The sequence below is a fragment of the Ursus americanus genome, chromosome 7 (genome assembly GCF_024610735.1).
Source record: "Ursus americanus isolate L20-20 chromosome 7, mUrsAme1.1.p, whole genome shotgun sequence".
NCBI lineage: Eukaryota > Metazoa > Chordata > Mammalia > Carnivora > Ursidae > Ursus > Ursus americanus.
The window spans coordinates 50,963,548-52,116,980 of record NC_142133.1 but is presented as its reverse complement, the minus strand read 5'-3'; the positions used below and the strand labels follow the sequence as shown (position 1 = coordinate 52,116,980).

The 1,153,433-nt window shown below is 45.6% G+C and overlaps 14 protein-coding genes, 1 long non-coding RNA gene, 2 other non-coding genes and 4 pseudogenes across 58 annotated transcripts; 7 read left to right on the top strand and 14 right to left on the bottom strand.

The window, feature by feature from the left end:
* Positions 1-3,885: 3,885 nt before the first annotated feature.
* PROM2 (prominin 2) lies at positions 3,886-15,719 on the bottom strand. Of its 5 annotated transcripts, none has more exons than XM_045808974.2 (24): positions 15,293-15,719; positions 14,646-14,695; positions 14,028-14,230; positions 13,812-13,932; positions 13,484-13,547; positions 13,106-13,195; positions 12,680-12,879; positions 12,358-12,432; positions 11,508-11,571; positions 11,119-11,278; positions 10,681-10,833; positions 9,595-9,718; positions 9,382-9,473; positions 9,183-9,267; positions 8,279-8,425; positions 7,700-7,771; positions 6,802-6,894; positions 6,612-6,665; positions 6,212-6,292; positions 5,920-5,988; positions 5,141-5,230; positions 4,803-4,909; positions 4,379-4,453; positions 3,886-4,186 (listed from the first exon to the last, which is right to left on the bottom strand). In XM_045808974.2, the coding sequence occupies exons 1-23, from the start codon at positions 15,540-15,542 to the stop codon at positions 4,390-4,392; spliced, it is 2,508 nt and encodes an 835-aa protein (XP_045664930.2). In that variant the 5' UTR covers positions 15,543-15,719; the 3' UTR covers positions 3,886-4,186; positions 4,379-4,389. The 5 variants fall into 5 exon arrangements, with proteins under 5 accessions (XP_045664930.2, XP_045664932.2, XP_045664931.2 ...); XM_045808976.2 differs by having other exon boundaries at positions 3,886-4,169; XM_045808975.2 differs by having other exon boundaries at positions 4,383-4,453.
* Positions 15,720-33,731: 18,012 nt separating this feature from the next.
* Positions 33,732-48,633, bottom strand: ZNF892 (zinc finger protein 892). The gene is made up of 4 exons (XM_087863201.1): positions 48,615-48,633; positions 47,707-47,781; positions 43,664-43,744; positions 33,732-41,050 (listed from the first exon to the last, which is right to left on the bottom strand). Exons 1-4 carry the CDS (start codon positions 48,631-48,633, stop codon positions 39,780-39,782), a joined length of 1,446 nt encoding a protein of 481 aa, XP_087719327.1. The 3' UTR covers positions 33,732-39,779.
* A 900-nt stretch (positions 48,634-49,533) lies between these two features.
* On the bottom strand, positions 49,534-62,902 carry LOC123799689 (uncharacterized). Of its 3 annotated transcripts, XR_015725257.1 has the most exons (6): positions 62,863-62,902; positions 61,546-61,630; positions 60,316-60,442; positions 57,781-57,894; positions 54,633-55,887; positions 49,534-49,663 (listed from the first exon to the last, which is right to left on the bottom strand). XR_015725257.1 is itself a non-coding variant. In XM_087863690.1 (5 exons), the coding sequence occupies exons 2-5, from the start codon at positions 61,576-61,578 to the stop codon at positions 54,833-54,835; spliced, it is 1,329 nt and encodes a 442-aa protein (XP_087719816.1). In that variant the 5' UTR covers positions 61,579-61,630; positions 62,863-62,902; the 3' UTR covers positions 52,673-54,832. The 3 variants fall into 3 exon arrangements, 2 of the variants coding, with proteins under 2 accessions (XP_087719816.1, XP_087719817.1); XM_087863690.1 differs by lacking the exon at positions 49,534-49,663 and having other exon boundaries at positions 52,673-55,887; XM_087863691.1 differs by lacking the exons at positions 49,534-49,663; positions 60,316-60,442; positions 62,863-62,902 and adding an exon at positions 61,729-61,820 and having other exon boundaries at positions 52,673-55,887.
* Positions 62,903-66,704: 3,802 nt separating this feature from the next.
* On the bottom strand, positions 66,705-67,168 carry LOC148109693 (large ribosomal subunit protein uL23 pseudogene; annotated as a pseudogene).
* Positions 67,169-70,472: 3,304 nt separating this feature from the next.
* LOC148109692 (uncharacterized) lies at positions 70,473-86,584 on the bottom strand. Of its 2 annotated transcripts, XM_087863692.1 has the most exons (5): positions 85,530-86,582; positions 76,736-76,807; positions 75,201-75,327; positions 73,042-73,155; positions 70,473-72,523 (listed from the first exon to the last, which is right to left on the bottom strand). In XM_087863692.1, the coding sequence occupies exons 2-5, from the start codon at positions 76,766-76,768 to the stop codon at positions 71,523-71,525; spliced, it is 1,275 nt and encodes a 424-aa protein (XP_087719818.1). In that variant the 5' UTR covers positions 76,769-76,807; positions 85,530-86,582; the 3' UTR covers positions 70,473-71,522. The 2 variants fall into 2 exon arrangements, with proteins under 2 accessions (XP_087719818.1, XP_087719819.1); XM_087863693.1 differs by lacking the exon at positions 73,042-73,155 and having other exon boundaries at positions 85,530-86,584.
* Positions 86,585-89,417: 2,833 nt separating this feature from the next.
* ZNF514 (zinc finger protein 514) lies at positions 89,418-100,994 on the top strand. 2 transcript variants are annotated; one of them, XM_087863687.1, is made up of 6 exons: positions 89,418-89,457; positions 89,892-89,984; positions 91,469-91,557; positions 95,925-96,051; positions 96,395-96,478; positions 98,628-100,994. In XM_087863687.1, the coding sequence occupies exons 2-6, from the start codon at positions 89,966-89,968 to the stop codon at positions 99,608-99,610; spliced, it is 1,302 nt and encodes a 433-aa protein (XP_087719813.1). In that variant the 5' UTR covers positions 89,418-89,457; positions 89,892-89,965; the 3' UTR covers positions 99,611-100,994. The 2 variants fall into 2 exon arrangements, with proteins under 2 accessions (XP_087719813.1, XP_045664928.2); XM_045808972.2 differs by lacking the exon at positions 89,418-89,457 and adding an exon at positions 90,136-90,227 and having other exon boundaries at positions 89,848-89,984.
* LOC148109691 (uncharacterized) lies at positions 90,163-108,764 on the bottom strand. Of its 2 annotated transcripts, XR_015725256.1 has the most exons (4): positions 108,574-108,764; positions 93,299-93,390; positions 91,250-91,411; positions 90,163-90,249 (listed from the first exon to the last, which is right to left on the bottom strand). It is a non-coding gene; the product is annotated as an uncharacterized LOC148109691 (long non-coding RNA). The 2 variants fall into 2 exon arrangements; XR_015725255.1 differs by lacking the exon at positions 90,163-90,249 and having other exon boundaries at positions 90,911-91,411.
* Positions 108,765-108,794: 30 nt separating this feature from the next.
* Positions 108,795-151,649, top strand: MRPS5 (mitochondrial ribosomal protein S5). Of its 2 annotated transcripts, none has more exons than XM_087863688.1 (12): positions 108,795-109,025; positions 112,139-112,219; positions 113,971-114,108; positions 115,120-115,245; positions 116,849-117,082; positions 118,821-118,855; positions 120,642-120,732; positions 123,584-123,630; positions 124,325-124,382; positions 124,695-124,757; positions 127,635-127,771; positions 151,430-151,649. In XM_087863688.1, the coding sequence occupies exons 1-12, from the start codon at positions 108,968-108,970 to the stop codon at positions 151,433-151,435; spliced, it is 1,074 nt and encodes a 357-aa protein (XP_087719814.1). In that variant the 5' UTR covers positions 108,795-108,967; the 3' UTR covers positions 151,436-151,649. The 2 variants fall into 2 exon arrangements, with proteins under 2 accessions (XP_087719814.1, XP_045664929.2); XM_045808973.2 differs by lacking the exon at positions 151,430-151,649 and adding an exon at positions 130,498-130,870.
* A 4,036-nt stretch (positions 151,650-155,685) lies between these two features.
* On the bottom strand, positions 155,686-180,266 carry MAL (mal, T cell differentiation protein (MAL blood group)). 2 transcript variants are annotated; one of them, XM_045808970.2, is made up of 4 exons: positions 180,070-180,262; positions 162,344-162,511; positions 160,796-160,921; positions 155,686-156,747 (listed from the first exon to the last, which is right to left on the bottom strand). In XM_045808970.2, exons 1-4 carry the CDS (start codon positions 180,160-180,162, stop codon positions 156,673-156,675), a joined length of 462 nt encoding a protein of 153 aa, XP_045664926.1. In that variant the 5' UTR covers positions 180,163-180,262; the 3' UTR covers positions 155,686-156,672. The 2 variants fall into 2 exon arrangements, with proteins under 2 accessions (XP_045664926.1, XP_045664927.1); XM_045808971.2 differs by lacking the exon at positions 162,344-162,511 and having other exon boundaries at positions 180,070-180,266.
* Positions 180,267-212,647: 32,381 nt separating this feature from the next.
* Positions 212,648-240,031, bottom strand: MALL (mal, T cell differentiation protein like). 4 transcript variants are annotated; one of them, XM_045808966.2, is made up of 5 exons: positions 239,891-240,028; positions 239,094-239,298; positions 218,508-218,675; positions 216,253-216,375; positions 212,648-213,971 (listed from the first exon to the last, which is right to left on the bottom strand). In XM_045808966.2, exons 2-5 carry the CDS (start codon positions 239,199-239,201, stop codon positions 213,909-213,911), a joined length of 462 nt encoding a protein of 153 aa, XP_045664922.1. In that variant the 5' UTR covers positions 239,202-239,298; positions 239,891-240,028; the 3' UTR covers positions 212,648-213,908. The 4 variants fall into 4 exon arrangements, with proteins under 4 accessions (XP_045664922.1, XP_045664924.1, XP_045664923.1 ...); XM_045808968.2 differs by having other exon boundaries at positions 239,961-240,013; XM_045808967.2 differs by lacking the exon at positions 239,891-240,028 and adding an exon at positions 239,625-239,846.
* Positions 240,032-251,256: 11,225 nt separating this feature from the next.
* On the bottom strand, positions 251,257-309,013 carry NPHP1 (nephrocystin 1). Of its 3 annotated transcripts, none has more exons than XM_087863683.1 (20): positions 308,877-309,013; positions 307,627-307,700; positions 303,473-303,533; positions 302,321-302,445; positions 297,683-297,923; positions 297,276-297,377; positions 293,884-293,987; positions 293,395-293,437; positions 292,425-292,512; positions 290,992-291,086; positions 289,337-289,465; positions 276,081-276,155; positions 274,215-274,325; positions 272,884-272,966; positions 270,583-270,659; positions 269,582-269,681; positions 260,330-260,442; positions 256,806-256,879; positions 253,319-253,363; positions 251,257-251,729 (listed from the first exon to the last, which is right to left on the bottom strand). In XM_087863683.1, exons 1-20 carry the CDS (start codon positions 308,943-308,945, stop codon positions 251,457-251,459), a joined length of 2,082 nt encoding a protein of 693 aa, XP_087719809.1. In that variant the 5' UTR covers positions 308,946-309,013; the 3' UTR covers positions 251,257-251,456. The 3 variants fall into 3 exon arrangements, with proteins under 3 accessions (XP_087719809.1, XP_045664918.1, XP_087719811.1); XM_045808962.2 differs by having other exon boundaries at positions 292,425-292,509; XM_087863685.1 differs by lacking the exons at positions 307,627-307,700; positions 308,877-309,013 and adding an exon at positions 303,139-303,197.
* Positions 309,014-310,660: 1,647 nt separating this feature from the next.
* Positions 310,661-310,766, top strand: LOC123799982 (U6 spliceosomal RNA). The gene has a single exon (XR_006781783.1). It is a non-coding gene; the product is annotated as a U6 spliceosomal RNA (small nuclear RNA).
* Positions 310,767-314,003: 3,237 nt separating this feature from the next.
* On the bottom strand, positions 314,004-314,975 carry MTLN (mitoregulin). Its single transcript, XM_045808961.2, has 2 exons — positions 314,669-314,975; positions 314,004-314,103 (listed from the first exon to the last, which is right to left on the bottom strand). The coding sequence occupies exon 1, from the start codon at positions 314,973-314,975 to the stop codon at positions 314,805-314,807; it is 171 nt and encodes a 56-aa protein (XP_045664917.1). The 3' UTR covers positions 314,004-314,103; positions 314,669-314,804.
* Positions 314,976-315,002: 27 nt separating this feature from the next.
* On the top strand, positions 315,003-367,159 carry LOC123799767 (two pore channel protein 2-like). Of its 5 annotated transcripts, none has more exons than XM_045808960.2 (21): positions 315,003-315,141; positions 316,044-316,239; positions 319,189-319,333; positions 342,947-343,038; positions 344,041-344,155; positions 345,661-345,789; positions 347,765-347,881; positions 347,979-348,097; positions 348,302-348,403; positions 349,764-349,890; positions 351,660-351,861; positions 356,715-356,859; positions 358,286-358,471; positions 359,497-359,561; positions 360,342-360,429; positions 360,981-361,050; positions 362,912-363,131; positions 363,278-363,368; positions 365,098-365,211; positions 365,429-365,553; positions 366,327-367,159. In XM_045808960.2, exons 5-21 carry the CDS (start codon positions 344,069-344,071, stop codon positions 366,470-366,472), a joined length of 2,133 nt encoding a protein of 710 aa, XP_045664916.2. In that variant the 5' UTR covers positions 315,003-315,141; positions 316,044-316,239; positions 319,189-319,333; positions 342,947-343,038; positions 344,041-344,068; the 3' UTR covers positions 366,473-367,159. The 5 variants fall into 5 exon arrangements, with proteins under 5 accessions (XP_045664916.2, XP_087719808.1, XP_045664914.2 ...); XM_087863682.1 differs by having other exon boundaries at positions 319,134-319,333; XM_045808957.2 differs by lacking the exons at positions 315,003-315,141; positions 316,044-316,239; positions 319,189-319,333 and adding an exon at positions 334,806-334,976.
* Positions 367,160-372,242: 5,083 nt separating this feature from the next.
* BUB1 (BUB1 mitotic checkpoint serine/threonine kinase) lies at positions 372,243-412,999 on the bottom strand. 2 transcript variants are annotated; one of them, XM_045808956.2, is made up of 25 exons: positions 412,909-412,999; positions 409,558-409,617; positions 409,341-409,479; positions 408,305-408,501; positions 406,206-406,249; positions 405,512-405,612; positions 403,587-403,639; positions 403,309-403,493; positions 401,913-402,064; positions 396,764-397,026; positions 394,948-395,006; positions 393,522-393,650; positions 393,317-393,427; positions 392,464-392,563; positions 391,597-391,678; positions 389,068-389,242; positions 387,261-387,348; positions 383,593-383,831; positions 382,294-382,437; positions 375,805-375,920; positions 375,323-375,484; positions 375,003-375,160; positions 374,735-374,909; positions 374,130-374,236; positions 372,243-372,557 (listed from the first exon to the last, which is right to left on the bottom strand). In XM_045808956.2, exons 1-25 carry the CDS (start codon positions 412,932-412,934, stop codon positions 372,362-372,364), a joined length of 3,261 nt encoding a protein of 1,086 aa, XP_045664912.2. In that variant the 5' UTR covers positions 412,935-412,999; the 3' UTR covers positions 372,243-372,361. The 2 variants fall into 2 exon arrangements, with proteins under 2 accessions (XP_045664912.2, XP_087719807.1); XM_087863681.1 differs by lacking the exon at positions 412,909-412,999 and adding an exon at positions 412,477-412,720.
* Positions 385,632-385,771, bottom strand: LOC123799976 (small nucleolar RNA SNORA29). The gene has a single exon (XR_006781780.1). It is a non-coding gene; the product is annotated as a small nucleolar RNA SNORA29 (small nucleolar RNA).
* A 20,105-nt stretch (positions 413,000-433,104) lies between the features above and the next one.
* Positions 433,105-434,960, bottom strand: LOC148109690 (uncharacterized; annotated as a pseudogene).
* Positions 434,961-450,458: 15,498 nt separating this feature from the next.
* ACOXL (acyl-CoA oxidase like) lies at positions 450,459-757,025 on the top strand. The gene is made up of 18 exons (XM_045808789.2): positions 450,459-450,549; positions 461,261-461,344; positions 471,104-471,190; positions 471,521-471,619; positions 475,327-475,441; positions 476,242-476,328; positions 478,138-478,210; positions 481,784-481,916; positions 522,662-522,696; positions 577,374-577,490; positions 591,369-591,522; positions 614,307-614,396; positions 642,243-642,352; positions 650,850-650,961; positions 682,624-682,711; positions 698,743-698,813; positions 724,188-724,289; positions 755,816-757,025. Exons 1-18 carry the CDS (start codon positions 450,475-450,477, stop codon positions 756,014-756,016), a joined length of 1,833 nt encoding a protein of 610 aa, XP_045664745.2. The 5' UTR covers positions 450,459-450,474; the 3' UTR covers positions 756,017-757,025.
* Positions 757,026-758,553: 1,528 nt separating this feature from the next.
* Positions 758,554-760,079, top strand: LOC148109689 (uncharacterized; annotated as a pseudogene).
* BCL2L11 (BCL2 like 11) lies at positions 759,363-883,380 on the top strand. 12 transcript variants are annotated; one of them, XR_015725243.1, is made up of 5 exons: positions 760,474-761,074; positions 761,978-762,372; positions 788,704-788,813; positions 814,264-814,393; positions 882,728-882,855. XR_015725243.1 is itself a non-coding variant. In XM_087863675.1 (5 exons), exons 1-5 carry the CDS (start codon positions 760,812-760,814, stop codon positions 882,951-882,953), a joined length of 846 nt encoding a protein of 281 aa, XP_087719801.1. In that variant the 5' UTR covers positions 760,474-760,811; the 3' UTR covers positions 882,954-883,086. The 12 variants fall into 12 exon arrangements, 9 of the variants coding, with proteins under 9 accessions (XP_087719805.1, XP_087719801.1, XP_087719799.1 ...); XR_015725245.1 differs by lacking the exon at positions 882,728-882,855 and adding an exon at positions 791,893-792,017 and having other exon boundaries at positions 814,264-814,384; XM_087863675.1 differs by lacking the exon at positions 788,704-788,813 and having other exon boundaries at positions 761,978-762,114; positions 762,283-762,372; positions 882,728-883,086.
* Positions 831,885-1,102,442, bottom strand: LOC123799763 (NADH dehydrogenase [ubiquinone] 1 alpha subcomplex subunit 1 pseudogene; annotated as a pseudogene). Of its 9 annotated transcripts, none has more exons than XR_015725253.1 (6): positions 1,102,189-1,102,442; positions 1,041,221-1,041,342; positions 986,829-986,932; positions 927,163-927,319; positions 864,654-864,738; positions 861,399-863,743 (listed from the first exon to the last, which is right to left on the bottom strand). The product of XR_015725253.1 is annotated as an NADH dehydrogenase [ubiquinone] 1 alpha subcomplex subunit 1 pseudogene, transcript variant X8 (transcript). The 9 variants fall into 9 exon arrangements; XR_015725247.1 differs by lacking the exon at positions 1,102,189-1,102,442 and adding an exon at positions 1,101,919-1,102,182; XR_015725250.1 differs by lacking the exons at positions 861,399-863,743; positions 864,654-864,738; positions 1,102,189-1,102,442 and adding exons at positions 831,885-832,315; positions 1,101,919-1,102,182.
* Positions 1,102,443-1,153,433: the final 50,991 nt, after the last annotated feature.

Here is a 1,153,433-nt window from a genome sequence, read left to right as displayed (position 1 = left end):
AGAGTGCAGGTGGAGGTCAGACATCAGTCCAGCCAATTTCTCAAACTGCAGGGGACACCGTGAACTCTCTCGGAAGCCGACTTCCTTCTGGCTGCAAGGGTGGGCGGCCCAGCCCTCCCCCTGGACTCTGCTCACCTCAAAGTCTCCCTCCTCTAACCTCAACACCTGACTGTTGGGTATCCTCAGTGTGACGAGGGTTCAGGCCACCTCAATTCTGCATCCCTCGTGGGCAGAGGTCGGGGCTGCAGTGGGGTCAGCTCTCAGCACACGCCCCACCTTCCTCCCCCAGGGTGCTGCGGGGTTCGGGCAGCATTTGTAAGATGGGGTAATGCTCACGGCTCCAGGAGTGGCGCCTCCAGGAAGGGCGAGGAGGGATGGGGCGCCATGGGGAAGAGCCTTCAATGAGCAGTACATGGTATGCTGGCCACACCTCCCAGTTCAATCCCTGATGTTTAGGCCTAGGGAGACAGGGCACTAGGAGAGAAAAGTAGAGGTCCTGACTCTAGGAGGGTAGAAAAGCGGGACACTGTCCACGACCCCCCCGAACCGGAACACAGGCTGACCCCAGAGAATTCAGATACCCCTGGAAATGCCACCATTATCGGTTGATGCCTCTGGGTACGTTTCACCCCTTCTACTCAGCTCATATCCAGTCTCTGGGCCTTGGTTTTCTCAACCATGAATAGGTGAACAACAGTGCTTGCATCTGAGCTAATTCACATGAAGTGCTTAGCACACTTCCTGGTTCATTCTCAGAACTCAACATTGACTGTGTTTGACCCCTCAGGGGGCCTCTTCCCACTCGGCCCTTCCTCTGCACACTGGAGCCAGCTGGAACTGCCCTGGCCACCCACCGGGGACCTCAGGCGGCCCAGCCCATGTGGCATTTCCTTGGCAGAATCTGGCACTCATGGCCCACGGGGCCTTTGCTCTGGGATGGCCAGGCTGTAGCATCTGGTGTGTCCCAGGGCCTTCGATCTGTCATCCCTGCTGCCACAGGGACAGCAAGGACACTTGGATCAAATCTCCTCGGAGACAGGGCCTCCCTCCCACACAGCCCTGGGGAATGGGAACTGGCAAGTGTGCCCAGAAGGACACCTCCAGGGCCACCAGGACCGGGGGACCCGAATCCAAAGCCTGGCTGGGCTTCAACTTGTGAGACCTTGAATCTGCCCCGTGGCTTCCCAGGGTTTCGTTTGCTCAACAGTGAAACAAGCATGAAAATCCCCACCACCTTCAGAGGAATGTGGTGAAAACAGATGAGAATGTGACCACAAAGGGGCTTTGTTTCGCACATAAAGTAGGATTCGCATTTTAGGATTCCAGCATTTTAAAACTGGGAAAATGTGTAATATATTTTTCTCTGTGGCTATTTTTGTCTGTCACCTGCTGAGTGCCACCCCCATCCCCAGTTACCAGGGCCTACAGTGATAATCTCCAAACCAAGCTCCTTTGAACAGCCAGTGTTCAATTGGCTGGGTGAAGGTCTCTGGATCCCAGATTCAATGAGTGGCAGCCTTTCCCAAGTCACGGGGCGGGGGCGGGGGGGGGCTGGATCAGTTATTTTTATAGAACTACTACTTCTGATCACGGTAAACTAGGTAATTTGGCCTAAATTCCCAAAGGACAACTTAAAAGCTACTCAAAATATATACTTTTAAGTTTGATTGAAGGTATCAGAGAGTAAACAAGGGAGTAAAGAATCACAGGGCCAAGATCTGGGAAAAGAAGGAAACCCAGAGACATGTGCCTGACGTTTGGGGCTGCTTTCTCCCTGGGAGGTCTGCTGATCCCAGAAGACATCACGAAAGTGCTGAGCAGAGAGCCATTAGAGGGAAAAACAAGGCCCACCAAAAGGAGGGGGTGCCTGGCCAATCTTCCATGCTTTGGGTTGGGACCCCAGAGGGATTCACCCCCAGAATACAAATGAACTGGAAATAGACCAGCACTCCGAGGGACTGCAAATCATCTCAGTCCCGAAACTAGAGTAAAACAATCTTGGTTTGCTGGGTCCCAAGCCGTCCGCCAGATGGAGACATAATCCTCGAGATGGTAGATAACTTCATCCTAGGCCTCAGGTTATTTCTACAGGTTTTCAGATGCAATGGGTGGCATTCAATCAAAAGTCGCCAAGTACTTGAGGAGACGAGGCAAAACCAACAAAAACCAAGATAAACAACAGACACTAGAAATAGACTCAAAGAGGTTCCATATTAGGAAGTTATTAAATTTTAAAATAACCATGTGCAGTGCTCACAGAGAGAAAGAATAAGGTGGAGAACTGGAAATTATTTAACTGTTTTCTCTATTTTTATCCCATCAATTTCATTCTTAACATGCAGGGCGCCACAGTTCCCCTGCATAGGGCAACAGATGAGAAACAAGCCCAGAAAGCTTTGGGAAAAGCCAAAAAAAAAAAAAAAAAAAAAAAAAAGGCAGCTGTGCTACATTCAAGGATGCTGGGTCGGAGTGTGCTCGCAACAGCGACAGCATGTTGTGTGCACACCACCCTAATTTCTAGTAGCAAATCTGTTGCTGGCTTGTAAAATGCAATTCAACATAAACACCCCCTGAAACTCAGCGGACTGTAATCTTAAAGGGCTTTGCACCTTTGAACAGGGACCCGTCTCCCTCCTCCCTTGTACCTGCCAAGACCCAGCCCGGCCCCTGGCCAAGAGCAGTTATGGCAAAAAAAAACCACAAAAAACAAAAAACAAAGCAGCATCTGAGCATTTGTTTTGTGCCAGGCTCTTGCCAAGGGCTTTCCGTGCAATGTCACATTTTTCTAGCCTTAGGAGGTGGTCATGACTATTCTCTCCAATTTAGAAATGGAGACACTGAGGTCTAGGGAACACACGGAACATGTTCGAGGTGTCCTAGCTACCAAGCATTAAAGCCAGGAAGTGCAGCCAGGTCTTCCTGCTCCCACAGTGGGTCCCACTCCCCATCTGCGGATTGCTGGGGTAATCCTGGATGTCTACGCTCAGAGGAAGCCTTGGATTCTCCCCTCCAAAAAACCAACTACCTATAGGGCCCTAGCCTGAGCTGGTGTCAGAGATCCAAGGCCAAGGCTTAGGAAGTGAGAATACTCTGGATCTGAGGTTTTGTCCATCTCTTCTCTTTCCTCCTCCTTTTCCCTGTTTCTGGAACTCAGCATCCACCATGCAGAGGGCACAGGATGGACTAGGCCTCATGCATAGGATAGGTGCAGTAGGGGCCACAGTACAAAATCCAGTTGTGGCCACCAGATCTCTCCTGGGAAAGCTGGGTGGGGGTTGTCAAAGAGGTTACCTTCTGGGGAACCAGGGGTGACACCCCCCCACCCTGGCCCATATCCCATGTCCCATGTCCCTTCCTAGGAGCCAGTGCTCAGAGAGGAGCTGCAGGACAAAGCACTATTTCCAACCCCGAGTGCAGGCAAGGGACTCAGCCCTCAGACAGGCCTCCCTCACTCCACAGGGTGGCCAGAAATCCAGGCCAGAGCCTGTGGAGGTCCAGGTGCCTGGGCAGTGGAGGGCTCGAGGGCCATGAGGCAGAGCCCTAGTGGCCCCTGGCCTGCTTGGTGGCTTTACCTGATTAGCTTAGTTGGGCAGGAGGGGTCCCTGGGTGCCAGCAAGGTAGTGGGTTAAGGTAGAAAGGGGACAAAGCAGGGAAAAGCGTATCCCTAGGGGGAGGACGTAAGGGCTGGGGCAGAGTGAAGCTAGGACAGGTGGGCAGGTCAGATGATGAAAAGGGGCAGGAGCTCGGAGAGGAGTGGGGGGAGGCGTGGGCAAGGGATGGGGCAGATAGTGACAGAATGGGGTTGAGCAGGGCCTCTGTCTCATCCATGGGGCGGAGGAAGGGTTCCAATAGGTGGAGAACAGGCAAGGAGGAGAAGAGACGTTGCAGCAAGGAGGAGAAGAGACCGACACCCGGGAGAACCTATCGGTTCCTGCAGCTCAACAAAAGTTAAATGTGCTTTTGAGAATGATAAAAGGGGTTCATGAGCAGCAAGGGGGTGGGGAAGAAATAGGTAAAATGGGCTCAGGTAACTGGAGCTGAAGGACAATCCAGGCCTGATGACAGTCTGGGCTCTGAGCAAGAGCAACGGAAGTCCTCTGGTCCAGTTCAAGTCCAAGCAGGAGGAGGGCGGGCAGCCCCTGGCATCACCTTGCAGCCAGCAAATACCCCTGTTATGGATCAAGAACTGAACAGGGAAGCGGGAAGGTGGGGAAGGCAGGGCTCAGGCTGGGTGGGCCAGATCCAACACTCAGAACCCACCAAGCCCCAGAACCTTCCTGCCCTCCTGGGCCCTAGAGACTCCAGATCCCAAACCCTTCCTTTCCCTTCCTACTCCCCATTCCCAGCACCAAGGAACCAAGGGGGTGGGGAAACTCACGCACTGGGGTCCTACAGCTTCAGGGAGGTGACCCGGGGGATGTGGAAGAGCTGAGTCTCCTCCGAGCTGGTGGAGCTGTGACGTCAGAAAAAGGAAGTGAGTGAACCCCCAGACAGAGACCCTCAGCCCCAACACAGGGACAAGCCCAGAGCACTGATGTTCTCCTGAGAAGCTCTCCAGGGACAGGAAGAGTTCCCAAAAGCTGCGCATGGGCGGGTGTGTTGCAACAGGAAGGCTGTGGGGCAGACACAGGAAAGAACTTTCTAGCCCCGGAGTGCTCAGAGCATGTGACTCTTCAGAGCTCGGCATGAGCCTTGTCTGCTGGGAAGATCTCAGGAGGGGGTGTGGCAGGGGGTCAGTACCCAGCGACTAGGACTCCTTCCTGGACCCCTGCTGCCCCCCTCAGTCCTGGCAGCCTCCTCACCTGAGGCGTTTCCAAATGGGATGAAAGTATTTGGAGGTCTTGACAGCAAAGATGATGCTGGGGATCAGGAAGAAGGTGCACCATGCCAGGCAGAACCAGAAGGCGTTCTAGAACAGAGGATGTGAGGTCAGCTCGCTGTGGCTAGGCAGCGACTTCGTCCCACCCGCAGGCCTCCCACTGACTCAGTGAGGGGCCTGGGGAGGCATGCTCAGGGCTGAGAGGAAGTTCTGACGGGCAGGCCCGGAGGCAGTGCTCCTGCTTCACCTCAGGCCCCGCTCATGCTGCCCCTTCCTGGGGGCCTCCACGTCCATGAGCCCTGAGGAGCTGGAGGCACTCACCCAGGGGTCGGCCATCATGTCACACAGGACCACACGGCCATTGTCCAGGGCTGCGGAGAGAGGCTGGCAGGTGGCAATGCGCTGAGTCACCTGCGGTGTCAACATGAGGCGGGTGCGTGCAGAGACACTCAGACGCGCGGGTGTAGACCCCATACTCAGAGAAAGAGGGGGTCAGGGACAGAGACCGGTCCAGGGACACCGCTGGGAGCCATGGCACAGTTGCACACAGGCACGTGGATGCAGGAACGTAGCGATGAGGACACACTGACATGGGCTCATTGCTCTGCTCCTGCCTTTTCCATCCTATTCGCCAGCCTGTATTAGGTGCCTACTGTGTGCCCAGGACAGTTCTTTAAGTTCACATTCTCCCTGGAGGGGCCCCACTTGTGCTGTGCACGCACACACACGCACACTCGGGGTTCGGCAAGACTGCACCCGCCCAGTGTGGGTGCCCGACAGCTTGCACAGGCCTGCAGGAGGCGGTGCGCCTGGAGAGCTGGGCAAAGGGTCCGGCATGAGGAAGGGCACGGGGGCAAGGCCCTGGACAGCCACGGCTGGCCCAGCTCACAGGCCTCAGAGACGGGCTGCGGCAGAGGCCAAGTGAGCAGAGCCCCGCCAGGCAGCAGGGGTGCAGATGCCAGGGGCAGAGTTTGGGTTCAATGCTGAAGGCCCAGGGCAGCCCCAGGGGCTCCAGGGGACAGAGGAGGGGTGCAACAGTGTGAAGAGCTGGTACCAGTGGGAGCCTGCCTGGGGCCAGGAGGGCCTGGACCCCCACTCACCTCCTCTCTTACCCAGGCCACATACTGGGAGAAGTAACCCACCTCCCGGGTCAGGAAACACTCACTTTCCTGCAGGAGAGAGAGGAGCCCACGGCTGGTAGATGTCCCAGCCCCCCCTTCCCCCCCCCCCCCATGGCCAGCACCAGCAGGACAGGCTGAGCTGGTTTCCTGGGAGCCACGGTGAGGGGACAGGGAGGAGGAGAAGCCTGGGCAGAAGCTCCATGTGCCTTAGCACCTCAGTCCTTCTCTGACCATGAGGCAGCCCCCCTGCCCCGCTCCATGGCCCACTCACATTCCTCAAGATGCTGGTGGCCCAGGTTGGCAGCTCTCCTTTTAGGTAAGTGACCTTGTCCAAGACACCAGAGGTCTCCACCTGGGCGAAAGGAGAGAGGCTTGATTCAGACCCTTGCTCAGTCAGGGAGCAGCCACGCGTTCACTCACCCATTCATTAATTCAATGTGTCACACACATACTCACCTTGGGTCGGGGGTGTTAGGCCCTAAGACACAGAGGCCAAAGATGGTGGTCTTTAAGGGTCTGCGGATCCACCCCCATTTCTTCCCACCCCCCAGCCTCAACCTCCAGGGGGACTTGGCAGAGTAGATGAGCTCCCAAGCCAGCAGGGCCCTTCCTTCCTTTTCCCCTCTGTTGCCCACCCGCTCCACCCCACCCTCTCCATCCCCAGCAGCCACCTGGAGATTCGGGGCTGAGGATGCCAGGGCCCTGACAGTGAAGTTGAGCTCGGCCTGTGGAGGAGACAGCAAGGCTGGTTAAGGGAAGGGATGCATAGAGAAAGAAGGTTCCCTGCCCCTCCCTCCTCTTTCACCCCTCCCTGCCTCTCCTCTTCCCCAGGTTCCAGGCTTCCTGAGCCTCCAAACTTACCACAAGGCTCTGCTGGGGGAGGACCCTCTCCTGATAGAGGTTTCTGAGCCCTTGGGCCTCCTCCTGCAGCTGCTGCCCCAGCACTGAACTGCCCTGAGGGGAGACAGAGATGAGAATGGCATTCTGCCAGGACAGGCCAGACTTTGCCAACATTTTCTTTACCCAACTGTTCAGTCCGACATACTGAGAAGACGTGGAAAGTGCTGGGCTCAGAGGCAGAAAACCAAGGCCTCCTTAAGCTCCTGGGCCTGATCCAGGTTTGGGGGCACAAAGCCCAAGTTCTAGGTCCACCGCTAGCTTCCTAGGGGCCTCTAAGCCAGCCACACCAAGGTCGTCTGAACTGCAGTGGCCTCTCCTAAGACAGGACGACTCCTCACTCCACCCATCACACGCACTTGGTGTGGAGTCAATGTCTCCAGAAGCACTTTTTAAGCTCTAAATATTTATAAATACAAAATGCTTTTTTTTTTCCAGTAGAGTTTAAGCTTCTCGAGGATAATTACCATGACATGTAATCCACAGCACTGTCCTCACACCTGCCCTGGCCGACCCCACGAGCAGTGTGCACTTAGCAACGCTTGCCCCACTGTGTGACGTCAGACCAGTTACTTCATCTGATCTGAGGAGGAGGATAAGCCACTTTACAGATCAAGAAACCGAGGCCTGAAGATGCTCAATGACCTGCCCATGGCCACACAGCCCACTGCAGGTAGAGCTTGAGTCAGAACTGATATTGCAAAACTCTTAAGCCCACTCAGGGCTCAGTGCTCACTGGTGGGAACCCTGCAATCCCCGGCCTTTGCCTTCGTGCTCCTTCCCAGTCCAAGCACCCCACCCTCTCCCACCTCCCGGGCCTCTGACTCCTGCCTGCCCAGTGGGGTCTCTGGCCCCTTCTCACTTGGGTCCGGGCCAGTTCTTCCAGCTCCTGGGCCAGCTTCTCCATGTTGGTGTTCACCACGGGCTTCTGGATCTGGAGACAGACAGGAAAGGCCGAGAGGGAATGCACTCTGGCTCCCCCAGCCCTCAAATTCCCAGTCTATTCAGAAGTACCCCACACTAGCTAAGTCTATTGTGGCAAATGGGTCACAGTGGGTTTGACCTGAAACTGTGAAATATATCAGGAATTTTCTATTAGGATAGAAAAAACCCCCCAAAAAAACAAAAAACAATGAGGCGCCCTCTGGTGTAACCCAATGAAGAGGCCACCTCCCTCCAGCATTCGCCACAGCAGTGGGTTCAGGACCATGAACAGCGACACGTGCTGTTGAGGGGAGCACGTTCGTTCCTGCCCAGCCCAGACCGGGGCACATGGTGTGTGGACACCCCCAACAGGAAGAGACCCCCCCCCCCCCAGGGACATGTAGAAAAATGGAGGGAAAGTGGAGGGCTGTGATGACACAAAGCACCACCCCTCGGCCCAGCTCCTCTGGAAGCCCCTCTGTCTGCCATGGTCTGGCCTGAGACGTTCCCTGCGGACCTGAACAAGGAAGCTGGAATAGTGGATTTTCTCGATCCCACTGCTCTGCAGGGCTTCCAGGTCCCGGTGGGCGGCTGGGCTCAGCAGGTCCAGATTCTTCATGTCTACTTTGAGGTTCTGCAACTCCTGCTGCAGCTTGGCAGTGTACTGAGGGAGGGCGGGGGACAGGGTGAGGGCATGCCCAGCTGCCGAGCCAGGACCCCAGAGCTGCTATCCTTGGTGAGGAGTCACCAGGCCCTCAGGACCCTCCTTCTGGATATCCAGGGCCCCCACCTTGGATACTTCCAGCCCCAGACAGTTTCCCAGGAGGCCTCTGCTTCTCACCACTCCAAACCACCCCCACCAAGACCTACCTCTCCAACAGTGCTATCTGGCTAGTAGACAGCCACGCAGACCTTCCCTAGCCACCCACTATAAAATAGCTTCCCTGGCCCACCTTTATGCCTATGGGAGCTCAGGGGAGGGCCTCAGGGGAGCCCTCCCCCAGGGACTCCCAATATCATCACCTTCGTTTTCACTGTCACACCCCATCCCCAACCACCCTACTACTGACTACAGCATCCCAACCAATGCCTGACCTCAGGACACGTACACGCTAGCCCTGTCACTCACTGTCCCAGCCCTTCCTGCTACAACTGCAGCTGTGTTCAGTTCTTCCTGGAGCACAGTGCTTGGAGCTGTGCCCCCAGGCACTCACCCATCCTCCCACACACCCTAGAAACCATCCTGGCCTCTTGCCCCAGGCCAGGCCCTGAGCTTGCACCTGGGGCCTCTGCCCCCAAGGTACCTCCATCACTCTTGCAGACTTCTCGGGTTCAATAAGATGGTCCCACCACAGAGGCAAGGCGGGGGGGGGGGGGTTCTGCAGGAGGGATCCCCATAGCCTTCCAGAAGGTTCCCTCACCTGGCTGATATTCAGGTGCTCCTCCAGGTCGTAGGAGTCATTGAGCTGCAGGACACTCCAGAGCGCGGCCCCTTCCCTGCACTGCCTGGGGAGGAAGAATTGACATTGAAGGTGGGAGGAAAGGACAGCAGGTGGGGGCTGACATCCCCTCCCTCAGCTCCTCCCTGCACCCCATCTCCTGCCAAGGCTTCCCACTCACTGATAGGCCAGGAGGATGCTGATGTTCTTCTTCAGGCCAAGAAGCTGAGACAAGTTCATGGACGGGGGCAAGTTCCCTGGGGTGTCTGCAAACTGGAAATGGGGCAAAGGGAAAAGGGCCCTGAGCAGGCTGAGGGCAAGGCCACCCCAGCTCCCCTAGAGCCTGGTGCCCTCCACCTCTCTCTGGGACCCAGAGCAGGGCAGGCAGGATCACCTTGTAGAGCTCCTTGCTCTCCCAGCTCTGGCACACCAGTGTCTGCACGTTGCCGCCCACCAGGAAGGTGGCAAAGACAAGGAGGATGAGGGGCGCAGCGAAGAGGAAGCTGAAGCCCGCACCTCTGGGGAAGGCAGAGGGATGGGGCTGAGGTGGGAGAGAGGAGGCTGGCTCCCTCTGTCCCACCACATGGGGGGCAGCTGGCATGGTCAGCGAGTCAGCCCCAGGGCAGAGCCCTTTGAGGACTCAGCCTCCTAGGGCCAGGAGGGAGAAGTCACAACTACTGGCTGGCCCCCTCCCCAGCCCCCCACTCCCACCTATCACTGATGCCCTGGCTGGCCCTGGCAGCCTAGAGGAGAGAGTAGCTGCTTTGCTCGAAGACACAGGATGGCCCGCCTCTGAGCCTAGGGCTCGTGGAGGAGACCGGCTCCAGAGCTCAGCCCTCAACAGAGGCACTCGGTGCAGTAGGGGCCGAAGCTCAGAGGGGCTGAATGGGACCAGTGCTGCTGACCTGTAGCGCTTCTCTGTGGGATAGGCACAGCCCCATGCCAGGGTTTGAGGCTTGGAGAACAGAACACGGGCTAGATTTCAGCCTCCACTCGCCCCTTTGGTCAGGCACCATGATGCAGTGACCAGACTGCACAACTGAACGTGGCAGCCTTGGAAACCATCTAGTCCAGAGATGGCAAACAGATTCAACCTCTGGGGCTGCCTCCCATTGGGTGCTATCTAAATGCTGGATTAAGAAGGATTCTGAGGCTACGTCTGGCTCAGTGGAAAAGAGTGCCCATCGGTTACTATAATTACCACTGGTATGGAAGGGGGAAGTGCTTCTTATTTGCCAATCCTGCTCTAGTCCAACCCTTTTACACAGATGAGGATGTGGAGGCCCAGATGGGTTAGTAATTGGCCCACAATCACCCAGTGAGTCGGTGCCAGGGCCAGACGTAGAGCTCAGCCTATTTCTGGCTCAGCCTCAGTTCCCAGGACTTGCTCCTGTAGGCACACTAGGAGCTGTCTACGGGCATGAGAGGAATCCAGCCAGCCCGGTGGGAGAGACCCTTCCCCTGCCCCAGCCCATCTTACATCAGGAGGAAGCGGGCTCCAGCCTCGCCCTTGGCTTCCGAGTGGCTGGGGTCCTCCCTGGCAGACAGCCCCCAGATGCCCAGGTTGAGGCCCAACAGGTTACAGACGACCACAAGCAGGACTGCGGAGCACAACACGCAGCCCAAAATCCACCTGCCACAGACAGGGTGCGGTGTCACTGAGAAGGGAGGCACCGGGATGGGCTGGCATAGCACCTAGTGGCTAGGTGGGGGCCCACCTCCTACGGGGTCCCCAGGCTCAGGTCCCAAGGACACATCGCCAAGGCGGAGACAGAGGCCCAAGGCGTAAGGGGTCTTGGCTGAAACGGAGGCAGACGCTCCAGATAGCCGGGGGTTGATGAGGGCTCCAAATTGGGCCCAGCGCGGCTGAGAGGCTGGGCTGCCTATCCCCCCCTCAAGCCCACGGGCTCCGTCGCACCTGTATTTCTCGTATCTCTGCACCTCCTTCAGGTAGGGGCGGCTCCTCTCTTCCACCTCCTCCAGCGCCCGGCTCCAGCGAGAGGCTGCCTCCCAGCCTGGGAACTCTTCGGCCAGTGTTGTCAGCCCTTCAGGCCTCTGGGCCACCACCTTCTTCAGCTCTGCCCCAAAGCAGCAGGGATTTATGGGAGGGGGAAGGCACCCAGGGGCCCAGGGAGGAGATGGATGGGCCGGGAGAACGTCTGGGACCCCCAGAGAGGGCCCACTCTCTGACCAGACCCCGATGGAGGACAGCCTTCACCCTCCACCCCCACCCCCACAGCCCCCTCCCAGAGCCTCTCTGGTGGGAGTGGCATGCTCGGCAGTCAACCCAGCCGGACAGGGCCTCACCTTTGACCACGCTGGCCGTCTGCAAGGCCGCCAGGATCGGGAGGGCATTGAAGGTGCTGTTCTCCTGCCAGAACAAAAGGCAACTATGCCTCCTGCTTTGCATCCACGGTCCCAGCTGGAGGGACTCTGGACAGCAGCAGACCCGGGGGAGGGCATGCCGCTCAGCGCTCCCAGCTCAGGAAATCAGGAAACAAGCCTCTCTTTGTTCTCTTGGTGGATGGCCTCTTCTCTGCTCCCTCAGCCCAGCCTGGCTCAGCTCCCCAAAACACTGCTCCTGGGAGACCCCTCCTTTCTCTCCCCATCCCTCTTGCCGAGACTGTTCTTGCCATGCTCTCCTCTTCCATCCATCCTGTGCGTGATGCCAGCCCTCGTTCCCTGAAGTCCAGCTCCAACCTACTCCTCCAGCCTCAGCTCCCATCGCCTTCCTCCTGGGACCTTCGGCTCCAGCCACCCAGCACAGGTGACTCACCATTTCCCCAACTCTGGCATTTTCCAGGCCCTGGGTCACAGGAGCTGACTCATGCTGCACCCTCCCCCACAGCCCATCTGCACCGAGGACTGTACCTCCAGGGCTTGGCTCGTGTTCTCGCTCCCTGGCCACCCCAGCCCCCACCACCTCGTGGGGCCCAGCTCCTCTTTCTGAGTTCCAGGCCTGCCTCCCCCACCAGACTGCATGCACTCGAGGACCAGCATCATGAGCCTCTAGCCAAGGGAGCCATGTGGTAAGGCCCTGCTTTGATCTGAGTCTTAGGTTCAACTGGGTTCCCACCCCCAAAGGGGGAAAATGAGGCCCCCTCACTGGTAAGCTACCAGGTGGTGGGGAAGTCGCATACACCGGGCAGGCACTCACCTCCTGGACCATGCTGGAGAAGTTGGCCTCTGGGACGCCCCTCAGCCGATGCAGGACATCGTCCACGGGGGATACCTGAAATGGGGGCGGTGGTACCACAAAGTCCATGGAGAGGCCACGGGGGAACCCTGAGGGAGGATGGGAGGAGCCCTCACTGTCCCCACGTGCAGAACACGGACCACCTCCTAGATGGCAAGGAGAACTCAAGGAGCTAAGACACAGGAAGCTCACAGCACAGCATGTGGCCCAGGAAAGCTCTCGCCCGCTGGCAGGCTGTGTGCAGAGGGGAGGAGCTGCCCCCTTCCCTTCAGGAGGCCCTCACCTTCTGGAAGTCAGCTCCCAGCTCCAGGGCACCAGCCCGGCTCTGGGCCTCAGTGCAGCCCTGGCAGCCGGGCTCCTGCAGCAGGGCAAGGAGGCGCTCACGGTGCTCGCGGACGGCCGGCTCCAGGTCCTGCTGTCCCTTCCGTAGCTCCACCAACGTGCTGTTCAGGGCTTGGAGGTGATCCACAGAGACCTGCAGGGCTGAGAGACCCCTTCTGGACCCGGCAACCTCAGAGGCCTTGTGGGAACTAGAACACCCCCCCTCCCCCACCCCAAGGGATGTGAGTTGTTAACCTCTGTAGTCCTAACAGAGATGCCCTAGGGCATGCTAAGCCAGGTTGGGAATCCTAGGATAGAGCCGTGAGGAAGTCACTGGGGGGGGGGGGGGGAGCAAGCGCCGCCCACCCAGGCCGCTGACCCCGCTCACCCTGGCCCAGGCTGCTCACGGAGGCCAGCACCTCGTACACGGTGCTCCTGAGCCGGGTGTGGATGGTGCTCCCAATGCTCATGCCGACACCTGGAGAGCACAAGGCGGTCTGCCGGGCTGGCCCCCAGGAGCCTGGGCACCTTCTTCACCCACCCACGCAGCCTTCCCAGGCCCTGCACTGGGCTCTGCAGGGTAGGTGCTGGCTTCTCGGTCCTGCAGCACAGTGACTACCGTGCTCCCCAGCTGGGCCCCATCCCTGCCTCTTCAAGGGCATGCCCCGGTGGAGCCCAGGATAAGGGGATGAGAGGGTCCCCCAAGGCAGGCCGGACCAGGGGGATCCAGGGGCCCGCCAGTCTGTCAGCCAGCTGTAACCCTCACCGTCCAGGTCCTCCAAGACTCGCTTCTGGGGAAGGGAGAACTGCTGTGCCACGGCCTGCAGCTCCTAGGTGAACACAGGGTCATGAGGCTGCTCTCCCCCTGTCACCTGACAGCCCTTCTCTCGTCCCTTCCCCAGCTCTCTCCCAGGATGCCACACGCAGCTGAGTGGTCATCGGGAAGATGCCCTGGGTGCGTTTATGTATTATAGCAACTCTCCAGCAGGGGGCAGTCAGGTACGCGCTGAAAGGGGGAGGACTTGCGCTATTCTGTCCTGCCTGGGGCTGGTGCTCCCGCAGGGTCCCGGAGCGAGGGGTTACTCGGTACTTACCTGAGGGACATCGGAGACCAGGCCCCGGAGGCTGAGCAGAATCTCAGGCACGGCCTCAACACTGGGGTCCACCTGCTCGTGCATGTGCTGGTTGGTGACAAAGGCACAGACCACACCAGTCCTGCAGGGATGGGGGAGGAGGCAGGGGCTTGCTGGATGCCCATGGGCACCTCGGGCCTCAGCCCACGCCTCCCACCTGGCCTGAGTGCCCCTCACAGTAGCACGAGGGTGGTCAGCAGCAGGAAGGCCATGAGGGTGCCCCGCTCACAGGCCAGGGCCTTGTGCTCCGTCTTCACTCGGCCCCCACAGCGCCGGCGGCAGCGGCAACAACAGAAACACAGCCCGGCGATGGGCACCACCAGCAGGTAGAGGCCGGCGATCACAGCACACACCACGTAGCCCGCCTCGTACCGCACCACCTGGGCAAGGCAGCAGGCATGAGGGGCTGTCCTGACCCTCACACCGCGGCCGCTCCTGCCTGACGCCACAGGGAAACCAGAAGGGGAGGGAAAGCACACACAGCGGGCACTTTGCACACATCTCCTTGAACCCATGCAAGGTGCACGGTGTCCTTGTTATTTACCAGCTTGTAAACAAGGAAACTGGAGTCCATGTTTGCTCCCTGCAAAACCCCAGGGCCAGTTAATGGCAGATTTGTGGTTTGAAATTAGGTCTGCCAAGTGCAGCGCTAATGGAAGGGGGGAAGGGATGCTTGGGACCCCACCCTGGGGACACCCAGCAAAGTAGGCTGAGCTGAGGAGGCTTTCTACTTCTGCCCCTCATTCTCACCCTGGACTCCCTTCCCCCCTCCCCCGCACTGCCCCGAGGGCTCACCTCATCCACCTTCACCGAGGATGGCTCATTCAGCAAGGTCTTTACCAGCTCTGTGGAAAGAGTCAAGCCAGGGGAAGGGGGTATCTCTGGAAGGGCTGCTCCCACCACCATGACACCCTAGAAGAAGCCCTGGGCCATCATCCCCAGGCCTCAGTGCTGCCACAGGAGGAAGTGGCTGAGAGGAGGCCTGGCCGACCCCTCCTCCTGAACCCTACAGCTAGGCCCTGCAGTGGAGAAGCCGCCAGCCTGGTTAAAAGCAGAGAAGGGGCCGGGCCTAGCAGCCCTTTCCCTCAAGAGGCAGGGGACAGGCTGGCAGGGACAGGGCTGTGGCCCCTCCTGGTCCTCCCAACCCCTAGCACGACTGGACCCAAGGAAAATCTCAGCCAGGTCTTTGAGAACTTCTAATGTAAGTTCTTCCACTTGAAGGGATTAAACTGGGGCTCAGAAAGGAAAAAGGGCTTGCCCAAGGTCACGCAGGAAGGTCTCCAGGTTATGCCCCTCGGCCCCGGGGGCTTCTGGGAAGAAAGCCGGGGGTGGGGAAGGCCGGGGTCCCTGCCCTCCGGGTGCCAGCTGACAGGGTAGGGGAGCCCCCCGTGGAGTAGGGACCCACTAGCTCCGAGGCCCACCCGAGGGAGGGGCGCACTCACCGGCGGGGAAGGGGTTGAGCTGCACCACGGAAAGGAAGCGGCGCACGGTGCCGTACAGGGGGTTCAGGGCCCCGGGAGGGCGGACGCGAGGGGCCAGCCAATGGACCCTGGCCGCCGGCGCGAACGCCAGGCGCTCTGCGCGGCCGAGGGACCCGCAGTCCGCGGCCCCCGCCCCCGGCGGGCTCAGGCCCAGCCCCAGCCCAAGCCCCAGCCCCAGCAGGGGCGCCAGGAGGCCGGGCGCGCGCGTCATGGGGTGGGCCGGGGGGCTGCGGGGCAGGCAGGACGGGGCTCAGGCGGCCGGGGGTGCGGACAGAGCGCAGGGCAGGCCGTGCATCCTTCACCAGCCGGCGTCCCCGTGGCTCTCAAAACCGGCCCGACAGGTCTGGGCTCCTGAGCTACCTGTGCGCCCGCCCGCAGCGCTGGAAGGGCAGGGGCGGAGGCCTGGGGTAGAGGGGCAGGGCCTGGCCCGGACCCGCCCTCGGCGGCCTGGGGTGGGAGCCCGGGCCCCTCCCCCCTCCTCAGACCCTCCCGGGAGGGCCGCCTCCGAGCTAGGTAGGGGAGACACCTCGGGAGCTCTGCACCGTTTGGTGGCCCCATTTCAAATACTATATTCCATACCCAGACCCAACAGCCCAGTCTGGGACTGGGAAAACAGCCACCCAGTGAAGGCCTGGCCAAGGGCTGGCAGAAGGCACAAAGCCAGGATCAGGCTCCTCCCCCAGCTTCTTCTGGGCCGGGCTCTGTCCCTTGGGTTATGCCCGCACCTGCCGCGGATCCAATCTGGAGCAGAGAGGCCACCAGGCTTTGCCCAGAGTGTCTCTCAGAGGAGCCACTGGGACAGGCACACTCCTTTGGGAGGGTGAATCCCGGCAAAGGTGTGCCCTTTGGCCCAGCAATGCCCCATCCAGTCATCAGCTGAAGGAACTAATCAAGGATAGGGCCAGAGATGTGCCTACACAGGTCTCTGCTTTGTCAGTGGCTGTCTGCCCAACACCCAGAGGGTGCCTGTAGCTGAGCACAAGGAAATATTGCTAAACGGTTGGGGGATGTTTCTGGCAGCATTATTCGTGATACGGAAACTATCCTCATGGCCACCACCACCGAGGAAATGGTGAAATGAGCATCTCACGGGACACACAGGGCAGTCAGTAAAGAAAATGATGTGGAAATGGCTATTTTGACCTGAAAGATACAATGCTTTAAGAAGTGCAAACAGCTGCTTCCAGCACATGGACTGAAGGAATAAAATACTGACTGTCTCTGGGTAGAATCATGGTCATTTTAAATTATTTTCCTGCTTATCTGTACTTGCTAATTTCTGTGCAATAAACATGTGTTTACAGAAGTAGCAGAAGTTTGTAAGTTTCCATGTTAGCCCCATTCTCCAATGGGAGCCCTGGAGGGAGGCTCTGCCCTGGTTCGCAGGGGTGAGGGAGGGGCACAGGGATTCCGGGCTGCTCGTGGGGGTTGGGGTGAGCCCTAAAGAAGTAACTTAAATTTGAGTCAGGGCTGAGCCTGCAGCAGAATCCCTCCTATGGCTGAACCCACAGTTTCCTCCGAGCCGGGACAAGAGTACTGTCAGAGAAAGAATAGTCCAGTTAATAACGGGGTGCAGACAGGAAACAGAACCTCATCAAAGGGTGACTCAGAGATGAGGATCAGGGCTGCAATGAGGAATGGGCTGGGGGTGCTGGGCCCTCGGGTCCAGGAAGGGTCCAGAACCATCACTGCCCCCTGGAAGCCTAACTCCAGCCCTTGGAGGGGGACTCCTGACCACTCTGCCCTGAGACTATGCAGGACAGCTAGCAGCCTGTGCCCACCCCTCTCCGCATCCCATTCCCCTAAGCCCATCAGGTGCGCCAGGGGCACCAGGAGGAAGGGCTGGTCTCCTCTCTCTGCTCTCTCCCCTCTCTCCTCCAATGGGAGATGTTAGTAAGAACTAGCCCCATCCCCCACCCCCACCGTGAGCACTGCCTAACGTTAGTCCTGCCCCAGAAATAGCCCTTTCCTAGCTTGCTATAACCCACCTGTGGTGCAGTGAAGTCCATTTAGGGTTTTTTGGTATTCCCTGACTCAGAGAGGTGGCAGGGGAGTTTAGGCCCAGGAGGTGGGAAAAGCTTGGGGCTGTGGGAAAGGAGCAGCCCCGCCCCCACCCTGCAGCCTCCCACTCTTTCTCTTCCCAACTATTGTAATTAAGCCCTGAGTTGCTGCTGCTGTCGTTGTCATAAGTGTCTATAATAAAAGCACTGTACTTTGAAGGTAAGATTTCCCCAGAAGAAACAAAACATACCAAGCTCTTCTTTGGCCTAAGGGGCAGGAGGGTTGGTAAAGATACTGAATTTGCCCGTTTGACAGGTGGACAAAGTGAGGCTCCAAAGAAGAGACTTTCCTGAGTCAGTGATGAGGCCAGGAATCTCCTTCCTGAGCAGGATCCTGATGGAACAATCTATCGTCAGCCCAACTGCTCAGCCCCAGACTCATCCCCTCCCCCAGCTTCACCTGGCCACCCCTGGGCTCCAGGCAGGCGCCATGAACCTGCTGTTATCACTGAGTTCCTTGGTGGCAGGGGCAGACCAAGGGTCTGTGTTAGGGCTGGGTGGGCTGGGCCAGTTAGGCAGCAGGGCTGCCCCTGCCTCAGCCTCTGAGGGCATGGGGCTGGTAGGCGGCAGGGCTGCTGGGCTTCTAGAAGGGTGGAAAGGGGTTCAAGGGTGGTCCTGTCCTATCCCTTCCTTTTAGTCACACCTTTCTGGCACACCTGCCTGCCTCCTTCTTCCTGAGACCCACTGGGACCCTCTGCCCACCAGGGAAATTCTTTGGTTGATCTGGGACAAGCTGTCCCTGGTTACCTTGGGCGTACTTCCTGGAGCTGCTTTCCCACCCCCGACTCACCATTCTCAGAAGTTTGGTGGTCCCCAAACCCCGCAGTCCCGAGGCCAGTGTGGGGAGTGTGGAGGGGGAGGCCCGGGCAAGGAGAGGGGCTCTGCCCTTCAGAAAACGGGTCCAGAGGACACCAGGTGTGGCCGGCCAGCCGCCTCAGGCGCCACCTGCTGGAAACAGAGGGGAGGGCATGCCTCACGGTTCTCAAGGAAACAGCAGGCGAGCGGGCTGATTCCCCTTCTTTCTGGACTCAGGTGTTCATGCTGTGTCCGGGAATGGGTTATAAACCAAACCAAGGGGGACAGACAGTCAAGGCTGGAGCACAACATTTTCTTCATCAACATTCTTTTAATGGCAAGAATCAGAGATCCTGTGAGGCTGCTAAAGGATCTGAAAAGTGAGAATTTATTATGAAGAAACGGGGCATTTGAGGAGTCCACCCCTGGGAAGTGGTGCTGGTCCTCAGGAGAGCTCAGAGCCTGGAATTGGAAACCCATCGAGTGCCCACTGCTCCGTCTCAGATGGTCTGTGAGGCTAAGGCCTCTCCCTACCGTGCGTCGGGCAGGACCCTCTGCAGACCAGCTCTCTGCGTTTAACGGGATAGAGAGGGCTGTCCTGCCAATCTGAGTCTACCTGTTCTCCCAGTTCTACTGTCACCAGAGCCCACAGCCCTGCAGGCCACATTCTGAATCCTAGCACAAAGAAACACACGGTGCCAGCGTGGGACAGTACTTCCCAGGCCACCACGGTCCAGCCCACAGTGAGACACTTACGTGGTACGGTGACAGGGTGATGGCTTTGTGAGAACAGTCCTCTGAGCAGGAGGCAACATCCGGAAGATGGTGGCCAGCAGTCATGGGAGCAGAACCCTGTTCCAAGAAGCCACCAACACGTATGCCACTTAATGGGTATCATTCTGAAAAGCTTTTCGGTAAGAATTTCACGAGAATGGAAGAAGGTGCAACTTTGTAGGAATATTTTGGAGAATTTCCACCACCACGTACCCCAAGCCACAAAATCATCCCTGACTCTTCGTCCCTCATTCTTGCATCCAGCCACTCAACTGCATCCTTCCAATGCCACCTCCTGAGCATTTCTCCAGAATGGACCATGGAAAATGCAGATCGGACCATGTGACTCTTTGGCTTCAAACCCTCCAGTGGCTCCTTCTCCAGCTTCAGGATGAAAGTGAATTCCTTAATTTGTCTCCCCAAGTGCCACCAGAGCCCTCAGCCCGCCTGGTGGTTCCCACAGAGCTCTCATCTCATACCCGCTGTGTCCTGTCCCTGCCCACATGGTCCGCTGCTGTATCCCATCCTCTGCTTTCACCCCATTTCTGTTTATCCTTCAAGACTTGGCTCAGTGGTCATCCTCTCTGGGAGGCTCCCAGATCCCTCCCCCAGGCTCAGGTGGGGGTCCCTTCAGGCTGGTCCCTATTTCCTGGTCATGAGTCTGTCCCCCCCAACAGAGAAGTTGTATCTTATTCACCCTCACATCCCCCTGCCCCCAGCCCCAAGCACAGAATCCGACAAAGTATTCTCCATAAATATTTCCCTAGACTAGAAAGCAGATTTCAAAGCATTTAAAGATAAAACATTCTCTCTCAGCCAGAGAGTCAGCAAGTGAATGTGATTCAAGAATAGATGGGAGGTGGGGCACCTGGCTGGCTCAGTTGGTAGAGCGTGTGACTCTTGATCTCAGGGTTGTGAGTTCAAGCCCCATTTTGGGCATGGAGCCTACCCAAAATAAAAATTTTAAAAAAAGAAAGAAAGAAAGATGGGAGAGTCCCCACGCTGAAATTGCAGTGGTGAGTGAAGCAGGCAAGGAAGGGGTGGGGTGGGACGGAAAAGGGAGGAGGCTCTTTGGTGAGTGGCATGTCCCTGGGAACTTCTTCATGAGCCTTGCCAAGCATTAAGGATGGGGCGCTGCCCCGAAGAGAGGCCACAGGAAGCATGTGGGGGCTTCAGCAAAGTGCCCTAGTGTCCCTGTGTAACCACTGCAGGCCAGGTGCCGCTTTCAACATGGCCGCCTGGGCACGGCCCCAGAGGAAGCAGGTGCGTTGGGATAGGCAGTCTTGTCAGAAGTGGTCATAGTCAGGATGGCAGGGGCCCAGGCACATGGAGATGGCTGCACTCTGCTCTGCTAAAGAAAGCAGCCCAGTACTGAATAGATCGTCCAGAAAGACTTACCGTAGGAAGGATGCAGGTCAGCTGACAACTTCAGTGCTTCCAGCCCAGGCCCCCTGGGGAGGCTGTATGCTCTCTGCATGGCAGGTGAGTCCCCTTGAGACCAGAGGGTTGTCCTGTTCTCAAGACTTCCTGGTCTCTGTGTCAATTAGGAGGGCAGCATCTTCTGGTCTGAGCCAGACCTCCTCAAGGCTACCCAGCATCCTCTTCCTCATTACCCACAGCTTCCTGGGGCTACCCCTTCTCTCCAAGGTCAGGGCCTAGGCCACATCTGACATGGGCATCTGTTCCCTCCTCCACCCATGGCACTTAGAAGAGCCATGGCCCTTGGGGAAGGAGACAGAGTCTGGTTTGCAGAACCTTGGGGCAATCTGGGGCCTCATGTGGTCCAGGAGCGTCACTCAGAGGGGCAGGCCATGCCCCCCTAGGGCCTGACTTAGAAAGCAACCAGACACATGCTGGGGATAAGCTGCTGCCATATGTCCATTTCTTCCTCCTGGGTGCTCACGACAGCTCCAGCCGCCAGACTCTCCAGAGCTCTGTCTGACCCTGAGTCTCCTCGTGGGCATGTCCCGCCCAGATTCCCAGGAGCTCCATGGCAAAAGCCAGAAGTCGAGAGAGCTTATATTGCAGCTCGGAAAGAGTGGCTCCACCCTTTGCCCCCTTGAGATAGCTCTGGGAGGACACAGGATGTGTGGCAGCCGAGGCACCTCACAACTGCAGGCCCGGAAGAGGGGAGCTAGGCCGGAAAGACAAGCCCACCCAACCGCAACCAGGAGACCGAAGCGCTCGGTGTCAAGGAGGGTCGATAAACAAAGTCAAGTCCATGGGAGGGTTTCAGGCGGTGTGTTGGCTGCTCTGGGTTGAAACCAGTCCCTCTTGCTCAATGCCCACTGCCTGAAAGGTGGCTGATCCCGATGATGGAATGAGGTTTCGAAAGAATCTTGATCCACTGGAATGGTGGGTTCAAACTTGCAGCATGAAATGGAAGCAGGAGAAATGTTATGGCCAATTCACAAACAGATTCCTAGATTCCTCACTGTTTGTGGAGACAAAAAAGACCATAATGGATCAGCTGACCACAAGTTAGCCAGAGTCAATAACGAGGCCAGATACCTAAGTTGCCTTTGTAATGTTAGACAGCCTGAGAGGTCAAAGGTCTCCCTGCAGAGGCCCAGGGCCGTTGTCCTGTGCTGCTCAGCCCTGCTCTGGGGCGTCAGTGCCCCCCCCCCCCCCAGACGGCCATGACAAGACCAGGCAGGGCCAGAGCACCACGCCATGAGAAGCCACCGGCGTCCAGGACACGGAGCACCCAAGGGTCAAGAGGAGGGACAGAAAGGGCCAGGAAAAGCCCCCCCTTGGCTTCTGGTCTTTCACACTAAAAGCAGTCAAGGGACCTGGGCTGCCTGTCTCCTCCCACCGCTCCTCACCTGCATTCTCTGAACCTCGGCAGACCTGGCCACCGAGACTGGGTCACGGCCACTGAAGGACGAGATGAGCCCAGACCAGCCTTCTCAGGGCTCTGCTCCCAACAGAGGGGCTCTGTTTCCCTTTCTCACATAGCTGGTGCATTCCCCAGAATGAGGAGGGGGCTGAATGTGTCCAGGGTCTCCCTAGGCCATGGGAGACATAGGGACACCTTGACACTCAGGAGGTCACAGGCACTCCTGCACCCCACAACAGACCCCTCAGAAGTACTCCCCACATGGCATTCTCCCAGGAGGCAGGACACTATACACAGGAAAGAGCTGGACAGTGGCTTTTCTAGGTCTCTTTGAAAGGGAGGGTCTCTGCTCTCTGGGTGACCTACAATAAGAAGGCTACCCTTACCCCATGTCATTAGAGAAGCCGAATCTCATGACAAGTGTCATGTACAGCATTTACCCAATGCACAAATGCTGCTATTTGAAACACGGGTATCACAAAACATTAAATGTAGATATACTCCCCTAGGAGGGACTCCCCTAGGGGCGTGAATGACACACCAGTCTCTGTCCTAAGACACGAGGAGGCGTCATAAAACTGTGGGAGGGGCTTCTGAATGACCTACCCTTACCCAAAGAAAAGCCAGCTTTTGAGGAACGGGGACCACGGCAACACTATTCATTCTCACAGGAGACCCTCTCTTCCTGTTAATCCTTCAGTTTGGAGAACAGGTTTTTGAGGGACTGTAAGGGAACTGTCCTTTGAGACAAAATTTGCTGCTCATCCCATAAGAACAACAGGGCAAGGGCAGAGATGAAGGCCTTCCACACCGCTGGCAGCTGGGGGAGTCTTCATTCAGCTGCCCACAAAATCACCTGCAGATGCCCGGGCTGCCCCCCTAAATGGGACTCTCCAGGGGCAGGTTTCTGGTATTGGCGGGTTTTGTGAGCTCCCCACGGTTTCTGATGGGCCAGGTGGACGGAGAGCCACCGTCACGGGCAGACCCAGCTCCCCTCCAGGAAAGCAGCCCTTATCCTGAAGGGCAGGGGCACCCGCACCTCACACACTGCTAAAGTTTCCTGCAGGGGCATGGAGTAGGGTGTCAGGATTCTGTTCCTGCCTGTAGCCATGTCCACCCCCACCTTTCCCACCCACCACAGGCAGGTGCCTCTGTTCCAGGCTTTGGGGCACCAGATCAATACAGATCTGGGGGGGGGGCATGCACGAGAAGGAGGTGTAGGGAGAGAGCTGGGTCCCAGAAAGGCCCCAGAGGCACCTCTTGGGAAGCCTTCAGTTAGTTGTGAGTAGTGGGGATTTGGGGACTCATACTTGTGCCCAGAATGTTTAATGTTGAGAACTCCCTGACAGGGTCTGGACAGCCTCTGGGGTTCCCTGGGTCCCTAAGGAGGCCACCACAGAGCTCTTAGGGATGGGCTAACGAACAGGCAGGAAAACAGACGAGGTCAGCGACCAGAGCAGTGAGGTCTTGCTTCAGCTGGTTCTTCTAAGGTAGAGGACAGTGAGGGAAGGACTTCAAAATCAAGATGACAATGGGGGCAGAGCTGTGCCACTGACATGCAGAGGGAGTTGAGCAGTGCCTCCGAACGGAGAGGACATTGCAGCCGTGCCTTCGAAATGCACTGGCAAGGGGGGGAGGAAATCCCAATGAAGCAATGAGAGAGCCGCAGTGATGTGCAAATCCCTGGGGTAGCGGAGCGCTGCCTCCAGCGGCGTCCCAGTGTGGCTCAGTGCCCTCCACGTGCAGAGGGGACAGGAAGACCGCCTCCGAGCACACAGCACGTCGGAGCAGTGATGTTGAAAACGGCTGACAATGCAACAGAGCCTTCAAAAGCCTGTGAACAGCAGCAGCTGTGCCTTTTCAGTGCAAATGACAGGGGGCACATGGACTCCCATCCTGAGCAGATAGCAGAGCAGTGTCGCAAACAAGGGTCTCTTTTCCTTGCTGGCTGTCAGCTGGGGGCTGCCCTCGGCTCCTAGAAGCTGCTCTTGGCTCCCTGCAGTGGGCGCCTCCACCCTTCAGCCAGCAACCGTGCATCTGGTCCTTCTCACACTTGGAATCCCTCTGCCAACCCCCTGCGTTGCTTTCCTCTGGTTTCTTTCACCTTCTCTCTGCTCTCTGGCTGCCTCTTCGGCTTCCTAATCTTTGATTACCGATTCACCGTGGGCCCACCCAGATGTTCCCAGATCGGCTATCTATCTGAAAGCCAGCTGATGAATGACCTTAATTACACCTGCAAAGTCTCATCACAGCAACTGAACAACCAAGGGACAAGAATCTTCAGGGGACATCTTGGGAATTCTGCCTATGAGAGCTTTCTTCACTGTAGAGCTTCCCACTGTCTTTAATTTGCTAAGTAATTTTTTTCTATGTCAGGTGTATCTGTTAGGATTAGATTCAGTTGAATAGGTCAGAAAATCCACCCTAACAGTGGACATTCTCGCAGGAAATGAAACTGGAGGCCAGTCATTCGGGGCTAAGCTGGCAGTTCCACGAAGCAACAATAACACAGGCTCCTGCTCTGTTTTGTTTACCCCGTTACCCTAAAGCGGTTTCTAATCTTGTGATTGCTTCTCATCTTATGCAGCTGGAGGTCCCGCCATCACGTTCACATTCCAGGCCGGGGGTGGCCAGGAGGGGTTGGTACTCCGGGCTGAGGCACCTTCCTCTAAGCAGCCTTCCCAGAAGTCACTCCCAGACCTTGAAGGTACACTTCATTGGCCAGAACTTGATCATAAGGCCCCACAGAGCTCCAGGGAGGCTGGGAAGCATGGTCTTTGGGCTGGGCGATCTGCTGCCTGGAACGAAGCCAGGGTTCCGTGGCTCAGGGAGAAGGCAAGCGGGACCGTGGGTAGACCCAGCCATCACTGCCACCCTGGCTATCCCAAGCGCATTTGACTACAGATGCCTTTTATCTCAGAGCGCAGTTCAGGAAGGGTGGCTCTTTTCCTTTAACCTCCTGGAGAATGTGTTACATCTAGCTGCCTGATACAAGTATGTGCTACTCTCCCAGCCCCAAGGTAGTGAAAGTATTCTAAGATCAAATTATAGAGGACTGAGGAAAATATAAACAGAGGGTCAGAGGACGAAACCCAAGAGACTGAGAACATCAAGGCTTTGATGGAGGGGCAATGGGGGTGAGTGCCATTGCCCAGTGGGGTGACCCACTGGAGAAATTACCGCCGTCTGAGGAAGCAGACTCCCCTCAATGGTCAGGCCAGGAGTCCACTGGGGCGAAGAAGGCACTGGGCCCAAATGTAGGTTGTTCCCTTCAGAAGTAAGGATTCTGGGTTTCAGCCGGATGGAACCGGGAGGGGGAGCGCTAAGGGAAGAAACTGGGACCAAGGACCTAGACCAAATCAGGGACCAGGCAGGGAGCATGGAGTCCAGGTACAGACTTACTTCAAAGTCAGTGGGAAAGAGGGAGGTGGCAAACCGGCGGGTGCCTGCAGTTTGGCAAGGACGGCGCAGGCTGGGCGCAGCGGGAATTAGAGTCACAGGTGAGATGCAGGTGAGTGCAAACACCAAGGCCCGGGCAGCTGAACGCAAGTCTCAGCAGGCGGCAGGCAGCCAGGGGCAGGAAGGCCTAGCGAGGCAGCGGGAAGGAGGAGGTCTCAGCTCTGTCGCTTGTTGGAGGCCGGAGAAGCTGCAGGATCCGGGCATGCGCGCTGGAGGCGGGCGCCCCAGGCTCCAGGCCTGCACATTTCTCCAAACTGCAGTTCCCACGAGAGGCTCAAGCAGCTCTTCTTGGGTAGACGTCGGGCAGCCCGGAGCGCCCTGGAAACTGGCAGACGGAAGCGGGTTTGGCTTCTGGGCGGGTGGGCACAGCCGGAATCCCCTCTCTGACTCGCTGTGGCAGAAACTCCTCGACGTCCCGCAGCCGCGGCCCGGCTGGGAGCAGCCCCGGCCTCCGCCCGTCCGCCCCGGCCCCGTGCCTGGCCCGAGCAGCAGCGCCGCGCCTCGAACCTGGGCCCCCACCTGAACATAACACGCCCCTACTTAGAGTACCTCGGGGCTCTTCCGGGCCCCTAACGAAGGCCTGGCCCCAGCGTTGGCTGAATGTTCTGGCAAAGGCGGTGTTTCGTGTTCACCCAGCCGGCTTCAGCCTCCTCTGCCCAGGCTGAGGAAGACGGCCTTTGCCAGCCTCCCTGGCAGCTGGGTGGAGGCCATGTGACTAATCCTGGTGAACAGGCTGTAAGCAGAAGGAACGGGAGTTACACCCCCCACCCCCCACTAAAGCACAGCAAAAGCAGGGGTGAGGTCCCAGGCGGTTGCTGAAGCGGCACAGCGGGATGGGATGGCGACCTTCCCGGATGGTGGCGCTCCCTCAGCCTGGACCGCTGGGCGTTGGCAGAGCGACCAAACGCAACACGCCTCCCCTCCCCACCCCCACATCCACACGAACCCCGGCCGGCACCACACACCGACCCCGGGTGAAAAATAACTCCTTGTTGGATCAGGCACGGAGATCTGTAGTTACTCAGTTCCTGAAACATAACCTAGACTATCCTAAGTACAGCCACCACAGGGACCAGGCACTGCCCAGCGTCTTCACGCGCTGGCCAACCATCCCACAACCAACCCTTCTCTCCAGTGACACCTGCCACAGCCCTCTGTCCCCAGACACAGCCACCCTGAAGTCGTCTCTGCCCCAACAGCCCAGTCTGTCATGCTTCCATCTCTTGGCCACTGAATGTGCTGTGTCCAGACCCCAGTGACCTCCTGTGGCTCTCTGTGGGGGAAGATGCCACCTGTGCCCCGCAGTGGGGCCTTCCAGAGAGCCCTCAGCCTGGGCATGGGGGTCGGAGGCTCAAGTACCTGTCTCCACCGCCACACCTCTCCTCTGGTAGAGTAATTATGTTTCTGTGCACTTCTCCACTAGACTTGAGTTTCTGCGAAGTGAGACTACCTCACTGGAAGAGCTCAGGGCAGGCTCAATAGGACACTCCACAGATTTCGTGTGTGAAGGCCTTGCTTGGGACGGAATTGCCCGCAAGGCACATCTCCAGGCAAGGGGTCTCAGGTCTCACCTCCATGTGCAGCCAGAGGGAACCTCAACTCAGAGGCTCTATTTTCGGGGTCCCAAAGACTCCCTCCAACCCTTCCCCAGGGCACCTTCTTCCCATCTGACAAACCAGGGTCAGAACCATCTCCCCACCACAGATCATGATCTGCTCCCCCATCCTGAGGCCTCTGGTCATTTCTGTGGCAACAACTTTCCAGGCCTGTCCCAGGGGGAGGAGACTGGGAGACAAGCCAGTGTGTGGGCTTCCCATCCTCTCCAGGTGTCAGCTAGGGCAGCCTGTCCAGAGCTGAGGAAATGTGTGTGTTGAAAAGGAAAGGAAATATTAAAAATCTGTGTGTGTGTGTGTGTGTGTGTGTAAAGCTGAAACAACGATTTATAATTTGGAGTCCTTATAAGAGACCCTGGACAAAGGAGTACGCCCAGAAACGAAAACCAAAGGCTCTGAATGTGACGTGAAGTTGTCCCTGGGCGAAGTGCATCTTTCCAAAACAATTAGTCCAGGAGAGAACAGGACATCCCACCTAATGAGGCAAACTGAAATTAGAGCTAAAAATAATTTCAGGTGTATTTTGCCAAGAATTCAAAAGACCATTCAATCCACAAACCTTTGCCAAACGCTCATGATATATCTACCACCACGCTGGAACCACGGATGAATGGAGGACTATTTCTCCAACTTTTTGCTGAAGGAAGGAGCGAGCCTAAGTTAGTAGGAGCTACTGGAAGGACCAGGGTACAAAGATGTGCTAAGTGATGATAAGAAAACAGAATCATTTTTCTTGTTGTTTCTCTGTAGACAAGGCTTCTAAAGAGACCAGCCACCTTCTTCTCTTTTGAAGCAGACATGCTGGAAGGTTCTGGATCAAATGTCAGCAAATCCATGGGATGTACAGAGACCCACAAACACCGAACTGGTGAAGTCACTCCGGAGTTTTGAAGAGATGAAAAGCAAAATGCCATCCTGGAAATCTCAGCCAAAACATGTCTCCTATGGTTTTGCTCAGTTGCTAGAGCAGGAGAGTCTGGATCCACTCAGCCTTACCTGTACTCCTGGCGTCCCACCGCCAGGGTCACGCCCAGCACCATTTTCACTAGCACTGGGACATCACAGAACACCTTTTTTATCTGTTTCTTCACTTGAAAATTGGTGTGTTAATAGTCCCTACTTCCCACAGCGGAAATGGTATGATGAACATTCAGCACTTGAAATAGTTCCTGCCATATGGCAAGGGCTCAACAAATGGTAGTAATTATCAGGGGGACCTGGGGCTCATTCATACATTGAGAATCATGGTGGCATGGCCCCGCGAAGGAGGAAGCTTTGGAGGGCAATCATGTCGACTTTCCAGGCTCTTCCAGGGGGACTACGTCACAAGTCAACCAGTCTGGGAGATGACATCTCCGAATTTGGGGAGCTCTTCTTCAGCCCAGCTTTCAACAGGGCCTTAAGGACATTCTCTTGAACACCTGCGGTGGTGGCACCTTTGCGCCCTAGCTACTAATTTTTGGAAAAAGATAAAAGTCGTTTTCAGCTGAGGCTGGCGAATTAAATAGGCAGTCGAGATGAGTAATATCATCTGTTTAAAAGTGGATTATGTTGATGACATAAGAAAAACGGTTCTCTTTAGTGACTCCAGAGAGCAGGGGTATCTCTAGCGATCTGACCCCCTCCCTAGGCACCTGGCGGCTGGTGCAACACTGCCACCTGGTGAAGCCTAAGAGAACTACAGGGCAGTTCTTAAAAGACCAGTAAATCTCTCAATGGACGGCAGCGTTCTGGAGCCCAGCAACTCTGCTGAGATCTCCTGTTTCCCCCTTGCACCGACTGTTCCCCTGAAGTTTAATTAATGCGATCTGCTCAGCTAACTCTAAGTCTTTGCCAGGCAATTAGTATTTCCTTCCGTTCCCTTTTCTTTTGAAACCCAGAGACATGAATCATACACACACACACACACACACACACACACACACACATATATACATACACACACATTTAGTCAATTTTATATGCATTGCACACATACATCTTAACTATACTGTTTTGACAGACAGATACACACTTGTGTAATCCATACCCCAGTTGAGATAAAGAACATTTTCATCACCCTAGAAAATATCCCTGTGCCCCTCCCCAGGCAGTCCTCCTGTAAGAGGCAGTGACTCTTCTAATTTCTGTCACTAGAGATCAGTTTTATCATCTGTACGGTAGTGTTCTGACTTCTTTCGCTCCACATGATGTTTCTGAAATTCATCCATGTATCAGGAGCTCATTCTGTTTATTGTGGAGTGATGGTCCATTGTGTGACTATGCCATAATTTGTCTTTCTATTAAGCTGCTGAGGGACATCTGGGCTGTTTCCAAGAATAGTACTACGTACTAGGAACATTCTGTGTAAGTTTTGTCATGAACAAATATTTTCACATCTTGGGCAAATATTCAGGAGTCAGCTTTCTGGGTCAATGGGTAGGTGTATGTTTATCTTTATAAGAAATTGCCAAATCATTTTCCAACATGGTGGTAGAATTTTTACTTTCCCACCTGCAGTATTCCTTTTATTTCTGAAGTTTGGAGGAGTCCAATTCTCCATGAGCAGCAAAACAAGGGAAAAAAGCCTTCCTATGAACTATTATGTCAGCATAAGGTGAGGCAGACGTTCAATAAAACTCACCACACTTTAGGGGTGCTTGGGTGGCTCAGTCCATTAAACGCCCAACTCTTGATTTCGGCTCATGTCATGGCCTCAGGGTCGTGTGATTGAGCGCCTCGTCTGGCTCAGCACGGAGCCTGCTTAGGATTCTCTCTCTCCCTGTTCCTCTGCCCGCCCCTCCCTCCCTTCACATGTGCACTAGGGCTCTCTCTTTCTCTAAAAAAAAGGGGGAGCATACTCAAAGGAAAGGATAGAGGGGCCAGCATGAAGGGCTCCAACTTTCTCCATCGTCATAACAAAATAATGGGAGAGCAAAATCTCAGTATAGATATCTAACAAAGGACTTGTATCAAGAACATATCAAGGACTCCCACAAATGAATCAAAAAATGCTTTTAAATGGACAAAAGACTTGACTAGTCACTTTTTAAAAAGTAGATATCCAAATGTCCAATTAGCATTTGAAAGAGTGATCAGTATCATTAGTTATCAGAAAAATGAAAATTAAAACCACCACGAGAAATTACTAATTGGGTGGTGAAAATGTAAAAGACTAAAGTTACAAAGCGTTGAAAAACTGGAACTCTCATAGTTTGTTGATAGAAGTGTTGTAAATTGCTAAGTCATTTGGAAACCATTTGACATTATCTTCTAAAGTTAAACATATGCATGTTCCATGACCCAGGAATTCTACTCCTAAATATGTATTTCCAGGAGAAAAACATATGCCTGCCAGGAATGTGCATAACAGTTATACTCATGATAGTCCCAAACTGGAAACAACTCAAATACCAATCAACAGTAGGATAGATAAACACACTGCCACATATTCATACAGTGGAATACCATGCCATCAGTGCAAAAGAACACATTACTGACACATGCAAGATGGTTGAATTACACAAAATGTGGTGTGAGGAAGTCAGATACAAAAAAGTACATACTGTATGATTTTTTAAAAGGATTATTTCAGAGAGAGAGAGCTAGAGCAAGCTCACGCAAAGGGGGGGAGGGGCAGAGGAAGAGGGAGAAAGACACTCAAGCAGACTCCACGCGGAGCAGGAAGCCCAATATGGGGCTTGAGCTCATGACCCTGAGATCAGACCTGAGCCAAAACCAAGAGTCAGACACCTAACCAACTAAACCACCCAGGCAGCCCAAAACTAAATGATTTTTTTAAAGTGATCAAGAATAGGTAAAACTAGTCCAGGATAATAGAAACCAAAATAGTAATTACCTTGGGGGACAGGGAGGTGAGAGGCTGGGAGGATGGGGTGGGGTGGATTGACTAGAAAGAGGCAAGGAGGAGCCTTCGGGAATAATGGAAATGTTCTGTATCCTGACCTAAAATTTTGGTGGTTATGTGGGTCTATCCATATGTCAAAGTTCATCAAGCTGCATACTGAAGATTTATACACGTTAGGAATGTTTAACCTCAATTAATATAAAATTTGAAAAAGAAATCTACGAACCCACAGTGATACCACAAAAACAGGGTGGGAGGTGGTGATGGAGAGCTGTTCTTTTTGTAAGGATGCCAGCTACTTGATGTAGAAGGAATGACAGAATTAGAAAAATACAATTCTGTAAGCACTAATAATTGATTCACGCAGGGATTATCAATGAGTCCAAAAACACTGGGGGAAGGTTGTTTCTGGGAAACAAATAATTCATAGATTACTTATTAAGTCCAAAAGGAGAGGTTATTAATTACAATGAGGGAATTTGGATGCACCACATGTAAACAAGGTAATCAGATATAGCATTAGGAATAACAGGACAAACTGGCATCTCGAGTCTCTTGGTGTGATTTGAGGATTACACAACATCTGTGTAGATTTCCTGCCAAAAATGCTTACTCTGAATCTAATCATGAGAAAGTAATCCAGAAATACGGATTGTGGGACATTTGACAAAACAACTGGCCTGAACTTCCCGAAATGTTAATGACATGAAAGGCTAGAGAGATTGAAAGACCGTTCTAGACTGAAGAAGACTCAAGAGGCAGGACAAACATTGCAACGTGTCATCACTGATTGGAAATTGGGCAGTGGGGCTGTAAATGACATTTTGGGATAAGCGTGGATAAGTTAAAACTGGCTCTGTGTTAGATAACATTATTGAATAAATGTTACATTTCTTGAGTTGAACAATGGCAGTGTGCTTATGGCGGAGAATGTCCTTGCTTATACAAGATGGAGCCAATACATATTCTTACAAAACATATGACATCAGGCTGAAATGCCACGATGTAGGCAACTTAGTTTCCAATAGTTCAGCAAAGGAAAACATATATAGACAAAGCAAAGACAAAAGAAGACAAAAGACAAAAGAAGAAGGAGGAGAAGGAAGGGAGGAAGGGAGGGAAGATCCTCAGCTTCCGTCCTGCTGTATCAGTTATTGTGACAACAATTGTTTCATTGTAAAATTAATTAGGGTAATAAAATACTGCTATTTCTTTTTTTTAAACCTTGTATGTATGTATGTATTTGAGAGAGAGAAGTGCAGAAGGAGAGGGCAAGAATCCTCAAGCAGACTCTGTGCTGAGTGCAGGGCTTGATTTCACCACCACGATCTCAGATCACGAGCTGAGCTAAAACCAAGAGTCAGACGCTTAACTGACTGAGCCACCCAGGTGCCCCTAAAATACTGTCATTTCTAAGGACAAAAGAAACCAGAGATTTCCTGCCTTGCACGCCAATCTTAACCACCTGGAACTTGAGGATTCAAGAGCCTCTGGAGGCCAGGAGACAAGGACTTGGCCCAGAGCAGGGTGGTGAGTTAGATCTAGGAACCTCGTATGAGTGAGACCCTTCGTGAAAAGGAGGCAGAAAATAAATCTAACCACCAGAAAGGGGAGTCCACTGGGACACTTCCCTGAGCACCCCCAAACTTGGTGATGGGAGTTGGGGATGGGATGATTTTCCTCTAGTAAATCATGATCACACACCTATCCCAGGAGGCTTTGGCATTTGAGGTGATATTTCCTGCATCGTCCAGGAAATCTCAGTTGACAAAAGGGGTTCATTCAATTCTTCTCTGGAGAAACACCCCACAACACATTTTTCAGTATTTCCACATAGTAAGGTCAATAAAATTTAAGCTCACAACTCATGATTATAAAACCATGAGATAACCAAGCCAGACTGAAGTAGAAGAGTATCTTTAAAGTTCTAAGAGAAAAATCACCACCAGTCTAGAACTCTTTACCTGGTGAAAATATACATGAAGGACTGGGGCAAAAATAAAAACATCAGCCCACAAAAACTGGCATTTTACCATCAGTAGCTCCTTACCAGAGTAACCTCTGAAAGACGTCATTCAGGAAGAAAGGAAATGCCTCCAGAAGGAAGTTCTCCTGGAATGCAAGAAGGAATAGAGATGAACACGTGGGCGAATCTAACAATGACAATGTTAGCACTTACAATACTTAAGATGGCAGGGGGGCAGGGAGCATGGTACATCGATTGCAAACACTGACCCAGGTCTTCACCCCTCCGTGTGTCCACACCCTCTGTGATGTGATAGCACAGCTCCTTCAATGCAGAGATGGAGTCTCTTTCCTCACCTCTTGAGTCAAGGCTGGCCTTGTGACTTGCTTTGGCCAATGGAATGCGATGAAATTTCGGGTGCGCTAGTTTTGAGCTGAGGCTTCAAATGGCCTTGCATGCTTCCATTCTCTTGGACCTCTGCCACCAGGAGAGCACATCTGAGCTAGCCCACTGGAAAATTAGGGAGGAGAGCAGAGTCATCCCATCCAAAGCCATCCTCTGCCAGCCAACCACAGCCAACCCACCCCCTGGCTATAGACACATGACCGACCCCAGCTGAGATCAGGTCAGCAGCACCATCCAGGTGACCTGCAGATTCGAGAGGAATCGTACACAGCTGTTGTTTTAAACCACTACATTTTAGGGGCGCCTCAGTCGGTTAAGTGTCTGACTTCGGCTCAGGTCATGATCTCAGGGTCCTGAGGTCCTGAGCTCCGCATGGAGCCCTGCGCTCAGGGGGAAGTCTGCTTCTCCCTCTCCCTCTGCCCCTCCCCCCTATGTGTGCTCGCTCTCTCTCTCAAATAAATAAATAAGATCTTTAAAAAAACACTAAATTTTAGACTGGTTTGCTATGCAGCAATAACTAACTGATATGGTAGTGATTAAAGTTAAAACATTCTAAGGTCCTTGATGTCTTTGTAGGAACAATAATGAAATCGATTAATTTCAGAGTTTCAGTTAAACATGCTTTAATAAAATTGAGCTTGTTAAAAATGTTAACAATAGCCATTAAAAAGAACAGAAACAGAGTATATACATTTCAAACCTGTAAAGAAAAAATAAAACTTATTATTCAATCCAAAAGAAAACAAGAAAGGAGAGGGGAAAGACAAATAGAACAACAAGACTAACTGGTAAAAATATATTAGTGTAATGGTTAATTTTATGTATCAGTTTGACAGGGCCAGGGATGCCCAAATATCTGGTTAAACATTTTTTCTGGTTGTGTCTGTGAAGGTGTTCCCAGAAAAGATTAGCATGTGAATTGGGGGACTGAGAAAATCAGAGTGCTTCCCCAGTGTGGGTGGACATCGTCCAATACGTTACGGGCCTAAATAGAACAAAAAGCAGAGGGTTGAATTGGCTCTCCCTGCCTGACTGATGAGCTGAGAGAGACGTTGGTCTTCTGCCCTCGGTGCTCTTGGTTCTCAGGCTTTGGACTTGGGCTGGAATGACACTCCCAGCTTTCCTGGGTCCCCAGCTGGTAGACAACAGGTCATGGCACTCAGTCTCCATAAGTGCATGAGTTAATTCCTTATAATAAATATCACTATTTATCCAATAGAATATATGGATCCTATTGGTTGTGTGTTTCTGGGGAACCCTAACAAACTCTTCCAGAAGTGGGAAAAATCATTAAATCGGATAATCCCAAGAATGCAAGTATTCTTTGACATTAGAAAATCTATCATTAAAAAAAATCTATCACTGTAATTTACCACATTAACAGATTAAGGAAAACCATATGATCATCTCAAAAGATGCACGTTTTACTTCTGTCCAAGAAAACTTATTTTTTAAAAAATATAAAAAGACACATTCCATTATATTCATTTTTATTGGACTACACCATCATAAAGCACATACGATGAACAGGTCATAAATGACTATTATCAACATACCTAATAGTTATATAGCACTTGATAGCTTGCAAATCACTTTGCATCCAGTATCTGTATAATCTAGCCACTCTGAAGGAGGTATTACCTTTTTTAAAAATTTTTTAAAAATGAGGAAACAGTTTTAAAAGGATGAAGTGATTTGTCCCAAATCCCAATTATTTTCTTTGTTGGTTCTCTATGATATCCTGTGTTATATATCAAGTTAAAATGAACAGATATCTACACATAGGTAATACATAATGGGGGAAAAAAAACCCACCAAAATTCTGAATTCAATTCAGTGGTTTTTACATGCTCTTGGAACAATGTATAAATAGAACAAATTAACACTAGTTTATGTTTATATTCTTAATCATTTCTATCTTTCCTTCTGAAATTTGTAATCTATAAGTAAATACTGGCGTTTCCTCAACTTAAACACTACAGTTCCTTGAAAGCTAGATGAAGCTTGCAGCCTGGTAGTTTCTACCTACCAACTTGGCAACTTACATCGGAGGAACAAGTGAGAGCTCCTCTCAGTACTTAATCCTAAGTGGTTGTAAATGACCTACGTATGCCACGGGACTCTGACAACAACTTGACCTATTCTGGTGTCAAATGAAAGGATATCATGGAACTATGTAGTAGTGCTTTTCCCTATTTCTCAAAGTACAGCTAAAAACCACGGACATCTGCATAAAATAACCGAAGATTCTGAAACGTGGAAAGAATACAGACTGGCTGGGGACCTCAGCACGGAGGTCCTTGGGTTTTCCCTTTGCTTCATCTATCCCAGACTGGATTCTGAAGAAGCTGGCAACTGAGAAATGCCAACGGGCACAGACCCCCCCCCCCAAAAAAAAAAACCCCAAAACCCCACAAAAACAACAACAAAACGCAAGAAAAGGCTATTCTTTCTAGACAAAGGATGAGACAAAGAAGTGGTCTAGCAAGACAGAACACTTTTAGACGATATCCAATCCTACTCCAGCCAAAGACCCAAGACCAAGCGGGGGTCATGTCTACCCTCGCCAGTCTGTAACCAGGCTCCTCAATGCTCCACCCCCACACCACAGTGGTATCAGAGAGGGTCAAGTCAGGGACAGAATTTTCCAAACCAATTCTTTCCCCATCTCACCCTGGCAGTGTCATTGGGGACCACGTGGGGCATAGGCTTCCAGTCCTACCCAGAGACAAGACGTCTCTCCCCTTCCTTGCTGGTGTGGTGTCATTAGAGGCCTAGTGGGATGCTGTAACTCCCACCCCTATCCAGCAGTAGTGAGGCCCCCCATTCAGGTGTCAGTAGAGGCCAATGATGAACCTTCACCTACAACACCAACCGAGAGTAATAAGCAGTATCCCCTCAGCCCTTTCTCCAAAGGGTTGGTTTTCCTGCCCAAACAGAAGCTTTAAATAGGACACAGAGTCTCATAACATAATACTCAAAATGCCCAGATTTCAACTGAAAATTGCCAGCACACACAGAAGGAAAATCTCAACTTGAATGAGAGACAACCCACAGATGCCAACACTGAAATGATAAAAGATTTAAAAACAGCCATCATAAAATGCCTCAATGAGCAATAACAAACATGCTGGACACGATTTTAGAAAATAGTTTCGGGAAAGAAATAGAACACAGAGAATCCAATGGAACTGAAAAATATAACTGAAATAAAATCCAATGATGGAATCAACATCAGGTTGGAAGGGGCAGAAGAAAGAATCAGTGAAGTTGAAGATAGAACAATATAAAATACCCAACCTGAACAACAGAAAATTACCATGGATGGAATTGTGTCAACCACCCCCAACCACCAGTTCATGTTGAAGCTCTAACCAATGTGACTGTACTTAGAGATAGAGTTTGTAGAAGGTAATTAAGGTTAAATGAGGTCCGTAAGTATGGGGTCTTAAGTTGATAGGATTGGTAGCCTTGTAAGAAGAGAGAATGCGCTGAGGAAGGACTGTGAGGACACTGCAAGAAGATGGCCATCTACAAGTTAGAAAGAGAACCCTCTTACCAGAACCAAATCAGCAGGCACCTTGATCTTGGCCTTCCCAGCCTCTACAATGGTGAGAAATTAACTTCTGTTAATGTGAACTCCCCGGTATCTTGTTATGGCACCCCCAAGCAGATTAACAGATTTTGGCACCTAGAGGAGGGGTGCTGCTCTAACAAATACCTAAAAATGTGGAAGCACCTTTGGAACTGGGTAATGGGCAGAGGCTGGCAGAGTTTTGAGGTGCACGCTGTAAATATGGATGTCCAAGACCATTCTGATGAAATCTCAGACAGAAATGAGGAACACCCGTTATTGGAAACTGGAAGGAAGGCAATCCTTGTTGTATAGTAAAGAACTTGGCTGACCGGTGTTCCAGTGTTTTGTGGAAGGTAGAACTTGTGAGCAAAGAAACCGTGGACATTCAACACAGATTTCCAAGCAAAGTGTTGAAGGTGCAGCTTGGGCCCTCCTTACTGCTTGTAACAAAATGCGAGAGGTGAGAGATAAACCAAAGAAGGATTTGTTAAACAAAAACAAAAACAAAAAACACAAAAGCCAAACCAAACCAAACCCTAGAACTTGGAGATTTGGAAAATTCTGTACACCCATATTGCAAAATATGAGAAAGTTTGTTCTGCAGAGAAGAACACCAAGGGTGTGGCTGAACCACCATTTGAAAAAGAGATCTTGGGTGTGACTCATGGGTGTGATTAAGTTCAACCATCCCCACAGAAGCCAGGGATTATACCAACAGAAACATGCCAGCTGGGACTCAAGGGACAGAAAACTAGATACATGGAGGAAGACTGTCAGACTTCTTAGATCCTACAGGACTGGACAATAAAGCTACTCAGCCACAAACATGCCCTATGTTTCAAAACAAGAGGGACTCAAGTCAATTTCGGGATCATCGCGCTGCCTCCTGTTTCAAAGGGTGCGGACATTGCCTCAGTTTCAACAGGCCAGTTGACCTCCAACCAAAGTTTTGGAGGCAGGGCTGCCCAGCAGAGCCTTGGTGGTGAGACTGTTGTACCAGTGGGTCCAGAAGGTGGGATCGCTGCCTCAGTAGGTCTTTAAGGCAGGGCATCAAGCCACACGGCATTGTTCTCAAGACTTAAGATTTTATGGAACTTGTCTTGCTGGGTTTTGGACTTGCTGGGGACTTCTCACTCCTTCCTTCTTTCCTATTTTTCCTTTTTGGAAGGAGAGTATCTATCATATGCCTGTCCCAAAATCATATTTTGTAAGCATATAACTTATCTGGTTTCACAGGTTCACAGCTGAACAAGAATTTTGCCTCAGGATAAATTATACCTCAAGCCTTACCCATATCTGATTTATGTGATATTAGGTAAGACTTCAGACTTGATGCTGGAATGAGTTAAGATTTGAGGGGCTATTGGGATGGAGCAAATGTATTTTGCATGAACATGAATTTGGGGGAGCCAGGGAAAGATGCTATGGACTGAATTGTGTGCCCCCCAAATTCATATGTTGAAGTGCTTTCAATGTGATTGTATTTGGACACAGGGCTTCTCAGAGGTAATTAAGGTTAAATGAGGTCATAAGTCTGGGGTCCTAAGCAGATAGGATTGGCACCTTTACAGGAAATAGGAGAGAGCTCTCTTTCCCCATGCAAGCACCAAAAAAAGGCCTCATGAGGACACAGTAAGAAGGATTGCCTCCTGCAATCCAGGAAGAGAGCCTTCACCAGAGGGCAAAGCTGACACCTTGATTTGGACTTCCCAGCCTCCAAAATTGTGAGAAATTCATTTCTGTTGTTTGAGTCCCCCATTCTACATTATTTTGTTACAGTAGCCTGAGCAGATGGAGATAAAAATATACTGGAAAAAACCCAGAAGAACAGAGCCTCAGGAACCCGTGGGACTACAAAGATCTAACATGTGTGTCATCAGGGTCCTGGAAGGAGAGAAGGAGTGAGGGCTGGAAAATGTGTTCAAAGAAATGGTGGCTAAAAATACCCCAAATGTGGTGAAACACGTAAACCTACAGATTGAAGAAGTTCAGAAAACAGGATAAACTCAACTCTACATCAAGATACATCGTCAAACTTGTGAAAACTAAAAACACAATACTCAAAATACGTGCAATAACTTTCAAAGTTGCAATGAAAAAATGTATATACAAGGCTGTCGTGTGCCTCTACTGAAGAACGAAATGGTGAGAGGAAGGATTTCAAAGTCTTTCCGAATCTTTCACAATCTGATATGCAGTGTCAGCTCAGGTCTATAACTTAATTTGACTATGGTATGAATAAATCTAAAGTACAAACTACATACGATTGAGGTAAAATCTTCATAAATAAGCACATTCTCAGGTAACTTAGCTTAAAATAGGTAGCTTAAAATAGACCGAAAACATCAAAGGTCCCTTCTATATGTTCTCTTTCTAGGCTGTCAGTCTTGACCCCTGGAGTTAATATGATTCTTAGCAGGCTGTGAATCAATAAGCAAGGTCTCCAAGACACAAAGAGCAGAAGCAGACAGCCAGGCCAACGTTCCCTGGCTTCAGCATGGAAACTTTGCACCTGGCCAACTAACGAGTCTGACTAGTATTTTCCCTGGTTGGGAGCACTCATTTGAGTAGTTATCTCAATCAACATTTCTTGAGTTCCCTCCCCAGTTCTTTTTCTTGATTCTTCTCATCTATCTCCTAAGTGACCTTGTATTTAACCCTAAGGACAACTTCCCTTCCACCTCCACTCCCAACGCTAAACAAACTCATTGTGAATTATCAATCTCTTATTTCTGCCTCTGCAATTTCCCTAAAGAACCCCTCATCCCTTTATAGCTTCATCTCCTTAGCATTGAGACTATCCAGCGCAGACAAGATGTCTTCTTTCCATCATCGCACACCCTATTTCTCCCACAAGGATTTGGAAGCTTACACACACCTTAAGGTGTTGGAAATAATCTTCCCCTTTCCCCAAAGAAATTCAAAGTCCTCTGCTGCACTGAAAAAGATGTAAAACCCCTCCTTCACATTCTAAGTAAGCTATGTCCCATATCAGCAGACTTCTCAATTAATATCTTTTTTGTAACACGCTCTGCAATTCCTCTGTAGCCCTCACACCACGTTTAGTAATTGTTCAATAAAAATGTTCGGAATGTACCACATTTACATAGTTTTTATGAAGTATGAATTCTCTTTTGCTGGCCAAAGGCTGAATGCTCACTAAAGGCTTTTCCGTATTCTTTGGTTTTCCCTCCAGCATGAGTTTTCTGATGTTGAGAAAGGGATGAACTCTGGCTGAAAGCTTTTCCACATTCCTTACACTTATAGGGCTTTTCTCCAGTGTGAGTTTTCTGATGCTTTGTAAGAGATGAGCTCTGGCTGAAAGCTTTTCCACAGTCCTTACACTTGTAAGGTTTCTCTCCAGTGTGTGTTCTCTGATGACGAATAAGGGCTGAGCGGTCACTGAAGGCTTTGGCACAATCATTGCATTTATAGGGTTTCTCCCCCGTGTGAGTTCTCTGGTGTTGAGTCAGGGCTGAACAGTAGCCAAAGGCTTTCCCACACTCACTACACTCATAAGGCCTCTCCCCAGTATGAGTTCTCTGGTGCTGAATAAGGCCTGATCGATCACTAAAGGCTTTCCCACATTCATTACACTTATAGGGTTTCTCTCCAGTGTGAATGACCTGATGCTGGGTAAGGAATGTGCTTTGGCTAAAGGCCTTCCCACATTCATTACACTCATAAGGTTTCTCTCCAGTATGAATTCGCTGATGTTGAGTGAGGTATGAGCTCTGATTAAAGGCCTTCCCACATTCATTGCATTCATAGGGCTTCTCTCCAGTATGGATTATATGATGCCGAATAAGGGCAGAGCGGTGACTGAAGGCTTTCCCACATTCATGACATTCATAGGGTTTCTCTCCGGTATGAATTCTCTGGTGTAGAGTAAGGTGTATGCTCTGGCTAAAAGCTTTACCACATTCGTTACATTCGTAGGGCTTTTCTCCAGTGTGAATTCTCTGATGCAAGACAAAAGCTGAGTAGTAACTAAAGGCTTTCTCACACTCATTACACTTCCAAGGTTTCTTCTCTGCACAAATTTTCTCGTGCCTCATTAGATCTGAATTTTGTTTTAAGTTCTTTTTAAATGAATCACAGTTATGTATTCTCTCTCCTTGCTGTTGAGTAAGTAATGACCTCTGATGAAAACTTCTCCCAAATTCATCACACTGGTAATTTCTCTCCCCAGAAGATTTCTTCTGAGTGACAACCTCCTGCATTAAATGTTTCTCATGGTTTTCCTGCTGACTCTCTAAAGAATCCTCACATTCACTGGACCTTTCCTTTGGAAATCTTTTTATTAACACGTCAGGGGCTGATTCTTCCTCAGAAATATCCAGTTCTGGAGTAAGCGCCTTGCTTTTTGGTCTTGTCTCCCAGTCTGAAAGAAACAAAAATATGTGTGTATCATTTTTTTTTTTTTTAAAGATTTTATTTATTTATTTGACAGAGATAGAGACAGCCAGCGAGAGAGGGAACACAAGCAGGGGGAGCGGGAGAGGAAGAAGCAGGCTCATAGCTGAAGAGCCTGATGTGGGGCTCGATCCCATAACGCCGGGATCACGCCCTGAGCCGAAGGCAGGCGCTTAACCGCTGTGCCAACCAGGCACCCCTGCGTGTATCATTTCTTACACAGGAAAGAAAAATAACTGCTGTGGTAGGAAAATAATGAAAAACAAACAAATGAAAAACACTTGAAAGCTCTCAAAAATAGCTTTGCAATTTTGAAAGAACTTGAGAAAAGAAAGGTGAGTGGGCAAAGAAGTGCAACTGCACAAAAGGGAAAGAGTGAGCAGGCACTCAATACTCTTCTCTCTAGGAAGGTAGAGGAGATGAGAAAGAATAACAGAGAATAAGACTTGCAGAGGTCATGTGGGGAAATGGCAGATGAGATTTAAAAAAAGGATGTGGCGGAGACAGAGAAAGAAAGTCTTGCAGGGATTGCCCACTCTTACCCCCTCACTGGAGCCTCTGCACCTCATGCCTTGAGAATGACCATCATTGGTTGATCTCCTTGCTACCAATCTTTCCCCGTCCCAGGATTTCCCAATCACTTCAAAACCTTAAAAAAAAAAATTCTCTGTTGGTTCCATTGTCTCAAGATGAGACACTGATTCTCTAAGCTAGCGTTCAAAGTGGTCCAGGTCAGGGCGCCTGGGTGGCTTAGTCTGTTAAGCATCTGCCTTCAGCTCAGGTCATGATCCCAGGGTCCTGGGATCGAGCCCTGCACTGAGCTCCCTGGTTCTCCCTCTCCCTCTGCTCTTCCCCCTGCTCATGAATGCTCTCTCTCTCTCTCTCAAATAAATAAAATCTTAAAAATCAAAAATTAAAAAAAAAACCAAAAAAACAAAGTGGTGCAGATCAGCAAATTCACATCTTCACAAAGCTTAGTGATTAAGAAGCAATGGAACGCCTGGGTGGCTCAGTCAGTTAAGTGTTCTTCTCTTGATTTCAGCTCAGGTCATGGTCTCTGGGTCGTGAGACTGAGCCCTATGTCAGGCTCTGTGCTTAGCATGGATTTTGCTTGGGATTCTCTCCCCCTCTCCCCCTGCCTGTCCCACTCGTGTTCTCTCTTAAGTAAATAAATAAATCTTTAAAAAATAAAATAAAATGATAAATCATTAAAAAAAAGCAGCAACTGATCACCTCTGACTGTCCCACTACCTATCAAACTTGAAAGAATTAAATAGAATGAAGTTTTAAAAAAAAAAAGTGCAGCATGTCAGGAGAAGAAGGTCAAATCCCCATATGCTCAGATTGGTTCCCAACCTGTCAGGATACCTGCCCCAAATCCTGGGTTTCCTAATAAGAGTTTTGAGAGAAAAGCTAAAAATATTTCCAGGCTTAAATGGTATTTAATATCCATTCCAACCATTACTCTACATGAAATAAATCAATACAACACAATGTTCTCAACTATATATCATAATCAGGGAAGTACCTGGGATTTTAAAGGGCAAATGGGTAGAAACAGGTTAAAGGCAAACGGACTTTCAGTTAAGGGGAATGGAGGCATTAAATCCCCAAATATTTGTGGAGAACACACAGTTAATGGAAAAAGGTAAGAGATTGCCTGTCTGGTGTTAAGGGTTCAAGTTGGAGGATAAAGAAGGTGAAATGGTTAGGCAGGTAGTAACAAAAGCCTTGAAAGCAGGTAGAGGAATACAGAACTGGCAGAGTGGGGAATCTAGCAGTGGTATGATGCCTCAGTTAGACAAGGAGAACACTAAGGAAAGTATAAATAGCAGGTAGTCCATTGCAGTATCCCATTTGATAGAAATGATCACGTCAAATTCATGATATCTTTCAAAAAGAGTTACCGGAACTTAATCAATACTTATCACTTGCTTAGCATTTGGCCAGGTACCATTCTAAGCATCTCTCTTGGATTATTTCATTTGATCTTCACAGCAACCCTATGAGGTGAGTGCTATCATTATCCCCATTTTACAGTTGGGGAAATTGAGTCACAGAGAGGATAATTCACTTGTTAAAGGTCACAGAGCTAGTAAGTAATTAAGATTGGCTTTGAACACAGTTAGACTGGTTCCAGAGTCTGCACTCAACCACTATTCTATGCCACCTCTACTTAGATAAAGAGGAAGGCAAGGGGAAACTCAGAGAATGATTTTTAGTCATTGGTCTGAGACAAAAAGTCACACTATCCTGCAGAGATAAAATAACATATATGAGCCTGACACCCAAGCATATTATTAATAAATATTAAAATGTTGACCTCATTTTACCTTATTTGGGAAAAAGATCTGGTTTGAAAGGGCAGAAAGTATTTATTTTCTAAAAAAAAATTTTTTTAAAGTATGCGTTTATAAAAGACAATCACCCACAGAGCTGGAGTGTGGCATGGGAGAAAGGGACGTTACTTCAATTTTTCCATGGGTCTAGTGAAATCTGGAAAGGCTCCTCCACAAGCACTTCAAAGATGCTTTGACCCATTTGATCCCTCTGACCATCTGGGTTTTATGTCATCACTCACCTAATGCTTTTGAGACTTCTCTCTCTAGCTCCTCCCCACACTGCAACTGAGAGATTACACCAGGCTTGGAAATTGGAAGCCCTGTTCACAGGAAAAGAGTTTGGTAAAGAGTTTATTCAGTGTTACTTCCTTGGTCGTTAGGGAAGATAGTGTAAAAGAAAGAAAGAGGGGGGCCTGGGTGGCTCAGTTGGTCAAGTGTCTGCCTTCGGCTTGGGTCATGATCCTGGGGTCCTGGGATCAAGCCCCGCATGGCGCTCCCTGCTCAGTGGGGAGCCTGCTTCTCCCTCTCCCTCTGCCATTCCCCCCGCTTGTGCTCTCTGGCTCTATCTCTCTGTCAAATACATAAAATCTTCAAAAGAAAAAAAAAAAGGGAGAGAAAGAAAGAGGTCAGTTCCACATTTCTCCCTCAATAGTGCTCAGAAGAAGTTAGGAAGATGGATATGGGGTCTATTTGAGCAGAACAACCAAGTCACCTGTTTTTACCTCTCTCTATTAAAACAATAAGCACCCATTTCTTAAGAGGTATCTCCAGTAGAACTTTGTCTCAACATCCTTGGTCAGGGAGTAGAGAAGAAGGATGCTACCACCTAGGAAAATACACTCAAAAAGGGTCCATCGCTAACTCTGGGGGAGTTACACATATATCCAGAAACAGAAGTAGACACTGCCTGTCTCAGAACTTACACAGCAATTAAGAATCTTTGATTCTCAGAGCTCTTAGGAACTGAGAAAGCAAAGGTACCACACTGGGTAAGTTCCAAGTGGGGGAGGAAGCCATCCTTACCCAGCAAGACCAGATTCCTATGCTTCTCAGCACATCTCCCTAAGGAGGGTTCAGCCACCCCCACTGGGTAAGAGCCTCAGCCATATGCCTGATCACCAATGACTCCTGAAAACCCAAACACGCCAGTGCTCACCAAGGGATCTTCCAGAAGCCTCTGAGAACGACTCAAACTGATAGCACAAGAGAAGGAAGACAGGAAGGACAGGAGGGTTAGACAAAATGACCTCTAACATCCCTTCCAACAGTAAGATTCTCTGGCACATCTGTGGCCAGACTCATTCCTTGACTCCATGCTTGAGAACTGCATGTAACCTGCAAGTAGGAAGGAACCTTCACTGTAAAATCTGAAGGGACCAAGCTATTACTTCATATATCGATACATTAAATTACACAACTACAGAAATCCTTACCATTTAGACACGGGGAAGGGACAAAATATAATTATGAGTTAACTCATTTCTCTGTGGTATGGTTTTAAACTACAAGGAGTTCAAGAAATAGGAAATATTTTTCTCTCTAGTTTTCCTTTGAGAATAAAATCTGTCCAATACATATTAAAAGTTAAGATGTTTTCTATACATGTCACACAATGTAGATTTATTTGTAAAACAGTATCTCAAGCCCAAATTACGAAAGTCCCCAAAGTGTTCCTGCCATGTCTCATGATGGCCCTGATCAGTCTGACACGCCCCACCCCCTGCTCCATCTACTCTCTCCCCTATCACACACTACTCCTCCCACATTCCCTGTGCTCCAGCTGGTGGCTGCCTTTCAGCTGCTTGAGATGTGTGCCACGTTCCCTTTTACCCCCTTATATAAGCTGCTTCCTGTTCCTGAATGCTCTCCCCCTGCTATATCCTTTCAGCTATTCTAATCCTGCTCACCCTTCAGATCTCAGCCCAGGTGTTACCTCCTCAGGAGAGGCCTTCCTGGGTCTCTGGGCTGGAGCGCCATGCTCTTCCATTGCTCTTGGGAGATGCACACACTGAGGAGACTTTGTGAGTAAGGTCTGGGTCTCCTATTAGACGGTAAGCTCCACGAGAGCAGAGGCCAGGTCTAATTTTGCTCACTGAAGCAGCCCAGGCTATCTGGCACAGAGCAGGAACACTGTAAGTATTTGTCAAAGGCTGAATGAAGGAACACCTGAAGAAGAATGAGTAGAACCTAGTTTAAACAGGGTGTTCTGTAAAATGTGCGTGGGAACAGAGGTGGTGGTGGGGGCGGCGGGGGAGAGAAGGATATCAGGCTTTGCAGGAGTGGAAGCCTAACCTTGGTCTATGCGACAGTCACAAAGTTCAGATTGTCTCCTAAAATGTAGGGCAAGGGAGCAGAGTGGGTAATGCTCCTCTGAGTCTGTAGCTGAATCTGTTTACTGCTGATAAGACAGATGTCTACTGATTTTTCTAATTCCGTACAAAAAAATTCCTGTACAACTTTAATTTGTGATACATTAAAACAGACCAGTCCCTGGGATGCTAGCAAATGAAACAGTCTTGTCTCTCTTTGAACCACCACTTTTGCCATAGCTCCCTGAACATACATATGAATATACTGGGTCATTCTGTTTGTAGTCAACATTCTAGTGTTTATGACACAGCCCTCCAAAAACAAATGGTAAAACAATTCACATAATAAAGTTAAGAGAACTACCTGCTTGGAAAATCCGCTGCTCAAAATAATTCCATTCTTTATTTTATTTTGTTTTTTTATGTTGACTCTTTTATTTTTTAATTTTTTAAAATTTAAATTCAATTAATTAACATACAGTGTATTATTAGTTTCAGAGGTAGAGGTCAGTGATTCATCAGTCTTATATAATACCCAGTGCTCATTATGTCACGTGCCCTCCTTAATGCCCAGCACCGAATTATCCCATCCCCCCATCCCCCTCCCCTCTAGCAACCTTCAGTTTGTTTCCTGTGATTAAGAGTCTCTTACGGTTTGTCTCCCTCTCTGATTTCATCTTGTTTTATTTTTCCCTCCCTTCTCCTATGCTCCTCTGTTTTGTTCTTTAAATTCCACATATGTTAACTCTTTAATACTTTAAGTATGAAATCACTACCCTTTTTATTGAAGTTCATGGTCCCTTAAGACCATATGCCTCAGGAGTGAGCAACACAGCAATGTAATTTATATGGTCTCCTCTCTTTAAAAACAGTAACAGTAACAGACTAACTAGCAGTTCCTTTCAGACTTTAGTTTCCTGAGACAACCTCAGCAATCGAACTTGTTTAAAGAGCGGCTGCTCAGTGTGCATGTGCTGGGGCTGGAAGACACAGGGAGACCAAACAGAAACTGCCCGGCACTGGCTACTGACTGTGTCTCCCCTCTCCTCTGAAAGAGATCTACAAATTCAGATCAGAACCCCCAAGAGTTTCAGACCTACACATTGTGAGGCAGGTCTGAAGTTGTCATGTAGTCCCACTGCCTTTACCACAGAGTCTGCCATTCTCCCAGGGTCTGAGAGCAGATCCTACAGGAACATCTTGACTAATTTCCCTTCAGTTAGAGAGAGGCATGTTTCATCTTGCTGGGCCTCTACAAACTTTTATGGGGCTTTATTTACCTTTGGAATAAGACCCTGTGTACGTTTTCCTGCAGTCTGGCTACAACGTATCTAAGCTTCCCTTACCACACTCCAGCTCACCCTACAGTGACACACATACCCCTTGAAGACCTCCAACTCACTTACAGACTTTCTGCCAAAGCTGTTTCTCTCTCTTGAAATAATCCTGTCTTCTATTCTCCAACTACCTACTCTCTCTTATTTTCCAAAGTATAGCTTTAATCTCAGTATTTTTTTCCCAAATACTCTAGCAGATAGAAAACCTCTTCCAAGCCTTTTATGACTTGTCTGTACCAGTCATTTCTGTGTGTGTATATATATATATATATATATATATATATATATATATTTCTTGCTGATTAACTATTTTCCTTATCTCTATCTTATTTTCTCAGTAAATTTTGTAAGTTAGGGAAACTGGCTTTTTTTTTTTATTACTTTCCATCTGACCATGAGGCTAATGACAGCACCGAAGAGCTGGTAAGAGCAAACTGAGCACTAAGTGGATTGAGAAGTAATGCTGGAGGGAAAGTTCTGCAGAAGTGAGGAGCATTTACTGTCAGGTTCATCACTCATCATTTTATCAGGATGAACCCAGAGGTCTAGGGATCACGGCTGAGCAACTCCATAACAACGGAGGAAACCGTATTTCTGTTCTGAAAACAAAGAGAAAAAAGAAGAAATTAAACCCACCTGGGATGCAGGGGTCAGCAGCACAGTGGTCACGCCCTTTTCTTTTGGGTCTCCAGCATAGGGAAGGTCTGAGTCCTCAGAAAGTGGCCCTACAAGTGGAGAGAGGAGCCATGATGATTACTCTTGCCTTGCAGTAAACTTGCAGATACTGCTATACACAGCTACTTGTCACCTTAAAAAATTCAACACAGGAAATCAAGGGACAATCCCACAACATCCCTGAATCAACACAAACATGACCACTGTTGCCTCCCACTCCTATCCTCCTCTGCCCTTAAACTCTAAGACTGTCCAGCTGCTATGAAAATCTGAACACATAAATTAAATACATATTTCTTTCTCTCATCTGAGTGAGAGTCAAAGTAATACTCAAAGTCTCTGTGTGTCCATCCGTGCCTCACTTAATGATTCATTCTTGTTCTATTCTAAGCTCACAGGATGAAGGAAGACTAGTTAAATTCTTCTTTAACAGTGGCTTTTCAGATACAATACTGGCATTTTTAGAAAAGCAATGGGTATTATGGGGGGGGGGGGAATCCAGGATTCTAAACAAATCCTGTGATGTCTGGAATCCTCACTTTCCCTATCTGCCAAATGGGTATAACAATCTCCTTCCTACCGCTTTATGGGGTTCCCGTGAGGACAAAACAAAGTCATTATCAAAAGCCACATTGTCGGATCTGGTGATTTTGGGTGCAAAGGAGGCATACATCATCCTAAAGACCAGCAGAGTGGTAAAGTAGCGGGCTCCCCCTCAAAACCCCAACGTGAGACCAACCAGTTGGAAAGGGCTGTCGTCTCACAGAGAAGATGCTTCTCCTTCCAGAGCCTGCCCCAGCCAGAGGGCAGCCTTTCCCCTTTTTTTCTCTCCAGCAGGCTCTGCGGCCGCATCCTTCCGAAATTCTCACCTCTGCCCCCAGGCTCCATGGCGATTCCCTCCCCCGGCCCGCGCAGGTGACGACTGCCCCGGGAGAAGGGAGCAGCGAACGTACGAGGGACCCCGGGAGTCCACCGCTCTGGTGCACTCGGAGGCCCGGGAACGCGCGTGCGACCCTCACAGGGCAGCCGGGGGCCTTCCCGCCGCCCTCCTTCCGGCGACTCAGACTTGGAAGGCCCCGCGCTCAGCCCTCCTCGACAACAAGCTCGACCGACCTCCCGCTCGGCGCAGAGGAAGCCCCGGCCCGGCGACAAAGGTATCTAGGAGTCGGCCGGGCCAAGTTGCGCGGGCCCGAACTAGAGGCTGAACTACAACTCCCAGAATCCTCAGCAGCGCGCGGCTCACGTCACGGAACGCCGCTTCCCAGAGGACTCCGCGGGACGCTGGCCAGGCGCTCTGCCTGCTGACAATCCCGCGATGCCAGCAGTTAGTGCGTCTCCAAGAGCGCCACCAACCCCCTTAGTTAAGCCCCAAACCCTTTGCTGGTTACTCGAAAGGCCGCGCCTCGTCGATGCCGACTCTGGGCCCAGGCCCAAAAGATGTATTCGGCCGCGCTAAACCCCGCCTCGCATGGCACATTTGCTGCCCCGCAACTGTGACCCGCTGAGGGCCTGGCGGCAGCCCCTACCACCCACCCAGGCTTCCCTCATTTCTTGCAGTGTTCTCTCGGAGCGGAGGCGCCCGCATCCCCATGGCTTCCTTTCTGCGCCTCCATGGTATTAGCCCATTGTGACGGGGACAGAGATTATATAAGGTAACCAGGGATGCGTATTCCAGGCAGCATCTCAGAGTAAGGAAACGTGGAATCTCGGTCCTGGAAATCACTTCTACCCAGACACAGTCAGGTCCCCAGTAAGTTATTAGTTAATAATTGGTACCGCTAACCTCAAGGCGACTGGAACATGAAAGTCTCTCAAGGCTCCAGAGAAGTTCGAGGAGCAGTCAGCTGGGATTGGGTGTATCTTCAGGAGGCTGTATGTTCTCACGTATCTTCCCACAATAAAGTAGCCAGTTTTCTCTCTAGTTCGAATTCCCAAGAAAGAAAATCAAATTAGCCTAACTGTCCCTGTTTGGATAGAATCCACAATGTCCATTTGTCCTTTTGCTAACAGCGTTCCCAACTTTTAGGTAGGCCTAAAGCTTCCTATTGTAAAGATTACATTTCTTCTCCTACCTCTTGCCAGGGAAATGAGCGCAAATTCTTAAAGGGAAGAGGAAAGCTCCTCCATACTGGCCGGAACACAAGTCAGCGTGGACCACGTGGACAAGGTTAACACCCGAGGAATGGCAAACCAACACCATAGGAGGAACTGAACCCCTGACAGTTTGGTGGGACAGAGCTTGAGTTTTAATGTGAGAGAGATGTAAACTTCTGTTTTATATAAGCCGCTATTACACTGGGTTTGTTATATAGACAGCTACACTTACCTCCTAACTGGTTTGTAAGGTTGGCTGCTTTTGGTCCAATCAGCTAGGGCTGAGGTGAGAGAGGGCATGTGGTAGAGAACACAGCCCTACCAGCTCAAAGAACGGTGGAAAGGAGCCTCCCCCCATCAAACTCCTCCCCTCCATTAGCAGGAGCTATGGAGTGGACAGTTTATTTGAAAAACTGTTGTACATGAAAGGCACCACTAGTTGACTTGTCTGGAACACCTGGGAATAGCTTCCTTCCTTTTGTTAACCAACCGCGTCACAGAAATCCCCCTTCTTTTGTTGCGAAATCGGTCAGTCTTCCTCTCACTTTATCTATCACCAGCAGTTGATAAAACTGACTACTCCCTCCTCCTGGAAAAACTCTGATTTTCCTCCTTGACTGGTCACTCCTTCTCAGTCTGAGTAGACTCCTCTTCTCCCCAACCAGTGATTCCCAAACCGTACCTTGATCGGAATCACCTGGAAGACTTGTCAAAACACAGTGATGAACTCTATCTACACTTATTCAGGATTCTGGGGTGGGGCAGATTTTGCATTTCTAGTAAGTTCCCAAGGACTGCTAAAGCTGCTCATTTGGGAACCAACTAAATGTTGGAATGTCCCAGGGATCAATCCTTGGGTTGTTCTTCTTTTTCTGTGAACACTTACTTCTTAGTAATCTTGTTCAATCTAGATGTTCTAAATACCATTCAAATGTGATCAATTCCCAGTTTGTATCTCTAACATGGGCTTTTCCTCTGACCTTGAGCTATCTCCTCAATCTCTTTACTTGGATGTTTAATGAATATCTCTAAGATAGAATGTTCAAAACTGAACTTTTGATGCCCTTCCTCCCCCAATGCCATATCTCTTCCTCCTGCAGTTTTCCCTGCTTCAGTAAATGGCAACTCATCCTTCTACTTGCTCAGTTCAAACACCTTGGAGTCATCATTCTTCTCTTTATCTCACAACCCACGTCCAATTCCTCTGCAAATCCTGTTGGCTGTACTTTCAAAATACATGCAGAATCGGACCACGTCTCGCCACCTCCACTGCTGCCACCCTGGTCTAAGCACCTATCATTTGTTGCCTGGATCACTGCAAATGCCTGCTAACTGGCCTCACTCCTACTCTTGCCCTATACATCCTATTCTCAACACAATTGCTCTCCTAACACAGAACAAAGCCAAAGTCCTTACAGTGGCCCACAAAGCCCTGCAAAATCCACACACACTAACTCTTTGCTCTCACCTTCTACCACTTTCCCATCATTTGTTCTGCTGCAGCCACCCTGGCCTGTCATTCTTCAATTGAGTGAGGCATGCTTCCCTATGGAGCTTCTGCACTGTTCCCCTGCCTAGATAGACATCCTGGGTAGATACCCCCCAGGTAAACACATGGCTTGCTCTCTCACCTCCTCCAAGCCTTTGTTTCCCTCCTTTGTGAAGCCTTCACTGACCATTTCTTTATTTTTTTCCATAGCACTTATCTCTTTCTAACATATAATTAATTTTGCTTATTGGGTGTCTCCCAACACACATACACCACAGATTAAGCTCCATGCGAGAAGTATCCCAGAGTATTTACTGCTACTTAGATGATCCGTAACTGAGTATATTCTTCTCTGTGCTTGTACAGAAGGTGTAACTGCCTGAAACTAATATTGTCCTCATTGCTTTTCTTGGCTTTCATTTGTGTGCTTTTGGAAAACTTGGACTTTCTTCGTAACTCTACTTTTATTGACAGAGGCCCTACTTTAGAAATCACGTAGCCCTGGACACTACCAGCTGGCCCAAAAACATATATTGGTGTTCCACAGTAGAGTGGAGTTGGAATACTTTAAGATAAAAATCCATTGGTCCCCAGTGAGTCCCCATATTCTCTTAAGGGTTTTCCTAAAGTTAGTGAGGGCTTCTGTTTCCTTCTAGTCTGTCTTCGTGTTTGCCACAGTATCCCAACAGGAAAGCATCTTCTCATTCCTTAAAAAGCTACAATGCCTTAAAAGGCCATTTACTTTGAGGTGAAAGTTGATACGCAGAGAGATAAACAAGGAATCCTTTCGTCACCATGGAAGAGGGCAAAACTGAAAATGTAAAGGTGGGATTTGGGTGGCAAACAGGTGGGGGTCTCAGAGACATGAGACTCAACAGAAGAGAGAGGTGCTACAAGTCTCAGGGAGAGAAGAAGGCATACTTGAAATAGGCAATCAGTGAAATAAATAGCAAAGGCAATAAATTAGGCATCAGTATGTGCCTAGTCAAGTTACATGTTACTTTTGGGCCTGTGCACATACCCTCAGCGCTTTGCTCCACCTCAGCTGCCTGAGACATTGGATTGCACCAGCTTCAGCTGGACAGTTATCTGTCTGGGAGTGCCAGTCTCTCCCCATTGCTTGCCACAGGCCAAACGACTGCACAGCTCAAGTTTCTGGTTCCTTGCACCACTTCCAGGCTTGCTGAAGTGCCACACACTGGGCTGTGGGATCTGGCCTCCCTAGGGGTGGCTGGATGAAGCAACCTGAAAGTATGAGGGAAACAGGAGGAATCTGATCAGATAAATTCCTTCTGCTTCTCTTTGCCCATCAACTTCAACAGGAATTTCCTTTGGCTGTGAATATAGTAGTTAAACACATAGGGTTTATTCTCTCTCATGCAAGATCAGAAGTAGGCAGTCCAGAGCTGGTATGAAATCTCCTCAGATTATCAAGGAATCAGAGGTCTTCTGTTTTTCTTCTTTCCCATTCTTCAGGCATGGCTTAGATCCTCAAAGTCACAAGATGGCTGCTGGAATTCCAGCCACTAAATCCACATTCCAGGTAGAAAAGAAGGGAAAGGCAAAGGCAAAAGGAGGTTTCTTAGCTGTCCCTCCCTTTTAAGGTGCCTTTCCAGAAGTCCTAGCCAACAAAATCCAATTATATCAATATATCATTTGCCTGGTATTTGATATATTAATATACTATTGTCTTGACATTTGATATATCAATATTTCATTGGCCTGACTGGCCATACCTCACTACAAGAGAGGCTGAGCAATATAGCTGAGCAGTCTATTGCTCAGAAGAGACTTGGATTTCCCATTGTAAAGAAAGAAAAGAAGTATGACTACAAGTTAGGCAACTAACAGCTTCTGCCACTGTAAGCATTAGTCAATGCTTATTATCAATACTTTGGCTTTTGCAAGTTACTTAATAATGAGGTTCTGTAAAATGGCTCAATAAGTTGAACTACTGATCCTGGGATATTTGGTCAATTGCCTCTTCTGCAGACTTTGCACAAGTTTTAGACACACGTGTGATGGCAAGGAATCCACATCTTTACATGATACCTACGGCATGTGCAATAGGTTGGGCATCATACAAGGGGTCAGATCTTTGATCATCATGGGGACTGATTTTTTGTGGCCTCCATCTGTCCTGCCTGAGGTTCCAGATTCCTGTCCATTAACAAGGTGAAAGAAGAGAGTGCCATGCTAATTCTCTATTCTTCATCTATTGTAATACCACTATGGTGCAAGAAATTAAAACTGTGCTTTTAAAAAAAAAACACCAAGATGTGAGGAACCTGTCCTCCTCATCCAGGTGCTCACGTTTTCAGCTGCTCTCTGGAATTATTGCTTTATTACTAAGGAGCAATTCTCAAGATGTAGGTGTGAGGAAGCCAATCTATGTCTCCACTGTGTGGGTGTGGATAGGACAGTCTGCATTTTGGTTTCACAGATACTGATGTTCTGGCAAGAAGGACATCATGTCTAATAGGATGTGGTGGCCTGGCTCTCAGTTACATCCTCACGTCAGCTGCTTTAGTACTGAAGGATGACTACTCATGGATGAGCTATGCCTGGAGTTATAACTTGGCTTTGTGATATTCTTTGAGATTAGACATGGCCCCATCTCCTGGTTCACTGTGGCTGACTTCTTCAGCCTGGAACCCCACCCAGCTGCCATGGCTACAGCTTGATCACAATTGGACTTCGAACCTTTGGTGTGACTATTTTTCCCTTCAGTTATAGGTGAATAAATCATGAGAAAGGGAAGCTGTTGTGTCCAGGGTATGGATGGAATGTCATAGCCAGGCTAAGGAATTTTAGTTATCAATGAGATTAAACAAATATAAAACAAAAACACAACCACTAACCAAGAAACAAGGGTGATAGGTTAGTCTACTAGAGCCTAAAGTTCAGGTTAGAGGGCAGAAGAGACAAAATTCAGGGGAACTAAGGATCCTGAGTGAAGAACAAGGGCATACCCAAACCAGGACTCCAGAAACCTCCAAGAAAAGTGGATTATTTACGGTCCTACATACATATTGGCTTCATGTTAATTTTCTTACTGAAGTTTCTAGTTCTAGAAAGTAGTTCTGACTGGGGACTCAAGTTCTCATGATTAGATAGGTATTCATTCACTGAGAAAATATGGAGTAAGTGGCAGGCACTGCACTGGGGACACAGCAGTGCACAGATAGGAAATAGTTCCCATTCTTACGGAGCAGTCTAGAAATAAAATAACTATAAATAAATAAATTAAATAAGTAAATAAAAACATGTGATGCTTATCTTAGGGTCCCCTTCAAACACTTACAAAACATATTGATCGGAGAGCTTCTGACCAATCTGGGGATCCTCAGAGTATTATACTAAGTATGAGGCATCCCAGGGGAAGTCTATGGCATGGTCCCTTGAGACTATTTATTGAGACTCTAGTACCAAATGGAGGCATGAGAATAAGCAGCAGTCAGAAGGTGCTCAAACACAAATCTTCATTATCTTGAACAAAAGTGTCTAAGTCTCTCTGGGGGTCCCCTGCCGGGCTGAAGCACCTCTGTGATATTCTGAAGCCCGCCTGGCATAACGTCGCTGATGTTGGATGATAGAGGACTTGCAACTGAACACCTTCCCGCACACGCTGCATTCGTAGGGCTTCTCTCCGGTATGCACTCTCTGATGCTGAGTAAGCGGTCTCTTCTGGAGGAAGGCTTTCCCACATTCGGTGCATTTATAGGGCTTGTCTCCACTATGAATTTTCTGATGCTGATTAAGGGATGAGCGGTCAAAGAAAACTTTCCCACACTCGTTACATTCAAAAGGAGTCTCTCCTGTGTGTGCTCTGTGGTGGCGAATGAGGGAGGAGCGGTCAAACAGGGCTTTGCCACACCCCTTACATTCGTAAGGCCGCTCTCCAGTGTGAGTGAGCTTGTGGCGAGCGAGGATGCTTTTCTGGCTAAAGGATTTCCCACATTCTGTACACATGTAAGGATTTTCTCCAGTATGAATTCTCTGATGGCGAGTAAAAGACGAGCGGACAAAGAAAGCCTTGCCGCATTCGTGACATTTAAAGGGCTTCTCTCCGGTATGAGTTCGCTGATGTTCAGTAAGGGTTAATCGGTCATAGAACGTTTTCCCACATTCACTGCATTCAAAGGGGCTCTTCCCAGTGTGAGACATCAGGTGTTTCTTAAGACTACTTCTATAGCTGAAGGCTTTCCCACACTCTTGACAGTTATAGGGCTTCTCTCCGGTGTGAGTCCTTTGATGACGAGTGAGGGATAAGTGGTTATATAAGGTCTTCCCACATATGCCGCATTCAAGGTTTCTCCCCTTATTGTTGGTTTTCTTGGCAGGAGTGGATCTTTGCAAGTCCTCCTTGAGGGAGGATTTCTTCAAAGTCTCCCCTGAAAGATGTTCTTTCTTGGTGCCCTCAAGGTTTTCTGGGCCAAGTACAGGACCCAGAGGACCATATTTTCTGAGTGTTTCCATTAATGTCTTTTGTGACTTTGCTTTTTTAGAAACATCCTGCCTTTGAGTTGAGTCCTGGCTCTCAAGTCTAGCATTTTGGTCTAAAACAAATAGAAATTACAGATATAACTGGGTCTTAATGCTAGTGAAAAAAAGAATATTATCTATGTTAAGAAAAGAATGAATACAAAATACTGCCTGGTTTATTGGTAACTCCTCAAAAGAAAAACATCACAGAGAGGCTGAAAAATGGCAGAGGAGAGGAGAAGAACAGAGAAGAGAAGTAGAAGGTGCACATTTAGCCCACCAAACAAGTTTCCGTTGTTCATTCATTAGATATTTCCTAGGTGCCTATAAAATGCTAGGCACAGAAGTCACTGGGACTCTACTGAACAAGAGAGACATGGTCCCTGCCCTCATGATGCTTATATTCTACATGACAGAAGACAAAGAGTAAACAAATAAAATGTAACAGATATGGTAAGTGCAGTGAAGGAAATAATGAATGGAAGTTGGAGTGGGGTCTTCTTTAGAGGGAAAACTTAATGGTCATCTAGAAGTGACTTTTTTTTTTTAAAGATTTTATTTATTTGACAGAGAGAGAGACAGCCAGCAAGAGAGGGAACACAAGCAGGGGGAGTGGGAGAGGAAGAAGCAAGCTTCCCAGTGGAGCAGGGAGCCTAATGCAGGGCTCGATCCCAGGACCCTGGGATCACACCCTGAGCCAAAGGCAGATGCTTAATGACTGAGCCACCCAGGCGCCCCAAGAAGTGACATTTAAGCTGAGCTCTGGAAGATACATTAACCATGCGAATAACCAAAAGAAGAGCATTTCAGGGAGAGGTACACGCAGAAAAATAGGGGATACACAAAGAAGCATGGAAATGACTGGGCAGTTAATTGCATGTCAGTGAGTTTAATTGTTTTTTTAAGATTTTATTTATTTATTTGATAGAGAACAGAGAGGGAGAGTGAGAGGGAGCAGACCCCCTACTGAGCAGAGAGCCCAATGTGGGCCTCGATCCAAGGACCCTGAGATCATGACCTGCGCTAGAGGCAGACACTTAACTGGCTTAGCCACCCAGGCACCTCACATGTCAACGAGTTTAAACAGCAGAGAATAGGTGGGAAAACTGGCTAGGACCTGAGAAAGTGAACCATCAATGACAATGGCTTTTAAAGGAAGAGGAAAGAGAAACGGTAAAAGTAAGTAGGAAAGATAAAAAAGTGTTACCAGAGTTAAATACAAATAGGTTTCAACCCTCCCTCAGCTCCCTGCCCCAAAACCTCCAACAGGTAAGGACTTTGCTACCTGTTCGTGTATTTGACAAATACCTGAGTGTGTGCTATGTACCGGGTACTGTTCTAAACATTGGGGATCCAGGGGCGCCTGAGTGGCACAGCGGTTAAGCGTCTGCCTTCGGCTCAGGGCGTGATCTCGGCGTTATGGGATCGAGCCCCACATCAGGCTCCTCCGCTAGGAGCCTGCTTCTTCCTCTCCCACTCCCCCTGCTTGTGTTCCCTCTCTCGCTGCCTGTCTCTCTGTCTGTCAAATAAATAAATAAAATCTTTAAAAAAAAAAAAAATAAACATTGGGGATCCAGTAGTGAACAACATAAAACTTCTCATGATTTTACTTTTTCATCAGGGTAGGTATGGACAAACACGAAACAAAATAAAGAAGTAAAAACATAGTATGTTAAGAAGACAGACCTGAGAAGAGAGCTAGGTAGTGCAAAGGGTGGGGAGAAGAAAAGAGACGGAGGGAGTTCAATTACAGATATGGTCATCAGGGCAGGCCTGACTGAGGAGGCAGCGCATCTGAGCAAAAACCTGATAAAGGTGACCAGAAAGCCACGTGGCTATCTGGGCATGAGTTTTCCAGACAAAGGCCCAGTATAACAGTGACCATCTCCACAGGCCTAAGACTATCCCAAGGAGTGGTCTCAAAGTGAACTGTCCAGCAAAATCCCATCCTCCCAGTTCACACATACCTGGAAAAGTGCTTCCTGGGACTTCACTTTTTTCATCTTCCTGAAAATCAAGTTTCCATGGCTCTTCACCTCTCTTCAACTGGAAAATCACATCAGGTTTAGGAACTAGAAGTCCTGCTCACAAAGGATAAAATGAGAAATGGCTGTTTGGGATGGAAATTCACAACCATCCCAGGGTTTAATAAGATCCCCTTACTCTCTAGAGAGGAAAATGGAAGTATCCAAAAAGCATATTCTAATTTCTAAAATAAGCTGCTAATTCTCCTTTTCTGAAGGTGAAATCAGTACTGACTTTTAGAAAATCTGAATCAGATCTATTGAATTAGGTCACCAATTTTTCTCTGATCTAGGAACCTCCCCCAGATGAAACTAATATTCTTGTGAGTTGAGGGAAAATTCTTAGCTTAGAGAAGTGAAATAAGGAGAAGGTTCTGCACCTCAAGCAACTAAGGTGAAGAAGCTACCTGACTTTCTTTTGTAGTTTTTTAAATAATAGATTTGTATCCCTTAATTATACTTCTGTGCAATTATACTGAATTTGATGCAACTACCAATCAAACTGAAACAGTTTAAGAAATATTATTCAACTTATGGGCAGTTAATATTAAACGCTTAAAACAGAAAACATTAATAAACAATTTTTTAGAAATCCTTAAAAAGATAAATGATAATGTCTTTGGCTTTTAATGATTTAAAGTAGTGACATTTATAGGGGTGCCTGGGTGGCACAGCGGTTAAGCATCTGCCTTCGGCTCAGGGCGTGATCCCGGCGTTATGGGATCGAGTCCCACATCAGGCTCTTCCGCTATGAGCCTGCTTCTTCCTCTCCCACTCCCCCTGCTTGTGTTCCCTCTCTCACTGGCTGTCTCTATCTCTGTCGAATAAATAAATAAAATCTTTAAAAAAAAATAAAGTAGTGACATTTATAAATGTCATATATATATACTTTATATAGTGACATACATAAATTTTCTGTATTTAGTTTTTAAATGCTTTATTAAATGTTTAAGACATACAAAAGGCATAAAGACTAAAATGAACACCTATGAACCCACCATCTAACTTAAGAAATAAACATTAACACTAAGATTGAAGCCCCTCCCTCATCTCCTCTCCCTCCCCACCATGAAGCCACTACTATACTAAATTTGGTGTTAATCACCATGCATTTAAAGATGTTTCCCCATCTTCTTCGTAGTTTTAAAAATATTTCATGTTCAGGGCCCTGGGGGGCTCAGTCAGTTGGGTGTCCAACTCTTGATTTCAACTCAGATTGTAATCTCAGGGTCCTAAGATAGAGCCCTGTGTCAGGCTCTGCACTGAGCATGGAGCCTGCTTGGATTCTTTCCCTCTCCCTCTCCCTCTGCACCGCACCCCCCCCCCAGCCCTCCTCACACACGCGCACTCTCTCTCTAAAAAAATTTTTTTTAATTAAAAAAAATATTTCATGTTCATTGTAGACAATAAGAAATATAAAAAAGAGAAAAAGTTACCTGTAAGCCTACTAGTCAAAGATAATTAGGGGTAAAATTTTGGTGTAGATTCTTCCAGACTTTTTCTTTTTTCTTTTTTTTTTTTTTTAAGATTTTATTTACTTTTTAGAGAGGGAGAGAGCACGAGTCAGGGGGAGGAGCAGAGGGAGAGAGATAAACAGACCCTGAGCTGAGCCTGACACGGGGCTCGATCCCACGACCCTGAAATCCTGACCTGAGCCAGCTCAACCTACTGAGCCACCCAGGTGCCCCTTCCAGACTTTTTCTATGCATATAGATATATGTTATAAATGTACTCAGGTTCCAATCATTTCGTATACTGCTTTTATCATCTAACAATATATCATAAATTATTTCTTTTTTTTTTTTTAAGATTTTATTTATTTATTTGACAGAGAGAGAGACAGCCAGTGAGAGAGGGAACACAAGCAGGGGGAGTGGGAGAGGAAGAAGCAGGCTCACAGCGGAGGAGCCCGATGTGGGGCTCAATCCCACGCCGGGATCACGCCCTGAGCCAAAGGCAGACGCTTAACCGCTGTGCCACTCAGGCGCCCCAATTTCTAACTCTATAAATATCATTCATGGTCAAGGCCCATACTATACTGCAGTCCATTATGGACGTACAATGATTCATTTACCCAAATCCCTATTCTCAAGTGCCTGCGTTGTTTCCATTGTTCCACAATTTTAGGCAAAACAGAGATAAACATTTATCTGATGTTCCCCGCTTATGAAAATTCCCAGGAAAGGGGGTACCCATTTTCCATTTTATATAATACAATTTTTTACTTAAAGCTAGGGTCTCAGACCAAACTTCACTTATCCTACAGATTCTACCCAGATCAAAAAGGCCATTTACTGACAGTACTGACAGCCATTAGTTAAACACAAACAACAAAAGGTAAACTCACAATCCATTTACACCCTTGCTGGGGATCTATCCAAAGATGTACAATTCTGCCCCAGTAAGAAAAGAAGGGCCACCTTCTTTACACACACACCCAAAGGCAGATTCTGAGTCACCGAGGAAAGTCATGCTTACCCAAAGAAATAAAACCCTGATAGTTCTCCAGCATCACCTCCCTGTAAAGAGCCCTCTGAGTAGGGACCAGTCGCTTCCATTCATCCTTTGAGAACTTCACAGCCACATCCTTAAACTTGAGTGACTTCTGAAAAGACAAACACGTTCTTACCTATGTGTCTTCTTTTATGTCTCAATGAGGAAGAGAAAAGAATACAGCACCAGAAGACATATGGAATAGAAAAGACATGGTTTTAATGACGTAAGGGCACTGAATATTTGACGTAAGAGGTACAGGTCTGAAGGGCACCTGGGTGGCTCAGTCAGTTAAGTGACTCTTGATCTCACGGTTGTGAGTTCAAGCCCTGCGTTGGGCTCCACACTGGAGACTACTTAGGAAAAAAAAAAAGTAGAAGATGGGGCACCTGGGTGGCTCAGTCAGGTAAGCGTCTGCCTTTTGCTCAGGTCATGATCTCCAGGTCCTAGGATCGAGCCCCACGTTGGGCTCCCTGCTCAGCGGGGAGCCTGCTTCTCCCTCTCCCTCTGCCCTCCCTCCTTCTCATGCTGGATTTCTCTCTCTCAAATATATAAATAAAATCTTAAAAAAAAAAAAAAGAGGTACACGTTGTGACCTGAGGGATGAAACTCTTGGTGATGGCCTCATGTCCTCACATCCATGGCAGAGCCTCCAAACTTCAGGGACACTGTTATTAGCCTCAATTTTTTTAAAGTATAAAAGAATTAGATGAGATGATCTTTAAATTCCCTTTCAGCTCTAACATTCATGGATCCATGAGGTCTCAGCCTGAACAACTGATTCTCAAATCAAGGGAAGATCCGCGATAAGTATACGAGGAACAGAAGATACTTTTTAGAACTAAAACTGGGGAAAAAAAGATAAAAAATACGGTGACCCTCTGAAAGGAATATAACATTCCAGACTAGAAGATTCAGAATTTTTACATTCTCATGAAAGTTCTCTAAGCACTCCCCGAGCTCACTGCTAAGGGCAGAGCTGCCTCAATCCTCTGCCCCCCAACCATTACAAAACACATGATGGGGCCAGTCGCCAAGACATTACGAAGGGCCATTCAGAAGGAAGATCCCTACAGCTGTGTTGTATGGTGAGAAAGAAGAGAATCTGAAGCCAGCAAACGTAATAGTCTTCTCTACAGAGCCCAACTTCTACCATAATGGGATGAATCTCCAAGGCTTGCAAAGAAGCTCCTGACTGAAGAAAGTCCAACTCACCTGCCGTCTGGCTGTTAGAGGCACAGCTGCCATTCTCTCCTCTTCTATGTTCTCTTGGAAAAGGCCCAGGCCAGAGTTGGCAGAGCTAGAGAAGGAAACATGGAAGAGACCAATCCCATTTTGTAGTTCTCTGACCCAGGCTAAAAATCTCTATGTATCAATTAGATATGAAACAGCCCTTACTCTCATACTCTACAAAGAGCAAAGCAAGCCTAGGAGTAAATTCACCCTTTCCCAGGAGATGGAAATTATGGATATTGCCACAATGCTGTTCCTGAGTCAGCAGCTTCCTGGGAACAGAACCCAAATCAGAAAACTATTAAAAAATCAAAAAGTTTACAATGAACTTAATTTTTACCCCATTTTATAAATCTATAATAAGCATTGTAGTCTGTAGTATTTGACATTAATAAGCAATTTAATAATCAATTTGATTTTCAAATTCAAGATGACTAGGAGAAATGTTTATACTAACATTTTTTAAAAAGCAAATGTGAAGCCTATATGATCAAGAATAAAAAAGTAAAAGTGAATTAGTGTATTAGTCAAGTTTTATTTAGTTCTAAAGGACCAGAAATACGTTCAAGCCAGCTCAGGTGTTATTTTTAGGGTACAGTGGGCATTATAAGGATATTGTAATTAAATAGCATCTAGGCCTCATGACATCTGTGGCCCCTACTGGGATCTCAAGAGCACTGGCCTCCTGTCCTAATTCCTTCCTGGTTGCCAAAGGTCCCTAAGTACGGGTTCAAGAAAGTGACTGGGTCTCACCCAACCAAGAAATGGAGTCAGACACCAGATTCTAGAAATTCCAGCCAGTTTCTTTAGGGTCATTTTGTTGTTGTTGTTCGAGTCATTTTTTAAAAGTTTGTTTATTTTTTAGTTTATTATTTCTACACATAACATTGGGCTTGAACTCACAACCCTGAGATGGAGAGTTGCACACTCCTCCAACTGAGCCAGCCAGGCACCTCTGTTAGTCATTTTTAAAGTTTCCACAGAACTAGGAGGCTATATGCAAAATGACACCCAGCTATTCAATGGTGAGTCCAGGACTAAATACAATTGCTTCTCCAGCAGGAGAAGCAGGGCAGTAGGACCAGCCAGGATGGACTGACTGACCACTGCCACTACAGCATTGGCTGGCGTCACAGAAGACCATGGGAAATAAAGGATTAGCGAGAGAGCTAGGGTATCCAGAGTGTAATGGTTACCTGCAGAGGCAGATAGGCCCCACCCAGTTTGGTTCCAATATTGAGAATGATGATACCACACACACAAACACAGACTGAGGGTATGAAAAGGTTTATTACTTACGTAACTGAGGTCTCTGGGAGAGACCAGGGCAGCTCTCTCAAGCAGGTCCAAAATGGCTTGAGAGAGTGAGGGAAGGAGACTGGCCTGGGTTTTTACTGTGGTTAGGGCCAGGGTGAGTGTTCCCACGTGCCCACAGGAAGGGGCTTCTGCGATCTGGATTTCTTGCCAATGCCCAGGGAGAGAGCATTCAGGCGTCCTTATCAGCTTGTCCAGGTGTGGAACACAAGGGGAAGAAAGGGTGAGTCTTAAAAGCTCTCAGCAGTCAAATATCAAAAAGCGAAGGCAGACTACACAGAGTAACTATACATCTGGAACAGGATGAAGAAAATCTGTCTTCTTCTCTCTAATCCTACTCATCTCTGGGCCTGATATGGAGACAACCTGTGACATAACAGTACCTGGAAGACATGAGAGATAATAATATTCTCAAGAGAAAGATTCATTCACCTGACAGAAGTTTTATTCAGGGAATCTGAAAAACCCTTCCAGGAGTGGAGTCAGGAACAATGGTCTCTCCAAGTTGCCCACAGAGAATGCTAGAACAATATTCTGTCAGGGTTTTATTACAAAGGCTGTTGCAAGATGGAGTCAGCACCAGTAGGGAGGACAGAAGAGTAGAAAAAGAAAGAGGGTAAAGAGATCCATTAGTGCTCATCTGAGGCTGATCCTATGTAATACAATCCAGACGATCCAGTGGGATAAATCCTTTTTGGCACCATCTTCTGGATTCCAATTATGGTTGTGAACTACTACCAATCAGATTTTATTTTTTTCATGAACAGACTTGTGTACCCCGCTGGACACTGAAGGATAATGGTGCTGCACATCTTTATCTCTTGCTCTTAAGATCTCTACATAGAGAACCTGGGTATGCCATCTTGGACATTGAGGATGGCCAATAGCAAGATTATATTTATAATTTCTGTGTATGCAGGCCATCTGACATGTGCTTGGAGGTGACAAATGAGAATGGTGCTGAAACAAAGGGTGCAAGCCATCAAGGGCTAAATGGGTCTTGCATCTCTTCAGTCCCCAGGAGAATGTTCTCAGAGTTCTCAGAGGAATGTTCTCAGAAAATTGTCCTCTATACAGATAAGTTTCAATGAGGTCTTTAACTCCCAGCCCTCCTGGGCTTACTGATCTAACACCCACAATTAACTGGCCATGGTCTCTTTGTCTCCTACTTAGAATTTTCAAGGCCCTATTGGTTGTTAGCCATTGAGAGACTACTGACCTTAGATCATGTTTCTACCTCTTGTCCACTCCACCATTCCCAAGGAGCACAAAGAGCAGTTCTCAGAGAAAGGGACTATAGCCAGGACAGGCCTACTACTCTACATAAAGTAATTTTCTTAGTAGTCCTATTTCAAGGTGAGTGACAGGCACCAAGCAGCGGCTATTATTCTGTCTCTTCAGCTCTGCCAACACTTTACGCTTTTCAAGGAAATAGCTTTACCCACATCCATACAATAATAAAAACTGACTCTATTTCCTGGCTAAAGCTGATTGACATCTGATCCAATTAGTCTTTCCCATGGAATTTTGCAAGTGGAACCAAGCAAAAGAGGTCAGTCTCTTCTCATGAGGCTCCACTTGAGAGCATGAAAACTTGGGAGCCCTCGACAGTCACATGTTGTCAAGCCATCTGAGAGCAGAAAAAGCCAGCCAGCAGTGACTGGGAAATATGAAACATAAGTACATACAGAAGCAGAGGCAAGGGGTTAAGACAGAGTCCTGAATTTATTTTGTCCCCAGTTCCAGTTTACACACCTGTAGTCTTTTCTTTGGGGCTCCATGAGCTAACCAAGTATCCTCAAAATGAATCCCCCTCATACTAGTTTGAGCTAGGTTTCTGTAATTTGCTACCTAAGACAGGTAGCAAAGGCAAGCTTCTACCTTCCTCACCTGAGGTTTCATTTTTCATTTTCTGCCACCAGACCTCTCCTCTGAAGAGCTCTTTGGAGTCCTGCAGGCACACAGAGGACACAGCATCCATCGTGCCTCACAGAACCAAAAGGTGGTATTAATCTTAAGATGCCCACCAGTGTCATTAAAATAAGCTATGGGCATTTCCAGTCAAGCCTATAAACTCTTTTCCAATCTACAACCAAATGGATCAACATCACCAAACAAAGAGTCAGGGTCTTTATCTTTGGAACTCTCAGATTTCTGATTCAATCACCCAGTATATACGTATCTTTGTATCTTTATCTTTCCAAGTAGGTGGTAAATCTTGGGAGCCACATCTTGCTTTCCTCCCACTAAGAAAGCTACTTCAACACAGTTAGTACTCAAAAACTATTTGCAGACTAACTGAAATACCAAGTTTTGCACGAAAGTCTGGATGGCGTTGTAAGGCAGCACTCAGAAGAGAGAGCGCCACTGGGCAGCTCCAACAAGCCGGGTGTAAGAGGTTGAAACGCCTGGCCCTGGCCCAGGGAACAGAGAGAAATGAGCAACTGAGGTGCTTTCCGGGAAAGATGGGCCAGCAGGTTTCCGCGGAGTCAGTTCAATCCTGGTGCACTGAACCCTTACCACGGGTAAGCACGGGAAGGACCGCAAGGCGAGCTTCGGAAAGGAAGGCCAGGGGAGGAAATGCGCCATTCAACCCGGGGGATACGCACCGCGGAGCGCAGCCCTGCGCACCCCAGAGTACGTCATCGCACACTCCGGGCCCAGGCTAGCGACATCTCACTTCACCTCAAACACTTCTTCATCCTGAGTTGCGCGGGGCCTGCCCCTGGCGCCTCCTCCCCTGCCCCGCAGCAGGTCCGATCAAGGTCAGCCTGGGGGTAGGGGCCAGGGATAGTTCGAAACACCCCATTTCGGTTCCACGCTCACGTCACCGCGCCTCGCATCCCTCCTTCCTTCCCGGTCCTTCCCTCCCCCGGCCGCCGCTCCCACCACACCCGACCCCTGTTCCTCACCTTGGGTGCCAACCGGCTCGCGGCGGCCCCGCAAGGACCAAGTACCACGGAGCGCCTGCGCACAGTGCCCTCAGAAAACTACGATTCCCAGAAGGCCGCGGGCGTAGCGGAAAACCCGAGGCCCAGCCCGTTTTCGGAGGCCCCGCCCCCTTAGATACCAAAGGGGTACTCGAATGCGTCCTTCAAAAGGTGGGAGGAGACATTTGGAGTAAAAATGAAGGGAGGCCGAGGAATGAAGAACCAAAGCTGTCCCCTGGCCCTGTTCTCCTGCCCCGGGCGAACCCCTACCGCGGATGCCTCTGTTTATAGGCAGCTTTCTATCCAGTTCTCCAGGAGGATATTTGTAACCTCTGAGCTCCTCAGGCACCTGCTACTTCATCTTCTCCCCCACTTTCGGAATGGGGTGGAGTGGAGGAAGCATCAGACAGAATTCCCATATTTGCTGTAATCAGATATGCAAATTTGCCTTGCCTTACGTCCATTCCACTGCCCTCTCCAATTATAAAAATAAACAAGAGCTACACCTGGGCTTTGCAATTAATTATATCAGTTAATAAAGTCCCTTTAGGCTTAAGCAAATTGAAGAAGAATTTTCTGTCCCCTGTACCTGAAGGCATCCTGATACGTGTTCACATCTCTCACATTTTAAAAGAAGTATTCACTTAGTCTTACATCCCCTTCCAACTACCAACCTTGACCTCTCCTTCTCAAAGCCAAACTACTCAGCACTGGGGATATTTGCTATTTTTATCTTCCACTCCCCACTCATTCCTTAACCAAATTCATTCCAATATGGCTTTGGCGCCACCATCCAGGTTACTGACAAACACCGGGGGAGGAAGTGTTAAAGCTTTCTCTCGCCCTCCACCCATGATGAAAAAAATTTGTATTTAGATTTAGCCAGCTAGACTCAGTTTAGAAGGTCCCAATTTTGTTGGCAACATCCAAAGCATCATAGTCAGGAGCCAGTTGAACGTATGCCTTCTTCTCTCCATCAGGCCTGATCAGGGTGTTGACCTTGTCCCCGTCAATGTTACAGAGCTTCTCCCCGGCCTATTTGATCTGGTGCTTGTTGGCCTTGACATCCACAATGAACACAAGTGTGTTGTCTTCTATTTTCATGACTGACTCCATAGTCAGGGGGAACTTGATGATGGCATTGTGGTTAACCTTGTTTCTCCTGGGGGCACTCTTTGGAGGATATTTGGGTTGCCTTCGGAGACACAGTGTCTTGGGCTGTGGGAATGTAGGTGACATGCGGATCTTTTTTCTTTGTGACTGTGGACGCCTATTCAGCACCGCTTTCTTGGCCTTCAAAGCCTTTGCTTTGGCTTCTGCTTTGGGTGGTCAGGGTTTTCCTTCTTTGCCTTTGGTGCCATCTTTGTGAAAAGGCTAACGCTTTGTCTTTCTTGATCACTTGGCAACACTGAATACTTTTTCACGATTCTCTTTCTTGAAACTATTTCCTGTGACCCTGCTCTCACCACTGTTTCTCTTACCTCTCTATTCCCTTCTATTCCCTCTCCTTTTATGGGCTCTTCCTCTCTTCATGCCTGTTAAATCTCAGTGTTCTTCAAGGACCTATCCTAGATCCTAGTCTCTTCCTACAGCACACTTTCATAAGCTATTTCCCACCACTCATATGGTTTCAGATATCCATATATCTGAGATCACTCTTTTCAGCTTCAGTCTTGCCTACAGAACATTCCCACGTATATCTGGATATTTCACGAGCATCTCAAGCTCAGTATATTCAAATGAGCTCACTCTCTACCCTCATTCCAAACCTTGGGTGCACTACCTCATATTCCCTTGGCCCAAATTTTACCCCAACCATGTTGCAGCAATCACTTTTGCACAAACATCATCAGATAAACCTTTGCTTCAGTTGTACCCCACTCTTGTCACTTTCCTCCCTGGAATTAGTCTCCGACTATGCCATGGGGGATGACTACAGAAACCCCGGGTGTTCATGCAGCAACACTTAACCAATGGGGGATGGGAGCCAGTAGATAAATGCTCCCCCCTTCAAGGGCAGACAATTCTGAGGTTCATTCAGCATGACTCCCCAGGTCCCGGTGGGACTGAGCCTCAGTTGCCCATAGCAGTGACCAACTTAATTACAAACTGTTTATTGGCTTTTTGTCCTTCTCTTTTTAACAGATACTGTCATTAGTGTAATTAATAACTTCATTATTTTATTTAAATTTTGCTTTATCAAATTATGGTATGCAAAAAAAATATCTCAGGGGCAGGCCAATAAAAGTAAATTGCTAGCATGGTAGGTGAAGTTAAATTTATACTGCTGTTGGGGGATGGGTATAGAAAAGAATGTGTTAACTAGATCAGTGGCTACATTAACAGTCAAAGGGCAACTTACAGCTACCTTCCAATACAGAAACAAGGTGAAGTATGGAACTAGCTACAGCTGACTCCACTTCATTAGCTTTTTTGTAGTATCAGAGATAGTTAACTTCCAGGATCTAGCTTTTTCACCAGACAAATCAAGGAATCAGAAAGGAAATGGTGGAACAAATCACTTCCACGTCCTCCAACTTCATCATCACGGCTGTAATTTTCCTCACTGTTTTATGTTGACAATTGTGGAGTGGTGGGGGAGCTTTAGTGGCTTCTACTGGGCACATCCATCGCCAGCACCCACTCATGCTTTGCCCATTCTAATAGAATATCCTCCTCCCTCCAGAATCATAATAAATGGATTCTAATATCCTGCTCAGAAAAAGGTGAAATGATCACACAAAGTATCTTTTATCTTTCACTAACTGGCAACCTTAGATACTTCCTCCTCCTATCCTGGTTGGGTTGTTAAAGGTTCATAAATGAAATCTCTTCCCCACCTGAGATAACAAAAGATCCAAAGAGCACAAAGGAGTCAGGCACACAGAGATCAAAGCAGCTGTTTTGAGATCCGTTAAAAATGTGTCTGAGGGATGCTAACAACAGGCTTCCCAGGCTTGGGTCCCACTTGACCTACTGGAAGCAGAAGACTGCCTTCCACAGGTGCAGAGTGCTTGCCACATGGCCAGAAGCAAGCGTCCCTCCAACATCTCCAATGATCGAAATAATCCCTTTATCTCTTCCCTCTGAAAGCTCCTGATGGCTATCCAAAACTGTGCTGTTCAATACCCTAGCTGCTAGCCACAGGTGGCTACTGAGCACTTGAAATGTGGTTAGTTTGAATTTGAAATGTGCCCTAAATACAAAGTAAAGATTTAGTTTTTAAAAAAAGGATGTAGCGTATCTCAATAATTTTTATATTGATCATATGTTGAAATAACCCTGCATGAACATTTTAAATATTTGAATTAAATTCAAATATTGAATGAAATATTAAAATTAATTCCACCAGTTTCATTTTCAATTTAAAAAATATGGCATACTACCAATTTGACCAATTTTTTATTCCAAGATTTGATACTACTAATGATCATTTACTAAGCTAAAACCTCAAAATTTAAGGCCTCCAGTACTGCATGCCCTCTTGGAAGGTATCAGTTAAAAGGGAAAATGAGCCTTCCCTCAGAATTTTTAGTAGGAGGCAGATTAGTACTTCACGTTTCTAAAATTGCTCGCCAAATTTAAAAAGGGAATAAAGGGAAACTATCCAATTTATGTCCCCATTCTGTTTCACTTTCACTTGTCACCGTCCTCAAAACTCCATTAGTATTCTGAAATTGCCGCACTCTCATCTGGCTGGCAATGGCAGAATATCTTGGGGGAGTACTTGATTCTCAATTTACTTTTAACAAGGGAATAAATTAAAGATTCAGAACCCTCAGATACAGTCATCGTTCAAAAGTTTGTCAACAGTCCCTTTTATTTTCTACTTGACATTATTAAATAACACCAGATATTATCCACTCTGATATATCAGATTCTGCACTCTCTGAAGTGTTTTTCAAGTTGCTTCAAGAGTCCACACGTGAAAAGTCTTTCCTGTCACTTATCTGCTTTAAGAAAGGTGGACAAATAGGGTTGTTAGTAGTTTGGGGGGGGGTCTGTTTGGCAATCCATTTTCTTAAATCTGACTTTACCTCTCAGAAGAAATGCATCTTGGTCCGCTGGGATTCACGCAGGTAAGCTAAATTCCAGACAGCCTTTTAGAATCAAGTCGTCTTCCGGGCTTCACCTCAAGCAACTAGGGAGGGAATGCAGATGCCTAGAGTCAAAGCTGCCTCGTGCCTGACCTTTAATAAAATAAAAATATAGGGCTTGGCCCAGGGCATAGAAGAGTTTTAGGAGTCAGAACTTCAAGTTCAGTGTTGTGGAATCACATCAAGGCAGTCCTTAAATATTCAGAGAAGCTTTCATTAAACAGGGAGCTATTTTAGGTCTTGAGTAAGGCAATGATGAGCAGGAAGGGGTCATTTAGAAAGACTGGTCTAAGAGTAATGTGCAAAATGTCAGTAATGTGCAAAATGTAATTTATGACAGAAGATTGTGATGTTACCCAAATATTGAGGTGCTTGTTTACTTTCCTAGCCTCTGGTGCTGGGTTCTGGTTTATGAGATGTGGACACGAGTGATAGCCCTTAAAAATATCCTAAAATACCTATCACTTTCGTGATAACCTTAGAGGTAACATGTTCTAAATGACGAGGATCGAGGAAGACAGACTGCCTCACATCAGATTTTATGTGAGACAGGAATCTTCAGCTGGGGACTTACTTATTATGGCACTTAGCACACCCCAGTTCAACAATGAAGAGGGAAGAATTCAAATTAGGAAATGACTACCACAGTAATGGGAGCCTGAGAGGATAAAGGTGTAGGCTAGACAGAAAATTCAGAGAAAGGATGTACATCCAAGAGGTGTTTTAAATAGAGAGAACTTGGTAAGTAGAGAAGTCATTAATTCAGATAAATATTTATTGAGCACCTATTATGTGCAAGGCACTGTGTGAGATGCAAAGACACATAAGTCATGCCTCCAAGTGCTTACAATCTAGTTGAGGAGATAATAGATGTACAGAAATTATTAAACAAACCATATAGCATAATGCTTAAGAGAAGAGACTTTGAAGGTAGACTTGTACTCAAGGATTAGCTTCACCTTTCACTAGCTGTGTCACTTTGGGCAAATTATTTAAAACCTCTCAACTTTAGCTTTCTCATCTGTAAAATGAAGATAGTAACAGTACCTACTTCTACTTCATAGGGCTGGTGAGAGGACCAATAATCTACTCTTTGTCAAACTCTCCGCTGAGTGCTTACCCCATAATAAGCGCTCAATAAGTGCTAGCTAGTAGTAGTAGTAGTACTCGTAGTAGTAGCAGTAGTAGTAGAAAGGAACCTAAAAGCTGCGACACAAAGAACAAGGTCGGTGCCCAAAATAGCTCCCAGAGAAAGAGACGCAGCTACAGAAAGAACTGTTCAGGAAACAACAGTGCTGCTCCAATTTTGCCTTCCCTCCTGTTCGAGCCTCCAGTTATTAAAGTGCAGTGATACCTGGGGCCTCAGACAAGAAGTGTGTCTGAGGATCACCTCCTAACATTTATCCTGTTGTCTGACAAACTTCCGCACAATGTTGACCCTCTAGAGTCACATCTTAACTTCCGGCATCCCTCATCAGTTCTATGACCCGGTAGGTAGAGAATGTTTATTCTGTAGTAGCCAGAATAGGTAGAATGCTCAAAGAATGGATTTGCTTATGATGGGGAAGACCTGTCTTGAATTTCCGTGGAGGTCCTTTGACTAAAGCTTTTACCCAACTCAGTCTATTCCTTGTTTGGCATAACGCCGTTGATGTTGAATAACGGACGATTTAGAACTGAACACTTTCCCACACACGCTGCATTCAAAGGGTTTCTCTCCGGTATGCACCCTCTGATGTCTGGTAAGCCGGCATCTCTGGCTAAAGGCTTTCCCACATTCGGTGCACTCGTATGGCTTGTCTCCAGTGTGAATCTTCTGATGCTGCGTAAGAGATGAGCGGTCAAAGAAAGCTTTCCCACACTCGCTGCACTGATAGTGAGGCTCTCCAGTGTGAGCCTTCTGATGTCTGTTCAGTGATGAGACACCGTAGAAGGCTTTCCCACACTCATTACATTCATAAGGCTTCCTGCCAGTGTGGATGAGCTGATGTCGAGTAAGAATACTTTTCTGGCTAAAGGCTTTCCCACACTGAGTACATTCATACGGGCTTTCTCCGGTATGGATTCTCTGGTGTCGCGTAAGGGATGAACGGTCAAAGAAGGCTTTTCCACACTCACTGCATTTAAAGGGCTTCTCTCCAGTATGAATTCGCTGATGCACAGTTAGGGACGACCGGTCGAAAAAGGCCTTCCCACACGCGTTGCATTCGTAGGGGCTCTCCCCAGTGTGAGACATCAGGTGTCTACTGAGACTGCTCCTGTGACTGAAGGCCTTCCCACATTCGTGACAGTCATAGGGCTTCTCTCCAGTGTGAGTCCTCTGGTGCCGGATAAGGGATGAGTGGTCAAAAAAGGTCTTCCCACAGTGGCTGCATTCCTGGTCTCTCTCTTTAGTGAGAATTTTCTTGAGAGGAGTAGACCCTTGCTGCAAGCTTTCCTTCTGGCAAAGGGACTTCTTACAGGCCTGGACGGCAGGGCTCTCCTTCCCTGCTTCCGGCTCACCCTCCAGTGCATGGGCTTCAAATTTAGGACACACAGGAACTTCTCCAAGCTTTCCCCTCGCTGTTCCTTCTGATTCTTCTTCTGAAGCACCATGAACCTCAGGCTTAGTCGCCCAGTCTGGAACGGACAGAAAATACAGCTGCAGTTTCTTTCCTGGGCTCGGAAATACTACAGCACAAAGAAGAGATGGTACAGTAAATCTGAACAGTAGTGCACGGTGACCGGCCTGCTGGCTCCCACACACAGTTGTTTGCGCTGGGAAAAGCCTGAGACTTGGAAAGGGAACAGAACTGACAGTGGACAGCTCAGAAGAGAGAAGACTTTCCACTGGGAGTGTGGCCAGGATAATTAGGAGAGTATGTGAAGTGAGAGGTTGGGGGGATGGTGAACAACAGGAATAGCAAAGTGTGAATGGGCAACATGACAGATCTGACAGAATAATAACGTTTGGTGGATAGAGATGAGTAACACTTTCAGGTGTGGAGAAAAAGATGAAAGCTGGTGGGTGACAGAGAATAAACACTAAAGCAGAAGATGTGAATGTGAGAAAAACGTGGTACCCAAGCCTCCTTCCCACACACCCAAATAACAACCACAAAACAGAACTCTGCTCTGCCCTCTTCATACACAGTTACCTAGAGAGACATTCTCTGGACATTCTCTCTCCTCAGATCTGTGAAGATCAACTATCCAAGGCTCATCCCCTCTCTTCAACTGAAAAATGACATCAGGTCGAGGAACTGGAAGTCCTGCTCAGGGAGAAGGAGACAAGCCACGTATGTGATGAAAATACGCAACTATTCCAAAGCTTAAACCCAAACTCTAAGTCTTTCTGAGAGAAAATGGAAAGGCAGAAGGTGCACGCCAGGAAGGCAGAATACAAAGTAAAGCACAAGGATGTGGGAAGCTCAGAATGGAGGTGAAGACTGAGGTTCTAAAAAGGAACAAGTAGCACTTGGTCAAAAAGTTGATCAAATCCATTTGAATTAATGTGTTTATTCTCCCCGCTGAAGTGAATGGGATGTCATAGCTTTAGCACTGGTAGGATGCTGGGAAAGAGTCCCGGGCTCAGGGAAGATAAGAATGAAAACAGATCATCTTGAGTAAAAACGTGTAATTTTGTTTGTTGGTTTACCCTTTAGTGTTAAGCTTTTATTTACACAGTGGGTCATGTTCGTTGTAGGAAAACTAGAGGTAAGGAGAAACAAAAAGAAAAATCACCTTTTGTACTTTGTATTCATTTTTTCCTTCTATTCATTTTGAAACTGAAAGATACCTATACATACATTCTGTTAAAAACTGGGTTATAAAATAATGCTGATTTATACACTTGATTTTTGTCACATAATAAACCTAAAATATCATTTTATTTCAATTAGCACAGATCTACGTCACAACTTTAATGGCTACATGATGTTAATTGTATGGAATAATCTAATTTACTTTATCTCCTGCTGACAGACATTCAGGCTGTTTTTACTGTTTTGCTATTAACAGACAATGATGTGATGAACATTTTTGTGTCCCTGGGGCTGCTGATCCTATTATTTGCTTGGGATGAATTTCCACAAGTCAATCTATCCATTTTTGGTTATTTAAGGAAATAGAATCCATCCTAGAAGTGGTCTTGAAGTCTAAACTTCCCTTGTATGGAGGCCCCCAACTTGGGAAAGAGAAACACTTTCTTATTGGGTCCAAGGATCACCTATGTGGTTGTATGCTGATCATCTGCTGACCCATTGGCCACATCCATTGCCTCCCTGTGGCTTCCTGTTTCTGATCTTAGGAATTTTATTTTCCCCAATATTTCATCCCACCAAAGTCTGTGACAAAGACTCAGCAGTCTCCCTTAGTGCTCCCTGAACATTCTATCCTGTTTTTCCTCTTTGGCCTATTTAAATTCTTGACCTGCCTCATATAAAATCTGCAGTGTGACTCCTTTGACTCCCACCTGCTGCTTGTTTTACACCTGTTTCTGAATCTGCATGCTCTCTCAGTCTCTTATTCTGGAAGCTCCTGAGAGTTTGTCATGACGTAGAGAAGCCCAACCTTTACTTCTCACGAATATCTCACACCAGCATTCTTTTTTTTTTTTTTTTTTTTTTTTTTTTTAAGTAAGCTCTACACCCAATGTGGGGCTTAAACTCACAACCCAGAGACCAAGATCGCACGCTCTACCGACTGAGCCAGCCGGGCGCCTCTATCAGCAGTCATTCTTGATTTTCCCTTTGTCACACAAGTCTCTATAACTGCAAAGTGCCTTCTGTGGGCCTCTCTCTAAGACTGCACTTAAGATAAATATTCAAAATCAAACACCTTTCTAGTGACCTACTCTGAGGCACAGCCTTGTATTTCTACACCCACACTGGAAACACTTCTCTCTCCCCTCCTCTGCTTGTCTGAGGAGAAATTTTCTCTCAACAAGATGGCGCCCTCAGTCCTCTGGATGGAGCTGACTGATGAGCTGGGGGAGGAATTGGACATACGTAACTCAGCTTCGTCTGTTTGCCCTCCCCCCTCTGGAGAGGGGCTCCTCTGTATTGTAGGGACAGGCTGCTGAGCAAGGGAGGCTGGGGCTGTACAACCTGCCAATGGCTCAGAAAGCAATTCTGACCCATGCTGAGGTTCCAGATTAAGAAGCCCACTGTTGCTATACACCTACGCCATACCTTCTACTCCTCTACCTAGTCTCTCAGTGCTTCAGAACTCAGGAGGGAGAAGTATCATTTATTGGCCCCTCAAACCCCCACTAACACAGTACAGAGTCTAACTTCTTATGGGAAGCTCTCCTTACCCAATGAGACAATGATCTTATAGTTTTCCAGCATCACCTCCTTGTAGAGGTCCCTCTGAATAGGGACTAGATGCCTCCACTCTTCATCTGTGAAAATCACGGCCACATCTTCGAATGTTACTGATTCCTGGAAACACAATCACATTGTCCCTTACTCATAACCCTTCTCTTTATATGGACCAGACAAAACAGTTATAAAGATGACAGCCCTGAGGTTGTGGAAGGAGGATAAGTGAAATGGTTCTGAGAAAGTAGGGCTTTGAAGCACTTGGGGGAAATTGGCATAATTCCCTGAGGCATGAAGTTCTTGGTCATACTTCTTATATTCACAGCTAAGCCTGTGAATTTTAGGGGCTCTTTTTTCATACTTACAGATAATTTCCAAGAACAGAACAAAGAATGCCTATGTACCCTTCACCCAGCTTCCCCAAATGTTAACATTTTCCGTATTTGCTTTATCCTTCTGTCTCTCTCAGTATATACACATTCTCCTATCTTTTTCCTGAACTCCTTGAGAGTAACTTACAAACACGATGCCTCTTTACTCATATTTTGTTCATATTTTGTAAAAACAAGGATATTCTCTTATATAATCACAGTATAATTATGAAAGTCAAATAAATATCATTGATATCATACTATAATCTACAACCTTATTCAAATTCCACCAATTACCTGTGTGTGTTTTTATTTAACAAATCATTTAAATGATGGTGTTGATTAGGTTGTCCTTCGGATCCCCTCATTTCATGCTAATGCTCTGTGACTATATAAGACTGCATCTTTTTTTTTTTAAGATTTTTTTTATTCATTTATTTGACAGAGAGACAGCAAGAGAGGGAACACAAGCAGGGGGAGTGGGAGAGGAAGAAGCAGGCTCCCAGAGGAGGAACCTGATGTGGGGCTCGATCCCAGAACGCCGGATCATGCCCTGAGCTGAACGCAGATGCTTAACGACTGAGCCTCCCAGACGCCCCAAGACTGCATCTTTAACCCCAATCCTAAAACCCCAGATGAGTCTCCAGTGTGCCTGCTGTAGCTCTAAGCCAGAGCATAGAATTCAAAACTCTGGGTCCGTGGGCAGATGGGGCAAGCCCCGTATCTCTACCCACTCTCTCTCTTCGGGACTCTTCACCTCACTGAGGGCCTCTTCAGCAAGTGTCATATTCCCCAGCCTAACCCAACACTTCCTGGAATACTTGGGGTCTGCTCTCAGATGGATGAACTGAAGGGAAGTCAGGACTAGAACTGTTCCCCAAACCATCCAAGCCGACATGTACCATCATTTTTTAGGCAAAAGCTCTCAGAGCCAAGGCCATGGTGGCCTTGTGCCTGGTGACAAGCTAATGGGCATATGTTCAAAGCAAGAAAAGGTCACTGAAGGATACCACAAGTCAAATGGGAAAGATGCATTCCCTCCAGAGCCATTCATTCACCTGGCGAGGTTTGACTGATGAAGCTCAGGGACAGAGAGAGAAAAGTGGTTACACTCTGGGGACTCACAGAGTATTTCAGACATACAAAGTCCACCTCACCTGGCATCTGGCAATTGGAGACACAGCAGCCATTCCCTCCTGTGTGCTCTCCTTGTAGAAAAGGGTAGAGTCCTAATAAGGAAGAGGTAGGGGATGAGAAAGACAGTATGAGAAAGACCAGTCTTGGTTTGTAGTTTTCTGACCCATAAAGCAAGAAATCTCCAAACACCAGTGAGTTATATACCCATTCTCTTCCTTAATGCCCTACAAAAAGTGAAGGCAAAACAAAGCAAGGGCAGGAACAACCCCACCCCAACCCAGAATTGGAGTGAAAGGCCACTGATATTGCTATTCAGGACACAAGGGGGTGGTTTGACCGTGATCCCAGAGAAAGAGTTTTGTTCCTGGGAATCAAGAACATATGAAGCTTCTGCTGTATTTATAAGTTCACATTCAATATTGCCCTGATGGTGACCAGATAAAAAGTCTGAGACGTTTTATATATGCTTTAAGGGGAAAATACCCCATTTGCAACCCTGTGCTAAAGGAGCAGCCCTTGGGCAGCCACGTTTTGTTCCACATGACGCTGTGTCTCATTCCTGGAGCCAGGATGACGTAGGCCTCAAGGAGGCAATGCACGGGCTGGCCAGCAGACTGAGATGTGATCAAGCTCGAAAAGGTGAAAGTGAACTAAGAAATGTCAGGACAACAGGTGGGCGATGAGCTAAAAGGCTATCATGAGAGATGGAAGTAGCCACAAGGATCAGGGGAGCCAAAGTTCGCAGGAAGCAGAACTCATGAGTCTGTGGGAGGCGTGACCTGGTAAGACCAGACACGGGCTGGGGGAAGAACAGCCTGGTCGCTTTAGTGGTGAAGCATTGGAGCAAAGACCTAAGAGTTTTTTACTGGCTTTGAAGTCCCTCAATTCATGCAGTACCACCCCTGGGCTCCCATTCGCATTTAGACCAGCCTTATTTATTCTTGGATTGACATAACACTCTAGCCTTCTTAGATTTGGTGTGAATCCTATCACTAAATCCTATCACCCCTTTACTTGAGTTAGCTGATTAGGTCTCAGTTTCCCACAGTCAAGAGTCTAATTAAACACAGTTAAGTCAAGCATTTCCAGGATTCATGAGTGGGATGGGAAGTGTGGTCCTGGGAAAAATGAGGCAAAGAGGTGGCCGATTACTCTCCTGCAGTCAAGAGCGTAAGTGTATTGATCCTTACTATTCACTCATCCATCCATCCCCCCAACATTTATTCAGCACCAACTATTTACACCAAACACAAAAGCTTTAGGACACTGTCCTTGTCCTCCAAAAGCTTATAGCTTAGAACATAGGAAAAACAGAGGCGCCTGGGTGGCTCAGTTGTTAAGCGTCTGCCTTCAGCTCAGGGCGTGATCCCGGAGTTCTGGGATCGAGCCCCACATCAGGCTCCTCCGCTGGGAGCCTGCTTCTTCCTCTCCCACTCCCCCTGCTTGTGTTCCCTCTCTCGCTGGCTGTCTCTCTTTGTCAAATAAATAAATAAAGTCTTAAAAAAAAAAAAAAGAACATAGGAAAAACAAGTAACCCAAATAACATGTCACTACAGGATGGATATGTACCATAAAGAGATACCCACAACAAACTATGAGAGTCCATCAGAGGCTTGCCTCACTCAGGAGGCTGTAGGCTCCTTGGCAGAAACGGGATATAAGGTAAGTTTTGATTTGGGGGAAGTGGAACATTCTAGGCAGGAAAAATACCAAGTTTTTAAAAAACGAGGAGGTGGGTCTTTCATGGAAAAGACTAACAACTGTAACTACTTTAGAATGGCAGAGGTCTAGGCTGTGAGCAGTGCTGTGGGGAAGTAGACAGAGACCAGCTAGATCAAGGACAGCTTTGTATGGTCCCATACATGGAAGAGGGACCACAGGCGTGGAGATCACTGAAGAATTTAAACATGGAAGTGTTATCATCAGATTTGTGTTTTAGAAAGATCACGGCAATCTCTATATAGGGCCTTGGAATATACATACTCTTTGGTTCACCAAATCTCTCCTAGGAGGTTGTCCTAAGTAATAAGTGAGAATATCCTTAGTTATCATTAACACTAAGCTTTATTGAGTGCTACATGGGCTAACTTTTTTTTTTATTAAAGATTTTATTTATTTATTTGGCAGAGAGTGAGACAGCACAAGCAGGCAGAGCAGCAGAAGGAGAGGGAGAAACAGGCTCGGGGCTCGATCCCAGGACTCTGGGATCATGACTTGAGCCGAAGGCAGACACTTAACCATCTGAGCCACTCAGGCGCTACATGGGCTAACTTTATTATAAGCACTTTCCCTGTATTATCTCATTTAATCCTTATAGTACAGGAAAAATTTGAAATACCCTAAGTTTCTAAAACAGGAGATATGATTAAATGATTTGTGATCTAGCCCCTTCATATACCATAATACCATTTAATATCATATTAATAATAACCAGCATTTATTATTTGCTATTTACCAGGCACTGTACTAAGGACTCTTTTTTTATTTTTTTAAGAATTTATTTATTTGAGACAGAGAGCACACAAGCAGGGGGAAGAGCAGAGGGAGAAGGACAAGCAGATTCTCTGCTGAGCAGGGAGCCTAATGTGGGGCTCAATCCCACAACCCTGAGATCATGACCTGAGCTGAAATCAAGAGTCAGACGCTTAACTGACTGAGCCAACTAGGCGCCCCAACTAAGCACTCTTTCTCAGGATAACTTAATTCCATATTCATAAATCAATAAGGTAGGTACAATTTTACGCATTAGGAAAGTTAAGGTTTATAAGAAGCTGAGGTAGAACTTGAACCCAGGTCTGCCAGTTTTAAACCTCTATGCTATAATGTGATTTTTATTTTCATGAAAAAATAGCCACACGGATAACAGACCAATGGACTAGAATAAAAAATCCCCCAACATATCCAAACATGTAGGGAAACTTGATATACAACTGAGCTGGTATTACAAATCACTGAGGAAAAGATCATTAGTGATAAACTGCAAACGGCTTACATGTTCATCAGAAGGATAAATTGTTATTTTATGTGTGTGAACTTACATGTATTGGAATATTACACATTATGATGAATGAAGTAGAGTCTTGTGCTAATAATAAATCACAAAAATATAATTACTGAGCAAAAAATAAGGAAGTTTTAGAATTACTGTGTAATGTCTATATAAAATTTAAAAACAGGTCAGGGCACCTGGATGGCTCAGTCGGGTAAGCCTCCGACTCTTGATTTTGGCTCAGGTCATGATCTTATGGCCATGATCTCAGGGTCATGAGGTTGAGCCCTGTGTCAGGCTCCAAGCTCAGTGGGGAGTCTGCTTGAGATTCTCTCCCTCCCTCTCCCTCTGCTCCTCCCCACCAAGCTCACACTTTCTCTCCCTCAAATAAATTTATCTTAAAAAAAAAACCACTTAAAAACAGGTAAATAAAATCTACAAAAATCTATATGGGACAATAAGTACCAAATCATGAGTTATCTCTGGGAAGGGAGGGATATGGAATTGGGACAGATAATCAGGAGAGTTCAACTTTGTAATGTGTTAAAATTTGTTGTTAAACAAATTCACAAATATTAAGTGAAGAATGCACATTTAAAATTACTTATTTGTGTATGCACATATGTATAGAAAAAAGACTGAGAGAATATATACTAAAATGTAAGTGGAATTTGAGTGGTGGCATTACAAGTGGTTTTATTCTATTTCTAATAATTCTTTATATTCTGATTTTTGCTTTTATGAGTATGTATTTACTTTGGTGCACAAGAAAAATAAGAGGAAAGAATGGGGGTATACAGAAAAGTTACAGCAGACCCGTGAGAGCTATTCTTAGAAAGGTCTACTTGCAAGGTTAGCCCTTGGCTGGGGTCTGGGAACTTCAATTTTGGGAGGGTTCCCTAAGAGAGAAGGGTGGTCCATTAGGCCTAAACTATTTGAGCAAGCATAGTGGTTTATGCTGAACACTTGCTTTCCTGCTAGAGGGTCTGGAATTTTGGTACGTGTTAGGCAGAGGGTGCCTACCTGACTAGGCCTCAATAAAAAAAACTTGGGCTCTGAGTCTCTAACGAGCTTTTGTGAATTGGAACATCACATGCATGTTGTTGCATTTTCATTGCTGGAGAGGATGTGTTTAGTGTGACCCTTCATGGCAGGGAGAGAGCACAAGAAAGCCTGCATATGGATTCCTCCAGACTCTACCTATGTCTTCCCTGTATGACCTAGCTGTACATCCTTGTAAGATCATGGTCATAATCTTAGCCATGAATGCAACTACAGGTTGAGCCCCATGTCCTTCCAGCAAATCCCTGAATGTGGGGTGATCTTGGGGACCTTTGACACAGGTAGCCATGCCATTCTGGGTAGCTAGAGCAGAATGGGACTAGAGAAGAGCAAGAATGGAGGTGAGGAGACCAGTGAAGAATCTCACAATTAAATAAGGAAAAATGATGAAAAAGTGAACAGAAGTAGTGGCAGCAGAAATGGACAGAAGGGGAACTACTGTAAAGAAATGAAGAACAGGGATGCCTGGGTGGCTCAGCGGGTTAAGCATCTGTTTTTGGCTCAGGTCATGACCCGGGGTCCTGGCATCCAGTCCCACATCAGGCTCCTTGCTCCTCAGGGAGCCTTCTTCTTCCTCTGCCTGCAGCTCCCCCTGCTTGTGCTCTTTCTCTGTGGCAAATAAATAAAATCTTAAAAAAAAAAAAAGATATGAAGAACAGACAACAGACTGACTGCAAGTGGAGGCTGAGGGTGATGGAAGAAGCAAGGATGACTTCCAGGTCACTCATCTGAACAATGGTGTGCACAATGGTACCATTCCTGGACATGAGCAACAGAGAAGGAGGTCTGGAGGGAAAGCTAATGAGTACAGTTTGGAATATTTAGAGTTTGAGCTGTTCCCACATCTTTGGATTAGGAAAAATCAGATGATTCTGGCTTCCACTGGCTAAGTTACAAAAATTATTATTGCTAAATGAAATAGTTTGAATTTTGAAAGACCATGAGTTCCATACTCAAAATAGAAAAATTTATATATTTTAAAAATGGTTGTAATACAAAGAGGGAAATGTTTATGCCTTTAGTAATATAAACAAATGCTTTGTTTTTTTCTATTAATTGTATGACGATTCACAAAGTATAGTTGTATCCTTCGGATATATACTTGTGTCCATTCACGTAAGCATGAAAAAAGAAACCTAGAGAATGGGGATAAACCAAGGAATCCCAGAATCAGGAACTACAAACCCCAAACAGACTAATCAGTACTGGGCAGAGGAAGAAAGAGCATGAGCTCCTAATAATTAATCAACTTCGGATTCTTTCTTTTTTCTTTTTAAGATTTTATTTATTTATTTGAGAGAGAGTGCGAGCGAGAGCGCACAAGTAGGGGGAAGAAGGGCAGAGGGACAAGCAGACTCCCTGCTGAATGTGGAGCCCGACATGGGACTGGATCCCAGGACCCCGAGATCATGACCTGAGCTGAAGTCAGATGCTTAACCAACTGAGCCACCCAGGTGCCCCTCAACTTCAGCTTCTAAAGAGGGAAAGTAACCATGCAGACTTAATCCTTCCTCCCTTAGGAGATGAACCAACTATTTTGTCTTATTAATTATGAGATACTAATAAGGTTAAGTTTTCAAAAACACCAAAAGACCAGCTCAATATATATTTAGTAGACAATGGGTTACTGAACACTGGCCAAGCAAAGCTTTAAAAGAATACTACCTTGAGGGTGAACACCAGTTTGCAAAAATGTTTAAAACCTATGCAAAAGGTAAAAACTTAAAAAACAAACTTCCTGGAAAAACATGTTTAGTGGAGAGATTGGGATCTGAATCTTGTTAGAAGGAGGGAGAGTGATATATACACAAATGGAAACAAAAAAGACATCATCAGTAGCCTGCAAGCTGTGTTGTTTAAGACAGTATTCTTTCCCTTGCTTGTCAAGATTCCTCCATTCCCAGGAGGGTCTTCAAACATTACTCTTGGGCCCTAGTAAGTAGTCCAAATTAGTATTTAGAGATACAGGAGAGTATCGTTATTAGACGTACAGACTCTGGCAGACTGCCTGAAATAAAATTCCAGCTCTGCCTCTTACTACCTGTATGATCTCAGGCAAGGTTCTCAACCTCTGTCTCGGTTTACCCATCTGTAAAATTAGAATAACGGAAGCACCTATCTCATAGTTATTGTGATACTTAAGTAGAATACACATAAAGCATACAGAATAACATGCTACATGTTAGCATTAGCTGAAAGTCCTGTTATAATCTTAGGAAAGTAGAAATAATGAAAATATTAATTACAATGAAAATATTAATTACAAAATATTAATTACAATTAACACAATGTGTTGTTGCTGTTTTAGAGTACGTTTGAGTGTTAGTAATAACTTTGGAATCAAAGTATTTGAATATGTTGTCTAAAGCATTTGAGCTTTTCGCACAAATCAGTGGAACTACCTCTAAAATTATAGTTGAAACTGCTCAATGTTTATCCCTAACGACAATTTTCAAAGTTTTGTTTATTGGATTATGACTTCATAAAGTGACCACTGAACACATTACAAATGATGCTGAGCATAAAAGCTCCCCAGCCATTAAGTAACCAGTGCTCAAGGTGCTCATTATCCGTGGGATCCCTGCCAGGCTGACTTCCCTCCCCTGGCAGTGCTTCGGTAGGCTCTGTGATACTCAAGGCTCCCCAGATCCACCAAATCCACATGGAGTCACTTCTGTTTTCTCTTGTCCTATTCCTGATTCTGAGTATTTCTGGAGAAAAAAACCTCTTCAAATTCTTATTCTAGATCTTCAAATGAACCCTTGCTTAGAAACCTTTTACTGTTAACAACCTTGCTCCACAGCTGTTCCAAAACTCCATGGCTACCATTCAATTTCAGAACACACTCACAAGAGTGAGTTCCAAAGGAGACAGTTTGTGTGGTAAAAAGCATTCCACCGGCATTTAATTATTAACTGTGAAGGCTTGGGCAGATTACTTAAGCTAAACGTTGACCTCCAGTTGTTTAATACCTACTTCACAGAGTTATAAATAGTAAATGAACAGTTAATGTAAAGCATTTATCTTACAGTCTGTTCAATAAATGAAAATTGCTTTCCTTTCTACTGCGCAACACCAACCCATTCACCCACTCATTCATCCTGCTATTCAACAAATACGTCCAAGTACCTGCTCTGTGGTTGGTAGCATAGGGTGTGAGGACGTCAAAACAGAAATGTCTCCGTCTTGGGGTCTTTACTTGACCGTCCTCTGTCTGTGTCCTACTTCCTTTTCCACTACTGTTGCCTCTCAGAATCTGCTCTAAGTGACTGCAAATTTTGATTTAGGCATTCTGCCAGCACCTCAAAACATCTTCCTCTATGCAACTCCCCAATTAACCCCTCTCCCTAGCTTGACATTTCTATTATTTTCCCAGATGCCCCCAATTCAAACTTTTACCTTGCTCTCTTTCTCCCCAAATCTAGTTAGCCACCAGGTCCTTCTGACCCTTCTTCTGCACTGTCATTTTTATCCTTTCCCATCACTGACACCGTTAGTTCAGGTCTGTAACAACTTGTATCAGGATTACTATGCATTCTTAACTGGCTCCCTGCCACTAGTCCCTTTCTCTCTCTAGTCCTGCACGTTACCTCTAGAATTACTGTTCCCAAATAGTTTTATTCCCGTCAGTCTTCAGATCAGAACTAAGCAATCCACTCTGCCTCCTGTGTTTTGTTCTGATCCTCTGGGTCCTTATGCCAGCGTACTTTTCTCCACACTTGTCTCCCACTACTCCTTGACAATTCACTCCAGTTAAAATCAGCTCCCTCTCAAATTTGCCTAATGCTTTGCTACCTCCTTCCTGTCTTTTCTTCCACCTCAAATCCTACCTCCTCCATGAAAGGCCCCGCCTCATCAAGGCCCCGCCTCATCAAGGCTCCTAGCAACTAAAGAATGATATTAAAACATTCGTTTTACCATTCATTCCTCTGAACTAAGAAAAGATTGTGCATGACGTTGACAGCTGAAACAGACACATTAGGCATATAGGTAGCTTTAATTACTGGTTTAATGGATAACCATATATGTCAAGCCAAGTGCTTTAAGGACTGCATCTCAGACTCAATTCGCGAATATCCTTTTTAAAAACATAAAATCATAGATATCTTAGAGATGTAGTTACTCTTAGAATTAAACTTGTCAATAAGCTAAATCGTAACCATCGGTTTCAACAATGGATTCCAACCAGCTTAAAAGTTAAACTGCCATGGTTAAAATTTTTAAAAGGTTCAATGATGTAGTCTAAAAAATGATGTATCTATCCTTAAATGAGGGCCTCGTACGGAGGCCCAAGACTGGGAACTAACCGATACAATCTGAGACTTTTTCTGAGAAAGAGGGAGGGGGCGGAGTCTGCGTCCCCACAGATTTAGTGTCAATTCCACCCCTATTTATTAAACACCCATTAGGGGAAGGAGGACGAGAGGAGCGGAGAAAGGTTCCAAACTTCCAACCTGAAAGTTGGGATCTGGTATATAGTGGGTGTATGCTGAAAGATCACTCTTGACAGTGCCCATACTCCACGGAACACACACACACACCGGGGACGAGGAGCAACCTTCCGTCCTCACCTCTCCGAGCTGGGACGTACACACACGTACACACACACTCATACACTCTCTCTGCAGTCTCTCTCTGCAGGCTGGCTCCGCCCGCATCACCCCTTTCGACTCCCACAGCACCTCCCCTAAGTTCTCAGTGTCCCCTTCTCTCGGCCGCTGCGCTCACTCCGCATCTCGAAATCAAACACCCGCAGCCCTCACCTCCCGCACAGAGTGCTCGGGACCCAGGAAGACGGCGCCTCTTCAAGTCGGGAAAGCAATGCGCCTGCGCAAAGGCTCTGACGTCTGCGCTTCCAACGCTCGGGCTTCTCACAGACTCCAACCCCCAGAAGTCTCAGTGGTCGGCGCGCTCCAATATGAAATTCTGCGCAAGCGCATGCTTCTGGGAAAGGGGCTGACGGCTCTAAAGTGAGTCGGTCACAGCGTTCCGGTTGCTGTGGCCTGGTGAGGGAACGTTTGTGGATGTAGGGGAGACTTATAGGAGGGCCCTGGAAGTACTGCCTACGTGTGATGTCGCGTCCCTCCAGTCCTCCGATGGAAGGGCCCTCGGAAGGAAATGTGTCTGATCTTTGGGGCCGGTCCCTACCCTTGGTTTTCACCGCCGGAAGACCGAGAGCGACGAGTCTCCCGGCGCTTGGAAGAGGCTTTTTTCTGCTTCAGCTTGTCCACTTTCAGGGATTTGGTTCCGAAATTTGGGTCGGAGAAACGCAGAATTTTGTTCTAGGACGAGGCTGGGCCTGAGGCAGTGTATGTGCACATTTTGCGCCGGAAGAGGAGAGCCCAGGATACACGTCTGTTTAACTGGGCAGCCGGCAGACTTCGACGGTTTGAGCGCACACCAGCCTGCCTGCCTTGGTACTGCTGGAAGGGCGCTAGTTGGAGACATCGTAGGGATTCGCATCCTTGGCTGCATGTCGGAATCACCTGAAGAGCTTTGGACACATTGATACGTGGGGTCCACTCTGAGGAGAGAGAGTTTACAAAGATCTTCAGGTGATTCTAATGTGCTGCTAAAGCTAAGAACCCCCGAGCTAGAGCTTCAGAGAACGCTGTAGATTACAAGAATATGATAAAATACTACTTCGGGAACAAGTCTACACTTCCACTCAAAAAACCTAGAATGCCTACCATAGGCAAGGCATTGCTACAAATATAAATAAGACACAGTTACTTCCCCAGACGATCTCACGGTCCAAAAGAAAAACCAGAATGTAAAAGCATTACAACACAGTGCAGTATGTTCTATATGTCACATTGGAGACACTGGGGGGGGGGGGCGGTACAACCAGGAAGCAATTAACTATGGCTGAGAAAGTTAGGAAAGGCCTATAAAAGTTACAGTCCTATAACTGGTCCATTTGAAAAAGAATACTTACTTTATTAAGAAGAAAGAAGGGGCGCCTGGGTGGCTCAGTTGGTTAAGCTTTGGACTCTTGATCTGGGCTCAGGTCATGATCTCAGGGTCCTGAGATCAAACCCCAAGTTGGGCTCTGTGATCAGAGAATCTGCTTGGGATTCTCTCCCTCTGCTGCCCCCAAATAAATAAAGAAAATCTTTTCAAAAAGTGCAATCTATGCAGAGTGAATAGCACCTGCAAAGATATAGACTAGGGGGTAAAAGTGCAAAAAATTAGTAGCAAGATGAGTGGCCAGTAGGTATTCAGGGGCTGACAACCATAATGTGGGGCTGGACTGGGGACAGTTTTGTACTGTAGTAATGGTTTGGACCTTCCAGGATTAGGACTTGATTGAAGTCATGATGTATAAGACAAATATTTTCTTGCTGTTCCCTCCTGTGTGATGTTGTTGTTAATTTATTTAGCCTTATACTGAGGGTGGAAACTGCATATGATCAGAAGCTGGTGATGGGGTGGGAGGGAAATTATTCAGGCACAACTTCACACTACCTGAAAAAACTGCTGCTTTTAATACCCAGGTCTGATTCCAGATTAGAATGGCTTTCTACTTCTACATTTTTTTGTAATACCTTCTTTCAAAACGACCACCGTCGGGGCATCTTTAGTCCACCCTCAATGACTGCATATTCCTGAGCCCTAATTGTGAACAGGTTTCCGTTTGTGCTGTACTGTGGGGCTCTCAACCCAGGAAAGTTGGAGGTTGTGTGATGATGGATGCCTGAGCACATAGGGGACCTGTAGAAAAATCTGTGCTTCAGTTCTGCCTTTCAAAAGCACCTTCACATTTTTGTTTTTTATAATTAGCTTAAAATAGGGTAAGCCATCTCCTTCAGGCTAATTTGATTTAAAGATGCTCTTGTTACCTGCTCTTCCTCTGGGTAAACTAAGTTTTTAAATATTGTTCCTAAAATCTGATGTTTCCCGTTTTTTTCTCTCCATCTTCCATGGTAATAGAATTTTAGCTGGGCATATGTTTAAAGAGTACATTTCTCTGCAGCTAGATGTGGTCAAGTGTTCCGGTAAATAGGATGTAAATGGATGTGCTGTATAGCTCCTTAGAACAGCCTTCCTTACAGGGCAGCTGGAGTCAGGAGTACAAAGGAATGAACTATTGATCCCCATGACGACACAGATGAACCTCAAGGGTTTTATGCTGAGTAATAGGAGCCACTCTCAAAAGGCTACATACTATATAATCCTGTTTATATGACATTCTGGAAAAGGCAAAACTATGGGGACAGAACAGTGGCCACACTGGGTTGGAATGGGAGAAATGTTTGACTACAAAGGAGCAGCAAGAGGGAATGTTGGGGGTAATGCACAAACTTATCAGGTTGCTGGGAACCAGAGCTACCCTAACAGTAGTTGACATCAAGTAGCACATGAGAGCACTCTGGAAAAGGGGACATCCATGTTAAGCTATTGATTAACTCTCGTGGGTAACAAATGTGCATTGTGACATGGGCCTCTGGATCACGCTCTGTCCTGAATTTAAGAGGACCGAAATTTCAGACACTGTAGCAGGGCAATGCCAAAAGGCACATCAGGGACAGATGGCGCCCCTCAAGATAATCTGAAGCAGTTCCATTTCTATCTTGTTGTGCCAAGTCACAAATGAGATGACATTTTTTTTTCTCATTTGTCCATCCCTTCACCCTCTTGGTTCCAGAGCACAGAAGAGAACAGAAATTCCTGGGCCAACCACGGTTCCCTGGCAGCACCCCGGACCCCTGCCGGCCCCATCCCCACCCTAGAGGAAGAGGGCTTGCTTGCTGGACACTTGCTGTGCCATCCTGGCCATGTGTGCCACCGTGAGTGCTGGCAAAAAGTGACACAGAGACTGAAAAAGCAAGAGAGGAAAATGGCGGGTTTTTTTGCCCGACTTAATGGGTTGTCCCTGAACCCCTAGATAGGGTCTATACCCCCCTCCCCCAGTCCTCACAAGTCCCCTCTCTGGCTGAGGACTGCTTCCTGAGAGCCATCGTTTTAATATTCAGACCATTTGTATATTTCTTTTAGGTCCTTAATGATATTCGTTTCTGGAGAAGGAATCCATAGTCGTTTCTTCGTTGACCCTTTGCAGAACTCAGAACTTGGAGCAGTGGGAGGAAGGCGGAGAGGCACAGGCACGGGACGGCCTGTAGAATAGCAGTTAGTAGCTAGCAATGAGCCATCTGTATCTCCTGGGCACTCTGTAAGAGATATGCCCAGAGAGTCCCCTGGAAAACCTTATTCAGCAGATTCAGGGTAGGGCCCAGGCTTTTCTTTTTAACAAATTTCCAGTGGCTTCTGGTTGGACATCCCCAAACCGGGCTATCGAGCCTAAGATGGAAGTTGCTCCCAGTTCCCAGACGGTGGTGAGAGCATGGGAAACCCTCAACCCTGGTCAGTGGGGTACAGTGCCATTACCAGGGCACTACCGGCCCGCACGCCCAAGATCGCTCGCTCCAGCCCCCAAGGCGCAGGCGCCACTCGCCCCGCCCCGCGGATCCGCCCCGCCCCGCGGACCCGCCCCGGACGCTCGCTTGTTTGACCCCCGCGCAGCGGCCCGTCTGCGCAGGCTCGGGACGGGTCTTGGCTCAGGGGTTGGGGCAGGGGTGGGCTTTACTCTTTGTGGGTTCGGAGACTTCGGGTGCGCAGGCATTTCCCGGGCATCGCGCCCCAGCCTGTGACAGAATTGGAAGTGTTCCTCTGCCTGCTCGCCTGCGAGGGGTTAGTGGGGTCTGGAGCTAGGGGACAGAGTTGCAGGGCCGGCCCGTGTCCCTGTGAGGCTTTCTCCCGAATCCTTGCTGTCTTAGGGCCGCGGAGGCGCACTGGCCACCGAGGTCGCAGGCGTGGATACGACCGTACCTTCTGGTGGTGTAGTCGTCACTGTGGGTGTGGGTCTGCGTGGGAACTGGGTTCCAGAGCCTGGTCCCGAGAAGGGCGGCGGAGCGGAGCCAGTACGCCCAGGCCGGGCTCGTGTGGGGTCTGAAAGCGCGCCTGAAAGCGGGGGAACCGCCCCGCCCGGGGCGGCAGCGCGGGGCCGGAGGCCGGGAGGCCGGGTTCGATAGCCCTGCTCTGAGCCCTGCGGGTTGGCTGGGCGTCACCGCGAGGAGTGGGATGACCGATGTCACCCAGCTTACTCCCTGCTCCCTGAACCGTAGGGAGGATCGCAGGGCTGCGGCCGCAGGACAGAGATTTGGACCTAGTGAAAGGACGTCGCCCCTTAGTCCCAGCTATGGACTCCACAGCATCAGGTTTGGCTCTCGAGGGTGCAGAGGGCCAGAAGCCCTTCTGGGGAGTTAGTAGTGGGCCGAGGAGGAGGACGACCCTAGGAAGAAGCTGGGGAATCCACTGATGGGGGAGAGCTTACAACCGTCTTCCCTGTGGCATTTCCTAATTTTCCAGGCCCAGGAGCATGAAGTATCAGTGTCCAGACACCGTGGTAGAAGTGGACGGGATGGCCACGGAAGACTTCCCAAAGGCCAGAGGAGAGCGGGGTGGGCCAGAAATGATCTCTTCCTGTGTGGGAGGGAGAGGGTAAACAATAAACAAGTCTGTGGGGGAGTGGCCCCTGGCCAGAGATCAGAGGGCGCCGGGGCCATTTAGAGCCTTGCCACCAATTCTTTTATTGCTTCAGTAACTAATAAAATTTCCTCTAGCTCGTCTAGCTCAACTGGACATGGGGGCATCTCCTGTAGCCACCCTTTCACTAGCGTTTGGAAGGAGGCAATCCAGGTGACCCAGGAGGTTTTAAGCCATTCCTTTGTAAATTTAGAATCTCCTGCCCTTCCCCAGTAGGCATTTTAATTTGACTTTTCACTCTTCAGTACAAATGCTCAAGGTCACAAGACTGGCCAATGGCAGAACTGGGCCAAATCTCTGGGACTACCACCCCCTCTGTATTCCTTTATGCCTTGTGTTCTATAGACCATCGGCACAGGTATCACCTCGAAACTCTTTAGAAATGCAGGCTCTCACGCCCTACCCTACATCCACTGAATCAGAGTCTGTTTAACTAGATCCTCAGGAATCCATACACATATTAAAGTTTGAGAAGTTCTGACATACACTAAACCACGCTGCTTGCCACTTCCATGCTTTTGTTGTTGTTGTTAGCTATAACCACTCCTCTGGTATGGTTAGGGTTAGTTTTTGTTTTTAAAACAAACTTTAAAAACAGTAAGGTACAAAACCCTATCATAGAGGGACTTGCAAAGTATGCTTGCAGAGACCTAACGATGCTTGGGAACTTCTCAGGAAGAACTGACCTTTGATCTGGCTTCCCAAGGATGAGAGGAAAGGTGTGACTTCTTTCCCTTAAAGTCTATATCCCTCTGTGGCCTTGCCCTGGGCTTTGTTTTATATTCTTCACATGTCTTATACTTCAGGCTAGATTTAAAGTTCCTTGAAAGTCTTTTCCATGTTTATATTTTTAAAAGGCCTCGAAAGACCTATATATTGGATGCCCAGTAAATAACTGTTCAGTGGAGTGACCAGGCTATGGTGGTACTTAAGTTACCTGCAAACTGCTGTGGCCTTTGGACAGGAAGGGAGGGGGTTGTGCACTTCTCTCTTCTGTGGGATAGCTAGAGGCTGCCGCTCAGCTCCCTTTGATCCAGCTCTGTCCCCAGAACCATGGAAGTGACACACTGACTCTTCAGGGATCTCCAGCGTGGGGAGTCTGGGAGTGGCAAAGGCATGGGGTTAGCCTTCCTTATGGCTCCTTTTACCTTCCTAGTTCTCCCTTCTCAGGACCCTGCTCTTCCTCCAGAGAGATACCCAGGAGAAAAGGGAACAGCCAGTTTATTCCTGAAAGCCAGGCCCCAGGTGAGTTGAGGTTCTCTTCGTTTTTCCTCAAATGACTGAACTACGGATGTCTTTGCCCCCTCTTCTCTGGAGCCTCTGTTCAACGCCAAAGGGAACTGACCCCAGTTCCTGCTCTGCAGGAGGCTGAGCCCATCAAGTGGATGCTGGCCTCCTTGCCCCTTTCCAGGGCCCTCTCATCTCTGCTCCATATGTACTCACTCAGATCCTCTGGTTTATTTTTGTCATGAGCCCTGCAGTGAGTACCAAGTAATGTGAGAGAGCCCTGGCCTTGAAAGAGTGTCACTACCACAGAAGGGAGAGGATTGTGGTACCCAGGATGCAGCCCAGTCACAGTGAGGATGTGCATAATTTAATGACGATGGGAGTGGCACAGATAGGCCTTTCCTTCAAGGTTTCGTAAAAGGAAAATCAGCCTGTGCTGGAGAGGTTGGGTAAGGCTCATGGAGAAGAGGGGGCAAGGAGGTTCTGAGGGTATGGACAGGTGGGGAGGCCATTTGAGGCTATGTCCCTATTCAAACGTTATCTTCCTGGAGTAGTGAGGAGACAGACTTAACTCATTACTTCCTGGCTGGAAGACTCACCTAACTTCTCTGTGCATTGGTTTTGCCAACTGTAAAATGAAGATGGTAATCATGTTAATGATAATGATGAAAGTAGTAATAGCCATTATGTACTGAGAACCAAATATGTATCAGGAACTATTGTACACCATTTACCTAAACTAACTCTTTCATCTTTCAAACATTCTCATTTTGAAGGATGGCAGCTGAGGCACAGAGAAGCAACTGAGAAAGCCAAGGCACAGAGAGATAAAGTAACTTGTTCATGGTTATCTAGCTCATAAGGAGGGCATCCTAGTTTCAGATCCGGGTTGTCTGGCTCTAAGATCTTAACCACTCAATAATGCAACTACCTCATATCGTTGCTGGAGTCTTCTGGCAAATGGTAACTGCTTAGTCCTTGTCAGCTTCAGTTGTAATGGGGGTAGAGGGGGTAATGGTGACTGACTCCAGAAGTGGATTCAAGTTTGGCTGTAGTAGGCTGGAGAACCAAGTGGAGGGCTGTGGGTGCCAGCCTGCATTGTTTCCTAGCATGGATGCCAAGATGGTAGCATCTTGATACTACCTAGACGATAGTTTCATTTATTCTAGCTTAATGATAGACATTGTGTTTAATTTTCTAGCCACTAAGGAAAACCCCCACCAGTAGGAAAGTCTCACAAATAACTAGTAGAGTAATAAATAGAGTTTAAACCTCTTTGGCCTTTATGTACACATTCAGAGGTGCATCAGAGAGCTTAATGTAGTTATGCTGTGGTAACAATGGCCTGTAGATCTCAGTGGCTCATAGTAACAAAGGTGTATTTCTTCTCTGTTACACAGCAGTGGTGGACTGGCTGTGACTGGTCCACACCCTCTTTGCTCTGGGATTCAGGCTGAAAGATAGTCCTGCTCTGGGATGTGTTATGTGGCAAGGAAAAGTGCAGTGTCAGAACCAGGAGATAGTTATTCTGGCTTCTGCTCAGAAAGGACATGTGTTGCTTCTGCCCACAATCCATTGGCCAAAGGAAGTCATGTGGCCAAGCCTAATGTCAGTGAGGTGGGAAACAGAAGCCTCCCATAGTGAGGGGTGCTAGGGGAGGGGCAGTGAATATTTAAGTCTACCGTTTTCTTAGAAATATTCGCTTCCCTCCCTCCACACAAATTTCCCAAGAGATAAACCAAAAACTCTGTTTAGTTACCTAGTAGGAACAACAAGGTCAAAGTCCTGGATGGGGTGATGACCTCAGCATCAGGTCTGGATGTTTCTCCTCTGGATCTAGAGACCTATGAACTAAAAGGACAAATTGCCTGAATCCATATATCCTATGTACAGTGGAACAGTGGAGACAGGATGACCACAATAAGCACCCCTATTCAGAACAGGGAAGCATGAGAGGAGCCCAGCAGTCTCAGGTCCCTAACAGCTATGAAATTCCACTTGGCAGACTTGGTGAGAACCACTGATTTTGGGACTGGGAAGTCTTTTGGTTATGTCCTGGTTCTGCTCCCTGGGTGGAGCTCTTCAGTCCCTCATTTTCCTTAGCTCTTGGCTCTTCCCCCCAAGTTCCTTTTGCAGTATCCTCCTTGGTCACATAGGAAATGACACTGGAGAATAAACTCACTTGAGGGCTAAGCAGCTTTTTCATCCTGAGTAGGTTGATGGCTCGAGGATTTTTTTCAAGCGTTGGACGTTCAATGTAACTCTCAAAATGTAATGTATTTGTTTTCTGTCACTTCCATGTGTCAACAGTTCTGCCCACAGTTCTCTTTTAAATATGCCCCTCTCTTTAGGCTTAATTGTGGAGCTTTGGGGGTTTTCTCAGGACAGCCATTCTTTTAGTCACTAAGCAATTCAGTTGCCCTGAAAGATTTATGGGGAGCCATCTGAAATTATTCAGAGGTTTAAACAAAAGGTTTGATTATCACACATGATTTGGTCCTTCCCTTAGGTTGAGTTTTAATCATCCTTTATCATGCAGAAGCCTTATCTATATTGTCTTTGACCAACTAGAAACGAGAATTGGTTAAATCACTAACTCAGCAAGTCCTGGAATTTCTGGACACTTTCTTTTGCCTTCCATTTTTATTTTGCAAACTGGTAAACTCTTAGGTTCATTTTTTTTCTTGTAATATGTTGTCAAATTCTGCCAATAACAACCAACTCACACTACTGATGTTCTAGCCTCTTCTCATAACATCACAAGTTCATGCTTACATTGTTCATCTTTCCAGTTATTGCAGACAACAGTTTTAGCACACAGTTCACCACCAAATTATGTGGGTTGCCATCTCACCAGTAAGTTTCTTTACTACCCAGCCCTGAGGCCAAAGTCACATACTTTAGGCTTTTTGTTATGGCAGAACCCTACATTAAGTACCAGTTTTTTAATGAGTTAGTTTAGGCTAGTTATGCTGTAATGACAACAGCAAACCCTCAAAGACTTATATTAACAAAGGTTTACATCTTGCCTGCATTACAGGTTTTACATTCTATTTGCAAAAGCAGATTATTTGACTACACCTGGGTCAGTGGGGCAGGGAACTCAATCCTGTAGGGGGAGCCAGTGAATATTCTGAACAAATAATGTAATCTATTATGAGAGGTTACTATAGTAGTGAGTTTTCCATATTTGATTATTTTGGACTGACGTTCATGTTAGTGTAAAATTTTATTTTGACTTATTTTATGGAATCAGTGCCTAAATGGATTTGATTTCTAAACATATTTTGGGAAAAGTAACAGTTTATACTGTCTTCATTTATCTGCATTTTAGTTCATGGTACGTGGATTATTGTACAGTGTAAGTCAAATGGGTGGTGTTCTAATTGCTGTTATAGAGGATGACAGGATAGTCCTGGCTGGGACCCACAGAATTGTTGTACCTTGTGGGGACCTGGGATTCAGGGTCTCACTGTCAGTTTTGCACATTCGGGAGCTGAGTGAGTAGGAACTGAAAACTGATTAGGGTATGGGGGAGAGGATTCTTGGTAATCAAACTCACAAAAGACTTACTGATTTATTATAAGGCCACTTGATATACTTTCACTGAACTGTGTGGTTGTGGTGATAAATTATTATAAATCCCAAATTATTTGATTTGGACTTAGTTAAAACTTTCTTTAAAATCATAGGCCACAAGTTTCAAAAACAGTTGGAGACTGTTGATACTAGTGAATTTGAGAATGCAAAACAGGGGCCTCTGGGTGGCATAGCTGGTTAAGCGTCTGACTCTTGGTTTGGGCTCAGGTCATGATCTCGGTCTGGGGATTGAGCCCTATGTCAGGCTCCATGCTCAGTGAGGAGTCTGCTGGAGTTTCTGTCTCCCTCCTTGCCCCCCCCCCCCAACTCACTCACACTCCTCGCTCTCTAATAAGTAAATCTTAAAAAAAAAAAAAAGACTGTAAAACATATTAGTCTGTTACTTCTGGTTGATTCTAATTAAATGCAACTAAACTGAGAGTAAAACCTGTTGAAAATGGAGGAAATGGATTGCATTTATCACCCTTACCTAACCAGAATGTCTCTGTCGGCCTGATTCTCTTGAGATCCTTATATTAACAAGCAGTGTGATACTGACAGAAGTGGGCTTTGGGTAGGATACCAAGTAGTAAGGATAATACAATCCCTGGAGCAGCTTAAGATATTTTGGGGATGACACAACCCCAAACTGGGCATTGGGATAGCTAGGAACTCTTGGAATCCCTTCTGTATCCTAAGGTTCTACTAAGAGATCCACCGACTCTTCTCCTCAGGGCTGTTAGTGTGCTCCCTAAGGGTACAAGAGTGTGCTCCCTAACGGTACAAGAGTGTCTTCTGTGTTTCAGGATCTGATGACATTCGAGGATGTAGCTGTGGAACTCACCCAGTGGGAGTGGGGGCAGCTGGACCCTGCTCAGCAGGACCTATACAGGGAAGTGATGCTGGAGAACTTCAAGAACCTGGCCTCTCTGGGTGAGCTCAGCTCCTCCAAATCCCAAAGCCTGCCTGTCAGGCCTGCCATCTTTATTTCATTGGTGTTTAAAAGCTTGGGGTTTCTAGGCCTGTTCACTGAGTTTTGCCCTGGGATTATGGAATCAGACAGTTACATTGTCTTTGAGGTTCTCATTCCTAGGAAAAGTCCTGCTCCATATGAAATTGTAATAAGAAGTTTCATGATTCTGCTTCTGATATTTTACAATGCCTGTTCTTTGGAGACTCTCCACACCTACAGTCTGGTCTCCCCCAGAAAGACCTAGGGCCAAAGCCTTGGCCTCTAACATACACAGACATGATCCTTTTCTTTCTCTGCCATCAGGGCTTCCAGTATCTAAACCATATGTGATCACCCAGCTGGAGGAAGGGAAAGAGCCCTGTGTGTTAGATGGAGAAATCTCAACAGGTGAGTGAGTGAGACCTAAGCAGGATCACATGTAATAAGGACCAGCCATGGGTGAGAAATTGCCCTGAACCCTTGGTCACAGGGCTCTCCTTTGAGAACGTGAGGCCACTTGTCAGGAGTCCTCCACTGCAGTATTTGAATACTTTTAGGCTTTTGTAATTATATCTGGTGTCAGAAGAAGAGATGCTTATTTCTTCTCTAGCATTTATGCTTTCTTTGGTACCCATCTCTGCCCACCCCTTCTGGGTTCTTGGTGCCACTCAGCATCACTAGATGTCATATGGTTAATGTTGGATGGAATCTAAGGATTGACAGTTGTAAATGGCCAGGCTATCCTACATCAGCACCGTTAAGAGAGTTAGTGAGAGATCAAACAGTAGAGTAGCCTCGAAATTAAAGGGTTACAGGCAAGGACAGACAGATGGATGTCAAGAAGGTCAAGGTGAAGACACTTCAAGCTTGATTAAGCTGAGCTTCAGCAGAGGTGGTTCCAGGGACAAAGATTAGTCCTTGCTGTCTGTTGATGTCATCTCTTTGAGATCACGTATTCCTAGGTAACTGGAGAGTACCTAACAGGCCTCAACTCTTGGAGCAGAGTTCTGGACTCAAAGCTCTCCTGCCTACCACGTGTAGCCCAGGCACAGTGGAGGAAGGTGACAGTCTGTGCCAATGTCCATCTCTGAGGAAGAATCATAGCCCTGGGTCATAGGTGAATCTCAGGAAATCAGTGCTCCAATCCTGACAGCACAGGCTGGGCCTCATTAAAGGAGACTAGAATAGAGGACAAAGAGGGAAGTTGCTGATCTCAGCTATATTTTCTTGATCTTTTTCCTTCTAGAATGGAGGAAGGGTGTGACCTCTGGATCTAGTATTAAGATAAATATCTGTCTGTTGACAGTGCTCTACAAACATGGCTGTGTTTCAGGATCTCTCAGGGAGCTTGTTAAACATCCAGATCTCCAGGGGTCACATAAGACCTACTGACTCAGAATCTGGCTTTTGGGAATACTGGCATCACTAATCGTTTACCTCTTCAGAACTGTTATTATTATTGTGTTAGTTATCTATTGTTGCTGAAGCAAACTAATACAAGCTTAATGACTTTATTTTTTTTTTTTTTTAATATTTTATTTATTTATTCGACAGAGATAGAGACAGCCAGCGAGAGAGGGAACACAAGCAGGGGGAGTGGGAGAAGAAGAAGCAGGCTCATAGCGGAGGAGCCCGATATGGGGCTCGATCCCACAACGCCGGGATCACGCCCTGAGCCGAAGGCAGACGCCTAACCGTTGTGCCACCCAGGCGCCCCAAGCTTAATGACTTTAAACAACACAAGTCTATTAATAGTTCATAGGTCAGAAGTCTGGCATGGGTCTCACAAAAGATGTCAGGAGAGGTGTGTTCCTTTCTGGAGTGGCTAGGGGAGAATCTTTGAATTGTTGGCAGAACCAATTCTTGCAGTTGTGAAACCGAGATCCTTGTTTTCTTGCTGGCTATCAACTGAGGAATGTTTCCAGCTTCTAGAGACTGCTACATTCCTTGGCTCATTGTGCCCTTCCTCCACCTTCAGAGCCAGAAATGGTGGGCTGAGTCCTTCTCACACCACATCTCTCTGACCCAGCCAGGAAATGTTCTCTGATTTTAAGGACTTACATGATTAGATTGGGCCCATTTGAATAATCCAAGATAATCTCCCCATCTAAAGGTCTGGGCCCTTAATCATATCCACAAAGTCCCTTTTGCCATATAAGGTAACATATTTACAAGTTCTTGGGATTAGGGCATGGATGTCTTTGGGGGAGAATTATTCTGCCTATCATAATTATATACAGTAATATATTACTGAGGTGCTGAGGGGACTTTGTGGAGGACATCTTCCTACCCTCTTCTCATCTTTGTGATCTTTGGACTCACCTTGTGTACTGGAATCCAAATACTATTTTTTCAGGTTTTCCTAATCTCCATTCACTTGCTTATCACTTCTTGATAACTCCAAAACCTTCTTCGGATATACACTATACTTGAAAGAAACTGTACACATCTCAGATATTATTTTAAAGCTTCATTATCTTACATCCATTATAAGACTTTACTTCTTCTGGGCACATGGAACAGTTAATACTAGAATAACTTTTTTTTTCCCCCTCAGACTGGGAGAAAAGGCCTAAAGCCAAGGAATCAATACTAAATCAGGGAATTTCCAAAGAAGAATTACTCCAGATAGTATCAGTGGAAAAACACATCAGAGATGAACTCTGCTTCTGCAAATTGAAAGCAACCTGTGGTTGTGATGACGAATTAGAGATACATCCAAAAAACCAGGAGAGATACCTGAACGAAATGTCAATCACTCATAAATGCATCACCCTTAAGACAGATCATAAACAGAGTGACTTTGGGAGAAGTTTAGGCTTAACATCAGTCCTTGTTAACCAACACAGTGTTCCTACAGGAGAAGGATCCCATAAATGTGATACAGAATTCAGACAGACTTCAGGGAGAAATAAATCCCAGAGAACCCATCCAGGGAAGAAAACTTGTAAATGTAATGAATGTGGGAAGTCTTTCCATTTCCAGTCAGAACTTAGGCGCCATCAGAGATGTCACACTGGAGAAAAGCCCTATGAATGCACTGAATGTGGAAGAGCCTTTGGTCATATTTCATCCCTTATTAAACATCAGAGAACTCATACTGGAGAAAAGCCCTATGAATGCAGCGAATGTGGGAGAGCCTTCAGCCAGAGTTCATCTCTTGTTTTACATTATAGATTTCATACTGGAGAGAAACCCTACAAATGTAATGAATGTGGAAGAGCCTTTGGTCATACTTCGTCTCTTATTAAACATCAGAGAACTCATACTGGAGAAAAGCCCTATGAATGCAGGGAATGTGGGAGAACCTTCAGCCAGAGTTCGTCTCTCATCGTACATTATAGATTTCATACTGGAGAGAAACCTTACAAATGTAATAAATGTGGGAGAGCCTTCAGCCAGAGTTCATCTCTCACTCAACATTATAGATTTCATACTGGAGAGAAGCCCTACAAGTGTAATGAATGTGGGAGAGCCTTTGCTCATACTGCATCCCTTATTAAACATCAGAAAAGTCATGCTGGGAAGAAAGCTGTATGAATTCAGTGACTGGTGGAAGGCTTTCAGTTGGAGTACACACAGTATTCACATGACACACACTGGAGAGAGATCCTGTGTGTCATGTGTAATGTATGTGGGAAGACTTTTGGTTGGAAGACCTCTATCTTAATCCAACACCAGACAGTACATACTAAAGGGAAGCTCTATCGATGTCAAGAAAGAAGGTAGGCTTTCAGTCACACCTCGCCCCTTATCAAACACCAGAAAATCCATATTAGTGAGAAACCAAGTAAATGTGATTGATTTGGAAAGGCTTTTGTCAGAGGACACACAGTATTCAACATCAGACAGTTCCTACTGGCAAAAAGCCTAATCAATGCAATGAGTATGACACAGCCTTCAGTCACATACTGTTCAGTAAGTAATAAATAATAAATAAATAAATAAATAAATAAATAAGTAAATAGCAGATAACTCAAGTGTGGTAAAAGCCATCTGTAATACTTCTTCCCTTACTAAGCACCAAGAACACATATAAAAGAGAAGCCCTTTGAAAGCAGTAAATGTGGGAAGGCCTTCTATTAGAGCTCATCTCTTAATAAACATCAGAGAATTTATTCTTGAGAAAAACACTATGGAAATAGTGAATGTGGGAGAGCCTTCAGCCAAACCTCTTTCCTTTATAAACATCAGTGAACTCACCCTGCCAGTTAGAAACCCTGGGAATGTAATGCATATGGAAAAGCCTCTGGCCGATGTTCCACCCATTCTGCACATCAGAGAATATGTAGTATAGTGACTTTTTTAATTTGGTGAAACTGGGAAAACCCATAGTATAGTTCAGGCCTCAGCAGACATTAAGGCTTCACTCCAAAGAGAAACCATGGGAACTTAACGAACATGGGGAAAGTTCCTTTCAGATTTGAGATTCATAAAACAAGAGCTGAAAGGAATCTGAGAAATCAACAAGTCTGGTGATTTTCTACCTAGTGGGGGCTCTCTATAACTGCACTGTGCTTTGCCTCCCTCTCCTGTTACTGATGGAAGCAGAAGTGTTACTGCGTGGGTGAAGAGAATGGAAGCTTAGTGAGGTGGAGAGCCACTACTGATTTAGCCGGACCCTACCTTAGGGCTAAGGAAGCTAATCTGAAAATGCCATGCGCTGGGCTGGGCCTCTTTTCCTTCTGGTTCACAGCTGTGGTTTTGAGATTGAGAGACTGAAGGTCTTCCTGTACAAAATCCCCATGCACTGCATGTTCCCTCTCTCTAAGAGGCAATGGAGTGGTATTTTTAAAGTTTGAGCAAAAAGCAAATTTTATTAGATCTTTATGCTACAAGATTTGGGATTTTTGAAATAAAATCTTTTTAAACATTAAAATCATTAAAGTGTGGGTACTGTGTAAAAAAATAAAAACTTCAAAAACATTATTCTAAGTGAAAGCCAGATGTCAGGCACTATTCCATTTATAGGGAATGTCCAGAAATGGCAAATCCTCAGAGGCAAAGTAGTACCAGGAGAGGCAATGGGAGTAAATGCAAATGTTACAAGGAAGCTTATTGGGGTGACATAAATGTCCTAAAACTGGGTTATGGTGATGGTTGAACAATTTGGTAAATTTACTAAAAATTATTGAATTGTGCACACAAAGTGGGTGAAATTTATAGTACATAAATCATACCTCAGTAAAATTGTTTTTAAAAAATATCAAATATACAGATATACCAACTATTGCTAAACTACTCTTCCTATCTTGTCTGTTACTTCAAGCCATCTGTGTGTCTTTATTTTCTGTAATAGTTAACCCTAAGCTTACTGGATCTCAAGTTCATGTCATGATGCATCTGAAATTTACATTTCAAGAAGCCAGGAGTAGGAGATGGCAGAGAGAAGAGTCTTGACTAAAAATATTGTCTTATATTAAAGACAGTCCTTCAAGCATTTTAAGTCCAGATGAGAAGCTGAGCCTAGATTTCAGGGCATTAGTTCAAAGTGGGTCCATGCAGACAGGCAGAATCTAGGGGTCCAACAGATTGGCTAAGGCAGAGGGGTGCAGGCAGACAGGATGAACAGGAGGCATCTGGACAACTGAGATCAGAATGCCAGTTTACAAACCTAGAAATCATGGGAATTTCTTTCCAGAAAGCCAAAGTGCACAGGAGAGAAACAGCAAATTTATTACATTGGTAATAGCTTAGTTTGTTCTGTCTTACCTTTTCTCCCAGTGTCCTTTTCTAACCCCCAGCCTAAGTCACTTTATATACCTGGATACCTGCAACTTTGTAGCTGGTCTTTGCTTAACATCTGTCTCTCTGGTGTATCTTTGCCATGGTAACCATTCTTATCAGTCTGTACCCACTGCCCTGTCTGAAAGCCTTTGTACTGCCTACAAAATAAATCCTCACTCCTCAATTTGGCATTTAATGCCCTCTCCACTCTGCCTTAACCTCCTGCTGCTCCTGACAAGAATTTCTATTATAGACATACTAATTTGCAGACAACCTTCACACTCCCCTGCCTGTTCCACCAGCCTGGAGTGCCCTCTCCACTTCTCTAAAGCCTAATAATTAGAACCCTGTTCAAATACCCCGTCATCAGGGAAGAATTCTCTTGAACACTGATGTGAAGTCATATCTTACTGATTTGCAATTGTAAAAGCATTTGTGTTTGCTTAAGGTTTTTTTTTTAAGATTTTATTTATTTATTTGACACAGACAGAGACAGCCAGCGAGAGAGGGAACACAAGCAGGGTAAGTGGGAGAGGAAGAAGCAGGCTCATAGCGGAGGAGCCTGATGTGGGGCTCGATCCCGTAACACCGGGATCACGCCCTGAGCCGAAGGCAGACGCCCAACTGCTGTGCCACCCAGGCGCCCCTGCTTAAGGTTTTTAATAATGAAAGCTGTCTTGGGATGGTTCTTATTACTGTCTTGATCTCTATAAATCATTTGTTTATCAGCTTGCCACTTTGTTGTCTCCTGAACCAGATTATCAGCTGCTTCAGATAATTTCTCATACTTCCTCTCATAAATGAGCAGACTGTAGGTGCTTACTAACCATGTCTTAATTTGAAAAACTTGTATTGCCCTCGTTTTCTCACTGCTTCTGACTTCACACTTTTTTAAAAAATATTTTACTGTACAGATATACCACATTTTAAAAAAATAATATTTAAGTAATCTCTGTAACCCAGCATGGAGCCTGAACTCACGACCCCAAGACCAAGAGTCGCATGCTCTTTCTTCTGACTGAGCCAGCCAGGCGCCCCCAACTTCACACTTCTGTACTAGATGAAAAACTTTCCTTCTAGAAAACTACCAATTAAATATTTTCTTAGAAAAATACAATGTTGCTTCATGTAATTATTTTTCAAATTCAAATATAGATTGGCACTGTTCCATCTTTTGGGGGTGGGTTGGTATGTGTGTACAGAAAACCTCATTGCTATTTTACTTTGTAGCACTACAATGACTTCTTATATCAACGACCCAGAATTGGGCCAAACTCCACAGGTTAAAGATACAGTACTTTACAAGACTGCTCTCATTTCAGACACCAGCCACAAATTTGGGGGTCCCTAGACTACTCTTCTGACCAGCTGGCTACAAATTTGAGAGTTCCCTCTACTCCTCCAGGTTTGATAATTCTCTAGAGCAAATCTCAGAACTCAGGAAAGGGCTATATTTATTATGATAACTTTATTATAGCAAAAAGATACAAATCAAAATCAGCCTAAGAAGAGGCACATAGGTTGAGGTCCGAGAGCATCTCAAATGTGAGGCTTTCATCTTCCCCAGGAACACATCACCTGCTGGCATATCAATGTGTAACTATGCAGAGTACTGTCAACTAGGGAAGCTCACCTGAGCTTCACAGTCCAAAGTTTTCACTGGGGTCTCATTATGTTGTCATGGTTGGTTGACCACAGAATTGAACTCAAATCTCCAGATGGCTCAAAGTCCCAACCCTCTGATCACAAGATTGGTCTTTCTGACTTGGCCAGCCCCTATCCTGAATCATCTACTTAGCATAAACCAGGGGCAACCAAGAGTCTTCTTCTTTTTTTTTTTTTTTTTTAAGATTTTATTCATTTATTTGTCAGAGAGAGAGCACAGCAAGGGGAGGGGCAGGCAGAGGAGGAGCAGGCTCCCTGCTAAGCAAGGAACCTGATGCGGGACTTGATCCCAGGACCCTGGGATCATGACCTGAGCTGAAGGCAGATGCCTAACTGACTGAGCCACCCAGGTACCCCAAAAGTCATCTCATTAGCATGAACTATCAGGTGTGGTCCCAGAGACCCACTATGTATAACAAAGACACTCCTCACTCAGGAAGTTCCACTGATTTAGGGGTTACCTCTCAGGAATCAAGGACAAAGACCAGCCAAGTTCTTTATGACAGAAGCACACACTCAAGTCAATGTGAAAATGCTTCTTCAATTATTATTTTTTTCATACAAGTATTTGTCAATGGGCGGTAAGTTGTAAGGAGACTGAATTTTATTTACATTCTTTTGCCTTTGTTCTCCACATCAGCTGCACCAGTTTGCATTCCCACCAATAGTATGAGGGTTCCTTTTCCCCACATCCTCAATTCTTCAATTATTATTCAAATAGACAAAGCATAAGCATGAAGACTGTACTTTAGATATTCCTCAACAAATAACTGCTATATACTACTTCTGCTTACAGATCACTGGCAAGAACTTAGACAAAGGACCACAGCTGATAGCAAGGGAAGCCAGAAATTGGTCTTTGTCCTGGGCAGCAAAGAGCCCAGTTAAACTTTGGGGGATTCTGTTATTAAGGACAAAGAGGACGATGGATATTGACAGACGACCAGGAATCTGTTTCTCAAGACCCAATACTGCAAAGCCATTTGGGTGTGAGGTCACATCCATAACTCTCTGGGTCTCAGCCTTCTCTGTAAGATGAAGGGCTCTGTACTTGTGAAAGTAAGTGAAGCCCACTCAAATGAGAACACAAAGGCTATTTATTCAGAGCTTGCTATAGCAAACGATCAGCTACTATGACCTGCATTTGGCAGAGATCCAGAGGCATGCAGAAAGTTAAGAATGCTTTATAATGAGAAGAAAAAGAATGAAGCTTCAGGTATGCCCCGATTGGAGGTTGTTGGCATTGGAAAGCTGGAGATGGGTTAACTAGGGGTAGGACACCTTACATGATTGGTTTGGGGAGCTTATCTGGCTCCCTATGGTTAATCCTAAATTGAAAGTGAGGGCAAACAAAATAGGGGAACTGGCAGTCCTTGACCAAGTTCTGACTGTTCTGAGCTGATTGCTGTAGAGGCTGTGGTTTGGCTTCCAGGCTGGTTGCTGCAGAGGTGTGTGTCAGAGTTCTATTGTCATATATGGTATGTCCATTGTCCATTGGTATATTTAGTTCCTCAGTTCCCCCTCTTTGGTCATTCTCTTGCTTGAGAGAGGTTGGCCAATTCAGACATACTAGACCTCCAGATCTTTACAACTTAGGGACTGTTCAGTTTTCCCCATACAAACTGTATCAGAAGATATTTTTGTTGCTGTATCATCACAGCGATCATCTAGTAAGAGAGCAGTTGTCAGAAGCATTGTGCCAAGTAGTGTTTTCTTTAAGGCAATATATAGCCAGTGCTACCATGTCTGTCTCATGTATCTAAGAACAAGAAATTATAGCCATGGCACAGATACCACCATCGTTCGTCAACTAGACGTTTAGAGTAGTGCAATTGCCCATAACTACTTGTGCCAATGAAATGAGGCAGATTTACAGATCTTCCATGTAGGGAAGAGGTGATACCATTAATAACTTCTGCCAGAGTCAGTGATAGGTCTTTTAAAGTCTTTTTATTTCCCTCCATTGGAAATACTGCTCTGATTGTTCACATAAACAATGAGTTAGCAATTTGCCAGAGTGCCTAAATATCAGGCTCCTCATTTTGGAGCTCCTATCTGTGTTAGAATTTCCAGCATTGGCGACTAACAGGATTTCTGTACAAGGGATTTCTGTACACACTCAGATCTTAGGATACTATTCCCAAACTGCATTAGGTTTTAGTGTGAGAAAAACAAGATCGTTGTCCTAGCTGCAAAGGAAGCAGAATCCAATAGGGGCACATAGAAATCAAGGGGAAAAAAGTTGTTCATGACGAGATTGAGACCAAAGCCTTACATTAGTTTTGTTACCTATTTTGATTCCTATATCTAAGTGATAAGTAACTGACCCATTACACTAGAAAGGTTGTCAAATTCAAATTTACAGTTACCAGTCTGATCATTAGATGGTAATAACTAGCCTTTTATGGGAGACAGGGACACTAGCAGTCACAGGCTGATTTGTTTAATGTCATTGGTCCCTGTAGGTACAAGTGGAAAAACCACTGGCTACAATTCCCTATAGTCTCATTTGATGAGACCAGAATTGTTCATATACATGATATATCATGGTGGTCTGGCAATGGATATCAAATTTAGCAACTGGTAAGACTGAGAGTAGTGCTTACTGTTTGGGGTAATTTAAAAATGGCATTAGAATGAATATGTTCTGACCTAACAATTATATTGAAGAAGAGAGAAAAGAGAAAAAAGGACCATTATGGGTGGAAAACAACCAGGGACCTATAGGAATGAGAACAATAATATAAGCAAGCAGAAGAAAAACAAAACAGGACTTTGACAGAAGTCTTGGTCTGACATCTTGGGCAGAAGCTATTCATTATCTGAGGTCATCTATTTATTCCAGAAGTATTTCATCAGCTATATACTTCTGAAGATCAGCTGCTTCTAGAGTATCTTGGAGAATCCTGTCTGAAGTCCTCTATCGCAGTAGGCTTCTAGTTGTATCGCATCTACTTTCTGAAGAATTTCTTCTTTAGTTGTGAAATATATACTGGAGAATTGACTCTCTGGAGTTTCACTGCTGTATTTTTTGTTAATAGTATCTGATAAAGTCCCATACAATGAGGTTCAAGAGCAGTTTTCCCTGATGTCTCTTCCTATAAATAAAATCTCATGGTTGAAGATCATAAAGAAGCTATTTAGGAAGATGGTGTGGGAAGGTGGCCTTAACCTGTTGATGCTAGGACTGGGTGTATACAAGAATCTCCTGCTCTATTTTGTCATGTCTGCATGCAGCAGGATAGAGTCTAGTATTGAAAGGGAATCTCTAAATAAATGGGCCTACCAGTTATCAGTTTTTAGGGGGATAATTGTTGTATCCCCAAAGGAGTGACCCATATAGCCAAAGGGGCTTCTGGCCATAAGGGCTACCTTTGGCCAGGTTGCTAAAGGGTTTCTAAAAGTTTTACTAATTTTAAGTTAAAGATGCCATTGGTTCTTACAACCTTTCCAGAACATTATGCATGGTAAGGACAACATAGTTTTTGAGTAAGGGGTAATGCCTTATGGAGTTCTTTTATAATAGTTCCTGTAAAGTGTGTGGGTGTCAAGTTGACACGGGATGGACTGTGATGGCTTTAAAATGTCAACTTGGCTAGGCTGAACGACATTTCTTTACATGGTAGCTGGATATGTAGGGGATGAAAGTGGAAACTGCCAGTCCTCTCTGAGCCTTGCTGGAAGTCCCAGACCACTAACTTTCCAATGCAGTCTTCAAATATTTTTCTCCTGCATTCTGAGACTCCCATTACACGTGTACTGGAATATTTATGAAGCTCTGTTACCTTTCCTTCAAATTCTTTTTTCTCTCTGTTCTTTGAACTGTATAATTTTCACTGATCTATGTTCTAGTTCACTGATGCTCTCTTCTGCCTTCTCAAATCTGATGAGGCCTTCCACCACTTTCTGTTGATCAAAGCAAGTGATAAGGCCAGTCCAGATTCAAGGAAGGGGAAACAAACGTCACTTTTCTTTTTTTAAAGATTTATTTACTTATTTTTAAAGGGGGCAAGGGCAGAGGGAGAGAGAGTCTTAAGCAGAGTCCACACTGAGTGTGGAGTAGGACAAGGGACTTGATCTCAAAATCCTGAAATCGTGATCTGAGCCGAAATCAAGAGTCGGATGCTTAACTGACTATGTCACCCAGGAGCCCCATAAACTTCACTTCTTGATGGGAGGAATAATATGTAAGTTAGAGGCAGAGAAGGAATTGTTGGGACCATCTTTGCAGAAATCCTACCATCTATGAATTTTTTAACTGAGTAGTAACTTTCCCTCTTCAATCCACTGTTTGAGTGCCTCTTATCCAAATCCCTGCCAGCGCTAAGTGTGATTAATCTCTTTTAATTTAGCCAAGTTGATATGTTAAAAGTCTACTAAAAATGGGATGTATGGGGGCCCCTGGGTGGCTCAGTCAGTTAAGCCTCTGCCTTCGTCTCATGTCATGATCCCAGGGTCCTGGGATTGAGCCCCAAATGGGGCTCCCTGCTTAGTAGGGGAACCTGTTTATTCTTCTCCCTCTGCCTGCCGCTCCCCTTTGTTGTGCGCTCTAATAAATGAATAAAATCTTAAAAAACCCCAAATAAATAAAAATGGGATGCATCATAAAATAGGGGTGAAATAGGTTGTCTAATTCAGCAAAGAAAAAGGAAAAAGAGTAGATGAAGCGACCGTGTCAATTTTAATTTTTGGAATCTAACCTGTCACTATTTTTGTTTTTCTGTATGTTTGAAAATTTTTAAACTAGATTTGAAAATCGGAGGTTTGGCTGAGCAGGAATACAAGCTTCTGACAAGCCGTCCATACCTTCTGTCCGTCCACATACTTGGGCAATCCGGGCAGGCCCAGATGCTATGAAGCCATGAACGGGGTTGGTGAAAACACCGTAGCGTAGGTGGGATATGAGTGTGTGACCAAACGTTAAACTCAGAAGAATACATAAATGCGTGTCAAATCCAAGGTACCTGACGTGCTTAATGAATCTAAAAACTTCAGAGCTTTATTGGAGTTGGGTATGAACAATTTCATACTCCCTGTCTTACCTATTCTAAACCTCCTCGAGACATCACCCCTTGCACCTTCACTTAGACCCTTTTCGTGCTCGTCTGTACCTCGCACTTCTTGTTGAGAACGATCTGCAGCCCCAGCTCCTGTCAGCCCTAAGAGGTCTTCACGGCACCGAGGCGTCCGCCGCTTTTTCCGTCTGGTCACGGTTGTCTCCTCCCGGGAGAGTACACTAGGAGTCAGCTCCGCCCACACCGGCAGCCAGCCCAAGCCTCGCCCCCGGGTCCTAACGCGAGGACCCCAGAGGGGGCTGTCCGCAGCTGCGCCGGACTCTCTCTAAACTGCTGCCGGTACAGACAATCCCCCACCCCGGTCTGCGCTTCGGCGCGGTCCTCTGGCCTCGGGAATTCAGCCGCAGGCTGTGGCCAGCCTTTCGGGAGTTGCAGTCGCGGCAGGCGGTGGAGAAGGCGGTCCTGACCGAGGCGCTCTCAGGGCTCCACCATGGCGGTGGCGGTGCGCGCCGCGGGCTACCTCCCTGCGCTGTGTGGCGTGCCGGCGGGTGAGAGCCCGGATGCTGGGAGAGGGGCTTTGAGCGGGGACGGGGGCGGGGGCTCGCCCGCGGACTGCAGGTGCACGGGCGGAAAGAGGCGACCCGATGGGCCCATCATGCTCGGCTCCGGTCCCTTCCAGAGCCGCTGTGTGACCTTGAGCGCTTCCGCGCCTTCTCGAATCGCAGGGCTCCTGTCTGTAAAGTGAGGGTGGACTGGACGCTGTCCAAGGCTCCTTCCAGTTCACCAAACTGCTCGTGCGTGCTTGGCTAAGAGGCGCGGGGAACTGGGAGGCAAGCATCGCCTTCCCGGGGGGCGTGATGGTGATTCATTTGGTGATGGGTTCATTTGGAGATGTCGATGTGGGGTTCGAGGCAGGTGGAGGCAGTCCTCCAGCTTGAGTAGGATAAGCTTAGTATCAGTCATTTTAGATTCCGGCTGGATCAGTGTCATTAGTGAAAAGAAGGATGTTTTGAATGTCTGTGGTTTTGCTGTTAAATTGTCCTCTTCCACGTTTGTTGGTTTGCAGCCTGAGGAGAGGCAATCTGCTGTATCCTTTAGCATAAGGTCTGTCTCTGTGATTCATGATCGTCTTGGCCTTTTTTCTTCGTCTGTTTTATTGTAAATCCACAACCCAGCATGATTCCGAAGCCCAAAGACCTCTAAAAACCGAAGATTTTTTTGTAACCCATTTGGGAAACTTAACCTGAAATCATTTGGCAGAAAATCTGTCCATGTCGTGGACATTCTTTACTTCTGTCCATGTTGTGACCACCTCCTCCTTTTTCAAGGCTCCATTCAGATAGCACCTATGGCATTCGTAGCTTTCCTTCATGAGCTCTTACTGTGTTCCAGGGACTGTCTTAAGCTCTTTATGCTCTTCCTCACTTTATCTTCACAGTGTCTTTGTGAGATAGATGCCTTTATTATTCCCATTATACAGATGAGGGAATCAAGACACGGAGGTTGAGAAATTGTTCAAGGTTACATTGGGAGGGGGTCAGGTTTTTGTATCCATACCACTTGGCTCCAGAGCCTGTTTTTGTTTTGTTTTGTTTTGTTTTTTTAATACACCCCGTTTTCTGGTATAAACTTTTCTTTTGGTAGTAGCTTTATTGAGATGTAATTTACACACCATACAATTATCCTCTTAAAGTGTACAATTCAATGGTTTTTAGTATATTCATGAAACTATACAACTATCACCATATAATCAACTTTTAGAACATTTTCATCACCCCAAAAGTATACCCTTTGGCTGTCATCCCCTTAGTTCCTCATTGCCCCCAACTCTGGGCAACCACTTATCTTTCTCTCCATATAGTTTACATGTGCTGGGTATTTCGTATACTTATGTGGTCTTTTGTGATTGGCTTCTTTCACTTAGCGTAAGGTTGTCAAGATTCATTCATGTTGTAGCATGTATCAGTACTGCATTCCTTTTTATGGCTGAATTTCTGTTGCATGTACATACCACATTTTGTGTATCCGTTTATCAGTTGGCAAATATTTGACATGTTTCCACCTTTTGGCCCTTATGTCTGATGTTGCTATAAATATTTGTGTGAAATATTTTAGTTTCTCTTGTATGCAGACCTGGGAGTAGAATTGCTGGATCAAATGGTAATTCCATGTTTAACTTTTTGAGGAATGACTAAACTGTTTTTAACATAGCTGCGCCATTTTACATTCCCACCAGCAGTACACGAGGATTATTTCTCTACATTCTTGTCAACATTTGTTATTATTTTTTTTATTATAGCTGTCCTAGTGGGTATGAAGTGGTATCAGTTTGTGGTTTTGATTTGCATTTCCCTGATGGCTTATGAACATCTTTTTTTGTGTGTTTATTTGGCCATTTATAAATATTCTTTGGAGAAATGTCTATTCAAATCTTTACCCATTTCTACAGTTGTCTTTTTATTAGTGAATTGTTAGAGTTCTTTATATATTCTAGGTACAACTTCTTTGTCAGATATATGATTTGCAAAAATTTCCTCCCAGTCTGTGTGTTGTCTTTTCACTCTCTGAATATAGTGTCTGTTGAATCCCAAAAATTTTGATGAAGTCTGATTTACCTATTTAATTTTGGTTGCTTATGCTTTTAATATATCTGAGAAACCAAAGCCAAATTCAAGGTCTTGATAATTTACCCTTAGGGTTTTTCCTAAGAGTTTTTTAGTTTTTCCTCCTACCTTTGGGTCTTTGATCCATTTTGAGTTGATTTTTATATATGGTATGAAGTAGGGCTCTAACTTCATTCTTTTGCATGTGGATATTCAGTTGTCCCAGTACCATTTCTTGAAAAGACTGTTCTTTCCCCACTGATTTATCTTGGTACCCTTTTCAAAAATTAGGAACCAGTAAGTGCTGTCAGAGCCTGTTTGGAAGCACTGTTCCATGTGAAGTGGCTCCCAATACAGTTACAGCCTGGTGCCACCGGGGCTTCGGAGGAGCGAGGAGAGCAGAGTGCTTGGGGGGCACTGTGGGAATCAGGAGCCTTCACCCAGAGGTGATGTTTAGGAGAACGTGTCAGAGACACAAAGGGATTGAAGAACAGAGTGTGTTCAAGAATGACTACAAGTCTGGTGTAGTCGAAGAGGGTGAAGGGGACAGTGGTGACAGATGAGACCAATGTGGAAGGTTGGGGCCACGTTGCAGTCCTATAGACCATGTTGAGGAGTTTTGACTTTGTTCTGCAGGCAGTAGGGAGCCAAAGAATGATAAATCGGGCCTGGGAAGTGACCAGGCGTGTTATTTTAGAAAGGCCTGACTGACAACAGATGGGGAATTGGAGGGGGAGCAGCAAGACCTGCTAAGGGACTCTTGTTACCTTGTGACTGAGGGATGGTGCCTGAGCAAAGAAGGGGCAGTGAGACTGTAGGAGAAGGTGCAGCTGATAGATTTTTGAGGAGAATTTGTAGGGCTTTGTAACTGGTTAGATGGGAACATGAAGGAGAAGATGTGATGTGATGTTACCTACTTCAAGTGGTCGTGGGACCCGGAAATTACTCATTTGTTTCTCTTGGTTCTTTTATTCTGTAGATAGTAATATTCTTTGGGTGTTAAAAATGTTCCTTTTAATGTAGAAATGTATCTTAAAAGAATTTTTTTAAATTTACAGGCCACATATGGTCCAGACAGCTTTACCGAAACACCTTTCCGACAGCTTCCATTTTGGCATTGAAGACTGTTCGTAGCAACGGTGAGATTCGTTTATCCAGCTGCCTTTTTCACAAGCTCTAATGCCAGAGTACTTTAAGTAGGCGTAAATGTAAATGAACAAAGCACATTCTTTATAATGGAAGTGCATAAGGTCTAGAGTAGTTTTCAAGTTTTTTATGACTACAGTTGTTATAGTTCAAGGCTTTAAAAAATAATAGCTATGATTTTTGGAGTAATTACTGTGTGTCAGGCTTGTAACATGTTATATTGGCTAATTCTCACCGGTTTTTATGAGGGGGTTTCATTTCCATTTGGCGGATGATGGAGTGAGTCTCTGAGAGACGAAGTGACTCGCTCAGGATCGCACAGCCAGTAAATGGCAGGGCTGGGTCCAGAGCTGTCTGGATATTGTGATGCCTCCTAGTAAAGCCGTGTCTTTGCAGAGGCCTTTGCTCCCACACTGACAGAGTGCAGGGCCCTCTCTTCAGTCACTCTCCAGAAAGGAAGGAAGCCAGGCTTTGCTGAGCCCATGTTGTGCTTGTGGTCATTGAAATGCCTTTTCCTATGGTTAGGGCGGAATATGAAATCTCACTGTGTCCTAGACCTTCTGGAACTCTCTGCGCTGAGCTTTACTTTTAGTCTTAACTCCCTTTTATCTTGTTAACCCTGCTTGTTGAGATGCCTTCATGCCTTGCTTGAGGGTCCAGAAGAGTGTGCTTACCTCAGCTCTTCCCTTTATTTGTTCACTTACTAGTTGGGTGACTCATTCATTCATAAACTAACTCTGCCCTCTGCTGTAAGTCAGGTGGTGTCCCCAACCTGAGCTGATGGAGGGCCTGCAGAAGGCTTGTGTGAGGAGGGCCACTGACTGGCCTCACTTCTCAAAGACGTGAAAATAGCTGCTGTCACTCTTTGGCTTTCTGTTCAAGCCCAGTGCCCTTAAATAAACTTTATTCTCTCAAGAGCTGTTTCAATCCCCCTCCTCACTTTTCTCATGGTGACTACGTTCTCCATTAAAATACAGAGCTGGAGTGTGTGTACTGTTTTTGTGATCAATAGTCCCATTTCCTTGAGTCCCTGATTCCTGTCACCCCTGCCTCCCTCACAGGACACTACCATCCATGGGATTGGTTAAACAGCTGCCCCTAAGACACAGCTGTTTGAAAATGTTTTCTTGTGTGACGCATGCATATGGTTTGAAAAATTCCAAAAAACGCAAAAAAGCACAAATCTCTCCTACTAACCACAAACGCACCAGTTTTCTTCCTCAGAGGCAACCGCTGTGACCAGTTTCTTACATATGCTTCTGAAATTAGTCTATAAAGTATATTCATGTCCCCTCCTTGTTTCTTCAACATGGAGGGTAGGGTGCTTTACTGTTCGGCACCTTGCTCTTCTAACCAGGCCATTTACAGGTCTTTCCACACGGGTACATTGCCTGCTGAAGACAGCAGAGGTCACCACGTGCCCAGAGTAGATAATGCTGATCATGGGGTTGTCAGGGCAACATAGCACCATGGGGACCCCAGTAAGGACAGATCCATTTCTTTCTTTAGACAGCTGCGTCCATTGTGTGGATGAACTCTCACTTCTCTAACTAGGATGGGCAGTTAGTTCAGCAGTCTAAGTTTTGATTTATTTTTTAAAGAAAGGCTGTCCTCAAAATATGACTACAAAGTTCAGGATTTTAGTTACTTAATTGCATCAGTAATGATTAATTATTTGGTGCTGGCAGTATTTTTCCACAGACATGGAGCATCTAACTCGGAGTTTTTTTCCATTTACCTACAGGTCCTTCGTCGTCGCTAGGAACCAGAGACAACCATCATTTCACCAGCTTGACCCATGCGCTACAGACACAATGCTGTATTTCGTCTCCCAGTAATTCGATGGGTCAACAGCATAGATCCTATAGTTTCTTCACTAAATGTACGTAGACTGGCCACAAACTTCCCATTTCATGAAACAGGAAAATAAAAGGTGCTTTTGTATCTTAATTTTTCTTGTTTTCCTTAATTTTTCCTGAATTAACACTTTAGAAGTTAGTATATGGTATGCTACTAAAATAAAAATATTCTTTAGTATACCTCCTAGAATTATCTCACATACTACCAACTATTTGTACTGTACTTTGGGGGAGCACTAGTTTACTTTAATCCCCTTGTTTGGGGCACCGGAGACCTACAGAGTATTGAATTGTGGCCCAAATCCCTGCTGATTTAGATTCACAACAAGAATATATTCAAAGGCTGTTTTTAGTTGCATTTTAGTTGAGGAGATAGTAAAATCAGGAAAAGTTAATTTTTTAAAAAAGATTTTATTTATTTATTTGACAGAGAGAGACGGAGAGAGCGCAGGCAGAGGGAGAGGGAGAAGCAGGCTCCCAGCTGAGCAGGGAGCCTGATGCGGGGCTCGATCCCAGGACCACGATCTGAGCCAAAAGCAGATACTTAACTGACTGAGCCACCCAGGTGCCCCAGGAAAAATTGATGTTAAGTAGGCATTGTTTTGCTAACACTACTCCTACTTGCAGTGGTATTTGAAATAGTCCAATCTGAACTGAAATTAGCTTGTAATAAATGGAGACTGATTTCAGAACTCAGCATTAGGCAAATTAAAAGAAATTAGAATTGGGGTATCTGGTTGGCTCATTTGGTGGAGCATGCAAGTCTTGATTTTGGGGTTGTGAGTTTGAGCCCCACATTGGGTATAGAGATTACTTAAAAGAGAATAGAGTTTCTGTTTACAAGAAAATTAGGATTATAAAGCCAGTTCATTTTAGATTATTTGGTAAATACAGAAAATCAAAAAGAAGAAAATCACCTATAATTCTATAGTGATACAAGTGAAGCTGGCCTCTTCTGGCCTTTTTTATTCAATGGGGGACCATAGATCATTGCTTGGTAATTAAAAAAACCAAAAAACCTGTTTTCATTACAGTGACAGCAGATGAGCTTTGGAAAGGTGCTTTAGCAGAGACTGGAGCAGGAGCAAGAAAAGGAAGAGGCAAAAGAACTAAGAAAAAGAGAAAAAAAGATTTGAACAGGGGTCAGATCATTGGTGAAGGTAAGCTTATTTATAAAAAAGCTAATGTGCTTTTAAGGTTTCCCTCCTAGTTTTATAGAGAGTTTTATAGTCTAGAAGCCTCATCTATTTCTCATGAAGGGCATTAGGGTCTGTAGTTTTAGAGTTCACCCAGATGGCTCACTTAATGCCCCATGATTCTGGGGGAAGAAAATCCCATAGAATGCAATTCATTCAGTTTTTCATTCAACAAGCTTTAAGTGCCCTTGTGTTGCATCTTCTGCGATAGTCACTCCCCTCATTGTGCTTACGATTCATTGTGAGAGCTGGCAAACTTGCTCTGTAAAGGGCCAATTAGAAAATTTTTTTTTTTTAAAGATTTTATTTATTTATGTGACAGAGAGACAGCCAGCGAGAGAGGGAACACAGCAGGGGGAGAGGGAGAGGAAGAAGCAGGCTCCCAGTGGAGGAGCCCGATGTGGGACTCGATCCCGGAACGCCGGGATCACGCCCTGAGCCGAAGGCAGACGCCTAACGACTGCGCTACCCAGGCGCCCCCAATTAGAAAATATTTTTAACTTTAGTGAGCCACATGGACGTTGTTCCAACTATTCAGCTCTGCCATGGGAGCGCAAAAAGTCCCAGATAATACATGATCAAACCAGGATAGCTGTGTTCCTGTCAAACTTTACAAAAACAAGTGGTGGGCAGGGTTTGGCCCCTGGGCATTAATTTGCCAACCCCTGAAACACATGATCGTTTTTACTTTGTGTTTTTCGAAGAGTAAAAATAGTACAGTGTACTCGAATCGGCATTTTGTGCTGTGGTGGCTGACAAGTTATCCTTTATTGTGATAGGCTTCCAGGCATAAAAACACTGTTCACTGCACTTGCTTGTCTATTTGAATGTTTTTCTCTAATGACTCACCTTGTATCTTATTTTTTAACGTTTTTAAAAGGTACGACAATCATATTAAGTATACCTTCTCAGTAAAAAATTCAAAGATTACAGAGAAATCTAAATTCCCCTTGATGCCCTTTCTATCTCTTCCAATCCCGGTTGCTGCCCCCAAGCAAGGTATTGATTGCATTTTGATGTTTCCTTCTGGTGTATTTTAATGTTTTCATATACATAAATACCTTAAACATGTTTTCTTAAAAAAATTAAATTATGTCATGGTATGTACTGTCTTATAGTTTACTTTTTTCACTCAATAATAGGTCTTGGAAATTGTTCCATATCAGAATCTGTAGAGCTACCTTATTCTTTCGGTTCAGTGCAGAGTATTTCATGGGTTGAAGTTGCCACAGGTCATTTAATCAGTCCAATATTGCTATACACGTAGATTGTTTCCCCTCTTCGCTTTTACGAATAACACTTCAGTGGACCTCCTTGTCCAAGCACACTTATGCCTCGTACTTGTATGGGAATGTTCTCTAGGTAATGTCATGAAGTGGAATTACTAGTTATGGGGTAGGTACACTTAAAATTTTAATAGACAGTGCCGGGTGGCCTGCCAGGTGATCATTAGTTTAAGCTCCGTCCAGCAGTGTCATGGTCTGTACACCCGTTGCCTGCTGTTTTAACATTGAAGAAATGAATGATTTTTAAAAATTCTTATTAACATACGTTTTTAAACCTTCAGGGCGCCGTGGCTTCCTCTGGCCTGGTCTGAATGTCCCTCTTATGAGAGAGGGAGCTGTGCAGCCCATTGCGCAAAGAAGCAAGGAAGATCAGGAGAAGGTAGAGGCTGATATGGTCCAGCAGAGGGAAGAGTGGGACCGGAAGCGGAAGACGAAGGTTAAACGGGAGCGAGGATGGAGTGGAAACACGTGGGGAGGCGTCAGTCTTGGCCCTCCTGACCCTGGTCCCAGTGGAGGTAGCAGAGTCCCAGTGTTGCTTCCCTTTGTGACAGAGAGAGTACCTGTAGTTCTAGAATTCCTTAATTTTATTTATTGTCTGTTTAGACTGCCTTTTCGAAAAAAGGATTTGAGCATTATTGAGATAACTTCACATTATTATTCAGTTGTATTTTATGGAACATTAGAGGCCCATAACCAAGAAGTATTCCACACACAGGAAGCAAAGTACTGGCTTTTGGCATCCTTACGTGTGGCTTCTCAAAGCCTTGAATGTGGTAGCATGCATTTGGGATCTATACAAGCCCAAGTAGGATGCAGTTCCCCAAACACAATTGCCCATGGGGTACCTGTGGAGCAGCGTGGCTTGGGAGTGCTCTTTTGATAACAGAAGATAAACCAGATAGTTGTCGTTCAACTTTATAAAAGCATACATGAAATAAAAATTGATAATACTTATCAGGCCAAATTAGAAAACAGAGTCCTCCCTCCCCAACCCCATCCCGAATATGTAAAGAAGTAAAAATCACCTGAAAAATTCCCTCTTGTCAATGAGCAGGAGATGAAGAAATAGAAAAGAGTGTGGCTACTTTCTCAAGTTTGGCTTAAAGAGGTGAGGGGAAGTAGAGACGGAGAGATTCAGGTGAATGTGCTTAGAACGGCGGATGGGAGGATGAAGGTATGGGTTGGAGAGAAAAAACCCATAAACTAAATCCCTAATGAGGGCTTAGATCCAGAGTGGATGAGTGGATTAACTTGAGACTGCGGATTCAGGGGAGCCTGTGCTGTTGCTAGTGGGAATGTGTGTGTGCTGGGGGCATGGTGTGTGAGTGCTGTCTGTCTGGTGGCTTCAGTTAGTCGGTGAGGAGGGGGTGGGGTCATCTGCTGAAAGTAGGGTGGGGGCATTGACGAGCATGGCCACCGGAATCTTTTGATGAAGAGGCAGGGTATCGAGGACTGGCTTCAAAATTATCCCGTGGAGTAGGAATTAGAGTTTAGAGGAAAGAAGATGGGCTCTGTTGATAAGTGTTGAAGCTAGCTAATGGGCATGTAAGATTTCATTTTGCTGTTCTCTGTTATTTTCTATATGATTGAAATTTTCTATAGGAAAAAGTAAATAAAAATAAAAGAACACAGAGAGTGTTTGAAATGGCTGCTGTGGTGAGTGGAGAGAGACCTAAACGGACGTAAAAGGCCAACGGGCAGCAGGGAGGACTTGACTGAGTTGGAGACCATGTCTTTAGTGGCCCACATGTGTACTACACTTTGACTTCTCCTTCCGCACCCAGCAGGCCAGGTGTGCCGACAGTTGCATTTTATTCTGGCCTGGATAGTGTGGTGGAGAGAGAAGAGGGTGAGGGAGTTGAGGACATTTGCAAGATCTGGTCGAAGCAGTGGCTTGTGGTGTCTTGGCTGAGTGGCAGAGGCTTAGAGGGGCTTAGAGGAAGGGAAGACAGTGGTCAGGAGCCTGGAGGTGCTAGGGAACTCCAAGAACCATCACCATGGGAGTTGTTGGTGAGAGAGCTGGAGGGGTGGGATGATGCAGTCAGGGAAAGGGCAGCCGAGTTTTATGAATTTAGTGCTGGAGCAGTCTCTGGTGATGATGGAGGATGAGGGTGTGGCCTTGGGAGTGGCACCAAAAGATCTGAGATTCCTTCTCACTTCAAAATCGGCGGTGGTGCCTGTGTTGAAAAACGCTTTCATGCACTAACTGTGTAGACACATTTATCTGTATGCCTGCTTCTTTTCTCTCTACAGAAACATATGATGATTTTGATACCAGGGTACTTGAGGTAGGCATGCTGAATTAAATACTCCGTTGAGCCTTTGGAGAAGTTGGGGTGCGTGGAGTGGGAATAGCACAAGAGGAGCCATGAGGAAAAGGTCGTTTTTTTTTTTTTTTTTTTTTTTTGACAGAGACTGCATGGGGGGAGGGGTCAGGGACGGGGGTGGGCAGAGGGAGAGGTAGAGAGAGAATCTCAAGGAGGCTCCATGCCCAGCATTAGAGCCCAATACAGGGCTTGATCTCACGACCCTGAGATCATGACCTAAGCCAAAATCAGGAGTTGGACATTTAACTGACTGCTCCACCCAGGCACCTTTGAGGAAAAGCCTTTGATGCATGTCTTTTTGGAGACACAGTTGATTTGGATATGGAAATAATGACATTTTAATTTCAGTTACTTGATCCTGGCTCACATGACTGCCGCCCTTTTTGGGGGCTACCAGTTGCAGTCTCATGAGAGGGCAGCCTCAGTGGTATTGTTGAGAACAGAATTTGGAGATTACTATTAAAATCCTCCCTCCTAAAGCTAAAGTAGGTTAGCAATCTGTCCTTGAATTCTAAACAAGCTGTATTGGGCACTCGGTTCAGGGAGCAGAGGGAAGGAACCATGGAGCAGGGGAAGAAAGCTTGGAGTTGCTGTCGGTGCCCAGCTCTTGATGAGGAAATAATCTGCTGGGCTGTTTGTGGGTTCTTGAAACTGAAGCCTGTGTCAGGTAAATTTCAGTCACTTCCAGGGCACTTTCTAAAAGAGTGAGCTTCCCTTTGAGCTAGTACCACATACGTGGTTAGGGTTAAATACCATATGGGAAAATCACTTAACTGATTTTGTGATCAGATATGTATATTCTTTCATCATTATCAGTAATTTAAAATACGTTTACAAGCATTTTATGTCTTTGGGTCCCAGTTTATACCTTTTGGAAGTTAATCCCTTTGAAGAAATCTTGTATATGTGGATGATTTCCTGTAAGATTATCCATGGATGTGGACGGGACCGCCCTTTTCCTTTAAGCTTATTTTATGGGAAAGGACTTGCCATGTAAGCAGTTAAAAGTAACAGTTTCATAATTCCTGGCCTTTTAAATACACCGAAAAAAACAAAATAAGCAAGCTAAATAAAACATAGATTTTCCTGTAGTTCATAATAAGCAGGTATTTCCAAATTTTGTATTATCAGGTAAGCCTCAACCTTAGTATAGAGATCCAGCCCTAGCCTAATTCTGTACTGCATTTTCATTCATTTCTAAGATGCACATTTTTTTATATTCTAACATCCCTGATAATTGGAATATGTTATAATCAGTAATAATCAGTTACAAATTCTTTCAAAGTTTAATCAGCAACTCTCTTCCTTTGTGACGTTCATTAAAATAGTGTGTATTGAGTTGTACAGTTTCGAATCCCTTCAGAAGATCTCAGTCCAACCTTGTAACGACCTTATGAAATAGGAAGGGAAAGTCTTATTTCCATTTTACCACTGAAGAAATAGTGCAGAGAGAGGTTTCCTTTCGAGAAAGTTTGCTATTGGTGCTTATGACTTGGAGGATGATATAGCTACTTACCATGGGGGGGTGTGTGTAAGGCGGTCACTCCAGTTCCTTGAGAATTTTCTTTACCTTTTTAAAAAATTAAATTAAATTGATTTTTATTTTATTTTATTTTAATTTTTAAATTGATGGGGCTTGAACTCAACAACCCCGAGATCAAGAGTTGCATGCTCTACTAACTGAGGCAGCCAGGCTCCCTCAGAATTTTCTAAAGGTGTAATACATATGAAACCTTTTGTCTTTTAGGTAAGAAATGTTTTCAATATGACAGCAAAAGAGGGAAGAAAGAAATCAGTCCGTGTCCTGGTCGTGGTGGGGAACGGCAGAGGAGCTGCAGGTAAATGGGGTGTGATATGCATGGTGCTGATGGTGGAGGCAGAGGACAGGTGTGGCCTGGGCTCCCCTCTGGAGTCTGTGGGTTCTTGCTGCTGCCCAGACTCTTTGTGCAGATTAAACCTTTTAAGTGGTTTGGGTCCACAAACCTTGTGGCAAACCCATAAAATCCCTTAGAGGAAAAAGAAGGAACAGATCTTCCTCTACCTGCCTTTTCCGTGGAGAACAATGGATGTTCGAAAAGGCTTAAGACACTGTTGTATTATGTATAATAGTGAAAAATTAGGGAGGGAAAGCCACTTAATGTCCAACAACAGGGACATAGTTACAAAAAGAATATAGTCACACATTGTGATATTCTGTAGCCATTAAAGAATAATGGAAAATTACTTACAAAATGATGCTAAGTAAAAATAAGCAACCAAAAACACTTCACAGACGACTGCATAATATAATCCCAGTTTTGCTTTTTATATAAGTATGTCTCTATGCAAAGAAAAGACTAGAAGGTTATATGTTGGAAAAGTTAATAATGTTTAATCTATAGGTTTTTGAGTCATTTAAAATTTCTTCTTTATACTTTTCTGTAAAATTTCCCCAGTGAATGTCTGGTTTTGAAGTGTATACATGGATGTATTAGGGAAAGAAAATTGGAAAACTGCCCATCCTGACACTGTCAAAATAAGTTATCTATATGACAGTACGTTGCCAAAAGAAACCTCTCTTAACACTCTTATATCTTTCAGAAATTCTGTATTCATAGATCTCCATTTACCTTTTAAAAAATCTTAACACAGAGGGATCAAGAGTATATCCAGGGGCGCCTGGGTGGCACAGCGGTTAAGCGTCTGCCTTCGGCTCAGGGCGTGATCCCGGCGTTATGGGATCGAGCCCCACATCAGGCTCTTCTGCTATGAGCCTGCTTCTTCCTCTCCCACTTCCCCTGCTTGTGTTCCCTCTCTCGCTGGCTGTCTCTATCTCTGTCAAATAAATAAATAAAATCTTAAAAAAAAAAAAAAAGAGTATATCCATAATTTTGCACCTTGCTTTCCTTTCTTAGTATTAAACCCAGAGATCTCCCTAGAGTAGCACAAACAGATTCCCCCTCCTTCTTTGTACTGACTGCATAGTGTTCCATTGTGTGGAGAAACGTAATTACTGTAACCTTTTCCCTTTTGGTGAATGCTTGTGTTGTTTCCATTTTTTACCACTTATAAAAACCAGCAAGCTTCTTGTGTATGTGATTTGTCATACTTTTCCACGTATATCAATAGGGGAAGCTTCTTGCAGTGAAACTGCTGCCTCAAAGTTATATGCGTTTTAAGTGTTGGTGAGCATTGCCAGATTGCCCTCCCAAAAGGTTGCGTCAGTTTACGTTGTTCTGTACCAACACACCCTGGCCAGCCTGGGTATTATCAGACTTCACTGATTATCTAGCATATCTCTTAGTTTTGATCTGCATTCTTTAATTACGAGAGTTTGGACACCATTTTACATGTTTATTGGCCATTATTTCCTTTTTGAGGTCTGTTAGTTTACATGTTTTACCCATTTCGCTATGGGGTGATGGTTCTTTGCTTTCCTGATTGGTATAAGCTGTTTGTAAGTTAAGGACATTAGCCCTTTGTCTATCATACATTTGACTTAGTTTTTAATTTTTTTCTGCACAAAAGTTTTAAATCCACAGAAGTTTTAAACCTTTCTATAGCAGCTTTTGGGGGGGAGGGTGAGCGGGGGAGGGGCAGAGGGAGATGGGGAGAGAGAATCAGAAGCAGGCTTCATGCCCCTTGTGGAGCCTGATGCAGGGCTGGATCTCACTACCCTGAGATCATGACCTGAGTTAAAATCAAGAGTCGGACGCTTAACCAGCGATGCCCCCAGGTGTCCCTATATAGCAACTTTATCAGTCTTTTATCACTTCTAGTTTTGTGTCGTTTAGAAAGCCTTCAATACAAGTTCACTTGTATTTTCCTCTAAGACTTATATGGCTTCATTTGTTTTGTTTAAACTAGGGATTAAAATCTACGGTCCCTTTTGTCCCAGGTTCTCAGGTGTCTTGCATTTCTATCTCGCGGAGCAGTCTCACTTTATATTACTTTCCTATGTATAATTTAAAAATAAAGTACATTCTTCAAAGTAAATAATGTGATAGCAAATAATGGCAGCATTTCTGTTAAATTGTGATAAATCTCATTTCATAGGGTTAAGCATTCACAAACCTAGAATTGTTGATTGTATTTCCTGGTTAACTGAAATCTGAATTGCATTTGAAAGTTCCAGCGAAGTCGTGGTTTTACTCTATGGCAGTGTTATGTTTTTCCCCAACCTTTCTGGTTATTTTAATCTATTTTTAAAAATGTTCAAAACCATTTATCTTTTTAATTTAGAGCATGGTTAGTTGTTTTTTTTTTAAAGTATATTTAGTTTTATCTAGAGATTTATAAAAGGTAGTGTTATATACCTAACCTTGGATTTCATAGATAATTTCAAATGTAATCTTTCCAAAACACCCCAAAATAGATAAGCGAGTCTCTGTAGCCTCATGTGTCTGTTTTTGTTTTGTTTTAACTTTTGTTTTAACTTTTGTTTATTTAAGCAATCTCTACCACCCAGTGTGGGGCTCGAACTCACAACCCCGAGATCAAGCGTCACATGGTCTTCCAACTGAGCCAGCCAGGCACCCCCTGTAGCCTCATGCTTTATCATTTGTTTTGGATAACAGGTTTTCTGTGGGCAGAAGACGAATAAAATGCTGTGCAGTATTGTAGGAACTGACACTTGAAATGTGGTGAAAGACCTCGTGTGCCAGATTTATGCCCCTTTTTATGGTTTTACTTTTTTTTTTTTTTTTTAAGGTTTTGCCGTTGGGAAAGCCGCTGATCGGATGGATGCTTTCAGGAAAGTACGTACATTTTTCTTTTGTTGAGAGTAAAAGATCAGCGTGCTAGGCACCATTAGAACTACAAAAAAAATAGGGGCGCCTGGGTGGCACAGCGGTTAGGCGTCTGCCTTCGGCTCAGGGCGTGATCCCGGCGTTGTGGGATCGAGCCCCACATCAGGCTCTTCCGCTGTGAGCCTGCTTCTTCCTCCCCCACTCCCCCTGCTTGTGTTCCCTCTCTCGCTGGCTGTCTCTCTCTCTGTCAAATAAATAAATAAAATCTTTAAAAAAAAAAAAAAAAAAAAAAGAACTACAAAAAAATAATAATGGAAATAAGAACTCTCCCCTGAGGCTTCCTGTCAGAAGTTACTTCTCTCTCTAAAAGCAGCCTTAGCGGCACCTGTTTTCTTTTGCATCGGTTTTAGCAGACTTGTGATTGCTTTTACCAAACGTGTGAGACAGCTGCGAAGGTTGGAACTCCGACAGGATGTTCAAAGATACAAGGAATTACTGTTAACATTTCTTATGTGTGATAGTGATACTGTTACAAATTTTTAAAATCAAATCCTCACCTTTTAGGAGTATATAATGAAATTTTTGTGTAAGCGTGAAATTTTCTGTAATTAAATATTTTATGGAAGGTATTTTTTTTAAATCTCCTAGAAAATGTAAATTGCATCAGTAGGTTTAAGAAAACTATTTTCCTTCTTTCTTTCAGGCGAAGAACAGAGCAGCTCACTATTTGTATTATATAGAACGATACGAAGACCATACGAGTGAGTGTGAATCTTCTCTTGTAAAATTTGCAGGATGACTCTTGTTTCATTAAGTGTGGCCGTATGGCTCTATGGCTATCTTTGTGTTTCTCTGCCGGTTATCGTGTTCTGGACCAAATAATTATATAAAATACAGAAAGGGGCGAATTTTCTCCCCTGAGAAGGTTAGTAACGAGTGAAATCAGAGTTTTGTCACTCATCCTTGGCCAGTGCGTGCTGGCTGCTCACTAGCGAGTAGCTGCACTGTGGTATTTGCAAGGGCATTAAAGCTACACACCTAATCCTTCTTATGTTTATGTTTTTACCCTCCAGTATTCCACGATATTTCTTTAAGATTTAAAAAGACGCATATCAGGATGAAGAAACAACCCAGAGGTAACCAAAAATACTCTTATAATTTGTTAAAGATAAAGCAGAGAAATTATCCCAGATCCATCCTGTCCTCTATTTTTGATCACATGTATTGCACTCCCTTTTGAAAACACCAAAAAGGAAAGGCCTACATTAGATTTAAGCAGCCCGAGGCTCTCAGGGAAATAAAAAGTAGTCAACCTGCTCGGCTCCCATGAACACAGGCATGTTCCAGGGGAATTCTAGGTGGGACGAGCACACTGAATGGGAAGGAGTAACTGAGTGAGTCATTGGGTTTGGATGAGTGAGAACATCAGCTCCTCTTCGAGAATTGTTGATGCTATTAGATGGCAGATTCTTACAGCTTCTTCGGGTCCAGTCATTTGCTCACATCGTCAAGTATCAGTTGAACACCGTGAGCTGGGTGCTGTGCTAAGCTCTGGGGATGCTGAGGTGGACCTTCCTGTCCCGTGGAAGAGCAGGCAGGCAGAGTTCAGGGTCACGGAGCTGGGGCGGTCATGCCCAGTGGACTCTGGGTATAGAATTCTTGAGCACTTTGATTTGTGTTTAGCCTGTGGTTCTACAGTAAAAATGATACTCGAGGTATATCTTTAAAAGTTTGGATCAGAAAAAGATAAAACATCTAAATTTTTCATGTCAAAGCTTCTAGTACGTGGAAGTAAATCAGGAAGAAAAATCATCAAATTCAGTACTAATCGGGCACCGAGAGAACTTGCCTTCTGCTTTAAAAGCACAATCATTTATAGGCCTAATAAAAACTTATTTTATTATTAGAAGAAGTATTGAGTCGAGCACTTTGACATCAAGGTTTCGACTTACGCTGTTCCCATGGTGGCTGGGACCCCGAGTGGCTATCGAGCACCTGAAATGTGGCTGCTGAGATCTGCCGAGTGTCGAGCACACACCACATTTCAAAGGCTCAGTATGAAAACAAAGAATTTGAAATATCTCAAAGTTACTGATTACATGTTGAAATGATCGTGTTGTGGGGATGTTAGGTTAATAAAAGATATTACTGAAATTAATTTTACCTCTTTTTTTTAAAATGCATCGAAGAGAAAATTTAAAATTCCATAAATGGCTTGCGTTTATGGCTTCTGTCCTATTGCTGTTGAACAGTGTAGCTCCATTTATATCTGCAGGATTTTTGAAAGACGGCCGAATTAATTGCTGAAGTTGCTTTTTTTATCTTCCCTGTCTCCTGAAGCTGTGTTTTTCAGGTTTCTATATAGTTGAACCCATTCCCTGTGCATTGGGATTAAATATTCTGATCTTGAAGCTAGAACAGTAGGATACGTTATAGACAGCAGTTCCTAAGCTATGTTCCTGTGTATTGCTATGTCTGGGCGGAGATATTAATAGGTGTGAACTCCAGAAAGAGTGCCATGTGGGGAAATGATTATGGAAAGTAAAAAAAGATGCTTGTACATCTTTGGGGTTGTCCCAGTCTTTAATGCACTGCTCTGCGATGTGAATCTCCCAGCCGGGGGTAGAGAAGGCGGGGTTCGCAAACTTACTTGACCAGAGGGCGCTTCTTCCTTGGCTGTGGCACCGTGTTTAATGCCTTACGTGCAGAGCACATCCCCGGTCACACCACACGCACACAGATTTAACTTTCATTAAACAAGGGTTTTGACATCTGCCTGGAAGTGTTCACAGTCAAAGTACATCCAAATAATTACCACAGGACCGTGACCCTATTACACGGAGGTTTGTGTTTGTACAAAACTGGCTACCATTTGGGGAGTGTCGTGTACGGTCCAGGGGCTGTGCGGTATACACGCCTTCCCTCGGGAGCTCAGCGTCAGCTCTGCTAAGTAGGTGTGGAGGAGAAGAGAGTCTCTTGTCTAGGGTCATTCAGTGAGCAGTAGCAGATTAGAGTATGCCTTCCAGACCCTTCCACGATCTGCCTTGCACCGTCTTGCATGGGCACCGGCCTCTAGATGTGTGTGCATTTATACACATTTATACACGTCTGTGCACGCATGCCTTTGTTCACACATGGACACTCGTTCTGCGTATATCACTCCGCGGAGAAGGACAAACCACCCCGTTGTTGCCTGTCCTAGCTACCCTCTGAGGTCCTAGTTTTCACATGATCCGCCATAGCTCTGGGCTGCACATTTAATTGACAAGTGGAAGGGATGATTCTATGTTAGGTGCCTGTATCCAAATAGAGTTTTTATATACATATGTTGAATTACCGTTACAAATTGGAAATCAGAAAGCCAGTAACACAGAGTAGGTCCTCTGCCTTAAAGCAGGGAGATGTGTGCTGAGTTCCATGTCTGGCTAATCAAAATGTTAGAGTCTAAACTTGGGGTGTCTTTCTCTCACTGCTACCTGCATTTGCTGGGTACTGATCTAGGCTCTCGGGATACAGTAGAAATAAATAATATTTTAGCCCTCACAGAGCCCACATTCTACAGAGGGGAAACATCAGATAAGCAACTTCCACCAAGTGCCTGAAAGCAGCAATTAAGATGCTGTGTTTGGAGGGAATGTGGGAGAGGCTGTGTTACCAAAGCCAAGAGAGGAGTTTTTCCAGGAAGAGGAAGTAGGTCTCAGTGCAACTGAGCAATTGAGGAGGGTGAAAACAGGTGTGTCCCTCGAGTCAGCCAGCTCAGGCATGGGGGGGCAAGAACTTTCACCCATTTCTCTTAATCTTTATAACATCCCTGTTTTTTTGCCCAGGTGCTTAAGAAACTTATATATATTATTCTTTAGTCTTTATAACATCTCACTTACATCAGTGTTATTATGGAAGTAAGTTTTCCAGGGAAATGATGAAGCCAGAATGTGAACCAGGGCCTCCCAAACTCAGAGCCCAAAGCTGTGTGAAAGGCGGCAGAGTGACTGATGGCATTTTTCCTTTTCTAGGCTATGGCCTCCGCTGCCACCGGGCCATCATCACCATCTGCCGGCTCATTGGCATCAAAGACATGTATGCCAAGGTCTCTGGGTCCCTCAACATGCTCAACCTCACACGGGGCCTCTTCCATGGGCTCTCCCGCCAGGTAACCCTTCCCTGGGCTCTGAAACAGAACTTACTGTTCATATTTCACTTGTGGGCCTTTTAGACCGTGATGTCCTGGGAGCCTCGTGGAGTTGCTGTCCCGGCGCTGCCTGAGGACTGGGGCTTTCTTTGCTGCCTGTGGCTGCATCAGTTTAGTTAATCCAACTGCAGTTAGTTCGTGAAAATTCCCCTTTGAAGAATACTTCATGGGTGTTTTAAAGTTTTGAAATGAAATATTTATAAAAGCCAGTAATTATAATCTGTTTTATTATGAAAAGAATTTATGCTTGTTCTACAAGTCTAACAGTATAGAAACGTAAAGTAGAAAGAGAAAGGCTGTTTCCTGATTTAGTCCTTTCAGCTGGGACTAGAGTGGAGCCTCTCTGCTCGAGCGCTGTCTTCGGGAGAAGCACAGGCAATTTTCACGTTACCCACATAGGTCATTCAGATGGACGCCTGAGCTTGAAGGAGCTATGAACCTTAATAAGCCAAGTTGTTTCTCAACCTGGGCGAGGTGCGCAGGCGCTCTACTCTACAGCGAAGCCCCTCCCCCTGGGCTGCCCTCTCCCCTGCTCCAGGGGATGGCCTGTCCTTCAAAGAGATGGGTAGACCTTAGCAGCTGGATGAGCAGAAAAGACAGCCAGGTTCAAGAGATTCCACTCTGACAGTCTTCCTGATGCTTAGAAAGTGTGATAGCTGGTTTTGAATCAAGGTCCATCGAATAATTATATATATCTCTGTGTAAAATAGGAAAATTAATTGGAAGAAAAGCTTTGGCTAAAAGATCCTTTTTGAACAGCCGTGTGTGTGTGTGTGTGTGTGTGTGTTGGTACTATATAAAATATGCTTCAAAAGCATTTCTAAATTCAGACTTCTCATGAGAGGTTTGTTTGATGGAGGTATTAGTTTTAGATAGGTTATATTTATGATCAGGTAGACTTGTTCTTTTTTTATGTAATATTTTTTGTTCGCTTTATTTATTTGGGGGGGGAGCATGAGTGGGGGGAGGAGCAGAGACAGAGGGAGAAGAAGGCTCCCTGCTGAGCAGGGAGCCCGGAATGGGGACTTGATCCCAGGACCCTGGGATCACAACCTGAGCCAGAGGCAGCCGCTTAACAAACTGAGCCACCCAGGTGCCCCTGTAATATTTTTGTTTTATGTCAGTACTTGAAATTTTCCGATATCACCATGTATCATCTCTTCTAAAATGCCATCAACTATAAAATGTTGCATTGTTGGGGGCTCCTGGGTGGCTCAGTTAAGCGACTGACTCTTGATTTTGGCTCAGGTCATGATCTCAGGGTCATGAGATGGAGCCCCACGTTGCTCTGCGCTGAGCATGGAGCCTGCTTGGGATCTGCCCCCTTCCTCCCCCCTTCCCTACCCCCTCACACACATGCGTGCTCTCTCAAAAATAATAAAAATAATAAATAAAATGTTGCTTTATTTCATATGCCACTCGAAAAGAAAAAAAAGTCACCAACTTAAGCAACATGCCATTGATTGTAAGACCCACCAGTTTAAATTATTTAATTTTGTTTTTATGAAATAGCTCATTTCTTTCTAATTTCAAGCTTACATAGAATAGTACAAGGTGGCCATAGAGTCTGGAAACATGAGGTTGGACGTATCAGGTATTTTAATCTACTATCAATAAGCCATCTCCTAAGTTTGTTTGCTTTTTTCCAGACTTCTGGGGCTGCTGTCGGTAAGGACTGCCCATGGCCCTCTCACCCAGTGTCAGCAGTTAGCAGCTTGTGGCCGACCTTTGTCTCTCAGTACCTCCTGCATGCAGCCCAGTTGTTTTGAACCAGGTCTCAGACATCACCTTGTAGCATTCATAAATATTTCAGTATCTATTTCTAAAAGATTAGGATTAAAAAATACCCCCCAGTACTGTTATACCTAAAACTTGACAGTACCGCAGTATCATCGGTTACCTACGTAGTGGTCATAGAAAGGTATCCATTCGTTTGAATTTTTAAAAAAGTTTTTTACATAATTCATTTGAGTTTGATTGCAGAAAAGGTCAATACATTATAAGTTCTTGCCATGTCTTCTAGGTCACTTCTAATCTGTAGGTTTCCTTCTTTTTTTTCCCTTGCTTTTTTGTTTTGTTTTGTTTTGACTGAGTTGTTTGTCCTGTAGCTTCCTAGTCTGCTGCTAAACACCCATGGGTTCTTTTTTTTTTTTTTTTAAGATTTTATTTATTTATTTGACAGAGACAGAGACAGCCAGGGAGAGAGGGAACACAAGCAGGGGGGGTGCGAGAGGAAGAAGCAGGCTCTCAGCGGAGGAGCCTGATGTTGGGCTCGATCCCAGAATGCCGGGATCACACCCTGAGCCGAAGACAGACGCTTAACGACTGTGCCACCCAGGCGCCCCACCCATGGGTTCCTAATGTCTTCTCTCCCTGCTTGTCCTGTAAAACAGTAGCTGGAACAGGGGCTTGATGAGATTCAAGTTCAGTTTTGGGCACAGCATGGCACGTAATTGGGGAGGTTTGGGAAGCAAGAGACCAGAGGCCAAGGCCCTTCCTCCATTTCATTGGGGAATGGGGAGATGATGCCGTCCACCCCAGGTCACCATGGTTTAGCTGCAAGATAACATTATCCAGAATCCTCTGAAATGTGAAGTCCCCCAAGCGGTACGTGGACGTTCCTGGTCTTTAAGTTACAGGTGTATCTCATAGACCTAACCTGGCGTTCTCAATTTGGTCTTGCCCAGGAAACCCATCAACAACTGGCTGATAAGAAGGGTCTCCACGTTGTAGAATTCCGGGAGGAATGTGGCCCTCTGCCCATCGTGGTGGCCTCCCCGCAGGGAGTCCTGAGAAAGGATCCTGAGCCAGAAGTTGAAGTTCCAGACATCAAACTGGACTGGGAAGACGTGAGGGCCGCACAGGGAATGAAGCGCTCAGTGTGGTTGAATTTAAAGAGAGCCGCTACCTGAGCTTGGCTCTGGCCTCGCACAGCTGCCGCAGCTGGTCCTGTCCAGCGCCTGGCGGAGGCTCAGCCCCTCACATTTTGGAATGTCACTTTCTTTCTAAAGAACAGGCCAACCTTCTTTACTGACAAATAATAAATAACTATAGCTTTAACTTTCTGAGCATGTGGTCTATACCAGGAATTGTGATAGGAACAGTAAATACATGGTTTCAAGACTACTTTATTGTATTTATTTTTTAAGATTTTATTTATTTATTTGACAGAGAGGGAGAGAGCACAAGCAGGGGGAGTGGCAGGCAGAGGGAGAAGCAGGCTCCCCTCTGAGCAAGGAGCCTGACATGGGACTCAATCCCAGGACCCCGGGATCATGACCTGAGTCAAAGGCAGATGCTTAACTGACTGAGCCACCACCCGGGTGCCCCTTCGAGGCTACTTTAATTTAAACCAGTAAAAGTAAATGAATTAGGAAGACAGGGCTTATAGCCTGACCCAATAAAAAATAATATGCAAAATAATAATTGCTATAATTATAGCTAATACATATTAACTTCGATTTGTCCAAAGTGAATGTTATTAACTTCATTTTACAGAGCAGTTAAGTACTTGACTACAGTCACTCAGCTAGAAAGTAGAGGAAAATGGGCAAACCCTGTTCTTTCGACTCTAGAAATTCTCTTTTGAAACCCCTTTGTATGCTGCTTTCGTGGTTGCTCTAGGTATTACATTATGCATACGTCACTCATCCCCTGCCCACTGGTGTTGGTATTGTACCCGTTTGAAGTGTAGAAACCTTACCTCCCTTTAAATCCCTTACCTTCCCCAGTTTCTATAACTGTTTCAAAATGTGCTCTACCTACAAGTAGAACCATGTTAGATATTATACTTTTTGCTTCAACCATCAAACATAATATGGAAAACTCAAGAAGGAAAAAAAAGTCTATTGTATTTACCCATATTTTTAAATTGTATTTATTTTTTCACTTTCCTTTTCTTTTTTCTAAGTAGTCTCCACACCCAGCATGGAGCCCCACACAGGCCCTGAACTCAAGACCCTGAGATCAAGAGTCAGACTCTTAACTGACAGAGACACCCAGACGCCCCATTTATTTATTTAAGTAAACTCTACCCCCGATGTGGGGCTCAAACTCACGACCCTGAGATCAAGAGTCCCACACTCCACTCACTGAGCCAGTGAGACGTTGCCTACCCATATTTTTATTCTTTCAGTTCTTTCCTGACCTTCCAGGAGTCTTTCTGTTAGCATTCGGAGTAGGGAAACACCCAGTTCTCCAGCATATCCCCTTTATTACCAAACTCACAACACTTCTGACACCAGACTTCTGGGGGTTTTCTTCCCCAGGCAGTTCTCGTGTCTTGCAATTTAACACAGTTCTGACACTGTTTACCCGAAAGTGGGGTCCGATCCCGCCACTTGAGGGCTCAGTCCCACAAGACCGCCCTCACCCTACTTGAGATGCCAATCGCGAGTGGGTTGTCCCCTGCGGTTCTGAGTGATCAGCTGTCAATCAGGGGTTCCCACAGCACCCTCACTGGGTGAATTTGCTAGAACAGCTCACACTTTACTTCCTGTGTACCGGTTTGTCATAAAAGGATATGATAAAAGATCCCGAGGAACATCCAGATGGAGGAGAGGCCTAGGGCAAGGTACGTGGGAAAGGATGTGCCAGTCTCAGCGCCTCCGTGTGCTCACCAACCCAGAAGCTTCCAGAACCCTGTACTATCGGGGGTTTTATGGCGGCTTTACCACATAGGCATGATGGTAAACTCCATTGCCAGCCCCTCTCCCCTCTCTGGAGAATGGGAGGTGGGGCCGAAAATTCCAAGCTTCTAATCTTAGTTTGGTCTTTCTGGTGACCAGACCCCATCCAGGAGCCCACCGAGAGTCACCTCATTAGAACAAAAGACCCTGCCGTCACCTAGGGGATTCTAAGGGATTGAGGAACTGCCAGGAACTGGGGTCAAAGACCAACCATAGCACAAAAGATGCTGCCGGTACTCTTATCACTTCAGAAATGACAGTGGTTTTAGGAGCTCTGTGCCAGGAACTGGGGGCAGAGAGCAATAGGTATTTTATTTCCTATTTTCTACCATATGTATGTTTTCTATAATAAATAAGTAAATAAATAATAATAATCTCACACATTTCCTTCCTGCTTCCAGAACTTCCTTTAGCTAACAAATTCTCTTTGTGTTCCTTCCATGAGAATGTCTTTATTTTTCATTCCTAAAGAATAATTTCGCCAGATAGAGAATTCCAGGTTTGTTACCATACTCAAACTTGTCCGTGTCCCCAGTGCACAGTAAGCCAATGTCTGAGACACTGGTTTTGAAGCAAAGAAAGTTGTATTATCTGAAGGGCAGCCCAATGAAAAGGCAGGGGATCATTCCCGAAGCTGCCTTGCCCTGTTGAGCCTAGGGACAGCTTACATGCGTGAGAGGAGGGTAAACTGTTTCTTGAAACCTTGAGTGGGGGTGTGGGGGCTTGAAATAACCTAGAGGTGAGCATTCTTATGGACAATGAGACACTATTTGGGACCTGGCATGATCAGATATGTCAAGACCAATGTTACCATCCCGTCCTCATCGGTGGGTAAACAGGGAGTAAGGGTGGAAAAGGTAAAGTTAATTAGGGAGCAGAACAGAATGTGGAGCTAAGTTGATAATGCAACTAATAGAACTGTAGTTCTGCTTATGCTTCCAAAGTAGGTCCCGGAGCCAGGTGTCAGGCTTAGGCTGACAGTTACTTTCTCACCACTCGACAAATATGACACTTCTGGCCTCCTTGGTTTTTTTAACAACAACAACAACAACAAAATATATATATATATTTGACAGAAAGCGAGCATACTAGTGGGGGGGGGCAGCAGAGGGAGAGGGAGAAGCAGACTCCCCGCTGAGCAGGGAGCCTGACTCGGAGCTCTATCCCAGGACCCTGGGATCACAACTTGAGCCAAAGGCAGACACTTAACCGACTGAGCCACCCAGGTGCCCCTGGCCTCCTTGGTTTCTGATGAGAATTTGCTTTCCTTTGAATGGTTTCCCCTTAGAAGGTATTGTTTTTCTCTCTCTGCTTTCAAGAACTTTTCTTTGTCTTTAGGTTTCTGAAGTTAGATTATGATATGTCATGGTGTAGATTTCTTTCAGTTTATTTTGGGGGGGTTTGCTCACCTTGAATCTATAGGTTTATCTGTCTTTTGCCAAACTTGGAAAGTTTTCTCCTAAAGTTTCTTCTTTTTAAGTTTTCTCTTCACAGGTTAGTAGTTTTTAGTTTATTCACAGAGCTGTGCAACCATTACCACAATCAATTTAAGAACTTTTTATCGCCCCAGCCAGATACTTTATACCCATTAGCAGTACCTTCCCAGGACCCCCTCTCTCCAGCTCGCGGTAACCACTGAACTACTCTCTATGGATTTGCCTCTCCCGGACATTTCTCATAGGTGCAATCGCACAATCTGTGGTCGTTGGTAACTGGCGTTTTTGAATGAGCGTAATGTTTTCAAGCTTCATTCGTGTACATGCGTCAGTACTTCATTTTGTTTTATTGCCAAAATACTTCATTGTGTAGATATACCACATTGTTATTTATCCATTCATCAGCTGATAGACATCTGAGTTGTTTCTACCTTTTAACTATCATGAGTAATGCTGCTATGAACATTTTCTTTAAGATTTTATTTTTAAGTAATCTCTATACCCAGCATGGGGCTTGAACCTACAACCCCGAGATCAACAGTCACACTTTCTTCTGACTGAGGCCAGCCAGGTGTCCCTGCTATGAACATTTTTGTATAAGTTTTTGTGTAGACCAGTTTTCTCTTCGGGGTATATACCTAGGAGTGGAATTGCTGAGTCATATCCTGACGGCTAAGGATGTTGGGCGTCTTTTCATGGCTTGTTGGCCATTTGTTTATATTCTTTGGACCGATGTCTATTTAGATCCTTTTGCATTTAAAAAATTGGGTTATTTATGTTTTTATTGAGGGGAATAGTTCTAGACTGTCTAGAGTCTAGATACAAGTCCCCTATCAGATATATGACTTGCAAAAGTTTTCTCCCATTCTGTATTACTATTTTCTTACTTCTTTGGCTATTTTTTCAGCTTCACCCACATCCCAGTGGGACGTTGATGACATAAGCGTTAGATCTTTTGTTGTAGTCCCACATGTCTCTGAGGCTCTGTTTATTTTTTTGTAGTCTGCTTACTCTCTGCTGTTCACATTGGGTAATTTCTATTGTTTAAGTGTAAACCAACACTATTAAGAGCGGGTGGGGAGCGGTGGGAGGGAGGGATGACAAAGGGGCATAAGGAAAGTTTTGGGGGTAATAGATATGTTCATTATTTTGGTTGTGGTGAGGATTTCATAGTGGTTTCCAGTGCATATGTCAAAACTTACTAAAGTTTTGGTAAGTTTAAACGTGCAGTTCACGTTATTTAAACCTCACTGAAACTCTTTAGAGTTATGCTTACAACCACCAGGGGGCAGGGAGAGCGTCTCCAAATGGTCCCTGTTCTGTTTATCCAACGAGGCCGTACCTACTAGAATGTAGAAAATTGATGATTCCAGTAGAAACGCATCTCTGCTCTCTCAAAGAAATATTTTGTAGTTAGGAGTGCTTGCTTACTCCCTGATAAATCATTCCAATTTGCAATGCTAGAGGTGGGATCCCTGGGGGAGAGGGACTATAAACCCCTACTAGCAACAAGATTCAGGTTAAGCTTTCAGATTTGTGTTACAAATACTGTCTTGAAAGAATCGCACTTGCTCCTCTTCCTCTCGTGAGGATATTCAAATTTCTTTCAGATGCAGATCCCTGCCTTCAAACTCAGGTTCACAAACCCAAAGCCTAAGTCAGGGTTGGGGGGCAGCTGCAGGAAGCACGTGGGATCTGGGGACCATATCTCAGAGGCTACCAACTTACCGCGTGTCGTGAGTCACGCTGCTTCATCACTTTATGCACCTCCAGCCCCCAGTCTCAGCTTTCTAAAAATGAGGAATGACATGAATCGTGCTTATAAAGTCGACACTGGCTGCCAGTGGTTCAGCCCAGGGTCCGAATCACGGGGGCGGGGAGGGGGGGGAGCAAGTGAGCCAGGTCCATGGAGGAGAGTGGTGGCTGGTGGGCTACAACAGACAAGTGGCGGTCCTGGGAGGGGAGCGCTCTATTTTGGGCCCTCCCGGACCTGGATAAGGTGGGGCCGGCTCCTCTCACAGTTCAGCGCCGCCGCTTCTAAGGGCTCAGCTTTTCAGAAAAAAGCAACGCTTGTTGGCAAATGAGACCCAGACACAAGGCAGAAGGTGCCTCACTAGGGCATACTCGGGAGCAGGGGCTGTCCTTCCGCCGTAACCTTGTCATGTTTCAGGGGCGTGGGGTGGGTCGGCGGCGGGGCCCCGGCTCCCGGCCAGCCTCGCTCTCCCTCCCCCGCGCCCCTCGCCCGACCTGGGCGCAGCCGGGCCGCTGCAGCCCGGGAGCAGCGTGGAGACCCCAGCTCCCAGCCGCGAGGCCGCTGCAGGCGGGCGGCGCCCAGAGGACGTCCGTTCTCGGCTCCCGGGGCCGTGGGAAAACCCGGCCGTCCCCTCGTGGGAGTTGCCGAGGGCGCGGGCGCGCTTGTGTTTGGGTCACCGTTGGCACCGGCTCCGGCCTCGGGAGTGTCCCCGCCCCCTCCCGGGCAGCGGGCCCGCTACTTCCCCTCGGGCTGGGCTCCGGGACGCCACAGAGCGCAGGAAGGAGACTTTGTTCTTTTTCAGCAGGAAGGCCCCTGTCCCGTCCCCCCCGACCCTGCAAGGCTGAGCTGCTGGTGGTTCGGGGAGTGCTCTGTGCGGATCTAGACGCCCCCGCCCGCCGGACACCAGGCTTTCTGAAGGGAGGAGTGTCAGGAAGCGCTGGCGGTTTCCTTTGGGAACACCACCCGCTTTCCTGAACCGGGTTAGATACCAGGATTTCAAGAGAGATTGAAGCGGAGGCACCCACAGGTAGGGGGCACCAATTTCTAATAATAAAAGGACAGCAACCTGGGGCTGCTCTAGCTTCCTCCCGCCTCAGTTTCCACATCTATAAAACAAGGGATGGACCAAGTGATCATTAACTGGGGCTGACACCACGACCTCTCACTGGAGACAGATCTGGATGCTGGGGCACAATGTGAGGTCACAGCCCCCCAGCCCGCACAGGAGATGGACCTATCCATAGGACAGTCATTGGTGGTACGTGCCTGAGCGAATAGCTATAAGCCCTGAGCTTAATTAAGGTTCATGGTTGGCAGTGGTGACTCCTTGGGAAGAGAGCTGCCCCCTGCATCCTGGGTGTCTCTGAGGGCCCACACAGCGCAGCAGGGCTGTGTTATTTTTGTCTCATCATGTCCCTGGAGAACAGCTCAGTTCATGTCTAATAAACATCAACCAGGAGATTCTCTCTTTAAGGACATTGCAGATACAACAAAAATATCAGAGTAAGATTTTCATCTTACAAACGCAGCTGCTGTTGTGGAAGTGTGGACCCGAGTTCCATGGGGATTCAACTCACCAAAACTGATGTTAAACTCTCTTCAAAGTATGTCATTCCTGGGGCCCAGGACAGAGGTCCCGCTTATGTTTTCTCTGCCTCCTGAGGCCAGGCCTGGAAGTCTCTGGGGGCAGATGCCAGGGGATGCATCGAGGGTCGGTGGCATTGCCATCAGCATGGCCAAGGGCATTCTTCCAAGGCAAGCACAAGCCCATGAATCATGGTCTCTGTGGACCTCAGGAAACCTCTTGATGACTCTTTTTTTTTTTTTTTTTGTAAGTAGGCTCCACACCCAGCATGGAGCCCAATGAGGGGGTTGAACTCATGATCCTGAGATCATGACTTGAGTTGAGATCCAGTCCGAAGCTTAACCAACTGAGCCACCCATGCGCCCCACACCTTGATCTTTTAAAAGGAGAGTTTGACCTCTCTCAGTCCCTTTGCTAATGCTGCCATCACAGCTGTCTTCAGAGGAGACCCCACAGTTGTACCCATTAGGGATGTCCCCTTGGTGAGCAGCGATCCTGCCACCTGCAGTCTCTTTCTGTCTGGATGCTGACCTGCCCTTTCTAGAGGCCCCCACAGAGATGGTGGTGGCAATATCCTTTTGGGTTCCAGCCTTCTCCTGGGGAGCAAGTCTTCCCCTCCAACTGCCAGCTGTCCTTACCTGCTGCCTGGGGGACTTTATCCCTGTTTACCCCACGCCTGTAAGCTGTGACCAGGCCTCCAGTAGCCCTTGCCCTCTGCTCCCAGGGTTGGGTAGGACTTCTCTCCTACCCAGAGCCATCCTGGAAGCCCTCAGACTGGCAGCCCCCACCCCATAACCGGTAGCCTTCAACAGCAAGAAACCGCTCCCACCACCAGGCCCATCCGGCCCCTCTTACCCTGTGTTGAAATAAAAACTGGAGGAGTTCCTTGGTTTTTTTTTTTTGTTTGTTTGTTTGTTTTTTTAAGATTTTATTTGTTTATTTGAGAGCATGAGTGCGCACAAGTGGGGGAGGGGCAGAGGGAGAGGGAGAAACAGACTCCCCACTGAGCAGGGAGCCTAACGACGGGCTCCATCCCAGGACCCCCGAGATCATGACCTGAGCCGAAGGCAGATGCCTAACCGACTGAGCCATCCAGGCGCCCCAGGAGTTCCTTATTATGTTGTGCCAGAGGAAGACCACTGCTTCAAAGCGCTAGGGCAGGAAAGGATTTTGCTGGGGTCAGGCAGGGAGTAAAGGCACTGAGAACAAATGGCAACACTTCTAACAGTGGAAACAAGAGCAAAGTTCTAAGCATTCTGTCATGAAAGTTTTAGCAAAATAAGATGACATGTTTCTCCGCGATCAGAAAGTAGAGCATTTCTATGAAACCGTTCGTAAGCCAAAACGGCATAAATTGAAGTGATTACCATTAATTTACACGGGGAAAACTTTGAGCATTCCCAGACCCCAAAAATAACCACTCTTAGGCTTTTCTGCTACCTTAGGACATATCTTGCTAATGTATGCACAAAAGAAATCGAGATACAGTACAGATTCAAAGCTCTGGCGGCTGGAGGCTGAGGCTGAGTGTAGTTCCCGGGGAAGGAGCTGGGTGGCGCCACTCTCGCTCTGGGCACATGCCGCCTCTGTGACAGCTCGCTGAGCAGTAAACGCTGAACGGCTATTTTGGCCTTTTGACTTTTTCCAGAAGAACAAAATCCTCTTTGGATTTCTTACAGTTCGCGAAAATAGGTCCTGAGGTAGGTTTTTCGTAAAAGCGAAGTGGCCTAATGCGAACTTTCAAAAAGAGGGTGTACCTGTCTTGGTTGGCCAGAGTAAGAACAAAAGGACCCCTTAAGTTTCCTTGAGAAGGTAGGAGTACTTATTTCTCAACTCAGGACCAAACAGAATTCCCCAGCTGGGGTAAACCGGGTTTGGGGAAAATTCTGTGAGGACAGGGTTTTCAAGATAGCTCAGGAAAATGAAGTCTTTTATGACACACACACACACACACACACACACACCCCTCAGATGTCCTGTGTGTCCTCAAGATGGTGGCATTGGAAGGGCTTTTGTGTCCTTGAGGTTTGCAGGAACAAAGTCTGATGTCCTCTCAAGTAGGGAGCCATGGGGGAGTTTCAGTGACCATCTGATGTGAGGCTGTGAGTCAGATACTCACCAGGTCACCAGATTTATAGATTTTCACACCCAGGGAGGGGCCATGAGGTTGGTTAGGTAATGAGAGCTTTTACATGGTTTCTTCGTGGCCCTTACAGAAGCTTTTGAGGCCATGAACACATAGACTATTCCACTCAAAGTTGGGAGGACTGAGAAATCCCCTAAGGATCTAGGAGTCAGCCTGAAGTGGGGGAGGGAGAGGGAAGGCATCCATTTGGATGGCAGCCATAGTGCCCTTCCCCTCACCCTCTACTACAGTTCTATAGTCAAATGACCCACTCCAGCCCTGGGTCCTGAGTGTCCTTTCTAACGGAGCCCTCACTGTCATAGACTGGGATGACTCAAGTCCTGGAGAGCACCCGGGCCAGCTGGTCACCCGAGTGGGCGGTGGGGGGCGGGGGGAGTGGTGACTGCCCGCCCAGTGGACAGGGCAGCAGCCTCCCAGCTGCTGTTAACTCAGAGGACACTGCTGGCTCCCAGGGGGCCTCTCCCTAGGACTTCCCAGCCTTTCTATGGATGAAGATCCCTACTTAAAATTTAAAAAGCAAAAAATAAAAATCACAGATTGACTCTCTATCTGAGACACTTATAATAGTAGGTGCACTTCTAGTAACTGTTGATAGAGAAAAATAAAACCTATAAAAGGCTGCTCTGAGTTCAGCAGTGTTTTTAAATGATTGTATTGTAGGTATCACAGACACACCTACACGTATTTGAAAAATAGCACTAAAGAGTATATAGGTGTTTGTACCACAGATGGACACTCAGATACAATCCCCAGGATTTTCAGGGCAGAGACCACAGGTTTATGAAATCAGAGTTCCCCCATTTCCCAGAGAGAGCCGGACCCAGCAGTGTGCACACAGACACACACTCTCCTGCTTCGCTTTGGCTGGATCAGGCTATAATGTCTGAGGTATCCATGTGATCTCTAAGACCCTCCAGGAATCCCTAGATCTCAGTGGTGATAAGGCTGAAGCCAGGACCTTCCAGTATCTTCCTGGTCAGTGGTTCCCAAACCCGGCTTTCCTTAAGAACCCTCTAAACAACTTCTTAAAAATACAGGTTTCTGGGGTGCCTGGGTGGCATAGCCCGTTACCATGTGGCTCTTGGTTTCGGCTGAGGTTGTGATCTTGGGGTTGTGAGATAGAGGCCCACGTCGGCCTCTACGATCAGCATGAGTCTGCTTGGGATTTTCTCTCCCTCTCCCTCTGCCACTTCCCCCTGTTCTCTCTTCCTCTCTCTCAAATAAATAAATAAATCATTAAAAAATACAGATGCCTGTTTCCATCCTCGGGCAACTGGATCACAATCTCCAGGGCTTGGACCCTGTCCTGTATTTTTTTTTAGAGCTCCCCAAGTCCATGCAGTGAATGAAAAGAAAACTCTGTCAATCCCACACATTCATCCTCAAACCAAAATCCCCAATAAATTATGGTGCATATAAAGAACATTACACCATCACTGTGGTGGGCCCTGCTGAAATTGGCAATTAATCCCCCTTCTGCACGAATCTTTACTTTGATTCCTTTGATCTCAGAGAGATGAGCTTTCAAGACACCAAGAGATGGAGACTAGTGAAATTGTTGCTCACCCCCAGCCATCTTTCTATCAAGGGTACAATTTCTCCTGAGCCTAAATGTCCTGGACTCTGGAGCTGGTGGCTCACTTGTCCTACAGGTGGACACAGAAGGGTTTGGCTTCCAACCATAACCAGGCACTGAGGGCATGAGCAGGTGGGTGTGGTGGTGTTCTAATGGTTGCTTATATCCCTTAAAGCAGAAATCACAGGTCTGGATCATAGCCTGGCTTGGCTCCATCCTCCTTCAGGACCCAAAGTATGCAACTCTTCACTAAACAATAAGCAAGCCCAAGCACCAAAGACTGGTCAGACAAGGCAAGTGTGCAGACCTCCACGATGTTGCCACCCGAGGCTATCTTCCAGTAAGGGGACTAACGGATACTGATGAAACTTGCCTGAGCATACGGGCCCTGGTTTATTCTCTCTGTCTACTCCCCTAAGAAAGAGAAATTGTCACACGATGGGGTTAAGGTGTTGAGAAGGCTGCCAGAACAATGGCTCCAGGGTTAATTCAACAATAGTCCACCAGTGTAATTTAGTAGAATAACAGCTTAAAAGGGAAAAGCTTTGTGATGTCTCTAAGAGAGACCAAAGAGAACTGATCAAAGTCATACCCACTCTTGATAAAATCTCTTGGCAAACTGCAAGTACAAGGAAACGCCCTGAATGTGATAAGGGGTCCTAACCAGAGGAAACCTGGAACTTAGTGGTGAAAACTTAGAAACACTCCTTCCATTCAAAGATGGGACAGGATATGCATGCCTACTCCTCTACCATTCGGTTTTGTCCTGGAAGTTTACCCAGCATAGTAAGACAAGAAAAGGGACAAGAAGGAACAAAGCAGTCTTCATTTACAGGGGACATGATTGTCCACCTATATTATCCAAGATGATCAATGGATAGACTCTTAGAGCGAATACAAGTGAGGCCCAAAGTGGCCAGATACAGGTGACCCCACAGGAAATCATCAGGAGGCCAGTGCCCCAGAATGGCCAGTTAGGAAAAGTAACATCAAAGAGGTTCCAGCCATGATAGCAACACAACTACAAAGAACGCAGGAACACAGGTAACAGAAAATATGCAAGATTTTTAAGAAGACAGCACATCTCTACTGAAGGACACAAACATCTTGATCAAATGGAAACATGTGATGTTCATGGATGAGAAGACTTGGTAAGCAGTTGTGTACATGGATCTGGAACTTGGGTGAGAGGCAGGTGATAAATGGACTTGGGAGTCATTGGCATGGATCTGAGTGATTTCTCCAAGGAAGAATATGGACATGGGGGAGCGGGGAAGAGAAGATGACTCCAGTTGGAGTGTTGAAGGTCACCAAGCCAGAGAAATAGGTGGGAGACCAGGACAGTGAGGTCACTGAAGCCTAGGAAGGAAGCAGTGTCAAGCAGGGGGGCCCAGTGATATCAAATGCTGGGGAGAGGTTGGGGAAGATAAGGGTTGATTGGGGCCCATTGTACTTGGTAAGGAGAAGTTAATTAGTAAGCTAGGAAGGAGCAGCTTTCTGTGGAGCAGTGGGAACAGAAGCTGGATTGCAATGGATTGAAAATAAAAATGGGCGCCTGGGTGGCTCAGTTGGTTAAGAACCCGACTCTTGGTTTTGGCTCAGGTGGTGATCTCAGGATTGTGAGACCAAGCCTTGCATGGGGCTTCCCACTCAGGAGGGAGTCTGCTTCCTCTCTCTCTCTCCCTCTGTCTTTCCCCCCTCATGCACTCTCTCTCTCAAATAAATAAATAAATCTTAAAAAAAAAAGGAAATAAGAAGTTCTTTGGGGGGTAAATATGGCAGATGAAACATGCATGTCTACTTTAGTGCCTTCTTGAAACTATACTCAAATGATAGTAAAGGTTGTTTTTGAAAGGCATAAAACTACAAGGACAGGACTAATGGGAGAAAAAAAGTTTAGAAGCTGGAAAACAGATAGACTGTAACTAGCTTTTCAGACTAAAAAACCCCCTGAATCCTGGGGAGGCAGTAGGGAAAGCCTAGAACCAACCCATCTGTAACACGGAATCCTCAAAAGGCTTGGGGACTGTTGATGCCATGGAACTCTAGAGTTGGACTGGAGAAGGAGTCTAAAATAAAAATGTCCCCCCTCTGGCCTCCCACAGGGAAGGCTGCCAGCCTATCCCCTTCAGGCTGCTCTGGGGGGATCCGACCTGGCAAGAGGAAAGACTAACAGCTAGTGGTATTAGAGATTCCTTTACTAAACGGTTCATCCAGATCCCCCTGCAGCGATACTCCAGGAAAGCCCACCCTTGTACTCAGAACTCCAAGCAGCTTTTAGACCCCATTTTTATTTATTTATTTATTTATTTATTTATTTATTTATTTAAATTTTTAGAAAGATTTTATTTATTTATTTGACAGAGAGAGACAGCCAGCGAGAGAGGGAACACAAGCAGGGGGAATGGGAGAGGGAGAAACAGGCTTCTAGCTGAGGAGCCTGATGTGGGGCTCGATCCCACAACGCTGGGATCATGCCCCAAGCCAAAGGCAGACACCCAATGACTGCGTCACCCAGGCGCCCCTAGACCCCATTTTTAATATGAGCTGTCACTCAAAGAAAACTGCAGATTAATTCAATCAAACTATTTAAAGGATAAAACAATGCCAATCCTACACAAACTCAGAAAATGGAAAAGGAGGGACAACTTCCCAACTCATTCTATGGGGCCAGAATTGCCCTAATACGAAAACCAGACAAATACATTACAAAGCAAGAAAACTAAAGACCAGTAGCCCTTATGAATAAAGATATGAAAATGTTTGGTAAAATATTACAAAGTTGAATCCACTAACATGTATTGTTATATAAAAACATTAAAAATACACCATGACCAAGTAGAGTTCATCCTAGGAATGCAAGGTTGGTTTAACATTTGAAAATCAAGTGATATAAACCACCACATTAGCAGAATGAAGAAAATCTATATGATTATCTCAGCAGATACAGAAAAAGCATTTGATGAAATTTGGCAAAATTCAACAACTTTCATGACAAAATCTCTCAGAGAATTAGGAGTAGAAAGAAATGTCTTCAATCTGATAAAGACCATCTGTGAAAAACCTGCCACAAATATCATGTTTAATGGTGAAACACAGAATGTTCTCTCTCTGATTGGAAACAAAACAAAAATGTCCAGTCTTATCACATCTATTCAACATCGTACTAGAGGTCATAGCTAGTATAATAAGATGAGAAAAAGAAATAAAAGACATCCAGATTGAAAAGGAAAAAGTAAAACTGTCTTTATTTGCAGATGATATGATTGTATGGGTATAGAATCCTAAGGAATCTGTGAAAAAGTTCTAGAACTAATAAGTTTTTCTCAGGATCATACAAGATCAATATATAAAAATCAAATGTATTTTTACATATAGCACCAAATATTTTAAAATTAGAACTGCCATTATTTTCAACAGCATTAAAAAGGAAGAAAATGAATAATAGTATGTGCAAGATATGTATCTAGAAAACAAAACATTGCCGAGAGAAATGAAAGAGATTAAATAAATGGAAAGATAGACTGCGTTTAAAGATTAGAAGACTCGACAATGTGAAGGTATCAGTCCTTCCCAAGTGGAGCTGTAGAGTCAATGAAATCCCATCATAGACCCTTCAGGCTTTTTTTGATGAAATTGTCAAAGAATGTGTATGAAAATGTGAAGGATACAGAAGAGTCAAACAATTTTGAAAAAGAAGGAAAAAGGGGGCTTACAAAACCTGATTTTTTTTTTTAAAGATTTTATTTATTTATTCGACAGAGATAGAGACAGCCAGCGAGAGAGGGAACACAAGCAGGGGGAGTGGGAGAGGAAGAAGCAGGCTCATAGCGGAGGAGCCTGATGTGGGGCTCGATCCCATAACGCCGGGATCACGCCCTGAGCCGAAGGCAGATGCTTAACCGCTGTGCCACCCAGGCGCCCCACAAAACCTGATTTCAAGACTTATTACAGAGGTACAAAGACAAAAACTGTGGTATTGGCGAAAGGATAGACACATGGATCAATGGCACACCAAAGAGAATCCAGAAATAGACCTACGTATAGAGGGGCAACTTGACAAAGCCTCCAAGGTAATCCAATGCGGAAGAGGATGGTCTTTTCAACACGCAGTGATGGGCCCCGTGGATATTCATTTGGGAAAAAAATCCATCTTGACCTTACTTTAGGCTAAACACAGACATTAACTCAAAATGGATCATAAACCTAAATATAAAAGTTAGCTCAATGAAATTTCTAGAAGGTAATGTAGGAAAAAATCTTCAAGACCTTGGGTTAGGCAAAGACTGAGGTGTCTGAGAAACACAAAAAGCACAAATCATAAAAAGAAACGTTGAGAAACTAGTCTTCATAAAACTAAAATCTGCTTTTCAAAAGACATGCTATCGGCTGGGAGCAAATACTCACGCTACGTACATCTGACAAAGGTCTTACATCCAACTTGGGTCTTTGTATTCCTCTGAATATTTACGGTTCTGTCTCATTAAGTGTGGATTTATCTACTCGCTAACACTTATTTGTGACCCCAAATTCAATACTTGTGGCACTTCTGCAGTCACTTGTGGCAAAAAAAAAAAAAAAAGTGAGTTTCTGGATGTGCACATTCTGGCTGGGATTGACAGGCTGGCGCTCTGCTTTGGGTTTCAGCCCTCGTGCTGTAACCAAACGTCCTTCTATGGTCTCTGTCATGCCACGTGTCTTGCAGTTTTGTGTGTTTTGTTAGTGATTTTGCTTTTTAAAATGGTGCCTAACAGCAGTGCTGGCTGGTAGAAAAAAGCTGTTATGTGCCTTATGGGGAAAATACATGTGTTAGTTAGCTCTCTGTCTTTCTTTCCTTTTTTTTTTTTTTTAAGATTTTATTTATTTATTTGACAGAGAGAGACAGCGAGAGAGGGAACACAAGTAGGGGGAGTGGGAGAGGGAGGAGCAGGCTTCCCGCTGAGTAGGGAGCCCGATGCGGGGCTCAATCCCAGGGCCCTGGGATCACACCCTGAGCCGAAGGCAGATGCTTAACAACTGAGCCACCCAGGCACCCCTTTCCTTTTTTTTTTTTTTTTTTAAGATCTGTTTATTTATTTTAGAGAGAGAGTGCGCGCGTGTGAGAGAGCGCACGGCGGGGAGGGGGGGTTGGGAGAGACAAGGGGACAGGGTAAGAGAATCTCAAGCAGACTCCACTCGGGGTGCAGCCGGCCTGGAGCTTGATCCCGAGATCACTACCTGAGCCGAAACCAAGAGTCGGATGCTTAACTGACTGTGTCACCCAGGGGCCCCTGTGTTACATAACTTTCAGGAAGAAATTAAAATGCTGTTGGCTATGAGTTCCATGTTAATGAATTGACAAAATAGATAAAAGAAGGTATCTTTAAACAGAAACACACATAAAACAAGTTTCCGTATTTGTCAGATGACGAAAATGTTGTGACCAGAGGCTCATAGATCCTAGTCCTGTATTTACCCTAGGAGCATATTTGCTCAGTGTTTGTGGTGACTTTACAGAACATAACTACGTCAAGTGAAAATCAAATATATGTCTGCCACACACACACACACACAGCCCAATAGAAAATGTGAAAAAGATTTCCACACACACTTCACGAAAGAAGATATACAAATGGCCAGTAAGCACATGAAATGTTGTCTGACATCAGTAGTTATTAGGAAAATGCATATTAGAATCTCACCCACCAGAATGACTAAAATGTAAAAAGACTGATAATATCAAATATTGGTAGGGGGAGGAACTGGGACTCACGCATTTCTGTGGGGTGCAAAGTAGTACAACCATTTTGAAAAGCAAAATCATTTTCCTATAAATCTAAATATTCACTGACCACATGACCCAGCTAGCCAACAACTAGGTTTTTACCAGAATAAAGAAAACGTGTTCCCGCAAAGACAAAGCTTTATTCATAATATCTCAAGCTGCACCAACCCGAATGTCTGTTGACGAATGGATAAACAAATTATGACATATTCATACAATAGAATTCCAGAAGAAACAACCGTAAAAAAGAATGAATTGCTTAAAACTCAATAACATGGATGAATTTCATAGACATCACAATGAGCAAAAGAAGCTAGGTATAAAAGAGTATATTCTGTAAGTTTCTATTTATATGAAACTCTAGAAATAACAAATCCATCCATAAAGACAGAAAGCAGATGAGTGGTTGTCTGGGCCCAAGGGGTGGGAGCTGTAGGGATATTGATTGAAAGGGACAAAAGGGAACTTTTCTATGTGATGAAAATGTTCTATATTTTGATCAAGGTAACTGTTACATGGGCGTGTGTGTTGGTCAAACTTATTAAAATGTATGTGTAAAATGGATACGTTTCATTATATCCAAACTATCCCTCAATAAAGTTGGGGAAATAATTTCGCCTGTCCTCTCTGAAAGCACAAGGGGGCACCTCTTTCACAAGTCTGGCTGCGAAGTGAAGAAAGGGTTGATGGACAGGTTTTATTTGGTTTGGTTTCACTTGGGTTGTTTTTACTTTCTTGTATTTTAGTTTTGCTTGTTTATTGATCTGTTTTTCTTCCTGGTGGTGTTGGCGGTGTCTGGGAAGAGGCAGGTATGTGCGTGTGTGCAGTGTGGACCCCCAGCAGGGAGGCTGAGCGGCCAGTGAAGGTTAGGAGGGGGAGAGCTGGCAGGAGGCGTGGGGTCTGGGAGTGCAGGACAGACTGGCTTTGGGCAGGTGAAGGGGCTGGATGTGGCCGGAAGGATGGGGTTCGGTGTGTAGACAGGGCGGGAAGAAGGAGCTCAGAAAGGACAAGGCACTGGAGAAATTCCTCTGATGGGCTTTTTCTTTTCCCTCCTTTTAAATTTTTGGAAGTAGGAGATGAGGTCTCTTGCGGTGCTGGAAAGGAGTGACCAATCAGGGCTTGAGGACAGATGTGACTTTCACATTGTTTCGGGCTGTGGATGGGCCTCCGTTGCTGGTGGAGGTCCTGCTGAGGCTGGGGGCAGGGAGAGTAGTGGCCAGATGCACTGGCTCTGAGAGCCACAGAGTGTTCTCAGCACCCTGGGAGGAGGGGAGGACAGAAGACACAGAGCCATTTCTCCTTGACCAGGGAGGAGGAAGAGTCCCTGACACCCACCTTCTGGGCAGGTGGCAGGAGAGTGATCTGGCGGGTGGCTTTGGTCTTAGTGCTGAAGCAGAGACCTGGAGGGAATGAAGTCCACGTAGGAATCAACACGCCAAACCCACATCCGCCATGTGGTCACGTCCAAGAAAGAAAGGGGTCCTCTTACCCAGCCTTGTCCCGGGCGCCTCTCCCGGCCACCGGATGGCTCGCCGGCCTTGCCGGCTCCTGCGGCGCCATCTGCTCCTTCTCCGGCTGTCCGGGAGATGGCTTATCTGGGCCTGAAGCCGACGGAGCCTGCTTAGGCAAGCGGGGCCTGCTTACTGCTCCTCGAGGCCGGGGGGCGGGGGTGTCGTCCCACTCCAGCAGGAAGAACATTCTCGTTGTTAGAAAAGGCTCAGGACGTGCAAGAGTGGGATTGTGTGTCTGAAACAACACCAGGAAAGCCTTCCTCTCAGATTTGCAAGGGTCTCTTGCTAAAATGCAAGCAGCTTTGGAAGCAAGAGCCCCTTTGAGCTCCGAAGATGAACAGGGGCAGCCGAGAACCTGTGTCCCGCCAGACCCAGGGGCTGGGGTGCGGGGCAGGGGGTGAGACAAGCACCAGACAGAGGCAGGGCGACGTTGGGGACGCACCAGTCCATGTGACACCCTCTGCAGCGCTGGCTCCGTCTCTGCCCGGGCTCAGCGGTGGGCCCCAGTTCAAGGCTGGGCTCCCCTGGGTGTTACTCAGATGGTCACTATTCAGTGTCAGAAAGCCTGCTTCCTCACCTGCACGGTGGAAATGACCATAGCATCTCCTAGTCGTGAGGGGACCGCAAAGAACTTTGGGGAACTGTTGACTTCAGTCCCACTGAGAATGCCCTCCCACCATTGGGGACCCACATAGGCAGCACAGGAGGGAACAGAGCTGAGCAGGGTGAGGGGCAGGGAGCCCATGGGGACCACATGGCAGCTTTCTCGGTCCCTCCATCACTCCTCTCCCCCCACCGTCCTGCTGAGTGAGGCCAGACACCCCCGCCCCTTCCATTATAGCGGGGGCTGTGCCAGAGCAGGGAGGACAGCCTGTGGAGCCCCTGAGAGGGTCACCATCGCTTGCCTGGTAGCAGCAGGGGCCGGACACTGCCTGCCTCGGGTAAGTGGGGTGGAGGGCAGGGGAGCCCTGTCGGAGCAGCTGGCTGCAGCGGCCTGCTCACTGGGCACGCGGTCTCGGCCCGCCTTCTGGGTATTGTTCAGGCCAAGCAGGGCCCGGGCCAAGGCTGGGGGCCCGAGCCCCGCTTTGAGATGTGAGAGGTCCATGGAAATATGCTGTCTGTCCTCCTGCACGTCCCCTGCCAGCCCTCACTTCCTGGCCTGGATGGGAGGAATGGAGGGGCCCTCGGAGCCAGTTCACTTCCTCTTTCCTCTCCACTTTCCATCCTGGGAGCTGCGTAGAGGCCATCGGTCCCTTTGGCCTCACTCTATCCCTTTGGGGGGTTGGCCACGGGTTTCTGCAGAGAAACCTGCCAGGCCATCCGCTGGGAAGTGGTGGGGAAGTGGGGTGCTTGCAGGCTTAAGGAGCAGAGGCAGGGGTGTGGAGAGCCAAGATACCCAGGAGCAGGAGCCTGCTGGGTATGGGGACAGTGCCCTGGAGGATGTGGCATGCCAGCCAGGCAGGGGTCAGGCTGGAGATGACATGGTTGCCACCATCATCGCCATCATCACCCTCACTGACATGCACGGTACAATGTGCACAGAGCGTGCTGGGTGCTTTGTGGGCCATGTTTGGGGACAGCCACGCCCCTCACTCAAGCCATTGCTGGACGCGTGTCCTGTGGGATGTTCAAGATGGTCATCGGTTCTGACCCCAAAGCTGAAGGCCACAGGGTCTCCCAGTGGACCACCGAGCCTGGGTCTTTATCCCGCTCCCCCGCGCACAGAGATGGCTCTTCTCCCCACGCCCTTTCTGGGTGACCGAGCACAGTTGGCTAATTCGGCTCCGCTCTGTTCACCTCAGGGCACGTGGCAGAAAGCAGTGGGATATCTTAAAAGAGCAGGGCATAATGCCCTCGAGGTCCATCCATGTTGTCACAAATGGTGGGATTTCCTTCTTTTTTTTTTATGGCTGAATAATTTTCCTTTATATATCACATTTTTAACCCATTCGTCTGCAGACGGGCACCTAGGTTGTTTCCATGTCTTGACTGTTGTAAGTAAGGCATGTACCTGTTTGGGATAGTGACTTCCTTTTGCTAAGTGAATAAGTCAGAGAAAGACAAAGACTGTGTGATCACGTATGTGTGGCATCTGAAAAAACCCACAGCAGGTGTATAGAGACAGATGAGATTAGTGGTTGCGAGAGGTGGGGGGTGGGGGCGGGAGAATTGGTTGATGGGGGTCCAAAAACACACGCTTGCAGTTACAGGCTGAGTAGGTTCAGGGATGTGGTGTATAACGGGATGACTACAGCTAACGACACTTCTGTATATTTGAAAGTGGCTTAGAGAGTAAGTCTTAAAAGATCTCAGCACAAGGAAAAAATTTGGTAATGACACGAGATAATGGATATTAATTAAACTCATTGTGGTTAGCATTTCACAATAGACACACATTAAATCATTATGTTGGACACCTGGAACTTGTACAATGTTACATGACAATTACATCTTAATAAAACTGGGGGAAAGAGGAGGGCAGCAGGGGCAGGAAGACGAGGGGGAAGCTGGCAGAGGAGGGCACCCGGGGGCCCGAACGCCAGTTCCAGCGCTACCTTGCTGGGTGCTGGTGGGTCTCTTGGCCTTTTGGGTCTCCTGTTCTTCCTCTGCAACTTCGGTGATCCCTCCCAGCTGTCCCGCCTGTCCCCAGGGGCTGGGGCTTCAGGCTGCTCAGGCCTGGCTATTCATGCCCAGGAAACCGAGAGGAGCCAAGGGTCTGGTTGGATGACCCTGACCCTCTCGGGCCCTCACAGTGCACTTCACGTAGTGGTCAGGAGGGCTCTGGAGGAAGGGGCCTCCTTCCAAGGGACTGAAGTTTGGTTTGCTAAATGAGACTTTTTTTTTTTTTTTTTTTTTTTTTTTTTAGAGAGAGAGATAGAGTGTGCGTGAGCATGGGGGAGGGCAGAGGGGGGGAGAGAGAATCCCAAGCAGGCCCTACCCCCAGTGTGGAGTCTGGTGTGGGGCTTGATCTCACAACCTCGAGATCATGTCCTGAGCAGAAATCCAGATTTGGACGCTTAACCAACTGAGCCACTCAGGCTATTTTAAATGGGGCTATTTTAAACTATGTCATGGCCAATTAAACGTTCAGTTCTGTGGGGAAAAGCAAAATATCCAAGTTTCTTTTTTTTTTTAAAGATTTTATTTATTTATTCGACAGGGATAGAGACAGCCAGCGAGAGAGGGAACACAAGCAGGGGGAGTGGGAGAGGAAGAAGCAGGCTCCCAGTGGAGGAGCCTGATGTGTGGCTCGATCCCACAACGCCGGGATCACGCCCTGAGCCGAAGGCAGACGCTCAACCGCTGTGCCACCCAGGCGCCCCTCTGATGTTAGGAACATGGTTAATGAATAAAGACAAAGCCAGTAACCATCATGTGCCCAGGTGAGAAACTTCAGGATCATTCTAGACCTTTACTTCCATTCCCATAATGGTGACCGCAGCTGGCACTTCCTCAGGCAAGGGAGCTGAGGTTGAGAGAGAGGCCACACACTTGGGCAAGCTCAGGGATCCACGCCCTCGGCCACTCCCTTCTACTGGCTCTCAGTCCACTGCAGTCTGGTCAAGTCTATCCCACCTCCCCAGCCCAGCCTGCCCCCTCCCCCACTGCTGCTGTCTAGACCCACAGCCACCTCTCGCTTGGACAGCTGCCACCGTCCAACAGGTATTCCGCCCCCGGTGCTCCTTGGGTAAAAGCCAGTCTGCAGCCTCACCTTCGGGGGCATCCCAGGCCCCCATAACCTCCTGAGACCTCTCCTTCCCCACCATACCTGGGTTGGATCCCCACCTTGGCTCTGCCCAGGAAAGCCCTCCTTGCCCTCTTTGCTCATCTCAGACACACCTCCCAGGAGGGCCGGGCTTCTGGCTGGGTTTCGCCCACACTACTTGTGTGTAGGTTGGAACCTTCTTATGTTGTCTGTCAGCGTTGTGGGTGTGAAGAACATGCTTGGCGTGTGCGTGCTCCCCGCTCCCAGAGGGACAGAGACCCTGTCATGGTGAGATGTGCTACCTGACAGGTATCTTTGGGGCTTTGAAGCTAGACCCCCTGGAACTGGAATCACATTGACTTGCTGTGTGACCTTGGGTAAGTCACTTCACCTCTCTGTGCCCCAGATTCCTCATCTAAATGGCATCCATCACACAGAGTTGTCATGCGGATTATGTGAAGAAGTCAGCACGTCATGCAGCACTGGGCACATGGTGTCGTTGGCAAGTCTTCTCCCCCTTCGTGTCCCTGGATGTCTGTCCTAGTGAGCTTTCACTGACCGTGCATTGGCCGAGAGAAGCCCTGGGAACTGAACACGCTGTGTGTATCAAATCCCTGAGGCTGGTACAGTGACTGTCCCTGTGGTACCTGAGAGGGAGCCCTGGCATCCGCCTCCAGCACGCACCATGGCTGCCATGGCCACGCCTGACGGAGACAGAACAAAGGCCTTGAATCACGCAAAGAGTGGTCAACATCACTTTAAATCTGTTTTTCCAAATCATGTTATTTTAAATGCCCTGGGCAGATGCCCATGTGTGCAGGGACACTCCGCTGGCCCAGAGGCTCTTTGTCCCTTGAAAGGCCCCATTGTGACCCCCGAACCAGCCCCGAGTGATTCCCGGAACAACAGGCCCTTGTGTGGGCCCCGAAGGCCTGCTCGCTCGCGCCCTGGGCGGGCAGTGCGAGCCCTTTGCTGTGTCTTTCAGGTCAGCATCGGAGGCCTCAAGACCCCGCGTGGGCTGCTGCCAGGGCTCTGATACGCAGCGCTTGCTCGAGTTTGCTTCTAAACGCTGCTGAGGCTCAGCTCCTACCCACTGTCCTCTCTAGGAGAAGGGCAGAGCCAGTGGGGACCACTGGGAGCAGAATGGGGGGGTCAGGGGGTGGTTCACAGAGCAGGACCGTCCGCGGATGAGGCCCCTATCAGGCCACCCTGCCCTGCGCGGGGAAGGCCACCAGGAGAATGCCCCCAGAGCCAAAACAAAGCAAGGGGGGCACGGCCACTGAAGTCACAGGCGAGAGTCTCCACAATGTCCTGGTCGGATTTGCTCCACAGCTGTCTGTCGCCGTTTGCCCTCCCGGGACGCAGGCCCTCACCCCGTATTTGTGGTGACCGTGGTCTGTTCTGCACGCGGCTCTTGGTCACGTCACAGGTATCAGCTTCTTAATCCTCTCTCGGATCCATGGCGGGATTCTGCTCTTTGTTCCGTGATCCTAAAAACATCCAGTTACTTGCCTTCTCAGCAAAGGATCCGCTGGAGTGGGTGGGCCTTCGGCTCCCTGGAGGCTGCAGAGCGGGACTGGGTACCTGCCTGGGCGGGAGCTGTCGTGACTTTGCGGCTCGGCGCCACCAGCCCCTTTCAATACGGCCCCACGTGGCCTCCTGCAGACACTGCGGGCAGTCTGGGCTGTCCCAGCTGCTGGCCTCCCGCTGGGGAGACCCCTGCCCGCTGGCAGCAGGGGTGCTCCAAGGGCTTGTCTCGCTGTCCCTTTCTGAGAGGCGGGGGGGGGGTACAGACTCGCGTGAGGACAGGTGTGGACAGCCTAGGGCAGGAAGCAGGAGGAGCCGGCCAGAAACCCAGCTCCGGTTCTCACCAGCTGAGTGAGCCTGTTCCCTCCTCCCTGAATTGACAGGACAGGATTCGCTCTTTCCTGTGGCCACTTCGGGGAGGACAGGAGGCTCCGTACATACAATGGAAGGTGCTTCCACAGTGCCGGGCCCAAGGCAAGAGCTCCAAAAATGAAAGGCAAATGGCCACACAGGTGCACGTGTGTGTCCTCTGGGAGGTCACGTTTGGAACTTTGGTCCATCAGGGACACCAAGCAGGCAGTATCTAAGGAATGTGGGCTGGAACCAAGATACGCCCCAGAGAAGGACCCCTCCTGTTCAAGACTCAGAGGCAAACAAGTGAGGCATGCCAGCCCCAAGAAGCTTCGGGGGGCAGACAGCATCCCACACCTCAAGGGACCGACGGTCCCAGCAGAGCAGGTGCTCAGTCCATGCCCATTCCGTGGGGTCCGAGGACCATTTGGCTGTTGCCCTGCAGATTTCTTAAATGCCCCCTCCCCAGGCATCTCGGGGTTCCAGAGGGTCAGTGCCTTTAGCAGGAAGTCCTGCCCCACAGTCAGCCCTTGCCCTGCAAACACCTCCTTAACAGTGGGGTGCAGAAGAGCTGAGCGAGGAGATGCCTGAGCAAGGAAATTAGACTCTGTTCAGGGCGGGGGCGGGGAGGACGGTTGGGGGAATGGAAAGAGCAAGACCAGGAGAGGGCATTTTTGGAGGCTGGCCATCCATTAACATCCAATGGGAACAGGATGCAAGTCAAATGCCAGATGAAACTGCAAATTAAATTAAAAAAAAAAAAAAGGACTCCGGGTGGGAAGAATGAGGAAGTCCTGTCAGAGAATCACCTGCAAAGCCTTGGACGAATATGGATTTTACCCATTTTACCATTAGACCAATTTGCAAATGAAAATGAGAAAAGAGAAAGAGCAAATCAAGATTCCTTTAAAGAGAATGATTAAAATTCCCAAACACTGAGGAACCTTCAGGAAATTCAAGCAAGCCTTTGGTTTCTCTTTTTTGATGGGGGCCAAAAATGCTCCTCCGTGGGCATCATGTTTCTGGCTCAGCAGCAAGCAATCAGGCAGTTTTGTTGGGAAAAAAAAAGCCACTTTCCTCAATCAGCACTTGATTGCAGATTTTGTTACATGACAAACTTCCTATCATTTCTTCATGATTTTTAATGTGTACCTTTTCAGGATAAAGCCTCAATCTAAACTTTTGCTCCTAATGGACTATCAAATTTTTACTTAAATTTTCCTTTAAGTGGGTTCACTAAAAGTGGCCTTTTTCCAGTACGATTTCCCTGGGATCACAAAGGATCTCCTGAAAATACCACTGAGACCCCATTTAGTCAAGACATCCCCAAGCTGGAAGGGGAGTAAAATGTCAGCTTGTTAACCCTCTGCCTGAGCCTTGAATCTTCGTTCTACGAGGCCGCTAGCCTCCGCCTGGATATCTCCACAGCTGGGAGGTGACCGGTTTTTGAGGCGTCTATTTGGTGCCCTGCTGTGGGATATCATTAAGTTCTCTGAGCAAAGGGACAAAGCAGGATTTTAACATGGCGACTGGGCTTTCAGGATTGATTCCTAACTGAGCGCCCTCCTTCCTAACTGCCCCCCTCTCCTTTCAATCCAGACAGCCCACACCTAAAACATGGTACTCACCACTTGTCCTCTTACTTCCTTTCCCTCAGTAATCTGGTCCTCTTGCTCTCCTTGGGAGTGGCCCAAGGAAATTCTAAGGAACAGTTTATTACCCACATCCCTAATTGGAACAGAACACAAAGCACACTGCCCAGAGAATTTCTGATCAGCTTCACGGGATGTGAGAAGATACTTTTGCACCTTGCTTTCTTTTGGCTTAAGGACTTGTTCTTTTTTTTTTTTTTTTAAGTAGGTGCCACACCCAGTATGGAGCCCAATGGGGGGCTTGAACTCATGACCCTGAGACCAAGACCTGAGCAGTGATCAAGGGTCGGTTGCTCAACCGACTGAGCCACCCAGGTACCCCCTGGCTTAAGGACTTTCTAATGGAGTACAGGCCCCTTTGTCTTGGGGGGGAGGGTCTATGTTCCATTAGAAAGAAGGGGTCCCCCGGGCGGGTACTTGGTGAGTTTCCAGAGAGGGCGAAGCCATCGGACACGCCTGGTAGCTAGGGAGGGTGGGATACCCAGGGACGGGCTCTCAGGCGGCGCGGTGGCCGAGCACATGCAGCTGTCATCTGAACTGCCATTTGATGCTGCCTCGAGAGGTTCCATCTAAGCCAAAAGATTCCTCAGAAAGAAAGCTGCAATGATGGAGTCCCTGATACCAGGAAATTAAAAACAAAACCCCCCAAACACCCCACAAAAGTACTGAGCATAAAGGCACTTTATAAAGTATTTCAAAGTTTTATCATCTTCCACTGGGACATCTGCAGATACTTGCTGGGTGAGCCTTACTCCCCAGGACAGGTGGACGATCCATGAAGACTGGGAAACGGGCCCCAGGATGGGTACTCAAAAGAGCTTGTGGGAAATTCCAACAGATAGTTCTCAAGATCCGGTCCAGAGGTCAGCAGGGGGTCTTGGTTTCGTGGTCACGGTTTCCATTTCCCACCCCCACAGCCCTCTTTCACAAACAGAAAATGACTCTAGAAAGACAGCTCAGCCGTTGGAGGTTAAAAGCAGCAAGCCCCCAACCCTGACATGAAGGTATAGGGGAGAGTAAACATAACACCCACAAGAAACAGAGCGTTGCTTTTTGTTTGTTTTCTTTTTTCCACCATCGGGAGTATTTTTGCATTCTAAAATGTTATGTTGGAAGGCGGGCTGATCCGTGAACACCGTCTGAGTTTTCAGCAAACGTTCTGCTGCTTTATGCAGACTTCCATCTGATTAAAGAAAACACTGCGTGAACCACGTACAGGAGAGTGGCCACGTATGAAAACACCTGAAACCAAGATAAACAACGATTAATGGGGGTGCGTGGGGGGAGGGCAACGCGTGGGCTGTCCATACTGATCCGGCCACTCACATGGTGCTCGGGGACGATGGCCCCAAAGGGTGTGGGCCACCGCAGATTCCCATCATTCCCGCAGACGTCTTTTCCTGCTGAGCCCAGATGTGGCCCCAGAATGCTCTCAGCACAGAGCTCCAGGTGACCCACCAATCACAGGACTTGGTGTGCAAGGTCAACTATTTGCCATCACACATCACCGTGCTGGTGCGACCCAGCTGGAAATGGAGGCCCTCAGAGACCCCTCCAATGATACTGCTCTCCGTGGAAAACATCCTTCCCCCACACCAGTAAGGCCAGGGTCCACCAGCAGTGATTCCACTGGCCTTGGCTAAGAGCATACGAACACGTAGGTATGCTGGCTCTGGTTAAGGTCTTGATGCTGTCTGGTCATCCTCAGACCCCTACCAGAATTTTATTCTAGGAATCTTAATTTCACAAGCATGGGCAAGGGTGCCAGGGTCATGGGAAGTGAGGGACTGGGACGAGGAGGAGGGATTGGGGCTTTGGCAAAAAGGAGGGGGGCTTACTGAGAAAGCTGTCGGAAAGATCCAGTCAGCGTTTCGATGCTGGGAACAAAGGCCCTGGAAATGCGGCAAATGGTCCCTTTGTCCCTGTCAAGGCCCTGACTTGTGTTCACGCGGGCATCATCTATTCCTGTCACCTGCTCTGCGTGGCTGACCTCTCTGAAGGCTTGCCTGCCCCCAAGTCAAATATCTGCACCTGGATTTGTGACCTTGGGTGTGGGGGTCAAGAGTTTCCAACCCAGGCACGACGTTAGGGCAGCTACGGTTCCATGACTCTTGAAAATGCCCATAAACACCAGCGGTCATCATGCCTGCTCTCTCCCTGCCTCCACACATGGGCGAACCCTTCACCTCATTGGCCAGAGGCGATGAGTAAGCCGAGTTATTTAATAACAAATTTAAGAGAACTCATCCGGGAATACCGTTGAAAAGGAGAAGTTGTACGTGAGTGAGCAGAACCCTCGCCCCCCCAAAAACACCTCTCCCTGTCAGATGGGAGCAGTTTATTGTCTGGGGAATTCCAGACCCAATGAGAACCCTTGGCAGGAGCACCTCCGATGTCCCCAGCAGTAACAGGAAACAGACACTTATTTTCCAAGTGAGGTCAAGCCATGGCACACTGGGGACCCTAGGAGCCAGGGACATGAATGCATATACTTGGGCCTTCAGAAACCCCTCTCCCTAAATGGCTGCTGTTACTGTTATTCCAGATTTCTGCAGCAATTTCCAGCTGCTCTCAGTCTATTCCCACCAATTCCAGGGATCCTTCTGGCACAGACTCTCTGCGGCCAACAAAGGAGAGGGGAGAAAGGGAGAAGCTTAGCTTTTGAGGCCGCTCCAACGAAGCAACACAGAGAGAGGAGAGGCAGGCCAGATGCTTCCAAAGGCCAGGAATGCGTGGGAGAAGGTGTTGACGTGCCTCCCCATTCCCTGGCTGGCTACCCCCAGGACGTGGGAAGGGCACGCTGTGGTTGGGCAGGGGCTCCCCTGCTCACGGATACAGCTGCTATTTTGACTAGAAAAGCGTGACTTTACGTTGAACCATGCTCATGTATCACCGTTAGCCCAGTGCATTGGCCTACTGGCCACATTTTGACTCTGGATTCTGGCGCTCCTGACTTGGCCTGGGCATTAGACCATTAGGTCTAATTCAACTAACAAAAATGGGGGGACACGAGCAATTGGGGAGTGGATAAATAGACGTTGGTGTAGTCATCGGTGGAATGCTAGACAGCAATGAGAATAAACACTACATCCACCCGGAAATGTGGATGAGCCCCAAACCTAAGGTTGAGAGAAAGGAGCCAGACTTAGACGAATGCACACTGCATGACTCCATTTACACAAGCTCAAAAGCAGGCACCGCTGAACTAGGCGGCTAGAAATCAGGAGGCCGGTATCCTTCCTTTGGGTGCACGGTGATAGCGGAAGGACAAAGGTCCCTGGGAGCCATTTCTTTTGTTCTATTTCTCAATCTGGATGCTTCTTACACAGAGGAGTTCACTTCATAGGAATTTGCCCATCTGTACCCTTGCAACCTACTCACTTCTCTGGGTGTATGTTGCATTTTGGTAAGAAGAAAAAGAAGACAGTTGGAACACAGTAGATGACAGTGGTTCTCAACTAGAGATCTGTCCCGTGGGCCGAGGCAGTCATTCACCCTAACGGGCTTGCTCCCCGCTAGCCTCATTCCACGTGCATTTCACGACTGTCATCTGCAATAATTTCATGGAAGCTGTTGTCAAATGCCTTGCTGCTGATGTCTGTTCAGAGAGAAGACTTCTGGGGTTGGGAGAGGGTGAGGTGTGAGGCCCTCAAAGGGAGTCATCTGAAGGGTGACAGACGAGGCGGGTTACCTGGCTCCCAAGGGAAGGAAGAAGAACGAAGGTGCCTCCTGGCTGTGTTCCTATTTAGAAACCAGCCATCTTGGGAGATGAGCCAATACAGGAGACATTCCCACGTTGTGGGACATTTGAGGGGGTGCCAGGGACTAGAAGTGGCCATATTTATGGAACTGGAGAGTAGGCTGGGAACTTAAAGGGCTTCTTTGGGGCAGGGGATGGGCCCATAGGGGCCAGCAGGCAAGGCTTTCAGGAACTTTCCTCCAGACCCTTCTCTCTGGAAGCAGGAAGAACACCCCTGCCAAATCCTTTCCAAGAGCCCAACAGTGCCCCTCCCTGTGGGTTTTCTCTCAGCCTCTGCTCTACTCTTCCCAAAAAGTGGGGACGGCACAGTTTGGGCACCTGGGACGGGGATCTTGTGATCGATCATCCCAGTTGACCTCAGGATTTGTATAATTCACAGGCCGACCTTTAGAATCCTGAGGAGTGCTACTTCCTGAACCTTTTCCATATTTTTACGCCCATGGTTAGAAACACATCTGACATTGCGAGTTTGCCTACGGGCGGGAGCCCACACGTGCAGAGTTCTGGAAAAAGGTTTTATGAGTTAAAACATTCTCCTACTCTCTGTCATTCTGATTCATTCCATTAAAAAGAAAATCCAGTTTATGACCTCAAAGTCCACAACGGGTCTGGCTCACAGTTGGAGAACCCTTCTTGCAGGGTCCAGGGGCCCGCACCCACCAGGCATGCGGGCCACATGCAGTGGGCACCCCCATTTGTTCCGCTGACGGAGTGAATGAGGCTCAAGCCCCTGGGGCCCCCGCATTGCTCACCGTGAGGGCTCGGAGAAAGATATTTAACATCTCTGTAGTTCTGAGGGAGTCGGACGGGAACTATGGGCTCATTTGTGAGCTCTGGCCCCTCCTGCTCCAGCAGGTTCCCAGAACAGCTGAAGACCTAACCGCAGCAGCAAACACCCCCAGCTGAGGGGTCTGGCCACGCTGGGCCCAGAAAAGCTTCTCCACAGCCCCACTCCGCAGCCGGGGCTTGGTGAGACACTGGCCACTCGGTTTTACATCGGCGGCCTCAGTGCTTCCCCGAGCCTGGCTGTGTGCTTGGAGGGGAGGCCACTCCAGGAGAGCCAGGACTCACTCACTGCTCTAAACAGGGGCTGAGAGAGTATGGGTGACAGAGCACCTGCTCTGGACACCAACAACTCCTGGCCCTCTTGGAGCAAGTTACCCAAGTTCTCAGCGTCCTGGTTCTGCATCTGTGAAATGGGTACGATAAGAGCGCCTACATCCTGGTGCTACTGGGAGAGTTAAATAAGATCGTTCGTGGAGAGCTCAGACACTGCCTGACACTCGCGGTCATTTCCCTTTTGCAAAGCCCACCCAGGCGCCGACCCCTGGGCCAGCCCAGGCCTGCGCAGCGCGGCACCGACCAGAGGGCTAAGGGAGGCTGGGGCACATCCGCTCCCTTCTCCAGGCTTTGTTTCTTCAGAAGTCAGTGACGTAAAAAGAGAGGGGAGGCCCAAGCAGCCTTCTGCTGACCCTCCGTCAATCAGGGGCGCGGGGAGCCGGGCCCAGGGGCAAGCGGACGGACACTCACCACGGCAGAGATGTTCTCGTGGTACTGCTTGTAGGTGTAACCCTCCTGCGTCCCGATGGTGGCCAGAGCTTCCAGGACAGAGGCGCTGAGGTAAAACAGGGCAGCGACACAGTGGTAGGCTGCATCCTGCAGGGTCAGAGAGGGCCGTCAGAGAGGTGGGCGGCTGTGGTCTTGGCCTGTCTCCCCCTGGTCCCCTCCTGACAAGGCTCAGGTCCTGCCCTCATCTTCTGCTGCTTCCTTTGGGAAAGAAGGGCCTTCCTGCCCTGACCCCTGCCCTGTCCGCCCAATGTCACCCCCCAGCCCCCTCCTCACAGAAGGTGTGTAACCAGCACTGCCCAGCGGGTTCTGTCTCACTGGTGTGGGGGCCGCAGTCAGGACTTCAGGGAGGAGGCACGCTGCTTTCCCTTGAGGCGGGATCAAGGAAGAGGTGGGGGTCAGGAAGAGCAGCCTGGGATCGAACAGGCGGAGATCAGCTCTGGCCCTGAGAAGCACCCTAGGTGGTCACAGTCCCAGTTCAGATGTGGCCTCAGTGGCCAGTGCAGGGTGAGAAGGCCCAGGCCACTTCCACTGTGGTTTTGTCTTGTTAGTATTAAATTTTTCGTGGGTGGGGGAACTCCAGCTGTGTTTAAAAGCAAAAAGGTCCTAGAATGGGGTTTTAAGTAGCTGCAATTTGGAGGTGATTTTGAAAGTCTAAGTAGGAGGCGCTTGGGTGGCTCAGTCGGTTAAGCGTCTGCCTTTGGCTCAGGTCATGATCCCGGGGTTCCGGGATGGAGCCCCGAGTTGGGCTCCCTGCTCAGTGGGGAGTTTGCTTCTCTCTTCCCCTCTGCTACTTCCTCTGCTGCTCCCCCTGCTTGAGTTCTCTTACTCTCTTTCAAATAAATAAATAAAATCTTAAAAAAAAAAAAAAAAGTCTAAGTAGGAGGCCTTTTGAGAGTAGAGGCCTGGGCAAATGGCCCTGCCCCCTTCCACTGTTGATAAAAGGTAGGTTTCCCATGCGTAAGTTTTACCCCCTCAAGGGCCTCAAGGCAGAACTTATGTAGAATCAAGACCACAGGCCATCTGTCTGCCGCCTCCAAGTCCTTCTCTGGGGACCCTGCTTTAGAAGGCCATCCCTGGGCACTGGCCAGGAAGCCCGGCCTCACACTGGGCAGCCAAGGCAGCCAGGTCCCTGCCCCCTCCTAAGATGGAAACCAGCTCTCCTGGACGTTGGGAGACGCGAGCAGGCACAGGTGCAGGCGGGCTGGGGAGGGGTGGTTGGGCTGCTGGTTATCCATGAAAAAGGCAGTCATGCAGGAGAAAGCAGAGCAGGCCCAATGGGAATCAGGCAGCGACAGTCAACCTCTGCCTTCACCTTCTCCTGACCTCACTGTGGGGAGCCCTGGGCTGCTGTGGGGAGAGCTCAGAGCCCAAGGCCTGGCCCACTCAGCCTGGGAACGGGCCTAGGAGGCAGCGACGGACAGCCTCAGCCAGCACTCAAAAAACCAGCCTGCCAGGGGAGAGGGTCCAATACCCACCTGCCCGCCTCAGACATTCCAGGCTGTGACTCACCAGGGTGACCCAGGAAGTCTCCCCGCCGTGGGCACCAGTTATGTACAGGACAAGCAGAGTTGTGGTGGCCAGGAAGCAGAACACGGACACAAACATCACCCAGCCCTGGATCAGGGGGATGGGCACCAGGGACGAGGCAATCAGGATCCACACCAGGCCCCCGAACACCTGCGGAGGGGGGGGCGGGGTGAGCATCAGAGCAGGAGAGCCCACACCCAGGAAGGGCCAGACCTAGAGTCACGCTGGGGCCTTAGGGGCAGAAAAACAGGAAGGAGGCAGAGAACGGCGGTGGGCATTTTCCTCACCAAAAACGACTCTTTCTGCCCCCTCCAGGCTCTAGCCTGCAGTGCCAGTCTCAGTCCAATCGTGGGCTTGCTTGCCTTTGTTCACGTTTTAAATACAATTTTAATTTTTTATTTAACAAAAACGTTATCACACTTACATGCCAGGCACCGTCCTAAGCACTTTGTAAATATTAACTCAGTTAATTCTCACAACAAATATTAACTCAGTTAATTCTCACAACAACCCCAACAATGGTACCGACCCATTTGTCAGATGGGGAAACTGAGGCACATGGGTGCTAAGTAATTTGTCATCCCAAGAAAGGCCTTATCTCCTCTAGTATTATCATTATTCTGAGGTTTTAGTCTAGATCAAATCCAAATACTTTGACATTAAAATATTTCCTTTTATGAAAGGTTAGTGACTAGCAGTTTCTTTTGTTCTTTACTTGGCAAAATAATTGACCACACTATGTCATAAGCATAATTTTTAAAAACATTTCGCCCCTTAAATCCCCAAGTCCAGGAAGTGCTCTGACTACTGAGGTCCGGGCTGGAGTGGAGAGGTCAGCCCACCTCCTCGGATGGCCTAGGACTGGCATGAGAGCAGCATTTCCCCGTTGTTATCCGGAAGACACCCCTGTTGGTGTCCAAAGTCTCAGGGAGCCCCATGTTTTCAGAGGAGCACAGGACAGCATAGGAGTCATAACAGCGCCCCCCCCCCCCCCCGAGGCCACAGTCCTGGCTCCCCGAGGACGAAGGCACACATGCCGAAGCTGGGATTGTCTTCTCTTCCTCTCTCCCTCTTCAACCCTGGGAAGGCAGCTCAGCCTCCTGCACCGTCCCCCGCCTCGGTAAGGACTGTGGCTTGGAGAGGCTGGGACACAGGTGGAGAGGGCTCTGTGGTCAAAGGTCTCCAAGGTCCTTCGGAGCATCTAGGGGCTGAGGACGGGCTGCCCTCCCAGCCCTACGTCCCCTGTGAGCTCACGCGGTGCCTGGGCTCCATCTCCTGCACCTGCTGGGTAAGAGCCCGCCCTCCTCACAGGTGCTCTCTGAGCTGCTCAGCTGAGAAGCATCAGGATAGAATCCCGTTTGAGTAGAAAAATCAGAGCAATGAAGAAACTGGGGTGATCAAATCCAAGTTGGGCCTAATGTCTCCGATCTGGGCATCTCTGACCAGAACACTTCCTCTACTGTTGACTCTGAGGGCCCGTGAAGGCACTGGCAGAGGTGGGGGACACATTTTACAACTTGCAGTCATTGCAGCAAACAGTTAAATAAAGCAGTTAAAGAAAAATCCTTAGGCCACCGTAGCATAGGATCTGTGTGTGTGCATTTCACCCATAGCTGTCCCTAAGATCACACAGAATATTCGACATTTTCCATAACGGGCCCTGGCAAAGGGACACGAATGTGCCGGCGGCTGAGACCTTGGCCGAGCATGGCCTTGAGAAGCGGGAGAAGCGGGCATGCCTGTCTGGAGGGCAGAGGCAAGGGTCTGGGACGCTCCTCTCCAGAGCGCCGGTACCTGGGCGCCAGGTGACCATGCAAGGAGGACCGATCTCAGGTCCCCTGCTCATATGCTCTCAGGGAGCCCTGCCCTTCCTTCTCCTTGGCAGCACCCAGCACAAAATCAGTGTACTTGGTTGGGTACAAAATGGTACTATCCCTGCCCATGTGAGGGAGGGGGTGAGGTCCTGCTTGCCCACGGCTCACTCCTGGGTGTGGGACAGCTGTCCCAGCTGTGCGCCAGTGTCTGAGTTAACCAGCCTTCAGGGCCTCCTGTCAGGTGGGTATGGGTAAACTGGAACGATTTATGCGTTGTGTGTGGAGGGGAGAGCACTGTGTTAGGGAATCCTGCGAGGGACCCAGGGGGCCGGAGGTACTCGTAGGCGTCCAGTGGACATGGCATTGATGAACACTGAATGCCACACCAGGGAAAACAATTCTCTTTTTTAATTCTTTGGGTTTTCTAAGGCAAGAAGGGCTCAGGGTGGAGCCAGGGGTCTGGAGCTCCCTTAGAGCACGGGCTCCCAGGCCCAACTTGGTTTTGATTTTATTTTTAAGATAGTGATACGGTTATTTTGGGCAAAATTAACTAAAAACCATATGAGGTAAGTTAATGCACAGATGGCACCAGGAAATGGCAAAATCTGAGAGGACGGCTCTCAGGCTGTTCTGTCAGCTAGGTTTCTCGCTGTGTGGCTTGGTCGGGAATCAGAGGCAGGAAAAATAAGGTGAGGTCAGAGTGGAGCCCCCGACCGGAGCGCCTGCCATAGAGTCCGGAGCGTGTGCTAGCTAGATGTGGCCCCGGGTCTGACGCTGAGCTTCTGGCGTCCAGTGCAGAGGGACTCTTGGAGATTCATCCCGACACTTGACCTGCTTCGGGTGTGTGCTTTTACGTCTGATGAAGCTGTGTTCCAGCTCCCTGGAAAATGCATCCTCTCTCTCTCTCTCTCAGATGCCTGGAGCCCGTGGTAAGAATACCTGTCCATAGGAGCAAAGCCCACCCTGGGCTCAATCCAGCCCCCTGCCCCCTGGCAGACCTCAGGACCCTATCCTGCCTTTGGGTATATGACCTTGCAAAGGTCCTTTTAACAGTTGTGCTTTTTATTTCTTTGCACGGTTGGTCTATAGGGGCAAGTTTCATAGTAAGATGGTGGGAAGCAATTCTCTCACACACAGCTTTAATGAGATACAATTCATGTACTAGACAACTCGCCTGTTTAAATTGTAAAATTCAGTGGTTTGAGGATATTTACAGGTATGTGCAATCATCCTCTCCAGACCAACTTTAGGACCTTTTCATCACTCAAAAGAAGCCCCGTACCCTTTAGCTACCGCCCGCTTCCCTCCCTCCCATCCCTAAGTGACCACTAATCAACCTACTTCCTGTCTCTATAGATTTCCCTATTCGGAACTTTCACAGGAGTTGAGTCATATAATAAAAGATGGGCTTTTATGACTGGCTTCTTTCCTTTAGCATAATGTCTTTCAAGGTGAGAAATTCTCTCTCAAGGGGACTTTTACAAAGTATCTCTACCATCCCAGCACACCCCACCGAACCATTCTGACCCCTGTCATTTGGGGGACCCCGAGTGAATGTGTCTCTGGACACATTTCTCCGGAGCCTCCAAGCTGTAAATCGAGGAGGAGCCGCTGGTTCCCAGGAACGTTCCCGAAGGAAGCACACGACCAGCCCAGTCTGTCCCTGGAATGTATTTAAAGTTACACATCGTGCGAAGGTCATGTCCTCAGCACAGATGAACTGATTAAATCCCCGGGGGTTTTGCCCCTGGCAGGGGCCTGTCCTCTAGCCCTCCCAGCCCTGCCCGACAGGTCCTCCGGGGAGCATGGCCTGGGAGGGGTGCTGGGGTGGGGGCGGAGCAACCCTGAGGACAGGAGGGGTGAGTGAAAAAAGCCGGGGCTGACCAGCCGAGTCGATTCCCAGCAGAGGTCTGTGAACCACGCCCCGGAAACAGGCACTGCTGCTGTGCGAAGCCCAGGGCAGATGCGCGTTGTACCAGCTGTGCACGCGGGAAGGCTCCGCTCCTCCAGGCCCGTGCCAGCTCCCCCGCGCCCCACCACGGCTCTGGAGCCCCGCGAAGGGCCCTCCACCCAAGCGGCTGGAGGAGGCTGGAGCGTGGGTCAGGCTCTTGGGCCTCGGCTCCCTGGTCTACCAACGGCAGTGTGCAGCTGTGTCTCCACGTTGCAGGCTGGCGCACGCTGGGTGACACTATGGATGTGAGTGGAGCTGTGCCCAGTGCCACCCCACCGCGGGGGTGAGATGCTGTTCACGCACGAGGCCAACAGCCCTCCGAGACAGAAGCAGTGGCTGCCAGTTTACAAGGCAGGGTGATAAGCCGCCGTGAGTGGGCAAAGCAGCCTGGGCTGGGGCAGCGCCCCGATCAAGACTTGAAGGCAGAGTTGGACTAAGTGGTTTACCGGGCCCAAAGGTCAAGGAGTGCTTTCCAGGGGGAGGAAGGAGTGCATAATATAATAATATAATATCACAGAGTATAGTATAGTCGAGTCCAGAGGATGCAGAAGCAGCAGTGAGGGCTTCAGAAAACCAGGGAGCTGGGCATAAGGTAGGCACTGGGGGGGAGGGGTGGCTGAAGATGGGGCTCAACGGGGCAACACTCGAGACAGAATTGATCTCTGGGCCGGCATGAAGGCCTTTAAGGCCCCGCTGCATGGAAAGCTGGGGTTCAGTGTGAATCATGGGACAAAGCCTGTGCCCGCCCCACTCCACCTACTACGTGTGCAGAGAGCAAACAGAGAGAGCAGCATAGCACCCACACCTGGGGAGATAAGGCATCCCAGGCAGGGAGCAGTCCACCCCATCCTGACCTCAGGACCCCACTGGCCAAATATTTGTCAAGAGAAGGGGGTAGGTGAGGGTTCAAGCATTTCCCTTTGTAAAGAAAACTCCAAGTGGCTCCCAGCTCCCCGGCAGCAAGCGCTCAGAGGCGATCATTTGGAAACATTAGTCACCCAAGTGGAGGCATGCCCCCATTTCTGTTCATCTCTGTCAGCAGGCGGGACTTCCCACCACCCCCTGCCTACACCAGGTCACCGTCCTCCATAACAGAGACACTGTAGCTGGCTAGGGTGATTGCCGAAAACAGTCTCTAAGTCGGGTGGCCTGAGAATCTATCTGCATCGAACTCTCTCGGTGGGGCCCAGAATCCCAAGCTGGAAAATGGTGGTGGGTCTGGACTAACACCATTTGCAGCCCTCATTCTATGCTAGAATTGCCTGGGACACCAACGCCCGGGGTCTGGCTCAAGTGGAGAGAAGTAGAGTTAGAGCTCATGGAACAGACATCCCAGGCTGTTTGCCAAAAGCCTTAGAAGGTGTTTCCATAACACAAGCCCTTGGATTATGTCCTGGTCATTCCTGTCAAATAGAATAAGAAGTGGATCTTGTCTCTGATGCCCCGCTCAGCGGTCCAGCGATGCCAGCTGAGGCAACCTCTCTGGGTCCCGACTGGGCTCTCAGTGCAAAGCTCCTTTCCTCTCCTCTCCTTAAGCTTCAATCCCCGTCTTGCCTTGAATGTGAGGTTAGCTTGTCCTGCAGTGTCCTCCAGATGCAGGGGTGTAGCCTCGGTGTCTGTGAATGGGAATGAGCTGATGATCTGAGGCCCCTATCCCTGGTGTTTCAGGACAGGAAACCAGCCATCTTTAATTCAGGCCAGTTCGGGATGCTGAGCAGAGTTGAGGTTCCCTAAGAACTAGGGGTAATACACAAAACCAGACCAAAAAATTCCAAAGACTTTGAAGAGTTTATATGTGTGCCTGCCCAATCAAATGATTTTTGTAAAAAAATAAAATAAAATAAATAAAATTCCTCAGGGGATAGTCTTTGAGGGAGCTCTTGTGTAAACTTAGAGAAGGTTCCCAATTTTTCTTTCTGAATTAATCCACAGGAGGCAGGCTAGCATGGGGAAGGGTGTAGACTTTGGAGCCTGAGCTCCCAAGTTTCAATCTCAGCTCTGCCACTTACCAGGTGGGTGGCCGGTTAACCTCTCTGTTTCCTATCGGCAAAACAGTGATAACAACAGTGCACACCCCATGGGGTTGGGGTGAAATGCGGTTATGTCTGTGGAGTGCCTGACACGTGGTGAGCGCCAGAGTGCTTGCTGTCTCAACTGCCCTATGATGAGGCAAAGCCTCATCCGTAACCGTGTGAAAATTCCAGCAGGTCTAAGGATCTCCACAGGCACAGTTATCCACTCCAAACCATATTGGGACCTAGAATTTAAAAATAACTTCCAAAACATCAAAAAGGAGAAAAACAGATGATCTCGCAGAAATCAAAAGTGGAGGAAAATGTGGCTACCACTGTGGAAGGAAACACAAAGGACATAAAGGAGCGAGCCTCCCCTTCAAACAATGAGCCTTGGTTACAAAAGGGGGAAAAGGAATCCTCCAGCACATTCTTGAGATTCGTACGGTGGTTCCACTGCTTGTGCTGGACTGAAACAGCTCTACATCCACAATCGCCCAGTGTTTTCCTGCGCGGCTGGGATAACTGAGGTCAATGCAGGAGAATCGCTCGAATTCTCTGCATATTTTTCTGGGGCTCCATTTTACTCTGTCAGGGTCTTCACAAGCAGATATTTTCCCAGTCACAAGTCAAGGTGTGAACTAAAGAGGATTTCCAATGCAGGCCTTTCCACATACACACTCGGTAGTGCGGCGCCTTGGGAGTCCAGCGTCAGAATTCCCAACGGCTCTCGGGCACGGCGTGGGTTTCCTGAGGGCACGTGTGAACAGGAGTCTGCAATCTGAATTCTCGAGAAGCAAAGGAAACTGGTTACAGAACGTAGACAGTGCACCCAACGCTACGCTGTCCTGCCACTTTGGTGACAGGCCGCAGATCATCTCCCTAGGAAGGAAAAGGAAAGATGGCCGCCCCCGATGAGACGGGTCCCAACTGCCGTGAGCTCCGAGCCCTTTGGTGCTCTCTTGAGGCCACCAGGAATGGCAACCTCAATTTGTGTTGAGGGAAATGTCTATACTCGCTGGACTATTTTAGCAGTCAGGGGTTATTGCAATGCCAGAAAGACAAGTTGTGTAGGGATCTGACCAGCATAGTAACTGTGTGCTCTACGAGAAGCTTGACCAGCTCTAGGTGCTGGGTGGCTAAACAGATTCATCATTCTGTGAGTTAGAGAGCGTGTGTGTGTGTGTGTGTGTGTGTGTGTGTGTAGAGGCTGGTTCTGGATGTGCTATTGCAGACGAGGGAAATGCACCAAAGTCAAGTCAAGAGGACATAAGCACCAGGCGGTAGGAGAAGGTGCAGAGGGAGCTCGGAGGGAAAGACCAAGACAAGACCCCCAACGTGGGAGCCTTCTCCAAACATCCCTTGGCTCTTCTCTTCAGGAAACAGGTCTGAGAGGGAGGCTGAGGACTCTTTCTGTTCTGAGGGATGGTGATGTGGGATTTACACCAACGTCTCTGGTTCTTGTGTGAGCCCCACCTCCCTGGCGTGGAGGAGATCAGCCCCCCGTGAGTCAAAGGAGAGGCTTCCTCCACTTGCTCCCTCGCTCACCCCCTCCCTCATTTATTTGGTCATCCGCGCATTTAGCAGACGCTGAGAGAGCTCCTGACCATGGCCGGCACTGAGGCAGGTGCACCCACAGGGGCAGACCTCATCCAAAGACATCCACTAACGTAGGGAGTCCATCTCTCTCTTTCAGGCCTGCTGCCAGGCCCCACTGGAGCAGCATGGCTCCACTAAGGGCAGAACCAGGTCCTGGTAAAAGTGTCGGGACCCCAGTGAGGGTGACCAGCTAAATACCTCTGCCCAGGACAGGGACAGAGCCCAGCACTTTGCACAGACGCCCTAAGGAGGTGTCTGGGGCGGGGAGGGGTCTGAAGATTCTCCGTGTGTGGACCCCCGCCCCCTCTGTTAACTGACAAGGCAGCCGATTGGGAGCCTGACCTCTGAGGTTACTCTTAAGGCAAACACCAGGAGTGGTGTTGAGGTTACCTGACTCAGTTTACCTATGCAAGTTGCTCTGCCTTCCCTGCCCCTTCATCAACAGATTCATCCTTCCAGGGGGACCCATCATGCCATTATCCCTCCCAAAGCAGGCTTAGATAGTGTCCCTTTATCTACTCTGGAGCTAAGGCCAGGACTCGGGGGTCCTTGAGTCTGTTTGTGAAGAGGAGTATAGAGACTTGAGATTCAAAGGGATAGGGGGTGAGTTCAGGTCTGCAGTAGACATTAACAGGGTTGGGGTGGACTGAGAAGAGGTCCCTGTCCAGGCCTGTGGTCCCACTTCCCCCAAGTCCCGGGGAAACCTCTCCCACAGTACGCACTAGACCTTGGCTTTAAGCTCTGGCCACCCATCACTCCCTCCCTGTGCAGAGGACGGTCACCCATCCTGAATGTATGAAGAGTTCTCTCGGGTCCACAGAGCGAGGGGCATTCAGACAAGCGTGTCCTCGTCTGGCTGGAAAAGTTTCCTAACCACGCCTATACCCACGGGCTTTACCCAGCAGGATAAACAAACCGGGAGGCTCCATGAAGAATACCAGTAAGCCACCTGTGAAAGAGGGCAAATCCGGGGAAATGTTAGACCCGATGGGCGTGGCTGCAGTGCCAGAAAAACAAGAGGTACTAACGGGAGTCACCACGATGGTGACAACGCGGTGAGCGAACAGACAAACAGGTGTGTGCCCTCTGCAGTGAGAAGGCCATACAGGTCCGGGGCTTCTTTCCAGGGTCCTAGGGGTTCTTTCTTGGGAGCTGCTGGTGCCTCTCAGCTTCATCCTCCATCTGCCCCTGGAGTCAGGGACTCCTCTTGAGATTCATGTCAGCCAGGTGGGAGGAGAGCAGTTAGCCCCTGTCCCACCGAGGCATGCTAAGAAAATGCTTCAGAGGGCACGGTCTGTGCCAGGAACACAGACAGACTTAGGGTCCAGGCAAGAGGCAAAGCCGAGCAAGGGCCTGCCGTACAGGTGCCAAGTGCCAGGAAAGGGGTGCTCTCAGGGTGGGCTTCCTGGTGGAGGCACTGGGGAAGTCTAGGCCTCAAGGAGAGAGGACTTAGTCCCACCATGCCACCTGCACTGAAGGAACACCTCACATAGAGACCAGCGGAGGACTATGGGCTGGTTCTGGAAAGAGTCCTAAGACACAAAAGCGAGGTGGAACCCTTCCTGTCAGGCCCCTCAATACAGCCCTGTTTGGCTTATCACCGGCCACAGGGCAGGATGGAGGCTGGGAGGGGTGGGGGCACTCTTTTGTGCCAGAGGCCACTCTCTTCCTGAACCAATGCTCTTCCCAGATGGCAATACACTGACACCGAAGACAAACCATTTTTGGAAAGCTTACTCCCAGGTCCACGGGTAACTGGTTCCTTCCCCTTGGGGCAGACACCACCGTTTGCAGGGCACTGAGAATTCACAAAGCTCTCCCCACCCACCCCGGCACCAAGCTGGCGGGGTGGTGCATGAGAGAGGCTGAAGACATCCCCTGCCCCTGGCCAGCAGCTCTGGGGAGGCCCTGCAGACGCTGGTGTCTGTGCCGCACTTGGCAACCTCAGAGACAAGTCAAGGTGCCCTCAATAGCCCCACCCACTCCCAAATCTCCCTCACCCCCTGCCTGAGAAGGGCATCTAAGGCAAAAGGTGGTACGGGAGGGGTCTTACGGCCCCCATCCTGCAGTTGCCCCCTTTCAGCAGGGCTTGGCCGGTTGATCTCAGAGCAGGGGTTTGAGTCATTAGTAAATTAATAACAGTTGTACTTAATAGCTGTGAGCAGTGACTATATGCATCATGTCGTTTGAAGAGCTTTGTGCATACGACACTCACTCATTCACTTCTTCCTCACAGCAATCCTTGAGGTAGGTGCTATTATAGCCCCATTTTACTGATGCAGAAACTGAGGCGCAGTCGCCCGCTCCCATGCCCACAGCCGCTGAGCAGCAGCCCCGTAGGCTGGTTGCGGAGACTCGGCCAGATCCTCGTGCGTCAGGCAGTTACCCGAGGCAACCCCCAAGCAGCTCACCGTGAAATCTGCCCCCTGTCTAGGGTCGCCTTGGAAACGGCCAGGACAACAGCAACGTGGAATGACAGGAGACTAGTCCATTAGCTGCACCCCCCCCCCCCAGCTCCCAGCCGCCCAGGGTCTAAAGAGAACTGCAAGGGAGGTGGCTTCCGGAGCAGGCTTCCCCTCCCCCACTCCTCTGCTTGTTCAATAGGCTCTGTTCTTTCAGAGGAAAAGAATACCAAGGTTTGTGCTTAAGACCAAAAACCAAGCAAAAGATCAGAACACTGAAGGACATCCCTCCCTCTTCTGTAGGCACAGGCCTGCGGTTTTCATCCCTGGGTCCATCAACAGGACATCTGTCATGAGCTGCACCCCACCCCTGACCCCTACTAACAGGTGTGAGGATGCCAGCTTCACTTTCTGTCCTTCCCTGTCTGCTTGGTTTCTGGACTCCCCCACCCCCTTAAAGACTGCACCCTTGGTTTTCTGAGGGCCTTCTTCAAACTTGGATCTAGGAGTTTCGGGGGTACTCCTCCTGCCCTCTCCCCCCTCCTCCTCTTCCTGCCCCCTCCCTCCTAGCCCAACTGGATTCTCACAAGAATCCGGGGCTTTGGTGTGGAATTTCAGGTCAGCTGAGACTGGCTGTGCCTCTTCCCCAGCCCGGGCCCGTGCATATCAATGTGTGATGGCTGGTGACAAGGCTTTTCTTTTAGTGCCTACATATTTTTCTCGAGCCTTAGGGAGTTGTTTTGCCCCAGTGTGGGCAGAACATTAGCTATTAATGAGGTGGGAGTGGTAGAGAGCCTGGAGCTCGGCGTGGCACAAAGTCAGCGCCAGGACATTACCCTGGGAAATAATCATGCTGCTGGTGCCCAGCAGGAGCTAGCCAGGGGCTAGACCTTTCCACTAGGATGTAGAAGGCAGGTGGGGGGGGGGGGAGCGCATGCAGAGAGTACGAGGCACCCACTCTAGGCCCCCAGAAACCGTCTGAAGCCTGTGAGGAGTCAGCCTACACTTGCCCATGGCATTAGTGCTTCTGGAGGAAGGGGTGCCACTCACTCACTGTCCTCGTGTCCATCAGCCCCTGACGAGAACACCTGCTGGAGGATCTTATGTCTGCCCCTGGTGGCCTTTGGTCCAAAACACTACGTCTGTCCGGGGACTGATACTTGAGAGTTCAAAAAGGAAGCTCTCGACAGGCTTGCGTGGGGGGTGGAGGTCAGGGCTTAACCATGAATTCGGCCCCTAGCCCAGTGTGAGCGCTCCCCTCCCCTGTAGCGGCACCAGGGAATCCTCCTCCTGTCTCCCGAAGGCTCAGGCTCAGGCAGAGAGGACGCCTCCTACTGCCCTAGGTATGAGCCGATCTGCATCAAGCCAGGGAGTGACCTATGGGAAGCTTAAAAGCAACCTTTTTCGATGTAGCGTGGTGGTGATGACATACAGGTGACCGGGTGACCGCGTGGGAGTTGAGCCCCATCGTCGCACTCAGCAGTTTCCAGAGAACAGCTCCAAGTCACTGACTCCTGATCAAAGCAGCCCTCTGGTTCTTGAAAAACCGGAAAAGTCATTTCTCAACTCCAAGAACAAACCCCTGAGAGACCTCTCTGTATAATTCTTCCCACCCCCCCCCCCCTTTAGAGAGGAGGAAAGAAGAAAAGCCAGGCAGGGTCTTTACCCCCTTCTAAACAGCTACAGAGGGGGGCCCCCAACACAAGACAAGGACACAGGGCCAGGAGTCAGCGGGCACAGCCGTCAGCGGGCACAGCCAGTGAAGGCCAAGCTCAGCCACCGTCCTGCACTGGCCAGCCAGGCCAGCCCGCACTCCCTGGGGACTACAGAAGAGGTCCCTGACTGGGGCAGCAGGGAAATTTTGTCAGGAGCACAGAGGGTGCCTGCCTTGAACCCAGGAGAACCTTTAGGGCATCTGGCTCTCTCCCCCAGCCTCTCACTGAAAACCATCTCCACTACCCTGTCCCCAGTGGAAACGTCAAGGAGGTGGGCTGGTCTACTGATGGCCACGCCAAACCTTGCTGAATCAATGGCTTAGCAAATGCAGATTCTTGGGCCCAGCCTCAACCTAGGGACTCAGATCCCTCAGGGTGTGTTTTTGACAAGCAGACCCAGGGGCTGGGAGTTCCCCAGTGGCTCTGAGCTGCCCCTTGACTTCCTGGGGGAGAGAAGGGAAGAAGGGAACCAGGCCTTGCCCAGGGCTGCTCAGTGGACAGGGCCGTTCACGATCCTTACTGCTGCGGGCAAAACTTCATCGTGGGTGTTTAGGTAAAGGCAAAAAACCTGGACAGGACTTGCTGTCACTGCAGGAAGTGCCACTCTTCAGACCAAATTATCTGGGCAAGCTGCGCTCCACCTCCCTTCCCTCCCCCTCCCAGTCCCCACCACCTGCCCCCTCCCAGCTCTGAAAAATTACTTTCCTCTGAGTCCTCATGCTGTCTTCTCAGTGTAACCAGAAGGCGGACCACCCACCAGAAAACTGCTGCATCATCCTGCCCCCACCCCACCCTCTCCGCCTGGTGCCGGCTCTGTAGGGCGGCTGTTCCCCAGGCTGGTGAGAATCTAGGGCAGGTCTCAGGACTCGTCTGGTCACTCTCAAATAATAAAAGTCCCCAGTCACTTTGGGTCAGAGAAACAGTCTCATGGGAGTAACTACTGTGTCCAGTTCACTGTGAGAATGCAAACCCACCCAGGTGGCTCCCCCACCCCACTTGCACCCCGAAAAGTGCACCCTAGGAGCCTTGGCTCTCCCTCTCCTTGTCTGCATTCCCCGGGTCTCTCTTCACTCCCAGCCATTCTGTCAGCGGCTTTTCCTCTCTGACAGGCTGGGGAGGAGGGGGCTGAGTTAATGGTTTCATAACGTGTTTTCAGGCATTTCCTTCACAAGTTCTGAAAGTCCTCGGTCATCTCTCACTTTGTGAGAGATGTTTCCTCTGGCCCTGGGCAGAGCTGAGACAAAAAGCATCCTATGTTCACATCTTGTTCTGTGAATGGTGGACCAAGGGTCACAGAGCCCCTGGCTTAGAAGGGAAGAGGAGGAAGAGGAAGCAGAGACTGTGATCCCCAAAGGAGAAGTCCTCCTTGGGTGGGGACAAGGGAACAGGCCAGAAGCAAAGGCCCTGGTGGAGTTGTTGGGAGAGGACATTCCACCGCGAGCCTGCCCACATGGGGTGCCCCTGTGACCGCACTGCCTGCAACAGCTATACGCCTGTGCGGCTCACAGCACCTGGCTGGGCCAGCCTTCCACTTCCTGCCACAGCCCTATAGGTTTCAGAGGTCTGCGATAGGGGTGCTGGGCCAGGGTGAGGTTGCCATACAGCCCCCCCCCCCACCCCTGCCCTGAGCCACCACCCTTCCCTGCCCCTGTGAGCAGTTTCCTTGCCTTGAGAAGGGAGGGGAGCTCCACCCTGTTGGCCTTGGACGCTGGCATCTGTGACTCCCAGGCCATTGGGAGGTCAGGAATGGGAGTATGAATTGTGAGTAATCGACTCAATGGACTACAGATTTAAAACATACCAAGCATTTCACACCCATTGGGTTAGCAGAAAATTGCAAATTCTGATGCCACCCCGTGTGGCAAGGATGAGGAACAATGGGGACTTTCACACCCTGCTAGTGGGAGCTGGCAAGGTCCAGGTTTAGCTTGAAACGTGTGCCATTTGGGGACCTTTTTTATTAAAGAATACAAAGTAAGGCAGGGTCTTGGAAGGGGCCTGAGCTTAAGTATCCTTCATCAGCTTCTGGGTAACTGCTTCCGGAGTACATACACTGGAATCATCCTTTTGCACAGTGATGTGGGATCAGCTGGGAAAAGGAAGATGTGCCTTCCCTATGAACCAGAAGTTTCCCTGTGTGTTCTGGGAAGGACTTCCCCACATCTAACTAACAGGGCACATACAAGAATGTTCTTGGCCATGCTATCCCCACTAGCAGAAAGCAACCACTTGAGAACAACCAAAATGTCCATCCAGAGAAGAACAGAGAAACAGCGTCAACCTGTGGGACGTTAGTATTTTCATAAAGTGAAAACATATAAAACAATGCCACGTACAGCCCACGCGTGGGGAGGTGTGCAGTCTCGGCGTAAACCAGCTCTGCTTGGGAGTAAGGAACACCACGGCCAGCCTAGGGATTGTCTTGGGGACGGGCGGAAGACAAGATCATCGTGGACTGGCCAGAGGGTTTAGAGGCCATCTGAAAAGCTTTATTTCCCAAATGCTAAAAGTAAATCAGGACAAATATTAAGATTTGACAAAGTGAAGTGACAATTATGTGGGTGACGTTTCTGTACTATGAAGTATCTCTTAATTTCTGTTCTTTAAAAACCTTAAGGGAAGTCTACATAAAACGAACCATCCTAAATGGACATTTCAATGGCATCTAACACATTCACGATGTCGTGCACCACCCCCTCTAACTTCAAAACATTTTCACCACCCCAAAAGGAGACCCCGTTCCCACGAAGCACTTGCTCCCCGTTCCCCCTCTCATCTCGGTCCCTGGAAGAGCACCGGGTTGTGTCCTGTCTCTATGGATTTGCCTGTTCTGGGTATTTTACATGAATGGGATCGTACCATACGTGACCTTTGGTGTCTGGCTTCTTTTACTCAGCACCGTGTTTTCAGCGTTTATCAGCTCTGCAGCGCGTACCGGTACTGTATTCCTTTCCGTGGCTGCAGAATATTCCACAGTACGGAGAGATCACGGTCCGTCTGTCCACCCACGGCACTGGGGCTGTTGCACCTGTTATTGTGCACAGCGCCGCTGCAAACATGCACGTGCACGCACCTATTCAGGCCCCTGCTTTTAATTCTCTTGGTTAAAAATCTAGCCAGGCAATTGCTGGGTCGTATGGTAATTCCTTTTTTCAGGGACCATCAAACTGTTTTCCAGAAGCAGAGGAACCGTGTTACGTTTCCACCAGCAGTGTATGAGGCTTCTAATTTCATCCTGGCCAACACTTGCTATTTTCTGTTGTGTTTTTTTTTTTTCAGTAGTAATCACTGTAATTTCACGTGAAATCTTACGTCATTGTGGTTTTTATTCCATTTTCCTAATGACAAGTGTCGCTGGGTCTCTTTCATGGCTTACGGGCCATTTGTACAGCTCCTCTGGAGAAATGTCTACTCAAGTTTGCTGCACATTTTCTAACGGGGTTGCGTCTTTTTGTTGTTGAGTTGTAATAGTGCGTAATTTTAAAAAACCCTCCCAGAGTCCGTTAACTCACTATTCTTTCCACACATCAAGACACATGCCCCTAACTCTCTACAATGTTACAACCCGTGTGGAGTGTCTGCTTTCTTTTCTGCTCTCCCAGGCACCCTGCCGGCGCACCCCTACTCTGGAGAGGAAGAAAGAGATTCAGAGACCTGGGGTCTCTTGGAAAGTTGGGAGGAAGGAAGGGGGGTCGGGGAGTAGGGCCGAGGTTAAGGAGAAAAAAAAACCACTTTTTTTTTTAAAGATTTATTTATTTATTTTTAAGAGAGGGAGCGGAAGTCCGGGCAGAGGCAAAGGGAGAGGGAGAGAGAATCTCCAGCAGACTCCCTGCTGAGCACAGAGCCTGACACGGCCTTGATCTCATGACCCTGAGATCATGACCTGAGCCAAAATCAAGAGTCAGATGCTTAACAGACTGAGTCACCCAGGTGCCCCGCCCTTTTTAAAAAGATTTATTTATTCATCTCGGGGAGAGAGAGAGAGAAAGAGAGAGAGAGAGAGAGAGAGAATGCATATGCAAGGGCATGAGCAGGGGAGCAGTAGAGGGAGAGGGAGAGAAAGAGAGAGAATCTCAAGCAGACTCCCTGCTGAGCTCAGAGCCCAACGCAGGCGGGGCTCGATCCCAGGACACAGAGATCATGACCTAAGCCAAAACCAAGAGTCAGATGCTTAACCAATTGAGCCACCCAGGCGCCATTAAGGAGAAAAAAAATCACTTCTAACACAGCTGAGAAGGTGTTTCAAGCAAGAAAGAATGATTTCTTCTAGAAGCCCCTACCATCTCAGGTCACAAAAGTGCCCCCAGAGGAGTAAATTTCCACTAATCCACGGTTCTGAGATTTCCCACACCCAGCTTTCCACTTTCATTTATCGGGTTTTGGGGGTGGTATCCTATGTATCCTATCGTCTCCACCCAGCAGATGGCCCTGCTTGGTTGGGCTATTCCTACCCCCGGGGCACTCCCCCTAAGCTGTGATACCAGAGGGTGCTAGGAGCTTGTCCCTTCTGTGAAGCCACCCCTCCCCCCACCTCTACCACCTGCCACCACCTGCTGCCACCTGAGCCCATTCTTATCAGAGCAAGAGGAAGATGGTGTGCCAGAATCTTCTGCCTGGAGCTCAAGTAACACACTCTCCTGATTCTTGTTTTAGTGCTCCTCAAACAGCCACAAAGGCAGAGTAAGCCACTCACAAGGGCAATTTAAGAGACACGAGGAAGACCTTTTGTTGCTTAAAAATCTCTCTTGCCCCATCACACCTCACCATCAGCCATCATTTCTTTTGGTTATGAAACTCTGCTTTTGTAAATGCTCCAGCCTCTGGAGGAACCACCCAGTACTCATTCCCAAGTCATAGGGTCTATATGCTCTTTTCAGAAATCCAGCCTTGGGCAAGCACACGGCTAACTGCTGAATGGAACCTCAGATGAGCCATTTGGGAAAAGAACGTTCCAGTGAATGCAAGCCCCTCCCCTCTGTACCTGGGTGTCCCTATCCACAAATGATGGGGCTGGGCTTAGTGGTGTCCAGGGTTTCTTCTAGATGTCACTTCCTTGATTCTGGCTAGCTCCAGGATTTGAAGTCACTCTGGATACATCCAGGTTTGGGCTCAATTCAACTCACACAACTTCAGTGACAGGGTGCCCCCACGCAGCCTCAGCCCTCTTAGCCTTTTCCCCCAAGCCCTCCAGGGAGAACAGAACCTGCTTGCTTTGCGGTTCACACCCTCCTGCCTCCAGTCAGACAATAAGAAGCAGGGTCCCGTTTTTAAACAGTCAGGTTTGGACAGTTTCTTTTCCAACCAACCCTCCAGGCAGCCACTTCTGCAGCGGGGGTGACAGGAAGGAGTCCCTGTGGCCAGCACGCACCACACCCACAGAGTAAATACACCACGCCCTCTCCCACGTAAGGGTCTGTGGCCCCTGCGGAGTTTAGGCTGGGGGCGGTCTGAACCCGTCCCTACACGGTGGTCCCCTTACTAGGAGCCTGGCGTGGGAAGCCCTTTCTGTAGCCACCCGCGGCGGAGACAGCGCGGCTCCAGCTGGAGAAGGGACCAGTGGAGTTCCTGCCGCTCAAGGTCAGCCAGGGCGCAGGACCGCTCAGGCCAGCCCCTCTCCCTTACCCCCACCCGCAGCACAGGGCAAAACGACCGTGGCCAGCAAACGATGGCCTAATTTACTATTTCCAGATCAAAGTTGTGGCAAGTACGTTCACTCGCCAGAAACTTCCAAAGGCCAGAGAGAATAATCCAGATTCAGCTCCTCCTACGACATCAACCCAATCTCCAGACGTCGGTTGGCAATACGTACTCAGGTTTCTTCTGATTTTTTTTTTTTTTAAACGAAATCCTAACCCTGGGAAAAGCTGGCCACTTCTACAAGGACGTCGCTCTCCTGCAAGGGCATACTCTGCGCGGCTCCTGGGAAGCGAGTTGGGAGCGCGGCTTTGAAACCAGCTCACAGCAAGTGGACTCAGGCCTGCTTCCAACGTTTGACCCACGCTGCGAATTTGGTTTTTCCACCTCGGTCCTGGAGACTGTTTACCCCGTTGCCCTTGTCTAAAGCGGGCCAAACGACCGGGGGGTGGGTAGGAGGAGAGAGACTTTCCTCAGTCTGGCCCTGCTACCGCGGTGCTCCGGGGACCTGTGCAGCAGGCGGATCCGGCCGCCACCATCCATCCCGCCCCTTCCCCAGCACCGACGCGCCGGCCACTCACAAACTCGAAGATGAAGAGCAGGTCTGGGAAAGTGGTGAAGACCGCGAAGCCGCTGGGCAGGGTGCTGCCCCCCGACGCCGCTGCGGGGGCCATGCCGGCGTGCAGGCGTCGGCCTCGGGACTGGATGCGCGCGGCTCCGGCTTGGCGCTGACCGCTCGCTTGCTCTGCGGAGCCCAGTGGCCCGGGCGCCCCCGCGCGCGGGTTAAGAGTAGGGGAGCCCCGGGCCGAAGAGGGAGGAGCCGCGGTCACCGCCCGCCCTGTCCCCGCCCAAGTCCAAGAGGCGCGCCACCGGGGATCCGGCCCGAGCGCCGCGGGTGCCGCCCGGACTCACCCGGAGGGCGCGCTGCGGGCTTGGGGCGCTGCGGGCGGGAGATGGGCTCCTGGGTCCCGCCTCCGACGCCACCTCCCACCTGGAACGGCACCAAGCCCCTTCGGCGAGGCGCTTCGCACGCTTTGCACGTGATCACCAACCCTTAAGAATAATCATCAATAACTAGATCCCCCCAAACTACCCACCGTGACACCCCTAGGGTCACCATTGCTTTAACTGTTCTTAAGTTGGTTCTCCTTCATCTTTCCGCTGGGTGCGCTGATACATGCGACCTCCGCGTTCAGGCTGCAGGTGGGACGAGTTCTGCGCTCGGCTGGGCGTCTGTGGGGGCAGCGCTGAGACCAGCTCTGGCCCCCCCACCCCTTCTCCCAGCGCCTTCGGAGCCCAGCGCGTGGTCCACTCCGCTGTGCGTTGGAGCTGCCAATCTGTCTGAGGGTAGAAGCTTGCTCTCAGCCCTGTGACCCCCGGAGGAGAGCTGCTGGTGGCGGTGCTGGGGCAAGTCTGCGTTGAATTCAAGGGTCAGGGAGGGGCACTTTTAGAGCAGAATTATCTCCTCTCAGAGGGGGTACCCTGGGGCCTCCGCAGGTAGGATGACTCCTCCCCATGTGCTCTGACTGCCTGGATCCTGTTTTGGTTTTGTTTGTTTTTTTCTGGACCACGATTTATTTATTCTTTTTTGCCTTTATTTTAAGATAAGTATCAGACTCCAGTAGTTGCCCATTTATTTTTAGATACTATTACAGTACTGAGTTTTCTTCTACAAATCCTAAAGCCTAAAATCTGCTGGCAGTTCAGGACATGCCCCCAACTCAGACTCCCCAGTGCTGCTTTTCTCCCCCCTCCCCAAAGATTTTATTTATTTATTTATTTATTTATTTATTTATTTATTTGACAGAGAGGGAGAGAGCACAAGCAGGGGTAGCAGCAGAGGGAGAGGGAGAAGCAGGCTCCCTGCTGAGCAGGGAGGCCCGATGTGGGATTCCCTCCTAGGACACTGGGATCATGACCTGAGCAGAAGGCAGACGCTTAACCCACTGAATCACCAGGCCCCTCCCCAGTGCTTCTGCTGGCTTCACCCACAGCAAGCAGCAGGACATAGGGTTCCCCTCCCTCCAGTGGGACCTTCAGTCTTTCCCCTCTACACAGCTCTTTTTCTCCTAGTCCCTATGAAGAGAAGTAAATTCCTGGACACATTTCCCAAAGCAAAAATCCATGCCCATTAATGTGGGAAACAAAGGCAAAAGAAAGCTTAAATTTCCTTACTACCTATAACCCCCTGACATGTCCTTGAACCAGGCAGAGTGACCTTCCTCTAAAGAACCCAGCTGCCTCGTTGTTAATGCTTTGCCGGGGGGGGGGCAAAAGGCAATTTTAGCCTGACCCCCCAGATTCCCGTAAGTCTACTTTAACATACAAAAATTGCTTTGGCAACTTCCTTTATCTCTACCCTTCAAGATACATGTTGGCAATCATCCTCCAAGCACATGGCCCACTGACATACATCTGAAGAGCCTCATGACTGAGTTTTTACCAAATGGTAATAAATGACCTTTTCCTAACAACAGCTAGCCCCCATTCAGATCCTGGAACCTCGTTTCCAAAATACCCGGGAAGCTTGTGCTCTCCTTAACCCCCTCCTTGAAACTATGTAAATCAGTTTCAGAAACTTGACACTGTATGATCGGTAGCTCCTCACGACCCCAGTGCAGCTCTTTCTACTCACAGGTCCTGTCCCCGTGCTTTAATAAAACCACTTTTTTGAGCCAAAGATGCCTCAAGAATTCCTTCTTGGCCGTAGAGTTCGAACCGTAACATTTTTCGTACGTCACCCGTTAGCTGTCCGTTCTGACCACTTACGGAGAGGGACCAGGCAACTGAAATGAGAAAATCCCACTATGCCTCTGTGAGCCTTCTTGGCGCTGCTGGCTGTGGTGGCCTGAGACCTAGGGTGCCATTGTGCCGAGGCCTATTGGCCCCTACCAGGTCCCCAGGGCCTGGACCTCTCCTGGCCAAGGTCAAGGGATGGCTTGTCCCTTGCTCTGTGAACACCTGTCTCACCTGCAGGCCTTTGCTTCTTGTTCATTTTCCTCACCATACTCTCCCTCCTGCAAGGGCATCTTCCATGTCCGTCCTCTGTCTGCCTGTCATCGTCTCTGTATATCACGTCTTGGGCGTCTAGCTAAGAACCCAGCTCATGGTAAATGCCCAAAGAATGTGTATCCAATGCCAGGATGGACCCAACCTTGTCTGAGCTGGCTGCCCAAGGAGAAAATTTAATGACTGTGAACGTAAAAAGTATTAGTCAGTAGAGACAGGTCTGTCTTGATTTCACAGCAGAGCTTCTGGAGGGTGCTCTGAGCTACTTGCTGATGATTATTTGGTTCATATTTATAAGAAGCCCAGGACCATACTTTGGTTTCCAGCAGGATATGAAAAAATAACCTTAGCCAATAATCACTCATCACAATGTCCTTGGTCTTCCTAGCACCACAGTGCGTATGAATGTGAGGGTCGGTCTGGGTAGATCTGGGGCTTTTGTCAAAATAATAAAATGGCCTAGGGCAGTTTCTAGAAAGTGGAAAATGACTATTGCTATGCCATCCTGAGGGTACAGGAGGTCACTTCCAGCTTTTACGCTAGGGGAAGGAATCAGGAAGGTGGAGAGGGACGTTTGCAGGGAAGGATTCACAGAACAGGAATGGCCAGTAAATAATGTGATTTGCTTTTGAGGTCTGTAGAATGATTCCCATTTTACTCATGAGGTATGGAGGCTCCGAGAGGTTAAGTAACTTCTCAAGGCCACACAGCTGGTGAGTGGTGGAACTCAGCCTTGAACCTGAATAACGCCGTGTCTCCAAAGCTGCAAGCACTTGGTTGAGACAATGCTGAAGACGGGCAGTTGCCAACCAAACACCATGCTCCATGCAGCCGCCCCGATCCGGTCTTAGCGGTCCTCTTGAACGTGGCGGTGGGCACCCGTCCTCTGAGGGATCTCTGCCTGTCTGATAGGGCTCTGGACTTTTCCTCCCCTGACTGAGTGCACAAGGTTGGAAGTCATCATTCCTGTTTATGGACAGGGAAGCTGGATGGAGGCCCGAGTTCAGAGAGCTACCCTGGGTCAGCACTTATCTCAAGAGATTTTACTTTCATAGTCACCCCACAGCCCCAGATTTTCGTGCATGGCATGAAGCCATGAGGGCACCTGCTGGGTGGATGGATTAATGACAGTCTCAGCTGCCTTGGCCCCAGGACGGCAGAGGGGAGTTAGCATTGCTGATGGCCTACTAAGTGCCCAGCACCACCATAAGCACCTGGCCCACAGGACCTCAGTTGAACCGCACAGAGCCCTTCCTGGAGGTATCACCCTGCTGCACAGGCTCAGAGTGGAGAGGAACTGTGCCCAGACCCCATGAAAGGCAGCTGGGCCTCCTGACTCTAGAAGGCAGACTACCCCCATTGCCTCCATGCCTGCTGCGTCAAATCCACACATTTAGAAACTAGAGGTGGAGACATGGACAGATGGGCACCTGCTCCCTGTTGCCTCCAGTGGCCACAAACCACTGCCTGTGATCTCTTTCCCTTGTTCTCAACTTCTAGATTCATGTTTCCTGGTGCCAGGGAGACATGGCCATCCCCCACTCCCAGACAGAGTCATCGCCAGGTTTTGAGATTCTCGGCACAGAACAGGGGTGTCACGAGCATGGGGACGGAGGGTGGAGGGTCTTTAAAGAGGAAGACAGAGTTCCTGCTCTCTAGGTGAGTTCCATCCAAAAGGGGCTTTGTTCAAAGTCAATAGACACGGGGACCGGGCCTGCCCTGGGCACTTTCCCTGTCTCTGCAGACTGGCCTCGGAGAGATGGTACCTGGCCAGCTGCTCTGCGACTGGGGGGAGGGGGTGGGCACAGTCTCCTATTTCTGAGCGCCTCTTGGGTGCACTGAAGATGTGGCGGTCAAGTGAATAAAGGCCCCTGCCCTCAATCGTCCCATCACTTCAGTAAGCGCTGGGCGACAGGGACAGCCTGGGAGCAGGCCAGCCACGCTCCTGCCTTTTTGAAGCTTATGTGGCCCAGGAGACAGGTCCATCAGACACTGCCTAATAAATGTGTAATGAAGTTTGGTGCTGGAAGGAGAGTGCAGGGAGCCCCAGGAGCAGGTACCAATGCAGCCTGGCATGGCCTAGGGGTCAGGGGAGCTCGTGAAGGAGGCAGTGAGCAGTGGTTTCCCAGGGGGAGGGAAGAGAGCTGCTCTCCAGAGGAAGGGCATGTGCCAGGCCCCTGGCCCTCTCTGGGAGGAGGCAGGCACTGTTCCGCACAAGGAGAGGGCTGCAGGTATAAAGAAGGACATCCACATCACAGGTCCGAGGCACTCAGATAGGGGCAGAAGTTAGAGGGTGAACAGCCATAGGAGTCCAGGAGAGAAGGAAGTCAGCACAGGCAGCAAGTTCTGGAAGAAGAAGGCAGGACTTTTGCGGACAGGGAGTGAGAGGAGGGCCCGTGCAGACAAGAGGGAGAAGGGGAAGCAGGCGAAGGGAACAGCATGGATGAGTCTTGTGAGGCCCGGTGAGTCCTTTGATCTCTGTGGGGGCTCAAAGTGGCTCTTGGGGCCATCTGGAAAGCCAAGGGCAGGCTGGGCTTAGGAGAAAAGAGGCAAAATTCAAAGGCAGAAAGCATACATCAAGCTTAGTCCTTTCCCCCTGTTCAGCCTAGAGAGTCATCGGGCTCATTGTCTCTGCCCCTTAGTGGGGCTGGACTCTGTCCGTCTGCAGAGAGCTCAGCCCCTGACCTGGAGCTGCACCAGGAATTCGGCCCAAGTTGCCTGAAACATCGCAAATGTCAGATGCACAGAGCAGGGCTGGGCCAGTGGCTCCTCGGAATGTAGTCTCAGCAGGTTTGGGGCTGGCCTGCTCCCAGCTTAGCTCTTTCCTTCAAGGTTCCGCTTACAACACCCCTCAGATAGCCTTTGCCACACAACATGTTTCTTAGACTCGGAAGCCGTTGTGGAGTAAATACTGGATTTAGCAGATGCGTCCCAGAGCCACCTTGTTCCTTGGGCCTTTCGCTCTCAAACTCACTGTAACCTGGGGCTTCCTCCACAGGCCTCCCCATGGGAACTGACCCCTCACGGATGACCAGGAGCCCACCTTCTAGAGAAGCCCTTACCCTCCGGCCATTGAGAGAATGAAGGAAACCTTTAAGCTCCCACTGGCCATGTTGGGGTGCCCGGGCTTACTATCTCTCCTCAGGATTTCTGTTTTTTGTCACACACACAAAAAAGCCACTTACCCATAAGGAAACATAGAAAAAGAGCATTGTATGAGTGTCCCTTGATTCTCCCCAATCAAGGCAACTCTTTTCATCTCTGCATATCATCTCTTAGAACTCATGAAGGAGCCGACTTGTTACCTCCTGGAGCTTCTATGTTCATTTAGTCACTTACTCATTCATTCAGCTTTAAATGCACCTTCCTGGTGAAACGTTCTAGAGTCTGGGCGCAGGTAACTAGGCTGGAAAGGGAGGTAGGTGTGGGAGCCTCGGTAGTGGAGGTGAGGCCAGCGTACCTGCAAGCCATCAGGGCCTTTGCCAAGGCCAGTGGGAGTTTACCTCTGGAGGAAGAGAGGGGAATCCAGCAGGTGCCCATGTTTCTTTGGTCTTGGGAATGTTTGGTTAGTACCCACTGCTCAGAACAGAGCCAAAAGAAACGGGTCCAGGGACCAGCCCAGAGATCTCAGAACTGGCCTAGGGACCCTGGAGATCTGGAATAGCATGAGGTCAGAAAACACAATAAAACCATAAAACCTCAACCAAGTAGAATATGAAACTTGGTGCAGAAGAAGAATGGAATATTCTTATGGAGAAGAGTAGGAACTTGCTAATTCATCTCTGGGTACCCAGTGCTTAGCACAGGGCCTGGTGCATAGGAGGGGCAATGAGTGTTTGTTAGACAGGGAGAGGGGTTGGGGGAAGGGGAGAGAAGGAAAGGGAGAGGGAAAATTAAGTATGTAGGAAAGCTTCTGGAAAGCTGATGGACCCTCAGACTCCACTGATCTTTTTTTGTTTGTTCCCAACCTCTTCTAATTTCCTATGTTGTTCCATTGGTTTCCTAAACTTGCCAGCCATGACATAATGTATGTCCTTTGGGTAAACTGATTCCTATCATAACAAACAGACCCGTTTTTCCAGCTCTTAACTGCCTTGGGTATTGGTCTATGACTCAGAGCAGCCAAGACCTTGGAAGAAAGAGTGGGGATCCCCTGCTTCCTCACCTGGATGACAGAGGAGGAGCCTCCAGAAAGGTGCATGACAGAGGTGTGCATGAAAGGGCCTGGCTGGAGAGGTGGACAGCAACCATAGCCTATGGGGAGGAGGGCTGGACTCCTCTCTCACGAACCCGGCTGGTTTGGGGAGCAGTTCTGGCTGTGCAGAGCTGGCCATTGCATCATGGGAGATGGTTCAGACCCCATCACTTCTGCATCAACTCCCTGACTCATCTCCTCACAAACCCATCACCCCTGCAGACCCCACCATTTCCCCAAACCATCACTTCCCAGACCCCATCATCTCTCAGATCCATCATCTCTCCTAAACCCCATAAACATCCAAGAGACCGGGGCACCTGGGTGGCTTGATCAGTCGAGTGGCCAGCTCTTGATTTTGGCTCAGGTCATGGTCTTGGGGTTGTGACACTGAGCCCTGCACGGGGCTCCCTGCTTGGCTCAGTGTCTGCTTGTCCCTCTCTCTCTGTTCCTCGCCCCCTCCACTCTCTCTCTCTCTCTCTCAAATAAATAAATAGATACAAAATCTTAAAAACAAAACAGAAAAAAAACCCCAAACATCAAAGATACCAGGATCCAGGCATTACCAGTTTCTCTGAGACAAGTTTTCTTCTTCACGGCCACCCCCCCGCACCCCCACCCCGGATCAGTTGCTCAGAGCGGGCAACTCTGTGGGAAAGGATGATCCATTCTCCAGGAGGCCTTGTGACCACATCCACTCCGCGTAGGAGAAGTCACCCAGACACACAAGGTCTGTGTTCCTACCGTAGGAGGCCACGCCAGTGCCAGAAAACAGTGGGCATTCGTGTGCTAACTGAGGATGATGGCCAGGTGAGTATTTTTTGGAGGTGAGAAGAGGACACTGTAGAACAATTCATGAAGCATAATTCATGTCTTTTAAGAAAATTTAAGTTTGAAAATGCATAGATAAGTAAGTACCTGGAAGGACAGAAGCCACACTTTTCACAGTGGTACCCTCTGGGGGCCGAATTGGTGGGTAAGGGCGAGGTGGGGCTGAGGGTAGAAAAGAGATGTCACTTTTTTCTTAAGTAGTGGACATAGCAAATGAACTTGTCATTGGAAAGCGCATCCCAGGAAAGCCTATCCGGGCTCCGGCCTGCTGGCCTATGGAGGTCTCTGTTCTGCCGCGTGGGGAACTCCTGTCTGCTACAGAGCCAGCTGGCGGGGGGGGGGGGGGGCAGGATCTCAAAGCTCCCCACTTCTAGAAACTTTATTTTTCTTCTGTTATACCCAAATGGCCCCGACCTCTAACAGGCTAGAGGTGTGGCTGGACAGAGATGGTTGCACATCCGAGGTCAGGGATAGGGCGGCATGCCTCCTGGCCCCTGGAGGCCCCTGGTTGACAAACACCCCATGTTCTTTGCTTGCTTGGGCTGCCTCAAGTCATCCGGTGGTTATAGCCCTCTCACCTTGGGGTTTCCTTCCCACAAGAAGAAACTGAGCGTTCAGCCATCTGACCTTCTGAACTTTGACCTCTGGCTTTCTCTTCTGCATATTGCCTCCCACAAAGATGGCCACAGCCAGGGTCAGGGCTGTGCCCCTAATTTTATCACAAACATCACCCTCCCAATGGTCCCATGTTGAATATACAACATAAAATGAGAGACCTTGGAGCACCCTTCGATCACAGACCGCGAACTCGAGACTTGGGTTAAAACTCTCACTTTTGCTATGGACCCGCTGTACAACGTCAGACAGATTACTTGATTTCTGTACCTGGGTTTCCTTGTCTGTAAAATGGCAATAGCAGCCCCTCTCTCACAGCGCTGTTTGTGGATCACACGAGATAGTGTAGATAAAGTGTGTCGAGGGCCCTTTCGGTGCCTGCCGTGAGGTAAACTTCGAGATGGGAGAGCTGGTATTCAGTGGTGCTCAAAAATCCCGCTGGGATTCATCACCGACATGCATGTGCCTTTCACGTAGCTTCACTATTACACGTTTCTCCCTGACCTAGATGCGGATTCCATTAGAGAACATTCTGGCTCTCGCTCACACACCTGCCTCACTGCCTCATTCGGTAGTCACCGCCAGAGCCTGAGGCTGTTTCTGTTCCGTATTCTTTCAGTAAGTGGAAGTTTCTGTTCTAGTCACTGCAGGGCCACCAGCTGCGAATTCCTGTAACTCAGAACTGAGAGCCAACCCCACCGTCAGCAGGTGAGAACGAAACCAGCGGATGACCCCGTGTGAGTGTCACTGCTGCCCGACTTTGAGCTCTTCAAGGGGTCCTCGTGGCCTCGCAATGCTCAGGAAGGACCACAAATTAGAAAAGGTCCCAGAACTTTCATCAGCAAATGCAATCTCTCAGCCCCGTAGAAACCCAGCCCGTGGTGAATCTGCTTTCTCTGTGGCTCGCCCCCATGGCTCCCACTGCGCCATCACCTGCTGCCGGACCAGATGACACTGGGAGCCAGTGGGACGCATCCTGTCCCGCCTCACCTGGTCTGAGTCACCCAGCTGGTCTGCTCTGGACGGTTCACCCTCTTGGGTCTGTGGGGGTGGTTGGGGTCCTTTCCAGCAGCCCCTCGGGGTCCCGAGCAGCCGCCCAGCCCAGAGGGCTCCATTGTGCTTTCATGAGAAGCTCTCACCTGCCGCTCTAGTACCACCTGCTCAGGGGGCTGGGTCCTCTCACGCCCCCTGCAATTGCACCTGGCTGGCTTCTGAGTCCCGCCCGGGAGGTGGAGGACTAGCGTGATCGCCTTTGCCAGCTCCTGCCCCTGCTCCTCCCCCACCGCTCCCCCATCCTGCTCATAACTTCCCTGCCCTTTGCACTCCTTCCATGACCATCTACGGGGGCCCCTCCCAGCCCCCAGGTGCCTCGACTGCCAGTCTAGGACCCGCTCAGTCAGAAATCCTCTCTCCTTCTCTGGAGATCTCTCTCTTTTCTTGGGGGGGGGCTGCACAAAGGGAGAGGGAGAGAGACTCTTCAGCAGACTCCCCACTGAGCACAGAGCCGATGCAAGGCTCCATCTCACCACCCTGAGATCCTGACCTGAGCGGAAATCAGGAGTCAGTTGCTTAACTGGCTGAGCCACCCAGGCGCCCCTGGAGATCTCTTGTAGTTACAAAATAGGTTTACGTCTTTCTACCGGTGATACAGCGTGGAAGTGTGTGTTGCTACTGCTGTGACCAGTAACGGGCTCCCTTTTGTCAAGTGTTTTCCTGTGCTCACTCTTTTACATATGTTATAATTGCCCAACAATTCTACTTAAAAATTTTTTCAATTGTGGTAAAATATACTTAATATAAAAGTTACCATCTGAACTGTTTTTAAGCATACAGCTCCATGGTAATAAATACAATCACATCACCGTGCAGGTGCCACCATCACCCATCCCCAGAACTCTCATCTTGTGAAACCAAAACTTAATGGGTAATTAAGCACCAACTGTCCGTCCCTCCTTCCCCAGCCCCTGGTGCCTGTCTGTATGCTGACTACTCATATAGTGGAATCATGCGGTATTTGTCTTTTTGTGACCGGCTTATTTCATGGAGCATAATGCCCTTAAGGTCCGCCCGTGTCATCGCATGTGTCAGACTTTCCTTCCCATTTAAGGCTGAATACTATTCCAACGTGTGCATCTACCTTATTTTGTTTCTATATTTGTCCTTTGATGGACCCTTGGGTTGCTTCCACGTTTTAGCTGTTGTGAATGACGCTGCTGTGAACATGGGTGTGCAAATATATTTTTGAGACCCTGCCTCTAATTCCTGCAGGTATACACCCAGAAGTGGAATTGCTGTAGTTTACATTTTAATTTTTTGAGGAACCCACCATACTATTTTCCATAGTGGCTGAACTATTTTGCATTCCCACCTACAGTGTAAGAGGGTGCCAATTTCTCCACATCCTTGCCAACACTTGTTATGTTTTGGTCTTTTTTTATAGTAGTCATCCTGATAGGTGTGAGACGGCATTGTATCTCATGGTGTTTTGATTTGCATTTTCCTACTGATTAGTGATGTCGAGCATCTTTTCATTTGCTTATTGACCATTTGTACGTCTTTGGAGAAACGTCTGTTCAGGTCCTTTGCACATGTTTGAATCGAGTTGTTTGCTGAGTTTGTTGAGCATTGTTGGGGTGTTAGGAATTCTCTATACATTCTGGATGCCAACCCCTTATCAAAAATGTAACGTGCAAAAATTCTGTCTCATTTTGTGGGTTGCCTTTTTACTCTGTGGATAGTGCCTCTCGCACACAATTTTAAAATTTTCATGAAGTTCAACTTCTCAATTTTTTTCTTTTATTGCCTGTGCCTTTAGTGTTCTAGCCAAGAAATCACTGCCAAATCCAAGGTCGTGAAGTTTTGTCCTATGTTTTCTTTCAAGAGTTTCAGGCCTTATGTTTAGACCCTTGATCAATTGTGAGTTAATTTTTATATATGGTATTAGGGAAGCATCCACTTTAATTCTTTTGCATGTGGATATCCAGTTCTCCCAGCACCTTTTATTGAAAAGACTGTCCTTTCCCCATTGAATGGTCTTGGCACCCTTGTCAAAAATCATTGGACCATAAAGCAGGGGTTTAATTCTATTCTTATCCCACTGGTCTATCTGTCTGTATTTTTGCCAATATCACATGACTTTGATTACTGTAGCTTTGTAATAAGGTTTGAAATCAGGGAGTATGAGTCCTCCAGTTTTGTTCTTCTTTCTCAAGAGTGTGTTGGTTATTTCGGGATCCTTGAGATTCTATATGAATTTTAAGATAGGTATTTCTAAATCTGCAAAAAACCTCATTGGGATTTTGATAGGAATTGCATGGAATCCATAGATCACTTTGGGTAGTACTGACATTTTAGCATCAAGTTTTCCAATTTATAAACATAGGATGTGTTTCCATTTATGTATGTCTTCTTTCATTTCTCCCAGCAATGTTTTATAGTTTTCATTGTACAAGTCTTTCACCTCCTTGGTCAAGTTAATTTCTAAATATTTTATTCTTCTTGATGCTATTGTAAACGGAATTATCTTTGTAATTTCCTTTGCAGATTGTTCATTATTTGTGTGTAGAAATGCAACTGATTTTTGTGTGTTGACTTTGTGTTCCTCTGCTTTTCTGAATTCATTTATTAGTTCTAACAGCTTTTTTGGGGGGATCTTCAGGGTTTTCTACATATAAGATCATGTGGTCTACAAACAGAGATAGTTTTACTTCTTTTTTTCCAATTTGAATACCGTGTGAGTGGTTACTATTTTTACAATTTTGGGAAAGGTCACAATGTTGCAAGTATTGTCCTGAGTTTCTCATGCATTTTAACTGCTCTTACATTCATATTAATTGCTATAGCCTTGGAGCAATTTCACTGCTTTCTTTTGTTGATTGCTTTGTTTCTGGGTCAGGGTATATTTCCACTTTGTTATGGTCTTTGTGGTCACCGAGTTCTTCTTGCACTGGAAAGCAGGAACAAACCAGGTGACTGGTCACCAAAAACCTTGCAACCCTTAGCTCAAAAGCCCACAAGTTGGGACCAGAAGGGAAGCTGTATTCTTAGCTCCTGGTCCTGAGTTCTGCCTGCCAGGGCACCTGGTAGAGGAAAAGAATGACTTGGGTTTGTTTTCATCAGCCATGGCCTGATGGACAGAGTTGATAGAGTGGAGAAGACAGTCCAGTTTTCGAATAGCGGGGGTGGAAACTTGTGCTCTGTGCAGGGGTAGGGTGGGTGGGACTGAAAGGAAAAGAATGGTGGGAAAGGAGGGCAGATGGAGTCCTAGGAATCAGAAGCAACAGTGAAGGCTGAGGTCCTCTCCTGCCTGAGCCCCGGGCCCGTAGACACCCAAAGGGCAGCTTGATTTTCCTCTCATCAACCTCACACCGAAGCCCGTGGACTCTCCAGAAGATTTCACCCATCTGCCCATCCTCTCCCCCTCCCCCCACCACCCTGGTCCAAGCGGGAGGCCTCTTTCTCCACGGCCACTCTGTAGCCTCCTTGCTGGTCTGGGGGAACCTCCTCCAGCTATGCTGAGACCACATCCAGCCTGTGCTAACAGCCATCTGATGGCCTCTCCCCCGAAGCACCGCCCGGCTGGCCCTTGCCTACCCCAACCTCATCCACTTGTTTATTCGGGCAGTTTAGGGTCTCACTGCCCCTCCTGTCCACTCCTCAAACAGAGGAAGCACCAATCCCATGTCAGGGCCATCGTACTCTCTCCACCTGGAGGGCTCAGTCACGTGATCTCTTTTTAGCGAGACCTTTCCTGACAGGTTCCCCCCAACCCAGAAGCCTCTTCCTCCCCACATCATTTATTGTATCTCCCCAATCGTTTCTCATGGCACTTTCTTTAATAGAAAATTGTCAAACACGTACTGGTTTAATGAATGCTTGCCCTCTGGAATGCCTGCCTTGTTCTCGGAGCCCGGAATAACGCTGGCACAGAGAAAGTCCTCGAAAATCGTTGTTGAACGAGTGAACGGATCCCATGAGGTAATATAGTGAGATCCTTGGAGAAACAAGAAGCCGGTCTAAGTCATCAAGCATCGCTGGTCCTTGCGGGTTTCCACGGATGAGAGTGAATCTGCAGTCGGCTCCTGACGCTGAGCGGCTGGGCCAGCACTGCGGCTGCGTCCTGGGACGGACACTGGCAGGGCGGTGGGCGGGGTCAGGAAGCACGCCTTTCCGACTGTCCGAGCTCTGGTTGGTGATCTGTGCTGCTTACGTGATGCTGCCCTACTTTCTTCATTCTCCCATCCACACCCTCATTTTCTGTATCGATGCACAATACACAGTTCCTCTCCCTCGAGGACCAGTCAGAATGCCCTCGGTCTGCACCCATTTTGCCCTAGATGTCTAATGTGACATCCATAGGTCCTTTGCACAGTGACCAGCACCTTCCTTGCCCTACTCTGTGTTGGCGCGTTTGCCTTCTGCTCTCACTTCTGCTTAATGCACCTCGATTCCAGGTACACCTGTGTGGCCCCCACCATCTCTCCTTCCTGCACTCCCTGGGGCAGCTCCTTCCCACACCTCTCGTGGCACTTTATTCACCCAGTATCTCTCCTACCATAAGTATTTATTATCCCATGGAAAGGGCGTGGGAACTTTTCAAGGAAAGAACAGTCTTAGTCGTTTTTCTATCCTTAAGGTGTAGAGCATGCATGTTTGATAAACAAGCGAGTGCCTGACTCTGAATGAGTGAGGGACTGATCTGCCCTTAGGTGACTGTCTCAGCAAGTACCCGGTGCTTCTGACACGGGGCTTGCAGGGGATGGATACGGATGGGCAGCTACGTTTGACCTTTGTGGCTGACCTTGGCAGCAGCCTACTCCCACCCGTCCCCACCTTGTCTTCTTCCTTGTTCAAGACACTGAGTTTGGTCGGGTCCTGGGCCCCCATAAGCTCCATGGCACCTTCCCAGGGCCAGTGCTTCCCAACCTTTCCTGAGTCAGAGAGCGTTTGGTATATTGGTCTCTTAAAAAAATTTAAAGATTATTTTGATGGTGAAACAGAACACTCACACTTGGAGAGATGAAAAGTGGAATGTTTTGCTACTTGCACCTCCAACCTGGAGAAGGCCTACTAATAGCAATTAATGGTAGAGAGCATGGAGCTAAGAAGGGCAGGTGTTTTTTGCATCAGAAGCCCATGGACAACTTCTGACAGCATGAGCCGTGCAGAGAGCCCAGGAGACAGATGGGGAGGTTGCTAAACATCTAGAATGAAGGGATTTCTGAGGGCACTAACAGGAGTGCCTGCTGATTTTCAGCTTTTAGAGTCCTTGGTTGGTGAAAGCCCCATTTAAGGGGGGCTGATGTGTAAGTAGCAGCATCAGTGAGATTCAGTACAACTGGTAAATGAGGGATATGTTACCTGCAGACCCAAAAAGGACTAAGCGCCCTTGGACTCATATGTCCTCCAAGAAAACAGAATTCCTTGGAGGAGGATGTTGTCCGCATGATGTCACAGCTGACCAAGGTGGACGCAGTTCAGATCTTGTTTCTGAACCGTGCTCGATGGCAGAGCCGCTGCGGCTCCCCGTGGGCTGTCCAGCAAAGGGGCGCCGTGTCCCTTCGCCGTGTTTTACAGTGTAGATTCTGTTACCATTCAGCTACGGCGAGGCCCACGGGTAGGTTTTCAGACTAGTCATTGAAAAGACAGTTTGGTACTCAGTTCCCAAGAGGAGTTACATAATTTTTAAAGTAAACTTTGGATTTTCAATGGAGTCAGATTATAGATCTTAGTTTCAACTTAATTATACATATGTGTGTATATAAATGTATAATTAAATTATATAAATATTAAAAATTATATATATATATACACCTCCTCTCCCTGGATCCAGGTTTCTTTCTTTCTTTCTTTCTTTCTTTCTTTCTTTCTTTCTTTCTTTCTCTCTCTGTCTGTCTGTCTGTCTGTCTTTTTTTTGGCAGGGGAGTTGGGCGGAGGTTTCTAGCAGCCTAAAGTGGGGTTTTTAGTTTCAGTCCCTGATAACTGCTAGTTAGGACCTTCTAGGAGGTTACAGGAAAAGGAGGGGAGACCAGAGATCAGGGTTTGCACTTCGGAGAGCTGATAGCAGCCTGTCCTGGGGACAACACTGTTAGCCCCCTGTGCGAGGTTCAGTCCCTCTGCATGTTAGTAGGCCGGGGCACTTACTGGGGTTCCAGCACACTGGCCAGTGGTCTTGCATTATTTAAACAATCAGGTAACTTCAGCAGGAGTTGGGGGTTGGGAGAGGGTGTGAGCCACAATGCCCCTGAGGGTCTGGGGGCAGGAAGTGTGCAGGTGACAGCGAGGTGACAGGTAGACTGCACAACCCCCACCCCCACCCCTGAAACACATGGACAGTGAGACCTGGCACCGATTCTCATTTCTCTTTCATTTTGTTGGGTGTCCAACCAACACCTTCTTCCACGAGGGTCCCCGAAACACACAAACCAGGGTTCTATGCTAAATATTAATACAGAAAAATGACACTGAGTAAGTGACGAGCTCCTGGAAGGGGCCTCCACTCCACTCGGGCTTTCTGGAAACACACTGAACACCCAGCCCGGAAGAGCAAGCGTGGCTCAGGTGACCTATTGCCTGATCGGGGAGGCAGGGCCCGTGTCCGGTCGCTCAGTGCCGCTCATTAGCAGCATTCTCATGCTGAGGAAGTCTGGGGAAGGACGGAGGGACAGCCACAGGCAGACGCAGCAGCTCGCAGCCAGGCTCACCCCCGAGCTCGAGTTCCGTCCCAAGCCCCTCCTCTGGCCGTGGTCTGGAACCAAAGAATCCACCGAGAGCAGTGTCCCGACAAAACTCTCCACGGACCAGCCGTCCCGGCCACGCCATCCTGCTCACAGCACCAATTGTTCCCTAAGATGTAAAGGTTCCTTTGATGGTGGACACAGCACAAAGACACTCAGATGAAAGGCGGACTCTGTTACTTACAGCTTCAAACAGGAGCAGGCTGCCGGGCAGGCCCGCACGGGGGCTTGTAGCCGGGGCCAAGGTAACCGGTGGCTGGAGTGGAAGGGGCCGTTGGTGGGTGGCCGGTGGGGTGGGGTAGCTAGCTTTTTCGGGCTCCCATGGACTGGCTAATTTGAATTATCCCTCAGGGATCTGAGAAAGTCAGCCTAAAAGACCACTGAGAGGCTGTGTGCAGTTGTCCAGTATGCGGACCCTGGGTTTGGGGCTGGTACATAGGGTCCGGAGTGGGAAAGCCCCAGAGGGGAAGTGGGGGCAAGGAGGGCAGCTGACCGGCCTCGAGCCAGGGCCTCAAAACTGGCTCCAGACAGCATTAAAAAATAAAAAACCCAAAACACTGTGTTACAACTGGCGCGGGTGGCCCGGGCCTCTTCCAGGGCTAGGGGACGACTGTCTCAGCACCCCTGTGTCTTGCTCACTGAAGCGCACTGGATGGGAAGCTCTGGTCTGGGTCCATCATGGTAAAGCGATTCCCAGTTATTAGTTCAGGCCTGGGCAGGTGCCACAACCCAAGTCAATTATAAAATTCATTTGTTCAGTTCATTCGTGCATTTATGCCACTAACAACTATTGAGCCCCTACTCTTTCCCGGGCCTGATTGTGGGCACTGGGAAGTTTGCACTGGACAGATCAAAGTCCCTTCCTCATGGAGCTCACTCTCTAGTGGGAGAGGTCTCCCGTGGTGGGGGAGAGTGTTTGAGGCCCTCCATTCATTCTGTTGGAACTGACACCCGGTCCCTGGGGGTGAGCAGGAGCTGGGTCTTCCTCGGGAGGGATTTTTGGTTAGCAGGGACCTAGAGGGGGGAGTGAGCAGTTAGGCCATTGACGTTCCTCCCAGTTTTACCAGATGCCGAGGTGGCACATGATATTAGGCCTTAGTTTCAGGCCTTACACCACACGGGATGCTCCTATGGTGTGACTTTTTTATGTCTTCAGACCTTATTATTGAAGATACGATGCTTGGAGCTATGGCAGCCTCCCTGAGATAATAAGGGAAAAACCATGGAAACAACAGCGAGGCTGACCTAGGACCCAGCTGTGGTTGAGCTACAGAATTAATCAACCCTGAGGTGCTCCAGTTTTTTTATTATGTGAGCTATGGCACTAAATTTCTTATAATATAAACCATTTTGGGGTGGGGATTCTATTCCTTGCACTCAGAAGCAGCCTGATTCAGTGTTCATGCTGCTTGATTCTATGCATTTCAGGGGCCCTGACTCTACAACACCAAGGAACTTAGAGCAGTTGTGGGTCGCTCTGTCTCTGTGTATGTCTGTGGTGTCATTTATACAAAAAAAAAAAAAAAAAAAAAAAAAACCAACAAACCCCAATGTCTTACTGGAGGGTACTGGGGGGAAGAAATCCATTGGGGGGCTACCCAGCCCTGGAGAACCCGGGCATGGTCCTCTAGGAAGGATGTCCCCTGTCTGACAGGACTTGGAGGTCAGCAGCACTAAGGTGGGTCACAGGCCATCCTAGCAGTGGGGGAGCTCAGCCTCGGTCCCCACACTTAACCAGACAAGAGGAAACTATAGAAGAGGGGAATGTCCTCTCTGTTGTCAGTAGAGACCTGAAGACCCAAGAAGGTCTAAGCCCTGAGCACCAATGACTTGACCCCTGGGCCACAAGGGGGCACTGCACCCAGGAAGTAGGGGAGTTTTATAAGAGGTGAGGCCCTGGCAACCTCTCCTAGGGCCAGAGAAAACTCACTTGTGTACTGGTTGGTGGTGGGGCACTCCCTCGAGGCCCATGACTTCGAGGCAAGGTTGTTGGTATAAGAAGTTGGTGTCGAGAGCCATCTCCCACCTCCCCTTCTGAGAATTACAAGGTGGAAGTGGATCTTTGTTGAGCACATATTAGGGACACAAGGGCTTTCTACCCATGATCACTGATCTTCACAACCATCCTATAAACAAAGAAAGTGATGTTCAGGGAGGTCAGTGACCCCCTAAGTCCACACACCAGGGAAGTGGTGGAGCCTGGTTGAAGTCTATGTTTGACCGAGAATGCAGAGCCCCTCTCCACCTCCCCTTGCCCCATGGCCACCATCCTGGTGCCCAAAGCCTTGGGCAGTGGTCGCAGTGGCCAGCATGGGACAAGGGCAGGCTGGATCATTACCTGGCTCCTGAGCCTCAGTCTCCCTATCTGTAGAGTGGGGTTGGTGCAGCTCATAGGAATTGAGACGGACGTGTCTGGTGTCTGACACAGGGCAGCCCTTGACCACTGCATGACCTGCCTCCTGGTGGACTGCCTCTTTGAACATTCCATTTATCAGAAGAAGAAGAGGAGGCCGAGCTGGTGATGGCATCATGGAGTCAGGCCCAAGGCCTTCCGGCCAATCACAGATGACTCCAACATCTAGTTTCCCCCACCGCGAGGCCCAAGCAGAAGGCCTCTGGCCTCGCCGCCGCCGATATGCTGACAGCTGGAGCAACTGTGTACACACAGGGGTGGGGCTGCCCACAACCTCCAGCATTTGTAGCCTGGCGACAGACCCTGGAATGTGATCTGGGTTTCCATCACTCCTCAGCTGGAGCAGAACTGGCCATCACCGGTCCATGCCGCGCCAGGCCGCTGGTCACCGGGTGCATTTAATACTCGGTCTGCACCAGACTGGTTGGCCCGGAGCCCAGGGAACCCACGGCAGGACTGACTGACTCAGGGGAGGGCGGGCTCCCCACCCCGGCAACTCCCCAGACTCTAGCAGCACCAGAGGCAGTGCTCATGAGGCCTGATCTAGCTGCCAGCCTCCGGACTGGATAGTGTGTGCGGTGGTTGTGGGGCAGGGACTTGGGGGGCTAAGAATTGGCCCTCAGTGGGCACTGTGAGGTCACATAGCATGAGTTCAAGTCCACGCTGTGGCCTGGAAGCTGTGGCAAGTCATGGCACTCTGCTAAGCCTCAGCCCCCTCACCTGTGAAGTAGGCTCGCAGTACCTCCCCTCGGAGTTGCTGAGGGATTGGACAAGTCTTTCCTGGCTCGTGCCCATCTCAGATGAATGGCTACTAAAGGAGAGCCTCGGGCCCTAGCTATGATCCGGAGAGACTTCCCATCTCCCCCCGCTTTCTATAATCTGCACAGCCTGCCTTCCCCAGGCCCAGGACAGCTTCCTCTCCACTCCCCAAACCCTGCTGCTCCTGCTGGCTCCTGCAAGAAGCTTCTAGCCCGCAGGAGCCACAGGGCACAGCCTGGACACACTTATTTGCGACATTATTTTGCCCACAGTGGGAGCCAAACGCAGCAGGGTGGGGTCACAGAGGACTATTTTCTGATTGAAGGAGGCCTCGTGTGGCGTCTCTCTCATGGCTTGGGTGTCTTCCGGGCTTGCTTCCGCCTTCTCTTCTTCCTGCCTTTGCTCAGCAAAGATCTCGCCCCTTACCACGTCCCCTCACCCCATGCTCACCCTCCAAGAGGCCTTCAGCTGCCGAGGGGCCATTGACGGATTGTGTTTTCCCAAAATTTGTATGTTGAAGACCTAACCCTCACTGCGATGGCATTTGGAGTGGGCGCTTTGGGAGTAACGAGGTTTAGCTGAGGTCATGAGGGCGTGGCCCCAAGATGGGCTTCGTATCCTTAGAAGAAAAGAAGAGAGCCCGGAGCTCCCTCTCTCTCTGCCATGTGGGGACAGAGAAGGCAGCTGTCTACAGCCAGGAAGAGAGCCCTCTCCAAGGACCAAAACTGCCAACACCTTGATCTTAGCCTTCCCAGCCTCCAGAGCTGTGAGACATAAATGCTGGTTACGCCACACTGTCTCTCGTGTTTGGTTAGCGGCCCAAGCTGATTCATAGGCAAGGGCAGGACCTCCACCCTTTAACTTGGCTGTACAACAGCCAGAAGCCCCTGGGTTGAAACTTGTAGGTTAGCCCACAGCGGCGCTGTCACAGAAGAGTTGCTGGAATGCCCACTGTCAGCATTAGAATCAGAGGCACAGGAGATGACATTAAACTCAGAAAGTGGCAGAACTGGGATTTGCACCCGGTTCTTTGGAGCTCCCGGGCCCCTGTCTTAACCACAGAGCTAGATTCTGCCACAAACCGGCAAAGTGATCTCTGAGTCTCAGTAATGCAAATTTAAAATGATTATTTGTACACTCGCAGTTTGCAAAACGTACACAACACATAGCTATGCTTATGGCCAGGGCTCCCTCCCAGGGCCACGGAAGGGCCTGGAAGCTGAGGCCTCGCTGCTTCGTGGCAAATCCTCCCCCACTCTTGCTAGAGGCCTTATCCAACCATACAAATAACCGAAGAGTAGATTTATTAAATAACAAGATCCATGATGGATTTTGAAATGAGAGCTTTCATAATGACAACTGAAGAGCAATAGATAAAAATTGTGACTCTGGGGGAGAAATCAGAGCTTTTCTTGACTAGACTTCCCCTGTTTTAATCATGGCTTTGGGATCACTCTGGCTGCCTCTGGCCAGCCCACTGCAGGAAGCCTCCTCTCTGACATCTTTTACCATCTGTGACGATGGTTTATGGTGCAAGATTACTCTGCTTTACAGGTTTAATATCCAATTTATGACACTCACAAAAACCTAGTTTTTACTTAAGTATTTAATGTTACCCAACAAATTTTTAGATTTTACATATTTCATCTTATATATTTAGCAATCATTCTAAGGGTGCCTTTATTTCTTGATAATTAAATATCCTTAAGCCCTTAAAATGATATCTATAAATAGTTTTGATTTTCCTTTTACATATTTCAATTATTTGATTTATATACAATCTTCCTGAATGTTTAAATAGCTCTCATCAACCTGAAAAATTAAACTTAGAAATACTGTGTGTTTTAAGTTCTCTCAAATATTATTTTTTAAAGATTTTATTTTTAAGTGATCTCTACGCCCAATATGGGCCTCGAATGCACGACCCCAAGACCCAGAGTCGCACGCCCCACCGACTGAGCCAGCCAGGCGCCCCAACTTCTCTCAACTATTTTAACATTGTTGGGAAATTTTGGACGTTTTGACTTAAAATCACAGACCTCAACTGATGACACATTTTAATCTTTACTAGGCCAAATTCTTTCACACTTGACAAGACACCTAGAACATGAGACACATCCACATTTACACGAACAGTTATTACAGGCTTGATTCATTCTCAGTTGTCCTGCACTTCCTTCTAAACCTGTGGTCGCACAGACAGGGAGGAGCCAGGCTGGCGGAGCAGAGCGGGGGCGGGAGTGAGGCGCTGGCGGAGGGGCCCAGCAGGCCTGCGTGGCCGGCAGCCCGTGGTCAGGCCCCGGGGCTTATGTCTGCCTGGGGCGGCTGCTCCCTGCCAAGGTGTCACCGGGACAGAGGGCCTCGAGCCAGGCTGGAGGGGCTTTCGTCACACCTGCCTTGCGGGCATTCTGGGATCTGCCATGTGGGAACGACAGTGTGAACCTACAGTAATGTAGAGAAATTCAAGGCGTGGATACGGTGTGGAGCCTTTGGGCTTCCCATGCATGCGGCCCCTATGAACCTGGAAGTGTCGTTGGAGGCCCCATAGGCAGTAGATGCCGCATTTCACCCGAGGGGCTGGACCCTAGAGCACAGAACGAGGGGCCAAGTGCAGTCTGTTAGAAGTTGAGCAGTCTGGCTCTCCGCTTGACCATCAGAGGATGTGGGGATGGTAGGGCACGGGGTGGGGGGGCAGGGGGAGCTGGTATCAAGTCAAGGGCTTTAAGGAGCCTGTTTGGAGTTTAACCGGTGACCGCGAAGTGTGAGGGACATTCAGACTGGTCTCAGATTCAAGCTTGAAGAATCCAGAGAGTGAGTGACAGGCTGGCAGTCTGCTTTCATGTTGGAACCCAAGTGGGTCATGGCAAAGGATTCCAGTAAAGTTCACCATGCACTGGATGGGGGCTAGGCAGCCAGGGAAGGGGCTGGAGTGGTTTTAGCTCCTGCGGGAAGAGGACCACATGGAGGGGCTGGGGAGGGGTGGGGAAGCTGGCAGCCCAAGTGTCTTCAGAAAGCAGCCCAAGCGGACAGAGCCACATCCTCCTCATTCAGGGTCTGCAAACCAACGGTGCACAGCTGAGCCCCTGAAGGGAGGGGAGCAGGGGTGGGGGATCCCCGTAGAAATCATGAAAACACCTGTCTGAGGAAGCCAGGGCCAGGTCACACCACAGGACCTGTCTCCTGTAGCCCTTCCCACCGCCATTCTGTCCTCTTCCCTGATTCACCGCAGGAGGGTCAGAAACTACTAGCAAGCAGGGGCATGAGGAAGAGGGGAGAAGCCACCATGCCACCCCTCCCGGGCTGCAGCGGGCTGGAGCAGGTGAGGGTGGACATGGGTGGGGTTGGAGCCAGACTTTATCACCTAAGAAATGACCTGACAACCTCCTGGGTTTTCAACCAGGCAAGAACTAGCCCCCAAGAGTGAATTAAAGGGACAGAGGGAAATTAAAATGTGGCTGCTGGTCGATTGCTTTGCTCATCTGTAGGAAGAGCCGGGCATGGTAGGAAAAGCAGAGATGTTCTCTCCTCCTCACTGTATCCTTTCTTCCATCCGAGAGCTGTTCTCCCCACCCCCCCCCCATCCCTACCCCCTTTCCCTCTGCCCAGGACCGGTGTGCAGAGGCACTAGAAGACGGACAGAATCCTAGGCCACCAGAGTCCGGTCAGGGTACTGCCCTGGGCTGCCACTCTCTCACTGCGGGCTTTGTGCTGGGGAACTCCGCCTGTGGCTCCCCAGTGGGCTTTCCTGTGTTGCTGGGCCTTTGTAACTCAGCTCTGGGCTGCCGGCTGTCCCCCTACCCTGAATTCCCCTGGAGTAGGTCTCGGACCTCTCTGGTCCTCCCTGCCCCCTTGGAGATCCCGCTCCGACAGCCGCCCCTGGTGACCCCCGGTGGCCATGGAAGGCTCTGGGCCCTCCATTGCTCTCCCTCCTCCCTCTGCTGGACAGGCAGCTCTGCCACAGCTCTTGGTCTTCGATTTTCCAGGTCCAGACCTGGTGCTGCCCGCCTGGCGCCCACTCCCCGCACTCCAGGGGACCCAGCCGAGCTCTGTGGCAGCTCTCTCGATGCCCCCTTGGTTTGCTTTGAGACCACCTTCCTCCCTTCCCCTCTATCATCAAAGTGGGCAAGGGACGAAGAGTAGCAGCAGAGCGCCCCTTCGATGAGTCCAGCCGGCTGGACTTCCTGTTTTGGGGATTCTTGGCAGCCGCTGCTCTCCATGGACATGCCAAGACCCCATTGTCACCCTGTCACATTTACAAATACAGCCAGGAAGGGCACACCCGCACCAAAATATTAACATTGGCCGCCCCTGGCTAGGAGCATTCCAGGTGATATTTCATTTCACTTTTTGCATCTTGGAATGTTCTGTTTTTTAACAGACTCTTTCTTTTTTTAAGATTTTATTTATTTATTTATTTGTCAGAGAGAGAGCGAGCACAAGTAGGGGGAGTGGCAGGCAGAGGGAGAAGCAGGCTCCCCGCCAAGCAAGGAGCCCCTTGCGGGACTCGATCCCAGGACCCCAGGATCATGACCTGAGCCAAAGGTAGACACTTAACCAACTGAGCCATCCAGACGTCCCTAAAATCTTTTTTAAATGGCTACGATTTATTATTTCTAAACGAGAATTTTTTTTTCTTTGAGGAAAGCAATGACTTCTAGGAGTGGAGTAAGGTAAGAATATGAAGAAGGTAGAGAACATCTTCATCTAGAGTGAAATAAACAGCAGGGTTATATGTGTGTGTGGTGTCTTTGCACACACACAGGTGGAAACAAGACGCTGTGTGTTTGGAGACCACGGGGCCATGGCAGCCTTCTTGCCCATCTCCACTCCGCCGCCGCCGCTGCCCCTGCCACGGCCGGGTTCTCTGCCGCCACGGGGAGCAGCCGAGCCGTCCTAACACGGAACAGCGGGCCCTGGCTAGCTTGGCCCTGGGCCTGCAGCAGCGGTGAGTGACTCCCAGGCCGGAACTCCTCGTCCCCAGCACCTCACATCCTGTGCCTTGCCCGGTTCTGAGACCCCCTCCCCAAGCCCCTGTGGGGACAGGGTATGTTCCCTGGAGGCCTGTCGGTTCTGTGCAGGCTCCCATCTGTGGCCTCAAGCCTCACCAACTCCACAGCTGTGACTCGACTGTCCACGCTGCAGGATGCCCTTGGGACGTAGAAACCTTTACCTTCTGGATAAGGAGACAAAGGGAAATGGAAGTAAAGAGAAGTGTCCCGCCCAGGGTCACCTAGGTGACTCACAGAACAGCCACGACCAGATCCCAGGTCTCCTGCCCCCGATCCAAAACACTTCAAAACAAAAAACTTCTAATTTTAGACCATCGTAGATGCCCATGCAGTTGTAAGAAAACATACAGAGCAATCACGTGTGTCCTTTGTGCAGCTTTCCTTCATAATAACATCTTCCAATGCTGTCGTACAATATGGCGCCCAGGGTGTTCATGTTGGTCCCTTGTACATATTAGTGTGTGTGTGAGTATGAGCGTGTGCCTGTGTATTTCATTCTATACAGTTTTATTACAAGGAGCTCTGTCTATCCATCCCCACATCAAGATACAGGGGGGTCCCCGACGTGTCCTTTTAAAACCAAATCTGCTTCTCTCCTGCCCCACCCCCTCTTTAACCCCCCTCCCCCGAGTCCGCTAATCTGTTCTAATTTTTTCATGTCAACAGTATTATCTCAATGGAATCATACAGTATATAATATTTGGGGATTTTTAAAAATCCAGCATAATTCTCCAGAGACTCTTCCAAAGTTTTGTATCAATAATTCATTCCTTTTAGTTATTGAGTGCTACCCCGTGCGATGGATGTGGGGCAGTTCGTTAACAGTCTTCTGTTGAAGGACATCAGGATTGTTTCCAGTTTGGGGCCGTTACAAATAAAGCTGCGGAGAACATTCGTGTACGTGTAAGCTTTCATTGCTCTGGGATAAGTCCCCGGAGGGCAGTGCCCGGGTCATACAGTAGCTGCGTGTTGAGTTTCACAGAGCGCTGTGCCATCTGACTCACATTGCATCAGGGACGTACAAGTGATTTGGTTTTTTGGTATCGCTGCCAGCTTTGGGTGTTGTCATGATTTTAAAGTTTAGCCATTGTGATAAGCATGTGAGTTTCATTTGCATTTCCTGACTGATGAATAAAGTTAAACCATTTGAAACATGCTTATTGACCACTTGTGTATCTTTTTCATTCAGATCCCTTGTCCCGTTTTTAACGGGAATTTTAAAAATTGTTGAGTTGCAAGAGTTCTTTGTATATTCCAGATACAAGTCCCTTATCAGATATCTGTTTTGGACGTATCCTCTCCCATTCTGTGAGTTGTCATTTTACTCTTCTAGTAGTGTCCTTTGAAGCATAAACTTCAAATTTTTCATCAAATCTAATTTTTTTCTTTTTTTTTGGTTTGTCCTTTTGGTGCCACATTGAAGAAACCATTGCCTAATCCGAGGTCACGATCATTAACTCCTATGTTTTCTCATACGACCTCAGTAGTTTTAGCTCTCATATTTAGGTTTTTGACCCATTTGGAGTTAACTTCTGTATCTGGTATGAAGTAGGGCTCCAACTTCATTCTTTGCTTGTGGATATCTAGTTGTCCCAGCGTCATCTGTCAAAAAGACGATTTCTTCCCATTCAGTCGTCTTGGCACTCTTGTCAAAAATCAATTGACCATAAACATGAGGGTTTAATTCTGCATTTTCAATTCTATTCCTTTCATCTACACGTCTAACCTTTGCCAGTACCCTAGTATATTGATTAGCACAGTTTGTACTAAGTTCTGATACTGGGAAATGTGAGTCCTCCAGCTTTTTCTTTTTCAGAATTGTTTTGTTTATTCTGGGTCCTTTGCATTTCCACGTGAATTTGGGGGTCAGCTTGTCAATTTTTGCAAAATTGCCATTGGTATTTTGATTGGGATTGTGTGGAATTTGTTGGTTAATTGGGGGGGGATATTGTCATCTTAAGAATATTAAATCTTGGGGCACCTGGGGTGGGTTCAGTTGGTTAAGCATCTGCCTTCGGCTCAGGTGATGATCCCAGGGTCCTGGGATCAAGTCCTGCATTGGGCTCCCTGCTCAGGGGGGAGCCTGCTTCTCCCTCTGCCTGTTTCTCTCCCTGCTTGTGCGCGCTCTGTCAAATAAATACATAAAATCTTTTTAAAAAAATAAACCAAAGTGTTTTTAAAAAAGAATATTAAATATTTTGGGGCACCTGGGTGGCTCAGTCAGTTAAGACTCTGCCTTCGGCTGGGATCATGATGCTGGGGTCCTGGGATCGAGCCCCATCAGGCTCCCTGCTCAGTAGAGAGCCTGCTTTTCCCTCTCCCTCTGCCCCACTCCCCTCGTGCTCTCTCTCTCAAGCACCTCTCTCAGTCTCAAGTCAATAAATAAAATCTTAGATAAAAAAGGAATATTAAGTCTTCTGACCCAATAAACATGGTATGTCTTTTATTAGATTTTTAAAATTTTATCTCAAGGATGTTTTGTGGTTTTCAGTGTACAGATCTGGTACTTTCTATATTCCTAAGTATTTTATTCTTTTTGATACTATTGTACATGGAATAGTTTTCTTAATTTTATTTTTGGATTATTTGGTGCTAGTGTACAGCCAGCAATCACTTTTCGTGGGCTTTTTTTTTAAAGACTTTATTTATTTATTTGACAGAGAGAGAGAGACAGCCAGCGAGAGAGGGAACACAAGCAGGGGGAGTGGGAGAGGAAGAAGCAGGCTCCCAGCGGAGGAGCCTGATGTGGGGCTCGATCCCAAAACGCCGGGATCATGCCCTGAGCCGAAGGCAGACGCTTAACGACTGCGCTACCTAGGTGCCCCTTTTCGTGGGCTTTTGATCAACATTCAGCTTCAGTTGAAAACTTAGTTAAGGAAACTTAGTTAATAGCTTCCAGTAATTTAAACTGTCTTGATAAGTTTAGTATACATGTCTTCCTTAAGTACTTCCATGGTCTCATAAAGTCATTTTGAGCCTTTTAATTTCAAGTATTGATTTCGAAATATGATGCATTTTACATTCTCTTAAATGTTCCAACGCTGTTTACAAACTTAGATTTCTACCTAAAGCCACAAGTCTAAAGCAGGCGTGCAGTTACACACAAGCATCTGAGGGTCCCAAATCTCTAATACGTCACTTGCATAAAATTCCAGAGATGAGTGTCCTTCTTGACACCCAGACTGTAATAACTAAATTTTTTTAAAAAGATTTTATTTATTTACTTGACAGAGACAGAGACAGCCAGCGAGAGAGGGAACACAAGCCGGGGGAGTGGGAGAGGAAGAAGCAGGCTCCCAGCAGAAGAGCCTGACGTGGGGCTCGATCCCAGAACGCCGGGATCACGCCTTGAGCCAAAGTCAGACGCTTAACGACTGAGCCACCCAGGTGCCCCTAACTAAATATTTCTGAACTCATGTGCAATACTTCCGAGATGGGCATTTGGGTGCCTGCTGGGAAGGACAGTCACCTGCAGACCTTGGGTACAATTCCATTCACTTCACTGAGGAATCACCTAAACGTCTGGATCAGGAATTGATTATAGCCTGTTCAAGCAAACAAACTTACACCAAGAAGCATGTACCTAAATGCAAGCACGAGTTCTTTTGAAAAGACTCAATTTTGGTGTTTCATACTAATTTCACATTTAATATCTCCCCTAATACTTTTGAATGATTTTTGTTATAATTAAATATATATATATATATATATATATATATATATATATACATACATATATATATATATACCCCCATGTAGTTTTCCCAGTTTGTCCCAATGTGCAATAAATTGAATTATTATTTTCTGTGTGTTCCACGATGGCAAAAGATTGGGAAGTACAATGTAAGGATGGTGTGCTATGTGTCAGGCTGCTGACCCACACCACCTTGCTTCATTCTCACAACAGAGGGGACAGAAGGAGAGTGAACGGCCCAGGTTGAAGCCTGTGACTGCTGGCCGACTGCTTCTCAATTTACATTTGCAAAGGAAGGAAGTAGTAACCATTTACACTTTAGTGTGAATTTATTTCTAGAGCATCATTTCACCTCTACTTGTGAAATAAAAGGCAAATGTTGCATTTAAACTGCACCAGTCAGAGATCCCAGGAGTCTGGCTGGTTTCAGCCACACAAGTGTTTTGACCCGGAGCTGTAGAATACTCTGGTCTGATTCAGCCCTGAGAACACAGGTCTTTTAGGAATCGTGACTGGAAGCCTGAGGGGAGCCAGCTGCTTCCTGGGGGAAGCCTGCTACTTTACAGACAAAGCTGCCCCCAGAGCTGGGGCCCTTCACACTCTGCTTTATCTGTCCCTCTTCTGGAACACATGGGTGGTATGACTAGCCCGTTTCTCACACAAGCCAACCTGGCTGCTGTTGGCTCCTGAAGCAGGGCTGCTCTGAGCTTCGGGACCCTTCCTTACACTGTTCCCTATCCCAATTGCCCTTCCCACCCGGCTGCATCTTATCCTTTCAAATTCCAGCCAGGTGGCTCTAGGTGAGGGAAGGATATGTGGCTGATCACTGATCATTCTGGTAACTTCCTCGAGGTCCCATTTTCTAAGAGACCCCTCATAAATTCCTCCCCTCTACTTCCAGTTGGAGTCACTACCTTGTCACTGTAGGACAGGAGCCCTCGGCCCCTGCCACACCCCACCAAGACTTCTTAAGAGCAGGAGGGCTCAGCCCAGGGCCAGGCATGCAGGAGATGTACAGCAAAAATGCATGCAACAGAACTAAACCTGAATTTTTGCTGAAAGCAGATATCATGGCTGCTCCCAGAAGGCATGTGCCCTGGCAGGGCTCTGCCTTTGCCCAAAGATCGCAGCTGTCCCACTGCTGTGTCTCCTGAATCCATACCAAAGGAGCCTGGCTTGGAGGGACTGCCGGGATTTGACTTGGGCCGCATGGCCTGCCCTCTCACTACATGAAAGTGGCTTGGGGTCTCCCACCTAGATTTCCCCTTCCCCTTCCCTGTTCCTCTGCCTAGGACGAGGTAGTGGCTCCAGAGGGCCTTTGAGGGCATCTTTGCATGCCCCTCCGTACACAGAGGTAGACTGAGGCAGGGAGAAGGCACGTGCCCAAGATCGTGGGTGTTAGTACCCGCGGGGCGGCCCCTCCTTGGATTCAGCTGCAGAATTTCAGCTATGGGTAGGGCCAAATAGCAAGGCCCACCCCTGAAACGCTTCCGCAAGCGTCTGTCCGGGAGCACTGCAGGGGGAGGGAGGCTGGGAAGCTGGGTCAGGCCGGGGGTGCCACTGGCAGCTCTGGAAACCTAGGCATTTACCAGATAGACAGAAGCTAATTAAAGGAACGTGATGGTTTTTAACCATGTGATGACATTGCAATTCTCCTGTAACCCTGTGGCCTGCCATTCCTCCTCCCCTCAGTTCCCCTGGGACCTGCCATGGTAGCTCAGCTCCTGCCCAGCATGTGTCCCTCTCTGGCGCAGGCTCACCACCAAGGGACCCAGGAGGATCTGGGCATTTGGTGAACACAGCAGAGCACAAAGGGGTGGAGGGGGTGCTAATGGCTAGGAAGGGCATCAGACAGAAACCCCTCCTTCCTCCTTCCAGGCAGAGGAGATGTTTTCTCACGGCTTGGGCCCAGCCATCACCCGGCCACAGTGACAGTGAGGGACAGAGGGGGTCTCTGCAATACTCATCCCCTTTCCTTCAGCTCTGATTCAACAAACTACAAAGGCACAGCATATCCCTGGGCCTCAGTTTCCCCATGTGTGAGGCAGTGGGCAGAGCTCTGAAGACAGGAGGCCCCTCTGTGTAACTCCCTGCACAGAAGAAACCTTCCCTGGTGAGATCCCCAGGGATCCCCCCCCCCCCCCGTTGTGCCACCTGCCGCTTCTGACTGACCACCTGCTGCTTCTGACTGACCACCTGCTGCTTCTGACTGACCACCTGCTGCTTCTGACTGACCACCTGCTGTCACGGGGGCCTCTCCTGGTATTCGAGTGGAGCCCACACGCCACCCAGTGGGACATCTGGGTAACTGCATTGAGCTCTTTCAATCTGTTTCCCACCTCCGTCGGGCTCCTGAAAGATAATCCATTAAAGGAGTCTTAACTCTGGAAGGAGAAAGAGTTCCATCATCTTAATGACAGTTTTCTATCATTGCGGAAGGAAGGGACATGACCTCAGGGGTGTCTCATGGGTTCCTGCCAGTTTCGATTAAACAAGTCCGTAATGTTTACGCTTCACGGGCTCCAAACCTACTGCTGACTCCACTTTTCCACGGCCTCACAGCCACACCTTCCCCTACGTGCGCCTTGAGATGACTTGACAGAAACACACCTTGACATTCCTACACCTTGGTATGGTTACACCTCCACCTAGCTGGACCTGGAACTGACTTCCCCTTGGCATGACCTCACGCCGATCTCGCTCCATCTCGATGTACTGCACCTAGATATTATAGTGTGGGGAGACCCACGCATCCCAGCTTATGGAGAGAACGTGCTCGGAAGCAGCGGCATGCCTGAGTTCACAGAGGCAGAAGCAGCGTCCTCTGGCCTCTCCTCCCCCCCCTCCATGACCTCCCAGTTCGGGTCTGGGCCAGGGAGCTTGGTGGAGCTGACCGTGAGAAAACTGTCCGCTGCATTTCCTTCTTCCTAGAGGCAAGAGTGGGCACCCATGTAAGGAAACAAGGGCAAGAGGAAGGAGGCAGCCCACAGAGCTGCTGCCCCCGGCTGCCCGCATTCTCCACACCGAGAATACAGAGGACTCTACCCCGTCACACTCAAGGCCACAGCTGCCCCTCCTGGCCCCCAGTCCTCGTGCCTCCCAAGTTTGGCTCAGACAGTTTTGGAGGCCAGGTTTGAGCAACTGCCTCAGAAAGGCTCCCCGACAGAGGGTCCTTAATACATTTTCATTAGCCCTACTGTGTGCTGGACGCAGAACCCCCAGGGCAGCCAAGCCAGGCATCTCCAGACACGGCGCCGCCTGGCACAGGCCCCCACAGGCTGCCAGAGCTGGCCTGGCCCTGGTGGCGGTGACTGGGCTCTTCCTCACTATGGATGAGGTTCTAGGACAGAAGGAGCTGAACTGCCCCATGGGAGTCGGGAAGTGCAGGACCAACCAGAGAACAGCCTTTCCTGCTCAGGATGTCAGACTGTGGGTTGGAGGTGAAGACGGGGAGGGCTCAGGAGCCAGCTCTGCCTTCAGTCCCTGCAGACTGGCTATGGCCTTGGCAGGTCCTCATCCTGGTCAATCACGGGGGCAGAACTGAGCCTGGTGGGGGCGGGCCAGGGAGGGCAGGGAAGGGCGATGATGGTAAAATATCCAAGTGCCAAACCCCTGCCCTTGAAGATCTCGTCGTCTAGTCAGGGAGACCCCGTAGGCCATGGGGCAACTCGGTGGGACAGCAGCACACATCCCTGGTGCAGAGGCAACCCAAGGAGGCAGTGATTAACCGCAGGGGACAAGAAAGATCTCCTGCGAGATCAACAAGGGTTTTTCATGTAGACAAGAGGGACAGGGCCTTCGTGTTCCCAGGAGGAGGGAACAGAATGTCCAGCACATGCACGGAGGCAACAGCAGGACTGAGTTGGCCACAGCCATTGTCCCGACATGGGGTCACCAGGCGGGGCCAGGGCAGGGGAGCAGCTGGACATGGGGTAAGGGTCACACCTGCATTTAGGGCCTGGGCAGCCACTTCCCAAGGGACTTGGACTTTATTTTGACAACAGTGAAAGATTTGGGGGCAGGGAGGGACAGAATTTGATCCATGGCTGGAGGACTGGCCAAATGTTCCTGAGGACGGTGCCTGGCTCTGGGGACTCAGGTCCTGCAATACCCAGTGATGAGGGACTGCAAGGTCCCTGAGCCTGGGGAGAGCCCTACACAGACAGGAGAGCTGGCCCCCAGGGTTGGAAGGTGCTGGCAGGCTGGGCAGTATGGCCACTGTGGGTGAACTTGGGGGAGTCAGGGCTCAGGGCCTGGTCCACTGTGGGTCATGGCTGGGGCGCCTTGCAGTGCAGCAAGAGAGAAGGACAGCGTTCTGTCAAGAAGAGTGGGAACGGTGCAGAGGGCCGGGCAAGGGGTCCACTGTGTCTATGGGGGCCTCCTCACTTCCCAGGCCCAGCTAGTGCACCCCTAGCTTTGCCTGAGCTGGGAGTTCGTTTCTGGAACTTGTACTCAAACCGTCCTTACTAAAGTGGAAATGACATGAGCCCAAGTCCTGGAGACAAACTCGGCCTCCCTCGAAGCTGCCCCAGGAGCAAGGCTGATGGGCTGGGCCCTCAAACCCTCCCCCAGGTGTTTTTGGTAAAACTGCTCTCAGGATGTGTGGGAAGGTGGCCATTCCAGCTGCTAATGTCACGAAAGTGACCAAGTTAACACTTCTTACTGTACAAACAACTTTTATTTGGATATGGCTACTTGGTAAATATTGAACAGTAATCATCCCAGGCAATAAAATGAGGGATAAATGTTGGCTTTTCAAGGTATCATGGTGATTGGAAAGTGAGTGGTCAACCAGATTTTTCTCTTTGGTGGCTCCCTGTACCCACCCCCTGCCCCCCAGGAGCAGCAAAAAAATAGGTACAAAACTGTAAGCCCTAGAATCGGTTAAGACTAGACCCTTCCATGTAATAATTTATTTCATTTCAAAACCAGAGCAGACAAGTGCAGCTGTGGGGCTGTACCCTACTTGCCTGGGTCAGACGGAAGACGGGGGCTGGAAGCCCTGCACAGATGAAGACAGGCCAGAGAGCTCAGCTTCCTTTGAGAAACATTTACTTTGAAATCAAGCACCTCGATTGTATGTTTCTGTGTGCATAACGCCAGCCTTTCTTTGAGAATGGCCCCAGATCGCGGATGCCTTTGCATGTCAGGGTGTGTGAGCCCTTCCCTGCATGGGGCTCCACCCAGCTGGCACCACGCAGGGGGATGCAGGGGGCGTGGGTGCATGTGGCAGGGTACAGACCTTGGGGCGGGGGGTCCTTCCAGCCCTGCCTGAGATGTCCCACGTGTGGGACAGAAGCCCATGGAAGAATCCTTGCCTGGAATAGCCTGCCTCTTTCCTTGACAGTCTTCTCTGAGGTAAAAGGTGGCTTCAGAGGCCGGTTTCTGACAGGCCTGACTTGTGGAGAAGCAGGCCGCACCTTCCCCCCCACCCCCCACCCCCACCCCCACCCAGGTCTGACTGCATAACAATTTTGTAGAGTCAGTCACTTATTTTCCCCACAAATCTACCCTCAAAGTTGCTTTTATGAAGATTTTCCTTGGATCCTAAAGCTGGGGAGGAAAGGGGTGTGGAGTGGGGGGGGCAGTGTGGCTCGTCCCTGTCAGCTCCCCGGGGGGGGGGGGCAGGGAGAGCAGATTTGGACCACGGCTCCGAAGCAAAGGCAGAACGTGCATCCGGAACAAGGTCTGTGGGTCTTCTTCAGATCTGAAAGCATGGACAGCACCATTTTGATTTTAACAAAACAAGACTGAGTGTTCCCTTAAACCTGCTTAGGAAACCTCACTGCTGAGGCAGAACCCCCCAGACGGGTGTGACAATGGCAGAGCCGGGATTCTCACCGGTGAGGGCTTCAGACGTCAGTTTTCCAAAAGAGTGAGGTTCCCTGTCAGAAGGACAGTTACTTTCCCCGGCAAAAACCAAACCAAACCAACCAACAAGCAAACAATCCCCCCCCCACTTTTTCATATTCGCCATAATGAATTAAAACGTCCAAACAGAGGTGCCAGAAGCAAGTGCTCACTCAGTCTGAGCAGCCGGTCTGTCCAGCCCCTCGGTGTGCCCGCTGATCCTGCGTGTCGTCCACACAGCGAGTGCTGAGAGCCACTTGCGGGAGCCGCCCCCAGCTGCTGCGGGGCGCTGCTCCCCGCCGGCGCCCCTCAGTGGTAGTAGATGCTAAAAGCGTGCAGGATGTAGAGCAGGGCGGTGATGAAGGCAAAGACCTGGAGGGAGACAGGAGGCTCCCGCGTTAGCGGTGGCTGGGCGGTCCCAACCCCGCTCCCCCTGCCTGCCCCCTGCCCTGCAGGCGGCCACCATGGGCCCGCCGCGCCACCTGCCTTGATACTCGCCGTGCAGGCACCCTCCTGGGTCCCCGCTCCGACTCTCCTGGGCACACGCGTCCTCCTGAACCTGGCAGAGAGCAGGCTCGCTCCATCCCTGTCCTGGGTCCTGTCTCCCTTGCTGTCCCCTTGTCCCAGCCAGTCTGGACTCCGACGATGCCCACACGTCCCCCTGGTAGCCCAGGCCTCTGCTCCGAGCGCCTGCTCGTCGGCTCCTCGTGAACGCTCTGGAGGCCCCTCCGCTCTCAGTGGTCCAGACTGGACTACTGAGCTTTCCTCTCTGGCCTCACCAGCTCGGGGGGCTCGGGACCCTCATCTTACCTCGCTGCCCGACAGAAACCAGCCTGACGCCTCCCTTCCCCCACGGCCACGTCCAAAGCCATCCCCAAACTCATCTGCGTGTACTGCTTCATCCTCTCCGTACGCTCACTTCTCCCTGGTCTCGGCCGCCGTCGTCCTTCATCAAGACTTCTCGTGGCCTCGACCTGCCTGCTTAGACTCACTCTCTCCCTCTAATCTGTCCCAAGAGGAAGCTGTGATCGCGCTGCTCCTGTCACGTTTGAAACTGTGTGAGGAGTCTCTGCTCCCCAGGATAGAGGCCACTGCCTTTAACAGGCCTTCAAGGCCTGGATGACGCTTCCAGCCTCACTTTGCCCCACTATCCACCCACACTGTGTTCTCATTCATTCATTCATTCATTCATTCAACAAATATCTTTCAAGCACCTGCTATACTTCAAAAATGACAGTAGCCATAACAGCGAACAGATCATTCAAAAATTCCTATCCTCACGGAGCTTATGTTCAAGCGGCAGAAGCAGAAAGCAAGCAAGATAAACCAGTAGTGTCACTGGTTCAATGGGGAGAAGTGCCCAGGCGAAAATGAGCCAGAGGGAACACAAGGCCTACTGGGAGGGGGCAGGGCAAGGCCTCCCCAGAAGGTGGTCTGTGAGAAGGCAGCAGAAGGCGGCGAGGGGTTTGCCTCCTGGAGCAAGGGGGTCCCCGCCAGGGAGAAGCGGGAGCAGGTGTCGTGTGTGCAGGTGTGGCTGGAGGAGGCCCGTGCGGCTGGAGCCCCTGATCGAGGGTGAGCAGCAGGAGAGAGGCCAGAGGGTGCCGGGCCAGACCATGGAAGGGCGGCATGTGGGTCTTGCTGGAGTCGGGAGTTTAGGGGAGTTAGGATAGTTTGAGGAGGAGGGAAAAGAGGCACACAGGCTGGAAAGGCAGCTGGAATCCCTGTGGCCGCTCTAGTGCCTGCCTGGCACCTCATTCTTACAGGGGAGAACGGCACCCCATGCCGCACTGCTTCCTCCTGCCACCTGATCCTTGCAGGAGCCCCCACTCTGACACAGGCCATGACCTCTCCGGTCCCCACGACTGGTCGCTGTTGGGCTTACACCCAGTGTGTGCATTAGATCCTTTCTGAAAAGTTTTCAAGGGAAGAATGGGAAGGTTAGGCCACTACAGAGAAGGAAGCTGCTGGCTGTGAGCGAGTTGCCACGTGAGGGCGCCATTCCACCATGGGACAAGAGAGGCTGCCGGAGACTAGGAAGTCTCTGGTCCTAGTGGACCTAAGGTCTCCGGGGTCCTGCTCTCCCTATGACTGGCTGGACCATCTGGCTCTGGATTCCAACAGCTAACAGTTAGCCCTGTGCACTTCTGTCACTTAAATGAAAGGACACTGGCACAGTTCGGCCATGCTGAGGAATTTGGGTGGCAGGGTACCAACCTTGGGGTATGGCCCCAAGCAGTGGGGGCCATAGAAGAATTTTCAATAGGAAAGAGAGAGACGCACTCCAATTTGTGTTTTAGAGAAAGAGGTTCTGAGGGCGGTATAGTGGGTGCAAAAGTGAGCAAGGCTGAAGTGGGAAAAGCAGAAAATGAGAGATGACACCTGAACCTGGGCTTGGCACCCTTCGAGCTTGCATACGGATGTTTACACATGCATGTGCGCACCCACAGACACACGTAGACAGACAGACACAGACAGACACGCAGACACACACAGATACACACACAGACACACACATATACACATAGACACACAGACAGACACAGACACATGCACACACAAGGCCCCATCAGCCTGAGGCTCAGGGTCGTCTGTCGGCAGGAGTCCCCGCGAGGCGCCCCCCCCCCCAGCGGCCCCGCGGGCTGCCCAGACTCACCGAGGCGGCGGTGTTGATGAAGTAGTTCTTCAGGTCCTCGGTTTCAGAAACGATGGTGGCGTGAGCCTGCAGGACCGCGGCGCTCATGTACAGGATGCCGGTGGTGCCGTGGTACAGGCTGTCCTGGGAAGGCAGAGGGAGGCCACGGCCGGTGTCACGGGGCACTTAGCAGGTGAGCACCTTCCTCTCGGACTGTACAGCTGGGAGGAGTGGGCCAAAGAGACCGGCCAGCTCCCCCGGCTCCTGCGTTTTTCCTCCACAGTGTTTCTGATGAGCCGTCGATGCCGTGAACACCAGTGGGTTAACATGTGCCAACGGCGATATCGGTACGAGCCAGCATTTGGCCGAGTGCTCGTTCGTGCGAAGCCTTTCCTCATGCACCTCACGGCACTACTTACCATTAGTGCCATTTTGAGGAAGTAGAAGCTCAAGGTTAAGGTCAATGAATCAATAGCCGAGTCAGGATCTGAACCCGAGCCTGTGCTCTTAACCATGAGCGTCATGAAGACCTGCTGTGTGCTGGCCACTGTCCTAACAGTACGTGTATGCTGCCTCATTTCCCTTCCACAGCTAGTGTCATCAGGCTGCCGCCAGAGGCACCCCCGAGGTGCAGGTGATGGGACTGGGGCTGAGCTAACATGGGGCAAGGTTGGCTAATCCTACTCCAGATTCCAATGCTGAGCCTCTGTGCTACACGCTCAGCAGTGTGCTCTCTTCAATTTGAGGATGTCAGGCAGCCTTATCCATTCTGGAAGGAATGTCAGCACAGGCAAACTGGCGCTTTGCAACCCCTAAGGAGATATTCAGTTCAGGGAAAACTCATTAAGAGATGAAAAAAAAGCATTAGGGAAAAAGTTAATGGGCGTAAGCCTGTCACACTGGAAGAGGGGCCACCAGTCACCATGTGTGATGTGACCAGAAACCACTTAATGAAATGTTATTGCCAGAAAGGTCCACCCATCTTCAATTCAGGGACTTGGAGGAGCAAGTCATATCACACTGGGAAGAAACAAACAAACCCAAAACATCAGATGTGCTACGGGAGAGCTGACCCGCCTCCTTCAACCAGTCACTGGCAGGTAGAGCCATTCCAGGTCAAAGGTACCCAAGAACCATAACTACCAAGGGCAACAGAAGGCCCCTGTGAGATCTGATCAAACAGGCCAACAGTAAAAAGACATTTTAGGTGTAACCGGGTAAATGTGAATATGGCCTGGGTCTTAGATGATAACCGTGGAATTATTGTTAATAACTTTATGGAAGCGTGATGATGTAAGCGTGCATATTTTTTTGGCGGCGTACTGAAGATGTAGAATGGAATGACATGATGTTTTGGGTTTGCTTTAAAATTTTTGGGGAAGAAAAGGCTAGGTGCAGCAAGTGTGGTTAATAGTGCAGGAATGGGGGCGCCTGGGTGGCTCAGGGGCGCCTGGGTGGCACAGCGGTTAAGCGTCTGCCTTCGGCTCAGGGCGTGATCCTGGCGTTGTGGGATCGAGCTCCACATCAGGCTCCTCCGCTGGGAGCCTGCTTCTTCCTCTCCCACTCCCCCTGCTTATGTTCCCTCTCTCGCTGGCTGTCTCTATCTCTGTCAAATAAATAAATAAAATCTTAAAAAAAAAATAGTGCAGGAATGTTAATAGTGCAGGAACCCGGTTTGTGGTTACTTGAGGGTCCATAACATGATGTTCCCTACTTTTGTATATGTTCTAAATTGTTCAATACAGAAATATTTAAAGTGGTTATCAAGATGGTGTGACATGAAAACAATTTAATGACATAATGTTAATGAAAGAATTGACATCCAAAATTATTGGTTCAGCATGTTTATATATACACTTTACATAAAAATTTGCAAGGAATAGAGGAATCACCATGGGACTGGGGTGATTTTTCCCCCCTACTATCATGTCCTTCAATGCTACGCCAACGATTTAACCACAAATGAAATTTAAAGGGAAACGAGTCAGAATGTGCTTGATAGAGAATATGTATGTTCCTAACAAGGAAGACAATGGAGGGGAATACGATGAAACATTTACCACGGCAGAGGAGTGCTCTCATTCCGGCTTACTAGTAAACACATTAAGATGAAAAGTCTTGGTTCCATTGTGGCCCAGACCTGACAAGGCCTCTGGTCCCTGGTCTCTGGTCCCCCCGCCCCCACGGCCCCACCCAGAAGGCCCTTTGTCCTCACAATACCCAGGACGGACATCAGGAGGAACCCAAGGGCCTGGGTCACTCCCTCTGGTTCTTACCAGGACTCGCCAGGACTCGTATCTTTTGTAAAATCCAAACAGGTAAGACAACAGGAACATCAGGGAGATGAGAAAGGAGGTGAGGGAGACATACATCACCCATCCTTGCAGCAACGGATTTGCTACCTGGGTGGCAGCGACCAGGATCCAGACCCAGCACCCAAATATCTGTAAGAAGAAACCATAAAAGAAGAGCCTTCATCTGCTCGTGTAGGGCATACTTCCCTTTGCAGGGCATCTCTCTTCTCTTCTGTCTGGTTGAAAGCTCTTGGGGTGAAGTTAGGTGGGAATCAAGAGGGAAATGGGGAAGGAAGGCTGGCCCCGGGGGAAGAGGAGATTTTTTTTTTTTTAGAAAATTCAAGTGGTTAACATAGAGGTCGACAATGGAAGGATTTGGGTAATTTGGCCCGTGGATTGTGTCTTCTTGGCCCAAATGATGTCGGCATAATCAGTTTTTAAAAACATTTCTGAATAAGTTGTCAACATTTAAAACAGGATATTTCACATGAAAAATTCAGATTTCAGACATTTCTTGAGAAATCCATAGTTCTAGCCACAGTGAACACATTCCCAAGCCAGAGTAGGCTGAAATGAGTTGTGACTTTCTTTAAAAAGGACCTGGCGTCCTCAGTGGACCACCTCCCTTATACCCCCAACCCCACGCCATGGTGTGGCATGTTTTCTGTTGCTCACTTTCACTGCAGAATACTATTTCCTTTTCCTGGCTCCCTTTACCTACTCACAGTGCCTGCCTGGCCCTGAGGTCATTTGGTTTGGGCCCCTGGGTTATAGGATCTGACACCCTGTGATCAGATACCGGTTGGGTGATACCATTCCAGTTTAATCACCTCTCAGCACTATCCAGCCTTTTATTATCCCCTTGGTGGAGAAACCAAACCTTCTCCCTGTTCTCTCTGGGCTCTGTGTTTGTTTGCTTTTGTGCTGGGTTTAGACCCATGTTGGTCAGCCAAGGGAAAGAACTAAATGTCCACCAGATAGCATATTCAGTTAGAGGCCTGAGGGAGAGGGTCAACATGAGCACCAAGTGGTTTTGTGTTTGTTGGTTTGTCTCAGACTTTCTAGGCTCCTCTCCTTCCTGGGTTCTCCTTAGGATGTCCTTGTGAGCCTCCTTCGTTCTCCCTCTCCTCACTCCTGTTAAAATCTGTGCTTCTAAGCACCATATAGGCTGGCAATCCTGGGCCTTCAGTCCCACACATCCACTGGCCCACTTGGATGTCTCTATTCAGATGTTCCACTGCAGGGGCCAACCTTGTGCTGGCAGGACCCTGAGAGTGAATGCCTTATTGAATTTTGCACCCTGAGCACCCCACCACAGTCCTGGCTTTGCCCCTCAAATCCAACAGATACAAAATCTGATCTCATTGCCACTCCCCAGTTCCCTCAGAACCTATTCTCCTCAGCACCTTCTCAGAATTCTGAGGGAGAGAGTGATGGGATTGGGAATGGGTGTAGTGAGACCTCCAAAAATAGTGGTAATGTTCTATTTCTTACACTGCATGTGGGTAATTCTTTCTTTTATAAAGCAATAAAATAATTTTGAAAAAAAAATGTGTTGGACTATGAGACCACTGGAGATTTGGAGTGATGGGGACAGGGAGCCATTCTTGGTGTGGAGGAATCACACTACCAGATTTTAAAACTTTCAGTAAAGCTACAGTAATCAAAAGAGTTGTCAGTGCAGGTGGCTCACATTTCTGCCCATCTCAGGAGATGGCTCATCCCCTTCCCTAGTTCTGTTGCTTCCACACAAATTTTAGAAGGAGATTGTCAATACCTGCAGCATCTATCTGTTGGGATTTTGTGTTTAATCTATAGATCAATTTGGGGGAGAATTGACATCTTTACTATGATGAGTTTTCCACTCCATGAACATGGTATGCTTCTCCAATAATTGAGATATTCTTTGACTTCTTTTATCAATATTTTGTTCTTTTTTAGCATACAGATACTATACACACTTCCTATATTTATGCCTAAGTATTTTATTTTGGAGAGCTATTGTAAATAGTATTGTTTGTTTACAAATTTCATTTCCTAATTGTTCAAAACCAGCAGATAGAAACATGATCAATTGTTTTGTGTGTTAACATTGTATCTTGCAACTTGCTAAACTCACATTAGTTTAAGAAGGAGTTTTTTGGTTGTTCTTTGGTGTATTCCTTGGGATTTTCTCTGTATCTCATTAGGTTTTAATTCTGTATGATTACAGATAAGATTGAGTTTACTTTCATGTCTTTCATCTTCTGTAAAATTTTAAATTATTTTTTATTGGTTACAAATTTTTTGTGGGTTTGCCTTTTTCTTATTGATTCAGAGTAATTCTTTCTAATAGTGTGGATCTCATTGACTGTTACAATTATTGCACATATATTCCTCCAGGATGTGCCTCACACATTTTACGATGCCTTTTGATGAAGTGAGTTCTTAATTTTAATGCAATTGAATATGTTCATCTTTTCCTTTACAGACTGTGTTTCTTTGATGGAGTTTAAGCAATCTTTCCCTACCTTGAGTCATGAAGATATGCTTGCATCTCAGATACTCCTTCTGGGATCACTTTCTTTCTTCCTGCAGTACAGTCATCAGTAGTTTCTTTAGCAAAGGTCAGTTGGTAGTATTCAGTTTGTCAGAAAACATTATGCTTCCCCCGACAAATGTTTCCTCTCGGTACTTCTAGGATATTTTCCCACAATGTTCTACAACTTTCTATGTTATTCCATTATATTCCAGCTGCCATTGTTGCTGCTCTTCTGGAGGAATCTGCCTTTGGTATCTGGCTGCTTTGGGAGTCTTCTGTCTTTGGTGTTCTGCAGTTTGTGCAAGTTATACAATGTGTTGAAGTGTGGGTGTCTTTGTATTAATTTTGCTTGGTATTAATTTCATATTCAATATCTGGTTAATTCCATTTTCTCAGTCTTGTTGCTTGCTTCTGCAGTTTTGAGTGACTGTGGAGTAGCTCATTTCTGAATGATGCTATTAGAGAACTTCCAGGCTAAACAAGTCCACGTAACTTCTGTCCTGCTCAGCTGAAAGATATGCAACTTTCAGTTCCGATTTTCATAACATTTCCCTGGCTCTATGGGACTAGCAGTTCTCATCTTACAAATAAACAATATATAGACATCGATATGTCAACCATCCCTTGTGAGACTTCCACTGCTGTTGTTCTGGAGAGGAAAAGCACTTTTGAATTTATAGAGACTTCATAGGCTCTTAAGAAGAGAAAAGGAACAGGAGGTGAGGAGCCAAAGTAGACTAGGAGGGTGACCACAAAGCTCTTGCTGTGCTGGATCCCACCTCTGGAAACTTGGCCTTCACTTAAAGCACCAGCTCTGGGAGCACATTTCCCCAGATCTTATTTATTTTTTTTAGAGAGAAAGAGAGAACACGAGCAGCGGTCAGGGGCAGGGGGAGAGGGAGAGGGAGAGGGAGAGGGAGAGGGAGAGGGAGAGGGAGAGGGAGAGGGAGAGGGAGAATCTTAAGCAGGCTCCACACTGGGTGTGGAGCCTGACCCGGACTCAATCTCATCATGACCCTGAGATCATGAGTTGAGCTGAAATCAAGAGTAGATGCTTAACCACCCAGGCGCCCCCACATTTCCCCAGATCTTAATAAACAGCATCCACATGAATTTCGGAAATCTCAGGTTGGGCCTCGGACTGCCTGTGAAGGGAGTTTGCTAGCTTGTCCTGAAGAGCGGTTGTTGAGGGACAGAAGCCACTATTCCCCCTGACCTGGGCTCTTGAATGTTGATCTCAGTGACAGGGGCTGCTGGTGCTTTGGGGTACCTGCCAAGCATCCTCCCCACCGACGCTTGGGACAGGCATAAAAATGCTGGCACACTGTCAACCCTCAAACAATGTGAGCTGTTTGGTATTTGGGATTTAGTGACTGCACCACAACTTGTAAAATTTTAGACTCACATTAGACCTCCGAGGGCAGAGAATGCTCTGTGCCGTTCACTGCTTTATGCCTGGTGCCTAGCACAGGGCCTAAAACTAAGTGGGTGGGGATGGAGTCAAAGAACATTCTTTAAAATGAATCAGTGATGACACTACCACCACCTCACATTCACCAGGTGCTTTATAGTTTATAAAATGCATTCGCTCAGACGGCCTCATTTAGTCTCTACGGCAATTCTAACTCCCTTGGGCTTTCTGAGAGCAGACAGCTGCCACTTGATTCCTGCTCCTGATTATTGCCAGTTCACCTCTGCTAGACCTGGGGAGTGTGCCAGGGTGCCTCAGGGCCACTGTGCCTGTCAGTGCCTGCAAAGGGGTCCACCCCTGCCCCGCTCCTACCATCAGAGGCTGCCCTGGGCAGACACGGCCTAATGCATACTATTGACATGTCGGCGTTAAATTCTCACCACACTGTGTAGGCGATGCCCTACTGGAGGGTCCTGAGCCTGAGGTCTCGCAGGACGTGGGGTAGGACAGCTCTGGATCTCTTCTCATAACAGAGTTCGCCCCTGAGGGCAGGGGCCTCTGAGCATTTGGGTATCTACTCAAATTGCATGAGAATCTTCCGAAATGGCTTTAGTGTTGCATAATCAACGTGACACAGAGGAATGTTATTTTTTATTTCCACGCCCTCTACCTTCTGGACAGAAGGAGGGACCAGGGCCAAGGACAAACTCCAGGTAAATTTAAACCCAGTATTAGTTATCTCATTTCTGCCCCAAGCAGGCTAGGTTGGATCCTTTATAGATGAGGCAGCTTCAAGTAGTTGTCTTTACTTTTTTTTTTTTTTTTAACTTATATTTAGCTTTCCGAATTCTCTTGGCAGGCTAAACTGCTCTCTTATTTTAATCTTCAGTTTGTATTTCCCAAGAGCAGGAGATATTTTTAGATGTTTGGGGCTGGCCCTCAAACTGGAAGAATATTTGATTATAGTAAGATATTGGGATCGAGCGTATTCCAAGTACAGCTTTGTTCAGAATCCGTCTCTTACGAGCAGAGTAGTCGTCTATACATTCTCCAAAGGCTGCCCTGAAATTTGAAGAGATCTCTTAAGGCAGGATGGAGCTTCACATTAAGTTCTGCTGCTGATTCCTCCCGGAGCACGGGGAATAGCTCCCTCAGGTGTGGGCAGCTGGTTGAAGCACTAGAACACAGGAGCGGAGCAGCTGCCCCCAGCCTGCACTCTGGGAGAAATGCTGATTCCAGGGCTGGGGCAGGGAAGTTGGGCCCGAGCATCTTCGCATGCCAGACAGTGAGAAAACGTTCAAAGACCCCCGGGGTTAGGTCAGGAGGATTCAGGAGGCTCTTGCTGACCAAAGATGGGACAATTTGAGCTTCAAATAAGGGTCATAGCTGTGGATCAAAATATATCAACTAAGTTGAAATCCATCAGTTGAAAATGATACTTTAAGAAAAGCCCTGTTTGGGTCACTTTGGGGGGGGGGAATGCTTATTATTCTGGAAGGCAGCTGTGCTCATCATTACACCACCAAGGCTTATTACTTTGAAAACTGCTTAACAAGGAAAAAAATCAACAAAAAATATGGGGTAAGGGTAAGGAGATTCTAAGATACACGGATACCTGAGGCTTCCGCTCAGAGCTATGCTCGGAGTCCTGTTACTCCTGGGCTCTTGGAGAAACCCCAAGGTCTGGATCCTGCCCCAGAGATTCTGCCTGAGCCGGTGAGAGAGGCTGCGTTGTTAAAAGTTGCCCAAAGGGTGCAGTTTGAGAACCCCTGGAGCCTGTCTCTTTGTTTCCCATCCCTCCCACCCGTTGATGAGGCCCTGGCGTGCAGCACCATTCCTCCCTCCGGGTTCCAACTCCAGCTCTGCCTGCTGGGCAGGTTACCTGACTCATCGGTACCTCCACATTCCTGTCCATCAAACAGAGGTGGGGACTGCCTCTTTCATCTGGTTCTTGTGAGAACTAGCTAAGTCTTCCCGGCACACAGCAGGTCTGCGGTAACCACGGGGGGCCGTGTTAGACACAACCACTGGGCACGTCACAGAAGACGGGAGAGAATGTTCCCCGAGAAAGACCCACTGGAGGGAATGTCCAAGGCCAGTCTTCCTGAGGGAGGTTCACTTCTGGGAGAGCTGGGAGACCAATCAGCTGGGTGAGTGAGAGAACCTTGAGGGGGCACAGATCCTTCGGAGGAGTCGATGAACGTTTTGGTCACGTAGAAAGATGTACATCTGCATCTGTCTACAAATCTGGGGACTCACAGACCCTCGAAGCCCACCTACAGCTCCCAGGTTGAAATCCACCGCCATCTCCAGGTTAAGTAACAGCACCATCAACTGCTGTATTATTTTGACAATATCAGTCCAAACATTAAATACACGTATTGTTTGATCCAATAATTTCACTTTTTGGAATCTGTCCTATAAATAACGCACAGGAACAAAATGATGAATGTACAAGGTTGCTCACTGGCGCCTTGCTGCTTACAGAAAAGATAAGATACATCCTAAATGTTCATCCAGAGAGGACCAAAGAAATTATGTCTGCACAGTGGAACACTCAGCAGCCTTCAAAGAGAATGAACGAAATCTTTGTATACCAACGGAACAAGCTCAAGAACGGTATGAGGCACAGACCAGCGTGCCCGGCGTGCTATGGTTGATGTAGAAAAAGGAGAAAATGATGTGCATGCGTGTGCGTGCATTTGTTCACAGACGCACAGAATATTTCTGGAATGAGACCCAATAAACCAATCATGCCCCAGGCTCCTGGGAGAACGGCTGGACAGGGTTTTGAATGTTTAAACTAATCCGAAAAAACCCAATATTTACATTTACAAAGAAAGAAAGAAGAGGCTGTGCTGGATGATGGAGGCTGGCTTCAAAGGTCAAGACTTTTGAATGGGAGAGACAGGAGAACCACTGGTTATTTTGGGAGGGTGAATCTGTCCACCTGGATAGAGCAGCTGGGAGCTGAGGCCTCAGGTGCACAGGGCAGGGGAACATCATGCCCTGAGAGGTTCTAGAGAAAAGCGCTGCCCTAGGGATGACCCCACGTGAAAGGCGAAGGAGTGTCAAAAGGATGTGCGGTTTCAGATGTGCACAGCCTAGGCTCCCGGCCGAGGCGGGCAGGTGTGGGCTCGGGTGGGGCAGGTCAAGGGCTGGGAGCCAGGGAAGAGCACCACAGCGATAACCCAGTGGCAGGTTTTTCTGCATAGCTGGGCAGTATCTCACCATGGCGGGGCCCCCCACCAGTGCTGCCTTCCTCTTCCTGCCACTTGTCTTCATTTTCAGGAAGTGTTGCCTCCCCTTCCCTTCCCTGGAACTTGGGGGAACGCAGGCTCTACCGCAAAGCCTCAGAAACGTCAAGCTGGGAGAGAAAGGCCCAAATCAAGATGGTGAGGCCCAGGAGGTCAGCAGTGCCAAGCAATGTTCTGGCCTTGCCCGCAGCGGGGACCAGGACTCCCTGAAGACTCCCTTGGGATAAAGTAATCCATCCGGCCTCATATTCAGGAGCCCTTGGCCCAGGAGGTGTAAGTGCAGGGTCTCTTGGCCATTGCATACCCCTCTTTTAGAAAATTGTATAAATTACACAGAACAAAATTTACCTTCTGAGCCATTTTTAAGTGTACAGTTCAATGGCATTAAGTGCATTCACGGTGTTGTGCGGCCGGCACCGCCATTCGTGTCCGGCATGCTTTTCATCTTGCAAACTGAAAACGCTGTGCCCATTGCACACTAACTCGCCATGTCTCCCCTCCCCTCAGTTCCTGTCCTAGTTATTTATTTACTTACTTACTTCTTTACTTATATATTATTATTTAGTTTTTTTTTAAGTAGGCTTCACCGACTGAGCCCCCCAGGTACCCCCTTGTCCCAATCTCTTGTCTCTATGAATTCCATCACTCTAAGTACATCACGTGAGAGGAACTGTATAGGATTTGTCTTTTTTGAGACTGGCTCATTTCATTGAACATAATGTCCTCAAGGTTCATCCATGTTGCGGTCTGGGTCAGACCTTCCTTTCTTTTTGAAGATTGAATAATGTTCTGTTACGTGCATGTGTCACATGTATGTTTTGCTTATCTGTTCATCCACTGACGGACGCTGGGGTTGCTTCCAGTTTTTGGCAATTGTGAATAGTGCTGCTCTGAACATTAAGGTACAGCTCTCTGTTTGATGCACATCCTTTAAAAGGGAAAAATAAGATGAAACCCATCCTGGGACTGTGCTTTGGACCCCATAATTCTGGTGCAAAAGACTCCTTCAAATAGATACACTCCATGTTTGTGCCACTGTGGCTGGAGAGCATGTCCCTTGGGAGTGTGACTTTGTCAACTCAAAATGCCTCAACTCCACAGCAATTTTAATGACTCAAACCAAAACCGCATGGTGGGAGGTAGAGCTGTTGCTATTTTTCAACCCAAAAATTTTGAATTGATTGTAAAAATAATTTTAACAGTAAAGGAATTTTTTGTCATGTCACCTTCCCTCCCAAGCCTAGTGCTTATGCATACATGTTTTCTATAAAGTTATAAATCATTAACATACATTTTGTATTCTACTTTTTGTATTTTGCTACATGGCTTCATAATAAAATTGATTCTTGTTACTCAAGATAGTTCTATAGCTGGCCTGAACACTGAATCCGTGAACACCAAACCATTGCTCCCAGGGTAAACAGGAGTTAGGTTCCTGCAAAACTCTGGCCACAATATTCTCATCAACTGATCAACACATACCTTTATTTTAGGTGCGTTTCTGTTTAAAGACACCTCATGCAATATATACTGTTGATTCACTAACCCTGAACTCTTGGCCCACAGCACCATACACTTATGGAAACTGTGCTGTCTCTAAAAGGCAAATCACAGCCTTCTCGTGCTGAAACACTAGACTGCACTGCAGCACTAACTTAGGGGCTATTTTAAACAGCAAATCACCAACAAAAAGCATAAAAATACGAAAGGCATGGCACCAAACTTTGAAAAGGACTCTTGTTTGCAGTGTGAGAGCTGAATCACCTGTTCAGCCTCGGTGGGAGCTTGCACATCAGATAACCCGAACTGTTTGCTGCTCTGCACGTGAAAGCACTGTGCGTGTTGATTCGCGGGTTGCAAATAAATCTTAGTGAACAGGTAAATTTGCAAAGAGAGAATCGTGAGTAATGAGGATTGACTGTACTTCTTTTTAGAGAGAGCACGAGTGGGGGCGGCGGAGCAGAGGGAGAGAGAATCTCAAGCAGACTCCCCACTGAGCATGGAACCTGACTCAGGGCTTGATCCCAGGACCCCAAGGTCATGACCTGAGCTGAAATCAATAGCCGGACGCTTAACCAACTGAGTCACCCAGGCGCCCCAAGGATTGATTGTACTTTCAAAGCCACAATTACAGTCCATCGAGTCAATAAACATCATTTACCCCATTAGGCCCCTGTGCAAGTACGCTGGCTGCCTCCAGCTTTCCCTGTCATAGATAATGCCCCCATAAATAATGTTGCAGAGATGGTTGTCTCCATTTAAATTGTTTCCTTAAATTCCCCGACTGGGCTTACTGGTAGGCGGTGTGGGCAGGAAGGGGATGTAGCTGGTGACTTTCCGACATTCACTAGGCTCGGTGTATGCCCTGGCTGAGACACTTGTGTGACCGTGTCCAGCCCTTCCAGGGGGAAGCCTTTGGGGGAGCCCTGGGAAGGGGTTCCTTCTGCCTAAGGAGACCCAGATGAGACAGTCCCCGTTCTCGCTCTGGCCATTGCTGTGTCTGGTATGAGGCCTGGAGCTATGAAATGGAAGAGGAGAGAGGCGGAGAGAAAAAGCCTGGGCCCTGGGGACACAGCTATGCTGCGGAAAAATCAATCAGAGGTAGAGCTGGAGGGCTCGACTTCCTAGCACGTGACATCATCCACTTCCCTTCCGTTCAAGCCAGCTGGAGCCCACGACAGCCCTTGTCACAGCACTGCTGAGGACCATCTGGGATACCTGAGACCCGGGACCTCACCCCCTCTGAGAACACCTTGCTGGCTCCTGGTGCCCCTCAGACCAAACTCGGGCCACAGCCCAGCAAGCCCATCCTGCCTTGCCCTCCCTACTCTGGGCCAGTGTACCTGAGCCTCCGTCAGTGCCCCCAGCCCTGGGGCTGCCCAACGTGGGCATTAGATTCGCTCGTGGGTAGTGAATTAGTTCATTACCAACAGCATTAAAAGATTAAATGGACTTGATTAGCAAAGAGGAGTGCATTGCCCATGGGAAAGGGGAACAGTGTTCTGAATCTGTTGTTTTATTACACACACACACACACACACACACACACACACACACACACACACACACACGTGTACTGGGTTACCATGCAAATCTCTCTCTTCTGTGGGCCACAGTCAGTGTGTGGAGACCTCTAGCCAAGGGCTCTGCGTGTGCTGGCGTGCGCCCCCGTCCACGTCCTTTCCTGCACGGCACTGTCCCTGGGGGCAAAGACACTCCCAGCGGGAGCCCACAGCATGGCTGCTGCAGCAGGAGCCCGTCAGGGACCTGGGGGCCACACTGGGGCCTGTGCGGGTAGCGGGAGCCTGGGAGAGGAAGGGAGCAGACACACTGCCTACACGACAGGGGAGAGGTCCTGGAGTGTCCGTTATCAGCAGCGACTGGAACTCAGGGTGGAGGAGCCAGGGCCCTCACAGCTGGGTGGTGCTGGCCTCCTCTAGGGCACCTCGGGGAGCCAGGCACTCCTGGGCACCTCTGTGTGGGCAGCTTTGAGACCCCAGCGCCCATGTGGGTGCTGTCGACAACCCACGAGGCGGCTCCCATGCCTCAGTCTGGGGCCTGACAGTCTGTGAAGCTTCTGGACAAGAATCCTTCCCTCCTTCATACAGGGGAGGAAAGCTGTTCTGAGAGGCCAAGTGAGCTACCCAAAGTTACCCTGGGCGTGTGCCAGGCCTGGACTGGACTCCCGTACCCACACACATCTAGCATTGTATGGGAGCTCAATGCTCCAGAATTTCACCTAGAACACTTCCCAACAGTGACTCACTACATCCTGATTCAGACTGAGAATTTTCTCTGTGGGTTTAAGGTTAGCAGGAAATTGCGGCCCAGGCCCCCTGGCCTCCGGTGAGGGCCCATGTCTTATCCGGTCCACTCCAGGAACAATAGTGCTGGCCAGAGCGCCATCCACCACCACTACTGGCAGAACGAGTCGCATAAGGAGCCCTTGGTGCCCACACGTGCTCTCCGGACGGGGCTGGCCGCAGGCCAGGGAAAGTCTGTGCCTACCTTGGGGTGTGTGCTCGGGAGGGGCAGGATGCCACAGCCCAGGAGGGGCTGGTGAGTCAGCTGGGCCTCCTCTGCCTTCCTCCCCTCCCTCCTGGCTTCCTCCCCCAGGACCGCGCCCACCCATTCAGCCCTCCACACCCCCACTGACCCAGCTTTGTATTGACTGAGCAGCACAGATTTATAGAAAGTACGATAATAAAAACATTCTTATCCGTCCAAAGTCTAAAGAGCTTTTCCTTCTTGTCTCTTAAAACAAAACTAAACTAAAACTTCTAAGGGCAAAAGTTTTTCTACCCTTTTTTTTAACTTGTGCACCTTAGACAAGTCAGAAAGTACAGATAAAAGATGAAAAAGCAGATAAATGCATCCCGCTCTCCAGTGCCACGGTGGCCTGGTGGACAGGCTCCGTCCCAACCTGGTCTCTTTCTCTTTGGCTTCCACTATGGTTATCAATCTCATATCCCTTCGCATGTGTCCCAGAAAGTTGCAAGATGAGACCAGGAGTCGGACTCAGGGAGGTCCCCCACCTCCTCCTTCCCTCAGGAACCAACGGCCATGACCAATGGCCATGATCCTGTTCTTCGTCAGGCGCTGAGGACCCAAGGACATCACCATTCATTCACTCTAGTCCTCGCTGACTCCTGCTCAGCTTCCCCTCCCCCACCTGTCTATGAGCAAACCTTTGAGGGCAGGACCCAGACCAGGATCACCTCCTCCAGGAAGCCATTCTTTTTTTTTTTCTTTTTTTAAAGATTTTATTTATTTATGTGACAGAGAGACAGCCAGCGAGAGAGGGAACACAGCAGGGGAGTGGGAGAGGAAGAAGCAGGCTCCCAGTGGAGGAGCCCGATGTGGGACTCGATCCCGAAACGCCGGGATCACGCCCTGAGCCGAAGGCAGACGCTTAACGACTGCGCTACCCAGGCGCCCCAGGAAGCCATTCTTGACTGCCAAGCCCCCTGTGCACCACTGGGTGACCTCCCTCATGTTGCTGTCTCTCTCCACTGCCTCCTCCCCAGGCCCCAAGCTCCTGGATGGACTCTGCCCCGTGGTTTTTGTGTCCCCAGTGTAGGGCACGGAGCCTGGCACAAAGCAGGGGCTCTGTATATGCTGCTGACTTGAGGAGGAGGCAGGCGGCAGGCTGCTGGACCCTCTACTCCCTAGTCGCTCAGTCTCGTCTGTCTGGGCCTCATTCCCATGCACCCCCTGACACCTTCTGGGCCTGCCACTGTTGGCCAACCACAGACTGGCATTTCTACCAGGAGCCAGGACAGAATGGGGACAAACACCCATTTGTTTCATCCCCACCCATTTCCTGCTCCATTACCTCACAGGCTCTAGAAATTCTCCAGATCGGCAGCATCTTCCCTCAGAGAGTGGAGAGGGTGCCCTGGGAGGTTTTCCTACCCCTCTGCCTTCTCCCCCGGCGCATAGGAAGGACCAGACAAACGTGCTGTTAGAGAGGATGATGTTCACCTAGACACACCACCCCCTCCCACATCCATCCAGCATCCCCTGGGCAGAGAGAGGGTGCAGCTGGGCATGGTGGCAGGGGTGGGCTGTGAGCAGCTTGGAGGCAGAAAAGCAAAGCTCAGAGAATCCCTCCATGGGGAGGAGCTGAGACGGGCTCCCTTGACATAGGTCAGAAGACTCTGGGGTCCCAAACCTATGATATCTGGCCCCACTCTCCGACCCACCTGGGACCTTCTAGGTATAGCTTGAGACAGGCGGGTGGGGACCTGTGCCTCGAGAAGCTGTGGAACCCAGGTATAGGGCCAGGCCCTCTGTGGGCCCTGAGCAGACACCTACTCTGGCTGAGAAGGGGAAGATCTGACCAAATGGTGACATCTAAGGGGCAGGGCTGGCTGGGAGGGACGAGAGGGGTAAAGGCCAGGGAACCTGGGTGGGGCTCCTCCACCCCTCCCTACTCTGGTCTGCTTCCTGCCACTTGCCAATCTGGACAACACTCCAGAAACTTCTCTTGCCTCCCACAGATCTGCCTTGCCCCAGGGGAAAGTTCTCTAGGCAAAAGCTCCTGGAAGGGCGCTGGCAGCAGGCAGGGCACTTACTGGTGAGACTGCTTACCTGGGGCTCCCTGCATTCCAGCAGGTCAGAATATGCCAGGCCCCTCCCTGCTACCCAGGGAGGACCTGGGTTATTTCCTTCGGAGCACCTGTTAGTTAAGTGAAATCCTGGTGGGCCGACTTTCAGCTGGGTGCCTGCCTTCTCGGAACTGAGAGAGGCCACCGGTCCAGAGAAAGCTGCCCGTGGTTTGGCCAGATGGTCAGAAGAAGGAAAGGACCAGAAGTCCAGACTCAGGCAGAGGGGAGTGCGCAGATGGGGACTGTGCCAGCTGGCTCCCAGGGTCTCGCAGCTCCAGCCCACCCTTCTGTGGCCTGCTCTGTGATAGGGGCGGGAACTCTAAGCCACAATGCCCAGCTCCCCTAGAAGCTGGAGTTTTGCTACCATCTGGCAGTGGGGGGCCTGGAATGGGAGGGGAGCGCGGGGCATCCTGTTGGCTAGTCCCGGTCCTGCTGTCACTCCAGCAGCAGCAGCACTTGGCTCCAACCCCAAGGTCCTGTCTCTCTCCTCTGCCGTGCCCACTGCCTCACAGCACCCCCACTCAGAGGCCAGAGAGGCAGCAGGCGGGTCTTCCTCTGGAGGCCCGAGCACCGGCCCCCCTCTCCGGACTCCAGCCACTCTGTGTGCTTATTCTCGGGCTTCAGCATCTCTTTTCTGCTCGTTCGGCTTCTCAACAGCGGCAGAAACAATTCCTTGTATTGAATCCCCTCTGGGCACAGCACCCACTGCGGCTTCTGTTTCCTCCCGCGCCCTGACAGCAGCCTGACAGCACAGCTCCATTCGCTGGTCTCCTGGGCTAGTCTCCCTCTGCCCCAGGAGGCGTCACTCTCCAGAAGCCAGGGGTGGTGTCCACCTTCGTCGTCTTAAATCCCCATGCTGGGCACAGTAGGTGCTCAGTAAGTTCTTGCTGAGGGAATACGTAGGATTAAAGCATGGCCGTCTGATCTTTCCTCACAGCCCGATTTCTTCTGTCATCCTCCTGGTCAGAGGAAGTGCTTGTCTGAACAAGCACGCATCTAATCCCTCAATCCAAACCCTTCCAGAATGCCAAGACCCCGCTTTGAGTCAGCTTATCCTGACAACTCCCAAGCTCTGCAGCCTTCGGCAGTTGGGGCTGTGTGCCCTGGCTTTTCACTCTTTCCTGTCTTGGAGTGTTCTCCACACGTTCACACGCCACTCCTTTAAGACAGGGTTCCTGACTTACCTTATTACCCTTCTGAAGACCTTCTCGCCCTTGTGGCCCCTGAGAGCGGAGCACAGGGGTAGAGCCGTGGCAGCATCTCAGGGGATACCTGTTGGTTCACACTTGGAAGTTGCTCACAGGAGACCCACACTGCCTAATAAGAGGTCCAGACGACCACCACCAACAAAATACACAGGCTCACATTTCTAGAGTGGTTGCGACATGCTGTTGTCTCCTGGGAACGTCCTTATTGAACCCCCAGGGCTGTCCTTATTGAACCCCCAGGGCTACTCTCTCCATTGCTGAGGCTCAGAGTGGTTAAGGAATCTGCCCAAGTTCTCACAGCGACGAAGCCACGCAGCCAGGCTCTTGACGCTGTACCGCCTGATTCTGTTATGGAGCCTGAGCACACTGGGGGCCTTCAGAGCAAGGCTGCGACTGGGTCAGGGAGGCCAAAGTGGGTCCAGGCAACGTGGGCAGGTTGACATGGACTGCTTCTCACATTGCCCCTCCTGTCCTTCCCTCCCAGGGCCTTGCTCCTCCCCGGCCGCATGCTCTGTAATCTTCCTTCTCTTTCCCCTGTTGTCCCTTCCAGGGGGCATCCTGGGGCATGATGGCGGGAATCAGTGGCACCCTGGGCACGGAGCTCGTCAGTTCCCTTGTCCTGCAGGGACAGGGTAGGGGGAAACCACATGGTGGTGAGATGGGGAGTGAAAGGAGGGACAGAAGCAACAAAGATGAAATAAAACGGGGGAACTGGATTTACTTTTGGGTAAATACTCCCCATGGTATGGAGAACTGAATGGAAAGCACAGAAAAACAAAAACTTCACGGGCATGTTATGACAGAGGGGAGGGCACCTGCCCTGAGCAAGGCCTGACATGGGCCCGGACTCCTTGTCTCAGCCTCCACAGGAACTTCAGACTTCAGTCTGCATGAATGACCAGAGACAGCTCTGGGGGGTCCAGAAGTTTTCAGACAGGCTTCTGCCCCCAGCTCCGAGGGGCAGATGGAGAGGAAGAGAAAGAATTCCATGGGGGGTTTGATCCCATGACCCCAAGATCATGACCTGAGCTGAAATCAAGAGTTGGACACTTAACCGACTGAGCCACCCAGGCGCCCCTCAGACAGGCTTTTACATATAAACAGAGTAGAAGAAGCAGGCTGAAAATAAGGTGAAGCTGGGGATTTCAGTAAAATATAAAGGTGAGCTTCCTCAAATGAAAGATTCTGGAATGAGCTTCTAGGGGAATCAGAGTATTTCCCTCTGGCCACCGTGCAAGCAAGTTAAGAAGCTGAGAACATCAAACACCAGAGTGTCTGAATCGTTTCACCTTTTAACTTGCTGACTCTAGAAATCTTCTTAGCTGTTTCTTTTTCATGAAACATCGAATGAATTAAGTTAACTAATGAAGAGAGTAAAGTCAAAAGACGTCTTGGACTCTGTTTCATAGAGCACTCCCCAGGTCACAGTCTCCTGGGTCAGCTCTCGGCATCCCCTTGTCCTCTTGTAAAAAAGTTGATGAGTCAGCTCACACCATACAGGCAATCACCATCCCCTAGCACACACTGTGTGCTCAGAAGAGCTGGGCTGGGGGCGGGGGGCAGGGGGTGTGGTGCCGTGAGTCACCAGTCCCCAGCCCCTCCCTGCACTAGCACCAGCAGGCTCTCGAACTCTTCGAATGAAAGAGAGACGGAAAACAGCATGTCTGTTCTCACCTTAAAATGCACTGTTCCACACCTGGAGATTACATTTTGAAATTAATATCACTTTCAAGGGAGAAATCTGAACTCCAAACTAAACCAAACAAAATATGAATTTTAGTGTTAAAATCTCAGAAACTTTCCTCCATTGCTGGTGGGAATGTAAAATGGTGCAGGCCCTCTGGAAAACAGTTTGTCAGTTTCTTAATAAAATGTGAGCATACACTTATTACACAACGTAACACAACGTAACCATCACCTTCTCCCAGAGCGGTGAAAACAATACCCACACTAAAGCCTGTATGTGAACATTCACTTTATTTAGAAAAGCTAAAATCTGTAAGCAACTACAATGTGTCTCAGAGGGTCAGTGGTGAAACAAACGACCGTATGTCCATGCCACAGAATACTACGCAGCCGTCAAAGGAACTACTGACGTACACACAACTTGGGTGGACCTCAAGGGCGTTATGCTGTGTGCAAGAGGCCAATCTCAAAAGGCCGCATACTCTAGGCGTCCATTTATTTATATTACTTTCTTTTAAAAAGATTTGTTTATTTATTTTAGAGAGAAAGAAAGAGAGCGAGCATGAGCAGAGGGAGGGGCAGAGGGAGAGGGAGAGAGAACCTCAAGGAGACTCTAAATTGAGTGTGGAGCTCAACATGTGCCTCGATCTCACCATCCTGAGATCATGACCTGAGCTGAAACCAAGAGCTGGATGCTTAACTGACTGAGCCACCCAGGTGCCTCTATTTATATCTTTCTTGAAATAACAAAATTGTAGAGATGAAATTAGTGGCTTCCAGGGGTTCTGGAGGGGATGAGGGAAGACTGGGTGGGGGTTGGGTGACTGTAAAAAGCAAGCAGGTGGAAGATCTCTGTGGTGATGGAACAGTTTTCTTGATTGTAGTGGTGAACGAATCTACACGTGTGAGAAGATGGCATAGAAGCGTGGACATCCTTGACCACATGGTTACTCGGTTTTGATGGGACTAGCATTACGAAATCTCTGGGGGGAGGGTGGGGGAAAGCTATGGGAGACCTCTCTGAACTATATTTGCAACTGCCTATGAATCTTTAATTACTGCAAAATCAATGTTTAAACTGTGCATTTTAATGTTAGAGAGTCTAAAATAAAGCAACTTAGGTAAAGATCTGAACAAGCAGATCTGGGGGCAGACTTTGGTAGGGAACATGCAGATCCTCTTGCCACCCTAGCTTGTCACTGTGGTTACTGTAAAAGAGACCGAGACGGCCGCTTGCTGCTCTCCAGACCTCACTGTGGGTGCTCCGTAAACAGTGGCTGGAGGGTGGTGTGTCTGCAGACACCACCAATGTCCACCCTGGACCACCCCCGTCACAGACTACATCTGAATCCAGGTACGATTTCACTTGCTAACTGCCCCCTTTTGCTGGCCTGAGCTCCTGGTTTTAGAATCCACTCTCTGGACTCATGTCCTCAGAAAAGCATATGGCTGTCTATGATGCCTTAGGCCCCCAGACTGAGAATCTGCTGAGACCCCAAGGCCGGGTGCTTGTGGTCAGCCCCAATGTGCGGCAGCAGGCTGCATGCCCAGGTGACTAGGGACAGAGGGGTTTCTGGTAGGCTGATTCTCACCCGCCCCTCCAGCCCAGCATATCTTCTGCTCAATGGGATCAGAATCAACCAACCAACTTGATATTCTTCCTCCTCTCCTGTTTACCTCCCATCCCTGGCCCCAGATATGAGGCAGGCACATTTGATTCTATAGTCTGTGCTAGGAACACTCACTTAAGGAAAAGATACTGCAAAACAGCATGTAAAGGGCGCCTGGGTGGCTCAGTCAGTTACATGTCTGCCTTTGGCTCAGGTCATGATCTCAGGGCCCTGGGATCAAGCCCCACATCAGGCTTCCTCCTTAGCAGGAAGTCTGCTTCTCCCTCTCCCTCTGGCCCTCCCCTTGCTTGTGCTCTCTCGAATAAATAAATAAAATCTTTAAAAAAACAAAACAAAACAGCATGTACAGAATAACCCCATTAAATACATATGTGTGTATATATATGCAGATGAATACGGATTATATTTATTATTATCCATATATATGGATTTTATTTATTTCTATATTTTCTAAGTATTCCACAATGAATAAGAATCACTTGTGAATTAAAACTAAAGTTGTAGGGGCACCTGGGTGGTGCAGTTGGTTAAGTGTCCCACTGTTGATTTTGGCTCAGGTCACGATCTCAGGGTCCTGGGATCGAGCCCCATGTCAGCCTCCCACTCAGTACAAGGTCTGCTTGAGATTCTCTCTCCCTCTCTCTCTGCTCCTCCCACTCATGCTCTCTCTCTCAAATAAAATAAATAAATCTTAAAAAAAAAAACACCTTAAAACTGTAAATAAGGAAACATCAGACAAGGCTGAATGAAAGGAAATTTACAAAATAACCAATTGCTATTCTTCAAAAGTGTGAAGACACAGACTGAAGGAGACAGAGGAGATAAGACACCCAAATGCAATGCCAAATGCCCTGGACTGGAACCTGGACCAGAAAAATGACATGAGTGGGGGAATCAGCACGATTTGAATGAAGTTTATTAGAATAGTTGATCAATGAAAGTATCGTGCTAATTTCCTGATTTTGATAGTTGCATTGTGTAAGATGTGGACTTTAAGGGAAGCCATACGGGAACGCTCTGTCCTATTCACACAGCTTTGCTATAAATCTAAATTACTTCAAAAGAAAATAAATGAGTACAATTGAGCCAATGACAATATCCCACCCCCTAAGATACTTAAAGCTCCAGACTACCCACTGAAGCACACAGGAGCCCAGCCTCGAGGGGCTGGGTGCTGCGATGGCCCCTATCACAAGATCCCCCAAGGTGCTTTCCCGGTTCTGTAAGCCCCTTCCCTCCAGCCTCCTGCCTGCTGGGCTTTCCTGGACTCCAGGCCCTCCCTTTTCTTGGCTTCCAGCTTGGAAATCCAGCCTGTCCTTTGAGGTCCAGCACCCAAATCGGTGCCTCTGATGTAGGACTGGACCCCTGCCTGACTTGACAAGGTCAGACGGTCTCTCCTTGCTGATGGCACAGCCCAGGATGGTCGCTGCCTCAAGCAGAGTCTGACTGTGGAAGAGTGCTCAGGAATCTGTCTCCAGCAGACAGGGAACTGGGGAAGGCAGGGCCCTGTACCAGGGGCTTGTAAGACTGATACAAAGCGTGTGCTCAGTACGAAGTGGTGGCGTGAACCTCAATCCTGGCAATTCATGTGGTTGTTCTGAGGTGAGGGACACACCCGAGGCTGGGCACAGAGAACTTGTAAGAGCACTAAGATGTCATCAGCCTGGCAGGATGCCCATGCATATACCCCCCTGCTGGCCCCGGGGGACGGGCCTGGCAGAAACCTGCCTCTCGGGTGGGGTTTCAGCTGGAGCCGCCCAAATGCTGGGCCCACCCTGCCTGGCTTCCCTTTCTTGGTGCCATCAATGGGTACGCTTTAACCAGTTTGCCACAGGGTCACTCGCTCGGGCCCAGCCTTCAGGCAGATGCAGATGACGAGACAGGGCCAGCGGTCAGGTCTGATTGAAAGCTGGAACCACCCTCCACCTTCCCCTCCCAGGCCCGGGGTCAGCACTGCCAAATTCAGAGCTGGTAAGAAAGTGTCACCCACAAGCTAGGTATTTCAGGATGTGTTCAAAACACAAAATAAACTTCTTTGCCCTGAATGGTTCACCAGACTTCAGTGTCCCTGTGAGTAGAAAGGGGATAATGGCAGCTGGCTCAGAAGAACACTGGCTCTGTAGAGCCCTGCGGACTGCAGTCTGCGAGCCACCCCCAGCCCCTGGCAATCCAGCTGCAGGGCATAGCACAGAATGGAACGCAGGGACGGGTCCCCGTGTGCAACTGGGGCAGCTCACACAAATGTTTTATGGCAGACGTTGTCATAAGCTACCTCTTGCACAGAGTCTACAAATCAAAGTTCAAAGTCAGCTGACAAGACAGTTAATACTGGAAGACCTCCTCTCAGAAGGAAAGACAGAGTCCCCCTCCCCACCACTGTTCTGAACTTAAGAAAAGCAGAAACAAGCAAGTGGTTGTAGAAAAGAAACCATATAAAAGTCCATTTCCAGCATCTTCCTGAGGACCCAGGATGTATTAGCAGCATGCCCCCCCCCACCGCCCCTCCGATCGCTGGGTGGCCTGCCTGTCACCCACGGTGGGTTTGTTTTGGAAGGGGAAAGCCACCCATACTGCAGAAGTTGGGAGGAGCAGCAAAGGGAGGGATTTGGGTCATCCGGGCTGAGTCTGAGTGGTGGGGGACATCGGAGACCGAGGCAGCTCCGGCCCCTGTCCTCCCTCCCCAGGGAGCGCGGGCTTCTCCTGGACCCACCCCTCCTGCAGGTGACCCATGGGGCAGCACTCACCAGCTCGGGCAAGAAGAAGGCGTAGGGGATGGTGAAGAACAGCACGACCCCCAGGGGCACTTCAGGCGGGGCGTAGCTGGTGGGGGGCGGCAGGTCTGGGGAGGCCATCTCTCGCCCACTGCCTGGTGCCCTTGGCTCCGCAGCGGCTCGCCCGCGCCGCCCCGTCAAATATCACCTCCTGCCTGACACACCCATCGGACGTCGCCTGGGAGGAAAAAAAAACGTTCCAGCCGAGCAGGTCCTTCCACTCGCTCCAGCCAAAAGACTCCTCATTGAAATGCGAACGTGGATTTGGATTTGCATCAGATGGGCCTTGGCTCCCTGGGGCAGAGCCGCTGGGCACACGGAGGCAAGGGGGGCATCTCTTCCTACATTTTTCCTCCTCAGGAATTTTGAATCTGGGAGCATATTACTCCAGCAGATGAGAGCTACAGCCACCACCCCTCGACTGTGTGGCCAGAGTCTAAGCAAAGGCCACCTGTCATGACCAGGAGTGTTTACTGAGGACCTACTATGAGCTAAGCAACCTACAGGTAACTCTGTCGCTCCCCACAGCCATGCTCATGGCTCTATCATCTCCTTCCCAAGTGCAGAGACTGGGAATCTGTTAGGTTAAGGTCACAGAGCTGGTCACAAATGATGTTGGGTCTTATATCCGTCTGCCCCTGCTGCCTGGGTCCCTCCTTCTCCACTCTTGGGGGCCACCCTCTGTCTCAGAGAGAGAAGCCCTCCTCACTTCCATCTCCTGTCCCCAGGAAATGGGCATTTCCTTCTCTCCTTGCATCCCCTTCACCAACCTCCTCTCCTCTCTGCTCACACAGCAGATGGAGGAGTTCTCCCTCTCTAGAAGTCCGCCCCAGCAGGCACCTGAGAAGCTCAGTTGGCTGGGTGCTGCCCCAAGTTTGAGCCTTCCTCCTTCCCTGCCACGGCCCCCAGTCAGTGTCGCCAGGAGCTGGGCTTGGGGCCAGGGAGTTCCTTCCTGCCTCCCTCCCACCCGCTGGCCGATCAGGGGGGCTGTGACCCAGTGGCCAAGTAACTCCTCTCACTCTAAAGATAGGTCCTAGAGACTTGAGTCCTTTTCTTCTCTACCTTACAGCTGACCATCTGCAGAAAGGCCTGGAATCCCAGGGTCTGCGTGGGGTGCTTGGGGTTGGGGTCCTTTCTCCCTGCCCTCCATGGTCAACCTCAGCCCTGGGCAGGCCCGTCGGGGAACTGCTCCCTGGTGAGGAGGGGATGTGGGAAGGATAGCCTTGTGTGCTGGGGTAATTAGCATCTTCCACAAGAGGCCAGTATCTGTTCATTAGGAAGAACGGTGCATTCCAGAGCCTGCCCTCCTGGGCACAGGTCAGTGGAACAGCCAGCTGGCTCTTTGCCCAGTCTGGGGATAGCCAGCAGAGAGGGGGGTTTTGGACAAATGAAGCCCAAAACAAAGCATTGCAAGGAGAGGCAAGGAGCACACGGACTAAACCTGAAGCCATCCTGGTCATTCCCTTTCCTCAGGCCCACGGAGACCTAGGGAGAAATCGAGGCCCTCATTCCACCTGCCATCTGGCCCCACCTCGTTTGCAGGATGAACTCAAGCTAAGCAGACATTGCCTCAGGAATCCCACCTCTCCTGCAGGTTGTAAATAAGTCCTGTGAGACTCTTATGGCCTGTTGGCTACTTGGACTTGACCACTGACAACACGGCATCATGGGAGTTTAGGGAAAGCAAGAAGGAAAACATGGTCCTTAGGTCATTTCTCATCTATGAAGCCACAGTAATAATAGAATCTGGAGCCCCTTAGAGGTTGACAGAGCCTGAGCCACCTCTTCCTCCTGAGGCCATTTGTGTGTTAAGAAATGAAGATGGGGTGCCTGTGTGGCCCAGTCGGTTGAGTGATCAACTCTTGATTTTGGCTCAGGTCATGATCTCAGGGTCGTGAGATGGAGCCTCGAATTGGGCTCTGCGCTGTGTGTGGAGCCTGCTTGGGATTCTCTCCCTATCTCTGCCCCTCCACCCCTCTGCTTGCGTGCACTTGTTCTCTCTCGAAAAAGAAAAAAAAAAAAAAGAAATGAAGATGTGACAAACCATGGTTATAAAAACTTTGGCATATTTTAAACATTTTACATTTAACCAAGTGATGTTGGATCATACGTGACAAAGTATAGCACACTCTACTTAGGCAACTGATAAGAAAGCTGCAGGATTCATAACGCACCACAGGGAGTGAGATCCCAGCAGGGACAGAAGTTTAGAGCCGTAAGAGCAGCTTCAATTTGGAAGAAATAGAGAAAAGCTCGCACGTTCCTGAAATGATTCTAACTTTTGCATCGTATTCCTGGAGGAGGTGTCACAAAACACTCCACGACAAAAGCTCTACAGCCCTCCCAACGGCCGTTCTGCTGAAATGTGTTTCAGAAAGAGCCAGCATCCCAGATGCATCAGGTCTGGCTGAATAGCTTAAGGGCGGGGGGGGGGGGGGGCTTCACATAATCAGACCACGTGATCAGCAGGATGCCCCTGGAGCGTCTGCCTTGCCGAGACCAGGAAGCTCTTGGAGATTACTCTTGGGCAGTGTCTTCTTCCCCCTGTTGGTTGGTTGGTTGGTTCGTTGGTTTTTCCTTCTTTCTTTTTGGATCGGTTTTTACTCTTTTACCTTATGTCCCAAGACACTTCTTACTGCTGCTGAGTCCTGTGATCATTGTGTCCACACTCTCCTTGTTTCGTGGGGGCGGGTTAAATGGGATAGTCCCTACTGAATGCATTTAGGACAGTTCAGGCATATGGCAGATGCTTAAGAAGTACTTGCTTGTTTATCTAATTCTAATCCTGAAATCACTTCTCTTCTAGCCTTCTTTCCTTTCCACAACAGAACCTCCCCTGTTCACATCTCCTCTCTGATTTTTAAAAATAGTTTCAAAATTGTTCTTATTGGTGCATAATACACTTACAGAAAAAGTGCACAAAACACGCAGACCATGAAACTGCCATCCAAGCACAGAATGTTACCAGATGCCCAGTCATTCTCCCGCTCTCCTCCCTAATACCTGATCTCATGCCGTCTTAACCCCATAGGCTGGTTTTGCCTGTTTTTGAATGGATTCCTTTGTGTCTGGCTTCTTTCACTCAACATGAGGTCTGTGACACTCATCCATGTCACTCGCTGCTGCGTGTGTTCCACTCTGTGAATGTGCTACACTTCACCAGTCCATTGTTTCTGGACATTTGAGTTCTTTCCATTGGGGTTATATTAAGAACAATACTATGAACATTTTAGAACATGTCTTTTGGGGCATCTATATATACACTTTTTTTTAAAAAAAAGACTTCATTTATTTGAGAGAGAGAAAGAGAGAGAGCACATGGGGCATGGGAGAGCAGAGGGACAAGGAGACTCCCCACTGAGCGTGGAGCCTGATGCGGGGCTCCATCCCAGGACCCTGACATCATGACCTGAGCCAAAGTCAAGATGCTTAACCAGCTGAGCCCCCCAGGTGCCCCCTATATATGCACTTCTATTGGGAATATCGTAGAAGTGTGGGTCATGTGGTCATTTTTGCAGACGATGTCAAGCTAGTTTACAAAGTGGTTTAAGCTATTTATATTCCCACCAACAGTGTAGGCAAGTACTGCTGCTTGTAATTGATGTTTGCATGTATATTATAACACACTTGGTGTTTACATGGTATATATTTTTTCTATCCTTTTATTTTTCTTTCTCACCCTTTTACTTTTACTTACATATTTATATGTCTTTTGCTGTGGTCCTGATGTAGATGGATCGTTTTTTCTTTTAAAATCCATTCTGAGGGGCGCCTAGGTGGCACAGCGGTTAAGCGTCTGCCTTCGGCTCAGGGCGTGATCCCGGCGTTCTGGGATCGAGCCCCACATCAGGCTCTCCGCTGGGAGCCTGCTTCTTCCTCTCCCACTCCCCTTGCTTGTGTTCCCTCTCTCGCTGGCTGTCTCTCTATGTCAAATAAATAAATAAAATCTTAAAAAAAATCCATTCTGAAGTTTGCTGCTTTTTGTGTGTTTAGACTCTTTACATCGAAGGTGATTATTGATATGCTTGGATTTAGGTCTACCAGTTTATTTTTGTTTTTTGTTTGTTTGCCCTGTGTTTCATTTCTTTGCTTCCTTGTTCTTGCATTCCTTTGGATTTGGGGAATATTTTAGTGTTCCACTTTAACTCATCTACGGAGTTTTGACTACGTCTCTTTGCACTGGTTGTTTACAAGTTTGCTCTAGGAGTTACAATATTTGCAGTTAACTTTCCATTCTACTCAGAATTAATATTTTGCAACTTCAAATGGAATGCAGAAACCTTATGACCATGTAGGTCCCTTTACCCTCTTGTTTTCCAATCGCAGTTGTCATATGTATTGTATATGCATACACTCAAACCCCACCAATGTTATGACTTTTGCTTTCAATTATCACACATACTTTAAAGAACTTAAGAGGAAAAAAATTGAGTCCATGTAATGAATGTTTTCTGTTTGGTTATTATATTCTTTATTCCCCAAATTTCATTTCCGTTCTTTTTGTATTGTCTGTTACTCTGATGAGACTATCTTTCTATTCATTTCAAGATTTGCCTCTATTTCTTGGAACATGCTCGTAATAGCTGCTTTAATGTCTCAATTTTAATTCTTGTGTCATGTCAGAATTGTCTCTTGATTGTCCTTTTGCCTTGAGAGATGTGAAGATTTTCCCAGGTCTTCAAATATCATGTAATTTTGGATTGTATCTGGACATGGGGAATACTGTGACGAGATTCTGGGTCTTGTTTAAATCCTACACAAATGTTGATTTTTTGGTTTATCAGGCAAATGCCTGGTTAGGTTCCTGCTGCAAATTGCTCTCTGTCATCTCTGGGATGTAATCACTGACCAGTGTCAGTTCAGTTTTTAAGGTTTTGCAATGCAATTCCAATCTGTTCAGTGTGTGTGTGCTCGTCTGGGACTTGAGACCAGTCTGGGACCCTGGAGCTCAGTTCTAAACCATTTAGTATGCTGTGTAGGGTCAGTTTTGGGGTGAGCTCAGGCATTCATACGTTATTTTAAGGAATCACTTTCTCGAACTCTCTCTTCTCCATGAATTCCCCAGTGCTTTCCAATTCCCAGGAGACCTTGCTCCCTTCCCCTCTCACCTTGGTTTTCTGGCTGAAAAGCCAGGGTTTTAGTTTCCCTGCTCTGCTGTGCCAAAACACACACCCACACCCACACACACGCACCCACATCCTGAGAGACAGAGGGATGGAGACTGAGACAGATAGACAGAGACTGGGGGTGGGGGGGTGGCGGGGAAGCATCAGGGATGTCCCCCCAATGCTCTTAGGACCCCGTTTCTGTGGTGGGAGAGAAGGGCTCCCCTCCCAGAGTCCTCGTCATCTGTCTGCCTGCCACTGCCTTTCACCACTACTGTCACTAGATAGCTGAGGGCTGGGACAGGAAAGAATGGGAAAGACAAATAGAAACAGGGCTTTTCCACTCTCTGACCTGGAGGGGCTCTCTTTCCCATTCCTCAGACCAGAAATTGAGGGCTCCTTTTGCAGGTATGTTTGGTTTGTTTGCTGTGCTCAGTTCTGGCTTCATGGTGTCTCAGAGCCAGGTCTGGAGATAGCAGAGGAAAGAAAATGGATAAGTCACCACTAGTCTCTATTCGCCAGAACCAGAACTACACCATCCTGTTTGGATTCTCTGAACCGCACTTATCCCCACCTAGTATTTTTCTTGTTTATGGATTCATTTGCATGTTGTTTGCCTCCCTGCCCACCCCGCTCCTCCCTACGATGTTGGCTTCAGGACAGTGGTGTTTCGTTCATATTGAATACTGCCCAGAACACAGTCGGTGCTCAATAAATGTTTCGAATGACTGAATCTACACTTTCAGTCATAATGACTTTGGAGACATCGGCTTATCCTTCTGACTCCTCTTCCTCAACCTCTCTGCCCACCAATAAACTGTCTCATACATTTTTCAGAAAAGATTTATTGGTTGCCTGACAGATAAGGTTCAGGCCAGGAGAAAGCCAGAGATGCCTGGGGAAAGGATAGCCACTTGTAGCCACTAGGACTCTTCCCATCGCAAGGATTAGGAGAACCCATTCTAACATGAACAATGGAGGGAATATATTACTTTAGGCAAGTGAGAAGTTCAGAGGGAATGCTGCATTCAGGTGAGGCTGGATCCAGTGACTCAAACAATGTTAATGAGTGTCTAGATCCGTCCTGCCTGTCAGCTCCACCTGTCACCGTCCCTGCAGTTAGCCTCATTCTTAACCTCATTCAGTGCTACCCCCACATACACACAGCTCTAGGCTCTCTCTTCCTGGTGGCAATGTCCCTGCAGCGCACAGTGGCTTCAAGTCTCATGTGTCCCACTATACCAAGCAGGGGATGAAAGTGCTCTGGTGAGTAAATCTCCTGGGATTGATTTGCTCTCTGTTGCTCCATTCCCAGTCCCCTCACTGTGACAGGGGAATGGGACATGCTGATCCACTTGGGCCAATCAGAGCCCACCCCTGGAGCTGGGATAAAAGGGTGTGTGTGCGTGTGTGCGAGTGTGTGCGCACGCGTGTGTGTGTGTGTCTATGTAAAGGGGCCTCCTCTAGGGGAAGAAGAACAAAGCTACCAGGAGAGCTTCTCTCCTGGTATGCTGGGCAGCAGAAGCACCAGCTGGCTACTATAACATCTTTCCATGGCAGAAAAAGGAGCACAGCTCTCCCCATTTATGCTGCAGGGACACACATACCCTGCTAGCTCTAGTCTCTTGATTCAGACTGAGGTGGACTGCAGCTCTACTATTTCTACAAATAGAGGTCGTCTCGACTTTCAAATCAGGGAGACAGAATGTGCACACAGATAGGCCCACACGTGGGAGGAGGCTGTGGTTCATGCTGTCTCTACGGCCATCAGGCAGAACAGAGTCTGGCTCCCAGGATCTGTGGGGTCCGGGCAGGCATGGAACTCGTCAGGGTCAAAGGGTGGCTTCGAGGAAAGAGGAAGGACTCAATGGGATAATGTTTGGGTCATCCAGAGATACCTACCTGGAGGAGAGATCAGAAAGCTTGGAGCCTTTTTCTGCTATCCCCCAAAATGGCCTCTTCGAAAGGACAAAGTTCTGCAAAGTTAATCTCTGCTGGCAAAGTCAGACACAAGTGAGCAGGTTAAGGTCCAGTCTGTCTCCCGAGCATGAGAAACAGACTAAGCAATAGACACACTACCAAAGTCCTGAATTTGAGCTGTATTCCATTTATGATCTTCGCTTTATATTGCTGCCTACAGACCTGTGTGCCTTTATCTGGTGTGTCACTGGGGAGTCATAAAGCCCGAGGTCTCCATTTTCCTAAATAAGACGGCACAGCCCTTCACTTGCCACTCACTTGGGGCTCCACCCACCTTCCCTAGCCAAGTCTATTGGACGACTATGTTCCAGTATCAGGAGTTCAGACAGCGAGTCTGGATGTTGAGAGATACTAGCTTGTCAAAACCCATGTGTTCCCAAGTTTCAGAGTGAACGGTGGGAGTTCAGATAGTAAGGCATACATCCGAACGCTGATCGGAATCTAGTCGGTCCCCAAGAGTCAGATAGCGGAGGTGGGGGAGAAAGGAAGCAGATCAGGAAAAAAGCTACCCTGACTACTTACTTGGGCCTGGTCTAGTGCTATGAACATTCTGGGTCACGGGAGTGCTGGAATGTAGGTGGTACAGCAACAACAAAAAGACACAATGAGAGGGAGGCTCTTCTAAAGGTCTGCACTCTTCCTCTGTGGTTCTTGTGTGTGATTATTGCCTACCTCCTGCATTGTAAGTTAGGACAGGGATCAGGTCAGGGCTGCCCGCCCCCCCCCCCCCACATCCTCAAAGCTGAATGCTGTGCCTGGAGCATAGTAGGTGCTTAGTGAGTACCTGCTGAATGAATAAAGGAACAGACAATATAAACCTCAGAGGCTCAGTGCCTTAAGTAAGTAGGGTGCAGGCTCTGAGTCTCTGCTTTGAGGAAACGGAAGAGAAAGCAGCTAGGTGACAGCTAGCTCTGGTCACCTCCACGCCCCGAGAGCACCTCCCAGCTTGGAATGCTTCGCACAAGAGGAAGAGGGGCCAGCTCACGGCAAAGGATATCCTATCCTGCTGCAAACTAACAAAGCCCTTGGCTGGTAGATGACACTTCCAGTTCCCTCCCTTTACAGATGGGTTTCCCAGATGCTACTGGGTTGGCAAGTTAAACCTGCTCTGTTTGCGTGTGGTATATTTCAAATGGTTCCTCGTGAGTTGTTCGGCCTCATCCCTCACACCATAAAAACCACTCAAGACTGAGATTGTACCCACCCTTTATTCCATGCCCTGTCCCCTCACTATCCAGCCCATGCACGCAGACAAGGGAATCACAACATTTTTCACCTCCAGCAGATCTGATGGATATGACACTCAATCACTCATAAGAGGCTAGGATGTTGGGGGAGAGAGGGCCATGCAGTTTCCAGCGTCAAACCCCTTCCCTGCCCCCCCCCCAATGGTTCTGAGGCGGGGAGTCCCCCTGGCCGCACAGGAAGGCAGCACATATGGGGTCACTCGGCAAAGGCCTGCTGATCCCCCTGTTGCTGCTCCCCCACCAAGGCTCTCACAATTAATTCAGCGTTGCCAAGTCACACTCCTTGAAACAGACCCCAGGACTCATTTCCAGGATGTTTTTGGCTGCCTGACAACCTCTTCCTGTTTTGGAAACTAGAAAGTGACATTTTAAAAGCCAGGGAGGTTTCACTATTTTTTTTAAAAAAAGATTCCATTGACTGAAGAGAGAATGTGGAGTCTCTCAATGGCAGAGACGCGTTCACCCCTGAGGAACGGTTTCCTCCACTTCGACTAACTGCCTTCGTGCCTCACTTTTTGGCCCAACCATTTCTTTTTTTTTTTTTTTTTAAAGATTTTATTTATTTATTTAACACAGATAGAGACAGCCAGCGAGAGAGGGAACACAAGCAGGGGGAGTGGGAGAGGAAGAAGCAGACTCACAGTGGAGAAGCCTGATGTGGGGCTCGATCCCAGAACGCTGAGATCACGCCCTGAGCCGAAGGCAGACGCTTAACCGCTGTGCCACCCAGGCGCCCCTTGGCCCAACCATTTCTGAAACCGTTTTCTCTCATGTTCCTATATTTTCCCCGTGTGTCAGAGACTGAGAAGTTGCTCCTATTTGTTAATCATGACACATTTCAAACGAACACAGAAGACAGTCTGAAAATACATTCTAAAGAAAGCTTGCTCTCTTCACGTGTACGTTTGCTGAAAGGAATTCACCAGCAATATTTTCTTTCATTCAAAACACCCAACCTCTGGTTTAAAACTAAGCTAAGTGATTAAAAAAATAAAAAGGTAGAAAAGGGAATTAAAGATTCTACAAAAGGGGTGCCTCGATGGCCCAGTGGGTTAAGCGTCTGCCTTCGGCTCAGGTCATGATCCCAGGGTCCTGGGATTGAGCCCCACATCAGACTCCCTGCTCAGCGGGGAGTCTGCTCCTCCTTTTCCCTCTGCCCCTCTCCCCAGCTTGTGCACTCTCTCTCTCTCAAATAAACAAATAAAATCCTTGAGAAAATAAAGATTCTACAAAAACATGACCTTCACAATGGTGAGTGACATGGTTTCTTGGTACCTTCAAACAAGACTACAGGGACCTAAGATGAGGCAGCTTCGTGACACGATGCAGAAAACTCCCTGCACTCACTCTCGCCACCTCCATGTGGAAAGGCGGGAACCCCTTTCCCTTCAAGCAGGAGCTGGGGAGGCAGCGCCTGGGAAGGGGATGGGGCAGCTGCATCATGACGGCCATAGGAATGGTGTCTGGATGTCCAGCTGCCCACGTGGCACAGAGGGGAGATGGAGAGATTCTTCAGAAAACCACTCTTGGAGATACAGTGAAATCTCTTTTTCAAGGCCAAGTTCCTTTGTCAGATTTGTGGCTGGGAGCCCTGTCATACCATGTTAATTTCTGAGAGGAAGGCCCAAGTGGAGTTTTGATTAAGGGTGTAGGGCAAGCTAAGATGAAGCTGAGGAGTTTCACGATATGATGGATCTCTAAAAGTAAATGCCTCTTCTAAGGCAGCGTGTGGTCAGAAAAAGTACCTCAATTGGTACTCCGGCTATTTAGGTTAAACTCTAATTGGTCATTTTTTTTTTTTTCAAATGGTCCTCTCGTGTTTTATGTGCACATGCAATTCCTCAACATTTGTCCTGATGAGAGGAGTACCTTAGGCGGCAGCAAATATACATGGTAGCTTTGCTTGGTATATTAGCTGTGCTCCTTACTAGCTCTGACTTTGGACAAAGTGCTTGACCTCCCTGGCCTGTTTCTTCAGCAGTATTATAGGAACAAAACAGTACCTACTTCTGACAGTAGTTGTGGAGATTAACCTAGTTAACTGTGAATATGCACGGTAGGCACTTCAGGAATGCCAGCTGTATTATCACTACTAACAGTGAAGGCTTGGGACGATTCACCAGCAGTCACAAGTTTATCTGAAATGTTGTAACAAAGCTTGGTTTTTTGACATAGGGGTGGGCTAACTCATTCCTCAAAGCCTGAAAGTTTTTTTTTTTTTTTTTGAAGAGCACTTATATGGACTTGAGATTTATTTATTTTATTTGAGAGAGAAAGAGCGCTTGTATGCAAGAGAGAAAGAGAGAGAGAGGGGGGGGGGGACGGAGAGAGGGAGAGAATCTTCAAGCAGACCCCTTGCTAAGCGCAGAGCCTGATGTGGGACTGGATCTCACAACCCATGAGATCAGGACCTGAGCTGAAACCAAGAGTCAGATGCTGAACCAACTGAGCCACCTGGCGCCCCTGAGCACTTATATGAAAAGGCAAAACTAGCTCCTGCTTTTATATCTAATTAGGATAAAGCACATTCAAATACTAGATTGAAACAAGTGATTAACAGCAGAATTTTCTCCACTTCCCCTTCATTTTACAACATAAATTTTATCACCAATAATCCTACATTTATATATGCTAAATACTAGCCTCTTATCAGACATGATTTGCAACTATTTTCTCCCATTCTGTGGACTGTCTTTTCACTTCCTTTTTTTAAATCATTTTATTTTTTTCATCATGGTGAGTGAACTCTTTAATTTCCATCCCGTTTCCCCTATCCCCAATACCTTACTTCTGGTAACCATTACTTTGTTCTCTATAGTTAAGAGTCTGTTTCTTGGTTTGTCTCTCTTTTTCCCTTTGCTCATTTGTTTTCTTAAATTCCACATATGAATGGGATCATACAGTATTTGTCTTTCTCTGACTGACTTATTTCCCTCAGCATTATACTCTCTAGCTCCATCCGTGTTGTTGCAAATGGCAAGATCTCATTCTTTTTTACGGCAGAAAAATATTCCATTGTATATATACCACATCTTCTTTATCCATTCATCTACTGATGGACACTTGGGTTCTTTCCATAGTTTAGCTATTGTGAATAATGTTGCTATAAACATAGAGGTATAAATATCCCTTTGAATTAGTTTTTGTATTTTGGGGGTAAATACTCAGTAGTGCTGGATTGTAGAGTAGCTCTATTTTTAATTTTTTGAGGAACTTCCATACTGTTTTCCATAGTGGCTGCACCAGTTTGCATTCCCACCAACAGTGCACGAGGGTTCCTCTTTCTCCACATCCTCACCAACACTTGTTTCTTGTGTTTTTTGATTTTAGCTATTCTGACAGGTAGGAGGTAATATTTCATTGTATTTTGATTAATGTTTCCCTGATGATCAGTGATGTTAAGCAACTTTTCATGTGTCTGTTGGCCATCTGGATGTCTTCAGAGAAATGTCTGTTCATGCCTTCTGCCCATTTTTGAATTGGATTGTTTTTTGGATATTGAGTTATAAAAATTCTTTATATGTTTTGGATATTAACCCTTTATCGAATAAGTCATTTGCAAATATCTTCTCCCATTCAGTAGGTTCTGTTGTTTCCCTTTTAGTTTTGTTGTTTCCTTCGCTGTGCAGAAGCTTTTTATTTTGATATAGTCCCAATAGATTATTTGTATTTTCACTTTCTTGAATAATCATAAATGCAGCTTTTGAAAAAATCTTGCTCTTACACAAATCTATGGATACACTCAACTTAAATTTAAGTTAGTTGGTTTTGAAAAAAAATTTTCTCTAAATTTCAGTAATACTATTCCTTATAAAATGTATTGTATTGTGTTAACACATATTCAAATTATCAGGTAAGTATTTCTTACAGAATGTGGTCTGTACAAAAAAGAATAAAGCCTAAGTGATAATGTGACAGTTATTTTTGGTTCTGTCATTTTATTCAGGTCATCGAGGAGGGTCCATCAGATTCGGTGGGAAGCTGAGGGTCAAGGGCCACCACTGTCAGGCTGCATTCTTTCTTATTTCACCCAAGAAGTCATAGGTCTGCTCTGAAATGTCGAAAGGTTCATGGACTCCATCTGGCGACAGCAGAGCTTGGAGCGCACCCTCGTTTTCTTGGTTTTGCTTAAGGAAGTCAGCAATAAACTTCCACCGGGCAGCCTCTGTCTCCTCTTCTGCCCACCTGAACGGGGGCAGGAGTGCGGAATGCAGAAGAGGGACCACACAGTCGTGGTAAACCAGGAGAAACATGGCCTTCAGGAACTCTTTGTCTCTCTGGGAAAACACCACCACCACAAATAAATGTGAAATGATCTATGTCATTACCTTTTAAGTGTTAAATACTATGAAGTCTATAAACTAAAATCCGTCTAAGGGCCGGGGTGGAGGGTGCCGTTTGTGTCTGGGAAGTAACTGGCTCTGCACCAGCTACTCAGTCAGGAAACAGCACTCTCTGAAGTGGAAGCAAGCAAGAGTCACTACAGAGCAGAGACAAGCTGCTCTCCCTGAGAGTCTGGGAGAGACTCGAGACCAGCGTGTCTCCTAAGCTCCCCTGAGGGTGTCTCACACATTCCATCGAGGACACTGCGGTGCTGAAATCTAATTCTGGTGACAAAGGTGTGGTTCCAGGTAAACATAAGTACAACACAATGTGAAGTCAGCTGTATCCACTTAATTAATTACAGCATATCAGAGACAATGTCAAGTTGATAGAGGAGAAGGGTGGCATGAAATCCGGAGAAAGGAGAGCCTGGGAATAAGAATGTGCAGATCCTCTCCAGATAGCAAGAGTACCGCAGTAGGGACACAACCAGTCAACCCGTGACACTGACAGGCTGGAGTGGGACTCTCAGGGAGCAGAGCGACACATATCTACACACAGATACTGCCCCTCCAAGCAACCCTGTGTGCGGGCAATTTCAACAGGCCTGAGGCCCAGTACCTTGTCTAATGCTGCCTTAGAAAAGCATTAATCCTGCCAGTTTTAGCAAAAGTCCAGTGTAGATGGTACTGGTCAAATGGAAGCTCCAATAAGGATATAACGCACTCTCACAATATATAGTGTGTATGTCTCTGGGTGGGGATATACACATATCTTAGATATAACACACGGTTCATGTTTCTTAAAAATTTTCGGAGCTTTAGTTTGCTCTCCCATGTTCCTTGTAGATAATTAACACTTTTAGATTTGAAGTCCAAAAACCATGGACCATGAGTCAAATGCAGCCCGCTACCTCTTTTTGTAAATACAGTTTCAGAGAAACACAGCCGTGCTCAGTTTACATGCAGTCTGTAGCTGCCTTGTGCGACCGTGGCAGAGTTGAGTACTGTACCAGAGACCTTACAGCCTGCAAACTCAGAAATATTTACTCTGTGGCTCCTTACAGAAAAACTTTGTGAACCCTGGATCAGAGCAGTGAAGCCATTACTCACTGTTTAATACAAGCTCTGTTTGGTAATCACCAAGCTTCTATGGTAATGTAAGCATGGGCCATACATGTTTTCAATGTATTACACTGGCTAGGCCAATTTTCCTTTTCCTTCTCTTAACATGATACGGACTTTGAGAGCTAGAGGAATTTTTTTAAGTAAGAGAAATATGATAGCCAACTGGACACTTTGTTTAGAAACTTCTCCTCAAATAACACTCAGTGATCTGAAATGATCGTTTTGATCAAGTGTTTCTTTTTACGTTGGGAATCGCTCACTCATACCCTTCTTGGAACATGTCTCTGCAACCATGATGACATAGTTAAGAGGGATTATGACTATGGCTACTTTGGCTAAGACAGAGGCATTATTAGCATGTGTAAGCAAGCAGTGAGCACTGCAAATATTCAGTTCAGCCTGAAAAGTCACATTACCTTCTCTGATCTTTTTAATGTGCTTTCTTTCTCAGCCCATGAACTCTAGAAGACAAACAAGTACGTTATATTAATTCCAGTATTCACAAGCCTTTGTCACACTTCTGCAACTTCACGGTCATTAAACAGAGGGACAGGGTTAAAAACGCTGTATGGACAGCGCGTTTCTCCGCACGCATAAGAAGGGAATCTGTAGGCACCTACTGCTAATGACCCAAAAGCAGACCCACGGGGTGGTGAAAGCTACCTGGGAAGCATCATGATTCTTCTAAGATAAAACTAATTTAAGAACAGAATCAGTGAAACACTAACATATCTACGCAAAACGCAGAAACATAGCACCGAACAGTAATAAATAAAATAAAATACTATTAAGGTTTTAAGGTCAGACGGTAATGAAAATAGAGAACTCTGCCAAATACCATACGTCTCTGCAATTCTGTCTGCCGTGATGAAGACGGGGGTCGGGGGGAGATAAATGATATTTACAGCTTTGCAAGTAAATATCCCAAACTGTCCACAAAGCTTCATACAAGCTTCTTTAAAGAAAAAAAAAAAAAACAGAGTTCAATTAATCCCACAGAAATATGAATTGAAGACTTTCTCAGCACCATTTCTGGGCAAAATGTGAGCAAGGGGGGAATGTGCCCATTATTCCAGGCCTCTGTTTCATGCCTGCCTGCAGGGATACTCCTGTTGGCGCCTGATCTCATGGATTCCATGAAAGCATCAGCCCTCATCTCAGTAGGGAGGCCCTGAGGTGAAGATGACATTATGGCACCAAGAACAAGATTCTCCATGAAATGAAGGAGAAGTTTCCTACCAAGAGATCACAGGCTGTGCCCTAATGAGCCACGTCTTGGGATGGTCCCATTCACCATGCTCTCTTACCATGAATGGTCAGTTATTACCATGAAAGAACCACCTTATGAGACTGTGGTCCACCACCCTATTGACTGCTGCACCTGTGGGTCCTGGAGAGTTTGAAGAGGACCCTTAGAGAGCCAGGATGCTTTACTAAACAGGCCAGGTACTATTATTGTTATTAAAGCACCACCAACAAACTGAACTTAGCTAAGTTGACACCAGGAGGTTCACACACTTCATGATGTAAACTTTAAAAGATATCTGGCTTCACGTGACTATCACTTAGCAACTTTAGACTTAATGTCTGGTGAAATGTGCCTATTGTTTGTTGTGTCAAGGTCTCACTTCATTTTTCACTGAGCTACCAGCAAGCGGTAAGGTGTTTCACTTATAGTAACTCAGGGGCGAACAGCAAACGTGCATGTGTGTGTGTGGCAGGGCAGGGGGGAGAGGGTAGTTATTACTATACACCAAGATCCACTTCTTCCTTCCTTCTGGAGCAAACAGAAGACTCCATATCCCAGCTCTCTTGAAGGTGAGTGGGGCCATGTGACTGGTTCTGGCCAATGAAACGTGAGCAGAAATGGCCTATGCCCCCTCAGGGCAAAGGCAGTGGAAAGTCCAAGGACAATCCTCTATTCTCTTTCCCTGCAGGTGCAACTGGCAACACAGGAAGCCACTTGTTCTAGATGATGCTATAAGACAGTGGAGTCTCCACCAGCCTGCACCCTCAGGTGACCATGGAGCAGGGTCTCCCACTGGTCCATGCTGGAGATGTGCTACGAGCGAGATATCAACCTGCATCAGCTACCACCGCACAGGCCAGCTTATCCTAAGTAACATGGTATGCCATGAAGACAAGGCTCAAGAGTGTAGGAACAGAGCACTCTTCTTTACTTTTGTTATTTATTGTACAAATAATTAACTGTGGAAACGTTGAGAAAATATAGATAACACATGATCCAGAGGTAATCGGTATTACTTTTCTAGAGTATATTCTTCCAGATAGTTTTATAGGCAGATATATGAATGTAAATATATATATTTAAATATACTTGCTACAACTCAAATGGTTTGTGTTTGTTTTTTTTTTTTTCACTTTAATAATGTGTATGAACAACTTTACCTACATGCCTCTTCTTCAGCCTGTGGCGGATCTGGATGCCTCCAGAGCTGACCTGCAGTGCCCTTGTCTGGGCTCTCTGCTCATCAGGAAATGCCGAATTTAGACTAGATTAGTGCTAAAGCTCCAGATTCTATGAGTGTTACACACTTGGAGAAAATGCCAGCACCTACACAGTGCTGTAACCACAATGAGCTCTTGCAAAATACTTGTCGAATGAATCAATGGACCTGTGTTCTGTGTAATGAGTAGATATTATGATACTAATGACTTTACAGGGGAAAAAGAGAAATTCTACGTTATTTAATGCTAGTGCCAAATGAACTTGTCTGAAATTATGGATAGTCATATGCCAGTAAGTCTTTTTGCAGAAAACTTCATTGCTACTGTTGACACGTCAAACCTAGCCAAACCATTACACGAAATCAGCTTCAAAGTCTAGTAAAAATCTTTGTTGGTAATTGCTTCCTCCTTCCATTTCTCTGTCAGGCCCACAGGACCTCTATCCTTATTGACAGGATTCAGCTCCTAGCATAGCTCACCTCCCTCCTGCACGGGTACGTCTCTGCCTGTGTGTCAGAGGCTTTCCGAAAGCAGAACCCTGTACCGATTACCTGCCGCCTACCATACACACTCTTCACTGGCAATGTGAGACTCACATCCACTTCGCCTACCTGCAGACGACATTCTACTTGCCCAGCTGGATTCTTTGCTCTTCTTAAGAGCAAACAGAATACTCTCTATTCCTTCCTGCTTCAAACCATTGGTTCATGCTGATCCTTCTACCTGTCATGTCTTCTCTCTCATCTCAGCATGTCAAAATCCAACTTGGCTCCAGCTTTTTATTAGGTCTGTCTCACTGAGGACCTCTTATGAAATAGGTTCCCGATCCTCATTTGCTGCCCTCTTTAAATCTTCAAGGACCTGGATTATACATCCCCGATGGCACTTATCATGGTATTGGAGTGCTGCCTTACAGGCATAATGGACTCCTAGTATTTGTTGACTCTGATATATTAAGTTAAAAAAATAGCTGAAACTAATGGTTTCATGTGGTTGAAACAAATATCCAGTTGCTATTTCATATAGCAGACAGTATATGTTGAATTACAATAAAAATTAAATGCATACCCTGATTCTCCTCTGAAAGGTCAGTTGATTTATCTAACAAACCACTTTGGATTTTTGCTCTTAGGACACAATCAGTGGCCACCTTAAGTCAAGGACTAAACAATAGGCAAGAGATTGCAATAGTGTGCATAGTGGGTACTCCATCTGCTTCTCGGGGCAGGGAAGGCAGCCCTGGGAAGTAGTATTCATACAAAGGAAGGAATGATGAGACCAAATTAACGAGACAATGGACAGGGGTTGGGAGACACTGTCCAAATAGGGAAAAACCCCAAACAAACCCTAGAGCAGGTGTCAGAATTCACTAACATGGTGTGTTTAACTGCTTTCAGAACCCATCAGGTTTCCATAATGATGTGTGGTACCCACCCTGAGCGCGTCCATCATGTCAGGCTGCTCCAAGAGCTGGGGGAAGGTGGCCAACACTAGGTTACTAACTAAATCTGAAATACAAAAGAACAAAAAGAATTTTAATTAACTTCATCCAATGTATTTGACTGCAACAGACATAAAAACATTCATTCAGATGAAAATTACTGTGCCACATGATTTACTGATAACACATTCTACACACTTTAACCTCTAGGAGGGCTCAAAGCTTTCTGCTCAACCTCCAGCCATCCCTATGTCCATACCCCAGGGAATTCTGAAATGAGTCTTGTACCAAGTAGAGAGAGCTTGTAGGGTGAAAGTAAAGTGGCTCTGAACAGAATAAAACTAGAAAATTTTGTTCTTTCTTTGCTGTTTTCCAACCTTTCTTCCTTATGACATAACAGCAGTATAGTAAAAGGAACTAGTTAGAGAACTTTTACAACTCAACACCAAAAAGCCAAATAATCCAATTAAAAAATGGGCAGAAGACATAAACAGACATTTCTCCAAGGAAGACATACAGATGGCCAACAGACACATGAAAGATGCTCAATATAACTAATCATCAAGGACATGAAAATCAAAACCACAATGTGAGCGGCGCCTGGGTGGCTCAGTCGGTTAAGTGTCCAACTCTTGATTTCAGCTCAGATCATGATCTCAGGCTGTGAGATCAAGCATCGGGCTCCATGCTGGGCATGGAGTCTGCTTAAGAGTCTCTCTCTCCCTTGCCCTTTGCCCCTCCCCCACCCATTCGCCCTCTCTCTCTCTAAAAAATAAAAACCCACAAACCACAACAAGATATCACCTTGCACCTGTCACAATGGCTAAAATAAAAAACACAAGAAACGACAAGTATTGGCAAGGATGTGGAGAAAATGGAACCCCACGCACTACTGGTGGGAATGCAAACTGGGGCAGACACTGTGGGAAACAGTGTGGAAGGTCTTCAAAAAATTAAAAATGGAATTATCATATGATCCAGCAGTTCCACTAGTGGTATTTACCCAAAGAATCTGAAAACACTAATTTGAAAAGATATATGTGCCTCCATGTTTAATGCAGCATTATTCACAATAGCCAAATTATGGAAGCAACCCAGTAGCCACAGACTGATGAATGGGTACAGAAGAGATACACACACAGACTACAGACACACACACACACACACACACACACACACACACACACACAGAGACACTGGAATATTACTTAGCCATAAAAAAGAATGTAATCTCGCCAACTGCAATACCATGGATGGATCTAGAAGGTATAATGCTAAGCAATATAAGTCAGTCAGAGAAAGACAAATCCCATATGATTTCACTCATATATGGAATTTAAGAAACAAAACAAATGAACAAAGAAGAAAAGACAAACTGAGAAACAGACTCTTAATTACAGAAAACAAACTAATGGTTACCAGAGGGGAGATGGATGGGTGATGGGTGAAACAGATGAAGGGGATGAAGAGTACACTTATTGCAATGAGCACTGAGTAATGTATAGAAGCACTGAATCACTATATGGTACACCTGAAACTAATATAACTGCTGTGTATTACCTATACTAGAATTAAAAAAAAAAAGCAACCAGTTAGGAGGCATCCCTGCTCTCAGAAGGTTGAACAGGAACCAATTAGTGCCAGGGGACAGGAGATGTGGGGCAGGCTGCTCAGGCTTGACTCCAGTCCACCAGAGCTCGGGGAAGGACCCCAGAACTGGTATTTGGGGTCAATGGATGGTGGTGGATGAAAATGAAAGGAATCAGGAGTTGAGGATTCTAGCCATAGGCCTAAGTACCGTGTAGGAGAATACTGATATTCCACAATAAATAATGGCACATGAAAGATCTGTGCAAAGAAGCACAGCAGGAAAGACGCCCCTGAAATGGCATGGGCAATATAGTCTACGGCCTTGTGTCCTCAGTAGAGAAAAATGTTTCCTCTAGGTCTTACCAGGTTTATTCTGATGGTCAGATTCAAATGATGACAACGGTTCTGAGTAATCTCCTTACCAACAGAAAAGCTAATAAGCCTTATCCTCTCTAAGAAGACATATCATTCATGAAATTTTTCTAGAGTCATTGAAATAAATTCAAAGGCAAGTGATGATGAAAAAGCTTAAAGTGTCCTTCCCTTGGAGTTATAATTATCCCTCGAGAAATGGTGGTACTTCCCTGACACAGAGTTCCATTTCTATTTCCCTATCTGGTGCTCAGTCCCTGGGAAAGGACTCCTGTCTAACCATGAACTCTACTCATTCATGAGTGCTAAGCCATTGTAGGGCTCTTGGTCTTACTCCAGGCACACTAGACCGCTTTCAGCTGTGATCCCTCCAACATACTTGGGTTGTCTTGCCTTGGGTATTCAGATACACTGGCCCCTCTGCCCAGACATGCTCTTCCCACACACCTCTAACTCCTCTCTCAGGTCTTATCTTAAATATTACTTGCCTAGAGACTTCCCTAAGGTCTTCCTAGTATATGCTCATGTTGGCTTTCTTCCTTTAGAAGACTTATTTTAGAAGGTTTAAAAGGATTACTCATATAATTTTGTGTTTGAAGTCTTGTCACTCCACCAGGGTAGGGATACCCATGCTTGTCTCATCCATCACTGGGCCTAGTACAATGCCTGGCATATAGGAGGCACTCAATACATATCTGCTTACTGATTTACTGAATTTAAAGACTAGTCATTAAAATTAACCTTTTTTTTTTTTAGAGGCAATTCTCTCTCTCTCCCTCTTTTTTTTTTTTTTTTTAAGATTTTAGTTATTTATTCCAGGGAGAGGGGGAGGGACAGAGGGAGAGGGATAAGCAGACTCTGTCCTGAACGTGGAGCCCAACACAGGGCTCAGTCCCAGGACCCTGAGATCATGACCTGAGCCAAAACCAAGAGTTGGATGCTTAATCCACTGAGCCACCCATGCACCCCTAGAGGCAATTCTTATAACACATGTATATATCTGTTTGCAAGTTCAATCATGTGTGACAACTCATTGATTTTTTAAAAAATTAGTTTTTAACAGTTTACTGGGAAAAAGTTTCAAGCTCACAAAGAAGTTACAAGAATAAAAATAGAACACCTGAATACCTCTTACCTATATTCAATTTTTCCTAATCAGTTGATATTAAAACTTCATGCATTAAGAACCAGTTATTTTGGGTGATTTTTGGTCTCTTCCCAAAAAGATGATGTACATGCAAACGTGGTAAAACCAGGCTATTCAAGACATTGAGGGAAAACATCTGAGTTTCAAGATCTCAAATTTCCAGAATTTCTAATGTGAAAATATGCATATTGTAAATAACTGAATACATACTGAGCTTACACAAGGTATACACAGGTGCACAATGGAGTACAATGCTGTGCATCTGAGGTAATCTATTGACATTGATGCCATTCTAAATATTTTACTCCAAATGTCACCTTCAGAAGCAGAAGATAAAGGATGGCGTAGGTTATATGTACTCAAAGCATGATGCATTATTGTACATAAGGAAATTGCAAAGATACTTACCAGTGCTTTGCATGCTCATCCTGTCTTTCAGGAGTACATCTCCAAGAATTTGGCGATAAAATATCAACAAATGAATGGAACACATACTTCCAATTAATGTTTCTGGCAGTAAACTGTTAAAGAAGAAGCACATGTATTCATTAATCAACCCCCTACAATCCAACTTACAGTGTTTTTAAAATATATACTTACTACTTTAATGAACAGTTCCAAATTTTGCTTCATTACTGAAAATTTTTTTAACAATTTTAAAGAAAATTTCCCCTATAAGTTGCCTACAGTAAACTTCAGAAAAACTAACATTTCTTTTTTTTAAACTAATATTTCTATGTGTATACCTTCAAGTCTAAACTGTTTTGCCATTCTTCTGTTTTCATTTTAGCATATACACCCATGTTAAATGTTAAATAAAAAAGAAAAGTCATCAATTAAGTGTTTAGGGAAGAAAGGGACTAGTCAGCTACAAGTTTTGACAAAGCCATGTGGCCACCCCTCCCAATTGGATGAATGAAGAGGAAACAGGAGTTCAGACTATTCATGGTGCCGGGTGGAACTTGGGAGGGTGTGGCAGATCTGGACTGAATTCCTAGCTATTGTGGCTTTGAGTTAATTAATTATTGTCCTTGTGTTTTGGTTTCCTCATTTGTAGAATGCAGATAGTAATACCTCCATTTCAGAGGCTTACTAAAAGGATTAAATTGAGTTAAGTGTGAGGTGCTTAATGTAATGCCTGGTCCATAGTAAGAGCTCAAAAACCAAAGAAATTTTCAATATTGATGGTAAGTTGGTATCTGTTTAAAATAGACTGTTATAACTTAAAGATGTTAATGTAATTCCCCATAATAGCCACAAAGAAAAAAAATCTATCGAATATAGACAAAGAAAATGAAAAAGGAATAAAAATGTGTCACTACAAAAATTAATCAAACACGAAGGAAGGCATTAAGGGAGGAAATGAGGCACAGTGCCCCAGAGGTCCTCCAGAAGATGTACAAAAAACAAATAACAAAATGGCAATACTAAGTTGTTCCCTATCAGTGATTACTTTAAACATAAATGGATTAAACTCCCCAATCAAAAGACACAGATTGGCAGAATGAACAGAAAAACAGGATCTAACTGTATTCTATCTACAAGAAGCTCACTTTAGATCTATGGACACTCATGGGTTGAAAATGAAAGGATAGACAAAGACACTCCATGCAAATAGTAAATAGAAGAGGGCAGGGGTGGCTATAATAATATCAGACAAAATAGACTTTAAGTAAAAAAAAAACTGTTAAAAGAGACAAAGAAGGATATTATATGATGGTAAAAGGGTCAATGCACCAAGAAGATACAAAAATTATAACATATGCAACAAATATTAGAGATCTTAGATATAGGAAGCAGACATCAACAAAACTGAGGAGAGAAATACACAGATCTAAAATCATAGTAAGAGACTCTAATACACCACTTTCAATAAAGAACAACCAGGCAAAAGATCAATAAGGAAATAGAAGACAACACTGTAGGCCAACTGTAACTAAAACATATACAGAACACTTTGCTCAGTAATAGCAGAATACACATTTTTCTCAAGTGTACATGGGACATTCTCCAGGACAGGCTACAACACCAGTCTTAATGTTAGGCTGTTAGGCTACATATGTTAGCCTACAACACCAGTCTTAATAATTTAAAAGATTGAAATCATACAAAGTATCTTTTCTGATCACAATGGAATGGAATTAGAAATCAACAGCAGAAGGAAAACTAGAAAATTCCAAATATGTAGCGATTAAACATCACACTCTTACGTAATCAATAGCTCAAAGAGGAACTCACAAGGAAAACTAGAAAATATCTTGAGACAAATAAAATGAAAGCAAACATAACAAAACTTATGAGATGCAGTGAAAGCAGTGCTAAGAGGGAAAGTTTATAGCTATAAATGCTTACATTAATAAAAAAGAAAGATCTCAAATCAACCCCCTAACTTTAAACCTTAAGGAACTAGGAAAGAAAAAAAAACAAATGAAACCTAAATGTAGCAAAAGGAAAGAAATAATAAAGATTAGAGCAGAGATGAACAAAACAGAATAGAAAACAACAGAGAAAATCAAGGAAAACAAGGATTGTTTCTTTGCAAAGATCAACAAAATCGACACCTTTAGCTAGAGGACTAAGAAAAAAAGAAGATTCAAGTTATAAAATCAGAAATGAAGAGATGTTACTAGTGATTTTACAAAAATAAAAAAGGATTGTAAGGCAGTACTATGAATAATTATATATCCACAAGTTGGATAATCTAGACGAAATGGACAAATTCCTAGAAACACAAAACCTACCAAGGCCGAATCAGGAATAAATAGAAAATCTGAATAGATTTATAACTAGTAAGGAGATTGAATCAGTAATCAAAGACCTCCCAATGAAAAAAACCCCAGGACCAGATGGTTTCACTGGTTTATACACACTATGAACAAGTGGAATCTATTCCTGGAATGCAAGGATGGTTCAACATTAAAAAATCAATCAGTGTGATACACTACATTAACAGAATGAAGGAAAAAACCCACGTGATCTTCTCAACTGATGCTGAAAAAGAATTTGACAAAATTCAATACCTTTTCATAATAAAAGCACTCAACAATCCTAGGAATAGAAGAAAACTACCTCCACATAATGAACGCCATTTGTGAAAATCCCACAGCTAACATCATATTCAATGGTGAAAGACCATAAGATTTTTCCGTTAAGATCAGAAACAACACAAGGATGCCTGTTTTCACCACTTTTATTCAACATAGTAGTAGAGTCCTAGCCAGAGCCCGAGGCAAGAAAGAGGAACAAAAGGCACCCAAATTGGAAAAGAAGAAGTAAAATTATCTCTGTTCACAGACAACATGGTCTTATATGTAGAAAACCCTAAAGATCCCACAAAAAAACTGTTTAAATAAACAAATTCAGCAAAGCTGTAGGATATAAAATCAGCATACAAAACTAGTCATGTTTCCATACACTAATAATAAATAATTTGAAAACAAAATTAAAACCAATTCCATACAAAATAACATCAAAAAGAAGAAAATACTTATAAAAATAGAAACAAAATTTCAATATTATTTCAAAAATAATAACCTGGAAACACGACAAGTGAGTGTTTTAAAATCCTGACACATGACACGTAATAAGTGCCTACTGGGAATATACTGAGCACAAGAGCTAATGTTAGAAGATATTCAAGAAAATGTCTTGAATCATTCTAAATATACATTTTCTAAATACTATTTTTAGAAATACGTGAACTCTGTTATTAAGCATAAAGAATGACCACACAGGAAATCTTGAAAACCTTGCAAACCATGTCCTGTTATTAAGGAGGAAAATACTTTTGGGCTAAGAAAAACCATCAAAAGTTAAAAAAAGAGACCTCAACTTTTGCAAATTAATCCTTTATTTTAATTTCTAGAATAAGTATTTTAGAAGGGAACACTAGTCACAGAGGTAATGTTCAGGCTTCCAGCCTGTTGGAAGAGAACAGAATGAATATGATCCCTATGGCGGTGCAGTGGCAATGGGTTCCCGAGGGGTAGCTTTATGGAATTTAGTAAGTATCCTTGACCACTTCCTAACCCTGGCATTTTTAGAAACATCCAAAAAATGCAAGACAGGTTCTCTGACATGCATACAGGGCATCAGGCACACAAAGTTAGAAATTGTTGTTTTCTACCACTGCTACGATGCTGGTCTTGTGTTCGACCTGGATTTCAAAGACTGGTTGTGGCGGATCAGTTAAGCTGCCTGATGTCACCACATGCCTGCTCAGTGTTGAGCTGATATTCCTAAGGCTTGTTCCACATCCTGTCCTCTGGTCGATGGCCCATTTGGGCAGTGTTTCGGCTGCCTGCCCAAACCATGGCTCATGCTGAAGAACAGCCAGTGACTTTGCTAGAGGAAGGGGTGGAACCTTCCTTCCATTTTTCCCTCTCCTCTCACAGACCCGCCTGCTCTGTCTGGCTGGCCTCGCTGCCAGCCTGTGGTAGAGGCCTTCGTTCCTCCCACAGTGTGGGCACTCCTTTCCTTCTGGCGCTTCCCCACAACATGAGGCAGGCCTGCTGCACTTTATTAGTTTTCTTTAGGGAAATTCTCTGATTTTCCCAAACCCAAGATGACCAGAAAGCTCTGGGCTACAGAGGTTGGCTAAGCTGAAGAAGTAAAACTGTGTTTCTTTCTGATCTCACAGATTCCCCAGCAAACTCTGATGGCGGAAGTGCAATGGATGTAATCATGGGCCCTAGGCTAGTAACACAATTACCTCATTTATTTTTAGAAAAAATACAATGGAAGTGAAAGAGAAAAAAAAGATCAGAGACCTCAAAAAGGCAAAGACAAACAAGTTTATAGCACATTTATACATAAGCACACAGCCTACTTCTGTAGACCAGTATTTCTTGGGCTTCTGAACTCATGCACTGGGAGTCTGGGTCGAAATTCAGAGTTTGCCCTCATCAGAGTTTGCCCTCTCCCTCTCCTGCCTTTGGCCAAATCACATCAGGGTAAAAACCCCATTGGAAAATAACTCCAAAATTAGAATGGCAAGTCTCAGTGAAACTGAAGGATCTCTTTGCTCCCTCTTTCCTCTCACTCTGACAGGGCCACCATGATTACAACTGTCTCCATAAAAGGAGTCCCATGGGCAGGATTCTGGTACTGCTTCTTTGGAAAGGAGACAAATCTTCATTGGTTAATTTGCATTTTTGCGGGTCTCCAGACATCCAAAGGTACGCACACGTAAGATTGCTGGCTGGTGAGAGGGCTGTATGAAGCCAACTAGCAAGGGCACTGGGGAAAAATGGGCGGGAAGGCAAACTCTCACTGGGCTTCCCACCCTTGTGTCTGTGCGCACTGTTGTATCTTGTTTGGCATAATGTTAAAAGCTTCTGTCCTTTCTTCCTTAAGCAGAGGAATCTGGCCAAAAAAAGGTGGAGTTCTTAAGCAAGGGAGGGTGGGGAGAGAGGTGGGATGTACTTTTGAAGGAGAAGAGGAGGGCTGTTGGTATCATTGTTTGCCTTCCTCCCATCCACTTGAAGGTGGCAGTCGGGGCAGAGAGGGGAATGAGATGGATCAGTCCTGCCTCAGTCTCCACCTCCACGGTATGCAGGTGCAGGGCAGAGATGACCAAAAGCACCCATGCTGGTACCTAGCCTCTGCCCCTGGACCTATAGCACAGCCCTCACATCACAGCCCATGGGCTCTGCAGTGAGGCATGGGCCTCTGGATTCTCTGTGCCCATGGCCTGGTCTCTGTGAGAGCCAGCCTGAGCCTAGGCTGTACCAGAGAGTTGCCCCAACCCACACTTGACACTACCAGGCATACACATTTCTGGATCATGCAAAGTAGAGTGGCAATGCTCAGGTGCCCCTCTGGGCTCTAGGAGGAGAGAAGAATACATACCAAGATAAGGTGGGGGGACTTCAGGGACAGCAGGAGGCAGAGTAGAGGTCCTAAGAAGTAGGCTTTTACCTAGCAGGAAGAATTCTACCTTGAAATTATTTAGCAAACATCTTTCAGGTGCCTAGTATGTGCTGTTATCAAACAAGCACTTTAGTTCCTGAGATCTGGAGGGCAAGAACTCAAGACCTTTCTCTGAGAACCAGCATACAGAACACTCACTGCTTTGGAAGCATGGGCCTGCCTACCTGACCTCTGCACTGCCCAGTCAAATCTGATCTCTAGATTGTAAAAAGTATCTTGGAACCAGTATCTGGGGCCAAACCAACACTATTAAGAGCTGTACTTGAACACCTGGGAGTACTTGGGGACTCTTGGAGGCTTACCAATGAGATGAGGAGTGGGAGGCTGAAGAAGCAGGAAGAATGAAGCCAAACAGGATTTTGGCTTTTCTTTTACAAAGACTGCTACTGTCCCTTTTTTCTTTTTTAATCTTGAAAAATAACAATTTTCCAAGGAAAGACTGGCCAAAAAAGGGAATTTACAAGTGCTATAAACACCTGGGGGGGCAGTCAAGAAAATGAAAAATATTCATGAACACATTATTAATGTTATTGAAAGATTTAGTTTTTTTTTTTAAAGATTTTATTTATTTGACAGAGAAAGAGAGAGAGGGAACACAAGCAGGGGGAGTGGGAGAGGGACAAGCAGACTCCCCACCAAGCAGGGAGCCCGACACAGGGCTCGATCCCGGGACTCTGGGATCATGACCTGAGCCAAAGGCAGATGCTTAACTGACTGAGTAGTCATGCTTAACTGACTGAGTCACCCAGGTGCCCTGAAAGATTTAATTGTTAATACTAGAATTATGAAACACATTTCAATATCAGATATAAGAACAAGGAATATTTAAACTAAGGGCATGATCCAGAATGAGAAAAGCAACAATTCAGGGGTGCCTGGGTGGCTCAGTCATTAAGCGTCTGCCTTCGGCTCAGGTCATGATCCCAGGGTCCTGGGATCAAGCCCCACAGCGGGCTCCCTGGTCAGTGGGAAGTCTGCTTCTCCCTCTCCCTCTGCTTATGTTCCCTCTCTCCCTGTGTCTCTCTCTGTCAAATAAATAAAATCTAAAAAAAAAAAAAAAAGAAAGAAAGAAAGTAAAGCAACAATTCAGGAGGCTATGCCAAGTTTTCATCTCTTACTCTGTTTCTTGGTAATCAGCAAGCAAGAAGCAAGTTGTGGTGGGGCAGGTCAACTTCACCAGTTTCTGTTCCCAGGCCTTGCTCTTTCCTTCCACCCCTCTTGTCCACCATATGCCCTCTGTGTTGGGTTCCTTCTCTCCACGACTTCCTATCTTCACATGTGCACATCTCTCCCATCCTTCAAAGCCTGTTTCAAATCTCTCCTCATCTTACCAGCCACACAGCACATCTTCATTTAACCAAATATTATGACATATAGCACCATGGACCTGGAATTATATTTGCATTTATCTATACATATGATATAATAATAATAATAATAATAATGGTAAATATTTATAGCTAACACTTATTGTGTTTTACTCTGTGCCATATACTATAAAAAAACAATCTAGGTGTTTCATACACTTTCTTTTCATTAAACCTCATTATAGCTTCATGGGGTTGATATTATTATGCCCATTTAAAAGATGTAGACATTGGGATCCTGAGAAAGATAGTTAGATGACTTGTCCAAGAGGTTACTGAGTTGGAAGGTGATAGATCTGGGAACCTATTTGTGTAAAAGGTCCTTGAACTAGGTGAAGGGGATTAAGAGTACATTTATTGTGATGTATGGAATGTATGGAATTGTTAAATCACTATATTGTACACCTGAAATGAATAAAACATTATATGTTAATTATACTGGAATAAAAAATCTAAAAAGAGCTCTATAAATCAATAAAAGAAAATTAACTAAAAAGTAAAATAAATTTAAAAAAGCTCCCTGAAGAAAATGCAAAGTAAAACCACCATGAGATACCATTACTCACTTATTAAAATGGCCCAAAAAAAAAAAAAAAAAGATAATACCAAGAATATGACTAATTGGAACTTTCATACAATGCTATAGTCATTTTGGAAAAGAGTTTGGCAGTTTCTTATAAAATTAGAAGGATACCAGATGACCCAGCAATCCCTCTCTGAGGTATTTATACCGCTGAGAAATAAAGTCATATGGCCACACACAAAAAACTTGTATGCAAATATTTAGAGCAGCTTTATTCATAATTGCCCAAACTTAGAAACAACCTAGAGGTCTATCAGTTAGTGAATGGATAAATGCATTATGGTATATCCATCAAATGAAATACTATTTAGTACAAAAAAGAACAACTTCTACTACATGCAATGGCATGGTTGACTCTCAAATGCAGCAGTACATTAGGTGAAGGAAGTCAGACTCATTGGCTACATACTGTGTGACTCCATTGGTAGGACACTGGGGAAAAGGCAAACTGCTGGGAATACAAATGGCCAACAGACACATGAAAAAATTTTCAACATCACTCAGAATCAGAGAAATACAAATCAAAACAACAATGAGATATCACCTCACACGGGTCAGAATGGCTAAAATTAACAAGTCAGGAAATGACAGATGTCGGCGAGGGTGTGGAGAAAGGGGAAACCTTTTGCATTGTTGGTGGGAATGAAAACTGTGTGGCCATTATGGAAAACAGTATGGAGGTTCCTCAAAAGTTAAAAATAGAACTATCCTATGACCCGGCAATTGCACTACTGGGTATTTATCCAAAGGTTAAAAAAATGCTGATTTGAAGGGGCGCCTGCACCCTGATGTTTACAGCAGCAATGTCCACAATAGCCAAACTATGGAGAGAGCCCAGCTGTCCATCAACAGTTGAATGGATAAAGAAGATCTGGTATATACATACAACGGAATATTACTCAGCCATCAAAAAATGAAATCTCACCATTTGCAACAACGTGAATAGAACTAGAGGGTATTATGCGAAGTGAAATCAATCAGAGAAAGACAATTATCATATGATCTCACTCTTTTGTGGAAGTTAGGAAACAAAACAGAGGATCATAGGGGAAGGGAGGGAAAAATAAAATAAGACAAAATCAGAGAAGGAGACAAATCATGAGAGGCTCTTAACTACAGGAAACAAACTGAGGGTTGCTGGAAGGGAGGTCGGTGGGGGGACGTGGTAACTGGGTGATAGACATTAAGGAGGGCAAGTGATGTGATGAGCACTGGGTGTTAAATGCAAGTGATGAATCACTAAACTCTACCTCTGAAACTGAAAAATGAAAAACAAAGAACACAGTGTGGGAAAGAAGACAGATGAGTGGCTTCCTGACCTGAGGCTGGGGAGCTGACCACAAAGGAGACAGCTGTTTAGAGTGATGGGAATGTTCTCCATCTTGGTTGCGGTGGTAGTTACACGACTGTATACACTGGTCAAGACTCAGAGAACTGTAAACCGAGAAAGGGAAGTTTCTTGTATGTAAATTATACCTCAACTAACCTGATAGTAAAAAAAACTTCCTGATGATAGGATCATGGATGGCAAGCCCGATTTAGCCAAGTTTCTCTACTATTTCTGACCAAATGTATCACTCGAGCTAATTAGTAAACAAAAGAGTAGGCTGATTTGTATTTTCCTACCATTCCCTTTCCCTCCTGATCCTTGGCAGACGAATTAATGAGGAAAAAACTAACTGACAAAAGATGATCAAACAGGAGGAGAAGCCAAAAGCAGAGATGCTGTACAAATGCTGAAGGGCCTCAAGTTCACTGGCCAGGTAAGGGGGTACCAACCTCAGCAAGTCTCTTGATCTTCTGTTCAAAGACCTCAGTTTTACTAGGAGTTGAGGCTGCCTTCTCATTGTCATCATCTGATGGAAAACACTCCCATGTGCTTTAAAAAAATTTTTAAAAAAGGTCAAAACTTGAAGTGCTTGAGACATTGAGTTTAATAAAGTACTTTTTGCAACAAAACAAAGATTTGGGGTAAAAATAATACTTGTATGAAAAGCAGGAGTCTCTCACATACGAGCTGATACGGAGGTACAGCACGGCATTTTAAAGCCTACCGGCCTGCCCAAGGGGAACCAACCGACTGTCCCCTGGAGCCGCTACCACATCAGAAGCTTCGACTGCATTGCTGCCAGATTTTATAAAGGGAGAAAGCCAGTCTAAAACATGCCTGACTCCAGGTAGACCCAACTGCTTCCCAGGTCCCAAGCCCTTTCCTGTTCCAAGAAGGCGGGGCTGGCATCGCCAAGGCAGCAGCAACGCTATGTGGACCAAGTCAGGAAACAAGGACAGTTTGAAATCTGTCAGGAGCTGAGCTCTGTGCGGCAAGGATCGTATCTGCCTTACTCTCCATTTCCTCATTATCTAGCACAGCGCCTCATCAATGAATATATTAAAAGCTGCTCAATATTTGTAGAAGGCAACTCGGCGTCTATATCACAATTTGAAATGTCTACGTCCTTTAACCCAGCAACAGGCAACCTGGGAATTAGTTTATTTCATTAATTCTGTGGTGGTCACAAGTATCAGCCTGGTGTTCAAGGAGAAGGCATTAATGAATGGCCCTCATGTTTTCTGATTTCCTACATTAGAGTCTCGTGTGTGCTACCAAGAGAAGAAGCACTTAGCTAAAATGATTAGGAATTTGCTATCAAATGACTTATTTTTAAAAACCTGAATTCAAATGAAGAATGTTATGCTTATTAGAATATAGCTCTCTTTGCTGATGCATATTCTGCGTACTTTTTCAGGAAAGGAGAGAAAGCAATGCCTAAGAGCTGTACCTCTTCTGGATACTGAAGGGTCCACTTCAACACCCTTTTCATAAGGGGTGCCACCATTCAAGAAGAGCTCATATGTTCTACAAAAGAAGAGCAAAAACCCAGGTGTTTCTATTTTGAAACACTGAAATCAGTAGTGAAATATTTTTTAGCACAGATACGCTCCCAGACATTTTATTTGTCTCATTGCTAAGCGAGAATGAAAGTTGTTGATTCCTCTGTGAGGCATTATCTCCGTAAATAAAGTTTCTTTCTTAACTTTGAACTGTAGAAAATACACTTTTCCCCATTAAAATGAGAAAAATTGATGCCCTTAAAGCGTTTTGACTTTAATGACTTAAGTTATGAATGTATTAATGATATATTTTTTAATGTATTTTTCAAATGTTTAAATGGCATAGAAATGGTAAGTAAAAAATAAAACAGGGGCGCCTGGGTGGCTCAGTCAGTTAAGTGTGTGCCTTCGGCTCAGGTCATGATCTCAGGGTCCTGAGATCAGCCTCCTGGAGTTGGGCTCCCCACTCAGTGCGGAGTCTGCTTTTCCCTCTCCCTCTACCCCTCAACAAAATAAAACAACCCTCCTCCCCCCCCAAAAAACGCCATCCCTTCCCATCCCATCCTCTCTAGTCTGGTAAGGCCCTTGCCCCACTTTTTTCATGCAAATGCAAACAAATATATATACACACTGAACCTCAAAGCTGACACATTTTCTTTTAACGTTGCATTACCTAAGTATAGTAAGTAGAAGATAAAAGTCCTTTTTAATCCCACTGCGTTATCTCCCTAGCTCTGCTCCTCAGAGGCAACCTCTGGGAACACTTTACATACGCCTGCCTACATATGCACACGAATAGTTTTTCCTGAACAAAAGGGGAGCCACAGCACACACACCATTCTGCAACTTGCTTTTTCCACATAATAATACACACTGGAAATGTTTATGTATCAATGCATGGGCTTCTACCTCATTTGGAAAAATAGCTGTGACTTCAGTTTTGGAAAGATGGAGTAGACACCCTGTTTCCTCCCACTAGGTACAGCTGAAAACCCTAGACATTCTTAAAAACAAAACAAAACAAATTTAAATCATAAGCAGCTTGGACTTTTACACCCTGGGAGGGTGTGCCAGATGATGTCAGAGCAGGACAAGTGGAGTCCGGACTTTGACCTCTGCCCCGTGGTAAAGAGGCCGTGCCCGTCCTTGGGGTGTAAGCAGAAGTCACAGAAGGCAGGGAGCATTATCTGAATCGATTCTCATAATAACCCTTTGGGGTCGGAGATATTACAGTCTCCCATTTTAAAGATAGGAAATTGGGGCTTGCAGGCAAGGAACCTGGAACTTGGCTTACAGATACGCAGACAGAGCCAGGGCCAGAGCCCTGAATGACCTTAATCGCCATCCTGATGACTGCCCATCGTAGCTCTTCTGTGAATTGTTTGTTTACATCCTAGACTTAGATTTTTTGTGTAAGCCCATTTAAAAACTCAGGTTGTCTTTTTCTTACTTATTTTTGAGAGTCTGTTTTATATTAGGGATAATAATCTGACCATTAAGTATATACTGCAGATATTTGGTACCAGTCTGCCTTCTGGTCTTAGGTTTTAAATTCATTTACAGTGACTGCCACTATGATTTCAGTGTATCACCTATAGGAGAAAGGTACAGTCTCAGAGGACCTGGGGACCCTGGACTTAGCTTTCCCACCCACTCTTTGGAGAGAATCAGGTTCAATTTCAGCACTGTGAAATGTGCTAATACCATAGAAAATTACTGAAAAATATGCTCAGCAGAGAGTAAACAACTTTTATTATTTGTTTGTTTTAGTTATTTATTTTTTTGAGGGAGAAAGACAGAAAGTGAGCGAGCGAGCAGGGGTGGGGGAGGAGCAGAGGGAGAAGGAGAGAGAGAATCCTAAGCAGTCTCCATGCTCAGCGCAAAGCCCGATGCAGGGCTCAATCCCACCAGCCTGAGTTCATGACCTGAGCCAAAACCAAGAGTCGGATGCTCAACCGACTGAGCCACCCAGGCGCCCCTGAGGAAACATCTTTTAAAATACCTGTTCTGTAAGTGGCATTTCTTCCTAAGATGACCCTGTGCATACTGTTTTCCTATACGTTACATTTTCATATACATTATACATTCATATACATTCCTCAAATAATATTAAAATCAACACTAAAAGCCCTCTCCCAAGTTTTTGAAGTGCTAACAGAATATACACTCTGCAAACCTGAGATGTTCAGACTCTAAATAATGAATTTCTACAAAATTTTTCATTTGGAAGGAATATATAGGCAACTTACTTTGCTGGAATAGGAATTCCACTGGCATCGAAAAGTTTAAGAAACACCCAGCCACAACTTAATTCTCCTCTTTCACCGGTTGACTAGGAAATAAACGGACATACAAAACTTAATATCTGAACCAGTCAAATTTAAAAGCACATACCAAGTCCTTTAAAGGGAACAAAATTAGCATTCACTTATAGGACTAAAAAATTCTTCGCAAGAAAATAAAGTGAAACACAGTGGGTCCCATTTTCCTTGCAGGCCAGATGGCAAAGGCAGTATATAAAGTGAAAATCCTGTCCTGTCAAAATACTTTTGAAAATCCCTTAAACCTGATGATGTGGTAACTGTTGCTACTGTTTCTTGAATGATAAAAATAATTTTTGGAATGATCTAAACCACATCAGTACTACACGGGATTACGCAGCTTTGTCTCAATGAGAGATGGAATGCACAATAAATCATTTTTAATTTTTTAATCATCTGTTAGAACTTTACGTCCACTGTCAACTGCTGAGGGCCACTGGGGACTTGCTTGGGGTCCTGCTCCCCATTCCTATCCTACCCACCCATAACACATATGGATACATCTGCCTTAAAGAAATGAAAGGACGCTGTAACACTATTAATATAATAGCAGTTGGTTCTCTGGGTCACCTCGAGGCCAAGTATATATACAACAACTATCAAGGTATTATTAGAATGTGGAGACATTTAAATTACTATCATGACAAACAGGTGAAGATGACTAAGAGCACACTTATCATGAGCACGGAGCAATGTACAGAACTGCTGAATCACTATATTGTATACCTGAAACTAATACAACACTGTTAATTATGTGGAATTGAAATAAAAGACTTAATAAAATAAAAATAAATAACTATCACAGACCTACACCTACTGGTTCAATTGTTCATATGACATGAGTTAATCTAAGTTTGTAGAGCTCCCTTAATAAAAATTACCACTCTGACAGGTCCCTTCATAGAACCATCAGCCACAAGGTTAAGTACACCCCGGCCCTCTAGCACAGAGGTAAAACACCCCTGGAATGCCCCTGAACATCTTTTATCACTTTCTGCAGTCTCATCCTTTTCAAATCTTCATTCTTCAAAAGCACTGGAGTTCACTCAAGCTATAAATATAAACAAATATACTTTTATTATAAATGCTACTGAGAAAGCAGCACTATATATAAATTAGAACCACAATTCCCATTCCTCGAGAGATTAAAATTTTATTACATATAAAAGCCTCAATTATTTTACTTGTAAATACAGACTTTTTTTTTTAAGTTCCCTTTAACTGATACATTAGAAAGGTTTATCTTTCAACTGACATACATTGCGAATATAAGAAATTCCAAGTTCAAATAATAGTCCAAGATCTGGAGAGGAAGAATTGGATCTGATAAAACAGTCACCATCGAGCAAGCAGGGCAAGATGCCAGTAACCTGAAACAATAAAGAAAACTAAGTTACTAATAAAAATTTAAAATGGGAGGGAGGTTTCAGCTCTACTTGCCTGTACGTAGTTTATACCTGTGCATAATAACAGTCTTTTAAAGAAAGCAGATGGATTGGACCAACCTACATCAATAATTTCAAGCTAAAAAATTTAAGTTTTGTGTTGAGGGAAATACCTTTACCTTCACTCACTCTTTGGTTAGAGTAGAGGCTAATGTGAAACAAGTACTGTACCGAGGTCCTCAGAGGTGTTATAAAAATAGTTTGCATATATAATATTTAAATTAACCATTGCTTTTTGTAAACAGAACTAAAACTGAAGACATCACACACACATTTGCTCAACTTTCCTGAGGCGTGTCTTGAAAATTTTCCTTTCCTTTCTCGTTTGCTCATTCCTTTTCCTCTCTCTGGACAACCACACCCCTCTGTCTTGCCTATAAAATCCTCCCCAACCCTCAAAGTCTAGTTTCTCTTCTACGAAACCTTCTCTGAGCCTGAGGGCGGGAATTCATGTCACCCTCCTCTGTGCCTCCACAGCACTGGGAGTCCCGCAACCATGGCATTCTGCCCTTGCGGTGGTTATCAACACACCCCCGCCCCCACAGGGCTACTCTAGGGATTACATGAGATCATGCCCAGGAGGACCTACCACTGTGCCTGGCACATGGACAGAGCTCCATAAACACAGGCTATTGTTATCATACCTGTATATGTTTCTTCTCCACCAACATGGAAGTTTCCACAGTGCCTAGGAAGAATGTCTCGCACCTAACAGATGCTAAATTTCACTCAACAGAGGAACTTTCTTTTTATTTATTTTTCCAAACAGTTCATCTTTATATCCAGAAGAAATTAGGCAATTCGACCCTAAATGCTTCACATACACAGAGATGCAGCATTAGAACTGCGAAGCATTGTGCTGAAGTACAAGCAGTAGGTCCTTAGAAGATCAAACTGGACTTTCAGGAGACGCGCGATAGGCAGGTGTGGGCACTTGCAGCACACAAACCAGGTGGCTGGGCCTCCTCCACGCCCTGTGCCCTCTCCTTGAATCCCTACTGCTTCAAGGTCTTTGGATGCAGTAAGAGAAAGGTTAAAGGAGGATTTTTAGGGCACAGTGCCCCAAGGGAATTAGTTATGGCAAGTAAACACTACAGTAATGAAACTCTAGAGGCAGAAAAAAAGTAAAATAAACTGTAGACAATATTATAACGAGAACATCAAGATATCAAATCTTCATGTTCACTCACATCTATGTCATAGGGACTCCGCGGTTTGAAGCCACCTAACCTCATTCCAGTCTTTTTTTGTTCTAGGCTTGACAGTGCCTGGGTATAATGTACCAGCCCCGGGCGTCACCCTTGATTTTATCTGAAGAAAGCACAGCTCTCATTAGCATGGTTGATTTCATTTGTGAAAAACACTTCCTAAATTTATCTTTTTGTTTTCATTTTCATCAGGGGGCATTTCCTAGAATTGAACCCCGAAATCCACTGAATGAGATGATTCATAGGAATTACAACTCTGATGAGTCAGAAACAAAAATAATTTTTATCAAAGTCTTCAAAGAACATTAAATAATCTCAAGATTCAAATCTGGCCCTATATATTCTATGCTTAACATAAATACGTTATTTCGGAGATACACACGCACAGCTTTGCATACGGAAATTAATTGCCTATCACTTAACAGGTAAAAGAGATTCACATTTCATTCCATTCCCTTAGCAGATTCCTTACCTGGGGAGAAAAGGTCCATGTTTTGGGCTTTTTAGGTTGCCATGTAGCTCTGACTGTATGAATGTTGCTCAGAACCTGAAATGAGATTTTCTTATTTGAGATCATGCTGTAGAGAGCTCTCTAAAACATCCCCACTTCTAGGGGCGCCAGGCTGGCTCAGTCAGTTAAGTGTCTGACTTTTGATTTGGGCTCAGGTTATGATCTCAGGGTCCTGGAATCCAGCCCTGGGCTCCATGCTAGGTGGGGGGGGTTCTGCCTGAGGGTTTTTCTTTGTCTCCCTCTGCCCCTCCCCCTCCTCTCTAAAATAAGTAAAATTTAAAAAATTGAAAAAGAAAACAACCAAACAGGTCACCACTTCTACATCCCAAACAGTTAACAATGAATCAGCTATACTGCGTGGAGCAGAGGGCCTCGAGGGGTTTCTTTCACTTTTCAGTTTGTGCAACTCTGTGATTTGTTTTCTTTTTACATCAAGTACATATAAAACTTTAAAAATGAGTATCAAAAAACTGTTATGGCATTAATTTATACAATAATGAAAGAACTAATAAAATAAACTCAGACTCAGATCTTTGCACTAGTAATAAATTATAGTAAGTAAAATACTATCCGGAACAGGGTTATCAGAAAAGGAAGTGAAATTTCAGGTACAAATGACGTTTTAAGAAATGTGACCCATAGGGGCGCCTGGGTGGCACAGCGGTTAAGCGTCTGCCTTCGGCTCAGGGCGTGATCCTGGCGTTCTGGGATCGAGCCCCACATCAGGCTCCTCCGCTAGGAGCCTGCTTCTTCCTCTCCCACTCCCCCTGCTTGTGTTCCCTCTCTCACTGGCTGTCTCTATCTCTGTCGAATAAATAAAAAAAAATCTTAAAAAAAAAAAATAAATGTGACCCATAAGAGCATTTGATGGCAGCCTATCACCCTGCCACTAAGGACAGACAATGCTGATAATAGCCCAGATATACAGCCTGTTTTCTTCAAGAACTCCAGCCGCATAAGTTATATTCCTCCTGCGACTTAATCTCTTATAAAATGCTACTGCAAGAAGTCAGCCCTACAACGTACATAAAGCAGTGAAATACAAAAGAAGCAAAAACTGTGGAGTTCAAATTCTATAAAGTTATGGCTAAAATTGACATCTTCCAAAGAAATAGAAAACATAAAATTTTTATTTTATTTTTTAAAGTTTATTTATTTATTTTAAGTAATCTTAACACCTAATGAGGCTTGAACTCATGACCCCAAGATCAAGAGTTGCACACTCCTCTGACTAAGACAGCCAGGTGCCCCTGAGTTTTTTATCTTAGATAACAATATTTTAGTACAGCACTTTTAAAACTAAGCCTTAAAAATAATGAGAAACTATCCCAAACAACTCCTATGAGGTCAGATTCAATTCACTGCCATCTGTGTCCCTGTTGGTAGGCAACTAGGATTACCTTTTGGGTAGCTGAGTTGTTTTCCAAAAGAGAAAAGTCCACATTTCTTTCAACAACTAATATATAGGAATTTACTTAAACTCTTCCTAAAATAATATATATTCTCAGCCTGGACTCTTGGAGTACAAACTCGTTTTGATTATTACCTGGTGTTCAACATAAGACTGCATCTTATCTACTCTAAGGTTCCTCTTAGTTTTTCAAGAAATCTTTCTCACTTCTAATAACCAAAAAGTCCTTTGCAATCATTGAAATTGAGATCTCGCACTATCTCTGCTTTTATCTTTCCAACCTGGAGAATCCTGATTTTGATTCAGGAGTAACATCTTCTGCTTGATAATTTTATATCTTTCTTGATTTACGGACTGTGAGAGCTAAAGAGGACTTAGCCCAAATACCTCATCATACATTTGAGAAAACTGCAGCTAGAGAGGGTGAATGACTGGCTCAGAATCTTTCAGTTCTCTGCATAAAACCAGAACACAAAGGATGAGGTAATCAAGGATTCAAAAAGTTTAGAGACTTCCACTTAGTAAACTGCATTAAGAATACATGAGGACTTCCACTCAAGATAGCATGCCGAATTTATGCTTTAACACAGCTGCTCTGCTCCAAACATAAAGGAGTGATCGTTAAAAAGATAGAGTGGGACACAAAAGTAAGATGAATATTTCAATGGACCACACGCAGATAAAAGGGAAAAGCTGTGAAGAGGGTGAGAGTAAAATCGGGGGTCTCCAGGGCTCTGAATCTAGAAGCAGGATGTGATGGCAAGGAGCTGGCTTTGCCTGTTACAGAGGCTAACAGTTCTCAGTACATGACAGACAAGAGACAGCCCTACTGCTTGAAGCCAGTAAGTGAAAAAGAAGTGGTGGCTAACCTTCCCCCTCATAGGAGGTAATGAACCTAAGCAGGTAGGAGAAGAAAGATGAAGGCATGACATCTGGTTCAGAACCAAGGCGATAACTGGGCCTTTAATGAATCTTAGATTAAGAATGCTAAACTCCACTATAAAATCTGGTTATGATTTGGCAATGGTGGTGCTGGTGGTACCAACCACAACACTATTAGGTAGGAGGGAAAAGAGAGTAATATAACTTTCACATAAAATGTGCCTCTAAAGATACATGAAGAGGGGCGCCTGGGTGGCACAGCAGTTAAGCGTCTGCCTTCGGCTCAGGGCGTGATCCCGGCGTTGTGGGATCGAGCCCCACATCAGGCTCCTCTGCTATGAGCCTGCTTCTTCCTCTCCCACTCCTCCTGCTTGTGTTCCCTCTCTCGCTGGCTGTCTCTATCTCTGTCGAATAAATAAGTAAAATTAAAAAAAAAAATAAATAAAGATACATGAAGAAATCAAATACTAACAACACAAGAAACAACCCTTGAGGATTGAAATGAACAAAATATGTTGGTATATGTAATTAAATATTAATTGCTTTAAAAAAAGCCAGATTTACTTCTGGACAACAATAAAAAGATGGGGGCAGGGTATTCAGTAGGTAACTAAAGCATGTTAGTATATTTGATGTAGTAAGGAGGAAGACAGAAACACAGGATAATTTTAGATTAATAAGAATAATTTATAGCTAAGTAGGTATGTTAAAAATTGAAAGGGTAACCACTTAAATAATGTTAATATAATCTATAGATTCTAAATCAAAAGTAGAAAAAAACGGAACACAGACAACAATATTTTAACAGATGACAGAAATGAAAAAAGCAAAGAAAAAAGATGATAAGCAGAAAATAGACCCACACAAGGGAAATAAGTCTAAATATATGGGTACTATAATAAATGAGGCTCGCCTAATATTATTTACTCAATCCAGATATAGACAATACAAAAAAGTTGTAAGCCTATTTTACTTAAGAATAGTAATGCAAAAATCCCAAATAAATACTAGTGAACCTAATTTGGCGATGTTTTCTTTTTAAACAAAATAAAAAGTTTATGATTAAGGAGAGCTTATCCCAGGAATAAAAGGATGTCTCAGTATCAGAAAATCTGTTATTGTGGTACAACACATCAACAAATTAAAGGAAAAAATCAAATGACCATCTCAATAGATGCAGAAAATAATTTGCTAAAATTCAACATTCACTTGTAAATATGAGAACTTGGAGCAAAAGAGAATTAACCTAAGAAAGAGTACCTATCAACAACTTGTAACAAACATTCCATCGGTGAATCTTCAGATGAATTCACATCTATATCAGGAAGAAAACAAGGCAGTCCCTTCTGGTAGTCCCTGGCCAAACAAGTAAGATAGCAAAAGGACATGAGGTATAAAAATGGGAGAGACAAAACTGTCTTTATTTGCAGGTAGTACAAATGTATACACAAAAAATCTGAGACTCACAAAAAGTAAGTAACGTTGTATTTTAAAGGTATTAGAAATAATAATTTCAGTAAATTTTTGGGATACAAGATAAATTTCCAAACGACAATAGCTTTCTCATCAATCATAACCAATTAGAAAACATAAGAGGAAAAAGATTCCAGTTCATTATAGCTACCAAAACTAGCTCATCTTCAGGAAATAAGAAGGCAGGGGGAAGGTAAATAGAGAAACATGTTAATGATAATATAAAGAAGTTAACAGAGAAATCTTCCAGAACTGTACTACCCAATATAGTAGCCACTGGACACATGTAACTATTTAAATTTAACCTTAAATCACTTAAATTAGATTAAAAATTTAGGGGACCCTGGGTGGCTCTGTCAGTTAAGCGTCTGCCTTCAGCTCAGGTCGTGAACCCAGGGTCCTGGGATTGAGCCCCATGTCAAGCCCTATGTCGGGCATTCTGCTCAGTGGGGAGTCTGCTTCTCCCTCTCCTTCTTACCCTCCCCACTGCCCATGCTCTTGATCTCTCTCTCAAATGAATAAATAAAAAAATCTTTAAAAAAAAAGATAAAATTTTTTAAATAACAGGGAAATCTGAAGATGGATTGGGTGTTAGATGGAAACATGGAATGATTCTTGTATTGCAGGGTGTGACAATGGTGGCTATGTAAGAAAATGTTTATATGTTTATACATGCATAAATGTTGATACATATATGCAGGAGTAAAATGAAATGTCAAAAGTTTTCATTACAACATTTTTATTTATTTATTATTATTATTTTATTTTATTTATTAAAAAATGAAGAAAAACATTGGGGATAGATCACCCAGTACAGCAAAATCTTGAGAATTATACTATTCTCCCTACTTCTGTGAATGTTCGAAAAGTTTCATAATAAAAATCAGATTTTTAGGGGCGCCTGGGTGGCGCAGCAGTTAAGCGTCTGCCTTCGGCTCAGGGCGTGATCCCGGCATTATGGGATCGAGCCCCACATCAGGCTCTTCCACTATGAGCCTGCTTCTTCCTCTCCCACTCCCCCTGCTTGTGTTCCCTCTCTCGCTGGCTGTCTCTATCTCTGTCGAATAAATAAATAAAATCTTTAAAAAAAAAATCAGATTTTTAAATGAAAAGGCAAAGGCAGATTGGAAATAACTATGTCAATCAATTACCACTCTGACTTCATGTTTTACCATTTAATTTTAATTTTACTTATCTATCTATCTATCTATTTGGAAGGGAGTGGGGGGAGGAGTGAGAGGGGAAGGGACAGAGAGAATCTTAAGCAGACCCCACACCTAGCACAGAGCCCAACATGGGACTCCATCTCATAACTGTGAGATCATGACCTGAGTTGAAATCAAGAGTAAGACGCTTAACTGACTGAGCCACTCTGGTGTCCCTGTTTTATTACCTTTTAAAGTCATAATTTCAGGGGCGCCTGGGTGGCGCAGTCGTTAAACGTCTGCCTTCAGCTCAGGGCGTGATCCCGGCGTTATGGGATCGAGCCCCACATCAGGCTCCTCTGCTATGAGCCTGCTTCTTCCTCTCCCACTCCCTCTGCTTGTGTTCCCTCTCTCGCTGGCTGTCTCTATCTCTTCAAATAAATAAAAAATAAAATCTTAAAAAAAAAAGAATTACAAATCAATTATATATGTAACATAATATTATGTTATATTAAGTTATACGAAGCTTGAAAATCCGAATGAAAAATTTAAATTTATAAAAATCAAAAAGAAAAATGAGCAAAAGACATGATCCACAATTCAGAATGATGGAAATCTGATTGGCTAATAAACAGACAAAAAGACATTTAAAAACACACTACATATCAGGGCAATGAAAACCAAGACTACGAAAAGATTCTGTTTCATAACCAAAACATCGGTAAGGTAATATCAGTTGTTAGATGTGGAGAAACAGGACTGTCATACAGGGCTAGTGACTGTACTACCTGGAAGAACTTTGGAGAGTAATTTGGTGTTATCTCACATGGCAATCCACCATCCAGCAATCTACTCCCAAGTTCACTTATATATATTCTAGACTTGTCTCACGTGACATAAACATGTATGAGAATGTTCACTGAAAGACTGTAATAGTAAAAATGTTCAAGAGAATAATGGATAAACTGTGGTATATCCATATAATGAAATACTTTTCAATAGTTAAAAAGAATGCCAAGAGCAGAATCCATCAACTTGGATAAATCTCAAAAGCATAATGTTGAGGGGAAAAAAGAAAGTTGCAAGGGTACAAGGATATGATATCATTTTATAAAGCATGGGAATACTAAAAATTAAGCTGTATAAATTAATAAAATAAAATTCAGGATAGGGGTTACCCATATGGAGGTTTGAGGAAAGCAATAGGATGTGGGAGGGGCATACTGGGGGGCTTCAATCATACTTGCAGCATTTATTTTTAAAATAATAGACTATTTTTAAAAAGAAGTCTTAAGCTTACAGAAAAATTGAGCAGAAAGCACTTATTTTTTGCTTTAGAAGTCAGAGTACATATTACAAACTGGGGGCTTCAACAGAACTAGGTAATAAGGCCATGGGTGTTTGTTATGCCATTCTTTGCACACTGCTATATATTTGAAATAGTTCATATTTTAAAAAATACTGCTAATTCCAATAAAAATAAGATGGAGTATAAAATAGAAATAAAAGGAAACAAGTAAACAAATTGGAAAATTATAATGTCCCAAGATAAGAAAGATTCTAAATGTGAGATTTAGGCTTGTGTTCTCATTCTCTTATTATTGGCAAAACAGATGGGTAATTAGTTGATGTATTATTTCTTAGTGAGTATTTAAGGGTTTTCAATTTATTTTTCAAAAGGGTGATTCGGAAATGTGTCAAACATATCAGACAAGTTAAAAGAAACATAGTGAACCCCCATATACTCATCACCTAGAATCTACCATTAACATTTTACTATACTTGTTTTATCACATCTATCATCTATCATCTAGCCATTTATTTATTTATTTATTTATTTATTTATTTATTTATTTAAGGAGGCTGGAGCCCAACATGGGGCCTGAACCCACAACCTCAGGACCTGAGCTGAAATCAAGAGTTGGACATTTAACTAACTGAGCCACCCAGGCTTCCCCATCTCATTTTTTGATGCACTGCAAACCTGCAGACATTAGTAAACTTCTCCCTAAATTAGCATGCATATCATTAACTCGAGTTCACTTTTTTTTTTTTTTTTAAGATTTTATTTATTTACTTGTCAGAGAGAGAGCGAGCACAAGCAGGGGGAACAGCAGGCACAGGGAGAAGGAGGTTCCCCACTGAGCAAGGAGCCCAATGTGGGACTCAATCCCAGGACCCTGGGATCATGACCTGAGCCAAAGGCAGGTGCCCAACCGACTGAGCTACCCAGGTATCCCTCACTTTTTTTTATGTAAAATTTCATATAATGAAACAAGCCTTATTTTTACTTTATATGTAATGCCCAACATGGAAACAGGAAAGTAGACTGGCTAGGGGTCATAGGTCCTGAGGAATGACACAGTGAGTGCTGTCAATGGAGGCCTTGTGAGGAGCCTGAACTTATATTAGGGCCCCCAAGTCAGGAAGCACACTGTCCCCCCAGTAGTAGTAGTGAGGTGGTGCCACCTTCCCTTGACAGCACGGTGTCAGAGGCCTGCTAAAATGGAAGTTAAAATAAGATCCAGAAACTCCTAACACCCAAAATGTCCAAGATACAATAAAAAACCACTCATCATACCACAAATCAGGAAAATCTCAAATTGAATGAGAAAAGACAATCAATAGACACCAACACTAAGATGACACAAATGTTGGAACTATCTGACAAGCATTTTAAAGCAGACGCCAAAAAATACTTCAGTAAGCAACTACCCACGTGTCTGAAACAAATTTAAAATACAGAAAGAAATATAAAGCGTCAAGAAAGAAATAAGGAAGTCTCAACAAAGAAATCGAAGATAAAATGAAGAACCTAGTGGAAATTCTAGAACTGAAAAATATGATAACCACAGTAAAAAACACACATGTGCACAACCGCACACAACTCACTGCACAGACTCAAATGATGAATAAAGAAGAGAGAAAAGAATCGGTGAACTTGAAGATAGGAAAACAGAAATTATGTCTCTGAACTAAGATAAGATCAATGGAAAAAAATAAACGGAGCCTCAGTGGGATTATAACAAAAGATCTCATATTCATGTCATCAGAGTTCTAGAAAAGAGTCTGGAGCTAGAAAAGTATTCAAGAAAACAATGGCTAACATATCCCCAAATTTGGCAAAGGGCACAAACCTAGTTCAAGAAGCTGAGTAAACCTTAAGCAGGATAAATCCAAGAAATCCATGCCCAAGGACAAGTACAAAAAGTAAACACACATCTTGAAAATAGTGAGAAATAACACCAATAAGGGAACACCAATTCTAGCGACAGTGGATTTCCCATCAGAAACCACAGAGGGAGGGGCGCCTGGGTGGCTCAGTCGTTAAGCGTCTGCCTTCGGCTCAGGGTGTGATTCCAGGGTCCTGCGATCGAGCCCCACATCAGGCTCCCTGCTCAGCCGGAAGCCTGCTTCTCCCTCTCCCACTCCCCCTGCTTGTGTTCCCTCTCTCGCTGGCTGGCTGTCTTTCTCTCTGTTAAATAAATAAATAAAATAAAATAAAAAAGAGAAAGAAACCACAGAAGGAAGTGGAATAATTTCTCAAGTGCTTAAAAAAAAAAAAAAAGCCAAACCAGAATTCTGTATCTAGTGAAAATATCCTTCAGGAATGAAGGGGAAACAGACGTTCTTGGATAAAGAAAGATGAAGAGAATTTGTAGCCAACAGAAAGAATGCTTAAAAGGAATTCTCTAAACAGAAAGGATATGATCTTTGAACATCAGGAAGGAAGGAAGAACAATGAAAAGAGTAAAAATAAGGGTAAATACAACAGATTTTCTCTTGAGTTTTCTAAATTATGCTTGATTGCTGAAGTAAATATCATACTGTGTGATATGGTTTTCGGTGTATGTACAGTTTTAATAATAATGCTTTTTATTTGTAATTAGGGAAGCACTCTTAAACAAATAGCAATGAATATTTGTGTAACTATTAAATATCTTCTAAAACTTGTCGGTTGGAAATTGGACATAAATTAGTTACATAAATTCACTTCTTTTGTTTTGAAATGAGTCACTTCTATTATTCTGATGTGTTATTTAAATAAAATTCCGATCTTTAGGATCTCATATATGAGAACAGGGAGAAGTAAAGTGAAGAAGTATTAAACCAGATCTCGGCCAAGAAGGCAATTCATCTTTTCTTGGTCACTGATGACACCTACTGGCTTCTTAGTGGCACTGGCTTTGTACAGGGTGTGTAGAAATGAGGGAGGATCACTACAATGGCACAAGTACAGAAAGAAAGAAAGGCACTGGGAGCTGGAAGTATACTCAGCATGAGCAAAGCTAAACCCACAAACTCTTCCAGGCCAGATCGGCTCTCAATGCTCCCTATTTCACTGAATGTCACCACCATCCACCGAAAATGCGGGTCATGTTTGACACCCCATTCTTCCTCACCCACCATTTCTAAGCCATCACCAAATTGTGGTTTTTATGGTCTACATATCCTTCTGGCCATAGTTCTCATCTCCATCTCCACTTCCCTAGTCTAAGTTGTTAGCCTCACATCTCATCTAGCCACACTTAACATGTTCTATGTATGTTCTAAGTGCTTTACCGGTTACATTAACTTATTTCATCCTCACATGGACCCCAAGAGATGTGTGCTAGATGACAAAGGGGAGAGAGAGCAAGGCCAAGTAATTTGGTCAGTGTCTTACACCGAGCTGGTGGAACCAGGGTTAATCTGGGGCAAATGGCTCCAGATTTTGTTTTTTTTGGAGGCGATGTTGCTGCCTTTTGACCACCACACTGTGCCATAGCCCCTAAATGGTCTACTCATGTCTCTTCTGGCCCCCCTCTAATTCATCTCCAAAGAAGAGCCAGAGATATTCCTAAAGCATAAATCTAAACTATATCACTTCCTCCAAGGACTTTCCCTGTTTTTAAGATAAAGACAAAACTCCCTTACATCATGGCTTACAGTGTCTTACACTGTGTTCCTTCTTGACGGCTCCCATTTCAATCCTATACTTCTTGTTTTCTCCACTTGGCCAACTGGTCTTCCCCAAGTCCTTTCCGACTAAGGCCTTTGCCTGTGTTGCTCCTTTGGCTAGGTTCACACTTCCCTTTTCCCTTCACCCTCTTAAGGCTTATTCATCCCTAGATCTCAACCCAAGCATCGCCTTCTCAGGAGGGAGCTTAGACTATCAATTTGAGACTATCAAATTTTATAAATTTCCCTCTGAGCAATGCTTTATCAACATCCCACAAATTATGTGGCACCTTTTCATTTTTTGTTCAGTTCCAATTATTTTCTAATTTCCCTCGACACTTCCTTTTAATCCATTAATTTCCAATTATTTAAGAATTTTTTTCAGTTATCTTTCTGTGACTGGTTTCGAATTTAATTCCATGTAATCAAAGACCATTCAATGTATGATTTCAATTCTTTTAAATTTATTCAGGGCCATCTCTCTTGGCGAATGTTCCACATGCACTTGAAAGAATGAGTATTTTACTATTTTTGGGCGAACTGTTGTACAAATGTCTATTAGATCCAGTTTGTTGATGGTGTTAATTCAGTTCTTTTATATACTTACTAATTTTGTCTGCTTGTCCCACAGATTACTAAGAGAGAAGTGTTAAAGTTTTCAACTCTAACTGTGGCTTTGCCTGTTTCTCCTCTCAGTTCCATCAAGTTTTACTTCATGTATTTTGAAGCTCCAATATTAGGTATATACATATTTAGGATTATTATGTCCTCTTGGTGAATTGTCTTTTTTAATCATGTAATGTGTCTCTTTATTCCTGGTAATTTCCCTTGTTCTGAATATTACTATCTTTTTGAATGGTCTACCTTTTTCATCCCTCTCCTTTTAATCTGCCTATATTTATTATATTTAAGGTGGGTTTCTTATACATAGCATATAGTTGGATCTCTCTCACTGGGGTTTAACTTGCATTTCCCTGAGGACATTTTTTTTTTTAAAGATTTTTTATTTATTTATTTGACAGAGATAGACAGCCAGCGAGAGAGGGAACACAAGCAGGGGGAGTGAGAGAGGAAGGAGCAGACTCCCAGCAGAGGAGCCTGATGTGGGACTCGATCCCAGAACGCCGAGATCACGCCCTGAGCCGAAGGCAGACGCTTAACGACTGCGCTACCCAGGCGCCCCCTCCCTGAGGACTTCTTATATGTTATATATATCTTTTTATGTCTCTTGGTTTTTTATATATATTTATTTATATATTTATATTTTTTATATTTTTAATATATTTCATATATTTTTAAAATATATTTTTATATATTTGTTTAAGTGTCGTTCAAGTGTTCTGCCAATTATCTTTCTATTTCTTGGACATCCCTGATCTGTTCCTGATCTTAGGGGGAAAGTATTCAAAATTTCACCAGGAAGTATGATGATGTCAGCTTTAGTTTTCTCTTACTGCCCTTTACCAATTTGAAGAATTCCCTTCTGTTCCTAGTTGTTGAGAATTTTTTAAAAATCATGAATGGGTGTTGGAATTTGTCAAGTGTTTTTTTCTATATCTTTTGAGATGATAAAATGACTTTCCTACTTTAGTTCCGTTAACATGGCAAATTACAATGATCTATTTTCAAGTGTTAAATGTTGGTTACAGAGGTGTGTACAATTGAATTCCCGGAATAAACTCCAATTAGTTATGATATATTATCCTTTTTATATACGGCTAGATTCAATTTGCTAATATTTTGTTTAGGATTTTAGTGTCAATATTCATGAGGAATACTGGTCTTGTAATTTCTCTTTCTTGTAATGTCTTGAATTCATATTTTTCCTGGCCTTATAAAATGAGTTGGGAAGCGTTTCCTCTTTATCTGTTCTTTGGAATAGTTTATGTACTATTGCTATTATTTCACCCTTAAATGTTTAGAGAAATTCACCAGTGAAACCATCTAGGCCTAGAGTTTTCTTTGTTGGAAGATTTTTTATTACATTTTCAATTTTTTTTTAACAGAGGTTAAAATTTTTCTATTTCTTCTTATGTCAGTTTTGGTAAATTATGATTTTTAAAGGAATTTATCTATCTACATTGTCAAATTCTTTGGCATAAGGATGTTTCTGATATCCTTTTATCATCCTTTTAAAGTCTGTGGCTCTGTGGTGAGATCTCCAAATTCATGTCAGATACTGATCATTTGTTTTCTTTTTCTCTCTTTTTAAAATTTCTTTATCAGTGTACTAGGCATTTTTCAATTTTACTGATCTTTTCCAAGAGTAAGCTTTTGCCTTTTTTGATTTTCTCTTTTTTTCATCTGTTTTCTTTATTAAATTCTATTATTCTATTATTAAATTCTTCATTAAATTCTACTCTTTTTTGGCATTTTTAATTTAGGTTTGTTTTACTTAAGTTTATTTTTTTTCCCATCAAATTTCACTTTTATCTCTCATATTTCCTCCATTCTACTTCCTTCTGGTTTAACTTGCTTTTCCTTTTCGAGACTCTTGAGTTGGTAATTTAGATCACTGATTTTAAATCTTTCTTTTTGTCTAGTTTATTCAGTTAAAACTACAAATTTCCAGCTAAGCACTGTATTTAAGCTGTGTCTCACAAACAAATTGATTAATTTTTGTTTTTTGTTTTTTAAAGATTTTTTATTTATTCATTTGACAGAGAGAGAGACAGCCAGCGAGAGAGGGAACACAAGCAGGGGAGTGGGAGAAGAAGAAGCAGGCTTCCAGAAGAGGAGCCTGATGTGGGGCTTGATCCCAGAACACAGGGATCACGCCCTGAGCTGAAGGCAGACACCTAATGACTGAGCCACCCAGGCGCCCCTCGATTAATTTTTTAAAAGTCATTTAGATTCTTTGTTTGGTACAAGGTAAAAAAATATTCTCTTAGGAATCAGGGAGGAGTAAAATGGAAAAGGACACACACAAAGAAACTTTTTAAGGTACTGGTAATGCTCCATATCTTGATGTGGGTGTTGGTTATACAGGTATGTACATTTGTCAAAAATGCAATACTCTGTACACTCAAGACTTGAACTATATATAATACTAGAAGATAGGCATCAGTACCTTTTTTGTAAGTGAGAAATCTAACGCTTCAGAGGAGTTAACCTTGATGTATATATAAACATCATGCATTTAGCAATTGAAAGAGCCAGGAATTAATCCTATGTCATCAGAACGCTTATGGTTTGCATTCTACCCCATATTATTTTATATGTATACACACACATACATAGAGAGAGAGAAATTGAGAGAGAGACAAAGATACAGACATACCCCACGCAGTACATGTTTACTATGTGGCTTTAACAAAATATCTTTCCAGACTGATGTGAACTGGTTTACTCTTCAGTAAGCTCACCTTATTACCATCAAATAGACAGAGGCGTACGTGTCTACTGAGAACCTGGATGCTCATTCCTGGAAGAGGAATCATTTTACAGCTCCAGAGGGTCAGAATGAATGAAACACGACTTGGTCTTGACCTAATCTAAGAGGAAAATTAGTTATAAAAAAGGTTTACTTTATAGCTTATAAGACAAATTCATTTTCAAAGCATCTCTTATACTTAAAATGTACATAGAATAAAAAAGGATGAAAGAAAAAAATGTACACATAAATATACAGAAGAAAAATTTCAATAGTCTGCTCAACTTAAAATAAAAACCTTAGGTAAATTTTCCATAAATCTTTATATTTGAAATATTTGCATTTGGGGGGTAAATACATAAAAATCATAATGAAAAAACAGTCAGTACAATTAGGTAAAATGGATGACCTGACTATGGAATTACTGCATTCCTGGTTCATTCTTACAGTCCATTCTTACATAATGTGGGTAAGTGTAGAAGGTCACCAGAGCATAATAACCAATGACACCCAGCATTAATATTATCCAGCTGGCTCCTCCTTGTTTTAATTCCAAGCATTACCTACATTGTTCCTTGGCTTCTTACACAGATGTTTTGATGGAGAGTGCACTGATCACTGGATAGGATTATTCCGTTCTACTTCACAAGTATAGTTCAGAATGTCAATGAATAAATTGGCACTCTGGTTTCCTATTTAAAAACATCTTCAACTCTTAACATTCTGCTTTATGGTCATTGGCCTTTTCATTTAAAGACCCCATATCATTGAAAAAATAAGACAATATCTAACAGCTTGTCAACACTTTCAATTTAAGAAATGAGAACTGAATATTTAGCTCTCTGGGTACAAGTTCATAAAACTGAATGCCATTATTCAAGTACTAGTACACCAAACAGACTAAATACAACATCTTTACTGACTTGCAATAAAAGATACTTCATACTAAGAAGGTCCCAGGCTATGCTCAGGTTCAGAGGGAAAAATTCTATACCACCTCTCCCCACAAAACCTGATCACACTGGGTCCTCTTATTCTTCCCTTGAGGCTCTGAGAGAGGAAGGGAGAAAAGGCAGAAGATAAACAGGAAGGGGAGTGATGTGCTCTAATGTGGTTCAAATCTGCTAAAAAGGAGGAGAGTAGAATTAAATATCAAGAGTTTTTTCTACTTCAAGTACTGAGGATACCAGGAATCTTTTACTCTAAGCTCTCCCCAAAAAAGTATAATCATAAAGGACTTTCAACTTCCTCATTTCCACTTAATTAAAAAAAATGCTACTACTACTACTGATATTGGCTGACATTTATTGAGTTATCATGTGCCAGACATTGTTCTAAGCCCTCCACACTTCTAATGTAATTCTCATAATAACCCTATGTTAAGAAGTATTATTATAATTCCCTTTTTTACAGATGCAAGGAATGAGTAAGAGAGATACTTAGTATTACTTCCTTTGTAACAATGGGAGAAGAGAGCAAGTTTCATTGTCTTAGCAGTGAAAAGATCACTGAGTGTTTAAAAATTAAAATACAGAAACCATTTTTTAATTTTCTAGAATGCATTAATCAATTTACATGCTATTTGTATACTTGCAACCATAACCAAATCCAGAAAGGTATAATTTTGCTGATAGAAACCATACTCACAGTGCCTGTTTTAGCATCCCACAGTAGATCGCTGAAGGCCAGTTGTGAAGGAGTGAGCTTTGGCTGTAAGAAGTAACTTGCTCGAAATTGATTCCCTGAAAAAACAATTTTTCCTTTATTATCTTTCAAGGAAAGGAATGAAATTCAAAGCCAAAAATGTATGATGTTATGCGGCAAATTTAGGAAACAGACATCCAAGATGTCAACCTGCTTACTAGGAACTTGCTTTCTAAGACATATGTATCAATGGAGATTTGTTTACTGGTAAGAACAACAGTAGAAAAAGTAAAGATAGAAGCACATAAGAGCTGATCTTAAAGCAGCTTTAAGAAAGATTTTAAAAACTTCTAGGCCAGTAACGTGCCCTGTGATGAGGACGATCCTTTCAAATATTTTTGTAAAATACAGAAAATGTGTAAACACTCTTTAGGAAAATATATAATTATTAATTTTACTTCTTAACACAAAACCATTATTATACTGTTTTCTCATACTTTAGTTATGAAGAATACTGATTACAAAATCATTTATTCATTTGAGAAATCATTTCCGAGTTTTCACTGTGTGCCAGGCCCTCTGGTAGGACCTGCAAATAATATGTGAATCAGAGAAATGCAGTCCCTGCCCTCATTAGTTTACAGTTGAGTGAGGGAAATAATTAAAAAAAAAAATAAGTAGACGAGAGAATAAAACAATTATAAACTAACTTATATCCATAAAGGGTGCTCAAGTGGAAGGGTGTTACTCAAAGAAGGCATCTCTGGGAAGATGGACTTCCCCTGGGATGCGAAGGATGAGAAGGAGATGGGCGTTCAGGGGGTGCTGAGAAGAGCCTTCTCAGCAGAGGAATCTCAAAGCAGCCCTTCCACAGATAACTCAACAACTCAGGGCATATATATAGGAGATCCTCCCCCAACATTATTTCTCTTTAACGAGCTTATGGACAAATGTTGGTAAGTACAGAGAAATCCAAGAACAAATAAGAAAACAGAAATGCAAATGGATAATAACTCTTCAGAAAAGTCTTCCTGTGAAGAAAAGGAGAGAAAGGGAGGCTTTGGCTAACATGGGATAGGGTGAGAGGAGCTGGGTCTTAAAGGTATCAGGTATGCTGGTATACTGATGAGGGAAGGAGCCAGTGTGGGGAAGGGGGAGCGGGCTGAAGATACACAAAAGGGCTCATGATTAGAAGAGTCATATTTTTGTAACAAAACAAGGGGCTAGAAGCCAGAGCACAGTGAACAGGCCAGCGTCTAACGGGATCAGGGATCCTTCCTTCACTGTCACAGGAAAGATGAAGTAATAGACAAGCACTGAAGAGATGTGATACTCAGCATCTTTTTAAACAACTTGCTCTGGCCAGAGCAATAACATTAGACGTAAAACCTGACTGCTTAACTACAAGCTTGTGGTGGCTCACAGACACCTGTTACCTTCCTCCAGAAGCTGGAAGAGCGTGGAAGGCCTGAACCCTGCAGGAATAGCTCCCATTGTGGTCAACACATCGACGGTGTTGATCTGCTGAAGACAGTAAAGACAAAACTGAGTTGCTTGTTTTCTTTCATGTTTCTTCACCTTCATAATATTTTCTCTTATCACTCTAGCAACTATGATCCAGAAAAGGAAAACATGAACATGCAGACTTTAGTGGACAAATACAGCAATTTAACCCCAAATTCTGGAGGATGCCATCCATCACTGAATCCTAGGCTCTCCCAAGGACCTAAGCCCCCTGCAGTGCCCAGTGGGTAGAGCTCTGTGGTCCAGACCAGGTGCTTCCTCAGCATCTTTCATCAAAATGTCTCTACTCCGGTCCTGCTCTACGATGTACTGCCACGTAACAGATGAGTTAGCGTCAGAAACTGATATGCACTGAAGAATTCATAGCTTTTTTGTATATGTGTGTATACACACACATACACACACGAGCACGTCCATGTAAGCAATAAGTAGGGTAAAAGGTCAGAAAGGATATTGACTAAACTATTAATGGTGATTAGTTATGGGAGGGAAGGAGTGGATTTTCATTTTGTTACATCACTCTTTTAAATGATAGAAATATGGATAATTTCTTACTTTTTTTGAGTTTTTTGGAATTTTTCGTATTAACTGAATTTAACATCAGCCTTTACCCAGATGGTAGACAACTCAGGCAGAATCAATAAGAGAGAGTTGCAAGCCCTCAAATCTACTCTTCTTACAGAAAGGCCTAAGGAGAAATACTACTTGGAGCACAGGCTTATTAAACCAGAATCGTATGTTTTATGCTCTGTACAGTCCATGCCCTGTACCCTGTTTAAGATCCAATGCCATCTTCCAATGTCTCCATCCTGTTTTGAATCCGCACTCTATCAGAACTGTTAGGTAACAAAACATGACATTAACAGAACAGGCGATACGAACCTCTGAGATAGCTTTTCGGACAGCACTCCAGTGAGAATCAGTTCTGGGGGGGGACAAAATAGCAAGGTGAGTGCACAGACAGCTCATGCTTATTGACTCAATTAGGGAGTGTCATCAATCAAAGAACAAAGAATTTAATTGTCAATAAGTTCTAAAAGCTTAAGTCTCTAAATGAAACCGAGAAAGAATAATATCGTGCACTAAAAATAATCACGAAATTAAGGTAGCGATCTTTAAGCAAATAGTAACACGAAAAGCACTGTTCTCAAACTGCAAGTTGTCTCCGTTTAAAAAATTCTTGAATTATTTACAACAGTAAAAACAAACAAAAAGCCTCTTTTCTTTCATTTTTTTTTTTATTATGCCACTGCATAGCACATCATTAGTTTTTGGTGTAGTGTTTAACGATTCATCAGTTACACATAACACCCAGAGCATCACCATAAAAAATTTCTTGAGCTCACTCTGATACCCTCTCACACCTTTTACCTTTGTTTAACTTCTTCCCCTTCTGCTGTTTGGTCCCCCACCTCTACGTCTTCTTCTTCACTGCCTTCTTCACTTGAGTCTTGGCCTTCTTCTTTATTGTAGGCCTGAAAAATTATTGAAATATGAAGTGCTTTTTACCTAATGCAAAAATCAACCAATAAAAATACTTTCAGAAAAGCTCAACTACAGATGGGAATGTACATGATGGGTATATCAAAAATCAGTGGGAAAAAGATTTCAACATATTGTCGATGACTTCACTATTTGAAAAAACTACAAGGATAGAGGTAGAAAGCAAATTTAATCAGAATAAATTTCAGATGGAATTTATTCCAATGAATAAAAAAAGAAGGTAGAAATAAAAGAAGTTAGAAGTGTTAAAGTGTTAAGAAAAGTGTTAGAAGAAAAGTGTTAGAAGTGTTAGAAGTAAATTATGTTGAGATGGGGAAGTCTTTTCCAATTATAATACCAAAACCAAAAATCACAAATGGAAACACTGACAGATTTAGCAACATACAAAAAAACATGGTTCAAAGTCAACAAAGAAAAATATCTGTCACAGATTTCCAAGGGTTAATACTCTTATTGTGAAAATAAAACAATACTCTTATAAATCAATACAATTTAAAAAAATCTCTTACTTAGAAAAACGGTCAAAAGAACTGAAAAGGTAATTTACAAAGAAGATGTAGAAATGGTCATAAAGGGCATGAAATAATGCTCAATCCTATTAGCAGTACAATGAAATAAAAACAATAATGGGCCTCTTTTGCCTACCACACTGGCAAAAGGATGGATGGCAGCCATCCATGGCACATTATAAGGAAAAAGTACTCTCAGATGCTGGGGATGGGGGAAAAGGTGTAAACCTTTTGAACCAGCAATGGGCACCTAGGAATTTATCTGAGGGGAATAAATCGGACAAATCTACAAAGATGTCTGTGCAGACTGACCACAACACAGGTTGCTGGTTTTCTACCACCTAATCTCTACCTCTTTGTTTCTACAGAAGGCCTGATTTTAGCAATGATCCAGCTAAGAGTCTACATTTTCCAAACACTCCTTGCAGCTAGGTGTTAACAAGACTCAATTCTGATCGAGGAGATACCACTGGAAGTTTTTTGTGTAAATTTCAGGAAACCATCTTAAAAAGATAGCAGCTCATGCCTTTTGGCCTCTTATTGCCCTTTCCTCTTTTGCTTCTTGGAATCATTAAAAGATCTAGCAGCCAACTTATCTATCTCTTTAGATAACCCTTGGAAGACCTGCCTCCCACTTAAGTACAAAGTAAAATACCAGATGGGGCCTTCACCATCCTTTCATTGCCTACCTCCACACTTCTTCCATGCATGAGAGAAATACGCTTCTACCTTATTTAAGCCACTATTTGGGGGGACCTTTAGTATCTCATAGTGGAAGCTAACCATAGCTCTGTGCAACATAATTTGTAGTTCTTATAGGCTGGAAACAACATGTCCATCTACATGAAATTGTAATACTGTACTACCATTGAAAAGGATGATTTAAACCTGAACTGTGCAATATGGCAGCCACTTGCCAGGTGTGGCTACTGACACTTGAAGTGTGACTAGTTCAAACTGAGATGTGCTATTTAGGTATATAATACACACTGGATGGGGTGCCTGGGTGGCTTAGTCGTTAAGTGTCTGCCTTCAGCTCAGGTCATGATCCCAGCGTTCTGGGATCGAACCCTGCATCGGGCTCCCTGTTCAGCGGGAAGCCTGCTTCTCTCTTTCTCACTCCCCCTGCTTGTGTTCCCTCTCTCCCTGCCTCTCTCTGTGTCAAATAAATAAATAAAATTAAAAAAAAAATACACACTGGAATTTGAAGACTTGGTGTGAACAAAAAAGAAAATATTTTTTCAATATTGATTATAGGTTGAAATGATATTTTGATATATTAGATAATATAAATACATTATTAAAAATAATGTCACCTGTTTTTTTCCTTTTTTCAAATGCATGCGGTATAATTAAAAAAAATATATATATATATATATAGTCTTTATTCCCAGTTCTTGGCAAGAGTTCCTAGAACTCTTGGAATTTCTTGACTGATAGTAGTGTCTTATGTTATTCATAACAAGCCCCTTTCAACCAGACTTGAGTTTATGCTAATGAGGTGATGGGCTGGGGGTGGGGCACAGGCTGTCAGAGGAACCAACCATGTGATTAGGGGGTTAGAACTTTCAGGGCACCACCACTACCACACTCCTCACCTTCATCGAGGATAAAACAGCAGGAAACTGAATTCAATCGCCAATGGCCAATCACTTAATCAATCATGCCTACATAACAATACCTCCATAAAAACCTCTAAAAGACAGGGTTTCAGGAGCCTTCCAGGTTGGTGACCACTTACAAGTGCTGTGCTGGGTGGGGGGGTGGCCCCAGAGAGGGCATGGAAGATCCCGGTCCCACTCCTTCCATCTCCCAATACCTTGCCCTACCCACCCTTTCATTTGGCGATCCTGAGCTGTAGCCTTTATAACGACCTGGTGAACACAAGTAAGGTGTTTTCCTGAGTTCTGTGAGTCCCTCTAGCAAATTATCAAACCTGAGGAGGCATGTGGGAACTGAATTTATAGCTGGTCACTCAGAAGTACCGGTGGCCCAGGCCTGGGACTTGGGACCGGCATCCGAATTAGGGCAGCTCATGGGGTGAGCCCTTAACTTGACAGGTCTGCGCTAACTCCAGGAATTGGTGTCAGAATTGAACTGCATTGTTGGACATCTGATTGGTTTCAGAGAACTGGTGCGGAAAAACGACACATATTTGGTGTTAGAGAAAAATCACATAATGAAGGGTTAGAAGTGGTGTCAGAAAAGAAGACATCTCAGTGTGGTTATGAGAAAATTTAGAATTACATTTGTAGTTTGCATAATTTTTCTATTGGACAGCACTGATCCAGATAGATATCTATATATATTGGCAAAGAAAATGACCATGCTATATAATGAAATATAAAAAAAAAAGGGCTGCAAACACACATGTACAGTATGTGTACACCCTAGTAAGGGATCATACATTAGTGGAAGTTGACTGTGGTTTCGTTTGACAACAAACAATAAACTCCTATTAATTTTTATGATCAGCATTAATCCACAAAGCACTTTGTGTCATAACATTCTAGGCCTCACCTGCATAACAGCACTTCACAGATCCCCAGAACTGTTAACACACAAGATTTTCCCCATGCCCTGTCCCTCTAAAATTAAATTTTATATCTCAAGTCATTCACTAGTCAATTGATCAAAGAATACAGATTAACATTTTATTAAAAATGAAGACAAGTTTTGAAAAAAATTTTTTTAAATGGAAAAAAGTTTTCAAAGAAAGAAAAAGGGAAAGAATAAGTGGCGAAGACTAACCTCCACGTAGGTTCTGGGAATGAGACCTTTGCTTCCTCTGGCGTTCTTAGCCATCCACCAGCCATCAGGTTTTTTTTCAATTATAAGGAGAATTTCCCCTTTCTTAAATCAAAACAAAGTAAAACATTTTAAATTAAAATTGACCCCTAAATTAGGAATTATCAACACTGAAACTATTTTCAAAAATAGAATACCATTTAATTTCACCATTCTCCTACCAGGTAACATTGATAACGTAATTTCACATGATTACTGCCTATAAATCATAATTTTTACTTATTGTATTAAAACAGGTTGAGTCCTTAAAAACAATACCGGGAAGATGTCATACAGGCATATACGTAGAGTTTTCTTACTCTGCAGGTATGCAAACTTATCCTTACGTTAGATTCTAGTCTTGTTTCTACCTTAAATGTAAGATCCCCAGCTTGCTGAGCAGTAAAATCTCCAACGGCAACGTATTCTTGACTTGTTGCCTGGTGGTGGGATTCATTTTCCTGCTTCTCTTCCTCTTCCTCTTCTGTCTCTTCCTCCTCCCCACCACTTTCTTCACTCTCTTCTTCTTCATCATCATCATCTTCTTCTTCAGCTTCTTCATCTTCATCAGCAGAATCGTCATCTTCCTCTCTTTCAGTAGGTGCCCCGATTCTGGGAAAAATAGTTCAATGATAAGGATCACTTGAAATAACGTGTAAGAACAGATCAAGTATGAGGACAACTTCTACATATAGAAGATCCTGCCCATATTTGGAACTGGGCAAATAAAGGAACTACAGAAAAAGCACAACTCATGGTTTCTACCATCTAGCGAACAATGTGACTTGAGAGACTGAGTGGTGAAGGAGTTACTGTATCTGAGGCAGGTATGGGACATGGCAGAGCGCGCACTGGACTTGAGGCCCCGGGACGTATATTCAAGTCTTGGATTCACCCATTCAGCAAACGCTGCTTGAGCACTGTAACGCAGTGGGTAGAGCATGGACTCTGACTTTACATTCTGGCTCTGTCCTCTCCTCGCTGAGTGACCTTGCATAGGTTTCTTTTAAGCTTTCCATTTTTCACTGGTAAAGTGAAGGTAATAATAGAACCTGCCTCACGGGACTGTCATGAAGATTACATGAGTTACAAATTCACAGAGGGTTTAGAACAGTGCCTGCCCATCGCAAGTTTTTAATAGAATGATGATAATGATGTATGTCAGGTCCATGCAAACATAGTGGATACAAAACCTGGTCAACCAGGTAAACAATTCCCTGTCCTCAAGAAGCTTACAGTGAGACAATCTAGAAAATGAGTAATTACAATATAGTTCAATAGGTACACTGGAGGTATACATAGGGTACTATGGGAAACACAAAGAGGGACACTTAACCTACCCTGCATGGGTAGAGATCTGGAAAGGCTTAGAATTAGGTCTGGAGGGATGACTTGGAATTAATGATTTAAAAAGGAAGTAGAAAGGAGGGGGAGGGGGTGGAGAAAGGAGGCTCAAGTGGAGGGAACCTCAAGTAGCTCATGAATGGTAGGACAAGGCTTGAAGAAATGAGTAAGAAGGAGATGAGGCTGAAAAGAGGTGAACAGAACACAGCCCATGTGAGCTTTCTTTCTAACGCGGTCTCTAAAATGAAGTAAGAGAAGGCCATCTGTACTTTGGAAAGATGACTAGGCTACAATGTGGGGAACAGATTGGAAAAAGGGTTAGAGGCAAACATGGCTGGTAAAAGTGAACCAAGACAACAGTATGAACTAAAAAAAACAAAAAGCAAAAAAACAAAAAAAAAACCCCACAGCATTAGGATGAAGAGAAAGACGTTTGGAAAGATATTAAGGAGGTAAAATGGGAGGTGCCGGAAGAGAGAGGAACTAAAATAATACTAGTTTGGATGAGTCACTAAATCTCTCTGAGCTTTATTTGTTCATTCAACATTCAGCAAAGTCATCAAACGTTTACTGGGCACCTACTACGTGACAGACACTATGTGCTTGGCATACCACAACGAACAAAACAGATCTTTGCTCTCCTAAAGCTTACATTAAAGAAGATTATCTTAAAAATGGGGATAACAACATACTTAGGCTGATGCAAATGAACATTGCTAAATATAAAACCAGCCAATCACAAGAAAGTCTCCGGAATAGAGTACTGGGTTCACTTAGTTTAAAATTGTTGTAGGATACACTCACACCACAGTGACCTAAACATAATCAGTAACTCGACGAAATTTTTACACCATAAAAAAAATCCATAAAATGTGTCATATTGATTTTCAACATGCCCTTTTCCTTTTTTAGGAGATCTTTTGCACATATTTTGAGTCGATTATTCTAAAATGTTGCCAAGGACAATGGGAACTTGATGTGATTATTCATGGTTCTTCTTCCTTGTGTTAAGAGAGTGAATTTCAATTATTGATTTTTGAATGTTAAACTAACCTTGTGTTCTGGAATAAATTCCACTTAGTCATGCTGCATTGCCATTTTGAAATGACACTGGGATCTGTTTGCTAATATTTTATATCGGGTTTGTTCATGTGTTCATGAGGGCCTTGCTATTTTTCTTATAATATTCTTGTCAGGTTTTGATATCTAAAGCTCATAAAATGATTTGGGAAATGTTCTTCTATTCTCTATAAAGATTTTGTAATACTGGTATTATTTCTTTTTTAAATGGTTACAGCAATTCATCAGTGAAGCCACCTGAGAGTTTATTCCGTGGGAAGATTTTTAATCATACATTCAACTTTTTTGGAGATATTTTAGCAGGAGTATTAAGATTTTCTCTTCACCTTCTGTCAAGTATCTTTTATTTTTCAAGGAAATTATTTTATCTAGATTTTCAAATGTATTGGCATAAAGGTGTTCATAATATCTTCACAGCATCCTTTTAATTTCTATAGGATCTGTAGTGATTAGTTTTCCTCCCTGTTTTCTTATTGTTGTTTTCCCTTCTCTTTTTCTTTTCTTGATCAGTCTTGCTAGGAATTTATCCATTTAATTAATTCTTCCAAAGAACCAACTTTTGGCTTTATTGATATTATTTACCATATGTCTTTTTTATTATTTACTGTTTTCTGCTCTTATTTCTATTATTTCCTCCTTTCTACTTACCTCGGGTTTAATATCTTGTTCTTTTTCTGTTTTCTTAAGTTGGAAACTTCAAGAACTGATACTCAACTTTTCTTCTTTTCTAAGGTATGCACTTCAAGCTATAAATTTTGTTAACTGCCATTTCTCTGCTTGATTCCTCCTTATCCACCCAAGCTATCCATCTTTTCCAACAAATTCTTTAACAAATTGAAAACAGTTGTTTTATAGGTCTTGTTTGATAATTTTCACATCTGGGTCATCTGAGCTTCTACTGATTATTTTTTCTCTTTATTACATGACATTTTACACCTCTTTGAATCTAGATATTGAATCAGACTGAGAAGCTTCTCAGTCATTATTTCATCAGATATTTTACAATTGTAGAATGTTCATTTTCTGTATTTGAATGTTCTTAAAATACTCCACTTTTTTCCATTTCATCCATTTTTTTCTTCTTTTAAAGTATTAATCATTATTTAGAAGTCCTTGTCAGCTAATTGTATTATCTAGTTCAGATCTAAGTCTGCTTTTATTGACTGTCTTATTATTTCATTGCTGATTACTTATTTACCCCTGCTCTTTTCCGCTTCCAGTAGTTCTTTTATGAGTGGATATTATGGATGAGACATTTAGAGACTTTGGATTATGTCATTTTCCTTTATAGAGTGCTGAATTTTATTCTGTTACTCAGTTAAAGTATGATGTTCCTGCTAAGGTCTGGTTTTAGGCTTGGACAAGATCTACTTCAGTCTTGTCTTTATTTCAAGATCACAGTTCTTAGTATTAGGGTATTTTCATTACTCTTAATAACAGCAATGGCAATGACAGCATGACAAAGGCCTTCTGTGATCTCCACTAAATGCCTGAAGCATTCACCAAAGTTTCTTTATTCTAGCTGGGTACAAACTCCAATATTTCTCCAGGATTGTTTGACTTCCAGAATCTTTTAAAATCTCAGTCTCCTAGCAGGTACTTTCTGCCAGTGCTTCTGGAATCACGCTCTGTGTAGCCCAGGAGTCTATTCAGATTTCTGTAGTTGTCTCTGGCAACTCCCTTCTCTCTCCCACAAGTTGCAAAGGCCCTGGGAACTCCAAAATTTGATCTCTGCCTCCTGAGCTCTGTGACACAGCTGCTCCCTGTTTACGATCCACCTTCCTGTACCACAGCCCATAAATTTTCCCCAGGGAGAGGATCTGGGTGAATGGAGAACTTAGTTTCTGTGCTTTCCTATATTAAGTACATCAGCCCTGCTTGGCTGACGTTCAATGACTTCGACCAGCTATTTTGTATACTTTGTCCAGATTTTATAGCTGTTTATGGTAGGAAGGTTAAGTCCAAAACCAGCTACATTGTCATTCTCAGTACTGGAAATTAGTGGAAATTCTAGAATCCTTGGATCTACATCCTTTAGCATTTTTCCCAGGATATAGTAAAAGTATGGGAATAGCACTTAAAGAGTCTAGTTAATTTTTTTCCTTTTTGCTTTCCACAAATTGGGTTGTTTATACCCTCAAGTGTTCTTTCCACTTTGCAAAGGCTGTTATTAACATCCACTACAGCAGAAAAACAATGCATACTTCTGCCTCCGATTTTAAAGAAAACTTATGAAAGAAGGAAGCAATAGACAATCCAAATAATTTCTTTTTATGTATCAACACTGACACTAAAGGCATCATCCTTATTTTCTAATACTTGTTTATTCAGCTATTCAGATCGATTTTGGTTTCCCCAACTGGTTTATAAATTACCTAAGGGCACAGATTATGACTTTTACTTCTTTACATCTTTTATAGGATCTAAGACTTTCCACTATACATAATAAATAAATGTCAACTGATTATACTTTTTATCACCATTTGTTTATATCTATACTCTTAATATGTCTTTATTCTGAGTCAAACATTAAAACTGTTGGTGACATAATATCTGAGAGAAAGAAAGGAAGGAAGGACATATACTCAGTTGTATTTTCTCTACTTATGGACACGGCGAGTTCCTGCAGTTGGTGGGTAAGCTTATCCAAAAGCCTGTGCTCCTCCTCTTTTTTCTGATTGTAGTTCCCGACAGGTGCAGGTTCATCAGCCTATGAGAGAATATAAGTTTATTTCACTGAAAAGTTTATTTCAGCTTCCTATTATATTTATTTTAGAAGGAAAAAAAATACTCCAGTAAGTTCTAGAAGACAAAGTGTCAACATGAGACTAGGTCTACCTTAGAGAAATAAGATTAAAAGAAATGTAGATTATTATATTGAAATGTAACCCAAATGAAGAAATAAATAAAATTATATTACTTGTTTTTTTGTTTTATTTTCTTGCTAGCTATTCCACACCCTCTATAGTCAGTAAGAGATAGGTTCCAGACAGAAGATAGGCTTTGGAGTCACAAAGATGAATGCCAATCCCAAGTTCTGCCACTTTTTGGCAGTGAGACATTGAGAAAGCTGTTTCACCTTTGGGAGACTCAGTTTCCTCACCTATGAACAGGATAATTAGATTTCAAGTTTAGGGTCAGCCTGCCTCATAAATTCAAGAGCTTTGTACCACTGAAATTCCAAAGAGACACTCACATGCAGGTAGGGAGATGAATTCTAGATGCCTTCCACTTTAAATGCTCTGTGACTCTCTGGCCCTGGACACTTAGCTGAAGCTCAGGCTTCTACTAAAAGGGAACATCCTGAAGGAACTTCCAAGAGTAAATTCTAGCTCCTCCTACTTCTGCAGAATCACTGATATTAGAGCTGCCATGTGATACAAGAAGCTTCTTTACCACTTACCCTCAGGGCCAGGTTATGTACTCTCCCCATAGGGCAAGGAAAATCAAAACAACTCTAATCTATAAAACATAAAACACACAATGCAAAAATAAAAATAGCTTCTTGGATTTTCTAGGTCCTCAATGCTGAGTAAGTTCACCAAAGCTGAACTTTTCTCAGCATTTAGAGGCCTGCCTTTTCTGCTCCAAAGCACACGCTCAGTAAGCTAGTGGGGCAAGTCTGCACTGACCACAGTTAGACTTCACCATCACTAAAGCAAACCCAGGAACTTACCCACTCTAATGAATTCCCACTTAAGGAAAACATCTGTATAAAAACAGGTTTTAATACTTACTTTGTTTAATTTTTGAAGAGCATTTTTATTTTCATCTATTGCCTGTTTTAACTGGATACATCTAAATTTTCAAAAAGAAAGAAAAAAATATTAAATTTTCTATTGTCAAATTAGAAAGTTGTTTATAAAATCACACAAAAGTCTTTAAGCTGGCAAGGCAATTAGCTATTGTATGAATGATGTTGAAAAGTTCACCTGTAACTGCTTTTCCACCCACCAGCTCGGGTGATCCTTACATGCTCTGAGGTACACAGGTATGACAGCCAAGACTCAGAAAGCTTATGTGACTCTGACTTTCAGTTTCCTATCTCTAAAATAAAGAAAGCACTGGACTTCAAAATGCGTCTCCAGCTCTAAAATTCCATAAACCTAGGACCTAGCCAGGAGACCCCCCTAAGGACGACAATGACGAAGTGTATTGTGCATCACGCAGAATGCTAGGCACTTTGCAAGTGCCACCTCATTTGCACCTCATACCAACTCTCACTCCAGTGGAAGGAAGGTGAGGTTCAAAGGAGGGGCCACAGCTGGTCAATGGTGGAGTAACATGTGAAGACAGAGTTTAGGATTCTATAGCTGGCCTCTTCCCACCGCAGCACATTCCCCTTTTGAGCTTGGCCTAGCTAGATGGGTACAGTGTTTTAATTATTCCATAGACAGCTCATATAATGTAGTATTTATTTATTTATTTATTTATTTATTTATTTATTTATTTGACAGCGAGAGAGGGAACACAAGCAGGGGGAGTGGGAGAGGAAGAAGCAGGCTCCCAGTGGAGGAGCCTGATGTGGGGCTCGATCCCAGAACACTGGGATCACACCCTGAGCCGGAGGCAGATGCTTAACGACTGAGCCACCCAGGCTCCCCTCATATAACGTAGCTTACGTCTTAGACCCAAGTAAGATGTATAAAAATGACTGAAATGGGGCTATATCTAATAATGACAATTATCAAAATTCAAATGCTTTCTCAAAAGATTACTTGTGAGAGTCAGTATTTTTTATGCTGTTTGAGTATTGTTTTTTCTTACAGAACTATTAGTTTCTTACAGAAACTAACGAAATGAAGTAAGTAGCAAAAAAGGGGACAAAAATCCTTTGTGAAAGAGGCAGAAAGGAAGGGAAAATATCAACTGAGGCTGACCCTGCGAGTTACTTATCCGAAAGCCCTTCTGCCACCTGCTTCTATGCTGACAGGGTTGGCCCCCCTCTGACACTGACACTGACAGTGCTCAGAATCCATTGCGGGTAGGGTGGGTGTGTGGCCCCGTGCTGGCCAGCAGAACATGAAAGAAATATGTTGGGCACAGCCTCCCATTTTATCCTCCCTGGTGCAGCACATAAAGAATCCTTCACCCTTTCTGTTTTTAGATACGGATACCTGAGGACTCTGTAAAGGTGAGGGGAGCCATCATGACTAGGCGAGGATGACAGAGCACAGTGATAGCAAGGGCTGGTCTTGAGGACATCACAAGCCACTTATCCACCCTGGAAGAACCTACTTCCAGAGTTTTCGTGGAATGAGACTGACTGTAGAGCCACTAGTTTTAACAGGTGCCCTGTTACTCAGACCAAAAGAATCCTAACTGAAACAGACTCAAAAATTTCACTTCAGAACCAGAGTAGAAAACTATGAAACAAATTATTTATTATAATGATCTCCTTCATATCTATAAAATTATTGAACTCCTCAAACTGTCCAGATATTTTAAGATTTCTGGATCAGGATAAAAACTCAAGTACACATTCATCCTCACCACCTCCTGAAACCCCACAAAAAATGATTAAAACATTTTAAAAGGTAATAAACCCTGAACGTAGGACAATGAAAGAGGGACCACCTGTCAACAAGATATTTCAATAAATTTCTGCTGCATGGAAGAAAGATGGAAGCATTTCTTCTATAAAGAGAGGAAGAAGTCCCTAAGAGGAACAAGATCTGCCAGGCAGAGAACACCACGATTTGGGTCAGCAGATAGGAAGGACTGGGGAGGGAGGGGTAATTAAAGTGTGTTTAAGCAAATATATTATGAAGTTCTACAGATGAAGAAAACCACAATGGCTGGAATTTGCTTTATATATTATGTTATGTTATATTATGTTATATTAATTAAATGATATACATAATATCTAAGCTATAAAGGTTATTAATCTTAACATAATCTATGGGCTTTATATTATTTAGGAAGAGAGTAAAGATAGTAATTAAGTTCAGATTTATTTAAGGCCCTTTGATAAGATGTCTGGCTCTTTAAAAAGTCTGTTCACAGAAAATATGAGCCAGCTAGCTTTCCCTTTCTCTTATCTCACCCCCTTCTGCTCTCCCTCCTTACCAGAGGATTCATCTCTAAAAAATAAAGTTAATAAATGACCTGGGGAGAATTACAGTTGCCAAATAAGTTTTCTATACACCAGGGTTAAAGCCCACCCTATTCTGGCACTGGGCATGCCTCAGCCTAACGACTATTTGCAGCCCCTGAAAATCCCTGCCCACGTACAAAGAACTTCACTCTCATTCAGGGGATAATACTGTAGGAAAGAGACCTATATATACAACAATAGAAGAATCCTGGACTGCTATCTGGAATAATCAAACTACTCCCACATTCTTAAATAAAAATGATAACCCAAGGACCACCAGATATAATAAAGAAAACCGCAACATGGAAGATAAAATTCATGAGTAACCAAAATTAAATAAATAAATAAATAATCAGAGTCCGGAGGAACCAAAAAAAGAGGATCTCCCGGGTGTAAATAAAAAGACAAAGAAACAAAAACTTTTAATGGGGAGTTAAGAGACCAAGAATAGTCCAGGAGGTTCAATACCCGACTCAAAGGTGTTTCAGGAAGAAAGAGACAAACAGAAATGTTAAAAAAAAAATTTTTTAGGAAAAGAAAATCTCCCAGAGCTCATGAGAGACAAGAGTTTTCAATCTGAAAAGACCCATTGAGTTTTTAGCAGATAAAAATGACACCTAAATCATGATGAAATTTCAAAACACCAAGGCTAAAGAGAAAAGCCCCAACAAGTCAATTTTAAGGAACGATCATCAAACTTATTCACTTATCACTGAGTACAAAGAAACCTGACAATATCTTCAAAGGTTTAAGTACAAGCTATTTTTACTGTATAATCAGCCAGTTATTATTCAAATGTATGGGCTGAGAGTTTTCTGACCAGATCCCAGGATCTGAGCTACTACTGTAGGCCAAGATCTACCATAACTCTGCCTCAGCCACTATGTTGACACTGGGCAGTTCTTATAGTTGCTCTCACAACAGCAAGTCCATAACCTTCAGGTTTAGCTTAGTTTTTCCTAGATCCCGGTTATACCATGCTGTAATCCTTCCATTTGATTCCAATGGACCAAGGCCTCTAACTACAATGAGACTGCAGTGAAATTCTCTTTTTTGCTTGACTGAATTCTGCATTTCTCAGCGGTCTTCAAACATTTTTATTGCCTGCCCACTTTAATGTCTTATAGCAAAGTCATGGTAGACATATTAGCAAACCACCGTGGGAACCTTAATTTTCTCAAGTATATTAATAAGTATATTATGGTGTTATTGTGAAAATTAATCAAGAAAGAGGTTTTAGAGTGTGGACCACACTGCTTGGGACATACAGAGTAGCAAAAAAATGTTAGTTGCTGCTTTTTAACATTTGTAATTCTCTATTTAATCTTACCATTTCATCACTATTTAGACCGGGAGATAAAGATAATTGCAAGAAATATTTTTAAATACATTTTGGAATAATCATCCAGTTTCATTCACTGTTACCTCAGTATTATTTCCCATTAATACTTTGCTTTTTTAGTAATTGTACCATAGGGGCGCCTGGGTGGCGCAGTCGTTAAGTGTCTGCCTTTGGCTCAGGGCGTGATCCCAGCGTTTTGGGATCGAGTCCCACATCAGGCTCCTCCGCTAGGAGGCTGCTTCTTCCTCTCCCACTCCCCCTGCTTGTGTTCCCTCTCTCACTGGCTGTCTCTCTCTGTCAAATAAATAAATAAAATCTTAAAAAAAAAAAAAGAAATTGTACCATAAAAAAAAGGAAAGAAATAACCCCTCAAACGATTTCTATGCTATAAATACTGCCCACTGAATTGTAAGTATGGTTTCTGGAAAGTGTATTTAATTAGTAAGTTTTACCTTTGGTAAATATCTCTCCTTTTACTGGCATCTAGAGCTCCTTTCAATCGACTCTCAGAAAGCAAGCTATCAACCTACAATAAATAGAGACTGTTAGAATATATTGTTAAATACCATGTAACCTTAGGAAATAAAAGTTTAATTCCCTTTCCCAATATTTCACAATGAACACTTTTAAACATACAATGAAGCTTAAAGAATGTCACAGTGAACCCCCATATGCCCACTACCTAGATTCTACCATTAATATTTTACTATACCTTTTTGATCTATTCATCAATCCATCTTATTTTTTATGTATTTCAAAGTAAACTGCAATCCTCATAAATAATGCACCATGGGTATTATGTCCCATCATAAGTTATTTATCCACTCCCCTATTATTGATAATTTAAGTGATATCTAGTCTTTTCTAATATAAGTAACACTGTGATGAACACTTTTATACATTAATCTCTGTTCCAATAAATTTTTTATTATTATGTATGGCAAATCCCAGGAAATGTAATTACCCAGGCTAGGAGAGTGAATATTTGCTACATCTTGTGAAACTGCTTTCCAGAAAGGCTGTCCCTTATACTCTGGAGCAGGGTATATAAGTGCGTGTTTCATCACACCCTCCCCAGTACTGACAAAACATTTAAAAATGTTCGTGATATTCTATTTCCTTCTCAGTTACTTGATTATTTTTTAAGTTAACTTTTCTCATGTTTATGAGTTCCTTGCACTTTTTCTTTAGTTCATGTCCTTTGCTAATCTGTCGTATCCTAATATTTTTCTTACGTATTAGGACTATTCTTTGACACCTATTTCGTTTGAATTCATGTGAAGCAAAAGCTGCCTCTAGTGGAAAGCGGCTCAAAAGTAAGGGGGCAATGGAGAGTGGAGGAAAGCGATGGACGCAGAGTTGGTTGGAAAAGGTTACTGTTAAGATTAGATTTGGAGGTGAAGTGGGTTAAGGGAGTTGTCAGGTTGGAGACTGAGACGTTAGGAGGAGGGGGAGGGCGCTTAGTCGATGGGTCACGATTTTCAGGAGGTTCAGCTTCCCGGGGGTTGAGTTTAGAAGCAGGAGGGGTTAGAATCGGGGTTAGTGCCGGATGTTGGAGTGAGGGAGGGAGCGCTATTACTCTGGAGGGTAAGTGGGTTGGGGTAGGTTGCCAGAATTAGGGTGCACCCCAGATTTCGCCCGCCGCCACAGCCCAGGCCACCTCGTGGTGCCCAGGCCCCCCGGCTGGACAGCCAGACGATACCTGTAGCTTCAATTCCTGACTGCGGCGCTGCAGGGCCTGCAGAGGATTGCGCTGCCGCTTAGCCAGCATCTTCCTCCCTTCCGCGCCGAGCGCGCACCGGTCGCCAGGGAAACCACGGCAGCGGCGGGGGAAGGTGACGCAATCACTGCGCGTCCGAAGAAGAACGTGGAGGCAGCGGTCTGTTGTGGTAGCCTCCCGCCACCCTGCAGGTCCTGGGCTCTCAGATTAGGCCCGCTGCCCAGGTAGTCCTCTTTTACTGGCCAGTTCCGCAGGGTTGGCGTGGAGGTGGGAGAGAGTGCCCAAAGGCGTGGGAAACTATATGTCCCACAGTACCTCGGTATTACCACGCCATTACTCTCGGGGTTCTCGGGGTTCTCGGTGTTACGGCATTTGTTTTCTGTTGTCAGTTTTGCTAAACTAATCTTAAGGTACAATTTAAGCATCTTAAACTCTTAAATTAACTGCAAGGATAGCTTTTCTATGTGTATCCTATCATGGGATACATGATTTTGTCGCATATTCTCACTTCAAAGGACAGTTTTTAATTCTTTGCCATTTGGGGTACTGCTGGTTCCATCTCATTTTGGTTTTGTACGTTGCCCATCCTGAGTTCTGTGAGGACGGTGATTTTGTCTGTTCAACAAGTATGTGAGCAAATAATTATGATCTCCATTTTACATATCCTCTCAGGGAGAGTGTAATAACATTTTCCCAGGTGGTACCGAATCCTTTTAAGTCCCAATTCCCAAACTTTGCACTACACCGAATAAGAATAATGATGCTAGAGCTCACTTTTCAAATGATGAACTACACTAAATGAATGCTTTTCAGTACAAGGAGGTTGATTCCACAGGCCCAACTACTATGCTACTTATTTGTGTACTTTTTTCTTCAAATATATATAGAGAAAAGTGACAAGTGTCCACCTCATTGAATTTTCATATTGAGCATACCCTCATGTCACATCACCCAGATTGGGATACAGAATATTACCAGTATCCTAAGTAGTCTTTGCCTCCTAATCCCTACCCACCCTCCTTTGCCAAAAGTAAACACTGTCCTAACTTCTAACAACAAAAAATTGATTGCCTCTTTTAAAACTGTATAACGGAATTATGCAGTGTGTCCTGGCATCTTGTTGGGCTTTTTTCAGTCAATATGTTTGTGAGATGCATCCATATCATCATATGTAGTTGTAATTTGTTCAGTTCTCATTGCTGTCTGGTATTCATGTGTGTGATACACTTACTTATTCCACTGTTGCTGGACATGTGGGTAGTTTGCAGTTTAGGGCTGTTACAAGCAAGCTATTACTTACATATATACATAGTACAAACATATGTACATGATGCTGGGCCACAAGTCATGTTTTATGTTCAGCTTTAGTAGTATTGCCTATTTTCCCAAAGTTGTACCAACTTACTCTATCTATATGGGTTTTTGTTTTTCATATCCTTGACCAACTTGGTATTATCTGCTTTTTTGTAGCTCAGGTCTTTATTTTGAATTAACTTCTCCATTATGACTCATGATACTTTAAAATTCACTTAAATAGCCAGACATAGTATTTTCATTAAAAGTTTTGTAAAAGGGGCCTGGGTGGCCCAATTGGTTAAGCATCTGACTTCAGCTCAGGTCATGATCTCAGGGTCTGGGATATGCCCCATGTTGGGCTCCATGCTTAGCGGGGAATCTGCTTCTCCCTCTCCCTTTGCCCCTCCCCCTGCTCATGTGCATGCACTCTCTCTCTAATAAATAAAATTTTTTAAAAAGGGTTTGTAACAGGGCTCACTTGGGCAGCACATATACTAACATGGACCAATACAGAGAAAATTAGCGTGGCCCCTGCCCAAGGGTGACATGCAAATTTGTGAAGCATTCTATATTTAAAAAAATGTTTGTAACAAATGAGAAAGGATTGCTATAAAATATTTTTAAATGGATTAATAAATCAGTACTTTTAAGTGATATTATAAGAAGCATGCAAAATTCATTTATGAAATCCTTATTTATTTTAAATATGTAAATATGTAAATAAGTAAATTAGAAAAAATATTCTATATCTGATTTATAAGGATTTCCATATTTTAAATGGAAGTTACAGGGTCATGAATATAGTATAATTCTACGTTGGTAAAAATAAGCAAAACCCCTATATGTGTGTGTATATATAAGCAATGGGGAAGGACACAAAAAAGCTTCTTATTGTTGTTCACCTCAAGTGGAAAGATGACTTTAATTTTATACATTTTCTACCATACTCAGGATTATAACCATTTATTCCTTTGAGTCTTGGATCAGCATCATAAACATCACCTAGGAGCTTGTTAGGAATGCATTTTCTCAGGCCCCACCATAGACCTACATCATCAGAACCTATATTTTAATAATACCCCTGTGTTTCATGTGCACTTTTAAGGCTGAAAAATACTATTTAAGTATTCAGTGTGCCATAGGGATGAGATTACTTAGTTGCCTTTTCCATTAATTTATATTTCTTTGGATTTGTAATGCTCAGCATAGTGACCTTAACAGTACTCATTGCTTCTTTCTCGTTATCCCTTGATGCCATGACTAAGTGATGTAGGAAACAAAGGCAAAGAAAAATTAAATTTCCTTACTACGTACAGGCCATTGACAAGTCTTTGAAACAGGCAGCGTGACTCCCTAGGAACTCAGTTTCCTTAATGTTAATAGTTTGCTAAGGGCAAAGGACAATCTTAGCCTGATCCCCAGGATCCTGTGAGTCTACTTTAACATATAAAAATTACTTTGGAAACTTCATCTCTATGACCCACTGATACACATCTGAAGGGTCTCATGATTGAGTTTTTACTAAACAGTAATAAATGACCTTTTCCTAGCAATAGGAAACCTTGTTTCCAAAATTCCTTAGAGACTTACCCTACCCCTAACCCCCTCCCAACTTGAAAGTATATAATTGCCACTCCTCATGACCCCAGTGCAGCTCTTTCTGCCCATGGGTCCTGTCCCCATGCTTTAATAAAAACCACCTTTTTGCACTGAAGACACCCTAAGACTTCTCTTTGCCATCAGCTCCGAACCCTAACGTCTTTCCTACATCAAAAGTAACCTAAAGCAAGAAAGTTTTGCAGTGAGGTAGCTGAAACCAAGCAAAACATGGTGACTTTTTCTCCTGAGAATAAGCTATTTTGTAAAACTCATGATTTTCTTCCATCAGTGTGTTAAAATGAATATCAACTTTGTATTGCTCCCTTACAGGGGACACAAAAAGAATTTAATAGCTTTTGAGAGACTCATTATGTAGAACTAGTGGAACCAAGTAGTTACGAGCCTACTAAAAAGGGATTACAGCAGAGAATAGAGAAAGTTGGCTAGTTCAGGATCTTAAAATAATCCACCTCAAAATATAAGTGTCAAATATATGAGCACCTTGGTGGAAAGCAGTGGTTGGACCTGTGGTACAAAATGTTTAAGGCACTGGCCTCAAAGAGCTTATGAGCTAGGGTGGACTAGAATCATGAAGTTGTACCACCTACACTGTACACATTGCCATTTGAGTTCTTGAGGATTATCCAATGAAAACACCCACTAGGCAGTCTAAGTTTGAAGCTGGAAATAAAAGGATCGGGTGTGACAGAAATGTCTTAGAGGGGCTTCTGCTTGGATAGGATAGTTAAGCCTAGGGGCTGGTTGGGTAATCAAAAGGAAAGGACAGAGCAGAGGACCAAGGATTAAAGTTGAAAGAACTTGGAAAAGGAAGCAGTAGTAAAAGTTTGGAAACTTGGGAAGGTTTTAAATTATTAGGGAAGCCTGGGAAGAATTTTAAAGGAGAAACTGGCATTATCAAATACTCTGGAGGTGAAAATTAAGTATTCAGAAATGGCCATTAGATAACAATAGCTCTAGGGGTGCAGAGGGCAGACTGCAGCAGGTTAATGGGTAAAATATTTAGGAAGAAAGTGATAGTGGACCACTTTTTCTAATTAGCAAATGATGGGGTCAACTAAAGATTTTTTTAAAAAGTCAAGATCTGTGCATGTTTGTAAATAGAGGGAAAGCAGGGAGAGACTGCAGATGCTAGATAGAAATGGTGTAGTAGAGAACAAGGAAGGTCCTTGGGAGGGGGAGGCGAAGGTGGGGGTGAGATGCAGAATTCATCTTCTCTTCTGAGAAAGAAAAGCTAATGAGATAAAGCCTCAAAACCAGTGGTTTTTCAACCTCTGCTGGGCACCACAGTCACCTGCAGAGCTTTAAAAATCCTAATCCCCAGGCACCCTCCTAACTACATGAACCGAAATCTGTGGGGAGTGGCATGCACAGATCAGTATTTTTAAAGCTCTCTTGATGATTATATTGTGCAGCCCTGTTGAAAATCGCTGCCCTCAACAGAGCTATTGAGGAAGAACAATGAGGGAATTCCCACCTAATGGCCTTTATCTTCTCATATGGTTCAGAAGCAAACTGTAGTCCAGATGGGATGAGCTCTAAGAACCAACATTTTAGTCCTTGCATTCACAAAATGAAAACAAGAGTTGGGAGTAATAAAGCATAATGGCCCCAGTAAAATGGAAAATTAAAAGCTTTGTGTGGAAAGAACTTTTCTGAATTTTCTTATGTTAATATGGAGCTGCTATTAAATGTGCTGAGACACAAAATTAATCTTTATAAGAATGAGCAAGGACAGTGTTATAGAAAACACCTCTTGCAAATCAAAAGTAACCAAGGACTTAGTCACTTATTCTTGATTTTTAGATAATAGTTGGAATTTATCACTAAGCTTTAGTCAAGAAGGTTTTTCCTTTAATATATATTCTATAATGACATATAAATGAAATTTTTGCCAGTAATAACTGGAGTATGTTGTCACTCCGTACTTGGGGCATATACGTCACCCTTAACTCAGTTATTTTTACACAGTCCTTGCCTTCCTGAACAGGTCCAACAGTTAACAGCTGGCCAAAAGGATTCATACAGTCACTAGGCCAACTCTGGTTTGCAGTTGTACCAAGGAACTGGCATAGATTAAGAAAGAAGACACCTGCTCAAAAACAATAATAGATCCGTTCTGAGAATCCAGATCTTTTGATGAAGTAAACTGCCTGGCAGGAAAGATACTCCTTTCCTTTTGATAGAAGATTCAAAGATGTTTAAAATTTTTTTTATTTTGAAAATAAAATTGACTCATAAAGTGCAAGGAGAAATTAGATCTGTCCAGTGCTCTATATCCATCGTCGACAAACTGCTGGAAATAGAAAAGAGAAAAACAATCAGAAATATATAAAAGTTAACTTCAAATTATTCTATTGTGGAGTAAACTATGAACTGTAAGATTCAGTATTACAGATAATTAAATTTTCACAGCTCTGATGGTAAAGCTACCACTAGATGGAAGGCTCCTAACTTCCAGGCCACTGGTCTTTCCACTTTACCAGGCTGCCAACAACCAAAGAATTCAGATTGGAGATTACAAAACATGAATGCAAAGATGTACTATGGTCTACCAGGGATATTATCGAAAAGAATGATAAAGGGGTAGGAGGTGGCAGGCCTCCACGGTCCGTTTTCTTTCTTCCTTTCCTTTCCAGTATTTTCCTTTTTGAAGTTTAATGTCAAGGTGCAACAATGTTGCACGTGGTAAGACATTCCCACTAAAGGCACGCAGTGAGCTGAACTAGGACACCACAGTGCAAGTTATTGGGGAAAACAAACCCTCACCTCCTGTGAGGCATCCACAGGCACTCCTACCCCAAGGTATTCGCTCGCTCCCAACGTCTCCCCTTACTCTCCGCCCCCTAAGTACTACTCACCGGCTCTCCAAAAAGAGCAACGCGCACCAGGAGAGTATGAGGCTACAGTGGCTCATGCCGGAGCCCTGCCGGAACCCCCGAGTGGGCGAGGCGAGGTGGGCGCGCGGGGGCCGGCGGGGGCAGACAGCGCGGGGTCTCAGGCCAGGTCCAGCTTCTTCTGAGTCGTCGCCAGCTTGTCCTGCAGCCTCCGCTTCCTCCAGTCCAGGTAGCGCCTCCGTAGCCGGTTCGCCTGCCAGCCCACGAGCACTCCGGACGCGAAGGCCACCAGCACAGACAGCTGCAGCGTCCGCTCGGACACGTCCGCCATGGCAGCCGGCGGCGTGCAGCCCGACCTACGGCACGGCGGCAGGGTCAAATGGCGTCCCACGTTCCCCGGCGGAGCGCGCGGCGGTGCGTGCGCAGCGCGTCCTGCGGCGCGTCCACTCAACGCTCAGCTTCGTCCAGCTCGCTTTTTGCCGAAGTCTGGCTGGCCTGTGAGTGTCCCCGGCTTCCCCTCCTCCGAGCGGCTACAGTGATTATTGTTTATCATTAGACAGCTGTTGTCTTGCCTTATTAGCTAACTTCAGTGGTGTGCCTTTCCAACCTCATTGTCCGCTGAATACCTCTTTGTATTTTCTCTCAGCAGTAGACTGCAAGCCGTATTTGTAAATTGATTTACTGGTAACCCAATAAAAAAAAAAAAAGAAAAAAGAAACAGATGAAAATTATTTTAATAATGTATTTTGTTTAGCCCAATATATATAGAATGTTATCATTTCAACAAGCAATCAATATAAAAATGATTAATGGGATATTTTATTCCCTTTTTTATACTAAATCTTCGAAATCTAGTGATTTTATAATTAACGGCATATCTCAATGGGAACACTAAATTTTCAGTGGAAATACTTGATCAGTAAGTATCAAGGTTTCATAAAAGTTCATTGAGAAGTTAGATTCATATACCCAGATTGTTGCAAAGACACATAAAAATTTTTCCAATAACTGAGTTGAGTATCAGTTTTTAAATTTAATTTAAATTCATTAAAATTTTAGAAGAAGTTCAAAATTCTTTTCTTCCATCACACTGGTCACATTATGGGGCTAGTGGCTACAATAGTGGACAGCGAAGTCTAGAGGGATGTACTGTGCCAGACCTAACACTGGATCAGAATTGTTGGAATGGTAAAAAAATTCTGATGATAAAAGTCATTGTGGTGGACAGACCCTAAGACGGCCCCCGATGATTTCCACTTACCAATGTTCACGCTTTTGTGTAATTTCTTCTTGAGTGTAGGCTTGACCTGTGACTTGCTTCTAACTAATAGAATAAAGCAAAGGTGCCAGGATGTTACTCCTGGGATTTCTTTATGCTGTATAACATTTCTTTTTACAGGCTGATGAGTCTCCTTGTGGGCTTGAAGTGAGTGAACATGTTGAAGAAGAAAGGACTGCAGGTGGCCTCTAGAAGCAGCAAGATGCCTCCAGCCAACAGCAAAAAACTGGAGCCTTCAGTTCTATGGTCCAAGAAAATTAACTGCCCACAACCTGAATAAGCTTGGAAACAGAATCTACCCCAGTTCACCCTCCAAGTAAGAACATACACAGCCTGGCTGATATCTTGATTGTAGCCTTGTGAGAACCTAACAGAAGACCATGTGCGTGGACTCCTAACCATGAGTGGCTGATATTATAAATGTGCATTGCTTTAAGTCACTGTTTGTGGTAATTTGTTACACAGCAGTAGAAAACTAATACAGTCAGGAAAGAGAGACCAGCATAGTAGTCTGAACTCTTAGATTGGGGCCTGACTGACCTCATATTAGCAGATGGATTTTCATACTTGAAGTAGAATGCATCTTGGCAGAGAGATGGTAAAGACGGTATTGGGTCCAATATGAATTCACATCTGCCTTGGTTCATGATCATTTATTTGGCAAATATTTATTGAATGCTGCAGGAGGCATTGGGAATATAGATGTGAATACAGGACATCTGCCCTCAGACAGCTTGGTGCAGAGTGAAAGATGGAAAAATAATTATGACACATTCTGATGAATTGGAATATTTAGTTAAGTATGAAGCTTAGACTTAAGAAGAAGAAAACCCTCAGAAACATTCTCTCCTATAATCCATCTAATCTATCAACCAAATCTGTTGGTTGTATTTTCAAAATATGGCCAGAATTAAACCACTTCTCACTACTCCTCACTTGATGGCTACCACTGGTTCCAAGCTGCCATCATCTCCTACCTAAGTCACTGCAATAGCCCCCTTCAAGTTTCTGTGCTTCTGTGTCTGTCCACCACATTCTGTTTTCCATGCAGCAGCCAGAGTGAACCTTGGAGGTCAGGAGTTGGATCCTCTCACTCTTCTGCTCAAATCAAGGCCCCAGCAGTGGTCCACAGAGCTCTGCATGCTCAGTTTCTCTCTAATCCTTACTTCTCTCACCGATGTGCTCATTGTTTCTTGTGCTCATCAGGCCTGCTGCTACCTTGCATGTGCTGGGGCGCCTGGTGGTGGCTCAGTAGTTTGAGCGTCCGGCTCTTGATTTCAGCTCAGGTCATGTTCTCAGGGTCCTGGGATCGAGCCCTGCATTGGGCTCCCCGCTCAGTGCAGATTCTGCTTGAGGATTCTCTGTCTTTCTCCCTCTGCTCCTCCCCCCAATTACACACACACACACACACACACACACACACACACACACTGTCTCTCTCTTTCAAATAAATAAATAAATATCTTTAAAATAAAAGAGAACATTTGCATGTGCCGTCCCCCTGCCTGGCATACTCTTCTACCAGGTGCCTGTATAACTAACTTCCTCACCCCTTTTAGGTTCTTGTCAACTGCCACCTTCTCAACAAGACCTACATGACTGTTTAAAAATCACAAACGGACCAACCCCCACTCTCTGGCACTCCTGATCTCCTTTTCCCTGCTCTATTCTCCTCCTCCATAGTATTTATAGCCTTCCCCCTACTGTAGGATTTACAGTATTTATTTGTATTTATTACACTTACTGTTTATTGCATGTCCCCTGCTACAATGTAAGCTACTCAAGGGCGGGGATTTTTGTTTCAATTGTATACTGGTGGATCCCAAGTGCCTGCAATAGGGGCTTGTACCTAACACACAGTCAGTAAATATTTGGGGTTGATGACAGCAAGGAGTAGTCAGGGGAGTCTTATATGTGTGTGTCTGAACTGGCTCTTGAAAGGTAAGTAGGATCACCAGAACAAATGAAATTTCCCTGGATCTCAGTTTTTTCATTTGTAAAATGAAGAGTCTGGTATGATTCAGTAGCTCTAAGACATTTTTTATTTTATTTATATTTTTTAAGTAGTCTCCATGCCCAGCACAGAGCCCAATGTGGGGCTCAAACTCGCAACCTCGAGATCAAGGCCTGAACAGAGATCAAGGGTGGGATGCCTGACTGACTCAGCCACCTAGGTGCCCCAAAGACCATTTTTAAATCCAGTGTTGGCAGCTTGAAGTCGTGTGCTTGGGCCACTGGTATTATTGCAAATTTGAAACTCACTTGGAATTCTTACCTCATCCCTAAGTGGCCTTTGGGCTAAAAATAAACCAGATCATGTGCACATGTATACTACATCAAGCCTTGAATATGGGAAAACCTTAGGTGACTAGAGCTGGCAGACACCATAGGAATGCCCTTATTTTAGCAGGAGGAAACCCTGGCCAGTGGGGAGAGCAGAGCTGCTAGGAAGGAGGCAGGGGTGTAAGATTTTAAATCCCTTTTAAAGAGTCAGTGTGTCCCTGCCTTGAGACTGTATTTTTCCCCAGGGTGCATTCTTTCAATGGAACATTTTAGTAGACTTGATAATGGTCAACTAGCTTTGAGGTGATGATTAAATTTGGATTAACAGGCTGAATAGTTAAGTGTAATGAGTTAGTTGATTACATGAGTGTCTTCTGAATGATACATTAACTGCCATTGTTGAGTTTGCTGTTTGAAGTACTTGCCCAGGGAAAAGGTTTGCCATTTATAGTATTAGACCTTTATTGCTTATAAATTCATTTAAAGTGTATAAATGGAATTGATTTCCTCTGCAACTCCAGGACCCTATGCAACAAAGCAGTCATTTTATACCCTAAAGCCTCCAGAAAGGATGAAACTTTGCCATGATTAACATGTTAACATGGATAACATTAACATTCATCCCCTTAGGTCCTTGAGTTCTGGCCCAGAAGAGCTCTGGCTGGGTCTGTTCCCTGGAGCCACAGCACACAGCCCTGTGTCTCAGAAGTTTTAACTGCCAGACCCTTTGTTTCCCATTCTCTTCCCCTGAGTTTTTGGAAGTGGGAAGAAACATTCTTGTGTGAGTGGGTGTCGTGCTGAACTCACTGACCTGCCTCCACCAGTACACACGCCAAGAGGCTGGGACTTAGGCGAGGTGGGCAAGCGAAGTGAATGCGCCTGGTTGTGTGATTTCCAAGTGAGAATCATTTCCTCCCTGGTGCATAGGCAAGAATGAAAGCAATACCCGGGGGAAACGTGAGCCTTGATCCTTCTCTGCCAGGAGCTGTCGTGCATTTCTGCAAGTCGACCTCTCTGGTCTGTAATCCTGGAGACATGCACAGTTGAATGGCCTCCCATGATCCTTTCCGAAAGAAGAGGAAAATCCTTCTGAATAAGACACCAGCCTGTCTCCTCGTAACTCTGAGGTAAGTGGACATCTCTAATTCACTCGTTACTCCGGTAGGTATTTCCTGAGTGCATACCATGTGCCGGATATTTAGTGCTACATATTCCTTGCAGAGCCAGTCTCAAGGATCTCCTGTCTAGGGGAGAGAATGATGACAATCAAATCCTTGCACAAATAAATATAGCATTACAAACACTGATGAGTGCTTAGATGAAAAAGTGCTGTGTACCATGCTGGAGGGAACATAGCAGAGCCTCGCTGTGGTTGGGAGGACGGGAATTGTCAAGAAAGGCCTCCAACAGACTTTGCCGACAGGACCTGACGTGAGACAACACAGAAGCAGGAAAGGGAGGGAGAGGCCTTCTCTTGGCCGAGGGGATGTATCTGTGACTGTTGTGAGGCTTCAAGAAGCTGACTCAGCGAGAACTGGAGTGGCAGGAGTGGAAGAGAGGCAGGAAAAGTCGATAGGCCTTGCAGGCCATGTTAAGGGCTTTGGATTTTATTTGGAATGAAGTAGGTAGCCATTTCTGTGAGCAGGAGACTTGCATGGTTCTCTTAACATATTAATAAAATTAATCTGATTTCTGTGGGAGAATGGATCAGAAGGTGCCATGGATGGAAGTGGGGAAAGTACTGCACTCATTCAGACAAGAGACAGTGGCGGTATAGTCTATGGTAATGGATGTTTGGCAGATTTGAGGTTGACCGTTTTTTCTTGCAGCGATATAAAGGTGTTCCATTATCAGTACTATAATAGCATTTAATGGGGACCACTGGTAGCCACACTTGTGGGGAGCACAGCATAACAAATACAGTAGTGGAATCACTATGTTGTACACCTGAAACTGATGTATCATTGTGTGTCAACTTCAATTTAAAAAAAAAAAGAAGAAAAAAAAGCTGTTCCAGTTGTCTTCTGGCTTAATTTAATTCAATTTTATTTAAAATTTTTAATTTTTTAAATTTAAATTCAATTAATTTACACATAATGTATTATTTCAGAGGTGGAGGTCAGTGATTCATCAGTCTTGTAATACCCAATGCACATTACATCACATGCCCTTAAAGTCCAGCACCCAGTGACCCCATCCCCCCACCCCCTGCCCTCCAGCAACCCTCAATTTGTTTCCTATGATTAAGAGTCTCTCATGGTTTGTCTCCCTCTCTGATTTCGCTTGCTTAATTTTAGAAAAGAAATTTTCATCTGTATGTAAGAAATCTTGTCTTCCTCTGGCTGATTTTAAGACTTTTCTGAGGAGATTTTAACAATTTGGTTATGATATGTTTTGTATAGTTTTTCCAAATTCATTCTGTTTGGAATGTGTCAAGTTTCTTGAATCTGTGGGCTTAATAGTTTTCACCAAATTTAGAAGACTTTTGACTTTTTTCTTCAAATCTTTTTATGCCTCCTTTTTTGGGGGAGGAGTCCAGTTACATGTATATGACAGTTTGATATTATTCCATAGTTCATGGAGGTGTTTTTCCCTCCTTGTGCAGCAACCTCATTTCTGGTACTTTGCCCTTCAAATTCCAGCCACATCTTCTTTCCAGAACTCCAGTCTCCATTGCCTCAACTCAGCAAGACTCTGAGCCAAGCTGTGTTTGGTTTTGCCCTCCCTGCACTATGCCCTTAGAAACCCTCAAAACTCTTTCCAGGAGGTAATAGGGCAAGAATAGGGCTGATCTCATGTGTTTCCTTTCTTTCAGGAGTCTCAGTTCTGTTCTCTCTGTTGTACCCCCTCTGAAATTGATTGATGTCTTTTATCCACTTTTTAATAATTGTTTACAGCGGGAGGGCAGTTCCTATAGCTGTTAATCTTTCATGGGTGGAGTGGATACGCTTATATGTTTCGTGTATTTTGGTATGTTTATTTGGTTAATGTTTGGCTTCTTATAGTGGACTGTTGGTGGGAACCATTTTTATTTCTGTTTATCATTGTTTCTTCATAATATGTGCTCAATCAATACTTGTTGAAAGAAATTATTATTTTTAGATAAAAATTAAACATTTATTTGTAATGAAAAATTGCAAGTCATAACTTTAAGAAATTGACAAATACCATCAACAACACAAAATCCAGGCAAATAATAAAATGTTACTATTGTACTTGAGAAAGAGGGCACTCATTACTATCTAAAACAAAGATATTTTGGATTTATTTCTTTGTAAGCCAGTCAGAACTATACTTGTAAAGCACAGTCTCTATCAGCAGTGCAGAGTGTTGGCCTTATACAGGGTCTTGGGACACACAGAGTTCAGGGAGCGGTGGGTTTTCAAAAGTGGTAATGTTTAGGGATTTTTTAAAAACTTTTAACTGTGAAAGCAAGTGATTCATTGATGACTGGCTCACTTGCAGAAGTTTGCCCATTGAAAGGAAGCTCATGCTGATTGTGTGGTTTTCAGAAGTGTAATTACTGATATGATGTTGTCATGGATCGATCAGGACGCATTTAAAACCGATTATAGTAGTTATTCATTGTTTCGGTCAGATAATAATTTTTTGGAGGAAGATAGAAAAATTTTCCCTCCGTCTTTCTTTTTAATCTTCAATCCATTAGAATTGCAGGAAATACTCTAGGAATTGGGCAGAGTTCTACCACTGTTACTGATCGTTCTTGAAGATGAGGTTTCCTTTCCACAAGTCTTGATTATCAGTTGAGTATCAGTCAACATGTTTTCATCTTGTTTTGTCTTTGATTGATGTGCATTTGTGACTCTGGGCAGCAGACGTTAAAGAGCTTTAGGACAAACACAAATAATTAAGAATATTATAAGTTGGGGCTGGAAGGCACATAGAAATCGTGACCCAGTATTTCCCAGGCTTGAAGACAAATCCCACCAACTTCCTGAGTCTACTCTGAGTAGCCAAGTTTTTCCCTTAAGTTTTCCCTTTTCCCTTAAGTTTGGTTATGGGTTGTTCCATCTCACCTGTGGAACAAAATGTAGGTAAATATGGAGTGTGAGCAATAGTGCAAACTCCAAGGTTATTCTACTCTCCGTAACTACTGATGAGCTCTAAGGGCTGGACTCATTTATTAGGTCAAAGTGAGGTTCCAGTTGTCGAGGATCACCTCAAGTTGGGCAAATTTTATAGGCAGGATCATAATCATCAGGAGGCTATTTACAAAATGTTATTTATGCCTCCAGAAAAAATAATTAATTGCTACTTTCAGAGTGTCACAACAAAGAACAGTATATGAGAAGGCAAAAGGAACAGTATGTCGTAATTAGTTAATTAAATAGCAGAAAAATGCTAGGTGATCTCAGTTAGAAGTAAGCTATTCTGCATGTGCTAACCATCAGATTTAAGAGTTGCAGCACAAGATCTGAAGATGTGTCTACTAGTTTAGGTAAGGCTTCACTTGCTCTAAGACAAATAGGATATGCCTTAACTACTGGAGCGAAAGACGGGTTAATCCTAGGCCATGGATTTTCGATGTGTGCTGTGTGCTAATAGCTTTAGATCGTGATCTAACCTTTCCTTTTGTGTACACACAAAAAGGAAGTTTTATGATAATCTGGGAAATGCAGTTTAGGTAATTGTAGATGGAAGTTGTGAGACCATAGAAAGCCTTTTCCATTGCTGCTTATTCCATTCCATGAAAGAGGTTCTAAAAAGTGTGACTTAGTCAAATGGTATGAAGTTCTTGCTATTTCAGAAAAGTTTGGTACCCACTGTGCATAATACCCAGTTAATCTCGGAAGTCCTTCTGTCTTCTAGTGGTGGGTTTTGGGAAATTTTGGCTCATTTGTAATCTCTCCTTAGATACTGTCTTTCCTTCAGCTGACATGTCTTGGCCAGGTCAGTGAGCAGATACTCATAGCGAGTCTTAGAATCATCCACATCAGGGGAACCTCAGACAAGGTCATTTATATGTAGGATCAGAGTGATCACCTATGGAATAGCAGATCCTTAGGGTCTTGGGTTGTTTGGGTTTTTTTTTTTTTTTAAGATTTTATTTATTTATTTGAGAGGGAGAGCATGAGTGGGGGTGAAGGACAGAGGGAGAGGGAGAAGCAGACTCCCCACCAAGCAGGGAGCCCAATGCGGGACTTGATCCCAGGACCCTGGGATCATGACCTGAGCCAAAGGCATATGCTTAACTGACTGAGCCACCCAGGGCCCCCTTCCTCCCTTAAAGTCTTAGTTTAACTAAGATGAGGCTTCAGTGAATTCCTGGGTCCAAGTGAACTATTACTTTTCCCAAGTGAAAGCAAGTAATGTTGACTATTTTTGTCTACCAGGACACTGAACAAAGACAAGTATAAATCAATTATGGTGAGGAGAGGATGATGTTTCGGTTAGACATTACTAGGAAGTGAAGAATAACTACTTTTCTAATTGCACACAGATTTCAAACAAATCTATTCTCGACCATTTGGTATTTTAACAGTGAAGCAGATGCATTACCTGAACTGGTACAAGGCAGAATGAGTTGGTTACTGTAATGCTCACCAGCGGCTGGTCTTAGGTCTAACTAGGCAATCATCCTCAATGACTGTAATAGTCCACACTTGGCATAGGGCTCACCAAGAAGGATAGAGGTCAGGATACGGTGTTCTGACCTGGCAGTCTGCTGTGTTTCTTCAGCAGTAGTCTCCTAGCTGTGCACAGAGCTGTCCAAGTGGATGCTTAAATGTGAGAGAATGAGATCCTAAAGGTGGGGGTGATAGCCAAGCTCATGTCCCAACTAGGAACCAGTGTCCTGCACGTAGTTCTGCAGGCAGAGCTTCCAGGGCCACAAGTCCCAGTTACAAGTCACCATACCCGGGGAAACCCAGAGGCACGGCTTCCCGCCAGGCATTTACACACCAGTCAGAGGAATTTTACCAGTCAGGGCTCATTTTTACCATAAAGAATGTGGAAGTCCCAGCTCTGTGAGGTGTCTAGGGAAAAGGGGCTAGAAAATTAACTCAAGGTCAATTTTGCCCGTACAGAGGATTTTTGTTAACCTTTGCTTACAGGTACAGTTGGCGTAAGATCTTTCTTTGCTTCAACATTTAGAAGATACTAACATAGAACAGAATAAATTCCAGCCTAAATATGGTGAATTGATTTTTGACGAGGAGGGCAGTTTGGTAGGTGTAGGATGGTCTTCAGTAAATGGTGCTGGATAATTGGACATCCATAAGTAAAATATGAACCTTGAACCTCAACTCATACCGTGTATAAAATTAATTCAAAACATATCATAGGCCTAACTACAAAACATAAAGCTATGGACTTTTAGAAGAAAACATAACAGAGAATCTTCATGAACTTGGGTTAAGCAAAGAATTCTTATTATGATACCAAAAGCACGATCATTAATTGAACTTGATCGAAATTACACAATTTTGCTCTGCCAAAGATACTATTAAGAAAGTAAAAAGACAAGCCAAAGACTGGGGAAAATATTTAAAAATCACACACCCAATAAAACCTGTATGCATAATACACAAGGAGCTCTCAAAACTCAACACTAGAAAACAGCCATATAAAATTGGGAAAGATTTTAACAGGTACTTTACCAGAGAAGATAAACAGAAGATAGGCACCTGAAATAATGTGCAGCGTCCTTAGTCATTAGGGACATGCAAATTAAAACCGTGATGAGATAACACTACACACCTGTTAGAACAGCTAAAACATTTTTCAGATGACAATACCAAGCATGTTGTCTGGGGTTCTGAGAAACTGAAACTCTTATACATTGCCAGTGGGAATGCAAAATGGTATAGTGATTCCGAGAACAGTTTATCAGTCTTCTGTAAAAGTTAAACATGCACTGACCCGTTGACCATCCCCTTCTCAGAAATTTGCCCTAGAGAAATGAAAATTTATCTTTGCCCCAAATCTGTACATTAATGTTTTTAGCACCTTTATTCATAGTAGCCAAAAATTGGAAAGACCCACATGTCCTCTCATAGGTGAATGATGAATAAACTGTGGTACATCCATTGTATGTAACACACCCAGCAGTAAAAGGGAATTACTCTGGATGCACACAGCAACAGGGATGAGTCTCTAAAGCATTTCGCTGTGTGAAAGGAACCAGACTCAAAGCATTAGGATTCTGTGTATATGACACTCTGGAAAAGGCAAAACTATAGATTGGAGAACAGATCAGTGGTTGCTGAGGGTTCGGGAAGGAGAAGGACTTGACCACAAGGGGGTAGCACAAAGGAATTTTTGAGGGTCACGGTTTCTTTATCTGTATCTGTGGTGGTGGTTACTCAAATCTATATGTGTGTTAAAACTTAAAAAATTACCAACTTTTTAAAGTTAATTTTATGTTAACTTTAAAATAAAAAACAAAAGACAAACCCAACTAATTTGAAATCATGTCCACATGAAACCTGCACAGGAGTATTTACAGCAGCTTTATTCATTACTGCCAGAACTTGAAAGCAACCAAGATGTCCTTTAATAAGTGAAAGGAGAAGCAAGCTGTGCTCCATACATACAATGGAATATTATTGAGCAATAAAAAGAAATGAGCTATCAGGCCATGGGAAAACATGGATTAACCTTAAATGCATATTGCTAAGTGCAAGACGCTGGTCTGAAAGGCTGCATACTACATGATTCCGGTTACTTAGCTTCTAGGGAAGGTAAAACTATAGAGACAGTAAGAGATCAGTGGTTACCGTGGGTTTGCGGGGAGGGAGATGTGTTGAGTAGGTAAAGCATAGTGGATTTTTTCGGGTGATAAAATATTACGTATGATACAGTAATGGTTGATACGTGGCATTAGGCATTTGTCAAACCCCATAGAATTTTACAGCATAAAGACTGAATTGTAATGTAAATGCAGTATTTTTGAAATTTTTAATTGTGGTAAGATGTATGTAACATTAAATTTGTCATTTTTACCAGTTTTTTGAAGATGTATTTATTTATTTGAGAGAGACTGTCAGCGGGGGTAGAGGTGGAGGGAGAGGGAGACAAGCAGACTCCCCACTGAGCAGGAAGCCCGATGTGGGGCTCGATTCCAGAACCCTGAGATCATGACCTGAGCTGGAACCAAGAATCGGTTGCTTAATGAACTGAGCCACCGAGGCGCCCCCATTTTTACCATTTTTAAGTGGCATTGAGTACATTCACAATGTTGTGTAGCCATTCCAACTCCATTCCAATATCCATTTCCAGATTTTTTCATCATCCCAAACAGAAACTCTGTCTCCATTAAATAACTCTCCCTTCTCCCTTTTTTCCAGCTCCTAGTAGCCTCTGTTATACTTTCTATCTCTGTGAATTTACCCATTCTAGGTACCTCATATAAATGGAATCATACAGTATTTGTCCTTTTGTGTCTGGCTTATTTCATTTAACATGTTTTTAAGGTTTATCCATATTGTAGCATGTGTCAGAATTTAATTACTTTTTGCAACTAAATAATTTCTACAGATTATGTAAATACCACATATTCTTTGTTCATTCACTGACAGATGGGTTGGGTTGTTTCCATCTTTTGGCTATTATGATACTACCGTTGTGAACATTGGTATCCAAGTATATGTCTGAGTCCTGCTTTCAGATCTTTTGGGCATATATCTAGAAGTGGGATTGCTGGATCATATGGTAATTCTATGTTTAGATTTTTGAGGAAACCCCACTGTGTTTTCCATAGAGGTTGCCCCATTTTACATTCCTCCTAACAATGCACCAAGATTCCAATTTCTTCACTCTTGCCAACACATGTTATTCTCCTTCTTTGTGTGCGTGTGTGTGCGTGTGTGTGTGTGTGTGTGTGTGTGTAATAGCCATCCTAATGGGTGTGAGGTGGTATCTCATTGTGGTTTTAATTTGCATTTCTCTGATTAGTGATGTTGAACATATTTGCATGTGCTTTTTGGCCTTTTGTATATTTTCTTTGGAGAAAAGTCTATTCAAGTTTTTTGCCTATTTTTGTATTGCGTTGTTTGCATTTTCTTTGTTGTTGAATTTAGTAGCTCTTTATATATTTTAGATATTGATCCCTTATCAGATATATACTTTGCAAATATCTTCTCCCATTCTGTGGGTTGTCTTTTTACTATCTTAATAGTATCCTTTGATGCACAAAAGTTTTACATTTTGATCAAGTCCAATTTACCTATTTTTGTTGTTGCCTGTGCTTTGGGTGTCATAGTCAAGAAATCATTGCTAGTCCAATGTCATAAAGGTGCTCCCCTATGTATTTGATCCATTTTGAGTTCATTTTTGTATGTGGTATGAGGTAAGGGTCCATCTTCATTCTTCTGCATGTGGATATCCAGTTGTCCCAGCATCATTTGTGGAAAAGACTGTCCTCTGTCATTGAATGGTCTTGGTTCTTGCTGAAAATCAATTGATTATGTATGTGAGAGTCTATTTGTAGACTTTGTTCAATTCCTTTGATCTGTCTGTTCTTACGCTAGCACTACACTGATCACTCTAGGTTGGTTGTAAGTTTAAAAATCAGGAAATGTGACCACGTTGGGTGTGGAACCTACTTAAAAGAAAATCAGGAAATGTGAGTCCTCCAACTTTGTTCTATTTTTGATTTTGTTATGGATATCCTCCTGAATGCGAAATGGTATATCATTGTGATTTTGATTTGCATTTTCCTAATGATGAATGAGGTTGAATATTTTCGTGTGTTTATCAGCCATTTCTTCTTTGGAGAAATGTCCTTACCCCACTTTAAAAACCTGGGTTCCTGTGTTTTGTTGTTGTTGTTGTTGATGATGATGATGAGTTGTAAGAGTTCTCTGTATTTTGAATACTAGACCCTTATCAGATACAGGCTTTCCCCACTATCCAAAAGCAGAATATTCCTATGAAATCTGAAATGGTGTAAAGTGAAGAAGCAGTTACTATTAATTTACAGTTGACCCTTGAGCAACATGGGGTGAGGGGTGCCAACCCCCCGTGCAGTCAAAAATCCATGTATAACTTTTGACTCCCCAAAAGGTAAGTACTAATAGCCTACTGTTGACTGGAAGCCTTACCAATAATATAAACAGTAAACACGTATTTTGTATGTTATATTATTATATACTGCATTCTTACAATAAAGTGAGCTAGAAAGAAGGAAATATTATTAAGAAAATCATAAGAGAAAATACATTTCCAATACTATACTGTATTTGTCTCAAAAAAATCTGCGTATAGGGACGCCTAGGTGTCGGTTAAGCGTCTGCCTTCGGCTCAGGTCATGATCCCAGGGTCCTGGGGATTGAGTCTCACGTTGGGCTCCTTGCTCAATGGGGAGCCTACTTCTCCCTCTGCCTGCTTCACCCCCTGTTTGTGCTTTCTCTCTCTGACAAATAGATCAATAAAATCTTAAAAAAAATCTGCGTGTAAGTTGGGCCCACACAGTTCAAACCCATGTTGTTCAAGGGTCAACTTATATGGAAACATTTTTGAGTGTTCCTAGACTCCAAAAATAACCTCTTAGTCTTTTCGGATACCTTAGGACACATTTTGCTAATGGATGCACAAAATAAGTTGAGATAAAGCATATATGCTCGAAGACATAGTTCAGAAGTATGGCGGCTGGATGCTGAGATGCTGAGTGTAGTTCCGAGGGAAGGCATCTGGTGGCGCCACTCTTGCTGCTCAGGGTACACGCAGTGTCTACAACAGCTCACGGCAAAACCGATGCTGAATGCTAGTTTTGCTTTTCATCTTTTTTATAAAATTGAAAATCCTCTTGGGATTTCTTGCGGTTAGTAAAAACAGGTACTAATGTAGGTCTTTCAGAAAAGCTAAGTGGCCTGATGAGAACTTTCAAAAAGCAGAGGATACCTGTGTATGATTTCAGATACAGTATTTTCCTCCATTCTGTGGGTTGCCTTTTCACTTACTGAATAATGTTCTTTCAAGCACAAAAGTTTTCAATTTTGGTGAAGTCTAATTTATCTCTTTTTTTATTTATCTCTTTTTTCTTTGGTTGTTTGTGCTTCTGGTGTCATATTGGAGAAGCCATTGCCAAATCCAAGATCATAAAGATTTGCCCCTATGTTTTTCTTCTCAGTGTTTTTATAGTTTTAACTTTTAAATGTAAGTCTTTTATTCATTTTGAGTTAATGTTTGTATATGGAGTGAATTAAGTATCCACTTTCATTCTTTTACATATAGATATTCAGTTGTCCCAGCATTATTTGTTAAAGTGAATTGTCTTTCCCCCACTTAACGGTCTTGATACCCTTATGAAAAATCAATCTTCTTTCATTTTTTTTCAGTAAAGTTTTATTGCTTTCTATGAAGAGGTCTTGCATATATTTTTTAGATGTATTTTATTTTAAAATTTTTAATATGGAAAATTTCAAATATATACAAAAACAGGTGTACTCATCACTCATCCCCACAACTCATGGCCAATCTTATTACATCTTATTCTTACACATTTCCCTACCTCCATATTATTTTTATAAGTCAAGTTTAGTGAAGTGTACTTGACATGCAGTAAAATATACCCTTTTTATAATTCGTTAAGATATGCCCAATGTATACAGTCACATAAGCCAGCATAATCAAGATATAGAATATTTCCAACACCCCAAAAAGTTTATGACCCCTTTACAGCCAAATCCCTTCCTTCCGATCCCAGCTCCTGGAAAACACCAGTTGGATTTCTATCCCTATAGTTTTGTCTTTTCTAGTATTGGGCCTCAATTTTGTTTATAAAATTTCTCAATTTTTAATAGACCGGTGTTTTAGACAGCAGACTTTATTTTTGGACTCTCTCATGGTCCAAAGGATACATAGCTAGGTCAGACTGGAGCTCTGGCAACAGCCTTTCCGCTTGAGGGAGAATAAACAAGTGACCATCTTCCCATCAGGGCACAGGCAAGATGCAAAATGGGGCTCTGGGCCCCCTAAGGGAGGGGAGGAGCCTTGAGAAAATAGTATCCTTTGGGAACAGCCTTCCACATCCTCTTTTCTGTGGTTAATTGCAAGGTATTGATTGAAACCATTTCATACCACTTCTAAAAACTCTCTCTCAACAAATACTTGTTGAAAAGCTTCTATTTTTCAGGCAGTGTTGCAGATGTTTGGGAAATATTTGTGGACAAAATAAAGATTTCCACCCTTATAGACAGTAAATTCTATCAGGCATAAACAGACACTAAACAATAAACCTAAGAGATTAAAAATTATATGGTACAGTAGAGGTGATAAGGGCAAAGCAGGAAAGTAAAAGATCAGAAAAGGAGGGCAGCAGGAGGGCAGGAGTGGATTGGAGAGTTAAGTAAGACAGGGCCTGTCTCCCTAAGAAAGTGGGATCTCAGCAAACACTAGAAGGGATGGGGAGTTGGGCAGCTGGGTGCTGGGGAATGAGTAACCCAGGCTGAGGGAATGGTTGGAGCTAAGGCCCTGCAGAATGTTTGAGAATCAGAAAGGAGGCCAATGAGGCTGGAGCAGAGTGAATAAGAAAAGGAGAAGGAGATGGGGTCAAAGACTGAGCAGGCCTTGCTGGTGTACTGTCTCGTAGATGAGTTGAGAAGATTTGCCCTCTACTGTCAACGATGTTGTCTTTACCCACATGTCCTGATTCCTGCATTGCAGTGTTTACACTGCACCAAATCTCATGCAATTCTAGGAGATAATTGGCAAATAGAATTAGGCAGAATCCTTGGGTTAAATATGGACTGACTTTTTCTCTACTGAAACTACCTAACAGCTACTTCTGTACAGAGCAGAGCGATAATTCCCAGCCTTTGTGCCAGTAGATCTGGGTTTGTGATCTTAGTGCGACTACCTTCAAGCTGTGTGGCCTGGGGCAGGTCGATTCTCCTTTCTGAGCCTGTTTTCTTGGCTCCAAAGTGGGGATATGGTAATTAGTACCTGTCATGGGCTTCACTGTGTCCCCTAACCAAATTCATATGTTGAATTCCTAGCCCCCGGTACCTCAGAATGTGACCCTATTTGGAGTTAGGGTCTTTACAAAGATAACGAAGTTAAAGTGAGGTCATGAGTGTAGGCCCTAATCCAGGACTGCTGACTTTATATGAAGTAGAAATTGGGATGCAGACATGCACAGAGGAAAGACCACGTGGGGACACAGGGAGAAGGTGGCCGTCTGCAAACCAAGGAGAGAGGCCTTAGGTGAAACCAACCCTCCAACACCTTGATCTTGGACTTCTAGCCTCCAGAACTGTGAGAAAGCAAATTTCTATTGTTTAAGCCCCCTGGTCTGTGGTATTTTGTTATGGCGGCCCCAGCAAACTTATACAGTACCCCAAAGTTACTGTTACAGGGTGCACGTTTTGGTAACCGGCGTCTAAAGGCTGTGCTTTCTAAATCTGTTTCATTCTTTCCCTACAGAGGTGCATTCTCCCCACCAGCAGCGATGCTGGCAGGAGTAAACATTCTCAGGCGCTATTACCAGAGTTTTAAATTTTTCCATTACAGAAAATATTTTTTTCATTAAATAGGCAAAATTGTTGATTTTACCATATGCAAACATGTGAAAGTAAAATAGAAATATAGTTAAAAATGAAACCTTGTAGGAAAGTATACAAGGAAAAAGTATCTCTCCCTTTAAGCTTCTACTCCCTGCTGTGTGCTCAAAGGTAGGCACCCATGGCAGTTTACTTACGTATCCTTCGGGGAACATATTTAGGTCATTTATCAGAAAGTATAGGTAAATGCATCCTTTAAAAAATTTCTACAAAAGATACCAACCTCTGTGGAGGGTACTACTCTCCCATTTAATATCTTACAGATTTTTTTCTTACCAGCCATACAGATCAGCTTCATTCTGTCTCCTGGGCTGTATAATACAGCTTACATAATTCTAAGTTCAAAGATCAGATGGTTCTGGGGAGGAAGGTGCCAAAAAGTCTCTCCACGAGGCCATCAGAGACCTGGCTGCGTGCACCTCTCTGCTCTGCCACCTGCAGCATCAGCTTCACCTGAGGCTGGCTGCAGGATGCTCGCCAGTGGCTGTTGGAAATTATGTTTTTTATATTACATTCATAGGACAAGGGCAAGGAAGAGGGAGAAAGAAGCCACTCCTTGTGGACCATAGCTTCTTTTAGGCAGGCTGAGCTACTACTTTTAGGCAGACTGATAACTGTTGCTGGGAAAACACCCTGTAGAGATTTGCTTAAGCCAAGCAGGATCATCCTCTAGTGGGAGATGGGATGGAGGCCTAACCGAGTCTGGGTTCCTGGGTGGGTAGGGTGTGGATAGGAGGGTGGGGGTCAGCAGTGTCTGCAGGGGAGAAATAATCTCATTTGCACAGAGCTGCGTTCAAGCATGTTCATGTGTGTGCAGGTAAAGAAAGATGTAGAGAAGGATGTTCACCCAAACTGGTTAATAGTTGTCGATTAGTTGTTTCAACTCTTTACAATGAATACATTTACATTTTACCAAAAAAAAAAAAAAGCCATTTTAAAAGACCTGCCATTAAACAACCATTCCATAAGTCACCACTTGAGATAGAAATAGAATAATTATCTTTTTTTCAAGGGTGTGCAGAGTTTTATGCTGATCCTCACAATAAACATTTTTTAAAAAGATTTTTATTTATTTGTGTGAGAGAGAGCACAAGCAGGGGGAGTAGCAGGCAGAGAGCTTCTCACAGGCTCCCCACTGAGCAACGAGCCGGATGCAGGACTCGATCCCAAGACCCTGCAAGCCAAAGGCAGATGCTTAACTGACCGAGCCACCCAGGCGTCCCTCACAATAAACATTATAAGAATTATTTCAGACATCCTGTAGACATGGGTCATTGGGTACAAGCTGGTATGAATTCTGCTTTGCCCTTTCACCTGCTTACCATATGCCTGCCTGTTCAGGAAGTGGGGATTCAAAGATGAAAGTTTCCTGCCCTCTCCTCTGCCAGGTGCTTGTCCTAGTGGGGTGGGACAGCATATACAGATAGAAGAACTGAGGCACCATGTGGTCATTTTCATGAAGAGCATGGGACCACAGAGAGGAAGCGATCCGTTGGCTGGGAGAAGTGGAGGAAGGGCTTTCAGGGGATGTGACATTAGAATTGTGTGGGAATAATCAGAGGAGGTGGGCAGTGGCAGACACAGTGCCTGGCATGCCCATGAAGGGACTGGGGCTAGATGGTGCTCTCACAGCAGGCCAACCTCATGGCTAGAACTCAACTCTGGCATTGAAGGGCAGGCTGGTGTCCTGTATTCATTTTCTATTGCTGTGTAACAAATTGCCACAAATTTAGGAGTTTAAAGCAACATCCTTTTATTATCCCATAGTCTTACAGGTCAGAAGTCCAGCAAGGCATGGCTGGACTCCATGTCCTGCGTCTCACGTGGCTGAAGTAAAGGTGTAGGCAGGGCTGTGTTCCTTTCTGGAAGCTGCAGTGGGGGGGGGGGGATTTGCTTCCAGGTTCATTCAGATTGTTGGCCAAATTCAGTTCCTTGCATTTCCCTTCTATCTTCAAGGCAGCAGCATCCTGGCCAGGCACATGGAACCCTTCCTGGGCTTCCAATCTCTCACCTCCCCTTCTGCTTTTCTCTGATGCTGTTAAGGGCTCATGTGATTCCATTTGGGCCAACCAAATTATCCAAGATAATCTCTGTATTTTAAGATCAACTGATGAGTGACCTGAATTACATGTTCAAAATCTCTTTTGAGGAGTAAAGTAACAGATTCATAGTCCCAGGGAGTAGGATGTGCAATCTTTTGGTAGGGGGTTGGGTAGGAGTGGGGCAGGATTCTGCTTGCTATAGTTTCTGAGTTGGACCATGGTAGCCATCAATACCTAGCACAGAGTCCGGATGGACCCCTAAGAGGATACCGTGCTTCCTGCTGGGTGACCAGGGCCAGTCCCAGCCCTGCCAGGCCGCCTCTTTCTCTGGGAAGGGTCAGTGAAGTTGATTGGTACTGGGTCCGGGGCCACGGGCCCTGCTGGCCAAGACTCATCTAAGAATTGGCCTCCAGTATTTTATATGTATTGTTATAATAAATTCATGACCAACATTTTTAAAAAATCAGGAACAGTCTCATGAAAATCTGCATTTTTGCTTTTTCTGGAAAATTCATCAATTCTGGCAACGCTGAGTTCCTGGCCAAGCTGGAACTGGGGGCACCATGGGGGAAGGGAGGAGGGTCTGCGCCCCCTCCCCAAAAGTATCTGCCCTAGGAGGCCCCACTGAGTCCACACCCAGGTTTCCCCGGGGTCTCCACTAGGAGAGGAAGGGAATCAACATTTACTGGGCCCTCGCCAGTGGCAGCCACTGAATATATATATTAACTCATTTAATTCTCAAAACAACTATTTTACTGGTGCTTCCATTGCACACGGTGGGGGCCTTATGCCAGGGGGGCCTCTAACCCACGCCTCCACCAGCCAGAGCTCGTCCCCCGCGGCCCCTCGGCTGCCCGCTCCCGCCCGCTCCGCGTACCCGCCCCTGCCTCCGGAGCGCGGCCGGGAGGCCGGGCGGGGAAGGGGCCAGAGCCTGGAAGACCGCCGCGCCCGCCGCTGGTCCTCCGCCCTCGGGGCGGCCGCGGGCCGTCCCCGCCGTGGGCCGTCCCCGCCGTGGTCACGTGAAGGGCCGAGCGGAGCGCGCCCAGCCCGGGCCTCCCGGGGCCCGAGGACAGAGTCCGCCGCGGCGGCCCCGACGCTCCCGCATCCCGGCCCGCCGCGCCGTCGCCGAGATGCCTGGGGCTGGCCGAGCCGCGGGCGTGCGCCGCTTGCACCCGCAGCCCTCCGAGGAGCCGCCCGCCCAGGAGGTAAGGGGGCGACGGCCACCGCGCTCGCAGGACGCCTCGAGGGCTGGTGGCGCGCGCCGACGGCAGAGTCTCCGGTCCAGAGCTTTCCCTCCCGGCCGAGCGCGACTCCGCGCAAAACCAGCGCCGGCTGCTGAGAATAAGGGCCCCGTGTAGGGAGGCGGGCGAGGAGCTCCTCCGCCGCGGGGCTGACTCCGTCTTCTGGGCCGCAGGAGCCCTGGCACCTGGGCTGCTCCGCTGGGAAGCGCACAGGCGGCTGGAGCTCTCGGGATCCGCGCCCCTGGGCCGCAGCCCTGCACGCTGGAGTGGGGGGCTGTCAAGTCCGCGCCCGCGCCTCCTGAGCCCACCCGGAGCCGCCTCCCCCGGGCGGGGGCAGAGCTGGAACGCGCGCCCGGGCTCCGTGTTGGGGGTCCGGTGCCAAGTTAGCGCGCCCCTGCGCGTCCCGGGGTCTAGGGTGGCCCGTGCTCGCCGCACTGTGCTCCATGGCGGCAGGAAAACATCGGAGGGTCCCCCTGCAGGGAAACGCCCGGAAAGAGGCTGCAGGATGTGGCTCTGGGAGTTGCTGATGCAGCCCCGGCTCTTCTCATCCCCTCGGGACGAAGCAGATGGGCTCAGCTCTGCACGTCTTTGGAAGACGTGGAGCTTCCAAGCAGTCATTCCTGGACTGTTTCCTCTCGCTGGATAAGAGCTCAGAGTGCAGAGGGAAACAGAACTCCAGTCGTTGGAGCCCCTGCTCTGACTCAGAAAATCCTAGCGGTGAATTACAAGATGAGGGGGCCCGTTACCTGGTGGAGCCTCCGGTTTCCCCTCTGTAAGGTGGGGATGATAAGTCATACCCGCCTCGGAGGAGTCTGAAGACCTTGTCAGTGAGGCCCAGGGCACGGTGCTTGGTACACGGTAAAGACAGTCAGGCTTCAGGTGGGAACGTTCTTGTGTGCTGCCTTTCCTTCTGGTCGGGCAAGGGGGTGGGAAGTGAAGGGTGTTTTAGTCCCTCTTCCTCTCCTCCTTGAGCGGGCCACTTCTGCTCTGCACTGTTCTGGTATCGCCCCTGCCTCTTGTCTGTGGGCTCCTGTAGCCTGCTTCAGGGAGTCCACCAGGCAGGCTCGCTTGTGTGGGGTTTAAAAGCCCTGCCTGGTGCATTGGCCTCCCTCTTTGGCCTGCTCGTCTCTCAAAGAGGCCTGGCCACTTCCAACAGGTGAATTCTACCATGTCTCCTTAAAGGTAGAGGAAAGCTGGTCAGAGAAAGAGGAGGGGAAGGATTCTTGGTCCCTAGCTCTGACCCAACCCAGGCAGTGCTCCCCTCATTCTGCACAATGATGAACCTGTGATCACCAGAGTTTTCTGTGGCAAGAGAAACTTGATGTGTACTTAATGTTTCTTTGTCTAAATAGAGAAGAATGTAAAAAACTAATAATCCAAGACCTCAAGAAATGCAAGGAGGGCTGATCCTGGGTGAGGCTTTTGGCTTAATGAGCGCCTGCAGGAATCACATACTTATGCCTCAGTGTCTTTCAAAGACCTCTCCCAGGGGAGCAGGCATAAAAGGCAAGGAGCTTGGTACCAACTGATAATTCTAGCAGAACCTCTCATTTTCTGAGATAACAGTGATGATTGAGTCATTAAGCCAAGCAAGGCTCTGACCTAAGACACTTGGTAGCTATGAAGACGTGGTTAGTTTGGGGTCACTTAATAAAAAACTGCCTAGTCATCGGAAATGCATTTCCACCCTCTCCTTTCAAGTCACTTTTTTAGATCCTTTTTCTGCCTGGTGTGTCTTTTGGCAGATTCTAAGGTGGCAGTCCACTCCTTTGGTACTTTTACTAGCACTTTCAGCTTTGAAATTGAAATAACCCAATGCTAGTGATTCTCAGCCTTTCTGTTGGTTAGAATTACCTGGGGAGTTTTTAGAACTGTATCTGGGCTCAGGCCCTACCACAGAGATTCTGATTTAGTCGGTCTGAGTGAGGCCTGGGTAACAGTAACTTTAAAGTTACCAAGTATTGAAAGTACAGCCAAGGCTGAGAGCGCATGTCCTGTATGCTGTTACTTTATGATCTGCGTGATCACCTCTCATATTTTATGTGCTTCTCTTTGAATGTTCTTATTCTTAAAAGTTTTCATTCAAGTCTTAGAATACCCTGGCTCAGGCTCTCGGTCTCCTGGTGTTCCTTTATAGTGATTTGCGGAGAAGTTTTTTGCAGGAGGAAAATGGGAGTAACCAGGAGGGCCTGGGAGAGGATTAGTTATATCAGGTGGTCACAAGCTGAAGTGCCCACAGGGGCCAGGGAGGAACATTAAGCCAGTGGCCTAGGTGGGAACGACTCAGCCACTCAGGAGAGTGGGGCTTGTGGTGACGTGGAGGGCATGTCTTTTGCCCGAAGAAGACCGTGGTTATCTACTTCCAGTTGGTTGTGGCTACAGGGGTTATCATAGATTGCAAAAATGGCCACAGACTTTTCCCATCCTGGATACAATCCCATTTGCAATGCACCTTTGCAACTCCTTATATCAGGAGATGGAATCAATTTCTCCAGCCCTTGAGACCATTGACCATGAGACTTGCTTTAGCCAATGGGACATTAGCAGATGCAACACAAACAGAGATATGAAAAATACTCGAGCATTGGTGCTTGCTCTCCTGATGCTCCTGGGGACCCTTTGACCACCAGCATGTGGAAGAGCCCTGGCTAGCCTGCTGCATGATCCACATGGCCAAGACACGTGAGTGTGGCTGTCTTAGGCCATCTCCTCCAGACTGACCATACAGATCAGCTAAGTTGGCCTAGACCAGAAGGACTGCCTGGCCGACCCACAGAATTTGAAAAAATAATGAGTGTTTATTCAGGTGACCTGAGTATCAGGGTGGGTAGCAAAAACATATTGAAATAGAGCCCAACGTTGCCAGATGTTATGACCTTTCAAAGAGAAACCAGAAGTTCAAATTTTTGTGTAAGCTCCAGTTTTTAAAAAAATTTGAATTAGTAGCCAGCATCCATAAAGCACTCTCTGGGCCAAACAAAACACATCTTTAGGCTGCCCTTGGCCTGCAGGGTGTTGGTCTTTCTGCACAGAGGGACATGAGGTGTTTATACTAACAGCTAACTGCTACCTCTTCTCTCATGGTCTTGCCATGGCTGCTATTCCCCAGCTTACCCTTAGCAGCTAGCTAACTATCGTGTGAAATGCCCACGATATACTTTATAACTCCAGCTACTCTTGGCAGTCTTTCCGTTTGGGAATGGAAGCTGCTGGTATTGCCAGTCTTCATGCAGGAAGTGAGATTTGAGATGGCCCCCCATGAAGGAAAGTTCTAGAAAGGGTACTCCTGGTTTTAGGTGTGGAAGTGGGGCTGGTGGTGGGACAGTGGGCAATGTACCCTCTAGTTTCAGCCAGAGAAGAAGGCTACTGTAGGGAAATGAGGGAGACCAAGTTGGAGAGAGGGGAGATTGTGGAGCCCCTAAATGCCAAGTTTTACATTTGATCTGCGGGCACTCTAGGCAAAGAGAAGTCACTAGGAGCTTTTGAATGGGGGTTGCATGGGAAAGCAGTGATCACCTCTATTCTGGGCGTCAGTGTGCCCATAACCTATGGGGGCAAAGAAGGGAGGCAGAGAGAGACAGACAGGAAGTATAGTGCTAGTAGTGACAGATGGAAAAACTGAGATGGGAGAGAATTTTCCTTAAAATTCACAGTAACTTCTTTTTACCTTAGGTTGTGGTTAGTTTGGTTAATTTTCTTATATATCTAAATGTGACATATCAGCTTTTTTTTTTTTTTTTGAAGCACTTCTATCAACAACTTTGTCAAGGTTCTTGTCTGACTTAAAGGTATCTGGAACTTCTGGTTGTTTATTCCTACACTGGGGTCTTAGGGAAGGAACTTCCTTGCATTCTCCTAAGAGCTTCTGGAAATGATCATTCCCTAACCCCCTGCACTTTCTCCGCCCTCTCTCCCTAAGCGATTCTAAGTTATCCACCTTTCCGCAGAATGAAGGTTCACAGGGTCAAGAGGGCTGAAGGAGAAAACACAAAAATCTTAAATACATTTTCACATCTTGGGGGGAGGGAAGAAAATGTGACAGCTAGAAGAAGAGGAGAAAGAGAAAATTCAGAGAAGTTAGTTATTGCCCTAGTGCCGTGAGAATACGAAGCATATAAGAAGCAGTAGTAAAATGGCCATATTTAGACCAGTGATTTTCCATCTTGCTTGCATGTTGAAATCCCCTGGGAACTTTACAAATTCGTCCTGGGTCTCACCTCTTTGAGACTCTGATGCACTTGGTCTGGGCAATGGGATCTTTATGAGCAAAGCTCGGAAGGTGGTGGTGGGTGCTGTGGGAGTTCAGAACTGCCGTCCTGGCCGGTGCCGGTGCCTCCCTGAGGCCGGGGCTGCTGCTGTGCGGTGCAAAGCCATCTGTAAGCTGCGTCTGGGGGAACATTGCTATTTGGTCTTTGGTTGTTTTCATGGTGGACACAGGCAGTGGTTTGCATGTAAACTTGAAAGTATGCAGTTTGGAAACAGCATGTCTAACACAAGCCATATTCTTGGGTTGCATGAAAATGATTTGTTTTATGGAAAGATCCAGATGGCCTTAGTACTAGTGAGAATGGTCATTACAGTAAGTTTGCCTACGGAGAGTACTTCTCCGCAAGCAAAGATGGGCAGGAGCCTTAGAAGTTGCACATAAACAGGATGGAGAGAAGGAGGACAAGCAGGAGCAGAAGCCGGAGCAGGTGAGATTTGAAAAAGAGGCAGATGTCAGAAATGGAATAGGTAAGAATGGAGAAGCTTGGAAACAAGATAAAGGTAAATTTGCTGTTGTGAAAGCGTCCGCGTATTTAAACATAACAGGCATGAGTTCAGAGGGCAAGGGAGGTGTTGGAAGAGGTGCCCTGGTGCTTATATCAGTCAGTGTGGGGAGCCTGGGTCGTGTCCGATGGAGGTAACCCCCAGGGCCTGGCTGGCTGAGGAATTGCTGCTGAACAGTTTTTTCTATTCTCTACCTGGAGGGTGTGTGGATGGTACATCTCAAATCTGTGATTGTCAAACTCCTTGTTTGTGGACAAACCATTTCACTGGGACTGGAAGAATGTTAGTAGCATCATCTTTTTAAATTGGGAACCCTAGTGGCTTTAAGAGATTTTTGCCTTAAATATATTTTTAAAGGCCTTCAATATTATAATTCGTTGCTGTTTCAGGACAATCTTTTATGGGGCTTAATGGAACTTTCTTAAGATTAGTATGCATTCACTTAAATGAACTCTTGTTGATGCCAGCCATTTTCTACCTTAAACAGATTTCTAAGCATATCCTGGGGAATTCTAGTGTTCCTCAGTGTTTGAGATGTCCAATGAAAAAATTATTGGTATTAACAGATTGCCTACTAAAATATTTTTTTAAATATGTAAAAGAAAAATGTGTGATAAGTGCTTAACACATTTGTATGGTGCTTCTTAGTTATTAAAGATTTTACTTATTATTTATTTGTTAGTTGTTTAGAGCACAAGCAGGGGGAGGGGCAGAAGGAGAGAGAGAACCTCAAGCAGACTCTGTGCCGTGACCCTGAGATCATGACCTGAGCCAAAATCAAGAGTCGGACGCTGCACCGACTGAGCCACCCCGGCGCTCCTGGTGCTTCTTAGTTTTTAATAACCTGCCTTTAAGAATTGTGCCTGAGAAGGCACATGACTCAAGAGATGATGGGTTATTAGGGCAGTTAAGTCATCTTTGAGATTGTTGTTCCATATCTATTTGTAATCAAAACACGTATCTTTCTTTTTGGGCAATTTGTAACAGCTTTATTGAGCTATAATTGACATAAACTAAACTACGCTTATTTCAAGCGTGCAGTCTGATGAGTCTTGGTATATGAGTACATTTGGGACCTTAATACCACATTCAAGGTAGTGAACATATCTGTCACCCCTACAAGTTTCCTTATGCCCGTTTGCCATCCATCCCTCTCTCCGTCCCCTTCTCCCCGTCCCCAGACAACTGATCTGGTTTCTGCCACTATAGATTGGCTTGCATATTCCAGAGTTTTATGTACTCACGTAGTAGGTACTCTTTTGGGGGGACAGGAGTTAGCTTCTTTCACTCAGCAGAATTATTTTGAGATTCATCCATTTTGTGTTTATCAGTAATTCATTCCTTTGTATGGCTGGGTAGTCTTTGACGGTACAGGTGTATCACATTTTGTTTATCCGTACCTCTGTCTGTGGACATTTTGGTTGTTTCTGATTTTCGACTATTGAGCTGCTATGGATATTTGCATACAAGTACAACCTTGGGATGGTGTTCTAACATAAGGCGTGTTCTTGGGTTGGGTGTAAAGTCTTCGTGTAGACATATGCTTTCTTTCTCTTCGGTAAATACTTGGAATGGAATGGCCGAGAAACTACTGAACTGTTTTCCATTCCTACCAACAGTGTGTGAGAGTTCCAGTTGCTTTACATCCTGGTCATCACATGGCATGGTCAGTCTTTAGTTTCAGACATTATAGTCGATATGGAGTGGTTTCTTACTGTGGGTTAAATATGTATCTCCCTGATGCCTAATGATGTTGAGCGAACTCTTATGTGTGTCTCTGCCAGGCATACATATCTCTTCTTTAGTGACATGTCTGTTAGAAGACTTGTCTTAGTAACTATGTTTGTGTTTTTTAAACGCAATATAACTTATTTTTTTAAAGTATTGCAATATGAAATAAATTGAGGAAATGCAGTTCTGCTGTGTCTCCAGATATATATTTTTGTATATTGGTATAAAGTTTCGAATCTTGACCTCTCTGAATACTAGGTGCATTTGCAAAATTGACTTGCTTGACCAGGGATAGATTTCCATTCCAATTCCAACAGGAAGATGTCCTGTGTTTCGAGGAGGTAACTCTCGTAATTGAATGGATAATTAGGTTGTTTTCCTCGTCAAGTACATAGGAAGGTACTCTAGCTAGTTTGTTTGTATGTGTGCTTTACATCTCATTTATACAGAATCAGACGTGTGAGTCACCACAAACGGGGCTCAACTGTCCTGGTCATGAGGGGATGTAAAGTCAAATCTCAAGATGCCCCTCTGTCCGATTGAGTATTATCAGTCATTTGAAATTACATGAATGTTGGTGAGAAGCAGGAAAACACGAGACTCATGTACTGTTTAGAGGCGTATCAAAGACCTAACTTTGGGGGAAACAATTTGGTAGTATCTATCAAGATAAAAAACAAATACCTTTCATTCACAAGTTCAACTCTATCCTACAAAAACGTTCATATGGCACAGTTATGCATGTGTATCTGTGTGTAATATATATTTTAAAAAATTCAATGTAATTGTGTTTAAAACAAAAATAAAAGGAAGACTCTACCTAAAGGAACAGGCATTTATTAAAAAGAGTGGGGCAGGTGTATATATATTGTCATGAAAAATATATTCTGGACAGAATATATTGAGTGAAGAGAGTAAGCTTTGTATCATACGAATACAATTTTATTGTTTTAAAATTATGTGTATGTATAGAGTGGGGTCATACCTTAAGAAGGAGTTAGCTTCAAAAGTCATCCAGAAAGGCAATAATTTATGTGTCAAAATTACCCTTGAAAAACACTCTAACCACCCATCAAGTACCCTAAATACAATTTTGTGTGTATATATTTGTGTGTATATAGCCCTATATATGTTAGTGTAAATATGCCATTTAAGGACATGCATATTACTATTCAGTGCTTTCTTGTTTTCATTTCTTCCTCTGAGAGCCTGTGTTTGAATTCAAGAAAGTCAAGCATGCCCGTGTCTCAGCCCCACTGCAGGATTCCCGTTACCCAGCAATGTATCTGGAGGTGTATAAACAGTCCTATAATGTGGATAACCTCCGGCGAGAGTGGGATGGGGGGGTGGGTTTCTTTTTGTACTTACGTCTGAAAAAGAGAAGTGTCCTTTCCTATTCTGATTGGTGTTCTCTCTCCGTACTTTCTCCCAAGGAGGACCAGGACCTCCTCCTGGCAGCTGCCTACGTTTCTGATGCCCAGTACAACAGAAATGTTCCCTTTGAAACATCTCCTCGGGCCATCAGGTAATGAAAGTGTTAAACTGTCCCATAGAGCAAACTGTCCTCTAATTCTTAATAGTCTTGAAGTTAAACCCAAGCTGAAGACATTTTCTCCCCAAACATTTTGAGAAGTCTCTAGGGTGTGGCACATAGATTTGGATAAAATCTTAAAATCCAATGCCTTTTTTTTCCTTAAGTTATAAGAACATGGCGCCTCACACATAGGAAAGCATTCAATAAATACTCAAGGACGGGTAATTGAGTAAATGAGAACATCTAGTGCGGCAGAGAGGACGTCCAGAGTAAAACATACATCGTCTTTTCCTCTTAGACATGGCTTGTCCTCTCAGAGCCATCTCAATGAAGAGCCTTGTTCTTTTTCTTTCTGTTGCCTTTTCCATACATTTGTTCTTTTCATAAGAATCGTGCCTTTTCTCTCTCACTCCCTAAATGTTGAACTAAGACCAAGGATTTGGCTCAAAATAAGGGAAAAAACCATGTCTTATCATCAGGGCTCAGTGCCAGTGCCTCCGGAAGCGAAGAATGCCTCGTTCCTGGAAGCTTCAAGCAGGTGGAGGGGACTGTCCCCCTCCCTGAGGAAGAGAAGTGTGCGACTGGGAGAGCTCTCTGAGTCTGTCATGTCGAGATGGGACGATGCACATTTTAAGTTGGTTAGGCGACCATGCCACATAGTAATAGGTCACTTTAACTGAGGATTTCTCTGTACTGGTCCCTGTTCAAAGTCCTCTAAAAGTAGTCTTTTATTATTGTCACAATCACCATGGTGGAGGTATAATCATAGCTGGAGACTGTAAAGAGACTGCTTTGAGATATGGTAATATGTTGATTTTTTTCTGTTAGCGTCTTGTGATGTGTGCTCGATTCAGTACCATCCCTTGAAGGGAAAAGAAATGTGGCCAGAGCCGTACTTTGCATTTTATCCACCATGTCTTCTAGTGGGAAGTTTGAGTGCTGTTTAACTTCTGCTCCTTGTTTTATAAACACCTTTATTCTTTTTGTCTTCAGACTTTACTACTTTTATAACCACTGGACAATGCAAGTAGCCATCTACTTCTTCATTTGTGTAGACCTTTCCCTCGCCCTGTTTGAAGAACCCGCGTTGTTCCCACTGCCTTTCTTGGTAAGGATTAAAAACAAAATGGCTACCCAGACTTTGTCATTGATGAATTGGGCCCCATTCCTCTTCCTTTTTTTCCCCCCCAAATTTTAAGAAATATGAACATGGCTTTATTTTTATTGCTGGGGGCTGGAAGAAGCTGATGCTTCACTCATAGGCATTTTCAGTGGAGTAGAAAGTTTTTGTCTTTTATCCCCGTACACAGGGATAAACTGTATAGACAAATGATATATTCAAAGCATATCTATTAAATGGTAAGTAGACAATGTCATAATATGGTGGAATATGCAAATTGTACTTGTCACGTTTCCAGCTTTTTTTAGTCCTAAGTCACCAGAGTATTTATTGGTGCTTAGTAGCCGATCACATATGATTTTGAGTAATACATCAGATTAACCAGCTATTCCAGATCGGTCTAAGTAATAAATTGATCATCTATTTATGTTAATACCCAACTTGATGCTGCTCCTGCCTCCGAGAGTAGTTGTAACGGAGGCTGGATGACTTGCAAGGCCTAGAGTATGTACTGTCTGCTCCTTTAACTGATAAAGTTCATCGACCCCTGGCTTTAAAGAACAGGCTTTTATTACCTCCCATAATTCTGTGGGTAATGGGGCCCAGCTGGGCAGATTTTCTGTTCCTGTGTCATGAGCTGGGGTAGTAGATATCTGGAAGCTCTGTTGATCTCTGGAGGCTGGCAGGTGCTGCTGGCCATCAGCTGGGAGCTTGCCTGGCTGATTCCTTAGGGAATCCATTCCTCCAGCCCTCACCCCAGATCTTTCTGTCTTCGTAGCCTACGCCAGGTTGCCCTGTCCCCGTCTCTTCCTGCTCTGCCAACCTCCTCTCCCCATGATGGAGACAGGTGCCCTTGTTAGGGAGGACTTACTGCCTCAGGGCAGTCACAGGAAAGCATGGGCTGCGGTCACAGGCTGCCAATCTAGCTGCCTGTAGGGACTTTGGAGCTGGGTCCTGTCCCTTACAGAGGAGATGGTCAGGACGTGGCACTGGGACTCGGTGGCCTCCATTCTTTCCTCTAACCAGCTACACACAGGCAGAGGGCAGCAGTGGCAGAGATGGCTAAGGAATGACCTGCATTCAAAACATATCTTTGGGGAGTTACTCTACTATTAGGGAAACTGAACATCTAGATGCCTTTTCTAAATATGAATGTGAGAACTGGAGAGCCCAGAAGATGCCCGTGTCTGCCATCCCTGACCTCCCCCTTTCTGGGGAAATGCTTTCTGGATTCCCTGCCTGCTGATTCAGCCGCTCCCAGGAAGCCCTGCCTGTTGGGTCATGGGATTCATAGCTCGAAGACAAGTTTCCTTTTAAGAGGAAGAAACCATCCCCACCAGTAAAGAGTTTAGCTGCAACTGGCAGTGAAATTAAGGGACATCGTTGATTCTCAGAGGGTAGCATCAAGGTAGCTTGGGGGATGGGGCGGTTTCAAGAGGGCTGAAGCTGACTCTCTGAATGGCGGGGGTTTAGTCTCTGTTCTTTGCGTGCAGGCTACCTCGATAGCAGAAGTACTCTGTCTGACTGCATTCTTTGGGAGGCTTGTACATTTTGCGAAAGTCACTCCTCAGATGGTTTTCTGGAAGGATACAAAAAACATCTGCATCATGGTAACCATAGTGGTGAGTGTTCATTATAGTGCCCTGAAGAGTCTGTGGTCAAAAGCAGAAACTATGAAGTGAAAAGACGGAATAGATTTGACTTGGTTAAAGCAACAGGGACAGACTTCGGCACAGCAAACACCTCGTTAGCACGAGTGCAATGCGAACCCCGATTGGAGACTAAATAAGGCAAAATATGACAGTGTGAATGCCGTATTTTAACATAGCGAGAGCACTTCCAAATTAAAAGGAAAAAAAAAAAAAACAAGGCAGAAACTCCAATAGTGCTGAAAATAGGTGAAAGCATCTCATAGAAGAAAAAATAAATAATGGTAGATATGGAAAAAAATGTGTAATTTCACTAATTAAAAAATAGATATTAAAACAATAATAAAATACCATGTGTTTGCCTATGAAACAGTGTTAGCAAGATTGAGAGAAAAAAGAACCTCTTGTACCCTACTGAAGGGACGAATAAGCAGTCTTTCCAGAAGGCTGTGTGGCAGTTCCTTTCAAAAGCCTTAAATGTACGTACACTTGCACCCTGGAGTCCCATTCCTGGGAATTTATCTTTAGGGAAGAAGGATGTGTTCGAAGATTTAGCCACAGGATTGATCATTGCTGAGCTGTTCATAATACTGAAAAATTGGAAACAACTCGATTTCCTGACAGCAGATACTATGTTCTATAAAATGTGGCAGATCCACTCAGCCCTTTGAAATAGTGTTAAAGCAGGGATGTGTCTGTTACCAAGGGGAGGTGCTTATCATTCATCGAGTCAAAAGAACAGGTTACAATAGAGCTGGATCTCATCTTTGTTAGAAAGAAAAAGGAAAGACTGTGTATACCACTCACAGAGAAATCTGGGAGGGTATGTGCTAAGCAGTTACGCCCAGAGGGGCAGAGTGTGTCTTCTGAACACGGCTGTAATGCCCAGAGAGGCCCCTTCGGTGATTAGATGAAGGTAATTCATAGATAGCAGGACAGCGCAGCAGCAGGCAGGCCTGAACCATGGTTCTTTCCGATTGACCTGTGGCTCAGTCTGCACACGTCTAAGCCAGAGCGTCCATGAACACTGGTAGGTAGGGGTCCCCATGCTGTAGCGGATACTGGTTTCCCCTCTGAGTTTCTTCTGTCTGTGGCCAACTGCTCGCTAGTAGTTTCTATGTCTGTGTGTTGGTGCAAACACAATGGGACGAAACCCACCCTCTTTGCCCCTCCACTCCCCCAGCTGTTTGTTTGTGGGTGGTGCCTTACGTACCAACACCCAGTTCCTAGTCCTCTTAGTCAAGATTCTCTTTTCTCTTGCATCCGGCCTCCCAGAGCCCCTCAGGTTGCCTCTTGCCCAGTTTCCATTCTCCCCACTTGGACTGTTGCAGTAGTCGCTGATGTGGCCACGCATGTCTCTGTCTCTGTGTTGCATGCCATTCTGTTCCCACAACGTGGCCCAGGGCCTGGTCACCCCTTTTGGGAACTGCCACGGTCACCTCAACCTTAGATCCCCACCCAGTCCGCGTGTTTTAGATGCCGCCGCTGAATTAATTCTCCAGAAGCACATCTCCCATCACTTCCTTCTCTTGGTCAAAATGTCTATGAGCTCCACAGACCTAACCAGTGCCCCCAGCCCTGCAAACATGTTTCACGGGGCCCTCTTCACTCTAGCTGGGCTGAGCTGCCTGCCGCCCCACGCACCTGCCACTCCTCCTCAGCCTGCGGGGCTCTTCTGCCTGGAATGCCCACAGTCTCTTCTCGCCTTGCTCAAAATATTTGTTTTGACTTCCCTTCACCCATCTGCTGAACCCTCAGAATATGGAGACGATCTCTCTGTACTTGTCTTATTTTTAGAAATATTTTAGAAATATTTATTAAAATATTTAAGGCATACTCAATCTGGGAAGTGTCCCTGGGACCCACAGGCTTGGGTTCCACACTGTCACTTCCTGTGTGTGTCCTTTAGCAGCACGACACTGACAGTTTTGTCCCGTGTCTCTCACAGCTGACCTTGTTCGATTTGATTATCTATGGTTCCCTGGAAGCTGTTAATATCCACAGCATTCGATGGTCAAGGGCCTTAAGGCCAGTCTTCCTAATTAACTTCCCTGAAAGTCGTCAGGTAAGGACATACCTTAGGATAACACAAGGGCTTGGTTTTTGTTTTTGCAGAAAGTTAGCCGATTTCTTGTAAATGAAATTAAATTTTGTCTTCACAGATCCGAAGAACTTTCAGAAGCATCCGGAATACTCTGCCTGATATCCTCTACGTCTTCCTCTTGTTCGTGTTCAGTGTGCTGATATTCTCCCTTATGGCCTTGAAGCTTTTTGGGGATAGGTGAGCACACTGGTTTGGAAGTTTCTGCCTGTGACTTCTCCCCTGTTTGGGTTCAGCCCGTTGGCAGCAGAATCTGTCACTGGATGCCATCTTCCTCGTTCAGACACTCCAGGAGTGCTTTTGAAAGTGGAAAAATTGTATCAGAAACCACAGCTTTATTTATGTGTGTGAGTTTCTCACTTTGTGTTTTTGGTTCCTCTTTAGGGGTCTTCAAACAGTGGAAGGCTTGCCCTACTTCACAAATATCCTGGACATAGCGTTTGAACTCTACGTGCTGGTCACTACTGCGAACAGCCCCGATGTCATGTACGTTCATCTCTGCTCACGTTCACGGACACCTGTTATCATGACAGAATTCACTTCGTTAAAGGCTGCTGTCTCGGGACACCAGCAGGACTGAGAGAGGAGAAGTAGTGATTTTCTGTTTATTCATATTCATCGTAAAAATTTTTGAAGAATGTAAAATGTTTACACTAATGATAGCCTACCCTCTCTCTATTTAAAACTAAATTGATTTTTTTTTTAAACTGAAAGCAACAGGAGACATCTCTTGAGATATAACTCTTAAATATTTGAGCCTACTTTTTATTCCAGGATTTTTCTGAGTCTTGAATCTAAACACTAAGCCATCTTTATAAAGGAACCATGGCTCGTTCTCCTAAGCATCGATGTGTTTTTCTGGTTAAATGAAACAGGAAAACAATGTGAAGATTAGTAGCTGTTGCCTTCCCCCCTCAAAATGCCAATTCTCCACAAATGGACTTTACTTAGGAGGAAAACATGATGGTTTGTTTGTTTTTCTCCTAATGTCCTTTGTATTGTGGATTAACCTTGTTTGTGGACATGAGATTATTAAACAGTGCTACACTGAATAGACAGGTCTTGGGGTTCAGGGCCTGGACGGGGCTCTACTTGCAAATGTCCATCCCAGCTCAGGCCATACTGCACGCGGAGGGGGCTCTCTGTCATCTAGCTCTGTGTGTGACCATCACACTGACTTGTTCTGAGTTGTTGCCCACTCTCGGGCCTGGCTTGGGCACAGTGCCGGCGAGGTACAGTTCTGGCCCTCCTCGTGTTCTCTTGGATTTTCTCTCAGACCCTGGGCTGCTGGCCATGCTCCCAAGCCGCCCTCCTGTATGAAATCCAACTTCCATTAAAGGTGGAATGAGCACACCTCTCATCCTGGTGCCACTGTTAACGGTGCCCCTTTCCTTCTCATTGTCCTAGAGTGGCTAGAAAATTACCTGCCCCACCCCCAGCAAGGCAGTCTGTTGTCCCTGAAGGACCTTGAGTATAAGCCCAAGCCACGCTTCGATTCCTTCTGTGGTTCTGGGCAAGTCGGTCTCCTTTTTAGGCTTCTTGATTTTCTCATTGCGAAGGGAGGGAATGGGATTGGGGGATCTCCAAGGTCCTAGTTGCTGCCACTATGAGGCACTATGGAAGTCAGAAGGCAAGTTGGAGTCAGCTGTTTAGCGTTAGGGGTGGTGATGGCTCTGCGGCCCCCTGGCCCGGCACCTCACCGTATGCGGGACGGTTAGAGTGAGAGAAGGTTTAGCTGTGCCTCGTGCACGTGGATTGTTCATGTGGGATGGCACGTGAGGCCAGCCTTTCATGCACTAGGGACCGAGGCTATGAAAACCCGTGCCACATAATTCTTTCCTTGCAGGATGCCTGCCTATAACTTCAATTGGTGGTATTCTCTATACTTCATAACCTACATCATCATCAATACCTACATCTTCATGTCCGTCTTTCTGGCTGTGGTCTACAACAATTACAGGAAACACTTAAAGGTACCGTGCGTGAGCGGAAGGGGGGTGGGGGCAGGGGATGGGCATCTGGGCTGGATCCACTGGCAGAGAGGCTGGCAAATGTAGATGCTCAGTATTTGAAAGTGTCCTTTTTCTTTTCGCTTTGGCCGATCTGAAGACCGCTGTGGCGTCTTGTTCTATTCTGCTAGGGGGGGCGGTTCATTTCCGGTCTTTGGGATGGCTCTAACAGTGTGTCTGGACACTGCGGGCAGCGGCAGGCCCTTGCCTTGCTCCTTGCTCTTAGGGCATGACGTTGTTCATGGCTCCTTGACACGTTTTGTGTGAGAATGGGAGTTGGGGATATTCTCCAAGCTCCCAACTCCTTTTCCCCTCTCTGGCAGAAGCAGAAGCTTCTTAAAGCCAACAGTTTCTGCCCTGGTACCTGCATGTTTGATTTATGTCTGGAGAATTCCTGGAGGTGTTGGCTGGGCAGAGGCTTCTGGGTACTCGGGGTGGAGGATGTTTTATTTCCAGCTCAGAAGCCACTGAGATACCTAGCCACGTCACCTGCCCCCGCCCCCATCTCTGCTTGGTGGTTTTCTCATCTTGTGAAACTAGCTGCGCAGAGAGGCTTTTCATCAAAGAATGATTTTCCTTAAGGGAATACATTGCTTTTTGGTTCTTGATCCTTTTGGTTCTGTTCTGAATTTTTCATTGCATGGGGATGGTGTCACCAGGGAACAAGAAGAAAATCAGGGAGAACTTCAGTGTTTGCAGCTAAGGACAAGCAGGTAGTGGGGCTGAGTCTGAGATTTGGCCCAAATGGCCTTTGAAGGTGTCTGGCCTGTCCTGGTCCTAAGGAGTCTATGTACTGTGGGGATTTGAGCTGCCCCTGCCCCAGGGGCCAGGTCTCCGGAGACCCTCCTACTCCGACTTCCTCCGTCTGGGTGGAAAGAGGCCGTCCCAGAGAGCCTGGTGTGCCTCTCCTCTTTGTCACTGCTGGACAGAACTGTTGCTCTACCTCCCCCAACCCCAAGGAGGTGTTTCTTTGGGTAATCCTCCGCAGCGGGGATCAGTCAGCAAACATCTTAAATGTGCTTTAGGCGCCCAGCACCAGTCCAAGTGCTGAGAAGTCAAAGACGATTAAGACACAGCCCCCTAAAATCTACAGTTTAGCTATATAGTCAATGAAGTGATGATGTTATTGGGTAACAGGCTTACAGGGAGCAGTAGGAGTGGGCAGCAGGTGACCGTAACCCGAGAAGGCCTGTCCAGCCTACTGTCCTCTGGAAGATTCCCTGTGCTCAGTCCAGATGGCAGCTCCAGGCAGGCCCAGCTGTCCTTCCTGCCTTGGACCTCTTCCTTCCGGACCACTTCTAGCCTAGTTTCACTTCCCTGACTTTTTCTCCTCCTCCCCTTCTCTTTCTTGATTAACTTAATGGTAGCTCTATCTTCTCCCTTCCTGGGGTCTCCCTGTGTCTCAGCAGCACACCCGATTTCCTTCCTTTCTGGAATCTCCCTTCCTTCTGGGCAGAGTGGAGTTGGGACCAGTCTGCCTCCTGCTGTTCTGTTTCTCATCACACAGATTATCCTTCACGGGCTTCCTCCTGTAAACTTGGTAAGATGAGTTTTGTTTATGCAGACGGGTTAGCTACATGTGCCTGAGGCCGGGGAGGGATCACATACCTTGCTTAATAGTAGACCCATCAGTGCCTTCTCTTTGGCTCATCAACTACTTTGACACGTTTAGGGGAAAGAAACAAGGCTTTCTTGAATCTTTCTCTTAAAAACCACAATTCTGTTTTTTAAAGAACGAGATTCGCAAACTGGCATACCTGAAACGTCACAAAATGATAGAGGCTTTCAACATTCTGAAAGTCAAGGTGGGCACAGAGTTTGTGGTGACGGAGGCCCGGTGGAAGCAGCTGGCCAGGATCGTGATGCCACACATCAGTGGTCCCCACCTGGAGCTCCTTTTGAGGATCTCCGACGAGGGACAGAAGGGCCATGTGGGTAAGAAGCCTTGGCCTCTGACATTCCTCTTCGCTGTGCGTTCAAAAATGGGTGGCTCCTGAGAGTGATTTGAGAAACAGCAGTACTGTGGTTTTTTATTTTTTAATTTTCTTACATTTGCAAATAAAAATATACGTGGGCACCCCCAGCTGGCAACAATCCAGTGGAATTTGAGTTTTCATGCTGTGTTCTGACAGGGCTGGCCCCGTGCGAATTGTCAACATGTAAGGAGCCATCCAAAAGCCCTTACCTTGTCACGGTCATTCCACCCCTGACGCTGCTTTAGGGACGCCATCTACATCACATTCAGTATTTGAAAGCAACAAGTTGAAAATAACCTAAAATTCAGGTACTGGTGGTCGGTAGCCATTACGAATAGCACTTCGTCTCTCTGGCACGCGTATCAGGCATGAGCCATGGTCACGACTTTTTTCCGCGCATGTTGTGTACGTGATCACTGAGGTGGGGATGTTTGTCATCCTCATTTGTCGATATGGAAACTGAGACTGGAAGAGGTTAAGTAGTTTGCCCACGGCCACGCAGCTGCAAAGTGGTCGAGGCCGTTCCACTCCGAGGCCTGTGCTTTTTCTCATTGTGCTAAACCGCCCCAGATTCTGATAGTCACGTAATGGGAAATTGTGGCGACCTTAAAAAATGACTGTGAAGATGGTGCGTCAATATGGAAAGACGTGAGGTGACTAAAATATATCCCAAACTGTAGAACACCCTCACTTCATCCTTTTCTGGAAGAGTCCAGAAGGGAACATACCAAAAGGGAGGGGTAGCTTTGACCGGATATAAATTTACGTGAGACAAGGACTCTTAGACTAGTCCCGGAGAGCTGTGGGCCTTATGAGGACTCCATGCAGGTGGGAGAAGGAGATGACAGTGAGTCTCTGGAACTTACATGACGAAAGAGAACAAAGGGACATATGCAGTAAGACACTACTCAGTGGGAGGTGCTCACATCTTCCGGTGAGAGTTTGGGACCCAGGATGGAAGAAGGCCTTTCTCCTCTTGAATCAGCAGGATCTGACATGCGCCTTCCGGTGAGCCCCGAGCGTGTCTCCTCAGCCACCCCGCTTGATGTTGTGGCTCCGAGGGTCTGGTCAAGAGCCAGGCTTCTCAGAGCCTGAACGATTGCCTTGGTGCCCCCCGTTAGGGACCGGCAGGGGTTGCCTGTGCCATTCAGCATGTCAGGGTTAGGGTTCTGTGGATGGTGGAGAAGGGCGGCTGGTGCCCTAGGCGACCCGTGAGCACAGTGCTTCCTAGGCTGGGTGTAGTGAAGCTTCTCAGTGTCCGACCTGTCATGGACTGACGCTTTGGTAAAGTACAGCAAAAATCAATGCTCAGAAAAGGAAATGAAAAAGTGTAAAATCCACCCCCATTTTTTCATTACTAGAGTCATTGGACATGATCCTGGCCAATTTTCTACAAGTTTCTGTATTCGGCACTTATCCCATGGAGGGTGGGGAACACAAGAACAGGCCCAGCAGTGGCCCAAGGACCACTGGTTGAGGACCACCTCCCTAGTACTTAGAGGAGAGTGTTGGGACTTGGGTCCCCCTGGATGTCCCACCCCAAGAACTGGGGTGGCGTAGCTGGTCACTCTAGCCCAGGTGCTCCCAGCCTTCAGCCCCTCTGTTTTTGAGAATTCTCCTTTCGTGATTTAGTACCTCTGCTGCTTCTAGATGATTGGGACTCTAAAGATGTTGATGTTGATGAAACTTTAGGGCGTTATGAGCGTTCTTTGCAATTCCTTCCGTAAAGTGAATTCCTGGATTGGTAGTAAAAGGTGAGATGTTCCAAACCTAGGGACGGGGGCTTTTTAAGAATCTTTGTCTTTGTCTGTCAGGCATGGGGAGGCCCATATACTTGGGTATCTCCTGCTCATCCAGGAAAGATACACATGGTCCCCAGGACGTACTCATATGAACGTGTCTTTGTTGATGAGGTCAGTCTAACTATTGATGGTCATTTCCCAAGTGGGAGGAAAATGGCTTTTCTTTGTCTTGTCAGCTTCTTGTATGTTCTGGGCTGTCAATAGGGCAGCTCTTAAATGGTGCTGTGCAGCTGTGCAGAGTAAATATGGAGCATACCAGACACATCCAGGTTCTCCTGGCACCCCTGCTCATTTGGATGTATCACTCCATGAATTACATGAGTAAGAGGAAGGAGGGGTTCTTTGAGGCCACCACACAACTTTCTGGAGAGTGCTGATGAAGATCCGGGTACCAAACACCACCACCACCACCGCCTGCCCATTTGCAGGGGTTCTTCTCTGAATGTAGGCTGTGATCTTGCACAGGGTGAGGTCTGTAAAAGTTGCCCAAGGAGACTGGTCAGTGACAGAAGGGAGCAGAGGAACCTGAGAATGAGGCACAGCCCAAACCCGCTGAGCTATAGAATGTTTTCATGCTGGCCAAGAATAACCATGGTGAGAGGAGCGTGGGGACCAGTTGGCATGATAACTCCTCCAGAAGTGAGAGCCCTCATGTCTTTACAGTGGCCCGCAGTCCTCCAAGAGATCATGAAAGTCAGTGTAAGTGTTGCAGTCTTGTGAGAAATAAGAGAATCTCCTTGGGCAAGGCCTTGCTGCAAATCCAGCTCCCTGGGCTGAAGGCAGAGATGGCAATGACCAACCCTCTGTACCTCATGCAAAGAGCCCGATGGGCCTGTTCTGAATTTCATCTATTAATGTTAATGTGCTTTGTTATAGACATGTACACAAATAGTCATGCCAACGAATATGCTTAAATGCCAGTATGATATAAAGCTTGAAAACTCTAGTTTTTATAGCATGATGTAAGACAATTGTTATATAGTATTTTAATTTGGGTGCCCTGAAGAACAAATCTACTTATACATAGGGACATGACATTTTAATTTCTTTGGGAGTCTTTAGGTAAATCCAGATTGTTGACTATGTATCTCAATATTCTTTAGTCCAGTGCCCCCAACTGAATTAGTAATTTCAAAAGAAAACACGTTTAGAAAACCATAGGTAGCTGATCCATGGCTGACACTAAGGATTCGTCAGAGAAGTAGAAAACCCGGCGTGCGGTGTCCACATAGTTGACGCGGGCCACTCTACAGGGCCTTGTGATTTATAATATTGTGTGAGATTTACACAAGCTGATTGATGAGAACCCAACTTTTTCAATCACCACAGTTTAAATCATGCCACACGGGTCTAGCCGATGTTTAGGTTTATGGATGCCTAAATGTTCGCTGAGATCATGACACCCATTGACTCGTAAGATAAGAACAAGGAGTGTGAGAAGGTCCAGCCACGTTAGCCTCTTTGGAGAAAAGAAATTGTACATGAACTAAATACCGTATTTGCATTTTGTATTAACACTAGATTAAATCAGGAAAGAGACATGAAGCCACATTTTAAACCCTAAATCACAAAACAATTTATTAGTTTTTCTTTATTGGGAGCATTAAATCAATTTGGATTAAAATTTTAAATTATTAATTACATAAATAAAATTACATGACAACGTAATTTTATAACATTTTAATCTTCAGTCAGAAGTCTTTAGATTTAAACTTTTTTTTTTTTTTTTAAAGATTTTATTTATTTATTTGACAGAGATAGAGACAGCCAGCGAGAGAGGGAACACAAGCAGGGGGAGTGGGAGAGGAAGAAGCAGGCTCATAGCGGAGGAGCCTGATGTGGGGCTCGATCCCAGAACACCGGGATCACGCCCTGAGCCGAAGGCAGACGCTTAACTGCTGTGCCACCCAGGCGCCCCTAGATTTAAACTTTTTAACCAGATCTTTAAAATGTATCTTTTTACCAAAAAAATTAATGAACATTATTTTTCTCCCAGTGGCCTTTCTGCAACTACTAATTGTTGGCCTATTATTAATTTGCACATCTTTGTAAAAAATTTTTTTGACTAGGTAGAGATACTAAGAACATTAAATAAAGCTAGAATTTCCTGGTTCCCATCTGATTTTCTTAAGAAATTGTAGGAATACTGTTTAAATTAGTAGATTGTTGTTCTATATAATTTATACTTGTGGGGGGTCAGACTTTAAAAACCAATTTGTTAATTCAGGGTTTTATTTGGAAGGCATGTGCATCAAGAAGAAAATCATTTTGAAAGTGATTTTTAAAAGTATCAGTGAGCTTATGGCTCAATAGACTTCCCAGTATTTTACTTTTTGCCAGATAGCACTGTTGATTTAAATATTGTTACCACGGCAACCACATCTTTATACAGGACAGCCAGTCGGATTTGTCAGCTTTCAGGGGCCATAGGTGATATTTTATGGGTTATAGCAGTAATTTCTAATGTCTGGGTGTCCAAAAGACTCCTTTGTTCAACTAACACTTTCAAAGACAGTTTTAATAACAGAAAGTCAAGCAGGATTATATGCTTCATGGCGGCCTCCACTCTGTACAGGCAGGGATGGCAATACTTCTGTGAATATTCTCGCTTCTCCCTTTGACCAGCAGTTATGAGCATTTGTGGTTTCCAAGGCTAAACACTGGAATTCTGTTAGTACCCAAAGTGTTAAAACTTAATCCAGTGTTAAAATGAGAAACACAAGCTTACCAATATGGGAAGAAAAGGGCTGAATAGAATTATTAACAAAGAATATGGAGCAAGTTATGTATCTACAACAAAGGTTTTCAGATTATGGTCCACAGGCTAAATATGGCCCACCACCTGTTTCTGTAAATGAAGTTTTATCGGAACAGAGCCATGCTCATTCATTTATGTATTATTTGTGACTGTTTTCATGCTATACCGGCAGAACTGAGTAGTTAAAATTGAGATCGTGTGGCCTACAAAGCCTAACATATTTACTGTGGGATCCACTTTTTTCCATTGCAGACAAAATGAACTTTATACGCTTGGCTGACCTCCTCAACATTCAGGTGGTCACCATCAACATCAAGAGACACCCACTGGAAGACTGGATGCCTCGGGTATACCAGTCGTCTGCAAGCCTCTTGGTCCAGAGGATGGTTCGGCACAGGCATGTGAGATGGGGCCGGTTTTTTCTCAAGTTGCTTTAAAAATAGAGGAGTTTGCAAATGCTGTCTGGACTGAATATGTTTCATTATTGAATCTATAAATCAGCCCCTTGCTTGCTGCTTTTGGTTTCTTCGGGAGGCTTGTAAAAGGTTCTGGATGTGCTTTGTGTGACCTTAACCAAAAGGACAGGCTTCTCGATTATGCTTCCTTCTGGCCCTATTTCCTGAGATGCTCAAAGGCCACAGACTGGATGTGATCTCTCAAATCAGAAGGTTCCAGCCCCATCCAAGTCATTAGGAGGTTGATTTCACATATGGCACTCTGACTTTGTAAAGTCTGTGGTTAAAAACTCATGAATTTGAGTTATCAGAATGGTTGTTAAGAAGGCCAGTTAATTCTCTTATTCTCAAGTAAGTGGACTCCAGAAAGAATCATTTGTTCTGGTTGGAGATCTTTGGTTTCGTCTGTGTGGCCTGGAGTGCCCCTAACCTTAATGGCTTATCCTCTTGCTGTCCTTGAATTTAGTGCTTCTTGGAAGAGAATGGTTCAGAAGTCCCAGAAAGTGGCTCAGCCTGTGGTGTGGGCACACCGTATTCGCTGCCCATATTTGATATTTATCAAAGCCCTACATGTAAAGGCTTCTTCCCATTAATCCCAGCCTTGAATCACTGATGTGTTTCATGTGCTGCATGTCTGTATGTCCGCATGTGGCATCCAGGGTCCTAGTCTACAGCCTCCAGGAGAACAGTGAGGTAGGATCCCCTCCTGTCTTCCCGGGGCCATGCCCAGGGTCGGCCCGGGGTTCTCCGAGCACAGGAGACAGGTACCTGAGCAGAGCAGCCTGCTCTGTAATTGCAAAGTTGGGTCAGAGCCCAGCTCTGATACTTTTTCACCCATCCCACCCCAGACTTGGTGAGAAGGATGGACATGTCAGTCCCCTGGATGGCTTGTGTGCATTAGGGGTGCAGAGGTTTTCAGAAGCTTTCTTAGTTAGGATGTTAATTTTCTAGGGACAAGTAGTAGAGGCATCATGATCCCATGCTAAGCCCTAAACCTTCTCATTGCCCCGTTTCTGCCCAAGCTTTCATTGGACCAAGGTCCTGTGCCCCCAGAAGGGGACCTGGGAAAACCACGCCTCTATTCCCCACCCCTGCCCCCTGGTCACCGAGTCTTCATTTTCTCCTAGGCCAGAAGGACTGCACCAGTATTGGGGGGAGGCAGGTGAATTTCAGAACCCTGGCCGTGCTGGAACCTTTACTTCCTTGAGTCTTGAGTGTGCATGTGTGTGCGCGTGTTGGCGGGATGGGGCTTGGGGGTATCTCATAACCATCACATTGTCGGGAACATATAGCCCTATAAGGCTCTGAACTTGCTCCTCTCACTGAAATGTGGGATGACAGGATCTCTTCTTTTTTCCCTCATGGCAGGATTTTTGTCTGGGTTTATGATGTCATCATTCTAATAAATGCCATATTCATCGCTCTGGATGAGAAAAACCCCTTCATCTCCTACGCAGAGTGGCTTTTCCTTTCTCTATATATTATTGAAATTCTCCTGAAACTGTATACATATGAGCCCAGAGCCTATTTTGGCAGGAAACAGTTCTGGAACTGGTGAGCATGTGTGTTCTGGGGAGGGGGAGGGGCAGAGACCACGCGCAAAGAGAGGGGGTTTTCTGTCAGTTTGGGGAGTCTTGTAGTTTTCCCAAGCTCCAGCTGCCTAATTTTGGGGCATCTTATCATGAAATCTTGGGGGTGTGGGAACATCTCGGTCAGATGAAGCTGTTATTTTATGATGTCAGTTTGAACTGACTCTAGATAAAATTAGAATCACAGATCATGGCATCCTGGGTTTGGAAAGGATCTTAGAACATCATACCCGATGAGGCCCTTCCATAGCTCCCTCAGCCCACTCCCTAGTCTTTTTATCAGAGAACTTGGCATGTGTATGCCTGGACAAGGAGATTGTTAAGAAGCTCTTTCCTACACAGATGTGTCACCTGTGGCCTCTTTCTTCTCCAGGCCAGGTACCTCCTGGTCTCGAACCATCACCCCCATGGTGCAGACCATCTCAAATGCCACTGCATGTTAGGAATTGAGGGACATAAAGACACAGGGCACACACACGCCTGTCTTGTGTAATGCGCAGCTTGCCAGGGTTGAATCTCTGTGATCATTGCTCTTGGTGCCAGGAAACTCACTAGGATGCACATGTGGCCAAAGGGGAACTAGCTGGTCTTGTCCATTGCTTTGGCACTGTTGTCAGAAAGAAAAGCAATGCTATGATGGATATCCCCTTTAATTAAAAAGTTACAACGGACTTAGTAAAGTTAATACCAAGACAGATTATACTGTATATGCTGAAAATGTGCCGAAGTATTCTTTCAAGGATATAGTTATTTTGGAAGACAAAGTGATAAGAATTGGCTGATGGCTACACATTCCCTCGGGTGGTTCACTGGTGCGGCCAGTGAATGATCGCTGGATCATTCAACTGCAGTGTTTCTGCTTCGTCTTTGTTGTTCTAGAAGTTAGGGAAATCAGTTTCATGGCTGGTTCATTGCTTTGCGTAAGATACTGGATTCGAAGTCTTCTCGGGTCAGTTGTATCCTTCACCAACTTTGCTTCTGCTCTGTTAGGTTTGATACGCTGATCATCATCGCGGCTCTGGTGGCCACTGTGGCCAACACCACCATTCAGTCAGGTCAGTGCTGGGCTCTGGGCTTCGCCATCTTTGTAGAACTTCCGCTGTGTGCCAGTAAGGTGTTTGGGATGGGGCGGTGGACACACAAGAGAATGAGTAGCAGTATTTCATGCTCCGGAGAGCACTGGTAGCTTTAGCTGTATTTTAGGGATGGCGTTTGTATGCATCCTTCACACCAGATACTGACCTGGTTATCTCCTCTCCAAAACTGACCTCAGTCTCATGGTTTAACCTCCACGCCTTTGACCTCGTGCCCATCTTGCCCACCCCCAGGGCTCTAGCCGCAGCTGGAGCTCTGCCTGGTCCCTGGCCCACTGCCGCCTTGTGTCGGCCTCCCCTGGCTGCACCTGCATCTCCCACCACCACGCGCACTCCCTCCTGCAGACAGCAGAGGGCGGTGTTTAGACATAGTGCCGCTTCTTAACGGGACTCTACGAGAGGAATGTTGGGGAAGGAAGGGCTTGTAGAAATGTGTTCTGTAGAACCGCATCCGCAGTCATTTCTTTAAGACGGCCTGAAGTCTACACCGACTCTCAGGATTCTCTAGCTCTGGGGGTGGCAGAGACGCGTGGGGTGGCTTGGCTTTGCTGGGGGACTGAGGGAGTCGAGGCGGCACTTGCTTCCTCGCTGCTCGGAGCCACTGTCCGGCTTTGGAGGTGAAGCCGCATCTCTCCCCTGAACCCCCAGAGTCTCCGACCTCATTGACTAGGAGGGCCGGGCCAGAGGCACTCACGAAACGGAATGTTAAATGACTGTGCGTTTGTTTTGGTTTTTTTCTAGCAAGGAAATACAACAGTCAGCAGATACTGGATATCGTCTTGATACTGAGGATCCTGCGGCTCTTACGGATCATTGTCAGCATTCAGAGGTAGAGGGAGTGGCGTGCCGTCGGGTGGCTCCCACCCTGGAGCCTGCCGGAAACCGCTCCTGCCCGAGAACGACCAGCACACCCCTCTGGGAGCCCCGAAGTTCCTCGCACGGAGGACCTGGCGCGCTCTCGGGGGTGGGGGGGCAGGGAGGGAAGCCTGCGAGGATGGCGAAGAGCACTCGCATGGCAGCTCCCCGAGGGCAGGGCTTCTGTCCATCTCTGTCGTCCCTGTGACCCCTTCCCTCACCGTGCGTGCTGTGTGTGGCTGCACAGTGGTGGCCGTGGTGGCCGCCAACCGTTGTGAAATTCCTCCCACCATCCTGATATAGGGGCTTTTATTATCCTTTGGTCATCAGTGATGACAGTGAAGCTCAGAGAGGTTGAATGACTCCCCAGTGGTGCACAGCTTAAAAGGCAGATTCCTGACAGTGTGTGAAGAACAGGTCCAGGCCCCGGGGGAGGGGATATTAAACCGCAGCTGCTGGTGTGGGGTCAGTTTATCTCACGGTTTCCCTTCTGCCTTGTGTGCTGGAAACCTTGTCTCATCCTAGATTCCGGCTCATCGTAACCACCTTAATTAACATTGGTCCCGCGATACTGACGTTCGGTGGACTCGTCTTGGTAAGTGGCTTGTTCTCGTGGCTATTTTACGTGAAATAAGTGGTAAGATGTCCATTCTCGGCAACTCTCGATAAGCCTTGTTTGAAGTGAGGAAAAGAAAGGGAGATTAAGTGAGCCTCGCTGGTTTCTTGTCGTCCGTTTTAGAAATACGCAGTGTCTGGAAACCCTGGGCGTGTACCAGTTAAGGTACACTGGCTACTGGGGGAGACACCAGAACTTCAGTGGGTTAACTCAGTCATGGTTTCCTTGTCACCCACGGTCGAGGTGGGGGTGCCTGGCTAGCAGATGCTTCTCGGGGGTGTAGGCTCCTTCTGGCTCATGGCTGTGAGCCTTCAGATCCTTCTTTGTTCTGCTTGTGGCTAAAGCCCACCTGCTCCCCGGACCCCAGTGGTGAGAACACAGCCACCCAGGGCTGCAGGGGGGGTGGCGCCTCCAGACCACCATTATTAAAAGTTTCTTGTTACTCTTCCAAAATATCTCTATGTATACAACAGGTATATCCCAGACATGCCCGTATGTATCTGGTTTATTGTTTAGTCAGATGGAAGAATCCACACAAAATGTTGCAGAACTTTCTTCCACCTGATGTCTTTGTCATATGTCCTGGAGGACACATGCACCGTGTCGGCCCTGCTGTGATTAAAAGTGTCCCACGGGGACACCTGAGTGGCTCAGTTGGTTAAGCGTCTGCCTTCGGCTTGGGTTGTGATCCCAGGCTCCCTGCTTTGGGCTCCTTGCACAGACCACCAGGTGCTCTCATCTTTTTGCCGTCACAAGTGACGTGGGGAGGGCCGGCCTTGTACCTGCATCTTCGTGCTTCCGTTCCCACCGGGTGTATTCCTAGGCTCAGCGCTGCTAGGTCACAGGGGAAATGTGTTCACACCTTGGGTGGAAGGTGGCACGTGGCCTTCCAAATGCACGCTCCCTGCGTATCCCACACGACAGTGTGTCACAGCCAGTCTCTCTGCCCCCTAGCAGCTGAGGTTTATGAACCGTTGCCCTGTCCTCCAGTCTGACAGGGGAGAGAATGGCACTGTGTTGCTCTGACATGTGTTTCTGTCGTGTTTCATGTGGCTAGTGTCTTCTCCATGTTCTTTTGGGCACTTTCCCTTATTTTTCGGTAAACAGAGTGTTCATATCCCTGGTCCATTCTTCTGTTCGTTTTTAAACATGATTTGCAGGAGTGTTTTGCCAGTTAAGAAAATAGGCTGTTAGTAAGTTGTTTACAGTAGAATTGCTTTTCCTTCTGTGTCACTTGTTTTTTGTTTTTTGAGGGTTTTTTTTCCTACCTAAAGGATTTTTGTTGTATATTTTGGGGGCTTTGTAAAAATTTAAATTAATTATATAGTCCTATCTCCTAACCTTTTATTTTATAGATTATTTTATAATCTTTTATAGTCATGCTTAGTGGAGCCTTTTCCTACTCAATTTTTTCCCCCCAATTCCTTCATGGTTTGTTTTTTTTACCTTTGACCCTATGGAATTTATTTTCCTATAAAAAACAGGGTAAAGATACGACTTTATTATTTTCTCCTAGAGGACCAACCGCTGCTTATTGAGTATTTAAGCCACTAACTTGCCTACTTGCCCAGCAGCTCTGTTCTTGACTTTGTAAGCCCACAGGACAGGTTGCAGTGTGGTCCCGCCGGCCGTGTCCTCTGTCCCTCTGCGCCCACCCGCCCCACCCTGACACTGCCTGGGTCTGGGTTGGGGAGGGCAGCCACCCCGGAGTCAGAGTAGCATCCCTTTCTGCCGGGCGACCCATGTCCGCGGTCCTCCGGCCTGGCCTTCCCGCTCCCGGCCCCACGATGTGCTGCTGCAGCCCCGTGCTCCCCCTGCTGACCAGGGCCGCCCATCACAGGTGGTCTACTACGTGTTTGCTATCATCGGGATGGAAGCATTCCACGGCAAAGTCCAGTTCTTCGACCCGAATTTCACCACCCCCAACGCTCTGGTGTGTGGGAACCCAGGCCTGAAAGACTCAGCGTTTGCCCGAGACAGGTACTGCAAGAACAACTTCAACGACCTGGCCTCCTCGTTCATCGTGCTGATGGAGCTCACGGTGGTTAACCAGTGGCACGATATCCTTTCCGAGAAGGCGTCCGACCCCAGGGCTGCCTGCTCCCTGGGGTGGGACGAGGGGGAGGGGCGCGCAGAGGAACTTCCAGGAGCCTCCAGGGCACCTGCCGAGCTCCCCGAAGGTTTGGCTCCTTAGCTGCCTGCTTACTCCTCGCAGGCGGCTTTGCCCTCGTGACTCACCAGGCGGCAAAGCTGTACTTCATCGGCTTCCACGTCGTGGTCGTCATTCTCATCGTGAAGTGAGTTGCCTCCTGCCCCGCTGGCAAGTCCACGTTTCCCTTGTTCCCGCCACCTGGTGTGCACTGCGGGTAGGCACTGCAGGGAGGAGTCTGACCTGTGTTCACACTGGTGGTCATTGCCCGTGCCGTGCGCATCTGTGTTAGAGTACGCGTCTCATAGTCTCGTAAGTTGTTTGGGTCAGAAGGACCGTGGGGTCCCGGCCAGTCTCCTTCCCCTTTCCCACCCAGACCGAATCCCTTGAGAGCATCCCTGGGAATACCATTCACCCTCTGCTTAAATCCAGCCATCTGCTCGCTTCTCAGAGCCTCAGAGTCGGTTCCCTACTTGTCCCACTCCAGTCCTTTCCTGTCCTTGCACAGGTAGGATGGAACTGTGTCCATGGTCTGTCCTGGCGCCTCTTCCAGGAGAGACCTCAGTCACTGAGAGCCGCTGTGACGTCCCACCACCTGAAAGGGCTTCTGTTCCAGCATTAGAGTTTCTGGTTCTTGCTCCTCAGCTCCTCATGGGACTTGAGCCCGAGTCCCCTTGATGGCTGGAATGTTCTTCCCGAGAGGTTTTCTGGTTGTCATACCCTCTCACAGCCTGGGGCCAGCCGTTCTTCGGGTAGCAGCCCAGCACATGTGCCTTCCTTGTCACCCTGGGCCCGCGTTGGCCAGCTGACTTTGGCTCCAGAAGGACTCAAGAATCCTGTCCGAGGGAGGGGAGGGGAAGAGAGCTCACGGGCAGCTCCAATCAGGCCTGCTTGTCCTTACACAGCCTGAATGGAAGACGTAGAGGCAACAAGAGAGAAACGTCACTCTGGGTGGCTCCTACAGAGGTTGCCGGAGTGCTGGGACCAGCAGGGGTGGGGGCATTTCTGCCACTCTCCTTTCAGAAGCAGGCAGGGGTGTGGGATCCCTGGGCTCCATCATCATCGCTGTTACATCAGAAACGGTGAAGGGTCTGAGGTCTTCCGTACTTGCCAGCTAGTGGTTAGTCTGTGTGCATATGCCCCGTTTAGACACCGACAGAAAGCATGGCACCTTGGGTCAGAGACAAAGACAGTTTACTTGTGGTGGAAGCGGCTTCAGAGCAATACTTTGTGTCAGTTCCCCAAACCTTCGAACCTTCGTCCCCACTGAGCAGTGTGGCGAGCACCAGCCGGAGTGGGAGTGCTGGAGGGAACCCACAAGGAGGAAACTGATCTTATAGACGGCTGCTGGGGCCTGTCCGTCCTCCCCTCTGGCGGTGGGGGGACTTTAGTTTCACCTGGAATGTAAGCAGATCTCCAGGGAGGGCAAGGTGAGCTTTTTATCTTTGTCATCCTGGACTGTGTCTGGGGGGAGACATCGCTGAGCTTTACATCTTGGGATGTCTCCAGAGACAAACATCCCTAAGCTGGCCCTCCGTGCCTTTGCTCAGACCGCCCAGGCTCAGCAGAAACTTGAGATATTCACGGAGAACTGTTTACCAACAATTATTTGGCTTAAGCTTCCTCTAGAAAGAAACTATATTTTCTTTTTAATATTTACTGTTTAAATAGGTTGTAAAAGGAGAATGATTTTTCCAAAGGAATGAAAGTTTTGTCCAGTCCTTGAGAGGCGTTGTGTCTGTCATTTCTCCGTTCCCCGTCGTGTTGTCTTTGCCACGATAGGCTGCCTTCTTATTTAGGCTCAGACACTCTTTGGAACCAGGATTTCCTGTCGCCTAGACCACGGCTCACCCCCTCTACCTCTCACTCTTTCTCAGTATTTTCATAGCGTTCATCTTGGAGGCGTTTTTTGTGGCATACTCCCTAGAAAAAAGTGAAGTCGAAACTGCCATCGAGAAGAAGATTCAAGAGCTTGGAGTGGGAATCCAAGAGTGAGTAGTGTGTTCCCCCTGGTGTCGCTCACAGACTTCGGAAGAGGACGTGCCCGTGGCATCCAGCATGGGCCTGTGTGCCAGTTCTCAGGGACCCTCACTGACCAGAGGAGAGCCCTGGATGTGGCTGGACGGTGACACGGGGCCATGGCTGGGAGGACACGTGAGCTACTCAGCTGAGGGACTTGACCCTGTTCATGTCTCTTCTTCCTTGAAGAGAGGAAATGCAGGATGGGAAGCTTGTTGATAACATGGACGCCAAGGATGGTGGCTTTAGTGGAGACGATGGAGACAACAAAAGGAAGGCCTTGAAAGGACTGTACTTCAGAATTGCATCAAAAAGTAAGATTTAACCCAATGCAAAACTTCTTCCAAACCATGCTCCTCACTGCAGCCAGTGAGATGTTTCTAGAATGCAAATCTGACCTTCAGTGGCTTTAGAATAAGGACAGGGGCCTGCCGTGGCCTCTGCAGCCCGTCTGCCTGCTTTCTCTCTTTCTCAAGCTCTCCTCTTTCCCACTGTGACCTGCCATGCCGGCTGCATGCCATTTGTCATTGAGTGACAGTTTGGTCACCATCGATCTTCCTTATAGACTTGAAGCTCCGTGTGTGCTGGGCCCTGTCTTTTTGCCTTCGTGGTATCCCCAGGGCCTCACTCTGTGCCCAGGGCATGGGGGCCTTTCACAACTAGGTCCTTGATTACTTTGTTCTCCATGAATCAGCAGTTGGCTGAGTAACCCAGAGCTACCCGAATGTCACTTTGGGCTTTGGCCGGGGCGCCTGCACTAAACTCAGAATGAGGAGCACAGCATAAATCACAGGAGCCATGGCATGAGCAGGGAAGGGAAGACCTCCTCCATCCTCCAGGGAAGACCTGCTCCTCGGTCTCTAGAGCCCTGCATGGCGGTGGAGCTCCATGGAGGCCGCCCCAGCAGAGACGAGTGATTCTTTTCTGACTTCATCCTTTCTCTCAAAGACTGTCTGGCTAGCCACGCTTGGAGCTCTGTCTTTGACTCAGGGGCCATCTTTCCAGAAAGGCTAGCTCTGCCCGGGCTGGATGCTCCCCTCTGACCGCAACACATGCGAGTTCCGCGTGCCCTTCTCCCTCCTCCTAGAGTACCGGACCGTGGACGCCCTGCTGCAGCAGATGTTCGAGTCCGAAATTGCTCCAGAGGATGAAGGCCCTTCCTTGGACGAGATTCTGAACTTCTCAGCCGGTGACGTATATCCCAAGAATCCCAATTTTGAAAACAGTGCGTGATTCTGGACTGGAAGGGGCACACCTGGAAACCACGCTAAGCTGCCATCGCGTCTTGCGTGTGCTGTCTGGAGGTGGTTTTTCCAGCCCGAGTTGTCTCTGGGCCCTGACCAGCCCGCGCAGCGGCCCTGTGGTCAGCGGAAGGGTGTGGGGAGGCAGCCTCTGTGTGCCCCGCCTGGGGTGCTTCTGGGGTCTGGTCAGAGCAGTGAGGAGGGGAAATCTGTGAGGAGATGACGAGGCGCACTTATCATACCCGTGTACCCATGTGTGTGAAGTCCTTTCAGTGGGGACGTGAAAGCTTCCACTTACTGTCATGTGGTATTTTGCTACTCTGTTAAATCCTGTGCTGCAGTGTTATGTGAATGACTTTTGAATATTTAAATATGGTAAAGGAATATATCTAGTATAGCAGCTCTTCGAGGGGTGTTTCTTCAAAATGAAGGAAAACATGAAGGTGAAAATAAAATTCTGTCACAATTGCTTCTTTTTCTGGGGAAGGCTCTCAAAGCTTCTTTAATTAAATTACAATGATAGCAGGAGTCTGAGTAAGTTGCTCTCCAAGGTCATTTTCCCCAGCTGGAAATCTCCCAATGCAGTGACACGCTCCTTCTGGGAAATTAAAGTTATTTCATAAACAAAATTTTTAATTGTGGAAAATATTCATAACATTAAAGTCACCATCGTAACCAATTCTAAGCGTATAGTTCAGTCATTTTAAGGACATTCGTACTGTGCAACAGAGCTCCAGAACCTTTCATCATCCCAAATGGAACTGTAACCGGTCAACAGTCACTGCCCGTCCCCTCCTCCCCCAGGCCCTGGCAGGCACCGTTCTACCTTCCGTCTCTATGAAGCTGACTGCGGTACCTCGCGATGGCATTTTGAGCAAGTTGTCTGGGTATAACTCCTCGTCGTTCTGTACCTCCTCACGGGCCACGCTGTAAGGCAGGGGTCTGTGACCTGAGGTCTCTGAGTGCGGTGAGGCCCAAGTCACGTGACCTGTCAGGTGACAGTGGAGGCTAGCTTGGGAGGGCTGCCTTTTCTTCGGTTCTGAAGGTGACTTCTGGTGTAGGAGCAAAGCCAAGGTTTCGGCCCGGCTTCTGGGGCCAGATTGTCTGGTATCTTACTCCAGGCTCCCCACTGACCATGCCCCGTAATTTCAGTGTGCTCCCTTGTTCCCCCACAGTTGGGATAGATGGTACCTCCCTCCCAAGACTGCAGGGCTGAAGGAGGAGGAGGACAGGTGGGCGGAATGCAGACCCTGCCCCTTCGGGCTTGCTCTCACAGACTGCTGGCTCCTGGTTCAAAGCCACACCTGGTATCCAGCATTGCTGCTTTAGAATTTTGTTACCATGACAGTCCCTGGGAGGTAGGGCATGCCTGACCCGTCTGATGGGATTTATGAAGTCCTGCCACCCTCCAGACTGCTCTTACTCCTTTGTGTATCTAACATGTATTGTTATACTAAATATACACTCAATGTACCAAGTGGCAACTGAATTTTTTTAACTTGAACATGTGCTGGGCATTTTTAAATGAGAAACTCTGCAGTCGTTGTAAAACAACAACTCAACACAGAAACATAGTAAAAAGTCAGAAGTTGCTCTGTATTCTTCCTTCTCCTGACGCCCACCTCCCCTCCGTTCTTCCACTCACGATCTGAGGCCCCCTTCCCAGTGGTGATGCTGAGTTTGTTGTTTGTCCTTCTGGAAACACACCTACCCATTTACAGTCATGTCTGTCATGCGTATGAATATATGATGTGCAGCAGACCCTTGACCAACACGGGGTTGGGGGAGGTAGGGTCACTGACCCCCGCACAGTCGCAAATCTGCATATCACTGTTGACTCCCCTCCAAACTTTACTAACAGCCTGCTGTTGACCAGAAGAGCCTACCAGTAACAAACAGCTGATTAACACATAATTTACATATAATGTGTATTATATGCTATATTCTTAGGATAATGTAAGCTAGAGAAAACAGTGTTAAGAAAATCATAAGGAAAATACATTTACAGTACTGTATTAAAAAAATCCATATATAAGTAGACCTGCTTATGAGTTCAAACTCATGTTCAAGGGTCAACTGTAATTGCACTTTTTATCCTAGGTGGGATGTCATGACATTTTTATATATAGTTCAAGAACCTTTTTTCACGGAGCAGTAGTTTTCATCTTGATACGTGTTTGTATATACACACACACAAAATGCTGCCAAGTGTTCCATACCATCAGTGTTTCATGATTTATTGAAAACTTGACCTATTCATGGACCACTACGTTATCCCACCTGTTTGACAGTAAACAGTAACAGAGCAAACCTGGTCATGTAATTTTCTTCATGAGTGAGCCCTTTGGTCGGAGAGACTGGAGCGTTACTCCTGACTTGCAGCAGCCCCCTGTGGCCACCAGGGGGCCCCACCGCCCCCTTCACGGGAACAGTCTCCGAGGAAGGGGCACAACAGGAGTTGTGGTGGCGATTGGCTCTTTTGTCCAGGTCTTTCTTCTGCCTTTCAGTGACCTTGTCACCCCCATGTTTTGGCACATGGTCTCCCCGCTGGGCACTTCATTCCTGTCTCCCGGTAGGGGGATGAGGCAACATGATTGTGTCAGCCCCTTGGGCTCTGAGCTCAAACCAGGTCTGCACCTTACAGGTCCTGCCCTTGGGAGCAGTCTGTCCGTCTTCTCCACTTCCTGCCTGAGAATGGGAACAATCGACGTCCTGGAAGCCTTCCGTGGAGGGTGGCAGTCAGTGCCAGCACGGCATCACTCACCCCCAGAGTGTAACAGGAGACTGAAAACCTAGCCAGTCCAGAAATGCGTTTGTCTGAAACATTCCAGAATGGAACTGTTGGACAGATGGATTGACTCCAGGGATGAGGAAAACGGAGGACCAAGAATGAGGACTCCTAGGATCAGTGGCTGAGAAAGGTGCTGGAATGATAATAGCTTGCAGGTGTCCTTAGGGACTGTGCCAAATGCCCAGCTATTTAGGAGCTCTTACTTCTGATAGGCAGGAGTGACACCTGCAGTTCCTTAGTCTTAGGAAAAATAAAGTTTAGAATCATTGCCTTAGACCACAGATACGATCCAGCAGAAAAAGGCACTGAGAGGAGTCTCTGAATCTCCTAAGTGACCAGATAGAAGATTCTTAGCTAGAACTTAGAATGTGGAGTCTGGGGCCAAGAATGAATAGGAAATGCCTTGACCCAAGATAGATATTAAATCCGAACCCACACTGAGTCTAGCCAATGTTGGAGCACTTAGGATGACCCGCACCCTTTCTCAGCTTTGCAGGAGACATGGATGGGTAAGACCCAGCTCTGTCGTCAGGGAAACTTCAGTCTCGTGACTGGAGTGAGCTGCGTTTCCTCCCTCCCAGTGCTGACTTCTCATGCATCCGTTTCCGCTGTCCTTTAGATAGAGCTTTTTTCCTTGTGCAGATAAACATTGTGTGTGCGTGTGCGTGCGTGCAATGCAGACAATTTGTAATTAAATAAAGATGATTGCTATAATTTGTACCAGGTACGGACAAAAAAAAAAAGACTATTTGGCAGAAATGCTTAAAGTAACTTTGTTTAGATGGAGCGTTTCTCCTTGGAGACAAGACTGTTGCTAGGAAATGAGACTGTGAAGTTTAAGTAAAGCCCTTGGCACAGATCAGACACCAGATGGGCACCAGCAGTGCTGGGACGACACCGCGGTCAGGCTGAGATTGTTGGTGGGAATAACACGGAGGTTCTTGGGAGTGTGACAGAAGTTGAAGATCCAGTAATAACGAATGGGCTGGTGGGAACAAAGGACATGGCGACAGGGGCCAGACGCTAAGTGTCCTCCCCGCCCAAGATTGAAGGCACCCACAGCTGCCTTCCACAGAGGGACACACTTCGCTCTTAGTTTAGAAAACAGCACCCTTATCTTCTTTTGTCTTGCTTTCCTCTCAAAACAGTCATTTTCAAAAGGAAAAAAAAAACCTCCACAAACTTGGCTCTATCAGTACTCGGTTATTTTGACACTTTGAGTAAATATGGAAAGGTGGGTAAGAAACCTGGAAAAGTGTCAATAATTCACATTTGTAAGAAGAAATGGGTGGGTACTTCTTCAACATGATAAAACATGTCTCCTTCAGGCCAGGGTCTTGAACTTATTGGATCAACATGGGAGCCGCACTACAGCAGGAAGCGGGGAGGCCCAGTGCCACCACGCTCAGTCCTCTTCTCTTGGTCCTAGGCAACAGCCAGCAAGAGAAAAATCACCACTGAAAAATTGGGAAAGACACACACAGGATTTTCATAGTGAAGACTATTTACTGGGAAACTTCAAAAGAATCGTCTGAAAAGCTTTTTTTTTTTTTTTCCAGAAAACAACAGGCTTTATATATTCAGACTACCAGCTAGGAAAAAATGGAAAAAATTAGTTCTGATTTAAGCAAACAAAAGTTTAGTTCTAAGTATTTAAATTAGTACTAGTATCAAAAAATTAGAGGACCTTTTTTGTTTTTCCTTTTTTTTTAGATTTTATTTATTTGTCAGAGAGAGAGAGAAAAAGAACAAGCAGGGGGAACAGCAGGCAGAGGGAGAAGCAGGCTCCCCGCTGAGCAGGGAGCCCGATGCGGGACTCGATTCCAGGACCCTGGGATCATGACCTGAGCAGAAGGCAGACGCTGACCAACTGAGCCACCCAGGCGCCCACTAACATAAAATTTTAAATGCACTCACCTTTGACCCAGCAATTTGTTTCCAGGATTTTACAGATACATCATATAATGAAATATTACACAGTCATTAACAAAAACTGAGACCATCTTATATGTAAATATAGTCTATACATTAAATTTAAAAAATCATAATTATGCCAGTTGTATGAAAAATATACAGAAATATGCATAGAATCACTTTTGGAAAGATTAAAAAGAGTGAGTCATGCTTGCCTCTGGAATGGGGTACCTGGTGGCTGGGAGTTAAGGGTAGGAGGAGGAAGTTCACTCTGTGCTCTTGAATTGGGTGTCACCTCCGATTTGTTTTCATCATAATGCTAAAGAAAGGAGGGAGGGATAGAGAAACGAAGTTCAGGTTATAGGATCCTTCCAGCTTTAAGAGTCAATAAATGCTAAGTTGGCTGCTATAATTTTAGAGGTAGTTAATGATTTATACAGCTTATAAAACTATTTTCAAGATGGGAGATGTTCCTTTGGTACTTTAAAAAATTAAGAAGCTTAAGATTTATACCTGTCATATTTCCCAGGGACAGCACCGAAGAACGGCACAATAAAGAACAGGCAAATTTTGGGGCACCTGGGTGGTTCACTCAGTTAAGCGTCAGACTCTTGATTTTAGCTCAGGTCATGATCTCAGGGTCTCGGGATCGAGCCCGGCCTGGGGCTCCTCGCTCGGCGGGAAATCTGCTTGAATATTCTCTCTTTCCCTCTGCCCCTCCCCTCATTCTATCTCTCAAATAAATAAATAAATCTTTAAAAACAAAAAGAACAGGAAAATTTTACCCATAAAAACTTGTAAATCCTTTAAATATCTTTGGAGAATTTTTGTTTATTATATACAAATACAAACCCTCAACTTAGAAAAAAGCTGTCTTGCCCCCTTTTTGGCTTAAAGTGAACAGGACAGTGTTAAGTGATTTTAGAGAATGTTCGGATCCAAATTATTCTCACGCAAATGCCTGCATCCCAAGAGGCGCCCCCTCAGCCTGCTCTGCGGGGCAACCTTACCAGGTGTATACTTGCTGAAATATTTGTTAACAATCAAGTCACGTGGGTATATTTTGTGGACTTTATTTTTAAGAAACATTTATATAAACAATAAATGTGGAAAACATCAAGGGTCAAAGTGAGCAGGCCAGCATTTACAAAGTGATTTTTAGGGAACGTCCATATTTTATTTTCGAGAACGCTTATATTCCAAGAGCAGTACAATCAGCCTGTTACGTAGGGTCTTGATCTTGTTTGTATAGTGTTGCTGAAATATTTTATTCAGCTTCTGCCTTAACAAGTCCAAAGATGGAAGATGATGACAGTCTGGAATATTCAACATGATGTGAAAGAATTCACTCCACATATCCAGATGAGGAAGTCTGGAGAGACAACGCATAAGGACAAGATAAAGTGTAGTGTTCAACACGCTGGGCACCCTCGCTCCTGCCTCTGGCTTCCACACGTCGGGAGAGCTGAACAGAACTTCACCTGAACACAACTTAATGCACCAGGAATCGGGATGTTGCATTTCTTGTAAGTAAGAGAAATTAAAGATCCAATGGAATGTCTTATATATACTTCACTCCGAATGAATGACTTAAGTAATCTTAGTGTAGTAATAGGTCTTCAGTAGAAGAACTTTCTCTTTTATTTATTTTTAAGGAAATCAATCTGCTGTTGGCTAGCTTTATGTCCCATACTTCCAGCGTCTGAGAAGCTGGCTGAATGGTTCTGATGAGCCCAACGGCATATGTGCCGGGACCAGGTGGCCAGGCTGGACTACCAGGATGGAGCTCAGAGTCAGAGTTCCACCTCCTGGGTGCATTCAAATTAACTGCAAAACCCCCACAGCGTGAAGATAAGGCCCTGGGGAGAAAGGACACAACTAGATTCAGCCCATTACTGTCAGGCCTGTTGAGGGGTAAGACTTTTCTCCGCACTGGTGGTCAGAGACAGAAGCCTTCTGAGTAACTCTCTGGTCCTTTGAGTATGAGTAAGAGAAGGAATAAAGTATTTGCGAAATTTGATGACTCATTATGCAGAATAAATCGGAGCTGTTCTAAGTTTTCCTTCAGGGCCTGAATCTAATCTTACTTATATACTGACGCTACATTTTGTAAAATTACTGCCAACTGCTTTTCTTTTTTTTTTTTGGTTGGGGTGAGTGGGTGTGTACGTGAGGGGTTGGGGGAGTCCCAGCTTAAATTTCTTCAAGATACAAACATGTAAAACTCCATTAGGCTTTTTGGACACTAAAGGTGAGTGTACTTTTTCTACGTATGTTTTTATACCTCAAAAAAAAGTTAAAAGTGTAAGTGACATAATGAACATGCATGTACCAAATACTCAACCACCACCAGTAGCTTACGCATGTGACATGGTGTTAAGAGAGTCATCTGTGTTGCTGGGAAGAGCTCTAGTCTAGTCGTTAATTTTCACTACCATTTTATAGATGAGAAAACAGTCTTACAAACACTAAAGTCACACAGGGATGGGACTTACAACCCTGCCCTGGGACAGCCAGCCGTCTTGTCACGTTACTTTATAACTGACAAAGCACCTTCACATCCATGATCTCCTTTGCTTCTTAGAAGAAACTTCTTAAAGCATGCTCGGCATTATAAAGGCAAGGAAACAAGTAAAAATCTAACAGTCAGTGACACCAGGTGATTTCTCTGAAGGGTAAAGAGAAACATTTGAGTGTGTACGGGGTGCCCACCACTCCGCCCGCTTCCACCGGGTCTGGGAGGGCATCGGCTGCGCCACGACTCGGAAGCCACAGTTGCCGAGTGTGTAACTCGCTCACTGTGTCCGCGTCCACCACGGGCTGCTTCGCCTCACCGCCCAGGGCGGGTTTTTCCAGGCAGTGATTTAGATCCGTTTTCCACCAGACGGAACCCAACATTCTGCTGTTTCTGCTCTTTCGCTGCAGCACCAACGCAAATACTCACCTCCTAAAAAGACCTTCGGGCTTCCAGACCCCTCCTTCATTTTTCACTTTCATGTAAGTGCCGAAGAGCATGCAGTACACCGTTGCAGCGACTCCGAAGTAATCAATCTGCAAAGGAGATCTAGGTGATTTACACGTGAGGACAGGAAGAGGTCTCTGGAACTTCCGCAGCTAGTTAAATAACCACAGGGTTTTACTTTTAAATAATGTGGGAAGCCATTTGCTCAGCTGATACGCGCTGAATGCCTGTCCGGGCTCTGCTGGAGGCAGCCCCTTGGAAACCTGTCCTTCCCGAGGTACCGTGTCCTCCTCAAGTCCTTCGTTTTGCTCTCTGGGGGCAAACGCGGCACTCCAGCCCCTCTGGCCCACGGTCAGCTTGGAAGTCCTCCCCCCGCCCCGGGGCTCTGGTGGTTGGCCTCCCCTGCCCGCTGAAGCCTCGAGCCGTGGGGTTTGCCCATCACTGAACACAACGCGCGAGCATGGTCTTAAATCCAAGGACAAGATGACGAGACCAGATCAAACAAACGAGATCCCCAAGTTCGTTTTTAAAATACAGCAAGTACCCTAAAGGAGACGACTTTCAAATCTCCCCCTGCGGTTCCGTACCTGGTAGGTCCACGGTTTGTTGCTGAGCATCTCAGTACACTGGAAACCAGATGTCTCACACTTGCCTGTAAATGTAGTTCCCTTTGGGAAAAGTTTCATATCTATGCTCTGACCCAGGTCAATCAGTGCCAGGCCGGCAGATACATCATCATCGTCACCGTCCTGTTCCAAAAATCTGTATTGAACACAAGGGCCAGGCGGCATGAGCACAAGTAATAAAAGGCCGCTGGGGACACAGTAAGAACTGCGTTCAAAGCGCAACACTTGCCTATTTCCAAGGATGAAATTGTCTGGCTTGATGTCGCCATGAATGATCTCACAGTCGTGCACTTGCTCCATCATGAAGAGCATCCTGACCGCGAAGGACAGCACTAGCGCCTGAGGCATCACTTTTTCCGGGGTGTTTTTATACAGGTTAATAGCATTCTAGAAACAACAGAGAGTGGAATCCTGAATTGGTTGCCCAGGATGGATGAGATCTCAAGAGCTTTGCCCCCACCTATCACTCCAACTACAAAAGGTACGTGCCAGGCAGCCCAACAACGGACTTCAGGCTCATGTTCTCACCCTAATAATGAACACACTTACTAGCAGCGTGCCGTAGCTGTAGAGATCTCCTACTAACACACTGCCATTCTGGAAGAAGTGGGCAGAGTAGAATTGGATGAACATGTGTCGCATGCTTGGCTTTAGTCTCTCCATCAGCTGGGTCCCGATGTAGAACTCCCAGGGGTTGCCAGGCTTCTGGACCTGCAAATCAGGTGTGAGACATTCATATCCAGCCTCGCGTTCTGGACGATGAGAGCCAGAGGGTAACTTCCGCCTCAGTAATGATTGTGGGGTAGAAAGTGATGACAAGCTATGGACTGTTGCTGAAGGATGGGACTTGCTGTGCCATCATTTCCATGGCAAGGCCATTCTAAATCCTTGCCACATGGTTTTTGTTTCTTTATTGTGGACAACAGACCTAAATGAAATCACCATTGTCTTGAAAAAGAAAAAAGAGGCTGACAAAATCAAGTTCTAAAATTCATTTCTATACTATACAATGAACTGCTCAGATTATTTACCTTTAAAACAAATTTCTGTTTATTTTTGGTATCATTCACTTCTCCGTGGGTAACTTCATAGACCTGGGCAAAGGCCCCTTCTCCAAGAAGGTGATCGACATAGACCAGCAAGGAACCTTGAAGACAGATGTGTCAAAATGAAAATGATTTTTGGTAAATTTTGTATCTTTAGAATTTTCTTGGTGCTTGATTGCTTTAATAAATACAAATGGATATAGCTCCCTCAGGAAATGTTTTTCCTGTCTTAAACGAGTTAAAACATCTGCCACAAAATAGCTCCCCTTTTTAAATGATGGGGGGGCGGGGAACAGAAGCTGTGCTGCTGGGCGCCAGGCCTGCCACTGAATGGCAGGAACAGGGCACACATCCTCTCTTCACCAATATTCTCACATCAAAGGGGTAATGCCCATGCTGTCTACTTGGCAGGACTGTCGTGATGTTAGAAAGAGCACACAAAGGTCCTCTGTAAAGTGCTGCACGAAGCTGTGCCATACACATGCCTTTGAAAAACGCAAGTGTTTTATACCTCGATATGAAGGGCAAAGTATAATAGTACCAATATTTCTAACAGAATAATTACAATTTTTTTATTGAAGTAAAAATTTTATTTTAGAATAGTTTTCAATTTATAGAAAAGTTGCATAGACAGTAGAGTTTCTGTTTTCTCTGCACCCAGTTTCCCCTACTGTTAGTGTTTAATGACCACAGTACCTTTGTCCCAAAGACAGAACCCACATTGGTAGATTACTAAACCCACTCCTTATTTGGATTTCACTAGTTTTTCCTTAATCCGTCAAGTCTCCTTAGCCTCCTCCACTAGGCTGTAACAGTTTCAAACTTTTTGTTTTAGGTGACCATGACAGTTGCAAGGAATATTAGTCAGATAAATTGTAGAATGTCCCTTAAACTGGATTTGTCTTGCTATTTTTAATAACAGTGGGGTTGTTGGTTTGGGGAGAAAGACAACTGACATAAAATTGTAATAGATTTTAATTGATTTTAAAAAACCCACATGTTCAAAATCAAGTATAAAAAAGTAGACTTCTGGTTTCTGGCATGCTAAGGAGCTTGGAAGTCATCACTCCACCAATAATAATAATTAAAAAAACCAAAATCGACTGATAATCAACTAGTCTTCATAGATCCATTAAAGAACTCAAGTCATAGGGCAAACTGCTGCCCTTGAAACTGGGGAGACAGATCGGTGGATACAGAGAATAAAGTGCCAGAACCAAAGCCACCACTGGAGCCAGTATGAGGGGGATTACAACACAACTAATGCCTCAGATCTTATTTCAGAACAAGTCTCAAGGGAAGCTCGAAGCCAACAGGGGAGGCAGAAATAAGGCACAAACGGAAACTTTAGCCTCTACAATGGCAGCAAACAGTAAACAGCCTAATCTCAAGCCAGATAAATCTTACACTAGAGGCCTATTTTATCTTCGTTCCTTTTACCCAGTAGATCTGGCTTCCAACCAAAATTACAAGGCATACTAAAAGACAAAAAACAGCTTGAAGACACAGAGCAAGTATCAGAGCTAGACACAGATATAGCAAGGATTCTGGAATTACACCACCAGGAATTTTTTTAAAATTATGATTAATACGCTAAGGGCTGTAATGAGAAAAGGATAAAATTCAAGAGCAGATGGGAAATGTAAGCAGACAAATAGAAACTCTGAGAAGGAATCAAAAGGAAGTGCGAGGAAAAAATCCACTGTAACAGAAATGAAGACTGTCTTTGATGGGCTCTTCAAAAGGCTGTAAATGGCTGGGGAAAAAATCGTCAGCTTATAAGAATGCCAATAGAGACTTCCAAAACTAATTTGCAAATAGAAAAAAAAATTTTAAAAGATAGAAAAGAATGTTCAAGAGTTGTGGGACAAGTACAATTGGTGTGACATCTGTGTAATGGCAGTATTAGAAGGCAGAAGAAAATGAGAAAGGAACAGAAAAAATAGAGTAAGAATAGTTATGAAATTTCCAAAATTAATGACAGACACTAAAACAAGGATCTAGGAATTTTAGAGAACACAAAGGCAGGAAAAATAGCCAGAAGTCTACACCCAGGCAAGTTGTATTCAAACTGTAGAAAATCAGAAAAGAAAAAAATATTGTAAGCAGCCAGTGGAATGAAACCACTTTACCTACAGAGAAGCAAGTAGAAGAATTACATTGACTTCTCTGGAAACCACACAAACAAGAAGAAAGTGGAGTAAGTGTTAAAAGGAAAAACCACCAATCAAAAATTCTGTATCCAGTGAAATTATCCTTCAGGAGTGAAGAAATAAAGACTAGCTCACACAAAGATTGAGGGAACCTGTCACCAGTAAGCTTGACTTGCAAGAAATGTTAAAAGAAGTTCTTCAGAGAGAAGGATGAGGAGATAGTCCAGAAACTCAGATCAGAAGAGTGTAGGAAAAAGCAATAAATGAAGATAAAATAAAATCTTTTATTTTTCTTATTCTTAATTGATCTGACATAAGTATTCAAAATAATAATTGCTTCAATGTATTCAGTAAGCACAGCTTAAAAAAAAATGAGTGACAGTACTGTTACACGGGATAGGAGGGAAGAATTGGTAATGCTCTCTTATAAGGTACCTGGCATTACCTGTGCAGTGTTATAGTGTTCTTTAAAGGTGGACTTGGATTAGTTCTAAATGTATACTGCAAACTCTAGGGCAACTACTAAAAACAGAAAAAATGAGGTATAATTGAAATGCTAGTAGAGAAAATGAAATCACAGAAATACCCAATTAACACCAGAGAAGACAGAAAGAGGAGGAGACAATAAAGGAAACAAAGAACAAGGGCAATGAATAGAAAACAGTAAAAAATATAGTAGATATTAATCCAGCTATATCAGTAATTTTTCTAAATACCAGCAGACTAAATATACCAATGAAAACAGAAACTATCACAGTAGATAAAAGACCCAGCTATATGTTGTCTATGAGAAAAACACCTTAAATATAAAGACATACATAGATTAAAAGTGAAGGGGTGGAGAAAGATACACCATGCTAACATTAATAAACAGAAAGCTGGAGTATCTATACTAATTTCAGACAGAGCAGGTGTCAGAGCAAGGAAAATTATCAGGCATAAAACAGGGCAATGGATGATGATAAAGGATCAGTTTTCCAAAAAGACAAAACAATCCTTAATGTGTATGTGCCTAACAACAGAGCATCAAAATAGTGAGGCAAAAATTGATAGAACTGCAAGGAGAACAGATGAATTCACTATCCTAGTTGGAGATTTCTACACCCCTCTATCAGTAACTGACAGGATCAACAGGCAAAAAATCAGTAAGGGCATGACTGACTTGAACAGCAGCACCAATCAACTGGATCTGATTAACATTTGTAGAATACGTCACTTAACAACAGCAGACTGTACGTACTTTCAAGCTCACATGGAACCTTCACCAAGATAGACCATTCTGGGCCATAAAACACACCTTTACCAAATTAAAAAACAACAACAAAAAGAAATCATACAAAGTATGTACTCCAACCACAGTGGAATTAAACTAGTAATCAATAACAAACAGTAAGATAGCTGGAAAGCCCCCAAACACTTGGAGATTAAACAACACGTATTAAATAACACATTAACCAAAGAAGAAATCTTGAGAGATTTAAAAATATCTTGAACTAAAAGAAAATGAAAACACAATTTAAAATTGTGGGGTGCAGCAAAAGCAGTGCTTAGAGGGAAATTTATAGGATTAAATGCATATGCTAGAAAAGAAGAAAGATCTAAAATCAGTAATTTTAGCTTCCACCTTAGAAAACTAGACAAAGAACAAATTAAATCCAAAGTAAGCAGAAGAAAAAATAATCAGAGCAGGCAAAACAAAACAAAACAAAACAAGAAAAAACTGCCTGCCTAATGAAGACAAAAGAAAAAAATTGCCTAACTAAGACAAAAAATATTAGAGCAGACATCAATGAAATTGAAAATACAACATCAACAGAGAATATCAATCAAACAAAAAGCCGATTCTTTGAAAAGATCAATAAAATCCATAAGCCCCTACCAGGCTACCTAAGAAAAAAAGGGAAAGGACATAAAATACTAATACTGGAAACGAAAGAGAGGACATTACTATAGATCCCATGAATTAAAAGGATAATAAGGGAATACTCTGAACAACTCTGTGCCTACAAATTTGATAACCTAGATGAAACGAACCGATTCCTTGAGAGACATACTCTACCAAAACTCACATAGGAGTATGAGATAAGAAATCGAATCATTAGTAACTTTCCTAAACAGAAAGCACCAGGACCTGATGGGTCCTCTGGTGAATTCCACCAAATATTTAAGAAATTGTACCAATTCTCTACAATCTCTTTCAGAGGATAGAAGCAGAATGAATCCTTCCTAACCCCCTCTATGAGGCCAGCATTACCCTAATACCAAAACCAGACAGATACACCACAAGAAAACTACAGAGCAGTATTTCTTATTAACATAGATGTAAAAATCCTCAACAAAATATTAGCAAATCAAATCCAAAACAAGTATAAAAAGAATTATTTACCATGACCAAGTGGGATTTAATCCAGGTATGCAAGGCTGGTACAACATTCAAAAATCAATTAATGAATCTCTATCACCTGAACAGACTAAAAAGAAAAATCACATGATCTTATCATAAAAACAGAAAAAGTGTTTGATAAAATCCAACACCCATTCATGATAACTTTCTGCAAACCAGGAATAGAGGGAAAAGCCTCACCACAAAAGATATATAAATGGCAAACAAAAAATGTACAATATCATATGTAATTAGGAAATTGCAAATGAAAAACAATAATGATAATTACACTTCTATCAGAGCAGTCAAACCCAAACAACTGCCCACACCAAATGATGGCGAGGATATGGAACAACAGAGATCTCGTTCATTGCTGGTGGGATTACAAAATGGTACGAACTCCACTGGAAGGCAGTGTGGCAGTTTCTTACAGAAGTAAACACACGCTCACAACATCACAACTCCTTGGTATTTATCCAAATGAACTGAAAACTTACATCCACACGAAAACTGCATGGGAATTTTATAGCAGCTTTATTCATAATTGCCAGAACTTGGAAGAAACCAAGACGTCCTTCAATAGGTGACTAGATAAGCTGGTACATTGCACAATGGAATATTACTCAGCGATTGTAAAGATAGAGCTTTCAAGTCATGAAAAGACATGGAGGAATCTTAAATGCATATTGTTAAGTGAAAAAAGCCAATCTGAAAAACTTGTATACTGTATGATTACAACTATATGACATTCTGGAAAAGGCAAAACTATGGAGACAATAGTCAAAAGATTAGTGCTTGTCAGGGTTTTAGGTAGAGGGGAGAAATGATGAATAGATGGAGCACAGGGGGTTTTGGGGTCAGTGAAACTATGACACTGTAATGATGGATACTGTCATTATACATTTGTCAAACCCCACAAACCGTACAACACAGAGAATGAACCTGAATGTAAACTGTGGACTTTAGTTAATAAAAATGTATTAATATTGGCTCATCAACTTTAACAAATGTACTGCACTAATGCAAGATGTCAATCGGGGAAGCTCTGTGTGTGTGTGTGTGTGTGTGCGCGTGTGTAAAGTATCTTGCTAGAAGTCTTGCTCCCACTATTATTCATATCCACCCTGTTAACCATTTTCCTTAGTTTTGAGTATACTTCAAGGATTCTCTAGAAATAGCATTGCATATGAATATATGTTATCTTCCCCTTTTTAAGAAATAAAAGGCAGCATATAATAGTAGTCTGCCCTTAACAGCATGTTTTTTTTTTTTTTTTATTAATAATGATTTTTTATTATATTATGTTAGTCACCATACAGTACATCCCCGGTTTCCGATGTAAGGCTCGATGATTCATTAGTTGTGTATAACACCCAGTGCACCATGCAATACGTGCCCTCCTTACTACCCATCACCGGTCTATCCCATTCCCCCACCCCCCTCCCCTCTGTAGCCCTCAGTTTGTTTCTCATAGTCCATAGTCTCTCATGTTTCATTCCCCCTTCTTAACAGCATGTTTTGGACATCAATCCCTAGCAGTACAGAGCAACTATATTTTACTGTAGAGCTGTCCCACAGACACCTATGTTGTTTCCAATCTACTGTTTTTACACGCACAGATGTCATTTTGAATGTATGCAAGCAGATCTACAAGAAATTCTTAAAAGTGGATGTCTAAAAGTATATGCCTTTTTTTACTTTGATAGATACTGCCAAATTGCCATCTATAAGTGATAGTCTCAACAGCAATCAAATTCTAACGGTCATGGTTTAACAAAATGTTCTCAGCTTAGTTCTCTAGATAATCTAGAACTCTTTACTTGAGGGGGGGTGAGGCACAAGGGTGGTACCAGAAGGAGAATCACACACGCATGAGTTACCATCAACTTCCCATATAGAAGCAAGAGTTTAGCGTTTTATTACCCATATAGTCCTTACCCAGTTGGATCTCAGTCTTGGGCTTGATGGCTGGAAGTTTACACTGCCATTCGTAAGTATTTGGATAGGATCTCACTGGTTTAGAAAGCCCAGATAAAAGTTCGAGAATCAATGTATCATCCCATGGATTCTCAACAGTCAAGTCTTAAAAGGAATGGGAACAAAAAAAGAAAATGAATTCGGTACCCAAGGTACCAAGAATTTTCCCAAAGAAGCTACAGATAAAACAAGTACAGACATTCATTAAATACGAGTTCAAAAGCCTTATCTTTAAAAGAGCATGGATTCAAGTAATCACCATTTGCAAAAATCAAAATGGCTAGTTCTATACAGTTGTTATTTGTGATCAAAAAATTTAGATAAGTATTTAATTGTGACAAAGGAAGCGAACACCAAAGGCATCTGTTCCACTTGCCTGGAACTGCTAGATTCTGCCTTTAACAGAATTATGTCTGACTGGATGTCAGTTACTTCTAACATGCTCAGATATATATTTTGTAACTTGCTCTCCCACTCGTATCTACAAAATGCAAAGACTTTCAATACTTATACGATCTATGAGCAATCTGCATGCATGAGATGTACTCTGGGTTCACAAAAAAGAAATCATTTTTAAAGGGAAGAATAAAGCTGCTGTTTAATTTAGCATGCTATAAAAATTTTAGTCATAGTTATCAAAGACTAATCCTGCATGGTTAACATTTACTTAGTGCTAAGCGTACGTAGGACCCTGTTCTGAGTACTTTATGTTTAGTAATTCAGTTGGTCCTCATAAGAAGACTCTGAAGTAGGACCATCACCCCCACTTTATAGAAAAGGAAAGAGAGCCACAGAGAACTGAAGTAATCTTGGCCAAGATCACGTGACTGCCTAAGAGCGGGGAGCCAGGATTAGAACCTAGTCCGTCTTCAGAGTCTGTATTCTTAACCATGATGCGAGAATATCCAAGGCCATTTCTGTGTGACCAGGGGAAAGGAGGTAAGCCCGGAGCCTGTTTCCTCAGCTGTAAAATGGGGATCCCAGTCTTAAATTCAAATCCTGCCATAGTAGGCCCTCCAGTTCTAACTCCCTCCTCCAACAGTAGTAATTTTGACACCCTCTAAAATAAAACGAATTAATTTGCCCTTCAAGTGTGTTACTGTTGTACCGCCCGGTGACCCAGTTTGCAAGTTCTGTCTGAACTTGTGTTCTACTCAGTGACATTCCAGTCCCTGTCTTTGAGCTTCTTTCATGGAACAGCTTTTACCGGGCTATTGTCCTTATTCAGGGACACAATTAAGACTGAACATCTGTTCGTACTTGAAGCATCGACATTCTCAAGTGAACTAGTCTGCATCCGTTCTGCTCGGCGCCCAGCGCTGGCGTCCGGCGGCTCTTCTGCAATGACGAGGTTGGTGTCTGTGAGTTTACAAGCCTCAAGGCTCTGCACTACCTCGCTGGTCAGCACGCCACCTGCGGCAGGCTGGCTCCCACGGAGCAAGGGTGCCGAAGATACGTCTGCAGGGAACGCTGGTTCTAGGCTTTTCTCTTGAATTGGACTGGATGTGTTAAAGGGATAGACAAGACGAAACAAAACACATGATTACAAGTCTATTGGGTTTGATCACAAGAAAGTCCCACAAAACAGTTTCCTTTTCATTCTGTGAATGACACTTCAAAACTGCTTTACAAAGAGTTGATTAAAGCATTTTCTTCAGACAAATATATGCAAATACACAGCCAGTAGAGTATGAGTAGAAATAAAATCAAAGAGATGGAAATATAGTCAATAAATAGGTGAGGGAACACAATGGATATTCTTTAGTGGGAAGCATGAGGGGTGGGCTTATTTCCCCAAGATGTCATCAGCTGGGGATCAAGACTGAATATTGAACTCTATTCCAAAACGGCTCCTTTTACAGCACTGAAACAAACAGAAGATGTCATCACCCAACAACCTAACAAGCTTCTTTCTGTACACACACGTATCGGGTCGATTTGCATCATTCATGGACCCCATATCTGTAAATTCTCCTACATGCTAAAACTCACTCGTAATCCCCGAATCAGTTCTCATGGTGCTTTTGCAGACATGCAGAATGGAGAAAACGTTTAGTCACCCAACATACACGTTCCCAGGGGAAGTGGAATAAGGCAATGAATGCTCTGTGTTCTCGTGTCGGCTCTCACACTGTAAACCAGTGTCCTTTCGCAGTACACTTAGTAACATGTTTTCTGTGTTTTTGTGATTTCGCTGTTTAAAATGTCCCCCCAAGTGCAGTGCTAAAGTGTGGTCTAGTGTTCCTAAGCGCGAGAAGGCCGCCATGTGTCTTACAGGGAAACGTGTTAGATAAGTCGCGTTCAGATAGGAGTTATAATGCTGTTAGCCCTGGGTTCAATGCTAATAAGCCAACCATATTTATTAAATAAGGTGTCTTTAAACAAAATGTTGTGGACAGAGGTTCACAGAAACCTAACTAGGAACTAGGAATGATGGTTCAGTGTTGGGTAATTCAGGGTTTGCAGTGAGTTTATACAAAATAACAAGTGCAAATAGTAAGAGTCGACTGTGGATCTCCGCATGCATAAACTCCGCCTTTACACCCCCACACACACAAACACATGTGTGAGTACGCATCGTTATAAAAATAAATATGTACATGCAACGTCACGTTGCATTCTTACTTCTTGACAGGCATTTTTCCTAGTAGGAATTTTTTTTGAAAAGAAACTAGTTTTGGAATAATTTCAGATTTAAAGAAATGTTGCAAAGATCATAGAAAATTCCCATATACTCCTCACCCAATTTCCTCAAACATTACCATTTCACGTGACAGCAGCTCCTCTGTCAAAGCCACTAAATCCACGTTTTTTATACTACTCTTCACTAACCTCCAAACTTCATTTGGATTTCACCAGTTTTCCCACAGGACCCTTTATTTGCTCCCGGATCTAATCGTGGATACCATGTTGTATTCAATTGTCATGTCTCCTTACTCCCTTCCCATCTGTGACAGATTCTTAGTGTTTCCTACTTTCCAAGACCTTTTCAGTTTTGAGGAGTACTGGGCAGTTGGGTTCCTTTGATGTTTTCCTCATGATTAGACTGTGAGGAATGTTCCAGAGGTCAAATACCCTTCTCAATGCATGACTACCATGAGCTGTCACTTGTGAAATTAACCTTGATCATTTGGTAAAGGTGGTGTCTGCCAGGTTTCTCCATGGTCCTAGTGTGGATTTTAATCACTACCTGCCATTTAATTCAGTAGATGTATGCTGGAATACAACAATTCCCTGGTTTTTAGATATTAAAAGCATTTCCAACATTTTAACTAATTTTTAATTTTAATATTTTAATTAATTTTCTGTTCAGCCATTACATATAGGAGGAGGACACAAATAAATCCTCCCTCTTCAGATCATGGCAATTTTAATCTTTCCCACAAGCATAGCCACTAAGATCTATTATTGGGAGAAAATGTGGTAGTCAAATGGGAGTATTTCCAATATTTGTATTACAACACAACACATATTAGGGGTATCCATGAACACAGAAAAAAAGGCTTTCAAACCTATATAAATTGTTACTAGCTACCCGAGTACCCAAATTACTGTGGGTACATAAATTATTGATAAAACCCTTTTCCCTTCTCCATGAGAATTTGAGTTTTGGTTAACTTTCTAGTTCTTCTCCCTTGAAAACTGGAAAGGCAAGAGTATCACAGTCACCACTGCTTATGGTAAACCATAACCATGACTGGAACTGTATTCTAGTTGGAGAGAATAAGAAATATATGCTGGGAATCCACAGCTTCAGGCCTCCGGTACGAGGACTCTCGTAACGGGCCTATTCCTTGTGGGGACTCTGGCATCTAAATCGATAGTGTTGCAAGAGCCACTGATGCCATGGAAATAAGGCTTCTAAGCTAGGAAACTTCTGTACCTAAGGGTTTCCTTGTAACTTAATTGTCTCATGCAGGTCAAAGATGATAGCGTCTTGGATAGTTATTTCCCTGGCAACTGATTTTTGTCCTATATATTTCTGTATTAATCTTATGCCAAGTGTGGCCTATGGCAGTCTTGTGAGTCAAAAGTTTAGTCACGTGTAGAAGATTCCTGGTGGGCAGTAATAGACTGTGCCTATTGGGCAGAATTTTAAATTAAAAGGCAAGATCTGTTCATCAGCATTGATTTTATTATTAGGGAGTTAAGTATTTTCTACATGTTTATTCATTTTTTTTCTTTTCTAAGTTCTGCTCATGTCTTTCATCCAATTTATTTACTGGGGTCCTAGTTTAAGAAGAGGTTTTTAATAACAAGAGGCAGCACAACATAGTGGTGAGAGCAAGGCTTCTGAAATTAGAGATATGGGTTGAAATTACAGTGCTGCAAATTAGAAGCTGTATGACTTAAGTCATTTCTTTAACTCTCTAAACCTGGTTTCCTCATCTGTAATGATGGAAAAGAGTAGTTCCTACAACTAAATTAACTAAGGATTAATTACAGGATATAGTACATAAGAAGTATCAGCATTACAATGGAATATAGCAAGTACTCAAAAGATGACAGCTACGTTCAGCGTCTGTTACATTAAGCAGACTATTCAAATAGGGTGGAATTTTACCTCTGCAGAACGCTCATGTATGCCACATCTGCATTTTGCACCAATGCCTACGAGGCTCTTGTCCTCCTCTTGAAAGAAAGTTACTGCTTTTCTCAATTAGAATGGGTATAAAAAAACAAACATGTGTTTGCTCAGTTCTGCAATAGTCTTTCCACTAGGTCAAGGTCTTTGGCTGGTAAGAGTAAGGCGGTTCTGCTCTCAAAATGAGCAGAAGTCACTCACAGGAAGTGCTCCCACAGATCTCCGCTACCCCGGCTGCTGCTCACTGCCCTGATGGATCCAGTGTTTAGGTTTATCACCGGATGTGTATCTATAGAGAGTAGCTTCCGGCTTTTACCTGCAAGTCAAAAAAATCTCACAATACCTGAACTTTCTGTCTTTGGAGGGTCCCGCCATGTTTTCTTCACGAGAATCCAGAGTCACATGGGTGCACTCTTTTGTAACCACATTTTCTGAAAAACGTAGACAATTAGAGACAGACACTATGCATACATATGATCTGATATGGTTATAAAGTCCAGAATTCCTTTTTATACTGAATTTTGTTATAATTTCAAAATGGTATTCCATGGTAAAATGTTCCATAACATTTTTAAAATGGGGGAAAAAAATCAGTAAAAATATTATTACTACTAATATTGGTGAGCATTTCAACTTCACACATCCAATCCTTCAAGAGGAAAGGGTCCAAAGGGTGGCAGGCCCGCTGTGGGCAGAGTGAGCAGCCCGAGATGTTACTGGTAGGGGTGGAGGGCACACCGGGCTTTAGGAGAACCCGAGGACAAGGACATGGAGAGTAAAACACCGCAATGCATCTGGGGGGCAGAGATTTGGGCGTCTTTCCGTCTGACTGCTTTATTTAGTCAGTTAGTGTTTAGCTGATTAAACTGATTTATTAGAGTGTTTACATCAGGAAGATACCTGGCAATACTTACCATCACTCCCTTTAACCAAAAACAAATGAATAAATAAAAACTACGGGAAGACAAACCGGATAGGCAGAAATGTGGAGTATGTATACTACATATGTACACACAGCACTATAAATAGCCAAGTATTACACTGGACTAAATGTTATCAGATATCGTGTCACCAGACAGGTGCTAATACTTTTTAGAACTAGAACGTTAGCTTCTATTTATTCAACCGAAGTGCAAATACTCCAAGAATAGCCAATATTGACTCTCTGAAAGACTCAACTGATTAAACTCGTTTTCCCCAAATGGAAAACACTTTAACATTTTTTTGTTCAAGTAGCAAGCTTGTGATGGCACCTGGCAATTGTCCAAATTTCAACTGAACTCTCCCTCAAAATCCAGAAGAGAAAGGTAATATACTGGGTTAGTACTCTAAAAACATTTTTTTTTTACTCTTTAGTTAAAAATTTTTAGGTCTATAGGCTCAGACTTCACATTAAAATGTGCTTCCATGTAGGGGAGGGAAATTCTTTGACAGCTCTTTCATTGTACTGCTTTCGGGAACAATTATTATTTTTAATAAAGGGGTCAGAAGTGATGGAGTTTGGCTAGTAAAAAACTCATAAAAATGGTAAAGTGGTCCTTTACTGTCCTTATATTTTATAGGTTGGTACTTAATAGGGAATAATTAAGTATTTGTGCTCAATGACAATGTCATATATTAAGGTTTAATGCAGATAAAGATCTTTGATATAGGAGTGTTAGGTTTAGGGGAAATAAGAAATATCTGTGCGTTTTATCGTTAGTCTCTTCAAGTCAGTCATTAAATAAAATAAGAAAATATGACTTTCCTGAGTGTGTAGTACTTGGCTACAACTCTAAAGTAATAAAATCTCTATTTTTAGCATTCAAGCAACTTAACCTGTCCGTTGTGGCCATTTTGTTTGTAGTAAACATAACACCAACCTATATCCTGTACAAACGGGTTGGACTTGGCATATCTGCCTTTAAGTGCTTCTGGAGGTTTTTCTCCTAGTCTACCTATCAGCTAAGTTACTAAGTTTCTAAAATGCACAGACTTTCAGAAAACAGTAAGCCAAAAGGAAAAAAATCACACAGGTAATAATACAGTAAATGGATTTTAAGTTTCCTCTGCATGATCTTAAACTTCCGTTTAGAATTTCCAAGAACACTGTAACCCTGAAAGAACTGCAGCTGGCAGAAGACAAGACACTCGAGTGGTGCGACCCACACCTTTATCCTCCAGAGCAGGCCCTGCATCCGCGGGTGGTTTGATGAAAGGCGTGGACGCGAGCTGTGCGGCAGCCGTGAAGTGTCCGGGGCTCTTTGGACTGGGCGCCAGGGTTCTGTCGCAGCGGACACCCCAGACGGTGGAGTCATCCAAAAACTCTCCGGCGTGAGGTACTTCCTGCGACAAAAGCTGAACTGAAAACAACAGCAACAGTCGCCCCGTTTTGTCATTTAACTCATTGATACTGCTTAAGATTCAAAAAAAATAAGGAATTAAAGAAGAAACAGAGGTCACCCCTGGTAACACAAAGTCAAGGACGTTAGGGTTCTGTTCTTGTCCCCGGAAGAGGGACACTTCATCTTTAACGCACCCCAGCACAGTCACACTGTATTCAAGGGTTGCATTTTTTCCAATTTTTACTTTTTTTTTAATTTGAAAAGTCTGGATTTATAGACGAGTTACAAAGATTGTAGAGTTTCCATGTGCACGTCATCGAACTCCCTCTGACGTTAACATCTTACAGAATCCCGGTGCATTTGTAAAAACTAAATAATCCTACTAACTCCAGATGCTATTTGAACTTCATCCTTTCCCCACTCGTGTCCCTTCTCTGTTTCATGCTCCAGGTCAGGATGCCACGTGATTTAGTTGTCACATCTTGTTGGGTCTCCTCTGACCTGTGCCAGTTGATCGGTCTGTCCCAGTCTTTCTCACATGGACAGTTTTGAATACTGGTCAGGAGCTATGTAGAAGGTCTCTCTCATTTAGGTTAAATTTGGCCTTTTCTCATGGTTAGACTGGGGTTACAGGTTTCGGGGAAGAATATCAGGGGTAAAGCACCCTTTCTTATTACATCTCATTAAGGGACACATGATTTCAACACAGCTTATTACTGATGAAGTTAACCAATCACCTGGTGAAGGTGGGGTCTGCCAGGTTTCTCCTCCGTAAGGAACTGTTTTTCCCTTTCCCGACTCTTATTTGTCAGAAGCAGGTGACAGCCTAGCCTACCCTCAAAGGGAGGATCTACCTCCTGAGAGAGGGATATCAAAGAATTTGTGGACAGATGTTAAAATAACCACATAATAATTGGAGTGAGATACTGCAAGGTCATACAAATATCCTGTTTCTTCTTAAAGTTCCACTTGCTAATTTTAGTATTCCCGGCGGAGCTTGCCTAGAACAGTGACCACTGTAGCGTGCCAGTGGCGATTTTCTATTATCACTCATTCCTTCCACATTTCGTACCAGCAATTCTTCTGTAAGGAAGGTTTATTTTGTCCTCCCTCCCATTTGTTTATATTGAAAAGGATATTTATTTTATTTCTTGGGTTATAATCCAATACTACCTTATTCTACTTATTTTATTTGAATTATGCCAGGTTTGGCCACTCAGCCTTGGCTCCTGAGTTCTTTTGTTTTGCTATCTTTTTTTTTTTTTTTGTAAAGCACTTCCTGACTTTCTGGCACCACAAGATGTGCTAGGCTCATCTCGCATTTTCCTTCTTTAGCCCCAGAAATAGCGATTTCTCCAAAAATGCCATGGTCAAGTTTTAGAGTCTGTCCACAAAGACAGAAGCTGCTGAGTCAGAATTATGCTTGGCAAAACCATTCAGTTACCAATAAAATGCCACCCATGGTTTTTATATATAGTGCACAGTTTTTACATAGCCACCATATCTCTTCTAACACTGGAAGAAAAACTGGCTGGTTGTTTCTCTTCAGGTGGATGCAGGATAAAACAATTGGCTTGTACATACGGACAGGATGTAAAAAATTCATCATGGCTTTTTTGGTCAAAACACATCCGGTTGAGTAGTTCAGTGAAATGCATCTATTAATTGATGCACTGTATTTGAAATCCAGTCCATTATTTGGAAATTTTTAAGAAGTTTTAAGAAGGTCAAGAAGTTCATCAGAAGGATTAGTGAGCTGAGTGATAATTTATTTGGAACTAAAGCTCTGAGCCAGGGTTTAGCATAGCTCTTCAGGACTACTCTCTGACCAATCCCAGCCAGAGGGCTGGGCTGGGGCGAGTGGAGAGAAAGCACACCACACGGTAATACTCAGGGCTAGGGGGGAAGCTGCACATGGGCTGAACACAATGGCTGCCATGCCAGAAGAATGCTGTGGGCTGGCCAACTGCTGACACTTGTCTGCTGAGTTCTTCTGACGATGGACCAGTCCAATTTAATACAGACTTGGTGGGTTTTCTAATATTCCACTGTAGGTCTCGCTTCTTGGGTCTAGGAGAATATATCCCCCACTTGTTCTTCCTGCCACAAGGAAAGGCTCTTTGAGGGCCAGGATCCTATCACTGTTCAGTTCCGACATCTACCACAGTGTGTGATACATAATAGATACTTGAATAATTGGAGAATAACGTTCCCCCAAACCCACTCTCCATATAACATTGTATTTTTCATCACAGTTTATTGTATACTATCTCATTTGATTGGCATATCACTTGGCAAAATAAAGAGGAAAGAGTTGTAAGACTCCTTTCATGGTTGAAGCAGTGATTCACTTACATTGGGTTTTGAAGGAAATCTGCTTACAGAGCGTTCTCCAAAGGTCCTGGCTCCTGCAGGTTTATTTTTAGGCTGTGGTAATCTAAGGAAAGATTTGTAAAATTATAAATCGTAAATATGCTAAAGGAAATACTACCATTTAAATGAGACTTTAGGAACATTCTCTACTTATCCTATTTAATTAGTTAATATTTATATGCACATCCTTTACTTTTACAGTAATTGTAGGAAAACAGTGCAAATGGAATTAAATTGACTATGTATATAAAAACAGATTCACAGTAACTTAAGAGAGGGTAGAAAAATATAAAATCTCTACTACACTGAGTTATAAATTTTAGGAATAAAGAAAGAGGTAGGACCATGGCCAATAGAAAATCATGGACGGCATACGCTTCCTTCTCTGTATCAATCCTGCAAATATAAACAGAGCACATACAGATACCTGTACTGGTAAAACTCATTCACACCTGATACAATTTCAGCCCTATGGAATCCCTCAATTCTCTCCTCATTTGTAGCCACACTGTTTTCCTGTCGACACGTGCTTTTGCTACGGGAGGTCTGCTTTCCCGTAACTCGTGTGTGCCAGGGCAGATCTAGAGAAGAACGGCAGCACCTATCTTCCTGTCACGTGGTGAAAACGCTCGCCGCTGGCAGAGCTGGCACTGGGAGCCAGACCATTTGGTCAGGAGGCCGCCTTTTCTCACCACCTTGAGTCCCAGAGGAAGCTCTGCTGCATTTCATGTCACTGTGAGAACAAATATCGCCCCGACCCACCGTATCCCTTCCAACACTGGAGGAAAAACTGGCTGGCTGTTTCTTCAGGTGGACACGGGATAAAGCAGTAACTCAATGTTTCTTTACCCATAATTTTCTTTGTTTCCATCTTCGAACACAGGAAAAGCAGATGACAAAGAAGAGATGATCTTATTGACTCCCCAAGCCCCAGAAGACCTTGCATTTTCTGCATTGGAGTAAAAAGGAGCATTTTATTATTGTATTAGGCAAAAACACTGTACGTGATGCTAAACTTCACCTACAAATAAGAAAGTGGAATGGCAGCTTACAGAAAAAGGCCTGAAACATTCTTCAAATACCAGGTAATGAGATAAGTCACTTTGTAGTGAGACGAAGTGACCTGACCATGGTCGCAGGGTTTAGCACTCAAGCCTCTAGGTCTTGAGTTCTTGTCGCATGCAAAGCGCGGTATTCCTCATTCTCCTAAGACACTGCTCTTGTCACCTGACTCACTGAAAAAAGCTCTCTGTGACCTCGTTTCCCATTTCCTATAAGAAATAATTAACCTGTTAACTTTATATTCCAAGGCCCCCCGAGTCTAACGATCCTATTTATCTTTATCATGATCTCTCCCTGGTGTCCAGCAAGAAACCTGGGACTCCAAACAAATGTGGGCTCCCACATTCCCCCCATGCCATTCCTCTACCGGGCAAAGCTCGAGCCACACCCCAGGGTTCAGGTTTTCCCAGCCATCCCTTCCTCAGCAGGAGTTTGTCCTTCTGTAGCACTTATTTTTAAGAAACAAAACAAATCTATGACATGTACTGAGTACCTTTTCAAACACTGTCATATTTTGTATTTCCCTACCCTTCTGTGACAAGCTAACCAAGGGAAGGGCAACTTCTTGTATAATCCTTGATATTTCCTGTTGCAGCCACCCGCAATGCCTGCACTTAGTAGCGTTTAAATAAATTATTACTTTGAAACTGGGCCTCAAATGCATCTTCATTTTGATCGAGAGATGGCCATTCATCTTTGCCATCAGAAATATCAGGAAGCGTAGGAGCCTGAAACATATTCATGATGAAACCTTAGAAGAATAAAAAGAGTTACTGTAAACATGATTGTGAAAGCACCTTCATTAATTTGTTACGAGATGCTACCATTCAAACCAAAGGCTTTACCTAAAGCTTCCTTTGTGTGCACGGTGGGTGACGGCTGCACCCTGGATGGGGTCGCCTGAACCGTTCCCAGCGATGTGTTTGGAGTTGTGTGAAAAGAACCTGTGTTAACAACCTTATGTGTTTCAGACCCTATAAAAGAAAAGGAGCAAAATGCATTACCAGTAGAGGAATCAGAATAATTTAAAAGGCACACAAATTAAGAAACTTAATTATAATTAAAACATTTTATTATTGCTGATAATTATCACTAAGGACTTCTGTTATTACAGGGCTTGCATCACTTTCAATTTTATTTTTATAATAGTCCCACGAGGTACGTAAGGTAGAATTATCCTCTTACGGAAAAGGAAATCAAAGTTCAAGGACATAAAGTGGCTTGGTCTAAGATCATTATCAAATTAGAGGGTTGTCATAAATAGCACCCTTCACTCCGCTGTATCCCCAGAAATACATGTTAATAGTCACACTGTGAATCTTAAGACTGGCTTTCCATCTTACTCAGCTGGAGTCCAGACAATGGCATCCAAGGCCCCACAAAACCTGGGCCCTGTTCACTCAGACTTCATCTTCTTCCTTCGCCAATTCACTCTAGCCCTTTCGGCTTCTTTGCTGCGCTTAGAAGCCATCAGGGATAGTCCTGCCTCGGGGCTCTGCGCTTGGCTCTTCTCTTTGCTTGAAGCAGGTTGTCCAAGCTAGCTGCACGGGCAGCTCCTGCCTTGGAGACTTTATCCAAAATCCCACTTTCCTTGGGAGCGCCTTTCCTGGTCACCTCTGAAACTTCAATCTGCCCCCCGCCCCCCAAACACTTTCTTTCCCCCTCTGCTCGGGTGCTGGTTTTGTCCTTTCTGTCCATGACTGCATCCCTGACTTCCTAGAATCGTGCCTGCATCTAGCAAGCGCGTGGGAAGTGCTGGTTAAACGCAGGGGTTGCCAGCTGTTCCAGCAGCTCGGCTCCCCAGTAACCGGTCACTGGAGAGGCTGCCAGAGTCACGCGGGGGGAGCGAAGGCACAATCGATGTATCTTATTTTGTTCATAAAACTTGCCTTCAATGCAAATGCCTCTAACAAAGCAGTGCGTAAGAGAAGTATAATACTCCTGATCACACTTTGAGTTGTCTTTCCCACGTCACAATACATTCAAGATGACTCTGTTTTTGATAAAGCTGCTGAGAAATTTAATAAAAAACGTTTCACAAATCAAGTTTCCAAAGGATTCTAATTACTAAGATGTGACTAGGAAGTGGATTTCTACCTTGACTTGAGGTGGTCTGGGGCTTATCTAACCCCTCAATTCTGAGAATAGGGAAGCGAACACCCAGGTTCACCCAAGTCTTCAGGAGCCACAGACACCACCCGGGGTCTCTCGGTGACCGGCAGGCGTCTGGGCAAACAGGTCAGAGACAAATTTATTACAATTAAACATTACCTTCTTTTATCTCGGCTCCACTCTGGGGCTTGAATTCATGAGTGCTTTTAGTCACACACCTGAAAGAGAAATCTCTTGAGACACACTAACTCTCAAAAAGTCAGCAAGTACAAGCCTACTCTTAAAATACAGATGGAAGGGCTTAGGTCTATAGTGTAAGTAAACAAAATGTTTTATTTTTTCTTCCGTTTCCTTTTGAGGGAAAAGCCAGCGACTTCATGCTTGCTTGACGCAGCGGGCCTGTATTTTAACATCACGATGGTCATTCCTATATGCGGTAGGGCAGGATCACGGACTCTAATACAGATGATCGCATTTATTAGGCTCCAGGACTCACACCGGCTGCAGGCCTGGCTGCCCACTGCAGCTAGCCAGTCATGGTATGGGAAGCACTCGTGTGGTTTAGCTGCACGGGCCACCTCTGGTTTGATGAGCCAGGAGCCACAGAGCATGGTTCTTCAGACTTTAAGGGTTATCAAGAAATTTTAAAAATGGCACATTAGACATTTATATTAATTTTTTTTTTAAGTACAGTCATGATAGTGGACCTCATCTGTCGATTTAACAGTAGGGACCACACTAGGATGTAAAGTAAAAAGTACAACACACGTAATTTTACAAGTCCTCACTCAACTGTCTTAAAAACATGAGTTTTTCTTTGAGATTCCAGACAAAGGTACATTTTCTCTGCCCTGGTAAGCTGTCCCAACTGGTGAGAGTACCAAGGGGGTCCATTTGGTCCCTTGCCTGGGCCAGGGTCAGGGTCAATCTGCAGTGTTTTGGACTGAGACCTAAATGTTCCCTGGGTTAAAGAGTTTCACAGTTTTATAGGGACAGCTGTGTCTGGCTCCTTCACCCTCATGACTCTATCTCTGGGGGCAGTGGGACACTCAACACCTCTTTGGGCCTGTCACTGCTCTCCTGTTTTTATCATTTTATAATTGCATTAATAATGAAGAACTATTGAAGTCACAGCCCCCAATGACACAACAGTTCTTTTTTTATATACACACAGGACGACGCGGGACATAGCTCTGAATTATTATCCTAACAGGAGTGTAAAAGCATTTTCCATCTTGTCTCCAGGAGAAATCATTGATAAAAAGTTAATTTTGGACATTGAGAAGAGCCAGCACGTATGAAACATACTCTGTGCTAAGGACTTCAGCCCAAGGGGAGGGTGCAAAGGGCAGAGCTCTCATTTTTTCTAAAGGATTAATAAAATTGTTCTATGTAAAGAGAGCGTGCCAAAGTCACTGAAGATAAACATTTAAACAAAGCAAGTTACTGTGACATTAATTATAATTTCTGAAATCTAGGAAAATCCCTCAGAATTGGGGAAAAAATCTCCACAGCAGGGTACTGATAAGATTTTGGCATACTGTGTAATGGATATTGAATCCCAAATTGCTCCTGGTGAAGACAGAAGGATTATGAGAACACATGTCAAGAAACGGGACGGTAACAATCACTTCATGTATTCAGTCAAAGCCAGCAAGCAAGGCAGTTTCGGTTTAATAGCTGTATACTTTCCAGTCACAAAAAAATGGTTGTGTTTCAGTGTACTGAAAACTTTTAATTCAGGGGAGAAGTATGAAATGAAATAAAACCCCTAAAAGAAAAATAGAGTAGTAAGTCGGAAAGATTTGGGGTTATTTTGGTAACTTGGTCTTTCAACAACATGCCCAACTAAAAATTATTTTAAAAAGAGGAATCATTCATCTTTTACATACTGTTCTTGACACTGCTGAACATGTAAAGAAGCTGACGGAAGCCATTCATGTCACTACTGTCTCTAGGATTCTCTTTGCCTTACCTGTCATCTTTTCTGGCCACTGTAAACATGGAGTCTGTCACTGGCTGGGCTGCCAAAGGAACAGGAGGAGATACACTCTGGCTGATGGCCGGGGACACCAAGGCAGCAGTGACGGCGTTTGCCGTAGGAAGAGGAACAATAGGAGTTGTCTCTCTGGGTTTCTCTCCCATGTTCTTTGAGGTCTGATGATTGATGGCTGGAAGAGACGGAGCTCTCATTTCCTCCTGGGAGCCTACACTTGGCCCCATATATGCTGGATTAACCTTTCATTTTAAGCAAACAAACAAACAAAAAAAAACACCACAGCCCATTAAGTCCAGAATATTACTAATTAGGTACAACAGCTTTTCAAAGAATGGCACCTGTCTTCCTAGCTTCCTTTCCCCTGGAGGCATCCCCATCCCCCTCAGGTATTCTGAAACAAACAGCCAACAACAACAACAAAGACCACTGTACATGATGGATGCTTTATACCTTCTTAACCACAGATGTAACCGGCAGTTCATACTTCTAACCACTGGAAATACCAGCCCCTGCGGTTTTATCAGTATTTAAGAACCATCTTATTTCTCTTAATTTTGACAAAGGACCAACAAATCAATGGCATCAAATGCTCATAATGGTATTCCTTCCATTAAAATACACCTGGTAGCCATTTTCTCTCAAATGAATATGAAATGTGAATAAAAATTACAATAATAGCTGCCAGAAAAGCACGGCTCACAATGGGAAGGTTAACAAGCTCTTAACCTAAAACCTTTGTTTTTCTACTCACATATACTTAGACTGCAACTGTACACTCTAACGTTAAAAAGTTAAAGGACATAAGAGTTAATTCCTCACCATAAAAAAGTATTTTCACAAATTGTTAAGAAAAGCACCAAATACCCAGGGCAAGAATAGTTATTTCACAAACAAATGGACAAAACAGAAAAAGTTCATCTTCAACAAAAAAAGTAATTAGAAATGACCTATACCGTTTTCTCACTACCAAACTAAAAGATTAAAAAGAATCATAATATTCAATTCTGAAGAAATATTTTGAAAAAGAACAATCAGACTTCCTATACCAGATATCAAAACTTACAACAAAGCTATGGTAAATATACAATATGGAATGATCAAGAAGAAACCTATTAACCAAAACAAAGGTACAGACATTTTAGAAACTGATCTTGTATATTAAAAATTAGTACAATAAAGATATTTTTCATCAATGGGGAAAGGTGAGTTGCTCAATAAATGATTTAGGGGCAACTGGCAGTGCATTTGGGAAATACATGGGTTGCTATCACAACCCAAAAGGAAGTCCCATACAGAAAGGCTTTTGGTTCAAGACAGTGGCTTAAACATGAGCTTTATCATCCATTCCCTTCAAAACCTCACCAAAAGGACAGGGAAGAAATTCTGACACCTGAAACAGCAGGTGGAGAAGGCTGATCTGTGGAAAAGTTCAGACATTTAGATAAATCTCAGAATGGAAGTGAAAGTGGAGCCGAAAGGAGGAACACCAAAAAAATTCTGGGGGAACAGGATTTCCCTCTAGAACATTGTGCCCAGCCAAATTATCACCCAAGTGTGAGGGTAGAAGAAAGATGTTTTTAGACGTGCAAGAGATCTCAAAAAATTAATCCCTCATATGTGCTTTAAAAAAAAAAAAAAAAGCTCTTTGGGGGGTGTCTGGGTGGGGTGCCTGGGTGGCTCAGTTGGTGAAGCAACCGCCTTTGGCTCAGGTCATGATCCCGGGGTCCTGGTATTGAGTCTCGCATCGGGCTCCTTGATCAGCAGGGAGCCTGCTTCTCCCTCTGCCCGTTGCTCCCCCCGCTCATGCTCTCTCTCTGTCAAATAAATAAATAAAATCTTTAAAAAAGAAACAAAACTCTTTGAGACTGTGTGTCACCAAAATGGGGATGTTAAAAGGAAAGGATGCCATGGGAACTAGAAAATCAGCAGGGACACACCATTGGAGAGGAGTAAGGGGAGGACAGCTTGCTTGGAGGCCAGCCTGGAGGCAGAAAGGCAGCTCTGGGAGTCATGTGGCCAAGAGAAGTGAAACAAGAGCACATCTGATGCACTTAAACATAATGAAAACATTATTTCTAGATTCTTCTGAGAGTTTAGAGAGAAATAACTGATAAGTAAGTACCACAAAAATATAGCAAAAGAAGATAATGAAACAATTATTTTAACAATTTCTTGGATCTAGGGAAAACATAAATTTTATGAGAAAGGAAATCCAACTAAATAAGAAAAATACTGGGGGCCTCTGGGTGGCTCAGTCGGTTAAGTGTCTGCCTTCAGCTCAGGTCATGATCCCAGGGTCCTGGGATTAAGCCCCTCACTGGACTCCCTGCTCAGCGTGGAGCCTGCTTCTCCCTCTCCTTCTGATCCTCCTCCCTGCTTGTGCTCTCTCTCTCTGTCTCAAATAAATAAAATCTTTAAAAAAAAAAAAAAAGAAAAATATGGGACAATCTAGTAGAAAAATGAACAAAGTCCATCCAAATCAATTAAAAAAAAAAAAGACAAACAGCCACTAAATGTATTGTTAAAAGTCCAAATTCACCTGTGATTAGAAAAACACATCAGATGGTTGAAAATATTTAGGATAGCTAATGTTAACCAAGTGTATACAAGAAACACATACTTTTATTCACTATTATGTGAGTGTAAAATGGTAAATTTTTGGAGGGCAGATGGGCAGTATTTAAATGCACAAACTTCAGCAGCAATTCTACTTTCTTGTATCTTTCCTAGAGAAATAATGTCATATGTACAAGAATGCTCACTGCAGCATGGTTTGTAACAGTTTCCACGTGACACACGCCCTTCCTCATAGGTATGACAGAAGACTACGTTGTTATTAAAATGAGTTAAACCTCTATGTAATAACAAGGAAAGATCTGTAAGATGAGTTAGAGCAGAAAGTAAATCTTGCTAGAGCAGAAAGTAAGTCTTATTTATACAGAAACTTCAGTCGTATACATATTTATATGTTCATGCCCAGTAACATTCTGGAAAAATGCAAACTATAATAGTTAGCAATGAAAGACAGCATTCATTTACATACATATAACTGTAAACACACATGCATACATACAAATATATATACATCTTTCTATTGCTTTTATAAAAGTCATTCATTTTCAAAATATGTAAGAAATTAAGGTGCTACTAGACAGTTACATGTACAAGAATGAAACTGGACCACTTTCCAACACCATACACAAAAATAGACTCAAAATGGATTAAAGACCTAAATGTGAGACCTAAAATCGTAAAAGTCCTAGAATGGAACACAGGCAGGAATTTCTCTGACATTGGTCATAGCAACACTTTTCTACATATGTCTCCTGAGGCAAGGGAAACAAAAGCAAAAGTAAACTGTTGGGACTACGTCATAATACAAAGTTTTACACAGCAAAGGAAACCATAACAAAACAAAAAGGCAACCTACAGGGAGAAATTTGCAAATGATATATCCAATAAGGGATTAATATCCAAAATAAATAAAGAACTTATACAACTCAACATCAGAAAAATCAAACAATTGGATTAAAAAATGAGTAAAAGACCTGAGTGGTCATTTTTCCAAAGAAAACTTACAGATGGCCAACAGACACACGAAAAGATACTCAACATCACTCATCATCAGGGAAATGCAAATCTAAACTATAATGAGATATCACTTCATAACTGTCAGATTGGCTAGTATCAAAAAAAGAGGAAATGGCAAGTGTTGGCGAGGATGTGGAGAAAAGGGAACCCCTGTGCAGTTGGTGGGAATGCAAATCATTGTAGCCACCAGGGAAAACAGTATGGAGGTTCCTCAAAAGATTAAAAATAGAAATACCATATGGCCCAGTAATCCCACTACTGGATATTTATGCAAAGAAAACAAAAACACTAATTTGAGCTGTATATACACACACACACACACAGACACACACAGACTCACACACAGACACACACACACACAGACACACACAGACTCACACACACACACACACACACACAATGGAACATTATGCAGGCATAAAAAAAGGATCAGATCAAGTCATTTGCAACAACATGGATGGACCTAGAGGGTTCTGCACTAAGTGAAATAAATCAGATTGAGAAAGACAAATTTCATAGAATTTCACTCATACATGGAATTTAAAAACCAAAACAAATGAATGAAACAAATAAAAAGCAGAATCAGATCTATAAATACAGAGAACAAACATGGTTGCTACGGTGACAGATGGTAGTTACACTTGTGGGGAACACAGCATAACGTGTAGAGAAATTGAATCACTATGTTGCACACCCGAAACTAATGTAACACTGTGTGTCAACTATACTCAAATTAAAAAAAAAAAAAAAAAGGAAAGAAAAAGAAAAAGAAAGGATGTATGCCTGGAATACATCAGGAAGCAAGACAAATGCAGCATGTTTTTCTAAGAACAAAGCGGCAAGAAAACTTTTGGGGTGATGTATGTGTTCGCCATCTTGATTGTGAAGACAGTTTTATGAGAGTATATGCATGTCAAAACTTAGCAAATTTTATACTTTTGATATGTGTAATTTATTGCATTTCACTTATACTTCTATAAAGCTCTTAAATAAAAAGAAAAAATCTAAAAAAGAAGAAATTAAGGTGTTTATCTTTATTGTATTCTGTATCACAGACAGACATATACTGTGTGAAAGTTTAAGCAACCATTATGTAGCTAAAATTTATTCTCAATCTACCCTATTCATTAATAATTTTAAGAAATACATGAGTCTAACAATTTCATCACCTCTCCCCCTCTTCCAACATGAAACAATGGCAAACAAAATATATCTAGATGATGAATTAATGAAATAATTACTTTAAAATTCTCATTATATATTAATAACTGTGCAAAAAAAATTTCAAAGACCACGTATATGAATACATAAAAATATGTACATATACACACATACAAACATACACAATCTGTAACTGCCTTTTCTCATTTTACATTTTGAGTATCTTTCTGTGTCTCATCGCAAAAATTTGGAATGCTAGTAGCTACATTAGTATCAGAATTAAGTCTAAAGACATGGCCCAGAAAGGAGCAAGTACAAACAGAAATCAGCGTCACTGGGCACGGGAAGCGCTCAGCAAAAAGCACATACGTACCTCAGACCTTTCCTGGAAAACAGGCAAGTTCTCCTGGGACGTCTCCACCACCTGGTGCAACTTCTTATGAAGTTCATCCATTTTCTGTTTTAATAGTTGTTCTTCGAAAGCATTTGCTTCTTTTCTTTTCATATAATGTCTATCTTCATTTACTTTAGGAAAGAGAACAGGGTTTCCAGCATAAATTCAGGTCATCAGAGGAATACACAAGAAAATGAATCAAAGGTTATTTTTAGAATGGCAATTTTTTTACTAGTCTTTTCTAGGTGTTTTAGGTTATTAGAACTGAAAGGTGTATTACCTCTTAATTATAATTTTTACCTGCCTTCAGTCTGATTACTTGTGTGTTCAGGGCATGTAGGTTATAAAAACTTACACAGTGATCGATAAAAATATTTGGTGATAGCACAGTATGATATTAATCACTTCTTCTAAAACAGTTGTGATCCTGCAAATCATTTGAAAATGGAACACTTTTTAAAAGATCTAAATCTCTAGGTGCTTTCTAAGAAGAACTAGGAGTCGAATGCCCTGCAAGGTCAGTGTGTCACGTGCATGGCAGTTAGTCCTACCTTCGGTGACTGCTTAACATGACCACATCACAAGCAAATCAGATCCTCTCCCTAAGACCTTAGGTCACAGTGTGTGAAAGAAAAATGCATCCATGCATGACACAAAGTGGGTCCTCCAGGAGTGTGAATGGCCTATTCTCTCAGTGGTTGAACAAATGAGAAATGATAAACCAAAAAAAAAGGCCAACAGAGCAGCTACCGTCCAAATGGCTTAGATGGTATAAACCCCGCGTGAACGAAGGTTCACTTTCCTCTCTCACGTCCACATTGTTACTGCAGAAACACGTGCAGATGTGGGTGTTAACATTCATGGTTTTCCCATGCGGAACAGAACGCGACCTGCTACGCAGCCATGAAGGACAGGGCACTCTGATCAGAGGACTCCATCTGAATGTCTCCTTTGCCATACTTGCAGACTTCAGAATATCTCTTCTCAACTCCAATTCCTGACTTAACCCTTTCACAGTACAAGTAACTGACCTACCGGCTTAAATCTACTACATACAGAAGTTCAAACCCATACAGGTGCTATTTAAAAGCTTAAAATATCACTAAAAGCGAAGGCAACGTTGGTCTATCTACTTTATCTATGTCAGTATTGTTTCAGCTCTGAGCTTTACTGTCAAGACATCAGTTGAGTCCCTGGACACATGTGGCTGCCACTCTTGTATTTAACAAAGATTTCTAGGCTTTTCATAGATGAGCTAGAGACGTTTTTACAGATTCTTTCAGCCTAGTCAATCACCTGTCTAACAAGGTGGTTTACTCAAAGGTTATTATTTTAAGTGACATCAGAGTATCTCAGATCATAAGAGTACAAGTACCCCACTGTTCATGCTTTCTCCGTTGATTGTATTTCTGGGCTCTCAGCTCTTCAAAGGAAAATTCTGATTCTCCACGAAGAAGCTTCTCCTTGCAATACATAACAACCTGCTGCACGTCAGCTCTGGCTGCTGAAGATGCCCGTGCAGAGTATTCTGATTTAGAAATCATGATCACCCTCTGTTCCCTATAATGGGGAAGAATGTATTATTTACCACAGTGTACTGAAACAGCTCTCGAAGGAAACTAAGTAATAGATTATGGCACAGGTTATACTTGCTTTTTCGACTCTTTATCACAAGCTGAAGATACTACCCCAGAAACTTCTGAACCCTGAAAAGACAGAAAAGGAACATAAGCATTCACTTAACTGAAAAGAAACTGTCCCCCAAATTATTTCACAAAACAATATGAAAGCATTGGAGGGGCTTTTTAATCACCACCTAGATTTATTTATTTTTTATTTTTAAAAGATTTTATTTATCTATTCATTTGAGAGAGAGAAAGAGAGAGCGTGAGTGAGTGAGCGCAAGGAGAGGGGCAAAGGGAGAGGATCCTAAGTTGACTCTGCCCTGAGTCCGGAGCCTGACCTCTCACGACCTGCACTAGAACCAACAGTCGGGCACTCAACCGACTCAGCCACTCAGGAGCCCCGATCATCAACTACATTTATATATGTTCCTTAAAATTATGATTAATTTAGTTGTAATCAATTAATTATATTATTACTTATTGATTATTAAGCTTTTAACTTTTGTAACTAAAGAGTCCAATAAGAAACTGATTTAAGAAAATTTCTACTTGGGGGGTACCCGGGTGGATCAGTTGGTTAAGCATCCGCCTCTTGATTTTGGCTCAGGTCATGATCTTAAGGTTGTGAGATTGACACTGGGGGTGGAGCCTACTTAAGATTCTCTCTCCCTCTCTCTCTGCACCCCCCCCCCCCAAATTTCTACTTGGTAGTAGAGAAGGGCACTTATTACCCTCCAGTTGATAGACTAGGAGCTGGGCCAGAGTGCCTATGTGTTATGGGATTAATATTCTAAAATTCTACATTAATAAGAAAAATCATAAAAATTTCCTGATTGACTAAACAAATATTTATTGAATATCTGATACATGTCATGTCCTGGGCTAAGTCCTGGAAATGTGACCATAAGTAAGACCCATCTCTGCTGTCTAAAAATTTACATAGTTGGGGCAATAGGAAGCAATGAGACTGGCAAACGTGTAGAACGGAAAATGAGATAGTCTGAGTATCTACCAAAGTGAGCAATGCGTATTTCATGTCTAGGAATGTGTGACATCAGTAAAACTTGCACTAAGAACAGAAGCATTTCCACTGGAGATAGCTGAAAGGAGGTCCTTAGCAAACTGAAAGAGCAATTGTACCATGAAGAGGACAGATGCTGGAAAACCAGGCTGAGGGAAGCAAAGACTTGAGCAGAAATCTCAACAGGGCAAAAATCTCAAGGAGGATGAAGGACAAGCACAAGCGGAAGACCACTTTTCCCAACTGTGACAGCAGGGAGGGATGCGGTTCCATTTCCTGGTTAGTGGCGGAAAATCGACAGATATCATCTAATGGCTCTTGTTGTCTCATGAAAATCCTATTTTTGCCAGCTCCTGAAGGAGACATTAAAGACCGCCAGGTCCCAAGCGTGAGGGAAGTGAAGTTTAAAATCACTATTATGTGGCATTAGAGAGCAAAAGGGGACACCTAAGAAATATGTAAAACATAAAGAGTGAACCAGGAAACTGGAAACATGATTTCTGGGGAGGAGGAAAGCCCTAGTTGAGGTGATAGGTACCATCATTCCAAGCTCCTGAGTTTTTAAGCAGGACTCAGAGGCCTCAGGTGGGTATTACCCAGTGTAGGAGGGATTCCTCGGCCTGTGTGAGGGAGGCTGGCGAACAAAGGAGAGAAGCTGCTGGGGAGGAAGTGAAGACAGAAGCTTATGTATTGCGGGGCCCTAAGTAAGATAAACACAGGAAGTGAAGGCCAGACAGTAAGTTATTTAAATTTAATATCTAAGGTGATCAGTGGTAGATGACAACAGGCCACAGGTGCAGCTGGCTGACAGAGAGGTTAGACATAGGGACAAGGTCAAACAAATGAGACGTCGAAGTGGGATGTGAAAGGCAGCTGGATGACCGTTCAAAGCCATTCCCAGTTTCCACATAACCCACAAATATTATTATTACCTGATTCTTAGAAATGCAGGCTGAGTTATTTCCTGGATTTGATTTTGATGTCGTCATTTGGTTTAAAATCTGAGCATCATGGAGAGGTTCTGAGGTTCTAGCTATGTGGGGAAATAAAGGATGAAACAAAGAGAAACAAGAATAAAACCATATTAAATAAAATTATTACAAATACATTCCCCTGGTCTTTCAATAAGTAGCATAAGAAATCAAGTCATTGACCACTGTCTCAAAAATGTAACTGAAACACTTTTTAGGTAAGAAAAATATTATAGAGATAATTTAAACAACAGAGTGGGATAGCTGATGCTTATTGCGGAAATGTAAACTTTATTTCCAAAAAAACAATGACAACAGTTCTTCAAAAGTTGCATTAAACACATTTGATTCAATTCAGGGTAGATGGACTCTAGAGTAAATCTTGTCCTCTATTTTGGGCAATTTTTTTTTGTAAGTCCTAAAAATATAATGAAACCAAGCTTTCTTGTGGGTTTGCTCTTTTAAATTGCTATGACAGAGCTCTGCTCCCCAGGGATTTTTGCTAGGCATTATTACCAGGGTGCCTTCCCCATTACCTAAGACAATACAGTCAATAAATAATGGATGAATTTTTTTTAAAGGGGAAAAAAAAAGGCAGTGCAAATCAGAGACTGAATTATTAACAACATAGGCATTTTAAAAAGCATTATTTTACCTTGAGATGGCAAATGCGTTTCGGTGAGGCGTGCCTGAAATAACCTGAATGACAGGAGTGAAGGTATCAATATAGATGACAAACTTAGTTTAATACATATTTGTATTAAAGCGAAAACTGAATCTATTTAGATTGATCTAAACCTATCAAGAAAGCTTATCATAAGCTAGTGAAGACTGAGATCAAGAGAGAATGTTAAGTTGAATTTTAGAACTGCTTCAAAATTTTAAAAAAAATTCTGAGATTTTCTTCATACCCAATACACTACATTAGAAAAGCTCCCCTTTTTGCCTGGTTTATGTCAGTGTTTCTCAAACTCACATAACAAATATACCCTCTTTCTCTGTGTATCGAGTCTGCAAATGTTACAAGATGGGGTGCTTGAGCTCCCTATCTTAGGCATTCTACACATCTGGAACATAATGAACATAATATTTATAAGAAAGAAGTCCAAAACTTAGACCGTGACTCCAAAAGGCAGATATATTACTGTTCATGCTGTGAGAACTTTTTAAATATGTCATTTCATGGCACCTTTGCATACCAACTCACCTGTCGAGTAATATGCAACTTCCAAACCTGACATTTTTGGGTGATGTGAGCAAGAGTGTAGAGTATAAAGAGACTAAAACATGTACAACCAAACGCCAAATCTTGTGACTCTTAATTCAAACAAACCAACAGTTAAAAAAACCCAACAAAACACAATGCTGTACATAATGAGGAACGACTGAAAATTAAAGGATACTAAGGAATTACAGTTAAAATTTGTTAGGTGTGAAGATGACATAAGGTTCTTTAAAAAATCACTTTTTAAAGATGTTTATGTGTTTGGGGTAAAATATTTTGTTGTCTTGGATTTACCTTAAATTCTTCAGCATAGAAAAAACATGATCAAATGTTAATAATTATTAAAAGTAGGTGATAGGTAAATGGGAGGTTCATTATACTAATTTTTCTTTTTTTAATGTATGTTTGAAAATTCTCATAATAAAGTTTAAAAAAAACATGAGCACTGTAGCAAAGTTGAAAACAATGAGGATATTAAATGATGGCAAGGGGCACAGTGAGAGAAGTTATTTCATATGCTGCTGGAGGGTGGGCGAAAAAAACCTGCTGTAACATTTGAGCGGGTAATGTGGTTATATGTACCACAGAACTTAAAAACTCTTCATACGCCCTTTGACTGGATAGTTTCAATTCTGAGAATCTACAAGAAGGAACGAGATAAAAATAGGAAATATATTGGGAGATAACTCTATGACAAAGGAAAAAGACTGTAACACAAAGCTCTGGTGTATTAAAGCATGCTTGTAAATCCTATAACAAGCAGAGAGAAATATGCCAAAGTGAAATGCCAGGTTTCTTCTGCTTCTTCAGTTTTCTATATTTTCAACATTTCCTAAGTGAGGTATATTTAATCACAGAAAAAAATAAAAGTTGTGAAAAATAGAGTTATTCATGAAGATATTCACTATGTTGTTCTTTATAAAAATCAAAATGTTGAAAACATCTTAGATGTTGATTTAGAGAACAGTTCCATTACGACATAACTCCAGGAAAGATTTCACACCTACTTGATAAGTAGTATAAAAGTTCCTAATTTCTTAAGGGCGGTATAAAGCTCAGTATACCTAACAGACATACAGTATGATTTTCTCTTAAAACACACAAATACAAGGACACACACACAGGCGTAGGAAAAGATACTGGAAGGCAGTGCACCAAAGTGTTGACAGTAATATTACTGGGCAATTTCCTTTTCTTTATACTATTCTGTATTATCCACATTTTCACAATGAGAAGGATTTCCCATACACACAGATTAATAATAAAAAGACTTTTAAGAGCGAACATCACATTTCCAAGTAGGGAATACCATGTAGAGTTTTTTTTTTTGTTGTTGTTTTTTTTTAAGATTTGAGAGAGAGAGAGGGTGAGCACGAGCAGGGAGGTACAGAGGGAGAAGCAGACTCCCCGCTGAGCAGGGAGCCCTATGCAGGGCTTGATCCCAGGACCCCGAGATCAAGACCTGAGGCGAAGGCAGACGCTCAACAGACCGAGCCACCCAGGCGCCCCGAGTTTTATTTTCAGACTACCTGTAGTGTTGTTGCAGCAGCTCTCTTGGTTCGGCCTGGTTTTGAAGTCCCCTCCGAAAAACAGCACTGGCATGCTGCAGCTCTCCCTGGCCTTCCAGATGCCCTGCCCAGGCTACGTACAGAGGAGATGACATGGTCCCGATCCCGTGGTTGTACAGAAACTCAAAGAACTGATGAAGATCACTGTTGTACTGAGCCTACAGAAGCCCAAAGCAGACAGAAGAACAAAGTAACTGTTGGTCTAGGTACGGCCCAGAGCCCAGCCACCTTCACGTTCAGTCCTCACCGGGGCTTAAGGCGATACTGTGTAGGGGAAGGCTCGTGCGGCGCTCTGACAGCAAACATAAACTTAAGCTTATTCCTTTCCTTGACATTCAATGTCTCCAAATTTACCCACACTATTTCCCAGGATAGTGACTTCCATAATGACTCAAGATGTTAAGTATTACAGTTGTCTTAATCTGAGCCTGCTCAAGTGCCGCAGGGTGCCTCAAATCCCAGTGTTCTGTAAGTTAGTGAACAAATCCATCTTAACGCTATCCATTCATGATTACTAGAACTCATGCCCCCAAAGCCTTCATTTCAAGACTGAGGAGACCCAATCTTTTAAAGCCTAACCTGAGACAGCTTTTTCCTTTAAGTATTAAATTTAGTTTCCAAGAGTTAATATTTTCTTAATTATTCACAATGAATTTAATTTACTCCCAGGAACCCTCTGAGAACCCAGCAGTGCCTGCTTATCCTTCCATCCCCACACTCCTCTCATCCAACAAACCTTTCAATTTAATGGTTTCTATCTCATGTGGTAACACTTACAGACTTGATAGAGGAGGAGGGTTTTAAAATTAAATTACTAACTCTGTAATACAGAAGCCAAAAGCTTCCAAAATACACATCTCTGGCCATACAACTTTAAAAAATTTATGACTGGAAACTGAGGAGTTAAAATAAGACAGTCTAAAATGAAATCAGGGGAAACAAGCAAAATCCTATTGTAGGATTACAGATTTGATTATACACCTGAAAGTATACTTACAAATTTTAAACAATAATTGATGAATCTTGGGTCATTGTGGTATTTCTTCTTATCCAAAAATTCCTTCATCAAATGTTCTAATAAAGTTGTCAAGTATTCCTTATTCTCAGGAAAGTTCTCTTCTACCCACTGCATGTAACTAGAAAAATATGGATAATATTAATTTTCAGGGCAGCATATAGTCTGTTTAAAGGAAAAAAATAAACCAAATGCTAACCTTTCCCATTCACCAAGTGGATCATCACCCTTGTAGCTCTGCATATGGGCTTCAAACATTCTAGAACAGAGAAAAATATGCACATGACTTATTAGGGATGATTCCTAAAACCAAAAGATATATTTTATTTTATGTGTCTCATTTACACATTTTAAAATGGAAATCTTAAATACCAGTAAATGGTATATTAAAAATTAAAAGATTATTCTCTTAGAAGTGGTCAGAAAACTCAGACGCAGTTATTTTTCCAAAAGAAAGCAAGACCCAAGGCCCCTGAAGTTAGCCCTTATGAAAGAGGTATCTGAAAGAGGTTTGCAGGCTCTACCCCTAAGAATCTCCTTCTCCTGTCACTGATGCCCAATGTCACTACCATTTTGACGGGCAGTTTCCAGAAGTTGCTATTCCTCAAATGGTGGGACTCCTCCCCTTGCTGCTCAGAAGCTTGGCTGAGAGTGGACTAGGAGACCAGAAGGGGGCTAGTGAATGTGTATGGGAGTGTAGGGTACCACCAGTCAGGTTTCCAGATAGTTCGCTTTCTGGGCCTCAATGCAACACTGCGTCCCTGACAAAGAACACATAACGGCAACGTTCATAAATCAGCCACTATGGCTCCCTCTGCTTGCTGCTACTTCCACATACCCAACCACAGCTAAAAAAAAAAAAAAAAAAAAAAAAAAAAATCAGCCAAGTGAAGAAAAGTTCTCCAAGGGTGCTTAGGTGCCAGGAGGGCAAATGAACAAATACAAATATGTAAAATAAAGTCAGGTGACATTAAGCACTTAGGAAAAACAAAACAAAACAAAATGGGAGATGAGGTAAGAGTGTGACAAAGGTTACAATTTTTAGATAGAGTGGTCAGGGAAGGCCATTCTCTCTGAGGGGCTGACACTTGATCAGTGCCAGAGAGCCATGCAGCTATTCAAGTGTGCTGAGCTAGAAGGGTGGGGTGACAACATGTAATGTGCATTTTAAAACATCCATTCTGCCCCTCCAAGCAAAGGGGATGGGGAATGGGAACAGGAGTGTGAAACCAGCTAGGGAGCTACACAGTTCCGGGGGGGTGCTGAGCTGGACCAGGGTGGGAACAGAGCAAGTATGGAATTTGGGGTGTTTTGGAGAAAGAAACAATGGGTCTTGCCTATGGGATTGCTTACTGTGTATGAGAGTCAAGCTAAGAAAGACTTCAGGTTTTCTATCAGAGAAATCACATGATTTTTTGAAAAAAGGACTTCAAGGCAATACTTCTGGCTATCATATCATTATACCAATGAAATCAATGTTTCCTATGACTCAAAATCTAGAAGCCACAAAAGAAAAACTCATTAAGTAAACTATATATAAATAAAAAGCTTCTACATGTCAAATAAACACAACATGAAACAGTCAAAACAGATATAATAAACTGGTATAAAAAAAGCAGAGCTTTTAGAAATTGGGGGGGGGAAACAATAAAAAAATAAATAAAAGGCATTCCACAGGAAAATACTCAGCCTCTCTCATAAGAGAAATTCACCTCAGTCAGATACAGTTTCTCACTTACCAGATTGGCAAAACTAAAAAAATGTGACAAAAGTATATAGATGAAGCAATGGGAAACAGACACTCTCCCATCTTGCCTGCAGGTAAGAGTGCTCTTGATCCCTGCCAAGAGAACCGGTAATATCTGCCAAAATTACAGATGGATTTACTTTTGATTTAGCAAATCTACTTCTGGGAATCTAGAAAACAGATATGTTTGTGTATGTGCAAACTGCCACATGTACAAGATTTTTCACTGCAGCTCTATTTAGCAAAAAGACTGTCAATAACCCAAAGATCCATCAATGGGGGACTTTTTAGATCAATTATGGTACATGAAATATGCAGTTGTAAAACAGATTGAGAAAGAGTTCTATATACGATAGAGATCTCCAAGGGTACTGTTAAACAAGAAAAGCAGTGTATATATGCTCTGCTACACATCACATGAAATAAAGGACGGGATTGTACACACATATACATACACACCCATCAATATACACACATATATGCATGCACATATAGATATACTAATGTATTATTATAATATAAATATATCTGAAAAAAGAAACATTTGAAAAATAAACTAGAAAAATGGTTACATATCAGGACGTGGGACAGTAGGCAGCCATAATAAATCTCAGTGAATACTTTTCTAAATCTTTTTTAAAAACCAAATAAATGTATTACTTATTTTTAAAAATAAAAAAGTAGTTGCTCCTAAATCTTAATATCCTTCCCATGCCTCATAGGTGAGTGTGCTCTCCCAAAATACGTGTTAATAATAGGCTGCCCCAAATAAACATTTCACACTCCAATTCCAACTACATCTCCCTAGTAAAATGGTCTGAATACACTGTAAATGAATACTAAAAACATCCAGTTCACTAGAGCAAATTCGTCTTTACAAAGTCAAAAATAAGGTTAGAAATACCTGATTTCTCTTTTAAAATGGGGGAAAACAAGCTTTTAGAAGTGAAATAGTTTGCTAGCTAAATTGAAGGCTTGAGAAATCTTAAAGCAAACAGGTTTTTGCTTTGGCTGTACTTAATGATTTCAGTCCTCTGCTCCCCAAGAAAGTAAATTACCCTGGTGCTGATAAAAAAAACTAACCAGTTTTATTTTCTGTCACATATGACTGAACTGTTTTAAAATGCTTTTGAAACAATCTAGATAAATTACCTCAAAGTCATAAAACAAAGGTGTGGGAATGTAAGAAATTGTTAGCAGGTTAACATAAATGACAGTAGCATAGCTTTTTTTAAAGTTCACGTTATTCAAAGACTTCTTTTCAAATTGATTGTGGGATTATGGGTAAGAGCTATTTTAAGTTCTCTCCTTACTGTAATATAATTTTTTTAAAAAAATTAAGTGGCTTTGGAAGTTTCTCATGAAACCTACACGCAAGGCTTACGGGTTTTGTTGGGTTAGACTTTTTTCTCCCACGGCGACGATCTGCGCAGAGCGGGCTCCTTACAGAAGGGAACCGAGAACTCCGAGGGCCTCACGAATTGGCCAAATCCCCCTAAACTGCCACCGTGGTCGCAGCTCGGAGGACGAGGGCCGGGGTCTCAGCGGACAGCGCCAGCTACACGGTCGGGGGTCCTTTCCACGACCCACGAGTGACCCACAGCCTAGTGGGTGGGAGTGAGGGCGGGGAGGAAGCACACCAAAGCCACGGAAAGGGGCAGGAGGGGCAAAAGGAGGCAGGACTGTGGCCGGTCCGGGCGGGGACCTGCAGACCCCGAATCCTAGGTACCCCAGCCCCCTCCTCGGTCCGCAGCCGGAGACTGCGCCCCCTACTCGTCCCCATCCCACCGGACCGACACTTACTGAAAGACATTTTCCGGGTTATCCATGGCTAGAGGACGCGGGCCAGCAACAGCCCACCCGCGCCACCGGCGAGTAGCCGCCGCAGATTTGAATCTCCCGCGCAGCCGCACTCGGCGCAACGAGCCTTCGCAAGGCGCCTGGCATTGGCCTCGGCTGCAGACAGGCTGGCCAATCGCCGGGACGGTTGCCAGGAGACATTTGTCCCGCCTCCCTCCCGCGCACCGCTAGTTCCTCCCACTTACCCCGCTGTGCTCAGTCCAACCGTAAGTTCCCGGCCGGCTAAATGCCGGCTGGGTTTTGAAGTACCGCGCAGAGAGGGAGTCTTAGGATTTTGGTTTAGTGACTGCAATGTGAGGGCGCGTCGGTAGGCACTTCAGGGCTGGTTATGTAGATGATATATGGCGTATGAAGATGATGGGTTAGTACCCTTGCCGACCTCTGGGCTTGATTTAACTCATCTGAAAGGCTGTATGGGTGCCGCAGAGCAGAGGAGGGCTCAAGGTTCTGGGGGCTGTTCCTACATCCAAATGGCAATTAAAATAAGAATGGAAGAGTTTGGATGCATAGACTGTAGAATGCCAACAAGGAAACTTTCAACATCTTCTGTGGAACTAGGAGCTCTGGAAACCCAAGTTCTCAGGAGTTACAAATGAAGAGACCTCTTTGTGAAGGAGTCCAGATGTCTAAGAAGAAATATGTAATATGCTGATGCTTCCCGCCTAAAAGTGAGTTGGAAAAGAATCAGCCTCGTCTTCTCTGCCCCTTGGACTTTAATGACTTCCCATTCTACCTCTCCAGGTTGTTTCAAAAGTCACATAACAATGCAAGTAAAATACCAAGAGTTATTAATGTGATTACCTTCCTTTTGCAGAAGCTGTATGGGTGTTTGCTCTCTTCGGGCCCTTTGCTCCCTCAGGGCTCTTAAGTTAAATACCTTAAAAAAAAAATAGCATCTTTTGGAAATCCTGATGCTCTCACAGTCCAGAATTCCCTCCAGAGTGCTGACCAGTTTGAATCTACACAAGAATCCAATCTGTAGTACTTAGAACAGAGACGGTGCTCATTCTGGGGTCTTCAGACAAATGTTAGGTTCTACTAACCATCACAGGAATTAACAGATTGTTGTACTCTTTGAGGTTTTCCACTTGGGTCTGATAGAGGCTCAGTCATCAATTAGGAAATGTTGATTGAGCATCCACCATATACCAGATGTCACTGGATCTATATCTACAGCCTTATCTAACTCAAACAGATCCTTCCTTAAGAAGCTAGTGGCTTTGTCTGGGAGATGTAGATGCAGTCATAGAAAACTATTGAAAGGTGGTGTACACGTGTATTATGTGCCATGTTAGTGTTCAGATTATCTGTTAGGGGATCCAGACGAGGGAGGGGAAATTGGGCCTGTCTGTCACATAAAACCTAATGAGGAAGGTGGAGCTTGAATTGGGACTTGAAGAGGGGTGGATCTCTCCCTTGCTGTCGTAGCATTTTTTAAATAAGTGGCTTTGAAAGTTTCTCATGACACCTGCACACAAGGTTTAGGTTTTTTGTTGGGTTAGACTTTTTCTTCCATAGTGGTGATCTGCCCAGGGCAGATCCTATTACAAAGAATAAAGAAGAGCTCTGGGGAATTGCCCACATTAGCCATAGCCCAGCAGAAGAGGGCTGGGGTGTCAGCGAAGAGTGCCAGCTACACGGTCTGGGGTCCTTTCCTCGACTCAGGAGTGGCTCACAGCCTAGTTGGGAGTGGGGTGAGGGTGAGGCGGGGACAAACACTAAAGCCAAGGAAAGGAGCAGAAGGGGTCAAAGGAAACAAGACTGGGGGATAGCCTGGAGGAGGTCATTCTTGGTGTAAACAGGGTTACTGAAGGATCACCCTGGAGAACAGTTAATGAGTAGTGGAGATTCTTTTTGAAAGACTGGTTTGATACTTTGATGTCAAATCTTGAATTCTAAATTAAGGAATTTGTACTTGATCATGATAGTAATTGGGCCTTTTGGGAACAGCAGGTCTAGTTATGTGTAAAATACACCTTTCCTTCTTCAGGGGCAGGAATGTGCAGTTACAACTTTCTCTTTCTTTAAAACTTGAATTTATCTGCTAATTTCAATATTATATCACTAACTATGTAAATTGATAGATTCTCTAAATTTTTAGGAAGGCCAATAGATAAAGTATTTTTATTTGGGTTTTCAGTGACTTGTTATTTCAATATCATAATCTCCAAACTTACTGGAGGAGGGACGCCAGGCCACATCAGGGGAGGAGCTCCAACCTCAACTTTCCCAATGAGCAACAAATGGGCAAATGATTCAAACTCTTCTTCTTCTCCTTCTTCTTCTTCTTCTTCTTTTTTTTTTTTTTTTTTAGAGGGGGTGGGGTGAAAGACAGAGGGAGAGGCACAGAGAGAATCTTAAGCAGGCGTAGAGCCCAATGCAGGGCTCTCACAACCCTGAGATCATGATCTGAGCTGAAATCAAGAGTCAGATGCTTAACCAACTGAGCTGCCCAGGTGGCCCATGACTCAAACTCTTAATCTGGCTATCAGTTTCCTGATCTGTAAAATGAAAAAACAAATATGCTTCCTTGTCTTTGTGTTTCTCTGACTTCCACTATCCTATAATGTCATAAAGTTCTCCACTTAATTCCTGAACTCTCTTGGGTTGTTACATAATATCAAAGTTAGTGCTCTGTTTAGAAAAGAAAAATGATTATTTTTCTCTAGGTTCTGCCCATTTGACAAAAATGCAAGTAATCACAGATACACATATATCTTCCTTCCCCTGGGAATTTAGAGCAATTTAGAGTAGCAGTATTAGATGTATTCCTGAAACATCATATAAGATTGCAGATTTATAATTAGAACAGTTACAGAAAGCTGAGTGTTTTAAGGGACCATGGAATATTAAGAATAAAGTTGATATGTAGGAAGGGAGATATAGAACCCTATTTTAGAATATGTTCTTCTTCTGAGAGTGGGTTGTGACTTCAGAAGATGCCTTGATGGTCAAAACCCAGGATCCACTCTCATGGATAAGAACTATATATATATATATTTGATCTTTCGGATGACCAAAGTATATTTCTCATATATATTTGGTCTTCCTCTGCAGATTCTGTCTTACAGTTCACAAAACCTTTGGAATTTCCTTGAGAAAATGAGGAGAATGGTAAAGATATCTTTTATTGTGTTTATGAAGTGACTTTTGGAAAGCACCTAAGGATGGGGCTGGTTTCCAGGAGAACCAACTATGTGATTAGAAGGTTGGAACTTTCAGTCCACCTCCCCCAACCTTCCCCCCCAACCTCAGTCGAGGAGAGGAGCTGAAGGTTGACCGACTAATGGCTAAAGACTTAGTCAATCATGACTATGTAATGAAGCCTCCATATAAACCCAAGAGGGCAGCTTACTGGTCCTTTTCTTTCAAAGAGCTTCTACACTTGGGGAAGAAGAATGCTTCTATGTGTCACCAAACACCACCAAACTCCATGAGGACAGAAGCTCCTTTGTTTGGGCCCTTGCCCTCTGTATCTCTTCATCCGGCTGTTGATTCGTAACCTTTATCATATCCTTTAGTAAACTGGTAAACGTAAATAAGTGTTTCCATGAGTTCTGTGAGTTACTCTAGCAAATTAATCAAACCCAAGGAAGAGGTGGTTGGAACCTCCACTCTGTAGCTGGTTGGTTAGAAGCACAGGTAACAGCCTGGGGCTTGTGACTGGTATCTGAAGTAGGGGTGGGGGAAAGTCTTATAAGACTGAACCTTTAACTTATGGAATCTGATGCCATGTCTGGGTAGACAGTGTCAGAATTAAGTTGAATTTTCAGATGTCCTGCTGGACACCCTGCTGGTGTCAGGAATTGCTTGGTGTTGTGGTGGAAGTAAGGGGGAGTGGTAGTGTCTCCCCTTGCCATGTTGGAATTGGATCCAGAAACCTTAGGAGTCCCCCATAAGACTACCTTTACTTCAGATGCCAGCCACAAGTCCCAAGGGTTCTCAGCCACCCACACTTTTGACCAATTGGCTATGAATTCAGGGGTTCCCACAACCTTCTCCAGGTTTGATAATTTACAAGAATGACTCACAGAACTCAGGAAACTTACGATTACAGTTTTATTATAAAAGATACACACACAGTGAAGTCTGGGAGAGTCCTGGACTTGGCCTTTCCATGCCCTCCCTCTGTGGATTCAATGTACATTATTTTCCTGGCACACAACCAACCAGGAATCTCCACTGAGCTTCAGTGTCCTGAGTTTTTACTAGAGTTTCATTATGTAAGAAAGATTGATTAAATCATTGGCCGGTGTGTGTGTGTGTGTGTGTGTGTGTGTGTGTGTGTGTGTGAACTCAATCTCCAACCCACCCTCCTCTCTCTTGAGGTTGGGAGGACTGGTCCATATCCTGTGACTCCAGGCCCCAAACTTCTATCAGTTTGTTCTTCTTTCTGCTGACCAGCCCCCATCCTGAAGCTCTCTGAAGACCCACCATGAGTCACCTCATTAGCATAACAAAAACTATCACTTAGCCTTCCAAGGGTTTTTGAAGATCTGCCAGGAACCCAGGTCAGAGACCAGACAAATTTTTTATTATACCACGGGGTGATGTGCATCTTTGAGCATCAGCTCAGAATTTCATTAGCATTAATAGCTTCTGTACTTTATAACATCTGTACTTTCAGGACAGCAATTCTGTCCTTTTATGAAATTGGTAACCAGTTGTTATACTTGCTTGGATTGTATTTGCTTCCATTCCTTCAAAGAACTGGGCACTTCCCAAGCTAGAGAAAGAGCAAAATCAAGGCTCAGACTTGGCGACTTAGAAACATCAGTTTCAGAGACAGTCTTGACAGATGTTTACATAGCTGAGCACTGATACAATTCTTGTCTGTGTATCAAAGTCTGGATTAGGTTCTTTAGCTTGTCATTTTGGAAACAAAGAAATGGCACGAGGAAACTGAAGTGACACTGTGAGTTACCGGTAGCCTGGTTTACCAGATGCTTAATTTACACACACATACCCTGTTAAAATGATGAAGACAATTTAGGTGATCCAGACTTTGTTTAACACTTCAGAAAGCAGGTAGTCTCCATTCTCAAGGGTCCAGAGAAGTGCAAGGCATGTGAGGAAGTGGCAAATTTTTATGCAAAATGAACAAGGAAGAGAAAATTTTTTTAAAAGGGACAAGGAAAGCATTGGAATTATTGGTGATCAGGGATAGGTCTCCTGGATGGTGAGCTTCTGGGCAGATGGAATCCTTAAAAGCACATGAAATTTTGAATGTTAGATTTGGATTTGTGGATCTAATCTCCCTGAGTTGACAATGCCTCATCTATGGAGGAAAGTAATGTTATTAGACACACATTAACTTAAAGTGGCTGTTCAGCCTCTGTCAGCATTTACCTAGGTTGTATTTCTAACTTGTAAGGCTCTCTGCCTTGCCTGCTACTGTTGCGGTCCCTGTTCCTATGTCATTCTTATGGTATCATCTTGTATCCTTGTATCTTTGCAGTGTCTGCTTTTGCATACTGATGCGTTGCACTACCCTTTTGACTATGAGACACTTGTTTCGCGTAGTTGATACAACTGATTTGCCTTTCCATCTGTTGCACTTCGCAATTTCTGTACTATTTTAGACTGCCTAGGCCTTTTCCCTGGACTAAACGTTTGAATCACGGGGCAATTCTGCTTTGTTTCTGCTTCCCTCTTGGAGAGAAGTGTCTAACAGGACACTCAGATGATGACCCCACTTTTTTTTTTTTAAATATTTTAAAAATGTATTTGTCAGAGAGAGAGAGAGAGAGAGTACAAACAGGGGGAGCAGCAGGCAGAGGGAGAAGCAGACTCCTTGCTGACTAGGGAGCACGATGCGGAACTTAATCCCGGGACCCTTGGATCATAACCGGAGCTGAAGGCAGATGCTTAACCGACTGAGCCACCCAAGCATCCCTCCTACTGTTTTGTTTTTTTTTTTAACTTATTGCCCATTTTGACTTCCTGACCACCTTGAACCATTAACTTCTCAATCCATTTTCCTAATTATCTCTGACCTTTGGATCTCAGTGTCCTGCTGGGCTTTGCACCAGCATTCTGGGAGTAGTTTTTATTTGGTTCACATACTTAGGTGTTGAAAAAGGAAGATATCTGAAGTAAAATAAACCACAACAGGGAACGATGAACCCTTTTATGATAATTTCCTGTATTCATATTAAGTATTTCTTATAGTAGCTACTTTAAAGTTCCCAGCCAGACTTGCATTCTCATGGTTTCAGCCTTGTCGGTATTTTCTCATTCTTTAGTTGCTTCTCCATCACTGGATGTATGCTATATACGTATCCTGCTTAGACCCAGTTGGCTTGGCAAGGATTTTAATGACATTGAAAATTTGAGATCTATTCAAACCCCACAGAAACCTATTTTTCTTCCCTTATTCCCATTTGATAGCCTCTTTAATTTTTCTGAAAGTGCATCTTCAACAATATCCCTTCTCTTGGACATTAATTAGTTTGTCATGGTATAGGAATGCATGTATACTTGCTAGTGACAAAAATAAACATCAGTGACTTTACAGAGAGGCTTATAAATCTATCCAGATACCTTGAATCACAACTAATAGAAAACACAGGGGCTCCTGGGTGGGTCAATTTGTTAAGTGTCTGACTCTTGGTTTCAGCTCAGGTCATGATCTCAGGGTTGTGGGATCAAGCTCTTCATCAGGCTCCATGCGCAGCGCAGAGTCTGTTTGAGATTTTCTCTCTCTCCCTTTGCCCCTCCCCCTGCTCTCTCTCCCTCAAATAAATAAATAAATAAATAAATAAATAAATAAATAAATAAAATCTCTAAAAAAAACAAACAAACCCAGAAAACCCAAATTAAGCTTGCTTAACAACAGCGAGAATTTATTGGCTCGTGTAAATGAAAAATCCATAGTTACGTGGGTTTCAGGTGCAATTTGATCAGGATTCTTTCCGTTTTCCTCTGCTGTTCTCTCGGCTCTGCCACCTCTTTTTTGGCTTTGCCTCAGTCTTAGTTCCTTCATGGTAGAAAACTATTGCAGCAGTTCCTGGTCTCAGTGTGCTCACTCCATAGTGCCAAATAATCTAGCAAATGTCCCGCATCACTCTGCACTGGTTAGGTCCTGTGCCTTCCCTGAAGCCTCCTCTGAATCACATGGACATATACCCAGAGAAAGTTAGGGGTTGGGAAGTTAACTGGGCAGCATGGCTGGGAACACAATGAACAGAGGTCTGGACAGTCCATTCCTAGCAAGCAGAGCTCTCTGTCACTTTGAAAAGGAAATTGGAAAACCACCGGAAGTGAATGAGGTCACTCGAGCTGCACACTGCAAACTGCTGACCCACAGCTGCAAACCTGTGACCCAATCACGAAGTGGTGATTCTCTGTAGCATCTTCTGAAGATACCTTCCTTGTGACTCATTCTTAGGGTAATGATGACAAGAACAGGTCTGTCCATAAGCCCAACAGAAAAGAGGCTGGAATGGCTATGAGATGTTCCAGGCATGGATACCACCATGCCTCTTGTGTGGTCATTGTGCCTTCACGGCATTTGGAAACTGGACAAAAAAAAAGTTTCAGAAAACATAATGACCTATTCTCTTTGTGTTAGCTTTTCTGGTAGGTTAGCTCCTGTTGAGAGAGGAGGCTCCATCTCTACAGAAGTCAAATAGACTGTTCTGGGCTGAATTGTGCCCTACCTCTTGCCAATTCAGATGTTGAAGTCCTAACCCCAAGCACTTTAGAGTCTGACAGTACTAGAGATAGGGTCTTTAAGGAAGTAGTTGAGTGAAAATGAGGTGATTGGAGTGGGCCCCAGGCCAATACAACTGGTGTCTTTAGAAGAAGAAATTTGGATACAGAAATGTACAGAGGGAAAACAGTGTGAGGAGGCAGCGGGAAGATGGCCATCTATAAGCCAAGGAGAGAGACCTGGGACAGGTCCTTCATGGCTTTCAGGAAGAACCAATCAGATGACACCTCTAGAACTGTGATAAAATAACATTTCTGTTGCTTCTGCCACCCAGGCTGGGATACTTTATTATGTCAGTGCTAGTAAACCTAATACAGACTCCAGAAATCTCCCCAGTTTGGCCACATTTCTCTTACCCCAAATATTAACTTCTAAATGCTCTTTGTTTTCCTGACACCAGTTTCTCAACGTAGGTAAATGAGGGTCTGACAGGTCAGGACACTTGAGGAAAGTTACTCAGCCTTTGGTAGAATGCAGGTCAGCTAGTCACATCATCTTTCCCTTGTGAACTTAGTTTCTTCAACGGGAGAAAGAAAAAAGCAGCTCATGATAGCCAAGAGGTGGCCTGGCACTAATAGCCATGCTGCGCTGTTCTAGAAACAACTTTAGAGAATGTTCATATCAAAGTCACCCATGGAATTACACCTGCTTCCTAACAGCACCCAACGCCTGCTTCCTTGACCCTCCTCCCGATCTAACATAAGCCCAAATCCTGTAATAAGTTCTTTCTAACATTTCTTGAGGAGATGCCTTCCAATTCCCCATAGCGTGCTGTTGCTCTTGCGGCAGTGAGCCAGTAAACCCGAATTTGTTCCTCTTTGTCTTTGACTAGAAGACATTAACAACAATTTCAGATCTTGGATTCCATATATAATGACAATATCGGTATCGGTAAATAATAAATAATAATAATAATATAATTTAATAAGGGTTGATGTCAGACTGTGGGCATTCCCAGCATGTGCCACTGTGGGGAAGGCTGCAGTAAACCCGCTGAGTCTCTTTGCAGACTTCGTCCTGGGGAAAGAGGCAGCAGGTTCATCAGAGGTGACCCTGGAATGAAGCCACAGGTGTTTGGAGGGGAGGGCACTCCTAAGGACAGTGTGGTGGCTGTTTCTAGAATCTGTCCTTTGCCTTCCCCTGGACACATGTCTAGCTCCCAAGGTAAGAGGGGCAGTAAGTACAAGCTGCCAGTTTCCCCATTGCAAGCTATGCCTGAGGGCCCGGTTCACAAAGTAACAACATAAAGGAAAGCTGTATCTCCTGACTCCCTTTTCCACAACCTACCAGCGTCAGACTGTCCAGTGCGGGAGGCAGCAGAGCTGCTCATGAAACCATGGCGGAGACTCCTCAGGGCTCCCAGACACCTTAGCAAGATCGGAAGGAGGGGCTTATCAGGGAGTCAAGGTTCTGCATCAGCAGGTGAAGCGAGGGTCAGGTAAATCTGAGCTAGTACTGTTACTGTGTCTTCTGAAGTACTCAGAGTGGGGAGTACTGGGCAGCATGTGGGACACTATAAATCAGCCTCTCAAACTGCCCCATTGCCCTCCTCCAGCCTTAGCATGGTGGCCAGACTACTCCATTAGAGGGCATGCCCTGCAGTGTCCTCATCTAAAAAGAAAGGACTGTCTGGACCAGCTCCAGGGGGCTGCTGGCACTGACATTTTATGGTTCCACGATTTCTACAAAACAAACTGAAGTCCCCTGAGAACAGTCTGTGCCCCACTCAGAACCCTGAGCCCTGGATTGTAATGTTCTTGCCCCAGGCCTCCATAAAAGAAGCATCCAGAAAGTTCACTGAGGCCCACGAGTCAGTCCTGTTTGGGTACTGGGATGCAGGGTGTGACTTAGAGTCATATGAGCCCTGGGTCCTCTGCCTTGGAGAGCAGTGTGCCCTTGGGCAAGTCAGTTAACACTGCAGTCACTCATCGTTAGAAAGAGCTAAAGGAAATGTAGCTGTGTCAAGATCCAAAGAGCCACCACATGTGGGAATGCTCTTTAAATGTTCTAGCTGAGGGCCCACCTCTCAAAGAAGAGCCAAGGGTCTAGGAGCCAGCAGCAGCCTCCTATATGGAGTGTCGAGGGCTATATAGTAGCCCCTGGGCACAAACCCAGATGCCATCCCCAGTCCACGGTGGATCCATGCTTCTTTCTCAGAAGCCTGTGATCACTGGATTCCTTCATGTCCCTCTGAGGTCCAGCTGTGGGGACCCTGGCTGTTGTCCCAGTCTTTTACTGCCTGACAAAGGACTTGGAGCTGCCTGAGGTGTAGGCTACCAGAGGGGGAATGATCGGGTGGGGGGAGGAGGAGGAGAGAGCTGGTCCCAGTTGTTTCTGACACCAGCCACACTCCTACACTTCCCCGATAGGATGCGCAGGCCTTCCTTGGATTTTGTGAACCAATACATTTCCATTTCGCTGAAGAGAGTTCAAGTTGGTTCTTAGTACTAGTAACAGAAAGTCCTGGCTCACCCAGACAGTCCAGGGGGGCCCCGTTTTTTTTCTCATCATGATGTACTCTTTAATCCCCATCCCCTATTTCCCCCGTCCCCATCCCCCACCTCCTCTCTGGACCATCAGTTTGTTCTCCATAGTTAAGAGTCTGTTTCTTGGTTTGTCTCTCTCTCTCTCTCTCTCTCTCTCTTTTCCTATGTTCCTCTGTTTTGTTTATTAAATTCCACATATGAGTGAAGTCATATGGTATTTGTCTTTCTCTGATTTACTTCCTTTAGCATTATAACCTGGAGAGGCACATTTTATGTCTTCTCCCTCCTTTCTCCCTCTTTTTTTTTTGTGTATGTATATATATGTACATATATATATGTACATGTGTGTACCTATGTGCACATACATGTGTTACCTCCATATACACATATATGTGTTTATATACATATACACACAGTTTTTTTCCTGCCTTATTTGGAGAAGGTTGCCCCATTACCCCTAAGGACTTCAATTTGCATTCTTAAAAACAAGAACATTCACTTATATATCCACAGTATAATTAGCAAAATCAGGAAATTAAGAATGATATGATAATATTATTTAATTCACCCTGTTTAAATTTTCCCAATTGTCCTAAGCATGTAACAGTGTGCTGTGCAGCAAGGCTGTGAACCACCAGTCTAAGCCAATGGCTGCACATTAGAATCACCTTTGGGGCAGGGGTTAAGAAGTACTGATGTCTGGGCTCTATCTCTAGAAATTGGATTTATTTATTTAGTGTGTGTGTCACTACTGAGCATTTTTAAAAAACCCAAGGTCACTGTAAATGTACAGCCAATGTGAAAACCAGTTATTTAAACCAATAGTGGTCATTTTCTTCCATTCTTTTCTCATGTTTTTAGTGATTGGTTTTGGGTGGGTATGCTGGGTTGAATAGTGTTCCTCAAAAGTTCATGTCCACCTGGAACCTCAGAATGTGACCTTATTTGGAAATAGGGTCTTTGCAGATGTAAGCAAGTTAAGATGAGGTCATATTGGATTAGGGTGGGCCCTTACCCCAATAACTGGTGTCTTCTTAAGGAGAGGGAGACTGGAAAACACAGAGATACACAGGGAAGGTCATGTGACTGTGGAGGCAGAAATTGGAACAGCTATAAGTCGAGGCACACCAAGGATTGTCAGAAGCCACCAGAACCTAGCAAAAGGCAAGGAAGAATTCTTTCTCAGAGTCTTTAGAAGGAACAGGGCACATTGCTGACACTTTGCTTTCTGACCGCTTCTGGCTTCCATGACCATGAAAGAATAGATATCTGCTATTTTAAAGCACCCAGTTTGTGGTAATTTGTTAAGGCAACCCTGGAAAACTTAATACAGTGGGCATAGAGCTTAGTTAAGGCCAGGAGATCTCAGGGCAATTCTACCGGGTTATTGATTTGACAGCTTTCCCTGAACAATTCCTTCAAAGATTCACAGGTTCCTTGAAAGATTCCTTAGGGCTGATTGCAAGTACTCTTGATTCTCCCCACTCTGGGCACTTGGGAGGGTTACACTTTTCTGTCCCTTGGAGTAGGTGTGTCATGTGAACAGAGTGGTGCCTGTCACTTCTGGAGTAGCTTTTCAAGCGCATGGGCCATTTGACCCACTCTCGTGCTCTAATGCTGTGCCTGTGAGGTTCCGATGGGGGTTGCTTGGTCTGATAGGCCCCAGAGTGAGAGCTGCCTTGCTAGGAACCCCCAAAATCCATCCAGAGGTCTTAACAGGGGTATAGGTCAAACTCTTGCCATAAGGGGCAAAAAGGTAGAGCCAGAGTTTCCTGCGTTTTAATTGGCCTTTGTTGCTCAAAACACTGCTGTTTTATCTTTTTTGATAGGACTTGGGGAGCAGTTGGTTCTTCTGACTCTGAAAGTCCCTGGATTTGTGGGCTCTCTATTCCTTTTCATCCCTACTCGCAAACTGCTCAGTTCTTTCTAAGTCCATCTCTTTCTTATTATAGTTTGTCAAACACAGCCAATAGCAGCCAGCGGCCAGAACTGACAGTGCTGAGCTTGTCTTGCCAGCATCTTCTCCCAGAGCGAAGAGTTCATTAGCTATGTTGTTTGTTGGGTGCCGTTTTATCAAATGTTTGCCACTTCCTTTTTTTTTTTTTTTTAAGATTTTATTTGAGAGAGTGAGCGAGAGCACATATGAGCGGGGAGAGGGAGAAGCAGACACCCCGCTGAGCAGGGAGCCAGACTTGGGGCTTGATCCCAGGACCCTGAGATCATGACCTGAGTCAAAGGCAGACGCTTAACTGACTGAGCCACCCAGGAGCCCCTGTTTGCCACTTCCTAACATGACCTCCCTTCTTTGGTTAACAGCATCCTCACCGACCCTCCCAATTCCTACGCCAGTGCCTCCCCCCCTTTTTTTTAATTTCAGTAGCGACATTCTTCCAGTAGCTTCTAGGATAGACTAGGTCATAGTTGGGTAACAAACAATGCTTCAGAAAATCTTGGTGGCTTATAACAACAAAGATTGTTTTTTCCTCGCTCAAGCTGCATGCACTTAGTCACATGTTTTTAGCTTAACGGTCTCTGAATCCAGACAAACCACACCCTGACTTGATGGAGAGACCACTGTGCATCTTCCATTGGCCTTGGACTTGGTTTTGTAACAGTATGGGAATTTGGTTGCCTCCTTTGAGGAGTGGAGTGTGTATTTTGCCTGTGGAAGAGAGAGGGGGACAAATATGTGGCTGGATATTGTAGCCACTAGTGGGCAACAAGGGCAGATTTGGTAGTCACTGGTGTTGCTCACAGATTATTTTGGGTGTTGGCTTTCTGGGCATGTCCAGAATGGTACTTTCCTTCTCCCGCAGAGTCAGGAGTGAACTGCATTGGCCAACGGATCGTGAGTGGAAGTTACGTGTGTCCTTTCCAGCTGGCAGCTTTAAGCACCTGTGCAGGCATACAATGGTGGCTGTTCTGTCTGCTGGGATCTGGAGTGAGGAAACATAGAACAGAACCCTCCTGTGGCCTGGGTGAGAAATAAACTCTTATCTTTATAAGGCCTAAGGTTTGGGGGTGGTTTGTGACCACAGCATGCCTGGAAGAGTTTTGGGGTTGTTTCTTACTACTATCCTATCCTGACTGTCCTTCTGCTTGGCACCATGTGTTGCTTAAAGTGCAGTATCCATTATGATTGAGACGAGACAAGTTTTAAAAAACAAAGATAAAGATAACACACTGAGAAAGGATAGAACAGAAGGATGGAAAGAAAACATGGTCTGTGGGTGGAGCTACTAGCCCTCAGCACTCTCCTACCTCCAGGCTTCTTGTTACAGGAGCGAACGCTGCCCCTACTCGTCACAGTTGGTGGGGTTTTGTTACTTGTGGCTGCACAGACGGCATGGTAGACAGACTAAAGACCCGCCAAGATGTTCACGTCCTAATCCCCAGAACCTGTGCACTATCTCACATGGGAAAAGGGATGTCCTGGTGTGAATAAATTACTGGTTTTGAGATAGAGATGATCCTGGATTATCTGGGTGGGCCCAATGTAATCACAAGAGTCCTTATAAGAGGGAGACCAGAAGGTCAAAATCAGAAGAAGGGAATGAGCAATAGAAGCAGAGATTGTCGTGATGCCCTTTGAAGATGGGAGAAGGAAGGGGCCAGGACCCAACAACTGCAGGTAGCTTCTAGAAGCTGGAAAAAATAAGAGTTCTTTTCCCCCCTGGAGCCTCCAGGAGTCCAGCTCTGCTAATACCTTGATTTTAGTCCTGTAAGATCCATGTTTGACTTCTTACCTCCAGAACTGTAAGAGAACACATTTGTGTTGTCTTCAGCCACTCAGTTTGTAGTAATTTGTCACATAGCCACAGGAAATGGATGGATGTGACCTCTACTTACCTAATGACAGCAGACAGAATCAATCCCAAGTGCTTCACCACACCTGCAGCTGTCACCTCCCTGGCAGCGTGGTCTTTGCAAGGGAAGAGCTAACATTTCCTTTGTACTTAAAAGTAGAATCAATAAAATACACGAGAGTTACCCAGAGGAAAGGAATGAACAATCGCCACTTAGGTTGTAACTCGTTTCCTACTGCCCACAACAAAAGGAGGGTCCTGGGAGATGAGTTTAGTGTTCATGTTCATTGCCTTTTTCTGTCTGCATCTCTCAGCTACTCTGCACTGCAGTGGCTGCGGGCCTGGGCCACCCCCAGACTACAGTCATATTAAAGTTCGCTGTAATGCCCCGTTTGGGGGCAGCAGGGATTTGAGCTGAGCTGCAGCTGAGTTGGGGCCAGAGCTGGACCAGAACTTCTTGGATCTGGCGAGCCAGGTTAAGAGGCTGGCATGCAAGATCCGTGGAGTAAAATGTCTCCGCTCTGACTTCCCGTGCCCACAGCCACCTGACCAACTCCCTCTCTACGGCTCTGATACTTGCTTCTTGTGCCCTCACAGACTGCAGGGACAACTGAGTAGAGGGCACGAGTGGTAGAAACTAAGGTCCCAGGGCAAGGCAGTAGACTGAGCATCCTGGGGAGGGCGAGAGGAGACCACCGTAGGAGCCCTGACTTCCTGGACAGCTTGTCCCCTGGGCCCAGGGAGCAGTGTCAGGGGATGGCCGGCTGGGGTGGGTGGGGATGGGGGAGGGGACAAGAAGATGGGGAGGGAGGAGACAGGCCCAGCGCCGGGCAGATAAGAGGGCGTGCGCTCCCGGGCCCCACGTGCGAACAGCTGGGAGGAGGGGCGGAGGGAAGCTGGGAAGCTGCTCCCTGGAGCCCGGTGGCCAAGCCAGAGGCCCTGCAGAGCGATGGAGCTGCCTCCGGCGCCGGGGCTTGGGGACTCGTCCCTGCACCGCTACCTGGACGGCGAGTTCTGGAGCCTTAAGAACGAGCTCTGCTGCCTCCTGGGCGGCTGCCCGCTCTTCCGCCACAGGTATCGTGCAGCCGCCGGCCGCCTGGCCGTGTCCCCTTGGTCACCGCGCGCCCTTGGGGGCACCGCCCGGGGCGCTCCGGGCCAGGGCCAGGCAGATCCCCCTCCCCTGTGCAGATGATGGACGCTCCTCGCCAGAGGTGCGGGCACCGCACGCGGCCGCGGACTTCAGGGACCGGCGGGGAGGGTGGCTTCCGCCTGCACAGCTCCCTCCTACTCGAAGAGTCGGGGTGAAGGGGTGGGCCGGCAGCGGCAGGCTTGGTGCTCCGCTGACACTCTTGGCTGGAAGGTTCGGCTCTGCTTCTAGACCTCAGTTGCTTGAGTGCCCGCCCATCGTGTCCCACCCCAGGTGGTGGGAGAAGGGGCAGAAAAATTGGGATGCGGTGGGCGTGGACGGCGCCCAGGGTCATCGTGCCGCAGTGTCCCGACCAGGTGCGCCTGACGAGGTGCACGGGAACCGGCAGGACAGCGTCGGCCCCGTGGTGCCTGCCTGGAGGAGGGGACATTTTCCTGACACAGGGGTGGACTGGCCCTGCAAAGGGCATATCTGGGCGTCTGGGGTGGGGCAGACTCCCAGGGGCCCCGAAGAGCACAGGTGTGCAGAGTGGGCAGCTGAATGGCAGCTGAGGTACTTTGGTTGTCAGGGGGGCTCAAGTCCACGAGGTCATTTGATGCCATGAGGGCCCTGAGAAGCAAGCAGGAGGGCTGGTGCTTCTCAAGTTTATACATGGAGAGAAGGACTCAGTGATCAGCAGTCAGGACCAGAACTCAGCACGTGTGTCCCACTGTGGGCTCTTTCTCCTGTGCTCTGCTGGGCAGCTGACCCCTTCGCAGGCAGTCTGAAAAGCCCACTCTTAGAACCAGGCTCTGGAGGTTTAGCTTAAGGAAGCCCTTAATATAACACCAGTATGTTCCGAAGGAGGATTAGCTAGTTGGCCGTGCCCTGTCAGCCCACTTTTAGCTTATCCCTTAAGAATGAGCTGTGCTGAGGCGGAAGGAGATGCCTTGGTTTTGTTTTGTTTTTGTTTTTTGCTGTCGTTATTTTTTTATAATAATTTTTTTATTATATTATGTTAGTCACCATACAGTACATCCCTAGTTGTTGATGTAAAGTTCCATGATTCATTACTTGCGTATAACACCCAGTGCACCATGCAATACGTGCCCTCCTTACTACCCATCACCAGCCTTGTTTTTGCAGAAGTCGAGATTTCTGCACTGGAAGGGGGTGGATTTAGGGAAGGTGAAAAATGAGATGTGTAAGTGGGTGCACGTGTCCTGGAGTGTCTTCCCCTCTTCTCTTTCCCTCTCTCTCATACATAGTTCTTTATGTCATGATTCTCAAAATATGGTCCAGGGGTACCCAAGACCGTTTAAGGAGATTCAAAGTTAAAAGCAGTTTTGTAATAATACTGAGATGTTATTGGCTTTTCATTCCCATTTACTCACAAAGTAAAGTGGTTTCCAGACACTACATGAAGTCTAATATCCCAACAAATTAGGTGCAGAAGCAGATATAAGAATCCGGCTATCTTTTTTTTTTTTTTTTTAAGATTTTATTTATTTATTTGACAGAGAGAGCATGCACAAGCATGGGGAGTGGCAGGCAGAGGGAGAGGGAGAAGCAGGTTCTCTGCGGAGCAGGGAGCCAGATGCAGGGCAGGGAGCCAGATGCAGGGCTCGATCCCAGGACCCTGGGATCATGACCTGGACTGAAGGTAGAGGCTTAACCCTCTGAGCCATCCAGGTGCCCCAAGAATCCAGCTATCTTTGATTAATTCCTCCTATTAAAAGGTTTTGTAAAAATGCAGAACAATGCAACTCTTATTACTAAATTTGGAGGAGGGGTTGGAAAATAGTTTTTTTCAGTAAAAACTTAATGAGTTTATTACTTTAAATAATTTAATATATATTCATATATTTTTTCTGTCATGCTTTCCTATATGGTAAATATCAATAATATTTGGGAGCCTCAATAATTTTTTTGAGTTTATTTTTTTTCTAGAGCAGTTTTAGGTTTACAACAAAATTGAAAGAGAGGTACAGAGATTTTCCATATACTGCCTGCCACCACACAGGCATAGTCTCCCCCATTATCAACATCACCTACCAGAATGATACATTTTTTTTTTACCAAGATTGAATATCACGATCACCCCAAGTCCGTAGTTTACTTTAGGGCTCAGTCTTAGCATTGCACATTCTACGGATTTGGACAAATACAAAATGACATGCGTACCTCGTTATGGTGTATTATACAGAACATTTTCACTGCCCTAAAGATCCTCTGTGCTTTGCCTATTCATCTCTCCCACATTCCACCCCTGGCAACCACTGAACTTTTTACTCTGTAGTTTTGCCTTTTCCAGAACGTCATATGGCTGGAGTCATACATTATATAGCCTTTTCGGATTAGCTTCTTTCACTGAGTAACATGCGTTGAAGCTTCCTTCATGCCTTTTCATGGCCTGATAGCTCATTTCTTTTTAGTGCTGAATAACAGTTCATTGTCTGGATGAGCCACAGTTTATTTATACGTTCACCTACTGAAGGGCATCCTGGCTGCTTCCAAGTTTTGGAAGTTATGAATAAAGCTACTAGAAACATCTGTGTGCAGGTTTTTTGTGGAAGCCTTTGCAGTTCCTAAGAGTGCAAAGAGGTCCTTTTAATCAAACTTAGTTCTGCTACAGCCCTGTCTACACATCTTGACACATATCTGTTCCTGTATTCCTTGGTCTTCTCAGTGTAGTTCCTGGGCTGTCATATCTTTGCCTTTAACAATCTAGGGAATTGCAATTTAAAATATGGAACAGAATATTTAAAATACGGGACAGAATTCTAATATTCTAACTGTTGACTTGGGCCAAGTAGAAGGGTCTTCGTTGTGAATTGCACACCTGCTTAGGGCTCGAGGGAAAGGCACACCAGCAGCTTGGAAAGTCAGCAGGGAGCTTATTTGCCTTATGATCATCATCAAGTGATTCTACTTTCCTGAGCTGACACTTGCTCATCCACAGAATGGGGATAATATCTGTGCTGCGAGGTCGCTGTGCTGCTGAGATGAGGAACTGATGAATAGGAGTTCAGTGATGGATGCTGACTGCAGTGTGACACCAACCACCCTCCCCTCCAAAAAAAAAAAAATCACCAATAAATGAAAAGATAAAAATCCCCATTATCTTAACAAACACTTTTCCATTCTTTCCAGTTCCTGTTTATTGACTTCATTATTTCGGAGTTGTAATAAGAGCAGAGACTAAATTTCATATTGTTTTTCCCAAGAGATTCAAGATTCTGATACCTATTTGAAAGGTCACATTGTACTATCAGATTTGATCTTATCATGTGTTAGAAGACAGTGATCCTGATTTCTTGACGTTTTAGCATTCTGCCAGAATAGAACGCTCCATAGGAGACCAGAAATAAACCCTCTCCATTCACTGATTCACTGGGGCAATGTTGTGTCTCCTGTGGCTAGTCCTTCACCCCAGGCCTTTGAAATTAAAGTGGGTGTTGGGGGGGTGAGACCACGAGGTGGGGCGAGTGCTGTGTGTGTACAGTGGGAAGTTTGTACAGGGTCAGGCACTCCCAGGACATAAGAGGCCACAAAACAGTTTTCTTCCAAAAGAACAGAGGTTGTGTAATTTCCTATGCACATACTGACTACCCTCCTCGGCACAGGGGTTCACCATGTATGCTCTGCCCCCCCCCCTCCACATTGTGTGAGCACAGCCCATGTTCCCCTCCTAAGGAATGGCTTGCCCTCTCTCCCAAAGTCTGGCTTGCCAGGCTGACTGCACTGTTCCACTCCGATAGACAGTCCCCCAGGCCCTGGGATTGCCCTGGTTGCTGAGGGCGATGGGACAGCATGCTGTTTGTTGCAACAGCAGGAGATTTTGGGGAGACTCGAGGTTCCTCACTGGGGTTTGCAGGGAATGTTTAAAAGCAACATCTGAAATGAGATAAGCTTTGAAAATGTTTTTGAGTTTGTTTCTTGGCAAACTGGAGCTCCTTCCTGAGGGCCAGGTCATTGAGGGTGTGTGCATATGTGTGGGTAGGGCACGCGTCCTCAGGAAGACAACCTACAAAGCCCCATTAGTCATGGCTGGTCTCCTAAGACCTTCCCCCGCCCTTCTCCAAGGCTCCCCTCCCTGGTCTCTCTGTGCTGGCTCCCCTCACCCCTTCTTTCTCTCTACTCCCTTGGCTTCCCTTCCCTAGAACAATGCACATTTCTCCTCTTAACTATTGACAGTTTTTCCCCTAAGTCTTATTCATGCATGCAAGTATTCATGAAGATGTTCTCATTGTAAGAAACCAAATAATATAGAAAACTTCAAAGTTTCCTAAATCATCCCCTCCCCCAACTACTTTTTTCACTGTGGTAGAATACACATGCAATCACACTTACCACTTTAATAATTATTGAGTGTATAGCTCTGCTGCATTCAGTGCATTCACGTTGCTGTGCAACCACCACCACCATCTCCAGAACTTCTCCCAAATAGAAATTCTGTACCCATTAAACAAGAACACCCCATTCCCCCTCTGTGCCAGCCCACAGCCACCACCGATTCTACTTTCTGTCTCTTGACTGTTCCCGGAAACTCCTCTAAGTGGAATCAGACAATACTTGTCCTTTTGCGTTTGGCCAATTTCACTTAGGGTAATGTTCTCAAGGTTCATCCATATCATAGTACATGTCAGAAGCTCCTCCCTTTTCAAGGCTGAATAATACTCCATTGCTCGGATATACTGCATTTTGTTTTTCCATTTATCCATAGATGGACATGTGATCCCCCAACCACTTTTCATACTTTAGTGTGTTGTAGGGTTTTTTTCCTCTTTCTTTTTCTGTTTTTCTATGAGTTTATGTGGACGTGAACATTGCGTTTTTCTAGAAACAGGATCATGTTATTTGTTTTATTCTACAGCTTGCTCTTTTAAAATATAATTCTTATTTTCATTGGTGTGATGCATGAACATTCTTTTTTTTTTAACTAAAACAGTTGACAATTTTATTTTCACATTTCACAATACAAATGAAAATTGCTTTTTTATTTATTTATTTTTTCCCTCCCACTACTCCCCTGCCAAAATTATTCTCTCTTTGATAGGAAGGGGGAGAAAGTCTTCCTTGTCCTCCTGTTAGAAAACACCCAGTCACAGCACCATGATCTCCTGGAGAAGTAGAACAAGTAATATAAAATGGGTATAAAGAGGTTCCTGTCTCTCCTTATCTGTCTGGTTGAGTCATTCCTGGCCAAGCGGGCACCCTCATGGGGCAGGTGGGAGGTCTCACCACTGGGCACCCAGGCATCATTGGTACGTGGCCTCCCATAGGTGGCATCATTCCAGGAGCAGGTCCCATCACTGGCATCATCCCAGGGGATGATCATCCTTGGCATCATGGCAGGGCCCCCCCCAGGAGGTGCTGGCATCATACAGGTCAAGAAGGACCCAGAGACTGGGGGTGGGGGTGGGGGATCATTGCCTCTGCAGGAGGAGGAGCAGAGAGAGGAGTAGGAGGGGTTGTTCCTTGTCAAAATGCAATGGTTGTTTTGTCGGTCAGGCCCTGAGCCTGCATCCATCCATTTCTGACAGTAGTCTTGCACATTCTTTGTGTTTCCTGCCACTGCAGCGTGTCTTTCTCACAGATGGAGAGCTACACCATCGTGAGCATTCTTGTTTAGAACTGGCGTTACATGACTTGCATCGTGACTTGATGTGGTCTCTTTTTCTTTCCGTGCGTGAGGCAGGTAATGAGCTCTATAATCTGGAAACTCATGTTCTTCCGTTACTTGCACTATTATCTGGAACTCCCTTTGTTCAGAGGTTGGACTTCCTGGTCTTGTCCTCGGATTTTCTTTCCTTTCTTCCATATTTTCCATCTCTATTTTTTTTTTTTTTTTTTGGTTTTGTTTTGTTTTGTTCTACTTCCTGGGCTGTTTTCTTTCCTTTGTCTTCCAACTCTTCCTGAGTTAAAAATAGCTACTGTCGTATTTTTATTTTTAAAAAAGTCCTTTAAGTTCTTTTTTCCTTTTTTTTTTTTTTTTAATAGCACCTGTTGTTTTCGGGTTGCAAAATCTCTTAATTTTTGAGATGTTCCTTTCTGTTCTCTGCTTTGTCTCTGTTTCCTTTGGCTTCCTTTTTTTGATTTGTACTTTTGACCTCTGTCTTTTGTGTTGAAGGCTTTCCTTAAATGTCTAATCCACCTTAGGTATTTGCTTATAATAGGATAGTATAAGTAAAGTATAAGTATAAATAATAGTATAAGTAAATATTATATAGTATAATAAGTAAAATGCTGATTGTAAACAGGCAGGGTTGTTGGCTACAGGCTTTCCTGATCACTTTTGCCTTTTCAGTGGCAGATCAGTATTACTATTTTGTTTTTGGACAGAGTTAATTTCTCCAGAGATGACTCTTAGTTTCCTGAGGAATGGTGGGTGCAGAACGAAGGACAGACAAGTCATAACCCTGGCTGCCCGAAGTGACTTTAGGCTGATTAGAAAACGCTCCTCTCCTAAGACATTTGACTTCCATTAGCTGGAAAATGCTTGTTAACTCAGCTTTTGTTAACGCAAGTCATTTTATGGCCATCTGCTGGGAAGTTGTCAGAGCTCGCCATGACGTACAGGCCATCCCTGATGTTTGGTTATGCCCTGCGTGTTGGTAAGTAGGGCCTATGGCTGGGGTGTCTCCCCATGGTCCCCGTTTCTCAGTGTGGAGCCTGTCAGTTGCCCTTTCACATCCCCTCCTGACAGTGAACCCCCAGGCTTTGATGGGTTTAGGGAGGGGAACGGGAGCTGTTGGAGGTGCCTGGAGCCTCCAGTTCCCAAGCCTTCGTGGAGTTCAGTTGCACCAGCTGGTTGGCTCCTTAGCCCTAGAAACTTACCATTCTCTGTTCTGCCAAGTCATCTACCGATGAACTTGCCTGTTCACTTTCCAGCTGCCAGTGTGTTACTGCTATCCCTTGTCTGCTGTCAGTTTCTCTCCAGGTCTTGATTGGCCCATATGGGTAGTCACTCAGATGAATATGCAGCTCGCACCAGCTTCAGGTATGGACATTGGAATTCAGGCTCCTGGGTGACGCTGTCAGGAATCCCAGGCTCTGCTCTCCTCATGTCCAGACAGACCCCATCCCTCTTGTGGCCTTCAGAGCTTTGGGCTCAGCAGCCAGGCTGGAAGAGAGGGACACTTTTTGGCTTCCAGCCTGGCCCAGGCCACCCTCACTGGCCAGCCAGTTGTTGCCATTGCCCTTCCTTGAAGGGGTCACTTGGGTGGGGTCATCCATGAGACCCACCTGGCTGGGGGAGGGAATGTGAGACTGCTGAAGAAAAGCTAGGGCGAGGGGGCCCAGGAAAGGGGAAATGGATGCCGGACAGATGAAAGTGCTAGGCACCCATAGCTGGCTTTTCCCTTAGTCTCTGGATGGTTGTAGGGAGTGAAGCATGTCATGGAAGAGTCCCTGGGAAGCCATGGGTCTGCCTTCAGTGGGAAGTTGGCTTTCATCTTCTTCGTTGCCATGATTTTGATCTGAAGATGGGCCGTCTCTTGGCTCTTCTGGGTAGGGACTTGCTGACTGATTGCAAAAGCAAATGTTATACACGCATGGGACCAATGTCTGTGTAAAGAGATAAGAGATTGTGGACACTAATTTCTCACTGCTCCAGGAGGTGCTGTGGAAATTTCCCAGGAAGCCTGGGCCCATTTTCTAACTGAAGCTGTTCTTACTGTGTTGTGAGATCTCTGAACTCTGAGCTGCTCTTCAGAGTACCTTCCTGCCGTCGGGGGAGTAGCTCAACCATGGCAATGACCCTGAGACTGAGGGGTTAGCAGACTGTGGCTGCCCAGCACTTTGGTCTGTGCAGCCCCTGCCCCCTTCTCTCTCTGCAGAGCTGTTGAGATTCTCCTGCAGCTTCCTATTAGTGTGTATATATATATTATTATTTTTATTTGCCTTGTGTTGCACTGAGTTTCCATAGTATCTCTGGTCTTTTGATGTTCACCTCTCTCCATCCACTAACTTTACAACGTCAAAGTTGACAACATTTATACTCCATTCTCCCTCCATAAATAAAGCTTGGCCCATGGGTTTATTCCAGGAGCTGAGAATAGGTCTTACATGAATATGACTGTAGATAAGTGATGACATCTGAGCCAAGCAGTGGGCTCTGGTTACCTGTCTTCCTGTTCATTATGATGACTTTATGGACTATGGGCAAACCTCTGTGTTTGTTTTGATACTCCCTGTGGGCTCACTGAGGACTGCAGACTTCCAGGCCCCCTGAGTGCTCTCCCCACCTCCCCCTGGCTGCCCTGGAGAGTATTGACTCAACCACTACTTGACCCTTCAGGAATCTCAAACCTTGATGTCCAGCTTGTAATTAGCCCCTGAGGGAATCTCATGTCCATCTTCCCAGTTCCCATTTACTTGTAAATAGGCAGGTAGATGAACAGGGGGCTTTCAAGGTCCAGCAGGGACCCTGGCTCCTGTGTATGTTGCTTGACCCATTGAGGGTGCTTCCTCCATAGTTGTTGAAAGGGTTGTTGTTGAAGATGAGGGATTTCCACTCTAGATCCCTGTAGAATGTGTGTACTAATGTTCCACCAAAAACATCCTTTGGGTGATCAACAGGAAACACATAAGCCAGACAAGCTAGCAGACTCCACCATTCCACGGGCAGAGCATGGCCTGAGGAGGGAGTCAAGGCATGGTTGTACCTGTAGACCACAGTTCTAGGCTTCACAATACACTTAGTTAAGTTGTACTGACACCCCTTTCTGTTTTCTCAGCTAACCTCTCTTGCGCTACTCCAGCCTCTTGCGCCCTAAAAAATAGCCCTCTTTGAGGTATCAAGTCTCATTGCTAAGCCAGCCGCTGTCCTGGAGCTTATCACCATGGTAGCCTGGACCTATCAGGAGCCGCCCTTTGGGCGGAGCAGAGGCAGCACCGTCAGGATCCTGGTGGGCCAGGAAGAGCCAGCATCAGTGTCTGCCACACATACCTCTACCTAGCGAGGAAGCCTGTCTGAGTTTGTAAAAGTTGGTCTTTTTGTCTTAGGAGATTGTATCTGTTCCTATCCTCTGCTCGTTTGGGCACATTTCTCCCTTTACTTCCTTCCTGCTCCCTTCCACCCTTCCTCCTTACATCCCCTCCCTGCTCCCTCCCTCCTGGGGACTTCCTCTCTCTGCCCACAGACACCCCACTTCTCAGCAGATTGTGCAGAGACACCAGGTTCTTGCCCCTCTGCCTTCTCACGGCCCCTGCAGCTCCTCCCGGACAGAACCAAGTCAAGGTAAATGCTAAACCGAAGGCTTTCCATTCCAGAAAACAACTGTGCCATCCCTTGGGAGGCAACAACAGCTCTGGCCACTGGAGGTCTAAGGATAATGGGTGAAATTTTCTTGTGTCACACTGTTTGGGGACCCTCCTTCTGCCCCTATGTCTTCCAGGCTAGAATCTGAGCTCCTTGAGGGTAGGAACAGGCCTGACTTGTTTTGAATTCCTCGTGTTTAGCCTGGTGCAGGTGCTTAACGAAATCTGGGGAAGGAAGGCAGAAGGGAAGGTTGGAGAGTGAACATTTCTCAGCCCACAGTCACTGCTTGGCAAGCCCAGGACGCAGGGGTGTGGGTTGCAAGTGCCTCCTTTCAGGGATTCCCATCAGGTTTTCATCTCTGGCTGGGAGGATTTTTTCTTCCCCTTCCTTCCTTCCTCTCTATCTTCATGCCTTCCTCAAGCTACTTTCCTAGACTTTGCCAATCAGCAAGTGTACTTCTCTGTGGTTGAGTGAACTTCACAGCTACAATTAAACCGCAGTGCTTAGAAAACCCTCCCTTCGCATTTTCTGTCACCCTTGTTGGTTCAGGGCCTGTAGCCTTTGACAGTTACCACAGGATGATTCAACGGTTTCTGTTTCCACTCAGGGTTGGGTCATTCAGGCTGTGTGGTGGCTCATGGGGGTGGGTGGAGGCTTTCGAGGTGGGAGGTCAGGTTGTGATGTAGCTGTGGTATTTATTAGAAGACTGAGGGTTTCTCTGCTCGCTGCCTCTGGGGACCTGTTCTTTACCACCGCCTTTCACTGGTGTGAATGCTTGGCAGTGGGTTGCACCTCACTTCTTAATGGAGATGGAGCATTTTGACTTTTGCCATTTTCAGCAAGAAGAGATTGATAGGGGGAGTTTATCCTGGGCCGAGAGCTGGAGTTGTCTCCCGAAGCACAATTATAAAAGGACCTGGACAAAGGAGCAGTTTACTGAAGCAGAGCCACGTTGGGAAACCAGAGTTGATTTTCAAGTTCTCGTCAGTCTTCATTCCAGAAACGTGGGTGCTGCCTAGAATCATGTGGTCGTCAGAGGCTGGGCACCAAGGATGTTTCTCGTCATAAGGGCATTCAGATTTGGTGTCTGAGGATGTGCTTTCCATGACACCAAAACTGGTTTTTGAAGTAGATTTTGAAAAAAAAAATACACGCAACCATTTTTTTAAAGTGGTTTTTTATTTGTTGGGTTTTTAAAAGGTTTTCCAAAAAATGCACAAAGATCTATTTTGTTGTTGTTGCTGTTGCCTTCTTTCTTGTCTCTTTTCAAAGTAGACTTTTAATTTTGGAGTAATTTTCAATTTCTAGAAAAATTGTGAAGCTAACACGGAAAGCTCCCATACACCCCTCAGCCAGTTTCCCCCTATTGCTCACAGCTTACATAACCAGAGCGTGTTTGTCAAAACTAGAAAGCAGCATTGGTTCATTGCTATTACCTAAACTCTAGTCTTCATCTGAATTTTCTTACTTTTTCCACCAGTGTCCTGTTTCCATTTTAGGATCCCATCCAAGATGCCACACTGTGTTTTGTTATCATGTTTTTTGTTTTGTTTTGTTTTTAGTGTCCTCCGATTTGTGACCATTCCACAGTCTTGCCATGTTTTTCCTCACCCCGCCACTTTTGAAAAGTATTGGTCATGTATTTTGTTGAATATCCTTCAGTTTGGTTTGTCTGATGTTTTTCTCGTGTCTAGCCCGAGATTATGGGTTTTGGGAAAGACCATGAGGGCAAGTTCGCTTCTTGTCAATCGTAGCAGGGGGTGCAGACAATCAACATGGCTCCTCAGCGGCACTGTTAACCCCGATCACCTGGGCAGGGTAGCGTTGATCGCATTTCTTCCTTGTAAAATCACCTCTTCCCTCTGTAGGCAGGTCCCTAAGTGCAGCCGACACTCGGGATGGTAGTGGTGGTGTGGTAAGTGCCGCCTGCTAGAGGGGAGAGTGGCTACACAAATTATTTATTACAGGCAGTTCGTCTCTTTCCCCTCATGTATTTACTTATTTAAACCATTTATTTGTATCAGTATGCACTCATGTATATTTATTTTACGCTTTGCGTTGTAGCCCAGTTGTCCCTTCTTTATTTCGTTGTTCAGATTGTTCTAGCATTGGCGTTAGGGGGCTCTTACAGTTGGCTCCTGCATCCCTTTGACATGGCCCCACCCTTTTGGGATTTTTTTTTTTTTTTGAAGGGCTTCTTTACTTTCCGATTCCACAAGATGCTCCAGGCTCCTCTTTCTTTTCCCGGCCCTGTCCTAGAATCAGCCATTTCTCCCGCAAGCCCGTGTTCCTTTTATTTGAGATTGGTTTCTAGAAACCAAGATCTGTGCTTCAGGTCTCATTTTTACATAAGGAAATGATGCCCTACCCTAATTCCCCTTCTGGTCATCTACTTTCTTCCAATATTTTAAATTAAAAAATTTTCAACATGCAGTGGAATTGACTTTAACATTGAGTTTCTTATACACACACTTAGATCCTACTATTAATGTGTTACTGTATTTTCTAATATTTTTTTTTTTAAAGATTTTATTTATTTATGTGACAGAGAGACAGCCAGCGAGAGAGGGAACACAGCAGGGGGAGTGGGAGAGGAAGAAGCAGGCTCATAGCGGAGGAGCCTGATGTGGGACTCGATCCCGAAACGCCGGGATCACGCCCTGAGCCGAAGGCAGACGCTTTAACGACTGCGCTACCCAGGCGCCCCTGTATTTTCTATATCACATATGTGCTCACTTATCCATCCCTTTATCTGCCATACTTCATTTTTTGATGCATTTCAAAGTTGCTGAAATAAATAAATAAATAAATAAATAAGTACACTTCCTCCCCCCAAAATAATTCAGTGTGTATATCATTGATAAGACTTCAATATGTGTTCAGACTTCCGGGTTTTTTGTTGTTGTTGTAATACGCAATGCAATGCAAAAATCTTGCATGCACACTCTCAGAGTTTTGACAAATGCAGACACCTGTGTAACTCAAACCCCTATCAAAATATAGGACATTGCCATCACCCCAGAAAAGTTCCCTCATGCCCTTTCCACTCAATCCCTGCTCTTCTTCTCCCAGAAGTAACCACTGTTCTGGGTTTTTTTTCCCTACTATGTTTTAATTTTGTCTGTTTCAGAATTTAATGTAAGTGGAATCATACAATATGTTCACTCAGCATATTTCTGGTGGTATGTTAATTCAATTTCATCCTCTACAGCCGTGAAAATGAATGCTCTCCAGCTACAGTAGCTACCAAAGATGAATCTTACTAGCCGTGTTGAGCAAAAGAAATGAGACACGAAAGAATACATAAGGTCTAATCCCAGTTCTTTAATATTCAAAAGCGGTCAAAAATAATTTATGGAGTTCCGAGTCAGGAGAGCAGCTAGCAGTGGGCAGGAGAGAGGGAGTAATGATGGACAGGGAGACTGAGGGGAGTGTTCTGTGTCCTGGTGACGTAATGTGATTCTCCTGGACTTGAGTGGGGATTGTACAGGTGTGTTTTCTGTGTGAGAATATGTGAAGCTACAATTTTATGACTCATGCCTTGTTCTTGGTGTCTTACATATTATTAAAGTGTTTAAAAATAAGACACTAGTTCATGCCTATCAGTTGTGTGTATGTGTGTCTGACAATACTGTGCGTATTAGTTATCTATTGATATGTAACAAATTACTTGAAAACTTAGCATCATAAACAGTAATGTGTATTATCTCACCCAGTTTGTGTGGGTCAGGAATTTCAGAGCATCTTAGCAGGATGGCTCTGGGTCCGTCATGAGGTTGCAGATAGGATATTGGCCAGGTCCGAAGTCATATAAAGGCTTGACTGGGGCTGGAAAATTCAGTCTCTCAAGATGGTCCACCCACATGGCTGTTGGCAGGAGGCCTCAGTTTCTCCCCGTGTAGACCTCTCTATAAAGCCGCTTGGGTGTCCTCATATCATGGCAGCTGGCTTCCTAGAGAGCAAATGATTCACCCGTACATTCCTTTTTATTGCTAAGCAGTCTTCCATTCTATACTAACACAGTTTATTTCTCTGTTCTCTTTGTGATGGATACTTAGGCCGTTTCTAGTTTGGGAACAAAGTTGATACAAACCTTCTTCTACAAGAATTTTGTGAGTATTTGGTTTCTCTTGGGTGAATATCTAGGAGTATAATTGTGAAGTCAGAGAGTTAGGTATATGTTTAATTTTATGAGAAATTGACTGACAGACCTTTTCCCAAAAATGACTGTATCATTATATGTTTTCACAACAAATATGGGAGTTTCAGTTGTTCCACATCCTTGTTAACATCTTATTTTGCTATTATTATTATTAGGCATTCAGGCGGGTGGATGATGGTATCTCACTATGGTTTTAATTTCCATTTCCATGGTGACCAGTGTCACTGAGCACTATCTTGTGTGCTTATTGGCCATTTGTGTATCTTCTTCGTGAAGTGTCTGTTCACATCTTTTGGAGGGTATAGATATTTGTGTGTATGTGTGTGTGTGTCATTCACACACATTGTTTTGTGTAACCACCAACACAATCAGGACATGAAACCGTTCCATCACCACGGAAACCTCCTGTGTTTCTCTTTAGAATCAGATTCTCCCCATCCCTCTACCTACTGGCGGCCACCGATCTATTCTTCATTGCTATAATTTGTCATTTTGAGAATGTCATGCAATCAGAATCCTATGTGACTTTGTGAGATTCTCTTTTTTCTACTCAACACAAAGTCTTTGAGATCCATTCACGTTGTGGTATGTAGCAGTAATTCCCTCCTTTTTACTGCTCAGTAGCCCATGGTGTGGATTTACCACACTTTTGTCCACAGTCAAGGGACGTCTGGGTTGTTTCTAATTTGTGGCGATTGCAGATAAAGTTGCTACAGACATTCACGTATCAGTGTTTGTGAAAGCAAAGGGTTTCATTTCTCTCAGTAAAATACCTGGGAGTGGGATTGCTGAGTTATATAAGTGTACGTTTAATTTCAAAAGACACTGTCCAGCTCTTCCCTAGTGCTGTTTCATTCTCACCACCAGTGAAGGAGAAATCCAGGAGCTCGGCATCCTCCTAAACACCTGATGTTGTCAGTATTATTTCTTTTAGCCATTCTGATATCTGTTTATGATTAGATTTTTTTTTAAGTTAGTATCTTGTAGTTTGGTCTTAATTCCACATGGGAGGCTTCCCAGACAGGTGTCTTACTTATGCTGGAGGTCTACACCCCACGCTTCTCTCGGGGAAGATGAAATTAGTATCTTTTGTTTCACTTCTTGCTTGTGGCATATCCTAGCTCAGAGATTTGCAAGCTTGTTCTTAGTAATGGCACTGTTTTGTTTTTGTTCTTGTTTTTGTTTTTCCAAGTTAAATCCTATACAGAACACCAAAAGATAAGTCAGATGATGGCAGAGCTGCTAGGGGAAGAGCTGTGCCCTCTTCGTAGCCGCACAGCTGTCCTCAAGGTGTCCCCCTGCTCCTAATCTTGACACTAACACCATCCACCCAGGATCCTGCCAAAGCTCTTAATTCCTTAGGGCCTCTGTCTGCAATCTGAGGCATAGAGAATAATATTTGCCATATCTTCATATCTTATAGCTTCAAGAGGACAGATTATAGATGTGAAAATACCAAAAATCACTATTGCTTATGATTTCTACCCCATTGTTCTACAAACAGCATCTGAGGTGGCCTATTAAAATTGTTAAATGTGGAGGTACATATTTAAAGACAGAAAACACAGATATTTATGTTGTGTAGGGGTTTGGAGAGCTCGGGGTGGGGGGAAGTATCCCTAAAATCCAGATTGTTGTCCATTGCAGAGACTGTTACCTTTTTTACCGAAAAGTGTTAAGAATTTACGCATTCTTTTTTTTAATAATATTTTTTATTATATTATGTTAGTCACCATACAGTACATCCCTAGTTTTTGATGTAAAGTTCCATGATTCATTGCTTGGGTACAACACCCAGTGCACCATGCAATACGTGCCCTCCTCGACACCCATCACCAGCCCATCCCATTCCCCCGTTCTTATTAAGATAATCAGGTGCTCAAGCTTTCAGGCAGTTTCTAAGACTTCATCCAGCTTTAATGTCTTTGTTGTATGAATACTTGCTGGCGGCCGTTCAAATGAAGAACAATCGCCATCTAGTGGTCATTTTAAGTGTGCAATTTAAAATATCTGATATATATATATATTTTATGTCTTTTTTTAAAAAGGTATTTTAATATGATTCAAACGTTGGAACACCTAAAAAGGTAGAGTGCTATTTCCCACTTACCAAATTTCCCCCACTTCCGCCCCACATACACAAAAGATAAACACTGTTAGTAGTTTCTGGTGTGTCCCTTAAGAGAATAAAAAAATAGCAACAACATATAGGCAAGCAAAAATGTAGTATTCTTCCCCGCCCCCCCCGCCCCCCCCGGCTTTTTAACATATAGTACAGCAGTAAAAGTAATATATTTACTTGTTTGCACCTTGCTTTTTTCATTTAAAACATTTCTTGGCAATTTCCTTATATAGGCATATAGACAGATTTTTCCTTTTTATGTAATAATCTCGCTGTTTGGCCAGACCGCACTCACGCCATCACTCATCTTTTAGATGTTTGCGTGTTGTGCTGTGGAATAGCTATTTCTGCCCATGTAACGTTGACCTCACCTCTGGTAGTGCGTTTTGGGAGTGAGGGTGGGCAGGGGAATGGAATAGACCTCTAATTAAAATGTCTTAACTTGTCTCTATTGAGAAATGTTCTTTAATGTCTCTTGATCCACATTTTTCTTTTTGGAATACAAAATTTTCTTAACTTGAGTATTAATAGTTGAGAACTATTTATTAGTAACACAGTTTGCTTGAGTTCTGTTTATGTTACAGTTTTTAATAATTTCTCAGTTCCTTTGGCCATTGTGTGTATTATCTGTGCGTATCCTCACCTGATCTTGAAGTCTGTCTTCTTTTCTCTGCACAGATTAGCATAAAATCATTACTCAAACTTGACTCCTGTGAGGTGCTTGGTAGCAGTATGAGCAGGCAGCTTGATTTAATGTGAGAATAGATGTGAATTAAAATTTTTAAGTAGATGAATCAGAACCATTTTATCAAAAAGTTACTGGAATGGAAATGTGAAGAAAATAGCTAATAACTTATGTTTTAGAGTCTTGTCTGTATAACACACTTCATGGCATTCCCATAGGCTTTACTGTCTGGTCTTTGTAGTGTGAAATGGCTCTTGATCCACATTTTTCTTTTTTGATTGCAGAATTTATAATTAATAAATACTACAGTTTATTTAAAAAGAGGATCTATAGTCTATATTCCTCTACAACTTATATACACTCCTTACATGTGTGAGGATAAGTTTCTAGAAGTGGAATTGCTGAGTCAAAAGGTCAGTTCATTTGTAATTTTGATAGATATTGTCTAATTGCTATATATATAAATTGTACCAATTTACACTCCACCTTCCCTCCTCCCCCAGGCTAGTGCATAAGGGCATCTGCTCTTCATAAATTTGCCAACACGGTGTGTCATCACACCATCTGGATTTGTTCATGTAATAGGTAAAAATTGATATTTCAGTGTACCTTTAATTTGTGCTTCTTTTATTGCATATCACAGCAGAGATTTAAAAATATAGTTGTGAAAAAAATGAAGAAAAATGTATTTGTGATATTTGTATTTCTTATTATGTGGGCCATCTGTTCAAATCATTTGCCTACTTGTTCGTCTGTTTTTAATGAATTATAGGAGCTCTTTAATTAGGGAGATGGGCTTTGCGATGATATCAGTAATAAATAATTTGTTCCATGTCATTTGTCTTTTGGCTATTCTTAGTGTTTTGTCATGAAAAAGTTTTTGTTATTATGTAGTCACATTTATCATGGTTTTCTTCATGGCTTCTAAATATTATACCACATTAGAAAGGGTTTTTTGCATTGTGATTAAAAAGAAGTTCATGCTTTAATACTTTGTGGTTTTGTTTTCCCCCATGCAAATCATTGATCTACTTGGAATTCTTAGTGTTCGGTCATGCAAAAATTTTTGTTATTATGTAGTCACATTTATCATGGTTTTCTTCATGGCTTCTAAATATTATACCACATTAGAAAGGGTTTTGCATTATGATTAAAAAGAAGTTCATGCTTTTCTTTAATACTTTGTGGTTTTGTTTTTCCCCATGCAAATCATTGATCTACTTGGAATTTATTCTAGATGTGGTGTGAGATAGGAACCTATTTTTTTTTCCTGTTGGCTACCCAACTGGAACATCTCAAAGTTTTGTTTTTTCTAATGATTCCATGTCCCAGCTTTGTCTTACATAGTATTAAATTTCCATATGTATTAACTTCTGTTTCTTGACATTCCATTTTATAAAAGGATTTATTTATTTATTTGAGAGAGAGAGAGCAGGGGAAGAGAGAATCCTGAAGCAGACTTCCCACTGAGCATGGAGCCCAATGTGGGGCTTGATCCCAGGACCCTGAGATTATGACCTGAGCCAATTTTGAGAGTCAGCCCCTCAACTGACTGGGCCACCCAGGTGCTCCTCTTGATTTTGTATTTTATTCCATTGGTCTATTTGCTGCTTTTGCATTAGTTTAATTACTGTGGCCTTATTGCACATCTGTTAGAGATCATAGCTCCTCATTTTTAGAGTTTTTCTGGATATTTTTGTTTTATATATACACTTCAAATCCCTTGTTGGCATTTATTAAATTTAGATCATATTGAATGTGTAAATTAACTGAGGAAGAAGTGATTTCTTTATATTGTCTTCCTATTAAAACACATGGTGGGGGGGGGCGGTGCCTGGGAGTCTCAATCGGTTAAGCATCTGACTTCAGCTCAGGTTGTGATCCCCCAGGGTCCTGAGACTGAGCCCTGAGTCGGAGTGGATGGAGCCCCGAGTTGGAGCTGGGCTCTCAGCTGGGAGTTTGCTTCTCCCTCTCCCGCTGCCCCTACCTCAGTCATGCAACCTCTCTCTCTCAAATAAGTAAATAAAATCTTAATTAAAAAAAAAACAACCCACACAGTACATATTTCTGTTTGTTCAAGTCTTTTCTTGTGTTCTTCAGGAGTGTTTTACAGTGTTATTCATATAAGTGTATCTAAAAAGTTTATTCTTAAGTATATTTTTCTTTTGTCTTATAACTTTGGCAAGTGGAATCTTTACTTCCATTTATTTTCAAACCGATTGTTTGTATATCCATATGAAAGCTACTGACTTTCATTGATTGTGTTTCCTGCCAAGCTCTTCTTGTTTGTAGTAATTTTAGTTGGTTGTCTTGAGGGTTCCCGGTATACAGTCATATTATGTCACTTAGCTATGATGCAAAACATAGTGGTTCAAAACAATAAACATTTATTAATGATCATGAGTCTGTGGATGGCTGAGAGGTTCTTCTGCCCTTGGCTGGGCTCATTCATGAAGTCAGCTGTGCGTTGGATAGGCAGCTCTTTTGATCTTGACCAGGCTTTTCCAGTTTGGGCCTTGCCTGAAAGTAGGCTGATCTAGGATGGCCTTGGCTGAGATAATGGGGCTCTCCTCACATGTCTCTTACTTTATACTTTCTGTCCATATGGCAAACTAGCATCGGCATGTTCTTAGATAAGCTCAAGCATATTCCCATGGGATTGCTGAGGAGCGAGAGAGGAAGGGAATTGTACAAGCACTTTTCTAAGCCTTTGCTTTCCTCAAATCTACCAATATCTTAATGATCAAAGCAAATCATGTGGCCAAGCCCAGGTTCAAGGGGTGGGTAAGTATATTCTGCCTCTTTATGAGAACTGCAGCATCAAAGGGCAGGGATCAGGGAGGTCTAGCGTAAGGGGCCATTAATATAATCAATGAAACACATGGATCATCTGTACGTAGTTCTACCTGTTTCTTTCCAATTTCAATTTCCTAATTTCTTTCCCTTGTCAAATTGCATTGGCTAATACCACCAGAGCAATGTTGAACAACCAACTCTTGTGATTTTTTCCAGAACCAGATTTTAGATTTATTACTTATACTTTTTCTGTTTTCTAACTGATTAACTTTCTACTTTTAATAATTTATTTTTTCTCCTTTCTTTTAATTTTTTTCTAACCTCTTTAGTCAGCTGCTTAGCAGTTACTGTTAATACCCTACCCTGATCCCTCTACCAAACCTGTACACTCATCTCCCAGCTGCTGTCAGTATTGACTGGTATCAGCTCACAGCTGAACTTCCTTGGAATTGGCCTTGACGTATGGGAGTTACCTTCCCAGGAAACGGCTGAGGTTATGCTTTCTGCCCATGACTGAAGGACAGGATGGGACCTCTCCGTGGTGCCATTTATACTGCAGAGTGTCCCACTGAATCAGGCTAAGGCTAGACTTCAGCTGAGCCACATTTTGCAAGCTCCCCCGCACCCTGAGTGCTCTGAAGGCCTCCCGTCCTCACTGATGCCCAGAACCCTACCGCACACCCACATTGCCAGTGGCTTGATCTTTTTCTCTGTTTTTCTTACAGGATCATTGTATCAATTCTATGCTAGTGTCTTTTTATTACTTATAATCGGATGATTTGAGTATAATTGAATGATCTCTGGCCTGGCTTTTCTAAGAGGCTTCAGGGTTGGGAAGCAGAAGAAGCTGAGATAGTGGTCCGGGATTAGTCCCTTTTCACAACATAGTCCCTTTCCCCTTCCCTGCTGCCACAGGGATAGACTGCTTCTTTCATGCAGGTTGCCCTGATGCCGAACCTAGCTCGGGGGCCAGCGAGCCTTCTCACCTGCAAGCTCGTTGCCTTTCCTGTCTTGCTGTTCCAGACCAGAGCTACAAGTTTTACCTCTCAATGGGTACAGCTTACATTTAGAAAGTGAATTTTTACCTGCATTTTTTTGAGAGTTGCCACCATTTGGCCCTGGTGCTATGCGAGATCTCTTTCTGTGGTTCTTCTTGCCACGTCCTCCTGCCCAAATCCTGCACCAACTCAGACACGTTTTACTTCTATGTTAGTATCTGGAGAGTTTTCCTGACTCCTAGTTTCACTGACAATGGAATGTTTATGTTCTGTTCTCCTTAGGGAAAATGCTGATTTTATGCAGTAATGCTTATACCGAAATACCCACTCGTTGTGCTGAAATCAGGTCTACTAGGTGACTCAAGAAAGAAAAAAGCAAGATTCTTCTGTTGGGAGTTTCTGTGTCTTTTTTGGGGGGGGTGGATTTTTTTTTTACATTCTAGGATGTAATGGTGGGGTCCCCTTGGATTTTTTGTTACCTGCCAACTGAATGGATGAGAGAAAGCCACGAGGGTTGAATTGGTTCTTGTTTGGTCTGGGGCAATTGGCCAGCGGTTATTTAGGGAAAATGTTTAAATGTGAGACACTGTGCTGGTCCTGAGGGGCTACACCGTTCGAGACTTGGACCCTATATCCATGCACTTTGTATTTCTTGCTGGGAATGAACTTTACATAGGGAGCGCATGTGTGGTTGGCATGCTTTTTGGGACATACCTGAGAACATGGTCTCCAGGATCTAGTCATGAACTATAGGAAACAAATTTAAGTTCAACCATCATTTAATGAGGTGTACTGTGGCCAGGCCTTGGGTTGGTGCTGAGACTGTAAATATGGATCTAACACAGTTCCTGCTGTTGAGGAGGAGGAGGGGGGGGAAGAAGCGTATGAATGGAGGTTAATATTATTGAGCACTTACTATATCTATGCAAGCACTGGGATAAGCATTTGAGGTGACAGTCATCTGAGTTATGTGCAATTATCATTCCCATTTTACAGATGAGAGGACGGAGGTACTGGGAGACCAGGTCACTTGATGTTGGTCACACAGTTAGTGACAGAGCCAGGAATCGAACCTGAGTGAGGTTTCTTCCAGGCTCAGGCTATGCTTTGCATTTAAGATTTTTTTTTTTAATGATTTTTTTATTATATTATGTTAGTCACCATACAGTACATCCCCGGTTTCCGATGTGAGGCTCGATGATTCATTAGTTGTGTATAACACCCAGTGCACCATGCAATACGTGCCCTCCTTACTACCCATCACTGGTCTATCCCATTCCCCCACCCCCCTCCCCTCTGAAGTCTTCAGTTTGTTTCTCATAGTCCATAGTCTCTCATGTTTCATTCCCCCTTCTGATTACCCCCCCTTTCTTTATCCCTTTCTTCCCCTACCGATCATCCTAGTTCTTATGTTCCATAGATGAGAGAAATCATATGATAGTTGTCTTTCTCTGCTTGACTTATTTCACTTAGCATTATCTCCTCCAGTGTTCACTTAGCATTATCTCCTCCAGTGTGCATTTAAGATTTTTAAGTGGCAGAGTGGAACCTCCCCTCCTGTGTCAGTTTAAGTTCATTGAGAAGCAGACACCAAGATGGGACTAGATGAGCAAATGACTTATGGGGTAGGGGGCGGAGCCTGTGAGTCTGTGAAGGATGATGGGAGGGAGCTGGAGGAGCGGGGAGAAGCTTTGGAATGTGTGTAGGGAGCTCTGACTCCATGAAATGAGAGAGCAGAAAGGGCACAGTGGAGTTATAAGAAAGCTTCAGTGGGCCAGTTGGGGGGGAGTGAATCTCCTGGCATAAGTTGCCTACTGGACAGTAATGGCCCTAATCTGGAAGCTTGCCCTACTCAATCACCAGCTGGGAGCAGCCCAAGAGGAAAGTCACAGTTAGTTCCAAGGTATGGTAGCTGGAGTTTGTTGGTGGGTTCTCTTGAAGGAAACTCTAGGCGACACTCCTTGTGGCCACTACAGTCCACCCCTCGTATGACACAGATCACTCCCTTCTCTCTCATTTTCCCAAATGCTGTTCTTGAGTCATCTCAGAAACATAAAAATCTTTTGCCCCTGCCAAGGGGATGTTGGAGTTTTGTTTTAAGGTCACCCTGTCAGGAAATCCTTCCTTCTTTCCTTCCATTTTGGCCCCACTGTATTGAACACAGGGTCTGTGTTTCACACACAGTAGGCCTTCTTTGACACGCTGTATCAAACAAGAGATGTAAGAGACGTAACAAAGCTGTCTGTTCTTTCAGATATCTTGGTCCAAAGGCCCCACTCAGAGTCACCAAATCAATGTCTTAACACCATTGTATCTGTTCTTCACAGGTATGATTTAAGTCTGGATGAAATGAGAGCTTTGACATTTCAGAGAGTGAAGTTTATCATGGGTCTACCTCTGTTAAAACGTGCGATTCAGGAACAGGTAATTTTCATTGTTACTTTGCTGTGATGTGTGTATGAGTGAGAGAGACAGAGAGAGAAAGAAAAAGATTTTATTTTTGTTTTGTTTGCTTTTGTGACTTGTGGCAGCACGTTTGTTTTGTCCCAGGGAGAACTGTCATCAGTATGGGGGAATGCCTTCTTCAGCCCCTTTTTTCTGCTCCATTCCCTGATAACCTCATTGATCTTCTTCCCTTGTGGCCCACACATTCAGATCTCCCAGGATCACAGGCTAGGGGATAGGGGAGTCAGCAGAAGTAATGATATATATGTTCACAAAACAAATATAATTTGGGGAATAAAGTTCAAATATCTGAGAAATGTAATGAACTACTTTTATAGGCTTTTAAAGCATTTAGACATGTCTAAAATGTAGGAGTCTTGTTTGTCTAAACACTGCCATTCTAAACTCAGTTAAATTATTTTAGTCAGTTTAGCCTCATTAAAAAGAAAGAAGGAAAGAATATGTGATTAGAGAACTCCTTTGTGACACGAACATTAAAAGCTATATATTTTAGCCAGGTTTAAATCGATTTCCATTTCATTCAGCTTCACGGCTTCCTTAAACCGAACACTTTACGTTAAACACAGTGGAACAGCACAGAATTCCTGGTGAGACCCTAGGAGGGGGGCTTGAACCGGGGATAAGCTTCAGCTTGTAGTTGGCTGGGGAATGGAGCCCGGCCCTCTTCCTGCCCAGCACAGTCTGTGGAAGGGGAGTCCAAGGACTGAGAAGGTGGGGGTCTTCCCCATTCAGGGGATCACTGATCAGAGCCAGTGGGGGGCCTGAGGTCCATGTTTGAGAATAGATCCCTACCCTGTCACCCCCCTTTGGGTGGCTGTCCCGAGGAGGCAAGGACAGACCTCAGCATCTTCTTGTCAAAAGGCAGAGCTCGGTCCCTCCCGTTGAAGTACTGCGGCCACGTCCAAGGTGGCAAGGACACACTTACATGGAGAGGAAGGAAGTGAAACTCCCACATCGTGTAGGGAAGGGTGCTTGCAAAGCCTGAAGACTCATTTCATACCAAGCAGTTTGGCAAAGTGAATTTCAAGCTAGTGAACTGCCTCTCGATGGAACAAGCGTTTAGAACTGTGAATACAACCAATAAATAAAAAATAAAAAATAAAACCCTCAAAAGACCCCAACATTCTTTGGTTTTAGCCACTTTATGAGAGTCTGGCCTCCAGTACATCTGGCATGAGGCTGATTGGAAGGTGAAATCTTGACATGTGCTCAGTCTCCCGGTCTCTTAATCAGTCCAATATGTCCATGGCTTAACTTAGTGTCAATATTCAAGACCCGGATGAGGGTTGATCCTTTACTGAGGTTTACTAATTGCTGAAGGATTAGCCTGCATAATCTTGCTCCTGATGAAGCTGTGGGTCCCTGGATCCAATTATCTTCCTATTTTTGTGGTTCCCTTTGTGGTCTTAGGCAGCCCGGACGACCCCGTCCTGGATGATTTGATATAGTTCCCGCAGCAGCCACAGGATTGGCCCTAGACAATCCCTCCAGGTCATTTCTGTGAGTTACTTCAGCCTATCTGGCGCTTCTCTCTGTGTGAATTCACAAAAGCCAATGAACCTGAAGGAAATTAGACGAGTCGGTCATCAGCGCGGCAGGCTCATCTCTTCGGGTGGATGTCGTGAAGCTCAGCGGCACATCTGTGTTTGAAGGCTCTCAAATTCCACCCTGTAAACAGCTGGAGGAACTGTCCACATCCAGTAATTCTAGAAGAAGTGTTACATGATTCATTCTGCCTCTCAATAAAAATATTGAGTCATGGCTGTACTGCCTGCTCAGAGAGCGTTCCAGGTCTTTCCATCCTTTCCTGGCCCCCATTTCGCGTTGCTGTTAGCTTTTGTGGCTGATCCGATGAACTCCAAGGCAGAACGCTGTGTGTAACGTGTAATGATGATGTTCTCGAGGACAAATGAGGAGTGAGCCTCATTTGTTCCAGGTCTCTATGGACAGTCCACTGGCCAAGAATAAGCCATTAAAATATTTCCACTCTGCGTTTTCCCCTCTGCCATCTGCAATAGATTTGAGATGTTCTAATAATTTCAAAAGGAGAAAACAATATCTGAGTCTGACTACAGAGTATACAGACATGTGCATGCACGCATACACATAGTGTGAACAACATCATTGCACCTCGTGGACTTTTCCTGCACCTGTTTCCAGTGATATCACATTCGTGCCCTTCAGCCAACTGACCTCTTCTTTCCCTGTGGAAATCCTGGGTGGGGGAAGTCACTGACTCCCTGTATTTTCAGAGATGGGGAGACAGAGGACCCAGGTGGGAGATCTACTCTATGGCAGCGCTGAGACTGGAGCCGACAGAGGCTGACCCCCCTGCACCCAAATCACCATAACCAATAATAACAGCTCATACTTGCCGAGTACATATCTTAATTCCAGTCACAGAGCTAAGAACTTTAAATGAATGATCTCATTTAATATCCACAACATCCAGAATGGTATTCCCATTTTACAGATGAGTAAATTGAAGACCAGTAATTGGCCTGAGGTTATGCAACTAGTAAATTGTATATATAACTAGTGGAATACAGATTTAAACCCAGCTGGTCCTGCTTTCTGAGCCGGCTTCACTCTGGTGGTTCTTGCCCCTGGCTGCACATTAGAATTGCCTGGGGAACTTTCCAAACTCCTGCTGTCTGGGCTTTGACTCAGGCCAATCACATCAGCATTTAAATTTCCCAGGTGATCCAGTGTGCATCCTGGCTTGCGTACTGCTCTCCACTGTCCTTCTTTCCCGGTACTCTGTACTGTTTACCCCGAATTGTTCCCATTCAGCATTTGGTCTCCGGCAATCATGGTTCAGGGCTAACTTATAGGAATAAGTCCTTTCCCCAGGAGGAAGGCAGTTGGGATCAGGCTGTTCCTGGCCAACAGGAGTGAGGAGTAGGGGAAGATAGTTGAATAATGAAGCACCCATTCCATGACTGACCCCCACCCCCCTCCCCATCATCTCTCTCACTCTGAGCTCTGCTTGTCCTCATCCCCATGATCCACAGTGGTGCTAGGCATGGCAGCATCATTATTATCTAAACCAGTGGTTCTCAAAGTATGGTCTGAGGACCCCTGGGGGTACCCAAGACCCATTCAGGTACTACCTGAAAGGTAGGTGTCCAAATACGTGTGCGTGACACCAGATTTTCATCATAAACTTCAACCAGAACAACATATGGCAACAAACACAGTGTGGAAGCAGATGTGAGGGTCTAGATGTCTTTAATTAAGCTAGATGCTACAATAATTTGTAAAAATGTAAAACAATGTCATTCTTCTCACTGATTTTTTGGGGGGCTGGAAATTATGGTTATTTTTCATAAGAATTATGTAATTTACATGTAATGGGTATAATATTGTTATTCTTAACATAAAAATTTTTTAAATTCTCAGTTTTAATTACTAGTGTGCATAAACAAAAGCTCTTTGGAATCTTCGATAATTTTTAAGAATGTAAAGGGGTCCAGAGACCATAATATTTGAGAGCCACTGATCTAAGTCATCCACTGTTCTCTCAGGAAGTCCACTCCCAGAGCAGCTTGAAGGGGAATTGGCAGGAGACTTATATTTATATTTATTATACTATGGCTTTCCATGGCTTTCCATTTCTATTATATTTATTATAGTATAATTATTATTTCAATCAGAATTTTAGTCTCAGTTTGGGATGGTTTTCGTTTTTGTATTTAAAGAAATGCCAGGTGGGTGATGATGTCTAAAATGGAATAAGACTCCGAAGTCAGCTCACTGTAGAAGGCATTTGGGAATGGGAAGAATGGTTGCATTCCTAATTAGCCCCTAAAAAAGGAGCAAACTTTCCCGGGAAGTTACATGGAAGCCACGGGTGGGTTGTGGAGAAGGAGCTCAGTAGAGAATATGCTAAGAAGGCAAGGATGCCTCCTCTGCCACTAGCCTTTTTCACCAGCCCATCCCACCCAGGCCTGCTCCGCTGCCCACACAAACCAGTGCCAGCCCTGATGGGTCCTGCAGACCACGACCAAGTACGCCTCCCCCGCCCCCCTCCCAGTACTGGTTCCTGACCTACTTTGAGCTCTTGGCTCTAACACCCTAGCCTTGGCTCTGCCCCTTGGCCCTCTGGCTTCTGTTTGTACTGGAACCCAGGCTTTTCCTAGTGGGCTGTGACAGGCTGCCCCTGGCTCTCAGTCTTGTGTGCTGCCTTTGGCAGGAGTCCCTGTCCCAGCTCCAGCTCTACAGACTTGGACCCTGGCCACTTGGCCAGCTCTCTGGCCAGGCCAGCCCTGGCCACAAGGGATGCCATGGAGGATTTGAGCAGAGATGACAGGACAGAGTGGCCTGTTTACAGAAGTTCCTCTGTGTAGATTGGCAGCTGAACTGAGTTGTCATCTCTGATGGCCACAGGAATTACTTGAAAGAGCCTGCCAGGGAGTGAGTTGAGATCCACACAGGACAGACCCTAGGGTAGCCGGAATCCTGGTGTTCTTTATTTACTGCACTGTAAACAATTTGGCTTAATGAAAACTTCTTACTTTGGCGCTTAGTTATTATTCTTATGGTGAAATATTAGGTTAAAAATAACAATAATTATTACTTGCTATAATTTGCTAAGTCCCTTCTATGTGCCAGGTGAGGCAATTCATTCATTTTACAACCATTTATTGCACACCTACTATGAGCCAGGCATTGTTCAAGAGGCAGTGAACAAAGCACACAAAACATACCTGTTTTTATGGAGCTTATATATTAGTCTTGGAGAAGGCAGACAGTAAAATAATAAACAAGTAAATTTATGGTACATCAGATGGTTGTCGTTGCTGGTAAAAAATCAAACATGGTGAATTGGAAAATGATTGGAAACAGTTAAAAAAATCAAACATGGTGAATTGGAAAAGAAGTAAAACTGTCTCTCTTTAAAGACATGATATTATATGTAGAAAACCCTTTTACATTAAAATTAATGTAAAATAATGCACTTTCCATTAATTTAAAAGTAAGCTCATGCATTAAGCTGCTTGTCAATATGATACACTCATCATTACATGTTGTCAATATTGGTAAATTTTGTGATTACACTAGTAATCAAAAAAATTTCCAAAGCAGTTAGGAATTTGGTAGGAAGCATGAGCTGCCAAGAGAAGAGGCATTAAATTTAAGGCAAAAATTTGGAAAATCCTAAACTGTCAGAATACTACACTGATGTTGTTGTGAAGAGAGAAAAATATCCCTAGACAGAGCCATGGGAATGTCACCTTTCATTGTTCCTGATATTGGGCTTTCCTGGAATGGCCAAGGCCCCTGGGGAGACCAGAAGTACAGTGGCTACATCTAGCCTTTGTTACAGACTTCTCCCAACACTCTGCTCAGGCACCCTACTATGTGGCCCCAGCGGAGGATCAGCAGAGAATAAGGAACCGGAAGAGAGTAAGAAAAGACATGTGTGGAGGCCATGATTAGAAGTTTGGATTTTCTTGCAAAAGTAACTGGAGTCATTGGAGAGTTTTCACAATGGTGGGGGTGGGGGAGGAGAGGGGGAAGCACAGCATGAAGCTTATTTTTAAAATATAGTGCTTTGATCAAAGTTCACAAGTTGATTCCAAAAAACATACATGGAAATGCAAAAAACCTGGAACTGTTAAAGCAGTTCTGAAAAAGGATGCATTTGGGGAACTTTCACTACTTGATTTCAAGACTTACTATAAAGCTACTCAAGATTATGTGGTATTCACAAAAGGACAGACAATAGATGAATGGAACATTATGGAGAGTCCTGAAATAAACCCATACATGTATGATCAATTGATTTTTTAACAATGTTGCAAGGCAATTCAGTGGGAAAAGAAAAGTATTTTCAATGAATGGTTCTGAAGCAAGTAGATAAATATATAGAAAAAAGTTAACCTTGATCCCTATCTCATACTACACTCAAAAATAATTTGAGATGTATTATGTACCTGAACATAAGATCTAAAATTACAAAGTTTGTAGAGGAGCAAAGGAGAATGTCCTTCTGACTCTAGGATGGGCAGAAGTTTCTTATAGAGGACCCCCCAAAATGCTAAACATGTCAAAGAAAAAACTGATAAATTGGTCTTTATCAAAATCAAAAACTGTTTTTCATCAAAAGACATCATTAAGAGAATAAAAGGGCAATCCACAAACTAGGAAAAAGTATCTGCAGTGCATTTATCTGAAACAAATTGTGTCAAGATATGAAGGATTTGTACCCAGAATATATAAAGAATTCCTAGAGCTCAATGATAAAAGGACAAACGACCCAATATAAAAAGTGGGCAAAGGACCTGAACAGGCACTTCATAGAAGTCTATAAATGGCCAATAAGCATAGACAGATGTGCTCAGGATCTTTAGTCATCTGAGAGATGCATATGTAAACCATAATGTGATGACATTACACTCCCTCCAGAATAGCTAAAAATGGAAAAGATGCACAGGACTGACGAGGATGCAGAGAAACCAGAAGTCTCCTGCATTGTTGATCGCAGTGTAAAATGGTATAGCCATCTAAAAAACTGTTTGGTGGTTTCTTACAATATTAAACACAAACCTACCCTTTAACCCAGCAATTACATCCCTGGGAATTTACAAAAGAGAAATGGGGACATATGTCCACAAAAAACTTTTACATGAATGTATATATCAGCTTTACTCATAATAACCCCAACTGGAAAGAACACAAATGTTCCTCAGTAAGAGTTTGGACAAACTGTGGAATATTCATAGACGGAAAACTACTGAGTCATGAGAAAGAACTACTGACACACAAATCAGCACGGATGCCTTATTTGCATGAAAGAAGGCAGACACAAATAGGTACATTCTGTGTGATTCAATTTATGTAAATTAAAGAATAGGCAAAGTTAATGGATGATGATAATATGAGAACAGTGGTTGCCTGTAGGGGTACAGACTCTGAAAAGGGGTTTGAAGGCACTTTCTGGGAGAGATGGGAACATTCTATAATCTTAATTGGCATGGTGGTTACACAGGGAGATAACTGATCAGAACTCATGTACTTAAGCTCTGTGCATTTCACTATACGTAAGTTTTACCTTAATAATAATAAAAAAGATCATAGTGTCTGATCTTTTGGGCAGAGTAGAAGCAGGGAGGCCAGCTGGGAGGCTGTTACTATAGTCCAGGCACAAGATGGTGGTGGGAGATGTATGAAGTGGCTTGACTTGGGATCTCTTTTCAAGGGAGGATTAAGGACTGGTTAGCCCAGTAGGAAAGAGTCTCATTTAGGCTGGCCCCAGATGATTGGGTCCCTGAAGCCCATTTATTTATTTTATTTATATATTTTACTCGCCCCTTCTCTTTCTAAAACAATTCAAGGTTAATTATAACAAAGGACATGTATTCGATAAGACTGAGAAAACATAACCAAAATAGAAAATTGAAACCAGAAGGTAGAAGAAGCAAATATGCCAGTTGGAAACTGGTCATAGAAAACTAAGATCAGGAAACTCTTTCTGTCCAGTACCCTTGGCTGGGACTGCAGATGGGTTATAAAGAGGGTGGTGAGGGTCTTTTAATATCAGAGAAAAGACGGCTCAAGCGGTGCTGAGTCAAGATGATTTTAGTTGAAGAGGAATATATGACTTGTGGAGACTCTCTGGGCTTATAAAACCAAAACGCATATTTCTGTAGAACTTGATTTATAACAGAATATTGCATCACAAAGGTCTGATACATGCAGTGCTCTTTAAAGAAATGGGGGGGGTATTTTAGGGAAAATACCTTCTTTCTGTTTGAGACAATCTATTATGCAGAAATGTAAATAGCATGGGGTGTAATTTAGGATAAAATATAAGCTTGAGCATATTCTCCATACATTTATGGAGTCATTAACATTTAAAATTAATACAAACTAACATTCTGACATGGGAATTGAGTTTGGTTTGAATATATCAAGTCTAAATGAAGGCAGCTATTGATATGTAGAAATACTGCAAACATGTATGTCAAAAAACACATGTTGATTATTTATTGATCATATCAGTACCGACAATTCATTATGTTGTCAGTTGAATGAGAGGGGAAACTTGTCAATATTAGACATTCTTTAATTAAGAACAATTAATGAATTAGAAATGAAGGAATTGAAGAAAAGAGATAATTTGTATGGAGGAGATATTAAAAATATATGCCAGTAAGGCAGTCAATCAAATTAAGCCTAGTCTTAGTTCTGGAACTTTTGCTTGACTTCTTAAAATAGACCAGTCCAAATGAATGCTTAAATCACCACCAGAGGATCAATGGCAAACTCATACTGGCATTGCCCATCAGATCTAATAGCAAAGATCGCTGACTCGTGCAGAGACTGGGGAAGGAAAATAATCATCATAAATAATTCATAATGCACTAAGATGGCTAAGTTTGGGGTTGATTCTTTAGCAAATGTGATTGAATTTATTTCAAACTGGTGGATAAAAATGACCACAGTTGGACAGTATTAATGACAAAGGCATGCTCTTGCATCAACAATATAAATGGAGGGAATGAAATATGAAGAAAACTTTGATCAGTTGGGGATTCTGAGGGATTTACTTATTCCTGATGGTTTAGGTTTGGCCAAAACAGAGCAGGTGGTTTAAGGTAAGAAAGGATTTGTTGTAATGATGTAGGATGGGGTGACACTCAGGAAGATCACTTGGGCACTGGGATGTGTTGATGTCAGGTGTCTCCTGGGGACAAGGCTGGTGGTACAGAAAAGGGGTGCACTGGCAATAAAGTCTGGGCCACCCAGGGTCCTGAGATTTCTATACGCTTCATAATGAGGGGTGGGGGCAAGATGTCCATATGAGGAATCTGAAGATCTTGTTTCTGGCCTTGCTTTTCCACTTACGAGGTGATTCTGGTTGGACAAGTCTTTTGACCTCCTGAGTCTAGACTGTTCTGTTACATGGGGTCTGTACTTCCTTTCTTGCTTAGCCTCTCGTGGAGGGTTGTGAGGATCCACGGGACAGAGGATACATGGGCCCTCTGAAAAAGTCTGCGAATATCCGCTACAGTTTTGTGGGATTTTTTGTTTTTGTTTTTGTGTTTTTTAATTATTTGCTGGTAACTAACTCTCCAGTGCGAGCTGAAGCTGGAGCCATGCAATGGTTCATGTTCAAGCTGGAGTTATTTTAAGAAATAATCAATACAAGATGCATTGGGTTGGAGCCACCATAAGAGTCATAAATCTTGACAGTCTGCTGTTTGATAAAATTAATAATGCTTGAAAGAAACATTGTAAAAACCTACAGGAGGGGAAAACCTAGTGCGTTTTGGGGAAAGAGCTTAATTGTGGAAACTGAGAGTCACTCTAGGAAGGTTGGTTATCATCCTGGTGCCAGTGGGGCAGTTTTCAGGCACAGGTCCACACAGGCTCATGCACACACACACACACACACACGTGTGCACACACCACACGTGTATACACGCGGTACACAAGGGCAACAAACACCAGCTTTGTTGGCTGGGTCTCAGGAGGGACTGGAGAATAAGGGAGACTAGCATTAATTCCAACAGTGGATGATTACCATCTGGGCACTCAGGGGCCCCCCACCTTCTAAGGAAATGCCGCCTGCCTCTGAATTTTAAAAATAAAATAGCCTCAGGGTTTCTGCCCTGTCTCATTTCTCGCTGGTGAAGAGTATACTCACGTAGCTTTGGGGTTTTGGGCTGTTGTGCACAGCAACAGAGACGACGGCAGTGAAGGAGGACAGGGACCTCATGGTGTTAATACATCCAAGCGCTGAGATGGTCTATGGTTAGAAAGGAAAGTGAAGAATATTGCTTTTCCTGTGTCCACAATGTTCCCAAACCTTCCGGATCTTCTGTCTTCCCAGCAAGGTTGTCGCGGGGACTGGAGCCAGGCGTCCCCTGTTGGGAGAATCGGCCACTCCACGTGGAGAGGCCGCAGGCCGGGTGGGCTAGGCAGAACCGTCGTTGCTAGGCACAACCTGCGTTGCTAGGCAGAAGCGTGGAGGGTGTCAGGCTCCTGGGAGCTGCGAGGGACAAACTTGGTTAAGGAAGCACAAGGCCCTAGGGGAGTCAGAAGCCTGCCCTCCGTGGGGATGCGGTCGGCTCTCCTCGTAGGTGGTCGGAGACCGGAAGGCCACGTTAAAAACCTGGATGAAAACATTTATTTCAGTAGGGTCATGGGAGTATTTATGATGTAAAGATTGCTTTTATTGCGGTGAATTTTTATTATAAAAGTAACATACGTTACCCCCCCTTTCTTTATCCCTTTCTTCCCCTACCAATCTTCCTAGTTCTTATGTTCCATAGATGAGAGAAATCATATGGTAATTGTCTTTCTCTGCTTGACTTATTTCACTTAGCATTCAGAAGGGGGAATGAAGCATGAGAGACTATGGACTCTGAGAAACAAACTGAGGGCTTCAGAGGGGAGAGGGGTGGGGGAATGGGATGGACTCACGGTGATGGGTAGTGAGGAGGGCACGTGTTGCATGGTGCACTGGGTGTTATACACAACTAATGAATCATCGAACTTTACATCGGAAACCGGGGATGTACTGTATGGTGACTAACAATATAATAAAAAAACATTAAAAAAAAAGTAACATATGTTAATTATAAAGATGTTAAGTTAAAATGTTAATTAATTTTAAAACCATAAGGAGACCTTGACATTGGCTCTGTCGTGTTTTCAGGCAGAGAAAACAAAGAATTTTGTCAGTCGGAGCCTGGTCATAGGAGAAGTCCTCTCCATAGCGGACATGGCCACAGCAGTAAAGGTGAGAGGCTCTGGGCGCCCCGCCCTTCATGAGCTGATACTTAGTTTGGAAGGGCAAGGAGCACAGTGGAACCACACAGGTATCAGTCTGTCTATTGGAATAGATGCTTGTAAAATGGCACACCTTACAACCCATCTGCCTGACTTCCTCTTTAACCATTATATTCAACCTCGTGCTTGTTTGTTCTTGGCTTTTCTTTTTGTTGTACTGCACTGTCAAACGATTATTTTCATTTGTTTTAATTTTAGAAAAAGTCTCATAATCATTCATGATTTACTTTCTTCACGTAAATATGATCACTAAGATCAACCTGTATTGTGGCATGCCACTGCCTTCGTATTTGTTTTTTTTAAAGCTTTTTATTTTGAAATAATAATGCTCACAGGAAGTTGCAAGAATAGTACATAGAGTTATATGAACTCTTCACCCAGCTTCCCTCTGTGGTGACATCTTATAGAGCCGTAATGCAGTGTGAAAGCAGGAAATCACCACTGCTACAGTGCTGTACAGTACTAGACTACAGACCTTCAGATTTCACTAGCTTTTACATACACCCCAGGTGTGGGTGTGCAGGGAGGGGTGTGTGTAGTTCTATGCAGTTTGGTCCCGTATATGGATTCACGCGACCACCACCATAATCAAGGTCTAGAACTGTTTCATCACCACAAAGAAACTTACAGTGCTACCCATTTGCAGTTGTACCCAGTCCCCATCCCATTCCTGTTCCTTGGCTACCACTAATCTATTCTCTATCTTTGTAGTTTCACCATTTTGAGAATGATATATGGATGGGAGTTCATTCATTTTTCATATTCCTTTGGTGAATATGTGACAACACTTAGGATTTCTTAGACGTCTCCATTTTTGCTGTTTATTGGGGTATAAAATGGCACTGTACCGTGGGCTTGCTTTGCATGTCCCAGCTCGCCAAGGATGATGAACAGAATAGTCCAGCAGGTGTGATGGCCATGGTTCCTCATGGAACCCTAAGTTCCCAGTGGAGGGCCATTTGTGCAGGCCTGCATATGCTCTCCTTTGTCTCCCTGGACACCACCGTGCCTCAAAATAGGTCCCTGCATCCAAACATTCAGTCCTGATGTCCCCAAAGGGGAGAAATAACTAGAACATGAAGAGAGAATGAACAGACAAGAAAGCCAGGTCAGTCATTTTTAAGTCCAAAATGGCAGTTATTATTATTATTTTTGGCCTTGTAGACATTTAGATATGAGCAGGAATTAAAAACAAAGAAAACTGTGAGTTCACTGGTGGTGAAGGCACCCACCATAGGTCCTTTGGGGGGGAGACTGGGTTCCCTGTGATTTCAGCCAGGCAGGGTCTCTTCCCTCCTAGTTGGGCTGGCTGCGGCTTCCAGGCAGAAGAAATTCAGCTGAGATGCAACAAATAGATTCCCCTCTGAGAAATACTAGAGGTCCGTGGTCTAGACTCACGATCCTCAGTTTGTGTTTTTTTCCCCATATCGCTCTCTACCTCCTTCTTTTCAGCAAGCTTGTGGTGGGGTGTGGTCATGCAGAAGTCCCCATCGGGTGTTCCAGCATTCTAGGTGGGGAGCCCTCTCCTTAGCATCTTTAGGGTCTTGCACTGACCCTAACGCCTAGAGTTGTGCAGGGAATGTTTGAATGAATAAGGGAGGGGAAGCCTGTGGTTTAAAGCAGACTTAAGAAGCATTTGAACCACTTGCAGTGTGTGGACATTATTTAGATTCTGGTTCAAACAAATTGTAAAGAAAAACTATGTGTCAGTGGGAGAAATGTAAATGTTGGATATTTGGTGATATTAAAGAATTATTATTATATTTTTAGGTGGGGGTAATGGTTTTAGGGTTATATTTTTAGAAAGAGTCTTTATCTTTTACAGATGTATAGGACATATATAGGGATGGAATGACAAGATGTCTAGGATAAACTTCCAGATTACCTGGGGTGTAGAATGGGAAAGTGGATTGGGGGGAAAAGCAAAATGGACCATGAGCTGGTCATTGTTGAGTTCATTATACTATTGTATTTTGGCTGAAATATTCCAAAATAAAGAGCTTTTGAAAAAGTTCTGCTCCTGAGTATCCTAGAAGAAAATATGAATAGATTTAAAGAAATAGGTCTTGGGGTGTCTGGCTGGTTCAGTTAAGCATTCTACTCTTGAGTTTGGCTTAGGTTGTGAGCTCAGGGTTGTGGGATCAAGGGTTGTGGGACGTCTGCTAGAGATTCTCTCTGCCTTTCCCTTGTTCTCTACCCCCGTCCCGTGCTCTCTTTCTCTCAAACAAATAAATAAATCTTAAAAAAAAAAAAAAAAGAACTAGGTCTTTAAAAATGCTTCTCTGATCATGTCACTCCTCTGCTTAAAACTTCTTCCCCTTATGCTTTAGATAAGCCCTCCTATTTTTGATATGGCTCACAGATCCTTATGTGGTTTGGCCCTACTCACTTCTCCGGATACCTTCTGTCTTACTTTGTCCTCCTCCCTAGGAGACCTGACGTATTGGCCTCCTTTCATTCCTCTCATCCACCTTTGGCCACCCTTGCCATCACCCTAGAATGGGTTTTTTTTTCCCCTCCTTCACCTGCCTGACGCTTGTTCATTCTTCAAGTCCCAGCCCAATGGTCCTCCCTTCAGGGAAGCCTCTCTCAAGCCTGCAATTTAAATCCCATCTACTTGTCTTCTGTCTTTGTACGTTACAGTTGTCTGCCACAGTATGTGCCTACTTTGATCTTCTGAATTTATTCATGTGTCTAATTGCTGTATATCTCGTAGCACCACTAGAGGGCAAACTTCTTGAAGATGATCATCCCCTACGTTCTTGTTACATAGTATCAATACAGGAGAATTGAATACATAGAATCGAAGCAGACCTTACTAGAAAGGTTAAATGTAAAATCACTGTATGACTCAGGAAATCCATTCCTAGGTATATATCCTAAAGTACTGAAAACAGGGAATCAAACAGATACTTGTGTGCCAATGTTCATTGCAGCATTATTCACAATAGCTGAAGGATGGAAACAAAGCAAGTGTCTGTCAACAGATGACTGGATAAACAAAATGTGGTACATACATATGATGGAATATCATTCGACCATCAAAAGGAATGAAGTTCTGGTACATGTTACAACATGGATGAACTTTGAAAACATGACGCTAAGTGAAATAAGCCAGACACAACAAGACAAATACTGTACGATTCCACTTAACATGAAATTTCTTAAATAGGCAAATTCATAGAGACAGAAAGCAGAGTATGGGTTACAAGAGGCTGGAGGAGCAGGAGAACGGGAAGGGGTGGCACGGCACAGAGTTTCCGTTTGGGTGATGAATAAGTTTTGGAGATAGATAGTGGTGATGGCCGCACAACAGTATGCATCTAATTCATACCGTTGAATTGTATATTTAATAATGGCTAAAACACAAACTTTATGTTAAATGCATTGTGATGCAATAAAAAAAAAACTTTAAAAATTTATCACAAGTTATCATGAACCCTGTTTGCTTTCCCACACATCATCCATTGCAGAGGACTTGTTTTTCTTGTGCTTGGATCTCCCAGACGGTTAGAGGAATGTGTAGATGGTGCCCCGAGTCCAGTCCAGAAGGGCCATGTCTGTCTTTCCAATGGGAGGGAGGGAGGTGTGGAGGGAGATGTGGTGTGCTCAGAAGAGTTCCTATGAGCCCTGGGTTGGTCAGGGCATCCCCAGACCTCGCTGCCAGCCCCCGAGCAGCTGGAAGCCTCTGCCTGCTTTCCTTTTACACCTGCATATGAGCTGGCTGTAAGCCTGATGAGGGAGTGTCCGCAGCAGTTCATGTAAGTCATCTGTGCTCCACAGGCCTGGGACCCTTTTCTCTCTCCCTCCACGTCTGTGTTATCCAAAAGCTCTGGGTGTTCCTGAGCATTTTAGACAAACATAGTTGGACTAACACAGCCAAGTGGTGGCAGGGCCAGGGGCTGCTCTGAGAGTGACTCACAGTGAGGTTGGGGTGGCGTGTGGGGTGGGAAAGTGAGAGGTGCCAAGAAAAGACTTCCTTTGCTGAGGGCTTTGAATCCCTGCTTTAGCTTGGGAATCAGCCCAAGGTCTTCTACCAGACACACTGATGCAGTCTGGAAGGACTCTAGGGCCCAAAGAAATGTGACATGCTTCCTTTTCTTCTTCCCCATGACTGTTCCCCTTTTTCTTTATTTGAACCACCCCTACTATCTATCTTAGTTTGCTTGGGGTGCCATGATAAAATATTATAGTTCACGTGGCTTAAATAACAGAAATCAATTTTCTCACATTTCTGGAGGCTGGCAAGATCAAGGTCCAGCTGATTCAATTCCTGGTGAGGACTCTCTTCCTGTAGATGGCTGCCTTCTCACTGTGTCCTCACATTGGGATTGGGTAGAGAGAGACAGAAAGAGACAGCACTCTCTGGTATCACTTATAATGGCACTAATCCAATGGAGCCCATTGAAGGCTCTATTCATGACCTCATTTAAATTTAATTAGTTCCCAAAGACCCCTATCCTAATACCATCACATTGAGGGTTAAGGCTTCAGCGTATGCATTTTGGGGGGAACCCAATGAAGTCCATAGCACTATCCTTTCTGGGGTCACCACTGTCTCAAAAACCACCTGCAGTGCCTCAGTGTGTTCCATTTGCTCTTGGAATGAAAAGAATCTGAATTCACTCGAAGTGTCTTTAGGGGACCCGCTGTTGGACTATGGTGTAGGAAGGGCCTGAAAGAGCCTGGCCTGTCACAGCCATGGCTGGCAGACTTCCTGGCATGCATGACAGTCCTGCCTGTTCCATCGTGGCAGGGAGATGGTCAGAATGATGTGGGTTTACGTCCTGTCTCTAGGACTTCGTAGTCAGAGTTCACACAAGTTCCTTCTACATCTAAGCTCATGATGGGTGACCTTTGTTTTCTCTTCTGTGAAGATGGTGCTGCTGATGCCCATTCATGGGCTGTGTTCAGATTTATATGATTCCTATGAGGAGCTACATGCCATGGCTGGCATGTAGCAGGACCTTGATAAGTGGACGGGATATACCTCCCAAGATGTGGCCCAGAGCCCTTCCTGGAAGTCTTCTAGGTAGTGACTCAGTCAATGGATTGAGGTGAAAACAACCTGTGTTCCAGCTCCAGCCCACTAGCTCTCCCTGCCATGGTAGGATGTCTTTCTTGCTAGTCATCATTTAAGAGGAAGTTAAGAGGCCCCATCCTTGAACCCCTTCAACCTATCCTGACCACAGTTTCCAGCCCCAGGTAGCTCTGACCGTGGCCTCCAGAAGCTACTGCCAGCTATCATTGGGCATGTTGTGTTCATGACCTCATGTACGTGATGCAGCCGTCCTTCTCCTCCTCCAGACAAGTGAGAAAGGAGAGAGGGAGCTTTCCCAAAAAACAACGCAAGATACGCACAGATTTAGAGATTTTATTAGGTGTCCTCTCCTTTGTCTTAGTTCCTTGCCACTGCTTTCTTTGGTCTTTCTCAGAACAAATAGACTTCTCTGGGTCCTGTCTGCTGAAGTGGGCTGGAGGCCAGGGTGCCCACTGGGCAGTGAAGACAGCAGTGGACACAGTGCTCGCTGAGGAGGACATTTTGCCCTGCTCCCTGGTGATAGATTAGTGCCCTTCATTCAGTTTCTGCATCCCTGTCTTGGTGAATCCATCCCCTCCTTCCTGGCTCCTCCTGCAAGCAACCCCCCCACCCCTGGCCCTCACTAAGCAGTTGATGGGCCATCATCCCTCTGGAGGCTTAGGCCAAAAACTCAGGTGTCACCTAGAGTCCTCTCTTGCCTTCTTCTCCCAAATCCAACCCATCAGCTCTGTCTCCAGAAGCTACCTTGAATGCCCCTGCTTCTCACCACTGTGATCTGACCACTGCTCACTGGTTTTACCTCAGTCATTGCTTGGTGGGCACCTCCTTTCTGCTGGCTGGGCTGGGGTCCATGCTTCTCACAGGAGGCACCTGCTGGAAGCTTGTGTCAGGCCAGAGAGTCATCTGCTTGGAACCCTCAGGTGCTCCCCCTGCATCGCCCCCATTGGGTCAGAGTATCTGCCTTTCAGAGAATGTGGCTTTGGCAAAACACTGACCAGCACTTGGGGGAAAATCCTCACATTTTAAGTGACCATCTGGATTGGGGTCACACGGACGCCACCTCTGTTAACTGCTGCAGTTTCTCCACACCTACAGGTTCCATTCACAAGCCCAGTGCTCCTACTAATGACATTTAATGAATGTGGATAAAATATTCTCCCCGCCCCCTTTCTAAAGAGGAGGAAAGGATTTAAAATCTAGAAGAGGAATATATTTGTAAAGAATACATTAGCCATGAGCTAGAGATAAGATTTAGGGGTGGAAAATTCAACCTGTTTTAGTTTTAGAAAAACGACTTTCTTTGACTTGATTTCCAAGATGATTTACGAGGAAAAATCACTACTTGGATTGACTGCATCTTCCTGGGCGGGAATTAGCAATGTGATTTGCAGTGTCATGATGATTCTGAGGACCCTTTATGATTCTCCAAACGAAAGTACTTCATACGTCAGATGTGATTAATGAAATCCGTCTGTCATGATGTCAGAGCTGTTAAAGTTGGTGAAGTGCCTTTCAGACAGTTAGTGTCAGGCCCATCACACATGTGGAGTGCGGGGACTAGTTCTTGCCAGAGGCTGGTGACAGTTCTCGGGCGGGAGCATCTGAAGATTCCAGGCGGGAGCATCTGAAGAGTCCATTCCTGCTATTTCCCTTCCTGCAAGGTCTTACTTGGGGTTACTGTGTCCACTCAAGTTTGTTCAAATGTAACGACCCCAGGAAAAAAGGGTACCTATTGGCTGTTGTAACTGAAGAGTCCAGAGTGAAGCAGGTATGGCTGTGTGGTACCTGGTCTCTCTCATGTCTCTGATTTGTCTCCTTCTCCCCACCTTGACCTCATGTGTTGGTTTCATACACCAGCTCTCATGATGGCAAGAGCAGCCAGCAGCACTAGGCCTCCATGCTTCCAGATTCCACTGCAGTGGAAAAGAGAGGGCTTCTTTTGCCTCCTGGCTCACCCATGTATCCCAGAGGATGCTATGGTTGGACCCACCCAGACCACGGGTTTATGCTGAAGACATCCCCTACAGCCAGGATATTATAGATATTATGCAGATCAGCCAATCCTGGGCCCAAGCTCACCCTAGAGCTGGGGGTGGAGGTCAACATCAGCCACAAACCGCTTGGACTGACTGTGGGAGAGGAGGACTCCCCAGAGGAAAGCCGGGGCTAGGGGCTGGGGCAGAGGAAGTCATGCTAACCTGAAGACACAGCCAGTGTCTATACACTTGAGCTCCTTTGTCTTTGTCATCAGTCCCCTACTCCCTTCAAATGGCCCCGCTCCAGCTACCCTTCCTTCTCATCTTCCTCCTCATCTTTCTCCTCCTCCACTTCCTCCTTGCCAGCAACACTTTTCCAGGGTTTATAAAAGACGAAAGTACTTGGCAGTTGACCATCACTGAATTCTCGCAATCTTATGAAGTGCTATAAGGCATTAGGCAGCTTGGGTTTGGACCCCAGCCCTGCGCACCATCTCAGGGTGCAGCCTTGGGCAGGTCATTCCTCTCTCTGAACCTCAGTGTCCTTGTCTGTCAAGTGGGGGTGCTGATGTGTTTTTCCCAGGGTGGTTGTGAGAATCAGTGGGTTTGTGTGTATGAAGCTCAATGCTTAGAAGGCTGAGTGCTCAGTAAGTGGGAGCACTCATCACTCACTGCATTTGTCAGATGTGGAAACTGAGGATTGCCATTTGTCTAAGGTCCCACAGCCAGTGGGTAGCTGAGCTGGGCTTTGAGCCCAGGCTGTCTCATCCCAGGCTGAGTGCCTGCCCATTGTGCAGGATTGCATTTTCCATCAGCTTTCCTGTTTGCTGACTGTTTCTCATGGTAGGGCTCACCTCTGCAGACTGGGCCAGTGCCTGGGATCAGTGCACAAATACTTTGTTACACATCTTCTACATGCCAGGCACTAAGCTAACCCCTGAGCAGACAAGGCAGAGGGAACATTCGGAAGTGTCATTTGAAAGAAAAACAAAACTGGAGGTATCACAATTTCAGATTTCAAGTTATATTACAAAGTGGTAGTAATTAAAACTGCATGTATTACTGGCATAAAAACAGAGATATAGATCAATGGACTAGACAGAAAACCCAAAATAAACCCACAAATATACAGTCAATTAATCTTTGACAAAGGAGGAATGAATATACAATGGGAAAAAGACAATCTCTTCAACAACTGGTGTTGGGAAAACTAGACAGCCACATGCAGAAGAATGAAACTGGACCACTTTCTTTCACCATACACAGAAACAAACTCAAAATGGATTAAAGAACATAAATGTGAGGCATGAAACCATAAAAATCCTAGAAGACAGCTCAGGCAATAATCTTTCTGACATTGTCTGTGGCAACATTTTTCTAGATATGTCTCCTGAGGCAAGGCACGTAAAAGCAAAAATAAATTATTGGGACTACATCAAAACAAAATGTTTCCGCACAGTGAAAGAAACTATCAACAAAACTAAAGTCAACCTACTGTATGGGAAATGTATTTGTAACTGACATATTCAATGAAGGATTAATATTCAAAATATATAAAGAACTAATACAACTCAATACCCAAAAAAACAAATAATCCAATTCAAAAATGGGCAGAAGACATGAACAGACATTTCTCCAAAGAAGATATACAGATGGCCAACAGACACATGAAAAGATGCTCAACGTCACTCATCATCAGGGAAATGCAAATCAAAACTACAATGAGATATCGCCTCACACCTGTTAGAATGGTAAAATACAAAACACAAGAAACAGGTGTTGGTGAGGATGTAGAGAAAAAGGAACTTTCTTGCACTGTCAGTGTGAATGCAAATTGGTGCAGCCACTGTGAAAAACGGTATGGAGGTTTCTCAAAAAGTTAAAAATAGAAACTACCCTACAATCCAATAATTGCAATACTAGGTATTTACCCCCAAAATACAAAAAACACTAATTCAAAGGTATACTTACACCTCTATGTTTATAGCGGCATTATCTACAATAGCCAAATTATGGAAGCAGCCCAAAGTGTTCATTGACAGATGAATGGATAAAGAAGATGTGGTATATATATATAATGGAATATTACTCAGCCATAAAAAGAATGAAATCTTGCATTTGCAACAACATAGATGGATCTAGAGAGTACAATGCTAAGTGAAATAAGTCAGACAGAGAAAGACAAATACCATATGATCTCACTCATATGTGGAATTTAAGAAACAAAACAAATGAGCAAAGGAAAAAAAAAAGAGAGAGACAAACCAAGAAACAGACTCTTAACTGTAGAGAACAAACTGATGGGTACCAGAGGAGAGGTGGGTGAGGAGGATAGGGGAAATAGGGGGTTGGGGATTAAGGTGTGCACTTATCATGAAGAAATACAATAAAATGAAAAACAGAAGGGTCATTTGGTGGGCTGAAATGGATAGGCCTGAGGATGGAGGACTGATGCCTTGTGGTGTTGGGGTGGCCTGTCCAAGAGAGACAACCATGAGCTATGCCTGAAGAAAGGAACTGGAGCATTCCAAGCAATGAAGGGGGAAGGGCATGGATGCTTTGCCACTTGTGGGGCTTATGTAAAGCTTGATAAGCTAAACAAATGCTCCTTGAATGGAGTTTGGCCAGGGTTTTAGCTGTCATTAAATTGTTGACTCTCGCTAACGGTGGTCTATGTTGTCCTTGCTTTCAGTGTGGAATAATTTACTGGCTGTTTGGTGGTGCAATCAGGAACCTTGGAAGCCCAGGACATGTAACTAAGTGGCTTCAGCCACTCCAGGTATGGCATGTACCTCAATAGATGTCTTCTTCTATGGAGAGCCTTAAAAATTCATTGTAGCTAGATGTGTGCATGTGTGCATGTTTGCAGAGAAAGAAAATAAACCGGAGAATTATTGTCCGCGAGAATCTTGTTCAGAATGAGAAGTTCAAGACTATTTTTTAAAAGGATTGTCATGTTGTTATCACATTAGCTGTTACCAGGCTGAACTCTTATAATTATCTCCAACTCACCTCTCCCTCTCTCACCCACATCCTTGATGATCAGAGGTCTGCAGTTAGAGCAAGCATCTGACTAGCTAATTCCCTTCTAATGTCTTGTAAACTCCAGGAGCAGAAATACACTGGGATGTTTGCAATGACTGAGAGGGGCCATGGGAGCAACGTGCGAGGGATCCAGACTGAGGCCACCTTTGACCTCTCTGCGCAGGTGAGGATGCTGCCTATTATTCTGCAGTTCAGGGCGGCAGGAAGACCTGTTCAGAACCAGACTGTCCTTCTTCCCGAGGCCAACCTCACGTCCTCTCTGTGTGCTCTCTGGCCTGAAGCGCTCAGATTTAGAACAAATGCCTAAGAGCTTCAGTGGAGGGGGACATATGCTCAGGCTTCATGTGTCTGATATCAGCCAACACTTTGACAGCACCTACCGTGTGCGGGCACTGTTTTACGCACTTTACATGCTCTTGTTAGTTGGATGCCTTGTGACAACTCTGTGAGAACAGTACCAGCACCATTTTGTCATCCTTCCCTACAGCAGTGGGTAAATGACTGGAAGAGATGCTTTTGTTTGCACTCCCCTTTGCACCATGGGGCAGGAGGGCACTGTGTGTGCTGGTGTTTCCTTACCGGAAACCAAGCCTTCATTACCGGCATGAGGCTGTGTTTTTAACTGTGATCTACACAAAAATTCACATGGCGACCCAAACAGAATTTCACAAAACAATCTTGCTTTCACTACCTTTCGTATAAGTGGTCAACTTCATTAGTTTCCCTTCCATTCTCATTAATACAAAAGAGTTCATCAAGACTCTCTAAACTGATCCCTCTCCACGAATGCGTCACACCCTGTAGGGCGAAAACCCTGCTCTAAAATCTAAGGAAGTCCCCATTTCTTTAGCTCCTACTCCCCCTGAATAAAGAAACTACTTACTTATTTCACTCTCCTTCGTAGTTTCTTGTTTGATACTGGGTTTTCCTAAGAAATACAAAGGAATACATAAAGTTTGAAGTTCTTTCTAGACATGAGTTTGGGTAAATACGGGTGTGCAAGCATGGGGCATGAGTGTAGGTGTGGTTACTCAGTCTATTCTCCATTTTTGCTAGATTGTCCTTTAGAATCTGAACTTTTTTTGCAGGTTTTCCCAACCCACAAATGCTAGTTAGAGGTGATCAGGGTTTAGAATGACAGATTCAAACGAGGGTTGTATTGGAGTATGTTCATCCTGTCCTCCTGCCTAGATGCTAGTTCTTTACAATAGTCAGTCATGTCCAAGGTCATAGCAAGAATAAGAGCTGACATGTATTGAATGTTCACTATGTTTCAGGCTCTGTATCAAACACCTTCAGTATACTTTACCATATTCCCTCGCAATAACCATCCCATAACATGATGGTAAGCCACTTCTGATAATTTAGCATGCGTGTGCTAGACTCTACATGTAACATTGTGTTAAATATCCTATAGTTTTCTAGAAAGGTATTATTGTCCCTATTCGATAGGTGGAGAAACTGAGGCTCACAGAGGTTAAGAAACTGACTATCAGTATGTAGTTAATGAGTGAGTCTGCTTCAAGTGGGACTGGCCCTAACAGCTTAGCTTTCCTGCCAGTGGTGGCGTGACAACCAAACATCTTTTGAATTTTTGGCTGGTCCATTTTTTCTTTCCCTAAACCACGGTACTGAGGTCACCTTGCTGTCATTAAAGGGGAAAAAAGAAACCCTACCCAGAATTCTTATTTACTTGTTTCTTCTTACAGTTATTTTTCCCCCACAAAAATCATTTCCCTAGGTGGGTCCCATTTTCCCCAAACAGCATAAATGATTTAGCTACCTGGCATGCTTCGGCAGCTGCCGCCGTCTGCAGGGGAGCCGCAAAGCTGAAATCATAATGCTGAGGACACCCTGGTGAACACTCTGCCTCCGGTGGGAGTGAGAGAGAGAATAAGCCCATCATAAACTCAGGCCGCTGAGAATTGACATAGCAGGGAATGAATTTCTCCTTCATTGCTTTCTGTGTTCCCCCCTTCATTTCCCTTTTAAAATGTGAGAGCATATCCAGTGAGCCCTCTCTCCCTCCAGGACTGTTTCAGTCTCTTATATTTTTTGGTTGTTCATGTCTGTGGGTTGGCTGTTTTATTTTTATTTTTGGACAGTGGCCTGGGTCGTGGTAGGGATAATTAAGAGGTAAGAGAGAATTTCAGGTTTACATTTTATGCTAAGTAGCAAAAATAAATGAGGCTACGAGATCTTTGGCCAGAGCCTTTTTTTTTTTTTTTTTTAAGCGCGTACAGTACTGACCATTTTGTTGGCCTGCAACAACTAATTTTGGTAGGAACCACCACACATGGTGTGCATTATTTAGATCCCGCTTCAGTGCCAGCATTTTGGCTTATGCAGACTTTCCCAAATTGACGTTTTCACCAGAAGTGACAAAGCTCCTTCCCAGAGCGTATCAGATATTTACAGGGATGGATGGCCTCCTGTCTCTTCCCCATCCCACCTGATCTTTGCTGCCAGGTCAGTGTTACTCTGCCACTTCCCTTCCTGGCCTCGAGGGGTAAGCGTCCCTTCCCCACACGGGGTTTTTGGGTGGCATTTTTGTTGTGGTTGTTACTGCACCCTAGTCTCAAATAATTCCTTTCTTCGCGAAATCCTGGCTGGCCTGATAAGACAAGGCCAGTCTCCAGAGACTTCTCTTAAAAAGATTCAGCTTGTCCATTTATGTTTCTGAAAAGCGCTTGCACATGTTAAAAGTTTCCTTGTGCAAACACACGTCAGAGAATGTTTTCTTAGGCTTCAAGAATGTATTTCTTGGCCAGCGGGGAAGTGTAGTCTATATACTTTAAAATCTGAACTCTGAGATAATCTTTACATGATCAATCGCTTGTTGGTTTAGTTCGGCCACCTCTTCGATATTGTCAGCTCCAATTAAACGTGTAGTTCTGCTCTGTAGCCATTTCCCCTGGATTCCCTGACCTGCCCAGGTACCCTATATTCAGAGCTGGCAGTTACTGTCAGTGCCTCCTTGACAAGAGGTTTCAGGGTAACCCGGGTGGGAAGCAGAATTAGAAGTGAAGGGGGGAGCATTTCCATTGTGATTCTGCACTGGCTCCCCGAGAGGAGGAGAAAGATGACCCAGGTTGTGCAGAGCCTGAAAAACCCTCCATCTTCTTCTGGAACAATGTTAATTTCAAACTGTTCAGAGCTGGAATCCTTGGTCATATGCTGGAGACAAACCGGGTGGCGTGTTCAAAGATTCTTTCCTTTATAGGATAGAGAATTATTTACAAATGCTTCAGTTTAAGGGCTTATGCATTGGGGGGGGGGGCTTTTAATTATTATATTCATCAATCAAGAAAACGGAGAAGCAGGATCTGAAACAATCATCCAAAAGCTCAAATGAGGTTTTTTTTTCCCTTTTATAAAAATCAGGATTGTGTGGGGTGAGGTTCTAAGCAATGGTGGGAATAGGTCATGGTTGCCTACTAATCTTGCTTACATTCCAGCATACAGTTTTGTCCTTCAGTTAGTTGCTATTTAAACAACAGAGCCGTATCGATGAGGTCGAGATTTCCAAGGCCTGGGCAAGAGCAGAGGGCACGAGGAACCAAGTGATTTCTCCAGAAGGGGCAATGCCCAGCAGACAAGACAAAACACACAGATGTAGACTCATCCAGCTAGGGCCCCCAGATCATTAGACATGCCATTCTTTCTCGTGAACCTTGCAGATGGGGTGTTTGGGAGAGCTGAGTATATATCACCAGGGCTTTGGGGGTTTTGCCTTCTCTCCTGCCGTGAAATTGCCCGAGTGCGTCCTGCTGGAGGGTGGGGATCTGTTTCACAATAATCATTGCACGGAGTCAAGGAGTTGAGATGAGCCATAGGAAAGGAAAACTCTGTCCCTCTTTCCCTGTGTAGGAGTTTGTGATCGACACGCCATGTGAAAATGCTGAGAAGATGTACATCGGAAATGCGATGTATGGGAATTACGCTGCGGTCTTCGCTCAGCTTATCATAAACGGAAGATCGCAAGGTCTGTGCTGGCACAGAAAGCTAGAGTAATCCTCTTCACTCTTACTAGTTTCCAGCAAGCACTTTACCTGGAAAGTGCACTTCACAGCACTGGTTTCATCTTTTATAAACTCAGGGCCAACTTTATTTCTTAAACACACACGATGACTGAATTTATTATTACATTTTGGCATTACAGTAGTCCTCCCTCCCCATCTTGGGTGCAGTTTTGCTTTCCACGATTTCAGTTACCTGCAGTCAGCTGCAGTCTTGAGGCAGATGACCTTCCTTCTGACGTATGGTCAGAGGGTCGGCAGTAGCGTCACTCTGCCACAGCGCCTACCTACATCCTTCCCGCACTTCGTCTCATCACGGAGGCATTTTATCATCTCACTGCATCACAAGAAGGGTGGGTGCAATGCAGTAAGATATTTTGAGAGAGAGAGAGAGCACAGTCACGTAACTCGTATTATAGTATATTGTTATAATTGTTCTATTTTATTATTAGCTATTGTTGTCAATCTCTTACTGTGCCCCTGATTTATAAACTAAACGTCGTGGTAGGTATGTAGGCATAGGAAAACGCATGGCATATATAGGGTTCGGTACTTTCTATGGTTTCAGGCCTTCACCCGGGTCTTGGAACATATCCCCTGTGGACAAGGGGGGCCTGGTGTATACACTGTTATTATGTGGTGCACACTCCTAGAACTGACTGAATTTCAGGATCAACACAATTGTAGACTGTTCCAGAAAATGAATAAAGCTTTAATGGTAGCTTTAGAAAAGAGAGTTTAGCAAATGTCTCTCTGCCGTCCTCAGGGCCCCACTGTTTCATCGTTCCCATCCGCGATGAAAATGGAAGCTTGTACCCGGGAGTGACAGCTATTGATATGATGTACAAGGAAGGTGAGTCCCCAGGTGACACCTCTTCTACCATCATTAGCACTTCCTGCCCGCTCCCTGCCCCACCCAAGGAGGGTCCACCCTAACTCACCAAAACAGTAAAGGCAGAGCAGACTCTTTGATTTTGAAGCCCGATAGGAGTCTCTGATGTCACAACTGTTGGGGGAATGGTGAAGGTGATCATTTATGAATACGCATCGGCCTCATTTTCTCCCAGCCTCTCGTATTTTCCAGTCACGAGGCAGCTTTGCCCTGAGTAATTTTGCCTCCTCTCCTCTTCTTGGACTCGTGGGCTCTCAGTGGGCAGGTTGAGGCTCTCTCTTTCCTGCCCCTGGGCCACAGCCTGGTGGTGGTGCCTAGCAGGCCCCTGAGGAATCCCGAGGCCTGACTCGGTGGACGAATTTGCTGTTGTACCCCAGGCTGAGCGGCTTAAACAACAGAAATGTATTGGCTCATAGTTCCGGAGGCTACAAGTCCAAGATCAAGGTGCTGGCGGGGTTGGTTCCTTCTGAGGGCTGTGAGGGAGAATCTGTGCCAGGCCTCTCTCCTTGGCTTGTAGATGGTGTCTTCATGCTTGCATGGCATTCTCCCTCCTTGTGTGCCTGTCTGTGTCCAAATTTCCCCTTTTTATAAGGACGCCAGTCCCTTGGATTAGGGCAATCCTAATGACCGCTTTTAACTCGATGATCTCTGTAAAGACCCTGTGCAAATCAGGTCACATTCATAAGTACTGGGGGTTAGAACTCGAACATGTGAATTTTTGGGGGGGAGAGAAGGGGGCGCAATTCAACCTATAACAATTGGTAAGAGCAGGCCATACCTGTGGGTCCCACCGGTTGTCCTCAGCCAAGGCCAAACCAAGCCAAAGAAACAGGTGGGAGGAGAAGGAAAAAAGAATACAAAGAGAAAAGGGGGAAGAAGACAATACTTCTTTGGTAGAGGGGATAGTCTCACCTCGGCCCTCAGTGTTTACTGACCACTGCCATGGCTGTGGGAATGGCCTGCAGGTGGGGTTGTGAGTGCTCTAACTGTAGCTCTCAGGGGTGACTGAGGCCCTTGCTGGTGCTGTCCCTGGAAAGCCCCTCTTGAGTCAAGTGCTGCCGAGAGCAGAGGGCCCAGCTCTTGTGAAGTGGTGCCAGACATTTAACACACTGGCAGAAAGTCTGCTTTGGTTTCCTTGTAAGTTCCTAAATGCAACTGTGTCCTTGTCAAGGGGCGATGTTCTAAATAAAGACGTTTAATACAGATTCTTTCCCCCTCAGATTAAATGTTCCTAAGTGTGATATAAACAAAAAGTAGACCCCAGACTCTGACAGGTATCATTAGGAAACAGGTCCAGTGGCTTTTAAGAGCCTTCCGGGGAGTCGGATCACCCCAACCACCCACGGCTGTCCTTGTGGCCATTTTCTCTTGTCCTTTTAGGCATTTGACTCCACAAACTTACCCCTTGTTCTGGGAAGGAAGCTCTGGGAGGGAGGAAAAATTTGACTTCTGTATTGCTGGGGGAGTAAGTGGCTTTCCTGCCTTCTCTGTGTTTGCCCTGGCATTCCTTCTGCTGCCTAGAGCTCCTCCTTCAAAAAGTCACAGCGTCCACATCCTCCACCTGAGCCCAGGAGCACAGAAGACACAGCTCTTCAAAAAAACAAACAGAGAGCGTCCCCACCCCCACCCCAACTAGAGAAGCATCAGCCACTCTGAGAGTAAAAGAAAGGGTTTGGGATTTTAGTGGAGACAGGCCTGGGAAGGAGCAGGAATAGTAGTTCTGATGCAAGCACGGATTTGCCCCCTACAGCTGTTTTCTGCTCTCTCTAGGTCTGCATGGTGTGGATAATGGGATTTTAATATTTCACAAGGTTCGGATACCAAGGGAGAACCTGCTGGATAAGTGAGTACTTTTCACTTTAACTCAGGTTGGCTGTACATATGATCTCATTGCTCTCTCAAGCTAGGCCTGGCGCCCGGGGCCTTTGCACGCCCAGGCTGTTGCCAGCCACCCCTAAAAGTTTATTGACCATCCTTCGGAAAATGTAGATGAGAAAACAGAAAAAAATTAAAATTATCCAGAATGCTGTTACCCAGACATCATGATTGTTATGCACACTATATAATTCCCTAGACTTTTTTTCCATGCTGGTATATCAACAGAGAGAGGTGTGTTTAATTTTTACCAAATGAGATCCACTTATAAATTCTATTTTTTATAACTTGTCATTTCTGTTTAACGTTATGTCAAATGTTTTTATACAACAGGAAATACATATATTCGTTATCATTTTCAATGTTGCCGTAATAGGCTTTTAAATAAATGATCTATAATTTATGTAATCTATCCTTATTGCTGGGCGATTTAGGTTGTTTCCTTAAGATGTTGTTGTTGTTGTTGCTATTACACACCAGGTAGTGTCATTGCCTTCTCTGCGGGTGGCAGGAGGTAAGGTACCACCTTTCAGCTTAAGAGGCCGTTGTAACCAGTGTTGCTTGGTGGATGGATAATGTCAGAGGTGCTCAGTGTTGGTTCCCAACATGCCACCGACATCAGGGTGGGTTAAACGATGAGGTGAAGCCTGCTTTTTCAGGTGCGTTTTAGCGGTGGAGCTCTAGGGGTTCACATTACACTTTGCAGAGGCCAAGAAACACCAATTACCGTACTTTTCTCAACAGCATTTCATGTGTCCAATAAAAATCCTGACTTAGAGGCATATAGGAATCTGTGAAAAAGCTAGCCATCGAGCTCTGCATAATCGGCTTTACTATAGATTTTCCTTTAACGCTTCACTGTTTTCTTTTTGCCTGCGAACTCTTGACAACAGATAAATGTCATAGATGCCAAAAGTTTAAGAAAAATTTGCGGGAAACAAACTTTAAAAGGACCAACTTCTCTTAACCACGCCCCCGGGAATTGGTAGGAAATAAAATGGAAATGATGAAAGTATCTTTGCAGTTATCCTGGTGTGTGGGGAAGCCCTCACGAGCCGCCAGAGCCCATGGCAGCAGGTCTGAGCACCACCAGCCTCCCCAGAGGTGCCTGCATATTTTCCGGTCAGCAGCAGCACTCGCCTCTGGGAAACGGGGAAGAGGGACGGAAAGCCACAGATGTGGAGCTCCCCATGTGTCCTCCACCCTCATGAGATCTCAGTGGCCTGGCCAGTCTGCCAGAAGCTGGATCTCTTGGCTCAGCATTCATCCAATGCACTAGAGATGCGAAAGTTAGACCCAGCCAGAAAGAAAAGTGATAGTGAGCTACATGGTCTTTAGAAGATATATGAGACCATAGAGATTTTTTTTTTTTTGATAAGCAGGATTTGATTTTAAGCTGTTCTATTCGCATTAAAGCTGCCCCCCATATACCAGACAACAGCAATAGAAACACAGACATTTTGGAAGAGGAGCCCCATCTTGGGGTGTTGATAAAAAATGTATCAGTAAATAGATGTTCAGATTCATTGCGATTCCTGTCAAAATCCCAGTTGCCTTTTTTTTTTGTAGAATTGAGAAACGGATCCTAAAATTTATATGGCAAAACAAGAGCGTCAGAATAGCCAAAATAATCTTGCTAAAGAAGAACAAATTAGGAGACTCACACTTTTGATCTGAAAATTTACTACAAATCGACAGTAATTGGGATGGTGTGGTATTATAGTGGACCCCCTGAAAGCAGGTGGGAAGCAAAAAAGGAGAAAAAAAAGGAAAAAACCCACTGTGGTATTGGCATAAGGATAGGTAGGTGGTGAAATAGAATAGAGAATCTAGAAATAAATTCTTACATTTTTGGAAAATTAATGTTCAACAAGGATAATAAAACAATTCAATGGGGAAAGAATAGTCTTCAGCAAATGGTGCTGGGACAACTGGACATCCACATGCAAAAGCATGAAATTGGACTCTTATCTTATCCCGTATACAAAAATTAACTCAAAATGGATCACAGATAATAGATGTAAGGGCCAAAACTGTAAAGCTATTAGAAGAAAGCATAGGTGTGAATCTTTGTGACCTTGATTTAAGCACCAAAAGCACGAGCAACCAAAGAAAAAAAGAGATAAGTTGGACTTCATCAAAATGAAAAAAACTTTTGCACCTCAGACGGCACTATGAAGGAAGTGAAAAGACAATGCACAGAATGAAAGAAAATATTTGGAAATCATATATATTGTAATATATATGATACATATATATGTCATCTTTACCATTTGCTATATATACATACATACATATATATATATTTTAGTATTCAAAATATAAAAGGAACTATTACAGCTCAACAATTGAAAGACAAATGACTGAGGGCAAAAATCTGAATAGACATTTCTTTGCAGAAGATATTCAAATGGCTAGTGAGCACATGAAAAGATGCTCAACGTCATTGTCATTAGGGAAATGCCAACCAAAACCACAATGAGATACCACTTCTCACCTGCTCAGATGGCTATAATAAAAAAGACAGGCCTTAATAACAGTTGGCAAGGATGTGGAGAAATTGAAACCCTCATACGTTGTTGGTGGGGATGAAAATGGTGTTGCTGATTTGGAAAAGAGTTTGGCACTTCTTCAAAAGTTTAAATTTTTCATATGAGCCAGCAGCAATTCTGCTCCTAGGTATGTGTGAAAACATTGTTCACAAGAGAATTGAAAACACGTCCACACCAAAACGTGTATACAATTGTTTGTAGTGTAATTATTCGTAGTAGCCATAAAAGGAGGAACAAGCTAAGTATCCATCAGCTGATGAAAGGGTAAACAAAAGATGATGTATCAGTGCAGCGGATTATCACTGGGCCATAAAAAGGAACGAAATACTGACACGCGCTACAACATGCATGAACCTTGAGAACAATGAACTGAGTGAAAGAAGGCACACACAAAAGCCACATATTGTCCAATTCCACTGATGGGAAACATCCAGAATAGACAAATCCATAGAGATAGAAAGTAGATTAATGGTTGCCAGGGCCTGGAGTGTGATGAGTATGGGGAGTGACTGCTAATAGTATGAGGTTTCTTCTTGGGGTGATGAAATGTTTTGGAAATGGTCAGTGGTAATGGTTGTACAAGTTTGTGAATGAACTAAAAACCACTGAATTGCATACTTTCAAAGGGGGGGATTTTATGGCGTGTGAATTATACATCAACAGTAACAGAGTGGATTGTTGTGTGGTCTTCACATTCAGGCTCCAATGTTGGTTTAATGATGGTGGTCCTCATACTTCTTTTTGCCAGGGGCCCCTGCCGAGCCACAGGTTGGTGGTGGTACGAAACCTGCTTTTACTTTCCATGAGTCAAGCCTTGGTCAGAATCTCCAGGGGAGACCCTTCCCCCGCCCCCAACTCTGATGTCTCGTGAGGGTAGTTCCTGGATCTAGAAACCCTGTGTATGCTTATGGTATCATTTCTAGTGGTGTCATGTTCTTCTTTTTTGTTAACCCTACCCCTCTTTTCCACTTGCCTCTTCCCTGTCGTAGGTTTGGTTCTGTGGCTCCAGATGGGCAGTACCATTCCCCTATTAAGAACAAGAGTGCAAGATTCAATGCGATGCTGGCAGCGCTGACCCCTTCGAGATTAGCTGTGACTTTCCAAGCTATGGGTGCCATGAAGGTAGTTGACTCTGATTTTAATTTACATCATGGTTTATTCTCTGCATGTTCCGTGGGTGGGTACAATTTCAGGAGCCAAGCTTCCTGAGCTGCAGTTGGTATAATGTGGCTAGGGTTAATGGTTAGATACTAACAAGTGCCAGTTGGCCACACACAGAGAACATTTCTGCACCCTTCTTATCATGGGATCAGCAGATTATGGTGCGTACATAGGCGTTGTGGTAAAAGAGCCACGAAAGATGACCTTGGGGTTATGGGTCATTCAGAACAAATGCATCTGCTGGAAAAGCAGCTAACAGCTGACATGTGAGTGAAGGCCAGCATGTCTCAGCTGAGTTCACTGGGGAGCTGTGATGGTCACGTGGCTGTTTGGAGCGTGGCATTCAGCATCACAAGTTGGAGTCCATGAAGTCAGACCTCCAGAAGGCATCTCTACCTCCCCTTGTCCCACACCTTCCCAAATACCGATTCGTAAAGAGCAGCCAGGAGAGGAAAGTTCCGGAAGGGCCTTCTCTTCCTCCTCTTCCCTCTCTTCCTCCTCCTCCTCAAGGCTCAGCATTGTCTGTTCTCTGGGCTTTTTCCATCTCTTTGCACGAGGGAAAAACCTGCTTTAAGCTCCACTGAGCTTGGTGAAGCTGGAAGAAAAATTAAGAAACCCATGAATATACATTGTGGCTTGAATCCAACTTTTCCATCAAGAAGGAATAAATTTCATTCACCTGACTCCAGGCCTGACATCAGCACACGGTCGTCTGACGAGCAGGAAAATTCTTCTTTACTCTTTTCCACTGGGTTGGTCCTGCTTCCCAGGAAGCCTGCCTGACAGGAGCTGTCCTGTGTTTTGTGTTTCCCGCCAGCTGGTACAATTGTGGTGCTGTAAATACTCACGCTCAGTACTAAGCCAATGACCTCATACCCGTGGGCACTGCTCCCTGCACTTGTGTTCCCGTGGTTCTTAAGGGGTGTTGAGTTCTGAAGTCCCGCATCAGGAGCAGCTCAGCTGGTTGGTCCCCTTAGCTGAATCGTCTGACAAATGAATGAGGCCCCAAGGAAGTCTTGTGATGAAGGCACAGAGGTGAGGCCAAGGCTCTCCCACAGCGTCAGAGTGCTAAGGAAGACTTCTTCTTCAAGTCTGTAATAGAAATCATTTCAGCCATTTCGGGACTCCAGAAAGAGGCAAAAGGGGAGAAGTCAGTGAGCTGAGAATTACATTGTAGAGAAGCTGGGACAAAAATCAGACCCAGGATTATCTGGTACCTCGATGGCAGTCTCTGCACAATAGCCCCTCTGCTGGCAGTGGCCTTGGGGTCCCTCTGGAGAGAGTGCTCTGGGAACACGAAAGCACCTGCTGGCTGCTGGCCTACACAGGCGGTGTAGAAGGCCTGTGCTTTATGTTTCCGAGTGGGTAATGGCGTGTGAAGGACGCCCACGTGGCCAGCAGCCTCATCAGCTCACCCAAGCTAGTGGCAGAATCCTGAGGCTTAGGCACTGGGTAGCAGAGGCAGGGAAGTAGCAGGGCCTTCTGGAAAAGACATGATTTTCAGTATCACCAGATCTGGAGCAGGGAGGGTATGGGAGAGGAGACCGTGGCTGATTTTGAAAAGCTCCTCATTCTCTGTTCTACCAAATATTGGCAACATAGAGGCCTTATCTTGATCATAGAACAGGGAACCAAGGGCTTAAATCTCAGCTGGGACATGACCGACAGTGGGGTCATGGGTGAACCAGGAGGCCTCTTTAAGCCTCGGCTTCTTCACCTGTAAAATGGACCTTGCGATAATGGTGAGGCAGGAGTGAGTGGAGGTGTATGCGGCACTGGCACAGAGCAAATGTCCAGTAGCTCAGAGCTGTTACTGATGGGATGCCTGTTGCCACTGCTGCTGTCACTGGGAAGATAGACGTTAGCTGTAAGTCAGGAATAAATGGGCTTTTATTGAAACACATGCCATCCTGGCCTCCCGGTAACAAGGCAGTCTGAAAGGGTGTGCAGAAGTGTGCAGTTTCCTTTAGATTCCTTTGTATCTGAAGCAAAACAGAGTGGCCATGAGTCAGCACCTACCCTGCCTAGGAGGCAGATTTGCCCGGTGATGGGGAGACCCCCCCCCCGGAGCCTTCGAGCCCCGGGCACTACGTGGTGCGGGCACCGCCGATGTGGTTGGCCCTGATGGACAGCGACCCTGGCCACTGTGATCTCATCGCGAGCGTCTCGGGCGAGGATGATCTCACCAGTCCTCTTGGCAGCTCCTCCTCTCCTATGGCTCAAACACATGACAGATGTTTTCTCGGCTGAAACCTAAGACGGTCCTGCTTATTCTGTTCTCGCTGATGAGTGGAAAAATGGATCCTTTTCTCCTACGTGCATTCCTTATGTATTAGAAAACTGTCACCACGGCTCCCTATGGTGACATTTGCTCAAGGCTGAGCATGCCCGGGCCTTTTAAACTTTGCCCAGATGTCTTATTTTTCATGGTTATCTCTCATTTCCATAGTTTCTCAGTACTTTCAGATTTTCTCTTAAAGGCTTGCCTTAATAGCCTGCCTCCAACTTATGTCCAAAGTGCGGTGCCAGATTAAATGATTAGCGGGAACAAAAGGGAAAGGAAACCAAGACATTTGGCCTGGGTGGGAGGTGGGGGCTTGGGAGAGCTCTGCCGCCAAAGTGGAGAGGCTGGGAAGGCTTTCCAGAAGGAAGAAGGAAGCTGGAGAAAGTCACCATGAGTTTGGGGGCGGAAGTAGAGGGAGTGTGAAATGTGAAGGAGGTCTAGTTCATCGTTTTGGGTTGATTTTGCATGGAAGTAAATATTTCAGCATAAGACAAGCTGGTTCCCCACTCTTAAAAGAGTCTCCCTAGTCTTTTAAAGTAGGTGCTACACAGTGGCGGGGGTCCTCCCCCAGAGTTCTGAGCAATTCCAGGTGGGGCCGGGGCGGTGAGTCTGCATTTCTGGCAAGTTTCCCGGTAATGCTGATGTTACTGGTTGGGCACCACATTTGGAGAACCCCTGTGCAGAGCAGATAGATACAGTCATAGATATCCTGGCCCCACCCCAGCTACCTTTACCCGTCCTGCCCCCCCGCCCCCCCGCCCGCAGTGCTCCAAGATCATGGCCCAAGTTCTCTTCCCCTCTCCAGCACCTTGCATGACCTCTCACCCGGCCTCCTGTTCACATGTGCTGTGCTGCCTAGCGTGCCCACCCCCACTTTTCACATGGTTAGTGTTCACGTACATGTCAGTGCTCAGGCGAGTGTCCCTCCTTCAGAAAGGTCACAGCCTACGTGTGGTCCCTCTGTCATGTTTTCAAGGCCCTGTACTTCCCCTTGCAGCATTTATTATGGTTTTGACCAGCTAATGGTGTGATAGGCCGTTTCTGTGTTCTTGCTAGCCTCAAAGCTCCACTAGCCAGGGCCCTGCTGGCTGCATTCACTGCTAGGCCTTCAGCTTCCCACGTGGCATGGCACGAAGTAGGAGCACAGCAAATAGGAGTTGGCAGAATGAATGAAGAATGAATCCGGGGCGTCTGGGTGGCTCAGTTGATTAAGTGGCTGCCTTTGGCTCAGGTCATGATCTCAGGGTCCTGGGATCGAGCCCCCTGTTGGGCTCCCTGCTCAGCGGGGAGTCTTCGTCTCCCTCTGTCCTTCCCCCTGCTCGTTCTCTCTCTCTCAAATAAATAAATAAAATCATTAAAAAAAAAAGAATGAATCAGAATTTACAAGTTAAACACCTGGCATAGTTCTTAGCAGGACTAAGTGTTCAATACATATTTATCTTGTGTCCCACACCCCAACCCCTCAGCTCATTCCAGGGTGTCAGGAAAGAAGGATGTTGCTAACTCTTCCTTCTGACTCTACACATGATATGTACTTTACAGATATTAACTTATTTCTCCTCATAACAGCTCTGAGGAACTTCCATTGGTATGTGGGGAAACTGAGGCTTGAGGAGGTTAAAGAAATTAGTACAAGGTGGGCACCGAATATGTACAGGTTGACTCTGCTGGTCCTTGTTAAGGGAGATGGCCCCATATTTGGAAGGATGGTCATAGCATGTTGTGTAGGTAAGATTGACATGTAGACATTATTGAAAGATACAGTTGGATTCAGTGGGAACAGGGGCAGGCCAACGCAGAACATGAATACTAAGAAGCTGGAGGTGCTCGGACATGTTCATGAGCTGCTGAATTAGCTGAGTTTCATCTTTGGGTCGTAGAAGATCATGAGCTGGCCTGTGAATTGTTGGGTTAGGAGGACCCTCACCAAGCCCTTAACCAGGACTGCATCTGGTGGGAGCCACGCTCCTTCTCCTCACCTTATCCTAGTGCCACTGCTGAGGCAGGCAAAGGGAAGATGCCCCATGTAAAGTTGTTCGGGTGAGATGTGTGGGACTGACATGCATGGAAACAGCTGGAATGTTGTGCTTACTGTAGACCACAGCAAGGCCATTAACAGCATGAATTCTGGAATCGGCTTCTTGGATTTGCTGCCTTCCTCTATACGACCTCAGCAAGTTACTGAGCCTCTCCACATCTCTAAATATAATGACAGCACTCCCTCGTAGAGATGTTGTAAGGCCTAGGTGGGTCAGTACCTGGAAGAGCTTCTCCAGTGTCTGCATACATGGAGGCTGGTAGTATTATTATAAGGGATGTAGGAGCTTATATAATCAAGTTCAGGACTATCGATCATGAAAATGACATCTGAGGCTGTGAGGATACCAAACTAGGTTGATAACATATGCTCAGCCCTCTGTGGCAGTCGTGCTGGAGCTGACAGCGGGAACTTATGAGGCTGAGCCTGGATGTGGCTGAAAGATGTCTGTGGTCACGGTTGGCTGTGGATATGGGATGAGGAGCAGTGAGGTCTGTGCCATCTGGCTGACTTCCTGGGGTTCAATAAAGGACACATGGTGTTGAGAGAAGAGAGGAGGGAGTGAATGACCATCTTTGAGCCATAAAAGGTTGTGGTATGTATGATGGTGGATAGCTTTTCCCGTTTCCTGGGGCTGAAGGGAGAGCAAAGGGAAGAAATTGGTTTCACATGGGACGCTCGGGACTTGTGATGGGAACATGACCTTTTCTGACAGTCATCCTTGTTGGACATGAAGAAAGGGCCTGAGGAAGGTGGTAGAGTCCACTTTTTCAAGAGTCTCTTTCCCCTATTGATGGGACTTTGGGGATATTGTGGCCTTGAATAACCTTTTCAAGACCTTCTGACTGTACGGTTTCATGGAGAATTAGAACAACAAAGAAGAGGAGGTAAGGGGTATCCGAGTCTTCCAAGTCAAAGATGGCTCTTCAAACCACAGGGGGACGTGATGGTGCAAAGTAACTTGGGCCTCTGCTGTGTTGGGTGAATACAGAGCAGGGCTGGCTGTGTGTTCCTGCTCTCCGGTCTTCCCTGGGGCTTCCCCTTCGCCCAGGCTTTGACATATCTCCAGAGATGTCCCAGACGTGTGTTCTCACTCTGGTGTCTGACTCCTGCATTTGGCCCTGCAATGTCAGGCCCGTGTACTTTATTCACCGGCTGGGACTGGAGCTGGGCAGCTGGTGTCGGAGTGTGACAGTCTGCCTGCCCTGATAACCATGAACCAGTTCCCTTAAATTAATAACCTCAATTCCTGTAGCTACCACTATAAAACTATCAAGGTTTTATCTGTTTAATTCTTACTAGGAGGTCACCTATTTAAGTTTTCTTTTGGAATCATTTTATGTTTATCTCCCTTCTTGTCACTTAGTTTGATCTTGTTTTTATCATTATTAATAGAACATTTAGTGGGCAGAGATCATGCCTTTTTATTTAGTCTCAGTGTAGGGTCTAGTAGAACACTAAATGTGATGAAGTCTTTCTACTCTTCCTTCCCTTCTCTTTCCCTTTCCCTTCCCTCCCCTCCCTTCCTTCCCCTCCCCTCCCTTCCTTCCCCTCCCCTCCCTTCTCCTCTCCTGTCCTCTCCTCTCCTCTCCTCTCCTTTCCTCTCCTTTCCTTTCCCTCCCTTCTCTTCCCTTTCCTTCCTTCCTTCCTTCCTTCCTTCCTTCCTTCCTTCCTTCCTTCCTTCCTTCCTTCCCTCCTGCCAGCCAGCCACCATCTTCCTATCAGTCTACACACTCATATACCCACCTGTCCATTCATCAGTCTATGTATCTACCCATCCCCTTCCTCCCTGTCATCCATCCATTTATCCACCAATCCACTCACCTATCCATTCACCCATCCATTCACCCACCCACCCATCCCACTACAAAGACTCTGAACACAAAGGTGGTCTATTCATGTACAATTTAGTATTCACTGGGGAGCTATGTAATATTCTAAAGAAAAGCAGTCACCTTTCTGATGGACACCATATTTTAGAAAAGCTCCCCAGGCAAGAGTGTATAAGGAGAGGTCAGAGGCATATTCCATCTTCCAGAGCCTGGCCCTCAGCCAGCATTAAGGACTGAATAAGAAGCATCTCTATAGGACCTTGTATGCATGAGGGCTTGGCGTGGGGATTAACTAAATGGTATCAGATAGAAATGGAAGCACTCTGACAATGAGCACAGTGAGACCTCTGCCCTGTCAAATAGTGTGGTGTGATGGAGGGCAGAGCGAGCTAGAATATGGGGTCCCTAGAGCAATGTCTTGAAAATGTATGGTCCACACAAGTGTATGTATCATTGAAATTGATGAGGCAAAGTTGATTGATGTTTATTTTGTTGACACTTTTGTAATGTGGCCAGTCACCCGTTACCACAGGGAGTTGGACAGTTGAAGACAGGCTTGTCCTGTGTCAGTCGTATGCTTGTTTTTTTAGATACGTCGTGCATACTTTGAGGAAGGTTCACGTTGCTCATCTTGTTCTACTCAGGTTCACACTATTCTTACTTTCGCAGCCTCACAAGGCACACACAGTGTAAGGAGCAGAGGGCTTGCTCAGATGCTGGGGCGGTCCCGTGGGATAAAGGGTTTGGTCTGGATGATGCTCAGAGGGGCCCTCTGTGAAGTATGTACTCTCTCGTTTTCTGGTGTAGAAACTTCCCAAGGTTGACCACCAGAGGGTAGCAAATACCAATAATGACTTGCAGATTATTTTTTCCTTTCTATTTATTTGGGGTTGTATGTAAGAAAAGCCTGGAATTTTGTTATTCTCATCAGTTTAGCATCTTGTCAGCTACGAGTGTTGGTTGTTACAAAATGGTCAGTAGAAGGAGAGTGGGGGGAGCATCAGCTGAGTAATTAATTGTCTGGCCCAAGACCAAGACTGTACGTAGGATGCAGTTATGGGGATGACTCTTCAGGATACAATTTGGCTCATAAACGTCTTAAAAAAATAAGTTTGCAGCATTTTGAGTGGGTGTGAAAATAGTTAATTTTTTTTTTTGGTGATGTTTCCATGGCAGTTTACATTTTTAACAACTGAAATTTAAACATTTTTTTTTAAAAGGTACATCTGCTGCCTTTTTCCTCAAAGAGAAAGGGCTAAAGAACCAGTACAACTGTAGATAAGTAGCACACGACATGAACTTTCGAAATGGTTATTTTAGAGAATTGCCATTTTCAATTTACTTCAATTCTGTGAACCCATGTGGAATGAGTCACTGTGGGCAGTGAGCAGAGATAACCTGGAAGAGGTGTGCGCCTTCCAGGAGCTCACGGCGTAGCCAGGTAACTGAGAAACCATAGCGCTGTGAGGGGCTCCACCGTGACGCGGCCTCCGGGGATCACGCTGGCAGGAAGGGGAAGGTGGTGGTGGTGGTATTGAGGATAATGCTTCATAAAGAGAGTCCGGAGAGTTTTGTGGTTGGAAGAGACCTCAGAGATTAGAGTCCAGTACATATGTTTTATGCAGACATTTCTAAACGAGGCTCTGAGTCTCTCAGGCACAAAGACCTAGAAGTTGACCTCCAGCCCTTCCATCCTCAGCAAAGTCTCCAGGTCACATCTGCAGATGGACAAGCCAAGAGCACATGGCGGTGTACAGAGGTTTCTGTGCTGGAGGAGAGGAAAGTCTTGGGCTTCCCTCCCCCTTTGATGTGGCTCAGGAATGTGAGATGTTTGTGACTATGATAACGTTTCAAGGAACAGAGCTCCCTTGAACTAAGTCATCAGAGGCTGAGCAAGCCTTGTAGGAAACCCCAGTCTCCTCAAACCCTGCGGTGTGGCCATGGCAGCCGTGAGAGCGGTGGTGATGCTGTTGCCAGTGTAGACGGCTTCCAAGTTGCTCTGAGCCTGGGTCCTGCTGAGAAGGTGGTCAGCTTCTAGCGGCCTGCTCACCCAGGACGTGGAGAGATGGTGCCCAGGCTGCGCTGTGAGGAGCTTCATCTGCCCTGTTGGCCGCCTCTGGGGAGCACCATTTGCAGCACCCGAAAGGTCAAGTATGGTTGATTAATGGCTGGCTTGCTGTCCTTAGGAGCTTTTCCACCTGAAACGTGATATTCTATGCACAAGTGCTTGTACCGGTCGCTGTACCTTTTCCTCACTCCACATTTCCTGGACTCCATTCTTCTTCCTCTGCCATGCATCCATCTGTTGGTAGTTTCTCAGAGAAAGGTGACAGTAGTTCAGGCCATCACCAAATAATAGCTCCTTGTCCTGGGTGCTTCCCTGAGCATTTTACAGATCATCACTCCTTTAGTCATCGCAGGGACTCAGTGAGATGGGTGCTGTCATGATCCCCATTTTCCAGATGAGAAAACTGAGATAGAGAAAAATGTAAGATTGCCCCGAGGTCCCCAGGCCTCACCATGTGGCGGCCTGGTGCTGGGCTCCTGCCTTACCCACACTGGGATGGCTTTCGTAATCCTCAAGCAAGGAGTTCTGTGAGTCTATCACAGAGCCTGCTCACTGGCATTCCTGGACCACTTTGACACACGGTTGTATTTGCTCTGGTTAACCAAACCAAACCAAAAATTAAAAAGAATTTTTTGTCTACATTTAAAAATGTGGCGATTCCACTCAAACTGGGATTTGGCAGATGCCAATTGGTTAGCGGCTGGGCCAGAATCCCGGCTTCCCTCTCCACTGTAGCCTGGGACCAGATTTGTCTTTTAGCGGCACCACAGACACTGCATGATTGCCGCGTGTCACCGTGGTCCTGAGCATCCATGTGCGGGGAGCCTGAGGGGCCAGGGGGAGACAGGCGGGGCCAGCCTTTACATAGAATGTCCTTTTACGGGAAAAGGTCCGTTTATAATGAACATTTGTTGCGTGCGTACAACTCTGAGCTCAGTCCGATGGGATGATTTTTGAATACTTCTGCTTACTCGCATCAGGTTTGCCGGGGAAGGGTTGTATATTCCCCTGTATGAGACTTCCGGGTTAGCTCTGGAAGCGGTTTGGCTTAGGTATGTGGAAATTTCTCAGTAATGTGTCTAGATCTGGTCTTTAGTTTTACCCTGCATGGCACTTGGTAGGCTTTTTCGATTCAAAACCTCTTTTCTTTCTCCGGAACTTTCTTCTACTAGTTCTCTGGTAATTCTCTCTCCCCCCCCCCCCCATTTTTCTCTGTTTTCTCAGAACTCGAATTGTTTGAAGGTTGGAGTTTTTGTCTTGATTGCCTCTCTCTTACTTTTCCCCTCAGAGTTCTCAATAGGATTTGCTTTATGTTCTGGAATTTTCCTTATTACACATTTTTATTTGTACAGTTACTTTTAATTTTCAAGAGCTCTTTCTCTTACTATTCCTTTTCTATAGGGATATGTTTTTGTGTTTTAGATGCAGTTGCTTCTGTAACCTAGATCAACTGGAGATTTTTTTCAGAGTTCTATTCTCTAGATTATCTTTTTTCCCCCATAGGGTCAGTTGGGGTCAATTAGAGAAAGAGAGGGTTGGGGGACAGAGAGATTGGAAACCATCAATTACAATCAATGTGAGGTTAGTGCTATAATGGACTTATTAGCAGGACCAGGCCAAGGGCCACCAGGATTAGCTTTAGCCATTCAGAGGAGAGTTCCCCCAATGACTTTTCACTGACTTTTGAAGGATAAGTAGAATTTGCTTGGGAAACAAAGAGGGGGAGGAACATCCCAGGCAGAGGGGAGGCCACGCATGAAGACATGGAGGGTGTGTAAATCAATGAAGCCCATGGTGGATGAACAGAAGGCTTACTGTGGCCAGAGCTTCCATGGCCTGCTTGAGAAGTTGTGGCAGTTATCTATCACACTGACCAAGCTGGCAGGTGAGTGCGGGCCATGATGGAAAAGGACTCAGGAGCCACAGAGAACCTGTGAAGGAAGGTTTACAAGCAGGATAAGGACGTGACTGGAATTGTGTTTTAGATAGAGTGTCATGGCAGATGGGTGGAAGATAGAGCGGGTGAAGCGCTGCCAATTGGGACTATGGTAATGGTCCAAGTAAGACATGATGTGTGAAAGGAGTGGGGAAAGAATATGGTGTAAATGCAAGGGACAGAATGGAGAGGATGTTGGGGTTGGTTGGATGTGAGAGACCAAGATGACAGCAGGTCTAGCTTTGGTGACTGTGACCTTGAACTCATTCAGGAAGTTTAGAAAATGTTGCTTCCTATGCTTTCACCAGTACAAATTTTCCTTTAAATATACAACTGGTTTGACTCTACTCCTAACTTACACTACCGCAGGGACTGTGGGGTGACCTCCCTCATGGGAGAGCTGGAGATCAAGACCCTGGGGCTTTTGGAAACCTGCTCTCCCGCTTCCCCCTTCTTCAAGGAGCAGGTGTTGAGGGCTAGCCCCAGGAAAGGCTCCTTCTCATGGAAGGCCTCCCTGTCCAGCACTGCCAGGGCTGCATGGGCGAGTTTGCCGAAGGCTGGACTGTGGTCTTAGCAAGACCTTCCACCACTTCCCTCAGCCACTTCCTCTAGCCTGGCTTGAATCAATAAGAAAGGTGACATTTTGGCCTGTGTCTACTGCTCCTTGGCTTATTTCTCAATTTGTATAAAAGCCAGATGGGGGTGCCTTTTAGACCCCAATGTAGGGACCATAAAAGGAGTGAATGTTCATATTTAAAATGTAAGTGCCTGATGAGAAGCACAGTGCCCTGCTCCCATGAGGGTATGTGGCCTTCACTACATTTATTACACAGTTTATGGGCGGGGAAGGGGGGTCCTGCCTACATTGTAGGGAATCCCCTCTGGATCAGACTTGACCAGAGTTTGGAGAGGTTGTGGCTGGAGCACAAGGAGGTAAACTGAGAGATGGGCCCTCCCTGCCTGCAAGGTTGGCCCTGGGCGGAGTGCCTGAGGGCTTCTGTGGAGTCTGAGTTGGAAGACTCAGAAGCAAGTAGGTCTTGCCTGGGGTGCCTGCCCTGTGAGGCCAGTCATTGGGAATGTTAGCTTCAAGTGAGCAGAATCTGTGTCTTTTTGGTCACTATTGTCCCCTTTGGACTTAGTAAATGAATGGGTAGATGAATAGATGGATGGCTATAGTGGTGAAAGGAAGGCTTCTTTGGTGGAGAATAAGTCAGTCCACATCACAGCTCCGTGGAGATCAGATGTATGTCATTTGGTGGCATTTTAAATGAATTAAGGACAGTGAACCCTGATCTGAATTTTTAAACAATTAAAAGCAAGCGCTCTCCATTTCTGCTGTGTATATCCAGACCTTCATTTTATAACTCTGGAGCTTGCCCCCTTTAGGCTATTTTCAGTCCATGCAGGGGTCTGTACAGGCAGAGACTATTTTGTTTTTTATTTCCTGCAGAGCTCACTTGCTCCCTGGCTCACCCTTGCAGATTGCTCATGGGTGAGCCTCATGGGTCTGACGACATTGTCAGTGTGACTAGAGAGCTATTCTGGGCAGATGACACACAGGTCTGGGGATGGTCTCTCATTCTCTAGAGATGGCCGTGTAACAGGATTAAAGCTTCAGTGAGCAGCGCCGGGCCCAGTCTGTGGAGGCGCTGGGTGAAGGGGGATTCTTTCTGGGCAACAGAAATGATCTCATGCTCAGCAATAGAGATCCGATTGCCGTTCCTCCAACAGGCCACACCTTGTCACTTCTGGGCTCTGCCCATGACCTCTCTCTTTTCTTTCCCATCCACCCGTTCTGTCTGAGGGTAGCTGTTCTTTCCTTAGGAAGCTTCCCCACTCTTGCGGCTGCCCTTCCTGCATGGAGCTCTCATGGCACCCCGCTGGTCCGGCCCTACGTGTTAACTGTTGTCTGCTTCTCGGTCCGACTGTTAGACTGGCAACTAGCAGAGGACAGGGGCGTCACACAGCACAAGGTGCAGAGGACGCCCTCAGTAATATCTGTGAACTCATTCAGCCCCAGGGACTCCCCAGCCCATTACCAGCATTTTTGTTCAAAGGAAGTCCAGGAGAAGGGAAAGGCAGCTGCCATGTGCTGACTGCTCATGGATGGGCCAGACATGCGATGCTCTATGGCATTTGCTCCCCCAGGGCTCACAACAGCTCTACCATGATCCCCATTTTACAGATGAGAAGACAGAGGCTCCGTGAGGTAAGGTAGCCTGGCAAGGGCAAACCGCTCTTGTGGGGACAATGCAGTGTTTTGCCTACCTCGCCCCAGAATGACTTGAGGGTCCCCTCTGAATAACTCTTGTCAAAGACCCCTTTTTCATCTTTTTCTTTTTCACTGAAGCATAGTTGATACACATTGTTATATTAGTTTCAGGTGTACAACAGAGTGGTTTGGTATTTATACACATTACTCAATGCTCATCACGGCAAGTGTGGCTATTATCTGTCACTACACAGTTACTACAGTATCATTGACTATATTCCCTATGCTGTACTTTTCATCCCCGAGACTTATTTATTTTATAACTGGAAGTTTGTACCTCTTAATCCCTTTCACCTATTTCACCCATCCCCCCTGCACTCCTCCCCTCTGGCGACCACCAGTTCATTCTCTGTATTTATGAGTCTTTTTGTTTGTTGTTTGTTCATTTGTTTTGTTTTTTAGATTCCACATGTAAGTGAAATAAAATGGTACTTGTCTTTCTCTGTCTGACTTATTTCACTTAGCCTAATACCATCTAGGTCCACCCACATCATGAATGCAAGATTTCATTCTTTTTAAGGCTGAGTAATAGTTCATTGTGGTAGATATGTATATATACCACATCTCCTTTATCCATTCATCTATCAGTGGACACTTAGGTTGCTTCCAGATTTATTGTAAATAATGCTGTAATAATAGCTTATATCTTTTTGAATTAATATTTTTGTTTTCTTCCAGTAAATACTCAGAAGTAGAATTACTGGGTTGTACATATTTCTATTTTTAATTTTTTTGAGGAATCTCCATACTGTTTTCCATAGTGGCTGCACCAATTTGCATTCCCACCAACAGTGCCCAAGGGTTCCCTTTTCTCCACATCCTCACCAACACTTGTTATCTCTTGGTTTTTTGATATTAGCCCTTCTGACTGGTGTGAGATGATATCTCATTGTGGTTTTGATTTGCATTTCCCTGATTATGAGTGATGTTGAGCATCTGTTCAATGTGTCTGTTGGCCATCTGGATGTCTGCTTTGGAGAAATGTCTATTTAGGTCTTCCGCCCATTTTTAAGTCAGATTGTTTGTTTTCTTTGGTGTTGAGTTGTATGAGTTCTTTATGTATTCTGGATATTAGCTGCTTATCAGAAACATTGTTTGTAAATGTCTAGTCCCATTCATTAGGTTGTCTTCTTGTTTTGTTGATGGTTTCCTTTGCTGTGCAAAAGCTTTTTAGTTTGATGTAGTCCCAATTGTTTATTTTTGCTTTTGTTGCCCTTGTCTGAGGAGAAAGATCCAAAAAAATATTGCTGAGACCAATGTCCAATAGTTTACTGCCTATGTTTTCTTTTGGGAAATTTATAATTTAGTTCTCACATTTAGGCCTCAAATCCATTTTGAGTTTGTTTTGTGTATGGTATAAGAAAGGGGTCCAGTTTCATTCTTTTGCATGTAGCTGTCCAGTTTTCTCCACACCATTTATTGAAGAGGCTGTCTTTTCCCCATTGTATATTCTTGCCTCCTTTGTTGTGGATCAATTGACCATCAGATTGTGGGTTTATTTCTGGGCTCTCTATTCTGTTCTATTATCAACGTATTTATTTTATTTTTGCGCCGGTAAAAAGTAACGAGAGTGGACAGCCTTGTCTTATTCCTGGTCTTAGGAAAAGCTTTCAGCTTTCTACCATTGAGTACGATGTTAGCTGTGGGTTTGTCATATATGGCCTTTAGTATGTTGAAGTATGTTTCTTCTATGCCCACTTTGTTTTTTTGAAGATTTTTTTTTTTTAAAGTAACCTCTACACCCAACATCATGCTCGAACCCATGACCTGGAGATCGAGAGTCTCAAGCTCCACCGACTGAACCAGCCGGGTGCCCCTCTGCCCACTTTATTGGAAGTTTTTATCATGAATGGATGTTCAATCTTGTCAAATTTTTTTTTCTGTGTCTATCGAGATGATACGATTTTTATTCATTTTGTTAATGTGGTGTATCACATTGATTGATTTATGGACATTGAATCACCCTTCCCTCCCCTGAATAAATCCCATGTGATCGTGGAAAATACCCCTTTGAACGTATTGTTGAATTAAGTTTGCTAATATTTTGTTGATGATTTTAGCATCTGTGTTCATCAGGGATGTTAAGCTATAATATTGGGCTATGCTTATCAGGGATATTAGGCTATGATTTTTCTTTTTCTTTTTCTTTCTTTCTTTTTTTGTAGTGTGTTTGTCTGATTTTAGTATCAGGTAATGCTAGTTTTGTAGAATGAATTTGGAAGCATTCCTTCCTCTTTTTTTTTTTTTTTTTTTAAGAGAGAGAGAATCTTAAGCTGACTTCACACCCAGGATGGAGCCCAATGCAGGACTTGATCTCATCACCCTGAGATCATGACCTGAGCCAAAATCAAGAGTCAGATGCTTGACTGACTGAGCCACCCAGGAGCCCCATCCTTCCTCTTCAATTTATTTATTCATTTATTTATTTTTAAAGATTTTATTTACTTATTTGACAGAGAGAGAGAGAGAGAAAGCGCAAGCATGTTGTTTTGTCTGCATATGTTTGTGTCTTTTCCAGTTTATTTCTTGTAATTTCTTTCTAGTTCTATGCTATAGTGGTCAGAAAAGATGCTTGATATGATTTCAGTCTTCTTAAATTTACTGGGGCTGGTTTTGTAGCCTAATATGTGATCTATCCTGGAGAACGTTACTTGTGCATTTGAAAAGAATGTGTATTCTGCTGTTTTTGGATGGAATGTTCTGAATATATCTGTGAAGTTCGTCTAATCCAATGTGTTGTTGAAAGCCACTGTTTTCTCAGGGATTTTCTGTCTGGATGGTCTATCCATTCATTTAAGTAGGATGTTAAAGTCCTTACTATTATTTGTATTACTGTCCGTTTTCCCTTGATGGCTGTTAAGATTCGCTTTATACATTTAGGTGCTCCTATTTGTGTGCATAGATATTTGCAATCATCATATCCTTTTGTAGGGGTGATCCCTTTATCATTAGTAATGCCCTTCTTCACCTCTTTTTACAGTCTTTGTTTTAAAGTCTGTTTTTTCTTATATGTGTTGCTACCCCAGCTTTTTAATTTTTTTTATTTAATGATTTTTTATTATATTATGTTAGTCACCACCAGCTTTTTAATTTTTTACTTGCATTTGCATGGAACATCTTTTTCCATCCCTTTACCTTCAATCTGTATGTGTCTTTAGGTCTGAAGTATGCTGCACTTAGAAGGGTCTTGTTTTTCTATCCATTCAGTCACTACTTGAAAGACTCTCTATTTTGAGGCTGCACTGGAGAAGGAGTGTTGGACATGGGGCCCCAAAGTGCAGCATCTTAGATTTCTGGAAACCTCCATGCCTTTTTGCTTGGGTAAACTCTGACCTTTGAGCCCACTTGGCTCATGTGATAGTCTGAGGATTAGATCCTTTCTGTCTCTGGGTTTGTGGGGGCGACCTTAGACTCAAATTGATTTTTGTTCACTGGGACATCATAGGTCAGTTAGTTAGGGTGATGGGCATTAGCACTGAAGTGACCCTCTTGGGCCATGTTTTCTTTATTAATTTTCATCTGATGAGAATATTGTAGTGAGTAGACTTTTTAAAAATATTTGCATATCTCATTTCTTTGTCTAATTAGCATTGTAAGAACAATGTCCCAGTTTTCATGCTTGAATAAATAACTGTCATGGGGTAAGGCGCTGAGGGGCTGGTTGACTGCAGCACTTTCCCTTTCTCGTGTTTGGCATCTCATCTAAGCTTTGTTTCAATGCACACTCCAGACATTTCTTTTAAAAGAACTAATCTTGTCAGCCAAATAATACCTTCTACTGCCATGAGATATCTCCTAAATTTAGAGGACACTTTGTCAGTGTTGCAGCATGACTCTGAGCATCCGATCACAAGAGATGCTTAGTACAAAAGTAAGCTCTATGCCTATACTCCGTTTTTAAAGTAAGTGGAATTTTAAAAGTGAGGAAGTTAGTACAAGTATGGCCTTTCCTCTGACACAACCCCACTTTTATATATGACCTTACGAATCCTCTGGTTTATTCACTTTAGTCCACTGCATGGACTAAAGACATGGCAGTATTGCAAGTTTTGGAGGATAGAACATAGATATAAGTCCCTGCACTTCAGGGGTTTTTAGTCCTGTTGGAAAAGCAGAATGTAGACCTGAAAGGATCCTACATCAACACTGATGTCCTGGGAGCGTGATGAAGCTGTAGCAAGCACAGGCTGACTTGGCTTCCATGCCGTAGGTAGAAGCCAGCCTGACTCGGCCTCTGGGCGGCATGAAGAGGACATACTGTATTATAAGAAGCACGATTTTCAGGGGTGCCTGGGTGGCACAGCGGTTAAGCGCCTGCCTTCGGCTCAGGGCGTGATCCCGGCGTTATGGGATCGAGCCCCACATCAGGCTCCTCCACTATGAGCCTGCTTCTTCCTCTCCCACCCCCCCTGCTTGTGTTCCCTCTCTCGCTGGCTATCTCTGTCAAATAAATAAATAAAATCTTTAAAAAAAAAAAAGAAGCACGATTTTCAGAACACTGGAGGGGATAGTTCCACTCAGTGCCTGGAGTATTGTTGATTTCTGGGCTTCATTTGTAAATGGAGACCCAGATAAATGGATCCAGTCTGGAGATGGTACCCAGGATAGTAAAGGGATTTAACGTAATGCCGTGCTAGGAACTACTGGAACATCTGGGGATGCCTAGCTGGGAAAAAAGAAGATCTTGGGGTGGAGAGGCATGATAGCAACGATGTAATAAACTGGGGATATTGGAGGCGGCTGGGAAGCCGGTTTGGCTTAGATGTTGGAGGGCTTTTCTTGCCTTTTTAAAGATTTTGCATTTTATTCTCTTGGCAGTGGGGCTCTACTGATGGTTTGTAAGGAAGGAAGTAATGATAATTAGCTTGTGGTTCAGGCAACACCTTGGTTTGGAACAGAGAACACAGAGGAGGAACAGGTTTAGGGAGGAAAGCATGAGTTTGCAGAAGCTTCAGGAAGGAGTGTGGAGGCTCTGGGATGCAGTGGCCAAAGCTGAGGGGAGTGGGTGACATCACGAAGGAAGAAGTAGCTATGAACAGACACTTTTCCAATGAAGACATACAAATGGCTAACAGACACATGAAAAAATGTTCAAAATCATTAGCCATCAGGGAACTTCAAATCAAAACCACACTAAGATACTACCTTACGCCAGTTAGAATGGCAAAAATTGACAAGGCAATATACAACAATTGTTGGAGAGGATGTGGAGAAAGGGGATCCCTCTTACATTGTTGGTGGGAATGCAAGTTGGTACAGCCACTCTGGAAAACAGTGTGGAGTTCCCTTAAAAAGTTAAAAATTGAGCTACCCTATGACCCAGCCATTGCACTACTGGGTGTTTACCCCAAAGATAACAGAAGTAGTGAAGAGAAGGGCCACATGCACCCCAATGTTCATAGCAGCATTGTCCACAATAGCTAAATCGTGGAAGGAGCCGAGATGCCCTTCAACAGATGACTGGATTAAGGAGATGTGGTCCATATATACAATGGAATATTACTCAGCTATCAAAAAGAACGATTTTTCAACATTTGCTGCAACTTGGACGGCACTGGAGGAGATAATGCTAAGTGAAATAAGTCAAGCAGAGAAAGACAATTATCATATGGTTTCTCTCATCTATGGAACATAAGAAGTAGGAAGATTGGTAGGAGAAGAAAGGGATAAAGAAAGGGGGGTAATCAGAAGGGGGAATGAAGCATGAGAGACTATGGACTCTGAGAAACAAACTGAGGGCCTCAGAGGGGAGGGGGGTGGGGGAATGGGATAGGCTGGTGATGAGTAGTAAGGAGGGCACGTATTGCATGGTGCACTGGGTGTTATACGCAACTAATGTATCATCGAACTTTACATCAAAAACCAGGGATGTACTGTATGGTGACTAACATAATATAATAAAAAAATATTATTATAAAAAAAAAGAAGTAGCTATGAGCAACTCGGGGCAAAGCCTACATTTAAAGGATAAGCTAAAGGGCATGATGGGGGAATGCAAGGGATCGATCAGGGAAGTGGGAGGAGACCCAGAAGATTAAAGCTTCATAGGAGCCATGGGGAGAGAATTTCAAGAAGGAATGTGTAGTTAGTGATCCCACAGTAATCATCACCATTTGTTGAATGATGCTCATTCATCGAGTGCCAACCATTTTGCTAAGTGCTCTCCATACATCATTTCCTTTAATTCTTACAGGAGTTCCACAAGGGTGACACTAATGTTGATATTCTGTAGGTAAGGGACTGAGGACCAGGATGTTAGGCTTCTTGGAAGACAGCATGTGGGCTTTAGTGTGAGACAAGCTGAGTTTGAGTTCCACCTCTGCTTTTATTATCTGTGCATACTTGTACAGATTACTTGGTTCTTCTTCTCTAAATGAAATATAATGGCGCAGTTTCCTGAGGATGTTGATAGGATTCTGTGAGTTATTGCCTTATTTTAAGGGAAGCCCTTCACATGTGCCCAACATGCAGGAGTCCCTCCATAGACTTTAACATGGTCTTGGTTATTTCCCAGTGTTACCTAGCTGGTAAGTGGCGGAGCTGAATTTGAACCCCAGTCTGTGTGGGACCATATCCTGTGCCATGCCTTCAACCAAGGGAGGTGATGTGGGACCAGACTTTAAATGTCCATGGGGTGGAGGAATGGTGTTTTAGAGGTAGGAGTAACTTGAGTGTGTCTGAGCCCAGAAGGGAAAGAGGAAGTAGGAAGGGAGAGATTAATGCTGCCAGAGAGAGGGGGGATTGCCTCGTAGGAAGGTCACAGGGAGACATATGACAAGCCATTAAAACACAGATGGAGGAATGACCCTGAAAACAAAGCAGATGTTTCTGCTTCAGAGACAGGAGGGACAGAAAGTCTGAAGAGGGGCGGAGACAGAATTTTCAAACAGGGGCAAGAAGATTGGGAACACTCGAACAGATGATTTCTGTTCTTTCAGGAATGCCGAGTTAGATCAAGGTGTGAGGAAAGGGAACAGGGGTGAAGTGGAAATTTTGGAAGAGGATGCTTAGTGTTTACAGCCATAGAAGGTGATAGGGTGGGGAGAAGAGAAGCAAGGAAGAAGAGGGCTTGTGGAGATCATGGAAGATCTGGTCTTGAGTGGCTTGCTGTGGTGTTGTGTATAGTTGTGGCCAGACATTGTGATCATATAGTTAGTACTTGGGGCAGTGGTAGGGAAATGGGATGGTTCGGTTGGCCCAGATTTAGAAATTGGGTCATAGAAGGACAATGAGATGATGGCTGCTGGGAAGGTGTGAATCAAGGAAGCCCAGGGTGAGTGGGAATGGGACAAAGGGACACTCGGGTCTGAGGGAAAATTTTCCTCCTTCCACTGTTGTTGAATACTCAGAATATGATTAGGAACTTCTTCTTCTTCTTTTTTTTTTTTTTCAAGATTTTTATTTATTTATTTGACAGAGAAAGAGATAGTGAGAGAGGGAACACAAGCAGGGGGAGTGGGAGAGGGAGAAGCAGGCTTCCCACCGAGCAGGTAGCCAGATGCGGGGCTCGATCCCAGAACCCTAGGATCATGACCTGAGCCGAAGGCAGACGCTTAACGACTGAGCCACCCAGGCGCCCCTGATTAGGAACTTCTGATCAATAATATATATGACTCACTTTCAGATCTCATTTTCCAAAAAATATAAGGCATCTATATGGAAAATTTTATGGCAAGAATTTCATACTTCCTCCACAGGATTTTACTCAGATTGTTACCTCAAGTGCAGTCCATTAAAGCTGAGCTTTCAAAACCCCTGTCTCCTGGTCACGTAGCCTGGTCCGAGAATCAGTCATTTTTTCAAGGATCCCTAGTTCTTTTTGTTGGAGAATGATTTTATTTTTATTTATTATTTTTTAAAAGATTTAATCATTTTATTTTAACAGCTGTTCAGTATTCTATGGAGTTATCATTTCTTGATGCAAATTAACTTTGTTTCTAGTTTTTTGTTGTACATACGTCTATTTTTTCAAGAGAAAAAATCCATTGGATTTGCTGGGTCAAATGCATTCATTTTTTGTTTTTTATTTTTGTTTTGTTTTGTTTTTTCCTTTGCCAATTTTTTAATTATGTTCAGTTAGCCAGCATATAGAACATCATCTATTTTTGATGTCATGTTCAACGGTTCATTATTTGTGTATGACACCCAGTGCTCATCACATCACGTGCCTTTCTTAATATCTATCACCTGGTTATCCCATCCCCCAACTCTCCTCCCCCATGAAACCCTCAGTTTGTTTCCTGGAGTCCAGAGTCTCTCATGATTTGTCTCCCTCTCTGATTTCTTTTCATTCAGTTTTCCCTCCCTTCCCCTGTGGTCCTCCACACTATTCCTTATGTTCCACATATGAGTGAAACCATATGATAACTGTCTTTCTCTGCTTGACTTACTTCACTTAGCATAATCCCCTCCAGTTCCATCCATGTCAATGTAAATGGTGGGTATTAATCCTTTCTGATGCCTGAGTAATTAATATTCCATTGTATATATGAACCACATCTTATTTATCCATTCATCTGTTGAAGGACATCTTGGCTCCTTCCACAGTTTGGCTATTGTGGACTTTGCTGCTATGAACATTGGGGTGTATGTGCCCCTTCTTTTCACTATATCTGTATATTTGGGGTAAATACCTAGTAGTGCAATTGCTGGGTCATAGGGTAGCTTTATTTTTAACATCTTGAGGAAACTCCATACTGTTTTCCAGAGTTCCTTTGCCAATTTTTTGATGAGGTCTTTTTTTTAATTTATTAAGTTGCAGGAGTTCTTTATACATCCTGGATATTAAGCCTTTATCAGTTATATGATATATAAATATTTTGTCCCATTCCATAAGTTGCTTTTCACCCTGTTCATTGTGTCATTTGATATACAGAAGTTTTAAATTTTGGTATTCATGTTATCTATTTTTTTCTTTTGTTTCGTTTGCTGTTGGTGTCATATGCAAAAAATCACTGCCAAATCCAATAGCATGAAGATTTTACCCTATGTTTTCTTCTAAGAGTTTTTTTTTAATTTTTAATTTTTATTTATTTTTAATGTAAAATTCGATGATTCATTAGTTGCGTATAACACCCAGTGCACCATGCAATACGTGCCCTCCTTAGTACCCATCACCAGCCTATCCCATTCTCCCACCCCCCTCTCCTCTGAAGCCCTCAGTTTACTGACTCTGAGAAACAAACTGGGGAATGATTTTAGATACCAAGATTTGGGTGCCAAGTGTTTTCATTGCTACTAGAGTATTGTTACTTCTAGGTCTTCTCAGTTGATAGAGCAAGGAAATATATACTTTTTTAATATCTCTTATTTCAATTCCGTTATTTAACATACGGTGTATCATTAGTTTCAGATGTAGAGTTCAGTAATTCGTCAGTTGTATGATGGAAATATATGTTTTTATACTAACCCGTGTATATACAGGTATCTCAATATGTATCCATTTGTATCCATATTAAGCTAAAATTGAGTTCAGACTGATGTCTCATCTCCAATCCATTACCACATAGATCATTCTAAACTTTTCCCCTACCTTGTCTGTAACCTCCTGCTCCAATAGTGAGAAAGCTAGCTCCAGCCATTTGCCATCCGTTTACTTAATTGTTCAATTCCAGTATACGTGTATAGTGGTTTCAGAATTGCTAACTCAAGCCCCTATGGGAAACAATTTTATCTTCTGGAGTACAGTACTTACATTCAGTTTATTTTGCTTTTGGTTTTACAGTCTACATTCAATTCCAAAGTTACTTATTTCAATACCTTTATCTCCCACCCCCTTCAGAGAGGTCGTTTTATACATTTGTGATAGATTCTTTGATCAGTCTGAATTCCATCCTGTAATCCCCTTAACTTTAACATGATTAAAAAATTACATACATTAAGTTTTATTCTTTGTGCTGTAAATTTCTATGGGTTTTGACAAATGTATAGTTTCATGTACCTGTCATTACAGTATCATAGGGAACAGTCTCACCACCCCCAAATAATATCCTGTGCTTCACCTATTAGTTTCCTTCCCTCCCCAAATCTGGCAGCCACTAATCTGACTACCAATTATAGTTTTACCTTTTTCAGAATGTCATGTAAATATAATCACATAGTGTATAGCCTTTTCAGACTGGCTTCTCTCACTTGGCAATATGCATTTAAGATTCATCCATGTTTTTGCATGGCTTTTGTTGCTGAATACTGTCCTACTCTATAAATGTACCACAGTCTGTTAATTCATTCACCAATTGAAGGACAGACATCTTGGTTGCCTCCAGTTTTTCGTAATTATAAATCAAGCTGCTATGAACATTTACATAAAGATTTTTTGTGGACATAAATTTTCAAATAATTTGGGTAAATATGTAGGAGTGCTATTGCTGAATTATATGGTAAAACTATGTTCAGTTTTGTAAGAAGCTTCCAAACTGTCTTCCAAAGTGGCTCTATCAATTTGTATTCCCACCAGCAATGCATAAGAAAGTTCCTGTTGCTCTGGATTTTTGCCAGTTACTGTCAGTGTTTTGGATTTTAGCCCTTCTAATAGGTGTGTAGTTGTATCTAATTGTTTTAATTTGCATTTCCCTGATGACATATGAAGTTGAGCATCTTTTCATATGCTTATTTGCTCTCTGAATAGTTTTTCTGATAAAGTGTCTCTTCAGATATTTTGCCCATTTTAAAATTATTTGTTTTATTATTGAGTTTTAGAATTCTTTGGATATTTTGGATATCAGTCTATTATCAGATATGTATTTTGCAAAGATTTTATCCTAATTTATGGTTTTTGTTCTCTTAACAAAGTAACTTTGGCAGAGCAGAAGTTTTAAATTTTAATAAATTTCAATTGATTCATTTTTCTTTTATGGATTATGTTTTTGTTCATGTGTGTAAAACTCATCACAAACCCAAGGTCATGGAGATTTTCTCGTATGTTTTCTTCCAATAATCTCATGGCTTTGCATTTTACATTTAGGTTTGTGACCCATTTTAAGTTAATTTTGTTTAATATGTAAGGTCTGTGTCTTTTTTTTTATTTGCTTTGTTTCATTTTTGCATATGGATGTCTAACTGTTCCAGCCCCATTTATCAAAAAGGTGATCCTTTCTCAGTTGAATTGCCTTTGTAGCTTTATCAAAATTCAGTTGACTATATTTGCGTGGGACTATTTATGGATTCTCTATTCACTTTCATTGACCTATGTGTCTACTTCTTCTCTAGTACTATGCTATCTTAAATATTGTAGGCTTGAAGTTGGATAGTATGAGTTCTTCAATTTTGTTGTTCTTCATTGTTTTTTTGGGTCTTATAGGTCCTGTGCCTTTTTATATAATTTTTAGAATTAATTTGTTAACATCTATAAAATAACTTCTTGGGAACTTGATTGTGATTGTGTTGAGATCTTAAGAACTGACATGTTAACAAGAGTGAGTCTTCCAATATATGAACATAGAATATCTCTCCATTTGTTTATAATTTCTTTGATGTTCATTTTTTAAAATCTTTTTTCTTTTTCTTTTGAATAATTTATAATGATCTATCTTCAAGCTCACTGACTTTTTCTTTGGGCATTTCCTTTCTGCTGTTAAACCTATTAATAAGCCTGCTTAATTTTCAGATATTGTGTTATACTATAATAAAATTTTCATTCATTTCTTGTTTTTATCTTCTGTTTCTCTGGTGAGATTTCCTGTATTTGCATTAATTAGACCATGGTTATAGAGTTGACGCTTGAACAGCATGGGTTTGAATGGTACAGATCTTCTTATACATGGATTTTTTAAAAAGTGCAGTATGGTACTATAAATGTTTTTTCTCTTCCTTATGATTTTCTTTTCTCTAGCTTACTGTATTTTTTTTTTAAGATTTTATTTATTTGACAGAGAGAGAGAGACAGGACAAGCAGGGGGAGTGGCAGGCAGAGGGAAAGGGAGAAACAGACTCCCTGCTGAGCAGGGAGCCTGATGAGGGGCTCAATCCCAGAACGCTGGGATCATGACCTGAGCTGAAGGCAGATGCTTAACTGACTGAGCCACCCAGGTGCCCTCTAGCTTACTTTATTGTAAGAATACAATATATAACACCTATAACATGCAAAATATGTGTTAACTGACTATGTTACTGGTAAAGCTTTCAGTCAACAGTAATTTATTGGCAGTTATGTCTTTGGGGAGTCAAAAGTTATATGTGGATTTTCAACTGCGCAGGGAGCTGGTGTCCCTAACCCCTGCATTATTTAAGGGTCAACTATAATATTATCTTGAAAGCCCCTATCTGATAATTTCAACATCTGTATCATTTTAAGGTAGGCATTTATTGATAGTCACATTTTCTTCATTCTTCATAAAATCAGTAACTTTGGATTATATCCTGGACATTGTGAATATTATGTTTTGGGGACTCTGAGTTATGTTCTACTCTTCTGAAGAAAGTTGGTGGTTTATTTTAGCCCATAATTAACCCGGTTAGACTCAAGGCCTAACCTTGAGCTTTGTCTTATCTTCTGTGGGTTTTTCTCAGTTTAATTCTTTAAGCCTTGGCTGCACTGCTTCGTCCTTCTAGTGCATGCTGGTTTAGTGGTCAGCCTGAGATTCATCCAGAGTTCATGCACAGAATGAGGGGATCCCCTTCTGCTACTCCTGCCTCTCTAGGATACCTCCTCATACTCCCGCGACGACAGTTGCCTTTACCTATTTTCCTGGGTTCTCTCGCCAGAAAGACAACAGCTTTTCTCTCAGTTTTAGCCACCCATGCTGCACTACTCACCTGTGGCCTGCTTTCAGGGAAAAAAACAGGGGAAAAAAATTGGGAAATTCACCCTGTGCCAGTTGTTACTGTAAAGTCTGTTTGTTTTTACTCTCCAGAATTCTCAGTAGTTGTTTTTTGTATCTTGCCTGAAGTTCATAGCTGCAATCTGTGGGAGGGTCGATCTGGAGAGGGCTTACACTGCCATATTAGAAATGAATTTCTGCCTGCTTTTTTCACCTAACATTATTTCTTGGAGATCTTTCCAAGTGAGCATATAGACAACTTCCTCAGTCTTTTTAATAGTGCCCAGTAGTCCACTATAACCAGACCCCTCCTGGTGGATATTTATGTTGTTTCCAAAGTTTCACTTTTAGAGATAATGCCGTATCAAATGTCCTTGTACCCCTGTACATTGCTCTGAGGTCCTGGTGGAAGAATGTTTTGGGCCCTCAGCTAAGATTTTTCTTGGAATCTTGAAAAACTTCATTTCCTTGGCAGCAGCATGATTTCTGTTTCTTCCTATGGTTGACTGAAGCCTGGGTCATGTTTCTGGGTATATCCAGTGGCAGGAAGATGTGGAGGAGAGGTGAGATATTGAGGAGTGCCAAGTATTCCAGAAGTCTTAGAGATTGCTTTACAGTACTCAGCTGAGAAGAGGTAGGGAAGTCTGATGGAAAAGGACAGTGACAGCCCTAGCCCATCCCCACAAAACTGTGTAACTGTTTAAAATACCATTTCTGATTTGGTTATTCATCAACATAGGATAAAAGGCATCTTTGGAAAAAAATATAACACATTAAAGCAAAGTTTTCTCTCTTTGCCTCTTTCTTTTCCCATTCCTCTTAGGTAAAGGGCAAGGTGAGTCTTTTAGAAGCATCACAGAGTCTGTCCCTAACTCATTCAGCATCTCTTGATTGTTTTCAGGATCACATTCTCAATGTCTAGCATTGTACTCAAGACCCACCATACTCCAGTCCCAAATATCCCCAGGCTTTCAGTCACTTTGTAGCTGTATGACCTCAGGCAAAGTAGCATACTCTCTGAATCTTCCTCTCCCCGTCCAAAAATGGGAGCAATCATACTTTCTTCTCAGAGTTGTTGATAGGCTTAGCTTTCTGCAGCTCTTGGCACCAAATTTGACTTATGAAAAGTGCTCAGTGGATGCACCCAGAAGTAGTATTGTCCAAACTTCCTGCCTGACTCAAATTCATTACTGCTAAACTATTGCTGATGCTGAGGTCCCCCCAGGATGCCCTCCCCTGTTCTCCATAGCTATCTGAATCCTGCCAATCCCTTGAGATCCAGCTCAAGTCCCAGCTCCTTTGTGGCAGCAAGATCACCCTCCTATGAACTCCTGGCACTTCACACTGTGGGTAGTGTAGCTATTTCCTTGGTTTGTGTGGTGCTTTCTGAGCTCAGGGACAATGCCATGTACCTCTTTATGCCCTCCTCAGTGTCTTGTACACAATGGGCTTTTTATAAACATTGATGATGGTTTTGGAACCCTGTATTTCACATGCATTTAATGGGCAGTTACCACAATAGAGAAACATAATACAACTTTGTCATTGTTGGTCATTGAACCAAAACAATGCAGTGGTCATGCTGGTGTTACAAACATGTTAAAGTTTGAAGACATCCAAAGAGTTTTCTGAGTTTTGGGGATGTTGTTTTGTTTTTTTCTCTCTTGACTTTTTTCAAACAGCAATTAGAATCTTTGGTGTTCAGTTCATCCTATAATCTTTTCTTAGGCTCCTGGAAAAAATAACCTAGTTGGGTGCCTTATACAGACATGTCTCTCTCACCATGGTGAGGATGCAGAATGTTCTTGGCTGCTGTGTGGCTGTAGCAGAATACGGAGGCCACTGGGTTGGCTGTTCTGTTGACTGTCCAAGTCAGGGGGCAAAATACGGACTTGATGTGAGTTAGAAACACAGACAACTGCATAAACGCATTAAAAAAAGAAATGAAATGAATACAAAACCCATACTTTCAGCAAATGCTCATTGAGCTCCTGCTGTTCATCTGGTACTGGACTCAGCTTGGGATAGAAGAGAAATACCCACTCTCCAAGAGCTTGCAGGATGGTGGGGAGGTGTGTGTACAGAAGGTAGCCCTTGCATGTGCCATGCAGAATTAGCCAGATGAGAAACTGAAAAAAGGCAGAGTGGGGCATTGAAGCCACCTAGGTGTTGTGATATCTGAAGGAGTGTATAGGATGAATGGGAATTTTCAAAAGTGAATGAGGAGAGAAGAGCATTGAGGGACATGGGGTATGAAAGGAAGTGAAACAGTACATTGTGTTGGGGAGTCTGGGGTGATTTTATCTCCTGGGTAGGAATGAAAGAGATGGAATGGTTGAAAAAGGGGCGAAGAGACAGGTGAGGTAGCCTTAGGGTCTTGGCTTTATCACTTGGCCACTGGGAGTCCCACGTGCGTCTTTCACAAGATGCAATGGTGTGATCAGCTCTGATTTTTCATCTGAAGAAAGACAGCCCTTAAAAAGCTCTTCCTTTACTTCCTGTGAGGAAAAGTGACATTCTCAAGGAGGTGACAATGGGGCTAATGGGAAGGGACCAGGCTTAGAACAACTCATCTGGAGATTTTTTTTTTTTTTTAAATCTAGAGATACTGACTGGGGCTGAAGTGTTGTTTGGGTGGGTGAACTGAGGATGAGAGGGAGTCACATGTTTTATTTTGTTATGTGGTTGTTACCTCAGTGTTGAAATGCTTATTGTTTATGTTCTGCCTTTTTTATATGACATCCTGAGCTTGTATCCCCTGTTGCTATATGTTTTTCTTAATTGTAAGTTTTAGTGGCAGCAAAATATTGAGTTAAAGTATTGTATTGACTTAATTATTCTTGTAATTATTGGTAATATTTACATTATTTCAAAAATTTTTTTTACCTTTGTAAATAGGACTTTAGTGTTCATCCTTGGATTTTCTCTTTTATATTATTTCCTTAGGGACAATCTGAAGGTATTAATAGTGTCATGACTTCTTGATACATTTTGTCAAGTTGTTTTCCAAATGGGCTATGCCAACAGGTGCGAATGTGTTCCTTCCACTCTGGCATTTATTACTACCAGACTTTTTTTCTAGATCTAATTCCTGTAACTATCAACAATGACTAACAGATACTGAATGATCATTTTGTGCTAACACTGTGGAGTGCTTTGAGTGCATCACCTGATACAGCCTTCTCAAAAAGGCTGGGAGGGAGTGACAATTGATATCCTCAGGTTAGAGCAAGGAAACTGAGGCATGGAGAGATTGAGTGATTTGCCCAAGGTCATATGGTTCAGAAATGCTGGCGCTGTGGTTGGAATTTAGGTAGGGTCTTTAGGGAGACCTTGCCATGGGTAATCACCAACTTGTACTGTCTCACTGTTTAAATTTCCATTTTGGGGGTTTCTAATGAGGTTAAATATTTTTCTATACGTTTGGTATTTGTTATGTTATTTAGTGACTTTCCCTTTTATGTCTATCAGAGTTTTTTTTACTTACTAAGCTCTTCATACTCCATCCCCATCCCAATTTGGAGTGGCAGTGCATTACAGTCTAAGCAGCACCAACATCAAGTGGTGGGTTTGTGTTTTTGGGTCTTTGTTGGGTCAAGGTGGCAGTTAGCAGTAGTCTCATACTTCACCGATAGCCATGGGATGTGCTGGTCTACCCTTAGCTGTGTCACTTGGACCTGGTTACTCCTTGGGAAGTTTGTTCTTTCTCTTCAGAGGAAGAGAAGACACCCTGGAGAATTGTTCTGGAAATATTGAGAAAACTCAGAATGTTTCCTCTGTCTCCTGATGAGGCAATGATGGGTCATAGCAATGTCTATAAACTAGTGAAGGTGTTTTGGCTCTTGTGTTTCCTGCTCCATTTCTTCTCTATGACCACATGATCACACTTCAGCAGGGCTTTCTTTGTCTGGTTGTGTCCTTCCATGAACCTAGTCTGAGGCAGGAGAAGAAGAAGAAAGATGTCTTTATCCCACTCTGCTAGGTGCGTGTGCGTGTGCATGCAGGCATATTAGTCACTGCTTCTCTCACATCCATCATTTCAGACAAATTCACTTCTCTGACATCAAAGTCTGAAGTTACCACCTTTAGATTATACTGACCTAAAAATTCAAATCATGACAAACCTCTGTGAGAATTTGTTTGGGGTGGGAGTGACCCCAAGAGATTATACCCTTGTTCTTTTCCTTCCTTCCTTCCTTCCTTCCTTCCTTCCTTCCTTCCTTCCTTCCACCCTCCCTCCCCCTTTTCTTCCTTTCTTCCTTTCTTTCTTTCTTTCTTTCTTTCTTTCTTTCTTTCTTTCTTTCTTTCTTTCTTTCTTTCTTTCTTTCTTTCTTTCTCTCTCTCTCTTTCTTTCTTTCTTTTAGAGAGGAGGAGAGGGTAGGGATGGGGCAGACAGAGAATCTCAAGCAGACTCCATGCCCAGGGTGGAGCCCGATGCGGGGCTCAGTCTCACAACCCTGAGATCATGACCTGAGCCAAAATTAAGAGTTGGATGCTTAATAGAATAAGCCACCCTGGCGTCCCTTTTTACCTCCTTTCTTGAGTCTTCGTTTTGAATTTTTGTCCTTTTTATCCAATGTGAATGTGAGTGGAGGTGGAATATAGTTTAATAATATCTCTCTGCCAAGGCATTCATGTTTTAGGCTGACAAAGACAGCATCTTAAGATAAAAATTGCATTCGGGTACGCAAAAATGTACGTGGTTCATAGCATTTTGCACTATGATTTTTCACCATGTTTTTTCTTTATTAGATATTTTTTGAAACTCAGCATTCACTACCAGCTTATGTTAAAACATTCAAACTACACATTAACAAGAATATAAAAGAGTGAAGGTCCTTTTCTACCTCATCCCTTCCCACCCAATAATTTGGTAGTCTTCCAGACTTCTTTCCTTATAATTATATAGATAATCATCTGATATCAGATATCACCTCAACACATATTACACACATCTACATTGTATCTACAGGTGATTTGTTTTTGTTTTATTTTGTTTTTGCTTAAAAATATGCTGTATCTCCTTTCACAGTGAATCTACTACAGTCTTTAACAGCTGTGCTCATGTTTTATTGAAAGCCTCATCCTAGCCTATGTTCTATATACCTGGACAGAGGACCTGTTTTGTTTTGTTTTTTAAATTTGTTTTATGTAGGGGCTCCTGGGTGGCACAGTCAGTTAAGCGTCTGCCTTCGGCTCAGGTCATGATTCCAGGGTCCTGGGATCGAGCCCTGCATTGGGCTCCCTGCTTGGCGGGAAGCCTGCTTCTCCCTCTCACCCTCCCCTTGCTTGTGTTCCCTCTCTCACTTTCTCTGTCAAATAAATAAATAAAATCTTAAATTTGTGTAATTTTTTTTTATGGTAAAAACTAGATGGAGGAGAAGGTATGGGGTAGTTAGAAGGAAGATAAGTGTTTTTTAAATGAGTATTTGGCAAAATTCAACACCCATTCATGACAAGAACTCTCAGAAAGGGGCGCCTGGGTGGCTCAGTCATTACGCGTCTGCCTTCAGCTCAGGGCATGATCCCAGGGTCCTGGGATTAAGCCCTGCATAGGGCTCCCTGCTCCACTGGGAGCCTGCTTCTTCCTCTCCCACTCCCCCTACTTGTGTTCCCTCTCTCGCTGGCTGTCTCTCTCTCTGTCAAATAAATAAAATCTTAAAAAAAAAAAGAACTCTCAGAAAAATAAGAATTGAAAAACTTCTTCAACTTGATAAAAAGCATCTTAAAAAGAAACTGTAGCTACCATTATACTTAATGTCAAAAACTAAATGCTTTCCTTGTAAACGTGGGAACAAGGCAAGGATGTCTGCTCTCACTACAAAGAGAGAAAAAGGTGTATGGATAACAATGGAAGAAATAAAACTGACTCTATTTGTAGATGACATAATTGTCTACATAGAAAGCCCATGGAGCCTATTTAGGCTCCTGGAACTAATAAATGAATTTAACAATGTTGCAGGATACAAGATAAACATACAAAAATCAATTGCATTTTTATATATTAACAATAAATATGTGAACACTGAAAAAAATACCGTTTACAATTGCTTTTAAAAAAGAAATGCTTAGGAGTAAATTTCACAAGGCATATGTAGAAATTATATGGCATTTATCTTACAGAAATGAAAACTTATATTCATGCAAATTCCTACACACATCTCCATAGCAGCTTTATTTATAATAGCCCCAAACTGCAAATAACTTATACGTCCTTCAACAGATTCATAGACTGTGGTATGTCCATACCATGGAATACTACTCAGCAATCAAAAGGAATGAACTATTGGTGCATGTAACCACCTGGATGAATCTTCACAGAATTATGCTGAATGAGAAGATCTCATCCCAAAGGGTTATATACTGTATGATTCCATTCTTGAAATGACAAATTACAGGAATGGAGAACAGATTGATGATTGCCAGGGGCTAAACAGTGAGTGATTATGGGAGCCAAGTGGGTGCATTTATAAGGGCAATACAAGAGATCCTTATGGTGACAGAAATGTTCTGTAACTGGGCTGTATTGATGTCAATATACTCATTGTGATATTGTAGTGTAGTTATGTGAGATGTTACCATTGGAGAAAACTGATAAAAGATACATGGGAACTCTCTATACTATTTCTTTATATAATTTCTTTTTAAAATTTAAAAAAAAAATTTTTATTATGTTATATTAGTCACCATACAGTACATCCTTAGTTTTTGATGTAGTGTTCCATGTGTCATTGTTTGCGTATAACACCCAGTGCTCCATGCAATATGTGCCCTCCTTAATACCCATCACCAGGCTAGCCCAATCCCCCCCCACCCCCCGCATCTGAAACCCTCAGTTTGTTTCCCAGAGTCCATAGTCTCTCATGGTTCATTCCCCCTTCTGTTTACCCCCCATTCATTCTTCCTTTCCCTCTCCTACTGATCTCCCTGCTATTCCTTATGTTCCACAAATAAGTGAAACTATATGATAATTGTCTTTCTCTGCTTATTTCCCTTAGCAAAATCTCCTCCAGTCCTGTCCATGTTGCTGCAAATGTTGGGTAATTGTTCTTTCTGATGGCTGAGTAATATTCCATTGTACATATGGACCACATCTTCTTTATCCATTCATCTGTTGAAGGGCATCTCGGTTCCTTCCAGAGTTTAGCTATTGTGGACAATGCTGTTATGAACATTGGGGTGCATATGGCCCTTCTCTTCACTACATCTGTATCTTTGGGGTAATTTCTAATACCTGCATGTGAATCTATAATTATCTCATACTAAAAAGTGTAATTTAAAAATACATTATTACTTCAATAATGGATCTACCATACTGTTTTTAATAGCTGCTGACATATTTCATGGAATGCTTTATTTTAGCCTATATCCTGTAAGCCTGGGCAGAGGGATTTTTGTTTGTCTGTTTATGTGTTTTGTGTACTTTTTGTGTGTGTGTGTGAAGATTAGATGAGAAAGTAGGTAAAAATTGGAAGGAGGAAAGTGTTTTTCTTTCTTTGAAATAAGCTTCTTCAAACTATTTTTATATTTTACATTAAAAAGAGAGATCCTTTCCTGGGAGTTTTACTCTTGACCCTGATGGAGGGTCTGGGGGGTCAGAGTGGGTCCGCAAGCTGTGGTGGGGTCTCTAAGCTGCTGTGACAGGCTATGAACAGCCTTTCGTTTTCACGCATTTAACAGCCCCAAATCCACCTTAGAAATGCCCTCAAATGTTTTTGTTATTGTCTGCATTTGAGGGCGTCACCTATTTTTTCCCCTTTGTACATTTCCTTTTCTTCTCTTTAGCCTCCTCCTCCTCTCCTGGCTGACACTTTGACTTAGTAATCAAGTTTTCACTTAAGTAGTATTTGCCACTGAAGTTCCGGAGTTTTCTGGGTTAGGTATTCTGTGATGTAGGCTGCACCCAGAATCCAAGTCCATTGTCATGCTGATTTCTTTTACATTGAAGTTAGGCTTTCTGGGACAAGAGGGTGTGACTCATGATATTATAGAACACCCAACAGTTCCTATCATGAGAAGCAAAGAAACCAAAATCCACAATTATTTTGTTTGAAACCTAAAACCTAAAAGGCATTCGTGAACAAACTGTAAGCATCAGAGGAACCCCCTGGAGGGAGTTCAGTAGTTCATGAAGCTGACTGTCCAGCTCTGGGTACCAGGCACGCAAAGAGGAACCAGGCCCTGCTGCACACTCACGGTGCTGTGACATAGACCATGGCCACTGAATGACAATGACAAACACAACAGCCAGCCTCCTGAAGCCCTTACCATTGCCAGGCCCTGAGACCTTCCTCCCCTGTCTCCTGGGGACCACAGTTACTGTCATCTCCGCAAAGGAGGGCACTGAGGTAGAGAGCAGGGGGCTCCTCCACCTGCCAGATCCCCACAGCGCACGGGGCTTGGTCCCTGGAAAATGCCTAGCAGAATGGGTCCACGGTGCTCTAACTGTGGGGCAGCAAGTCAAGGTTAACAAATGTTTTCATTTCGGGTGAATTGCGGGCCAACACAAGTCCTTGTGAAAACCCATCTAGTTGTTTTTTAAGCAAGATGTTTAGTCCAAAAAGACAGTGTGTGGCTCAGGTTCTTGGGGACAGCAGTGAGGAACAGCACCATCACTGGTCTTACCTTTTTAGTCATTTGGGGCTTAGAGTCTTAAAAACAACCTGTTTTCTTAGGTTCGTTAAACAACTGCTGCCTACATTTCAATGTTCGTTCGATGTTAATTTCCATTGATTTAGCAACTTATCTTTTACATCAGGTTTGAAAGTTTCAGATCTGAATTGCTAGGTTTCTGACAAATCTGAAAAGATCCTACACATTATGCATATCCCTTTCTTTCCCTAAATGTTAGTGTGTCTTTTTCTTGATTTTTTTGAGTTTTTTTCCCCTTAATTTTAAGGGACCAAGGAAGGATAATATCACCAAATAAACTCAGTAATGAAAAATATGTTGCCGTTTTTCTTCCTCCTGCCTCTCTTGCTGTTTTCTCCCTCTTTCGAGGGGAATGGCAAGAAGGAGGGCAGGGCTGCCGCCTGTTGAGACTCACCCTTGGCCTCCAGGAAGCTGGCTGTGTCCTTGCAGGCCAGCAGCGAACAGTGGACCTCAGCAGGGTGCACACACCTCTCCCTGATGACTGGGTGATCACCCGGAAGCAGCAGGAGGCCTCGTTTCCCAAAACATAACCTCAGGCCTGCCCATGAGCCTGCCTGAACTCGCAGTGATGAGAATCCCTGAAGTTGAGTGGAGGACACTGAAAGGACATTAAGAGCACATAAAGTGCAAATAGCTTTACTATGTACTGTACCATCATCATCACCATCACAGCAGGTAGTAAGAGTCATCTACGCCAAGCACATTGCTATGTCCTTTCTGTACATCATCTCATTCAGTGCTTCTAAACCTAGCCCTGGACGAATGGCTAAAACACCCCAGAGTTTCTGATTCAGTAGAATTAGGGCTGAAGAATCTGCATTTCTCACAAGTTCCTGGGAGACAAGGATCCTTGCTGGTCCTCATCTCTGAGGTCTAAGTTAATCTGTCTAAAACAACGCCATTTTACATTGAAGAGAAGGCAAGAAAAGTCAGGACACTTGACCCCAGAGCTCATTGCTACTGACCATAAGCATCTGTTCAGCACAGTTAATTTTTCAGAGGAAGTAGCAAGTGCCTAAGAAAGCCCTAGACAGATGCCAAGGCTAAGGACTAGTGAGTCGTGGCAGGGGTTTGAGAGTCAGGCATGGGAGGCCAGGAAGAACTGGGGTGATGCCTGTGGAAAGAGCAGTCCTGGAGGGTGCTTGTGTGGGGAGCAAGGGGGTCCTGGTTATTATCAGGAGAGAACAGTGCTGGAAAGACAGCCAGGGAAGGGGTTAAGGAACCATTTGGTGGATTACTTTCTCCCTGTGCTGGCTTCCTGGTGTCAGCACACCGTGGCTCTGTTTGTGTGGGATTTTGTCCACACCAAGCTTCTTCTTCTCCTCTTCAGGCTCCTTTTCCATATTTCCCATAAAAGGGGAAGGAATAGTTGAAAACTGCAGGAAGAAAATAAGCAACAAGCTTTTCTTTTGGAGTTTATTTTGTGATGGACCCTTTGGACCCATGAAACTTAAAAAGAAGTAAATTAGAGAAAATCTTCATGTAATTATAGGAAAAAGAAAGAAGACTCATGAATAACATGAAAGCTTTTTCTAGATTTGTCAAAAGCCAATTAATTCAGATTTGAAGATTTGAGAACGCAGGGAGAGACTTGGCAATATGGGAAGGTGTAAAGTGAGGTTGCAGACTGGTGGCCCCCTGGCCAAATTCCACTCACATTATTTTGGCTCACATTATTTGAAAAATATGCAAATCCATTTATTTTATTTTATTTTTTAATAATATTTTTTATTATATTATGTTAGTCACCATACAGTACATCCCTAGTATTTGATGTAAAGTTCCATGATTCATTACTCGTGTATAACACCCAGTGCACCATGCAATATGTGCCCTCCTTAATACCCATCACCAGCCTATCCCATTCCCCCACCCCCTCCCCTCTGAAGCCCTCAATTTGTTTCCCAGAGTCCATATGCATTTAAAACGTGGGAGTTTTCATACTAAAGCCCTTGGTTTCCAGATTTTCTTGAGGAATAGGGAGTGCTAGCATCGGGGCAGTGGCTGGTTGGTAGCTGACCCTGAAAATGGGAATGGCTCTTGGTCATAGCCCCTGCCAGCATATCACCCCAGTCTAGAAGGTTCTGGGCCCAGACTTGGAGCACCACCACTCACCAGCAGGGCCACTTTGGGACTGGCATTTAATGGACTCTTCCTCCTCACCAGCCCTCGGCTGGTTTGTGAGTGTGACAGCACGTCATAAACATGCAGCACAGTGGACCTGTAAGAAGGGGGTTCCCAACAACACAGGCACCCTTGGTCAAGTGGGCATTAGGAAGAGACGCTTAGTGACAGCCTGTGGACAGGGAAGGGAACCCATGTAAGAGAAGTGCCCTAAGACAGTGTCACCCATTTCTTTCCTTAAAAAAATTTTTTTAAAGATGTTTTAAAAATATGTTTTCTAAAATTATTATGATTATTTTACAAGATCCATGCAGTCTACGTGGTGCTTTATAGGGCGTATCCGGCTACAGCTGGTGCACTTTGGGGGGTTTTATGGCAAATTATTCTCGGATTACTCTTTAATGCAGCAAGGTCTGCCTGTTGTCTGAGCTCCCTGGGTCATATGGAAAACCCTCAGACTTGATACAAAACAGCTGCCTCAGTCAGCTGTTCCAAAAAAGGAGCAATTTTAGGCCGAAGCAGCAGGAAAAAGGTTTTTGTAGCTGGTGGAGATTTTGAAAAATGTTAAATTGCTCTTTCCTTGCCATTAAAATGTGATTTAATTTTGTTATTAACAAATTGTGTAAATCTAAAAAAAAGGACTCTGAGTGGGAGTTTGTTAAGTGCATTCTGGTAATACTTACAGTATGTCCTGGGGGGTTGTTCTCCAGGGAGGGCAGCAGCACAAAACTCCAGCTGACCTCCATGTCCCCGGGCCTCTGCCCTGGCTGGGCTGGGGTCAGGGGGCCAACCCCTAGGCCTCCCTCCTCTCTCTCCTCTGGGTTCCTGCTGAGACCAGCAACAAAAGGGTCAATTGTCTGAGGCCTCCCTTTGTCTCAGGGGGCTCTGTGGGCCTCTCTGAATGCCAGAGCGTCTCTGTGCACGTGGGTCAGTGCATGTGTGCACGTCTGTAAGAATGTGTATGTGTGCATATGTGCCGGTGCCTGCATATGTCTGCATCTGAGTGCTGTGTGAGCATGTGCGTGCATGTGTGCACATATGAACACATGCTCGTTGGGACATGTGCACACACAAGTGGTGTGCATGTGCACGCATATGTGTGAGTGTGGATATGCATGCATGCAAAAGTGTGCACACCTGCATGGGTGTGTTGGGTCTCAGTGCGCACACGTGTGTACATCTGTGTGCACGTGCATGTGTAAATTGGTTATAAAATCTGCATGAGTGCATGGTTGCATGCATGTCTGTGCAGACACAGGCAGGAGCGAGACTTGTTTAAAGCATTTCTGAGTTGCTGATGCTTCTTAGCAGAGGTGACGGCTCAGAGAGGCCTGACTAGCTAGGTTCCTAATGCCAGGGCAGAAGATTATCTCTGGGCCATCTCTCAGCAGATTACACAGTTGCCTTTGTCTTGTATTTGCTATGGTACCGAAGCCTCAGAGAATTTTCTACCTCCCCTGCCTTCTCTAGGGTCAGATAATATGCAGGAGGAGGAGGAATAGACACAGTCTCCTTACTCATGTTCCAACCTGGGACTTTACGGCAGGGCCTTATGAGGACTTTTCTACACCGTTCCAGTGTCTTGTCAGGGCTCCCTAATTGGATCTGGTGCATTCCGTGTGGAGTTCAAGCCATGTTTCCAGAATGACTGTGCAGTGCCCTATTCCCATCCACCACAGGGGTCGGTTCCCACCAAGCTCCAGGCCCTTTGCATGGGTTCAGATCATCTCGTTCTCTAGCATGTTGTTACCTGGCCTGTTCCCACAGAGGCCCGCGGGATGCTGGGGCGGGTCGGTGTGATTCCCTGATTCGCACTCGTCCTTCACAAAGACGTCCCTTTTAAAATGACAATAAAACAAACATATTTGATTCAGAAGCCAGGAAAAGACAAATAAAACTGCTTAATTGAAATTCATTTCTGTGAAGGATTTATCACCCAGCCTCTTTTAACCAGCACGGCTACCACCGAAAGACTTCCTCTGCTTTTTTCTTATTTTTGTCCCTCCCACGCCCATTTTCTCTCCCCACTCCAGCAAAGGCATATCTTTCAACTGTGGAAAAGCCACCAATTAAGCAGTACTCTAAAGCTTATCAAAATTTTCAGTTGGTAAAATTATCTTATAATTAGCCTCACTGGAAGCCAGAACTTTTTAACTCCAGGAAATGTAAAGTTACGTGGCATGTGAAATCGTAAATTGCTCATCCTGACCTTTTGGCTGCATTTTCTGTTTTTATTTCCTTCCCTAAATAATTTCCTCCTTGTTCTTTAAATTCTTGATTGTCCTGAGGCATCTTCCTTTTCCGTTTGCTTAAATCTCAAAAAAGTATACTCCCGGTTCAGCGGACAGATAATTGAATACATTCAGGTGAGTGTGATATGAAATCACCTTAATGTTATATATTTCATGCCTTCACTTCTAGATAATCTTTTTGTAAAATTAAGCCTATCCCCTGCCTCCCCAGTCCTGGCTCACCGATGTCAGTTCTGCATTTGGGGTATGCATGGTGGTAACACACAGCCAAATGATTCTGGAGCTGAGCTGTTCGAACAGTAGCTGGAGGATTCTGGAGTGTGTCAAGCTGGACTAAGGTGTTGGGCTTGCTTTCTTTTTTAAAGGAAAATTTCAATTAAAATATAGTTGACATATAATATTATATTCATTCCAATGATTTTACTTCTCCTAACTCTCCCTCCCCTTGCCTCTTCGTCACCCCCTCCACCCTCCCACTGCCCAGGGACCCTTGTGTCATCTGGGGTCCAGGACAGCCCCGTGGACGTGACGGCCCCCACCCCCCACCGCCTCTGGGGCCGACATCAGGGGAATTACCAGTGACATGTTCGGGGATGTGAAGGTTCAGCTAGGTAGACTTCGGCCCAGATGATGCTTGGATTTTTAACTGCTGTGAGCTCCTTAAACCAGTAGTGTCCTAGTTCAACCACAAGTGGGTTGATGAGGCTTATATAGGCATGGTTGAGGCTGGTCATCATTTTTACATGATGAAATACTTTCTAAGTTCCAAGTCCTAACTTAAAAATTAAATTTTGGAAAATGAAGGGACGCCTGGGTGGCTCAGTGGGTTAAGCATCCAACTCTTGATTTCCACTCAGCTCATGATCTCAGGGTCATGAGATGGAGCCCTGTGTTGGACTCTGTGCTCAGCAGGGAGTCTGCTTGGGATTCTCTCTCTCCCTCTTCCTCTGTTCCTCATCCCCCCTCACCCACTGACTCGCACCCTCTGTCTCTCTCTCTTAAAAGAAGTAAATAAATAAAATCTTTAAAAAATTTTTTTGGAAAATGAAAACATTTTCATAAATGAGGTATTGCCTGTATATAGCGGTAGTAGTGGTAGTTAACTATTTATAGAGTTTTTCCTATCTATAGGCAGTAGGCACACGTGTGTGTACACACAGGTATAAACACAAAAATAGAAAAGTTGTTTAATCCTTACACGAGAAAATAATTATTTGCCCATTATATAGTTGCAAACACTGCGGCTCTGAGAGTTTAAGTAACTTGATGCCCGTACAGTTAGCCGTTGAACTCGTGTGGCCTGACTTTCCTGGAATCCGCTACTGAACTTGTACGAACTAGCTGGGGTCCCTGCCATATGATTCGACCCCCGCTTACGCTTGAGAGGTTTCCATGACACCCCCCACAGAGTAAAAGGGAAATCATGGCGTCACCTTGGTTTCCACTTGTCGCTGTGTCCAGCGACGGTATACACTTCCTCTTGATGTCACACATGCATTGCAGGCTTAATCTCTTTGCTGTCCTCAGAGGCGCAATTTGCTGGCCTTGGGCTTATGGGATCAGTGTGAAGATTGTGCAGATCCCCCTGGCAAGACTCTGGCCCAGGTGGTCAGTCCGCCTCATGGCCTGGTCTCCACTCGGCACTCCTGGTGCAGGGGGGTAGGAAAAGAACTCCTCCCCAGACCTGGGTATGGCAAACCTCAGATTCAGCCACACGCTAAATCCCATCCTTTCACGGCTTTGTCTCAGAGCTGAAAGAGCCCTGTTTTGCTCATACAAACAGAGAGTAGAATGGTGGTTGCCAGGGGCTGGGGGTGGGGGCAATGGGGAGGTGTTGGTCAGAGGGTATAAACTTTGAGTTGTAAGATGAATAAGCTCTGGAGATTTAATGCACAGCTTGGTGGCTAGAGTTAACAATACTGTATTGTATACTTGAAATTTGCTAAGAGAGTAGATCTTACGTGGTCTCACCGAAGAAAGAAAAAAAAAGTAACTATGTGAAGTGATGGATGTGTTCGTTAATGTGATAACGTATGTTAATAATTTCACACTGCATATGTATAGCAAGTCATCACATTGTATACATTAAATATGTACAATTTATTTGTCAGTTATATCTCAATAAAAAAATTTAAAAATTAAATTTTAAAAAATGTAAAGAAAAAAAGAAAGGAAAAAAAGCAAAAAAAAAAAAAAAAAAAAAAGAGCTCTGTTATGGAAGGTCTTCCAGATGAGAGACAGCTGTCTAATTTGAGAGACACATGAAATATTTTAGGTGTCTCTAAGACCCTTTTGAAATATGGCTATCCTTTAAGACCTGTGTTGAAACTAAAGATCTATCATTAAAAGGTGTTATTTATGAAGCATGAGCAATAGGAGATTTTAGGAAATGTTTAAAAAATAATGGATTATACTAAGTTAATTTTCTTGTGAATTCAGTATACTCTGAATATTATTTAATATGTATTTTTTCCCTCTTTTTAATTACAGCTTGGGTTGACGATAGCCATTCGCTACAGCCACAGGTAAAGTTAATTTTTTTTTTTTCTCCTGAAGACATAATCTTCCTGGTTTATAGCTTTTGGTTTGCTCAAGTCTGTGGGTTTTTGAGCTTAATTTTGGTGGCCGCTGTACCCATGATATCAATTCACAGCGATTAGAACTGTTCTGGTGGCTTGACTGGTGAAGGTTACTGGCTATTTGGAGGAATAGGGTTTCTATGTAAAAGTGGTGGTAGGTAGTGCATTTCTTATAAAACAAAAAATGGACTGCTGCAGGGTAATTTCTGGGTAATGTATTCTGTCTAGGGATAAGAACAGAAATCAGGGATGTCCTGCATGAGAGGTGGAGGCCCGGCAAACAGAAAGCTGGGTGAAGGCTTGTTAGTGAAGCCCCTGGCCCCTCCATGGGGGCCCCCCTCTTACATCTGAGAATGGCTAAAAGCTCCATTGTCTTGCTTCATGACTTCTGCCTGTTTCTCAAGTGCACCGTGTTTATGAAAAATGTTGGTTTCTTGTATTAATATTCATCAAAATGTATTAAGATGTTGAATTAGTGAAAGATCCCATCTCCATGGAGGGGCAACAAAGCAATGTCCCTCCCATCCTTACACAGACTGCTCACAGCCTCCCCAAAGTGCCACCCACTGGTTAGCTTGGGACATCTGGCCAGCTCTCCGCTAACGAACCGTAGTTACCTCCAAAGAGATTGCCTTCTACAAATGCTTGTAGCAGGTTGCATGTACTCGTTTACATCCAGCTGTGACTCGAGCCACAAAGTGGGCCGTCAGAGAGGCCTTGAAGTGCTGTTGGTGCCCTGTGCGGGGTAGAGCAGGAAGACGGCAGGACTGGGTGAGAACCACTCAGAACTGAGAATGAGTGTGTGGGAAGAAAAGTGTTCATGCTGGACGTTTCTGGATACTCTTGGAAGAACGCCGTTCCAGAGGAGCGCAGCATACTTTGATGTTTGGGGATCGTGGGTGTGCCTGATGTTCACGCCCGGCCAGGCTGAACGTCCTGCAGAAGCACCTGTTCCCTTGTCAGCACGGCCAGGCCACTGCCACGGACAGGACCTACAGCTGCTCTGCACTTGGGAAGCCTGGTGTGGACAGTGGGCCCCGGACTCTCATGTGGGTGGCATACATGTGGGGTGTGTGTGGGATGGCAGATATTGCCCTTTCCATTCTTTTCCTATTGGTGGAACTTTCCTTATATCTGAGTCCCTCTTCTCAAGAAAAGTAGCCGCCTCCTTCCGCATGAGAGCTAAAGGTGCCTCTTCCCTGAGAAAGCTAAGGTCTTGCTCTAGTTCAGAAAACAAACGTGCTTGTTCCTGCGATGGTGAGGGTTACCCTGCGGCTCTGTGGAGAGTTCTAACTGGCGCAGAAACTCAGAGTCTCTATGGAGCTGGAGAAGAAAGCCTCTTTTTAATCCTTGGTGAGGCTGAGGGACTTTTGCCAGCTATCAGTCTTTTCGAGTCAGGGCGTCAGGTAAGATAGCAGAGCCGGGTAGACCCGACGGAAGGCTGGGTGGTGACTTTGCCCCTGTGTTTATGTGGGGGTCAGGCCTGTGTTGCGGAGAAGATTCCTGCTCACCCCGCCCTCGGCCAGGGCAGGCGCCTGGCATCGTTCTGTATGGTTACCAATACCTCACTGGGTTGGTGGAGACTCTTCTGTCCCTCCTGCTGCCTGACCCTGTCACCCACCTCTGTCCTCAGAAGGAGGAAGATGAAGAGTGTGGGTTTCTGGTTGTGTCTCTTCTTTAAAAAAAAATCCTGCTAGTTTATTTCGATTAATTGAAGCTTCAATCTTTCTGTTGACCACTTTTTTTTTTTTTGGTGAAATACACCTAACATAAAATTTGTTATTTTAACCCTGAAAAACGGTTAAGAAGTATACAGTTCAGTGATAGTAAGTACATTCACATTCTTATGCAGCTATCACCACATCTATCTCTAGAACTTTTTCGTCTTCCCAAAGTGAAACTCAATACTCATTGAACGCTGACTCCCCACCCCCACTGCCTCCAGCCCTTGGTAACCCCCATTCTACTTTCTGTCTCTGAATTTGATAGTGTCCTCATATAGGTCGAGTTAAACAGTATTTGTCTTTTTGTGTCTGGCTTCTTTCACTCAGCATGATGTCCTCAGGAGTCAACCATGTTGTAGCATGTGTCAGATTTCCTTCCTTTTTAAGGCTGAATAATACTCCACTACGTGTGTGTGTGTGTGTGTGTGTGTGTGTGTGTGTGTGTGTGTATCTATATATCTATATGGATATATAAATATATATATCACTTTTTGCTTATCCTTTCATCTGTCAACGGACGTTTGGGTTGCTTCTGCCTTTGGCTATTGTGAATCATGCTGCTATAAACATGAGCGTATAAAAATCTCTTTGAAACCTTGCTTTCAATTCTTTTGGGTATATACCCAGACGTGGAGTTGCTGGATCACATGGTAATTGTATTTTTAGGTTTTTGAGGAATCGCCATACTGTTCTTCTGTTGATTACTTTTTAAAATGGGGTCGTAGCCTAAGTGTATGTAGTTCTGGGTCCCCTTCAAACCTCACAGTTGCTATTGAGAAATGGTTTCCATTTCTATTGTCATGTCTACCCAGAACCCAGATGCTGGAATTGAGGGCTTCCTAGGTCCTCTTTGTGTGGGTAAGGATACTTTTGGAAACAAGGTTTGGGACTTGAGGTTCTAATCACCAGGTCTGTTTCCCAAATTCTAACAGGAGGACCCGGGCCAAGAGCAATGGTGTGAGATTCCTGTAGTAGATGGGGGTGGGATGAAGGGAAGGGAGGAGGTGAGCGTGGCTCCAGATGGCAGCATTGGGAGGGTGGGTTCACTTAGGAGCGGGATGGAAGGACTTCAAGGACGTGAGTATGCAGAGGAGGAGAGGAATCACTGAATCCTATAGACTCGGTGGGCAGGCAGTGCCTCTTGGGCTGCCATAGACACAGGGGGCAGAACAGCCCGGAACCGGGGAGTCCTTGCATGGCAAAAGAGGGACTTAAGGCCCAAAGGATGCCCAGTTTTGTTTTTATACTTCTGCATTTTTGCTACAGCCATCAAATCTCCCTTGTTATGATGAACAGAGTCAGAACATCCTTTCCCCCGGTTCCCGTACTAACACATGTCCACCCCAGTGACTCCCACCTGCCTCAGACATGCTGGTTCTGCCTCTAACTCTTGCTAGACCAATAACGCCAGACCTGGTTGTGTGGTATGGGAGTGTGTGTGTGTGTGTGTGTGTGTGTATGTGGAGAGAGAGATGTCATGTGGGGTCAGGTGCTGAGGGGTCAGGAAGTGGAGAATGACAAAGTCATATTCTGATGGTAGAGACGTGCCAAGCAAGGAAGAGCATCGACCGTGACCGACTGTGCCTTTGACAACAGGTCCCGCACACATTTCACTTATTATCAAGGTGTTTTAATTTATTTTTGTAAAGTCAAGTCATTTTCACAGAGTGGAAAAATTGTCTCTTGATGTTCATTCCCCCACGGCTTGGCTTGAGGTTTTCGAGTGGAATCCACACAGTGGTGACAGCTGGGTAACCCCCAGAAGTGCCCTTTGCAGATAACAGCTCTTGGGGCCCCACCACCCACACAGTGGGGAAATTGTTCCCCACTGTGTGGGTGTTTTGTTTTTTTCTTTTTCTATAAGTTTGAAAGAGAGTTTAGATGTTCTTCCTGTCTGTCACTGTGCAGCAGCCCGGAGAAGCCTGCTCCCTCCTGGTGGGAGCTCCTGGGCAGAGACAAAGTGGCTCAGAAGTGATCATCTTACATTTGGCTCTGGCTTCTCTGATACAACAGAGAGGCCACGTAAGCCAGCAGCATGGCATTTTTGCACATGGCACCTGTGTCCACGTTTCGAAGAATAGCCCATGGAAGCAGGGTGGGAGAGTGGTGAACTAGCCCCCGACAGAATTATTTTGTTTTTTGTTTCTGTTGATTGTCTTCCTTTAATAAATAAGGAGGGAAGCAAATTTTCCACTTGGCCCTGTTCAGTTAAATGGAAGTTCACAGAGGTTTGACTTTTAGATGAAGCCTAAAGATGTCTTTCCCACAACTGACATTTTCTATCAGTTTCTTATAGGCCCTAACAAAGGCCAAATTTGGTACCCTGTCCCAGGCCTGTGCCTTAACCCTAATTTCGGAGTTACGGGTACCAGTCCCCTAACAGGCTTTGGTGTTCCCTGAGGGCTGGCGAGGGGAAGGGAGGATTGGAGAGCTTGCGTGTGATCAGTCCCAGAGAAGTGGGCGAGTTGACAGTTTGACGATCCCTGAGTTGGACTTTGGAGGGCATGGCCTACGCTGAAAATGCAGACCCCATGATTAAATGACATTCTGAGACTGCCCTCGAGTGTTTGCTTTGAATGAGCCAGAGGGCCTAGCAAGACGTGAAGGGGTCATGTACTTTTGTGTTCTGATTTAGATTAGAAGTGGAGTTTGAAGTTCATAGATGAATCAGAATGCTTATTGAACGGACAGGCTGCATCAATGAACAAATGAAATTGTCATCTTGAAATACAAAGGGAGGGAAAGACAAGAAACAGGGCCATCAGGCCTGTTGGACTTTGATTTCAAGTGTTGGCAAATACCTAGCAACTCCCATTTGGAGCTGGTTTGATCTTGTGGAGACAGCTGGGGGACACTGTTGTTCTCCAAATTTTGTAAAAATAAACAAAGATGCCTTTCTGCCCTTTTTTTCCCCCTTCCAGGGAATAGTTGTTTCTGTCACTGGGGCTTTCTGGCCGACTGTTCCATCTGTCTCTTTTTCAGATTTCACAGTGAGGCCCCCACCAGATTTGTACACAAGGTTGCCAAGAAATTTATTCAACCCCAATGGCATAATCTTAAAAGCGACGCCATCTTTTGGAAGGTTGCATTTTAAAGATAACCTCAACACAAAATATTGCCCCTGAAGAGCAGAATACAAATGCTCACAGGGTGTCTGCGTTATATGGTCTGACTCCGTGAGGACCTCCAGTGCTGCAGGTGTGTTGTTGGCCTCTGACAGCAGAGCTCTGCCCGGGGCTGTGGGTGTGCCTGGAGAGACGTAGATGCTTTTCAGGGTCCAGGGGAGTAAGGGGTATGTGAATGTGCCTTCCTGTGCCTCTCCCATCCCCTTTGATCCCTTGTCTGATTTTAATTTGGTGGCCTTATTCTCCAAAGACATTCTGGCCCAAGCTCTCAGCCATTTCCCCAGTCAAACCTGGGGGAAACAAACATGTCTGGTGCCACACCCACAGGATGATCTCTGGGAGGGTATTTTGCCTGCCAGTAAGAGGATCTTTCTCAAATACAGATCTGATTATTCCCTCCCACTCAAAAGCTTCCAGCGGCCTCTGTGCTCAGGGAACAGAATTTTGACCCCAGGCTTTATATCCAAAACTGTCTCCTCAAATTTTGCAGCCCTGAGCTTCCTGCCTGCTCAGCCCCTTGCTCTTGCTATTTCCTTTGAAGAATTAACTTCCCTTCTCTTCTGCATTAGTGAACTCCTACTCCTCCAGGGGCCCCTTGGATGGAAAAGATGTCATCTCGTTTTCAAAAATGCGTCAAGGAACCATGCTCCTTTCTGTTGTTAAGGCTCAGGGCTGACCTCAACTTTGTGTCTGTTCCTTTCTATATCAGGGAGCAGGTTGGAGAGGCAGACTGCATTCTTGTCCCCCTCACACATCAGAACACGTGGACTCCACAACCCAGCGCTTAGAGCCAAGGCCATTTGGCAAAGCCATTCTGTGTGGGTGCATTTGGAAGGAACTGGTCAGTCTTTCTTTTGTGGTATCTCTGAAGAATGACCACCCCCCTACTTTCAAAAGGATAAGGACCTAACTTAAATTGATCCAGAGATTTGACAAAACACCAATTCAAACATAAAAACATAAATGTAAATATTTTGTATAATGATAAGCTAATTTAGAGCAACAAGCTAATTAAAAAATTTATATGTAAAGGCAAAAGACCTGGATTAGCCAAAGCAAGTTTGAAAGAGTTGAAACACTTACACTACCTGACTTCAAGACTTACTATAAAGATACAGGAATCAAGACAGTGTGGTGCCGGTGAAAGGACAGATAGGCCACTCGAACAGAATGAAGAGTCTAGAAGCAGACCCACACATATATGATCAATTGATTTTCAATAGAAGCACCAAAATAATTCAATGGAGAAAGGATACAAATGGTACTGGAACAATTGAACACCCTTTAAAGAAAAAAAAAAACCAACCCAAACCCTCAACCCTTACCTTACAACATGTACTACTATGAACAAAAATGGGTCATGTGCACAGAATAAAACCTAGAACTGAAAACTTTATAGAAGAAAACATAGCTGCCGATCTTTGTGACCTTGGGCAAGGCAAAGATTGCTTTGGATGCAAAGAGCATAAACTATGAAAAAAAATTTGGTAAAATGGATTTTTATCAAAATTAAAAACATCTGCTCTGTGAAAACCACTGCCTAGAGACTACAAGCCACAAGCCAGGAGAAAATATTTTCAAAACACATATCTGATAAAGGACTCGTATCCAGAATATGTGTAGAACTCCTACAGAACTTTAACAAGAAAGCAGTTTAATACATGGGCAAAAAAACTCTTGAGCTGATATTTTACCAAAGAGACACAAATGAGATGGCAAAAGAGGTGTACGAGATGGCAAATGAGCACACGAAGAGACGCTTGACCTCATTAGTCATTAAGGAAATGCAAATTAAGACCACAATGAGATACTATTACACATATATCAGAATGGCTTAAACATACACACACCAAAAAAAAAAAAAAAAAAATCCCCCCCCAAACAACAAAACGCAAAACCACAAAATCCTGACAATACAGTATGAGGCTGCTGATGAAGATACGGAGAAATTACAGCTCTCCTACACCGTTGGTGGAAAAGCAAAATGGCGTGGCCACTTTGGAGGATCCTTTGAGTTTCTTATAATGTTAAACATCACCTTACCATGTGACCCAGTGACTCCACTCCCAGGTAGCCCTAACACGAGGGTAAAGAAAACATGTGCCCAAACAAAGGCTTTATGCAAATGTCTATAGTGGCTCTGTTCACAATAGCCGGAAAGTGGAAACGATCTCAGATGCCCTTCACCTGGGAAGTGGATAGACAGACTATGGCCCATCTGTGCAGTGAAATAGTACTCGGCAATAAAAAGGCATCACTGTGAGTGGAGGAAGCCAGACTGCAAGATGCACATGCTGTGTGAGTCCACTTGTATGACATTCTGGAAAAAGGAAACTCGTGGGACGAAAAGTGGGTAGGGGGAGGGGTTAACTAGAAACTGGCATGAAGAATTTGGGGGGGAGGTGATGGACATATTCTAAATCTTGGTTGTGAGGGTTCCACGACTGTATATTTTTTCCCCCAGAACTGTAACAGCTGAAACAGGGGAATTTTACTGTAAGTGAATGAAACTTCAATGAACTTGAATTAAAGAGAACTAAGGGAGGGGAGAGCCTGGGCCAGTCTTGTGTGAGACCACCTTGTCTGAGGCCACGTTAATCGTCCTGTGTCCAAGTGCTTCTGAGTAGGGAATTATGTTGTGTTTGGTATGCTCAGGGTGAGGCATTGGTTTCATAGTTTTGCTCACTTGATTGTTTTCAGTGAACGTGAGCTGTTAGGTGTGTAACCGCATGCAGGTTAACTTGCTGGTCTTTCTAAGGCTTCCCATGTGAGCCGGTTCACAGGTGCAGTCAGAACTTTCGTCAACCCTGGACTTTTCAGATTGAAAGGTGCTGGAGCCAGGCCCTCTTAGGGGGCAGTTTAGCCTGAGGCAGTTGGGTTTGACCTTATTTTTCACTCACTAGGTTGCTGCCAGGGAGGGGGGCATTGGCAGGGGGCTGCCAGAGCCGGCCCTCCATTCTGTGGTTCACTGAGTCTGCAGAGGGCACTGGGACGACACGTTGGGCTTGGCTTGCTCCCCTCCGTGGAGCTGAGGTCCCCAGTGCAGGTGCCTGAGGTCACGTTCCAGGAGGCACTGCTCATCTCATCCATCTGGAAAACTCATCGGCTGGCTGGTCTCTCCCTGGAGACCCGGGGAATGGGGTGCAGCTGTTTCCAGATCTCACCAGTGAGAGAGTAGTGAGAAAGCAGCTCTGCGTTCCACCCCCCTGGCTGCTGAGGCAAATGTGGCAGGTGTCACCCCAACTCCCACTTGGTTGATTGCCACCGAGCACTGCGCAGGGGGCAGGGCCCCAGGCACCCAGTGAATGGGCTGCAGCCCAGGGCACCGGGGCTAAGGGCAGACAGGGAAACCAGCCTGGATGAAGATCACCAGCACACTCCTCACTGTGCTGAGAGGAGCTGCCATTCTGCCAGGCCCAGGGGAGGCAGATCATGGACCATAGTCTAGGCTAGTGTTTATGAGCCAAGCTGGGTGGGGGAAGTGCAGGGTCCTTCTCTATATTCTCTTGACTGGTACCATAATGCCCTGGTCCAACAGATCACCTATAGTGAACAAGAAATTGGTCATCACCCATTTTGGAGGAGAGTTTACTAAGGCCCTGGTATTGTTTCTGTTAAGTGGGAGAGGACAGAGGGGTTCTCTGATCAGCCTGATGTGTTGGGGGGACTGGTCCACAGGCTGATTTTCTATGGCTTTACCTGCAAACTTGGTTTAAGGTTCTACACCCCGTCTTCCTGAAGAATGTTTCTCAAGTTTTAATGTAGAGTTAAGTTGGCAAAACGTAATCCCAAGCCTCTGTTAAACTAGCCACAGAAAATTCTAGATTTACTCCCTTCCAGTCACCAGATTGCCACATTTATAGGTTATTTTTTCCTGTATGAAAGACATTTTGGCCTCTTATGTGGCTCGCGCTATTTATATGCATCTGGAACATTCTGTACACAGAGGACTGGGCCTGTGGAGGACCTGAGGGGTCTCCTGAAGGGGGAAGCACATGTGCCATCCGCTGTGGGCCCAGTGGGAAAGGAATCGTGCAAGGTAGCTCTTTTTTCTTTTTCCTGAGGTATCTTATCAGTTAGATTTTGCTTCCTGCTGAGGTTGGTAGAGCCTCAAGTGCCAAGTAGAGAAGGAAATATGTAAATTTACACTCCTGAGTCTTTTATAAGGTAGATGTGACTGCTTATCACAGCGGCTTGTTCTGTTCTACAAGACAGCTTCCTCCCCCTTCGAGTTTGTGGCGGGTGGAGATGGTGGGGGTGTTAGAGGCACAGACGGAGGCACATTTATAGCCTCACGTGTAGGCATCCGCAGATGTCCACAGCATTCCTCCTCCAGGGAACGAACTGCTCCCCTGTCCACATTCCCAACCATGTTGGCCTCTTACCTGGTGGTACATCTTGCAGTTATTGATTCACACTCCTTCTAGACCAGGAGCTCTGAACTGGGGAATTTTGTACCCCAGGACATTTGGTGGTATTTTTGGTTGTCCCAACTACTGGCATTCAGTGAGTGGAGGCCAGGGGTGCTGCTAACCGTCCTATAATGCATGTGGGATAGCCCCTCACCACCACGAGAACGATCCTGCCCCAAATGTGAATAATCCCAAGGTGGAGAAACCCTGCCCTAACCGAGAGCTTCTGAAGGTCAGCCCAGTGTTCATTCGATCTTCGGGGCCTGGCATGTATCATGTGTTCAGTCAGCAGAGATTGAAGCAAATCCGTTATTAAGAGGCTCACATGCTATGTCGGCTTTTGTGTTGACAAAATACTCTCCTGAAAACCTCTTTGTCCTCTTTTGTTTGCCTCTTTGCTTAAGCATAGAAATCAAATCAGCTTTCAATTAATCATGCTAATGGGCAGGAGAGAATGGTAGCCTCTCCTAAATGGCGTCTCACCCAGAATGCATTTATGGTTGTCTGTGCAACGGTGGAGAAGTACAAATCAACAATCAGCCTCTTTGTCACTTTCTGGAGCCAGCCCTCTCCCACCCCCAGTTTGGCTGTCATTGGAGACACATGGGAGGGCTCTGCCCTGTTGATGTGTGACAGGTAATTGGAAGGCAGTCGATTATTTTACCTTGACTGTCCTATTTCCAGTCTTCTTCTCACCTCTTCCCATTTATAAAACCTTAAAATGAAAAAGAAATAAGATCTAGGGCATTAAAAAATTCCAATTGAATGTAAATTCATTTGTTTCTTCATTCAACTAGTATTTATTATCTACCATGAATAGATAAAGATGAAAGCCCCCCAGGTCTGCCTCTGGTGACTCTGGTGGGAATCCTGGATGGTAAGGGTGATGAGGGAAGTGTTTGATGTAGTGAGGCATGAATGTATGCACGTGTGTGTTTGGGGGGGGGTGTCATTGGCTATGCCAGGCTCCAGAGGATGGGCTGGAGGCAACTTCTGGAGGAGGAAGAGGAGATTGGCAGGCAGATGGCAGGTGGAGGATATGATTAGCATTGCCAGTACAAATTCGAGACGCCCTCCCATCTGTAGCTGTTGGTGACTGTCCAGGCAGAGACTTACTGTATCCTCACCAAGGAGGCAGGATGTGATGGTTTTACACCAAGGGGATGTGGAGATTTGCACTCACACCTCTGACACCCAGCAGAAGACATGTTTCCTAAAATGTGTCACCAACCCCACTGGGAGTCCCAAGGATGATTTCATGTGGTTTACATCTCTGATATGGACTCAGCCCCAGAGAGGAGTGCTTGTTTTCTGGTCACTCACAGGGGCTATGGCCTGGCGGGAAAGCAATTAAACGACGTTTGGGCTGGAAGGGACAGTTAATGCTGATGGAAAATTTCTGTTTAAAATACATTTACTTAAGGGACGCCTGGGTGGCTCAGTCGGTTGAGTGCCTGCCTTCGGCTCAGGTCATGATCCTAGGGTCCTGAGATCGAGCCCCATATCAGGCTCCTTGCTCAGCAGGGAGTCTGCTTCTCCCTCTGCCAGCCACTCTCCCTGCTTGTGTGCTCTCTCCCTGACAAATAAATAGATAAAATCTTTATTAAAAAATACATTTACTTAAGTAAAATCTGAGTACATGCTGTGATGATATGACAGAAATCATCGAGGGCCATCCACATGGCAGTGGTCTGGAAAGCGCCCACTCAACCCCAGGGGAGAAGTGGCCAACCTGAAGTGATCCAGGAGGGACCAGAATTTTCTGAGTTTCATATCTTTGCTTGGGAAAGGGGAGGGAGGCAGTGGTCCCTGTCCCACTGGTATAGGGTGAAGGATTCAGAGACTACTGCTCTCTGCTCAGCCTGCTCCCACCCCAAGTCCTTTACACCTGATGGCCAGGCATTGGTGGGGTAGGGACGGGAGCTACCAATATGTGTTCCAAGAAATTCTCTCCCATTTGAGATAGTTGACTGACTCCAAGGGACCTATATTGTTTGAAAGGAAGCCATTGGGGATCTTTTTTTCTTCTTTTTAATAAAATTTTAAATTATTTTTTATGGTAAAAAATGCATAAAATTTACTATTTTAACTATTTTCAAGTGTACAATTCAGTGTTGTTTAGTACATTCACAATGTCATGCCACCATCACCGCTATCTATTTCCAGAACATTTTTTTATTGAAGTATAATTGACATACAATAATCAATTAATTTCAGATGTACATCATTGTGATTCAGTTATTTATTTATTTATTTATTTATTTATTTATATTTTAAAAGATTTATTTATTCATTTTTAGCGGAGGAGGGGCAGAGGGAGAGAGAGAATCTCAAGCAGACTCCCCACTGAGCACAGAGCCTGACCCAGAGCTCAGTCCCAGGACCCTGAGATCATGACTTGAGCCAAGATCAAGAGTTGGACGCTCAACCGACTGAGCCACCCAGGCGCCCCTCGGTCTTCTTTTTAATCACATGTCCTCTGTGATGAAAGTAGATAGGGAAAAAAGACATGTTAGATGTTGGAAGTGAAACGGTTCATAAAGAGGGAAGTTTGTTACTTTTTTTTTTTTGTATGCGTGAAAGCAAGGGTAGAAGAATAAAAAAGTGATTCTGCCAGTTACCAAGAGTTACCCTTGACCTTAAAACCAGTCTTGATGTGGATGAAATGGCATTGTGCCCTGCTTTAGATGATTTGCTGCATGCTTCCCCATTTAACTCTCTCGGCCCCTAAGACGGGCATTACTAATTCTGTCTTGGAGATAAGGACGTTAATGCTCAGGAGGTTGAGGCATTTGTCCCAAACCACAGAGACACTGAATGAAGACCATGGTCTTTCCAGTGTACTGGAGCCCCCACTGACCTGGGCATAGTTATGAATATGAGGTGCCATTTGAGGAAATGCTCCAAAATAATCAAAGAGCAGCTTTACAGGAGAAGATACCAGGAAGTATCTGATTGGTTGCCAAAGAAATAAAATACACCATGTGTGCTGTGAAATAAGAGAGGAGATCCTGTGTACTGAGGTGAAATGGAATGTAAATCTCAACTCTTATTTGGGATTGCAACAACACTGACTTTTCTTAGACTCAAGTGATGCAACTAAGACTGGTAATTCTCCCCGCACATCGCCTTCATCCATTCTTCCTTTCATTCATTGAACAGTTATTTTGTATCAAGTAGGATGCCTTTAGCTATGAGTAACAGGAAACCCTGGCTCAACTGTTTTAAACAGTAAGTGGGTTGTTTTCTCACTTAATGATTCCTGAAGTGAGGCAGTTTCAGGGTGGTTATTTCAGTAACTTAGTGACATCCTCAAAGACCAGGGTTGCTTTGATCTTTCTTCTCTGCAACCCTCAGCAAACTGGTTTTGTCTTTGGCTGAATCCCTCATGGTCACAAAATGGCTGCTGAGGTTCTTGCTGTCACATGCAGATGCAACAAATTTTAGCAAAAGAAGAAGACCCATCTCTTCCTATATGCCACTTTGTAGCAGCATGGGAACTTTTTTTCCAGAAACCCTTCGAGAGACTTCCCTTCTTCTTTCATTGGCCACATGAACCATCTGTCCATCCCTAAGGCTAAAACTAGCAAGGAGGATTGGGATGACTATGACTGGCTCAGTGTCTCCAGAGAGGAGGGTGAATTACATGAACAAAATTGGGATTCTATTACTAAGGAGAGAGGAGGAGGAGCTGGCCCAGCAACTGGAAATGCTGCTACATATTTAAAAATTATATTGATGGGGGCGCCTGGGTGGCACGGCGGTTAAGCGTCTGCCTTTGGCTCAGGGCGTGATCCCGGCGTTATGGGATCGAGCCCCACATCAGGCTCTTCTGCTAGGAGCCTGCTTCTTCCTCTCCCACTCCCCCTGCTTGTGTTCCCTCTCTCGCTGGCTGTCTCTATCTCTGTCGAATAAATAAATAAAATCTTTAAAAAAAAATTATATTGATGATGGAAAATTTCAAGCACAAGGAGAAATAGCATAGTGGATTCCCAGTTACTCATCTCCTGGTTTCCACAGTTATCAACATTTTGACAATTTTAGTTTATTTTTATACTGCTGTTCACCTCCTGTTGAAGTATTTTAAAATAAATCCCAGATATATAATTTTTAAATGTCTCTGTACATATATTCAGTACCTTCTCTATGCCTGGTTACAGATCCAAAGAGAAAGGCCATTTTAGGGATAAGATATCAGTAAAGACACAACCTGGTATTAACTACTTTTTGCTAAAGAGAAAAGACTAAACACCTTGAAACAAAGGAAAATGCAACATTCAGGGAGCAGAGTTTCCTCCAGAGCTTTTGTTCTGGCTGCATCTGGAATCCTTGGGATGTCAGGGAACAGGTGTCCTGCGAGGTTTGCATGGGGGGTGGGGAGGGGGTGCTCCCTGCCCTCTTAGTCACACATGGAAGGTGAGTGGAAGTTCGGCATCTCGTTTGTCATTTCCACTCTCAGGCGGATGAGGTGAATGCTTTCTAAGAGTGGGTTTTGGTTTGATGACACCTGTTTCTGCATGTTAATAGATTTCTGGGGTAAGATAGAGCCTGGTGATGTCACCTGCAGGTGCGTGAGCCTGTGGTAGCGGTCTGTTGCTTGGCATTTGTTTCACAAGGCCTTGCTAGCCACATCTGTCCTCAGCTGTGAGGGTATATACAACAGCAGGCTGAAGAAAGAGATGTTTTTAACCAGAACAGAAAGTCAGATGCAACAAGCTAACTCTGGGCTGGGGTGTAAACACATGTACTTTCCCTATGGCTTCAGCTGATCTCATGTAGTTAATGGAACAAAATACAAATGTTATTTCCTTAAAATATCACGGTGGCAGTAAGAGTATATTTCCACGCACCCTTTTCTGCATTTCTTGAGCCCACCTGTTTTATGACAGGTTTAAAAGACCCCTCTTCCTCCGTGTGCATGAGACAGGAAACCTGCCTTCTTATTTTCCTTCGGTTTTTAAACATTTGCTCCTTTGACGAGAGTTCACATGCTTCACGAGGGGCAGTACCTTTGTATATAACATAAAAATAAATTCACCATTTCTCTAAATACGCTTCTCCATTTCTACCCGACAACTAAAGGTCAGATTGCAGAGCTGAATCAGTTATAGCTTCGTGTGCAGGAGATGCTCAACCTGGGCTGATTTTATCTGCTGGGCTTTGTAAAATGTTAGTATTTGCACAGTGATTAAAAACAGAAGTCTTTTGCATAACTATATTTGAAAAAAACCTTAAAAAAAAAGAGAGAAAGAATGGAGCAATGACATGAAATGATGCCATTTGACTTGGTACTCGTGCAGTCCGGGTGGCTTTTGTAGCAGTTACAGTTCTTAGCGGAGCTTTCTAGAACGTGCATGTTGTGGTTGGGTGCCCTTTGTTTCATGCGTTGTGCATTTCAGTGCTATGTGAGAATCTATCCGACCCCAATACATTTTATTTGACATGCACAGCTGGGTCGCTGGAGCCTAGTCCAGGCCATTAAAAAGAATGCAAAGAAAACACAGACAATCTATTCATCAGAACGCTGTGAAAGGAAGACTTTCTGGGCAGGCTGTGGCAGGAATGCACCTGGAGGAAGGAGAAGGAGGAAAACCAACTGGGCGCCCGGGGAGTAGGGAGGAGGAAACGCAGCTGCCGTTGACCTCTGATGCTGCACATGGCCGGGGGCTTGGCCCAAGGTGAAACCTGATTCCATTTCCAACTTGTGGAATCTAATTTTAGGGTGCTCCGCAAACAGGAGGGTTGCATGGCTGGACTGAGGTCTTATTCGTCAGTGGGTATACGCTCACCTGGTGTTTGGCGCTCAGTGACACCCCAGGCAAAGGCATGTGTGAAGCTCACCTTGTGTCTGAGGGTGGCATCGAGGTTCCTGGCCTGTCAGACCATGCTAGGTCTCCCCAGGCACCCCTCAGTCTCCCCAAAGAAGGAAGAGAGGAGGTAGCTTCGGGAATTCTGGGGAAGCCTTGTTTTGGCCACAGGATGTTCCAGTAACCTCAACCCCGGTTCCTACAACCTTCCTGGCCCCCAACCCCATCGTCCCCTTCCTACTTCCTGTTTGTGATTCTGCAGCATTGGTTTCACACTTCGCTCTTTTGTCCAGTGAGCCAGCTTTCCTTTCTGTGGTCACCAGAATGGCCACTTTGCATTTTTGTCTAAAGGCTTTCCTAGGGAAAGGTCCCTCACCCCCTCAGCTGCACCTTCTTAGCAGCCGGCATGCCTGTGTATCACCTTAATTCCTCAGGTCTTTTCGGCCTGAAAGACTCTGAGCCTGGCCTGGGCTGAGACATGGCTTGCTGTCCCCGGCTTGCTCACAGGTCTTTGGAGAGCATCACTGTGTCGTTAACTCAAGATCATGGATCTTTGTGCGAAGATGGAATGCTGGGGGTACCTAAGAGCCTTCCTCTTGGGACAGACCTCCACACAGGCCTGCGCTGCAGAGACCAGGAGCTCTAGAAAGACACAGACAGACAGACTTGGGTCCAAGCCTAGCTCCTCTCTGTAGCTGCGTGATTCTGTGCAAGTCAAGTGCTTCACAGAGACTGTGGCAAAGAACACCCAGGAAGTGGCAGCTGGCCCCATCTCCATCTTGGGGACCACACATGGAGCTGGTTGATTAAAATGTCCCTGCTTTACCCAGTGGCTCCCATGTTCTCCGAGGTGGGGGTGATGCTGGGAGTAAATGTAACTCTATTGAAACCAAGCCCATAGTAAATTCTACAAGGGCTTCTATGAGTAACAAGATGTTTCTTTTTTAATGACTTTGTTTCAATATTGATTTTTGCAAAATTTCATAATTTCCAAGCGAAACCAGACTCCAGACTCATAAGGCATTTTCAGAAATCTTTTCTTTTCTTTTAGGTTGCTTATAAAGCTCAATGAAATTTTACAGCATATTAGAACAATAAAAACAAAACAAAACAAACTTTGGTCTAGGACTAAGGTCCTTGACAAATATGGCTTGACAAGACTAACTTAAAACATAAGAACAACCAAAACCCAAACCCTGAAAATACACGTGGCTTTTCCCATTGGGATGGCAGTTTAAGGTGTCCATTTGGTTAGCTGACCTCTGAGAACGACCGGAATGAAAATGGCTCCCCGGCTACTTTCGGTGCTTCGTTGATTCCCTTCCCCCACATCCTTCCTTGCATAGGTTCTGCTTCTTGACCTGGAACGGGAAACTCAAAGTGTAACCCTGGCTATGTTATTAAATTGTAAACTTCTAAATTCACACAGGGTAGTTGATGGGAATTTCAAAACACAGGGTGAAATTCTGCTCTTACAAAGATGGAACAAAAGCTCTCTGTCTTTTCGAGGCCACTAATCCGGTGTTTGCACCTTATTGTCACTACGTAATGTCTGAAAAACTTGGAATTATTTCCAATTAGTGGGTTTAAGTGGATCTTGCTCTCTGAGCCGTTGACCCCTCTTGTTTGTTTAGCAGGATTTTCTCACCGGTCTTCACCTTGCTGCACATTGTTTCGCTGTCAGGGCGTCTGCACTGCTCCGGATGACCCCTGCAGAAATGTCCGTGTCGTGAGACTCGGGAGCTGTTGTGAATTTTGTGATGACAGATGGCAGAGGCAGAAAAGGCACCTCCATGGGCTTTGTGAAAGGGGATTTGGGTTCTCAGAATCTTTTTTTCTCTCTCATTTTTGGAGGCACCACTGTGATGGCTGTCAGAGCTGTGATGTGGCCCATTTAGAATCACGAGGCCCTGGAGACAGAGAGCCCTCGCGTGTCCACACACACCTGCTCCCGGACACACGTGTCCCTCGCAAGCAAGCCTCGGCAAATCCGGAGGTCTCAGCCACTTGCCCGGTTGGAAAAGCAGATTCTTCCCAGGAAGCTTAGCACCCCGGAACCCTGGGGATTTCACTTGACAGGAATTTCACCTGCTCTCTGGAGATTAGAGGGCCAGAGTTATCAAGAAGGAGAGTGGAAAGGGGGCCTCTGTGATTCTGCTTATGAAACGGGCATCTGTAAGTAGCTGCTTTCCAGGTGTCGGCTAAGCCTTAGAGGTTAGTGCTAAGGAAATTTCCATGTATAGGGAGAAGCCCAGGGGGGTACAAAAGGAAGGAATAACGGAGTTTTAAAATTGGTGCAAACTACAAAACCCTGTGTGTGGTCTTGGTGGATCACCCCCTGGGCCTGCTTTGGAGCCTCACACCAGCACCCTGATGGGCACAAGATACCCCTCATGGCCCAGGGAAACCCTCCAGGCTCTCAGAAAAGAGTTGCCCACTGTAGAGAGGCTGTGGCCGGCTTCTGGCCAGCCTGAAGGGGCAAGTAGACCTCTGTGGCCAATATTTACACATTAGCAGAAATTCTGGATTTCTGACTTCTTTGGAACACTGGGCAGTCCAGCAGCACCCTGGCCCCATCCCACATGGCAGCCGCCTGCCGGAGCCCCGGGGCAGCTGCCGCCTCTGATGGCTCACACTCACTGGTTTTTTGTTTCTTCTTCTCACATCCAGCCAGCTGAACTCATTTCCCCAACTAACCCCAGGAGGCATTTGAGTTCGTAGACCTTGCATTTGTTAGAATCTTTTCAGAGAAACTGAAATGTAAATATCTAACAAGAACCTTTAGAATCCACCCTAATAAGACAAACCAAGATGCAGAAAACATTTCATGCTACAAAGATGTCTCTCTCCATCTTTCATGATATGCAAAACGGGAAGCAATCTAACCATGAGAGTGGTTAACTGAATTATGATGCATTCCTATAGTGGAGTATTATATGGCCCTGAAAGTAGTACTTACTCAGAGTTCTTAATGACACGGCAGGATGCTCATGATGCAATTTTGGACTAAAAAAAAAAGCCAACAGCAAGTTGTGTTTCCGGTATACACTCCACTTGTCTCTCAAAATGTGATAGCAGTTATCAGTATGCATAAACTAAGACCAGGAGGAAATTTGTCAAAATATTAACAGCGGTTGCTTCTTAGCAATGAAATTATCAGATTATTTCCTCTTTGTTTTATTCTAGGCTTTCCACATTTTCTACAGTGAATGTGCATAGCTTTTATATTCAGAAAAAAAATTAACAAATAAAGAAAAAGAAACCTAGAAGATTAGGGGATTTTCCCTGAGTCTCCAGCTGGGCGGTACAAAGTCAGGACCTGAACCCGTTTCCTGATTCTGATATGGATATCAGAGGGTCCCCACTCCAGAGGGTCAGGCTGCCTACAGCTGTGCACCTGAGATTTAGGGCCCCGGAGATTTCACCCAGGACCCATGCACTTTATTTGGGTGTGCTTGTCTATATGGAGGGGGGGCCGTGTATAATTGTAGGTCCTTTGTTTTGCCTTTGATTTCACTGTGATGAACAACCATTAAGAACCAGATAACTGTGCCCCTTCAGTAGATATTAAACCTCATTTAGATGTAACTCCGCACTGAGCAAAGCTTCACAATTGTGTGACCTGTGGGTGAATTTCCTTGAGGGCGCACCTAGGCTAGATCTTCTCCAATTTTTGTTGTTCCTCCCTCTTCATCTGCTTCTTCTCCATTAGGGAGGACAAGTCAGAGCAACTCAGACCCCTTCATTGAGGCAGGGAAGTGATGCTGTGAAAAGCGCCCACGTGTACCCATTGACTTTGCACCAAGATGGTAGCAGTTTCAGCAAGCACCTTGAGATCCAAAGACGTGAGTCCATTTCCTGACTCCTGTCACTAACTGTTTTGGTGAGCCTGGGCAAATCTGTCCTTTCTCAGAGCATCTCCCACAAAGTAAAATGGGAAGGAGAATATTTTCTGTTGAACAACTTTCTCTAAGGTGTGGGGGAGATGTCTGATGGGATACTCAGTAAAGGTTTTCATGGTTCCTAAGGAGGAGTCCCCAGAATTGAACACCAGAGGAGCTCCACCTCTCAAGGGTGGACTCCTGTTTAACCAAGCTCACAGGGACCCAAAGCTTTTCATTCTTGCCAGCAAGAAATTGTGTAGTCTGGTGATCCAGAAAGCCAAGGCAGACCCACCAGAACATTCCATCCCTGTAGACATGTCCTTGGGAGGTCAAATTCTCTTTCAGGCTGGCTGGATCTTCAGAAGTGCCTCTGCATTGAGGTCATATGAAGCTTTCCTACCCACATGGGAATGGTCTTTTCAAGAAGATCAAATGCTTGCTCGCCTTAACGGTGACTCTATCTCCCAGGGAGAGAGAGCACCGTTGATTGCCTCTAAGATTCAGCACCTGCTGTGTTTTCCAAGTTGAATATCTTTCCCTTGCAACACATCTCTGTAGAGTTAATCGGACTTTCACTGACTACAATACAGTGTCATTCTTAGCCCTGCACCTGGAGAACAAACCGACTCATCTGATTGGAGTCCCAGGGTTGGGTAGAAATTGCCAGTTTCATCCTAAGCAGCTTTTTTTTTTTTAAGATTTTATTTATTTATGTGACAGAGAGACAGCCAGCGAGAGAGGGAACACAGCAGGGGAGTGGGAGAGGAAGAAGCAGGCTCCCAGCCGAGGAGATCACGCCCTGAGCCGAAGGCAGATGCTTAACAACTGCACCACCCAGGCGCCCCCTAAGCAGCTTTATACCCAGGTTGTCGGAGCTGGTGTCTCACTGTGACCTCGTGGTCAACAAATCTTGCTCTGATCAGGCACCTGCTGGTCAGTTTTTCTAGCAAATGGGTGGACGTGCAGATGGGGACCCAGGAGCCGTCGGGCACGTGAGGTGTCAAGGCAGGCCTCTCTGCTCTGTTGACTGATGGTTCTATTTCGTACCTATTTCTGCATGGCTGATGATTTCTATTTGTCCATGCTTCTGAAAGGACTTCGAAAATCAGGGCCCTTGAGAGAATTTCTGGTTGCAGGGGAAATTAATACAATGTAGAACTATGGGAATCAATACCCAAAAACTAAATTTCTCTGTCGAAAAATGTAATGTTTCCAGTTGGAAATGGTGAAAGAAGGAAGGGGCACCTTTGCCTCGGGTCCCTGTGCTGTGGCTGGTGTGGGGTCAGAGCACGACAGCAGTGTGTGCAGGGTGGGGCTGCCTTTTCAGATCTGCCTCCAAACCTTTTCGTTTTTACTTTACCTTAACTTTGCATTTCTAGATTGTTGAATTATGGCCTGATTTCACATTCTGAAACTAAGCATGTGTCTCAGTTCTGTGAAGAAAAGGCTGTTTCAGAGGAGTGATGACTCACCTTTTATTTTGAGCCCATTGAGAAGAATCCAATCTAAGAGGCATTAACAGAATGAGCATTTGTTATATTTCAAGATGGTTATATGTATTTTTAAATTTTGATTTTAATGTGATTCTTGGAGCACATTCTTACTATAAAATTCAGAGTCTTTCTTGTGCCCCCCACCCCCATTCTGGACCCCTTCCCTGAGGTCACGATATTAACATTTTAATGTGTATCTTTCTAGATGATTTGTATGCATTTATACATTTGTGCTTGGAGAGGAACATATCATTTTATTTATGTGTGTGTTATTTTTGCATTCAAGTGATAGTGCAATCTATACATTGTTCTGTAACTTGTTTTTTTCACAGAACAATCTATCTTAGACAGCATTCCATATCATTAAAAAAAGATCTGCCTTATTTTTACCTGCTGACACATATTCTATGGTAGATTTATTTAACCCATCCCCTCTCAATAGAAAGAAAATGATTATACTTCTCAGTGTATCTAAGTGAAGCTCTATTTCAATGACAAAATAAAATCAACTTTCTTTTTTCCTCCCCAGAGTGGTAGGCACTTTTTTTTTTTTTTTTTTTATAAAGGAAAAACTAAAGAAAGATTGACCAGGAGAGAAGAAGCCAGGCTTCTTCCTTGTCTGAGAGGGTCCAGGGCTGAGGCGTGGTACCTGAGTTGTGGCCAGCAGGGCATGGGGCGCCATGACAGCAGGGTCAGCACGGTGGTGGAGGGCCGAGCCACGCATGGAGGGACAGCAAGGAGGACCAGTTCAACATTGGGAGGCAGAACTGGGGCTTGCCAGGGTGGCTCAAACAGAGGTGAAAATCTCTGAGTTGAGGAGGTAGAAACTTGAGGTGGCCATTGTCCATTTGTCCATCTCTTAATTCATTCACTCACTCACTCAGCATAAACTGTCCCAAGTTTATGTTGCCATCCAAGGCGCTGGGGAACCTGCGGTATGAGAGATTCGAATTCTGTCCTTTGCAGCCTCCCATCTGGTCTGGGAGAAAGATGTGTACAGATGTGGTACATGAATGGCTGCCTGAGGTGTCAGGGGAAGAAGGCCCTTCGGCATCTCTCTGGCCTGGAAGTATGGACAGGGCTTTGCTGAGTGGAGAAAGGAAGGTGCAGTACTGCTGTGCTGACATGGCCATCATGTCCTGGGATAGGGGGAAGCCAGTGGGGTTGGAGTGTAAGAAGGTCCAGACAGGGACAGATGAGGGAGGGAAAGGAGGTGGGCAGGATGCAAAGCAGGAAGGGCCTTAGGAACACAGAGCTGAGATTCTGCCTTCAGCTGATGTCAGTGACAGGGGGAGCCCCAGCACCTGGTTTACTCCTGAAGGAAGAGGTGCTGGGGCATGCCGGTAGGTGGGCTGGATGGAGAAGGAGAGGTGGAGGCTGGGAGACTGTTTGGCACCTGCTTCTCTGCATCTTTCTGTATGTCTGTCTGTTCATCTTCACCATTTCCAGAGGACTCGTTCTGTTCCCGATTGTGGGAAGTCAGTGACTAATAAGATGTGGTCCCCAGATCGGTAGGGTTCTATAGGCTGTGGAATGGCATCTTGCCCCAGATGGGTACCCATTCATCTTTGACCAGCAACGAGTCAGTGGTCTGAAAGGAAATGAGGCTCTAAACTGTGGCAGGTAAAAGAGGCATGAGGCCAGACAACAGGGCCATAGCGGGAGGAGGACTGGCAGAATTTGAAACTAAGAGGAAGAGGAGGGAGGGAGGGAGGAAGAAAGGGAGGGAGGCAGGGAGGAACTGCTTTACCCTGAGAAGTAGACAGGAAAATGGAAGGTGAGCAGCTTTGGGTAGGGGGCGGGGACAGATAAAGATTTCTTTTAAATTCCAGGGTCAAAAGAATCTTTGTGATTTACACCCCAGCCCTTCAAATTGGAAGAAGATACTAAGTACTGTTTAGTATGTAGCAAAAAGCCAACATAAAAAAGTAACTAAGAAGTTCTGTTCCCCATATAAATGTGATGGAAGTGATTTATTTACACTTGTATATATTTCTGTTAACTATGTTGAAAAGAATTTCATGTAGGCGATGGAGAAAAGGTAGTTAAGCTGCAGAATTGTTTTAAACATAAAGTAACAGCAATGATAAAGATAGTTTCTTAAATTAAACTTATTTTGAAAGTGTGGATTTTTATGTTTGCTTTATCTGGCTTTGTCATCTTGCCTCCTCCGGCTACTGCCATCTGTGGCACTGGAGCTTTTGCTCTGGACCTGGGGCCTCTGAATCCTGGCTTGAGACTGGTTGGTGCCGTTTCTTCCTCCGGGGAAAAGAAGGCAACCATCAGCAGGAAAAAGAAGGGATTGGCTTCCTTTGACTGAATGTTCCTCTGGATCCGTTCAGTGACTCCCTGAAGGAACCTCACTTCTATGCGTTTTCAGATAACAACCACCTAACTTGGAATGGGTACGGCATCACATCCCCTGCGTTCTTTTGGTCAAAGCAAGGCAGAAGCCTGCTCCAATCAAGAGGAGGGGAAATAGAGGCTGTTTCTTGATGGGTGGAGAGTCAGAATGTGTGGCTCTCTTTAATGCGCCGCCTAGGTGCAGTCTGGGCCTGCCCCAGGTTAGAATGGGCAGGGGAGAGGTGCCTAGCTCCTGGTCTGGTGGGTGGATGAAGGGAGGGTGGCCCCTGCAGATGGGCAGGCCTCTAGGAGAGCTGGGTGTCATCGGCCGCCTGCCCCGGGCTCCAGAGACTGAGGGCTGTCCCAGCTCTGTCTGCCTCAAGGCCGAGACAGAGGCCCGAGTTTGAGTTCTTTGGAACAAGGCATGATGTTGTGGCATTTCTGTTATCCTGGCTTTAGGAAACCCTTGACATGTGGATGCTGTAGAGGGGATGGAAGGAGGGGAGAGCTTCTGGTGAACCTCTAAGCTGGACAGTGAGACCGTGTTCCTTGCTCAGTTCCAGGACCCGTCTCTAAGGAGAGGACGGAGGGCTGCTCCGTGGAGCTTGGGGTGATAGCACTAGGTTGCCCAAATCAGTCAAAATGTATTTTAGTTGCATAATAAAAATTCATGTAGCATTTCTGTTTTGCTCTTTCTGTCTGCATTTGTTCGAACATAAAACAAATGTTTCAAATTGCTTGCCACTGAGTCACATCGGTACTCTAGGCGGAGGTGCTGTTTCTCGGTCACTGCCCCTCCCACCCCACTGGGGCCTCGTGCCTCCATGAAGAGTGAGAAAGCTTGGGAAGCTCTTGTTGTGAAACTGTTTTGTCCACATCAGGCCCACTGGAGCTGGCATTCTCCCAGGGCCCTGTCCGTGGCTTGTAGGACGTTCCTCGGATGGTGAGGAGTTGCGGGCACCCAGGTTTGTTGCCAGGGAGTCCAGGGGCAGGCCTGGGGCAGGCCCCGTGGCAGCGGGTGCCAGGTCTGGCCACAGTTGGGGCCGAGCATGGGCTCAAACCTGGCTCTGGGGGAACAGTGCTATAGGTTGGGGCCTACAGGATGCCACGAGTCCCAGGTCGCAGGGCATTTACTGAACCTGTTCTTACAAGCTTCACCAAGTATTATCTTATTTATACCTCTCAACAACCCTGTGACAGAAGTTCTGGAATTATCCCTGTCTCTCTTTAAGGCACATGCTGGGCGAGGGGGAGGACAGGCTTTGACCCAGGTGCCGCCTCAACCACGGATCCCACTGTCTCTCTCCACAGCAGGCCAGCAGGGCCAGAGGAGGCTCTGAGCTCCTCTGCTAAGCCCTCAAATGGCTCTAGCTTCTGCAGTGGGAGGGAGTGAGGGGGCCTTTGTTGGGGTGGGGCAGGAGGAGAGGAACACAGTACTGTCTGCATCCGTCCAAGAGGTCAGATTTATATATAGGAAACAGACCCTCCCCCCAGTTTCTGAAATGTCCCTGGAACAATCATGCAGCCCTTCCCTCATCAGTGTTTGAGGCTGAGGACAGGGCACCAGATAGCTCTGTGGTCTTGGCATCTACCATGTGGGCACCAGTCATCCCCAGGGCCCTGTCTGTGCCCTCACTGCACTGGGTGGGCAGCCTGATGCCCAGAGTACTATGCTTCTGGATGGGAGAGAAGCTCTGAAGCTGGGAGAAAAAAACCAAAACCCACCCCAGAGCAGGAGAGTTAGGGGATGCCCATGTGAGCAGAGGGGTGCTGCTTGCCTTGGGAAAGAGGGTTGCCAGGGAGAGACTCCCCCCAAGACCACCTGCCAGACTGAGGGCCAGCAGGAGGCAGTAGAAGCAGCAGAAGGCTCTGAGGGGGTGAGGGGGCAGGGGACATAGGCACGATATTTACATGCTGCATGTGGGTAGGCATCCGCAAGACAAGAGATCGTTTTGTTCTGTGGTTGGTTTCATGCTTGCTGCAAAATGCATCTCTCCCACCCCAGCCACCCGCAGCCCAGCCCCAGCCCCTGGTTTCCCCACAGGCAGGGCTGGGCTCAGACGCTGGAGGGCGCAACCGGGCAACAAGACAGAGAGGATGATGTCTCTCTGAGGCTGAGTGAGCAAAGAAATTGGGAGTGGGGAGGCCTCAAAAGCCCATCTCTGCCAGAGATGGTCGCCTTTGGCAGATCCATCATTGTCCTCGTTACAAAGTGAAGGGGTGGACGCGATGGGCATTTCTGAAAGAGCCTCTGTGATGACCTGGGGCCCCATGGGGTGGGGAGGGGTCGTTAAAATAATGAGAAGGCATGTGCTAATAAATTATAATTCCTGCATCTCAGGGATGTTAGCAGGGTGAAGGCCACAGGTGCTGTTATTATAGAATTATTGTTTTTGTAATTTGTATTAGTGGACCCTGCCGAATAGGCCTCCCTGGGGGTGGGACCTAGGAATTTGCCTTTTATGAAACAGGTGCTTCTAGTCCTGGAGCCCTGAGCTGGGAGATGGCTGAGATCTCTTCTGTGTTCTCTCTTGGGCTTCCCTGTCTTGTCCCACCGTACACCCTTTCTCAGGAAGAACACGCCCCTCATTATTTCATACACAATGTAATCATGGCTATAAACTCAAGTTCGGCTCCCGGCCTGCCGAATGGCCCAAGTTGGGTCATGTCTGCACCCAGGCTGATGAGGCTCGGGAGTTCGAAAGCAAGGTCTGCTTCCCACATGTGCACTTAGGCTGGGATGTAAGCTTGGCTTTGTAGGGACAGAGGACGGCTATCCATGCAGAAGTGACGGAGATGACAGTGTCACCCTTTAGAGTATTTTCCTTGACTCTCTACCTGGGAAGGCCCACGGTGAGCATGATTTCAGGTTTCTGTGAGTCAGGACACACTTCTACTTTTTTTTTTTTTTTTTATTAAATATAGTTTTGGGGAGGGAAGAATGTAACTTTGAAAACCGGGTCACCACAAGCCACAAGATTATGACAGTCCCCCTCTTTACACCTTTGACACGCAAGAGACTTACAGATGCAGGAGAGGGGAGGGGCTTGGGGCCTGGAGTCAGTGACCTGGCAGGTGGTGTGGATGTGGGGTGTGTGTGTGTGTGTGTGTGTGTGTGTGTGTGTGTGTGTGTGTCTATGTGTGGTCCCAATGCATGGGTATATGAGTATGGTTTCTGGCTGTGTTTTCTAGTTTCTCTCTTCTGGGACCCCCCCTTCCCTCCCATCCTTATCCTTCCAAGGGAAAACCTGCTTTTTCTAGCAGCCCAGGAAGAATTGCACCCTGCGTGGGCCCACCTCTGTCAGCCCTCATGGCCACACTCAACCTGGGCTTGGGGTAGGCAGGGATCCCCATGATCCTAGTGCTGTGTGATTTTGGGCAGGTTGTCGAGCCTCTCTGAGCCTTGGGTTTCTTGTTTGTGAAATGTGGATAGTGAACTCCACCTACTTTGTACCTAAATAAGTCCTGTAAAAGGCATTCTGATTCTCTATGAAAGTTGAGGAGATTTGGGCACAGAGCAGGTAAGTTGCTGGCTTGAGGACACACTGGGAAGGAATGGCAGATCTGTGTCTGGGCCTTCTGGCCCCAGAGCCTGCCCGAACCCACTCTGCTGTATTTTGTCAAGAGTCAGCTCACATCCTCGAGAAAAAGTAGGTGCACCAGAACTGCCTCTGCTTTCCAGGATACTGGCATCTTCATCATATCCATGCTGCTTTCCTTGGATTTCAGGGAGCTTGAAAAAATGTCCCTCACGAAGTCCTAAGGGCTGGGCACACCCTCTGGGGTGGAGAGAGGCCACCTCTGAGGGGAGCATTTGTGTGAAGCTGAGGTATTGGGCCTGCAGAAAGGGGCAGAAAGGACTGGGCCTGCAGAAAGGGGCAGAAAGGACTGGGCCTGCAGAAAGGGGCAGAAAGGACTGGGCTGCTTCCTGCCAAGGCAGAGGATCTGCTGGGAGGGAAAGAGCAGGCCGGGCAGTGGCGGTCAGGCTCGGGCTAGGGGCCTGCCTCTGTCAGATCCAAGGGAGGTTGCGCTGTGTGGATCCCCCGCACTCTGTTGTTTGTGGGCTGCTGGGGGCTTTCCAGCAGACCGTGGGAGCCTCTGCACCTAGGTGTTCAGGCTGAGATGATGGGGCCCTCGGTCCTGGCGGTTGGATGTCTGGCCTCACGGTGACAGCACACTGACACATTTAAGATAGTGGCACTGCAAGTCAGAGTGAAGGACAGGTTCTGAAAGTATTTTTCAGTCCATTCATCTGTTCTCTCAGCAATTTGTGCTGCAGGCCTACTGTGCGCCAGGCTTTATTCTAGGCACTGGGGGTTCAGGGGTGAACAAACACTGATGAAAATGCCTGCCTTCTGGAGCTGGTGTGCTAGCAGAGCAAACAAAACTGGGATAAGTAAAATAGGAATTGTATCTAGTGGTATTTAAATTGCCAGTGGGAGGCAAGAGTAATCTGGAGGCTCTCAGCTTCGTTCTCTCCGCGGCTCCCTTCTTGGTGCTCCCTTGACACCTGGCTCGCACTCGCCCTGACAGCAGTGACCACCTCAGGCTGTGCCCGCCGGTGACTCTGTGGTCTCCCACCTCACCGAACCTTGAGAGGGGCTCTGTAGTGACAGTTCAGTGAATGAAAGAAAGAACGATCAGGTGAGTTTGGTGGTTTGCTGCAGAGGGACGCTCCTGCCTTCCGCGAGGCCACAGCCGCAGCCGTGTCTGCCTCGCTGATCCTGCCTCTGCGGGGCGTTGTAACCGTCAAGCACATGGAGGAGGAAGCTGGCGGCATAGAAACTTCTTCCAGGCCTTCGCCTCATGGTCAGGCCAGAGCTGGCTTTTGCCTGCCCTCTGCTTTGCGGGGAGCAGGGCATCTCTCCATCTTTTTTTATTATTATTACTAAAAAGAAAGTTTTTTAAGACTTTATTTTTATTCTACTTAACATACAGTGTTATATTAATTTCAGGGGTGCAATATAGTGATTCAGACTTCCATCCATCACCCGGGGCTCATCACAAGTGCCCTCCTTCATCCCCATCACCTATTTCACCCATCCCCACGCGCCTCGCCTCTGGTAACCATCAATTTCTTCTCTGTAGTTAAGAGTCTGTTTCTTGGTTTGTCTCTCTCTCTCTCTTATTTTTCCTTTGTTTGCTTGTTTTGTTTCTTAAATTCCACATATAAATGAGATCGTATGGTATTTGTTTCTCTGCCTGACTTACTGTGCTTAGCATGATTCTCTAGCTGCACCCGTGTCATTGCAAATGGCAAGGTTTCGTTCTTTTTTATGGCTGAGTAATATCCCATTGTATATATACACATCTTCTTTATCTATAGATGGACCCTTTATCTATAGATGCCATAAACATTGCGGTGGATGTATCCCTTTGAATCAATACTCTTGTATTCTTTGGGTAAATACCCAGTAGTGCAATTACTGGATCACCTTGATGCGAGCTGCCATTGACTCTTCAGCAACTCTGGGATCACTAGTGTCAGCTCAGGCTTCTGCTGGGGTCCACATGCTGGCTTTCTAGATATTTGTAGAAAGATCTGTAACTAGTGTCCATTTTTATGTTGGTCTAATAAGAAATCACACTTCTATAGGATCTGCGCGAATGGGTTTTCGTTTGATTGTTGTTTTTTTTCAAACGCTGTATATCTAGCTGAAAACAGAACTTAACCCTTTGAACATAACCACTAAGTAGGTACAGCTCACAAGCACACAGGATTTCCTTTTCCTACACACTCCCACAGCACTTGGGTCACCACAGAGAGTAAATGTTACCAGGTTATCTTGTCTTTGCAAAGGTCAGGCCCTCTGCTGACATTGATGCCCCACATCCCTCTGATAAAACACTGGAGGCCAGCAAGTGCCCTGGCACAAGATTGGCCACTGAGATGGTGAAGACAGGATGGGAGGGGTGCTAGCTGGTGTCTTACCACTGGTGATGATCACTTTGCTGCTGTGCACGGTGATGCCCTCCTGGGGAGAAGCCTGCATCCCACTGCTGTGAAGTGATCCTTCTTTTAAAGCATGTGTTCCATGCTCTTGATCTGAGGGGCACATATTCCAAGCTCTCCCCCAGGTACTACAGGGTTGGGTGTGAGAAAACTAGGAAGCTAGCCAGTCAGGATAACTTTTTGGATTATTTGGATTATTTCTCAAAGTGTTAAAAAAAAAAACAAACTCATTTCATATAGGTCATCAATCTCTTATGTCAAAATTTAAAACAGTCCCCTGAAAATCATAAGTTTTTTTCTGAGTTTCTGCTTTAAACGAAGGTTTAAAAAACCTAGTTTTTACATAGTTTCAGCTTGTATTTAAAAAAAAAAAAACTTTTACCAATGCCTTCTTCATGATTATCCTTCGTGCCTAAAAGAGAGAAGAGCAGCAGAAAGGATTGACATACCCATTTCACAGGTTGGGAAAATAAATACATAACAGAGGAAGTGCTTTCTTTCCAGGCGTTTTCTAGTTGCAAGACTAGTAGACTTTTTTTGTAAAGGACTGGATGGTAAATATTTTAGGTTTTGAAGGCTATGGAGTCTCTGTCGCAACAACTCAAACCTGCTGTTAAAGCTCAAGATTAGTCACAGATGATACACCAGTAAACGAGCATGGCTGACTTCAATAAAACAGTATTTATGTAAGCAGGTAACTGACTTGCCAGTTCTACCCTAGTTGTGGCCGAATGAGAACCAATATCATATATGATATCAATATCGTATATCAATATATATGCCCAGAGCTAAATACTGTCTTTACAGGCTGTGTGTTGTCCTTTGAAAACAAATTCCGTTCGGGTGAATGGCAGACAAGGTAACTACAAACAGTCCTCCCAGAAAGTAGTGAACACCTAAAAATGCCTGGTAAAATGTAAAAAGTATTTTTTAATGCTTTACTAAGGTGCCAGATAGAGTGAGGTGGAGTGGTACGGGAACATCACTCCAGGTAAGGTGCTATAAACTGAAGCTGACGGTGCCCTGGGCTTATCTACTCATCTCAGTTTTACCAGGACGCGTGCTTGCAGAATGGGATACAAAACCAAGGGCCAACACAAGATTAGGAGGCACACTGAGAATTGTGCATAAAGCGGGGACCTGGCAGGATGATGCTGTCAATGAGCAGTAGAACCAGAATAAAAAATGGGAATGATAGGGAAATTTCCTGTCTTGACCTTGGGTCTGATGGAGGAGCCAGAAAACCCAAATGGAGTCTGGGGATAGATATCTGGACTCCTGATTTAGTTTAAGGTCACCCTTGTTTGAGAATACCCCCAGGCCCTGGAAACCAATCTAAAATCTTCTGTGGAGAAAACACATTAAACCTAGATTTCCAGAAACAATGTTCAAAGGCACATGGACTCACAATCTAAACTTGCATAACATATGAGGAAATAAGCTACAATGAACAGGTCAGCAGAAATAATAAACGGTAGTATCAGATCTGCAAAGACTGCAGATATTACCAGATGTAGAAAATGAAGTATGTTTAATATAGGTAAATAAACAAAAGAAGGTATCAAAACAATGACCAAGGAATAAGAAACTAGCAGAAGTGACGAAGAGCATTAAAAATAAACAAATAGAACTTTTAGAAATGAAAAAGATAATAATTGAAAATGGACACTCAAAAGATTGGTTAAGTAAATTAGATACGACCAAAGAGAAAATTAGTAAATGAGAAGTTTTATCTGAAGAAATTATGCATCACACATTACAAGGAGACAAAGAAATGGAAAATATACAGGAGGGGTTAGGAAATATGTAGCCAAGAGTGAGAAGTTTTCACACATATTTCATTGATATTCCAGAAACAGTAAATACAGAGAAGTGAGGGGAGGAAATATTAAAAGAAATATTGATTAAGAATGTGCCAGAATTGGTGAAAGACACAAATTCTGAGTCAGAAGCCCAACCAAACCCAGAGAGAATGAATAAAAAGAAATCTGCATCCAATCCTACTGTATTGAGCTGGAGAACAGGCAGCCAGAGAGGTGATGGACTTTCCAAATGTATTGAAGGAGTCTTCTTTGCAATGATTCAAGCCAGAAGAATATCCCCATTACTTATTCTTTGTTTGTTCCATGCATATTTTTTCTCCCTCCCACAGTCAGTAAGCTTCTTGAGGGCAGAGACTGGTTGCTTACTGCTGTATCCTCAGCCCCCGGAAGTATCTAGCAGATAGAAGCTTCTCAATAAAAACTTATTGGTGGACTAAATGATGAAATGGTAAATCTACTTCTTTTCTCCAGTGAGGCAAAAGATGGAAAGATGTGCATAAAAGTTTTGTGTCTCAATTCAGTCAAAAAGTTTCTCTGCTGATGGACCTCTGCATTTTTATTTCTTTGGGAAGAGCACGTCCCATCTCTGCAGGACCCTTCCCCTATCCCCACTTTCTGTAGTCCGAGCTTGGTGGTGTTCTTCCAGATAGAGGAGTGAGGTCACACACCAACTCTGGCCCGCCTTATCCTTAACCGCATCCTGGTGTGGTCTTGAACAGGTCAAGATTCCCATGAACGCCTTGCTATAAAATCTTTCAACTTCAGTAATATTCACTTAGTGTCCAAACCCTCAGATGCTACCTCAGCCCATTGAAGCCTTCTGCTCTGCTCTCCTCCCCTGTGTTCAAGAAAGGATGGAAGAATTGCCCAAGGGTGGTTCTTCTGAGGAGATGATGTGGATCACTCACAGTCTGGAACCACTTTGAAGCAGATTGACAACTCTGTCTGCACCTGCCAAAAATGCAAGGCCTTGTTCAAGGAAGCCCCTTTGAGTCCCACTGGCTGTGCATATAGGATTGGGATAAAAGTGACCTTAGGCAACATCGAACCTGGCATTTCCAAAAGGTATGTCACAGAAGGCTAAAAATATGCTCTGCAGAATTTGTTTAGATGCTTGAGTAACTTGAGAAAACTCTGGGGTAAGCAGGTTTCCTTACTGCGGTACTTCTCAGAGCCATTCTCAGAGTGTACTGTGCTGTTAAGTATGCACGAGGACTCTCGTGCAGAGTTGAACATTAATTTCTGTAGCAGAAATTTCTCCTCTAGAAATGTACCTAAAGATTCCGTGTCCTTTGTAGAAGAGCAAAACTCTATATTAAGGGATAACCTTGCTTATCATAGAAACATACTGTAAACACCTAAATATCAGGGGAGATTGATAATAAAAAGTGTTAATCCACGTAATGAAATGCATGTGATTGTTACAAAGAATGAAGGATGAGGCGGTATGGTAATGTGCAGTAACACGAAAAGACTCCAAGATATGTTATTAAGTGAAGAAAGCAAGGTACAGAATAAGAGTACTATGTGATCCTATTTGTGAGAAGAAAAGAATAGATGGACACACACACACACGCACAATCTGATCAGATATATCAGATATGTCACTAGTAGTTATTTATAGGGTATGGGCAGGGACAGAGAAGGAGGTCTTCTTTATACCAATTTTTAAACCATGTGCATACATTACTTTAATATTAAACTCTAGTTTAGCATTTTTATCAATTGATTGGCGGTATGGAGCAGGTGTGGCCTTTACCTGAGCATCGCAGGGTTCTTCCCCCCCAGCCTGAACTCTCCCCCAAGATCCTGTTGCACACCGTGTTTCGGCACCCAGCTGGATTTACTCTTGCAGAAGAACAGAATGCATTGTTATTTCAGATTTCTGTCCCAGAAAGCATTTTTTCTGGGCCCAGACTCATCTCTCAGAACTGCGCTTTGGGGTCCAGCTGGTTTTTATTGAGCCCCTACTGCATGCGAGGCCTGTTTCCTGAAAATTGGTTTTTGGTTAACATTTCTTCCACTTGCTCACGAAATCTGCCAGTCACTGTGCTGCCTTTTCATTCAGGCTGGCCATTGCATTACCCCAACACTTTGTTCAGTGTTTCCTGACCACGGTCCTGAGACTATGCTGCTTTGCGAGAGGTCTGCAACATGCAGTGTAGGAAATGCTGGCGAGGTGTGAACAGGTCCCGCTGTGTATGCTTCTCCAGGAAGACGGCCTGCCTCCTCATGTTAAAGATGATCTTGGAAGGGGTAAACCTTGATCTGAAAGTGAAATTCTTGAATATGTTAGCATGTTCTGAATTTTCAGATCTTGTGGTGAGGAGTGGAAATTTGGCCTCTTTTACAAAATACATCAAAATGCTTTTGTACAGGACCAGGCAGCTGACAGAAAGGGCAGGGCACTGACTCAGTTGCGTGGCATCCTTTGATCATTTTCCCACCTTTCAATGAGAATGGAGAGCAAAAACCCCAACCCGGGGCCCCAGCCTTGTACCCACCTCCCGCGGATCCTCCTAGTGGGCGCCGTGACACACGGCTGCTCGGTGTTGGCCAGTTCCCAGGGGCTGTTTTTGGTAGTCCAACGTGGGGAGTTAATTTACTGCTGCCTTAAATGTATGTGTTGCCGTTCTAGTTTAGGCAAAAAGTTCACCATTCTCCTTTTGGATAATAGTCAAGTTTTCCTCTTTTTCTCTTTTTCATCATGGGAAGTTCTGCTCATTTGCCTGCTGACAGTTGAGAGCGTCTATCTATAATACTCTCCTATAGGCACCCAAAATTCCCAACATTCATTTGAAGAGAAAGACAACTATTTGAATAATTGGAGTGAATAAATATTTAAAATTATTGCCCGAAGCCTTAACCTGCTGATTAGTATCTAGTGTACTCGTAATAATCAGGCTGCATCTGTTTTGTCTCTGTCTTTATTTAGTCAATAAAGTCTCAGACTTTCACTTCCCAGCTTTGCTGGGTTTTCATTCTTCTAGAAATCTGAGTTTATGAACATGTCCCTGGATTAACTGCTGTAACCCACGTGGACGCACCTGTGGCAGTTAGAGCACTTGCTCTGTAAGTTCTCATTTCCTTCCTTTATCCTCAACGTGCTTACATGTAACGATCCAATAATAACCCAAATCTTCTCCACTGCCTCCCTTCCTAGCCCCCAGGAGAAATTCTAGGGGGCCACAGACTAACGGGGTCAAGATCCTCACTCATGACCGCAGTGCTAGAAGTGTTCTTGTGCCAGCCGTACATCCTTCTACTTCCCCATTCCCTGGGCTGCTGATCAGCCAAAGACACGTCTGCATCGGCAGGACAGGGAGGAAGAGGAACGATCTCATTGCCGCTTCACTTCTTTGAGTGGTGTGCTTATGGGGAGGAAATTGCAAATTCAAATTACAGTAGAACTTGAAGGAAGTTTTCAGTGTCTGGGGGAAAACTGTGACAGGAGGTGCCATTTAAAAACTTATGAATAATGGACGAGCAAAAGGAAATTCAGAGTTAGGAGACCAAACCTGTCTGTCTAGAGAGAATTGCAGTAAAAGCCGAAGACGCCAGCCCAGTAGCTTTTGTTCAACAAATCAGCTTAACATGACAGCTAAATTTAGAGTATCTTCTGCATGGAGTGTTCCTGGTGTGGGTTTTGTCTTACCTATCAGAAGCCTTCTATTATATCATCAAAAGGAACACCTGGGAACATTGGAAAGGCTCTTCTGCACTCAGTTCTATAGATCGCCAAGTACTTAGTGCTTTACCACATGGCTGCGCAGACCGCCTCATGGACGTCTGTCTGTGGATGATGAGAGGCAGACAGTGCCTTGTCAGTGGCAGCAAGCTTCTGATCGTGGAGGACTGGAAATTAAGAGCTCATGGTGAAGTAAAATTAACTGCTCCAACTGTTTTTTTTTTTAAGTTTTTTTTTAAGATTTATTTATTTTAGAGAGAGAGAGAGCTAGTGAGAGAGCCAGGAGAGGGAGAGAGAGTCTTAAGCAGACTCCGTGCTGAGCATGGAGCCCGTTGCGAGGCTCAATCTTATGACCCCGAGATCACAACCTGAGCCAAAACCAAGAGTTGGACGCTTAATCTACTGCACCACCCAGGAATCCCTGTTATTTTTTTAAATAGCTTTATTTTATTTTATTATTTTTTTAGTCATCTCTACACTGAATGTGGAGCCCGAACTCACAACCACAAGATCCAGAGTCTCATGCTCTTCCAACTAAGACAGCAAGGCATCCCATAAAACAGCTTTATTGAGATACAATTCACATATAAAATTTGCCCATTTAAAGTATACAATTCAATCATTTTTAAATGGGGTTGCTCTCGGGACTCCTGGGTGGCTCAATTGGTTAAGCGTCTGCCTTCGGCTCAGGTCATGATCCCAGGGTCCTGGGATCACGTTCCGTATTGGCCTCCTTGCTCAGTGGGGAGCCTGCTTCTCCCTCTACCTGCTGCTTCCCCTGCTTGCGCTCTCTCTCTTCCTCTCTGTCTGACCAATAAATAAATAAAATCTTAAACGGGGTTGCCCATTTAAAGTATACAATTTGATTCACAGAGTTGTGAATCCATCACTGCAATCTAATTTTACAAAATTTTTGTCAAATAAACCCTGTGCCCATTAGCAGTCACTTTCAGTTACCCTTACTCTCAACCTTAGGCAAGAACTAGTCTTCTTCCTGTCTCTTACATATTTGCCTATTCTGGCCATTTCATACTAACGAAGTATTACAATATGTGGGGTTTTGTGAGTGATGCCATTCCCCTAGCATAATGTTTTTCAGATTTATGTGTGTCGCAGTACATATCAGAACTTCATTCCTTTTTATATTCCAAATAATATTCCCTTGTGTGGATATACAATATTTTATTTATCCATTCATTACCTGATGGACATTGAACTGCTTCCACTTCTTGGCTATTGTGAATAACGCTTCTATCAACAGTCACGCACAAATTTTTGTGTGGATTTATGTTTTCATTTCTCTACCTAGGAGTGGAGTAGCTGGATCATATGGTAACGATATGTTTAGCATTTTGAGGGACTGTCAAACTATTTCCCAAAGTGACTACACAATTATACATGCCTACCAGCAGTGTATAAGGGTTCCAATTTCTCCACATCCTCATCAACACTTGTTATTGTCTGTCTTTTTTATTATAGCCATTTAGTGGGTACAAAGTGGTATCTGATCAGGGTTTTTGATTTGTTTCTCTAATGACTAATGATATTGAGCAGCTTTCTAAGTGATTATTGGCCATTTGCATATCTTATTTGGGGAAATGTCTATTCAGATCCTTTACTGAATTTAAAAATGAGGTTATTGGTGATGGGTAGTAAAGAGGGCACGTAGTGCATGGTGCACTGGGTGTTATACAGAACTAATGAATCATTGAGCCTTACATCGGAAACCGGGGATGTACTGTATGGTGACTAACATAATATAATAAAAAATCATTAAAAAAATAAATAAAAAAAAAATAAAAATGAGGTTATTGATATTTTTACTAGTGAGTTTCAAGAGTTCTTTATGGATGCCGGATAAATTCCTGTATCAGATATGTGATTTAATAATAGTTTCTCCCATTCTGTGGGTTGTCTTTTCACTTTCTTGATGCTATCCTTTGAAGCACAAAGGGTTTTTTTTTTCTTTTTTTTTTTTGGTTTGTTTTTTTAAGTTTTATTATGTTAGTCACCATACAGTACATCATTAGTTTTTGATATAGTGTTCCATGATTCATTGTTTGCATATAACACCCAGTGCTCCATGCAATACGTGCCCTCCTTAATACCCATCACCGGGCTAACCAATCCCCCTACTCCCCTCCCCTCTGCAACCCTCAGTTTGTTTCCCGGAGTCCATAGTCTCTCATGGTTCATCTCCCCCTCTGATTGTCCTCCTTCATTTTCCCCTTCCTTCTCCTAATGTCCTCCATGGTATTCCTTATGTTCCACATATAAGTGAAACCATATGATAATTATCTTTCTCTGCTTGACTTATTTCACTTAGCATAATCTCCTCTAGTTCCATCCATGAAGTCCAGCTTATTTGTATTTTCTTTAGTTGCTTTCACTTTTAGCATCATATCTAAGGAACTACTACTGTCTTAACCAAGGTCATAAAGAGTCACTTCTGTGCTTTCTTCTAAGAGTGTTACCATTTTAGCTCTTAGATTTAAGTCTATGATTCATTTTTTTATTATGTTCAATTAGCCAACATATTATGTTCAATAGCCATCATTAATTTTTGATGTAGTATTCAACAATTCATCAGTTGTGTGTAACACCCAGTGTTCATCACCACATGTGCCCTCCTTAATACCCATCACCCGGTCACCCCATCCTCCCACTCCCCTCCCCTCTGTAACCCTTAGTTTATTTCCCAGAGTCCAGAGTCTTTCATGATTTGTCTCCTTCTCTGATTTCTTCCCATTCATTTTTCCCTCCCTTTCCCTGTGGTCCTCCGTGCTATTCCTTATGTTGCACCTATGAGTGAACCATGTGATAATTGTCTTTCTCTGCTTAACTTATTTCACTTACCATAATTCCCTCCAGTTCCATCCATGTCGATGCAAATGGTGGGTATTCATCCTTTCTGATGGCTGAGTAGTATCATTGTGGTTTTGATTTGTACTTCCCTGATGCTGAGTTATGTTGAGCGTTTTTTCATGTGTCTGTTGGACCTTCGTATGTCTTCTTTGGAGAAATGTCTGTTCATGTCTTCTGCCCTTTTCTTGACTGGGTTATTTGTTTTTTGGTTGTTGAGCTTGGTAAATTCTTTATAGGTCTTCATACTAGCTCTTTATCTGATATGTCATTTGCAAAAACAAAACAAACCCCCCCCAAAACAACTTTGTCTTTGAATCTCAAGTGTTTCTTATAGAGAGTATATTGTTAAATCTTGTTTTTTTTTTTAACCTAGTGTGATAATTTCTGTCTTTCTATTGGATGCTTAAGCCATTTAAATTTAGTGTTATTGATGAGGTTGGATTTACATTTGCCATTTGCTTTTTGTTTTTTATGTTTTGTTCTGTTCCTCTCTTACTGCCTTCTTTTGCATTAAGTGGATTTTCTAGTGCAACACTTTAATGCCTTCAATTATTTTTAATAGTATATTTTTGTGTTATTTTCTTAGTGGTCGTTCTAGAGCTTATGATGTACACGTTAACTTATTGGAATCTACTTTTGATTTATACTAACTTACTTCCAGTGAGATAGAAAGTTTACTTCTATATAGTTCTATTTCTTTCTTCCCTTCTTGTTCTATTATTCTTATATATGTTACATCTATAGATGTTACAAACTCAACAATACATTGTCCTAGTTATTTTATATTATTTTATTTCTTTTATTGAAGGGAAGGAATGAGAGCAAGTATACATTTATAGAGTTTGTTATATTAACCTTCTTAATTACCATTAATGTAGATTTTAAGTCCTTGTTGGTGTCATTTCTTTAATACAACTTTGTTCCCACCTACTTTTTTGTGCAGTTATTGTCAAATATGTTACATTTCTATATGTTATAGTCCTCATAATACAATTATATTCATAATGTTCTATTAAAAATTGTTTTGTTTTTCTTTTTTGTACTTATTTTTTGTTCAGGGTTCATGGTTTACTTTAATTTTTATTCATATTTAGATTTTTTAATTTATTTTTTGAGTATAACTGATATACAATGTGACATTAGTTTCAGGTGTTCAACATTGTGATTCAACATCTCTATAACATTATGCTGTGCTCACCACAAGTGTATCTACCATCTGTCACCATACAACGCTACTACAATATCATCGACTGTATTTCCTATACTGTAGCCTTTATTCCTATGACTTACTCATCCCATAACTGGAAGCCTCTATTTCCTACTCCCCTTCCCCCATTTTGCCTATCTCCCCAGCACAACTTTTCTCTGGCAACTATTGGTTTGTCCCCTGTATTTATAGGTCTAGTTTCTGCTTTTGTTTGTTTCTTCATATTCAAATGTTTTTCAAAATCAGTTCAATGATGAAGGGAGAAGAAGTATTCAGTTATACTATCTTATAGAATTGCCTACATAATTACCTTTACCTGAGCTCCTCATTTTTTTGTATGTGGATTTAAATTACTATCTGGTGGAACTTGCTTTCACTCTGAAGAACTTCCTTTAGTATTTCTTATAAGAAATTGCTAGCAATTAATTCTAAGTTTTTGTTTATTTGGAAATGTCTGTGTTTCACTTTAATTTCTGAGAGAGAGTTTTGTGGGATATAAGACTCTATTTTGATTTTTTTCCAGCATGATAAACTGCCTCTGGGCCTCCATTGTTTCCAGTGAGAGGTCAGCTGTTAATCTCGGTGGTATTCCCGTGTATGTGATGAGACATGTTTTTTTCTCCTGCTTTGTTAAGATTTCTCTTTGTCTTTGGCTTCAACATGTTTACTATGTGCCTGGGTGTGGATCTCTTTGAGCTGTCCTACTTAAGTTCATTGAGCTTCTTGGATGTACAGATTATCTTTTTCTAATCAGGATTGGTTAAGTTTTTTGCCATTATTTCTTCAAATACTTTTTCTGCTCCTTCCCCCTTCCTTTCCTTTTGTTACTCCCATTATGTGTATACTGCTATGCTTCATGGCTTCTCTCATTATTCCACGCTCTGTTTACTTTTCTTCATTCTTTTCTCTGTTTTTCTGATTGCATAACCTCTATTGATTTATGTTCAAACTCACTGATTCTTTCTTCCACTGTTGAGCTGTTCTGGTGAATACTTTCATTTCAATTATTTATTTTTCAACTACGGAATTTCCATTTGTTTCTTTTTTACTGATATTCTCTATCTGATTAAACATTCTCATCATCATACTTCTCTTTAAATTTTTAAACATTATTTCCTTTAGTTTTTTAAAAAAATACTTATAATAACTGCTTTGAATTCTTTGTTTACTAAGTTCAATATCTGGGTTGCCTCAAAGGCAATTTTTATTGCCTGCTTCTTTCCTGTGTATGAGTCACACTTACTTGTTTCTTTGCATGTTTTGTGATTTTTTTTGAAAACTGGACATTTCAGATAAATATTGTAGCAACTCTTTTTTTTTTTTAAAGATTTTATTTATTTATTTGACAGAGAGAGACAGCCAGCGAGAGAGGGAACACAAGCAGGGGGAGTGGGAGAAGAAGCAGGCTCCCAGCGGAGGAGCCTGATGTGGGGCTCGATCCCATAATGCCAGGATCATGCCCTGAGCCGAAGGCAGGCGCTTAACCGCTGTGCCACCCAGGTGCCCCAATATTGTAGCAACTCTGAATATTGATCCCTCCTCCTAGGCTTTATTGTTGTTTATTTATTCATTTGTTTAGTGACTTGGCTGGACTATTTAAGTGAAATCTATTCTCCTGCAGTGTGGTCTCTGATGTCACTCCTGAGAGGGTGCAGCTTTGAGCATGTGACTGTCTCCTGGATGACTGTGGCTTTAGCTGAGCTCTGTTTAACTGTCTCCTTTCCTCATCTCCCCCGTAAGCTTATAGATGATCTGTCTCTATAGATATCATACCAGCTATTAGACCCAATTAATCACTAGCTGATTGCTATATGGCTTTTAAGAATGCCCTGGGGCATATTTTATATCACAGAAGGACAAACTGCAACAGAGTGTTGCCAGTCTTTGTGGCTGCTCTAACCACAGAGGATTCTTCTTAGAGATCCCTTTCCCTGGTTCTTTCTATGTTAACCTTTTGGCTGATCTACCATCTTGCTGAGCTTATCATCTTTTGGTTTGTTGCTAAAAGAATTATAGAACTGAGAGCAACTCTTAATTTCTCACCTCCAAGATCTCCATTGTTTTAAATAATACTCATAGGCATAATCTTCTCCATGCTTTGTTCCAAATAAAGTTAGACTCCTCAGGCAAAGCTGCGGAGCTCTTTGCTCCTACAACCTGCTTCTCTTTCTGGTCAGAAGCTCTGTACCACTGCATCAGAGCTGGGGGTGGGACAATGTCTTGTTTTCCCCAAAGTGGCACCCCTGCAAGCAGGACTCTGGACAAGGATAGTAACTCCTCATTTTCTCAGTTAATCCTTCTTGGCATGAGACCTCCACTCTAGAAGTAAGCTGGGACAGGGATGTTTAGGGTCCAGTATTCTTGATCTGCTGTATTTAGAGTAGAGCTTCTGCCTGTGAATGGGGGCCAAATGGGGGAAAGGAACCCCAGTCCTCTTGGCTGACCTGTCTAGAATAGAGCTTCTGTAATATGAAGCTGGAGGTAAAGGGGTGAAGGGAATAAGAGATGCCACTGGCCTGCATGAAGTCATAGCCCTACTGCAAGCTAGGGGGGAAGGGTTCCCCATCTTCTTGGCTGTGCCTGCCCAGAGTACAGTTTCCATCACATTGAGCTATTGGGGAATAGGGGGTGAGGTGGATGTGAGTGGGTTGTGGCTCAAATGAGATTTAAGTTTAGATATTCTAGGTTAGATGTTTCTCCATTTGCTTAATACCCTTCGGATAATTTCCAGAGATTTTAAATGTTGTTTTAGAAATGACTTTCACTGACTAAATGAAAAGTGTTTGTGTATCACTACCATTGTATTCAGGTCAGCAAAAGTAGTGGAGTACATATAGGGATGAAAATTGGGTTTCCTTTTGGAAAAAAGTTTAGAAGTGTGCTGTTATCTCAGGTTCAGGCCTGAAAGAAGTGGTACAAGAACCTTGACCTCTTGACTTCTGGCAAGATCTCTGTTGTCCAGCCTCCACTAGTCTCCCTGAACCTCTTTGAAACATATTCACCCCAACCATCACCTTGTATTGCATTCTTTGGCATCCCAGGATTTGGATAATTTCCAGTATCTTAAGATCATACATAAAAACTCAAATGACCTTGTAGAAGTTTATTTCCAGGCAGTTTCCCTGCAAAGCAGATGAATTATTTTTGTCACAGGCATAATAAATTGTTAATTTTGGAAATGTTTTTTTGCAAAGAAAACAACTGTCAGGATATTTTCTTTTTAATTTCAATTATGTGCAAGGATATAGTTCAAAGAAATGAGATAAGCTTGTCATAACCTGGATGACGGCACTGCCCTTTGGGAATGTCCAGGAGAGAACTTGGAGCCAAGTAACAGATTAGACAGACATTTCTGGGCAAAGCGTGTCAGAGAAACCTGGGTGGTGAGCGAAGGATGTCCTGAAATGAAGTCCTGGGGAACCTGCAGATGTAATTGGTGTCATGCAGGTCTATCTGTGGCTAAAGGCAGCAAACCAATGGTAGGTTCTTTGGAAAACTCCAGCTGAGGGGACTTTTCATTGCTGTGTTCTAGGCCTTGATGACAGATGTGTTCATCCTACACCTGACATCTAGATTCTGGACATAAATGAGGCCCAGTAACTGGGCAGATAGAAACTGTTAGATGGAGGATGAACTATTTAGGTTTTGCTGGCATGGGGTTATTACAATATAGACCCACTCAAAGAGATTTTTTGCCCTTAAATAAATATTCCTTGAAGGCACATATTTTGTTGCCAACAGAATAGCGAAGTTTGCTTTTACTTATTATTTCAATTTTAGAATCAAAGATGAAAAAGGATGCCTGGAAAACACGGTGTTTAGAGAGGCTCAGGCCTTGCATTAATTTCCTGGCAGATTAGAGAATGAAGTGGGAGAGAGGTTAAAGCAAGGACTTGTCTGCCAAGTCAGTTGGAAGGAGGAAGATCAAGGGAATCGTCTGGGACCAGGGAATGACTATTTTAAGCATATATGAACAAGAGTCAGTTCACCTTCATAGATCCTTCCTAGGTCAGCCTAGTGGCACTTGCTACAGTTAACTATGTTGGTAGATTTATTCCTGTATCCCACTGGGGTAGGCCTACATCTCTCACCTCTGCTTATTTCTAATGTTGAAATAAACCACAAAATAGCATAGATGAAGGGAAAAGGTGACTCACTCATTTGTGTAGTTTTAAAAAACCTTCCAAATAGAAAAATCTCCAAAGTAAAAGTGCTAAGTTGATTATATAAAAATTTAAAGATGTACATGTTTCAAAAGCAAAGTTAAAAACATGACACTGTAGAAAAATAGCTAAACAAATATGACTGACATTGGTTTAATTTCCTTAATATATAAAAATCCTTTGTAAATAAATAAGAAAAATACTAATATCAAAGTATATAAATGGGTACGTGATCTATAACTATTTGAAGAACACATAACTACAGCCAGTAAATACATAAACAAACTAATTTAATCATTAGTAATCAAAGAAAGCCAAGTTAAAATGAGACAGGTTTTTTTTTTTTTTTCTTTGTTAAATTAGCAAAGACTTTGAAAGGACAATACCCAGATCTGGAAGAAATATATAAGATGGGCAAGCTTATACACTGGGAGAAGGAATAAAAATTGGTACAATCCTTTTGGAAAATGAGTTGGTGATACGTGACAGGAGCTTTAAAAAAGGTTCACATTTTTCAATCCAGTCCTATTTTTTTTTAGAAAGTTGTCTTAAGGAAATAATCATTAAGATTGTGACTTCAAGGATATTTAATAACATGAGAAGTTGCATACAGTGAAGTATTAGGTAAACAGAAAATCAGGATATAGAACACTCCATGTGTATTACTAATTAAAAATATTAATATGCATTGGAGATATCCCTTGATTGTAACACACATACCTGTTCATTTTATTTTTTTCTGACATTGATATATGTGTAATTTGGCACCCATTAACCATGTAGTATTTCCTTATTTATAGATAGATTATTATTAAATTAGCAATACAACTTTAAGAGATTTTTTTATTGGAGAAAATATGATATTATATTATATATGACGTCTATGCATGATCTTCTTTCTCTCTCTGTCTCTGTCTTTTTTATGTGTATGAAAGCTAAATAAATCTAATGTTATCAGTCAATTACTACACTTTTAACAGATAAACCTACTGAAATTCAAATCTAAATATGTCATGTTTAGAAACTTGCCATGGACTTTACATTTCTTGGTAGATAAAGTAGATGTACTTTTCTCTAATCTTCCCACTAAGGACAACTGAAAAGCCTGGACACTACATATAAAACAAACATACAAAGACCTTGAAAGGTGGAGACAAGAAAGCAGACCCCAGGACCTTGAGACCTGAGGAATGACACAGTGAGGAGTTCCCTTGTTCTTTTTTGCCTCATATATTCCAGACAGCATAAAGCTGAAAACGCAGTAACATCAAAGAGAACAAACAAGCAAAAGAAAAATAAAAGGCCCAACTAAATCTGCTTTTTTTTTGCCAAAAGACCAGGCAAGAATATTTAATAAGATAAAACTTTTAGACAATACTCTTCTCTTTTAGTCAAACACCACTGAAAGAACTGTGGTCCCACCCCACACATGACAAAAAGGCTAGGTGAGGGGCCTAGAGTTGCACCAACTCTGCCATCATGGTGGTATTCAGAGAAGGCCAACAAGGAGCTGGGACTTTCATAGGAAGGAAACAGGTCCCATTCCTGTGTTGTTGGTAGAGACCATGTGGAGAGCCTAGACATCTATCTTTACCCATCTTTCCACCTCTTGCTTTGGTGATGTTAGAGGAGGCTAAGTGGAAAGTTAGAACTTTCACTACTACTCAGCAATAATGACACTCCACCCACTGCCATGGCAGTGGAGACTACATGGGAAGCTAGAACTCCCACCCCTACACAACAAGAAGAGTTCACCCCATTACTTAGGTGTCAGTGGAGGTCATGTGGGGAATATGGACTTCTACCTCCACTTGTAAGTAATGAGTCTTCCCTGCCACAGTAGTGTCAGAGAAATTCAGAAGGTTTAAATAAGACCCAGAGTCTTGCTATATAACATAAAAATGTAATGTACTGGTTTCATTAAAAAATTACTTGTCATAACAAGAATCATGAAGATCTCAAACTGAATGACAAAAGGAAATAAATAGATGACAACACTGAGATGACAAAGGTGTTAGAATAATCTGAAAAACATTTTAAAGTAGCCATTATAAAAATGCTTCAAATAGCAATTACAAGTACACCTGAAACATGGAAAAAAAAAAGTCTTGACAAAGAAATAGTCTAAGCAAAGAAATAGAAGATATAAGAAGAACCAAGTGGAAATTTTAGAACAGAAAAATATAATAACCCAAGTAAAAACCTCAGTAGATAGTTTTAACGGCAGAATGGAAGGGGCAAGGAATTGGTGAACTGGAAGATAAAGCAATGGAAATTACCCAATCTGCAAAAAACAAACAAACAAACAAAACCACAAAAAACAAAAAACAAAACAACAAAACTTGTACAGATAGATAACTCAAGAATGAATTTTTAAAAATGTTTAAGTAATCTAAAGAAAAGTAAGAAAAATAAAACAGAGAAATGAAAAACAGAGGGAACAAAACAACTAAAAGTCAGACTTCAGCCCTAACATATTAATAATTACATTAAATGTAACTGGTCTAAATAATTCAGTTAAAAAACAGAACTTGGCAAAGTAGATTTAAAAACATGACCAAACTCTATGTCCTCTGTAAGAAACTCACTTCAAATATAATCATGTATGCACATTGAATGTGAAAGAAGAAAAAAGATACATTATGCAAAGATTAGCCAAAGAAAAGTAGGAGTGGCTCTTTTAATTTCACATAAAGTAGACTTCAGAGCAAAGAAAATGATCAAAGACAAGAAAGGACATTTAATATTGTCAAAGACAAGAAAGGACATTTAATAATGATAAAAAGAGTCAATTCATCAAAAAGATATAGCAATCCTAAATGTGCATGTAAAACACAACAGGCTGAATAATACAAGAAGTAAAAACTGATAGAACTGGAAGGAGAAATAGCTCAATTCACAATGATGGTGGGAGATTTCAACATACTTCTTTCAACAATTTGTGTGACAACTAGACAGAACATCAGCAAAGATATAGAAAAACTCAACAACACTATCAACCAATAGGACATTTATAAACATATAAACATCAACATTGATGAAACACTTCATCAAACAAAAGCAGAGTACATATTCCTTTCAAGTGCCTAACATTACCAAGATAGGTCATATAAGATGTACCATAAAAGAAACTGCAACAAATTTTTAACATTGAAGTCATACAGAGTGTGTTTTCTGACCACAGCATATTCAAAATAGAAATCTGTAACAGAAAGATAACAGGAAAGACCTCTAAATCTTGCAAAGTAAACAACACTCTTCTAAGTAACTATAGTACAAAGAGGAACTCTCAAGCACAACTTTTAAAAATACACCGAACCAGATAGAAATGAAAATACAATATATCAAAATTTGTATGACACAGATAAAGCAGTTCTGGGAGGGAAAGTTATAGCCCTAAATGCATACATTAAAAAAGAGGAAAAGTCTCAAATCGATATCTAAGTTCCACCTCAAATTAATACGTAAGCACTCCTTTTAACCTAAAAAAGAATAAAATAAACTGAGAGGAAGAAGAAGGAATGAAGTAATAGAGTTAAGAGCAGAAATCAATGAAATTAAAGATAGAAAAAATAAGTATCAGTGAAGCAAAGAGATGGTTCTTTGAAAAGATCAATAAAATTGACAAACCTCTAGCAAAACTGTCAAAGATAAAAAAAGAGAAAGCACAAGTTGCTAATATTAGGAATGAAATGGTGTATTACTATAACACTGAAGACGTCAAAAGGGGTAATAAGGGAGTAGTAGGAACAGCTTTGTAAACATAAATCTGAAAACTTTGATAAAAGGGATCAATTTTACCCAATGCATAAGACAATTTGAATAATCCTATAATTACTAAGGAAATTGAATTAGTAATTTTAAAACTCCTAAAAAAAATCTCCAGGCCAGATGATTTTATTCAATTCTGCCAAACATTTAAGGAAGAATGAACAATAATTCTATACAACGCTTCTAGAAAATGGAAGAGGAAGAAACACTTTCCAGTTCATTTTACGAAACCAGTCATAGCCTGATCCCAACACCAAATTAAGACAATATAATAAAAGGAAACTATAGAACAATACTCCTCAGAATATAGACGCAAGAATCCTTTAGCTCAGTATTTGTCTCCTTTATTTCACTGCATATACATGGTGGCCTGGTTTGCTGTCTCCAGGATGACAGCAAGCTCTGGATGGCTGTTGGGGCAGGCAGGGTGCACATGTACCCCATATCTGCCATACAATGGAGAGAAAGGCTGGCTCCCAAAGTGGTTGGCCCTCTTGCTTCCTCACTCTAATTAATAGCTGAGGTGCTGGAGGCTTCTGCAATTCCTCTGCAGTGGTACTGATGATGGAAGACTTCTTCTCAATGTATAATTTTTTAAAATATGAAAATAATTCAACAGTGAAATTATTAGCCCACCCCAGGCGGTCTCAGCTATAATTTATGGCTCCACATCTCCCACCATTATAATTTTGTTTTGCATTCATTAGGATATGATTTTTTTTAAAGAACAATCTCTAGGAATCACAGTTCTGACGACTAACATTAACCACCATGTCACTCATAGATATTACTGAGGCTGTTATTCTGAAAAGTAAATTAATTTCCCTTGTGTGGGAACCATCTGAATAACATTCATATCCCTCTCTGGGGTAGGCTGATTGACTCTGGAAAGAGCCTGCTGCTTCTATGGCAACCTGATGTGCTGGAAGGCTCTGCCCACCCCCAACTTCTCTGGTTTTATTTTGTCCACCTTGTTTTCCTTCCCTGGAATTCAGGAAGAAGAAAATTGGCTGGTGTTCTTGGGTACATAAAAGTGGCAGGTGCTTTTAGAAAGCTTCATATGCTTTCCAATGCACAGACACAAAAATACACGCACACACACACACACACACACACACACACAATTTTTCTAACACACCAGTAAACAGCTTATTTTCTCTTCTGTCAGCAGTTGCATTATCTTTAAGGTTGGGTGGAAGAGACTTTCTCTTCACCCCATAACTTTTTTTTAACAGCAGTTTTAGCGATGCAGAATATGTTTGTGCTTTGTTTGGGTTAAAGGAAACAGAGTGCTTTTTTGGGGAAATATTAAAATGACTTTTCTAGAACAAGGATGAGTAGAAGAGAAAGTAATTTTAGGGACTTGGGATAATGGTAGTGACTGTGAAGACACCTGCTATACCTCGAAGACCTACTATGTGTCAGGCATGGTACTAAACACAGATGGGCAATATCTCACTTAGTCCTTACCATCATTGTCAGCCTTATTTTATGGGCTCAATGAGATTGTATAACTTGCTCAGGTTAACATAGCAGGTGTCAGCATCTATATGCAAACCAGGTTTGTCTGATCCAAAGCCTGGGTTTTAACCACTATCTCCTGCCTCCCCTCCTGTGATGCCTGGGGTGATGTGCTGTTGACTTGGTCCCAGGAGGGCAAGTATGAGGCACCGGAAGAGGATAATAACAAGTTCAGTGAAAGGCAGCAAGTTCACTGGTGTTTATTGTGAAGGAGTTTGAACCTTTGTGTGTTGGGTCAGATCCACTCTTATTGGTGTCATTGAACCCTCACAGACAACCCGGAATTGGCCAATCTTCAGATTCAGAGTGACCCATTCCTGGCTCTCTACTGGACCTTCATGGTCAGGGTATAATGGTTATAATCCAGGATTATAATGTTGGCCGGAAGTGGCCCACTCAATGGAAATATGGGGACAGTACTGCAGGTTTACCCTGCCTTGTGTTGTGTCTCATCTGCAGGGTTTCCGGTGTCTCCACTGGGGTCATCCAGCCACTGGTGGGAGGAATGGCTGATCCTATTCCCTTATGATTCTGCAGCCTGCTCCATTTGGCACTGTTCTTCCAGGTCTAATTTACAAGGTGGACAGTCTTTGCAGCCCAGGTAGCAGAATGTCGGTCCCCGCCTGGTACTGGCCATGCTTTAGACCCACAGGCTTCCTGTTGGGGAGGGCTTTATATTCCTGGGGTTTTGATTTGGTTCACCTTTGAGAAAGGAAAAAAAAAAGAGCAAACGTTCTTTCTCTCTGTTATTCTCTGGCTGAGAAACCATGGGCTCTAGTGTCAGTGGGTTTGGGGTGGCTGTCTCTGCACTCTCTGTAGACTTTTTGACACTGACAACAAAGCACCCTCATTTCTTTTCATATCTGAAATATTTTCATGTTTATAAATTGCCGTTGTCAGGGACTCCAGCACAACTATTAAGGATCACGTATTGTATTCTGTGGTGGTTGGCTTGAGAGACTGTTGAGGTTTGGGAGAAAGAAAGGTGTTTGGAAGGTGCAAAAGTTATTTGGAATTGCCACAAGATCAGAAGGGTGCTTTGAGAACTCTTCCTTGAGCCCATTTTGCACATTTAATTACAGTCGAGGCTCCTGTTAATAAAGCTTTTACATGTATGTTACACACGTGGTGCCTCTCTCTTTCCTACAGACAGATTTAAAGATACCCATTTGAAGAATTCCAGCTAAAAACAGTGATGCAACATCTTGAGCCCGATGGTTTAATGCAGGATTGCTTTGTCAGAACCCAAGGATAAACTAAATGCTCAGCTTTCAAAAAAAAAAAAAAAATAGCAGGAATTATGTGCAGCCAGGCCCCTTCCACCGTCCCAAGCTTGACCCGAGGGTGGGTTTGGTTGGGATTGGGTGTGGGGAGGCTTGGGGTTGGGAGTCAGGGTGTCTGTTGACATCGCTTGATAATAAAAAGCCAGGTTTTTACAACCTGACTGGACAGCTGAACCAAATCTGCTGGGTCCAGCCTGTGGCATTGGTAACATAGTTTCCCTGTGGGTTTCTACGGGAGCTTCTAGGGAGCATCTCAGAGAAGGGGAGAAACAGGGATAGATGGGCTGTGGGCTCTCTGAGTGGTTGGAGGGTCTCTGTTGAGGGCCAGTGGGAATGGGGTGCAGTGGTCCATCTGTGGGGCATTCACAGGCTCCCCTGAAGCCTGTCTATGGCCGAGATTAATGAGGAAAGGTGGCCACAGGGAGTGTGGCCTGGGTCCAGGAATTTGCTTCGTTTTTGTCTGTAGAGGTCAGCACTTTGACAGTGAAGGAGGAAGGTTTTGTCCTTCCTCCCTCTGGCAGCAGGGATGCCTGTGAACCAGCTTGCACCAAGAAGTCTCAGGGTCAAGGGCGAGACCCAGCCACAAAGCTCCTCTCCTTCTTCCAATTTGACTGGATGTCATTCAGAGTAGACTGATGCAATGATGCTGCAGAGCAGGAAACATGCGAAGCAATTATCTTTTTAGTAGGTCACTGGCCTCCTTTGGGAGAAGAGACCAGAGGGAGATGGGAAGGCGGGCAACGCGGCCTCCCCCAGAGGCTGCGTGCACAGTAGCTGCGTTGGTGATTAATAGCCGTGTCACTTTCCATGAATGTTGCTTTAAGCAGCCGTGTTCAAAATTGAGTGGGAATGAAATACAACAACCCCAAATAGATGTTTCCTCTATTCCTTATGAGTTGCTGGAATCCAGAAATAGCTTTTCAAATCTATGATTTTAAACGGCATCATTCACGGCATCCTCAGAGCCGCCACTTTATTTTCACATGGATGTTGCTGTGTGCACATGCAACGCTCTTTGTTTTTAAAGAGCATGAAAAATTTGAGCTCAGTGACTTTGAGGTTTTTTCCAGCACTGAAATAAAAATTATGATTGCAGAGAAAAATATAGCCTTTACATGTGTTTTTAAAGAAAAATAGTAACCTAGCAGCGGAAAAGGACAGGAAGAATATTGTGCCCATATAGATCATGAACTGGAGCAGTATAAAGGTCTGGCAGGCAGTCATTGCTGGCCAGCTGCAGGGATTACAGCCCTGCGAGCTGTGCTCGGGGCTGCCTGCCAGGACGCTGGCAACCAGAAGTCGGGCCTGGACCGTCACGACCCACAGTGCTGTTGCTGAGTCTGAGACCGTAAATAGGAGGGTGACCACACAGCGGCAGGGCAGGGTGCCTGCACTGGCCACACCCTCTCAGAGCACAGGGATTTGAGGCCCCCTGTCTCTGCTGCCTCTGTGGGAGCCAGGCTGCCAGTTTGGAGGCTGATAGTGGCAGTCACAGGGATGACCTCTGGCTGCAACTCTGGGCAGGAGAAGGGTCATCAGACTTTAGTATCACTTTTGTCCTGGGGAAGCCAAAGAACACATCTGATGGGTGAGGAGCCAGCGGGAACCCTCAGCTCAAAGCTTTGGGGGCTGTCACTGTCTTGGGCCAGAGAGAGGGAGGGAAGGTGGGCGGTGCTGTGTGCCTTCTGCCCACGCATTTCTTCTAGTCCCTGGCAAAAAAACAAAAACAAACAACAAAACAAAACAAACCAGCGGTGGTGGGCTGTTGGGCACAAGGGCAGGGTGGATTCCTCATCTTTTTAGCTTCTTACATCTCTGTCCTAACTGCCCACTGGCTCCCACTCAGCACTCCAGGGTCTGACCTTCGGCCTTTTATTGGGACATCTCATAGCAAGTGAACATTCCAAGGAGACATGGAAGGGTGGATGGGTAGAGGAGTTGGGTTGGAACTGCTGGGAGATGGTGGGACATTCCATCTGTCATCTCAACTTCTCTTTTCTGGGTACTCACACCTGGCCAAGCTGGGGCATATCAAGACAGAATAGGCTGGCCCCATAGGTTTTATTATTGTTCAGGTATGGCGAGGCCCACAGATCAGGGGATGACCGCCATTAAAAAGATAGCTTGTTAGGGTTCCCAAGACGAGGGGGTGTGCCGTGCCATGCAAGGCCATATGGGAAAGCACCGGGGATGGTTAAGAGGCAGTGGGAGCAAGGGGGAAACATGGACAAGAGGCTTTATTGTGGCTTCTGTGAGAAGGGATGGGGGAGGAAGGCCAAGCAGGCTAAGCAGGTTTATGATTGACTAGTTTGAATAATTTCAGAAGGTTCTGGGGCATAGGGGCTGTCCCTTGTTGTCTGGTACCTAGCCCTGGGAGATAGTGGCCCAGAGTAAAAGAGTCTGGTAAAGGATGTGGTTGGGGATGTGGGCTCTGGATTGGTGAGTTTGATGTGAAAGATGGACAGACAGAATTGTCCTTTGCTCTCTGTAGGCATTAGCTAGACCTGGGAGGGCCAGTCCCTCAAGGGTCAGTAAAGAGGGCTCTGAAAGGCAATGCATCGAAACATGTGGTCAGTACAGGTCGCACGTTACGCCAGCATGAAAGGTAGACGTGCTCCCATAGGGGAGGAATAGCAGGTGAAATGCTCGGGGCATTCCGAAAAGTAGCTTCCTGCTTTGATTGGTCTGGTTTGGTTTTTGAAGGGGCATGTCATGAATGGGAGAAAGTGTCAATGGGAGGAGAGGGCATTTGGCTAAGCCACCAAAAGTTTGATGGGTGGCAGCTGAGTGAGGTTGGCAGAATGCCTTGCCTGGACAGAGGCCCAGGATGGGAAGTGTCTGAAGGGGCTTAGCAGGAAAAACAGTTGGGACACTCAAGTAAGGCCAAAGTAGGCTCTTGAATGCCAAGCTGGAGCATTTGGATTTCATGCCGTACGAGCTGGCCAGAGCTGTTCTGTGTTGCTCTCTAGTTCTGTTAATGAATTCACAGACTCATAGAGAATGCCTATGCCTGGCCGTATATCATAATCCCAGAACTTAATTAACAGGTTAGGATGCTGATGTAAATGTATTATGGATGAAAAAAAGAAATCCCCTGTGGCAGGGGTTGAAGACTCAGTGCCTCCCAGGCCTGCAGGCAATGTCAGCCAGCGGAAAGGGCTCTGGGGACCCTGGGGAGCAGCCATGCCCCAAACAGAGGTGTCAGCAGCTTCTGAGCCCAGTGGATCAGATCATGGGAATGGGGTCCAGAATTGCCAGATCTTCCTACTTTTCAAGAAAAGCTGGAAATTCAGAGTCCTGGGTAATCTCCTGAGTTTTGTGAAATTGCTGGATAAGTCTGCGGCAGCTCACTAATGAAATTCTTTCCTCCCTATCAGCACAAGAAAAGGCCTGAGCCCTGCCACATGGGCTCCTGGTGGCCTCTTTCTGCTCTATACCTGTCATCCTAATTTAACTGTGAGGGTCAAAGAGGAAATGGGACAGTTATAAGGTGTGCCTGAATTGGGAAACTGAGGCACACCAGGTCAGGGGGCAGATCTGGCATCCGAGACCTTCCCTAAGATCTTGAGTGAGCCACTCTTCTGTGCTTCATCTGCATTTCCTCATCGGCAAAATCCATTCATTCGTTCATTCGTTCATGCTGTGTGTGGGGCCAAGACAAACACGTCACGCACAAACAGAAAATCTGATGGGATGCTGTCTAAAGTGGTATTGCTGTTGTAATTATTTTATAGCAGCGCAAAAGCTAGAAGGTGTTGTGATCAGGGCCTTCTTTTCCTGGTGCTGCGTGAGTGAAGTTCCTTCTAGTAGCACATTAGGAAATACTGGTGATTGACACAGTGGGGTGTGGGGGAGCTGCATGCAAGGCTCTCCTGCCCATGTCACCTGGTCTAGTTCTCTCTGTGTCCAGGGCTGTGGGCTCAACAGCCGGGGGGCCTCAGTGTCCTTGACCCTGGGTGCTGGCACCGAGCAGGCGCATAGATGTCCCCCAGGAGGAGTGAGTCTCGTGTAGCAGGGAATGCTTTCAGTACACAAAATTTTAGCCACAGCAACCATAGAAAAAGCTACAGTATAATCATAGCGTTCAAAAATAGAAGTTAAGAGAGTAGAGACAAATAGAATTTTAAAATGACCTGACATCATGATGACACCATTGTTGGATCTGTGATTTTCTTCCTGGTGCCGCAGTGCTCCCGCAAAAGCTGAGAGGTTTCCCGACAGGCTGTCAGGCCTTATTTGACGCCGTGCCCCGCTGGCGCTGGAGTACGCTGGGATGGACCGAGGGCAGAGCTGGGGAGTGATCCTCCGACAACCAGCCGTGGGGTGGCTAGACTGTGCCTGGGGAAGTCTGTGCGCATAGACAACAAGCCTGCGCTCACGAAGCGCGAAGGCAGCTGCCCCTGGGTATGCCTTGGTCATGCGTGTCTGTACCCCCTCCCACCCGCACAGCAGGGACAGGTTATGAATTCTAGACATCGCATGCACGAAGAAGATCACGCTGTCCTCCTTTTAAGAACAAATAAAGACAATATTAAAGCATCAAGTTATGTTTAAGAAAGTCTATCATATCTAAAAGTTTTTAAACATTGCTGTTTCCCTTGTGGTGGGTAGACAGATACCCTCACTTCACTGGTGTCTGAAGCACGACCTTGCTCTGCCTGCTTGATAGTAGAGCGCCGTGTGCACCTGTGTGCGCATGCGCGTATGTGCACGCACCTGTGCGTGTGTGTATGCAGCCACGTGTGCGTGAGGTGTTCTTTCAAAAATCAGTATGAAGGTCGGAGACGTTCAAAGACAGGAGGCTGCCAAGCCCAGGGCTGTGGGGCATCGCAGGCCTGGGGAGGAGGTGGCTTCCGACGGGCCCGGCCCTTTGCAGTCTGCTGCCGAGGGATTCTGGAGGATTAGTCCGTGGGTGCTGCCTGTGGGGACAATCCCACGCCACTTCCTGGACCGCTCTGAGGACGGCCTCCATTCGCCCCGATACCGCTGCCTCGGAGCGGAACGCAGCAGCTGTTCGGAAAGCAGTGGGATTTAAGGGAGGATGCGAGTGCGAGCACCGTTCTGCGCGGAACTGCAGGGGGCACTTAGGTGGGCTGAAAGTAATGACCTGCCTGTGAATCTGACAGGAGCACCAGGGTTAACGCTGCCTCCTTGTTGAGAATGTCCTTTTGAAATATGGTCTAGGATATTGCTCCCGTCCTATTAATTATGTCACAGACTTAGTAAAGCTGAATAATTAATGATCACGGGGCACATGGAACTATAAAATGCCATGTAAATGTTAAGGAGTAAAAATTACTCTGTGTATTAATTAAGTAGATAGGCTGCTTTAAAAATATTCCGTAGTGGGGAGATTAATTTCCAGAAGAGCTGAAAGGCTTTTTGTTGGACTGTCCTAAGAAACTTTTGATATCTAATTATCTTAACCACATTTTAGGAGATTCAGGCATTCTGTATCCTGAAGTATTTGAAAGGCAAATGGCTGCTTGACACCTTTAGCTTGGGAAATGAAGTTGCCTATTGAATTTTGGTAAAAATTGTGTCTGCTTAATTCTCTCTAGCCGGAGGCAGTTTGGGCCTAAAGCCAAGGAAGAAGTCAAGATCATTGAGCACCAAACACAGACCCTTCGGCTGATGCCTCACCTGGCCACAGCCTTGGCCTTGACCTTCGCCAGCAGGTGAGATGGCTCTCAGGCTTTGCTCTCTAAAGATGAGTGTGAGATCCTGCCTGACATTAGTAAGGAGTGAGGGGAGAGGCAGGCAGGGGCTTTGTCTTCTGACTGGGAGCAGGACAGAGCCTGTGGTTAAAATCTGCTGCTCGGGTTAAAAGCAATGTCTGAATCTTGATTGTCTGTATATCCAGGAGGTTGGGATCCACAGAGAATTTGAGAAGCCTCAGACCAGCGTTTCTCTACAGTTTCTAAAAGAAACAGATGGCTGTTAAAATTTCTCTACCTCTGACAAAGGTTCTAATTTACAGTTTTCAAAAATAGGTCAAGGTGTGTGCATATGTGGGGAAGGAGGTAGTGTCAGGCTGTTGAATAAAACAGCCGCAATAGTACTATAAATTCACATGGAGCTTTCATTTTATAGCAGGCTTCCGTCTGTGCCTCTCAGCTGTTCCTCCTCAAAATCCCAGAAGGTTGCCGGGGCAGTCGTGTGTCATCCCCACCTTCTAAAGATCAGAAAATTGGGGATTTACCTAAAATCACAGGGTCTGGGAGTGGATGCACTGGGAATATAACTCCGAACTTTGGACCCTTATCCTGTGTTCTTTCCTCCCTATGCAATCCTGCTTCTTAGGGTATTAATTTCTGAGTAATTTAGGATTGGCGTATGTTTGAAATTTACTGCTAGTGCCACGGTTGATAAAAGGAAGGTAATCGGGAAGGCCCTGCCAGTCTGGCGTGCTGCTGGCTTGTGGGGCTGCCTGTCTACTGCTGGCCTCGCTGGGAGGGGCTTGGTTGGGCACACCTCTGCACTCAATCCTGGGATTCCAGCGTTCTCCAACAGCAACCCCTGCAGACTGAGCTTCAAGTAACACGAAGGTCAATCAATCTAAGCCACCCAGAAGAAAATGTGAACCACTCACAACCAATCTCTTACTTAAAATATTTTTGAATGCTTTTTGAGATTTAATTTGCTTATGGTAAAATGTACAGATTTTAGGGTATAGTTCCATGACAAGCATATACCCTTGTGTAACGAACACTCAAACCAAATATAAAACATTTCCATCTTTGCAGTTGGCCCTCACCTCACCACCACAGCAGGGACAACCACCTTTGTGAGTCCTATCCCCATAGCTTAATAGAAACATATAGTATGTATTTGTGTGTGTGTCCAGTTTATTTTGTTCAATGTAATATCTTAATGTTCCTCAATGTTGTTGATAGTTTGTTAATTTTTAGTGCTGAGTAGTAACATTAAATGAATAAACCACAATTTTTTAATCCATTCTGCCAGGGCTGAACATTTGGATTGTGTCTAGTCTTTTAGCTGCAATGAATAAGACACAGTGAATATTCTTGTACAAGTCTTTCATTTTTCTTAGGGCAAATACCTAGAGAGGACTTGCTGGGTAATTGGGTAAGTATATGTCTAACTTTATAGAAACTGCCATTTTTCAGAGAGGTAGTATCATTTTATACTCATTTGAGCAATGTATGAGAGTTCTGGTTACTCTATATCCTGAGATATTTTAAGTATCTCAAAACTGTTACAAAAAAAATTAGGTTGTATGAGTCATCTAAGTCTGTTCTATTCAAAATTGTCTGGGCTCTTTTGACTTGTCTGGGCACTTTGCATTTCCATGTTTGGACCTGCTTATCAGGTGGTTGTTGTTGTTTTTAAACAAAAAGCCTGATTGTATTTATTTGTGATTGCATGGATTCTATTAAGCAATTTGGGCAATGCTGGGTCTTTCAAATCCAAGAAGATGGTTTATCTCTCTATTTATGTAGGAATTTAATTTTTCTTAGCATGTTTTATAATTTACAGTGTAGAGATCTTTCACATTTTTTACTAAATTTATTCAAATGGAATTGCTTTTTAAAATTTAATTACCAATTGTTTCTTTTTAAAAAAAAATTCTTTTAAAAAATTGTTTCTTTTTAAATTCTCTTTGTTTCTCATAATTTTTTTTTTGTCTTGAAGTCTACTTTCTTTGCTGTTGTTATAACCATACCGGTTTTCAAATGCCTGGTGTTTTCATGGTCTATCTCTTCCCACCCTTTTATCTTAACCTATCTGTCATTGTATCAACCTACATGTGCCATTGTGAGATTTTTATAAACAACATATGGTGAGGTCTTGCTTTTTATCCAGTTTGATAATCTTATAATTTGGAATGTTAAGCTCATTTTTATTTACTGTAATTCTTTTTTTTAATATTTTTTATTATATTATGTTAGTCACCATACAGTACATCCCTGGTTTTTGATGTAAAGTTTGATGATACATTAGTTGCGTATAACACCCAGTGCACCATGCAATACGTGCCCTCCTTACTACCCATCACCAGCCTATCCCATTCCCCCACCCCCCTCCCCTCTGTAGCCCACAGTTTGTTTCTCAGAGTCCATAGTCTCTCATGCTTCATTCCCCCTTCTGATTACCCCCACTTTCGTAATTCTTAATAAGTCTACCATTTTGCTACTTGCTCCGTTCTGTCTTTTCTTGGTTTCTTCATTCCATCTTTCTTCTACCTAATGAATACTTTAAGTATTGTAATATGCATCCTTATCTTGCTAGTACCCACCTTGAATTGGTATTATACCACTTTATATAAGATGTGAACTTAGAAGACTATAATTCTTTCTTTTGGGGGGGGGGTTATTGAGTATTTTTTTAGTATTTCATTTTATCTCCTCTCTCCTTTTACCTGTATTTCTTTTCTTTTTCTTTTTCCCAAGAATCTGGAGTGTATGTATTTAGGCTCCTTAAATGATTCCAGTGAACAGACAGAGTTGAGAATGACAGGAGCTTTTGGGGAAGCTTCCTAGTGTGACCTGGAAATAAACTTCACTAACAGATAAAAGGGAGCAATATTAAATTATCATGAAAACAAATTGGATCAAAATAACCTGATATGAAACCTGATAATTTTTCACATTCATGGCAAAGGAAAATAAAATTCTTTTTTGAATTTTTTGCCCAGTGGTACTTGTAACCATTACAAAGAGGCAAGAGTATCTACACATTTGCTTCTTTGTCCACTATTCACAATCTACGACATAAGAAGTTAATAGACCACATAACAAAGAGTTGCCATATATTCCACATTTATAAGTTTATATATACACACATATACACATGCATCTTTATGTATAACAGAAGTGTGATATGTATAAGCACATGCTTTTCCTTTTTCTTCAGCTGTATTTATTTTTTATCTTCATTTAAGCTTAATTTCCTTTGATTTTATAAGTGCTGTATTGCTACTATTAGTAAACATTAAAGTTTCTCTTGATTTTAGGGAGATACCCTCCAAACGCCAATATCAGAGAAATAGGTCACAATGCTAGCTTACGGTTTCAAGGGGAAACGTGAGAGGTGATTAATGGAAATTAATTAGTAATTTACCCCATGCCATGCAAGGGTAGCACAGTACTGAACAGGACAGGGTCAGGTCCATGCCTCATCAAGCTGTCAATCTAATTGACCCCAGGACCTTCCAGATTTTCCTGACTTTCACCTCCTTTGCACCCTCTGTGGTTTCTGGCCTTGCTCAGGGTCCCCACTGTGGTTCTGTTGTTCCTTCCTCTTTGTTACTTTCTCTCTATCCCCCATGGCAGCAGGGGGTTCCACCTACTGAAAATCTGGTTATTGGAATCTTCAGGAAGAAACACTTCATCTGGGGGGAAGAGGTTGTCTGTGTTTTAAAACAAGCCCAGAGAGAAGCCGGCATTTTCTGTGACATATTCTGGCTTTCCTGTTTCTCTCTAGTTTATAGCCCCTGTTGCCCCTTCTCTGACTTGTGAAGAAATAGTTCAGTGAAGCTAGTTGTAATGTGGCAAAATCCAATACTGAGAATACCTCTTCCCGCTTCATACCCATTATTTTAAAAAAGGTTATCAGACCTTGCTTCTAGGCCCCATCTGTAATTTCCATAGGTATAGTGCTGCCGATGAACTGGCTTCAAGTGTCAGGGGCTGGGTAACCTCAAGTTTGATGAATTAGATGTTTATTCAATGTGCTGGGTCCTCCTCAAGCACAGAGAAATACTCATGAGAGTAGTCTAGACCTTAAGTGTATGTGTCTGGAGTTAGGTGAGCAAGAAAAACAGACCACCAGCTAGGTCAGCTGGCCCTGCCTCTCCTCTCTTCTAATGTGACAAAACATGAATCCTTAGAGCTCCACTTCACAGTTAAAGGCAGGTAATAGACACAAGGTGGGATGGCTTCTTTCAGTGCACTTGTGTTTCTATATTCAGTAACTACATGGTACCTTGCTAGTAAATTTACCAGGTAAAATACAGTCACCCAAATTTGAATTTTAGATATCCAATGCATAATTTTTTAGTCTAAGTATACCCTAATACTTAAACTTAGAAATTATGCATTGTTTATCTGAAATTCGCATTTAAACAGGTATCCTCTGTTTCTGTTTATCAAATCTGGTGGTCCTGCTTGCTAGGCTAGTGCTGGAGTCAGACACGGTCCCTGCCACGTGGAGCATGCAGTGCCTTGCCTAGGGCTTGACAGTAGCAGGTCGGCAAGCTGCTCACCCTCGTCCTTATCCCCTTTCTTCCCAATCGCCTCCATAGGCCTGGAGACAGGGAGGACCTGTCTAGCCCTTAGTGAGCCCAGTCACCCCCACCCTGCATCACTCACATTCTCTTGCCTTTAATGAGGAGGGGACAGAAACTTGATGTCCTCTGGAGCTTGCTCAGTCCAGGAAGGGATGGGACTCTTCTCCCCACTGGCTGCTCAGCTGCTGGGTAGCAGGACTGACTTGATGACGTAAGGGCTGGCTTGATGGGGGCCTCTGAGAAAGATGATGGGCTCCTGAGGAGCCTGCCAGGGCTTTTCTCCCTGCCCACCCCCTCCAGACCTGGCAGATGTGTTCCCTCCTCCCTTCCTTACATGACTTATGTGTCAGGCACTTCTTCAGTCTCTGAGGACTCAGGAGCCGACAGTCCTGCCTGAGTGGCCCTTGTGACAAGGTAGGACTCCTGTTTTCTGCCTTTGGCCATGGATGCCATCCTTAGGTTTCTTAGTAACCTCTTCCCATGGGGCCTGGGATATCCGAGGCCTGCTTCCCACTGCTGAGTGCTGATGGCACCCTGCATGCTTCCTGGCTCGGGGGCACACTGGTGGGCACTTGGCATGTGGGTCTTGCTGGACATGTATGCCGCACTGCCCGGCCATGCCCTCTATCTTTTTACCCACTGACTGTGATGACAGAACGCCTCCTGTGGTGGCCAGTAATGCTCAGGTCAGCTTGCCATCACCCCCGAGACTCAGGTGTCCTACGCCCACCCTACCAATGACCACATTCTGGCAAGTTTGCCTCCTGCATGAAGATTACTCAAGGCCCCCCCTCCTTCTTACCTCACCGGGGTCCCCCCCAGTTCCCCTTCCTGCACCCTGCCCCTCACATGCAGCCTGGTCTTCATCAGATCCATCCTCCACAAGCAACCACACCTAAATAGAATCTGAACTCCCACTTGACTGCTGAGACTCTCCCAGTGTCTTCCCTACGGATAAACTTAAGCTCCCTCCCGTGGCTTTGGAGCACCTTTCTCTGCCTGGCCCCTGCCAACCTCCACCCCACTTCTGGGTCTTCTCTCCTCCACACTGAGGCTCCGTACTCAGTCCCTGCCTTGCTTCAACCTTCTCACAAGCAGCCTCCCCACCTTGCCTCCACATTCATCTCTCACATCTTTGTCTTCCTTCCCCTGGCAGTTTATAGTCATCTTTTGAGATCTAGTTCAGGCTGTCATCTCCTCCAAGACACCGTCTCTGAGTCTCTCCTAGAATGAGGAGCTCCCGATAAGCTTCTTGGAGCAGCCGGGCCCCTCTTATCATTGTACGGTTACTCTTGGTTTGTGGTTGTGAATTCTTCGTGCATAGAAATTGTGGATCCTTAATCTGGCATCTCCGCATCTAAGAGTGCCTGGCTCTCGGCACAGGTTGCTTCAACTGACCTGAATGAAACCGCCTTGTGTCATTACATCACACTTGGCCACGAGGTTGTTTGGAGCTTTGCTTCCAAACTTTCTGTTGGTCCCTGAAGCAGAAGTTCCATGATGTGAAGGAGTTAGTCCAAGAGCTAGCTGGCCAGGTCAGTTGGTAGCTGATACCTCTCCTGGGAATCATTTAGTGGAATTTGCTACAAAAATGAATTTCCTAGCTTTTAATGTTAGTATCTTAAGTGTACCAGCCAAAAGGAGTATTTTGAGTCTGCCTCGCCTCTTACTTCTTCCAGGCCAAATGGGTAGCTGAGGCAGCCCAGGCTGGGTTCTGGGCCAGGAGGGGTCACAGCACCATCGCTGTTAGCTTTCGGTTGGATTCAGTCATTATCTCTGGCAATCTCTTTTTACCCCACATCTTTAAGAATAAAATTCCAACAATAACTAACATATATCCAATTGCTTATCGTGTATCACACACTGTCTTAGTAACTTCTTTAACACCACAAGACAACTCACCAAGTTCCTCTTTGTTTTTTAATTGATGTTTCCATAGCACCTTGAACTGTGCCTGGTACCTTTTAAGTTAAGATTTCATTAGTATTTGTGGAAGAAATGAATGGGCAGAATGACACCCCAGGATTTCAAAAACTCACCAATGTCCTGTCCCTGTCAAAGAATGAGGCTCAGGATAGGTAAGGACTTACGATATTCCTCAGCAAATGAACACCACCATTTATGCATTGAACTTGTTTTTAATATAATCCTGAAATCTTACTGCCCAAAAGTCTTGCTTGCTGTTTTCATGTAAAGCAGGCTTTTGTAAATTGAATCCTGCCCTCTTACTGACTTAACAGTTGCAGAGATACTCTATCTGCATTTCTCCTGAATCTTACCCTGAGGGTGGGTTCTAAGAATTCAAGTAGATGTAACCTGTAAACAAATACTTCACATTTCTAGAGGTATTGCCCATAAAATAAACATATTTAGAAATGAGGAATAATTTTTCCGCAGAATCCTGAAATCTTAATTTATCTTCTTTGTCATTCTAAGTTTCTTATATCAGATTTTCATAAGATTCAAGTCACCTTCTGGACTCTAACATACCCTGCATACAGAAGGCTTCTCAGTTCCTCTTTGCAAGCAGACATGGGGTACGATAAAGAGTGAGAGTCACTCTCTATCTGGCAGATGGAGGCTCTCCCTCAGCAGGGCCCATGTCCTGTGAGTTTTAAGTAAAATCACAGGCCAGCATTGCAAAGAAATCTCACCAGACCTCTGCTAGGAGAGAGTTTCATGAGTCTTTCTTTTCTTAAGGCCTATTTATTTCTTATTTCTCCAATTTCTACCCTAGGGAATGCCTAGGACTGTGTGTGTGTGTGTGTGTGTGTGTGTGTGTGTGTGTGTGTGTGTGTGTTTAGGGAGGTCAGCAGGGAGTCATATATACATTTTTAAAAATGGTCAGCTCTGGGATTCTCTGAGAATCATTGTATGGCAGTCACCGCCCAGGACATGGGTGATGGTACTACAGCATAGACTGAGAATGCTATAAACTTTCTCAGGGCATTGGCATGGATATTATTTATCATGAAAAGAGCATGATGTTTAGAACTAGAGAGTCCTGGGTTTGAATCCTAGCTCTGTCCTGCTCTGAGAGACCTTGACTTAGGTATGTAACCTCAGTTGGACCTCTGTTTCTCCATCTGTAAAGTGGGGATATGATTTTCTATTTCATGAGGTTGTCAAAAGGATGAAATTAGGAGATAAATACAGACGCTCTTTGCTTATAGTAGTTGTTCAGTACAATTAGGTTTTTCTTCATCTAAGTGCCAATTAAACAAATGACCGTTTCCCTGTTTTTCCATTCGTCCCAGCTCAATGGTTTCAGTTAGGAGGTTTGACAGCAGACTAGCCTATTTGCTGTAGAATGAGGCCCAGTGCAACATCTTTTGCATGTTTGGGTTTCACTGAGGAAACAAGGATATTCAGACATTACAAGATTTTTCTATGGATGGAAACAGGTAAATAAATACCTTGAGCCAAAATTCATTTTATCATTAAGGAAATGAAAAGGCAAACTACAGAATGGGAGGAAATGCTTGCAATACATATATCTGACAATGGGATGTTATCCAGAATATGCAGTAACACTGAAAATGCAATTCAACTAAAAATTAGATGAGCAAGCCAATCGAATATGCACAAAAGATTTGGGTGGACACTTGACAAAAGAAAATATATGAATGTTCAGCCAACGCACACATGAAAAGGTGCTAGTTATCAGGGAAATGCAAATTCAAAGCAGGAGGGTTCACCATTACACATCCACTAGATTGACTAATGTTAAAAAGACCGAAAAGACCAATTATTGGCAGACGTGGAACAACTAGAACTCTCCTACCCTGCTGGTAGGGATGTAAAATTGCACAGCCACTTTGGAAAACTGCTTGGCAGTTTCTTAAAAAGTTAAAAATATATCTACCATATCACCCAGTCACTTCCCTCCTACATATTTGCTGAAGGAAAGTAAAGACATATGTCTCCTCTAAGATTTTTACATGAATTTCCATAGTGTTTTCTTTGTAATAGCCCTAAACTGGAAACAAGCAAAATGTTCATCAACAGTGAATGCAAAAATGAAGTGTAATATATGCATTGCATAGAATGGAATTCTAGTCAGCAATAAAAAGGAGCAGCTACTAATACACGCCACAGTACGGATGAATCTCAAAACCGTGTGCAGATGGAAAGAAGCAAGACATAACATACTGTATAATCTTATTTACATAAGATGTAAAGTAATCTCTAGTAACAAACACCAGCTTAGTGGCTGCCTGAAGATGAAGATCAATCAAGGAAGGAATGGACTGTAAAAAGGCATGAGGCATTTTTTGGAAGGTGTTGGAAATGTTCTGTAGCTTGACTCTGGTATTATTCTCATGGGTATGTACAGTTGTCAAAATTCATTAAATGGCATGCTTTGAATGAACGCAGTCTGTTGTAAAATAAATTATCCTCAATGTTGATAAGGAAAAAAGATAAATTGTTTATTTAAAGCAAAAATAGCAATGAATTTTATAACGTATGTAGAAGATATAGATAGGTAGGTAGATGGATGGATTGGTAGTTATTATACAATCTCGACAGGAGCACAAGGGATGGGAGAATGAAATGGAAGTATATTGTTGTAAGGTTCTTTAATTGTCTGAGAAGTGATATAACATTATTTGAGGGAAGAACGTGTTAGGTTAAAGATGCATATTTTAGACCATAAAAATCACTATAAAACATTAAAGTAACATAGGTAAAACTCTAACAGTGGAATACTAAAACCTATGCAATTAATCAAAAGAAGACAGGAGCAGAGGGAAAAGAGAACAAAGGACATATGGGATAAATAGAGGGAAAAACTGCAAGATAATAGTTTCAAACTCAATCATGTTGATAATTACATTAGGTGTAAATGGTTTAAACACTGCTATTTAATTTGCTGATTGTCAGATATAATAAAAAATCAAGACTGAACTAGATGCTTGCTATAAGAAACCCACCTAAAATATGAAGACAAATAGATTTAAAGTGTGAGAATTAAACATTTACACCTGCTAACATTAACCATAAGAGAGCTGGAGTGGATATGTTTTTTTAATAATATTTTTTTATTATATTATGTTAGTCACCATACAGTACACCCCTAGTTTTTGATGTAAAGTGCCGTGATTCATTACTTGCAGTGCACCATGCAATACGTGCCCTCCTTATGTTAATATTAGGTAGAGTGGACTTCAGAAAAAAGAATATCACCAGAGATAAAGAGGAACAATTCATAATGACGAAGCAGTCTACTCATCAAAAAGACATAATCTAACTGTGCATGGACTCACAAAATAGCCTCAAAATACATGAAGCAGGGGCGCCTAGGTGGCACAGCGGTTAAGCGTCTGCCTTCGGCTCAGGGCGTGATCCCGGCGTTATGGGATCGAGCCCCACATCAGGCTCCTTCGCTATGAGCCTGCTTCTTCCTCTCCCACTCCCTCTGCTTGTGTTCCCTCTCTTGCTGGCTGTCTCTATCTCTGTCAAATAAATAAAATCTTTAAAAAAAAAATTTATGAAGAAAAAATGGAAAGTATTGAAAGGAGAAATTAACAAATCTAAAATTATAGTTGCAGACATCTGTCATTCTCTTTGAGTAATTGATAAATAGTAATTACATAAAAATTGATATAATAAACAGTAATGATATAGAACATTACTAATGAACTTGACTTAAAAGAAATTTATAGAATATTCTATCCAAGAACAGCAGAATGCACATTCTTTTCTTATTTTATTTATCTAAGTATAATTAATATATAATATATGTTATATTATATATAATATATATGTTATATAACATATAACATATAATATAACAGTGTTATATTAGTTTTAGGAGTACAATGTATGATTCAACAATTCTATACATTTCTCAGTGCTTATCATCAAGATAATCATACTCTTAATCCCCTTCACCTATTTCACCCAATCCCCCAGCCACCTCCCCTTTGGTAACCACCAGTTTGTTTTCTATAGTTAAAAGTCTGGTTTTTTGGGGGTGCCTGGGTGGCTCAGTCATTAAGCATCTGCCTTCGTCTCAAGGCATGATCCCGGTGTTCTAGGATCGAGCCCCACATCAGGCTCCTCCACTGGGAGCCTGCTTCTTCCTCTCCCACTCCCCCTGCTTGTGTTTCCTCTCTCACTGGCTGTCTCTCTCTCTCTGTCAAATAAATAAGTAAAATCTTAAAAAAAAAAAAAAAAAGTCTGCTTTTTTGGTCTTTTTTTTTCTTTGTTCACTTGTTTCATTTCTTAAATTCCACATATGAGAAAATCGTATGGGATATATCTTTCTCGACTAACAATTTACTAATCATTATACTCTCTGGGTCCATCTATGTTGTTGCAAATGGCAAGATTTCATTCTTTTTATGGCTGTATAATATTCCATTGTATGTATATACACCACATCTTCTTTATCTATTCATCTATTGATGGATGTCTTTGTTGCTTCCATATCTTGGCTATTGTAAATAATACTGCAGTAAACTCAGGGGTGCATATATCTTTTTGAATCAGTGTTTTCATTTTCTCTGGATAAATGCCCAGTAGTGGAATTATTGCATCATATGGTATTTCTATTTTTATTTTTTGAGGAACTGTCATACTGTTTTCCACAGTGGCTGCAGCAATTTGCACTCAGAAACACTGCACAAAGATTCCTTTTTCTCCCCATCCTTGCCAACACTTGTTATTTCTGGTGTTTTTTATTTTGGCCATAATGACAGGTGTATAGTGATATCTCATTGTGGTCATGATTCGCATTTCCCTGATGATTTTTGATGTTGAGTGTCTTCTCATATGTTTATTAGCTATCTGTATGTCTTCTTTCGAAAAATGTCTGTTCTTTTCAAGTGCACATAGAACATTTATCAAGACAGACCATGTAAATTTAAAGGATTGAAATCATACAAAGTATGTTTTCTGATTAGAATGAAATTAGAAATTAATAACAAAACATCTGGAATAATCCAATATACAACACACATAATTTATAGGTCAAAGGAGAAGTCACAAGGGAAATTAGAAAGTATTTTGAACAAAATGAAAATGAAACAACGTAACAGAATTTGTGGTGTATAGCTAAAGCAGTGCTTAGAGGAAAAATAAAAATACATTAGAAAAGGAGAAAAGTAGAAAATCGATGGTGTAAATTTTCATTTTAGAAGCTAGGAAAAGGAACAAATCAAATTCAAATCAAGGAGAAAGAATAATAAAAATGAAAGCAGAAATCATTGAAATAAGAAATAGCCAAAAATAAACATAATTAAGCCAAAAATTATCATTTCTTTCAAAAAAATAGATAAAATTGATAAATCTTCAGCTAGATTAATTAAGAAAAAAAGAGACACAAATGATCAGCATCTAGAATAAATGAGAGGACATCACTACAGATCCTACAGACATTGAAAGGATAAAATTAAATACTATGGTTATTATTATTGATGTAATGTCAATATGTTTGACAATATATATGAAATAGAAAATTTCACGAAAGACATATGTTACCAAAAGTGACTGAAAAAGAACTGGAAAATCTGAATAGCTTCATCTGACATTGCTGGTGAAATCCACCAAATACTTAAGAAAAGAAAACATACTAACTTTACACAAACTCTTTCATAAAATGGAGGAGAAGGGAAAACTTTCTAACTCATTTTAGGAGCATTACCTTGAGACCAAAAACCAGACAAAGAAATTATGAGACCAATATCCCTGTGAACAAAATGTTAGTAGATCACATACAGTATATTTTACTATAAAATAATATGTAGTGATCAAGTGGTGTTTACCCCAGGAATGTCAAGCTTGCGTAACATTTGAAAACTAATCTATATGATTTACCATATTAACATTATAAAGGAGAAACATCATATAATCATCTCAATAGATGACACTCCATTGATAGAGAACAGTCAATGAATCAACACATCTAACTGCCATCACGCTTATCAGTCTCCAGAGTCTGAAGAAAGGCCATACTTCATGGTACTTTCCATGAGTTTGAGGTGCTTAGAGGAAAGTACCCAGCTCAGTGTGTTTACCACCCTTGATTAGAGCCCAGTCTTGGAGTTCGGTAAAGCATAGAGAGAAAGAGTTCACTAAAGCCTTTATTTCCAGCAGTTGTTAAAAACAATAACTCATTTTAAGAGACTTTAAAAACAAGGTCAATAAGAAGGTATTCAGAAGAAGGGAGCGAGAGGGAAACCTGTACCTTCCAGTATAGTATTTTGAAACATGGCGAGAAAAAAACCAGAACTAAGGGGCAGGTGTGCACATGGAGGGAGGCCCATATAGACATTGTGCTGCACAGTAGTCGTGGCCACAGGTGGCCAAGAGATAAAGGAAAATGGTGACTCTTACCACTTTGAAGGAAGAAATTATTCCTATCTGCATACATTTCTATTGGGGCTATAAGTAATTGCCGCAAACTTGGTGGCTTATAATAACACAAGTTGGTTATCTTATACTTCTGGAGATCAGAAGTCCGAAACGGGTCTCAGTGATGAAAAATCAGTGTCAGCAGGGCTGCATTATTTTTGGAGGCTCTAGGGGAGAATTGACTTCCTTGCCTTTTCTAGTTTCTGGAGGTTCCCTCATTACTTGGCTCGTGGCCCCTTCCTCCATTTCAAAGCCAGCAATGGCTGGTTGAGTCTCATGCTGTATCTCCCTGACTACTTTGTTTTCACATCTCCTTCTCCTGCCTCCCTCTCACTTATAAGGACCCTCATGATTACATTTGGGCTTCTGGATAATCCAGGATAATCTCCCAATCGAGAGATCCTTGATTTAATCACATCTGAAAAATCCCTTCTCCCACAGGGGCTAACATATTCTCAGGTTTCGGGGATGAGGATCTGGTCGTCTTTGGGGCCGTTATTCTGCCTAGCACTCTTTCAACGGAAGTAGAATTAGAAAAATTAAAACTATAAGAGACATGTAGAACATTTTTGTGTGAAGGGAAGAGGGAGATAGTTTGGAATGTGATCTTATGTGGTAGACTACAGCAGGGAGAGAGTTAAACTGAGTGCCCACTTTTCGTGGGGTCAAGGGGTGTGAAGATAGATGCCAATGGAAGCAATGGGGCCTCTGGGACTGGCAGAAATTAAGCAAGGAAGAAGTTTTCCAAGGGGAAGATGGCATGGTGGAGCCTTACAGCGGCAGGGTACAGGGTGACAGTTCTGAAGGGCACATGGAGATTTTGGTAGCATCTGAGGAAGGAGCAGGTGTCACCCTGGGTTTGCTTCAGAGGCTCCTGTGCTGTGGCTCCTGGGGGTGGGGGTGGGGGAGCTGCTGCATCCCTCACACGTCTGCGCTCCTCTTGCAGGTATGCCGGGGTCCTCCTGGATGAGGACATCTTCCATGGGAAAGAACTTGTGGATAGTCGCCCGCTGCAGGCTCTTGTGGCCGGGCTGAAAGCCTACAGTACCTGGGAGAACGTCAGCTGCCTGCAGGACTGCCGTGAGTGCACAGGAGGCATGGTGAGCCCCGCGGGTCCCAGAGGCACCAGCCCCCCAGATCCCCCTGCTGCAACACACGCGAAGGCATCACTGTGCGCCCGGGAGCAGGGCATCAGCTTCAGGAGGAAACCCATGTCTTCGTGACCCTGGGTGCATCACCTAGCCTTGAGATCTGGGCATCTGCCTCCTACCATGCTGCGGGGACTGATGGGGACCACCATGTTTGTAAAATACTAGCTCTGAGGGCCTGGCCCATGGAGCCCTGCAGTAAATGTCATTAAACTTGGTGGTGGCCGTTGTTGACAGTATGGGGAAGGGCCAAAGAGGGTCAGATGATGAAAGCACTTCTCTGATGTTTGAATCCCTTGGGAAGAAAGCAGGAAATGACCCCAAGGGTGTCCAGCCCCAGAAAGAGGGCAGACAGGGAAGTGCCAAGCATTGGAGACTGCTTAGCGTGTCCCCAGCCCTGGGCCTCAGACTGGATTGTGCAGTGAGGGGCACGAGGTGTGAGAAATCTCAGTTTGAGTCTTTGGAGAATTGAGGGGGACCCTGAGAACAGCTGGAATCTCTGCCCAATTCCCCCACAACCTGAGAGCAGAGGCTCCTGCAAGATGTGGGAAACAGGATTTGGAGAGTCTCTGCATCCTTATGGGGGCTTGGAGCTGGTAAGAAGGGAAACCCACATGGGGTCTGTGAGGGCGTGGCAGGTGGGGTGTGGGGTCGTGGACCTGTGATGCAGTGGCATGGCAGGGCTATGGGGATCAGCTGTGGTGGCAGCTGGGGTTCATCTCCAGATGACAGCCCTGTATTGGTGACCACCAGGACTACACTGCTTCATTGGCATGTGGGCTGGATGCAGGCACTGCTGGAGCCTCCAAAAGACATTTCCTAGAGGAAGGAGGGGAGGAGCCACTACTGGGTTTTTGGCCTGAGTTTGATCCTGAACTTGGCTGAATATTGTCCTATAAAAGCAGCCCTGAACCTGCAGGGGAGGATGACAAGTTTTAGCCTCAGTGAGAAGGGGTCAAGAGCAAGTTAAGGGCCGTGGCAGAAGATTAAAGGGGAAGCATGAGTTTCCAGAAAGTCTGCTGCCCTGCCACTCTGTATCAGAGCTGGGACCTATGGAGGGGTAAGGAGTGAGGGATGAAGGGCAAGGAGTGAGAAAGGGCTGGACCTTCACAATAGGTGCAGCCCGAGAGTTTCTTCCACATGAACAATATGGTTGGGAATGAGGACCTCCTGTGAAAGCCAGTATGATCACTTTTCTTAAGGTGGCTAAGTAAAGATGTGCCCATGATGCAGGGAGGCCTCAGATAGTTAGGTGTGCACTCTGTGTCCGTGACCATGGTGGGGTTGATGGTGGTGGACATGCCTGCTTTGCTCCCGTGGTTGTCGTGTGGGAGTCCACATGGAAGGAAACAGAATGCAGAGCAAAGTAAAAGCTGCACTGGGGCACAGCTGGGCCAGGAGCTAAGGTCCTCTGAGGCAGCTAAGTGCCATGGCTCATCATGACTTTCCTTTGTACCCTGACAAGGTGGGAGGCTCCTGCCACATGGTTGGTTTCCACGTATAGCTCCAGGGAGGTGGCTCTCTCTTGGAACAGGGGTTTGCTTGCAGCAGTTAGGAACAGAACTCCGGGATTCTGGGGTACAGCAAGAAAGTTTAGGTTAGCAGGTGGGAGGTAAGACCGGAAGTGACCCCCTCAGGCAGAGGTAGCCCACATAGGGGAGGGTTGGGGCTCTGCTGGGAGTGCTGAGCAGATGCAGATGTGGCTTCTGACAGGTGACTCAACCGGAGGGTGTGCTCAAAACCACCTGTGGTCTTCTCGTCTTCCGCTCTTGGCTCATTCCCTTTGATGGATTTCATGGGATGATGTGTCCAGCGGTCTCCCGTCCCTGGGCCTTCATATCCTCCCAGATGACCTGATGGACAGACAGGTTGTTGGACAGATGGACTGATGGCAAATAGGATGTGGATCGACAGATTGGTTGATTGAATTGTTGCCCTGTGCATTCATTATCTCTGATAATTTAGTTTCACTGGAATGTTACTAATTTGGCTCTTTGGGATTTAAGACTATGTATTTGAAAATGGGGAAGGGAAAAAGGCTGTTTAATGTCTTGCAAGCATTGACACTTAACAAAAGTGATCAGGTCTTCCTGTAGGCTTAGCTTATCTCGGGCCCGAGGGGAAGTTTCAAGACAGGGCAGCCTCCAGCATTTGGTCTAGGCAAGAGTTCAGCATCCCAGTGTTGTTGCTCTTAAACTGTTCTGTGCAAACCTTTGGATTCTGAGGTTCTTTCTCTCCGCATTTAATGTTTCCATAGCAGTCGGTGGTCTAATTTAATAATATTATCACTGTGTGTCAGGAAACCATGAGAATGTCTTAGGTTGGCTCTTTCTACAGAAGCCTCAGCAATTGTTGCTTTCTTTGGGTGATAGGTTGAATGTTGCAAGAGTGACATTTACTTGCTAAAAGAACATAGTGCTAAAAGAAGCACAGTCTGTCACTTTCTGTGCATAAAGCCTGGGATAAATGAGATCTCATACAAACTTATTTTTTTGCAAAATTAGATCATCAAATGAACAGTACTTGTTGGAACTTACATAATTCATGTTCATGCAAGCACATCATTGCCTTAATGACTGCTGATTAAGAGTCATTGTTCAGTATTTGTAAGTTCTGTCTATGTGTGGAGCAGTGTGCAAGGTACATGTTCCCTACCCTGAGGGCCAGGTAATGCAAGGGGGGACACTGTACATTGTGCATGGAACTGGGTGGCCCTAAGATTTCAGTCAAATGAGCATTCAGGGACTCCCACTCTGACCAGGTTGAAGTTACAGGAAGTTACTCTCCTGACTAGAACAGTAAGACACTGGACATCAGGCAATGAAAGGGAAGAAATTAAATTAAATTAAATTAAATTAAATTAAATTAAATTAAATTAGCCTTACATTTGTCCCAGTTTACTACCTTGAGAGTTTCCACACCATGCCTTAGGAGGGGCAACTGAGGCAGAGCCCAGGAAACTCCCTGGTTTGAAGACACGATGCTGAGAGTCAAGGGAGACCAAAGCACCTGGAATTCACAGGATAGAGTAGGAAACAGAAGAGAACTGGTTGGTCAGAGAGAGAGCTCAGGCATCTGCAGTGGTCTCCTTCAAACACCCAGCTGAGCACTGATTATTGCATGTGTGTGAGGCAAAGAATCCCCTGGAAGGATTGGAGGGAACAGTATCTGGTCCTCACATGGGACTGGGAATAGTGCCTTTTCCCACAAGCCAGTCTGGAATACTTTGACTCAGCCTGAGAAAAAAAGAAATGTTATGTATAAAAGAACAACGTTAAGGATGACAGCACATTTTTCATTGGAAAAAAAAATAAAAACAAGAAGTGGAGCAGCATTTTAAAAAGTACCAGAGGAAAAAAAAATCAAGATAAAATTCTAGACTCTGAAAAATTATGTTTTTTAAAAAAAGGTTATAACAAAGACGTGTTTGGACTTGCCAAAGTTGAAAGGATTCATCACCAGCAGACTTTTGTCATAAGAAATATTAAAGGAAACTCTTCACACAGAGGGAAAATGATACCAGATAGAAATATGGATCTGCACAAAGTAATGAAAAGCACCCAAAATAGTAACTTCCTTTTTTTAGATGTTATTTATTTGAGAGAGAGAAAAAGAGAACACAAGCAGGGGGGAGGGATGCGGGGGAGAGAGTATATCAAGCAGACTCCCCATTGAGTAGGGAGCCCGACTAGGGGCTCGATCTTATGATCCCAAGATCATGACCTGAGCCAAAATCAAGAGTCAGTTGCTTAACCGACTGAGCCACCCAGGCGCTCCATAACTTTCTTAATATATAAGATTTTTCTTAGTATTTAAATCTCTTTAAAAGGTAATTGAGGGGTGCCTGGGTGGCTTGGTCAGTTAAGTGCCCGACTCTTGATTTTGGCTCAGGTCATGAGCTCAGCATTGTGACATGATGGAGCTCCACATTGATTTCCGTGCCCGGGGCGGGGGGGGGTCTGCTTGAGAGTTTCTCCCTCTCCCTCTGGTCTTCCCCCTCCCCCTGCTTGTGCACACACTCTTTCTCTTTAAAATAAATAAATAAATCTTTTTTAAAAATAGGTAATTGGCTCTCTTAAGAAAAATAATAGCAAGGTAGAGTGAGTTTTATAACATATATGAAAGTAAAATGTCTGACAATAGTCATAAAGGCCAGCAAGGGAGAAAAGGAAGTGTACTATTATAAGGTTCTTCTGCTACAACTGATGTGGTATAATATCACCTGAAAGTAGACTGTGGGAAGTTGAAGAATTTATACTATAAACTAAAATAAGCCAACATAGGAGTTAACATGGAATTCAGCAGTATTAAGTTAATCCAAAAGAAGGCAGGAGAAGAAGAAGTAGGGGAGAATGAAGAGATTGTTCAAATAAAAAACAAATAGCCATATGGTAGATGCAAACCAAACCATGTTCATAAACGCTTTAAATGCAAATAAAGTAAAAGGCAGAAATGGTCAGATTGGATAAAAAAGCAAGAGCCAACTATATGTGTACAAGAAATACACTTTGAATATAAAGACTAAAAGAGGTTAAAAGTACAAGGATGGAAGAAGATATGCCATGCCCCCACTCATCAAAAGAAAGCTGGAGTGACTATTAACATCAGACAAAGCAGATTTCAGAGCCAAGAATATTGCCAGGGATAAATAAGTCCATTTCATAATGACAAAGGGACGAATTCGAGAGGCTATAATAATCCTAAACCTAATAACAACCCTAACAGATTAACAGTAAGCAGGCTGATAACAACCTTAGCTACTTTGGTTACCCACACTTTGCAGATGAGGAAACGGGGGCTCAGAGCCAGTTGGACTTGCCCGAGCTCCCACAGATTGCCAGAGGGTTTGAAGCATGATTCATCTGACCCCAGAGCCCATGTTGATATGGTGAAGCTAGGCCCCGAGGAGGAGTGGGAAATCACACTGAGGTGTCTGGGAGCCTCTTCAAGGAGGTGAAGCTGACCTGTGCTGTGTGGAATGAACAGATAGTACTGGGTGAACGGGGCCCCATTGCACCCTGCATTCGCACACAGGTTCTCCTTCAGTTTAACAAGCCGCCTAATGTTACAAGGCCCACACTTTGCCAAGGATGAGGTCTGAATTCCAGGGGGCTTAGTGCCTCTGGTACTCCGAACCTGCCCTTCTAATGATTCTTCATGCTGATGAAAGGCAGCCTCTTCCCATGTCAGACACAGCATATGCAGGGGCCCAGGACCAGGGTCTGTGGGTCTCTTTGCTTTTTATTTGTTTTAGTTAACAGTCATTAAACATTCTCTATATATGTAGGCACCTTTATGAGTGCTTTACATGTAGTAACTTAGTTAACTCTCAGATGACTACTATTATCAGACTTACTTTTCAAAGGAGGAAACTGAGGCCTGAAAGAAATTAAATAACTGGCCCAAGGTTAGGCGGCTAAAAAGTGGCAGAGCCAGGCTTTAAACACAGAGAATCTGTCTCCAGAGGCCATGCACCAAACCACTGTGCTGTATGCAAACCAAGTGTGCCCCATGCTCCAGAAAATAGCTGGGTTCATTAACGGGATAAGCACAGTCTGAATCCAGCATACCACTTTGCAGCTGTGTGACCTTGGGCAGGTCTCTCCCACTCCTGAGCCTATAGACGAGTCTTTGCTGAGCTGCCCAGAGCTAGCATTAAACTGGATCCTCCCGTAATGGGGGAGGTTGGCAGGCAGGACCAGAACCTTTTTCTCTCAGACCCTCTGAGGTGATTCCTGGCTCTTGCCCTTTATTGTAGGGCTGAGGGAAGTAAGGCGGGATGTGGTTACATTACTCACTCCTTACATCTTTGGTAAGTCAGGGAGGGGCTGGGACAGGAGCTGGGAAAGCAAAGCCCATTCCTGGCGTGCAACCGGGCACCGTTCCCAATGGCAAGGGCTTCGTGCTCACACATGTTCTGCATTTTGGCTTTTAATCTCAGTATGTAAGTGAGGAATCCAACTGGCCTCATTTGGACACGATGAAAACCCTTCACCTGCCCATGTGGGAACTCTGGGAGTCAAATTCTGCGGGCTCTGGGTAGTCACATGACTCGGGCCTCTGCTGCTTCTCTTTGCTTTCTCCTTCTTTCTTTAAAGATTGATGGAGTCGACCAAGTTCTTAGGACTGTTGCTATTTAACTATACTTGTACATTGTCTCTTTTCTCCATATCCAAGCAAACTCAGATTGAATTTCCTACAGTTGTCTGAGGGAGGAATAGGGAAGCAGAACCCCGGATTACAGAATCCTCTTAAGGGGCTGCGTCGTGAAGAGGGGCAATATGGGAGGTAGGGGAGAGCTCTCATCACCGAAGGGGTGGGATCTCCTGGTCAGGGCTCTGTGACCCTGGATCTTACCACCAGGAGCCTCAGTTTCCTTATCTTTCAAACCCTAGCATATGATAGGCACTCGGTAAATACTAGAATGCCCTCTTCTTTTTTTCCTGGATGTGATTACATTGAAGGATCCAGCTCTCTCACCTCAACCCCCATGACCCATTAGACACATGTGGGAGCTGCCTGGTCAGGGCTCCTCAGGGTACAGCCTTGGAGAGTAGAAGCAAGTGATATCCTCAGCAGATCTGACTCCAAATCATCAGGGTCTGAAAAAACAGGCTTGGGGCCTAGACAGGCTGCATGGTTCCTGCTGCTTCTGCCACTGGCATAGGACTTGACAGGAGCCCTAGCTGTTGACCTTGGCCCTGCACAACCACATTCTTCACAGGAACCTGTTACAGTATCCTTTGTCCTTGCATGGTCCTTGTACCTGGATGCCCATGGCCAGGAGCTGTGCCCTTATGTTGTTCCCCTTGATATCAACACTGGGAGACGCCACTCCTGGGGCCACTGGACCTTGAGGATCATTCTCCACGCCGGATTTTAGGCTCCCCTCCATCAGTGCCCCCTGTGAGAGCCTTCTCATCTCACCGCCTGGCTGCTCCATTCTGTTTCAGAATCCTGCATGGAAGAGCAGAACTGGCAGAATAGAGAAATTTCTATACAAAATTGGAACAAGGGAAAGTCTCAGAAGAGATCTACAGCCCAGTCTGATGATAAGGTTATCAGCAACATGCCTTGACCATTCCTTTCATGTTAGACACAGAGCTGCTGTTTGCTGTTTGGAGATGTCATCCAGCTGGGCCATGACTGAGTCATTATATTTTAAAGATTGCATAAGAGAACATTAAAACAATTACAAGTGTTTGTAAATTAAAAAAAAAAAAGTGGTGTGATGCGGAGCCCCTCCGTTATTTAGTAGACTTAATCCCAAGACTAATTCCTCAGGGAGATTCAACACAACCTCATTTATCTGGCATTGACCATTTCTTGGAACAGAGCCAAGGCCTGAAATAAGCAAAACAGAACTCTGGGAATCCCAAAGAGATGACGTGAGGTCCGCGTGCTGAAGCTCAAGCCCTTACTCATTCCTGAAGGAGCCTGGCCAGCTGCCTCTGGAGCCTGGTCATGCTTGTTGACGCTCACACATGGTTCCTGGTTTCCTGAGGTGCTGCTGCAGAGTCGTAAGGATAGAGGGACTCTGCATGCAAGCAGCTAGGAGTGCTGGTGACCAAAGAAGAGCCAGAAGAACGAGAAAAAACAGACTCAAAGGTCCAAGAGCGCAGTGGGCCCTGCTCCAGGACTAAGGAAGAATCGACACTCTTGTGGAACATGAAGTCCTCTCTGCAGAATGGGCTCTGTGCAGACAGGCAGGCTGGTGCAAGGAGGACAGTCATTTGAAGGGGTGAAGTCACCCCTCTGTCCTGGATGCTGCAGATTTACTATTCCTTGGAATAAGATAGATAGTATTTCTTTCATTGCCTGGCTTTTCATAGCAATCCCCTGGACGTGTATCTCTCAAAACAGATAAGTAGGTCAGTCTGACTTGGATCTAATATGGCAGAGACCATTTTACTCCCCATCCAATTTCTTAAGAAGAGACAGAGCCAAGAAAAACCCTGGCTGGTGCCTGGGTCATGTGGAGCTAGCGACGCTGGTGGAGGATTCTAGGTATGGAGGTCATGAATCCAGCTGGCTAGCGTTATACGTATGGGCAGGGTAGGGCTGAGCTGGGCTTTCAAGCTAATGCCAAGTAACTGGGTAACATTACTGGGTGATGCCAAATACCTGAAAGGGGTTCAGGTATGGACCATACTCAGAACGGGTCCCAGGATCTGGCAGACCTCCTGAGAAGGGACTGTCTGGGATCCAAGTGCTGACCCCAGTAGAAAGGCCCTCTCTGTGGCTGCTATGACACCTTCTTCAGCCAGACTCTTTGCTCAGCCCTGACCTGATTTTTCTGTTACGCCAGTGGGTCTCTGATCAACTTCTTCCCTTTTCGTTTCATTGATCAGAGAACCGTTTCTTTGGACAGTTAGGGCCTTCAAGAAGAATCTCAACATTTTGGGACTCTGGATTAAATCCTAAATTTCTCCTCATTTCTGCTGTCACTTCCTGGTCATTATGCAGACAACAACCAGTTTGTAGGGATTTAGAAAAACAGCACAGTAAAAATACTTTATGATGATAAATTATTTCTCAACTTTGAAAGAACCTTGCTCAAGATTAGAGGAATCAGCTCTTTTTTTTTTTTTTTCCAAAAAAAGTTTCTGATTTTGACTCTCTGACATTCTGGGTTCCTGCTAGGTAAAGTGCCTGAGCCCGTATAGGTGTTACCACCTGTAATCCTCCAACAGCCCTATGAGCAAGAATGATTATCCTTACAGTTTTCCCAAAGATTGAAGAACTAAGGCCAGAGATGACATGCTGTTTCTCCAGATCTAGTAGAAGGTGGAGGCAGGTTCTGATTCAAGTCTCCCAAATCCAAGGCTCTTATTCCTAATTCAGGACCTTACTCTTTTGGGGGTGGGGGATGATAACTTTGTTCCTGGCCCCTGTGTACCATGTTAATCAGTGTTCTATGCTTAGCTCCTTTATTTAACATAATCCACGATTTTAAAAGAAATCTCTGTGTTTTGCTGTCAACCTGTGGTCACTGGAAAAAAATAATCTCCCCGTGAGAAAATCCACATGTCATATTTATGAATGTCTTATATTAGTAGGTCTTATCTTGTCAGGTAAATTCGAGTGGGAGAGTAGCAGGCAGTAAAACTGACCCTCATTGCTGATAAAGAAAAGAGAGATTACTAAAATGACCCAAGGACAATCCATTTTATTGGCAACATTCCTTTGAAGATCTCTTAATTTCTTAAGGGCATAAAGACGGGGATTATAAATTTTATATGAAATGGATAGCATTCAGACATATGAGAGGATAATGGATAAAGCTGGCATCGATCCTAGGCCAATGTGCCAAATTTTGAATCTACTGTATTCTTATTTTACCCTCCCTTGAGATGGTTCAGAACACTCTACAAGGATTCACCCATCACATCAAGAAAATCAGGAGGGGAAAAAGTGAAGCTTCACAGGTTGACTTTCTGATGTTGCGATCGTTTTAGTTAAAATCCTTTTGGATGCCAGTTAGAGAGACTCATTCTAGACTTGCTCATTCAAGAAAGGAGAATACAGGTTGAGAGAGAGAGAGCCGAGAGATGAGATGTGTTCTGGAATCCAGGTCTCACAAGGACCAGGAACTGCTAAGTGTTCTGGGGGGGGGCGGGTAGCAACTTCTCTCAGGTCCCATAGTCTCAGCCTTTGCTGAGTGTCTGCTTATTCTCCTTGTTCCTCTGCATTTTGTGGCTGCCCATTGGCTATGAAGTTTATAGCATCTCCATTCCAGCTATGCTCTGAGATGGTGTCTCATAAATCCAGTGCTGAATCCCTGACTCAGTCTGAGTTGTAGTACTTCCCAACTCAGTCATTTTTGATTCGGGAATGGTGTTGCATATCTTGAACATGCCTCCTGATGCTTCACTAGTATGGGTGGTGAGACAGACATGGAGCGGATATCTATTATAGTATATATGATAGCTTTTAAAATCTTTTCTAACTAATCCTTTCAGGCTAGTGTATACATATGGATCTCAACTTTTTATGTTGATCTTATATCCAGCAACCTTGTTGAATTGCCATAATAATTCTAATAATCTGCTTGTAGTTTTTTTTTGCGTTTCTTGTGTAGACAATCATATCACTGGTGACAAGTGATGGCTTCTTTCTTCCTTTGCAATTATTTCTATTTATTTCTTTGTCATATTATTGAAGTAGCAAGAACCTCCAGTGCAATGGTTGAAAGAAATGATCGATAACAAGCACCTAAATTTTATTCTTGACTTCAAAGGGCATGTGCTTACTGTTTCACCATCAAGGATGTTATGTGGTGTGGGTATGTTGCAGATATTTTCCCCCCAGTTTTATTGAGAAATAATTGACATACATCACTGTTTAAGGCATAGAGCAAGATGGCTTGATTTGCATATATTGTGAAATGAGTACCACAATAGGTTCAGCTAACATCTGTCTTCTCATGGAGATACAATAGGAAGAAAATAATAAAGGAAAAAATTTTCTCCTTGTGATGAAAACTCTTAGGATTTTATACTCTTATTTTCTTTCCCGTGTATCATATAACAGTGTTAGCCGTAGTTGTCATGTTTTATATCACAACCCTAGTACTAATTTATTTTATAACTGGAAGTTTGTACCTTTTGACAACCCTCCTCCAATTCTCCCTCCCCCTCTGCCTCTGCTAATGCCAAGTCTCACCTCTTTATCTGTGAGTTGTTTTTTTTTTGTTGTTTAAGATTCCACATATAAATGAGATCATACAGTATTTGTCTTTCTTTCTAACTTATTTCACTTAGCATAATACCTTCAGGGCCCATTCATGTTGCTGCAAATGGTAGAACTTCCTTGTTTTTTATGGTGGAGTAATATTCCTCTGTGTGTATCTGTGCGTGTGCATGTGTGTATACTGCGACTTCTTTATCCATTCAAGCATTCATTAACTGTTTTCATAGCTTGGCTATTGTACATAATGCTGCTATGAATATGGAGGTGCAGATATCTTTTCAAGTTAGTGTTTTCATTACCTTTGGGTATATTCCCAGAAGTGAAATTGCTGGATTATGTGGTAGTTTTATTTTTAATTTTTTGAGGCTCCTCCATACTGTTTTCCATAGTGGCAGTGCCAATTTATAATCCCACCAACAGTGCACAGCTGTTTTCTCTCCATCCACACTGGCATTTGTTATCTCTTGTCTCTTTGGTGATGGCCAGTCTAACTGACATGAGGTGATGATATCTCATTGTGATTTTAACTCATTTCTCTAATGACTAATGATATTGAGCACTTTTCATTTACTTGTGGGCCTTTTGTAAATTGTCTTTGGTGAAATGCCCATTCAAGTCTTTTGCCCATTTTTAATTGGGTTATTGTTTGGGTTTTTTTTTAAATTTTGTTTTGTTTTGTTTGCTATTGAGTTATATGAGTTCTTCATGTTTTATACATCAGATATTAGCCCCTTATCAGATATATGGTTTGCAAATATTTTTTTCCCATTCCATTAGTTGTCTTTTCATTTTGTTGATGGTTTCTTTTATGGCACAGAATCTTTTTAGTTCAATGCCGTCTCCCTGATTTATTTTTTATTTTGTTGCTTGTGCTTTGGTATCATATCTAAAAAATCTTTACCAAGACCCATGTCAAGGAGCTTTGTTCCTATGTTTTCTTCTAGAAGTATCATGGTTTATGGTCTTACATTTAAGTCTTTAATCCATTTGCAGTTAATTTTTGTGAGTGGTGTAAGAGTGATTGGTCGTTTCATTCTTTTTTTTATAATAATTTTTTATTATATTATGTTAGTCACCATACAGTACATACCTAGTTTTTTATGTAAAGTTCCATGATTCATTACTTGCGTATAACACCCAGTGCACCATGCAATACGTGCCCTCCTTAATACCCATCACCAGCCTATCCCATTTCCCCCCCGCCTCCCCTCTGAAGCCCTCAGTTTGTTTCCCAGAGTCCATAGTCTTTCATGGTTCATTCCCCCTTCTGTTTACCCCCCCTTCTTCCCTTTCTTCTCCTACCGATCTTCCTACTTCTTATGTTCCATAAATGAGTGAAACCATATGATAATTGTCTTTCTCTGCTTGACTTATTTCGCTTAGCATTATCTCCTCCAGTCCTGTCCATGTTGCAGCAAATGTTGAGAAAGCGTTCTTTTTGATGGCTGAGTAATATTCCATTGTATATATGGACCACATCTTAATCCAGTCATCTGTTGAAGGGCATCTCGGCTCCTTCCACGATTTTTCTGCATCTATTGAGATAATCATATGATTATTTTCTTTTATTTTATTAATGTGATATATTATACTGATTGATTTGCATGTGCTGGCATCCCAGGGATAAATCCCACTTGATCATGGTGAATGATTCTTTCAGCATGCTGCTGAATTCAGTTTGCTAGTATTTTATTGAGAATTTTTGGATCCTTATTCATCAGGATATTGTCCTGAAATTTTCTTTTCTAGTGTCTTTTTTCTGGTTTGGGTATTGATAATACTGGCTTCATAAAATGAATTTGGGAGTGTTCCCTCCTCTTTGATATGTTTGGAAGAATTTAAGAAGGGTTGGTATTAATTCTTCTCCAAATATTTGGTAAAATTCACCAGTGAAACCATCTGTTCCTGGTTTTTCTTCATTGGGATATTTTTGGTTATTGACTCCTTCTCCTTACTAGTAATAGATCTATTCAGATTTTTTATGTCTTCCTGATTCAGTCTTAGTAACTTGTATGTTTCTAAGAATTTTTCCATTTCTTTAACATGTCCAGTTTGTTGGCATAGAGTTGTATATAGTTGCAGATATTCTTTGTTATGTCAAAGAAGGTCTGTTTTACCCTTCATTTCTGAAGAGACGTTTGTGTGTGTATGTTTGTTTATTTTTTTGATTGGTTTTAATATTATGAATGGATTTGATTTTTAGGGAATTTATTTTATTGAGATAATTGTACCTTTTCCTCCTTTTAGCCCGTTAATGTAGTGGATTTACATTAATAAATTTTCTAATGTTTAACAAATCTTGAGTTTGGGGATATAAACTTAGTCATGGTGTGTATGTGTGCTTAATACACTGTTGGTTCTGTCTGCTAAGATTATTTAAGACTTTTCCATCTCCAGTAACAAGTGAAGTTGGCCTATATTTTTCCTTTCTAGCACTGACCCTGTCCAATTTGGATATCGAAGTTTACCACTTTCATTAAATGGCTTTGGGAAGGGGTGTTTCATGTTTTCTATTTTCTTAAGGAGTTTGTGTAAAATTTAATTATCTGTTCCTTGAAAATTTGGTGCAAATACCTGTAAAGCTGTATAGGATTTGTGGTTTATTTCTGGGAACATTTTTAATGATTGAGTCTCTTTCTTTAGTGGTTACAGCTACTCAGTTTTTCTTTTCCTCTCAAGTTTATTTTCATCATTTATATTTTTCCAATAATTTTTCCATTTATTCTTAGTTTTAAAATTTATTGGCATAAGTTCATAATATCCTTTTATCTTTTCTTTTTTTTTTTAAGATTTTATTTATTTATTCGACAGAGATAGAGACAGCCAGCGAGAGAGGGAACACAAGCAGGGGGAGTGGGAGAGGAAGAAGCAGGCTCATAGCAGAAGAGCCTGATGTGGAGCTCGATCCCAGATCGCTGGGATCACGCCCTGGGCCGAAGGCAGACGCTTAACCGCTGTGCCACCCAGGCGCCCCCCTTTTATCTTTTCAATCCCTGCTCTATCTATAGTTATGCTCCCTTTGCCATTCCTAATATTGTTTCTTTTTCCCATCCCCCTATCTTGTATTCTATTTTTGTATTTTTTTCAAATAATAAATTTTGGTTCTGTTGATCCTGTCCAGATTGTATCTAGTTTTTCTATTTAATTGAGTTTTATCTTTATTATTCATTTTATTCTACTTTCTTTGGGTTTATTTTCCTGCTGTTCTTCTAGTACCTTAGGTTGGATATTATCTCATTAATTTTTACAGTTTCTCCTTTTTTATTATAAACATTAAAAGTTGTAACATTTCTTTTTAAAAACTGCTTTGCCTATATCAACCATAAGTTGATAAATAAGATTTCTGTTTATCAATTCTAAGTATATTTTAATTTCCATCATGACTTACTTGACCCAGGAATTGAGTATGTTTTTAGATTTCCTAATGTCTAGTGTTTTTTAAAAAAAATAATAGCTAACCTTTGATAATTCTTTCTATGTGTCAAACCCCAGTCTTCGCATTTAAATTGATTAACATATAATCCTCACAACACCCCACAAAGTAGGACTATTATAACCTCAATATTATGTATGTGAAGAACGAGGCACTAAGAATTTAAGCAATTTTCCCCAAATTACACAGCTCCTGCATGGGCAGAGCCAAGATTTAAACCCAGCCAGTTTGGCTACAGGGTGTAACCATTGTGCAATACTGCCTTCTTTTTAGTAACTGTTCTCATTGTTTTGTTGTTATAATAATAATTATTATTATATTGATTTTTCCACTTAATTCCAAGGTAGTCAGAGAAAACGGCCGGTGGGATAAAGATTTTTTGAAATTGGTTATGACCTACTTCCCTTGAAGCGCACGTTTCCATGTGTGTTTCAAGGGAATGTGTGTTCAGTAATTGGATGCAGGGTTTTAAATGTAAGCAATAGAGCAAGCTTTTTCATGGCATTATTCAAATATTCTCTATTCTTACTGAGGTTTTGGTGTGTCTGATCTATCAATTATTGAGTGGGCTAAAATCTCCCTCTGTCGATGGTAGGTTCAATCCCATGACCCTGAGATCATGACCTGAGCTGAAATCAAGAGCTGGATGCTTAAGCAACTGAGCCACCCAGGTGCCCCCACTCTAGCAGTTTTAATATGCACATTTAACATACAAAGTCTAAAGTTAATTATCATCTTTCTTTTTTTCAAACAACACAGGGCTTAGACTGCTTTCCCAAACCACCAGCTCCCACCCTCTGTGCTATCGTGTCCGTTACTCCAGTATTGCATTTTTTAATTCCACCAATTAGCCGTTGTATTTATTATTATATGGAACCAGGGTTTCTTTAGAACTACTGCCTTCTGCTAGTGTCTTTGCTTACAATTCCTTCTGGCATCCCTTTAGCCATTGTCCTTATTCCTGGAGTACCTTTGTCAGCATACCATTTAGTGTGGGGTCTGTGGTGGTAAACCTGCGTTTTATTTGTCTGAATATGTCTTTATTTTATGCTCAATCTTAAAAGATGAAGTACTGTTTTAGAATTCATGATTGACATCTATTTCTCTCAGTATTCTGAAGTTTTTACTATCATTCTGGATTCCCTTGTTGCTGAGGAATCAATTGTCTGTCTAATTGTAATTTTTCATGGCAATCTATTGCGGGGGGAGTCTCTGCTTCTTTTAAGAAGTCTCTGCTTTATTTTTTGATGATCTATGGTTTTACTATAGTGTACCTAAGTATTAATTTGTTTTTATGTTTTTCCTATTTGGGTTTTTTGAGTTTACCCGATATGTGGATTTATGTCTCTTGATCATTCTGGAAAATTTTAGCCATTGCTATTTTGTATACCGTCTCTCCGTGTTCTTGATTTTATCCACTTGTAGGTATTTTAGGCTGATATGAGTATGTGCTACATTTGCAGATCTGATGCTGTTGTTGTCTATCTCTTCTGATTGTTCTTTATTTTTCCTCGTGATTTGTGACTTTTTAAAATTGAGCCCGTGGTGCTTGGAAGTTTATCTTGGTAGTTCTTTCAGGCCAGCAAGGATCTGTATTTACCTCCTGCCAGCTGCCTGAAGATCCCAGCTTTAAACAACCTGCTTTAAACTGCCTCCCCAGTTTGGGACTCTGAGGGCCTCGTAAGGAGTATGGATTCTAGCCCCAGAGCCATCTAAATGCGGGCATAGTTGAAAATTCTAAGGAAAGATGTTCCCCCCCTTCCACCCACGGCCAGAGCTGAGACTAGCCAATTTCCTTGTTATGTTTTTGGGTGAGGGGTGGTGTTTTCTTACTTCACCCATGGTAGGTGTTGTTTTCCAGGAGACCGTGTTTATGTAGGCATCTTTATATAACCTCTTCTCTGGCTTCAACACCTGCTACCCTTTTGGAGTCCATGCTCTCTCTTGTGTTCTGCCTGTGAGTACTTCTGTTTATGAGCTTGACTATGTATTTTAAATGATTTTTTAAAAATATTTTATGACCATATTTTTTTTCATTTCTACTGGGAATTTTTTTTAAAGATTTTATTTATTTATTTAAGAGAGAGAAAGAGAGAACAGGGGGAGGGCAGAGGGAGAGAGACAAGCAGACTCTGTGCTGAGCACAGAGCCCCACGTGGGACTCAGTCTCAAAACCCTGAGATCATGACCTGAGCCAAAACCAAGAGTCAGACTTTTAACTGACTGAACCACCCAGGTGCCCCTTTACTGGAGAGTTTTTGAAAAGAATATCTAGTCTACCATATTGCCGGAGACAAACCTGGCTTCCCCCACTCTGTGCTACCTAAACAGTTTGAGTCCAGTTGCTGTTGATTCCTCGTGGCTCCGTCCAAAGGACTCGTCAGTCCTCACCTGCTTGAGTACTCAGCAGCATTCTTCACAGCGGACCTCTCCCTCCGGGACACACTCTCTCTCAGCCTTCAGGACACCATACTCTCTGGCTTTCTTCCTGTTTCTTTGTTTTCTTAGTCTCCTCTGCCAGTATGCCTCTATGTGCCTCTGAATGTTGGCATTTTCCAGAACATGAGTCTAAGTCCTCTCTTCTCTGTGTATTCACACCCTTGATGATTCTCTCTTTTCCTGAGGTTTTAAATACTACCTGTTTGGTGAGGGCTTTCTAATTTACATCTCCATCCCAGACATCTTTTAACATGCCCAGAGTCTCATATCTAACTTTCTTTTTGACTGGTGCTCTTGGGTAGCTCACAGACTCTCTCACACCTAACATTGACAGATATGAGTGTTTGATCTTTCCCTCAAACATCCTCCTGCTCCAGGATTCTCCAACTCAGTAGACAGCACACCATACACATACTGTTCAAGTGGCCCAGCCTTCCTCCTTCTCATGCACATACTCAACGCTCTGAGCCCTTCTCCCTCCACCTTCATGCCTCCATGTCTCTGCCACCAACTTGTCCAACTTCTCTCTCACCTGCTATGGGCTATGCTAACTCAGCGTTACAGTCATCTTTTAAAATCACAGATCATCTTACTCCAAAGCTCAAAATTATTTTATGACTTTGCACCTAAACTAACCTAAAATGAATCCCCAAATCACTCCTGAGTCACTGGAACCCTGTCTACCTCTTCCACTTTATGTTTGGGCCACTCTCCCCCAACTTACCACCTCCAGCTCAGCCTTCTTCCCAGTCCCTGAATGTTCTGTGTTCCTTCGTGGCCTCAGGGTATTTGCACATGCTGTTCTCTCACCGGGAGCAATTTCTAGCTTGCCTGACTTCTCTTCTTTAAGGTTCCAAGTTAAACAAGCCGTCTGAAAACATTCTTTGGCATCTAGGTTAGAAGAGGTCTTTCTTATTATTTTTTTCCCATGGAACCCAGATCTCCTTTCTGGCACCTACCACAGATTTTTTAATTACCTATATTTTATTTGTCTACCCGACCAACACCTGTCTCTCTCCTGAGGACAGGACTGTGTCTATGGTTGCAGTGTGTATCATAGTGCCTGTGGCCTGAGACTCACCATACATTTGGTGACAGGACCCATGAATGAACTTCCTCCCACCCACTCTCCCCAGTTCATAAGCCCTGACAATGCAAGGTCACCTCAAAGCAAACAGGACAGGGCAGGACAACTTGTCCTCACTTCCATAGGAACATCCATCATCTGCTGGGCCTTGAACTCTGGCTGTCAGAAGCCTCCACTCAGACTATGGCTGTCTCAGGAAAAGGTGCAGTGAATCTCACACACGTCAGCTGCCCACGTGTACAGGCTCCGCCCCACTTGGGGTGCTGGGGATACATAGGTACAAATTAACACGACCCTAAGACACAGTCCCTTCTGGTTGGTGGGTCAGTGTCTGTATTACCGATCAACCCTCCCCTAACAAATTTAAGGTAAGATGGATTTTGTCTGTTTCTTCTTCAAATTAACAAAATTTACCCTCAATTTGTTTAAAAGGAGGGAAGAAAGCCTGTTTCTAATTTGTTCTGATCCATTTATTAAATGTAATCATACAGTAAAAAAAAAAAATTCAGAGATGTTAAAACCAGCAGGAAAATATTAAACTTTCAGTGTACAAAGCTTGAATCATAAAATATGTTTCATGGGGCTCTTACTGAAACGGGACACAACCTTAATGACATTCACAATTACTTGCTAAGAGGCTCGATGTAACCCAGAAGGCAGAGATAGGGTAACACATCTAGCCAGTGTGCTCTTTCTTCACGGAGACCGGATTCTGGGCTGCATCACCCCCTGAGGATTCTGTTGGCTTTGGGAGCGTGGAGTTTAGAGTTCCCTCTGTCTATTCTATGTTTCTTTTTTTAATTAAGGGTGAAATAAGCTAATGGAAAATATTATTCACTTTTGGGGGGATGAAACCTGTGTCTTCCCTCCCTTCCCTCTTTTTTCTCTTCTGCTCCCCTACCCCAACCAGAAATGTATAAGCAAATGCCCCTCCTTAGGAGTCCAGCGTGGAAAAAAGAAAACTTATGGACTACCATTTCATTTCCCAAGGTGCTGTTGAGCACCTCGAGATAATGGCTTAGAGGAGGATTTCCTTAAACTCCAGAGGATTTATCCTCTTAGAGCAGCAGTTCACGTTGCTTTATCTCCGTGTATGTGTGCGTGTGAGCACCCGCACCCTTTCCTAGTCTGCTCAGCCGGTCATAACAAAGTACCACAGACGAATGCCTTAAAAAACAGAAATTTATCTTCTCACAGTTCTGGAGGCTCAAAGTCCAACATCAGGGTGTTGGCAGGGTTGGTTTCTTCTGAGGCTTCTCTGTTTGGTTTGTAGACAATCGTCTGTCTTCTCCCTGTGTCTTTACATGGCCTTCCGTCTTTGTGTGTCTGTGTATCAATGTCCTCTGCTCAGAAAGACACCTGGAAATGCTATAAGAAAAAATAATTAATTGAGGTAAAGAGATGGGAAGAGAGGGTAGTGGATGGGGCAGCTGTTTTAGACAGAAGGACCAGGGATGCCTTCCCTGCAGTGGGAACTTCGGACCAGAGACAGAAATGAGAGGAGGGAGAGCCCCCATGGAGATCGGGGGGCATTGCTCCAAACAGGGGGAACAGCATTGCAAAACCCCAGGGGAGTTGGCAAGGAGTCACTGTGGCAGAAACAGAGTAGGAAAACCTCACTGACCCTCAACTTTCTCATCATCCCCAAACAGGGGTGCTGAGATGTTGTTTTGAAGGGTGGAAATAAAAAATCGGACGTAACCCAGAACATTGGTCCTCAGTAATGACCATGACTATCCCTTTTCTTGGCACATCCTGTGATTCTGGTTTATAAAGCCTTGGGAAGGTAACAAGTGCTGGGTTGTGACCTGACGTGGAAAGTGTCTCAGGCTGCAGAGCCCAGGACTGCCCCTCAGCTTGCCACCCATGGGTGCCTATGAGGTTAACATATTTCCTCTTTCCCCAAATCCAGCACTCTTACTTTCCTGTCTTGCTCACCGGTTCTGGCTCTCCTCACACCTGACTCACTCCTCAGTCTCCTCTAATTGCAACATCCTCAGTCATGTTCCTCCTCCCTCCAGAACACTCCATGGCTCCCTTTATCCAGATCTGTCTTTCTGGTTTCCCAGTCCCTCCCCACTTTCCTCCTCCCAACACTTACCTCTGTCCTCGCAATCTCAGCTCCTATTCCAAGCCTTCTTCTCGGGGTCTTTCTTTCCTAGGCACCCTTTTATTGCCCACATCATAAGATTATAGATGACTTTATTTTTTTTTTCTGTTGGTTTTTCTCTGTGTTCTGATTTTTTAAAATAATGCTTATGTACTACTTTTAGTAATTAATTAAAAAAACCCAGTTCATTTTTAATTGGAAAATCACACATACACACACACACACACACACACACACACACACACACACACAGTGTTTATAATCATTTGTCCCCCAGAGAATTCAGGGATCCAAATGTAGAATTTAAGTCCCTCAAGAAGATGGCTGCAAGTCTGCGTTCAGTAACTCTCTGTGTTGTGTCTCTTTCTCTAAACATGTGTGCACATTCACATAGGACACAGATACCGAGGACTTGTTGAACCTTGTTAGTTTCTCAGTGGGTCACTCCAGATACTTCAAAGATTTAGATGTTTATGAGGATGGGCCTCTCTGGCCTAGTCTGAGGAAATTAGATCATAGCTATGCCCTTGGTAGTTTCCAGAGGTTGGAAGCAATGTGCTGGCCACAGCCGTGCCTTGAACGGTTGGCTTTGGGTTTTCTCTTGGCTGTTTCATGTTCAGCTGTCTGCAGGCTCTGCGACGGCTGTGAGCCTCGTACCTCAGCTGGGTCTGGGCCCTGGAGAGTCTGAAATCATCGGGAAAGCAATCATGTGGTTTTACTTGATTTTCAAACATGAAGAGGGGTTCAAAGTTGAGATTCACCATCTAGAAGAGAGATAAATCATATTGCATTGGAAGAGCCAACATAAGATAGAGCATCTGTGTGTTCACAGGACTCTCTTGCCCATTCTCGGAGAGACCGTTGTTACTCGTGTGCTGATTTTGCTGTATTTTGAGTAGATTATCTCTCAGGTCATTTTAAAGCCCTGGTGGCCTGGTTTTCCCCAGGGCAGAGCGTGAACACATTCAGAAGCATCAGAGAACAACAGAGAACATGACACTCGCACCCGTACTAGGGGAGACCAGAGCAAAACACCGAAAGAAGAAGTATTCTGTTTTTTCAAAATCTTTATTTGAGCACTTAGCAGCTATGCCTCTTAGATAAGAATGCTTCTTCCCAACACCGAGGTGGTATCTGTAAGTGTTAATCTTTTCCACACCAGAACTTGATGGAGATTTAAGAACATTCCAACATAGCTCCCAAGCCTCCCTTTCTTCATCTGTCAGATGGGGTGATGCCTACCTTACTTACATGGCTGTTGTAAGAATGAAGAGGGTTATATGGATTAACAAGTGAGGGTTGGGTAAAGCACCCAGTCCAGAATCCGGCCTGTGGTGGGTACTCGATCAATGGTGGCACGACAATGATGAAAATGAGTCAGCTACGGCCTTGCGGCGGGGAAATTCTCTGTGGCCTGGTCACAGTCAGTCAGAACCTAATCTCACGTGGTCTGCCTGTGGGGCGGGTTGAACCCTGTGGTTATGGGGCAGGGTTGGGGGAGGCTGGAAATGTTACTGATTTATTTTTCCATACATACACCCTGTTTACATTTACGAAAGTAATGAAGCATTCCTGCAGATGAGAACACTGCGCAGTCTGGCCATGCTGACCTGGGTGGCAGGGAGGGGAAGTAGGGGCATCAGAGGAAGGCTCTTAGGCCAGGAAGCACTGATGCTCGGGGACTTCGGAGCTCTGAGGGCAGCAGGTCCCCGGAAGTTCTGGCTTCCCTGACTCAAGTGGCCATTTTCAGAAATAAAGGTGGTCCCCCAAGGCATTAAGGGACATTGAGATTGGAGTGTCTGGCTGCCCCTGGGAGCACTCTTGTGTGAGGCCCCGTGTGGCTTGAAAATTTCGTCAGGGCCTATGGGCTATGAGAAACAAACTGAGGGCCTCAGAGGGGAGGGGGGTGGGGAATGGGATAGGCTGGTGATGGGTAGTAAGGAGGGCACGCATTGCATGGTGCACTGGGTGTTATACGCAACTAATGAATCATCGAGCCTTACATCGGAAACCAGGGATGTACTGTATGGTGACTAACATAATATAATAAAAAAACATTAAAAAAAAAAAAAGAAAATTTCGTCAGGGGCTGAATCTTGTCATTCCCTCTTCAGAGCTGAAGGGCTAAATGCAAATGCTCCTGGGAGAAGTAGCATGACAGTCACCTCTGATATAACTTACGTAGGCAGGATTGATTTGTGAAGGAGATTTTGAGAGTGGGAAAGATTCTGGGAATTTAATGGGGAGAGCTACGAACTGTAAGAAATACAGCACGGGGGCCTTCAGGAGGGGAAGGGCCCGAGGCCAAACAAAGGCAAACTTTGCTGCTCCACATTTTGCCTGGGGCTGATCGACTTTCTCCTGAGCAGCTGCTTCTCCCAGTTTGTGTGCAGAAATACTGTCAACACTTTGAAAATGAGCAGCAGGCTACTGCCATTTAAATAAGGATTTCAGGAAGTGGGGAAAAAAAAGAAAAAACTGGCTGGAAACTGGAGTGTGAATTTACGATGCAAAGTATTTAATGATATTAACATGCAGAGTGGCAATTTAGGATTTTTATGTTGTGTCCCAAGAACCAGGTATATTTGCTAATTTTGAAAGGGTTGGGGTGGGGGAGGCATCATTCTCCTGCATATTTTAGGATGTAATCATTGATTTCTTGACATTTATTAGAATTCATAAGATTTGAAAGAGAGAAAAAAATTAGCACAGTTTGTTGAAATATTTTGGAAAAACGTGACATGACTGTTTTCAAATGTTTTTACTAATAATGAAAACCCACAATAATATTTATGGATCAAAAGCAAGTGTATTGTTTCAGAATTCTTAGAATGGTTATTCTGGGCAGGAAAACTATAGTTGTTTTATTCTTTTCCATTTTCTGTATTTTTGTTTAATTTCAAAGAAAATGTTAGTCCTTTATAATGGTGGAATTGCAAATTTGCAATATGTTTCCTTTCTTTTCTCTGCAATAGGGTTACATGATGGAAAACCGAATCTCAGGCCTAAAGTGCGACACAGATGTGTTTGTAACTTTTGAAGGTGACAATGTTGTTATGCTGCAGGTAAGATTCAAGAAATGTTTATTCTTCTTAAACAGCATACTTTTCAAGATCAAGAGTTATCCAGAAATCTGAAGTGTTTCATTTGTTTTATCTTCATCTGATGTCTTCATTTAATTGGCAGGTGTTTTCCTGTTAAGCACTTGATTTTTGCAGTGATTGAACAGGGGATTAAATTATTTCTCTCCTAGCTGATCTTTGACATTGACCTATATCTTTTTTAGTTGAAGAAAACCTCTTCTTGTACCTATTTAGTCAGATTCTTCTACTGGGAAGCCTATTCCAAAAGAATACTTGAGGACCCAGAAGATAAACGGGCAAAAGACGTGAGAAGGCAGGTTATAAAAGGAGGGCAATCGATCAACCTCCCTGGTGATCTGAGACATGCACGTGAGGGCATACTACACTACTATCTCCTCCATCAAATTTGCTCACGTTTAAAAGCGTAGGTGATGGGTAGTAAGGAGGGCACATATTGCATGGTGCACTGGGTGTTATACGCAACTAATGAATCATGGAACTTTACATCAAAAACCAGGGATGTACTGTCTGGTGACTAACATAATATAATAAAAAAATATTATTATAATTAAAAAAAAGCATATTGAAGTCCCAGTGTTGGTGAGAACAAAAGAGGCACTCTTCCATGTTACTATTAGGCTGTGTGTGATTCCACTTCTGGGACTATCTAAGGTAATAATCCTAAATACAGAAAACTTTAGGGCACAAACGTTTTCATTAGTACATTATTTATTATAGCAATAATGTTGGAATCTAAATTTTCAACAATAGGAAAACGATTATGTAAATCATGTTCTGGCCACTCAGTGGGGAATTATATAGCTTTTAAAATTGTACTTACAAAGAGTTTATTACAGAAATTAAAAACTTATGATATGGTAAGTAAAAATGATATAAAATTATATATACAATGGGATCGCAATTTGGTGTTTTTACAAAAGAAAAACAGGGACTTGTGGTTCTGCTAAGATGGAATGGCCCTATTCCTCCCAGGTCCTCCTCTTAATAACTGAACACTCTGGACATAACACAAATGAGCATAGGAAGACTCTGAAAGAGAGAAAGAAGAAGGCAGGCTGCCTAGGGACCTTGGAACTGGAGGAAGGAAAAGGCAGTAAGTTGTCTGTGTTCCTTATTGCCTTCCATAAATCCTAGATAAGGGCACATACGTATGACCTGAATCTCTAATAGGTACAGACAAACTCCAAGAAAAGCCTGTTCTCCCTAGCCAAAGGACAGGGAAGATAGTGGCCTAATAACAAAAAAGCTTTCTGGCAATACTCTCTCTACATCAGTCAAACAAAACGGAAAAATTGAACACATACACACACAACACACACACTCCAGTTTCAGCATGACCTGGCAGGAACTGATCTTTCACCTGACTTCTGATCCATGGAAGTAGTCAGAAGCAGGGAGCAGGTGGTTAACATTCCCATTACTCAACCTGGCGCTATTGGTAGGGCCCAGCAGGGAACTAATCTTTTTTTTTTTTTTATGTTTTTTTATTATATTATGTTAGTCACCATACAGTACATCCCTGGTTTCTGATGTAAAGTTCGATGATTCATTAGTTGCGTATAACACCCAGTGCACCATGCAATACGTGCCCTCCTTACTACCCATCACCAGCCTATCCCATTCCCCCACCCCCCCTCCCCTCTGAAGCCCTCAATTTGTTTATCCCTGCCGAGTGGAAGCAAGTGGAGCTTAGATTTTTACATCAGGGTAATGTCAGCAGGGCCCATTGGTAAGCTAAGCCTCCACCTCTACTCAGCAGCAACAAGACCCTTTGAGGCGATGTAAGGTGAAACAAATCACCAATATGCTTAACCCTGTACCCCAGTGTCAGCAGGATCCAGTGGAGAGTTGATCCCCTACCACCACAGCTAAAATGGAGGTCATCAACTAGACTAACCCTGGAGGTATGGTAAAGAACAAGAAGACTCAAATAACCAATATTAGGAATGAACATGGGTATATCACTAGTTATCTTGTAGGAACTAAGAAAACGATGAAAGAACATTAGAAAATAACTTTACATTAATAAATTTGATGACTTAGTCAAATTGACCAATTCCTGAAAACCATAAACACCCAAACCTAACCAACTTGAATAGACAACATGAATAGTCCTATAATCTCATAGAAATTGAATTTTTAATAATAATAAAATGCTTCCTCCAAAGAAATCTCCAGGCCAAGGTTTCACTGGAGAATTCTATCAAACACTTAAGGAACAATTTTATGCAATCTCTTCCAGAAAATAGGAGAGAATGGAACACTTCCCAACTCATTTTTTAATTTTAATTTAATTTAATTTTTTTAAAGAGAGACAGTGCATGAGCGGGTGGAGGGTCAGAGGGAAAGAGAGAATCCTAAGCAGGCTCCATGCCCAGCACACAGCCCAACATGGGACTCGATCTCATGACCCTGAGATCATGACCTGAGCTGAAATCAAGAGTTGAATGTTTAACCAACTGAGCCACCCAGGTGCCCCTAATTCATTTTATATAGTTTGTGTTACTCTGATACCAAATATAGACACTACAAAAAAGGGAAAACTACATATCAATAACTCTCGTAAATTTAGATATAAGAATATTCAACAACATATTAACAAATTGAATCTGACAGTGTATAAAATGAATAATGCACCATAGCCAAATAGTATTTATTCCTGATATGCAAGACTGTTTCAGCATTCAAAAATCAGTTGATGTAGTCCGTATCATCAGACTACGGGAGAAAAAAATCATATGATCATTTTGGTTTACACAGTTAAAGCTTTTGACAAAATGTTGATGTAAAATCTTATCAAACTAAAAATAGGAGGGAATTCTTCAACTTGATAAAAAGTACCTACAAAAAATATAACTGACATCATGCTTACTGAAGAAATGCTGAATGCTTTCCTCCTAAAAGCAGCATCAAGTCAAGGATGTCCACTGGCACTACTGTTATTCAACATAGAGCTGGAGGTTATAGCGGTACAATAAGGCAAGAAAAAGAAATAGAAAACATACATATTATAAGGGAAGAAATAAAAACTTTCCCTGTTAGCACATCATGTGATTATCTGCATAGAAAAATCCATGGACTCTACCCCCAAACTCCGAGAACTGAGTTCAGTAAGACTGCAGGATACAAGATCAGCAAACAAAAATCGATCTCATTTCTGTATACTAATAACAAATGTGAAAACTGAAATTAAACACACAATATCATTTACAATTGTTCCCAAGAAAATGACATACTTAGGTGTAAATCCAATAGACATGAATAGGATCTATATGCTGAAAATTACAGAACACTTGAAAGAAATAAAAAAAAATCCTAGATAAATGGAGAGACATACTATATTCATCAGTTGGATGACTCTGTGTGGGAAAATATCAATTCTGCCCAAACTCATCTATACATTTAATGAAATTTCCATCAAAATCACAACAAAGTTTACTGTAGACACAGACGAGCTTATTACAAGACATCATCAAAATGGAGAAATAGGAGTTTTCTGCCATCTTACGCACAAAGAACACCAATTCTGATAACCATCCAAGGATGACAGTGCCTTTGGGCAAGTCTAGGAGTCCAGTGAAGTTCCAGCACACTGTTGGAGCAAAAAATAATGAGATTGGATACATTGAAGAGGGTAAAAGGAACAGTTTCACTTTACCCATGTCAGCCCTCCGTCAAGACAGCACAGCTTAGTGACAAGAGAGATTTTTGGCATGTGATTTCTCCCACAGGAAAAGTGAGAGCATGTGAGTGAGTACCCAGCTTCCCCAGCTGTGTGGGACACTGCCCAAGAGGCCCATTTCTTTCTCCTCTCACTCAGATTTCTGAGGTGTGTGGCATGATATGGAATGCAAGGAGCAGCTGGGAGAATAGCAGCCAGGGCTCTCAGAGGACAGTGATTGGACATGGATCCTCCTAACTGCTTTGCAGACTCCTTCAGTGCAGACTCCCACTTATGAGCCACTGGGGACACCTCACCTACAGATCCTCCATGTTGGTCCACAGGCACCCACACTACTCTACATGCCTCAGTCACACACGTCACTACTCCATGGCCAGTTATCAGTGTACACTCCCAAGGGCAGCGAGAGCCAACCTTTGTAGTCAGTGAGCACATACAGAAGGCCAACCCGACTCTGTGGGATTGGAAGAAAACATACAAACTTGAGCATTCAGCACCAGCCTAGAGGAAGTAAACAGGAAACTGCAAGCATTAATCCTGGTTTTGCAGGATCAAAAGAAGTCGTACAATCTTAAGAACTATTCCCTAAGAGGTAATAAGAAGTGTGGAACATGTGTATCCATAGAAGGTCTGAGAAAGCCTCAAATTCACGCAGGGCTGATGGAAGGTATTTCTCTCCCAAAGCCAGTCAGTAAAGAGCAGAGGAGGTGACTGCTTCTTCAAACGTGAGGATCACAACGCAAGACTTCAAGGAACATGAGAAATGAGGGAAACATGACACCCCCAAAGGGAAACAATGATTTTCTAGTAACTGACCCCAAAGAAATGGAGATCTGCAATTTTCCCAATAAGTAACTCAAAATAGTTGTTTTAAGGAAGCTCAGTGAGCTACAAGAAAACACAGAAGATAATTCAATAAAAGTAGGAAAGCAATACATGAAAAAAAAGAGAATTTTCACAAAGATATAGAAATCATTAAAAAGAATCAAATGGGGCGACTGGGTGACTCAGTTGGTTGGGTGTCTGCCTTCAGCTCAGGTCATGATCCCAGGGTCCTGGGATTGAGCCCCACATTGGGCTCCCTGCTCAGTGGGGAGCCTTATTCTCCCTCTCCCCCCTGTTTGTGCTCTCTCTCTTGCTATTTCTCTCTCTCTGAAATAAATAAAATCTTAAAAAAAAGCAAATAGGAATCATGAAGTTGGGGAATACAGTAAGTAAAATGAAAGATGTAATAGAGAACATCAACAGCAGACCTGATCAAGCAGAAAATGAATTTGTGAAAGAGAACACAGGTCATTTGGAATTATCCAGTCAGAGGACAACAAAGGAAAAAAGAAGGAAAAAGAGTGAAGAAAGCCTACATGAACTATGGAACACCATTAAGAGAAGCAGTCTACACATATTGGAATCTCAGTAGGAGAAGAGAGGGAGAAAAGGTGAGAAAGCTTATTAAAGAAATAATGGTTGAGAATGTTCTTACCCAGGGGAGAGATGTGGATATCCAAATTCATGAAGCTCATAATTCCTCCAAGGCTTTCTTTCCAACTCAAAAAGATCTTCTTCAATGTATAGTATAATAAAACTGTCTAAAGCAAAAGACAAAGAATGTTAAAAACAGTAAGAGAAAAAAATTCCTCAAATACAAGAGATCCTTCATAAGGTTGTCAGTGGATTTCTCAGCAGAAACTTTACAGGCCAGGAGAGAATGAAGTGATATATTCAAATGCTGAAAGAAAAAAACTGCTAAACAAAGACATTTAACTTGGAAAAGTTGTTCTCCAAAAATGAAGGAGAGTTATAGACTTTCTCAAGCAAAAAGCTGAAAGAGTTTATCACCACTAGACCTGCCTTGCAAGAAATGATGAAAGAGTTCTTCAAACTGAAATGAAAGGATACTAATTAGTAACATGAAAACATGAAAGACAATAGTAAAAGTAAGTTTATAGCCAGATTCAGAATTTTCTAATACTGGAATATGGTGATATGTTAAACATTCAACCCTAGTATAAAGGTTAAAAGGTGAATTATTAAAAATTACTGTAACTATAATAATTTGTTAAGGGATATACATTATATAAAAAGGTATAAATTATGACATCAGAAACAAAATGGGGAGGAGTAAAAAGGTAGGATTTTTATATGTGATGGAAGTTGTTATAAGCTCAAAATAGACTGTTATATCTATACAATATCCAAGTAAGCCTCATGATAATTACAAAGCAAAAATTATAGTAGACACAAAGGGTAAGGAGAAGAGAATCAAAGTGTATCTCTATGGAAAATCATCAAATCACGAAGGAAGATGGCAAGAGAGGAAAAAAGGAACAAGGGAACCACAAAACAGCCAGAAAACAGTACAATGGTGTGAATATGTCCTTACATGTATATAATTATTTAAATGTAAATGGATTAAATTCTCCAATCAAAAGGCATAAAGTGGCTGAATGAAATAGAAACAAACAAACAAACAATACCCAACTATATGCTGTATGTAAGAGACTGACTTCAACTTTAAAGACACATATAGGCTCACAATGAAGGGATGGAAAAGATACTCCATGCAAATGGAAACCAAAAGGGAGCAGCGGTAGCTACACTTCCATCAGACTAAATAGAATTTAAGTCAGAAAATCTAAACAAGAAATGCAACTGATTTCTGAGCATTGATTTTGTAACCCGCCACATTACTGAATTGCTCTCTAAGTTCTAGTAATTTGAGGGTGGAGTCTTTTGGGTTTTCCATATAGAGTATCATGTTGTCTGTGAAGAGAGACAGTTTGACTTCTTCTTTGCTAATTTGGATATCCCTTTTTGTTGTCTGACTGTTGTTGCAAGGACTTCTGGTACTATGTTGAATAATAATGGCGAGAGTGGGCATCCTTGTCGTGTTCCTGATCTTAAGGGAAAGGCTTTCAGTTTTTCCCCATTGAGAATGATATTCAATGTAGGCTTCTCATAGGTGGTTTTTATAAAATTGAGGAATGTGCCCTCTATCCCTACACTCTGAAGGGTTTTAATCAGGAAAGGATGGTGTATTTTGTCAAATGCTTTTTCTGCATCAGTTGAGAGGGTCATATGGTTCTTGACTCTGCTTGTTGATGTGATCTATCACACTGATGGATTTGCAAATGTTGAACCACCCTTATATCCCAGGGATGAATCCCACTTGGTCTTGATGGATAATCCTTTTAATGAGATTGAAGAAAGAGAAATTAGGGAATCCATTCCATTTACAATAGCACCAAAAATCATACGTTATCTTGGAATTAACTTAACCAGAGAGGTAAAGGATCTATATTCTAGAAACTACAGATCACTTTTGAAAGACATTGAAGACACAAAAAGATGGAAAAATATTCCATGCTCATGGATTGGAAGAATAAACATAGTTAAAATGTCTATGCTACCCAGAGCAATCTACACTTTCAATGCCATCCTGATCAAAATACCAATGACATTTTTCAAAGAGCTAGTACAAACAGCCCTTAAATTTGTGTGGAACCAGAAAAGGCCCCAAATCGCCAAGGAATTGTTGAAAAGGAAAAACAAAGCTGGGGGCATCACGTTGCCGGATTTCAAGCTATACTACAAAGCTGTGATCACAAAGACAGCATGGTACTGGCACAAAAACAGACACATAGACCAATGGAACAGAATAGAGAACCCAGAAATGGACCCTCGGCTCTTTGGGCAACTAATCTTTGACAAAGCAGGAAAAAACATCCAGTGGAAAAAAGACAGTCTCTTCAATAAATGGTGCTGGGAAAATTGGACAGCTACATGCAAAAGAATGAAACTTGACCACTCTCTCACACCATACACAAAAATAAACTCCAAATGGATGAAAGACCTTGATGTGAGACAGGAATCCATCAAAATCCTAGAGGAGAACACAGGCTGCAACCTCTTTGACATCGGCCACAGCAACTTTTTTCATGACACATCTCCAAAGGCAAGAGAAACAAAAGATAAAATGAACTTGTGGGACTTCATCAAGATAAAAACTTCTGCACAGCCAAGGAAACAGTCAAAAAAACTAAGAGGCAGCCTACGGAATGGGAGAAGATATTTGCAAATGACACTACAGATAAAAAACTAGGATCCAAGATCTACAAAGAACTTCTCAAACTCAATACACGGGAAACAAATAATCAAATCAAAAAATGGACAGAAGATATGAACAGACACTTTTCCAATGAAGACATACAAATGGCTAACAGACACATGAAAAAATGTTCAAAATCATTAGCCATCAGAGAAATTCAAATCAAAACCACACTGAGACACCACCTTACGCCAGTTAGAATGGCACAAATGGACAAGGCAGGAAACAACAAATGTTGGAGAGGATGTGGAGAAAGGGGATCCCTCCTACATTGTTGGTGGGAATGCAAGTTGGTACAGCCACTCTGGAAAACAGTGTGGAGTTCCCTTAAAAAGTTAAAAATTGAGCTACCTTATGATCCAGCCATTGCACTACTGGGTATTTACCCCAAAGATACAGACGTAGTGAAGAGAAGGGCCATATGCACCCCAATGTTCATAGCAGCATTGTCCACAATAGCTAAATCGTGAAAGGAGCTGAGATGCCCTTCAACAGATGACTGGATTAAGAAGTTGTGGTCCATATATACAATGGAATATTACTCAGCCATCAAAAAGAACGAGTCCTCAACATTTGCTGCAACATGGACGGCACTGGAGGAGATAATGCTAAGCAAAATAAGTCAAGCAGAGAAAGACAATTATCATATGGTTTCACTCATTTATGGAACTTAAGTAGGAAGATCGGTAGGATAAGAAAGGGAAGAAGAAAGGAGGTGTAAGCAGAAGGAGGAATGAAGCATGAGAGACTATGGACTCTGAGAAACAAACTGAGGGCTTCAGGTGGGGGGGAATGGGATAGGCTGGTGATGGGTATTAAGGAGGGCACATATTGCATGGTGCACTGGGTGTTATACACAAGTAATGAATCATGGAACTTTACATCAAAAACTAGGGATGTACTGTATGGTGACTAACATAATATAATAATAAAAATTATTATTAAAAAAAAAGAAAAAGAAAAAAGAATCCTAAAATTTGTATGGAACTACAAAGGACCCTGAATAACCAAAGCAATCCTGAGGAAGAACAAAGCTGGAGGCATCACACTTTCTGATTTCAAACTATATTACAAAGTTATAATAATCCAAACAGTGTGGTACTGGTGGTACTGGCATAAAGAAGGACGTATGGACTAATGGAACAGACTCAAGAGCCCAGAAATAAATCCATGCATGTGCAGTCAATTAATATGGCAAAGGAGCTAAGAATACTCAATAGAGAAAGGATAATCTTTTCTGTCCATGGTGCTGGGAAAACTGGACATTGACATGCAAAAGAAAGAAATTGGACCCCTATCTTACACCACTCACAGAAATTAACTTGAAATGGATTATATGCTTAAATATAAGACCTGAAACAGTAAAACTTCCAGAAGAAAACAGGGGAAAAGCTCCTAGACATTGGTCCTGGCAACAATTTTTTTGGATATGATACCCAAACACAAGCAACAAAACTGAAAGTAAACAAGTAGGACTGCATCAAACTAGAAGGCTTCTTCTCAAAAAGAAACAATGAACAAAATGAAAAGGCAATGTATGGAATTGGAGGGAGTATTTGCAAACCATTTATCTGATAATAGGTTAATATACAAAATATAAGGAAATTATACAACTCAGTGACAAAAAAGAAAATAACCCAATTTAAAAATGAACAAAAGACCCGAATAGATATTTTTCTAAAGAAGGCCTAAAAATGGCCAACAGGTACATGAAAAGGTGCTTAACATCACTGATCACCAGGGAAATGCAGATGAAAACCACAATGAGCTATCACCTCACACCTGTTAGGATGGCTTTTATAGAAACAAAACAAGACCAAAAGCTAAAAAAAAACTGGCAAGGATTCAGAGAAAAGGGAACCCTTGTGCACTGTTGGTGGGATTGTAAATTGGGACAGGCAATATAGAAGACAGTATGGAGGGTCTTCAAAAAATGAACCCCAAACTAAGTTTCATACCTAGTAAGAGTTTTAACTCAAAATTAACTACTTAAATATAGAACATACAATGATAAAAACTTTTACAAAAAATTTTAAGAGAAAATTTTTGAGAGCTCAGACCAGAAAAAAATCTTAGATTTGACATCAAAAGCACAATTCATAAAAGGAAAAATTGAAAAACTAGACTTTATCAAAATTGAAACGTTTTTCTTTGTGAAAGACTATGAAGGGAGATGAAAAGACAATCTAAAGACTGGGAGAAAATAATTGCAAACCACACATCTGACAAAGTCCTTGAGTCCAGAAGACATAAAGAATCCTCAAAACTCGACAATAAAAAACAATCCAATTATGAAACAGGCCAAAGACATGAACAGACATTTCACTGAAGAGGATATGCCAATGGCAAATGTGAACATGAAAAGATAGGCAACATCCTTAGCCTTAGGGAACTGCAAATTTAAACCACGTTGAGATACCACTGCAAACCTATCAAAATGCTAACATTTTAAAAATATTAATAATATTTTATATCATGTCAAAGGAAGCAGAGAAAGTGGATCACTCATACATTACTAGTGGGTATATAAAATGTTACAGCCTCTCTAGAAGAAAGTATGCCGTTTCTTAAAAACTAAACACGTGCTTACCAGAAATTATACTCTTGGACATTTACTCTCAGAGAAATGAAAACATATGTTTACACAAAAACCTGCATGTGAATGTTCATAGCCAGTGTATTCGTCACAACCCCAAACTGGAAAGAATCCAAGTGTCCTTCTCTGGGTGACTGGGTGGCCTGACTGACATGTCCATACCATACTCAGCAGTAAAACACAAACAACTGTTGAGACTCTCACCAACTTGGATGCTGAGAGAAACCAATCTTAAAAGGTCCCATGCTCTATGATCACATTTATATAACATTCTAGAAATGACAAAATCATGGTGCTGGAGATGAGGTCAGCATCGCCAGCAGTGAGGGAGGGAAAAGAGAGGCAAGTGGCTGTGATTAGACAAAGGTAGCATGAGGGATCCTGGGGATGGAACTGTTCCGTGTCTCGTTATGCGGTGGTCACATAGATGTACACATGTGATAAAACTGCAGGGAACTAAACACACACACACACACACACACACACACACACACACACACACACACACACACCTGCATGTAAAACTAGCAAAAGCTGAGTGAGTTCTGTGGATTGTACCAGCATCATTTTTCCTGATTGTGATATTGAACTGTAAACAGTGCAGTGTTTCGCAAGATGTTATGGTGGAGGGTACATGAGGTCTCTCTGAATCATTTCTTACATCTGCATTCATACAATTACATAAAAATAAAAAGTTAGGGGCGCCTGGGTGGCACAGTCATTAAACATCTGCCTTCGGCTCAGGGTGTGATCCCAGCGTTCTGGGATCGAGCCCCACATCAGGCTCCTCCGCTGGAAGCCTGCTTCTTCTTCTCCCACTCCCCTGCTTGTGTTCCCTCTCTCACTGGCTGTCTCTCTCTCTGTCAAATAAATAAATAAAATCTTTAAAAAAATAAAAAGTTAAACAAAAAAGAACAGAAACCTTTGCATGGGTAAGTTTAAAAAGAAATATTAAAAAAAGAAATACATCAAAATGTTGGAGATAGTTCTTTATGTTGTAAAGGCTCTGGATGTTTGAAAAATTTTATATTGAAATGAATTTTTTAATGAAAAACATTTTTATCATGAAAAATTGGCTAACTTAAAGAGTAGTACAGACATTTCTGGAATGCTATTCAGTTGTAAGTTTAGTCTACTGGAAACTAAATGTTAGAGGGTACTTAGTGGCAGCTTTCCCCTGCCCCCTTATTATTTTAGCTTTTAGAGATATCTGTAGTTAAGAACTGCCATTTAATTTGGGCTAGATTAACAGTTGCCTGCTTTTTTGTCTCCCTCCTACCTAAATGTTGCTTTAAAAAACCTCTCCTTAAGACTATTCAGGAATCAGAGGGGCACCTGTGTGGCACAGTTGGTTAAACGTCTGACTGTTGGTTTCAGCTCAGGTCATGATCTTGGGGTCCTGAGACTGAGCCCCACGTTGGGCTCTACCCTTGGCATGGAGTCTGCTTGAGATTCTCTCACCCTCTTCCTCTGCCCCTCCTGCTTGTGCCCTCTCTCTCTCAAATAAATCTTTTATTAAAAAAAAGAATATTCAATAATCAGACATTACACTACTTCACATTCTCCATCTCAGCTGGTGATCAAGTGTGTGGTTTTTCAACAACTTTCTCTTCTGGGAGTGTGTTTTAAACTTTAGCATGTGGTTCGGTGTCATCTGAGTCTGAAATTATGATTCAGTGCTTTCACTGCAAGCTCTAGCTTGTGGGCACCATGGACAGATTGTTGAATTTACCTAGGGGATGGTCACAGTTTCTAACTATGAATGAAAATGGAAGCATAGGGAAAGATAGGGACGGCTTGCTATTTGTCACGTAAATGGGAGAATGGGCAAGGAGAGGGAGGGACTGTGAACCACGGTGGGGCAGTAATGCAGGGATGCTGGGCAAGAGGGAGGCTGAGCTGCCTGCCCAGGAAGACGCGTGGCAGCACAAAAAGGCAGAGCATCCTTGCAGTGAGACCCCATGGAAGGCCTTCAAGGCCCAGGCTGAGGAAGGAAGCCAGGAATGGCTCAGTCTTCCAGAAAGGAGATAACCAGCGACCTTAAAACCAGTAATGACCTTCTTTGGCCAGTTTTCCAGACAGACATCTTTCGGACATGTGCCCAAAAAATACTACCTCAAGCCATGATTATTCTTAGGCAGAAACATTTATTTTATAAATAGTATGTGTCAGGAGTCCCCAGATCACCCTCAGGTTTGACAGTTCTCTAGGACTCACAGGACCCAGCATGTAGTCATACTCTGAGTTAGGATTTATTGTAGCAAAAGGATAAAACACAAAATTAGCAAAGGTAAAAGGCACATGGGACAAAGTCTGAAGGAAACCAGACATGAGTTTCTAAGACTCCTCTCCCACTGGAGTTACACAGGACATACTTAACTCTTCCAGCAATAATTGTGACAGTATATGTGAAATATTGTGTAGCAGGGAAGTGCATTAGACACTCAGTATGCAAGGTTTTTATTGGGGGCTGGTCATGTAGGTCCCCTCTACTTAGTGTACCTCAAAATCCAGACTTTGAGAAGGAAAACAGGTGGTCAGCATAAACCATAGTGTTTGCACAAACAGTTTGGTCACAGTGAGCCACACTTATCAGTCAGGAAATGGTGGGAACTCTCCCCAAATCCAAGTTCCCAGATGCCAGCCAAGCGCTATCCTTGCGAACAGGCCTTTCCAAGAATAGCAGTCTCTGGCCTGCTGTACTCTTTTCTGCAGTGGTGCGGTAAGATAAGGCAGATGCCCTTCCTGATTTGCTAGGAAGAAGGAAGGTGAAAGGTGTGGTGGGTGGGGAAGTGATCCCAAGGCATCCAGAGTTAGGAAGAAAGAAGAAGCTATTTAGACACTACAGCATGAATAGGACGACTGAAAACCGAAGGAAGAACTTCTGGTTCAGGAGGATGATGACATGAACACCCACATTACTGCTCCTTCCTCGTCAAATCCCATTGAAATAACTGGAAGAAAGAATAGAAAGGAACAGATCTGCAGGGACACTGGCTGTGGGAAAGGGGCCATCAGAGGACCAAGGAACTTGACCTCTTTCTGGAGAATGGAAAGCAGATGGGATGGGAATGATGGGTCAACCCAAGTGGAGAGGGCTGGTGGTGAGAGTCATTACTTTTGGGTATCTCTGGAAAGACCCTGAATCACGGGGATTGAGAGCAGGAGAGGGATTGGGGCAGAGAGCCAGGCATTTCTGTAAAGCCCTGCCTAGCTGCAGGATGGCTGGGCTCCTGCATCAGAAACCTTCACTACACTAGTAACATCTGCCACAATTCTGGAAACTGTTCTGGAAAAGGACATTTGACAGCCTTCCAAGGAAGGGCTTGGTCTCCTTGGGTGAGAGACCAAGACCTCTACACACATTAAGTTTTGTGCTGGGGGGAGGGTCAGCCTGCCTGCTTGCCACCAATTGACACAGCCTACAGGACACCTGTCAGTTGACAAGTCCTATTTTGTACCCAGAGCTTTCAGGCTACACAATTGGAGATACCTCTCCCACACAGCGATAGAGAGGTGGCTCTGGCTGCCTGAACTGGTCAACCTGGCCTTCCGCTTGAGTGTTGGAATCTGCCCGTACTGGGAAGGCTACCTTTCTCTGGGCTGGATTTTGCTTTGGTTCTACTTCCTGAAGTAGAGATAGAAAATTTAGGAGACTAGGGGATAGCAGAAATTGGTCAGTGAGTTTCATAGCATTCCAGTGTTATCTACAGTGCTTTCAACCCTCTGCCCCAAGGTGAAACTCTTATGATCTTGAAAGTGGTGGGGCTGCTGTCCCATGATTGAGGAGATGGGAAAGAGTAGGCATACACTATAGAGTTTCTGCAGCCTTTACCTATTTCCCTTTAAGCAAGATGGAAGGTCCTCTGACCCTTTCATTATTTTCCTGGGGCAGAGGTTGTAGGCCCTGGGTGAAATTTAATTATGTCCTCCACCAAATCCAATTATGACCCACACCCATGAAATCCCATTATAACTTTCTTTGCTTCATTAGAGATACAACAGGGCAGGTGCCTTCCCAATCCACTCTGGCAGATTTCCTAAAGATTATCAGTCAGAGGCTTTGCATACATTGTTCATTACTCTGCAAGTAGAGAAATATGCAAAAATGCAAATGACCTATGGTCTAACTTGCTTAAAGACTGTGTATCTGGTTTCCTATAAGAAATCTGATTCCTTAGAGATTTTAGGCCTCCAAGGGTATTTTCCCAAGGATATTCAGGTATTATTTTGTTTTTCTTGTTATTTCCAACTTTTACTTAGAAAAATTTCAAGTAGAAATTTCAAGAGAAAAATGGGAAGACTAGTACAGTAACACTTGGATTATATTCTCTACTTGAGTAGATCTGCCACTTCTAAGTGTTAATACTTTGCTATATTTAAATGTCCTCTTTCTTTTTTCTTTCTTTCTTTCTTTCTTTCTTTCTTTCTTTCTTTCTTTCTTTCTTTCTTTCTTTCTTTCTTTCTTTCAGAGAAAGGGAGAGCGTGCTTGCTTGGGGGCGGGAGGGGGTGGTGAAGAGGCAGAGGGAGACAGAGAGAAAGAATCTTAAGCAGGCTCCAAGCCCAACATGGAGCACAATGCAGGGATTGATCTCAGGACCCTGAGATCATGTTCTGAGCAGAAATCAAGAGTTAGATGCTTAACTGACTGAGCCACCCAGGGTGCCCCTAAATGTCCTCTTTCTTATTCTGTGTATGTGTGTGTGTGTGTGTGTGTAGCCATGTGAAAGTAAATTGCAGACATCTGTAAAAACTTCAGCATTCATTTTCTAAAATAAAGACAGTTTCTTACTGAGTACAATACCATCATCATACCTAAGCAAATGAACAATAATTCCATAATATTTTCTAATGAGGGTGATCAGGCATTCAAGGGAAACCAACAACATGAAAATGAAGGAGCAAGATGAACAAACAGAACTACTGGCACTGTAAGAAACAAAACAGAGAAATGAAAACTAATTAGTATCCTTAGAGTTTGTGACAACACTGCATCCATAAAACAAGAACAGCCTGCTATGACAAATGAGCATTACATTAAACCATAGTAACCATAGTACAGAGAAACACAGTAAATTAAAATTAGACATTTGCAAAATTTTAAAATTTTGCTGAAAGATGAATTTGAGAAAAGTTTTTCAGAATGAAGATCAGAAAAACCAAATGAAGGGAAATAAAGAGGAAATAAAAGATATGGATGATCAATCAAGGAAATCAATGACATTCCTGAAAAAGAAAACAGAGAATACAGACAGGCAGACAAAATTAGAGAAATAAAAGAAGATTTTCCAGATCTGAAGAGAGCCTAAAAACAGCCTGGAGAATTTTAGATCACTGGGTAAGGACAAAAAGAGGGTTCCCAAACCTTAGACTGAAAAAAAATATCAGATTACTTACCAAAAAAAGAGATCAGATTGGCTCAGCCCTTTTAGCAGCAGTGCTGAAGGCTAGAACAACACAAGTTTAACACATCCACACATCCTTGGAGATCCTGTTCACATTCAGATTCTGGGGTGGCTCTGGGGTTCTGCATTTCCAGCAAGCTCCTAGGTAATGCTGAGGCTGCTCGTCTGCAGACCACATCTTGAGTGGCAAGGCTCTAGAATAAAATGGAACAATGCCTTTGGAATTCAGAAGAAAGTTATCCTGAATTAAAATTTCGTAGCTAGCCAAACTATTGATCAAATATGAGGCAAAATAAAGACTTACAGATATTCAATTGCTCATGAAGTTTACCTGCTGTGCACTTTCTGAAAAAAAAAAACACATTACTTATAGATGAACTGCAAAAAAGCATAAAAGGAATTAAGAATTAGAAAGACATGTATGCTTTCTGGAGCTAATCCAAGAGGAGTATGTATAAAGAAATAGCTGGGGAGTAGTGGTGTGGTGAGCCTGGGACACAATTAGTCCCAATTAGAACAGGAAGTCAGAGGGATCAAAAGAATGGCTTCAGAAGGAAATGATTTTGGTTCAACAAATAGAATGATTAAAAAGCAGGAAGATCTTAGTGATGGGATGGAAAAGGCATATGTTTCTTCTTGAAACAAGGCGTGGAGAGTCCTTTAAGATTTCAGGAAAAATAAAATCACTCAAGAAAAGCATGCTCCAGATAATACGCAAACTAAAACAGGACACGACAATCTGTTTCAGCTTGACACTTGGAAGTGTCTCCTTCTGGCAGAACAAACCTCACTTAAAAATGGTTATTTATGGAGTGAGGTCTTAGAAGAAAGGGATTGGGCAAGAGAAGTTTACTTTTTATTTAAGACCATTTAATATGGCTTGAATTTTTAAAATAAGGTATATTTAAAAACCATTTTCTTAAAAAATCCCTCCTTTAAATATGAAAGTGAAAAAAGAGAAGGAATGAAGAGTAACAAAGAAATGAAAGCCTCTCTGAAAGAGACAACGAAGATCAGTCCCCCCCTTCTCTCACATGCATGTGCACACACGTGCACACAGGCATGCACACTCCTCACCCTCTAGCCTTAGTGTTCTCTCCACCCCTACCACTGGAGAGAATTCCACATTCTTCTTCTCCCAGACAAGCAGAACCTCAGGGGCTAGAATGGGGCCTTGGGACCGGTATGATGTTAGGTTAGGACAGGACCTCAGGCTGCTAAACCTGGACTCCCCCTGCCCGTGGAAGGACCCACAGAGTAAACCAGAAAGAACATTCTCCCTGGGGCCCCAGCCTTCTGGCTATAGCTGAGCAGCAGGTGGAGAGGTTGAGATGGCAGTAGGAGAAAAGTACAGATATCCCTAAAAACAAAGGTGAAGTTTGGGTCAAACCCAATCTCAGGGCCATGGAGCATCAGTTCTAAAGTGCCTGAGATCAGGATGACAAGAGGAGCAGGTGGTACAGAGGTGATGGGGTTGTGGATGACACGTCTGTTTACCTGAAGGATCAGCTGCCTTCCTTTTTTTTTTTTTTAATGATTTTTTATTATATTATGTTAGTCACCATACAGTACATCCCCCGGTTTCCAATGTAAAGTTCGATGATTCATTAGTTGTGTATAACACCCACTGCACCATGCAATACGTGCCCTCCTTACTACCCATCACCAGTCTATCCCATTCCCCCACCCCCCTCCCCTCTGAAGCCCTCAGTTTGTTTCCCAGAGTCCATAGTCTCTCATGTTTCATTCCCCCTTCTGATTACCCCCCTTTCTTTATCCCTTTCTTCCCCTACCGATCATCCTAGTTCTTATGTTCCATAGATGAGAGAAATCATATGATAATTGTCTTTCTCTGCTTGACTTATTTCACTTAGCATTATCTCCTCCAGTGCCATCCATGTTGCAGCAAATGTTGAGGACTCGTTCTTTCTGATGGCTGAGTAATATTCCATTGTATATATGGACCACAGCTTCTTAATCCAGTCATCTGTTGAAGGGCATCTCGGCTCCTTCCACGATTTAGCTATTGTGGACAATGCTGCTATGAACATTGGGGTGCATATGGCCCTTCTCTTCACTACGTCTGTATCTTTGGGGTAAATACCCAGTAGTGCAATGGCTGGGTCATAGGGTAGCTCAATTTTTAACTTTTTAAGGGACCTCCACACTGTTTTCCAGAGTGGCTGTACCAGCTTGCATTCCCACCAACAATGCCTTCCTAATCTGAGGGCTCTCGGAGAGAGAAAACAAGGGGGTAGGCTGAGGGCCTGCTGGATCCAGCAGAATCAGGGGCAAATGGTTCAAAGGATCTTCCCTAAGACCTACAGATAGGGAGTTACGTCCAAAAGCACCTCTGGTGATGGCAGCAAAAACTGGGGGGAGGTGTGTGAACTGAGACCAGAGAGGCAGGCCGAGGCTGGCCTAGTCAAAGCTGTGAAGTCCATGTGTGGAGCAGCCGAGAGTGGGCTTGGGACCAAGTCTCACCCTTGAGGAACATGGTGGTGTCCAGGCCAGGGTGGTGGCATTGAAATGGAGTGAGGAGGACAGCTTGAAGTTCTGCTTAGGGCATAGAACTGACATGAAGCATTTACAAAATGTGATCATTTGGGGGAACTTGGAGGGACTTTTGGGTGATGCCCTTCTTAGAAAAGCCAAGCAAAGTAATTCGAACAGGCATTCTATTTTTCTATTTCTAAATCCAATGACCAATACCCAAAGCTGGCACCAGTGTTTTCAAAACCAGATGTTTTAGCATCTAAATAGTGAAAGCTCTCCCCAAGGGCCCCATGTGTGAGATTTTGGAAAAAGGGAGCCTTCTGAATCTGGCCCACTTGTTTATCTTTATTTCTCCGCTCTCCCAGGTGACTTCATTTTCTCTACAGCGAGATTGGTTTTGGCATTGTTTTTCAAGTTGGGATCTATGAGTTCTTTACGAGAATGTGTTAATTATTTGTTTTAATTCTGATGATAATCTAAAGAGAAATAGTCCAAGTGAGTTATGTAGATTGTCTGGATAACAACCATATAACCAGAGACTGCCGTGGGGTTCTGGCCCTCGCCTTTAAATTTACAAGCCCTTTGGCACCAAGTAATATCGCCTTGGTCACCAGGAACCCACGAGAGAAGAACAAATGTAGGTTTTCTATGACTAAAACAATGCGTTTGTGCCAAGTGAAGACCAAGGGCTGCTATGACGTGCTGCTGCAGGAAGATTTCGTAGTCTGAGCCTGGAAGGGGAAGGGCCTCTTTCCCCCAGCCCTCAGAGGCGTGGGCATAACCCATCCCCAGGAACCCACACAGCCGTGGAGGGCCAAGTTCATGCTGCAAAACAGTCTGCCACATATTATTAGGGCTGTTGATATGAATCTCATTAGTTTTATAGTTTTGCTTGTATTTAATTTCATAGTTTATAATTGAACCAGAGCCACAAACATAAGGTGTTTATATCTAGTTAAATGTTTGAACATGTTCAAGTAACATTATAATTTGAAACAACTTAAGTCAACATTGAGGGTTAAGGGGAATTTTTGTTTTCCTTCCGAAAGGGTTTGCGCCTTACTCAAGATACAGAAAACTTCGTAGGATTTCCTTTCTTAACATTCTCCTCATTACCTTCATTTATTTATTTATTTATTTAGTCCAGATGTAAAACTTCAGTTACTTACCCTTTTGAATAAAAGAAAATAAGTGTACCAGTAATATCTACTCCAACCAACTCCACTGGACAAGCTTTGTTGTTGTTAGGGGGTGGGCTTCAGGAGAGGCTGAACACACATGCGTGCACTGCAGGGAAGCTTGCTGTAAGGGGCAGATAGGAGCGCATGGAGCAGGGAGAGGGGAGAGGGGAGGGGTTGGAAGGCAAGGTTGGGGGGATGGGGCTGAGAAGACCTGGGACAACAGCAGCAGGTGTACACTGGGGAAAGTGGACAAGATAGAGTCGGGGAGTTCAACTTGGACCCAGCTGCCAGTGGGGTTAGCAGTCAGGACACAGCTGGCTGCATGTAACACACTTACCCGCCAACGTGGCCTAAACCATAAGAACGAGTATCATCCTCCGTGGTAACCCCAGAGCTGGCTCAGTGACCTGTCTGCCCTTAAGGCCCAAGCCTCTTTCCAGCATTCAACTCCACCGACATTTGAGAGGTTCCTGGATGGTCTCATCTGCATCTTAAAGGGCATTCCAGAAACCTTGCCCAGAAACCATCAGCGGAATTCCTCTGAGATCTCACTGGCGAGGACGGTGCAATTTGCCAATGACCTAGCTGCATGGGAGCTGGGGGTGAGCACTGGGCATTTTCTACCTCTTCAGTGAGACAAGGTGTGGGCCAGAAAGCAAAGACTGTGTGGGGGCCAATGGTAGCTAGTCGCAGACAGCTGACCAGTAGCCCCTGTCCTACAAAGTGTGTTCCTGAGCTGGGCACCACCATTCAAGGAGAACTGTGCTGGCCACAGGTGGCTGATTGATGAGGCCAGGAAGTGGGAAGGGACAGAGGTGGGGGTCAGGGGCCCACTCCCAGGCTCCTTACACTGGCTGCATGGAGATCCTTGGCATCCTTGGATGAGGCCCATGCCACGGGTTACCAGATCAAGGGTCTTCAGGGCCAGGCAGAGACCCAGGTAACTGCAGCAGGCCCCTGAAATCTCAGAGCGCAGTGGGGACTGGTGCAGACGCGGGCCCCTGCCCTCTCCAGGGGGCTGCTGCTGCTTACTTTCCACTGACTGCTGCCTCAAGGGAACATGGGTTCAGGCTCTCCAGAAATTCCAATTTTGCAAGAGAAGAGGAAACACATCGTTTGTTCTTAATGTGAAAGGGTGGACAGGGAGAGGTCAAAGAAAACATGTCTGTGGGATATGCTGAGCCACAGAGCCTGGCACTCAGTGGGTGCAGACCTCCAGCCCTAGCCTGCTTACCTCCTTTGAAAGCTTCTGCTCTAGCAAACATGGCCACAGAAGCTGATGGATGAGGTTGGGCCGGTCCCTGGGGAGGAGTGAGGAGAGGGGGTAGGCTTTAGGAGCTCCCTTCTTGTAGTCCAGCACATTGCTGAGAGTTTGCCTGCCAGGCTTCAGGGTTTGGGGCTGACCTGTAGCGGCAGGAAGTCCCCACATCTGATCTGTCACTACAGAACCCACAAAGGAGGAGGCTCTGGAGGAAGGCCTTCTTGAAAGCCTGGGAGGGAGGCCTCGGGGACCAGATTTGCCCACCCTGACTGATTGTGAAACCCTTGGCTTAGCCTCTCTGAGCCCCCACCTGCACCCCGGGCATCATCCGCACCCGGTAGGACTCTTGTAATTACTCCCATCAAATACTCAGCACACAGTAGGGGCTCACTCAAGGCTGTGTCCTGGTGTTGCTTATTCTCCATTTGATTACGAATTCCATGGTCAGTGGGTTCGTCGTTTTATTTATATAGTTTCTTTGATATAATCCATATTTATATGGAGCTTTATTTATATAGCATTAAATAGAGATAAGTTCCTTGTCTCTTGGAGGCCCCTTCTACATTTTAAAAGTGGAGGTGATAACCCAGAATCTATAGGGGTGTTATAAGGATTAAATGAGAGAACACAGGCAAAGCATTAACTGTGGTTATTGGCACGTATAATGAAAAGCTCAGTAATGTTAACTGGTTGCTAGTGTAGTGCAGGGCGCATAATAGATGCTTAGTAAATGCTTAGTGGGTGCTGTGATGCAAGGGGCCTGGTTTGGGCTGGGCCAGGCAAGGGGCTTTCCTTGTAGCTATGGGCAGTGTTTCCAGAAGCAGCCGAGATTAGGGTTAAGGCAGAAAGCAGGAAGGCTCTGTCCAGCACTAGAGCAGAAGATCAAGTCAAATCTGTGGAAGGAGAGCAAGGCCCAGGTGCGAGAGCCGGGTGCGGCCTGGGGCCACAGCAGCTCAGGGCGAGAGTACATGGCAGGAGCAGGCTGATATCATGTGGTCCAGGTGCATGGAAAGGCATCAGGCCTGGTGGCAAATCAGTGAGCAGAGAGGGAAGGAGAGAAGGGGGTGGGGGTGGAGAGAAGGAGGAGGAGGAGGAAGAGGAGAAGGAGGACAGGCAGGGGAGGGATTAAGAGAGAAAGAGAGGTAGACAATGGAAGAGGAGGATAAAGGGTGAATGGGGACTGGAAGAATTTCCTGTCCTGTTGTCTGTCGCTGCTTAATACTCGCCAAACTTCCAGACTTGGTGGCATAAAACCACAAGCACTTCACTGCGCTCATGGGTTCTGTGGGTCAGGAATTCGACAGCAGGGATGGCTCCTCAGGCAGCCTCCTGCTACTTCATTCCCTTCAGCCCCCGGGTCTGCTGTCCTGGCTGTGCCCCTCGGCGTGGAGTCCGCTCTTACCAGCCAGCCCCGGCCTGCTCACACTCCGGGTGCCCATGCTTCTCCACGCTTATACCTTTAAAGGTGCTCCTCCTGCAGGGGGAAAGCCCTCGTCTCCCCTCCCCACTTCCTTCTCCCCGGCAGAACTGTCGCCAAGTGTGAGGGCCTTGGTTGCTAGTGCCCCTCCCTGCGCTGCCCCACACCGTACCCAGTGAACTTTGAAGTCACCTCTGTCACCCTCATCCCATTATTCTGTCCTCCTGACAGTCTCCCCAGCACACTGGCTTCTTGCATTCTCTCGGTGCCCCCGGTGCCCAGCACACAGCCTTGCGCACAGGAAGTGCAGTGCAGTGTGGAATTATGAAAAGCATGGGCTCTGGGCTTCAGTCCCAGCTCCACCACTTCCTAGCTGTGTGAGCCTGGCAACTTGCCTAACCTTTCTAGGCCTCAGTCGCCTTATCTGGGCAATGGGATGATTCTGTTAACTACCCAAAGTTGTCAGGAGGATTAAATTAGTCATTCCATGTCAAGAGTTGGGAACAGATCTTAGCCTTAGTAGGTGCTCAAAAAAAAAAAAAAGGCAGTTGTTACTATTAGGTATTAAACACATGAATGAACAAATGAATGAAGCTTACCTTGCCACTTGCGGGACAGATGTTTCCTACTCTTCTTTGTAATCCCCACCATGCTCAATATCGGCAGTGGGTGCCTTGCACACAGTGCGTGTTCTGTAAATGTGGGTGGCATGAAGGAAGGAAACCACAGGGATGTACTTCATTTCCTACTGGGAGGAGACATTGGGAAAATAAGTTAAATTTAATCCAGATTTAACCAAAACAAAACAAAACAAAAAAACCAAACCAAAAAACTGACCACTCCTAAGCTCTACTGAGCAGTGCAGGAGTTTTCACTGGGCTTACATCACGGCTTTGGGTCTGTCCCTCCTCCTAAAGTATAAAGTTCAAATCCACGTTTAAGGCCCAACAATTACTCAGAGCATTGTACATGTGGGTTTCTGTGTTAAAACAGCTCTTCCTCTCTTCTCCTCACCTCTCCTTTCCCTCCATTCCTCCTCCCTCCCTCTCCCTGTCCTTCCTTCCTTCCTTCCTTCCTTCCTTCCTTCCTTCCTTCCTTCCTTCCTTCCTTCCTTCCTTCCTTTTCTTCTAGCCAGGGAATTTTTTAAAAGTTCCCCTCAAAGAAATCTCACCTTGATGGGATGTCTAACACCTAAAAGAGGAAAAAAGTTACGGGCTTGGAGAATCATGTCCACTTGGCTTTTTCTTCAGTCTCACACCCTGAGTGACACCTGAGCTGCCCTCAGGAACCTAGGGTTGCCAGATGTCGATGTAGTAGAAATATGGGACATGCAGTGACATTTGTGTCAGCAGCCCTACTGAGACCCTGACGGCTGGGTCCAGCCTCATGGGGTGAAACCTGGACAGTCATATGGGACCTCACACTCAGAAGGGCCTGTGCTGGAGTTTAACACTCTGCTTTCAGCATCTTGAAATTCTTTGTAATTTTTGAGCAAGGGGACCTGCATTTTCATTTTGCATTGGGCTCCAAATGACATAGATGGTCCTGCCTAGGGCGTGATTTGGGGTCCCAGTGCCGTACGTACTGCCGCTTTGTGTGGCCCCAGCACCCTATGTGGTTCAAGCCTGAGTGCAGCCCCACTTCCTGGCTCGTCCTTTTTACATAATGGATGATGTCTGGTGGCTTTTCCTTAGACACCGTGTTTTCTGTTCTAATTGGCTCCCAATATTTCTGTCTTGGCAGCAGACAGGACTCGTTAAGACTTTTTCATCCAAGTTTCACCGTACCTGCCATAAATCAGTGAAATACTTAGTATGTAGAAATGCTAGTTGCTTCATAGGTGCCTTGAAAAGCCATTTGACCTAAAAAAATAATAATAATAACTTTTATTGGTGTTATATAATCAGTGTTCCCTGATGCATATGATATTCATTATAAATGCATGTTTATGATGTCATTATTCTGCACAATTGCTTAGACTCATAGTTTCCAAATGTTGGCTGTAGATTAGCTTGATTCCTCCTACAGATGGGATCTTTTTAAAAAGGCAAGCACACGGCTGTTCTGACTCCCCAGTCCCCTCGAGTTCCCTTAGGAAAGGGGCTCCTGAGCAGGCGCACTGTGGATTAATCAAGTATACACAGAAGAAAATAAAGAGTGCTCATATTTAGAACCAGAGAACTGTGTAAACAACCAGAGAAACAACACAACCACAAAAACAGTCCCCTGGAAAGAAATAACATCACAAGTTGCCTTAAGAAAATCTTGTGTGAGTATTCAAAACACCAGACTTAGCTAAGAATGTAGTCACTTGTATTGCAAAAAGATAATATTTCTTTCACTTTACAAAATGATCTACTACTGGGTTCATTTTCAAATCGTGAAATCTCTATTACAAGTAAAACTGTGTTGAATTTCCTGATTTTGGTAATCACTATTGCTGTGTAAGATTTCACTCTGGGGGGGGGTGGAATCTGGGTGATGACTAGATAAAACCTCTCTGTACTATTTTAGGTTTTCAACTTTTTGTGGGTCTATAATTATTTTAAAATAGGAAGTTAAAAAATTTAGATACATATACACACACACACACACCATAGCATATTATAATGTATTTAAGATCACATCTATGGGTGAAAACAAGCACATTTTTGTCGCATGCCCAATCAAGATGATGACTGATCTCTTTGCCTCTCTCTGGTCATTTATCAAATAAAGTATTGGGTTTAGAGACTGTAATGCCCAAACCCCATGGTAGCTGATAGCTCCAATCATTTAATCTTTCACCAAGGGAGTATCAACAGCAGGAAATAAACTCATTTTTAAAATCATATTTTCTTGTCTTATGACCTAGAAAAAGAGGAAAGATGCCAAAAGCAAGGAACAAAAAGGAAAGAAAAGGGAGCAAAGATCCAAAATGACTAAGCTGCCAGAGCCCGATTTGTCTGTCCTTTCTCTTAAGTTTAGCACCTGAACTGGATTATTACATCATTCTAATTTTAGTTCTAGTTAGAGTAAATTTTTTTTCCAATTTAAGTTGCTTAAATCAGAAAGGTGGAAGTAGTGACAATAGCCTAAAGGAATTATTAAGGAATTGAACAGATTGGATAAAATATTGAAAACAGGAAGGGAATTTATTCAAGAAAGAAAGAAAGAAAGAAAAGAAAGAAAGGAAGGAAGGAAGGAAGGAAGGAAGGAAGGAAGGAAGGAAGAAGAAGATTCCTCTGCTCTCAACTCTGTGTCTTCTGTTGTCTGATGGCATAAGGATGAACAAACTGTGACCTCCTGGCGCTTACTTTCCAGGCAGTAGAAAGAGAAGAAACCAGGAGACAAGTTGCTTTGCTCTATATCATCAGACAGCAATAAATGCTATGAAGAAGGGTGGAATATGGAATATATGGAAGGGCGGAAATCAGAGAAAGGAATTTTTAATGCTTGGAATGATGTCGCTCTTGTAACAAGAGGGAGATGGAGTGAAAGCCATCATAAATGTAACAGGTTAGCAAAAACAGTGTAAATCTTAATCCTAGTGATGTGTCAGTGAAACTTGATTGCCAAATAATTTTAATTTTAGTTCTAGTTACAGTTAGCTAATTTCCCCCCATTGCTGGGAGTGTTTTGGTTTTTACACTTATTTCATATAGCAGCCGACATAAAAATGTTCACATCCTTTGACCCATAATACTGTACTGTGATTCTTTTTTTTTTTTAAGATTTTATTTATTTATTTGAGAGAGAGGGGTGGGGGGAGGAGCAGAAGGAGAGGTACAAGCAGACTTCATGCTGAGCGTAGAGCCCAATGCGGTGCTCAATCCCACGACCCTGAGATCAAGAAAATCAAGAGAAATCAAGAGTTGGATGCTTAACTGGCTGAGCCACCTAGGCACCTTTGTACTGTGATTCTTAAACATACGGGACCTAATGCCCTCTTTTTTATAAAAAATATTTTGTAATACCCCCTTTACTATCTTGAAATGAAATCATGAATAATATAACTTATCTAGAGATATAATTTCAAGAATTCAAGACAATACTTCAAAAAAACAAAAGGAATTTATAAAAAAACAATATAGAGGACAATGCCTGCATCCATACACGGGATTACCATGGCAGCCTCCAGCAGACTGAAGCCCTGAGTTAGGGACCTGTCATAACTGGAAACATCACACCCGCTTGCATGTCACTGGTCTAAAGCAAGTCCTGTGGCTTTCTCTAGTTTTAAGACGCAGGGAGCGTAAGCCTTCATAGGCCCAGATGGGAAGAACCTGAAAGCTTTGGTGTAACTGAGTTACGCTCTGGGCTATCAGTTGGCTATATGGGTTTGAGTATGTGGCTTTGGGCAGGACACTGGATGTGGCACAGTCCTCTGTGGGTTGAGACTGTCCCATGAATTGCATGACTGGCTCTGCCCAGCACTGCCAATAAAGTTCCCCTAGGCAAATATGCCCTGACATGTTTCCAGCATCCCTCTCATAGGCAGGGTGGCCCTTTATAAGGATTTTTGCATCAGTTGGGTTCATGAGATTTATTCTCAGGTAATAACCAACAAAAAGGGGTGGGGGGGACAATGAATGCCGTTTGTCTGAATATATTGATATCAAAGTAATTAATGACAGTATAAAATTGGAAACAAGTTAAATATCTAAGTGAATGGAAATGTTTACTTAGCTATGATGGTTCCAAACAAAAATATTACACAGCCATTAAACAGATAACAAGAATCAGAGACAGCAATGTGAACCAAAAATATCATTTAAGATATACTGTTGATTGAAAGTGTATATAACATTTTATGTAATCTCTATAAAAAATCAATGTATCTGAAACAAAGAAGAAAATATTCTAAAGTTTGTTTTGTTATGTGATTGAATCAGATATTTATTACTATGTAACGAACCACCCCAAAATGGAGTAACTTAAAGCAACACACAGTTGTTAGCTCATGGTTGTGTGGGTCAGCAATTTGGGCTGGGCTCCTGGGTTGTCATTCTTCTGCCGGCCTAGCCTGGGCTCACTCGTACCATGGCGGTCAGCTAGCGGCTTGGCGGCAGGTTGGTCCAAGGTGGTCTCACTGACATGTCTAGGACTCGCAGCCAACTGTCAGCTGGGCTTCTGTCTGTAGCAGGCTAGACATGGACATCTTTTTTTAAACAAAACTGGAAAAGCATGCAGCAGTTTAGGGCCAAATTGTAAATTTAAAGCTGCCGAGGGAGAAGATTGATGGAGCTTGTTTTATGTATACATTTTAATACTGTTCCCCAAAGGCCTAATCAACCATAGAATATTAGAGGCAGAAAAGAAAACAGACCATCCATCTGTCTGGTTCAGGGAAGGCAAGTAGGTTTTATTTGAAGTGTCAACTAAAATACTGGGTCCCGGGAATGGCATTAGAGTCTGATGTCTCAGGTGGAAGAGAGAGCAGTAAGTAGTGAGCTAGTTAGTCAAGTTAGCGGTAGGGGAGGAATTGACAGTGGTTGGGTAAGTACCACACATGTGCCACGGGAAGCAGAGGCCTCTGGAAGGATGGGGTTTATATCTGATTCCTTCCAAGGAGTTTGCTAGAAGCCACTAGACCTTATCTGGCTACAGCATTTCAAGACACTCCAGCACTTTTTTACACTCATTCTTGACAAATGACTGACAAATGATAAACTGTTTGCACAGGTTGTGGTGCGGGAACTGCTGGCTCAATATGCCAAACAGCACAAAGAGAAGACATTCCTCAGCAGGCTCCGGAACTGGGCTGAGTATGGGAGTGACAAGCTGAGAACCAGGTACGTAATTGCTTAGGCTGTCACCCTCCTTGGCCCTCGGTGTCTCATTACTGGGCCTGAGCGCATGGAGCCTTGTCATGGCGCAACTCACTCTTGTTGAAATTTTAAATATTCCATTTATACAAACAGTACACGAATGTGCAGCCTCGGTGCTCATGCACCCAGTCCCCCGCTGCAGAACCAGACCGTGGCTAATTCTGTTCTCATTCTACTCCGGCTTCTTCTTTTCTGTGTGTTCGCTCTTCCAAACACTTTTACAGATTTTAATCCCCAAAACCTCATGAGGTAGGTTAATATTCCCATTTCACGGATGAGGAAACTGAGGCACAGAGGTGAAGTAGTTGCCCAAGGTTATGTGCTAATGAGTGACAGAGCTAGGATTTGGTCCCAGGTGGTCTGGCTTCAGGATCCATGCTTTTGCTTGTTTCTATTGATTTCTTAGTATTGTCTGTAAGCTTGATAAGTAAGGGGTAGTGTATGTGGTGTTCTGTAGCTTCCTGTTTTCACTGTATTTTGTTTCTAAGGTTCGTCTAACTTGTGATATGTGTAGGTGCAGAACTGTTCTCTTTGTTTATAATATTGCATCGTGTGTATATGTCCCGATTTACTTACCCGTTCTTAATCTCCAGTGTCAGTGGACATTTGTGTTGTGTTTTTGATATTTGGCACAAAGCTCTTATGAAAAATCTTCCACGTTTTCTGGGGAATAGGTATAAGAGTTTCTACAGGGCCTTCAAATTTAGTTGCGGTGACTCAGAATAAGAAATAAATTTTTACATCAACCACTGACGCCCACACATCCATAGAGCCCCCCTCCACACACACCCAACAGACGCCACTGAAGCAAACATCTCACGAAACAATACTGAGCCTATTACTCGTAATGGTCTCTGATCATTTTCAGTTGTTGTTTTTTTGAAAATACTGATCTCAATCCTTTAAACTGATTTTATGACCCATTAGTGATTTGCAAGGTGTTGTTTGAAAAACACTCCTCCATAGAGTCTATCACCTAGCATGAGATTGTGCTACTTACATGCGGAGTGGGGTATGCCAATGTTCAGCTTCACCGGATTGTAACAAATTATTTTCCAAAGTCATTGTACAAATTTATACCTCCATCAGCAGCATGTGTCCTGTGGAGCCATGTCCTCACCAATACATGGTTTTATCAGTCTTAATTTTGTCAATACCATATATGTATATACATATATGTAAAGAGCTCTCGCTGTGACTTTAAATTGCATTTTCCTTATTACTGCTAAAGCTGAACATGCTTTCACAAGTTTATTTGCCTCTTATATTTCCTCTCATTTGAAACGTCTCTCCACGTGTTGTGCCAATTTTTCTTTTTCTTTTTCTTTTTTATTCTTACTGATTTTTAGAGTTGTTTTTTTTAATCCTTTGTTGTTATAGATGTTACACCTACCTTCTACAAGTCTGTGCCTTGTCTTATAATTTCTTTATGGTGCCTTTTAACATAAATTCTTAAATGGCAGTGGAATTTATCAATCTTTTATTCTGCACACTTGCTGCATCTTGTCTACTTTCAGATCATGAAATATATATTTCTTAAAGTTTGAGAGTTCCACCTTTCACATTTAATTCTTGAATCTGTTAGAAATTTTTGTCTATAGTGTGAGGAAGGGATCTAATTTCATTTTTGTTTTTTAATCTCCTTTAGGGATTGTTGGTTGTTCTCGCACCAGTTACTGAGTTGACTGTCCTTTACTAGTGATCTGCAGTGCCCTTTCTGGTGCTCACATGAATTCCCATTTCAGGGCTACTTTGTTCCTAGTCTGTTTGTGCACCCTAATCCAACAATACACTGTGGCAATTACACTAGGTTTATAGTTATTATATTATTATATCTAAAATATAACTCAGAGTTGTGTTGGCTCTTCTGGGTCTTCTGCACTTCCATATAAGTTTTGGAATCAGTTTGTTAAGTTTCTTAAAAAAAAGAAAAGAAAAAAAGAAAAAGAAAAAGAAAAAGAAAAAAGAAAAGCCCTGCAGATACAAAAGGAAAATATTCTTTGACTGTGGTTTTATGAAGTATCTAGGGTAGTCAAATTCATAGAGACAGGAAGTAGAAAATGGTTACCAGGGGCTGGGAGGAGGAGAGAATGAGGTGTTATTATTTAGTGGGGACAGCATTTCAGTTTGGGAAGATGAAAAATTCTGGACATGGATGGTGGTGATGGTTGTACAACAGTATGAATCTACTTAATGCCATTGAACTGTACTCTTGAAAATGGTTAAAATGGTAGATTTTATGTTACGTATATTTTACCACAATTTTAAAAAATCTATTGTAAATTTCTCTGAATGTGTAGTAGATCTAGAGATTTGCATAAAATTTGACATGTATATGTCATATATATATACATATATGTCATATGACATATATATATGTATACATAAAACTGATCCTTGTCTCAAAGATTTTAATCTTCTAGGTGTTTTCTAGAAATCTATCATTTTCTCCATACATAGTATATCCTTTGATAGATTTATTTCTAGGTACTTTATGATTTTGTTGTTGTAAAAGGAATACTTTTTAAAAATTATGTTTTTGTTGTTGCCCATTTATTATAAATATGGTTGACTTTTGTATGTAAACCTGACCATAAAAAATGCTTTTTTGTCTCTATAGATTCTTTGAGTGTTTTTTTCCACAATCATATCATCTACAAATGATGATTTTTATTTCTTTCTTTCCCCTTGCTATTCCTTTTATTCTGTTTCATGTAGAAGGTGTTCTTTTGCCTTATTCTTGGTTTTAAGAAGAATTAGCTTAACATTTCACTATTAAGAATGATGTTTGCCCCCCCCAAAAAAAGAATGGTGTTTGCTGAAGTTTTTGACAGACATTTTACTTCCTAAAGAAACTCCACTTACTGTTATTTTAAACATATTCTTCTCATTAATAGGTGATGAATTTTACTGATTTTACTGCAAATGATTTTTTGCATCTATCAAAATGTTATATTTCTTCTTTAGTTTGTTCATGTGATAAATAACCCTTGCAAATCTTTTAACGTTAAACTACTCTTGCATGCTTGAGAAGCATTCAATTTTGCTATGCTGCGTTGTCATTTTTCTATTTTTCTGAGTTTGGCTTGCTAGTGTTGTTTTTAGGATTTTTGTTTACTTATTGGCCTGCTGTTTTCCTTTCTTGTAGTTCCCTGATTTGAATTTATATCAAGTTTTACTGGTTTCATTAAGCGATTTTTGGGAGTAGTTTCTTATTTTGTGGGAGAATTTGTTAAGTTATCTGAAAACTGTCTGGGCCTGGGGGGATATTTAAACTACTGATTCAATTGCAGCTGACCCTTGAACTTCATGGGTTTGAAGGGCACAGGGCCACTTACATGTGGACTCTCTTCGATAAACACAGTGCAATACTGTAAATGTATTTTCTCTCCCTTATGATTTTCTTAATAATACGTTCTTTTCTGTAGCTTATGCTACTGTAAGAATACAGTATATAATACATATAACATACAAAATATGTGTTGACTGTTTTTGTTATTGGTAAAGCTTCCAGTCAACAGTGGGCTATTTGTAGTTGAGTTTGGGGGAAGCCAAAATTTATATGCAGATTTTTGATTGCATGGGAGTCAGGGCACCCCCCGCCCCCATGTTCGGGAGTCAACTGTAGTTTAATTGTTTTAAGACCATTTAGGCTTTCTCTTCTTGTGTTGGTTTTCATAAATAATATTTTCAAGGAATTGATTATTTGGATTTGATTTTACTGGTATAAGGTTTTTCATACTATTCTCTGATCATCTTTTAAACTTCTGCTATATCTGTAATTATGTCCCATTTGTCATTCCTAAGTTTATTTCTTACGCTTTCTTTCTACTTTATTATTGCTTAATCTTACTGGATGTTTGTCTGGTTTTTTGTTTGTTTTTTCAAACAACCAGCTTTCCTCTTTGCTGATCCTCTCTATGGTACCTTTGTTTTCTACTTCAGTGATTTATGCTCATAAAGATGTTGTTTCCTTTAGTCTATTTTTAAGGAGTTTATTGTGGCTTTTAAAATTCTGTGTATTTTTTAAATTGTTATTTTTATTTGGAGGCAGATTATTGGTCTCTGTAACCAAAATGTGTTGAACTAATTTCCAAGGAAAATATTAGAAAATGTCATCTTACAATCTTGATTAAAAACATGGGAAACACAATAAATAATAGTGCGTGGGACTTTTCTTATCTGTTGGCATAAAGTAAAATTAAGAAATCTGTAGTTGTCTTTTTTTCTTTTTCTTTTTCTTTCTTTCTTTCTTTCTTTCTTTTCTTTTTCTTTTTTTTTTTTACTACTACCCAGGTTTCTGTTTGTTTAAACTGTAGTCTGTTTTTTTTTTTTTTTTGAGGCGGGGAGGGGCAGAGGCAGAGGGAGAGAGAGAATCTTAAGCAGGCTCCACACCCAGCACGGAGCTGGACACAGGGCTCAATCTCACAACCCTGAGATCAGGACCTGAGCTCAGATGCTTAACTGACTGAGCCACCCAGGTGCCCCAAACTGTAGTCTATCTGAAAGCTTAAAAACATCAGCTCCCATATTCTAGGACTGTTTCACTTAAGTCTCTATTAGTTATAATGTCTCAATTTGTCCTCACACACTTTAAGTCAGTACATCTTTTTACTATGTCTAGCCCTGAATGAGCATTGTGTAGTACCGTTAGCTTCCCCCCAATTTATTAGTTTGAAATTTTTCCAACATACAAGGAGTTGAAAGAACAGTACAATTCCCATCAGAATCAGTTCCATCCATTCAGGAAACTTGTTCCCAAACTGGCAGCAAATCATATGCCCTTTCATTTCTTTTCCAGATAGCAGAGCAGGGCTTGTTTCCATCATTTTGAAAGCAAAACAGACCCTCACCCATATGCAAATCTATATTCCTAGCAAATTTTCCGGGATAGACTTTGAGATGTGCCAAAGGCAGTATTCCAATTGTAAATATTTGGAAAGTTCCAGGCCATTTATTTTTGTCTTGGTTATTAACCTCCAAAACAGTACACATCTCTCTCCCACACATCCAGATTTTACTGATTCAGTCTGTCTGTGTTTATCTACTTAAGTTCCGAAACCTTGCTCTGATTTTTTATGTATATTGAGAAAAGCCTTTTCATCCAACATGTTTTCAGTGTACCGGGCACTTCTCTAGGCATTGGTGACACAGCAGTGACTGTGGGTTCTCAGCCCCCATGGAGCTTACAGTCTAGTAGAGCAGTCAGATGGCAGTCAGACTGACCACTAATGAGAGAAGGACCCATGAGCAGGTGGGAGCATGAAGAAAGGTGGGCTGAGAACTTCCTGGTGCCCCGAAATGCCTCCAAGTAGGCTGTCATTTGTGTGCACACCCAGAAGCTACCCCTTTGTGTGGACAATGGAAGGAATGGGGGATGGTACTGAGAAGTCTTCATGAGACTAGGGGAGGGAGGCAGGGCTTGGTCCTGAGAGGGGCTGTGCCTGGTTCTGCAAACAGATCCATCTTGTCCTTTCTTGTCCTGATGAGTGCTGCTCTCCCCCTCAACCATGGGGCTGCCACTGGAGCTCTGGATTCTCTCATCAGCCCATGGATCCTTAGGAGACCGTGGGAGTTGAGGAAAGTGAAGATTCTGCATTATATTTGAATGTTTTGCCATACTATATTATGAACATTTCCAAGTATTAAGCAAAATTTATTTTTTTATTTTTATTTTTTTAATAATATTTTTTATTATGTTATGTTAGTCACCATACAGTACATCCCTAGTTTTTGATGTAAAGTTCCATGATTCATTACTTGTGTATAACACCCAGTGCACCATGCAATATGTGCCCTCCTTGATACCCATCACCGGCCTATCCCATTCCCCCACCCCCCTCCCCTCTGAAGTCCTTGGTTTGTTTCCCAAGCAAAATTTAAAGAATTTTAGTGAACATTTATACACCTACCATCTAGATTCTACTATTAACCTGTTACTGTGCTTGTTACACTGCGTGTATATCCATGCATCAATTCCTCAACCCACCCATCAATTCATCTTTTTTTCTCTGATGCATTTCAAAGTACACAGCAGACATCAGCATACTTCTGAATAATTCAGCATGAACATCATTAACTAGAGTTCAAAATTTGGTTATAGGTTTTTTTCTTCTCATGTAGAATTTACATATAATGAAATGCACAACTCTTAAGTGTGCATTCACTGAATTTTGACAAATGCATACACCTGTAGAACCAAAACTCTTGTTAAGTTATAGGTCATCAGCATCACGCCAGAAAGTGGAGTTCTCTTATGTCCCTTTTCAGTCAGTTCCTTCGACCACCACCCCAGATGCAGTCACTAATCTGATACTTTTCTACCACAGATTAGTGTTTCCTGTTTTAGAACTTCATATAAGTGGAACCAAACAGGATGTACTGTTTTGTAGCTGGCTTATTAACATGGCATAATGCTTTCTGAGATTCTTTCATGAGGTCATGTGTATTAGCGTGTTCTTTGTTATTGCTGAATAGTAGTCTGTTTTATGGATATACTAGGATTTGCTTTCCATTTTCTTATGGATGGAGAGACACTTAGAATGTTTTTAATTTTCCATTCTTCTGAGTAGATCTACTGTGAATATTCATATACAAGCCTTTTTGTGAATATATGTTTTTATTTCTCGAAGGTGAGTAGTTGGAGTAGAATTGTTGTGTCATAGGGTATGTGTTAGTTTAGTTTTATGAGAAACTATGAGAACTTTTTCCAAAGTGGTTTTGCCATTCTACGCCTCATCAACAAGTATCAGAGTTCTGGTGGCTCTGTATCCTTGTCAACATTTGATGATGTCAAGTATAACTGTGGTTTTCATTTGCATTTCCTTGATGACTAAAGATGTGCATTTGAATTTAATTTAAATTTAAAGTCATTTTGACCTTCTTGTAAAATACAAGAAGGTTGCCTTTAGCAATATTCCTAGTTTTAAGAGAGTCTGCGCAGTCTTCTATGCTGGATGAGTTCCTAAAGCTATGTGATGTGGCCATGCTTGGCATGTGACTCATGATAGCGTGGGTGGATGAGGTCCACTTCATGTAGCACACGAAGTTCACAAGCTCAGGTGGACAGTAGTCCATAGTAAACATTCCAAAAAAGATAGTTTCTAATAACAAAATCCACAGTCTCCAGGCTTCCTAGTAATAGTCTCTGGACTGACTGAAACATACTTTTCAATAAAATATGATGGTTCTTTACACATTTTGTTAAATAGACGAGGACAGAACCTCAACCTTCTAAAGACCAGATTCAGAATAAATATTGATCTAATTTAAATTTCCTGGTACTTCGCATGTAAATGACCTCTGGAGGGCAATCATTAATTCAGTGCTTGGCATTCTTAAAAGCACGGTATCAATTGTTTCTCTTGTGGCATCTGATTGAACAACAACAACCACTACTCATGGGTTTAATTTTAATTAATGAGGATCTAAGTTATTTGGGTCTTGTGATAACTTACTTCCCAAGGATACTGGGTGAGGGGAGGGCAAATGGGGTGGCTAAGCTATGGGAAACCCTAAGCGTGAATTAACCCCTTTACTGTCTATCTAAAGGGAAGTTTCATGGGGGAGGGGAAGCATGCAAACAGCACAAAAGACAGAGCCACATATTGAAAAGCCATAGGGCTTTATGGGAGACTCTGGTGTTTTGAGTCTCTTTGTCCCTAAGTCTCTTAACTCCCCCGTGCCTCAGTTTCCTCATTGCCAGATGGGGAAGATGGAAATTACTACCTGCTGAAGAGAGTCATTGTCTCTGCAGAACACTTTACCCTGCGACCTCTCACTGCCCTCTGGGGCTCCGTTTTCCTTAAATACAGACGCCCGCTAAGACAAAACCTAATCCTGAGCGTGTTATGCCCACGTGACCTTGAGCAGGTTGCTGAAACTTGCTGAGCCCCAGTTTCCCAAAGTATACATTGAATAATTATGGTATCTTCATCAGAGAATTACTGAGATTGTTGAATAATGCACAGCAGCAATAAGCACAGGTCCTGATGCATTATGAATATAAGAAATATTATTCATTGACAAATACTTTGTGATGGATGTATTTGGTTACTAATATTCATTTATAATCATTATTATAACAAATACCGAACAAGGGTTGAGAAAATTATTATAAACCCAGTGGATGGAAATTATATAGCTCTTAATGAAGGAAGACTATATAAACTATTGAATAATTACCTGTAATACAACAGGAAGTGAAAAAAGCAGGAAACCAAATTATCTTTATACTACAAGGCAACCACATAGGGTCAACTCAAGCCAAGCATTCATCAGAAAAATCCTGAAAGAAGCATGAATATAGCGAGTGAGAGATGTGAGGGGCTGAATTGTACTTACACTGCTTTTCTATTGGAAAAAAATTCTTCTTGAGTGAACAGACCCTGTCTGTTTTTTTCACATGGAATCTGTCGGTGAGGACAAAATAATAATAATGGTCACTGTGTTTTTCCTTCAGCTTCCTGGCATTTAACATGGACACAGTTGATAATCTTGCCTTTCTGTTGAAAGCAGTGAATTTTCGTGAAAGGGTTCTTCAGCGGAGTTTGATGGCCAGAATTTATTATAAGGTAAAGATACATTGTGTTTTTTCTTTTTGACATGTGTTTAAGGCATATTCTTGCTGGTGAACGATCTGCTAAATGTAGTAGAGGATGAGTCAGGCTAATTACAAGCTTCTGGAAATGGCTAGAGTTCCTACATGGCATTTGTATGACGGGACAGCCCTGCTTGCTCTGTAGGCCCTGATGCTACTGTTTAACCCTTTGTGTTGTCTTTTAGAATTCTGCCCGCAAGCCATCATGGGGCTGCCATGGGAGTTGATGAATGGAGTAATTTTTAGCCCTTATTGAAACTGAAAATCATTGTCTATATGTATAATGAATACATTATTCTCTGGGGGAAAAAGGTACAGCAGGCATATATAAAAAATAACCATTGGATTAGCCTGAGATGCACTCTCTTTCCTATTCAAACACCCATGACACCCTGCAAAAACATAAAACCTTATAATAGCATTGATAGAAATCTAGAGAGAAATTTACCAAGTGCCAGTGGGGCTGGTCTGGAGAGACATCCCCTACCTCAGCAACGTGTTTCATCATCTAATCCCAGCATGAATAGACAAAAAGACTCTGAGAGAAGGTTTTACTTATCCCACTCTCTGTCCAGGCTCAGGGGTTCAGGGCTATTGTAACCTGAAAGCAGACCACTGCTGCCCTTCTGCATGGGAATTAGGTCCCAAGAGGGCCAGAATTGGGCCCCATTCAACTCCCCTTCTTTAATTCATCTCTTTTATATTGATTCTAAGATCACACCTCCTACTACAACCACAGAGCGAGTAGAAGGGAAGAGGATGAATAGCACATGAGGATGGGTATTCTCTTAGGAAATGCTCTGGAGGCAGAAGAGCCCTGGGAGCAGAAAGTGGTCAAGACCCACTGTGGTGGGACAGAGCCAGACTGATGGGTACCTGGAAGCTGGGCCAGGGTTGTATCCATCAGTCCATCCTCCAGGTATCGGTATGAGGTGAGGCCCTTCCAGACACTGGGGGCACATCTGAGTGGGGTTAGTCACTCTGAGCTGCCTGCCCTTATCGAACATGGAGCCAGTCAAAATAGGAGAAGGATGTAATCACAGGCAAAAATGCTAGAAATGCACTAGCGAGCCGAATTAACAATGAATAACATGCAGTCTATGAACTAGCTTTCCAAGACTGTGGAAGAAAAGGATAAAGATGAAATGGCAAGAGATGATGATAGACACAGAGTGAAAATACTAGAAATCCAACCTATGTATAACGAATATTCCTAAAAATGCTGAAACAAGGGGAGCAGAAATAATAATCATAGACATAATAGAAAAATATTTTTCCTTAGTGTAAAAAAAATCAAAATGTTGTTAGAAAAAAAATCCATACTTGGATATAGCCTGCAAATCTAGCATAAAGAGATTATCATACGAGCACCCAGACAGAAAATAATAGTTTACCGATAAAGGGGAAAAAATAAGGCTAGCCTCAGTCTTCATTCACCAACTTCAAATGGAGTAATGTCTCCTTCTCTAAAGAGGAAACTTCATGATCTAAGCACACTATTCTAAGCCAAATTTAATTTATGAGTATAGGTGGCGAAATGATATTTTCGGATACCTAAGAATCAAGAAAAATTTTCCTCATTTGGCCTTTCTTAAAAATTATTCAAAATTTAAAAATATAAGACATTTAAAAATCAAAATTATTAACTCAAACATAAGGAAGTCAAGGTATAAAAGGATTTGTGGTCCCCCTAAATCCAACCAGTAAATATGTATTTTCAAAAAATGGTTACAAAGTTCAGGGACACCTGGCTCAATGGGTTAAGCCCCTGACTCTTGATTTCGACTCAGGTCATGATTTCAGGGCCGTGAGATCCAATCCAGTGTCAGAATCTGTGCTCAATGGACAGTCTGTTTGAGATTCTCTCTCCCTCTCACTCTCTTCTTCCCTCCCTGCTCAGTCTCCCCCCGCTTCTCTCTCTCAGATAAATAAATAAATAAATAAATAAATAAATAAATAAATAAATAAATCTTTCAAAAATAAAAAATGGTTACAAAGTTCAGAATCTAAAATTGCTTTTTGGGAAAAAGATGAGTTAAAAAAAAACTTGACTCATTGGTTCTATAATAGATTGGGTTTATAATACATTTTAAGGTAAGATAGAAGCTAGAGTAGAAACAAGCTCAGTGCACGTGTTGCATGGTGCACTGGGTGTTATACGCAACTAATGAAGCATCAAGCTTTACATCGGAAACCAGGGATGTACTGTATGGTGACTAACATAATATAATAAAAAAACATTTAAAAAAAAAGAAGAAACAAGCTCAGTTTCTGACTTTAATTGCAGGGCAGGCAAAAGACATTGTTTTGTTCTGACTCTGATCATTAAAGAAACTGAGGTTAAAATACATTTCGTTACATTAAAAGTGAACCAGATTACCAAACACAGGATGCCTGTTACACAAATTGCTAGAGAAGACACAGCAGAGATAAATAAGTTACCAAAGGTTTGTGTAATCAGAGGCAGAGTGAGAAACAAATCAGAAAGCATGTGCTTAGAGCCTCAAAGACTCTCCAGCCCGCTTCTTTAGATAGGCCTACCTCATGGCTGGAGGGCTGTTTTAAGAGGGCTCCTTGGTTTGAGAATTTCTCAGGATTGCTACCCAAAATCTTCGTCCTGTTCATTGTGACATCCCCTTGGACTCTTGTCGAATCTGGCTAAGTACAAGTCCCTTCCCCCTGACCCCGAAGTAGTAACAATTTGGTCTTCAACTGCACTAATCTGGTAATTCCTTGAAAACAACTTTTCCATTACAATATGATCCCTAAATTCTGTCCATAATAAGCCATGGAGAGGCATCTTCTGCTACATATCATCGTAGAGAGACAGAAATCCCTCCAGCTTCCACCTCTAAAATGTAGAGCATTAGATTTAAAATGGCCTATAAATGAAAGACTTTCAGTTCTCCTAATGAAATTATGGACTCTCAGTTTAGAAACAGATCTAATCATATGCATTTTATATAGAAAAAATCAAATTGTATATATATTAAATGTATATAGTTATATGCATCAGAACAAAAATGATTTTTTTGAAAAAACACAGATTGGGCAATAGCAAGATATTTTCAGATATCTTTCAGAAGATCAGTGTATTAGTCTGCTTGGGCTGCCACAACAAAATGCCACAGATTGGTGGGCTTATACAATAGGAATTTATTTCCTCATAGTTCTGGAGACTATAAGTCCAAGACCAAGGCGTCCGCAGGGTTTGTCTCCTCTGAGGTCTTCTCCATGGCTTGCAAATGGCTGCCCTCTTGATGTCTTTTCACATGGTTCTCCCTCTGTGCAGGCCCTGCCTGGTGTCTCTTCCTCTTCTAAGGATACCAGTCAGACTGAATTAGGGCCCCACCCTAATGGTCTCCTTTTAATTCAATCCCCTCTTTAAAGACTTTATCTCCAAATATGATTACAGTCAGAGGTAAGGGAGAGTGGGACTTTCAAGTATGAATTTTAGGGGACACACAATTCATTTCATAACAGTTGATGTCAATCTTAAAAAAAAAAAAAGTGAAAGTATGAAACAGTACACAGCCAAATTGACGATACCGTAACTGTGAACTTCTGTGTGCCAAATAACAGATATCCATGGTAACCAGCTTCCAATATAGCCTTCAGGAATCTTCATCTCCTGCTATTCACACCCTTGTGTAGTCCTTCCCCATATTGTACAGAATTAGTCTGTGTGACATACAGTGGAAGTGATAACATGTCCCCTCTGAGATGAGATGATTAAAAAAACATGGTGACCTCCATGCTGCTCACTCTTTCTCTTTCTCTTCGATTACCCATCATGTGGGAGCCTTGTCCTAAGCATGCCCTATGGAGAGACCCCTGAGGCAAGGTACTGAAGCCTCCTACAAACAACCACATGAGTGAGCTTGGAAGTGTACCCTTCAGCGGGGGTCAGAGCCTCACAGACTGCAAACCCCGGGCAGTGGGCTGCTCGCTTGCAGACTTGCAGCCTGGAGCTACACTGATCCGCCACTGCCCTGCTAAGCAGCTTCTGCATTCCCGACTGTCAGAGACCGTGTGAAAAATGAACATTTGCTTTAATCCGTTCAATCTGGGGGCAACCTGTTACACAGCTCTAGATACCTAACACGGATTTGGGTGCCTCAAGCTAGGTGACGATGTGACAAAAACTCAAAATGTGGGTGCGGCCTTGGAACCAGGCAGTGAGCTTTGAGAAGAATTTTCATAGAAGCCTAAAATGCCTTGAAGAAACTGTTCATAGAAGCCTTCTGGGCTTTGATCAAGCTGCGGGTGAGGACCTGCAGGGCGGTGAGGAATTATTATTGCGAACTGGAGGAAGGGAGATTCTTGCTACAGAGGGGCAGAACTTTAGCAACACTGTTGCCTGTACTTTGTGGAAAGTAGAAAATGTACCTCATCCACCGAAAGTGTTGAAAGTGCCTGCTCGCTCATGGCTTCTTACAGTAAACGCCAAAAGACAGAGAGAAGCTGAAGGAAACAGTGTTTCACATGCAGGAACTGAGACTTGCTGTGGTTTTGAAGATTCCCAAGTTCTCCGCGCGGTAACTGTATTCAGCTTTGCGGCTGCTGTAACAGAATACCACAGTGGTGGCTCCTGGCAACCGGGGTCCCTTGGCTTGTCTCCCCATCGTTGCTCCAATTTCTGCTTCTGTCACCACATGGCATTCTTCAGTCTGTGTGTCTCTGGCTTCTTTTCTTCCTATGAAGAAACCAGTCATACTGGACTAAGGCTCTCCCTACTCCAATATGGCCTCATCCTAACTTGATTACACAGCAAAGACCCTATTTCCAAATAAGGTGGCATTAACAGATACTGGGGATTAGGACTTCAATGTATCTTTTTGGAAGACATAATCCTACCCAAAAGAACCATAGAAAATGGCTTCAGAGCAAAGATACTAGAGCACTCTCAGGAATGCATGGTCTAAAGATGTGAGTACAATCCTTCAGGAGCTGAGAAAGATCAAAGATGAGTCTTCAGTCAGGTAAAAGGCCCTCTGAAGAGATGAAGGGTATGCCTCACAGATCTCTTAATCAAACTGTAGGGTTTCTAGGACACTTAAGGGCACCATTCTCTAGCCTTCTCCATACCCCAGAGGCCCATCTCAAAGAGATTTGTGGATGTGGACTTTTTTGTCTAATGGGCTGAACCCCCCAAAAAATTCACAGAAGATGTATAAAGTTTTTAAGAGAATTATATCAGCCACATTTTTTAGCTTATGCTGAAAGGCTCAGAGATAGCACACAATGAATAGAGCCTTAAGCCACCAAGCTTCTACAAGCTGGGAGCAGGCTGAGGAAACTACTCAGACACGAACATGTGGACCTTTCATGATAATGGAAAGATGCCTCAAGAGGGAAGACCCATGAGCCCAGAGGGTGGAACCAAAGGCCACGGAGAATAAAAACTGCTAGACATGAGTAGGACTAAATCTTAATTTAAAAAAAAGTTTGACACTTGCTCAGCTGGGTTTCAGAATTTCTGTGGATCACTGACCCCTTTATTTCTCCCATTTTCTTTCCTTTTGAGCAAGAATATGTATATTGGTTATCTAATCCTATCCCACTATTGTATGTTGGTCATGTAGGGGACATATAAGTTGTCCCCTTAAAAACCTTCAAATCAAAAGGAACTGTACTTAAGGAATGACATCTGGGGAACCTAATCTGCACCCAGCCTAGACTTAGATGATAGGATTCTGGAATTTGAATCACTGCAGTAATGGGATGAGATTTCCATGGACCTTGGAAAGGGGTGAGGATAGGCTAGGATAGAATCCAAGATCACCTTCAAGGAACCCTGCTTCCTGCTAATCACATCCTTATACATTGTGCCCGTGCTGGTGGGTATAACCAATGGAATACAGCAGGAGTAATGGTATGTCTTTTCTGAGTTTGCATTATAAAGACACTGTGGCTTCTGTCTTAGTTTGTGTCTCTCCGTCTCTCCCTCACTCTGGGGGAAGCCATGTCATGAGCAGCCCATGTGGCGAAGAACTGAACTGTCTTGCCAAAAGCTAAGTAGACGAGCATGGAAGTGTCTCCTCCAGCCCTACTCCAGTCTTCAGAGATGCCAGGGACTAGGGAAGTCAAGGACTTGACTTGAGAGCCTGAGCCAGAAGCGCCCATTCGAGACATGCCCAGATTCCCAACCCTTAGAAACCATGTCAGATAACCAAAGTTTTTTGTTTTAAGATGCTAAATTTGGAGATAATTTGTTGCACAACAATAGTAACTAATAGAGTATCTGAAAGCAAAAAATGTTGAATAGTTTTGGCATTGATCGACACGTTTTTTGGAAAAAATACAAAAGGAGATTATAATGTCTTTAATCAATATTTCCATTTAATAATCTAAAACAACATTCTGTGTTGATAAGAGCATGATTGTGCAATATTCTGATGCTTCTTGTTTTTCTGTTATTATAGACAGTGCCACAAGGAACATTCTTAACAGCGTGCAGTTTTTAGACTTTATATACTGCCGCATTGTTCTCTACAAATGTTGAACCAGATTGTACTTCCCTAGGCCCACATTTCTCTACGCTCATTTTCTTAACACTTTATTTCTCCAACTTTCTAACTTCTTTATCTTCAGGATTTGGGAGTCTGGCAAAATCTTTTTATTCATTTATTTATTTTTACTGACATTAGAAAAATAGGTCCACTGTAAAATACCTACTTTTTATTCCCTTTTTGGCATGATATTAGATGCTTTCTGGTACTTACTAAATTTTCAGAACCTTTTTTTTTTTTTTGCATATAATCGTTCTCTGCAAGAGAACAAATTGCTCACTAGTATTGATTTTCTAATTTTGAGAAAAGAAAACACATATATGTGTGTTTTCTGAACATAAAAAAAATTAGGCATGTGGTATGGCGAAGAAATACAAAGGTTTTAGCATCAGACAATCATATTTTACTGCTTCTGAGCCTCTGCTTCTATATCTATATATTCCAAGTAATAAGAATGGCATAATACAAACTTGCTGCAAGGATGGAATAAGGTAGAATATGTAAAAAAAAAAAAAAAAAGAAGAAGAATTTTTGAAAAATGATAAACCTTGCACTCATGTTAATTATCTTAGTTACTGTCATCAGTGTCATCAATGTCACTTTAATGGTCAATTTAAATATTCATTGAGAAGAGCCGTTTTCAGGGCTTAGGCAGGGGAAAACCAAAAAGGTTAAGGTGCGTGTCTGCCTTGGGATAAGTCCACTAGTTTTAGCCCAAGGCAAAGTGAAATAAGTTAAGTGCTGAATTATGACAAAACCTACAAGTTTAGAGGAAAGACCATTGACTTAGTTTGTATTTTTGACTCAGCTGTTTATTCCGCTAGCTGTATGTTGGCTTATGTCTACCTATATTAATTTGGTGTGTGTTGAAATAAAACGATCTGTTCAGCAATTTGAACATCTGATCCACATGGAGCCTGGACAGTAGTCTTTGGACATGTCCAAAGGTGGGTGATTTCATCTAGAACGCCAAGATCTTGTAAAAATAACCATGTGATTTGGTTCAGAATCTTTTAAAGAGGTAAAAACATGAGTGGGCTTCAGAAATCTGCCTTTCTTCTTAATTTTTCAGTAATGCTCTTTAATTTTCTTCAACTGCACATTTTATTTTAGAGTTACTTGGCCAACCCTCCTCCTCACGTTAGCTAACCCATCTGCCTCCTACCTTGTAGCACAAGTGTTAGGGACTAGTAGTTCACATCCAGAGCTGGAGGGTCAAGATCATTAGATCCTCACGAAAGAGTGACTGTTTACTATTATCTGATAATGCTTTTTCCTCCTTTGTGTATCCAGAATTAAACTGAAAACCGGGCCAGGAAATGTCCTTCAGTGTGCTGATGGTCATGGAGGAAGCCCAGCCCATAGGTTCCCTTGAAGCCCCACTTCTCTAATTCTCCAAAGTCATGCTGTAAATCTGCATCATTTTCCCATTAGTGGGAAGAAAAAATAAATCAATAAACAATGGCTTGTTTTTGAGAATATTCTATTAAGGACTTCTGTCATTGTATGGAGGAAAATCTATGGAGGAAATATAGACCCTCAGTAATCAATATGTTTAACAGATGATTGTTTATTTCCAAATGCGCATAACAAAAATTGGGCAGGTAAAAGTATGAGAATTCAAATAGGATGATAGTCCTAGTTAACTGGGGGCAGATTCACGTTCTATTTCTTAGCACCTGTAACTTTCTTCCACCACACTAGTAGTTCTCCCACTTCAGGGTATGTAAGAATCACCTGGGAAAGAGTAATTTTAAAAATCTGATTCATGGTGCCCTACACCACACCACAAGCCTGAGTCGAAAGAAAAAGGGAAGTGGTTTCCAAATGAAACATTATGAATCATCCTCAAAATCTAGGGGCAGTAAACTAACTTGGAAACAACTACCCTAAGTTATTTTTCCCTTTTCAGAATTTGAGATTTAGATGGAGAAGAATTGGTGGAGGCTGGAAATAAGGTTATCAGAGATGTAACTTTCTAGAACTTTCTGTCTAGAACGCTGTCTACAGTTTTTATGGTTGTGGTCAGTGTGCCACCTATTTGGGTGTGTGTGTGTGTGTGTGTGTGTCTATAAAGCTCTTGATTTAGATCTTTAAAACATAATAAAGCCAGAGTACTTCTGCAAAGACTGTCTTTCTAACAGATGATGGCAGCTGTTTTGTTGTTTTAATTTTAGACTGATAGCATCTTTGCTCAGGTCACCAGGTTGGGTTTTGAAATCTTCTCTGAGTTCTTGTCTGTGAAAAATGAAAGCTAGCTGGGTATTGGATGGCACACACGGCGCATGCTGGAGATAGTGCTGTCATAATCTCCATCAGTTGTCTTCAAGAGCTTTGGTCACTGGGCAGCTGGTAGATCCAGAGAGGGTCTTAGAAATGCCAGAGAGAGGAAGAACTCTGGTACTGCTTTGCTTGTACTTCTCTGAGAGGGTGGAGACAAGGAACAGAGTAACAGCAGCTAGGTTGTGTTCGTTCGTTCGTTCGTTACATTTTTAAAACCCAATATAGTGGCCTGAATAGCAGATGTTTTACTAAAGATCTCATGGCACAGAAATGCCAAGAGCTTTGTTCCGGAGACGGATCATCAAAGATAGGAAACAGGATTAGAAATCAAATTTCCTGAGTTCATACTTTGCATCGATATTGATGCATCTTCTTACTCCTGTGGTCAAGTTGGGTTGGGAAAATGATCAGAAGACCAGGACAATCTGATGGAGGGGCCTTTGTATCTTCGGAATATGGGTGCTGCCTATGCAAAGGCCACCTTTGCAATAGTGTGGCTCCCTTTCTACTGACTGGTCCTTGAAATTCCTTTCATGGGGAACATGTTCCAATTTCTCAGTGAGAGATAAGGCTTAAAGTCCTGCAACTCCAGAGAAAGGGAAAGGGTAACTGACTGCCACTTCACAGTAAGCTATACATGGTGGCTGAGGAAGGGGTGGATGTTGGTCTAGAGAGACCCCAGAGTGAACAGGCAGGAAGATCTGAGGCTGACTGTGCTTGTTTTCCAGGTGTACCGTGCTCCCAATCCTTAGCTTGGCACTTTCCTCTTTGTTGTTGCTGGTCATAGGAAATGTTTCTGTTCCGTAATGTTTCCCTCTCTTACTTTCTTCTCCACCCTGTAGCAACCCAGTCGCATTTTCTCTTTTTCCCTCACTTCTGAATTTCTCCATCTTTCTCTCGTAGAGAGCACTGTAAATTCTCTTCCTATGGAAACCTATTGTAGGCAGAGAATGGAAAGGAAAGAAGGAAGGGGAAGTGAAGAGAAAGGAAAAGGAAATAATATTCCTGATTACTACATGGGGGTGCGGTCATTTCCTTTGGAGTGTGAGAGCTGGAAGGGTCCCTCAAGGTGAACTAGTCAAACCCACGCATTTACAGATAGGCAGCCTGGGGGTGAAGAAGGTTAGTGCTTTCTTCAAGGTAACACAGTCACCAAGACCAAAGATTAGAATGATATTTGGTTATGCAAATATCCTATTTTTCCTCAAAAATTTACCCACTATTTTTAGTATCCATTTATGAATCTTCCTGGAAACAATTAATACTATGGTGTTTGCCTAGTGAGGATTTTCTGTTTCCCTCATCTCAATTACGCTAGTTAATTAGTACAAGAGCTATCTCTTCTCCTGCGACTACTTCTTTATTCAATTAGTTATTATTTATACCAGTCTGGACTCACAGATATTTATTCGATCCAACACTATCATTATTTATTTTCTTGCTCAAATTGTTACGGTTTGGGCCATCGAGAGCTCCTTCAGATTATCCTCTATGTCCCTTTGTATGTCTCTATTCTTTTTTTTGATAAGCACTTCCTTATTTTCTGGTACCACAAAATGTATCATATCTTGTATTTTCCCTGCCAGACCTACAATCATTTCCCCAAGAATCCCTGCTTCCTTTTATTGGAAAATGGTGTTTAAAAGCCAATATCTCATTGCTGGGTGTGCTGACTCCTGCTGGGGTGTCACTACTTCTAGCTGTCCGAGGCTAGGAAAGAAATGTATGTTTACTAACTCCCACATTCTCACACAGACCTGTATGTGTGTATATTAGAAACCACGAGTTTATACTGGTAACTCTGATTCCAATCCAAAACCACAAGGTTCATTCTAGCCTTCCCTCTTTCCTATTTGTAACTTCTCTGAGAAAGTGAGAAATCTGGCTTTCATTGTTTAGTATGTGCTTACTTATCTGATCTTCCCTGGTATACACAGTAAGTAGTTTCAGAATTGCTAACCCATACCTCTGTGAGAAACACATTTACTAACTCGAATATTCTCCTTTTAGCTTATAATATCTAATCAAAATAGTATTTCTAAAGTCATTTTTATTTTGGTTCATTTTCCACACCCTTTAGTGAGATTATGTTATTTATTTGTAACCTAAGTTCATTTGTTCCTGTTTATTCCTACATTGGGATCTCCCTACATACTCATTGAGTTTTGTCCATTCATGGTTTGGCTATGTAAAACACTACTAACTTTCTAGGACTTACAGCTTTTAGAAAGGTATCCTCATCCCCATTTCTACTTCTTCCTTTTTTCCCCCCTCTACACACTCCTCTAGATGTCCTTTTTTTTAAATTTAGTTTTTGGCTTATCTTTCCTTTATTTCTCTCACCCAGATAAGCAGAAACATACGTATTTTCTTATATTGCTTTCTCTGTTACATGAAGAATAGCATCCATAGATATTCCTCTGCACTTTTCCCCCCACTTAACAGTAGTATGTTTTGGGAATGACTCTGTATCACTTCAGAGAGATCTATCTCTTTTTTTATATCAGCATAATAAGACAGTGTGGCTGTGCCATAACCTACTTTACCCTTCTCTAATATATGGGCATTTAATCTTCCTCTCAATAATTTTCTACTAGAAATAATGCTGTAGTGAATAACTTTATGCATATAAATTTTAGTGTTGCTTAATGTGTATCTTCAGGGCTGATTTCTTAAAATTTGACTTCTGAGTCCAAAGTAAGTGCGTATGTAGTGTGGTTAGGTATTATCAAATTTGCTTCAGAAGAGTTGTACCAGTTTGCATCCCGCCCCCCAACCAGCAATCTTTGTTTTTTCATAGCCTCATCAACAGAACATGTTCTCATACTTTTTTTTTTTTTTTCCAATTTCATAGATGAGAAGTGGTATCTCTGTGTTGGGCTAACTTTTCTCTAACTGTGAGTGAGTTTGAACAGTTTTTCATCAGTGTGGGGGCCATTTTAACATATTTTTCATGTATTGTCCATTCATATCATTTTCCCATTTATCTATAGGGCTTTGGTATTTTGTCCTTCCGTTTTTTTTAATAATTTTTATTTTGTTATATTAGTCACCATACAGTACATCCCCAGTTTTTGTTCTTCCATTTTTAAGGATACTTTCTATATTAAGGGTTTTAGCCCTTTGTCATATTGCAAAATTTTTCTCCCAGTTTGTCACCTATTTTTTTGACTTTGTTCATGGTGATTTTTGCCATGCAAAAAAAATTTTTTTAATTTTATGTAGTTAAGTATAGTAATATTTACTTTTATTGCCTCTGGATTTTAACTGACAGTTAGAAAGCCTTTCCCTGCATTTAGGTTAAAAGGGAGGTGATCACATGGAAACCTCAATCTTAATGTCATGAGGAGTACAGCAGATGGAATTTGGGATTGTCAGAAAGACTGAAAGTTGATGAGAAAAATCCAAAAAAAAAAAAAAGAGAGAACAGCAGAGAGGAAAACTTCACAATAAGTGTATGAACATTATTCAAATCAACAACTCATACATGAAATATGCATGGATGGACAAGACCCCAAAGAGGTGCAGGGATTTTTAATCTGGAAAGCTTAAAGAGCTGAGCAGAAAATTCAACTGTTGCCTACTACATAGGAAGCAGAATTTGTAGTTTGAATCCTGCCAAGTTAGAAGGGTAAGGTAAAGTCAATGGCTTTCCATTGAAGCCCCAGAAGGGTCATACCTTATGTGTAAGACTATGTCCCAGGAAAAGGGATTCACCCAAGGACTAAAGGTAGAATTAAAACTAACTAAAGGCAAAACCAAAAAGATTCTTCCTGACAAAGCATGAAACAGCCTCCACAGCTTCAAGTTTATCTGCTAGTGATTTAACTGGGAAAAAACTCAACACTCTTTAGAGGAAGATAACAGGATCCAGAATGAGTATTCTTCACAGTGTCCAATATACAATAAAATGTTATCAGACATGTGAAGAAATAGGAACATGTAATGCATAATCAAGAGAAAAACCAGTCAATAGAAAAAGACTCCTGAAATGACCTAGATGTTAAAATTAGAAGAAAGGGGTTTTGAAAACATACAATGACTATATTAAAGAGTGGACAGGATAGAGGTGCCTGGGTGGCTCAGTCAGTTAAGTGTCTGACTCTTGATTTCGGCTCAGGTCATGATCTCAGGGTCATGAGATGGAGCCCCAAGTCAGGATCCACACTCAGCATGGAGCCTGCTTGAGATTCTCTTTCTCTCTCTCCCTCTGTCCCTCCCCCAGCTCATGCTCTCCCTCTCTCTCTCAAATAAATATTTTTTTTAACAAAAGTGTAAGTAAATATTAATGACACTTTCCTTCTTATCTTAAACTGTTTATAATTCAGTTGGCTATTTAATGCAAAATAATTATAATTATTTAGTTTATAGAGTACATAAAAGTATATGCCATGTATTTTTTTTATAGCAACAATAACACAAAAGATGGGAGGTAGTGTACGTGGAATTATATTATGATAAGGTTCTTATATTATACATGAAGTGTTATTAATTAAAGGCAGACTGTTATAAGAATATAGAGTGTAATAGAGAAGGTAGACTGAGACAAAAAGAAAACTCTTTAGTTAATCCAGAAGAAGTCATGGGAGGAGGAACAAAAATTAAAGACCCAAGGAGATAGTCTAAAAGTAGATTTATACCCAACACTATCAATAATTATTACATGTAAATGGACTGAACATTCCAATTAAAAGGCAAACAATGACACAGAGAATAAACAAGTTCCATCTATATGCTTTAAAGGTAAAGACAGACAAGAAAAAGATACAGCATGCAGCTAGAACATAAGAGAGCCTATATTAATATTAGATAAAGCAAACTTTAAGACAAAGAGTATTACCAAGGATAAAGAAGGCTATTTCATGATGATTTAAAGATCACTTCATCAAGAAGAGAGAACAGGGGCACTTGGGTGGCTCAGTTGGTTACATGTCTGAATCTTGGTTTCAGCTCATGATCTCAGGGTTGTGAGATTAAGCCCTGCGCTGGACTCCATGCTTGGTGTGGAGTCTGCTTAAGATTCTCTCTCTCCCTCTGCTCCCCGACACCCACACCCCTCTTGCTCTCTCTCTCTCTCTCTATCTCTAAAAAAAGAGAGAGAGAGAAAGAGAGAGAGAATAACCTGAAATAAATATGCACCGTAACAAACATTTAAAATACTTGAAGTAGAAATTGACAGAACTCAAAGAAGGAACAGATAAATCCAGTAATTGATGGAATAAGTATACAGAAATTCAGTATGGCTACAAAAATATGAACAACACTATCACTCAACTTGACCTATTTAGCATTTATGGACATTTATTGAAAACTAGACCCAGAGACTACAGTGCTATCCATAAGGCAGTTCTCAATAATATCAGTTAATAATTTTTTAAATTTTTGTTCAGCTTTATGCTTTTAAGTGGTTGATTTTTTATTTAAATTCAATTAGCCAAGGTATCATATATCAGTTTTTGATATAATGATTCAATGATTCATTAGTTGAGTATATCACCCAGTGCATCAGTCAATAATTTTTTAAAAGATGTATGTATGTATTTATGTATTCATTTATTTTTTGAGAGAGAATGAATGTGAGTTGGGGGGGAGGGTAGAGGGAAAAGGAGAGGGGAAAGCAGACTCCTTGCTGAGTGAGGAGCCCAGTGTTGCCCAGTTCCATGACCCTGAGATTATGACCTGGGCCAAAACCAAAAGTAGGTCGCTTAACCTACTGAGCCACCCAGGTGTCCCTCAGTCAATAAATTTTTTAAAAGTTTGAAATAATACAGAATGTTTTTTCTATCAACAATGGAATTAAATTTGAGATCAACAACAAAAAGATACCTATAAATCTCCCAAATATATGAATATTAAGGAACATATTTCTAAATAATCTGTGAATCAAAGAAGGAATCACTATGGAATTGTAAAATATTTCAAACCAAATGATAATGAAAACACACATATCAAATTTTTTAGGGTGTAGTGAAATTTCCTTCCAGGGAACTTTATAACTTGAATTGCTTATCTTCGAAAGTAAAAAAAGATTTTAAGTAAATGAAGTAAGCTTCTACCTTAAGAAGCTAGAAAAAGAATTCTTCTCTTGTTAAAAAAAAAAAAGAAAAAAGAAAAAGAAGGGCAAAATAAGTAGAACAAAGGTAACAATAAAGATTAGGAAGAAATTAATATAGTAGAAAACAAACTATAGAGAAAACAAAAAAATCTGAAAGTGTCTTCTTTACAATGATCGATAACATTGATTAATCCCTAGCAAGGTTGATCAAGAGAAAAACAGATAAAGCACTAACAATATTAAGAATGAAAGAAGAGACATTGCAACATACAAGACAGATGTTAAAAATACAAAAAAGGGAATATTATGAAGAATTTTATGCAAATAAATTCAAGAACTTAGAACGAATTCCTGGAAAAATACAACTTTCAAAAGCAAGCAAAAAATGAAAGATCTAAAAATATCTATTAAATGAATTTAATTTGTAATGGAAACATTCCACAAAGAGAGCTCCAGGTCCAGATGGTTCTTCTGTTGAATCCTATCAGAATTTAAAGATTAAAAAAAATACCAGTCTTAAACAAAACTCTTTCCAAAACCATATGACTGATGATACCAAGAACTAATGAGTACATTACAAAAAAAAAAAACTTTATAAATCAATATTCTTCATGAATATAGGTAGAAGTATATAATAAAATATTAATGATAAATCCAGCAATATATAAAAAAGGAAAATACATCACTAAGTGGTATTTATTCCAGGAATGCAAGGTTGATTTAACATTCAAATATGTTTGTCAATGAAAATTGCAATATTGACAAGATAAAAGAGAAAAATTGCATGATTATATAGTGCAGAAAAGAATTTTGGCAATATCCAAGGTGAGTTCATGCATAAAAAAGTCTCAGCAAACTAGGAATAGAAAGTGGTTTCCTCTTTGAAAGAGCATAGTTACAGTAAACCTATAGTTGACATCATATCTAATGGAGAAATATTGCACATTTTCCTTCTTAAGATAGAGAACAAGGCAAGAATGTTCACTTTTACCACTTCTATTTGAAATTACACTGGATATTCTATTTGTGCAACAAAGCAGGGAAAATAAATAAATGACATAAAGATTATAAAGGAAGAAATAAGTCTATCTTAATTTGCAGGTGAAATAATTGTTTACATAGAAAATATGAGAGAATTTACCGAAAAAGAGAGAAAAACCCAAAATACTACCAGAACTAATAAATCAATACAAGGTTACAGGCACAACTCAGTATGCAAAATAAATTTTATTTTTATATACCATGAATAAACAATTGGAAAAGAAAATGTAAAAATGAAATATACGATATCATTAAAAAAGCATGAATTCTTAGAAATACATTTAACAATAAAAATGCAAGCAATGCAAGAACTGTATCTTGAAAACTAGAAACATTGCAGAAGGTAATTAAAGAAAGCCTAAATAAATGCAGAAGTATACCATGTTTGTACATGGAAAAACTCAATATTGCTATGATGTACATTCTCCTGGAATTGGTCTATGGATTCAACACCACCTCAGTCGAACATCTCAGCAGGAACTTTTGTAGAAACTCACAAGGTGATATGACAATTCATACGGAAATACAAATGGCCTAAAATAACCAAAACAACTATGAGAAAGTTGAAGAAATGTGGAGGCCTTGCATGACCTGATTTCAAAGTTTCTGCTAATGCTCCAGTAATCTAGAAAGTATGGGATTGGTGTCAGGATAAACAAACAGATCATGGAACACTGGAGAGCCCACATACTGACCCACACGTATATGTTCATTTGATTTTTGACGTGGGTGAAAAGGAAATTAAATGGTGAAAAGGTAATCTTTTCAACAAATTGTACAGGAAACTATATATCTGAATGGAAACTAGATAGCTGAGTGGTGGGAAAAAACGAGCATTGACTTACTCCCTGTATAATGCACAAAAATGAATTTGAGATTGGTAGTAGACTTGAAGTGGAAGTGCAAACTATACGACTTGCAGAAGGGAATAACATAGGAGGATATTTCTGTGGAATTCAAGTAAACCAAGATTTCTTAGAAAGGAGGTAAGAAGCACTGACCATTAAATTAAAAATTTACTGGATTTTTTTCAGAATTAAAAATTTGTAAGAAAACAAAAAGGCAAAACTTAATCTTGGAGAAATTATTTGCAATACATGTATCTGACAAAAGATTTTTACCCAGGGGCACCTGGGTGGCTCAGTCAGTTAAGCATCTGCCTTCAGCTCAGGTCATGATCCTGGGTCCTGGGATCAAGCCCCACATCAGACTCCCAGCTTAGAGGGGAATCTGCTTCTCCCTCTGCCTCTCCCCCTGCTCTTGATTTCTCTCTTTCTCAAATGAATAAATAAAATCTTATTTTAAAAAAAGACTTTTATCCAGAATGCATAAAGAGCTACAACTCAATAATGAAAAGACACAATCTGAAAAAAATTTGCACGGAAGACTTGAAAAGACTCTTCACAAAAGAAGATAAAAGTATGGTAATGAGCCCATGAAACCTTGCTCAACCATATTAGTCATCAAGGAAACAGAAATTAAAACCACAGTGAAATACCACGACGCACCCACCGAAATGGGTTGAATTAGAGCCGCTTGATGACACTTGGTCCTGGTGACAGTGTGGAGCGACGAGAAAGTGCATTGCTATTGGTAGTATCAAAGGGCAGTGACAGAAAGTTTGGCATTTCCTTATAAGGTTAAATACACACCTACGCTATGACCAGCAACTCCTTCCCTACGTATTTACCCGAAAGAGATGAAGGAATGCTCACAAAAGGTTTATACAAGGTTTACAGCAGCTTTATCAATAATAGCCCCAAGCCAAAAACAACCCAAATGTTCATCAACATGAGAATTGGATAAGTCAGTTGTGGTATATTCATACAATGGAATTCTATTCAGCTAAAAAAAAAAGCCGGTGGGGGGGGGGTAAACCACCGTTAACATGTGACAACGTGAGTGAATTTATAGAAGTTATGTTTAGTGAAAGAAACCTGACATGAAGGAGTTAATAATACATGACCCCATACATGCGACATTCATTTAATAGGGGGCAAAATAGTTGAGAGTGGTACGGGGATCACAGACGGGAGAGTATGGTATTGACTGGGAGGGAGTACGGAGCGGGAAATTTCTCTATCTCCGTCTGGGTGGTTATGCGGGTGTATACACATGTTAGAGATCATCAAGCCATAAAGTTAAGATTTATGCATGTGATACATCTGACTGTATGCATTTTACACCTCAATTAAAACACGTAAAGATAGAACTTACACAGTGCCTCACAGCATTTAGACAGGCTGTTTATGTTACAGGCACTTCATCATCTTTTCATATATGAAGCTGGAAACTTAGCAGTTTCCAACAGGAGACCTCAGCCCCTGAATCTTGGTATACTAATTGAGGGAAAGAAGAAATGGCTAATGACAACAACAATTACCAAGTGTCCGTTTCAATGTCGTACCAAAACACAGAGGGGTAGGTGCCCAGGCCAGCTAGCAGCACAGAATCTGGAGAGCATGGTGACAGATGATGGGTTTTGATCTAGGCCAGTGGCCAGGATGATAGGAGTCTGACAAGAGGTGAGCTGTTGAGAGCTGACTCCAAAGGCACACAGATACACCTTAGAGGTTCTGAACCTTCTACTTAGGGATCTTGATGTCTGGGAGGCTGGACCACAGGGAGCAGGTGGAAGGCCCAGTCATAGACAGGTGGGCAAGTCACCCAGACAGGACAAAGGGACAAGACAGAACTTAGATTCAGGGAATCTGTGGGGACATGTGCCAAACTCTGGGCTCATGTTTGAACAGCATAGCATGGAAATGACATTTTTCTAGGTTACGGCACACTGATTACTAGAGAATTTGACTTGGTGTAAGTGGCTGAACACCCAACAGCGGTTTCTTTTTCAATTTTGTCTATACTGGTTTTTTCCTAGCTTTGTGAACATCGTGTAAATTTAAGGTGCACAATGTGATGACTCGATACACATATATATTGAGAAATGATTACTACAATGGTGTTAATTAACACACATATCGCCTTACACAAGTAGATTTTTGCAAGGGGCGGGGCATATGAGACTTTTAAGATCCAGTCCTTTAGCAGCTTTTAAACATGTAATACGGTATTGTTAACTGTTGTCACCATGTTGTACATTAGATCTCCAGAACTTATGCATCTTATAACTGAGAGTTGGTGCCCTGTGACCACCTGCACCCATTTCCTTCACCCCAACCCCTGGCAGCCACCGTCTACTCACTTTCTGCGACATCAGCTTTTTTATAGTTCGTGCAGTATCTTTCTATGTCTGACTTATTTCACTTAGCCCACAAGGTCCACCCATGTTGTTGCAAATGGCCAGATTTCCTTCTTTTTCATGGCTGAATGATTTTCCATTGTTTTTATATACACATCTTCATCCATTCCTCCATGGGCACACACAGCTGGCTTCCATGTCTTGGCTCATGTGAATAATACTGCAGTGAACATAGGAGTACAGATAGTGATTTCATTACTTTCAGATACATCCCAGAAGTGGGATTGCTGGATGATATGGTAGTTCCATTTTTAATTTTTTGAAGACCCTCCATACTGTTTTCCGTACTGGCTGTACCAATTTACCTCCCCACCAGTAGTGCACAGTGATTCCCTTTTCTTGCCAACGCTTATTATCTCTTGTCTTGTTGATACTAGCCGTTCTGACTGGTATGAGGTGATATCTCATTGTGGTTTTGATTTGCCTTTCCCTGATGTTTAGTAATACGGAACACCTTTTCATGTGTCTGTTGACCATTGGTCTGTCTTCTTTGGGAAAATGTCTATTCAGGTTCTCTGCCTATTTTTTAAATAGGCAATTTTTTTTTTTTTTACTATTAAGTTGTATGGGTTCCTTATATATTTTGGATATTAACCCCTTATCACAGAGATGGTTTGCAAATATTTCCTCCCATTCCATAGATTGCCTGTTCATTTTGTGGGGGTTCTTTTTCTGTGCAGAAGCTTTTCAATTTAATGTAGTTCCACTTGTTTATTTTTGGTTTTTGTCTCCTGTGATTTTGATGTCATATCCAAAAAACCATTACCAAGACCAATGTCAAGGAGCTTTTTCCCTATGTTCTCTTCTAGGAGTTTTATGTTTTCAGGTCTTATATCTGAGTCTTTAATCCATTTTGAGTTAATTTTGTGAGTGGTGTAAGGTAGGGGTCCAATTTCATTCTTCTTCATGTGGTTATCCAGTTTTCCCAGCACCAGTTATTGAAGATAACTTTCCCCACTGAATATTTTTGGCTCTCTGGTCAAATATTAGTTGACTATATATGGTGGTGGTGGGGGGCGGTGTTTTCCAGTCTCTTAATTCTGTTCCATTGGTCTACATGTCCTTTTTGATGCCAGTACCATGCTGTTTTGATTACTATGGCTTTGTTTGAAATCAAGAAGTGTGATATCTTTAGCTTCATTCTTTCTCAGGATTACTTTGACTATTCAGGGTCTTTGTGGTTTGACATGAATTTTAGGATTGTTTTTTCTATTTTCTGGGGCAAATGCCATTAGAATTTTGATAGGCATTACATTGAATCTAGATGACTCTGGGTAGTATGGACATGTAAACAATATTAATTCTTCTGATCCATGGACACTTGAGATATCCTTCTTTCCATTTATTTGTGTCTTCAATTTCTTTCATCAGTGTCTTTTACTTTTAGGTATACAGATCTTTCACCTCCTTGGTTAAATCTCTTCCTAAGTATTTTATTGTTTTTTGATGCTACTGTAAATGGGATTGTGTGTATTTATTTTTCAGATATTTTGTTGTTAGTGTATAGAAACACAACTGATTTCTATATCGGTTTGATTTTGTATCCTGTAACTTTACTCAATTCATTTATTCTAATGGTTTTACGGTGGAGTCTTTAGGATTTTCTATATATGAGATCATACAATCTGCAAATAGAGATAATTTTACTTCGTCTTTACCAATTTAGATGCCTTTCATTTCTTTTTCTTGCCTAATTGTTCTGGCTTAGATTGCTAGTATTATGTTCAGTAGGAGTGTAAGAGTTGGTACCTTGCCTTGTTCCTGACCTTAGAGGAAAAGCTTTCAACCCTTCACTGTTGAGTATAATGGTAGTTTTGGGCTTGAACAACAGTTTCTTGAGGTTCTCTGTGATTAGGGGGTAGATTTATCCAGGGGCTCAATGCTGCTGGAGACTGTGTAGTATTGTGGGTAACAGAAATGAACCTATTATTCCATTTCATTCTGCCTTTCCACAAGGCCAGTAAGCAGACCCGCATGGTCATCTGGGATCAAGGACACTCGTTAAGTTCCTACTGTAATGAATGGTAGCCTAAGGCCCACTGCTTTGCCATATAACCAACAACCTGATTGCAAGAAAGGGGAAATGGTAAAGTTGTCGGACCACAGGGGCCTCCATCAGGCTGAGGCACTAGGAAACAAGGACACAGATGGTGTATGACTTTAGGACACCATTTCACATGGTATTCTAATAATGTAAAGGAAAGAGTCAGGTATGTCCTATAAAGGACTTAACATCTCCCTTTCTGGCCTCTCCACCAAGTCAGTGCTAAGTTCACCCCATCCACTTTCCAGCTTAGTGGCTTGGTGATGGGAATGGACAGTCAGGTATTGACCTATAATTTCATGTGGCAGCTCTTGGCAACCTGTTGCCCTTCCTTCCCTGCTGGCCAGGACCTCAGGCTGTTGGAATAGGCTGTTTTGTTGTTGTTGTTTGTTAATTTCCAGTGTTAATTCCACTCTTTCTCACGAGTGCCTCAAATCCCTCTCCCTCCCAAACCACAGAAGCTCGCACAGAGGTGGTCTTGACATTCTGCGAAGTGTGCTGTTTCAGGATTCCTAAAACGTTAGCCAAAAATAAAAGCCTCTTACTGACAGTGAAATAAAAATGCTCATTGGAACTTCAGATATATATTTAAATAAACAATTAGGAAAAAAGGAGAGAGAAGTCCTGTAAAGATGCTTATTTTTAGTGAATAGTTCCTTGTTTAAAAGAAGTTGCTCCCCAGTGACCTAGTACACCAATCACTGCAAGTCTGGGACTGTAGAGATGACCAAGGCACGATGGCTGTCCTCCATGGACTCAGCCTGGGAAGGGAGGTGGCAGGAATATGGGTAAAGAGGAAGTGCATTGAGAGGGGTCTGGAGCAGAGGGAGGGCAGCCCCATTCTATGGGTAAGGGTGGCCCATGGGATCTAGTGTCCCTGAGCTGAGTCTTGCATGGTAAACAGCAGAGCAGGCCATTTCACACCATCCCCTGGCAGAGGTGGGCAGGACCTTCCAGGCAAGTCGTGGGATGTGAGTGAGGAACTGGCACAGTCAGCCTGAGCCTCAAGCTGGTCTACATCCTGGGTCCTGGGCTAGAGAAGCTAGCGAGAGAATGACTATGGTGGCCGGTAGGCCTTCACTGCAGTGAGCCTTGTGTACCCTGCTTGCAGGCCCAAGAACCCTCTACCCTATCTGCAGGTGACAGGACTGTGGCCTGAGCACATTGGTGTCAGAAAGATCATTCTGGAGTCAGTGCTGTGAGGGTGACACTTTAGGAGGCCACAGTAACCATCATCCCAGAGGAGCTAAGACACCCGAGCTGGAGGGTGGTGACAGTGAGCATGAAGGGTGGTCAGTGAAACTTGGGATAGTTTGATGGGGGAGAAAGCCAAAGTTGAGGTCAGGGGTGGTCCCAGGGCTCCAGCTTGTGCACAGGGAGGATAGGATGCCATTACTGGAGAAGGAAACACAGAGCTCTAAGAAGCTCCAAACTACAGTGGGTTCTATGCTGGGGCGGGCTTTCTATGTGCTGTACCCCTTGCCTTTTACTCGCAGCCCCGAGAATGCCTCCTCCAGCTGTCTCACGGTGAATCACCGGCTGAGCTGCTGCAGAGATTCAGGAAACAAAGATCTTGAGGCCTAATGTCTTTCACATATTAAATGTACATTGTTCTGCCTTCTGTCAGCTTTAAGCAGTCACTAAGGGCAGTCAGGTTCCATAACATAGTCACATAGCTAAATGTGAATAATACGTTATTGAAACAAGATCTTTCTAGCTGATTGTACTCCAAAATGCATACTTTGGTGCCTGTAAAATCTATTTAAGGCCTCCTGATTCCCCCCTTCTATTCCACCAGAACTGTTAGAAGGAACTTTTAAAATGAGGAAGTAGTTAAGAAAGGGAGAAGGTATCAAATATTTGTTTATTTACGAATCTGTTGTCGGAAATTATCAAGATCGATTTCAGGAGCAGAGAGTTCAAATGTATGCTAAATGACCAGAGAGAGTGTATCATCCAACAATCATTTTCTATTCTGAAAGGCTAAGTAATGAGAAGCAGACTCTTAATTTAACACAAAAAGGAAAAAGGAGGAGAAATTAGGAAGTAATATATTCAGTTATAGCAGCCCTTTGCCAAGAGCCTATTGATTTCATGTTCTGACAATTTCAGTTAAGCCTTAGCGGGGAAAAGATTTAGCAACTGGTCAGATCAAACGTGTGGCCCCCACTCCTGGAACTCGTGCATGTGTAACGAAAATAGTCAGGTCTTCACTAGGAATGAGCTCCATCTTTGGGGGTTGTTTGTATTGCCAGGCCCAAAGACCAGAGCTTGGAGGACATTACAGGTGAGAAAAGGGGCTGCAAACACCTTGGCAGCCCCCAGAAGATCCAACAGACACCCGAACTGCGGTGCAAGGAGAGGCGGACCAGGAGTCTCGTGCCCTGTTTTTGCATAGATCCCACTCTACTGAATTCCCTCTTGTGATTTCTCTGCCCTCTGAAGCCAGTTTCTTTTCCAGTCCCTCCCCCCGCCCCCATGTCCATGTCTACCCTGACCACCCATGTGTGTGAAGGGGCTCCTTGATGTGGTCATTGGCCCTGGCCACTGTGCTAGGGGCTGGGCTGGTCACGGTCCTGCCCTGGTCAGAACAGCGCATACACTGCAGCATGGGAAGGGCTTCCACGGATGGGTGTGCCACGTGGTGGGGGCCCAGACCACAGGCGGGAGGGGGAGCTGTCGGAAGGCTTCCTGACCCAGGAGGGGGCAGTCAGGTGGGGCAGAGGGCAGGTGGAGAGAACTGCACGTGAAAATATCTGAAGCAAGAGAGGGAGTACGTCCTGGGACTGGACATAGTTCAAAGTAGAGAGGAGCCATGTGGGTGTGTGTGTGTGTGTGTGTGCGCGCGCGCATGCAAGCCTGTGTGTGCATGCACATATGTCTTCAAATGCGTGTTTCTTGAGAATGTGCTCCCAGCACCACTGGGAAGGAGAGCAGGCTGTCTATGGGGGAAGCCCCTGTGTGAACAACGAGGGCCACGTGGGGTGACGTCTTTGCTAATGCAGCTGCTCTGAACAGGCTCTGTTGGGGACTGGAGACGACAAGGGCCAGCAGGAGTTCCTCTCGTAGGTCAAACTCTGGAGCCACATCCATTTGTGTTCCAGTGAGCGATCTAGGACTGTTACTGGACTTCCCTGAGACTTACTACACAATCAGAATGTCTTTCTTATTACAGAGACAAGCACTATGGGGACGTGGATATGATCAGGAAACCCTAGTTGTTGGACCCCTTCCTACTGTCATGCCATTCATCATTCTTAAGTTGTGTTTCTCTAGGAAAACATGTGAATCCCAGCCTTTCACCCCAAGGGCTTATCTCCCCAAACAAGGGCTGTTCCATCCACCCCCACCCCGGCAGTCCTGCCACCTGCCACCTTCTAAGAGAAGGAGAGATTCTCATGCAGTGGAGCCTGGTCCACAGCTGGGATGGGCAAGTGTCTGGGGATGGGGGTGGTAGACAGAGGGCCACTGACCCAGGCTCTGAGACCAGACATGAACCCTGCAGCTGGCCCTTCCCCTTAGGCTCCCAAAGCCAGGACACAGCCCTCTCCAGGTTATTTTGAGCATATTTACTTTTCCTTCTCATAGGAAACAAGCTGGAACAGTAGACATAAAGGTGTCGTGCTGTGTCCTTTCACCTGGGATGTAGCAGGACATTGAGCTGGATGTTTCTCTGGCTGTCCTGGAGTTGCAGTGCAGGTCCAAAGGGCCGAGGTGCAGAGAATCTCATACTCCCAGTTCAGAAAGCTGCCAGTGAGGCGCCGGCTGTCGGACCCAGACACCCTGCTTTCTGTGAGGCACTAGTACAGAACAGACCAACACCCGGCTGTCGATGCAGGAAGAGGCTGGAGCCTTTTAGAGAAGACAGAATTCAGGAAGCATGGCTGTGGTGGGGAGGAGAGGGGTCCCCTTCCCAAAGCCAGTCAGAGGAAACCAAGTTAAATCAGGAGGAAAGCCTAAAGAGAAAAGGGAGAATTAATTTGGTGTGTGAACACTTAAGAGAGGAGTGAAAGGGGAAGCAGTGGATTTAGCCCAGGAGAAAAGACAGAACAGCACAGAGCAGGGGAAAGACTGAAAAACAGAAGGGCAAGAAAAACCTCAAAAAACAAAAACCCTAGAAAAATAGAAAAAAGTATAGAACAGCAGAAAATTCAGAAAAATTAAAAATATAAAAGGGTGAAAACGGTTGAGTAAGGCTCGAAACAGAGGTGGAAAGAAGAACTCAAGAGAGGAAGGGAACTATACAAAGTTTTTTAAAAAGAAAGACATAAAGGGGCGACTGAGTGGCTCAACTGGTTAAGCATCCGACTCTTGGTTTCAGCTCAGGTCATGATCTCAGGGTCATGAGATGGAGCCCCATGTTGGGCTCTGTGCTGGCCATGGAGACTGCTTGAGACGCTCTCTCTCCATCTACCCCTCCCTACCCCCACTCTCTTTCTTTCTAAAGAAAGAAAGAAAGAAAGAAAGAAAGAAAGAAAGAAAGAAAGAAAGAAAGAAAGAAAGAAAGAAAGAAAGAAAGAAAGAAAGAAAGAAAAAGAAAGAAAGAAAGAAAAGACATTAAAAAATATAAGAAGGCAGAAAAATATATAAAGACCCCCTCATCCCTCTCCTGAAAGGCAAGACGGAATGTCAAGTAAGAGGAGCAACAGGAATGCAGAGGTGTGGGCTGAGCAGGTGAGGAGCGGCCCTTCCTGGTCTGCCACGAGCTCTGTGAGGAGGCCCCTGAAGAGCAAAGCAGACTTTGGAGGGAGCGTGGCCCTGCCGACACCTTGATTCTGACTTCTGGCCTCTAGAACTGTGAGAGTGTACATTTCTGTTGTGTGACGTCACCAGGATAGTGGTCATGTGTTACAGCAGCCTTAATGTAACTCCTTAGTGTGACTTTACCTGTTCTTCTGCTCACAAGATAGGTAAGTTCCAAGCAAAGAAATGGGAAAAGGACAAAGAAGAAAAAAGGCACATGCTAGCTCAGCTGTATTTTTTTTTATTAGGAAAACAATAGCTTTCACAGAAGCACCGCCCAGTAGACTTCTGCCCACTGTCCTTGGCCATGGGGGCTACACGTCTAACTCTAGCTGTAAGGGAGCCTGGGGAGGTGAGCATTTTTAAAAATCAACTTTTATTTTATATATATAATTAATATATATTAAAATTGACCAATTTTAAGTGTACAATTCATGAGTTTTGGAAAGTGCTTATAGTCTAGATATAGAACATTTCCACCACCCCAAAAAGTTCCTTCCTGCTCCTTTGTAGTCAAACCCCTCCCCCTGCTCTGACTCCTGGAGAACAGAGTTTTCTTCTCAAATAGGATTGCCTTTTTTATAATTTAATATCAATGGAATAGGCCAGTAAATAGTCTTTTGCATTTGAGAGGTATCTAATTGTTGGGTGTATTAATAGTTGGTTCCTTTTTGTGCAGGAGTATTACTTTGTATGGCTGTACTACCATTTGTTTATCCATTAACCAATTGGGGGACATATGGATTAATTCCAGTTGGGCTGTTATGAATGAAGTTTCTATGAATGCTGTCAGACAACTCTTTGCCTGGCATATATTTTTATTTATCTTGTGTAAATATCTAGGAGTGGAATGGCTGAGTTCGATGGTACACATGTGTTCCTTAATAAGAAACCAGGAGAGTGTCTTCCAAAGTGGCTATACCATTTTGCCCTTTTGCCATTTTGCCCTTCCCACCTGCAATGAGTTCTCGTTTCCCCACCTCCTCACCAGTGCTTGGTATTGCCAGTCTTAGCCGTTCTGGTGGGTGTGTCGTGGTTCCTCATTGTGGTGTTAATTAGCATTTCTCAAATCTGTTTCATGTGTTTATTTGCCATTCATTTATCTGCTTCCGTGAAGTGTCTGTTCAAACGTTTTGCCCGTTTGTTAAAGTGGATTTTGTTTTCTTACTATTGAGTTGTAAGCTGTCTGTAAATTCTGTATAGATGTCCTTATTACATACATGATTTTTCAAATATTTTCTCCTAATCCATAACTTGTCTTTTCATTTCCTTAAGGTCTTTAAAGAGTAAAACTTTAATTTTGATGAAATTCAACCTTTTTGTGTCTTATCTCACAAAATCTTTGCCTATCCCAGTGTCACTATGGTGTTCTCCCATGGTTTCTTCCAGAATTTATTTTAGATTTAAGGCTTACATTTAGGTTTGTGATCCACCTCAAGTTAACTTTTTAATATGGTGTGAAGTAAGTTGAGTTTCATCTATTTATTTCTTTGCTTCTGTATGTGGATGTTTAGTTGTTGAAAAGACTTTTTTTCCCCGTTCAATAATACCTTGGTACCTTGGTCGAAAATCAGTTGACCATGCCTATATGGCTCTTTTTCTGGACTCTTTTTTCCGATTCATCTATATTTCTATTCTTATTCCAATACCATACTGTTGTATTTACTATAGTTTTATACTAAGTCTTGAAATCAGCGTGAATCCTCCAACTTGTTTTTTTCTCAAAATGGTTTCGATTACCCGAGGTCCTCTGTATTTCCATATAAGGTTTACAATCAGCTTGTCAAGTTCTACACACATGAAAGTCTGCTGGGATTTTGCTTGGCATAGTGCTGGCTCCATAGATCACAATGAGAAGTGACATCTTAGCACTGTACAGTTTTCTGGCCCATGAGCACAGTACAGCTTTCCCTTCATTTGTGTGTCCCTTTCAATTTCTTTCTGCAATGTCGTTTTCCTTTCCATATACAGATATTGCATGTGCTGTGTAAAGTGCATCTGTGAGTATTCTGTATGTTCGATGCTATTGCAATGGTATTTTTATTTCAAGTACGAATTGTTCATTGCTAGAATATAGAAATTCAATTGATTTTTTTTCAAAATCTTGCATCTTGTGACTTTGCTGCTTAATTTGCTAATTAGTTTTAATAGCTTTATGATACATTTCTTAGGATTTTTTTACATAGAAAATCATATCTTTTTGGATGAAGACGGTTTTACTTATTCCTTTCCAATCTCTACACCTTTAATTTCTTTTTCTTAGCTTATTATCCTGGCTGGAATCTGCAGGACAACACTGAGTAGAAGTGTTCACAGACATTCTTGTCTTCCCAATCCTAGGGAGAAAGCACTCAGTCTTTCCTATTAAGTGTGATGTTAGCTGAGGTTTTTTTGGTAGTTCCTCTGTAGGGAGATAAGTATTTTTAACTGGATATATTGCTGCCTAAAGGTTTTGGGGGTTTTTCTAGAAAAGAAGAAGGAAGAATGGACATGGGCATCCATCAGAAGCGAGGCCAGCAGGGGTTTCTTAATGAGTTCAGCCCTGTCTTAACTGTGTGATGATTTATTAGGAAGTAAGCATTTATTTCCACTAGAGGTTTTAAGTGTGGAGTATGGTTCACGTTACACATGACCGTTGTGTGACAATGCATCTTTATGAACTGTATTTGGGAGGGACAGGTGTTGCCAGGGAACCAACTCCCCATTAGTCCATTGGGAGGCAGTGTAGCCTGTGGTTAGAAACATGGGCTCAGAAGCCTGGGTGCCCAGTCCCAATCCAGCTCTGCAACCTTGGGCAAATTCCTCAACCTGTGTCAGTTTTCCACCTGCAAAAATGAAGGTATCAAAAGATGTCAGTAATTCCTACCTCCAGGGCTTCTGAAGACTCAATGAACAAATGCAATTAAGAGCTTAAAACAGCGTCTGTTGTCTGGTGCATTTTAAGAAGACTTTTGTTTGCATAAAGCTAAGTTACACACAAGTTTTCAGTAGCAGGTTTACTGCTTGAAGTAAAGAACAGCCATCCATTTCAAAAAAACAAAAAACAAACAAACAAACAAATCCATTCTCCAGAAACCTCCTATTAAGGTTTTGTAAGGAGAGAGGGTTAGATACTTGATTTCTGTGGTTTTGCATGTTATTGGTGCAATGGATACATTTAAAGATCCTGTGCACTGCATAGCAATTATCAGCTGGGTTACAGTTGTGGGCAGTGACACCCCGGAGCCCACGCTGAGTCTATACTTAAAGGCTGAACCAGGGTTTGACCTTCTGATCTACTCGTTTTGACCACTTGACAGTGGCTGGAATGGGCCCCCACACACTGTTCTTGGGCTGCCCCACCTGGACGTGTGGACCACTGTGCAGCCCCCAGTTGGCTTCAACCTATTATTTCTGGCCAGCAAACTCTAATTCATGGGGACAGAGGCTTCTCGGTCAGCCTGTTGCTTTCCCAAGCATCTGCCTTCTACCGACATGTTCCCAAGTCAAGTCCTGGGTGCCATCCTTCAATGGGGGGCAAGTCATGCCAGCCTTCCTGTCTGGAGTGGGGTGCGAGGGGACACTCGCCAGCAGGAACGAGGTCACACTGAACCTGCTCAAGTGGGTGGTGCTGCAGCATTGTGATGTTGACATATGACTTAGGAACAGGTTGGCAGGCCCTCCTTTCCCCTTAACTTGAACTTGCTTTTTTTTTTTGGCCTTGTACTTTTTGAGGGTGCAGTCACAGCAAGTTTTGTAAAGAGTCTTCTGCAGTGTTTTCTCATCTGAAGTCCCTTCATCATGTAGGGTCTACGTTGTCCAGCCAATTGTCTGTTTCTGGTTTTCTCTAGATCGGACCAGTGAAAGATTTGAATGTATATGTTGAGTTTTTTAAAAATATGAGTGCCCTCAGTTCTGTTTGGACACACCTGCACAATATTTTACCCTTCCTCTCTCCTTCCCATACAGCGGGGGGGTTGGGGGGGCAGCTGACACATATTTAGGAGAGCCTGTCCACCAGGCGCCAACACGGATTTCCCGGTGTTTTTCTCTACAGTGTGATGGGTAGAGTTTGGGGACAGGAGTATTTGGCCAGCTCTTGTCCTCACCTCTGCCAAAGGTGTTCTATAGTCCGTTCCTTGAGAGCTGCATTCTCTACCACACCTTTTCAGCCGTCGTTTTGATTCTAGTACCAAGAGATATTGATTCAGGGAGCAAGACAGACATTATCCTCTCCCTTGACTGTCATAAGACGCCCCAGTTAGGTGGGGACTCCGAGGCACATGTGACATGGTCCTCCAAACTGTGCCTGCTGCCCCAGGTGGTCATGCTAAATTATACATGGGTGGAGGCTTTCTGCAGTGCTGTTTTTCCACCGGAGCACAAAGCCCTCTGTCACAGGAGGGATTTGACAAAGCGAGTCCTCCAGGCCCTGCAGGAACCGTGGAGCTGCAGGGGGCAGGTTCCCTTCCAACCACCGGGCTCGACGGTGTGTGAGTTTAAAACAAATGGGAAGCCGATGCAGAGAGTTTGACTTTCTATTTGAGTGTTATTTCTTTGAGCAAAGACAAGGGCTGAAATTTTTTTTTTAAAGATTTTATTTATTTATTTGACAAAGACAGCCAGTGAGAGAGGGAACACAGGCAGGGGGAGTGGGAGAGGAAGAAGCAGGTTCCTAGCGGAGGAGCCTGATGTGGGGCTCGATCCCAGAACGCTGGGATCACGCCCTGAGCCGAAGGCAGACGCTTAACGACTACACCACCCAGGTGCCCCATAAGGGCTGAAATTTTAAATATCAAACTGTTAGGGTTTCAAAACAAAACAAAACAAAACAAAAAGGCAAGAAGAAACAAAGAAAAGTCAGAAGTGACACATTTAACACTCTTCTCTGGTCAGATAAGAATCTGCCCTGAGCTCCACCTAAATGACTAACTGCCAGCTTCGTGATTCGGCATCTTTCTCTTTGTGTATTTTCTTCCTTCTTATCTTCTTCTAGTTCTATGTCCTCACTTCTCGCCAACTAAAAACAGAACAAAACAAAGCAAAGCAAAGAACAAAGCAAAACAACTCCCTTCGTTGGAGTGACTGAAAGACCATCTCCCACGGGGAAGACCGGCTAAAGGGACGGGTCCGATGGACGGACGACGTGGAGGTGCTGTGAGCGCCGTTCCCACGCTCCCGGGAGCCCCTCACACGCATCGCGCCTGGCCGCTGCCAAACGCCCGTGCTGGAGACCTACCAGGCATTCCAGAAACAACTTGCAAACGAATGGAAGCACCTGCCTACCGTGAAAGGAAGGAGGGAGGGAAGGCAGGTTCGTTTTGGTGATTAGATTTATGCAGCTCGTTCTGGTATCTGCAATTCTCCAGGCAGCGAGCGACCCCATTAACACAGTGTCGCTTTATCCGTGCGCGCACTCTCGGCTTCACGTTGTTTCCCGGACGCCTGTTCCATCTCAAGAGTCGGCAGCTGGCAGTGGCCTCACACAGGTTTGCTACGTGTGAGGAATTCCTACAAACACGTAAACCGGACTCACAGTACACTGATGGCGTTTCTTTGTCAACAAATAGCTCCTGTGGGTCACGGAGGTCAGCCTTGCGACCTACCCAGGCTTAAGGGGGTACCAAAAATGTGAGAATTTGCCATCTGCCTTGCTTCTAAGTTCTGTTCTCCGAGAAGATCGTCAGTGGTTATTTTTTATTCTGTCCGTTTGACAGGTGATGACCCAGAAAGAGGACTTCTTCAGTGCCTGGAACTCGTGTCTTCATCACGTTGCTTCCCTGTCTCTGGCGCACATCCACAGAGGTCAGTTGGCTCTTGTTGAGTATTTGTAATTGGGCGGCGCAGAGGGCTGCGAGGTATCTGGGAATAAGACTGCAGACGAAGGCCAGTCCCCACACCAGGCTGAGCCCTCATGTTGAATGTAGGGCCCCGAAATAACTTAACACCCAACTTACCAGGAACTCTGACCAAACGACACCCACAAAACCTAACACTGAACTCCAGGAACAGTGCACCCAACACAACCTGACAACTGCCAACAGCACTGGCTCCATAGAAGCCAGCTGGCAAATGGCGGGCCCCTCGGCAGTGGCCCTCTGCCCAGCAGGGACTGCCATTCCCAAGTAAACACACCGGAGGGTGCACACAGATAAAGGGAGGTGTTTTAATAGGATCGCTGCCTGAAGAATTTCAAGTACCGCAACTAACTACTTAAACCTAATCCTCGAATTAGCGAGAAACCGGTTCAGCCTTTTTAAGCAGTGGCTCTCAACCAGAGGCGATTGTGCCCTCTTGGAAACATTTGGACAGATTTTTTTTTTGGAGACATTTGGAGAGATTTTTTTGCTGCCACAACCGAGCAGGGGTTGCTAGTGGGTAAACACCCCACTGCTAAACACCCCACGGGGTGTGGACGGCACCCACAGCGAAGAGTTATCCTGCCTCAATGTCAGGAGCGCAGACACCGAGAAGGCGTTGAGTGTCCATCATGACCTCAACAAACCCAAATCACATAAAATAAAGTGAAACTTTGAAAACAGAGTAAAATCCATCAAGATACGGCAAATTATTCTTGAAAATTTTGTGTGGCATCAAGAATCATTCGTTCATTCATCATGTACTCTTACTCCATGGGGGGGAAGTCTTAAAAGAAAAAGGCTCTCACGGTGCTTGTTTGCTGTGTGGGGTTTTCTGTCCCACCAAGTTCATGGCTGGCCCTGGGAAGGCAGGGTCGGGTTTGGTCACCACCACAGCTCCAGGGCCTGGCTCCCAGTCCTGGCGTGTCCTCAGGCACCGTGCCGCGGGTGGAATTTTTGGATGGGTTCTGCTAAGGGTCAAGCCAGCAAATCAGGCATGCCTGAATCCCACCCGACCTCACAGCCTGGCCACCCTCCTCCCCAAGCAGGCAGTCCCAGAAGAGCAGAACGCCACGTTATTAGTCACGGTGGGGCTGCCCGGGCCCCTCCCTGAGAGCTGACAAGAGCCAGGTTGAGGTGAGTCGACTGAGCCTGGCCTCTTCTCTCCCTCAAGGCTCAATCCAGTGCCTGGGACCTTGGTGAGCCTCATGACACAGGGCTCGAGAGTATGGACAGGAATGAGAACACGCAAGTGCGCACGCCAAGAGCACGGATTCCTCATGGGGCCTGGGGCACCACACCCAGGGAGCAGCTTTTTTACACAGTGACCACGTTCCATAACAACCGCGGCCTCACTAGCCCCCCAGATTTGGATTGACTTCCCCCTTGTCCCCGGGGAAGGAGTGGAGGAGAACAGAGTGGGGCTGAGAGGGGCAGAGGGAGGGCAAAAGATTCCCTTCCCCACAGGTCATTAAGGCACAGGATTGAGTTCCCTCCTCTGTGGATCCAGAAATTGTAATTTGTCTGCACACCCACAGCATGTGAGGCTCAGAGGAATTGACTCAGATTCAAATTCAAAATCAAATTCAAAGGTGACAGCTATATAAACCAGAATTCGAGTTTACTTGTCACAAATGAAAACCCAACTGCTGAGTCGTTCGCACGCGCTCCATCCTGTGGGGAACTGTCCGTGTGGCATTCAAGGGCAGGCAGAATGCTGCAGAAGGCTGGACTGTTTGGACAGCTCTTGGAGGAGCGTGGGAGCGTCCACGCTGGCCTGCCTGCCGCCGAGGCTGGGTCCTGGAGCCCACCGGCTGTCCGCTTCCTGGACCGTCTCCGTGTGCTCAGCACCAGCCTCACCCCTGAGAAGTTTACGAAAACCACCCCTCTTCTGTTGCGGGGTTGTTTTTTCAGATTTGTTGATCAGGCTAACACTTACCTGAGATGTAAAGCGGCACACGAGGCACATTTACTGAAGGCAGTGACGTCCCAGGCCTTCCTCTCCACTCTGTGCAGACATTTATGGCTCCACTCTCAGGGGTGCCTATGGCCCCAGTGCCTGGGCTCCTCCCCCTGCTCCTCTGTGTACTGGCCACAGGTGTTACCCTCCCAGGATACGAGCAGGATCCACGTGGCCTCCACGTGAATCACTTCTAAACAAAAGGAGATGGGATTAAATTTGAAAGGGGGGCATCAAAGAATCCCTGAACTCATGCCTTGGTCTTGGAAACGCTGACCATTACGCCTTGTACCACTCATCCCATCTGTCGAGAGCATAGTTAGGTTTGGTATGAGGGTTGAGAACTTGGGCTCTAGAGTCAGGTTAACTGAATGCAAAGGCTTTATTTACCTCTACCTGCTGTGTGACTCTGAGTGAATTAACCAGCCTTTCTGAGCTTTAGTCTCATCTTTATTTATAAAATAGAGATAATGTGATATTTACCTCATGGGGCTATTGAGAATATACTTGAAAGCCCTTACCTTACCATCTGATCCATAGTTAGGGTTCAATAAAAATCTTTTATTACTGTTAATTACTACTCTACAAAATCCTTAGTTCCCATTGCCGAAGTGGAACATTTAGATCCTTGTTTCTTTCTTTCTTTTTTTTTTAAAGATTTTATTTATTTATTTGACAGAGATAGAGACAGCCAGCGAGAGAGGGAACACAAGCAGGGGGAGTGGGAGAGGAAGAAGCAGGCTCCTAGCGGAGGAGCCTGATGTGGGGCTCGATCCCATAATGCCAGGATCACGCCCTGAGCCGAAGGCAGACGCTTAACCGCTGTGCCACCCAGGCGCCCCTAGATCCTTGTTTCTTAAGCTTAAGAACAAGAGAACAATTAAGCAAGTTAGATTCCAGTGTAGGAAATCTTAACACAGGCAGGAAACATCAAAGATTTAATATTGCCACAGCACAAAAGCAATCCAAATGGATTCCCTACCTTTTACTGGTTAATAACCACAGTAGCAGAAGCGATTATTTTCAGGAAATTGGCCCCCTTCGGTGTCAGAGGAAGACAATTTGTCTGTATAAAGTAACAGAAGAAAAAATAATAAGAGTTAGTTCAGTGACAGCATCTAGACATCCCAGGAATGTTTTGAGATAGAGAAAGCCATCCGTAATGAGGAGGCCCGAACAGATACAGAACGGGTTCTCATGGTAGGGATGTGCCGAGCGCGCACTGCGCAGGGACAATTCCGTCAGCGTATCATTACACTGAAATAGCGAGCTGCGCCACTGCCAGAGGTCCCCAGGGGTTGGGAGAAGAAGTAGAAGGAGCCCATCTGTCTTCGGTGACCAGGCCCAGATGTTGCCTCTGGAGACTTTCAAAGAAAGAGCACAAAGGAGGGAAGGGTAGAATCAGTCCGCAGAAACACAGACCTTAACATCACCCCAGATGAAAATGAACTCAGAATCTAGCCATTTTTATTAGGAACAAATGGGGGGAAAAAAGCCTTCTGGCATCAGTATCTGTTGTCACCTGAAGACTCAGGAAAACCATGTTTGAAATAAAAATGTTAAGCAGTCTCTAGTGGTTTCTGAAGTGGGATGTAACCATTACAATGATAAATTGTTATTTTTCTGTGATACACATTTTTATCTTGCCCTAGAAAGAGCAGTTCTGAAGCACAGTGCTGTCTGAACCCCTAAGGGTGTACCAATACCTAAACGAAAAAGAGAAACTAAGCACTTTTATTAAATAAATTACATCTACTGTTCTCCAGCTCCATGCAGAACTGTCTCTTGGTTTTTCCATTCTCTAAGCTTGTAAGGTGTTCTCATTATGCCGCAGAAGTCCCTTCTCTGGTTCTTCATAAAGTGACTAATAATTTAGAATGTTCACATTACGAGCACATTGTAATTATGATTAGAATATATAAGTAGTGTGGCTTTCTGCCTATCAGAGGATTAATTTCAGACTCCGCTCAGGGACGATTTATTTCCAAACAAGACTTTCTTTGTCAATAAAAATGTGATCATATGTGTTACTAAAGCATTCTTTTTGTATTGTATCCGTGAGTGTTTGCTCCAGTATCCTTCATGGGGTCAGCATTCTTCATCCCCGTGGTTAATGGAGCTATTCTTTAAACAAAACTACATTCACCTCAGCTTGGTTTCAGCTTTGGCATTCATCTTCCAGGAACTACGGGAATATGCTTACCACCTCAGTGAATGTGCATTTCATTATTCGAGCTCAGAAAAATCAAATTCCATAACTTCATCCAGGAGCCCCGTGTGGATTTAGGTCCTCGTCACCCCCTTACACTCCACTGCAGAAGTGCCCCAAGACCCTAAATCCTCTGCACTTGAGGAGCTAACCTGCCCTCTGGGGTGGAACCGAAGTCGAAAATCAATATATCTTATTTGAATACAAGTTTCTTCAGTGTGTTTTGCTATTGCTGCTGGAGATGGCGGTCTGGCAGGTGGGGAAGGAGGGTAGGTACCACAGGTATTGCGTTGGCTGGGACCACCTGCGTGCCTTCCTTTCCTGGGGGACCCTCTGCTGGGTGGGACAATATTTAGAAGCAGGCCCAGCATGCCCTGACAGGTGGTTTGGGGTGGGAGGGAGGAGCTTTGGGTACTGCAGCCCCTGATGCTGACCTTCCTCTTTGTCTAGCACCCATTAACTGTGTGGGTGGTGGAAGCAGGCGAGGGGGTCCAGACAGCCAAGAATGGTCAGGCACAATTTGCAGCAGCATCTTGGAGGCCCCAACACCAGGAAGAGAAGGACCATCTCCAGCTTTGTTCCCTCTACCCCAGTCACATGGCTGAACCTCAGAGCCATTCGTTCCTGAGAACAAAAGGTGCAGTAGGGAGTTGAGGGTCCCCATTTCAGAGCGTGTGACACCTAGGAGAGCCCATGCGACCGTTCCAGTCCTCTGTAGGAGTTGCTGGGTCCCTAAAGCCTGAAGTCTGGGACAGCGGAGAGGGGCCATCTGGAATGGCAGCAGGTGGACACGCTTTCCCTGCACTTACACAAGATTGCTCCAAGGGACAGAGATAAGAGTGGAGGCTCCTGCCGAGGGAGGCACGCAATGGAATGGAGACTGTTTTCAGTAAGAGCATGGGGGACTTTGGGCTCATGCAGACGGTGGCTTTATTAAAAGAAAAGAAAAATGTGAGTTTGAAGCATTGCTACACACCAACCCTTGGAGGAGGGCAGCATTGCTTCATGAGCAAATGGACACAGGAAGAGAAAGTTCTACAATGCAGACCGCCCAACATCATACCACATTCCTGGCCTTTCCCCTTCTGGGAAAGTGGGTGAGGCAGAGCGTGGCTCCCAGGCTTCTGTAAGTCTACTGAAGAACTCTTCTCCAGCGTCAGGAAGGTTGCTCCTGTCATCAAAATGCTGGGGTTTCTCCCCCCAAGACCTCGCCTTCTCCCCGTGGCCACACAGGTAAACGTGCAATGTGGGTCAGCCCCACCAAAGACCCCCGGTACCGTTCACCCAAGAAATGCTGTCACACTGGCCTCACTAGAGGTCTGAGCCCCCGAGGCCCCTAATCACCCCACTGGGAGCGTGTCACTAAGAAAGCTGTCCTGAGAGGACTCTGCTAACTCACTCTTCTTTGAAGGAGGTGACCGTCTATGAAAGAATTTTGGGACTAATGACCCGAGGTTTCTGTTGCCCTGGGACGAAGGGGACAGTGGAAAAGGCAAAGTCTAACTCCTGCATGATATCGGTTCTGTGGAGGAGACGGTTCAGAACAGATTTAGCTGCAGTACTTGACCCAGATGCTAATAAAGTGTCACATGTCCCTGGAGGCCCAGTTCTCGGCCGACTGTCATGCTCACTGCAGCCTCCATCTGACGAGGGTTTCCCCTGGGCCGGAGCCATGTCGTTTCTTCGGTCTCCACAACAAGCTCGCAAAGCCCGCTGAGAAACAGGCTCAGAGGAGGGACCGATTGGCTCGGATCACATACAACCAAGGGCTTCACCCTCAGGCTGGCTAACCCCAGAGCCTTGCTCAGAAAAGCTTCCTAGGCACCAGCTTTTGAGGGAAACCCTCCTACCACCAACTCTCCAAGGGCTTTCCTTCCTACGGATAAACACCAGAGGCTGGGGGTTACAGCCTTCTTGAACTTTAGGAGATCTTTCTTTGTGTATTTACTTAACACATACTTTCCTATATTAAAGTTGGTCTGTACTGCTTTTCGCTACTCTTACTGCATTTGTCTCTGAATAGTGCATCTTATATTTTCCATCTCACAGGTTTTCTGTGAGGATAAAATGAAAAATCATGTGAGGAAGCACTAGGGCCCTATAATCATGAGGACAGCTGACACCTAGGGAGAGCTCAGTGTATCAAGCCCTGTGCAAATTGTGGTGGAAGGAGCATTCAATATCCCCTGCCGAGGCAGTGAGGAAGGGGCCACTGTCTATCTAATTTCCACCTGAGGAAGCTAAGCACAGAGAGATTAAGTAAGTTGCCCACTGTCACACAGCAGAAGGAGGATTCAAATACCAGCTGACTGCTGCTACCTGCCCACCTTGTGGGGCCGCTAAGTGCTGGTTGGATCTGAATCTGGTTGCTTAGCATGGCTAAAGGGGCAGAAAAAAGAAGCCCTCCCCGCCTTAAATATGGGAGGTTTTTTTTTTTTCCTCTTTTTTCCCCCCATCGTGTGATTGAAAAAGATACCTTATATTTGTACTGCAAAAATCCTATCTGCAGTCCTCACTGGCTTTACAGCTCCTGGCACCTAAGTAGTTTCAAAGTAAAATTAATCAGTACTCAAACTGGTAGGTGAAAGCAACACCAAGGAAAAAAGAAACATTTTTTTACTGCTGAACTCTGTAGTGTGAGTTTTCCCGCTAGGAATATGATTAAGAATAATACCTTCTAAACTGTGAATTAAAAATAGGGGTATAGGAACTCTTGTCTTATCCTAGCAAGTCTAGGTATGATTTTCTATTTTAAAAACATGATCCCACATCCCATATTCTAAAGCAAAACATATTTGCAACAAACATAAATTTAAATTTAGATTTTAAAGGACAACATGTTCTAATCTCACAAAACATTTAGCAAATAACCTTTGAGTTCACATGAGCCACCCACACAAAAACCAAAATGAACTCAGAAAAAACATAGAAAAAGCAACTGTCTGTTGACAACCAGATTTTCTTTCAGCTCTCAGTTTTTTTGTCTATAAATAATCTGTATGTTTCAAATGTGACCATTTTTTTTAAGGTGTCTCCTGGCATGTTCTCACTTCAATGTGTTTTAAAAACAAGAAATGACTCTGTAAATCATAGGAACTCGTGAGTTTTTGGAGGGGAGATCTTTAATATACATGGTCTTCAGATACCAAAAGTGTCACAATGAAACATTAAGATGATGTAGCCTTTCTTTGGGGCATCTGTTTATCTTTTATGAAATCTGGAGTTTGATAAATCACCAGAGATAAAAACATCATTTTTAACCTATCGTAGATCCCAAATGTCAGGAGAAAAAATAGGGCTGTGTCTCCTCTTTATGAATTTACCTCTCTCTTTGCTTGAGAGTTATGAGATTTTATTTGCAGAGAAAACATAATGCCCTATGAACTTGAAAATGATGGCTTTTACTCAGAAATGTGAGAACCAAAAAGGAAAAAAAAAAAAAGGAGCATTCGATCCTCTGAGATATAATCAAGTAACAAGTTTTAATATATACTTAAAGTGGCCTAGAGTGTTAGATAGGAAAGTAACCACAAGATAACTAACAGGAAGGTGTTCGTCAGTATATTCCCCTTCCTTTACTGACATGTAGGTCCCCGATTTGCTGTATCAAAATGGATATTGAAATCTTGATAGGGGAAGTTTATTTAACATCAGGGTAAGTAGAGATAGAGGAAACTGTTTATTGTTATTTTTTTTCCCCCCTGAAAAAGCACTTGGAAATTCTCTCTTAATTGGAAGCCTGGAAAATAAAGAAATTCCCACAGATTTCTAAAATTATAGGTGAAAAGTATTCTGTGCCCGAGAGTAGCAAGAAGCTCGTGTGGTGGAGACGGCGTCTAAACTCCTATGGCTGTGATCTCGAGGGTCCTAGCGCGTGAACCAGAATGTAAGCTAGTCACAAAAACATAACATGGCAGGGGCGCCTGGGTGGCACAGCGGTTAAGCGTCTGCCTTTGGCTCAGGGCGTGATCCCGGCGTTATGGGATCGAGCCCCACATCAGGCTCCTCCGCCGTGAGCCTGCTTCTTCCTCTCCCGCTCCCCCTGCTTGTGTTCCCTCTCTCGCTGGCTGTCTCTCTCTGTCAAATAAATAAATAAAATTAAAAAAAAAAACATAATGGCTGGAAAAAATGACTTTTTACAGTGTTAGAAATAGCCGTTTCTTGATACGTGATACAGTTTCTGGATGCAGTGAACATTAGAGTTCCTTGTCTCGTGCACATCTGAGAGTTCTTCATTCCTTAGAAGTTCAAGACAAATTAAATTTTAGGCAAACCCATTCTGGGCCATGGACAGGTGGTTGAGTTTTTCTGAAAATTGCCGCAAAAGGCTTTTGTCAGCAGTTGATTAAGGAGACACTTGGGTTCTGATCGATGCCCCAGAGATGCCTCAAGTCCCAGCGACGCAGGACCGATTACAGCTGTGAGCACTTGACTTCAGTTTGCTTTGGTCGTTCTTGCAAGGAACGTGAAGACTCTGTCAGTCCTAAGGGATAGGACTGAGATATTGCGTCAGACCATGGGACAAAATGGCGGGATGTCCCATGGAAGCTGAAGCTTGCTCCATCTCTCAAGCTCTGATTGCCCCACGGAGAACAAACATTTAAAATCTGGTCCTGCCCCACCTGAGTCCAGCACCTACTCAGTTGTCCTTCAGGAACAGTACAGGTGTTTCTCTTCCTTCCTCCCTTATTCACCCACCCTCATCCAATAAGCACGTGTTGAAGGCCTACTGTGGGCCAGGAACTGGGTTAAGTTCTGGGGATGAAAGATCCAGTAAGGAATGGCCCCTGCTCTCAAGGACTCAGAGCTGGATGACAGTTTCCATAGACCAGATGCTCTGGGAGAACTTGGGAGAGACTTAAGTATGGGGTTCACATGTTTCCCCATTAAGTGCCCAGCAAGGCGGCCAGCAAGGATGAGTAAGATTTACCTATATTACAAAGGTGGAAAGGACATTACAAGCAGAAGGCAAAGCAGAATGGGCAGCATGAAATTCATGATTTGCGAAAGCACTTGTGGTCTGGTGCGTCCGGAGGCAGGGCACACATAGGGAACAAGAGTGAGGATCCCACAGGCCTTTGTGGGCCTCGTCTGGGAGTTTCACTGTCAACCTCCACAGTCAGTGGGGCTCTGGGAAAGATCTGGAATAAGGGAAGGCATGGCCAGTGTGGGGCTGTAGGAAGTGTTTGCAGCTGTGATGTGGAGGTGAATTGTGACCCACGGAGGCCAGGCCTGGCTGTCCAGCATGCAGCTATGAGGAGACAAGCTGAGAAGCGGTGATGGCAGGCCTGGCGTGGAGGGACGCTGTTCTGGAGACGTTACAGGAGCCTATGGGACCTTGAGAGTGATGGGAGGTGAAGGCTGAGGTGGGAGGAAGCGCTAAGGGTGCTACAGGGAGGCCTGGCCTGTTTCTGGCACCAAGGTGGAGCAGACAGGACCAAACCCAGCCTGGACATGCGCAGCATGGGGGGACCTGGGGCCTGTGAGTAAGCCACCATGATGGGGCCGAGGACATAGAGATACCCAAGTCCTGAGCAAAGCATTGTGTTAAATTCAGAGGTGAACCCCTCAAAATGGAACATCAGGGTTGATGGTGCACCCCAGGCAATTGCTCATGGCTGTCATGTCCATTACCTTCCTGATTTAAATGCTGTATCTAGAGTCCACAGCTCTTGGTTTTCCAAAACTGGTCAACTCCTCTTCATGGATCACTGTGGCGCGGGGGTTGTGGGCCATGTGACCTCCAGCTGAGCATCCATGTTGGAGTTGTCTTTACAACAAGGGGTCTGCAGGTGGATGGGGCAGCCCCACGGGGAAGGCTCTCCGCCAGGGAGAAGATCTGGCAATAGTGGCCACCACTGGTGTCCACCTTAGTAAGGACCCCCTGGCCATGATGAGCTGGGGGCCACACTGGATGAACCAGAGAGTGCCCCATCCACCGTCGGGTGGACGGTCTCCCCACACATGGGAAGACTGCAGGTTCCAGAGAGGGGGAGTCCAGAAGAGTTGTGCCCTCATCTCTTGCTGAGTGAATGGCCACGTGTGCCCCAGGCTGAAAGGACTGTGTCTGGCAAGCCAGCGGCCAGTGTGCTTGCTCCCTCTTGTGACTATGTGCCTGACCTGAGCCAGGGGCCACAGCTGTCTCTCCTTTGAAACCAGCTTCACAGGGAAGAGCCTGGAGAAGGAAGATCAGATGGGCATGCCATGTTCTGCCTGCTCTCTGGAATGGAGCATGTGAGCCAGGCTTGGGGACCAGGCAGTGAGCCGTGGCCTCTTGCCTGGCATGAAAGTCCCCTGTGGGCCAGCTCCACACCCCTTCACCACATCTCAATGGGTAGGAGGCTAGATCTGCCCCAACTGCTAGTTGCTAAGAAGTTAAAAGCCCCCACTCACCCTTCTTGTTGATTCTGAAAACAAAGGTAGAGTTCTTTCTGCAAAGATGAAGCCCTTTTTTCTCTCTTTCTCTCTCTTTCAACATTTCCCTCTTATGTTGTGATGAATAGGTGGGTGGGGGACTTCAGAGGCCTGGAATGATAGTTCTACAAAATGAGCTGAGAGCAGGCTGTCACACACGTGAGAGGAGACGGCTGCGGACAGCTACCAGCGTGCTCCACAGAGTCAGGGTAGGGCCCCTGACCAGGAGCCTCGGGTGGGCGCCCAGTGAACCTGACCCTCAAGGCTCCCAGGGAGACGCAGAACTGAGCTGGAGATGTGGACCCGCCGCTGCCGTGGGTGCCAGGGAAGCCTCAGCAAGGAGGGACACTGCTCCCAGAGCACAGTGCCCAGCCCCCAGGGTGCTCGGCTGTCACACTCCTTCAGGTGGAACCTTCTGTTTAGGGGCAGATGTTAGCCTCCATATTTCTGCGGCCCCTAAGAAGAGGCTGGTTTCCTTATCTTTGTTGTGAAAGCCTCCTTCTCCTGCCAGATGGGAGACGCAACTGGGACCGGTGTCCTCTTTCCAGAGATAGATGGAAGCGCCTGGCTTTGAAGAGTTTGGGTGAGCCTGTGTTTCAGCATCAGGTCTTTGTTGTCGAGCACAAGCCAGCCCTGCTACGTGTGGGGCCCAGGGGAAGTGTATAAAACAAGCTGACAAAGTATTGAAGAAAATATACTCTGTCCTCCTGCCTGAACAAATGTAGCTTCATTCATCCAGAAGGCCAGGCTCCAATTTACAATTCTCAGACTCCGGGAAGTTTTGTGAACCCAGCGGCATGGGGAGAAGCATCCGCCCTGCGGATCCCTGACTGTTCCCACCCCCAGACCCATCCCCCACTGTGTGGATCCTCCAGTCTAGACACACAAGGTCTGTGTCCAACGCTGCCAACAGCTGCCCCTTGGCCACCCCATGAGTCTAGGGATGCACACAGCAGATGGAGTGCCTTCCCAGGGAAGAGACTGAAGCTATGAACTCAGGATCCTGGGTACCTGGAGAAGTGGGGTGCAGACTCCAGACAGGTACTGCCCCATTGCCCCGTGGGGAAGGCTGCAGCCAGAGGGATGGCCGAGCAAGGCTCTTTAAAGCTTGGCACCTGGGGCAGGACCCCAGTTCTCCAGGGCCCTGTCATGGGGATGGAGAGAGAAGCTGAAAGAATGTTCTGAGACAGGATTTCTGAGCAATACAGCCCCCTGTGTTACCTTTAAGGTCACTTGTGCCTATTAACTTCGCAATAGTTCCTCAATCTTATAGCCATATTTCAAAGGGAAACGTAAGTTCAATGCTACTGTGCATTTGGTCTGTCTTACTTTCCCCCCTTATTTGCATCAACATGTCATAATGAAAGATATTCTAGGTACAACCATTTCCTTGTTTTAGGGATCTCCCGTGTTGCAAAGTCCTGTCTACCTTTCAGAAATGGCCGCAGGGGTGAGGCTGTCATACCTCACCTACGAGCCTGCGTAGCCCATATTCACAAGGGGAGATACGAGTATTTCATGCTGGCCTGTAAGTTTTTTCTCCCAAACTACCCTTTTCTTACTTCATTTCCTTACTTCAATTTCTTACTTACTTCATTTTCTTACTTCAATCGGGTCACTGTTTTCGAGGCTCCCCCCGCCCCCACCTCAAAGCAACTTGTTATCTCAAAATCTGTTTTTCTCCCACTATGGTCAGGCCCACGTTTCTGTCACACAGAGTGGAAGGGTTGAACGAAGGGAACTTGACTGCCCTCAGACAGGTGGAAGTCTTTGCAGCCCCCTGCCAAAACGAACTGCACTGGGGAAGGGACACTTACGAGCAGTTAAAACAATCGATGTTGAATCCGAAACATTCCACCCGGAGTCTTTGAAGGAGACTCACGCCGCTGCCATGAGCCTCGCGCTCAGCTGCCTGCCTTCTGCTCATCGGGCAGTCAGCCCCCTGTTGAATCAGCAGCAGGGGTAGAGGAAGGTGGATACCACAGAGGCTTTCATTTTTAGGAGGTTGTTTTTTTTTCTTATTTAAAAGTTGTGGGGGCGGGAAGCGGGAGGGGGAATGAAATGTGAACCTTGTCGAGAAGTTTCTCAAGCAGGACTTGTCAGTGAGTTAGGCAGCCCAGGTGCAGTGGCCACACAGACCTGGTGGAGAGGTGCTGGCCACATCTATATCCCCTCTCTTCTTCAGGGTCTTGGTAGAAAGCAGAGTGGGGTGAGGTGAGTGGTAAGCCTGCTGTTGACATGAGAGCATATGTCGTGCTGACATCTAAGGCGAGGGGAAAACAGCCGGGAAATCTGTGTGCTCTCCTTCTGGTGGTGCCCAGTTGTCAAGGTTGGCTTTTGTTGCTTGTGTAGACAGGGCAAGAGGCGCTGGCTGGACTCATGAACCCGAGCCACCCAATTAGGGGGAAGCTCTGTCTGTGGGGCCTCAGTCCAGTTCCACAAAACGGGGTGGTGACTTTGGGCATGTTGGACACGACAGGCATGGACCAGAGTTCGGGAAAAGACACAAAGTGGTCTCTGGAGGCTCATTCCTCAGACAAGGCAGTGTGTGTGCACCTGTCAGCCAAAAAAACGATTTAAAGAGAAGAAGCCAGGTGTAATGAGTCCCACAAAGGTGTGAAGTGGTGAAGAATCTGTGTGATGGGGAAAGAGAAAGCTTCTCCAAGGTGCAGGGTGGGGGGCCAATGCCATGCTGGACACTGCGCCTAGGCCTCTGGCCTCTCCGTTCGCCCTCATGCCACCTCCACGAGACAGCGCCGGTCTCCACAGGTGACAGTAGGAAACTGAGGCTCAGGGAGAGCATGGGGCTCGTCCAGGAACACGTGGCTGGGAGTGGCGGTGAAGACCACTAGTGAGGTCTGTCTGACTCCGCCTTGACTGGCTGGGCCCAGGAGAAGGGTAGGGTTTGAGCAGATGGGAAGAAGACAGAGTGGGTCGTGTGATTGAGAACCCAGCCTTGGATGAACGATAGTGAGGAGCCGTCGGGGTGGGTACCGGGGCGGGAGGGGGGGGGGCTTGCACCAGGGAAGAGGGCCTGACATGCAGAGGGGAGGAGGCGCGTGCAGAGCTCTGGCAGTGCGAGTTCTCCCGTTGGGGCAACGGTGGGCACAGGGCCAGGAGAGCGGGACAGGGCATCCAGGTTGGGGAATGAGGCAGACGCATTATGCAGTCAAAGTGGGACCTGAGCTGTGGGAAAGGGGTGCATCGGGGGAGTTGTGCAAGAAGGGTCACCAGGCTCAGAGACAGGAAGTTAGAATCAGAGACCTGGGCCTACTGGCTGGTGGATGACAGTACCACAGAAATGGGAAAACTCAGGGAAGGGTTGGCTGGGCATGGAAGTCGAATGATTCAAAGAGACAGCTGCCCTGGCTGGTTGCCAGGTCTTGTGAACAACTACGTGTCACAGTGGAGTCCAGCCAGAGCCAGTTGGAGCTATGGCTCTGGGGTCACCACAGAAGAGGAGAGGTGAGGGCAAGAATCTAGCAGCCCTCCATGGAGGCAAGTAGCAAGTGTTTAGATTCCCATGGCCCGTGCTCAGGAAGATTCCAAGTCACCGTATAAACTTTTACCAAATGAAATAGGCACCTTCAAAAAGGTTATCTAAAGAAAACCTGGCACCTGAATTTGTAGATTATTCTTGACTCATTCTCAGACAATAGAGTTCAGCACTCTGTCACACCAAGACAGGGCTGATGACAGTGTTCAGGGGGAGGGGTTGTTGCTTCCAGACTCTTCCATGGGCGGGTGTGTTCTGAATCGGTGACAGCAAACGCATTCATATGAACTCAGCCTAGCTCAGGCTCTTACCTCGAGCTGAGTTTCTGTTGAGCTCCTTTTATGGGGAGAGTATCGTATTTCAGTTCTAAACACTCTTAAAATTTTTTAATTGTTTAAAATAATTTAAGATTCTATGTAATTACATTCGTTTTAGCCTGTTGATGACTGGATGGGCATATATATGTAAAGCAGGCAACACTGATCCCTCTGTGGGTTCTGAGCACATTTTGACTGGATCAGAGCAAACATTTAGACTTGGAAAAAATCATCAGCACAAGATACAACTGATAACAGTTAAAACTGCATAGAGTAATTTAGTCATAGATAAACACTGTCTAAAGATTTGTGTTTTATAGGTAACAGTGAACACAACACAAAAAAATTACCCAGACAATGCTTTCTTGATGAAAATTCATTCTTGATGATATAATTCTTTTCAAAATATCTGCATTTGTAAACATGACATCCAGACATCCTTGGGGTCAGAACAGTGGAATGAGGCTGTCCCTCGGTCGTGAGGCTGGGTGTAGCTTTGCCCACTTTTGTGGGCTCTGTGGAGGTTGGGCTGGGCCCCAGAGGTGGTTAGTGGCTTTGAATGGTTGGATGGGCAGGACTGCGAGGTTCCAGTGGAGGGGTGGGCTTTGCTCTGCTCCAAGGCAAGTGGTGGGAATGTGCCCAGTAGACGGTGATGAAAGGTTACAGCAGGTAGTGAGTGAACACTGCTTTGAGTCTAGAAATAACGGGCTCATCTAGACGGTTGACTAAGTTAAAGCCTTAATGCCTGTCAAAAGAAGTAGATTTAAATCTGAGGGTGGTAGGGACTCATGGGAGCATTTTTAAAAGTGAAATAATATAGTCAAAACAGTGTGCAGAGAAGGCAGTGTGTGGTTTGGTGTTTAGTTTGACCAAAATAAAAAGGGGGTGCCCACACAAGTGGGCTTTTGATGGGGGCCAGGCCACTGTGACAGAGAAAGGGAATGTGATTTCTGTAAATTGTCTAAATTAATATTCCTAGAGCTTTCATGCCCAATTTAAGTGGATCGTTAAAAGTATTTTTTTTGTGTGTGTGTGCAAGCTTTCCTGAGTTTCTCTCTGCCATTCTGTTGGAGAAGGATGGTTGGGGAAACATGGCTTGAAATATGTAGGGGAGTTTGGGGGATTTGCTTGAGTCAACACTGGGGGTCATTATCATGTTCACACCAAGAGAGGCCTTAAATCCATGGGCGTCACAACAGAAGACTGAGACAGAAAATCTACCGCAGCCAAATTTACAAAGGCAGGTTGTTCTCTAAATGGTGATCACATGAAACAGGGATATAGTGTGGTCTTTGGGGGACCAGCTGGTCATTGGTGGCTGAACCCAGGACCTCCTGGAGGTTTAGGATAGAATTCTGTTGATGGTCATGACCCTGTGCTCTGATGTTGTAATCCCACCTCACAGTGGTACAGAAGTCACCCACTCTGGGGACAGGGGGAGCTCTATCTATCCTATCACCAGGGAGAGAAGGGTCGTAGAATGCCCCCCTGTGTCTGTTATAACTACCGTGTTCCTCTCCATACCAGAGGAGCGCGGGGGCGGAAGGGAGGTCCTTCACCTTTCCTGTTTCTTCCCTTCCAGTTACGTTAGAGCAATTCTGCCTGGCAGTGAGGAGCTGTCCTGACCAAGAGGACCAGGCTTTGCTCATGAAGGTAGGTTATCAGACAAAGTACTGATTTCCTTAAAGGCTCGCAGCACTTTTATTGCCCTGAGGAGAGTTTCATTTTTACAAGCAGGAGTAAATTTATCATCCCTGAGTTCTGTGCTCCGCGGGGATACACTTGTCATCGGTGGGTAGGAGGGTTGCTGGTTAATGAGCCCAGCCGCCGTCCGTGGGGTGCAGCAAAGTGACAGGAGAGTGGGTGTCAACTACTGGCAGGGAATCTATTTAATTCTCCAGAGAGCTCCGTTGGTTCTAGTTAAGCTTATCTGACAGAATCTTGATTCTTTGAGCAGATTTATGAGGCTTGGCCAAATTCCATGACTCTCACTGTACTTTTTAATTAAGACAAAGGATTCCGTACGTTCTGTGTCTGCCACATCCTCGCTTTCGTCACCATGGGGAACGCTACACAAATGAGACTGTTCAGATTAACCGCTGGAGTGGGCATCTTATGTCATAGATTCCTTGCCCTTGAGCAGAAGACAAACTTCACTCCTTCCGGGTAGCAGTTGTTTTATTTCCTTCTGAATGACAATGGAGCACAGGTGTGGTATAACCTACATTTAGGTTGTACAGCGAAATGAGCCAAAAGTGTGGGAAAACTTGGCTGGTAGCCTGCATGAATTTAATGAAAACTTTGTTTTTGAAGGCAGAGAGCGATAAATACCACCAAGTCACAAAGGCACACAAACACCTTTCCACCAATGACTAAGACTCATGTTTTCACCTAGAAACTATACTTAGAGTGACCTTGAGACATACGCATTTCCATGACGTCATTTCAATTCTGTACCATCAGGAAACTGTGTGGTCCAGGAGCTGCATCTCTTACCTCAACACCATACCAGGTGTCCTCCAACTTTAGAGATGGGTGGAAAAAATAGGGCGTCACTATAAGGGATTTCCAACTCATTTGCCTAAGGTGTGATATTTTTGGTCTGTCTTATTTTTTTCTAAGCTTTCAGTGATGTTAATTCTATAATAAAGAAGGGCTGATACCAAATGGTTCATTTCTCCACCAGAGTCCTAGGTATGATACACTGACTTTGAACGGCATAAAGTCAGGCACATGAGCTTTTCTCAGTATTTTGAGGTTTTTCACACTTAGCCCTCGGTCGCCTGATCTGATGCCTATTCCCCAAAGACCTTTCCTCCCGGGTACAGGCTGTATTTCTGTGGCCCTGAAGCAGCTCTTGGGCCACAGAACTCACCTCTTGACCCCCAGTCACTATTCAAGGTGTCGAGGGCACGGAGCCTTTTGCCCCTTCCTTCCTGTTCTGTCTAGTGTTGGTTCTGTGTGCTGAACGCGCTCCTGTGTGCTGCTGGGTACTGCTGGTGACTTGGGATGCCCCAGTGACTCTGAGCTTCTCCACGTCTCTAGCGAGAGGAAAGAGATCGCACCAAAATCCTGCTTCTCCTTCTCAGTTTCTCACCTTGCTGCTGACTCTCCCACCGCCCCCAGCCCGGCTTCTCTGGAACGTGGGCTCAGAAACTAGCAGGCGCAGTGGCGGAGGAAGGTTAAGATAGCCTGAGGTGTCCCGGGATGTGCATGATCTCCAGTAACTTTCAGTATTTTCTGTGTTCCCTGTTGGCTTCTGCAAAATGTACTAGGGTGGCCGAGGACGATGTCTGTGGGTGTTTTCTCAATATTTGCAGGTATTTGAACAGGCGTCATCAAAGAAGTTTCACTGAACAAAATGTGTGCTCAGTTCATATGTACTGAAACTATTTTATGATTTTTTTTCAGGGGATTGAGGTTTCTAATGTCACATATCAGAGGTACTACGTGGGTGTGACCATGGTGTGCAGGATTTTTGTAGATGTTATGTGGGAGAACTTGCTCAGGGTGACAGGAAATCATTTTGACTACAACCAGCCTACAGTCCACTATATGTTTACCGGGGTGAGCTATTCACATTGAAGATGATCGGCAACGAACTTCAATATTTAATTCAACTTTGTTGGGCGAAAAGTTGTTGGGAGACAAAAACTGTAGATCTGAACCAAATATGCTGGGTTTTTTTTAAATGATATTTGCATGCAATGCTGTCATATCCCTACATTGTCACAGATAACTGAGACCTCGGGACAGTTATTCCATTCAGGTCTGTGGGTGTGCTCTATACACAGACTGTAAGAAGATGCGAGACATGAACACGTAGCCAAGCCAAGGTCAGATACCGGTTGAGCCAAGGTTAGATATCTCTGGAAAAACAGAGGCAGGGTTTGAGACTTTGGAAGTGGCAGCAGTGAGAGCCTTCATCGGACAACCAAGAAGAGTAGGGGAGGGAGGAGAAGTGACTCCCCACCGTCACACCGCTAGTTAGTTGGCAGACAGCAGAACTGGGACCAGAAAGCCAGGTCTCTGGAGCCTCAAGCTGGGCTGCTTCCTGGGACCTCCATCCACATGAGTAGATTCACAGAAAAGTCTACCACCTCACCCCCTCCACCACACCAGAGCCGCATGGGAGGTCAAACTGCAGTGAAACCACAAAATCGCTCTTGTGGCTTGTCTGGTAGAATCGCTCTCGCGGCTTGTCCTGAATCACACCCTCTTTGCTAAGAGCACCATAAGCACCATGAGAAGGAAGGGAGCCGGCTTCTCCATGACTCAGTTTCCTCATCTACCAAGTAGAGGTCAGGGCTGTTGCTGACTTAGGGTGTTCCCACCACTGCAGCCCTGTGAAGGGGCTAGGAAAGAGGTGCCAGGGGATAAGGCAGCTGTCATTAGGATTTGTGTTTTTGTGTGATTTCACTACAATTTGAACCAAAGAAAAGATTTCAATTCTATAAATTACTTATGTGACCCCATTCATGTCCTTACCTACCTGTTTCTTTACTCGTTCTTAGTTCTACTGGCCAATTAGTCTCTTCGGTCCTCTGCAGTCACTGCCTCGGAGAGCCGGGTTACCCCACAGTTCCACCCACCACTCTGTGGTGGCTCCAGACCTCTGCTCCAGCCCCACTGCCACTCGGGCCTGCAGGTCTGAAACTCACGCGTCTTCGTCCTCCCTCCTCAGCCTCAGATCTGTGGCACAGCCTGGGACTCTGCCTGCTCTGGCGTGGCCATGTCACAGGCAGTGCCGTATCAGTCCTCTGTGGCATCTTTCAGAGCCATCCCTTTCCGTCTTTCCCAGAACAGAGCACCTGGGCCTGACCCTCCAGGGGCAAGGCTGGTCCCCACGCTGCTGGGATCCAGGTGCCATCTTGGGCTGGCTACTTCTATCTCTTTTAGCCCAGTGTCCTCTTGTGGTGAAAGAGGAAATGAATTAGATTACCCCCCAGAGACCCTTCCAGCATCCTCACTCTGCAAATCTACGCCTGGACATGGCCAACAAGCCTCTGTCTCTGAACATGCTTGAGAATGGGCCAGCCTCGACTGCCCGCCTCTCTCCTTCAGGCTCAGCAAAATCAACTTTCTCAGAATCCCCTCTCCTACTTGTCACTTTTCTGGATTCATTTCCAGCCATAAATCAAACTCTCTCTCTCTCTCTCTCTCCTTTGGCATAGGGTGATCATAGAACTTATCAGCCAAATCTGGCCTTTTTTGAAAATGAACAGGGGCACCACTAAAAATTAAACTTGGGTGGCTGGCAGAGACCATGACTATCCCAGGCAAACCAGGGTGTTTGGTTAGCCTATTTTTGAATCAAATCCAAAACCCCTCCCTCAATGGAAGGGTTCAAGCTTGCCTCATAAGGCTTCACTCCCAAAGTTGGTCCAGATGCTCTTTGTCCCCACTGCCCCCACAATTGTCACATCTTAAAAATTGTGCCCTCCTTTCAGTGATGGAAATTGGCAGGAAGACAGACCTCTTGCTGCCAGTCGGCATTTGGACCTTCATTTTCTAAATCAAACATAAATGGTCACACTTCCTCATTCTGTCCTCCAGGGAGTTTCTTACACACCTGGCAGCGGTCATTTCCAATTTGGGTAGAGGAGACAGCAGCCCCAGCAAAGATCCTCACTAGGACAAAAACTTCCTGAGGCAATCACCTGCTGGGCCTCCCCGCTTCCCTCGGAGAAGCAGGAAGGACGTTCAGGGGAAAGTGGCCATTTCCTGGGAAATGCTCCTCCCCCAGATCCTAGGAGACAAGAGCTCGTTGAGGAAACCTTGGCTGAGGAGCAGGGCGGTAGAACCAGCCTTCCCCACTCCAGGGATGCCGGGCGAGTGCCTGGAACGTGCCTCACACTGCAGCCCCCAGCGCAGGCCTGGCTCAGCCTCTCTGCCTCAGGGCTCTGGCTAGAGGTACCATGTGAAGTTCAAGGTAGCCCTTTCTGTAGGTGGGGTCCGCCATCATACCACATCTCCTGTAGAAAACAGTAAGAAGAACTGAGCTGCCTGAATGAAAAGAAATAGCACATCTGGAATCTTGGCTCCCCACATTGCAGACCTTTGGCAGGGCTGTCGCGCCGGCGCCAGTGATGCCCCAACCCACCCTCTGCGGGGTGCTGGCAGAGGCGGCGGATGATACCTTGGTCTGAGGACACAAGCAGAGTGGTTGTAGTATCTTCGGGCTGCCTGGCTGGCACGTGCACGGGCCCATCGGAGTTGGTGGGCACAGTTGCCGGGCGCTGAGGCTGAGGTCGAGAAAACCTGCCCGGACGATGCCCCAGGAAGGCTCCATGGACCCGCGGTGTGCTGGGCTGGCAGGAGTGCTGCCAGAAGCTTCCTTAGCATGTCTTTCCAGCTGCCAAGTATGAATGCTGCCCCAAAACGCACAGGGGAAACTGGGCAGATGTGGACGGAGGGCTGCCCAGCCTCCCTCCCCCATGTCCCCTCACCACTGTGGTCTGGCCAGATTGGGCCCTTTCTCTGTCTAATGATGTGCTAGCAAATTGGACACACTTGAGTCCTTCTTGAAACCAGAAGTTGTCAAGTGAAAAACATGACCCAACCCGTCAATCCTCCCAGTTTACACAAGTACAGCTTCTTCCGGGCATTTTCTCCCGGTCTGATGGGATCCCAGCCTGGTAGGGATAAGGGTTTACCTTAGCACGGGAATGGCCGTGCATTGAGGAGAAAGGGGATTTTCCACATGACCGCTCCACTGACTCACCTCCCCTCAGAAGGTTTAGAAACACCCAGCAGGCTGGTTATCTAGTGTTCTGAAGTTGTCATTGTCACAAAGACTCTTTCTGCTTCACTTCTCCCACAGTCCCCTCCTTCCCCTACCCACTCCCCTCCATGTTGCTCGGCCCGAGTGGCAGAAACTGAGCCATTCAGTTTCAGGAATGGCCAACACATCCTTGCAGGGTCTCTGGGTGCACTTCTGCACGGCAGGGAAGGGCTCAGCATCTCCAGCTCCGATGAGGTACTCGCCACGGCAACCCCAGTATCTAAGCAGGGCGTTTGCAGGGGACTGTCCCTGCCTCACGGGTGGCTGGCAGAGGCAGTTTGAGCCTGTCAAGTGGGCGAGGTGGGGTTTTTCCCTTTTTCCTGCATTCTAACTGCTCTTTCTTCCTTTTCTCAACATGTGTAGGTGGTAGCTAGTTTAAGCAGCAGACCTAGCAGCCAAGAGTTAATTATAAGCACCTCCCATCAAGTGCAGGGAGGACTACAATGTCCTCCTTGCTGCAGGAGGCCTTTTCCATCAATACCCACGGATCCTCTCACAGCCCCTTGCCTTTGAGAGTGGCCTAGGCCGCTGAGCAACAAGCAGGAGCAAACATCCTGTGTGTGCACCGCACATGCCCACGGCCACCGCTCCGTCGGCTGGGGCTGGTCATGGGAGCAGGCCTCCCACACAGAAGGAAAAGGGCTCTCGTCTGGGGCTTGACTGCATTTCTGAACCCAGTCCAGGGTGAATAGAGTCAATCCCCGTCTGAATTTCTTTAGCACAGATTGTGACGGGTGACAGGGGTCTGCAGTGTCGAAATTCAGTCCATATCCCCTGTTCATTTCCTGCCCCCTTCTCTCCTCCTTGCAAGCCAGTGTCTCATGGACAGAAGTGAGCATGCAGCTGACGATGTTTCTAAGATAAGGGGTTCCACAAGAGCCTATCGCATGCCACGTAATGTTTTTCTAATACCTGGCTCACTTGAAAAATATATTTCTATTTTTTTTTATATTTAATAAGGGAACAGAACTACTAGTGATGTAAAAATCGAGTTTGGGAACTAGTCTTCTGGCAGTAACTGGTTTTCTCTCATGCCCGTACCTCTATACCATCGATGCCCTGGAATGCCTCCCCCCCTCAATCCTGGTACTCTCATCACAAGTTCCGAGTCTGCGCCAAGGTTCTGCAGTGCTCATCTCAAACCCAACCCCCATGATTTCAGTGACAGTTATCCCACCCCATGAAACTTTAATTGTGGAAAGGGATCTTGGGTGCATAGGACTTTTTAACTCAAAGGAACAAATACCTAATGAGAAGATCTCAGGCTCACCGTAAGTCAGCAGAAGGGTTATTTTGGTGATTCTCTGCAGATACCTGTCACAATCCTTCTTTGTAAACATTTAAGAGTGTCTATTTTGTGGTGCTAGGCACTGGGGATGCTCATATCAATAAGACCTGGCCCTCATCCTCAGGCAGCTCCCCAACTAATAAGGGACTTCAGGTAGTTTTGCACCCCAAAAAGCAAGCATGTTGGGGTGGGCGCAGCACTCACTGAGAGGGAGGAAATTCAGGTTGCTAATGGAGCACTCGGCTGGGGTGCCCAACTCAACATGGGCTTCAAGAAGACTTCAGAGGAGGTGGCATTTGAGTTAAGTCTCTATGGCTCTGCAGGAAATTAAATTTAACCAACTGTGTGGGTTCCACTGTGCTTCCTGGTGGGGTCAATGTGAGTTGTGTTCTAAGCTTTCCATTTATAGTGTTTCAGGTGCACTGATGCATGCCTTGAGAGCTGGCTGCCAAAGTAGGGGGCCCAGACAGCTATCTCTCAGGGGAGGGGTAGCCAGAAGCTTCCACTCTTATTGTGCTATGCATGTTTCCTCATTGTGCCATAGCTATCTTGGAGTTACACCGTTCAATATTCTTTCCTCCAGCTTGGAAGGCTTCCCTCACTTCCAAAGGTTAATGTCAGAGTGAGGCATCTCTGAGAGGGAATGCAGCAGAAGTCATCCTCAGCTAATAGTTGCTCTAGCATAGTTCGGAGAGCATGGTCTCCAAGGCCAGGGGCCAAGGACAGAGCATGAGATGGGTGTTGGGAAATTAGGAGGAGAAAAGGTAGGGGGATTCCTTGTCCCACAATAAGAGAACTTGCTCTGCTCTCTGAGAGTCTGACGAATGTGGCAAAGCTCAGCACTCACACTCATACAAAGCTCTCCTATTAGGGGCAATGGACCAATGCTTTTCCAGGCTAACGGCATCAGGTGCAAGCATTACATGTGCCTGATGACCTAAGAGGGTCATACGATCACACAGATGGATGACAGCGGTTTATGAGAACGTTACACCTGCTCTGCCCTCTCGATACTTCGTCAAACATCTAAATACTTATCTAAGTGGAGAACCAGCTGGAAAGCAGATCTCCCAGTGTTCAGAAAAGCAGCGACTTTCCCCCAAGAACGGAGAACACAACCCTCTGGGAATTTCTGGCACAGGACGCGTGGAGGCGGGTTCCTCCCTGAACACTCTGCCCTCCATTTCTTCCCTGCACAGCTCTGGGGGGCAGATTTCATTCCAGGCTGTTCTAGACGACAGGGCGGAGGGCAGAAGAGGAAATCACTTGAGACAAATAAGAGAAATGGAAGGATTTGGTAAAAGCCGTCTGTGGGAAAATGAGAGCAAAATTTGGCCCTAGGGGCCTAAAGTGAGAGGAGAGAACAGGGTCCAGCCCAAACTTGTTATTTTACCGTTTGAATAAAGAGGCCAAGACACTGAAGTGCCCAGGGGACTTTTCTTGCGTGACTTACCCAGAATATGGAGAAATTCCATCAGAGGGTTTCAGTGATATGAACGCAGGCTACCATACGTTAACAGAAATTACAGAGTGGCTGCGGCAGATGACAGATTTCCCAGCACGCGGTGAAGGAGACGTTAGCACTAAAGTTCTGTGGGCGTCACGCCGGACCGGGCTGCTGGAGGTGGCAAAGCTCAGCTCTCCCGCTCAGCCAGCTCCCCTGCCTATAGCCGATCACGTGCACAGCCTGCCTGAAAACTGGAGATGTCAGGAGACTTGAAGATACCTGCTCCCCGCACCTCCCCAGCTCTCCCCCTTGCCCTTTCTAAATTTTAGCCACTCTGGTTTTGGTTAATTTTACAACGTTCTTAAGTCTACACACACACACACACAAACTCACCCCTTGGATATCAACTTTGAGATGGGAAAGAAAGAAAAAGATTGGTTAGATCAACTCCCAAAGGAGAAAGGGAGGAAGGAAAAGGGAACTTAATTTTGGAATAAATGCCAGGAAAATGGCCAGCACGAAGGCACCAGTCAACCAAATGCTGCTGCTTCTCAAGTTCTCCTGATGGAATGTGCTCCCCTTTATGAATATCTTTCCACCTTCGTCTCTTCCAGGACTGTAAAAGGGACATGAGGGGATGAAGCAACTTGATGTGTTCTTGAAACCCTTGCCTGTTGGGAAGGGCAACTAGGAATAGCCTATTGATGATAGTTTGATGAATACGTTATTCGTGAAAGTGCTTTCACAGAAAACATAACACTGAATGGCAGGATTGGGACCAATTATATAAATGAGGTGAACAAACCTATTATTAAAAGTGAAGGACTCTCAGTTTGGGTGAGAGTCTCAGTTGTGACTTGTGCAGACATGCAGACTTCTGCTTCCAGGAAGATGGAGCAGACAGAATCATCCCTATTCTTTCTGATAATTTCAACTAAAAACACTGGACATTAGCTATAAAACTAGCATGAGAAAACTGAAAGCCGACTGGCTAGGGACTTCAGGAATGATGTGGTGGAAGTCCCCCGGATTTTCTCTATGCCTTATATAGCCTATATTTGGGGCTGAAGAAGCTGGAATCCTGGAAAGGGCTAATGAGAACAGACCCTCCCCCCCCCAAAAAAAAACTTTACTCTAGCCAAAAGCTAAAGGATCAGCAAAGGGACAGCCTGGAAAGACAGAAAACTTGTAGACAATAATTGCTCTAATCCAGCCATATCTACAGAAAAATCAATGGAACCACCTTCATCCATGCTGGCAAAAGCCTTCTAGGCAGTGTAGATTTCCCTGCTCACTAGACTATAAAGAGGAAATGCAGCCTCACCACTGGGATTATGTCAGTGGAGGCCTAGTAGGGAACTAGGGTTTTCATCTCCACTTGGCAGTAAGGAGACCTCACCCCTACCCCACTGCAGTGTCTTTGGGAAACACATAGGGAGCCTGGGCTTCTTTATCGAGTAGTAACAAATAACCCCTCCCTCTTCTTGCTATGGTGGTGTCAGAAAAGGCCAAGTGGAAATTCAGGACTTTCACCACCACCCGGTGATAATGACACCAGTGGTATCAGTGGAGGTCATGTAGACAGTAGAAATGAGGGACTCCTATCCTCCCAGCCAAGGTCGTTATCAATGGAGGCCTAGTGGGGAGCTACCTACCTCCACCCAGCAGTAATGAGGGACAGTTCCCCCACTTGGCTGTTAACAGTGGCTGCAGTGCATGCCTCTCTTCCTCTGAAGGGGCAGGATCACAGAAAGTTAGCTGAAATAAGGTTTAAATAAGATCCAGAGTCTCGTATTACAATACCCCAAAGGGTCAAGTTTCAATAAAAAATCACTCATGATTGAATGAAAAGCAATCAATAGACACCTCACTGATATGATAGTGATGTTTAAATGATCTGAAAAAGATTTTAAAACAGACATCATAAAAATGTTTCAAAGAGTAACTACAAACATGCTTAAAATAAATAAAAACAATAGAAAGTCTCATTGAATAGTCTCAGCAAAGAAATAGAAAATATAAGCAACCAAATGGAAATATTAGAACTGGAAAATACAGTAACTGAAATAAATATCTCAATAGATGGTCTCAACAGTAGAATGGAGGGGTCAAAGGAAAGACCAACTGACCTGGAAGATAGAACCATAGAAATTAACTGAGTCCAGGGGTGTGTGGCTGTCTCAATCAGTGGAGCATGTGACCCTTGATCTTGGGGTTATGGGTTTGAGCCCCACATGGGGTGTAGAGATTACTTGCAAATAAAATCTTTTAAAAAGAGAGAAACGAACTGAATCTAAACAACAGAGTGAATGTAGAAGAAAAAGGAGGAAGAGGGGGAGGTGGAGGAAGAGAAGAGGGAAGAGAGCATCAGGGATGTTTGGGACTATAACAAAAAATTTAACATTTGTGTCATTGGAGTCCCAGAAGGAGAGGAGAAAGATGGCAAGGCTGGAAAAGTACTCAAAGGAGTAATAGCTGAGAATTTCCCAAATTTGGCAAAGGCATAAACCTACAAATTTAAGAAGCTGAATGACAAACAGCATAACCAAAAGAAATCCACATCGAGACACACCATAATTAAAATTCTGAAAACTAAAGACAAAAAAATTTGAAAGCAACGAGAAGGAAGTAACACCTTTTCTATAGGGGAAAATCAGTTCAAATGACAGCAGATTTCTCATCAGAAACCATGGTGCCAGAAGGAAGTAACACATTTTCAAGTGTTTGGGGAGAAAAACCCATCAACCCAAAAACCCTATATCCCGTGAAAATATTCCTCAGAAATTAAGGGGAAATAAGATATTTTTAGATGAAGAAAAACCACAGGATTTGTCACCAGGAAACCTACACTAAAGGAATAGTTAAAAGAAGTTCTATAGGGGGCACCTGGCTGGCTCAGTTGGAAGAGCATGTGACTTTTGATCTTGAGGTCATAAGTTCAAGCCCCATGTTGGGTGTAGAGATTACTAAAATAAAACTTTTTTAAAAAATAGTTTCTAGAAGCAGAAAAGAAGCAATGAAAGAAAGAATCGTGGAACATCAGGAAGGAAGGAATAGTACAGTGAGCAAAAAATGGTAAATTCAAACTACTTTTCTTCTCCTTTTGAGTTTTCTAAATTATGTTTAATAATTGAGGCAAAAATAGTAGCACTGTCTCATGTGATTCTAAACGTATACAGAAAAAAATCTAAAACAATTATATTGTAAACAGAAGAGGGTAAAGAGAAATAAACACTTAAACTGTTGTACCACTAGACTATGAAACTGTGATATCTCTCCCTATATAAATATATATATCCAACCTTTTACTTTCTATCTGTATGATTCCATAGACAGCATATAGTTGGTTCATGCTTTTAATCCACTCTGCTGATTTCTGTCTTTAATTGTTGCATTTAAACTATTTACATTTGGGGCGCCTGGGTGGCTCAGTCAGTTAAGCATCTGACTCTTGATTTTGGCTCAGGCTGTGATCTCGGGGTCACAAGATCAAGCCTCACATTGGTCCCCTGCATTGTGCTCCACATCGGGCTCCGTGCTCAGCAAGGAGCCTGCTTCTCTCTCTCCCTCTGCCCCTCCTCCTGCTCATGCTCTCTCTCTCTCTCTTTTTCTCAAATAAATAAATAAATGAATAAACAACAAAAAACAACGTAGTTCAAAAATGTTCTAAGAACTTGAATAAACATTTCTCCAAAGAAGATCTACAAATGGCCAATAAGTACCTGAAAAGATACTCAACATCAGTAATCATTAGGGAAATATAAATCAAAGTCGCAATGAGATACCACTTCACACTCATTAGGATGACTGCTATAAAAAAATGAAATAACACGTTAGTAAGGATGTGGAGAAACTGGAACAGTGGTACACTGTTGGTGGGAATGTAAAATGATATAATCATTATGGTAAACAGTGTGGCAATTCCTTAAAAAATTAAAAATAGGGGCGCCTGTGTGGCTCCAGTCGGTTAAGCATCTGCCTTTGGCTCAGGTCATGATCCCGGGGTCCTGGAATCCAGCCCTGCATCAGGCTCCTTGCTCAGTGGGGAGTCTGCTTCTCCCTCTCCTGCTCCCCCTGCTTGTGCTCTCTTGTTCTCTTTCTCAAATAAATAAATAAAATCTTTTTTAAAAAATTAAAAATAAAACTACTGTGTGATCCAGCAATTCCACCTCAGGGCATACACCCAAAAGAATTGAAAGGGGCGACTCGAACAGTTATCTGTACACTCGTGTTCATAGCAGCACTATTCACAACAGCCAAAAAGTGGAAGGAACCCAAATGTCCATCAATGTATGGATGGATAAGGAAAATGTGGCATCCACATGCAGTGGAATATTATTCAGCCTTAAAAAGAGAAGGAAATTCTGACACATGCTGCAGCATGGATGAACCTTGAAGACATTATGCTAAGTGAAGTAAGCCAGTCACAAAAGGCATATGTTACATGAGTCCACTCACATGAAGTGCCTAGAGTAGGCAAATTCATAGAGACAGTAGTAGAAGTAGAAGGGTGGTTGCCAGGGACCATGCGGACGCAAGACTGAGGTGTTATTGACTGGGTACAGAGTTCCAGTTTTGCAAGATGAAAACAATTTTGAAGGTAGATGGTGGTGATGGTTGCAAACCAAGGACAGACAGGGAATTGGGAGTAGCAAGAAGTTAGGATCAATTATGGGTTAAAACAAGTCAGAAGAGAAGAGCCTGGCTGAAGGCTTTTCTACAAGTTGCTTAACCTGTCTGCATAAAGTAGGGGTATGGTATGGTTCTGAGCCAGTCTAAACAGTGGATTGTGTAAGGAGCCCCAGACGGAATGGCCTCATCTCTTCCTGAAAAGCTTTGCTTTCTGAATTTTCCCACTCCCACTGATCATGGTAAGGCTAGTACATCGCAACATCACAAGGGAGAGTGTGGGTTTGCCAGAGTATGGCAATCACAGGATAGCTTGAATTCTGCAGCCAGCTATAAGAACCCCAATAGAAGAAAAAGCATTTTCTTGATCTCAGCTCAGGTCTTTTTTTTTTTTTAAGATTTTTATTTATTTATTTGGTAGAGAGAGAGACAGCCAGCGAGAGAGGGAACACAAGCAGGGGGAGTGGGAGAGGAAGAAGCAGGCTCCCAGCGGAGGAGCCTGATGCGGGGCGCGATCCCACAACGCCGGGATCACGCCCTGAGCTGAAGGCAGACGCTTAACGACTGAGCCACCCAGGTGCCCCTAGAAAAAACATTTTCTTATCAGTCTACCCTCAGGTTCAGAAGCACCAGAGCTCTGGTCTCCCCTGTGTCCACACGCTTGTATTCAGCATGCTGCTGAAAAGATGTCTCAAAGTCACCTTCTCCAGAGCTTTCCCTCTGTCTCTTTTTTGGCTTGTCAAGTTTTTGCTTCCTGCAGATGATTTTCTGCGCTCTCCGTTTCCCAGTGTTTGAGGACGCCAGGATATAGCTACGTCTAGACTTTTCTAATGAGGCATAAAATAGGACGTGCCTTGGGTCTGGCTGTCTGTGGCTCTTCCCTCACTACTACCACGCCCTCTGTGTTTGATCCACCATGACACCAGCACATGGCCCACCATCACTCTACTGTGATACTCATCTCCCATGAAGAGAAACTTGTTCCTCTGCCACAGAATGTGGTGGTGAAGAGCAAGCCATCCCAGGCTCCTCCGTGTTCAAAGATCCAAAAAATTCAGAAAGAAAAGATCACCTTCATCCTCAGCCCTCTTCTCCCAGAGCACTCTGAGCTACCAGAATGATTCAGCTGCCACTGCCTGCCACCTTTCTGGAAGAAGAGAAGCATTAAAGACACAGGAAATATTGAGCAGATTGGATTTAAAAAAATTAACATCTTCAGGAAGTTTGGAAGGAAAAGAAACTTTGATCTTGAACAACTTCCATGGGTGATCAAAGAAAAAGACACTTAAGATGCCTCTCCCTGCTTTTCCAGTTAAATATAAATAAGCCTTCCTCTTCTCTGGAAGCTGAGGAGCTCACACCTGGAGCTGATGGCTTGGAGGAGGCTGGGCAGGTGCGTCAGAAGGATGAGAGAGGAGCCTTGTTCCAGACTCACCCAGTTTTTAATCACTTTCCTATTGCAGGGAATGCCCTTAGAAATTGCAAAGCCAATGCTTTTTGCTAATGCTGGCAGAAATTCCTTAAACCAAGAGATGGTGCCATTGCCCATCAATTTTACGAGGCAATAATGCAGATCCCAAGTGGCTAAAGTCTGAGGCAGAAGGCAGAGCACTTCATCACAGTGAGAGAACTGGGTTGTTGCTGGGGGAAACTGTTCTGAGATCATGCTGGTATTACTATGAATTAATAAGCTTTGTTTATCTTGTCTGACACCAGAGGTCCAAGTCAGTCCTTTTACTTCATCTTCTTGCTTATTATGCAGCTCAGGCCATGGATATAGGCTGCCTACTTGTCATAAATCGCAGGCAACCTCCCTTCTTGCCACTCTTGGTCCCAGTGGGCTTATGCTCCTGGGAGCCCAGACACTCTGAACTCTTCGTTCCACAAAGGCATTCTGAGCCCTGATGCTACGCTAGGTGCTGCAGAAATTCCAAGATGCCATGAACCCACAGCTCCTGCCTCCCTGATCACCCTGTGGGCAGGGAGAAAGTCACATGGGCAAATAATTACACCAACAAGCAGACCGTGTAACAGAGGGGAAAACAGACCTCTGTGGGAATGCGAGGAGGGCAGAGGTAACTTTCAGTGGAGGAAACCAAGGAGGGATCCTTGGACAAGGTTGTAGTACAGGGAACCCTTAGAAAATATAGCTATTTCACTATGGACTCTGAGAAACAAACTGAGGGCTTCAGAGGGGGTGGGGGGGAATGGGATAGGCTGGTGATGGGTAGTAAGGAGGGCACGCATTGCATGGTGCACTGGGTGTTATACGCAACTAATGAATCATCGAACTTTACATCAGAAACCAGGGATGTACTGTATGGTGACTAACATAATATAATAAAAAAACATTAAAAAAAAAAAGAAAATATAGGTATTTCAGCTTGGAGTTCGCCACAGTGAAGAAGGAGGAGCCTGGACATAGGAAGATGATATATTTAATACAGCAAAATGGCCTTGTTTAAAGGTGTGTAGTTCTGTGCATTTTAACACACAGATAGAATGGTTAGCTGCCACCATCGGGATACAGAACAATTTGACCATCCTACAATCCCTCATAGAATCGTTTTATAATCATCCTTTCCTTCTTCCAATAATCCCTAGCAACCAACATGTCATTGTCCGTCACTGTAGTTTTGTCCCTGGAGAATGTGATGTAAATGGGATCATACACTATGTAATCTTTTGATACTGGCTTCCTTCACTCAGTGCGTCCCCCTTGAGATGCAGCCGAGTAGTTGCACACATCAACACTTAGACCTTTTCATTGCCGAGTAGCTTCCACTGTATGGACGTACCACTGTTTGTTTATCCCTTTACCCGGTGCAGGACATCTGGGCTGTTTCCAGTTTTGATGACTGTGAGTAGGGCTGCTGTATATGTTCACATACAGGTTATTATATTATGTAAACATAAGTTTTCTTCCTCTTGGGCAGTTTCTCACCTTTGGCACTATTAACATTTTGGGCCAGATACTTCTTTGTTGTAGGAGACTGCCCTGAGCATTGTAGAATGTTTAGCAGTATCTCTGGCCTCTACGTCCCAGATGTCAGTAGAAATCTCCAAGTTATGACAACCAGAATGTCTGCACACATTGCCAAATGTCCCTTGGGGGGACAAAAATCATCCACAGTGGAGAACCACTGCCCTAAGGTAAATACTAGGAGTGAGTGTATTGGGTCATGTGGTAAATGTCTGTTTAACTTTATAAGAAACTTCACATCCCCAGTGTATGAGAGATTTGGTTGCACGGTATCTTCACCAACATGTGGTATTATCAGTATTTTGTTGTTGTTGTTTTTGCCATTCCAATAGGGATGTAGGAGAAACTCATCATGGTTTTAATTTCCATCTCTCTAATACCTAATCTTATTGAAATTTTTTCACATGCTTTTTTTGCCATCTGTATATCCTCTTTAGTAAAGTCTGTTCAAATCTTTTGCCCATTTTTAAACTGGATAATTTGTTTTCCTACTGTTGAGTTTTAAGAGTTCTTTATAAATTATGGATACAAATTCTTTCATCAATGTGTGATTTGCAAATATTTTCTCCAAGTCTGTAACATGCATTTTCATCCTCTTAACAGTGCCCTTTGCAAAGCAAAAGTTTTTGGTTTTGATGAAATCCAATTTTATCAAATTGTCTTTTATGGATTGTGCTTTTGTTGTCCTATCAAAGAACTAAGAATGTTTAACTCAAGGTCATGGAAGGTTTCTCCTATTTTTTTTCCCTAAAAGTTTTAGATTTTTATATTTTATATTCAGATCAATGATTCACTTTGAACAAATCTGTGAACAGGTGCGAGTCTTAGGTCAGGTTTGTTTGTCTTTTGACCATTGATATCCAAATGTTTCTGCACCATTTGTTGAGAGACTATTTTTGTTCCATTAAATTCCTTTTGCATCTTTGTCAAGAATCATTCAGGCATATTCGCAGGGGTCTATTTCTGGGTTCTCTATTTTTTTTTCTTCCATTGATCTATGTGTCTATCCCTTGACAATATCATGCTATCTTGAATACCATAACTTTATAATAAGTCTTTATAACTTTATAAGTCAAATAGGGTGGTTCCTCCAACTTAATTCTTCTTTTTCAAATTGCTTAGGTCATTCTAGTTTCTTTGCCTTTCCATATAAATTTTTAGAATTAGTTTGTCTATATCTCCAAAAAGTTCTCTAATTTTGATTAGAGTTACATTAAATCTATGGATTAATTTGGGGAGAATTGACAAATGTACTATTTGACTCTTCTAAGCTATTTTATTAGTTCTTCCTTGATTTCTTTCATCAGCATTTGTAGTTTTCAGCATAAAGATAATATACAAGTTTTTGTAGATTTATGCCCAAGTTTGAAATTTTGGAGTGAGCTATTTTAAGGGATATATTGGTTTTTTTAAATTTATTTATTTGAGAGGGAGAGAGAGAGAACAGAGGGAGAGGGAGAGAATCCTCTACAAAACTCCCCATGGAGCATTGAGCCTGACGCAGGGCTACATCCCACAACCCTGAGATCATGAGCTGAGCTAAAATCAAGAGTCAGACGCTTAACTGACTGAACCACCCAGACACCCCAAAGGGTATATTGTTTTAAATTTGTTTCTAATAGTACATTGCTAATATCTAGAAGTTCAGTTGATATTTTTTGTATTGACCTTATATCCTGTGATTTTGCAAGCTCACTATTAATTCTAGAGATTTTGGATTTTTTTTTTTTTTTACATTTCTTACAGGTTTTCTATGTTTGCAAGCAAACAGGGACAGTTTTATTTTTTCCTTTCTAATTTGTATTTTTTCTCTTCTAATTTTTATGCCTTCTTGTTTGTTTGTTGTTGTTTGGGTTTTTTGTTTTGTTTTGTTTTGCCTTATTACGTGGACTAGAACTTCCAGTGTATCGATGAATAAGAGTGATGAAAATAGACATCTGTGCCTTGTTGTGGATCTCAGGCAAAAAGAATTTAGTTTTTTGTCATTAAGTAGATATTAGCAGTAGAGGGGTTTTTTGTTGTTGTTTTGATTTTTTGGCATGTGTGTGTGTGTCTGTGTGTGTCTGCGTGGTGTAGCTGTCCTTAATCAAGTTAAGAAAGTTCGCTTCTCCTCCTAGCTTCATAAGAATTTTTATCTTGAGGGCGCCTGTGTGGTTCAGTCCGTTGGGCATCTGCCTTCAGCTCGGCTCATGATGCTGGGGCCCGGGCTTGGCAGGGAATCTGCTTCTCCCTCTGCCCCTCCCCCCTGCAGATGAGTTCTACCAATTTACCTTCCCATTAGCTATATATGAGAGTTTGTGTTTCCCTATGGTCTCACTGAGAGAATTTAATATTATATATATAACTTTAGCACATCAGATAAAATGATAGTATCTCAGCATTATTTCTCTAATTATAAGTGATTTGAATATTTTTTATATATTTAAAGACAACATTTTATTTTTTTGAATTTTCTGTTCACGTCTTTTTCTCATTTTTCTATCACATTTTTGGTTCTTTGCCCTTTTAATATAATATTTTTATTGAGGCGTAATAGACATGCAACATTATATTAGCTTCAGGTGTACATATAATGATTTGATATTTGTATATATTGCAAAATGATCACTACATTAAGTTTATTTATTATCTGTCAAAATTCATAATTATAGAATTTTTTTCCTTTGATGAGAAATTTTAAGATCTATTCCCTTAAGATCTTTCAGATCTACTCTATAGTACTATTATCTGTAGTGGTCAAGCTGAAGATTACATTCCCATGACTTATTTATTTTATAACTGGAACTTTGTACCTTTTGACTCAGTTCACCATTTTAACCACCCCCTATCCCCCACCTCTAGCAACCACCAATCTGTTCTCTGTGTCTGTGAGCTTGGTTTGTTTTTTGTTTTTAGATTCCACATATATAAATGAGATTATGTTATATTTGTCTTTATCTGTCTGACTTATTTCACTTAGCATAATGTCTTCAAGATCCATCCATGCTGTTGCAAATGACAAGATTTCATTCTCTTTTTTATAGCTGAATAATATTCCCTTGTATATATAATTGACCCTTGAACAACATGGGTTTGAACTGCGTGGGTTCACTTATACACAGATTTTTTTATGGTGCGGTACCATGAATATGTTTTTTCTTCCTTGTGATTTTCTTATTAGAATTTTCTTTTCTCTAGCTTATTTTATCGTAATACAGTATATAATACATATACAAAATATGTGTTCATTGACTGCTTATGTTATCAGTAAGGCTTCCAATCAACAGTAAACTATTAGTAGTTAAGTTTTTGGGGAGTCAAAAGTTATATATGGATTTTTCCTAGAGGTGAACACTTGTAACAACCTCTGTGACCTTGGCCACGGCAACTTCTTGCTAGACACGTCTCCAAAGGCAAGGGAAACAAAGGCAAAAATGGCAAAAATGAACTATTCAGACTTCATCAAGATAAAAAGCTTTTGCACAACAGAGGAAACAGTCAACAAAACCGAAAGACAACCTACAGAATGAGAAAAGTTATTTGCCAAATGTCTTATCAAATAAAGGGCTAGTATCCAAAATCTATAAAGAACTTATCAAACTCAGCACCCAAAGAACAAATAATCCAGTCAAGAACAGGGCAGAAGACATGAACGGACACTTCTCCAAAGAAGATATCAAATGGCCAACAGACACATGAAAAAATATTCAATATCATTTGGCATCAGGGAAATATAAATCAAAACCACAATGAGATACCACTTCAGACCAGTCAGAATGGCTAAAATTAACAAGTCAGGAAATGACAGATGTTGGTGAGGATGCGGAGAAAGGGGAGCCCTCTTACACTGCTAGTGGGAATGCAAGCTGGTGAAGCCACTCTGGAAAACAGTACAGAGGTTCCTCAAAAAGTTGAAAATAGAGCTACCCTGTGACCCAGCAATTGCACTACTAGGGATTTACCCTAAAGATACAAATGTAGTGATCCAAAGGGGCACCTGCACCCCAGTGTTTATAGCAGCAATGTCCACAATAGCCAAACTTTGGAAAGAGCCTAGATGTCCATCGACAGATGAATGGATAAAGAAGATGTGGTATACACACACACACACACACACACACACACACACACACACACGCACAGTGGAATATTACTCAGCCATCAAAAAACTATGAAATCTTGCCATTTGCAATGATGTGGATAGAACTAGAGGGTATTATGCTAAGGGAAATAAGTCAGTCAGAAAAAGACAAATATCATATGATTTCACTCATATGTGGAATTTAGAAACAAAACAGATGAACATAGGGAAAGGGAAGGAAAAATAAAATGCAATCAGAGAGGGAGAAAAACCGTAAGAGACTCCTAACTATAGGAAACAAACTGTGGGTTGCCGGAGGTGAGGCAGGGGGGCAGATGGGGTAACTGGGTGATGGGCATTAAGGAGGGCATTTGATGTAATGAGCACGTATTATATGCAACCGATGAATCACTAAATTTTACCTCTGAAACTATTACACTACATGTTAATTCAATTGAACTTAAATTACAAAAAGTAAAAAGGAAAAAAAGTTATATGTGGATTTTTGACACCACAGGAGGTTAGTGCCTCTAACCCCTGCAATGTTCAAGGTCAACTGTATATGCCACATTTTCTTTATGCATTCATTGGTTAATGGACACTTAGGTTGTTTCCATAGCTTAGTTATTGTGAATAACATTGCAGTGAACATCGGTAGGGAGCAGATACCTTTTCAAGTTAGTGTTTTCAGGTTTTATGATAAATACCCAGAAGTGGAATTGCTGGATCATATGATAGTTCCATTTTTAATTCTTTGAGGAACCTTCATAGTATTTGCCAGAGTGGCTGCACCAATTTACAGTCCCACTCACAGTGCACGAGGACTTTTTTCTCCATGTTCTTACCAGCATTTGTTATCTTTTGTCTCTTTGATAATAGCCATTCTAATAGCTATAAAGAGAAATCTCATTGTGTTTTCAATTGGCATTTCCCTGATGATTAGTGATGTTGAATATCTTTTCGTATACCTGTTGGCCATCTGTATGTTTTCTTTGGAAAAATGTTTATTTAGATCCTCTGACCATTTAAAAAAATATTTCATTTATTTATTTGATGGGGTTAGGGGAGAGAACAAACAGGGGAACAGCAGGGGGAGAGGGAGAAGCAGCCTCCCTGCTGACCAGGGAGCCCAATGCTCAGCTCCATCCCAGAACCCTGGGATCATGACCTGAGCTGAAGCCAGAGGCTTAACCAGCTGAGCCACTCAGGTGTCCCCCATTCTGCCCATTTTTAAATCAGATTGGGGGTTTTGTTTGTTTGTTTTTGCTATTGAGTTGTATGAGTTCTTTATATATTTTGGATCTTGACTCCTTACCAGATATATGATTTGCAAATATTTTCTCCCATTTGATAGGTTTGCCTTTTCATTTCATCGATGGTTTCCTTTGCTGTGCAGAAGCTTTTTAGTTTGATGTAGTCTCACTTACTTACTTTTGCTTTTGTTTCCTTTGCTTTTGGTGTCAAATTCAAAAACATCATTGCCATGATGATTCATTTTAGTGTATTGAACCAGCCTTGCACTCCCAGGATAATGCCCACTTGGTCATGGTACATTATTTTTTGTATATATTGCTGGGTTCAATTTATTAATATTTTGTAGGGGATTTTTACACTTACGTTCACGAGAAATATTTGTCTACAGTTTTTTCTTTCCTGTACTGTCTTTGTTCAGTTTCGATATCACGGTAATGTTGGCCCCATAAAGTGAGTTGGGGAGGGTTCTCTCTTCTATTTTCCGGGAAAGACTGTGTAGAATTGCTGTTATTTCTTACCTAGATGTTGTGCATAACTTGCCATTCTCTATGGAGAACCTTATTATGTTTGTGTTAGCAGCCAGTGTACCCAGTTGTTCACTGTGGTTCACTATGGTTCCAGTGTCAGTAGAGTCTTCATGGCCTTTGCAGTCCTCTTCTGTTATGTCCCACACATGCACCATCAGTGTCAGTCTGACACCTGCATTGTCATCTATGTACTAGTTCAATTCTCAACCTGTTCTGTAAGATAATTAGCATCCGATTCATGTACGCACACTAGGGGCTGAACCCAGTTTTTAAGCAACTTATGAGATTACTTTCCCAAGCCCTTTTTCTCCATGATCTCCTTGATACTTTCTGGTTCTCTGGAGCTACCTCTTTTCATCCTCCAGCCACAAATTTGGGATTTAGTTATCCCAGTCTGCTACATATGCCTCCAGGAACAAGCAGCTTGAGGACCAGGGGGAAAAATGAAAATCACCACCAGTTTGATGGTACTTTGAATTCTGGTCCTCTTACCCAATCTTCATGCTACTGTTGATTTTTTGAATTTCTCAAATAGCTTTTGCATTCACTCTGTCCAGGAGTAATGGCTACATTCAGTGGGAGAACTGAATGAGTCTTTTACTTCATCTTACCCAGAATAGAATATATGGCCTCTATATTTTGAAAGAGTTGTCTGTTTTGGTTTTTTAAATTCTGAAAAGTAGAGGTGCTATGGTAGATCGAAAAATATCTTTGAATCCTGAAAAACTTAGTTCCAACCCTGGCTCTATAATTCAACTTTCTTGAGCCTCTGTGTCTTCATGTGTAAATGGGGTCTATGTCGTGGGTTCCCAAGATCACCCTCAGGTTTGATGATTTGCTAGAAGGACTCACAGGACCCAGATGTATAAAATCTGTATGTGCCTCACAAAAGGATACAGATTAAAACCAGCAGAGGGAAAAGGTACAGGGGGTGTAGTCCAGAAAGAGCCAACAAGGCTTCCAGTTGTTTTCTTTTTCTGGAGGCCCTATAGACAGCTCCTAATTCTCCCAACAACAAAACAATATGGCAATGTGACATCATGAGCAAAGTGTTGCCAACCAGGGTATCCAAGCTTTGGTGTCAGGGTTTTTACTGGTCTGCAGCAAAATATTATTCTGACAATACAGTAGATACAGAAAAAAGGTTGTGATTTGGGACACATTTTAAGAAACCAGGCTAAGAGTATGGGGGTGCTCCTTGATGCACAGGTCTAGGATAGCTAAATCTAAGCAATGAGGAGAGAGGTGATGGGAGAGAGATGCTTGTCCGAGGATAAATACAACAGGATAGCATTTAATAAATGTCAGGATGGCCAAATCCCAGCATAACATGAGGCTTGACAAATAATCTGATGAAGACTTAAAAGGTCATTTTTAGCTACATTCAGAGTTTGAAGAAACAGGCTTCTGGTTTGGGGAAGAAAGCATTGGTGTTAAGAGACGGCGAAAAGAAAGCAAAATTCTTCATCCTCTATAATGTTCCCATCTTCTGTCTGAATTGGGAAGGACTTGTAGTTGTCCTTTTGAAAACCAAGAAGGTCAAAAGAGAGATATCAGAAAATTAGAAATGAGCAAATATGCACATTTTTTAGAAGTGAGGGAAAAAGTAGATTTGGGAAACTATAGAATTTGAGATCGATATAAATCCAAGTTAAAATTCTAGAAAAGAGTATTCAGAATAGGGGCGCCTGGGTGGCACAGCGGTTAAGCATCTGCCTTCGGCTCAGGGCGTGATCCCGGCGTTCTGGGTTCGAGCCCCACATCAGGCTCCTCCTCTATGAGCCTGCTTCTTCCTCTCCCACTCCCCCTGCTTGTGTTCCCTCTCTCGCTGGCTGTCTCTATCTCTGTCGAATAAATAAATAAAATCTTAAAAAAAAAAAAAAGAGTATTCAGAATAGCTTGTGAGCAATTAGAAAAGAGATGGTCACTAGGAGCCTAATCTGTGTTCACTGTGGCTAAGCCTTCCTAAACGAATCTCATTTCCTTTCTTAATCAGGTTACTAGAAGAGAAAATCTGGGGAAATTGGTGTATCTTGATTTTAGCCAACACTTTGCCAGACTCTCAGGATATCCTTATGGACAAGCCAGAGACATGAGTTAGATTACATCCCAGTTAAAGATTGAGGAGGGGTGGAGAATGAGGTAGGGATATTCCTGCCCCCTGCCTGCCTCCCTGTGGGGTCACCATGGGATTTCTGTGTTCCTAGGCTGAAGGTCACAGCTCCTCTTAAGAAGTCTCTGGCTGTACATCTCTCTCTTCCGGGATCCCGTAGCCACTCCCTGCCCTCCTCCCTTGAAACCTAGAGCTGGTAGCAGTTCCAGACATACTAGCTCTGGGGTACTGCACTATCCCTTGTGGTTCTCCTACAACTTGTCCACCCCTTTATGAAAATAATTTCTTGAACTCTTCTTGAAGCATCCTAATGTGAATATGTCATCTGTTTCTTGGTTGTACCTTGACTGACACAGGATTCTGGATTGAGTGAGAAAATGAGTTAGATTATTTCAAAAAATACTTCTATTCTGTGGCTCTGGATTTCTTCTCACTGACCTTATATGTTTATAGACCCAGGAGTGATGAGAATTAACTTTCTATACCTAGGAATCCTCAGTAAGTATTTTTTAGTAGATATGAAGTTCACCTAGAGACTTGTGGTGCAGTTAAGCCACGTAATCTATACGATTTATTATTTTTGTAAGAATTCATGTTATCAGGGTGTATGACAGTATTTTTCAGTTGCTCTCACGACGTCCGCAGGGTCAGCCAACATCTTTACTGCCGTTATATAAAAGGGCCAAAGGAAGCTTACACTAGCCAAGCAGAATGTTGGCAAGGTGGTAAAAGCGCCATAATTAATCTTAAATATCTCTCATAGACAAGCTACTAAGCCATACTGTGACCCTTTCTGGGAAGATTGAACAGTTGAGGCTCTCCATAATGATGCTAGTTCAACGGTGTCCCAGAACCTCAGAAAAGGAAGAGCCCATGTAGTCTACATGACTTCAAACTGTGTTATTTCAGAGTCTCGTGGGCCATAGAAAACATACTGTCTTCTGGCAATGCAGATCATTTCCATTTGACTCTGAATTGAGGGTTTTGTTATTGTCACTTGGGTGGACTTTACATAATCTGACTTCTGAAGAGTCATCGTCTTTTAGAGATACACAGTGAAAAGCTTATAGATGAAAAGCTTATAGATGAAAAAGCTTTGCTTCACAGTAATACAGAAAGGGTGGGAGAGAGATAAAACAAGATTGGCCACGAGTGGATGGTTGTGGAAACTGGGTGATGAGGACGTGGAAGGACATTCTACTCTTCTCTCGGCTTTTGTATGATTTTCAAATGATTGAATATTAAAAACTAAATAGTTAATTAAAAAGTTGCTGCTTGATACAGGAAAATTCATTTATTATTGCTCGATGCCACTGATGTCATGAAGGAGTTCTGTGGGTACGTTTCAGGAGTATAATAGGAAAAACATATTGAAACAAATGTAAACGAGGAATGCTATTTTTATGAAAGTTTCATGAAATAGGGCTCAATGGAAAATATCAAGATGATGTTCAGAATGTCCGTTCAGAATATCCTTTCATGAATTGAGAAGGAAATCAAACAAAAATACTACATCGTGTTTTAAAAAATACTATATATGGATTTTGCTTCTAAATAATCTGGGCTGAGGGAAAACGGGGTGAGGTTACAGGTCAAGTAAGATTGACCATCAGTTAATATTTGTGGAACTGGGGGAATGACCATATGGCAGTTCACTATGCTATTCTGTCTATTTTTATATATGCTTTATGTGTTCTATAGAATAATTTTTTTAATGTTTTTTTATTATGTTAGTCACCATACAGTACATCCCCAGTAGAATAATTTTTAAAAATAAAACATATACTGCACATCCAAAATGTGACCATTTAGTGTTAGACAGTATTAACTTTTATGATTCAATGAAATGTAATATTATGCTATTTTCTTCTTCCTCCTTAGAGTCTGCACTTTCTAATATACCACTGTTTGTTCATTTCTCTCCTCTTCCCCCATGCCTTAGTTTTGTCTGTTACATGGAACCAAGCTGGTGTTCCAGGAGCGAGCCTGGTATCTGGAACATAAATATTTGACTCCCACGGCCAGCAGGAGGATTAGGAGTCAGGTAAGCGTCCCTGGTGTGCAGAAGAAACCCTTTATGCATTAGCTGTCAGCTCTTTGCTTTCTTAGAAAACAGTCCGGTCAATCTTTTATCGGTTTCCACTCATGGATTTTTATGCCTCTGGGACTTCATATACGTGTTTTCAGTGCCTACCATGATCATATTACACGTCAGCGTTTAAGTGACAAGGAAATGATTCCCCGTGCATGAACTTCCCGACCTGAAAAGCAGAGGAGGGAATCAATAGCATTTTCCTTGTCTTGGCAAGAAAAAAAAATGTATCAAGTGATTTTCATTTTTCTACTTCTTACCAAAACCTATGAACTCATTCTTCATATTCAGAAAAAAAGACCTGTGGTATCGTTATGTGAGAAGTAGCAATGGAAATTCAATGTGATAGCTACAGAACAGCTGAAAATGAAGACAGAGCCAGGGCATCACCACCAAAATGCTGCTCTAAAGAAAAAAAATATATATAACAACATGATCATCCATAAAACCTATTTTCTGAGTGTTTTCTGAGGGGCCTGTCTTCCAGGCCCTCCGTTAGATGTTATAACATAAACAGGTATGTGCTCGGTCTCTGCATTCAGAGGAGTTTATGACATGAGGACACAAAACTGACTTTATTTTTTTTTATTTTTATTTTTTTTATTAATAATGATTTTTTATTATATTATGTTAGTCACCATACAGTACATCCCCGGTTTCCGATGTAAGGCTCGATGATTCATTAGTTGTGTATAACACCCAGTGCACCATGCAACACGTGCCCTCCTTACTACCCATCACCGGTCTATCCCAGTCCCCCACCCCCCTCCCCTCTGAGGCCCTCAGTTTGTTTCTCATAGTCCATAGACAAAACTGACTTTAAAAAGCAAATAACAACAAGGGAGCAGAGACTTTCCAATGAATAATTCCGGAGTTCAGAGGACAGAGATCACTTAGGAGCGAATGCCATTCTTCTATCTGACCTTCAAGAGTGGAAAATTCCCACAAAGTGGTGGTACGATTGAAGAGGGGAAATCAGTCCAGCCTTCAGACAGGGTTGGTGGTGAGTAAAATCATAGAAATGGGAGTATCTGGGACAGACATGTTAAGAAACAGCGAGAAGACCAGTTTGGCTGATGTCTCAAGTGAAAGCCTGGAGAAATCTGCAGGAGCCAGGCTGAGGTGGACACTGAAGAACCTTGGAGAGTCTTTTCCTTTTTCAGGAGAACAATGATTAGGAAGAAAAGCATATGTAAAGATGTTTCAGTTATCTGTTGCTATGTAACAAACGGCCCCAAAACTTAGTGGCTTAGAATATCCAGTTATTATTTCTCACGACTCTGCATCTGAACAGGGCTCCGCTGGATGGTTCTCCTGCTGCCCATGGTGTCCATAGGGGCTGGTGGCTGCTTCACTCTCATGATGGTCACCTCAGCTGGGGTCACAGGATCATCTGGGGGGTGCTGGGCAATTGTCTCCTTTGGAGTGGCCGATGTGGGCTTCCTCACAGCATGGTAGCGTCAGGAGGGCTGACTGTTTTCCCTGATGACTGGCTTCCAGAGAGGAAGTGGAAGACGCCAGTCATCTCAAGACTTGGCCCACTGCCAACATACTGTTACATCAGCCACATTCTGTTGGCCCCAGGGAGTCCCAAGGCCAGCATAGATTCGGGCAAGAGAAGAGACTTCACCTCGCATTGTGAGAAGCAGCGTGCCCATGGAGGGAAGGAAAACTTGATGGCAGCTATCTTTGGACACTGACTACCTTCCACAAAGAAAATGCCCACTTTGGGGAGAGGAAAAAAGAATATTTTTAATTTAGAAAAAGAGAGCTGCAAGAAGGAAGATTTTAAATCCATGTGATTAGGTATTTCAGTGATATAGATGAGATAATAACTATATCAAAAGAATGTTGAGTAAAGAACCCAACTTTCACATACAACATTGAGTACTCTGTATTCTATTAGTGCACCATGCTTGCCACATTTTTCATTTACTAGATACTTGTAGCAGCCTGGGAGATAAGCAGGGAACAGGCAGACATTTTGGAACAAACTGTCTGTGGGGCTACGTGTGAGTTGCTGAGACCTATAGGACATCTCAAGGCCTTCTATTGCAGATCTCAGTGCTGCCAGCCATGAGCACTCACCCCTCCTCTGGGCTTTCCCAATATTCCCAGAGGGAAGAGTGTAGTGCAGCTGGCACAAATGCTTCCCTTCTTGCTTCTGCCACACCCCTTTGTAAGGATTTCAAGGTTTCAGAAATGTTACTAGTAGCTTCTTTTCGCTAAAATGTCTGGGGCCCTTGGCCAATTAGAGGTGCTTAACAGGAGTGGGCTTGTGAAAGGGTGAAAAGGGGACAGGGATGGTGGATATTACTGAAACTGATCTAGATGCTTTCACGTGATAATTCTTTAAGTTTACTGATTCTTTCTTTCTTTCGGTGCTTCTAATGTGCTGGTTAATTCATCCCCTAAATTTTTGATCCTGTTTGTTAGGATTTTTATCTTAAAAAATATTTTTTTGTTTTCTGTTTTATATCAACTATATAATTTTAGTTTCTTATCCCCTAAAGATATATTCAATTTTGTCTTTGATTTCTTGATGCACTGAAGCATAGGTATTTTATAGTCTATAGCTAATAATCCCAATATCTTAAGACTTTACCAGTCTATTTCTTTTTGTCTGTTATTTCTGCTTTCTGTATAGTTATCTTTTAATATGTGCTGGTCATTGTTACTGAAAAATGTTTTGTGAGATTTACATAAAGGCCAAATTGAAGGCACCTTCTTCCCCTTATAAAGCATCTGAAGGTGCTCTCAGTTTAAGACCCAACTTAAATCAAACTCAAGACTTGAGGTTTCCTGTAAGACTCAGAGAGTTCAAATAAGAGCAGTAATTCCTTCACCCTCTCCCAAGGTCATAGCTGTTTGGTATCCAGCTTATTGTAGCAAGGGTCTCTATTAAATTTCTTGCCTAGTGCTGGCCCTGGTTTTGACTGTCATCACCCCTACTGCCACCCCAGCCACCATGAAGCTGTCAAAGTGAAAATTCAAAATTGCTGGAAATGGCATTGCTTTCAGGGTAAATGCTACTTTCTTGATTATTTTCTTTGGTTCCTGCTTTCCCATAATTTTTGCCATTATTATTTTGCCAGATCATTGGTACTTTGAGGAGGATGCCTATATTTTCTCTAAGAATTTTGGTTGTTTTCAGCAGAATAGTTGGGGGGAAAATCTAGCTCTTTAGTATCAGAAAAAGGAAGTTCCTTCAATGTTACACCGCTTGACCCCACAACAGCCCTTTACGTCATTTTCATTATCCTTACACGTAGATGAGGAAATGGAAACCCAACATGGCAAAATAACTTGCCCAATGTAACACAGCTAGTGAAAACCCACATTTCTCTGACTCTAAACATTTTCATTTATTTTATTTGTATAAAAATCAACATTAGCTAGAAACTACAAGTACACCCAGTGTCCACTTCTTGGTTTCTAATACCATTTTCCATTAAAAGGAAGCAGAGTTCTTGGAGAAACGGTTGATTCTAGGACTGGGGCAATGAATATACAAGATGAGCCTGGGACATCTTTCAGTGCTAGAAAGTGAGAAAGTGCTCCAAACACAAACAAAAACAAAATAGCCCGCGATTCTGGGGTTATGCCAAAGGGACACTGGAAGGAGCTAACAGAAAGAGCTCCTAATGGCCAAAGCTGGAACAATCTGAGCAACAAAATAAATAATGCAGCATTGGATTATAACCCAAAGTGTAAAATAATTAAACAGAAGGCTATAATGATATAAATAAATGATTAAACAGATCCATAAATGGGGTAAAAGAGACCAGTCTTTCTTACTAATGTATGTAGATTCTTCCCCCTTCCCCCTTCCCTTCCCGTGTGGGTTGGACTCGGTGATTTTCTTTTATTTTAAAGAACAGAGCATTGAAAGGGAAAACAGTTACTTTACAGTGGAGCAATCTGGCAGATCCCACCTTAACCAAGTGCACAAGGCGAATACCACCAGTAATAAGTTGCGTTGATGACATTCACTTGTGATATTGTACGGTGAGAAGAGCATTTCGCTCTTCCCCCAAATCCATAACCCCAGTCCAACCCCGAGGGAAAAAAAAGTCAGACTGAACCAGATGGAGGGACGGCCTACATAAGACCTATGCAGCCTTCCTCAAACTGCCAGTGCGTGCAACACAAGGAAAAACTAAGAAATCAACCCAGACCAGAGGAGACCAGGAGACATGATGACTAAATGCAGTGCGGTGTGCTGGATTGAGTCCTGGAAGAGAAAAAGGACATTAGTAGAAAAACTGGTGAAATCTGAATAAATCTATAGTGAGTTAATCTTAATGTACCAATATCGACTTCTTAGTTTTTACAATGGACCATAGTTACATTAGGTGTTAAGAGAAGAATTAGAAGAAACTGGGTGAAGGATGTATGGGAACTCTGTGTATTATCTTTGGAACTTTTCCATATATCTAGAAGTATTCCAGAATAAAAAGTTTATTTTTTTAATGTTTTTTTATTATATTATGTTAGTCACCATACAGTACATCCCTGGTTTCTGATGCAAAGTTCGATGATTCATTAGTTGCGTATAACACCCAGTGCACCATGCAATACGTGCCCTCCTTACTACCCAAAATAAAAAGTTTATTAAGAAAAAGAAAGCATCAGGGAGTAGTAATCAGCCTGGGCGGATTGTAAATAATAAAACTGCAGAACACCCAGGAGTTATGCTGAAACTCTAGGCTAATAATAATTAGCAATGCATATATTTATGCTAAAAGAAAACAAATTTAATTTCATTCTCATAATTAAACAACTGCCCAAGATCCTAGCTGAGCGTGGAAACCGAACTCCTAATCCCAAATGGAGATGGATTAAGCAACATCCTGCTTGTGTGCATGGAACACTACAAGACCTGAGTTCAAAAGCTTCACAGAGGTCTGCCTGATGTCCTAGAGGGAGTAGAATCCATCCACATATTGCAAAGGCAGCACAAGTGCCCTGTTGTCCAACTGAAGCCCACAGGAATGGGGGTTGGGTTGGGGTTTGTTTTCTTTTTTAAACTCCAGCCTCTCCCCTACTGCCCTTCCTAGCTGGGATAACTAGCTCCTCTCTTTTGTCTGGAACTTGACTGTTGACAGAGCTCATCCACATTCATTATCCTGTGTAATCCCCACAAGGCCCCCCCCCCCGCCCCCCCCCCCTGTTAGTGTGAATAGCTGTTAATCCACTTGATGGATTGGGAGTCTAAGACTGATTGGTTGCTGATTTAAGGAGTGGTAAAGGTGAGGCTTTGGGCTCTAGACCACTGCTGTTCTCAGGTTCCCAGGCCTGAATTGTAGGATGAATCGGCTCCACCTTTATGCCCTCAAAGTAGGTAGGGCCTTGGCTCAAAGGCAGTCCCATGGCAGTGCCCCCAGGGCTCCATTGTAACAAGGCCCCTAAGTAAAAGACTTCTGTTCCCTTTTCATTAGGTACTTTTTGCAGGGGTACAGAAAGAACAATTGCACAATTGTGTGCTTTGTTCTTGGAAAATTTAGTGTCCCGGCATTATCTTGTTTCATTCTTCATTAACCTAGACATTTGTATTTATTTTGCTTCAGATAATTATCAGCATGAGGGAGTAACAATCAGCCAAGGCTCATTTTAAGAAGGCAAGCCTTTCAAAATAAGCTAACAGTTAATAACTGTGTGTCTCCATTAAAACCAACTTCATTTTGCTTAAAAAAAAAAAAAAGACAAAACAAAACAAAAATTTCAACCTCTTAAAATAATGTACTTTATTGCAAATGGCCTGAATCTTCTACTTTTTATTCCAACCCTTAAAGTAAATTTCAGTTTTAGATAGAGTAGCCTCATTTTTCTCATTGAAGTGTGGAACTCCTGGGCCCAGCTGTCCTGCTCTGTCAGGGCCCACCAGCACTGGAACAGTGACTCTTGGTGACATACAAAGAAGAAGCAAGTATGTAGACATGTGGTCAGCTCATGCCAAGAAATCGACACAGGGGGAAGCTTTAAAGTTTATGTGTGTTGAGAGAACCACAGCCCAGCTGTGGGTTGCAGATCAAAAAAGACCCTATTCAGTGTGGTGAAAATAATACTCAGCAAAATGTTGAATCAGGTTCTATTTCCTGCCCCAAGCCCAAATAACGGAACCACGTGAGAAAGCATATTATAAAGGATCTGCAGGGAGGTCGGGGAGGACTGCATAACCCAACCCAGAGGTAAGGAGGGCCACACTTTGTACCTTCCAGAGGTTATGGGAGATTGCCTGTAAGAGTAACAATGTGAAAAACCAAAAATTCATGCAGGAAGAGAGAAAATAAATACTAATCATGACCATGTCCAAGCAATCTTGACACCCCTCTCCAGTATTTGATCATATTACACCCTAATGTTGCCTTAATGTCCTATTTGAGTCATGACCTGTCAGTTTCTTCCTAAGTGCACAGTTTCTGCTGGAGCAACAGATGCCTAGCACCTCGTTCCATCTGAGTCGTTCTCCCATGCCTTGAAGACTGTTTTCATTTTAGTGTGCCCACTGATGTGCTAGGGTGAAGCCCAGATTCACCAGGACAAGTCTCAGTCCTCTCCTATACCCTGGCCAGCAAATGGACCCAAGAACAGACCCAACCCCCAGTAGACTTTGTATGCTCCACTGAAAGGAACCCACCTTTCTCTCCCTGAGGGACAGCTGCTCAGGGACCCCATGGCAGCAAGGAAGCCATGGGGAGACTGTTGATGGCAAGTGACCTCTTAGCTGTATCTGTTCAAGCCTATAACACACACTAAGGTTTGGATTTTAGTTTCAGTTTAGCCAGTCAAATGGTTGAATCATCAAGGGGGAAGAACGTTCAAGCCCATGGATGAATGGGTCATTCAAGTAGTTCAGATGTACCACATTGATTTCAGTGACACATTGATTTATTCTTAGGAAATGTGGCTTGGACTAAGAATGTGCGAAGTGTGGCAGACACCAGACCCCAAAAGCCAAGACGCTACTTGGCCCCTTGGAATTTAGAGGATGGGTCACGCTCATTTGCTATTTTGAACTAAGTGTAGAATATAAATTCAGTCATTGCCTTGTGGCCAAAAGGCTTGGGGTAGAAGAAACAAAACAGGAAGAAAACTTAGGGAGGAGTTCCAAGCTGGAAAGATGGTGTTCGTATGTTAGTCCTTCTCCTCAGATCTCAGCTTCAAAAACATGTACATCCTACCTGTACTCTTGAGGCTTAGAAACAGTGTACATGCCCTTCACCTCCTACAAATGCAGTAGGGCTGCTTTCCGTGCTGCTGCTCTTAAAGGTTGCTTTTTAATGGACACTCGGATATCTTATTCTGTTTCCCTTTTGCCAAACCACCTGGATCAAGGCAACTTCAGATGCTCAGATACCAGAGTCAAATGCAATGTGAACTGGGGTTTTAGGCACAGGATGTTAACAACGCACTTGGACCAGGAAAGAGAGGTTGGGTTTCTCAGTTCCTTGGCCTCATTTATTACCCACAGACTCTTGCTTTTCCTTGTAAGGATTTGAGAAGGAATCTTTGGTTCCCTCACCCCTGTCCCACCCACCCAGCAAGGCCCATCTGACTTGGCCACCGTAAGCAAATGATGAGGTTATGACACCTGGTTGTGTCCTTTAGGCTGAGTGGAGAAGCTAGTGTGGAGTGCAACCCCGAGCACCCATTCTATCAGGGTGAGGAGGGCCATCTCCTGTTTGGTGGCTTCAGTCAAGAAGCTGGGTATTATGAAATGATAGCACAATGGAGTGGTCGTACAGGGAATGCAACTGAGTCAAATTGTAAAGTCTTTGTAGATTCAAAAGCATCCCCAGACTGTTTTTAACTTCCTTTCACTTCTGTAGGACCCCCTGGTTCACCTCCAGGAGACAGCAGGGGCCAACTAGAATGTGAATGCATCCTGGTCCACCTTCTCTTTCCAGACCCAAGAACTCAAACAGGGAGAGAGGAAAAATAGCAGTACCAACAGAGTGCCACTAAGAAAGTAGGAAATCTCCTTTCCCTTCCCCCTCCCCTTTATCCCTGGCCAAGCCTGTTCTTCAGCAGCATAAAATATGTTGTTGAACTATAAATGTAGGCCACTCAACTGAGGTTAAGAAAATATAAGTGGGGTTTGATTTCTTCCATTTGGCCAGAGACCCTGAGGTCACCACTCCTAGCATCCTGGTTTCCGCATGGCAACCACCTGGTCAACCCTCATGCTTTGCCCCATAGTACAGCTTTGTTTATCTGGAGAAGGCACTGGGATCATCCATTCTTTCCTTCATTCAAGGATAACTTGTTAGAACCACAGAAGAGAACAGCTTATTTTGCTGAGCTCCAGCCTCTGAGCTCTTCTGGCAGCTGCTTTATCCTGGGGTGATCCTTGAAATGCTGGCTAACTGGGGCATCCTTCATGAAATTCTCTGGGTTCATCCACTTACCCCAGGATGCACAGCAAGAATTTTCCACTGGTGAAATTGGTTCCTAAAAGTAGCTGTGTTACACCAAAAAGACCTTTCAGGAGATGGAATTGAGCTGTATCTAAACAGACTAGAGCAGACCCTGGTGCAGTTAAGGACAATGTGGGTTTTATTATGATTCCCATAATAATAAATTTTAAATGAATTACTGAACTTAAAACAGGAATGATCCCTACTATAACCGTTTTGGTAGAAATTAATATTCCGGCTAGAAATGAATATTTTTTTACAAAATAAAATGTATTTTTAGTTGAGTTTCATTTTTCCGATGCTAAGTTACATTTTTCCTTTGATTTTAGAGGCTAGGTACTGCTCTGGCCTTCTCTACTTCTTCTGTCTTCTGGGGGGCTCAGAGCACTTGGTACTTAGTAACTATACAAAGACAGTAAGTCGGGGTGGCCCCAATTTAAAGCACAGACAATGGACTGGACTCACTTGTGAGAACCCAAGGGTGTGTAGAAAACCAAGACTCTACTGTGGGCTCCTCCCCTGGAGAGCTAGTCATTTACATCACAGAACTACCAGGCATTAATTCTATAACCAAATTGGCTATTGCTGAGACAGTGTAAGAAAAATATCCAGCTCAAGTGTGTAACTTTTTGCAGGGTCTTTTGGGATACAGGTGATCTATTTCTTAATCTGGATGATGGTTACATGAGTATGTTCGTTTTGTGTTAATTTAGCAAGCTAGAACATACTCGTCATTTGTATCTCTGCATGTCCATTATGCTCCAACCAAAAAGAATAAAAAGAAAGAATCTTCTGTTGTGCTTATATAAAACCTTTTGTTAAAACTTAATCTGAAATTTATGTTATGGTGGAGGAGGGTAATTAAGCTTTTTATTTTAAGAGAATCATAGATCCTCACGTACTTGTAGGAAATAATACAGAGAGATTTCCTATCCTTTTACCTAGTTTCCCCCAATGGTATCAGCTGCAGAACCATATTACAATATCACACCAGGATTTTGACATGGATACAGTAAATATACAGAGCTTTTTCATCACCACAGAGGTTCCTCCTGTGGCTATTTTATAGCCATGCCCTCTTTCCTTCCCTTGCCTCCCTTATAATCCTTAGCAAACATGAATATGTTCTCCATTTCTATAATTTTGTCATTCCGAGATGTCGTGTAAATGGGATCACATAATATGCAACCTTTTGGTTCTGGCTTTTTCCACCCAGGATAATTTCCTAGAAATCCATCCAAGTTGTTGCATGTGTCAGTGGTCTGTTTCTTTTTATTGCAAAGTACTATTCCGTGGAGTGAATGTAGCACAGTTTGTTAAACCATTCATTCATTGAAAGATACCTGGTCTTCTTCCAGTTTTGACCATTAGGAATAAAGCTGCTAGAAACATTCATGTATAAGTTTTGGTATGAATATAGGTTTTAATTTCTCTAGAGTGAATACCCAAGAATGCATTTGCTGGGTCTAATGGTGGGTACATGTTGATTTTTTTAAAAAAGAAATTGCCAAAACTGTTTTTCAAAGTGGCTGTAACATTTAACATTCCCACCAGCAATGTAAGAGTGATTCAGTTTCTTCATGTCCTCACCAGCATTTGGTGGTGTCACTCTTTTCTATTTTAGCTGCTCTGATAGGTATGCAGTAATATTTAATTGTGGTTTTAAATTGCATTTCCCTAATGGGTAATGATGTTGAACACTTTTTCATGTGTATATGTGCCATTTGTATATCCTCCTTATTGAAATGTCTGTTTCGGCATCTTTTGCCCCTGTTCTAATTGGTTTGTTTGGTTTTTTTTTTTTTTTTTAACTGTTGAGTTTTTGGAGTTCTTTGTATATTCTAGATACTAGTCCTTTGTCATAGCTTGTAAATATTTCTGCCTGGCCTGTCCTTCCATCTTCTTAACATGGCCTTTCTCCAGAGTAAAAGTTCTTAATTTTGATGAAATCCAGTTTATCAGTTTTCCTTTTGTACTTTTGCTGCCGTATCTCGGAACTTTTCACCTATCCCTAGGTCCTGAAGACTTCGTTCTATAGGTCTTTCCTAAATGTTTTTTACTTCTACATTTTACAATTCAGTCCATGATCCATTTTGAGTCAATTTTTGCATAAGGTAGAAGACTTAGGTTGAGATCCATTTTTTTTTTTTGGTCAAAAATGTCCAATTGCTCCAGTAATAAATAGTTTGTTGAAAGGTTATCTTTCCTCCACTGAATTGCTTTAACATCTTCGTCTAGAATCAGTTGTGCATATTTCTAAATGGTATTGCATATTTGATTTTAAGTGTCCACATGTCCATCACTAGTATTTGGAAACAATTGATTTTTATATGTTGATCTTATATCCTACAATCTTGTTGAACTTGCTTATTAATTCTAGGAGTTCTTGCAAATTCCTTGGAATTTTCTCTTTTTTAAAGATTTATTTATTTGAGAGGGAGAGAGCATGCACAAGTGGGAAGGGCAGAAGGAGAGGGAGAGGGAGTCGAGTTAAGATGGCGGAGGAGTAGGAGACACCGTTTTCAGCCGGTCCTCCGAGTCGAGCTGGATAGGTACCAGACCAGCCTAAACAACCACGGAACCAGCCTGAGACGCAGGAAGACGCATCTGGATCTCTACAAATGAACATCTCCAGCGCTGAGTATTGAGGTACGAAGCGGGGAGCCATGAAACTGTGCACAGATATCGGAAGATAAACGGAAGGGGGAGGGAGCCGCCGCGTTTGGGCGCCGGGAAGCGGTAGCCACTTGCACGGGAGAGCGGACGGGGCTCGCGGACGGCACCCGCAAAACAGCAGACTGAGACCGTGAGCCGGGTGCGCGCGCCACCAGGCATCTCGCGGAACCCCGGAATCCCGGTGCGCTCACTGGATCCAGACTGAGACCGGGAGCTTCCGGAGCGCGCGCGGGGCGGCTGGCGGCGTTAGAAACACAAAGGACAGAGACGCGCCGGCCCTGGAAGTGAGGGCTGGGACGCCGGGTGTGGGGCGCACATCCCGGGACGCTGCAGGGTTGAGCAGCACCAACAGTAACGGAGTTAAAGTGGCCAGAACATTAGTAGAGAACGGGCCGCAATCCCTCTGTTCTGTGACAGAGGCTGAAATTTGGCCGCTGCTGCTCTGACTCTCAGAAGAGGCACAGCAAACCGCCAGGGAAAGCCGCCAGAGAACAAAAGCCTGGAAATACCGGCTCAAGGAGTGCCCATCCCCATCCCCCCTCGCAGGGGACGCCGAGACTCTACCCAAACAGGGCAGCCTGAGTATCGGCGCGGCAGGCCCCTCCCCCAGAACACAGAAGGCAGGCTGAAAAATCAAGAAGCCCACAACCCGGGCGCCTGGGTGGCGCAGTCATTGAGCGCCTGCCTTCGGCTTAGGGCGTGATCCCGGCGTTCCGGAAAGGAGTCCCTCATCGGGCTCCTCCGCTGGGAGCCTGCTTCTTCCTCTCCCACTCCCCTGCTTCTGTTCCCTCTCTCGCTGGTTGGCTGCCACATAAATAAATAAATAAAATCTTTAAAGAAGAAGCCCACATCCCTAAGATCCCTATAAAACAAGGGGCACGGCCTGGGACCCAGTCAATAATTTGGGCTCTGGAAACCCCGCAACCTCTCTTCATCAGAATGACAAGAAGGAGAAGCCCCCCCCCAGCAAAGAAAAGACAGTGATTCTGTGGCCTCTGCCACAGAAATAATGGATATGGATGTAACCAAATTATCAGAAATGGAATTCAGAGTAACGATGGTCAAAATGATGAGTAGAATTGAAAAAACTATTAACGAAAAGGTTACTGAGAATATAGAATCCCTAAGGACAGAAATGAGAGCAAATCTGACAGAAATTAAAAATTCTATGAGCCAAATGCAGGCAAAACTAGAGGCTCTGACGGCCAGGGTCGCAGAAGCAGAGGAACGGGTTAGTGAATTGGAGGATGGGTTAATAGAGGAAAAAATGAAAATAGAAGATGGTCTTAAAAAAATCCACGCCCACGAATGTAGGTTACGGGAGATTACTGACTCAATGAAACGATCCAATGTTAGAATCATCGGCATCCCCGAGGGGGTGGAGAAAAACAGAGGTCTAGAAGAGATATTTGAACAAATTGTAGCTGAAAACTTCCCTAATCTAGCAAGGGAAACAAACATTCGTGTCCAAGAGGCAGAGAGGACCCCTCCCAAGCTCAACCATGACAAACCTACGCCACGTCACGTCATAGTGCAATTCGCAAATATTAGATGCAAGGATATAGTATTGAAAGCGGCCAGGGCAAAGAAATTTCTCACGTACCAAGGCAAAAGCATCAGAATTATGTCAGACCTGTCTACACAGACCTGGAATGAGAGAAAGGGTTGGGGGAGCATATTTAAAGCTCTTTCAGAGAAAAACATGCAGCCAAGGATCCTTTATCCAGCAAGGCTGTCATTCAGAATTGATGGAGAAATAAAGACATTTCAGAATCGCCAGTCACTAACCAATTTCGTAACCACGAAACCAGCCCTACAGGAGATATTACGGGGGGTTCTATAAAAGTAAAAAGGCCCCAAGAGTGATACAGAACAGAAAGTCACAGCCAATACAAACAAAGACTTTACTGGCAACATGGCAACATTAAAATCATATCTCTCAGTAATCGGTCTTAATGTAAATGGTTTGAACCATCCCATAAAACGCCACAGGGTTGCAGATTGGATAAAAAGAAATGACCCATCCATTTGCTGTCTACAAGAGACTCATTTCAAACCCAAAGATGCATTCAGACTGAGAGTAAGGGGATGGAGTACCATCTTTCACGCAAATGGACCTCAAAAGAAAGCTGGGGTAGCAATTCTCATATCAGATAAATTGGATTTTAAACTACAGACTATAGTTAGAGATGCAGAAGGGCACTATATTATTCTTAAGGGAAGTATTCAACAAGTGGATATGACAATTATAAATATATATGCCCCCAACAGGGGAGCAGCAAGATACACAAGCCAACTCTTAACCAGAATAAAGAGACATATAAATAAAAATACATTAATAGTAGGGGACCTCAACACTCCACTATCAGAAATAGACAGAACACCCTGGCAAAAACTAAGCAAAGAATCAAAGGCTTTGAATGCCATACTCGACGAGTTGGACCTCATAGATATATATAGAACACTACACCCCAGAACCAAAGAATACTCATTCTATTCTAATGCCCATGGAACATTCTCAAGAATAGACCATGTTCTGGGACACAAAACAGGTCTCAACCGATACCAAAAGATTGAAATTATCCCCTGCATATTCTCAGACCACAACGCTCTGAAATTGGAACTCAACCACAAGGAAAAATTTGGAAGAAACTCAAACACTTGGAGACTAAGAACCATCCTGCTCAGGAATGACTCGATAAACCAGGAAATCAAAAATCAAATTAAACAATTTATGGAGACCAATGAGAATGAAAATACAACAGTCCAAAACCTATGGGATACTGCAAAGGCAGTCCTAAGGGGGAAATACATAGCCATCCAAGCCTCGCTCAAAAGAATAGAAAAATCTAAAATGCAGTTTTTATATTCTCACCTCAAGAAGCTGGAACAGCAACAGAGGGACAGGCCTAATCCACGCACGAGGAAGCAGTTGACCAAAATTAGAGCTGAAATCAATCAAGCAGAAACCAGAAGTACAGTAGAGCAGATCAACAGGACTAGAAGCTGGTTCTTTGAGAGAATCAATAAAATTGACAGACCCCTGGCAAGACTTATCCAAAAGAAAAGAGAAAGGACCCAGATTATTAAAATTATGAACGAAAAAGGAGAGGTCACGACGAGCACCATTGAAATTGGAAGGATTATTAGAAATTTTTATCAACAGCTATATGCCAATAAACTAAGCAATCTGGAAGAGATGGAATCCTTCCTGGAAACCTATAAACTACCAAGATTGAAACTGGAAGAAATTGATTCCTTAAACAGGCCAATTAATTATGAAGAAATTGAGTCAGTGATAAACAACCTTCCAAATAACAAAACTCCAGGCCCAGACGGTTTTCCTGGGGAATTCTACCAAACATTCAAAGAAGAAATAATACCTATTCTCCTAAAGCTATTTCAAAAAATAGAAACAGAAGGAAAGCTACCAAACTCATTTTATGAGGCCAATATTACCTTGATCCCCAAACCAGGCTAAGACCCCATCAAAAAGGAGAATTACAGACTGATTTCCCTAATGAATATGGACGCCAAAATCCTCAACAAGAAACTTGCTAATAGAATCCAACAGTACATTAAAAGGATTATCCATCACGATCAAGTGGGATTCATACCTGGGATGCAAGCGTGGTTCAATATTCGCAAATCAATCAGCGTGATACATCATATCAACAAAAAAAGACTCAGGAACCATATGATCCTCTCAATCGATGCCGAAAAAGCATTTGACAAAATACAGCATCCTTTCCTGATTAAAACCCTTCAGAGTGTAGGAATAGAAGGTACATTTCTCAATCTCATAAAAGCCATCTATGAAAAGCCTACTGCAAATATTATTCTCAATGGGGAAAAGCTGGAAGCCTTTCCCTTAAGATCAGGAACTCGACAAGGATGCCCACTCTCGCCACTATTATTCAACATAGTACTAGAAGTCCTTGCAACAGCAATCAGACGACAAAAAGGGATCAAAGGTATTCAAATTGGCAAAGAAGAAGTCAAAATGTCTCTCTTTGCAGATGACATGATACTCTATATGGAAAACCCAAAAGAAGCCACTCCCAAACTATTAGAAGTTATAGAGCAATTCAGTAACGTGGCAGGATACAAAATCAATGCTCAGAAATCAGTTGCATTTCTATACACGAATAACGAGACCGAAGAAAGAGAAATTAGGGAATCCATCCCATTTACAATAGCACCAAAAACCATACGTTACCTTGGAATTAACTTAACCAGAGACGTAAAGGACCTATATTCTAGAAACTATAAATCACTCTTAAAAGACATTGAGGAAGACATAAAAAGATGGAAAGATATTCCATGCTCATGGATCGGAAGAATTAACATAGTTAAAATGTCCATGCTACCCAGAGCAATCTACACTTTCAATGCTATCCCGATCAAAATACCAATGACATTTTTCAAAGAACTGGAACAAACAGTCCTTAAATTTGTATGGAAACAGAAAAGGCCCCGAATCTCCAAGGAACTGTTGAAAAGGAAAAACAAAGCTGGGGGCATCACAATGCCAGATTTCGAGCTGTACTACAAAGCTGTGATCACAAAGACAGCATGGTACTGGCACAAAAACAGACACATAGACCAATGGAACAGAATAGAGAGCCCAGAAATGGACCCTCGGCTCTTTGGGCAACTAATATTTGATAAAGCAGGAAAAAACATCCGGTGGGAAAAAGACAGTCTCTTCAATAAATGGTGCTGGGAAAATTGGACAGCTACATGCAAGAGAATGAAACTTGACCACTATCTCACACCATACACAAAAATAAACTCCAAATGGATGAAAGACCTCGATGTGAGACAGGAATCCATCAAAATTCTAGAGGAGAACATAGGCAACAACCTCTACGACATCGGCCAAAGCAACCTTTTTCATGACACATCCCCAAAGGCAAGAGAAACAAAAGATAAAATGAATTTATGGGACTTCATCAAGATTAAAAGTTTCTGCACATCCAAGGAAACAGTCAGAAAAACTAAGAGGCAACCCACGGAATGGGAGAATATATTTGCAAATGACACTACAGATAAAGGACTGGTATCCAAGATCTACAAAGAACTTCTCAAACTCAATACACAAGAAACAAATAAACAAATCAAAAAATGGGCAGAAGATATGAACAGACACTTTTCCAATGAAGACATACAAATGGCTAACAGACACATGAAAAAATGTTCAAAATCATTAGCCATCAAGGAAATTCAAATCAAAACCACACTGAGATACCACCTTACGCCAGTTAGAATGGCAAAAATAGACAAGGCAAGAAACAACAATTGTTGGAGAGGATGTGGAGAAAGGGGATCCCTCCTACATTGTTGGTGGGAATGCAAGTTGGTACAGCCACTCTGGAAAACAGTGTGGAGGTCCCTTAAAAAGTTAAAAATTGAGCTACCCTATGATCCAGCCATTGCACTACTGGGTATTTACCCCAAAGATACAGACGTAGTGAAGAGAAGGGCCATATGCACCCCAATGTTCATAGCAGCAATGTCCACAATAGCTAAATTGTGGAAGGAGCCGAGATGCCCTTCAACAGATGACTGGATTAAGAAGTTGTGGTCCATATATACAATGGAATATTACTCAGCTATCAGAAAGAACGAGTTCTCAACATTTGCTACAACATGGACAGCACTGGAGGAGATAATGCTAAGGGAAATAAGTCAAGCAGAGAAAGACAACTATCATATGATTTCTCTCATCTATGGAACATAAGAACTAGGATGATCGGTAGGGGAAGAAAGGGATAAAGAAGCAGGTCATATCTCTAGAGGAATTCCGAGGTGTGGTCTTTAGAGATCAACTTTCAGCAGGGTCCTATGGACTATAAAAAGGATGTCAAGCCTTTATGTGTGATTCTGAGTGTTACCAAGGAGGGTAGTACTTGAGGAGAAAGGACTCTCAGCTATCTTCCATGATGAGATTTTTAGAATGTTAGCCTTTAAGGAAAGAACTATTTGGAAAGACAGAACTGATGACACTTGGAGGAAATGGAGATTGTATTAAGGTGAATATATTTTGGACTAAAAAGGTGCTCTTTTAAAGAAAATATTTATGCTAGTTTATCTGAATGGTCTTCCATCAAAAAATGGACTTTTTTGAGAAACTATGTTTTTCAGTCCAGTTTTTTGGAAATGTCCTTTTTCCTATGTATTCTGTTACTTCTCTGGTAAAGGTGGAAGTGGGGCTAACTCCATTGTACTAACATTTAAATATATTATGAATATGATAATTTCTTTTTTAGCAATGAAATGCAAGTGTGCATCTTCTGCTTAAGACTGTATTTATATATTCAGTTACAGGGCTGAAATGACATTTTATATGTTAATTGTTTTGACTCTAAGATTTAAGTCTTAGCTCTTGGAGATTGTAGACTTGCATTTCATAAGTAATAAAATTTACCCTTGTGAATGTAAAAAAAAAAAAAAAAGGAAGGAGAGGGAGAGAGAATCTCAAGCAGACTCCGTGCTGAGTCCAGAGCCCAACATGGGGTTCCATCTCATGACCCTGAGGATCATGACCTGAGCTGAAACTCAAGAGTCAGAAGCTTAACAGAGAGGTGCCCAACCTTGGAATTTTCTACATAGACAAACATGTCATCTGAAAATAGGAACACTATTGCACTGGATATAGGATTCTGGGATGAGGGTTCTTTTCTTTCAGCACCTGAAAGCATTTCAGCTTTCACAGTTTATAATGAAAATCCATTGTCATTCAAATTGTTTTTTCCCTTATAAGTAAAGTGTGTTATTTCTCTCTGCTTTCAAGATTTTTTGGAGGTTTGGGTTTTTAGTTTTCAAAAGTTTATGTGATATGCCATGTGTGAATTCCTTTGGGTTTATCCTGGGTGAGGTTTGCTCAGCTTTTTGAATTTGTTAGTTTATGTCTTTTGGGCAAAATAGGGTTTTTTGGTCATTTCATCAAGTCCTGCTCTTTCTCTTCTCCTTCTAGAACTTTAATGACACTTAAGTTAGGTCTTTTGTTCCAATCACACAGGTCCCTGAGCCTCTGTTGTTGTTGTTGCTGTTGTTGTTGTTGTTGTTGTTGTTGTTGTTGTTGTTGTTGTTTTCTTCAGTCTATTTTCTCTCCATTGTTCAGAGTCAATAATTTTTATTGTTCTGTTTTCCAGTTTTCCAGTTCTTTCCTCTGTTTCTTACATTCTGCTGTTGAGACTATCCACTGAACTTTTATGTTGGTCATTATTTTTTTCAGTCCTCACATTTCTGTTTGGTTTTTTATATCTCCTATTTCTTTGCTGAGATTTTTCTATTTTTTTCCATTGTTGAAGCATTTTTATGATGGTTGCTCTAATTCATTTAATTTAATTCTGGCATTTCTGTCGTCTCATATTGGCACCTATCAATTGTCTTTTTCTTTAGTTGACTTTTATTGGAACCTAAAGTTTTTTGGGATATTAAATTATGAAACTTTGGCTTTTATTTAAGCCTCTGTTTTCAATCCAGTGCTCCAGTGGGAGAAAAGGAGTATACCACCTCGTTACTGCCCTGTAGAGTCAGAAGTCAATTCTCCACTCAACCTCTGCTGATCCAAGGGGTCCTCCTTGTTCCTGCTGGGTGACGGCAGAAGTTTTGGTTGCCAACTAGGCCTCCACTGACACCTTCCTGGTGGTGAGGGGTAGGAGAGCCTCACTGATGCTCCCCACATGGCCTCCATTAACACTGGTACTGTCTTTGCTATCACCACGTGATGGTTAAGTCCTTCCTCTCACTAGACCTCCTCTACAGTGCTCCATCTGGAAGAGGAAGGAGTGCATCTCTACTGCCAGGTAAAGGTGGAAGTCCAGGTTCCCCATGTGGTCTTCACTGACATGATGGTGGACAGCTCATTACAGCCTGGCAAGAAGATTAAACGACTAAACTTGCCAATCAGACTTGAGAGACATGGGTGGTGGAGCCACAGGTTTTCCGTGGTGTTTGGCTGGAGTAGGGTGGTTATTGTCTAAAAGTTTTCTGTCTTGCATAGCTGCCCCTTTTGACTGGAGAGAGCATCTTTTGTTGGGATTTTTGTATGCCTCTGTTGATGTTCCTGGGTTTTCAGCTTCTTTAGCTCTGAGTGTGGGATATATATGAGGTAAAAAGGAAACCCAGAGAATTCGCCACTGTGTCATTCCTCAACTCCCAGTGTCCCTAAACAGTCTGTCTCCTCATCTTTCAGAGTCGTCTTATGTTTGTTATATATATATAATGTCCAGGGTTTTCCGTTGAGCTTAGTGGGAGAATAGGGAAATGTGTATCCATCCTCCTGGAAGGGAGCTTTGACTGATTTTTGAGAAGCAAAAATGGTAACTGATAGGAATGCTTTCTGGAGAGCTTCCTGAGTTCATTTGAACTCAGATTGGTGGCCTCCTTGGATCTTCAATTTGTTGAGTCCTTTTTCACTTGAACCATCCCTAGTCCCTCTGTTCTCATGCTGAAGAGTCTGCCTGCAACTGTTTCATCCGGGGACAATACTTGACTTTATCTGGAGGATCCTTTCCAGTCCTTGTTGGACTGAGAACCATACAATCCTGATGCCTGTAAACCCAAGCAAGGAATTTTCCCAAGAAAAGAGCTAACCTATCTATGGCAAAATGAGGAAAATAAAATATATTGAGTTTTTCATAATGAAAAATAATTTTTCATTAAAAATGTTATTACGTTCCTCCTACTTTTTTAGGTGCTGAATATTACCATTTAAATAAAATAGTGATAGTGGTCCGTTTTTTTTAATATCCTTACTTGACATACACAAGAAAATGTTGGCAATTACATGTTGGTTCTCCCCACACTGTTTTTTTCCTTTCCTTTTCTCTTAATTTAAAAAAATTGAGGGCTACTTCACATACATTGAAGCACACAAATCTTAGTGGTACAGTTCAGTTTGTTTTGACAAATCAAATGGTAGATTGCGTAATGTACACCCCATCACCCAAGAAATCTCCCTCAGCCCTGTTTCCATCGATCCCTCTCCCGCCCCCCGCCGGGGTTCTGACTTTGTCAGTACAGCTCAGTTTGCCTGCTCTAGAACTTCATAGGAGTGGAAGCAGATAGACTCTCCTTTTGCTCGGTATGATGTTTGTGAGATGTTCAGTAGTTCATTCTTTCCCTCTTTTTTTCTGAGTGGTATTTCATTGTAGACACCCCTCCCAACCCCTTCTGCTTCCCAAATGTTGATCTCTCTCGGCCTCTGCTAGGTCAGTCTTGAAGAATTGACCTTGTTACTTCCAGCTGACCTCAGCTGCATCATTCCGTGGGCATTAAGGTACAATGGCTTGTTTATATGCACTGTGGGAAGAAAAAAAATGTCTGAAGGCTTGGACTTACTTTTAATTTTTTTCTTTCATTAGAAAAGTTTGTGCTAAAAAGTTTATTCTCCTGTTGATAGACATTTATGATATCATGGATCAGTGTTATAAATAAAATTGTCAGGATTATTTTTGTACAACTTTTTTTTTACATTTTTTTTCATTTCTTTTGGTAAATGCTTAGACGTATGATTAAAAGTTGGTATGGAAGACATTTATTTAACCGTCTAAGAAACTACCATAAACAGTTCTCTAAAAGTGGTCATATCACTTTTTAAAGATTTATTTATCTATTTTAGAGAGAGAGCGCGCATGCATTTCAGGGTGACGGGCAGAGGGAGAGAGAGAGAGAGAGAGGAAGTCTCGCAGACTCCTGCTGAGCATGGAGCTTAATATGGGGCTCATCTCACAACCCTGAGATCATGACCTAAGCTGAAATCAAGAGTCAGACATTTGACTGAGCTACCCGGCTGCCCCAGTTGTATCATTTTATATCCCTGCCAGCAGCATATGAGGATCCCATTGTTCCATACCCTCACCAACATTTTGTGTTGTCAGCCTTTTAAATTTTATCTGTTCTAGTGGGTGCATAGTAATATCTCATCGTGTATTAATTTTCATTTTCCTGGCATTTAATGGTGTTGGGCACCCTTTCAAGTTGCTTATTGGTTATTCCTATGTCTTAGTCTTTTGCCCATTTTTAAACTGTGCACTCTTATTGTTGTTTTAAATATTGAGTTATAAGACTTATACATTCTACATGCAGGTACTTGGATTTTCCCCAGTCTGTGCCTATTCTGTTTCTTTTTTTAAAAGATTTTATTTGAAAGAGAGAGCACGAGTTGGGGGGTAGGGGGAGAGGGAGAGGGAGACACAGACTCCTCACTGAGCAGGGAGACTGATGCACGCAATCCTAGGACCCCAGGATCATGACCTGAGCGGAAGGCAGATGCTTAACCAACTGAGCCACCCAGGTGCCCCTTCGTTTTCTTAATAGTATCTTTTAAGAAGCTGAACGTTTTAAGTGTGATGAAAAAAAATTATCAACTTAAAATTTTTTGTTACTGTCCTTGGGCCTTGTCTAAGAAATCTTAGCCTAACCCAAGGTCGCAAAGATGGTCTCTCATGCTTTCTTCTGGAAGATATGTGATTTTTACCTTTACATTTCAGTCTATGTCCTATCTCAAATCAATTTCTGTGTGTAGTAAGAGGTAGAGGTTGAGGTTCATTGCTTTTTATATAGTTATCCAGGTGTTCAAGCAACATTTGTTAAAAAGATAGTTCTTTATCCATGGAAATATTTTGCCTCTATATTAAGAAAAAATTGACCATGTAAGTGTGGGTCTGTTTCTGGGCTCTCTATTCTATTCCACTAATGTACCTGTCTCCTATTTTGCTAATTCTGTCTTGATTATTATAGTAAATTTTACACCAAAAATGTAAGGCCTCCAGATTTTTTTATCCCTTTTCAAAACTGTTTTTATTATTCTGAAAGCTGTGTATTTCCATACATATTTTAGAATTTGCTTGTGAATTTTATGGGATAAAAAAAGGGGCAGCTAGGGTTTTGATTGTGATTACGTTAAATCTATGTATCAGTTTGCAGAGAATTGGTATTTTAATAATCCATGAATATGGTATATCTCTTCATTTATTTAATTCCTTCCAGCAGTGTTTTGTCATTTTCAGTAATAGAGTTCTTGAGCAGATTTCATTAAATTTATCACAAAGTGTTTTTTAATTTTTTAAAGCTATTGCAAATAATACATTTTAAATTTTAATTTTCTATATGTATGTTCCATGTTTAGTACAAACACAATTAATTTTTGTACATTGCCTTGTATACATAAGCTCACTAACTCACCTAATAGTTCAAGTATTTTATTTGTAGATTCCCAGAAATTTTCTAAGTACTCAATCATGACATCTAAGAATAAAAAGTTTATTTCTTTTCTTTTCGATCTATATCTTTCATTAAGATTCCACCAAGAGTCAAGTTGAACAGGGCTGCTCTAATTAGACCAAGGTCATTGTGCCTAGCCCAACCCCCACCCCTAGCCCCATAGTGCTTTCTTTGTCCTGTCAGCAGTTGAGCTGGGAGGATGTTAGACTACAGATAATCTTTGATTCTCCATTGGGTTCAACTTCTGATTGTTATTATGGGAGCAAAGTTTTCTTGAATCTTTCTACATCCTAACTAGAAGTAGAAGTCCTTCCAAAGTACTTTTGAAATTGTTTGGGTCCTTGAAATTCAAAATTCCAGAACTGACTGCCACAGACCATAATAACTTGGATTCTTACTGTACATTTAGTTCTGGCAGTTTGTGGGGCTTCTGCTTCTTGAAAAAAAATTGGACTGAAAATTATTCCTTCTTGGCTATGCTCACATTTCTTTGGGTCTGTATTTACGACATTGAGCTATCAGTTGATTAGAATACCGTATTCTTTTGTATGAGAAGATGAGAAGCTAATAGTGAAGCTTTATTATAACCACCTAATTTAATATTCTTTCTAGTTTCATGTAAATGTCTTTGTAGAAAATGCTACCAAGAGCGGCATTGTGGTTACTTTAATTCCATTGCCAATACTTTTATATGGTTTCCTGTATTCTAAAGGGAAAGCTATATGCACTTTTCTTCTTTTAAAACTTTTCCTCTTATGAATCAGTACCACTATGAATAAATGTCAGAAGTTCTTATTAAGTGGTTAAAGTTGATGTCTCTGTCTCAGCATTCTTGTTTTAGGTGATGATGATTAAGCAGACTTCATAATGGAAAATGCCAGAGTTGTAAAGAAATTGTTTCTCTTACTAACTAAAGAACACATGATAATATTAATGTTTGTAAATACTTGTTTTGTGCCAAACTCACTTAATCCTTACATTTTAAAGATAAGAAAGGTATCACGCTTGGAAGTTCAGGGTTCAAAGTCCTACGCCTTTACTGAAATGGGCATTGTCAGTAATGTTTAGGAAATAACAGGATTGTGCACTCTTTGGTTGAAAAACATTGCAATAGGAAGAACATTTTGGAGGTTAATTTGTCTCACCTCAAAATGAACTCTTTGGTTAGGCAAAATGAGGTGTTTTGTTTTTGTTTGGTAAGGAAAGCAATTTCTCTATTCTACCATTTCAGATTATGCTAAATATTTTTATTAGCTGAAGAACTAATCAAAATATAATTTATATTGATTCAGAGAAAATATGAACCTGGAGTCCTGATTATTTAATAGAACCACAGAATTTCATTTCTTGCTAATGGAAGTTGGCTGTGGAGAAAACCATGAGAAGGTACATGTTCCTGGGGCCAGGAGGCCCAATGAACTACAGTCTGGCTGCCTTGAGATGCGAGTGGTCAGTACAAGAGCAGAGCTTCCCTTTCCAGTGGTTGATGTGTAAATTGAGACAGCGCGAATCATAGCACATAGGGTGCTATTATGCCCCCGTGTGAGTGTTTCAGGTATGTTTTTCTTCACATTTACCACTAGCCAGGCATTTGGGGCTCAGGTGGCACATTAGCTGATACAGACCTACCACTGTGGCCCTTTGTCTACAGAGGTTGGCGATCCTTTAGGAAAGGTGAATGGATAGGAGAGAAGTGAGTTCACGACCTCTGTGAATTCCATGAATTTGGAAGTCTGTAGTAGCTGAAGATTGAATTCATTGATTGTGGTGATTTTCATTGACCATTATTTGACAGTCAACATGTTGCTCTTGTGACAGGATTTGAGCTGTGTTTGGTGACTTAAGCTACAGTCCGGAGGAGGAGGGAGGGCCTGGGGACCTGTGCAGCAGAGTGCACCCAACTTCCTGAAGAAGAATCTGTGGAGCAAGTGGCCCTCCCTCCACAGGAACAGAGTCTGTTGTTTCTCGAATACCCTTGTATCTGAGCCTCACTGGCCCAGGCATAGTTTCTGGAGACCTTTAGGCTTACCCTTCTCAGGAAGAGCATCCAGGTCATCAGGCTGGCCCTTTTGCATCATGGCAGCTGGCTCTGAAGCCAACGTCCTCAGCAACTCCCTCTAGTGGCAAGATCCTAGAGGCCCCCTGGGCTGCCCATGGCTGCCCTAGTCCTCTTGGGGAATGTGAGCTAGTGTGGCTGGCCAGACCCACGTTCCCCACACTTGGCACATATGGAATATCAATTCTGACTTAGGAAAAACATCAGGGGCCACACGTTTGGACAGGCACAGAGGCATCTCCTCATTGCAACACCCTGTACCTTCCAGGGATGGAAACAGTGGGGAAGGGGAAGGTGAGGAGATGGAGGTAGAATGGGTAGACGGGGCTGTGGAAGCAGAAAGCTCTATATTAAAACCCTGGATGTACCAGTTATGACTTGACTTATGTGTGACTTGGAGCAAAGTTAAATGACATGTTCTTTCAGCTAACACAGCAACTATTTCACGGAGGCTGTGCTCAGGCAGTCAGTCTGTATCCAAGAACAGAAAGCTTGAAAGAGTCCTAATTAAGTTATAGCGCGTATAAGGGAGTAAGGCAAATGTGATGATTCAGTTAAAGGTAATGAAGAGCGTCAAGTGGAAAGCAAGAAAAATTTGGTTGGCCCAAGTAGAAGGGGCAGACTGTGCTTGGGCTGTGGGTGAGGAAACTAGTTTTGGGAACACAATAAATCAAGTACTGTTAAAGGACTCAAGTTCACAATCAATAATTGTACTTTAATCTGAGAAGCAAGCGGAAGTGATTCTGGGCTTTTCAGAAGAAAAATGATCAGATCAAAACAATACTCGAGGAAGGTAATCGTATGAGGCAAGAATCTAAAGAACTTGGTGAGGGTCTGAAGCAGGGGGCTACAGAACAAGACTGGAAAGGGTTCTCACACCACATTTTTCGTATAAAAACAGAGTAGAGGATTGTGCATGACTTTTCCATGGAGGATAAAGACAGACAACAAAGATAAATCAGCCTTTCTCTTAATGAGAGATGTTAGCATGTGCCTGAGGGATGGACGCCGATACTCATTTTATTTCATACTTTCCGTAACCTTCTAGAGAAGGTGGTATTCACGGAAATGCAACAACACAGTGTGATATTTCGTTCACACACACGCGCACACACATATACAATCATTATAAAAGGTTTCAGACCTATAAAAGGGGCCAAATCATACAATAAGAAACATCTTTGTACCTATTCCCTAGCTTGTCATTTTCAGGCTGCCATCACGTCACAAGAGGAGCCCACCCACTAGCTGATGAAAGGCATATGTGTTGATGTATACCTTCTCTAAGGATACCCTTTAAATCTGTTTCAAAGAAGAAACACCGTAGGCATCCTAGAATAAAAAAGAGAAATCCATTTGGATAGGTGTGGCAAGTCATGTATCTGTGTATATGGCTGGATTCCACATACTGTCACACTCAGTCTCCAAAGGACGTTGAAACTTACTGGATATGAGTTCCCTGGAAGCCCTTAAAGGCCCTAATGATGGTATTTGGGGGATCGAGAGTCAACAACTCTATTTTGCTGCCTTTTGCAGCTTTCAGTGTGGCCTTCACATAATTACCTCACTCCATCCTCCCAACCAATTCTGAGGTCGGACCTCTAACCCAACTTTATAGTAGACAGTCTCCATGCCTTGGAAATGAACCCCTGTTGGGCATCCTTGTTTAAGAAATCTCTGGGAGCAGGGAAACACTATAATCCCATGAAGTAAACGATAGAGACATGCCAGTCCATTCCATCACTCCAGCTGACTCTGGTGAGGTCTGACCAGGCCCCATCCATTTCTCTCTTCTAATGGGGCAGGAGAACCTAAACATTTACAAGACTTGGAATCCCCAGTTGCAAATATTTTCTGCCTTTTCCCCCCATCCTTGACACTTTGATGTTACTTAGTATTTTCGTTGGAAGCTAAAGCCCCTTGTGGAGATGATGAAGGCATGACAGGTGGTTATAAGGCAAGTCCTGGTGATGTGCCTTCTAAACCGGATTAGGAAAGTGGGGTGGATGGTGGATTGCAGTGAGACTTCCAGCCTGCCATTCAAATTCTCTCCCAGACACCCCACCGACTGGACAGTCATTGGCTTTATAAACTACTCTTCTACTACTGAAATTCTCTTTCAGTGAAGCCTATCAGTGAGCCACACCTCACTGTTAACTGTTTTAATTGTGCAATTACAGAATTGTCCTCAGATAATTAAGAGGATAGAAGTATAGCGGAAGATGACCCTCCCCCTGCTCGCGAACGGCAATTTGAATTTTAAAAGGAAGATACCTGTTTCAGTTACCTATTGCTGTATAACATATCAGCCTAAAACTTAGTGGCACAAAAAAGCAATTGTTTATTTCTTACAATTCTGTGGGTAGGCAATCCGGGTCATTCTTTGGCTAGTGCTTGGTAGGATCACTCCTGGGGTTGCAGTCATTTGAGTTCAAAAGGACTAGGGAGTCCTAGATGGCCTCACTCACATATGTGAAGTAAGCCTGGCTGCAGACCACGTGGTCCTTCTCCACATGGCCTTGGGCATCCTCCAGCGGGCTAGACCTGCACAGCAAGTGGTCTCAGGGTCCCAGGAAGCAAGAGTGGACATTGCAAGGTTTCTTGTGACCTAAGCTCTGGAACTCACACAGGGTCACTTTTTCCAGATCGGTGACCTCTCCACCTCACCACTTTCTCCACATTGGTGAGACCTTGGGCAGGTCAAGACCAGTCACAAGACAGCCCAGATTCAAGAGATGGAGAAAAAGACTCACCACAATGTCCAAGCAAGAAAGGGGCTAATTGAGGGACATGTCAAGTTGGGGTACGGGATTTGACACAGAGAACATCAGGAGGTCCCTTGGTGCTGGGAACCGAGGTGGGGAACAAGGGAAAAGTCAGAAAAACCTTCTGCACAGGGTCTTAGGAATAGCTGGGGTGTGGCTGCAAATTCACTGGACGCCTCACACCTGGAGCATCTATTGTACATTTAACACCAACACAAGGAAAAGCAGGTTTTGTTGAGAAGTCTGTAAAGCTTTGGTACTGCCCGTTCTAGACCAGCCTAGTTTCCCAGCTGGAATAAGGATAATGCTGAGATGGTCAAAAGGGAAAGAAAAAGAGAGAACCTACAGCAACTAGGTGGGGGTGGGGAAGCCAAATTGATGTTATACATTTCCCCCCGAAAATCCACATATTAACCTGTCCACCCACCGTCCCCCAAGTGTCGAGTGCGTCCACTTTCTTCCAAGTAGATATTCTCAAATCCACTCCCTGGATCGTTCTAGTGGATCTTATGTCCTTATTATTTTTAGAGCAATACTGCCCATGCTTTGGGTCTGTCATTTAAAATCTTTCTGTAAGAATTTATAACTTCGTTTGTGCTCTTTTATTTTTAAAGGACACCTATTCATTGGTGTTTCCTCAAAAGCTGGTGAGTTTTCTTTGTAAAGAGAGGGGTGGGCTTGGGATGCTCTGTCCAGCAGTTGGGTCACATGCTGGCAGAACAGGGTGGGAGGGCGAGGGGCAGGCTACAACATGCGCCGTTTTTGTGCTCATATTATGGGGGTGTGTGTTTGGTCATACAACTAAACTTAATAGTACAGGCATACATTGTTCTATTGTGCTTCATAGATATGGCATTTTTTACAAATTGAAAGTTTGTGACAACTCAAAGCAAGTCTATCAATGCCATTTTTTCCAACAGCATTTTCTCACTTTGTGTCTCTGAGTCACATTTTGGTAATTCTCGCAATATTTCAGATTTTTTCATCATTATTATATTTGTTATGGTGGTCTGTGATCAGTGAGTATAACCAGCTGAAAGCTCAAATGGTGATTAGCATTTTTTAGCAACAATTTTTTAATTAATTTATGTACATTGCTTTTGAGACATAATGCCAACACATGTTTAACAGACTACTCTGTCGGTTAGAATGGCAAAAATAGACAAGGCAAGAAACAACAATTGTTGGAGAGGATGTGGAGAAAGGGGATCCCTCCTACATTGTTGGTGGGAATGCAAGTTGGCACAGCCACTCTGGAAAACAGTGTGGAGGTCCCTTAAAAAGTTAAAAATTGAGCTACCCTATGACCCAGCCATTGCACTACTGGGTGTTTACCCCAAAGATACAGACGTAGTGAAGAGAAGGGCCATATGCACCCCAATGTTCATAGCAGCAATGTCCACAATAGCCAAATCGTGGAAGGAACCGAGATGCCCTTCAACGATGACTGGATTAAGAAGTTGTGGTCCATATATACAATGGAATATTACTCAGCTATCAGAAAGAACGAGTCCTCAACATTTGCTGCAACATGGATGGCACTGGAGGAGATAATGCTAAGTGAAATAAGTCAAGCAGAGAAAGACAACTATCATATGATTTCTCTCATCTATGGAACATAAGAACTAGGATGATCGGTAGGGGAAGAAAGGGATAAAGAAAGGGGGGGTAATCAGAAGGGGGAATGAAACATGAGAGACTATGGACTATGAGAAACAAACTGAGGGCCTCAGAGGGGAGGGAGTGGGGGAATGGGATAGACCGGTGATGGGTAGTAAGGAGGGCACGTATTGCATGGTGCACTGGGTGTTATACACAACTAATGAATCATCGAGCCTTACATCGGAAACCGGGGATGTACTGTATGGTGACTAACATAATATAATAAAAAATCATTAAAAAAAAACAAAACAAAAAACAAAACAGACTACTCTGCCGTGTACACATAACTTTTGTACGCACTGGGAAACCAAACCAAACAACTCCTTTGACTCGTTTTATTGCAATATTTGCTTCATAGCCACGGTCTGGAACCGAACCTGCAATATCCTTACTACCTGTGCTTTGCTTCATCCTATGGGGCTCCCTGGTAATAAAAAAAAAATACTGTATATATAATAATAAATGCTATGGTAGCTGCCTAGGTTTATTTTGTAGTAAGAGGATCCTATTTGTAAAAAGTCTTTAAAATCCTTCAACATCATCTCCTTGATACTGGAGGCCTGTGTGCATCACGAAACCTCCCATGCCCAGCACAATCTGTACCATAGGATAGGACTCCCGTATGTACTTTATAAGTGAAAGACAATAAAAATAGTGACCATTCTCACAGGCAGAGGTGAGAGAATACCTGGAATCAGAGTCAAACTTGTTATGTATAAGGAGTGTGGCCTGATCCTTGGATCTGGACACTAATCAGCCTGTTGCGGCCTGTGACAAATGGAGTAAGCGAGGAGGATTTGAGACAGCATCAGAATTTTAGGCTTACAACGAATCTTAGCAGTCAACACACAGCCTTCCCTCCCATGAATCATTCCTCTTTACAGCGTCATTGAAGGGGTCACTCCCTGAGTTTCCTTACAAGTAAGGAAACCCTCCTCTTCTTCTGTCATTGGGTCCTTTTTAAAAATCTACTTTATTCTTATTTTTGAAGTTGTAAAAATACTGAACAGAAATCTGCCCCCTGCAAATTGCTATCTCTGGGTGCTTATTCTGTGTTTGGACAGACCAAACCCATACTCTCTTCCATGTAACACTCACTCAAATAACTGAGTCTCCGCCGTTGTTGAACATATGACAAAACTGGTTGAGTTTCGTGATGCAAACCTAAAGGGAAAGTTATCTTGAATAATGAAATTACAATATGGAGAAGGTTTAAGGGCTTGTACACGATCTCATGGTTTTGAAGTGTGTGGTTAAAGGCCTTGAGAGTTGACAGATTAGTCAGGGATTTGTCAAGAGTATTAATTACAAACTTTGAAATCTTGGTCAGTGAAAGTTCATCATAGTGCATCTTGCAAATATGATCAAAGTCTTTTCACTACTGATTTTATGATGCTTAACCACAGTATGTAAAGAATGAAGGTTTTCATTAGAAATTACTGATGTAATAGAGCACATTTAGAGGAAGATGTATTGTTAGGCTATTAAAATTCATGCTCTTCTCCTAACCTACCCCAGCCCTTGTTTTGAGGACACCCCCCCCCCCCCCGTTGTCTCTGAATACCTGAAATGGCATTTTTGGCTACTTTAAAGGAACCTTGCTCTTTACAGTTTTGGTGTAGTTCAGTAACTACGACCACCATGAGGGCAGCAAAGGTGGGGCTGTTGTAAGTGATGTTTTTAAACCACAAAAATAAACCACGAAAACCTGGGGGCTAAGGTGATTCGGTGAGTGAAAGAAATCTATGGCTGGCTGAAAACTTGAAAAATAAAGTGTGCAGCCAGTTATGGGAAAGGAAAGCCGTCTCTCTGTCTTGTCCTTGTTGAGTTTTAGAAAAACTAAATCTATTATTTTTGGTAGCTTTTTTTTCCCTGGGAATAAAAAAATGCACTGGCACCTAAACCATGGAAAATGAAATTGGAATACACCCCATGCAGCTCCTCCAAAATCACTAGCTTACTTTTTCCCCACCCTTCTGCTGAGATGTCTTATCTCTGCCTTCCAATGGTTATCAGTATACAGGAGGGTATCTGTCAGGTTCCTTGGTGTTCTAACTGCAGGTTGATTTCCGGCAGCAGCCAGGTGGAAGGTGCACAGAGGTGCCCATGCTTGGTCCCGGGATCCCCAGGTCCACTGTGCGTGCGTTTCAGGAACCGTGGCCTGCTGCCAACCGGAGGTGGGAAGGCGCTGGTCTGGAGAGAACCGGGGCATGTCAACACTGGTTCACCTGTCTGATGCTCTTCCTGTTCAGTTGCCTCTGCACGCCAGAGGGTGGCACCCCAGGCACTCCAGAGATGGAGAGGAGGCAAACGATGGGGACCAGAGGAGAGGGGAGGGCAGGGCCGGCAAGGGGAATGTTGGTACGTTTTCAGACCTTGGTCCTGAGATTCCCAACAAATTTGGAGCCGGCCCCCAACGCTGTTTGGAAGAAACAGGCTTCTGCCAGACAGGTGTCACAAGTTTAGGAATTTCTAAGATGATAAGGTATGTGAAGGTTATTCATGACCAACGGCCTCTACCATCCTGAGTCCCTGGAAATCCAAGGGAAACTAGTTTCCCCAGTGGCTACCTGTGGGGTGCTTGGGAGTTGGCGCAAAGCCAGTGGCACCCCACGCTGTAAGTGAGCCAACATCTGACCTGTCACTTTGCGTTGTGTTTTGCAGTTGCTGGATTTGTGCGACTCGGTGAAGGATGATGCCCTGAGGGTGATCTCTGCTTTTAACATTCCACACACCTCCCTCCACGCACCGATCGCAGGAATCACCAATGCGCAGGCCTCCTGGGCCTTCTATCCCGCACCGCTGCAACCCAAGCCCCGAGAAGGGGCGCGCTTTCAGCCGCCTAAGCTGGAAGCCAAGTTATAGCGGGCGTGGTGCGAAGGGTGGTGGCTCGCTCGCAGCTGCCACGACACTAGCTTTTCTGACGCCTGGAACTGGGGCCAAGGCCGGCCTGGCATGCGCTGGGCCCCGGCCCTCGGGGATTTGGGTAGCAAAGCAGGGTACCCACTGAGGCTGGCGAGGTGCGCTATGGGCCGTTGGGAAATAGAGCCAGGCGGCAGCCGGGAACACGGGGCTTTATTATGTAACCCCGCCGGCCGTCAGCAACCTATCCCTGCTTCCGCGCCGGATCTCCTGAAAACTGCACTCCCCTGCGAACGCGCCCCACACCCGGGTGCCACCAAAGGTCTCCCGCTGTCAGCGGTGACTCAGATTTACAGTGATTTTGGAAAACACATTGGTGCTGCGTGGGAAAAAAAAAATCAAAGCATAAAAATCAAACACTCGCGGGCGAAGTTTCAGTTCAGCAAGGGATGCTTTTCCAGTGAATCAGACCCCCTCGGGGTCTTAGAGGAACGCACAGACTGGGAAAGGGGAGTGTGCGCCTGGAGTTTCGCTCTCGGCAGAGCGCAAACCCCGGCTTGCCCTCCCAGGCAGGCGGCTTCCGGACCGTAAGACAAGGCGCGGAAAATATTTTTACCATATGAAATTGTAATCTGTTCTTTAGAGGAGCATAGATAACAAAGTTTAATAAAGACATTAATTGATGGGAAGGCGCTCGGGCTACTTGCCGAGGATGGGGAGGCGGGCTAGGGCAGTACACTGCATTAAGTTCATTTTGGAACTCGGAGAGACCACACCGGCAGCGCCTGCGGTCCGGGCGAGGGCCGTAGATTTCCCACCCTGTTTCTCAGATCAGATCCCGATTGCCCCACTTCATTTCTGCTCCTTTCTCTCAGCCCCAGCCATCCTTCCTTACTCCCTCTCCACATCTCGTGGCAGAGGCAGAAACAAGCATAGTTCTGCTCCTGTTCGCAAGGGCGACATCCAGGACCGGGGCAGAGACTTAACGCCCACCTGCCCTTCCCACACTGCCCCTTTTCTGGGCTGTGGCCCGGTTTCCAGAGGACCTCGGACCCTGCTGGAGACGGCGGGAAGGGCTAGAGGTCATCCGGCGCGGAGAGCTCTGCCAAGCTCCCCCAGCACAGTCTAGGTTGCAAGACTCCGAGCCGACCTCCTCCTTGTGCCCCAAAATAAGAGTGCTTAAGCGGTTGCTTTCCCTGACGCCTTTGTTTTTTAAAGTGTTCACAGGGTCGCTAAAGCAGACGACGCGGGGGCGGTGGAGCTGTACAGGACCAGATGACAACTACTAGGGCTTGCTTCTGCGTCGTTCTTTTCCTGTCCCTGTCTGCATCGCCCAACCCCACGGAGAGCTCGGAGCACTCGGGCGGGTTTGGGGCTCCCAGCCGGCGCAGTTCTGTTGTTCCACCCCGCCCCGGGTGCTACGCCGGGCGGCTAAGGCTTAGAGTTCGCCCGTGGCCGCCACCTGAGGTCGAGGGCAGCCGCTCCAAGCCACCGTGAGGGTAGAAATCCGGCCTCTGCGTCCACTCCGCCGCGTTCACGCCCTTGTCCTCTCCCTCCTGCAACGAAATCCCGGGGAAGAACCCGGCGTGCGTCCTTGAGTCCCCCCCAGGAACCCCTGGCCTCATACACTTAGCTCCCGACTCGCAAGAGGATGCGCTGAGAACTGTTCAACCAGGGGCTGTGCTGTCTTCCCGACGTTCCATACCCGCTTATGAAGCATAAAACACTGACCGAGGTGGCCAGCAGCGAGACAACGCCTCGCTGATTTGCTCCTCTGCAACTGAGGACCCTTCCTTCTTGGTTGGGGGGGGGAGGGGCGTTAGGGGATCCTTAAATTGGGTTTCTTTATTCTATCTAACCAGCTCTCCCCCGTGGCAGAATGTTCCATCTCCCGACCGACCTTGCCCCGATTCCCGGGCCGCGGCTGTCTCCTCGCCGGGGGGAGCGCAGGAAGGGTAAAGGTGGGGACTCAGGACCCACATTAGGAGAACAGATGAGGGTGCGGACCCAGAGGAGTACCCGTCCCCCGGGCAGGAGTGGGAGTGGGGCCGCGGGCACCAAGGAGAAAGGCGGTGGGGGCACGCAGGGAGAAGGGGTTGGGAGTGCTTCGCTCCCCACACCGCTCGCAATACGCGCCACCTTCATTGGCCTCAGCGCGCCTCCCGCGCTGTTCTCTGAAAGCCTAACCAATCCCTAGGATCCCGACCCAGCGGAGGTACCATCCTCTCTCCCACCTGAAGGCCGAGATTCCTCTGGGTCTTCTTTTTTTTTTTTCTTAAAAGGATTTTTTTCGAGTTCTTTTTTCATTTCCCTATTTTACCTGCTCTGCACGCTGTCCCTTCCTGCCTCGAACCGGGGCTGCGGAACAGACACCTCCGGGGATCCACTGCTTGCCTTTTTCTCCACTCTCCCCACTAAGGGCTCTGCCTCTAACTGGAGGTTCGGCGCGGGAGAAAAGCTAGATGGCCCTGCCAGGCGCCTAAGACTACCGCGTGAGGCGAGGAAGATGAGCAGCCCTGCACATCGGGGTCTCACCCAATATGTGGGTGAGAGGAGAGCTCCGAGGCTCGCTGCCCAACCTTGCACCCGTGCGTTCTTGAGGATCAACCTATTCCCCGCGCCTGCCTCAGAGCGGCTGAGAAATTCCCGAAGCCAATCAAGGGCTCAGGGGCGCCTCCTGAGGCTTTCCGCAGGCGGCGGCGGCCCTGCCTGGTTCAGTGTGCCCGGAGCGCCCCCTCTGTTCCACGCGCACGCAGTGGACCCTGCTGGCTGTGGGAGAGGCAAGGGTACACTTTGGGGGGGGCGGATGGGTGCGCACAAGCCACCAGCAGCAGTAGTCACTCCAGTAAACACGCTCGGCTGGGGCAGGGCTGGCAGCGTGCGCGGGGGAACCCGGCCGGGCCACCCCCGCCTTTACCTGTTGGAGCCTGAAAGCGCCAGCGGCTGCGGCTGCGGCGCGGCGGGGCGGGGCGGGGCGGGGCGTGCTTGCCCGCGCGCCGGGGCGGGACTTAAAGGGGGCGGAGCTCGCGGTGATTGGGTGAGGGCCCTCGGCCGCCAGTCTGAGCTGAGCTGCAGGGCTGTGCAGGTTTCACTTCGCTCGGCGCAGCCTCCAAGTCTTGGTCTTGTGAAAGCGCTGCGTCCTGCGTCGCCGCCGCCACCGCTGCCACCGGATTCTCACAGTCACCCTGCGCGCGCCAGCCCAACTGCGGCCAGCATCGCCGCGGGCTGCTCGCTTCGCCCCACTCCCGCCGCCACCCCCTCGGCGACCTTTCCCTGGCCCTCGTCCCCCCAATGTCTGACTCTGACTCTCGGACTGAGAAACGCAAGGTAAATACCTCCGAATCCCCGGGAGCGGGCTAAGTGCGGACGGAAGAGAAGCGCCGGAGCCAGTTCGGCTCCACCTCCTGCTCCCTTCTCGAGCACGTGCAGGCAAGAGATGCACGTACCCGTCCCACTTGTCGCTGGGCGGGAGGCAACGATCAGGCGGGTTGGGTTCCCTCCCCACGCAAGTCCAGTTTGGTGAGGGGTCGTCCGTGTAAAGGCCACCGGCACTTGGCCAAGTGCGGCTCGGGCCGGGATTCCGCGCGAGGGAGTGGAGAAGCTTCTCAGGGTCAGCTGGGAAATTGAACGCGTGCTCTGTGCGCTGTCCCGGGAGCTGCGGCCCCGCTCTGCGATACTGGGGTGCGCGGCCGGCCGGCCGGTCTCGCCGCCCTGTCCTGGAGACCCCCAAGTAGCGGCCGCGCGGTATGGGCTATTCTGGCGGCTTGGCTTTTCTCGGGTGCCCGGGCCCGTTGCGAAGGATTTGCGGAACTTAGGTGGTTATTTAACTGACGAGACTCGGCTTTTCCTTGTACCCATTCAGGCCGAGGTTTCGGGGCAGCTGCTGAGTTCGCTGTCTCGGAGGTGTCGGTGGCCCTGCCGGGTCTGCGGGTGCGCTGCAGACGATACCAACCGCACGATCCATAGACAGCGAGAAACCGAGGGCCTCCTCCGACTGCCGGGGCCACGCGGTGGACGAGCCTCGGGCAGCAGAACCTGCTCCATCCGTGGGGCCGGGCTGTCGTAGACACTCGGGCACCCCGACTCCCTCGCAGTGCTGGCGGGCGGCGCGGTGCCCTCGGGGGCCTGTTACTCGGTGTTCGTGCTAGTAGTGGAAGACCCGTCGGCCGCGGGGGACGGGGGTGGGGATGTGTTCGTTGTCTGCGGCGGTCACGGTTGCGCGCAGATATGCGTGTCCGTGGCCAGTGGTGGCCGCTTAGATTCGGAGCGTGTCCGCGGCGCACGGGGAGAAAAAGGGAAGAATCTGTGGAGGAAGGTGGGTCCTGCAGCTAAGGGAAGGGACGGCCTTTGGGGTCTCCTGCACAGCCGGCCTGGCCGGGGGTCGGCGGCCAGCAGCAAGGACTGGAGTCTGAGGACGGCAGAAAGAGCGAGACTCCTGCTTTGTCTCCAGGTGACCGGCCACTTGGGGCGGCGGGAGCCGCCAAGGCTCGCGCGCCGTCCGGGCCGGGACAGAGGCGGGGCGGGCAGGGGGAGCCGGGACAGCTCGGGTCCGCGAGACTCCCGCCGCGGTCGCGGCCGCGGCCGCCTTCGGAGGCGAGTTTGTCAACAATCGCCTCGCCTTTGGCTGCCTGACCCGTAGGCGCCGCCCCCGCCGGCGGCGGCTATTGGCTGTGGCGCGGAGCGACCGCGCGCGGGCCAATTGGGAGCGCGGGCACCCGGCGCCAGCGGCGCGGGGAGGTCGGCGGTGCCGGCGGCGGCGGGCGCAGTGCGCGAGGGGAGGAGCGGGAGGAGGCGGAGGATGTTCCCGGCGGCGGCGGCCGGGGCAGCGCGGGCCAGAGGCGCGGCGCGCGGAGCCCTCGGCTGCCCGGCGGAGCGCGGCGGCGGGCGGGCGGCCAGTGGCCGGCTCTGCGCTGCCCCGGGGGCTCTGAACGCGAGTCCCGGGCATTGTCTCCTGCGCTCCCTTCGTGCTGACGGTCAGGGGGCTCCGGGTCGGCGAAGGACGCGGGCGGGACGCCGCGGGGCCCGGGCCCGGACGCGACGATCGGAAAGGAAGGGGCGGACGTGAGTTTCGGCCTGATTGCCTTCACAGGGGAGGGTCAGTGGGGTGAAGGAGCCTCGCGCCCCGGTGTCGCCTAGCGTGTGGAGTTACTTGGGGACTTTGCAGGGGGCGCCCGGGGACGGCTTTGGGGGACCCCCCCCCCCATTTGGAGGTGTTCATCTCACAGTGTGGGTGCATTCCGAAGTTCTGTCGGGTTCGGTGCGGCGCGCTGCCCCCTGCGGGAGGAGGGGCGCCCGGGCTGTGAGCGGGAGGGACCGCGGGCGGGGAGCGCCCGAGCCCGGCCGAGCCGCGCTCCGAGTTACAAACTCTATTGTGACGCACTTACTACGACTGACGGCCCTTGCCAAACCTTCCCCAGACTTGCTGCCCTCAGCACTTTCGGCAGAACAATGGGGCCGGAGTGGGGAACGCGGCCAGCCGCCTGCAATCGCTGCATCTGCGCCCGCTCCTGTGCTCCAGCGCAGTATCTGATCCCGGGAAGTCAGAGCCCGCTGGGAGTTTCCGACTTCTTCAAGTCGGCTCTGAGCAAAGAGCACATGCGAATAGACTTAACACAAGATGCTTCTCCTAAAAACTTTGTGCGTGCGTGTGTGTGTGTGTGTGTGTGTGTGTGTTACAGCACCAGTTTCACACTGACGCTGTAATTGTGTTTTGTTTGGTGGCAGGAAGTTTAGTCCCACCCCCTCAGCTCCCCCCACGCAAAGATAGAGGTACCTTTGTTACTTGAGGTGTGTTTTTATTCTTCTTTGGAAGATCGTTAGAGAAATATATGAACTAACGACTTAATGTTAAAGTATTTGGTATTCTAAAAATTGTGAAGGAGTCAGCGAAAGTTGGCTAAATTTAGTTGTTTGTTCTAATTATTATTTTGCTTAAGATAATCTTAGTCTTTATTTTACTTGCAGAAAAAAAGACCAAATGGCAAAGCAACCTTCAGATGTAAGTTCTGAGTGTGACAGAGAAGGTGGACAACTGCAGCCTGCTGAGAGGCCTCCTCAGCTCAGGCCTGGGGCCCCTACCTCTCTACAGACAGAGCAGCAAGGTAATCCTGAAGGCGAAGGGGACCGCTGCCCCCAAGGCAGCCCTCAGGGCCCGCTGGCCCCACCAGCCAGCCCAGGCCCTTTTGCTACCAGATCCCCGCTTTTCATCTTTGTGAGAAGATCCTCCCTGCTGTCTCGATCCTCCAGTGGGTATTTCTCTTTTGACACAGACAGGAGCCCGGCACCCATGAGTTGTGACAAATCAACACAAACCCCAAGTCCTCCTTGCCAGGCCTTCAACCATTATCTCAGTGCAATGGGTAAGCAATGCCTGGGTAAGAGGTAGTTAATGTGTGGTGGTTTGAATATCTGTTTAAAGGCTGTGTGTAGCATTTAAACTAAACTCCCTTTTAGAATCCTTTTACTGATTTAGTCCATGTTTTGATGGGAATGGAGGATGTGTCAAAGAAGACATCAAACCAACATTATTTTTTTTACATTACCAAGTTTTGTGGCAGCAATAAAATGTACCTCGTATAGGCCTGTCGAGTAGTGAAGCTGGAATATTTGCTGCCTGTCTTCATTTAAGCGTATACGTTGTTCTTACTACTAAGACTTACTTATCAATGACGCTGTGTTTGAAGGGGACTCAGTCAAATACAGCAAATAGCTTAAAAACATAACCAGATGTATGAAGAAAGATGAGACGAGTTAATCATTTTCAAAAATGACATTTTTAGAAAGTGATTTGGTTCATCAGGGCAGTACCAATAGAGAACCAGAAAAATGGGTTGTTTTCTACCCAAATTCTTTTGGGGCTGATTTTTTCTTAGAGGTTTTGGATATGGTACTAAAAAGATTAGATTGTGGGGTTTTATTTCATGGATTAAAGACAGTTTTAGGGTCTGAACCAGGAAAACCTGACAGTGCAATCAGTGAGGCAACTGACCTGGGTGGGGACTGTGGCAGATTGGGGAACGTTTGCACTTTCTACTTTAGGACTGCCCCCGAGCTGTGGCTTTGTGGTCTCAGAGTGGTAAGTTTTCCTATAGTACAGTGCAAGATAACCCAGGAGTACAGATTTTGGTGTCAAAGATTCCAGCATCAAAGATGTTTCAACACTGACAATTAATTTAGAACTTTGAAAGCACTGTGCAAGCCATATAAAAACATCTGCTGGCTAGATTTGACCCTTGAGCTCCCAGCATGTGACTTTGAGCATGTTCAGTTCTGGTGACCTCGGTAAGGGAGTAAGTCTGTGTTAATTCAAATCACTGGTCCCCACTAATGGGAAATATCTTGGTCAGGATTCACCAGAGTCGTACTTAGCATTTAGACAGATAAGCTCTTCCTTCCTGCATTAATGACATATAAATAAGGTGGCAGCATTTTTCTTTAAGGACCCAGCGTAGATTCCCTTACAGTGTAGCTCACACTTTTGCCAAAGGCTAACTAAAACGGAGTCCTCAGGCTAGATACTTGCCTGCTGGAACACAGTGACAAATCTTGTATTTGCAGATACTGTGGGGCTCTGTCTCTTAACCTTCATAGAGGTGCGGGTCTGTCCCCATGTTACAGAGGTAGAACCTCAGAGGGTTGGTCACTTGTCAGGTTGGGCATACCTGGGAAATAGCAGGCAGGGATGGTAGAAACACCAGTAGCTATGCATGTTGACAAGGTGTCTTCTGCTAAAAACTGAGATAGGCTTTATTAGGATCCCTCCTTAGGGAAAGGAGCTCGAAGTTTTATTGCCACTATTTCTTTAGTTGTTACTACCCTCCTGAGTTCATTTAAACCTTAGAAGTTGGTGCTTGCAAATGTTTTTCTGCCCTCTGAAAGTACTCCCGAGTATGCGAACCTACAGCATTCTTTCTTACTCAGTGAGGGAACAGGGCTTTAAGGTGTATATTTTTATTTATTTATTTTTTAAGATTTTATTTATTTATTCGACAGAGAGAGAGACAGCCAGCGAGAGAGGGAACACAAGCAGGGGGAGTGGGAGAGGAAGAGCAGGCTCATAGCAGAAGAGCCTGATGTGGGGCTCGATCCCATAACGCCGGGATCACGCCCTGAGCCGAAGGCAGATGCTTAACCGCTGTGCCACCCAGGCGCCCCAAAGGTGTATATTTTTAAAAACCTATGTATTTTAAGGATCCTTTGGAAGCCTTACAGTTTTTCCCTGCAGACCTATGAATCTGCCTCTGCAGGTGGTGGCTTAATGCGCAGACATGGTTTCTCTTTTCTTCTTAATCAGGAATAGTGGGTGACATCTTATTTTTTTTTTCTATGTATGGTGACATACTATTTAGCGAGCTCATTATAAGGTAATCACCGTTACTCAAAATGACAGATGTAAAGCTTTAGAGATCATAATCTAAGTTATTAAGCAAAGTTATGTTTATACCTGTGAAGTCAAGTCATGGATCCCGGGGTGTAACTTTATAGTAGTGACTACATTCCAGTAGATTGGCGTGATAACTGAGACTTTAATGCACAGGATTAAATGATAAGGTGTAAGGAGTTTGCCTGAAGTTAGTGCACCAAGGTAAGTTTTCAGGATTAAGTTCTGGGGAGATTTGTTGGTTAGGGTGGAGATTGAATGGGGGACTGGAGAAGAGTTAGTCAGATATGAGTTTTATTAAACTGTAGAATAAAATTGACAGCTGTTGTAGTTTTAACTTTGGTTCCTGGTTATTCTCCTCATAGTTCCGTGCCTAAAGACCACTGAAATATGCTGAGTCGATGAATTTTGGTTCTCTTCTCTTTCTAGTCATGTTTAGTGTTCCTCACTCAACCATATCCGTGAAGATCTTCAATGAAGCTTTTGATAATTTATTGCAAAATCCATTTTTCACAAAGAAGTCTTTATGATTGGTTTTAGCCAGGGCAACACAAATGTGAGGTTATGAAGAGGTGCTCTTTCGCCCGGGGCTTCTGCGCCCTCACCCACAGAATAGTTTCTGCTCAGCGAGTTGGGATAGATAGCAGTGAGTCTTGTAGTTCTGTTCTTGCACCTTTGTTCTAATGAGAAAGTAAAGTCTTGTCTGGGTTGTCCATCAAGTAGATGTTTATACTAGAAATGCCTTCATATTTTCCGCCATATCCCCTATTTTTCTGGATATGTTCAAACAATACTATACTTTTCCATGAGAAACAGTGCGTGTTTTTGTTGTTGTTCTTTTCACTTTTACCGACCTAATTTTAGTCTCCTTATCCCCTGGGTGGATTAACTTGACAAATGCCCTCTTAGTGAATAACTGATTATTGTAGTCAGAATCGTTGACGGACGTGTAGGTTTCTGAGTGCCTTTTCTGGTGAGTGTGCTTATGCCGTATGTGTTTTTAATACAAATCGTACTGAATTCTGCACAGATTCATACGTCGAAGGTATGCTTACTGCAGTTGGAACTAAGAGTTGAGAAAGGGCAGAATGTGCTAGTGCATGTTGCGAGTAGGGTGAAAGCTAGTTAATTAACAGCTTCCACATGTCAGATGACTTAAACTTTATTTTTGTTCCCTGGAACGTCAGAGTTCATGGGTAGGAGTTGTTGTTCTTGGTATTCCTCCACATCTGGGCGCACTCCTCTCGGAGCTGGCAATTGTCTGACCCACCTTTTAGATGGTGAGCCCTCTGAGGAGAGGCACGACGTCCTGGAAATATCCGAATGAGGGCCTGACAAAGAGGAGACACTCAGGAGACGTTCAGAGTTTCGGTCTTGCCCGTCATTCTTTCGTAGAGCCAACGAAGGACAAAGAAGATTTCAAAAAAAAAAGTCTGGTAGCAAGAAAAAGACCCTATGCGCCACCCCACCCCCCCCCAAAATATTTTTAGTTATTTGGATCTGACTAGTAAGGTTCGTCATGTCGGGGTGACGGGTGAGGTCTAGCTCCGCACGAGCCCAGTAGGGAAGCCACAGGTGAGTACTCCAAACGGAGGTGTGCTTGGTAGTGGCCGTTCACACTGGAGTTTGAAGACTTAGTACGTAAAAAAGAATGTAAAATATCTCCGTCATTTTCATATTAATGATACGTGGGGATATTTTGAATATACTGGGTTAAATAAAAAACATTTTTTATTGCAGTAAAAAAAAAAAAAGTCCTAAAACTTCACCATCTTAACCATTTCTTTTTTTTTTTTTTTTAAGATTTTATTTATTTATTTATTTGACAGAGATAGAGACAGCCAGCGAGAGAGGGAACACAAGCAGGGGGAGTGGGAGAGGAAGAAGCAGGCTCCCAGCAGAGGAGCCTGATGTGGGGCTCAATCCCAGGACTCTGGGATCACGCCCTGAGCCGAAGGCAGATGCTTAACCTCTGTGCCACCCAGGCGCCCCCATCTTAACCATTTCTAAGTGAACTCTTTAGTGGTGTTAAGTATATTCACAGAGTTGTGCACCCCACTCCCAGAACTTTCCATCTTGTAGAACGGAAGCACTATACCCATTGAACGTCAGCTCCCCGTTTCCCCTCCTCCCAGCTCCTGGCAACCTTCGTTTTATCTGTGTCTATGATTTTGACGGTTCTGGTTATCTCATGTATGTGGAATTATACAGTATTTATCTTTTCATGACTGGTTTATTTCACTTAGCATAATGTCCTCAGGGTTCATCCTTAGTCATCATTATTAGCCTTTCCTTCCTTTTTAGAGCTGAATAATATTCCATTGTATTTATGTAACACGCTTTTTAAATTCATTTATCCATCAATGGACACTTGGGTTCTTCCATCTCTTGGCTATATTATGAGTGTGCAAACATCTCAGATTGGTGTGCAGACATCTCATAGGTGATACTTTCAGTTCTTTCAGATATGTGCACACGTTTTCTCAAAATCATACTTTCATTTCTTTTGAATATATATGCAGTAGGGGAATCACTGGATCATAGGGTAGTTCTAGTTTTAATTTTCTGAGGAACCTCCATACTGTTTTCCCTAGTGGTTGCACCATTTTCTATTCTCACCAGCAGTGTACGAGGGTTCCAATTTCTCCACATCCTCAGGAACATTTTCTTTTTTGGTTTTGTTGCCCTGATGATGAGTGACGTTGAGCATCTTTTCCTAGGCTTGTTGACTATTCAATAAAATATATTTTTATATTCATTTTACCTGTTTCTTTTTACTTTTTTTGAAGCGTTCCTTCTGATGAGATCCGTGACTGGCATTCTGTTTTTATGTGGATGGGCCGCTTTGCAGATGGGAGATCTAGAATGTACAGTGGCACTTCAGCAAGCCAGACTTACTCTTCCCGCTCAAAGCGCACCATTTCCGTGGAACTTACTCCTTTGGTTGCTTTTGTTGACTTTACAGTGGAAGTAACTAATCTAATCTTGTAAGCATCTTAAATGAGCTTTGTTGATAGCCATGTTCTTCGGGCAAATAAAAACATCAGTTTCGGTTTACTTTTTTAAAACTCTGTGGTACATGTGGGCTCTGAAAAAGTGGAAGGTGGGGTGGTTTTGTTCTGCAGGCATCTCAAGGCTGCCTGGGAACCTGATGGTAGTCTTCTTGCTAAAGACCCAGTTCTGGCTTCTAGTCCCAGGCTTACTAGTTTGGACACCAACAGAAACAAATCTACTTTATGGGTCCTGATGGGGATAGAAAGTGAGAAAAGTGAAAGATTTTTTTTTCCTGGTTCCAAACAAAATTTAGTAATTGGTAGCTGTGTAGACAGTTTTACATTTTATATCTTTTTATTTTGAGATAATTATAGATTCACACGCAGTTGAAAGAAATAATGCAGAGATCCTGAGGTGCCTGGCTGGCTCAGTTGGAAGAACTTGCAGCTCTTGATCTTGGGGTTGTGAGTTTGGGCCGCACGTTGGATGTGGAGATTGCTTGAAAATAAAATCTTAAAAAGAGAGAAAGAAAGAATATAGAGATTTTGTATGTCCTTTACGTCGTTTCCCCCACTGGCAACATCTTGCATAATAGTACAGTATCACAACCTGGAAGTGACAGCAATAGACTCCAGCTACCTTATTCACATTTCACCCAGTCCCACATGTACTCCACTTTGTGTGTTCACGTGAGTGTAATTTACTCCTCTGCTGTTTATCACACGTGGAGATGGGTGTGATCCCCGGTACGGTCAAGATACAGAACAGCTCCATCCCAACGATCCCGCCTGCTACCTTTCTGTAGCCACAGCTCCCCCCCCTTCTGCTCCCACCTCCTGACAACCACTCATCTGTACTGCATAGCTACACTTCTGTCATATGTGACCTTTAGAGCTTGGCTTTTTCGCTCAGCATAATTCCATGGAGATCCACCCACGATGTTGTGTATGTCAGTAATTGCTGGGTTTTTATTGCTGAGTAGCATTCCACAGTATGAGGTACGACAGTGGATTGACCCATCGGAGGACATCCAGGTTGTTTGCAAGTTCTGGTGGGGGCCTGGCACCGCAGGCACTTGGGGAGGGCTAGCCAGCCCACACTGCTTGTCCTGCAGTACCTCCTGGTACATCTTCTGGCAGCTGCCAGTTGAAGAAGGAGGGCACAGGCTTCCTGGCCAAGCCTCCTCACCTGGTGATGGGCCACGGGGCCGCACCTTGCAGCAAACTGCTGCTGTGAACAGCCCCCTACAGGTTTTTGCGTTGATGTGAGTTTTCATTCCCAAAAGTGCAATTGTTGGATCATATGGTAGTTTAGTTTTTTAAGAAACTGCTGTTTGGGGGCGCCTGGGTGGCACAGTGGTTAAGCGTCTGCCTTCGGCTCAGGGCGTGATCCCGGCGTTATGGGATCGAGCCCCACATCAGGCTCCTCTGCTATGAGCCTGCTTCTTCCTCTCCCACTCCCCCCGCTTGTGTTCCCTCTCTCGCTGGCTGTCTCTATCTCTGTCAAATAAATAAATAAAATCTTTAAAAAAAAAAAAAAAAGAAACTGCTGTTTGCCAGAATGGCTGTGCCATTCTTTGTTCCCATCAGCAATGTCTGAGGGGTCCGGTTCTTCTAAATCTTAGCCAGCTTTTGGTGTCATCACTATTTGTTTTTAGCCATTCTGACACTTGCCTCATTGTAGTTTTCATCTGCATTTCCCTCCCGGCTACTGGTGTTGAATATATTTTCATGTGTTCATTTGCATGGGTATACCCTTCTCCCTAAAGTGGCTGTTTCCTGTCTTTTGCTCAGTTTCCAATTGATTGATTGGGTTTTTTGCTCTTTCACTCTTTTTGAGAGTTTTCACACATTCTAGACTCAAGTCAGATAAGGGATTTGCCAGTATTTTCTCCCACTGTATAGCTTGTCTTTTCATCCTTTTCATAGAGCAAAAGTTAAATTTTAGTGAAGTCCAGTTACCAGTTTTCCCTTCTATGGATCATGTTTTTGGTGTCATCTAAGAACTCATTACGAAGCCATAAGTCCCAAGATTTTTGCCTAGTTTTGTTTTTTTGTTTTTTGGGGGTTTTTTTGCTGAAAGTTTTATAGTTTCATATTTTACATTTAGATCCGTGATTCGCGTTGAGTTAATTTGTGTGTAAAGTGCGAGGTATAAATCGAAGTCTATTCTTTCTGACTATAGGTACCCAATTGCTCCTGCACCATTTATGGACATTGTTATCCTTCTTCCACCTACTGTTAGCCCTCGAACAACACGAGGTGAGGGGCGCCGGGCATGGAAAGTCCATGCGTAACTTCTGACTCCCCCAAAACTTAACTACTGTTAGGCTACTGATGGCCTCCTGTGAACTGGAAGCCTTAACAAATAACACAAACTGTTGATGAACACATATTTATTTTTTTTTTTTTTCAAAATTGTTTTAACCTGGGTCCTGTGCCTTTTCATCTATATTTTAGAATAAGCTTGCCTGTGCCTGCAGAAACCCTGCTGGGGTTTCCATAGGAATTGTGTTCAACTTATAGATCAGTTTGGGGGAGAATGTGCACCTTTACTATGTTGAGTCTTCCAGTCCATAAATAGTATGTCTCTTCAAGTATTTAGGTCTGTGTGTTTTGTAGTTTTCAGTGTAGAGATCTTGTACATGTTTTGTTAGACTTACTAATTCACTTGGGAGCAGTTACTAATGGTACTATATTTTTAAATTTACTTTCCACACATTCATTTTAGTCTATCGAAACGCAGTTCATGTTTGTGTGTTTTTGTATCCTGGAGCCTTGCTGAATTCAATAGTTAACAAAGTTTTTTTATAAATTTCTTGGGCGTCCTATGAAGACATCTTATCTGCAAATACAGTGTTTTATTTCTTTCCTTCTGATCTGTGTGCATTTTCTTTCTTTTTCTTGCCCTATTACACTGGCTAGAACTTCTAGTGTTATGTTGAATGGGAGTGGTGAGAACAGACATCCTTGCTGACAGTTTTCATCATGAATGGAATAGGTGTTGGATTTTATAAAATGTTTATTCTGCATCAATTTATATATGTGAATGTATGAATTTACTTAATTTAATCTGTTGATGTGCTGAGTTACATTGATTGATTTTCAGTGTTAATCTATCTTGCATGCCTGGGATAAATCCTACTTGGTCAGGGTGTAGTTCTTTTCATACATTGCTGGATTGAATTTGCTAACTCTTTATCTGTTTTCTTTTTAAGCCATTCTGGTTTTGATCAGGGCCTTAGCAGGGAGTTGGGAGATGGTCCCTCCTCCTTCCTTTTCCAGAAGAGATTGTGTAAAATTGGTATTAATTCTTTAAATGCTTGGTAGAATTCTCTAATGAGACCATGTAGACCTGAAGTTGTCTTTCGTTAGAGGGGTAGAGGGAGTTTAAATTAGAAAATCAGGGTTTTTTTATTGTTTGTAGGACTGTTCAGGTTGTCTCTTTCATCTTGGTTGAATTTTAGTGGTTTGTGATTTTCAATCACAAGGAATTGGCCCAGTGCTTCTAAGTTGTTGAATAATGAGTGTATAAAGTGTTTATATTGTTTCCTTATTATCTTCTTAAGTGGCTTTAGGATCTGTTGTGATAGCTCATTTCTTTCTAGATTTTGATGATTTATGTTTTCCTATCTTTTTATCCTTATTAGTTTTTCTGGAGGTTTATCAGTTTTATTTTTTAAAATCAGCTTTTTTGTTTCATTCATTTTTCTCTATTTTCCTGTTTTCAGTTTTATTATTATTTCTTTTGTTTGCTTTGTGTTAATTTTGTCTTTTCTAGTTTCTTGAGGTAGGAACTTGGAGTGATGTTTTGAGACCTTTCCTCTCTCCTGCTATAAGCATTTAGTACCATAAATTTCTCTTCACCACTGCTTTAATTGTATCCCATATGTCTAGGTATATTGTGTTTTCATTTTCATTGACTTTCATGTGTTTTTATTTCCTTTGAAATTTGTTGAAGTCTGTTTTGGTAAATGATCCACAAGTGCTTAGAAAATACCTGTATTCCGCTGTTGTTGGGTGGAGTGTTCATTATATATGTGTCGATTAGATCTTTTTGGTTGATTATGTTGTCCAGTTCTCCTATATCCTTGCTGATTTTCTCTCTGGTAGTTCTGTCACTTGCTTAGACAAATGGTGTTGAAGTCTGCAACTATAATGATGGATTTGTCTCTTTCTCCTTACAAATCTATCAGATTTTGCTTTGTGTATTTTTGAGGCACAGTTGTTTGGTGTTGACACTTTTTGAATTGTTAATGTCTTCCTGTTGGATTGATCCTTTTATCATTGCTGTAAAGTCTACTTTATGTGATATCCATATAGCTGCTGCTGCTTTTTGTAAAAAATAATAATAATGGTATGTCTTTATACGGTATTATCTTTTTCCGTTCATTTACTTCCAACCTACATAGTGTTGTGTTTGAGGTAAGTTTTTTGTATACAGCATATCTTCAAATAATACTGTTTTATCCACTCTAGCAAATCTGTCTTCTAAATGGTATATTTAGATAGTTTACATTTAAGGTAATTGTTACTATGTTAAGGCTTAAGTCTGCCATTTTATTGTCTGTTCCCTCTGTTTCTGTTTCTTTGTTTAAACCTTACTGTGAGTTATTTGAATGTTTTTTAGGATTCCATTTTGATTTGTTTGTAGCATTTTTTTTTTTTTTTAAGAAAACTCCACACCCATCTTGGGGCTCAAACTCCCAACCCCAAAATCAAGAGTCCTATGCTCCACAGCCAGCCAGGTGCCCCTGTAGTGTTTTTAAATACATTGTTTAGAATAATTTCCTTAGTGGTTGTCTGAGTGTTACAATATACAATAACATAACTTGTTATGATCAGTTGGCTTTGATGGTGTCAACATTTTTTATTTCAGGTGCAGTATAGACACCTTACATCCCTTTAGGTCCCTTTATATGCCCCACTTTTCAAATATAATTGTCTTGAACATTTCTTCTATGTACATTGAGCACCGTATCTGAGGGTGTCATATTTTTTGCTTCATCCATCAAATATGATTTAAGAAGCTTATGAGAAATAGGCAAGTTTATTATATTTCCTCCTCTCTTTTCCCCATTTCGATATTCTTTCCTTTCTGTGGTTCTAAGCCTTCTGTTATTATTTCCTTTGTGTTCAGAGGACTTCCTTTAGTCATTTCTAAATGATAGGACTGCTAGCAACAAGCCTTAGTTCCTGTGTTTGAGAATGTCTTTGCTTTCCCTTCTTTCCAAAAGGGTATTTTCAGTGGATATAGAATTCACAGTTGATGTTTGTTTGTTTTGTTTTTTCCTGAACTTTAAAAGACCTGCCACTTACTTCTGGCCTTCATTGTTTCAGATGAGAAGTCTGTCATCTTTCTAATGTTGTTCTCCTGTAAGTATTGTGTCATTTCTGCCTGGTGCCTTCCAAGGTTTTTTTCTTTGCTTTTTCGTTTCCAGAAGTTTAATTATGTGTCTTGGATTTCTTTGGGTTTCTCCTTTTTGAGGTTCACTCACCTTCTTAAATCTGTGGTTTTATGTTTTGTGCCAGGTTTGGGAAGTTTTCATCCGTTATGTCTTTGAATATTTTCTCAGTCCCTCCTTCTCTCTTTCGGTACTCCGATGACAAGAATATCTTTTTGTTGTGGTCTCACAGATCCCTGAGACTCTGTTCAGTTTCCATTCTATATTCTCTGTTTGAACTGAGTAAATTCTGTGGATCTAGCCTATGTCCACAGATTCTGTCGTCTGTCATTCCCACTCTGATTATCGAGCCCAGCCAGGGAGGTTTTTTCCCCCCTTGTTAGTTGTAACTAACAACTTTTCAATTCTAAAATTTTTGCTTCCTTCTTCCAGGTGAGGGAGAAGTTCAGATCCTTCTTTGGCCTGCTGATACTCTCCGGCAAAAATAGGGCACCAAATTGCATGGCTTCATTGAGTTCATTTGGAGGTGTATGCTTGGCTCCCCCAGCCCCTGCTGACACCTGGAAGGGGGAAGTGGTAGAGGGCTGGCTCACAGCCTTGCTTCTGCAGGGTGGAGGCTAAAGCTCGGCTCCTCTTGACTCCTTGTGTTTACACCAGAGTTGGGGTGTGGGGTGGAATACCAGCCCTGTCTCCCACCACCCTGTTCCCCTCATGATGCTGTTGTGAGTTCCCGATCATTCTTCTTGATGCCAGGTGGGGGTGGAGGCTCGGTGACCCACTAGGGTCCCACAGACACGCGAGGCTGGAGTGGGGAAATCCTGCGGGCCACTAGCCCTGTCTCCTACCACCACGTTCAGTCTTGTTGCTGCCAGGTGGGTGTGCAGGCTCAGCTCCCCACTAGGCCTTCCCCCAACCAGGGGTGGGGGAAGTGGTGTGCTAACTTGCCCTGACTTGTTCTGTCTCATTGCACATTGATGCTTGGTGGGGTGTGGGGACTCAGCGTGTGGCCAGGTCTGCTGAGGGTGCACACACCTGTGTGTGTGTGTGTGTGTGTGTGTGTGTGTGTGTGTGTGGGAGAGAGAGAGAGAGAGAGAGAGAAGTGGCATTGAGCCTCGCTTTGTACCACCTTGCTGCTTGGTGAGGTTGGAGGGTCAGCTTGCTGCTGGGCTCCATTAATGCTGCCCTGGAAGGGGGTGGAATCAGCATCTTCTGCTTCCACTGGGCAGTGGATGGGAGATAGCTACCCACGTGATTTCTCCAACACTGTTCTGGGATTGGCTTTGCCTGCTTCTGCCAGGGAGAGGCTGGCAGATCAGCTCCCCCTTCACCTGCTAACACAACCCAGTGGTGGAATCTCAGCCCCAGCACCACCCACTGAGCTGGGGAGGGGTGGAGAATCAACTCCTGGCCCAGCCAGGCTGAAAGTGTAGCGTGTGGTGCTCGGCTGGAGTAGGGCAGCTGTTGCCTAAAAGGTATTGTGTGGTGAGGCCGTCCTCCCCCCAGTGCTTTAGCTAGGGAGAACAGACTTTCCTGGGAGCTCTTTGTCTCCATGCGAGTTGGAGACCCGCAACTGGAGAACTCCGCAGGACCCTGTCCAGATGTATGGAAAGTAATGGGGAAGCAGGGTACCTCTCGGCCATGTCATTCCTCAAGTCCCGGGGTCCCCAAGCAGCCCACCTCTTCTTCCCCTTCAGCATTTTCTTGTTTGTTGTGCTCTCTCTGGGGTTTTTAGTAGCACAGGGTTGGACCTGGGTAGGGGGAGGATCGGGGTTGGCCCCACCTTGATGGGATTAGAAGTCTGTATCTTCTTTTAAAAATATTTATGACGGGTTCTGATTGGCTCTGACTACAGAGTACTGCTTGGAATTTTAGCCATCACCTCCTTCACCCTCTGTTTTTACTCTGTGTAATAATAGACTTTTAACATTGGGAGGAGATTTAGCAGTATTCCTAGCCACTGTTTTCAGATGATAACTGCAGTGTCTCTTGTTGTAACTGCCTTGTCTGTGACCCTGGTGGTGAGCCCGTGGGGTGTCCACCCTGCTTCTCTCCCATGTTCTGCCTGAAAACCATAGGGGTGACTCCAGTAAGATTCCATGTGCCATAGGGGAACTTTGTATTAGAGAAGATAAGCCCTGTAGTCCTGCATGATTGGACTGTAAGGCAGAAAAAGAGATTCATTGTGCATTGATTTGTGTTGTATGTCAGGGTATTTGTGGTGTTAGATTTGAAGACCTGCATAGAACTGAATGCTAGGCTGTCTGATACCTCACCTCCTGGCCTCCTTTTACATCAAGGAATTGGAGTACTTGCGTAATGCCCAGATCTCTTCATGCGCCTGGACTGCGGTCACCCCGCCTGTGTTGCAGGTGGGGGGACTCCCCATGGACCACCCCCTCTCCCTGCCCCAGCCGCCACCTCCCACACCAGAATTCACTGGTCTCCTTTCCTCCTTTGTGGGGGCAGCTCAGTCTCTCAACATACTCCTCATGTGACAGAACGTCTGGCTTCTTTCTCATCTGGTCAGTGTCCTCTGGTGGTTCTGCTTGGTCAGTGGCTGGGACCTGTGCTGGGGCATGTGACCCAAGACTGCTTTTCTTCTCTGTGGAGGTCCTGTTGACAGACCAAATGCCTGTCCTGTAAGACCTTGTGGACTTGGCCCTATGCCGTCCTCCAGGTTCCAAGCACCATGCCACCCACTCACCTTCAGACCCTGTTCTGCAGGCACAGAGCAGAGGGCCTGCCATTCCTTCCTTCTGCAGGAAATGCTAGAAGAAATGTGTGTACAGGGGGGTTCAGCATGGCATTATTTATCCCAGCCAAAAAAAAAAAAAAAACCAAAACTGTTGACTGTCCTAATGGTATGGGGAAAATCTCTTCAATTATTACACATCCTGTTGACAGACTATGGTGCTATCTTCTTAATGACGTTAAGAATAATGGCATGGAAAATGCTGCTGGCATAAAGTTATGGTAGAAAAGGTTACAAAATTATTGATGACATCTTAGTGTCTTAGTCTGTTTTTGCTGCTATAACAAAAATACCACAGACTGGATGGCTAAACCAAGAAACGTTGATCCTATACTTCTGGAAGCTGGAAGTCTGAGATCTGAGTGCTAAGCGTGTCCAAGTTCTGGGGGGACCTCTTCCTAAACTTATATACCACTGCCTTCTCATTATGTCCTCACGTGATGGAGAGAGACCGTTTACAAAGGCACTGGTCCCGTTCATGAAGGCTCCACACTGGTGCTCTAAGCACTCCCTAAAGGCCCTACCTCTTAATACCATCACACTGGAGATAAGGCTCAGCATATGAGTTTAGGGGAGGCAAAAACATTGGTGTTCAAGAAATTTACAAAAAGTGTGTTAAGTGTAACGGAAAGATTAGAAGGAAAATATATCAGAACGTTAAAAGCAAATATTTTGTATTCAGGTTTCAAGTAGTCTTATCCATGTGCCTTTTTGTGTTTGCAAAATCATAACTAGCATTTATAATAGAATAAATCTAATATATAATGCATATGTCAAATTTTCTTTTAATTTTCATCTTCATTTTTGGCATGCCCAGCAGCTTGTCACTGTGGCACGTACATCTTATTTGTATGATTCAGTATTAAGTGTCATGCCCCTTATGTTGGTAAAGATTTAATCCAGAAGGGTTGCCCAGGTGGCTCAGTTGGTTAAGCGTCTGCCTTCGGCTCAGGTTATGATCTTGGGGTCCTGGGATCGAGCCCTGCATGGGGCTTCCTGCTCAGTGGGGACTCTGCTTCTCCCTCTCCCTCTGCCCCTCTCTGCTCATCGAATAAATAAATAAAATTGGGGGGAATAAAAGCATCCAGGGGGAACTCTGTCACTAATTTCTCCTTGCTCCTCAACAACGTGTTGTAGCCATGGTATGTCAGTAAGTATAACAGGTAATGAATGTTTTCTCCTTCTTTCTATGAAAAGGAGCTGTTTCAGGAGTGTAGGAAACTCACAGGGAAGTAAATTCATCTGGAAGTGCTACTATAAATCTAACACCCCCAGGTCCCAGAACAAACACGCCAAAAAAGATCTTTTCTAGCAACTGGCCTGGTGGGGGTGGGAAGGGGAAGTCTGGATCACCCCTAACCTGCCCGTGAACCCACACAGCACCCTAAAAAGAACCTTGGCTTCATTGGCAGATCTTTGGACCGTGGAGAGACATCTGGAAACCGCACTGTGAGCTGGGCCTGTGTCTGGGACACCTGTGAGAGATGGCCCATTGCACTTGGCAGAAACTTGACTGTAGTTCAGTATGTGTATTTGGAGAAAGAATGGTCAGGAGACATAAGACACAGGCTAAACTACTTTTTCCTACAGTCAAGTATTAAGCACCCTTTTTTGAAATGAGATATTTTGCTTTTTTGGTTTAACATTAGAAATATTCATTGCCTGAAGAGAACGAAGAATTTTAAAACAGCTTTTTTCCCCCCTTTGAGGGAATTTATGCTCCTTTAGCCATCTGTTAAATTTTGGGTTCAATTGCTGCACGAGTGAATCATGAATGCTTCTTGGGAACTTTTTCTTCACATGCTATGAGGTGACCGATGCCAGCCGAACAAAACAGCATTTCCCTGGTGGACAAATTTAAGCCCCGTTTGTAAGAACCCATACCTCTGTGGTTTTAAGTATTTATTAGAATGAGTTGGTATCCCCAGTGTCCTCTGGGAAACCCCAATTCGCTTTGTATTTGCTCTGTTCTCTGCCCTGGAGCAGATCCCCGTGGTTTGTGAGTAGTTCTGGCTCAGCCAGATGGTGATGGAGGGAAGCAGCGTCTGAGAAGGGGCTGCTGGCGGGCACTTCTCAGCTCGGCTCCCGCTCCGCCTGGGCTGCGTGTGCCCACGGGCCCGAGTGAGGCTGGGGTCTGTGCTTGCGTTACAGCCGGAGCCTGTCTCCCCTTCTCCAGCCTCTGCACTCAAAGAGGACCCAGGCCAGCTGACTGCATGGATTGTGTCGGCCGCCCCGAGAGCTGGGGTGTTACGGCCCCTTGAGAAGCAGAACTCCGGGGTTTGGAAATGGGTTGAGGGCACATCTGGTGTTGGAGGTGGGAACTCGGGCCTTTGACACTGAGGACGTGCTTTAATTTGGGCTTTGCTGACCTCCTTTAGGAGCGAAAATGGCTTTAAAGCTAAAATTCTGTTAAAAAAAAAACAATCAATCATTTCAGTCTGCGAAGGGTATGTGTTCAAATTGAAACAGGTTCAACATGATGCTTCTCAACTATCGGAGTTGTTCTGGGAACTTCCCCACCCCTCCCAAGATAGGTTACATTCCTGGACCAGAGCATTCTTCCTGTTCCATTTACTGAAATGTTTTGATATAACCAATTTACACATTTAACGAGTAATAAGAGATTTTGTAAAAGAAGCTGGTTGAATCAGAAAGGACCTACTTTTTTCTTGGAAATGTGTGTCTGTGACGGTGTATGAGGCGAGTTGAGCTGCTCAACCTTAGTTTATTGAGAGAGTTACTTTTTTATGGAATAACGGTGCCGGAGGACAGACTAATAGCTTTCTTGTGGGGGTTTTTTTTTTCCTGGTTTTTCATCTCTTGAGAAGGTTTTTTTTTTTTTTTTAAGATTTTATTTGAGAAAGGGGAGAGGGGCAGAAGAGGAGGGAGAGAGAGACTCTGAAGCAGACTCCCCACTGAGTGGGGAGCCTACGCGCAACTCAATCTCATGACCTGAGACTGTGACCTGAGCCGAAACCAGGAGTCAGGTGCTCAACCAACTGAGCTACCCAGGCACCCCTCTTGAGAAATTTTTTAATACAAAGTAGTCTAGAAATGAAGTCTGGATATATGCTATGTTAGTATATATTTGCATTTAGACCCAATAGTACTTATACCTGAACATAACTTCTACTAAACTGGTCAAAACAACTTAGCAACTTAAGAAAACCGTTTGGTGCATAATGGCAGGAGACCAAATATTCGTAGATTTAACGAGAATTCAGGAATATTTAATGGAACTTATGAATGCACCCAACTCCTTTTTTCACTTGAATTTTCCCACCATGCTCATTTGAAGCTTAGAACTATGTTTTCTCTGTAAGGAAAGCCTGGCATACTCTATATACCGGCATTGTTTTCTCTGTGGTCTTTTTTACTGATAGTATGTCATGAAGTATGGGAGTGGAAAGTTACAGAAGGTGACCCAGTCCAGTCTTGATCCCTCCACTGACCCATTACAGCCCATGGGGCTCGTCCTTCAACCTGGTGAGGCACCAGTGTCCTCTCCTGATGTAGTATTGTAGTCATTCAGTAGTGGTCAGGAGACTGGAGGGGCCGGGGTGGAGCAGGGGTGGGGCTTGTTGCTGAATTACAACAACCCCGGTTGTTTCTAGTACAGGGGTAACCAAACCATTTTGCCCAGTTTAGAACCCATGAGGCATCAGAGTTGGGCCAGTAGCCATGTCTGTCTACCCTGGAGGGGTGATGCACTGGGGGGAGGGGGGGGAGGAAGAAGCATGTGTGAACCAGAACAGATAAAAGACCTTCAAAACCACCAGACCTGATGGTCTTTCAACACAGAATTCCACACAACTTACGCTTGGACTTGCACCACTGGTGACCCTAGCTTCCATGCTGTTTCCGTGTGGAGGAACGTGGCAGTTACCTACCTAACATTTGTATGGTTTACAGCAATGCCTGGCCTTCTCTCCTGTAATTGCTGGGTTATACAAAGGTTATGTAGTGTCTTGAGTGTTAGTACAGCCTGGTCAGTGGACGAAGGAATTTGAGGCTCAACCTGTGTTTCTCACTGACCACGCACCGTACCACTCCGGTGTGCCACTGGCTTGAGCCCTCCAATATCCTTATTTTAGATGCGACATTTAATTATAACATTTCTTTTTATTATTGTGATTCCTACCAAAGGCTGTGGGGCATGTGTTCGCCTGTGTCTCCTAGAGGTGGGATACCCACTTTCAGACTAAATGTGCTTGTGCTCAGTCAAGTCACACGAGCTTTGTGAGTTTTCTAAGGAGGAGTCACGGCCCGCCTGTGACAGACATATGTAAGGATGGATATGTAAACCATTAAATGTCCAAGCACAACGATTACATCTTTGTGATGACACCAAGGAGTGTCTGGAATGGAGGTGTCAAGTTTGTCTGTCTTCTCACACAATGTGCAGTAAAAAGAGCTGCCTTTCATGAATTTGTTGTAAGGGAGACGCTTTCACTGCGCTTCGGACTTCCGTGTGTTACCACTGCCCGTACATGTGGTAACAGGTTAGTGCCTCGCTTGGTGGACAGCATTATAAGTTCCACCTGTGGAATAAAATTGATAGACTTTTACATGTTTTGATTGAAAAACTGCTTAAGGGGCACCTGGGTGGCTCAGTCCATGAAGCATCTGCCTTCGGCTCAGGTCATGATCCCAGGGTTCTGGAATCGAGTCCTACCCACATCGGGCTCCTTGCTCAGGGGGGAGTCGGCTGCTCTTTCCTCTGCCTGCCACTCCCCCTGCTCGTGCTCGCGTTCTCTCTCTCTCTGTCAAATAAATAAAAACTTTAAAAAATAAGAAAAAAGAAAAAAGGAAAGAAAAACTGCTTAAGATGTAGCTTCTTGGGACTCTGTTTTTGCTCCCACTCTTGGTCTTCACAATCACTGAGATGAAATACAGTAATTTTAAGGCCTTAATGTGAATTAGAAGAGATTTTTGTCACCTGTTTCCTGCTGCCAGTGTTAACATTTCATAAAGGAAGCCACATTTACTCTGTAGTCAGGAATTTTTATATTTGTGGTTTAAATTTTCATTTCCTCCCCAAGATCAGATTTTTGGCTGGGTATAACATACAAGTTACGGAAAGGTAGTAACTTCAAATGTTTTAACACTTTATTCTTAAGGAGTGGTCTTAAGTGAATTAATGTGTAGAGTGGTATATTTACTTTTAAAAGATCTCTAAAACGTACTTTTTTCTTTATAGTTGTGATGGAGTAAATGGTGGAGTAAAGTCGGGATGGGACATTGCCCGCACTGTCAGAAGGGGTATAGGGTTTATAGCTCAGTCTTAAAGCAAGCTCAGAGTTGCTCTTCATTTGACTGTACTTAGTTTTGGAGTTATTTTTATTTGTTTTTCGAAATAAGATGGCACAGTCAAATCCCCTGTAATCCTCTGAAAGGAATTTAAAACTATAGAAATAGAGCTGCAGCTGTCTTGGAGACTCGGTGCGACTGGGATCAGTGTAGGGAAAGCAAAGAGCAGAAGTAGCGTCCTGTGTCCTGCCCCTGGTCAGACCTTATGCAGACCACCACTACACACTCCAGAGCAGCACATTTCAGGAGCACACCACGGGGGACCAGGGTGGTGATGGTGGGTCTTCCTGCCGCTCGCCATAAAAGGCGCGTGGAAGGAACTGGTTCAGGGCCAGGTTTGGGGCATGTGGTGGCAGCTTCCTTAATTAAAAAGAGAGGTGAGGGGAGCGTGGGTGGCTCAGTCGGTTAAGCATCCAACTCGATCTCAGCTCAAAGTCTTGATATCAGGGTTGTGAGTTCGGGCCCCATGTTGGGCTCCACACTGGGCGTGGAGCCTACTTAAAAAATAAGTTAAAAGAGGGGTAATGATCGAGAGGGATTATAGATTGTCTTTATAGGCCCAGGGGACAGAAACAGGATTGAGGTGGGCCTTCAGTGAGGACCGTACTGCCCGGGAAAAAGCAGGCTACCCGTTGGGCAGTAGGCACGCAGGCCAGGCGAGCCGGCATCATTGCAGATGGCCCCTGTGCCGGGTCTCCCACCTGCCTAACATGCTGGACTTCTGCTGTGAGTGAGCGCTAGTGGGTATGTCCTTAGAAACCTAAAAACTCGGTCTGGGTTTGCTGCTGGCATGTCACTGGCTTCTAGTAAAGATGTGAACATGTGTGTCAGGACAGCTCAGGTGAAATGGGTAACTCGGTCTTCTGATGTTGAACGGTCAACGAGTGAAGAGGCATCATAGCACATTGTTCTTAATGGCTTAGATTCAAATTTCATTGTGAGAAGTGTAATGGTGGAAGGGGAGAGGTGATGCGTGCTGGTTTCCAGACTTCTCTCCAGCTTCACAGTCGTGGTTTACTGGCAGTTTCCAAATGGTCAGCCTGGAAGTGGATCAAAGCAGCTTGTTTTGACTTTCTTACTCAAGGCCACATAAAAGCATGGGCAACATGCACTGAAAGGAGTAAGTAGAAAACACTGGCTTCCTCTCCTGAGCTTCATTATTCGTGGTGGTGCTGTCTCCTAGCAGCTGTTTGTAAAGTATGGTTTTGAATTCACGCAGCCGCCCAGGCTTGACACCAGCATGTACCAGGGGAAAACAGATGGAGGAACTTTCCGAGCACCGATACTACCATCACTGTGTTGTTTTTTTTTTTTTTAAGATTTTATTTATTTATTCGACAGAGATAGAGACAGCCAGCGAGAGAGGGAACACAAGCAGGGGGAGTGGGAGAGGAAGAAGCAGGCTCATAGTGGAGGAGCCTGATGTGGGGCTCGATCCCGTAACGCCGGGATCACGCCCTGAGCCGAAGGCAGACGCTTAACCGCTGTGCCACCCAGGCGCCCCGATCACTGTGTTTTATTTCTAATTGCTCTCATGATCCTCCAGGGGCTTAGTTGAATGGATAAAAGGTTTGTCAACAAATAAATGATGCAAAGGAGAAACCGACTTGGGGGGTGGGGAGCTTGCGGTGAAATTGGGTTCTGGCTCATTTTATTTCCAAGAACCGTTGGAGTTCCTAAAGGTGATTCCAATAGCATTTTCTGCAGTGAAACTTGAGAGTGGCAGTCGCTCCTTCCTCTCCGGCTAACTGGGAATCCTGGGGCCCATGGGACAGGCTGGTCACTCAGGTGGGTTTCCTAAGAAACCTGTAGCAGGCCGGCTGGCTGTGTCCTTTTTCCTCTTGTAAGCTTGTGGACAGCCGTGACTTGATAAAGATGTTGCTGAAGATAGTCACTTAAATAAGGAGACTGTTGGGTTGAATTGACGTCCCAGAATTTTTATTTTCCCAAATGAATGTCGCGATTAAGCGTGGCCACCTGCAAAGGCAGTGCTTCCTCTGAACATTTTTGGAATAGTCTTTTAGTAGCGGTTTGGCACTGGTTTCGGAACTGACAGAGAAATGGTCCTTTAGAGGGTCCTTATGGTTTTTGGTTAAATTAGACTCTCCTTGGGGAGTAAAAATGGATGACCCTGAGATGTTGAGAAGAAGGGCCCCCACAGTCCCTGGTGAATGCCAGGCAAAATGTGCACTTGTCTAAGTATGATCTGTTGTGCGTTGAAAATAAAAACGGTCGTGTCTTCTAAGTCGTATGTTCCATAGCTCTTCAGAGACTGAGAAATCCTTTCTCAGTTGAAGACATATTCAAAGCTTAATTCATGCAGACTACTTTAAAATCTAATCTTGATTCTGCCTGAGTATTTGTGGATTACTGAACATCTGAAAACAGAATAGTGTGACGTATTTCCATGAATTTTAATTTGGTTTCTGGTTCCGCACTTGAAACACCAGTAGGGATGCGCAGGGAACTACAACAGTGGCCACACCTCAGAAGTGAGAGCTGCACCACTCCTGTCACTCGGAATGAGACTGCAGTCACATGAGCCCACATGTAGGGCACGGTACCCCCAGCGCACATGCACGCCCCACGCGGTGGTGTTTCTCAGCACCCTCACAGAGCAGGACAGCTGGGTATAGAGACAATGGCAGTGCTGTTGTGATGGGACCTCCGTTCCTTTAACACCTGCTGTTGGTAACAGTGGGGTGGAGGCAGGTGGGTGTTTAGGAGAAATCAGAAGATTTGGCTTGGCTGATGTTGAGCTCATTATGAATTGACAATCTGGGGGGGTTCAGGGTTGCTTTTTTTTTTTTTTTTTTTTTTTTTTTCCATTTTCCCACCCTAGCTGACGGTGCTACAGAAAGCCCTTTCTGAAAGCCCCAGCCTGATTTCACTATCAGCCACTTAACCACGACATTAATTTTTTCAATTGCTAAGCTTCTAAGATTTGAAATTACCATATGGGTTGGAAAATGTTCTATAGCGGAACCAGAACAGTCTGTTAATTAAATACCACACGTCTTTTCGTCACTCAGAGTTCTTTGACATTAACAAATGTCCTCCTTTCCATCCCTCCCCGCTCCCCCCACACTGGTATAGAAAAATGAATTAATTAGACCTCAGTATTTTTTCCGTAGAAATAATGGTGCCAGTAAATTCTGGATTTCAAAAGATCGTTTCTACGAGCTTTGACGAAAATTCAGCTAACGTTTCACACTTTTGACAGAATTGCCTGTGTCTGACACAGTCGCATTATTTTTGATTAGTGGCTTTGGTTAGAAAATCCGGACCTAGCAGGTTCCCCCGTCCCAGCCTGGTGCTTGCAGGACTGGAGCTGGCTTCCGTAGGTTACTGCTGTGGGGTGGCTTCACATTGAGATCCGTGTATATTTTATTCTGCTTTTTTTCCGCTAAGCGTTAGTGTCAGGCTCATGGAGTGACATGATTTCTTAAATGCAGAAACTACATTTTTTCATAGGTAAAAATACACCTCACCAGAATTTTCCCTCCAAAGAATTTTTTATAAAGTTCATGTAAAATTGTCTTATAAGTTAAAATTTTTATCTTCTTGACTAGTAATAAGAGTTTTTGTTTCAAATAGAGACCCATTTTATTCATCAGGTAGCCACACTTACGGTTGTGAAGCACAGTGCAGATGGAAGGTAAAATATTTGTGCTTCATACTTGTAGACTAGAAATGTGAGCGTGAATTATCCGATAGGTGGACTGCGTTATTATACTGGGCGTAGTCGGGTCAGGATCTGGGTAGAATTACGAGGGTGAGGGTAGCCCAGTGCGTTGAGTGCCCCCTGCCCCTGAGCCCCCCCTGCTTTAGGTGCGCCTTTCGAAGACCATACCGTGGATCCCTTCACCACTGTGGTGGTTCACGCTCTGGGTGACAGTGGCACAGAATTAAGCAAATGAATCTGAGCTTTGACCAGTGCTACCATGGGGCTGACAGACTCATTCTCTAGGGTCAGCCAGACCACCCCATCCTTTTGCTCTGGTGGGTTCTCATGTGACACGGGGCCAAATAGGACAGTCGCTAAGATCAAACCAGTGATGAAGTTAAGAAAAGCCTCCCCCTGCCCCCAAAACAGAAGATATTTTTGTCACATCAGAAATAATGTTTGAAATTTATGTCGAAAAGCACACTGTACTGAGATTAAGACTACCCTTTGAAAATACAGGAATAGGATGCCTTTTAAAGCACTCGGAACAGAACTTTTGTCTTAAGCTTGCTTGGTCATTGTCTATTCTGTGTACATGCTAGGTAGGTTTTATTGCAGGATGAGTGATGGTCGTTCATTTTAGCTTTATGGATTCAGGGAACAAGAACAAAAACCCCCAGGTGCATTAGACCAGTCCAGGCAGATCAGTCTCCTTGGCAAAAGGAGATGTTCTTATTGTTCTTATTATTGGATTATATTGTGTTGTTACTCCTCTACGTCAACGTAAACAAAAATACACCTGAGTACAGTCAGGGAGCTCTAATCTTTCATTCTGACCGGGCAGCGTCCGCTTAGCCAGGTCTAATCCGCTATCTTTGGTTACTTAAAGCTCCAGGGCATCCCCGAGGTTTCTGGCCTGTTGCTCAGTGTTCTCGGGGTCTGGTCTGTGGAGAATCTGCACCAGAGTTGCCGAGGGAACCTGTGAGCGGGCGGCCTCCTGGACCTGCCACAGACACGCCCGCCCTGTGTCTCCCTGCCACACACTTGGTGGCTGTGTTTGTGTCTGTGCGTGTATTTAAGCGACCGAACTGGTCTTGCCTAGAGAAGAAACAGTACTTACCTCCTTGCCTCCTTCCCCAAAACACAGCAGAGCATTTATCTCTAAGCACACGTTGGGCTTGGCCACCAAGGTTCCATAGTTCCTTCTTAGCTGCTGGCTAGGATGACATGTTCACTAGGTGCTAGTTGGATGATAAGCCGGCTTCTGACACAGACTGACTCCTTTGGTGGTTACCAGCCCGAGCACCCGCCAGGCAGAACCTTCCAAGCCACACGCATTGTGAGTAGAGTAAGGGTGTGAAGTAGAATGCAGCAGGCCTCATCTCCGGGTCGGGGAGATTACCTGGGGAAGTTCTTTTTGTTTCATGTTATAACAGGTATAAAGTTTACTTCTAAGTGTCGTGTCCAGAGAAACGTAACCTTTAAATGTTGAAATTGAATCCACAAGGATGTAAATTCCACAGGAGCAGGGCCTGGCCTGTTTGGTTGCTGTACCCAGAACACCTCCTAGAACAGTGTCTGGCACGCGGGCATTCGTATTCGTTGGGTATATTAGTGAACGTCTTGATTGGTTAAACATTGGGCAACTTGCCAGCTGTTTTTAACCTGTCTACCGTCTTTATAAGACACACAGTCTATATTTCACACATGTTTTTGGATAATTGGTACTTTTTTCATTTGTGACTCTAGGATTGAAAGCAGATTACCCTTTTTTATTATTTTAATTTTATTTTATTTTTAAGTGAATTGTACGCACAACGTGGGGCTTGAACTCACAACCCCGCGATCAGGAGTCACATGCTCCACCCGCTGAGCCAGCCGGGCGCCCCTGAGAGCAGATTACTCTCTTCAAGAGAGCCTTGTATAGTGAGAAACAAGTGGGGGCTCTGAAGCCCAGAAGAGGCGTGTGGCGGTAGCTGTGAAGCGGCCACATGGTGTCCTGCTTGCTAGTCCGGTCACCTATGTATAGGGGCAGGAGTGTCTCCCTGCGGGGCCGCTTAGCAGGTTGCATGAAATGACTCGCACCAAACCTTGCAGGCTCGGATGTGTCGTAGGCCTTCTAAGAGAAGAGCTTTCCTTTCTCTCAGGGGTGAGTCGACTTTAACAGCTTCTGAAGTTGGGGGGAAGAAAACCACTTGATGGTTGATAGTATACAAAGAGTAGTAATGATGGGGTACGTCTGACAGACTAAATCTTTACAGCGCTGTAAACTCAAGAGAAGGAAGTGAACTATTATATCGCCACCTGGCATCACATCTACCCTGAAATTTTGTTTCTTGCCGGTTTTAGCCATTTAAAATTTAATTTTAATAGATTTTTACAGAGTAATGATAAAACTATTTGTGTGGCAAAGATACAGCCCAAGTAATTTTTTTATGTGGTTGGGGGTGTATTCAGGGGACGTGCCTGGCTCATTCTAGAAGTTTCTCTGTGGTCAGCCTTCACGTTCTCCCCTAGGGCTTCCTTTAGGAATCTTCCCTTGGCTTACTCACAGAGCACAGATAATTCTGGAGAGCATCCGTGTGCATTTTTCTTCACACGTATGTGCATGCACGCACACACACACACACTCAGGGCCCACCCTCTCTCAGGCACTCTCTCTTTGTGGGGGGGTCATTGTTGGATTCCTTTGGGTGGGGGTTGGGGGACAAAGAAGATGGGATGAGTTTTGAGAAGACTTGGTAAAAACTCAGTTTATTCGTTTTTTTTTTTTTTTCAGAGTGCACCCTAAGTATTTTTATAGAGCTATGAATCAACATCAGTTTTACTTATAATGATAAAATTCAGGAACCCCACATACAAAATATTTTTACAAAAATACAAAACAGAAAGCCATGTGTACCGTATTGTGAAATGTGATCGTTGTAGGTTTTTACATATTTTGCCGTGGTCAGAACATAGCACGTGTGTCTAATTGTGCATACAGCGTGCCCAGGCTAACAGTAAGTCAACCAGTCACAAGCCCAAGAACGTCGTCTCTTTCCCACGCCCATGATGCCAGACCGGTCTGTGTTGAGTGTGGAGAATGCCATCTTCCTGGTGCCTTTGGGATCTTTTGACGACTCCCAGTTTTGCTCCCTTCACATGGCTTTTAAGTGGTTTCATCCGAACGAATGAGTGGACTGGGGTATGAACGTTAGTGACAGCTTAATGGAAAGGCAAACCTCCCTCTTTCTTCTTCTTTAAAAAGGCCTTTGCTCCTTCACCCAGAACATGTCCTCTCCCCACGTGGGGTTCGGAGATTTGAATCCACTTCTGTGGGCCGCATGAATACGGAGACAAAACACGACAAGGATGCCTTAATTTGGCCGTGGGGTAGCACTTGTGCGTGACGGTGTCACTGCACCTGCTGCGGTAGAAACAAGCTCCTTCAGGTAGCCTGCTGTTCCTCAGGTTTTCCCTTATTCTATAGCTTTAAATAGGACAGCCACTTCATCTCCTATTCCTGTGTGATGTTTGAAATTTCCTTAGGAATTCTACCTTGAGGGGTGCCTCGGTGGCACAGCGGTTAAGCGTCTGCCTTCGGCTCAGGGCGTGATCCCGGCATTCTGGGATCGAGCCCCACATCAGGCTCCTCCGCTATGAGCCTGCTTCTTCCTCTCCCACTCCCCCTGCTGTGTTCCCTCTCTCGCTGGCTGTCTCTGTCTCTGTCAAATAAATAAATAAAATCTTAAAAAAAAAAAAAAAAGGAATTCTACCTTGAATTAAGATGTAGTTACTTTGCTGACAACCTAAATTTTTTTATGTTCTCCTTTGTGTTTCAAGTATGAATTTTTTTGGGGGGGGTCATCTTTATTATGCCATTTTCGTGTAATAGTTTGTCTTGAAATGGACGCATGTAATTAATTGGCTGGGGTATTTTTAAGATTTGCGATTATTTTTAAGGTTTGCGATTCTGAGTCTCCAGTGTTGAGAAAGTCAGGTGTTCTTTGTCCATTACTCTTTAACCTAATCGAGGTGGCAGACCCACCACCATCATGCAGCGCACCGTCCTGAAGTTAGGGAGATTGCAAAAACAAAACCGAGTGCGTGAGATGGGCTTGCTTCTAGAAACTTACCTTTGGAACTTGCTCAGTGATCTATGGAAAACAATGTGATTTTTGTTCTGTTTGTTCTGATGCAGCTTCCATGAGGCAGTCTCAGGATGTACCTGCCGATATGCGCCCGGAGATATGGATTGCGCAAGAGTTGCGGCGTATTGGAGACGAATTTAATGCATATTACCCAAGGAGGGTAATGATGTTTTATTTACTCCTTCTCCTCACACCCTCCCCCTCCCCACAATTTGTTTTTTGTTTTTTTTTTTTTTAAAGGTGACTAGTAACAATTCTGTGCTTATTCTGGAAACGCAAGGTATTACCTATATGTGACCCACCATTGTTTCTCCTTTCCCATTTTCCATTTGAAAACGTTTTATGGATGAATTTAAGTCACGGTAATTAAATAGAGTATCGTACAAGGTGACAGAGGAATTTCATGAGCACAGACCTCAAAGCATCCATGCTAAGAAAGGGGTTATTGATCTGCTCTGACGTAGTCCCACATAAAGAGTAACGTGATTTTCAGTCTGTGTGGAGGGTTTCTGCATTCCCTTTGGGCAGCTGGGGTCAAAGGTAAAGACCTATTAAAACTTCCCTACTCACTCAGCCTAAGGGAGCGATGCCAGCAGTAGTCCTGTAATGGCGCCCCTGGAGTCTGACAGGTGACGCGTCAGAGCAGGAGAGCCACCCCCTTCAGTCGGTGTTGCTGTCCTTGAGTGCTGTCAGGAGTCTGGGACCTGGGCATAAAAATTTTATACCCCGAATTGACTGCCACTTACATTGTAAGGTGTGGTGTTGATTTAAAAAGAACAACAAAAAAAACCCTATATCATCTTCTGTAGACACAGTGTATGTATTTTGTTGGTTTTGCCCATTGGCAATAGCCACTACCGTTTGGACACGTTTTGCCCATGGAAGACTTCCAAAATGTGTAGGTTGTAACTCTGGGAGTTAGGGCCGTTATGAGCGTATGTGAGTACTTCCTGGAAAGGGCACACTAGCAAAGATGTGATACAACGGAATTTTGGCTTGTTTACATTTCTCCAAACAACCAAGTATAGGGATGTTTCTGTTGATTTATCCAAAAAGAAGACACATCTTATTTTGTAGAAAAAGCTGTAATTGTTATGGTCATTCTTTCTTACTGTGTCACTGGTCTGGCTCCTTTTTTTCTGAACGTTACAGCTTCGTATAAGTAGCCCTTCAAGATTTTTTTTTTTAACCTTTTTTTTTTTCTGGAAGGAGAGGTCATGCTTAGAATACCCCAGTATTTGTGTCTTGCTTTAAACGTTGGTCTCTTTTAGCTAGCTGTTGCTAAGTAAGTGGATGTTACCTGTTAATTGCTTTGAGTCACTCTTGTTTTCCTGTCCGTACAATGCCTTTCGAGCTTTTTTATACACACGTGGAGACATCCTCCCATTTGCAGAGGGTCTTTCATTTATTCCTTCAGTGTAGGGTGTCTGTAAGGGAGCCAGGGATGCTCTGAAAATTCACATTGAATCCCCTTCATACCTTCCTATGGGGGTGTGTGTGTCTGTGTGTGTGTGCGTGTGTGTTTGATGGGAAATGTGCTATGGTATGATTCTATTCAATGAGAACTGTCACATTGATGAATGGTTTAGGAATTTCTTATGTGGCCGTCTTTAGCTGGCAAGAATATCCAGCATCCTACCTCTGCCTTTCACGGTGTCTAAATTCCTTCTCAACTTGGCTCTGAGATGGTAATTGTTTTTGCAAAGTTGATTGTTTTGTAATTTGCCACTGCGGTTACTCTCCCCCCACCCCCAGCTCCTTTGCCTTGGTTTCCCTGAAGGGATTTTGGTGTTCCTGTGTGTGACTGGACTTGATTCTCTTGGTTGACCGGGAGGGACTGGTCAGAAGCAGGGCCCCAGTGCATTCATGATGACCTCATGCTGGGGTGGGGAGGCTGATTGGGGGGAGGGGGGGCGTGTCCATAATTCAGCAGGAAGAGATGGCGGAGTGGCCTCTCAGGGTGAGCCTAAGCAGAGGACTGACCAGCGTGCTGGGCCTGCCCCCTTCTCCATCTTGAAGGGGCGCATAGATGTCCTTGGGCCAGATCTGACATGGATGGGGTTGCCCAAGAGAGAGGAATCTATTGGGGCCTGGTGTCTTCAGAGTCCAGAAGCTCTGGACCCCGACAGGAGCCCACACAGGTCTGCTCTGAGGGACTAGATCAGAGCCTTTGGCCACGGAGCTAGATGTCTTATAAGGATATCGTGTATAAGCTTCTCTTTAAACTTACATGGGCTGTCGGTGACTCTGTAAGGTTTCCCCCGGGCCTGCCCAGATGAACCGTGGTTGATGCTCCTCCATGGTGGCCTGCGTGGTCAGCGATAGGACCTGGGCCACGTGTGGCGTGGGGCTTGGCGCGCAGCATAGGCTGTCGAGGTGGACAGTTCTAGTCACATGCAAATGGGACCCAAGCTGTGGGGTTGTGTTCATTACCTTGCCTGTCCATGGGAGTTCAGAGAACAGTTGTAGCAGGTTATATCCTTCCTCCCCTCCTATTCTCCAGTGTTTTATCTCACAGTTTAATGTTTGAGAGGATATTTGAGGGGCCATATCTATTCAAATGAGATGCAACTTGTTTGTTCTCCGTGCTTTTGGTAAAGTAAATGTAAGCTAATTTCATTGCAGAATCACACTATTCTCTGGTTGTAAACCTTCTTTTGCATCTCTAAAAAAAAAAAAAAAAGAACCAATGTCAAAATGCAGTCACTAATAATTTAAGGGACTCTAGCTTCCTAAGTAGGCTGGGGGATATTGGGGGAGGCGTAGGGACACACTCTAGGTTACAACCTGATTTTTTTCTATAATGAAGTCAAATATATTCTTCAGATTTTATGCAAATAGCCTGTTCGAAACACCAGACTCTGGAGAGTGACACAGTGACCCCCCAAAGCTATAGACACCTGTCTTGATATCATTGGTTAAAAAGAATCCCAAGTCTACAGTGTCACTGGTGGTCCCTGTATTGGGGGTAGAAATCTGGGAGGACTTTCCCTAGTGGAAAGTCATGCATTCAGATGACGTGCTGTCTTCACGGTGGGGGGTTGGGGGGTTACTTCTTGGTGACTGGTGTACAGCACCCCCCCCTTGCTTTATAACGGTTGCTTTATAATGGATTTTAGCATTTTAAATATTGAGTGTCTTTATTTGCTTAATACTATCACAGTAGCTTTTCTAAAGTGTTGGTCTTTTACTGCCATGAGCCTTGCGAAGCCTGACAGGATATTTTCCCGTTTTTTCAGTTAGAGCAATAGAGGAAGGTGTCGTGTAGTTGTCATGTGTTCAGTCCACTTAAGGGCAGTGGGGAAGCGTATGAAACGGAGCTGTGGAGTCTGAATCCTTGGAGCAGGAGGTGAGAGAGGCACAGGTGAGCGCAAAGTCCCAGTGCATGTTCCCCTTTTCTTTTGTGACTCCGTGTACTTGCCCCCAAACGACCCCGCCAGGGCAGAGTGTCCCCCTCTGTCTGGTAAGTGTGACCGCTCCAAGTCTGGTGTATTTTTGTAACTTTTTGTTTTGAAATAATTTCAGACTTCCATCTCAAAATTTCAAGAGTGGTACAAAGAACCCTCTTCTCTCTGCCACCCGAGTTCCCCACTGTCCCCCCATTGCCACACTCGCTTTAATGTTCTCTCCCCCTTTTATACCTGTGCACGTATTGTTTTCTGAACTCTTTGGGAATAAATGACAGGTGTGCTGTTCTTTCAGCCTTAAATACATCGATGTGTATTTCCTAAGAATAAGAATATTCTCTTACATAACTGCAGTGTAACTCTCAAAATCAGGAAATTAGCAGTGTGACAGTACTGTTATGTAATCTGTGGACTTCATCCAAACTTTACCAGTTGTGCCAAAAATGTCCTTTATAGTAGCAAAAAAAAAAAAAAAAGTTTTTTTTCTGGTCCAGGATCCAGTTTAGAGTCATGCATTAAATTTAGTTGTCTTATCGCTTTGATGCTATTAATTTGGAACCATTCCTCCGTCTTGGTGACCTTGACATTGAAGGGTCGGGACACTTATTTTATAGCTTCTCCCTGAAGTTGATTTGTCTGGTATCTCCTCGGGATGAGATTCAGGTTTTGTGTTCTGGGCAGGAATACAACAGGGGCATCCTCATGTCCTCTTCCGTCCGTAGCTCCGGGAGGCACGGGGAGTCCATTTGTCCTGTTACTGGTGATGTTGACTCTGGTCAAAGGCGGCACCTTCCACTCTCAAGTCAGTACATCTCCATCTGACGAGAAGAGAGGTGTGTGTAGAGGATGAGGAACTTCCTTTCCCCATCATACGTGTATCCCGTTCTTCAGCCTAAATTCCTGGGTCCCTGTTTAATTCAGCAGGTTACTCTGCATTACTCTGAGTACTTCCTTTGATCCTCGGATTGTCACAGATCTGGCTGGTGGCAGCCCCATGGTGCCTTTTCACCTGTCATTAAGCATTAAGGGCCTTCGTCGTGCAGGCACGTCTAGAACGTGGCACAGGACAAAACCCAAGTGCCCGTGGAGGTGGTGGAGCTCCCACGAGGCGTCTGTTGCTGAACGGCCTACCCATTCCCTCGTGCCCGGGCTTCAGGGAATGCTGGGGAGCGTGGAGGTCAGTGGGCTGGTGGGGAAGAAGATGTCTCAGAGAAGCTCGATGTCTGTTTCGAGCTTTATGAAGAGGGTGAGTGGCTCGTGTGTAGCTGAGTGGTGGGGTGTGGGGCGCTGTGTGCTTACTGCCCATCCTCAGGGATGGGTAGGATTCGCAGCCGTGGGCTAGGGGTGCAGTCCACGTCTGTGCAGCGTGTGCTGGGCCCTTCAGAACGTCAGAACATGTGCTCGTGGGGTAATGAGTCCCATCCTCTCCCCTAAATCTGCTCCCCACCCCCCCATTACCAAGGCTGTGATCATTTACCTTTGGTGGCCTCCTCTGGGCCTTGCAGGCAAGTTGTCCAGCCTGAGTTGCTCTGTGCACAGGTAGGCCGCTCTTGGTTGACAGTGACTTGGGGATGCCCTGGCCGTGGCCTGCGGTGAGCAGCAGCACGTGAAGCTACGTCAGACCCTCTAGATGGGCCAAGAAGTGAATGAACACACTTTCATTGTTTGATCCCAAGAAACAGTGTATCTTTTGTTTACACTGCCTGCTTCCTACTACTTCTGTCCCAGGCATGTGCAGGCATGAGTAGACAGAACTGCAGGCCGACTGAAGTATAGCACCAAACCAGACAAAGTAGAGAGGGAGAAGTAGGTGGCTCGCAGACCAGTTTAGACGGAAACAAAAGTTTAATGGAAGAATCACCCATTTGCATTTTCCTGTACGATCCATGAACTTGAAGTCTCCCTCCGCTGTTCTTCCTATGACGTGAATTCCCTGTGCTGCCGGATTCCTGGTTTTATAAATAATATTCTTCGGGGCGCCTGGGTGGCACAGCGGTTGATCGTCCGCCTTCGGCTCAGGGCGTGATCCCGGCATTACGGGATCGAGTCCCACATCAGGCTCTTCCGCTGTGAGCCTGCTTCTTCCTCTCCCACTCCCTCTGCTTGTGTTCCCTCTCTCGCTGGCTGTCTTTCTCTGTCGAATAAATAAATAAAATCTTTAAAAATAAATAAATAAATAAATAAATAAATAAATAAATAAATAAATAAATAAATAAATGATATTCTTCTGTAGATAATGGACAAGGGAGAGATCTAATCGGTAGCTTGCTTGTTTGGGAATAGGATAACCTTGAACATAAACCCAGAGACACGTGTTCTCTGACAACATTCTTTTGAGTCCCTCATTAATTGAACATAGGAGCTTAATAAATGAGCCACTTTCTGTTACGGTCTGAGCAAGGAATAGTGAAAAATCTGCTTATGAAATATTATATTAAAACTAGACCTATCTCGTCGGATGGTCAGTCGCCCAAGAGTTGATAAATGACAGTTTTCATAGCAAAAACAGTTGTGAGTAGCTTAAACGAATTAATGCCCGTCACTGATCTGTGATTCATTTGAAGGTTCAGTGAGTGTTTCCCTTACGGCCGGAGGAGGTGGTTCAGTGTTGTGGTTTTAAGAGCCTTCCGACGCCCCTCCATCATGGTGTCACGGTAGCCTGTGTGATCCAGGAGTCACCCTTCCTATGGCTCCGGCCCTTCTGACACCTTCAAGACAGCACATGGTTCAGATTATCCCTATGGCAACTGTGAATGTCAGGTTCTCTGAGCAAGGGTCTTCCATGACTTTGGGATACAGTGTGATCTTAGAGGAAAGCAGGGCTCGTGGACAGGTGTGAGAACCTTGGGGTGAGGCCTTGAATCCTGAGTCCATCCCTTATGTCCTCGAGGAGCCGCATTTTTTCTCTGCCTCCTAGGGATGTGGCGAAGGCCACAGGGAAACATTCGGGGGTGGAGCTAGGAATTGCTGTCATCTCTTGCGCATCGTTCTGGTGTCTCTCTGAACTATGATTGAAACGTTTCTCAGTTGGTCTTCCGAGTTCAGAGAGGTGCTAACTTGGTCCACTCGTCTTTCAGTACCCTGCTTGTGTCGGCCCTGCTGAAGCGTGCCGTGTCTGTCTGTGCACAAACAGGAGACGAGACTGGGGCGCTGGGGTGTGTTCGAACGGCTGGGTGGGCATCGCCCTGGATGCGGCGGCGTTCGTGCGCGCGGCCTGCGGCCAGTGCTCCCTCCGTCTGTGGCAGGTGGGTCCACCTGCACGGCTGCAGGGGGACCCGGGCCATTCACACAGAACCATTCAGAGGTGCAGGTGCCCGGAGGGGGACTTCAGAGAGGTGTGACTGGGGTTTTTTAATCTCTTGAGGAGGAAACGAGGATGCGCATGAGGTGAGGCGAGGCCTGGCTGCAGCCGTCTCTCGCCATCCTTCGCTAGACTTCTCCCAGCTGAACCAGAGCAGGGAGGTTCGGGTTGTGGTTACAGTGCAGTGCATCTCATCAGCATTTCTCTGAGCCTGGGCCATCTCGGAGCGGTGTATTCTTGCTCTGAGGCTTCTATTTTGTCTCATGGAGCCCCACGCGGGAGCTGTAAGAACCGTCCCTGGCTGCTCTGTGGTTGGCCACCGTGCAGCGCCACACTTCCCGGGCGACGGTCGGGGGTCCTTCACAACAGCCGGCTTGGGGTCCGGGGTCTGAGGGCTGGTGAGTGAGTTCGAGATCTGCCCCTGCCGGAAGAAAACCCAGGGCACACCAGGCCTGACTGGAAGTCAGCCGGGGAGGTGGTGGTTTGTTCGACAGAAAGCCTGAGCTATAATAGTTTCTTTGAAACGACGCATCGAAAACGAAGGAGAATTGGATTCGTGCAAATGGCGTTTTCCTGTGACTGCACCGCCTGGGCAGGTCAGTGGCAGCGCCGGGGAGAGCTCCCTCCTGCTCCCCCCTGCGCTGCCAGTGGGAGCACCACTTCCGGGGGAGGGGCTCCTGGCACCCTTTCCACAGCTGTGTTGACATCATAGCGAGTTAGGCACAAGCTATGCAAATGCCCCCGTTGCCGTGGCGATGAATAGAAAGTGAATTTGGGCAGCAGCAGCGGCCTGACACCTGAAAGCAGGAGGCTGTCAAACCTTCTCTAAAATCTGGGCCAAGGTGGAGAGACCCCCACATCTTCCTAAAGATACTCCACACGGCAGGCCCTTTTCCTCTCTGATCTGTGTCTCCGTCACCTGTCATGTAAGATACTATCTAGATGGACAGGTCATGAATGGGTAGAGGTGGTCTTCCATCAGGATCGCTGGGGCCACTCTCTGCCCCCACCCTGCACCCTGGTCACCTTGGCTTGTGGCAACACCCAGCCCTGTCCCGGAAGATGCCGCGACAGCCCCAGGGGAGCAGACACCATCCAGACACTCCCAGGACACATCCTCACTTGCTGGTCTAGAGCAGACGTTCCCTGTTTGTCAGAGTCTCACAGTCCAGAATTCCGTCTCTTCTGACACGTTACCCCTCAAAGATACATCCTTTTAAAAAGAGAAAAAAACATTTAAGACCTCTCGGGTATTCAGTGTTGAAATTCTGCAAGAAATGAACAAGTTAAAAAAATGCTGTGTGTCTCTGTTCTATAGGTATTCCTTGCTTTTTTGTTTGTCTCTTAGAATTTGCTCTTGAGCTCTCTGGTATAATGGTGAAGATTGGGCCGTGTTTCCTTTGTTACTTTGACTGCCGGGAAACTCTTAGTAAAACTCCGGCTCTTTGGCAGTAGATCTCAGCCCTGGTTTGTCCAGGGTAAGTCTCTCTTTCTTGATGTCATTTCTGATCTCTCTTAACTTTTATGTTTTTTGCACCGTGTCCCTCTGTGTGTTTTTGTGGTTAAGCTCCCTTGAGTAATGCCAAATGTGTATGTGTTGTACTTCCTGAGTCCTTTGGCCCAGTGGGGTTTGGACCAGCCTTTGGAGCGCGGATTGGTGAGCTCGTGTGTTCTACCCTGTGTTGAAGTCTGTGTTGACTTGATCTTGATTGCACAAGCTTGGTCTGTCCCCTCATCTGTGAAATGTGGCCCACAGCCTTGTTGTGAAGACTGGAAAGGTGTGTGGCACGTCATTTTGTTCAGTGGTGGCCGTGAGTGACTTTTCTGGACCCCAGGCTAGGGCGCACAAAGTCTGAAGGCCTGGTGTATCTTGGACAGCTTTTCGGAGGCTGGGCTCATCCGTGTCTGCAGGAGAGCGAAGCCAGGTCCAGAGGTGCGCTCTGCAGGTGTGCGGTGGTTATCCTGACCACTTCTCCGGGCAGCCTCCAGTCAGGGTCTTTTTTTGTACCTGCACACCTGCTTCCCTGGATTGGGCAAGAGAGGATGTTTTGCTCTGATTATTTTTGCATTAAAATGGTGATTAAATTCGGATACCTGGGTGGCCGTCTCAAGTGTGAGTTGAAGATGGACCCTGTGCAGACCCCACTGTGGCGGCTGGCGCTCTGTCCTGTCACCCTCTCTCCTCTTGGCCGGTGCAGACGGAGGTAGCCCGGCCCCAGCCCGAGTCCTGTGTTTCAGGGCCGCAGTGGCTCAGAGTGCCCCAGCTCCTGCTAAGTCTGCCGGGACCCTGCTCAGGGCCATTCCTTTAGCACAGCCCTACCCCCAGCTGCCACCCAGGATGAGTCCATGTCCTCTGGTGGGGACGTAAGGGAACTGTTTGGGGATTCCCTGCTGAATGCTCTTGACGCTGTCTCCAGGGACTCTTTTCAGATCTTCCAAGAAGAGTACCTGAGTCTCCACCAGGGAAGCCCGTCTCAGCTCTGCGCCTTCCCGCCCTGGCTCTCCCGGGGCTCCACTTGCCTCTCTGGCAAGCGCTGCTTTCTCTGCCATTTCGTTTAGCTGTGTATTGCTGTTGTCCCGTTACCCTGTTTATTTGTGTGGCTGTGCCCCACCAGAGTGTAAGCTTCATAGACAGAGATGCTGTTGCGCTCCTCTTTCGACAGCAAGGCCCCTCTGCATCTTGACTCCACTTTGGCACAGGCCTGCCATTTTACTGGAACGTGTCGGTGTTCTTTGCCTGCAAAGTGGGAACTTGAGTCCTGATTCTAGAAGCAGGGCAGCGGCAGCAGCTTTCTCACGGGCTGCTGTCACTGTTGGTGGCACCCACAGGTAGCCCTTGGGCTGGGCTGTGCATCTCTGTTCTGCACTCATTGCTGACGACATGGGTATTGCCCACCAGGCCTAGTGGATGCAGACACAGCTTTCAGAGTCGGGCCCCAGCACACCCCCTCTCTGTCCAAGCAGACATGGGGGCTGCAGGAGCCCTTGGCCCAACAAGGAGCATGGACTGTCAGAATTGGTTCCTAAAGGGAGACACAAAGCTGAATGTTGAAGGAGTCATCTTCTGGACACATGGGATGGCCATAAAAGTCAATTACCCCAAAGAATATGGTTCCTGACCTAGACCATGGAGATACAAAGACCCAATAGAATGGGGTCCTACACTTCAAGCACTTGTGATTTTGTGCCTGTGTGTGCGCATGTGTGTGAGCAAAAGAGATCACCGTAATGCATAAATTGTTTATGCTTAGTAGCATATTTAGTTTTTTAAATAATCTCCTTTACCCACATGCGTCCCATTAATGTGTCTTCCTAAAGTACTTTTATGAGTTAGATTAAAACAGCGTCACACAACTCTGATGTAAGAAGTGTTTATTTAAAGAGGGAAGGACCGAGAATGTCTGTTAAGCATGAAAGGGTATATTCCTTTGCTGGGGCTGCTGTAACAAAGTGCCACCGACGGAGCGGGGGCTGGGGGGGGAGGGGCGGTTAAACAACAGAACTGTGTTTATTCACAGTCCTGGAGGCCAGAGGTCTGAGGTCTCGGGCCGACCGTGCTGATGTGGTGTGCTCGGAGCTGATTCTGGGGCCCGGCTGAGCGTCCTCACCCACCGCACCCTGGTGCCACCTGCCCCACGCTAGTGTCATCGGGCACGCACCGTGGGCTCACGTGGGCGAGCTGACACATCCGGCTGCAGGTGCTAAGAGGGCAGCAAGTCTGCAGGAAGCAGGAGCTGCCCGTCCTCCAGCTGCTTCGGAGCCGTGGGCCGTCCACGCTGAGCTGCGCCAGCTTCAGCCAGCTGTGCCAGCGGTCAAGGGTTTTCGGGACTGGCGTGGCCTTGGAATTCAGTCGTAATGGCTTCCTCCATTGACTGTTGTCCAAGAGCAGTTTTTCGCTGGCTTAAGAGCGTGTGCCGTGTTGTCACGCGCACTGCCTAAGAGGGCAGGCGGCCCGCTGTCCTTCCTGAGTACTTGTAGCATGTTCTCGTTTGCCAAAATTTCCTGCATGGCCCCCAACCCCTCCCCACCTTCCTTTGAACACCCCCGAGGTCCTTTACGTTGAGACACAAGCAGAACTCGAAAAACTTGGAAAGACATGTCTCGTGATAAGACTCTTAACCGTCAACAGCGATACCGTCGACCACCCGATGTCCTCGAGGGGCGGGTGGGAGATTTCTCCTCTCAGACGCTGCCAGTTCTGGGGTATAAAATGAGCTGAGTATAAGCAGTTGGGATCTGTCCCAAGTGTGGCCCTGTCCCCTCGCTGGTGTCACTTTGACCCCATTCTCTGGTCTTACCGAGGCTGGTAGTGACACCTGGCTGACTTGAGATTTCCCACCTTGAAGTGATTACTTAGCCCTGCGTACGCTTTCTTCATTTTAGTAAGTCGTGGTTTTATTTTGAATAAGCCTCTTTCAACCTATTAATATTAGTCTCAACTAAAATTAACCTTCCCCTAAATTATTCTCACACAGAAAAAGCCAAGTAATTTTGAAAGTTAAATCAAAACAAAGCAATCTTGTGTGTAAAACAGATAAAAATCACAGACTGTGGTTACGGAGCGCCTGTACAGGAATCGCTTACAGAAAGCCGATTTCCTCCAGTCTGGTTATGGAAGGAGAACGGGAAATGCCCGGGCCTTATCACAATCCCGTCCTGTCAGACGAGTGCTTGAGAGCTCGTGTAAACAGTCGCAAGCAGGGGCTCCGCTCGCAGCTGGCGTCTGTGGCCGTGTTCGCATGTGACGGGGGACACTGGTTCCCAGCCCCACGCGTGGCCTGTGGTTCCACAGTGGTACATGGGAAACTTCACCTCCCTGAGCGAGAAGGGCTCGTGGAGCGCCCCAAACAGGAGAGAGCTGGTCTGGGGCGTAGCTGACTTATTAAGGAAACAACCTTACTTGAGGATGGGTTGCAGACCTGAACCGTGAAACAGGTTGTCGCTCCTGGCGTCGAGGCAGGTGTGTTCCTTTGCTGCCTTTGGCTGCTCTGAATTGACACCTCGCACTGCCTGCAGAATGCATTAGAACTCAAAGGTGGGCCCCCCGGGAAGACCTGAGGACCCCCGAGACGTTTAATCTAGCAATTTCCTTTTGAATAGTTTCTCTGCTTGGCGTAAACACGGTGGTCACTGGCAAAGAGGCCCTCTTAAAATTTTTGAATTGCTCTTTGCTCCCCACGTGGGGTGGGAGGATGGGGCTGGATGCCGCCTGTGTCCGTGACCGTGGACGCGGTGCTGAGCCTCCAGCTGTTTACATAGCGGAGCCGCCCACCAGCAGCTGGAGGCCCAGTGGCACATCCATGCACCACTTGATTTAGCTTCTTAGGACAAATGACCCCAAATCACTGGTTTCTCAAGTAAACTAGGGCTGCCAGAAATTCACCTTTGCGGGAGTCAACGTATTTGAATGTACTTGCCATCTCTCTTCTGTCCCCTCCACCCCTACCTCTTGTTCCCACGGGACACCAACTGCCGTGACTTTGGGGGATGGCTTTTCTCAGCACCGCACACAGGTTGATGTGTTTCCCGATAGAGGCGGTTCCGGCAACGATGACATCGCCTGTAGAAAGAATATGTGTGTCCTTAGAGGGGCAAACTGAGCTTCAGGGGTTCCCTTTGAGGTTCCGAGCATTCTTTGGGTTGCTGTAAAGAAGCAGATCATCTGGCATACTCATGTAGCGACGTCTCCCCGTGCCGGGGAAGTTAGAAGGACTTCGGCCTCGCAGTCTCAGGGTCAGGACCGGCGTCGGAGGGTGCGGCGCTCGTGAAGGGGTGCCCTCCGTAGCTGTGAAAATGGGATTGGTGGTTCCCTGAAGTATAGGCGTCTCCCACCCAAAAATAACACGAGGGCTGAGACACTAAGAAGCTTTCCTGTTGTTGTTTCAGGTCTTTTTGAATAATTACCAAGCAGCCGAAGCCCACCCCCAAATGATTATCTTGCGACTGTTACGTTACATCATCCGCCTGGTGTGGAGATTGCAGTGACGACGGGTTCCTTGCGGAGCCAGATGTGTGCAGACATTTCGCTTGTTCGAACCAACAAGCCCCAGCACCCCGGCGTGAGAGGTGCCATTGCCACGCAGCCAGTGGTTCTTTCCCAGAGAGGGCGCGGGGAGGCCGGCCGACGCGTTCCCGAGGACGCCGCGCTGCACGTGGACTTGACCTTTCTTTTCACCACACTGCAGAATTTCTGATGGAAGCTTGTTGTGAATGTAAATGAGGGAGGAGTCTCTTTTTTTTTAAAAAATGTACAAATCATGGTTCTTTGGAGCAGGATTTTATGCAAGAATGGTATTTACACGCAGTGTGGGTTTTTTTCCACCTCCTTTAATAAGAACAGGTTTTTCAAAAAGGAAATGGAAACTTTTTAACCAACTCGTGAATGATTTTTTTGTACTAAAATTTTAAGAACCTATTGCCTGCTCTCAGAGAATTGTGTAAACTCTGCAGTGGAAACTGAGCCAGCTAATTGATAAAGCTGCCTTAGTTTATTTTTAGAGATGACTGTACAGAATTTTTAAACGGGAGAGGTATGAGATAGCCCCCTCCCTTCTCTGCCATTAGCTCTTTGACATGCTTTTTCTTTTTTTTTATCATTAATACCAAAAAAGTTCTTATGAAACGAAACTGATTAAAGGGGCGGATGATCTCTTGTCAGCCTGTATCGATATCCCACTCCCGTTTTGTAAATATTTACTTACCTCCTTACATTCAGTTGCATCTGTGGCAAAATTTTAAAACTCTTTTTTCGCGTATTTTCCCTTGTCTCCTTTTGTGATGCTCCTCTGGTCTGTCTGGAGGCCGATGCACAGATTTGGTCCAGTGTATTCTCATGATGAAAGGGAATTGGGTCAGAACATGAGTCAGGATCTGCCTCTGGCCTGCACAGCCCAGTTGGTCTGTCTGTCGGTAGCTTACTCACTGGGACGTGCGTGATGTTGGTTTTCGCAGGTTTCGTGGGCTCATCGTTTACAAGTGTTCTGAAGAAGGAGTAGCAGTCATAGCACGGATGGGTACTGTGCCCCTCGGCACTGTGGCCTTCTCTGGTTGCAGGCTCTCCCGCAGTCCCAGGTGCACCGCCAGCAGGGGCCACAGGTGGTGAACGTGCCCCTTCACAGCTGAGCTCGTTGGGCTGCAGGTGTCGGAGCTCCAGCCCTCGTGGGAATTGGCGCGAGCCGTGGGCGGGGCTTTAGGCGGCTGATTGCTGGGCATCCAGGCTTTTCGTCCAACTCCAGGTTCATCTGGCCTTTGATGCCTGACACTTGGTTCCCACCCCCGTAAATCCACTTTGAAATGAAGGCTTAATTCCGCCTTCAGCAGTGCCGTAAAAATACTGCATTGGAGCCCGAATCCGAAGTGGCCTCTCAGCCCTCTGACAGATGTCTCTCTGTCTTGTTCCATTGCTCTTGGGACGGTCGGCTGTTGTTGGCCCCCCCTTGGCGCATCTGCCTCTGTTGGGCGCACCCTTTCTTTCTCCACACCTGCCTGGGAGGAGTGCAGTGAATGGAGGGCCCATGAGTTGGTCCATCATTTCAAAGGCAGTTAAACAATTTGGGGAGACCTTAGAGATCAGGAAGCAGTGAAAGAGGAGAGGTAGAGATCATTTCGTGAACCCTATAGTTCTTCCAGATTTTGAAACCTCAGATCCTTAAACAGCTTTTTAAAAGAAAGACATGATTTTTCAAACAAGTCAGCAGTGCCAACAACTATTGTTTTGCTTTGGGCCCCTCGAGGACCAGTGTTTCCACATGATTAGAGGAAGTGGGGAAATCCATTCACTTGTATCTTGATAATTCTGTATAAATATATATATACGTATATATATCTACCTACAGCATATATGCATTTTCTTTTAGGTAGAGATATTTTATTCCAAATATTCTTCCTTTCTTAGAATTTTCTTTTCCCCCCAAATCTCATTGGGGTCTTGAATATTTTTGAAGCTGTGTTGCGTGTCAGCTCTGTGTTCCTGACGTGTCTCGAACCCCTCGGTAGGGTCATGAAGTCCACACGGTTGTAAGGCGGTGACGGACGTGCTGGACACACACACACCAAAGACGTATTTGGTTCTGGGCGCCCCCTCCCCCCCCAGGATCTCCGTACTCGGTGCCAGTCTCTCTGACTGGAGCACTTTACTCTGTTTCTTCAATACTGCGGCTCCCTGGGCGCGGGGCCCGAGGGCTGTGTGCCGGCCGCGTGTGCAGGTGTCCCTCTGGCTCAGTGGCCGCCTGGCCTCCGGGCTGGCCGCGGAAGCAGCTTGTGAGGAAATCAGAGATTCTATGAATTTGTAGTATTAAAGGAGCAGGATCTTGCACCAGGACTGAAGAGAGATGACTGGGTGTCTCTGTACTGTACGTATCTGTTTATCACGATGCCTCCCTGCGGAAGGTGTGCCTGCTGTGGTAGACCTTTGACTCTTTGTTGTTTATGCCTCTAACTTTTTGTAGGAAAAAAAAAAAGACTAGATCCCTTTTTGGAAATTGAATGCGGGTTTTGTGCCTTGACCACCTCTTCTCCCATGAGGTTTGTAGAAAGTGTCCTGTGACTTGTCACAGAAATGCAATAAATACATGCAGAAGAGTCCCATGACTAATTCTTCCAGTTACCTGTACTCCGGCCCGGAAGTGAGTTCGCCAAGAACTCCTTCCAGGGTTGCGGGGAAACCAGACAAAACTTCCCTCTGATTAAAAAGAGTGTACACCATAGAGAATAACGTTCTCCTGTTTCCCCTTCTTGATATTGTATATATTTTGACTATTTATTAGATTAGGAGGTCACATTTTACTTACCAACTGAGCCAAATGTCTGTGTGCAATTGTGTTTCCTTTACCTTTCTTGTAAAATTTTGTACAGCATAAGTGAGTAAAGATCACTGTTTTTACTAAACTTTTTCAGAATTGAGGATTGTACATATTGTAGATTCTTTTTTCTGTGTAATGTGTCCTACTGTTTCATAATGCTGTAACTTGTAGAAATATTGTATATTTATTTCCTGCTTATTTAATGTCTTACGTTCTGAAAAGTGTTGACCTCCCTGCTCCCTGCCCCCTGCTGTACCATTCATTGCTTTAACTCTGAGGTGGTGACTGTGAGCCCCACGCTCGTCCCCAGGCTGGCCCTCCAGCTTTGGTTCCTGGTATTTCTGGTCACGTGGGTTTAAATTCTTGGGGTTTGCCACCCTGATAACGAAGTCTGTGTTGAGCCATCGATGAAAGACCATAAACATGGCCGGCTACAAAATTCTGCAAGAAATAGCCAGTGACTTTCTATTCCAAGAGAGCCAGCTTCTCATGGAAGCAAATTCTATTAAGGCCAGGCCATATCTTATCTTATTTTATTTTATTTTATCTTAATGTATTATTGGCAGTTGGGACATATTTTTTCCACTGGAAATGTATCCCTGACAATTCAGTGTTCGCAGAAATAAAAACAGGCCCCTTCTGGGGGTTGCGGCCAGGAGTTGTTCAGGGCAAGAGGAAGGGACAGGTGAGCCAGGTCGTTCCTGCCTCGAGAGGGACATCAGGACCACCTCATGCCACTAACCCTTTTTGGCAACTGGTGAGTAGTTGAATTATCCCCCACCCACTGTGTCCTGTGCTTTGAGGTGTGGACTTAACGGTCTTCAGGAGCAAATTGTACAGACTCCCCGCCCCCAGCCCTGAGCCATTTGGTCCCTACCTTTGATCAGCCTGCTTCGGGTTGTCTTCCTTCTGCTTCTCTGTTGGCTTCGAGAGAGTTTGGGGGTCCCACTAGACTGGACGTTAAGATGTGAAAGCTCGCGGAAGCTTCAGAGAGACTTCCTAGTGGTCCCGTGTTGGTAGACGGTTCGAGCATCCTCGCTGGTTTAGCCTGGTGCCTGTGTGTGTCCAGTCCCCGCTCACATGTGTGCAGGGATGGGCCCACACGTGACGCTAAACCAGCCGAGGGGACTCTTACTCCCAATGGCATTTTATTCAAGAAGCGTCCTCGAGATCCCCGCTAGGTAACTTGACTACTTTTATTTGGGAATCAGACTTTAGAAGCTCTCCGAAGTTGTATGTCCAGGTTCTGTGACCTCTAGTTACTGTATCAGAACTCATCAGGTACACATTTATAAATAGCACTGATCTGTCTGTATACTGACCCGTCACTAACTTGTTTCCTAGGACCCAGCGTATGTAGCATTTGTATTGCGATTTCCCTGGCTTACTTGTGTTTTGCACTGATGAATTTTGACAGGGTAATTGCCACTTTACTTGTGCAATACTGCTGTAAATAACTGCAGATTTTTTTTAAGAAACTTAATCTTTTATGTTCTTAATGAAGTTTATATAAATAAAACTTTCAACTAGTTTTGGTGAGCTGTGTGATTTGTTTCACAGAACGGTGGAGAAACAGCTGGTTATATATGAATATATACACACCCACACCTCTGCCCTTTATCAGTCACGGTGCATTACCTACGTGTAGGTTTTAGGAGTTCTCGCTTGAAGACAACTTTGTGTAGCATACTTAAAAGCAAACCACTCTTAAAAGTTCTGAAGTGGCTGGCAAGACCTTCTGCACAGTTTTCTACCCACATAGTCAGATATGACTCAGCTGGTGGGGGTGGGGTACTGGAGCCGGTTCTGTATTGATCAGGGGGGCAGATTCCCTGCCATCCCAACCTATCTCGTAGTTGGAAGGAAAAAAACAAAAAGATGGGGAGTCTGGTTTGACTGTGGTAGAAAGGACTTGTCGCAGAGCCCAGGGGATCTGGAGACAAGTCCTGGAGCCCTGTGTGTGACCTGATCCCAGCCACCTGGTAAGGGCTCCCTGAGGGTTGGGGGCACTGTGCTGCCCGGGAGGTGTGAACTGGTCCAAGGGATGACAAAGAAATGAAAGCTTGGTTCGGGGGGGTAGAGGCTATAAAATCCGAAACAAGCAATTACATAATTGACCACTTTTGCCCTGGAATAAAGGCTGGGAACGTTAAAGACTGGCCGAGCTTTGTTTTAAACCGGTCATCTGTTCATGCTTTCCATTTTAATTAGGCAAGCAATACACGGATATGGTCTTGTAATTATAGATACGTGTGTGTCTACATTTATTTCAGATCGTATTTATTTCAAATCCAGCTTGCTTTGGCTCCCGTCCCCAATCCTACCTCCTCACCAACACACGAGTTTGAATTTTTCCAGATTCTGGTCGTTGCTCGGTGTGTTTACTTACACTACATTGGTTTTGCTTTTTCTAGAAATGCCATAATTCGTATGCGATTCTGACTTAGCCGTAGGTCTTAGATCTTCCCATCATGACCACTTCATGCTAACCTTTGCATCAAGTGCATGCAGATATGCTGCCCGTCGCCTGCTGTCCTGCTGCCCGGCCGCTCCTCGCCAGCAGGCGGGAGGTTTGCGGGCTGGTGTGTTTCAGGGAGGTGGGGTATCCGCTTCAGCGGACTTGGGAGATGCCCCCGACCAGGCTCCGCTCACTCAACCACCAGCAGCGCGTGAGAACACCTGCTTCCCCTCACACACTCTGCCAAGTGTTCGCACGTTGGTATCAGCCTGGAGGGGCAAGAGTAGTATGGTTAGTCGAATTCAGATTTTTCTATGGACAAATAGGATGATCTTTTCAGATATTCTTGGCATGTGCCTTTTTTTATCAAGGCCTTTGCGTATAGTCAATGGGGTTTTTCATTTTTTTCTGTTGATGATGAGCTCTATAAAGCATGAGTCAAAAATCTCTCACCCGTTGGAAAAAACTTTCCTTTTAGTCTGTTGCTGTTTCCCCCCAACATTGTATTTTCAAGATTTTTAAACATACAGGAAAGTTGAAAGAATTGTACAGAGAACCCAAGTACACCCACCCCCTAGATTTTACCTTGTGCAATTTGCTATACTTTTTTTTTTTAAGATTTTATTTATTTGACAGACAGAGGGACAGCCAGCGAGAGAGGGAACACAAGCAGGAAGAGTGGGAGAGGAAGAAGCAGGCTCACAGCAGAGGAGCCTGATGGGGGGCTCGATCCCAGAACGCCGGGATCACGCCCTGAGCCGAAGGCAGACCCTTAACCGCTGTGCCATCCAGGCGCCCCGCTATACTTTTTTTTTTTTAACATCATCCATCCATCCATTAATCCATCTTACTTTTCGATGCATTCCAGAGTAAACCGTAGTCCTGGTACTCATCCCTAAATACTTCAGCACCCATGTTATTTAGAGTTGGTTCATTTTTTACTTTTTTATAAATTTCCTCTTTTGAGATAAAATTGACACACAATAAAACACAGATGTGCATTTGCTACATTTTGACCAAGGATAAAGCTGTCACCCAAACCCCTATCAAGATGAGGGACATTGCGATCATTCTAGAAAGTTCTCTCATGCTCCTTCCCAGGCAATCCCTCCCATCCCACCCCCAGGGGTGACCTCAGTTCTGATTTTTTTCCACCGTAAATTAGTTTTGGTGGATAGTTTGGATGGAATCATGCAGTTTGTGTTTTTTTGTGTCTAGTTTCTTTTTTGCTCAGCTCAATGTGTTTGAGACCTGAGTTATAATCAGTAACTTCCTTTTTATTAAGTCAAGTGTTGTTCTGCTGTATGAACGGACCGCACTTGGTCCATTGCCTTGTTCATGAACATCTGCGCTCTCACCAGGTTGGGACTAGGAGGAATAAAGCTGCCGTGCATATCTTCTTCACGTCTTTTTGTGAACTGTGAATGTATGTTTTATTCCATCGCCTGCCTTCTTACTGCGTGCAGTGCACTTGATGTAGTTGTTACCACTTTAGAAGTCAGATTTTATCTTACTTAGGCTTCTGGAGTTCGTACCTTAAAAGACCTTCCCTTTGCTGGGCGCCTGGGTGGCTCAGTCAGTTGGGCTTCTGCCTTTGGCTTGGGTCGTGGTCCTGGGGTCCTGGGATCGAGTCCCACATCCTACTCCCTGCTCGGCGGGGAGCCTGCTTCTCCCTCCCACTCGTGCTCTCTCTCTCAAATAAATAATTTAAAAAATTTTTTAAAAAAGACCTGTTCTCTGCTAAAGTTTCAAAAATATTACATTTTATTCATATAATTCTACAGTTGTTTTTTTTTAATTTTTAATCTGGATTTTTTTTTTAATGATATGCAGTATGAATCTAACTTTGTCCCCGCCCCCCCCCCCCACACCAGACAGCTAAGACTCCTCTTTTCTCCTTTTTCTCAGCTTGAAATGGCTGTTGGACATCCACCAATTCTCGTATAGGTGGTTCTGTTTCTCAGTTCTTTTCTTTTCCACTGATGGTCTTGTTTAATCTACATTATGCTGATTACTGTAGTTTTTCTTAACTGAAGTATAGTCGACACAATATTATACTAGTTTAAGAATGTACAAGAGTGATTGGACATTATAAACACTACAAGATGCTCACCACAGTATGGCCACCATCTGTCACCATGCAAAGTCACCGCGACATGAGTATATTCCCTGTGCTATACTGTCCATCTGTGTGGCTTTATCTGTTTTACAACTGGAAGCTTGTGCCTCTTCACCCCCGTCACCCATTTTGTGTATCCCCCACCCGTCCCTCTAGTTTTATGTTTTAAGTTTCTTATCCTTATTTTTCAAGATTGTCACGGCCATTCTACATTTTGTCTTTAATGTGCATTTTCGAATCAGTTTAAGCTTGTAAAGTTCTGTGGGGGGTCTTGTTTGGGATGATGGTGACTATATATTCATTTAGGGGAGCACTGTCATTTTTGCAAGATGTTTTTCTTGGGGGTAGTATTTGTATCCAGCGATGAGGCTTGCTTTTGATGCTTTTAGTAACTTGCTTTTTCTTCCCTAGAACCTGCATATTTCTTGTTAGCTTTTCTTTATGGGAGGGAGGGGGATTATCCAACATCCAGCTCCCCATCCTCCCTTTCTTATCTCCACCGCAATTTCCCTTTCTCTCCCCGACCCTGGTACCACTGAGGGCAGACCCATGTCCTAAGCTCGGCCAATGCAACCAGTCTTTGAATCTGGAGCAAGCGAGGCAAAGATGGGCTGTTGGGAGGGCAGCATCCTTGAGGTTGTGGGGGCATGTTGGTGTTCCCTGGCCGTGGTGCTCGGCTGCCCAGCCACCAGCATGCCAGTGCCCGGTCTCCCAGTTTCCTGTGTGCTCTGTGAGTCTGGCACCCACCCCTCTGAGTTGCTGAGTTGCTTTCTGTTGCTGGCAACCGAAAGCGCTGACTCATTCCTACCTGTCAGGAAGGGCTGAATAAAAAGATGGTAAGGTGTCTCTCTAAAGAAAACAAATTCAGAAGGGGAGAGGTGACTAGCTGATTGTTAAAATTCTCCACTAGGCAAGGCCAGAGAGGGTCTGTGAGAAGATGGAAAATGACAAGGCAAAAATTCTCCAACTAATTTCTGCCATGAGGGTCTCCTTCCCTGAACACTCTGTTTCCTGAGACAAGCCCTGAGTCCTTAGAAGTCATTGCCAAGAAGATATATTAGAATGTTGAAGACCCTTGTTTCTAGAGTGTTCTGCCATATAATATCTATGATACCAAAAGGGTCTCAGCAAGGGCAAATCATCAGAACCGCTCCCCTTTGTCTCAAAGCAGATTTGGGGAGCTCTACAGCTCTACAATAACCCCCTATCTGCTAGCTAAACAAGATTGAACTTGGACGGCCCCTCTTAAAATACACCCTAAAGATGTCATGTTCCATTGTTGACCTTCTGGCCCAGAAAGACATCAGAGAGTTTATGCAACCTCATTTCTCTCTTAGTAATTTAGGTAGCGGTTTTCCTAAAAAATTCATTCATTCAATCCAAGTATGTAGTAAGACCCTACCATATCCCAGGTACTAATGAAAATATGAAAATCCTTAAGACTAGGACATGCTAGGGAGCTGTGTTGCTCAGCTTTCACGGGCAGGAAGCAGAAAGACCCTGATGAAATTCTGTGGTGCAATCCCAGGGAGGGAGCTGTTTCAGGAGCTGGGAGAGGTGATGGGGAGGGATGTGCAGCTCCATGCATGTCTCCCCCACCTCCCACCCGGCCCCAGAGCCCCCTGTAATGACACCCATAGTGACAACTAACCACTGGGCTTGTATGTGTGAGGTCCTGTTCAGAGTATCTCATCATCTCATATAGCCCTTTGAAGAAACTGCTCTTTTTACCCCCAAGTGTCCAGATAGGGAAACTGAGTCACAAAGCATTTAAGCTACCTACCCAGGGTCACCGAGCTCATCGTCATGGCAGTGACTCTGCCAGACCACATAGGACTACTCCCCTTCCTCCTTTCAGGTGCCGGCAGAGCAGGACAGGAGTTTGAGACCAGGCAAGGTCTGCCTCGGATGGGATGCCCGTGAGGCTGCCTTGCCCCGGAACGGTTCCAGGCTTTCTGGGAACTTGTGACTCTCTGTGGCCTGGTCCAAACCACCTTGTGGGGCAGGAGGGGGTGGGCGCTGTGGGCCCCAGCGTTCACTTATGTCTCCAGCCCCGGGGCATTTCGGCTTTACCAGTGGCACACCCCGTAGAGGCCCCTGTCCTGCAACTCTCCGTGACCTTGCCTGATGGCCTCCTGTGGATATGTGGGTTGTCCCAAGAGTTCTGGGTATTGTCTGAGCCTCCTGACTGCTGCCCATGACTCTATAAGGTATGGCCTCAGTTTGACGAAAGCTGTGGTCCCCTCCCTCCACCTGCTGCCCCCACTCACTCCAGGACAGCAGCCTCCAGGCATTTTGTCCACAGGCCAAGCCAGGAGGCATCCCAGTGCTGGGGTGATGGAGCGAAGGGGTCACGGACACTATGGACGTGGTCTCTCCCACCTACGAGTGTCGAGTGAGGTCAGTCAGGGAGGGCCTGTAGGGCATTCACTAGGAACAGAATCTGCTCACTTCCATTCCCATCTAGCCCTTGAACCTTTCTTCCCAGACCTGAGGTAGGAGTGTGCTCTGAACGAACCCAGAGCCTCCCCAGCCTTCAACCTCCTGCCTCATCTACCAGGCAGCCCTGGGACGCTGCCTGTGTCTGGGCCCAGAGCCCCAGCTGGGTACAAATATCCCTTTTGCTTGTCTTATCCTGGTGCACAGCCCTGGGTCCCAGGCCAGGGCAGAATTTGGCGTTCAGGTCACCCAGTTCGCCCATTTTCCCCTTTCTCCAGTGGAAGCTGCATCGTAGCAGTCAGGAGTGGGCTCCTGGGGGCTCAGGCAGCCATCGCCAAAAGCTGCTGCTCTTTCAGAGAGCTGAAGCGGCCCCAATTTTCTTCTTTTCTCTTTTTAAAAGAATTTTACGGGGGTACAAGTACATACAGTGAAATGTGTAGCTCCCTTGACAGACTGCCATGTGTCTAGAGCTGAGGAGTCTGCTCCCCGACGGCTCCAGTTGTAAGCATGAGCAGTTCGGTCCTGCCTGCCCAAGGCCCAGGCTCGCCCCTGACCCGTCCACTCGCTCTGCGGGCCCCAGGCTGGGAGCCGTTTCTGCAGAGGCATGAGAGGCTGGAGATCTGGCTGGGGTCCTCCAAGGGCGTTCGGGGCCTCTCAAGGCCCTTCCAACAGGAAAGGGAACCCCCTTTGCTATTTGAGTGGGCTCCAGGCAGCCTGTGGCTTGGTCAGAAACTCTTCCCCAAGTTACTCAACCGTGACCTTCATGTCGATATGTGTCACTTATTTCTGCTGAGAAGCCTGTCCCAGAAAGCCCTGGATGTAGACGATCTGGCACATTCTCTTAAAAAGTAAATCCATTCTATTATCTTGACGTCTGGACCATTGGACGAGGAGAGCCATGGTGCCAAAGCTTCCTAGGTCATTGGCTGACATTTTGAAAAGCTATCTGAGGAAAAAACATTGCTTTCTTCTTCATTCAGGTTCCATAAAATCTCTAACCCATGTGAGTATAGGTGAAAGGATTTTACTGTCTTTAATCCAAATAGTCTGAAAAACGCTTGCATTTGCTCCTTCGTGCGTTCCCTCATTCACTGAGTGTTTACTGAAACATCCGTTAGGTCCCAGGCCCGGGTTTTTCCAGGGGCTCAGGACTCAGCCAGAACCAGACAGCTGAGCCGCCTGCCCCCATGGGCTTATCCTCAGTGGGGGTGGGGACAGAAGAGAAACAGATGAACAAAGGAACAGACGATGGAAGGTGAAGGAGATGGCAGGGCCAGGTGTGGTGGAGCCGGTCTGGTGGTGTGGCTAGAGCAAGGAGCAGCCATCCAAAAGCCCAGGGTAGTTCCAGACGGAGAGACCAGAGATACGGAGGCCGGCATGGTAAGGAGGCCGGTGAGGCTGCTGCCAGGACCTAGTGCCATAGGGAGCCACTGGGGACAGTGCGCTGGGCCACAGGGCCAGGTGGGCCGTGCCCAAGAGACGGGGCTCCCTCGAATTCCACAGGACAGTGGAGGGCTTCCGTTGCAGAACCAACTAAGCTGGTATAAATAATTTTGGAAAGACTCGTCTGAACTCTAGACTAGGGGAGACTGAAGGGACATGATGACAGACTGTCGTAAGTGATCTGGGATTTCCGTTTGCTATAAAGGACATGATTGGGGGGTGCCTGGGGGGCGCCGTCGGTTAAGCGTCCGATTCTTGATTTTGGTTCAGGTCATGATCTCAGGGTCCTGGCATCGAGCCCTGTGTCAGGGTCCTCGCTCAGTGCGGAGTCTGCTGAAGATTCTCTTCCCTCTGCCCCTCCGCTCCCCTCCCCACCCCACTGCGCACTGTGTGTCTCTCTTTCTCAAATAAATAAATAAATCTTTAAAAAAAAATTTTCTCCCTCTGCCCCTCCCCCACTCGTTTTCTCCCTCTCTCTCTCTCTCTCTCTCCCCCCCGCCCCTCCCTACCACTCGCTCTTGCTGTCTTAAAAAAAAGTCTAAAGGACATGATTGTGACAAGTAGTAAAATCTGAGTAAAATATGTAGATTAGATAATAATGTTGCATCAAGGTTAATTTCCTGATTTTGATCATTGAACTCAGGTGGTTTGCGAGGATGTCCTTGTTCTTGGGAGACACACACTGAAGTATTTCGGGGTGAGGGGCACTGCATGTCTGCAGTTTACTCTCAAACATTCAGAAAAACATATAATGTGCACATATGTGTATTATATCTTGGAGCCAAAGGGGAAGGATAAAGCAATTGTGGCAAAACGTTAGCATTTGGGGAGTCTGGGTGAGGACAGTAAGGAAATTGTTTATACTATTTTGCAACCTCTTTATAAAAAGTCTGAGTTTATGTCAAAATAAAAAGTTAAAAATTTAAGATCCCTCTGCAGTGCCCGGATGGTGGCAGTGAGCAGAAGTGTTAGATTCGGGGGACAGGAGGCCTCCCAGGAAGCTGGGGAGCTGGACGGAGGGAGAGGTACTCGGGAGGGAAGGGAGACGGGGCCTCCCAGTGTGGAAGGAGAGAGAAGGAGAGGACTCGGGGGTCCTAGGGGAGGACTTGGGCCAGGACTTGGGGGGTGGGGAGGCAGTTCCTGAGAAGAGACACACGGAGTGGGGGAGGAGTAGGGCTGGGGGAGCTGGGGTGGAAGAAGGGCTAATGGGAGAGTTCTGTTCTGTTGAGCTGCCAGCTCAAGTCAGGGCTGATCCAGAAACAAAGTGCTATCAATTCATTTTAAAGGGAAAATGTTGGGTTTTTGGAAAGGAATCCCAGCCGCTTGGACTATAAACCTCTGGCTGATTGAAGAAAGGCCGCAGCATCAATATTTAGGCATTTGCTTTAATGAAACACTTTAAAAACTTATAAAACACAATCTGAGGAAATGGGGTGTGTAGTCGTGAGAAATGCGGGACGGGTCATGCCATCCTCGAGACCCGTAGGGAGCGTCTATTGAACTCTGGCCACCGGAAGTGGGGGTTTGGAGGCTCAACCCTGGAGGATGTGAGGCCTTTACAGAATAACCCACATCCGGGGTCCACGTCTCCCAAACTGCAGTGGGATTCGAGTGTTGTATTTTTTACTCCTGTGTGTGGCAGGGCTTGCTGCAGAAGCAGCTGACTCAGGACTCCCACGGATAACTCCAGAAACCGTGTGGCCCGTGGCAGCGTCACGGGATCAAGCGCATCAGCCCCGGGAAGAATGTGCTGAAGGACAGCGCTCAGTCAGGTACCTTCTGTTTGTTTAAATTTTGTTGTAGTTGCAAAATGTTCAATCCTCATTTCTGTTTCCCCCTGTCAGTTTGCACTGGCACTGGCATTCACGTCTCCTGCCAAATTCGGGGTGAGTGGGAGGACAGACAGAACGGGCTGGAGGGCCCAGGGCCAAGGCCACTGCAAGGTGTCGGTGGGGCTCTGTGCCTGGGGAGAGCACAGTTGATCAGGTAGGGCAGATCCAAAGGGTTCAGCAAGGTCGGAGGCAGGAGAAGGGGTCGCCAGCTGGGCTGTGTGTGTGTGTGTGTGTGTGTGTGTGTGTGTGTGGCGAGGATGGGGTAAGAGGGGGAACAGAATCCTGGCCTCACAGCTCAGGTGGGCATGGCATGTGAGGGGATCCTTGAATCAGGGGTAAAGTGCCTGGTCCCCTGAAAAGCAAGGAGGACACACAGCAGGCCCTGAGGGCAAGCATTCAGGCTTGCTTGGAGGGGGTACACTGGCACTTGTACTGGAAAAGCGATCACAACCCACATGAACCCCAGCTGGAAAGGAAGCTCTTCAGGGGAAGGTCACCTTACACTTGCTCAGTGCTAAGCAAGGATGCTGGGTCAGCCCACCACACACTGCGTCTTTGGGAGCCCCAGTGGGGCCAGCCTGGACTCCTTGCAGTCCTTCCCAGAGCAGGACTCCTGCCACCCACCCGCCTGGCCGGGGGAGGGTTCAGGCCGGCAAAGCTCCCAGGTGACTCAGCCCGACTCAGGCTGCCAGTCACCGAGCTCTGGGGCTGGACTTCCATTGGCTCCCAGGTAGATGCTCTCGTCCCCGACCAGGGATGTTAGTAATTCTAGCACTTTCAAGTGCATCTCTCTGCTTTCCGGGTTGTAGGGTCCAGGCAGCATCCGTGTAGTTTAGCAGATCTAACGTAGTGCCCGGCACCCAGTAGGCACTCGCCACGCGACCCAGGGGTGCACCGGTGACAATGAAATGTCCGATTAGGATTCTGCAGTACATCGTCTTTCATGAAAGCCCAAGTCTGTTCTTGGCTACTTGACCATGATTTGTGCTTTTTGCCTTTTAAGAAACAGTCATGGGAACAGTGGCCTATTCAGATTACAAACTTCTTTCCTAAGAGGCAGGTCCCAACTTTGGCAAAGTGGTTCTTGGCGGAGTGGGGTGGGGGGAGGTGCTCTTTTACTTTGTGGTGGCCCCTTCCTCCGTCCACACAGCTTCTGCTCGGGACCCAGGGCCACTAAGCTTCCTCCACACCCTCTCCTTTAAAGGCTGCTGCCCAGAGCCCTATTTGCTGGCAGGATGCCGATAGAAAAAGCCCCCTGGAGGACAAAGGCCTGATGACGCCTCGAAGTCAGCCTCCCACAGTGCTGTCGGCACGGGTGCTCAGGTTGCTGTCTAACCTCCTGGCTAGTATAGTCTTCGGTAATCATAAGAAAATGACATTTGAGGAAATCGTTCCCAACAATATGGGTGGTTTCCCAGAATCCCCCTGGGGAGTATTCGCTCCCACGTCACAGTCTTGCGGTGCCTGTTTCCACTGTGGTCCTCCCCGAGAGCCACAGGGCTGGCATCTTCAGCAGCTGCCGGTCTCTGCTCACATGTCCCCTTCCCGGTGTGGCCCTCCCCGATGGCCCCATTCAGTCTCACCTTCTGTTCTAGTCTCTGGGCAGTGAGGCTTTGCACACGCCCCTGGATCCCCCACTCTGGTGTGCATTAGAACTTAGGGTGCTGTGGGACGACAGGGTGGGACTCAGGCCCTCATCTCTGGTGGTCCAGGGATGGGCAAGGCCTGGGCTCTGTGCTCCATGAGAACAAGGACTGTGTGGGCCCGTTCCTTGCATCCCAGCACTGGCACATAGTAGGCACTCAAGGAACATCTGTGGAATGATGTCGTTCTTTTCTCAGGGAAAGCACGTGGCTACCCTAACACCTTGGACAAGTTGAGAGAGTACTAAATTGGGGGGAATAGGAGCGGTTCCCCCATCTCCCTCCACACCCCTGAGAGCTTCCCTCTGTGGGACCCAGTCACGTGTGGACTTCTATGAACAGATGTGGAGTACCAAGGCAGAAGTTTCTCAGAACTTCCTTCCAGAAGAAATCAGGCTTAAAATATTTGCCCACCAGATGGCCGGGGCAGCCCTGGGGCATTGCGTCTTTTATCTGATGGCCATCTGCAAAGAGGCCTCTGGGAGCTGTTCTCAGAGCATCAAAGGCACCGGGCTGTCGGCCGCCCTCGTGGGTCACAGCACTGTTGCGTCTGCTGGGGTGCAACCCGTGAGACTGACCTGCCTAGTGGGGCCATGAAAGTTTAGACAGACAGGCAGACAGACAGACAGACTGAGATGGAAAAGACACACTTGCCCCCCCTGCTTCTCCCCGTGGCTCAAATCCAGTGTGTGGCCAGTGTGACCAATTGATTACACATGGACACAGGGAAGAGGGAGGAGGGAGGCAGGGGGGAGGGAGGGGAGAGAGGGGAGGAGGGGAGAGGAGGAGGAGGGTGGGAAGGAGCGGGGAGGAGGGGACAAGGGAGGAGTGAAGAGGGAGGGTGGGCCCACAGGTAAAGTCTAACACCTGGAGTCTGAAACAGTGGGAAAGAGCCCTGTTTGGCTTAACTGAACACATCCCCGGACTGCAAATCTCCTTTTCTGAAAGCATGAACACCCGAGAAGACAGACGTAAAATCTGAAGGACTTTGGCCTTAGGGAGTCACGTATGTCACTCGTGTAAATGATGCCGCTCTGCCTTAAAAATGATCCACAGGCAGGGACAAAACACTCGCATTGTTACAAAACTGGACTGTGACTGCATTTTTCCCCCGAAATTACTTTTCAGAGTTCATAAATACACCTAATGAGGAGGAAGGAAATAGCATTCACAAGATAGAGGACAACATTTTTGGGGATTATTTATGGTTTTTTGTGGGTCTGATTCTGAACCCTTTGAAGAACTGAAAAGACTATAAAGTAAGTCGAATGGTTTCTTTCCAAGAAACATCAAATAAAACTCCAGTTTCAGAGAGACAGAATTCTTTACCAGAGTTCCCAAATGCCAAGAACCTTCTTTTTCATGTTTTCTGTAACTGAAAGTTATTTTCCATAAGCCTGCACGATTTCCAGTTGAAAATATCCAAAAGCCTTGCCCAGGGTGAGTTTAGTTAAAGGAGGAGTCCTGTTGCCCATGACTCAGAGAGGGAAGAAAATGTGACCCAGCATCTGCTCGGCACAGACTCAAGTTCTCGGGGTGGGGGTGGGGGGGTCAGTATTTGAAACTGACGGGACACTGACCTGTGTTGCTCCATCAGACAGCCCGGAGCCACCTCCTCTTGCCCCTGGGGGCTGCGTCTTCCCCACCTTGTCTGTGAGTTTCATTCTGATTAAAGCTGTGGGATGACAGGAAGCTCCAAAGTGCGTTGGCCTCTGTCCCCACTGCAGTGCGGGCTTCTTCAGACCCGTGTGGCCCCGGGCCCAGCCTGTGGTCAGCAGAAGTCACGTTGTCCTCACAATGACACACCCTCTCCTTCCCCAGCATCGCTATGTATAAGGTTGGGGGCTGCTCTGGACATTTGTCCCTGTGTGTATTTATGCGCTCAGTGTGTTGGGGGGGGGTGCACATGTGCGTGCATGTACCAGCATGGTGGAGATGGGGAGGGACAACCCAGTATTTGTTGGTCATCTTCGCTGTCCCTGAAATTTTCATGCGCTTTCTTCTTTAGTGCCCATGTCAGTCTCCAAAGATAAGGATTGTTGAGGCCCAGATACATCAGGAATATATTAATTTTCTAGGGCCACCATAACAGCTTACTACAAACTTGGTGGCATGAAACAGCAGAAATTTACTCATTCACAGTTTGAGTCCAGAAATCCAAAAGCAAGGTGTCAGCGAGGCCGTGCGCCCTCGGAAGGCTCCGGACGAGAACGCTTCCTTGCCTCTTCTAGCCGCGGGCATTCCAGGCGCCCCTTGGCTTGTGGTGGCCTCCCTGCCTCTATCTGCACGCGGCCTCCTCCTCGGGGTGTGTCTCTCCTTTTCTGCCTCCTACCTGGGCACTTGTCTTTGGATTCAGGGCCTTCCTGAGTAATCCAGGATTATCTCATCTCAAGATCCTTGACTTCACTACATCTGCAAAACCCCTCTTCCCAAATGAGGTCACATTTGCAGGTTTGCGGGGGTTGCGGTTAGAGTCTTAACCTATCACAGTGGGGTGATGGGGGCGCTGGGCGCTACAATTCAACCTTCTATAAGGGGTAATATTGAACACTTATTGGCAGTTAATGTGGCCCAGGCACTGTTTTAGGTGCTTCGTCTGGTGATCTCCTTCCGTCTGCATAGTGGCTCCAAGAGGCAGGTACAAATTATTGTTCCCATTTTTGCAAGTGATACCAAAGCACCGAAGGGGAACTAAGTCTTTGGATCACTCGTCTATCTAGAAAGGGCCAGAATCTGGGCAGTGGTGGGAAGCCCAGGTGGCCCTGCCTGGCTCTCAGAGCTAACACGCGGCTGCACCCCCTCCTCACCAAAGCCTTCACTTCACCCCCTTCTGTCATCATCCTTGCTGACCTCCACATCCAGTCAGATGGACTGTACCCCTCCCTCCTCTGCGGGGGCCCCTTCCGGCAGTCACACCGGACCCCCTCATTCCTCTCGCCCTCAAATCTGCATTTGCAACACCTCTCCCCATCCTTCCCGCCCTGCCCCTGAAGATCTCCCCGCTGCCCATTCCTTGGCTTCATTGGGAATTTGAAGGCACTGAGCCCCCATGTGCTACCCCGGGCCTCCTCCCGGCTTCCTTCTCCTCCGTGTCCAGCCTCTGCTCCTTGGCTCGTCCTACATGCCCCCATGTGAATTCCCTCAGCAACTCTACCTTCCTCTCTTTTGTCACAGCCCCTTGGCAAAATCCTGGATGAGCCCGAACGCCTGCCCGCTCCATGCCTGCCCCAGAGCTGTTGACTGATTTAGAGACAATCACACAGTAGGGCTGGCTGCCTTGCTTTAAGTTCATGGTCTCATCTGCACGTCAGCCCTTTTTGCTGCCTGGTAATCCCACTGTTCTACTGGTCCACTCCCCACTCCCACCTGCAGCCACCTCCAGGCTCCTTGCAGCGTGTCTGGGCCATTCCTTAGCATCCTTCAGATGCTGCTAAGCCTTCAAGGTCCAGCCCCAAGGCCCCTCCAGGGACCCCTGTCCAGCCCTTTCTGAGCACCCTTAGTTGCTCAAGCTTGGCCCTCCCATCTGTCGTCTCAGGATTCTGCTTTGCTCCCGGGCACTGGCTTTGTCTCACTAGCTTCTCGGGATGAGTTTGCTTGTGTTGCCATAACAATAAACCCCAGCCCTCAGCGAGCTCACACTGAGTGGTGGGCACGAACCTGCAGAGGGATGAGATTTCATACTAGCGAGCCCATCGTGCTCTGTGCGAGCCTGTGCTCCCCATCATCTTCATTCGAAGACACAGGCTGCTGGAGCCTTGACCACCTGCAGTCATCACGGGGGGCGGAAGGGAGTGTGGCATCAGCTCTTCCAAGCATCCTTCTGGAGGTGCTGCCTGTCACTCCTCCCATTTGATAGACTGAAGCAATCACGTGGCCACAGAGGACCCAGGAGGTGAGGAGAGGTGGAGACAAGAAAGCGATCCTCTAGTGTGCTCAGAAGCGGAAGTCACGGAAACATAGCGAGCAACCCTCACGGCCATCACCCCAAATAAGTCGGAAGTTCCCAAAGGTCAGGGGCTGTCTCTTACCTTATACTTTCTCTTCCCCGAAGTGCCCGGCCTAAGTCTGGGGCAGAGCTGCTGCACGAGCAAGGGCCCCACCCCCAGACCCAGCAAAGGATCGCCCTTTCCCCTAAGAGGGACCCCACCGAGGGTGAAGCTCTCGAGAGAGCCTCCGGCAGAGTTTTGGCTAAAACGTATGAGAGCTGACCTCCCTTTGAGCTCTGCTTTTTGTCACAGACTGCCATTTCCTTCCCGACTAATGCCCACACCCCTGCCTCCGCTCCCACCCCATCCCGGGACTCCAGTCCGGTCTCTCTAGAACCTGGGCAGTTCCAGCTTGTGCCACATCCGAGGCGCGGTTCGAACCCCCAGAAGACAATACAACAACTTCTCTCTCTTGGCTACAATACGTTGAGCCCTTCCCAGAGGCCAGGCATAGGGTTAAGTACTTTAACTATCATTTGATTACTTCTTGTCACCAGCCAGTGAGGAGGGTCCTATCATTACGTTCCTTTTTTTTTTTTTTTAAAGATTTTACTTATTTATTCGACAGAGAGAGACAGCCAGTGAGAGAGGGAACACAAGCAGGGGGAGTGGGAGAGGAAGAAGCAGGCTCATAGCGTAAGAGCCTGATGTGGGACTCGATCCCGTAACACCGGGATCACGCCCTGAGCCGAAGGCAGACGATCAACCGCTGTGCCACCCAGGAGCCCCTATCATTACGTTCCTTGTACAGATGAGGATGTTAACGCTTAGAAGTTTAAAAACTTACTCTGGGCTCTTCCCCACCTGTCTGGCCCCCACCTCGCCTCCTGCCTTGTGACTGGGCCCTTGGTCAACCGTGGAGCACGTCACCAGCTCCGTGGGGAACCCAGTGTCCTTTGTGGGGGCCGGAGGGCACAAATAATGATGGAATTCACCACTCACGGTGGCACTAAGTGTGTGACTAAGTGTGACTTTGTTTATTAAGCTTGCGTTTTACGGCTTTAGGAGCAAACGAACAAACCATAAAGTGGCAGTGTGTTTTAATGGACAATCTGGAGTAACTTTCAGCCGAAACTGCACCCGGAGGGGAAGGCTTGGGGGCTGTGCCCGAGGGGAGGAATGGAAGAGGCAGGCACACGGGGAGGGGCAGAACGTTGCTTCCCACCCACTCGCCACCCAGGCTCCGGAGCTGGGCTGTCTGGACAAGTGTGTTTGCTTCTTAGATCTTACCTTTTCCTCGTCTGAAAAGTGGGGAGGAGTCAGTGTCCTTTGCACTCTGTAAATCAGCTACGGTAATGACCCACAGCGTCTCTACTGGGAAGGCTCATTACGATAAAAATAATAACAACAGCGAACTTTTCCTGACACCATGTGCCAGACAGGATGCTAAGAACTTCGTCTGGATGACCTTTTAAAATGATCCCATTGTATAAATGAGGAACGTGAGGCATAGACAGATGGTAAATTGCGGCCAAGCTCATACGGTTAGTGCGTGATGGCGCAGGGCTAGAGACCCAGCAATCTTCCCGAGCCAGAGTCGCCACCACCGAATTTCGTGGTGGCATGGTGACGACCGTGACGCCAGACATGATGGCAGTGATGAAGGTGGTGCTGATGGTGGGGACCATGCTGACAGCCCATGCCCCCAAACTCTTGGCTAGGTAGTTGCCCCCGTTCTTACCTTCTGCCGCAGGTCCGAGCCTCCCTTGGCCACCTGGCCAGGGGTTTAATTTCAGGGGAAAGGTGCCAGGTAAGCATGAGCATTCTCCCCCGTGCAGGCCCATTTCCTCCCCAGGGAGCACCGTGGAGCCACAGCCTGGGAGGTTGGCTGGGGGAGGACCCCTCCTGGGACCCCACTGAGGCATCGCCCACCCGCTGCTCCGGCCAGCTCTCTTCCCCCAGCCTGGCGCGGCTCCCCGTGCCCATCTCATCTGCCCAGCCTGGAATGGACTTGCTGGGCCTCTCCGCCCCTGTAGAGCCCCGTCGTCCCTCAAGGCCCACTTCAAGAACGGGCAGTCGGTCAGTTCTTTCGTTCATTCGTCTGTGCAGTCATTCACATTTGCCGACCATGCACATTAAGTGCCTGCCACGCGCCAAGGCATGTGTGGCATGGAGGACGAGAACGAGTGGGTCAGACAGGTTGCATCCTGTCCCTTCTTAACTCTGTGACTGGGTGAGTCGCCTCCCTGGGCTTCCGTTTTCACATCTGTAGGATGTGGGTCATCGATGACACTGTGTGAAATCATGGCTCGTGGTGACCACTAGCCCCTCCCTCTAGTCACTTTCCATCAGGGATGTTTCCTTCCCTCGCAGGCCCCCTCACAGCTCCTCTGCGTCCATGGCTCTCCCTGGCCCTGCGCTTAAAGGGGTGCATGCTAATTCAACAGTCAGTCCCGGCCACAGGAAGGTTCTGCAGGCCCCGGGCTGGGCTTCTCGTGACTCCATGGATTAGGTTTGAGGCAAAGGCCCGGCAAAAGCTGGCTCCTTCCCCGGACACTGAACCTTTCCACCTGACATAGGCTTTCCTGCGTGTCTTTTCCAGGATGGGGGAAAGAATGAACCAGGGCTATTGTAGCAAGGGAATCCTGGGGCTCTGTCATGGTGAGTGCTGCCCTTGGCCTGGTAGCACTTGGTTCCCCGTTAGGGGCTGCCCCTTGTCCCTGAAACGGTTGACCTCCCTCATTAGGGTATCAGATGAGACCAGCCCTGGGGGCCTGTGCCGCTGGACACCACCCAGCCCTGTGTGTGCTGTGTGTCAGGGGTGGGGGTCCGCACGGAGGCCTAGAACGAGCTGTCAGGGCCCTTGGCCATAATGCCCTAGCGCTGACCACTAAAAGGAGGTCCTAATGGGCTCTTGGGAGCTGAGAAGGGATTAACCAGACTGGTAATTTTTTGTACAAGTCTTCAGATAAATCCAGAAAAACGTTCAGCTGTTCCAGCTCCCCCTAACACACAAACAAGCATACACTCAACCCCCCAACTCCAGGGTCTCTTGCGCAAAAGCGGCTGGAGAGGGGCATTGGTTTTGACCTTCCCTACAGCCAGGGGTGCTCCCTCCCCACTGACCGGCCAGCCAGGGTAGCACTCAAGCCTTAGATCCTCTCCCGGGCCGCACGCAGCCAGACGAGCTTTGCAGGAAGGGACCCCCAGACAGCTCAGACTGAGTCCTCTTTTCTCCCGTGTTGGTCATCCTTGTCACTTCCATGGTCACCCATGGCCGAGTCTGTCTAATATGCCCTGTCCTCCTGTCTCCTCCCTGTGTCAGACATACAAGACGAAAACACCAGCACCTAAGAACCTAACGAAAAGCCTGCGGGAAAAAGGACAGTGGGGACGGGAAATCAAGTCCACGGGGATGTGCGTGTGTCTTAGAATTCTTTCCGAAACAGAGACAAAGAGAGACAGGGCAAGGAAGGAAGGAAGGCAGAAAAAGGAGAGACCAAGACAGGAACAGACCAGGAAAGGGAGCAAGCAGGCTTGCTGGAGCAGCCAGAGCCTTCCCAAACAGGCTCCACTGTTTGGGCAGATGAGACAAAGCCTTAGCTTATGAGCAGAGGAGGGAAAGTTTCAAGGCAGCTCTGGGGCTCCAAGTCAGCAGCCGCATGCCTTGGCGGGCACCCCCAGCCTTGGAGGCAGGGGGAGCCAGGGAGAGAGTGGGCGGGCAGAGTCTGTGGCCAGTCTGTCAGCCTCTTGACTCCGTTAGCAAATCACACACAAATCGCGTCCTGACAAAAGTGCATGTGCGTGTGGCAAGTGGGGAGAGCCCTTTCAACGTTGTCTTCTCTCTTCCTCACTCCCTGAAGGCGCTGACGGCTCAAAGTAGGGAATACGCACCCCCGGCCCCGACTTCCCCCTCCCACCAGGCCTCAGGGCGTTCAGCCTAGAGTCCATAAGACGTGCGTCCCCTGCCCTGGGTCCCCCGGGCGGGCCCCAGTACTGTCACCATCACGTCCCCCATCTTTACTCTTCCGTCTGGAACAGCAGAGGGACAGTGCTCGGCGGTCTGCAGGCTCAGGTGTGATCTCGGGTCTGCATTTGCTCCTTAGCCTCCTTCCCCGTAAGGTGGGCGTGATCTTCTCTAGCCTCCAGGACCACTGAGTGGCTGAAATGGAAGAATGTTGGCAAAACAGCCCACGGAGAGTGTCTAACGTAGATGACAAAATGGGCCGCTCTCCCCGCCACCTCGTAAAGCAGGCGTTACTCTTACCATCATCTGCACTTTGTGCGTGAGGGAAGCCAGGCCCGGCTGGGTCACTGACTGCTCCCGGGCGTTCTCCGCGTCGGCAGGGTGGCTGCTCCTGCCCCGGCCCGCGTGCTGGGCGCTGAGCCAGGAGCTCCTCGCCCAGCCCGAGAGCAGCCTTATCCGCAGGTGGAGCAGGGACCAGGCTGCTCTGCCTGCCCCGCAGGGAAGGCTTCATACAAGTGTGTTGAAAGGAAGAGCGAAGTCCTTGTCTGGTTGGGGAGCTCTGGCTTTGTGTGCTGCTGCCGCTGGAAGGTTCCTTTTCCGAACGAGCTCCACAGAGCGAGTGTAGATACGCCTCTTTCAGGCTTTGCGTCTCAGGCCACAATTGCTTTATACCCATGTCTTTTCAGGAACGTGTCTGTGTCCGGAAATGAGACCAGGCAGGTCCACACAGGAACCGTCCTCTGGTTTTTCTGTGGTCCTACCACATGGAATCACCTAGAGAATTAAAATGCGGATTTCTGGAACTCAGATTCCCCCCCAAGAACCTGATTCAGCAGGCATGTGTGTGTAGGGGGAGACAAGGGGATGGACATCTACACGTCCGGTCTCCTGGGGACTGCTGGGCCAGCCAGGCTTGGGAACCCCTGGGCATCCCCCTGCACAGCCTGGCACAGTGGTTGCCCCTGTGGGCGCCGATGCCCCACAGCTGGGGTTGACCTCCCGGTTCCTGCCCTTTTCGTCGCTGAGGCACCTTGGCATGTTATCAGCTACTCTGTGGGTCAGTTTCTTCATCTGTGAAATGGAGCTACTGATGGTAGTGAGACCAGAGTGTTGTGACAGGGGTGAAATGAGTCACTACCCTAGAGCCTCAGCTTACAAGAGAGCCTCCAAAGCAGGGTGGGGGGATGGGGTGTCTATTTTTGGCTACCTCCTGTGGGTTCCCCGGGATCATGAAGCCAGAGCCTTGGCCTTGCCTGCAGAGCCTCTCTCCGACTCCCCTCTAAGACACAGATCCCTTCCCCTGGGAGCCCACAATGCTATGGAGACCATGTAAGCCAGATAGTCACACAGGAGGGATTTTTTTCCAAAACACTCGTGAATGCAAAAGAAGGTTTCTATGGTTACTACACACACACTTAAAAAAAAAAAAAAAAACCCAGGTTTGTTTTGTTTCATTTTTTAAAACTCAAGACAGAGCCCAATGCAAGCTAGCGATTGCTTGCACTATCCTGGCCACAGTGAAGGCAGGGAGGCTGGACGCCAAGGCAGGGTGGGCTGCCCACCGCAGCCCCTCCGTGCGGCCTTGACCTACTGCCGCGTCCACGGCTGAACCAGGAAGCGAGAAGCCTCATCCAGTGCTTGTCAGCCACACTGACCGCGGCAGAGGCCAGACCCTTCCAGGCCAAACCAGAGAGAGGGATGTGATTCTCAGGCTCGTTTTGTCCGCTATGAAACATCAGCCGAGCTCCAGGACGGAGGAAGAAATTAGCCTCCATGTGGCCAGCAACCATCATGCGTTGCCTAAAACGTAACATGTTTACTTCTTTGCTCTTCAGTGTAAATGACCCGAGGAGAAGTGACTCCTTTTCCCTGGAATGACTCACTGGAGAGGTGAACGTCAGGGCCCCGACGGACGGCAGAAACTCACGCAGTTCCGGCCCCGCGCTCCCCACTGTCAGTTCTTGATGTGTTTTCTCCAGGGTCAGAAGGATTTAAGAACACCTAAATCGTCATTAGGACGTGCAGGAGTATACCTGAGGCCGGCTTCCTGGCCCCCTGACGACTCCCCGACATCGTGTGGAGTCTGGAGCTCTCTCCTTGGACGGGTCCCAGAAACCTTGCCGACTGTCCCTCTGCACCAGGAATAAGATCTGTTTGCTCTTGAACCCGTCGGGTTCTCTCCTGAGCGTGGGCTGCGTGTCTTGCTAACTATACTTGCGTTAACCCTGAAGGTGGAGATCTCGGGAGAGGTCCGCGTCAACATCTGTCCTCTGCCCATTTTCCCCATTTCCTACAGACCCACCAACCTCGGCACGTCCTGAAGAACCCGGTGAGGCGGCCATGGCGACAGCGTCCCGTTCTCAGATGGGGAACTGGAGGCCCAGCAGGGCGAGCGACTTGCCCAAGTTTGCAGAGCTAGTGGGTGACAGAGTGACACTTTGCCCCCAGCCTGTTGGTCTCAGTAAGCCATCTGCCCCTGGGCCTCCATACCCTGTGCTCGGCTTCCCGGGACAGCTAAGAGCAGGGCAGCAGAACTTTGCAAACATAACGCAGATCCTTGCTCATCTCTGCGCGGAGAACATACCCATCTGTGGACCCAGTCTGAGTATGTTCAGCATAGATCTCGGCCGCTGAGACCGTAAAACAGTGGATCTCAACCCGGGCTGTGTCTAGGCTTGTGAGCTTTTAAAATTTCCGTTGCCCTGGACTGTTCACCAAATCAATGTAGTCAGAGTCTCCGGAAGAGGGGGGCAGGCAGGGGTCAGCGGAATGCGAAGCTCGCCACGTGATTCCTGGGTGCAGGGAGATGAAGAGCTGCCTCCTCGTGCCGAATCAGCAAGACTCTGAGGGTCTCCGCAGGAGGTACCCCCTTCTTAGATTTCGATGACCCGATACCCCTTGTGAATGAACTGGTTACTGCCCTCCTGCAGGAAGAAGGGAAATGTGCCTTGATGCACGCATGGTTTTACCATAAAAAAGCAACCAGAATGCTTATTTAACCACCATGAGAAAGTGTAACTCGATGCCGCTTTTCCTCCACCCAAAGGGTTATTGCTGGCAAACATTCTGCAATTTGTGATCAGACGGTACTAAATAATGTTCCCCCAGCAGCACGGTTTGATACTCAAGGATGAATGACCCCGTGGCAAACCGTGCCTTAGAACTTGCGTGGTTCTGCTGTCCAGTGGTGTGATACCTGGAGACTGGGGACCTGGAGACTGGGGACCCACCTGAGCAGGGAGGGTGTGGCGGTGAGGGGCCACTGTCTCGGGAACAGTGTAAGTGGGTGAGCGCCCTGGGCGGGCTGCCATATACACGCGTGCTGGTGAATGGTGTCATGGAAACAGGCCTTATTTGGTTAAGCTCTTTTGGGTTAAAAGATTTTCATGACAAAATTGAGAGGGGGGAAAATAGATCCATAAACTTTCCATCCTTTCAGGCTTTTTCCCAAAATATATTTTATGGTCGCACTCATTGTATATGGACACTTTCACATCCTGCGTTTTTTAATTACTGCTTTGCTACACTGCTATCCAAGCCTCAATAACCACAAGTTATTTGACCATCCCTATGGCTAGTTACTCGATTACCCCATCTTTTGCTATTATAAGCTACATTTTAAGGAATATTTTGCACAGGCAGTGTTTTCCTTTTTCTGGTTTATTTGTTTTACATAACTGTATAGAACTAGAATTACCGAGTGGGAACTTTTAAGTGACTCTATTACCAAACTGTTTTCCACAAGAGTTATATTACTACATATTGCCATTAATACTAGGTATGTGGTAGATCTCATAAAATTTCAACAGGATTGTGTATTTTTCATACATTATTTCTTTGGCAGCTTAATATACAAAGTAATGCCATGTTACTATTGTAGTGTACATTTCTTGGATGACTAGCAAGTTCCATTCATTCCTGCACCCAGTGATGATTTTCTGTATTGGACGCCCATTCTGTGCCAGGCAGTGTTCTAGGCACTGGAGAGGACAGCAGTGAGCAAAACAAACCCCAATCCCCACCCCTGAGGAAGTCGTCTTCTAGTGAGCTTTTTCCTGTTTGTCTGTACTCCGGCAACTGTGTGACTCACTGAGCAGTAGGGGCTGGACATTTGGGCAGGTTCCATGCACACCTTTAACTGGTGCAGCCTCACACAGCACAGGCTTCTCTGAAACCCCCGTGTGCAGGTGATAAGGTGAAGGCTTGCTTGCAAGACATCCCTCCCGCCCCCTCCACCCCACCCAGCTCCCTGACCTCCAGTCCCTTCTCTCTCTGGGGGCACTGGGCCGCCCTTCCTGTGTAAATGGAAGGCCGGCAGAGCAGAGGGGAAAGGTGGGCTGGCCACCGCCCAAGGGCTATATGATATGAGGCGTCGCCTATCAGCCCTGCCTGTGGTCCAGTGCCCACTCGCTGGCAGGCCACCCTCTGTGCCACCCCCAAAACAGCGGCAGGTCGCAATCCTGCAGATGATGGGAAAGATGTCTGTTTGCGGGACCACCAGAGGGTCCGCCTGTTCAGGGTCGATCCTGCCTGGACGCAAGCCGGAGTTTCCCTCATCTCCTAGCCTACGTGGCTTGCCCGCGCTGGTGTCTGGTTGTGAATACCCAGCCACGCTTTCCTTCCAGAAAGTGAATAGAGAAAATATGGATGTGAAAATATCAAGAATATTCTCAGTAACTGAGGTTGATCATAGAGCCAGTAGGAGGGGTCTTGCTCTCATGTCTGTGCTTGGGGGAGTCAGGGGAGCTACCTGCCGGAGAAGCTGGGACTTCAGATCAGGGAAGTGGAGACATACCCGCCAGTTTACTCCCCGGGGGTTCTTGGCTCCTTCAGTGTCTCTTGCTAGCTTTTTTTTTTTTAAACCTTATAAGAATTCACACACATCTTATACAAAACCTCGAAAATAATATAAACAAGAAGGAAATAAAACACTCAGATAGCCACTGTTGACATTTCGGTGCATATCCTTTAAAGGTACGTAAGTACGTATGCGCCCGTGGAGATAAAGAAGTTGGATAGGTGGAGGTGGAAAATGGGATCATTGCCGTGCGCACATTAGAAAATGGGCTTCTTTCTGCTCCGCGTTCTGTTGTGAACAAGTCTCTGTGTCCTGAAATGTTCTTCTGCAATAGTATTTGTCATGGCTGCGTGCTGCGCCACAGAATGGGAAACTACAGCCCATTCACCCAGGCCCCTCCAAGAGCCTTCCTAAGATAAGGACACATGGAAGCTTTATCCCTGAGAGACAGGCTGCATGAAATCAAAAGCCTTTAATTTTGTCCCCACGTTTCTTAGGACGAAAAAAAAAAGAAAAAAGAAAGATGGTCTCAATGATGATGACTACTGGCCACTAGACTTGTTCTTTGCAAGTTCCTAATTCTCACATTCCATCAGTTCACCGTGGAAGCACCCAGTATGTGCCCAAGAATCCTCCTGGATCTGGAGAAGTGGCCCACTTTGACAGCCTGTCCTGCTGGGTCCTGCTGCTGTGAGCTTGCCAGTGGTGGGAGATCATTTTGTCACCACAGACAAAGGATATTCCTTCCTTCCTAATTCCTTTTGAGTAAACTGGTGCCAGGGCCTGAAGGTCTCCCTCCTCCAGGAAACAGCATCTCTTTATAAGTAAAAATCCTCTTTTGCGTCTAACAAAGAACCTGATGTCCACGATTGTTACAAAGTGTGTGTGCTTTGTGCTTCGTTTCGATCTTGCCCCAAATGCCCACATAGAAAGAACACAAGAATTTAGAAAAAGTGAAAAGTGACGTTTGGGTGTTTTGAAAATAACTTCTTTTTTTTAGGTTGACTGATTGATTGATTGATTGATTGATTGATTTATCAGGGAGAGAGAGAGAGAGCGTGTGCACACAAGCAGGGGAAGCGACAGGCAAAGGGAGGAGTGGGCTCCGCACCGAGCAGGGAGCCCGATGTGGGGCTCCATCCCAGGACCCTGGGATCAAGACCTGAGCCGAAGGCAGACGCTGAACTGACTCAGCCATCCAGGCGTCCGGAAAGTAACTTTGAAAAATAAAATTTGTGGGTGCCTGGGTGGCTTAGTCGGTTAAGTGTCGAACTCTTTTTGGCTGAGGTCGTGGGATCGAACCCCTCATTTGGCTCCCTATTCAGTGGAGAGTCTGCTTCAGATTCTATCCCCCTCTCCCTCCCCCTCTGCCCCTCCCTGCCTCTCAAAATAAATTAAAAAATTAATAACAAAATTTGTGGCACCGTGACAAAATTTTTTTCTTGTGATCCTTTCATAATGTGTCCAAACATCGAATCACTATGTTGCACACCTGAAACTAGTATAGTGTTGAATGTTAGTTATAACTCAGTAAAAGAAGAGGCTTCTGAGCATTGCCCAGAGGTTGATTCTTAAAATTTAAACTAATAAACAGCGTTTACATTATTTAAAAAATAATAGAATAAAGTAAAATAAAATATGACTTTTCAAACAATAAAAGTATTGATAAAATCACACAGCTGAAGATAAATACACTCTCATTTACCTCACCAGTGTTTCCTGTTTTGGTTAACACGTTTTAATTGCCTTCTTTGGGATTTCTGCTACAGCTCTCTTACCTTCATGTCTGGACTGAGTGTCGCACGCGTACCGTCCAGAAACCTGGAGCCCAGGGGTTCTAACAGAGCCTAGAGTCATTCATTGCCTGTCTTGCTCAGATATCTGCCCCTTGGAGTAAGAACCTTGACTTACCCTGAGAGTGAAAAGCACCAGCACAGAAGAAAGAAAGCTCTAGATTTGAGGCCCAGCCCAGAGTAGCCCAATAAGTAAGAATCGTCCCATTGCCACTAACCCCTGGTTCTGGTTCTGGTTCTGGTTCTGGTTCTGGTTCTGCCCAGGGAGACCTGCAGGGGCAGGTGTTTCCGACTCCACACACAGAACCTCGAAGCAAGCCTACCTCCCCCCTGAGAGGTCACACTGGTGTCGTCTAAGTGTGGCCAGGCATGGAGAGTCCTGTGGGCTTTAGTTAGGTGCCGTCAATGATTTCTGAGACCCGTGGAGGCTGGCCAAGGAGGTGGCCACACTGAAGGGAGGGGCAGCCTTCCAGCACTTTGTACCGAGAACCTGCCATCCCTTGCTGGGGCTGGACTGCTCTGTCAAGTGGAGAGAGGCCCTGGTCCCTTGGCTGAAGAGAAGACCAGCCTGACTCTGGTTCTAAGCCAGCTCTAGACCCCCAGGCTGCTGGAGCCTCAGTCCACCCTCCAGCAGAGATCCCTTCGGACACGTGGTCGAAAGTGGAGAGTGCGTAGCTCCCTGCCCCCCACTTCCTTCCGGCTACATTTACTAAACTTGAGCTGTAAATTGCATGCGGTAAAATGCATGGACTTACTTAGGTATTCTGCCTTCCCACAACCACCAGGGTCAAGACCCAGATCCGGAGCATGTCTGTCACCCCACTGCCATCTGATTGCTATCATTCTAGTTGCCGAACTTTATAAAAATGGAATCATACAGTATTCAGACTTTCTGTGTCCAGTTTTTTCACCCCACACCATGTTTTTGAGATTCATCCAAGTTTGCGTGATCTGTAGTTTGTTGTTTTTCAGTGCTGAGTAGTTTTCCACCGCACGCCTTTAGCACAACTGGATTGTGTCTCAATAGACCTTGGATAGGTAGGTGAGTTGTGTATTATTTTTAGCTATCGCAAATTAAAACCTGTGAACATTTTGGTGGACATTTGCCATCACTTCTCTTTGATAAACACCTAGGGGTGGAGTTGCTGCATGATTCAGGAGGCAGATGTTCCCAGTGTTACTGCACCATTTGCATTCCTACCAGCAGTGAGAATTCCCCTTGACCTGCACCTTTGCCAACACTTGGTATGGTCCATCTTCTTAACTTTAGCCATTTGCCTGGGTGTTACCTCTTTTGTGGTTTTAACTTATATTTCCCTGATGAATAATGGGTTGAGAATGTTTTCATGGGCTTATTGGCCATTTAGTTATCCTCTTTTGTGAGGTACCTGTCCCTCAAAAAAAATGTTTTTGCCAAAATAAATTGGCATGGTTTATTACTTTTCCACTGGCAGCGAGATGAAAATTACTAGGAGTTACACTTTTGTCCCTTCCAGATTACCTGCACTAAAACCATAATTTTTCAAATAACTGGTACAAAAGATCAGAAACAAAATTCCGGCGCACCTGAGTCGCTCAGTCGGGTAAGCGTCCAACTCTTGGTTTAGGCTCAGGTCGTGATCTCAGGGTCATGATCTCAGGGTTGTGAGACTGAGCCCTGCATGGAGTGCCACATCTGGCTGAGTGCTGGGGCTGGAGCCTGCTTAAGATTCTCTCTCTCCCACTGTCCCCCTCCCTTAAAAAACACAAAGAAACAAAATTCAGTATTAAAAAAATCCTCAAAGCAATTAGGTATCAAAACTGAAGACAAATATCTTCTATTATGATGAGAAGAAACAAAATATAGTTTAAATAAGACCTGACATTACAAAAAATTAAGTCTTTAACTGGGCAAAAGATCAAAAGTTAATTAGAACAATTTTCAGATACCGAATACCATGTGTGCCTTTTTTAGATCCGTTACAGTAGTTATATTTCCAACAGAACCAACAGGAATCCTGAGATGCAGTGTAAGATAGTGGAATTTGGGCAAACATCTCCTACCCTTACTTACTTAACCTATATTACGTGCATATGTGCAGATGGGGAAGGTTAGGGGTCCACAAGAGGGTCCACAGACAGGCACATCACCAAGCATGCACTGGACCCCAAAGTGCCCTCTTCATTGGGCTTCCTGAGTTTTCTTTGCGGTCTGTCTGTCTTTTGCCATTTTTGGCTGGTGGTCTGCTACAGTCCTTTATAATCCCATGAGGAAAGGCAGACCACTGTGAGGTTTTTTTTACTTTTTTAATCTTCTATCATGCTAATTTTCTGTTTTTCTGCAATAGCCCCTGGTTTTGGTCAATCTGTGACTGAACAGCACTTAACCTATCTGCGGGTTCCTCCTGTGTAGGCTGCCTCTGTTACACTGCTGTCTTCCTTCATCCGCCAGTTTCTACTCAGACACAATGGCCATCAGGTAGACCTAATTTTTTCTCCCTTATGCTTTTATATTCTTTCTTCTGAGAGCCCCATGAGGCTATCCAGTTGTCTTGATTTTATGCCTCTGAATCAACTAATCTTTACCTCAGTCCACCTGAGGCACACAATCTTCCACCGACAGGAAGCTTGCCTGTTGGCCTGCCTCAACTTCCGACATTTGCTGCCTGGCAAAAATGTTGTGGGCTTGTCATGGCTGCATCCAGACTCTGTGAGAATGCGTCAGTGTCTGATCACGTCTCCCCCCGGTGGGTAGAGTTCAGCAGCACATTTGGGGCAGTGGTTAGTTTTGGGTCAACTTGGTTGGGCCTAGATATCTGGTCCAACCTTATCTGGGTGTTTCCATAAGGGCATTTTTAGATAATATTTACATTTTCATGGGTGGACTTGGAGTATTGCAGATTGCCCTCCATAATGTAGGTGGCCCTTATCCAACCAGTTAAAGGTCTGAATAGAACAAAAGACTCACCTGCCTGGAACAAGAAGGAATTCTGCCAGCAGACTGCCTGCCTGCCTTCTTTCTGGATCTCCAGCCAGGAGATGCCAAACCATCCTACCACTCTCCGTAATCACGCGAGCCAGTTCCTCAAAATAAGTCTCTTCACACACACACACACACACATACACACACACACACACACGCACACACACGTAATTGGTCCTGTGTCTGTGGAGAATCCTGGCAAAAAAATGTCAGGGCAAATCTGGAATCCTGAACCACAGAGCCTGCTGGTTCTTCTCCTGGCTGCCACTTGCGAAGGAAAACGAACCTATGAACTGGCGTTAATTTTTCAAAATTCTTTGTTCCCAAACTCCTCCTCTTCTTGAGATCACCGTGGCTGAGGGAACACCATCTCTCCACCAGTCAGGGGCACCCTCCTCAGGCAGAAGGGCCTTTTCCCAAAGCCGGAAGAGTGTGATTTAGGGGCACGCAGTCAAGACCACCGGTGGTTAATGTGAAGAAATTCTTTATCATTCTGGATTTGAGTCGTTGGTCAGCTATATGTATAGTGAGGAGGTTCTCCCAGTTTTTAGCTGGCCTTTTCTCTTTTGTAATGATGCCTTTTAATAAACAGAAGTTTTAATTTCGATAAAGTCACATTGATCTCTTTTTAAATTTCATGGTTACTGTGTTTTTTTCTGTCCCAAGACATCCTTGCCCACCCCCACCATCACAAAGACATTCTCCCATGTTTTCTTCTAGAAAAACTATAAAGTTTTACACTTAGGTTTATCATCCATCTTGAGTTAATTTTAGTGTGTGGTGTGATAGTCAGGATTTTTTCCCCCATATAATATCTAGTTGCTTCAGAAACTTTTTTTAAAGATTTTATTTATTTACCTGAGAGAGAGCACAAGTGAGAGAGAGAGAGAGAGAGAGAGAGAGAGTATGAGGTGAGGGGAGGGGCGGAGGCAGAGGGAGAAGCAGACTCCCCGCTGAGCAGGGAGCCAACCTGGCTCAATCCCAGGACACAGGAACCATGACCTGAGCTGAAGGCAGACGCTTAACCAACTAAGCCACACAGGCCTTCCCAGAAACATTTATTGAAAAGAACTTCCTGTCCCCCACTGAATTATGTTGGCACCTTTATCAGTGTAGATATAGCCATTTTTATCTAAGAGTCTTTGGGTGGGTAGCAGCGGACATTGGCCTGAGTCTGCGCTACCTGGACAAGAAAGCATCAGGCTTGTCCTAAATGCATCTGTGTTTCAGATGAGCGGCCCTCCTGCTAAGTGGCCTGGTCCTTGGCCATTTCCCAATCACGTTTGGGAATTCCCATTTGGAAGTTTGATGTTAGAGTCAAGCCTTGGCTTTGTCATTGAGTATCTGAGGCATATCTTGACCTCCCCCTGCTTCAGTCTCCATATTGGTAACATGGCAAAATGGCACAAGCCATTGTACCGGGCTGTTGCAGGGTCAGTGGGATAACAAAGCAATGACAATACCAGTTATTGCCTCTTTCTTCCTCATCACTGTTAACTCCTTGAGAGCAGAGAGCATGTCTTAGGAATCTCTATACCCCAGTGCCCTGAAAGACAATCCAGCACATAGTAAGTACTTACTACCTGTATGGAGAATAAAGAATATTCTTTTAGATAGCTTAGATATAACCATTTATGTGGCAGTGTGCTGTGATTTACAGCTACCAAATTCAATGGCCAGGCCTGTCTTCATCTCATTTGACCCAACTGACCGGTCCTCCTTCCAGATCCCCTTTATTCTCTCTGCTTCCAGAACACCCCACACTCTTTGCTTTGCTCCTGCTCTTTCTTAGCCTTCATGGCCACACCTGTTGCCTCTTCTCTAAGTGCTGCGGCATCCGGGGTTCATTTCCTGCCCCGCTTTTCTTGTCTATGCACGCTGCCTCCTTGGGGATCTCATCCGCTCACGCTATTTTAAGTGCTATCTCTGAGCTCCTGACTCCTGAATTTCTGTATCCATTCAGAGCCCATACTCACGTAGGCATGGTCTTCTCTACTTTGATTTTAACAGGCATCTCTAAGTCAGATTCATCCGAAGCAAAGCACAAGATTTCCTGAAATCTGATTTTACCTCATTCTATCTTGTCTTGGTTTTTCAAGTTTTTCCAGACAAAATCCTCTGAGTCAGCTTTAGTTCTCCTCTTCATCCTCATTCCTCACATCCAGCTCTTCGTTAAGTCTAGTTTGCCTGGGCCTCTGAAATTATTTCTGAGTGTATCCATTTCTTTCCTTCTTACCAGCACCACTCAAGTGCCAGCCGCCACCTTCTCTTGCCCGAGCCACTGCAGCGGACCCTGGGCTGCTGTCGCTAACCTTCCTTTCTTGGGGGGCCTCATCCTATCACCCCTCCTCTGCAAAACCCTGCCTTAGACTGACGTCCAAACTCCTTACCCCAGCCTGAAAGGTTCTATGTGAAGAACCTGCCTCCTTGACTTTGCAGACAAATGGATTTATCTATAGGGAAACCTGGAGGATAAGGACACAGCATTCCTGACATCCGGAAATCTCAGCCTTCTATGTGGTTATGTCATATCTTGGAAGGTTCTAGAGATATCCAATTGAGTCTAGATTCTCCAGAAAATATCCAGTGGAAATTGCAGATGTCTTGCAACTAAACATCTCATGTATCAATTACCTAGAAAATCTTGATGATCAAGATCCACCAGTGGCTGTGGACGTGATTATAAGGCAGTAGTGACTGGTAGGCAGTAGTGGGGAATAGTGACCTGCGGTAGTGGGGAGTGGCGACCAGCTGACACGGTGAGTGGTGGTGACCCGGCAGTGCGGGTAGGTGGTGGAAACACAGTGGTTGTGGTGACTGGCAGTGGCCGGCAGTCACGGTGAGGTGGCGTGCTGAGTGGAAGAAAGCTTGTGGGTCCTCTGGCCAGACTGGCTTGGGTTTCAATCCTTGCTCTGCCCCGTCTCTCTGAGATCTGGGGCACGTGAGCTGCTGAGGCTTTCTGAGTTTCATCTGTAAATGGGGTGATACTGACCTTAGAAGTCTGCTGGAATGGTTCTGTGGCATGGCATCCTTTTCTGGAAAGGGACAGGAAATGCCGTCGGTGCTCTCTTCCCTTTCTCCCTCAGATACAAAGGCCAGTGGTTCCCTCAGGACGTTATAGCAGAGATGAGGTGCCACGCTGATGAGGGGTTCTGTACACCCAGGCCAGCTGGCACTCTGCCCTACCGCCCCACCTCCCCTCGGTGCGGTTAATTCTAGGAAAGCTCTTGCGAAGGCACCAGATTTTCCAGGAAGAAGCAGACTGCTGCTTCAAACGGCTATGCCCAGATGGGGCCACCTTCGTGACAAGACCTGGCATATTTGGGGTGCCAAGAACAGCCCTTCAGTGTGGGTCCCTTCACAGCAGTTGTGTTGGGAGGTCTGCTCAGGGAAGCAGAAGAGGGAAGGCAAGACTGACAACACGTTGGAACCATTCTCTAGTGAGACAAGATCTCCCACAGAGGGGAAAAAAGCAAAATCTTCAAAGTTAGGAAATTAGGACAACAGAAAAGAAATACGTCTTATGGATTATTTAGGGGTGATGAAAGTAAAGACCATGCGGGTTTTGTTTTTAAGCCGACAGCCTGGGATGCAGCAGTCGTTTCGACACAGAGAGTCGTGGGGAACTAGCGTGTGGTCAGCCGTGGGTACTTTCCACACCCGCGAACCACCACAGCGATTTAACTCCAGCCCAGCTCGAGCTCAGATTCTCTAAACCAAAGAGAAAAGCCCCACGTTGGGTTAACTGGCAGCCACGTGCTACAGACAGCCCAGATCTGAAAACGAAAAAAAAAAAAAGGTGTGTGGAAACAACTATGTTCTGGTGGTTTCTAGCATAACTATTGTCTCTTTCTCAGCGATTTGCATAATGCAGCGGAGGTGTGGTCAAGCAGCCTCTAGTTCAATGTGTAGATTTTGTGTGCACCTGTTTGCAGGCCAGAGCGAGAGCAGTCATGGGAGAGCAAAGTCTTGATACTCTCCATGGCCTTATTTTCTGGAAGCAGCTTTGTTGCAGTGTAACTGACATACAAAATACTGCCCACCCTTAAAGCGTACCGTTTTCTCGGACGTGTGTATCCACAGAACCATCGCAACGGTCAATACGGTGAACATCGCCATCACCCCAGCAGTCTCCTCATGCACTGTTGTAATCTCTCCCAGGCCTCCCTTCCCTTCCCCCTCCATCCCTACTTCTTTGTTTCATTTCACTCTAGATTTTCATTTTCTATAATTTCACATAAATGGAATATACAGTATGTAGCTTTTTTTTTTTTTTTTTTTGGTCTGGCCTCTTTCACTCAACATAATTGTTTTTGAGAATTTTTAAAAGGGCTTCTTTATTTATTTGAGAGAGAGAGAGAAAGCATGAGCATGGTGGGGGGAGGCGGGTAGAGGGAGAGGAAGAACCTTTAAGCTGACTCCCTGCTGAGCACGGAGCCCGATGCGGGGCTCCACTCCAGGACCCTGAGATCATGACCTGAGTGGAAATCAAGAGTCGTATGCTTAACCAACTGAGCCACCCAGGCGTCCCTATTTTTGAGATTTATCCATATTGTGTTTATCCGTAAATCATTTTTTTTTCTTTTCTTTTTTCTTTTCTTTTTTCTTTTTCTTTTTTTCCAAGTAGTAGTCCATTGTATTGACGTGCCACATTTTTCCCCATTCCTCTGTGGGTGGACATTTGGGTCGTGGCCAGTTCAGCCTATTACAAATAAAGGTGCTATGAACATTTGTGCGCAAGTCTTTGTATGGACATTTGCTTCCTTTCTCATGGAATTACATGTCTGGGACACGTGGTAGGTGCATGTTGAACTTCTGAGAAGCCTTCAACTGTTGTACCATTTTCCATTCTCACCAGCAGGGCATGAGGATTCTGGTTCCTCCATACCCTTGCCAACACTTGGCGTGGTCAGTGTTTCTAACGTTAGCCGTCCTGAAATATGTGTACTGGTCTCACATTGTGATTTAAATTTGCATTTCCCTAAAAGCTGATAGTGCTGAACACATATGTTGTGCCATCCATTAAACTTCTTTGGGAAAATAGTCAGATAAGGTGGAGACTGACGGTGAAGGGGCATGCGGGCACTGTTTGCGCTGATGGGGATGTTTTGTATCTTGAGAAGGTGGCGCAGTCCTATCTATTTTTCAAAGTTTTAATGTTAAGATTTGTACATTTTACAGTGATATAAAGCATACCTCAAAACTAAAAAGGACTGTATATAGATTAGTTTGGTTGAGGTGTCAGTGGAAGATAGATGAAGTTGGTAAAGATAAAATCAGAATGGTGGAAAGTGAATAATTACGGGAACTGACGATCGGGACATGGGCTTGAGTAGACCCTTTTGCTTCCTTTGTTTGAACATTTTCTCAATAAAAAGTAAAAGAAATGCCCAGTCCCCCTGATCTAGAGAAGATGATGACCACTTCGTTTTCAGGAAAAACAAAAACCAAAGGAAATGAGAATAAATTGAGATAAGAGAGAGTGTGTGTAGCTTAACTAGGAAGATATTTCATCACTAGGAAAACCTCCCCTGCAAAGAGTGGCTTCATGTCTGATCATCTTTAACACGTGATCTTTATTAGTTTTACTTGCAAAAGTAATATAAACTCAATGTAAAACAATCACACATTAGAGGAAAACAAGATTTAGAAAATGACTGTCTTCTGTAAGCCATTCAGATTTTTACATATATGTGCGGGTGTGCGCACGGGTGTGCGTGTGTGTGCGTGTGTATCGATAGAACCCACATTATAGTGTACATATTATTCTGCTTGCTTCTTCTTTTTCCCTTAAGCACTCTACTTCGAAATCTTATCAAACGGAACAAACAGCTGTTTAGAAGCAGAAGGTAAAACCAGATGAAACAGAAGGTTCTTTCTCTTTGGATTCCAAGATTATGCCAATTTCACCCATAGTCTAAGATCTGACATGATCTTACATATGGATTTTTACCTAAATATGTAATTCTACATAAATAGGATGCCTTTTCTCTAAGGCCAACACCAACAGCAAAACCCCTGACAGTGAAAACCACCCCAATCGCAAGATCCTGAAGCTCCGTGGTTGCGGGCAGCTGGCCCTCCGCGCCTCTGGGGAGCAGATGGCTGCTGGGCTCTGGGTCGGAGGGGCCCCGGTTAGCGGGATGACTCAGCGCAGCAATGGCCTGGGGAGCAGAGAGGAGGCTGGCCAAGACTAATTGCTGTCAGGAGGAACATTCTTTTTAGCTGGCTAATTGCTCTTTTAAGATAATGAAAGTGTTTTAGGTTCCCTTTTGTCCATATGCAAATACACTGGTGAGTTGAAGTCACTCCCAGTGCAAAGGGGAGCGTAGAACACACATGGTGAAGTGGTTTCCCCTTCGTTTTGCATGTTTTCTTGTCTGCGCTCACCTCTAAAAGATCCTTGCCTTCGCCTGATTTACATTCAGGTTTGTTTCTCACTTTGTCGATGACCCCTTCTCGGTCGCCCCACAGATTATGTACTGTGGCCATTCAACCAGATGCCCTGAGTTTGTAACGTTAGCCCCAGTAGAACATCAGACAAGGGCGCCTGGGTGGCCCAGCCGGTTAGGCGCCTGACTCTTGGTGTTGGCTCCGGTCGTGATCTTGGGGTCGTGATCTTGGGGTCCTGATCTCAGGGTCGTGAGATGGAGCCCCGCATCGGGCTCTGTGCTCAGCACGGAGTCTGCTTCCGATTCTCTCCCTCTCCCTCCGCCCCTCCTGCTTGTGCACACGCTCTCTCTTTCTCTGTCTCATAAATAAATATATAAATCTTTAAAAAGAAAAAAAAAAAAAAGAACATCAGACAAGACCCAAGAGTAAGGACCTGTGTGTGGGGATAGGAAGTAGATGGTTCTCCCCGGGATGACAGAAGTCGGGGTTGGGCTTCTTCCATCTTGTGCTCTAAGGAGCTCATGGTATCTCCATTTGTGATTTCTGGTTGACCGGTAAATTTTCTCAGCAGGGATTGCAGATGGTTCCCGATGTAGATGGCTTGATTTATGACTTCTCAGCTATAGGATGGCCACAAAAGCGGTAAGCATTCAGTAGAAACCATACTTGGAACTTGGAATTTTGATCTTTTCCTGGGCTAGCAATGCGCGGCGCATCCTCTCCCATGAGGCGGGGCAGCGTTAGGGAGCTGTCACTCCTAGCGGGTCCCGCCGTCACCGGGGTAACCAGTGGAAACATGATCATTCTGTTTTTCACTTTCAGTACAGTACTCAGTAAATGACATGAGATAATCCGCACTTGATTATAAACTAGGCCTGTGTGAGATGATTTTGCCCAACTGGCAGCTAATGTGAGTGTTCCGAGCACGTTCGGAGCTGTGACGTTTGGTAGGCTGGTGCATTAAATGCAGTTTTGACTTAGGATATTTTCAGCTTCTACGGGTTTATCACGGGCGCCTGCGTGGCTCAGTCGGTTAAGTGTCTGCCTTCGGCTCAGGTCGCGATCCCAGGGTCCTGGGATCAAGCCCCGCATTGGGCTCCCAGCTCAGCGGGTAGCCTGCTTCTCCCTCTCCTGCTCCCCCTGTTTTTACTCTCTCTCTGTCAAATAAATAAAAGAAAAGAAAAAACAAAACAAAAACTCAGTGGGGGTTTATTGGAATGTAAACCCTATCTGAAGTTGAGGAAGATCTGTATTTAACAAAATGTTTGATGTTTCTGAGAGCTAGGTGCAGTGACAGATGCGAGTGACACTGGTGGGTTCTGATGAGACAATGGTGGACCCCATTGAGACCACGTGCTTACACCCCAGGGCAGTGCATAAAGCCTCGTGCATTCACTCATTCATCCTTGCATAGACTCAGCTAACTCTTCCTACGTGATGTTTGAATGCCAGGCTCTGGGCTACGTGTGTGCCTTGTACACCCCGCCCAGTGACTCCCTCAACTCCAGCCTGTTCTCTGAAGACACAATCATGAAAACATCTCAGAGCCACACTCCATTTCCCTTCCACTGGAGGAGTCGTCTGCTTTCTTCAGCAAACCCAGCCCCAGGCACTGTGACTGTCACTGCCCATGAGAGCCTCCAAGCCCCCCACCCCTTCCTTCTCCTTGGCCTTCTTCCCCACCAGTTCCTTGGAGCCTCTTTCAGAGTTGACGTCGTCACTTTCTCAGGTTCCCCCTGGGGTCCTCACAGGCTTATGCCAGATGTGTTCAGAGGTCCCTCATTTTAGAGCCAGAAGCCTTCCCAAAGAGGCCTGATGTGAGTTCTCCAACATTTCCCAATTGTTCTCCAACACTTCCCCAATTAAGGTCAGCTTATCCCTTCTCCAGACTTCTTAGGATCCCAAGAAAATGCTGGGCAGCAAAGGCCTTGTCCTTGCTTCTGTACCCAGCATGCACCCTGCCCAGTCCACACCGAAGCAAATCTAGTCCCTCAAAGGTCAGGCCACCCTGCCCTTCCTGAAAGGCTCCTTCCTGCCCCCCTGGGGAGGGTTCCCAAGTGTCCTTCTTTCCCCACTTGGCAACCCTCAAGTCCCTAACATATAGGTCTGATTATATCACAGACTACATTTGAAAAAGAGAGAATAATCCCCCACTTCTTTCACACCCAGACACAACCCCAGTTATCATTCTGGGGGATTTACATGGGTTCCCCTTTCCTGGCTGTTTTGCTCACTTGTCATCCTTGTCTGCACATGGCGTCATGTCTCCTAGTGGCCACAGCCACTCCTCCTACATTGTTCTCACAGTCCTTCATTTCAATACACAACACAGAATTAAAACATTTGTCAGAAACTAACTTGAGCACTTGATACGTCTATCAAAATGACAATTAAGACTCTGATGACTCTTTCCTCCATATCTTGGGTTATTTTCTTGGAGAGAGGGTCATGAACTCTTGCAGTTCTTGACACATAATGATAAATTGCCCTCCGTGGGAGATTGTACAAACATACACTGTCAAGAGCAATGTGGGAAGATAGGAGTTTTACCATATCCTTGCCAACATGCAAATTATCATTAAAATGCTAATTTTTGTTCATGTGTGAGGCCAAAGCATGGTTGCTATTTCAGTTTGGTTATGAATGTGAATATTGAATACTCTCCTTAGACTAGTTAAGTCACCATGGCTCTAAGCCAATTAAGTGCTTTGCTATCTTTCCCTACGGTTTTTATACCTTTGAAAACTATTTTTACCGAATTTCCGCAAGCTCATCACCTCTAGCCATGGATGCCAAGCCTACCATGCTTGAGAGAGCCTTGCAGACTTGTCGCTTCTACCCATTGGTGCCAGGAATGCCATGTTGTAGAGATCCAGCTTTATTTTTGTTTGGAATTGGCACCCCCTCGTCTCAGAGAGGAGTTGGCAAGGGTTCTATCCTGTCATGGTGAATTAGGTACCCGTCGCCCTTGTCTTTGGGAGTTGGCCTGTTGGGCTGGAGTTGGGCACCAGGTGCCACCTCCATCTTGGTTGCCCTTTTTGTGACATTTATACCTGGAATGCCCAGTGGGCACTAGCTTGGGAAAACATTTGATCCACCTGGACTGTGTTTGGTCAGTGGCAGCTAAGGAGTGACCCAGAGGCAAGGCTGCTTAAGGGCTGGTGGCCTCACCAAAGAAAGCTGTAAACCACTCATCCGCTCCAACCACCACCGTAGCACCATGCTTGGCCCCCCGTAAGCCAAGAAGAGGCCAGAGTCTCTCTAATTCAAACATGACGGGCAGAAGAGAAGGCCTTGGCACAAAAATGTGTCCCCTGCCTGAGGCAGAGTCACATGCACTGTGTGTGCACGGTCAACCAAGTATTTGGGGCACCTTTCTGCTGTCCAGTCACCCACCGACTCCCTTCACAGCAGGACAGACCCTTCCAGCAAAATCACCCTCACTCGCCAGGGTAGCAGCCTCGTTGAGCAGAGTACGGAGGAGATAAAATCATGGAAATTACATCTTCCCCAATTAGAAGGAAAGGCTGCACTTCCTTCGATTGCCTTTGCCCTCAGAAGTGGCTCAACCACACCGTGGCTCCTTTGGACCTTGGGGATTCCCTGTAAGGCTCCCTATTTCTTCTCCCACACATCGTCAAAGTCTGTACTGGGATATCATGAGCTGAGAAGTCTGAGATTTTCCTGTTCTCTTTATCAAACTTTATCGAATTCCTACTATATGCTAGACTCTGGAGATGAAGCCAAGTTAAACTTGGCCTGCCCTCTGGAAGCTCACAGGCAACGAAGTCCATGACCAAAGTGCTATGGGCTGAAGGAAGGGCAAGTTGCACAGAAGACGGCGAGCCTAGGCTGAGTTTGAATTTGAGCTGGAGAGAGAAGACAGCTGTAAAATTACAAAAGGCCCTGTGTGCTCGAAAGGTTATGTCAAAATCTCTGAGCTTCGTTAAAGATTTTGGGCAACCCAGGGAGGGAGGGTATGGCTAACTTTGCATTTAGAAAAGATCCCTTTGGCAGCTGTGTTGGGTGTAGATTAGAAGGTGGAAAGGCCAAGGGTAATGGTAAAGGAGGAAGTGATGGCCAAGCAGAAGCAGTGGTAGCAAACATGGAAGGAACATGGAGTGGCTTTCATTAAGGAAGAAATCTGCCCTGCTCAGGTTGGGTGGTGCTAGAAAAGGGAGATTGCTGGTTTAGGCAATGGACACATATTTGAGGGAAAGAGGATGAATTCAGTTTTGAATCTGTTGAATTCTAGACAACAAGGAGACATCCGAGTGTTGTTTTGAGTTTCCCAGAGACCAGGACAATGACCCAAGACCCCATAACAACATGTACAAGGTAGTTAAGTACCTGGGTGGACGGGACCACTCAGGGCCTGCTTATGGAGGAGATGAGTCCCATGGCTGAAGCCAGGGTCACTGACCTCTAAGAGGGTAACAGGAGAAGAGGACAGCACAAAAGAGGTTGAAGAGCCCTGGTCAGAGTGGTTAGACAAAAAACAGTTTCTGGAAGTAGGTGTCTACTCATGTCAAATGTTGCAAGGAAGGCATGTAAGAAAAAGACCAGGAAGTGTCTACTGCAGTGTTGGGACAAAGGAGAAACAGTGAGTATTAGCAGCTGGTCCAAGAAGCTTCGCTGTGAGAAGTCAGGATGAGAGGGAAATGTGAGGTCAAGAGGGGGCTCGTGTCGAGATGGGAGACTTCATGTCGAGGCATGGAGGCATGGAGGCTTTCTTTAAATTGCAATGTATAGAAATATAGCCACTTTTTCTGTCTTGTAGGGGAGTGGCATGGTTTCTTTTGCTTAGTACAATGGCTTCGGAAGCCTGGTTGGCTCTGGAAAGTGAGTTTTCTCCCATCTGTGTGTGGAAATAGGACAGAGTGAAGGGTGTTCTACAAAAAAAACTCAACGGGGTTGAAGAAGGACCAGAGAGAGGAAGGAAGAATGAGCAGCGAGGAGGAGGGGCTGCGAAGGGGAGGGCCCAAGCAGCAGCAGCCTGGAGAGATAGGGGGGTTGAGAACAGCCCAGGGGCAGCCAAGCCAGGACTTGGAAGGGCAGGATTGACTAGGATTCTACTTGAAGTTACCTGCTTGGCCAGGGAACCTCCAGTCTTAGTAAAAGCCAGTCATGCCCAATCACTTTTGGAGAGTAGAGGTCTCAATTAGGGACAGGAGCCCTTAGATCCATGTGGAGAGAAGAGAAGAAAACGGCTTGCAGAATTAGGGTGTGAATGAGAGGTTGTTGGTTGGGCTGAAGAGGTTACAAGGTGCCAGGTCAAAAGTGCTTCCCTGAGCACCCCGTCAGTGCCAGCGTGGCCGAGCCCGTCTTCCCAGTAACGGGGAGGAGGGTCCAGCGCACTTCATAGACTGTAACAGGCAGGAGGCTGGCAGGTGTGGGAGCCCTGGGTACTTGATGCTTGCCTTACTAAAGGAGAGACCAGGAAAGGGGGAGAGGTGGAAGAAAATGGGTCAATTTGCCAAATAACCAATTTGTTGAAAATCAATTTGCTGGAGAGCCAGTTTCCCTGATGAGTGATCCCTGGAATTCACCCAAAAGTTGTTTCGGTTAATTACTTAAAAATTTATAGCAATTTGTGTGCTATGGTTTCCACAACAGCGAAGATTTTCCCATAGATTTATTTTTCTATTTCGCTATGTCTAGCAGTTTCTTTCTTTTGGTTTACAAGTTGTCAGGTCTATATTTACCAGACGTTTTCCTATAGATTTCTCAGTCCATCTCTGGTAAATGTCAGTTTTCTGTGGGTTTCCATATTTCAGAAGCGGGGCACTCCTTGAGTGCACAATATGTTTTTGGTGCCAATGGATGGGTTTTCCCTCAACTGCATTTACTGTCAACTCTAATTGTAAAGACTTGTGCCTAAATTGAACTATAACTCCCGCTTTGGGATTTTGCCACTGGGGGAGTTGTCATGGATATGTGAAAATTAACATGCAGAAGAAACTTTTATCTGGCTGACTGCCAAGCCACTTTGACAAAATTGAGAAAATGCAAATTGGTGCAAAATTACACTTGAAGGACAAAACCACTTTTTTTGCAAACCAAAGGTTAAAATTAAAAAAAAAAAAAAAAAAAAAGGCTGATGCATTACCCAAACCTTTATGAGTAACTTTTGAAAAGCAGGCAGCTTCAGAAATGTGAATCTCATACCCATAAATCCAGTATAAAACAGTGGTGGAGAAATCAAAAGTAAAACCTCTGAACTAGATAAAAAGCAAAGGCCCAAATGTTGAGAGACATCATTAACAGCTTTCAAAATTCCAGTGCAACACATCTTATTACATATTTTGTAAATAATTAATGTAAATACGTTTTGGGAGAATTGGAAATCTTTGGAATTGGTCACTTGGCAAACCAATTGTTAACATATTGGTGTGGGGAGTGGGTCACTCTGAGATTTGGCATTTGGCAAACTGTCTTTCAGCAAATGGCTCTGTTTCTTTTCTTGTTTTAGAGAGAGAGAGAGAGAGAGAGCGAGCATGTGCACAAGCAGGGGAAGGGGCAGAGGGAGTGGGAGAGAGAATCTTAAGCAGGCTCCACGCTCAGCACAGAGCCTGACATGGGGCTCGATCCCACGACCCTAAGATCATGATCTGAGCTGAAACCAAGAGTTGGTCACCTCACCGACAGAGCCACCCAGGCGCTCCATCAAATGACTGTTTTTGAAGAGGGTGGGAGGGAGGCTGGGTGAGACTAACTCGTTCTGAACAGGGGGAGGGATCTGATCCGAAGGTTTAGACTCTGCTGGAAAGGAAGGGAGTAAGGAAAGTAAGGTTATGCATAGAGAAGAGGAGGCACAAGAGGAGTTAGTTCCAGAGGGTGGAGGGCTGAACGTTTTGCTGAGGAGAGAGGGTCTGGGAGAGGGGGTGCCTGGGGCCTTCGACTAAGCAGGTCCCCGGCACCGGGGTGCGGTCCAGCTGGGGCGGGAGCCTGGAACCTCACCACACACCAGGGGGGTTTTCTTCAGCGGGGCTCCCCATCCTGGGGGCAACCAGCTGGATTGCTCCTGGGGCTTGTGGTTTTTCTGGGCAGGTGCTTTGGGAAGACAAGGGAGAACGAGATTGAAGGAAGATGGAGAGATGCGCTGGAAATCAGAGGCCCTGAGAGGGAGTAGGGATGGTCATGAACACAGCAGGGACGGAGCGAGGGGAGAACACGGTGTGGCCAGGACCACAGCCCTGGGCAGGGCAGGAGCAGGGCTGCTGGGAGTGAACGGGCTGGGGAGAGGAGATGGGTGAGAAAACTGGGAAAGTGGCTCAGACCCTGAAGGGGGCAGGGCTCCAGGCTCTCCCGGGGCGTGGGGGCTGGGGGCCTGGAGCTCACGTCTGGGGACACGGGAGACCATGACCTTGGCTGCGTCGGCCACACAGACCCTGAAGTCGCTGAGTGAAGGATGTGAAAGGATACGCAGTGCCCTTCTCGGACCCAGCTCCACTGGCTCTTCTCGCCGGCACACACGCACGCCCACCTCCGCCACCTCTGTCACCTGTGCCTCGGCCGCCACCGCCACAGTGAACTCTCCTCCCACAGAGAAAAAGGGGCTTTGAAACACTCTAGCCTCCCCCTCTCCCCATCCCTGCGTCCTTCCTCCCTGTCCCTGCCGGATGGCAATTAACACAGTCACAACTCTGCAACCTGCCCTGTTTCTGGGCAGACGCAGCCATTCATCCATGAGAGACGAATAAAATTACTCTATTCCTGGCTTTGTGCCGCCTATTCTGTCTTTCCTCCCACTCCTAGGGGACAGCCCCCCACTCCCACACACCTCCAGTTCCTTCCCAGCTTCCGCTCTCCCTGCCCCCCTCCCCCACCAGCGGCATCGGCCCCCCTGCAGGTGACTGGGCTCGGCTGGGGAGCCTCTGACCGCAGCATCTCCCCATCCTCTCTCCTTGGAGCTCAGCCCCAGCCTGTGGCAGCAGTGACTCCTGGGTGGGGGACTGGAAAGCCCTATTAAAATGCTAATATGGCATCTGGAAGGGGGATGGCGTTAAGACAGCAGTGAATATTCAATCCAGAGGCTTCCTCCTGCTTTGAGCGGTCCGGGCTGTGCGTCCCCTGCACAGTGACATTTCTAACCGTCCTTCACCTGGTGTGATCCATATGTGGGTTCTCCTGCTCTCGCGCTGGAGGCCAGGCGCTCCCAGGGCCCGCCAGGCCCCAGAGCTCTGGCAGCTGCCCCGTCCAGTCCCAGAACCACCACCAAGTGGTGCCAGCTCCAGGACTGCAGGAAGTTCAGTGGTTTTCAGCGTCTTGAACCCCGACCCCCTGCCCCACATGGCCCACCCCGCCACCCCCACCAGATCGCTAACGCTTCTCATACCTCCGGGCCGGCATCCAGCCTGCTATCAAGATACAGCCCACCATCCTCCAGCCGCTGGGGTAGAGGACATACCAGCCCTGGTTACTGCTCAAATCTAGCATGACGAAACTGGCTTGGAGTGATTTTAAAAGTACAGCACTTTGAGACGTCCACTTCTGGAAAGACGAAGTAGACATACGTTTCTCTATTCTTCCCACTAAGTGCAACTGAAAACCTGGGGCATTCTATAAAACATACAGGAAGACCTTGAAAAGTATAGACAAGAAGGCAGGTGACTAGGACCTCTGCACCCCCAAGCCCCCCTCACCTGGGGGTGGTGTCACCGAAGACCAAATGATGAGCCAGGGCTTAGGAGTTCCATCCTGGCAGGGCGATAACAAGGTGCTGACCTTCCTCCCCGGCAGCGCAAGTGGAAACCACATCAGGGAGCTCGGCTGTCCGCCCTCTGCCGAGGAGCATTCAAATTACGTGAAGCAAAATGGATAGAACTCAGGAGAGAAATAGGCACATTCACTGTGGTCGTTGGGTCCTTCAGGACCCCTGTCTCTGGGGAAAAGCCAGGCAGATCAGCGGAGACACACAACTCCGCAGCGCTACGGACCAGCAGGATCTAGTCGACATTGTAGAATAATCCACCCCAACCCAGAAGCATACACGTGCCTTTTGTGTGCCCGCACGTCTTGTAGCAAGATGAATCCTCCCTGGGGCTGTCAGGCAAAAGTCCGCAAACATGAAAGAACCGAGATCGTGTGGAGTGTGTTCTCTGGCTCTCGTGGAATCAAACTAGGAATTAACAGCAGAGGGGCGCCTGGGTGGCACAGCGGTTAAGCGTCTGCCTTCGGCTCAGGGCGTGATCCCGGCGTTATGGGATCGAGCCCCACGTCAGGCTCCTCCGCTGGCAGCCTGCTTCTTCCTCTCCCACTCCCCCTGCTTGTGTTCCCTCTCTCGCTGGCTGTCTCTATCTCTGTCGAATAAATAAATAAAATCTTTAAAAAAAAAAAAAAAGGAATTAACAGCAGAGCTATCACAGAAAATTCTCAAATACTTAGAAATGAAACAGCCCACTTCCAAATAATCCATGTTTCCAAGCGGGAGGCTCAAGGGAAATAGAAACGTAGCCGAACGAAAATGACAGCACAGCACATCGCAATCGTCGGATGCACGGACGCAGCGCTGCGAGCAAAAGGTATACCGTGAATGCTTTCATCAGAAAAGAAGACCGTTTCGAATCAGTAATATCAACTCGCTCCTCAAGAAACTAGAAAAAGAAGAGCAAAATAATCCCGAACAAGCAGAAATAAGAAAAAGATCTGAACAACAAGCAATGAATAGGGTGGGGGGATGGGGTCACTGGGCGCTGGGCATTAAGGAGGGCACGTGATGTCATGAGCACTGGGTTATATAAGACTGACGAATCCCTGACCTCTACCTCTGAAACTAATAATACATTATGTTAATTGAAGTTAAATTTAAAAAAATAAATTTAAAAAAGCAATGAATATGGAAAACAGAAAGAGAGAGAGAGTCCATGAAACAAAAGCTGGTCCTTGTAAAGCTCAATAAAACTGACAGATTTATAGCAGACGTCTGCAGTGATGTCACCTGTTTCATTCCTGGGATGGGTAATTTATATCTTCTCTCCCTTTTTTTTTGGTTCAGTCTTACTGGAGGTTTGTGTTCCTAGACTTGCACCTAAGTGTTTCTTTTTTTCTTTTCTGTGTATATGTGTGTGTGATTAAAAATAGCATCGTATTTTGTGGGGCGCCTGGGTGGCTCAGTTGGTTAAGCACCTGCCTTCAGCTCAGGTCATGATCCCAGGATCCTGGGATCGAGCCCCACATCCAACTCCCTGCTCACCCTGGACTCTGCTTCTTCCTCTCCATAGGCCCCTCCCACCCCAGCTTGTGCTGTCTCTCTCTCTCCCTCTCAAATAGAGAAATAAAATCTTTTAAAAAATAGCACTGTGTTTTTATTTTTGGTTTCCGTGTGCTCATTGCCAGTATATAGACAGTCAATCGATTTTTGTTATGTTAATCCTGTGACCTTGCTGAACTCACTTTATAGTTCTAAGAGTTTTTTGGTGAATTCCTTGGGATTTTCTACACACACCTTTATGGAATCTACAAATAGGAACAGATTTATTTCTTCCTTTCTGATGTCTTTTATTTCCCTTTCTTGCTTTATTGCACTGCCTAGAACTTCTAGTACTATGTTAATTAGCCTCGCCTTTTCATGGTCTTAGGTGGAAAACAGTAAGTTTTTCATTGCGAAGTAGATGTTAGCTGTAAGTTTTTGTGGATGGTTTTATCAAGTCGAGGACATTTCCCATTACTCCTGTTTTTTGAGAGTTTTTGTCATGAACAGGTATTGGGTTTTCTGTTTGTCTTACCTGCATTAGTTGAAATGATTATGTGGTTTTTCTTCTTTAGCTCTGTTAATATTGTGGATTACATTGGTTGATTCTGGAACACTGAACCAGTCTTGCATCTATGGAATAAACCCCACTTGGTCATGGGGTATTATTCTTTTTTTATAGTGATGAATTCTATTAGCTAATGTTTCCTTAAGGATCTTTGTCTGTATTCATGAAGCTTATTAGACTGTAGGGTTTTGCTCTTTGTCTGGTTTTAGTATTTTAGGGTTTTGCTCTTTGTCTGGGTGGCTCAGTCGTTAAGCGTCTGCCTTCGGCTCAGGGCGTGATCCTGGCGTTCCGGGATCGAGCCCCCCATCAGGCTCCTCCACTGGCAGCCTGCTTCTTCCTCTCCCACTCCCCCTGCTTGTGTTCCCTCTCTCGCTGGCTGTCTCTATCTCTGTCGAATAAATAAATAGAATCTTTAAAAAAAAAAAAAAGAAGTATACCTTCCCTTCTCTACCATTTTCAGGATGGCATTGTGTAAAACTGGCATTAATTCTTTCAACATTTGATACAATTCTCCGGTAAAACCCTCTGAACCTGGAAATTTCTTTCTATTTAATTTTTAAATAATGAATGGAACTTCTTTAATAGTCATAAAGCTGTTCAAATTATCTGTTTCATGTTGAGGAGTTGTGGTAGTTTGTGCCTTTCAAGCATTTGGTCAATTTCATATAAGTTGCCAGATGTATATATTTAGAGTGAATCGTAGTATTTTTATAGTGATGGAATGGTACTGTATCTTGATTACAGTGATGGTTACAGGAATCTACATGTACAATAAAATGGCATAAAACTATGCACACACCACACACACACACCCACACTCTACCAAGAGCAGTTTCCTGGTTTTCATATTATACTGTAGTTAGGTAAGATGTCACCCACTGGGGGAAATTGTGGAGAAGAGTACATGACACACTATTCCTGGTACTCCTCCATTGACTCCTTATTCCCTTTGTCTTTTCTTTTTTTTAAGTATTTATTGAAGTATAAGATACATACAGTAAAGTGTATAATTCTTAAGGGTAGAGCTTGATGAATTTTTATACAAACATATGTGTGTGTGACCACCACCCTGAATGAAATATAGAACATTTCCATTAGTTCCTTTATGTTCTCGGTCAATCCACCATCCTCTCCTGCTCTTCAGTAATCCATATGGATTTCTTAGCCAGGTCTAGAACTTTATATGAATGGAATCGTATCACATACCCTCTTTTGTCTGGTTTCTTTCATGCATGATGTCTGGTAGATTCATGCGTGTGTTTTGTCCATCGGCTGCTCCTGTATTTTTGTCGGTAGGTAGGATTCCATTGGGTGAATATGCCATGATTTGTTTACCCGTTCTACTGCCGATGGATGTTTGAGCTTTTCTCCTCTTACGTTTTGTAAAACCTTTCAGTATCTTGTCTTCGTTTTTCCTCAAGATACCTCACTTTTCTTTAAAAATGGCCCAGAACAATAGGCATTCATTCAGCCTTCCAGCCTTTCCTGAGGCAAGAGCAGCAACTGACCCACTTTCTGACATCAGAAGGTTAAGTCAGGTTATCAGTCCAAAAACACAAGGAGAGGAAGTGGAAGTGAGTATGAAGCCGTGTGTGATCAAGCAATTGGAGGCTGTGGGAGGCTCCACGGCGAGTCTCGGGCCTGCCTTCAGAGCTCTAAGTTTCCGTAGGCCAGAGTCTCGGGAAAGGGGGAGCAAGCGGCAGCAGACAGCCCATTACTGGCATTCCCTGAGCTCTGCGAGTCTCAGGCTGGAGCTGGGCTCCCTGGCCTTCTGCCCGGTGCCCTGAGGCAACCAAAATGAGGGCCCAAAGAGCCAAGAGCCACAAGGTTGTTTTTCTAAGACTTAAAGGGATTATGTCATCCCTCCGTCTTATTTGCCTGAGAGAAGAACCTTAGGTCTCCTCCTTCGGGACCCTCAATGGATCTTGCCCTGAGAGGAGAAGAGGAAAGAGAGAGGAGGAGAAGGCAGAGTGGGAGGCAGGCTGGAACAGCTGGGGATGGACGTCAGAGCACAGTGCACAGGCAGCCCCACAGGGCCTGGCCAGGCACGGCTCAGGGAAATCCAGATGGGTAAACTGAGCTCTGTTTGAGAATGCCTTAAGGCTACAAAGCTGAATGTTTATGTGAATATAATCAAAGGAAAGGGGAAAGGCTTGGGAGAGAAACACCCGAGAAAACCCAAAGAAAGCCGCAAGACCTAGACAAGAACTACCAATCTGGTAATCATGGGGTGTGCTGTAGGGTTGGTGTTTATGCCAGACAAAGCCAGTGCTTTCCCTAGATCTGGTGACAATTTGGGGCACATATAGTTAGGGGGAAGGGCAAGCCCTGGGGAGAGGCTTTGAGTCAAGAGACCAGGGTTGAGTGTCAGCCTCCTGGCCCTCTGCTCTCTAGCCCTGGCAGCCCTCTGTCCCTCGGACCTGCAGAGTCTGCCTGTGAATGGCAGCTGGACCAGCCAGGTTTTGCTGGTCCTGTGGGCTCAAGAGATCTGGCTTCTCAGGCCCAGGCACTTGCTAAGGCACTGGTCAACTTCAGGGTGACCTCGTCAGAACCCTGAGCCAGCCCCAGTGCTTTTGAGACATACCCAAACCTCTTGCAAGGTTTGCTTTGGTTTCTAAACTCCTGGTACAGAAGAGAGGAAGTCACTTTAGACTCAAATCCTCATAAAACCTTTCCTATCACAGGGCGTTGGTTTGCTCGATGATTTTGAACAATTTATTCTGAAGCACAGAGTCAGATCTGAGAAAGAACCGTTGGCTCCAGCATCTAACGAGGCTAGTTTTAGGTGTTGGTAGGGTCACTCACAGAAGGCAAATATACACACACACAGCCTGGCAATTCCCAGGGTTGAATGGGGTCATCCAGCCTTCTGAGGACCCATTTATTTACTCATTTAATTAGTTAGTGAGTTAGTTTTATTTAAGCAATCTCTACACCCAACGTGGGGCTCAAACTCACAACCCCCAGATCAAGCCAAACGCTCTTCTGACTGAGCCAGCCCGGCGCCCCTTCAGGATCCTGTGCCTTGCTGTGAGGCGGCGTCGCCGGACTGTGCTTGAATAAGCCGCTAGCCGGGAAGAAGATCCTGCACACCAGGTGGACTGAGCCCAGCCTGCCTCTTGACGCAGACCTTGATGTGCCAGACTTCAGTGTAGACCACTGCCCAGCCATCAGCTGCCTTGAAGCGTCCCCGCAGGCCCTGTGGCAGGCCCTGTGCAGGTTGCTGGGGGCAGATACTCAGATGACTCGGTCTAGGTTCATGACCACCTGGATGCGGGGTGGGCTGTCAGTCAGACGCCAAACGGGCCACGGGCCAGAGTGCAGGTGCGTGCCTGTGAGGCTGGAGTGGTAGAAGGAAGGCACGCCGGCAGTCCCCACAGTGCCTGGAACAAAGAACGGCCGAGCTGCATTTTGGTTTTCTCCTCTCCACTTCTTTCTCCTTCCTCATTGGCTGCTTCTATCCATAAAGAGCTCCAAGCTCATATATAGACGGTGTTCAGCGAGTGAGGAGGGCCAGGTCTCTGCCCGGGGGAGTGGCTGCCTCCAAAGTTCAGAGACCCGTGGCTTATCAAATGAAGTTTGCCTTCCAGCTTTTTCTTCGTCATTGCCTGGTTGCCCCTGAAATGTGACTGACTCTTCATTTTGGGAGGTAATATTCTAGTTGGAAGGATTGTGAGAAGCGTTGTTCTCTATTTTCAAAATAAAGAACTTTAGCCTCTTCACTTCCCCCAAGTGAGGTTTTCCCTGCAGGCACATTTTCTGGCTCAGCAGCTGCCCAAGAAGAGCAGGGGGTCACCTCGATTCGCGTCTCATTGTTCTCCAAGGTCTGGCTTCCTAGAGATAAGGAACACTCATCTGGAAAGCAGCCTGTTTGACAGGCGAAGTTCTGTAACACATTCCAGGAACTCTTCGGATCCTTTGCTCTTCTGAGATGGACTCTCATTAGCAATCACTGGAAATAAGCAGGCGGTCAACAGGGCGTGGCCAGGAGCATGGCGTGGAGTGGAGGGTGTCATAGGGTAGGCCACTGGTGAAGCGCAGAAGTTAACCCAGGATCCAACCAAGCGGTAGCCATGGGCCTGATAGGATCGGAGGCTTCTCCTCCCGGTGCTCCTGCCCGCACAAGAGCTCCCTGCAAAGATTGTGCGTCTGCGCGTTCAGTATTGAGAGAGTCTAGCTCAAGACTTAGACTCTTGGTCTATGGGAGAACCATGGCAGCCCTAGCTGCAGACATCAGGCAGGGAAAGCTGCAGTACGAGTCATGGCAAGGTTTCCGGAAACATCTCCTCGATACTTGCTTCTGAAAAGCCACGCTCTTCTCTCAAAGCATTGCTCTTTTGAGTGCACCCCAAGAGGGCACCCCATGGGTAGGTCCTATGTCTTTCTATCTATGCCAAAGTCTAGATGTCTGAAGCCACTGTGAAGGCACGCCCCTGCCCACTGCTGAGGAACTGTTTACAACAGGGCAGCGCATCCTTTCTGAAGCCAAAACTGAAACAACAAAACAACAACATAAAAACCCCTTTCTGAACCACAACTCTGGCTTGGAGTGTAATTTTTGAGAATATACTTCTCCATTCCTTGAATGGTTACGTTTGTCTTTATGGTCCTGCTATTTATATGTTCTGAGAACTCTCTGGAAATCCCTTTTCCAAGAAATGAACTAGCTCTGGTGACCGTGTTTACTGGATCTCCTGTTTCAGTCAGATCTAGAGGGGCTGGCAGGTTGGGCACGCTTCCAGCATGTCAGGGTTTCTGAAGAGTCGTGTGAACTAACATGTTTTGTTAGCTCACCCCAGCCACACGGACCTCTCACATAAAACATCGAAACTTGGCCCAATCCCTTCCTCTTTCATATTTTCTGCCCTTTCCCCCAGTGCCACAGGTGTGGTCTGTGAATGGGTTGTTGGGAGGATGAAGATAACGTGTGATCACGTGTGATGGGATCAATAGATGGTAGCAACTATTGGTGACGATGTCATCGCCGATGATGTCATTGTGATCACCACTATTGTCATCGTTGCCTCTGCTCGTAAGCCTTAAAAATCTTTGGGAAATGGTTCCTGGGCTATTAACTGTAGTTCCCAACTAAAATCTTTACTGAGCCAAAGTAATGGTAGGTCTAAACCTTTGCAGGCACTGGGTCTGACTCCAGGGATTTTGAACGCTGCACATCGTTGTTAGCAAAGGCTGTCCTCTTGCTGTGTGTGAATGAGTGCACACATGTACACCAGGCCTCCCACAGAGAACCACGAAGACCTGCTCTTGCAGCTCCTGTTACAGAAAGCAGGGTGAAAATTTGTACTTTCTCTTTTCAAGGCTCCCACCCTCCGCTTAGCCACCATTTGAGTCCCAAGAAATGTCAGAGTTTGAAAATAATACACCCAGACACACGCTGTGGTGTTTAGATTTTAGTCTGAATAATATCTTTAAAAACAAAAAGTCAAAATGCTCAGGATTCTATTTGGGGTGAATCTCTAAATCAAAAAATAATGTAAACCATTCTTCTTACTAAGAACTTTATTTTTATTTTTTTAAGATTTTTATTTTTTTATTTGACAGAGAGAGAGACAGCCAGCAAGAGAGGGAACACAGGCAGGGGAAGTGGGAGAGGAAGAAGCAGGCTCCCAGCGGAGGAGCCTGATGTGGGGCTCGATCCCACGACTCTGGGATCACGCCCTGAGCCGAAGGCAGATGCTTAACGACTGAGCCCCCCAGGCACCCCCTTACTAAGAACTTTAAAACCAAGAACTTCCTCATTAAGTATTAAGTGGCAGATTTTTTTTTTCTTTCAGTCTTCAGATTGGGTTTTTCAGTTTAGATTTGAGAGTTAAAATAACCCAGAAATGATCATGCCCTCAAAAGCAATGATGAGAACTTTATTAGCACCCAAAGTAATATCATATCATGAAGCTGATCTAGGGCCCAAGTCATTAAATGATTTAGGACTTAACTGACTCTAAGTTGCTGAGGTCCAGAAATGTGCGATTGGCTGTGTCTGTGAAACTTCCTGGATATGTTATTATCAGATACTGCCTTCTGCATAATATATATTTTTAATTTGTAGAATTCAATCTTACATGTTCTGAGCCACAGATGTGAAAATAATATGAGCACTGTGAAACTCATATGTTCCAAGAACTAAAAATAAGGAACATAAAAAGATACTTCCAATGGATAAAGAAGATGAGATGCACTTTAAACAGAAAGAAACATCTACAGAGACGTTGAGAGAATGAATGGAAAAAGAAGTACTATGAAGACATTAAGCATTAAGCAGACTGCACTGGGTATATCCATATCAGATGACAGTAGCTTTGAGATAAAGAGTGCTACCAGACCTAAGAGGGACATGTCCTAATGATAAATGGACGTGTCATGTAGAAGACATTATAATTATCAACCTGTATGAGCCTAATAACAGAGCTTCCAAATACAGGAAGCAAAAATAGTAGAGCTCAAAGGAAAAGAAGACAGTTCCACAGTCATAGTTGGAAATGTTAACACCTCCCCTTCCCAGTCACTGTTAGAGAAACTAGGTCTAAAGTCAGGAGAGACTTAGATGATCCGTACAAAACCACCACTAGCTAGTTCAGAGCCTATACCCAACAACCTCAGAACAGACTTTCTTTTCAGGTGCCTCTGGAACTTTTGCCAAGACAAACCGTACGAGGTTTATTATAAAATAAGTCTCAGTAAGTTGAAAAGGATTGAAACCCTACAGAGTATTTTCACTGATCGCAATGGAATTAAGTTAGACATCAACAACAATGAGGTATCTTGGAAGACGCCAGATAGTTGGAAATCAAACAACATACTTCTGAATAACCTAAGGCCCAAGGAAGAAACCATAAGGAAAATTTTTAAATTTTTGAGCAGAATTATAATGAAAATAACATTAATATTCATGAACTGTAGTTAAAGCAGTATTCAGAGGGAAATTTATAGCTTATATACTTACATCAGAAAAGAACAAAGATCTAAAATCAGTGACCTAAGGTTCTACCTTAAGAGTATAAAAAAATGAGGACAGGGGCGCCTGGGTGGCACAGCGGTTAAGCGTCTGCCTTCGGCTCGGGACGTGATCCCGGCGTTCTGGGATCGAGCCCCACATGAGGCTCCTCCGCTAGGAGCCTGCTTCTTCCTCTCCCATTCCCCCTGCTTGTGTTCCCTCTCTCGCTGGCTGTCTCTATCTCTGTCGAATAAATAAATAAAATCTTAAAAAAAAAAATCCCATAATATAAAAAAAAAAAAGTAAGGACAGAAAGAAAGAAACAAAAGTAAACCCAAAGTAAATGGAAGAAAAGAAATAAAAAATATAAGAACAGAAATAGGTGACATAAAAACATTTGGTTCTCTGAGAAGATCAACTCTTGTAATCAAGAAAAACAGAGAGAACACAAGTCACCAGTATCAGAATAACACCGAATGTGCTACAGACACCAAAAGGGCAATAAAATAATATTATAAAAATCTTTATGCCAACACATTTGACAACTTAGACGAAATGGACAAATGCCTTGAAAGAAGCAACTTAACCATAACTCGCATATGATGAAACAGAAATCTGAACAACCTATACTTATTTAGGGAATTGAATTCATTATTAAAGAAAATGTTCCACAAAGAAAACTATGCCTGAGATTGTTTCATCAATTCTGTCAAACGCTTAAGAGAGAAATAACATAAATCCTTCACAAACTCAGAAAACAAAGGAGGCAGAAACACTTCCCAACTTATTTTATGAGGCCAGCATTGATTCTTTTTCTTCTTTTTAAAGATTTTATTTATTTATTTGTCAGAGAGAGAGAGAGTGCGTGCACAAGCAGGGGGAGAGACAGAGGCAGAAGCAGGCTCCCCGCTGAGCAAGGAGCCCAGTGAGGGGCTCGATCTCATGACCTGAGCCAAAATCAAAAGTCCAACGCTTAACCAACTGAGCCACCCAGGCGCCCCTGGGTGCAAAAACTTTTAACAAAACATTAGTAAGTTGAATCTAGCCTTCTACAGAAAGGATAATACATGCTCAAGTTAGAGTCACACCAGAAATGCCAGGTTGTGTTAATATTAGAAAAATCAATCAATGTAATCCACCGTATTAACAGAATGATGGAAAAAATTGTATGACCATTTCAACAGAGACAGAAAAAGCATTCAGCACTCATTTGTAATAAAAAATCTGGGGAAATGAATAGAAGAGAATCCTTCGATCTGATAAAAGGCATTTATGAAAACCTACAGCTAACATATTTAACTGAAATATTGAATGACTTCCCACAATATTAGGAACAAGACAATGATATCTACTCCCACTGTCACGTCAACATTGAACTGGAAGTCTTAACCACTGCAGTATTGCAAGTAAAGGAAATAAAGGCATAAAGACTGGAAAAGAATTATAACCAACTCTCCACATGACACGATTGTTTACGTCAAACATCCTATGAAATCTATAAAACAACTATTAGAACTAATAAATCAATTGAACAAGATTGCAGGATACAAGGTTAATGTTAAAATATCAATTGTACTTTCATATAGTAGCAGCAAAAATTTGGAAAATGAAATTAGAAAAACAATTCCATTAATAATATCACCAAAAAGCGTAAGAGGGGTGCCTGGGTGTCCCAGTCGGTTAAACGTCTGACTCTTGGTTTCGGCTCGGGTCATGATCTCAGGGCCGAGGGATTGAGCCTTGCGTCAGGCTCTGCACTCAGCAGGGAGTCTGCTTGAGATGCTCGCTCTCCCTCTCCCTCCGCCCCTCCCCCTGCTCACATGCACTCTCTCTAACTCTCTAAAATAAATAAATCTTAAAAAAAAAAAAGCATAAAAGACTCAGGAATAAATTTAACAAAAGATGGGCAAGACATTTATATTGAAGACTACAGAACATTATTGAGAGAGATTTTAAAAGACCCGAAGAAATGGAGAGATATATTTATGTTCACAAATTTGAAGACTCAGTGTTGCCAACATGTCTGTTCTCTACAAATGGATCTATACGGTCACAGCAATCCTAATACGGTTACTCGTCGGAACCTTTTGTAGAAACTTACATACGTCTACACAGACATGCAAAGAATCTAGACTATCTGAAATGATCTTGAACTAGAAGAACAAATTTGGAGTGCTCAAACTATCTGACTTGAAAACAGTATAAAACCACAGTACAAGATAATATGACACTGACATAGGTAACAACAAATCGATCGCTAGATCTAAACAGAGAGCCTGGAAACAGGCCCACACTTTCACAGTCATTTGGTTTCTGACAGAGGTGCCAAAACAAGCCAGCAGGGAAGGAAAAGTCTTTTCAAAAAATGGTGCTGTATTAACCGGATGTGCATATGGAAACCAACAAGCGAAACCTCAACTCCTTTCTCACACCATAAACAAAAAGTAATTTGAAATACATCATGAACCAAAATGTAAAGCCCTAAAGCTTTTCAAGAAAAATGTATGAAAATACCTTCATAGCCTAGAGATAGGCAAATGTTTGATAAGCAGGTAACAGAAAGCAAAAAGAAAAACAGAAAAATGAATAAATTAGTCTCTATCAAAATTCAAAGCTTCTGCTGACAAAAGATTCCATTAAGAAAATAAATAAGCATTTCAGGAGAGAATATTTGCAGAACCTCCGAAAAAGGACTGATATCCTGGATATATGATGAACTCTTTCAATTCAATAATGAAAAGACAATGCCATTAAAATAGACAAAGGAGCTTAGGGGCGCCTGGGTGGCTCCATCAGTTACGCGTCTGCCTTCGGCTCAGATCATGGCTTCAGGGTCCTGGGATCAAGCCCCGCATCGGGCTCCCCTGCTTGTGCTCTCTCTCTCTCTCTCTCTCTCAAGTAAATAAATAAAACCTTTTAAAAATTTTTAAAAAATAAAACAGATAAAGGAGTTGAATGGACATATCACAAAAGAAGATAGACAAATGGCTAATAGGGTTACAAAAGGCACTCGGCAGAGAAATGAAAGATGCCAGTACGGAGCTACCTAAAATTAAGAAGACTGACTTGCCACGTATCAGTGAGGATGTGGCAACTTCTTATAAAACTATATAAACAGGTTCAGCAACTCCACTCCCTGGTTTTTTCCCAAGAAAAATGGAAACATACCTTCACAAAAAGACTCATACAGGAGCCTTCACAGAAGCTTGGTTTGTTGGAATGGAGACACTGGGACAGAGCAGCTGTTCACGAACAGGAGAATGGTCAGTGAACTGTGGTATATTCGTGAAATGGATTACTACACAGCAATAAACAGAACGGCCATTGACAGCACAGGAAGGATGATCCCAGAAGCACTGTGCTGAGCAAACTAAGGCGTAATGAATGAGTACACCTGTGTCTGTAGGACCCTCTAGAACCGGCACGATTAATCTATGGTGGAAAAAAATCAGAACTGTGGTTGCTCCTCGGAAGGAAAGGGTTAACTGGAAGGAAGCACAGAAGAATATTTTCAGGTGACAGCAACATGCTTTATCTCGGTATTTGTCAAAAGTCATCTCAGGTACGTTTAAGATGTGCGTGCTTCAGAGTTTGTGAATTTTATATTAAAAAAAACCCTAAACTCAACTTGGCCAACTACTTAGGGGACTACAAAAACATGATAAAGAGGATATACAAAATAGACGTGGAGGAAATTACAATTTCGGAGAGGAAAAAATAAATTATAAAAAATGAATAGCTGTCAGTTGCACCAAGTTAATTCAAAGTTTATTTTATTAAAGAAATGAAGTCTAAAATGTCAACAGGGGCACCCTCTGGAGAGTGTAATGGTGGTAGGAGAGAGCTTCGATTTCCCCCCTTGTCTACCACTCATTCTTTTTTTTACTGGGCATTTGCTAGTTTCTCAAAATAATCTGTTTTAAATTTAAAATGTTGTGATTCCCAATGCATATACCGTGCACGCTCTTTGCCCTGATCGCCTGCCTGAAAATAGTAAGACGTTTTTAGAGGCTCGGGCAGGCATTTTGATTTACTAGTTTTAAGCATTTGTTGGTTGTGCAGGACGGATAAGGCACAGTGAAGTTCACACAGACACACAGCTGTCCCGCCTTCAGAGGACTTAACTGGGGATGGGGAACAGTCCATAGCGACCCGAAACCATAGAAGGGGGTCTAAATGATGGGCTTTAGGGGTGCATATGCGTCTCTTATGGAGAAAAAACCAAACAGACCTCATTCTTGCTCTCACTTACTCTCCCCCTTCTGTCCTTTTCCCACCGCCTATGTGCCCATCGCCAGCTAAGCCTTGCTCCGCGCTGGTCTCATGGCTTGTGATACGGGGAGGTCAGGAGCTGCATGCGAGGCTGGCTGGGCTTCTCCTCTTTAGTGGGCGTTTGAACGGGCCCAGGACCCTCTCAGGAAACATGCTAGCATCTTTGAAGAATCTTCTGGGCCTGTGTCCACATGCAAGGTTACAAACTACAGCATAGCCTGTGGCCTTCCAGACCCTGCCTGCAGCCTGCATGGGAAGGAATTGCCTGGCAGAGACTGTTTTCCTTTGTTCCAAACACACAGCTGTTTTCCTCTGGTATCCGGGTTCAAAGGCATGACGTTGGTCTTCTCTCTCCCCAGGGACCCTGATGCAGGGGGCTTTGTGGTCCTTGGCTTCTCAGGCTGCTTTTCCCCGGAGGCTCCCTGCTCTCCCTGGAAGGCGGGCGTGGGAGGGTGCGGGGCCCCTGAGGGAGGCTCCTCCCAACGTCCTGTGGTTGAGGGAAGAGGAAAAGGCTGAACGCAGGCCTGCGAGAGGCCAGGCCCGGTGGGCTGAGAGACGGCACCTGCCTACCCCTCATCACAGTGTGGGCGGGCCCTCGCCCAGATGCATCCCCAGCGAGGGAGGACCGATTTCATACGCCAAATTAGCTTCCACACGAGAAAATGAGGACCCAAAGCAGAGTTTATGTTCTGTCACACGCCAGACTGAAGAAGGTACGGTTCTTACACCGGCAACCTGTAGACTCAGATTTCTCCCTCCTGCCCTGCATGCGGGGAGCTTCATTAAAAACACAAGAACAAAAAGCTTCACACATAAAAACAAAAGAACAAAACAGAAGAGAATGATACCAACAAAAGAACAAAGGTTTTTTAAAAAGTCCCCTCTGGTTTCCTTCTGGCTGTATTTCCATGTGGAAGACTGACAGCCTGTCCTAGTGGAAAGAGCACTGGCCAGGGAGTCCAGAGAGCCCATCCCAGTTTCCCGTGGTGCGGCCCTGAGCAGATCAACACCTTCCTTGGGACGTCCATCTCCTCCCCTGCAAGGAGTCGACTGGAGTGAGTCCTCGAGGGCCCCCGGCTCCCTTGAGAAGCCCTGACTTACAAGGCTGCCTTTGCAGTCACGTGGGGCTTATATATGTTTCAAGAGGTGTCTCACAGGAGGGATGGACAGTACCAGCCGCTGAACACTTGCCGTGTCCCAGGCCTCGGGCCAACTGCTGGTCCGAGACAGGGGTGCCTTTTGAGAGGAGGCTTGGAAGGTGAGGGAGTCAGGAGGGCAACCCAGGCCAACGGGTTTTCACGCACGCTGGCCCAGTATGGTTTGGGGCTGAAATGATGAAAGCGCCTGTCATATCGCTTTTGCTGGTCTGGCAGCCGGAGGTGCTGGTTTCCGCTGTAAGGACAGTCCTGCTGGCAGCGCACGGCGTGGGGACGGTATTAAGCAAGCACGCTTCGGCGTGGGCCTGGGGGCCACACTAGGCCTCTGAGAGGCAGGACGCTTTATCAAAGAAACACAACTGAAGAAAAGAATGTGTGCTGCTTTCTGGGTAAAATAATAGTTTTTGTTGTTTTTTTTTTATTCCAGTTTGTTCATCTTCAATCCTTTCAGGATTGTAACTTTTTAAAAATGCTCTTGTGATTTACTGTCTTTGAGGGGCAGGTGCAGTCCCGCATTTCTAGGTCGTCTTTGGTGTTTGCGCACGAGACGCTGTGAACGAGAGCGCCGTGCAGGCGGACTGGTGCCCTCACCGGGGTACCGGAGGCCAACGTGGGGCTCCGAGTCAGGGGGAAGGGGATGAGGAGGAAGGAGGCATGGACCCGGGATCTGGAAGAGAAACAGGCACAGTTAGGATGAGCCAGTTCTCCTTCAGTGGGGTGCTCGGGGTGGAACGTGGGCTCTACCTGGTGATTCAGGATGGGTCTTGAGCCCTCAAAGGAATGACAGCCTTTATGCCTGTCGCTCGCAGCTCCTTCCTACGGCAACCAGTTCATCCTGGCTCACTTCCCTCGGCTTTAAAACCCAAAGTCCTGCATCTTGGGAAACCTCTCCGTCCCAGGCCAACTGGGACCCGCTGGCTACGGAGTCTCCAGCAGCACCTGGCTCACAGCGAGATGGTCGAGAGCCTTGTGTTGGGGCTGTAAATGTGGTGATCTGAGCTGCAGTTTCTTCTCTGGGTCCAGGGGGTTGTTGTCAGTGACAGGACTACGGAGCCTCATAGACCCCGTCGTCCTTCCAACCTGTGGGAGCTGTCAGCCCTGCGTAGGCTTCGGCGTGGCCTTTCTGGGTAAGCCATGCAGACAAATAACAGATGAGGCTCCTGGTCCTGGTGGCCTGAACCTCAGGTGCCCCCCTTTCTGACCTTGGGCCCATGGTCATCTAACAGAGAGGAATTTGGAGCCCTAGCCAGAATAGGGTTGGGCACCACACCTCCACTCCTTGGTTCTAGGAAAGTCAGTCTGAGACTTAGGCACATTGCATAGCACCCGTTCCGCACATGATCACGTCAGTGTTTGTGTTAGCACGGGACCTTTTCTCTACTCTGTCCAATGAGGGCCATTCCCCCATTCTGCAAGCTGCCCGAGAGCTGGAAAGGCCCTGTGAGAAAGCTGACCTTTGATGGTGTCCCTTCCTAAGAGAGCCACTGTATTAGACAGGGTTCTTCAGGGAAAGAGAATCAATAGGTTGAGTATGCATGTGTGCATGTCTGTATTTGTAATTCCAGAAATGCACTCACATGGTTATGGGGGTAGAGAAGTTCCACAATCAGCCGTCTGCAAGCTGGGGCACTGGGAGAACCAGTGGTGTCATCCCGTCTGCGTCTGAAAGCATGGTTGGGATGGGGGTGGGGATGGTGTAAGTCCTGGTCTGAGGCCGAAAGCCCGAGAAACAGGAGCAGTGATATCCACAGGCAGAAGATGGATGTCCCCGCTCAAGCAGAGAATGAGTTCATCCTTCCTCCGCCTTCTTGTTCAATCCAGGCCCTCCCGGACTGGACGAAGCCCACCCACGTTGATGAGAGCGATCGTCTTTCCTCATCCTGCCAGTGCAAATGCTGACCTCGTCCAGACACACCCTCACAGACACACCCAGAAAGAATGTCTTACCAGCTCTCTGGGCACCCCTCAGCCCAGTCAAGCTGACACGGAAAACTAACCATTGCAGCCATTCTCCATCCCTGGAAGCAAGAAACATCAACTGGAGAATAAAAAAGATGTTAAGTGAACCTGCCTGAATACGGTACATTAATACATACGAATACAACATTAGTCTTTAAAACATTAATCATAGTAAAAGTATTTGTAGCTTTAGTCCTCAATTTAAATCTTAAAAAGCGTAAAAATACTCTGTGCGGGAAGGGACAGGTACAAAAGTCCCGCCGTTTAAATAAGCTTAACCATAGGGGCGCCTGGGTGGCACAGCGGTTAAGCGTCTGCCTTCGGCTCAGGGCGTGATCCCGGCGTTACGGGATCGAGCCCCACATCAGGCTCCTCCGCTATGAGCCTGCTTCTTCCTCTCCCACTCCCCCTGCTTGTGTTCCCTCTCTCGCTGGCTGTCTCTCAAATAAATAAATAAAATCTTTATAAATAAATAAATAAACAAATAAATAAATAAATAAGCTTAACCGTGAAAACCCCATCGGTGGCTCCAGGAAGAACCCAAGTCCTTTTGCAAAGAGCACAGCCTTTCCTTCCCAAGTAAAAAGGCAAGATTACTGTCAGGGACTTTACCGACCCCTCGATAAAACAAAGTTAAAGACAATATAATTTAAAACCACGTATCGGCTTTATCAGATAGGGTTAGTTACGAAGTCATGGTACCGTTGAGAAACGCCCACAGCTGCTCTTCACGGGCCAGTGGGGCAGGATGGGAAGATACAGTAAGTCACAGCGCAAGGTCGAGCTTTGATCTTCTAGCCTCAGACTGACCCAAGGACATTTAGTGTAATGTTGGGTTTTGACTAAATCAAATGCCTCTTCGGTAAAATTAATGTTCAGCCAAGTAGAATTCGGCTTCAGTACCGAGGGCAAGTTGCAAGGAGGTAAAGGGAAAGAGAACAGTCACATCCCAGCATCTCGGACAGTTTGCAGCGTGTGCAACGAAGAACCACGCGCTTGGATTTGTTGACTGGATGAACGGGTCGTGTGTTTCTGATCCGGAAACTCGGGTACAGTGCGACTCGCACTGAATAAGGGGACCTCGCCAGCGCTGCTTACCTCTGTCCTCTCTTGCCAAGCTGTTAATGTTCCTCTAGCTGCTCCTCGGACCTGAGAGCCAGCTCACCGACGTCAGCAGAGCACAAGGAATATGTCAGCCACTGGAGCTCAAGGAATCTGGCCCTGCCAAGGCCACCGCAAGAAAAAAGTGCAACCTGTGCACGTGGGGTGCCTCCTGACCCAAGTCTAGGGTCATCCAATCCAGACCCAAGCCCGAGGTTCTTGGGCACGATCACCAGTCTCCACCACGTGGGAAGAGTGTGCCGTGTGCCGCTGGGTGGGTCAAGACTCTCCACGCCGGCTTAACCTTCACCTCACGACTCTCCTGCTTCCTCTGAGGTGTAAACCATCTTTCTTCTTCCTGCTACGATTCCCTCTGGGGCTGGTTCAAGGAATGTCCAGTCAGAGTCCCTTCACGCCCCTCACAGACCATGCTCTCAGCCTTCATCTGCTTCTGTCCCCAACACCAGCCCCTCTTCTGGATTCCCTGTGACCACAGCCATGACAGCATATCCCGGATGTCAGCCGTTCTCTGTCTTCTGGATCCTGCCTCCACGGGGTTAGTCTGTTTTTCATCACATGCCTCACTCAGCACAGGACTCACATTCTCTTTGAGGTAACCAGAGAGTCCACTTTTCTGGAACAGGTGGCGAGAAGCATAGACTTTACAGGTGATGTTGAAGGGCCCAAGAAAGAGCTTAACCTCACACACGTCAAAGCCACACAGACTGCCTACTGGATAAATTTCTCTTTTCCCAAAATTCTTTCTCTTTTAAGACCTCATCCCTGACCCTCCTCCTTCTGGAATCCCCATCTTCACCCAGGAAAACGGAGTTCTGGCTCTCTTATATAGAGGAGCTCCTCCGTCCCTCCGAGGCCGAGGTGCCCTGCCCTGGTTGTACCCAGGTGAGCGCCTCATAACACCTGCTCAACGAACTTGAGGCTGCCTAGAAGGAGTCTCTAAAGGCTTCCCTGAAACGGAAACTTCACCTCCACCACCACCACCATTCAGGAAGGGCTCATCGTGTGTCAGGTAGAGGACTCAGCGCTTTCAAGTATGATTGCAGTGATCTTATTATGCGTAAGTACCACAATGGGTGAGAACCCTTGAGTCCTGAGAATCACTTGCCAAGAGACAGTGCTCCCTCCACCATGATTCTCTTCCTCAAGTGGGTCCTTCTTGCAGCTGCCAAGCTGATTTCCTCCCAGTGGATTCCTTACCGCATTCCCTATAATAGTTGCCCCAGACCCCTCCCAAAACCCCTAATCCCAGGCTAGATGGCCTCTGTGGTTTCTGCAAAATAGTTTCCTCGATGGGCCTTCTCTTCTGCAGACAGCTGTATTGCTCCACGCTCTCACTGCCAAGGCCAACACTTCTTGAGCAGCTGCTGTTCTAAGCACGTTTGGTGCGTGACCGCATTATTTCATTAATCCTCTCCACAACGTGTGGGCTGGGCTCTGTGAGTATCCAGAGCCTCTGCCCTCGATTCTGTCTCTCCAGCTTTCTAACCCCACCGCCCCCTTCCGTGGCCCCTTATCCAGGTGTGGGAGGAGCCCCCGCATTCCTCCCCTGCCAGCCTTAGTTATTCTACCTGGAACCAGCATGACCGCATGCCCGTGGCACCCATGGTATTAGGGAGTAGAGGGACCATCACTGGGAAATGACTCGAAAGCCGGATGAGAACACCACTCAGGGTACACATGCTACTAACTTCATAACCAGAGAAGGAGACATTATGGGCCCTTCGTTTAGAAGCACCAACAAGAACAACGGCAGCAAGCCTCAGAGAAGAGAAAGGGACCAGCTGAAGCTCCCTTGTCAGTGGCTTTTATACCGAAATTTCTCTCATACTGATGAACAAATGAGCAAAAACTGACTCTAAGACCTCAATTCTATGAGATTTTAAGGAGTCCAGCACACAATTAGCAATCCAATCCTGTGAGAACAGCAAGGGACTTGTACTGGAACTTGCTGTTCTAACTCGTAAGCTGTGGGGTCTGTGGGCTTCTGGGCAGGGCCGCAGGTGACCACACACACCCCAGGCTCGGCAGAGCCCCAGGAGGGGGTTTCCAGATGTGGTCCTCGGCGGTGTATTTGGTCTTTGTTTACTGTGGCCCAAGGCAGGTCAGACCATCTCTTTGCCTACCTAACGCAATTAAGCAGTTCCCTCAGCGTCTTCAGGAACCAAAATGTCCCGAAGAGTGAAGGCTCACCTGAACGTGCACGTCTTCACCAGGAATCACGTAACCAACCACAAAGTCTTCTGAAAACAAAATCCCAGACAAACGCTGGGGTGTCTTGGCCAAGACCCAGATTCCCTGAGCTCAGATGAGACTGAATGTAATTCCAGCCCCTTGATCTGGATTGGGCTTGATAAAGACTGCTTACTGATGATGATGATGGTGATATAATAAAATTAACTATCATCCTGATAATATTTATTACAGACAGATATCTCATGTTAGTCTGTAAGATATATTCATCTGCAGTGAATTGTTCCAGAATGTATATTATAAAGGGGCTCATAGATTACAGTCAAGAACACAAACCTAAGAAAAAAGCAAAACTCCAAGCAGCATGCAGAGAATAAAAAAGCAAAGAGATGTGCACCGAACTACGTCCCGAACAACACAAAACTGCTTCCTTGGTGGACATGCGTCCCAACGGCTGCAGGAGTGATGGGTGCTGCCCTCGGAAGAAGGAAGACCTTTCATTCCTGACTCTTGTGTCTTTTGAATTATGAACCTTTAGACCACATTATCTTTTTTACAAGGTAGAGATACAAGTCACTAACTATAGCATTCACCCCTCTAAAGTATACAGTTCAGTAGATTTTATGTTCTCAAGGTTGTGCAACCATCACCACTACTTAATTCTGGAACGTGTGCATAATTCACTGAAAAATCAGTACCCATTAGAGGCCACTCCCCATTCCCTCTCCTCTAGCCCCTGACAACCGTGAATCTTCTTTCTGTCTCTGTGAATCTGCCTATCTAGGTATTTCATATGAGTGTGATCTTTTGAGACTGGCTGCTTTCACTTAGCATAATGTTTTCATATTTCATCCATGGTTTAGTTTACGTTAGTAGTTCTTCCCTCTCTATGACTGAGTAACAGTCCATTATATGGAGAGCCCACATTGTGTTTATTTATCAGTTAGTTGACGGACATTGGGGCTGTTTTGACCTTTGGGCTATTATAAATACTGCTGCTATGAGCATTCGTGTACAAGTTTTTGTGTGAATATGTTTTCAATCCTTTTAGATACAGATGTGGCAATGAAATCACTGGGTCACATAGTAACTCTGTTTATAATTTTGAGGAACTGCCAAATTCTTTTCCAGAGTGGCTGCACTCACTTTACATTTTCTACCGACATGCTGAGGAATGCATATCGTCAACAGCGCTCGTGTTTCTCTCTCTTTTAATCGTCCTGGTGGATATGATGTGACATTTCCCTGTGATTTAATGACTAATGATATTAGAGTCTTTTCATTTGTTTTTTGTATATCTTCTTGGGAGAAATGTCTATTCAGATTCCTCCTCCATTTTTTAATTGGGATATTTACTTTTTATTGTTGAGTTATAATAATTCTTTATATAATCTGGATACTAGACTCGTTGTATATGCAAATGATTTGTAAATGATTTTTGCACATATTTCCCCCATGCTGTGAGTTTTCACTGTTGTGATAGTGTCCTTTGAAGCACTAAAGTTTTTAGTTTTTATGAAGTTAAATGTATCTCTTTTTTCTTTAGTTGCTTGTGCTTTTGGTGTCATAGCTAAGAAATCATTGCCTAATTCAAGGTCATGAAGACTTATATTTGCTTTTAAACGTTTTGTAGTTTTAGCCCTTACATTCGGTCTTTGATCCATTTGGAGTTATTTTTGTGTATGGTCTGAGGATGAGGTTTAACTTCATTCTTCTGCATGTGGATATCCAGTTGTCCCCGCACCATTTGTTAAAAAGACTACTCTTTTCCCATTTGTTTTGGAAGTCTTCCTGAATGTGAATATCAACTGACCATGAATATGTGGGTTTATTTCTAGACTATAAATTCCATTTCATTGATAGATTGATAACATCTATCCTTATGCTAGTATCACATAGTCTTGATTATGGTAGTTTTGTAGTAGGGTTTCGAATCAGCGAGTACAAATCCTTTAACTTTGTTCTCTTAAAGATCATCTTGGATAGGGGCACCTGGGTGACTCAGTTGGTTAAGCATCTGCCTTTGGCTTAGGTCAGAACCCTCAGTCCTGGGATTGAGCCCCACATTGGGCTCCCTGCTCAGCAGGGAACCTGCTTCTACCTCCCCCTCTGCCTGCCACTCCTCCTGTTTGTGCTCTGTCTCTTTCTCTGTCAAATAAATAAATAAAATCTTTTTTTTTTTTTTTTTTTTTTAAAGATCATCTTGGCTACTCTGAGTTCCTTACATTTTCATATGAACTTTAGGGTCAGCTTGTCAGTTTCTCCAAAACGTCAGCTGAATTTTGGTAGGGATTGCATTTAATCTGTAGATGTCTTTTATCAGTTTAGAGAATGCCTATCTATTCCTAGTTTGTTGAGTGTTTTTGTCATGAAAAGGAGTTGGATATCATCAAATGTTTTTCTTTTCTTTTTTTTTTTTTGTTTAAAATTTTATTTATTCATTTGAAAGAGAGAGAGAGCACACACAAGTTGGGGGAAGGCAGAGGGAGAGGGAGAAGCAGACTCCCCACCGAGCAGGGAGCCCGACGTGGAACTCGATTCCAGGACTCCAAGATCATTACCTGAGCCAAAGGCAGACAGCCAACCGACTGAGCCACCCAGGCACCCCTGTCAAATGTTTTTAAGTGTTTGAGAAGATCGTGTGGTTTCTGTCCTTTATTATACTAATATAGTGTATTATAGTGATTGATTTATGTATACTTAACCAACCTTGCATTCCTGGGATAAATCCTACTTGGTCCTCTTTGGATAAATCTTTTTATTTATTGTTGGATTCAGTTTACTAGTATTTTTATTGAGGTCTTTTGCATCTGTATTCATAGAGATATTGGTCTATGGTTTTTTACAGATGTCTTGTCTGATTTTGGTATCAGGGTAATATTGGTGTAATAGAACGATTTGGGAAGTGTTCTTACATCTTTCATCTTTTGGAGTAGTTTGTCAACAATTTGCATCATTTCTTCTTTAAACATATGGTAGAATTCACCAGTGAAGCCATCTGGTCTTGAGGTTTTTCTTGTGGGAATTTTTTGATTTCTGATTCAATTTCTCTACTTGAGATATACGATATAGGCTGATACAAACCAAAGTTCACAGTATTTCTTACACTTGATTATGTTTCTTTAAGGTTGGTAGTAATGTTCCCTCTTTTATTCCTGATATTAGTAATTTGAGTATTCTCTTCTTTTCCTGGTCAATACAAATAAAGGTTTGTCCATTTTCATGGTCTTTTCAAATAACTAACTTTTGGTTTTGTGATTTTCTTTATTGATTTCCTATCCTTTATTTCATTTATTTCTGCTCTAATCTTTATTGTTTCCTTCCTTCTGCTTGCTTTGGGTTTGATTTTCTTTTTTTTAAGCTTCTTACAGCAGAAGATTAGATTATTGATTCAGAAGTTTGTTTGTTTTAAATATAAGTGTTCACAGCTATTAATTTACTTCTTGGCACTGCTTTTGCTGCATCCCATAAATGTTGGTGTACTTTCACTTTCACTTATCTCAAAATATTTTGCATTTCTCTTCATTATTTCCTTTTTTTTGACACATTGGGTTTTTTTTAAGTGTCTTGTTTAATTTACCCATTTTGTGAAGTTTCCAGTTTTCCTTCTGTTATTGCTTTCATGTTTCATTCCACTGTGTTCAGTGAAGATACTTCGATGATTTCAATCCTTTTAAATTTGCTGAGACATGTTTTATGGACTCACATATGATCCAACCTGGAGAATGTTTCCTGTGTACTAGAGAAGAATGCATATTCAGCCGTTGTTGAGTGGAGTTTTCTATAGATGTCTGTTAGATCTAGTTGGTTTATAGTGTTGTTCAAGTCTTCTGTTTCCTTGCTGGTCACCTGCTTAGTTGGTCTATCCATTGTTAAGAGTGAGGTTATTGAGGACTCCAACTTTAATTGATGAATTGTCTATTTTCCCATTTCTGCTAGTTTTTGCTTCAGTATTTTGGGGCTACGTTGTTAGGTGCATATATGTTTATATAGTTATATCTTCTTGATAGATTGACCTTTTTATCACTCTAAACTGTCCTTTTTTGTCTCTGTTAATAATTCTTATCCTAAAATCTCTTTTATCTGCTATCCAATTAGCCGTTCAGGTCTCTTTTGATTACTGATTGCATGATATATCTTTTTTCCATTCTTTACTTTCAACCCATTTGTGTCTTTCAACTTAAGTGTGTCTCTTGCAGATAGCATACAGTTAGTTCATGTTATTTTTTAAATCTCTTCTGCCATTCTCTATCAATTGAAATGTTTGACCAAGTTACACTTAATATAATTAGTGATATAATAGGGTTTACAATGACTATTTTACTATTTGTTCTCTATATGTCTTATGTCTGTTTTGCTCTTCTACTCCTCCATTGTTATCTTCTTTGATGTATCCTTAGAGTTCATGGGTGAATTTCTTGGGGTCGTAGTATAATGTTTTTGACAAAATTTAAGAAGTTTACAACATTGGGGCACCTGGGTGGTTCAGTCCGTTGAGTGTCTGACTCTTGGTTTTGGCTCAGGTTATGATCTCAGGGTCGTGGGATTGAGCCCCACATCAGGCTCTGTGCTCAGTGTGGGGTCTGCTAAAGTTTCTCTCTCCCTCTCTCTCTGCTCCCCACTTGCACGCTCTCTCTCTCTCTCTCAAATAAATAAATAAATCTTTAAAAAGAAGTTTGCAACATTATTTCAACTATTTTTTTTTTTGCCCCTTTCTCTTTTCCTGATCTTTTCTGGGACTCCCCGTTGTGTGCACGTTGATATGCTTACTGGTGCTCAGCAGGTCTCTGAGGCTCTGTTTATTTCTCCTCATTTTTTTTTCTTTCTGTTTTTTTGTCTGGATAATCTCAATTGACCTCTCTTCAAATTTGCTGATTATTTTTTACACCTGATCACATCTGCTGTTGAGCCCTTTTAGTAAATTTTTCATTCCATTTACTGTACTTTCAACTCCAGAATTTTTATTTGGTTCTTTTTTATATTTCCACCTCTTTATGGGTACTGTTAAGTGAGACATCATTCTCATATTTTCCTTTAACTCTTTATTTATTTTTTTTTAAAGATTTTATTTATTTATGTGACAGAGAGACAGCCAGCGAGAGAGGGAACACAGGAGGGGGAGTGGGAGAGGAAGAAGCAGGCTCCCAGCTGAGGAGCCCAATGTGGGGCTCGATCCCGGAACGCAGGGATCACGCCCTGAGCCGAAGGCAGACGCTTAATGACTGCGCTACCCAGGCACCCCGTCCTTTAACTCTTTAGACATGGCTCCCTTTAGCTCTTTGAAGTAAATTTAGGATTTTGTCTAGTAAGTCCTATGTCTGGGCTTCCTCAGGGACAGTTTCTATTGACTTCCATTGATGACTTTTGTTTTCCTTTGTATGGATCATATTTTTAACTTCTTTGCATATCATGTAATTGTTGTTGTTGAACAGCAGACATTTTATTTTTTTTTATTTTTTTTTTTAATAATGATTTTTTATTATATTATGTTAGTCACCATACAGTACATCCCCGGTTTTCGATGTAAGGCTCGATGATTCTTTAGTTGTATATAACACCCAGTGCACCATGCAATATGTGCCCTCCTTACTACCCATCACCGGTCTATCCCATTCCCCCACCCCCCTCCCCTCTGAAGTCCTCAGTTTGTTTCTCATAGTCCATAGTCTCTCATGTTTCATTCAGACATTTTAAATAACACAAGGTGGCAATTCTGGAAATCATATTCTCCCTTCCACTCCCCAGGGTCTGTGGCTGTTGCTGTTTGTTTGTTCAGTGACTTTTCTGATGTGATTCTGTAAAGTCTGGAGTCTTCGTCCTGTATAGGTACTAAGAGCTCTGCATGGTTAGTTAATGGTCAGCTAATGATTGGAGAGAGATTTTCTTAAAGGTCTAGAACCAATAAGTCTCCCAGTCTTCGCTGAGGTGCTCTGTAAGCATGTTAGGGTGTACCTTCCACACTCAGCCAAGCAGCTGACAATTCTACTTTGGCCTCTGCTTGTGCAGAATACTGAGGTAGCCAGAGGTGAGAGGTTAGCGCTTTTTTATTTTTTCTGCATATATACACAGCCTTGACTATGTGCAAAGTCTTACTCATCCTCCTGGTCTTTGAGATTCCCCCAGAATATGTCAGAACTTTTCAAAGTCCCAGGCACATCCCATTTCCCAGATTTTACTTTAAATTTTTAGGTTAGCTTATTGTTTGCCCCAACTGGTATCCACGGCCTCAAGCATCTGTGAAGTTAAACAATTGCCTCTAAATGTTTTTAACAAATGCACTAGAGGAAATGGCTTTTCACACTCAGCAAACTTCAAGCCAGATTAAATGACAGATTTTCAAGTGGGGTCTTCCAGAGAACCACCAGATTGGTTTTTTCCATGATTGGAAGCTGTTGGTTTTCAGTGCTACCATGTAGTTAGAGAGAGGGTGATGGGCTTGGGAGAGTTAAAATGCCACAAAGCTCACCGTTCTTAAGGAAATTCAACTGTTTTGCTTGAATAAACATTCTCTGGATGGCTGCGAGCCTTTGGTTAATTTCCAGAGTTCTGAAAAAGCTGATTCTAACTTTTTTTAAAATCAGTTTTATTATTGCTTTATAAGAGAATAGAATTTTCAAAGGTCCTTACTGCATGCTTTTTGCTGAAAGTCACCAGATTGCATTATCCCTTCAAACACTGTATACATGAAATTTAAATTTAAAATTAAAAGGGCCTTAACAGGATGCCTGGTCCATATGAACAAACTCTGTGGGTTTTAGAGTCGAGTGACCCATATACCTTTTCTGACCAACACCTTTGGCTGCTCTCATGACCTCCAGTGCCTCTGCGGTGGTATGCCTGTGTCTCCACTCCCGCGTGTGGATGCTGGCCAAGGAGCACCGAGCCTGGGATGATGCCTCCACTCAGCTGTAAATTATCAAACCGTCACAGAGAGTAAAATCCTCCGAGAATTTAATGTAGAAGAGTTCAGTCCACATTCACACATGAGACATTCAAGGAAATTTCACAAACAGACCCTTTCATTAGAGAGGGGCACTGTCCTAATTGTTAGCAGGCTTGGAATTTTCCATGCACTGTGGGCTGTAATGTTGAGGCTGCAGGGTTGTGGGGGTGTGGGATAACGATGCTTGTTCTTCGGGAGCTGGGTACTGAGGAGGCCTTCAGGGTCCACTTTCTAATTCCTGGTCCATCTCTCCATTATTTCACTACTTTGATGCACGTACACTCTATCCGTCCAGAAAGGATTGAACAAGGGCAGCCCTGAGGCAATTCAAGCCCTCCTTGTTAAGGATGCCCTCTCAACCCCTGCCAAGTATTCCTTCTTTGAGAAAATTCAGCCTGACAGAAGACCTGCATTGATTACCATTAATGGTTTCAAATCAATGGTAATCAATTCACGTGGACTGTATCGCTTACACATATTTTATGGAACAAACTAAAACTTACTGAGGTTTCTGTCCGGATAATCAGGTCTCAGGGCACCCGGCTGGCTGGCTCCGTCAGTAGAGCACCTGACTCAGGGTCCTGAGTTCAAGCCCCATGTTGGGTGTAGAGCTTACTAAAAAAATAAAAATAAAAAATAACCAGGTCCCTTGCAAGCTTTGGAGAAAGAAATATGGCAGTAAGCTGTACCACATGCTTAGAGTTAAAGGCACATTTTCTAGGAGGTGTTTTTTTCAGTGTAGTATTTCAAACGTACGTGAACGTACGTAGCCTCAACATCTGTCAGCTCGTGGCCCATCTTTATATCACCCTTGTATCGATGTCACTACCCACTTCACAACCTACTCCTGTATTATCTAGAAGCAAATTTCAGTCGTTAGATAATTTTGTTTGTAAAACATTCAGTGTATCTCTCCAGAAGATAAGCGTTCTTTCTTCTGTGACAGCTTTATCCAAGTGTAATTGCCACGTAATAAACTGAACATAATTAAAGTGTCTATTTGAGAAGTTTTGACACATTTATACATCTCTGAGACTATCATCACAGCTAAGATAATGAACATAGACATCACCCCCAAAGTTTCCTTCTGCCACTTTGTAGTTCCTCTCTCCAGCTTTTCAACCCTCTGCCCCCAATAGGCAGCCACCAGTCTGCTTTCTGTTGCTATAAATTATTGGCATTTTTGAGAATTTTATGTACCTAGGATCATAATATGTATGTACTTTGCCTGCCTTCTCTTATTCAGCATAATTATGTTGAGATTCCAACACATTTCTGTGTGTAACAATAGTTTCTTCCTTTTTTATTGTTGAGTATCATTCCATTGTATTTCTGTGTTACAGTGTGTTAATCCATTCGTCTACTGGGGTTCCTTTGGGCTGTTTCTTGTTTCTGTCCATTTCAAATAAAACTATGATGAACATTTGAGTACCAAGTCTCTGTGGGGATATATGCTTTCATTTTTTTGTGGACTGTAAGTAACTGGGGTGGAATGGCTGAGTCATACGGTAGATATATTTTTAACTGTTTAAAAAAACTGCCAAATGCTCTTCAAAGTGGTCATACTATTTTCCATTCCCACCAGCAGTGACTGAGTGTTCCAGTCGCTTCACACCCTTGCAAACACTTGGTATGGTCAGTCTTTTTCATTTTATCCACTCCGGTGGGTGTTCAGTGGTATCTCGTTGCGGTTGTAATTGGCATTTCCCTAATGACTAATGACGTTGACTTCAAGTGCCTGTTTGCCAGGCGTATCCATTCTTTGGTGAAGTATCTGTTCGGCTCCTTGGCCCGTTTAAAAAAGTGTGTTGTTTGTCTTCTTACAAATGGCTTCTTTTTCATATTCTAGATACAAATCCTTTGTCATATGTATGTTTTGCAAATATTTTCTCTCAGCCCGTGCCTTTCCTTTTCATTCTCATTCATGTGTTTTGAAAAGCAAAAGTTTATTTTTTATTTTGATGAGATCCAGTTAATAAACGATTTCCTTTGTGATCTGTGCTTAATTTGTTGCATGTAACAATTGGTGCCAAAAGCAAAGTCACTAAGTTTTTCTCCCGTATTTTCTTCTAGGAGTTTTATGGCCTTAGCTCTTACATTTATGTCTATGATCTATTTCTGAGTGAACTTTTTTATGTGATGTGAAGTAAGGATTGGTTTCTTTCTTTGAAGAAATCCTATGTTAAAGAAATCTGCCTACCCTGACCCTGAATTCCTCTGACCACCAAAGCTTTTTCACGTTAACACCTTAGAGGAACCAGCACTGCTTTAGAAAACACAGGAGTTTGGCAAGAGGATCTTTGCTTTTGTGAAAATATCTTTGGCACAGTCGGGGTATATCATTTTGTATTTTATTTACATTCCACATTTCTATGTCTTGTGCTTCCCGTGGCTTTATAGACATTTTAGGGAAGGAAAGTGTGATTTTTGTCTTTTTGAATCCCTGCCATCCATAGTATAGGCTTCACAGTAGACACGCCGTAAATATCCAAGTGGGCCTAAGGAGTTAATTCAAATATTGCAACAAAGTCAAAAAACACTTAGGAAGGTGACTTAAGTGTCAGGCGCGGTCCTGGGTGCTGGGGATACAAGAGGAAGGAAGCCAGACATGGAGCTGCCTGCAGCTTCCCGTGTTGTGGTGGAGCTCTAAGCCAAGAGCCACGCCGTGGGGACACGTCTGCCTGAGCTGTTAAGTTCTAAAGTCGTCCCCGGGGCCCATTTTTCTTGTAGCCGCAGCTTCTCCTGAAAACCTGAATGGAGGCACCACATTTGAGACAGGCTTTCTTGCTGCTGGAAATTCCACACCTCCGGCCTCTTCTCCAGGCTTAGGAAAGGGGCTTTCTGTTTGCTTGCAGTTGAAGACTCCTCCTTAGGAAGCCCACTGGCCCATTCGGTGTCTCCTTGGAGGCCAGTCGGTGTTGCGAGCAGAGCAGCAAGCGCGAAGGACCAGGCACGGAGAGATCAAGGTTCGCACTCCGGATCCACTTTGGGGTGTAACTGGAATGGCGCACAGAATTCCTGGGACCGTCCAAACGACTTTTTCTCTATTTTATTTTATTTTTTAAAGATTTTTATGGATTTATTTATTTGACAGAGAGACAGCCAGTGAGAGAAGGAACACAAGCAGGGGGAGAGGAAGAGGAAGAAGCAGGCTCATAGCGGAGGAGCCTGATGTGGGGCTCGATCCCAGAACACCGGGATCACGCCCTGAGCCGAAGGCAGACGCTCAACGACTGCGCCACCCAGGCGCCCCATATTTTAAAAAGTGTGTTGAATTTGCTTAAGTGACGGTAGGAGCCTGTAAGGTGACTCCAAACCCCGCGAGCTTGGCCTGAACGGCAAACACTGGCCTTTGAAGGAAGAAAAAGGCCCTGGAGACCAAAAGAAGGACAACGGCTGAGGGGGAGGCGGCCCAGGGTCCACAAACCAGAGGACAGAGCTTACACTGTCCTTGGGTCCCCCGAGACAGCCCACTGAAAATGGGGGGAAGGTACCCGGGGAAAAGCACCACCAGAGGAATCTGAATGGGACCCGGGGACCCTGCTGAGGGCACTCAGCACAGGCGGCCTCCCCATTCAGAAGCAGCAGGAAGTGCCCCCCTCAGCCAGCTGAAGGGTAAGGTTACCAGGCTGCGCCCGGAGTACCTGGGAAACCGGTCTTACCGGCTTCTGTGGGGTCAAAGGGCAGCCTTCCCAGCAGGCTGCCTGGCTCTCTGGAGGCTCCTGGGGCCCCGTTCCACCCCCAGGGGCCCCGGGCGGAAGTTGCAGCACACCGGGCTCCTGGGTCACTCCCCAGGGTACCTTTTCGTCCCCCAGCAGGAACGTGAGCACAGGAGAGGTGCAAACGGGGCCCAGCGCGGACGCAGGGTCGCCTTGCACGTCCCCGGGCCTGGAGCGGCGGCACTGGGCTCTCGCGGGCTCGCCCGCTGGAAGCTACTGAATTCGCGTGTAATGAAGACCCGAGTGCAGACCGAGTTTCAAAGCCCGGAGTCTGGGCTGGAGATAGGAGGCCTTCCCCCATCAGATGGCTTTGTTTTGCTTTTCCGCTGCATATGGGCCATCGAATTTGCCAAGAAAGGTTACAGAGGCTGAGATTGTTTAGTTTGGAGATGAGAAAGCTCAAGAATGACTTAACTACTGTCTTCAAATGAGCAGAGGCTTTTATTACAAGGGGGGAACGGCCGGCTCTTTCCTTCTGACATTGCGAGGGGAGAAAGCTCGGTTGGAACCCGAAGGAAGGGCCGCCCGCTGGGTCTCCCTGAGCCTGCCAGAGAGGAGGCCCTGCTTGCCCTGAAACCCCGGGAGCCTGCCGCCTCCCCCCCCCCTCCGCTGGAAGGTTAGGCCTTAATGATGTTTGAGGAAGGGGGTCCCAGTATCTGGTCCTGGCAGCCAGGACCCGGAGTCTATGGCAAAGAATTTACCACCCGCAGATATGCTTCTTTGGCATAAGGATTCTTTTGAGCTGGTTATTAAAAAAGAAAAAACAAACCAAAAACTCCAGTAGACTCAGGAGAAACTCTGAAAACCAAATAGAAGTTACCCTTTTTGTAAAAGCATTTACATCTATAAGGGAAATCTCCATTTGTAAGAGTGCCTCTCTGTACCAGGAAGAGGGGGCTGACTCAATCTCCAAAGACTCTGCTCGTGGAGAAGGAGGTATTTATCTGCATGACAATCATGCCCTTGGAGACTGTGCTTTGCCCAAAACGCCTCACAGCTGGCTCCCCCACCCCTCGACCTCTCCTTTTGTCTTTAGCTGGAAATGGGGTCTAAGGTGATTTGCTTGGGCTCCGTCGGGGAGTTAACGCAGTTTTCCGGAATATGTCCCAGGTGTCCAGGAGGTATACAGGTTATTAAACGTCTGTTTTTCTCCTGTTAATCTTTGATGACAGAGGGTCTTGTCCACAACCTAGGAGAGGGGGACAATGATTTTTCCTCTGCCTACAGAAGCATGGTGGGACCCGCAGCCTCACTGCTCGTCCGCGTCTGCTTCTGACCAAGTGCACGTTTCTGGTCCCCAGCTTTGCGTGGCAGGCCAGAGGAGGGAGGCCTCGTTCACGGCCGAGGGGCTGACCAGACAGCTCCAGGGCGGAGGCTGGGGCCGAGCCGAGCTACTCTGAATGGTAGAGGGGGAGGCATGGAAGTTTGCAGTTGTAGGGGAGGATGGGGAATTCAGGAGGAACCCCAAGCGGACGGGGAAGCTGGTGCTGACAGAAGGGTCACAGACTTCTGGTCAGTAAGAACTTCCGGTTAGCCGCTGAGAAAGGACTTCGGAGAATGGAAACGCTTTCTAGGGATTGCTAGCAATGCAATCGATGCAGCCTACTGCCCCCCCCCCGCCCTTGATTTCCTCTCCCACACAAGGTCCTAGTGAACCGTACCAGTTATTCCTTAGTCCCAAGTAGTTCCAGATCCTTCACTGAGAGTGAGGTTTGGTGCGGATGGAAGGCGGAAGGGTTTTGTGGAGGGGGAGTCTCTCCCCTCGGCTGCCGAGATCGTTGTGGCCGCCTGTAGAGGGCTAGCATCAGTGGACTCGCCTGCGTGGCCACTGTGCCCCCCATAGAACAGCCCAGAATCTGTTTGGTCCGAGGGCAGCCCCGGCTCTCCAGCAGACAAATGAGGAGCCAAGATTCTGTCCATACTGAGGTTAGGAGCTCCCCTTAACCGGCAGAGTGCGTGGCATGTGGTAGGAAGAGAAGTATGGGGGTGAAAAGTGAGTTCCAGACCTCGATGGGGGGGAGGGGCTGTCGGTGGGGGAGGGGAGACCAGTGAAGGAGCAGGTGGAGTACTTGGGAGGCCAGGGCGAGGGGCTGTGGTTCAGTCCGTGGCACCCCCTCTACCTCATCTGCTCCCCGTTTTCCCTCTATTCCGTCTGTACCGGGAACTAGGGATCCAACCTCCCAACCGCTTATCACTTCCAGCCACTTCTCTCTGTTCCTCGGGGCTCAGTTAGGTCTTTGGGGCTTCACCCCAGTTACTCATCAGCATCTGCTGTTCCTAAGCAGATTCTACCCCTCCTTCAAGATACAACTCAAGCGCCCCCCCCGCCCCACCCCTGCTGCCCAGCGGCAGCCACACGCTCTGGTCAGCTCTTCTGCAGGTGGGATTGGACATTGAGGCAGACGGCTGTTTACCTTGGTCTTGCCTTCCCAGAAGGAGGTCCCTTGAGACCGGTCATGTGTGGGCTCTCTCTGGGACTCCTGCTGTGGCCGGGCTCTGAGCCCGTTATCTCAGCCCTGACTGGTTCGCAGATTCTCATCCCACATTTGCAACTGCCTGTTGAGTAACCCCCGAGAAACTGTTCTCTTTCAAATTTGCTCCCGTCCCGACGTTTCTGCTTGGAAATCTCCCGTGCCCAGGTCAAGTCCTCCCCTCCCTCTCCCTTGCTGCCCCTGGCACACCCTGGTGTCTCCCTCCGAAGTCCTCCTCTCCTGTCCCCACCGGTCCACCCCTGCCACTCCAGAGCAGCGTTCCCTCCTCCCCCGGCACTGTGAGAACGCATCACTTCTCCTACCAGAAACTCATTTCCCACAGCGCCGCTCTGGAACTCTCTTTGTGCGTGGCTCTAATGGTGTCATTGTCCTGTTGAGAAGCAACGGTGGCTCCCATCACCTGCCAACCGGAGATGCGGCCTCTGTGTTGGGCAGCTCAGGCCCCCACCGGAGCTCCTGGAGAGGAACTCCCACTGGAGCCTCCAGCAAAAGTTTGGAGCTGCCTCTAGGGGCCTCCCACAGTTATGCTTCATTTCTTCCCTCTCTTTCCCAATGGGAAGTCCCCACTGTCCCCAGAGCCTCCTGTCGGCTTCTCACGAGCCAATCCTTCCCACCCTGTTTTCAGGGGCAAATGGCACCTGCTGCATGACATCTTCCCCGATCTTGCCATGGGGAGGGACCCTGACGCTCGGACGTCCACAGCACCTCTGCTGAGCCTGTCTCTGTGCTCGAGGCTGTGGTGTCCCGCCCCATGAGGAAGGGCTCGTATTGTGGGCAGCTTCCTGCTGTAGCTCCTTCAGGGACTGCCTCCGATGGAGAGAGCCAAGGTTAGACCCCTTCCTCTAGGGGTATAAATGCAAGCCCATTTTGGCCCAATTTGGGTCAACTCCGAAGGGTTGTTCTAGCTCGAGCGAGTTCCCTTTGGGGTCAGCTGAGGCTCTTAGCCCCATATCACTGTGCTAGTCTCTCACCACCTATTCCTGCTTCCTCCCCTCCTTCCACAGGTATTGATCCTGAGGACGCCCCACAGTAAGCAAGCTGCCTGCTAACCTCTGTTATGGGTTGAATTTTGTCCCCCTCAAATGGGCTTATGTTGAAGTTCTAACCCCCAGAACCTCAGAATGTAACCCCATTTGGAGATAAGGTCTTTGTGAGCTAATCAAGTTAAAATGAGGTCATTTAGGTTGGCCCTAATCCAACATGACCGGTGTCCCTAATAAAAACAGGACATTTGGACATAGACACACATACAAGGAGAACACCGTTGAGCATGAAGACGGCCATCTACAAGCCAACGAGAGCCGTCTGGAACAGAGCCTCCCCTCACAGCCCTCGGAAGGAACCAACCCTACCAACACCTTGGCTTCAGACTTCTGCCTGCAGATCTGTAAGACAATACACTTCTGTGGTTTAAGCCATCCGGTCCGTGGCACCGTGTCCTGGCAGCCCTAGCAAATTAATACCGTCCCCTTCTCAGAGTCCACCACCCATGGAGCCCAGCCTCCAACCTGGTGTGTATCTGGGGTCAATTTGACCCTATGACCTCAAGGGCCAGCTCCTTGAAGGGCAAGGTCTGTGTCTTCTTATTAATCATTATATCTCCAGTGCACATATAGATACTCAATTCCTAACGTGCTGATTGCTTGAGAGTCCGGGGAAAGAAAGACGTAGCTGTCCAGCATGAAAACGGACTAAAGCTTCATAAATCACCATATGTTTACATCTTTGCCTTTAATTGAGTAATTAGTGCCTCTTCTGGTGGTTTTATTGGAGACAGGCCATTAATTAGACATAGGTCCTGTCCTCAGATCACTTCCACTGAGTTAGAGGAAGTAAGACCTGCACATGGGGTCCCAGCGCCCCAAAAGGGGAAGACACCAAATGGAGTGTTAGGGGGAGGAGAGGTGGCCTTTAGCTGGGGGTGGAGGGGCTGACCCTTGAGGTAGAGAATGCAGGATGGATCAAGGATGGCACTGTGCCGGGGGCTAGGATCCATCTGGGAGTAAAACAAGCCAGGGGTCCCCGGGGCAGTCAGACGAGGAGGAGCCGAGGTGAGTAATGTGATGGGAGGGCGCCAGGTCTGGTGGGAGCCTCAGCCTGGCTTTCTAGTGTAAATTATTCTAATGCATTAAATTTTCTCACTGTCTTCCCCTGAACTTGGTGATTTCTGGGGGGATTTTTCTTTGCCAGTCCATCTAATTTTGCAAGTTAATCAATCTGACCCATTGTTTTTTAGATTTTTCTGGAAGGGATTTCTCTCATTGCTGCTTCCTATCCTTTCAGTTAAGGGCAAAGGCAAATTCCCCGGCCCATTCCCCACCGCTTGCATTCGACATTTCCTGCACGGTGAGGTCAGGCTGCAGCCTCCCTTGCATGGTGCCCAGACACACGTGCTAGCTCGTTCAAGCGTGTGCAAACAAGAATAATGAGCAAAACGTTCCAGACAGCCTGAGCCTAGGTTCTGGACCACCTCTTCCCTTTTGCCTCCTTCCTTGAGCCCCTCCATTGCTGCAGTGCCAACGCCTGCCCGGGCTCTCCTTCTGGCTAGGTGAGAGCACTTATGTTTTCAGAGGTGTGGAAGGAGCCAGGGAAGAACAAACATTTGAGTCATAATCACTGCCCCCGGCGGCAGGAGACCACGGATGCGGTTTCTTTCTGAAGGTTCCTGTCCTAGACGCATACATACCTCCTCAGCTTTTCCTGCCCTAAAGTCTTTCTGGAAAGCTTTACATGTGTGATCCTTCAGACTGTTTTATTTTTATTATTTTTTTAAAAGATTTTATTTATTGATTTGAGAGAGAGAGTATAAGCAGGGGAGCAGCAAGGAGAGGGAGAGGGAGAAGCAGACTCCCTGCTGAGCAAGGACCCCCCCCCAATGAGGGATCCGATCCCAGGACCCCGGAATCATGACCTGAGCCGAAGGCAGACGCTCAACCGAGCCACCCAGGCTTCCTGAGACTGTTGTAGAGGTAAGACTTTTTCCATCCTGAGTTCTCAGACACTGACCTTCCGTATTTGCAGCGTCTTGGGTGGTGTCTGCTCCTTGCCTTTGAAAAGGGTGCTCTCAGGCCCAGCTTTCCACTGGGGCCCCCACGCACACCGTCAATGCCAGGGATTGTGGCTCAATCCTGGCACTCTTCATGCAGCGCTCATCTGAAACCCCAGACGTCAGAGTAAGTCACACAGCAAGGGGCTTTTCCTCTATCCCCCTGCTTCCTTCTGTTCTCCGAGAAGGGCTGCCCACTCAACATGTGTATGGTGGGCCTGCTCTGTGCAGGGTCCTAGTGGGGGTAGCAGGGAAATGAGGTCTCTGGTCCAAGGAGTGTGGGGGTTAACGCCCTTTAGAGGGGCAGGGGAAGGAAAAGAGCGAGAGAGTAAAAATTGATTGACAGCCACCACAAATCAAGTGCTCCCCTCGGTCTCTCAAACCCGGATCACCCGTCCCAGCCAAGGCGCACACCCCCTTCACCTGGTTCATGGGCGGACCCATGTGGATGTCTAGATAGTGAGACTTCAAAGATCTAGTTACGTGTCTTCTTTTTTCTAGTTTCACATACATAAAAATCCAACCAGAACGCTTTCTTGCTCTAGATTGCTTTGTTTTGACTTAGGCTCCTCCGACAAGTCCTGCCCTGGGGGCTGGTTTCACCAGGGTCTTCCAGCCTGCATTCTGCTACGGAGGGGAGAGACGGTCTGAGAATCAGCTCTTCCATAAAATGCTGCCCTCTCCTGCCCCACCTTTGGCTCACTGTCTAGTAGGCTTGCTCTGCTGGCCTGTGTCCTGGTTGGAGGCACGGACAGCAGAGGCCAGACAGCAGGCTCCCCGGGCGCCCTGGCTCCTGGCTAGCAGACGCAGCCTTGGCCTACTTCCTGCTTCCCAGTTCTGTGTCTCCTGGTTGCTGGACACTGGCCATGGCATCGCTCTGCATTCTGTTATCTGGAACTCTCCATTCTTTGGCTCATCCCGTCTCCAGCCCTGTGGCACTCAGTGTGGGCTGCATTTGCCTGGCCCAGCCCCCATGGCCTGGGAAGCCTGCCCGAGTGGAGGGGTTTAATACCCATAATACTCTTGGTATGGAGAATGGCGGGGGAGCAGGTTATGTTGGGAGAGGTTATATTGGCAGTGACACAGAGCAGGCATTTAGAGAGAAATTTTGAGAATTCATAGTGTATAGGTAAGTGGAAAAGAAAGCTTACAAATAAATGTACGATAGGATCACGTGTGTTTATATGTGTGTATGTATGTGTCTATATGAGTATATATGTGTGTGTGCCTGTGTATATATATGTATACATACATTTCTGTACATATGGGATGAATGCATCACTCCGTAATTACACACCATTCAGGTACATAAGCAGAGAAAAAAAATGCCTGGGAAGACTCTAGAAAGATATTGAACAAAGTGTAAATGTAAATAGCAATGGTTAGATTATAGGTGACTTTAATTTTTCTTTTTATTTAGTTGTATTTTCTAATTTTTCTGAAAAATATGTATTACATAACAAAAAAATAGTAGGAGAAGAAAAACCTAATTATTTTCTATGGTAGCGCATCGAATCCAACCACTGCTCCCGTGAATGAGATTTTTATGTGTGGGTCCCAGGCCAGGGGTGGGGACAGGAGGGCAAAACGGAGGCTGCGGTGTGCGGTTTTTGACTGCTTCCCGGGAAGGTCTCTGTGAGCTGCTCGGGCTCCTGTGTCACCTGATCTGGATTCTGGGTGATACCCTGCTGCTGAATGCCCTGGCCCTCACTTTCCTCTGGAAAGTGGGCAGAGTCAGCTGCGATCCCGGGATGGCAAATCGGGGGGCTGAGAAGGATGCTGAGCTGCTCCAGCTTCCTGGGGAAGGAGCGCTGGGATTGATTAGTGATGTCTGCTCAGCTTCCTGGGGAAGGAGCGCTGGGATTGATTAGTGATGTCTGCTCCAGGCAGCACCTGGGGAAAAAATGTGCCACAAACCCTCCCAGCTCACCAGACGGTTGCAGTCTTACCTTCTTGATCTTCCCTGACTCTCTTTCCTACCTTGATTATAACTGTCATTATGGTTAGCGGTTACTCAGTGGGAGCTCTGTTGTATTTACTTAATCATTGCCAATGCTGGAGACTGGCTCACGTGGGCACCAGAGATCAATGGACGTGGACGGATTACTCTGAAAGCAGTTACCAAGTGTGAACTCAATTGCTAGGTGTGCAGCTTTCCAAGGCACTCGAGGTTGCTGTTTGGGTGTGTGAATTCTGCTGTATTAGTGCACATTTCATGCACACCAGGTTGTAGAATGAACATCTGCTAGAGACAAGAAACCACCAAATGCCATCATTCTAGGTGGGTTCCAGCATGTGTAGGAGGGTGGTGTGGGCAGCCTCATCACGGAGAGAGCACTGGCTGCCAGCCCACCCTCTGTCCTTATCATACGTATTTTTGGAGGTATAATTGAGGCTTATGTGTCTCAGCTATACAACATAATGATTCAGTATACCTCTATCCTATGGTTGCACCGTCTTAGTATGACATAGTGGCTTGAACTCTGGGTTTGAATGTAGACTGGATTATTTGGGGCAAACGATTTTAATGTCACTTAAATGTCCCCAGGCCTCCGCTTTCTCATTCATGAGAAGTGCCCTCTGGCCCTGAAAGCCACAGGCCCCTGAGCTAGTTCTCAGCCCCCATGGAAACTTCTTCCCTCCTGAGACCTCCTGCACCCATTCCACAGATGGGTAAGTTGGTGGCAGCTTTTCAGATTGTGGCTATTTTAATGAGAGATCATTTGCACCTGAAAATTTGAGAGACCAAATGTGAGACCTCACATCTTTCCTTTTCTCCCACATCCTGCGCACTTTTGGAAGAAGATGGACATCTTCTCTCCTCCCTTCTCCCCTGCTCCTCACTCACCCCCCCAACACTTCTGTCTTATCCTTCTGTTTCTCTTTTTTCAAAGATTTTATTTATTTTTTCGAGAGCACGCGTGTGCATGAGCACACACACAAGCGGCGGCGGGCGGTGGGGAGGGAGGTGGCGGGGCACAGGGAGAAGCAGGCTGCCCGCTCAGTGGGGAGCCCCACGTGGGGCTCAATCCCAGGATCCTGGGATCATGACCTGAGCCGAAGGCAGTAACCGCCTGAGCCACCCAGGCGCCCTGTGTTGTCCTTCTTGTTCCTTTTTCACCCCACCCTCCCCAAGGCCCTCAAGCCGCCTTCTCTCACCAGCTCCCAAGGGAGGGAAGGCTCTTGTTCTACCTGTTACAACAGCAGAGCCTTCCTACTCCTGGTCTCAGTCCCCCCCCCCCCATCTCCTCAGGCTCCTCCCTCAAGAGAGCTGGCTCCTCACAGTGGCCTTTCCCGCTGCTCGGGGATGGGGGCCCCACCCCGTCTGGTGAGGAAGAAACAGCTCAGCCAGAAACTCCAAAACTACTGTAACTGCTTTCAAGTGTTTGAATGTGTGAAGGATGGGATCTGGGCCCTGGTCAGGGGCCAGGGAGCTTTGCGTATTCACAGGAATAACCTAGGACAACAAAGGCTCCTGACTTGGCACTTGGCGGGGCTGCTTCCACACGACCAAGTGGCCTTCTTTCTTTTCTTTTAGATAGATTTTCAGTATCTTCAAAAGGATGCTGGGACAAGATTCAGATTTTCAGTATCTTCAAGGATGCTGGAGCACGGTTCAGCAGCTGGGGACCAATGGTCCCCTCCACGCAGGGCTCCCCCTGGAGGATGGCTAAGCCCCCAGCCCTGCAGGGCAGTGCGCGTAAACAGAGGCTGGAGTGTGGGCACCGGACTTCTGTTCTCCCCAAGTCCTGATCTGGAGGGCTCCTGGGACTTTGTAATAAGCCTAGCAGTGATCCTAGGGACAGAGCAAAAATGACAAAATGACCAACTTGGCCTGGGACACAGAAGCTTCTGGAAGAGCAGAATTGCTCAATGTATGGCATATTAGGAGGCCATGGTGAGGCAGGGTCAAGAGCTACCTGCTGCGTGGGACCATCCTGAGACATGGGGACTGGGAGCTGAGTGTTCAAGGGCCAGGTTTGTAAGTAGCATGGGTGGGTGGGAGACTGTAAGCTCTCCTGGTCTCCTGGTGGCCGGCCCCTTATAAAGGCATCTGCGGAAGCAGCCCGGAGCTCTCTCCCCACTCTGTTGGGTGTGGAGCTGTGCTGCTGATGAGGTGAGGGAGCTGCTCCCTCCATCCTATCCCTGGAGCCTGATTCTGTCCATGGGCCCACTGCCAGCCTTGCTCACCCCTCTGCCTTCGGTCAGCAGACCCCCCCCCCTATTGTCGGGGATTGCCAAGGCCCAGGTCTGAGCCCAGCCCACCTGCGTGTCCTCTGAGACAGGGAAGAGTAGCCGCAGCTCTCCCACAAGGTGAGGATTCAAGGAACAAATGGGTATGAACTACTCAGCCCAGCCGAGAACGGGACAGTGGTTGTTAATATCAGTATTAACGGCCGTGGCCTGGGGCCAAGCACTTAACCTTGGTGAGTTTCCATTTCCTCATTTGCAAAATAGGGAAATAAAAATAGCTGCTCCCCAGGATTGCTGTGAGGTTTAGGAGGGAAATCCTTGTATGCTGTAGAGGGTCCGACCCGCAGTGGCCGCTAATTCAGATCTTCTCCAGGTAGATGTTTGCTGATCATTTCCCGAAGGACGCGTTGGCGTCCTCATCTCTGCAGGGTGTTTTTTTTTCATTTTATTTTTGAGTAATTTCTCCACCCAACGTAGGGCTCGAACTTACAACCCCGAGATCAAGAGTGGCATGCTCTACCGACTGAGCCAGCCAGGCGCCCCTGATCTCTGCAGATTTTTTAAAGTGTCCAGAACACTGTGTCTGAGCATGGGGTCCCCACCTCATTCCCAGCTCCCTGAGCTGCTCTCCTTCTCACGCGCTGCCTCGTCCGCTGGGGCCAGTGGAGAACTCAGACACAGTGCTCGGGAGAACTTACAAGCAGGACACCTCTCATCTGTGCATCTTTGTGTGAATAGGAAAAGGGGCTGCTTTTCTGGGACAGACAGAGGGCATGGGTGTGGGAGCGAGCTGTGTGCACGTGAGCTGCATCCCGGCTGCAAACCCGTCTCCGGGCCGGGCCGGCGTGTACCTGGCCATGAGAGGAGCCGCCTGGGTGTGAGGCGGTCGGGAGAGTAGGGACTGCGGACCCTGAAGGGCTGAGTCCTGGAGTCTTGGAGCCACTGTGACCCGCTCTGGCTGGCACTGCCATATGCAGGCCCATCGAGTCCAAGACTTTCGATTGTTCAAGAGAAGCCAGAAATCGAGGTATCTCTACAAAGTTTTTCTGGTTTTAAATAATCACGGTGCAGGTCAGAAAAGCACATCAGTGGTGGAATGCTGTGGGGGGCCACAGTCGGCCCCCGGCTCCATGCAAACCTGCATACGGCAGCCCTGCTACCGGCGTGGGGAAGTGCTTCCCCCATCCTCCTTCCCCCACTTCTCCTTGCCTGCTGCTGCCAGTCCCAGCCCTCTGGCCCGACACCTGACACCTCCCCACCCCAGTCTCTCTGTTCATGGGCTTTCCTTCCACAGCCATGCCCACCCATTAAAAAAAAGGCTGCCCCACTAAACCTTTTGCCCACATTTCCTTCCACCTCTGAGATGTCCTTAACCCCAACCCAGCACTCAAGGGCTCTTTCCTGACGACAGGCTTCCTGAAGCCAGGACACCTGCCTGGCATGGCATCTGGTACCAAAGAGAGTCCTCGATAAACAAATCCACACTCCTCCACCTGCTGTCTGCGACCCAACCCCCCACCTCGAATCCCAGGACTCCCATACACCAGCTCACTGCCCCTCGACGAACAAAGGCTACTGTCCTGCTTCCGTGCCTTGGCTTTTGCTGTGCCCACTGCCTCTGGTTCCCTTCTCCCCTTGTCCATCAGCCTTTCAAAACTTAGCATGAGTCTCAGTTCTTCCACTGTGTCTACTGGAGAGATGGAGCTGCTCTTTCCCCGAATCCCTGCGGTCGGTCTCTGTCCGCAGGAGGGTGTGAGACCAGTCCTCTCCTGCCTGGGCAGTTCTTACCTTGCCAAGTCTGCAGCCTTTTCCCCCCTGGAGGTTGCTGGGCATCAAAGACACGTTCGCTATGGAAAGGACTTGGTAATACTATTTGTCCTGCCCACAGTTGGTGGTCACCAAGGGCTTGCGGAGAAACTAAAACACTCAGGACTTGCTTATCAATCAGAGTTTTCCACCATTTTTCCTTTCAACTCTCCAGAGAGCCCGAAGCAGCACCTGGGTATCCCTAATTCAGAGAACACCAGCTCCATACCCCACACCCTATGGTACTTTGTTTCCACAGATCTGTCCTGGGTGTCCAGGACGAACCACAGAATACCCTTGTGCATGAGCATAGCCTTGTGTTTTGCTGTTGTTTTGTGTGTGCAAGGCCCTGGTCAAGCAAAAGCCCTTCCGGAAGCAACTGGGCCCGTGTGCCAGGACTGTGCTGGGCACAACCACCTGGCTTACACACCTGTCAGACCAGTGCTGGGAGCCCACTGGCCTGGGGACACTTGGGAGAGCCAAAGCGAACTTCCTGAAGGAGGCCAGTGAGCACGTGGCGCCCCCAGTGCATTTCTCTGCCCAGGGCTATGGATTGGGACCCCAGAAAGAATCTTTTCTAGTATTGCCCTTCACTTCTTCACTCAGTTTTTCTCCTTTCCATGATCAACTGAAGAGTGATAAAAATGGCTCTCAGTTCCCAAAGGTTCTGATCAGATAGGACTGTTGCCCAGTGGCTGTTCTGCAGAAAATTCATATCTCAAGATTTATAAGATGTTACTTAAATAATGGGGTTCTGTGACCAAATAAGTTTGGAAAATACTACACAAAAGTTCACCATGTTTCTTTGGGGCAGGACTTCTCAGTGCCTTTAATGTGTATGGTTGTCCAAGAGAGTGACATTCCTACAGCACTCCTATGCCTTTTGAGGTGTGAAATACGTTTCTTCAAGGAAAATCTTGAGGGAGTGCATGGTGAAGAATGTACTCTGGGAGATGTGGTTCTGCGGGACACGTGGCCAGCACCCAAACCTGGGCCTGCTCGCAATGTTGGTTCCTCATGCAACTTGCCCTCCTCCCCCTCTAGCCACGCTGGCTTCACTTTAATTGTATTCCCATGTGTCCCATCTGGCTCGATACGACTCTGGCCACTGACTTCCGCAATTCTAAGGCCTAACAGAGGCCTGTGTGTCCTGAGATTACCTCTCATCGCTGGCAGCCATCTCTATGAATTCCGGAATGAAAGTACAAAAGCTAGTGGCCAGACTGGCACGGCTGACCACATGTGGGCAGGGACCGGGCGACGTTCTTCTTTATGCCTCCTATGCTCCTGGCATGGCCAGCGGACCTGGGGGTTCTAGGAATCCAGTCACTCTGGGTTCACACCAACAGACATTTAAAGCAGAACAAAGCATGATTTTCACAATGGCTCCTGGGAGTCTGACATGGGTGGACCGTAAGGTGCCACCCCATGATTTTAACTGCTATTTTCTTTGATTCTAAGATGTCATCAATTGTAAGACACACCATTGTTTTAAGAACTGCTATTTTTTTGTGTGTGTGGGAGGGAGAAAGAAAAAAGAAACACCACATGTAGAATACCAACCAATTGTAAGACATATCCTGATTCTAGAATAATTAAAGTCTGAACAATTGTGTGCCTTGGGATTGAGGAAATCAACTATTTCTACGGGTCAGGGTTGGCTTCCTTCTTCACCACTCATGAGGAAGCTGGGATGCGGGCTCTAAGGGAGAAGACTGGGAACTGGGGTGCTGGGTGGGTGTCTCAGCTCAATAGTCACTGAACCCCCACGTTGCTGGGCTCCGTGCTAAGTGAGAGGAGAGTGGGCACAAAAACATGCCCCGTCTTCACCGGTTAGCGTGCAATCATGGAATCCTGCCAGGAGGCGCTGCGTCTCCTACAACATCCCAGCAGGAAAGGCGGCCTTGAGTGCCTGTGGTTTGTAACTCTCAGCAACAGAGTGGGACTGTCCAAATATACATGAAGCCAGTTCCGTAAACTGTGAAGCTTAGCATCCCACTTTTTCTTGCAATGACTAAAATCACCACTAATCTGGGATGCCTGGGTGGCTCAGTTGGTTTAAGCATCTGCCTCTGCCCTGCGTCGGGCTCCCTGCTTGGCGGGAAGCTTGCTTCTCCCTCCCCCACTCCCCCTACTTGTGTTCCCTCTCTCGCTGCCTCTCTCTCTGTCAAACAAATAAATAAAATCTTAAAAAAAAAAAAAAAGGGGGTGTCTGGGTGGCTCAGTTGTTAAACATCTGCCTTTGGCTCAGATCATGATCCCAGGGTCCTGGGATCGAGTCTCACACTGGGCTCCTTGCTCAGCGGGGAGTCTGCTTTTCCCTCTGCCTGCTGCTCCCCCTGCTTGTGCTCTCTCTCTCTGACAAATAAATAGATAAAATCTTTAAAATAAAAATAAATAAATAAAATAAAGTCACCACTAATCATAAAGATAACATCGAAGTGGAAATTTGCTAGGAGTACCTTGACCGCCTGGTGGTTCCACATCACAGGGTGACCTGCCCCTGCCTCATCTAGGGAATCGCTCCCCTGCCTCTTCGCCCCACTTCCCACACACTTGGGCGCACTATAGACCAGAGGAGGGTGTCTGGAACCTCCCAGTGGCCCAGGCAAGAAGGATTGCAGTGGAGGAGTTCAAGGGCAGGAGAAGGCCTGGGTGGAGGCACCAGTTGCCTGGGTGAAACCCCGGAGGGTGGGAGTCTTCGTGGAGGTGGTGATGTGTGAGGAGGTTCTTAGAAAACAGGTGCCCTGGCAGGGCTGGAGATTTTAGACAGAGGAACGGGGCCGGAGGTGAGTTGGACGGAGAGCAGAGAGAAGCTGGCCGCTGGAGGATGCAGGCTGGGGATGGGGGAGCTGGGAGATGGGGGCACGGGGTTGGAGCTGGGCTGGGCTGGGCTGTGAAGAGAGCTGGACTTCGGCTTTTGTCCTGTTGGTCTACATCACCTTCTTGCTGGGTGATTTTTACACCTTATTGTCATAAGTCAGCCAAGTCCCCTTTAAATGCTGCAGCGGGCAAGTGTCCCCATAGTGCCCCAGATACCCTGCGCTGTTTCACGGATCATGCCCCCCACCCCAGGGCAGAGTGCCCACATAGACCTCGTCACCACACACCCCCTCCATCTCAGGAACCTGGCTGACCCTTCTGCTAGAATGTTCTTTCCCCGGGTAGATGCATAGCTCTCTGCTCATCTCAGCCAGGTGTGAGCCAGCTTCCTTCCTGACCCTCTTCACACAGACTCTGCCCTCTCGTTCTGTCTCCTGGGCCTCACGGTTATCCTGTAGATTGTGGCTCTCGCGTGCGTGTGTTCTGCCTGCCTGCTGGCATGCGAGCTCTGTCTTGGCTTCGTCCTCAGAGCATAGCCTGACACTTAGCAGATGCTCGGTGTTTATCGTTATTGAATCGTACTGCTTTCCAAGTCCTTCTACATGTATTATTTTGTCAGATTCTCAATATTTTTCTGATTTATGGATAGGAAAACTATCTAAAAGAGGCTAAGGGAATGATCCAGGATAGTGTTTGTGCTAGGAAGAGGAAGGGGGTGCAGAACTCCACACTTGCCCCCACCCCATGGCATGAACCTTTAGGATGACAGGCCCTCGCTGCTCACTGGACATTGGCCTGCACCTGCCGCCTCCTGCGGGAGCCCCGCGTCTTGGGCCCTGCTCGCCTCCTGCGGGAGCCGGACACACTGTCTGCCCCCCAGCTGGGACTGAGGCTGATGCACTGGTATTCCATCACTTGGGAGACAGGACCCGGATGTGAAGTGTGAGGGGCAGGATTTGGGGTCGGATGGAGGGTGGAAAACTGAAGAGACTCTATGGCAGGGGCTAACTTGAGATCTACCCAGAATTAGCAACTTCCTGAAAGTTTTCTCCGGCCAGGAAGAAGTGGCCAGGTGACCCATCCCTGAGAAGGGTTCCAGGAGGCAAGAAGAAAGCAGGAAAATGTAAGGAGATAACCAGGATGGAAACTGGCTGCTCTGATTTGGACTACTCTCCCCTCTTAGACCTCGGGACAGATGACCAACAGACCCTGAGCCCTGATGCGGCCCGCTGTGGCCCAGCACCCACCTGCACCTGAGCATGAACCCTGGGACCATCGCTCCTCGGGACAACTCCTCTCTAGAGCGTGGTTCATGGCCACTAGGACTCCCGAGAGCCCCCTGTAGAGGCTGGGCTAAATGTGTGCTCACACCACCTCCAGCAGCCACTGAGCCCCGTGTCAGGGCTGACTCAGGCTGAGCCATGATCCTAGGGGGTAGTCCCCGCCACAGCGCTGGGAGTACCTACTAGTACCCCCGCCTGGGGCATCATTCACCTGCCTGTACGACTCACGCTCCAGTGTGACTCTGAGGGCATCACAGATGTAATCTCTCAGGTAAGAATCTGTGGAAACTGAGGCTCCTGAAGGCCAAGTAACTCCCCCCAAATCACTGATAGCACTGGAGGGGGGGTGCCTGACAAGTTGACCCCTCTGGTCTTCTTGCAATCATCACACTAGACTTCCCATGCAGCCCAGACCCAGTTTATCTCAATATCCAGCGTTCTCCAAGCCAGACAAGCTTGGGGCCTGGTAGATGCCGGGCGCTCAGACTGTTTTTCATGAGGCCCTTCCACTGTCTGTGTTTAAGCCCCTGGGTTCAGACAGAGGCCCCTGGGAGAGCTGTCCACCCCAGAAGAGCTCTGGAGAGGTCTAACCAAATGAGGTACCAACCAAATGAGGTACCAAAAGGTCCTTGAAAGTAATTCCTCTCTTCATAGGAGCATTTGAAAACCACACAGTGGGGGCACCTGGGTGGCACAGCAGTTAAGCATCTGCCTTCGGCTCAGGGCGTGATCCCGGCGTTATGGGATCGAGCCCCACATCAGGCTCCTCCGCTATGAGCCTGCTTCTTCCTCTCCCACTCCCCCTGCTTGTGTTCCCTCTCTCGCTGGCTGTCTCTATCTCTGTCAAATAAATAAATAAAATCTTAAGAAAAAAAAAAAGAAAAAGAAAACCACACAGTGAAGTGGGACCATGAAAATAAACACCAGCACTGCTGCCAGGACTCCGAGGGAAGCAGAAACATACAATATTGTGTCTTTTTCTTTCTCCCCATTTCCCCCCAGAGATATTAGGTTATAGAAAGACTGTGGTAATAAATAAATAAATAAATAAATAAATAAATAAATAAATAAATAAATAATACAAAGACTGTGGCTTCCACCTTGGGTGGAATCCCTGGGAATCACACAGCCTGGGGGAAGCCAGTCTCAAGGTCACCAGGCAGTCTGGAGACGCCCCGGTGCGGAGGGATGGAGGCCTAGGAACAAGCCCATGAGTGAGCCTGGAAGAGGCCCTCCCACCTCCTAGCAAACCTGCAGATGAGACCACAGCCCGAGCAGATGGCCTGACTGCAGCCCCACGAGAGCTCTTGAGTTTCAGACACTCGGCTACGCTGTGTCCACACTCCTGACCCACAGAAAGTGGGACACAATAAATGTTTGCTGTTTTAAGCTGCCAGGTTTTAGGGTAATTTGTTATATAGTGCAAGATAACCAGTGCAGCTTCTTAGCCTGGCAAGACGTAGAAAGGGGTGAGGAATGAAGAAAGGGCGATTCAGGTACAAATGAGAAAGGTGCCGATGTCATGGGTGAGCATCTAACACCTGAGGGATCCAGAAAAGGATTTCCAGAGCAGCTCAGGGTTCGCACAGAGAGGTGGAAGGCGGTACGGAGCCACATGGCTGCACCAAGCACGTGGAGTCCTCCCAAAGTGCAGCCATCTGCTCCCCCAGGCTTTGTAGTGGGGCTTCCCTAAGCAACATTTTCCACCCTGTGGCAATGTGGCTTCGCTGAGGAAACTTCTAAATCCGACTGCTGCCCCACCCAGTTAGATCAGAACTTCAACCAGTGATGTTTGGGCATTTGTAGTTTTTTTAAAAGTTTTATTGATTTAACTAAGCTCTCCACCCCACATGGGGCTTGAACTCACAACCCCGCGATCAAGAGCCTCATGCTAGTCCGACTGCACCAGCCAGTGTGGATTTGGTTTGGTTTTTTTTCCTTTCTAAATGCTGTTTTATTTTTATTTATTTTTTTTAAAGATTTTATTTACTTATTTGAGAGAAAGAATGAGAGCACAAGAGGGGGCAGGGTCCGAGGGAGAAGCAAGCTCCCCCCCCTTAGTGGGGAGCCCAACGCGGGACTTGATTCTGGGACTCTAGGATCATGACCTGAGCCAAAGGCAGATGCGTAACCAACTGAGCCACCCAGGTGCCCTCTAAATGCTGTTTTAATTTTCTTATTTCTTTCTTCTACAAAATGCACACAGCTCACCGAAAGGTAGGTGTGTGTGCATGTGTGTGTGCACGCGTGCGTGTTGGGCACGCACGCGCGGGCACGTGTATTCCCATGCCCACCACTACCACTCCTTGCTAGGAAACCACTATTCTGATCTCTACCACCATAGATCAGTTTTGCCTGTTTTTAAACTTCATATAAAGTGAATTTCACCGTTGGTGGATCTGCTTGCTCATGGAGTGATTGGCGGTGAGTTAGTGACTGTCAGTGCCTCTGTTTCCTTGTCTGTAAGAACAGGACGATCGGAGGGCACACCTGCCTCATGGGGTCACTGGGAGTCGTACTTGGAAAGCACTTGGAGTCGTGCCTGCCACGCAGTGAGCGCTTGGTAGATGAGCCGTCAGTGTTCACAAGCTTTAAGTCGTCTCCTCGTTTACGTGACAAGGACTCCTGCCTCCGATGCTGGTGTCTGCCCGCAGTGGCCTCAGGATGCAGCAGTTTGGTCCGTCTGCCGGTTTCCTGGCGACAGGACTGTGACGGGGTGCAGTGGAGAGGGGAACGAGGGCGGCAGGGATGGCTGACATCGACGGAGCCCTGCTATCAACTGACAGCCAAGGCAGCACCCCCCCTCGGTCCACACCCTGCTCGGACAGGGCGTGCGTGGGCCACACGTGTGGCTGCGGGGTCCCAGGAGCCCTGAGACGCAGGCATTATTGTTGCCATTTTACAGACAAGGAAGCAGAGGCTCCGAGAGGCTAAGGAGCAATCTCAGAGTTCTTAAGTACCAAGGGGGTGAAACCATGATTCAAATCAGTTCTTTCTGGCTCTAAAAGGAAGAGGTTTCCTCCTCATTATTATTTTAAAGTAAGCTTACAGTTGTAATTTTGTGCATTTTTTCCCACGCCTTTCTGCAGTTTTTCAGTCGTATTGACCAAAACCAGAGAAATGACAGGAGAGATTACAGCCTCTGTCATTGCCCTGGTGAGTATCAGACAAGGGACTGGGCAGTGTCCCTGCCTTCACAGCCACCATCAGGACAGGAGGCTAGGGCTGCAGGTGAGCAGCTTTTCACATTTAAGATGTTGAAGAACAGGGTTGCCTGGCCGGCTCAGATGGAAGAGTGTGCAATGCTTGATTTCGGGGGTCGTGAGTTTGAGCCCCACATTAGGTGTAGAAATTACTTAAAAATAAATTGGATTATATTTTTTTATTTTTTAAAAAAGATTTTATTTATTTATTTGACAGAGAAAGGCAGAGAGCGTGCACAAGCAGGGGGAGCAGCAGGCAGAGGGAGAAGCAGGCTCCCCGAGGAGGGAGCCCCATGCGGGGCTCAATCCCAAGACCCTGGGATCATGACCTGAGCAGAAGGCAGACACTTAACCGACTGGGCCACGCAGGTGCCCCTTAAAAAAAAAAAAAAAAAAAAAAAAGTTGAAGAGCAATGCATTGAATAAGCCTCCAACAAGAACTCAGCGCGCCCAGGTTTTGTGAAAAGCCAGAGGCTCTGAAGAACACTATGAATGAATGCACGGGTGAATGAATAAGTGAATGAAAGAATAAATAAATAAATGTGTGTATGTACTTTCTTTTATTAAAAGATTTTATTTGTTTATTTATTTATTTAGAGTGTGCTCAAGTAGTTTTCCCAAACTAAGTCGGGAGCCTGAGACGGGGCTCGACCTCGTGACCCTGAGATCATGACCTGAGCAGAAGTCAAGTGTGGGACGCTCAAGCAACTGAGCCACCCAGGCGCCCCTGGATGTACTTTAAAAAAAAAAAAAATCAGAGAGCCTATGGCCATACTAGAATACAAAGAAAATCGTAAGTTCTCCAACGAGCTAGCGGATTGTAGATTCTCTGACCCCGACGGAATGAAGCTCGGGTTCCCTGCAGAAAAGACGGCCAGGGGCGCCTGGGTAGCGCAGTCGTTAAAGCGTCTGCCTTCGGCTCAGGGCGTGATCCTGGCGATCCGGGATCGAGTCCCACATCAGGCTCTTCCGCTATGAGCCTGCTTCTTCCTCTCCCACTCCCCCTGCTGTGTTCCCTCTCTCGCTGGCTGTCTCTCTGTCACATAAATAAATAAAATCTTTAAAAAAAAGAAAAAAAAAAAAGAAAAGACGGCCAAATTCATATGCAAAATCAAAATGCGACCTAGTTCCCGGCGACATGGAAAATACTTGCAAAGCTGTCAGGTCTACCTGTGAGAGTTAAACTAAAAGAATCTAGGAGTTGGTGAGTCTGGGCTGCCCGTGCCTTGACGAACATGGGCCGCATTTAGAGAGGGGAGATAATACCAAAAAATGGTCTTTGTCCTTCGTTCCTGGCACAGAGTTCCTAAAGCCCTTAGGATTGACTGTCTTTTGCATGCTTCTGAGGTGAGCCCCACGGAGGCCCGAGATTGCTTCAGGGTGGGGGCCGGACAGCCAGAAAAACCAACTGTGGCATTTAGAAGGTTAGAATTTTCAGTCCCACCTGTGACCTCCTGGGAGGGGACAGGGGCGGAGATTGAGTTCAGGCCACAATGGCCAATGGTTTAATGAATCATCCCTATGTAATTAATGTAGCTTCTGTACAAATCCGTCAGCGGTGGGGTTGGGGACTTTCTCTGGGGGTGAACACACGAAGGTGCTGGGAGGCTGTCGCCCCCAGAGAGAATATGGGAGCCCTGAGCCCCTGGTCCCATGCCTTGCCCTACACATCTCTTCCATTTGTCTTTTCCTGAGTTGTATCCTTTGTAATAAACTGGTAATTGTAAGTAGAGCACTTTCCTTGGTTCTGTGAGTTGTTCTAGCAAATCACTGGACCTGAGGAGGGGCTATGGGAGCCCCTGAATTTGCAGTCAGCCAGGCAGAAGTGTGGATAGCCTGGGGACCTCATTTGCAGAAGGCATCTAAAGTGGGGGCAGCCTTGGGGGACCGAGCCCTTCACCGGCGGGGTCTGCTTTGACTCCTGGCGGTTCGTGTCAGAATTGAATTGAATTGCAGGACACCCAGTTGGTGTTGGAGAGCTGCAGAATTGGTGTTGGAGCCATGTATTTGATGTCAGAGAAAACCACACAGGGACACTCAGGCTTCCCAAGCAGTGCGTGTGTGTGTGTGGGGGGGGGTGTGACTGCTGGAGAGAGGGGGGCAGTTGTCTGGTCCTTGTTCCTATAAAACAGCCATCAGAGCCAAGAAAGCCCCGCACAGCCTCCCTGCGGATTTCTGTATTTGATCATTTTCCAACTATGCACTTTCCAGACATAAAAATGGGCATTTCTACAACAGAGTTTCTGCTTTCATGCAGATGTGGATTCTAGGAGAATATTTAATATTTAACCTTGGTGTTCTTATCTTAAATCCTACTATTGTGCAGAGCCATGGAAAGAACGGCTGGGGACTAAAATTTGGCTGTTTGCACTGTCTGCATTTACTGTGCTGTGTGATTTGAATTACACAACGTTACCTCTCTGAGCTTATTTCCTTGTCTGTAAAAATGGCGACCATAATAATGAGGCAAGAGGCCATTCCAGAAGATAACGTTGCAGGGGCCCCATCCGAGTGCCTGGTCGGGGAAGGCAGGCAGGCAGTCCAGAGCAGGCACAGTTGTAACCATGGTCTTTTGATTAAAATGGGCTTGAAATCTTGTCTGTAAAATAAACTCCAACTACAGATGGAACGAAATGACACATGAAGATAATGATGTGCTAATCTTGAAAGTGTCAGCTTCCCCAGGGATGGGCAGCGTAGGAGGCCGGGACTAAGCAGAAGGGGGCGTGCCAGCGGGCGGAGACGAGCTGCCTCTGTTCGCTCCCGTTCAGCCCCCGACGCGGGGACAGCCTTCCAGCCAGGTCTCTGCCCCTGCACACCGGAAGGCCATCAGATGTCTTCCCTAACCAGGACCTGAGCGTGTGGGTCTTTGGTCTGTGTGTGTCTTCAGTGCTTTGCACACCTCCGCTTTGGTCCAGCATCCCTCTGGCCCTCCACCACACTGCGTAAGTCTCCTTAGCCGGCTTTCCCTCCCTTCTTGAGTTCGCTCCATTCGTGGGGAAGCACCTAGAGAGGCTCCATTCTCCTTCATTAACAGCCAGCTACTTTGTTTCCAGACTCAAAGCAATTTGATTGACATCATCTGGTTTACCCTCCAAATATTCCCGTGACTTCTGCCAACTCACACCTCTGGGTTCCTAGTGTTGGAGAAGTTCCCCAGAACAGGCGCCAATGGCCGCAAAGGCAGAACGTGGGGCCTCATGGTGTGGACATGGGCTGGGCTGTCCCTCTTGGCTTTGTTTGATGCCCACCTTTTATTATTATTATTAATATTATTTTATCTATTTGATAGAGAGAGAGGCTTGGGGGGGGGAGGCAAGGCAGAGGAGACTCCCCACCGAGGAGGGAGCCCAAAGCAGGGCTCGATCCCAGGACCTGGGGATCATGACCTGAGCTGAAGGCAGACGCTTAGCTGACTGAGCCACCCAGGCGCCCCATGATGCCTTTTAATCAATAATGACAAGGCCACAATGGGGAGATGACTAGGGCCAAGCGTCTGAGCTCCTCCGAAGGTCCCTATTCCTTGTGCTGTCCCTCCTTCCCTCATTCCCCGGGTTGCTGGGAATGCAGTGGGACACAGGCTTTATCCAGGAGACTTCTTGCTCACAACACAGAATTCACAGTGTCTGTGCGCCTCTTAATAAAAAGCGTGGGCAAGTTGCGGCTTGTTACCTGTAAACTCGCCTTGGGTCAGCAGCTGTTTTCCCTGGCTGTCCCAGCTCTGATGGAGGCTAGGCCATCCCAGCCGAGGGTGAGGATCCCTGGGGAGCACCAGGAGGGGAGAGACAGCTGCCTCTGGCTGGCTTCATAGCACAACCGGGAGACAACTACAGAAAGCTACGTACTTCAAGAAAGTGCATCCGAATACGCTCCCGCGTCTCCTCCTCCGTACGCAGAGGCTGGAGATGAGCACAAACCGCCCAGATTTTGTCCCTTCCATGCCATGCACCTGCACAAAACCCTGTGAGTGCCATCGGCCAGAGACTTCAGGTCCTGAGAACAGTCCCAGGGACCTGTCGCCCCCCTGGAAAACCTGGCTTACTTCCTGCTACCACCCCAGGCCTCTTCTCGTTTCTCAAATCCATTAAAGAAACATGTTGAAAATATTTGTACTGTCCAATACTTTTCTTAAAAGGCACTCCCCCCGCCCCAAACAAAGCACACACAACTCAGAGCAAGAGAGGGCGGAACTCATTACCTGATAACCCTCATTTCCCCTCACACCTCCTTTCTCTCCACCCCTCTGCTGTCAGTACCTCTGCGTTCCAGAGCCACACAGAACGCCAGATGAGGCCAAAGACAAGGTTGCTGGGAACGACCGGAAACGAGGCAAATGAAATGCTGACCAACTCTTGGCGGAAGACACCGCGATACCCCCTAGAGTTCCATCAGGCTGGGGTCATAAGGGTCAACCTGCACGCGTGACTCAAATCTTTCTCTGTCAATAGAACGTGAACTCCCTTGAACGGATGGGGCCGACCCTGCTCTGGAGAAAATACTGTCACAGTGCATAGTAATAAGTCCGCACAACCCCCAAGGCCTCATACGTGGGGCCCCGCGCCGACTGTGTCTAGCTGGACGGGGCTCCTCCTTTGTACTCCTATCGATGTGGGGTTTGGGCTCTGGGGTCCCACAGTCCCAGACTCAACGTACCACAGGGCGTCCACGGCATCGGGCAGCCCCGTGGTTTGCTTGCCCTGGCCATCCTGGGGCTCTGCGTGCGGCTGCTCTGCGAGGGTCTCCCCAGCAGGCGGAACACAGGGTCTCAGCCTGGTACTGGGGGCGCTTACACCTCCAGCGTCTCCGTTCCGACACCTGCCTTTCCTGGAGAGCCCCGCCGGAGCGCAGCACTCTCTGTGCACTCCTTGGGGGGAATATTTTAAACACAGGAACGAACAAGTACGCAGAAGAATATAACAAGGATCTGCACACTCCGTGGTTTCATTAAGGTCTGAGTGTCTCGCTGCATTCGTTTCAGGCCTTAAAGAAACGGTACCTAAGACAATCCGGACACAGCCGAAGGCTTCCTTGCTCTCCCTCCCCATCCCTACCTCCCAGAGACACCGCAGTCTCGAATTTAGCGTGTTTTAGTCTCAAGCAAGTTTTAGATTTTCCTGTGGTGCTCGTCCATGAGTAATACAGCATTGTTCTGTATGTTTTAAAAATTTGTGGGACTCTCTCCTACACTATTTATCCTTCTGAAACTAAGTTTTGTCATTCACCATTGTTTTTAGATTTAACCAGATACATGCTGTTCTAATTTATTTTAGCCATTGTATAATATTCTGTTGTATTAAAGTATCACAATGAATTTATCTGTTTCCTTTTTTTCTTTTTAACATTTTTAAAAATTTATTTGAGAGAGAGAGCAGGCAAGAGAGAGGGGGCAGGGGGCAGAGAGAGAGGGAGAAGCAGACTCCCTGCCGAGCAGGGAGCCCAACGAGGGGCTCGCTCCCAGGACCCTGGGATCGTGACCTGAGCCGAAGGCAGACACTTAACCGACTGAGCCACCCAGGTGTCCCGAACAATGTTTTTAAAAACGTAATGTCAGCCTATTTATTATACTAAGTAGTTTATGAATTTTTGAATTAAGGTTTGTCATTTTGTCAGTTTGAGAAAATAATTTCTTCCCCTGAGCTCATATAGTCTTCTGTATTTTCTTCTAAATTGTTTATAGTAGTTGCTCTTTCCACTTGGGCATTTAGTAAACATAAGAGTGATTTTTGCGTGTGTCGTGATGTAAGTAATAACTGATTCTCATATGGATAACCTATTATTCCCAAGTTATTCGATGAACCTACCCTCTCCTTTCTTTTAACTAATCTACAATAACCCTCCTGTCATATATCAAATTTCCATATGCGCAGGTCAGTTTCTGAGTTTTCTGTTTTTTTAATGATCTCTTTGCTATCTCTGCACTGATATTTTACTCTCTTAATTATTATAATTTTATAATTCATCTTGATGGTTATCAGCTTGTTGAGTTTTACAAAAAAAAATACCTTTTGAGATTTGGGATGAAGTTGTATTGAGTTTAGAGAGTAATTAGGGGGTGACTGTCATCTTTGTTAAATAGACCTAGTCTTCCATGCAAGAACCCGACGAATCACTCCACTCGCTCACATTTTCTCTTATCCCCTCAGCAGCATCTCAGAGTTTTCTCCAAAAAAACTCCCCCAAACTAAATCAAAACCAAAACAACTTGTTCATCTTCTATGAAATGTACACGGAGACGTCTTAGAGCTTTAGTTGTTACTATAAATGAGATCTTTTTTTCTGTTATATTTTCTAATTGGTTTAATTAATAACATAAAATGGTACTAATTTGTATGCACGAGTATTACACCTAGCACATTTGCCGGACTCCCTTTCCATGTGAATAGTTGATTTGAAAATCCTCTTGAATTTTCTACATAGATTATCATACTGCCTGGAGAGAAGGACATTTTTGCTTTTTTTGGGGTCAGTTCTCACTCTTATTTCTTTTTGTTCTGTTGCCTTCAGTATGGCTCCCAGGATACCGGTACGTCAATAACGGACACCCTTGTCTTGCCCCGGATGTTGATGTGCATGTTTCCAAAGTCTTTAATTAGAATGTTTCCATTTTTGGTGGATATTTCTGATCACATTAAGGATGTGCCCTATGATTTTTATTTTGAATATTCAGCTCATTTACTTTAATTCACCTATATTTTATAAATTCATTCATTTAAAAAATTTACCTTAAATATCCTTTAGTTGCCATCCACAACTTTGATATATAATAAGTTTATTATCAGTATGTCCCAAAGAAATTTGAATTTTCTCTTTAAACTATGAATAATTTGAGTTCCTGAACATATGAATGTGATTATTGATTATCGAATTATTGAATTATTGATTTCTAATTTAATTGGGTTATACTTAGAAAATATGATCTGTGTGATTTTGGTGAGTTCTAGACATTTGTTGAGTCTTTCTTTGTGACCTACTATGTGGCCAAATTTTTAAAGATTTTTATTTGTTTGTTTGTTTGTTTATGTATTTATTTATTTATTTGAGGTGGGGGAGGAGCAGAGGGAGAGGGATAAGCAGACTCCACACTGAACTCAGAGCCCCACGCAGAGCCCTATCCCAGGACATTGAGATCATGACCTGAGACGAAAACAAGAGTGGGACGTCCAACTCACTGAGCCACCCAGGTGCCCCGGTCAAATTTTTAAATGATCTGTGTATCTCCAAAGACAATGATGAGTATCTTTGGTTAAATACTTTCACACACACACACATACACACACACAACCACTAGATAATGCCTGTTTCTTTTATTTTCCAAAATCTTTCACATCTTAATATTTTATTTCAGTTGTTTGGTTTATCAATGTCTGATAAAGTTAGATGAGTTAAAATCTTTGGCTTATAATTCTGTCAATTTGCTTACTATATTTTGGGGTGTGCATGTGTTAGACACATATACATTTAGAACAATGATGGCTTCTGAGGGAATTGGTGTCTTGATTATTATCTGGTTTCTCTCCTTATATTACAGTTTGTCTGTTGCTAGCATTTATATGGAGTATATTTTTCCATCCCTCTATTTTTAGCCTGTCTGTGTGGTTTTGTCTTAGATGGTCTCTCAGAAGCAGGATATAGCTGGATATTTTAGAAATCCAATGTGATCATTTCTTTCTTGGAGTAGGGTAAGTTTAAGTCTATTTATAGCTGCTATGCTGATATATTTCAAATTATTATTATTTTACTATTATGTGTTTTGTATGCTTTTTAAATAATTCTTTTTTTCTTCTTTCCTGCCTTTCTATTACTCTGTTGCCTAATGAGTAGTGGAGTGAAGCTCCATGAAGAGTTTGTCTGGGGTCCTGCGATCAGACACCTGGCACAGCGGGGCAGCCTACCGTCTCCTGAGGCAGCCAGGGCTCCCTGGGCTGAGGGCAGCTGAGCAGCTTGCTGTTCATACTCACTCCTTGAATAAAGAATGACGCGAACGCAAGACTCATCCCGGCTCCCTATCCATAATTGTATGTCTAAAGTCTACTTTGTCACTTGACATCACTGAGCACCTACTCTGCACTTGCCAGCAGCAGTGGGACCACAGTGTTGCCTTTTGGCAAGAACTACCTGAAGCTGATTGGCAGCCCGTTCCTTTGGGTGGGTCCATGCTCTGATTTACCACTGTCCCCGAAAGGGTCAGACTAGGGCGGGGCAAATGAGGCCCCAGGAGCCAAAGTTAAGGAGGCATTCATTTTAGGTGCCGACTCCATACTTACAGGACCCTGATTGTGAGTTCCTCCTTAAAATGTGCTCCGTGGGCACCTTGCTGGGCCTGCTCTAGTCCTAGCTCTGGTCCCCACCACTCCCTACTGTCTCCCCAGCAGGAAAGCTGTGTGTGAACGTCACACTGTGCTGGCTGTGTTGTTTTACCACTAGAGGGAAGGGGAAAGTAAACTTTCTGGTATGTTTGTCGCCATCAATATTGAGTAAACAAAGACGGCACTTATCTTGATGAGGGCTGAGTTACGTATGCAATTGTTGAATCACCGTATTGTACACCTGAAATTAATGTGACTCTGTATGTTAACTGCATTGGAATTAAAATATGAATAAATAAGTAAATAAAACAAAGGCAAGTCAAAAAAGATACCAGATTAAACTAATTGACATACAAAAAAAAAAAAAAAAAGGAGTAAACAAAATATAGACCAAAATAGGGTTTCCCTGTCTGATTCCCCTACTACCTTCCCCAGGATTTTGATTTTGAGGACCGGAAGTTCTCAGCCTGACTGGGCAGGGACTTGAGTGCCAGGCTCAAGGGTCCCTCCAGCAGGACCTTGAGTCAGGGGAGCAACAGGAATAGGACTTGAGAGAAACAGCCCTGGCTTGCGTGCTCTGCGACCCGATGGGGGCTGAGAAATCAAAAGGCTCCTGCAAAGGTAAAGGCGGAAGGAGGAGAGGATGGGCTGGAGGCCTTCTCAGGGGCCGTGCTCCCTCACAAAGGACTAGACGGTTTTATCAGGGTTGCCCGGTCGGTGGGGAGCCTTCAACAGGGAGAGAGGACGGGAGAGGGTGGCCTGTGTGCTTTGGCGGAGCGGAGCTGGAGGTCGGCACGCCTGGGTGTACTGGAATCACAAGGGCCTGGGCTGCGAGGACCCCTTCCCCCTCGCACGGAGCCCTCCCCCACGCCCCCATTCCGCGCTCTCCCCTGGGGCGCCCCAGCAGCTTGGTTCAAGGCTGCCTCTGTTTGGGGCTGCCCGGTGGGGGGAGCCCCGCCCGAAACAGCCCCCTGGGGGAGCCAACTACTTCTCGTTACCAGGCTGAAAAGGAGGCTGTTATTTTACTGCAGAGATAAAAGTTAATCACAGATTAGGGCTGCCCGAAAATATTGATGACTTCATTCACCTGAGTCCTGGCCCTGGGGGAAGTGCTCGCCACTCCTTAGTCACCAGACCAGTTCAGCGAGTTCTCGGCTCTCCCGAACGCTGCCCAGACTTCGAACAAAAGCCCGGGCTCCTGAATAGCGAGCATTCACGGGCAGCGGGGTCCCGCTGCAGCCCTACTGCGCGCCCGCAGCCTAGACCGGGCGGGGAGAAGGTCTGCTCGCGCGGCGCCCCGCCCGCTCCCGGGACCGCTCGCCCCCACCGCTCCCGCCCGCCCTCCCTCTTTCATTACGACCTTTATCTGGTGGCACCATCACCCCAGGAGACTCCCAAACAGAAAACCAGACATTGAGGAGTGGAGACAGGAGTTGCAAAATAAAAGTTCCTGTGTTCAGGGGCAGGGCGATTTCTCAGTTCTGACCGTCCAGGTTTCGCAGGAGGGCAATTTATCCCCTTGGGTAACGCGCACATGGGGTAAAATTCAAGCTGCGTTTGACATAAACATTTAACGAGTTTTTGTTGTTTGTTCTGAAGTATAAAACAAACACTGAATTCTGTAGTGGCTCATCGGGAACCACTAGAGCGGAAAGCGCCGTCCCGACCCCCGCCCGACCGCCACCCCGCTCCCAGGCACGGGCACCGACCCTGCCTCCGGAACCAGAAGACCCTGATCATGCATTAAAGTCCCGAGCTCAGCTGGTAAAATGCACGCCGCAGAGACGCGACTGAAGCCTGTGCACATCCCCAACCCCGCCTCCTGCTTCTGGCTGAAAACAGGGCTGGGTGGCCTGGATGCCAGGAGAGGCCACCCGGGAACGCTGGCGGGGGTGCGAAACTGAGCTTTCACGGAGAGGCCAGAGGATAATTCAGGCCAGGAAAAAGAGGGCGGTAGTATGCTTAGAGAATATGGCGAAGTTTTTTATAGACGAGTAGTTGACGGTGCAATTTTTATTCCCAAAGATGGGAGAAAAAAAATAATTACAGTGAAAAGGATTCCTGCTCAAAGTCCTTAGAGGTGCACACGGCCCACTGGGGAAGGTCCAAGCCCCTCCGTGCAGCTTTCCAGAAGCCCCACCTGTTCCTTTCTATGCTTTTTCTTACCACCGGCCTGGCAGGGGCCTGCACCTACCAGCTGCTCCAAGCATCGTGTTCCCCCATCCTCCAGGGAGCTGGCCCTCTGCCCCACTCTGAACACACCCTCTCAGCCCCCTAGCTTCTGTCAGGTTCCAATGCAACCCTGTTCCTCTGAGAGGGCTTCGCTGGGCCTCTTCCTTGCAGTCTCTTGGGCCCTCTCTCCCCTGAATCCTTCTCTCAGTCCCTCCTGACCCCAGCACACTCACCCTGTGGACCCAGGAGCACAAAATGGTGTCAGTAGCACACATTGTTATATGTGTAAGGGTGCCCCACTGGGAAGATAATGGGTTGGAGGCAGGGAGCAGGGAAGGATCTGGAAACTTTAGGTGGGTGGGCCAGGAGGATGGTGGGTTTATGATGGTGTCAATGTTACTACCAGATTGGAAAGTCTTGAATTATTGAGAACCAAAGAGATGGTGTTGAGAGAATTAAAGAGAGAGAGAGAGGAACCCCAGAGTGTGAGGGCAGCTCAGAGAGTGCAGGGGAATTTGACATTCACCTTGAATTCAGCGGCTAAGGGGACCTCAGGAGAGGACAGGGCGTCTTACGTGGCACCCTCTATGGCAGGGAGTGGAGGGGCAGAAACGCAGACAAGAGGGTCAATCAAAACACTGCTCTATTCTGTTCATCCCAGGTCCTCGCACTCCAGAGAACAGGTGAGACACCACTTCCAGGTGAGGCCTGTGAGCACAGGTACTGAGCGTCATTGACAAGACAGAGCCCAGGAGCCCAATTTCTTCTAAGTGAAAAAAAAAAAAGGAAGGAGAAGCTAAGATCTAAGGTCCACACATTTCAACAATTTAGAGATATGGGAAAGCCTAAATTGGATTTTTTTAAAGATTTATTTCTTTATTTTAGAGACAGAGCTCTAGTGGGGGGGGGCAGAGGGAGGGAGAATCTTAGGCAGACTCCCTGCTGAGCGCAGAGCCTGATGCAAGTCTTGATCTCAAGACCCTGAGATCATGACCTGAGCTGAAACCAGGAGTCGGATGCTTAACCGACTGAGTCCCCCAGGTGTCCCCCAGATTGGATTTTGAATGAGATTCTTATTTTTGCTTTTCTGGAATGGTAGAGGAGCTTACTCCCAGTAACTACTGAAACCAGAGCCAAAGGTAGCCCCCCCCTCCCCACCGGAAAGAACACAGCTGCTTAATAAGAGCACGTGCAGGACATTGCTGGCGTGTCCTGTTCCTAAGCTTTGGGGATTGATAGGACTGTTTTCTCATGTGGGCTCCTTTGTAGACCTCCAATAGTATGGGCTTTCTTGTAAAACATACAGTGCATCTCTCAATAGAGCCCTCGAGATACAGGGATGGAGTGTGTCATGGAGGGGAGGGGGACTGGACTGAGATGGGAGGCAGGGGAGGGAGCAGGGGAGGGGGGTTATTTATACTAGGCCAGTCCTCAGCACAGAGCAGGAGCTCAGGGAATGTTCGTTTCCTTCCAAAGAAGCCCCAAAGCCTTCGAAGTGATCTCGATTGGTCAAGGATCAGAGTTTGCTTTTGCTAGGATCCCAGGGCCTGCATGATATGGGCCCTGCAGCTGCTCCGGGGCCTCTAGGGCAGCTCAGCACCCATTCCAGAAAGACCCCAGCATCTGCCAATGTCATCTTTCCAGTGTTCCTTACATACCTAGCTCGGAGCCTCCCCTCTGCTGACCTGAAATCAGGGACAAGGTTGTCATTGTCTCCTGGAAGCCAGCACAGCCAACACTTGGAAGGTGCATACAACTCTTTATTAAAGAACAAATAAATGGATGAATGGGGGAAAAGGGAATAGAAAAATTGGGTGAATGGAAAAAAATCAAAGAGAGAAAAAGAGGGCAAGACAAGGATTATGGCTGATGCTTTTTCAGTTTGAAAGCTGAGGTCACTCAGCGCATTCTAGCCTCCTTCTCAATGGAACTTCAACATTGATCATTCAAATGTGGTTTTAAAATTATACATTGGAAGGGGGAATAAAATGCTTTTCAGTCTTTCCAAGGTTTGCATATATCTACTGCAGCATACAGAGTAGAATGGTGGTCAGATGGTCTTAAATTTGGAGTCCGTCCTCATCAGCACCCTGGACACAGGTGAGCCCTGTGCAGGCTCCCAGGCACGGAGGCACCGGGGGCTGGCCTTCCCCTTGAACCCTGCTGCCCACAGCCTCCCTGCCTCGTCTGTGTGGGGCTCTGGCCTTGCTACCCTGCAGTCGCTCAGGTTCACCCAAAAAGGCTCATATTTTATAGACCAAGAGCGCCTTTCCTATGTGTTGGCCAACTAATAAATCACATTGCTTGGGTTTAATCTTCAGGTAATTTTTTCTTTATTTTTCTTTATGAAATTTATATGAGAATAAGCTCTCATTGGAACAATTTGCACTGTAGAGATAAAGCAAGATCTCTGGATTGCCCACTTTCCTTTGTTTTGTATGAATTGGCCGGTCATCTCCTTATCTGCTTTTCCATTGAGTTGTTGGTCTTAGTCTGTTTTCTTTACAGATGGATAGGCGTACTTGATAGAACCAGGATAATAATCCAGAATTTATGCATACATGCATATATTTCTGTATATATGTAGATGTATGTGTCTATACACACACACACACACACACACACACACATATTATGTTACAAATATCTTCTCCCATTTCGTTGCATCTCAGCTTTGCTCTCAGTTTTGTTGTATCTCAGCTTCTAGTGATTTCTGATTTTGAATCAGAAGTTCCACATTTGGATGAAGCTGACATCACTCTTTCTCTGTTTGCCCTTGTGGTTTGTGTCTTCCTTGAGTTGAAGCCTTGCCCACTGACTCCTGGGTCATAAACATATCGTCCTATATAATTTTTAATACTTCAGTCTTTCTTCAGCGGGTAGCCAACTGCCCTGGCCGCACATTTGTTGATAATCCCTCCCTCCATCATGGGAAAGGCCGCCTTGTCCCCAGATCTCAGGGGTCTCCCTCCGGGGGAATTTTGAGGTTGTTTTTGTTGCAGGGAGTCCTGAACTTCTCCTCTAATTCCTGGAAAAGTCTACTGTTTGCTCCTTGTTTTGGGGTCTCCCCATCCCTGCCCCGGTGGGGAGTGGAAGCTAACCGAGTCAGTCCAGAGGTTGACCTTTGAACAAAGTTTTCCTTTATGTCCCGTCACTGTTTGCTAACTCATTTGAGACTCTGCCAGAGATGAACATCAGAAGTACCCTCCTATGGCTTACACAGTCTGCTCCTTGGAAAACTAGGGCATTTGTCTGCCCTGCTTTTCCGGCATTTCTGCGAGTGACCGTTTGCGGCATGACCTCTCGTTGGCCGGGCTCCCCAAAGGAAAACATCCACCCGCAGAAAAAGTGACCTCCCTTTCTGCAGTGGAAATACATGGCGGAAAACAAACCTGGTCACAGCTGTGACTTGAACAACATGGCCCCCGGAATCCGAGGATATACCACTCTTCCTTGCCAGTCACCCTTTGAGATTACAAGTTCCAATCCCACATAGCATTCATAGGCCGTGTTCCTCCTGGGACGCCCTGTTGAAGTTTCGTGTCTGCGGACTACTTAGCTGTTCTGCAGGGGGACGTGGGAATGCGTCTAACTCTCTTGGCTAAGGGTAGTCACTCCACATGCTCTGGTAGGTCAACAGTGCGTCCTCTCCCCCCTCCCACCCCCGGTTCCTTTTCTGGTCAACCCTCCTGCTCCTGATAATTTTTAATTTTTTAAAGATTAAATTAATTAATTAATTTTAAAGATTTATTTTATTTTAAAGATTTTATTTATTTATTTATTTATTTATTTATTTATTTATTTATTTGACAGAGAGATTGAGCACAAGTAGGGGGAGTGGCAGGAAGAGGGAGAGGGGGAAGCAGGCTCCCCGCCGAGCAGGGAGCCTGACGCGGGTCTCAACCCCAGGACCCTGATATCATGACCTGAGCCGAAGGCAGCTGCTTAACTGGTTGAGCCACTTAGGTGCCCATGATTTATTTTATTTATTTGAGAGAGAGAGAGAGCACGGGAGCAGAGGCAGGGGCAGAGGGAGAGGGAGAGAGAGAATCCCAAGCCATACTCCATCTCATGACCCTGAGATTATGACCTGAGCCGAAACCAAGAGTCGGACGCTTAACCGACTGAGCCACCCAGGCACCCCTTCAGATTTTATTACTATGTAACATCTGCACCCAATGTGGGGCACAAACTTACAACCCTGAGATCAAGAGTCGCATGCTCTACCCACTAAGCCAGCCAGGTGCCCCCCTCCTGAGGATTTTTAACACCTGTCTTGCCATAAAAAACACAAAGAGCTTCCGTTGCTTCAGAAAAATACAAACAATGGAAAATCCACTCACTCAACATGAAGTTAACTACAGTCCTAGAAACATGAAGTGGGAACGGTAAGATGTTATACAGATCCTGACCTAGGAGTGGAAGGAAAAAAAAAGCCTCTTCTTTTAGGGTTAAAACAGAGCTTGTCATTTCACCCTTGAATGTGCAGACCAGCCCCACTGAAATTACATTGTGGGGTTACGTTTTTTCCCCATGTAAAAATTCCAGGAGGACAACCACTGTTCCCAGAAGGCACGGTGTGGCAAAATGAACAGCAGTAGGTAGGGTCCGAAGATAAGGGTGAGAACCCTTGCTCTGCTGCCCCTTCTTCTTGTGACACCTTGAATGCACCCCTTCACCTCACTGGGCTTCAGTTTTCTCATCAGCAAATGGAGAGGATCCCCTCTACACCCCCGAGTTTAGAACATTACACGAGGTAACATGAAAACTTCTGTCAATGAAAAGATACATGGAATCGTGGCATGACCTCTTGTCTGAGAGCCAGGCCACAGTCTTCACCTCAGGCGCTCTGCTGCTCCCTCCTCAACACAGCGCGTCATGGCGGACTCCCTCATGGCCTTCGGGTCTTAACTATCTTCCTCATTTGGTAGACTATTGACCAAGTATACGACTTTGACTTTTTAAAATAAAAGTTTGAGATAGGAAACTTGCAAAACTTTTGTATGTTCTTAAAACTTCTGCAAATGGTAGAAGGTTAAACCCAACATTCAGATGGCTGGTAGAAATGTCTCTTGGGGTTTAGGGTTTTCTTCAGCTGAGTCTGGGGACATGTTCCCTTGGCGTTAGCATTTGGACGCGGAGGTTCCACAGCCAGGGCTGAGGGAAGAGCACAGTTAGAAATGCTGAGCGTGGATCTGTGCGCTCATTGCCCCGGGGGCACACGCCCACAGAAAGAAGGCCTCCTCCTGTGGATTCTCTATCTCCAGACAGGCTTAATTACCTCAGAACACCTAACCTGATATGAAGTCTCTCAAAACTGTCAAAACTTGCCAAAACAGCTCCTGCCGGGAACCATTTGTTGAGCAGTTTGTGTCGAGCAGAACTCCTGATTGTGTGGAGTGTGATTTTTAAATGCACTTGTGAGGTGACTTTGAAAGCCAGTTCAGGAAACTGGAAAGGAGTCATTCCTAGAATCCTGTGTGACTGCTGGGCTCACTTACAGTTTCTAGTGCCAAGAGGGACCCGAGGTACAGACGAGGTGATGACAGGAGAGTCTTGCCAAATACAGACACAGTGGGGATGGGCGGTGAAGGGGAGGCCAGGCTCTGGGCCCACTGTGGGGAAGGAAGCTTCTGGAAGTCCTCTGGGACTGTGCAGATTTCTTTTGCTAAGCCATTGTGAGCAAGGGTTTCAGTCCTGACCCAGCCACACCAGGTCTCCCCTCTTCTGTCCGGGCTCAGCTCTTCCCTGACCTCACTTAGTGCCTTGGCAGGGACTTCTCGCTATCTTCCCTCCCAACTTCCTCTCAGTTTCTCCTCTTGCATTTCTATTTTCCCCTCCCCCCCGCAATGTGCTGTTTTCCTCCCCTGCACTCCCAAGCGACGCTAATCAAAGAAACTGCATCCACAATTGGGGGCTGCAGAGGTCCCCGCGACGCAGGCGCTGGTGGGGAGTCCCCTCTGCTAGGCTAAGAAGACTCAGGTAGGAAATATTCCCAAAGGTGCTCTCCAAAGGAATCCCAGGGGTTGTGAATAAAATGTTCATCTTTCTCCCTTCCCTGTCCCTGCCTGTGACCAGGTCTCATTTATCCTTGCAGGTAAGTCAACAAGGTGTTTCCTGGAGGCCAACTTCTAGGTCACTCAAGCATCAGGGGGTACCTTGGAGTCCATGAAGGTATTTTTGGTTCTTCTGGCATTTTTGGTTACGATATTTCTAAAGCCACACTTTTCCTGCCTTTAGAAACAGCACCCGGCGATGGGAGGGATTTTTTGGGACTTGGGGCCGGTAAGGAAGCTGATGGACCTCTACCTGGTATGAAGGTCATATAAATGAGCCCCGCCCACCCGGTGCTGCCTCGAGCCCCGCCCACCGTCCCCTGGCCCTTCGCAAAGCCCACCCCGCTTCCTGCAGCGCTGTCCCATTTCTCACATCTGGCTTTCAAACCCCCTCTTCTTTCTGTACCCTGTTTGCCTCTTGCGGCTGCCTGGCATCTCTCGTCTCTCTCCCGGCCTCTCTCGCTCCCTGCTCCTGGGTGGCTGAGTCCTGGACTCTTAACCCTGAGCAGAGGCTCCTTGGAGAGAAGGCCCTGGTTATATTTGCATAAAGCACCTCCCACTTTGTGGCTGGGTGTGTCCACCAGATTTATTTTAGAATAGTCATTTTCTGTTTCCTTAGGGAATTGTGCTACCAGCATGACCAGCTTATTGGAAGGATCCAATAAAGAAAGCAGTGGGTGGTCTTTTGAATTTGGGTTATAATATAATCATAATAGAAGGCAGCCTGGTTCAGTGGCTCAAAGCTTGGGCTGCTTGGTTTGAATTTCAGCTTTGCCGTTACTAGCTCTGTGCAGTTTGACCTCTTTAAATGATTTTGAGGAGGGAAGGAGGGGCAGGGGTGTGCATCTCCGCTGAATCCCGACTGGGGGGTGGGGCACAGAAGGGACACCGGCTCCAGGGAGAGGGGGAGGTGGTGCATTGCCCTCTGGAAGACTGGACATGGGGAGGGAGGAAGGCTTTGCTTCATTGCCTATACGGCCCAAAGTGGGGCTATCTGGGAGCCAGTGCAGTTCTCAGGGGTGTTTTGTAAGATTCAGACCACTCTGAGCTAAGAATAATCCTTATCTGTAAATAGAAATGAAATAAGATGAGCAGTTACCGAAGAGGGCTACTGTGGAGATGAGATGAAGTAATGCAGGTAGAGCACCGAGCCAGGGCCCAGGACAGAATGAGCGCTCAGCCGACCCGAGGCTCCGTGCCATCTGGGAGAGCATTTCCGAAATCATTTCCCAAATCATTTTTCTTTTTCTTGTTTTTATTAAAGAATGTTGCAGTAGCCACCAGGCACGATGAGGGCAAGCATCTTTTGTCCCATTTTTACAGTGCAACCTTAACTGGCTCTCTGGCCTCCTCTAGGCTGGCCTGAGGACAAAGCCGTGTTGCATCAGAGGGATGGCTGGCTGAGAGGCCTTCCCTATCTGCTGACCCTTCCTAGGGCCCCTGGGCAGGGGGAAAGAGCACTCTCTGCTCTCCGTCAGAGAGTAGACAGAGGGCTGTGGGTGGCGGTTGCACTTTTCCAGAGTTCTCTGTAACACCCCAAGAACCTATGTATCATCCCGCAGAGAGGTCTTTATGCTACAATGAAGACGTCTTGTACCACTCGTTCTTGTGAGACCCTGGAAGAAGTATTCGGTAGCATTCTCTGTATATTTAACAGTCTTAAGTCAACGTGACAATGATCTTGAATCTGAGGGGCATCTGGAGTTGAATAGGGCCCGGTCTCATCCACTTAGCATAGCGCTGCTGTTGGGGTCAGAGCCAAACTATTACACGTGGGCACGGTGCCAGCAAACTGAATACACCCAGATGCTCATCGGACTGAAAAAGCCGTGAGAAGCTCTGGGCAGGTGGGACGATGGTCTTATATGTGGAAACAAAAGAGACATCTCATCTTTGGGGTCATTTTATTGCAATATGTTATTATTAGTTCATTGTTAGGTCTAAAATTTGAGGAAGGAAGTATCCTACCTCTTCGGGCAACTCCCCTCCCCTGAAGATCTCCTTGGGAGGGAGCAGGGGTGGGGAGCCAGCTGTGCTGTGAGAGAACAGTGCAGCACTGGGAAGCATAAGGCTTGGGGCCATTCTTTGAAATGAGATGTTAATGTTAATGTTAATGTTGCCAAAGAAATGGGAATTGAGGTAATGGGTGTCTCTCCTGAAAAGAGGCTTGTACGTCCAGAATTTGATTCACCATATCCCCTTCTTCCTGTCACAGAGACTGATGGCACCCCGTGGGTGGGGGGTCTCCATCATCTTGTTCTCCTGAGTGATGGCGACATGGAAGAGAGCCTTGCTGATCCAAGACAGGCAGGCGGCTCAGGCAACAAACAGATAAACCCCGGGCTGATGACGACACTGAGTTTTGGGTTTATTTATTACCAGCCTATCCTGATGGATACAGTTGACAGCCAGCCCTACTCTCCAACGGCCACATTTTACACCTACCCAGTGAAGCCTCATAAACGGGGCAGCTAGGAGTCCTGTCCCATCTGACAGGCCAGGAAACTGATACTGCGAGAGAGGAAGTCACAGAGCTGACCCTGAAACTGGCACCTCAGGCACCCACCACTCCACAGACTGGGTGGCTTATAAACAACAGACATTTATTTCTCACAGTTATGGAGGCTGTAAGTCTGAGATCAGCATGGTCAGGTTCTGGGAGGGCCTTCTTCCGGGTTGCAGACGGCCATCTTATCATGTCCTCATGGCAGAGGGAGGGCAAGAGAGCTCTTCTGGGGGCTCTTCTAAGGGCAATACTCCCTTTCATGAGGATTCCACCTGCTTGACCGAATCCTCTCCCAGAGGTCCCACTTCCTGATACTATCACATGGGGTTTAGGGTTTCAACATATGAATCTGGCGGGTGGCGGCATAAACATTTAGTCTGTAACAGTGATGCCCAGGAGAAAATGGCAGCCCAAATGGAGACTGTGGCAAAGAAGAGACCATGCCCCCCTCTTTCAATGGGGGCCGTGGCTATTCAGCTCAGCAGACTCAGGTGGGAAGATGACCCACTGTTGCCCGATCATCCCACTTTTAAGAGAACTTGGAACATACAGATTTTTTATGTGAAAGGCAAGCTCCTGATTTTAAAATCTTGGCAAGTAACTAAAAAACTGAAAACACATGCGTGCCAAGCAAAACACATCCCCAGACTGAATGTGGCCCACAAGCCTCCAGCCTGTGACCTCTGGAAAGATCTAGAATCATTTGGCTGCTTGGAGGCATGTTACTGGGGGCAGAAACAAGAAGTACGTCTGGAAATGCTGTTGCCCGCCTGACGTGTGGGTGGAATCGGCTGCCATCTGGACCACGGCATTTTAGAAGCACCACTTGCTGTAAGGTGTCTGACCTTCCATACCTAGGGACTTAGCGCTTGTCTTTGGGCTTTGTGTCCTGATTAAAAATAGATTAACCTTGACTGCCTTCTCAATAATTCTTCGCTTGGTAAAAAACAGTAAGTCTGAAGACAAGACCTTGAAGTAAGGCCTGTGGGCGGGAGTGGTGGCAAGATGGCTCCCTGGAGGGAACGGGGAGGAAGGGAAGTTGAGGGTGGATACATCTGGAGGCTCACAGGGCCTACTTCCTGGTTGCCATTCTGGCCCCCCGTGCTCCAACACAGGATCCCCAATTCCCTGTAGCGCCTGAGAAAGGTCAGCGAGCCTTGAGGGAGACTTCAGTTGGCCCAAAGGAGCAGTTGATGGAGAAGCCCTCAAATCCAGTTCTCTTAAAAGCATGCGGAATTTCCATCTGTGGCTCTTTGTACAAAAATGACTTCCCCTCCCTGACTCCCACCTGTTCAACTTCGATTTCAGGTAGGTTCTGGGAGAAGATAGTCTTGTACCCACTCTACATGACTGACTATACGAATGGATAATGGCCAGAACATATATAAGATAGAACTCAGCCCACAATATCAGCCACCAGCACAGGAAGCCAAACAACAGCTCCTATAACAATCGACCCCAAACTGCCAGGACTTGATTCATAGATTAATAGCTGATAGGTTCCCTATTTCTTATCCTCACTTCAACTTAGGACCCACAAAGGAAAGCCAAATGTGCACCCCTAACCAATCACATAGGATCCATTCATCAGCCTACAGCTTCCCCCACAAACAGGCTCCGACCAGGGTGCACCCAGAGCCTTCCCTCTTTTCCACCAAGGCTTTCCCATGCCGCTACCGGCCCCAGTCTCTGCTGATGGTGGCTGACTGCCTTGCTAGAGCAAGAGAGTAGCCTTGGCTGGTTCTCACTGGGTGATTTGCTCCTTTCCAGAGCTCACACACAGCTGGGTTGGAAGCTGGGGTTGCTCCGGGCCGGCACAATGGCCAACACAGTGGCTTGAGGCGCACCTCCATGCACACACCAGCTCCGCAGAGCAGCCCCAGAGGAGGAAGCAATTCGGAAGGGATTGGTGGACTTGTCTGTCCAGATGAAGGGCAAAGAAGCCCAAGAGATGTTTGAAATCATTGTTTTTGGACCAAAAACTTCATTAACCTGGAGACAATGGAGCAATTGTCTCGTGGCAGACAAAGCAAAATGCTCTAGGCTTGGCCAAGCAGAGCCGCCTGGGGGGCCTGGACACAGATCCCCACAGCAATGCTGGCGGTGGACAGGGCCACCGTGGCCATCGAACAGGGTGGGTGGGATGTACACGGGCAGGCAGCCCTGTCATCTCCTCGCCGCCCGAGTGTGTCAGGAAGGCAACAAGCATCTCATTCTTTGACTCTATGAAAATGAATGAACTTTCCACCCTTAACAAGTCACCAGACCTACATTAGACCCGACTACAGGAGATATGCTTTGGGAAGGGGACGGCATTTTCTAGTCTAAGAACAAATGTCATGGATGGAGAGCTTTAATTACAGTGTACCTGCATTTTGCAGGGAGAAGCAGTTGGAAATTAAAGAAGTAGAAATTTATAATACTAATTAAAAAGAGGACTTGGCTTGTATTCCTGGCTCCCTCTCTCACCAGTGTCTGATATTTTAAAAGGTTCAGAAGAATTAGAGTTTTTTCTCCAGACACGACTCCACAAAGAGAGCATTTAGAAGCACTGTTTCGAGCTCGGCAAGTTGGGGGGGGGGTGGAGGGGGACACCACATTGGAGCCCTCCTCCCCCGTCCTGGCACAGGACCCCGTGAATGGGAAGAGAAGGTGCTAAATTATCTTCATTCTTCCTTAAGAACATCTGCCAATGACTTAAACCAAGGTCTCAATTCCGCTCCTATTAATTAGGCTGACCTCATGGAATCTACCAGAAGAAAAGCAGTCTGGAAAGCTGCTCTGCCTCCCATCTCTACCGCTTCTGTGTCATCACGTGACACCGCAGTTGCTATGGAGATTATCAGTCGTGAGTGGATTGTCCACAAGTTGAACTTGCATCTGACAAGTCAAATTTGTCACTTTGGGGGAAAAGTAAAGAGGCTTACTATTTTTTTGGTTCATGAAAAGATTTCCTTGGCTCTGACAATGCCCTCTTCCCCTTTCCAGCTCGGTAGGCTTTCTCCACATTGTGGTCCTGAGCTGAAGAAAGGTTGTTTTACCCTCTTGTGTTCGTAGCACCTACAAGGAATCGACAGAGTCGGCGCCGGGGGCCCTCCATGGTAAGTTCTGGATAACACAGATGCACCCTGTGATCCAACTCGGAACAGGTTTTTGTCTCTCCGCGACGGGCATGGTGTGCCACTGACGGCTCTCTCTCCAACAAGTGGATCTCGCGTCCTTCGCTGGCATGAACGTCCTCTCACCACACACTGGTGATCGTGTGCACGCACACGTGCGCGTGTGTACTTTGCCCTGCTGCTCTTGTCCCTCAGCGCGTAATGACTTTCATGGACGTGTTTTATCAGATTAAAGGTGAAACAGCCATTTAGCCGACCGATTCCGGGAGGCTGGGTTGGAGCCATGGAAAGAAGAGAGAGGCCGGCTGAAGGCATCAGCGCGACTTTGGTGAGAGGGTGAGTAAGGCAGCCCCTGCACTGGGTGAGCCTGCCTCTCCTAGTCCCCAGTGTCCTTGTTTTACCTTGTTTCTTCGTTGGCTCTAACCCTATAGGAACATTTAGGCAGCCTCTTATCTATGATGGGTACCATGACATTGAAAGGACTCCCAAGCTGAAATGCTGTGGCTTGGTGTGAGGGCGCCGTCTCACCAGCCCAACACCCATCAAGGCTTTGATCTCAGATACATGCTCCCTCCTCTTAGAAGTCTCCCTAACCCCCCAGATGAGCCCAGGCCTGAACTTGGAAGGTAGGGCTTGGGACCTCATCCCCGGATGAAGCCAGAGGCAGACCTCAATGTGGGTGGAGAGACTGGGTCTGGATCAGTGCCCCGACCCCTGTGAATTATAAGGGCCAATCGAGTCCCCTTTCATTGGTAACAGAAAAGCTTCCAACAGATGTAGACATTTTTCCCTGGACAATTCAGCTGCAGGATCACCAAAGACCAGACCAGAAGCAAATTCTTGAGAAGCAGCAGCAACAGGAAAACCAAGAATTGCAATTTGATTCTATAATTCCTTTTTTTTTTTTTTTTGAGATCTCGAGTGGGACCGGGTTGGGGGGCAGAGGGAAAGGGAGAGCGAGAATCTTAAGTAGGCTCCAACCTCAGCACAGAGGCCGATGCAGGGCTCGATATCATGACCCCGACTGAGATCATGACCTGAGCCAAAATCAAGAGTTGGACACTTAACCGACTAAATCACCCAGGCACCCCTGATTCTATAATTCTTAAAACAGACCCACTTCATTTGAGCTCAGTCGACCAGTGGTCACACTTCAGACCTTCATTCTGTTACCCAGCCAGGTATCTTTCATTCTCAGCTCAAGTGAATGCCAGTCACCTCTCCTTTACCCTCATTAAAGGCTTAAAAGTCACCCTTGGGCTGTTCTCTGACCAAGGATGGAAGGAGTCTTGCTCCCTGGGGCTCCAGGACCCAGCCTTCAGTACGAGTCCCTCATGCCAGGTCCAGCAACCGGGAGAGGGAGGCTCTGGGAGTGCCAGTCGGAGTAGGAGTCCTCCTGTGGCCACAGGGGTCAAGCGACTCACGGGGCGATAAGGGAGGACGAGTGGCTTCCCTGCCGATGGACGTGCCTTGTGGGAGGATTTGCTGCAGGTGCCAAGTCGCACGACACAGGGCCCCAGGCCAGCAGGTGTGACTGGGCAGTCCCCCTCCTCTGCTGAGCTCCTGACAGCGAAATCACCTGCTTGGGGGCTCTGTCCTTCCAAGGCTGCCCTGGGCCATGTCCCTTGGTGCCCAGTGGGGGAATAAGAGGGGTTGGTGGACAAAGGTCTGTTTCTCTCAGCAAGGCCAACTCTAGGTATTGGCCAGGCATTGTCGGTGTGGGAGTGTGTGTGTGTGTGTGTGTGTGTGTGTGTGTGTGTACACATTAGTAAATGTAAGTGTCTGTCATTTTTTTTAAGATTTTTTATTTATTTGAGAGAGAGAGAGAGAGCTCATGAGTGAGGGGAGGGGCAGAGGGAGAGGGAGAGAGAATCTCAAGCAGACCCCACGCTGAGCGCAGAGCGAACTGCAGGGCTCGATCTCATGACCCCGAGATCATGACCTGAAACCAAGAGTCGGATGCCCACCGACTGAGCCACCCAGGCGCCTCTGAGTGTTTATGCCTGTATATGTGTGTCCGTGCCTGAGTGAGCGTGCGTGTATATATGTATGAATGTATGTTTGTGTACGTGTGTGAATGTGTGCCCCGGGTACGTGTGTGTGTTCATGTGCCAGTGCGTGTATACATGTGTGTGCGTGCGTATGAGAATGAGTGTGCCGGGGCGCCTGGGTGGCTCGGTCGGTTATGCCTCTGCCTTTGGTTCAGGTCATGATCTCAGGGTCCCGGGATCGAGCCCCGCGTGGAGCCCTGCATTGAGCCTGCATTGAGCCCCATGCTCAGCTCAGAGTTCACTTGTCCCTCTTCACCCCCCTCTGCTCCTCCCCTCACATGCTCTCCCTCTCTCAAATAATAAATAAAATCTTAAAAAGAAAGAAAAAGGTCCAACTAAAATAGAAGGTTTTTGTAAAAGCCACACAAATCCCCCCAAATGATTGCAACATTGCATTCGGGGGGAAAGGCAATGCTGTGGGACTGTCCCCTGGTGACAGACTGTTCCCCCATGCCACGGGGGTAAGCTGCGAGCACCAGGACCCTGCTCTGAGGCTATCATTTTATTTTCCTGAGTGCTGCCAGGCACATGGCTCTAGAAACCTGGCACTCTAGCTCTTTTTGTGAACGGAGATATAGGCCAGGAGCCAGAACAAGAAAATAAATACATAAAACCAGAAATCTTATGTGCTGATGTGGCTGAAAGGTAACAGATAGGGGCCTTGAGAAGGAGGCTCTCCAGAACCATCCAGAAAGGCACCCCTTGGCCCCACACCCAGGTGCACAGCTCACAGGTGGTCACCAACTCACAGAAGGCCACATGGGCAGTGCCCACTGCAGGCCAGTCAGGCTGGTGCTGCAGAGAGCGTGTGCCTGCACCCAGCCAGGTCCTGCCCACTGCCTTCTTCCTCATTCCAGAAAAAGGAAGCACTGGAAGCTGACCAGCCCACAGACCTGCTCTTTCCAAGTGTCCGACTGGTTCTTAATTTACATGAGGGCCCATCCTTGGGAAGCACCTCGGTGACGATGAGCTGTGGGTCACAGGGTCAGTCCTCAAGGGGCCACTTTCTCCTCAAGGTCACGGTCACTGGCTGCCCTTCCATACACACCAGGTGAACAGGTGCACACTGCCTGTTGCCCAGGGGGGACCAGGGCCTCTAGAGGCATGTCATCTCCCTCTCTGCCTGGCCCAGGCCCAGTCCCAGGCCAAGATAGGATTACCTCAAGCTTCCTGTGGGGCGACAGGGACTAAAGTCATTCGCATGACACACTATGACCAGTCTCTTCGGCTCCCTGTTTGGGGTGAGTGCCATGGCAGAGTCTCAGGAGAGACCTCCATCAGTCCACCCTCCTTAGCCCACAGCACAGCTCTGAGCCAGTCTGGGCTACATTCCCAGCTCCTCGAATGGATGCATGGCCTTGGGCAGCTCGGCTCTCTGGGCCTGTTTCGTTCTCTGTGAAATGGGGATGAAAACAGTACCCACCTTAGGGGCTGACCTAAGGTTTAAGTGACGTTTTCTGTGTGTACATAGACATATATACACACTCACATATATGACATTGCATGTATAAATGTAAATGAATTAAATCTATTTGAGTGTATAGGTATTTGACTATGAGATTATAAATACATACAATGTTTAAAGTACTTAGAACAATGTCTGGCACACTGTTACTCTTCTTCCTCTGGTTATTATTGTCATTATGACAAATAGAGCTTTACAATCAGGCAGCCTGGATTCAAGTCTCCATCCATCCCCTTAAAATCCCTGTAAGCAGAGGTGAATTTTCCCAACCTACCCAAGCCTCACTCAATATCGGCATTTAAAAATTCACTAGAGGGGCGCCTGGTTGGCTCAGTTGGAAGAGCATGCAACTCTTGATCTCGGGGTCATGAGTTTGAGCCCCACGCTGGGTTGTAGAGATTACAAAAAAATAAACTTAAAAAAAAGATTAAAAAAATTAAATAGGAATTGTGGGCCTTAAACTGTACACTTAAAAATGGTTAGCATAGTAAATCGTATCTTATGTATATTTTACCAAAATAGACAAATATATAGCACATGAATTAACATGAGACACTTGTCATACAAATACCACAAATACATCAAACAAAGCCCATAATTTTTTTTTTTAAAGTAGGCTCCACGCCCAGTGGAGCCCAATGCAGGGCTCAGACTCACAACCCTGAGATCAAGACCTGAGCTGAGATAGAGTCGGACTTTTAGCTGACTAAGCCACCCAGGCACCCCACAAAGCCCATAATTTGAATTTTGGATGAGCCAAAGTTATGGGGGGAAAAGTGAATTAATTTAAGATCAGTTAAAAAACAGTCTTCAGTAACTGAGAGTGCAGGAGGCCCTACGGACACTGGGGGGACCTTGCAGGGGTGTTGGGGAGGCTGTGACTTCTCTCTGATGGCCCTAATGGACCACCCTTCCTTGCGTCTCCCAGCTTCTGGTGGCTCCCAGCAGTCCTTGGCTTATGGCCACATTACTGCTGTCTCTGCTTCTGCCCTCACATGACTGTGTGTGTGTGTGTGTGTGTGTGTGTGTGTGTGTTGCTGGGTCTCTTTTCTCCTAGAGAACCCAGTCTTTGAATTAGGGCCCACCCTACTCCAGTACAGCCTCATCTTAACTAATTACATCTGCAAGACCCTATTTCCTAATAAGGTTGCATTTTGAGGTTCTGGGTGGCCGGGGGTTTGGGAGGACACCGTTCGGCCCTGAACAGCCAGTGTGAGGCTTGCATGAGCGTGTTACTCATGGCAGTGCTGGGAAGGGACATGAGGATGGCTGGTTCCTGGTGATGAGAGGCTGCTCCGGGTCGGGGGGGAACACAGTGGCGAGGAGGTGCAGGGGATGCTCCAAGTGTCTCCGGGCCCTCACTGTTGGCTCTGTGTGTGTTCCTCTAGAACTTTCTCCTTTCGTCAAGGGAGGAGCTCAGTCATCACGAGATGACCTTCAGGCTTTAAAGCTCTATGGCCATGCGGACTAAGGTGGACAGAGTCTGAAGACATCTGGAACTGTAAGATCAGAGACAGCAAATGCATGACCCGGGTACCCTCAGGGTCCACACCTAGCTGTTCATCCTTCACTAATTCACTGAAGGTGGAAACACACTGAGGGGAGAAAGAGGCAGACTTCCATAAGAGGAAGCAGAATGAGCGAAGGCTCCACAGCAGGACAGCGGGCTGAGGGGCTCACGGGGGCCTGGGGCAGGACTGCTGTGGCTGCCATCAGAGGGGCAGGCAGGGCAGGAGGGCTGAGTGTCCTGCACTTGTTTCCTGCTGACACCTCTCCTGCTGTGGTTAGGATGGCGCTGGGCTCTGAACCAGGAGTTCTAGAAATCGGGGAACAGAGGGAATGCTGCAGTCCAGGGGCCGTGCAAGGCGAGCACTGGCTCGCTGGGGTACGCCCACTGCTGACAGAGGCTGCCCTTGGGTTCAGCCGGTGTGACTCAGCCACAGGTCAATCTTGCATGAAAGGGAACATCACAGTCCTGGCGTGGCCCCTGGCTTCCTACAAGCTGTAAAACCATTTGGAAGTGGCAGCAACACGCCCAGATGCCAGGTTCAGAGGAAGCCTGCCTGGGAGTCTTGCACTGTCCGGTTGGGTAGCCCCCTCCCGACATTGCACAAGCTGCCCGGGGGCCCTAGGGACCCCGCAATGCTTAACTTAAAGACGGGGTGAATGGTGTGGCTTCTGCACGCATAGCAAGGTGGAGGATATCGGAGGCGCAGACCCTTCCTGGCATCACTGCTCAGAGTGGCTTGGGAGCCTCTGGCTGCCGCTGGGTCCCAACTAACCCGAAAGCCACACTTAAGCACTGTCCACAGGCAAGCCTTGGGCGAGGCCTCAACATGCAAAGGCTTAAGGACGATCCAAGGTTGAACTATGAGCCTTATGGAGTGCAGAGGTTGTAAGCACACACACACACACACACACACACACACACACAGAGTTACATGGATGTACAGGCAACACGCTCCTGGAACACAGAGGAGGAGATCTCCTGGTGCTCATGGGGTGACACCCATTCGGGTGTCTGCAGGCTTCACAGCGTCCCCTTGCCTGGGAATTAATTGCCTCTTCCCTCACAGAGACCCCTCAGGTAGCCACGTATGTTCCCTGGGATCTTGCGTTTGTCGGGTTCTCCGGGAAAACAGAGCCAATAGGACACACACACACACACACACACATACACACACACAAAGTGGCTCGCATAATTACGAAGGCTGAGAAGTCCCAAGAACTGCAGTTGGCAAGCGGGAGACGCAGGAGAGCCAAGGATCTGAAAGCCTGAGGACCCGGAGAGGTGACAGTGTGAATTCCAGTGTGAAAGCCAGTAGCCTCAAGCCCCAAGAAGAGCTGATGCTTCAGCCAGAGTCTGAAGGCAGGGAAAGACCAATGTCCCAGCTCAAAGGCAATCAAGAAGAGGAGGTCCCTCTTACTCAAGAAAAGGTCAGCCTTTTTGTTCTAGTCATGCCTTCAACTGATTGGATGAGGCCCACCTACCTACCTTAGGAAGAAGAATGCGTCTTACTCAGTCTATCCACTCAAATGTTAAACTCATCCAAAAATGCCCCTGCAGAAACACCCCACGCAGAATAATGTTTGCCCAAATATTGGGGCACTCCGTGGCCCAGACCAGTTGACAAAAGATGAACCATTGCAGACCTCAAGCCGATCAGATTCCCTCTTCTGAGGAATTTGCCAATGGGACAGACAGCTGGCTTATGCCTTGCAAGACTTGGGACCCAACGGATAGGCTTTCTTTCCTGACATCCTCCCAGTCTCTTCCGCCCTTGTATCCTGTAAGACACCACACCTGCCTACCCCCCGTAGGATGGTCATCTGCACGCTGTTTTCCTTAAATGAGCTTGGGCTGAGTTCCCCTACCTGCGCCAGCCCCCATGAACATCTCCTCCTCGCTCTCAGACCCTCCCTCCCTGGGGGGTCTCCAGGGACTCCTCCCCCACGCTGTTACCACCAGGCAGAGTCTGCGCCCCCCAAACTGGCCTGACGGGGTCTCCCACCATCTATGCTGTTACAACAGGTTGAACACTGCAGACGGGCTGTTCATCCGTGTGTATGTTTGTTTTTATAACCAGCCACTCGCTTCCAGAGACACGTCTCCACCCGGATGCCCACTGACCTGCCGTGTGGTGGCACCTCTCGGAGTCTCCTTCAAGGCGGGTTTGGAAGGTTTTCACAACCATCCTGCAGGGTGGCGTGTCCAAGGATGCCGGTCTAGTTGGATGTGTGGTTTTGATAACAGTCGAGTTACCGAGGCTTCTCCTTCCATCCTCGCCCTGGTACATAAGACACAATGAAAACATCAGAAAAGAAGGAGTCCAAGTGAAGTTCTGGCCAGGAAGTGGGTCTTGGGGAACCTGAGGTGCTGTGTTCTACTTCCGGAGGAGAGAAGAGCAGAGTGGGCCGGGCAGCGAGCTCCGTGTCCACGTGGCTGCGTCTTCACAGGGCGCGTGGAAATCTGTGGAATGATTTCATCACCACGCCGACAGGAGCATCACCGGGCACAGGTTGAAGCCTCAGACATGACCTAACATAACCTTCTCACTGGCCGGGTGGGGACACCGGGGACCCAATTTGCTCCGAGTCACACAGGCAAGCAGTCGGGAGCTGGGCTTCATGCAGAGTCAGAGACAAATTCCACATGAATGAAAGACCCGGATGTAAAACTGAACTTTCTAGCTGTAACAGAAGTATCTCTTACGGCCTCATAGCGAGGAAGGAGGGATTTCTGAAGCAAGGCACGAGAAGCATCACCCGAGGGACAAAAGACGGGTCCCTTGACCAGTTAAAGTGGAGGATTTCTTTCCACCGTGATACAGAGGAGAGGCGATGGCTGCAGTCTGGTTTCCTGGGTCCTGAGTAATTCCAGCTAAAAGCGAAAGGGAGGGTCTCACGGGAAGGAGCATGGCATTCACTCGGGCCCTGGCAGACACGTAACCCGCACAGCAGTGTCGCGAGGCGTGAGTAGCTTCTGTCACACGGAGCACACGAGGCCGGAGAAGCCTGCCGCTTGTCTGCGGGGCGCAGGGCAGCACGCTCGCCTGCCTCTGCAAGCATCTCCCCTCTCTCCCTCCGGTCAGCCCGGGGGTGCGCTTTACAGAATGAGGGCGGACCGCATTCCTCCTCATCAGACCCGTCAGGGGTGCCTGACGCCCACCCTGTAAAATGCAAACCCCTTCCCAGCCTACAGGGACACGCCGGTGACACCTCCTCTCTGATCCCCCTGCCCTTCTCCCCTGCTCCAGCATGCGGGCCTCCTCAGGGCCTTTGTGCCAGCTGTTCCCTCCCCAGACACACTCTTCTCCCTTCCCCAGTGGCCGCGCCTCTCCCCCTTAAACACCACCTCCTGGGAGAGCCCTCCCCTCAGCCAGGCACCTGTTCTCTCACCACCGTATGTAACTGAATTCCTATCTATTTCTTCCATCCTTGTTGCTGGAGTAGACTGCGTGCTCTAGAAGGGTAAGGAACGGGATGTTTTCCCTGCGTGGACTCTGGCTGTCTCCTTGAGGACTGTTCGAGGCGAGCGAACGTTTCGCCCTCTCTCAAGCTTTGCAGAGAACCAGGACCGAACAATGACATCTCTGACTCTTCCTTGGTGGGGAAGGGAAGCTGTGCCCTCGGGGGGCCGCATTTCAGCCGGGCACTGCACCACACGCAGCCAGCTCGGTGGCCGCCACGCCGAGCGCACCAGCACCTTCCCGGGATCCCTCCACTTTCTCGCCAACAGGCTCTCTCCGTAGTCTTTTCTTCACAGGGTGGCCTTTTCTTTTTTAACGAAGATTTAAAAATTTACCTGGCTTGTCTTAGGAGCTCAGTGAGCTTCTCAGAGGAAATCACCAAAAGGAAAGGGCATTTGGCAGGAGAGCCAGTGTGCTGAAAGGCGGAGCTGTGTGGATTCCATCCTGGGTACCCTTGCTGACAAGCTGGGCAACCCGGGGCAGATGGGCCGCCCTCTCTGGTCTGTTCTCCCTCTGCAAAAGGCAGGGCTCGGGCTGGCGGGCCCCTGACTCTCACCTGCTGTGGTTTAGGGTCTCAGGTGGGGCTCTTTGCAGGAGGCAGGGGTGCTGGGTGGAGAGTGCTGCCCCGGGGTAGGGCTTCCTCAGACGGGGGAGTCCCCTGAGAGGCCACTGGGGTCACTGAGTGAGGGCCTGGGCTGGGGTCCTGGGCCACGGACTACCTGGTTCCAGGGATCAAGGGAGACACTGGCCAATTCTAACTGTTCTTTGCAGTAGCCTAATACTACTTTCCAGAGTTAAGTACCCCTGAAGCGAAGGAAGGTAGAAGGAAGGAGGAAGGAGTTAGCAAGTACTGAGAGCCAGGAAAGTGCCACGCAGCCTGCTAGCGGCTTACCCCCATTATCTCATTTAAGCCTCCGTCAACCCCACAGAGAAGAAATTGCCATTCCACCCAGTGCTGGAGGAAACCAAGGCTCCGACAGACCAAGGAACTCGCCTCAGAGCACACAGCTTGGGAGCACCCAGGGTAGGAAGGGCATCCAGGCCCGTCCGCGCGTTCACACTCTGTTCCCTTGCATGGAGGAAGGGAGAAGGAGGGCCCCGGAGAGCATCTTTGAACGGACAGCCCCTGTCCTGTCCTGACTGGGTTGGGATCCTCACTACAGACCCGCGGACACATAGGACAGTGATGCTAGTTCGCCTGTCTCCAAATGTTTGCCAAAGTAAGCACTTGCTGCAACTGGCAAATATTCATTGCATGCTCCCGACGGCCCCCGCTTTCGTTTTGGTTCAACAGGCCTACTTTGCAGACAAATGCTTCAAAGGGAAGGCATGTGTCTGGCCAGTAGAATCAATAGCAGCTTCTGAGTCCAAAGGGCCACGAAGGAAATACCCTTGGCACCAGCTCTGTGGCCAGTTGTGCGAAGCCGGAAATGGTAGGTTGGACATGCATTCCCCAAGACTTTTCCTAGCCATTGATGTTTGCAGAGGGCACTTTGCAGACTGTCAAGGCGGACTCACTACATTAACATGTGGGACAAGGGCAAGGCTTTGAGGAACCTAAGCAGGTGACAGTTCCGGATGGATAATCCAGGGAAACTGAGGCTGACAGGTGCTGAAGGGATGACTCAGGACCTGGGGCACAAGAGCCACAAAGGTCTAGATCATGGGGGAGAATGAAGCCCAGCTTGGGGACTGGGGATGGAACTGGGCAGGCCAGATCAGCTCTGGCTTGTGCTTGTCACTCAGCCCCCTGCGTGCTATGGTCACGCGTGCCCTGGATCCGAAAGCACCAGCACCTTCCTGAACAGATGCACCAGCATGGGGGGCAAGCTCAGCTGGAGGGGGTGTGTAATCGCAGAAGCAGAGCTCTCTGCAACATACTCTGGTTTATAGTTTCTATGTTGTGCAAAACAGGTGGGAAGGTAGAAGATGGCGGAGTGTCCACAGCGTTGCCGTCCGACAGTGGTCACAGGTTTTGGACACCAGGGCAGGATGTGGCTTGGGTTGTGGTGGAAGGTGGGGAAGGTGGGGGCAGGGGCAGGTGTGGATGCTCCCCGGATGTGCACTGGACCGGGCTCAGCCAGGCAAAATGGCCAGGGAGAGGTAGCCGGGGCAGCAGTGCTGCTTAAAAGTGGTGTTTCTTGTGGCAGAAGCCACACGCCTTGTGAAATGTATCACGCATTCAGAGGAGCGCAGAAAACGCATCAGAGCGGTTTAAGGAATAATCATACGTGAACACTTGAACGTCCGCAGCCAAGGTTAAAAACAGCAACAGCGTCTTACAGAAGAGTCCTGTGGTTTCCCGCCAATGGTGTCTTCCCCCTTCCCTCCACCAGAGGTAACGACCCTCCTGACTTTCATGTTAGCCATTCTCTTGCTTTTCTTCCTTATGTCTGACCCCTAAAACTATGGCTCCGTTTTGATTGAGTAGAAAGCACGAACCTAGCTGGGTGGAGGAAAAGCAACATGGCCCGAGACAGAGGCCCCAGGAAGATCAAATGCATCAGAGACTGGCCTCAGCTTCCCTAATCATGACCCAATGACCTGGTGTCCTGGAAACTGGGCCAAAGGTCAGCTCCTTCTGTCAGAACCTCGACTCCAGCAGAGAAACCCAGGTGATGCGATCCAAGAGCGAGCAGTATTCTGAGAAACCCACCACCTCCTTCCCATCCAGCCACTCCATCCTCCTCGTGTCCCAGTGATGGGCTCTGGGGCAGAGGGGACTCCCACCGCAGACTCAGCCCCCATTTGGGTGGAGGGATGGGATGATGGAGCACATCGTCCCAGCAGGCAGGACTGGAAAAGTGCAGGGGATTAGTTGAGGCCCGTAAGGAGTAAACTCAGCGCTATCGTGGCACCGGCAGGGAGAGCTGTGCTGCAGGATGAAGCCGCCGGAGAAAGATCCCCAAGGGCGAGGGCCGGAGACATCCAAGAGCAAAGTCTGGAGTCTTTCGACTAACTCTTCTGATCAGTATTTGTGGAATAGCTTCTATGAGCCGGGCATCCCCACCCCCCATCCAGTCAAGTCTGTTACAGGCACACATGGCTTTTGAAGAGCTTGTATGGGACGTGGGTAAAGGGGCTGCCATTTGTCTCCAGCTCTGAGGCCCCAGGAACGTGGGAGACCATCCATACATGGAACCCAGTGGCAGCAGGAGTTTGGAGCTATGGAAGCTGACAGCAATCTGAGGTGTTCGCATCCAGAGGTCATTCCCTGCCACCTGGGCTCCTCTGTCCCTGTCACCCCACCATCCACCGGTTCTTGTCATGTGCGTCTCTCTGGGTCGGCTGCCTTTCTGGGTGACCATTAGCTACTCAAGTGCAGGGATCCGGCTCAGGGCTCTTTGTCCCCACCTCGTGCCTGGTGTAATTCTTGATCACAGCTGATGGGTTGGAAGGAACTTTTGAAGGGACAGACCATGGCATCATGAGGCAGCTTTGCTTCAAGTGGGACGTTAGCTTAGAATCAATCTCCTCCGCTCTTTAGAGGAAGGGGGCGTCCGAAGAGCAAGAAGGTAGACAGCAAATGGTTGACATCTTTCTTATGGGGGAAAAGAATCATCAGAGTGTGTGTTCTTCCAACTGTGCAGCCAGTTAATTCCCTCAATGTTTCATTATGCAAATATTAAAGAAGGAAGAAAATGAACATGTAATGAGCACTTACGGCATGCATTAAATCTTTGACTCCCCTTGGGATTACCAAAAAAAAAAAAAAAAAAAAAAAGGATCCCTGAAGTCCCACAGTGCTCCCTGCCCTGGAAAGTTCTTTGGTTATAACTGAACCTTGGGGAAGGGGAAGAAGCCCTCTGGGCAGCACGTGTGGCTTGGGTCTGGGTCCCTTCCTGTCTGGAGAAAAGGCCGGGGCCACCATGGGCTGCTGTTACTGGCTCTGTGCACGTCGCCCCACGTGACACTGAGGCATGAGCAGGGCTGGGCTCTCCCCGCCCTCACCAGGGTGGCCCCTTTTGGGAAACTGAATCAGGGCATGACCTTGAAATGGAGGAAAACCCCTCAGTAGGGGCAGAAAATGAAATTCACTGAGCTGGCCCAGGCACCAAAGAAACAAACAAAACCCCCTACCGGAAAGATAAACAAACAATAAATAAATGTCATGTGCCATGCAAAACATTGGCATCCGCTTTTTCTTGAGACTGTGAATCCAAACCCTGTTAAGATGTAGAAATTCTCACGTCCACCCTCAAACAACAGACTTTACCAAACAATGGCAATTACCCTCCAGGTTAATAAATGTTAAACGGCCACCCGATAAGTATTAAATGAGCTCGAGACAAGCTTATGAGGTTGGAATCTTCCTCCTTGAAGTGACAGGAGGAAGTGACAAGAGTAAAGAGCCAGAAGTAGCTTCTGAAGCTGGGGTTTTTTGCAGGGACCTCAACACCACATCCAGGACACGGGAACCCCTCTCAGGAATAACACTAGATAGTTCATTATCTGAAAAACTCCCAACACTTTGTGAAATTATTTAGGTAATTTGCATGTAAGCATTACACCTCTAATTCCTCCTCCAAATTCTGATTTTGGACCTTGGACCCCAAAAAACCACAAAAAACAAAACAAAACAAAAACCTCACCAAAAACCAAAATGGAGGCATTTGTAATAGTTGGAGTTCAGCCACTATGGGAGTTAGCATTTCCTGGGGTGGAGGGGGAAAAAAAATAGATAAAAAATTGCACTAGAAAGTGAAATTGGATTTTAAAAAATCAATGAAGTAACCAGGCTATTAAAATGGAAAATAAGTCTGATGTCATTCTGAAAAATAAAAGGGTTGAGTCACCTGCAGAGCCACTTAATTAAGCACAGGAAGTAACAAGAGAGCTTGAGTGATTTTCCCAGTTAATGTCAGTATTTCAAAATGAGTGAGGCGTTAGGCCAAGAGCATTCCTTCTAATCAGAGAGTTAAATCGGCTCTTTTGCCCTCAGGACGTCTTGATACATTTGAAGTTGATGAAGAGCAAAAAGGAATGTATTAAAAATTATCCCAACTGCACCCAAACAAGCAAAAAAGTGAGCTTTCTGCTTGCGGTCCCTGGGGCAGTGTGTGATGGGGTCCATTGGGCTGGCCCCAGGACCCTCTGGAGCAGGGAGGGATGCCAGGTGGGGTGGGGGAGGCCGAACCTACCTTCATAAGGTCAGAGGAAGGAGTGCCAACGTCCTCTAAGTGTTCCTAAGAATTGTAGCAGCTCGGAGCAGAGGCAGCAGGTTGGGGTTTTAACAGAAATGACGTGGGACATGCAGGCAGGCCTGGACAAGGCCTTCCATTCTCCGTCTGAGTTTGGGGGGGGTCTCATTGTATGGGGCCTGGCCTCCCCTCCCACCTCTGCTAAGCAGATGCCAAGCCACTGTCAGCCCCAGCCAGCTAGTAAGTCGGGGGTGCATTCCCCAGCATAGCAGCCGTGTTGCAGTGTCCCTCTCCCACCCCAGGGAAACCTGAGGGCCATCCCCAAGTGCTCATGGAGGCTCTGGGTCTGGGTTCTTTGAGCCACGTGCAGAGGAGCTCCTGAGGTCACTGCCAGATCCCAGACTACAGCAGACTCAAAGGAGAAGCAAGGTCTGTCCCAGACCTAGTGCTCAATGCATTACCCCCTCTCCACTCACTCCCTCTGTGCCATTATCAAAGGCCAGCTTCCTTTGTTGTTGTTGTTGTTTTGAGGTTTTCTTTATTCATTTGAGAGAGAGAGAGAGAGACAGAGAAAGCATGAGCAGGGGGGAGAGGCAGAGGGAGAAGCAGACTCCCCACTGAGCACAGGACCCAGAGATCACGACCTGAGCCCAAGCCTGCCGCTTAACCACCTGAGCTACCCAGGCACCCCAAAGGCCAGCTTCCTTTTTCAGGCTTCAGTCTTTTGATGTTGGTTGGTTGTTTTATATCCATTATTATCTTTATTTAACTGTGCTAATAGGGCAGAAATATGGAAATTTTAATCCTTAAATCTGACCTAGTTTGGGTAGGGTGGAGACTAGGCTTGTCCAGAAGAGCTGAGCACCAAGGGTCCTGGACACGCAGGGAGGGCCTCTCCACCGCAAGCATAGACTCTCTTCCCCCCGATCAGTAAGGCAGTCTGTTCTGAATAAACTCAGCTTAATTAGTGGTTAAAACCAAAAATTGGCCACAGCCAGGCAGCTGCCGGTTTTCGGGAGCTCCCTTCCCCCTGAGGACAGCTACACACTTTCCCGATGTTCGATGTTCGTAGGGATGATGTTCCATCTGTAACATCAACCAATATCAGAAGTGATTTCCCCCCACAGGATGTTTCCTTAGTGCCTCATCTCGAAATTGACAATGTTGCGCTGGGTTTTCACTGTAATTTTCTCAACATCTCTCCTTCCCCCCATCCCACTCCAAATAAGGCTGCTCACCAAAAAACAGCAAATAGATATTTGGTGTTCCCAATTTTTAACCGTTTAACCAAATGAGAACCAGGTAAACTAATCCTAATCTTTTTGGAAGGTTGTCTTGAAGGCGACAGTTGTCACACTCATCTATCTAATGCCAACAGAGCCCTGGGTTGCAATGCCGGGAGCTTTGGGAATACTAGAATATTATGGGCAAGGGTGGAGTCTGACGGTTAAGTATATCCCCAGTAATACTGATTATTCTCATTTGAAAAATCTTTCCTAATTAGAGAGACCACCAGGATCAGGGGTGAGGGGCCGAAGGGACGGGGTGGCATTGTATGCAAATGAAATAGAGCAAGGGCTGGGGTCCAACATCGCAGGTTCATCGCCCTGTGCTGCTTATCTCCCCTTTCTGAGCCTCAGTTTGCTCATCTGTTAAATGGGATGAATAACTGAGCCTTCCTTTTAAGGTCGTGATGAGACTTCTGGAACAGTCCTGGGAAGAGTTCAGCATGGTCCACAGGATAGGATATGTGCATAATTCTTTTTTTTTTTTCTTTTTTTAAGTGAGCTCTAGGTCCAATGAGGGGTCAGACTCACCACCTCAAGATGAAGAGTCGCATGCTCTACGGACTGAGCCAGCCAGGGGCCCCCAATGTAACTCTTATTAGTAGCTACTGTATCAACTTTTTTGTTCTAATTCAGTTCTTGTTTTAGACATTGGGTTGAGAAGGCAAGAGCGGAAATATGAAATGAACTTTAACAGATGTTGTCCTACTCCAGTCTGGCCTGAGATCCTGTATCACATCACTCAGAATTACCTTCATCTTTGCATGACCTCAGTGATCGGGGGAAAGGGGAGCATCAGTGCAAGACAGAAAACATGAATCCAAGACAGGCTGGAGATCACAGTAAAATGTTCTCTGCAGATTTGCCTCGAGTGCCTCTGCCAAGGACAAGCCCAGAGTGTCGCCTTCCTGACTCAGGTGCTGGCGAGGGGCAGCAGGACCAATCACAGGCCCTTGGCCCAGCATCCCCTCCTTGCCTTCACCCACCTGGCGGGCACAGCTGGAGGGCAGGGGAATGTGCGGGGGGAGTGGGGGAGGTGAGCTGTTGGGATTTGTAATAGATTTATTTTCCTCCTAGACCCTATTCCTGACCCAGAGCTCCTAAACCCTTGGAATTTCCCGTGATAAGAGTGATAAAGGTGTCTTTGTTATGTTAATGAGGTGACAACTGGAAAGCTTTTAGGTAACTTAACCAAGGGGGCTGGTTGCCAGGAGAAACAGCCAGGTGATTAGAGAGCTTTCAGTCTCTCCGCCACCCCTCCAGGGAGGGGAGAGGGGCTGGAGTTTGAATCAACTGCCAATGGCCAATGATTTAATCAATCATGCCTATGTAATGAAGCCTTCCTAAAATCCCAAAAGGACTGGGTTCAGAGAGCTTCCCAGGCGGCGGAAACAGGCTGGTTGGTGCCCCTGGAGAGAGCAGAGAAGCTCCCAGCCCTGTCTCCACACCTGGCCCTATGCGTCTCTTCCATCTGGCTGTTTCTGAGTTCTATCCTTTTATAATACGCCAGTCATCGAGTAGGTAAAATGCTTCTCTGAGTTCTGGGAACTGTTCTAGCAAATGAATCAGACCCGAGGAGGGGTCTTAAGAACCTCTGATTGGGCGCCTGGGTGGCACAGCGGTTAAGCGTCTGCCTTCGGCTCAGGGCGTGATCCCGGCGTTATGGGATCGAGCTCCACATCAGGCTCCTCCGCTAGGAGCCTGCTTCTTCCTCTCCCACTCCCCCTGCTTGTGTTCCCTCTCTTGCTGGCTGTCTCTATCTCTGTCGAATAAATAAATAAAATCTTAAAAAAAAAAAAAAAAGAACCTCTGATTTACGGCCAGTTGGAAGCACAGGTAACCAGCTGGCCTTTCAATTGGCGTCTGAAGTGTGCATGTCTGTTTAAGAGGGAATTTTGTGGGACACCCTGATGTAGTCTGAGAATTGCTTGGTGTTGTGTAGGAAGCCCCTCACATTCCCCCCTTCCCGCCCCCAATACATTGGAATTGGGTCCAGGAACCCAAAAGAGCAGGTCTGCAGCAGGGGAGCTGACATCGAGCGCTGGGCATGCAGGCCTTCGAGAAATCTTTCCCGAGGTCCAGTCCACGTGCACACACCTTCTTGCCCATGTGAAAGCGCTGGGAGAGCCGCCCTCCTGACGAAGGGACTGTGTCAAGGTGTGAACTAGCCTTCAATTCTAGTCACCTCTGCAAAGTTCGTGGAGGTGACACCTGCTGTCATGGGGTCAAAGTTCAAATGTCACTTTGCCATGGTTGTCCCTCAGTCACCGAGGAAGGAGATAGGAAAAGGAACAGATAAATACTCAGGCCCCTGCAGCTACCCTCCTCTCCCCTGGGGTTGCAATACCCAGCCCTCAATTCCAACGGCCCGGAAGGCGGAAGGCGTCTTTCTACGGTGAGCTCATCTCCCTACCAGCCCCACCCACCCCCAGTCCTACCCTCCTTGCTGCTTCCATCTGACCGGCAGCGACTGGGGCTCGGCCCCGGGCTCCACGGCTCACTGGCTGCAGGCCCTGCCTTGGGAAGATGAGTGCTCTGCCCACTTTCTCATCTGCTAAATGGGACATGTCCTAGGGTTGGCATGTTTCCGCTGGTGACAGGCCTGGCATGGAGTCAGCCGGTTTCTTTTTCCTCTCCAGATCGCTGGCCTGGCCTGACCCCTCCTCTGGAACTCTTCCCTGTGTGACTGACCTCAGCCCCTGCTGCTGCAGCCTGACCCTGGCCTCCTTCCCACACCCCACCCGCCCCGGCCCCCCGTGTGCCTCTCTGCCAGCTGGGCCCTGAACCCCCTCTTGGCCTCCAGCCCTGCCTTTGACCTGGCACCCGCGCAAATGTTGCAGATTGCTGAGATCAGGAACAGGTCGTACTTGTCGCTCATTCCAGGAGCGTCCTTTCTATGTCCCCATGATCAGCTGCATGGGGAGAAGGGGGTGACATCACCAGACCTCACAGTCTCTCCCAGGGGGGCCCTCTGTGCATTCGCCCTGGGGACCCATCTTCCAACACCCCGACTGACAGCCCTGGAGCAGCTTTCTGTTGGAGGGTCTGCAGCTGCAGCCGGCAGCCCATGGTGGCCAAGATCTTGAGAAGGAGGCAGCGGGGTCATCCTTCTTTTTTCTTTTTTTTTTTTGTGGAAAAGCAGAAGGAGCTTGGGCTGTGCGGCCAAAGTCCAAAGTCCACGAATTTTCTGTCAGGCACCAGCCAGTCCAGATGCACAAACACACCCCTGAGTTTCCTGGAGAGGAATTGTTTACAAACCCCGTGTGGGTCCTGACCCTTGAGTCTTAGGCGGTGGGGTTTGGGTGTTCATCCAGGAGGGGCACGGATTTCATACGTGTCTTGGGCTTCCGGCTGGGCCTCATCCGTTTCTGCTGCCTGTTGGCTTTCTGGTCCCTTTTGGGGATGACTTCTCCCCAGTGCGTTTGGTATGGGTGAGAGAACGGTCTTACGAGCCGCCCTCCACCAGGGCAGTCTGGGAAGCAAAGCCTTTCTCTCCTTGCCCTGGGCCACTTTCTCTCCTTGCCCTGTGTGACCTAACCGTGGCTGGAAGGCCCTCCCCAGGGCTGGCATCTGCCATGAGTAAAGCAGGAAGGAGAGTCCGCGGGTGCAGCTGAGACGCGGGACAGACGGCCTCCCCCTCGAAGCCGGGGTTGTATTTTCTGCTTTCCCAGCCCCCCCGGAGCAGTCCTGGCCCCTACCACCCCCAATTCCCAGAGCCGCTCGTGCCCGTCCACTGCATTCTTTCACTTGAGCTAGCTGGAGTCTCTTTCTCGCCGGGATGACGTCCTGATGCTACCAGGTGGACACTGCCTAGCTTACAGTGAGCTACCCAAAAACTCCCTGGGGTCCCTGACAGCAGCCTGGGTGTCCATGCCAGTGGAGAAAGAGATGAGGAGTTCTGGCCTGCAAGCATGCCAAATGGTGTGCTTCTTCTGGAGCGGGGAGTCATTGCTAATGTCTGTAACTGATATCTCTCTTGGGAGAGCCTCTGTGTGTGTGTGTGTGTGTGTGTGTGTGTGTGTGTGTGTGTGTGTGTGTAAGAGAGTGTTTCTTACTAGTCAATTAATAGAATATGGTTTCTTTTGTTGTTACTCCTCTAAAAGGGTGAGTATGTCGTGCCCGAGAGAAATCTGACGCCCCAAAGCCCACCAGTGGCATCAGCTCTGGGTTGGCCGGAATGGTGCATGGCCGTTCCAATGTGCCTGAGGAATGTCTCCTGCTACCACACTGTTGGCACCCCAGGCCGGGTCCCTGCGGAGCCCAAGGCCCACCCTCAGCCTTGTCATATGGATCGTAGGGGCACCTCCCTGGCCCCGGTGAGGGCCCTCTACTCTGGAATGCCGTCAGCCACGCTGGTGAGGAATGAGGCTCCGGGACAACGGGTGGCCTGCAGCAGCCAGGGGTTCATCCCACCACGGTCCTGATGATCTGCGGTGAGACTATCACCCACGCATTTCTCTCCATCGTTCTTTTAAAAAAAAGCATACAGCTCGGTGGCTTTTAGCACTTTCACAACATGGCGCAACCATCGCCCTATTTCCAAAGCTTCTTCGTCACCTCAAACGGAAACTCTGTGCCCTTTAAGCACAGCTCCCCGTTCCTCCCCTCCCCCGTCCCCGGTGACCGCCATTCTACTTTCTGTCTCTCTGAACTTTCCTGTGCTAGGCCCCTCGGCTGAGTGCAAGCGCACCGTATGGGTCCTCATGTCTGTTTCAGTCGGCACCGTGTTTCCGAGGTTCATTCATGTTGTAGCGCGTGTCAGCCCGTCATTCCTTTGTAAGGCTGAATAATATTCCATGGGGTGTAGACGCCGCCCTTTCTTCCTCTAGACCTCTGTTGATGGACATCTCGGTTGCACCCACCTTTCAGCTGTTATTAACAACGCTGCAACGAACATCGGTGTACCAGTATCTGTTTGAGCCTCTGTTTTCAATTCTTTTGGATTTATACCTAGGACTGGAATTTGCTGAGTCATATGGTAACTTGATGCTTCGCATTTTGAGGGATCACCAAACTGTTTTGCACAGCAGCTGCCCCGTTCTGCTTTCCCACCAGCTTCACGCCGGAGTTCGAACGTCACTGCATCCTCTCCAACATTTGGGGATGAAGTGGTGTGTCGCTGTGGTTCTTATTTGGTTGGGTTGGGTTTTTACTTCTCCGTTGGTTTTACTATGCAGTACATTAATACAGTGCATACCCTTCTAGAAGAGGCAGATGAGCATAACCGAGTTATTTTTCATCAATCAGGAAAATGCTTCCTTGATCGATATTCTCCAAACCCCTTGACACATGGTAATGATTAACTCCAGAGACGCGCCTATCTCTTTCCATCAAGCCCTGCTGACATGAATAGTTGGCAAACCTTTTTTCCTTGCCCCCATTAGTGAACCTGTGGATGTGCGCAGAGGCTCTGCTGGGGAAGGGCAAGCACATGGCCGTGACGTCGATCCTGGGCAGAATCTCGAACCACATCGGGCCAGGCTGTGGTTGCTAAGGCCAAACCCTTCGTCACTGTGGTTTTAATTTGCATTTCCCTAACTAATGATGGTGAACATCTTTTCGTGTGCTTATTGGCCCTTGTATATCTTCTTCGGAGAAAGGTCTATTCAGATCCTTTGTACAGTTTCAAACTGAATTTGTCTTTTTGTTGTTGAGTTGTAGGAGTAGTTTAAATATTCTGGATATTAAATCCTTACCACATATATGATTTGTAAATATTTTCTCCTATGCTCTTGGTTGTCTTTTTACTTTCTTACTAACGTCCTTTGGGGCGCCTGGCTGGCTCAGTCGGTAGAGCATGTCGCTCTTAATCTGGGTTGAGTTTGAGCCCCATGTTGGGTGTAGAGATTGCTTAAAAACAAAATCTTGGGGCGCCTGGGTGGCTCAGTCGTTAAGCGTCTGCCTTCGGCTCAGGGCGTGAGCCCAGCGTTCTGGGATCGAGCCCCACATCAGGCTCCTCCGCTAGGAGCCTGCTTCTTCCTCTCCCACTCCCCCTGCTTGTGTTCCCTCTCTCGCTGGCTGTCTCTCTCTCTGTCAAATAAATAAATAAAATCTTTAAAAAAAGAAATCTTAAAAAAAAATAATGTTCTTTGATGCACAAAAGTTTTAAATTTTGATGAAGTCCAATTTAACTATATTTTCTTTTGTTGTATATGCCTTTGTTGTCAAATCCAATAATCTGTTGCTAAATATGACATCATGAAGGTTTACTTCTGTATTTTCTTCGAAGACTTTTATGGTTTTAGCTTTTATATTAAAGTCATTGAGCCATTTTGAGTTACTTTTTGCATATGGTATAAGGTAGAGGCTCAACTTCAGTCTTTTGCCTGTGGAAATCTACTTATCCCAGCACCATTTATGGAGTAGGTTGTATTTTCCCCACTGAATGGACTTGGCATTCTTCTCAAAAATCAATTGTCCATCAATGTGTGGGTTTATTTCTGGACTCTCAGTCTGTTCCATTGACCTATGTTTCTATTCTTATTGCCAGTTTGGATTCCTGTAGCTTTGTAGAAAGTTTTGAAATCAATAGGTGCAAATTCTCAGGCTTTGTTTCTCTATTTATTTATTTAAAGTATAAATGATATACAGGATCCTATTAGTTTCGGGTATATATCATCACAATTTGATATTTTTACACATTACGAAATGACTCCCATAATACATCTAGTCACCGTCTGTCAAGGTTTTTATAATATTATTGGTCATATTCCCTACATTGTATGTTACATCCTCAGGACTTATTTTATAATTGAAAGGTTTGTGCCTCTGAGTCCCCTTCACCTATTTTGCTCATTCCCCAGCCCTTCCCCTCTCTGGAAGCCACCAGTTTGTTTCCAGCATCTATGAGTCTGTTTCTGGTTTGTTTCATTTGTACATTTGTTTTGTTTTTTTAGATTCCACATAGAAGTGAAATCACACAATATCTGTCGTCCTCGGTCTGATTTATTTCGCTTAGCATAATACCCTGTAGGTTCATCCACATTGTTGCAAATGGCAAGAGTTCATTCTTTTTTATGGCTGAGTAGTATTCCATCGTATGCGTATGTATATGTCTGTCTTCTTTATCCATTCATGTATCGATGGGCACTTGGGCTGCTTCCATATTTTGGTTGTAAGTAATATGACTCGGTTTTTCTTTTCCAAGATCGTTTTGGATATACGGGGGCCCTTGAGATTCCGTATTGATTTGAGAATAGGTTTCTTGATTTCTACAAAAAAGGGCTGTTGAAATTTTGATAGGGACTGCATTGAATCCGTAGATTGTTTTGGATAGGATTGCCATTTTAACAACATTAAGTCTTCCTACCCACGAACACAGCATGCCTTTACATTCATTTAGGGCTTCTTTAATTCCTTTCAGCAATCTCTAAACCTTTCTTGAACCTATTTGTGTCTGTGACTTACATAACCTCTCAAGATAATGAGGGCCATCTGTTTCCCTTACCCACTACATAAATTAGTGTTAAAGCCAATAGAACACGCTGTCTCTCTCAATCTTTGCAGGCGTTCTTAATTTCAGTATTTTCAGTTTTGGTAAGCAAATCCCAGCGTGTGCTATTGATAGCTTTCATGATTTCCTTGATATTATGTATACATATGCCCTCTCAGGCACCGTCTGCACAGATTCAAAACTCTCACTCTTTTAGGTGTCCCCTCACACAGAGTTTTATCGGTTTCCCTTCTCCTAGTTCTGTTATGTTTCTGATCCAATAAGCAAACTTACATTCAACCAACTTATGTACTGCTCAGCCTGTTTTAACATTTGGGTGGGAGAGACCCAAATGTCCAGTATACAGAAGAAGAGACCCATAATGTTGACCCTATCTCCAGGTACCATGGCAAGAGGTACTGGGAGCCCAGGGCCTTGACCTCATAGAGTGAGGAGACCCAATGAAGGGAAGAGGATTTCCAGCTGGTGGTTTAGGGGAGACCCCATGGAGGAGGAACCATTTAAATAGAGGGATCAGAATATGGGGTGCTTAGACACATAATTAATTGAATGTCAACAGAAGCAGAGTTGGATTTTTATGACTGGGTTTCAGGAGGAATCTGAAACTTCTGAGAAATGAATGCTAGATTTTAGATGTATTAGGATATGTATAATTTATGGGAGGAAAAATCCATGGCTCTCATTAGATTCTCAAAAGCAGGTTAGGCTCAAGGAGGCGCCTTCCTAATGAAGGACTGATCAGAGGGCTCATTCCTACTTGTTGCTAGGAAGCTCCACGTAGATGTGGAGAATTATTATTATGTACATGGGCTAAGGCATCCAGAGGCTCTGAACCTAGATTCGAGGTGCCTTCGTTGTCCTAAAATTGTATATTTGTTTTATGTTTTTATTTTAGTGCATTTTTAGAAACTGTCAGTCATCTGATTCTTAGAGGTCATGACCCCAATAACCAAGCAGTGGGGGCCCTAGAAGGCAAGTTTTCTTAGTGAGGAGACAGGAGATGTTGCTCGAGAGGGAGACGTAGAGATGTGCAAACGAGGGAGGCCCAAGCGGGACAGAAAGCAAGAAGCTTCAGCTGTCAGAGAGCAGTGCTGAGTCCCTGGGCTGCTGAAGGGCCAGATGAAGAAACCCTGAAAAGACAGAAGGAAAATGATTCAAACGGGGGAGCTTCAGAGTCGGCTTTGAGAGCTCAGTGCAAAAGCTTACTCCTTGGGACGCCTGGGTGGCTCAGTCTTAATTAAGCGTCTGCCTTTAGCTCAGGTCTTGATCCAAGGGTCCTGCTCAAGGAAGGAGTCTGCTTGTCTCTCTCCTTCTGCCCCTCCCCCCCCAGCGCGTGCTCTTCCCCTCCCCCCTTTCTCTCTCTCTCTCTCTCTCAAAAAAAAAAAAAAAAAAAAAACTTCTAAGAAAAAATTTACTTCCGAAGGGCCTGGCCTGATTTCCCAGCCTTGGCAAGATGTCAACATCGCCTGTCACCTGTCCCTGAGCCTCTCGCTCTCCCTCCAGACCAGGCCCTCTTCAGAGGTGCCAGGGAGTCTGCTGGGCCTGGCACATAACAGATGTCGGGGCTCCCTACCCTTCCCCAAAGGTCAACCCCCTCATTCTTGGAAGGTGACTCTCTGGAACACTGGGCCACCACATCAGTTACATGGGCATGGCGATCGCGCTGACGGTCGCCTCTGGGTGTCTTCAAAAGATAAGCTGCACCAAATGTGCTTCCTCCCCTCACTGTGGTCACGATGACACACAGACAGAGCTCCCTGGGGCTCAGACCGCCCTGACCTTCGAGATGCACCAGAGCTCAGTCTGCTGGTCAGTTCTGCTTCACTGTGGCCTTGAGATGGAGGGCTCCCCGGCCCCCCGCCCTATGGGCTGTTCGTGTCCCCAGCAGGGAGCAGGACCGTTGGCCGAGCAGGATCATGGGGAGGCGCGGAGCAGTTAGGTTCCTGGCGGAGACTTCCCCTGTTGCACAGTCTCCAGCCTCCCCGCTGCTGCGGCAGGAAGAACTCTGGGGGGCAGGGGCAGACACAAGCACGCCCGTGGAGGAGGGTCTTCTGTGGGCTGCCCCACACAGCGCATGGGGCCTGGCCAAGGTCCCCTCCACCACGCAGCCGTGTCTGCCTTGTCCGGACTAACCGTGACCTCCACCTGCCCAAAGAAACGACGGTTTCCATTTTGCCCAACTTGATTGGAGAGGCCGATAATTCCCACCTGACCAGCAGCACGCCACCAGAATCAGAAAATAAGCACGTCATTGTGTTTTCTCATGACAAGCTGCCCTTTTGTCTTTTTTCTGCTCTTCCACGATGGCATCTGCTGGCTGCTGAGTCACACCGCAGGTGACGAGCAGCCCACCCCATGTGTGTGCGTTCTGTGGCCGCCTGCTGCCTGTGGTTCCCCCGTGAGTCAGTAGAATTGGGACACCACTGAGCAGATGTTGCGGAGGTGACACAACGGTCACAGGGTGTGTGCCAAGGATGAGTTTTGAGTCTCTGAAGAGGAGAACTACACTCAAGTTTGTTTTGAATTCGCTGAGTCATGGCTGCTTCAAGGACAAGGCCCAGCTGTAGACAGCAATGGCAAACCCAAACCCTGGGGCATTCTGTCTGGTGAAAATTGGGAAGTTTCTACAAAATGTTTATTTCGAGGAGGACGAACACATTTTTTTTCTGCAACACTTGCAATTGTCTGTAAAACTTTAAAAATGAAGATGTAGAAAAATTAATTTCCTACTCATGCTAAAGTAACAGGCAGTGGTTCATATATTTAATATTTTAAGTCAACTTTCAAATGTATGATTTTTTATAAACTCAGTACAGAAGGAGGAGGGAGGGTACCGGAGAATGCGGAAGACCCAGGGTAAGAGATTTTATAACTCACTGAAGGCATCTATTCTTCCAGTGTCTACAACGATGTTGACCCTTGCAATTTGGTTGGTTGATTGGTTGGTTTTGGACAGAGTGTCTTTCTGAAATCTCAAAGGAGCCAAATTAGGCATCTTCTAAGATGCTTTTCTGTTCTTGAAGCATCTTTGCTTTTTTGGGGTGGGTCTCCTCAGCCACACTGAGTCCTCTCAAGTCCTGGGCGGTGGCTGGGTGGCGTGAGGGCTCTGTGGAGGTTGCTGGTAGGATTTAGGACACTCTCCCTTGCTGCAGGAGGCAGACTCGCCGCTCTGGAGATGTGAGTGTGGGGTGGAAGGTGGGCTCACTTTAAGTTGTGCGGACTGAGCTCCCCCTGCACCCATCCAATGCCCAGGCAGGAGGCCCCACTCAGGGACCAAGACCTCGGAATCCCTGGGGAGTCCTGGGGGAGTACCCTTGAGCTTCACTGGTGACTGGAGAAGTTGGGTAGCAGAGAAGCCAGGCAGACCCTTCTGTCCTCAGACCTCCCAGCCAGGTGGCAGCCTCACTGTGGGGTCCTTACTGCAGCCTTCAGGTTGTGACCCTGAGATCTGGCCCCCTCCTCTCTGATTTGTGGGACAGACAGAAGACACTTAGCTCACCCTTTGATCTGCTGATATTTCTCTCCTCTCCTCCCTACAAACTTGTCTGACTCTACTCTGTGTGTGGTGAGTTTCTTTGGGAAACAGGGCAGGTCTGTGGGCCAGAATCACCCACCACTGTGACAAATCTCACCTCTGTCCAGTCTTTGTCCCCAGCCCTTCACAGATGCCTTTAGGGAATACTTGGCCACAACACTCTTATCTTCCCTCATTCTGCCAACATGGCAACTTGGAACATCCTTAGACCATCAGTGTCGTGGAAGCCAGCTCCTGAGTTTTCCCACTTGGCCAACTTTCCATGGCCTTCCTGGGGGTCAATTTTTACTTAATGAGGCCCTAAGCCAGACAGCAGAGAAAGCAGAACTTCTAATCGTGGCCTTGGCTTTGCCTCTTGCCCCGACCCATGTCTCATTCGCCTCTGTCCTGTTCTCTATCCTCCCAGACTTCTGTTTCTTTTCACCTTCCCCTCCCCCTCTTCTTCCTCTCCTTTTCCGCCTCCCCCTCTCTTTCTGTTCCCTTCAAGCACCACTCTTTCAGCCTTAATCAGAACCTAAAGAGACCGAAAAGTCCAGGGAGCAAGCCCCCGTACTCTTGCCTTCGCTGTTGTTCCTCAGGATAGACCCCGTGTGTTTCACTGAGGCAGGATGGAACAGATACCAAGTGACGTGGTGTACGGTCTTTGTCACAGCCCTGGCCTCTGCCTCAACTCCCCACGGACGTCTTCCCAGCTCCCTCCCTCCTTCTGAGCAACATCTTGTGATCAACCTTCCAGCATGGGACCAGCATGGCAGCCCAGCCCCCCTTCCACCCGCATGACTGGAATTTCGAAGACGCTCCAGACTAGGTGGCCTCCCTCCCAACACAAGGATGTTCCCCTGGAGCGTTCTGTCACATAAATTCTTCCAAGAATTTGTTGCCAGGAAAAAAAATTCCCTGAAGAATATTTTCTTTTATTAGACAATAAGAGCTGCATACCACACTGTTTTCCTTTTTTTTTTTTCCCTTCCCTTACCAGGAAGTCAGAGCTACAACAGTGCTGATTCCAAACGCAATCATCAGCCCCCTTTCTGTCCCCTTCCTACTGCCACTTGTCTAGTCTATTCTGGGTGTGATTCCCTGCGTGGTCATCGTGAATGGAGTGTAAGCCCCGGTCATTTTGCGGGAAGGCTGTCCAGGCGGCCCTGTGGTCTTGACCCACTGCCCTTACCCTGCCCCCCGTCGCCGGGTCCTGGAGGTGCCCCCTAGAGTCATGCCCACCCCAGAGTTCCCTCTAGGTATTGGGTTTGGGGTCCTGCACTCCCCAGGTTCCACCTTCAGGGTCACAGCACCATCCAGAACAATCCCTGGCCCCCTTCGCTTCATGAAACAGGAGCTTCCCAAAGAAAGAGACGGCATTTCGCCTGGATGATAATGCCTTGAGACCGGCCGAGGCTCCTGGCCAGGGAACCAGGTTTTCCCCTCCACGGTCAGTCCCCATTTCGCATCCCGTCTGGGGCAGCCCAAGGGACAAGGTAAGGAAGAGGGAATTTTTGTCTCGCAGGTGGAGGAAAGGGATCTTGGCAGCGAGAGGGGCCAGTAAATGTCAAACCACGTCAGCGGGCACCGGGACCCCTGGAGGAGGTCGTTGGGCAGGCCGTCAGCCCGGCGGGTCGAGGTGGGGTTTGCAACGCACGTGGACATACTCCCTGCCCCCCCGAGGCCCCCAGGGTCCGAAGGCATTTCTGCAGCTTCCTTCTGTCTTCCCAGGCTTCTGAACAGAACAATAAGCAAGACGAAAACTCGCAGTCAGCAGGGAACCATTTCTTTGAGTTTGGCAGCTGAGCCTTTCACCAAGCCCCACTATGGACCAAGGGCTCTTTTGTCCTTGGGGAGAAAAGCTGTTTCCTGGAAGCTCTGACCCTTTGATTCAGCAGGACTATGTACAGTTACGGGGGAAGTTGCACCTTGAATGAGAACTCGTGTCCTGACGTTAAAACCACCCTGTCCTTTCTGTCATAAGCACACCCCAAGGGAAACAGAGATGTAAAAATCACTTCAAAGTCAGTGTAAGTATGGCATTGGAGCCACTAACATAGCTAGAAAAGGCCTTCAAATGAAGTGCAAAGTAGCTCCATCAGATACAGAGGGGACAGACACCCAGGCGTTCAAGGCCCCCAGACAGCAGGCCGTCTCACTGGTTTGCTGGGTGAGAAAGGGCATTGAGTAGAGCCATCCTTTAATTCCAGACTTGGTGTCAAGCCTGCTCATGGGATTGAGGGCTCCCTTGTCTGTAGGCCCGAGTCTCTGCCGCAGCACCTGCCAATGGGTCCCCTGCCAGCTATGCAGAAGGACAGGCTTGGTGTCAGGTTACCAAATGGGCCAGCATCTGAGATGGCCTAATAAATAAACCCGGGTGTTGAGGTTCGTGTGCACACATTTGCTGAGCACTGACTCTCTGCCTGGGAGAGAGCTGCACGCCCCCCGCCCCCCACGAACCCCTGGCTCCTGTCTGTGGGGGGAGAGATTTGAAAGCTGCAAGAGGAACCCAGCACGAGTCCCCTGTATGCCATCATCACACCCAAGACAGAACCGCAAGCATGGGGGATTGGCCGAGAACTGGCCCGTGCCCCTTCTTGGCTGGTCTGCTTTTCCAGGGACACTTCTGCCCCAAACTGGGACCAGAGTTTGGGATGAGGCCTGCCTCTTCTGGTACAGTTTCTGCCCTTATTCCTTTGCTCCTTACTCCTGAAATACTTTCAGATCCTCGCAGAGACCATGCTCTCCCTTGTTCTGACCCTTTGTTAATGCTGGGACTCACTGTCCACCACCTTGGCCTGTGTATTAGTCATGGTTCTCCAGAGAAACAGAACTAAAAGGATAGTTTAAGAGGACATTTATTAGAGGACTTGGTGTAAGGCCTGATCTGATTTGGGAAGACCAACAACCAGGAGCGATGTCTGAGGGCAGGGGAAGATGGATGTCAGCTCAAGCATGGAGACAGAATGAATTCACCCCTCCTCTGCCTTTTTATTCTATCCGGGGACCCATCATGGGGGGCGGGGGTGATGCCCGTGCACACTGGGGATGGCCATCACTTCTACACAATCTACCAATTCAAATGCTAACACCTTCCAGAAACACCCTGACAGATACACTCAGAGGTAACGTTTTCACCAGCTATCTGGGCATCCCTTAGCCTAGTCAAGCTGACACATAAAATGAACCATCCTGGGTGGTCTACTCCTTCCTCTTTCCCATCTCAATCTGGGGCATCTCCTGTCCCTTTAAGACTGGGTTGGGGCCTCTCCAATGCTCCCATGGCCCCTGTCCTCCCCCATGTCCAATCGCTGCATCATGGTACTCCTCTTGTGGGTCTTCCCTGGGCAGAGACAGGGTCAGTCTGAGCCTCTGATGTACCCCTAGTGCCCCCCGCAGAGTCTGGCGATAGTGGACCCCTCAGAATACTCATCACATGACAACACCCCGGGTTTACTGAATTGGAGGCTCTGACTGAACAGAATCGATAGTTGGGTTCTGAGCAGCTGGCAGGCAGGGGTCAGCCCCATGTGGAGCACAGGTCCCCCGAATCCACGGACCTGGTCAGTTCTTATACTTGGGACACTTTTGGGGGGGAGGGTCTGTTTTAGTGGAACGGCTCAGGTTGTAGGTCAGCTATAAGCAGGTGGACAGAGGTGATAGACTCTTTCATTTTTCCAGGTTGGAGTTGCCTAGGCCAGAATATTCAGCTGGCCCCCACTCTGCCATCCCCATGAGGCAAAAACATCTGGTCAGCCCCTACTCCACCATCTACTCAAAAGCGGGGCAGCCAGGCACCCCTGACTCTGCATTCTCTACAAACCTCCGGGATTTGGCTCACACTGGTTCCCAGCACCCTGTGCATTCCCTGACCCAAGGCAGCTGCTCAATAATTGTTGGTTGAGTGAGTGAAAGAAGAAAAGGAGTTCACAAACAAAGAAATCTTTTCTTGGAAAACTGGCAAGGTAGCCCCAGCTGTGTATCTGGAGACCTTCGTATACAAATTAGAAAAAAAACAAAAAAACCCCAAAACCTCTCCTTTAATATATATAAAGATGATTTCTCACTTCTAGTTTTCCTCTCCTACGTGAGTACATGGACACACTGAACGGGATCTTCGCTTAAATGCACATTGGGATGAGACACGTCCATGTGACAGAGCCCCTACCCCCCAGCGATGAGAATGAGCCACACCCACAGGTGGCCCCAGAGATGGAGCTGAACAGCTCGGAGAGAAGAAAGCAAACAGCAAGATGACTCCATTTACATTAGTGTGTAAAGCCCAGTAAACAGTGGGTTGGGGGTGGAATTAAGGCACGTCTGAAGCCACCACAGTAAAATGTTATCATTTACTGAGTGTTAAATGTTGTCACTACTAGGCTGTTTGTTATGTGTTTGTTATGTTACGCTCCAGAGCTTTTTGGGAAGAAACAATGTTCTCGATTTCTCAGAAATCATTTAGGAATCAAGCGGTTACTCTACTTGGCATTTGCTATAGAACCCAGCAGAGTTGTTTTATTAGACGGTATAGAAATTGTACTTGGGAGCAAGGATTCTTCTTTGAATAAACTCTCCCAGTTTCCTGACTCCCCAGTTCAGCCTGTTTTGCCCCAGTGCAAGTCGTTATGGGAATACGGCTGTGTCTCCTGCCTCCACTCTTGTCTTCCTGTGGGCTTCCTCAGACATCTGCCCCCCCCACCCCCCGCCTTCGTGTCCAGATCATCAAGCGAATCTTTCACTTCATGATAAGTGAGCGTCTAAGCACCGGAAAGCCATGGGTCTCAAACCTCGTGCCGCGCTAGAATCACCAGGAGTTTGTTAAAGCAGATTTCCAGGCCCTACCCCCAGCGTTTCAGACTCAGTTGGTCTGGGATGGAACTCAAGAATTTGTATTTCTGGGGCGCCTGGGTGGCGCAGTCGTTAGGCATCTGCCTTCGGCTCAGGGCGTGATCCCGGCGTTCTGGGATCGAGCCCCACATCAGGCTCCTCCACTGGGAGCCTGCTTCTTCCTCTCCCACTCCCCCTGCTTGTGTTCCCTCTCTCGCTGCCTGTCTCTGTCTCTGTCAAATAAATACATAAATAAATCTTAAAAAAAAAAAAAAAAAGAATTTGCATTCTAACAAGTTCCCAGCGCAGCTGACACTGCCAGCCCCGGGGCCACACTCTGAGAAGCACGGTACTGGAGGACGGGGGGTGGAGGACGCTGGAACATCATCACGTCTCCGCCTTACTTGGTACCACACGCACCAGCCGGAGGGAGTGGCGCATCTCCTGTGAGCTCAGCCTCTCACCTCCTGGCGCCCTCTGCCCACCCCCAGATGTCATCACTGCAACAATATCTGGCACCCATTTTTGTCTCCATCTCCCTCAGCGTAGAACAGATGTAATCATGTTTATTTCCATTTGGTCTGGACCAAGCCAGCTTTGGACTGGAAGAGAATTAAATAAACATTATTGTGTGAAGAATGAAGAGAAGAGCAGGAAGGAAGATGAAAACACCTAAGAAGCGATAAGAAATGAAAGAAGAAAAGCAACAAGGATCAAGAAATAAGAAGAAAGTTGGATGGACGGCACTGGAGGAGATAATGCTAAGTGAAATAAGTCAAGCAGAGAAAGACAACTATCATATGATTTCTCTCATCTATGGAACATAAGAACTAGAATGATCAGTAGGGGAAGAAAGGGATAAAGAAAGGGGGGGTAATCAGAAGGGGGAATGAAACATGAGAGACTATGGACTATGAGAAACAAACTGAGGGCTACAGAGGGGAGGGGGGTGGGAGAATGGGATAGGCCGGTGATGGGTAGTAAGGAGGGCACGTATTGCATGGTGCACTGGGTGTTATACACAACTAATGAATCATCGAGCCTTACATCGAAAACCGGGGATGTACTGTATGGTGACTAACATAATATAATAAAAAATCATTATAAAAAAAAAAAAGAAAGGGGGGGTAATCAGAAGGGGGAATGAAGCATGAGAGACTATGGACTCTGAGAAACAAACTGCGGGCTTCAGAGGGGAGGGGGTGGGGGAATGGGATAGGCTGGTGATGGGTGGTGGGAAGGGCATGTATTGCATGGTGCACTGGGTGTTATATGCAACTAATGAATCATCGAACTTTACATCAAAAATCAGGGATGTACTGTATGGTGACTAACATAATATAATAAAAAAATATTTAAAAAATTAAAAAAAAAAAAAAGAAATAAGAAGAAAGTTGGTATTTCCCATTCCTACCCAAGTGAGGTGACTCGGGAGCTGGCAGATGTCCTGCTTCTCAGCCAGCGGAGAGAGAACAGCAGGGCCATGTTTCCCGCCTGTATGTAAATAATCTCTAACAGAAAAATCATCAGCGTCAGAGGGGATAATTTATGACTGGCAGGAATTCTCCCTTTTGAACACTCTTAAGTACAGAGTTTTGTTGTTACCATCTCCTGAGAAGCCTTCAGATGTCCTCAGGGCCTGTCCCCAGAGGACACCCATGGAAGCAGGATGAGAAAGTGAGTAGACATTTCCCTCTCGGGGATATTTGGGGCTTAAACATCCCTGAGTCAGGAAATGACTCTGTGGCTCACAGGACAAGGATGGGCGTGGGGAGTTGGGGTGGTGAGCCTTCACAGATGTCAGAGCCGAGAGAGAAGGGTGGAGCCATCCACTCCAGGATCCCCAAACCCCCACAAGGGCCTGAAAATCACCTGGGTCTTCCACCTGCACATTCTCATATAATAGGCCTGGAATGGAATCTAGCTGACGAAAATTCCCCCAGCTGGTTGTAAAGGGCGGGCTTCAGCCTCACTTCAGACCACCACTCTCCTTCCGCAGGAGAGGAAACTGAGCTTCGGAGAAGTCAAGTGACTTGCGTTAGGCCACGTAACGAATGAATTAACAGAAGACGGATGGGAATTCCCATCTCTGGATGACTGTTCTCAAGTGGGGGGCGGGGAGTAAGTCTTCTTGCTTCTGAGGTAAGAACGACTTGACTGTTCTCTTCCCATCAGTTTTCACAGTCATCTATGGAATGAACCTCAGGGTCAGACGGGACCCAGCTCTCGAGCGTGGGTTTCCCTGTGGGGCTCTGTCCACAGGCTGCTGAGATGAGCCTGGAAGGTTCTTATGCTGCCAAACAGGCTCCTGGGAGGCCTGATGGCTTCAGGCTACTATCGAGCAGGCCATGGGCTTCCTCTCATTGTATCTTTATGCCGGTGAGGGGGCTTGTCACATCAGGTGGGGTGGGGGGCAGAAGCGAAACTGAAAAATGAATCCATAACAGAAAGAATATTTCAGGGCAACTGCAGTTTCTGAGCATCTGCCCCGTCAGACACCGAGTCCTCAGCAACTGATCCCAGCACATCTCACGAAAGCCCTCTGGCAGGCAGCCTACTGACAGCCGTGGAAATGAGCCCGTGCAGGCATCTCGGGGGGAGGGAATGTGACGGAGCGGGGAGGCCGCAGCTAGAAGGCCGGGCCTGGTCTGTGCCCAGTTTGCTGCCCTTGCTGTCCCAGAGCTGGGCCACGGCAGGCGGGGGTAACTCCCCTGGGGCCGGGCAATGAGAGAGACTTTCCTAGGGTGACAGGCCCCATTCCCCCCCTTTTGCGGGGTGACCCTCACACCCTAGAAAAGAGCAAAATAGGGTGACTTGGCCTCCTACCCAAGGACACCCAGGGGTGTCCACTGCCCACGCTGAGCTACCCCAACGACTGGAAAGGAGGCGATACCGCGAGGCCGGCATGCCCGCTGGTTGAGGCCTCCATGTTCCGATCTGTCCACACTGGCTGCTGCGGGGATGAAATGGGATCGTGCGGGCCAGGTTCTTGGGGTGGCACTCAGCGGGATGCAATGCTCCATCCCCTTTAGCTATTACCACGGGTGCTGGATTTATCATGATTTCTAGAAACTGCTTTTCCTACCTAGACTCTCCAGTTAAAAAAAATCAAACCAAACCCTAGAAGCAAACACAGAAATGTAGCAGATGAAAGCAAATCAGAAACCCGCAATGTCACTTCCATTAAAATGCAGTATAACATGGTTCTCAGCACAGCCTCTCACCCACACGAATGAGTTTGCTCGCCGCATCTTTATCCTGTGCGTACAGCACGGTTTCCACCGGAGCCTCTAGAGAAGGGAAACCAGGCACTCTGCTTTATTAGCATTAATTGGCCGGCTTGCGGCCGCGTGTACAGGGGACTGTTCAGTTCCTTTATCGGCCACCTGTTCATTCATTCGTCAGTTACCTATTGAACACCTGCCCAAGCCAGGCACTGCTTCGGCCGCTAGGATGCTGTGACATCAAGACAGAAACAAATTGGCATGCTAGTGATGGGGGACAGACCACAGAGAAGCAAATGTCCCGAGCACTGTGAAAATCAGGCAGGGTGCAAGGCAGAGCGATTGTGTGTGCAAGAGGCCTGTCCGAGGGGCACCTGGCGGCCTCAGTCCGTTAAGCATCCGACTCTTGATTTTTGGCTCCAGTCGTGATCTTGGAGTCATGAGATAGAGCCCCAAGTCAGGCTCTGTGCTCACCTGGGAGTCTGCTTCAGATTCTCTTCCCCTCTCCCTCTGCCCTTCCTCCCGCATGCATCTCTCCAAAATAAATAAGTAGATCTTTAAAAAAATAAAAAGGAGGCCTGTCCGAAGGGTGACCACAGAGGCCTAAGGGATCAGAGAAACATGGTGTCTGGCTGGGCACTCCAGACAGAGGGAGAAGCAAAAATGAGGCTCCAAGGCAGAGCCCCCTCCTAGTTAACACGGGGTTCAGCTGCTAACTAACCGCATTTAACATTGCCAGCCTGAATGCAATGCACCCCATCCCAGCTCTCTTGGGTGGGCAGACCCTCGTCACACTCACAGGGACTTTGTCATGTGTGGCCCCTTCCCTTCCCTCCAGGCCTGCCCCGACGACACGAGGCAGAGGTGAGATAGGAGGCGCTTGGGCCCAGGAGCTCCCCATCCCCTAGCATTGGCTGCTCTGCTCTCTGTCCCCACGGGCTGGGAGCGGCTCTCTGTTTCCTCATCTGTAAAATGGAGGCGATGCCTGTTCACGGGGTCGTTCAGAGCTTCTCAGGAGACACAGAAAAGGAGGCTTTGTATAAAATGTGAAAACCCCCCTGAGCATAGCACATCTAAAATTGGGGCAGCTCAGAAGACAGGTGGTATCTGTAAACTGTGTTGTCATTGCTCTTTCCCTGCAGACACGGGACACCCTTAAAGCTTTTTCTCCCCACCTCCTTTAAAACTTAACCTGCATGCAACTCACAGAGTTAGGAATCAAGGCGAGTCTCTCCTTTGCCCGTAAGGGCTCTGCCTTTTGACAGAACCATATACTAAGCCAAAGGAATGGCTCTCTGAGAGTGGACATGTCAGCCATCAACTGACAGATCCCAGGAGGGACTGTTTTCCAAGAGGAAGATTTTCCCAGCTCTCAGAGCACCTCAAGCTGCCCTTACCCAATTCCACAGAGAGGTCCACCAGTCAGGGAGGTGACTTCGGTTTGCCTCTGGCATCTCTCCCAGTCCCAACCAGGGCTCCACTGATCAGATTCCCCTTTTGCTTTCTCTGGTGCCACATCACGTGGTTACTGGCCCAACCGGTTGGTCCTACTGGAGGCAAGGGTTTCACTGAGGCCAGGCAGTACCATGGTTAGCCTGGGCCATAGATGGGCTCTCCATGACCAAAGGCTGTCTCTACCTCTTTTACTCACCAAAGACACCAGAAGTATGGCCCCGTGCCTTTCCGGTGTTCATCCACCCTCCCCACAAGTGGTGCCTTTGCATCCCGGCGCATTCCAACCACTACACACATTATTCATTGTTCACAGCAACCTGACAAAGTGGATTCGACTACCATCATTCCTGCTTCCCAGGTAGGGAAACTGAAGTGTGGAGGGGTTAAGAGGTAGAGGTGGGATTTGAACCCATGATGTGCAATCCCAGAGGCCAAGAATTTTACTCTTCGCTACGTCCCTCTGCAAGCCCCCTCAGGAACGTGTAGGTTTTTCTGGGCTTGCCTTTCCACACAGGGCCTCTCTCCTCCAGCTCATCCCAGATGAGGATGCCTGGAGGTCATTTGTTCCTAGCAGGAGGCATAGACTGTTCCTGGCCCCTTCTAGGCAGGCTTTTGGAGCCTGATTTTGATGGTAGGAAGCAAAGAAAAGGAACCAAGGGAAGGAGGTGACAGCTAATTTTGGCTCAACAAGACCTTGCTTTGTTTTCAAATCCCCGTTATCAGGTCTCTGATAGCTGTCCCAGGAGACCCGTGTTCTTACCACTCAACTTGCAAACCCCTTTCCCTCTCCCAGCCTTGGCATAGTCCTTGGCAAACCAAGGGGCTATGTGAGGTGTTCTCGAAGACCCACTTGCTCTAACGTAACTTCAGCTACCTACTGGGGAGGGAAGATGAAGGGCTGCACAAAGACGGTTTGTAAAAAATGTCCAGCTGGTCATATCTACACCTCTCACCCTGTTGGTTGATGGGAGTAGGGGACTAGAAAGCCCTAAGCATCCCAGAAGGAAAGAAACCAGACCTTTTGTGTTTAATGGCCTTATCATTCAGCAGATACATCTTCCAAATTAAAACCCCCTTTCTCATAAAAATGCTAGGATGATTTTCGCCAAATATTTCAGCAAAGGCCCCTTAGTATCTTCAGTATCTCAACAAGAGTTCTCTAGATGGTTTTGGAGAGGAAATTCCCAATGAATTCTGTCCCCAATTATATATGTCAGGGGGCATCAGCATGGGATGAAACAAAATGGGTCACTGGTGAGCTCTACACTGACTTGGCAGGCTGACTGTGGCCCAGCCTGACCTGCTCCTGGTCATGGTGTCAGCTGAGCTGCCAGGAGGACCAGAGTTGGGGGTAACCAAACTCTCTGGGCTCAGAGACGCTGACAGGTGAGTGGGCCACTCTGCTGAAAGGAAGGCTGGCTTGTCTCTGGATGGAAGATACTAGAACACTCAGTGTAGACTGTCCACAAATAAGTCATTTGTGAACCCACTGACTTTTCTATCAGTTTGTTTATTTATTGGCTCAGAGTGAGAAAGCAGAATCTTGGTTTCTAAAGTTTTGAACATCATATCAAAAACTCGTGGTGAAACAATGAAGATTTTATGGCTCTTTTGACCTTTGCGAACTCAGGTACAGTTTTTAAGTAAACTCTCCACTGAAGTAAAACATACATAGACGACAGTGCACAAATGATATGCATAAGAGCTTGAAGAATTTTCACAAAGGATCCAAGTCTACGAAATCACGACCAGATTAGGCACAGGACATTGCTGAATCATTATATTGTACACCAGAAACTGAAATAACACTGTACGTTAATTACACTTCGATAGGAAAAAAAAGACACAGATAATGAAAAAGAAAAAGAAACAGGACATTACCAGCACCCCAACAGCCCCCTTGAGCCCCTCTCCAGTCACATCCTCCAAATAACTACCGTCTTGACATCCCTCCCCATTGAGCAGCTTTGTCTGTCCTTGAGCTTCGTGTAAATAGAATCATTCTGTGTGCCCTCTTGGTTGTCTGGCTTTCTTCACAGAACGTGAAGATTTCAGTCCTGTGTTACTTTTGGTGTTGTGGTAGATGGTTCAATTTCATTGCTAAGGACACCAGATAGATTTACCCATTCCTCTGCTGATGGAAATTGGGGTTGTTTCTATTAGCCTTAAAAAGAAAACTGCCAGTTATTTTATAGTAAAAAAATGGGCTTATTCAGGAATAGCAAAGAATTGCAATTTGGGACAAGCAAAGTAGATTTATGGCAAAAACATAGGCAAGTCCAGAAATTGAAGGAGAGGAATGCTCATTTACCCCAGAGAGGGAGGAAGTGGGGTGGCCTGTTACAAACAAAAAGTCCATTGGGGTAAGCTGGGGGTTCAAAGTACAGTGGTTTTCATTGGCTGAGTTACAACCGTCTCTCACTGGCTGGGTGTTGCCAAGGGAGGAAGAAAATCTTTCTTCCTCCCTCTGGGGTGGTAAAGTAGTAGCCAAAGCAGTATCACTTTGCAAGGTGTGTCTCTCTCTGTTGGGTCTGCAATTGGCCAGCGGTGGTAGGGCATGAGGACTCCCCCTTCTGGCCTCCCAACTCCATTTTAGTGTGGTTTCCTGTTATTAATTTTCACATTTTCAGGCTTTGGCTACTGAACCAGATAGTTCTGAGCGGTTCCGTACGCGTCTTCGGTGCACATATGTACGTGTTGCAATTGGATGTGTACCAAGGCGTAGAATCGCTGAGTCACAGGATATACACCGCTCAGGTGTAAATCCTGCCGAACAATTTTCCAAAGTTAGTCTGTTCGTTTCCAGCCACTCTAGTGGGTATGTCACGGTGTTACCCTGTGAAAGTACTTTGTACTGATAAATTGTAAAGCCTCTTTTGTGAAGTGCCTGTGCAAGCCTTTTGCTCATTTTTTTCCTACTGGATTATTAATGATTTATGGAAAATTTTAATATCTATAATATATGTATTTCTGTACAGCACCCCAACATATGGACAGCCCATTTCCACCATACCATGGAGTCATGGGAGTTATCCAACTAGTGGCTTCCCTGTGGCACTCTGGGCAGGGATATTCAGGGAAAACATCACGGGTCCACCCACGATGGGAGAAAAGAGGCGGGGTTGCTTATTTTAATTTCTGTAACTAGTATATTTCAGGACAATGCATGAACAGCCAGTGGGGATGAATGCAAATTATGGGTGGAAGGAATACACAAGGAGAAGAGAGAAAGCAAAGCAAGAGAACGTTTTAAACACCCATTTTCACCCCCTCTCAACTCAAAAAAAGGAGGCAGAAACCTGCTGTTGAAAGCAGGAAATATTAGAAAACACCAGCTGAGAAACTGCCCACTTGGCATCCGTGAGCTCCAGCTGGCCCTCTGACCCCACTCCTATTTTAAGTTCATGACGCACAGTCAAGCATTCCTTTGCGGCACCTGAAAGAATGACATCAGCCCTGACTGAGCCCTTATTGGAAGTGACAGAGTTATTTTTAAACCTGGGCACGTCATTTGCCTCGGCCTAATTGTTGGATCCTTCAAGGAACCTGGGGGGAGGGGGGATGACTCTCTCATTAACATCCCACCTGGTGTCCTACAAAAGGGCACCTTATTTCTCAGACTGCTTGTTAGTTTGGAGCCAGTTGCCACTGCCAGGAATGACTGGTGGGTCCCCCACTGCCCGTCAAAAACTGTACCCTGAGCCTCGCACACCAGGTTATACCCATCTTGCCAGTGGAAATGAGCCCCCGTGCCAAGCTATTCTTGTCCTCACTAGCTGACTTTCTCTGGAAAGCATGAGAGTGCAGCTAGTTCCTGGGAGTCTGAATCTGGATTCTCTTAACAGCTATGTGTTGGGCAAATTACTTCTTGGGGGTTTCGTTTCCCAACCCACACAGACTAATAATTCATGGTTATAAGGATTAAGCAATTTGCGGTGCTGGCAGTAGGGAGTGCTCAACAAATTCTAGCTATTATTATTATTATTGTTATTATTGAGTGTTCAAAACACTTTTATGTGTTGTTCCATCTGGTCTTCACAGGAAACCTATGAGAGAGGGGCTACGGCTCCCACTTTATAAATGAAAGCAGCGAGGCTTAGAATGGTTGGGTGAGTTAGCAAGTCACGGGGCCACTAACAGGGAATTCAGGTCTCTTGGCCCCAGTGACCATGCCGGGGGGCAGCACATCAGACAGAGTGCACTAGTGCCTACGGTAGCCGCAACGCCAGCAGGACCGGCAGCAGGTATAGAACGATGGGCTGTCTGCACACTTGCCCTCATATAGACAACAACCACAGGTTGTTGTCTGGGTGCCATCATTGAACCCCGCTTCGGACAGGGGGACCAAAGTTCAGAGAGATGAAGGAAGGTGTCCAGCGGCACACGGCTGAGAACGGGCGAGTTGGGGTGTCCCCCTGGTCTGCCATGCCCAGGCTGTGCTCTCAGCCCCTCCACTGCCTTCTACGGTGGCAAATCCTGAGAACAGCTGCAAACACTTGCCTGATGAGTGCCGCCAGTCCAAGAAGGACAACCTGTTTGTCACAGATTCCTTGCGATTTTCTTTCTTGCTTTAAAAAAATTTTTTTAAATTCATTCATTTGAGGGAGAGAGAGAGCACAAGCAGCAGGGAGGGTCAGAGGGAGAGGGAGAAGTGGACTCCCTGCTGAGCAGGGAGCCCAACATGGGACTCCATCCCAGGATGCCAGGATCATGACCTGAGCCTAAGGCAGACACTTAACTGACTGAACCACCCAGGCACTCGATCCTTGGGTTTTCTATGTAGACAGTCACTTTGCTTATAACAAGAGATAAGTTTTATTGATTCTTTTCCAATCTGTATGACTTTTATTTCTTTTTCCTGCCTTGTTACAGTGGTTAGAACTTCTAATACTATGTTGAGTGAGTGGTAAGAGCAGACATCTTTGCTTTGTTCCAGATCTTAGAGGAGATGCATTCAATCTTTCACCATTAAATACAATGTTTGATGTAGGGTTTAGAAGATGTTCCTTATGAGGCTGAAGAAGTTCCCTGCTATTCCTAGTCCACTGACACGTTTTTTTCATTCTTAATGGGTATTGAATTTTGTTAAATGATTTTTCTGTATCAGTTGATATGATCATATGATTTTTCTTCTTTAGCCTGTCCGTATGGTAGATTATATTGATTGACTTTCAAATATTGACTCAGTCTTGCATACCTGGTGTAAATCCTTTTTGGTCATAGTGTCTTACTATTTTTATACATCATTGGATTTGATTAAATTTGATGGATAATTTTTGCATCTAAGTTCATCAGATGTACTGGTCTTTAGGTTTTTTGGGGGGAGGGCACTGTCTTTGGTTGATTTTGGTATCAGAGTAATGACGGCCTCATATGGAGAACTGGGAATTGATTTATTCTTTCCTATTTTCTGGAAGAGATTGTATAGAAATAACATTAATTATTCTCTGAATGGTAAAATTTTCCACTGAAACCATCTGGGCCTAAAGATCTCTTTTTGTGGAGAATTTTAATTACAAATTCAATTTCTTTAGTAGTTAAAGAACTGAGTAGATCATCTATTTTATCTTGGCTAAATTTTGGTAGTTTGTGGTTTTTGAGGAATTGGCTCATTTCTCCTAAGTTGCTGAATTTATGAGCATAAAGTTGCTTGTAGTATTTTTTATTATCATTATAATGGTTACAGAATTTATTGTGGTATCTCCTGCAATCCAAATATTGGGGATTTATGCCTTCCTTTTATTTTTACCAATGTTGCTAGAGGTTACTAATTTTATTGAATTTTTTAAAGAACTCTCTTTCCATTTCAATTATTTTTCTATTGTTTTCCAGCAATCAATTTCATTGATCTTTGCTCTTTATTATGTTCTTCCTCTATTTGCTTTGAATTTATTTTGTTCATTTCTTTTTTTAGTTTCTTGATGGAGGAACTTAGATTAGCAATTTGAGATATTTCCTCTTCTAATGCAAGCATTTAGTGTGACAGATTTCCCTTTCAGCACGCTTTAGCTGCATCTCACACATTTTAATATGCTTATTTTCATTTTCATTTAGTTCTTTTATTTTTTAAAAGTTTCCTTTGAGATCTCCTCTTTGACTCATGAATTATTTAGAAGTTTATTGCTTAGTTTTCAAGCATTGGAAATTTTCCTGTTGACCTGCTGTTTTGATTTGTAGCTTGATTCCATTGTGGTCAGACGACATACTCTGTATGATTTTAATTCTTTTGAATTTGCTAAGATTCGTTTTATGATCTAGGATATGGTCTATCTTGGTGAAAGTTCCATGGGCCCTTTAAAAGGATGAATATTCTGCTGTTGTGGACAGAAGCTCCTATAAATGCCCATTAGATCTTTTCAGTCGGTGGGGGTGTGGAGTTCTGTATTCTTGCTGATTTTCTCTTTAGTGGTCCTCAAGGTCCTGAGGGGGTGGGGATGAGAAGCTCCCAATGGCGATTGCAGATTTGTTGAATGCTCTCTTCCAGCTGTCTTAGTTTTTGTTTCATATATTTTGAAACCGTTCTTTGAATCACAGGATCGTTATATTTTCTTAATGGAATAATCCTCTTTGCCCATGGTAACTTTCTTTCCTCGAAGTCTACTTGGTCTGATTCGTGCTTTTTATTAATGCTTGCATGGTATGTCTTTTTCCTTTCTTTTGCTCTCATGTCATTAAATTTGTCATGAGTTTCTTGTAAACAGCATACAGTTGGGTCGTGTTTTATAATCCACTCTGCCAATCCCTACCTTTTAGTTGGTGTCTTGAGACCATTTACATTTAAGGTATTTATTGATCTATTAGGGTTAAGTCTGGCTTTGTAGTCTTTGTTTTCTGTTTGTTCCTTCTGTTTCTCTTTCTTCTATTCCTTTGTTCTTGCCTTTCTGCAGGTTGCTCGAACATTTTTTAGAGTTCCATTTTGATTTAATTATTATGGTTTTTTTTTTAGTATATCACTTTGTGTTGGTTTCTTAGTGATTATTATGTTAGGAGACTCTGTTGCTGGGCAGCTCTTGGGAGTAGGAAAGAAGCTGCTGGGCCTGGGTCTCCTTATGCCACTGGGTAAAGGCCAGGGAGACACGGGGCTTCACTGTTGCTGCTGTGGGTGGGTCAGGCCTCCCACTGACATCCCAGCTGGGGACCAGGGGCCGGAACTGCTTGGAGATTTGCTGCCAAGACCCCAGAGCCAACAGGTTAGATTGTCTGCAAGGACTTGGATTGTAGTGGGGGCTGGAACTTCTTACCGGGCCTCTGTTGGATTTCCCCTTTCCTGGACTTTGGCCAGAGAGAGCAGGCTATTCTTGGATTTAGTTTTTGTTTTTGTTTTTGTTTTCTTGTCTGTGCCTGTTGGTGATTCCAGGTTGCAAGCCTCTCCTGGGCTCAGTTCAAAGCATATGGGAAATAAAAAGAAAACCCAGGAAACTCAAAAAGTTGTTTCTCAAGTCTTGAGGTTTCTTGCCAGTCCACCGTGTGCGTGTGTGAGTGTGTGTGTGTGTGTGTGTTTTCCTCCAGCTTTCAGAGTTCTCTTATCATTGTCTGTGGAATAGTTTTCAGGGTGTTTAGTTGTATGTGGAGAAATGGAGTCGGGAAAAGTGATCCAATGCCATCTTGTTCGAGAACCTGAAGGCCAGACAGCCTATTTTCTAAATGTTTCAGACACATTTTCTTTCCTGGTTGATTTTCCAGAAAGTAGAAAAAATATGATCAATGATGCTGCCTATGGTTAAACCTACTCCGTCTTTCTGCTTCTTGGAAGGGATCAATTGCATGATTCAATCGTCACGTTTCTCTGAGCCTGCTCTGTATTTAGTCAACAGGATATTGAATTCCTTTCAAAAGCCTAAACAGGTAATCACTTCTTTCCTGGACCAAATGTTGACCAGTAATGTAAATACTTGTCTGTAGCACAGAAAATGGTTTTCTTTGAGTTCTTCCCGGTCCTCACCCGGGGTCTTGAAGGCAGAGGTTTTCCTTTGGCACTGAAAGGCTTTAAGGACACTTATCTAGAAATAGATTACCATGGAAAGAATGGAGTTTTCCTAATTACAATTGTTTAGCTGCACTAACAAAGACTTCTCAGATCTGTGTTTTACTTATTTCTCATCTTGGACCCTTGCCTGACAATATAGGAGGCTTTTGGCCCAGCGACTCACAGGAAAGCACAGTATTAAAGCTTGGAGTTAATGTTTTAAATTTACCACCAGAAGCACAATAGGCAGAACACTGAGCCCTGCCTCTCCTTAAAAAAGAAAGGAAGAAAGAAGAAAGAAAGAAAGAAAGAAAGAAAGAAAGAAAGAAAGAAAGAAAGAAAGAAAGAAAGAAAGAAAGAAAGAAAGAATACTGCGTTCTATACCCTTTTCCTTACCATAAAGATAATCTTCTAGTTTCTCTTAAGTAACCAGAGAGGAGAGGAAAAGAAAAAATCCAATTTGTTGAATATCTTTTACCTTAAAGACACAGTTTAGGAAAAAGGAGATCAGATTTAACGTGGTTTATGTCACTCATTTTTTGTGCCATAGATGACCTCTTCCCAAGATTTTGAAACTCCTATAAAATGAGTCCATAAAATATTAAGATACATGGCAATACTTGTAAGTTTACATGATTTTAGGCTTACATCAGTACAGTGATTCATATGATGTGGTAAATAATAGAAACTTTAAAAATCAAATATTTATATGCTTAAGATGCAATCAAATGGTCACATTTGAAGTAACACATTTTCAAGTACATTTTATGTGTTTTTTCTGAAATCTCCTTTTCTCCACTGACTCTATCTTTAAAAAAATTTTTTCAAAACACATACCATTTTTTGGCACCACATGAAAAGTTTATTGTTTGAGTGCAGGGTTAAAAAAAGGCCAGTAAATTAACATGCTATATATGATATGGGCACCGCTCACTCCAAATTTTCAAAAGACCCAGAGAAATCATGTACAGACAACTAACCAGCCTATTAAAATTGCTTTTATTATCTTAAAATATTATCTTAAAAATCTGTATTGAAACACATTTAACTTTTTTTAAATTTGTTGAAGTGGGACAACTTGAGGGAGTTTAATTTAAACGTGAATGGAAGACTCCCAGAGTCATCTATAATCTCAGCAGAAAACGCGATAATAAAAGTTTACACGGAACCGCGATTTCCCATAGATGTGTGCGAACCGAGCAGAGCTGAGAACGCATCTGTATCAGTCTCTTAAAATATTATTTGCCTTCTTCACTGACAAGGCAAGATGAGAGTAAGATGAGAAGAAAATACGAAAAAAGTGACTCCTTTTGCCTATTTTCAGCAAACCTAATGTTAAAAAAAATAATAATAAACAAATCAGTTCACAAAGAAAACAGCTTTTCACTTAGTTTCTTTTGAAGTGAGTCTCCTTTTATTTTTTATTTTTGGGAGCCTACAAATGCAGGCTTCCTTGGAAATGGATGAATTTTGTAGAGTTTCCAGACTCAGAAGATAAACAAAGCAGTGAATTTCTCTTTCCTCCCCCACCCCACCCCCACCCTGTAAATAACCTCAGGCCACAGTCTGGGCCTCCCTCTGCTCCTTGCGTCTACGGGGGGGGGGGGGGGGGGGGGGGCTGGGGGCTGGGAAGGCCTGTGACACAAGGGTGAGGCAGAGGGGGAGGAGGGGGAGAGGAGAGAAGGAAGGAGTAAGTGGGGGTGGGCTCCTCCAGGAGTGAACCCCAGCTGCCTCGGGGGAAAGAATGTCACATGCATGCCCGCACACACAAAATGCACACAGCGGAGCCAGGCGAGAGAACTGTTAAAAAAAGAGAAGAAAGAAAGAAAAAGTACTGCTTCATCAGCTAAAAAACAGTCCTGTTCTTTCCTGGTTTGATTTCAGCTCGAAGTACTGGCTTGGAATTGCCCACGGCGCTATTGGGCCCCTGCCCACACAGCAGGCAGACAGCTTTCCCTGCCAGCAACGGGCTTTTAATAAAACAGGATGCTCTCCCATCGCTAGGGCCACTGAGGACTACCCTGCGAATGGGTCCCAGTCCATATGAAGTCCTTCCTCCCAAAGCACTTCTCTCTTCCTTAACAGGAAACTCCACTCTGGAACTCCTGGCCCAGAAGAAAGGCCCCTCTCCCAGAGGATTGCTGAGCGACTGTCCGTGACACAGCCACCCCACTCCCTGGGCTGCCTGCTTCTGCAAGCTTCTCAGCATCCGTGAGCAAACTCCCCTGCTAGTTCTAGGCCAGTGCTTTGGCCTTGATGGAGGCTCCCACCTTGATGGTTAAACAAAATGGACTTTGGAAGAAGGAGCTGGCTTTCACAGGAAGGACAAGGGCATTTTGTGCCCATTGTCCCACAACCAGCTCTTCTGAGTCATGTCAGGTCTGGATTTGGACCCGACTTAACCATCTCAAGTGTGATGAACTTTTAGCACTTCGGGGAGGCTCACCTGCCTATTTGTCTTGTCCCCACTTGGAATGAAATGGAGTCTGTTTCTGAGGGGACAGTAGTCCCTGGCGTTTTCTAGCTGCAGTCTAATAAAATGTCCTAACTAATGGGGGAGCTCGCAGGGTGCCCTCCGAACGCTGGAGATCCCGTGTGTGGCACCACCTGCTGCTGACCCGAGGGCATCAGAACTGGGATTCTGAAAGTTCTCCAGAAGTATTAGCCCTAGACCCACAGGCACGGCCAGCTCCTGCCAGGACGTCCAGACGCAGCTGCCAATAGAACACACACCAGGCAATCGGCAAGCGGACTTCGATGACCTCATATGTGACTAATTCCAGCGTGAAAGGGACGTCACTGTCATTAAGACGAAAAGCCTGACAACCTAGAATCTATCCCCAGATCTGCCCTAGCTTCCTCTGTAGCTTTAGACAACTTGATATGTACGTGCCTCAGTTTCCTCATTTGTAAAGTGCGGCGGGGGATTGCTGGAGGAGGGGAAATCATCAGCTCCTATGCCGTCCCCTTCCCTTACCACATCCTTGCAGGCCTTGCGAACCCTTCAGGGCACTGTCTCTGCTGTGCCTGGACGGGACACCCAGCCAGCCCCAGCCAGGCGCTCAGAGGGGCACATGAGTCAAGACCTGGGATGGTTTCTACGTTTTCTTCCGAGGGCGATAGCCTGTGAGCCTTGCAGTCTCAATCCAAGGTGTTTCTATGCACTTTGAAGTTCTGGGGAGGAAACCAAAGGAATGGTGTTGCAGGTGGTGTTTTCATTTCTTCCTTCGCTTGAAGTTCGTGACTTTGGAAGTGAAAGGAGGAGGGAGGAAGTGCACGGAGGGAACATCTGGGCATGGAGATGGTGTCAGAGTGGAGAATTGTGTCTGCTGGACCGCAGCCCAGATCCACCCCAGAACAGCGGGGTCCTGGCAGGAAGCAGGATGTACTAACCAAAATCTGAGAAGAACATGCTGCAGGAGACCTGCCAGGGTGACCAGAAAGAGTTTAACCAGAAACTTCGGAGGGAGGAATAAAAATTTTTTAAAAAGCCCAAATAAATCTATAAAACCAGAGAAGACAAGCACAGCACCAGAATATCAGCGAGGGTTCTTGAAAGGCAAAGAAACTGCTCCTGCTGACTCAAGCAGAAGGGGAATGGACTGGACGTTATCGAGAGGCTCTCAGAGTCAACAGGAAAGCTGGTTTCTGAGCTGAGAATGGGGTTCAGGCCAGGAGGGGAACTCAAGTGTGTCAGGTAATTCTGCGGGGCATGAACGGGCTGTTGTCGCTCCTTCAGAGGCTGCTCGGCTCAGCTCAGCACTTACCTGGGGTGGGGAAGGCCACTGGGGGCAACACTGCGGAGGGACACCTTTGTACTTCCCTGCAGGGGCCACAGCACCTGGATCCCCCCGCCCACCAAGACTGCTCAGGGGTCAAGACTGCGCCACAAAGAAACACTGAATTGTGCAAAGGAGGGGGACGTGGATTCTGGGTTACTAAAACAGCAATGGTACTCCTCACCGTAGGTGACAAGAGTGTTCCGCCATAAACACAGTGAGTGACCTGGCGTGTCTTAGGAGGGTGACTCCAAGGTCAGTGACCAGGCCTGGAAAACCCAGCAGGGTCAAAGGATAAAGACGAAGCCAAATAATTACCAGACATCAGGACCGAACTTTGCGGAGCCCAGGAAGGAGTCTAGCCGATGTCAGAGATGCAGGCCAAGGCCAGAAACATCTGGGCAAGTGAAAGAGGGAGTAAGGAGCAGGGACCTGTGGCCAGGGCTCAGGGTCATCTTTTTCCACTCTGGTGGGGTCTGTCTTGCTGGAAAAGGGCTGCTTTGAAAGGTCCAGTTGTCATTAGCTTCAGAGTGGAGGAGGTGCCCAGGAGTGTCCGCGAAATCACTTCCAGTCAGGAAGGCTCCTGAGCTCTCCCTCTTGGGAAAGCAAATCTCCCAAATTCAGCGTTTAGCTCCCCCTTTTCTGGGCATGGTGCCAGTTCCCAGGAATAGGAGCCAAGTCCAAGCTCCGTGGTCCTACTCCTCACGATGGTTCTGCCAGGCTGGGGGCCAAGGGAGACAGGGGCCTGGGGCTGCCCCTGCCATCTTCCACGTGACGCAGCAGCAGAGCCAAATGGAGAGAGTCGGGTCCTGGTGCCATTACCAGAGCTCTAGACTCAGCTATTCTTGAAGCCGGGGTGACTTTTGGATTTTGTTTGATGGCAAGCCCTGGGGGAAAGTTCTCTGAGCCAATAGATTTTCTTTTTGTGTCTAAGCCAGTTTCTATCACTTGTAGCCGCGCAGGGTTTCAACAGTGGGTAGATAATAATACTAACGTGAATCACAACTACGTACTGTTTCCTTTATAACAACTCCAGGAGGTTAATGCTGTTATCATACCGAATTTGGCGTTAAGGAAACCAGGGCGTGGAAAGATTGAATAAAATTCCCTAGTGCCACGTAATCTTAAGCCGAAGGCCTGGGGGGTTCAAGTGCCCAAATACACACACAGATCCCAAGTGAAGAAAGAGATCGAGGGAAAACCCCCAATTCTGCTCATGTATATGACTAAGTCCAGCGAGGAACAAAAAGAGAGGAAATATCTGGGAAAAAAACCAATGTGGCCACAAAGGGTGGTCATTGGTGATCCCAGATCTTTAGAAAAGCATGCCTAAAATGTGTAAAAGGGGCAGAGAGTCAAAGAGAATGTGCTCGAGGGGCCTGCCCCTGTGATAACAGCATTGAGAAGGCTAATGCCCAGAATAAGCAGGGACCTACTAAAGGGCCACAGTTTCATAAGGGTTTCTCAAGCTACCTGAAGAATACGACAAGGCAGGGATAGGGCTGTGCATGGAGAAAATGCTCAAATGTAAAGACTCGACCAAAAAGAGAGCCAGCAATTTCAATTTAGCTTCCCACTTTTCTAGTTTTTCAGAATGTTCTTGAAAAAGGTAGAGCCCAGGACCGATGAGAAGACAAGACAGCACTCAAATACACCAAATGAGTTAGTCTTCAGCCTAGCAAATATGAAAGTCTCAGAAGACCTCAAAGAAGCACAGTGATTCAACACTGGGAAGCTAACCCCTAAGTAAACTCTCCATTTTCAACATTGTAAAAGGAGAGATTGCTTCCTGGCAATCCCTGGGGGAATATTCTAGAATGATAGACCATGTGGACTGAAAACATCGTAAGAAGAATTCGAGAGACAATAGGGTTCAAGTCCTCCCAGACAACGAGGAATCTCGTTGATTGAACAGGCTCCTCTGGTAAGCACTGTGTGCCTAGAATAATGTCAGCAAAGCAGTGGTGTCTTGGAGGGTCCTTTGATGCCACTGATGGGGCAGGAATAGAGCAGCATCATGGCCAAGAGTATCAGCGCTGGGGACTGCTGCAAATTCTGAGCCCGCAACTGCTCCCTGCATGCCCGAGGCAACTCACTTCCTCCCTTGGAGGGACAGTATCTTTCTTGCCCGTACAATGGGGATAAGCACAGAGCCCACCTCAAATATGCATAAATAACCAAATCATGAATGACACGAAGTCATTTGAACTGGATGGAATAGGTCGCCAAAGCAGTAACAACAGTACAAATTGAATCAGAATATATATCAATACAAACACGGAGAATTAAAGATGCAACCCAGAACGTGCTGGATAGGAACATGGCTATTTTGTCAGCCTACTGGAAAATAAGATCTGGGCAGTAGCCCAAATGTCCAGCAACAGCGTGTGAAATTGCTAAGGAAATGGAGTGGCCCGGGAACAGTAGCGAACTCTCAAGGGAGTCAGTGAGCACATTCTAACACCTGGACATAGAGATGGAAATTATGGGACAAGATGGAAAGCCAAAGACCAAATGACATGTACTTGAGGGATACAGTTATGTAAAAGTGTTACATGCAAATTTGTAGCCAGCTAGAGATGTTTTCTCTAAAAGTGGTACCCTCGCCCCCAGAACAAAAGAAAGCCTGGCCGTTTTAGTTGCCATGGGATTAACGTCCGTAAAGGACGTGACAGCTACAAGCCGGCATGATTTTAGTTGTACCTGTGGAAGTATAATGTCGGGGTGTGCTGCCCGCAGGGGCTCGAGCAGGCGCCACCAGTGGCCGTCCTATGGGAGCTCAACCGGGTGCCAGGTGTGATGGCACAGGTCATGTGTGTGGCCACCCCACACAGGCTGATTCAGGTACTTCTGGATTGACCTTTTGAGAAGAAAATGAACAATGATTTCCAGATAGACGAAAAGAGTTAAATGCGGAAAATGAACTCCCTGTAAAAGAACATAGGAATGAACATTCATCTGCGCCTGGGAGAGATGAAAATTTCCTATGGGTGAAATTAATGGGAATAGCCACAGAGGAAAATATTGGCAGATATAAAAATACGAAAATTTCTCAGTCCTGAGTCACCATAACAAAATTAAAAGACAAGAAAATGCCTGGGGAACCAACGTGACACATGAATTGCATGAATGGGTAAATTGCATGAATGTTTATGTGTGTAACTAGCGTACGACTAACAGAAAAATGGGCAGAAATGTGACAAGGCAATCTGAAGGGAAATAAATGCAAATGGTGTGTAAGAAATCAAAAGATGTTCAAACTTGCAAGCAACAAAAGAAATGCAAATAAAAGCAGTAAGCTAACATCTCTCTTTCAGGACAGCAAAATAAATAGATAGATAAATAAATAAATAAATAAATAAATAAATAAATAAATAAGTAAATAAATAAGACAATTTATACTAGGATCCAGGGGCAAGGGCGACGATGTAGGTGGGAGTGCTAATTAGATTCTCCCACTGGCACTCGCGGACTAGTTTATTTAACGTCCCACACTGTAAACTGAAGATAATCATAATTCCTATCTGACGGGCTGTCAGGAGGAGCGGCTGAGATCATTTCACTCCAGTGGTGACACTTCAAGGAATCTTTTCTAATTAGAGGTACGCGAGCAGGGTATGGCTAAATAAATCATGATGCATTATGAAATGAAATCGCACACGGACATTAAGTACATTGTAAAAGACGATTTCCTAATGAAAATAGATACTATCAGTCTAATATTGTAAAGGAAAATACACGCATATTTTTTATATACAGAAAAAAGATGGCTAAAATTTCGGTTTTCCCCTTCTGGTGGTTATCTCTAAGTGATGGGCTTACAGGTGATTTTTTTTTTTTTTTTTTTAGAAAAAACAAAAGCTATATAAGGACCCCAAAAATGTGAAAAATGGTATTGAGACTAAACAAAGTCAAAACAAAGAGAAATATCCTATACTGTGTCTCAAGAATGTCAATTGGCACGTTTAGATGACCGGAAACCTCGAATTACATGAAATACTCGGAGGAGATGATTATGCTGTGTGGGCTGAAAGAGATAAGGTTTTGTGGGGGTCATGACATCTGTCTGTACAAATTTGATGGATGCCCCATCAGGGTGTATCCTCTGGAACGACACATCCCCTGCCTCTCAATGACTATACCGTCTAAAGAAGAAAATTAGGACCCTAATCTAAGAAACCGGGGACCACACTCAGGCCCTTCTTTGGGACTCCCCTAGATGCTGGGGGGCATCTTGGCCCAGGAGAGCAGCCATGGACCTCTCGTGGGGGTCTCCTGCTTTGCACAGGGTTTGGGTTTGATAATGTCTTATTTTCTCTCTAAGACGGAAAGCTTCAGATGATTAATTATGGGACAGAGAGAGGGAACCAGTGCAACCATCGACAGACTGAGGGTGTGGAAGGGGTGCTTTGACGTTATCTTCAGGAATAGTGCACCTTACATAGAAAAGCAGACATCACGTTCATTTCTGATACCTGGGAGCAGAGGCAAAATTAGCCCAGGAGTTGCTTCACCATAGGTCCGTAAGATGTAAATAATTTCTCAGTAGACAAGCCCTGCACAGCTGGGTTAAAAAGAAGCTCACCCGATGATACGGATCTAACCCCAGGAGTGAGGCTGTGTGATAGGTTTCCCGGTGGAGCTGAGTAATCGTAAGGATCACACGTCGCCGGCCACGACAGTCAGTGTGTCTGGTCAGGTAAATATTGGAGGTGGGCAGATACGGCACCTGATATCCTCTCACCACCCTGAAGTTTAGGTCCCCAAACTTCCTTTGGGAGGCCCCGCTTTAGCGGCACCAGGTATGCTGGTCGGGTGGGTTTGCTTTACCCCATATTTGGGGAGGGGGTAGGCCCTCTTTGGCTTAAGCCAATTAGCTTATTCCTTTGCCCAGACTTTGGGCCCGTGTAACCTGAGGGGCCATTTGCTGAGCTTCCTGGGAGACAGAAATCCTCTCTCTTCTGCTGCAGCCTGCAGGAGGGGCCCTCCCTGGATGGTGCATGATGAGGAATGCGGAATTGAGCAATGGAGAGAGGGGAAGGCCAGCTCCTGGCATCCTGCAATGTGGGGAGAAGGTACAAAACTGGAGCCTCGGTGACTCAGGATCCTGCCTTGTCCAAGATCAGAGCTCCTGCCGTTTTTTTCAGTTTCCTGGGCCAGAACATTCCTTGATTGTTTAAGCTGCTTGAGCGGAGTCTTCTGTCGTTTGTCCCATCTGCTGCTGACTGGCAGAAGACCGAATAGGACGCTTACATTCTAGTTTCGAAGACTGGATTGCTGTGTCTATGCCTTTGGGAACCACCAACAAGCAGCTTAGGATAAAAATCTGCTTTTACTTTACTGTCAAGATAGTGTTTTCAATACTTTATTCTAAAAACATGACCACTCGAGGAAGGATTTCTATAAAATGTTGTTCCCACCACCTGGTCTGACCCGGGCAGGACCAGTCTGATGATCATGGAGTCACTGAGTCCCAGGTTCTGATGCAGCCGGTACGGCCATCCCGTTCTGTTGAGGAGTGTGTGTGTGTGTGTGTGTGTGTGTGTGTGTGTGGTGATAATGCACAGAAAGTGATTGGTCAACTATAAACTATTACAAGCAGAATCAGACATCTGGTGTAAGTTACCGTTTGACAAAAGTTTTCTTTACAGTTCTAGTAAAATGACTGTGGTTCACTTTTACCAAACAGGGCCAGCACTGAGAAATAAACCACATGAATTGCAAGATTTGATAACGTAGATCAGTGAGTCTTAAATCCTTCCCTAGAGCAAAGAGAAAGTGCCTTTGTTTCATGAGAGGGAAGTAGCCCAGACAAGGACACATCTCTCTAAGGCCCCATGGGGTCCAAATTCCATGGGAACTCTTCTCAGGTCCTGAGGAGGCCAAGACTATTAGGATACTGGCACACACACATTTCTACTTCTCCAGAAGGTGAAGATCAGCCAAGGGCTGCTAAGGGATGAATCATATGTTTCAAGTTAGGATTGTATTTAGCTGCATTTAGCAGAAAATACCCGAAGACAGAAGCATAAACACAAGTGTTTATATACCCATAGAAAAGTCTTACAGAACTTGTTTCTTCTTGTCTCTCTCTTCCACTACCCTGGCCCTGGTGTCTACTCTCAATGTCACAAAGAGGCTGCAAGAGTTCCTGCTCTCACATCTATGTCCCAATGAAGGAGGAATAGAATATCTGCACAACTGAGTCAGTTCCTTTTAATTTACCTTCCCATAAAGCTCATACTTCTGCTTGTATCTCATGGCTACAGTGAACTGCAACGGAGCCTGGAAAATGTGGTCTCTTAGTTGGGCACATTACCTCCCTGGATAAAATTAGTAAATGGGAGGATAGAAATAGAATAATGGCATAAGAGAGGTTCACTGGTAAAATATCATTCAAAGAAAAAACTGCAAACATGGGTGCATTTGCATTAGAAACACATGCAATCAAAACTTATTTCTGGGTTATTTTCAATGAGAATTGTCACAGAGGCTGGGCAAGGAGAGAAGATTTCATGTTCAAAGGGTCTGGTCTCCATTTGCAGCTTCTTTAGCTAGTGTGGCAGAGTCCACAATTTCTTTTCCAAGAGTGGCTATAGCCTATAATAGGCTGTCTTTGGGGCATCAAGGTATCTTATGAAGATGTAATTTGGCCTTTTATTTGCTCTTCCTGTCTGCCTTTCGCCTGCCAATTTTCTCCTCCTCTTCTTCTTCTCCTCCTCTTCCTTCTTTTTCTCCTTCTCTTCCCCCTGCCCTTTCTCCTCCTCCTCCTCCTCCTCCTCCTCCTCCTCCTCCTCCTCCTCCTCCTCCTCCTCCTCCTCCTTCTTCTTCTTCTTTTTTTTTTCTGCTGCTGGGTCACACCTGGAGCTGCAGAGGGAGGGCTCTTTCTGTCCGGGGGCACTGTGATCAGAACCTTTTAACCTAGTTGAGCCAATGAGCAGTGAGTTGCTGGGCACCAGGTGCCAGATACTTGAGGTCTGTTATTTTAGTTAACCCTCACAACATCTTTGTCTGAGCCTTGGAGAAGTGAAGTCACTTGACCAGAGTGGCAAGTTCAGCAGGGTAACAGCTGCATCTTGTGCTTCCAGGAAAGAAGAACGAAGGTATAGAAGGTCAGGGAAAGAACAGGGCGTGGAGCACACCTGCTGTGACCACCATTCAGGATCTGGCCTCTCTCTCTGGCACCAGCGTCCTACCAGGACCAGCCCGCACCATTTTAGTGGACTACCTGGTCCAGAGGTGGACCAATGACCCAGAACCACCAACCAGCACACCCTGTGTCCCAGGCCCAGTGACCAGTCCAGGAGGGGCAGATGGTCCCATCATGCCATTCCCATGTCTGTCACCTGGGCTGCTGAGAGGACCATCTTTCAGCTAAGTTGCTAGCAGCCAACTCACAGCCATCTCAAAAGAGACGGGGTGACTGAGACCCAGTCCTGCTGATATCATGGAGTCAAGCCAGTCCTGGACTTTTCAGGTGTTGACCGATAAACTTCTTTCCCAGCTACACTGAGTTGGGTTCTTTCCCTCACCGTCCAAATGTCTGGACTTTTATGCAGGGCAAGCAGCCTGAAAGCTCCCCTTCAGGGCCTGCCTGCCAGAGAAGGGTGTCAGGGAGGGTTTACGGATGATAGAACGAGAAGTTAAGCAAACAGAAAGGGTTGTATTTTCTAAAGCAAGGAGTGTTTTTCTCTGTATTTTAAACCATAGATTAAAAGGAAGGCCTTTTGGGATGTGTTCTGGCCTGGGGTTCTGAGCCTCTGCATTGTACTCATTTAAAAGCATCTCTGCTCCTCAGAGCGGAAAGACCAGAGGACAGGCAAGTGCAACAAGGCCTCTATGAGAGGAGAAAGGAGGCATTTCCTATCAATGGGGAAAGGTGGCTTATTCAAGGAATAGTACCGGGGGGCGCCTGGATGGCTCAGTCGGTTAAGCATCTGCCTTCGGCTTGGGTCATGATCCCAGGTCCTGGAATCGAGCTCCATGTTGGGCTCCCTGCTCAGCAGGGGGTCCACTTCTCCCTCTCCCTCTGCCCCTCCCCCTGCTTGTGCTCTCTCTCTCTCTCAAATAAATAAATAAAGTCTTAAAAAAAAAAAAAAAGGAAATAGTACTGGAACAACAGGACGGGAGAGCTATCCGAAAAAAAAAAAGGTGAATCCATACTTCAATGATATTTCCAAACAAAATCTACATAGACCAACTATCGAAATATATTTTTAAAAAATGAAACCATCAAAGTTTTAAAATAAAACAATAATTTTTATCTTTTCACATCAGAAGGAGGAGTAAGACAAAGTTGCTAGTAAGACAAACACAAAGTATAAAACCCTACACTGAAAGAATTGATGAAAATGACTATATCAAAGTCAAGTTTTCTCTCTATGGTCAACCCTCCCAAAACCAAAAGGTAAATGTCAAGCTGGGAACAACTATTTTGACTAATAACCACAGGCCAAGTGCAACTATCCCTAATATATACAGACTGCTATACATCCATAAAAGGCCAACAAATCGACCAATGGGCAAAGGATGCGGAACGACGAGCTGTAGGAATGGGACTACAGACGGCCTGACGCCTCTGAAGAGATGCTCGGCGTCACCTGTGGCAGGGGAAGTGCAACTTACACTTACACCGAGATACCATTTGCCATCGTTCAGGCTGTCACATTTTGATCACATGCCATGTTCAAACACGTGACAGGAGCTCTAATGCAACCTAGATGTCTGTAAAATAGGGCAGTTTTAGTGGAGGGCGACTTAGCAATATCCATCCCAACTACAAACACACTCACCCCTTTCCCTGGGAACGGCGGCTCTGAGAATTCGTCGAGGCACGCTCTCCCAGGTCATGAGCCAGGCGCACGTATAAGGGCTGTTCGGCAGTGCCACCTGTGTTTGCCAAGAACTGGGCCGAATCCAAACATCTCACATTCTGCAGCGGGTTAGATAAACTAGGACAGTACACTATCGTTTATGGAACAGAATATAGGCACTGCTTGTGCGTGCGGCGAGTAATCCTGAGCGGACCCCTAGGAATCTGGTAATGGTGGGTGCTTCTGGGGAAGGAATCCGGGGATCCTGAGAGGCAGGTGCAAGAGGGGCTCTTCTTCACACTGGTTTAGACCTTGTACACTTTGTGTATGTGTGTGTATGTGTTTTTGAGATTTTATTTATTTATTTGAGAGAGAGAGCGTGAGCAGGGGAAGGGGCAGAGCGAGAGGGAGAAGCAGACTCCCCACTGAGCAGGGCTTGATTCCAGGACCCCGGGATCATGACCTGAGACAAAGGCAGACACTTAACCGACTGAGCCACCCAGGCGCCCCTAGACCTTTTACATTTTGTACCATGTTCAAAAGTTAACTATTAAAAATGTTTTCTAAACTTGAAAAAATTAAGTATCCCTATTCTCGCATCCCAGGGACAGCCAGATACAGCAGGCATGTGCCCAGGTGGACGCCACTTCCCACCCTGCCCCCTGAATGCCACCTCCTGGCTGGGTCACCACTGCTTGGCCTGGCATCTGGGGTGTGAAGACAGTGGGGTGGGGGGAGGTCCCCGCTGGCTCAGCTGCCTGTGATGGGGAGGTATGTTCCTTGCTCATGTCTGAGGCCTGCTCTCTGTCACTCCTCTGCCCTGAAGTTTTCATCCCATTGCACGTTAATTAGTACATGTTAGTGATGAATCTTGCAGTGTCTCAAATCCTTTTGGAGGCAGGCAGAGGAGAACATGTTTATAAATTTTAAATAACTAAAAATTTGCAGTTGCTGCTGCCTCTTAGGTACTTGGACGTGTCACTGAGGGTGAGTGAACATATGCCCGGGTCACCTCCTCTGGGCAGGTTTAAAATAAAACTCCATGGTTCTTCCTTCTTGCCCCACCCCAATTCAACACAGACTCTCCTGACACTGGAGTCCGAGAAGGGGGAGGCTCCCATGGGGGGGGGCTGCTTCTGCCAGTGACATAGTGCTGTGGTTTGCTCTCTGTCACAGCGTCACACACTCAAGTTTCTGACCTCAGACTCTGTCTTTGGAATCACAACAGTTGTGGGTGACACCCTCGTGCCAAGTCCCTGGTATGCTCGGCCTGGCACTCAGCTCCTGGGCTCCTGGTATAGGGCCCTGAGCGGAGAACAGACTCATTCCTCGCGTCACAGAGGGGGCTGGCAGGAGCAAGCCCGCTGCTGTCACTCTGTGAAGGACAGGTGTCATCTTGGCACCAAAGGGCTGGGCCGGCCGCCCTGTGGATGTTCGGAGTGAGCTCTCTGGGCACAAGAGCTGACAGCTGTCCTGGCCCTTCTGGAAGGGTCCCTAGACGGGTGAAGCAGAGGGAACCTCAGCAGAGACTGGTCACTCTGACAAGCTGCCAGGCATAGACTGTTCTGAGCTAACAATGTGCCGAGCGAGAGGCCCAGAGCAACTCCCCTGTGGATGAGCCTACTTGCGTGGGCGTACACACGCGCGTGTGAACGCAGGCACATGTGCTGTGAGCGTGCGTGTGTGAGTGTGCACGTGTGTGTACCACAGGCATCCCCCTGGAGTCACGCACATCTGTTCTGTTGTCTGACTAAGATCCCCTTCCCAAACTGGCCTGCTTTTTGGACTTTTTACACAAAGAAAGGGCCAGAGAAACTGGCCACCAGCCTTGCAGGATCTGAACGCCCGGACGCCTGCAGGGGCACCCAGGGCCGCTTCCTTGGGCAGAGATGTTGCCGGGAGAGATGGGCCGGGGACCTGTCGGGAGACAGGGAAACAGTTGTTTCCTGCGTCTTTGATGTGGGGCCCCCAAGGGGTGCAGCCTGGACATTGCTTTGTGCCCACTCCCCTGGCTCTGGAGGAAAGAATTCCCTAGGCCCATGAGGGGGCAGGAGCTTGGCCTGAAGAAAGAGGAAGATAAGGGAAGATTTTCTGAAAGGAAGAAGGAGAGAAAGAGACAGAGACAGAGCAGGAGGGAGGAACTATAAACATGGACAGGAGGGGGAAGGAAGCCAATGGGATTCTGGAGAGGCAAGGAGGGAATCGTGTGCAAGCCCACACCTGACTTTCTCTTACGAAATCACTTGCACACAGGTTGATGGGAATTAGCCCAGGTCCCACTGCCCAGGGCTCCTCTGTGTCTGGTTTGGCTGGATCTCAGAATCTCCAGTAATCGTTTCTGGTCAGTCTCAAGGAGACCCTTGGGGTGGCTGAAAGAGTCCCTGCCCGATGGTGTCGGTGCTTGTGGTGGGTCTGGGGAACCTCTGTCACTGGTTAACCTACTAGGGACCTCAGGGAAATGACCTCCCTTCCCTGAGCCTCAGCAGCCCCTTGTAAAAGGCACGTTGGACATTAACCAATAAAGTGGCTATTAAAGCATTTATCTGTCAGGGGAAAGAAGAGTCTGGAAGCAGAAACCAGAGTGTGTTTATTAAATGTGAAAACGTATGGTGACACGCAGAGGATTTTCCCTGAAAAGCCAAAGTCTCTCCACAGCCACATTAGCAGGCACGACAATCCCAAACTGCACAGGTGGGTCGGAAGAGCATCTGCAGCCAGCAGAAAGGGGGTCAGCGGGCACACGACTGGCGTGTCCCTATGAAGGCACGCACATGGTTGCACATATGCGTGTGTCCATATGTGTGTCTGTGCGTGTCGGGGCTGACGGGGAACCGGAAGGAGCCCTGAGCAGTGTATGGAAAGTAAAAGTAGTGAACACTCAGCTTAAGCAATTGTTTTTCTCCTGGAGGCTAAAATTCACGGGCAGGTAGCCAACAGCCACATTAGGGTAAGAAATGTAATCTGTTTATAATAAGTTTGCAAATCCATGTCATCGGTGCAGTGAGCGTGCAGCGCCCCAGAAGCCGCCGAGACGCTGGCCCTGGCTTGGAGTCCGTGGCAAGGCCACCGGGGCTAACAGGCTAGTGTTCCTAAAGCCCAGTTCGACCGCTCGCCTCCATCACCCTCTCCCTGCGGGGTGGAGAAACATATTTCCGGAGACGGCAGCAGAAACTGCGGCTCCCTCCCTTGTGGGTGCCACCCCCCGGCTACCAGGGCAGAGACTGGTGATGGCCTCTCCAGGTGGCAAGGCACTCAGTCCCACCGACGCAGGGAGCCTGGGCCCCCTGCAAAGAGTCTCCTACGAGGTCCTGGGCTCTGCTCGGCCTCCCCACTTGTGGACAAGCTCAGGGCTGCCCCTGCCCCGTAGCACAGTGTCGTCCTTCCGGTCATCTCCCATTTCTGGGTCTGTAGTGCTTGCCACTTTTCAGAGTGAAATCAACAGGCAGCACCTGTTTGGCCATTGCCATGGCCTGGCACTGTCACCCTCGTGCATCACCTCCCTGTACCCTCCAGGAAGCTTGGAAGAGACACCATCATCAGGCCATTGTACAGATGTGAAATCAGACGCTTGGAGGGCTTGCACACCTTGCCCAAATTCCTGCCTTCGGTGGGATTAGTGTGGAGTCTGGTTTGAACCCAGGTTTTTCCAATACTGGAAGCCCAGCTTCTTCCATGCAACTCCACAGAAGATTTCTCTTGGAACTCTGCAGGTCCACTGCCACCCCTGGAGACATTCTCTAGCCTTTTTCTAGGTCTGACCTTTGTAAACTCATATCCCCAAAGGGCACTCACTCCCTCTATTCAGAATTCAGTGAACAATGACATGTGGTGGCCACAGAGCGAGGGCATTAGAATCAGACAGATGCAGCTTACAATTCTGCTTTAGACTGAGGCTACCCTTGGTCAAATTACTCAGCCTCCCTGCCTCCAGTTCTGTCTGTAAGAATAGAGAGCACTGAACTGCTACCTACCCCACAGGGTGGGTGTGAGAGATAAAGGAGATAAAACATAACCAGCTCCCTGGCCAGTGTTTGCATAGCTCTGCTGAGGGTGTGTGTGTGTGGTGACAAAAGTGACGAGGTGAGGAGGACATGTAGGCGGATGTCCCACCACCAAGTTTCATTCCTTCCCCATCTTCTGACTTCTCCCACCCCAGGATGATGTCTGAGAAGGCTGAGCAGGGGGCCTGAGACTTTCATCTGCAGAGTTAACAAGCTTCTCTCCACGGTCAGCGGAGATCATGTGGGGAGCTTGGACGTTTACTCCCTGCCCTGGCAGAGACCAGGCTCTCCTCCCCTTCCCCACTTGGGTGGTATCAGAGGAAGCTCTCTCCACCTCTCAGTGGTAACAAGGCCATGTGGGGAATCACAACAGGGCACTCTGGACCTCCATTTGAGGGAGCTATCAGTGGAAGCCCTGTGGGGAGCCAGAACTTCTTTTTTTTTTTTTTTAATGATTTTTTATTATATTATGTTAGTCACCATACAGTACATCCCCGGTTTCCGATGTAAGGCTCGATGATTCATTAGTTGTGTATAACACCCAGTGCACCATGCAATACGTGCCCTCCTTACTACCCATCACCGGTCTATCCCATTCCCCCACCCCCCTCCCCTCTGAAGTCCTCAATTTGTTTCTCATAGTCCATAGTCTCTCATGTTTCATTCCCCCTTCTGATTACCCCCCCTTTCTTTATCCCTTTCTTCCCCTACTGATCATCCTAGTTCTTATGTTCCATAGATGAGAGAAATCATATGATAGTTGTCTTTCTCTGCTTGACTTATTTCACTTAGCATTATCTCCTCCAGTGCCGTCCATGTTGTAGCAAATGTTGAGAACTCGTTCTTTCTGATAGCTGAGTAATATTCCATTGTATATATGGACCACAACTTCTTAATCCAGTCATCTGTTGCAGGGCATCTCGGCTCCTTCCACGATTTAGCTATTGTGGACATTGCTGCTATGAACATTGGGGTGCATATGGCCCTTCTCTTCACTACGTCTGTATCTTTGGGGTAAATACCCAGTAGTGCAATGGCTGGATCATAGGGTAGCTCAATTTTTAACTTTTTAAGGGACCTCCACACTGTTTTCCAGAGTGGGGAGCCAGAACTTCTATCCCCACCCAGCAGTAAGGTAGAGACCTCTTTTAATTTTACCTCTGCCAACAGATGTCAAGGAGGGAACCTGGACTTCCACCCCTACCTGGCAGTAACAACACAACTCATGGCCACCAACCACTTTCCCTACTGGAGCAGTGTCAGAGGAAGCCACTTAGTGCCGATGGTTAAAATACTATCCAGTGTCTCATGACACAATATTGGAAATGCCAAGTTTTCAATAGAAAATCCTCATCGTACCAAGAATGAGGATGATCTCAAATGAATGAAAATAACCAATAAATGCTAATCCCAAGGTGACAGAGATGTTAGGATGATCTGACAGACATTTTAAAGCAACTACCATAAAAATGCTTCAAAGAGTAATGACAAGTACTCTTGAAACAAATGAAAATTTAGGAGATCCCAGGCAAGAAAGTGAAAATAGAAAGAAAATAGAAAACTTCCCGATGGAAGTTTAAGAACTGAAAACTACAGTAACCAAAACAAGAAAAACCTGCCTGAATGGAGGCACTCACCAGCAGACACACAGGGAAACAGTGAACTCAAAGATAGGACGCTGCTCCAGATCCATTCCGGACAACAGAGAGAAGAAAATGGGCTGGAGAACAAAGGAACAGAGCTTCCGGGATATGTGGTGCTATATCAGAAGATCTAACTTCCATGACACGAGCGTTCTGGAAGGAGAAGAAATGAGGGCAGAACTGAAAGAGTGCTCGATTAAGTAGTGTCTTAAAACTTCCCAAATGTGGCAAAAACCATAAAACCACAGATTTAAGAAGCCAAGCAAATCTCAAACAGGATAAACCCAAAGAAATCCATATCAAGGCACATCATAGTCAAACTTCTGAAAAACAAAGAGAAAAAAAATGTACATTGCAAACAGAGAGGAAGGACACTCCACATATAGAGGGGGAAAGAAATATGAAAGACAGAAAATTGTTCTGAGAAACCACGGAGGCCAGAGTGTTGAAGAAGTGTTGAAGTGGTCAACTCAGAATCCTACATCCAGCTGAAAGTTCCTTTCTAGTAAAAAAGACTCTTCAGAATGAAAGGGAAATCAAGGCATTCTCAGAAAAATGAAGAATATTTCTCACCAGCAGTTATACAGAATAAGAATGGCTAAAAGAACGTTTTCTTTTCTTTTTTTAAAGATTTATTTAATTTTTTAAAAGATTTTATTTATTTATTTGAGAAAGAGAGAGAGAGTGCTGAGCGGGGAGACCAATGCTGGACTTGATCCCAGGACCCTGAGATCATGATCTGAGCTGAAGCCAGACACTTAACTGAGCCATCCAGGTGTCCTGCTAAACGAATTTTTCTAAACAGAAAGGAAAACAATAAAAGAAAGACTATTGGAGCATCAGTAAGGAAGAAATAATAAGCAACAAATTTGGTAATATTGGTCATTACAAGAGATTTTCATTTTCCTCTTGAGTTGTCCAAATTGTGTTGACGATTGAGGCAAGCACTGTTAACACCGTCTAATGTGATTCTAAAGGTATGTAGAAGAAATATTTGAGACAACTGACTATTATAAACAGAGAAGGTAAAGTGACATAAAGAGGTAAATGTTTCACACTTCACTCAAACTTGTCAAATGATGACACTAGTAAACTGTGGTAAGTCTCAATAAATGCAGAAAAATCATTTGATAAAATCCAACAAATATTCTGGATAAAAACTTTTAGCCAACTAAGAAGAGATGGGAACTTCCTCAACCTGATAAGGGGCATCCACTAAAAATTTATAGCTAAAATCTTTTTTTTTTTCTTTTTTTAAGTAGGGTCCATGCCCAATGTGGGGCTTGAACTTACAACCCAGAGATCAAGAGTCAGATGCTACCGGGGCGCCTGGGTGGCGCAGTCGTTGAAGCGTCTGCCTTCGGCTCAGGGCGTGATCCCGGCGTACCGGGATCGAGTCCCACATCGGGCTCCTCTGCTGTGAGCCTGCTTCTTCCTCTCCCACTCCCCCTGCTGTGTTCCCTCTCTCGCTGGCTGTCTCTCTGTCACATAAATAAATAAAATCTTAAAAAAAAAAAAAAAAAAAAGAGTCAGATGCTACCAACTGAGCCAATCAGGTGCCCCTATAGTTCCTATAGTTACCATCATCCTTTTCTTGTTTTATTTTTTTAAGGTTTATTTATTTATTTGAGAGAGAGGAAGTGCAAGGGCAGAGGGAGAGAATCTTTCAAGCAGACTCCCGACTGAGTGCAGATCTCTATGTGGGGCTTGATCTCATGACCCATGAGAGCATGACCTGAGCGGAAACCAAGAGTTGGGTGCTCAACCGACTGAGCCACCAGACACCCCGTTAACTTCATTCTTTATGATGAAAGACTGAATTCTTTCTCTCCTGAGATCAGAAATTCTTTTTTTTTTTTTTAAGATTTATTTATTTATTTATTCTACAGAGATAGAGACAGCCAGCGAGAGAGGGAACACAAGCAGGGGGTGTGGGAGAGGAAGAAGCAGACTCCCGGCAGAGAAGCCCGATGTGGGGCTCGATCCCACAACACCGGGATCACACCCTGAGCCGAAGGCAGACGCTCAACCGCTGTGCCACCCAGGCGCCCCATGAGATCAGAAATTCTCACAGACTATCCCACACCGTCCTGAAGACTCGATCCAGTGTAAAACAGCAAGAAATGGAAATCAAGAGATCCAGGTTGCAAATAGAAAAGGAAAGTTGTTTTTATTGGCAGATGACACAAGAGTCTACACAGAAAATCCTATAGAACTAAAAAGCCACTAGAACTAAAAAAGTGACTTTAGTAAAGATACAGGATGCAAGATTAACTCACAAAAATCACCTGCATTTCTGTATATTTACAATGAACCACTGGAAATTGAAATTTTAAAAGGACTATTATAATAGTACCAAAAAGTATAAAATAATTAGTGAATCTGACAAAAGATGGACAAGATGATTAAAAAATCAATAAAACATTGCTGAGAGAAATGAAAAAGAACCTACATAGAGAGAGAGATACTGAGTTCATGGGTCAAAAGCCTCAATATTTTAAGGTATAAATTCTCACCAAATTGATCTATGAAGTCAATGCAATTCTGGGCAAAAACTCAGCAGGGACTTTTGTAGAAATTGACAAACTTCTTCTAAAACTTATATGGAAATGCAAAGGACTTAGAATAGTCAAAACAACTTTGCAAAGGAGGAACAAAGTTGGAGAACTAACACTGTGGGATTTCAAGACTTATTATGAAGTGACAATAATCAAGCCAGTAGAGTAAACATGAGCACAAACATCAGTGAAACTTCAGAATCAAGACTCAACAGACCCACTCATGTATGAACAACTAATTTTTGACAAAATTGCAAAAAGGCAGGGAGGGAGAAATGGTAGTCTTTTCAACAAATGCCAGGGGGAACACTGAGCTATCCATAGGCAAAAAAAAAGTGAACTTCAATCCATACCTCATACCATGTACAAAAATTAAAACGGGTCATCATAGGTTGAAATATCCACAGCTTCCAGAAGAAAACAGAAGAAAATCTTTGTGACTTTGGGCTAGGCAAAGATTTCTTAGATCTATCAAAAGCATAATACATAAAGGAAAAAAATTGATATATTGGACTCCTTCAAAATTGAAAACAAAAGAAAATGAAAAATGAGCTACAAACCGAGAGAAATATGTGCAAATCATATATTTAATAAGGGGCTTATATCCATTATGTATAAAGATCTCCCCAAACTCAATAATAAGAAATAAAGCAATCCAGTGAAGAAACAGACAAAATATTTAAACAGACATATCACCAAAGATCTATGAATTAGAAACAAGTGATGCAAATTATTTTCACGCGATATCACTATGCAACTATGAGGATGACGACAATAAAAGAGACTGACCACAGTAAGCATTATGACGATGTGGAGCAACTGGAACTCTCACACGCTGCTAAGGCTTTTAGAAATGATGGGGCTCTCATTAACCAAATCTTGCCAAACCCCATTCGAAGAATCACAGCTTAATTTCTCCCCTGCCCAATATATTTTGCCAGGAGCCCCTGTAAAGCCAGCTTTCCAGTGTCACACAAGGTCACCTGGAGCAGTAGTGAGCTTCTCCCTCCAAGCACACTGGAGTCGATCTAGTTTAGAAACACTCTCGCTGTTTTGTTTTTTAACTTAAGGCACCAGTCTGTGAGTTAGTGTGGTGCGTTCAAGGCTACCCAGCGCTCCTTGGGTGTGCTCCTCCGTGGATTTGAGGTGTCGGGAAAGGTGACACAGGGGCGGATTAAAGGAAAGAGAGGAAGGCAGAAGGCACCACGACTCCCAGTGATCTCGTTTAGACAGTTTTTTGAGGACTGAATACAGCTCTGGGTGTGAGTCAGCTCCCGCCGAGCAAGGGAGTTTCTGTGTGCTTGTGTCTCTCTGCCTTTGCGCTCAGAGGAAGGGCCCAGGCTCAGGCCAGGAAGACTCTGCTCGAAGCTGATAAAGCCGAAGCCCCTGTGCCAGGAACCCTGTGGTTTTCTGTCTTTGGAAGTTCTCCCGAGAGCCCCGGGAGAAGAGGACACTCTCTAGGAGGAGGTACTTTCCCCCGCAAAGCATCGTTCTGCATATCGCCCGGGCGAGCCGTTTGCACACATCCGGGCTCTGAGACCCCGCGCACCCGGGGCTGTGCGCTCCATTTCAGGTGCGCGGGACATGATTTTCTCCCTTCCTGTGCGAACTGTGAAGTTCCGTCCCCGCCTCTTGCCCTCTGGGGATGGGCGGAGGGAGGCAGCCTTCGGGGCCGGGGCGGGCGACCGGCGGCGGGGCGGTCCGGGCAGAGCCGGCGCTGCCTCTCGGTGACAGTGGTCGCGGGAGCCCCAGACCCTGACAAAAGGCCGCCTGCTCGCTCCGCTTTGCTGCCTTTTACTTTTCCTAAACCAATTCTGGGGAGTTTCAACACTCTGAAATGGCCAGCGAAACTCTCCAGAGCTCAGATCCATCCACACGGAGAAGACGTGCGGATTTTTTTTTTTTAACCCATTGTTGGAATGTAAACGGAGCTGTCAGTCTAGAAGCCCCCCAGGAGTCCGGCGGGGGGAGTCTGCGGAGCCGGGTATTTTTAGAGTCCTCTCTCTCCCGGATCGGATCGCAGCTGGTGGACCCCGAGCCGGCTACCGGCGGGCTTAGGGCGCACGTGGCTTTGCGGAACCTGATGCCGCCCCAAGGTGGGCTTAGCTGGGGCAGCGCACGGAGCTGGAGCCCAAGAAGTTCGAGACAAGCACAAGGCACGTAAAAGCCCTTGTTCAGTTTCACCTTCAGTAAAACAAACAACTCGCAACAGGTTCAGATGCCATTTGGGAGAGGTGGGGGAGGACTTACCAAAGATTTATAAATGGGGCAATCTACTAGTAAAAAAAAAAATCGTCACATCATTTCACAGGATGGCAGCATATTTTGCTTTTCTTTGGCCATGATCCATGATTGAGCTACTGATTAAAATAGACCCTACGAAGTACATGTATTTCTATGGAATGCCTCCCTAATATTTGCTGACTTGCTTCTGAATTACACGCCTGGTGAAGCGGACCCTGGCCGCGGGGAATTGCTTCTCCTTCACGCAGGTGCTCTCTGCGCCCCCTCCCTGGGGCTGGGGTCTGGGCTGTTTTGGGCTTTGTCTTTTGTTCTGTCTGGGAAGCCCAGCACAGGACCTAGCACAGGGAGGCTCTCATTCATATCCACTGGGGGCCCCTAGCTGGTCATCTGTAAAGTGGGACAATAGATGTTGGTCTTACCCACCTGATAGGCTCCTTTACAGATCCAGTTCATAAAGGATGGGAGAACTGCTCTCAGCCTCTCTCCTCAGCCAGGTCCTTTCCCCTTTTGTTCCTTGCTTTGCACATCTGTGAAGTAAAGGAAAGGGTACAAATTTATCAGTAATAATGCCCTTATTTTACTTAAAAAAAAAAGTTGGCACCATTGTTACAAAATAATAACATTTGTTCATTCTGGAATGTGGTTACTCAGGTGTTTGTGATATCATTCTCTATATTTTTCTTTCAAAGTCTCCTGCTCCAATAAAAGAAGAGGGAAGGAAATTTTTTGAAAAGACTTGTATGAAATCTGGTCTCCTCCAGTTGGACTTTCTCTGGTTCTGTGTACAGGAAAATGCTCGGGAAACCCCGGAGTCCTGAGACTCTGTAAGGAGAGGCATTAATATTATTCATCTTGTTCCTGTTCTGTCCACTGCTCTAGGAATTCACTGGTACCCAGAAGTAGGCTTCACCCCCGCCCCCACTCCCAGCTGTGGAAGGCAGCTAGCTGTTTGCTCTCCAGGCTCTTTGACTTGCCGGTGGGATAGGAGTTTTCTAGTTGAAGGCACGTGAATTCAGGATGGTGTCACTTATAATGTTCTGGTTCAATTTCATCCAAGCCACTGCCTCCCCCTCAACAACCCCAACCTATACCAAACAGAAGCATATACCTGTATGGAGAGTAGCTCCTATCTGCAGTCACTAAACATTTGCTTTGTATAATAAAATCCCAGCTTTCTTGGGCTTAACAAAAACACGTTGCTGGAGAAAATGCACATTGACATCTCCACTCCTCTAACTTAAAAACAGCCAAACTAAATTAAGTAACAACAACAACAAAAAGTTGTTTCCCACACATTTGCCCTGCTCTTACCACCAGTCTTCAGCCTGAAATAATTTCATGCTTGAGTTATTAACTTATGAAAATAGGCGCAAAAGGGGGAAAATGTGAGCAGATCCTCAGCTATATTATTAGTCATTGCTACAGCTGGGTGCGTTCCGGCACAAAGGCGTGTTATTCTGCCCGAGCACCTCAGTTTTGAACAAAATGTAGCTCGCTAATGGGTTATGCCTCATATACCTTTTTGTAATCATTCGGTTGCCATTCTCTGTAACTTATCCTGTTTTTCATTAAGAGTATGTGCATTAGGCAGGCGTGCACTCAAGCGCCCATGCACGGGTGTGTGCACTTGTGCGCTTGCACGGGCACACACACCCATCTGTTAAGTCCCCTTTTGTTTGTGGCTGAAAAGAAAGGTCATGGGCTGAGCTGTCAGTGCTTTTAGGGAAACATCACTGTATTGATTGTGATAATTGAGAATTATCATTGATTATAATGCTTTGGAAATCAGGGTGATGGAGGGTGTGAATGTAGATTTTGAAAAACTGATGAATGAGGGGTAGGAGCATGAGTAAATGAAGGGAATCCAGAAGCATTCTGGAGAAGATGGAGACAGGGTCGGGGAGTCTGACCTGTCTCACTTTGGTCTCTATTTGTCAGGGGCAGCACTGGGCTGGAATCTTCCAGAAGCATGTCACTCACTTGCTTAGGGTTCTCAGGTCTTCTGGAGGAGCGACAAGATTCCAGACAATGGCCCTCGTTTTGGAGGTTTCTGACTTGCGCTCAGAGATGTTGCCCCAGACCAGCGTGAGTCAAATGAATAAAAGAGCCAAGTTCTGAACCTACTGATTTGTGCTTCTGCAAAGTGCGGAATTGGTTATAGAAATCAAGGCCTTTGAGTGTTAACCTCTGGATAGACAAAACTACAACAAAAATAGCAGGCAAGAAAATAAGCAAGCGAAAGAAATACAGAAGGGAAATATGAGAAGCTTGGAGAAGATCAGGGTTCTTACAAACAAGTATGGATCGTTCGAGCTGTCTCCTCAACAGATCAGAGGTCTGCATGGGGCTGTCAATCCTGGAAGCAGGGCCCCCGGGGCAGGGAGCACCCCCTACCCCCCACCCTTCCCACCCCCACTCTGCACCCCACCCTACCCGGCACTCCTGGGCCCCAAGTCTCACCCAGTACGAGAAGCCCCCCCCCCCCATCTTCCCCCTGGATTAAGACAATGGGATTCTCCACCTGACACTTGCCTGGCCAGGAGGGACACTAACTGGGAACCAAATGTGCTCCTTTAACCTCTTTGAAGTGTTAACGAATGCTTTGATTTTGTTCTTTCCTGCTCATTAAGACAAATGCGGTTCCTGAGACAAATCTGATCTCACCTCCCAAGCCAGCTGCTCATCTTCCTGATCCTGTGAACGCAAGCCCTGCAAGGGGGTCCCCTCCTGTCAGGTGCCCCACCTTGCCAACGATCACTGTGGCAGGGCTCAGGCCTCAGCACATCACACTGAAGTCAGACCCCGGGACACATCACCATGGGGTCCCCGCTTGTGTAAAAACACAGAGGTGCTTGTAGTAACTCTCAACCCAGAATGCCCTGTTAGATACCAGGCATCCCAGGCCTGTTGAGGTTCCCGGATACTGTGCTCCGTGGAGGCAATCGGGCTGGACAGAACTCCAGGGAGACAGAGCCCCCCCAAAATCTGGAATTTTGAGAGCGGATGAAGCCAATTTTGCCCTCACCCTTCTTGTACTGGTGACCCGCTGGGGTAACGTGGTGGCAGAACTGGAACTCGAAGTGATGTTGCTTCTTGCAGCTGGCATTGAAGCCCTGAGACTCATCTGCCGTAACACCCCCCTCCCCATGCCAAGACCTCCCTCCCTCTTCCCCATGCCCCCTGCAAAGTCAGTACGATGGAAATCTGCACACTGGAAGCAACGGCAGCCCCATGGTCTACTCAGAGACCACTGAAGGTGGGACAGGCGCCTCCCACACCCAGTGCCAGCCACAGGGGGGACACAGGCCCCTGGGACAGAGCAGAGCTGAGAAAGAGGCCCGGGGCCCAGTGGGGGCATTCCCAGAGACAGCTGCAGACCATAGTGGAGATGGGAAAGCGGAGAGGAGAGCGTTCTCGAGAACAGAAATTCCAACCTGGAGAAACATCTCCCATCCTATCTCGTTCTCTTAGTTACAATCTCCACAAGCAGCAGGCCCCAAGTCCTGCTCTGTGTGTGCCATCTCCTTGGAACCTCTGTCCATCTAGAAGCAAGATAGGCATGAGGGTTAGACCCTCTCCCCTTATTTTTGTTTTTACTGCCTTAACCATTTTAAATGTCTGGTTCAGGAGTGTTAAGTACACAAACATTGTTTTACAACAGACCTTAGATCTTTTTCATTTTGCAAAACTGAAACTCTACCCATGAAACAGTGACTCCCTGTTCCCCCCTCCCTGCAGCCCCTGGCAACCACCGGTCTCCTTTCTGTCTCTCTGACTTTGATGACTCTAAGTATCCCATCTAAGTGGAATCCCATAGGGTTTGTGCTTTTGTGACTGGCTTATTTCACTCAGCATAATGTCTTCAAGTTTCACATATCCTGTAGCCTGTGACAGAGTTCCTTCCTTTTTAGGCTGAATAATATTCCATCATAATATTCCATCGTGTGTGGAGACCACCTTCTGCTTATCCAGTTGTCTGGGGAAGGACACATGGGTTGCTTCCACCTTTTGGCTCTTGTGAATGACGCCACTATGAACGTGAGTGTGCAAAAATCCCTCTGAGATCTTGCTTTCAATTCTTTTGGCATTATACTCAGAAGAGGAATTGCTGGATCATATGGTAATTCTATTTTTAATTTTTTGAGGAACCTCCCTACTGTTTTTCACAGCAGCTGCACCATTTTACATTCCCACCGGCAATGCAGGAGGGCTCCAATTTCTCCACACCCTCCCCAACCCTTGTTATGGTCCGTTGATAATATATATGTCCTCTCAATGGGTATGAGGTGATACCTCCTTGTAGTTTTCTTTTGTGTTTCCCTAATTCTTAGTGATAGTGACTCTATTTTCCTATGCTTGTTAGCCATTTGTATATTGTCTTTGGAGAGATGTCTATTCAAATCCTTCCCCCCTGCCCCGGGCGGGTGTCTGGGTGTCTCAGTTGGTTAAGCGTCTGCCCTCAGTTCGGGTCCTGATCCCAGGCTCCTGGGATCAAGCCCCAAGCTGGGCAGCCTGCTTCTCTCTCTCCCTCTACCTGCTGCTCCCTCTGCTTGTGCTCTCTCTGTCTCTCAAATAAATAAATAAAATCTTTTAAAAATATAATTTCCCCCTTTTTAATTCAAATTACTGTTTTTCTGTTGTTGTTGTTGACTTGTAGGAGTTTTTTTAATATCCTCCGCCTTTTATGTGTTTAGCTGAAAAGAAACTAAGGATCAAATAGGAGGATAACTCAGTTGCTCGTGCCTTCGAGGGGTGGGGGCTACATGTTTCCCCAGCAGCAGTGGGGAAGCCTGGGCCATAGCACAGTGGGCCCATCCTCCCAGCCATGTGGTCTCACGGCAAACACGGCCCATCAAATGCACACCCTGTGTTCACAGCCTCGTGTGCCAAATTGCTGTTTGGAAACCAACAGCAAACACAGGTTGCAGGGAGCTCAGAAGCGTGTAATATCCACTTTAATGACAGTTCCACTTTCTTGTTTCCCCCTCCTCGGAGGAAGGGCAGAGAGAAAAGGCCGTTCATGGAAAAATACATTTAAATGGATCAGTGCCGGGCAACCCTTTGCACATCTGTTCTTAACCGGTTTCAGCTGAAACTACTGAAAATATACATAGATCTGTTTATGTGGAACCAGTTAAATCTGATAAGATTACAATTTGGAGGGTAACTCTGGATTTGGTGGGGCGGGCGGGGGGAAACCCTCCACACTTGGTCTACACACACGCTCCTAACCTTTTACCACAGATGTTGTTGAGGGAATCAGATTTGCTGCAAATTAGAAAGATCTAAATTATTCGAGATTTGTTACAAAGTCAAGATGTCCCGACAGCCTTTCCGAAGCACAGGATTCCTGCCTCCCCTCCAGCCCCCTCCAACTGCGGCCGAGCCCTTTGTTATCAGAGTGTGGAGACCACAGCTGGGAAACCACTTGTTTCTGAGTAATTCTGTCCTCACTCCCCGCATCAGTCCATTTAGCAGGAAGATGGCAGGCAGGCTCTCCGCACACTGAATGGCTGGTTGTCTTCGCTCAGTGGGCCCTGAGGACATGCAGGTGGCAGGGAGGGAGTGTTTACTGAGAGCCTCTTTATGCAGGTGCTAGGCTCTTTCCTAGGCCTTTCTTAGAGAGCACTAGAACCACGCTTTGAGGTCATCCCATTATAGAGATGAGAAAACTGAGGCTCTAGGATGACTTGCCCAGGACCATACCAACAACAGGGAATGAGGTGCTGAAAAGAAAGGAAGAGATTTCCTCCCAACTAAATGTCTCAGGCGGCAAGACCACAACTCAGATACCCACAGGGCCCAGCAGAAACGGGAGTGAGGGGCCATGGGCAGCTAATAAGCAGCTCTAGCAGATGGATAGAGGGGCAGGGGGTGGAGGCAGGGGAATGCAGGTATCTTGGGTGCAGATCTCCTGGATTTGGCCTAGAGAACCAGAAATGACCAGGTTTGCACATGTTGACTCAGGTCTTGAAGTCAAACAAACAACCCAGACGCCGCTGTGGTTTGCGGTCCCACGGCAGGGCCCTTGGTGCCTCCAGAGGTGGGAGGCAGAGGCTGCGTTGGCTTTGCTCCGTCTCCCAGTGGGGCCTTGGGGATCTGACTATCAGGATTCTCGTATGCTGGTGCTGGAGGCCTCTGTCGCAGGTAAGGGGCACCGCAGCTCAGCGTCTCTGTCCCTGTGTCCCTTCTAAAGCCCTTCCTGGTAACTTTGTGGGACTCCTCCCTTGACTCTAGCACGCTGTGAATGTGCATTCATCTATAAACATTTATCTAATAATTTATCTCTAAAAGATGACATCAGTCTATAAAATGCACCACAGGACACAAGAATAGCAGTCACATGGCCTCAGAAACAATCAGCCCAAATTGACATGTGACAACATCCCCCCCACCGCACCCCCAGGAGCTGGGCTGTGATTGGTAAGGTTTTCATTCTTGAGGGGCCCCATGCTGTGAAAATGCACCTATTTCTGTTCATTGAAAATCATTTTCTTTAATAAGCAGCCCAGTGGAAAACAATTGTGAATGGCAGCTTCATTACATGTGGATTTTTAGAACAAAGAAAATACTCCTCACACTCTATGACCTGTTCAATGATACTGAATTTTAATTAAAAAAATGTTACATGCTAAATTGATGACAAGGAAGGTGTGACACTAGGGCTATAAAAGAAATCAGGAAGGCAACTGAGGGCTGACAGGTTGCCTGGGTGATCTATTTGACGTTACTTCCTATTTTTGTCTTCTCTCTCTTTGTTTTCCATTTGAAATTTTCAGTTTTGAACGAGTGGGAACATACTCCAAGCTCGATGGACTTCAGATGGGGAGGCTGGCGGGACTAGCGGAGGGTAAGAGGAGGGAGGGCCTTATTTGCCCTCTGGGGGCCTCCGACGTCGTCTTGGGTGATGGATGCGCTATTGTCCTAGAGGGCCTCCTCAAAGTGGCTCCTGGCCCAGGCCACCCTAGAAAAGCCCTTTTCAAGGGGCCAGTTTTTCTGAGCACCAAACTTGGAGCTGCTTCCAGGTGATTGGTTTAATTTAAGTTCATCTTCGCCATCCTGATAACTTGGAATGAATTATTCTGAAGGAAGAGATCCCGTGGTGTCTGGACAGGCCATTGGATTCAACCCAACCTAAGTTTCACCAGTTGTAAGAGAGTTTTCTTTTGAGATGATGCAATAATTGAACAGGAAAATCCAAGTGCTGAAAGTATGTCAGTGTGCTGGGTTTCAGAAAGGCTGACTGGGCTGGGCCAAGGTGGTCAGCTTCCTCTCTGGGTGGGCTTCTAGGTCATGGCATGTCAGTTCATGACCTAAAGCCCCATGACACAGTAGCCATTTGCCCCAGTCACAGAGCCCTGAGGTCTGTCCGGCGTGGAAGAATCACGTCCACCACAGCACGTGCAAGGAGGCAGCAGCTGCCCTGTGTCCAGGAGCCTGCTGGGAGGAGTGGGGCTCTTGGGGCTGGGGGAGCTGAGTATCTACTTCCTCCTGAGAGAACAGGTGTGCAGGAGCAGACCTCAGAGTTCACCACCAGCCAGAACAGGGCCTTGACCTTCCCTGAGGAAGAGACTAGCACTCAGGGTCTAGGGTCCCCAGGCACGGAACAGCAGATACTTGGCACTGGGGCGGGGGGGGGGGGAGGGGTGAGCTGGTGCAGAGTGGGCAGGCCACAGGTATGACATAGGGGAGGTGCTGGCCATGCACAGGGAGGAGGCCAAATTCTGTTCTAAGAGCCCCGGGAAGCCACTGTCATGGTCCGAACAGGAGAAGCATGTGGCTTGGTTTTACATTTCCCAGAGATCATGCCGGCTTCTGTCTAGGGTAGGATCTAGAGAGAAGGAGGCTGAGCTGTGGGCCAGGTGGGAGGCGGTGAGATAGGAGACCACAGGGCTGCTTTCAGAAGTAGGACCAGAGCAGCATGGTGAGGTGCTGGAGAGGAGGGGGAGGGAAGGGTACCTGAAGGAGACATCTAAGCCCTGGTCTCCTCAGTGGGAGAGGCTGCAATAATCCCCACCCCTCAGAGAGGCTGTGAAGGTTACAAAAGGGGCCACAGCAGGTGCCCAAGATTGCATTCCCATTGTCCCCGTTGTCCCTGTGAGCGCAGAGAGCAGACGGCTGTCTTTAGCAATGCTACTTCTGACCCTTGTCCTCAGTCAAGTGGGAAGTAGGGCCTGGGCTGGAAGGGGCGACAGGGCGGGTTTGGATTGCTTTTTTCTGAGAAATCATGTGCAGATCCCCAAGCAAAATGGTGATGCAATAAACTTCCATGTTCTTAAAAACATTTTGATGTTTATGAAAAGAAAGTTAACAGGGAGCCGAATTATCACCGTCATGAAGCCCAACGTGCCCGTGGTCACATGACTTCCCAGAGTACAACAGGTGAGCCAGACCAGAGACTGTCCTTCAGGCCAGGATCCCTGTGTCCATCCCCAGCCCTCATGCCTGGTGATGCAGGGGTGGGGAGTGAGTGAAGGTAGGGGAATTCCCACTTTCAGGTCAAACACGCACTTCTGAGCTCACACCAGGCCTAGAACCTCATGGGCCTCATGCTTGTGAAGCTTAGTAACAGAGGAAACTAGCCCGACCCTGTGGGGTCTTCCTATGACTAGGAAGGCTCCCTGGAGGAGGAGGGTCATCAGGGCTGTGTGAAGGATGGGAGGAGGGGCCGATGGGGCTAGGCTCCCTGCTCAGGGTGCAGCTTGGAGAAGGACACATGACCAGTTTTCTCTGAGCCAGCACATTTTCCATTCTAAATATAGCCCAAGATGACCCAAGACATCTTCCCCTCCCAAGGAAACTCAAGGTTCTGTATTTTCCCGCATTTCTGTGACTTCTGAAGAAGTAAACAGTGAGATCTGAGGCTTTACCCTCCTATCCCCTGATTCCGTGGACCCTGGGGCCTAAGGAGAGATGTCTAACCCCCCTTGACAGGAGAGCCCATCCTGAGTCAGGAGCTCTTTTTGGCCCCCAACCTTTAGTAAGTACCAAAATACTTGGCCAGCCCTCTTCCTCCAGTAAAGTGGAAACAAGGCTTCTATCCACCTACAAAGGGTCACCTGTCACCCAGGCCGGAAATGAGTAGCTTTCTGCCATCCTTGGGTTGGTTCACCCCAGCATCTCAGGAGTGAGGCCCACCCTGATGAGGTTTAATTGGACAACTGATCCTTATTTCCCCTTGGAACCTTGCTGCACCATCAAGCTGATCCTTTGATCACATTTCCAGAAGGTACAGGATATAAGCCTTTTTGAAAAAAGGGCACCCACCGCAGGCCGCGGGCACCGCCGCCATGACTCTTGGCTCTGAGTGCCTTCTCTGCTTGTTTGCAAAGGGGGGCAGGGGATGGTTTTCTGTATGTGAGTGGGGCTCTGCTAATTGCTGCACAAGCACTTCTGGGGAAGTTCAAGTTTCCAAAGGTCTGCCCTTAACCCTGACAGCGCCCACGCTTCCCAAACGGGGCGCCTGGGGGCATTCGTGAAAACGCATCATGGGAGACACAAAGCGGCGTCGCTGTCTCCAAAGGGTTAATGACCGAAGAGTGAGGACAGTCATGGTAAGTTATATATAGCAAACAGTGAGCAAAGCAGGCAAGAGAAAAAAAAACACATGGAGACACTCCCCCCCCCCCCCCCCGCCAGCAGCCCACCCCCCACCCTCCTGCAACAACACTGTCTATACAGACCACAGATTGGGGCACAGTTAAATTTGGCACACAGAGACTACAGCAAAGAAAGAAAACATATCAAGTTACGCGGAGTCCTATTCAGATTTGGGCCGGGGCCTCACCCGCACAATGCTGAGCTGAGGAGAACAAGGCCGCGGTGTGTTGTCGAAAAGCGCACCGGTAGCTTTGCTTTCCTTTCAGTCATTTGCTGGCCCGGCCCTGGGCAACAGGTTAATTCCCTGCCCCACAGGTGGAGACAGATAAAACAAACCCAAATGGTGTAATGGGCCGCAGGAAACCTTTCTTTCAAAACTTGATCCATCTCCAGAGAGGAAACACGCAAGGACTTTGCTCTGGACAGTAATCTGTTTTCTTAGGGCCGCTGGGAGAGACCTGGTGGCCAGGGTAAATAAGGCAACGCGGCCCTGCTGGGTGGGGGGGGGGGCGGCTGGCAGGCGGAGCTGCAAGGGAAGTTCGAAAAGACCACTTCCTACGCTCTATTCCCAACCAAGAGTAGGCTGTCAATCTCGGAGGATGAAGGCATTCTGGAAAAAGCCAGGGGAGAGAAAGCCCCCCCCCACCCCCCAGGAGGGAGAAACCTAAGCCACAGGTGCATGCCAGGGTCCCCCCCTCCTCCCCCCGGGCCGGCTCACCTGGCCAGAACCCAGCCTGCAAGTCGGCTCCCCTCCGAGCTCCCTGAGCAGGGAGAGCAGGCCGGGACTTGTGAAATGCAACCCGGGTGGGTTTCAGCCTCCGCGCTGAGCAGCCTGATGGGCAGGCAGGCAGGGAGCAGGCAGGCTGCCAGCGGGGACTGGCTGAGGCTCGGCTGCATGCGAAGCGGGCACGGGGAGGGTCAGATATGCTTTAGTCATCAGACATTGTCCCTGCCGGCAGGCGCTTCGGACTCCCCGAGGAGAGGAGACAGCCGCCGGCTGGCACTTGTCGGCCAGGGCTGCGCAGAACATCGGTAGTCATCATGCTCCTCCCGGTGTCGCCAAGTACATGGGTCTCTTCAAAGCCATGCCATGCTGTGACCCTACTTGGGCTTCACCTGACCCTAGGTGGGCAGGGCAGGGCAGGGCAGCACCGCCATTTTGCAGGGGAAGGAGTTGAGGCACAGTGAGGCCACATCCTGTCTGTGTGGGTATGGTTGGTTCAGAGAGCAGCCCCTTCTCCTGCCCCTCTGGGCAGGCATGCCTAAGGAGCCGGTCCCCACCGCACAGGGCAGTGGTTCTCACCTCTGGGCACGTGCCAGCATCGTGGGGTCATCTTCTACCTGGTGTGACCCATTCTCCTCCAGGTGGGCCTGGGTATCCTGCCCCAGTCCCAGCCCCCAGCAGGCGGTGGGTATCCAGCAATCTCGGTTCACACTGGGCTCTGCCGTGGACCCGAGCCCAGTCTCCATCTACAACCCGGGGACAAGGGGACAAAGTGCGTCCAGAGCGGCTCCCAACCGTGAGGGACCCAGCACTGCATCTCTTTCCCTGCCTGTGACTCGATGGCTCCACGGTCTTGGCTCCCCGTGCAGAAAAGATGCTATAAGGTGTTGAACTGTGTCCTCCTAAATTTCATACATTGAAGTCCTAACCTCCCTCCCCGCAAACCTCAGAATGTGATCCTGTTTGGAAATAGGGTCTGTAGATATGATTAGTTAAGATGAGGTCATACTGGATTAGGGTGGGCCCCTCAACCCACACGACTGGTGTCTTTATAAAAATTAAAGGGGAAATTTGGGCGTGGACAGGTGCACCCAGGGAGAACACCATGTGGACACGAAGGCAGGGATTGGGGTGTATCTACAAGCCACAGAATGCCACGGATTGCCACCAAACAGCAGAAGCTGGGAGGGAGGGCTGGGACGGATTTTCCCTCGCAGCCCTCAGAAGGGACCAAGCCTGCGGACCCCGCTGCCCCGGGATCGGTGGCCGCCAGGGCTGTGAGACAGTACGTTTCTGTTCTAAGGCACCGGTGCTGATACTTTGTTACGGCAGCCCTAGCAAATACAGATGAGGAAAAGGCCAAGGTATCTGTGGTTAGTTTACCTTGAAACCCGACTTTGAAGCCCCTTCCAGCTCTGCTCTGCAGACGTTTATCCTGTTTGGTTGCCCGAACAAAGAGTGAAACGGCGCAATTGCAAAGCGTAGTCCGTGACTCCTCTGCTCCAGAACATCCCGCCGGCAAAAAGAAGGGAAGGTCCTTCCTGCTCAAAATCCTAACACTACTTAGTTCGCAACAGAAATCATATTCCGTGTAATTCTCCCCGGATGACTCCAAGCCAAGACAAGCCCCACTTTCTCTTCTGGGCACAGGTGGGACCCTCCGCAAATTATGCTGTAGAAGAACCCCTCTTTTCCAACCAAGTGCCAGGCCCAGCCTCTTGCTCACTTCCCGGTCATGCCAACTAGTTTTTGGGAGAAGACCTGAAAACCCATGCACGTGACTGAAATGATGAACGATGGTCAGGAGCTTGAAGCGCTAGCTCGCCCAGGTGAGGAAGGAGACCCTACAGAGCATCGGCCAACACTCTGGCTTCTGCCCTGACCAGATTATGGAGTCCTCACTGTGACACACCCCCCACTTGGTGGGAAGTCACGTGCCTCTGCATCAAGCCTCAGCCTCCCTCCCCTGGTGCCGTGGAGCCCAGTGACGCCAACATCCTCTCAGACTAGGGAAGTCCTCCCAGAGTGTGCCACCATCCCCGGAATCCTGGCAGCTCCCCTAGTGATGGGGCTTTGGGCATGGCGGTCCTCGGGGCTAAATTCTGGAATACTAACATAGAACCTGATGCAAGGCTTGTTAGACTTGATCTTCGAATGTCCCCCTTTCTCCCTTGCTTTTGTTGCTTTGTTCCTGAATTCGGCCTCCTGCCCTCATCTGCCTGCCAAATACCTCCTTGAGCCCTACTCTTCCACCACAGCGCCCTATTGTTTATACAAAGTTATTTTTCTTCCACCAGGAATTTCTTAGTACATCAATTAGAATGCAGGATTTTGAGAGAGAATTTCCCATTTCCATCCACCCCCCATCCTACGATTTAGTGACTTGCACGTAGAAGCCACGCAGTACAGATTTGTGGAAGATTGATTCAGTCTGAATGTCTTCTGTTCATTTATTCTTGTTACCTGTGTTGGTCCCCAATCCTTTCCCCATTTGGTCCCCACATTCCTCCTCCTTCAGAATTTGGTTTGCTCATCTAGGGATGTCGGTATCTCCTAACTCAGACCGAAAAGACGGGAGTGTTCACTGTAGCTGATTTCTCATCAACTCAGGGTGAAAGAATTCATAAGCTTTTAGAGCCGTAAGATTCTTTAGAAAGTATTCAGTCCATTTCTTTAAGAAGAGGCCATGTGACTTGTCCAGGGTCAAATGGTGGGGTAAGTGGCAGAAGAGAGAGTCTGGAAGCCAGATGTCCTGGTTTGATGCGAGACCGTTCATCATGTGGATGAAGACATCATCCATATGGCTGGTGGGGTCGGGGGGGTCACATTGTATCTGTTCTGGAAGTTTCCCTCTACTGGTCCTCAGGCATTTCAGCTTAACTTTAATGGCTCCCAAGTAAGTCCAGACACCTTTGTCGCATCTGCTCCACAGGGGTTGCACAAGGGCTGCTGGAAGACGGACCCACCCCCAACACAACCAGGTTACACAGACTCCGTTCCTAGCATGGGTGCTGGAATTCCTGCCTGTCCACGAAAAGGCTCCTCATCTCTCTGGGCCAGGCAGAGACACTGTCTCCTGCTCTATTTCGCAAATCCACAGATCTGACCGACAGGGAGTGTCTTCTATTTAAAGTGTCACGCAGATGTCAGAGGTAGGGCTGTTTCCAACCACTGAGGAAGCATAAAGCAAAACAGTCCTGTCGGCATAGACATATGCCTCATTGTTTTCAATCTGAACACATGTTTTACATCAAGAGAGGGCTTGTGGTCGGGGTAGGGGGAGCTGAAGGGAGATTCAAAGGTTCTTCAGCTCTCAAAGATCTCAACCTCTTCAAAGTTTCAACCCTCAGAGCTCTTACAACATTTCATCCCACTCAGCAGAAGTGCTGCTGCCCACACTCTCAGGTGCACGTGTGGGGACTCGGCTGTGGTCCAGAAGGAAACAGGATGGTCACCTCACTGCAGATAGTTTCCCTAGGAGACATCACTTTTCCTTTGGGATTTGACAGGCTCCCTAAGGCGCATTCACGTGCAGAGAACAGGTGATATCTATCTGCTAGGGAGGCCACATCAAGCCATGGGCGGTGATGGGTTTCATGAGCTCACATGGGGGAGGAGGGGGTGGGCGAGCAGCTTCTACCTGGGACCCCAGACAGGGGGGTGCTGGCCAGAACCAGAGTCAGGGATAACAGGTGATCAGCAGAAAGGGGAAGGGTTTGTATTGTTATCATCAGTGTTTGTAGCCTCAGTGCTCTCAACTGCAAATTGGGGATAATAATAACTTCCTTCATGATATTTTTGGGGTTCGCCAAATGAGATCACTATCTGTGCATGTGCTTGGCACAGAAAGACGAGGAGCAGTTTCATGGACGGGAAGGAATTCCAGCACCCATGCCAGCTCCTGGCTCTTTCTGAGTGATTGTTTCCAAGGGGAAGGAGCAGCAAGATGATGTCTCCAACCCACAGGTCAAATCCAGGCAAGTCTAGACGGAGTATAATACCACTTACACTGTGCCCCAGATGGTTTGTAATCAGAGGGACATGTGGAAAGCGGAGTAGCGGGGTGATGGGGTGGGACCAGGAGAGGCCAGTCCGAGTCCTGGGGTCACTGCTCGCACTCTGCTACCTCGGATGGGTCCCTTGCCTCGCTGGCCCTGTTTACCTGTCTGCAAATTGGAGCAGACTGCACACAGCATGGGGTGGTGGCAAGCCTCTTGCAGAATGATCCAGGAAGACAGCTGGAAATGACAAGGTGCTGAACCATGTCTGATGCTGTTGTTGTTCTTAAAGGGAGGGAGAAAGGGGGAGGGGATGAGAATCCAGGGGAAGGGATTGGCTTATATTAAATTTTTTTTTAAATTTAAAAACAGCTTTAAGTGTCCAGAAAAGTCAAAAAAATAGTCCAAAGAGCTCTCACCTACATCACACCCAGTTTCTCCTACTGTCAGTGTCCTATATTAGTATGGAACATCTGTCATATTTAATAACCAACACTGATATGTTATTATTAACTCAAGTCTATACTTTATTCATATTCCCTTTGTTTTTACCTAATGCCCTTCTGCGCTAGGATTCCATCCAGGATACCATTACACTTGGCTGTCAGGTTCCCTTTAGGCTCTTCTTGGCTGAGGCAGTTTCTCCGATTTTCCTTGTGTTTGATGACCCTGACAGATGTCGGGAGTACTGGTCAGGCATTTTGTAGGATGTCCCTACATTGGGATCTGTCTGGTGTTTCCTCACGATTAGGGTAGGCCTGTCGGTTTCTGGGAGGAAGACACCGAGGTAAAGCGCCCATTCTCATCACCTCATTATCAAGTGTACATGCATTCCACATGACTTATCACTCTTGATGTTGACCTTGACATCTGGCTGAGGTAGTGTTTGTTGAGTTTCTTCTTCTCCCTTTTCACCCTGTACTCTTTGAAAGGAAGTCACTCAAAGGAGTGGGGAGGTCTGCTCCACCTTCTTGGGGGGGGGCGGGGGCGGAGTAGCTACACCAATTATTTGAAGTTGGGCTGCATAGGAGATTCAGCCAGTCTCCTCCATTCATGTATTCATATAATCAGTATGGGATATTTCATATTCACATATATCAGTATGAGTCATGCATATTTATTTTATACTTGCATTATATATAATCCAATACTACTTTATGGCTCAGATTTTTCCCGTGGGGGCCTCTGGGAGCTCTTTCAAAAGGCTGCTGTGTTCCTTTGACACACCCCCACCATTGGGTGGTATTGTTTGTTTTCCTGAGCATTTTCTTACTTTCTGACATTATAAGACACTCCAGGATCACCTTGTATATTCCCTGCCCGTCCTCAAATCAGCCATTTCTCCGAGAAGTCCCAGTTTCTTTTACTGGAGAATGATACTAAAACTCTGGAATCTGGGCACCAGATGTGTTCATTGGTGCAGGGACATCATTTATTTTGGACCCTCTCAGCTGACAGAGCAAGGAAATATATGTGTTTATACCAACCCGTATCTACAAATATTTTGTATGCATCCCTCTGTCTCTGTATGAGGCTAAACATGAGCTCTTACTGATGTCACCAGCGCTAATCCACGACCACTGGAGCCCTTCCAGCCTTCCCCCTTTGGTTGTAACTTCTCACTCCAACAAGGGGAACCTTGGCTCCTACCAGCTGTCACCATTTACTGAACTTTGCAATTCCAAAATTCATGATGGGTGGCTTCAGAATCATCAACTCCTATCGCATGAGAAACACCTTTATCAATGAGAAGACAGTGTTATGGACGATTCCTTTTGCTTTTGGTCTTATAATTTCCACTTATTTCCAGTCCTACTCGGGTCAGCACCTTTTATGCCCACCCCTTCAGTGAGGTGATTTCTTCCGTTTGTAATACAGTTACAATTTTTTCGGTCAGATGCAGCATTCCCTCCCAGAATCCCCCGACCTCTTGAATAAATTTTAAAAATTTGCATACATCAGAAAATTTCTTAAGATGAAAACCTGGATGATTAATTTTAAATCTTTCTTCTTTTCTTTTCTTTCTTTCTTTCTTTCTTTCTTTCTTTCTTTCTTTCTTTCTTTCTCTTTCTTTCTTTCTCTTTCTTTCTTTTTTTTTAAGATTTTATTTTTATTTATTCGACAGAGATAGAAACAGCCAGTGAGAGAGGGAACACAAGCAGGGGGAGTGGGAGAGGAAGAAGCAGGCTCATAGCGGAGGAGCCTGATGTGGGGCTCGATCCCAAACGCCGGGATCACGCCCTGAGCCGAAGGCAGACGCTTAACCGCTGTGCCACGCAGGCGCCCCTCTTTCTTTCTTTCTTAAGAGAGGGAGAGAAAGAAGGGTAGAGAGGGGCAGAGGGAGAGGGAGAGAGAATCTTGAACAGGCTCCACGGCTAGTGTGGAGCTCGACACGGGGCTTGATCTCATGACCCTGGATTCATGACCTAAGCCGAAATCAAGGGTCGGACGCTTAACTGACTGAGCCACCCAGGTGCCCCAGATTTGTCTTTTTTTCTAATATATGCATTTAACACTATAAATTTCCACTCGTCTGGGTTCTGTTACTATGGATTAGTTTATATTTTCTAAAATTTTTTATGTAAGTAGATTCATGCAGTTTGTGGTTTTTTCCCCTCTGGCTTCTTTCACTCAGTGTAATTATTTCAGGTTCATTCATGTTCTTGCATGTGTCCACAGTTTGTCCCTTCCTATTGCTCCATAGTAGTCCATTATATGGACGTGTCACTGTCTATTTACCTATTTAGCTGTACTGCACCTCTGGATTCTTTCCAGTTTTGAGTTATTAAAAAATAGAGCTGCTATTAGCCTTCATGTGGGAGTCTCTTTGTGTGGACATATGCTTTCATTTCCCTTGGGTAAATACCTAGGAGTGGAAGGACTGGGTCATATGGTAAGTGTGTGCTTAACTCTGAAGCAACTGCCCATCCATTTTCCCAAGGGGTTATACCACGTTACATTCCCACCACAGCGTATAAGGGTGCAGCTCTTACCCACTTCAGCACAGGCAGTATTTTTAGTTTTAGACATTTCAGTCAGTGTGTGGTGCTATCTCGTTGTTTCCATTTGCATTTTCCTTGTTACTAATGGTCCTGTGCTTATTCATACTGCTTCTTTGGTGAAATCTATGCTCAGTTCCTTTTCCCACTTATGAAACTGGGTTGTGTGCTTTCTTCTTATTGATTTTGAGAATTTTTAAAAAAAATCCTGGGTTCAAGTCTGTTATCAGAGATGTGATTTGCAGATATCTCCTGGTCTGTGGTTTATCTATTCCCCTCTTTATGGTGTCTCTCATAGAGCAGAAGTTCTAAAATTCTATGAAGCCAATCTATCCAACTTCTTCTATGTCACACTTTTGCTATCTTATCTAAAAAGTCTTTGCCTAACTCAGAGTTGTAGATACAGTTTCTGAATCTCTTGGATTTGTCCATCTACTTAGAACTTTTTTTTTTGTATTTTCGTGCTGGACTTAGACAGTTATAGGTTTTAAAAATGGGCCTGTGATCCATTTTGAGTTAATTTTTGTATATGGTGTGAGGTGTTCATCAAAGTCCAATTTTTCATGCAGGTAAATATTCAACTGTTCCCACAGCATTTACTGTAAGAGTACTTTTCCCCCTACGGACCTGTCTTTGCATCTTTGCCAAAGATCAGTTGTCCATACACATGTAGGTCTATTTCTGAAATATATATTTTGTTCTGTTGATCTGTTTGTCCATCTGTAGGCCAACACACACTGCTTCATTCCCATAAGTTTATAATAAGACCTGAAATCAGATAGTGCTAGTCCTCAAAATGGTTTCTCTTCTTCTCTTCTTCAGGATCCTCCTGGCTCTCCCAGATCTATTGTGTTTTCTTTTGAATCTTAGCATCAGTTTATCGATTTTGACAAACACAAGAGGGTTTAGGATTTTTTGACTGAGATTGTGTGTTGAATCTACATATCAGTTTGGAGAAAATTAGCATTTTAACAATGCAGAGGCTTCTGACTCAAAACATGCTACGTCTTTCCATTGACTTACGTTCTATTCAATTCTTCTCAACAATATTTGGTAGTTTTCAGTATATAGGCCTTTCTCATCCTTTGTCATATTTATCCCTAAGTAGTTCTGATTATTATGTTACTAGAAATAGTATTTTTTTTAAAAGATTTTTTAAAAGATTTTATTTATTTATTTAAGAGAGGGCAAGAGTGCGCGAGAAAGAGAGCACAAGCAGGAGGAAGGGCAGAGGGAGAGGGAGAGGGAGAAGCAGACCCCCCCCCACCCCCGAGCAGGGGCTCGATCCCAGGACCCTGGGGTCACAACCTGAGCGGAAGGCAGATACTTAACCAACTGATCCACCCAGGCGCCCCAGAAATAGTATTTTATGTTTATATTTATATTTTGTATTTCAATTTCGGATCGCCCACTGCTCATAACAGGCGTGCAGGTGGTTTTCCTGTATTGATCTTCTATCTTGCCCCCTTTTCTAAACTCATTGATTCCTTTTAGTGGTTTTTTGTAGATTCATATTGCCATTTTTTGTTTGTTTCATGTGAGAGAATAAATCTAGTTGCTCTACTCCGTTTGACTGTTTGAAGGATTTGCTTTTAAAAAGTGTATCTACTAAGATGATTAAGATATGGGTAGAATCGCCATTAGTCTGGGCACAGTGTCAGTACGACCCACATACACGGGGAATAATGAGTGTAGTCTGCTCTCACTGTGGCCCATGAATACGGAGGGTAATTCTCAGAACACCTTCCCCAGTAAATGACAACAAGATATGTGAGGACGTGGCTTGGGAGGCTCATCTGTAAATGACTGTGTTAGACCCAATGATTTTGTTGGCATCACTAAAGGATGCTCGCCGAAGTATGGACATCCATGGACTAGAATACTCTGCAGCCACTGAAACAGATGTCCAATAAGTTCACTGGCATGAAAATGCTTGTACTCATTATCTAATGCTGTGTAACAATTTAGCCCAGACTTCAGCAGCTTAAAACACAGTTCTGGAAGTCATGAGTCTAGCTGGGCTCAGCTGGGTGTCTGCTCAGGGCCTCATAGGCTGAAATCAGGTGCCAGCTAGTTTTATGCTCTTATCCAGAAGCTCTGGGGGAGGATGCACTTGTACGTTCATTAAAGTTGTTGGCGGAATTCAGTTCTCTGATTGTAGGGCTGAAAACCCCGTCTCATTGCTGGATGTCAGCTGGGGATCATTCTCAGCATCCAGAGCCTTCCCACATTTCCTTGGCTTGTGGACCCATCTTCAAAGGCAGCGATGGTACATCAAGTCCCTTTTATGCTTCTAGGCTCTCTTGAAGGGCTCATGGAATTCCCTCAGGCCAACCCAGATAATCCAAGAGAATCTCTGTATGAAGGTCAACTAATTAATAACTTTGATTAAACCTACAAAGTTCTTTTTGCCATGTAAGATAATATATTCATGGGCATGATAGCTCATCAAAATCCTAGGTTCTGGGGATTAGGCACAGAATTCTGAGGGGGCATATTTAAAATTCTGCCTTATACACTTAGCAAATAAAACCAGGAAATGACACAAAACAGTATGTCCAATATGATAGTATTTTTGTAAGAAAAAATACATGTAATACGAAATTATGGGTAATGTTTGCTTTCTCCATTGTTTTTTTTTTTTAACAATAAATATATATCATCAGAATACTATGAATAGTTTACATAAATCCCAAACCCATAAAAATTCATTTGCAAGACACAACTCAAGGTGCATTTTTCCCAGGGACACATGTTTTGGGGGTGATTAGAAACCTATGACATTCCACAAAAGACTTCATCCTAAAGTTCCATACCCCACACGCTATTTCCAGTGGGTGGTAAATTCCAAGTTCTAATTCAAGAAGCCAAGAATAGATGGCTTTTCTCCCCTCATCTCCCAACCCCTGAAGAAGTACCAGTAGGCAAGGGGGCTGCTGACCAAAAGCTGCTGCTAAGTCTACACAAGGAAAGGCCACCCCTGCATCAGGAGAAGAGGAGATGGAGCTCCTCACAGCACTGCGGGCCAGGGCTGGCCCCCGCACACGCACATGTGCGCATGCGTGCAGAGCGTCAGTGCGGGAGCAACCGAGGGAGTGCGTGGGCTCGCACATGCGCATGCGTGGCCGGGGATCTGCGGCAGGTTGTGCTGCCTCTTCCCCAACAAAAGAGGAGTCCACAAAGAGACTTTTTGTGTGTCCAAGGATATAGGTTCTAAGGCAAGTAACAATCTGTGGGGTGTGATTATATACTTTATAATCTTCCATGTTTTTGTTCTCTCTTCATCCCGTGTCCTCTCCTGGAGGCACCACTTCTACCTCTCCCCTCTCTCCTGTCCTTCTCTCCACCCTCACTCTCTGCACAGGCTTGTCCTCCTTCTCTCTCTCTTTCTCTTTTGGACTCTTTCTCCATCCCCTCTTGCACCACTTTCTCCCCGATCTCCCCACCCCAAACTAGAACAGCGCAGATGTCCTTCAGTGATGAACGGTTAAGCAAACACATGGCGCCACAACGTGCGTTGGAGTGCTACTCAGCAATCGAGAGGATGCTGGGTCTCTATACACGGGATGAATGACTGGATGAATCTCCGGAGAGTTATGCTGAGCAAAAAAGGCATACATACTACAATTCCATCTATCTAATATTCTTGAAATGACAAAATTATGAAAGCAGAGAACAGACGATTGGTTGCCAGGAGTTAGGAAGGGGAGAGAGGGAGAAGGACCACTATAAAATATGGCAAGAGGAGAGATCCTGTCAGTCACAGAAGTAAAGCTATGCGTTTTTTTAAAAGATGTATTTATTTATATAGAGAGCGTGCACATGCAAGTCGGGGGAGGTGGAGAGGGAGAGAGAGAGAATCTCAAGCAGACTCCATGCTGAGCATGGAGGCGGGGCTCCATCTCACCACCTGAGATCATGACCTGAGCCGAAAGCAAGAGTTGGTTGCTTAACCACCTGAGCCACCCAGGCGCCCCAGGAGTAAAGCATATCTTGACTGTGGTGATGGATACCCAAATCCACATGTTGGATACAACTGTGTGGGACAGAATGCACTCTCTCTCTCTCTCTCTCTCTCTCTCTCTCTCTCTCTCTCACTAATGAGCATACATAAAAGTTATCAGTGTCAGTATTCTGGCTATGACATTATACTATAGTTTTGCCAGATGTCGCTTTCGAAGGAAACTGAGTGAAGGGCGCACAGGATTGCTCTGATTTATTTCTTACAACGCCTATGAATTTACAAAGATCTCAAAAAGTTTAATTGCAAAAAGTGAACGAGACGTAAAGATATTCTCAGACAAACAAAACTGGATGGTGTTCGCCGCCAGGAGACCTGCCCTGCAGTAGATGTGACGATAAGTTTTTCAGGTAGAAACCTGGGTCTGCATGAGGCAGGCATGAGCGCTCGAGAAGGAAGAAACGAAGGTAAAATTTTGTGTTTTTCTTGGCCTTAATTGATTTAAATTACTAGGTGTGGTTTTATAGCTTTCTTCTTATATTTTGGAGTTAATTTTTTGTTCAATGTCAAGCATGGTTTTTTTGAAAGCTTCAAGCCTCAGGCAGGCTCTGTGCTCATGGGTCGATGGCTGGAAGGGCCTGGGAGGAACCCCGAAGGCACCAGGTTCTCCTGAGGGTGCCCCAGACTCACCCTGCCATGGTCCCCATTGTCTCGAAGAAACCATGACAGCTTTTATCTGAGGGGGACTACTGACCCCTCAGCACATGGATGTTGTCCAAGGCCATCGGAGTGAGTAACAGAAACAAGGACTCTAAAATCAGGTAGACGTGACTTCAAACCCCAGTTCTGCCTCTTAGCTGTGTGACCTTGAACAAGTTACTTAACCTTTCTGGTTCCAGGTCTTACGTTTCACAATACTTTTCAGGGCAGCTGTGGCAGTTAGAGAACCTAACACACGGGACAGAGACTGCCACATGCTGGGCACTAAATATGTTCATTTCTTTCCTTATTCGGTTGTTTATGGTTGTCCCTCCTACTGCACAGACAATGGGCACACTCACACAGAAGACTCCATTCCATGGGGCGCCTGGGTGGCACAGCAGTTAAGCGTCTGCCTTCGGCTCAGGGCGTGATCCCGGCGTTATGGGATCGAGCCCCACATCAGGCTCCTCCGCTAGGAGCCTGCTTCTTCCTCTCCCACTCCCCCTGCTTGTGTTCCCTCTCTCGCTGACTGTCTCTGTCTCTGTCGAATAAATAAAATCTTAAAAAAAAAAAAAAAGATTCCATTCCATAACAAGATTCACATGTAAGATCTACACTGCTTTGTTCTTGCCTGAAAGCTGATTCTCTGCAGGGAGGCGAACACAACTATCACTTCTCAGTTCTCCTGACAACTTGGGCTGGGAAAAGTTATGTCGGAGGCCTTGCAGCTTGAGACAACAGCTCCTGATCCAATGACCTAAAGAAACAACAATCCCACTTCGTCCCTTCTCCCAAATCCCCTTGAGAGTTGAAGCATCATGCTGCCTTTCCAAGGCTCTGGACACTTGGCACCTTGGTTTTAATGCAATTCTATAGTCCATTTCTCTACACAGAAGTCAAAATGGTGTCTCTAAAATGAAAATCAGTTCCTGTCAGGCCTCTACTCCCTAAACCCACTCAGTGGCTCATGTTGCACTTGAACTAAGAGCTGTTAGTTAGGGAGGCTCACAAAGCCCCCAAACCTGTTCCAGCCTTTTCTCTTTCTGCTCCCCCATGGCTCACACCACTCAGCCACACTCACCTTCCTTCTGTTTCTCAACAACTTGAGTGCATTTGGCCTTAGGGCCTTTGCACTTGCTGGTTTCCTCTGCTTGGAATGCTCTTCCCTGATCTGAGCATGACGGCCTCTCATCTTCTTGCCCTCTCCGCAGTATTGTCTTAGTAGGCAGCCTTCCCTGACCATAGTCTAAGGTGGAGGGGCTTCCTCTCCCTCAGCAGCCCTCTCCCCTTTTCCCCCTATTTGCTCCACAGCAGGTGCCACAATCCGAAATCATCACATTCATTTACGTGTTTACTTGGTTTTTGCCTATTTCCTCCTTGAAGAACATCAACACGACGGGAAAAGGGCCCATGACTTTGAAATCCCTGGTACCCAGATCTGGGCCAGACATACGGTGTGGGTGGTTCCCAATACCTATTTGTAAATGAATAATTGTTCCTTCCCATCCTGGCCCAAGTGCTCACGCCCTGCCAAGGCAACCCTGGCTCCCAGCCTCTGGAGAGCCATTTGCAGATCCCAAGCCATCCCCAGACCACACTTGGTGAGGCTCACCCAAGAGAAGCGTGCCAGGGACCTCAGACAGTCACACAAGGCATAGGGCCCAAGAACAGAGGCTTCTCAGCCTAGGCCGGGGAGCCAGGACGGGAGGTGCTGGAAAGGGGGTAACCGAGTGGGTCCCCCCTGCCCCCCGACGCAGGCGTGGTCACGTAGGTGGATTGCTTGGGATTAGGGAGTGGTGCTAATTCAGCTGACACCAAGGCAAAGGGATTGTACCTGAGGAAGATTTACATCTCCTCTTCCATGTCTCCTGCTGCCCCCGCTCCCCCCGGCTGAGCTCCACACCACTCCCCCAGACGTCAGGACACTGCAAGAATAACCAGCTCAGCGGCCCCGCCACTCAGCCTGCTGAGCTCCAGCCAAGACGAGAGGGGCTGCCCCCACTCCCCGCCAGTATAGAGATATGTATATATATAGCCACAGAGGAACATTTGTCAGGAGGCTCCAGGAGAGAGATGACTATTCCATAAAGATTTCATTTTTGTTGGAGTCTATCCACGTCTCTATATTGTCATAAAAATTCAATAGGAAACTTCCATAAAAAAAGGAGGCACAATTAAAAAGAAATAGGGACAGCTCCAGGAGAGGTTGGAGATTAAAGACCAAGAGGCCCAGTTCAGGCGGGGGAATTTTATGAGCTACCAAAGAAAGAAAAACAAACCACACAGAAAAAGTGCCCAGTAGAAACCATCCTGGCTGCCTTAGGTGAGGCAAGCCGTCCACTCTGGGGCTGTCATTTCCGAAGCCTGGGAGGCAGGCACCATGGGCCCTGCGCAGCACAGCGGCCCGACTCAGTATGAGGCTGTGTGTGTGGGTACGGGCTGGAAAGGGGCGCGGACCCCCAAGGAACACTGCAGCTACAGCTGTCAGTGGAGCCAGAGAAACATCAAGTCTCCAAAACAGGGGAGCCCTGCCCAGGTAGGAGCCACAGAGGTCTGGAGCTCCGGACAAGATAATCCTCTGCATTCCATGACCTGGGGGAGTGGGTTGTTACCCCAGCTTCGTAGGGAGGGAGAAAGGGCTTTTAACAAACCTTCGGGAAGTCAGATCCCTAACCAACACTGGATCAGAATATTCAACCTCAAGGTCCCCCCACTCCCTTTTATCAGGCTGTTTTCCTGATTACACACACAATAGATGTTCATTGTAGAAATTTTAGAAATACAGAAAACAAAAAGATTAACACTGACCATCATCCTTCTACCTAACCATGCATATTTCTCATCCTGATGTTTTTATTTCCCAGTCTTTGGGAAAATGCAGTTTGTAAAGAAGAAAATAGGAAAAGCTTGGGTATTGAAAATGGGGCAGGGAGGGGAGAACACCATCCAAAGGAGCCCAGGGGCGCATGATGCCCGAGCTCCTGGGGACAGAGCTGAGCAGGGAGAGCAGTCCTGTCCATCAGGATCCTGGGGAGCTCGAAGAAGCAACCAGATGTTTACAAAATGGGGGCTGGAGGAAGAAAGAAATGGGGGAACCCTCAGGGTTTTACCACCAAACAGAAGCAGTAAGTTTTGCTTGCCTGTCCCCATAGGGATGGTCTCTCTGCAGAGATCACGAATGTGTAAGCCCTGCCATGCTCATTTCCAAGTTATGTGAACTTCGTGGTGACGTCTGGTTCTGATGCTGACACCCTCTACCCTTGCTCTAATCCATGACCATGGTGGCTAGACCTGCACTGCTGGAGATAGACACAAAAAAGGGCACATCCTTGTCACAGAGCTACCTGTGGCGGTGGGGCTCCCCAGGGACCTCTCTTCAGACAGCTGTGAGCCTCGGATAGCTGCACACATCCTTTGAGATCTGCAAGGAGGCGACTCTTGTTACTGTTAAGGTTTTTTGGTTACATCGCCATCATCATCGTCAATATGATGTTGAAGTTCCCAGACAGGAAGCAGGCCTTGCCTTAAGGCAGGGCTGGGCCAGGTCTTTCTGCTTGAGACCATTCAGAAACCTATCAAAATGAAAAAAGCTATACCGAATCCTTGTTTCCAGTTGTTGGATAGAGAATCATCTCTGGGGACTTGGCACAGCTTTCCAAACGTGGCAGTTGGTTGGAGGCTGAGAAGTGTGTCTGGGCGGCCACTGGCCTCCCTTGCAATTAGCTCAGGCGATGCCATGGCATTGACCACTCACAGGGCTCAAAGGGCACCAGCCACTGGAGGCAAGGGAAACTCCGCCAGGCGTGAAGTAGGCGAGGGACAGATCCGAAGTGCCTTTCCCAGAGCTGCCATGTGTCCCTCTCCTACTGGATACGAGCTCCACGGGGCTGGACAGGCTCTCGTTTACCCACACCCCTGCTTCAACTAGGGCCGTGAGCTCACCATTGCTCATTTATACCCACAAATGTTATTTAAAATATGTTTAGTGAGACAGATTCTGAGTAATAAAAAGAACTCTGAGGAAGACCCAGGTGAACCCTGTCCTTCCCCACTTTTCAAATGAGGACCCCAAGGCCAGGGTGGGTAGGGAGGCCCACAGTCACCTGGTGATCACCCGCAGAGGCCACAGACAGCTCTCACAAGCTGTAGCCAGGGAGAGGGAATCTTCCCAGGCAGAGTGTGAAGCCTACAGAATCAGAGGCAGTGCAGGACAGGGGGCAACATCAGTGGCTCCAGCAAGGGTCCCAGCTGAGGAGCCCAGTGACCTAGAGGGAAAGGGGAGATACATGGAAGGTTCTGGGGCTGCCTTGGGTCAGCCCTGGGGTCTTATGTGGGCTTCTGGGGAGCCCTGTTCTTGACAGGGCTGGAGGGGAAAGGGTGAACTCCTGCAAAGTCTCAGGTCAAAGAGCCAGGCTCATAGGAAGAGTCTGGAAGGGGTTCAGACACCGGGCCTGGAGTATCAGACCAAAGGCTGAGGGTAGATTCTAGAACCATACGCCAAGGTCAGCCTGGGCCCTGTGGAAAATGACCTTGATGTCCAGAAGTTCAACCCACCAAGTGGGCTCTTGAATTCCTTTGGGCTAAGAAAGGCCCAGTCCCAGGGTCTGCAGCCTTGCTGACCTGATGGCCCTGGCCCAGAGGTCATTTTCACGCTACCAGACTCATTTACACACCTGCTCCAGTGGTGTCTATTGGAAAGTCAGAGAAGGCAATGGAAAATAAGTGCTGTTCTAGAAGAAGCCTGGAAGGATATCAGGAAACTCGTAGTAGTGATTGCCTCAAGGGAAGGAAATCAGTGTTCGGCAAGAGTTGGGGGCTTTTTGTATTTGAAGCTTTTTACAATGTGCATGTGTATTTTTTTCTTACTATGTGGATATATTAATTGTAAAAAAAATTATGACAAAAGAATACTATTGTTGATGATGAAAAAAAGTTACACAGATACTTTTTAAGTTGAAAGATAGGACAGGGCCCAAACCATAGTCTAGTAAATACATCTACTCTGTTTCAACAACCCTGGCTGGGCACAGGGACAAGAATTGTTTGTCTTTGGCCCCAGCCAGAAGAAGCAAAGGTGACAGGTGGGTAGAGGCCAGGGCTGGGAAGGTAGAAGGTAGCTAGGCTTTCCTCCCACCTTAATAATAAAGTGATTGAGATCACTTTTAGAAATGAGGCATTTGCAATGAGCAGAAGGAGATGAAGCAAAATAATAGTTATAAAAACAATGACGTATCAAACTTACATCATACTTACTATATGCCAGGAGTTGTTTAAGAATTTCATACATAATAGTTAATATAATTCGAATAACAACACTATGAAGGAGGTACTATCATTGTCTTCATTCAAAGAAATCAAGGCCCAGAGATGTTAAGTAACTTGTCCAAGGTCACACAGCTAGGACCTGTTAGAGCTAGGGTTACACTGGTGGTCTGGCTTCAGAATCCACACATATTTCTATATTTCTACAATATATGTCCAAAGCATTCGGCTTCTCAAATCCCTTTGTTTGAAGAGCTCATGTGAGAAGAGAGAAAATACAATCCACAGATCCAAATGGACAGGCTTGAGGTCTAAGGTGTCCCATGTTCTTATTCTCACCACACAGAATTCCTTCAGTTGTCCCTAATAGTGACAAGGACAAAGCAGAGGCAAAAAGCAAGACTCCCTTCAGGTCAAGCTTCAGAAAAATGGTGAAGGGGCAAGAAGGAGAAGCAGATGGAAGGATGGAATCCAAGATCCGCAGCTGGAAGCATCCAGCTTTGCTAGGAGTGCCGCAGGGCCTGGAGGAGGAACAGACCCCTTTTCACATCTTATCTGCAGGAAGCAGTGTTCTGTGTTTATCTCAGTCTGGCCCCGCCCTCGGGATTAGCCAGGCATTACTGGAGGGGACCGTGGCCTGGCTGGGTCTGCTCCCCGCTGCCAGACCCTGCTGCGTGTGCTGGGCTTTCCATCAAAGATGGTTGAAGCTCCCCTTTCAGCCCCTCCTCTGGAGAGCCTCTCCTGCGGCCTCACCTCCCCCTGCAGCCAGTCTCTGAAGGGCTGTTTCCCCCTCTCCATTCCTGGTGTCTTTTTGCACATGAGTCCTGGCTGTGCTGCCAGGATGTGGGGCCCTTGGGGTCTTCCCTCTTTGCTAAGGTGCTGGCCTGGCTGGATGGAAAAACACGGGGAAAGGGTTTGCTCCTGAGACTGTCCTGGAGGTTAAAGGCCCCTGCACTCCCCAGGGGTTGACTGGCTTCTCCCTCCCATGTGGCAGCTACCTTGCCTCCTAAAGGAGCTGGTTGGTCCTCCCAATCCCAGACCTCTGAGATGAATCTGAGCAAATCTGAACTGTGTGCTGGCTTCCTAAGACACGCTCCACGCAGACCCCAGGTGGGAATGCCCCGCTCAGCTGGTCAGCCTTCTAGAGCACAGTTAGAAGTGAAGTGTCAGACAGGAGGCAGAGGAGATCATGGTCAACTCATACACTCACATTCGCTCGTATGTAGCTGACCTCATGAACACACACATGGGACCTTGCACACTCACACACTCAACCTCACGCACATGCAGCAAAAGGCAGCAAGCATCTCCAGGTGGAGGTAATTAAATGTTGATCTAAGTTCCTTCAAAGCAATAGGCTTTGCTAAAGTCTTCCTGGTGTCATGATCACTGCCTCAAATTAGAACCCTGACTTTTCTGGAAAAAATGTGGTGGAATAAACCTAAGTTTTGCTACAGAAAATATATACTAAGGGATGTGTAACAGTGGCCTGGGTGTTAGAGAAGTTATAAAAGGAAAGCAGTCCATGCGTTTACGGTACTCTGGTTATTTCTACATGATTACAAAAGGTCTTTGGGAAGCATTTGCCTTTGGAAATTGAGGAGATATGAATCTGCACACACGAATCCAAATCCCACATCAAAATATAAGAAACGAACATCATAGACAAATAAAGGAAAACCTGGCAAGAGACAATGGGTCTGCATTTGGCTAAAATCCATTCACTTGGATTGTGATTGGTTCTTACTTGCCTCTGAAAGTTAATGACGTGGAAATCACAGGCACTTCAAAGAACATGACTATCCACCCAGTTGTTAACATGCTCCCAGGATAGCTCTCTAAAATACTCTTCTCTACCTTTACTCTTTTATATTTTTCTCTCTGAACCATGGTGGATATCAGAATTACTCCTGCACAGTTAAAATATGCCACTGTGGGGGCGCCTGGGTGGCACAGCAGTTAAGCGTCTGCCTTCGGCTCAGGGCGTGATCCCAGCGTTGTGGGATCGAGCCCACATCAGGCTCCTCCGCTATGAGCCTGCTTCTTCCTCTCCCACTCCCCCTGCTTGTGTTCCCTCTCTCGCTGGCTGTCTCTATCTCTGTCGAATAAATAAATAAAATCTTAAAAAAATATATGCCACTGTGTTGGGAACAAAGTCTGATCTTGGGTTTTGATCTCTGTACCCACAGTGGGAGTAAGTCTGTGTGAATCCAGGCAAGCGTTTTCAGCTCTTTGGGCCTCAGTAAACAAAGGGGCTAACACTATCGCAGACAAAGCTGTGTGAACAAAGATAGATACAATGATGAAGAATAAATTCATCTGCAAGAAACTCCCATCACTGTTCCCAGGGCCCAGGGCCACCAATATTTCCAGTGATTAAATTTCTCCCCAAAGTTGTTATGTCCTAAAAGCCACACTTCACTTATCAATAATAATGTATTTTGCCGATTTGGGTTGGCCAAAAATATGCTTAACTCTCAAGTAGAAGTTCTGACTAGCAAGAGAAACCAATGTCTCCACGAAAAATATGTTGTAATTCTAACCAAAAGTAATAGTGTTTAAGGTTTTAGTTATGGGTACTTGTATATTTTATATTTGGAAATAGTGTTTGTAACTTCCAAAAATTGTCCTTCAACCCATTATGACCTTTGTGAATTGTTTTGGGATCCAGGGACCTTAAATGGGAACTACTGTCTCAGGCAGTCTCTAAGTTTCTGGCATTCTGTGATACTTAGCTTAAAAATTCTGGCTGCCAAATGGGAAGAATATCAAGGACTCTCATCTACTGCCAGTGAGAATGTAACTTGGTACAATCTTTGTGGAAGTCAATTTTGCAATATGTTTTAAAAACCTTAAAATAGGGGGCCTGGGTGGCACAGCGGTTAAGCGTCTGCCTTCGGCTCAGGGCGTGATCCCAGCGTTCTGGGTTCGAGCCCCACATCAGGCTCCTCTGCTATGAGCCTGCTTCTTCCTCTCCCACTCCCCTGCTTGTGTTCCCTCTCTCACTGGCTGTCTCTGTCTCTGTTAAATAAATGAATAAAATCTTAAAAAAAAAAAAATAAAAACCTTAAAATAGGTATAGAGGAAATTCTAGTTCTGATGATGATGGACTAGCTCCTACTGGGCCAACCTTCCTGCAGATAACAATGATAAACTCTGAACAAAATGTTTAAAAACTGACTATTTTGAAGTATTGGAGAGCAACCAGAAACAGGCAGAAACTGGAGAAACTTTGACCTTTGAAAGAAGGAACCACACTGAGTGAAATCTATCTTTAGACAGTTTTCTGCTGAGGGCTTTCCTCAGCCAGCCAGGCAGAAAGCTTATTGCTCGAGGTGTCAGAGGACAGAGTTCAGGGCTACCAGAGTGGTGGGAAATGGAGGGGGTAAATCCTGAAAGGAGAGAAAAGTTTAAAAAGCTGAGCAGAGATTTCAATTGCTGCCCATTTAATGAGAGACAGAGTTTGGAGTTTGAATCATGCCACTTTTTCCAAGAGAGATTTCATAAACACCTTGGGCATTCCATTGACATCCTGGGCTGGGGGAGGGGGGATCCCATCTAGGACCAGTGACGATATCTCAGGATTAAAGATTATCTCTCAGACTAAAGAAAAATCAAAACAGATCCATCCCAAGGAGTATAAAAGCAAGCTTCTAAAACATCAAGGTGATATGCCAGCATTAACTGCCTGCTGTTGTCAAAGGAAGACAACAGAATATGGAATCTCTAAACTTATTGTCCGCAAAGACTAGTATACAAATAAAAAATTCCTAGACATGCAAAGAAATGGAAAACTGTGACCCATACTCAAGAAAAGAAATCATTCAATAGAAACACTCCCAGGGAACCCATATATTGGAGTTAGCAGAGAAAAACTTCATAGTAGCTATTATAAATATGTTCGAGAACTTAAAGGAAAACATTGCCAAAATGAGTGAATAGGTGAATCAAGTAGGAGTTCTAGAACCGACTAGACTCAGAAATGAAAAATTAACAGATTGGCCTAACATCAAGTTGGAGGCAACAGAAGAAAGGGTCAGTGAACTAGAAGACAGGCCAATGTAAGCTATCCCATCTTAAGAACACAGGGTGAAAAAGATTTTTAAAAATGAAAGAGCTTCAGTGACATTTGGTATAATATCGAACATTCTAAAATATGTGTAATTGGAATCTCAGAAGGGGAAGAGGGAGAGAGTGGGCAGAAAAAAATACTTGAAAGAACATGGCTGAAAATGTCCTAAATTTGATAAAAGAACATTAACATATAAACCCAAGAATCATAAAAATCTCCAAGGAAGATAAACATTCACACACACCACAGAAAAGCACATCATAGTTAAATGATTGAAAAATAGGAGAAAAACCCAGAGCAGCCAGAGAGGAAATCATCACAGATAATAAGAGACCAATGATATGAATCACACTTGACTTTTTTCAGAAGCCATGAGAAATTATGAGACAAGATAATGGAATGACAAATGCTGAAATTCTACATCCAGTAAAACACATCCTTCAAAAAATGAAGGTGACATAGACACTGCCAGTTAAAGGAAGCTGAGAGCATTCTTCCTCAGAAAATATGAAAGGAAGTTATTCAGGGTGAAGAGAAATGACATCAGACAGACACTTGTGCCTTCAACATGGAAAGAAGATCCCCCAAGTGGCAAATATGTGGGCAAAGTAAAGTCTACTTTTCCTGTTCTGCTCTAATTTCCTTAAAAGATAACTGCCAATTGTTTTTGCCTGTAGTTTATATGACATCATGCAGAGTTTATCTCTCACCCCACGCATAGTAGAAATCAACAACAAAATATCTAGAAAATCTTCAAGTAAAAAATTAGCCACACATATGTAGGCTCATCAACTGTAAACTTAAAAGTAAAACCCCACAGTTATGAATCCTGTGGAAGAAAAGACAGAAGGTCTTTGAAGTCTTGGGGATAGGCAAATATTTCATAGGACATGAAAAGCCCTACTCATAACATTTTAAAAATGATAAATGGGTCTTCATAAAATTCTTCTCTTTGAAGGAAAGGAAATGAAAATGACAATGAGACAAGCTAGAAACTGGCAGAAAACATTCACAACCTATTTATCTGGCACAGGACTTATATCCAGAATATATATATCCTATATATCCTATATATTGAAAATTCCTGTATATCCATAATAAAAGGCATACAGTCCAATATTAAAAATAGGCAAAGGACAAGAATGGACACTTTACTAATGGCCAGTAAGCACATACAAAGGGGTTCCACATAATTAGTAGAGAAATGCAAATTAAAACCACAATGAGATACCATTTCGCATGCACTAGAATGCTTAAAATTTTTATCAGGACTGACCACACCAAACATCAGCAGAGACATGAAGCAACTGCAACTCTCCTCTTTTGCTGGTGGGAACCTACCATCACCTAGAAAAAGTATTTGGCAGCTACTTATAATATTCACTTATGGCATGACCTGGCCATATTTCTCCTAGGCCAAGAGAAGAAACATTTGTCCACAAAACGACTTGTGCGTGTTCTTTCCAGCTTTATTCATAATACTCCAAAATTGGAAATAACCCAAATGGCCATCAACAGGTGAACAGATGCACAAAGTATCGTATTACTGTTGGTTGGTTACTTCTCAGCCAGTCTGAGGATAGACACGAGTCACAGCAGATCTTAGTGTGGGGACCATGGTGAGGACAGGCTGAGAGTAAACCCAGACACAGATACTATGGCTAGGGGGACATGGTGAGGCTAGAGACAGATGCCTGAATCCAGGAGGGAGGAACTCTGCTTCCTTGTGAGCTAGACCTTCCTTTCTGAAGGCCACGGGGCACACAGATCCACTTCTGGCACCTGGCCTCCGTCTTGGAAAAGGAACAGGGGAAGAGAAACTGAGGACAGCATCAGACACTTAGACCACACGGAGCATAAGTTTTAAAACAGTAGCAATTGAGAAATCTTTGGTGGGTAGAAGGAAATATTTTGTTGCTACCAATAGGAAAGGGGCCTTTAGTTTAAGATGAGCTTAGATATTTTTTAAAAAGGATGGAAGTTACACGTTTTCACACTTCTGATATGCAGTTGGGCTATTCCTGTATTTCTAGAGGATCTAAAAACTGTGGCCTGAGGCCCCAAGGACTCCAAATCTCGAAATCGGGGTTCCTTTGCACTAAGGTGTACCCCTGGTCATAGAACACGCTAGAACAGGCTCCCCCCGAGCTGTGTTAGCTTAAGATAAACTGTTGTCCCTTTGAAATTCAAATGAACTCCACTGCAGTTTCTCTTCTAGAGAAAGAATATTTTCCACACTGACTCAGTACCAACTCTAAGAAACAGGTCTGCATTTTGTCAAATATTAAAATTGATTGTTGAAATAAAATCTTAGAGTTCTCATGAAGTCCTAAAGGTGTTTAAGCATTCACCTTCCACTTCAGAGTCCAAAGTCCTGGAAAAGCCCTTGCTTCTGCTCCAGGAGGGAAAGGTGGGGTGATCTTTCCCTGCATCCTCCATACCCGCCACCCCCAAGCATAACCCGTGGATGAGAGGGGCATCTCAGTGGCCTCGGGGGACTGAGATTCTTTCATCACTAGAAAAATCTAGAGACAGGTTGGAACTTGAGTGACCAACCATCCTAGTTTGCTTGGTGCTATGCCAGCTTTAACACCGGAAGACCCACATCTCAGGGTATTTCTCAGTTCCATGTAAATGATGCTTTGGTCACCCCACAGGAAGCTCAAGAGTTGTAGGTTAGAGGCTCACCCCCCTGCAGGGCTGCCTCCTGTCCCAGAGTCTTCTGTTTGAGAGGCTTCCTGAGGCTGATGCCTTCCTCTGTGCCCTCCCCGCAGCCTGTTCTCCTGGCGTTGTGTTCTCTTTGTTATCAACCCCATGCCCCCCGCCCCAATCGCTCCTTGGATTTTGGCTACAACCTCTCTGTCTGTCTTGGCTCTTCTTGGTACCTCTCATCCAAGGACACCATTGTAGTTCCCAAGAGGACCCAGAGTTTAGAAAGGTGGTGGTGGTTGTTGTTTTTTAACACCTATGAGTTATCCAAAAATTTACATAGTTATCAATTCTGATGATAGAAAGTCTTTTGTCTTTTATTTGTTGTTGTTGTTTTATTTGGAGCTATATAATTCCAAAATGCCTTAAAATTATGTGGCACCAATGTTCACCATCCTCTTCTGAGCTCTCTAAGATTCAAGTAAAAACCCAGTTTGGGGAGCAGAGTTTTTATTTTGTGTCTGGACGCCGTGAGTTCTGGTGAGGTGGCACAGAGTGAGAGAAAGGAGAACATGGGTTCTGCTCCCCACTCTTCAGCTGGGTTCAGAGGCCCGTCTCTGAGGTGTGACCACAGCTCTAGGTGGACTTGAGGCCCCCAGTGAGAAGGACAATGCAGACCGTGGCATTCATTCATTCATTCATTCATTCATTCATTCATTCATTCAGCAACTCCGCATTTCCTGTGGAGGAGCTTCAGAGGTGAAACAGGAGCCCCTTGGCCTTCACCGAGACCCTGGCTGCCACCTGCCACCACGCTAACCCGCATGCCCAATTTCTTCCGTTCCATGTCCTGTAAACAGCTATGTAAGTGGGGGCTTCATGAGCAACTGTAGGGCTGTAGGGAAGGAAATATTTTTTTTCCTCAACCATCTTGGGCTCCTTGGCTGGGTCTGAACATTAAATGGACAAAGACAGACTAACGGGAAGAAAGCACACTAACTGGTGGGATCTAAGTTCCACATGGCATGGGAGCCTTCGTAAGGAAATGAAGAACCAAAGGAACAGTTCAACCTGAGTATTTTATGCGAGGTTTAATAAAGAGTTGAGTCTGAGGCAAGCTCTGTGGATGGGGGCAAACGCAGCAAGGCCTGTTTGTAGGAATCTTCTTGGCATCTCTTTGTCTCCAGAGATTCGGATGTGCCGTTCCTCTGGGTGTGGGCGGTGCACCTCACCCATCAGTGTTTTATGACCAGTTTCAGGAAAGAAGGGCAAGTGGGGGAGGAGGTCTGAGTCACCTTCCAGCTGCCATTTTCTCAAACTGCATCAACTTAAAATACTCAGGATGTCAAGCAAGGTGCCATATTTTGGGGTCGTGTGTCCTGAACCCCATCAGGGCTCTGGCAATCACAACGCCATCTCATGTCATAGCAGAGCCTGTTGTTGTACAATGGATAACCAGCAGCAGAGACTGGCAAACCCAATACCATTCTCTATCACAGCCCCTTGCCCCAGTGCACCCCAGGCACCCTCCTCAGTGACTTCTAGGAGCCAGGGCCTTGATGCCAGGACCAGGTAACCAAGACACTACCCATTTGTAAGATGGCACAAAAAAAGAAAGAAAAATAAAGGAAGGAAGGAAGGAAGGAAGGAAGGAAGGAAGGAAGGAAGGAAGGAAGGAAGAAAGAAAGAAAGAAAGAAAGAAAGAAAGAAAGAAAGAAAGAAAGAAAGAGAAAGACTCCTCTACTCCTTCCATTCATTTGACACAGCAGACAATCCCAGAGCCACAAATCTGAGCATGAGCTCCGGAATCTGCATCTGGGAGCTCTCTCACAAAGGGCCAAGAGAATGGCAGCTCACTGACTCCTGGGGAAGCCTGGGGCATCAGGTTTGGGGATGGGCAGGCCCCAAGGCATAGCCGGCAGGACCAGAGAAGAGAAATGGCAGAAACGGGCACAAAGCAGGAGTAATGTGGTCAGGGGGCCACTGTGGGCTGAAGGACAACGTTAGCTTTCAAGTCTCAGGCAACGGCATCCCAACCACAGAGCTTGCTGCACCCAGACAGGAGAGTAAGAGCTGGCACCCCTGGCTCCTGGTGTCTACCCCTCCCCACGATATCACACAATGGAAGGAAGGAGCGCTGCCCCAGAGGAAACTGGGAGTTGCAGAGATGTGAAAAAGTGCCGAGTGGCCCCAAATACACCACAGCTCTCTCCACAAGGCTTCACAGTTCCTTTGCTGCCAGGCCTCTCCAAGGACTCCTCAGAAATGTGGGAGGCGGCTCGTGGGTCCTCACTACGACTTTCTGTGCTACGCTGAGTAATGGCCTCCCTCAAATGTGGGCTAATCCCCGGAAACTCTGACTGTTACCCTCTATAACCAAAGGGACTTTGCATACGTGATGAAATGAAAGATCTTGAGATGGGGAGCTCCCCCTGCATTATCGGAGTGGAGGGACCCTGAGTGTAATTATTAGGGTCCTTATAAGAGTGAGGCAAGAAGGTCAAAGGAGAGAAGGTCCTGGATGATGGGGCCAGATGTCAGGGTGATGCACTTTAAGACAGAGAAAGAGGCCGCAAGCCAAGAAATCATGACGACCTTCGGAAGCTGGCACCGTCCGGGCAGCCGAATCTGCCCCCGACCCTCCCAGAACACTCTTCCACTTGAGCCCAGAGACACTGGTTTCAGACTTCTGGCCTCCGGAGTGGGCAGAGAATACATCTGCGTTGTTTCAAGCTTACCAAGGAACACTTTGTGTCCCCATAAGAAACTAGAACACTTTGCAGGGGAAAGGCAGGAAGGGGGAGAGGGACCAAGGAGCCGACCTGTCACATCCCAGGAACCCAGACCTCTGCCTCCCTGCCAGGAAACACCCTCCCAGCCTCCCCCCCCCCCCCCCCGCCGCTCCCGAAAATCCCTGTTTCCCCAGGAAACGCCGGGTTCTTCAGGATTCAGCAGAGCGCTGGGATAAGCTGTGATCCTTCATGAGCTCCGAGTGGGCCACTCGGAGCGGGCAGCGCATTCTATGACCTTTCTGAATCCTGGGACGGCTTAATAGCCTCTGAACATGGCAGCGAGCCCTGACAGCTGGAGTGCGGGTATGGGAACCTCCACGGTGCCCAGGAGTCAGCAACGGCTTATCGATGGTCTGAACACGCACATATCGGCAGCTTCCAGATCAGAGGAGGAGCCCCAAAGGTCGGCAGGTGAACGGAGGTGCTGCTCCCTCAGAGCTGCCCCTGTGCTCCAGGCGTTGGGTCACAGAGCATCGGGGACACGGGGCTGGGTCACAGGGATCTTTCAAAAGATGCACAAACCAACCCAGGTGAAAACCAAATGTTTCCTGCTGGCTCATTTTGTCCCAGCCTCAGCCCCAGTGTATTTACCTCAACATTTCTCAGCACAGTGGGGTGTGGAGAGGGGGAGGGGAGATGCTTTAGTCACTCATTGTGGGGGCAGGTAATTTGGGCAAAGATTCTACTTACTGAAATGGCTTTCTACTGACACAGAAAAAAGTCCCGAAATAAAGGGGCCTGTAATTGTTTGCTTCCTTTTGCTTTTTTGGTTACAACAGTAAAAACTGTCCTTCAAACAGAGTCCCAAAGGACATCAGAGCTTGACAATGACGAATGGGGAACAGATGTTTCTGGGCCATCAGAATGGCAGCTTCCTCCTTGACACGTGGGCTCCGGGACACAGGGAGTGGGTCACTGATCGGCCTTGGAGGCCAGACAGACCGGCCCTGGTGGCCAGCACTGGGGATGCGAGGGCGTGCAGGACCCAGGGCGCCCGGCGGCCCCTGTCTGAGTTGGGCAACTCCAGGCTTCTAACGGCCTCGGGAATGAGGGTGTGAGCCTTGAATGAGGAACTAGGACTAGCCCTGATTTCCCAGCAGGGGATGGCTCAGCCAGCAGCTTTTTCTCTCCCCCAGGCCCATGGGGCAGGTCTCAGGACCTATGAGCCAGCTCAGGATTTCTGGGCCACTGTTGCAGGGTCCCCTGCTCACTTTCCTGTGTCACTTCGCTCCCCACCCCACTGTGTGGCCAGTGTGTGGAGGCTGGCAGAAGGCATGGGGGATGGGGCTGATAACCAGGGCGGGCTCCTCCTCCAGGGCCTCCCCTGCCCCATTCAGCACCTGCCCCACCCTAGGCTACCCCTAGCTTCTCTTCTGCACCCTGTGCCCATGGGCTCCTGTCACCACTGTGCTCGGAGCATTCAGTCGGAGGCTCTGGGGAGCTGGAGGGTCCAAGTGGGAGCAGTGGACGTGGCAGGTGTACTCCCAGGGCTTGGGGGGCATCCCATGGGGAGCCAGAGGAGCCCTGCCATGCGCTCTGAGGTTCCCCTACACTCAAAACCACTCCGTCGCCTGCCAGCGAAGCAGCAGAGGGGTTGAAGATGCCCTGCAGGCCACCTTCCCCTCCACACTCACAACACCCCGTGTGGCCGGTGGACACTGGCTGCTCTGCCACTCTGATGAGGAAGCGCTGAGACCTACTGTGGGACAGGCTCTAGAGGCGAGTGGGTAGGAGGCGGGCTCTGGAGGACACCTTCTGGGGTTCAAAGCCCAGCTCCAGGACTCACTCTTCACGTGCTGCAGCACTTCATAACCTCTGGGTGCCTCAGTTTCCCCATCCTTAAATGGTGAGAAGTTTAGTACTTTCCTGTAAAGTTGTGAGGAGACAGGGCCCGTTGTGCGCTCAGCGCCGGCCCAACCCAAGGGAGTGCCGGTTACGGAGGAGGAGAAGAGGCGCAGAGAGCTGAGCACCTGGCCTCAGGGATGGAGTGAAATTTGAATCCGGGCGGTTGGACAGGGCGTCCACCAACCCACGGCCCCCCACACCTGGCAGCCTTCCACGGGCCATCAGCACACGCGCTCAGGTCTTGCTGTCCACGCTGCTGATGTGCACCAGCTGGGGTCCGGCGGGAAGGCTGCCGGGAGCCGTCTCGTGGCACCATGGATTCTGTGCAGAGGGCAGGGGGACGAGGGGGTGGCTGGAGCCCAGTTTGCTCTTGCGAAGCACTTCCTGAACGGCACATTCGGTTACCACAAAATGAGTCAAGGTCCCTTTCAAGTGGCTTGCTGAGCTTCCCTCTGATCTGGCACAGCCTCCCCGGGATGGACAGGCAGCAACCTTTCCCGATGAGCTGTCAGGCCTCGCTTGGAAGCCCCTTCACTGGGCACAGGCACTGACTCGCTTTCCCTACAACAACGCCACGGGGCCAGGTCTGTTCTTGTCCCCGGTTTACAAGTGGGGACACCGAGGCTCAGAGAGGTTGGATGAGTTGCTTCAGATCACACAGCTCGTGGGGGCCAGGGCCGGGATTTGAATTCACCCCTGTCTGGCCCTCACCTGCCCCATTCTTCTGCCTGGCTCACTGTGGTAAGAGGAGGCCCTATTCACCTCCCCTGCCTGTGTCAAGGGGAGGCCTGGAAGCTCGCTCTGGGTTCTTTGCAGGTTACGCCTGGAGAGGCAGGACTGTGGAGATGGAAGGATTAGAACGAATCTCTCACATCCCAGGAGGAAACAGGGAGTTGTGATCTCTGGGCAGGAAATACAAGAGCCCCACTGATGGGCCAGTGTCACCCTGTGGACTGATTTCCAGTAAGAAGGGGGTCACTGTACCCACAAAGGATCTCATCTGAAACATGGAGTTTCCCTGGATGCGGGAGAAGCCACAAGGCCTTTCACTAAAACCTGGCTTTAGGGCCAGGCACATGCCTGAGTGGAGGGGGAGTGGAAGGGTCCTTCGTCCCCAAATGGGGGCAGGGGGCCAGAGGGCAGGCAGCTCTGCGGGGAATGTGCTGCCCAAAACCAGTGTGGGTCCTGCCCCAGGGGGTCCTTTTGGGTCCCTGGACAAGAAGGAGGGATTCTCAGTGGCACTTGGGAAATGAGAGAGAAAAAAGGAAGCAGGTGCATTCTGAAATAAACACAGCCTGTGGAAAACCAACCCTAGCCAAGAGGGTCTGAATTGTGCTGGTAGGGATTCGGTTCTTTGTTTTTGCTTTTGTCATTGATGTTTTGATTCAGTTTAGGAGTTTTCTTCATAATCACTACTAGGAAACTCAGAAGGCCACTGAAACAACAACAGCAAAACAAAACGGGACAATAGCTCAACAAATCTGACAGTTTCAGCCAACTCACCCATCTGTTGAAATGGAAGTCAGTCCGAACCTAAAGTCACATCTTCCATACGGCCCCCCCACCGCCCGCCCTCTCTGTACCACTAAGGATTGCACGTAAAGGTCCAACAAGCTTGGGAGTCAAGAATAAGAATGTTCATCAGTACATTAAAAGTCCTGAGAAGTCCTGCAGTCATAGAAACAGTTTAACTACCTAACCCAAGACTTCCCAGACGTACTAGTCCAGAAAACTTTTTTCTGGCAAAATGCCTATGTTATCTCCCTGTGGAGTACATACTGAGACCTGCTGGCCTGGCCATCTGGGGGTAGGAGCAATGTTGGTCCCAGCACTTACTAAGCAGATGTGAACTTCTGCGACCTAACTGTAAGGACCCTGGCTCCTAGTGTTGCCCCTGATAACTAATGGGGTCTCAAACTGTGGCCCATGGGCCAAATCTGGCCCACTGCTTGTCTTTGTAAATAAAGCATTAGTGGCACAGAGCCACTCCCATGCCTTTACAGACTGCCTATGGCTACTTTTCATTACAGTGGCTGAGTGGATAGTGTGAAAAAGACCCTAATGGCCTGAAAAGCCGAAAATATTTATTATCTGACCCTACAGAGAAAAAAATTTGCTGAACCCTTTTTGTTTAGAAAACAAAAACAAAAACACAACTCACCTGAAATATTAATTCTACAAAGCCTGAATATCATGGAAATTTTAGATTCTAAATCCCTGTAATTTGGGCCAATTTAGGTTCTGTGGTCAAGTTGTTGACGTAACTGGCCCACACAAGGGTTCAAGTGTAAAGGGGTGTGTGTGTGTGTGTGTGTGTGTGTGTGTGTGTGTGTGTGTGTTTGTGTGTGAATGAAGAGGGTGCAAGTAAGAACAGAGGTGGGGGAGGGAGAGAGGTTTTATTGCTTAAGAATATTGAATTTGGAGTCAGAGCAGGGCTCAGATTCCAGCTGCATCACTGGGCAAGTTATGTCACCCAATAAGCCTGCTTGATTATGTGTGAGAAACATGGGGATCATGTCTTTGGCTGGACAGGGTTGTTGTGGACAGTGAATGAGACTTGTATATGCAGAGCTCCTCTGCCACCTCACAGAGGACTCAGCCATTCTGGTTAAGTGTGCCCAGTGTGTACTAATTGCTCAACAAATACAATTCCTGTCCAGGAATTATTCAAGGGAGCCGTGTTCAGGGGGCAGGCAGTATCTGGGTAAGAAAAAAACCCTTTCTTTCCCAGTTAGCTGTTAGGTGCTAATTTGGGTCACTTCCCAACGGTGACCTTCAGCCCCACTCCCAAATGCCGCGTGAGGGCATTGATGCTTTCCCGTGTAACGAGGGCACACCATGTACAAACCACATAACCACCCAGAAAGCAGATGGTCCCGTAAGTGTAACCCGCAGACTGAAGATGACCCATAGGAAAATGGCAAGGTGCGAGTGGCTTTTATGCTGGGATTCACGATGAAACATTTGGGATTCCAGGGGGCAAACTTGAACAGACCTGCTCTCTGTCAGCCGGCGAGGTCTGCCCGGAAAGACACTAGTATTTATCTGCTATAACCTTTAGTTTTTATTGCACACAGTTGCCTTGTATATTTAATAGGGAAATTTGCTGAAGTGGTTACTAAGCCACGAGGAGAAAAAGGAAGGGAGTGGGGAGCCGCTCTCCGACCCCAAAGTTGGCCAAGTTGCCTCATTAATCAGACCTGTGCTAGGATACAACGTTATTCATGTTTAGGGCATTAAAACTTGAAGCTAAAATTGTAGCAGGAGGTAATTTGAGTACATGCAGCCCGTCTCTCTGCAATAGATTTATGATGTTTACTCAACAATGGATGGGAACTTTCGGGGAGAGAAGGATTTCCCCCCCTCCTTTTCAAAATACATCGTCAGCCCACAGTGATCAAGTTCCCAATTTTTGTGCGAGTGTGCACAGCCTTAAAAAAAAAAAAACAGTCTGCAAGGGTGATAAGAGCAGATCCTGTATTTCTGTATTTAATCTCCACCATTCTGAGCTCAGTTGAAGGACAGACGGGAGTGAGCTGTCTGCGAGACAAGTGGTTCTTGACGCGCTCTCGGACTGTACTGCTTGGCCTGAGATGTTCTACAAAGTCCCACCCGCCTAGGCCCTGATGCTGGTCAGAGGCATCTGGAACAGTGCCGCCCCACCAGGGACTCAGAGAATTCCCAGCAGAAAACCTCCGGGTTCCATGCTGAAAGATTGCTTGCAGGTGCACTGCGATTCTAGTACTGGGAGCTGATGGCTGGTGACTTCAGAGGAGTGAGACCTCCCATTTCCCAAATTTTCCCACCTCCCTTCTGTGCTGAACCTCAGAAAGCATGAGCTGTCTCTCACAGAGAGATGGGAGAGGCAGAGCCCCTCAGAAGGGAATCCCTTTCCAGAAGTTTCCTTCACCATGCAGCAGGAGGAGCGGTCATCCTGCCCTTGGACAGGGTGAAGGTGCGTGAACCTGGCAGCACTCAGGAGCACTAGCTTCTCACCTGGCGGCAGGCGAAATGGGAGTCAGGCAGCCATGCATGCCTATTCTGGTCCTGCTGGTCTTTAGTGGTACAACTTTGCCTCAGACCTGCTGGATTGGTGATACCCTGGGGACAATAATACCCATCAGAGAGGGTTGTTTCACAAACTAAGCTGATATTTTTAAACAATTTGGTTAAACAAACAAACAAACAAGCTTTGCCACTTCCTGCCTGGGTCACTTTGGGCAAGTTCCTTGCCCCATCTGCGCCTTCATTTCTCTACCTTAAAATGAGGATAAAGCTATGACCAGCCCCACGGGGCCATGGATGAGGGTACAGAAGTGCTTGCGAGAAGAATATAAAGCTTATAGATTTTCCATAAATATGAGATTCCTGTCTCAATTTGATAGAACGATGCATTTCTTTTTGAATTTGGGGTGAGGGGTGGAAAATGGATAATGTATTTTATGCCAAAGTCACAAATACTGGCCTAAAGCTAAAAATCCTTTTATTATACAGGCACTGAGGGGGTCTACATGACGCCCCACGTTACCCTTAGCCGATCGGAAAGCCTGCCTAAAGGGAACACTGTCATTTCACAACATGGTCCTTCCCAGGGTCGCTGGCTTTCCAGTACTTGGGTATTTGTCTGTCTGGTCATTTAAGCCAGTGTGGTGCAAAGGATTAAAAGTAGGAGCAACTTTTTTGCTCCCAGGACACACGAGAATTTCCCTGTTTGAATTAAATATAAAAATCACGAAGTTAGATTCAAAGACACAGCTCCCCCCCCCCCCCCACTTTGCTACTCTTAAGGAAGCCTTTTTCTAATGGCAGGAGGTAAGGGGCGGGGGTTAGGAGAGGGAAACTAAAGTAGTTTCAAGTATGACTAGCAGTTGTAATGATGAAGTACTGGGGAAGATTTAGTTACCGATGGAAGGAATATTTGCAAATCTACCTTTTTTATAATGGGTCATGCTCATGCATATACCGCAACCCACATACACGTATTTATGTAATTTTGCAAAGAAGTTTCAACGTAGAAACGCAGACACACACACACACAGAGGAATTATACTCAGCACCACTACCCATGCAGTCTTTCCCTTAAAAACACCTACTTTACCATCTGGCTGGAGAACCACTGGCCTGGTCATTATCTAGGAGCCCAGAGAGGAGGGGGCCTTGTAGAAACCAGATACAACCAGCCCACAAGAACAGTGACAAGCACCACGACAACAAAATGCCTTTTTCAACACTCTAAGTGCATTTTAGAATAGCCCCCAACTTTCCAATTTAAATAGAAGAAAAGACAGCATTAACCACACACAACTGAACTTCTCAGAAATATCTTACTAACACAGCCTTCCAAATAAATCCTCAAACTTACCAGTCTCAACAAACTTTGCATTGACTGATGCTCTTGTCAACTAGAAAGGTTACAGATGGGGAAATGAGTGACATTTCCATTCTTTACTGTTTACCTGATGTCCCACCTTGTTTGGTTTGAGAGAGAGGCTGTTTGCAGAGCCATTGGAATGTACGGAACAGTTTGCTGGTAATGCCAGCTCAGGCCTTCCAGAATTAGACCTCCAAATGGATTGCAGAGGATGAAGACCTTGAGTTCTGTTTTTCTGCAGAGTTGACTCATATGTGTGTGTGTTCATAACATTTAAAGAAGTAATGTGCCTGGAGAACAGGAAGGGAGCTGCTTTACAAGCAAAGATAAGATGTGATTAGAGTATGAGGTTGATCAGATAAAGACACCACACACACAATTTGGATTTTAGCCGGTTCTTTAATTTATTCTGAAAGGAAAAGGAGGGGAGAAGGACGGGGACCAAGAGCGTTAGGAATTGGCCTCCCACGAGCTGCCTCTCTTAAACACATTTTGTGGTTTGTTTCAGTCTCATCTTTTTAAAGATAGGATTTGTTTCCTCTTCTAGGCCTCCCTGTTCTCCCCTTCATCCTTCTTCTAAGAAGGCAGGTGGAAACTTCCTTAGAAGTCCTATCTGCACCACCCTGTCTTAGAAGACTTGAAACATTTATTCTCAATGTCCTCGGTTTACCTTCCAATGGAAGCAGTACTGGAAAGAGATTCCACCAGCATTCGACTAATAGTCACAAATATTGTAAGTACAAATAGTGAGGAGTGGGAGAGTCATTCCAAGACTGGGGTCCCCATCAAGTCTTATGAATCTAAAAGATGGGCCATCATCTGTTATGATGTTAGTGAGACTATCACGATTGTTCACAGAGAGGGCTTCTTTTTTCCCTCTAACTATTTGAAAGCACATTATGGATCCCGTGGTCTTTTTTTTTTAATTAAGTTTTTTATTTTAATTCCAGTATAGTTAACATACAGTGTAATATTAGTTTCAGGTGTAGAATATAGTGATTTAACAATTCCATCCATCACACCCAGTACTCATCACAGCAAACACACTCCTTAATCCCCTTCCCCTATTTCACCCACCCCCCACCCTCCTCCCCTCTGGTAAACATCCATTTGTTCTCTATAGGTAGGAGTCTGTTTCTTGGTTTGTCTCTCTTTTTCCCCTTTTGCTCATTTGTTTTGTTTCTTAAATTCCACATATCAGTGAAATCATATGGTGTTTGTCTTTCTGACTGACTTATTTCCCTCAGCATTATACCCTCTAGCTCCATCCATGTCATGGCAAATGGCAAGATTTCATTCCTTTTTATGGCTGAGTAATATTCCATTGTGTATGTACCACATCTTTATCCATTCATCTGTCGATAGGCACTTGGGCTACTTCCGTAGTTTGGCTGTTGTGAATATTGCTGCTATAAAGAGCAGGGTGCATGTATCCCTTTGAATCGGATCTTGTGTTTTGACAACACCTCCATGGGGCTTGAAAGCCAGAAAGTCTTATCTTCATTTAATAGTTAAGGAAATCACAGGGCAGAGGTCAAGTGACACTTGCAGGTGGAAAGCATGTGCTAGAATCTGGATCACCCTTGTTCCAGTTCTTCCCTCTTCTTATTCTCATCCATCACAAAATATCCTTAGACAATCCATTGGCAGGGATAGTGTTTGTCAACAAAACAGCTACCCGCCGCCTGCCTGGGGAGAAAAAGTTAGCACCTCGCATATTGCAAATCTATCTTAAGGCTCACGCTGAGGCCAGGACCTCAGACGCCCGTTGCCTTCCATTCCAAGACCTCAGAGGTTACAATAGATGGAAAGGGAGAGTAGGACCAGAGTCCACAGGGAAATGAAGGGTGCAAAGTTTCTAGTTAGAAACAACTTGGATTTTGGTTGGATTGTTCCTCTTGTCTCAGAAACCTTCTACAGAATGACTTCCCTCCCTCCATTGTCTTTGTCAGTTTTGTGATTTTTGGATTGGCGTATTTACACATTTTAAAGTTTTCTTTTTCATAAAGTCAAATAAAGCACTTTTTGGTGGCTGAATGTCTCCTGAAGCAGATCTTGTGACGCAGAATAATGAGGTTTTCAATCATGCACAAGACTGACAATTAGCTAATAAAAATCCTTTTCCCCCGTTTCCTCAAAAGTCAGTTCTCAGAAAAACAATCATTTACTGTACATACCCTGTTTACCAGCAAGGTTAAAAGTTCAGGTAAAGAAATTTTACATCAAAATATTTACATTAAAGCAAATCACTGTTTCTATACGGTATCTGGCCATGCAGATTTGGGATCGGGCCCCGTCATGACCGCGGAGAGCGGAGGAAGCCCGGGAAGCAGGCCCTTCGATTCTCAGGTGCTTTCTAAGGCTGTTCTCTTTTCTGAGACTGCTGTCTGGGCTAACCCCAGCTTTTTAGATCTTTTCTTCCTTTCGTTAGTTTACGTTTTATAGCTTAGGTTGTTAGAATATTTTTACCGATGGCATGTTTCTATTATTTCCTTGATACATTTCTTTTTTTCAATCTTCGGTTTTTATGAATTAAAATAATAACGATGATAGTCACCATCACTGAATCTGTCCTTTGTGTTTTCATACATTATTGCAAATATGCCCCCACGTTGACATGGTGAATTTGGCAAGTGGAGCTCAGGGACCCAGCCGCTTGCCAGAGACCATGCAGGCCAGAACAGGGGTGCATCTGACCGACTTCTGTAATTTCTGGAATCTCCATCATTGCAACCCTAAATGAGGGGCCCCGGCACTGACCACGTCTTCAGAAATACTTTCCTGGGTCACTCTTTTCTCAAGAAGAGGTGGGTCAGGGAAGTCAGGTGGCCTTTTTCTAAGAGGAGCAATGTTCTTCCAGAGGGACTGCACGTGAGGGCTGGAGCAGGGGCCAGGTGGGCAGTAGGCCAGGCACTGACTGCCCTGGGGGCCGGGTGGGCCACCCTCATCCATTGTCAGCATCTTGCAGCCCACAGGTCCCGGTGGAGGTCTGGCTGTGACCAGGAGAAGGACGCCAGCATGGTTGTCCTTGGGCACCTGTGCAAGACAAGGCACTGCTGTGGGTGCCAGCAGGAGAAACAGTGTTGGAGAGGGGACTCATCTGTCCCCCAGCATGGACACCAGATGTGACACTTGGGGCCCGAAGCATTCCTCCACTGCCCTTATGTCAGCAAGCAAGGCAGAAGGAAGAGGCTTCTGTTCCAGCGATTCTGCCCTGGGGCCATCCTTCCCGAGGTTCTGCTGTGTGCCAGTAACTAGCTGCGTGTGAACCACCCACTCAGTCCTGCCCTGGGGGTACCAGGTGCAGGTGGTTCAGAGCCCGCACTCACCAGGCCCCGTTGGTGTCCCCGTCCCTCCCATCCATGCCCTGCGGGAGTGGCTTCCCCTCCTGGGGGGCCGAGGCCTCCCCTCTGGTGGTGTCATGTGGAATTCTGCGTGGGTCTGAAGACAGCCTGCCAATAACCACTGAGGGCACACACTTCTGTGCTCCCTCACACACTCAAGAAGCACATCCCTCACACCCATTGCACACACAAACACACCCATCCCCAACCTGCACACATCCCACACACTCACATTCCCACCCATCGGCACATATCAGGGACACCCACAGGTATACATACACATTCCCCCCACACACCCACACCCACACCACACGTGCACGCTGCACAGACTCCCATCACACACAGCCACACAGTCACACACGACACACACATACCCCACATGCACACACTGAACACTACAGACAATCCACACTCATACCACACATGTACCATACCTACATCCAGTCACACACACACCACACAGCTACCTACCCCGTCCACACACACAGCAAGACCCACACCCAACAACCTACACCACACCCACACCACGCATGTACCAGAGAGGCCCACGTTCACACAGACCCCCACAGGCACGTAAGCACACACACACACACCACAGATACACATACCACACATGTATACTCCCCACACGCACACACGCACCCCCACACAGTACTCACACGACCACACCATGCACCCCATATCACACACACGCGTGCACACGCGCACACTCATTCTCACACCCCCGTTGCTGACTCTGCTAATTCTAGGGCAGACCGGCCGGAACCGCAGATGGACTGCCAAACAGCCTTCCTTCTCAAAGAGACGGCACGTATGTGGACGAGTGCCTGTCTGTAAAGTGACTTCTTGAGGAAATAAAAAAGCAGACATAAGGTCACCTAAAGATAGAATGGCCAATTACAGAGCCTCTAGAGGTTCCAAAGATAACAATAATGGAACAAGAATTGCTCAGGGCCGGAGGGGCACACTCATAGTTCCGGATGATCTATGTCCTCATTTCTGCTTTTCTTCCTCAAATGGCAGCAACCGCCCCTTCTAGTGATCTACCTCTTTTCATGGGTTCTTAGCTCCATCCCCTTCTCCATCCTGTCTACTCTCAAGCAGCCTCACTGTTAGCTGGGACCCCCAGGAGCCCCTACCTGATTCCCCCCAGATCCCCCAACCAGCTTCTCAGAAGAATAAAGACCGAATTCACTTGACCAACATTGACTCACCACCTACGTAAGGCAGGCACATGTCGGGTTTTGGAGGTAGAAGGTGTTACCACAGAGCTCTGACCTCAAGGGGCCCAGAGAGCAGAGCTAGCACCTGTGCTCACTGGGCTTCTGGGATCTTGTAAAAATGCAGATTCTGGTGCCAGGGGGCAGGGTAGGACCTCTGCCTTTTTGACCCTCCAAGCGCACTTTGAGCAGTAGGCAGCTTTCTGAAACAGAGTCTGCCCACGCCCTGGCCCGCTGGCAAGGACCCTCACACAACTGTAGCACGGGGCAGGGCCAGCAGGGCTACTTCATGGAGGCAGAGGCTCAGGTGGCCGCAGCACCTGCCCGCAGACCTGCAGTAGCCAGAGGGGCTCCTGGGACTCGGCGTGGATCGCTTGACTTCCAATCGCCCTCTGTTTTCTGTTGCGCTCTGCTATCTTTCTTCCAACTGTCCCTTACTAGTCTCGCTCCTTTGTAAGGGAAAACGGCTTTGCTTTTCCATATTTATAAAATATGAAGAAGCAGCATGGCAGGGGGATGGGGGAGGCTAGACTACTCTGGATTTAAATCCAGGATGCACTAATTTTGTGATCTGGAGCAAACCAAACTCCGTTTTCTTAACTGAAATGAAAGAATAATCCCATCTCTGGGGCCTGTTACGAGGACTGGAAATACAGCTGATTGCATGGATTTGAACTGGGCAGGCCCACTTATACTGGACCTTCTCTAGTACACTACTGCAATGTATTTCCCCTTCTTCCTAATTTTTTCAATAAGGTTTTTTTTTCTCTAGCTTACTTTACAGTAAGAAACAGTATATAATACATATAACATATAAAGTAGGTGTGAATCCACTGTCATGTTATTGGTAAGGCTTCCGGTCAATAGTTAAGTTTGGGGGAAGGCAAAACTAGACACAGATTTTCAACTCTGTGGGGGGTTGGTGCCCATAACCCCTGTGTGGTTCAAAAGTCAACTGTAATGTGTGAACCACGAAAAGCTGTGTCCTGAGCAAACTAAAGCCTCAGATGGTAGCCAGGATTATTCTCAAGGTACATGTTTATTAATCCATGTACTTAGGTGATCATCACTGAACACCTGGTACCTGTACACCTGGGGAAAGTGAGGCAGGGACACGAGGCCAAAGGAGAGCATGTCCCATCCCTGGCATGGGGACTCAGCATGGCTTTCGAGTTCATGCCAAGTCATGTAAAAAGGGAGACAAAGCTGTGATTACAAAAGGGAGAGCAGAGTGCATAGGCAGACCTCCACGAGGTCATCCAAATCTCATTGTTTGGAGACATCAGTCCTCCTTGGGCACCTGTGAGTCCAGGGCAGACATTCCCCAGGTTGACTCTCTTCTGCTGCATAGAAGCAAAATGACTCAAAGGTATCTCAGTATTGACAAAAAGATATTTAGGTCCAGAAATTTCAAGTGGAACCATTAGTCAGAACGCCTCAGCAGAGAGATAAGCATGTTTCAGCTTGCCCAGACTAGGAAACCTTCACTGCTCTTGAAAACGGAGTCAAAGAACCCGACGTGGGGATTCACGGGAAGGCAGCCGGGCACAGCTATTTCAATCGCAGTGCCTTCCTGAGCCAGAGGCTCACACGTGGAGCAGGGCTGGGAAGTGGATGGTTTTCACTGAGCTTTCATCTCCTCTGGATTCATTTCTCTTCCTAGTATACCTGATGGAAAGGGACCATGTGGGCCAAGCAGCAAGAGAAGGCAGCAATTCAAGCCCATGTGTGACCACCTCAGCCTGGGCGTGTGCCCGGAGCCATGTTTGGGCTGCGCCTGAAGTCTGCACGCCCCTAACCTCAGAGCCACTTGCAAACACCTTAGAGATACTGGCGTGAAAGGGAGAGGATCTGGAAGGACGGGAACAAGCAAATATCACCACCATTTTCCAAAGGGACAGGTTCTAAAAACTACAGAAGATCAGACTCACTCCAATTTCCGGGCAAACCCAGAAGAGGCATTAGATAAGGCTCACAAGCATTTGGGAAGAAAGTGGTGGTCTTTAAGAGGCAACACGAGTTCTCTAAGAGAAAGTCATTCCATGCTAACCTCATTTCCTGTTTTGACGAGCTTCACCAGAACAGTCGATTAGGGGAATGCCCCAGAAAGTGTGTCTTGCTTTCAGTAAAGCATCTGAAAACCTCTCATCGTATCCTATGTACATAAGATACACAAGATGGGCCCGTTGATGGTATGACCAGGAGAATCCACAGTGGCTGGGACGACCTTCCCGAGGCCATGGTCATGGCCATGGCATGACATCAGTCCTGCTCCCTCTACTCCCACATCCACTTGCTGGAGATGGCCATGCTGGCCAGGCCACCCACTCAATCTCAACAGCTCGGACGATTCAGTGTTTTCTCCCCACTGGCAAGTGAGGTTTGAAATGATTCTCTGCAGCTCTACACATAGAGAACATTGACAGTGTGGGTCTATGGCTTGTTTTGCTCCAGTCACATCCTTTGGAGGGAAGCAGAGATGTTTCCATGGAGACCCACAGGGCCCTGTCCCACATTCCATTTTGAAACTAACTTGGAGAGAGAGAGACACTGACGGCCTATTTGTCACATTTGCAAATCACACAAACCTCTCAGGACAAAATGGCCTCATACCATCAACTCACAAGAGTTAGAAGGCTGGGGTGAAATGAGACAGGAGCAAATGCGAAGCCGAGGTTTTTCTGAAAAACACAGTGCACTGGAGGAGGACAAAATTCGGGTACATTCGATTCTAGCTATGCTACTGCCTGCCAGAGTGTGACCAGAGATGACAAAATAACGCTTGAGAGTCTTCACCTCTACTTTTTAATTCTTTCCATGATATTGAACTCTTTCTCAGGGTGTTAGACCGGCACCAAAAATCCTTTCCCTACTTGTGTTATGGCCTTGTTGTGAGGACGGAATAAGTCAGAGGTGGTAAAGTGCTTTGAAAAAGGGAAAGCTCCGAAATTCAAAATAGTATTATTATTTGTTGTAAGGTGCTTTCCCTCCAAAAAAAGAAAAAAACTCTGACAGTCTGTGAGTGATAAGCAGAAAATGATTCAGCTTTGGCTTCTGTTTCTCCAGCTGTAACCCCAGACTGGCTGAGCTCGCGGAGTGGCCCCAACGAGCCCATCAGAGATCCCAAACTCCTGCAAAAGAACCTCCAAACCCCTCCTTTGGCCATCTGCTTTTCAAAACTTCTTCCTGGAAGGTCAGCTTCCCACTGTCCTAAATTCTGGTAATTAAAGAATCATTCAGACAGCTCCCTTTCCAGGGCTGGATATTCAAAGATGCAAACCGAGTACATAGCCAGAGTGAATGTCGAATGACTTGGGTCACGGCCTTGGACTTTTGAAGGTATTTTAAATTCTTTTGGATCCTACCAGGTGGTCCTTTGAAAGCATGTCACTCTTGCTACTGCTTAAGCCCTGGCTCAAAAGGTAAATGAAAAATATATTGCAGGCCCAAGACAGGAGAGCAGGCCCTAGTCAAATTAACAGACTGAGAGAATCACCTTAAACTTCTCTTGCATTCAGTGTAATTTCACTTGACATCAGAGTTCACCTAGACAGAGCTGTCTGGTAGAACTTTCTGTGATGACACACATTTGATATCTGTGCTGTCCAGTACGGCAACCACAGCCGCATGTGGATATTTACATTTAAATGAACTAAAATAAAAAGGAATTAAAAATGTAGCTCCTCAGTCACACAGCCATGTTTTAAGTTTTCATGAGACACGTGTGGCTAGTGGCCACCATACCGGATAGCACAGCCCCAGACCAACAGTTCTTAACCTTGGCTACAGGATGACATTACCTGGGGAGTTTTAAAAAAAATACTAATGTCTGTCCCTCCACACCAAATTCTGTTGTGATTGTTCCTGGTGGAGCCTGGGCATTGGATTTCTTAAAACTCCTGACATTAATTCTAATGTCTGGCCAGGATTCAGAACCATTGTCCCAACCATATACTGTGTGTTCAATTCTCGTTTGTTCCTCTTGTTATCCTTGTGAACTAATTATCCTACAAATACCACGTGAGTTATTTCTGTTTCTCCCGGAGCCTGTGACTTCCACCTTTTTCAGGTCATAAGTATCCTAGTGGATTAATTTCTGGGAAATGGGCAGAGGGTGCAGCTTAGTTTCTGCTCAAAAGCACAGGTGAGGGGTGACCAGGTGAGAGGAGACCTTCTTCCCAACAAGATCCTTTGGTAAGGGGATAGGGATGAGTTTAAAGGGGCAGACTTAGGTCTGTGTGATCACCCCATGGGGCATATCCACAAACCCATAGCTGGGCCTGGGTTCCATGTACCCTCAGGGGCTTTGTCTCTGCTTCCCCATGATAGCTTTCTGTACTGCCTCCTGCTCTTCTAGAACCCTGAGAAACAGAGCCAGCAGAAACGGGGGGGGTGGGGGGAAGAACCTCGGGGCAGGGTGGGATCTTTGGGATCATCCAGTCTTGGTGTTCTGCTGAGGAAAGTGGCGACCAGAGAAGTCAAGGGATTCGAGAGCTGGCAGAGCCAGAATGAGGGTGGCATACTGCAGACTCCTCACTGAGGACACCTCCCTCTGCTACACGGTTGCCTTTCATCTTCTAGGAACATAAGCAAATGCAATTTAACTTAAGGACACGGATTAGCAAGGCAAAGCTTGGTTTCAGGTGAGAACCTGATTATCCGGATAGCAGATAGTTTATGATCAACCTTTTATGCTGGGTAGTATACTGACAGAGAGCCTGTGTCCTCACCTTGGCGACTCCATTTACCTCTTTACATCATCAGAGGTAAATGGACTCACAACTTCCTCATCCACCAAACACTGCTTAGAATACAGGGCTACTCAACATCACAGTGTCGCTACGAGCAGTGATAAGACGACGGATCCAGTCAATACATAATTATTGAGGAGAGTGCCAGGTGCTGGCAGCCTGGGGAATAAGACAGACTAGAATCTTCCTTTACAGAGCTGAAATTTGGAAGGCAGGTGAGAGGAACACAGCTAATTTATAAATGAACAAACAGGATAATTCTTGATATCGGTAAGTTCCATGAAGAAAATAACATAGGGTCATGAAGGAGGGAGAAATAGTGGGGGTAAGTGGTTGTCTCAGGACAGGTGGTCAGAGAGAGCGTCCCCGAGCAGGGGGCATTAGGGCGGAGACCTGGACATACATCACAGTATATGCTGTACCATGCAGTAGGGAGGGTTGAGGTGATCAGCATGGTCGACTGAGAAGTCAATTCTGAGAAGCATGAAACAGTACAACACTGTCATTTTAAATCCTTCGTGGACATCTGCTAAGCTTCAAAGTGAAGGCTGACAGAAGTGCTGGAAGGCAGCTACCAATGGCCTCTCTGGCCAGGTCCCCAGGAGGACTGAGTTGTCCCATTAAGGACTGGAGATGAGGGTAGTACTCCACTGAAGGAATGCTTTGACGTTTAACCCATTCTAAAGAATGTTTAGTTGCCAGTTCCGGGGGCTCGGAGTTGAAGGGCGGATTGAAGAAACCAGGGCATCTAAATGAAACGAGCGTGCTGTCCATCCACGATGAACTGCGTGGTGCTCCCCTACACTTTGTGAGCAAAGCCCCAGCAATACCCACTCGTATGTAGGCTAGAGGCACTAGGGAGACCAGGGCAGAGTTGGTCCCATCCAAATTGTCTCCAGAATGTGGCACACAGTCTGCCCCAAAGAAACCTTGTGGAATGAAGAAGTGAACGGGTGACTGAAGGGCGGGAGCAGAGAAGGAGGCAGCTGAGAAGACAGAGGTCTTCAGCAAAAAGCAAAAGGTTGGTGATGATTTTGGGGTCACCATTTGGAGGCCATGATCAGAGTAGGTGTGGAAACAGAGTTCTAAATGTCTTCCAGGGTTTTCCTCAAATGTCAGTGTGCCAATACTGACTCTAGGGAGGTCTTCTAGAGCTGTAGAAGAAAAAAGCAGGCCAAACAAGGCTGAGTGATAAGAGATTCAAGTTCAACACTCTTCTAAAGATCCATCATGATCTGTGTGGTTATGGCAGGGTTTACTCGTGGTGCTATAGAAATTAATCTCAAATGCTCTTTGGTGTCCTTTCTGTTAATGCTTGAATATTGCTAATAAGCAAACAATTCATTTTTCTTGAGTTTTGCTTTTAATGAAGGAAAAAGGATTAAGACACACAGAGACTGGCCCGATAAATAGGAAACCGGCCAGACTAGACCATGACCACAACATCACAGACGCATCGTTGGTGAATGTGGAAGCCCTTGGAGTCCACAGCAGTTAGGATCAGGCCCCAGGGGAAACCCTTCACCTGCACTCCGGCTGTGGGCAGCAGGTAGAGGCACTGGAGGGGGCCGAGTCCTGATTTTTCTGTGTCTGTGTCATTTTCGATCAAGTGTGTCATAGAGCTTCCTGTTTCATCTCCCAGTTATTCTGAAACAAAAACATGCATGAAAAACACAGGTCACTGTCAACCGCATTGAGAGACAGTCACTCCAGTACATGGAAACCGAAAAGGGAAAGACAGATCATAAATGCCACCGTAAGCTGGAGAATCAAATTTATCAGCATCTATTCAAATAGTGATAATCAACGAAAATTGAGGGTGGCGATGGCAGGGGTGGCGGGACTGTGCAGGGCGTTCATTTAAAAATAATTCACAAGAGACTGAAAAGGCAGATGTTCCCAGAAGCCCACTACCTGTTTACTGAAAGTTGAAGTCACTTCTGACCTTCTGGGTCAGGGTCTACTGCTGGGGCACATTGAGGCTTTTCCCCTATGTGCTCCTGTTGGCCTCGCTAAAGGGTCACACAGGACTTTCGGGACAACCCCTGTGTTTGCCCAGGTGATGCACCAAGCACCCCTCCTCAAGGATCGAAAGAGATGTGAGAGAGGTCACTGGGGAACTGCAGCCCAATGAGGATGGACTTCTGGTCCCCTGTCCTCTCCCTGTCTCAGGGGCGTTAGCCTCCCACGTACATCGAAGCATTGTGAACAGACGGGCTTGCACCAAGAAGCCTTAGTGAGATGAAGGAAAGAAAATGAGGAGAAGGGGCTCCTGACCAAACAAAGGGGGGAGGGCCTGGCCAAACAAAAACCTTGAGGACAGCACAAGGCTGAGACAGCTCTAAGGACCATGGCTCTAATAAAAACTGCTTTGCTTCTTGAGACCAGCACGGTCTGGCTCCCAAGCAGCACACTGTTTGTGGAAGCTTATTCTCAGTTCCCAAACAAGTGAAAGGATAATTCCAAAGACAGGCAGAGGGACGAGTCAACTCACAAATACGGGGGTGTCACCTCCCCCAAAGATGGTGGCCCTACAAGCCAGCTCTGTGCTCATATCTGTGGCTCAGACAGGTGGGGGAGGATGAGAAGGCAGGAGACAGAACTGCCACAGGAGGGGGGTCCCATTCACGCCTGCCTACACCTTCCAGCCATAGTCTCTGACCAGACACTACTTACTGATGGTCAGAAAAGGAACGGGCTCTGCCTGTCTACTCAGAGCCTCCTCAGCTGTCCCTTCCACATGCGACTTGCCCAAGATGCAACCCGAGTTCACCAGGAAAACCAGCAGCCCCCTGCCCCTCCCCATCTCCTGACTTTTGTTAATGGCATAAAATTCTCTGTAAAAAGGGAAGAAGGGGTGCACGATTTTGGAAAAACTCCATCCTCCCCCTAGAGATTCATTCACAATGCACAGTAGCATACGAAAGACCCCGAGAAGTTAGGAAATAAAGAAAGTTGTTGAAATTCATTTATTGTGCGCTTCCTAAACGTATCTGGAGCAGAACCCTTTTTACACAACTAGCCTTTGCTGGCAGCGTTCTGTTGAGTGGCAAAGATCAAAGCTGCTCTGAACACTCATTGTCCCTGCTGTCCCGACACTTCGCGTGGCAGTTGTGATAGTCTGCATTTATTTCTTAACCTCCGTACTCTTTTTCTTCATAGCTTTCCTCTAACCTTTCGTACAAGTGACTTGGCTGATTTTCACATCAGCCCCTACAGCCTTAGTTTTTTTCTCACGAGCCCCATTTGCCAGTGGCAGTGAAATACCGGGCTTTCTGAGAGGTGATAAATTTGGCTCTGTGCTATCTAACATTCTAGAAAGAATGCTGCCCCAATGAGTCTGCTGGGAAAACCAGCTTCCTGCTTTGTGCCCTGTGAGCTAGCATTTTCTAACATGACTTAGTCTGGAAACTGGACCAAAGATGTCTTATGTAGCACTTTCCTGGGTGGGCAAAGAGAAACAGGAGTGAAGAAATGCATCGGCGATGGACATGGCTACAAGGAAAATCCTGGTTTCTTTAGTCTCACCATTGAAATAGGCAGCTCAGGAACTTGTGCTCTCTTTCAGTGGTACCCCACTTCTGAAGGATAAAAAAAAACAAAGTACAACAGCCCAGGGAGACTTTAGTAATGAACACTCAACCATGCAGACCTTGACAAAAATCAGAGAGTGAGACATGGCAGGACCTTAAGGATCTTCGTCAACCTTCACTTTACAGGCTCCCAGAGGGAGGAAGTTGGCAATCTTCCTAAGGTCGCACTGGAAGGGACACTACTGGGACTAAGACCTGGGTCCTCCTACCTAGTCCCTAACTTCTGAATTCCAGCGTCCCCTGTAAGACCTGAGCCGGCTTGTTTAGGAGCTCCTGCATGGATAAGTCAAGTCCATGAGGACTCCATGTGGGCCTGGCTGTCTAGTTATCATTGAAAAAACTTAAGATAACCCATTCAGGAACTTTAAAAGATTTGCCCCTAATTCAAAGCCAACCACACATTTGGCTTCCCATATGCTGGCATCCACAAAGGAGTGGGTGGAAACTACCAGCCCTGTGTGGGACAGACCCAGAGGAGCTTCGAGTCATGTGAGCCATGGTACTCCTTTACTCTTACTCCCCGTCTGGCTGAATTACACTATTCCTGCCCTTCTCTAGTATTCAAGGGGTCCCAGTTAGATCTCCCCACTGTGCAAACAACTTCACTCTCCCTCAGATCTGAGAGATGGCCTCAGGGTCCCACACACCACACTGCAGCAAATACAAGCTCTCATCAGGGACCTGAAATGTAGCCCAGACAATTTTCTGGATGTTCCCTGAGCTAGCTCCCAAATCCTGCCCTTTCTGTTGCTAATGGCAGAGGAAAAGCTCTAGGCATGGGAAACTGAGAAGGGGAGACAAAGCAGTAGCTCAGACACCCACCCCCAGACTGGATGGCTCACTGGATGGCTTCACCCAGGCCTCTTTCCCAGGCACGGGGTCAGGGAAGCAAAGTCATAGACTTCAATCAGCTGTAACATCCATGGCACTGCCAATCCCTTACAGCCGAAAGGCCAAACCAGAGCCCCCAGCCCCCCAGGTGCAAAACACACACTCAAGCCTGTTCTGCACTGAAGTCTTTGTCAACGCTTGGGAAAATGACAAGCCAGGCACTCACATCCTGTTCGTGCTGACTCACGGTGGATTCTGACAGTGTTGGGAGCCAACTTTTTAAGATTTCGAAACAGCTGCCTAGGAGGATAGGGTGTATTCAACAACACCAAGGTGTCCAGCTCTCAGGAGCCCACTGTTTTTATTTCTCAGGAAGTTAAAACCAGGAGGGCATAGCCAGAAAATGTTCGTTGCTTATCACAGACTAATTTCAGAGATAAGTGATATGGGTCCCTTGTGTAAATCATTAGGTTTCTGTGCTGCCAGACACATCAGGGCAGGGGAGAGAGAAATCTATGCTCGGACCCCCCCTTCCGTTGTTTCTGAAGGGGGCTTCCACTTCTTCAGCTAAAGTCACGTAACTCTGAACCGACTTAGAGCCTTTCCTGAGGGGATCTCCCCTGAGAAGCAGTTTTTGCAAAGTGTTCCACGCATCATTACAGACCTACACGTGGTTCAGAAAGATGCCGTGTCCCTCAAAACCCCTGTCAGCAGAGCACAAGCCTATCCCAGGGCCGCCCCAGAACACACCCAGATCCTGTAGGCCACCACTGATTGAGCACATGCCATATGCCAGACACAGTTCCAGATGCGTGCTCTCCCTTCGGCACGGCATCGGCCTCTCAGGCTGGGGCTATTAGGCTCATCCCTCTCACGTGGAAGGCAAGGGAGAGCTCCACAACTAGTTAGCAGACGGTGGCACCCCGCTTCCCATCTAGCATCCTAATCAAGATGTTCTGCCCCCCTTCTGAGATGAACAGGAGCTCACAGGTGATTCAAACACCTTGTCCCCTTGGGGATCTTGGAAGCTTGCCCACCTTCTGGTACAGAGAGGTACCTGTTAAAGACCTTCCACCATTTGTACCAAAGGTGGAACGAGAGACAAGAGTGGGCAACCCAAGGGCGGCCCTCATTGGACTGCTTCTTGCTGCAGGCAGGCCATCACCCCCCTCTCCTTGGCCACTCTCTCTTATCCTTCAGATAAAACCTACTTTGCAAAGAACTGAACCTCAAAACCATGTTAGCAGACCTATCATCTGGTTGGCACTGTGAAAGCTCCGAATTACAGGGAAACTTGCTGTCTAGTTACCAAGGGATGCAAAGTTCTGAAGGGCCAGATTTCCCGCTGCGGCTGTGCTGGGCACATGAAGGGACGAGGCCGTGGAGGGAAGACGGACACACCGGCACGCTCCATCAGACATGGCCTTTTAAGTGTTCCAATCAGCCATGGCCCAGGGCCCTCACCAGCACTTCTCAACACGGGGCTCTGGACCAGCGGCATCACATCACCCGAGGATTTGTCAGAAATGCCAATTCGCAGGCCCTTTCCCAGACCTTCTCAACTGGAAACTTTGGTGGTGGGGCCCAGCGATGTCTGTTTTCATAAGTCCCCAGGTGGTTCAGACGCATGCCCAAGAATCACCAGTGGGATGTGGGGCCATGGGCTTGGTCCCTAGTGACTGTGGGCAACCGCATGTTAGTCAACTGCTCGAAAGTTTCTCACTGGATGGGTCTTTCCTGAGATCCCCACAGAGGCAGGAAAGAGCCAGCAGCTCAGAGGCCGTCCGAGACTTTCAACAGGTTCTTGGGGTGACCTGGGGAGAAGTGTTGATACGATGGGTCCCTTCATCTCCTTTTCTGGATGCCGCTCATCTGCATGGCATGGGCTGAGCACTGTGGGATTTCAAGCCCACACGAGCGATTTCCCCCGTCATCCACTTCTCTCCCTGCCAACTCGCAACCCCCCCCCCCCCCCCCCCGCTGTGGCCTGCCTCTCCCGCGCTCTCAGTATGCTCGGCCTGAGCACGGTCCTGAGCCACCACGTCAGGCGGCACTTCTCTCAAATAAGAGAGCAGAAAATGGTTTCACCAGCTTGACCCCCCTTACTGCCACCCTGGGAGGAGGGGTGGGAGCAAAGCCCACCTGCTTCAGAGCTCTGCTCACACTCACAACACACAGGTGGGGGGGTCACCAGCCCCGGGCCCGTGACCAGACAGGTAGGTGGCCACATAAGACCAGACCCTCCCCCTCAAAAAACATGAAAAATTAGTTTGTTTATTATTTAAAAAAAACTACCCTCATACAGGAAGTATGAAAAGAAGAAGGAGGAGGAGGAAGAGGAGGAAGACAAACCCAGGCTACGACACTGAAAGTGGCGAAGATGGAGGTGCACGGAGATAACACGACGTTCCTCAGTTTCCACTGTCCACCTCGGAGGGGTGGTGGGGAAGGGCAGGGTGGGGCACTGGGGGCGGGTGGGGCCTGACGAGGCTGCAGGAGATGGAGCCAAGAAGGGGACCATGAGTCACGAGGCACAGCCTCGCCAGACGCAGGGCAGGGCGTGTGGTAGGACCACGTCCCATTCAGGGCCCTCTGCAGGTGTGGCCGTGCCAGCCAGACTGGGAGATGACACCTAAAATGGAAACTGCCATTCGAGATCATCCCACGCACCCGCCGCCTCTCCTGTCCCACGTTCTGCCCTCCTGGGCGTTTCAGGTGAAGACACGGGAGTTACCGGCGCATGATCACCTCCCCGCACGCCCCTTCCAGAGGCGTCAGCCCAGCAGCAGCCAGCTCGACAGACACCCCCACGCCGGGCCCTACAGGCAAGCCGGCGGCCGAGCAGACCTCCAGGACCGCAAGCCCAAACTGGCCTGACCTGCTTTGGCTTGATGGACACCGACATGGGGCCACCCAAGGCAGGCAGGAGTCAGGCCAGATGCTTCACACAGAGCCCCGGGTCCTCTCCGAAATGTAGCCCGACCGGATTTTTAAAAAATGAGGGGCACGGGACTCACAATGTCCACCCAAGGATTAGAAGGAGGAAAACCAGTGAGACCAAAGAACATTTCCTCTTTCACAGCACCAGACAGTAGGAGAACAGGAAACAGGAGCCCTCCCTCCCCGTGATGAAAAATAAATACAAACACTGTAAAATATGCACGCATTAAAAAGATATCAATCAAAAGGATTCCAAGTCACTGCTATCACCGTCAAAGAAAGCCCTTGGTTTTAAAGAAAAAAAAAAAAAAGAAAGAAAAAGAAAGAAAGAAAGACAGAAAGAAAAAGAAAAAACTGTACAACAAAATCTCAAAATAGAACCAAAACCTGCAAATCATCCTCAAGAGTGTATTAGGAACCCATGTCTTAGCAGGCTGTTGAAAGGTTAATAATTTTCCTACCGAAACTGAATGTGGGTTGTGAAAGAACATTAAAATGAAGAAAATTTCCCCGTGGCTGCTATTTTATTATCACCAAAGCCATCAAGTTTCAGTTTGAGTTATTTGTATTTATTTGTGAAAACAAAGATTAGATAAGTAGAAACATAAACCTCATCCTAATTATTGCCCAGGAGTATCTGATTTTTAAGACAAAAAAATAAGACCCATCTCTCTCTCTCTCACACACACACACACTCAAGGCACGAGAAGTCAAAACAACGGTGAGGAGAGAGGGTGCTGTTGTCTCCTTCTATCAGTCGAAAAAATGTCTTGTCTCATGTCAAACATTAATATTTCTGTACAGTCTATGAAGATAATAGGAGAGCCATTGTGTACATCTGATTGCTGAAATTTTTCTCAACTGCACACTGAGGTAGAGAGCTTTTTTTAAACTGCAAACTGTAAATTTTGTTTGACACTTGCAAAAAAAAAAAAAAAAAGGCAGTAAGAGCCACACCATTCAAATGCTGCAGGCCTAAAACAATGGTATCGAAGTGCTGCTTTCAAAGATCAAATTAGGAGCTTGGAGACATTTAAGACCAGGTGGAGCCTGGGGGAACCATGGAGTTTGGGGGCAAAAGCTGGATTTCAACTCAGATGTGTCTCAGATGCCAGATGAGCAACTTTGCTCTCTGGGGTTTTAAAAGAAATCCACGAGATGAAATGGTTAATCAAAATTGATGGGTGAGCAAAAATTTCTCTTCACATACTTCCAGCAAAACATAAACATCAGAATGAAAAAAATAACATGCAAAAAGACCTTCAGTGGTCTCACATCACCGAACAAACTGTTTTTCTACCTATTTTGTGTTGCTGGCTTTTGTTATCAGCCCAATCGGCAAATTGTGGCCAATTTTGTCATGGTTTAGGCAGACATTTTGTTCCCAAACTGCTTTCAACATTTGAGCTACCAAATACAGTTTATGAGAAATTGAACAAGCCACAATACAAACAGAAAAGGTATCTATTCTTGCTAAATTAACCCCTTTTAAGGTTAAAATGACACACACATAAAAGATCTAAAAAAAAAAAAAAAGAATTCTAGTAAATCCAAATTTGAAACAACCAAATCAGACTTTCCTGGAGAAAAAAAGAATAATTAATGATTAACCCACTGACTGGATTTTGAAACCAACTAAATGACATTCCCCAATTCTGATCACCATTACACCATGAACTTGCTTTTAATGAGACAACATGTCATTTTTAGTTTACACACACACACACACATCAAATACTGTTGGAATGTGCAGAGCAAAATTCTGAAGCAATCGACTGAATTATGCTAAGGTAAAATCATCGGTTAAGCAGTTATTTACTACTGAAAATAAATGACACCCACGTAGTTCATCTTATATATTAATATTGAAACCAAATGGCAGTCTTATACCGCAAATCATTTCATAAAAAAAAAATGAAACTAGTTAGAATGAAAACACACGGTTTTAATTTTATGAAACATTAAATATTAAGATCAAAATAACAGAAAACTGACATGGTTTTTTAAATTTTGTTTCTGCTTAATTACAACAACAAATTGAAAATGAAAAAAGAATGAAAGAGCTCTTGCTAAAAATTGGAGAATTACTACTTGGAAGAAAAGTAGAATGTCAGAGAGTAGACTGAAGAAAACTTCTCTGTTTGCAATCCTACCTCATATTTGAAGGCACAGCAATATGTACACCATTTTTAGCCTTTTAAAATACCAGCATGCCCACACACCATCTCAGATTAAACCAAGGAGAAAATGACACATTCTGAAACCATTTTCTAAAGCTTCTTTTCCTGATAACACTCAGACGCTTACAATCAAATTAATGAGTTTCTAAAAAGCCCAAACAACTCTCCATAAAGAGACAGAATTGTTCACAACAGCCTGCAGACATTTCTAAATTTTTCAGGCAATACTGAGAGCATTAGTCCTTGCTGTTTGTATTTAGAAAAGTTAAGCTGTTTTTAACATCTATATTAGAAAGAAATGCTACTCAGTGCTTTGGCTAATTAAATTGAGGAACAATTTGAAAAACACCAGTAGATTCAGCCCAGTATCCCCCTCATTTCAAACAATTGAGAAGTTAGTTCATTCTTTTCTTTGCACAAATCTGTATTCTCATAATCTATTCATACTTGAAAATTCTTCAAGTAGTAAAGAAAGGAAACACCCACAGAGAGTAAGTCATTATTTCTTCTGAAAGTGGATTTCTTCATAAATCATAGACCAGCAAATAAACAGTAAAAAGCACTAAAAAGAAAGAAATCACAAAACTCAGGAAGGACACTGAGAATATATACTGACTGACAGAAAGCTTAGCATGAGTGATTTTAAATCACTGGACACATCTGTGGCCAGTTTAAAACCTTCCTGGTGAGAGGCAGGCATTGGTTTTGGGGAGCTGAACTGATGACAATATCAGGGTAATAACATCTTCTGTGAAGGTCATGGGTTATGCTGTTTAATTCCAGACCTAAAACATGTGATTCAGACTTTACACTTTATGTTTTTATGTTCCAATTCTTTCAGTGCTTGGTACTTTACAGCAAGTAGCCTGACTTATGCAAGACAACAGCATTTGAGAACAAACAAACCAAAACACCTTGAAGGAACCTTACAATTTAATGATGACAGAGAATAAGAAGACCAGGGTGACCGCCTGAATTTGTTACCTGAAGAGACTTTCTGTCTGAGGGTTTTACCCTAGAGTCTCTGCCCTCACCCTCAGCCAGCATCATCGAATGTTCACATTCAGAAAAAGTCTGACCTTAACTAATACTTGCCCACTCTTTTAAACCACACATATCCCCTTCCCCCGACGCAAGACTTGGGAAATGATGGTGATTTTAGTCATCTGGAAAGAGTGAAACATGACATGGTCTTGAAGCACTTTCTTCCCCACGGCTGTCATTTTAAGTCTGTTTTACCACAACTAAAAAGGCCGTGCTCACGGAACAGAATCAGGTTCGCCCTCAATTCTGTCTGCAACCCGGGAATTTCTGAAGAGCGGAGTGGCACAGTACAGAAGCTTTCATTGAAGAAATAGTCAAAGCATTAAAAAAAGAAATTTCCCACTTTTTGGGTAAGTGTATAAATCAAAATGTGAACCCTTCCACAGTAAAAATTGTTTTCAGCATAATTACTTCACATGCAACCAGCTAACCTGTTCTTCCTTTTTTCTTTTCACAAAATGCATTTGTTAACAGCAAGATTTTAAAACACCATTGTTATATTCAGAGGCATTCCTAAGTGGCAGTAAAATAGTACACCCCCCCCCCATTTACTAGATACACTTTTTTTACTTGAAGCCAATCTATCATGTATGAAATGGTGACAATTTTGGTAAAGCAACCTGGCTTTAAGGATTAGGGAAGGTTCAGCTGTAAAATTAGAACACCAGACTTTTTATTTTTATTTTTTTTTAAGCAAATAATAGTTTTCCAGAATCTAGAAATAACTATAACTGGAAAAAAAAAAAAATAAAGACGAAGAAGCAGCCAGACAAACAAGGATGAGAGAAGCCTAGTAACTCAGAATTCTTGACCTGGAAATGAGAGTCTCTCCCATTTTATTTTCTATTTTCCACAAAGGAAACACAAATAGCTTACCAGCCACAAAATGAAATGTGTACAAGAATAAGAAACCTGAAATATATTAAACACTATTGTATTTAAGTGAACACAGAAACAGGAATTGCATTTCTTGGTAGTGTGAATTCAATGCACCGTGTTAGTGACACAGTGAGTGAACAAAGGCAGAGGATCATTTTGCTTGTCGACTCAGGCTACAGCTAAATAATTCTCCTCCGATAGGGTCTGTTAGTACAATTAAAAAAGTATTGTGGATACCCTTGGACTAGGAAGAGTAGAGTATATTTCTGAGTCTAAAACTTTTCATTGATGTTGGCTTGAAAGCTGTTTAATTAGCTGTAGGATGCCAACCAATCTCTTTATCAAAGCCAGCTGAAAACAAAACTGAGAGAAACAGCTTGTGGTTTCACAAAAATGTATTTACATGAATATATTTTAAAGGGAGTTCGATCATTAGGTACGATGTCATCTGTGATATGCGGTGGATTTGACATTTAAAGATGTCAGGGGTTGTCAGATTTATCTCCAGTCTATACTTGGTTGAGATGTAACCACTCTGGCGAGCAGACCTTGTTTTGCTAAATTCCAGCCCAGAAATCTGAAGAGACTTAACTCTTATTTACTGAACACAAATCCTCCTCATGTCCTCTCACTTCCTTAGCTAAGATCTGCTTAACGGAAAGTGGAGCCCCGGGTGACAAGTGGAATAGAAGCCCAACTTTCACACCTCGTCACAGGGATGCTGACGGAGGCGAGCAAACCACAGTGAACAGAGCACCCAGGGAGAGTTATTGATAAGCGCGGTGTTTCCTGAAATAGACGAGGGTCCGAGCCCTTCAGCCTACTTCTTCACCGAGGCTTGTCTTGGAAACAACATTCTGATAAGACGGGCTTTCCTTCCCTTCACACTGAAAATCGTCAACGACGGCGAGGAAAACCCAGAGCGACACGGAGCGCTTTACTGCCATCCACGCTGCCTTGATAGAAAGTCCTCTCAAAGGAGCGTGCGAGGTCCTGGATAAACATCTGCCCTCGGGTGTCTCCGACCAGGGGCAGGGGTCACTAGCTCTCTGTCTCTGGATTTAGCAACCGAGAAGTGATGCTTTGTATTGCATTGGGAGATGGGGGAGTGAATCACCAGCACGTCACTATCACAAGAAGGAGGTTTGGCGAACGTACCAGACACTCATCCACTCTTTTCCGAATGTCACTTTCCATTTTGCCTCATCTGTTGGGAGTGGAAATTAAGCTCTAAGACAAATGAAGCCGAGAGACAGGCTGTCGAAGCCCCAAGTGAAATCAGCACGCTGCAGCCAACACCACCCCTGAACCACAGAACCTCATGCAGGGGACGGCGCAGATCTCTCAGAAAGGGAAATGGTTGTTGGTATTATGTGACAAAAATGTATATTCAAATAGGAAACTCTGTTCCTTACCACCCTTCTACCTTCATTCACATGGTGGAGCTCAAGGGGTATCTTGGGATAGTGCAGCTGACAGCACTGTTTTCAAAGGGTGACAGAAACGAATGTTTTCTAAAACTGCACTATTCATCAGTTACTTTCTATAGTTTGTTTTAAAAAAAAAAAAAGGGCTTCTCCCCAAACCCAGCTCTTTCATTGTGAATCATTTTGTTTAAAAAAAAAAAAATGTAGCAGCACTCTTATTGTGATGAAAAAAAATTAAATAAGATGATTTTAAAAAAATGGAGCATTAAAATCTGCCCACATACGTTGCCGTTCAACCCCAGGAGAGCCAGGCCAGAGGAAATCCCCACCCGGGTTCTGACAGAGCAGCTAGAAAAGGAAGCAGTACAGGGGCCCGGGGAACAGGCTGAGGACAATAATGATTGTCACCTATCGCCTGCTCTGCGACTGTCTTCTTAGTGGGAAATAGCAACCTTGATTTATTCTATAAACCCAAAGCCCCTGGACTTCGTTTATGAAGAGCTCTCTTCCCTTCGCCTGTGCTGTGGCATTCATCTGAAAAGTTAAAAAACTAGTACATGAAGCCCAGGAAAGCTGCTCTCCAAGGAAGGGTAGAATGAAGAGGTTTCACTCTCCCCAAAGCACCAGGGAGCTCTGCTTCCAGGTTCTCCCAGCGATTCTGAACACCAGACGGAGGCTCTGAGCCAGCACGCAGGGGTCCCAGGAAAGGCGTTAGGGACTGGTTTTTCAGAAGGGCAAGGACAGAAACAAAGGGTTACAATATAGCACTAAACACTTCTGATGGAATTAATCCAGAATGGCCATGCTAGCCTGCAAAATAAAATGTGAAATCTTCCACTCCAGCAACTCAAAAGGACTTCCCACCTTGCCCGGGCCACCTTCCCACCTGCCCGTGGCCACGGGCAGCGACAAGAGACCAGTGAGGCAGCGTGCTCTGCCTCCAGTGTCCCCCCCTCCATGGCTGCCTCTGTTGTTGACACTGTCCCCACCACGTTTATTAGGCGACATTGCTTGCAAAACCTTCTCTCTGCTGCTGCTTGTTGCTAGGGAATGAGCCCTAATGCTTCGCGAGAACAACAGCGGCAATCCTCACTTGGCAGTGAGCACAAGCGTCTCAGTTTGGTGACAGAGTGGAAATAATCCTTAAAAACATCCTCATTTACATTTCTCCTCAAAAAGATGGCAACGTCCGCCCCATTATGAAATGTATATTTTCTTCATCTTCATGTTGGAGTAGATGCCTTTGGAATGGATCTCACGTCCATATTGGATTTCTGTCCTCTGTTGCCAACTGCGGTGCCCTAGGTGACTGTGGGCTCTTAGAATACTTGGCCGTGATCTCCCTCACTTGTCAGCCTTTATTTACTTTTTCCATTTTTTTTTTCTTGGAGAGAAACAAACCACATTGTCAAAGCATTTAAAAACACAAACCAAAGGAAACTGGGTTTCCAGGCTTTAGCAAATGGTATTTACCCACAACTTTTTCCAAGAAGTAACTTGGAATCCATTGTCGTTTTTCATTCGAATTCATTTAGAAGCATAACATCATAGTTGTACCGATGATCTATAGTTGCTTTTTGCCAGCGATAAGTGAAGAGCAACTTCTGTCCTCAAACCCAGACTCACCTTGATTCTTGGGATGCGGTTTCTCCAACCCTTTTATGTGCCTCCCGGTGGAGGTGGCCAGAGTCCGGCCCCTGCTGGCCGCTGTGACTCACTCAGGAGTTGGTGGAGATGGTGCGAGCTGTTCTCTCTCTAGACACTACCGCCCCACACTCAATTGAAGTCCAAATGTCACTCTGTGGGTTGAAAGGCACCTCCTTCTACTTCTCCCTGGGAGGATGGACCTTGTCACCGGGCAACCGTAGGCCTCATGCTTCAGGCCTCCCCTGTATAGTTCCAAGGTCCCACGTGTCGAGATTGGCTCCTTCGGGCTCTTGAGGCAGGAGGGCAGGGCCTCCCTGAGTCCCCTCCCGGGGCCATGTTTGGTGCAGAGTTGGCACCGGGTGAGAATCTGCTGGGTGGGCTCACAAATGGTGGATGGATGTGGCTGGTCAGGTAGCAAGAGCTTAGGCCCCAACAACAGTCCCGGGGTTGACACAGATTGGCTGGTACAATGAAGATGAAGAAAGCTGACAAGTACCATTTGTCAAGGTACTGTCCTGGGTGTGCTGTGTAAATGATCAACTTTGCCCACCTCCCGGAGCCAAATACTCTTATTATCCTTGTTTAGAGAGAAGGAAGCTGGCGGAGGGGGTTCCCCTGCTGCAGATGACAGTCAGGGAAGAGTCTGTTGGCCCAACTGGTGATCTTGTGCTCCGGCCTTTTCTCCTTCAGTGCCACTGAAGTCAGTGGCCACCATCTCGCAACCTGTGGAGCTCCTGCCACAGACGTTGTTGGTCCGGATCTCCATGTGTGTGGCTGGACCGTGACTTCTCCGGGACGGACTCTGACTGGCGGACCCTGTCTGGCCAGCACCAAGCACCTTGGCGGGAGTAGCATGTGTCTATAGGACCCATGCGTGAGAAGTCGTTTCCATCTCCTGCCCCTGAAGTCTTCCGGAGCAAAGAGAAAACTGTGTTCAGTATCGGGTGTTCAGGTTTGTGCTAAAAGCAAAACATCAGTGGACCTGGAGAAGGTTCCTCACTTCCACTATGCACGTTGGTGAGAATGTACATACTTTCGGGTCTCCATGTGTTACAAGGACGGAGCACTTTATGGAGGGGCTGAGCCCACCTGCCCCGTGGTGAGAATCAAGGATGGATCAGGCTTGTTCCATCCATGGCAGAGTGCATGCAGGGGAGAAGGGGGGTCTTACTCCTGTGAAGTCATGAAGATGACCCACTCGAGGGGTCAGGCAGGAGGACAGCTCTAGCTGACCACTCATCGGATTGTTCCCTCTACCAGGTTCCCCAACCAACCTTGCAATCAACATTATCCTGGAGGCTCGCCTTTTCACAATCAGCCCTGAATATTAACATATTAACTCATTCTTTCATTTACCCATCCACAGTCTATCCAGGCAACTAGGATGCGCCAGGATGAAGCCTTTCACATCAGTGCAGACTCAAAAATCATCTCAAAAAATTGCCCCCAAATTAACCATGTCAGCAGTACCTTGAAATAAAACAGAAAGGAAAAACTACACAAGGGTTGTTTATCCAATTAAATAACATTTATCTTTGGAGGTTTGTGTCTGTATAATCTTCATAATCAAGGCTAGAACATGTTTGGCATACCTAATCCAATGATCTGCTAGAAATTCCCATGGGCAGAGATCAGGAGAATGAAGAGGGCACCCTTGAGGGGAAGGCGGCTGTCGGCAAAGCAGGAGAAGTGGCCTCCCCGTCACACCGAGTATATTCTAAGATGCACTAACTTTGTGCCATACACAGTAGGTCTCTGGTGGAGGAAACAAAGGCTTTCATGCCAAAGAATCCAGGGTGTTTTTCATAGACATTAGAAGCTTATTAGATTGATTATTGCAATATCATTCTTATTTTCCCCTTGGGTTTGCAAAGTAGCTCCCCGCTCCAGGGGGTTCTGTAGATATGGTTTCATTTGAACTTCAGAACTGCACAGAGAGGCAGGCAGGGCAGATGGATTTGGGCCCATTCACTTGTTTATTTAACAGATGAAGGTTTTTCACAGACAGAAAGACACAGGGAAGAAGCTGCTTAGACAAATCACAGTAAGAAGAGCGGGGCTAGCCCCCCTGACTCCCACATCTGCCTGCTCTGGCCTCCCAGGGCTGCGCAGTGGTGCCATCTGGGTCATCTGGGGGCTCTCCGGCCCTGTAAAATACGCGGAGGCCTAAGGGCAGAAGGGGAAGTGGGCACAAGATTGGGTTCAAGGTCAAGGAGCTGGTTCCTAGCACTAGGTCTTCATTAAGCTCTAGGGCATTGTTTGTCTGGTCTACTGTTGAAGTCCCTGCACTGGGCATGGTGCTTGGACTGTAGTAGGCATTCCACGTATGTGAATTGAATTCACCACTCCTGTATGCTAAGTGGGACCCAAAAAGGGGTATCCCTATGGATTTTAAAGACACACCAAAATAATATCAATCACCATAAAGATTTGGAAATGATTAGCAAGTTAATTCATGTGAATAAAAATAATACCATTTAAACACACACAAACAGGGGCGCCTGGATGGCTCAGTCGGTAAGTGTCTGTCTTCGGCTCAGGTCATGATCCCAGCATTCTGGGATCAAGCCCCACACTGGGCTCCCTGCTCAGCTGGAAGCCTGCTTCTCCCTCTCCCACTCTCTCTGCTTGTGTTCCCTCTCCTGCTGCCTCTCTCTCTGTCAAATAAATAAATAAAATCTTTAAAAAAAAAACATTAAAAAATAAACGCACACACACACACACGCACACACGGGTAATCAGGTTTCTGGACTCGGTCCCCCACAGTGTCACAGTACTAGCTGAACCAGCCAAACTCTGGAAGCTGAGAGTGGAATACTTTGTGTAGCAGGAATAGAAGGAAAGAGAAAAGGGCAGAACTTTCTTTCCCTTTCCTGATAAAGGCAAGGCTGGGTCAAGCCCACTTTAGATTTCTTTTGTCCCTGAGTGTTCCCCCAGGGACCCTTCCCACCCAATGCCTGCTCCAACTCCTAAAATTACCTAGCACTGCCTTTCCCTTCTGCCACCTCCCCCTGCCCCCACTTCCCTGTCCCGGCCTCTGCCATTCCCTGGAAAGACTGGGGAGGTGGGGGGTGGGCACTGGGTCACTGAGCTCAGCCTTCTGGACCAGTGGTTAACACACTCCCAGAGGAGAGGCTCAAGTATGTTCACAAAACTCTAACGGGGATTTCAGGTCTCATTTCAGGCCACACTGTGGAGGTGGAGGTTAGGGAGGTGATGTTTGCAGACAGGCGTATCCCGTGAGCAGACAGGACTTCCCCAGAGGGCTATGGTCACCAGGAAGGCCAGTGGCACCCCCTCTCAGACCACCCTAGGCATCGTGGTTTCTTTATTCCTTCCAGCTGCTGGTGTTCTGACACACCTCCTCCTGGGGGTTCCCCCTAACACTGACCATGTATCGTGCACTTGGTGGGAGTACAATCCTGAGTCACTCCACCACTGAAAAAAATAATAATTAAATGATTGTGTTTCTGTTATTTGCCACTTACCTTGGCCTTCTTTTCTTCCTGTAGACTAATATAATAAGGAGTGGTCCCACTGTTTAATTCATGTATTTTTCTTTAAGAAAAAATATAAAAATAACCTTTTTCTTGTTTTTTTAAAGCAACTTATGTCCACTGTTTAAAAAAAGAATGCAGAGAAAAGAGAAGGTGGGGATCCAGAAAGAAAAGCAAGAGGAAAAAGTAGAGGAGGAGGAGAAGTTTGGGAAGGAAGGAAAGGAGGAAGGAGAGAGGAGAAATCACCGTGGAGACTGACCGCATCCAGACAGAGTCTGGAGGAAGCCATAGTCTCCTTTTTGATTCGTATGCTCATTCCACACGGTTTTAAACACGCGGTTGCAGAAGATAAAGAGAAACAGAGACTGGGGCACACGCTCTCTGTTCTATGGAGCACTGCCCTTTCGCACTGGCGAAAGTCGCTCTTACCTCGTTATGAAAACATTACTTTGCCTACCTAGCATCATGACAGGACTATTTTAAAAGCAGGCCAGTACATGAAGCCAGCAAGAATTATCTCAAGCCTGTAAACATGACACTGGAAACCCCTGCTATGGAAATAAATCTCTTTGCCTGCAGGGGAAGAACACATCCAGAAAGATGACTGGGGGCGGGGGCATTTCTAGGCACTGTTCAGAAACTATAGTTTTAATGGGAAATGTTTCAGTATTTTTAAAAAGATTTTATTTATTTATTTGAGAGAGAGAGAGAGAGCACAGGAGCATGAGCAGGGGGGAGGGGTAGAGGAAGAAGCGCAGGGAGCCTGACTCAGAGCTCGATCCCAGAACCCTGGGATCATGACCTGAGCCGAAGGCAGACACTTAACCAACTGAGCCACCCAGGTGCCCTGTTTCAGTATCAATAACAATTCCACACCTTATTTGGAAAGTCAAAAGATTTTAAATAAAATACAAGAAAATAAAAGCTACACTCATTACGACCGTGTATGCGTTTCCTGGTTGTGACCCCATATCACTACCTCATAGTAACAAAGAGGCTCGCAGAGAACACTGAAGGCCAAGATGGGGAAACCAGGGTCTTCCCAATCCAGGGGCAGATCTGAGGGGTGTCACCTGTTCTGCTCCTAACCATCTGGCTGCTCCAATGCAAAAAACCCACCACTGTCCCTCAGGCCAGCAGCTTGGGCTGGGCCTCAGGCTCCTCCAACACACCTCATTTGCCAGTTCTTCCTGTTCATTAGGTTTTTCATTCTAACCTTCTTTGCAATGTCACTAGAACTAGTCTGCCCTTTTTTTTTTTTTCCTGATAAGCCCATTTCACACTCTGATGGACACGCCCCTCTTTGGAAGTTTATTTCTCATATTAAATTCCAGGACGCGTCCTCCCTCGGTTTCGCCCCATTACTCTGGTTACCCTTTGTACCGTGCTAAACACTTCTTTTACCTCCTGGGTATCAGTAACCTTCACATACGTCAAAGTTCTACTCCTTTTCCTGCTCAAGCTCCGTTCGGGCAAAACTCGACGAATGTAATTCTTGAGAGCCGCTAGACTTGAGAGAGAGTCAGCGACTCTCCTTCAGTCACTTTGGGCTCTCTGCCTTCCTCTTCCCTCCATTTCGATGTCCTCCGCTGAATGCATGGGGTGCATTTCTGAAGGAGCTCAGAATCAGAAAAACATGTAGCAGAGTAGGAGAAATAGATTTTGGCCAAAAATGCCCACCGTTAGTGGAATGACAGAATGACCCACAGAAACAGCCTGGAACAATCCTGACATAGAAGGTGGTGTTTCAGGCTTCCCACTGGGATGGTCCTTTATCTCCAGTTGTAAATCTACCAGAAATACTATCCTTTGTGCTCCGTTTTTCTGAACAGCACTTTTGTGAGCAATGGATGGGACGGAGCAACCATTTTCTTCAGCAACATGCATTTTGAAAAGCAAAAGTACTGCCTCATTTGGAAAGAAAAAGTATGTCAGGCCCTGTCTCACACATGAGGCCTTTGTGGTCCCTTGATCGGGCAATTGATTCATCTTGCTGCAGCCTCCACCCAGCATTATTAATGCTGACGTCGAGCACTAATGTGTTACCATCAAACGTCGTGCCGGTAGAGCGTTTGCTGCCGGGAAGCAGGCAAGTCGTCTACAGCTGGGACTTGCGTGGAATTAAATGTGATTCGTGTTCATGCCACTAGGGTGGAATTTTTAAAAAATATCAAATGTGGCACAAGCACTTTTTTGATGGTAGGGAATACATATTGGAATTTTTAAAAAGTAAAATAAAGGCATATCATAGAAAAGGCTTGGGACAGTATATTCCTAGGCCATAGAGTGTGTATTGGAATTTGTTTCTTGAGGGTTTAGCTCCCTGGCTAACTTAAACCACTTCTAAAAAAATTGCATGGATTAAGTTTCACGTACGTACGTCCCTTAGTAACACAGAACACTGAAGAACAGTAGCTGTAAGCGAAGTATGAATTAAGGTGGTAAAGGCATGGGAATACCCTGTCAGATTCAAAGCTCACCGAAAGCCACAGCATCTACACCGGCAGGGAGAAGCCTCCAGCTGCCCACTTGGAGAAGCAGTGGGCTGCTGGCTGTCACCGGGGAGCCACTTTGGTTTCAAACACGATTTTCCTGTGAAATAAAAGCTCCCGGTCTCATGGCACTCTGAGGTCACGGGTGCAGTGGAGTTAGCCTCGGGTCTGGGAGCCTTCCCCCAGAGACACACCTGTCTAACTCCAGAACCGTCTAGATTAAAGGCTGTGGGATTAAAACACCCTTGCTGCAGGTCTTTATCACAAAGCTAATCTAATCAATGGCACGCTTGCTAGAATGAGAAGGAATGACTGGTCTGGGGAGAGGCAGCAAAAGATCAGCAAAGAGCCCTGAGGGGTACATGCTCCCTCCGGGCCTCAGTTCCCGGACCTGTGAAACCAGAGGTCTGGACTCACTGGTGCCTCTTGAGAACTTTTCCTCTTTGTAATTTCTTGCAAATCACATCTAGCATCTAACTTTATCATACAAAGTAATTCAAGCACCTTGTTTCCATTCCTTGCATGTGTTTGTTTGTTTGTTTTTTACTGTGGCAAAATATACATAACATTTACCGTTTTAACCATTTTTAAGCATACAGCTCAGGGGCATGAAGCCCATTCGCATGGTTTTGCAACTATGACCACTCTCTGTCTCTAGAACGTTTTCCTCTTCCCAAACAGAAACTCTGCACCCCTTAAACACTAACCCCCATGCCTCCACCTGAGCCCCAGCTAACCTCAAGTCTATTCTGAGTTGTACAACTCTAGGCGTCTCCTATAAGTGGAATCATAACAATACTTGTTACATCCACAAACAGCTTCAGCATCATCAGGACTGAGCCGGGTTAGAGATTCTTTTCTCCTGCCGCATGTAAATCACATTACAACACAGTGGCCCTCCCTAGGGCTGCTGGCAGGAGCAATTCTTTCACAGATTTGCAAAGTGGAAGTTGAGTCCACACATCAAATCGCATAGAAAGCATCCCTGCAGGGAGAGCATCCAGTGAGAAACATCAGGGACGCACTGTTTTGGTTTGGTAAAAGACACACTTTTAAAACTGATATTTTAAAAGTCATTTCAGAAGTAAAATAAACCAGGCTGCTATCTCATCCCCACCGTGAGCTCTCTGTACACAAACTCTCTCTCACCACTGAGGAAAGTTTTGCGAAACAACAGGAAGCTCATCGCGGATCCTGACATTAGCCCCCGGTGGGTGACCTGACCGTAAAGCAGAAAATACCATGAGTAATTCCCCTGAAGATGAGATGGCTGGGGTTGATTATTTAATGTTTAGAAAAAAAAATTTTAACGTTTAGAAATTTTTAAAGAACCAACAAAAAGGAGAGGGAGAAGAGAAAAAGAAGTGTTCCTTGTTGATAGAAAAGGTAAATTTTATTTTTAAAATTCATCAATTAGTACCCAAAATTGTTGATAAAGGCAGCATGTGTCATTTGTTTTGTACAATAAGGAACGACATGCATCTTGCTAATTTTCTTGACTTGTATGCTACCAGATAAGCTGCAGCACCAGAGAAAAATTAATTGCCCAGGCAGACAAATATGAAGTATGAGTCTCATTGGTAAGCTTCTATGAAACATTAATTTAATAGGTAAACAATGAAATATTAATGTCACGAAATATGGGTGAAGATGGAGATAAAAGTCACTGACCCAGAATGTAAATTATTGATTAAAGAGCATTGTTTACTATACCATAACAATAGCAAAACATGTGAGTAGCCATATGACAGTTCTAATTTGAAACATAATTCCAAATCATATTAACCTTAGATCTGAAAAGGCCTGATGTTGTGCACAAACTATGAAGGCCTGACAGAGAAAAAAAAAATGAAAACCAAATGTTGCATTTTAATTCAGAACTGGGTACATGTCAACTTGTTTTAACTTCTGAAGCTTCTTCTGCTGGGGTGATTACCCAGTGCCTTTTTTGATACTGAAAAGAAATTGAGATTCATCAACTCATACCATTTCTCTCTTTAAAAAAGCCTCACGTGGTTAGTGTGTGTGTCATCGTGTATGTGTGTGTATATGATATCTAAAATGTTGCAATAACCACAAAGATTTATTAACAAGCTTCCTAGAAAAAAGGGAAAAATCTTCCAGAAAAGCAAAGTCTCTAGGTGGCGCAGTTAATTGTAGGCTCGTTAATTATCTGGGGGAGAGGTTGGAGAGGGTATGTATTTATAGATATTTAGAGGAGAGAATGGATCTTCTGAACCAACAACCCAACACGAGGGCTCTAAAACGACACCACCCAGGTCCTCCACCGTCTGGACCCTGTCCCAGCCCAAGGAAGCAGCGCCGCCGGACCTGGCCCAGGCTCTATGTCCAAGTCGGCTACACCATAGCATTTTGAAACCACCGAGTCACTAGACCACACACCAGGCTAGGACTGATCACTGAAGGGAGAGAAAATAACTACGTGTAAAATGAAAGCATTATCAGCATAGCTCTGAAGCTGGTAAAATGACCTTTGGGGAAATTCCAAACTGAAACAGATCAAATTCATTTCCCATCCCTCCCCAAATATAAAAACGTCAGACATAAAAATGTGCTGATGAGGCTCAGTGCACCGATGTTTTTAAATGACTAAAATAGGGGCGCCTGGGTGGCACAGCGGTTAAGCGCCTGCCTTCGGCTCAGGGCGTGATCCCAGCGTTATGGGATCGAGCCCCACATCAGGCTCCTCCGCTATGAGCCTGCTTCTTCCTCTCCCGCTCCCCCTGCTTGTGTTCCCTCTCTCGCTGGCTGTCTCTATCTCTGTCAAATAAATAAATAAAATCTTTAAAAAAAAAAAATGACTAAAATAGCATTTGCCATGGAAATCCCTACAAATTCACAGCAGGGCCATTGAGAATTTGTGTTTAGTCACGTTGCTTTTTTTTTTGGATAATCATGTCCAAACTTTCATATCCCAATGGCAGAATCCAAGGGTGCGTGACCTTCACAGGGCCTCTGGGGTGGATGGTTTATCACACACACCCCAAGTGAGGAAGAACATGCTCCGAAACACCACTCACCAATGACTGCAAGTCAACTCACATTTGACTGCGAAAGCCACAGCAGGGGGTGGGGGGGAGGTCTAAAATGTCTACAGGAGAAGGCAGAGCGGTTGTGTTCTGGAACCCCTGGCATCTGTGGGTGAGCAGATTATTTTCTAATGAGTAAGACTGAAATCAGTGAAAACGCTCAGCATTAAACAGAAAAATAACTTATCTGCTCTCTAACCACGGAGCTCAGTCATCTAAGAAAAGACTTAATAATTCATGAAATCTGAGCCCAAATTTCTTCTGTTCACAGACATGGCAGGGGTCGGGTCTTGGAAACATTTGGATGCTTCATTACTGGGACATTTCATTTACCGACAGGGGCTGACTTCGGTGGCTACAACTCTTGACTCTGAACAGAAAATAAAATATCCAAAATAGTAATGAGAGTACTGAATATCTCCGTACCCAACCCTAGAATGTGCAATGTGCTAATGAAAAAAACACTGCTCACTGTCTCCGGGAACAATGGCTGCCTCGCTCCTAAAGGAAGCGTGGTTAATCTGTAAAAATCAGGCTTCTTTACGGCTATGCCATAAAAGGTCCTGTAAACACAAAACTCAAATGTAGAAGCCTTTTCCCCTCTGGACCCTTTCCCCAGAACCTTGCTGACTGTTCACACACTTACACAGATCCCACTTCTTCCCCAAAGAGGGCTAAACTCAGGAAAGAGCTTGTGGGATGTCTGATTGGTGAAATCCTAGTATGCCCAAGGGGTTTGCTTTTCTCCAGGTGCAGAGTAACAGAGGAGACATTTATTTAGTCCCTCCTAATTTTTGACATTAACAACAGTTTTTTAAATGGCCTCAGAGCTCAGACCCAGGGGATCCCTGGAGGCAGGTCCTTACACTTGGCCACAGCCTTCTCCCTCCTGCTCCTGCCCAGCCTCCTGCTCCAGCGACTGAATCTCTACCTTTTTCTTCTAGTTTTTAACACTAGTTTCGCTTAGTAATAAACACAAAAACAAAATGACAGCAGGGCAGGCCTGGGACAGGCAACTGTCTGGGGTTGTACAGGCTTGACTGGAGCAGTTGGGGGAATTTAGATGAGGTCGGGTGGGAGTAAATTAAAACACCCACCTGGTGGTGGTGGAAGGGGAGCTCTGGGGCCTTCTGGAGAGGGGTGGCTCTGTTTGTCTCCATCTCCCTGTCAGGGTCCCTGCTCCCTCCCTCAAATTCTTACTTCCTCAGCTCTCCCTTCCTGCACCTCTGCACCCCAGTTTCCTGCCTGCCTTCTGTAGCTAGGGGAAACCTGGAGGTGGCATCCTAGTGAGGGGCAAAAGGCAAAGGCCAGGGGGTCCAAAATTCCAGGCCGAGGTCTGCAAGCCCTCACACAGAGGTGGGAGCCCCCAGGAGACATAAAACCCCACAAGTGCAGGGTTAGAAGAGCAGAGGTGGCATTACACCCTGAGTGACAACTGCTTCCCAAGAACGAGCACATCCCTATGCTTCTCCAGTCTGGCTCTGTTTGCTCCAGAGGCTGGAGCTTCCAAACCCCAGGTCACCCAGGCTGGGACTTGCTGCGGACAGAGGGCCTGGGGAGGTGAGGGTTACTCTTAGGGTTATCTATTCTTGCCCATAATTCTGTCATAGCTCGTGCCACTGACTAACTGTTGCTATGATTATTAAAGTCATTCTTTTTTTTTTTTTTAAAGGAACAAGATTCAGGTTTTCTTACCAACTTGTTCACATGGCAACAGACCAGGGTTGTAGCTAATTAACTGTCCTAAAGATAAACAAAGTTTGCACATTGCTATTGCATTGTTGCTGGCTTTTACACACACACACACACACATACTGAACATTCAAGGGAAATAAAATCTTCCAGTGAATTCAGTATGAGGAGGAAAGAAGAAAAATATATTTTCCATAGGAATGGCCTAACGTTCACCTCCTTAAAATCCTGCAACTTGGTTCAGGACAAATAAAGAGGAAACTGCTGGAATGTCTGAGTAGCCCCACAAAGTCCTGAACACTGAGGCCTCAGTGGGAGGCTTTCAGCGGCAGAGCAAGCTTAGGCCGGCTTAGCTGTTTCATTTCTTTATTAACACCACCACCTACAGGGACTGCTTTGAATAGGACGGTGTGGCACGGCCCATAAAGCCTCGCAAGAAAAACAACATTCAGAACAATTGCACCACATTTTTTTTCAACTTCCTGTTTATTAGTATTTTATCTAAGAGCAGAACAAAAGTCTGTATAAATGGGGGAAAAGAAAACAAAAGCGTTCACTATAAAGTCTTACAATACACACACAAAACACCTTTTCAAATGCTGTTTCATTTGGGTTTTTTTAATTGAACCCCCTCCAGGTCTTCAAATGTCTCTGAGGACAGAGATTAAGATAAAATAAATCGAATTCATAATCTTATAAAAATTATACATTATTAAAATTTTTTTTAAGTGGGCTTGCTTTCTGTACATCTGTAGGATAGTATTCATTTCTACTGGAAAAGTCCACATTTTATCAGAAGACTTCGCATTTTGCTAGATATACCCATAAATGCAATGAAAACACAAATGTCTCCTAGAACGTTTGTGGCAAAGCTTGGGGTGTTGGAGAAGGATGAGGGGCTGTGATCAGATGGCAGGGTGTCCCCTGAGGTTGGCAGGCTCAGAGACGGACGAATGGCTGAGACACCTGTACTTCTCGTTTTAAGACCAGGCCCCTGCTAACCTCATTCCAGCGAAGACATGAGATCATTATTAATCATTAGACATTTCTGTGAATCCTGCCTTTCTTCCTTAATCTGGCCATCACACTGTTCTTCAGGACCCTTCCCTGCCCACGGCTGCACAAGGCTCAGGGCCAATGAGACTGAGGGAATCAAGAATGAATGACCATGCATTGACCTTGATGGCCACACTTTCTCTTGAAAACAACCTGAAGGGTGCAGTACATCTTCGAGGGCAGGTATTCATCAAAGGCCTAGGCCCACTTCCACGGAACTTTCTTTTACATTTCTTGTCCTAAACTCCATGGAGTCTCATTTACTTTTAATAGTTTCAATATCATGTTTTCCCTACTCAAGAAGGACATTAAAAATTTGGGATTATCAACTCAGGGAATTGCCTGTGATTTTTTTTTTCCTATGCCCCAGCAATTAGGAATTTTATGATTATTTACCCTCCATGTCCTGTTCTCTTGTGATGTAGGGCCTTGCTATGTACTCCTGATGCCAATTACCTTGTTCACATGAAAATGAGAAGGAGTAAATGAGAAGAGGCCTCTACGGTACAGGGTAACAAGGAACATATCTGCAGATAGGGAAGGCATAAATCAAGGCTGAAATGTGAACTTAGCACCAATCAAGGCCAGTTTAACTAATCAGAAACAGACTGTGAGGGCTCTAGCAGAACAAGTGTCTTTCTGAAAAGTGCAGTGAGGGATTAAAAGTCAAGTAAATAATCATGTTAAACAGTGAAATCTACCAAACAGTACAGCAGCCATCATCTGCTTACTGGTTGCAATCATTGGGAATTCCCTGGATATGCCTGGAACATGGATGACAAAGAGAAGCAGGGTTGTTTTGTTTTGCCAAGGGGCCTTGGTCAACCCTCTTCATGGTCAATGCGGGGAAAGGGGACTCCTGCTGGAAAGAACATCCCTGTGGCATTCTTGATTGGCAAACAGATGAACCTGGAGGTGATACTTTCTGCTGAGGGAGGGTTTGTTCCTTGGGTGTAAGAGTGGACAAAACATTTCATCAGCACTGCTAAGTCCTTTTGAAGCAACTCACTGCCCCTAGCTAAATGACATATAGAAAGAGCTAGAAAGACAAAGGCCCTGTGCCTGCTTCACAGAAAAACACACACACACACACCTTTGGCTGCATCAAATAAATCCTCCTCGGACACAAAAGACAACATTTTGTGCCAATAAGGAAGGAGCGAGGCGCTTGGCCCCAGGAGCTGGGGTTTGCTGGCAGGGAGCTGGTAGAAACCACGAAGACGGACAGTCTGTGAACAGGAACTGTCCTGCCGATAATGTCACACTGGGTTTAGGGATAATGGACACGACGCTCAATGACTAAGCAGCTACCTTGCAAGCTACCGCAGTCCCTCTGCCAGAGGGACTCACAGCATTTTTGCAGGGAATGCTGGGACAAAAGCGCTTTCCTGCTGAATTTAGACCCCAAAGGACAAGTAAGTGGCTATTTGTGAAGGGAGTCAACACAGGAGAAACTGAGCCAAAAGGAGAAAAGAAAAAGAAGACAAAATGTCTTGACCTCATTTGAGCAGTGCCTATGCCAAGCCTGCCCTGAGGTTCTTTACTTATGTGAGACAGTAAATTCTAGATTTTGCTGAAACCACTTTGAGTTGGGTTTTCTGTCACTTTTAACCGAAAGACTCAATTAAATCAGAAATGACTCTGCAGTTGTATACTATTCACTCTTAAAGGAGAGGGCTTACAGGTACGGATTCTTCTTCCTTCGTGAAGTATTTGACATTATTCAATAGTTTGTCCCATTTAACTAAAAACACAGAAGTGTATACAGAAAGATTCAGTGAAATCCAATGGAAGGCAGCTCTTTCAGTGCCTCTGTGCCCTAACACGATGAAAACTCCTGCTCTCAGAGATGTCACCCCAGGCTTCCCAGGTCTGTCCCTCTGAGACTCCTTTTTATTGCATGTTTATAAAGGAAATTAGAAGTTAAGACATACAGAAAACAACAGAAACACAGGTTAAACAGTTGGTTGACGAAGTAATGAGCAGGGACTACATGATTTAATTATTAGAATTCCTCCAATTTTCAGATTTATTTCTCATCCAGCCATTTTATAAAACACCAGTTCCCTCTTCCCCAAGGATTTTATTTTGGGGCTCCCATACTCTTTGCTGTGGAATCTGACCAAGTAGGACAGAATAATGCTTGAAGAGCCTAACATACAAAGGCTTTTGATTTTCATATTAGAACAAACAATGCTTTAGGTTTCCTGACATTATTGGTTTCTTGTTGAGACTCAGAACAGCTCAATATAACAAGGGCTTTTGAAAGGTGTTCACAGAGACTAACTCTGATTTAACAAGAAATATGAATCCAACTTTGATCAAAGTGTACTCTTTAACAATGTTCTTGATACTATAAGCTTTGATTAACTTTGTAGAAACAACTCTAATTATAAGGGCATCTGCTGAGATTTGACATTTGATCTGCCCTGACCATTCGTTCATCACTGTGCAGCTCTGAGTACAAACAAAAAGGGCCATGACATTGAACCAGGAGTTTAACATGAAACCAAGATCTACCTAAGCTAAGGACCAGGGAGGGAACCCCAACCAGCTTCCCATTGGCAGTGGCTATAGAGCAAAGAGAGCTGGTGGCATTAAAACACCAGTGGCCAAGTCATGCCAGGGAGCCCATCAGGATGAGAGGCAGCCCCCCACTGCTGCCCACGCACCTCCCCCTTCATGGCCTTTTTGGTCTACGAACAGATTCTGATCATGGGTACCGCAATTCAGCCACTCTTTGCTTTCCAGGGTGAAAAGCCTCTGTCTAGTGCTGGGAACACACTGGATCCCCCTAAAATTTTACCTGCAGATACAATGATGGTGTGAATTCTGAATTCCTTAGGGAACAGCTTATTCACTTTCATTGGACAAGTGAGGGGAGCTGGTCTCTGTCCAATTGGATCAGAGCCTTTGTGGACTTGTCTCCAGGTAGAGTCCCAATTTTCTGGTCCATCAGAGGTCCCTATCTGCTCGTCCAGGAGAGAACACTAACATAAAAGGAAGGCAAGAACTCCCATTATTTCCCCATGGCCCATCAGCGATCCACTGGCCCCTTGTCAAGTCTTCTTGTGGTTCTCAGGCCTGGCTCCTCTCCCTAGCTCAGAGCTCCAGAGCCTTACAATACCAGTCTTCCTACAAGGTCGCTTTGGCTGTGGAATTCCCCTGCTCAGGGACCTCCAGTGCACCATACTGCCTCCAACACTGAATTTAAATTCTCTGTCCAGGTTGAGAAAGACCTGTACGGCTTGCTCTTACCCTAGCCATGAAACATTTTCTTCCTCCCGTTCATCTATCCTTGCTTTTATTCAACAAACATACACTGGGCACTTGTATGAGTTTGCTCAGGCTGCCATTACAAAGCACCACACACTGGCGGCAGGGGTGGGGGGTGGGGGGGGGCTTAAACAACAGAATTTATGTTCTCACAATTCTGGAGGATAGAAGTCTGAGATCAAAGTGTTGGCAAGTTTAGCTTCTTCTGAGGCCTCTCTCCTTGGCTTATGGATGGCCGCCTTCTCACTCCGTCCTCACATGGTTTTTCTTGTCGTGGGTTGTATCCCAATCTCCTCCTCTTGTAAGGACACCAGTCACACTGGACTGGCGTCTACCTGAATGACCTCATGTTAACTTAATCACCTCTTTAAAGACCCCATCTCCAAACATAGTTGCATTCTAAGGTGGGTTAGGACTTCAACGGAGGCATTTGGAGTGGGACACGGTTTAGCCCGTAACTAAAAGGAGATGAGGACAAACACGGACGCACATGGTCGCTGTTCTCAGAAAGATAAAACTCCCTGCTGCTGCAGGAGCACAGCCCGACTTTCTCCTGGCTCACAGCCACCCAGGCCCCTGCCTTCACTCTGCGGCCTCTGACGCTCCCTCTCTTCCCTCCACCTACTTGGGCTTTCAAGGTTCAACCGCATCTTTCCTTTCCATGGAGCCCTAACTACCTTGCTCTCCCTGAGGCTCCACTGCCCTGAACACCTCCTCCCCACACCCACCCTTTTCCTGCCTTGCAGGCATGGAACTGCCCAGGAGGAGCCCGTGCAGGGGTGGGCATTGCAGACACTGCAGGCACTGCAGGCTTAGTTCTCATGGGACACAAATCTTCTCTCCCAGCTTTCTAACTTGTAAATGCCACCAAAGGGCAGGTGGGGCACCTGGCTTCTCCACAGCCTGGCTCCGCATTTTTCGGGTGATCGCTCCCGATCATTCCAAAAAGCATGTTTTTCATGACTCAAGGGAAGTGTTCTAGTGCCAATAAGTGAAATTCCCAGGCAGCATATCCTAATGAAATATTCTGTTCAGTGTTATATTTTTATCCACTTTATGCCTCAAACTGTGTGCATGAGAAGTTACAACATGGAATGGAAATACCAGCCTCACTGATGCTGACCTCGTAACATGGGATGAGATCTGAGGAGACTGAAACTAACCAGGTCCTTTAAAACATGATGTATCTTTAGGTGTGAACAAATGGCCCTGGTTTACACTATTCTTCTACTGTCATTAGCAGAAGAAGCCACTAACCAACACTGAAGCCCAAACCCTTCCTGACCTCCTAAACCTCAACTCCTTTTTGAACATGCTGGGGATGCCAGCAGACAGAACCCTCAGAGTTAGTGTCTTTGCTCCCAGAAGTGCTTCATTCAGAGTGTGGTTTAGTGACATGGCCGTTAAGCCTATGAACTCTAGGATTCAACACTCTGGCTTCAAATCCCGGCCTTGCCACCTACCTGCTGTGTGACCTTGGACAAGTCACTTACCCTCTCTGTGCCCATTTTCCTCATCTGTAAAATAAGGATCAAAATAGGACCTCTCTCATGGATTATGGGAGGATGAAATGAGATCATTCCCATAACGAACCTGGTCCAGAGCCTGGCACACATTTGGCCCTCCAGAAACATGAGTATTGATATTACGTTATCTTTCACAACTCTCTGCCCTTCCAAACTGTGAACTTCCCAAGGACAAGAGCACTATTCCCTAGGGTGGCATGGTACTTGGGATATAATAATCATCCAGGTAATGTCTGTGGAGATATGCACATGAAATAACCCAATTCTAATTTTAAAACTCTTTTTCCCTCCTTCTTCCAAAATGTAACAAGAAAAGTAACACAGACCAGTTAAAAAGTTTAAGTTAACTACACAAAGCCCTCCTATTCTTATCTTTTGGCCTCATCCGTAAGGTCTCAATGCAAACACCCCACAAACACCCACAGGAGTTGCGCATGTATGTATTACCTTCTTTAAAGTGTTACATAAAAATAAATATCTTTAAATAAGCAGTTGATGGGAAAAGCTATACCTATTATGAAAGAATGACAAGTTAGTACCATGGTGTTCATCCTGAGGTCAAATGAACAGCGACTTGAAATTTATAACTGAAAGTTCCCAGAGAGCACCTCTCTTGTTACCACCACCTCCCTGCAGCCCTCCTGCCCACGCCAAAGCCTGTCTCAGGGCAAGCTGTGACTCTCATGCTCTGAGCCTGAGTTACCATCCCCACCACCCCACATTATGATAGTAGTTATATTTTTATTATCTGGCGACTTAAAAAAATAATATGAGTCTAGCTATAAGAACAAAAGAATTTGTATTATTTATATTTAAAAAGGCACCTATGTCACAGAACACATAATGCCAGAGCCACTAGTTATTAAGCTATTTGCAATGGCTGACATGCAGGTGGACTTCAGAGTCCCTAAGAACATCACGGGGTCCCAGGCCTCCAGGAGTGGGGATCCCTCCTCCAGAGTGGTTCCCCACCATCTACCAGCAAGGGTGTGGGCCAACTGCCAGCCGAAGACAGAGCAAAAAGGAACATGGCTAGGAAAGGCTTCTCTTCCTACAACTCTGTAAGAAGTACATGTAGCTTATAGTGGAAAATCTGGTACTTAGAGCAAATCACTCCTGTATCTAAACCATTCTGATATTACGCCCCCAACTCACCCTGCCACTTAGGGACATTAGTTAGCGGAACAGGACAGAAACGCTAAGCTCGTGTAACTGTCAAATGACTAGTAACCAGAATGGCCTGCCGTGTTTCAGGGGTACAGATCAAGCGGGCCCAAACTGCTGGTCCACGGAGCCCCCTTTAGGACACCCTTGGGGTTCTGAGCCATTCTCTCTAGTAAACAGTGGGCCAGGAGCTTCACGGACCCTCCAGGATCAGGTTCTGGAACACTCAAGCTGACTCAGAAACTGACTCAGGGAGAAAGAAAGAAAGAAAGAAAAAAAAAAAAAACAGCCGCCGCAACTCTTTAAAAACGATTTACCCCCATTTATCAAGACGTGTCTTGCCACCCAAGAGGAGACCCCCGTGAGACAGGCTCGACCGCGCATCAGGGACAAGGACGGACGGCGGCGCGTGTTTCCTCACACGCTGGGCCCGGGGAGCCTCCCAGCCCGAGCTCCAGGTGTTTCTTCTGGTTTCACACTTGGTGCCCCGGCGCCTCTGCCTTGCCATCCCACTGCCTGTGGGCGGCTGGAGGGCGCCATGTGTCAGTGGGGGCGTCCGTGGGCGGCAGCGCTGACGTTAGGAAACAAGGCCCCACCCACACAGCCTGGGTTTCAGTTTCGCCAGGAGGCAAACACCATTATGCAAATTATTTGCCTCGCCCACGCCCCCCCCCACGCCCCGGGGCCGTGGCCGTCTTACATATGCATTCCTCCCGCTGAAGTTCATGTGCACCCAGGCCAGCTAAAGATTTGCATCACATTTACTTTAAAATGTCCAGGTGCAATTCTGAAACAAGATTCTCCTTTCAGAAGGGCGACTGTGCATATAAAGTAATGAATTAGTAGCGGTGTCAGGAGTAGAGCCCCGAGGCTAACGCCGAACTTCTCGCAGAAACCCAGCGTTCTGGGGCGCTCAAATGGAAGGAAGGAGTCGGCTGGGGGTGTGTTCTGACTCCTTCCAGTAGGTTCGAGGGGAGGCCGGCCCCACCGAGAGTACGCACAGCCCGGCCCTTCCGGGCGGCCCTGCCCACTTCTAGAATCTCGTGGGGTTTGGGAAAACACATGTCTGGTTCATGTTCAAGTCACATTTTTGAATTTGGGAAGCGCAGTCACTTTGTCAGCCCATTCTGTGTGATTCATTTACAGTTTAGCTCAAGTGACTTGAGTTAACGTCCACTCACAAAAAATTCCCAACCAGACACAGGGTTAGTACAATCTGGAGGGCTAAGGGGCACCACAAAGGCAGGCTTTCCTTTGCCCTCATGTTAAATTATTTAGGGACATCCGCGTGTGACTTTTAGACCAGAATAATTCTTTGAAGCTGAAATCATTCTCATTTTGTTTATGAGATTCACATAAATCTTAGTGAATGATTTTGGATGTTTTTCTAGAAGACGGCAAGGGTTTCCATCAGCAGTTACGCCACAGGGGCCATTGGCAGGATAGTCATTCTACTTCCCTCAAAGACAGTCTTCCTTGCTCCCACTTGTAGCTGGTTTCACTTTCACGGTGCGTTTGCCGGGTTCGGGTAGAGCTCACAGCTGCAGTGAAGTGACTGATGACTCTGTAAATTATCCTGAGTGCAAAGGAAATCTAGCTCATTTATAAAAAGCTCTTAAAATAATTATAAACTAAACTGCAGGTGGGAAACTTTTATAAGACAAAAACTACTGAAGCACAGACGCCTTTCGGAAAGCCCCGAATAGTAAGAAATCCTCAAGTGACTTGTCACTCAACTTAAAGCAGACCCGCCTTGAGTGTGGCGTTCTCATGCCTTCACCGTAAGATCAATCAAATGGAGGGCAAGACAAAGCCCACACTTCCTTGCAAGGGATTCTGAACAAACTCAGACGCTTGTTTGTGCCTCCGTGAAAGGTCATGGGTATGAAACCAGGTTGAGGAAACCTATGGCTGTAGCTCACGGCTGTCTGCTAATTCTCTTCTGGACTCTGGCCTGAGCACTGTGCCTGCACGAGGTGTGGAACCAGGAGATGGGGTCTGTCTCCGTTTCTAGGTGATAAAACCCAGGCTTTAGAGGAGGTTAAGTAACCCGCCTGGGGTTCTGAAAAAGCCAGAACTCAAGGCATTTGTTTTTGATCCCTATGCACGATCATATCTATGGGGGAAAAAACTACCAGATGTACAAATTCTGCCCAACCTCTGAAAGCCATTTCTCAAGAATGGTTTTCCTTTCTCTGCCATGTGCAGGGAGGCTCACGGTTGCCTAGCCCTTCCTGGTCTTCGTGGACACATCTGGCTAGTTCTAGGGTGTGGCATGAGGGACCTCCGTGCTTCCACACATCAAAACCATGTTCTCCAACAGCCCCGTCAATAAAAATAGCTGATGTTGGAGGGGGGGCTTGTTGATCTTGGCATGGGAGTCTCTCCAGTGTCCTGGCCTGAAGAGAACCCCTTTCCCTTTCTTACCCTTGGATGGAATCTGAGAATCTTGGTCTCCTTCCCACTCTGCAAAAGACTCTTGTCCTCTCCCTTCTCTTCCTTCTTTCCTTTGAAGCTTTGAGAGTGCCACTCTGCAGCTGCGGGCTGGTGTAGGGAAGGGAGAAGGGTCTCTGAATCCCTGGTGGGAACATCAGTGGATCTTCACATTGACTTGCACAAAATGGTACATACTGGTGTTCACAGCTACGAGACTGTCAGTTCTACTAGTCTCAGAGTTGCTCCCGGGGAAAGTGAATAAGCTTTCACTGGATGCCCTGGGGACCTTCCCTGGGACCTGCCTTCTGTGAGAGTGTCTCAGGTCCAAATGGCTCTCTCCTGGGCTTGACCTACAACCTGCTCTCAAGGCAGAAAAATACCTTCACAGGGACTCACATCAACCCATCTGCTCAGGGTAATCTGGGGCAGAGACTTGAAAGGACCAAACAGATCAGGTATAGTTAGCAAATAACTCTGATTCTTTTGGACATTACTGCTATTGATCCAACAGAGAAAGATTGAACCCCCTCAAATAGAACTTCATTCTTTGTGATAGGAAAGATACCTTAGAATCTAACACCAATGACTTTCAGAAAAAATCAATCATTGAAGACATAAAAAAAAAAAACCCACGAAATTAAGTTGTATAAAATCCCTCTGCCTATCCCTTCCAAGGAAGGTGGATTCTGAAGATGTCAGGGGTAACCATCAGTAGGTTTTGGGATGAGGAAGAGATAAAAGTTGGAGCAAAGAAACCTTACCAGCCAGCTGCCTAAGAGAAGGAAGAAGGGTCCAGAGGGCAGGACCCCGAGTCAGGGTAGAGGAGAAGGGAGACATGGAAGTGAAACAGAGTGGACCAGAAGAGAGGTGTGCTGGGATAGGTAGTAAGAGACAAGGTTGCCTCAGGGAGCAGAGGTGCAGGAGGGGAAAAGTGGTCAAGGGGAGTTTTCGAGAGGCTCGCTGGGCAGGTGTGATGTCATCTCCTTCTCCAACACAGTAAAGAGACTGCAGGAAATGCTCTCTTCTCAGTGCCCTCTGTGGGGCTTTGAATCCAGCTCAGGGTCAGGCCCTGACTGGGAACTTGCCCATAGTTTCTCTGGCCATTTTCCAATTACAGCCAATATGAGTAGATTAGGCAATTTCACTGCCTGCCCCAAATTCCTATTTTTAAAAGGAAGTTAAACAGGAGCATTGAAAAAATTTCCCTCAAATAATTCTTTAGGAATTTAAATATATTTCTAAACATGTATCCATTTCTATATATTTATGTAAATATATCCATATAATAAATGCTACTTATATATACTACAGATGTGAGGATGGTATTCGCTACATGATTTCAGATAGTCCCAGTTACGGAGTGTATCAGTCAGAACAGGTTAGGCTGTGCTGCAGTAACAAACACTACCATGTCTTAGTAGCTTATCCCAAAAAAACCATATTTCTTCCTCACACTGTGTGTCCAACACTCATTTCTTTTGCCAAAGCAAGTCCCATGGCCATGCGTAACTTCACAATTCTGCCCTGTGTGTGCAAGAGAAAAGAGAGGAAATGCCCGTGAATGATACCAGCGACTACCAAAGGGAGTGATGGGTGAAGAGAGGAGAGGAACAGCTCAGAAGGCCCAAGAGGGTGTGCCTGATGAGACCAGAAGCCACCCTCCCCAGGCCTGGCACACTGCTAAGTAATTAGCTGCCTCTTCTCACTTAATCCTTACAACAACCACATGAGGTGAGCACTGTCAAAAGCCCCTCCACTAATGAGGAAACCAAGACCCAGGAAGGTTAAAAAGTTTGCCCAAGATCAGACTGCAAGCAAGCAGCAGATTTTAGATTAAGTCCAAGATTTAGATACCCTGCTGGCTGCATTCCCATGGATGGAGGAGAAGGTCAGGCGTTCCTGCAACTCCAGGAATGCAGGCTCCAAAAAAGCATGATGTGTAGACTGAGTCCCTAGCGAAAGGATGGCTCAAGAAGCTGGGAGGCTCTCAGATTCTTAATTCTCCCCTACAACAGGACATGGCCTTTATGAGGAAGAAGAGCTGGATACTTACGGAGAGTGTTGTAGCCACATGACCAGCATAGCTCAAATGGAAAGGACATGAATGAAAGATGGAAAGTTGGTGCAAAAGGGAGCCAGTGCCCTGCACATAGTAGGTGCTCAGTTGATGTTTTTAAATGCAACTCAACAGAGCCCTGGTGGAGCACTTTCAGGAAGGAACAAATCAAAATGGGTTACAGAGAAACAGAAGAGTGGGGTTCACGATAGAAAGCAGAACTCCTCCACTTCTATTTTATCTATTTTGTCAGTCAAAATAATGCTAATACTGGGCAGAGGACTGTAGTTGTCAGAGTTCTCCAGAAAAACAGAACCAACAGAATATGTGTAGACAGAGGGGGTAAAAAAGAGAAAGAGAAAGAAAGATTTATTTTAAATGACTCATGTAATCATGCAGGCTTGACAAGCGCAAAATCTACGAAGTAGGTCAGCAGGCTGGAGACCCAGGAAAGAGTTGCAGTTTGAGTCTGAAGGTCCTCTGCTGGCAGGATTCCCTCTTCTTCAAGGGACATCAGGTTTTTTCCTATTTTGGCCTTCAGCTGATTAGAAGAGGCCCACCTACCTTATGGAGGTACACAGCTTTACTCAATGTCTACAGATTTAAATTTGAATCTCATCTAGAAATAACTTCACAGAAACATCTAAGATAATGTTTGGCTAAATATCTGGGTACTGTGGTCTAGCCAGGTTGACACAAAAAAAGCAAAGCATCCCAAGGACCACAGACAGCAAGTGAGCCAACTGAGGCCCAGGATGGGGGGGGTGGCAATGGTGAATGGGTACCTGGATGATGCAAGCGGGGTCCTGCCTCCCAGCTCAGTGACCTGCAGCCTGCAGCCAGCACATGTGCTCTGGTGAGCCGCTCCAGCATTCATAGACACAGGTAATTCTGGTGGCCAAAAAGGGCAGGAAGGTAACTCCAAGGGTAAGTTGTTTACCCTTGACAAGGTTCTAAAATGCCAAAAATCATGCTTTAGAAAACCTTAGAAAATGAAGTGGCATGTCCCAGAAGCCAGGCAGGTCACAGGCAGCTGATCTCACTTTCGTATGGTAGGGGCTTGAGGGTAGTAAATCAAGGAAATATGGCGAGCAGCTTATCTAGGTTTCAGCAAGACACCACTGACGAAATCCTAGAGGCCACAATGGAGAAATACGTTCAGGAACAAGTGTAGTAGTTTCACAGTTGGTTGACTGAGCCCAGAATTCTAACTGACGTCATGTGGTGGGCTGTCTCCCTCCAGGCACCCTCCAGGCCCCATTCTCAGCCCTGTCCTGTCCCCCACTTCTTCGTGACATGACAGTAGAGTCAACGTGTTTGTCAGATCTACTGATGACCCGTCCCCTGCAGGGAGTGCATTTATTGACTTACAAACAGAATACCAGAAGATTTTGATGGGATAGGATAATGGCTTAAATATTCTATAATAATGTTTAATAAAGGCACTATTAGGTTATGTACTTTTGGATGCAAAAAACCCTAACTTTGTAAGTTTAGAGTATAGGAGACTTGTCTTTTGCAGCAGAAATTAAAGAGGAAAAAAAAAACCTTACAGGATTACATTAACAATAAATGCATTATTGATGAAAGTGTAATGTAGCCACTAGCTAAGGGAAAGGGCTCCAGGATGCTTCATATGGCATGAGGTGGTGGCCCATTCTGCTCTGGGTTGGCCAGACCTCACCTGAAGCATTCTGTCTCTTTCTAAGATCTACAGTATTAGAACGATGGAAGCAGTGGAAAATATTTAGGGGAGAATGACCAGACAGTGAAGGAATTTATTTATTAGATGTGAAACAGTCTAAGGAACTTTGGGCCCGGGAATGTCTTGGAGGAACATGAGAAGAGGGAGGTTGAACTGTGCTGCACCAAAGGGCAGAATGGGGATCAGAAGTTGGGGATCAGAATTTTCCAGCCATTAGAGAAGGTGATCTGGTGGTCTGGCATCTGGTCATTGGAGGGGACATCACAAAGTAGAGTCAAGAGATAGAGTGGGTTTGTACGAGGTGAGCCTAGGAAAGGAATACCAGCTTTGTGAAATGCCACAGCATGTGCAAATAAGAGTAAAAATAATCACGTAGCTGACATTTTCCATGCACCTACTCAGTATCGAGCTCTGAGTTAAAAGTTTTACATTTGACATTAGCAGCAGCCTTGGAAATAGGTGCTGTCATTTACCTCCACCTTATGGACGGGGATGTTGACACCTAGGGAAGCAAACTGAATTATTCTACTTGCCTGACCAGTAAGTGGTGGGCTAGAAAATTCAAACCCTTGTGCGTGGGACTCCAGTGATAAAAGAACCAACTCTCTTAAGGAAAGGGCCAAGTGAATTGTATTTACGAGCATAAATAGAAGCGAAAGTCTCAGAGAAGGATACCCTGTCTCCACCTGGATCTCACCTTAGTCAATTCCTATGGGAACAGAACTCATAGAGGAAAATGTCAAAAATCACCAAGTAAAATAAAGCCCATAAATCTAGGGCAGAATTCAGGCCAAAAGCATCTCCAAAAATAGCCAACCCTTTGGAGAATGATCATGGACAATGTGAACTTGAGAGGCGTAAGGAAAAGACCCGTGGAAGGTGGGCAGGAAGGAAGGCGAGACTGCTCAATAGCCTGGCTGACCCCGAGAACTGTCTCCATCAGAGGGAACAAGAGGTCGAGCCATTAGGCCAGCGATGTGGCCCTCTGCCACAGGACTACAGGGTCCTGTTCAGGGTTCTGCTCAGGGGCCCCTGTGGTCTCACAAACATGAGAATCATACCCCACCTACTTGCAATTGGCCCTGGGTCAAATTGGTAGAGATAAAAATGTATTATTTGAAACCAGAAAGAGATTTAAGACTCTCGCTAGCAAAATTCTAAATTTTTATAGCTGTCAGATTTAAAGCAGAGAAGCCAGCAATGAAGAATGCAAAGGTGAACAAATTTTGTCTTTATAATTGATCATGATGATGTTAATTGGCTGGACATTTCATCTAGCCACTTCTTGCGTAATTCATCCATAGGTGAGAGAAATACATGGAAATGAGTCTTAAATGCATTACCTAAAACAAATTGTTATGGGCTGAATTGTGTTCCACTAAAATTTATATGTTGAAGTCCTAACCTGCAGTACCTCAGTATAGTACTGTATTTGGAGATAGTGCCTTTAAAGATCTAATTAAGGCAAAATGAGGTCATACGAGTGCACCCTAATCCAATACGACCATCCTCATAAGGAGATTAAGACATAGACCAGCACATGCACAGAGTAAAGACCATGTGGGGGCACAGAGAGAAGGTGGCCATCTACAAAACAAGGAGAGAGGCCTCAGAAGAAACCAACCCTGCCAACACCTTGATCTTGGACTTCCAGCCTCCAGGAGTATGAGCAAATAAATTTCTGCTGTTTAAGCCATGGAGTCTACCATTCTGTTATGGAAGCCAGAGCTCATTTCAAACCAGTTTGGTTTGAAAACCACTCTGGTTTTTCCGCTTGGTGACCAACAGTTGCAAGGTGCCCAGGATTTATATCTCTTGGGCCATCAGACACCACGGAAGCAGTCCGGCCTGCAGGCTTTCAGAAGACCCTCAACCCACATAATCTCGGTCAACATGTGAACTTTGATTTCACAAAACTTAGTAATGTCCTTCTAGCGGGATCCTAAATAATAAGGAAAACAGTATAGAGCCAGGACTTCAACGTGGAGAACACAGGAACACACAGACAGACACACACACAAACACACACACACACACACACACACACACACACCCAGAATTAGCTTGGAATAGTTGGAGAGAAGCAATTGAATTCAGGTTGAACACTGTGACAAGTCTCTGATGACAGAAGAAAGTACCACCAGCATCACAAAAGGAAAGACCACAGATAGGTAGTTTGGAGTTCTATTAATGCCGTAATATGTGATTAATAAAGAATATTCCAAATGGATCTGGTCCTTAAGACAAGGGAATTTTCTTGCTACTTGGAACCAGTGGAACCCACAGCTCCCAGAGCTGCCATCCTGGAATCTCACATATTTGCACGTTGACGTTGTTAATAAAGGACTATAAAGATAATTCAAACAAGCCCTGGGGTTTGGAAGTCAACGGTTTCTGCTGCTCAAGTTTCCATTTTCAAGCTCTTCTTTTGCAAAAGCTTTTCAGGCTCACAGTGCATTTTATGGGTGCTTAATAGAGTGACAAATTCCGTGTGAGAGATTTCAGAAACTGTCAGGTGAAGTGAGCCAGCTGGGGCTATGGGGGTTCTTTTCCCTGTGGAGGCTGCATGGGCTCTGAGAGTAATCCCCCCAAGGGAATTGTAGCCATGGTTTGGGCAACTTCAACCTTGGCAGAAACCTGTGCCCTGAGGGCTCTTCCATGAGGGGCTGTACTCATTTGTGTGTTTGTGTCACAGCAGCCAGATGGGAACCAACCCGCTTCTCCTGCTGAGTCCTGTACCTCCACCTCTGTGCGGATTCGCCTGTCAAAGGGTACACAACACGCCCCGGGGATAAACACAGCCTGGACACGCGCCCCCCGCCCTGGGCAGCCCCCCCTGCCCCCGCCCAGGCACGCCCACCTCCATGCCTACGCACACGTGGACTCCTGCACCCAGACAGCCTTCTGCGTCCCCCGCTGCACATCCAAAGCCACCTGCCTCTCAGGGCCTGGTCCAGATGGTGCCTCCTTTGCCAGCACCGTGGGCCTCAGGGTAACTCACCCTCCAACCCCTCTCCAGGGTTCTTCCTTCCTCCTTTATGCTTTCATTGTTCAGACCTCTCTCCTTCAAGGCTGAAAGTGGTTTCCACCAGGATTCCTTTCTGATTCTTTGCTGCTTCGTCATCAGTACCTTTGTGCTTAATGAAATAGCCGCAGCTTTTTGCCCCATTCACATCTCACTACTTCCTCACGCGATGCAGAAATATTTCTCATAGAATATTTTGGTGATCTTTATAATGTAAGATGACTATCATATCTGCTCTTTCAAGCACTAAAAACTTTCCATCAGTCTGTCCTGGTTATGTACCTTGACAGCAGATGGATTAAAATTTCAGGAACCAAATGTCTGCACAGGAGGGCACACACTAGTGCGTGTTCATCCATAAATGTGAACACACATAAATATACGCATGGGATGAGGCAGCAACGGGAAGGTATGGACAAAAGAGGCCAACTGAATTTCTTAGGGAGATTGTCTAGAGGGGCTGCGTTTGATCCAAACATAAAGCCTCGGTCTAGGAAATGTTCCTCAAACGCTCTTCGTCTTATGCATGAACACTAAGTGCCAAAACCTGTCGCTTCCAAACCACAGGGCTTGTTTGAATTATCTACTTAGTCCTTTATTAACAAAGTCAATGTGCAAATTTGTGAGATTCCAGGACAGGCAGTTCAATGAGCAGTGGATTCTGCTGGTTCCAAACAGCAAGAAGAGCCAGACCCAGTTGGACGAGGCCTGACTGAACGCACGTGATGGAATACTCTGCTCCCCGGGGTTGTCGTTACTGACCGCAACAGTGAGCTGCCCATCACAGCCAGCGGGCCCGCCCCTGCCTCTCACTTCTGGTCACTGCTCGTCCTCCACAGGGGCGGCGTTCGAAGGGGTGGGCCACAGTGTGCTCCTGGCACGCAGGTGTTCCCACGTGCTATTTGGTGACTGCTCAGCCAGTACAGCCTTGAGCGAAAGAGGGGGAACCCCTCTGTAATAGTCGTAACGCTCCGGTGGGAGAAACTCTTTCCACTCCGTGCCCACCCCTCACATGGTCACAGGCATCCTCCTGACCCATCTGTACAGGCCCAGGTGTTACCATCTGTTCTGAGTTTTCGAAATGTCAGTGGTGACGTGGGCGGCCTGGAGTTTCAAAACTCAGCCAGTTGTCCGTGCTGCCACCTCTACCTTGATCTCGTGGGTCCATCTGCTGCCCCACCACCTGGGTCCGTTCCTTCCTGGCCATGCCAAGCTGCCGTGCTGAGGCTGCCTTCCAAGAGAGCGACCAGTCTCCAGGATGTCTTCTGTTCTTTCCACAAAGTCATTTTTTCTGAAGCTGTGCGTTCATCATCCTATCCCCTGCTTAAAACCTTTAAGCACTGTACACACACACACACACACACACACACACACACACACATATGCATGCTGCCTGCAGGTAAAGAGCCCAACACTGTGGTCTGCCTCTAACAAATTGCCCCTGTCCCCTCTTTACCCCAAGCCAGCCCTCATTGGCCAGCCCTAGATCCAACACATGCCCAGCCAGCCCCAGATCTGCCACTTGTCACTATACTTTGTCCTTACTATGCCACTCTTCCCATCTGGGAAGATCTAGGGATCTTCTCTGATTTTTAAAATTTTAATCCAAATGTCACTCTCTTTTATCCCATACTAACATATTCCTTCTAAACTTCTATAACATTGGTATGTTTTGTTCCAAATTGCATTCTTTGGAACTCTGGTCCTATAAAATTCTCCAAGAAAAAAAGAGGGGAAGGTCCCATCACCACCTACATTTAGCATATATTGTCTATGTTATGCCATTTGGGATATTTACAGATATGTGCAAAGCATAGCCAAAGGCTCTGAGAAGACCTACAATTAAAAAAAAAAGTTTCTGTTGAATCAACCTGGAGTTTCTCATTCTACACTTGACCGTGGATTCTCTTAGGGCACAGCATTTACCATTCTCTATACCACTCACTGGTGCCCCCTCACCTCCATTGCCACATTATCAGTACTGACCCACAGGTGGCCTGAGCATAAAAACAGCATAGAGGAAGTTTTTTTTGAAGTTTCTGCTTCCTACGGGGGCAACTGCCACTGGATGTCCTGGATGTTCCGTTTCATAAACCATCATGTTGGGTGAGCTACCAGATTCCAAGAGCCCTGCAGCCAGTCCTGACTTCAGTGGGCTCTCCTTGTTGGGAACCTGATCTGTCAAATTCTGAAGGAGAACTCACCAGAGAGCCGTGTGTTTAGAATGTCGGTAGGAACGTGAGTTGGCATCATCATATCCTGTGTTGCTTTCTTTATAACTGCGCTGCAAGTTTCCCCCTAAGTGGGAGTACTTGGCTCTAATGTGTAGGTAGTGAGAGAAATGGGTCCTCCTCTGCCTGCTAAGGTTTCTCAGTCCCTGAAGGCTGTGGCCAGGCGGATGCTTCTGCCTAGGGAGGTCCTGCAGAGGCGGGATACAGTGGGTGGTGAGAGCAGAATCCCAAAGAGAAAAGAAGATTCCTTCCATCCACGGAATCCCCGGGGACTGGTGGATAAACTGGAAGGCTGTCCAACAGCTCCCCGCCATGGAGCATGTCTCAGATTGGGACAGAGAGGCCTCCTACAACTCCTGTTTCACGACACCTGACTCTTAGTTCTGGGAACCTTTAGGATAAGTACAGTTCAGTAGAGCACCTAGGCCTCCTGCTGGCAGCTTTCTCTCTCTGTGGGTCCTTCTAGTGCAGAGAACATGGCCCAAGTACAGCAGGTCCTGTGGCTAGAGGTTCTTTAATGGGGACAGAATTTCTGTTAAGTTGCTTTTAAGACACATTTCATAAATCTGGACCTGCTGTTATATAAAGCAGTAGTGAAGAGTCCAAGTCACGAAAGGCAACTACATTTCAGCTCCTGCTGCCTCTGCCTCCCGGCAGGCCTCCTGAAATACCATGCTTGAGGATTGCAAGCAGTGTCTAGGCTCCCAGGAACAGTGCTGGGACCCAGGACCTATATTCGGGCCCGAGTATAGAACATGTAGGGCCCAGTGCAAAATGAACACATGTGGCCCCTTGTTTCAAAAGTTCAGAATTTCAGGATGGCGACAGTGGAGTCAGGGAGTCCGGGTGTGGGCATTCCGAGCACAGAGCCCTGAACAATGGCACAGATCAGAAGCCCATGAGGTTGGTTCAGCTGGTATCTGCCATGGACCCAGAAGGGAGGGTACTGGGGACTTAATGGTCTCCCCCTCTAAGGACTTCATGGTGGTAAGACAGAAGTCACAGCATTCTGGAAAGACTTCTTTGAAAGGGGGGCTTCAGGCCAGCCCTCTGGATGCTTTTTCTAGATTTTCACCCTCTGAAGCTGTTGGCAGACTTAAGCCCTGCTCAGTCTTCTGGGTTTGACTCAAACTCCATGCTTTGGTGAGGTCGGGTTCCTTCTTGCAGGCTGTGTCCATGCCTGTTCTTCAGGTTATTTTCACAGATTTGGTTTCTCTGGCCCCAGAAAAATCAGGCTTCTTTTCTACCCAGACGGCACGTCTACTTTTCACACTTGAGATCAAATTTTTCAATACACAAATATCCGAACCTGATTCTCCCCATGCCCACAAGTCTTCCCAGGGGCCGGCCCAGCCTGGCCTGCATCCAGCATGAGCACCTGCCTTTGCACCAGCTGACCGCCAGCTGGGTCCATTTATTCCAAGCTTCTTCTTGGCTCTCCACTCACATCCCCGTCTGTTGTCCCTCCCCACTGTGTTTGCCTTCCACTTGTCCCAGGTTATCCACCTGACCCCTTCCTGTTTCTATTTCATGTTCTCTGAAAGCTCTGTGCTTCCGTCTATCCCTGAGCCCCAAGTTCAGACAGAGATGTGGTGCCAAAGCACTGAGTTCCATGTTCCAAACAAAATTGCCTACTTCACCCTTTCCTACTCCCCCAACATAAAACTCACACACTTAAAATATTTTCATCAGGTAAAAGTAAGCCGCTTAATAAATGGGACTAGGAAAAACTGCTGTCTATTTAGAGAAAGATCGGATACCTCTTCTTCAAATTGTAAACAAAAATAAACCCCCATGAACTTGGTATTTTAAACCAGAAAGATAAAATTGTAAAATAACCACAAGAAAAAAAGTATGTGAGAATATTTTTTGTGATCCAGACTTTCTGAGCAAGCCAAAACCTGGGTGTCCAGAAAATCATAACAGATTGGATTACATAAAAATTAAATATTTCTGTAAAATAAAAGACACAGTAAACAAAGCAGAAGGTCGAGCAACGGACTGGGAGAAATGACTTGCAGCACATACATCAAAGGTTTGAAACCCAGAACGTGAGGAGAGCTCTAACAGAACAACCACCACAAAGGAAAAGAAGGAAGGAAGAAAGGAAGGGAGGGAGGAAGAGGATGCAAAGAATATGAACAGGCTGAAATAAATAAATAAACTTCTCAAAATAAAAACACTGAAATTTAAATGAAATTTTTGAAAAGGGGGTGCCCGGGCAGCTCAGTTGGTTGGGCGATCAACTCTTGATTTTAGCTCAGGTCATGATCTTGGGGTTGTGGGATCAAGCCCCGTGTTGGGCTCCATGCTGGGCACAAAGTCTGCTTAAGACTCTCTCCTTCTCCCTCTGCCTGGCCCCCTCTCTCCCTCCCTCTCAAAAAAAAAAAAAAAAAAAAAAGCCTGAGACAGTGAGAACACCATTGTTGCCATGAAGTCTGGAATGCCATAGACACCATGGATGAGCCTCCCTCCAGCTGCGAGGGTAGGCCTGGCCTAACCATGAGAGAGCCCCTTGGGGGGTCTCGTGGGAGCTTTGATGTGGGAGCACCTCAACACCCACTATGGTCTGCTCAGCCACATAGAGGCCCTTCTCCCCTGAAGTTAAAAAAAAAAAAAAAAAGAATATGAGCAGGCAACTTATAAAGGAGTAATTATGAGCAGACGACAGCCCTTCTCCTTTAAACCAGCTCCCCACCAGAACAATCCGCTAATTTATATATTTGTTTTTAAAAGCAGTATTTCTGGAGGCTGAGTTTAATCCTTTCCATTTTCTTTCAGTGCATAGTTTATTGGATTTATATCCTAAAGCTCTTCAGGGAGGGCAACTTTCTTTTTAAAGATTTTATTTTTAAGTAATCTCTACATGTAACGTGGGGCTTGAACTTCTAACCCCCCAGATCAAGAGTCGCATGTTCCACCGACTGAGCCAGCCAGGCGCCCCAGGGAGGGCAACTTTTAAATCCACCCCAGAACGCACAGCCTTCTGATGGGACACCAGTTGTGCGTAGCTGCGAAGTAAGGGGACCACAGAAATGGGACAGACAGTGCTACACGAACTGTACTATATATTTTAAAGAAGACTGAATTATGTGATAGACTGCCCAGGCAATTATTCAATATCTACAGAGGGAAAACACTGGAAGAAAACAAGCCTGAGGGGAAACAGCAGATAGCTAGCTCTACAGGGAGAATTGTGGGGGTTATCTTCTTCCCTGTCTTTTGTTCTGAAGTCCCACCCCTGGTGTCCTGACGGCTGAGCAGGCCTGCCACCAGGGTCCCCCCAGACGAGCCCTCTGCCTGGGGCAGTCACACAGCACCTCTACCCTTAGGACATGAATAGTTTCTTCAGATATTACCTTCAGGTGACAAGCCGTTTACATCTCACAGACATAGTTTCGTATGCCATTTTGCTCGCTTCAAATAATGCCCTCAATTTTACAATAAAAGAGTTATTTAAAAAGCTTAAGGCTGATGCTTGTAGCAAAGAGCAGCGACCTGGGGGTGCCAGCGATGGGTGTGTCCCCTGCCCCGTCAGGACATCCCAGGCAGCACCCGTGTGCCGGGAGTCTCAGCACCTCCAGCTGCCTGCAACCTCTGGCTGGGCCCAGTCCCCTCCGGTCCCGCAGCCCCATGTGAGCGCACTCAGACGCTGCTCTGAGTCTGGGCTCCCCTGCCTCCTGACTTTGAAGTCAAGGTTTCGCTCTCTTGACAAGTACTCATTGCTGAAGGCTACCCTTGCTACTAAAATAACTTTCCATGAAATACTCTTGACTGTAAATGCCCTTATATTATAAGAAATGCTCATGTTTGTGTGTGGTTATGTCTTGTGTAACTGACTCCACCGGGTTTTCGAGGTGAAAATTGCTCGTTTTTGTCATTTCCAAAACCTGACATTCTTTCAGTATAATGTGGCAATTTCTCAGTTCTTTAAACTATTTTTTTCTTTAAGTTCTCATGAATTGGCGGTTCCTGTTTTTCTGAACTGCTTGTCGAAGCCATGTTTGTGTTAGGCTCACAGTCAGGTCACCCTTGTTTAAGAACTAGGAAACAAGGCGAAAAGTCCCCGCAGAAAAGTGTGACTTCCCGGCCCTCGGGAGCCTCCCTGCTTGCTTTGTAAGTTGTAATTCGGAGGGATGCGTGTGAACGTTGGAGGAAGGGAAAGGACCCAGCAAAGGACAACGTGGGTGAAAGTTCCGATTGCCGATTGCCGGGGGAGGTCCTGGCGTGAGGTTAGACGGAGCTCCGCTCACGCTCACGTGGAGACTGTGGCTCAGCCGCCGGCCCTGCCTGGGGGCACATCGTGAGGCCCACCAGAGCATGGATCCCGTCACATATAAAGATGAAGTGGCTCTTTCTCCCCCCCCACCCCCCACCCCACCGCCCACCCCTCACTCCTTTTTAAAAAGCTAATGTAAAGACCAAATTCCGCTTTTTGACCTTTGCGTTCTGCAGTTCGGGAAAAGTTAAAACAAAGTGAGAACATTCTATTTGTTTAACTAAAGCAGGAGTGGGCCCAGGCAGAGCGGTCGCCACTGCCGGCTGGTGTCTCTTAAGGGGCTAATCCAAGCTGAGCTGAACCCGGGATGGAAACCTGCTCAGAGCAGCCGCCGTCAGCATCTGGAAGGATGTGCACTGTTTTAGTTTCCTAGAGTTGCTGTAACAAAGGACCATAAACTGGGGGCTCAAACCACAGAAACGTATTATCTCATAGTTCTGCCAGCAAGGAGTCTGAGATCAAGGTGTGGCGAGGCCACGCTCCCGCTGAAGGCAGCCAGGGGAGAATCTGACGCCGGCCTCCCTCCTGGCTTCCCTCCCGGCCTCCCTCCCAGCCTCCCTGGTTTGTGGCAGCCTCATGGCCATCTTCGCCTGGCCTTCTCCCCGTGTATGTGTCTGTGTCAAATGTCCCCATCTCGTAAGGACTCCACTTGCATTGGAAAAGGGGCCACCCTACTCCACTATGACCTCATCTTTAATCATGTCTACCATGACACCATTTCCAAATAAGGTCTCATTCTGAGTTACTCGAGGGGTAGGGCTTCAACATACGAACTCTGGGGAGACATGATTTAGCCTGTAGCAGAGGCCTTGAATGATGACTCACAAAGTCTGGACTTCAACTCACTTTCTCTGTCATTTCTTCTGCTAGTGTCTTCCCCCAAACTCTTTCCTCCGAAAATAAATTGCCTTCTTAAAAACACATTTGCTTTCTTGTTTGTCAGTGTCAATTAAAGGTTGTTAAAAGCATGGCATTCCGTACAGCTCAAAATCCTGCTGCTGATGGACGCAGTCCCGGTCAGGAGGTGCCTCTCAGGGATGCTACCAGGCAGCCGGCCTCTGGAAGGAGCAGGGCCGTCCGGACGGGGCCCGGGCTCTCATGCCTCAGCGCAGATGTCCTGCTACCCTGGGCCCCGTGCTCCTTCTGTCCTGCAACCCCACAGGTGCTCCGAGGAAGTCCCTCAGGCCCCGGGTCCAGGGGGCTGCTGTGAGGACAGCTGACTGCGGAGGAACCAGCTGGGGCTGGGCGACCGGCTGGCTGGCCTGAACTCTGGCTCCCCCACTTGTTAGCTATGTGACCACAGGCTCGGCTTCCTCCCTTAGAAAGGGAGATCCTCACGGAGGGTTATTCAGTGACACTTGGAACCGTGCCTCACCCAGAGAAGACACTGAAACATCAGCCATGGCCATTTGGAGTGACTCCGGCCACGGCAAAAGCACAAATTTCACTTAGGGGGATTTGTTTTAAAAAATTCTGAGATGGTTTTTTTTTTTTTTCAACTCTCAACCTCCACCTCCTCATCCATCTCTTTTGTAAATAAAATTTGGTGTCAAGCTGGCTGTGGGGGTCCGGGACCCTCATGGGTGTCCAAGTCACTGCTCACCTTTCTGGCCACCGCCCAGCTGCCCGATTGCCACCCTGGGTCAGTGGAGTCCCAGGCTGTGAGAGTGCATCTCAGCCCCACCGGACCCTCTGGATGGCCCTCACCATCCTGGCCTGGGGCTTTGCTGGGCGCGGGAGCCCATATTCGGTGCCTTCCCTGTGTGCCCGCCTGTCCCTTGGACGCCTGCACAAGCACAGGCCTCACCCGTAGGATGCAGAAGAAGGGGAAGCGTGGCCAGCCCAGCAGCCCCGAATGCAGGGAGGGAGCACACAAGCCGGTGCTCGGTGCTTGAGAGCACAAAAGTGGTTTAACAGTAAAAACGATTGTGATGGTTTTTGCGGAAATTAGGAAAGAAAGGAAAAAGATTCATTCAAATACCTGCTTACATTTGCATAAAGAAACCCTGGACAGATAAGCAACGAAGAGTTGGGTTTCAGAGGGGTGGTCAATGGGAACTGGGTAGGAGACGGGCGTGAGAGTGTGCTTTTCGCCCAACCCCTTCTTCTTTACTTTCACTTTCGAAACTTATTCAAAGATTTAATTAAAGCCGGAAACTCTATTCTCTATTCACATTTGCAGATTAAAAGAGACATCCCTGATGCTGAAAAGCCTCAGCTGAAGGTCAGTGCCCCCTTCCATGAAGGCCCTTTTCCAGATGAGAACCTCTAGGTGCCCCTGGCAGGAGTACACTCCCCACGACTAACCAACCACAGAGTTTCCAGCAAGATTTCTTGAGGTCATGGAAGAGCTGCTCAGACAGGGGTTCCAAAAAAGTTGTCTTCCTTTGGGAGTGATTGATTTGAATGACCCGGAAAGGCTTTAAACCAGTTGTAGTCTTGGAAAATAGAATCCGGCACAAAGCCCGACATTGGCCGGTTGGAGGTTCGTGGTGTTTCAGGATGAGGCTGGCGAGAATTCTGGCTCTGCCTTGGTGTGTGCTCCCTGAACTCTTGAGAACTTTAGTCTGCTCATGCAACATGGGTTAAGAGTTCCCAGTCCTCATGGGATGGATATGGGGGTTGAACAAGTTAGTGGATATAAAGCAGCCAGCACACACCGGGCCTACGGAAGATGCTCCATAAATATTAGTTTCTCCAACCCCTACTGCTGCCAGGAGGCCCTTCCAAAATTGATTTACTACACACAGTTTAAGCAGCATGGTTAATCTCCCCTAAGTCCTGCACAAGACATAAATTAAAACCTCCAACATGAGAACCGGGGGCCTCCCCTTTTCCACCAGTAGAGCACTGAGTAACTGTAATTATCTTTGGAAGCTGTTTGCTCAGAAAGTTCTGGAACTCTCTCTTTCCTGAAACTTGGAGAACAATTTCCACTTCAATAAGAAGTCCCTCTCTTGCCACTCACTGGCTATTCATTTTCACACAGAGTGGTAGAAATCAGAGTTAGAAGATCCTGATAATTTTGGCAACCAGAGGGCAGGTGGAGGTGGGGATAAGCTGAGAGGAGACTGCACTCTGTTAAAGGCTATGTAATGACTGGGGGAGGCAGCCATCTGGCCCCTCTTGAGTGACCATTCCTGTTCTGTGCAAGTGCCCCGGGGGATGGACTCAGCGGGTGAACACAGAGCATGCAATACCCACTTTGGGAAGGTGAGACAGTGACTGGGTGACTCACTTTCTCGGAACGACGTTCTGGTTTGCAGTCACCTTTTGTGCTGCTGGGTGGCAGTCTGCACTCACTCTGCGTCTCTCCTCTCCCCTCCCCAGAGCAGGCACTTCTGGGGACTTCAAAGGGACCGCTACACAGAGACAGCCGCCCATCTGTCAGGCTGGGCTCAGTGGTGCCTACTTGAAAGGCCTATCTGAAGCAAATCAAATGCATCCAACCCACAAACGCTGAGGATGTGACTCTGTCTAAGCAACTAAACCAACAATCCCCAACTGAGCATTCAGATGTTCTAGATGTTTAAGGTGACTTACTGCTAGCATCTAAGAGCGGATCGTAAGGTTAGTTAGCCTCACCGAAAGCTGCCAGTATTTGTGGATGGGGGAGAGGAGAAAGACAGAAAGAGGATGGCTATCCATCAGGAGGAGTCTGGCTCAGTGCCTAAATCATCAGTAGCGGCCCCATTTGTCAACGGGGTCACACCACACATTTGATTATGTGATGTGTTTTGTCACCCGTTCATCTGCAACAGTGAAACCTGTGCAGCAAGGGGAGCTGTTGGTATTCAGTGAGGTGCCCCAGAATGATAAATGCGGGCAACCTTGAAGAAAGTCCCTAGTGGAGTGCCACAGGCCTCTGCTCTTGGTCTACACCGAGCCAAATGGTCTTCTGGTGAAGACGGAAAAGGAAGGGACACCTCTCTAACTTGCAGATGATGTCAAGCTTCATATTTTATGTTAGAGAATATCTAGGCTAAATCTAGGAGATTAAACCAAAAGTCAGTACCCAGATGCAAAATGCGGGAGAGGTGGCTTTGCACATGTCCCCACACAAAGAGGCTGGGATGTTGGCCAACGGATGGGTGTGTGGGCCCCAAACCTCAGCCTCGCATCCAGGACAAGGCAGGTCACTGTGCTCATGGGTGGGGGGACATTGGAAAACTGTGGTCCGTGACTAGAAGGACAGCACAGAGTCAAGGCTGCCAAACACCACAGCACGCACGTTCAGGAACTATGGGAAGAAGGCGAGCCTGAGCTTAGTGGTAACAGCCGGGCTACTAGAAGGGCTCAGTGCGGAAGCAGCCAGGGCTTGTGTTATAATTCAGCAGTTTCTGGGACAGAGGAATTGCCCATGAATGTTAATGAACGTGCTGAATTATGACCATAGCCATGACCACGGATATGACTGAAAGGCTTCATTGGGCAGAGCTAGGTCCAAAATGTGGAAGTGCCAGAAAACAGGCTTTGGATTATTGATGCAACAGCTTCTCAGTTGCTGCTCTGCAGTGATGGGCTGGGCTGTCTCTGGAAGGAGAGAAGGGGTTTAAGTGTAGATTAAATGGCCCCTTATGGGGTTCACCTAGAGGGAATGCTGGGGTGGACAGTGCCCTTGACTCCAGAGAACTCCTGATACAAAGTGAAGAGTGTCTTTGTAATGGTGATGACCCCAAGGTGGGTTGTTGAGCACTCGCCGTGGTGGGTCACCTCACTGCACTGTATAGGACGATCAAACAGTCACACAGCTAGCCAGGGGGAGCCAGGAACCTACTTTAGCTGCCTATCCATACAGGCAGAACAAAGCAAGACACAAATGCATAAACCAACTCCTTTCAGATCTCCACTCAAGTGGAGGGACCCTCAGAGACCACCCATGTACATGAGGCCCCTCGCCGTGCACCACTTGCCTCCCCTTCCAGCAGCCCTTCTAACAACCACGTTTGTTTATCCCCTGCCTCCAGAGGTCTCAGTAAGCACTTGATGAGTATCAAATGAATAAATGAAGAGACAGACAACTGGACCTCTCTCCCCTAGCTCTAGGCTGTACAGCAGACATTCTCCCTGGGCCTGAGAAAATGGAATGTGGAGGCAGGATGATGGGATTCTTGGGTGCCCAAGCTGGAGTGGACGGACCACGGCTGGGGGGAGATCGGGGGCCCCAGAGAAAGGTGTCTGTGGTCAGGAACACACAGCAAAAAGTAGCCATTCCAGTAACAACAGCCAATACTATTGAACACCAACGGTGTGTGGCACTTTGCTAAGAATTCTCTGCGCAGTGAGCCCTTTCATCCTCAAAACCACCCTCTGTGCCACTTACTCCTCTATCCCTGCTTCCCAGGTTAGGAGACGGAGGCCAGGAGGCACAGAGGTTGTGTGGCCGGGAGCTGGCAGAGCGGAAGTGGCTTCCTCGCCGTGGCCTGTAGCCTCCCCACAGCCAAACAGTCCATGGAATAGGGCAAACGGTGTGGCGCCCGGAGACATGGCTTCAAGGGAGGGACGCAGCGTGTCCCAGCATCCCACACCCGTGGGAGGACATCATTTTGCTGTGCTGTCGTGCTGCAGTGGAACAGGGCAGGGGAGAGGAGGGGTGTGGGCCTGGGGCCTGGGTTTGCTATCTTCCGCCCATTCAGCTTAGCTCCCCACTGCTTGTGTGCTTCCTGTCAGTTATGGCTGAACATGGTTTAATGCCTCTTCCTTAAAAAGCCAAAAGAGTCAAAAGACACACTTGGGGGATATGTAGGACAACAGTGACAGGGACCAAGCCTGAGGTGTCCCTTGGGCCAATCTAGTCAGTCCCCGGAATGGCTCCACACAAACAAAACTAAGGATGCCTCTCCCCAGACAGAAAAGTTCATGATCAAATAGCACAAGCCCCAACGGTCTGTCTGTGTGGGCCTCACCTGAGGCCCTCGCGCCCAGAAGAAACTGGCAGACAACTGGCAGGAACATTCCAGTGTCAGGTGCCCAGCCTGGGCCACCTCCTGGGCAGGCCATTCTCCAGGCCCTGAGAGCCCACTTGAGGTTTTATCCCCAGAGAGGGGGACACTGAGGCTTACACTAGTGGCACTGGTGCCAGAGATGTGGGACCCCCCCCTGCCTGGCCCAGAAGCTCTCCACCCCTCTGAGGACTGACTGAGAGCCAGGCTCAACTTGACCCCTTTGCCCCAGGGCAGCATCTGTTCTCAGGGTGATGGCCCATCTTTCAAAGCTGCCCAGATTAGGAAAACATGCTCTAGATTTGTGCTTTCCACTATGACAGCCACTAGCCACATGTGGCTACGTACATTTAAATTTGAATGAACTGAAATAAAATATAAGTTTAAATTCAACTCCTCAGTCACCTTAGACACTTTTCAAGTGCTCAGTAGCCACATGTGGCTTGTGGCTGCATAGTGGCACAGATAGCACATATTTTTATCCCAGAGAGTTCTGTTGAACCGTGCTGTTCTGGAGGCTTTGGAAAGTCACAAGAAGACAGCATGTGACCTCCACAGGTCCCCTGAGAGGTTGTGTTTCTGACTCCTCTGCCATCACTGTTCTTTCTTGCTGCCACCCCAGGCCAAGGCCAAGGCCGAGATGGGGGCCCAGGTTAGGGGAGGCCCAGCAGCAGTCAGCAGACAGGATGAGGCATAGACAGGGTGCCCCCACCAGACACTCTGTAGCAGCAGGGGCTGGGAGCAGTGGCACGTTTCCCGAAGGGGCCTAGAGTTAGGGACAGACCACCAGGTCATGCGGGCCCCTCTGGCTGCAGCGGGAGCCCGAGTAGCTCTGGAGCCCCACACCTGCTGAGTCTCAGGTGTTAAACAGCAAGGGTGGCGGCCACCTCAGAGAGTAGACCGCCCCGCCCCTGTTGTCTGGCCCCAGGTAACCCTGAGACTGTGTGATGACGCCAGGAGCACTGGGACAAACAAGGGTTCCCGATAATGACAGAATCTGAATTTTCCCTCAGCCAGGTTGAGGCGGTAATGTAGGGGCAGGGTGAGCTTAAAGAGATTTTGAGAATAAAGGGAGTGTTGTATCTTTGACACCTTAGCACTGCAGACTGAAGTTTATACCCACTAAACAGGTCAGCTGGATGAGAGGAGCAATTATCAGGGAGACGAGGGAGGACAGGAAACCTGGCACAGGATGGACAGATCTGCTCTGAAAATCCTTATTGTCATTTCCAGAGATGACGTGAGTGCCATGGCTGTTGAGGCTCTGCAGAGGGGCTGCCAAGGCTTCCCAGGGTCACCTCCAGAGGCACAGGCCCTTCTGTGGTTGCTCTCTGCCCTCCCAGGGCCAACCTCTGCATCATACTCTTAAAAAGTAAATGTTTTCATTTATTTTAAAATCAGAAGAAAAAACAAAATGTAATAAAAATGAATATGTAATAATGACTCCAGTTTGTATGACATTCATCTTTATACCGAGATAGTCATAATACATTCTTACATGAGGAAGGGGCCATGAAGGCTAGAGCACCTGGAGTCCGTAAAAGTCACTAATGCAGCCCTGAGCTCTTGCTCCTTATACCAGAGGCATAAAAGGCAGCTCCACACAAAGGGAACTGATGTCCCGACAGACCCTCCTAGTTGACCTACAGATTGAATTTCAGCAGTGATTTCTCATACCTCTCTCTGCATCACACAGGTAAACCCACTCCAAAAATAGTCACATCTCCAGACAAAGCACCTAGCCTCCCAAAGCCCTGGGACCATTTGCCTGCTCTGCCATCCTTAGCGCTACCTTTGTTTCTCCAAGTTGTCTAATGATTTCAAGGAGGCTGCTGGAGGTCCAGCCATCACATTTGCATTCCACACAGGAGGACAGAGGGAAGTGGAGGACAAAAGGTTAAGCCTCTTAGATGTCAGGCTCCTTCAAGGAACTTTCCTAAAATCCCTACCACCCATTGCAGCCTATGTGTTTCATTGGCCACCCCATCTGTCTATGTGAATTTTCCCTCAGCAATGACATAAATGTATCATGTAATGTAAAGGAGCTGGTGGAGGAAGACGGAGGGTTGAAGCAAGACTCTGAGATGGTGCAAAGCAAAGAAAACACAGAAAGGGACTAAGTCCAAGGCAGAATTACAGCAAACAGCCCCTGCTGAAAAATCCATCCTATCCTCCTGCATCCTCATGGCCCTGGTGGTGCCACGAGATAATGGGGTCATGTGGAGCAGAGGGTGTGACAGGCTCACCTTCTCTGGCCCTTGATCAGGTTAAATCATGTGAATAAACTCCACGTCCTTGGAGCTGAAACTTTTCTACTTGGGCCATTCTGCTCTTTGCTGGAACACTGCTGAACCTTTGAAGCCCAGTCTGGATGAAGCCTAGTCTGTATCTTAGGGGCTGGAAGGGTGTGGTCCTGACTCAGGAGCTGACTCTGGAAAAGCTGGCTGCAAGGGAGGGGGTGAGTCATGAACCCAGACATAGCAGAGATTCCTGGTATGTGCTCTGGGGGGGAAAGAACTCCGAGCTTGGACTGCTTTCTTTCGAGGCAGGAGGTGCTACAGGATGTGAAGGCTCTCCGCCTCCCTGCGCCCGTCCCCTGGGGCACGGCCTGACAGTACTGGGCTCACATCTATTTCACAAGAAAGACATAAATAGGAAAGACCTGGTCTGCCAGTTCACCTCCGCATCCCTGGGTCAAAGAACCAGCCTGTTGGGCTCAAAACGAAGCTCCTCTCCTTACTAACAGTGTGATTTAGCCGTCTCCCCTAACCCTTCTGTGTCCCCGCTTCTTCATCTGAATAATGGGGACAATGATTATGCCACATAGTTCCGTGAAGACTAAATATGGTCACAGTGGCAAAGCATCCAGAACAGTGCGTGGCACTCAGCAAGCACTCGGTAAACAAAGCAGTGTTTGAATTACCATTATTTTATTGGGTAAACGTTAAGTATTTGCCGATGCATGGATGAAAAGAAATCTTCTTTGACTATTAATACCAAAATCAAACAAGTGATTTCTGTCCCTCTGAATGCCTTCCTCCGGGTTGTTCAGGGCTCTTGATGTCAGTCTCCTCTTGAGAGTTCTGATGAGAGCCATGTGGTTATTTCATGAAGTAGACCCTGATCCCAGAGGAGCTAGGTGACTTGTCCTGGGTCCAGTCATAGGACCAAGAATGCTATAAAACATAAATCTAGTTGTATTCAGGAGCACTCTGTTGTGGAGACTGCTCGTTGCCTATCCTACATCCATTCTCCTCTACTTCCTGTGTTGTCAACAGCTCCTATGTTGTCAGGGGCAGCAATGTGCCTAGTTAAAAAACTGCATTCCCCGGGCTGCTGTACAGATACAGTGACCAATAAAAGATGTAGGCAGAAAAGGGTTATTTGGGGGTTCTAGGAAAGCTCTTTAAAGGAGCCTGACACCTAGGATGCTTTGTCTTCTGTCCCCCACTTTCCTCTTTCCTCCTCTGTGGAATGCAGAGGTGATGGCTGGAACTCCAGCAGCCGTATTAAAACCATAAGACAACTTTAAGGAAGGAAGCTACTGCTAAAGAAATCAGAGAAGAAAGATGAATGAACTGGCTACCCATTGACCTTTGCCCTGGCCAGCCTGCTTCCAATCTTTTTCCATCTGGGAGAAAGTAAGCCTGACACTTTCCAGAGCAAGCGTTATTTTGTAAAGTTTTCCTTTATATCTGCCTAAATTGATAGAAACCCATGCATGCCTCTCATACTCTAGAAATGATTTGTCCGGGGGAACAGCTAAAATGACACATCTATGCCTTTGCTAAAAGTTCTAGTATTTTAAGGATGATACATTTTTGAAGGGGCAGCAAGGAGGGAAAGGCTAAAAGCCTCCGTGGCAGAAACCCTTCCTTGCAGGGTAATTGATCCTAAAAACAAAGGATAAGCAGGAAAACCACAATGGATAAGATTTGCCACCACCATTAGCTTTTTCTAGTATACAAGATGCAAGAAAACTGGGTGTTTTTCTCTCTTTTTTTTTTAATCAGAGGAATCATCTGAGACCAAACAAGCCTCCCCACCACTCCCCCTTCCTGTGGACCCAACTTCCTTCTGATCCACTGTTGGCTTCCCCTCGCCTAAGCTCTGTGGTCTAAGCAGAACCCTCTTGACATGGTGAGGAGCCCAAGCTCTGCCCCACAGCACTGGGCCAAGCACACAACTGCCCTGCCACGGCACTGGGAGCAGAGAGGGTCCTCTGGATTTGGGGACGGGTAGCAGCTGCAAGACAAAAGTGCCCACAAAGTGTCACCGTTTATAACGGACCAACACGACACAGCCGAGCTCGGCGTGCAAAGCCTCGACTTTCAGAAAGGACATGTATAAAGCGCCCACTGCCTATGTTGGCAGCACAGTGTCAGAGGAGGCTGACGGAACAAAGGGACACAGGTGGCACTTCTGTCGGACCCTGCAGGATGTGTGTGAAGAGACGCTTCTGAGGCACTGAATGATCTTGGATAGCTTCGGAACCGGCAAGGAAAGGCCATGTGATGCTCAGCATGGTTTTAGTTTTAAGTGTATCTTACTTAATATTTTCAATATGAGTCAGCTCCATATACTGGGCTGATTCTCAAACAACCAGAAGTTGACTAAAGCTGCCTTTAGATAGGAAGCATGGGTACAGCGTCCAGCTGCTTCCACCCTGGAAGCAGGTCTGAGGCCAGGGGTCCTGGATTCTCGGTGGCCCCAGACTGTTGGATTACAGACAACACCCTCCTCGCCCCCTGCTTTTCCTGACTCTCCTCTCCTGATGGAGGCGAAGGCGCCCCCCTCAGCCACGCACTCCTCAAAGCAGCTGCTCCGCCTGATACACCTGCCCGGGATGTGTACACCTCGAATAAGTTGAGCAACTGGCCATCCTTCCTATCTTCCAGGGTGGGTATGTGTGCGCGTCGGGGACAGGGGGTTAAAGGAAATGCACAGAAAGTTACTACCATGTGGTTGGGCTGAAGGCAAGGGGTGCTGTCCTCACTGTGATGATGTTGACGATAGAAACGATGATGGCCTCAATGATGGTGACAACATCTAGTACCTTGGGTTTTCCTGGAGAGAACCATGAAGCATTTCCCATTTGCCTAATCACTAAATGTCTTGCAAATGCAGAACTTGATGCAGGTGGGACCTCACTTCAGGAGCACGAGAGCCAATTCTTTAGGGGTGCCCACAGGGCCCAGGGCCCAGGTTGAGACAAAAAGGTGTCTCGGTGTATGTCCGAATCAGTGATTGTGTACTTAACAGCTTGTAACTGGTATGCTCATCATCACTGATCTTTATAAGGACCCAAGAGGCTGGTACTAGTATTAAGTCCGTTTTACAGTGAGGAAGGTAGGACACCAAGAAGCTGGTACTAGTATTAAGTCCGTTTTACAGTGAGGAAGGTAGGACACCAAGAAGCTAAGTAACTTGCCCGGTGTGAGGGTGGGCTCACCGTGTGGCAACAGGTGGTGGGGACACCTGTAGATACCATGAAAACCTCTTAGCAGGAGGTAATGAAAGCCCACATAGGGGTGCTGATGAATGGTGTGGAGTGGAAGACAGGGCCAGCAAGCAATAGGCCAGTCTCGAAGCTGAGGGCGCCATGACAACAGGGCACTGGGCCATTTCCGAATGTCATCAAACTGTCAGCATTTTCTTTTTGCTGCAGGTGTCTTTTTAAAATATCTGCTTAGCTTCTCTCGTAGATTGTTTCCCTTTTCACTCCCTGCCTGCGTCCTCACTTAGAATCAGCATCTTTTGGTAGTTGGAAAATATGACAAAGCAGCAAATCATATTAATGAATGCTCTATTTTCATACCTGCCAAGGGTCTTATTTCTGGCCTTTTTAAATGACTCTTCTGATTATAAAAGTGATCATATCAGTTCGCCATAGACTTATTTCTCACGGGTAAGCAGTAAATTGACTTCCAGCGTTCATACAACTGCCCGAATTCTACATGAAAGAATACAATCAATGTCTAGGATAAAATCAACCACCTCAAAACTACTTCCCAATGGCGCTTATCCAGGGGAATTTGAAGACACAGGACCCGGCGAGGAGCACATGCTGACACCTGGCGTGCTTTCTGAAATGGGGATAAGAGAGAATGCTAGTGTGCCCGAGCCACTGAGGCACTGCCTAGGGCATCTGGCCATTTCGGGCTCTTCTCTCCAGGAACATGGCATTTCTCCGAGTGCGTACAAAGATTAATCACCAAGAGAGACAGACTGGGCTTGGCTCCCACCTCAGAAACCCCTGCTGTCTGCTTTGCTGAGGCCCTGAGTTGATCCCGAGACTCTCAGCCTTGGAACTACCACTGATTACATTGAAATCACAAGATCTTGCTTGGGAAAGTCATGCCACTAACTCAGGGGTCGCAAGTCCAAATGCCTTCAGAGTCCAGGTAAGAAGCGAAGCGGATAGAGCTAACATCAAGGGGTTCTCTTCTGTGTTCAGACCCTGTTGGAAGCACTTGGCAGATGCTAACTCTCTGAGCCCTCCCAACAGCCCTCCGAGGCAGGCAGCAACTGTGGTCTGGAAGCCCAAGGCTATCAGAGCCTTGCAACATTAGGGTTCAACAGGGCCCATGATCCAAAGAATATGAGACCCCATGGTCATCTGAATACAAACAAAAAACAAAAAAACACCAAAAAAGAAAAAAGAAAAAAAAAAAAACCGCCAAACAACCACCAATCCTGGGCACGCCGACAGAATTTGATCAGGTTGGGGGTGGATTCAAACAGGACTGCATTTGGCCTTTGAGTCACCAGCCTGCAACTCCAGCTATTTTTTAAAAAAATTTTCTTAACATTCTTTTCAGTTTATAAGAAGAGTAAGGTTCAAGGGAGGTTTTCTTCCTTGGAATCCTGCTCTCTGCTGTTAAGGTGGCGCACCCCCTACCCTTCCCCGCTGTGTGATACACGCAGAATGCCAGCTTGGAAGCTGAAGCTGTGGACCGCTCCCTGCTCCCACTCCATCGCTCAGCAGGTGTGACGTCATGGGACACGAGATGCAGCTTTAACCCTGGGCGATGCCTGCCCTTCGTAAACTCTGAATTTTTAATTTAACAAATTGCAGGCTCAACAAATTCTGTCAAAGCAGGCCGTAAAAATCAACATCAGCCGAAGGGGAGGGTCCTCGCCGAGGGACCCCTCAGCAAAGGGGCCTCGTGGGCGCACACACAAGAGCTGGGACTGAAGCCGGGAGGGGGTCACCAAACAAGGAAGGCACCCAGAGTTGATTTTAACCAAAGACCAAACAGCCAGATCCTCCTGGAGGGGCCAGCCAGCCACCGTGCTGGGCTCGGGGGCAGATCGCTTGCTCTCTTAGAGCTGCTCCAATTTTAGAAATCGGGTGCTGACTCATTATTAACCCAGAAAGCCCACACACTCAAATGACTCTACTGAAAAAGCTCCCTGTCATACCCTGCTTACTGATGTGCAGTTTTTTAAGCAAATTCAAAAAATGTTTATCACAAGGTATTTATGACATTTTAACCGTTTCATTTACAGTAACTAGAATGACATTTAAAAAAAAGTTTCCTGTATTTTACTTGACTGTAAAGCTAAGCCTCATCAGAATAGTAACAGGTTGAGAAACACACTATCAAGGTCATATCAGGCCTCAAGGACTCAACAACCCAATCCTCACCCCCAGCCCCCAGAATCCAAGCCCCCAGACCCCCGCATATTTTCTTTCTGACTTTACCACAGTCTGTGACATTCAGTCACAAGCAAAAAGAAAAGACATCAGTTCCCACTATCATTCACAGGCTCATAGAGAGGGAAGCCAAAACGCTGCCTCTCTATTGTATTTTCTTGCACTAAAAACCAGGCAGCTCAGACCACGCGGCCAGAAATTTCTTAGGGGCTGTCTTCCCTCCACCTCTGAGAAGCGGAAGCTGGCCCAGCCTCATCACCCCTGGGTTAGCACCAATTCACCCACCTCCATCTCTAAACTTCACCATGGCTCCAGAGACGAGTCTGGAACAGCTTATTTCCAGCCCAGCATCCCTGTCTCTCCCGGGACAACACAGTGTACGACGAGTATCGACATTCTCCCCATTAACCACCGAGACAAGCAGGCTACAACACAGTACCTACGGGGGTGGGGGCGGAGGAAGCAACTTCTCTAAAATTAGGGATCCTCCAAGTCTTGAATGCAGTATCCCCTCCAAGATGCAACAGCTTTAACCCATCCGAGGCTCTGAGACAGACGGTAGAAGCGATCGTAAAAATGACAGAAACATACTCACCGGGGAGAAGCTGCTGGCTCCACCTTCCCGCAGCCCGAGCCCTGAAGGTCTGAAGCGCGCACTGGCTCAGGCACAGCCGGCCTGGAATACCAGCCCGCGGCACACGCCAGCCATGCAGCCGCTCTTTCCCTCCATTCCCAGTCATGTCCACACGACTGAGACCCAAAAAAAAAAAGAAAGAAAGAAAGAAGGGGGGGGGGGAGAAGAAAAAAAAGAGGAAAAAAAAAAAGAAGGAGAAGAAAAAGAAAAAGAAAAAAAAAGGGCGCACACCTCAGTCTTCGTTCTCACTGGAACGAGATGACTCATGCTGACTCACAGCCACCACTTCCTCTCCGACATTCTCTTCATACTTGTGAGCTGGGCTGGTCCCGTTCCCAGGGTCTCTGCAGCCCTTCCTGGAAGAACAGCCTTCTGACCCTGGCAAAGCCACCCGAACGCTGACCTCATGTGGAGCCCCCGGGAGCGCCTACACAGGGGAAATGCTTTATTTAGGAGGTTTGAACCACAGAACAGTAGAATGCATGAATCTCCTGTGCATTTGAATTTCAAATATACACTGCAATTCTGTAATATGTTGCAAGGCTTCTATGAACCGTTTGCTCATTTCAAGGCATTTCAGGGAAGGGAGGAGAAGGGAATATTGTCGCATTCTTTAAGGAGGCTGGGTCACCTTTTGCCCTGGCAAGACTGATTTCAGTGCATGTTTTCTTCTGCATATCTATGTCTGACACAACAAATCATGGGATCTAAAATTGGGATCTCTTCAAGGCTGTTTATTAGGAGGGTGTGTGCTCTGCTTTTGGGATTAAGTGACTTACAAAATCTTTTCTATCTGTCTTTCTTCAAGAATTCACCAGAGATGAATACTAAAATCCCAAGAAATGAAATGAAGGTGTAACGATCGATGTTTTAAAAAATTGTTGATGGATGTTAACAGGCAAGGACAGAGAGTAGCCTCTGCCTCCTCGTTTTCTTTGGAATGATCCCGCGGGTGGGGCAGTCTGCCACAGCTTCCTGCATTTTTAAATTATGAGAGGCTATGGAGGACAACAGCATCCATGTGACACTCAGCCACCTCCCAAGAAGCCCACAAGGGTGGCTGTGGTTGCATTAGGATGACCATGGTTTCTGGAAGGTCACGTACACAAGGCCATGCAGGAATATTGATGCTCTTAAGACACGTTTTGACTTAGTGCCTACTGCTGTGTAGGCCACACTCTGACACCCCTAAAGGATATAGAGAAAATAAGGGAATGATGTTTTGCTGGAGGACGGAAGACCCAGGCAAGGAGCATCTGTGTGCAGTGGACCTCACCCCGAAGGGGTCAGAAGACCCAGCTTCCATTTACAGGGAGGTTTGTCTTAGGGGAAAACAAATACTTGTTCAGTATTCTATTAGGTTCTTTTAAGAGAATTGGGGAGTTTTCTATCAGTCTCAAGAGCTTTGACTTCCCTGTGAAAGCTGCAGTGTGCCAACCGGCCAAATATTCTCATTTCTTCCAGGTTTTTTCCCCCAGGAAAGAGGAAAGCCTCTTGCTTTTCTGGAATTTAGGACTGGCTTTGTTGTGCCATTCATTGCAGTGTTTTCTCTAGGGGAGAATGGGGAGTGGGAATGGGGGCAGCAGCCTCATGAAGCCTGAAGATGGGGGTTCAGCAAGTCCGTAGGTCATCCCCAAGGGACATCTCTTAGCCGTGGGGACCCAGTAGACATGGGAGGTCCACACTGACGCCAGGAGTCTGCAAGAGCTCTTGAAGTAGGGGTTCTGGGTTGTGATTTTTGTCCTATATGTAGAAAGTAGACTTTATTTATAAAGACTTGTATTAAGTCAACTCATTAATCCCTGGGAGGGAACTAAAAAAAAAAAAATCACCAGGGATAAATTACAGAAATTTGAAATAGTTGGGAAATGTAGGCTCCAAGTGGCGGCCACACCCTCCTGCTGGGAGGACCCTGCCAGAGGCCTCGGCACTTCAGCAGTGGGTTCTTACACAGCAACACCGTTACGGTGAGCCTCCTGGAATATTTTAGGGCAAGGCTTCAGACATGAAGCTGGGCCCCCTCCCAGAGCAGGCAATTTGAGCCATCGCTGTGGAAGGTCACTGGACTGTGTCCTCCCTTTAGAGTGCTGCACTAAATAGTCAATCCTATGAATGCTGTCTCTTCATTCCTGATTGAACCTCCATCCAGAGCTCTTCTCATTTGGGCTGGGAGGTAGGGAGAGAATATTAGTGACAAGGGCGAGGCCATTCCCAGTCTATTCATAAATTAAACATTCATTAAGGCAAATCAGTAGCACCGTTTCCCATAATTGTTAATATGGAATGTTCTAGAGTGGATTCTCTTTCAATTGGTTAATTTCTGCATATTCCACCAGAAAGGAAACAATGGTGACACTTGGAACATGGCTACATGCAAACACTTTTTAAACATCCACATGTTCTTTCGCCAATGAAAATACCTTGTAAAAATTTAGGTTTCACCGAATTAGTAAAATAAATAAGTTTCACTCCTGAAGAGTGCACAGTCTGAGGACAGTGCCTTCTAGCATGTCATAGGATCTTATAAATATCAATGACTCACACCGAAGGGTATTTATTAGATGCTAGTCATTCTCCTAAACATGCACAGGTACTCCAACCTCTGATCCCCAAAATAGCCCTCTGAGTAAGGGCATCCCCACTTTCCAGCAAAGAAACTGAGGCACAGAGAGGCCCAGGAGCCTGCCCAAGTTTGCAGGGCCCAGATGTGCACCCAGGCAGCCTGGTGTCAGAGCCCACATTTCTAACGACCAGGCCACATGAATTCCCACAAAGAACTTTTATTTTTATTTTTTTTTAAAGATTTTATTTTATTTATTTGACAGAGAGAGACAGCCAGCGAGAGAGGGAACACAAGCAGGGGGAGTGGGAGAGGAAGAAGCAGGCTCATAGCAGAAGAGCCTGATGTGGGGCTCGATCCCATAATGCCGGGATCACGCCCTGAGCCGAAGGCAGACGCTCAACCGCTGTGCCACCCAGGCGCCCCTCACAAAGAACTTTTAAATGAGGGGCGCCTGGGTGGCTCAGTGTTTAAGCAGCTGCCTTCAGCTCAGGTCATGATCCCAGGGTCCTGGAATTGAGCACAGTATCAGGCTCCCTGCTCAGCGGGGAGTCTGCTTTTCTCTTTCCCTGTGCCCACCCCCCTCCCGCTCATGCTCTCTCTCTCTGCACTCTCTCTCAAATAAATGAAATCTTTCAAAAAAAAAAAAAATCTTATCACACACATCCCTTTACATCATGGTATATTCTCCCTAATTCTGCAGATGTGTGTAAGGTAGATGTTTCTTTCTACTCATTTGAGAGATAAATCAAAATCCTAGCCTTGAAGTGACCTATCCCTTACAATAGTAAGAATTCTCATTAATGGAGAGGGCCGGTTAGAATTACCCACCAACACATCCCAAGAAGTCCATGCCACCAATGCCTGCATAGACAGCACTCCTCCCAATCAGGGACACAAAGGCATCAGGGGATGTCCTTCACGGTCCTTCCATTACTCAAGCAAACAGGTCTCTCCACCACCCTCTTGCCTGGGAGAGAATTTATCCCCTTGTTGCAAATCCAGCAAACTACCCCTTCCCCCATCCTCACTTCTTTCCTAGGATTTTGTTCCTAATCAAATATAGGCCTTTTCCCTCCAACATCCTTAACATTTTCCTGTCTGTGGTCCTCAACACAGGCTCCAGTCACTTCCATCTCCCAAATACTTCCCCTGCCTTTGACCTCGTGGAGTAGACCCATGGATGCCCCCCATTCATCCTATCCCTCCCCTATTAGCGGTAGCCTTGACACTTGCTTGGGATTGACTCCACCCCCATACCCAAGGCAGAGTTTTGATTAGGCTAAGCAAAACAAGGGAATGTCACCCCTTGTCACTATGAATGGTTCCAGGATGGGCTCCCAGGCCTATGCCAGCTAGAGCCTGGCTACCTCTAATCACACTGATGGGGAAAGGGGTGCCCAACTGGAGCAAGGCCCAGGACTATGCCCACTGCTTCAGGGATGCAGGGAAGAATGCACAGAATCAAGAGTTTTCATTCTTACTCTTAAGTTTCTAAAGTTTAGGACAGGGTATTATGAGGAAAGGAAAAAAAAAAAGATATGGAAAAATGGGCGAAGTCAGACAACAATATATAGTTGGGCAGGCTGTACACTGATCAACCCCAGAGAATAAATTTACGTAGCCCATGATATCCACAATCGTATGTGGTAGGGTTTATTGTAGTACCTACCAGGTGATACCTCCCTAAGACCATATAAGGATCCCACTGGCTGGGTGGTAAAGAGAACTGGGAGGAAAGAATAGAGAGAAGAGTCTGAATCCTGCTCCCCCACAGGGGGGTGGGGCCAGAGAAGCATTACCACTTACCCCAGGGCAGTCCAGGGACTCTGAGAGCAAAAGGACACCTGCAATTGGAATGATGGGATGTAAGAGTTTAGTCAGCAGTGTTTTTTTTTTTCCTTCCATGGTGGAACTTGAACTTGATAGTGGATCTTATGTTCGACAGAATTTAGTCTGTAAGGCCATGAGAATGGATGAGTTCACTAGAGGAATGAGTATAGGAAAAGGAAGCAAGAACTGAGCCTTGGGCCCTGCAGCTTTTGCAGGGGGTCAAAGGAGCCAGCAGAGAAAGGATGATGAGGGAGGATGGGGGTTAGGGACCAGCGAGGAGGGAGGGAAGCCAGGGGAGTGTAGTGCCTGAGGAAGCAAGTGAAGAAGGTGCTTTAAGAGGAGAGAATGAACACCTGTGTAAACACAGCTACGAGAGCATCATGGATTTGGTGAGGGAGGTCCATGTTGGGAGTTGCTGGTGAAGGTCTGAAGAGACATGAGAGAAAAGGGGGAGAGAGGTGGAAGACAGTGAGGAGACATCACTTTCTGGAAACAGCTATAACTGGAGAAGGACATGGTGTCCAGAGAAATGTCCTTTTTTGTTAAGAGAAATAACAACTTACCAGGATGCTTATTGATAGAACTGACTTACTACAAAGGGAGATACTGATGACACAGGAGAGGACCAAGGGGAATTTGGTGGAATTGGGAGGAACAACCAGACTTACTGCTCACAGGGAGGGCTTGGCCCTGTAAGGGGGAGCCCTCCACAGCACTGGACATCGACCAGGCGAGGAGGGGCCACTACATGAATGTTCTATATGCTCTTGTATGTTTCATCATTTGTAGTAAAAAAAAAAAGTGACATCAATTTTTAAAATTTAATGACAAGTAATACACAATTACAGTTTTTCTACTAAAAACCTTAAATAATTACAGATCAAACTAAAAGTCCCCCTTGATGAAGAGGTGGCATTTTTCACCAAGGTAATGAGGATGGCTGAGAGGGATGGAGGAGGCAGGATTTAGGGAAGAGGAGAAGAGGCATGTATTCGTAAGAAGGGGAGAAAAATACTAGAGAGAAATGTCCACGGTAGCACAGGTTGGATGGTGGATGAAGCCTAGCTTCCCCAAGAGGAGGTTGGTGTGAAAATATCGATGAGATGGAGTGTGCCTTGTTGTGGGGCTAGACCCCACAGACTGACTCCATGGGGTTGAGCCTCTCTCTGCACCGAGCCGGGGGAGGCCGGCCGTACTGAGGGCTAGGTGCAGGGCTTCCTAGGCTCTGCTGGGACAGGATTTGGAATGCAGAGATACCACTCTGCTCCAAAATAGCCCCCAACACACACACGCGCGCGTGCGCTCTTGAGACCCAACCAAGTTGTGTGTATCAATATTTATTCCTTTATTTATTTCTAAGTGTTATTCCATTGTATGGATATACCATAGATTATTGAGCCATTCACCTGTTGAGGGACTTATTTGGCTACGGCAAATAAAGCTGCTGTGAACATTTGCATACAGGTTTTCGCATGGACACAAATTTTCATTTCTCTATGTAAGTACCCAGCAGTGGGGCTGCTGGTTCCACGGGAACTATATGAATATCTTTGTAAGAAACTACCAAATTATCTCCCAGAGTAGCTGTACTATTGCACTTCCACCAATGCACGAATGAGAGACCAGTTGCCCCTCACCCTTGTTAGCACAGCTATTGTCAGTATTTTTTTTAAGGAGGGGAAAGGGCAGAGGGAGAGGGAGAGAGAGAATCTTAAGCAGGCTCCATCCTTAGCACAGAGCCTGTTCCGGGGCTGGATCTCATGACCCTGAGATCATGAACTGGGCCGAAATCAAGAGTCAGATGTTCAACAGACTGAGCCACCCAGGCGCCCCTATTGTCAGTATTTTTTGTGTCAGCTATTCTAATGGGTGTGTATTGGCTTTAATTTGTATCTCCCTAATGACTAATGGTGTTGCGCATCTTTTCATGTGCTCATTTGCCATCTGTGTATCTTTTTTGGTGAACTGTCTGTCCAAATCTTTGCCTGCTTCTTAACTGAATTGTTCATTTGCTTACTATTGAGTTTACACCTTCCTTTATACATTTGAATGCAAGTTTTATTTTATTTTTTTTTTAGATTTATTTATTTTAGAGAGAAAGCACATGAGTGGAGGTGGGGCAGAGGGAGAGAGAGTGAGAGAAGCAGACTCCCTGCTGAGCACGGAGTCCGATGCAGGGCTCGATCTCATGTCCCTGAGATCATGACCTGAACAGAAATAGTCAGACACTCAACCTACCGAGCCACCCAGGTGAGCTGTGGATGCAAGTTTTAAAATCAGATACGTGATCTGCAAGTATTTTCTCCAGTCTGTGGTTTGTCTTTCCATCTTCTTCCATACTGTCTTTTACAGAATACAAGTCTTTATTTTAATGAAGTCAAATTGACTGATATCTTTCCCTTATGGGTTGTGCTTTTGGTCTCCTATCTAAGAAATTTTTGCCTAACCCTAGGTCTAGGTAATGAATACTTTTCTCCTGTTTTCTTCTAAAAGTTTTAGTGTTCTACATTTTATATTTAGATCTATGACCAATTTTAATTTTTTTTTACAAGGTTGAGATTCTTAGATTGAGGTTCTTTTTTTTTTCTTCTTCCTTTTTTTTTTTTTTTTTTTTGGCCTGGATATCCAATCATTCCAACATCATTTGTTGAAAAAAAGCTATCCTTCTCCATTGAATTGCTTTTGAAAGTTTGTAGAATATCAGTTGGCCTTATTCATGTGTCTCTGTATTTGGATTTTCTCTCTTTTTTTTTTTTAAAGATTTTATTTATTTATTCGACAGAGATAGAGACAGCCAGTGAGAGAGGGAACACAAGCAGGGGGAGCGGGAAAGGAAGAAACAGGTTCATAGTGGAGGAGCCTGATGTGGGGCTCGATCCCATAATGCCGAGATCATGCCCTGAGCCAAAGGCAGACGCTTAACCGCTGTGCCACCCAGGCGCCCCTGTATTTGGATTTTCTGTTCTGTTCCATTGATCTATGTGTCCATCCCCCCAATACCACACAGTCCTGGTCACTGTAGCTATGTGCGAAGTCTTAAAAGCACATAGTGCAATTCCTCCACCTTTATTCTTCTTTCTCAAAATTGTTTTAGCTATTCTTGTTTCTTTCTATATAAATTTTAGAATCAAGTCCTCTGTATCTACAAAATATCCTGCTGGGATTTTTAAAGAAATTGCATGAAACCTATACAACATCAATTTGGGAAGAATTAGCATCCTTACTATGTTGAATCTTCCAGTCTATGAACATGGTATGTTGCCCCATTTGTTCAATTCTCCATGTATAGACTTTATAATGGTGTCTCCCCTATATGAGGTAGAAATTATCTTCCCTATAGTGTGTGGGTTTGGCCATTCTCAATAAGTCCCTTTATCATCTTCATAAGGCCCCAAATTAAAGAATCCTATAGTACTATTTTATAGATAGCTACTGAGACTTGATGCCCTCACCCTATTAGTCTTATGATTTGGGTGCTGGCTGTGGGCTAAAGCAGATACCTGCCCCTCACTCCCATCCTCCCCTCTTTAAGGAATTCATGAAGTGTCATTATGCTCAGTGAGCCACATGTTATGTCCTAATGCTTCCAGTTTGCTAATCATCCACCTTCTCCGACCATTCTTTTCTCTCCTCCCCTCTGCCTCTGCTCTGGGCGATTTGCCAAGATTCCTAGTTCAGATTTCCCCCTTTTTCTCTCATTAAAAGATTGTACATCCTAACCCACAGGGCCATTCTCCTGGGCTGACACAAGCAGTTGTCACAGCCATCCCTCAGAGACCTCACAGGCACTGCCAGCACCTCCATGCTCCCAGTCATGGAAATGGAAGCTCTGGGCTTTCCTGTCTGTCATCCCCTCCATCTTCCTTATGTCCACCTAACAGTGTGCTGATAGGCTTTCCAAATACAAATGAATATAACAAGCTTTGATTTGTAGTGTTTACCAACTTCTCTGATGTAAACTCTCCCTCCAATGCTCCTTTCAAGCCACCAGCATGATGTCATGAAAGATAGTTGGGAAGAAAGGCACAAATTAGCTCTCTCAAGCCAGGACAAGGCAGCCTACCACTGCATCCATCTGCCACCTCCTGAATGTCCTTGTCCCTTGAGTTTTTCATACAGTAACTAACTGGTCACCTGTTCAGGATCCTCAAGGAAGCACTTATCTCTGCATTTGAAAAGGGTTCGATTAGGCCAGTTGTTCTTAACTCTGGGTGCAAAGACCCCTTTGAGAGTCTGCTAAAAGCTACAGAAGGTTCTGAAGAAAGAACAATAAAATACACACAATGCAATGGGTTTTGTAAACAAAGCCCGTTTGTGCTAATTCTGCACTCCTCAGGTATCCAGGCATGTTGGGGTAGGAATCCCTGGACCAAATAATCTCAAAGGTATACTCCACTCTAAACCTTATGGTCGGCATTGCCTCACACCATGGCGCAGGGTGACATCTGACAAATAACAGGTGCAAAAAGAATCTAGCTTCTCAAGTTTGCATCTACTTCTCATGTGAATTAAAATAGGAAGGAATCTCAGAACTGAGGATGTCGTGGCTGATGGCATGGGCCATGGGGAGCTGGAGCTCTGACCCCTGGCCTCTACTGCAGGGAGTATGAGCACACAGGGCCTTTCCAAGGAGGCAGAGTTCAGGCTGATGTATAGAGTAGTGGCTGTCCTCCTCAGACACAGACACTCATCTCTTGGAAACATCAACTCCAATAAATCATAGTCTCATGTCTCTGATTCATTCACTTGGAACGAGGTGTGCTTTGCCAGCTCCAAGGCAAGAGAACAGAGCCAGGGGCTGTATCATACAGCTGCTCAAGGTCGGTCCTGGCACCTCATCTTTTACCCCCAAAATGTACCGTCTTAGATTTAAACTGACAACCCCAGGGCTGTTTAGTGATCCCTGTCACTGCCAGGTGGTAAACAAGAAACTAAACACTTGATATGGTTTTTCTGGAAGTTTTTCTAATTAAAACCACTTGTGAGCATGGATTACAATTTGGGCCACTCATTTTTGCAGAGTAATGATATTCTTATTCCTGGTTATTCAGTCCAATGCTAATCTAAGTACTTCTGGGAAGGGATTTTTCTGGAAGGGATGTAATTAAGGCCACGTCCATTGACCATAAGATAAGGGAGTTAGTGGGGAGGCCTGACTTTGTCAGGTGCGCCTTTTAAAAGCAGAGATTTTTTTCCCCCTGGCTGCAAGCAGAAGAGGAAGTCAGAGACTCAAAGCCCAAGAATGCTCAGGCTGAGGGCAGGCCTTCCAAGCTGAGATCCAGCAAGGAAACGGGGCCCTCACATCTATGGCCACGAGGAACTGGACTCTACTAACAACGCAGATGAGCTTGGAAGTGGATTTTCCCTGAAAGCCTTCAGATAAGAGCCCAGCCCCGATGACACCCTCATTTCGCTGGGTGAGACCTTGTGCAGAGAACCTGGAGAACTCACCCAGACTTCTGACCAACGGAACTGTGAACTAATAAACAGGGGTTGTTTTGAGCCACTCAGGTTGTGGGAATTTGTTACACAGCATTAGAAAACTAATACACTTGGCCCATCTGCAACATGGAGACAAAAACAGTTCCAACTTCATAGGGTTACATGAGAATTAAAAGTTAATGTATGTAAAGTGCTTATAATAATTGGGACAATCTCTAAGTACCAGCTATTATCATCAATGCCATTGACTTGGTAAAATACCAGGTATATGTGGTTCATTATTTGGAAGTTTTCCTATCAACACAGTATTTGAGTCTCAGGATATAGAAGTCTAGCATTTTAAATGAATGAATCACATACCAAATATGTATCATTTTCTAAAACTCAGTGACTACGAATGAGCTTCATGATTACAAAACATTACTTAACAAAGAAGGCTAGAAGAAAGAAGATAGCTGACTACATGGAGCAAGAAGTTTGGAACTCAACCATCCAACAAACATGTAATGAAGGCTTGCCAGATGCAAGCACTGAGGGCGCAGGGCACGGCAGGGAAAAACACGCAAAAGGGCCCTATTCTCAGGAAGCTTACATTCGGATGCAAAAAGACAGAAAATAAGTGCAGAAGAAAAATACAAGCCAGTGCTATGAACTATGAAAAAATTAGCATAGGTAAGAGGAAACTGCTTGAGATGAGTAGGCCATCCAGATAGGCTGTTCTGAAGAGATGTCATTTAAGTGGAGAGCTGAATGACAGTTCCGGAGCCAGCCAGCAGCATTCTGGGATGAGCAATCAGCTGATGCCCAGGCCCCCAAAACCAGAAGGAGCCTGATGGGCCAGAGGACATGAAAGAGGCCGGCATGGCTGATGCTTGATAGGCAACAGGGAGAGAAGATGGGCTGGGGACGGCGGCAGGGAAGGAGCTCAGACTTCATGCCAAGTGCAACCGGGAGGCACAGGGTTTTAAACAGGAGAATGGCGTGGTCTGATTTGAACTTTCCAAGGCTAACTTATTGCTGAGTCTAAATCATTTGTGTAGGACCAAGAGGAAACTGAAGTCCAGTGTGTCCCACTGACAGTCTGATGATTGCAGCAGGGATGGAGCGGTGAGCACCTGCTAGAAAAGAAGTTTGGGAGGGAATGCTCATGAATGGGTTGGGCTTGGGGGTAGTGACAGAGGGAGACTGACCAAACATAACCCTCGACTTCTAGTTTGAGCAACTGTGTGGTGCAAAAGGAAGCAGTTTGGGGGAGGGTGAAATCGTGGGTTCTGTTTGGGCCACCTTCATTTGGACGTGCTTATCAGGCAGCCATGTGGAGATGTCGAGTAGGCCTAAAATTCTGGGAAAAGGAGGCAGATTTGAGAGTTAATGTTCTAAAGACAGAATTAAAGATCGGGTCTGGCTGAGAGAGAGGGAGAGAGAACATATAAACATGGGAAGGGGATCCAGCATCCTTGGCCAGTGAGGTTGGAGGAAAACCAAGAGCAATGGTGCTCCAGTGGAGAACGCATTACAGCATGGGGTTAGGTGAGCGCTAGTAAAGACTGCGTCATCCATGAGTAAGTATTCAACCTCCCATGATATTATTTAGTCCCAGCAAACCCGTTAATAATGTTCTAAGTTATTGTTTGTATCAGCTATTTCTGGTTTGGTGAAGACAGACTATATTGAAATATTAACAAGAAAAACATACAGCAAAATTATTATTGGGAGTCAAGGCAGTCAGATTCCCCATTCTTGGCTAACAGGAAGAACTGACGGATGGCTGCTTTCCATTGTAAACAGCGGAGGAGGGCAGTCTTCATGATTTTGCATGATTTGGTATAACTGGGAAGTTTCTTAGGCTTGATAACTAGAAAAATAAAACCCAACAAAACCCTTAATGGCTAAATAATTCTTTGGTCTGCTGCAAACTGCCAAGAGACCGGTGGAGTCTATTCAACTGCTATACTGTCTCGATTTGCAGCCCAGGGATCTTTTTTTTTTTTTTTTTCCAGCAGCAGTATTAGCTTCTTAATTTTCACTTCGTGGACATATACGTCTCAAGCAACCTGAGTTTTCCCTTTGAAAAAGCTCATAATCAAAAACTTGAACTGTATTGAAAAAAAAATCAGCACACTTCCTGATGGCCGCGGATGGGTTACTAACGTAATCACACATGAACTTGCGAAAGTGCATTTTATCTAGAGAGGCTCTTCATGGAAACTTGCAGGCCAAATCTCACGTGTAACAGGGAACCACCCCAGCGACGGCTTGAGGAGAAGTGCCACGGAAGACACGCAGGGCTGAGCGTCGCTGACCCCAACCTCACCCCGAGGCAGTGCCCAGCCGCGTCGCAGCAGCAGTGGTACGCAGGGGCTGCCCATGTCTTCCTGCCTCGGCCTCGCCGTGCACCACTCCCTTCTCTGAACTGCTTCTTTCGCTTTTGTGAGGAGACAAAGCCACAGATCTGATTAAGCCACTCTTCAGCTTCCACAAAGACACAGCTTCCTGGGGTCTGTGCAGAGTTTGAGAGTTTATCTCTCAGTCCAGCAGACCCAGACTGGAACCCACCTCCCGACTAAGTGGTCTTTGAGAAGGGGACCTTTCTGGGTTTTTGTTCCCTCATTTGTAAATTGAGAATAACTGTGGTCATAGGAGGGTCTTGTCGCAGCATTTTGGTGTGGATTAAATAATGATGCCCCTGGAGGGCTTAGCAGAGGGCTGGTTGGGCCTTTAATAAGCACCCAGCAAGTGGTAGCTCTCTGGAGTGGATATGTTGTCACTCTGCCTAACGGCACCCTTTCCTGGCGGACCCTCCCCTTCCCCTTTCATCTGGTACTGGTGGTTCCATCATTCTAGTGTGCCTCACCACCTTTCACACAGTTGGGCAAGTACATCAACTAGGATTTGGTCTGGCTGCATTTTTCTGAAAAAATTAACCATGGCTTAAGTTAGGACTTAATTTCTCTCTCACATAAAAGCAGCCTGACACAGGGAGCTGATGTGGCAGCCCCAAAATGTCACTAGGAACTTGGGCACCTATCTTTCTGATTTACCTTCCTGGAACATGGCTTTCAACCTCCATGTGACCTTTTTTTTTTTTTTTTTAAAGATTTTATTTATTTATTTGACAGAGATAGCCAGCGAGAGAGGGAACACAAACAGGGGGAGTGGGAGAGGAAGAAGCAGGCTCATAGTGGAGGAGCCTGATGTGGGGCTCGATCCTACAACGCCGGGATCACGCCCTAAGCCGAAGGCAGGCGCTTAACCGCTGTGCCACCCAGGCGCCCCGACCTTCCATGTGACCTTCTGGTCCAAGATGGCTGCTGGAACTCCAGCCAGCAAATCCACATTCCCCAGATGAACAGCAGGAAGAAGTGATGGAAGATGGGAAAAGTGCATAACGCCACTCCCAGCCCCACCATTACAGAGTCTCACGGAAAATCCTACATAATATTTCCACATATAGAACTAAAAACCCATTATGCCAAGTGAAAGAAGCCAGACACAAAAGATCATAGAGGGTGTGATTCCACTTATATGAAATACCCAGACTAGGCAGGTGCACAGAGAAAGAGTGTGGGTCAGTGGTTGTGAGGGGCTGGGGAAGGCAGGAATAGGGAGCAACTGCTAAATGGATGCAGCGTGTGCTTTTGGGGTAATGAGAAAGGTTTCGATCTAGAACGAGGTGCTGGCCGCAGGATGCTGTGGTCATACTAAATGCCACTGAATTGATCATTTTTAAATGGTTACTTCTATGTGATGTGAACTTTGGCTTTAAAAAAACCCATTTTCTATTCAGCAATTTACTATTCATTTACCATTCAGGGACCCACGACTTTTCAGCAACAGGAAGTAGGCTAGAAAACTGCGCACGCAGCCCCCACTGAGGACATGTTCCCAACCCTGTGTCATCTGTCCCCCAAAGTGATGGCAGGGCCTCCCCCACACATGTAGGGGCCCCAGAGCACAATGAATGGGCAGGGTCTCCAAAAAGAAACCCACAGATCGTGGGACTGCCCTCCCCATGCGGCCTCACAGGAGGGGCTTCACCCTGTCTGCCTGGAAGACTTAAGAATTGCTGGACCAGGAGACCCTGTGTGCACCCCCATCCCGTGCCCCCCCCAACCCCCCCATGTCTTCCCCTCTTGGAATGGCAGTGCTGTTGTGATTATCCTGCCCCTATTTCACTGTGTGGGGCAGGTAATTTATTTCATTGTTCTATTATCGTTTATAGGCCTCTGGGTGAAGAAGGGAGGCATCAGACCCTACTGAGAGACTACCATGCCTCACCTGGGGATCCAGGAACATTCTACCAAACACAACTCAGATTATGACACGGCAGTGACTGCTGGTTGCCTAACCCCACATCTGCTCTCCCCTTTGCCCCAAATAATCGAGCTCCTGGTTTTCAGTTGAACCCAGAATAATTCTTCCTAGGACAATTTCATATTTGTTAGTCCCCCTTGCAGCTGGGCATGGCCACCACCTGAGGAGGACAGGGTCGTGAGCTGGAAAGAGCCTGAGTTAGCCAGATGGGCAGCCGCCATGTGACCCTAGACTGCCTACCTCTGAATAAAACATTTTGTACTTGAGCCTCTGTTATTGGAGGTTCCAATTACATGCAACCAGCCCTAATCATAACTGATACAGTGGGCTCCACCCTAATCAACTCTGGGCACCAGACCGGGGGAGTCTACCATGCAGCCTTAATGCCACCATCGTTCGGGATTTGGTGAACGTCCCCATTCTCTCAGACATTTAAAAAAAATTGATCAGGCACATTGCTATATAGCAGATCTTCTAGAACTTATTCATCTTGCATAACCAAAATTTTATACGCATTGAATAGCGACTCCTCGTTTCCCTCTCCTCTCAGCTCCCAGCAAACACCATTCTATTCTCTTCTAAGAGTCTATTTTAGATCACTCATGTAAGTGGAATCATGCAGGATTTGTCCTCTTCTGTTGTAGCTCATGCAACTTTAATTTTTGCTTTCATATCGCTTTTGCTTTGTTTTCATTTCATAGGTGATTTCACCCACTGATTACCCAACTAACAATAGCTCCCACCAGCTTCTGCTTAACATTTATCTGGTCAATGGTGAAAGAATACACATTGTAATCAAGACAGCATCTGCTGGTCAAAGTAGCCAGGGTTTCTTTTATCAGATGTTCTTAAAATGGCAGGGAAAGTATTAAGATCTTGCAACCATGTATGTTTTCATATAAAGTTTATATAGCTTTTATTACAGAAGTTATGAATGCTGCCTAGGGATAATCTAGAAAATACAAAAGAGCAGAGACCATTCATCCCACTTCCCAAAGCCAAGCACTATTAATATTTTGATGCATTTCCTTCTGCTCTTTCCTGCTCTCTCCCTTTCCCTCCTTGTCTGTTTACATAGATGTGTTCACCCTGTATACATAACTGTGCACTGCTTTATTACACTTACTATTACAATGTGAGCACTGTCTTCATTATTAAAACTCCCCAGTGCCCGGAGTGGGGGCCTATTTTCATGCTGAAGCTTCCAGGGTCCTCCATGGGATCATCCCACCATATCTTCGGTACACAAAGGCAAGTTCCGGGCAAAGTTATGGGCTGCTCCTCATCTACTGAACAGAAAGAAACCAGAACTAAGGCAGTCCGCGAGGGCAAGACATGCCCAGACTTGTTCAGCTGCCCACTTCCAGGGCCAGTGGCTTGCCTGCTAAGCAGCCTTATTAATCCAGAAGTTCTTTCCTGCAGAATTACACACTGGCTTTGAACCAAGGATGCAGCCCCATGCCCCAGCAGGCCCAGGGGAAAAAAACTCCAGACACAAGAAGAAAAAAGTAAACTATGCCAGTGACTGCAAGATGAGATAGTGGGACTGCTCATTTGAATTTCTAGAAGAGGAAAGAGTCATCCTAATTCATACTCACTTCATAGCAAAGGTGCCCAGCAATGTCGCCCCTGCCTGTAAGGCGTAGAGAGCGGCCTTGAGGTTGCAGTGAGCTCTGGACTTGGATGAGGGGAGACAGCAGGCATAGCAAGCTGAGCAGCCTCCAGCATTGACCCCAGAGTGGATCCCCTGCCAGGCTCCCTGGTGTCTGATTTGGCATTTCTGAAGCAAAACCTCTTTTTTACAAAAATGCAGCAACATGAGAATAGGCTTTGCCTGTTTGATCACTTCTGGGTCCCCAGCACCTAGCACGTGTCCAGCACATACTGCAGTATTTGATACTGTTTACTGAATAATGACTTTTTACAAACTCCCTTAAAAGTTGACAATTACAACTCAATTTGAGTTTCACAACCATTTTCTAGGGAAGGAGGCAATGCCTCCAAAGACACATACGTGCTTAGCACACTTGCTGCGTGTGGGTCAGCCTTCTCAGCCTGCTGTCCCTACATTGACCTAGTCCCCATGGGGAAGTGAGCTTGGCTTCAGGGAAAGAAGGGTGGATGGACGGGAAGGTGGACACCACATTGAGCACTAGCGGTATAGGTTATCACTGGTAAACTTCCCTATTTCAAAATATTGCTTCAGCATCCCTGCCCTCTTCCAATCTCTTCTTACCTGTTTCTTATTCATTTACCTCCCTCTAATTCCCAGGACCCGGAGCCCAGGTTGATCCTATTAATACTACATGCAATTCATGTTAAGAGTTCAATTTATTTTCAGTGGGCAGACCTACAGGCAATTTATATCAGTTTATTTCCAGGAAATTGCAATGACAATTAACGACTTCAAAAGAAGACTTTGGACCACAGGTACACTCCTAAGTTAGGTGCTGCTTATCTGGGGAATTATATGGGCATGAGGACTACTCAGAGTTGTTCTGGAATCTCCCCTACCATGAGAGACAGGGAGGCAAAAAGGCCCATCTGCAGTGGAAAAGTGTTCTCTCTGCAATACGAAACATAGACAATATGTGCATATGTACAGATATGGATATCTTCAGAAGTAAGGAAGTATAATCAAATTCTAAAATGGAAACTGTCATCCATCATCGTCGTCGTCACCATCATTGTCACTGTCCTCACCATCATCTTCTTCAGCACTGTCATCTATGTAGATAGGTGCACAGCTCCCACTGTGGCCCTGGCACTGGGCTAAGTAAGCAACATGCATCCTCTCATGTAATCCTCCCACAGCTTTACAAGGCAGGCACTTCATAAACGAGGAACAGACCCAGAGACATTCAGCAGCTCACCCAAGGGGACACAGGAGTGGCAGGCAGCAACTTGCACCTAGACAGTCTTTCTTCAGGACTCTGACTTCTACCTAGTCACTGTTACAGGGAAGATGCAAGCGAGGCAGACAGGATTCCAGGGCTCTGACTTAAGTCCCTGGCAAGCAGGGTGGGACCGGGTGTCTTAAACTTGCCTACGCACTTGCCTCTCTTACAACAAGAGCAACTATTAAGGCCATGATTGGCTTGATGGGCACAAGATTGGCTTAAATAGCAGGCGTGGTGGTATGGCAGAGTAGTCAGGTCTCTGTAGCCATGAGGTGGGGGAAAGGCTGGAGGCAGTGAGCACTTTGAGATAATGGTTCATATGGTTATATTCCCAGGCTCTATAACAGATAGGGATGGTCACAGAAATGTGAATTGTGTTTGTTGAATGGCAGTTCCTGGAATGAAAGAGGAAGAGACAAGGCTGGTATTCTTTTTTACCTTCTTGACCCATCCCCACTTACTCTTCTGCTACTTGGAATGCAGACATGAAGGCAGGAGTCCCAGCAGTGATCTTGGGGCCATAAGCAAAAAGCTAGAAGAGCCACAAAGCCCTTAGCCTCTGAGCAAAGGCCAGTAATTAACTGCCTCTAAATTTCCCATTATGTCAGAAAAATAAATGCTTATGGGTTTAAGCAACTTAGCAGCCAAATCCAATTCCTAACGGACATTCTCTGTAGTCAGTAGCCTCTGAGATGGGAGATGGCCCCTATCTGATGATGGCCCATCATTCTTCCTGGGAGAATACTATTTGTAATATGAAGTTAGAATACTACTTAATAAATCCCAACATTTATCTTTGGGTCTAACAGTAAACAAAAGTGTCTTTTATTAATGTGCTCAACTAAACTACATATTAATATGTTGTATAATGGCCAGACATCACCTCCTGATATTCATACTCCTGTGTAATTCATCTTGAGTCTGAGCTGGACTTTCTGACTCACTCCTAACAAAGAATATGGCAGAAGTGATGGAATGTCCCTTCTGGGATTAAGGTATAAAAAGACTGTAGCTTCTGTTTTGTGTGCTTTCACACTAGCTTCTATGTCATAAGGCAGCCCTATAGACAAGCTCATGTCATGAGGGAACAAGGCCTGCCAACAACCACATGAGTAAACCTGGAAGCAGACACCACTAGCCCCAGTTGAGCCTTCAGATGAGACCGAAGCCTGGGCCCACAACTTGACAACAACCGTATTAGAGGTGTTGAGCTGAAGACACCCAGCTAAGCCACACCTAGGTTCTTGATCCACTGTAACTGTGATAGGAAATGTTTATTGTTTTAAGCCTGTCTTAGATGATCAATACATCCTCCAAACAATTTTCTTGGTTTCATATTCAAGTAAGTGTCTATTCTCTAAGCCTTCTATTGCCTGTCTTAGCCCACACTATCCTCACTGAAATATTGCTTTTGAATAGAATGCCTGGCACATAGCAGACACTCACTAGATGAATGGATGGATGGATGGATGGATGGATGGATGGATGGATGGGTAACAGACACTGTTATCTTACCGAGCTGATCTAATGTACCTTGAGTCTCAATAGATATTGAACAAAACACACAGGTAAAGACAAGGGGAAAACAACAAACTGTATCAAATCAGCCAACGATGTTTAGAGTATCAGTAATTTCACCTGGATGGCCTAGAGACCCAGTTCTATGATTTAGTCAAGGCAAAGTCTTCCTGGGAGACCTTATTAAGTTAGGAGAGTATTTAGTAGCTCCCAACATTTATCTTTGGGTCTAAAATTAAATGAATGTTTTATTTATTACTGTGCTCAACTAAAGTACACGTTAATGTGATGTGATAAGGCCAGAAATTACAAGGCAAATGAACAAACTGAAAGCGAAAGCAAAAACTCATCAATTTCCCTAATAATTTATGAACTGATGCAGAAGTAAGCACTGATTTCAGAATCCGCTTCAAGGGTCATGGAAACAACGATTGCAACTGTTTGAGAAGCAAGGAGGGATCATTCTTGGCTGTCCAGCACAGATAAGACTCTTATTTTAGTCCGTCTGGTTTTCTACTTCATTATCCGAGTCATTTAAATGGCGGCCTAAGGCAAACTATAAGACCCATTGTGTGCTTTAGTCTAAAGTAAGTCTATTCAAAAGGTTTGTGCCAACGTGTGCTTGTTTGCCAAATTCTACTTTCATATTAGAGGGGTCAGGGAGAAAGGATTTTGCAAAATAGACCTAGAAAGTAGTGGGCTGGTAGGGATGGCCATGGCTAGAAGAGAAGGCAGGCACGGAAAAGGGTGAATGGCAGAGAGGGTGGCTGGGTGGGGGGTCCATGCTGGAGCCTGCCCCCCACATCTCACCCTAGGAAGGGCAGGAAGGACACACTAAACACTTAGGGGCAGGATCTTCAACACTTCCAAGCAGTGAGGACACGACTCCCTAAAAGTTATTGACGTGGCAAGGACAATATTTCTTACTCTACACTCGAAATCCAGTTTTAAATTCAAAGAAAAATCTGTCTAGGCCTTTTATACGATTTGCTTCAATGCATTAAGTGATGCATTAAGTTGTCCCTGGCGTCTTGCAGAGAGCTCAGAGGAAATTGTCAACATTAAGGAGCCGGGGACCTTCTCTAGTATTTACTTTGGCAGCAGTTTGATCCCTTCCCTGCTCTCAGTGCTTCCTGTGTTCCCTCCTTGCCTCCTTGCCCCCCCCCCCCCAGGACAGTCTTTATAGCGCTATAGAACACCAGCGAACAAGGCTCTCATCCTTTGCACAGCCACATCTCCTGTATTTCTTAGAAAGAATTTTATCCCAAGTAGCAAGATCCTGGAAGTGTAACCGGATTCTACTATTGGCCTCAGAGAAGAAGGTAAGTTCACAACATTACTCGAGGAAAAAGTGAACATTGAGAAATAATCCCTGAAATTGGCCTCGTGGAGGAAGACAGAATATTCTGAGAAGGCCACGCCTGTCTAGGAGAGGCAGACACCAATATCTCTCCTACCAACCCCTTCACTGGCACCCAGGACAAAAGGAATTCTTCGGTCACACAGCCTGCTGACTTTCTGGCCAGAAGCAAGTCTTAACATGGTACATTTCCCACCTCATTGCCCTGGACCATCAGCAGAGAGGACCCGCCAGCTGGGAGGACCTCCCCTCTCCTCAGGTCTGTTGGTCCATTTACGTGACAACTTCATTCCTTAGCCAGCGAGAGGAAAACTTCCCACGCTCCCCAGGCATGAAGGTTCTTCCACTGCAGAAGCCAAATGCTGCTTCAAAAGGCACTCGGTTCTCACGGCTTCCCCAGGCCAAGGTGCTATGCCTGGGAAAACGGCCAGTCCCCAAAGCTAGAGAGAGGCAAGCAAAGCCTGTGTGAGAACCAGCCTGAAAAAAAAATGTGGTTACAAAAAAAAAAAAAAAAACCCAAACACACACACACGCACGCATGCATGCATGCACGCACACCAGAAAATAGTAAGTGTTGGGGGGTGTGGAGAAATTGGAACCTCCGTGCACTGTTAGTAGGAAAGAAAAATGGTACTGCCTCTATGGGAAACAATATAGCAGTTCCTCAAATAATTAAAACTAGAATTGCCATATAATCCAGCCATTCCAGTTTTGGGCATTTAACCGAAAGAATTACAAACAAGGCTTCAAAGAGATATTTGTACACGCATGTTCATAGCAGCATTCTTAATGATAGCCAAAAGGTAGAAGCAACTGAAGTGTCCATGACAGGTGGATGGATGAACAAAATGTGGGACATGCATACAAGGGAATAGTATTCAACCCTAAAAAGGAAACACAATTCTGACCCATGCTACAACAGGGATAAAACTTTGAAGACATTGTGCGAAGTGAAACAAGCCAGATGCTTAAGGACAAATATTGTGTAATTCCACTTATATGAAATATCTAGACAGGCAAATTCATAGCGACAGAAAGTGGACTGGCGGTTGCCAGGGGCTGTGGGGGAGGGGCCTGGGGGCCTGGGGAGTTATCATCTAATCAGTATGAGGTTTCAGTCTGGGATGATGGAAAAAGTTAGTGATGGCTGTATCACGTTATGAACGTATTTTATACCACTGAGCTGTACATTTAAAAATGGTAAGATGGTAAATTTTATGTTATGTATGTATTTTACTACAATTTTTTTAATCATAAAAAGATAAAAAGAAAAATCAGGTCACATGCTGAGTTTTCAAAGATCAGCAGACCCGGAGCATGCTCCATAATTGGCCCCAAAGTCAAAGCCAATTCCACCTGTCAGAGCTACTTTGGGGGGCCTGTGAGCAGAGACCTGTGGCTGAGCCGTGGTACCAGCTGGAGGAGAGGCTTCAGCCTCTGCCACTTTAGCGTCTGAACATCATTCAGCCAGACCCTTCCCCAGTCTTGGAATACTCAAGTGTACTCACCAATTTCTAAATGTGGCATCTCTGGGTATACAAAACTAAAATCCAGAACTGTGCAAAAAATATGATATGAAAAAATGTCTCCCTGGAATTACTTGGAAAGGTGGTCATCACTCACTGAGAACAAAGTTCCAACCCCATTGTTAATTTGCAATCGCCAAACCCCAATCCTGTTGGAAAACTAGAAGATCCATGGAGTCCAACCACTCACTTCATGAGCGAGGAAGCCAAGCCCAACTTGCCTGGGGTGATCCCGTGGCTGGCGGCAGAGCCAGGAGGCTCCTCTGACTCCAACCTAACTCCAGCCTTTGCGTTCATGTCAGGCCCTCCTCTGCTCTGCTGGGTTGATCATGACAGGAGCACGTGGCCCACCTCGTCCCCAAGCAGGAGACCACATGGATACAGAGCAGATCAGAAGCCTGCCCTGTCTCCAAGTCTGGACACCGTCATGAAGAAATGTCCAGCAGCATGTGATGGACTTCTGCAGGGTGTCTGCAGGGAGCCGTTCTCCCAGGCAGAGGCTGGGTCTCTTTCCTTAAGGACCTGGGAGCTTCCTTCTCCCATGCATGCCCCTTTCTCTCTCAAACATCAGTCAATTCCCATTTCCTCCTCCTGACATTTCTGTGACTTAGCATACCATGCACTCCAGAGGCAGAAATCTTTTCCATGATACCCAAACTTGCTGCTCCACCAGCATGTTCTCTAAGGATGTTTAGTTTGCGTTGATGGAATTGGGAACCTGGAGGAAGTCTGCAAAACTAGAAGATGACAAAGCCACCACCATCACCATCCATAGGGCTGTGAGCCCATCTGCCGTGTTTTTGCCAGTCTCCCTGCACGGCTGGGACTGGGGCTGGAAAGGGGCGGACCTGCTTCCCACTCCTTCCCAGGCCTTGCTGTTCAAACTCTGACCTATAAGGTACTCCTGAATCTTCTCAAAATTCTCCTTTCTTATGTGACCTCCAGTTTTCTGAGTTTCCTCTTTTTTGCTACCAAAAAGGCCTCGCAAATACAAGATCTGATGTACACCCCTCTTTTGCAGCCTAAGCCACCCAGCACACTAGATTTCAGCATTCATGCTCTTATTACAGCTTCCCAAAGCAGCATGGAACAGAGAAGTGAACATTTTCCCACAACTGCATAAATGACCGTGGCTTCCACCCCAGGAACAACAGTGTGATGACATTTTTAGGTCTCGGGTTCTCTCTCATTTGGGGGATATCAATTAGTGTTTCTATAGTTAAAAGTACCGTGAGAATATGGGGAGAAGAGCAAACCCATTAGTTTTATGCTAGCAGCTAAACTAGAAGTGGGAAGACATCAAATGTGGTGCAGCTGATCGGGGGGGGGGGGGGTTGGTACATGGATCCTGCGACCAGTAGTCTGTGTGGCCCTGCGCTAAGCACTCCCCAGTCTGGCCCTCTGTCACAGGGTAGATGCACTCAGCAGGACAGCAGTTCTTCATGGCTGGCCCAGAACATGTTAGGGAGCACAGAGGCAGGGAGGGGAGGACGGTTATCACAGAGCACCCACTGTATTTCAAAGGCATATGAGATCTGACAGGCGATGCCACGCTGGCACGATAGGTCCTGGACAGGCCCAGAAAAGAGAGGGACCCTGTCCGGCCAAGACCCCCATCCTTGGCAGGTTTCAGTGTCAGAGGCAGAGCTTGCAAGAGATGCAGAACCTTCTGTATTTCATTTTAACATCTCTGAGAGTTTGGGGGCTTATCCAACAAGAAAAATATGGAAAGAACACAGAATCCCCCCACCTGATGCTTGATATGAGGAAGTGAAGGTCTAATGGGCGGACAGTGGAGAGGTGTTCATGCCAGAATGAGTGCGGATGAAGAAGAGAACCAGAAATGCAAACTCTGGCTGTGGCAGATTCAAAGGGACCCACAGCTGGGTGACTGCACCTTTGATGTAGGGACCCCAGTCAGAGGGACCAACCTCTCGGTAAATAGCGGCATCTATTTGCAGTGGATAGAAACATGGCTGGAAAAACTCAGATCCAGATCCTGAGCCCAATTCCTTCAGGTGGGTCCTTGCAATGGAAACTCCAGCCTCCTTGGTCTGGTGAAATTGGACATGTGCCTCTTAACAGAGAAGGCCAGAACTAGGTAGAGAAATGAGGCAGTAAGACTAGCCCTAAACAAACAAACTAATTTTAGTGAGCAATCAGCGTGTCTCCTCTTTAAAGGGTTTATAACATTTCAGAAATTTTAACAAATCCAAGAGATTAGCCTCGTGGTTATAAAACATATAATCGATGGATTTTAGAATCCGGATACAAGTTGAAAGGTATAACACAATTTGTCTAAGGTTGGACACAAACTGAACATGCATTCATTATAAGTTTAATTCAGCAGACTTACAAAATGTTTTCAATGCTTGGAAAGTTCTGCTTGTCACAGACATTGGGAGTACTTAAGAAGACAATCAAATATATTAGATGTTTAATGTTTAAAATATTTAGGACATATAATTAACAGATTATAAAACTAGACTAGTAAGTAAAATAATAAAACTTTAAGTTGAACGCTAAAGCTTTAGGAAACTAGGTTTTTAAAAATTTAATAATTCTAACATCCTTCTAACACTGTGGAGAAAAAGGGACCCTCGTGCACTGTTGGTGGGAATGCAAACTGGTGCAGCCACTACAGAAACAGTATGGAGGTTCCTCAGAAAGTTAAAGATAGAACTACCCCATGATCCAGTATTTCCACTACTGAATATTTACCCAATGAAAATGAAAACACTAATTCACTAATATGCACCCCTGTTTATTGCAGCATTATTTACAACAGGCAGGATATGGAAGCAACCCAAGTGTCCGTCCATAGAGGAATGGATAAAGACGTGTTATATATAAACACACACACACACACACTGGAATATCACTCAGCTATTAAAAAGAATGAAATCTTGCCATTTGCAACAACATGGATGGAGCGAGAGAGTATAATGCTAAGTGAAATATGTCAGACAGAGAAAGACATATGCCATATGATTTCACTCACATGTGGAATTTAAGGAACAAAACAAACCAGAAAAAAAAGAAGGCAAATTAAAAAAACAGACTTTTAAACAAAGAGAACAAACTGCTAGTTACGGGGGGTGGGGGGGAATGGGGGAACTAGGTGATGGGGATTAAGGAGGGCACTTGTTGCGAGGAGCACGGAGTCATATATAGAATTGTCGAATCACTATATTGTCCACCTGAAACTAGTACAACACCATATGTTAATTGTACTACAATAAAAAAATGACACTATTTCTAATATCCTTGTAAAACCCCACTCAGTTCTACCAATTTCTCTACGCACACAACCGTCCTGCCACATGGCACCCCGTCGTCACACCGACAGCTCCCGGTGTGGGAGAGAGTCTGCGAAGGTGGCGGGGGGGGGGGCGATAAAAATAAAAATAAGAAATAAGAGTGGAGAGCAAAGGATGTATTCTAGGCAAGGGGAGTCTGAGAGGGAAGGGGGTGAGTTCGGAAAGCAGAGTAGGGAAGACAGAGAAGCATTCTTTTCATGAACATTTGTGGCTTTGGTTGGCTAATGTTCCGTTCAATCAGATTGACCTGGAATGATCTCATCGGGGGAGGAGAGGGAGCTGCAGGAGTAAGATGAGATGAGCCTGCAGGGCGCTGGCCATCAGAGGAAGGGTTTCTTTCAGACTCAGGACACTCAGAGCCGGACGGTGATCAGCAAGTCTCTTACCGGGTGAGCAGCGGGCAGCGTCTGCTGGCTGCCAAGGGCAGGCGAGTTGCGACAAGACACATCTGGCCTTGAAGTGGAGGGTGGACTAGAGCCATGGAGGTTGCAGAGGCAGGAACGGGGGCTGGTGGGGAAGCAGAAAGGAGGCCATCAGAGAGGGAGGGAGAAGAGGGAAGGGGAAGAGGCGCCACCCAGGCACCTGAGCAGTGAGGACAGAAGGAAATAGGAATGGGGGAGGCAGGAGGAGACGCCCTGTGGGGAAAGAGGATCGGTACTGGGCACATGCTTTGACAGGGCCAGAGAGACCTAGAAGAGAAGGTGCCACACAGGCAAGCCAGGCTGGGGTTCGGGGCACATCAGCTGAGTTAGTGAGAGATGCAGATCTAGGACTGGGACTGGAGTCAGCCCTGCATGACGGTCCAAGCAGGAAGGAGGAGAGGAGGAGGAATTGCTCCCCAGGAGGTGGAGGGAAAACCGAGGGAAGGAGCACACTCCATGGAAATCATCTCCCACCCATCACTTGCGGAGCAGCCCCCATACCCTGTATCTCCAGCCAATGTGGCAACTCTGCAAAGTGCATGATTTTGCCCCATGTCACAGAGAAGGCAGCTGAGGCCTAAGGAACTATGGTTCTCACCCAAGGTCAGATGGTATCAGGTGGCAGAACTGGGTGAGACCTAAGTCTATGGGACTTTACTGCTGGGTTCTTCCTTCCAAGGCCCCGTGTGTCCAGGCAAAAGGCTGGATCCCTTGCAGCCCTTATTAATGTGATGTTTGCACTCAGAACAAATGACATTGGGGCTCAAAATGTTTTGGTTACTGGATTACTTATAGTTTCACAAGAATTTGGTACATCTATGTTTCAGGGGGAAAAAAAACCAAAACCACTTCCAGGTTCCGGTAAATTTATGAAATCCACGGAAGTATAAAGAGCTCAAAGCAGGCTTGAGCCCTGGGTCAGTTCTGCACAGGTTAGTGATTCCTCCGGAACCCAGAGAGCCGGGCCCTAGGCCACTCAGGTGGTGGGGTGCACAGGCTCCATGACCCCACAGCCTGGAGTCTTGTCTCGTTAGACAACAGGCCACAAAGCTGCTTCTGTACAATTGCCTTATTTCGCACTTGCTTGCTTGCTTTTTCAAATTAAAATCAATATCATAGTGATGAAAAAAAGCAGACTTTGCAAAGCACAGGAAGCCCCTCGGATCTTTATTTCTCCACCCACGTTGCCAAAATGCAAATAAATTTCCCTAGGGCCTCAATTCACTTTCCATAAACTAAAGATACCACCAGTCACTCAGACTTCCACGTAGGAAGTGTTAGACGTCTTAGAGGAAATTTGCTTATTAAACCCTTGAATAAGCACAGAGGTGTGGCAGAGAAGGCGTTTTGTCAACCTCTGCATACTGAGTTGTGGACAAAAACTGCATGCCTCAGCCCCGCTGCGGCCTACTGTGGCCGTGGGTCCAGTTCTCACCAACGGGAAATGACAGGAAGTGACATGGGTCTTCTCCAGGCCGAGGCATTGAGAAGCAGATGGACTCTCTCCACTCTCTTCTGCTGCCTGGGTGGAGAGGTCTCCAAGGCCCCTGAAACTGGTGGAGAACTGTGAGATGGAAGGAGCCAGGGTCTCTGAATCACTAGAAAAGGAGAAGGCCTGACGACGAGGAGAAACAGTGCTGGATTGTTCCCCAAGCCTCAAGCCACTGGTTTGCTGGCGTTTATTTGTGTAGTTTCTGGCATTACTCTATCTGATGCATCTGTGCATCTACAAATGTATTTATCCATATGTGTGGGGGGTGCAATGTTTTAAGAAACTCTGAGGTGGCAATGGAGGGTTTGTTAAGTTAACTGCATTACAGGCGAGTGCTTCATTGTACAAACGATTCGCTGCAGGACAGCCCTCACCCAGCACAATTAAAATATTACTCGGCTTACAAAAAACTGATTTCCATATGGCTTGAGAACACATTGTCCACGCATGAATGGGTGCACTGATCCGTGCAGAAGGCAGGGAGGCCACAGCTCACCCTGGAGTCCCTGAAGGCCTCTCCCTTGTCCCCTGCCTCCAGGCCAGTGAAGCTGGAGTGGGTTTCCTTGCAACCACTGGCTGAGCTTCCCACGGCACAACCTGACCTGAAACACGGCTGGATCCCTACGAGGCTTTTTCTTATGGGGCCCTATACTACGTATGTCATTTCCATGAGTGGCCATAAAAACAGCAAAGCAGGCATGTGAGCTGCAATGGGGGTCCCTTCTTGTTGGTGAACAGGGAAGTCAAGGTTCCCAGGCTTTTCCTTTCAGAACATGAGACTGAGGGCCCAAGGAAGAACGTTTGGGCACAGGGCACCTGGCTGCAGTGGGCTGGGGGCCTGAAAGTCCAGGCTGGGTGAGCATCCAGAGATGGAGTCTGCTGGAAGGGAAAGGCAGTGAGGAAAAGAGGGCCCTAGAGTGATACTTGCAACAAATTCACACGAAAGCAACAAAGAGCAAATTTTATGAAAACTCACAGGAATCAAGCTGAGGACAGTGGAATAAATCCAAGAAGGAAAAGATATCCTACAAACTGCCTGGTTTTTATATCCATTAGTCATTTATGTAAAAAGTCAAAGTGGCATGATAGCATTTTAAACATCTTTTAAATCTAAATTGGGGGAGGGAACGGTTTGTTTTGTATTACACAAAAAGTGTTCACCAATGTAAGCAACTACTGAAACTAAGGCAGGGTCGTAGCTCAGCTGCACATATTCTGCTACTCTACCATTAGTCCTGATGACATCCTGTCCCCGAGCCATCCCTCAGACAGCCCCACACGCGCCCAGATCCTGCAAGCTTCCAGTGTTCCTCTGGCTGCAGAATCCCATTCTGTCTGTAATTCTGCTCTCCAGAGAAGAGCCTCGTGAGCAATGTGGCACGAAATACCTTTGACCAAGAAACCCCGGACTACAGATATGATACCAAGCAAGCATGAGAAAGCCGAACAAGTTTTAAAATATTCAGTCCCTAAGCATGTTTAATTACAAAGTCACCAAAACAAGGATCTGAGAACCACAGGAATATGCTCTAAAGAGAGGAGGAGGACAGAATGTCACCTGCCTCCGTCCCATAGAGAAGTGTGTCTCAGCTTCTCAAATGCCTGTGGCTATTCGGGTCCCCAGAGGATCTCGGTAAAGTGCAGGTTCTGCTCATTTAGGTCTGGGGTGAGGCTTGGGATTCTGCATTTCTTACAAGCTCGCTGGGGTTGCACTGCTGCTGGTCCAAGGACAGCATGTTGAGTAGCAAGGGTCTCGAGCTTCAGGGACTGAAGGAACAATGGACATCAGGGGCACAGCTTCTGACCTGAGACTTCAGACACAGAGAGAAACTGGGCTATCAACAGAGTTCTGCTCACGTCCTTGAGATTGCCAAGGGCTAAATACACACACACACACACACACACACACACACACACACACACACGTACACGTTCGTGCTCACACCCGAAGGAATCTATTCAAAAACGTTTTATTCACACCCTACATCACATGGGTGATACATTCAATCTGGAAGTTTGAACATTAATTCTTGAAGTTTCTTTTTGAGTCTCAGTCACAGGATTAACCCTTTGAAGCAAACACCTGAAATACCCTCCGATATCCAGGCATGTGCCCTGACTGAGTCTTTCTATACCACTAACCTCAGCAGGTGGGTATTGGCATTTTTTCATCGATATCAACATGTTACATGGCACTCAAGTGCTTCTAGCCTGAGCCCCCAAAATGAGTGTGATTATCTTGTTCTTCATCAATCTGACAGCTGTTGACTGCCAGCAACATGAAGTGTACCAGACACTAGGGAGGGAAGGAGATGCAAGGACATTAAGTTGGGGCCAGGTCCCAAGACGCAGGTCTCTAATCACTCAGTATTTAACTGCCACCTTGAATTACCTTGGAACTTAGTTCTCATTGTTCTCTGTCCTCCAATTGTATCATATGATCTTCAAACTGAAAAGACTTCCAACAAAAATGTAATCTATAAGTCAGAAAAGTTAATAGCATCATCTCTTTGAATATCTGCTTCCTTTGAATTTAAATTACATTGTGATTTTTCTTATCCGACAGCTGACTCGTACTCTGAAAGAAACACAGAACGTGTGGCCAAACAGAAGCTCCTACCAGCAAAAGGCAAGGATGGAGCAGACGCAAACTCATGCTGAGCTTGGGGGTTGCTGGGCAATTCCTGCGGTGGAGGGCACAGCCCCGGGGCCTGTAACCAGGGACATATGCATGGTGCCCTGCCAGACCGACATGAGCTCAAATTCCCCAGGTACCATTTATGAACTGCCTGACCTTGGGCTAGTCATTTGACCTTGCTCAGCCTCAATGTCCCCAGCATCACATCTACTTCATTGGGTTGCCACCAGGATGGACTGAGATGCTGCGTATAAAGGGCCAGCGTGTTATAAGCCCCCACCACATGGTAGAGATCCCGCTGCTGTCCGTGAACCTTTCTGCCCTTAAAAAGTTTTTACCTGTTTGCAAATTAACACTCTCCTCTGATGCCCAGCTTTTGAAGATAAGGGAAATGGCTCACACACCCCCTCTGGTTCTTCCTGATTCTTTTAACCTTCTTTTTCACCCAGGTAAAGAGAATGAATTTCTGTACCCAACGTTACACCGATGCCGTTATTTTATACATTTTCTTCTTTCGTGGTGCTTTTGGTATTCTCATTAAGAAAATTTTGCCTTTGCCAATACTGTGATATATTCTATATTTTCTTCTGAAGATACAGAATATATTTTCTTCTAAAAGTGGAATCATTATACCTTCCACATGTAAACCTCCCAACCATCTGGAACTGATTTTTAGTAACATTAATTTAAATATTAATCTTATGTTTAAATGTATGTTGAATATTAATTTGGTAGTCTTGGCCATAAATTTTTTCTGTTTTTAAATAAGAAACCAGAAATTTGGAAAGTAAGCCTTAAAATTATAATATTGTTCTATTTTTTAATGTCAATACTGTCCTATTTTAAATTTAGGATAGCCAAAATATGAGGAAACAATTTTTCCATTTTTATGAGGTGAAATAAAAATCAGGTTTCCATAAGTATTGATTACATACATAGAGAGGGAAGGCTCACTGGAGATGAATGAATTGTGGCAGCGATGTAAGATACATCAACTGCTTTTTTGTGGTTTTTTTTGTTTTTTTTTAAAGATTTTATTTATTTATTTGACAGAGAGAGAGGGAGAGCGCACAAGCAGGGGGACTGGCAGGCAGAAGGAAAAGCAGGCTCCCCTCTGAGCAGGGAGCCCAACATGGGACTCAATCCCAGGACCCTGGGATCATGACCTGAGCCGAAGGCAGACGTTTAACCGACTGAGCCACCCAGGCGCCCCAACACTGACTGTTTTAAGGAAGGAGTTCCTCATTCATTTGACAACATATTCCTGGTATTTATATTACAAATATACATTTGCAATAAATATATGTATATAAGACATGTATACTTGTTAGCTATGTTATATTCATTATATCTATTTGTACATATTTACTAGTATGTATTATATTAAATGCATTTATATTGATGCGTCTGTGAACGCATCTGATTTGCTTGGGTGAAGCTGGGGACACTCCAAAAAGAACCTGACCTAACCACCACATGCAGACCCTGGGGCATTGTTTAAGTGATGCCGTTCTTATGCAGTCTCCAGCTTTACTCTCTGCCTCTGAGCACTGTTGTCATTTCAGAGCAGCGTCCTTCAGCTGTGACTCCATGTGCCCAGAAGAGAAGTTCAGTGTCCACGTGGTATGAGCGACCCTGGCATTTACGCGGTACCTGCTACATGCACCGTGTGGCATTCTGAGTCAGAACCAGAACATCAGAGACTGATTAAGGTAGATGTGGTAAAGCACCATTTCTCCCACTGGGAACTGACTTCAGAAACTGGGTTTTTCAGGTGGCCAAGCCGCTGAGCAGGGGAAGCAGTTTATTTATCGTTCTTCTGAAGATGAAGGTAAATAAAATTGTGAAGTAACCTGATCGCCTTAGGTAAAAACAACAAGATGGTATTTCTTTCCATTAATAGCACCCCGAATCCGTTTTTATTGCAAGCTGTAAATGTTATCATCAGTGGTCGTGGCAGGTTCACATTAAGACAGAAGACACACTGCCTGAGCGAAAGGGTCAGGCCGAGGGTATCAGGGTTTCCCTATTACAAAAATTGGGGCAGCCTGAGAGGCAAGCGCCCACGAACTGAACGCGGCTTCTGGCTGCATCTGAATTCTGGCTTGCTTGAAACAGAGCGGTTAGGCTCCTCTGAAAATTTGTAGTTTGTCTATATTCCCGTCCAGATAAAAAGACTAACTTAATTATACATCCACATGGCCTACGGACATCTGAGAGGACCCATGCTTCCCCCCATATTGCTCTAACCAAGCTCCTGTGTAAGACTCATGACCCAAAACATTGTCCCACGCATTAGTTTTGAACATGATTTTTTGAACTGGAAAACCTTGTTTGGAGCCAAAATTACTCATGACTGTATCCAGCGCATAGGCACATCAGCCTGGGATGTGCCAGCTGCTAGGGTCGTGCCCACGTGGGGGCCACAAAGCACTGTAGGGCTCTACGGTCCGGGCCCGTGTTGAAAACATCTTCTCATACCCAGCTTTTGTTTACTTATAGTGGGTTATGAGCCATTCTGCCTCATAATAATTTACTTGTATGATTTGCTTCTTTTAACTTCAAGTTAGGAACAATAAGACTCTGATCTCAGCTCCAGGGAGATGCTCACCTCTGGGTATCTGTCACCCACTGGCCATTCCGAGCTGTCAGTCCTAAGTTAGAAGGGAGGAGGGTTGGTCCATGGCCCCTCTTAGATGGTGTCGTGGACACGGGATATCACTGTCTGTTGCTGGGTTTGGTGGCCTACTCCACCGCCAGCCAGACCAGCAGGGTCAACCCCTACCAGGACAGAGGAGCGGCCTCTCTTATCTTTGACTGGTTCCTTGAAATTAAAGAGAGGCTGGAGTGGGATCTGCCAAAGGCACCTGCTCTTTATGTTGGTGCCCGTGGAAAGACCCCACTCAGCCTTGCAGGTCTTTCAGAGCCTCCAGGACCCCACTGCTCATCAAAGAAGTTATCAGCATGTCTTTCCCTTCGGGAATGGGACCTTCACAGCAGAACACGCCCCCCCCCTTAAAATTTTAGGAGTGTTCAGATAAACTGATAAAACTGCTTTTGTGAATTTAGCACCCTGGCCGACTTCTGTCCAGCTTGAGAAAGAGGTGGTTAAATCTCAATGTTACTCCATGACCTGCCCCGTTCAAAACTCCGTCCTCTGCAAAGAATGGCAATAGTGGCAATAGTGACTGATAGTGTGGCCAAACCCTTCCAATTCTGATTGAAAATTTGATTTGATTGGGGGGGCAATAACAGCCTGGAAATGAGAAAATGGAAGAGGCGGGTACAATAGCGGTTTTCCCCTTCCTGGCCTCAGCAATACGGAGGGTGTGAGGGCAGGTCACCACAACACAGGATGCAAGGGCTAAAGCCCAAAAGAGACAGAAGGTCCCATTTCACAGCAGCCACGTTGCTCCTCACGACCAGGCTGCCTGGAGGCTGAGCGGCCGGCTGGCTCCCTTGCTCACCTCTCTGGCCCTACCTACTTCGACATGGACAGTGAAGGGAGAAAACATCAGCAGACCATTTTCCAAACTTCCATCATCTGACATTTAATTGTGGTTATGCTGATTTTATTGCTCTTGGCAAAATCTCGTCCTTCCCGCAGTGTGGGCCGAAATACTAGGTGGTATCAATTGCCATTGAAAACACAACCTGTTCGATGTCAGACACAAAGGAAATAAAAATCGCTGACACTCTCTTTTGCAAGGACAAATTAATTTGCCCCAGAAACAGAGCGTTTGCCACCGATCTCATTAAAAGTGCTGTGAGATTATCAGGAAAAATTAATACAAGCTGCTGGTTATCAGCTACATCATTTCAGCTCACAAAGGCAAGTCCTGCTTGTCAGTTTGCTGCTGGGGGCAAGGACAGGCGTTAACGAAGAAAGTCACATTCAATTAGAAACCAACACCCGGGCTGGCATGTGTGGTTATTCTGCACGGATCAGCTTGAAGAACAACCACACTTCTTCTTTCTGGTTTGAACTTGAAAGCAAGGGCACCTTTGGCAGCAAGGGGAATCAAGTCCTCTCTCTAACACGTTGACGAGAGAGAGAGAGAGCAGCAGTTTGCCTGGAAAGTTTGTAAACTGAGGTTCCATGGTACTGAGCATGCTCCGGAGATACAAGACCGAATAATTATTTTTCAAGTGCTTTGGAAATACTCAGTTATTGAAGATGGGCTGGCTGAATACGCCTCCCTGCTGTCCCCATGTTCCGGTCCTCTGAGAACCTCCCCCACCCACCCTGCACGGGGTAAACTAGCTCACGGTCTCCAAGGGTGGCTCTCAGGCACTGCAGGCCCTGAGCAGGCTCTAACCTAACACCTAGGCCACTCACCGACAACGGCCACACTGAAGATCCCCACATGCCTCCCGAAACATCCATTTAACAAACCCTCATTGAGCAGTAGCTATGTGCCCCGCACTACTTGAGGCCCTGGGAATAAGCAGTGAGCAAGGACACCAGAGAAAGAGAAATCATTTCAGTGTTTCATTGCTAAACGAATTTCATTGGTTTTCCACTTTGACAGATAGGTCGTTTGGGCTGTGGGTCATCTCTGAGTTAAGTTCACCCCCACACTTTTCAGGAATGGCTCATTTTCCAGCTATTCTGCATGAGCATCTGTCGTGAGTGCTCCCTGGCTCCCCTTAAACCAACCCAGACTCAGACACGTATGCTGACACCGGGAGAAGGCCGCTACCACACTATCGGCACTGGCTTCAGGACCTTTGCTCATGCCGCCCTCTCTGCCTAGATTTCTCTTCTTCCTGGTAACCAGAATATGCCATTTTCCTACTTCCTTCAGGTTTTACTCAAAAGTCATCCTGTCCTGGGTGAGGTCTTCTTTTTAAAAGTATACCATTCCCCAGATTTGACTTTCTCACCCCTTCCCTGCTTTGCTTTTCATCCTTGGTCCTTTTCATTGTCTATACTCTATATTTCATGTATCCTATTTATTCCTGCCTCCTTCCCTAGACTCTCACCTCCATGATGGCAGAGACCTTGGTCTGTGCCTGGAAAAGTTGTCTGTACATACTAGGTACTCAATTGGTACTTACTGAGTGAATGCATGCATGATTGAATGAAAACCTTCAGTATTTCCAGTGATTTTCAACTTGGCCTCCCCTCTATTTTAATGCACACAGGTGAAACTTCAACACTTTCATTCTGTTTCCTGTTCATTTTTATAGAATAATAGAAGCAAAATGCAATAGACCATTCAAAAAATTGCACCAACATGGCTTGGAGAACATTGCTTAAACCAGACTCCGATGGCTTGGGGACAGCATCGTCATGAAAGGTTCCCCAGCCAGTTCATGAAAGAACAAATTTAGTCCCTATTAAAGGCCCCAGAATATTAATGGGCAAAGTTGTTCAAGGGTTTTTATTTTAAAAGCTACATATTTTTTAAAGGCATATATGAACGTCCAGGAGGGTCTGCATCTGATTTAGCCTTGGTTTGAGTTGGCTTACGGCTTGTCTTTCCTACTGTATTCTCATTTTCGGGGGTGAGGCAGGGCCAGTTTGGGATGGTAGATATACTTTATCATGTCATATCCCCCATAGCATTTTGGAGACAACTTTGCTATGGCAAATGTAAAAAGGAAAAAAAGAAGTGTGGTTGAAACGAGTTGACTATGGAATTATCTTCTTTTTCCTTTCTGGACCATGAATCCCAGCATCCACAACCAGGACCAGTACCCTCAGTCCTGGGGCAGTGCTTGCTTTGTACTGGGAGGCCCCAGTCTGGGGGTGGAGACCCAGAAGACAGTCACTTCACTGAACAGAGGACTGCATGTGAAAACACCTGGAGACGAATCCAACTCCAGCCTCCTGTGCCTCCAGCTGACCCGCCCTTGCCGGTCCTGGAGCTCCTCTGGCCCACTGTTTCTCTTGCAGTACTGTTTGTTTTGGGCTGGAACCTTCACCCTGGCACCGATTCCTGTGTCCAAGAGGAACCCAAGCCCCCTCCCCTGCAAGTGTGTCTGTGAGTGGCAGGTAGCCAGATGGACAAAGGTTTCACTCTGGTCAGGGGCCCCCTCACCTAGAGGGTGACTGTGAAGGTGAAGGAGCTCAAATCAAGTCTGCTTCTTCCTTATCTGAGCCTGTCTCTGGAGCAACTGTGCATCTTCTGAAGGTGGCGTCCTACTTCCCTCTTGGGCTCACCCAACAGCAGGGACGTGAACTCAGGGCTCACCTCTGCTAGCCTAGGTGCTTCCCTCTGAGTTCTCAGAAGTCTGAGCCTGTCATCCAGGCAGGAACCAGGAGGGCTGACCAGTGACACTTCCAAGCAGCCCCAACCAGTTTCTCACCATGGTTCAAGAGGAAGCAAGAACGACTCTCTTGCGCTGTAAGGAATTGGAGGTGATCCAGTAACAGTCTTCAGATCCTGCCTCTGGTCCGGGCCCCAAGGGACAGAGCCTCCCAGCAGGGATGTGTACAGTCAAGGATGGAAGCACTGAAAACAACTCTGCACACACCAAGGCCCGTTCAGGTGGCTTTCATGAATCAGAAGCTTCTGGAAGCTCTTGGGGGTCTCTTGTGGATAGGCACTGTCAAAGCTCTACTTGCAGAGGGAGAGTAAACCCTTCATCTCAAAGAACCACCAGAGAGCAGGTGGTTCTCAAAGAGGATGGAGTGTCTACGGCCTCATGGAATTGGCATGGAGCAGAGTTATGGAACAGTGCCCATCCCTGAGCGTCCTTTAAAAGCCAGCTCTTAAACCAAATGGGATCACTTTGGACAGAGACCCAGTAGGGCCATCACTGCAGAGCCGACTTCGCTTTGGTCAGCTTCCGAGGGCCAGCTGGACACAGTTTTACAACAATCAGGTAGTGAGAGACATGGAAAGAGTGGAAAGAAACACATTAATAGTTAATATGATGGAGGGTGTATTTTCTTCTTCACTCTAGAGAAAGAGAACAGGAGACCAGGCTGGGCCAGAGCTGACTCTGAGTGCCATGGGGCCGGGACTCAAACACTCTCTGATCGTGATTCGTAAAGCAGCTCTTTACATATGGGTGCCAATTTTCCTTTTCACTTGACATTCTCTGACAAGCTCCAAACCTCATCCTGGCTCAAACTCTGGGAAAGCCACAGTGGTGAATATCCATATTATGGACTTCCCTTCCCACTCAGCCTCCCCTTGTAGGGCTGTGCCCGGGGATGGATTCGCCTCCATCAGTGGAAGTTGGGGGTCAGAGCACGAGGCTCTGTTGTGGTCACAACTCCAGAGGCGTGCTAGTGTTTTTCTCAGCATACCCATTTTAGGCTTGTGTGGTATTAAACTTTTCTGCCAGTAAGTAGAAAAGGCAATTTTTGTAAAAACTGAGAAACAACTTGCAGGCGAGGGCAGATATTTCAGAAATGACTCAGAATGGTGTTTTGCTAGAAGAATGCTAATGAAGTGCAGAGCATATATTCATGAGACTGATAACACGCCCTCGGAAAGAAAATGACTCTTGTTAGACATCTGAACTTGAGCAAAACATTCATGTCATTGATTATGATATAATGGATTGGCTCCTATGCTAGCTGCAAGCTTCAGCTTCAAGGTCACTGCAGAAGGAAAGATTATTGTCTGGGAGATATGAGAGAGCATATCTTTTTGATCATCTGAAACGGTTCATTCACCTCTGAAACTGAACTGTAAACGTTGGTGAAGGAGGTTCTCAGAAGTATCTGACCCAGTAAGCTAAGAGCCGACTCCCCGGTGCATCACCTTCCACACTCACGGCCTCAAATTCAGGGGCCCACATAAAGACAGCTTTTACAACATCCCCCGGGACCCTTAGAGAGTCGTGTAATATCATCCTAGAGCCAACTGCCCACGAGAAACCAAACTGTTAAGCCTGAGCACGATGACAAGAAGCTTTCGACTTTCGGACTGCGGTAGATGAGCCAAGTCAGAGCGTACTTGCGATTCGCATCCCCCGCACTGGGCATTTCTGTAGACGGCCAACTCCTGTTTGGGAACCCGTCAGCTAACACTATCTGGATGTCAGACGTATCTCCTGTTTGGGCAGCTCTCTCTCTCCCTGTCAAAGAGATGGTGTCGGCAGACACTTGCCCTTCAACTTGCTGCTGTTGGACAGTGGCTATTCTCAGTCCTGCAGCCGTGAATAGAGATGGTTCACATGTAAAAGGGTCAGATAGGCAAAAATCTAGAAAGAGGGCAGGCCATGCCCAGAACTCTGGATCAATGCCTTCCAGAATGCAGAGGCTTGACGTCTAAGTGGCTCATTCTCACACAGCACCTCTTACTTCTCCAGGAGCAGCTTCTGGAAGGATCAGAGTCAGACCGCGAAGCAGGCTTACTGACAGAGTCATTTAAAACCAAAAGTAATAAGAAGGGTGTGCGTGCTGGAAATGTCTTTTTTAAACTTCCTGAATTTTTCTCAAAATCTTTCCTTCAAATTCTAATCATTATGGTTATGTTTAAGAAAAACAAGAGTTCTTATATTTTAGAGATGCACACTAAAATACAGATGAAATGATACAATATTTGGGATTTGCTTTAAAAAATCCAGAGGGTGGCCGGATGGGGTTTTAGATGAAGCAAAATGGACGCTAAGTTGGTAACCGTTGAAGGCAGGTAATGGATATATGGGGGTTCATTATAATATTGCATTTTGTATATATTTGAGACTTTCTATAACACAAAGTTAAAAATTCAATATTATAAGAGATAATGAATGTCTTTCTCAGGGATAATTATCTAGTTTGAGACTCAGTTTCCTTAAACTCTTTAAATTTGTTTGCCTAGCAGGGCCCGGCCGGCTCAGTCGGAAGAGCATGTGACTCCTGATCTCAGGGTCGTGAGTTGAAGCCCCACATTGGGCACAGATCCTACTTACTTACTTACTTAACTTATTTACTTACTTACTAAATAAATAAATAAATAAATAAATAAATGTTTGCCTAAATTTATATCACATGGTTTTTGTCTTGCAAAAATAGAGACCACAGTGTTACAGCTGTCTCTTTTCCCCTTCCCTCCTCTTCTGTCCTATTCTCTCCTCCCCTCTCCCCTAGGCTCTGCTTTCTTCTCAGGGATTCTGGCTGATGGGGCACGCAGCACAAGGCCTCACATTCAGCAGACACACTCCTGAGATCCAGTGACTTCGCCCGCACCACCCGAACTGCTGTTCTCTGAGCACTGGTCTGATGGGCCCCAGGACACTGCCACATGAAGCAACCTGGCCTTCACCTTCGAAAACGCCCTTTAAAGAAAGAATCACAAAGCTTGACTATTGATCTACAAAGTATTTTCAAATTCTTGAACGGGAAAAAATACACGGTGCTACAGTGCTACGGAAACACCAGAAAGAGCCCACCCATCTTTGCCCCCTGCGCACTCAGACTGTGCCTCCTTCCTCGAGGGCAGGACTGGCCAGGTCTGGACACGGTAGATGCCTTAAATGTGAGCAGAATGGAACTGAACTCCCGCCAATTATGCAGACCTGCGTGGGCTCTCTGCGAGAGAGAACTTCGCATCCCCCACTGAATTCTTTCCACACTCAAAAGGCAGTTCCATAAAACGAATGAGCACAGCTGACAGGAATCTATTAGCTAAATTAAGAACTCTAAAAAAATGAAACAGTCCTAAAGGTTCAAATTCTCTAGAGAGAAGCTGATGGCATCTCCCTGGGACCGGGATGGGTGTCACCTTAAATGTTTGTTTGTTCCAATTATAATAGCTGGGTAGGTAGACAGGAAACTGCCAAAAGCCAGAAGGAATGTCTGCGGGGTCAGAGTAACAGAAAGCAAAGTGGCTGAATGCAAAAGCAAGGAAGGGAGGCTAATGACTGGCTGATGTGAAAGTGAACTTGGCCAGGGGCCATACAGAAAAAGTCTCAGCGTGGTACCCCACATGTTGAGTGCTCAGTCACTGTGCACCCTGCTCCGTCCCCAAAACACTGTGAGATCCACTTTGTGAAAAGCACTACATTCTGAATGCCTGAGTGAAATTTTATTTAAAAGAAGTCTGCTGCAAGTTATCTTAGAGAACTTCTGGGGTTAGCTGTGTGACCTCAGCCAAATTACTCAATGTGTAGTAGTTTCTCCATCTATAAAACAGGAATAACAGTGCCCACTTTATCGGGTTATTGTAAGGATTAAATGATGAACACATTTAGGGTTGCCTGGGTGGCTCAGTCGGTTAAGTGTCTGCTTTCGGCTCAGGTCACAATCCCAGGGTCCTGAGATCGAGCCCCACGTCGGGCTCCTGCTCAGAGGGGAATCTGCCTTTCCCTCTCCCTCTGTCCCTCTGCAAGCCCCTGCCCCACTTGTGCTCTCTCTCAAATAAATAAATAAAATCTTTTTAAAAAAATGATTAACGCATTTGAAGGGCTGAGAACACTGCCTGGGATCTGGTCAGTGCTTAGCTAAGCAAAACTATATTGTCATTTGGAATTTCAAATGTCAATATGTTGAGTTTTCAAATGTGAAGAAAGTTCACTAAGTTCTATGTGTTCATTCCCAAAAGTATAAATGAAATCTACACAAGCATATGTGTTATATGAGGCGCATGTGCTGTATGTTGTAACCCCATTGCAACATTTATGGTGTTCTTCCTGTGTAAATACGAGCACAGGCTCTCACCCTCTGGCCCTGTCTGCTTCATTCTGCCTCCTGAGACAATTTTCTGGCTCTAGCTCATCTTCTACACAACCACCAATAATCTCCTAAAAGATCAGCTCCATGTCACCTTGTGCTCAAACGCTTTCGGTGATTCCCCTTCATCTACCGAAACCCCAAGGTCCTCGGTGGCATTTGGCACAGTCCAGAATCTGACCTAAACTCCCTTTACACCTTCTGGAAGCCCCATATCCCCGTGGTCTTGAAATCTAATTGAGCAACATGGCTTTCTCTGAGTTCTTTGCTTCCCTTTCTCTTTTGAAGCCTCTGCAAGAATCCCAGTTAGTCCCCTGGATTCGGCCCCAAGGACCCTTTGCAAGCAGCCTGCCCAGCTTGCTCAGCCAAACAGAAGGAGGCCCTTCCTTGCCAGGGTCCCCTCATACTTAGTGTGTGCTCGCCCAGATAGGGAGGGCCCTTACTCCACGCACGTTAGACCACAGCAGGGGCATAGTTACCATCTGCCCTACTAGAGCTGTTAGACCCTGGAAGGTAAGGCTCATGTCTCATGGATCTGCTCTCCCCGCTGAGCTACCACGATGTTTTGCACATGCTAGATGCTCTGAGGACATTCTTGGAATGCAGTAACAAATGAATAGGCAATACACACACAAGATTTCACCCACGGGCATTCTTCCCTATAGAAGATCTAGTTGCTACTGGGCCCTGTGTCTTGGAGGGAAACAGTGCTGTCCTGTTCAGTTCCTCTGAATCCCTCTGCCCTCATCAAGGAGAAAGGGTGGCTGCTTTAAATGGCCCAAATTCTTGCTGAACTTCCTTTTCCACAGAGAGAACAAGCCTGAGGCTCAGCCTCCCATGGGTAAGAAAATCAAGAATGTTAGTTTAAACTGTGTGGTCTTTTTCTATCAATATAAGGTTGCTCATATGCTTCAATCTAACATTGTCTCTTAATGGCAAGTAATTTTGGTTTTTCATATCTGATCGCAATGTAAAGTATCACTCCAGAGGTGTTAAGCACAATGACTGAGTCACATGGAGACCACAAATGAGTGAGCAGCATGCCAGCAGGGACAAAGCCAGCATCATGAGGCTATGATGTGATGTTTGAGAGATGTGGGTTTGCACACCCTTTTCACCTCGGTGAGCTGACAGTGCAACCATTTCCCCACTACCTGTCTGTGTCCTTGCCCTCCCTGCCAGGTACTACCCTGCGTCCTCCCTGGATAGCAATAATATCAACAGGTATGCTGAGCGCTGCCTCTCCTCCACCCAGGGAGCTCTCCAAGTCTAGAGCCAGCACCTATTTTCACCACTCAGCATGATGCCCGCCTCCTACAAGTCACTCAATGGGTATTTGAAGTGAACAACACCTATTAGAAACCAGCTGGCCAAACGCTCACAATGAGGGTCAGACTTTACAGGCCTAACTAATAAAGACCATTCCTGCCAACTCTTTATTAAATAGTTACTTACACAGTGCTTTATTCCGGGTGGGTGCTCAAGAAATCTTTCTGGATGAATAAAATGCTATTTTTATTCTACGTGACAACAGATCTTTCCTTTTGATTTCCAGAAAGTTTTATAAGCTAAGAGTCTCTCTCCTGACTTTGGGGGTGGTCCACTGAGCACTCCAGAACTAATCATTTCAGGTTTTCTGCTTGCCTTGCCCCGGCAATGCTAGCCCACAGGGCATCTTTGTGCAAAGTAGGAACACAGCGCCCCTGCCTCCAGGAGCAGAGATACATACTAGGGAGCACAGGTGGCAAGGTGACCCACAGCTGGATTTAGCCAGAGTACCTCCACTGAGCACCCTTGTGCACAGCGTGGCAGAGGCCAGTCTGGCCTGGAAAGAACCTCTCCTGATCAAGGTAATACATTTTTCCCTTCTGGCAGGTCCCATTTCCACCCAAACTAAGGTTGGGTATCGAATCTTGTTGGCTGCCACAGGCCATAGAGAATCAGTGTTCTGTCACAAACCCTACCCAAAGTCAAGTGCTGTCAGAGCTCACAGCTGAATCACTCTCCAGGGCAGGCTCCCTGATGAGACCTAGGCTGTGTTGATGCCACATGAGCACTCCTTAGGGAACCAAAGATGCCCTGCACCCTTCCTCCTTCCTTTCTCTTTTTTTATAACTAATTTTTTTCACTTTAAATCGTTTTTTTTATTAGCAGGTTTATTTCTTGAGTAGTTTAAGGTTTATAGAAAAATTGAGCAGAAGTACAGAGTTCCCATACATTCCCCCCTCTCCGCAGTATCCCAGATTACAAACATCTCCCATTACTGAGGTGCATTTGTTACAACTGATGAGCCAGCATTGGTACATCATAATTAGTTAACTAAAGTCCATTGCTTACATTAGGGCTCACTCCTTGTGCTGTACATTCTAGAGGTTTCGACAAATGTATCATGACAATATCCATTATACAGAATAGTTTCACTACCCTAAAAATCCTTTGTTTCTTTTCATTTAAAAAAATCTGCTGCTGCTCAAAGGCCAACCGACCTGTGTCATAGGTGGCCATGTTCAGGCCCTGGGCGAGCCTTCCCCGCTCATCAGCTCTAGGCTTCCTTGCTCACCTGTGGGCTGGGGGTGGAGGGGCAGGTGCATTGGGGCTTTCCTGAGAGGAGGGGCATGAAACTAGCTTTGTCACTGAGAAACAGCAACAAAGTGAATTCTCTTCTTAAATCATTGGTGATGGTTACAAACCATTCTTCCTCCTGCAGCACTGGGAACATCTTGCTTTTGTGATCGCCACTCGTGGACGTGGTGCGGATCCGGCACAGCTAAGACCAAGGTTCCCTCGTGGGACGCGTCCTGTGGGTGTGGGCCGCACACCTCCCTCTGCCACATCCCAGCACTGAGGACAGGGCCTGGCACATGCGTGCCCAACTGTGAAGCAAAGCTGTTCCCTTAAGGTTACTTTGTTTCGCCCACACTATACCTTCCCCTCAAGAAGATCTGGAATGTGTGCCGCCCAGCCTTCCAGTTAGGGGACCTCTCTGGAGAGTAGATCTGTAGCCGACTTACTTCAAGTTATTTGTCTCCACTGCCCTTGTGCAAGGCCTCAGCCTTTAGCTGCACCCCTTCTATACCAGGGGACGGGGTGCAGGCAGGGACAAGTGTGGGGCCTGACCTGGACAGGGGTGGCATGTGGTCTCTGTTTCATGAGCCCGGTGTCTACATCTCAGCCTCAGGAGCAGAGGGAAGGCTCTCCGGGGAATGCTGTGGGAATGGGCCTTGAGGGGCGGCCCAGTGGGGTCAGTGGATCTGGGGGATGCGTGTAGGGAAGAAGACTGATAATTTGAACTTCTCTGACTAAAACATAAAAAGGTATTAGTATAAGGTATTAGTATAAGGAAGTACTCTGCACGCAAGGCATCTCTGCACAGAATCAAACATCAGCTTTCCCCTTTCTTTGCAAATCACATCCCAAGGCTAGCGCTGGCCTGTTTCAGGAAGTGGGGTGAGGGGGTCCCCAACGGCAAGGAGATCTGTTCTGGTTTCCACCTCCTGGATGCCCCCTGCACACTCTGCAGCTCTGTCCACACCTCTCCAGATCACAGACCCAAGACAGTCTCCAAAGGAGATCAATTAGAAGCACAAGCCTTTTTCCTACACAATCAAACCCAAAGGAGGTGAAGAGCAGTGAAAAGAACCACATCAAGAGTCCCAGAACATAAAGGATGAAGCACCTCACCTCCCGTGACCCACCTGCCCAAGTCCCACTGCTACCGCCGCCCCACACAGTCTCCTGGGGCAGTGGACCAAGGCTGGGGGTGTGGGAAGGGGTGCACGCCCTCCCTGATGAAGCCTGAGCTGGCTGAGAAGCCACCAGAAACACCCCTACTCTTAGAGAGCTAGGGAATTTTTCTCCAGCTCCAATCTTGGCAGACTCCAGGAAAAATGGATGGAAAGAGGCCCAGTACAAAATATTACATCAAATCCACCCACCTCTTGAATTCCTCTGTGAGGGCGGTTGCCAAGGAGAGGGGGGCATAAGTGGCCAGGCCTGGAGCCGCATGGCTGGGTGGGAGGCCCAGCTTAGCTGCTTACTAGCTGGGTAACTCCAGGCAGGTGGGGGCACTGTGCGAGGCTTTATCTGTCAAATGGGAGTGAAAATAATAGAACCATTGACAAGTATGGGGTGTTTTTAGAAGAAATGAGTGAATATGAGCATGGCCCTTAGAACAACGGCCCTCAAGTGATCAAAAATGTTAGCTATTCTTATCAGCACAAATGACTTGGAGGCAATCCTGTATTTGTGTATTTATTTATTTTCTCGGAAGATGAGACAGATCTTTTGTCTCTGATTCATATATGGTGACAAAAGCCACCCGGCATCCTGGAGTTTGTGTTAATAAATTCACACCGTTCACTTTCTGACTGACACCATTCTTGTGCTTGGTTCCTGCGGCTGCTGATCACCTTCCCTAGTTGCCAGACACAAGCTCTCACAGCCTCACCAAACTCCAGGGAAAGGGCATCACGATCTACAGAAGGGTAATTGTCTCCTTAGGATGTTTTTCCTTTGGCCACATTAAGAGCCTAAGTTTTAATAAAAAGGCATTAATTGTGAAGATAAAGTATTAGGATGCTGTCAATTCTATTGATGCAACCCTGCAAATATTTTTTAATAAAAATACAATATCCACGTGTGGACATAGAAACAGTTCAGACAGGTTTCAGAATGGGTGATCCTTCCTTATTCAGAACTGACCTCCTCAGTAAACACTTCTGTGTTTCCTCACCTTTGCCCACGTCCACGATCCCCTTTTGTAGTCCACTGATAAACGATTCAGATTTCTTCAGCGAAACGGTTTTTGAGATCTCTCTAACACACACTGAAAACCCCTGGAGGAATTAACCTAGAAGTATCATCAGGAACAGCAGCAGAAACTGCCACCTCCATCTCAGGAGTGAGGTGTGCTCCAACCCACCGGGGCCAATAAGGGGTATATATGTAAGAGGTGTGCAAAAAGAGCCTCGTGTGTGTGCGCGCACATACACATGCACGCACACGAACACGCTACATGTACACACACGAGCACATACTCAGCATCAGGCTAAGGCCCTGCAGGCCACAGGAAGACAACGTCACCTTTCCATGTGATTTGGGAAATCCTACTCTCAACTGAAATCTCAGGTGCGCAGCACAGAACGCCACCTGGGCAGATGCTCCCCAAGGCCAAAGAAAATTGGATTGTGTGTCTCTTAGCATCCACCCGGAGGAAGCCCCACTTCACCTTTCACAACAGACCAACTCGCAGAGAGCTCCTGTGGGGTCCTACTTCATGTACTTAACTTTTGTTGGCCGTGGAAAGCAAGCCTGCCACATCTGCTGGCTTGAGCGGTTCCATCCGGGTCACCTGCCTTCCCAGATGCACAGGATAGGGAGCATCACTGGGAATCTAGGAACAGAACTGCAGCCCGCTGTTATGGACAGCGGCCGTGCGGTCGGAGCTAGGTACGCAGCCCTGGTGGGACAGCGGTGCACAGAGACAAAGTCTCAGCTCTGTCCTATACTCAAAGCACAGTGGCCTTTATCAGGGGTAAATATTGCTCTTCTTCTATGAAGGAGCCAAGAAAACTAGCCTGCAATTGTCTTGCTTTTCCTTGATTCTCCGGACCTGTTCTTCCTGGTTCTATTGGATTCTGCCACTTAAACATAGCTGCTACTAGTTCCTTGGTGCACGTGCTTTATTTACCCCCTCAAGCAACTGCAAGGCAGCTCTTCTGTCGAACTCTCTCGGGGTTCTCACAGAGCTGTACCCATTGTAAGTCCTCAGTGAAGGCTGAACGGAGACCAAGTGGGTGATGAATAGGGATTTGCAGGGTGGAAGTCAGAGGCCGTTCTTTGAGGCGTTTAGTCACAGCATCCTGGGCAGTGACTAAGCAGAGACGGGCCACCAAGGACAGACAGGATTTTCATTAGTTACAGATGGGCTAAGAAAGGGGAGAAGAGGATCCCGCCTCCACAAAGACAGTCACCTGTACACACCAAGAGGCTTGTTCTATACAACTGCAGTCTTACTCATCACCCCAAAGCCAGATGTTACCATGGCTAATTGGGATGACACTTGGAAGAGATTTGCATGTCAAAATGGACAGTTTTAGAGGTTATAAGGAAATAGGTCTTGTTGAGAAAGGACACACATTATTCTAGATTTCAAAAAGCTCCCTTAATCTTTCAAGAGTTGAGTCTGGCCAACTTGACCGTGGAATTTGCTACAGGCCTGAATGAAGAGAAAATGGTGGACTTCGTTAGGGATGCCTCACCCAGCAGGAAGGGGAAGTAGGCGCCTTTCCCACAGAGAGACACAAGAAGAAGTGGAGGTGCATCCTTGTCCTGGCACATCCTCTGTGAGGGGGAAGTAGAAATATCCAGTCTGCGGAGGGACTGACGAGAGGACGAGACGGAAGAGAAATAAAAGCTGAGCTAGTGTCTGAGAAGATCCCATCTTGCAGGTTGCTCTGTGTCCACACAATGGAGGCATGGGTAGCAGGGGCTATCTAGGTAAACCAGCTTGGTGCTCCCTCTGCTTCCAAGTAGCCGGAAAAAGGCCCCATTGTTTATGTGCCCTCAGAGGGGAAACAGGTGTAGCTGAGTTGGCTTTCCCTGAGGCCACCATTAAAGGATCTGGGGACAGATGCCAGACAAGGCTGAGACTGAGGGAGGGCCAGCCAGCACCAGTGGTGCCCAGATGCTCAAAGACTGGACTGGGCCTGCCCCAGCCCGACCAACACCTACTATGTCCCAAAGACTGGAGGAGTCCAGGGACCCCACCTCACACCATGAGAATCCTTAAGCTTCTCCCTCTTCTGGCTGCCAACCTGGGACAGAGACTGTGGAAGAGGTACCTTTTGCGAAGGAAATGTGAATCTTGATTTAACTGGATATATGCCCAAAAGAAAGTGAGTTAAACCAAAAGAGTCCAAGTTGCTTTCAGTGGGCAGGTTTAAGGTTCACCTCCATCCCCTGACTTCAGCAGAAAATGTAAGATCGGTATAGATAATTTTAGAAAATGAGATAAATTACCATTTTCTGTACATCTGAGTTGCAGGGTGTACATTTGTCCTCTGCTAGAAGTGTGCACCATGTGGGAGGCCCAGCACACAGAAGGAGCTTAATTCATGCTGCTGATTCCATAAATGCTCTCATGGATGTGTGGAAGTTCCACTCAGGGACACACTCTCATCAGCAGACGTTCGTGCCAGACAGATGCACACGCTGATGTGTGACTGGGGATTGAGAGAAAGGACACTTGCTTCTACAGCCCAGAGACTTGGGTTTTCCTGGCCAGTCCTGGCACCAAACAGCTGTGGGATCTCGGGTGAATGGTTAAATTATTCTGCCATTCTGTTTCTTTCTTTAACATGAGGGAATTGGTTAAGCCAATTAAGACATTTTAGAAATTGTATTATCCAATTCCTAAAACTCTTCCACTAATTAATAATGACCATAATGTCAATAAACACAAGCATTTATTGAACACTGACTAGCTGCCAACCGCTGCATTATTTGCTTGGTCTGCATAGACCCAATTCACCCCGAAAATAACGTTATAAAGGAAGTAAAACTGGAATCATCTGTGTAAGATACAATTATTTACATAGATAATTCCAAAAATCTAAAAATTCTTAGAAATAATAAAATTTGGTGAAGGTATAAAAAACATATAAACCAAAGAACTAGGAAATATAATTAAAGGGACAGTGTTTACGACAGTCTTAGAGATTATCAATCCCCTGAGAATAGAGTTGGCAATAGATGCAAGACCTCCAAAAGGAAAAGTATCAAACTTTATCAAGAGATATTAAAGAAGACCTAAGTAAATGGAGAGAGATATTCATGGATAACATGATTTAGTATTGTAATTATGATTATGCATTCAGGGTAATTCCTACCAAACTCCTATTATGTTCTCCCTTTAACAGAACCTGAAAAGATGTCCTAAACTCACTTGAAAGAGTAAAGGACCAAAGCAGCCACACGTTTCTGTAAAGGAAGTGAGGGGGACACCTTATGGGACATCTGGGCTTCTGTGAAGCTGGGCAGAAAAACTGGTCAACGACTATGAATGAGATCCCAGAAAAAGGCTCAAGTATATAAAGAATTTTGGTCCATGACGGATGATAGGGTCAGCGAAGAGAGGAGAGTGACCAATAAAAGGAGCTGGAAAAAAATAGATATCCCTGTGTGAAAAAAGACCTTGGCTATCTCCCTCAAACCACATCTGGAAATTAGCCCCAGATAGATTAAAAAATGAAATGTCAAAAACAAATTTTAAAATTCATAGTGGATAATACAGCTAGCAATCTTTTATACCTTCTGGTAGCTAAAGATTTTCTTAGGCACATACATAAAATTGATGATAAAAAGATAAATTTAACTATATTAAAATCAAGAACTTTCATTCACCAAAAGATATCTTTAAAAAGTGAACGCTCCATTTGCAATGACGTGGATGGAGCTAGAGTGAAATAAGTCACAGTCAGAGAAAGACCAACACCATATGATTTCACTCATATGTGGAATTTAAGAAACAAAATCAACGAGCAGAGGGGAAAAAAGAGAAAGAGAGGCAAACCAAGAACCAGACTTAACTATAGAGAACAAACTGATGGTTGCCAGTGGGGGCGGTGAGATAGGTGATGGGGACGAAGGACGTGTGTTTGTCCTGACGAGCACCGGGTGATGGATGGAATTGTTGAATCACTGAATTGTACACCCGAAACTAATGTGACACTGTATGTTAACTAACTGGAATTAAAATAAAAACTTAAAAGTGAAAACTCAGGGTGAAAACTGGAACAAAATATTCATAATATCAACCACAAAGATTTAGTATCAATAGTATATGTAAAAGTGTTACAAATCAATTTAAGAAAAAAGCACAAACAACCCCAGGTAAAAATGGGGAAAAGACAGCAAGAGGTATTTCACAGAAGAGGAAACCATCTATGCCCAATAAATTTATGAAGAGACTCACAAAGAAAAATCAAGACCACAACGTATCACATTTTGTACCCATTCGATTAGCAGAAAATAAAATAAAATATCTAACACCATTAAGTGTTGGAGAAGATTAAGTTTGTGACATTGTGGCCTGGTGCGAAGCCTTTAGAAGAAGGTTTGGAGTATCTCCTGAAGTTGAACTTTCCTATGTTCTCAGTCATGGTCCCCTTTCAAGGTTCATAGCTGAGAGAAGCTCTTACGCTTGGACAGCAGCAGATGCGCACAGTAGGATTATAACAGCCCTGCTCTAACCAGCGCAGATCTGGACCTCTCCCTTCCCAGTGCCCCTCCGTGGGAGAGTAACTGCCCTCCGGTAAGTCCACTCCCTACGCTGCAGTAGGCAGAACAGATGAATTACAGTGACACACAATACTATGGATGGATCTTAGCAATCTAACATTAAGTTAAATAATAAGTCCCCAAAAGTCCCATATAAAGCATACCATTTTTATAAGGTTAAAAACAATTAAAATAAAAATACACATATTTTCTAAAAATACATACAGAAGCATTAAACCAAATAAGGGGAAGCAGGGGTATTAGGAACATGGGATTCAAGGTGATAGTGACCTCAGGAGTGGAGAGAAGGGGTTAAAGACATATTGGGGACCATATCAGGAGATGTAGGTTACTGTCCTAGCTGACTAGGACTTTCATTTTGGGTGGTGGATTCTTGGGTGCTCATTATACTATTGGAAATAACTAATTACATAGTAAATGACAAGGACTGTCACACATAAATCAGAAGGAGAGACTGTGATAACCAAAGATCATGATTAATCTAATTGTTGAGCTCTGAGGGCTAGGGATGGGTGGTGTCCTATGGAGTAAATGCTGCTATTATCTGCATGTTACAGCAAGGAAACGGGAGGTTCAGTCTGGCTAGGCAACTTGCCCCAGGCCACACGGCTAATAAGAAGCGGAGCTGGGACCCAAAGCCAGGGCATTAACTAAACCCACGCCATCAACAGGCAGCCACGAGTCCTTGTGTCTAGAAGTGGCTTGTTCACTGGAAGAAGCTGCCATGGTGCCCATGCTTGGCATGTCTTCCATTTTGTAAACCTGGACCATTTATCCCCTTATCAGTTCTAGAGGGTGTTCATTTGCAGTCACAACCTAGAGGTCTTGGAACACTCCCATGAGCTGACATGCCCCACCACCTCCACACACACTCAGAGTCTTCTCTGGCACCGTTTCAAATCGTTTTCGTAGTCGTCTCGAGCAGTTTCATTTTCTAGGCCTGTTACTTCAGAACTCATTCATAGGGTACATATGAAAGAAACGCTGCTCAGGACTGACTAAGCATATGAGTAAGGTTTTATTTTAATAGCACCATGTAGGAGGTTTCTTTATAAATGAATGGAGAGAGGAGGAGGGAAATGCTTGCAAACTGCCCACGGACAGGAGCTAAAACCTGTGAGAGCATGCTAACACAGAATTACTCTTTTCAGTTTCTAGGTAAGCTCTGTTTTGTAATACCTTCTGCAAAAAAAACAAAAAGACAGCAAATAATCTTGGGTTACATGGCAGACCTTAACAACATCTGCTGTCCCAATGAGTGGAAATGTGTGGACCACAGCAAAGGTACCAGCATCCCATTTTAGTCTGAGTGCCTACATGAATGTCTGCAGCAGAAATGCTCATTTCTGACCAGGATGACTGCCTGGTTGGCATTTAAACACCATTACTTTGCATTGCCCTGAGCTGCTCAATGCCATTCGCAAAATCACATTCAACGTGATTAGGTGGTGACTGGCTTTGTGATGGGGAAGAACTGGTCAGAGTCAGGAAGCGCTGTTAACCGTGTACTCACTGTCCCTCAGCTTGCATGTTCAGTCCCTCCCCGTCCCTAAGGTGACACCATCTCTAGAGAGCAGCACCCAGCAGAGCTGTACCTGAGCCCCATACAGTCAATGAAGAGTCTCAAAGGGGAAGGCTGGGGGTGGTCATGTCAGATTTGGGTGAACTCCCCAGGCTCCTCCCCATCTAAGTGAGTGTTTGTGGTGTATTTTGTAGCCTCCAGACATATCCCCTAGCTCCCTGTTTCATGAGATGGCACCCTTGAACCTCTCCCAATGATGGGCCAAGGGCTGGAGGCTGCTGACCCCTCCCTGGCTCATGGCAGTTGCCTCAGTCTCTCTGGTAGAGAACTGACTCAGCACTTTGCAGTGACTTCAATACCCACCTCTCTCTTAAGATCACAAAGGTCCCACATTCCCAGCTATTGGTCATTTCCCTAAAAGTGGTCTGATGGCCAAGGCTATCCTGTTTCCCAGGCAATTCTAGTGTCAAGGGATCTGCCTGGGCTCTTTCCAGAGGCCTCTCCTTGGGACAAAGATGGGGTCTCTTCCTTTCTCTTGCAGACCCTGGCTACCCCTTTTCCCTGAGCTTCTGCACATGGCCAGGCCAAGAACTGCACCAAGGTAAGGAGCATACTGGTGTGGCGGGGGGGGGGGGGGGAGTGTGAGGGAGGCTCGTACCGGTCCAGGTGACTCTCCTGCAGAGAAGCACTAGGACAGCTGGCAGTGGGACA

Bases quoted from the DNA above. Each gene is read 5' to 3' on its own strand.
- PROM2 (XM_045808974.2), bottom strand. From the start codon at position 15,542: ATGACGCGCGCGCCCGGCCTCCTGGCGCCCCTGCTGGGGCTGGGGCTT. The intron at 13,196-13,483 runs GTGAGGGTTACA...TGTGCTCTCCAG, and splicing joins AGTCTTGGAGGACCTGGACG to GTGTCGGCATGAGCATTGGG. The intron at 4,454-4,802 runs GTGAGGAGGCTG...CTGACGTCACAG, and splicing joins CCCATTTGGAAACGCCTCAG to CTCCACCAGCTCGGAGGAGA.
- ZNF892 (XM_087863201.1), bottom strand. The intron at 43,745-47,706 runs GTGGGTTTAATT...TCCTGTGAACAG, and splicing joins TGCTGACCCCTGCATCCCAG to GGCTTCCAATTTCCAAGCCT. The intron at 41,051-43,663 runs GTGAGTGATGAC...TGTTTCTTTCAG, and splicing joins AGAAGTCTCAAAAGCATTAG to ACTGGGAGACAAGACCAAAA.
- LOC123799689 (XM_087863690.1), bottom strand. From the start codon at position 61,578: ATGGCAGCTGTGCCTCTAACAGCCAGACGGCAG. The intron at 60,443-61,545 runs GTGAGTTGGACT...TTGTCTTTTCAG, and splicing joins CTCTAACAGCCAGACGGCAG to AAGTCACTCAAGTTTAAGGA. The intron at 57,895-60,315 runs GTAAGCATGACT...CTTTGTGAGCAG, and splicing joins TCAGGGTTTTATTTCTTTGG to GACTTCTAGTTCCTAAACCT.
- LOC148109692 (XM_087863692.1), bottom strand. From the start codon at position 76,768: ATGGCTGCTGTGTCTCCAATTGCCAGATGCCAG. The intron at 75,328-76,735 runs GTGAGGTGGACT...TTGTGTTTCCAG, and splicing joins CTCCAATTGCCAGATGCCAG to GAATCAGTAACATTCGAAGA. The intron at 72,524-73,041 runs GTAACTGTGTAT...TGTCCGTTCCAG, and splicing joins TCCAGAGAATGTCTCTCTAG to ACTGGGCGACTAAGCCTGAG.
- ZNF514 (XM_045808972.2), top strand. From the start codon at position 89,848: ATGACCGATGTCACCCAGCTTACTCCCTGCTCCCTGAACCGTAGGGAG. The intron at 96,052-96,394 runs GTGAGCTCAGCT...CTCTGCCATCAG, and splicing joins CAAGAACCTGGCCTCTCTGG to GGCTTCCAGTATCTAAACCA. The intron at 96,479-98,627 runs GTGAGTGAGTGA...TTTCCCCCTCAG, and splicing joins AGATGGAGAAATCTCAACAG to ACTGGGAGAAAAGGCCTAAA.
- MRPS5 (XM_045808973.2), top strand. From the start codon at position 108,968: ATGGCGGTGGCGGTGCGCGCCGCGGGCTACCTCCCTGCGCTGTGTGGC. The intron at 114,109-115,119 runs GTACGTAGACTG...TTTTCATTACAG, and splicing joins CTATAGTTTCTTCACTAAAT to TGACAGCAGATGAGCTTTGG. The intron at 127,772-130,497 runs GTAACCCTTCCC...GGTCTTGCCCAG, and splicing joins TCCATGGGCTCTCCCGCCAG to GAAACCCATCAACAACTGGC.
- MAL (XM_045808970.2), bottom strand. From the start codon at position 180,162: ATGGCCCCCGCAGCGGCGTCGGGGGGCAGCACCCTGCCCAGCGGCTTC. The intron at 162,512-180,069 runs GTGAGTGGCCGG...CCCCCTCCGCAG, and splicing joins TGCTCTTCATCTTCGAGTTT to GTGTTCGGGGGCCTGGTGTG. The intron at 156,748-160,795 runs GTGAGTGTCCGT...TCTTGGTTTCAG, and splicing joins ACGAGAACATCTCTGCCGTG to GTGTTTTCATACGTGGCCAC.
- MALL (XM_045808966.2), bottom strand. From the start codon at position 239,201: ATGGCCTCCCCAGACCTGCCGCCCCCCACCAGCTACGCCCCGCCTGAA. The intron at 218,676-239,093 runs GTGAGTGCTGCC...TTCTTCTTACAG, and splicing joins CCTTCTTCTTGCCCGAGCTG to ATATTTGGGTGCTGGGTCTG. The intron at 213,972-216,252 runs GTGAGTCTGGGC...GTCTCCCTCCAG, and splicing joins TCATCAACACCGCCGCCTCG to GTCTTTGCCTTCATCACCGC.
- NPHP1 (XM_087863683.1), bottom strand. From the start codon at position 308,945: ATGCTGGCTAAGCGGCAGCGCAATCCTCTGCAGGCCCTGCAGCGCCGC. The intron at 297,924-302,320 runs GTATATGTCCTT...TATTTTTCCCAG, and splicing joins AGTAGAGAAAATACAACTGA to AATCGGGGCACCTACTGAAA. The intron at 253,364-256,805 runs GTGGGTACCACA...TTTGTCTTCTAG, and splicing joins ACATGATGGACGCGCTCAGG to AGTTCATGGGCTGAGAAAGA.
- MTLN (XM_045808961.2), bottom strand. From the start codon at position 314,975: ATGGCGGACGTGTCCGAGCGGACGCTGCAGCTGTCTGTGCTGGTGGCC.
- LOC123799767 (XM_045808957.2), top strand. From the start codon at position 334,902: ATGCCTGGGGCTGGCCGAGCCGCGGGCGTGCGCCGCTTGCACCCGCAG. The intron at 334,977-342,946 runs GTAAGGGGGCGA...CTTTCTCCCAAG, and splicing joins AGGAGCCGCCCGCCCAGGAG to GAGGACCAGGACCTCCTCCT. The intron at 359,562-360,341 runs GTCAGTGCTGGG...GTTTTTTTCTAG, and splicing joins CAACACCACCATTCAGTCAG to CAAGGAAATACAACAGTCAG.
- BUB1 (XM_045808956.2), bottom strand. From the start codon at position 412,934: ATGGATAACCCGGAAAATGTCTTTCA. The intron at 393,651-394,947 runs GTAATGTTTAAT...TTTCTTTTATAG, and splicing joins TGGAGCCGAGATAAAAGAAG to GGTCTGAAACACATAAGGTT. The intron at 391,679-392,463 runs GTAAAGAAACAT...ATCTTTCCTTAG, and splicing joins GGAAACAAAGAAAATTATGG to ATTACCACAGCCTAAAAATA.
- ACOXL (XM_045808789.2), top strand. From the start codon at position 450,475: ATGAGAGCTTTGACATTTCAGAGAGTGAAGTTTATCATGGGTCTACCT. The intron at 461,345-471,103 runs GTGAGAGGCTCT...CCTTGCTTTCAG, and splicing joins ACATGGCCACAGCAGTAAAG to TGTGGAATAATTTACTGGCT. The intron at 478,211-481,783 runs GTGAGTACTTTT...TCCCTGTCGTAG, and splicing joins AGGGAGAACCTGCTGGATAA to GTTTGGTTCTGTGGCTCCAG.
- BCL2L11 (XM_087863673.1), top strand. From the start codon at position 760,812: ATGTTCCCGGCGGCGGCGGCCGGGGCAGCGCGGGCCAGAGGCGCGGCG. The intron at 761,075-761,977 runs GTGAGTTTCGGC...TTTTACTTGCAG, and splicing joins TCGGAAAGGAAGGGGCGGAC to AAAAAAAGACCAAATGGCAA. The intron at 814,394-882,727 runs GTACCTTCTGTT...TAATAAAAACAG, and splicing joins GAAGGACAGCGCTCAGTCAG to GACATTTGGACATAGACACA.